A 1,153,433-nucleotide genomic window follows, 5' to 3' on the forward strand; every position below is an offset into this window, starting at 1 on the left:
ACATGCAGATGTATTTCCATTGATACGATGATTAATACCCTCCAAACACACTTTTGAAGATCCATGGGTCCGACACTTGCCTATCACAACATGTGGTGTAGCTCATCCGGGGCACTAAATGCCCCAATAACTATGTGAGTGAAATGAGATTATCATTATACTCTTATTTTTCTGTCAGAGTTCATTCAAGACAAAAACACCATATCATCCATGGGTGAACACTTTTCACAGAACAGTCACTCTATATCTGACCTCTCAGTCCTCATCCTGAAAGGAAACCTGTCCAACAGTTTCAAAAGATGAGTCTAGGAGATTAAATTCATAACTTTTCTAGACACTAAAAATCATGGACTTAAACTCTAAATCCAGTGTCTTTATTATTACAATACTCTATAACCTGCTAACCCCCCTTTTTGGTCCTATGACTGCAGAGGTGTTAACTGGCCACTTCATTTTGAATAGTCCCTTGAAATATGTGTTAACTGCTTATGCTAAACTATCTGTTCCACCTTTTTATTTGGCTGTGACACAGCCGCTATGAGTAAATTTCCCAGACCTGAAGAAGAGCTCTGTGTAGCTTGAAAGCTTATCTCTTTCACCAACAGAAGTTGGTCTAATAAAGATATTACCTCACCCCTCTGGTCTCTCTACTATAAACACAAAGCATTCTTTTTTAATATTCATCATCATCCCCTTTAGGTATGAGTCTTCCAGCCCAAATAGATTCAACCACTGGTAGGCATAAATAATCAACGCCACATGCCTTTGTCAGCTCATCATTCTTATAATGAAAAAGGAAAACAACCGTAGGCATATAGATCTTTTTTTATGGGTGCAGTAGTTTTAATTGGCATTTATAAGATCATTCTAGAAAATGAATGCCTGTACATTAGCTTGAATCCTTTCTCAGCATTACATGTAATTAATAATTAAGTAATGATGACAGATGTGGAAGGCATTTCCTGGCAGTTAATGACTGACTAGAGGAGCCAAAGGCTATAGACAAAAACGTATACAATAACTAATAGGAAAGCAGCAATACTTCATTATTAATTAAAAGAAAAAAATCTTTTACTAATCATATATACTGGGTCACATTCCATTACAAGTTCCTTTTTACCAAACACATTCTTCTTTCACCAATCACATTCCTCCAGCTTCTTTATTGGTTTGTTCTTTTCTGATGATCCAAACACCAACTCCTGCAGTATTCTGAAATGAAAGCTGTATGCTTTATTCAGGTCTCTTAGACAAGTTTTCTGTTTTACTATTAAATCAACAAAGGGGAAAAACAGAAGCCACCACTGAACCTAGAGTGTAGTCAAGCCATATTAGCAAAGTGCTTTGAGATCCTTAGATGAAACCTACTATATACGTACAACATATTTATTCTTGGTTGCTTTTGTACTCCAAAAGGATTACTGACGTGAAACCAAAGATTATTGCCTGTACTGTGTTTTTCTCTTTATCAAATATATGAATTGTAAATACAGTTGTAAAGCTCTACGAAAGCAACTTTAATGAAGTTTAAAGAAGCTGCACTTCTAAAAACATAGACTTAATCTTTCTTCTTGATTAACTGAATGTCCGATGGGGCTGCTTCTTCTTTTCCTTTACTTTTAGCATTCCAAATTAATACTGCAGGAATCTAGAAATGCAGCCATTGGTTAAATCTGCAAAGCTGGGGCATATCGGTTTGCTGCTAAATCTTTAATGAAACTCCAAAGCTAAAATAATTCCTGCAGATGGCAAGGTCAGCAGTAGCCTTGTCAGTTTATTTTAGCAGAATCTGATTTTTTTTTTCATTTGGAACTTGTGGCAAAATGTCATCTTAAATAAGGTGGAAACTTTTAATATAGGAATAAGTGATGTTTGAAAATCATAGGGGTCCAGTGTGCATGGCTGTTTTACTGACAGTTGCCATATTTAGTGATAATTTTTGCTGTACAGGCTGTTACATTTAGGCTGTCTTCCAAATTCCAATAGGAAATGGCTTCTCTGCTGAGCTGCTAACATGGTTGACAATTAGTGTCTATTCTAGTGGTAATTTTTAGTGATGTGGACACATGGGAACTGGTCCAAGAGCCAAAAAATCAATTTCACACTTGTGAGAACACACTTAGATCAATGAAGTATCACTAAAGCATAATTAAAAGAAATATAATTTCACTTCATTGCCATGGAAAGCTGTGCAAAACAGAACCATTGATGTTTATTCAGTCACAGATTTCACTCTGTGAAAATGAGTAGAGTTTTTAAAATGCAGTGGTGATTTTTCACTTATGAATGCTCAGTTTTTATATCTGTTATATAAGAGTGTTTGGTGAATTGTTAAGAGATCTGAAATTCTGAGTTGCATTTTATTAGTACTTTGTTTTGTGTCTCATAAGCTGTTTCAACGTGTCAGTCTATTTTTTTAACTGTTCCTTTTAAAATTACAAGCTTTTTCATACGAAGGAGGCTGTGGAATTTTTATATGTGAGATTTGTTTATTGTAAGAGATCCTTAATATTTAATGTTGCTCTGGTAACATGGCAACTAAACTGGCAGTTGTTAGGAAGAAAGTAAATATCCTTCCTAGGTAATACTGGAATATTAGGGTGAAATTCACCCCGGGGGCTTATGTGGGATGTAAGTGTATTTAGGCCTTCTGCTGGCCCCTCCTGTGCAGGGATGAATTTCACCCTATGCAATCTGGGATATTGAGAAATGACCTGCTGTCTATTTATTCACTCTGTTCCTCCTGTTGTGTGTGGGTAGGATGTGGGGGAATCCCCAGTGGTTGGGATGGAAAAATAATGTGCAGCAAAGCTGAACAGTCTCCATCCAATTTATAGTTACTGTTCAAAATCAAATATTTTCTACACTGAAAATGCATTGTTTTGTTTTTCTCCAAGGAAAAACAATTCACACAGTTTTCATTTTTATTTTTTGTCTTGTAAAAGAAGTTTAGATAAACCAAGAAAACTTTCTGAAGTGCATGCATACTGCCCTTGACTGCCAGGGTGGATTCGTCAGTTGTATGCTCTGTTTTCCTCCTAAATCCCTTTCTCTAGTTGTTGGTTGTTGTAATGCCATTTCTGCATCATGTTTTACAAACATAGGATGATGGGTCCTTGGATTGAGGAATTTATAATCTATGGGCCTGATCCTGCAAACCTTTATTCACAAAAATAACCTCATCGACTTGCTTCTGCCAGTAAGAAATACTTGTATGAGTCAGAGTTCAGGGCTGGATTCTGTGCAGTTTTAAGGAGCTGTATACTACAGCTTTGAACCTTTCAGGAAGTCACCCTGATTGCTCTAGGGTAGTGGTTCTCAAACTTTTGTACTGGTGACCCCTTTCACACAGCATGCCTCTGAGTGTGACCTCCCCCCGCCCCCTTATAAATTAAAAACACTTTTAAAATATATTTAACACCAGAGTTTGGGGTGGAGGCTGACAGCTCGCAACCCCCCATGTAATAGCCTCCCAACCCCCTAAGGGGTCCCAAACCCCAGTTTGAGAACCCCTGCTCTAGGGTCATCCCACCCCACACCTACTGTGATCACATAGCTTTTTCTGAAGGTGGCATTCATTGCTCTAAAATGCTGCACCCAAAAATCATGTTGTAAAATTGTATTTGTTTTCTAAATTCTTTCTTTTAAAAATATATGACCAATCAAAAATCTCTTAGAGGTTTTTTTGTGAATTACATTGCATCAATACTAGCTGTGATAAACTCAGGACAGACAGCTGCAAGGGGGGGGGGGTGTAGAAAACAGTCCCAGAAGGTTAAAAGACCCTCCTCCCTGTCAACTGAGGAGGGGATACCAGGGAATCAATTAGGATCAGCTGAGAGGGAGTTACCTGAGGTCAATTAGTATCAGCTGATTCCAACTAAGGGCTGCCTGAGACCTTTTTAAACCCTCCCCCCCCGGGGGAAGAGAAAGAGTAGGAGTTATGTTGCCAGTAGGTTAGGAGTAGTGAGACAGCAAGCCTCACCAGGAGGGTAGGTTGCATTCCCTCCCATAAGGGAGAAAAACAAGCCCAAAAGAGTGGTGGAGAGAAGGAATGGACTTCCCCTGTGCCACCAAGGGGGACTGTTTTACCAAGGCTAAAAGCAGCGGAGGCTGTTGAGATTGAGATGGTGCCGTGCCACATAGCATACTATTGGCAATATACATATAATAATACAGCATTGTATACTACATATTGAAGGGCATGCTTGTGTTCATTTTAAACAAAATGTGATTTACAAGGTACTTGTGCATAAAGAAGCATACTGTGGCTCACCACCCTAGGAACATTCTAGAGAAGGCTGGGGGAGGGGGATGAGCTCAACATGTGGAGTGGAGAAGTATAAGCATGTGATGAACAAATCCATATATGGAAAGGTTAAATATGATTGGTTAGAGGTTTGTGTTATGTAACTTGTTATGTAACTGCCATGTGCTATAAAATAACAATGGGCCGGACTCCTTGCTGGAGGGACTCTGGCTGATTTTTTTTTGTACCATGGGCTTTCCCTTAGTGCACATTGAATAAAACCTTATTGAATTGAATCAAAGACCCTTGATTCTGCCCAGCATCTGACTCATTGGGAGCCACAAAATCCCAACAATATGCTGTACAAAACTCTGACCCTGACACTTGAATAAGTTTTCATAATTGTCACTGAGTAATCACTTTCAACAGCTGATTCAACAGCCCTCTTCCATGTACAGCAAGTATCTAAAGAGGAATCAATACAGATATAAGAACACACAAGGGTGGCGGAGAGACACTTAACAGGAAGATATACAGGCATCCATCAAGTTGAAAATAAGAAAAGTGTGACTAATAATAATATGGAGCCTTCTTGGCTTACTGCTGAAGTGGGTGTATGGATAGGCCTCTGAAGTCTTTGAGGTCTATAGGTGAATGGACATCATTCATTTTACTGGCATAGTAAAACCCCTGTGAGGTGGGGGGAAACCCATCAGACCATGGAGATATTAAGCTAATGCAGGATGATCACTGTCACTACAATTAACATGAAAGCCATTCAGAATGACTTGACGCATGGCACAATGCCACACTAGCAATGATACAAGAACCATTTGGAAAAGAGCCAGAGAATGACAGTCAAAGTGGGGGTATATCATGGCTCTTAAGTCCAGGCTTGTATTTGGGGAATGGACATGTGGGGTGGCCATGCAGCAAAAGGAGGACCCAGAGATATTTTAGATGACTCAATTAGAATAGCTTCAGGAGTTCCAGGGGAATGCATACCAAAGCTGGAGCTCCCCCATCCTTTCATGGGATGCAGTGTGCACTCTCCTTGTCCCTGCTCCATATGCTGGCTTAGTTCCATCAGCTTGTGAGGAGCAGGTGCTGGGCCATGAGCCCTTCCTGTCAATAGGGAATCTAAAACCAGAGTTGGCACTGAGTCTCTGAGCCATTGAGCACCAGGAATACAGGGTCCAGATTGTGCCAGCCCTGATGTTGTTTGGGCCTTCCTCTCCACTTCATACAGCTGTACAGGGCTTGGTACAATGTTGCTGTAAGTAATTTCCATTTCCATATTTTATTTTTCATATTTGTTAATATGATAGTTCTTCTGTCATGTCCACTAGGAACTAGAGTGAAGGTGCCAGTGAAAGATGGTCATGTGGCTAATGCACAGGACTAGGAGTCAGAAGATCTAGTTTCTATTCCCAATTCTACTTCAGATATTCTAGGTAACCTTGGCCAAACCACATAACCTCAATGCCCCATCTGTAAAACAAGGATGATAATCCTTGCATGCCTCACACCAATAATATGAGGATTAATTCAACAATGTTTATACAGTGCTGTGATATCCTCAGAAGGAAAAAGCAGCTCCCTTGGGACTGGAGACAGACCTGCATAGAGACACTTGGATTATTGCCACTTGCTGATGCAAACTATGAGTGGGGGATAGGTGGATGGGTGAGCAGATACGTTCAAGGGATTATTACTTGTGGGACATTCTCACTGGCAGGTATGAAGGGAGTTAAGTGGACTGTGGCCAAAGTTACTTGAAGGGGGTGACTTTTTACTCTTCATTTGCATATCTTCTGCTGCTGTGTTTTCCCAAATCTATGACTGTTTCCGTTCTCCTAATAATTTCCTTATTTGTATAAATTCTGAGTGCTTGCAAGTAGGAAGTTCAGCCTACTGAGGGCACCCACAGAGGGTACATTTAGTTTACCCAGGTTTCTGGGTGGGGGCTTGAGGCAGATTAGCGATTCATCAAGAGGACCCTATATATATTGAACCCGGACCTTTTTGTTGGCATTAACCACCTGGCAGAATGTGACACATTAAAAGTATGTTAGTAAGGTTGCAAAAGAAAAAGTACTCAAAAGATAGGAAATGGTAGAATTCAAGTTGCCTGTGCATCCTTCATTTATCCTTCATGTGAGTATGCAGTATGGTAGTCTTTAAAATCATGATATCCTCCTCTCCCTCCCTCCCCGGCCCCAGGACTCCTGCCTCATTCAGTGCACTGGGTGAGCCTGCTCTGGGGATGAAGCAGGGTTATGTAGTATTGTCTGTAGGACCTCTGTTTCTTTTGTTACATAAGTTGGAAGGTGTGTACTATTTGTAGTACTGGGGCAGGAGGGTCTAGGCCCACCCATAACTAAAGGCCTTCCCCCTCAATTAAGGTGGAGGAACCACTAAGTCCAGGCTACAATTGAATAGATGGGACAACAAATGGGAAAAAAACAGGAACGGGAGTGAGGTCAAAGGTTGAAAATCGAGGATACTTAGCAGAGAACCCCTGATAGCACCCACTGATCCTCAAAGGCATCTAGGGAGTCAGTGGACTCTGCCCAAAGGGGCTCTGCCTGGAGACCTGATTGGATAAGGGATCAGAAATAGGCCCCACCATCACAGAGCACTCATTTACCCCCCTCCCCCGAATCCAGCATCCTCCTTCTGGTGTGATGGTTGGCTGTCTTGGCCAGTACCAGGAGGAGGTTGTTGAGGAGGTCCCATGACTTTATGGGGCCATGGAAGGAGTGTGCATAGATCAGGAGGTTCAGAGAAAAGCTACCCTCACCTCCTAGAGTTGGAAGGTGTGTATTGAATGAAGCAGGGGACTGCAGGAAGAGAGAGGATGGTGAAGGCAGTTCAGTACAATACTGCCCTGGAGAACTGGATTCTATCCCTGTCTCTGCCAAAGAGTTACTATCCAGTGGTCACTAATTGTGTATTCCTCAGTTTCTTGCTGCCCTTGAGACACTGGGGTCTGATTTGCAGCATTGCTGAGTGCCCAGAGGTGCAACTGAAGTCAATGGGAGCTATTTTCTTAACATATAAAGTGTTTTATAATGCTAAGTACTCTGAAAAATCATGTCCTAGGTGTCTCAAAACTGGCACCCAAAATTAGTGGATACTTCTGACCTTAATCTCTGTGCCTCTGTTCATCATCTGTATAAAAGGGTCAATATGACCACCTCATCTTAATTTGTGAGTGCTTGACTTTGCAACTTAATGTGCTTTAAACATAGTTTCTTTTTTGAGTGTAACAGAGAAATAAATTACAGAAAGCTCAGCTTTGGATGGATATGGTTACGGTAGATAATCAGTTGTGAAGGGCCTAGGGTGACCAGATGTCCCGATTTTAAAGGGACAGTCCCAATATTTGGGGCTTTTTTTAATATGGGCTCCTATTACCCCCCACCCCAACCCGATTTTTCACACTTGCTATCTGGTCACCCTAGAAGGGCCAAAAGAGATTTCCTAAACAAAAGATAAATTCAATATATTTGTATAAGTGACAAAGAGACTAGTGAATTGAATAAGAGAGGAGAGCTAGTGGGAAGAGACAATGTGCATAAATAAGCTATGGCTGGATCCTACTTCCACTGAAACCAATGGGAGCTTTGCTAGTGACTTGAATGGGAACAGAATCGGGACCATAAGGAGATAGAGGAGTGTGTAGATTTTTCTTTTTCTTTGCAAAATAATTGTCTTTAATGGATCTTGGAAAATAAATATATGAATGCACCTATTGTGGTAAATAAATACTTCCTTTAAACAAAGCAAATATCCATTTCCCAGAAATACAATAACTATATTTTGATTTATTGCTGACTTCAGCAAACACCCACCAAAATTATGCTTTAAAGAAAAATTTCCTGTCACTGTCAATAGTGGAGGGAGGAGGAGAACAAACGAAAAACTTCTCCTGTCTTCTCTCTCAAACACACACACAAACAAACATTCATGCTGCCACTATCCCCATGTTTATATAGTGGCCAACTGTTGAAAATGTGGGTGTAACTAGGGCTAGTTCAAACGGATTTGGGCCTCTGCTAAGCTTCTTAATTGGTACTGGGACTTATTCAGTGAAGGAAGCTGAAGCCAGAAGATCAGTACTTCTTGGTTAATGAGTGACTGGTCACTCTTCCTAGCTCTGTGTCTATCATGCATACTTCCAGGTGCAGACCCCCTGTCTGACACCCTTGTAGGGCAGTAGGACCCACAGTTTGCCTTAGAACCCTAAACCAGTGTCCCAGCTCCTCCAAACCTCCAGTTACTTTCACATGCTCCCTCAGAGTCCATCTGGCTATGGGAGCTCTGATTTCTTAATTAGCCCCTTCAGGGACAACATGGCAGGAAACAAGCAACCCAGGCTTAGCAAAGGAATTTCTTAAGCACGTACAAAGCACACTAGAGAGACAGATATTTGGAAAATAACACACAGTCCTGAAGACAGCCCAAGTGTGATCTCACTCCTCTTGTGAATCCTGGGTTTGGTCAGTGTCCTTAGGCTAGGCAGCCCTTCCTCCTTTCCCTTTCCTCCAGTCCATCTGAAATGAGGTGGTGGACACCTCTCCACACACAGCATTCCCACTTAAATATAGTTCCTGACCCCTTTGGTCAGGTGGCCTAGCCATGAGCTTCCACTGGGGGATTCCCTGGCTCCAATTTCCCACCTCATCAGCTTCTGTGTAGAGAGATTCTTGTTCTTGTGTTAGGGCTGATAGTTTAGAGACAAGCAGAGTTGATGGTCCTGAGTCAGTCTGTGCCAGTTGCTCATACTTAGTCATTCAATTAGGTGTCAGTCCCCCAGTACAAAAGTATGCTTGCAATGGAGGTTGCAATAGGATATGAGGGTCAAGCTCCAACATGAAGGTTACAATACAAAATGGAACAAAAGGGGAAGGGAAATAAAACAAAATGGAGTCCACAATATAGCATAGCCATATCCTCAATCTGTCACAATACTGACCTCAGAAATAATTCCTCCTGCCCTCTTTTTTTTGGCATGATTTCTTTATCAGTGAAATGTTTGCAGCCTTGAACAAAGTAAAGGCTGCTTCCTGTATGCTGCATTGTGGGATTGTTTTAAAGACTTTGTGATGTGATATTGATCTTGACAGGTACTCAATGATAGTATCCACTCTACTGTTAGCGGGTAGTAGAGACTCCCTGTCAGTTCATTTGGTAGGTGCCTATGATTCTGAAGCAGGAGGTCTGTTCCCAGTACCAATGTGAAGTTCCAAGACATGATGGTATGCTGCATAGTCACAACCAATCTATGAAGCTTCTAGGTGGACACAAATTTGCCACAATATTTAATCAGGGACAGGGCTCAGATTGTGCCAGTATGCAGCAGCATGGCATACTAGTACCTCTCAAGTTGTCATGGTGTTCTCCAGAATATTAACTTTCATTAAACAAAAAAGTAAATATCTAGCTGTTATGGTTGGGAAGAAAACATCAGAATTGTGCACTGAATGTAACTGTTGCAGAGATGTCCGCAGAAAGCATGGAACAACAGTGCTGAGAGTTATGACCTGCATTCATCTAAGTGAGGTGTCCAATGAAGATAATGTAAGTGTTAACATTAACGGCTTCATTCATGTAGGAATGGAGATGGAGGATCACAACTCTGCACAATTCACTGTAATCTGTGTGTCATTTTGATGCCACCAGTGGGTGGCATTTGGGGGATACCACCAGTAAATGCCCATTCAGAATACATTTTATTGTGATATGTATTCTAGGGTTCCAGTAAAAGTGTAATACTTGATGAAGAGCTGTTGTTGTTCATCTTTAATCACACAAGTGTTTGAATTACAGAGTTTTTTAAATCCATAATTCCTAAAAATAAGGGAAAGGGGTGGGTTTTAAGGAGTTCGTGCTGTACAATAGTTGTTCCTTCCTTTAAAGAATCAGCGTTTTAAATATGAACATATTTATTACCATAACTTGTCTCTGATACATTGCCCTTTTCAGGTTATGTTCTAGATTTTTTTTTTTTGACTACCAGACTCTGACTTGCTTCTTATGTGGAGTATGTGCCATCATTCATCACAAAACACATTCAAATAAAGTAATGATCAAGTCTTATACCTAAGGGGCATAAAAGCTGATCACCATAGGAGTAGGATATTTTTCCCTTCTGTGTACAGCATTGCACAACTGTGTGGAAAATAATTATAATTAACCAATGTGTGTTTTATACCATTTCTACCCTACTAATCATCCCAGGTTTCTCTCTCATGTGTTGAATTCAGGGTTGTTTAATCTTTAGAACAGATTTGAGCCTTCCTATAAATGTCTGATTTATTAATTTTAATAGTCTACTCTGGGGTTTTTAGACTGCAGTATAGCTATCTGCTGCATCATAGTAAACTGTGATTTAAACTGAATCAGTTTATCCCATACTTCTCTGATTTATTTTTAAACTTATTAAATCACTTGAGTCATCTGTTTATTACACTGAGTGGCTGTTCTTTCTCTACTCTGAGGTTGGATCATTTTGTCTGTGTATTTCTAATCAAGCAGTTAACTAGCCTTGTGGCTCTTCAGTTCTTTATGATGCATTTGGTTTGGGTTTGCCTTGAAGATTTTCGCGTCACATTGGCACTTTAACTTATAAATGTTTCACTGATCTTTGATATACCTTTGATACCTTTTTTCATAATTTTTAAGTACATTATCTTTTCAAGTATCAGGGGGTAGCCGTGTTAGTCTGTATCTACAAAAACAACACGGAGTCTGGTGGCACCTTAAAGACTAACAGATTTATTTGGGCATAAGCTTTCGTGGGTAAAAACCTCACTTCTTCAGATGCATAGCCATCTAAAGAAGTGAGTTTTTTACCCACGAAAGCTTATGCCCAAATAAATCTGTTAGTCTTTAAGGTGCCACCAGACTTCTTGTTGTTATTATCTTTTCAGTCTTCTTTTCAATTTCTTTTTAAAATTCTATTTTCAAAAGTGGAAATGGACATTTTCTTGATGCTTTGTGATTATGGTTTCCTAGCAACATAAAGCTGACCCTGCCTTCTCCAGGAAGGAGGTCTGTTTTAAATCTTACCACCTTTCTATAGTGTATAAGGGCAGGGCGACACAGGTTTTTTTTAAGCTTTTTAACTATATCATTATAAGGCCATGTCTACACTACAGAGTTAAGTTGACTTAAATTATGTCAACGATCATAAGCTGCTGTAATTATATCACTTGGGCATGTTCACACAATACTACTTGTGTCAGCAGTGCATGTCCAAAGTTATTGCTATAGCACCGACAGAGAGAGCAGTGCACTATGGGTAGCTATCCCACTGTGCAAATTGCCACCTTCTCCTGCTAGGAGTTCTGGGAATGGATCGCAGTGCATTATGGGGGTGGGATCACCACCCCATGATGCAATGCAGTTTTCTCCATCCCATAATTCTAAAGGTTTCCGACTGTGTTTTGTGCTGTTTTTCAACAGCCCCTATAAACTTTGTGCCTGCCATCTCTGCCTGAAAGTATGGCTCCTGCACTGCTCGCTAGTCTTGTGATAAGCGTTATGAACACAACACAACTGATTTTGCAGTATTTCATGAGCTGCGAATCTGAACAGGAATCCATGGTGCCTGCCCTGCTGTGTGCCATGGGAAGACACAATTCAAGATTTGATATTGGCATTCATGGAGCAGCTGCACACAGTGGACCGTTGCTATTGGGCTTGGGAAACAAGCACTGAGTGGTGGGATCGGATTATGATGCAGGTATGAGAGGATGAGCCATGGCTGCAGAACTTTTGTATGCACAAAGCCACCTTCCTTGAACTTTGTGCAGAGTTCACCCCAACCCCGCGGCACAAGGACACCAAAATGAGAGCTGCCCTAATGGTGGATCGCAGTGTGGAAGGTGGCAACTCCAGACTGCTACCAGTCAGTCGCGAATCAGTTTGGAGTTGGGAAGTCGACCATGGAGGTTGCGGTGATGCAAGTGAACAGGGCCATTAATCACCTCCTGCTACGAAGGATTGTGACTCTGGTCACTATGCAGGAAATAATGGGTGGCTTTGCAGCAATGGGATTCCCTAACTGCGGTGAGGTGATAGATGGCATGCATATCCCAATTTTTGGCCCCAGACCCTCTTGCGATGGAGTATATCAATAGAAAGGGCTACTTCTCTATATGGTAGTACAGGCGTTGGTGGATCACCGGGGTCATTTCACTGACAATGTGGGGTGGTCAGGAAAGGGACATGACACACACATCTTCAGGAACACTGGCCTATATAGAAAGTTGCATGAAGGGACTTTCTTTCCAGACCAGAAGATTCCAGTGGGGGATGTTGAAATGCCCATAGTGATCCTGGGAGACAGTCTACCGCTTACTCCCATGGCTCAGTCTGTATAAATTCTTCCATAAGAAATAGCAAGGTAATCCAGACCAGAGCTGGAGACCTCGATTTTGCAACACAAAACCTCCCCTGGTACTATTCAAGCAGACTTGAGATTAAAAAAGGATCAGGCCCAAAGCTTCCTTTATAGTTGAAGCTCATCTGATAAACCTCTTGACAGCAGTTAACAGAGCAGGTATTCCCTGGGTGAAGAATAGGAAATATACATTGTGTCTTTGAAGTCAATTCCTATTTCCTGTGTACACAGGTAATTAGTTGCATTCATCAGCATAAGGTAATTATCCATTCATACAAAGTTTACTACAAATTTCAAAGAGAAAAAGACAATATTACACCACGTTTCATCTAATTGCTAATATTCCCTTTTGATCTCTGAATCAATAGCATTCAGGAAGAGAAGTTTATCTTCTACTAGTTAATCTGGTTACATTCTTAACATCTAACAAGATATAGGTAAACAGTCAAATACAATCAGTATCTTCTAATTCTCTAACAATATAAGTTTTTAGTCTTCAAAGCTCTAGGCTAGCTGACATGGCTTTGTTAGCTATGTATAAGGAATGACCCTAATTATCATTTATATACTTTTCTAATATGTCTTTAAAGGTTGAATTCAGTCATTTAGCCTGCTAGTTGCTTAACTCTTCCTGGCTCAGTATCACACTCCATGTGACTGGCACTGCCTCCTGGCCATTCTGGGGATTAGCTTTGCCAGGCCAAGGCCTCTTCCAGCAGCTACACTCTGCCACTCTCTCAGCCTGTGGCCCCTCTCTCACTGCAGTAACTGCAGCATCCTCTTCGTGACTCAGCTCTCTAGCTAGGTCACTGTGTGGTTGTCCCTGTCAGGGATGTGTATCAAAGTCCCTGCTCCCCAGCATTCTCAGGCAGTCCTCTAATTAACTGCTCCAGGTGTCACTCCTTCAGTAGAGAGGGGAAAGAAGGGCCCATCCTCTACTCCAGATTCTGGCTCAGGGACGCTCTAAACAGCAACGAAGGTGTGGTTCCCTCCTGTACCTTGCTGCCTTTCTGTGAGCCTCTTCCTTACCTCCTGGCCCTCCCCACTTCCTTCTTGCAAGGCATGATCATGGGCTAGTTCCCTTTATAGCTCCCTCCCAGGGAGTGACTGCAGACTACTGTGATGGTGTACCCCATAAGTCTTCATGGGAATATGAAAATTATATATATATATATATATATATATATATAACTGGAATATGTTTTATGCTACATATGCCATGTAACATATCTATGTAAAGGTTATGATCTACTGAATAAATTCCTCCTATTTGTATGCATGTATTATTTTTGTACTTGAAGTCAGGAATATTGCCTGTATACTTGCTTGATTTCTATTGAGAAAGGAATGTGCAAATTAAATGCCCAATCAAGAACCACTTAAGCCAACAATGAACTCAAAGATGCCAATCCACATTGGAGCTTTCCCAGGAATGTGGCTTGGCTGGTAAGAAACTCAGTCATGCATGGACATGTGACTTGCCCATGTGACTCCAAAACTCCATTTTGGAGCTGGACTTTGCGTAGGGGAGAGGAGGGGGTCTCCCCCCACAAGAGAGAGTCTATTTAAGCCTGTGGGAGACCCCCTCCATTTTGTCTTCAGCTGGCTAAAGGGATAGCCTCTCCGCCCCAAGGATACCTGAAAGAAACTAGAACAAAGGACAGTAACTACAGGGGGTGTGAGTGATTGTTGAACCCAGACTAGAAGGAGACTTGTCTGTAAAAGGAAGCTTACTGGAATTCCTCTAAGGGTGAGGTTTTTATCTGTATTCAGTTTTATTACTGTATTAAGCTTAGATTTCAGTGTTTTATTTTATTTTACTTGGTAATTCACTTTGTTCTGTTGGCTACTACTTGGAACCACTTAAATCCTACTTTCTGTATTTAATAAAATCACTTTTTACTTATTAATTAAGCCAGAGTATGCATTAATACCTGTGCATATCTCTCTATCAGTGTTATAGAGGGTGAACAATTTATGAGTTTACCCTGTATAAAGCTTAATTTGGGGTTTGGACCCCATTGGGAGTTGGGCATCTGAGTGTTAAAGACAGGAACACTTCTGTAAGTTGCTTTCAGTTAAGTCTGCAGCTTTGGGGCACGTGGTTCAGACCCTGGGTCTGTGTTGGAGTAGACTGGCGTGTCTGGCTCAACAAGACAGGGTGCTGGTGTCCCAGGCTGGCAGGGAAAGCAGGGACAGAAGTAGTCTTGGCACATCGGTTGGCAGTTCCCAAGGGGGTTTCTGTGATCCAACCCGTCACAATGGTGTAGTCGAGCAGGATCTGTGCACAGCTGATTGCTTTGAGATACTGGTAGTGATTTTAAGTGAGTTTTAAGTGTGGTGGCTGGAGAACAGACAAAGTGGTTACTGGTTTGTTATTTTCTGTTTGCTTATTTCGGGTAAGGTAAGTAGGGACAGAAAAGGAAGCAAAATAAGTAAGAGTGAAGATCAGAAGAAGCTAGTGCTGCACAGGTTGCAAATTGCCCAGAAAGGCTGAACACTGGGAAAGTCTCTGTTAACTAAGAAGCCCCTGAGCTGAGTGCATCCCAGTTTCAGTGAACTGCAGAGGGGGTGTGGTCCAGCAAAAGACAGCTGGAAAATGACTACCAGTGAAGCAGCAACTAAACTAGAGCTGGATAGACTGGAAGCAAAAGAGAAAGAAAACTAACATAAAAGACTGATGGAGAGGGAGGAGGCTGCCCACAAGAGAGCTATGGAGGCCCAGATTGAGGCCCAGAAGCATGAACTGGCTATTATGGAGTTGAAGAGACACAACCCTTCAGCTGCTGGCTCCACTTCCCCAAAAATCCACAAATGGAAGCGACTATGTCCACAGTATGATGAATCCAGTGATATTGCCGAATATTTCATCACCTTTGAGAGACTCCTCCATGTGATCCCTGAGGATCAAAAGATGACCACATTGATAGCAAAACTGACTGGCAGAGCTCTGAACATATTCAATAAGATGCCTATTGATGACGCTTCAAACTATGGCAAATTTAAGGAACTGATTTTGAAACAGTTTCAGGTTGCACCTGAAACCTACAGGGTTAAATTCAGGAGTCTTAAGAGGGGATCTGGATTGAGTAATGTGGCTTATGTAAATGAAATGAGAAATTTGGTAGATAAGTGGGTGAGGCGAAAAGGCATTACAAGCTTTGAAGGAATGTGTGATTTGGTTGCTCAGGAACAATTCCTGAATATGTGCAGTGATGATGTAAAATAGTATTTGTGGGACAAAAAGGTGAATGTAGTGGGTGAATTAGCTGGGTTTGCAGACTCTTATGAGCAAGCACAGGCTGCAATTAAACATAAATCGCTGGCAGAGGGGTACAAGGTTGGGGGGGGAAGGCAGAATCACCATTTTACCCCTGGGAAAAAGGAGGCTGGGCGTTCACCTCCCCATTCCCCTGTTACTCGTCACAAATTTCTTGTACAGGCAGAGGAGCCCAAGAGGTGCTATCATTGTAAGTCCACTGAGCACCTGAGGAATAAGTGTCCCTTGCTGAGTGGAAATAGGCAGCAAGTAACACATGAAGCTGCTGCTTCTCAGAGCCAGGCTGCGGCCTCTTTCCACACAGGATTTGTAAAGCTTGCTTCTACACAACCAAGTAGTGAGCATATGCATGCTGTTAAAATCAATGGTAAAGTGCTTCTTGGATTGAGGGACACAGGTGCTGAGATTTCTGTGTTCAGGAGGGACCTGATCCAGGAGAAGGATTTATTGCCAGGGAAACTGGCAGAATTGGAGTTGGTGGTGGTGGTGGTGGGGTTTACAAAGTCCTTGCACCTTTAGCTAAAATACACATGCTAACTAGTGGTTTGCAGGCTGAACTGACTGTTGCAACGATGACACACAATTTTGCACCATTTCTACTGGGAACTTATTTCTTTAATGTGGCAGAATCTGTCCCAGGGTTGGTTAGCGGTGAGCAGGAATCTTGTGCTAAAAGCCCCAGGCTGGGGGGTGTAAAGTCACATGGACTGCTGGGGGAATAGGAGGGTGTCTCTTAGATTCCTCTGTAGCAGTAAAGAATGCAGCTCTGGGGGCAGAGATGGTTGTAGCCAGTTCCTGTAGCCCCAGGGCTCAAGGCAAGTTCAAGAGGGAGGGGCTGGATAAAGCCAGCTCCTGTCCCATAATCATCGCCCCGGGGGAGGGGAATGATCCACCTTGTAGCAGAGGGGGCCACCCCAGCTGCTGACTCCCAGGAAGTTGCAGGTCAGCAGGGGGCAGGGCCTGCCCTGGGGTTCACAGAGACGTGTGTCCCAAAGGTGGAAGTTGGGGTCCTGGTGACCGCTGCGGTGGGAACAGACCCCAAGGACTCTATAGCTGGAAGCAAGCCCAACCTCAGTGAAAAGGGGGGAATTTTGCTGGCCAGTGAAGGGTCTGTCATAGCTGGTAGCTGTGAGCCCACAGCTGGACCAGGGTCACCTTCCCTTTTGGGGGACACAGGAGTGTCTGACCCAGAGGGAAGCCCAGAGAGGGAAGTGCAGACAGAAGATGAGGGGGGGCCAGAGAGTCTGCCCACCTTTTGTAGGGAGGATCTTTCCCAGGAGGAGGGTGAAAAGTCTGCATTTAAAATGCCAGACCCTTCTCCTGTGGATCAGGTTTTAAGGGAGAACTGGGGGTCAGATCTCCTGGAAGGGGGTGCCCCCACTGCTAACCTTTTGGGAACGGAAAGTGGGGTGTCCAAAGGAGTCCAGAGCACTCAATTGAAAGATGTTGTTCTTGCTATGCTTGTAAGAGATAAAACTGTCTCTTCAAGGCAGGAGGGAAAAAATCTGCATGGGTAAAACTTCACAAGGGAGTGGGGTCCAGCCCAGAGAAATTACAGAGGGAGGGGCCGAGGGCAGGCATGGTTGCAGTACACCCTCTCCTTGCCAAAGCCTCAAACACATGCCTGAATTAAAAGCCTTCTCCAAAGAGACAGAAGAATCTGCATCAGAGTGCCTACCAGGGTGCACAAAGAAATGGGAAAATGCAGTAGACACCAAACAAGCTAAATCATGTGAACAGAGCCTGTCCACTGTAGATTTCCTGTTAATCTTTTGTCTTTTGCTAATTCATCTATGGGTTAAAACAAAGGAGTTAATACTAGTGGTAAACCCTTTAAAGAGGTGGGACATACCTGATTTATGGATAAAACTTTTGTACATGCTAGGGATGGTGACAAGACAGCCCCACAAGCATGTTACTTTTCAGACTATACCTGTAAACAGACTGGAAGCTTGGCACAGCAACAAAAGCATAACAGGCCCATGCTGCAGTGTAGAAGGGGAAACTGAGACACACTGCCTCATGGCATTGGTGGCTAAATGCCAAGACACCTACACTTTAACAGATATTACTGTCTGCATTCTGTTAACAATACTACACCCCAACCTGTTTTCAGGCAGTCGGGGACCTGGAACCCCCAAACTTGCTAGAACACTTATGAATGACATCATATGGTTTAAAGCAGGGGTGGGCAAACTTTTTGGCCCGAGGGCCACATTGGGGTTGCAAAACTGTATTGAGGGCTGGGTAGGGAAGGCTGTGCCTTCCCAAACAGCCTGGCCCCCGCCCCCATCCGACCCCTCCCACTTCCTGCCCCCTGACTGCCCCCCTCAGATCTCCCCGACCCATCCAACCCCCCCGCTCCTTGTCCCCTGACTGCCCCTACCCACACCCCCACCCCTTGACAGGCCCCCGAGGACTCCCACGCCTATCCAACCCCCCCCGCTCCCTGTCCCCCTGACTGCTCCCAAGGCTGGCAGGGAAAGCAGGGGCAGACGTAGTCTTGGCACATCGGTTGGCAGTTCCCAAGGGAGTTTCTGTGATCCAACCCGTCACAACTACCTCCCTACATCTTCCTCTGCTTCCAATTTCCTGTTTTTGTATAAGCCCTGCCTGTACCCACACAGATGACTAGCTTCCCCTAATGATGACTTTCCTCCCAGGCTTAATTCTCCCAGAGTGCAAACTGATTGGGCCCACTTGGCCCAATTCAGCTCTTGCAGGGCCAGTGGGGGGGAGTATACCCCATTACAGTCCTATTAAGCTGTTTGAGTTTGGCTTCCACATGGGTTTTGGTAATTTCTACTTCCGTATTCTCATTCCCATTACTCACCCTGCCCCCAAATGCTTTATTACTCTTATTAAAAACCGAGGCAAAGTATTTGTTTAGGTGTTGAGCCAAACCTAGATTACGCTGGTCTACAATTTTTGAGAAGTCGTCTGCTTCAGAGATAAAATGTGCTATTTATTATGTATTTTGATGTGCTGAAGTCAAATATGACAATTAAAACAACTGATTGGCTACTGTTTCTAAGATATTTAAGTTTTTACATTTTATGTCTATGTATATTGTGTAGATATAGAGCTTTAATCATAAATTGTAAACCTAGGTCTTTTCATGTGTTTATGGTTGCTTTACATGATAATATTTCACCTGTCCTGTTTATGTAACACTTTAAAAATCAGCAAAAGGGTTATATAAATAAAATTTATTATGAAACAAAAGGCAAAAAACTATTATGTACATAGGTTAGTCCTATTCAGTGTCTACTCGGCGCTTCTTGGCTTGTCTCTTGTATTCATTAAATGGAGCATCTCTTGTCACTGTCCAGCAATAGTCTGCAAGCATTGATGGGCTCCATTTGCCCTGATAGCGTTTCTCCATTGTTGCAATGTCCTGGTGAAATCGCTCGCCGTGCTCGTCGCTCACTGCTCCGCAGTTCGGTGGAAAAAAATCTAGATGAGAGTGCAAAATATGTATCTTTAGTGACATGTTGCAACCAAGGCTTTTGTATGCCTTGAGGAGGTTTTCCACCAACAACCTGTAGTTGTCTGCCTTGTTGTTTCCGAGAAAATTTATTGCCACTAACTGGAAGGCTTTCCATGCCGTCTTTTCCTTGCCACGCAGTGCATGGTCAAATGCATCATCTCGAAGAAGTTCACGAATCTGAGGACCAACAAAGACACCTTCCTTTATCTTAGCTTCACTTAACCTTGGAAATTTTCCACGGAGGTACTTGAAAGCTGCTTGTGTTTTGTCAATGGCCTTGACAAAGTTCTTCATCAGACCCAGCTTGATGTGTAAGGGTGGTAACAAAATCTTCCTTGATTCAACAAGTGGTGGATGCTGAACACTTTTCCTCCCAGGCTCCAATGACTGTCGGAGTGGCCAATCTTTCTTGATGTAGTGGGAATCTCTTGCACGACTATCCCATTCGCAGAGAAAACAGCAGTACTTTGTGTATCCAGTCTGCAGACCAAGCAAGAGAGCAACAAGCTTCAAATCGCCACAAAGCTGCCACTGATGTTGGTCATAGTTTATGCACCTCAAAAATTGTTTCATGTTGTCATAGGTTTCCTTCATATGGACTGCATGACCAACTGGAATTGATGGCAAAACATTGCCATTATGCAGTAAAACAGCTTTAAGACTCGTCTTCGATGAATCAATGAACAGTCTCCACTCATCTGGATCGTGAACGATGTTGAGGGCTGCCATCACACCATCGATGTTGTTGCAGGCTACAAGATCACCTTCCATGAAGAAGAATGGGACAAGATCCTTTTGACGGTCACGGAACATGGAAACCCTAACATCACCTGCCAGGAGATTCCACTGCTGTAGTCTGGAGCCCAACAGCTCTGCCTTACTCTTGGGTAGTTCCAAATCCCTGACAAGGTCATTCAGTTCACCTTGTGTTATGAGGTGTGGTTCAGAGGAGGAGGATGGGAGAAAATGTGGGTCCTGTGACATTGATGGTTCAGGAGAAGTTTCATCCTCTTCCTCTTCCTCGTCTGACTCAAGTGAGAATGATTCTGGTGCATCAGGAACCGGCAGTCCTTCTCCATGGGGTACTGGGCGTATAGCTGATGGAATGTTTGGATAATGCACAGTCCACTTTTTCTTCTTTGACACACCTTTCCCAACTGGAGGCACCGTGCAGAAGTAACAGTTGCTGGTATGATCTGTTGGCTCTCTCCAAATCATTGGCACTGCAAAAGGCATAGATTTCCTTTTCCTGTTCAACCACTGGCGAAGATTTGTTGCACAAGTGTTGCAGCATATGTGTGGGGCCCACCTCTTGTCCTGATCTCCAATTTTGCAGCCAAACTAAAGGTGATAGGCTTTCTTAACCATAGTGGTTATACTGCGCTTTTGTGATGCAAAAGTCACTTCACCACAAACATAGCAGAAGTTATCTGCACTGTTCACACAAGTACGAGGCATCTCTGCTCACTGTGGCTAAACAGAAATGTGTCCCTTTGCAAAATCAAACACTGACAAATAAGAGAGCACGACACTGTATGATTTCTAGAGCTGATATAGGGCAATTTGTTCAGCAGAGTGATGTAAGCTTCATTATGATTGCATCATCCATGACTTCTAGGAATAACATGATGCAATTCATATCATGTATGACGCAATACCAGCTTCAGATTGCATCATTCATTGTTTTGCCTAAAAAGCAAGTACTGTCCAAACCCAGTCATAGATTTATTCATAGATCCAGTCAAAGATGTATTTTAGTCATTTCTGGTTTAAATTGAGATCCCTTCCCTTTATAACTCACTTATCCTCCGCCATTCCCAAATCAAGGGTCGTATATACTGACCCAATAGCATATCTTGAAAACTAGAGCCAATCAACAATTTTAAGCATCATTTTCGTTCTCAGTGACCCAGAATTAGTAAAGTTTGACTACATTTATTTCAGAAGCATTTTGGCTGTAGAGCAGTGTTATCTTTAATCTACACCCCCATCATCAGTGTTTAGCAATCCTATTTCTTTCTTTTTTTAATTTATATGGCTAAAGAACCTTTTTACTATCAGTTTTAATTTCCTCTGCTTGGCTTGTGACAGTTCTCACTTTTCCCCTACCCTTTCTGACCTCTAAGGGAGAGCTTTCCTTGATGATCCATCCCTTCTGCCATTCTTTATAAGATTTCCCTTAACTTATTGGAGATGCTTGTTCATCCCGTTTGGTCTGCAACCCTTCTGTGACGAAGTGGGGATTTTCCCTTATGTTGTATGTGAGTCTTCCTGTTGAGCCTGAGTTTTACTGTTTTGCATGAATACTGTGTGTGCCTCGGTTTCCCTGTGTGCTGTACCAATACCTCGGTGGTGGGAATAGGGTTATGTGACTTTGGCTGGGACCCTCTGGGGCAGTGAGGCTGCTCCAGCTGCCTGCACGTATGTTGTGGCCGGTGCCCTTCGTAACCTGAGACCCACGAGGGGGATGCAACCAGGTGACATCCAGGAGATTTTTTGCCCGGGAACCAAGCCAAAGACAAGGAGAAGGAGCAACGGGGTTGTCTGAGGTTGGGTTGCTGGAAGCTGGCAGTCTGTTTGGGGGGGACTGGAAGAGCGGGAGTCCAGGGCGTCTGGCCCAGGACTCCCCAAGATGGACTTGGCTGAAAGTCACTGTTTTCCGTGCTAACAAGTTCTGTTCTATGCCGTTTTACTGTCGACGAATAAACCTTCTGTTTTATTAGCTGGCTGAGTCACTGCTGACTGCGGAGTTGGGGTGCAGGGCCTTTTGGCTTCCCCAGAAGCCCCACCCGGGCAGACTCACTGCGGAAAGTGCACGGTGAGGAAGGGGATGCTCAATGCTCCGAGGTCAGACCCAGGAAGGTCGAAGCTGTGTAAGCTTCTTGTCCTGGCGACAGTATGCTCAGAGAGAGGAGGCATGCTCCCCCAGAGTCCTGACTGGCTTCATATGTAGTAGTTCCAGAGCATTGCCCGGTGACTCCGTGACACCTTCACTATGATGATTGGGTTATTACATGTATAAACTTTTATTCTTTAGATGGCTATCAGAAACAAAGGGACTGTTATAATAAAAACTGTATGTTAATAAACATAATTGTCTGTTAGCAATAACCCCTTAAAGTCTCTATTCAGTTTAAGTGCTTTGAGTTGGGATGGAATGGGCACTTGTGCTAAAGTTAAGCATGTATTAAGCCCTTTGCTGAATTATGAATTACCTTGCTAACTGAGTAGAGTCAACTTGAAAGTCTAGTCAATTTTAAAAGTTAGGTTAAAAGTAATTTCAGATACTGGACTTTCCAATTAAATGTTTTCCCCTCTTGTTGCCATGGGAAGGAAACACATGAATAAGAGGGGAACTGTAGAAACAGTGAAATTGACTATCCACAATATATATAAACTAGTAAAATAGAAAAACTTATTTACCATCTTATCTCCTACAATTATAGTTAGAGCCCCATGACATTCTCTGTATTTTGTATATTTTTTGTTTTTGTTCTGTCCTGGGGTGTGTGGGGGGAATGGGTTTTGCAGAGTGAGACCGCCCCACACTCACTCCTCAACAAAGGCTCCTGTCCTACAGAGCTGAGCCTGGCTCCCCTCTCCAGGCATTGTGACCCGGTGCACACGGTCGCAGCGTAACTCAGGATTGACCCAGCCATCCCTCTGTCGTGATGACAGAGCAGTGGGTGGACCAAATTTGAGTGAATGATGCTGCAACCCCATTCACCAGATCGCAACACCACTCATTCAAATTTGACCTGGTCACCCCACAGTGTGACGTAGTGGTGGTTGAGCCAAACCTACAGCATGCTGCAACCCTGTGTACCAGGTTGCAAAGCCTGGAGCAGGGAGCTAGGCCAAGCCCCATGGGATGGGAGCTGCAGTACCTACCATACACCAAACTCAAGTAAAGATGGTATTTCAGCACAGCTCTAAACAAGATGAGCCAACTCCTTTCCTTAATAGCAAAGCAATATGATTCCTTCATCAGAATAAGTTACTTGACCTTTGGCCTCTTAATTTATCCTTGGAAAGGCCTGGATTATTGCCTTAATTATGTCTATAACCCAAATTCTCTGACTTTTAACACTTTTTGCCTCTGTGAATGCAATTTCTAAGCATGTGATTTGGTTATTCCAAGTCACTTTAATTTAAAATGGGACAATACCTCAGAGTTTTATTCAACTCAAGATAGTCCTTTTCCATGAATATTAACAGTGTGTAAGTAACTCTAAACATTTTCCTACTCCTGTTCCTGCAGTAGCTGGATCACAAAAGTTAAGAGGTTTTTTCAGAGTCCATATCTATTGATTTTATGTGATTCTTGACTTCCCCTTGGGATTTGCAGGTTCTTGAATGCGGCGGCATGCTTATAAATCTCAGTTACTGTGTCTTTATACTGACTGCACTAGTAATCTTATTTGCTTAGGAAATATTGCTTCAGATGGCTAATTACTGTAATTTCACTCTGTCATTTGGAATCAGTTTCTTACTGATTATACTGTATAATAAATCATTCTTCTGTTCTCGTTTATTACTGAATTACAGTCTTTTGAGCAAAAATACTTGTCATAGCCCACAATGGGAAAAATTATCAATATTTACAGAAATATCTTAATGTTTGCTTTCTTTTATGAACAAATTTAACATCTGCAAAGCCACCTTTTTGTCCTCCTTCAAATCTCTTTGTAAAAGTCTCCTCTGCAGTGATACCTCCAAAACACTAGATAATAGGCTGCTTGTGTCCACTGGTTTTCATGCTGACCATTTTTATCTCATTGTTACCTTGTGCTTTTGCCCTCACCTGTTCTCTCTCATCTTACATTTAGATTTTAAGCTCTTTGGGGCAGGGAGCATCTCTGTGTTCGTGCAGCATGATAGGGCCCTGATCCATGACTGGGGACCCTAGACATTACTGTAAAATAAATAACAATTTAGTAAGAATCGTTAGTGGCCCAAGGTAGACCTAGTGGGTTTTTTTTATTAAATAGTTATTCCTATTCATTAATCCAGTACACTAGATAAATACAATTTAAAAATAAATAGTGCCCTGGTAGATAGGGAAAGACAGTTCCTGGATCAGTCCAAGTCTCCTTTGTGGTTCATGTAGAAACCCTCTACAAGGCAAGTTTCATATGTATTTTGATACAAAATTTTGCACAGACACATTCATTACCCAAAATGGAATTTGATCAGGACTGTGGGATTAATATGCCTGCTGCTAAACTAGAGAACTGGGCTATAGACAGCAAAATGAAATTCAACAAAGACAAATGTAAGGTGTACACTTAAGGAAGAAAAATTATATGCACAAATACAGAATGAGGGAAAACTGGCTTGGCAGCACTGCTGAGAAGGATCTGGGAGTTGTGGTGGATCAAAACCTCAACATGAGTCGTCAATGTGATGCTGTTGCAAAAAAAAGCAAATGCAATTTTGGGTTGCTTAAACAGAAGCATATAATGCAAGTCATGAGGGGTGATAATTGGAGCCCTGCAAATCCGTGGGTATCCACTTTATATCTATGGACCATTTCTGCGGATGTGGTAAGAGCAGGCCAGCACCTGTGAGAAACCACGGCATGGATTCTCCACCTGCCCTAGGCGGAGAGACTGGGGGGCAGGGCTAGGGGCAGAGGTATCCATGCAGGGCTCCAGTGATAGTACTGCTCTACTCAGTGTTGGTTAGGCCTCAGCTGGAGTACCGTGTCCAATTTTGGTCACCGCTATATAGAAAGGATGTAGACAAACTGTAAAAGATCCAGGGGTGAGAGACAACCATGATCAAAGGGATGGAATGCAAACCATATGAGGAAAGGCTTAAGGAACTGGATATGTTCTTGACCTGCTGCTCACAAACCGGGAAGAATTAGTAGGGGAAGCAAAAGTCGATGGAAACCTGGGAGGCAGTGACCATGAGATGGTCAAATTCAGGATCCTGACACAAGGAAGAAAGGAGAGCAGCAGAATACGGACCCTGGACTTCAGACTTTGACTAACCTAATTGCCTTCTATGATGAGATAACTGGCTCTGTGGATGAGGGGAAAGCAGTGGACGTGTTATTCCTTGACTTTAGCAAAGCTTTTGATATGGTCTCCCACAGTATTCTTGCCAGCAAGTTAAAGAAGTATGGGCTGGATGAATGGACTATAAGGTGGATAGAAAGCTGGCTAGATCTTCGGGCTCAATGGGTAATGATCAATGGCTCCATGTCTAGTTGGCAGCCAGTATCAAGCAGAGTGCCCCAAGGGTTGGTCCTGGGGCCGGTTTTGTTCAATATCTTCATTAATGATCTGGAAGATGGCGTGGACTGCACCCTCAGCAAGTTTTCAGATGACACTAAACTGGGAGGAGTGGTAGATATGCTGGAGGGTAAGGATAGGATACAGAGGGACCTAGACAAATTAGAGGATTGGGCCAAAAGAAATCTGATGAGGTTCAACAAGAACAAGTGCAGAGTCCTGCACTTAGGATGGAGGAATCCCATGCACGGCTACAGACTAGGGACTGAATGGCTAGGCAGCAGTTTTGCAGAAAAGGACCTAGGGGTTACAGTGGATGAGAAGCTGGATATGAGTCAACAGTGTGCCCTTGTTGCCAAGAAGGCTAACGGCATTTTGGGTTGTATAAGTAGGGGCATTGCCAGCAGCTCGAGGGACGTGATCATTCCCCTCTATTCGACATTGGTGAGGCCTCATCTGGAGTACTGTGTCCAGTTTTGGGCCCCACACTACAAGAAGGATGTGGAAAAATTGGAGAGTCCAGCGGAGGGCAACAAAAATGATTAGGGGGCTGGCGCACGACTTATGAGGAGAGGCTGAAGGAACTGGGATTGTTTAGTCTGCAGAAGAGAAGAATGAGGGGGGATTTGATAGCTGCTTTCAACTACCTGAAAGGGGGTTCCAAAGAGGATGGATCTAGACTGTTCTCAGTGGTAGCAGATGACAGAACAAGGAGTAATGGTTTCAAGTTGCAGTGGGGGAGGTTTAGGTTGGATATTAGGAAAAACTTTTTCACTAGGAGGGTGGTGAAGCACTGGAATGGGTTACCTAGGGAGGTGGTGGAATCTCCTTTCTTAGAGGTTTTTAAGGTCAGGCGTGACAAAGCCCTGGCTGGGATGATTTAGTTGGGGATTGGTCCTGCTTTGAGCAGGGGGTTGGACTAGATGACCTCCTGAGGTCCCGTCCAACCCTGGTATTCTTTGATTCTATGTTTAGTTTGGAAAAGAGGAGTTTAAAGGGGGCATAATAGCAGTCTTCAGATACTTGAAAGGCTGCCATAAAAAAGGTGGAGAAAATTTTTTCACTTGCCAAAGGGCAAAGCAAGAGGCAATGGGTTCAAACTACAGCATAACAGTTTTAGATTAAACCTTAGGAAAAACTTCCTAACTGTAAAAACAGTAGGACAATGGAACAAACTGCCTAGGGAAGTCGTGCAAGTTCTTTCACTTGAGGTTTTCAAAAAGAGGCTGGATAGCCATCTGTCTTGGATGGTTTAGACACAACAAATCCTACATCTTGGCAGGGGATTAGACTAGACGACCCTTGTGGTCGCTTCTAACCCTATGGTTCTATGATTCTATGTTGCACAAATGCCACGGGATGCTGAACACCATCAGGGTTCAGTGCTTCAGTTTTTTGTGTCATCCAAAAGATAGCAGTCCCAAAATCACAGGCCCATTGATACTATGCTGTGACACTTGTTCAGTACTAATTTGTGGGGTTACAGTGAGTTACCAACCTCAGTTCCTGCTCCAAGATGTTATTCTGTGTCACAGAAGAAGGTGCTATGGCTTCAGGCAGAATGCTTTATTGCAATTGTACTGTTAGGACTTTTTGAGTATGTCTACGCTGTGTTTTAAAACCTGCAGCAGTAAGTCTCAGAGCCTGGGTCTATGGATGTTGGACTCTGAAGCCCAGCCCTGTTCCCTGGGCTTCAGAGCCTGAGTTCCAGACTGAGGCACAAAGTCTACACAGCTGTTTTTAGCACTGTAGCGTGAGTCCCACAATCCTGAGTCTGACCCGGTGTGACGAAGTGGGGGATTTTCTTATATTTTCGTGGTTTTCCAATGGTTTGCATGCAGAGGGAGTGGGACTCAGTGTCCCTGGGTGTTACTGGTTTAACGAAGTGAGGGGAGAGGGAGTTTGTTGTTACAGAGGACCGGAGAGGGAACTTGGGACCCCAGCCGATGGCCTGGAGGAGGGACACCCCAGCAACTGGTGACCTGACGACCCGGAGGCCCAGCTCAGGAGTCGCAGCTGATTCTGGCCAGTGGGAGGACAATGGGCTGCGACGAGAGGACCCCATGACCTAACCAGCCAGTTCCAGCCAGAGGAAGGCGGAGAGGAGAGGAGGCCCAGACGACCCTGTTTACCTGGAAAGAAGACAATGGACAGAGGCGGGGCCTGGAGCCGGGGATCTCAGATGCCCAGCTGGGGAGCAGGGGGGCTCTGGGCTGGAGAGGGGGAGCAGGCAGAGCCCACCTGGATGCAGGGGAGACTGGGATGTGCTGTGCTGAGGGAGGCCAGGCCTGAGGGTCAGAGAGTTTCCTGTGCTGTGTTCAACGCTCAATAAACCCTCCTGTTTTACGCTGGCTGAGAGTCACTCCGGTCTAGAGAACGGGGTTGCATCGTTCCCTTCGGGGGGTGGAGGCCCGGAGGTCAAGAGCAAGTGGACTTCCCGAGGGGGCCCACGGCAGAGACAGATGTGCTAAGGCTCAGAGAGGTGTGGTTCCAGGAGGTGGAGGCGCCAACCCCGAGAGAGAGTGGACCCCCGAGAAGGGCTGTCTCACTGAAAGAGCACCCCCCACGGACCGCATGGGGCCAAGAGTGGGCATGATCTGTGAGTCTGTGACACCCGGGCTCTGAGATTTGTTGCTGCAGGTTTTAAAATGCAGTGTAGATGTACCCTTACAAAGCTTCTCAGAATTAGCCCTTTCAGACTGTGCACATGCAATATATACACACATCTTTGTAAGCATTCAATGGCTGGGAATCTGGAAAATGGCAATGTCTAGATTAGAAGTTAATAAACAATATGTTTTGGAGCTCATTTGTATTAGATAAGCATGGATGTTGCTTGAAATATTCATGAATCAGGTGAAGCAGAGAGTCACATCATGAGTGTTATGATTCCCCAGTCGTCTTGAGTGCTTCCATGTTTACTTCATCGAGTTTGAAGAGGACATATTTTAGAAATGTTCCCTCAGATACTTTTGCTTTGGTTGCCTTGCGTGACTTAGACCAGGGGCAGTTTCAAACTAGCTTTGCACTGTTTTTAATTTACCTTACTATGAAAGCCACACCATTAACATTTCAATGCAAGAAAAACACATCCATAAATAACATATATCTGTAGTAATATTTAACTAGCAGTATGCAAACTTATAATGAAATCCAAAACTACATTTAAATTAATTTAATTTCAAATTCAAACACAAACAAAACCAAATTTTGTGCAAAATTTATTTTGGGTCTTTACTTAGAACTGCATATTAAAAGTTTTTGTTGCATTCAGATAAGTAGGAATGTTTTTAACTGATTTTTATGTTGGGTTAATAGTGATTTTGTGTGTGTGTGTGTATGTTGGAATCCACATTGACTGTCATGTTGTGGATAATTTGTGTCACATACTAACTCATCCTATCTCAGCACAACCAGGAGGGTCTGCCATTGCTCTCTGGGAGTATCAGTCACAAATCTTTCACATTAACTTTACTTAAACCAAATATTAAAACATCCCCAAATACAAATTTAAAGACATGCAGTTTAGCAGTGGAAAAATAACTATTTCCATGTAACTTAAAAAATTCTAATGGGGCTGTTCTCTCAACTGTTTGATGGTAACTCCCAGTAGCTTTAATTGTAGTCTTGTGCACCAATGGGAAAATAGATGTGTATAAAATGATGGGGTCTAAATTATTAGTGACCACCCAAGAAAGAGATCTTGGAGTCATTGTGGATAGTTCTCTGAAAACATCCACTCAATGTGCAGCGGCAGTCAAAATAGCAAACAGAATGTTGGGAATTATTAAGAAAGGGATAGATAATAAGACAGAAAATATCATATTGCTTCTATATAAATACATGATATGCCCACATCTTGAATACTGGGTGCAGATGTGGTCGTTCCATCTAAAAAAAAAAAAGATATATTGGACTTGGAAAAGGTTCAGAAAAGGGCAACAGAAATGATTAGGGGTATGGAATGGCTGCCATATGAGGAGATATTAATAAGACTGCAACTTTTCACCCTGGAAAAGAGACAACTAAGGGGGATATGATAGCGAGCTATAAAATCATGACTGGTGTGGAGAAAGTAAATAAGGAAGTGTTATTTACTCCTCCTCATAACACAAGAACTAGGGGCCACCAAATGAAATGAATAGGCAGCAGATTTAAAACAAACAAAGAAAGTATTTTTTCACACAATGTGTAGTCAACCTGTGAAGCTCCTTGCCAGAGGATGTTGTGAAGGCCAAGATTATAACAGGGTTCAAAAAAGAACTAGAAATTCATGGAGGATAGGTCTATCAATGGCTATTAGCCAGGATGGGCAGGGATGGTATCCCTAGCCTCTGTTTGCCAGAAGCTGGGAATGGGCGACAGGGGATGGATCACTTGATGATTACCTGTTCTGTTCATTCCTTCTGGGGCACCTGGCATTGGCCACTGTCAGAAGACAGGATACTGGGCTAGCTGGACCTTTGGTTTGACCCAGTATGGCCATTCTTATCTTCTAGTTAACTGAGGTTTTAAGTGGCATATCAAATGAGATCCCACTTCCTTAATGTGACATTTGTTCTTGATTTCATCCAGTCAGACCTGTTTTTAATATGAATGTCTCTGCAAACTTCATATTTTATTTGGATTTAAGCATTTCAGATTAACAAATCAAAGATTAGTCACTATTTAAATCTTTGGGATACCCGCATGAGGATAAACTAAGTATGGATTAACCAGATCTGAGGAGACTTATTTTCTTCAGGTTTTCAGCAGAGTCTGGAAATTTAGATAAGATACTCTTAAAATATACAGTTTTAGTTCTTTTTTAATTATGAAAGAAGTCTACAGTTTATGAGTAACTAGTCAGAAGACAAACTATAAACCGAGGTGACCAAGATAACTTTTAACCAGTCTGATTTGAACATATTGGTTAGGAAGCCAGTTTTTGAAATATTAAATAGCATTGACCTTTTAAAAATTCTCTGGTTGAAGTGCAATAAATATATGTGACTACATTATCGTGTAAGCAATTTTCTTTCATCATGTCTTTTGAAACTTCCAATGAAATTGTGAAAGCCTTATTTACAGTGTGTCTTACAATCTCTAAGTCTGACTTATTTGCTGAAACTGTGAAGAACTTTTAAAATATTGTCCTGTGGAAACTGGGTAGAAAGTAATAACAAAAAGTTGGTTCAAGATGTAGCTATAGTTGATCCACTAAGTAAAAAGTGACTATACTATAATTAAATTCAACATCATTGTGAGAGGGATTTTACCAAAAGTCAGCATTGTGTCACTAACCTTTTTTTTTTTTTTTTTTTTTTTAAATAAATAAAGATATACCTATCTCAGAGAGCTGGAAGGGACCCTGAAAGGTCATTGAGTCCAGCCCCCTGCCTTCACTAGCAGGACCAAACACTGATTTTTGCTCCAGATCCCTAAGTGACTCCCTCAAGGATTGAACTCACAATCCTGGGTTTAGCAGGCCAATGCTCAAACCACTGAGCTATCCCTCCCCCTGCAAAATAAAATGTAAGCAGGAAGGCAAGAGAAAACAGCATAGTTAAATAGGAAGGTTCTAGAGCTTATTTAAACTAAACAGATACCTTTGAAAAATGGGAAAACTGTCCAATTTAATTCATTAGATAGGAACATATAAATAATAACTAGAATAATAAATATCATGTGAAATGGAAATTAGAAGGGCTCAGAGAGAATTCGAAGTGCAAAAAGCCAAAGCTATAAAAACAAATAAATTATTTAAGAATATCAGAAGTAGAAAGTCTATGAGACAAGTGGTGGATCTGTTAGACTACCCTGTAGTAAAGAGCGCAATTAAGGAGGGTAAGGACAGTGCAAAAAAGCTACATGCTCTCCTTTACACCTCTCTTCAACAGAGAGAGGATGTTGGGGAAGGGGAGGGGAAATACTTTAAAAGTGATGATAGTAAAAATAAAGTGCTGTCAAAGCTTAAGATGTCAGAAGAATTAGTGCTGGAACAAACCGATAAATGAAATAACAATAAGGTAGCAGGATCACTAGTTTTCATTCAAGAGTTCCAGAGAAACTTAAGAACAAAGTGCTGAGCTGCTAACAAAAATAGGTGGCCTTTTAAAAGGCCACTATTAAACTAGAGGGTACCAAATGTAGCTATCCTTTTTAAAAAGGTTCTACTAGTGATTCTTGGAATTCTACACTAATGAGCCTCAGCAGAGAAATTGGTAGAAATGATCATGAAAAATCACTTATGTTAACATGATAGGGACAAACCACCACAGCTTCTGTCCAGGAAAGTCACCTCTCTCTAGTCTAATTGAATATTTCATTGTCAGTACAATAGTAGATGAAGGAATACAGGTTTACATGATTTATTTTGACTTATAAAAATCCTTTGAGAAAGTTTCTCACTTCACAGTGTTGTCCAAGATTTTCAAAAGTGATTATTGATTTTCCGGTGCCCAATTTGATGTGTCTTAAAGAGGTCTGATTTTTAATAAAATCCTGAGAGCTCCAAACTTCTGAACATTGTTTCCTTACAATGTCTCAAAGTGCACCCCAAAAATCATGAGACTTTTGAAAATCTTAGTAATTATTATTTGTATTTCAGATGTGCCAAAGTCCTCTTTGAGACCCTACGGTGCCAGGTGCTGTGTACACATAGGAGAAAACTGTCTGCTACAACGAGTTTACAGTCTAAGCTGGAGCTCTCAGGGAGAGGAAGTAGTCAAAGAGTGGGAGTTAAGCACTAGGATGGATTGGAAACTGGTTTATAGGCGGAAAACGTGGCATCAGGTTCCCTGAGTGGGGTGGTGGAAGCCCTAGGAGGCAGTGCGCCCATAGCTTTAACTGCCAGCGGCTGGGAGAAGATGGGCTCGCAGGAGTGGGAGCAGCCGCTATGGTGGGCGCAGTGAACGCCTCCGCCCCCAGCGCTTTTTAGGCTTAGTCTACGCGCAGCCACACTGGCCCCTGGCGGCCGGAGTGCGACTCTGCAACGGGGATGCAGCGCACGCGCCCGACTGAGGAGGTTGCCGCGTGGGCCGGGCATTCGTTGGGATAACGGTCCCACCTGCCGCCCAGCAGGAGGGAGCCTGAGGGGAACATGGTGAGCCCGTCAGGGCGGGACAGGGAGGCGCCTCTCCAGTTGGGGGGGAGGAAGAGCCTCCCGTGGGGTGAGGCGAGTAGGGGAAGGGGGAGGGGCAGGGAACGGCGACCCTCTCCACCGGGGGTCGGGACCAAGGGGAGGTGTTTGCGGGGAGAGAGTTGCATAGTCAGGGGTGTGGGGGAAACTGGGCGAGCTCCTCTCTCTCGTCGTGGGGCGCAGCGGGAATACCAGGCAGGCAGCAGGTCTCGGGACACGAGAGAGCGGGGAAACCCCGCAGAAATAGCGGGGCCGGGGCGAGCCTCCGTGCGGGTCGCGGCGTATGGCTGGGACTGCCGAAGACAGTCTGCGCTGCCTGTCCTGGCTGGGTCCCCCCGTCGCGAGTGCGCGGGGCCCAGCCGGGAGGCGGTTGCAAAAGAGCGCGGGCCCGCTGACGCCTGAGGGACACGGACTGTAGCCGCTCGTGTGCGAGCTTGGCTAGATCGCTGGCGTCACTTGTCAGGGGCAGGGTAAACGTGGCGTCACTCTGCGCAGTCCCGAAACCCCCGGGAAAGCGCTGGAATTTTAAAATTGCAATTTGTTAGTCTGGAGGAGACTTTCCTCCAATACAATCAGTGAGTCAACGTGGGTCAACTCTTGACTTTGTTCAGTTAACCTTGAAGTCCACAGTAGCTTACTTAGGGCCTGTAAAAGGGGGATGGGTGGGGGAGATGGAGACTGGGCGCCTTTAAAACAGTGGTGGCCAAACCTTTTTCAAAGTAGTGATTATTTATTGTGGTCATAAAGCACCTTTTACAAGTTAATGGTCCTTTACAAATAATCAAAAACTGTAGATGCCTTGTAATTGCTCAAACAGATTTCTAGCCGCCTGTCATCGAGATGTACCCTAGCCACTGGCCTGATCTTCATACAGATTTGCTCTGTTTTAATTAAAGGAATAATTCTTAAAGGAACTTTGTGAAATTGTTGTAAGTTTGTGAACACTCCTATATGTATTTAAAGTTGGCTGAAGTTTGTTTAGCTTGCTTCTCTAACTGAATTGATATAAGTCTGAGTTTGGAGGGTTAGGGCCTAAGCATGTCAACATAAAATTTGCATTGGTTTATCTAAAATGGTGCAAGTCTGTGTGTTGACAAATCCATGCATTCACAAAAGTTTTTTTTTCTTTGAGTGGAAACAATTCACAGATTAATTCCTTCAGAATGTTAGGAGGTAGGTTGAATTTTGCTCTCCTGAAGGAGCATTTTCTCCAGATGAGTACTTGACCCTCATCTGTTCACTTAGTATAGACCTGATGCTTACCTACTGGTGAATGAGTTTACTAACATTTTAAGGAGATACTCACATTACCGAATGCTCAGAGGTTATGTGATTTTAATAACTTTGTGAAAGAAAACATTTAGCAAAGACTTAAGCATGTTCTGAAGTGCCCTGCTAAATTGAGACCATATATTCTATCTTTATATTATTATAGGAGACTGGTGTTCTTTACATTCCCACAGAAAGAGTTGGAACTGGGAACTGTTTTTTGAGATAGTTCTAAACGTAAAGGTTATACCTAAAATGACTACGCTGTCTAAATGTAGCTCACTCCTGTTGATTAGCAGGAGGATCTCTTGCACTTCTTATGTGCCTGCCTCCTAGCCTTTTGAATACAGAATGTATAGAGGTCATTATTTTTTCATGCACAATATAGTTGTTTGTTTATGTTACAGAAAATGCAGTGTATAAAATCCCCAAATTAGAGAAATGCCTCTTATGTGTAAAATGAAACAAGTGGGTCTGGATGGTCCATAGGACTGGTAATAGAGCCATCTAAAGATAGCTTAACAATAAAACAAACAATAACTCATGGATTTATTGAAGCTGGAGCCCTGGTGCTGCAGGGCTGAAGTTGTGGAGATCACATAAAATCACTGAATCTGTGACCGACTGCATAGCCTTACCTATCACCAATGCATAGCATTTTAATCCTTTAAAGAGGCACTGTAAATCACTGACATCTGAGGACTTGTCTACACTTAAAACGCTGCAGTGGCATAGGTGCGCCGCTGTAGCGCTTCCATAAATACACTGCCTGCCTTGAGAGGCAGTAGCTATGTCGATGGGAGAAGCCCTTCTACTGACATAGCGCTGTGTACGCCGGCTGTTAGGTGAGTTAATTGCGTCGCTCAGGGGAGTGGAAAATCCACACCTCTGAACGACGTAGTTATACTGATGTAAGTTTGTAGTGTAGACCAATGCTGAAGATGAAGGAACTGCACATAGTATGAGACATTTTCCCTCTGATTATGTATCTTTCTCTGGTTTACAAAAATGCCAAATTGGTTGAGGAAGAAAAATCTGCTTTTCACTGACCTTTTGGTATGTAGGTCTTGACACTGCATGATGGATAGAATTTGCAGCCTGTGGATCCATAACTGACTCGATCTATGCAGTGTGCTAGCCATATTGGGCCAAATTCTAATCTCAGTTTTCTAGGTGTTAGTCCCACAACTCCCTCTGAAATTAGTGGGAGTTGAGACACTGAACAGCCTCTCCAGATCATATAATGTCATTGTTTCTGCAGAGACTGTGTTTATGGGGCTATAGTTTTGAGGTAATGGGGGCGGGGGGAGAAGTAGAGGAGAGGGTCGTCTGTGAAATGTAGAGAAGTGGCTGTATTCTAGTATGAAGTTAGACAATTTAAGGTTGAGACTTGCTGTTACTCCAAAGTGAAAGGGATTTGTGCTATTATGTACCTGGGTTTAATGGCTTAATTTACAGTATTTGTTTTTATGGTTTAAAAAGGAGAATGATTGATTTATTTGTTTTGAAGAAATTTTAGCTGGTTATTTATTGCTGGATTTAGTAAAAAATGTTTTCAAACTTTCTCAACCTTGAAGCAATGCATATGATGCTTGTGATATATATATATATATATATATATATATATACAATGTGGCTATTATTTATACATTTTTATCATAGAAATGATATTTTTCCCTTAAATATTTCTGCAATAATTTTTATTCTAGTCTTACTGCTACCAAATTATTATTAATGGATTAAATGTGTGCTCATTTGTCTTAGAGAAATGACTAACATAGTAGAAAACAATTTAATTGCTTCATATTTCTTACAGTAAAAGTATATACAGCTTCTAGTAAAAGGCTTGAAGACCACTCAAAACTGTTTTTATGTTGCCATTTTGAAAGTGGACTATCAGTTCCAACTCCTTATTTAATTAATTAATAAATAAATGCAAAACCTTCTGATTGACTTCTAATTTTAAGCCCTGGACTCGGATAATATCTGCATTCCTTGTATATGTAATAGGACAACTCTTTATGGGACCATAATAGAGGCATAATCACAGTTTGGTGATTCATATCTGGTAACTGTTTTTCATCATTAGGACAAAAGATACCTAACCCAGATGGATGAGCAGAGCACCTTGCCCAAAACAAAACTGGTGTCTCGTCTCCAGTTGGGACCAGAGAATAGAGAAATACCACATATGGTTGAAGGAAGGTATATTATGCATGAACAAGCTGTCAACGTTGAGGAAAACAGCAGTTCACTGGTGAGAGATCAGTGTTTTCCTTTTTAAAATGGGATAAATGCTTATGTTGTTAATATCTTATTAACTATAATCACATTACATTAAAGGACTGACTTAAGGATATTTACCCTTAATTTTAAGTAGAATTAGCTGTTAGCTAAAACAGCATATAAGTGGTAGTTATACACCATCATACAGGGCCAAATTCAACCCTGGTGTGTGTGTTGTTTGTTTTTTTGTGTTTAGTGAAAGGGGGGGAAAAGGCTTGGCTTCTCCATTGCAAAGAGAGACATCCTATGTTCTGGGTTATGGTTAACAACAAAGTCTCTTTCCTTCCTGGAATGCTATATGTAGTTGGCCTGTAAGAGAACAAGATCAAAGACAAAGATCTCTTTACCTAGGCTCTGAAGCACAATTGTCACATTCTAGAAAGCAAAAGATTTTTTTTTTTTCTTAAAAATCCAGAACAGATGAATACTCATCTGAGCTATTTGGGCAAGACATTTTCCTGTAGGCTCAGGTTTGTGTCTGTAACTTTCTAGGTTATGTTCTGTTGTGTTAATTGGCATGGTGAAAAAGGCACCTCTGCCAAGAAACCTGACTTCTTAACTGTTGCTAGGCCTGACCATAACACTGCAATAGACATGAGAACTAGCTGTGTGTGGCCTGGTTTGGCCTTGTTCTTCCCCTGAACCCCAAAGGCCTTGCAACAGATGTATAGGTTTTTACTAGCCCACTTCTGTCCCTGGAGCAGGACATACATTTATAGGTGCACATACCATAAATCAGTGGTTCTCAACCAGGGGTCCATGTACCTTTGGGGGTATTCAGAGGCCTTCCATGGAGTACATCAACATATCTAGATATTTTTCTAGTTTTACAACAGGCTACATAAAAAGCACTAGCGAAGTCAGTAGAAACTAAAATTACATATACAGTGATTTGTTTATACTGCTCTATATACTATACACTGAAATGTAAGTACAAACTTTATATTCCAATTGATTTATTTTATAATTATATGGTAAAAATTAGGAAGTAAACAATTTTTCAGTAATAGTGTGCTGTGACACTTCTGTATTTTTATGTTTTATATTTTATAAGCAAGTAGTTTTTAAGTAAGATGAAACTTGGGGTATGCAAGATAAGTCAGACTCTTGAAAGGGGTACAGTAGTCTGGAAAGTTTGAGAACCACTGCCATAAATGGTCCTTACCTTATTTAGGGTTACCATACGTCCGGATTATCCCGGACATGTCTGGATTTTTGGGTTTTAAATAGCAGTCTGGGAGGATTTTGTAAAAATCTAAAAAGGTCCGGGATTTCCCTCCCAATGCAGAGTGCGGCGTGGCTGACAGAGCGGCCGGGCCAGATTGAGCTGCTCACATTGGGGCCTCCAGCAGCCGGAGCCCCTCCCCTGCTCCCCCTTCCCCCGCAGCCTCAGCACGCCGTACCAGCAGCACTCTGGGGGGGCGGGGCTGTGCGCTCCGCGGGGGAGTGCAGCAGCGTTTCTGGCTCCACGTGGAGCCAGACACGCTGGTCTGAGCAGCACGGTAAGGGGGCTGGGGAGTTGGAGAAGGGGTAATGGGTCCCGGGGGGCAGTCAGGGGACAGGGAGCAGGGGGGTTGGATGGGTCGGGGGTTGCGGGGGTGTGGAGAGGGGTTGGAGCAGTCAGGGGACAGGGAGAAGGGGGGGTTGGATGGGTCGGGGGTTCCGGGGCGGCTGTCAGGAGGCGGGGATGTGGAGAGGGGTCGGGGCAGTCAGGGGGCAGGGAGCAGGGGGGGTTGGATGGGCGGGGGTTCTGGGGGGGCCTGTCGGGGCGGGGGTGTGGATAGGAGTCGGGGCAGTCAGGGGACAGGTAGGGGGTGGGGTCCTAGGGGGCAGTTAGGGTGGGGGGGTCTCAGGAAGGGGCAGTCAGGGACAAGGAGAAGGGAGGCTTAGATAGGGGGTGGGGTCCCAGGGGGCGGTTAGGGGCAGGGGTCCCGGAGGGGGTGATCAGGGGACAAGGAGCAAGGGGGGTTGGATGGGTTGGGGGTTCTGTGGGGGGCAGTCAGGGGGTGGGAAGTGGGAGGGAGTGGATACGGGGCGGGGCTTATCCCCCCCCCCCCCCATGGAGTGTCCTCTTTTTTGAAAGTTCAAATATGGTAACCCTACCTTACTATATATTCAGGAATGTCATAAACCATAAGCGATTAAAACAAACTGGATGAGGGAAATTATATTAGCATTTTTGTGCAACTCGTTTGTATTTATTTGTATATGTAATTTATCCAAGTAGAACTACCTAGGGAGGTGGTGGAATCTCCATCCTTAGAGGTTTTTAAGGCCTGGTTTGGCAAAGCCCTGGCTAGGATGATATAGGTGGCGTTGGTCCTGTTTTGAGCAGGGGGTTGGACTAGATGACCTCTTGAGGTCTCTTCCAACCCCCATCTTCTATGATTCTATTAACTTACTTTTTTCTAATATCAAAACCCTTTTGGCTATGTGGTCTAGTGGCTAGGGCGCTGGATTGGGACTCAGGAGAGCTGGTTTCTGTTCCTAGCACTGCCTGTTGGGTGATCGTAGGCAAGTCACTTCCCTCTCCTGTGCCTCAATTTCTCCATAAGTAAAATGGGGATAGTGATACATTGGTCCACTTCCTGCCCTAATGTTCCATGCTGATCTGCCCATGAGAAAGAGGAGGTTCAGCCACTTTCACTGCAGTTTGTCTTTATTTCTTAGTCTCCTGACTAATTTCTGTGGGATTGTGATTCTGCCATTAGGGTGGGGACAGATGTGGGGAACGATATACAGCATCCCTCTATCAGCTAGGGATGTAAAAGTTTAACCAGTTAACTGGTAAGAAATTGACAGGTAAAAGGTTGCATCAAAGCTTCTACTGTAACAAAGTTGTTGACAAAAATCAGTCTCACAAATTCCCACCATAAGTGTACTGTTTATTCAACCTCAATAAAAACCCCGGCAATGTTTGATTGAATCAAAAGATGTTTCAATGAGGTTTTTGTAGAAAGACCCAGTTCCCCTCATGAAGTTTTCTTTGGGCTCTCGAGAGTATGTTCATGCGCATGTGTATGGTTTTCACACACACAATAGGCAGAAAGTTCAGCCAGCACAAACTGAAAATCTAGAGGGATCCACTGTAGACCAGGGCCATCCGTACAAAGGATCTGTATTTATGCACTGGCTTATAGGCCACTGTTTCCCCACTCCACAGAATTTCATGACATCCTAAAGGATGGGGATTCCGCAAAGTGGAAAGTGCAAAATGGAATAGTTTCTGGCTGTGTTAACTTTGTTGCAAATTCCCAACAGGGCTGATAGGTTTTTTACATGCTATTTACATCCATACTAACTGTGTCACTGATTAAAATGTTATCGGTTAACCGGGGAACTGGGTGGGGATTCTGCAGCACCCTCACGTTTTACAGGGCTCTGCTGCTGACCCCCCGCAGGGGATCCCCGCTGCTGCCATGCTCATGGCTCTGCTGCTGCTGGGGTTCCACTGGCTGGCCCTGCACTCGGGGGTCCCGGCAGCCGGAGGTCCCGCTGCTGCCACACCCTGGACTCTGCTGCCACCGGTGTCCCAACGGCCGGCCCTGTGCCTGGGGTCCCACCAGCGGAACTGAAACTGAACAGAATGCTTTGGAGAGATTTACATTGTTTGTTTAATAATTAGTTTTGCACAATATTCTACAATATGTTTTAATGCTGTGCTCTGAAAAATGATGAGAAATAATGAAAACAACTGCATTTGTCAAACAAATTACATTTTATTTTGCATTATTCTGGCCCTTTTGTCTTTGTTCACTTGCACAGTAATTCATAAATGCCACTCAATCACATTGGATCCCCCAGCCATTAGTGTGAGCCAGCGAGGTTCTACTATATGATAATATTTGAATCATAGGGCCATATTTTGTCCTGACTTTACTCTCTGTGCAACTCTTTGATTTTAATGATTTCACTGGGTTGCCTATTAGCCAGATTTCTTTACAAAATATTTTGTTCTCAATTGTAAGTTCAAAGACCTTTATTCCTGTCTTTGGAGGATGGAAAAGAGGAGGGAGAGAAAACTTTGTTCTGTATGAAAATAAGGGAACATAAGTGTTATTAATAAAAGTATTTGAATGTTTTGTATAAATCTATTTATGATTTAATTCAAACATTCACTGGAATATTCTTTACAAAAGTTTTCATACACTTAAACACCTTTTAATCTTACCTCAGAAAAAGTTTTCAGTGGAAGCAGAGTTAGGCCATCAATTAGTACTTTTGAAAATCAGCTCTTCAGTCGTTTCCTCAGTTGACTTCAGAAATATTACTTGACCATCAATTCAATATGTATTAAAATAAATGTATTTCTACTTTCTTTTCTTCCTCAGCCCTCTTCAGTAGAGAAGTATCCTACTGCACTCCGTACAGCAGTTTACAGAACAGGCACAGAAAGGAAACACAAAACAACAGTAAAGGAAGGAAAGATGGGCTTTGAATATGTGTATGTAAAATTTATATTTTTTTCATTCTGTACTTCTTGTTTTTTAATTTAAAGCAGAGATGACCCCCAGTAGAACTCCAGAATCTGAGAGAAAGGCTTTAGATTTGGTAAGTGTGTACTTGCATCCAGATATAAGCTTCACAGCTCAGGCCAAACTCTACTATAAAGGGCCAATATATGTCATTTACAGGGATGTAAATCCAAAGAAACTCCATTGAAGTCAGCAAAGTTATTCTGGATATACACTAGTGTAAAAGATCGCAATCTGACCCAAAGAATATCTGGGGAGGCAGAGAAAGAAGAATGCCTGTGGGCATGTCTACGCTGCAAAAAAAAACTGTGCAACAGAGTCTCAGAGCCTGGGTCAGATGGCTCGGGCTGTGGGGCTAAAATTAGCAGTATAGATGTTCAGGCTCGGGCTGGAGCCCAGGCTTCGAGACTCACCCCTCGTCCAGAAGCTTACACTGCAATTTCTTAGCTCCACGAGCCCAAGTCAGTTGACCCAGGCCAGCCACACCCATGCCTCAGGTCTCTTATTGCAGGTCTCTTAGACATACCTTGTGAGAAGGCAGTCCTTCACACCCAATTCTGAGGACTGTGTTTAAAGCCTGGGCTGAGATTTATTTTTGTTATGTTTGTTTTTGCATATGATAACTTGCTTACATTTATGGTTAAAATAATTTGCTCCTGATACAAGGAGCTTGCTGTTTACTGCTGTGTCTTATTTACAATTTCACACACAAGGGTAGGAAAACATTTTTCACACCGCTCTTAAAAACACCTTTACATTTATGCTGGTGTGCAGAAGAATATTTATATCAGTAATGACAATTATTTAGTACTAGTGTTTTTGGGGGGGTTGGGGATCCACATGTGGATATATTGAAATTTCCCAGATTCTGCACTTCATTAGGGCAGGGTTTTTTTGCTGTATTGTTGGTGCAAATTGACATAGCCAGGCTTTGTCGGATCATTTGAAGTATAGGTTGATCTGATAATGTAGAGCCGGTCCTATACATCCCTTTTTGTGGGCCAGTGCAGGGGCCATGGGTTGGGAAAAGGAGCTGTAGTCAGAGCTTTCATGAACCCTGGCAATCTTCAGCTGCTATAACAGGAACTTGAATTCATTGGCAGCTAGCTACTCTAAAATTACTGTCAGGATATTGTGATTTATGCTGAGACGTGTCTATTATTAGCTTTTGACTGAAGTGGTTGGCCAGAGTTTGGGACTCTGCAGGTTGTTTCCACTAGGAGGAGAAACTGATGATCAGTTACATCTTTGATGTGACCCAGTTTGTTTATGAAGAATATACAAAGTCCTGTTTCCCAGAACACAGGAGGTATCAAACAGGAGACAGTTTTTTTGCTCACAGCTCAAAGCCCCTTTCAGTCAGACAGAGAGTACACAGAAGCACACTCTAGGCTTTTTCTCAGGGTCACAATCACAGTGCTTGTTCACACTGTGTCTGGAGCTTCCTTGTTGCCTTCTCTGTTTCTCTGATGTTTCTTCCCCCTTCTACTCCTTCCCCCCCACACACACACACATATCTCCACCAAACAATACCCAGCAAAAACCCTCTGACCACATAGTTCTAAATCTTGAGCCACTTCATGTGTACCTTTGTTTTGGGTGGTGAGGTCTGTTCTATTAACTGAGATGCAATATATGGGATATGTTAGCACCTTCGGCCTAGTCACTCTCCAACATTAAACAATTTTAAACAAGGTTTGGGGTTTAGTATATAGAGACCTCAGCCTACTTAGCACCATGGCAAAAATGCTGTTAAAAATCCTTTTAACCTTTTATTAAAGATACAGAAAAGAAGAAAAAACAGTCAAAGCATTTGAAATGTAAAGTATTAAATAAGTCTTTCATTTTAACAACATCCTTTCTTCTCATTCCCTTTAGCTGGAGAGTCTTTAAAGGAAAAACCTCCTTGTTTGATAGTCTCTTAGATGGGATTAAAGGTGGCAATAACTGTACTTTTGGGGAAAAGAGAAGACGTTAGTTGAGATGGGCTGAAGGAGGTGTTGCTAAATTCAGTCTTAGAGGGAAAAGCCCCCTTGTTTGACAATCTGTTAGATGGTATTAAACAGGTAGTAACTGTTTTCCCAAGTTGCTTGGGATTCAGCTGGAGCTGGTATGGGTGTCATTGTCATCTGGCTTCCTCTCTCTGGCCCTGTCTCGTCAGGCATCTCTCAGGATCAGGATGATGAAGGTGACCCAGGTGATGGTGATACTGAAGCTCACCATCTGTTGTTTCAAGTGCTCTTCCTTATTTGCTCCCCAAAGTCTTTTTTTTTTAAGGACCCAAAAAGGGAGTGATGAGGGAAGTAGCCCATTCCCTCATTATTTTGTTTACCAGTTAGGCCTAACATCTGACACACCAATTTTGGCTCATTGGCTCAACTTCCGGCTCCACATCATCTATTTTTAACAAGTGTGATTTTTAACATAGTCCTTGAATTATATCAGCGTGTCCTTTTTGTTTAGACTAATTCAATTTCGTACCTTTTCCCATCAGCATTTTGTTGTTAAAGGTTTTTGTGACATGTTACAAACTTTCACTCATGTCTTACAATAAACTCATGATACTTACATATTTATACTGTCTTTCTGTCAGGAAGTTTTCATATCACCAACCCAAAATGTTTTACTTCCACTGAAATCTTTTTTGCTGCCTTTAGGCAATTGAGAGAGGCCACATACAATGTGCTTTAAAGTGTCTGTTGTTTCTGTGGAATATGCTGGCTGAGACAGACTCTGTCCATTTTGTTCTAATGGGAAATCATACTGTCACAACTTTCCCAGTCTCAACATTCACAGCTAAATTCTCAGTTTTGTGGCCACCACACTGAAATATTGTCCTTCTGATACCCACAGGACCATTTAAGGAGGTAACTTTGGGTATAGTCCTGGGAAACAACTGTATCCTATGCATCACTTCATTTATTTAGATGAGTTCTGTAGTGGATTCCTCTTAAGGTTTATTCAGCTTAAGGCTCCTACCCTTCTTTTTCCTAGGATTGTAAAAACATACCAGATTCTTTTTAAAAATTCCTCATATAATCTTACATGTAGAACCTTTTCATCTCATTAGCGGCTATCGTCAAATTTTCTCTAGCAAAGGTGTGTTTTTTTTTTCTTTTTCAGTTTTGCATTGTGGGGTTTCTGTGTAGTCCAAAAAGTTCATATTTCTTTGTTCCTCTTCAGGAATGCCATACATGAGATTTGCTCTGGTCCCTAGCTCATGCCCAAATATGAGGAGTGCTGGGATAGATTTTGTACTCTCATTGACTGTTCTATAAGCCATCAAATGAAATGGGATATGCTGGTTTCAGTCCCTTGGGTGCTATTCTACAAAGGTAGCCAACTGAACCACAAGAGTCCTATTGAACCGTTCTGTCATCCCATCAGATTGTGGGTGTGCTGGGTGCGCCCCTCCTGGAAGACTCTTAAGTTTTTTCAGTTAAAAAGAGGAAAAGAAGACCTTTCTTCTGCATTCCTCACTGCTAGAGGATGATAGCCCCCCACCCAGGGGCATTCCCGGCTCCAAGATGTGCCTCGCCTGCATGGAATCAATTCCTGTAACGGCGAGACACTCTCACTGTGTCTGGTGCCTGGGCGAGTCCCACAGAAGTGCTTCCCCAGCCACAACTAAAACTGCAGTCTCGCAGGAACTGGGAGTGAAGGCACTTCAGTCTCCAGGGGACTCTGATGCTGACCCTGGATCGTCCCTGGAGCCGTCAACTTCAAAGGGGGTAGAGTTGTGAAAAAAACCCGGCAGGCTCCCCCTGTAAAGGCATGTAAAAAGGGTTCCGAGTCGTTGGCCATCCAGAGGGGTTCCCCAGTGCCGCCACCTCCGTACTGACGGCACCGGAAGAACATGGGCTCTGAGTCGTTGGCCAGCCAGAGGGGTTCCCCGGTGCAGCCACTTGGGTACCAGCAGCTCTGAAGCATGGTACTCAGAAGGGGGCCTCTGCTATGGGCTCTGCCAGACCAGGGGCTCAGGCAGTCAGGCTCTGAGGCAATAGTACTGCCCCCTAAGGAGAGAGACAGGTACTGTACCATCTGTAAAAGAGCGGAACAGAGAACTTTTGATAAAACTCCCATCTAGGGAGTGCTCTGCACCTTCTCAACCATCGGTACTGACAACTTACCATAGATACTCCTCTGCGGTACCAAGTGAAGCCCACAGTATCACATGAGCTCTGGTACCCTGGAGACCTGTGGCCCTGGTACCCCAGGGAAAGACAATTACTGTACCATCTCTAAAAGAGCAGCACAGACAAAACTGTTGGTACCTGGCACGACAAAATTCCCATCTAGGGAGTGCTCTGCATCTTCTCAACCATCGGTACTGTCAACTTACCATAGATACTCCTCTGCGGTACCAAGTGAGCCCACAGTATCACATGAGCTCTGGTACCCTGGAGACCTGTGGCCCTGGTACCCCAGGGAAAGACAATTACTGTACCATCTCTAAAAGAGCAGCACAGACAAAACTGTTGGTACCTGGCACGACAAAATTCCCATCTAGGGAGTGCTCTGCATCTTCTCAACCATCAGTACTGACAAAGTACCATGCACACTCCTCCACAGTACCGATTAAGTGCAGGGTGTACCGCATGAGCTCTGGTATCCTGGAGACCAGATGGTTGGGGAAGAACCGCAATCCCCATTACTCAGTATCGCGGCCCTGGTACCGAGCACATCCCGGCACCCAGAATCGTTCTTGGCACCAGGCTGTATACTACCAATACCCCCAGTCAGAGCCACCCTTACCCGGTGACAAGTTTGACAGTGGCCAGCAGGAGGGCATTGTAGCCCACCGTCACAATACAAGGGTCCTCCTCAATTCCAGCGAGCCAACCCACGATTGTGGTACGGGCCCCTTGGTGTAACCCCATCGCCCATGCCCACCCCATGGCCGTATTGTGATCCTTGGGCAACATACACATCCCACATGTCACAGCCATCCAGTGTCTCTCCGAGAGATTCCACCAGATGGTCTCCTACAGCCTGGCTGTCCAGAGCCCATTAGCTAGGGGAGGAGGAAGCTTTTTCAGAACAGGAAGGGCTCAAAGGGAAACCTACCCCTCCAGCAAACTTCTCCTCATCTACACCAGATGAGACTGCAATGTTCCTTCCCCCCACCCACCCAATCACTAGGTGATGATTTTAAAAACTTTCTGGATCTTACTAAGAGGGTGGCAGATGAGCTGCAGATTCCCCTACAGGAAGTGGCAGATACACATCACAAGTTGGTGGACATTCTGCACACCTCCTCATCATCAAGAATTGCCCTCCCAATTAATGAGCGATTCTAGATCTTACCAAAGTCATCCGGCAGACACCAGCCTCCATCGCGTCAACCAGCAAGAGATCAAAAAAACAAACAAACAAAAAAACTTCATCCCTCCCAAAGAGGCAGACTTCCTGTTCAACATCTGCAACTCAACTCCATCATAGTGGATGTGGTTAATGCACAAAGCAAGCAACATCATGCAAAGTTGACCCCCATACGATCGGGCTTGGCAGGACTGTATATTTGTTGGTGACATTACAGTTTAGAATCGCGAATTACCAAACACTTATGGCCAAAAATGATTTTATTAATTATGGGAAACTCAATGTGTTTCTGGAACATTTACTGGAGACACAAAAGGAGCAGTTTCAGGCCATTCTTAGAGAGGGTCAGTTAATTGCCAGACTGGTGCTAGAGACAGCACTGGATGTAGCCGATACAGTGGCCCGCCTGCTCTCCATAATAGTGGTACTGAGGCGGGCTTCTTGGCTACCCCTTTCTGGGTTGCCCAAAGAGCTGCAGAAGGCTTCCAGTTTGAAGGGCCCAAACTCTTCGTGCAGAAGACACATTCTTCTCTCCACATCCTGTAGGATTCCTGGGCCACATTACACTCCCTAGGAATCTGCACTGCGAGACAGAAGAGAAGATATACCTCTCAGCCACAACACAGGTCACAACCTCCTCAATATTCACCATCTCAGCGCTGTTAGGAGCTGCAGCGTAAGAGGACTAGGGCTTAAAAACAGAATCAGTTCGCACCCCAATCCGTGACCTCTCAAACTGCCTCCTTAAGCACTTTTGACGGGCTGGTCGAGGGCCCGGACAATTATACCTTGCAACATCAGCTGCCATCTACACACCTGTCACGCCCCTTCAGAAATTGCTTGGCCCTTTTTCACAGTAGTTGGGAGAATATCACCTCTGACAGATGGGTCCTGGAGATTATTTTGAAGAGTTATGCCATTCAGTTCATGTCTTTCCGCCCCTCCCCCCCATTCAACTCTCCCTCCCCATCTCACAAGAACCTACTTCATCAGGGAATATATAATTTGTTATGCATAGGGGCCACAGAACCAGTCTCGGTGCAACTCAGGAGCAAGGGGTTTTACTCCCGTTATTTCCTGATTTCCCCCCCCCCCCCAAGGCGAAGGGAGGTTGGAGGCCCATTTTAGTTCTAAGGGCATTAAACAAATACGGGAAGGCACAGATGTTCAAGATGGTCACGCTAGCAGCCATTATTCCAGCTCTAGAGCAAGGAGATTGATTTCCGGCCCTTGACCTACAAGATGTCTACTTCCATATCTCAATACAGCCATCGTACAGGAGATTCCTATGGTACAGACTGCTCCACCCGGGGTATTCTCCAAGGTTCTCTCCATTGTAGCAGCGCACTAACCTCGGTACAGCGAATGGAATTTATCAGCACCAACCTCAGTGCAGTACAAGCGAGAGCATTCCTCCCGCTACACAGACTCACCATCCTGGAATGGATGCCTCCCTAATAGGCTGGGGAGCTCACCTACGCAATCACAAGGTTCAGGGCAAATAGCCGCCTACAGAAGTGACCCTCCATATCTCTCTCTGGGAGCTAAGGACTGTCAGGAATGCCTGTGCACACTTTCTGCCTTTTGTCAAGAACACCCACACGAAGGTCATGATGGACTTAATATGACCTGTATGTTTTACATATATTGCCAAGGGGGGTGCCAGATCTCCCTCCCTATGCACAGAACTTTGAAATTAGTGCATCCATCACAATGTGCTCATCTCAGCTGTCTATTTACAAGGGATACAGAATGTGACAGCCGACAGTCTGTCGGAATTTTTCTCACGACCACGAATGGGAACTGAACTCCGACATGCTTCGAGATATATTTGCCCTTTGGGGAACCCTGACTACGGAGCTCTTCGCTACTTACCAGAACAAGAATGTCCTCGTTACTGCCCCAGGGCTGGCCTGGGGAAACATTCACTGGGAGACGCCCTCCTCCTCCCATGGGACGGGGACCTCGTGTCTGCCTTTTCTCAGTTTCCTCTTCTATCCAAGGTCCTGTTGAAAATCCAGCGAGACAAAGTGAGAGTAATTCTGATTGCCCCTCCTGGCCAAGACAAGTCCGGTTCCCTTACCTGTCACAGATGGCAGTATGCCCTCTGGTTCTTCGGCCCATTCCTCACCTGCTCTCTCAAAACAATGGGCTGATCCTTCACCCCAACCTGCGGGTCCTCCACCTCCAGGCTTGGCTCCTTCTTAGTTCTAAGGCTTAGAGGCAGAATGCTCTGACGAGCTGAAAGACATGTTGCTACACAGCCAAAAGTTTACCACTCGACATACCTACAAAATGGAAACGATTCCAAGTTTGTTGTAATTCTAAACACATAGACCCAACCTCATCTTCCCTCCCTCTGATTTTACACTACATTTTAGACCTCAAGAGGTCAAAACTCTCTCTCAACTCCCTGAAGGTACATCTTGCGGTGAAAACGGCTTTCCACCGCCAAGTAGACAGATACTTGGTGTTTGCTCACCCACTGAAGCATAGATTCCTTAAGGGCATTGGGAATCTCTACCTGCATGTGAGACCACCCACTCCAGCCTGGGATCTTAACCTAGTTCTCCGGGCTTGGACTCAAAGGGAGGTCTAGTCAATTGCAACTTGCTCTCTTACACCTCTCCACGAAGACAGCATTTCTAATTGCCATTACCTCAGCTAGGCACATAGGAGAAATAGTGGCCCTGATGGCATGCTCACCATTTACAGTATATATATATATTTTTTTTTTTTAAAGACCAAGTAACTCTAAGGCCATATCCTAAGTTTCTCCCTACTTTCTCTGCACTTTGCATATGAATCAACAGATCCATCTCCTTGTGTTTCTCCCCCGCCCCCCCCCAACCACATTGTGACAACAGGGAAACGATTCTGCATATGCTAGATGTTAGAAGTACACTAGCATTCTACTTGGACAGGAGTAAGAACTTCAGGAAATCACTACGCTCTTTCTTTCGTTCACAGAAAGAGCCAAAGGCTCTGTGATAACGGCTCAGAGACTACCCAAATGGGTCTCTGGTTGCATTAATCACTGTTAGTAAGGGCGCAAACTACGGCCTCCGCCCAGAGTCCATATGCACACCATGAGGTCAATTTCTACCTTGTTCACATTCCTTAAAGATATCCCTATCTCAGTAATCTGTAGAGCAACGACTTGGGCCTCTGCCCACGCTTTCGCAGAACATTACGCAATCACTGGAAATTCGGCCTCCGACGCCACCTTCGACTCCACAGTACTCTATAGTAACAGACTCCACTCCGAAGTCCCAGCCTCCAGTGGTGGGTACTTCTTGGGAGTCACCTACAGTGGAGCACCCATAAGGACGCTACTCAAAGAAGAGGATGTTACTCACCTTGTGCAGTAACAATGGTTCTTTGAGATGTGTGTCCCTGTGGGTGCTCCACAACCCGCCCTCCTCCCCTCTACTTCAGAGTTCTCCATAGGGCTCTGGGGTAGAGAAGGAGCTTGGGGAGGAGGGGGTTCGCCCACGCAGTGCTAGATAGCCTCAAGGCAGACCACGAGGGAGGGAGAGTTCATACGCAGGCTCAACAGACGCTGCTACCAAAAAATCTCTGATTAGAGGCGCAGGGGCGCACATACACCTACAGTGGCGCACCTGTAGGAGGACACATCTCAAAGAACCATTGTTACTGTTCAAGGTGAGTAACTTCCTCTTTCTTGCTCTTGTCAGCATTTTATCCAATAAAAATTCTGTCTTAGATTGGCCAAGGTTTTTATACTCATCACCGCTGATTTTCCCCATCTCTGATACAATATTTATCCTTAAACTCCAAGCTTTCTCACTGTTACCAGAGTGCTTTTGTTGTTGTATTGTGAGGGGATATTCTGTTCTGGGGTGGCTGTGTTTCACACATTAGTCTGATATCTGGGTCCCCTCTTTGGGAAGCTTTTCGTTGCTGTAGAATCCACTCTTGCAACCCCACATTGACTGTCTCAGTGCATGAATCAGGAACATTTTCACTTTTGCAAATTATGGAATGAGAGATGACTGCCATCTTCTCTTGAATGTACTCATTCCCTTGAGTAACTAATTCCTTGCTCTCCTGCTTAGGGCAGTGTTTGCAATAAGCCCTTCCAACAAAGTGATTTGTACAAGGCATTGGCATTATTATGCTTATTCCCAGGCCTGTATGTAACTGTGAAATCACAGCATTGCAGTTTTTCTAGCTACGTGGCAAGTTACCCCTCAAGATTGCTGAATCTAAAGAACCAGTGCAGGGAAGTATGGTCTGTCCGAATCATAAACTTCCTCCCATACAAATGTTCTGTAGATTTAACCACTGCTAGAAGTTCCTTTCAGGAGGGGCAGTAATTTCTTTCAGGAGATCTAAGGGTATGTCTGTACTACAAGTGCTACATTGGAACAGATGTAGTGATGCTGTTGTAGTGTAGACACTAGAGCAATGGAAGGGGTTTTTCCATTGCTGTAGTAAATCCATCTCCTCGAGAGGCAGTAGTTAGGTCGACAAAAGAATGTGTCTACATCGGGGCTTAGGTTGTCTTAAATGTATGTCTTGGCAGTGAATTTTTCACACTCCTGAGTGATGCAGCTATATCAACCTAAGTTATAGGTGTAGACCAGGCCTGATTGTTTTTTTTCCAAATTGCATATTCCCTTCGTAGAAAATTACCTTTTCACTTCATGCTAGGAGGAGTTGCGCCTTAACTATAAATGTGAACCATTGCATAAATGTTTTCTCCTAGTCAATTACTCTTTTCTCTTATTTGAATATTCAAATTATTCATACAGAATAATTTTCTTGTTCAATTCTAGACTCTCAAGAAAACTGAGAGAGAGTCCTGAAATGGCTCAGTGTGAGACGATGATATCCTTAGAGCTGAAGAATGACACTGGAAAGAAACTTTCTATGATTCCTGTTCATGAAAAAGTTCAGCATGTTATTGGCACATCACTGTCTTCTACCATAGATGGTGAAGGAAAGTATAATAAGCATAAGCTTAAAATGGCAGAAAAAGAAGGCGAGAGAAAATCAGATTTGTTTTTTGTATTGGTATAGGTGTACTTATGATGATAAGAAAAAATTACCTTCTGTGCATTCGTGACAAGAAGGCCACTAATAATGAATACTTCTATTTCAATTACCATCACATTCTAACTCGTTGTGCTCTTAAATTTAAACTATTTATTTCTGACTGTGCTGTTAGTGTTTGACATAATACATTGATTATAAATCACTTGTCCTCTGTAAAAATAGTGTAGTATTAAAGTTTGTTCATTCTGCCTCTGCACAAGATTTTATAATGGAATTGGATTAGGTTTTGCTTGCTTACTAGGAGTGTGACACATCTTGGAATCATTAACAAATGGTGCTATTTCTTTGAGTGCTTGTGCATGTGTATTCCACTTTAGGGGTGTGTGCACCCAGTGTACTCAAGCCGGAGAATTCTGTGGATCATGTGTCCTGTACCTTCTAGCAAGTGGGGTGGAGCAGCCCCAACCCCTCTTTGGTTCCTTCTGACTGTCTGTGACTATAAGCTAGAGCTCCCCGAGTTCTGTCATGGTCTCTTTCACTCATCTCGAGAGGTTTTTTTCCTTTGTAAATAGGTAGTAGTATCATTTTTAGCACTTCAGTGTGTTTCTTTTTATTTTTTTTCCACCCTGCCAAAATAGCTCTCTTTTAGTCTGAGATGTGAAACACTGGCTTTATGCTGTCTCTGGTATTTAAACACTGCCCCTCTTGCGGGGTGTCTATCCCTAACAATGACAGCTGCACCTCTTGTTTATTGTGGTTGGGGGAAGTTCACTTTGTGAGAAAAATGTGGCATCTGTTGTGCCTTTAAAAAGAGGTCTCATAAGTCAAGAGAGCTTCATCTGAGGAAGTACGTAATAGAGCAGGCAATGAGACCATCCTCCGATTCAGTACTGCCTGGTATAGTAAGATCTCAAACTACTACTAAAAGTGCCTTCTTCATTCAAGCTCTCAAAAACATGACAGTGGGATCTGTCTGTCATGAGAAAATGGAAGCTCTCCCCATCTCTGTGCTCTTCTCACAAAGAACCAACACGTGAAACTCACCCTAAACCAATAAAGAGCTCTTTGGGTCTTAAAAAGGATCCTGAACACAGACATTCTTCTAAAAACCTTCCCCAGGCTCTAATCCATACCAAGGTTAGAGCGTCATCTTTGGCCTGACACTCTCCAGTACCATCTCAGCTCTGGCACTGGCCACCAGGCCTCAGTTGAGTTTGGCACTGTCTGGCCTCTTACAGACTTATGATCCAGCAACTCTGTGGCTCCTGGATTATTGGCACTGATTACACCTGAGGCTTATGCTGCAGCTGGAGACGTATGCCTATCAGTACCACAGTCTGCTGTGATTCATCCACATTGAATATGATAGTGGCATTATCTGTACTGAGGTCAGCACCAGAATTGTACTGGTTTCACTCTCTGTATTGGCACTGACTCTAGTCTCCGCACTAACGTTGACTCACTTTGTGACTGGCACCCCTGCAGCTTTTGGTCTTGGGTACCAACTGTTTCAAACACCTGATTGGTGCACCTCTGGTGGTTGATACTGAAGCAAATACAACCATTGGTACCAAAGTCACACCATGCACAGTTCTCTGTACATGTCGCCATAGAATTGATGTTTGGTTCTTTGCCGACTTTGAGGCAGCCCCCTATGCTGTTGTCAGCTAAGCCTCATTTGTTTAAGCTGCAAGCAGAGCAGCATGGTGCATTATCTACCCATCGTGCCATGACTCCTCCAGTGACATAGGACTATTGTATGTCCTTCTCTGAATCAGATTACAGTAGCAGTGGTTTCCAAACTTCTTCATGCTGTGACCCCCTTTGGTGTCACCTCTGTTATGGTGACCTTCAAGGGTCTGAGAGGTGAGGGGTGTGATGCTGGAAAACCAGGTGCTAGCTCTTGCCAAGGTTTTAGGCCTCAGATAGGCACTGACAAATTCATTACTGGCAGCCAGTCTGTTTTACCTGTGTGTTGATGTGGTTAAGATGGGTATTGAACTTAAAACAATGTGTTTAGTATTTAGACTTTATGAAATGCATGTAAATTGCTGCATGCATTAATCTCACTTGTAATATCTTTATCACATGCTGTAAAGCAAAAACTTATAAGGTAATATTTAAGTGTAAAAATGTTTGCCTTGAAACTGTCAACCTATCAGAAGGGATCGTCTCTTGCCCATCAGGCAGGACTACCAAAACTGAATGGGCCATTGTGGGACATCATACTACAAAGACTTTGCTAATTGCCCCTGCACAGGCTAGGAGCAAAAGGGCTTGTCCCATTAGCTTGTATTCTGGAAGAAGGACATAAAGATAGTGAACAGAACATTTTTCATCTCTTTTGGTGTTTGGACTCTGATGGCTGGAGCTATGAAACAGAAGCAGAGATTCCCCAGGGTGAAGCTGGGATAGCCCTAAAAGACATTCAGTGCTGACAGATTACTACAACCCTCACCTTTTGGAACCATAGACTGTAACTCATTTGTGTATATATGTTTGCCTGCTTTAACCTGTAAATAACTTTCTCATTTCTTTTTCCTAGTTAATAAATCCTTAGCTTGGTATAGGGTTGGCAACAAGCATTGTCTTTAGTGTGAGATCAAAGGTATCAATTGACCTGGGGTAAGTGACTGGGCTCTTGGGCCTGGAAGCAACCTGAATCTTTTATGATCTCTGGTATATAGCAACCAACTATTGCTAAGACCAGCTTGCCTGGGTGGCAAAACAGACTGGAATGCCCAAGAGAACTGTCTGTGATTTCATGGTAAAACTGTTAAGAGTGCTTCAGGAGTTCATATCTGTTACTGTGTTGGTGAAATGCTTATTGACATTGGTCTTGTGGGAGATCTCCTTTGAGTTTCTTACTGGCCACCCATGCTATGCCCACACTGGCCTTGTAGGGCTCCCTGGGGAAGCCCTTGGTCCTCGAGTACGGTTTTGCTTATCCAGACATAGATTTCCTTCACTTTGGCTGACTTCGCAGGCTCCTCAGCCATCTCGGATACTGTTCTTTGCACCTTGCCAGAACCTATTGAGGAAAAAAGAGTAGGAGTTATAGGCACAGATGGACTCCTCCTGATCCATCTAGGTGCCCTGTGGGTACTAAGCAGCTATTTTGATGGTTTGATTGAGGATGCCAGACCAGTTTTCATGATTCCAGTCTCTCCTCCCTCTTTATTCACAAACAGTCTATCCTATTTCTTCGGTGCTTGGTCCAGAGTAATTTGGACCAATGGGTCTTATGCACAGTGGAAGTTGGATACATCCTTCCGTTTTTCTTCCCTCTCCTTCCCCATCACTTTCAGGGACCATTCTCACAAGGAGCTCCTCCTACAGGAGGTTTAATTTCTCATCCTGGTGGGTGTCATAGATGAGATTCCTCAATGTCATAGAGGAACGGGATTCTATTTTTTAATCCCAAAAGCACGGAGGTTTCAGGCCAATTTTAGACCTACATCGACTCAGCTGATATCTAAAAAAGATAAAGTATTGCAGGGACATGTTGGCTTTCATTATTCCCTCCCTGGAGACTGATATGCCACCCGCAACTTAAAGGATACCCATTTCCATGTGGTGATTTATCAAGGCCACAGAAAATATTTCAGATTCCTGTCCTCTCATTACCTGTTCGCGGTGCTGCCCTTCGGCCTGTCAACAGTGCCTCGGATTTTTATAGAATGTATGATGGTGGTAGCTGCCTTCCTGAGAAGGTTAGGAATCCAAGTCTATCTCTGCCTGGATGACTGACTTGTGTGAAGCCATTCCAGGATTCAGTTATTGTCCAGTGTAACTCTCATCCAATCAACTTTCAAGGCACTGGGTCTGTGGATCAATTCAGAAAACATCTATCCTCTCACCAGATAAGAGGATAGAATTTATAGGGGCAGTGTTGGACTCTACCCCAGCCAGAGCTTTCCTTCCAGAGTCAAGGTTTTAGACAATTCGATCCATTGTTTTAGATCTCAAGATTTACCCAAGCACAGCTGCATGGAATTTAGAGGTTTCTGGGACACATGGCCTCTTGAACATATGCAGTCCAGTATGTCACATTGCATCTCAGGATTCTACAAGATTGGCTGGCTTCAATATTTTTGCTGAGCCATTCCCATTGGAAAACATGTATCTCTCACATTTTAGACTCTTTAGACTGGTAGATAAATCTTGCCAATACTTGTGTAAGAGTTCATTTAGTCCCTCCTCAATCATTGGGAATAATAGTAAAGGATGCATCTACCCTGTTTGGGGGGGCTCATTTGCGTTCTCTTCAGTCTCAGGGGTTATGGTATGCAAAGGACCTAATTCTTTACATAAATGTCAGGGAGTTGACAGCTATCCAGCTGGAAGGCCAGGTTTTCCTACCCCATGTCCAGAGAAAAAGCCTCACTCTCACAGACAACATAGCAGCAGTGTTCTGTCTCGACAAGGAAGGACACACTCATCCCTGCTCTGCCAAGTGGCAACTTGTCTATGGGACTTTTGCATTGCCAACTTGATCCGTATCAAAGCTACTTACCTGGCAGGAGTGCAGAATGAACTGGAAGATCACCTAGACAGGTCATTTGCAAGTCACCACGAGTGCTCAGGATATGTATGCTAGTACGTATGCAATCACTCAAAGAAGAAAAAATGATTACTAACCGTGTGTCCATTCCATGATTTGTCTTCCTAGCCTTCTGCACTGGAGGCTTTCTAGCAGGAAGGAACTGTGGGAGGTTGGGAGGCTGTTCAGTGCTTCACACCCACATGCAGTGGTGTGCTGCAGCAGAGGTTTCTTGAGCTGCCCCTATGGGTACTTCTGAGGGAAGATCTTCTGATAACTGTGCTTGGGGCATGCACGCACTAAGAATGAAATGGACATGTGCAACACATCTCAAAGAAAGCAGGTATGAAACAGGTTAATAACTTTTTTTTCTATTCCAAAGTAGGTCACAGCCCAGGTTCCTTCACAGATTCATTCCTCCTTCCCTAAGGTTCAAGTCTGACATATGCTTTTCCTCCCATACCACTCATTCCCAGGGTTATACTCAAGCTGAAGTAAGATGATTCTGATAGCCTTAGCTTGGCTAAGACCACCCTTGTTCTCAGACTCTCAGTTAAGCCACCTCTAACACTTCCTCCAGACAGGGACATATACTGTCTTTTCCCTACAGACAAATCCTTCCCAAGTCCTAAAGTCGTTACCTGACAGCTTGGCTGTTGAATGGCTGGACTATACTGCAAAGTATACTGCAAAGGGGTGGGGCGTTTTTGTTTTTTAACTGTCCAGAAGATTCTTTTGAACAGCAGGAAACTATTTACCAGGAATACTTACCTGTGTAAATGGAAACATTTCTTGGGTTGAGCAGAGGTTCATAGCTTCCTCCCCTCAGCAGAAAAGGTATAGGATATTTTATCTGCTTCATTGTAAGGAATTGGAACTGTCTCTTAACGCTCTAAAAGTACATTTAGCTACTATCTCAGCTATACATCCTCCTGTCCCATGACGACTAGTGTTCTCTAACCCTATAGTGGTTATGTTTTTAAAAGGGATAGCAGAATCTATTTCCTCATCAAACAGACCGTTCCCCCTTGGGACCTGAATCTGGTATTATTAGCTCTAATGGGACCTCCATTCGAGGCTCTTTTGCCCACCTTTCAGCAAGTTTCTTTCTTGGTGGCTATTACTTCTGCAAGGAGAGTCCGTGAATTGCAGGCTCTGATGGTGAGGCCCCTGTACACTATATTCTTTAAAGACAAAGTGTTCATGAGGTTCCATCCAAAATGTATTCCAAAGGTGGTGTCTAGTATCCGCGTTAACCAGACTGTCCGTTTATCTTTTCCCCTAAGCCACATATACGTAAGGATGTCCTCATATGCAGGATGTCTGTCATGCCCACTCCTTGTATATAGACAGAGCAAAATCCTTTTAGATCATCTTCATGTCTATTTATATTCTGTACAGACAGTATGAAAGGACAGGAGGCTTCAGCTCAAAGATGGTTTCATTGGATAACCTCATGTATAACCACAAATTATGAGATAGCAAACACACTACCTCCTTCAAAAGTGTCAGCTTATTCCACAAGGGTACCAGCAACTTTCTTTACCTTCTTGAGAGATTTTCCTGCAGAAGACATCCGTAGAGCAGTGACCTGCTCATCGGTGCATACTTTCTCCAAGCACTGTGCTATTACCATAGCCTCCAGAGCTGACTCGAACTTTGGGAAAGCAGTCCTATAGTCTTTATTCAAATAAGAATCCCAACCTCACCACCATTCCGTATTGCTTGGGAGTCACTGAGGTGGAATAGACATTTGCAGGCACTCGAAGAAAAAAATGGTTACTTGAGATGCATGCACATGTTTGTTTCATGATCCAATCTCCTTCCCCTCTGCTTCAGAATCTATTATATCATGATTCCATTGTGAAGGTACTGAAGGAGGGTTGGGATGGCTCTGCCCTTTATAGGCTGGCCTGGGACACAAGGGTGCATGTTCCACCCGGACAGGTCTGGCTACACAGAACTCTCCGTCTCCAGGTGCACTGGACACGCACACAGCTGAGTGGAATAGACATATGCACCACACCTCAAAGAAATTTTTTTACAATACAGGTAACTTTGTTTCTTTTTGCCTTTATTTGATGAAAAGACAGAGATGATCCTTATTTTTTTTACAGTTCAAAGTATCAACTACAAAATGTGTACCAAATATATTTATCCAGGTGAAAAACTTACCTCCACATATCAAAATTACATACATGTCTAATTCTAATCTATGTAAAATAAATCTTCTCTAAGTCGGTGTATTCAAGTTGAGAAGATATTTTATGGTGAACTTTCTGAGAGGAGGATGATAAAAATAGTTTATAACCATCTCCTAAAGGCTGAAAAATATCACCTTCCTCCCTCCAAATGTATTTTAAATAAATACAAAATAAAATCACCTCTGGAAAGAATAAAAGCTTTATAAAAATCTGTAGAAGAGGTCTGAGAAGAAGTCAAGGGCACCTCCTGATGGTCTTGGCTTTCGGTAACTTGTGGTGCTCCCATGGTGTTAAGGTTGATTCTGCATCATTAAAATCAGTGGAAGTTTTGCAGTTAACTTTGGTGGGTGAAAAATCAGGCACTTAAGCCCTAAGCCAAAGCTCATTTGGAGCGGGGGGAGGGGAAGAACATTCTCAGGGACTTCAATTGGCTTTGGACCAGTCCTTAAATGAGGCTGAAAGGAAGGGCTGATGAAGCAAGGGACTATAGCAGACATTTTTTGTAAGCAAAATAAATGGAAATTGAGGGCGCTAAGCGACTTGCAGAATTGGGCCCATGGTGATGGCATGCCATGATTCAATGACTGAACAAAGCACTGAAGCACATGTTTTATTTTAAATGTGCTTAAGTCTGATTGATTAAACATCTTTAAGGCCTTTAAGGCCTTTGTTTATTAGGGATACACTTCAGCATATGCTTAAGTGCTTTGCTGAATTGGGCCCCTAAAGAAATAGGTACTGGGTTCTTTTTCTCTGTGAAAGTGAAAAAGTTAATCCTTAAGGGCCCATTCATGTTCTATTAAAGTCACAGCTCTCATTGACTGCAAGTAGAATCAAACGTGAAGGAAGGTTAAATGCAAGAGCAAAATATAAAAAGACAAGTAACACTCTTACTTTTTTCAAAACTGTTGAAGGTAAAATACATGTTCAAACTATACACTTTAATACTGATTGGTCCATTGTAACAGCAAAAGAAGTTTAATGTGGATTTCCAGTGCATTCATTGGGGTGAAGGAGGGGAGTACTTGTTTTTTTTTACTGTGAACATGGTATAGATTTTACGTATAGTGATATTTTAAAAATACATTTAAATTAGAATGTTCTTAGAAAAAATATAAATTGCATAAATGTAAATGAGAATGTATATTCACTGTACAATTGTAACTTTTTTTTAGAAAACAAGTGAGGCTTCACTATCTACTGTCAGCAGCATAATACTTACATTTAAACTGTTTGTTTGTTACAGATGATGATAAAGAGACTGAAATTCAAACAGTTGTTTCAGAACCAAGTTGCCATACAAAGATCTGTAAACAACAGAAAGCTGGGACATCTCATAACAAACCTATTAGGGAAAAAGTTTACTCTTATGATAGAACAGGTACGTAAATCTTAGTATCACAGAGACAAATTATTTTTCTCAGTTATGCCATTGAAAACAATGGAGTTACTCCAGATGCAAACTGATGTAACCGAGAAATATTTGTCTCAATGTCTTTTTTGGGAACAGCTGTGTACTTTTTGGTTAAAAATTCTGTGGGATAGTTCTAGTTAAGATGGCACTTTACTTCTGAAAGACATGTCAGTGGCTTATAACTTTCCCTGCAAATTACTTTTAGGGTTGACATTTTTCACGCTTTTGTCTCAGACCAGAAATGAATTTCCTCGTAGGGTTAAAAATGTGTTTGTTTTTGAGTTCTCAGATGTCAAAAACATTATTCAGATGACTGTCTAGGTTCTTACGTTAGCTTTTAGCATTCTGACCATTCAGGTTTAAAACTTTAGTTATGGCATGTACTGGAGTCTCCATTGCAATGATCTACTCCGGTACTATCTAGATGGATTGAGACTGGATTGGACATCCCGTGTATGGTACTGGCACCTTTTTTGAGGTGCCACCATTCAGCCCAAGGGATGAGCCTTTTTCAGACTCTGATGTCTCAGTGCAGGGCTCCTTTTCTGCCCTCCACTCACTGAGCCAGCATTTGGATGAAGCCTCCTGGGATGCTACCAGGCATTCTAGGATCGGGGGTTCTGAATATCCAGGGGGAACCTTTCCTTATCTGCCCATTTTTAGTGGGCCTTCTGGAATCCTTAGGGGCACTTTGGAGAGCAGTTTTACAGGTCTCCAACTACCAAGAAAACCCAACAGCCACTGGTACTGCACTATTCTCAGACACTATCTGACCAGCCCCTGGTACCGCAGAATTGCCATCTGGTACCTCATGGTCTTCCTTCGGTACCTTATACACCCTCACCACAGGGAAACAGTCAAGATCAGCAGGCTCCCCAGGTGGAGGGAACCTTGCCCCATCAGCTAAGTTCTTTTAATCTCCTGATGAAGCAGTGATGTCCCTCTTCCTTCCTCCCCCTATATTGACCACTTTCGTGGCTTTCAAGACCACATGGAATGCCTGGCAGAATCCCTCCAGATTCCATTAGAGGAAGTGTAGGAGACTTAACAGTCTTTGGGGGACATTTTGAATATTGCCCTCTCAATCAGTGAGGCCCTGGTATCACCTGCTCGTAAAGTCTGCAAATGCCTGGCACTATTTAGCCCACCTGTAAGTGAGCAGATAAAGAAGTACTGTGTCCCCTTTAAGGATATGGAGAATTTTTTTTTGTTGCACCGCACTCCCAATTCTTTGGTTGTGCATGTGGCAAATGAAAGAAATAGACATTAGCATTTGATTCTTTCGCCTTATGAGAAGGAGTCCAAATGGTTAGATCTCCTGGGAAGGAAAAGCTACACCATGTTGTCCTTCCCATTCTTATTGGCAAAGTATGACTACAACACTTACTCTTAAGTTCACTCTCTTTATTTAACATCTGTTACCGAATCAGCGGGAACAATTTCAGGCTCTCATTTCAGAGAGTCGGCTGATAGCCAAGACCCTTCCTCCAAGTTGCCCTAGATACCATGGATACAGCTTCTAGATCCCTAGCCATGACCCTGCTCAGGCAGAGAGCTTCTGGTCTCCCAAGACAAGTGCAGAATATGTTGAAGACCTTACCTTTAAAGGAACCCAAACTATTCATTTCTGGCACAGATTCCTCCTTCCACTCTCTGAGGGACTTGACAGCTACCTAGCAGTCACTGGGAATTTACTGTTGTGAGATGCTACCAGGGTGGTGCTTCTGCTTTCTCCTGTTGATGTCACTCGGCTGCGTGCGTGTGTTCCCTCTGTGTGCTGCCCCAGCTCTGCGCAGATAGCTGATACAGCAAACCCGACGAGAATCCCCAATAACCACAGAGTCTTAGTAAGATGCAAAGTCACTTCGGACTAGGTTTATTGTGATCTCGGACACAATGGCAGTTCCCCGTAGATTACTTAGTCTACCGGGCATACTACGAGAAGGTGCCTCTTGGCAAGGACCCGGCTCAGTGGCGGGACTTTCCACTGCCCCCGTGGCTGGACAAAGACACCACCCCAGGGATACATTCTTATACACGGGTACAACCAAGTTACACATCACTCCTGACGTATTGAGGTGCAACCCCTTTATACAGCAAGGTACAACCCCTCTACGTAGTAAGGTGCCGCCTCGCACCTTGTACATGTTGGTTCGATCAAAACAACTCTATCCATCATTTTACCCTTTTGCCCCTGTCATTGGGATGGGTCGGCCTGTTCCATGTTATCTGTGGAATGTTTCGGTATAATATGTCTTGTTACCATGTTTATACTGTAACTATGCTAGGTGAATATACATTTATGCAACATCAGCCAGCCTTGCCAGCTTCTGTGAGCAGGGCCTGCCTCTTGCTCACAGCTTAACTTTGCTTTATGCTATCAAAGTCTTGACCATTACTTTAGTTCAGGCCTCAGGGCCTTTACTTACTACATTTACGTCCCTGAAACAAAGGTGATTTAGTGGGTCTCATACCTCATTGTGATCTAGGCTGTTCCCATACAACCTCCCACAGGCTTTTCCCAGACCCTTTGACTTTCAAAGAAGGAGATCTAGGCCTCAAAAGAAGGGAACTCAGTTTTCCACAGTAACATCATCTGCACCTCCCTCTAAGAAACAATGCCTCGGTTGAGTGCCTCAAGCTTCCTACCCTTCCAGAACCTGTGCTGAGTGATTCCATCCAACCTCCCCTTTGGGGATTGACTGTCCATCTTCTTTCTTGTCTGGGAACAGATTACCTCACAGATGGATTTCCGAGGTCATCAATGTGTGGTATTCCATAAACTTTCACTCTATCCCCCTTCCCTGTCCCTCTTCAGGGACTTCTCACACAAGAACCTCTTGAAACAGGAGGGCCAGTCTATCCTACTCTTGAGGGGCGATCAAGCAGGTTTTCCCTGAGTTTGTTGGAAGAGGCTTTTGTTCCAGGTATTTCCCAGTTTCCAAGAGGCGTAGATAATGGCAACTGATCCTTGATCTGAGAAAGTTGAGCACCTGCATCCTTTCTCAGCACTTCAGGATGGTAACGTTAGCCACTATAATCAATCTCTAGATCTGGGAGATTGGTTTGTCACCTTGGACCTCTAGGATACCTACTTTCATGTAGTCATCCATCCATCGCACAGATGTTTTCTACGATTCAAAATAGGTTCAAAACACTACTAGTTCTGGGACCTTCCCTTTGGGCTCTCTTCAGAGCATAGGGTCTTTACAAAGCTTCTCTCAGCAGTGGTAGCCCTTTTATGTTAATAGGCCATAGCAGTATTCCCATACCTAGATGATTGGGTCCTCAAGGGTCAATCAGCTGCAGTGGTCTAGCTTGCAACATTCAAGGCTATAGCCCTATTTCAGTCTCTGGGCCTTCACATCAATCAAAAGAAGTCTACATTGACGCCAATCCGCAGAATAGACTTCGTTGAGCCTCTCTAGACTCACTAGCCACCAGAGCCTAACTCCCCAAATTGGATTCTCCACTGTTCAGTCTAATCTCAATGATACAACACCGCCCACAAACAACTGTAAGGTCCTGCCTATAACCCTTGGGGCACATGTTGGCCTCCATGTTTGCCATGCCTTACATGAGACTGCACCTCAGGTGCCTTCAGACATGCCTAAAAATCTATGTATACCTCAAACATACATGGTCTCACCAAACGTATTACGGTACCTCAAAGTTCTGGACTCTCTCAGATGGTAGAAGCATCCATTGAAATCTTATTTGTGAACCCCATTCTCTGACCCCATCCTCCATCAAAGATTCTTCAATAGACTCTTCTCTCTTGGGATGGGGAGCCCTCCTCTAAGGGGACACAATCCAGGGCAGTAGTCCACACAAGAGGTTTTGCTCCATATCAACATTCTGAAGCTGAGAGCAGTGAGATACACTTGCCAACACTTCCTTCACACCATACAGTGCCACTTCGCCAGGGTAATGCTGTACAACAGGCCAGCAATGTGTTGTATCCACTGACTAGGCGGAGCAAGATCCCAGTCCTTATACACAGAGTTGCTAAGGCTGTGGAACTGTGCATTTTCCATCAGATAGAAATTTCAGCAGTCTTCCAGGTCTCCAGAATACAGATGCAAACTCTCTGAGCAGACACTTCCTCAGGATCACAGCATCTGCCAGATCTGGGGTTCCCCAGAAGCAGACCTCTTTTCCACCCTGAGGAATGTGAAATGCTGCCTTTTCTTCTCCGAGAGAATACGGACATAACTTGTTGGGAGGTGCCCTGATAATATACTGCCTCCCTGCCCTACTCTATGCTTACCCATCTCTACCTCTCATCCTTAAGACCTTATTCAGACTACAAGAGGAAAGAGTGAGGGTCATCCTCATAGCACCATCATAGTCAAGACAAGCGTAGTACTCAAACCTCCTTCACCTCTCTGGCAATGCCTGTCTGACTTCTCAGGAGAGATCTCCTGTCACAGAAGGTAGGGACCCTGATCTATCCCACCCTCTCCCTTGAACCTCACAGCATAGTTCGTAGATGGTTCTCGAGCATGGAGCTAACCTGTTTGGACAGAGTCTAGTCACTTCTCCTGTCTAATGGAAACCTAGTACCCACAAAACTTACCTTCAGAAGTGGAAATTCTTCCATTCCTGGTGCTCTTTTTCTTGGGCCTCAGAGTTTCCACTTTCGAAGATCCTGGGCTACCTATTGGATTTAAAGAAACATGATCTATCAGTGAGCTAGATTAAAGAACACCTAACCACTGTGTCAGCCTTTCACTCACCTAAGGCTTCTTAGTCTTTCCTCACCCTGCTGCACCTAGATTCCTCGAGGGTTTAGCCAACTTTTTCCCCCTGTACAGAAGCTGATCCCCCAGTGGGACCTCAGTTTGGTTCTTAATGCTCTAAGGAAACCTCCCTTTGAACCAATGTCTATCTGCTCACTCTTCCACCTCTCCCTCAAGACGACATTCCTCATAGCTATCACCTCAGCTAGATGAATGGGAAAGCTCAGTCTCTTATGGCTGACCCACAATATACCACCTTTTATAAAGACAAAATTTACACTGCATCCTCCTTCTGAATTCCTCTTGAAGGTCTCTTTGGAATACAGTAGAACCTCAGAGTTACGAACATCTTGGGAATGGAGGTTGTTCATAACACTGAAAAGTTCATAACTCTGAACAAAATGTTATTGTTCTTTCAAAAGTTTACAACTGAACATTGACTTGAAACTTTACTGTGCAGAAGAAAAATGCTGCTTTTAAACATCTTAATTTAAATGAAACAAGCACAGAAACAGTTTCCTTACCTTGTCAAATCTTTTTTTTTTTTTTAAATTTTCCCTTTATTTTTTTTTTTTAGTAGTTTACATGTAACACAGTACTGTACTGTATTTGCCTTTTTTTGGGGCGGGGGTTGGCAGGGGCGTGTCTCTACTGCTGCCTGATTGTGTACTTCCGGTTCCAAATGAGTTGTGTGGTTGATCAATCAGTTCGTAACTCTGGTGTTCGTAACTCTGAGGTTTTACTGTACCATATTTATCAGGAGATCATCTCCTAGTGTTCTACCCCAAGCTTTATGCCTCCACAGAGGAGACCAACCTGCATACGCTGCATTTTAGAAGGGCCCTTGCTTTCTACCTTGACAGGACTAAAACCTTCAAGGCCTCTCCGAGGCTATTTATATAATTATATAAGAGAAGGAAGGGTCAACCTACTTCCACATAAAGACTATTAAACTGGATTTTTGGGGTACATCTTAAGCTGTTATGAATCTGCTGGGATGCAGCCCCTTCACAGAGTGACAGCACATTCCACTAGAGCTCAGCCTAGCTCTGTAGCTCTACTGAGGGGGTTCCTATAACAGAAATTTGTAGGACTTCAACTTAGTCTTCTATGTGTACCTTTGCCAAACATTACACCATTTTACCTGCATCCAGCGGTGATACTACCTTTAGAGGAGACAGTCCTCTGAACTGTCTTGGACTTATCCCCTCAGCATTCACCTTTTTGGGAGTACCCACAGGGTCATATACTTGAAGGAGGAGGAGAGTTTACTTACCTCACAGTAACTTGAGATGTTTTATCCCTATGGGTGCTACACCTCCTGTACTCCTTCCCTTTGGGTATGGAGGCTCTGTTTTGTAGTCAAGAAAGAACTGAATGGCAGTGGGTCTGCGCCTCCTTATATGCCCTGGTTTGAAGGTGTTAGGTGCTGCTCTGCACAAGCGTGTGGAGCTGCTTTTCATTCTCTGGTCAAGAGCGCACATCGTATGGTAGACCAGGAATGCATTGGACAATATCATAGTTGGGTTGCGCATGAAACCAGGCCTGAATTCTAGTTGGACAGGGCAAATGTACCTCAGGGACAAAACATCTCAAAGAATTCAAGTTATTGTAAGTAACTTCTCCTTCCTAAGGGTCTTGTAATTAAGAGCAGGTCACTCAGAGGTAGTGTGCACTGAGACTGACTTCTCCAGACAGGAGGTGGGAGACACTTATCTCCCTGATTGATCATTGTGTATTGCATATCTGACAAAATAAGTCTCTTTGCATATTGAGTCAAATGTTGATGAATAGATTGAGTGAGTGCTGCAGGGGAAAAAAAATCCAGGGTTAACCTGTTTGAGTAAAGCCAGTGAACTTTTGGGGGTATAACTGGGGATATGGAGGTACACCAGACACCCCTAAATCTGTGAAGACAAGGTGCCAGCAGGCTTGATATTCCAAAAGGGTCTCAGCCATCCTTGTTGAAAATGCTGGGAAAAGGAGTTGGGGTAAGCGATCCTGTAGGAGATAGGAATATCTTGTGTGTTATGATTTTGTTTCATATGTAACCATTTGTTTCCAATATTCTTTCTTACTGTCACTTGAATATCCGTTCTTTGATAAATTTATTCCTGTTTTCACTATAAATATATCTAAGTGTTTGCGTGTTAAGCAGAGGGGTGATCCAGAGGTAGAACTCGTAAGCTGGTGTGCTATTCCTTTGGGAGTAGAGAATCTGTGGTTTCTGTGAATGTTCAATTGATCATGGGCTGGGCACTTAATAGGCACACACCTACCCCTAAGCCTTCCAAATGTTCCTATCGCCTGTCTGCTAAGGGACAGTGGAGTCCACGCGGGCTGAGAGGGGAATACTTTTGCTGCTTGTGGACAGTGTTGTCAGGGAGTGGACTCCTGGAAGGTTCGGAGAAGGCTCTGTCATGCTAAGTTCAGGTGGATACCCCTGGGAAGCATCACTGTTGTTCTTTCACTTTATTTCCTTCTTAGAATTCTCTGCCCCTGAGGTCAGCGAAAGTAACAGTGATTTTGCAGTTGGCCTCCAAGGTTCTTTCCTCTAACAGTTCCTTTTACATGTGTATTTTGTAGGCACTTTCAACATACAGATCATCCTCTTTAATGTCAACATCTAGGAGCTCTGAATTAAGTTTTTCATAATATTGAGAGCACATTTTAAAGTTTTTGTTATGCTACCATTTTTAGATTGTGATTTTTCCATATGGGCAATCCATCTTGAGAAATTAAGGCGTTTTTATTAAATGTTTATCAATATTACTTTGGTCGTCTGTATTTTGTTCAAGCTTTTTTAGCTTAGTGGTGATTTCTTTCTGGCTTATGTTCAGAATGCTCTGTTTATCCCTCCAGCATCTTTATTTTTTGAGGGATTATGTGGCTTGTAGTTGGCTTTAAGCCCCCTTTTCCATTTCCCCCATCTTGATAATTGGAGCAGCCATAATATAGTGGTGGTTGTTTCAGGAAAGAGGGATATTTTTTATGTTCACCATATACACATTCAATCTGAAAATCAGATTTCAAAAATTCTGTGTGAAATTAAGGGTGAAAAATGTGGAGAGGAGATTTCTGGCCACTGCATCAAGGACATTGTCAACACCCATGTGAAATAGGTAAGGTAAGTATTACTCTCATTTTCCAGATGCAGAAACCAAGGCACAGAGATCAGGTCACACATGAAAAGAACCCATATGTTCTGACTTCCAGTCCCTTAATTTAATCAGTGGTTTTACAACACTAGATACAGGGAAGAGCTTTCTGACTAGCTGCAACTGATCCCATAACAGTGTTCATACACAAGCAGTTCATGTTTAGATGGATAGTACACTTTTTGGGTGGCTAAAAGGATTTAGTCGTCTAGTGATGTATTTTTTGCCATTCAAAACATGATATAATTGCTCAGAAATACATTTCCGGTCATGCTACATTGCTTAGTTAACAGTACAGAACCATTCTTGCATACAAAAAAAGTTAGATACAGGCATTTCATTCATGCCCATTAAATAGGTTAATCTTCACATGATAACATTAGTTGTCACAACTGCCTCTCCTTTTTTTTTTTTACACTTAACTAAAGAAACATTTCCAGGAAGCATTGAGCTTTGACATAGTTTACAGATGATAAACCTCTGATCATAAACTTCTGACCATAACTGTGTAATATGCTTATAGTTGTTAGTTTGGGTTGCTAGTTTTTCTGTGTTGTTTTATCTGTTGATGAATTTTGTCTGTGATCTATCAAAAGAAAAATTAAAATTTTGTTGATACGCTGGCTAGAATAAAATATTTAAGGAAAGTATTCCCAAGTCATAATTTATTTAATAAAGTATAGCTCAGTAGAATGGCTCTAGGAAATAGCTATATAAAGTAAATATATCTGCTCTCAGTAAACTGGTGTGAATCTGAAGTAACTATCTGCTTAAATCGAGTTACTTTGGATTGACACCAGTTTACTGAGAGCAGATTTTTATGAAACATCTATAAAGCCACATAGAGAACAAATCTAATTTTTCAAAGTCTAAAATTTATCATAAACTGCTTCCCCCCCCCCTTTTTGCATGGAGACCAGGAGTTGCTTTAGAACTCTTGATGTATCAAAGGAAAAGGCTGAAGAAATAGCTCAGTTTTTTTTTTAAATCTAAAGATATACACACATGCATAGATTCTCAAAAACTGTGATTTTTAAAGAGGCAAGGATACATTATAATCTTGCCAGTTTTCATACCAATAACCTGCATGCCTGCATTTTGAATTATAAGGAAATTTATAGAGGTATATAGTCTTTTGCTGCTTTGCCAAAGTTGGGCTGATGCAGGTGATGTGATATTCACTCCTTTCTGAGCATTAGGGAAGTATATCTCTTGCCTAAGCCGCCTCAAGTCCTGAACCGGGGTCAGATTAGAATAAAAATTAGTAATAGAACTCTTAAAAACTCTTCACTATCTGTACTCATCCCAGTTGTGATGCTGAAATGAGATGCTTCTCATAGCATACTATGCAGATTGTCATATGGTGAGCATCCCTCTTTTTTCTTGAATGCTTTGCTCAGCATATCTTCAAAGTCAACATTTAAATTATCTGTAGTTGGAAAAAAGTTAGCTTCTATTGAGATAAAGGGGAGTTACTACTGAGAATTCTTTCCCAGGTGTCTGCCTGGCAGGTCTTGCCCTCACACTCAGAGTCTAACTGATTGCCAAATTTGGGGTCAGGACATTTCCCCCCCTCAGGTCAGATAAACAGGGACCCTGGGATTTTTTCACCTTTCTTTGCAGCATAGGGCACAAGTCACTTGCAGGTTTAAATTAGTGTAAATGGTGAATTCTCTGTAACTTGAAGTCTTTAAACCATGATTCAGTAACCCAGCCAGAGGTTAGGGGCCTATTTCAGGAGTGGGTGAGGTTCTGTGGCCTGTAATGTGCAGAAGGTCAGATTAGATCAGGGATTGGCAACTGTTGGCACGCGGCCCGCCAGGGGGCTTACTTGCCGCATCCGCAGGTTTGGCCAATTGCAGCTCCCGCTGGCCGCGGTTTGCTGTCCCAGGCAAATGGGGGCTGCAGGAAGCGGGGGCCAGCACATCCCTTGGCCTGCCCCGCTTCCTGCAGCCCCCATTGGCCTGGAGCGGTGAACCGCGACCAGGGGGAGCCGCGATCGGCTGAACCTGTGGACATGGCCGGTAAACAAACCGGCCCGGCCCGCCAGGGGGCTTACCCTGGTGGGCCACGTGCCAAAGGTTGCCGATCCCTGGACTAGATGATCACGATGGTCCCTTCTAAGCTTAAAGTCTCTAAGTCTATGATCTCATGCTTCTCATTCTTCTGTTGAAGCATTTAAGGGTATAGCTACCCTACAGTGCAAACGCAGGCTCAGACTGCGCAATCCCCTCCCACCTACCATCTACACACAAATCTGTCTGACTCGGGCCCGTAGGCCCTCAGGACTTGGACCTTAGAACTCAATGGAGTGTAGGTCCAAGCCCAAGTCTTGTCCAAACTGCATCATTTTGCTGTGTGGATGCACCATAGGCCTGAGTCCACAGATGTATCCTGAGTCTGCCATGCTATCCCACAATTCCATGGGCCAGTGTTCCTTGGCCTTTCTATCCCAAGACTAGCCAATTGACTCCCAGGAAATGGAAGCAGCTTTCCTGGTTCAAGTACAGCCGCTTGGTGTTTAAACCCTTCTATTTTATTCTGACCATTGATCTGCAATCTCTGGTGTGAGGCAAGCAAGACATTAGACTTTGGTAGGAATACTAGAACTGACCATATGTACCAAGAAATAATGGACAAGCTGGCAGTGTTGGGGATTAAACAGACTGGTGACCAGGGAGTGGTTAAGTGGCTCTGGAACAGCTACCAGAAAGCCAGGGATGAGAATTGCATCTCTGGGAAGGCCCTGTCATCCTGCCTCTTTTATGAGGACTTTGACCAGGTGCTGGGTACTGTGCCGAGAACTTAGACCCCAGTGGTTCATGATAGCCGGATCAGCTGGGATGGTGTCCTTCTGACCTCTGAAACTTGGCTCCCCTCCAGTGCTAGCTGCCGCTGGATTGTGCTAGTGAAGTGACTCTTGTGCTCATGCCAGTTCCCAAGGAGGCTTTGCCACAGGAGCAGGTGGAGCACGTCTTGGGTCTGTACTTGGAGGAGCTGTTAGACCCCCCACCCCATGGAGGAATAGCCTGCCAAGGATCGGGCAGCAGAAATAGCCCTGGAGCCTGGTAAGTGTTTGGTTCCATATCTGTTGTTCATATTCGAATGGGCATTTCTGGTTTATTTCTCAGTCATTTTTATCACAAGCCATGGGTAGCAGCATGTCTGCTAATGGCACAATGAATGCCAGTGCCTTGGCATCATCCCCACTTCCACCCAGTTCAAAATGGAGACTGGGAAGTGCAAACAGTTAAACAAGCATTTAACATTGTTTTTATTAGATATTTGCACATTCTTACAAAGATGTGCGATGGTGTTAAAAGTAAAACTTGTATTGCCTTTGCTTTTAGTATGCTGCACTATACAAATTGGCCATGCAATAGCATAATGAGCCACTTCTAAACAGTAAGTTGTACAGAGGGGAGGAGAAAATGTAGGGTTATATATCACTTATCAAAATATGGCAGGGGGTTTGTTTGCAGTCCAGAAATGGGAAGGGGGGGCCTGGCTGTGCAGTTATTTGAGAGTCTGTATTGTTGTGTGTTTGCATATAGTCCATAGGTAGATGTAGTCAGAGCAAGCTGTATCATAAGCTGTAACTGCCCCCAGGTAACTGCAGGAATGCAGTGTTTTCAGCAGCTGACAGGGAAGCAGCAATAATGTGGACCCTACTGTAGCATCCTATTGATTCCCCCGTTAATTTTGACCCAGTCACTGGTGCTAAAAGCTGCCAACTTTTCTTGTAGTAAGAACTCCAAATAGGGAGTCACACCCTTCCCTGAAATGTATTTTCCAGGCCCTCCTCTGTAGGACAGTCAACTTGTAGATGTGTTACTCAGTCCCCATAAGCTTGAAAACTTCCATGGCATACATGGCTGGCTTACCACTGGTAGCGTGGAATAGAATGCCCCTTTGCCATTCATTAACTTCCAGGATTGTTGTGTCCTCCAGAATGTGGAATACCTGAAAGGATTGACAAACCTTAGGTAGTAAACTATGCCCCCTCCCATCCAAGACTAAAATTGTCTGCAATTTTAAAACATATAGCATTTGTAAATTTTGCCTTACCATTCTCTGTTCGGGCTTTTCACTCTGCTTAACTATCAGTTACTCTGAGAATATATTGAAGCTGAGTTTTACGAAGTATCATTTCTTGGCCTTGAGATTCCAAGGATTCTGATGATGTACTGAACCTTTTTTGAAGTTTGAGACAATAACGTACTGTTTGATGTCTGTTTTCAGGCCCTACCATCTCTGCAGCCCAGCCTCTGTCAAGCAGGAGTTTGGGATTTGAACTGTCACGACGCGGTCAAGGAGGGAAGCCTGTCTGTGATGACCTTATGGTGGACATCCTGGGCAGGGCCAACATGCAGGTACAATACCAAACAGAAGAAGATTCTTGGCACCTGGAAAGGCACAGGTAGGCTGCAGAGTGCAATGAGAGAATTGTAGCACACGAGGAGAGACTTACAGCGCAGTTTCTGGAGCAGGAATGTGACCACCTAAGGAGGAAGATGGAGCACAATAGAAGGACCCATTTGAGAGGCTGCTTCCATTGATGGCCTTGGGACATCCTGAGTGATCTCCAAAGTACCATGTCCTGCAGACCAGGAATGCGTTGGACAATATCATAATTTGGTGGCCCATGAAACCAGGCCTGAACGCTAGTTGGACAGGGCAAATGTACCTTCTGTGGTCCTGCACCCCCGCTGTCCTCCATTCCCGTGTAACAGCTCCAAGGTGCATGGTGAATGAGGGGGAGGAGTAGAGAGACACCCAGAAGTAAGAGGTTTAGTTGTTTGTACTGTTCAATGTTTGTTATGCATTATATTTTATTACTGGTTTAAGCATTTTAATGGCAACTGGTCTGCCTGATGGGTCTTTAATATTGGTGTTTTTGTAATACAGCATGTTAAAAATAAAGGTTTTTATTTTATTAAGAAAGTTTATTAACGTCACTGCATCACATCATATACAGTAATATATGTATTTCAAGGAATAAAGACATAAGGCACAACTGGGAAATTGTTTCCATGCTCAATTTCTCAATACATCTTTTCAAGTCAGTCCATAATCAAAATCCACTGTTCATGTCACACAAACCACTGTTCCGCTCCATTGTATAAGTAGTCATTTCATCCATAATTTAAAAATTGTGACAATCACATCCAACCCATTTGTAATGCACTGCAACTAGTTCATTTACTGTTAACTTTGCTGTACAAACACATTAATAAATGTACTAATCTCCCTTCTCTGTTGATCCATGCAAATCCATAATGTGAGTGCACAAAGCATCGCTGATTTCTGTTGCATGTGAGCATCCTGCTCCAGCTATGACAGGTGCAGTTTCTGACTGAGTGTACCGGTTCAGCAATCCATTACTATCAGAGGTCCGCTTAGTGACAAATAGCTCACCTTTGGATTCACAAACTTTGTGAGGAGCACAGGAAGCCACAATAATGCGGACAGCATTGATGTCATTGGAATCCAAATGGTTCTGTAAACAGCACCAACAGAATCACAGAAATGTAGTGTGGAAGGGACCTCAAAAAGGCATCAAGTTAAGCCTTGCACTTTGAGGCAGGCCCAAGTAAACAGAGACCATCCCTGACAGGTGTTAGTCCAACCTGTTCTTCAAAACCTCCAATGATGGGGATTCTTAACCATATCCCCCCTTAGTCGTCTCTTTTCCAAGCTGAAAAGTCCCAGTTTTACTAATTTCTCCTCATATGGGAGCTGTTCCATGCCCCTAATAATTTTCTGTACCTTTTCCAATTCCAATAAAACTTTTTTTGAGATGGGGCGACCAGATCAGCACGTAGTATTCAAGATGTGGGCGTACCATAGGTTTATATGGAGGCAATATGGTATTTTCTGTCTTATTAACTATCCCTTTCCTAATGATTCCCAACATTAGCTTTTTTGACTGCTACTGTACATTGAATGGATGTTTTCAGAGAACTATCCACAGTGACTCCAAGATCTTTCCTGAGTGGTAACAGCTAATTTAGAGCCCATCATTTTGCATGTATATTTGGGATTATGTTTTCCAATCTGAAATTAACTGTTGATAAATGCAAAGTAATGCATCTGCCATTTTGTTGCCCAGTCACTCAGTTTTGTGAGATCCCTTTGTAACTCTTCGCAAACAATGTTTGCCCTTCAGTCCTCTGGACCCTCACCCATTCTCCATGAGTTCTCAAATATAATTGCTAATGGTTGCAAGATTGCTTTAGCTAGTTTCTTAAGTACCCTAGCATGAATTTCATCAGGTCCTGACAACCTAAATATACCTAACTTCTCTAAGTAGTCTTTAACTGGCTCTTTCCTTATTTTGGCTTTTGTTTTTGCACTTTGTTGCTAATATTAATTGTGTTGAGTATCTGGCCACCATTAACCTTTTTAGTGAAGACTGAAGGAAAATTAAACACTTCAGCCTTCTTGAGGTGATCAGTTATTAGCTTTCCTTCCCTGTTAAGGAGAGGACCTGTGCTTTCCTTGGTCTTATTTTTTATCCTAGTATGTTTAAAAAAACCTCTTCTTATGTCTACAGGTGTATGCTGTTTTGTACTCCTCCTTAGCAATTTGCCTGTTTCCACTTTTTGTAAGATTCCTTTTTGATTTTCAAGTAAAGGGCTCCTGATGGAGCCATACTGGCATCTTCCTATCTTTCCTTGGCATTGGGATAGCTTGGAGTTGTGCCTTTAATATTGACTCCTTGATAAATTGCCGGCTGTCCTGAATTCCTTTGTCCCTTAGATTTTCTTCTTATGGGACCTCACCTACCAGTTCTCCAAGTTTTTGTTAGTCTGTTTTGAAGTCCGTTATCCTTATTCTGTTTCTCTCACTCCTTCCTTTCCCTAGAGTCATGAAATCTATCACTTCATAATCACTTTCACCCAAAATTGTCTTTCACCTTCATATTCACTACCAATTCCTCCCTTTTGGTCAGAACCAAGTCTAAAATCGCTGCCTCCCAGGTTACTTCCTCCACTTTCTGAAACAAAAAGTTGTCCCCACTACATTCTAAATATTTAGTGGAAATGGTCTATTTTGTCATATTGCTTTTCCAGCAGATATCTGGGTAAAGTCCCCCATTTCTAGCAGGTCTTGGGTTTTGGATATTTTTTTTGTTCTAGAAATGCCTCATCCAGTTCCTCTTTCTGATTTATTGGTCTATAGTAGACCCTTACCATGAAGTTGCCTGTTTTTTTTGTTTTTTTTAAACCCCTTTTACTTCTGCCAAACACACATTCAACTACCATTCTACATCTGCTGAGAGTGTAACTAAATCTTCTTTTGTCAGGGCCTCCAAGATCAGGATACGGTTTCATAAACCCAGGCAAAAGGGGTCCCTGGGGTCCCTTAGAAAAACAGTGGGGAAAGTTACTCCATTTATGACCATATCATTTGGTTGGAATAGCGTTCCCGCCTGTTCAGGAAGGTAGAATCTCAAGCAGCGGAAAATCTTGGTGTCATGAACTTTTCCAGTGCATCCATAATTCGGCTTGTCATAACTATAAAGGGAAGGGTAACAGCCCTCCTGTGTACAATACTATAAAATCCCTCCCAGCCAGAGACTCCAAAATCCTTTTACCTGTAAAGGGTTAAGAAGCTCAGGTAACCTGGCTGACACCTGACCCAAAGGACCAATAAGGGGACAAGATACTTTCAAATCTTGGTGGGGGGAAGGCTTTTGTTTGTGCTCTTTGTTTTGGGGGGAGTTCGCTCTTGGGACTAAGAGGGACCAGACATCAATCCATGCTCTCCAAATCTTTCTGAACAAGTCTCTCATATTTCAAACTTGTAAGTACAGCCAGGCAAGATGTGTTAGTTTTATCTTTGTTTTCTCAACTTGTAAATGTACCTTTTGCTAGGGTGTTTACCTCTGTTTGCTGTAACTTTGAACCTAAGGCTAGAGGGGGTTCCTCTGGGCTCTTTAAGTTTGATTACCCTGTAAAGTTATTTTCCATCCTGATTTTACAGAGATGATTTTTACCTTTTTCTTTAATTAAAAGCCTTTTTAAATAACCTGATTGATTTTTTCCTTGTTTTTAGATCCAAGGGGGTTGGATCTGGATCCACCAGGAGTTGGTGGGAGAAAGGAGGGGGGATGGTTAATTTCTCCTTGTTTTAAGATCCAAGGGGTTGGATCTGTGTTCACCAGGGAGTTGGTGGAAGAGTCTCTCAAGGCTACCCAGGGAAGGGAGTTAGCCCATTGGGAGTGGTGGCAGCAGACCAGATCTAAGCTGGTAGTTAAGATTAGAAGTTTTCATGCAGGCCTCCACATCTGTACCCTAAAGTTCAGAATGGGGAAGGAGCCTTGACACGGCCTCAGTGGTTGACAAGAGCCTGTATAACAATGGAGTAGTGCCCTTTGTGATTTATGTATTCTTGTGCTCCTCGAAGAGGGCAAACTATGGGCACATGAGTCCCATGGCACAATTAGGGAACCCCATTGTCTCAAAGTCAGCAACTACTTAGGGACATTGTTCATGCTCACCACCTTTGGGTAGATTATATACCTGATTGCCTCGGAAACCTCTGCATCACAGCCCCAGCAGTCGACTTGCCAACACCAAGTTGGTATCAAAGGAGATGTCCGGAGTGGCTAGCTACCAGATGGTTATAGTAACCCACTTCTGGAGCAGCCTGGCCGCCCTCGTGTGTGTCGTGATGCTGGAGAACTGCTCCACAGAGCTCTAGAAATGTTGCTTTCTTCATGGGAAAGTTCTGGAGCCACTTCTATGGTCATCCCAGGTGTGCATGACAATGTGATCCTAACAGTCTGTGTTTGTGGCCCTGCTCCAGAAGCACCAGTCTACCTAGGGGGCAATAGCGGCTATACTGCGAGCTGTGAGCAGCATCAATTGAAGTCTGCTGCATCTGTATTGTCATTGTCCTCCTCCTCCAAAAGATGCCTTTGGTAGATCAGAAAACACCCCTAATATGTTCACCAGCATCTCTTGGATGCTCTGCCTGTTTCCTGACAGAGGAGTGAAAATGCAAGTAGGATAAGTTCTTCAAATGGTGACTCCTCTATGGCCGACCCAGCGCCCCCTCTGTTCCTTCTTACCGCCTGTGACGGTCGTTGGAACTGTGGAGCGCGGCATAGCTGATCTCCACCTCCCTAGCTCTTTACTCGTTGTACTGTAGATAGTTGTTTAGTGTAGTTTTAATAGTTTTAACAGTTATAGTGTAATTAATAGTAAGTTTTATAGATAGTGTAGATAGTACTTGGAGGAAACGGGGTTTATCCCCTTCCCTCCTCCCCGGTACCAGGGCCCATGCCTAGGTCTCCGGGTTTCAAGCCTTGCTCGTCCTGTCTCAAGCCGATGCCTGCCAGAGACCCCACGACTCCTGCTTGAAGTGCCTGGGGGAATCCCATCAACCAGATAAGTGCCGCATTTGTAAGGCTTTCAAGCCTCGGACAAAAAAGGAGCGGGACTTTTGTTTAAAACAGCTCCTAATGGAAGTGGCACTTAGCCCGGTGCCCTCGGCACCGCGCGCAGACCAGGCGCCATCGGTCCGAAGCGCGCCTCTGGCACCAGAACGACCCGGCACCAGCCATCTCCGGCACCGGTACAGACGCGACATCACTCGCTGTCTCCGCGGCCCAAGAAGCAGCACAAACCACCTGCTGCTCCTGTGCAGTTGCAGGCGCCGCCTGTGCCCCATTGGAGCAACGGCCTGTGCCGGACCGCCCCGTGAAGGCTCCAACTCCGGCACTGTCGATTCTGGCGCCAGAAGCGCTGTTGAGTCCGGTGCACACCGTGGTTGAGCTTGGCCTGCCGTCCACTCCAGAGACCTCCACTGCTCCCGACCTGATCGCGCTGACTGAGCCTGGACCGTCTCATCCTCCGACACCGCCGGTGCGGACTGTTCCATCCATAGGGAAGCCCGCCTTCATGCGACCTCCATCGCACAGCGAGACAGCTCGGCACCGATCTTGCTCCCGGTCCAGGTCACAGTCCCGATCCCGCCGATGGTCCCGGTCTTGGCACCAATCCCCCATCTTGGCGCCGGTTGTACTCGCGGCGCGGTGCCGCTCCGCCTCACGAAGCCGCTCCGCCTCACGAAGGTCTCCCTCCCGGTATGATTGGTACCGATCCAGGAATGGATATGAGCAACACATCTCGAAGAACAACAGTTGCTCATATCCATTCCAAACCCGCCCTCCTTCCCCACTGTCGGAGTAGCCGGCAAGAAGGAACTGAGGGGGCACTGGGTCGGCAGGGGCATATATCCGGTGCCATAAGGGCGCCACTCCAGGGGACGCCTCAGCCGACCCACCGAGTGTTGCTAGGGTAAAAATCTTCTGACAATACTGCACGCCGCGCGCGCACACCTAATTGGAATGGATATGAGCAACACATCTCGAAGAACAACAGTTACAAAGGTGAGTAACCGTCTTTTCTTCAAATGGTGACTCCTCTATGGCTGGCTCTGGTTGCTGGGAGAATGCAGACTCAAAAGTCATCTCAGCTGGATGTGTTTGTGGGCTATGACAAATTCCTCTCAAGTGCTCAAGCTTTCCCACAGTGCACCACGAACAATGGACTAGAGTGACTACAGCTGACAAGGTCACTTAGCAGCATAGTGCTATGATTCCATAGGCTGGTTTGACTCAGGTCTGCATAGTGCACTGTGGACACACAAGTGTGAGACCCACATTCAGAAATTCTATCTTAGGGTCAATATTTAGTGTGGATGCTCAAACATGAGCTTACAAATACCAAGCCTGTGGCTTGAGTCCCCCACAGACCTGGCTTTATGTCCCAGTGTGGACCTAGCCTAAGAAACCTCTTCTCTGTTCACACTCCTCTCCCCACTATTGGATCCTCACCCCACTGCTGAAGCACCTACTGCTGGGGTCCTGGCAGGGATAACCTTACTGATTTGGGGGCAGCTCTGGCATTTTCACCATGGGAATTAAGAAAACCTGGTGTAGTCTGAATAGGACTGTGTGTACTTAAGCAATCCTCCTCTATGTTCCTACTCCTCTCTTCCCACCATTGTTTTGCTTCCATAGGCATTGAACTCTACCACATGGAGTTAAGAATGGCAATTGTTGTCTTGTAGATGGACATAGGCGAGCCTTAGCTCTGACCCATTTGCCCTTCTAATGATGCCTAGACTGGGGAGGAGCTGAGGCTGGCTTATCCCAGTGAACAGGAAGGCAAACTAGTTTCCCCCCCCACGTGGGCTCATATCCATGGAGAAGAGAGGAATGAGGAGACAGGTTGGTCTTTCTGAAAGTCTCCGTGTGTTGCTCAAGTCTCAATTGCCAATTTCCTTTCACTACTCCTGGTAATCTCAGTTGAGCACCATGGTGATAGTAAGCTTAGCGTTTCCCAACCCTACCCTCCAGCAACTACCTCATCAGGAGAAGGTGCACAGAAATGCCTTATCCTCATTTCAGGACCTTATTCAGTTCTCATGAAGGAGTAAGAGAGAGACATGGTGATCCCCTATTGGCCCCAGGGAACATACTTACTTTTAATAGTCCTAGCACTCCATAAACCACAAAGCTCACTAACCTGCCCTGGTGCGTCTCACATTAATATGGAGTAGTGTGTATCGTATTAGGGGACTAACTGATAGATATCCTTTAACTTTTGTTATACGTTATCCTTTTGTTAGTGATGCCTTCAAGGTATTGTGAATTTGTGCTTTAATTAGTTCAGTATTGTGCATTTCTAATGATAGGTTTATTGCAGTGGTTCTCAAACTTTTGTACTGGTGACCCCTTTCACATAACAAGCCTCTGAGTGCGACCACCCTTATTAGTTAAAAACATATTTTCATACATTTAACACCATTATAAATGCTGGAGGCAAAGTGGGGTTTGGGGTGGAGGCTGACAGCTCGTGACACCCCATGTAATAACCTCACGGCCCCCTGAGGGGTCCCAACCCCCAGTTTGAGAACCCCTGGTTTATTGTATATAACAGTCCAGAAATGTAGTAGATAGATGGATCTGTAAGGTAGGAATATCAGTACTTTCATCTGATATATACTACCATCAGTTGTTCTCATAATTCAAATTAATTTGTGGGTATTCATCCCCCTGGTGAATTTGTTCCTTGATCTTTATTTTACTCAACTGTGTACCTTGTTTGGGTATGTATTACAAATGTAAAAAGATTCCTTTAAAAATTGATTTCCCCCTCCCCCACTCTATACACCAGAACCAATTGACGATGATGTGATAAAGCATATTTTGAGGCTGAGAGGCAAACTTGGCTGGCAAACAGTATTATCACCACGTGGATACATAGCTGAAGAGACGAAGGCGACCATAATTCAGAAGATTGCACTTCGGGTAATTTTCTTTATTTGTTGTAGAATTTTGCCTTGTGAAAATGAGGATTGAATGTAAATTTAGTTAAAATAGTTCTCTTGTTTATTTTTCCCCCCTGAACATAATTCTGTCCTTAAATCAGGAGAACAGAATGCTCAGCATGAGTAAAACATTAGTAGGATTGGGGCCTAAACCTTTAAAATCACAAGTGATATAGCCTATGTCTTGTAAGAGGCAGAGACATTCTGGGGAGTGGAAGGAGCGAGACACCTTCAATAATGATGCCTGGCAGTGCTATATTTGTCTCCAGGTGTCCTGGGAGGGCATAGTAAGAAGTGGCTTTTAATAAAGTCTGTACTGTGAGCAGCGTTAGCCAGATATTTCTTCACATTCACTGGAGTGCTGATAGCCAAAATATGTCTGTCCCTTTGTAAGTGCAGTAGTGATGGTAAGAGGCCTCCTTGTGTTCTCTCTTCAATAAAGTGCACTCTTACAGAGCCAGACATAGTTTGGGCCTGTGTATGCAGAACAACAAGTTATGCAAGTCCTAGTGGGGCAAGTATTCTTTGTCATCAACAACAACAGAAAAGCAGTCTCTTTTCATTAGAAATTCTTCCCTATTTAGAACTGTTACTGATGCCAATGCAGCTGCATTGGTGGTAGTTCAGTGGTAGAAAATGTTTAAAAAAAATAAATAAAAAATTCAGTGTAGACAAGAAATCTGATGTGCAGGAACAAGGGGCACCTCTTCATCCACCTGGATCTTTGTATGCTGACGTTTATATAATTGTGATCAGCTTCAAAAGGTCAACTACTGTTGCAGGAAATCAGAAAAATCTGCTTCATAGTACTAGTTATTCATTTATTCTTTCACATTTGTTACCATTGACCCTTCATTTGTTAGTATTTTGCATTTTTCTTTAAAGTTCTCACCATTACATCTTCACCAGTAGAAGCCAGGATGGCAGTGCTAGTGTAGACAGGCAGCTGGTGTCTGTTAGCATTATAATCACCAACCGTAATTATGGTAGTAAAATAGGAATATTGAAGAAAAGAAAAAAAACCTTAGTTGCTAAGCGGGTGCTCCTTATTCATAGACAGATAGTAACAAAATGGAGGCCATTTGGTAAATTAAATTTTGATTTGGAATGTAGGAGGGGATACAGGAAACTTTTATTGTAGACCTCCTGTATAAACCACAAGTCTTGACAGGATTTGATTTTAATCAATAAAGGCTGATTTCAGTGTGTCAGCTGAAATTATCATTATCAGTCAGCATGATTGCAGTCCTCCCCCCGGCAGCACCTTACTCCTGCATGGATCAGATGTCAGCAGCACAGCAGCAACTCGGAGAGCCCTCTGCAGCCCTGCTGCCATGGACCTGCTCTCTCACTTGCCAGGTGGGAGCCCTGCCAGGACCCACCCACTCACTCACTCCTGTGACATCAGAACTGCAGAGGGTTCCCTGCAGGGCTGAGTGGCTGCTGACATATGGGCACAAGGTTGGGGGTGGGAGGCTGCAATCCGAGCAGAGCAGAGACTCCTGTCTAGGACAGCAAAGGGGAGGAGGTGAATGAGCCCCGGCCCCGACAGGAACTATTTAGCATTGGGATGGCCTCCCCTGTATTGGGGGCTCATCTAGGCCACTGACTCCCTGCCGAAACTTAAATTAGATTGAATTAAAATTGATAGAAATAGGGGGGGAAAGTTTAAAAATAGATTTCCATCAAAATTTAAAAAATATAAAATTCTGCCAAAACTAATAACTTTGTGGTAGAAGAAGCCTTCCAAATGGTTTGATTATTATTTCTTCCCATCATAAGTCATCAGTGTCAATTATTATGTGGTTCAAGGTATGAAAGACATTTTATATATATAAAGAACACTGGTTTTCAACCTTTTTTCATTTGCAGACCCATAAAAAATTTCAGATGGGCATGTGGACCCCTTTGGAAATCTTGGACATAGTCTGCAGACCCACAAGGGTCCGTGGACCACAGGTTGAAAACCACTGTCCTAGAACATCCCACTTGCAGGATATCTATTAAATTGCCATGTGTGTATAGCTTTTCTAGAGTACCTGGCATTTGGGATGGCATGAGCTTTATACTTCTATTACCTGTTTCCCTGTAGGAGTGAAAGTAATTGCATTTCTCTTGTATTGCACAGTTGGTTTTTCAGCATTAATTTTTTCAAAAGTGGTGATTATGCTTCTATATTTTGATCGAAACTGATGAAGTGATATTGCCTTACTGCAAATTATTTAAATACTGAACAACACAATACGTGGTTTCTAGAGGAAAGAAAATCGTACATAAATATCATGGTAACAGCAATTCAAAATGCATGGAAGGTGTTTAGAAATCTGGTTTCAAATAATGTAGTACTTATAACATTGGCAAAGTTTGTTGCATCATAGTAACTGGTTGAGAAGTATAAGGGCTTCCTCCAGTTTAACACCCTGTGTGCATCTTGATATAGATAGTAGGAAGCCATTGACTCCATGCATGACTAGCTAGCTACCTGGTTTACTTGTGCAAATGAAAATTTTGCACAGGAATCTGCTTCTGCATGCAAAATGTTCCTGCCCATTGTTAGAGGCAGAATCAAAAATATAACCCACAGTATAGTATATGCCTTGCAACTTTTGATTCAAAAGCTTATTTCTCTATGTAATGGTAGTTTTTCTATGTTCCTACAAGAAGCATTATAATTTGATAAAATGTAGTTCATTCAACTTGTATTCATGCCATATTTTCAAAACTACTAGATAGTAACAGTATTTAGAACGTTAAATAGCACCTTTTTTCTAACATTCACAAAGTGCTTCACAATATTAATTGATTAAACCTAACAATGCTCCTATAACAGGGGCGGGCGAACTTTTTTTGGCCTGAGGGCCACATTGGGTTTCGGAAATTGTATGGAGGGCCGGTTAGAAGAGGCTGTGCCTCCCCAAACAGCCAGGCATGGCCCGGCCCCTGCCCCTATCCCCCCCTGCTTCTTGCCCCCGGGACCCCTGCCCCATTTACCTCCCCCGCTGCCCTGTCCCCTGACTGCCCCCCGTCGCCCCATACAACCCCTCCTTTCATTCCTGACTGCCCCGCCCCAGGACCCCTGCCCCATCCAACCACCCCTTCTCCTTGACCACGCCCGGAACCTCTGCCCTGACTGCCCCCTGCTGTCCCATCCAACCCCCCCTCCTTCCTGACTGCCCCCCGGGACCTCTGCACCCATTCAACCCCCCCCGTTCCCTGCCATCTGACTGCCCTGACCCCTGTCCACACCCCTGCCCACCACCCTGAACTCCCCTGTCCTCTATCCAACCCCCCCGCTCCCTGCCCCCTTACCGCGCTGCCTGGAGCACCAGTGGCTGGCGGTGCTACAGCCGCGCCGTCCGGCTGGAGCCCAGCCGCGCCACTGCGCAGCACAGAGCACCGGGTCAGGCCGGGCACTGCAGCTGCGCTGCGCTGCCCGGCCGCCCAGAGCATTGCGTCGGCGACGCAGCACACTGAGGCTGCGGGGAAGGGGGAACAGCGGGTGAGGGGCCGGGGTGAGCCTCCCGGGGCAGGAGCTCAGGGGCTGGGCAGCTGGATGTGGCCTGTGGGCTGTAGTTTGCCCACCTTTGTCCTATAAGGTAGATATAAAATCATAGAAATGTAGGGCTGAAAGGGACCTCATGGAGTCATCTAGTCCATTCTCCTGGGCTGAGGCAGGAGCTAAGTATACCTAGACTACCCTGACAAGTGTTTGTCTAATCTGTTCTTAAAAGCCCCCAACAATGGGAATTCCACAACCTTCCTTGGTAACCTAATATTTAACCTAAATCTGCCTTGCTGCAGATTAAGCTGATTACTACTTTTCCTACCCTTGGTGGAGTTGGGGAACAATTGTTTGCAGTGTTGTTGTAGCCGTGTTGCTCCCAGGATACGAGAGAGACAAGGTGGATGAGGCAATTCCTTTGATTGGACCAGCTTCTGTTGGTGGAAGGGACAAGCTTTAGAGCGTCAGTGAGCTCTTCCTCAGGTCTGGGGAAGGTAACTAGGAGCAGGTCTATACTTAAAACGCTGCATCGGTGCGCCACTGTAGCATTTTAATGAAGACACTCTATGCTGAGGGAAGAGAGCTCTCTCGTTGGCATAGTTAATCCACCTCCCCAATAGGCAGTAGCTATGTCTGCGGGAGAAGCTCTCCTGCTGACATAGCACTGTCTATACAGTTAGGTTGGTATAACTATGTCGCTCAGGGGTGTAGCTTTTTCATATATAGCGAGATAGGTCTGTGGTGTAGACCTAGAATGTCCAAGCTAAATACAAGGTGGGATAGATTGTTAAGCATAAGGGCTTCACACACGTTCTAGGAGACCATTAAAATGAAGTGGGCTGTTAATACCTCTGCAGTCTGAGAGCAAAGCAGAATAGTAGGTAGCATGGTGTATTACAGATTGTTGTAATGAGCCATAAAACTAGTATCTTTAAGGGCTTGTCTTCATATAGTGCTTTAGTGAAGACACTTCTATGTTGATGAGAGAGCTTTTCCCTTCCACGTAGTTAATCCACCTCCCCAAGAGGCAGTAGGTATGTCAACGGGAGAAGCTCTCCCATCCACATAGTGTTGTCTGCACAGGAGATTAGGTCGGTGTAACTAAGTCACTCGGGGGTGTGGATTTTTCACACCCCTGAGCGAAGTAGTTATACTGATAAAGGTCTGTAGTATAGACTTGTCCTTAGTCTGGTTTTTTTAAGTGTGTGGCAGAGTTATGAATTTAAGTTCCCGGGCTCAACTTTTGAAGGTGTTGTGCAGGTTTCCTTTGAGGACGAGGACTGAGAGGTCAGATATGGAGTGATCATTCTGTGAAAAGTGTTTGTCCACAGGTAATAGGGTGCATTTTGTCTTTTATCATTTTTCTGTGTGAGTTCATTTGAGATAGTGCTTGACTGGTTTCACCAACATAGAAGTTGGGGCATTTGATGCACTGGATGAGGTACATTCCATGTTGAGATAAGTGTGTGTTGTGTGAGGGGTTGTGGCACTCTGTGCCTGAAAGCAGCACCGTGGAATTCCCATATTCACCACTGTCGTATAATAATATGTTTTGTACAATGTATGCCTTGTGAGTTATCACTGTAAAAGTCTTGATCTGTTGAACATTAATATCCTGTGCTACCATTGTATGGGCAGTTAAGAAATTTTGCTGTGTGTGTTACACTGAAATATGTGAAGTTGGAAACACCCACAACAAGCCTTTCAGGTACAACAATGGAGAAGCCAGACAGCGTTGATGGCCCATTATGGGGAATCCACACTACCAAGGACTATCATAGGATCTGTATACAATGAAGACTTCTCAGACGGAAAACACAGACAATGGACACTGCTTGATTCATATCAAAGGATCTTTGCAGCAAGCTGGAAGAAACTATAAAAGAGGGGAAGTGACATCATCAAATTGCCTCTCTCCCTCCACAGCTCAACACCTGGAAACATGTCTGGAGAACAAAGATTGAACTGGGGAGGTGATCCCTGGCTGAAAAGAGGAAGCCCAGTTTGCTTGGAAGGAATTTTATGAAGGAATTTTACCATCAGGTTGAGACACTGCTTGATTCAAATCCTGTCTAGTTTATAGAACACAGATTGTGATTTTACTTTTATTTCTTAGGTAACCAACTTTGATCTGTATGCTTATTATTTATAATCACTTAAAATCTACATTTCTGTAGTTAATCTGTTTTATATTTTATGTAAAACAGTGAGTTTTGCTTGAGGTGCTTGTAGAATCTGCAAAAAAGCTGCTACAAAAGCCGCCCCCTCCCTCAGTGTGGAGAGGATTGGGTAATAAACTTACACTAGTCAGGCTTCTGCCCCGGGCAAGATGGTACAGCCCTGGGGTCCTGAGCTGGGGGAATTGGCTAGAGCCTCTATTGTTAGTTCATGAGTAGCTAGAAGCATTCATGTAACTCAGCTGGGTGTGTCCCTTCCTGTGGATGGCAGTGTAGGTGTAGAACCTGGAAAGGATTGTTGTTTGTCACAGCATCACAGTGTGAGAAGGGGCCCAGATTAGTATGCCAGAGGGCTCAGTGGTACCCCGGTTCCAGGTTGCACCCCAGGGAACCTGTCTCAGGGATATTGATAATCATAACTGTGGAGATAAGTCTGCAGGTTTTGCATCTGTTGTTCTGGCAGGGTCTGGTGCTGCTTTGAGTTGGTGTGTCCTGGTCTATGGGGAGTTTGCTTCTGATGATGAGCTTGGTGAGCTTTGGGGAGCAGAGGGGGTTCAGGAAAGAATTGTTTTATGGCGTAGTCTCCATCAAGTATGGGTTGTAATTGTTTGATGATACCCTGTATGGGTTCCGGTGTTGGGTGACAACCAGGGGTATGTGATGAACAGCAGTAGATATCTATAGCCAGGCACTCAGATACCACAAAATGTGCCTTGAGAAGTTAGTCTGGGATACACACCTTAACACATTTAAAACTGCCTTCGCAAAACAAGGACACTACACCAGAGAAGGTGATTTGTGTCATGGAACTGGCTATCCAGATATCCCAAGAGAACCTGCTTCAATACAGGGGGGGGAACCCACTAATCACACAACAGATTAATGTTGGGAATAGGGTTCGATTGCAGGGCTCCTGTGTCTTTTTATCCCCATATTCCAACCATAAAACTCTTTACTCATTAAGGAAGAGAATTTTAACCGTGAACACAAGCAGCAAATGGGAGTTTTGGAGAGCGAATGTGAGAGGCTTTCCTCCTTCCAGATTCAGCATTATGTGTGATAAGACCACCAAAGATGTAGCAGTGGTTGTGACTTGCAGTGGGTGTGCCATGTTCTCTTTCCAGCCTGAAGGCAGAAGGGATTTCACGTGCATAAGTGTGAGTTGGTGGCTGTGTTGTAGGAAAAGATTCTTGTATTGGAAGGGCAGCTTGAGACACTGCTGAGAGTCAGAGAAGCTGAGGAGTTCCTAAACATCCAGGTTTGGGAAACACTGGTACCCCAGGTTCAAGGAAGAATGGAGCTGGCCTCCAAAAAATTGGAGAAACAGGAATTCAGAGAGGAGATCTGGTGTCTCATTTACATAAGAGGGCAAGTGGTCACAGCAGCATTCTACATGGCTGGACACAGATGAAGATGGGCAGGCTGTGGCCACCATGGAGAAGACGTCTGGGAGGAATTCCATATAGCTGGAAGCTTCCAATCGGTACCAAGTTCTCAGCATGAAAACTATGGAGGATACCAAGATCTCAAGATCCAGCAGGTCCAAGGGAACTGAGGTGTATGGGATACACCTGCAGATGGCACTGTGACCCAACCTGTAAGAAAATCAAACTTACCTAAAACTGTTCTCCTACAGTCCAAGCAAAAAAGACCATCCTTGTTGGAGATTCATAACTCAGAAAAATGAGAAGAACATAATGCAATGGACAGGCAGAAAACAGGACCGTTTGCTGCCTTTCTGGAGCCAAGACACAAGATATTACTCTAAGACTGAATATTATTTCTGAAGTCAGGAAGGAAGGATCCTTTGATATTGGTTCATCGTGACACTAATGACTCTGCATTGAGATATATCTTGCAGATAGTAGATCACTTCAGGGAACTCAAAAGCATGTTGAAGAATAAGAATGTCCAAGGGATCTTTTCTGAGTTCCTTCCTGTCCCATGAGCAAAGGGAGACAGGAGGCAGAAGATTCTGAAAGTGAATCACTGGCTAGATAAGTGATGTGGAGAGTAAGATTTTGATTTTGTGGAGTATCGGTTCACCTTCTAAGAGGAGAGAGGTCTGTATCGTTTGGATGGCCTCCATCTCAGTAGAAGGGGAACCAATCTCCTTGGGGACAGGCTGGCTAGAATAGTGAGGAGGGGGCTTGTAGCAGTTCAGACTCACCCTTGCGGCGCCTTCTGCTGGTCTCTTCTGGGAATTAGCTCATCGACCCAGGAGCGCCCTCTGCAGGCCGGTGATCCACCTTGCCTCTGGCCCCATGTCCCTCCCTGGACTCTGGTGCTCTGTTAGCTGGGGTGCTGCCCCCTGGCAGTAACCCCTTTCTCTCAGGGTCTCCCCTCCCCGGGAAACCCCCACCCGCTATCCCCACCTCGCCTCAGTATAAGGCTACTGCCAGTCATCGTTTAGCCCCCATGCCCTGGGGCAGACTGCAGTATAGGCCATTCATCACTGGCAAGGTTGGGTTTGGACCTGCTGCCTTTGCCTACCCCTGGGCTGCCCTCTGCAACCCTCAGTACCTGTTGGCCTTATGCTAGGCTGCAGTCTGGGGCTTTCCAGGCTGGAGCTCCCCAGCTCCTCTGCCCTTTCCCCCAGCCCTGCTCCACTCAGGTACCCTGGCTCTAGCTTCCTGCAGTCAGGCCCTTCTCTCTCTGAATGCAGAGAGAGACTGCTTCTGAGCCTCTGGCTCACAGCCTTTTATAGGGACCAGCGAGGCCTGATTGGGGCGTGGCCCAGCTGCGGCTGCTTCCCCAATCAGCCCAGGTCTTTCTTTCACAGCCTGCCAGCCCTCTCCCAGGGCTGGTTCCAACCCTATCAGGGCTGGAGCGGGTCACCACCCCGCTACAGGGCTAAACTAATAGCAAAAGGGGAGGGTAAAAAGAGGGAAGATATGAGCATTCAGCACAAAATAGAGAGATTGAGAACAAAATTAGTCAAGGAACCAAAAGACATGAAGAGAGGAAATGATTTAATTGCCTATACACCAACGCTAACAGGCTGGGAAACAAACAAGGAATTGGAATTGTTCATTCATGAGCACAAATTAGATCTAGTTGGTATTACTGAGACTTGGTGGAATGATTTGCATGATTAGAATGTTCAAATCAATTGCTACAACCTATTTAAGAAGGCTTGTATGGACAAAAGGAAAGGGGGAGTGACACTGTCAAAAATGAAGTTACCTGTTTCTTACTCACTGATAACTCAGAAGAAAATAATCTTGAATGCTTGTTGATCAATATCCTAACAGATAAATCACACTATGGAATACTAGTTATCTGCTATAGACCACCAAATCACATTATTGAACAGGTTGATTGACTCCTTTTTCATCTATCTACAATGTGTAGGGGAAAAAAGCTACTTGATCATTGTGGACTTCAATTTCAGTGACGTATGCAGGAAGTCTCATAATGCCCATACTAAAACATCCTTAGAATTTCTTCATATTGTAGATGATAATTTCCTAACACAGAAAGCGTTGCAGCTAACATGGGGGAATTCTATATTAGACGTGGCCTTAAGAGATAGAGGAACTCATCACAGAAATAAAAATTAATGATAGCTTAAGTACAAGTGATCATGACTTGAATTTATAATGTGCAAACAGAATAAAGTCCAGACCAGTAATATATATACTTGGTGACTTAGCATGACATATGGTCATTCGAACATATTAACTGTCTGCCTCCTGATTAAAAGAGAAAACAAAATAAGCCTAATTTTTCAGGGCCAGCATGCTAGGCAGCTCAGACCTGGGGTAAAGATCTACCAGTTTAATGTTGAAGGCCTCTCACGGTCCAAGTGAGACTACCTGGAGAAAATGCTGAATATGGCCAACATCGATGTCCTTGCCCTCCAGGAGACCCATCTCGTAAATGACGAAAAACCGTGTTGCTACAAAATCAATGGCTGTAAACTCATACCGAGCAATTACCACCCAAAGTACAGGCTGGTAATTTACAAAAAGCAGGATGTCAACAAGTATGTGGTCCAACCTCCTACAGCGCACAAAGAAACAGCTACAATCTCTGTGAGCATCGGCAAGCTTACTGTCGTTATCATATGTAAACCAGCTGGTGCACCGTGGCCTCAACCAGCAATGCTGAATGCATAAGACCCTGCTGTATTTGTGGGTGACTTTAATAGTCACTGCACATAACTGGGGCTATGTAGCAAACTGGCGAAGAACTGACATACTAGTTTCGGAAAAGGATATGCTCCTCCTTTTTTATGCGAAACCGCACATCACTTTCCACTCTGCAAGATGGGGCAGAGGATACTGCCCTGCCATAACGTTCATCTCTAAAGAGGATCAAGACACTCTGGTACTTGAATCGTGGCGTGTCCTTGTTGGCTTCACAAATAGCCATCACAGGTAAGTACTGGCCCATATTGGCATTCAAATCCCAGTTCTCTACTCAAAACTGGCACTGCGCTGAAACTTCAAAAAAGCAGACTGTACCACTTTCACTAGGACTTTGGAGAATACAACTTACTGGATTCCCCCAGTGCTGAAGACTTTTGTTGATCATTTTACTGCTTTCATAATCTCTGCCACAAAGTAGAACATCCCTTGGGGACACAAGTCATTGTATACTCCTTTCTGGACTGCAGAGAGCCAAGAGCTCCTCCCTAAATATGATGAATCTAGAGACCCAGAAACTGGAAAATCCCTCTTGGCATCACGCAGCAAGATGGAAATGGTGGCCTGAATGCATAGAAGGTCTAAACTTAGCAGGTTCCAGGTGCATCTGCTCGAGTGTGCAAAGACACCTGGGGGATGCAGATCCCACACATACCACTAGGCTGCAGGTGAACACCATCGCTGCTAATATTTTGTGGACATCAAAACAGCCAGTGGACAAACAGTATCGCAGACAAGTCCAGCATCAACTCCAGCAGGTGATATCCACATGTGGTCCACCATCCCACTGGTCTGGATTGTTCACAAGTAAAGAGATTAATGCATTGAAATTTATTAGTCCTGCAACCCGAGCCAGAGTCAGATGACCTGGACCAGTCGTGGCCATGGATCAAGTCTCTTATCGCAGTGTACACATACCACAAGACTTATTGAAAATCAACATGAATGGTCCAACCAGCTCTTTGATGCAAGTTATCTGGACCTGCTGATTTAAAAATGTCTAACTTTAGTAGCTTCAGTTTAACATCCTCCAGAGATATTAGTGGAACGGAAAAAGTTTTATCACCACATGATGAAATTCTATAATCTCGTTTTCCCCAAATATAGAACAGAAATATTTATTGAACGCTTTATTCTTAGCTAACTGTAGATTTCTCCTTGTGTCCCTCCCCTTATCAATTTCCTACAAAATCTAACTTCTGATTTATATCCTTACTATCATTTTCCCGTTTCTTACATTTGTAATATTTATTATTTCTTTTACACTTCCCCTCCAAACCAGGTCGGTTTTTAACCAATACAGCCTTCTTCCTTGATTGTGGTTTATGGGACATCTAGTAAGGTGTTCTTAAATGATTCTCAATGTAAGCAGGGTCTGAATGAGCTCTCCCCTGACATTTGGTGATGAGCTGGGGGAAAAGACTTCAGGAACTGACTTTGTTTGCATAGACACTCCGACTCTGCATAGGCATGCATGATTGAGCTGTTTTGCCCAAATGATCACTTTTGGCTGGTGTTGGGTGCAGGGGTGATGAAAGGTTGTTGTCCTTGTTGTGTGAGTGGGGGCAACAGAACCGTGTTTGGCATGCCCTGATTGAGAGCAATCACCCTCAACTGAACTGCACTCACTAAGTAGGGGGCAAGGGTGCCAAAGCCCAGTGGAGAGGAGAGTGGGTGGGGACAGGTACTGGTACCTGGTGGTGTGGTATTTGTCTAAAGAATCCTGGACACCATTTTACCCTTCCCGTCTCCATTGTTTAATGACAGAGCTGGTTAGACTCAGTTGGGAGTCTTTTGTTTTGTTATGGAACACTAAAGCTGAAATCCGTGATAACCAAGTCCAAGTGTTAAGCCTTAGAATTTTCCATCTGGCAGCTTATGGACAACATACCTCAACAACACCTGAAATCGCAAAAACCACCATGGACCACATGTGACCTCCTCCTTTCTCTGGATCTGTTCAAGGAATGTCAGAGAGTCTGGATCTCATATACCATTCCAAACAAGCACAAGATTACAGACCCAAGAAGCCACTCTCCTGGTTTCAACCTATCATGCAGACTTTGAATCCCACTGAATCATGCCTGAACATTCCATGGAAGATGTGTCCACTGATGCACAAATGGAAAATCAGAATCCCCTTTGTTCGACTGTGGTGAGAACATACAAACCATCAAACACATCATAACTGTGCCCCAAATATGGGTTCAAAGGTGAAATGGATAATATCCACAGTGTTACAGGCGAGGCCTTGAAATGGCTTACAGACCTACAACTGAATTTATAGAATGTTGCTCTGCAGATGCCATATGCAAGAGAGAGAGAGGTGATTTATTCGTCATCCGGCCCCTACGTGGGACCTCAGTCTGGTCCTATCTAGACTCATGGGTGCCCCATTCGAGCCGATGGCCACCTGCTCGCTTCTGTACCTTTCCTGGAAAACAGCTTTCCTCATCGCTATCACATCGGTGAGACGAATGTCGGAACTTCGGGCCCTCACATCGGACCCACCGTATACGGTGTTCCATAAGGACAAGGTACAGCTGCGACCACACCCCGCCTTCCTCCCTAAGGTGGTGTCTGCCTTCCATGTCAACCAAGACATCTTCCTCCCGGTCTTCTTTCCGAAGCCGCACGCTTCTCGACGAGAGCAACAGCTACATTCCCTAGATGTTCGTAGGGCTCTCGCCTTTTACATCCAATGAACAAAACCTTTTAGGAAGACGTCCCAGCTGTTCATAGCGGTGGCAGACCGGATGAAGGGCCTCCCAGTCTCCTCACAGTGAATCTCGTCTTGGATTACATCATGCATCCGTGCGTGCTATGACTTGGCTGGTGTCCCAACTACCCGCCTCACTGCCCATTCTACTCGGGCTCAAGCTTCGTCCTCCGCCTTTCTGGCTCATGTGTCCATACAGGAGATCTGTAGGGCAGCAACTTGGTCATCCGTGCATACCTTCGCTTCCCACTATGTGATAGTGCAGCAGTCAAGGGATGATGCGGCATTTGGTTCAGCGGTCCTTCACTCTGGGACATCTCACTCTGACCCCACTGCCTAGGTAAGGCTTGGGAGTCACCTAATTGGAATCGATATGAGCAAGCACTCTAAGAAGACAAGATGGTTACTCACCTTTGTAACTGTTGTTCTTCGAGATGTGTTGCTCATATCCATTCCAAACCCGTCCTCCTTCCCCACTGTCGGAGTAGCCGGCAAGAAGGAACTGAGGGGGCTGTGGGTCAGCAGGGGCATATATCCGGCCCCATAAGGGCACCACTCCAGGGGGTGCCTCAGACCCATCCCGGGTAGCGTTGCCCATCATCCGCACCATTCAGGCTAATGCCAAGACAATATGGCAGACCCCTGCCTCTATCCCACCTACTGCCAGAGGGGTGGAGAGGAAATACTTTGCTCCCTCTAAGGAGTATGAATACCTCTATACTCACCCTCAGCCCTGTTCACTGGTGATGTCCTCAGTGAACGCAAGGGAACGGCATGGTCAACAGGCCGCAGCGCCCAAATCTAAAGATGCCAAGCGCTTCGATTTGTTTGGACGCAGAATTTACTCAGCGGGGGTCTACAGCTCAGAGCCGCAAACCAACAGGCGCTCTTGAGCCGCTATGATTATAACTCGTGGAACTCCATGGGTAAATTTAAGGAGTTTATTCCACGAGAGTCCGGGGATGAGTTCAGGGCTTTAGTGGAAGAGGGCAAAAAGGTGGCTAGGACCTCCTTACAGGCCTCTCTTGATGTAGCGGACTCTGCTGCTAGGACCCTGGCGTCGGGCATAGCTATGCGACGCATCTCCTGGCTTCAGGTATCTGGCTTACTGCCAGAACTGCAACAGACCCTGCAGGATCTACCATTTGATGGGCAGGGCCTGTTCTCGGACAAAACGGACTCTCGGTTACAGAGCCTGAAAGAGTCCAGATCCATCATGCGCTCCCTGGGGATGCATCTCCCAGTTACCCAGCGCAGGCCCTTTAGACCACAGCCTCAAAGGTTCTACCCTCCCCCTCGTCCAAGGCAAGACTTTTACAGAAGACGTGGACGAGGTGGTAGAAGGAGATCCACCGGCCACCAACCCAGTCAGAACCAAGGCCCTCCTAAACCATTGTCAGGGCCCAGGCAAAATTTTTGAAGGTGCGCCCAAGGACGGCATACTAGTCACCACCCAGGATCCTTTCCCTCCATTTCAAGATCATCTCTCCCATTTCCACCATGCGTGGTCCCTTATAACTTCAGACCCATGGGTTCTTCGCACGGTGGAAAGGGGATACTCTCTCCAATTTTCTTTTTGCCTACCCTCCCATCCTCCCTCCCCGTCCCTCTTCAGGGACCCCTCTCACGAGCAACTCCTTATACAGGAGGTCTTTACGCTCCTGTCCATGGGAGTGATCGAGGAGGTTCCATCGGAACTAAGGGACAGGGGGTTCTACTCCCGCTACTTCCTAATCCCCAAAGCAGAAGGGGGGCTTTGACCCATATTAGATCTGCGCGGACTCAACAAATTCATGGTAAAATTGAAGTTCTGCATTGTCTCATTGGAGACCATTATCCCTTCCCTGGATCCCGGTACGCCGCCCTCAACATGAAGGACGTGTATTTTCACATAGTGATTTACCCTCCACACAGGTGCTTCCTTCGCTTTGTGGTAAACCACGAACATTACCAATTTGCTGTCTTTCCCTTCGGACTGTCCACGGCTCCGAGAGTGTTCACCAAATGTATGGCTGTCGTGGCAGCCTACCTTTGTCAACAACGGATACAGGTGTTCCCGTATCTCGACGACTGGCTCATTCGGGGCCACACCAGGGAAGAAGTGCAATCCCATGTCCAACTCACCCTGCGCACCTTCCGCAAGCTGGGCATCTTACTCAACAGAGAAAAGTCAATTCTGGAACCAACCCAGAGAATAGAGTTTATCGGGACAGTCTTAGACTCCAGACTTGCCCGCGCTCTCCTGCCGATCACTCGTTTTCAGACTATGGCAAACATCATCCGCATCGCGATGAAGACTGTCTGCGGGAGCGGTGCCGGGAGCGGCTTCTCGAGCGGGATCGGCGCTCTGACCGGTGCCGGGAGCGGCGTCGGGAGTCTGAATGGTACTGAGGTCCGGGGCGGTGCCACGAGGCAGAACGGTACCATAAGTATGACCAGTGCCGTGATAGAGAATGGTGCCGGGACTGCGAGCGGTGCCGGGACCTACTCCTAGATCGGGAGCGGTGCTGAGAGTCCACGCTCGGAGATGGTGGACGTAATAGGGCTGGCTTGCCGCTAGACTGCACCGCACGGGTGGGATGCGGCACTGTACCCTGATTCAGTGCCGGTTCTGTAAGGGCAACTAGGTCCCTCGCCATCGCAAACGTCTCCGGCGTCGATGGAAGATGGGGCTCAACCACGGTGCGGGTCGGGGAGCCAGTCCGCGCCGGACTCAACGGCTCTTCTGCCGGTGCCGGAGTCAACATTGCCGATATCGGCACCTGTATCCTCGGTCGCTGTGGTACCGGACGCGCATCTGAGGTTGGTAAGGGAGGTGCCGGTGCCTGTTGTTGCGAAGTCTCTTCTGACTTAGGGACAGGGACTGGCTCCGAGGTGCTTGTGGTGGATGTGGTGCCGGTAAAGGCCGGTGCCGTGGGACTCTGTCCGTGTCTCCTTGCGGTGCAGTACTGGAAGTCGCCACCGGAGCACTGCACACCGAGGCACTTGGTGCCGGAACTTGATGTGCCGAAGGAGGATCCGGGCTGAGGGCTGCCTCCATAAGGAGCTGTTTGAGTCTAAAGTCCCGCTCCTTTTTGGTTCAAGGCCTGAAAGCCTTACATATCTTGCACTTTTCGGTCTGGTGAGACTCCCCGAGGCACTTTAAACAAGAGTCGTGGGGATCTCCCATTGGCATAGGCTTCGAACAGGCTGAGCACGGCTTAAAGCCCGGAGCCTTGGGCATGAGCCCAGGCGGCATGCCGGGAGGAAGGGGGGGAGGGACCCCTTCCAACCCGCTAACTTCACTTATAAATTGAAATCTATAACTAACAACTACTGTACTACACTAAATCTATAAATATATAACTACAACAGTACAGAAAAGAAAAGTTAATAAAAAGGGGGAAAGAACCCAGTATTAATTTGGGGAAATGGCACAAGCATGATTTGCAAGCATATGACCAAACACCCACCCCAGAGTATGTTGGGCAGTGTGCTTTGTCTCACTTTGTGGTGCAAAAGTCCAACAAACACATGTTCCTTTAACATGCGACTCCCCTCTCTCTCCACCGCACCCCACTCACAGTTGTTGTCCTTGGTCTGCAAAGACCCAGAGTTCAGAAGTGCGTTTGTGTGAGTTCACCTCCCACTCAGATGGTGATGGTGGGGAGAGAGGGGTCAAGTCTTGCCTCAGCTCGCTCTGCGTTGCTGCCTGCTGTTGCCACCTCTGTCATTCACTCTGCTTCTGGCTGCTGTGTTGTCTGCCACTCTGCTGCTGCGCTGTTGGCCAGTGCCTGCATCATTGTTCGCTGCACCGCTGGCTGTTGCATCATCAATCACGCCACAGCTTTGCCGCTGGCTGCTGCATCATCATTCACTCCACCTGTGCATCACTCTACTGCAACCTCTGCGATGTCTTGAGGTCCCACCACCTAACACAGCTCTCAGTGATTTCAGCAGTTAATAGGGGAGCCTCACTAATTGGGCAGTGTCACGGGGTCCACTAAGCACACGTGGCATCTTCCTCCTGGCCATCCTGGTGATTAGCTCTGCCAGATGCTGTGCCCTCCTCAGTGGTCTCTCTACTCATCTTCTCTCAGTCTGCAGCCTCTCTTGCTCTCTGGCCAAGTCACTATTTTCCTCCCATTCTGGGGAAATTGCAGTCCTTTCAGACCAGCTGTCTGACTGACATCTCAAACACCCTGTGCTACTGGTATGGGAACCCAGGACTTCCTTCTAAACTGGGTTCCAGCCCAGGGACCCTATAACATGTAGCCCAGGCCTCTATTGTCCTAGCCCTTGCTGCTGTTTCCCTGGGCTTCTTTCTACAACACTGGCTCCCCTCTCTCTTTGGGTTTGCCAGCCCACTCAACTCCTCTAAGGGAGTGACTGCGGACTCCTTCTCTGCAGCCCCCCTTTGCTACTTGCGGCTTGTGGGCTTTAAACAGACCCCTCCTGTTCCTGCCCAGTTGAGCCTGCTACTAATTAGTGGCCTGCTTGTAGCCTACATTTCTCCCCAGCTTGCTGCTTAATAGGGTAAATTAGGCCAGGCAGGCCTAATTAACCAATCAGGGCCAGTGTGGGGAATAAACCCCATCACAGGCAGGCTGGTCAGTCTCCTTCATTGGAGACCCTGCCTCCGAGTGGAAAATTGCTGTGTGGTCTCTGATGCATTTAAGTTCTTGTGCTGTGGCTATATCTTGATGGAGAGCTGGAGGTTTGGTGTTTGCTAATACAGAAAGCCATGTAGCAGTGTTGATTTTAAAAATTCCCATGAGGATTCACATAGTTTGATTTAGCTGCCTATCCACAAGTTGGGTATGGCAGCTTCTTGTCCACAGAAGTGCACAGTACTCTGCAACGAGTATGCCAGGGTCAAGGCAAATGTTTGTAGCACTGGGGCAGTTGATCCCTACTAAGTTTTGAATAATGTTGATGCAAGTCTTCACTTTTAGAAGCTACTTTCTTGAGGTGGTCATGAAAGGTCAGTGTGTGGTCAAGAGTGACACTTGGCTTTGGGTCATAATGCACAGTGTCACCAGAAAACTCGACCGAGTGTTTTGTGCAATTCTATTGTCAAGGTGGAAAGTAGGGACTACTGATTAACTTGGATTTTTTCTCAGCTGCCACTTTTGGAAGTAGTCTGCCATGATCTTAAGTTTAGATGTAGGGGTCACTTCAAGTTCTTTAGTTATGAGCATGAGTTGCGAGTGCCAGATCATCAGCATACACAATCATTTCAGGCATAGCGCCTATATAGACATTGAAGAGTGTTGCAGTGAGTACAGAGCTTTTGTGGTAGCCCATTATTCAAAGTGTGTGGCTTTCTGGTTTGACTTCTGAGGTATAGGTATAGGAGTAGGTGCAAGCAAACAATATGGCTTTTTACATTTAGCTATATTAAATGTACACATCTAGGAACAAACAGCGTAGGCCATACTTACAGGATGGGAGACTTTATCCTGGGAAGCAGTGACTCTGAAAAAGATTTGGGGGTCATGGTGGATAATCTGCTGAACATGAGCTACCAACTTGTGATGCTGTGACCAAAAGAGCTAATGCAAACCTGGGATGCATAAACAGAGGAATCTCAAGTATGAGTAGAGAGGTTTTTACCTTTGCATTTGGCCCTGGTGCTACCACTACTAGAATACTGTGTCCAGTTGTGGTTTCCACTATTCAAGAAGGATGTTGTTAAATTGGAGAGGGTTCAGAGAAGAGCCACCAGAATGATTAGAGGATTAGAAAACATGCCTTATAGTGATAGACTCAAGGAGCTCAATCTGTTTAGCTTAACAAAGAGAAGGGTAAGAGGTGACTGGAGTACAGTCTATAAGTATCTACATGGGGAACAAATATTTGAAAATGGGCTGTTCAATATAGCAGAGAAAGATCTAACATGATCCAATGGCTGGAAGTTGAAGCTAGACAAACGCAGCCAGGAAATAAGGTGTACATTTTAAACAGTATGAGTAATTACCCATTGGTACAATTTACCAAGGGTTGTGGTGGATTCTCCATCACTGACAATTTTAAAATCAAGATTGGATGTTTTTCTAAAAGGTGTGCTCTAAGGATCGTTTTGAGGAAATTCTGTGGCTTATGTTATACAGAAAGTTAGGCTAGATGATCACAGTGGTCCCTTCTGGCCTTGGAATCTGTGAACATTTAAAAACTCTCCTGTCATGGAAGAGAAGAATAATTGGATTAATGCTACTTTAAGAGCTATATGATGTAATAATAAGTAATTTTCCAGCTAATTCTGATGCCATTATTCACCATTCTGTTTTTAGTCAGTCTGTTTGAATTTATTATCTACTTATGGTAAAGTACATAATCAATTTGTAATTATGAAAAATAAGTGGTGCAGTAACTTAATGTATGTATCCTTTGCTAACAGAGACCTTTATTACTGAAAGATAGTGGAGAATATGTATATTGTCTCAGAAGAAGCAGGAACAACCCTAAGGCTCCCTATAATCCATACGATCTTCAAGTTGTCTCTGCAAATTCAGCTAGACATAATAAAGAATATTGGACCATTACTGCTTCGTTTGTATCCAAGGTATCTATATAATAATTTCAGAATTTACATTCACAGCAGTAATTGTAACTCAGGAGTTTTGAAACTTTTTTGTAGAATGTATCCACCCCACCTCCCATTTATGATCTTACAACATATCAGCGGAAATTACAGTATTTGCATATTTAAATCATACATTATGGCACTCGAACCCCTCTAATGCGTGCGCCACACATACAGATTGATGAGTTTGCTACTGGCTGCAAGTTAACAGACCTGGGTCATTTTTCTCAGGCAGAAGAGGCTTCTGCTTTTAGACCCAGAGTTCTGGGTTTGATCCCTGCTGTCAACGAGCCATTGAGGGGCATCGCATTACAATTATATGAAAAAGTAGTATTGGGAAAGTATTTAAGGTGGATTTTTCAAAATTGATCAGCATTGGCCTATATTTGCTCCCTTTGAAGTCTGTGGTAAAACTCCCATTGATTTCAGTGGAAGCAGAATTAAGCCAACACTGAGCATTTTTGAAAATCTCACTCAGTGTATTTTTATCTGCCTTTTAGTGATTTACAGCTGGAAATAAAGAGGGGGAGCCATTGCTGTATGACCAGTCAGCTGTCCATGGACCACAGTTTGGCTAAGGCCTATTAGAAAAAGAGCACTGCAATAATCTGTACAGTCTATTTCTGTGGTGCTGAACTTGATGGGAAACCTGGGTTATTTCCCATTAGCTTGAAAGGTCTCCTTTAGCACAAGTACTAGTAACTTGTAGTTTGGAAAGAGAGACTGAATGACTTAATAGGCTACGAGTCACTGTCCCTATGGATGCTCCACTTCAGGTGTGTGCATGTCCATGCGCTTTCAATCAGAGATTCTTGTCAGCAATATCTGTCGGTCTGTGTCTGTACCCTACACATTCTCATACTCTGGTACAAGAATATACAGGGAGGGAAGGATCTGCCACCACCTCCCTCCTACCTTCACCTGACACTTCACCTGGTACTGACACCTATAGCTCCTCCACTGGAGATAGATGATATTGCCTCAGACATTTCCATCCAGGTTTCCACCATCTTCCCGTTCAGCCTTCCTCCTTTAAGGTATATCCCAAGGACGAGACCCCAGGAACCAGTCGATGACTGACTTGTCAACCTTGGCAGGAACATCCTTGGGGCCCCACTCCTTTTCCTTATGCCCCCACAGCATTTTTCTTTTTGGACACCTTGTGCTCCTTATGGTGGCCAATTCTATAAGGTGCCCTCATGCAAGAGGACCTACCAAAGCAACAGCCACTGGCACCTCAGGATTCTCTTCCCAGGAAGAGAGACTTTCATCTAACACATCTTCTTCCTCACCAGACAAGAGGGTTATGCCCCCACCCCCATTCTCCATGGGTGACTTCAAGATCTTACAAAAGTTTAGGAAAAGAATCCTAGAGGCCTTGTGGAACCCCTTGGAGGAAATACAAGTACAGTGCTCCCGGGTGGATATTTTGCATATCTCCTCTCAGAGCAAGATTACCTTGCCTGTTAGTGATGCTTTACTTACTATCATGAGCCTGTAAGATATGGGAAACACAGGCAACCATTCCGCCCACATACTGACAAAAAGTACTATGCATTGGCCATGGATTCGGAGTATTTTTCTCCCATCCCACCCCTAACTCTTTGGTAGTTGATACCGTTAATGAAAGGAATAGGTGGTATTGGTCCAGATCGACCCCCTCCAATAAAGAACTTAAGTGCCTGGACCGTCTCAGTTGCAAAAGCTATTCTTCAACTGCTCTATAATTTAAGATTGCCAGTTATTATGCCTTTATGGTGAAATATGACTTTATGAATTACAGCAAATTCTCACATTTTATTGAATTGCCTCAAGACCAGAAGGAATAGTTTCAAACTCTCATTACTGAAGGCCAGATGATTGCCAGATGTTCCCCGTAGACTTTTCTTGATGTGGCAGACATAGCCTTGTGTTTTATGGGAACTCTGTGGCAACTCTCTAAAGTCAAAAGACCTACTGATCTCTTTGGTATTGGACTACATACTATTGTCCTGTCCTCATTAAATTGGTAGGAGGAACCTTTGAAAATCTGGAAGGGAGTATCCTTTCCAGCATTGCCACCAATACACTGGCTCACTAGGCTGGGGTACAGTGTAAATTAAACTAACTAGGGACTGAAAGATTGAGTGCTTGTGAAACCAAGTAACAGGGAAAATAAAGACTCTTGGGGGTTCTGGCTGGAAAAGAGACACTGACCTTATTCCATTTGCTTTAAGATTGCTTCCAGACCTGTAATGCATAAACATTATGGATGGCCCTTTTTACACAGTATTGGTAAAAGATGCCTATAATCAGGACTCACCATGAAGAATTCTGTTGTCCACCCAATCCTGAAGAGGCCATCACTAGATTCAGTCAACCTTGCCAATTACTACTTGTTGTAGTACTCCCTTTTTGAGGAAGCGAATATGAAAGATAGCGAATAGCAGTCCCAAAGTGCACCTGTCCACTGGCTGTGACCTTAATCTTTACCCAATCAGATATCAGTCCAGGATATGGCACTGAAATTATGCTGATGGATGACCTTCACGTTCTCATGGACAAGGAGCAATCATCTGCTCTCTTAGATCTCTTGTGTTTGATTCAGTTGATCATAGGATGCTGCTATCTCATCGGAAAGATGGGGTAGAAGTCAAAGGAAACTGTCTCAGTAGTTTGAATCCTTTCTTTGGGGCTTCTTTGGTGGTGAACAATTGTCGCTTTGCTTATCAGAATCCTTACATGTGGAGTGTACTGTAAGGCTCACTTCTCTCCCCTCTCCTATTCAATATTTACATGCAGTCACTAGAAGAAATTGACACTCCACGTGCTCAGTTACCAACAAATATGCAAATAACAGCTCTGTTTATCCTTCACCGAGGCCCTGATTTAGATAACCATCCCTAAAACTCACTGAAGTAAATTGAGATTAAGGACATGTTTTCCTATATAGAGATGGTCTTAAGCACATACATAAGTAATTTCTTGATTTGTGGCCACAACATGCACATCATAATCACACAGCTATCCCAGGCTGAATAAGATAAAAACATGGATGAGGATGAACTGGTTGAAGTTAAACACAAGCAAAGTGAAGGTTATGATATATTGGTTGGCAGAGGATAATGAAATGAAAACCTTGCTGAAGAATTGGCTTGCCCGATTGACGTCGCCACTAGTCAATATATATCCCCAAATAATCAAGATAATCTGAATTCTAGACATCTTTATGGACTCCCCACTGATGCTGAACTCGTATAACACCAGCATTTCAAGGCAGTTTTGCAACTCAGCACCTGATATCCAACAAGTGTGAGTGCACAGAGGTAACTCTCAAAGAGCAACGGTCACCTCTTTCTTAGCAGAGGTCCTCACTGAGATGATGCTTAGGTCCCTCTTCTGAGTTGATACAGTTAATTTATAACCCTGTATGAGCAGCTGAAATTGTTCCTTCCACTGTTCATTACTTTGCATGTATCACTATTGAACTCGGTCTGCACTCATGTTGCCCTTTCATCTAATTTGGTTAAATCCTTTTGAAGTTCCTCACAGTCTTCTATGGATTTGACTAACCTAAATAACTTTATCATCTGCAATTCTTACTGTGCCACTGCTTGCCTCCCTTTACAGATCATTAGTAAATGTATTAAACAACACCGGACCTCGTACACAGCCTATTGTTGAGGGACTTTGTCAAAGACTTTTTGAAGAGCTAAATAAATTATGTCAATACAGTTCTGCTCTATTAGGATGTTAAAATAATTTTATAGATTAGTGGCACAATTTTCCTTTGCAGAAACTGTGCTGGTTTTTCATATCAGGCTCTTCCAGATGTTTTATTCTATTTTTTATTATTGAGAGTGCATCATTCTCCCCCCCCCCCCACCCACTTTGAACATTGAGTCAAGTTTAAGCTGTTGGTCCTTCAGTATTCTGGCATAGAATACCTAAAAGATCTCCTTCAAGGACTCTGAGCTTCAGGAAGCTCTATCCTTACATGAAACCTTCAAACTACAAGAAACTCTGTACTTTTACTGTTTGAATAAACTGTAATGACCAAAGTCCCTATACTGTGACTGTCTAATCTAGTGGCATTTCTAAAGCACCTATCACAGTAATGTCTAACTACTGTTTCCTGGTGCAGCTAGCAGAGATGGTTAATCATTATGAATTGTGTGGTGATGTTGGCTAGAAAGTGAAATGAGACCATCATACTCACTTTTAACTGCAATTTATCAGGATTTTGACCTGAATATCTCTTAATTAAAAAGTTTATTGTGCACTCATCCTCTCTGAAATGTAGCCTCACAATTACACAGGCACTATGAAGCAAGATATTTGACATTACGATTGATTTCTCCCCCCCCCTCCAAAAAAAATCCTCTTCCAGTAAATATGATGGCAAGCCTTTAAAGCCTTATTACCACGTACACCTCTACCCCGATATAACGCGGTCCTCGGGAGCCAAAAAATCTCACCGTGTTATAGGTGAGACCGCGTTATATCGGGGTAGGGAGAGGAACCGCTCCCCGCCCCAGCTCACCTCCGCTCTGCCTCCACCTCCTCCCTGAGCGTGCTGCCGCCGCTCCGCTTCTCCCTCCCTTCCAGGCTTGCCACGCCAATCAGTTGTTTGGCCCGGCAAGCCTGGGGGGGGGGGGAGGGAGAGAAGCGGAGCTGCAGCGGCGTGCTCAGGGGAGGAGGCGGAAATGAGCTGGGGCGGGGAGCGGTTCCTCTCCCTACCCCACTACTTGCTGCGGCCTTCCCCAGGGCTTTACTGCGTTATATCCGAATTCGCATTATATAGGACCGCATTATATCGGGGTAGAGGTGTATGTCATGAGGTATAAGATGGGTCAGACAGACAGATCCTCTTTCAAGTGTTGAAGTATCAGTTTAGTAAAAACTAATAGCACTTCACACAAAGACAGATCCTTATTATAGGATGAAACTTGATTGTCTTATCACTTTTTGCTGTGTAGATCACATTCTGTCCTTGACTAAAGCCCTGTATCTGTGACTTGATTCAAATTGCAGATAAAGCTATTGCTATGTTTTAAAAAGAATATAAGGAAGCAATCCAGGAACAGTTACATTGCCTGATGTCAAGACCTATTGGCTTTGTTTGACTCTGCATTAATTCTGGAACTGTTTCCTATGCATGCAGAAGGCAAACATAACAAAGTCAGCCTTGGTTTTTATGATTGTTTTTTAATATTCACAAGAACAGTTATGTCTTAGACTCCTGTCTTATTTTGGACTGTAAAGAGGAACTTAAGAACCATTCAGATTGTTGTAATTTAAACAAAATGATAGTTTTATGTCCTTGTCTGCCAACAAGCATCTTTTAGATCAATTGTATACTGCAGTGCTTGAACAGTATGGACACTTTATATAAAAAAAGAGGTTGGTTCAAAAACGCTTGTTTGCTACTAATAGCATAACTTAGCAGTAATAAATACTGATTTGTTATATCCCTACATATAACTGATTGCAACAGAAAATATATTTTTATATAAATGTACTTTATTGGTGAAGCTGTTAATTATCTGTTTTCTCATACCTACTTAAGTTTATAATGAAATTAAATATGAGGAAAGAAAAATAGAACAGTTAATTTGCTACCTATAAACCTCCTGTACATTTTACTCATTTTGAGTAGCATAGAAATCATGTGAATGGAAAGTCACAGTGCTAGAAACAGATGGTTATATATGTATTCCAGTCAACAAACAATGAAACACACTGTTTCCATTTGTATGGGAATACAGAGAGAGGAGGGATATATTTGTGGAGTTGTAGAAAAAACAAAAACCTTCTGAAATGCAAAATTTTGGCTATCTGCAGTTAGCTCTGCTGGTAACAAGGTATGTTGCCATGTAGGACTCCTTGATTAATATCCAGCCTAATTTATTCTCTCACCTCAAACATGCAGGGTCTCAAAACATTCAGAAGTGCGGTACTACTCTTAGACACTGAGAATGGCACATACTATATAATTTGTGAGCATCCTCTAGACCCTGGAAGAAAGGATCTTCACAATCCCACTCAAGCATATCAGCTCTTTCGGCTGCTGTTTTTCTGTTTGCCTGCTATTGCCATGCAGCTGCTATTACTAACCAGATTTTGTTTATTAGAGCAGTTAATAAAATGTCAGATTTACTGTGTAGTTAATAAACTATGTATTGCAATAGTGGAAACTCCATAATGTCTCAAACAAATGCTTCTTGAACTCCTGTTTAAGATGAAGTAATGACTATTTTTTATTTCATTTTTCTAGTTTTCTGTATTACACAAAGCAGAAGAAATGGAAATAATTCCTGTAATAGAATGGCTATGTGAAAGACAACTTTATTACATGATATGTAATTTTAATGTGTTTTCCAATGTCAGGTAAGAGAGAGAGAATTAATATATAAAAATATTAGAATGTATTATAATCTGATAACTTGACAATGCCTTTTTAAAAAAACCTACTAATATCATGCCTGCAATAATTTGTCAGTTTCATAAATTGATATTTTTCCATAGTTACGTTATTTAAGGATGACCAACAAAGGAAAAAAATGTGTGCTTTTTTTAGGTTCCCTTGTGATGTGGGATATATTTCTTTTCCTTTTTCTTTTCTCCCTTTTTTTTTTTCTGTGGGGGAAGATTTTTTGCTTCTTTATTTTAACCTTAGACTATCAGGTATGTGAAGCCATATCTTTTTGGTTTTTGTCAGAAGACTTCTCAAAATCAGGTGTATGGTATGCAAAGTGGTTTTAATCCTTCTTTCATGGTAAAGAATGCATGAAATGACTACCACTACTCAACCCACATGTAGAATGCTGCTGAGCAGTCCTTTATGTATTAAAGATAAAGCAAAATCATTGATACTAAAATAGTCTTGTTCTTCTGATTTGGTATTGTGGATGCATCCATAACAATGCCACAGTTAAAGGTTGAGTTGAAGATTTCACTTAAAGCAAGATTTAAAATCCCTCTATTGCACTTTTTGATTATTTGGGCTTCCATTATCAATGTTCTACAGTTCCTAGCTTCTGATTTATATTCATTACTGTCAATTTCCTGTGTCTTCCATTTGTCTATAAATATATAGTTTTTATAGCTGTCTTTACTTCCCCTCTAAATCAGGTCAGTTTTTTAGCTAATACAGCCTTCTTCCTTGGTTGTAGCATTTAGGCTTCTAGTAAAGAGTTCTTAAACAATTCCCAATAATCATTTGCATTTTTCTGGTTAAATTATTCTTCACAGTTGATTTGGCTCATAATTGTTTTCAGCTTTGTGAAATTGGCCCTTCTAAGATATCAAATATATATATTACCGGTCTGGACTTTATTCTGTTTTCACATTATAAATGTGATCGAGTCATGATCACTTGTACCTTAAGCTATCATTAATTTTTAGTTCTGTGATGAGTTCCTCTGTATCTCTGAAGGCCAAGTCTTATACAGAATCTCCCCCCACCCCCCCATATGTTGGCTGCAATACTTCTTGAGTTGGGAAATTATCTATAATATTAAGAAATTCCAAGGATGTTTTAGTACTGGCAGCATGAAACCTCCAGCATATGTCGCTCAAATTGAAGTACACAGTGATTAAGCAGCTTTTTTCTCTACACATTGTAGATAGGTGCATAAGGAATCAATCAGCGTATTCCCTAATGTGATATGGTAGTCTGTAGCAGGCACCAACTAAAATGCCATCTTCTGCTTTATCTGTTAGGACATTGATCCATAAGCATTCAGGATCATTTTCTTCTGAGCTATTGGTGATTCAAACAGGTAATGTCAGTTTTAACATGGGGTGCCATTCTCCCTCCCCCTTTGCTTACTCAGTCCTTCCTAAATAGGTAATAGCTGTTGATTTTAACATTCCAATCGTGAATTATTCCACCAGGTCTCAGTAATACTAACTATATCTAATTTATGCTCATAAATGAACAATTCCAATTCCTCTTGTTTGTTACCCAGCCTCCTAGCACTGTTGTATAGTTAAACAATTTCTTCTCTTCATGTCGTTTGGTTCCTTGACTAATTTTTTTGATATCTTTATTCTGTTCTGAGAGCTTATATCACCCCTCTTTTTACCCTCGTGTTTTATTAGTTTAACCCCCTCCTGACTACTCTGTCCAGCCTGTTCCTGAGGCAGTTGGTTCCCCTTCTACTGTGGTGGAGGCAATCCAGTCTATTCGTCCCTCTCTCCCCATAGAATATGAACCAATGTTCTATAGAACCAAAGTCCTCCACCATTTATCTAGCCAGTGGTTCATTTCCAGAATCTTCTGCCTTCCTTCGCTTGCAGGACAGGCAGGATCTCAGAAAAAACATTCTTCTTCAGCCCACTTCCGAGATTCCTGCAGTCATCTATTATCTGTGAGATAGTCTATGACTCCGTGTCATTAGTGCTGATATGGACCATCACCAGTGGATGCTTGTCCAATGACTTAGAGTTATGTCTTGTGTCTTGAGTCCGGGAAGACAGCATGCCATCCTCTTGTCTGCTTTTCCCTTGCAGAATGTTCTTTTGATTAGTTGAGTAATGAATCCCCAGCAAGGATACTCTGTCTTCCTTGGATGGTTGGAGATTTCTTTGTGGGCAAGCTTGATTTTCTTACAGGTTGGGCCAAGGTGGCATCCACAGGTGTGTCCTGTACATCTCTCTGTTCCCTGGATCAGCTGAATCTTGAGAAGTATTATCCGTACTTTCAACGTTGAGGATCTGGTGTTGATTGGAAAGTACTAGCTGTGTGGAATTCCTCCCAGTTGTCTTCTCCTTGGTGGCTACAGGCTGCCCATCCTTATCTGTGTCCAGCCATGTGGAATGCCACTGTGACCTCTTGCCTCTGATGGCCACGAACTTTTAGGCCTCCTTTAACATCCTCTGTCTTCAACTCCTCAGTGGCCAGCTCCTTTCTTCCTTGAGCCTGGGGTATTGGTATTTCCTGAACCTGACTGTCTAGGAACTCTTCAACTTCTCTGATTCTTAGTAATGTCTGTACTTGCCCTTCCAGTCCAAGAATCTTTCGCCAATTTGAAACTTCATTAACAGGAAGTCCCTTCTGGCTGCAAGCAGGAAAGAAAACATGGCCATTGCAGGTCATCAGCACTGGGTTTTTTTGCTAGTCTTCTTCAAATTGTACATTAGTATAGCACTGACTTGGAAGGAAAGCCTCTCGCTCTCTTTCTAAACTGTCTCCAAAACTCTCTGGTTAGCTGCCTCTCTTTGTGTCTCTCAAGTTTGCCTAGTAAGTGAATTTGTATACCAAGTCTCCCAGCTTAACTCAGCTTAGCTCTATCCCTCACCACCAGAGACGTCAAACAATGGGACTGATATAAAAGCTCCAAGGGTCAGCGCCTCCCAGCCCTTACCAAGGCACCAACAAACAGACCTGTCTCAGGTGTTTTATGCCGGGGGCCATGGCCCACCTATGCAACCCTTACACAGAGAACAACCAACCAACCCACAGATGGACCAAATGCACTACTCGCCAAGTCCTGCTACCGCCAAGCACAGCATCTGCAGGGACACCATTCAAAGGTCTGTTAGCTGGCCTTGTTAGAGCTAAATGTTAAACATCCAAAACATTTCAAAATGTAGCCCTCAGTGTCACTTTTTTTTGCCTCACTGTAGCTATATAACCAGTCACAAACTCCACACTTCATTTCCTTCACAAGGCGAAAGCCACTTTTTACATTTAAAAATCAACCAAAAAAGAGTTATTCACCTTATTTCTTGGCTATGGTTGTCAGAGTTCTGAAGGCAACTCATGACCCTTAGGAGGGTGGGCAGAAGAGCAAGGGAGGCAGTTTTATAGAATATAATTATATGGCAGAGACCTGATATCCAGAATTGCTCCCTATCCATCTACAGCGCCAATATAAGCATGATTAATGAGATGTCAGGAGTATAGCCTGATATAATAAGTGAGGGTTGTTCCAGTATGTAACTCTGCCATGTACAAATAATGTTTTCTGCAGTTCAGTGTATTGCACAATTCTGGTTTGTGTGGGCTATTCCTCTCTTGTTTGCAGTGTCTGGAGTACAGCATAATCTAGTCATGCCCCCTTCCCTGGTCTGCTCCCAGATTTTCTGCCTCTGCGATGTTAGTGAAATGGTTCATTTGCACCCGACTTTTCTTAGCCAGCTTATTATTTTATCAGGTTTTTTCAGGTAGTAGCCTTTTTTCTTCAAGTGCTGGTTCCTATGTGTATTCCATTGTGTGTATGCAGGTACTCCATGTGCCTCATGCTGGCAATGGAAATAATGTCCATTGGTCTGTGCATGCATCCCTGCTCTCCTCATGCTCCGTATGGAGCATATAAGGGGCGGAATGGACTGACCGCCCTTCCAGTTCCTTCTTACAGCCACACAGCCTGAATCAGAACCTCCAGAGTTTCTCCTGTTTCTTCAGCCTTGTCTTCAACCTGTTTATCTTTAACATAGCTAGTGTAAATAGTTTTTAGTAGTATAGTTAATATTTAATTAGATTCCCCACCATGAGGAACTCTCCGCCTCCTCCCCCATAACCCCTCAGCTCCCAGAATGGGAATTAATCTATGCTCAGAAGACCAGGGTGTAAAAACTGTGTCTCCTGTCAGTGCTCCTTCTCAATAAGCAACAGAAGTGCATATCTCTGCCACGTGCAATATTGGTTGCTGGTTCCCTAGCTGTACCTAGCAGGTCTGGGAATTCCCACATAAAAGGCACGTCACAGAAAAGGCTACGAGGCCCTGGTCTGACCCTCTCTCCCATACATTGACAAGACTCAGCAAGGTGTGCACCTCCTATCATGAGGCCTGACCTAGGAGCAAGGGATATCATGGTCTCATCAGGAGAGCAGGGAACACTTTCAAAAATACAAGAGCAGATCCCCCTTTAAATCCATTCCACAGAGGACTGATTCGATCCTGTCCAAGTCGGGGAAGTCTTCGTGCCCAGCCCCTGAAGACTTAGGACAGTCTAAGTCCCAGGGCCATAATAAAAAGGCTCATAAGAGCAGGGCTCCAGTGGTACCAGATTGCACTGCCAGTAACCATACCAGTCATATTGCCCAGGTCGGAAGACCAAGGACTGCCAGTACTGCCGAAAAGTATCTGTTGGGAACCTCCATCATCGATAACATATAGACCTGGCAACCCAGAGCTAACATATAGACCTGCCAACCCTACTTCGGCTCCATCGGTACGGGCAGAGAGAGCAAAGAGATACACCATCCCAAAGGACATCTTTGTTCTTTCAGATCTGCAATCTCCCCAGTTGTTAGTACCATCTCTCACCAGGGAGATTTTGACACCACCAGGGGATATGGGCTATGGAGTAAATCTATCTCCCATCCCCTATATTAGCCACAGCTTTCTTCCATCAGAACTGTCGGCCCCACATATTAAACCAGATCTGGCCTTCTTGTCATTAGGAGAATTAGAGCTACCGGAGGAACCATCACCACCACCTCCAAGGGAGATTAGTCCAGGCAGGAGATCGAGAGCCTCCTGGAACCAACCTCCACCCAAACACACCCTTCAAGACTGGTGGTACCCCATGACTTGAGGACCTCCACAACCCACCTTCAGTCCCTCCTGTTGGGGCCCATGGGACACATATGCACAATACCCAGGGTCAGTACGATCTCATAGGAAGTCATTCCAGCCCTCCAAGAGAACAACCAAAGCTTTCTTGTGACCCTATAGAAGAGGAGAACTACAAGTTGGATCTGCCATTTCCACTGGTACCAGCACAAATATCTTCCCCATCTCCTATCACCCCAGCTTCGTCATCCCCTCTGGATGGCCACAAGCAGTTTCGAGAGCTGCTGTGCAGGGTGGTGGCGGAAATTCAGATCTGCCTAGAGGAGGTCCAGGACACACAACACAAGATCCAAGACATCCTACAACCCACAGGATCCAGCTGAGTAGTGCTCCCAGTAAAGGAAGCAATACTGAAACCAGCAAGAGCTGTATGACATACATCAACAACATGCGCCCCTATCCCCAAGAGGACTGAGAAGGGTTACTTTGTCCTGGCTAAGGGAATGGAGTTTCTGTTTACACACCCCACACCGAACTCTCTAGTTCAGGCTGCAACAGAAAGATCTAGGCAGCAACATCCAAGAGCCACTCCCTGCGATAAGGAGGCCAAGAATCTGGACCTGCTGGGGAGGAAGATATTTACATCTGCTAGACTCCAGTTGAGAATATTGAACTATCAAGTGCTGTTGGCCTGGTTTGATCTTTTGAATTATTCAGAGTTCTTAGATTTTTAAGGACAAATTACTTTAGCAAGATAGGAATCGGTTTCAACTCTTCATTAATGAAGGCAAGCTGGTGGTCAGAACTGCATTACAATCTGTGGTTGATGCACTGGACACCACATTAAGGTCAATGGCAACTGCCATTGTGATGTGCCAAAAATCATGACTATACTCTTCAGGGCTTCCCAGGGAGATCCAGAACACTGTGGAGGACTTGCCCTTTGAGGAGACCAACCTTTTTAAATTAAAAGCCTGATAAGTTTTTACACTCGCTAAAGGACTCAAGGGCAACCCCCCCCCCCCAACTCCCTGGGTATATATACAGCAGCTCCAAAGAGGAAATAATTCAAACAAACTAACGACTATGCCTCAACTGTTTATCACTAGCGATTCTATGAACCGCCTTGTAAAAGACAGAGGGCAAAAGCCATGATACCCTGTATCTTCCAAGTCAACCACATCAACCCAACCTCACCTCCTGGTGAAAAAGATACTTTTGACTGGAGGCTCTGGAGTTGTGAACCACTGTTGTTGCTGTCTCCACAGAATCCTCATGTATCCTTTTGTGGGTGTGGCCATCTAGCACTCTTTCCCCACAACTGGAGTGCAATAACAATGAACATGTGGGTGCTAGATATCATCCATTACATCTACATAATCCAGTTTCTCTCTGTACCCCCTCAAAAAAAACCTTTCCCTGTCTCCTCATCAGGGACCATTTTCATAAGGAGCTCCTCTGCCAAGAGGTAGAATCTCTCCCTTCCAATGGGGAATGATAGAGTGGGGTACTTCTTTAACATCAAAGAGAAGGGTTCTATTTGAAATATTTCCTAGTTTCCAAAGAGAAGGGAGGGTGGAGGCCCATTCTTGATTTTTTTTTTCCCCCGCCCACAAATTATAATTCCGTTTGGTTACACTGGCATTGATAATACCTTCCCTGCAAAAGCATACATGGTTCACAGCTCTCAATATGAAAGATGTGTACTTTCATGTGTCATAATCACCCCATCCACAAAAGATTCCTTAGGTTTAAGGTGGGTCTTGAGCACTATCAATACAGGGTGCTTCCATTCGGTATACCAAGCATCTTCACCGAAGAGTTTCGAGTAGTAACACCATAGTTCAGGTGAAGCAGCTTCACTGTCTTCCCATACTTAGATGATTGGCTTCTCATTTGCAGGATACGTCTAGAAGTACTTGCATCAACCTCATCCCTGCTTCAGCTTCTTTCATCCCTAACAGTCTGTGAGAGTTTGGAAAACTCTGTCCTGTTCCTGATGCAAACTATAGATTTCATAGGAGCAACGTTAGACTCAGTCAGGGTCCAGGCTTATCTCCCGATGGAAAGATTTCACGTTACATGCAACCTGATAAACCAGGTTACGTGCAACCCTCAAATGTCAATCTGGATTTGCCTTTCTCTCCTGGACCATGGGGCATCATGCACCTCTGTTACACTGTTCGCCAGACTCCACCTCTGTTACCTGCAGATTTGGCTCTGAACAGTATCTGTACTAAGCAAATACAGCATGAATACCATAGTAACAATCTGTACCATGTTGAGGACCTCACTAACTTGATGGAAAGATCCCAAACAAGTTTGTGTGCTTATTCTTTTCCTATCGCCCATACCCAACAAGTAAATAATTGTAGATTCTTCCCTGATAGGCTGGGGAGTGTGCATGGACCATCAGCTCAAGACATTTGGGTGCCCCAAGAGACTACAATGCACATCAGTCTTCTGGAACTCTGGGCAGTCTGAGAGACTTGCAAAGCTTTTCTACAATTCATTCAGTCCCGTCGTCCATCCGTTCCCCCCCCCCCAAAAAAAGCTGCAACTCCAACCCAGAAAAGCCTCATCTGGAGTCCCAGAGCAGAGTGGGGAGAGATTTCAAGGAGAGAGACTCAGTCCAGGAGGGTATATCCTGGAACAGAATGGGACTGCAGATTAAAAATCCCGGCCTCGATCCCTAGCCCTAATGTAGGTCTAAATTCTCTGGGGAGAGAAGCAGGGTTCATACCCTACTTCCCTTCTCCCCAACTTGAATTAGGGAAATTTCAGTGATGATACCCCATGTTCCAGGCAGGGGGAATGGGACTACAAGGGGGAGGACACTGAGGGAGACATACCCAGAGGGCTCAAGGTGCTGAATAAATACCATGTCCTGTCTTTAGCCTGGCAGAAATACCTGGAAACCCAGCCAAAAGGGCAAAAAAAAAAAAATCCAAGAACAAGAAGGAAAATAACAAGGCAAAAAACCCCCAAAGAGATTTTTTGTCATCTTATACAGACACACCTCCTCCTCGAGTGAGGAAGGAGAGCTCTCAGATTCAGGCACTGAGCAGCACATGGGAAAAAAAGGAACAAACTCCCCTCTCCCCCTCCCAAAAAAATGTTTAAACCTATGTACAAAAAGGTTGCATCCGCAATCCAGATCCAGCCTGAGAACGCATTAGAGGATTGCTTTCTAAATTCTCGCCTGAGACAGCAATCCTGCTGCAACCATCCTTCAAGGATGTGATCAGAGAGAAGTGGGAAACTGCTAATAGGGGAAAAAGCATAAGCAGGAATTCAGTTGGATATTACAAGTTGCAAGAGCCAAAAAATGCCATTACGGATATACCAAAGGTTGATGTTGCAGTGGCTTCTCTAGCAAAAGACCTAGTAATCTCATCTCAAGTGGATTTCTTTCGTAAAGATCCCACCTGATAGAAAGGTGAAAGCTACCTTTAGAAGGGGCTTTGAGGCTTTGTTAGACACCCTCAGATCATCCCTGGTGGCTACATTCTTCACAAGAGTCTGTGTCCTGGCTGGATATCCATAAGACTGGGAAGGATGGAGGCTTTTGGTCTACACTTCAGAAAATTTTCCTGGCAACAGCCTTTATGGCAGATGCCTCAATGGATGCAATGAGATTTTCAGCCAAGTCCATGGCATCCAGATCAGCAGACATCTCTAGCACACATCTCATCCAGCTTTGCCCCAGGAAGTTGATGCTCACTCCAAACAAATTCTGTGATCCTCTAAATTCACAGGCTCTCTCCTCTTTTGGGGGGAAAACTAGATAAAATAATGACAGAAAGCGCTGCCAAACTGAAACACACCCTCTCTGCCACACTCAGTACTCTAAGGAGGGACCACAAACCCAGCAACAGACAAAAACTTTCCTATTGTCTATCCTCTTTGCAAAGGTATCAGAGGAAATAAGACAGGTTTATCAGGGAAAACCCTGGAACTGGGAATCAGGTGGAAAATGTAGAGGTGGATCCATCACCTCTAAAAGCCCATTATGAAAACAAATAAATGTGCCTCCATCCAGACCTGAGTGGAGGAGGCAGAATTTCCCACTTATCAGAAGAATGGTCTCTATCGACCAGAGACAAGAGGACAAGAAAGGTAGTGAGTTGTGGATACTCTCTCAAATGGAGGGCCTCACCCACCTCTTCATCCAGTCCCCCTTCTTGAACGACACCATCAAATGCAAACTGGTGTTAACGAATTCTCACATCTCCTGGACATAGGAGCAATAGAAAGGGTTCCCTCAGAAGAAAGATTCTTAGATCTACACTCCATTTTCTTAATTGTCCAGAAACATGGGCTGGGGTATGGGGCAGCAGGTCAGAGCTATCCTGGGTCTCAAATAGCTTAACACATGGATCTGTGGATCTAGCAGATGCATATATCCACATTCCCATTCGACCATGCTACTACAGATTGCCCATTACCAGTACCAAATGTTTCCTTTTGACTTTTTTGTCCGCTCCCAGGGTCTTTAAGAAGATGCTTGTGACAGTAATAGCCAGACTGAGGTCCCAGGGCACTCACTTGTATCCTTTCCTAGATGACATCTTCATCAGAACTCCAACCCAAGCAACAGAACACAATGCCACAGTCCAGTCTCTGGATTTGCTTCAAGCATATGGATTTGTAAACACCAAGAGTAGCTGCTTGGCTCCCTTCACCTGGGAATAGAAATAGACTTCTGTGGCAAAGGTCTGTCCATTGTCAGACAGATTTCACAAGATACAGAACCTGATATCCAGTTGGTAAAATGTTCAAATCTGACCATAGCTCAATGTCTACAACTAATGGGCTGCCTGGTTTCATGTATTGGAGTCACCCCATGGGCCATGTCAGGTGCCTCCAGGCCTTTCTCCTGAAAATATGGAACGTTTCAGCAGAATGCATGTAAGGTTCTGAACCAGGTGCTAATTTCACTAAAATGGTGGACAGTCTCACAGAACATTGCAAAGGACTTCCCTTTGTCTTAAAGATGCACAGGTACTCACAACTGATGCTAGCCTGAAGGGATGGGGAATGAATCTGGGGCACAGAAAAATGCAAGGTACCTGGAACCCGAGGTGAAATTAATCAAATGGCAGACTGGCTCAGGAGATGCACAGTCAACAACTCAGGATGGTGCTTGAATTAGTAAGTCTTCGCTATGATTTTTCAAGAGCTCAAACTTCTGGCAGTCAACCTGTTTGGCCACTTTGTGTTCTTATGATTGGCTAAGTATCTCACAGGGATGCAGATGCCAAATCTCTGGTGACGGATGCTCTTTTGCACAGATGGCTACAAGGCCTGCCATATGCTTTTCTGCTCTTTCCATTTCTAGGAAAGGTGATCCAGTAGATAAAATGAGGCAAAGGCAATAGTGTGCTAACTCCATGTCTAAGGCGATCATAATTCTTCAACCAGATTGAATTGAAATTGGAGCCACCAGTGTAGCTACCGGTGAGACTAGACATCATTGACCAAGGCCCATTCTTCCATACAGTCCCAGACAGGCACCTGCTGTCATCCTGGCTGTTGAGAGGGAAGCTTAGCTATGCTAGGATTATCCTACAAAGTGATTGGAACACTACTGTCTAGATGAGCCTCAACACTAAAAGCCCAATCTTCTGTTTTATTAGGTTTAACTCATGGTGTCAAGAACACAGCAAAAATCGCAGTGATCCAGGTATCCTGTGTTGATCGGCTCTTTCCTGCTACCAAGAATGCATAGGTTCACAGACAGACTCTTGAGCTGAAGTAGTATGTCATTTATTTGGTGCTTCAGTGAGTGATCAGTCCACCGAAACAGGGCACAGCATAGGTTTAAATGCAAGTGTGCTCCTTCATTCATGAGCTCGCCTTAAATACATTGTTAAAAAGGTATTCATTTATATATTGTATAAACACTTTTTCTGCCTTAGCACTAAGATTAGTTTGCTAACTCAGTTGCTCATGTTGCTGACCTAGTTGTTTACATGATCAGATTGCTGGTTCAGCATTTTACCTGGCTGTTCTCTTTCCTTGCCAGACAAGCAGGCATCTTTCCACATGTTCCAACATCTAAAGTATACATTCTACATATTACATCATTGACTTTCTTTAGGAAAGAATAGACAAGGGATTTCAGCCTAGGTCCATAGTCTGCCAGGTATGAGCTATAAATAATATCCTATTTGCGTGATTGTTTGGTTCCTTGACCGAGACCCCTTAGGTATCCATATTTCTCAGAGTAGTCAGACTGGTTAAACCTGCAGTTAGACCAGTTTTTCCCAGTTGGGAGATACCAATCGCACACCATTTTGAGCCACTGACATCAATATCTCCATTTTACCTATCCATTATAACCTGTTTTCTGGTCGCCATCATGTATGCTAGATGAGTTTCTGAACTGAAAGCTTTATCCATGCAGGACCCCGAGTGTGTATCATGATGACAAGTTGGTGCTAAGATTCCCAGAATCACTCTTGCCTAAGGTGAATTCATCTTTCCATGTTTCACAGAAGACTATCATCCTTTCATTCTGTCCAAAGCCACAGTGCCCAATAGAAAAGCTGTTAGCACACTTTGGATGTTAGAGCACTAAAGAGCTATATCAAGCCTACTGAATCAACAAGAAGATTGGGCTTCTTATTTGTATTTGATGTGAAGTGCCAAGTATCCAAGCTTTTGCTAGCTAGGTGGATCAAGCTATGCATCGTTCAGGTATATAAGGCAACAGGTACTCTTTTCCAGACATCGTCCAGGCACGCTGTAGTCTAAAGGACCTATTGCGACTTTGTGGGTGGAAAGAGCTTGTGTTTCCACTGCAGAGATCTGCAGGGCAGCAACATGGTTCTATATTAACACCTTTATTAGACTACTGTGCAGGTTGCAGGATTGTGCAGGTGCGAGTCTAATAATAGCATTACTATTTTGAGTGAGTAAGTTCGGGAGAGGGGAGTTTCCCACTCTCATTCTGTTCTGTTTTTTTTTTTTTTTTTTAATCCCTCCCTACTTCGGTTCACTGCTTGCTACTTCCCATATGTATCAGAACTGTGGGAAATGCTGAGATGAAGAATGGTAAATTTCTTACCTGATAATTTCCTTTCTGCTAGCAACATTCTCCCACAATTTTACCCTCCCTGGTTGGCTTCCTAGCCAAAGGACAGTATTTAATTTCAATATTCATGTTTGAAGGCCACGGCCTACTGTACGTAGTTTATTAGGTGGTGTTTACCCTAACCATAGTCTACAAATTTTTATACAGTTTTGGGATTAATCATCTGGCAGCAGGCCAGAGATTAGGGGCCTGAATATCCCAGGCTCTGCTAAAGCTTTGAACTGCTTCCAGAAACTGCATACAGGAGGGGAATACCCTCTACATATCATAATTGTGGGAGATGCTGCTATCAGTAAGGAAATTATTAGGTAAGGAATTTCCCATTTGTTTGTTTCTAGAATGAAGAAATATTTTTTCACCTGGAAAATCAATGTTCGAAGAGCTAAGACAACCAAGAGCAAGTAAGTTGGAATACAAAGTATTGTGAAAAAAATTAAAAGGAATCTGAATGTTCTGAAATGTATCTGTTGAATAAAGTGCAAATTAATCTTTTAGTGTTATGTCAATCAGCAGTAAACAATTACAAAAAATCGCTAGGGCATCTTTATTGTATTGATACCTGCATGGCAAAAATTATTGCAATGAAAGTTCAGTGGTACATCTATATTACTGTAAAGCATAATATCATAGAGGACCGTCTTTTTGTTGTATGTTGAGGTCATGGTCCATGACTAGGGACCCGACATGCTATTCATAGATTCTAAGGACATTACTATGGTAATACAAATAATAATAGAGTATGAGTGAGGTCTATTCCACCCATATAAAGTAAGAATGATCAGGTTCTATGCAGACGGAACATGGAGGGACTGAGAGGAATTCAGTCTCCATGCTGGGACCAAAAGAAACAGGATCCCATGGCCACTTTCTCTATCCCATTCCCATTATGGTCTTCCTCATTAGTACATAGACCCAATCTATGGCATGTAGAGGTGCACAGGCCTATGAGTGATGCAGAGAATCTGCTACTGGTTCTCTGCACAATGAATGCATTTCTTTCTCTATGGAATATACAACAGAAGATTGTGAGTTCAGGCCAATGCCTGCATAGAGGAGTGGGCATAATGAGCTCTGCTTTATGAGACCCCGCAACGTGCCTGTACAGCTTAGGAAGAATTCTGGTTGAAATTGGGAAGTTGTTAAGAAATTGCTGTATCCTGGATTGCTTCTTTGACTATGAGTATCCACCATTGCTAACAAGCCTTTATGTGTATCCCTCAGACCGGGCACAATAGCAGATTGTTAAGGATTTACGGTCTGAATAGGTCTTACCTGGCAACAACAAGAAAGTAACTGCATCCTAGGGGTTCTCTCCAACTTCCATCAATAGGGGGCTGATGTTAGGAGAATGAAAAATTCCCAAACAAAACAAAGAGACAGAGGTGACAAAGCAAAAAAGACTGAAAGGGGAAGACAAAGCCAGAGACGAAGTTTTGGGCAGGAGAGGAAAAGGGGGATGGACCAGCCAATATCAGAGAAGGCAAGATGGACAGAGAAGGTTTCATGTTTCAGAACACAAGACATGTGCTACAGCAGAAGGACCCTGGACAGTCCCATATCATTCTGATCCCAGCCCAAAGAATAGTTTGGAATGGTGAGGAAACCAAGGCAAGTAAATGCATTTAGGGTTTTTTATTTTTGTATAGATCTGTGGGTTTGTGGTCTGATTAATTAAAAAGCAGTGAAGGTTTCAGAATCCTGTGCAAAGTTTGTGGTACACTATTCACATGTTCCTTGAAGAGGCAAACTGTGGAACCAGAAAATTCACGTGGCCAGAGTTCTAGGAGAGGGTATTGTGATGGGTTGTCCCCCCTGGGGTGCAGTCTGGGAGATTGGGAACCGCTGGGCCCCTCTAACCACTCAGTTGGGTTGGCCCTACTCATACTGCCTGGGAACACAGCAAGCCTAACCTAAGCCCTGTTATCACTCCGCATGATAGCAGGTGGCGCCACACACCCAAACTGAGCTACCTGAGAGAGCAGCTTCACCCAAGCCACTCAAATACATGCAGCAGACAGCAGCCAATTTCCCAGCTTTCCAGACTCTCAACCACCACTGGAGTATAAACCCAAAATTATACTGTCTTGCGCTGTACAGGGAACTGTATAGCATAAGCTCATAAAATTCACTCCCTCCCTTGTGGAGAGGAATATGCAGCAGCCTTTGCCCCGAGCTATGATTCCCACACACTTCACTCCAACTCACTGGTTTAGATAAAGCAAAAACAAGTTTATTAACTACAAAAGATAGATTGTAAGTTGTTATAAGTGATAGCAAATGGATCAAAGCAGATTACCTAGCAAATAAACAAAAACCGCAAACTAAGCATAATATACTAAATAGATTGGATATGAATTAGCAGATTCTCACCCTAAGAGATGATACAAGCAGGCTGCAGAGTCTTAAGGGGCAAGCTGCATTTGCTTTGCTGCTTGGAATCCCCAGGTGTTTCATTCACAGGCTACAAATCCCTTTAGCCTGGATCCAGCACTTTCCCCAGTTCAGTCTTTGTTGCTCAGTTGTTTCCAGGAGTCATCCTGTGTGGGGAGTGAAGAACGTCAGATGATGTCACTGTCTGCCTTATATAGCTTTTGTATATGGTGGGAACCTTTTGTTTCAAAGCTTGGTTCCCAGACCAGTCTGTGGAAAAATACTGACATCCCAAGATGGAGTCCAGCATCATAGAATCCAAGAAGTGGAAGGGACCTAGAGAGATCATCTAGTCCAGTCCCCTGCAGTCAAGGCAAGACTAAGTATTATCTAGACCATCCCTGACAGGTGTTTGTCCAACCTGCTCTTAGAAATCCCCAATGATGGAGATACCACAACCTCCCTAGGCAATTTATTCCAGTGCTTAACCACTCTGACCGTTAGGAAGTTTTTCCTAATGTCCAACCTAAACCACCCTTGCTGCAATTTAAGCCCATTGCTTCTTGTCTTATCCTCAGAGGTTAAGAACAACGTTTTTTCTCCCTCTTCCCTGTATCGTTTATGTATTTGAAAAGTGTTATCATGTCCCCTCTGTCTTCTCTTCTCCAGATTAAACAAACCCATTTTTTTTCAAACTTCCCTCATAGATCATGTTTTCTAGACCTTTAATCATTTTTGTCACTCTTCTCTAGACTTTCTCCAATTTGTCCACATCTTTCCTGGAATGTGGCACCCAGAACTGGACACAATACTCGAGTCGAGGCCTAATCAGCGCAGAGTAGAGCGGAAGAATTGCTTCTGGTGTCTTGCTTACAATACTCCTGCTAATACATCCCAGAATGATGTTTGCTTTTTTTGCAACAGCGTTACACTGTTGACTTCTATTTAGTTTGTGATCCACTATGACCCCCAGATCCATTTCCACAGTACTCCTTCCTAGGCAGTCATTTCCCATTTTGTATGTGTGCAACTGATTGTTCCTTCCTAAGTGGAGTACTTTGCATTTGTCCTTATTGAATTTCATCCTGTTTACTTCAGACCATTTCTCCAGTTTGTCCAGATCATTTTGAATTTTAATCCTATCCTCCAAAGCACTTGCAACCCCTCCCAGCTTGGTATTGTCCGCAAACTTTATAAGTGTACTCTCTATGCCATTATCTAAATCATTGATGAAGATATTGAACCGGACCCAGAACCGATCCCTGCGGGACCCCACTCATTATGTCCTTCCAGCATGACTGTGAACCACTGATAACTACTCTCTGGGGATGATTTTCCAGCCAGTTATGCACCCACCTTATAGTAGCTCCATCTAGGTTGTATTTCCCTAGTTTGTTTATGAGAAGATCATGCGAGACAGTATCAAAAACCTTTCTAAAGTCAAGATATACCACATCTATCACTTCCTTCCTATCCACAAGGCTTGTTACCCTGTCAAAGAAAGCTATCAGGTTGGTTTGACACAATTTGTTCTTGACAAATCCATGCTGACTGTCATTTATCATCTTATTATCTTCTAGGTGTTTGCAAATTGATTGTTTAATTATTTGCTCCATTATCTTTCTGAGTACAGAAGTTAAGCTGACTGGTCTGTAATTCCCTGGGTTGTCCTTATTTCCCTTTTTATAGATGGGCACTAATTTGCCCTTTTTCAGTCTTCTGGAATGTTTCCTGTCTTCCATGACTTTTCAAAGATAATTGCTAATGGCTCAGATATCTCCTCAGTCAGCTCCTTGAGTATTCTAGGATGCATTTCATCAGGCTCTGGTGATTTGAAGACATCTAACTTGTCTAAGTAATTTTTGACATGTTCTTTCCCTATTTTAGACTCTGATCCTACCTCATTTTCACTGGCATTCACTATGTTAGATGTCCAATTGCCACCAACCTTCTTGGTAAAAACTGAAACAAAGAAGTCATTAAGCACCTCTGCCACTTCCACATTTTCTGTTATTGTCTTTTCCCCGCTCATTGAGCAATGGGCCTACTCTGTCCTTGGTCTTCCTCTTGCGTCTAATGTATTTGTAAAATCTTTCTTGTTTCCTTTTATCATGTGGACTGATCACATGTCCTTGTACAGTCATAGCAGCCATTACTTGGAGGCTGTCTGTAGTGTTCTCAGGAAGACTCCTCAGGTGGGAGATAAGCTTCTCCTAGGGCCTATTGTTTTTCCTAATGGCCCATTGCTCTGAATAGGTCCTTCTCCACCCACTATCTAGACTGAAAGCATCTTGTCTAGTGGGCGTTGCCCAGGTGTAACTACATTTGAAATACAGATACATAGTCAATATTCATAACTTCAGATACAAAAGTGATACATGCATGCAAATCATAACTTTTCCAATGACCCCTTATATGATTTATCTTGCATATATTACATTATAATTGTCATAATATCATAATAATATCACTGCAAAGAATATGGAGTGCAGTGTCAAAGGTATGTTTAAGCTAATGAGGTAGTCTGAGGAGTCAGCACTGGTTCCAGAGGCTGGGCAGTAGGTTGCATGGTCACTGCTCTGCACCATGAGCATTTGCATAGAGGACTGAAGATAGGGACAATGCATGGGCTCTGTTCAGACTCTGGAGGCTTAAAACACCTGGAGATTCAGCAATTGGATCACTGCTCAGTAGTTTGGCGAGGGAGAGTCCCCTCTTTGCTACCTATGTGTGTATCAGGGTGCAAGTGGGATAAGGCTACGTATGCTCTGTCCCTTCCTTTGCACATTCATGTGTGACTAAGCACAATCTAACTATAGTTAACATAGTCTGTCTTTACCTTATTTTCAGATACTTAAATGGGAAAGGCATTGGGAAGTCATTACTCAATTTTTAATCTGTATTTAAATTCAGCCATTTTCATTTATGTAAATAGGAGTTATGAATGATTAAAAACTGAATAAGAATTCCAAAATTTTGCTGATTGATTATGGAAGCGAGAACATAATGGTGTCATTTATAATCTGTTAACTTCTGTAAAACAGAGATAGCGGTAACCTTTTTACAGTAATTATGTTAATTAGATTCAGTAAAGGAGGAAGTGTCATTATAAGGCCCTATTTTCAAATGCTAATAGCTAGCTGAAAATTTTACCAGTTGTGATTTTCTATTTTACTGTCAGCAGTTTGCCCAAATGCAGTTTTCTTTTGTGTGTGGAAAGTTTGTCATAATTATTTTGGGGCACTGTCAGACTATCCAACTATATGAAAATTGTATCTTAAAAAAAAAATCAAATTTACTCTTGAATAACTAGAAAATGGATGATTTTCAAAATGTATCCTGCAACCATAGTACCTTGTACTTATTCATTATTTGTATTACCATGGCATCTAGTACTGCAATCTCATCTTATCCCGCATCCCACAAGCTAACCCCTATTCCTCTACAGACTTAGGCATCTGAGTAACTTTTTTCTTTTGGTGGTTAGTTCCACTAAACTCAACAGATGAAAGAAATGGAGGCCCAATTGAAGTCCATAGGAACCATAGGCGAAAATTAGCAGGTGTTTAGCACCCACCGCCAGCCAAGCTCCCCCTCTCCCGCCCACCCTCCAGTGCCTCTCCCTCGATGGCAGCCCCGCTGATCACTCCTCCCCCTCCATCCCAGCGTCTCCCACCTGCTACGAACAGCTGTTCGCCTGGGAGGGAGGGGGAGGAGTGGGGATGCGGTATGCTCAGGGGAGGGGGTGGAAAGAGGCGGAGCGGAGCAGAGGCGGGGGCTTCGGGGAAGGGGTGGAGTGGGGGCGGGGTCTGGGCGGAGAGGGGGAGGCGTTGAGCACTCCCCAGGTAGAGGGGAAGTCTGCGCCTATGATGGTTTTGATTATTCACCAGCATAAAGTTATTCACGGGTATAAGTATTTGCAGGCTCTTGGCCTATGATGAATTAGACCATGTTACATCTCGGATAGGAAACCTCCAAAGAACATCAGGATGCTACATTTGGTGGCATTCTTCCCTCATAGTTGGGGTTTGAGGTCCTCATGTAATATGGAAGATACTGTAGAAGTTCAAATTGTTCCAGTCATTATTGATTATAAACATTACGTTTCCTACAGCTTTAGGACCTGATCCAGAGCCCTTTGGAGTCAACGGGAGTCTTTCCACTGATTTTTAAAGAGCTTTGGATCAGTCTTTTATGAGGATAACTGCCTTTAACATGTTAGGATATTAGGTTTAGAAATAGCATTTAATTTAATCAATAATAGGAAAAGAATTATATGTATCATAAAGAGAAATTACATTTTTGAGTTCAGTAGTATCTTCAGGCTGAGAATACTAAAGAATTAAAAGGGGGAAAACAGCATGGAGTTCCAGTTACAATATATTTCTATAGTGTCTACTTAACTGTTACAGAAAGAGAAGCACTTGTATACATTTTACACCTTGAGATGCTTTTCTTGTTTCCAGAACTATGATGTACAACCAGCTTTTTTTGGCTGATGAATTATTTCTAAGCTGCTTGCTTTATATCCAAGGACTGTGTGAAGATGCATGTAACATTAATTGCTGCAAAGGATCAGAAGATAATGCAATTTATTTGATAAAGGTGAGCAAAGCAACAATATTTTAAGTGTAAATACACAAAAAATTAATGGCTCCATATCTCACACATCAGTAAATATTAGTGATGAAAAAGATATGATAAGATATTCTTGGATAATTCTGAAAAACGGCAACAAAGGCATTTGAGGTATGGGGCATGTGAGCACATGACTGGTTATAGAGTTTTCATTTCCAACAAAACAAGTGAATGGGGAATTGGGGGTCAGCTTGCCAACTGATGATTTGAAGTATCCGTTTAAGAATTGATGTGCATCATTTAAAGTGTGTGAATTGTACAGTGTGTCACCAATACAATGCAGTATATTATTGTGACATGAAATCATTTGTACTAAGATAGATTTTAAACTTTTTGGGGCTATCTCACTGGTGACTTTGGGCATGTCACTTCCCTTATCTGTACTCCAGTTATCTCATCGGTTAAATGGGGATAATGATACTAACCTCTTTCGTAAAGCACTTTGAGATTTATGGATGAAAAGTACAAGAGGTAGGTTTTACCCCACTGTTGTGATTATTTCATTTATATGTGTATTGTGGGGCCCTGATTGGGGCCTCCAGGTGCCATCTACCACAATACAGAAAATAAACTCTGTAAATACTGATGGAATCTGCCATAAAGCAACAAGGTGATCTGAAAAAAAATTAAGTACCATATTTTTTTTCATCGCAATAGGAATCTAGTATTGTTTTAGACAGTTTTTTCTATATTTGACCATTTGTAAACCAGCTACATTTTATGCATTTTAAGTACAATTTTTACAATGATATTTTATTTGTTCACTGGAATCTTCTTAGCTTGCTTTTCCTTTTGCTGTGTACCCCTCAATTCTATACAAAATATCACTGTTAAACTAATATTTCTTCATTGAGTGGTTTTCTAGATGTCTTCCATTCGTGATATTGCACATCCCTTAATGCCAGAGACTGGAACTTTTTTCTTGCTAGCAGTCGCCCTGTTGGTCCACGGATGCTCCTGGAATGCCCCTCCTGTTCCACCTCCGACGGCATAAAGAGACAGGGTTGACCAACTGCCACTCAGTTCTTTCAACAATGGCCTTAGATTAGAGGCAGAACACTTTAGCAGTCCCTTATCTCTGTTTTAAACTTGGGCAGTTAAGTGTTGTAAATATTTTTTGTTTTAGTCAGATAGCTTTAGATAAGTTCTTTGTTAGTATTTTAGTGTTAGCTAGCATTTTAAGATAGTTTTAACGTTTAGTTAAGTGCTAGGTGATAGGCAGCTATGTGGGCTCCTAAATCTCTTGGTTTTAAAACATGCCTTTCATGTAACGTTGCCTGGTCAGAGATGCTCGTAAGTGTTTTCGTATCTAGGTTGGGGGCATATTCCTAATAAATGTGCTATCTGCTGTTCTTTTGGCTAGCAGTCTCAGAAGAACAGGGAGATTAAATTGAGGATGTATCTCCTGGACAGATGTGAGACCTGACTCAGATCCTGGTGAGTCAGATAGTCGGTCTCCAATATTCCCTCTATAAGTAGTGTTTCTGTGGCAGTTAAAAATCTTTGGCTGAAAAGGGAAACATTTCTTTCTCCAGATCCTTTGAAGAAAAAGAAGACAAGATTCAAATTGCTGTTTTGGAAGGCATAGATAGGTGTTTTCTGAAGCCTTGAAGCATGCCTCTGAGAGATTGGTACTGTTAAAGAGAATGCCTTCAGATCATTCTGAGGCTTCAGTGCCACCTTTGCAGGTAACAGTAGCATCTTCTGTATGTACTTCATTGGTACTCAAGGATTTAATACCAGGTACCATCTCAGTTCAAGGATGCTGCTTCCCTGACTACTTTCTTCTTGGTATTGTGTACAACTTTACTGATAGGTTATACAGCTCCAGCATCGGTACTGATTACTTCAGCTCCCACATACATGGTACCATTAGATTTAGTGATATGTGACCATTCAGAATCACCAATATTGGCTCATGCTGACAATCCATTATTGGTACCATATATGGGTGAATCATTGGTACTGGCTATTGAACATCTGCCTGCAGGATCTGGCACTCACTTAATGAAGACACCTCCTTGAGCTAGTCATCTTTGTTTGAGAGAATGTTCATTGGCTTCTGAGGCAAGTTTGAAGGGATCTCTTTCTTACCCGCCTGCCTATGGTTCCCAAGATTTATCCTAAAATCAGACTTCAGAAATCTTCCCAGAAGGATTATATATTAGATTCCAAGGCCAGAAGGGACCTCCTGTATAACGCAGGCCATGGAACTGCCCCAAAATAATTTCTAGAGCATATTTTTTAGAAAAATATTCAATCCTGATTTTAAAATTGCCAGTTACTTATCCTCACTGTTAAAAATGTATGCCTTATTTCCAGTATGAATTAGTCTAGCTTTGAATTCTAGCCACTGGATCATGTTATACCTTTCCCTGCTAGATTGAAAAGACCCATTTTCAAATATTTGTTACCCATATAGACTGTACTCAAGTCACCCCTTAACCTTCTATTTGTTAAGCTATATAGAACGAGCTCCTTGTATCTGTCACTGTAAGGCACGTTTTCTAATCCTTTAATCATTTTTGTGGCTCTTCTCTGAATCCTCTCCAATTTTTCAACATCTTTCTTGAATTGTGGGAACCAGAACTGGATACAGTATTCCAGCAGCAGTCACACCAGTGTCAAATAGAAAGGCAAAATAAATTATATACTCTTACTTGAGATTCCCCTCTTTATGCATCCAAAGACTGCATTAGCCCTTTTGACCACAGCATCGCATTGGGAGTTTATGTTCAGCTGATTATTCACCACGAGCCCTAAATGTTTGTCAGAGTCACTGCTTATGCGGATAGTCTTTTTTGTCTTGTATATATGGCCTACATTATTTGTTCCTAGACACATGCATTTACATTTAGCAGTATTAAAACATATTGGTTATGTCCAGCTTACCAAGTGGATCAGATAGCTCTGTACCAGTGACCTGTCTTCATTACCACTCCCCCAATTCTGTGTAATCTGCTAATGTTATCAGTAATTTTTATTTTATTCCAGGTCATTGATAAAAATATAAAATATATTTGGGCCAAGAACACCCCCTCCTCCCCCGTGGGACCCCACTTTTATCTGGAAACAAAAGTTCAAAATACTGGCTCTTGCTGTTATAGTTATAGTCCCATGACTGAATCTGCTGGATTGGTTTACAGCTCTGGATATGCTTGATGGGTATGTTCACATCTCCATCTATCCAGCTTGCAAACAATATTTAAGATTTGTGGTAGGAAGGGCACATACCAGTACTGAATGTTGCTTTCAGTTTGGCTTTGGTTCCAAGGATCTTCATAATTGTCTGGGCGTGGTGGCAGCATTCCTCAGATGACACAACAGCAGAGTAGATCAGTTGTTGGACAGTTGGCTTCTTTGGGGCTTTTCATAAAAGTAAGTAATGGATCACATCATCTTCACTCTCTGTTGTTTCTCAAATGTAGGTCTAAGGGCTAGTCTACACTGACAATGTTAAAGTGCTGCTGCGGCAGCTCTTTAATGTGGCTTGTGTAGTCGCGGCAGAGTGCTGGTGCACTGTCTACATTGGTGTTTTACAGCGCTGAATCTTGCTGCGTTCAGGGGGGTGTTTTTTCACACTCCTGAGCGAGAAAGTTGCAGTGCTGTAAAGTGCCAGTGTAGGCAAGCCCTAAGAGTTCACATGAAGAAATCAAACATAATTCCTTCTCAAAAAGTGGGAAATTACAGGGGTGATGATGGATTCAAAGACAATGTGAGTAGATCCTCCTCAGAACAGATTAGAAAACCTGGTGAATGTCATACTACTCGTGCAAAGAAATTCTTTAATGATTGTCAGAATGTGTCCGAGACTATTTAGGGTACATAGTATCATGCTGGTTTCTTTCCTCAGTCCATGCTATAACTTCATCTTCTCTCATAGTGGTTGAAGAGAATCCTAGAGTTTAATTCCAGAAGGGGCCACCAGAATGTCTAGTCTGACTTGTTTATATATCACAGACCACCTAGCACCCCCACACTATACTCAACAACTGAAAGGAGATCAGAGTATTACAGCACACAGGAGACAAGACTATTATGAGCCACAGGCAGAGAATAGCAGAGCCCAACATGCATCAGTATCTAGGACCCCAGCATTGGCCAGGAAATAAATTAGTGAGAAACACCCAAATAATCCTGGCAAATGATCTGTACCCATGTTCTACAGAGGAAGGCGAACACCCCCCCCCCCCTCCGCAAGGTCACTGTCAATCTGACCTGGGGGAATATTCCTTCCCAACACCACATAAGGCTATCAGTTAGCCCAGTGGTTCTCAAACTTCTGTACTGGTGACTCCTTTCACATAGCAAGCCTCTGAGTGCAACTCCCCCCATATAAAAAGTGTTTTTAATTTATACATTTAACATCATTATGAATGCTGGAGGCAAAGCGGGGTTTTGGGTGAAGGCTGACAGCTCGTGACCCCCCCGGAATAACCTTGCGACTCCCTGAGGGGTCCCGACCCCCAGTTTGAGAACCCCTGAGTTAGCCCCTGAGTATGTGAGCAAAAACCAGCCAGCAAAGCATCTGAGAGGGAGAATGCTGTATGCCACCTCAGAGCTCTGGCCCGTCCTGTCCAATGTGTCCCCTCTTCAACTGTAGTAACCTCTGATGCTTCAGAGGAAGGAGATAAACAACAAAAAGTCCCAGAATATGTTGGGGAGAAAAAAAATCCCTTCCTGACCCCTGCAGGGGGCTGGCTGAAACCCTGAACCATGAGCTTTTAGACAATAACCAGAAGTGAGCTCCAGAGCTGCTGAGTCCTGCCCCCTACCATCATAAGCAACTCCATCATGCAGTTTCCTCCTGAGGGAATTCTGCGCCAAAAAAAATTAAAAATTCTGCTCCCAAGATTTTAAAATTCTGCTTATTTTATTTGTCAATAAATAAATTGAAGTTTAAAATTATGGAGATATACCTATCTCATAGAACTGGAAGGGACCTTGAAAGTCCAGCCCCCTGCCTTCACAAGTACTGATTTTTGCCCCAGATCCCTAAGTGGCCCCCTTCAAGGATTGAACTCACAACCCTGGGTTTAGCAGGCCAATGCTCAAACCACTGAGCTATCCCTCCCCCACAGGCTCCAGCATGGCAGTGGGGAGCATAGGCCACTAGTTGCAGAGAGGTGGGAGCTCACCCTTCAGCCCCCTCTTCCCCAGTGCACGGACTGAGCAGTAAGGATGCACCCAACACTGACACAATGCAAGGGCCAGGCCAGCCCCAGAAACACCCCAGGGCCCTGACCCTCCACGCCAGGTGAACCAAGGTAGCAAGCAAGAGCGACAATCTCACACGCCCAGCCCTGTCTCCCAATCCAGGTATGGGGCAAGGAGGCTCAACCTGGCAGGATCCAAGTGTGGAGGGGCTTGGTGCGGGTGGCTCCGTGGGGGGTCCGGGTGCGGGGGGGGATCTGAATGCCTAGGAGCTCGGGAGATTCCAGGGGCAGAGGGAATGGGACTCTGAAGGGGGTGCAGTGAAGGTGGTTGGGGCTCAGCAGGAGTGGTCTGGGTGCTGGGAGAGTGGAGATTGGTGTGGTCGAGGTGCAGGTGCAGCTGGTTGGGACTCAGTGGGGTGGGAGTTTGGGTGCAGGGGGCACAGTGGGGTGGTCCAGGTGCGGGGGGGGGTGGGACTCATCAGGGTGGGGGTTCAAATGCAGGGAAACTTAGCAGGGGGTGGTCCAGATGCAGGGGGGTGGAGCTCTGCTGGGGTCTGGGTGCAGGGGGATGGAGCTCGGTGGAGGGGTATAAGCTCTTCCAGTCTCTCTCCTCATAAAATAAGCCTTCCATTCTCCTGACCATCCTAGTAGTGCTTGTATGTGCCTGTTCCAGTTTAAATTAATCATTCTTGAACACGGGTGACCAGAATTGTACACAATATTCAAACGAGGTCTTACCAGTGGCTTATTAATGGGATTAATACTTCTCTGTCTCTACTGGAAATGCCTCGCCAAGTACATCCTAGGATCACATTTGCCTTTTTCAGAGCTGCAACACATTGGTGCTCATAGTCATCCTGTGATTGACTCTCAACCAGGTTTCTCTCCTCCTTTGTCGCTTCCAACTGATGAGCCCCCAGCAGGTAGCAGAAATTCTGATTATTAGACTGCAAGTGTGTGACCTTGTACTTTGTACTATTGAATTTCATCTCATTTCTGTCACTCCAGTGTTCAAGGCTGTCCAGATCTTCATGTATAATATTCTGATCCTCCCCTAAGTTGATGATGACTCCCAACTTAGTAGTATCAGCATATTTCATTAGGACACTCCTACTTTTTGTGCCAATGTCATTAATAAAAATATTGAATGATACTGGTCCCCAGACTGATCCTTGGGAAACTCCACTAATAACCTCCCTTTAGTCCAATAATTCACCTTTCCGTACAATTCGTTGCCTTCTTCCTGTTACCTGATTCCACATCCACCTTACAATGCTTGTACTGATCCCCATCTTCCCTAATTTAACTAATGATTTTCCATATGATACCATGTCAAATGCTTTACTGAAGTCCAGTTCCCTTGTCTAAAAAATCAGTTATTTTAGCAAAGAAGGAAATCAGGTTAGTTTGGCATGATCTATCATTGGTAAACCCATGTTGCACTACATCACCTTTACCATTAACTTCTGTGAATTTAATTACTCTTTCCTAAACAGTTCACTCTAAAACCTTGCATACTACTGAGGTCAGATTCAAAGGACAGATTAAAAGGACTATAATTGCCCAGACCACGTTTTCCCCCCCTTTCTGAAATATTAGTATGATGTTAGCTATTCTCCAGTCATATGGTACTACCCCCACATAGATAGATTTATTAATAACCCTTGCTACCGGACTAGCAATCGCATGTGCCATTTCTTTCAGTATTCTGTGATGGAATACATCAGGTGCCCCTGATTTGAGTGCATTAAGCTCCTTAGGTGTTTCTTCCACCTTGGAGGTGGTACTTTTCTAGACACACATTTCCATCAGCAGTACTGCCTTCATGCATATGCTCCTTATTATCATCCTTATTGAAAACTGAGGCAAAGTATTCATTTAGTTTTTGGCCATACCTAGATTATCATTAATCTTCCCCTCTGCATTACATAGCGGTTCATTCTCATCCTTCCTTATTCTCATTTTATTTATATAACTAAAAATCCTTTTAGTATTTATTATAATTTCCCTGGCAAGAGCTAATTCAGCTTGATTTTTAGCAATTCTCACTTTATTTCTACATTTTCTAACCTCCGTGATGTAGCTTTTTGTTCATCAGTCCCCTTTTTCCATTCCTTCTGGCACTCTGCTTACTCCTAATAATGTTTTTGAGGTGGTGGTTCATCCAGCTGGATCCAGAGCCTTTCCCTACAAATCCCCCCCCCCCCCAATGTTTGGGATGCAAATTTCAGATCGCTTTTGTATAGTTGATTTGCAGAATTTCTAAGCCTCTGCATTTAAGCCTTTAAGCTCTTTTGTCCAGTTGACCTCTTCAACTAACTCCCTTAATTTCCCAGAATCTGCCCTTTTGAAATAAAAAAATTGTAGTTGATGACTTGGTGTTGATTATCTTTCCATTTAATTTAAACTGAATCAGCTTTTGATCACTTGATCCAAGGTTATTTCCTTTAACCAGCTTGTCTCAGTAACGATAGGATAAAGAAAGCAGACCTATCTTATCCAGGAATAAGTTGTCCCTACCAATACTAACAGCATTTATTCTCCAATCTATATCCAGGAAGTTAGTCTCCCATTATGAAATGAATCCCAAAGTATTTCTCTCTAATAATATTAGAGATTATTATCCATATCCAAGATTGACCCAGAGGGTCTATAGCAGACTCCTAATATTATCCCAACAGACCCTCTTTTACAATTCTTTCCCAAGGCGATTTTGACCCAGACAGATTATTTTATTCATACTGTCACTTCATATTTCATTACAGTTACCGCTTCATTGATGTACAGTGCTATTTCATCACCTTATTCCTTTCTCTCCTAAACACACATTTCTTTCAAAACCAGTATGTCAGTCATGAATGCTATTCCACCATGTTTCTGTAATCCCTAGAATATCTGGTTTGACCTTCTGCACCAATAGTTCCATTTCCTCCATTTTACTGCCCAGACTCCTTGCATTCATGTAGACGCATTTCAGTTGTTTCCCTTGGACTTCACCCAGTTTTCTAGCTAGACTGGATATAGTCCTATAGTGTAAAACCTGCCTGAATACTACTCTAAACAACATTTCCATTTTTTTCTCCTTCCTTTTCATACTCTTACCTTGTGGTGTTCCATTATCCCTTACTGCATCTTCATCTTGTGGATTGAAGCCAGGCGTAGAGATTTCACAAGTTTCTCCCAACCTTCTCCCCATATCTTCTAGCATAAAGTCCTTCTTATCAATCATTCTAGTCTTGATCCCAGAAGGTTAATACCCCAGGTACTCTAGTGGAGTCCATCAGTTGAAGAGTCTTTTTTCTGTGAGTTCTTGTCCATGGTCAATCATCCCAAAACCGTCCTCATAGCACTTATCCTTAACATTGTACATTCTGTCTTTACAGTTCCCCAGTGAGTTCTGATGTCCCTTCATTAGTGGTTAGATGCTTCTCAGGCTTGCAAAGGCCTTCCATTTGTGCTTCCTCAACCAACTCTAATGGATACCTCCAAACTGGGTTGGGATGCTTACATCCAAACGTCATCAGACTCGAGCATTGTGGCCTCGGAAAGAGACTCTTCTACATACATATGGTGTTGGAACTTTGAACAGTTCATCTGGTCTGTATAATCTTTCACCTGATTCAGGCCAAAAAGTGTTGGAGATGTTGCTTACCCTCCAATTCCACTGATTCCAAGAACTTTAGTGAAGCTCAAGCAAGACTCAGCTTCCATGAGTCTCATCGCACCAGCATGTCCCAGACCATACTGGCTTCTGGATGGTTGATACCACCACAGATTGCCCCTCTTCTGGTTCCCAACTTGATATCAGAGAATAATTGGACAATTCTTTACCTGAAAGTGTCATCCCTACATCTGACAGCCTGGAAGCTAGCTTCTTGAATGAGACTTAGAAATTGTGTTCTCAAGCAGTTCAGGGCATTTTAATGAATAGTAGAAGCTTTCCACTTGAGCAACTTGGAAAAGATTGGATAATTGGCTCCAGAGTCTTAATATTTCACCTTTTCAGTTTGACATACCTTCCATTTTAGATTACCTTCTGTCCTTAAAATCGTCTGCATTGTTGATCAGTTCCATTAAAGTGCACCTAGCTTCAGTATTTGCCTATCATCCTAAGAATGATGGTTTTAATATATTTTCTTATCCTACTTCTCAAAGATTTCTTAAGCATTTCCAGCTATAAAGGATCTGTATGCTCCATGAATTCTGAACGTTGTGTTGTCTAGTTTAATGAAAACCCTGTTTGAACCTTTAGCTACTTGTCCATTAAATCTTCTGTCCATGAAAACAGTATTTTTAGTAGCGATTATTTCTGCACGAAGAGTGGGTGAAAATGTAGAGGTCTGGTCATGCCTATATGATTTTTCAGAGGGATAAGGTTTTATTAAGGGCTTATCCAAGTTTCTTGCCTAAGATTGTGAATGAGTTTCATGTTAACCAGTCAATTAACTTACCAATATTTTGTCCAAAACCTCACACTAATAGAGTAGAAAGGACTCTAGTCAGAGTCCCAACTTTAGCCTTTTATCTGAACAGAACTAAATCTTTTAGGCTTTCTTTAATTATTTGTGGCACCAAAAGAGTTAAGGATAAGCAGATTGTTTTTCTCAGATACTTTCAAATTGGATTTCAAGATGTATTAAATTGTGCTATCAATTTGCAAGTTGGGATGCCCCGTTGGCAGTTAGGACCCATTTTACAAGAGCCCAAGGTGCTTCCGTAGCTTATTAATAATGTCTCTGTTTTAGAAATTTGTAAGGCACATGGGCATCTGTCCATACTTTCATGAGCATGCAGTTGAACAGGCAACTAGAGAAGATGCAGCCTTTGATAAAGAAGTGCTTAGATCTGTCTTTATGTAAAACTTTGATACGCACCTCCATTTGTTAACTGCTTTTCAATCTCCATAAGTGGAAGACATATAGACAAATGAGGTTACTCATTTACAGTAACTGATGAGTTGTCTATATGTATTCCATGACCTGCCCTCCTTCCCCACAATTCAAAGTCCTTACAAGATTTTGGCTGGTGAAGGATCTGAGTGACAGTTGGTCTGCCCTGACCCTTTATGCCCTCTGGGAAGGTGGAAGCAGGATGGGTGCATTCTGTGAACATGTGTGGACCGCAGGAGACTGCTAGCAGGAAAAAAATCTGACCTCTGGCGCTAGAGGGTGTGCAATACTATAAGTGCAATACGTATAGACAGCGCATCTTGAACAACATCAATTACTATAAGGTAAGTAACCTCTCTTTTTCTCTTCTACTGCTCTAACCACCATATGTTTCTGTCTCGCACACACACATACTCCCTATTTAAGTTTCTTCACTGGTTCTGCATGACCTGCATTAAAATTAAACTCATTTGTCCTCATCTTCCTGCACTGAAATTAAATTAATTGTCCTCACCTTCCAGGCTTTATGTAGCTCTTCCCCTGCCTATATTGCACTTTTCTGTCATCTCAAACTATTCTTCCACTTGAAGGCTTGCACTCTGACAGTTGTCCTTCCTCTTGTGTTCACTTTGCATTTTGGGGCCTAGTGCCTGTATGCTGCTACTGTCCAGGAGGATGGGTTGGGGTGACACATGAGCTGATGTCTAACTGCTAGGTTTTCTTTCACGACTCATGGTATTTTTTCCATTCATTCATTTAGGTGGACAGATCTCGCACATATTCCTTGGATGAGTTTTGTGAGGAGCAATATCAACAGAACAAAGAAGCACTTCATCAGCTACAGGCTTTCAGGGAGAAAGTAATTAAAGCCATTCAAAGTACTTTTTTAAGGGTAATTATTTAAGATCCTTTGCTATTTTTATTTTTATGGTTTTATCCTACATGTGTTGTTCCTCTTCAAGTTCTATTAAAAAACTATTAGGCATTTGCAATATGAGAAGAGTAGGTACCTGTTCATGCAAACTACAAGAACATTTATTGTATTCTATTTTTCCATATAATAAAATTTTCCTTTTTGTTCTTTTCTCTACTTAATAGAAATATTATATCATATATAATTTTCTTTTAAGAGCCATGTAGTTTCAGTGAGGTCTATAGTTTAATGATTTTGAAATTCAATCAAATATTTATTTAATATAATACCATGCTTTGAAGGCCACTTCCAGAAGTGGAAACTGACTGTACATAGAAAATAATTAATTGTACACTAGGTGCTGTCAAATGGATTAAATAAATGGAAAAAAGAGAGAAATCATGTTTCTTTTCTAATTTCTTTCAGTTATAATAATCTTGGGTGTTACTTGTTACAATAGCACATTAAGAATTTCCAGACAGAAGTATGATTTTTTTTTTTAAATTGAAGGTGTCAATATACATATTGTAAAATGGCATTTGGGTGATACAATTTTTCTAAGACTTCATAACAGAGGCTTTAACGCCTATGTATACAATGCTACTGAAGACTGCATAAGAGCCGTCTGCTTTGGGGCAAAATAAACTTTGCCTATTAATGGTTCTGGTCCTGCAGCCCTTGCTCACATTAGTAGTCCTGTTCATTTTAATGAAACTATGTAGGAGAGTAAGGGTTGCATGATTGTGCTCTTTGTTAGGGCCATAGAAACCTTTCCACTCAAATGTATAGGTCTTTAAATTGTGTGGTCTGTTTGAGTGAGAGTGGGACTATTTGAATGAGTCTCTTCAGCCCTGTGCACTTTTGCCTGATATGTAGGGTAGACACATGCTATGGTGTGTCACAACCAGGACATGAGTGCTCTGGTCTTGTGGGTAGGACCAGGCATCATGCCTAGTGGTCAGAGCAGGAGTAGGCCCTGGTGGTTGGAGCAAGAGTTGGAACGGGGAGCCAAGCTAGGGGTCAGTCAGGAACTAGGAGTCAGGTGTCGGGGATCAGAGCTGTAAGCAGGAATCAGGAGTCAAGCCAAGGATCAGAGCCAGAGTAAAGTGTCAAGCCATGAATCAGAGCTGGAGTCCAAAGCAGGGAATGAGATTAGGATAGCAACGGGCCAGGTACTGCCGGGTTGCACAGACAGCTTCCTGGAACTCCCTCCATGCTTAAATAGTGCACCTGGACCAATCTAGGGTGAGGGGTGCTACTAATTGAGTCTTCAGTAGGTGGAAAGAACAGGAGTACTTGTGGCACCTTAGAGACTAACAAATTTATGAGAGCATAAGCTTTCGTGGGCTACAACCCACTTCTTCGGATGCATCCGAAGAAGTGGGTTGTAGCCCACGAAAGCTTATGCTCTCATAAATTTGTTAGTCTCTAAGGTGCCACAAGTACTCCTGTTCTTTTTGCGGATACAGACTAACACGGCTGCTACTCTGAAACCGTTCAGTAGGTGGCACATCCTATGGCATTTAGTCCCCCCCTACCCTGGGTTTATAGAGCATGTATTGTGGCTCTGCCATGGCTACCGAGTGGTGGTGTGTAAGCATCAGTCACCTGGAGCCCTGCAGACGGGGATTCTAGTCCTCTAGATACTTACACAGTGATAGTGATGGGAAAAAACCCTCTATTGTGAATCCGAAGAGGTGGTAGCTAGTGGTGTCTACATCAGCACTTAGGTTGGCTTAATTGCATCTCTCTGGGGTGTGAATTTTAGGTGTAGACCAATCACCTTTATGTGTCTTCCAGACCTTTGGCTTCCTCTCAGAACTAAAGACAGTGAGGCCAGGTCTACTAAAAAGTTAGGTTGACCCAGCTACATTGCTCAGGGATATGAAAGATCCACTACCCCACAGAAAGTAGTTAAACTGACCTAATGCCCAATGTAGAAAATGTTAGATTGCAGGGAGAATTCTTCTATTGTTCTATCTAGTGCCTCTTGGGGAGGTGGATTAACAACAGCGATGGGAGAACCCCACCTGTCGCTATAATGATTGTCTACACTGAAATGCTACAGCAGCACAGCTACAGCATTTGTAGTGAAGACATAGCCTGAGAGTCAGTAAGCACATCACAACAGTTGGGACATCTTCTCTGGGGAGGATTAACTAAGCGAAAGTTAAAATACACAAGTCCTAGGAAAGGAGAGTGTCAGGATCCACAGATCTTGAACCTGGATCTAGCCCAGTATCTGGTCTTCTGACAGTGACCAATGCCAGGTGCTTTAGAGTGAATGAACAGAACAGGCAGTCATCAAGTGATCCATCCCCTGTCATCCACTCCCAGTTTCTGGCAAAGAGAGACTTGGGACACTCAGAGAATAGTGTTGCATCCCTGCCCATCCTGACTAATAGCCATTGATGTACCTATCCTTCATGAATTTATCTAGTTCTTTTTTTGAAACCTGTTATAGTTTTGGCCTTCACAACATCCTCTGGCGAAGAGTTCCACAGGTTGACTGTGCATTGTGTGAAGAAGTACTTCCTTTTGTTTGTTTTAAACCTGCTGCCTATTAATTTCATTGGGTGACCCCTAGTTATGCGAAGGAGTAAATAACATATCCTTATTCACTTTCTCCATACCAGTCAAGATTTTATAGCCCTCTATCATATCCTCCCTTAGTCGTCTATTTTCCAAGATGAAAAGTCCCAGTCTTTTTAATCTCTCCTCATACGGAAGTTGTTCTATACCACTAATCATGTTACTTGTCCTTCTCTATATCATTTCCAATTCCAATATATCTTTTTTGAGATGGAGTGTCCAGATCTGCATACAGTATTGAAGATGTGGGTGTACCATGGATTTATATAGAGGCATTATGATATTTTCTGTCTTATCTATCCCTTTCCTAATGGTTCCTAACATTCTGTTAGCTTTGACTGCTGCAGCACATTGAGCAGATGTTTTCAGAGAACTATCCACAGTGACTCCAAGATCTGTTTCTTGAGTGGTAACAGCTAATTCAGAGCCCATCGTTTTATATGTATAGTTGGGATTATGTTTTCCAGTGTGCGTTACTTTGCATTTATCAACATTGAATTTCACCTGCCATTTTGTTGCTAAGTCACCCAGTTTTGAGAGATCCCTCTGTAACTCTTCGCAGTCTACTTTGGACTTAACTATCTTGAGTAGTTTTGTATCATCTGCAAATTTTGCAACCTCACTTTTTACCCCTCTTTCCAGATCATTTTTGAACACGTTGAACTGTACTGGTCCCAGTACAGACTCCTGGGGAACACCACTATTAACCTTTCTCCATTCTGAAAACTGACCATTTATTCCTACCCTTTGTTTTCTATCTTTTAACCAGTTACTGATCTATGAGAGGACCTTCCCTCTTATCCCATGACTACTTACTTTGCTTAAGAGCATTTGGTGAGGGACCTTGCCAAAGTGTTTCTGAAAGTCTAAGTACACTATATCCACTGGATCACCCTTGTCCATGTATTTGTTGACCCTCTCAAAGAATTCTAATAGATTGGTGAAGTGTGATTTTTTTCCTTCACAAAAACCATGTTGACTCTTCCCTGTGTTCATCTATGTGTCTGATAATTATGTTCTTTACTGTAGTTTCAACCAATTTGCCTGATACTGAAGTTAGGCTTACTGGCGTATAATTGCCAGGATCGCCCCAGGAGCCTTTTTAAAAAATTGGTGTCACGTTAGCTATCCTCCAGTCATCTGGTACAGAAGCTGACTTAAATGATAGGTTACATACCACAGTTAGTATTTCTGTAATTTCCTATTGAGGTCCTTCAGAAGTCTTGGATGAATACCATCCTGGTCCTGGTGACTTACTACTGTTAATTTATCAATTTGTTCCAAAACTACTTTCTACTGACACCTCAGTCTGGGACAGTTCTTCAGATTTGTCACCTAAAAAGAATGGCTCAAGTGGGAAGTTTGCTCTTCAAATTCTTTTTGGCCTGCTTAATTATACTTTTACACTTCACTTACCAGAGTTTATGCTCCTTTCTATTGTCCTCAGTAGCCTTTAACTTCCAATTTTTAAATGATGCCTTTTTGCCTCTGACTGCTTCTTTTACTTTTTTGTTTAACCACGGTGGCACTTTTTTGGTCCTCTTACTATGTTTTTTAATTTGGGGTATACATTTAAATTGAGCCTCTATTATGGTATCTTTAAAAAGTTTCCAGGCAGCTTGCAGGGATTTCACTTTTGGGGCTGTACCTTTTAATTTCTTTTTCAACTAGCTTCCTCATTTTTGTGTAGTTTCCCTTTCTAAAATTAAATGCTGCTGTGGTGGGCTTCTTTGGTGTTAAATTTAATTATATTATGGTCACTATTACCAAGTGGTTCCTCTATATTCACCTCTTGAACCAGATCCTGTGCTCCACTTAGGACTAAATCAAGAATTGCATCTCCAGGACTAGCTGCTCCAAGAAACAGTCATTTATGGTGTCAAGAAATTTTATTTCTGCATCCCGTCCTGAGGTGATGTGTACCCAGTCAATATGGGGATAATTGAAATCCCCCTTTATTTTTGAGTTGGCGGCCTTCTCATCATGGCTGCCATCCGTCCAGTGGCTTGCTAGTAACTAGTGGTATGAGTGGCTAATGGAACCCTGGCACCACCAAAGGCACTGTCAACTGGTGTCCTGATTAGAGGAGTGCCCAGCCCCATCAGTTGGTCCATCTGCTGTAGTTAAACCATAAGGAGGCACAGGAAGTTGTCTGTGCAACTGGGTGAATTCCTGGTTGGCGGTTACATTGGTCCCTGCTTTCTCACTTGACTCTTTAGCCCTGCTTTCCTGACTTGTCCCTGGTTCCTGCCTTGTTCCTGATTCCCTGCCCCCTGTTTCTGACTCCAGCTCCATCCCTTGACTCGACTGTCTGACTCTGATTCTGACTCTTACCCTTGGCTCAAGTCCTCACTCTGACTCTGACCCTTAGCTTAATGCTCTGACCTTTGGGTAGACTGATTCCTGCTTCAATCACTAGGGATGACTGCCCAAGCTCCGGTCCTGACAGAAAGCTCCAGTACATATAATAAAATTTTCAAGCTACAGTTAAGCACTTACACAGAAAGCTTTAATGATTTGCACATGGATAGAATTCCCATCCCACTGTCTGGCTACAAGGAATTAAGAGCCAGAAATGAGTGTAGAAAATATAAGTTAAACTAGCTATAAATAACTTGCTGTAAGACCCAGAAAACTGAAGGTCAAATGGAGCACACTGCCAGTGTTTTCAAGAAATGTACATGACCTAGCCTTCACCCAAAACCATACATTTGTATGCATTCTGAATCAGAGATATATCATTCCATGTGAATAATTGGTCTCGTTCCTCCAATTTAATGTCTCATATCCCATGAAAAGTCTTGAAATATGTGAAGTGAAAAGTTCAATATATTATTAAAGAAGGTATGGACTATGTTCACTAGATTTAGAGGAATTATAAGGGATTTTGTGTGCTTTCTCTGATAAAGATAGTTTCACTAGAGAAGTGACAGGAATGGTATAACACAAGAAGAAAAAGGGAATGTTGAAAGGTATAAACATCTAACCAGGATATAACTTCTTGGACTATTAAGAGAAATCACTTGGAAAGGGTATCAAAATTAATAGTTGCGGTAAATACTTAAATGCAATCCATGAAATTAATTAAACCCTCCAACTAAAAAGAGCATTGCCTTCTTTTTATATACATTGATGCCTCCACTGGATACTGATGGAGGCAGCAGAAAAACTAAGAGCTGGAAGCTGAGAACCATTTTGCAAATGTCCAGTATGAATCAGAGAGGTCCCCTTCAACTAGTCCTTAAATCACTGTGTGTATAAAACGGAGGTCACTGTGCATGACACCCCATGGATGGCCTCTCCCATTGTCCAGGGTCACAGGACCCAGAAGAGATATCGAAGAGCTTTGCTGAAATCCTATGTGGGAAAGACTTGACCCCATGTCCGGGGTCACAGATCTAAGAAGAGTTCTTGAACTATGACACTTCTGGATTCTGCAGATTATCTAGACACATGGACCAGCCATATGTAAAAGATTCTCTCTTATTTACAGATTAGCAGGGCAGGAAGTGGTAAGATTTCATTTCAAAGATTGTATTTCTCCTGTTCTTTAATATAAATAACTGGAGGTTATTTTGAATTTTAACTACCTAATGTTATATGCGTGTCCTCCTTTGTAAATCCAAGCAAATTAGCCTAAGAGAAATTTCAATCAATAACTTTAAGCAATTGCTTTTGATACTGCAAACTTTCCCTTCCAGACCAAACCATTCAAATAGCAGGGATCATATTCTTAAAAGTGCCTTTAGGAAAAGGGTATCCTTATTTCTTGGAGAAACACTAGAAATGTGAAAAACATGTTAGAAATACTAAAGAAATGATGATTAATGATCATACATAAACATAATAAGACATCTTGGTGATTTGTATTGTTCTTCTTTGAGTATTGTCACTATGATTGTTTCACTCTAGGTGCACTTGTGCCTCCTGTACTTTTGATCAGAGATTTCTCATAGCAGTGTCTGCTTGGTCTGCACATGTGTGTTACTCAGTCTTGTGTTCCGTGTTGTTGTTATATAGCACTTTGTGGGCAAGCTGCCTTCAGTTCCTTCTCTACCACCTCAGCCTCAGACCGAGCCTTAGCAGTTGTTTACGTTGAGCTTTATTTCAGATGTGTTCCCTTAACTCTATTAGTTGTTAGCTTATTATTGTTGTTTTTAGTAGTAGTTTTAGCTTGTAGTAGTTTAAAAAAAATTATTTTTTTTTATATAGCTTTCTTCTAATACCTTTTATACAGTTTCTCCCCTCCCAGGAGTTTTGTTTTACTGGGAGGGCAAGTCCAGTTCTCTTGGTTTCAAGAGCTGCCTGCCAAGCTAGGAGGCAATCCTGGTGAGTGATGGACACTCCTGATGCAGCCGTTGCCTCAGGGAATCTCATATTTCCCAAAAGTGCAACTTCTGTCTGGTATTAAAATCTAGAGCCAGAAAACACAGGGAGATAAAACTTAGATTCCTCATGATGGAGAACTCACTGCGCTCCACCACTGACCCTAGCTAGGGGACCCCCCCGCTCTGCCCCCATTTGCTGGTCTCTGAGTAAATCCACTGTCTGTCTCTGAACCACACTCCATGAGGGCATCTAAGAGGAAGATCCAAGCTTCCCCCCAACGACTGTCCCTTGAGTTCTCCAGGTAGGGAATCTACCTCAAAGAAATACGTTCTCTTATGACTCCAGCTACTTCAGTACCCACTGCTCTGAGACCTGGTACCCATGAGGCTGCTGGTTCCTCAGGTACCAAGGGCACTGTCAAACCTAAAGTCTATGAAGACCCAGGCCATCAATACCATCAATGGAGTGAGGTGGCAAGAAGAGTGCTACCTCTTTTTACTTGGAACCAAAGAAACCCTCTCAAGCTCTTTCTGTACTCCCCTCAGAGTGGTCAAGATTCACAATACCGGCAACTCCCTCACTGTCACTTCAGCACAGGCCATGGACAAGATACTGCAGGAGTTTTGCTTTCCCTGAGACCTTGCTATGTTTGAGACGCCCAACTCTTCATTGCTAGGCTCTGATATACTCCCAGTACCGAGCTCTTCCAGGTTGCGGGACATTGTGTCCAGTTCTGACTATTTCACCTCATGGTTTTTTCCAGTGATCCACTACTGTGGAATGATTTGGAAGAGAAGGATTCTGATGAAGATTTTGCCTCAGTCTCACAAATACATGTGCAAGGCTCTCCTCAGCATTCATGTGGAGGCTCTTTTCCAAAGGTCTCTGAGGAGATTGGTATCACTTGTGAGAAACGGCCACAACCACCATCTAGCTGGTATGAACACCCAGGGATGCCTCTACCCATGCCATATGCACCACCACCTTTGAGTGTCCGATCGCCAGCAGTTCTCTAGGGCTTTGAGCACCATCTATCACAGAGATAAATAGCCTTCATCGCCCTCCCTATCTAGGAAACCTGAACCTCAGGAAGAAATCTTTGAGGAATGGGAAGCTAAGGCTGATGAAGATGTCTCTCCACTGTCCAATATCACTTCATTCCTGGATGAAGTGGTTATGCCACCTCCTTCATCCCTGGTGGACGATTTCAAGCAATTTCAAGAGCTTGTAAAGGGAATTGTGCATTATTTGTAAATGCCTCTTGAACAGGTTAAAGAATCATATCATGAAGTATATAAAGGATGTCAAGCAGCTTATCTGCCCACATTGCCTTGCCTGTTAACCTTTGCAGGGTCCAGTAGGGCCTCATTATCTGACACATCCCAGTCACAATTCCACCTACGTGCAAGAAAGTGGATAAGAAATATTATGTTCTGTGTAAGGAGAATTTTTATTTTCTCATCCCTCTCCTTACTCTTGGTGGTTGACATGAAGAAGTAGTTGTGGTTACTCTCTCTCTGCAGTAACTGTGATTCTTTGAGATATGTATCCCTATGGGTGATCCACTACCCTCTCTTTCCCATCTGCTTCAGAGTTCTTTGCTATGGAGCTTCCCAGTAGAGAAGAAATTAAAGATGGTTCGCCCGCCAATACTATATAACATGAGGCTGGAGTAATATAAGAATGGAGCATGAGGCTGAGTAATGTGCATGCATGAGTCGAATGGACACTACTATTAGAAATCTCCAATCAAAGGCAAAGGGGTGCAAGCATATCTAGAACGGAGCACCTGTATGGGCACACATCTTGAAGAACCACAGTTACTGCACAGGTTGAGTGACCATTTCTTCCTTGGTATAACTGTTGATCCTCAATCCTCATCTACAATGTTTGCTTTCAAGACTGTATTTATATGTTCATTACATGCCTAGAACATTGGTTGTGTCTTCAATTGATTTGTGAAATGTTGATTTTATACTGAAGTGTTTCTGGGTGAATTAAGAAATTGTTGATTGGTTAAGAATAATCAAGAGTCCTGATTCAAGAAAAAATGTTCAAGATGAAAATTGATTTGAAAAGAACCTAGCATAAATTAATAAGATAATGCTTCCTAGACTCAATAAAAGGGGGTTATCCTAATTAGATTCCGTTCTGATGTTGACTATAACTCTTACCACATTGACAAATCTAGTTCGTTAGATACCAGTTTTACAATCTAGCTGGCACAATGGCAAATTCATAAAATTGACCCCCTTTCATGCCTATATGCCCTCCTTAAAGAACTGGTGTTTAATCCAGCTAAGATGCTGGTAGATATGTCCTCATATATGTATTTATTGTTGTTTTAATCTTTGTTCACACCACATGGAAGAATCCGGTATGAAAGCTTTATTTTGCCCCAGCCAATGCCACTGGACTCTTCGAGGCAGCCAAATGCAGCTTCAATCCCCTAGAGGTATCATATGTACTGTGTGGTCATATCTAGATCTGTACTGAGACTACCGTCAACAGGACCCCAAGTCTCCTCTCCCAGTAGACCCCATGTATTGTCCAGTCATGGCCTGCCTCCCGGAATTATTTCATTGGCTGATTACGTCCCAACTGACACCAAAAATCACCTCTGCTCTTTCCTGAATTGCACTTCAGTTCTGTGACCCAACAAAATACTTCTGCCAAACCCTGTTTTGGTGACTGAAAACACCTTGGATTAGTGTGCATGCAGCATGTTTGTGCAAATGCATTGACATTGAGGAATTAAATTTAAAAGTTTGTGTGTGTGTGTGTGTGTGTGTGTGTGTGTGTGTGTGTGTGTGTGTGTGTGTATGTGTATATATATATAATAGTAAAAGCTTAAATAAAGGTATGGTAGGCATTAGGCTTTGAGGTCACTCTGGATAGGGCCTTCGTTTTATTTTAGTGTTTATTACTAATGTATATTTTTGGCTGTTTTGTAATATTTATCTTATTGATACTCTACTTACAACATATTAAAAAGATAAAGAATTATTTCTTTCAGAAGTATTAAGTCTTATTTAGCATAGAAAAACTGAATTTCCATGGTCTCTCTCTCTCTCTGGAACTTTAAATAAAAGCATTTCTGAACAATACAGAAAAGTCTGTAATAAAAAGTTGACTGTTACAAAATGTGCTGAATGTGATGTTTAAGGGATTTAAAGCATACTTTTCTAAATTTATTTTTACTAACACTGTAGGTGGCAGAAATGAAGGGAGCTCAAAAGCTTTTTCAGTCTGTGCCAAGTGACAGCAAAGAAAATCCAAAATATGCTGAGATAAGTGAATGGCGTCAGATGATGAAACGCTTTTCAAGGTTTCTTCTGCTAGTTGACAAGATCTTCCAAGAACTGCTCCGTAAACTGGTGCACAATGCTGTCCAGCTGCTACTGGAGTTATTTAAGGGTTCCAGCAATGTGACCAATCCAGATGAAAAGAAGAATGAAAACCTTATAAGGTTATTTCTGGCACTCTTGGTTGCGAGCACGGGTTTAAAACGTTTTAATTTTATTATATTATTTTCTTAAAGTAATCTGATTATTTTTTATTTTGCTCTGCTTTTATATTGTTTGTGGACCATCAATTTCTTCCACATTGTTTTCAAGCCCTGTACACGCATGATTTCCTTATATGTAAATACTTAGAGATATGAGATGTCTCTTAATATTACTGTTAATGGAGACATCAGTACAGTAAGCGGCAGATCCATGGCTCTTAGACCCAGGGCTGGGAAGGGGCTCAAGGGCAACATTCATCTGCTTTCTTCACTGCTTCAGGTGAAAAGAGGGTAGGCTGCCAGATTTTGGGTCTGTGCAGTGTGCCTCTCTTGGATCTAAAGCTCCATACTTTACCAGTTCCTGGGTTCCTTCCCCATTTAGGGTCCAGATCTATAGATCCATTCTTATGGCCTGATCCAAAGCCCACTGAAGTTAATTGGAGTCTTTCCATTGATTTCAGTGGGCTTTGGATTGTACCCTTAGTCTGCAATATAAAGTTGGATTTGTGTAACTTGACTATAGTAACTGTGCATTTATGATGGAAATACAGGACCTGTTGTTTTAAATTAATAATTCCTTATTTGGTCAGTGAACTTTCTTTAAGTGTAATTGAGGCTGGGGAAGTTACACATTAATGAATGAGTAGATCCGTGAGTAAGGAAACTATGGGATTTACTTGACATTAGTTAAAATGTAACCTACATTTGATGTGAGTATTCATAGTTTGTAATTTTTTCCTCATTGAAGTGCTCTCTTCATTGAAGTATTTCAAAAAAAATTTTAAGTGAATTTTAGTGCCCTGAAAAAGTGCTGAATTAACATCCTGGCATCTGAATTTTTCTCTTTATCCATAAAACAGATGTAACACAGCTAGCAACTATCCAGTTATCTGTACACCGCCTAAACAATGTGTCCTCCACCCAGACTTCCAGAGATGACCCCTAGAGGTGGCAGTGTAATTTAGTTTCTGTTTCCATGTAGTTCTTCATATTTCTGAGATTAATAGGCTGCCACATGATATTGGTTTATATAATATTGGGGATCTGGACTGGGATCACAACTCCTTTCACAAAGAAAAATATATAGCTGTCAGTGTACGACAATATTCCATCACTACTTGTCTGAACCATGTATGAACTCGGCCTAAAACTGAAGATCTTCGTATTCCTTTACCAGTTCCTTGAGTCCTCCATTTTCCCCCACTCTATAAATTTTTATATTCCTTCTAGATTACATTAAAAATACATGTTTGTGTTTTCATTTGGAAAAATGTTAAAGTTCATGCCTGATATATAAAGCCATGATGTGAAATCGTGGTGTAGTGAAGTGTATAGTCTGTCTCTCTATCTCAGTGATACTCAGACTGAGGCTCACAAGCTCTTTAAAGTAGCTCTTTAATGTGTCTCCTGCAGCTCCCTGCAGCACATAATTAAATCACAGAGTGTTTTAATATCAACCAATCTAAGTTATTAACCAATCAGGATATAGATGATAAAATAATAATATTTGGTCAGTTGTTTTGCTGTGAGAATATATATATATAAATATATAAATATAAAAATAGTAAATGAAATAATGAATTCACACTACTGTGACTCATTTTGGTAATGTTGATTGCTAATTTGACTCCTGAAATGCTGAGGTCTGAGTATCACTGATCTAACTAATAACTTTACCTGAAAAATAGAGAGATCTACTGAAAAAATGTTAAACATTTTTAATGAAGCTGCTTTAGTGTTGAAAGCTACAGGTAATTAGTAATTCTTTTCTGTTTAATTAGTAAGAAACATATAATTTAGTTTTCTTTGGTTCATTTTGTTAATCCAGTATTTATAAGAACACTCTTGTGAGACTATCTGGCCAGTTGGATGTAGAATACAGTTCAGTAGGAGTATCTAAAGAATTCATTCGAGATTTTGAGAGAGCATCTCAAGAACCATCTTTCCATTCAAGGGAGGACAAAGTTTTAAAACCTGAAATAATTACTGTTGCTGATATTGACAAGGTAAAGCAGCTGCCAAAATATAGGATTTTCCTTTGAGTGCTTGACATATATATTCCACTGTAAGTGTGTGTGCTTCCCAGTGCACTTGAGCTGGAGGATTCTGGTGATCAATACCCATCATGGTGGTGCACACTCCCTGAGTGTCCTCATTCCTCCAACTGAGGGCATAAAGGGCAGGATTACCTTGTCCACCTCTCAGTTCCTTCTGACCACCTGTTGCTAAAAGTTTGAGATCCCAGTGACACCTTGTGCTCACTGTTTTCCTGTGCTCATCAATAACTTTTCCTGTGTAAATACTTAATGTAGTCAGTATATAATATTTCCTTTGTTGTCTTCTAATAGAAGTTTTGTTTTTATTTGTTTTGTTCCTGAGGTGGTACTGCAGTACTGACTTTAGTCATGCATAAGTCCCCAGGTTTTAAAAACTGCTTGTCTTGCAAGGTAGTCATGCCTGTTAATGATGGGCATATTAGATGCCTCATCTGTTTAGGTGAAGGTCATGTTAAGGACATGTGCTATTTGCAAGTGCTTTTCTAGAGAATGCAAAATCCAGGGAAGCCTGTCTGAGAGAATAGCTTATGGAGAGTTGTATACTTCCAGTCTGTGATCCTGGCCAGCCTAAAACGGATCAAGTGAAGCACGCCACCTCTAAATGTGCTCCAGCAGCTCCAACTTCATATGTTCCATCACTGAGGTCCTTGTCCTCTGATAGATGGAGAAAAACCCTTAAGATGACCAGAGAAAAGAGGCACTGTTCCCATGCCTGGGAACATCATCAAAAACTCATAGAACTTTAAGCTCTGTATATATCAGTGATAGCTCAGGACCCAAAAAGGGCTCCTGGAGCACCTGCGGAGACTCTGACCCTCATACTCTCAGTGAAAAGGTACCTCATAAGTTGACTGGTACTGGGCTGGTACCGTCTACATTAAATTACTTGGCACTGGTACCAATGTTGTCAGTACCGACCATTTGGGTGCCAATGAAGCTGCTACCCTCCATCGCTCCTTTGGTAGCAGTAACCCTGACATCAATACCATTGATGTCTTCAGAGATGGCACTGATGACTGCAGCACCAATACTCTCAGTACCATGAAATCCCCAAGTATCTATGGCAGCCAGAGACTTGCTCTGCATGTCAGTTCCAGGCTCTCTTATATGTCAAATCAGGGTCCTGGGATTGGCTTCAGTACCATTAAAGCCAGTCTGAAGCCTTCAAATATAAGGGCTCCAGGTTACACCTACTGGCACTCCACTATCCTTACCAAAGGAATATTCTTTTTCCTCACAGATTTACAGAGCAGCAGAGAGGCTTCCCCTGCTAAATCCCATGCATTCAAATTTCCCCCACCATCCACATCAAGGCAGCATTCTATAAAGTGTTCTTACAATCATACCTACAGGTTATGGCTAAGAAGATAATTCCTTGACATCCTCCTTGTTAGCCACCAGCTCCTTACACTTACTCACTTTGATATTATTGAATGCCAGGGGGCATCCTGCAAGCAATGAGATCTGTCTCAACCTCTCAATCCAGACCAACCTTCTAGAAAAGAGACTGTGCTCCCTCAAATGGCTCATCCTGTTGCTAGCTTGGCTCCTTTGGATGAGGACACGCAGGAGGAACAGCAGATTCCAATGCAGCTGTCCATCTTCCTCACCAGAAGAGACCATTGTACCTGAATCCTCTTCATGGATCCTGAATGACTATAGATCCTTCCAGAATTTCATGCAGAGGGTTGTCTTGTCTTGCGCTATCCCTGGGGTAGTGGTCCAAGAAAGCCTTCACAGATTATTGAATATATTATACTGAGCTGTACCCAGGCAGGTAGCTTTACATATCAACACTATCAAATCTTTGGACACTGCTAAATTCTTCTGGCAAACACCAGCTTCTCTGGTGTTGTGACAGTCAGGATCCAGACACCCCAGGGGGAGAGCAGGGGGTCTGAATCCCGAAGAATAAGCAATTAACTCAACTTATTGTACTATGAACAGTGTCTTGGAAGGTATAATATGAAAACTGGTGACACACTAGTCATGAATATCATTGCATGAAGCACATATGAATGATGTGTAATGAGTTGTGTGTGTGTGCTGGAAATATGTTCCTAAAATACGTTTTGGGGGTGGACTTGATGAACACATTTTTCCTGGGCAAAGGAATGTTGTTTAGCCTGTTTACCTGTGCGTCCAGTGTAAATTGAGCGAGGTGATGCCAGATACAGTGGAAGTACATTTGAATTTAAGGTAAACAAAATAATCAACAGAAAGAGCTAATTCTCAAGAGGATGAGGAAGACGGCCTCTGTTCATCGGCAGGGGAGAATAACTTTATCTGGGGATACACTTCAAAAAAATACATTTCAAAAGTTTACTGGGCTATAAGAAGAAGGTGAGAGAAAAGTGTTTAATATCCATCACTTTAAAGGACAGAAGAGGCCAGCACTCTTGGAATCTGTGAAAACTTGATCCTTCAACCATGGAGGATGAAGATGCTGAGAACTGACTGTAGATGAGAAATTGCCTGAGACCAGGATTGTAAATTGTTACGTTTTAGACAAAACTCCTGTTGTTACTATTGTTTTATTTGTAACCATGCCATTCTCTTTTTCTCTTGCTTATTAGCACTTAAATCTATGTTCTTTATTAATAAACTTTATGCTTATTTTTACTACAAACCCCATCTCAGTGCTATGTATTAAGTTAGGGTGTGTTTGTTTACTGCCTCTTTGGAGACTTCAGACTTAATTTCTGTAAGTGTCCAGTGAGAGGGGCTGGATACCGCAGAGAAACATCTCTGGGGAGGTTGGGAATTGGGGTGCACTGAATGTTACCTACGAGGCAAGATCTAGATTGGCAGAATCTTGAATAGTTTACTGGTAAGGCAGGGAGCTGTCACACAGTTTAAGCTCCAGCAAAGCTTTTTCTTGCTAAGGCAGAGAGGTAACACAGTGGCTTAAGGCACTAGGTTCCCTGAGGAGAGCATCACTAACCTCAAAAAGAGCTGACTTCTACTGTTAGCTGCCATTGAAGGGGTTTATTCACCTTCTGCTGGGTTCCTTGGTGATAACAGTGAAGGAAGAAGATCAGATGGGCATTTCAAATCTACTCCAAAGGACAAGGAGCCAGAGAGGCTTGATTTGTTTGGAAGGAAAGAAGGCTTATTCTAGTTGTAGCCTCCAAATAACAATTACAAACTACCAGGCACTATTATTGAAATATGATTTTAATGACTATGAGTCACTGAACAGATTTACTGACAAATTGCCTCAAAAAGTGAAGGACCAGTTTAAATCTGTTGTGGCTGAGGGCCAGCAAATAGCCATGACATTGTTGCAAACGACTCTGGACACAGCAGATACAGCCTTCAGTTTTCATAGTGACTGCTATCACCATTGGGAGGTCTTCCTGGCTTCCCACATCAGGCATATGTAGGGAAGTTCCAAACTTTATGGTGCAACCTCTTCATTGGAAAGACTGACAAGGCTTTATACTCTCTTAAAGACTCCAGAGTGACACTAATGTCTTTAGAAATATATACCCCAGGCCCCAAGAAGATGTATACCCCAGTCCCCACCTTAATTTAGTGGGCCTCAATAGTGCCACTGCCAGTGCTCCTTTCAACAGATATACCAGTATCTCTCTATGAGATAGGTATATCTCCATAATTTTAAAACTTCAATTTATTTTTGGGGGAGGGATAGCTCAGTGGTTTGAGCATTGGCCTGCTAAACCCAGGGTTGTGAATTCAATCCTTGAGGGGGCCACTTAGGGATCTGGGGCAAAAATCAGTACTTGGTCCTGCTAGTGAAGGCAGGGGGCTGGACTCGATGACCTTTTAGGGTCCCTTCCAGTTCTATGAGATAGGTGTATATCTCCATATATTTTTTATTTTTAACATTGGCAGGCTGATTTCTCCAGAGAGTGACATAAGTTTCCATGAAAAAAATCATCCACATCTGCATCAATGAACTCTACCCATCGACCTACATCAGCCTCAAGGCAGCCAATTTGATTACTTCACTGAGAGCAGAGATTTTGGATCTTCCCAACCAGTTCCCTTCCTCTGGGAACCAGTTGTACCATTTCTGCAGTATCTGCGACTTCATAACCACCAATCGTTCTGGGTTCTAGGCGCTGTGAAATTGGAATACACCATCCAATTCCACTTTTTGCTGTACGCTACCAACCTCTACCCCATCCCTATTCAGTGATTTATCACAAGATTGGACTGTTCAAGATGTACAGTCTCTTCTAGGTCTTGGAGCAATAGAGGGAGGTCCCTTTACAGCACAGGGGAAGAGGGTTTTGCTTCTGGTATTTTCTTGTACCCAAAATAAGAGGGCATTTTTAGGCCCGTCCTGGACTGAAGGAAATTGAACATCTTTTCAGAAAGCTTAAAATTAAGGATGGGTGCCCCTTGCGTTCATTATCCTGCCCTTCGACTCAAACGATTGTTAGGCAACCTTGAGGTCAATAGCAGCTTATTTTCATGTGGTTATCCGCCCAAGCCACAGAAAATACATAAGGTTTTTAGTGGGGGTCATCACTACCAATATACAATGCTTCCATTTAGCTTCTCAGCAGCTCATTTCAGACAACGTATTCCCATAACTGGACAGTTTAATTTGTGGACAATCCAGCTAACAGAGAGCATCTGTCAAATCCAGTTGCTTTTTGCAAAACTGGGTCTGAAATAAGGAAAAGTTGATATTATCTTGTGTACAAAGAATTGAGTTTATTGGGGCCATTCTCAACTCTCCTGCAACCATCTACCTGCCTCAGGAAAGGTTTCAGTCCATCCTAAACATATGCACCAATCTGTAGGCTCACCCAAGTACAACAGTGAGGACTTGTCTGAGATTGCCAGGATGCCTGAAATTAAATAAAATCTGCCTCAGAACATCTCATCTTCCCAGAGTGCAGAATGCTCTAGTGGATTGTGTAAGTAGGAAGTTGATCAGCAATCATGTATGGACCCGGAAACACAAAATAGTTCAGATTATAGTTAACAAATGAGGCATCCATGCTTTATACCTGTTCACTACCCACAGAAAACAGTGTGTGACCATTTCTGTTCCAGGCCATTCATAGTCTAGAATCAATAAGACGCATTCCGGCTTCTTTGCATCTCAGAACATCTATGTGTATATCCATCCTTCAATTGCACTGATTCCTAGATTTATCATAAAATTGAAATAAGATCAGACTAACATTATTTTAATAACTCTAACATGGCTGTTGCAATATTGGTTTTTGGATATTCAGACTCTGTCATGACAGCATCCCATAACCATGCAATTGTTCCCCGATTTAATCTCTAAGAATTTCAGAAAGTTTATGCATCCAGATCCTTACGGCCTCTCCCTCACTGCATGGTTGTTGACTGGCTAATGATACTGGAGGGGGATCTGCTCATATAATATACAGAACATCCTTATTAACAGCAGGAAAAGCTCACCTAGCGCAATTCACCTAGATAAGTGGGAAAGATTTTTATTTGGGCCCACTGTCATGTGCTGTCACCATCCAAAGCGCAGATTCAAGGTACTTGGAATATCTGCTGAACTTAAAAGAATAAGGTCTTTCTGGTAGCAGTTATGGATCTGCCACTTGCGTTTTTGGACTCATGCTCTCTTCCATTTATCAGGTAAGACAGTTTTTCTCATTTTAATAACATTGGTAACAAGAATTGGAGCACTATAAACTTTAATGGTAGGACCTCCATGTACAGTTGTCTACAAAGACAAGGTCTTATTAAGTTCTCCTTCAAAGTTCTTGTCAAAGGTGATCTAGGAATTCCACCTAAACCAGGTCATACATCTACCAATATTCTTTCTGAAACTACATGCTCACTGGGATGCGGAGAGGTTGCGCTTACTGGGATGAGGAGAGGTTGTACTCACTGGATTCTTGTAGGGCACTTTCTGTTTAGACAGGACAAAACAGTGTAGAGCCTCACTGAGACTCTGCGTAGCTTACACAGAGAAAAGAGATAATCTAATATCAGCATGGGAATTTCCGATTGGACCTTTGCCTGCATCAGGTCCTGTTATGACTTTGCAAAGATTGTACCACCTGCAAAAATTATTGCACAATGTTCCAGTCATAGACCTTTATAAAGCAGATACATAGGTTCACTCCACATTATGCCATTGTTGAAGCATTTATTGGCAATGTACACTTTGGAAAGGCAGTTGTGCATTTGCTGTTTAAATAGACTCTGAGTTCCTTCCATGAAAGGAGTACTGCTTGGGCTCACCAACGGTAGAATATATATGAGTACAAGTACTTGAAGAAGAAGATACTTACTTAACTGTACAATAACTGGTTCTTCAAGATGTGTTGTACACATATATATTCCATGACCCAGGTTCCATCCCATTTACTAGAGTCTAATATCACCAAAATTTGGGTGGTGAAGGAACTGAGAGGGTTGGGGTGGCCCTGCCCTTTATGCCATCAGATGGAGGGCACATGCACAGGGCTGCACATGTGGGAGGAACAGCATAATGGTTTTCTTTTCCCATGTGAAAGCCAGTCTCTCCCCTGCTCCACAGTGAATGGCCACAGTTAGTCTTTGTATTCCTCTTTCTGAGTACAAGTACCACAGGGGGGTAGTGCTGCTAGTATGGTGTAGCAGCAGGTGTAGTGTCTCAGTGCACCAGAAGGATCTGGGAAGTATTAGAGTTCCTATTGGAATGGTATGCATCTATTCTGCACCAGGGTAGAGGGATACTTTAAAAACAAAAATGAGTCCTTACGTTTTTTATTAAATCTATTCATTTTAGTGGGAGTTTGCATGAGTTAACTGAGTGAGGCTCTCATCATTTGGCACAAGAAGAATAATGAAAATGATTGAGATTTTGAATCTGTTGTTACAAATCACACAACAAATGATTTTTAGCTAACAATTGTATACCAATAAATATTAATAGGTTTTATTTAAACCCACCCAGGTATTAAAATTTGTAATATTATTTGACACTATTAAAGTAGTCAAGATATAATAAAACTAAGGAGGTGTGGAAATATGAAGTATTCTACAAGTTTACTATTAAATCTACTAAAAATAGGCAGCTGAAATTAAAAGGCTTGTAATTCATAAAAAATGCATCTGCATCCATCTGAGGTTCTAAAACAGACTCATAAAAGTGGATAAGTCAGAGGTGGGCAAACTACGGCCCATGGGCCACATCCGGCCCGTGGGACTCTCCTGCCCGGCCCCTGAGCTACTGGCTTGGGAGGCTAGCCCCTGGTCGCTCCCCTGCTGTTCCCCCTCCCCTGCAGCCTCAGCTCACTGCGCTGATGGCACAATGCTTTGGGCGGCGGGGCTGTGAGCTCCGGGAGCAGCGCAGCTGCAGAGCCGGGGCCTGACTCGGTGCTCTGTGCTGCGCGGTGACATGGCTGGCTCCAGCCGGGCGGCGTGGCTGCCTGTCCTGGGTGTCTGCCTGTCCTGAGTGCCTGCCTGTCCTGTCCTCTGGGTGGCACGGCTGTAGCGCCGCCAGCCGCCGGTGATCCAGGCAGTGCGGTAAGGGGGGCAGGGAACGGGGAGGGGGGGTTGGATAAAGGGCAGGGGAGTTCGGGGAGGTGGTCAGGGGGCGGGTGTGTAGATAGGAGTTGGGGCAGTCAGAGGGCGGGGAACGGGGGTTGAATGGGGGCAGTCAGGAAGGAGAAGGTGGGTTGGATGGGGCTGCAGGGGGGAGTCAGGGGACAGGGAGCGGGGATGGTGGATGGGGCGGGGTCCTGGGGGGGCCGTCAGGGAACGGGGGGTTGGATGGGGCAGGAGTCCCAGGGGGGCCATCAGGGAGCAAGAAGCGGGGGGGGGGTTGGATAGGGGTCGGGGGCTGGGCCACGCCTGGCTGTTTGGGGAGGCACAGCCTCCCCTACCCTGCCCTCCATACAATTTCGGAAACTGATGCGTCCCTCAGGCCAAAAAGTTTGCCCACCCCTGGGATAAGTGCTACTCCCATTTTGGAATTAGGGAAAAATGAAGCACAGAGAGTTTTGTGACTTGTTGAAATAGGGTGACCAGATGTCCCTATTTTATAGGGACAGTCCTGAGATTCGGGCTTTTTCTTCTATAGGCGCCTATTACCCCCCCACCCCCTGTCCCAATTTTTCACACTTGCTGTCTGGTCACCCTATGTTGAAACCAAGGACAGAATTGGTAATAAAATTCACTTCTGACTAGTCCCTATCTGTAATGGTCTAATCATTTCATCCTGTCATCTCCAGATCAGAAGTTCTGGCTCTGTTTTGTATCTGGAATAATTATTTCTAACATTCATACATCTACATTTTAATTGACACTTTTACACTGATGATAATCAATAATCTCCCTCAGCTTTTGGTTTTAGGATCAGATGTTTTCTTCTTTTTTTTTTCACTGTATAGTGTTTTCACACAACTGATACTTGTAATTTATGCTGTTGTATAGTCTGATGTTCTGGGCTTGTATTTCTGTTTTGGGATACAGTTTGTAAGAAAAATGCTATATTAAATATTTTAATGTATCCTTGCAATTGAATAATATCTGTATATCAATTTAGGTGCTAGAAGATGTAAAAAAGCAACTGGAAGGAGAGCAAGAATATGCACCAGTATTTGAAGTAAATATAGGTCTAAGAATTCCTTTTGAGAAGATTAATGATAGAGGCAGTCATCCGGAGGATGATCTGGAGTCCTGTGAGATGCAAGATGATGATTATTTTTCACTGACCTCAGTAGAGTTTCTGAAGCAAAGGTTAAAAGATGATGAAAATTTGAAAAGTTGGACCCAGAGTAACAGTAAAAGGGCATGTGAGGAGCTGTCGGAAAATACAAAGGAACAAGAGACATTTAAATTAAGTCAAGGAAAAACTGACTTTTCTGGTAAGATAAACAGAGTCCTTTAGGAATAAAGAAAAGTGTCATATATGAAACTGACATGTAAACTATTACTAAAATAGGATTTAGAGTATATCCAGTAGCACAGTAGAGATTGAATATTATGTAAATGCTAGTATTTTTGCAAGTAGCAATAACATTTTTATTTAAAGATTACTGTATTTTCTGGCCTTACTAGTGGCTAATGAAGTGCATTTAATTTCTAAGTATTTTTATATTTAAAAAAATCATTTACATCTGTTAATGTGTGTGTGTGTGATACTCTATCATTTTTCATGTTTTCTAGTTACTGCTGTAAGCTAGCCCAAATACTTGGTTGTGACTCCACATACCAGTGATTGAAACATGGGGAATAAAAAATAATGTTTTTCAGAAGGAGACCAGCAGTCCATTGATTAAGCTTAATCTTTATAGTGGCATACCATCTTCTGGAGATGTTTGTTTCTCTCTGCAGGAAACTTTCCGGAAGCTAAAACTATGTCTTTTTCACAAGCTTCCTACCACATTGCTTATGGAAAATATCTGTGGCCAGTCAATAAAATGTGCAGACTGCTTCCAGATATTCCTCATATGCATCTTTCTCTGGAGAATATTTGCTGTCTTTTTCTGGGTGTCAGGTTTGGCAAGAATTAAGTACCGTAATTAGATAATTTCACAAAGACAGGTACATGCTAATGGTTTTCAAGAGTTCCTCATATACTTCAACCAGCATCTGAAGATGTGGCATTTGAGAATCTCTACAGATAGCTGGAATGGCCACTAGATGTGTTAGTTAGATTCATCTCAAAGTGCTTCATCAGTCAGCATTCATTTTGGTTTGATGCAAAGGGGGAACTCCCCAAGTAAGCCTAATGGCATCCAAACTTCCTAGGCAGTGGCAGGAGTCCCAGTCCTGAACCAAGTCGTTGGGAGCTTTCTGCTCTGGAGCAGAACCACCTAGTACCAGGAAGGACTGGACTGAAATTTTGAAAGGCAAAATTGTGGCACTTTCCAATACTGGGACTGCTTCTCTGGCACCAAAACCCTCATTGGTACTGCTGGATCCAACATCTTCTACTTCAATGATCTGAGTTATAGAAATGACTCTAGCTCTCTGCTTAGCTCTAGAATACCTTCTACTGCTTCCAGAACCAGAGTTACCTCCCTCTCCAGACCTCAATGCCTGGCACCAGGACTTCTGCTGCTTCTGATATCACTGTGGTACCCATCTATGTCCTTGTCCTCAAGTAAGGGTTGAGCCAGATTGGCTCTGGTACTGTCAGTGAGTAGAGAGGCAGGTCACCCCACCTCCTCTGATACTAATGGCTCCCACTCTGGATCTGGGATCAGAATCCTCAGGATTGGAAGAAGACTTTGAGAGGGACGTCTTCGGCCTGGGCAGAACATCAGGAGTTTCCAGGGCTTCTCGCCACTCCCATATGAGAGAATATCTCCCTTATACTCACTGGTGCCCTGCCCCCTGGGGACCAGTATAGAGGAATATGAGATCCCACAGTGGGAATACTGGATCCCAGAAGATCTGTGGGATTACCACCCTTATACCCATCTCATGGCACAAGGACCCAAGGAGACCTAGGGTTCTCAGAGGGTGGAGGAGGAGCTTCCTTAGCCTTCTCAAGAATCACAACTCCAGCAGTACGAGGAAGAATAGGAACAAGAGCAGAACTTGTCTACGCTTGTGACATTTTCTACTTCCCTGGATGATGTGGTCGTTCTAGTTTCCCCACCATGACCTGATGACTAAGGCCCTCCAGGACTTACTGAAGAGAGTGGCAGACTCACTTCGTATTCCCCTGAAAGAGGTATAGGAAGATCCATACAAACTGCTGGTCATTTTGTATAGGTCAGTCCTGAGCAGAGTGGTGCTTTCTATTAATGACGCCGTCCTCAAACCTTCCAGGCCTCTCTTGCAGACACATGCCATGATCCCACCAGTCTACAGTTGGGCTGAGAAGAGATACTTCATACCTGTGAAAGGGTCAGAGTACTTAAGTTCTCACCTGCTTCCCAACTCACTGATGGTGTCTGTAGCCATCGAGCATAGCTGACAAAAATGACCCAGTTCTATGCGGCATGAGAATAAAGCGAAGAGGGTTGACCTCTGTGGTAGGAAGGCATATTTCTCAGCCTCCCTTCAGTTCTGAGTTTCAAACTGCCAAGCTCTATGACAAGCTGGGTGGCTTCACTGATAAGGTGCCTCTCAGGACTTTAGAGATCAGTTCCGGGCTCTGACTGATGAAAGAAACTGGAAACAAAGTTTGGCACTTCAGACTGCCCTAGACATAGAGGGTGGCCTGGTGGTGAAATCTCTCCTCTGTGAGAATCCCAAAGGAGGTATAAACAATGATGGAGGACCTTCCATTTTAGTACAATGATCTATTATGCAACCCAGTGTATCCCACAGTCCTGGATCTCTGGAATGCTCTCCTTTCTCTGCAGCACACAGAGGCGGATCAGTGTTTTGGTGCTGGATGGACTGGCCATGCCCCCTCTGCTCCTGCTTGTTGCCAGATTTCTGCCTCCACAGCAGCAGATAGTGGCAGTTCCTTTTGCTTTTTCCCTTACTACTCCTTCTATTTTAATTTTTCTACCCAGTTTTCTGGGCAGTAGCGAGCAGTGTTCTCCCTCCTTGGCATTCCTCCCCCTCCCTGGGACTGTTAATCCCTTAAGAGTTTAACCTTCCCATAGCCTCTGCTGCAGTATTTCCCTGCTGGCTCCTCTGCCCCTTACATGCATGGCAGAGCAGTCAAGAAAGCAATGGGTAAAATCCAAGTAGTGCTCTATGTGTGAGACAGCATTCCCAGGCTTGGTTGACAGTGAGTTATGGCCAGCCTGCACCCAGCCTTCCGTCTCTAACTCTGATACGCCCTGGGGCTACTAGTCAGACAGGCCGAAGGGGTCCCCTGCCCACTGAGACAGCCATGACTCCAATGGGGAAAAAATAGACCAGGAACCCCCAGAGGGTTGTATCCCTAAGCACAATCCGTTGCCTTCTCCCTGTTAGCCAGTTTCTTATCCAGCTTACAATGCTTGTACTGATCCCTATCTTCCCTAATTTTAGTAATGATTTTCCATATGGCCGTAACTCCATTCCATGGCTGCGGCTCTGGGGCTGGGAGCGTAGCCGCAGCCAGGCTGCGGTGGGGGCCAGCAGCCAAGCCCGCGGCCAGGTGCAGCTCCACTCCTACCCCAGAATTGGCCCCTGACCGCAGACCTGGATCTGGACTCAGACCCAGACCCACCTGCAGTTGCGGCCCCAGCCTCGGCCTCCTTACCCCGTCCATGCCCCACAGCCCCGCTCCTGGCCCTGGCTGGGGTGTGTGTGTGTGCAGACAGGGGTAAGGGGGTGCAACCCTAAAAAGTTTGGGGACCACTGCCTTAGGGCTATGTCTTAGCTCCTTCAGCTTATACCTTATGGTATCTCATCCATCGTTTGAGCCCCTGGCATCCTGCTGTCTTCTATATCTTTCTCAGAAGATAACATTTTGGGTCTCTATCCAGTCAGCCAGAAGAGTCAGGAACTAGGGGTGCTTATGGCTGACCCTCCCTGTACAGTTTTTCAGAGCGGCAAGGTATTCATAAGACTACATCTGTAGTTTATCTCTTAGGAGGTGTTGGAATTTCACATCAACCAAATTATGTACCTCTATTTTACGTAAGCCTTGTTCTATCAGAGAGGAGGTCTCATGGCTTTCAGTGGACATGCTCAGGGCTCTTGCCTTTTATCTACAAAGAATAAAATCATTTTGAAAATCCCGTAAACTCTTTGTCTCATTCGTGGAATTTATGAAAGGAGAGGCTCTTTCCTCCCAGATGCTGCTGAAATGGATCTCAAAATGCATCTGACTGCTACAAGATGAATGATATTTCCTTTGAGGGCAGCGTGAGAACTCATTTGACTAGTGCTCAGGCAGGATTGGTTGCTTCCCTTAGAGAAGTTCCTATTACTGACTTCTGCAGAGCAGCACCTTGGAGTTCTGTACACACCTTCACTAGACAACAGGCACTGGTGCAAGGAGCTGCTTTTGATGCTTCCCTAGGCAGGGCACTTCTGCAATTTACTGTGCCATAGGACTCAAGGAACCCACTTCCTTAAAGAGGCATTGCATATGAATCACCTGAAGTTCACTATAGATAGGGACAATCAGTCAAAGAAGGATGAGTTACTCACCTTGTAGTAACTTGAGTTCTTTGAGATGTGTTGTCCCTGTGTGTAGTACACTACATGCTCTCCTTCTGCACTATCTGGTTCCCCTACTGGGGACTAGCGGTAGAAAGGAACTAAAATGGCAGCGGTCCAGCAGCCCCCTTTATTCCTTTAGGGTGGAGCATGAGGATGGTGGGGGTGCATGCTCAGACCCTCCTGACACTGCTAAAAACAAGGTCTCTGGTTCTGGGCACATGGAGCACATTCACAATCTGAATGTTCACTATATATAGGGTCAACACATCTTGAAGAACTCAAGTTACTACAAGGTGTGTAACCCATCTGTTCTCTACGCTTCTTAATATGCCATTCCACTCAATTTGGGCAGCAATGTTGTTGGACCAGGACACTCTTTTTCTCTGAATTACTTGTCTTTTAGGAATTTTAATTGAAAATTTTCTTAGATTTTGTTTCTATTGCTCAGGAAGTCTCAAACTGAGGGCATTCAGCCTACCAGCACCCTTATCTCCATAAGAAGAGAGTAGTGTCACACACACTTGACTTTTTTCCTGTTTCCATCTGTGGGTAGAAGAAGTTACAACCACTGTTTGGACTGATTAGCATGTTAAGGGATATAAGAGACCAAATTAGGAGGTAAGACATTAGAATTTTGTTCAATACTTGTGCTTTCTTTTCTATAGCAGGCAAAGCAGAAGTCAACCCTGAATCAGATAATAAAGTGGAATTAAAACAGGAATGGTAAGTGTAGTCTTAGAAACATATTTAACAACACACTATTCAGAGTGTAACAGCTGATAGTAATGGGGTAAAAGTGGGCATTTTAGTTGAAACCTCTATAATAGTATGCACATTTTTTTTAAATATATTACCAATATTCAGAATGTTGATTATTTTCTTTCCTAGTTCTTCATCATTCTGTACAGATATCTTTTTAAATCCCAATAGAAGACAGTTTTCTAAAAAATTACAAGGAATTGTGGATGGTCTAGAAAATACTACCGGTATGTATGATTGTTGGTATCACTTCATAAAGCAAATACTAGTGAATATGTAATAGAACAAAGCACCAAGCAAGAAAAGAGGAGAGGTTAGCAAATGCTATGGAGTGGGAGGAAGAGAGAAATTTAGGAAAATGAAGAAAGGGTGACAGAAGAGAGGAAAAAAATAGAAGTCAAAAAAGAAAGGGAGGCAAATACAAAGAATAGAGGGAGAGAAAAAGGGTGTGGGGAGAATAACATTGGTGGTGGTGGTCCAACTCCTTTTGGTTTTTTTTACAAATGTTGATTCCACGCATAAATTTTGTATTGAGACTTTATACACTACTGAAGTTTAGAGTAGGCTGTCATATGTGCCCTTTGGCAGCCCATTGGATTTCCATATCATAAATCAGCTTATTTCTTATATTGGATAGTTTCAGGACATTGCGTATTTATAGTATGATATATAGAACTGATCTGGATGACAGATCAAAAATAATACAAATTTTCTTCTTCTAGAGAGTTCCTATGGGTTGTCTACTTCAGGTGCACGTACACCCCGTGTGCCTTTGATTATATTTCTTGCTATCAATGTCTGGTTGATCCATAAGTACACCCTAGCTATCCTCATGCCCTATACTTAAGATACATAGGGCAGTACAGGACCACCCACAGCTGCAATTCCTTCTCAACCATGTGTGGCATGTAATGGAATGCTGTGGTGTCTGCATAGCTAGCTTCTCACTTAGTTGTAGTGTTTATATATACATAGTTATATTAGTTTGTGTGGTTAGGATAGATTAATAGTGAGGGGTTGTTACAGATTTTTAGAGAAGAAAAAAAATCTCTTTTTAAGGAGCCATTGATTAAGAAGATTTTTCCTAAGATTCTCACCAGTGTGTGCCCAGTTCACCCACTTATTCTTATAGGTTTCCTTCTACAGGGATTGTCTCTGAAAGGGTTTATTCAATACCTAATTGGGATGAAAATCCACATTATCACTCTCATATGCCCTGGTACCAACCTCCCTGGAGCCCTCCCTCTCTTGCATATGGGGCATCACAATCGCCTTTTTGGAACATGTGGGAACCTTTTGGGGATAGATATGTGACGGTGCAAAAGCATTCCAATGAGAAGATTCATGGAAGACAACCAGTGTTGCCACAGCCTCTTCCTATTCACTCTGTTCAGAATGAAGACATATAATGTCAGGAAGTGCAACAGCTAGGGGATGAATCACCTCTCTCTCAAATCATCACATCGACCTTGCAGGGTGAGGCTGTCATGCCTTCACCTCCATTTTGTGCGGATGATTTTAAACTGTTTCAAGAACCAATGAAAAGAATTGCTGATGCTTTACAAATGTCTTTAAAGATAATTCAAGAATCTCAACTCATATTATTGGGTATACTTCAGTTATCTTCCAATGGGTGTTGCTTCCAATCAACAAAGCTTTATTTGAGCCAGCGAAAAGTGTTTGGATGAGTCAGCCACCATTCCAGCTACACATAAGAGAGTTGACAAGAAATATTATTTATCTCCCAAGGACTCACAGTTCCTGTTTTCCCTTCCAGTTCATAACTCTTTTAGTAGTAGATATTGTCACTGAAAGGTCAAAGCATGGTTGTAGATCAACCTTGCCTGACAAGGACCAAAAATATTTGAATTTATTTGGAAGAAAAAATTATTAGTCTGCCACACTTCAGTTTAGAGTAATGAATTTCCAAGCATTGATGGCAAAGTACAGTTATATTAAATATAACAATTTTCATATTTTATTAAGTTTCTGCCACAAGATCAGAAGATTCAGTTTCAGTCCTTGAAAGCTGAAGGTCAGACAGTAGCCAGATATTCACTTCAGGCTGCTTTGATGTCACCGGCAACACACACTGTGGCTTCAGCTATAGTAATACATAGAGCATCATGGCTACAAGGGTCTGGAATTCCTAAAAAGGCCCAGAGCACAGTGGATGAGCTTTATTCAGTGATAAAACCAGATGCTTCACTCCATTCACTGAACAAGTATCAAAGGGGTAGCCATGTTAGTCTAAAGCAGCAGAGAGTCCTGTGGCACCTTACAGACTAACAGACGTATTGGAGCATGAGCTTTCGTGGGTGAATACGAAAGCTCATGCTCATCCGAAGAAGTGGGTATTCACCCACGAAAGCTCATGCTCCAATATGTCTGTTAGTCTATAAGGTGCCACAGGACTCTTTGCTGCTCCATTCACTGAAGGACTCCAGGGCAACCTTACATTCCCTGGGAATTTACACACCTGTCAATAAGAGAAAATATAAGCGCAGTTTTCACAAAGACAGTGTTCTGTGCAAATATCTTACCAGTAAAAACTGTCTGAACCTCCCAGAAAGAAGGGAAAGTTTCAGAAGAGGCCTTCCTTTAGCAACAATAGGACCATGCAACCATCCGCATCTCGGAAACAGCAGTTTTGCTCAGAAGGCTGAGAGCTGCTAACCACTTGTCATTTTAGATCTAATGAGTCATCCTTCTTTGCCTACCCCTCTATTCAGAAGTCACCTTTATCTTTTCTGGAAAGCTTGGGACTGCATAACATCCAAAAAGTGGATTTTAGAAGTGGTAACCTCCGGATACACAATCCACTTGAAAGTTATCCCTGTCCCATCCTTTTTCAGGGACCTCTCCATGAGTGTCTTTTGAGAAAAGAAGTGGATTTTCATGGAAGCAAGACCTCTCTGTTACATTGGCAGAGAGTTCTACTCAAGGTACTTCCTAATCTCCCAGAAGAAGGGGGAATAGAGACCCATTCTAGACCTAAGGAGATTAAACAACTTCATCCAGTATTCAAAGTTCAAGATGGTCATATGATCCAGGAGACTGGTTTGCGCTTTGCAGGCCCCTACCTCGAGGATGTGCATTTTCATACAGCCATACATATGGCTCACACACATCTGCTATGATTCACAATAGATTAAGATAATTACCAGTACAGAGTGTTCCCATTTGGACTTTCATCGGCACCCAGGTTGTTCACAGGGTACTCTGAGGGCTTGTCTACACTTACAGTACTGCAGTGGCACCGCTGTAGTGCTTAGTGAAGACGCTATCTATAACAAAGGGAGAACTTCTTCCATTGGTGTAGGTACTCCACCTCCCTGAGAGGCAGTAGCTATGTCGACAGGAGAAACCCTCCCGTCGATTTAGCACTGTCTACAGTGGGAGTTAAGCCAGTATAACTACGTCGCTCAGGGGTGTGGATTTTCCACACTCTTGAGTGACGTAGTTATACAGTAACTCCTCGCTTAACGTTGTAGTTATGTTCCTGAAAAATGCGACTTTAAGCGAAACGATGTTAAGCAAATCCAATTTCCCCATAAGAATTAATGTAAATGGGGGGGGGGGGGGGGGTTAGGTTCCTGGGAAAAAAATTTCGCCAGACAAAGACTATATAAATATATATACACAGTATAAGTTTTAAACAAACAATTTAATACTGTACACAGCAATGATGATTGTGAAGCTTGTTTGAGGTGGTGAAGTCAGAGGGTGGGATATTTCCCAGGGAATGCCTTACTGCTAAATGATGAACTAGAACAGCTGAGCCCTCAAGGGTTAACACGTTGTTAATGTAGCCTCACACTCTACAAGGCAGCACAAATGGAGGGAGGGGAGACAGCATGGCAGACAGAGACTCTCACCTGTGTGTGTGAGAGAGAGATGCGCATTGCCCCTTTAAGTACACTGACCCCAGTCTAAGTACATTGCCTTTTTAAGTAGATCAGCAAGTTGAGACAGCCCCTGCTGCCAGCAAGCTCCCTCCGTCCTGAGCCCTGTCGTGTCTTCCCCCTGCTCTGTGGAGATGAGGTAAGCGGGGGACAAGAGCAGGGGGGAAACTACATGCCAAACTACATCTCCACTGTTTTCAGGCCTGGCTCTGAAAAGTTCATATCCCCAACAAACATTGGTTGCATATATCAGTTTCAATTCCACAAACAGTAGTATTATCACTTGGTGGAAGGACCTCACCACAGGTTGTATGGGGATGCCATTTACCCCACCTATTCTGTCAAAGATGATAATGTCTTACACATCACTAATTGCATGGGGGACACATCTGGATGAACATGTGGTGGTGCAGGGCAGCTGGAGTGCTCAAAAATCTACCCTACATATCAATATATTGCAACTGAGAGCACTAAGAAATGCATGCTTACACCTCCTACCATTATGTGCTACATACATTTAACAAGGGGGTGCATGATCATTTTGCTTATGCAAAGAAGTGATGCTTTTGTGGAGCTGGTGCATGAAATATCACCAGCATAACAGAGGTGCACTTACCAGGTCTACAGAACACAGTGATGGACAAATTAAGCAGACATTTCTCAGTAGACAGCAAATGGAAAATTAATGGAAAAGTGCTTCAATCAATATTCCATGAGTGGAGTTTCCCAGAGAGAGACTTCTTCACCACCCAGGTCAACAAAAGTGCAAGGTCACTGATCATCAGAGGACATGTTTCAGATTCTGTGTTTTGAAAATACTGTTTTATGCCTTTCTGCTATTCCCTTAATTCAGAAGGTGCTAAAAAATATAAAGCAAGTTAAGTCATAGTTCCAAAATTGTCCTAACAAAGCTGGTTCCCAGATTTAGTCCATCTCTCAACCACTCCAATGATTAGCTCCCCTGAGGTCCAACCTGCTACACCAGAACTAAGAACAGATTTTCCCATCCCAGTCTGGTGTTCTTGCACCTGATGGTGTGGTTGTTAGATGAGTCTCAAACTTTGAGGAGAAATATTTAAAGAATCTTCATAATATTTTGTTGAACAGCAGGAAGTGGTCAACTTGAAAAACTTATATTGGTAAATGGACTAAATGCCGAGTTTGAGGTGAGGAAAGAGATCAGTCTCCCAGAGTTTCTCCATTACCTCAGATGTTAGTTATTGACTGATATTAGAAGGATGTGGGATTTTGTTGAGTTAAATAATAGTTCAGTTAGAGGCCATCAGTGCCTTTCATTTCCTGGTGGAGTGTTACTTTTTCACTCACCCTAAGATAGTTAGATTTCTCAAAAAGCTAGTAAACCATTACCTCCCTGTTAGATGACTGCCACAGATTGAAGACCTTAATTTGGTTCTGTCAGCTTTAATGAGACTTCCATTCAAATGTTTAGTCAATTGGTCCTTCTTACACTTATCAATTAAAGTGTCTTTCCTAGTGGTTATAATTTCAGCCCGGAGGGTTGGGGAGTTGGGAGCTCTTGTAACAGACTCCCCCCCAACCCCTCCCCCCCAGCCTTATGTTGTGTTTCATGGGGACAAGGTAACACTTCATCTTCACTCTTGGTTTATTCCCACAGTGGTCCCAAATGTGCATATTAATCAGGAAATTCATTTGCTGGAGTTCTATCCTAAACCTTCTGGGAATTCTGGGGAGGCCAGATTGAATGCATTATATGTGGACAGCTCTCGCTTTTTACCAACAAAGAACTAAACCTTTCTGAGCCTCTCTAAAACTTTGTCTTGTTTGGACTAGGACTGAAAGGCTGCCCAATTACATCTCAAAGTTTATCTTACCTGATTGTGGCATGTATACAAAGCTGTTACGAAACCTTGAAAATAAAGCCACCTACAAATATTAAATTCATTCTACAAGGGTGCAGTCTTCTTCCGTGGCCCAGTTAGCAAATGTCCTTATACTTGATATTTGTAAAACAGCTACGTTGGGCTCTATCCAGTGTTTACTAGACATTATGCCCTTGTTCAAACTTCTTGAGTTGGTGCCTCTCTTGTTTTGGCTATGCTTCAATCTGCTGTAAGTAAAAAAAAAAAAAAAAAAAGACTCTGAAGCTCCCATCCTCATAAGAGGATTGCTACTTGGGAGTCACCTGAAGTGGAACACCCATTTGGGACTGTCACTCAACAAAGCAAGGAAGGTTTCTTGCCATGTATGGTAATTGGAATTCTTCGAGATGTGTCCCTGTTGGTGCTCCACTACCCACCATCTTTCCCCTCTGCTTCAGAGTCCTTAATATTTGAAGAATTCCACAGTAGCAAATGAAGTGGCGTGGCAGTTGATCCCATGCTGCCCTGTATACCCTTAGTACAGGGCACAAGGACAGCTAGAGCACGTGTGTACCATGTCTACACTGCTAGCAAAAAATCTTCAATTAAAGGTGTCTGTGCCCCTGACGTGCAGCACCCATAGAACACACATCTCAAAGTACAGTTACTTTAAGATACATTGGATCCAGCATCACAATCTACCAAGGAGTCCATGGCAGTGAGGTCTTCCTATTGGTTTCATCCTTATTCTGTTGTTGTTCTTGTATATTGGCTGGCTTGTACCAGTAGCAGTTTTTGCTTGCCTGGTAGGCAGGGTCTGTTGTCAGTTTGCAGAGACTGGGAGGCCCAATCACAGATGAGGTCAGAATTGGATGCATCCTATGCCTACAAAATCTGGGGATAATCCTGGACTAGTTAATGTCAGTATTGTTCTTTAGGGCACTGAGGTAGCATGCTGTAGTGAAAGCTGTGAACTCCTGAGTTCTAATATTGTCTTTGCCACTAACCAGCTGTGTGACTTTGGCTAATCACTTAACCTCTCTTTGTCTCAATTTGCCATTATATAAAATAGCATATGAAATCTGTATGGGGCAGCTTCTTATCTTAACACATCATAGAATCACAGGGTTGGAAGGGACCTCAGGAGGTCATCTAGTCCAACCCCCTGCTCAAAGCAGGACCAATCCCCAGACAGATTTTTTTGCCCCAAATCCCGAACTGGCCCCCTCATAACCCTGGGTTTAGCAGGCCAATGCTCAAACCACTGAGCTATCCCTCCCCCCTGACCTCAGTGTTCCTATTAGGCTTGGTTCACCCTATAAATACAATGGGATAGGGATGCAGTTTGCATCCATCTGATCCTGTAGGAGCAGTTGCACCAAGACAGTGATCTACAGGAACAGTGGCAATGTTTACACTATCGTCTGATAGTAGTTCCTCAAGGGGAGAGCAGCTTTAATTTCTTACTAGGTTTGCCCTCTTTGGTCATTCCTGCCCACTTCCTAGGCTCTACCAACTGGCTTCAGCTGCCCCATTTGAGTGGGACTTGTGGGCAAATTATGTCTTTGTGATTTTCCACTGGACAGGCTTCCTGCTAATGAGGCCCAGCACAATAGGTTCTGGCAGTATGGATTGAATCAAATATCTTGACTGTACAATTTTGTGAAATTCTTTTCTGCTTTCATTAGAAAACTATTTCTGTTAACCAATTTTTGGTGGTCATTTGAGTGTTCACCTAAACCAAGTTTCACTACCTACCTGAAAGGATGTTGTGAGGACTGGATTGTATATGGTTGTACAGCACTATGAAGATGAAAAGTGCTGAATTTAGCTATAGCAAGTAGCGGCTGATTTGCAAATTTAGTTACATATATATTAACAATCTTGCATTCTTCATGCCTAACATAGATGGATGTATATGTTCCTGTATGCCTGTTGTTCAAAAAAGGTGGGGAACCCTTACCTCTGTTTGTTGAAATAATTATTACATTTATACTTGCATATATTGAATATTATAGCATATTTAGATACCAAAGGCCAAATTAATCTGTGGCACAGTGGGGGCACTTCTATTAACTTCACAAGAGTTGCTGCTACTTATACCAGTGGTGACTTTGGCCCTGTTGCGTATCTTCTTTTTATTTATCATGACACCAAAAATTAGTAAATATATATGTGCAGTTATACTTGCCATGTTAATAGCACTTGTCCCTACCACTGGCACAAACTAGCTTTCAGTGACAGTGTCACAGGAAAAACAACAAGGAGTCCTTGTGGCACCTTAGAGACTAACAAATGTATTTGGGCATAAGCTTTCATGGGCTAAAACCCACTTCATCAGATGCATCTTCATCTGATGGTTTTAGCCCATGAAAGTTTATGCCCAAATAAATTTGTTAGTCTCTAAGGTGCCACAAGGACTCCTCGTTGTTTTTGGTGATACAGACTAACATGGCTACCACTCTGAAAAGTGTCACAGGAGGCACTTATGTGTATGCACATTAATCTTAACTCCAGGGGTTAAAACTGGGGTCATAGTAAATACATCCTGGCCTCAGTTACACTGGCACAACTGCAGTGGCCTCAGGATTTGGCCCCTTGAGTTTAGACAGAAATATTTTCCATCACTAGAATATCTTAACAGCTTTTAAAATACTTTGCATCACTGTTGTGTGAAGATGAATGAAATTCTGCAATATATTTTCCTTATGCTCTGTTATTTCACCTCCTGTGCATAATATGTGGTGCACCAAATCAATATTGTTCTCTTTTGTAAGTAACAAATTTATCTTTGGAGGCTTGGAATTATTCATACTTAAGTATAATTTGTTAATAGAAAAAAAAGGATTTTAGAGCTCCAAGATTTTGTATGTGAAATGAGACACAGATTGCCGTGAAATAATGGTAAATTATAAACTACATAGACAATAAGCACGCTATAGAAAGCTTAATTTTTAATTCAATATATACAGTTCAGTGTGGTGATTTCTTCATTATGTATCATATTGCGGTAGATTATATGGGGAAGTACAATATTAGTGTAATTGGAGAGTGGAATATGCATGCTGTTTATGATCTTTGTTTATGTATTATTGTAAATTTGAGTTCTGAGAAGAGTCTCAGAAAATTAACTTGTTTTAATTATCTCTTTTTAGCTCAGGTTATTCCATTTTCTCGTGATACTCATCTGTCAGTCTTCATCACTCAGTCTTTACATAAAATAATGCAGTCACCTGAAAGTTGTACAGAATTGTGGGAAAAAGACTATCCAGCACCATGGCCCAATTGGGAGCTACTTCTAGGAACAGATCCATGCTACCAAAACAAAGTGTGTGGTGCAAAGTTAAAAAATGTATCTAAGTAACATAACATTTGATTGTAAAAGTATATTTTAAAATAATCTGTTATATGTTGAATGCTAACCCTGTGTTTGGCACTGTACACAACAGAAAATAACACTCTCCCTGCCCTGAAGAGTTAACATTCTAATAGACACACACACAGGATGCGCTGGGAAACCCAGCAGTGGCAATATTTGAAAAAATGTTATCAACTTGCTTTCTGTTGGCATCATATTAGAAGTGAATCTTTAGGAAGGACTCTTGGGAGGTAGTTGTAAACTAAATATGAATATACCAATCTGAATTTATGTAAGAAAGTATAGGTCCTGGGTTTTTTTTTACAGAAGTTCAACTTATCTATTTTGACAATTACTGTTTTGAAAAATTATTAATTTACAAAACCGGTCAGTAGATATCTAAATTGCTGTTAACAGAGAAAATTTAATTAGACCAACCTTTTGTCAAAATGAAATTTGTAACTATTTCTTACAATATTAAATCTACAGATTTTGACTCTTCTGTCTATTCTTAGTAGTTCAATGGAACAAGTTGAATCTTATAGCAGAAACTTTATGCGATACTGTGCCATGGTGAATGAAGCTAAAACTATGAATATGGAAATCTTAGCACTACAAAGGGAATTATCGTCACATGATTTCAGAGGCATCTTAAATAAGTATACAGATGATGTAAACGAGATTATATGTATGACTATTGAAAGACGCATTCATATGATTAAGGTCAGAAGTGTTAACTATCAAACAGACTGCCTGCCATATTTTGAAACCCTGGTTAATATAATACGTTCATCATTGTATGCAATAGTTGAAGCAAGGAACTCACATCTCTCAGAAGTAAGTGACTTGATCGTTTTTATTGCACACACATTTAGGGTTTATAAATGAAAATATGTTATAGTATGTATGGTATTATTCCACACATATATTAATCAGCAATATCATGAAACCAAATACTGCTTAGTTGCTATGATGTCAGTAAAAGATTATATAATTAAAATGATCTTTTTTACATTTATGAAGGAAAACCTTAAACTATGGTTCTTTTTAAAAGCTACTCTAAAAATGTCTCATAGGGTTCTACATTTTTTTATTTCTCTGTTTACCACAGCAAATTTCCTCAGTTTCCAAGAAGATTTATTTTCTAGTTGTCAGATCCATCCATCCATCTGATCAATCGCCTTTCATTAGTACCGTTCCACATAATCTAAGACATGCCCTGGAAAATGAGTTTTGCATAGCAAGATCCATATTGGACTTTATAATGTATTGTGCTCTTTACACTTTGCAGATTTTAGGAAGCTATGCTTGGGGGATATGTGTCATCTTCAAAATTATTTTTATAAAAAACACTTCCAATTCTTCAAGTGGTTGTTCACATGTAGTGCATTTATGGTGCACAGCATGAGGCCACCATCTTTGAAGATCAGTGCCCTAGGGTGCCCCATAGCTTAGGCATAAAGGATGGGGTGGGCAAAACTGCTCTCCAGTTCCTTCTTTCCATTTGTGGTTGTGAGACTGAACATCTGCAGTATCTTTGCCCGATGTGCTACTTAATTCTCATAGTTAGTTAGCTGTAGTTTATGTAGTTAGTTTCATTCTTTCTAGCTCATTAGCTAGATATATATATATAAAAACCCAAAAACTTTTAGCTTTATAGTCAAGTCCAGGTGCTCTTGGCACCAGACCCTTAAACACGGTGAAGTCCAAGACCTGTCCCTCTTGTGAGGAAGCCATTTCTATCAACAATAGACAGTGTAAGAGCGTTTTTTGTTTGGAGGATGTGCATATACCACACAAGTGCTCTATATGCTGTTCCTTTTCTAAAAAGACCCCAAAATCCAGGGTCATCTGAAAACATTCCTCCTTGAGAGCTTCACAATGGCTTCATTGACTCCTGAGCATGAGAAGTCTATTTAATCAGACCGTACAGTCTCTGAGAGCACTCCAGTAAGTCAACGGTTCACTTTGAGCTCCAGAGATCATTTCGTTTTGAGGAAGTCCCTCTCTTTTCCAGTGGGGTTGGCCAGTATCTCTTCAGTGTCCTCAGGTCAATCTTCTGAAGAGAGGCCTCAAAGAGCACCAATCCCATGGTCACTGGAGAAACAGATGTGCATCTCTGGCACTGAGCAAGCCGTAATGGGTCCCATTGATGCCTTGACATCAAGCAGTCATCACAACATTTCTGCTCAGTCTCCAGATGCCACTGACGAGTCTGGTACTAGTAATCGTGGACTGAAGCACTCAGCACTGAAAGTGTCAGCTCCAAAGATCTCAGCATCAGAGCTCCGTGCGCACAAATGTACTTTTTCTGATTCTGAAAATCCCAGTAACAAAGGACCACACCCAGAAGAATCTACCCATGGCACTGGTGCAGGGTGCGAGCAGTTATTACTCTCTGGTACTGACTGTAGTTCCTCCTGCCTTGCTGCCTGAGCCTTTATTTGTGGTACCCACCCAGCTCAAGGTACTGAGACACCTAATGGTAACTGACGAAGATGACATTCTGCTACTTTTTTCTGCCAAGAAGTTACATACCCTGGCACAGACCTCAGCACCGTTACTGGTTCATGATCTCTCTCCTGGACATCTGAGAGATCTGCTTCATGGACGGAGGTAGCTTATTCCTTCTTTGAGTGCTTGTCTCTATTTGCATTCTGCTTTAGGTTGTGCATGTGCTGCATGTGCTTCATGTGCCTGTGAATGGAAGTTTTTGCTAGCATTGGTCTGTGCATGGGTCCTACCTATCACCATACCAAGGCTATACCACCATACCAGCTCCGTGTGCAGGTGGAGGAGTCCCCCATGGTGCGCCAGAGGTTGGTCCTGGCAGAAGTCACCAAAGTCGGAGACCTCCTGGACTACGACCGAGGAGACTGGCTGGATACCCTGACGCTCGCTCAGCGCATGGGACTCTCCAGACCTCGTACTCCCCGGCGCGTCCTTCAGGAGGTGAGGGCCGCTTTGCCGCCCGCTGCTCGGGACTATCTCGACCGGGTCCTGCGAGAGGGCACGCCCCACCCACCCTCCACTCCGAGCCCTCCAGACTTTTTCATCGGGCCTCTGCCCCGTGGACCCAACCGCCCCCCCCCCCCGTCCCTTTGCCATGAGCCGGCTGCACGATCTGCAGCCGGTTCTGTTCCAGACCGCGCCAAGGAAACATCTATACACGCTCGTGCTCCATGTTCTTCATGTCCTCACCCTCGCGTCCCACCCCAATACGAAGTGGCGGGACCTTCTGCCACCTCTGGAGGGTGAGGAGCCCCGGTGGGCCAGCCTTTATTCTACTCTGATCCCGAAACCCACCAGGGACATCGGTTGGCGGCTCCTTCACGGAGCCGTGAGCACGGGCATGTACTTGGCGCGGTTTACCCCTATCCCAGACACCTGTCCCTTCTGCGGCGTGAGGGAGACCCTGGCGCATGTTTATCTGGAGTGCGCCAGGCTGCAGCCCCTATTCCGGCTCCTCACGGATATTTTGTTAAGATTTTGGTTGCACTTTTCTCCTCACCTTTTTATTTATGCACTCCCTATCCGTCGCCCCACAAAGTCACAGGACCTCCTGGTCAACCTCCTCCTGGCCCTAGCAAAACTGGCCATCTATAAAACCAGAGTGAGGAGGTTGGCCGATGGAGTCTCCTGTGACTGTGGGGCCTATTTCAGGTCCTCTATTCGTTCACGTATCTGGGCTGAGTTCCTCTGGGCGGCGTCCACTGGCTCCCTTGACGCCTTCGAGGAGCAGTGGGTGCTGTCCGGGGTTCTCTGCTCGGTGTCCCCATCTGGTTCGCTTTGTTTGACCCTTTGACCTCACTCCTGTCCCTCTTCTTTTATTAGTTGTCCCCCGTAATTTTTTGGTCTCCAGGTCCTGTGGACCCCCCCCTTAGGCTGGGGGGGATCCTTTAGCAGTGGGCGGCTAGTGGCCCGCCCACTTCCTGGATCCCAATAGGACCATACCAAGGCTAAAAAGGGCTATACAGGACCAACTGCCACTACAGTTCCTTCTCGCTACCCTTGGTTTGAGACAGAGCACTAGTGTCCATAGCTTGACACACACACCCCACTCCTGTACCCTATCTCCACAGAATAGGGGAGAAGGAGACAGGGCTCAGGACTTGGAGCAGGAGAGCCGCTGAGGTCTGAACAAGCCTTCCGGGTTGTGAGTGAGTGCCTTAAAGAGACAGCGCGCAGTGTCTCAGACTTCCCTATCAGCGAGCACACACACACACTCTGTCTCTCCACACACACCCCGCCCATGTACCCCATCTTTGCAGAGCAGGGGAAGGGGGGACAGGGCTCAGGAGCAGGAGAGCTTTCCATGATTGCCTTAAAGAGACAGCACATGGTGTCTCTCAGAAACTTCCCCAGCATCCAGTTCACACACTGTGTCTGTGTCTCACTCACACGCACACACTCACCTCCTAACACACTTGTATTATTGTTACTTCTTGCAGTGCACATATATTGTGTAATTTTATTCTTTCAAAGTGTTATTTTAGTTTTTTGACTGGTCTATGCATTTCATAATTTTTATTTCTCTCTTACACATAAATTTAATTCTTTGAGTAGTGAGTTCTAAAATGCCTAACCTGTCCTGTCTGGAGTAATTATTCCTATGGTAACTTTTAAAAGATAACATTATATCTAGGTTTTTTATTTCTACTGGTGGTGCATATCCGCACATTACCTTGGTGCTTATAACAGAATTTATTCCACACATGGATGGAAAAAATTAGAGGGAACATTGGTTTCAGCACTCCCTCATTAGTGACTGTCAGTCTCATATGATACGGTATGCTCCCTCTGGGGCTCCATCTCCCTTCCCCTCTGAAACACCTCAGTGTCCCTATTGAAGTCCCTGGGACCTGTATACAAGACATCCCTCTCTGGGGCCACGTAGTGAGCATGACACAAGGCGAAAGAAGGCCATTTTAACCCAAGGAGGAGCCTTCTCAGCTTCCTAGACAGGAAGTCAGCTGGAACAAGGGGACACCTCAGCTCCACTGGTCCTGTCATCTTCACCCAACAAGGCAGTGGTTTGAGCTTCGGTTTCAGTTCCTGAAAACTGTCAAAAAGTACTGCTGAAGCACCTCTAGATACCACTAGAAGTGCAGGAGGCTCCTCAGAGATTATTGAACATCCATCGTAGCTTGATTCCGAATAAGGTTGCCCTCTTTATCAGTGAGGCAGTCTGAGAACCAGCAAAGACTGTGTCACAGATTCTGGCCACCGTTGCCCCTACATCTTGAAGAGCGGAAAAAATATGTACCAGCTAAAGGGGCAGATTATCTCTTCTCAGATCCTGTCCCAAACACTCTCAATCAGCAAGTAAGAAGAGTAAGCAACAGAAAAGGTCAGCATCATTTTACAAGGATACTAAACATCTAGACCTCTTTGGGAGAAAAAACTATTCATCATTGAGTTTTCAGTTTATCCGTTGGGATAAAAAGAAAGAAAAGAACTTTAATTTATATTTCCCGCCCTGTCTAGGGGGATTCCCTCCCTTCCTGCCAGGGGCATTTAGAAGACTCTCTAAGTTCTTTCAGTTTAAAAAAAAAAAGAGGAGGGAGAAATAACTTTCTTCTGCATTCCTCACTGCTAGAGAGTGATAGCCCTCCCTCCGAGGGGCATGCCCAGCTGGGCTTCAAGAGGTGCCTCTCCTGCAAAGAGTCAATTCCTGTAATGGACAGACACTCTTACTGTGTCCAGTGCAGAAGTGCTCTCTCTGCAACCAGCTAAAGCCAAGGTCTTGCAAGAACTGGGAGCTGAAGTCAAAACTCCTCCTTATGGAGAAGACACTTCAGCCTCCAGGGGACTCCGGTATAGACCCCGGATCATCCCCAAAGCTTTCAATGTCAAAGGAGTAGAGTCGCAGAAAAGGCCAGCAGATTCTCCCTATAAAGGCTTGAGAAAAAGGGCTCCAAGCCCCCAAACTGAGTTGTTGGCCAGCCAGAGGGGTTCCCCATTGCAGCCACATCAGTACTAGTGGTAACCAGAAGTATCAGGGTGCCTCTGCTGTGAGCTCAGCTGCACTGCCTAGAGACACCAGGAGTCAGGTTCTGAGGCAGTGGTACCACCCCCTAAGGACAAAGACAGTTACTGTACCATCTGTAAAAGAGAGGCACCAAGTAAACCTTCAGTACCGGGTGTGACAAAGCTCCCATCTAGGGAACGCTCTGCACCTTCTCAGCTATCAGTACCGATAACCTACCACAGACACTGAGATAACGAGCCCACAGTACCGCAAGAGTTCTGGTACCCTACAGACCTGATGGTTGGGAAAGAACCACAATCCCCATTAGTTGGTACTGGGGCCCTGGTACCGAGCACATCCTGGCACCCGGAATCGCCCTCTGCATCAGGCCATGTACCACTAATAGCCTGGTCAGCGCCACCCTTACCCATTGACAAGGAGGATGTCATTTTCCTGGTCTCTCATTGTGGTCTGCTGTCACAATACAAGGGCTCTCCTCAATTCCATTGAGCCAACACATGATCATGGTACGGGCCCACTGGGGCAACCCCACCACCTAATACCCTTCCCTCAATGGCGGTATTGGGATCTTTGGTGACTTGCACATCATGGCCATCCAGTATCTCTCAGAGAGTCCACCAGACAGTTTTCTACAGCCTCGCTGTCCAGAGCCCCTGAGCCGGGGAGGAAGAAGCTTTTGCACAAGAGGAAGAAGGGCTTGAAGGGGAAGCTACTGCTCCCAGCAAACTTCTCCCCATTTCCACCAGATGAGGCTGTAAAGCCTCCCCCAATCACTAGGTGATGATTTTAAGAGAACTGACAAAATACTACATCCCTCCCGAAGAGGTAGACTTCCTATTTCAACATCCGCAACCCAACTCCATCATAGTAGATGTGGTTAATGCACGAGGCAAGCAACATCATGGCAAGTTGACCTCATACAATCAGGATTGGAAAAGGCAAGATCACTTTGGGAGGAAGGCATATTGGTCTGCAACATTGTAGTTTAGAGTCATGAAATACCAAGCTGTGATGCCCAAATATAATTTTAATTATTATGGGAAACTCAGTACATTTCTGGAACATTTACCGGAGACACACAAGGAGCTGTTTCAGGCCATTGTCAGACAGGGTCAGTCAGTAGCCAGAACGGCGTTACAGATAGCACTGGACGCAGCTGATACAGCGGTCCGCTCAATCTCCACGGCAGTGGTAATGAGGCAGGCTTCTTGGCAACACCTTTCTGGGTTGCCCAAAGAGCTGCAGATGATGATGGAAGATCCCCTGTTTGAAGGGCCCGAGCTCTTCGCAGAGCTCTTCTCTCCACACCTTGAAGGATTCCTAGGCCACATTATGCTCCCTAAGAATCTAGTACGCGGGAATGGAAGGTACAGAATGGAAGATGTAGCACTCAGCCACAGGACAGGACATGACTTCCTCAGTACCCACAGTCTCAGCGCTATTATGAGCCGCAATGTAAGAGGCTCGGGGTTCAGAAGCAGTCAAAACCTCAACCAGTAACCTCTCAGACCACCTCTTCTAAACACTTTTGACAGGTTGGTTGAAGGTCTGAACAACTATAACTTGCAACATGAGCTGCCATCTACTCTGTCACGCCCCTTCGGAAGTCGCCTGGCCCTCTTTCACAGCAGTTGGGAGAAGATCACCTCTGACGGGTGGGTCTTGGAGATTATTTCAAAGGGTTACACCATTCAATTCACATCCCTCCCCCAGTCCCACTCTCCTTCGCCTCTTCAGGGATGCTTCTGATGAGAACCTGCTTCACCAGGAAACAGATCATCTCTTATGCCTAGGGGCCATAGAATCAGTCCCAGCGCAACTCATGGTAAAGGGATTTTACTCCCATTATTTCCTGATTCCCAAGGCAAAGGGAGGGTGGAAGCCCGTTCTAGATCTAAGGGCATTAAACAAATATGTGAAGGTGCAAAAGTTCTATATGGTCATTCTAGCAGCCATTATTCCAGCTCTAGAGCAAGGAGATTGGTTTTTAGTCCACGATCTACAAGATGCCTACTTCCACATCCTGATACGACCGTCACACAGGAGATTCTTATGGTTTATCTTTCGGCAGGACCATTATCAGTACAGGGTGCTCCCATTCAGCTTCTCATCTGCACACAGGGTATCTTTCAAGGTGCTCTCCATCGTAGTGGTTCACCTGCGAACATTCGGCATTGTGATCTATCCATAACTAGGCAACTGGCTCCTCAAGGCTCCCTCATTTCAGAATGCCGTACAAGCCACCCAGATGACCAGGCACACATTTGTTTAACTGGGTCTACAGCTCAGTTTCCAGAAATCAACACTGACCTCAGTACAGTGACTGGAGTTTCAGTGCTGGCCTCAATGCAGTACAAACAGGAGCGTTCCTCCCACTGCACAGACTCACCACCCTTAGAGTCTCAAAGAGATAGTCCAGTCCAGTCCAGTCCTCAAACATTGACCAGGAAATGCCTGCAACTGCTAGGTCATATGGCAGCATGCACCTTCGACACCCCAAACACCTGGATGTTCATGAGGTGTCTTCAGATGTGGATCACTTCTGTCTATTCCCCGAACAAGAACAGACTAAACAAACTGCTATCACTAACCTCCACAGTAAAGCACTCCTTGGACTGTTGGACAGACCCATCCAATGTCCAAGCAAGTGTTCCATTCGTGCAACTGACACTGACTCTAATAATAGATGCCTCCCTAATAGGCTGGGGAGCTCACCTACACAACTGCAAAGTTCAAGGCAAGTGGTCTTCCACAAAAGCAACCCTCCTTAGCAATCTTTTGGAGCTAAGGGCCAACAGGAACATGTATGCACACTTTCTGCCTTTCATCAAGAACACCTACATGAAGGTCATGATGGACAATATGACCTGTATGTTTTACATAAATCACTAGTGGGCACCAGATCTCCCTCCCTCTGCACGGAAGCACTCAAACTTTGGAATTGGTGCATCTGTCACAATGTGCTCGTCTCAGCTATCTGTCTCCCGGGGATACAGAACATGACAACCAACAGTCTTAATCAGAACTCTTCTCACGACCATGAATGGGAATTGAACTCAGAGGTGCTACAAGACATATTAGTCTTTGTGGAGCCCCGACTACAGAGCTCTCCACTACTTACCAGAACAAGAAATGTCCTCATCACTGCTCCAGGCCTGACCTGGGGAAACATTCACTTGGAGATGCCCTCATTCTTCCATGGTACCTCTTGTATGCCTGTCTCCCATTTCCTCATCTGTTGAAGGTTCTATTGAAAATTCAGCAAGACAAAATGAGTTATTCTGATTGCCCCCTCCTGGCCAAGGCAAGTCTGGTTCCCTTACCTGACACAGATGGCAGTATGTCCTCAGGTTTGTCTTAGGCCCATTCCCCATCTGTTCTCTCAAAGCGAGAGGCTGATCCTTCACCCCAGCCTTCAGGTCTTCCACCTTCAGGGTTGGCTCCTTATTGGTTCCAAGTTTTAGAGGTAGAATCCTCTGACGAGGTGAAAGATGTGTTGCTGCACAGCCAAAAGCCAACTACTTGATGTACTTACCTACAAAAAATGGAAATGATTCCAAATTTGGTGTAATTCTAAGCACACAGACCCAACCTTGTTTTCTCTCCCTCTGATTTTAGACTACATTTTAGACCTCAAGATGTAAAAACTCTCACTCAGGTCCCTTAAGGTACATCTTGCAGTCATAACGGCTTTCCACCGTTAGATGGATACTTGGTGTTTGCTCACCCACTGATGTGTATATTCCTTAAAGGCATTGGGAATCTCCATTCCAACCTGGGACCTTAACTTAGTTTTCAGAGCTTTGACTAGACTTCCCTTTGAGCCCATGGCAACTTGCTCTCTTTTTTACACATGTCCATGAAGACACCATTTCTAATGGCCATCACCTCAGCGGGATGCATAGAAGAAATAATGGCCCTAGTGGCATACCCACCATACATGGTTTCTTTTAAAGAAAGTCCTGAGGTTGCATCCCAAGTTTCTCCCTAAAGTTGCCTCCACTTTCCATATGAATCAACAGACCCATCTCCCTGTTTATCCCCAAAACCATACCATGACAACAGGGAGGTGATTCTGCATATGCTAGATGTTAGAAGAGCACTAGCATTCTACTTGGACAGAACTAAGGACTTTAGGAAATCCCCTAAGCTCTTTCTTTGGTTCGCAGAAAGATCCAAGGACTGTGTGATATTGACTCAGAGTATCCAAATGGGTCTCGGGTTGCATTAATCTCTGTTATGAAGGACACAACCTACTGCCTCCGTATGGAGTCCATACGCACTCCACAAGGTCAGTTTCTACCTTGGTTGCATTCCTTAAAGATGTTCTTATCTCCGCAATCTGCAAAGCAGTGACTTGGGCTTCTGCCCACACTTTCGCAGAACATTATGTGATTACTGGAGATTCGGCTTCTGATGCCATCTTCAGCTCCTCAGCACTCTCTGTAGTAACAGACTCCACTTCAAAGTCCCAACCCTCCATGGGGAATACTGCTCTGAAGTCACCTACAGCGAAGAACCCATAGGGACACTACTCGAAGAAGTAGTTACCTTGTGCAGTAATGATGGTTCTTTGAGATGTGTGTCCCTATGGGTGCTCCATGACCCGCCCTCCTCCCCCTCTACTTTGGAGTTCTCCCTAACGGGCTCTGCAGTAGAGAAGGAACTGAGGGGGGGTTCGCCCGCGCACTGCTAAGTAACCTTGAGGCAGACCATGAGGGAGGGAGGGTGCATGTGCTGGCCTCATGGACACTGCTACTGAAGTTCTCCGATCAGCAGTGCAGGGATGCAAGCACACCTACAGTGGAGCACCCACAGGGGGACACATCTCGAAGAACCATCATTACTGCAGAAGGTGAGTTAACTTCCTTTTTGTACACCTGTCTATGAAGACTGCCTTTTTAGTAGCATTACCTGGCCAGAAGAATAGGGGATATTCAGACCCTTATGGCGGGACCTCCCTGCCTAGTACTTCACAAGGACAAAGTGACTGAGACTTCACTCAAGCTTCTTGCCTAATGTGGTTTCTGATTTGCATCTTAATCAGATGATTCACCTACCTGTCTTCTTCCCCAAGCCTCACACTACTCAAATTTAATACCTTTGACATTTTCAAATATCTCTCTATTTAGAGAGAGAAGGTAGCTATTCAGGGAATCTTGACTGTTTCTAGCATTTGCTGATAGAATGAAGGGACAACCTATGTCCACTCAAAGACTGTCAAAATTAGTCTTGAACTATGTTAATGCTATGAGCTGGTCCATTTAGAGCCAACTGAGCAAGTTAGGGCTCATTCCATCAGAGCCCAGGCTGCCTCTGCTGCATCTCTTTGACATGTCACAATTTCAGAGATTGCAAAGCTCATACCTGGAGTTCAGTTCACACCTCCACTCAGCATGACTCCTTGGTAGAAGGCCCCAGACCTGATGCCCACTGTGACAGAGCTTTCCTGAAGTCATCATCCAGGATTCTGAGCACCCACCTCAGGACACAAGTTATTCTTGTGAGTCAATAGAAGTGGAATACTTGTGGATGTTCACTTGAAGAGGAAAGAACAGTTACTTAGTCTATAATAAGTAGTAACTGGTTCTTTGATATGCTTTCTGTACATCTGTGCCACACCCAACCCTCTTTCCCCACTATTGTAGAGTTCTCGCTAATTTGGAGACTGTGTTAGTGAAGGAACTGGGGAGTGGTTATGGATGCCCTGCACTTTAAGCCATTGGCTATGGCGCATTGGAGAATGCATAGAGCATAGCCAGAGCCCCCAAAGGACACTACTGCTCAGAAAACTCTGGTCTTACATACATGGGGCCTGTGCATATCACAAGTGGAATACATGGATACAACATATCTCAAATAACTAGTTACCTGTAGTGTAAGTAAATGTTCTTTTTAGTGGCAGCATTTTATAAAAAGGTATGAAGCCTTAGAGTATGTCACTTTACACTGTTGAAAAGGTGTGAAAGAGTCTTACGCTACATCTACACTATGAGCTAGGGCCAGGATTCGCAGCTTGTGTACACATGCTCACCTTAACTCTCATCGGCACTAGCACACTCAAAATAGTGTATCTGCAGTAGTATGGGCTGTGGCAGCAGTGGCCTGAGCTTGCTTCCCCAAGTACATACCCATGGGGGTTAAGGCAGGTTTGTACTGAGGCAGCTAGCCCATGCTAGCTTTCTGTGCTACCGTCTGTACTCTACCATTTTGAGTGTGCTAGCTCAGATGAGAGCTAATGGGAGTATGTGTATACAAGCTGGGCATCACACCCTTAGACATAGCCTTAGTGTAAATGAAAATCCAGCCCTTTATCTCCAGCTCTCACACTTCATTTTGTTTTTTTAACTGCATTGTTCCTGGCTCCTCTCTGATTATTTTGATGATAAAACAGAGAAAAATATAACAATATAAATAATTTTAAAGTGTGTGTTTGAAAAATATAATGATTGATGTTTCATTTATTTTAGGTTATCCATTCAGCACTTAGAAAGCTGGACAAAGATCTCACAACAGTGGAAGAATTTATTGAGCACTTGACTTTCCTGAGCCAAATTTCCTCAGAGTTGCCAATGCTAGAGACTCAGTATAACACTCTTTCCCAATTGTATTCTATTGCAAGAGCCTATGACTTCTTTATTCCAGTTGAACAGTTTGCCTTATATCAGACCCTTACTCGCAGTCTGCATGATCTTAAATCAAGTATCCTTATTTGTGAAAAAGGAAAAAATGACAATATTATAAAATTCAGTGCAGATTTGGATGGCTATTTTGGCAACCTACAGTTTGAACTTAGGAACTTTAAGAACAAAGTAAGTTACTGGTCTGTTAAGAAAGCATATTTTCATCTTTAGAGGCAGTCTGGTCTAATGGATTGAAAATGAGTTTAAGAACCAGGAACTCAAGCATTCTGATCCTGTTACTCTGGCTCATATTGTGGCCTTGGGCAAATCACTTAATACTATATCTATATCTCATTTTCCCCATATGTAATGTGTGGGTAATAATACTTATGTAGCAGACGGAGGTATTATGAGGATTAATTATGTAATATTCATAAATGCCCCAATTCAATAAAGCACTTAGGCATATTCTTAAGTTCCATTTACTATGTTTGTTTATTTATTTGTATTGCAGTACCACCCAGAGCCCAGGTCCCCGTTATGCTAAGTGCTGTACAAACAAAAAGACTGTTCTTGGCCAAAAGAACATATACAATCTGTATTTAAGACAGACTAGGTGGACCGCTAATGGAAGTGCAAGGTGACAATGAGATACAATCATAGAACTGGAAGGGACCTCGAGAGGTCATCTAGTCCAGTCCCCTGCACTCAAGGCAGGACTAAATATTATATAGACCAGGGGTAGGCAACCTATGGCACGCGTGCCGAAGGCGGCACGCAAGCTGATTTTCAGTGGCACTCACACTGCCCAGGTCCTGGCCACCGATCCGGGGGGCTCTGCATTTTAATTTAATTTTAAAAACCTAATTTACTTTACATACAATAGTTTAGTTATATATTATAGACTTTTAGAAAGAGATCTTCTAAAAACGTTAAAATGTATTACTGGCACGCAAAACCTTAAATTAGAGTGAATAAATGACTTGGCACACCACTTCTGAAAGATTGCCGACCCCTGATATAGACCGTCCCTGACAGGTGTTTGTCCAACCTGCTCTTAAAAATCCCCAATGATGGAGATTCCACAACCTCCCTAGGCAATTTATTCCAGTGCTTAACCACTCTGACAATTAGAAAGTTTTTCCTAATGTCCAACCTAAACCATCCTTGCTACAATTTAAGCCCATTGCTTCTTGTCCTATTCTCAGAGGTTAAGAAGAACAATTTTTCTCCCTCCTCCTTGTAACAGCCTTTTATGTACTTGAAAACTGCTATCATGTCCTCTCTGTCTTCTCTTCTCCAGACTAAACAAACCCAATTTTTTCTATCTTCCCTCATAGGTCATGTTTTCTAGACCTTTAATCATTTGTGTTGCTCTTCTCTGGACTTTCTCCAATTTGTCCACATCTTTCCTGAAATGTGGTGCCCAGAACTGGACACAATACTCCGGTTGAGGCCTAATCAGCGCGGAGTAGAGCGGAAGAATTACTTCTGGTGTCTTGCTTACAATACTCCTGCTAATACATCCTAGAATTATGTGTAGTGTGGGGTTTTTTTTGTTTTGTTTTTGTTTTTGTTTTTTTTGCAACAGTGTTTCACTTTTGACTCATATTTAGCTTGTGATCCACTATGACCCCCAGATCCTTTTCCGCAGTACTCCTTCCTAGATAGTCATTTCCCATTTTATATGTATGCAACTGATTTGTTCCTTCCTAAGTGAAGTACTTTGCATTTGTCCTTATTGAATTTCATCCTATTTACTTCAGACCATTTCTCCAGTTTGTCCAGATCATTTTTAATTTTAATCCTATCCTATCCTATTATTAGCATGTTAAACAGTGGTCACAGCACAGCAGCTGCCTAAGAATAGTCAAGTGTTTTATAGGCATCAAGGCATAAGTGGATGTTAATAGACCTTTAATGGAGCTTTTGTCATGTGCTTAAGTACTTTGCTGAATCAGGTTGGACTTAAAACATACTTAAAGTAAAGCACATGCTTAAGTGTTTTGCTGAATTGAGGTCAAAACATTCTGGAAATATAGAGATATAACTAATGTTTTCAATTATTGTCACCAACTTCATTTTTGGAAAATGGAAACATCTGAAAAATAAACAAGTTAATAAATATTCAATTTGTAGATGCACACCATGCATGCACTTAAAGTGATATGGATGTGCACACAAGAAATGTTAATTCAAAATTTGAACCAAATTTCTTCAGATGTTTACTCTCTGAAAATAACATACTGGTTGAGTTGCCCATGGCCTAAACACAGCTAGTGCAATACTAATGCATAAAAAAATCATTAATAATTGTGACCGGGGTGCCAGGGGGATCATGCTGAGATTGCTCAATTAGGGCACACTGCAAAAAATGGAGCAGACAATCCCCAAAACTGGTGGGTATTCTGATACTTAAAATCACCAAACCAGCAACAAAAATGCTTCTACAATACCTTACTGGTTACCCAGAAACCAAAACACAGCTCCCTTAAAGCAGTGGTCTCCAAAGTGGGGTGTGCGCACCCCAGGGGGTGCGCAAGAGGATCCTTGGGGGTGCGCGGCAGGAGGAGCGTGGTTTTTTTTGTTGTTTTTGTTTTTTGCTTTGAGCGGCTTTTTTTTTTTTTTTTTTTTGCTTCGGCAAAAATGCTAGAGCTGGCGCGGCAGGGGGTGCGTGCTCAAAAATTTTTTACTGATAGGGGTGCGCGATCAAAAAAAGTTTGGAGACCACTGCCTTAAAGCAACACAGCTTTGGGCTCCCAGCCAGACAGCAAAGTCAAATATGATGAGGATTACTGAAAATCTTGTTCATCATGTAAAAAGTTACACCAATCCCAAAGGATCGGACCCATTACCCACCAGATTAATGAATTTCTTAGCTCTTACCCAAATACATGCTTACAGCCAATTCTTATTAACTAAACTAAAATTTATTTAAAAAGTAAAGAGTGTATTGGTTAAAAGATCATTATGCATACAGATATGAGTAGAGTTCTTCATCCAGTTTCATAATAGAGATGGTGAGCTTTAAAGTTGCAAAGAGTTCTTTCAGAATTAGTCCATAGGTTACAGTCCAATGTTCAATATCAGGGTGATCTAGAGGACTGGAGACCTCAATCTTGCGACTCAAACTTCCCCTGATGGAGCTTAAGCAGATCTGAGATGACAGGATCAGGGCTCTAGAGTTCTTTTTATAGTTGTCTAGCAGCTTCTTGACAGCGTGCTGTCCTTGGGTGAACAATAGGCAATTATCGTAGCTTTGAAGTAGACTTCCTATTTCCTAAGCATCACTGGTAATTAGCTACATGTATTAACATAAAGCAACTGCCCATCTCCCGCCATTTACAGGTAGTTTACTACACAGTTCAAAGAGAAATTAAGACAGTGATATTACTACATTCACAGTTCATCTAAATGTTAACATCTCCTTTTGATCTCTGGATTAACAGAATACCGCCCATAGATGGGAAAGGTTTGGTTATATTGTCAGTCTCTAACAATAGATATGTAAACACACAAAACCACAATCATTATCTACTAATATGTCTCTAAATGTTGAATTTCGGTCAATTAGCCTGCTAGTTGCTTAACCCTTTCTGGCTTAATGTCACAATAATAAATATAAATTTAAGACTTACATATACCGCTTTCTTCCTCTAATAAGTGTAGATTTTTGATAGATTGCATGTGCATGCAGCAGAACAAACAATAACAAAACGATGTGGTAAAAGGTAGAAATTCATAAAGAATTGAATGTTTTTTCAGATATTTGATTGTGCACATATTTTAAAAGTTTTATATGAGTACTGTAATTGGTTACTAATAGTAGGTTCTGTACTTTGACATTCTTAGAACACATTTTAACACATTTTTATGTCACATAGGTGAGAAATCCAGTTCTCCTCCTTAGCAAAACATTGCCTAAGACAGCTAAAGAGATGATCCAAAGTCTTGTGGAAGAAGCTGCAGTTATTTCTAACAAATCCAGAAGTTATGCAAATTACCAGGATCTCTTTGACAGTTCCATTGCTGACATGAGATCATTGTCATTGGAAAGGATGTCACAGAAGAATCAAGTTGGAGACTCAAGTTCTCAGAGAGTGAATAAAGAGCTCTCTGAAGTTGAAAGTGAATTATCTTTGCGAAAACTCTTGTGGGACTTACTAGAGGAATGGGGGAAGCTTTCTTTTAGGTGGAAACATACACTTTTTCAGAATGTTGATGTAGATTTAATACAAAAGGATGTTAGCAGATTTATGCAGACAATACAGATTCTAGAAAAAGGTAAAAATACTAAAATCGCTAGTTGTTTGCGACTTATAGCCCTTCATCAATGTATTGAGGGAAACAAAATATTTAGAAATTATGGGCTAGATCCTCAACTGGTGTAAATTAGAATAATTCCAGTTATTTTAATAGGTCTGCAATGATTTTCACCACTGTTTCCTTATTCTACAAAATCAAATTATGAGACGCAAAGATGTTGAATTGGTGGTGCATTCATAGTAGCTTTAAACTTAAAGAATATTCCTGGTTCTTCTCCTTTTGTGGGGGATAAAGAGGGGTTTGGACTTCTTCAAATCATAGAACGTGAGGATATTGATGTCCAAATTATTCAAAAAGCCATGACCATTTGAATAAAATAAAATTAAAAAACGATAGATATGTTTCATTATTGTATTTTAATATGTTCTTATAAATGATGCTAATGGAACAAATTAATATGATAATGGAGCACAGTTAGATGCTAAAGAAAAATAATTAGAAAAATATCTTGTGTTATATATACTTAGTAGTAATATTGTATCTGCTTACGCAAATTGAAAATAAGACTGATATATTGCAAACATTTTATATTTTCCAAGGTTTACCAGAAAATAATATTATAATAGGTCTGAAGCAGTCACTAATCGATTTTAAAGAAGGCCTATCTGTGATTGTGTCTTTAAGAAGTCCATGTCTTCAACCCAGGCATTGGGAGGCTATACGGTATATTATTGGGCAATCCATTTCTTGGGATAAAAAGTTTACCCTGGAGGATGTTCTGCAACTCAATGTAAATATATGTTGCATTATTTATACCTGACTCATGAACTGATTTTAACATTTTTGTTGTAAAATGTGGTTATAATTAGTTTATTACAGCTGTACTTATGATTAAAGTTTTACAGTTAGCTTTTAAATATATAGTCCAGTCTACGACTACTACTACTCCACTTCTGCAACTTTAATAGGGATATTGTATATTTTTCAGGAATTTATACTCCAGTTATTTAGTAAAGTATCTGTATTATCACTCATTTATCTATTGTTCAACCCTGCGTAATACAGTTTTCCACTTTAGTTGTTTCAGTACAAGAAAGAAATCGTTGATGTATCAGTAACAGCAACCAATGAAGCTACCCTTGAAATAATGCTGAATAAGATAATTAACCTTTGGAATAAAACTAATTTCCATTTGTCTCCTCACCGCTCTGAAACTTCAACTGTCATGATTATTTCATCTGCTGAAGATATAATGGCTCAGTTAGAAGAATCTCAAGTAACAATTTCAACAATTAAGGGTTCTTGCTATGTTGGGCCAATTAAGGTAAAGTTTACTTGTGACATTTGTGTATGTTTGGAGAATAAAGTTTGCGGAAAACCTGTGCAAGTGGTATACAACTGAAATAAATAGTATCCTTGATGTTTACTTTCTTTTTACTTTCAAAGCCTGGCAGTAAACCTTTACTAAAGGTATGCATTCCTGTATGCGTGTTGCTGTAATTAGTTGCAGAGCTGCTAGTCAGGAGCGTCTTCATAGAACTTCTCAGAAGTTCTGTCTCCACAAGACCATTAGCAGCATTTGCATTGCAGTTACTGTATACTATATGTGATGTGTTTGATTAACTTTCTGGCAGTTTTTCTACTCAGCAGCGATTAGTCCTGGTTAGATTTATTTTTGTTATTTAACAGCTGCTTTTTGGTATCACTACTGAATATATAGTCACTTTTCAACCCTGTCCAAGGTAGAAGAGAAGTTAGATCTTTCCACAGCATAGATCAGCAGGAAAAAGAGTGGGAGCAGAGCATTTAGCTTCTAAAGCATCCAATTCCTCCTTAGCTTTCTATCCTCACTTCCATGACTTATATGTGAATTTGTCTAATCACAATGATTTGAAAAGGAAGGCACTATATTTGTATGCCTCTAACTTTGTGTGCAACTATACTTAAACCATACAAATGATATGAGCTCTTTTCAAAGATCATTTAGTGCTCTACTTTAGTAACACTTTTCCAGCATTATTGAGCTATATTTAAATGTAAGTTTTCTGCAATGACCATTTGCTAATTATATGAGAATTGAAGAGGGGATTGAAATGAGGAAAGGTGAGCTAGGATGGGGGGAGGGCATTCCATACATGGAAAAATGTACAGATGGAAGTAGTCGGAGATGAACAAGGCATGGACTCACTGGGACAAAGAGGAATGTGGTAAAAGTTCTGGTCAGAGACATAGGCCAGAGTGGAGTTGTGCACTTGAAGATGAGAATAAGAAATTTGGTGGTCAAGGGTGAATCAGTGAAATGATTCAAAGAGTGAAGTATGGTAACATGGCTAGATTGATGTGGGAGGAAGATTGCAACTAACATATGTTTTGGATGGACTGAAGGGAGTCAATGTAGATGTCGCAGAGGCTTAAGAAGGTGGTTATAATAATCGATATGCACAATGATGAGGGCATGAATGAGTGTTGTAGCTGTCAGGCAGAGAGAAAGGGATTGATTTGTGGTGTGCTGTGACGAAAGAAACAAAAAGATTTAGACATGGCCTGAATGCATGGGGAGGAGAAAGGAGTTAAAATGACCCCAGGGTTTGAGCCTGGGTGATTGGGAGGATGGTGGTGTTAATAACACAACCAAAGAAGTGGATGGGGGGGAAATTATGACTTAGGAGGATAGATTTTAGCCTTGGTAAGCTTATGTTGTTACCAAGATCTTCAGGAGGATATGCTGGAGAAATCAGTTGGGATGTGGGACTGGAGAGAAAAGGGACATAGGTATGGAAAAGGAGACTTGTTCATTAGGATAAAGATGCTGAAGCTGTAAGAGTGGATGAGGTTACCCAGGTGTAGTGAAAGAAGAAAAAAGGACAAAGAAAAAGCCTCATATGACTTCCATAAAGAGGGGAAGAAAGGAAAGAAGAGTAACCATCAAAGAAGTCTCAAATGCTAAAATGGTGCAGTAATGGACACAGAATAGCAGACAACATAAGAATAGCGTCCTGAAGTTTTTAACTCAGTCCTGTCTTCAAGTCCATGAAAGTTTGAGTAAGGATTTTGTCCCATAGTATTTTGCAGTGTGCATGAATTATAGAGCTAAAATCTGAATTGTGTGCAGAGTGCTCATCAAATCATGCCCTTACTTTGTAAAGTAATTAATCATATGTATGAAACAAATTAAGATGAATATATGCAAATTCAGTTGACATTATGATGTTTTGTAATCTATGTTTTCACTTTTTCTGCCTTCAAATAGGTCCTCAGTAATACAGATTATTTTGGCTCCTTTTAATTATATGAATCTTGCTCTTACATCTCAAATGTGACATTTTAAATCGCATTTTTTAGTCATTTTTAAGGAGTCCAATTATTTATATAGCTGGGCATGATTTATAGTTTTGAGTCTCAGCCAGATTGCAACTGTAAATGGCTTTAATTTATAGCTCCTAGAACGGATTGATTATTATTTAAAAGATATGCAGCTGGGTATTGCAGCTGTATCAGTATATTAAAAAGAAACCAGATATAGTAACTAGGTCTTCTTAGGATCATCTTGCAAAATTCTGCTTGACCTTTGTTTAAAGCAAATATGAATATGTGTATATTTGTTAAAAAGTTTGTAGAAATAGGTTCACAGAATTTCCCTTACTGTTCTATTGGCTTCAGTGAACAGTAACTAACAGTGAGGCTAATTTATGAGCAAGGAAAGCAGGATTCAGCTCCATAGTTTATACCACTACAAATAAAGTTAAATTTTAATTCATGCCAGTGCCCTGAAATGAAAAGATTTCCAGCTGAGTGATAGCTATTTTCTTCATACTCTTATGTATTATTATTATTGAAACATAATATAAAACAAACTTATGACATATCTTAGTAAGCCTTTTTCAGCTACAAATAATTAGCTCCTAAGCAGGTTTTTTGGTCACATTATATGAAAGTGTGGAAATTTTGTATTTAGTACTATGCTATAGTCTGCTTAAAACTCCATCAAAATTTTGTTTGGGAGTCCTTAAGTAACATATCTTGCAAAAGTAAAAATTTCCACCAAATTTAGATTTTACTTTATATTATTCTATTTTTTATGGTAGAACCTTGTAGATGCATGGGATCATACGTTAAATCTCTTCTCTCGCACCCTGGAGGAATGGTTGACTTGCCAAAGGAATTGGATTTACCTGGAACCAATCTTTCATGCTCCAGAAATACAAAGGTATATATCAGGGTTCGGCCACCTTTCAGAAGTGGTGTGCCGAGTCATTTATTCACTCTAATTTAAGGTTTTGCGTGCCAGTAATACATTTTAACGTTTTTAGAAGATCTCTTTCTATAAGTCTATAATATATAACTAAACTATTGTATGTAAAGTAAATTAGGTTTTTAAAATTAAATTAAAATGCAGAGCCCCCCGGATCGGTGGCCAGGACCCGGGCAGTGTGAGTGCCACTGAAAATCAGCTTGCGTGCCGCCTTCGGCACGCGTTCCATAGGTTGCCTACCCCTGGTATATATGAATGTGTATCGCATTATCTCAAGGCAAAGTGATCTTAGCAGATCAGAGAACTGAACCTCAAGTATGTTCAAGCATTTAAGAAATAGTGACTAATTTTTAAGGGAGGTTACCATGGTGATGCATGAGACAAAAAACACAGATGAGTGGATAGCTAGACTGTGATATGATGAAGTTTGACATTCTAGGATGGGGCACAATGCTAGAGAGGTTCAGTAGTACTGACACACTAAATGTCAGAGAGCTCTATTTTATAAAATCAACCAAGATATAAATAGCTTGAAAAGAAAAGTTAAAACATTTTGCTCTTTTCTGTATTCAGAATTGTACCAATTTAAAAAAAATATGATTTTGAACTGATTCAATTAAGCTACTGCAAACCCTGTGTGCTCGTTCTTTTAATTAGCTTAATTGGATATCAAGGTATACTAAATTGAAATAAGAGTGTTCACACATGGTTTTGCAGCAGTTTAACTCAGATAGCTTTTAAAACTGAATTTTATAGACAAGGCTTAAGAGGCTAGATTACATGCCCACTTCAGTAAAACAATACTGCAGTCTATTTTTAATTACAGTAGCCTTTATCTTGTCTTTGTATGATTATTTTTTATTCTTAGCTAGCTTCCAAGTATGGGATGAGTGAAGCAATTACACCAAGAGGAAAAACTAGGTTACTTCCTGTTTACTAGAGTTTTCTGAATATTTTTTTTCACCCCAGATCCACATTCATCTTTCTCACCATAGTATCTTCTCTTATCTTGGTCAGGAATTCAGGGGATATGTTGGATGTGCATCTTATTATAGAGGTTTTGGCAGTGATTAGTGCACATTCAGGCACTGAGATACTATTGTAAGAGAGACATAAGTGCCTAAATAGATAGATTGACTGACTAACCTGTGATGAGGCATGCTACCCTGACTCTTTGTGGCTCAACATGCGATTCCAAAATGTGGGTTTGTGGAAGAAGTATAAAGGATGTAGGGAAAATAAATTGACAAAATTCAGAATTAGATATATTTGAATGCTGCATTCTATAAATTGATCTCTAATATGATCTGTGATTTAAATAGGCAGCTTCCAGCAGAAGCAAGTCTTTTCTCTCAGGTCAATAACAAATGGAAAGAGATAATGGCGTGTACAGAGGATGACCCAAATGCTCTTAGGGCAGCCACAACTGCAGGAGTCCTTGAGATGCTGCAGACCAACAATGCACATCTTGAAAAAATACAGAAGTCTCTTGAGGTAAAAACATACCAGATCTTCCTACTTCCAGCCCTGTCCCCCATCCATGCTGCGAACCAGTGCTTTTTCCTTAGTAAAACTTTGTGATAAAAAACTAAACAAATAGTATAAGAATCTGTAATTAATTGTGGGTTTGAGTGAGATATTTGGAAATGACAACCTAAAAACATATCATGTTCAAAGAACAAACATCTTGAACATATCTTTGGACATGACTCTCTACAGATACATTTTTAACCCTTCAAAATAAAAGTCTAATGAAGTCATAAATCACTTATAATCTTTGAGAGGTAACTAAGCTTCAGTTTATATAGTAGTAAAAGGTAAAATCCCTTTAAAAGACTCACTAATAAAGAAGTAAACCCAGATTTTTCTGTACACAGAAGTGCTAGATAATGAGGTTCTAATGTTTCACAGATGAGTGGTGCCAACTTCATATGTCAGACTGGGCTGTATTTTGCAATTACAGTAAGAGTTCAACCTGTTTTTTGTATGAAAAAGTTTATCTGCTTCAAATTTTCAGCACATAGGTTTTGAGTAAAGTCTGCATTTTCAGAGGATTTTCAAACAAATCCATGTATTTGTTTCTGAGTTCTAACTTCTTAAAATTGGCATTAAAAAGTTGACATTTTAAGTCTCATAATTTTCTGGGCTTCTGTAGCTTAAAAACTAAGTACAGTAGAAAATCAGAAATTGATACATAACTGGCATTTGGGTGGTTTCTCTATAGTTGCATAATTATTTTGTTAATAAAGAAAAAAAATTAGTGTTACTTGTCGTAACTGAAACCTTTTGTGCAACAGCTAGCTGGCAGAGAAAATGTCTTATGTTGGCTTCTCCCATTGTCTGATGTGTTATGCAGAAGCCCTTCTGAATGGCTCAGGAAAGGAATACAACATTGGCTCTTGTCCCCAAGTCTGCCATCCCTATTGGGGCAGAACAGAAGTTGTAGTGCATTGTCTATGTTGTATGGTGGTTGTTCTGTAGTGAGGTGTGTGATTCTTTTTGGAAGGGTGAGAGTATGTAATTTTAGGTGCCCTAACATTGTATTTCCTCACTTATGTGATCTTGTGTTATGGTTGGTCTGTACATAAAATTCCTAACTGTATTTTGTGCATCAGTGATGAGGCAAATCTGTGCCTTGGCAGTAAAACTTATACAGGTCTGCTCCTTGAGGAAGGGTTGGGTTTGACTGTCTGTATGATGGGAGAGGGTAAAGGACAGAGGATCCATCTCTGCATGGATCTCTAGCCTGTTGCAGGGACAAATAAGGTAGTCTTTCTATACATTTGTGACCAAAATTGGACACAGTGCACCAGCTGAGGCTGAACCAGCACCGACTTAGAGCGGTACTATCACCTCCCGTGATTTGCATGCTATGCCGCTTTTAATGCAACCTAAAATTGCATTTCCTCTTTTTTTTTTTTTTTTTGCAACAGCATCACGTGGCTGACTCATGTTGAGGTTGTGATCTGCCACAACTCCTAGATCTTCTTTGAGTAGTGTCCCTGTGGGTGCTCCACTTTAGGTGGTGGTGCGTCCCAGTGCTGTCAATTGGAGATTTATGGTAGCAGTGTTTGTGCGGGTTGCGCGTGCAAAGTAGGCGTCTTATGGTGCCGTTGGTGCCGCATGTAGCACTTGCGCGACCCAAGCCCTCCAGTTCCTTCTCAACTCGGCTGAAGACAGAGCAAAGGGGCAGTGTTAGCGCTTTTCCCTAAAACCGTTAAGAAATAACTTTTAGATAAATATTTAGATAAGTTGTTATAGAGAGAGTTAGAGTTAGTGTCAGGGTTAAAAAAAAAAGTCTTGTTAGTTCGTTAGACAACCTCCCCATAAGGGACGGTTACTAGTTAAATGCCGGGGTCTCCAGGCTTCAAACAATGCGGCTCCTGCCACGATGCCATGCCCGTTTCAGACAGACGCTCTTTATGCATACACTGCCTGGGTGAGGGGCATATTCCCCAGAAATGTCCCTACTGCAGCAACCTGAAAGCCAGAGCCTGACGGGACAGGGATCCCCAGCTTAAAATGATCTTGATGGGGAAGTCTCTCCAGCCTGAGGTGGACAAGCAAACAGCCTCTCTGGGCACTCCTCAAGATGGAAAAGGAGACCTATCCTCTGAAAAACCAAAAAAGAGGGCTCAAAGATCTCCACAGAGAGGTCCGCGAAAACAGAGGTGATCTCCTGCCAGGTCGGTACCCCTGATGCCATCTTACTCTCGGGTGAGCACCTATGACACTCTAGGACCTCCAGCACAGCTGAAGTCAGAGCAAAAGAAACGGAGTCGAGGCACCGACAAAAACATGCCTCCTCCACAGCACCGAGCTCACCGGTACAGGGCTCGGCACTGAGTGTCTCAGGCACCATGCCTCCACCTCCAGCACCGACAACTCAGTTGACACTGGTAGACACCACAAAATCGGCACCGACGGCACCGGCCAAACAACACCGCTGGTCGGCACTAACTCCATCAATGAAAGGGAAAGCACTCACGGCACCGACTACTGAGAAATCAGCACCGACACAGTATCTGCTGCACCAGAGAGACTTAGAAATCTCATCGGCACCACATTCACCCATACTTGGTGCCGAGGGCTCCCCCAAAGGCTCCAGAGGAGATCACAGCCCAGAAGTCATGGCACGGTTCTCCAAGGAGGAGGAGGAGCAGATGCAGGGACAATAGCTCCATGTCACTCCTCACCTAAGGCCCACCGACCGAGTGGAACCACCTGGGTCCAAGACACCAGATGAACCAACCATGGTGCGGACCCCCATGGATGTACCTTCTTATGGCTTTCCCAATGCAATGGGCACATTGGGAACCATGGAGCTCATATAGGGGTCAGCATTCTAGACCATCCATAATGCATAAATGTAAACTGCACTCTAACCCAGCATCTCCCACACCACAACTCTTGGAGACACAGAGAGGGGGAGAGGACTCAGAGATGGGCACAGACCATGACACATCTCCTGTACACAATTCACCTTCCTCCCCAGATGAGGCTATTATGCCCCCACCGCCACAAGATTGCCCTTTCCATCAACGAGACCATCTTGGATCCTGCGGAGATAGTCTGGCAGACACCTGCTTCTACTCCGCCTACTTGAAAAAAAGAGGATAGAAAATATTACATACCATTCAAGGGGGGCAGACTTTCTATTTGCGCACCCAACTCCCTAGTTGTTGAGGCAGTAAATCACCCTAGCAATGACAAAGAACACAAAAGACTCGACTTGTTCGGATGCAAAGTATATTCCTCCAGCACCCTTCAGTTTCGAGTGGCCAATTATTCAGCACTACTGGCCAGATACGACTATGACAACTATGGGAAACTTGCCCAGTTCACATATGAGCTCCCAGATAAAAAACAGACAAAATTCTAGGCCATTGTCATCGAGGCCCAGCTCATATCCAAAACAGCCCATCGGGGCATTGTACACAGCAGACATGGCAGCCAGAATGACGGCCACAGCCGTAGCAATGTGCCAAGCCTCATGGCTTCAGGTCTCGGGGATACCAAAAGAACTCCAGACAGAATTAGAGGACTTACCTTTTGACGGGGAGCAACTATTCTCTTAGAAGACGGATGAGGTGCTTCATTCAATGAAGGACTCTCGGGCCACGCTCCGCACTTTGGGGATTTACACCCCCCCTGCAAAGAGAAGGAGATACCAACCATATCAGAGACCTCAAACAGGCAATAACAACAGCGACCATACGATAACCAATGCCAGCGTCAATGATCACAACGCAGGCGAACACCTCAATCTCAGGCGCCATCTTCTCAGTCAGCACATCCAAAACTGCAATTTTGAAAAGTTGGTTGAGGGTTTGAACGACCTCCCTCACGAAGCAGCACTCACACCTGACCCATCCCCAATTTTTGGCCATCGACTCTGGCCCTTTTACCACATCTGGGCCACCATAACATAAAACAAATGGGTGTTAGAAGTTATCAAGTCGGGATACACTATCCCCTTAACCTCCTTCCCACCTACCCTACCCCACCCCCTTCCCCATCCCTCTTCAGGGCCCCTTATCAGGAGCACCGACTACAACAAGAAGTCGATAATCTTCTACAACTAGGTGCCATGGAACAAGCACTGCTACAATTCAGAGGGAAGGGGTTCTACTCCGATTACTCCCTGACCCATCATAGATCTGCGGAAGCTCAACAAGTTCGTCAGATCCTAAAAGTTCAAGATGGTCACATTGGATATGATACTCCCAGCGCTGCAACAGGGGGACTGGTTTTCAGCCCTCGACCTCCAAGATGCTTATTTCCATATCACCATTCATCCTGCTCACAGGAAGGACGAGAACGGTAGGACAAGAACACTTCCAATACAGAGTACGGCCTATCCAAGGCACCAAGAGTTTTCTCCAAAACTCTAGCGGTGGTAGCGGCACTTTTACGCAAACAGGGAATAATGATTTTCCCCTACCTGGACGATTGCCTTAGCAATGGCCCAACTCTACAAGACACAATGGATGCAGTCCAGTCCACTATCACACTATTCTGGGAGCTGGCTCTGCAAATAAACAGAAATCAACCATAAACCCAGTCCAACAACTAGACTTTATCGGGGCACACTTCGACGCCATAGAAGCCAAGTCATTGTTACCCCTTACCAGATTCACAAACTTCATGAACCTCATCTCAGAGGTACAAGTCAGTCCTCAAGTTCGGGCTCGCACTGTCCTACAATTACTAGAACACATGGCGGCCACGACGTTCATGGTCTGACATCCAAGACTACATATGCGATGTCTACAAGGTTGGCTAAGCACAGTTTACATACCAAGCAAACACAGCCTTCACAAACGGTTCACAGTTCCACCAAATGTCCTGAATTCATTACTATGGTCTGCATGTTCTACATCAACAGGCAAGGAGGCACTCGCTCACATTCTCTATGCACAGAAGCCATGAGACTTTGGAATTGGTGCATACAACACAACGTAAACATCTCAGCGTGTTACCTGCCAGTCTGTCAGAATGCGACAGCAGACACGCTCAGGAGCATGAATGGGAGATGAATGGAGAGGTTCTGAGTTCAATCTTCAAATGGTGGGGCGCTCCCACCATTGATCTGTTCGCATCCCTGACAAATCGCAAATGCGCGATGTTCTACTCAAGAGCGGGACTGGGACTACAGTCATTAGGGGACGCCTTCCTCATCAAATGGGAGGCACAACTCATGTATGCATTTCCACTGATACCAGTGATATCACATGTGATGCACAAGATACGAGCAGACTGGGCCAAAGTTATCCTTATAATCCTGACATGGCCCAGACAGGCATGGTATCCTTACCTGTAACATAAGGCGATATGCTCCCGCGAGCTCTCCCTCGCCGTCTGGATCTGCTGTCTCAACACAACGGTTGCACTCTCCACTCAAACCTGGAGATACTCCACTTACAGGCGTGGCTCCTGAATGGTTCCACCATGACAACGTAACCTGCTCAGAACAAGTTAAACACGTTATTAAATAGCAGGAAACTGACTACGAGAAATACTTGTGTCAAGGAAGTCACTTGATGAGCGATTCAGCACCACTACCATTAATCTTAGAATAACTATTGGAGCTGAAAAGCACTGGCTTAATGATGAGCTCAATCAGAGTCCATCTTGCAGCCATTTCAGCATTCCATCAAGAGATCGATGGAACTTTGATGTTCGCACGCCCAACTACAAAACGCTTCCAACATGGGACCTCAACCTGGTACTGAAATGCCTCACTAGACCACCATTCGAACCATTAGCCACCTGGTCATTACTCCACTTATCGATGAAAGTAGCCTTCCTGGTCGCCATTACCTCAGCGAGAAGGGTGAGCGAGATAGGGGTGCTCATGGCAGATCCTCCATACACAACATTCTTCAAGAACAAGGTAACGCTACGTCCACATCCTAAATTCTTACCAAAAGTAACCTCAGCATTTCACATGAACCGATCTATTCACCTACCAACATTCTACCCTAAGCCTCATGGTACTCCAACAGAAGCTGCCCTACACACTCTAGACATTAGAAGGGCGCTAGCTTTCTACCTTGAAAGAACCAAACCTTTCAGGAAATCCCCTAGAATTTTCATCTTTACTACCGAGCGCTCGAAAGGATGTGCTATATCCACTCAGAGATTATCTAAATGGATTTTCACATGCATTCAAACGTGTTACCATATCTGGAATACAGAACCACTGGAGCACATTAGAACACATTCTACTAGGTCCATTTCAACTTTAGTAGCATTCCCCAATAACGTTCCAATACTAGAGATCTGTAAGGCGGCCACTTGAGCCTCCATCCACACATTCACAAAGCACTATGCAGTCACACAGGACTCCAGGACTGATGCCATAGGGGACCTCACAGTACTTACCTCAATGACTCGAACAAACCCGCAGTCCCCCGTGCCCTCAGAGGGGCATTGCTCTACAGTCATCTAAAGTGGAGCACGCACAGGGACACTACTCAAAGAAGAAAGGAAGGTTATTCACCTTGTGCAGTAACTGGAGTTCTTCGAGAAGTGTGCCCCATGGGTGCTCCACTACCCGCCCTCCTCCCCTCTACTTCGGAGTTCGCAGTGAGGACGCTGGTAGAGAAGGAACGCAGTACACGCGGCACCAACGGTACCATGAGACGTCTACTGCGCATGCGCAACCAGTGCGGATGCTGCTACCATAAATCTCCGATAGATGGTGTTGGACGCACCGCCACCTAAAGTGGAGCACCCACAGGGACATACATCTTGAAGAACTCCAGTTACTGCATAAGGTGAGTAAGCTTTCCTTCCTTCTCAGCAGTGCTGCTGCCAAGCCAGTTTTCCCCCATTCTGTATCTGTGCATTTGGTTTTACTTCCCTAAGTGTAGCACATTACATTTGTCTTTGTTGAATTTCATTTTGTTGTCTATAGCCCAGTTCTCTCATTTATCAAGATCGCTCTGAATTTTAGCTTTATCCTCCGAAGTATTGGCACCCTCCACCCCGCTTTGTGTCATCTGCAAACTTGATCAGTATGCTTTCTATACCTACATCCAGGTAATTAATAAAGATGTTAAACAACACCAGACCCAGAACGGATCCTTGTGGAACCCCACTTGAGACCTCCCTCCAATCTGATATAATTTATTTAATAGTTACTCTTTGCAGTTGTGTAACCAACTATGTATCCACTTAATGGTAGTTTTGCCGAGCCCACATTTCTCCAGCTTACTTATCAGAATGTCACGTGGGATTGTGTCAAAAGCCTTGCTGAATTCCAGGTATATTATGACCACCGCATTCCCTCTATCCACCAAGTCAGTTACCTTGTCAAAGAAGGAAATCAAGCTGGTTTGACATGATTTGTTCTTGGTAAATCCATACTGGCTGCTAGTGATTACCGCATCGTCCTCCAGGTATTCACAAATTGAAGGTTTTATACATAGCTCTAGTAGCTTCCGAGGTATCAAAGTCAGGCTGGCTGGTCTATAGTTTCCCGGTTCTTCCTTCTTCCCCTTTTTTAAATATGGGCAGTATGTTAGCCCTTCTCCAGTGTTCCAGGACCTCTCCTGTCATCCATGACTTTGTAAATATATTGCCAATGGCTCTGAGATTTCTTCATCTAATTCCTTCAGTACCCTTGGGTGAATAGCAACCAGCCCCACTGATTAGAATTCATTCAATTTGGTCAGAAGATCTCTGATGTGTTCTTTACTTATCCCATTCTGTATCCCTTCCCCTATATTGACTACGGTGACTTCGCTAGTCATCCATTCACATGTTATTTTTTGAGAGAAGACAAGCAAAGTAGGCGTTGAGCTGCCTTGCCTTCCTATCATACTAGTCATCATTAGTATAAATTCTTGTCAAACAGTTAGTGTAATTTAACATTTGATTGATAGGATTTATGTACAGCAACTTGACTGCAATAATTTCCTCTAAAAGAGGCTGCCAGCAAAGCAACTCTGTTGCATGCAACTAATATAGGATATGGCAGCAAGTGGCTCATTGAAGTGAGCATTTAGGCATGTATTGCACTGACATTACATTGTTTACATCAGCTGCCTATCGAGCAATCAGTGGGCTAGAATATATTTGCAGTGGTGGACTGAAGATGTTTTTTTATTTTTATATTATATTATATTATATTATATTATATTATATTATATTATATTATATTTTTAGAGAGAGAGAGAAGAGTGTTATCCTGTGGAGTTTTAAAATTGTCTTTGTGCCCTGAGGGCTTCAACAAGAGTAAACCTGATAAACAGAGTGATTATTTTATAAATCTGCATAGTGCACTACAAAATACGTAAGATCACACATCATTGCCACAAAGAGTTTCTAGTTTAACACAGACAAAAGCAAACCACAGGACAAGAATTCAGTCACTGGAAGAAGCGGGGACAGTATTGGATTGATTAGATTAATGCAAAAAGTGGACTTTCGGGAGAGGTTTGAAGGTAAGGGAGGTGAGGAAGGGTACTTAGCTGATTTGAAAGGAGGCTGATCCAACTATAGTGGATAGCATAAAAAAGGGCAGAAAACCAACCATCGGAAAAGGTAATGAATAAAGAGAGAGGAGTAGGTGTGAAGGAAAAGGATGAAGTTAAGAAGGGTGTACGTGGCTGGAATGCAGGGCCGTGAAAGTGAGGATGAGGAGCTTGGGATGATATTTCTGTATTATAGTTTCAGTGTATCTTTACAATTATTTTTTAATTAATGTATTTATGTATTTATTTTGAAACAGGACTATCTTGAGATTAAACGAATGATTTTCCCAAGGTTTTACTTTCTCAGCAATGCTGAACTTCTTGACATTTTAGCTGAAAGCAAAAATCCTGAGGCTGTGCAGGTAACATTTCAGTACTGCATGCTAGGAACATTCTTCTTGTTACACGTAATGACAGATTGTTCATATTTTATTCTGTTATTTTCTTTTATGTCTGTACCACAGCCTCATCTTGTGAAATGTTTTGCGAATATCAGGAAGTTATATATACGCAGACATGACCAGAACTCTCCAGTGGTGGTGATGATCAGTTCTGCTGAAGAAGAGACTCTCTTTGTGCCAAAGTATGGTATACATACATTGCGTGATAATTAATACAATGGAAATTTAAGAAATTTCTGCTGATTTTCCAACAGCTCTTTACAATAAAGTCCTGTAACTTTGTATGGATTCTTTGGAGTACAGATAGTGTTGGTGTGAGGTCTCTGAAACTTGTGACCAGAAGCTTCAAAGCTTCCTTATGCCTCATCATAAACATGCAGATACCATCTAATGATGGATCAGTTTTGAATATTTTGAATGGCTTTGAATCTTGTGATGTGGAGCTCTTCTCGCACTATATTATAAAACCTTAAGGACCCATTTCAGCCCTGGAGTCAGCACATACAATTTCCACTGATTGCAGTGGGAACTACACCTACTTCAGAGCTGAATTTGAGTGCGGAGACTACTATAAATACTAACTCGAGAGAATACGTTGTCTCAGCATTTCTGTTTGTAACATGCACAGTGCCTTATAAATCTAGAAGCTGTTCAGATTTGTCACATAATAGCTGGAAACATTTTGCATTAGAACAAATGCATTCTGCAGCCCAGCGTTTCTCACACTTCTAAGACATGGGATGTTCTTCTTCAAGTGATTGCACACGTCCATTCCACTGTAGGTGTTTGTGAGCTCCAGTGCACAGTTGTCAAAGAGTTTTTCCCTTAGCGATAGCCGTTGAGGCAGCATGCACACCAGCAAGCACACAGGCATAAAGAACCAAGCCACCTGACCTCCCTCAGTTCCTTCTTACCGCTTGTAACAGTTTTTGGAGCTCCCTTTCCTTGCATCTGCAAATCTTTAGTCAAATCATGTAAATAGTGCTCATTGTAGTTCTGTGTAGTTAGTGTACTTAATACAAATCGTTGTTTGTGTGGATCCAGCACCCAGTCTGGGTACTGGCTCTGGTACTGGAGATATGCCATGTGCCCTGGGTTTCAAGCCCTGCCACTCTTGAGGTAAGGCAGTACTTAACAGTGACCCTCACCCCAGCTGCCTTAAGTGCTTAGGGGAGGCTCACGTGAATAACAAATGTAGTATTTGTAAGGGATTAAAGCCCGCTCCAAAAAAGACAGGGCAGCCAGATTGAAAAATCTGCTGCTGAAATCGGTGCTATGTCCTCCATCTGAACTATCTACCTTGGTCTGGGTACGGAGCACCTCTGCTTTAGTCAGTAGTGCATATTCTGCATTACTGGTACCACCAGGCAGATTGTTGTTGCTAATAACAAAGAAGAGGCACTGTAAATTGTACTTGGTACAAGGATCATTGAAGGAAGCGAAGAGGTCAAAATCAACTGAAGACTCGAGGGTGCTCAAATCATGCACTCCCCAGAGCACACCTCTAAGCAGGGTTGTTTGTTGACACCAGGGCCCATTACAGGGCTGTTCTGACCAGCTCCCGAAGCACAGTCATTGGGATCACCTCATGCCCCGGTACTGTCTACTTCTGAGGCATTTGAGGCTATGAGAGAGTTTTTGAACCTCTCAGTGCCACCATCACTAGCAGTTCAGGAGTCTCACCTGGCACTGGTGCCCTAGCTACCAGCGTAAGTGGTTTCACCGCCACACTGGGCAGGTCCAGCTGAATTAGCCATCAGGGTTCTGATTAAGACAATGCTGCCTAAGGGAAAGGCACAGATCTCCCTGGCTCCCCTTTCTTTGGAGTCTGAATCTTCCTCACTGCTACTGTTCAGTACAGCCCCACCATGGTAGGAACAAGAGGCTTCTTCTTCGTCAGACTCTGAAGTGGAATCCTATGTGTCCCAGTCTAGCTAGTCCCACCATCAAGAATATGCTACCTGCCCACCCTGGTTTCATCCTCAGTATCAACCCAAGGGACTTACTGAAAGGACCCTGGGGCCATTTTAGAACTCGTGGGGGTTTTCCCCCTAATCAAGAGCTTCCCCACATCTACCTCAGCTGGCTTCATCTAGTGGCTGTCAAGAGCATTGATGCTGCAAACACCCTAGTTTTGGCACTGAGCCTGGTACCAAGTGGACACAGGACCCCTCTCATTAACATCCACAAGAGGAGTGGGAAGTGGACAAGCCTCCAAGACTGCTGGCATCCTCTTTCTGGCTACATCTACACTACGGGGGGGGGGGGGTCGATTTAAGATACGCAAATTCAGCTACGCGAATAGCGTAGCTGAATTCGACGTATTGCAGCCGACTTACCCCGCTGTGAGGACGGCGGCAAAATCGACCTCCGCGGCTTCCCGTCGACGGCTCTTACTCCCACCTTCGCTGGTGGAGTAAGAGCGTCGATTCGGGGATCGATTGTCGCGTCCTGACGGGACGCGATAAATCGATCCCCGAGAGGTCGATTTCTACCCGCCGATTCAGGCGGGTAGTGTAGACCAGGCCTCTCTGAGGTAATTGTGGCAGAACCTATTTCTCTGCCTCCTGATGATTTTAAGACACATCAAGAGTTGTTGAGGAGGATGGCTGTGGTCTTGGACATCTACCGTCAAGGAGTCCAGGAAAAATCCCACAAGTTGGTGGACTTCTTGGTATCTCCAGCCCAAACTAGAATAGCTCTTCCTATTAATGATGCTATTTTAGGGCCTACCGAGGTTCTTTGGCAGGCCCCAGCTTCCCTGCCACTGACTGCAAAAAAAGACTGGAGAGGAGGTACTATGTCCCCTCTCAGGGGTTCAAGCACCTCTGTGATCATGTCCCTCTGAGCTCACTCATAGTGTTATCAGCCAATGAGAGAGAGAGACATGGTCACGGGACATCAACCCCCTAAAAATAAGATGGCCAAGAAGCAGGACTTATTTGGGAGGAAGCTTTATTCCACATGTGGGTTATAGCTTCCTATTGCAAACCAGCAAACTTTACTGGGGTGCTACGATTTCACCCTGTGGGATATAGATTCAAAGTTCAAAGACAAGCTCCCGGATGATATGAAACAAGAGTTCCAGATATTAATTGAGGAGGGTAAGTTGGTTGCCAGAATGGCTCTGCATGTGGGTCTAGGTGCAGCAAATTTTACAGTTTGGGGCATGGCCTCTGCCATCACAATGAAATGCTTGTCTTGGTTACAGTCTTCTGATTGCCTTCCAGGGGTTCAACAAACAGTCTGGTTCATCAAGGCAGGCAGCATCCTCCACAAGCTAATTTTGATGGACGGGTTGAGAGCAATGTACCAGTTCTAAGAATGCCATCTTTTTCTTCCCAAGTTTTTGCAAACTGTGTATTCCACCTCCATTGTGATTGGGGCCACATCACAACAGATAGGTGAGTTCTAAGCATGGTGGAAGTGGGATATACACTCCAATTTATTTCTGCTCCCTCCCACCTACCCTTCCTGTCCTCCTTCAGGGACGTCTCTCATGAGGCAGTGTTACTGCAAGAAATACAATTGCTTTTCCTTGTAGGAGCGATAGAAGAGATCTATCCTGATACTGAAGGCAAAAGGGGATCTCCGGCCTATTTTAGATGTAAGGGAGTTAAACAAGTGCCGAAAAAAGACAGAAATTGTGGGTCATCACTCTAGCTTCCGTTATTTCTTCCCAGGAGCCAGGGGACTGGTATGGTGCTCTTGACTTAAAGGATATTTGCTTTCATATGGCAGTTCATCAAAGGCATAGAAAATTTCTGAGATTCACTGTCAGCTGATGCCCTTATCAGTTCACAGTGCTCCCCTTTGGTCTGTCGGCTGCCCCGCATGTATTTACAAAGTGTATGGTCACAGTAGCAGCATTCCTCCAGAGGTCAGGGGTCCACATTTTCCCTTACCTGGATGGATGGCTGGTAAGAGGTCAATCCAGGTTGCAGGTGTTGTCCAGCATAAGCAAAATCCAATCCATCTTCGATGCACTTGGCTTAGTGATCAACACAAACAGATCATCCCCATCTCTGGTACAGAAGATAGAATTTATTGGCGCAGTCCTGGACTTGACAATGGTCATGGCCTTACTGCTGCAGGCAACGTTTTATGCAATGCAAAATCTCATTCTAGACTTAAAGGATTATCCCATCACCAGGTGAGAAACTATGTTAGGCTACTGGGACACATGGCAGCATACACTTACATAGTCCAATATGACAGGTTGCATTTCATGCTCTTTCAAGACTGGTTGGCTGAGGTATATTCACACCAAATTAGATGTTATTCTCCCTTAATTGGTGAACATACCCAACCAATATCTGCAAGGGTGTTCCCTTCTTCCCTCCCTAACAATGTCTTTCCTTAGTCATGGATGCCTCAAACCTGGGTTGGAATCAACTGGTACCCCCACAGATGCAAAGTTTCTGATCTACTCAAGATGTCAGTCTCCAGGTAAACAACATGCGAGCAATCCAGTTAGCTTGTTCACATCAGGGGAAGGGGTATATTGGTGCTGACCAACAATATGGCAGCCATGTTTTATGTAAACAAATGGAGAGGGCAGTCCTCACTACTTTATCGGGAAGCAATCCTGCTCTGGGACTTCTGCATTGCCAACTCTGTGGTTCTGAAAGTAGCCCAAGTGCTCAGAATATGCTGAGCAGGTTATTTCTCAGTCACCATAAGCGGTCCATTTGCCCAGACATAGCAAGGTCTATTTTCCAGCACTGAGGAGCACCCCGACTGGATCTATTTGTAACAAAAGACCACAGGAAATGTCAGTTTTGCTCCCAAGTGGGCCACAGTCGAGGTTCGTTAATGGATGCTTTTCTACTGCTGTGATCAGAGGGTCTGCTGTATACTTTCCTCTAACCCTCTTCTGCCCATAGTTCTATGAAAGGTCAAGCAGGATAAGGCCTGTCTTATACTGATTGGCTCTGCATGGCCCCATCAGCACTGGTTTTCAAACCAGTTAGACCAGTGGTAGGCAACCCGCTGCCGCACGCGGCCCATCAGGGTAATCCGTTCCCGGCCAATGGGAGCTGCAGGAAGCAGCAGCCAGCATGTCCCTGCAGTCCGCGCCGCTTCCTGCAGCTCCCATTGGCCAGGAACGGCGAACCGCGGCCACTGGGAGCTGCGGGCGGCCATGCAAATGTAAACAAACTGTCTGGTGGCCCGCCAGCAGATTATCCTGATGGGCCATGTGCGGCCCACGGGCCGCAGGTTGCCCACCACTGAGTTAGACCTATCAATCAGTCCGCCACTGTCAGTCTCACTACATACAGACTTGATTTTTTTCAGAGTCATTGTTTCCTCCTCCACTCCAGTCTACAGGCTCTTTGCCTGAGAAGCCTGAAGGCTTTGTGGTTAATATCAGTGGAGGAGTTCTGTTTTAGAGAAGTTCAGGACGTGCTGCTAAATAGAAGAAAACCATCAACTAGAACTACTTACCTGGCTAACTGGAAGAGGATTTCCCTTTGGTCCAGACTGAAAGGGGTTTTCCCCTTTCTTGCTTCTATTCAGCACACGCTGGCTCTCTTCTGTCCCTGAAACATCAGAGATTGACGATTAGCTCGATCAGAGTACATTAAGCGGCTATATCAGCATTTCACCCAGTTGTGGATAAAAACGCTCTCTTTTCCAACCCAATGACTGTAAGATTTTTAAAGGGTTTGGACAGACTATTTCATCAGGTACAGAACTCTATTCCATCATGGAGCCTGAATTTAGTCTTAACAAAGCTGACGGGTCCCCTCTCTGAGCCTCTAGTGACTTGCTTTCTGTTGTACCTTTTGATGAAGGTGGTGCCGTGCAGAGAGCGTGGAAGTTGAGGGCGCTAGTATCAGATCCTCCATATACGAGTTTCTGCGTGGACAAAATCTATCTTCATCCTCACCCAAGTTTGCTTATAAAAGTGGCTTCCACTTTTCATATTAACCAAGAAATTTTCTTACTGACCTTCTTCCCAAAGCCAGAGTAATAAGGGGCTGGAGATGCTCAGGATGTTAGAAGAACTTTAGCATTTTATCTGAAAGGACTAAACCTCAATTGTTCATTGCATTTGCGGACAGAATGAAGGGCAGTCCTGTTTCCACACAAAGGATTTCATCATGGATATCCAATTGTATTTGCCTTTGTTACAATTAGGCTAACATCAAGCCACCACATAGAGTGTAGGGTCATATGACTAGGTCCTAAGCAACCTCTGTGGCTTTTCTGGCTAACATGCCCATATTGGACATTTGCAAAGTGGCAACTTGGTGATTGTCACACATTTACCTCTCACTACATTATCTCTCAGCTATGTAGACACTATGCTGAATTTGGATGAGTGGTCCTCCAATCCCTGTTCAAAGAAACTCCCAACCCACCTCCAGTTGGGACTGCTTGTGAGTCACCTACAATGGAATGGACATGTGCTATCACGTGTAGAAGAAGAAATGGTTACTAATCTTTCTGTAACTGTTGTTCTTAGAGATGTGTTGCACATGTCCATTCCATAATCTGTCCTCCTTCCCCTCTCTATTGGAGTATTTCTGATAGAAAGGAACTGAGGAGGATCGGAGGAGACTTGGCCCTTTATGCCTGCGCACAGCAGCAGAGGGCTCTCATGCCACCCCAATGGGTAGCACTAAGGGAAAAAATATCCTACAACTGTGCACTGGAGCACAACAACACTTACAATGGAATGGACATGTGCAACACATCTCTAAGAACAACAGTTAAGGTTAGAAACCATTTCCCCCTCCTCTCTGCTTTCCAGAGGTGGTTCAGTGTCCTATCACAGAGTGTACTGGCCGTGCCCTGTTTTTTGGCTTGCTGCCAGAATTTCTGCAATTAGTGACAGTTTACAGTGCTCCCAAACATTTCCTTTGCCAGTTTTACTTTAATATATATTTTTACTCATTAGTGAGCAACCTTTACTTTTTCTTCCTCCTTCCCTCTTAGATTGGGTATTTAGCACCAGGGTGGTTTATAGCCACCCAGATCTACCACTGCAGTGTCTCCCTACTGGGACTACTCCACCATGGCTGAGTTTTCCTGAAAATACTGGAGTAAATCAAAGCAGCGGTCCATATATGAAGAAGTGTTTACAGGCTCATCTCAAGGCAAATTATGCCCTACCTGTTTACAGCCACCTGATTCTCATGCTGCCAGGGTATGGAGCTCAGCGTTGGGTTGGCATGTTGGGACACTCCTTCCCTAGAGGACTCGTGACTCCAGTGCTGAAAAGCCCAATCAGGATCTCCTGAACTTCTTGGGTAGAGGGCCTAAGGACAAGGAAGAGACCATTTGACCAGCTCAGAGGGTAAGCCCTGTGACTAATCTGAGCCACACACCATTTCCCCCCAAATACTGAAGTGAGTTTCATCTCATTGGGGAAAGAAGGAAGGCTCCAACACAGCTCCCCTTCTTCCAAACAAAAATCTGGGACCCCATCCTACAGGCAGAGGAACTGTGACCCTAAGGGTGAGGACACAGAGGGAAACATATCTAGGGTACTCAAGACTCATGATGAAAAGAGCCACAAGAAACACTGGGCTGGCCACAGCTGGGCAGCAACTTCTGAAAAACAGGCAAAAAGAGCCAGAAAACAAAAAGGGAAAGGAAAAAATATAAAAAAGTATATCTGATTCAGTGTCTTTCTTCTTTACTGAGGAATGTGAGCTCTCCAGTTCAAGTTTCTGAGCAGGACATGGAAAAATACATCAAAGGACTTTCCACCCTGACATTTAATACTGGTCACAGAAAGTCTGCATCTGTCATTCAGATCCACCTAGAGCAGATACCCAATAAGAAGGTCAAGGGCAAATATCCATCCGCCAAATCAGTGATCAAGATGCCAATCCTGCTGCACCCTTCCTATGAGGACGTGATCAGGGATCAGTAGGAATACCCTGACAAAAGTAAGTGCATTAGCAGGCATGCACTTAGATACCATAAGATACAAGAGCCAAAAAATGCCAACACAAGTATCAAAAGTAGATCCTGTAGGTGGCATCTTTAGCTAACGATAGCATAATCCTATCAGAAAGGGATTTCTTGATAGCAAGATGGAAGTCAAAGAAGGTATTTTGTGACTTTCTTGGCTGCTTTCAGAGTTCCCTGGCCACTACCTGTTTTGCAAGAACCACAGTATTCTGGCTGAATGACCAACCCTGGATGACAAGGACCAACCTGACTTCAGGTCTAACTTAAAGAAAGTATTCTAGCAACAGACTTCGTGGCATATGTGTCTCATTAAATGCAATATGATTCTCAGCCAGGGCCATGTTATCAGCTCAGCAGCTGGACACCACATTTGACTATATCTTTGGATGGCAGAGGTGCACACGAAACAAGTGTGCTCATCTAGATTCACAAACTCTCCACTATTTGGAGATAAATTTAATAAGACAGTGGTATACAGTGCATGCAAATGACAAGTGCAGAAATGTTCCTTTCATCCATCCTTTTCATAAAAATACCAAAGGAAAGATAGCAGGTATGTCAGGGGAAAACCCTTTAGCCATGGATCAAGTGGCAAAACCAGAGGTGGTAGCAACACCTCTAAGGATTCACCTATGAGTCTGTGCCTCTGACCACATCTTAATCTAGGAGGCAGAGTGTCCCACTTCTCTAATGGATGAATTCTGTCCATCACTGACAAGTAGATGAAAGCAGTAGTAAGTTTTGGTTACTCCCTTGAACTAAGGGCCCCACTGCACCACTTCTTCATCCAATCGCCTATCTCAGGCACTCTTATCAAATGCAAGCTAGTACTGAATGAAATCTGTCACCTGCACAGAAGAGCAATAGAATTGCTACCCTCATAAGAGAGGTTCTTGTGGCTATATTCCATATTCTTTATTATGCAGAAATGTATAGTGTGAGAGAGTCATCCTAGACCTCAAACTGCTCTACAAATGAAGAAAATGAAATTGTGGATGCAAAGTTACCCTCAGTGGTAGAATCCCTGTAAAAAAGGGATTTCCTTGTCTCAATGGACCTAGCAGATGCATAACCATATGTACATGTCACTACTGTCTACTGAAATTTGTGTATGGCACAGCTGACTACCAGTACAAAACACTGCCATCCTTGTTTTTGTCAGCACCCAGAGTCTCTATCGAGATGCTGGTGGAGGTCATAGCCCAACTTTGGTCCCAGTCTTTCATCTATATCCTTTCCTGGAGGACATTTCGATCAGTGGTCCAACCAAAGAACCAGTACACAGCACCACAAGTTGGACACTTCAAGCATGCTGTTTTGTGATAAACCTGAAAGGAAATCTCTGATTCCTTTCACAAAGATAGCTCACCTAGAAGTGGATATAGACACTTCTGTGTCTGTAGTCTGTCCTTCACTGGACAGGTTTGAGAAAATCCAAAAGCTTATACCTGTGTTTGTAAGGAACACAAGGCCATCCATATCTCAGTGTCTCTGGTTTTGTGTATAGGAACCACCTCCTGGGGAAGATCCCATATCAGGTTCTCTAGAAGTTTCTTTTCAAGGTTTGAAATCACTTACCGGAATGCATGCAGTATCAGGTGCTGGTCCCAAACCAGGTTCTGGACTCCCTGAGATGGTGGAGAATCCTAGAAAATGTCTGTAAGGGTCTTTCCATATGCGGTACAGACTCACAGGTACTCACAACAGATACCAGCCTAATCGGGTGCAGAGCACATCACAGACACAGAATAATCCATGGCACATAGAACTCTATAGAAAGAAGCCAGAGCATCAAGCTTGTGGAGCTTAGAGTGGTTGAAGTTAGCCCAAAAAAAGTTCTAGGGCCACCTCAAGAGCAACAACATTCTGGTCCAGTTCTACATCACCACCATAGTGGCATACTTCAACAACCAAAGGGGAATTTGGACCTCAACTCTACATTCAGAAGTAATAGAAATAATGGAATGGATGGGGAAAAACCTCTCTTCCATAAGAGCAATACACATAAATTGAAGCATAAGAAAGACTGGCTTGTTGAGCAGATGTGTAGTCAACAAAGTGTAGTCCGTTTGAATCTGAAAGTCTTGAACTTGGTCTCTCAATAATATGGCCTCTTAGCAGTTTATCTGTTTGCTAATTGCAAGAACACAAAGCAGCCAGTGTACTTCACCTGGGGAACATAGCCCATGTCCGTGGGGATGGATGCCCTCCCACGCAGATGACCAAAAAGTCTGCTTTGTGCATTTCCACCTCCTCTACATATAGGGAAGTGGATCTAGAAGATAAGGGAAGAGGAAGCAAAAGTGATAATTCTATCTCAACAGTGGCTGAGAAGACCATGTTTTTCAGATCTAGTAGGCTTAGCGTTGGAACTCCTGCTGCATCTGCCAGTGAGACTGGACATCCACTACCACAGTCCCATCCTCCATCCAGACCATTTCCAACTGACAGCATAGCTTTTAAGAGGGAAGAATTGATTGTCCTTGGACTGTCCAACCAAGTGATTGGAACTCTACTGTCGCCCCCACAGTCTTCAACACGAAAGGCTTACTCCTGCATCTGGTTTAGGTTTAGCTCATGATGTCACAAAAACCACAAAACCTCGAAGGACTCTAGTATTCCAGCTATTCTGGATTTTCTGCAGGACAATGTGTATAGGGGTCTTCAGTCCAACACCATAGCACACCAATTGTCAGCCATAAGTAGCGTCTTACATGAATGGCCCTCAGACTCTTTGGCAGAGAATACTCAAGTCTCAAGATTTCTCAGAGTAGTGAGTCTGGCTAGACTCATGATCATACCAGTCTTTCCTAAATGGGTTCTATTACTGGTGCTAAAAGACCATACTGTTCACCCTTTTGAACCACTGACATTGGTCACATGTTCTGTCTACTGATTAAATCCTATTTCCTGGTTGCTGTCACATATGGATGGCATATTTGCCAAGAGACAAATTTTAATGTTTATATATATGTAGGATAGGTCCATCAATGGTTATTAGCCAAGATGGTCTGGATGACAGGGAATAGATCACTTGATAAATTGACCTATTCCGTTCGCTCTTTCTGAAGCATCTGGCACCAGCCACTGTTGGAAGACCCGATTCTGGGCTAGATGGACCATTGGTCTGACCCAGTATGGCAGTTCTTATGTACTGTTTGCGGGCCAGTTAGTCTACCATACGTAGTGTACTGGTTGATATTGAAGTTTTTGTTACTAATCATATTCTAGGAGTTTCTACACAGCTTTAGAATGATCTTTCGGCAGCAAGCTAGAGAAGAGGGTGTGGCCAGTATGGGCTCTGCTACAACACTGAACTGCCTGTGGAACTGCAAAGAGGAGGGGAAATAGCTCGTACAATCTCAGAATTGTGGGAGACATTGCTAGCAGAAAGGAAGTTATGGGGTAATAAATTTCCCATTCTTTGGTAAATGTGTAGTTAAGACACAACTGTTGTGAAAGGCATGATTGCTTACTCAAAATTATAAAGCTAAATAATCTACAAACTAAGGCCCCAACTGTGCAAACATTCATATGTGTGTAACTTTATTTCGGTGAGTAGTCACATTGACTTCAGTAGGATTGTGCATGCAAGTAAATTTACATATGTACGTGATTGTTTATAGTGTTGGGCCCTAAATAATGACGCATTCAAGAAAAATGATGTATACCTAGTTTTATTTACCATTATTTTGTATTGTAGTGTGGTATACAGATGTCACCCTTTGCTACTTTAAAAATCAGTTCACACAGTCAGCTAAAGAAAGTCTGAAATCAGTGGGTAAAATATTTTTTTCCATAAATGTAAAGTATCTTTGACTGTGAGAAGTTTTTTAAAGAATCTAATTAATATTTTATCTGAATCTCTCCAGCATTACTTACGACCGATCATTTTTTCTATTAGATGTCTATAAAATAGGGATAATAATCCCTTTAGTCCTGGTAAGTGCTAAATATTATATTTTCAGTTTTGAAGGCTTTCTTAGTTATTTCTCTAATTGTAGAGAAGGGGGGGAGGGATAGCTCAGTGGTTTGAGCACTGGCCTGCTAAACCCAGGGTTGTGAGTTCAATCCTTGAGGGGGCCACTTAGGGATCTGGGGCAAAATCAGTACTTGGTCCTGCTAGTGAAGGCAGGGGGCTGGACTCGATGACCTTTCAAGGTCCCTTCCAGTTCTAGGAGATAGGATATCTCCATTAATTTAGGGGGAGGGATAGCTCAGTGGTTTGAGCATTGGCCTGCTAAACCCAGGGTTGTGAGTTCAATCCTTGAGGGGGCCACTTAGGGATCTGGGGCAAAATCAGTACTTGGTCCTGCTAGTGAAGGCAGGGGGCTGGACTCGATGACCTTTCAAGGTCCCTTCCAGTTCTAGGAGATAGGATATCTCCATTAATTTAAAATTTAAAAATAGAGAGACACACTAATTCTCTCTTCCACTTGTATTATTCTCTAGAACAGTTTCTCTTATGTTTAACATGTTTAGCATGCCGTTTATGGAGCTATAAAGTATAAATATGGTATTAATCATTTATGAAATGCATACATTGCTACCTCCGTTTTTGAATCTTAAAGAAAAAAGTGATAATGAAGCCAGATTACAAAATTGGACAAATTATTGAGAATGTTAATGACAGAGCAGGGGCTTAAAAAAAGAACACAGTGTACCGATTAACAATATAAAAAGGTGCACAGTATGGAAGGGAGCAGCAAAATTGCATTACACAGCCTGAAAATTAGATTATGGCTGTTAGGGATTTTCAAACAATATGTTAGAGCTATATTGGAACATTAAAAACAACAGATATTAAGCTTATTATTATTATTGAGCTACAATCTACTGATTGGTCACAAAATAAATAAATTATAACTTAGATAGATGCACATGTAATAAAGAGAGGCCAGATCCTTAGGGAAGATTTGGCCCAAGATATTTAGGGAGTGACTACTGCTATGGGGAAAAGAATGTGTTTCATTGGATTCAGAAGTGTACATAAAACCTAAAGATTTTTTTTCCAAGTGGTTGTTCACATGGATTTCACTCTTGGTGCACATATACCCCATGCATGCAAGATTGGATTGTTTTGGGCCAGCAGTATCTGTTGGAGAGGGACATATTTTTGAACAATGTACCATACATTGCTTCTTCTCTAAGTGGACTCAAAAAGCTACAGAAGCTCTCCTGAAATTGTCCCTCCTTGAGTGTGCTATGCAATCCTCTTCTGACACCAAAGGAAAGATGCAGCTAGACCTCAGTCCTACAATCAGTGTTGCTCCACAAGTGGCCTGGGAGCTGAGATTCTACCCTGTGTTCCCAGGGTACATTGACCAAGAGACCCAGTCCTCCTCCATTATGGCTTTGATGACCTCTTATGGGTGGGAAAGAGCACCAGTCCAGAATTGAGCTGAGGCATAGATCACCCTCTCCAGTGCGTATTGAGTCAAGGCACAAGACTTGTAATTCACAGCTCAGTGGCTGAAGGGCATCTAATGGCCTGAGAAGAGTCCAGAGAGCACCAGATGTACCCATTAAACCAGAGTACCATGTATCTTTCAGTACCGATTCTTCAGCAATTGACGTCTCATTACCCAACATTCAGTATCCTGTGCTTCTGTAAGGCAACCTTGGAACTGTTCCCCAGTGCCCAGCGCATTAGAACCTAGAGTGGTGGTACCAAGTGGTTTATCTGTGGCAGTGGTATCAGAGTTTCTCTCCTTGAGAGCCTGAGGTTGGTGATAGGTAAGCCACCAGCTTAAAAGGTATGGCAGGTGAAGGATTTATATCTGCCACTGACTTCACTCCCTACCCATTTAGGCAGGGCACAGCAGAGCCAGAGCACTCCTAACAGGACAACCCCTCGCTTGTGTAACCCTTCTGCCCCTCTGAGTTGGCAGCAACAAGGGCCGGGTTCAGTATCTAGGGGTTCCGTTTCAATAACGCAATGCAAAACCGTCTCGAGCCCCCACCCAGTGACCTGGGACAATTACATACCACCCCCCGGGCGCCTCTAGGAGGCAATACTTCCCCTCTCGCAAGCACGGAGTCTGAGTGTAGCAAAAGCCTTTTAGTAAAGGAGGGAAACAATGCGGCATTATGTTGGGGAAACACCACAAACAGGATTCATAACACAAACCATGAGCAAAAGACCCACCTCCAAGTAAGTTTGGCAGTGTCCTTTTCCCCTCAGGGTCTTAAGTCCAATCACCCCAAAGTCCAACAACCCCAAAGTCTCTGTCCCTGGTCAGTGCCGCCCCAGAGTTCAAAAGTTTATCTGCAGTTTTACCCCCCCCCAGCCTGGGCGGAAATGGGGGGGGGCACACGGGATGTTAAGGGGCACCTTACGTGGTCCGAGGCTGACTGCCCCACCTCTCTGTGGAGTTCTGCTGCAGCCTTTACCACGAATGACTCCGCTCTACCAGCCGCCCCTGCAAATGGCTCAGCTCCGCTCTGCGCTGCTCCGCTCGCTGTTCCATGGGCCGCTCCAACCGTCCCACAAACTGCTCGGCTCTGCCAGCTGCTTAGCAATATATCTTCAGGCTCCCCCACTGGTTAACACAGCACTCAGTGATCTCAGCTCAGCAATTTTAGCTCTTAGTGATTTCAGCTTGTAGTGGGGGAGCCCCAGTGCTGGTGCACCATTGGCCCAAAGTGAATTCAGTTCAGCAACTTCTAGCTAGAGTCCTACTGGAAGCAAACTTAGCTCTGTTATTCAACAGTGGAGAGAGGGGGTAGTGCAATTGGTGTTCCAGGCCTGCAAAAGGGGCCCATACCATCAGGTACACATACCTGACCCCAACCTCTCTCAATTCACTGGGTTTTGTAACCCATGCCCCTTGTCTAGCGAGTGCTACTTAGTTACTGGTGAGTCCCTCTGTCATACAACAGTTCCACTGGCCTTGATTCACAGAATCAGGGTAACAACACTTTATTCTTCCTGCCCCAATAACAGAGAAACTGGGGATCCCACACCAGCCAAAGTAACCACTTTCAGTTGTTGTTGTCCCAGGCTAGGCGGGTGGGTGTGCCTATGCAAACAAGCTCAGCCCCTGAAGTTCTTTTCCACCCTCGCCATAATTCACCATCAGATGTCAGGGTAGAGCTTATCCTGACTCTGCTTACACTTGGAAGAAGTGTACTCCTTTTTCTTCATTCCATTTGAGGTATCGTAGGGATTCCTTTCTTGCACACCCGCCTTCCCCTCATTGATTAGTTCAGTGTAAATCAGGAAGAGAGTCTGGGGAGGGATCTGTAAGTGAGCCCTATGTGTGTCTTCCACATTAGTACCCATTTTGGTATCAGTCTTGGCTGTGGCTGATGTCCTGGGAGGTGCAGCTATATTCATGCAAACCTATATTATTGGCCTCCTCTAGGGTTAGATCTCCCTTCTCAAATAGTCATTATAAACCAACACAACCAGATCAGGTAGTGCAGGCTCAGATCCTGGAAAGGCAGGAGGAAAAAAGTGGTGAGTAATAAAATTTGCAAGGGGAAGCACCAACTTGTCTCTAATGTCACCATTGCAATCTCATCCTCTACTGACAAGACAGTAAATGCCTGGATTTATTCATTCAACTTCATTCAACAATTTAAAGGTGTTCCACCAGAGTCTGATCAAGTTCATGGCAGACCCTCCGGATATATCTCTGTAAGTGATTCAGGACAAATTTCACAAAGTCCTGGACACTTTGCACCCTTCCATGGCTGGCAGGCTCAGCAGTTCCCTAAATGTAACCTGTGAAAGATCTGTGGCACACTCCAGAGTCCATTTTGATCATATCCAAGTGAGCTGACAAGAGGTACCAAGTGCCTCCCACGGGATCTGAGTACTTTTATTCCAACCCAGTACCACAGTTGCTTGTGGTAGCTGCCATCCAAGATAGGTTGAAGCAGTAGGGGCCTCCCAAATCTATACTTAGGGAGAGAGACCCAAAGATATTGGATCTATTCACACACACACACACTGTATTCATCTGCCAGCCTCCAGATATGTGTAGCTAAATGTCAAGTTCTTCTGTCCAAATAAAAATTATTTGAATTGGGACAAACTGCTACAAAAACACCAACAGGAACTAAATACCCAGCATGTCTGAAGAAGAGCTGATAACCTACACTTCCTTACAGGCTACACACAGTGTGTCCGACCCAGTGATGCATGCTATGGCTACATCAGTGGCCATGATGGGAAGACCTTCCTGGCTCCAATCTTTAGGGATTCACAGGGAGGTCCAAGCATCAAAGAAGGACCTTCCCTTTAACTTTTTAATTAAAATATGGGTGAGGATCTCCATTTCTTAAAGGGCTGTAGGGCAACTCTGTGTTCTCGTGGCTTCTATGTTCCAGTCCCAAGGAGAAAACAAGTAAGACCACAGACTTCCTTCCTGCAGTGTTCCTCTTCTTACTATTATTATTAGCCTCAAAGGACCTTGGAGCCATCAAGAAAGAAGTAGAGGTTCCACTGACAACCCTCTGCCTCTTCCTCTACTGCTGCACATTCTGCATTTTCCCCCAGCCAGCAGGTTTGACACCAGTATTGAGAATCTGATGGATACTCCCGAGGATCCTCTTCCTTTTACTCTGTTTTATCCATCACCAATTTCACGAAACCTGAACTTGGATCATGTTGTACCAGTGGACCCTGAAAATTTTAAATAAGGGGTATTCTATCCAATTCCACTTCCTTCCTAATGCTTCCCCCCACCCTCCCCATCTCAAGAAGTAGACTCTTTCTACAACTGGGAGCTGTGGAAGAAGTGCCCTTACAGTTCAGGGGCATTGGGTTTTATTCCCATTATTTTCTTATCCCAAAGAAGAAAGGAGCGAGGTTGGTGTTCCATTCTGGACTTTGAAGTTACAATAAATTAATCTGTCATTTCAACTTCAGGATGATGATTCTGGCCTCCTTAATTTCCTCATTAGATCCTCAAGGCTGATTTGTGGTTCTCAACCTGCAAGACTTCTACTTTCACATATCCATTCACGTGTCCCACAAGAAATACCTCAGATTCTTAGTAGGAGTATCTCACTACAGTACAGGGTCCTGCCCTTTCATCTTTCCATGGCACTGAGGGTGTTCACTAAAGGCTTTGCTGTCATGACAAGTTATCTAAGGAGACAAAGGATCCAGATCAGCCCATACCTCACCTAACAGGCTGATCCAGATCCCAAATGGTAACCAACTTAGACTGTTGGGACATATGGCCTCATGCCCTATGTGATGCAGTTAGCCAGACTTCACCTACACTGCATACAAGAGTGTTTGAAATCAGTGTATATATGAGGAAGATATCCAACGGGTATAGTGGTCATGTCCCAGAAGTTCTCTCCTAGTTAAATTGGTGGGGGAAAGTATGCAGTGGGGTGCACCTCTGCCTTTCAAGTCTCTGATGCCAGACCCCTCCATTCAGGGATGGGGAGTTCAGCTAGATCACCTTTAAATCCAGGTCCTGTGTTCCCCTCTGGAAGCTTGTCTCCACATAATTATCCTAGCGCTCAGAGACATTCACTTGGCATGCCAGGCATTCCTACCACTACTCTAGGGATGCACAATCCAAGTGCTGACATACTATACCACAGCTATGCATTATATCAACAGACAAGGGGAAGCAAGAGGCCATTCAGCTATGGAGCTGGCACTTTCTGAGTCAAATCACACCAGCAGCTCTGCACCTTCCCAGCCTTCAGAACATTTGACCAGGACAAGCAGGCTAATGATAGACAGATAGGTGAGATGGGTTTAAAATGGTTTGCTGCAACATTATTAATTAAACTTTGGGGAGGGACACTACATTGCCCGCCCTAGCTCTCACATACCAAACATTTAATTGGTTCCAGTGCAGGTTACAAGGCTTCTACCACAAACCAAACAACTCAGGGTAGACCCTCCCTGGGCTACCCCACAGACTCAGTTCAGTTGTGAACCATCTCCCCACCATGTAACGAGGGGTGGAGTGACAGAAGCCACAAGGCTGGGTTGGGGGAACCTCAGTCAGTAAAGTCTTTTCCCCCTTCCCCCCCCCCCATGAGTGCAACGTGTATCGTTAAGTTGGGCAATCCCGAACCTCATTGACCTTTGGGAGTTTGCCCTTTTAGCCTTTACCTACACTGGTCACTGGACATGCAGCATGCCTGATATCTATCTCCTGACTGACCCAATTCCTAAAGTCACCAAGCCAAATGACGGTCCCAGTATCTGACAGATGCCCTCCGTCCTCCCTAAAGAGCTCAGGGCCATTGCATCAGCTATCCTTATGTGCCCCCACTCCAAGTCGCAAAATTATCCTGGCTGCCTCATTATTCACATTTTTGTGCCCTGTTGATGTGTGCTGGCTTATGACCCCCCCACCAAACTTGTCTTGCAAGCATCTCCAACCAAACCAACTGAACATGAGGCCCAGAGATAATGCATAACTCTTGATGGGGCGGGGGGATTTAAAAGTTCTGGAGGGCACATGACCTCTGATGTGAGCTTACTTGCTCCAGACATAGTCCATAGCCTTTCAGCCATGAGAGAAGCCAGAGAGTCAGCTACTCTGCTAACCCAAACTGGAGCTGTATATCCTGTCCCTTTGGCTTGTATATTGCTGGCGCTACTCCTGCCATGATTCCATGAGCCACCCTTACAGCCACTCCCATTGTATTTCCAATCCTGTAATGTGAGGTCCATGGTCTTCTGTAGAATGTACATGACCCCGCAGAGAGGTTCAGATCCAGCCATTGCTTGACTGTCACTTTCCTCAGACTCATTCCTGGAGTTTGAGTCCCATGTTTCTTGGTAGTGTGACCCAGGGCTGAATTTACTGGAGATTTGCCCTTCTGCCCTTTAGGTTTTGCTATATAAAATTTGTTAGCACACCCTATCCATCTGAAGATCCTTGGATGTGGGTCACTGACTTGCCACCTGAAGCTGCGATCCTATTCCTGGGCAGCCTGTTGCTGTCAGCTGACCTTTACTCTCCAGCACATGGTAGATGATCCTCATCCTGGATCCTTGAACCACAGTTTGGTATACGAGGTTCTCTTGCAAACGCCGATGGCCAGAGCTCTCTTGGGGGGAATGGTCTGTGTACCCATCTGCCAGCCTGTGGAAATAAAAACTGACCCCTCCAAGCGGGCTTGTCTGAAGCCACTGTTTTGGAAGAAGTGTCAAAAAAGTCAAAACATACCATACATTCATGGTTTATAACACTTTGTCTTTCAATAAATGTTGCATTAACCAACTTGTGGGGTGCAGACGTGGTCCCACTGGATACCACTGGCCAAAATAATCCAATGTTGTGTGTGTGGGCGGGGGGGGGGTGCATGCGCACCAAGAGTGGAATAGATATGAACTACAAGTTGCAAAGAACTAGAATTACTTTAAGGTAAGTAACCATTCCTTTCTGGATGTGATCCTTCATGCATTATACAAGGGGTCTAAGCCTACAATCCCCATGGAGACAAAATTTCCATTGATTTCTTTGGGAGTTATGCACATGAATGAGCTGCAGAATCAGGGCCTGAGGAGTCTGTAGCCCCTGGAGAAAGACAGTGATTCCAAAGAAGAGGAAATGTTTGCTCACACTCTGGATTAAGTTCCAGTGTGTAGAATTGAGAAATAAGAGGTGCAGTAGAACTCCTTATGCCTACAATTCAAATAAAGTTGTAAGAAATATGGAATTAAAATGTTCAGTTGTTTTCAGTAAGTGCTGACTTTTCAAATTCTACATTACAGGATTATTCGTGTTAGAGGCCCTGTTGAGCAGTGGCTAGGAAATGTAGAGAGCAGCATGTTTGATATGGTAAAAAAGTAAGTATATATTTCCCACTGAATAAAAAATTCTCTATTACAGTCATTTGTGTTACATATTTATTTGTATTTGTGGTAGCATCCAGAGGCTTCAGTCATGATCGGGATCCCATTGACCTAGGTGCTGTATAAACACACAGTAGGAGATAGATAGTCTCTTCCCCCAAAGAGCTTACACTTGAACAAGGGACTTACAATTATTAAAAACAAAACAAAAAACAAGCAAGTGCATACCATAAACACTCTTATCTAGAGCTAAATGAAAACTGACAATGTGCAGAATTTCAGGCTTATGTTTGGTAGCATTGGCATGCAGGAGTGCTCAGAAATCATTTGAGATAACCAGACTAGTCCTTTCAAAACAGCAGAGCATGATTTCACTGCTCTTGGAGCATATTTTATGTGCAATTCCAGTTGAAGAGGGGGGTAGTTCTTAATAGTCTAATCATGTATTAAACAGCAAACAAAATTGTACTAACACTTCTTAAAAAAACAATCGTGCAGATGGTTTAGGTGTGTAATTTTCAATCCCAACAAACCCCATCTCTTTCCACTTCATGTACACTTTAAGTGTTACTCTGTTTTATTTGATTCTGAATTATCCTTTTCTCCTTATATAAGCTTTATTCTCAGGAGCCATTGGTAGCATGCCCCTCCCCGAACATCTGTCTCTGGACAGACATAGCACCCCTTTGACCTCAGCCAAGATCTCCCTTAAGAGGTGGAAGACTTTAGAAGCTTCAGGGAAAGCTCCAAAGAGGAGGAACTTGGTCTCCCATCACAAGGAGCCAGCTCCCAAAAGGCCCTGATCTCCCACTAAATTTACAGTATCGGAGGCCTCGACCTCTCAACTTGGTACCATGGAAGCAATGAACTCTTCCTCCAGTACCAGCAGAGCCAGAAGATCCCGGAGTGTTTCAGAAAAATATGGCTCCAGCAGGCCCATGTACAATGAAAGACAGGATGCCCAGGACATATACTTCTGTAAAATGGCACCGTATACATCAGACTTACCATCAATGCCATCTTCCTCTGACAAAATTGAAGCACCAGACACCTGAAGCCCCAGCACCTGCCTACTCCAGATCAACAGTACCATCCACCTCAACTGCTGCATTGGTACTGATCCACTCCATACCGCAGGAATACCACTACTCTAGGGACCTATCAGATTTAGTTGAGCTGGTGTCCCCACTGTTTATAGATACCAAACAACTCTTGGTACCAAGATCCCAGTCTCCGGATTACGATTGCTTCCCAGTATTACAATATTCTCTGCCTTTTTGTACTGGGCCCCCCTGCTTTGGAGGATATTGAGGAGGATGAAGGAGATATTCAGTCAGTCTCATATTATCAGTGCATATCGGGACAGAAAGCTATACTTTGACAGGATCCTTGTCCACAACAGGAACAGTAGAATCACTTCTGGGTGCCACCCTCTCTTCCATATGGCCTCCCCCTCTCCCCAGTGATCATACTAGGATCCTTGGGCAGGCAGACAAAAAGTACTATGTCCCTGCCAAGGAATCTGAATTCCTGTTCTCCCACCCTCCACCCAACTCCATCATGGTGGATGCCATTAACTCTGAAGGCTGACAACACCAGTCAAGGGCTATTCCCTGTGATAGGGATTGGAAGCATCTAGACCTTTTCATTAGAAAAGCGTACTCTTTGGCCACTCTCCAATTCTGTATCACCAACTACCAGGCCCTCATAGCGAATATGATTATATAAATTACTTAAAACTGAATGACTTTATTGAAAAGATGCCAGAATCACATTGTAACCAATTTAAGACCATTATCCAGGAGGGCCAATTAGGGCAAAGACATCGCTGCAATCTGCCCTCTATGTGGCCGACATAGTGGCTAAGGTGATGCAACTTTTGCCATGGCTCCATCTGAGCTTCTTGAAAGAGGTGCAGTCCATTGTTGAGGACCTTCCTTTTGATGGCACAAAGCTTTTTGCTGAAAAGACTGATGTCTCCTATCACACCCTGAAGGACTCCAGGGCTACTCTCCGGTCACTGTGTATCTATACACTGGGACAAAAGAGACAATTTAGTCCCCAATCCCAGCATTGACCACACATGTCTCAATCTCAATCTCAATGCCACTATGAGCCACAAAGAAAGAAAGGGAAATTTCCTATGTGCAAACCACCTGGCCCACCATCTTCTTTGTCTCAGCCCTCTACATCCAAGCACCATTTTTGATGGGTGGATCGAAGTGCCATTAGATCACTCCCCCTGAGTGACACAGCTGACCAGTGTTTCACATCCATTTGGCCACCAATCGGCAGCGTTCTGCAGTGTCTGGGAATGCCTAACGTGGACCAATGGGTCCTAAAGTTTGTTCAAACTAGGTATTTCATCCATTTTACCTCCCTCCCTCCTCCTCAACACCCTTCCCCATCCCTCTTCAGGGATCCTTCTCACGAGAGTTTACTACAACAAGAAGTAGACTGTTTCCTCCAGTTAGGAACCATAGAACCAGTACCTCAACTTCTACGAGGCAAAGGGTTCTACTAGATGTCAGAGCTCTCAACAAGTTTGTCAAGGCTCAACAATTCAAGATGGTCACTTTAGCAATGATCATTTCAGTATTGGAACAGAGAGACTGGATTTTGGCCCTCAACCTTCAGGATGCTTATTTCTATATCTCAGTCCTACTGACTCACAGATGATTTCTCAGATTCACTCTGGAACACGACCACTACCAGGACAGAGTGCTACCCTTTAGGCTATCAACGGCCCCAAGAGTATTTTCCAAGGTTCTCTCAGTGGTGGCCACTTACTTAAGTTCCCAAGGGATAAAGATCTACTTGTACCTGGATGATGGTCTCCAAGTCACCAAATCTATGATGCACTTGTTCACAGAACTGGGCCTACAGATCAACATCCAGAAGTCAACCCTCACTCCAGGGCAATGCCTGGAATTCATAGGGGCTGACCTTGACTTGTTACAGGCCAGAGCCCTCTTGCCTCAACACAGGTTCCTATGCTTAATCATGCTCATAGACACCATTCAGAACAGCCTATAAATATCAGCTAGACTCTGCCTCCACCTCTTGGGTCACATGGCAGCAAGAACGGCAGTGATACCACATGCCAGGCTTCACATGCGATGCCTCCAAAAATATAGTTCAGTTTGGTCGACAGACTGGACAAATCCCACCAGAATCAAAAACTCCTTAGACTGGTGGAAGGACCCAGCTGACGTTTGCAAAGGGATCCCCTTCTCGCAAACCTTGCCATCGTTGCTCCTCACCGCCGATGCATCACTCATAGGGTGGGGCATGCATCTGAATGGCCTCATGATGCAAGGCAAGTGGTCACCAATGGAGATGTCCCTTCATATCAATCTCCTCAAGCTAAGAGCTGTCAGAAATGCCTGTGCCCATTTCCTCCCACTGATCACAGGATTACACACAATGATTCCTAACAGACAACATAGCCTGTATGTACTACATCAATTGACAGGCAGGAGTTAGATCGCCCTCCCTATGCGCAGAAGCAGTGAGGCTATGGAATTGGTGCATCTCCCGCAACGTTACACTGTCCCCAGCTTACCTCCCAGGCACACAAAACTCGATAGCGGAAAGTTCAGTCACAAATTTCCATACAACCACGAGTGGGAGAAACATTCAACAGTATTTCACAACAGATTCAGATGATGGGGGAACATTGTCCATAGACCTGTTGGGCACTCACCTGAATAAGAAATATCCATGCTAGTGCTCCAGAGTGGGAATGAGTCAATATTCCCTGGGCAATGCTCTCCTCATCCCTGGAACAGGGACCTTGTCTACACCTTTTCACCATTATCTTTTCTGTTTAAAGTCCTGCTGAAAATAAAGAGACAGAGCCAAAGTCATCCTGATTGCTCCTACTTGTCCAAGACAGACCTGGTACCCTTACCTGGGAGAGCTCAGCTGTGTCTTCATGTGGTTTGGGTCTTTGCCCTCTGGCTTCCTGAAACATGCAACACCAGTCAGTGCCCCTCGTCTCTGGGGCAGTGCTTCAAAGGCCAGATATTTTTGGCATAACCAATGTTGGGGAGCTTACATTAACTACAAGTAGAAATTACACAGGAAATTCATCCAGTAAGCCAGGACCCTGAAAACACATTTAACTCTTACTGTCACAAAAGCCCATCCCTTCTGGTCCATTTCAATATAATAGTCTTTTGAAGTCCTCACACCTCCCAAGTCTCACGTCTGTCACAGTCATTATAAGGACTAGTGATGGCAATTAAAATTTCTTGGAATCCCATTTATTTTATACATCTTTTACTATGGATGCCTTCACTCTCAGAGAAGTGGTTTTATTTGAAAGAGGAGTGGTTTGTCTTTTGTAAAAGTTTCATTAGGTAATGGATTAGTCTGATATGGCATCAATAAGGAGACACTGAAGCAGAAGTGGGATTTGTTTCTGTAGTCTGAGCTGTCATTATTTGGAGGAGGAATTTTTGAAACTGATGGTAAGCACAAATAATGCAATTTGTTTTATGGACAAAATGCTGGCATATGGCATGGTAGTTCTTTTAGGGCCTGTTCTACAAGATACAAAGCACTTAATGCAAGGTTCTGAGCACCTCATATGACATTGAAGGTGATGAGGACTTTGCATCTTTGGGCCCTTGGTGATCTGCTGTAGCATCCAAAAATATCCAGAATAGCAAAGTCTGGTTTGTCAAAATACTTGCTATATTAGCTAGTGATTATGAAGTCTGCTACAAAACCTTAGTATATGGCAGCATCAGAGATGACCCGTGCCTGCTGATAGGGCGGGGGGGGGGCAAAGTGAGGGCAGCGGCTTCAGCAGTGTTACTGAGCATACTCACTACAAACCAAGCAGCAAATCTGGGGTGGGGAGGCATGGGAGCCTGCATGCCCTCCTCCACACGTCACTTCTGGGCAGCATAATAATTAACTAATAGTATTTCTGTGATCACCTACTTTTATTTTAATGGTATGACATGTGTTGTAGATTTGTAAATATTGGAATGGTAGAGTGGAATCAAATGGAATTTAAACAGTGGTTTCTGACTCATCCAGGACAGGTGGTACTTCTTGTGGTAAGTATCATTGAGAATTCATTCAAACCTGAAAAATGCCATTGTCACTTGTATTTTGGATATCTGTTTTAGTGAGAAACTCTGCCTTTAAATATCTAAATCCTATGCTAATAATGCTATATGAATGCAGATTTCTAAATTTCAGTACAAAATGCTTGACTGCTTGGTTGATAGCATGATTCTTTAACATAAACCATTTCTGCAGGTTTAATCCTGCTTCTGTACTCTGGTTCTCTGATTATCAGAGGTGGTTGGAGCAATTTAAAAGTTGCCTGAGTGTGGGACCATTTTGTATTGCCCAGCAGTCAAGGAAAAAAGAGAACGGACAGTAGTCTTGACATGAGGGCCTCAAATTTAATAGGGTTAAAATAGAGGAATAGTGGGAGGAGGGTAATTTTAAGGGCTGTAACAGAAGCTTACAGAAAAAATAGTTATATGCTAATTACATTTAAATAACATTTATGAATGTGAAAAAATCATAGTATTTCCAGAGTCCGTTACCTGAAGTAGAATACAGAAGAACGTGATCATTTGAGAAGAAGGTTAAGATACAAAATATCTTCTACACATTGTGAAAAGATTATATTATTTTTTCTCTGTGTTCAGAAGGGAAATATCAAATAATCATGGGGTTCTGCTACCATTATTCATCATAAGCAGCACTTATCTTCATTACTCCATTATTTGTGGAGTAAAGTACTGGTTAATGTAGGATGTCAGAATCTGGCCCCAGGTTATTAAACCAATCTGTGGGTTTATGCAACATGTACTTTTGAAGTCAAAGAAATAGAAACTGTAGTTAATGCTGCCAGAATAATATTTGCCTTTTTTAGAGCCAAATTATGTTTAATAAGGATTGTACAAGAAGTTTCCAGAGTTCTGATCCAAAAATGGCACTGACAGGAATCCATGATGAACTAGTCCATCATCTAGAGCAGCTTGCAGAGATGGCATCTGACATTCTTCAGTTTCACAAGCAAACCACACTAGAGGCGTTGCTTATTCTGTACATCCACTGTAGGGACATACTTTCCAGTCTGATAGATAAACAAATCTTCAAAAGGGAGGATTTTGAATGGACAAGGTACAAAGTTTTTAAATTATTATAGGTGGGGATGATAGCAATATCTAATTACTTTCCATTATTGGACACTGTTTTCAGTTGCTTATAACTTTGCCATACTTTAAGCATTAGGGCTGAAATTTTCAATGCTGGGCATTTACTTCAGGCTCAGAGTTTTTTGGGTTTTTTTTTTTTGAAAATTTTGAATGAACCTAGGGGAAAATGCTTGTTTTCCTATGTTAAAAAATGCTGGTGACCTTTTCTTTGAGAAGCTGTGTCACTCCATACTTTACAGCTTGAAATTTGGCAGGAGAGTAGCCTTTGTGTCAGGGATGTACCTTTTGCCAACCCTATCAAAAACTGCCTAAATTTGGCCAAGTTATATGCATTTGAAAAATCACAATTTGCACATGCCCAATAGAGACTTGCTAGAGCCTTTCAACTAAATTCCCCAAATATTCTGTCCATATTGGGCATGTTCCAGTTTGGGGCTTAGCAGAACTTTCCTGGCCATTGTAGCTCTGGGTTGCTGCTGGATAGGTTGGGGCCAGGCATCAGAACTGAGAGAAAGAAGCCAGTCTCTCTCCTGTGCTGTCAGTGCCCTCTTCCCCCCGCTGGGCCCATGGAGCATGTAGAAGGAAGCTGCCTGGTTCTAACGCAGAGGGGACAGGAGCTAGATAGGCAGGTGTGGGGGGAGTAGATTGGGACTGGAAGTCAGGGAGGGAAATGGGAAGGGACTGGCTAGAGAGCACATGAGGAGTCAGGGTGAGGGGGGAGACTGGGACTGGCTAAGCAAAGAGACTTGGGCAAGGATCCAGGTGTGGGGACAACATTGAGATTGGATGAAGAGCCCAATGTTTCAAACAGCAGTATGTCAAAGTGCATTAGAAAACTTTTAGTATGTGGTAGCAGGATCCACAAGACCCAGTAGTACCCGGCAAGCTAGTGTGCTGTACATTAAAACCCTGGTTTGCTATGTATTAACTGACCGTGTAGACAAGTCCTCAGAGTTTGTGGTATTTTTACTCATATAGTCAGTATTCCATGTCATTATGATAAAGTGATGCTTTATTTTCAGTACATAATGTAATTAGCTTTGGTTTCTAAATTTTCTCCTATTTATGATTATTATTTTTTGTTTGACTCTTTCTGCACCTTCAACTCTATCTAATTTATCCCTTCATTTAAAAAATCCATGTATTTTCCATACAGTGAATAGTTTGATGTTAGTTCCTTTGTCATTCATTTTACAAGATTCTGATACACAAATATTATTTCAGGCAGCTGCGTTATGAATGGAATGAAATGAACACCACTTGTAGGGTAGTTCAAGGTAATGCCTCCTTTATTTATGGCTATGAGTACTTGGGCTGTTCCTCTCGATTGGTTATTACACCGCTCACCGACCGATGCTGGTTAACCCTTACTGGAGCACTACACTTGAATCTAGGAGGCTGTCCTGCTGGTCCAGCTGGTACAGGAAAAACCGAGACTGTCAAAGACCTGTCTAAAGTAAGTACCATATGCTGATAGAACAGAATAAATCCAGTGCATTTATGACATTTCCTTTTAGAGAAACTATAACCTGTAGTTTTTCTGCTATACAGCTTCTGTCTGCATTCATCACTAATGGGTAACACATCCCACTTGTAGAATTTGAAGATGATCTAGTGCTGTTGTTGGAGGCTTCAGGACTCAGGTCAGACCACTATATCTTCTGCCTCCAACAATGCTGGTGGTTTTGTTTCGCCTTACCATTTTGTTGTATAATTTACATTCTTCTTCGAGAGATGTCCCTGTGGGTGCTCCACTCCAGGTGTTGGTGCGTCCCTGCGCCTTCGCTCGGAGATTTTTCGTAGCAGTACTCGTACTGGCCACGCATGCGCAGAGGCTGCCCCTCGCTGTGAGTCTAGGATAATAGTACGCATGCGTGGCCAATCTCCCCAGTTCCTTCTCTACCGTCCCCGGCCTGAGACGGAGCTCAGCAGACTCGTTAGGAAATCCCTCACTTTCTTACAATTACCTGTTATAGTAGTTAGTTTGTTGTCAGTTCTTGGTAGTCTAGTTTATTACTTCTTTATCTGTAAAAAAAAAAAAAAAAAATTCTCTCAGCCGCAGCCGCTTCTACCATGCCTGGCTCCACAGGCTTTAAGCGCTGCTCTAAGTGCAAGGATGCTATCCCACTCTCTGATGGCCATTCTCTTTGTATAAAATGCCTGGGGGAAACACACATTCCCCAAAAATGTGCCCACTGTACCAAACTCAGTTCCAGGGCACGAAAGGACAGGGAGCTCAAATTGAAACTGCTCCTCCTGCAGAAGTCTCTCGGGTCAGTTTCAGACCCAGCCGCCGACTCCGGCTCTACTGCCCGACACAGCCCCCCTGCTTCAAAAAACCTGAAGAAAACTTCAAAGAAGGGGCAGCCCTCTCCAACAAGGAAGTTGGTGAGGCACAAAAGTGCCTCAGGCAGGTCAACAGTTTCCCTGCCTGTGTTTCCTCGCCTCAGCACTTTTGAAGAGCCGGGCTCCTCAGGCACCGCACGAAAGCCGCCTCAGGTTGCGGCGGCGGCGCGAGGCTCCGGTGCCGAGGCTTCAGGCTTTCAGTTGCCTGCCTCGTTTATGGCACCGTTCGGCACCGAGATGGACGCGGTGCCGACATTTCCCGCCCTGGCTGACCCTCAGCGGGCTGATGTTGCCCCCCCCCCGGCACCTACCACGGCACCGGCAACCGCGGCACAGACTGACAGGGAGATCAAAGGCAAAACCCCTGCTCAGAGGAATGTTCCCTCAGGGCAACTTCCTCCTCCACAGTTTTCACCTCATTCAGGAGCCTCACCTCTTCAATTTACTCAGACAGCAGATCTATCGGTGTCACCTATTCTGCAGTCTCCCCTGATGACTGCCTGTTTTTCTCCAGTGCATGACTCAGGATCAGAACAACCTTCCTCCAGTGAGGAGGAAACTGATCCACAGGCAGTTTTTTCTCCTGATCAAGGCTCCCACACCCCAATCAACAGGGGTTACAAACAAATCACCTCAGCCTGTTATCAGGATCCTGCCCCATGGGGAGTGAACCCTTGGATGGCACCACCTATGCCCTACCCACCACCATGGCAATGTTGGGCACCATGGGTATCGTACCCACGAGAATGCATGCGCTACGGCACTTCGACCAGGCGCAACGCCGGTTTAGCACCGCCACGTGACGGATCTGCCGGTGACATAAGATACCAGGCAGCACCGTCACACTCCCAGGAGCAACTGAGTCCTGCTCCTATTCCAGCAGAGCCCGACGTAACGCCTGAGGAAGCCTTACTTCCCCTTCCTCCAACACCGTTGGATGACTATGCAAAATTCCAAGACCTCTTTAAAAGAGCTGCCGGTGACTTAAAAATTAACTTGGAGGAAGTCACTGAACAACAGCATGAGCTAACAGACATCCTGCAGCCCTCTTCTTCCTCTAGAGTGGCATTGCCAATCAACATAGCCCTTTTAGAACCCGCTAAATCCATCTGGCAGAATCCAGCCACAAGCCTACCTACCTGTAAACAAGCGGACAGGAAGTATTTCATCCCTTCAAAGGGCTCTGAATTCCTTTTTACCCATCCGGCGCCAAACTCATTGGTAGTGGACGCAGCGAACCAGAGGGCCAAACAACAGTACGCCCGCTCCACCCCAGCCAACAAAGACAGTAAACGCCTGGACCTCTTCGGCCGTAAAGTATATGCATCCTCGACGCTACAGTTTCGCATAGCTAATTATACCGCAGTCCTTGCAAAATATGACCACAAAAACTATAGTAAGTTCATGGATTTTATTGATCACATCCCAGAGCAGAAGAAACAACAATTCACAGCTCTGGTTTCCGAGGGACAAACCATATCACGCACCGCTCTCCAAGCGGCCCTCGATGTAGCTAACACTGCAGCAAGGTCGACCGCCACAGCAGTGGTCATGCGACGGGGTTCATGGCTCTCTTCCTCCTTCTTCCCTCGAGAGGTCCAGAGCACCATTGAAGATCTTCCCTTCGACGGGGAAAAACTTTTTGCCTCCACCACAAACGACATGCTTCATTCGATGAAGGACGCAAGAGCAACCCTCCGGTCCCTAGGCCTCCAGCCACCTGCGACCAGAAGACGACAATTTAGATACCAACCTTATCAACGTCCACGCTACCCCGCATTTACACAACATTCCTATAGACCGCAGGAACAACAGCAGCCGCAACAACGCCAAAGACCAAGATTCCAACGTCGTCGTCCTAACTCTACAGGGGCGCTGCAACCCCCTCCAACTAATAGGCAGATTTGAAGCATTGGTCGAGGGTTTAGAAAACAGCGTTCCCACTTCAGCCGGCACACCTATCTTTGGACACCGCCTACGACCATTCTCTCATCAATGGCAACAAATTACATCCGACAAATGGGTCATAGAGGTAGTTACAATTGGATATGCCATCCCCTTCCTCTCCCTCCCTCCCACCCACCCACCCTCCCCGTCCCTCTTCAGGGACCCATCTCACGAGCAACTACTCTTCCAAGAAGTGCAGCATCTCCTTCAACTGGGAGCAGTAGAAACTGTGCCAGAACGACACAGAGGGAAGGGGTTTTATTCCCATTATTTCTTAACAGAGAAGAAAAATGGGGGATGGCGACCAATCCTCGACCTCAGGCGGCTCAACAAATTTGTCAAAAAGCAAAAGTTCAAGATGGTCACTCTCACCACTATAATCCCAGCGCTGGAGCAGGGCGACTGGTTTTCAGCCCTCGACCTACAGGACGCCTATTTTCATGTGACTATACACCCGTCCCACAGACGATTCCTACGCTTTACTCTCGGCTCCACACATTTCCAATATCGGGTTCTCCCCTTCGGACTGTCCACGGCCCCCCGTGTTTTTTCCAAGATCCTAGCCGTAGTTACAGCCTACCTCAGAAAACAAGGGGTCGTAATATTTCCTTACCTAGACGATTGCCTCCTCAAAGCTTCAACGTTCGACGAAGCTCTCCGATCCATACGACTTACCATCGATTGTTTCCTATCTTTAGGCCTGCAAGTAAACAAAAACAAATCCACATTATACCCCACTCAACATCTGGAGTTCATAGGGGCATACCTAGACTCCCGGACGGGGTTGGCATCTCTCCCACCAGCCCGCTTCAATTCTATAAGTCAACTGGCCACAACGATTCGCAACAGTCCCCAGGTGACTGTCCGGGACTGCCTACAAATACTAGGTCACATGGCCTCGTGCACCTCCGTCGTCCAAAATGCACGTCTACACATGAAGTGCTTCCAAGCGTGGTTGGCCACAGTGTACAGACCGAATGTGCACCTTTTAAACAAGACTCTCTCCATACCTATCCGAGTCAAAGATTCTCTACAGTGGTGGACAATTCACTCCAACCTCTGCTCTGGAGTCCCCTTTCTTCAGCAGGCTCCATCCCTCATACTGACGACTGATGCATCTCTGACAGGATGGGGTGCACACATGTCTCACCACACAGCCCAGGGGCTTTGGTCTTCAACCGAGTCCTCTCTCCATATAAACGTCCTAGAACTTCGAGCCATTCGCAATGCGTGCCGTCAATTCCTGCCACTGATCAAGAACCAACACGTACGCATAATGACAGACAATATTGCATGCATGTTCTACGTGAACAGGCAAGGGGGAGCTCGATCCCACTCTCTGTGCACAGAGGCTCTGAAGCTCTGGAACTGGTGCATTGCGAACAACATCCGGGTATCAGCGGCCTATCTTCCCGGAGTGATGAATACCACAGCGGACGAACTAAGCAGACGTTTCCCGTGGGATCACGAATGGGAATTAAACGAGCACACCATTCACAACATATTCCGCATTTGGGGCTACCCAGAAATAGACCTCTTTGCAACTGCAAAAAACAAGAAATGTCCCAATTTTTGCTCCAGAGCAGGGCTAGGCAAACATTCTTTGGGAGACGCATTCATGATCCCATGGAACCAAAACTTACTCTATGCGTTTCCCCCGATACCGGTTCTGAACAGGGTCCTGATAAAAATACGAACAGATGGGGCCAAGGTGCTCCTAATTGCCCCATCATGGCCCAGACAACCCTGGTTTCCGTTTCTCACCAAAATGTCGATTCGACCACCAATCCCCTTGCCTCTCATTCCGAACCTCCTATCACAACAACACGGCCGTTTTCTCCACCCCAACCTACCCATGCTCCACCTCAAAGCATGGTTCCTCCATGGTTCTCCCAAAACGAACTAGATTGCTCTGAACAAGTTCAAAGAGTGCTCCTACATAGCAGAACACAATCTACTCGCACCACCTATCTATGTAAGTGGAAACGATTCACACACTGGTGTTCAACTAAACAACTTAGTCCCACGTCAGCATCTCTTCCGCTCATACTTGAATACCTATTGGGCCTTAAGCAATCCGGCCTTTCTTCCAGTTCCATCAGGGTCCATTTAGCTGCTATTACAACTTTTCATGACAAAATCGATGATACTTCTGTATTTGCTCATCCGATCACCAAGCGCTTCCTCAAGGGACTACAAACCCTATACCCAGACATAAAACCACCCACCACTCCGTGGGACCTTCATCTAGTTCTATCTTGCCTAACTCAGCAACCATTTGAACCCCTAGCCACGTGCTCCCTTTTACACCTTTCGATGAAAACAGCATTTCTAGTGGCAATTACCTCCGCCAGGCGGGCAGGAGAAATAGCAGCTCTTATGGCAGACCCACCATATACGCTATTTTTCAAAGACAAGGTTACCCTCAGGTTACACCCCAATTTTCTTCCTAAGGTACACTCGTCATTCCACATTAATGAGCCGATACACTTACCAACCTTTTTCCCGAAGCCACATGCGAACTCATTCGAAGCCTCAATGCATACACTAGACGTACGTAGGGCCTTGTCCTTCTATTTGGATAGAACCAAACCTTTTAGAAATTCTTCCAGACTTTTTGTCTCCATCGCGGAGCGTTCCAAAGGTACGCCTATTTCTACCCAGAGACTTTCGAACTGGATTTCCCAGTGCATCTGGTTGTGCTATCAGATAAAGAAAGCTACACCTCCAGACGGCATCAGAGCACACTCCACTAGATCTATGGCTGCCTCTGTAGCATTCTTACGCAAAGTTCCCCTGGCTGATATCTGTAAAGCAGCCACCTGGTCCTCTGAGCACACATTTGTTAAACACTATGCCCTTACTCAAGGCCCTCTATCTGATATACGTTTGGGCAGGGCTGTACTATCAACGGCGTTCCTATCAGATCCGAAGTCCCTACCTCCTTAAGATATACGGCTTTTAAGTCACCTGGAGTGGAGCACCCACAGGGACATCTCTCGAAGAAGAAGAGGAGGTTACTCACCCTGTGCAGTAACTGACGTTCTTCGAGATGAGTGTCCCTGTGGGTGCTCCACTACCCACCCTCCTCCCCTCTACTTCGGAGTTGGGGTAGCCTCCGTTGTAGAGAAGGAACTGAGGAGATTGGCCACGCATGCGTACTATTATCCTAGACTCACAGCGAGGGGCAGCCTCTGCGCATGCGTGGCCAGTACGAGTACTGCTACGAAAAATCTCCGAGCGAAGGCGCAGGGACGCACCAACACCTGGAGTGGAGCACCCACAGGGACACTCATCTCGAAGAACGTCAGTTACTGCACAGGGTGAGTAACCTCCTCTTTTTATTTGTTTTCTTGCAGTAGTGACTTGATTTCAGCTTTTAGCTCCTCTCTCACTTTCCTAAGGTGAAGAATGAAGGGAGTATTGAGGCTCTCACCCTCTGCCTTCTCCAGTACAGTATGATCACACCACCCTCTACTCTGTCAGCAGAGAAGCCCTGCAGGCATGAGTCAAGTCCAAGAAGTGTTATGGGCAGCTTTTCAGGAACTTTCAAGGGCAAGCTATGCCTTACTCCAACAAGTTGCCGACCCTTGCTCTGCCAGGGAATGGGGCTTTGGGTCAGACAGGTGTGCTGAAGCCTCAGCCCCAGGCTCAGCTTCAAGCCATGACCCATTATGGAAGGCTTGACCAGGAACAAGACCACAGAGATGAGAACCCATCACAGCTTGCTAAGGGGTAAATATTGCAAACGCCAGAGACTCTAGGTACCAAAAAGACAAAAGCAAATATGCCCTTAATAAGGCAGCAATTTGTATAGTGAATGAACAAGCAATATAAAAATTGGGGTTTAAACCCTTTTTCTTTTGCTTTCCCACCCTGAGGAAGAGTTTGCTGGGGCTTTTCTCCTCAAAGAGGCTCTTTTACAGTGCTCTGTATCATGTCCATTGCTCCTCCTCCACTCTGCAGCATAGAATCATAGAAATATAGCACTGGAAGGAATAGGACTCAATAGGGCATCTCATCCAGTCCCTGCATTGAGGCAGAACTAAGTATTACCTAGACCATTCCTGATGGTTGTCTAACCTATTTTTAAAAACCTCAAATCACAGAGAGATTCCATAGCCTCCCTAGGTAATTTATTCCAATGCTTAAATAGCCTTACAGTTAGGAAATTTTACCTAATGTTTAACCAAAATTTCTATTGCTGCTATTTAAGCCCATTACTTCTTGTCCTGTCCTCAGACAATAAGGAGAATAATTTATCGCCCTCCACTTTATAACAACCTTTTATGTACTTGAAGACTGTTATCATGTCCCCATTCACTCATTTCTTCTTCAGACTAAACAAGTCCAATGTTTTCTATCGTTCTTTGTTGGTCATGTTTTCTAGACCTTTAATCTTTTTTTTTTTCCCTCTCCTTTGGATTTTCTCCAGTTTGTCCACACCTTTCCCGAAGTGTGGTGCCTAAAACTGGACACAGTACTCCAGTTGAAGCCTTATCGATGCTAAGTAAAATGGAAGAATTACTTACTTACAGCACTCCTGTGAATACATCTGTAAGGGGGGACAGACTCCAGTCTCTCCTTTGCAGGCTCTGTCAGGTCTGTGTTGCTAGGCATCAGCCAATGTGAGCTCCTGGGCAGTACTTCTGCAGAACTGAGAGCAGAGGTCTGCCCTCTTACACTGCCTGTCCCCTTCTGAGCTGCTCTGCTTCCCTTTTGAAAGTCCATCTCCAGTTTGCACAAGCTTTATAAGTGTGGAAGGGCAGGGCCATCTGGTACCAAAGTTGCTCCTTAACCCCTTGTTATTTAGTGTGGAGTTTGTATACCACATCCCATACCCTTCCCCTCAAAACAGGAACTGGGTTCATATCCTCCAGACCCAGGTCCCCACCCTCTTGGGGGCGGGGGGGGGGGGAGGAATCTACATTTTGGTGGGCCTTCCGAGCTCAGTGAAATACCTGAAAAGTGTATGACTGTAAGGAAAGGTACCACTGTATAATTCTGGGGTTGGCATACTTTATGGAGTTTAACCAGTGAAGAGGGGTAATGGTCTGTTACTAGTGAGAATGGATTTCCCAACAAATGCTGTCTTAGGGCCTAGTCTACAACCCATTTCACAGCTAAAGCTTCCTTTTCTATGACTGAACAGGCCACCTCCTGGGGAAACAGTTTTCTGTGTATATAGAGGACCAGGTATTCTTCTCCCTCAACTGCCTGGGAAAGAACTACACCCAGTCTTACATCAGAGCTGTCTGTTTGTAGTGTGAACTTTTTAGAAAAGTCTGATTGGAGAAGTACCGGCTCCTGGCACAGATGATCTTTTAGAGTCCTAAATGCCCTGTCACAGGCCTCTGACCAAATGATTTTGTTAGGATTGGTGTCCTTCATGAGGTCTATGAGACATGCTGCAATCAGGGCAAAATCTGGTATGAATCTTCTATAGTTTCCTGGTAGGCTCAGAAAGTGTTGTATCTGTTTATTTGTCATCGGGATGGGACAGGTAGCTAAGATCTGTACTATGCCAATTAGTGGTTGTAACTTGCCCCTCCCTGTGTTATAACTGAGGTATGTAACTTCCTAGTTCGCCGTCTTACTGTTGGCTATCTTTGCAGTTAGTCCTGCACTCTTGAAAGCCCATAGGATAGAAGTGACATGTCATAGGTGATTGTCCCAATTATGGCTGTAAATCATGTTATCTATATAGGCTGAGCATATTGTCTGTGAAGTCACAGCACTTGGTCCATGAGTTTTTGAAAAGTAGATGCTATCCCGTGGAGGCAGAATGGCATAGTGCGAAATTGGTATTGACTGAATGGGGTGGATATAGCTGTCTTTTCCTGTGATTCCGAGGTCAGAGATCTCTCAATACCCCTTTGTGAGGTCTAGGGCAGAGATGTATTTGGCAGCTCCCAGCCTTTCTAGTAATTCATCCACCCTGGGCATAGGGTAGGTGTCAGATCTCATTATTGCATTTACATTTCTGAAATCAATACAGAAGCGCATTGTCCCATCTGATTTTGATACCAGCACAATGAGACTTCTCCATTCACTGCAAGACTGATTCCTTTCTTTAGCAGGGCTGGGATGAACGTGCCTGCATTCTCAACCTTCAAATTCTATAATTATCCAGAGAGAGAAAGAGAGAAAATATTTGAAAGGTTTAAACACCAAAGAGAGAGAATTTGTTTAGTATAATTAAAGTTGGTACAACTAGGGTAATGGCACACTTTAAATCTAGGTTGGAGAAGACACTGTTAAATGTAACAATAAGAATGAGACCTGCATTGTCAGGGAGATGGACTAGATGACTACAAGGGAGGTCTCTTCCATCTGTAGATTCTGGGCCATGACAGTTTGCCTTCCTTACATGAAGAGTTTTATGGAGATCAGTAAACTATTCATTATGAGTAAGGCAAGAAGGACTTGGCCTTCTTATCCTTAAAAGAATTTTAATGGGTATTGTATATTTTGCAGACCTTAGTTGAATATAAAACAAATACTGTAGCTACGAAGAATGTAGTCACTCTGTAGGGTAATGGTTGTTCAGAATAAAATTTCAGCCTTGTTTAAATGTTGAATCCTAAGAACACATATACATAATGGTTTCAAGCCATTCTGAAAATAAATAAAAATACGGGAATAAATAAATCCCTAATGCAAAACAATTATAGTTGATGGAGTTACAGTAGGGATGGAACTGGCCCATTGCCTTTTATTCTTCCCTGTGTAGCTCTAAAATGTTGCATTATACCTTTAATTTATCATTTCCAAAGTGATTTTAATTGGTACAGAAATGCATAATTAATTAAAGTTTACATCAGAGTCAGAAAGGCAGTGATACTTGGAAGAACTTGTGTTATGGAGGTTGCTTGCCATTTTTTTAATAATGAAGACCTAAAAGATAGTTAATTGTGTCCATTCGTGATAAATTTTAAGGTTTTACTGACTGTCAAATTTATGAAACTCTAATTCAGGGCATATATTTCTATAGTTGGTTGCACTAATAAGATGATACACTATCAGAGTGTTATATTTTAAGATACATCTTATTGCTTTCAAATCAGCTTTGTGAATAAAATTGGGCCATCAAGTTCAATTCATTTTCTTACAATTTAGATGTGTTTCCCTCAACTGCTGAAACAATTTTTGTTTTTTTTAAATTGATCATATTTTCATAAATATTTGGAACTAAGTCAAAGATGGTGTATGGTACATATCTGGGTGTAAGGGATTAAACTATATACATCAGTTCTAGTTTCCATAATAGCATGCCAGTGAGAATGTTGAGCCTTTTACCATGAGACCATAGTTTGTCTGTTTTGGAAAGGATTAATTAAATATATTATGTAGATGGTGCCAAAAATATTTGTGATGTCAATATTTTCTTACTTTTAATCTATTTCATTCAATTTGCTGTATTTAATACATACATTTTATTTAGCAAAAACAAATCGGTTATTTTAGTCCTTTGTATAATTTTAATTTCTTGTCCTTTGATTGAGCCTTGAATTGTTCAGTATTAAAGTGCTTAGGAAACATATTCTTGGTAGATATGTGTTAAAAACATGGATGTTTTCAGCTTCCTTTTGGCCCCTACTTTTTACTAAGAGACAAAACTTACTGCTATTTTTCTTCTTTTAGAATTGTATATTATTAGAGAATATTAGAAGCTTTGCTTCTATGATCCAAAAACCTTCAGAAAATATTTGCAAACATCACTGGAAAACTGATACGTGAGATGTTGACCTTTATTCATAAAACAGTAACACACCAAGCATGCAATGCTACAAAGTGTTGAGCACCCTCAACTCCCTTTGAATTGGACTTCAGAATACAATAGAACCTCAGAGTTACAAACACCTCGGGAATAGAGATTGTTTGTAACTCTGAAGTGTTCTGAACAAACTCTGAACAAAACATTATGGTGGTTCTTTTAAAAGTTTACAACAGAACATTGACTTAATACAACTTTGAAATTGTACTATGCAGAAGAAAAATGCTTCTTTTAACCATCTTAATTTAAATGACACAAGCACAGAAACAATTTCCCTGCCTTGTCAAATCTTTTTTTAAACTTTCCCTTTATTTTTTAGTAGTTTACATTTAACACAGTACTGTACTGTATTTGCTTTTGTTTGTTTGTTTGTTTTGTTTTGTTTTTTGGTCTCTGCTCCTGCCTGATTGTGTACTTCCGGATGCAAATGAGCTGTGTGGTTGACTGGTCAGTTCACAACTCTGGTGTTCATAACTCTGAGGTTCTACTGTATTTAATATCTTACTGGAGGTTTTCAGTATCTCACAGGATCAGGTCTTATTTTCTCATATCTATCTTTTTATTCTCCATGTGTATGGTCAACCATTACAGTAGCTGTCTACTGAAATGAAAAAGAAAGAAAGCCCTCTTTTAAACGGTAAATTATATGTATACAAGTAATAAAAGAGAGTATATAAGGTAATCAGATGCATTAATTTAAAATAGCTGAATGAATTACATAACTATTTCAGAAGAAGTAATTAGTATAGCAAATGGGAAATCTCACAATGCAGATTCTCACATCTGATTTAAAAAATAAAGATGGGATTAGCACAGACACATGTTGGGTGTGCATAGAGATGCCTTGCAGGCAACCCAGGATTTAGAACCAAGTGGCTGTTCAGAGAAAGATGTCATGTCCCCCTGCTGTAAAGCTCTGGGTACCAGCTGAGCCACGTATGTAATTTTCTTTCTTTAATAAAAGGAAAATACTGTGGTAGAATGGCTTTCTAACAATGGAAGTAGTGACTGAGATTATAGGAAGACAGAGAATGGGAAAACTGCACTTAATGTGTTCAATTCTAATTTCAAATTGCCCTCCTAATTTTCAAAATGTAACAAGTGTGCTCCATCATTCTCCTTCCTACTCAGCACTTGTTTTGGATGTCACTCACTTCTGCGCCCTCTGGCTGGAACTCTTCCCTTTACCCATACCAATTGCTTTGGCATTTTCAGTTTCACCTTAAAACAAATAATTTTCTTGAGTTTATAATTGAGTCACTATAAAACACTTTTGGGTATTAGGTCACATTCAGTCCTAGTGTAATTACTGGGCTTGTGGAGCTGGACCCAGGTACATAGGCTGAATTTTACACACTGCATGTAGAATAAAAAACAAATTATAGTGAATATATTGTAATAGATTATTATTCTACAAGGGCTTATATGTGACCATTTCAGTTCAGGTGTGTGCATGCCAATGCATCGAAGCCAGAGATATTTTCCCCATAATTGCACCATTAGGGCAGCGCATGTGCCCTCAGCATTCTTGTACTTCCCGCTGAAGTTATAAAGAGGCACAAATACCCCTATCCTCTTCGGTTCCTTCTTCCTGCTTGTGGTTGGTAATCAGAGCATAAGTCTTTGTCACACTCTTTTCCCTTTCTCTTATCAGAGAATTTTTTCTACAAAAAAAATATATACTGTATGTATATAGTTAGTTTAGTCTAATTATAGTGATACTTGTATTTTAAAAAATGTTTTTGCTGGTTTTTGTTTGTTTGCTTTTGAGTGGAGGTGAAAGTAAGCTGGTACAATACGGCATACTGGCAAGAGCCGGTACGCCATGCCGGACTGGACTGGCTTCTCTGGCGGTGATTTAAAGGGCCCAGGGCTCCAGCCACTGCGGGGAGCCCCAGGCCCTTTAAATCACTGCTGGAGCTCGAGCAGCTGGGCTCGGGCAGGGATTTAAAGGGCCTGGAGCTCCAGCCTCTGCGGGGAGCCCCGGGCCCTTTAAATTGCTGCCCCAGCCCCGCTGCCAGAGCTCCGGCGGCACTTTAGAGGGCCCGGGGCTCCCCACAGTGGCCGGAGCCTCTGGCCCTTTAAATCGCTTCCGGAGGCCCGGGGCTCCTACAGCCGGGCTCGGGTGGGGATTTAAAGGGCCTGGGGCTCCCCGCAGTGGCAGGAGCACCGGGCCCTTTCAATACCCGCCCGAGCCCTGCCGCCCCAGGGTAGCGGCGGCAGGGCTCCCGCTGTGATATAAAGGGCCCGGAGCGCCGCAGCGGCCGGAGCCCTGGGCCCTTTAATTCACCCCTGAGCCCCAGGGCTCCCAGTCGCCTCTGCAGCTGGTAGCCACAGCCGGAGCCCCAGGGCCTTTAAGTCTTGAAAGGCCACGCCTCTTCTGGTTGAAGCCACGCCCTCGCTCAGGACTCCGGCATACCGGTAAGTCCTTTAAGTTACTTTCACCCCTGCTTTTGATTTCGGTACTGGGCATGCCTGAGTCCCAGGGCATAAGCCTGTTCTGGCTGTAGAAAGTCTATTCTACTCAGTGATCCTCACTTCTGTTTTTTAAACATTTTGGGAGAAAGACACATTAGGTATAAGTGTCCTATCTGCAGGGGGTTTAAGACCAGAGCTAAGTTTTCTAGGGAAGTAAGGCTTCCAGACTGGAAGCTGCTTTGCATGCCCCTTAAAATCCAGCTGCTCAGTACATGGGGGATCAGACTCCACACTGTCCAGGAGCATACCACCAGACTTGACAGTATTCCCCTGCCAGAGGGAGTCAGAGAGAAAACGCCATTATCCTTCTCCGGTGCCAGATTTTACTTTTTGAATCAAAGTGTCAGGACATTCAAGCTATTTTTTAAATTTCCTCATGTCCAAATTTTCTTATTAAATGTTTATCTTCCACATTTTATTCTGAGTCATTGTGGGGGTGCTTGGATGAGTAAATTGGTATGATAGGTCTTCAATTTCCAATGGCTCAGCTGATTATTTTGGGAGATTTAGGTCGAGATTTAATGCTTGAATAGGTTCCCCAACAAATACAGTATCAAGAGAAGAAAACACCGAAAAGACTTTTTTAACTCCTGCCCTGTGCTAAGAATTTTCAATGCTAAAATAATATTGCAGATGCTCTAAGGGGCTGAAGTTTGGTGTAGAGGCCAAATTTCAGCCTTAGTATTTTTTGAGGAGACTTTTAATTCTCCCAGTTTCTACCCCTGCCTCATTTTTACATGCCGAGATGGGTGTTTTTTCTGAAAGTAGTAGAATCTGTATAGCTTTTCTTACATTTTGGTCTAAGATCTATACTCTTCCAAATTATAGATTGCCCTGTATTTGCCTTCAGGAGGTGGAGGAACAACCCTGGGTACTCCTTATTTTCATGGTATAAGACCATCCATATTATTATAGTTAGGTTCGGTTTTTCTGTTTACTCCCTGTCAATATGTTTTAACCAATGTAATCAACTCAGAGTGACAGATATTACCCAACAAGAAGATATGGCTATGATTTTAACTTTGCCTTTGGGTTTTCTACTTTGAAGATTGCCCATGTTTTTAACTATATTTGAATTAATTATCAAATCCTCATTTATGTAAGATACATATTCTGTTAAAATTCCAGATCATGGAAACTGCTGTCCTTAAAGGTAGATATGAAAAAGGTCCTTCACATCTTCTTTTTTGCCCATGTAAATCTGGAGCTTTGGAAGATCTACCTCATTATAGAAAGATTATAGAATTTTGGATTGTAGAACTTTCCAGCTGCTGAAAGCAAGCTGAATTTTACCTCTTTTGTTTAAAAACAAAAAAAAGATTTTTATCATCCTCTCTAAAGATAATGATTTTAGTATTTTCTCAGTCCACGGTAGTAATTAAATGAATGCAATTTTTTGCCCTATTAGCATTGTACCAAAGAAGAGAGTTTTTATTAAGTTCTGATTGACATTTTAATATATTATATGGATATTGCTGCTGTTTTAGATTGTGTGTTTTTCTTTCTGTATTTGCAATAGACGTATGTCATATGCAATCTAGTAAAACTGAATAGAATGCTGCCCTCATCTTAAAGGATGTGAAATTGACAAAAACTTTCCCCAAGGGCTGCCCAGGATGCCCTGACTCTGTCTTAGCCTCCCTGCCAGCACTAGGGCTGTAGAAGCAGAGAACAGGCATTCAGCCTCCCTGCCTCCCCCCAGCTCTGGGACCAGAGAGACATAATAGAGTTGGGAGAGGTGGGGATGCTGAGCATACCCTAGTTCTGCAGCTGGAGAAGCTAAGCACTCCAGCTCTCTGCCTCTCCAGCCTGGAACTGGTCTTGGGGGTGGAAGGGAGGCTAATCACCCCAGTTCTTTGCTTCTCTGGCAGCCAGTATGGAAGTCTATTGTCAGTTAAATTGACATGAGTTTTTCAGATGGACAGCTGGAAAGCCAAAAAATTCCAAAATGCTTTGTTTTTTGAAAATCCTTTCTCCCAGGGTTCTTTGAATATTATCCTGGTCTTGAATAAGTAATAAGTAATGTATGATGTAGTATGTTAGTTAACATTTTATTGTAACTTTGCCCTAATAAAAAGGTTTTTTTAGAAAGTCACGTTATGAAATTTTGTCCTGATTCAGGATGAACGTACATACTCACTACTTGTAGGCAGGTTTGTGCTTGGCACAGCTGAGCCATGCCACCGCTGCTGGTACCTGTGCTACCTCGGCTACATTACTATTTATATTCGCATTAGCTCAATGAGAGCTAGCACAAGTATGTGTATGCAAGCTGGGACTCACCCCTAGCTCCTAGTACAGGTGTAGCCTAAATGTCAGCATTGTTAACTATTTCACTGTTCTTTGACGCATGTATAAAAGGAGAGGAAGTATCATACTATTAAGATTTCCACAATTTATTCCAGTGTTTCCCAAAGTATAGATTGTGCCTGTCCCCTCCCCCACAAGTTGATGGGGAAGAAGAGGTATGGAAAATGTTAACATTAAAATTATCTCTACGTTGCAAAAGAAAAGGTGTGCGAAGACATGGCAACTCTGCTTTTAGCTCAGTTTAGCAACTTGAGTTAAGGTTTGTAGGGCAGCCTGGAGTTGAACTTGAGCTGCTAAAAGTTGAGTTGCTGTGTCTTCACTGTTATTTTAAACCTGTGTTAGCTAACCTGAGTTAGGAACTCACTGGGTTTTATGTATGTTTGTTTGTTTGTTAGTTTTTGCTTTGCAGTGTAGGCATAACCTAAGAGAAGGAGGCCTTTAATAAATGCGGAATGGTTGCAGGAGAACACAGTTTGTTTAATTTTCCTTAAGGGGGGCTCAACTTTCAAACATTTGGGAATACTGCCCTAATTGTAAATGTGAAGAGTGATGATTTAGAAATGTAAAGGGTGAATCAGACCTACAGTGAGGTTACTTCTCTCCTTTTAGAATCACTTATAAAAATTTGTCCATCAAAAACAATTCTTCAAAAATATGCTTTCAACAATTTTTATGTCTATGGGGATGACCTTATTCATATGCTGTTATTTTAATGTTTCAAGAAATGTGTCATATCTGCTCTAAAACGGTATTCTTTCCCTTAGGCCATGGGAAAACTCTGTGTGGTTTTTAATTGTTTTGAAGGTTTGGATTATCAGGTAAGGCATGTTATGTTCTTTATCTCAAATAACTTGGCAGAATAGTACTGCAAAGCAGAATAAATGTAATTCCCCAATACAATAACAAGGCTCATCCACTACTTACTGCAGGTATAAAGATAAGACTGCCAGTGCCATTTGCTCTTTTGGGTTTTTAATTCACTAACAGAGTGGTATAAATTGCTAAGGAACATATCTAACTAATAATTTAGAACTTCTCTGTTGATATCTGATTTTTTTTAAGACTGTGTCTCACCTATTAGAATTTAGCTTTCAAAAGGAAAAATATTTCATGTTTTTCCTCTTAGTTCTATCCTACAGCTATAGTACATTTCTGTGTTGAAAACTGTGATTATGATAGTAATACAAGGGGTTTTTTTAAGGAAAAGTGAATATAGTTAAATGTAGAGATCGGGTCAGGGAGCTGTGTGCAAATCTAGATCCGGAATATGTTTAGATTAGGATCAGAGAATATGTTTTATCTAATTTTCTGCTCCCTTGAGTAAATAAGATGATTTCTTTCTCTTTTTTCTCTCACGCTCTTGTGATTAAAGGACATTGCAGTTTTTCAAGAATCAGTATTACAAAAATCATCTAAAGCTTCAGCTATTAATACTAATTTCTGTTCTTTTTTTCTGGTTTTTTTTCTTAAGATGATGGGAAAATTCTTCTGTGGACTAGTTCAGTCTGGAACATGGTGTTGTTTTGATGAGTTCAATCGCATAGATATAGAAGTTCTGTCTGTAATTGCTTCACAAATTCAGACAATCAAGGCAGCAAAAGATAGCCATGTTATCAGGTATTAGTTTTCATTTCCTTGGTTCTTTTGCAAGTAATAGTGCCTTATAGAACTGGCAATTTACTGCTTTAGGTCTAGAAAGGCACTTGAATTTCTTATACCTGTTCCACACTATGGTTGATCCTGTGCTGATGATAACCAGATTTAAACATTCCTAGCAGGGTTAAGATGGTTTCTCTTAAGCAGTCTGGGCAAGGTTTTTTGTTTGTTTGTTTGTTTGTTTTTTGTTTTGCTAAGAACAATGTTACAATTGTGCCTCAAACTATTGTACGGTTTACCTTGAAGGGGTTAGCTTATATTATGATTGAGTGAGCAGAGTATGGGGCAGAGGGAAATCCTTGTATACCTTGTTCAGAGGACAAGTTCTGCTAGCAACAAACACAGAAAACCTAAATATCTGTTTGGCTTCCCCACACTCCCAAAAAGGAAACAGAAAGCTAAATCATGCGATCATCCCCTCCATAGGTAAATGCCCTAAATGCACTTGAATCACTTAGTTTCTGCTACATGTGAGTGGGGAAGAGGAAACTGTGGAGGGGTTGCACAAGAGGAGGACATTGTACCCTCACTATAGCAGTGCTTGGTAGCAGCTCTCTCTGGAGCAGTGTGGAGGGGGATGTTTGAGCCAGGTGCGTAACAGGAGAGTTGTGGTGTGACCAGGCCCTTGACTGTGTAAATCCACTGACCAAAATATTACTATAGGCCATAGACTGCAGTAATAGATGCACTGGCCTTTCCTTCCCTACAATGGAGAATTTTCACCCTCACAGATATTCTCTGTGAAAGGCCCATTTACTTGTGCTTTGCACTTTGTTCAAGATTTGTCCCAGAGTCATTTATCTTTGTTTGTCTACTCCCTCTCCCTCATAATTTTGCTTTGCTTTTATGCATTTTAAGGCTTCAGTGTCTTTTTAATATTTGTATTAACATTATATTATTATCCAATTTAAATTTGCAGAAAACATTTTTATTTTTTTCACTTTTTTTTTTGGTAAATGATTAATAATGTGCTTTATAACATAGATTTGTGCTGGAAGGAAAAGAAATCCGTATCAATACATCCTCTGGAATCTTTATTACCATGAATCTTGGGTAAGTGACAATAAAAGCTAGACTTGTTTGAGAATGCCGAAGCATGAGCTTCAAAATTCCCCTTTGGTGCTCATACAGATTAAACTCTAGGCTGCTTTTTGGTATTAGTTTATCTTCCAGATCAGTTCGAATATTTGTCCATTTAGTAACTAAAGAGTTACTCTCTTTTTTCTGTAACTTGCTCCAGGGTCCGAAAGGAATGATGAGACTGTTTTTCCTAATTTATGGTCATCATCTGTCCCTTAAGGCTCAGCATGTTGCTTTCTAACATATTTGCTCAAAATTAAGAGAGCAAATTATTTTTCCTATAAAATAGTACACTATATTTTTCCTCTTTTTCTCAATATATTTTGTGTACCTTCTATGTCATGAATTCATCATTTCTTGCCTCCCCATTTCCCTCTCCCTCTTTATAGTCATAACATTTGTAACTTTTCCCCTGTCAAATGGGTTTATAATATATAGTAGTATTTGCCTCCTCTGCAAGTCATGTGATTCTTCCTTTATGAAATCTCTGAAAATCTGTTTTTTCTTCATCATCCTTAAACCCTAGTCTATGTTTTGGTAACCACTTGTCTCAGCTACTAAAACCCCAGGGATCGTCAATATGCAGGCTGTGGGCCAAATCTGGACTGCCAGATGCTTTTGAACAGAACCAGAAATAGTTTTATTTATTTATTTATTTATTATTATTATTTTTATTATTTTCTCTGGAGTCTGGACCTTGACTTTATCTTGACCATAAAAATTGGACCTTGACAAAAAAGTAATTGACTTACTCCTGTTTACTCCATGGGCTCCCTGGCTTGTCCCCTTGCATCCCTGCAATCTATTCAAGACACTGCTGCCACAATTATCTTCCTCTCTGGCCACTATTGTTGACACTCCCATGTTTCAATCCCTGCATATTGGGTTCCAATCACTTATCACCTCAAATCTGAGCTGCTTGTCCTCCTTTTCAGCCTTCTGTGTCTGTACTTCTCAGAGCTTATTTCTGCTTACCTCTCCTCTTATTGTCTGCTTTTCTCTCAAGTCACCTGCCTAGCAGCTGGTTTGGTATTCTTCTTCCACTTCAATCCTCTTTCTATATTGTCACAGATCTGGCTGAGTTCCCACTGTTGGACACTCACTGCTGTGAGGAAACCTAAATGTTGAATCCAGCTTGTCTTTAGCTTGCTGGGGCTGGACAGAGTTTAGTCCCAGTTGTGGCTTTGGGTACACACTCCAGGTGCAGACCTCAGGTCTGACACACCTTTTGTCAGTGGGGCCCCTGATGCCCCAGTTGCCTAGGCCCTGAAAATTTAGTGTCATTTCCCCCAAGCCTCTACAGCAGCTTTTGCACATTCCCTAGAATGCCAGCAAAGGTGCGAGTCTTCTGGCTTAGTTTTCCTCTTTAGGGGTACATGATAGTGAAAGCCAGCCAATAGATAGACTTTGCACAGGATTCTATTACATATTTTCTCTTTACTTAGTAACATGAGAAAAACACAGATCTATATAAAATAATTAACACACCTGTACACATATCCCTGCCTCAGCCTCCTCTTCCACTGGAGAGTTCTTTGGGCTTGGTTAGAAGTCTACTGTTAGTATTCATGCCACGAGTGCTCCCTCCCCCCAAAGCACAGCTGCAGATTATTGCCCAAAGGCTAATGCCCAGACACTTAATGGGTCATTGGACAGGATAGGAGACAGGTGCCCCGCACTGGGCCCAGTGGTGGTAAGTCTGTAATGTTAAATGCCCCGCTAACCCCAAACTAATGCAGGAACTTGGGCCCAGTGAAACTTGGAAGGAAGACACAAAGCTGATAGACGACAAGGACCAGATACAATTGTCTGCTACTCCTGTGGACAACAGCAACATAGGTTTTGTGACTGCCCATCCATAGAGTGTAACTTTGTGCACGTATGGACAAGAGAGAATAGGGCATAGAGAAAAGCCCTAGGAAATCTCACAATTCTAGAAGAGGCAAATGTACAGTGATTATGCTGCTCCATAGAATAAAAGTTTAGGGATGTGTCTGCATATGAGGTGTCTGAATCTGCATAGGTCTTACACTCTTCTAAAAGAGATTGGAAACATATCTGTAGATAATTAATTATCTCCTGTCTGTTTTTATACCAAAACTAATAGTTGTGCATGCATGCATTTGTATGTATTCAAAACATCTAAACTTAAGGGAAATTGTTATAACCTGGCAATCCTAAAGTAAATTATCTGCTGTGGACTAATTAAAATGTGTTGATGTAAGCAACAAAACTTCACTATTTAATTCCCTTAGGATAATACCAAAATAGGATAATACTATACTATAACTTTTTTTGTGTTTGAGAAATCATTCTTTAGTTTCTTACCAATCTAACTCCCAGATAATTAGTACAGATGTAACTTTTGAAGGTTTGAGTAATTTTCTTCTTCTTCTTCACCAGGTACAAAGGCCGAGTAGAACTCCCAGACAATTTAAAATCTCTATTTCGACCTGTCTCAATGATGGTACCAGATTATCAACTCATTGCTGAAGTAATGTTATTTTCAGAAGGTTTCAAATCAGCAAAGTCACTCTCTGGGAAATTGGTCAATCTTTACCAGTTGGCTTGCAATCAGCTGTCACAACAGGTAAAATATCATTTTCAGAATTAGAGAGACAAGAGGTAATATCTTTTATTGGACCAACTTCTGTTGGTTAGAGAGACAAGCATTTGACTTACACAGAGCTCTTCTTCAGGTCTGGGAAACCTACTCAGAGCGACACAGCTAAATACAAGGTGGAACAGATTGTTTAGCATTAGTGAACACATATTTTAAGGGACTATTCCATGTGAAGTGGCCCATTAATACCCCTTCAGTCATGGGGGTGGGTGAAGGGAGGGGGAAAGGCAGCTGGGGGGGCACTGTTAGTGGGTTATAGATTGTTGTAATAAGCCATAATTCCTGGGGCTCCATTGAGTCCATGATTTTTAGTATCTAGCAAAGTTATAAATTTAAGCTCCCAGGCTCATCTTTTGAACATGTTCTGCAGGTTTCATTTGAGACTGAGGATTGATAGGTCAGATGTAGAGTGATCGCTTCGTGAAAAGTATTCACCCACAGGTGATATGGTGTTTTTGTCTTTTATCATTTTCCTGTGTGAGTTCATTCAAGAGGGTAGTGATTGTCTGGTTTCATCCACATAATTGTTGTTGGGGCATTTAGTGCACTTAGTGCATTTAGTGCATTACTTTGCTAGACACTAAAAATCATGGCCTGAACAGAGACACTGGATTTATGGTTTACTAGAACCATCGGTAACCCCCCAGGTGCCTTTCCCCCTCCCTCCCTTGCTTCCCCCTCTATGACTATAGGTTTCAGAGGGGTAGCCGTGTTAGTCTGTATCAGCAAAAACAACAAGGAGACTAGAGGGGTGTTAATGAACCACTTCACCTCAAATGGTCCCTTGAAACAATCTATTCCACCTTAAAAAGAACAGGAGTACTTGTGGCACCTTAGAGACTAACAAATTTATTACAGCATAAGCTTTCGTGGGCTATAACCCACTTGGGACTGAGAGGGACCAGACATCAATCCAGGTTCTCCCCATCTTTCTAAACAAGTCTCTCTTATTTCAAACTTATAAGTAAAAAAAAGCCAGGCAAGGCGTCTTAGTTTTACTTTGTTTTCTCAACTTGTAAATGTACCTTTTACTAGAGTGTTTATCTTTGTTTGCTGTACTTTGAACCTAAGACAGAGGGGGGTCCTCTGAGCTCTTTAAGTTTGATTACCCTGTAAAGTTATTTTCCATACTGATTTTACAGAGATGATTTTTACCTTTTTCTTTAATTAAAAGCCTTCTTTTTAAGAACCTGATTGATTTCTCCTTGTTTTAAGATCCAAGGGGGTTTGGATCTGTATTTAGCAGACCTGAAGAAGAGCTCTGTGTAAGCTCGAAAGCTTGTCTCTCTCACCCACAGAGGTTGGTCAATAAAAGATATTACCTCACCCATCTTGTCTATCTAATATCCTGGGACCAACACGGCTTACAACTACATTGCATTTTCAGAATTGTATTTTATAGATTGCAGAATATACTTGTGGAGAGTGAGGCTGCTTATCATGAGCACAGAGGATATGTGGAATTCATTTGTAGTTGATTTTGTAGCAGTTTTTTTACAAATATCTCAGGGAACTCTATTAATACTAATTAGGTTTTAAACACATTTTAAACAAACCTTTTTATACAAATTCTCTGCTTAGGCAACCCTTGTTTCTACCAGTTTATTTTTAAATTTAAAACATTTATTTCTTTTGGAGTTCCAAGAAACAGCAAAAAAACAGGTTAGGATTCTTCTGGTTCTTCTTCGAGTGATTGTTCATGTCCATTCCAAGCAGGTGTGTGCGCGCCGCGTGCACGCCAGCCGGAAGATTTTACCATAGCAGCGTCCGTAGGGTCGGCTTCGGCGCCCCCTGGAGTGGCGCATTCATGGCGCCATATATAGGGGCCCGCCAACCCTCCACCCCCTCAGTTCCTTCTTACAGCTGGTGACGGCTAGCTGGAACTTCGCTTGCTCTTTAGCAATCTTGGCAGTGTCCCGTTTTCTTCTTGTAAATAGTTCAGTTAGTTTTAGAGTTAGTATAGATAGATAGATAGTTGTTGGGGAGTTTCCCCAATGTACTCGTCGTCCCGCTGGGGCATGCCCGGGTCCTCAGGGTTTAAACTCTGCAAGGACTGCGAGAAGTTCATGCCGAAGAGTGACCCGCACTCTTCTTGCCTACGGTGCCTCGGGGAGAGCCACCAAAGAGACAGGTGCACTATCTGCAGAGCATTTCGCCCCAGGACTCTCAAAGACAGAGAGCAAAGGCTCAAGGTATTGCTAATGGAAGCGGCCCTGCGGACTCATTTGGACCCTGGGCCGGCCGACCTGGTGCCCAGCACTTCATCCTCGCTGCGCAGCGCCCCGGCACCGGTAATATGTCATGAGGCCAAAACCTCAAAACCCCGGCACCGGAGAGAGTCGGCACATAGGAAATCGGCGTCAGTGAGGCACCGTTCACCATCCCCGGTGCCGGTTAAAAAGAAGAGGCCGGTGAGGGGACGTTCACCCCACCAGGACCCTAAAGGGCCGGCGCCGTCCACGAGTGCGGCGGGACAGGCCGTGCTACAGACTCATTCGGATACTCCGTTGACTCCCGCCCCGGAGAGGGTACGGTCGAGTCCGGACAGGCCTACATCCCCGGACCTTGTCGAGGAAGTGCGCCTCCCATCGACGCCGGGAGGCGTTCGAGGCAGCCTCGGACTTACTAAGCCTCCCGATGCCGGCGTCACCGCACCGGTGGAAAGAGCCTCCGACCATGGCCCGGCCCCCTATACAATCATGGGGCAAGCCGGCTATGTTGTCGCCGCGGTCCCTGCACTGCACCACCCCAGCGGCACCAGAGCAGAGAGAACATTCTCCAGCCCAGCGGCACCGCTCTCCAGCGACGGTGGGTACTGCTCCCCTTAGGTCCTCCTATTCGGAGACCTCAGACTCAGAGGCAGAGTCGTACCGCTCCAGTAGATCGAGGAGCAGGCGGTCGACCTTGCGGGCGAGCCTCCAGCCTTATCCGCAGCAGTGGCAACCGCCCCCCCAGTGGCCGTTCTGGACTCCCTGGGCCTACCATCAGTCCGTGGGACAGGCTTACGGGCCCCGCTCAAGGTCCGCATTGATGTCGATGGCTCCGGCTCAAATGTCTCCACCACCGGCACCGCCGTCTGACAGGAGTGTGCCACAACAGACCCCGGCACTGCCTAGTCAGGCACCAGCACCAGCGGGGACCATGGTTCTGACGCCGCAGGCACCGCCCAGCACGCCTCGTCGTTCGGTGTCGACCCCGGTACTGGCCGCGGTGCCGCACCCTGCACCCGCACTGGCCACGCAAACAGAGTACCGTGTGCCGCAGGCCCCTACTGGAGCCAAGGGTATAGAGGAAGGCCCTTTGCAGGTGATCTCCTCCTCTTCCTCTCCGGATGAGGTGGTCGCGGGTACTTCAGCGGCACCGGCCCTAGAGGACAACAGGGTCCTCCAACAGCTACTTACACGTCCAGCCCAGAGCCTCTCGATCCAAGCTGAGGAGATCGAGGTGGATCCGGATCCAGTGGTGGACATCCTGGCCCCGTCGGGCCCGTCCAGGGTAGCCCTGCCCCTGATAAAAACTATTGCGGACACATCCCGCACCTTGTGGCAGACTCCAGCCTCATTAGCCGCCACGGCCAAGAGGACAGAGAGGCGATATTTTGTCCCCTCCAAGGGCCATGAACACCTTTATGCCCACCCTCTGCCGGACTCCCTAGTGGTCGATGCGGCCAACCAAAGGGAGCGTCAGGGGTTCCAAGGGGCTACACCGAAAAACAGGGAGGCCAAGAAGTTGGACCTGTTTGGGAGAAAGGTGTACTCCACAGGGGGGCTGCAGTTGCGGATAGCCAATCAACAGGCTATAGTGAGCCGATATGGTCACAACACAACACTCCTTCCTCAGGAATCGCGAACCGAGTTCTCAGCCCTAGTTGAAGAAGGGAAATTAATTACCCGAGCATCCCTCCAGGCAGCTTTGGATGCGGCAGATGCAGCTTCATGCACATTGGCGACTGGGCTGGTCATGAGGCGAGGAGCCTGGCTTCAGGTCTCAGGCCTTCCACATGAGGTCCAACAGACCATCCAGGATCTCCCCTTCGAAGGGCCCATGCTCTTCTCTGAAAAGACAGATAAGAGGCTGCATAGCCTAAAGGACTCGAGGGCTACCCTTTGATCGCTGGGCTTACACACCCCAGTTACCCAACGTAGGCAGTTCAGGCTGCCTCAGGCCCCGCGGCTGTACCAGCCTCAGAACCGCACAGACGCTTTGCGCAGACGGGCCAGGACCGGCAGAACGAGGCAGCAACAACAGCCCTCCGGCCCGTTGTCTGCTCAACCAAGACCACCGCCGGGGCCTAGGCCCCCATTTTGATGGGACGGTCGGGGACGACCTACCGGTCACAACTCTGGATCCGTCCAACCCTACCTTTTTGTCACGTCTGTCCCCCTTCTATCGTGCTTGGGCCCGAATCACATCAGACAGTTGGGTACTCTGCACGGTAGAGAGGGGATATTCTATCCAGTTCTCCTCCCTCCCGCCCCACCAGCCCCCCTCCCTGTCCCTCTTCAGGGACCCCTCTCATGAGCAACTTCTAATTCAGGAAGTGCAGTCCCTCCTCGCAGCAGGGGCAGTGGAGGAAGTTCCTCAGGGGTTCAGAGGCAGGGGCTTCTATTCCCGCTATTTCCTAATACCGAAAGCGAAAGGGGGCCTCAGACCTATTCTGGACTTGTGGCGTCTAAACAAGTTTGTAAAAAAGCTCAAGTTCCGCATGGTCTCCCAATCCTCCATCATACCTTCCATGGATCCAGGAGACTGGTATGCCGCCCTCGACTTAAAGGACTCATACTTTCATATTGCAATAATTCGTCAGCACAGGCGTTACCTCAGATTCGTTGTAGGCAACACCCATCTTCAGTTTACAATTCTACCCTTCGGACTGTCAGCAGCCCCAAGGGTCTTCACGAAGTGCATGGCAGTCGTGGCAGCCTTCCTGCGCAAGCAGGGAATTCAAGTTTTTCCCTACCTGGACGATTGGCTCATCAAGGGCCGTGCCAAGGAACAGGTGGAGGCTCAGGTGGTCTTCATCAGGAAGACCTTTCTCGAGCTCGGCCTCCTACTGAACGAGGCCAAGTCCACATTATCTCCAACCCAAAGAATAGAATTTATAGGGGCGGTCCTGGATTCGACACACGCCAGAGCCTACCTCCCAGAGTCCAGATTCTGGACCATGTCCAACATTATTTTCGGTCTCCAATGTTACCCGACCACTACTGCAAGAAATTGCCTCAAGTTAATAGGTCACATGGCGGCGTGCACCTATGTGGTGAGCCACGCCAGGCTCAGACTGCGCCCGCTTCAGTCCTGGTGGGCGAAGATGTACCGGCCGGCCAGGGACTCCCTAGACTCTGTAGTAATGCTCCCTTGACCGGTGCTGGATTCCCTCCAGTGGTGGCTCGACCCACGGGAGATCTGCGCGGGAGTACCCTTTCTCAGCCCCCAGCCCTCTCTGTCCCTGGTAACGGACACGTTGGAGCTGGGGTGGGGAGCGCATCTGGGGAACCTCAGAACCCAAGGTCTTTGGTCAAGAGAGGACCTTTCTTTACACATCAACGTCAGGGAATTACGAGCGGTGCGTCTGGCATGCAGGACCTTCAAACCTCACCTAGCAGGCAGGTGTGTTTCCATCCTTACGGACAACACACCAGCGATGTTCTATATCAACAAACAGGGTGGTGCACGCTCCTCTCCCCTGTGCCGGGAAGCCCTCGCGTTATGGGACTTTTGTGTACAGAACACAATTCACCTGACAGCAGCTTACTTACCGGGGAAGCAGAACAGGCTGGCAGATGCTCTCAGCCGCTTGTTCCACAGTCACGAGTGGTCTATCTGTCGGGATGTAGTGCTCTCAATTTTCCGACTCTGGGGCCATCCCCAGATAGACCTGTTTGCCTCGAGAGAGAACAGGATGTGTCAGCAATTCTGCTCCCTCATGGGACGCAGTCCGGGGACCCTGACGGACGCCTTCCTCCTCTCCTGGGAAGACGGCCTACTTTACGCTTTTCCCCCGATTCCCATGGTTCACAGGGTAATCCTCAAGGTTCGCAGGGATCACGCTCGTGTCATCCTCATAGCGCCAGCCTGGCTGCTCCAACATTGGTACACGTCGCTCCTGCACATGTCCATACGGGCGCCCCTCAGGCTGCCCCTGCTCCCAGACTTGATCACACAGGATCGGGGTCGCCTACGTCACCCGAATCTAGAGTCGCTCCACCTCACAGCCTGGATGCTCCATGGCTAAACCCTGAGGAGATGCAATGCTCTCGTCAGGTCAGGCAGGTGCTTCTCGGTAGTAGGAAACCCTCCACCAGGGCCACGTACATGTCCAAGTGGAAGCCCTTCTCCATCTGGGCTGAGCAGCAGGGTCAGGCTCCTTTGCTCGCCCCGATCCCTCTCATACTGGACTATTTGCTTCATCTGAGACAACTAGGACTCTCCCCCTCTTCGGTTTGAGTCCACTTAGCGGCTATCTCAGCGTTCCACCCTGGAGCGGGAGGTAGCTCAGTTTTTGCAAACCCATTGGTTAGTCGCTTCCTCAAGGGCCTGGACAGACTGTTCCGGCATACTCGTCACCCAGTCCCAGCTTGGGACCTCAATTTGGTCCTGTCCGCCCTCACAGGGCCACCTTTCGAGCCTCTGGCTTCGTGCTCGCTGTTATATCTTTCATACAAGGTCGCGTTTCTAGTGGTTATCACATCAGCCAGGAGAGTCTCGGAGCTCAGAGCACTGACATCAGAGCCTCCATACACTGTCTTCTACAAAGACAAGGTCCAACTCAGGCCGCACCCTGCGTTCCTTCCTAAAGTAGTCTCCCAGTTTCACATGTCTCAAGACATCTTTCTCCCGGTCTTCTATCCGAAGCCACACTCCTCCGCTAAGGAGCGTAGGATGCATTCCCTGGACGTTCGCAGGGCCCTGGCATTCTATATTGAAAGGACTAAACCCTTCAGGAAATCAACCCAACTTTTTGTCGCTGTGGCTGACAGGATGAAAGGGCTCCTGGTCTCATCACAGCGGATCTCCTCTTGGATTAAAACCTGCATCCGAGAATGTTACCATCGGGCTAACATACCGGCCCCGCCTATCACGGCCCACTCCACAAGAGCGCAGGCCTCCTCCGCTGCGTTCCTGGCACAAGTCCCGACGCAGGAAATTTGTAGAGCGGCCACGTGGTCCTCAATCCATACTTTTACGGCGCACTATGCCATCATGCGCCAGGCCAGAGATGATGCAGCCTTTGGCCGTGCAGTACTCCAGTCTGCAGTGACCTCCGACCCCACCGCCTAGGTTCAGGCTTGTGAGTCACTGCTTGGAATGGACATGAACAATCACTCGAAGAAGAAAAAACGGTTACTCACCTTTTTGTAACTGTTGTTCTTCGAGATGTGTTCATGTCCATTCCAATACCCAGCCTTCTGCCCCTCTGTCGGAGTGCCGGCAAGAAGGAACTGAGGGGGTGGAGGGTCGGCGGGCCCCTATATACGGCGCCATGAAGGCGCCACTCCAGGGGGCGCCGAAGCCGACCCTACGGATGCTGCTATGGTAAAATCTTCTGGCTGGCGTGCACGCGGCGCGCACACACCTGCTTGGAATGGACATGAACAACACATCTCGAAGAACAACAATTACAAAAAGGTGAGTAACCTCTTTTTATTTTGCTTTTACAACTCAATAATGATCAGTCATTTAATATTGAAAAATAGATTTTGCAGGAGTTCATTCCATAATGTGAATTTATTGCTTTGGCCCCCTCAAAAAATCCTTGACTTGGCTATGATTTTTTTTAATTCATTTAGTACATTTTTCACTTAGGCATGGGGTACATTTTTCACTTAGGCACTTAGTGGGGGAGAGGGATAGCTCAGTGGTTTGAGCATTGGCCTGCTAAACGCAGGGTTGGGAGGTCAATCCTTGAGGGGGCCATTTAGGGATTTGGGGCAAAAATCTGTTTGAGGATTGGTCCTGCTTTGTGCAGGGGCTTGGAATAGATGACCTCCTGAGGTCCCTTCCAACCCTGAGATTCTATGATGAGTTGTTAAGTACACAGGATAGCCTTACCTTTCACTTGTTTGAGCTGTCATTGGTTGGTTTCACAAATTTCTTACCTAGATATATTTTTATATCAAACCTGTTTTGTTTGATTCTATGATTGGGTTGCATTTCTCCAAATGGAGTAATTTATTATATATAATAAGTATATAGTTCAAGGGACAAATCAAGGGGCATCCAAGCAATCCCACTGAGTTTCTTGTTCTCAAGTGCATATGTCAATTTATGTCTGATATTGTTTAAGAAATTGTTATATTCTTTTAGCCTCATTAAGGAAAGATATTTAATGTTTTCTAGGATCATTATGATTTTGGTATGAGAGCCATAAAAACAGTGTTATTGAGGGCTGGACAGAAGAAAAAAGAATTAAAAATACAGTGAGTAAGATTCTAAATCTCTCCCATACTATATTACTAAAATTTAGGTCTTTATTATGGTGTCTTAACAAGCAAAATAATACACAATCTCACAACTAAAATGTTGTGAGCAGAGAATCTTTAACAAGAATATTGACTTACACGCTGACATCACCAGCCCAGTGGATGTTGGGTTGTCTCATCACAAGATGGAAGTTGGAGGACTGAGGAGCTCTGCTATAATCATTACCCTAAACAAACAAAAATGTAAAATAGTTTTAAAAATATGCAAAAGACTTAACTGATGATAGTTACATTGAAGACTCCAGCTTTCAAAACAAGCAAGATCAATATTAACTCCACTGGTGAAACCTTGATTTGGCATCACATACTGCTTATGAGCGAGCACTGAGGTGCAGTTAAAGGTTTTTATGTTGTATGTTGATACAAAGCCTTGGTAGTGATGCATCCTACTTTCCAACAGCTAGATTTTAAGTATTAAAGTTCCAGAACAGTGAGTTGCTGAACACCCTCAATGCCTGTTAGCATCAGCGTGTGCTTGGTAGCATGTAGGTGTGCACAATACCTTGTAGTTTTGGGCTCATAAAAAGAATGTGATGCATTTCTGCCCAGGAAGAGAAAGCAGACATCCAGAAGCAGACATTATCTGTTGTGCTTTACTTACAGTCACATGTTCAAAGTTACATCAGGGAGGTAAAGAGCCAAATTCTTTCATGATATAACTTCACTGAAAATAATGAGGGTATACCATGGATGAATCTGGTCCAAAGTGTTTAGCAGCTGTTGTTATGCACATGTGGGAATTTACATATATGTGTATATATAAATAGTAAAGACAAGCCCATTTCCTGTATGGCTTGTGCTGTCACTTAAGTTAAATAGAAAGTATATTTCCAGACATTTTCTAGGCTTCACTCCCTCTGTTTGCAACTGCTGTTTTCATTTCCTTGTTCAAATTGGCCAATATTTTCCCACTTCCAAATGCTAACTTCTCATCTCCTCCAAAACTCTTGGCTATACCCACTCTTCCAACTGTGGCACTTCCTAGTTCAAACTTTCCCCAATGTCTTCTTCTCCCAGCTGCTTTCTTCCATTCCTGGCCAAATCTCTATCATCACTTTCAGGCCAAAATGCTCCAACAACCCCTGCTGTCTCCCCTACTGAAGCTCCCTAACTTTCAGCCATTCAGCGATGATGCAAAAATCTGCTTTTACTGGCTATTCAATTCTCAGTTGGTTTTGGCCTATGGGCATTCTTTATCCAGGGAATCATGTGGAGTTTGATGGCACAACAATGACCTTGTTCTGTCTCTACCCAGTGCTTATCAGGATTTGGTGTTATGCAGTATATCAGGTTTTTTATTTGACTAGCTTGATAATAATGCTTAATGTTTGGTAGAGCCTGAGATAAATAAAGGGGGGGAGCTCCCTTTTATAGACACCCAGTTAGTTATAAAGTCCCTCTTGGTGGCTGTTCTCTGCTTGCTTTACCTGTAAAGGGTTAACAAAGTCCTCCAGGTAAAGAAAAGGGCACCTGACCAAAAGAGCCAATGGGAAGGCTAGAACTTCTTAAAATTGGGAAAGAAGCTTTCCCTTTGTGTCTGTGGTTGTTCTCCAGAGAGCGGAGACACAGACCAGCAATGCTGTAAGCTGCTTTAAGCCAGGTATGATCATAAGTCATCAGATCATACCTAGAACTACTTATCTGGAACTCCCAAATGTGTAAGTAGATAAGGAATGTTTAGAAAGATGCAATTAGGGTTATTTCTGTTTATTACTTATGAGTAATGGACTCCTCTGTGCTAACCCCAGATACTTTTGTTTGCTTGTAACCTTTAAGCTGAACCCCCAAGAAAGCTATTTTGGGTGTTTAATTTTTGGAATTGCTCTTTTAAAATCTAGCTAAAGCCTAAGTTCCAGATGTATTTACTTTCTTTTTTGTTTTAATAAAATTTACTTTTTAAGAACAGGATTGAATTTTTGGTGTCCTAAGAGGTTTGTGCATGTTGTTTGATTAGCTGGTAGCAACAGCTAATTTCCTTTGTTTTCTTTCTCAGCTCTTCCCTGGAGGGGTGTGTGTGAAAGGGCTTGAGGGTACCCCCACAGGGAGGAATTCCCAAGTGCTCCTTCCTGGGTCCAAGGGGGTTTTTTGCATTTGGGTGGTGGCAGCGTTTACCAAGCCAAGGTCAGAGAAAAGCTGTAACTTTGGGAGTTTAATACAAGCCTGGAGTGGCAAGTATTAATTTTTAAAATCCTTGTGGGCCCCCACCTTCTGCATTCGAAGTGCCAGAGTGGGGATTCAGCCTTGACAGAGCCAATCCTCCCTTTTACCATGGCCTATGTAAAGTAGATGGCTTAACACAGGGTTTCTTATTTCCCCAAATCAATTTGTCATGGATTGCCATTTGATCTAAGAGATTTCTTGGGCCTGGAACTTGAACTGTTTGGAAAAAAGAAGTGATTTGGGGGTAAGATATTCATTTTAACTACTGCAGTTTTGCCAAAGCTGAAATTTCGTGTTCTTCTTCAAGTGATGTCCCTATGAGTGCTCCACTGTAGGTGCGGCAGTGCTCCCTGTGCCTGGAATCGGAGATCTTCATCAGCAGTGCCTGTCGGACCATACATATGCACCTCCTCCCTCTTGCACAGTGAGCGGTACATATATAGATAGATATATATAGATATAGTACTGTGCAGTCTGACTCCCCCCAGTTCCTTTTCTACCACCTTTAGTCTTGGATGGAATCTGCAGCAGAGCCCACCTTTTCCTGTTCCCTCAGTAGTTAGTGCCTTACCTGTTAGTTGTAGTGTAGTTAGTATTTTTTCTTCTCCTTTTCTTCTAAAAAATTTTTTTTGTTGTTTACTTTATCTTTACAGTTATTTCATAGCTTAGGTTTCATTTTCCCCCTGCTTCCCACCCATCCCAATTGGGAAGCTTTTTTTCTTCACCCTTATGCCCAGATCCCTTGGTGTAAGAGGTGCATCTCCTGCGGGGCCACCATACAGGTAACACACAGCCATCTGCAATATACACACTGTCTGGGAGAGGGATACGTTCTACAAAGTGTTCCCACTGCCATGGCCTGACAGCCCGAGCCAAGAAAGACCAAGACGTTAGCTTAAGACTTCTCCTTATGGAGAAATCACTGCAGCATGCATCAGACCCAGGCCTGGACTCTCCCCCTGTGAGGCCCTCGCGTTCTGCCAGGTTGTCTGCTGATCCTCATTCCCCTCGTCCTTCGAAGAGAAAGTCGTCCCTTTCTCACTTGGATTAGAAAAAATGGGCTCCCTCCTCACACTCTGAGGCACAGGCGCCAACTTTCTTCTTTCCGGGTGGGTGCTCCACCCCTGCTCCACCCTGAGGCCCTGTCCCCACTCTGCCCCTTCCCCCAAGTCCCCACCCTTGCTCCACCTCTTCCCACCCCTTCTCCTCCCCCCAAGCACCCCTGCCCTCACTCCACCTCTTCCCGCCCCCACTCCATCCCCTTCCCCCAGCGCCTCCTGCCTGCCGCCGAACAACTGATTGGTGGGTGGCTGGTGGGTGCTGAGCAACCACAATTTTTTTTCTGTGGGTGCTCCAGCCCCGGAGCACCCATGGAGTTAGTGCCTATGCTTTGAGGCATAGTCCACCAGAACACCATCCCCAATGACGTCAGTCGCCTCAACAGCATCTGACGGGCCATAGCTGTGGGTCCCACCCAAGTACCTTCGGTACCGAAACAAAAAAAAAATGTTCTCAGAGCACACAGATGATTCCCTGCACTCCCTTAAAAACTCCTGAGCTACATTCCGATTTCTTGGCACCTACACGCCTGCGTTTAAGAGACATCCGGAAAGTATCATCTCCCCCTGCGATCCCTGCCACCGTATTATACTCCTCAATGTCATTAGGACATCCAGTGCTGAAAACAAAGGCTTTTCTCCAAGCGTAGAAAACCCACTCCTCAGAGGGCTACTTCTCATGCAACCCCACTTAAGCAACAATTTGGAAGGTGTGGTCAGTGCCCCAAGAAGCGTCGTCCTCTTCCAGTCATTCCCACCATCTTTCAGAGGGGTAGCCGTGTTAGTCTGTATCCACAAAAACAACAAGGAGTCCGGTGGCACTTCAAAGTGCCACTGGACTCCCCACAATCTTTGACATCCCACCAGCTTGGCGACCAACTAACTCTGTTTCTTCCATCATGGAAACTCATCACCTCAGACAAGTGAGTTCTAGAGATAATCAAGGAAGGATACTCCATCCCCTTCCTATCTTGCTCCACCAGCCCTCCTCCCCGTCCCTCTCCAGGGATCCCTCTCATGAACCCATTCTACAGGGAGAAATAAGTCATCTTCTGCAGCTGGGAGCCATAGAACTGGTCCCTTTCCAAAACAGGGGACAGGGTTTCTACTCCCATTATTTCCTCATCCAGAAGAAATCCAATGACTGGTGACCCATCCTGGACCTTCACAGTCTAAACAAGTTTTTCAAGCTGCAACACTTTAAGATGGTTATCCTCTCCACAATTATCCCAGCAATTGAACAGGGGTCCTGGTTCTCGTCCCTCAACGTCCAAGACACATATTTCCATATCACAGTACATCCTGCCCACAGACGATTTCTCTGATTCATCATGGGTGACCACCAGTACACAGTACTGCGTTTTGGACTATCAGCAGCCCCTCAGGTGTTCTCAAAGTTCCTGGTGGTAGTTGCTACCTGTCTACGAAGCAAGGTATCGTCATCTTTCCACACCGACCGGCAGCCAAGCTCCATCCACCCCCGTCCCCTTCTCACCTCCTCCTCCTCCAAGTGCACTGCATTGCCGCTCCTCCCCCTCCCAGTGCTTCCCGCCCGCTGCCTAACAGCTGTTTGGCAGCACTTAGGACTTTCCGGGAGGGAGGTGAAGGAGCGGGGACACGGCACGCCCAGGGGAGGAGACAGAGAAGAGGCAGGGCAGGGTCGGAGGTTTGGGGGAAGGAGGTGGAATGAGGGCGGTGCTGGGGTGAGGTGGGGACTTTGGGGAAGGGGTGGAATGGGGTGGGGTGCGGGCAATGCAGGGGCAGGAAGAGGCGGGGCAAGGGTGGGGGCGGGTTGAGGACCCACCGGGCAGAGGAGAAGTTGGCACTTATGGCCCCAGATCTCTGCCAGAATGTGCCTCCAACTTCTAGGCCACATGGCAGCAGCCACTTTTGTGGTCAGACACAAAAGACTACACATGTGATGTCTTCAGGCATGGCTCCGTACAGTATATCTTCCCCACAAACACAGCCTCCACAAATTTTTATCCATGCCGATGAGAGTCGAGGACTCGCTACTTTGGTGGACGCAGCCCAACGACGTCTGCGTCGGAGTTCCTTTCCTCCAACCACCACTGACCATGATTCTAACAACCGATGCCTCCCTAATCAATTGGGGAGCACATCTCCACAATCACATAGTGAGGGCAGATGGTTGTTAACCGAATCTACTCTACACATCAACCTCCTAGAACTACAAGCGCTCCGCAAAGCCTGCCGACATTTCCTCCTTCTCCTTGAACTTCATACCATCAGAGTCATGATGGACAATCTTGCCTGCTGAGCAAGATCCCATTCTTTATGTTTGGAGGCACTCAAATTGTGGAAAAGGTGTATCCAACACAACACCACCATTTCAGGAGCATACCTCCCTGGACACTAGAACACCACCGTGGATGCATTGAGCAGGAGATTCTCCCATGATTACGAGGGGGAACTGGACATGCGAGCCCGTCAGCCCATCTTCAACCAATGGGGATGTCTTACCATAGATCTGTTTGCCACTCTGCAAAACACCCATTGCCCTCAATTCTGTGCCAGAGCAGGACTGGAACACAGATCGTTGGGAGACACATTCCTTATCACATGGTATGCACCACTCCTCTATGCCTTCCCTCCTTTTGCCCTCCTATTCTGAGTACTTCGCAAAATACAGGAGGACTGAGCTCCTATCATTCTTATAGCTCCAACATGGCCACAACAGGTCTAGTATACTTCCTCCTTCACATATAGTATGCCAACCGATTTCTCTCCATCCAACACCATGGTCCTTCCACAAGACACATCCTCCATCCCAATCCACAGATGCTCCACCTCAAGGCCTGGCTCCTATGTGGTTCTGGGACTCGGAAATAACCTGTTTGTATGCAGTCAAACAGATACTTTTGAATAACAGGCGTGACATAATTAGATGCACGTACATTTACAAATGGACAGATTTCAAAGCTGGTGTGCCTCCCACGAAGTTGACGCAGCACGTGCTCAGCTACCACTTATCCTGGACTACATGTTATACCTTAAACAATCAGGATTATCTACCAGCTCTATTTGGGTACAAATGGTGGCAATCACTACTTTTTACTGCCACATAGATGGCTATTCCATCTTCACACACCCGCTCACAAAACGGTTTCTGAAGGGTCTCCAAAATCTTTATTCCCACATACGAGACCTGACCCCTGCCTGAGTCCTCGTACTCATCCTGTGTTCTCTGACTAGACCCCCATTTGAACCAATGACGACCTGATCTTACCTGCATCTATCAATGAAAATGGCCTTTCTTGTCACCATCACTGCTGCCCGATGAGTGGGCAAAATCACGGTCCTTATGGCATATCCATACACACTGTTTCACAATATCAGGCCAATCATTTGCCCTATCAGTCAGCAATGTTGGTAGTCATCGTTAGCGATGGACTACCAATATTGCTGATTGATTGGGCAAATGACTCCATTAACATGGCAAAAAGAAGAGGTGATAAGGGGCATCCTGCATGTCTGCCTCTAAAAAGGGGAAATTTTTCTCATCAATATCCTGTTTACTCTTATTGTAGCATATGGTTGGAATATAAGACAGAAATCCAATTTTCAAAAATAGGGCCTAAACTGAGTGCATCTAGAATATCTTTTAAGAACTGCTAGTTTACTCTCTCTAAACTTTTAGTGCATCTAGTGATAAATATATATGGGCCTCATTCATAAAGTCTGCAAAGGAATTCAGGTCTAAAACTCTGTTAACATTATCCGATAGCTGCCTGTTTAATACAAAGCTTGTCTGGTCGCTATTAATGTATCTAGATAATATTTTTTTCAGTCTGTTTGCTAGGATTGAAGCATACATTTTTGCATCTTGATTTAGTAAGGAGATGGGCCTCTAAGGCACACAGTTGGATGATCCTCACCAGGTTTTGGGATGATTACAATTTATCCTTCTCTCTAAGTATCTGAGATTTTTTCTTGTTAGTTCATTGAAGGTATCGTTAACTGTTATATTAGTTGTGTCCTAAAAAAATTATAAAATTCTGGATGAAATCCACCAGGACATGGGGATTTACCATTTTTAAGAGACTTAATAACCTCTAGATCTTCCTCTGATTTAATATCTTGCTCCAGGGCTTCTAGGTCAGGGAGTTCTAGATTTGGTATATCAGCTTTAGCTAAATATTCCTCTATCAGCTTATGGTCAACTGACTCTAGGGAGTAAAGTCTCCTATAGAAGTTTGCAAAAGTCTCACATATACCTTTTGGACCAGTTGCCAGTTTATTTGGAGCTTCCAGACTGGAGGTATAATTTTACTTCCTTTTAAATTTTTAGTCTATTAGCTAGTAATTTATCACTCTTGTTAATCTTTTCATAATATAGGTGTTTGGTGTATCTGATTGCCAATTCAGCTTTTTCTGTTTGTAGCAAATCTAACTTGCTTCTGACCTCTCTTATTTTTGTGTGTATTTTCTGTGATTGATTTTTCTGGTGTAATTTAAATTTTTCAGCCTTGTTGAGCAATGTTTGCATTTCCTCTTTTCTAACTTTTCTAACATAGGATTTTTTGTTAATTAGGATGCCCCAATTACTGCTTTCAAGATTTCTCACAGAGTGCTTTTTAAAATCTAGTCAGCATTGTTTTCCTTAAAATATTGCTTATTTTCCTCTCCGATATCTTCAACTCTTTTCTTGTCATCCCATAGAAGTGAGATGTTTAATCTCCATTTTTTCATTTTAGTGTGTCTTTCCACTGTCTTATAAGAAGCTAAACTAATGCATGATCTGATCAAGGGATGCATCCTTGCAGTGCTGACATTGCTGTACTAAGCAAAGATCTAGAGATCATATATGTTCTATGGGATATTGAAAAGAAGGAGTAGTCTCTTTTCTTTGGGTTAAGACACCTCTTGGAGTCACACAAATATGTTTATCCATTAGATAGAAAATCAGGAGCAGAATTAATCTATCCTTTATTATACTACCTCTCTGATCTATCTAACCCGGGATCTAGATACAATTATAAACATATCCAATAATAATATTTCCTTCTCTAAAATCTTCTAATGTCTGAGATAACTTTCTGAAAAAAGGTATTTGATCGTCACTAGGGGCACAAATTCTTCCTAACATTAGCATTCTATCACCAATTGTACCTTTAACTAGACATTTGCCTTCATTATCTATATATTTATCCTTTACTTGGTAAGGTATATGTTTGGCAATAATGATTTCTACTCCTCTTTTATTTGATGTTCCTGGAGAAATATAAGGAGTTTGGAACCAGTTACCTTTGATGTGTTTATGATGTTCCTCCATAAGGTGTATGTTTTAAAAAAAGTTCCATGTATCTGGGGCTTTTCTTTCTTTCTTTCTTCCTTCCAACCGCTGTTAAGACCATTGGTATTTATGTTATAGAACTGGATTGTATTAGCCATGATATGTCCCACATGAGATTCTAATGAGCAAACTAGGGAAATGTGATGAAATTACCAAAAGGTGGTGCACAACTGGTTGAAAAACCATACTTAGAGTAGTTATTAATGGTTTACTGTCAAACCGGGACATCTAGTAGGGTCCTGCTCAGATCAGTCCTGGGTTGGGTACTATTCAATATTTTCATTAATGACTTGGCAATAGAGTGGAGAGTATGCTTATAAAATTTACAGATGGCACCAAGATAGAAGGGGTGCAAGTCCTTTAGAGGGCAGGATTAGAATTCAAACTGACCTTGATTCATTGGAGAACTGGTGTGAAATCAGCAAGATGAAATTCAATAAAACAAGTGTAAAGTACTACATTTAGGAAGGAAAAATCAAATCCCCAACTACAAAATGGGGAATAATTGGCTAGGCAGTAGTACTGCTGAAAAGGATCTGGGGGTATAGTGGGTCACAATTTGAATATGAGACAATGTCATGCAGTTGCAAAAAAGGCAAATATTCTGGGGTGGATTAACTGTAGTGTTATATGTGAGACATGAGAGGTAATTGTTCTGCTCTGCTTGGTACTGATGAGACCTCATCTGAAGTATTGCTTCCAGTTTTGGACGCCACACTTTCAAATGTGGGCAAATTCAAGTGAGTCCAGAGGACAGCAACAAAAATGATAAAAGATTTAGAAAACATGACTGATGAGGAAAGGTTTAAAAACACTAGGGATGTTTAGTTTTGAGAAAAGGGGGAGACCTGATAAGTCTACAAATATGTTATAACAAGGATGGTGATCAATTGTTTCCTACTTTCAATGGACATGGAGAAGAAATAATTAGCTTAATCTGTAGCAAGGGAGATTGAGGTTCGATATAAGGAAAATCTTTCTAACTGTAAGGATAGTTATATACTGGAATAGGCTATCAAAGGAGGTTGTGCAATTCCCCTCATAGGAGGCTTTTATGAATAGGTTAGACAAACACCTGTCAGGGATGGTCTAGATATACTTGGTCCTACCTCAGCACAGGGAGATGGACTAGATGACCTCTTGAGATCCTGTCCAGCCCTACATTTCTATGATTGTTGTTTTAATATACTGTGACTTGAATTCCTGTTTTACTCTATTCATTTGCCTTTTTTCCTGTTGAATAGATTTTGTATTAATTTACTACTCATGGGCCTGAACCAACTTTTATTGAAGCCAGTGAGAATCTTTTATTTTATTTCAGTCAGAATTGGATTGGGTCCCAAATGAGGAAAGTGAGCAAAATTATGTTCCAAGGTGAAATTCAAATTAAATAAAGAAGTTTGATCTCACCTTGTCCTTCCAAACTCTTTTCAGTACAAAAATGTGATTATTTTCAAAATATCTGCTAAAATATACAGTATGATGCACAATTATAAATAAATTAGAAAATGAGAATGATATTCTCCCAGGGTGTAAGACAGATAGAACCATATATTAAATATCCTGAGCTGACATTCTTTTTATAATTTTTCTAGAAATTATGATACTAGTGTTCCTGCAGAAGAAGAAACTCTCATTATAATCAATTCATTGAAAGAAGCTAATTTACCCAAGTTTCTTGCAGAAGATGTTCCTCTGTTTGAGAACATTATGGCAGATCTGTTCCCAGGAATTACAGTTCCAAGAGTAAGCACTCACAAACTAGAGGTAATAAAATGAATAGGGCTTTTCTGGGATAGTGATTAACAACTTAAATGTCACTGTTTTGTTTCAATAAAGAAAGGGATAAAAAATCTTTAATGGTTTAAAAATTCTTAAAATTTTTATTAAGGGAGAAACCCTGATATGCAGCAAATCAAAGTGATGTGGCTTGATGGGGGAGAGTTCTCCAATGGCCAGGGAAATAGCATCCTTCCCCTCTCCACCCTAGGCCATGGAGCCACTCTGCAACTCCTGAAGACTCAAGCCTGACCCACTTCACACAGATATGTTTGAACCATAGATCTTCAGTCCCAGATCTGCTGATTTATCCTCCATCCTTCACAGCCCCATGGAGACCAGGGAGTGGAGCCCTCCTATGCAAGTTCCCCTGATTTGTGCTCTGTGCAGTGGAACATGTTCCACTACCTATTGGGCCCTATGTGTCTGCAGAGGAAAGGGGAAGCAGGGTTTTCCCTTAACATTTTTTGTCTGTAGTCCAGTTATCTCAGTTGTCTAAAAAAACCCGTTTTAAAAGTAAATCAAATTTACTTTTTAGTCTTTTGTGTTAATTTCACATGTTGATATAAAATAACATGGGATTTCTGTTAAAGGTGGAATTTCTAGTTTGTTTGAGAGAAACCTGTAGAGCTTTTTTCCTCTTCATTTGTTGAAATTTGCCCAAAGATTTGAACACTGTGGAGTCTTTTCTATTCTTGGTGGTCATGTAATTCTGTTTATGTAAAATCAGTGTGAGGTTCCTCAAGCCCATTATTTATAAGGCTTTTACAGAAAAGAGCAAGCCATAACCGTGTCATAAAGGATTTAAAAGTTCTTTTTCGAGTTCCCTGTGGGTGCTCCACTTCAGGTGTTGGTGCGTCCCGGTGCCACTGATCGGAGATTTTCGGTAGCAGAACCTGGTTGGGACACGCATGCACAGTAGCTGTCTCGCAATGCCGTTGGAGATTCAATTAGCGCTCGTGCGTCCCAGCTCCCTCAGATCCTTCTCAACTGTCCTCAGCTGCAGACGGAGCTCCAACGGCAGTGTCACAGAACCATCTAGAAAAGTGTTAAAAATAGTTATTAGTTAAGTTAGTCCTCAATAGTTAGTCATTGTTGAACTAGATTTCTGTTTCTTTTTCTAACCAGTTAAACTAAAAAAAAAAAACCCCTCCCTAGGGGTTTTTTCCCTTCGTTTCCTTTAGTTATCCCACGACCAAATTGGAATCTGAAAATGCCAGCCTCTCCTGGGTTTAAAAGATGTACTTCTTGTAAGGACGCGATGCCCGTCTCCGACGGACACTCACAATGCATCTGCTGCTCAGGAGAGGAGCACATTCCTCAGAAATGCTCCCACTGCAGTAATCTTAAAGCCAGAGTGAGGAGAGACAGGGATCTCCGACTCAAAATGATTCTTATGGAAAAATCCCTCACACCACCCTCCGCTCCGGGAATTGGGGGATTCGCCAGGTATCTCCTCCCTGAACAGAGCAAGTACCCTCTCCTCCAAAAAGGCGAGGAAGAGGGAGACATCTCCTGCTCATGGAGAACCGTTGAAGAGAAAACGGTCTCCAGCAAGATCGCTACCCATGGTGACCAGCAGGGTGAGCATGTTTGATGCTCCGAGCATCTCCAGCACCGCCAGTACTGGGACCTCGGCTGGCAGAGATAAGGAACCAAGTTGCAGGCATAAATCAACTTCCTCCACAGCACCAACTACTCCAAGGAAGGACACGGTGCCGACAATGCCTAAGCTCGCTATGCCACCTCCTATGGTGCCACATACTACAGAGCCGATACCTGACCATACTAAGTCGGCACCAGCAAAGGCCATGCACAGGCGGACGGGATCAACGTCCCAGGTTTCTACACATAAGAACATGGCACCGCTGCCCTCAGCACCATGCTCCCTCACTAAAGCAGCCGATATCAGAATCTCATCCACACCGATACTTGGCACCAACGGTTCTCCGGTGCCAATGGCACCGGTGCAACTGGAATCACCAAATGCCTCCAGATTCTCAAGTGATGAGGAAGCTGATATGTATGAGGCAGTCTTCTCCTCCCCATTGGGCACTGAACCACCAGTGTTGCACACAAGTTCCAGGGAACACCTACCCAGGGACATGCTTCCATGGCTGACTAACCTGTGGATGTGCCCCCCCATGCCATTCCCAATGCAATGGGCACAGTGGGACTCATGGGCAGTTTACCATGCTCAGGCCCAAGGGTCCCCCCGTACATCGCAGAGGTGACAGATACGCCCTGCGACAGATACTGCAAACGAGCCCTCGGAGACACAGGAGGACTCTGTAGAGGAATTGGATGATTCCAATGACCAAGAACAATCACCAACTCACAACTCATCTTCCTCTCCGGATGAGGCGGTCATGCCATCCCCGCCCACCATTGCAGATGACTCAAAACAATTTCAAGAGCTATTCAAACGGATGGCACCCAGCCAGAACGTCCAGCTGGAAGAGGTGACTGAAAACCAACATCAGCTCAAGATACCACACCCAGCATCCTCGACTAAGATTGCACTACCGATTAATAGCGCTCTAATGGAATCAGCAGAATTAGTATGGCAAACACCAGCAACCATACCTCCGACATGCAAAAGGGCGGACAGGAAGTATTAAGTTCCCAACAAGGGTATGGACTTCCTATTTTCACACTCTCAGCCATACTTCTTGGTTGTGGAGGCGGTGAACCAATGGGTGGAACAACCCCATTATAAATCCACCCCACTGGACAAGGACTCAAAAAGATTGGATTTGTTTGGCTGAAAAGTCTATTCATCGGCAACCCTTCAATTTCGCATGGCCAGCTACACAGCAGTACTAGCGAAATACGACCATGATTATTACCAAAAACTCAGTGAATTCATAGCAGACATCCGAGAAGACCGATGGGATCAATTCCAATCCACCATAACCAAAGGTCAACTCATGGCAAGGACTGCTTTACAAGCGTCCCTTAACATCGTGGTCATAGCTGCTCGCACAACAGCTACAGCAGTAGTCATGAGGAGGGCCTCCTGGCTACAATCCTCTGGAATACCGAAGGACCTCCAGACTAAAGTCAGGGACCTCCCCTTTGACAGGGAAAAACTATTCTCGGCAAAAACAGATGAAGTCCTACACTCAATGATCAGAGGGGTAGCCGTGTTAGTCTGGATCTGTAAAAAGCGACCAAGAGTCCTGTGGCACCTTATAGACTAACAGAAGTATTGGAGCATAAGCTTTCGTGGGTGAATACCCACTTCGTCAGATGCACATGGTGGAAATATACATACTTGACACCATGCAAGGCACTGCATTTAGCCGTATGGAGTGGAAATCCATCAACCTCATGAAGAAACTTGCACAAGTACAGACAGATATCATCTTCCTTTCCAAATGCAAACGGATGGACATCATACCAAATAGACTGAAGGTGAAAAATCCATTGCTATCTACATACTGCACAGACCACAGTGAGAGATTATGCCAGACACTAGCAAAGAAACTGAGAAACCACCTGATCAGCATCCTATACAGCAAACAGGAAAACATCAAAAAAGAGCTCTCCAACCTGGAGACTTTCATAAATAACCAACCTTCCACACAAACGGACTTTACTAAAATAAGACAGGAGATCTACATTACACACTTCACCTCTCTACAAAGGAAAAAGGACCGTAAACTGTCTAAAATCCTACCTGCCACATGGAGCCACAACAGTGGTATCCCTAACTCACCCAGCAATATCGTCAATTTATCCAGCTACACACTCAACCAGGCAGAAGAGTCTGTTTATCTCGGGGACTCTCTTTTTGCCCCAGCACCCCCACGAACATGATACAGTTCTGCGGTGATCTGGAAGCCTACTTTCACCACCTCCGACTCAAAGAATACTTTCAAGATAACACTGAACAGCGCACTGATACATAGATACCCCCCCACCAACAGCACAAAAAGAGTCCACATGGACTCCTCCTGAGGGTCGAAATGACATTCTGGACCTATACATAGAAAGCTTCCGCCGACATGCACAGGCAGAAATTCTGGAAAAACAACATCGCTTGCCTCATAACCTAAGTCGTGCAGAACGCAATGCCATCCACAGCCTCAGAAACAACCCTGGCATTATAATCAAAGAGGCTGATAAAGGGGGTGCAGTTGTCATCATGAACAGGTCTGACTACCAAAAGGAGGCTGCCAGACAACTTTCCAATACCAAATTCTACAGGCCACTTTCCTCAGATCCCACCGAGGAATATACTAAGAAACTGCACCATCTACTCAGGACACTCCCTACACTAACACAGGAAGGAAAATTTCCACCACATGCATCTGACGAAGTGGGTATTCACCCACGAAAGCTTATGCTCCAATACTTCTGCTAGTCTATAAGGTGCCACAGGACTCTTCGTCGCTTTTTACACTCAATGAAAGACTTTTGAACTACGCTCCAAACCCTGGGCATCTGTACGCCCCTTAACAGATATAGGAGATATCAACCTTATCAGTGCAATAGACACAACTGGACAGAGACAACAGAGGCCTTATGATAATCAAAGACAAAGGCACAGATCACAGAGACATCACCCTACCCAGTCCCAGACTGCGACATCCCAATCACCTTCAAACAAGACGCAATTTTGAAACATTGGTTGAGGATCTGACCGACCGCCCCCGACCACCAGCGCCAATAGAACCAATAATCCAAGTTTTTGGTCATTGACTCTGACCGTTCTACCATATATGGGCCACCATCACTACGAACCACTGGCTTTTGGAGATCATTCGAACAGGTTATACCATCCCCTTTACCTTCATCCCACCTACCCACCCGCCTGTCCCATCCCTCTTCAGGGAACCTTCTCATGAGCACCTATTGAGACAAGAAGTAGATCACCTTCTACAATTAGGGGCCATGGAACAAGTTCCAACACAACACAGAGGGAAAGGATTTTACTCCCATTATTTCCTGACTCAAAAGAAAAACGGAGGTTGGAGACCCATACTAGATCTCAGAAAACTCAACAAATTTGTCCACACACACAGATTCAAAATGGTCACAGTGAACTCAATCATCCCAGCTATGGAAGAGGGGGACTGATTCTCAGCCTTCGACATACAAGATGCTTACTTTCACATTACCATCCATACTGCTCACAGACAATTCCTACAATTCACAGGGGGACTAATCACTTCCAATACAGAGTACTGCCATTTGGACTGTTGACAGTTCCACGGGTCTTTACCAAAACCCTAGAGGTGGTAGCTGCTCATCTACACAGACAGGGAATACTGGTATTCCCATAGTTAGACGATTTCCTACTAAAAGGTTCTACCAGGATGGAAACACTACACATGACTTGACAAACCATCTCTCTATTTCACTCCCTAGGACTACAAATCAATGAAAAGAAATCTACTCTAACTCCAGTACAACAACTGGACTTCATAGGAGTGCACCTTGACTCAGTAGAGGCCAAAGCATTGCTACCGATGCCCCGATTCACAGCGCTGACCTCCGTCATATCGGTGATCTCAGATAGCCTGTAGGTGTCTGTATGCACCTGCCGACAACTCCTGGGATATATGGCGGCCACCACTTTTGTTGTAAAACATTCCAGACTACACCTGCATTGCTTTCACGAAAGCACAACCTACACAAAAGACTCACGCCAACCCCAGAGGTCCTACATTCACTACGATGGTGGACAAACCCAATAAACGTGTGCTCAGGCATCCCGTTTCAGCAGGTACAAATCACAACAGATGCCTCACTGGTCGGATGGGGAGCTCACCTAAACCAATATACAACCCAAGGCAAGTGGTTCCCCCACAGAAACACACTTACACATCAACCTGCTCGAATTATGCATGGTTCGCAACGCATACCAACATTTCCTCCCCATTATATGAGGCAAAACAATAAGGATCCCAACAGATAACGTTGCATGTATGTTCTATATAAACCGCCAGGGTGGGGCACATTCCCATTCCTTATGCATGGAGGCCTTAAAACTATGGAACTGGTGCATAAAACACAACATCTCTGTTACAGCAGCATACCTCCCAGGCTGACTGAACATGATGGTGGACACATTAAGCAGATGGTTTTCCCAAGAGCATGAATGGGAACTGAACGACAAAATAATCCAACACATATTTCACATGTGGGGATCACCACACATAGATCTGTTCGCGACATCAGTAAACAAGAAATGCCCAAAGTTTTGCTCATGAGCAGGACTCTGAGCACGATCCCTGGGGGACGCTTTCCTCATCAAATGGAGTGCTCCTCTTCTATACGCATTTCCACTGGTACCTCAGATCTCCAGAGTGATGCACAAAATACGAACAGACAGAGGCAAAATAATACTCATAGTACTGACATGGCCCAGACAGACTTGGTTCCCTTACCTGTCGCGCATGGCGATCTGCAAACTCTTCACTTTTCCTTGCCTACGGAATCTTCTCTCTCAGGACATCGGTCAAGTCCTCCATCTGGACCTGAAGAGACTTCACCTAAAGGCATGACTCCACCCCAACGAACTAACCTGCTCAGAACAGGTAAAACAAGTGTTAATAAACAGCAGGAAATACAGCACACGCACTATCTACTTCCAAAAATGTAGAAGATTCTTTCTGTGGTGCCAAAACAAACAGATAGCTTCAAGGCAGGCACCACTTCCACTAATCATGGATTCTTTATTATCCCTAAAGAACTCAGAGCTTGCTATGAGCTCACTTAGAGTTCACCTTGTGGCCATCACGGCCTTCCATAAACAAGTAGATGGGACATCGGTATTCACCCACCCGATTACTAAATGATTCCTAACGGGCATACAGAATATGTATCCAGACATCCAAGAACCCACACCCACATGGGACTTAAATCTGGTTCTCAAAAGTCTAACCAGAGCCCCTTTTGAACCCTTAGCCACATGCTCATTACTTCACTTATCTATGAAAGTGGCATTCCTGGTCGCCATTACATCGGCACGAAGAGTTAGTGAAATAGGGGTTCTCATGGCTCACCCCCATTCACAATATTCTTCAAGGATAAAGTCACACTTAGAACACATCCTAAGTTTATGCCCATAATATCACCTTCGTTCCATCTCAACCAACCAATTCACTTACCTACGTTCCACCCAAAACCACACACTAATTCTCAAGAGGCAATCCTGCACACACTGGATGTGCGCCGGGCCTTGGCCTTTTACCTAGACAGAATGAAGCCATTCCGTAAATCTTAGACTCGTTGTGTCAACAACAGAACGATCAAAAGGCTCTGCCATATGACTCAAAGATTATCCAAATGGATATCCAGCTGTATCCATACATGCTATTCACTACATACAACTGAAGCCCCTCCGGGCATCAGAGCCCACTCGACAAGAGCTTTAGCTACCTCCACAGCATTTCTACACAATGTTCCCATTCTAGACATCTGTAGGGTAACCACCTGGGCCTCTGAACACACATTCACGAACCACTGTGCAATCACACTTGGTTCCAGCTTGGATACCCGACTAGGCCTCACTGTACTAGCCTCAGCAATTGACTCCACTCTGAAGTCCCTTCCATCCTCATGAGGGCACTGCTCTACATTCATCTGAAGTGACGCACCCACAGCACTCGAAGAAGAAGAGAGGGTTCGTCACCTTATGCAGTAACTAAGGTTCTTCGAGATGTGTCCCCCTCTGGGTGCTCCACTACCCATCCTCCTCCTCCCCTCTACTTCGGAGTTTGCAGTAAGGACTCTACAGTAGAGAAGGAACTGAGGGGTTAGGACATGCGAGTGCTAGTTGAATTGCCAACGGCACCATGAGACGGTTACTGCGCACACGCGTCCCAACCAGGCACTGGTACTGAAAATCTCCGATCAGCAGCGCCGGGATGCACCTGAAGTGGAGCATCCACAGGGACACACATCTGGAAGAACCTCAGTTACTGCACAAGGTGAGTAACCCTCTCTTTTCAATTTCCATGATATTATAGTTAACATGTTTCATGTCTTAGGAGTTAAGATGTGTACAGTATTATAATTCAAGTAAGTGGAAATTCTGAGCATGTGTCTTTGCCCATAGAAAATAAAGGGAACTCTTTTTATGAAAACAAGGTCATGACACTGAAGGACTAAGTAAAAGAAAGAAACAACTAGGTTAATAATTTAATCTGTTCCATTTTATCTGTCAATTTGAGCTGTGCTAAACTGGATGCATGTGATATTTAAGCATTATAGTTGGAATTGCAATTAATCAGAGATTTCTTTATGATATTGTTAATTGCATTCTAGCATGCATCAGAAACATTTGTATGTTCTTAGGGGATACAATAATCTATTTTATTTATTTAAATTTTTTTTTAGGAATATTAGACCCAGGTATTGTGGAAATCACCTACTTTTCTAATTTCTTCTGCTTCTGATACTGCTGCCTTCCTAAAAATGTTTTCAGGAAAATGCATTTACCGCAGAAGCAGTCACTTTACCTTTTAATTTCTTTTAAGTATTATTACTGTGCTAACTGTGTGATTTTTTTTTTCATCTTAGAAATCAGTAGCTGTTGCAATGCAACAGTTATGTTTGCAGCCTTGGGCATCTCAGATAGAAAAAGTTTTACAGTTTCACAATCAAATTCTGGTAAGTACAGCAGAACATTTGTTAATATGACAAATGCCTTGAATTTGAGGTACAAGTCCAGAGATTCTTTGAAGATTTGTGACAGTATCCAAAAGATCCTAATATAATCACATGCCTATTGAGAACTACAAAATTGATATTGTAGTAGAAAGAAAAAATATTTTTCAGAACAAAATCAAATTCATATAAGAATTCTAAACTTGCACACATGCTAAATCATTGAAATTTTTTTCTAATAGTCTATCATTTTAGGGATAAGCTCCAATGCCACTTAGAAATGAGCTGATCTTTGCAAATGTGTTTTCAGGCTCGGGTTGGTGTGATGTTAGTAGGCCCTACAGGTGGAGGGAAGACAACTGTTAGAACAATTTTAGAAAAAGCCTTGGTAATTTTACCAACTTTATTTTTGGAAAAAATTTCAAAAAATGTTGCTGTTTTGCAGGTAAGATATTTGAATATCTGCTCTTATATGTTAGTTTTAAGCTGTTGGTTTTAGTTTAATTTTTAATGTTGAAGGGCATTTATTTTAAAGCCTGGTTCATAATTCTGCATAGATCATAATTTTTCCAGCAAACTAATTTTTCAGTAAAGATCCATATTTGTTTCTCTTTTTAAATTGAATGCTTTGGGAAAGTAATCATTAATATCCTGGGGAGAGTATTTTGAAAAGTGCCCAAGAAAGTTTGACGCCCAGCTCCCATTGAAAGTCAGTAGGAGTTGGATGCCTTAAGTCTCTTAGGCACTTTTGAAAATTGCACTCTGAAGTGTGAGGGTGGGAAGACCAAGTTTCCTCACTATACTCAATCTTTGAGCCTCAGTCCTTGACCTAGGAAGACCACCCCTGTACCTGAGAGGTAATTTGTTCTTCATGCCTATTCATTCAGACCTTGGCCTTTCTATTGATTGCCACTATTGTGCTCAAATATATCAGTGATATGGGCAGTTGTCTACTAGGAAGCGGACTGAGACAACTTTTAGTAATTACCGATCATTGCGAGATTTGAACCAGTAATAACCTAGTAATGAAACACTTCATGTCTCATTACCAGTTCCCTGAATCATCTAGTCCCCTATTTATTGTTTAGAATTAATTAGTCAGACATACACTTTTCAGCTAAGAAAACTGAAAGAGATCTGTTTATATTTCAAAAAGAATACATACTTTATACTCCCATTTTTATTAAAGAATGTCAATATCTTGCAGTAAAATTTAAATTTTTGTAGTTAGCCTTTTAAAATGTAAATTATTTTAGATAAGGGATAACCCAGTAATAATCTTGCAATTAAGAATTTATTGCATGATACTGAACCACAAAAAAAAATCATATATGGTGCAGCAAGACTTAGCAATGACAAATCTGGAAGTCAGTGCAACAAAAGATTTATGTAAAGACATCTGAAGCATAAAATACTCTTCTTTTTTTATACAAATATTTTACATTTAACTGCTAATTCAGTAACATGAGCTTATTCTGGTCTTTTGTGTAAGTACCCATTTTTTTAAATTGGCCAAAAATTTACTACTACTTTGAGTGCTTGCTCATGTCCATTCCACTGTAGGTGTGTGCTCGCTACACGCACCGGGGCTGGAAGTTTTTCCCTCAGTGGTATCCAAAGCGGATCGGCTCTGGCGCCCTCTGGAGTGACGTGCATATGTGCCAGTATAAGGACCACCGCCACCCCCCATTCAGTTCCTTCTTACCGCCAGTGATGGTGCTGGAACATTCCATTGCCTTGGCAAGTTTTTGACTCTTCCAGTGTTGTTTCTAGTATTTTTTGCTGTATATAATTGTGGAGAGTAGTTTCTAGTGTAGTTCTTATTAGTTCCCTTAGTGTAAGTATAGAATAAGTTAGTTAGTCTCCTACAAGACTTAGCCCAGGGACGGTGCATGCCCCAGTCCCTGGGCTTCAAGCCTTGTGAGCACTGTAAAAAAACCTATGTTCATCAGCAGTCCCCACCAAAGCTATCTGAAGTGCTTGAGGGAAACCCACATAAGTGACAAGTGTCGCATTTGCAAAAGTTTTAAGCTGCACACCAAAAAGGAGTGGGACATTTGGCTTCGAGCGCTCCTTATGGAGCCAGACAGATTGGACTCTGCTACAAGCACCTCTGCGTCAGTGCGGAGTGTGGCACCGGCCCTGACCTCCGAACAGCGCCGATCCCCATCCCCAGTACCTGCTAAGAAGCAGAAGAAACACACCGGGATCGGGCAGTCTCACATGTCTCGTAAAGGGAAAGAGAAAGCCAGAGGTGAGCAAAGACCCATGTGGGACAGCTGATCCCCTCTAGAGTGCAGCCAGGCTCCAGCATCACCGGCTGATCTGTCGAGCTCCCTCCGGGACCTGCCCACCACCCTGGGAAGCAGCAGAGGCACCCGGCCCGTGGCAGAGCTATCCACACCAGAGGACTTTCAGGCTGCTTAAGGACATATTGTCCTTCCCAGTGCTGCTGATGCCTGTGATAGAAGTTGCCCGCTCGAGAGGCAATCCTGCCCTGGGCCCCTTAAAATGATTCCCATCTGCACGGCACCGCTCCCTGGCACTACCACAGGAGGCATCCCCCCAGCAGTCTCCAGAGCTGTGCTGTCTGCCCTCCAACACAAGCCAGCTGGCCTACCAGAGCTCCCAGCACCACTCCCTGGACTCCAGGCACCATTCTCCGGAATCCCAGCATCGTTAGCCAGCTATCTGGCACAAACCTCTCAAGGCACGCCACCAGTCTACAGAGGCCCGGCACTGGTCTCCTGAGTGTCTGCGTTACTCTCCAGACTCATGGCACCGATCCCTTGAGTCTCAATGCCGGTCTCTGGATCAACGGTACCGGTCTCCAGAGGCCCGATGGCAATCTCTGGAGTCATGATGGAGGTCTCTGCGCTCCCGGTCACTGGAGCCCTGGCACCATTTCCAGAGTGTGAGGCATCAATAACCAGGCAACCATCACTGATCCACCAAGTGCTGTCACCGGAGACCCAACAACGAGTTCCGACTTCCTGGCACCGATCCCCAGGGGATGAGCACAGGGACAGCCAGCATGGAAAGGGCAAAGAGGTGGTAGTGGTACCACCATGGGGGGGGAGGGATAGCTCAGTTGTTTGAGCATTGGTCTACTAAACCCAGGGTTGTGAGCTCAATCCTTGAGGGGGCCCATGTAGGGATCTTGGGAAAAAATCAGTACTTGGTCCTGCTAGTGAAGGCGGGGGCTGGACTCGATTACCTTTCAGGGTCCCTTCCAGTTCTATGAGATGGGGACCACGGAGATATACCTAAGACGAATCTCTTCCTTCTCAGTCTCGGAAGGCGAGAAGCTCGTAGTGCCCGTGGGCCAACGTCACCTGCCAGTTTCATCGGGATTTCCCCCGGAACTGCCAGCAAGTGCTTCGCCTCAGGGCCAGTGACGGCTCCATGGCAGTTCTGGAACCCTTGGGAGTTCCCTCAAATATTGGAGCTTGTGCAGTGATCAGTCTGATCACTGCTTCTGAGAAGCGATCGGCGACAGTTTCCCGTCCACCCCAAGACTCAGAAAAGGAGTCGGAGCAGGGTGTCCAGTGGTAGCCAGCCTCAGCCAAGGCTCCCCCGGCAGTGGAAATGGAGTTGGTCGACCCAAATCCTCATCCTCTTCACTTGATAAGCCATTGGCGGGGCCCTCCCATATGATTCCCCAGGACAATGTCAAAGCTCAGCAGGAGCTACTTAAGAATGGCAACGAATCTGGAGCTGGGGGTCGAGGAGTTGTCAGAACCTTCCGACACCCTATTTGACATATTGAGTGCAGCGGCCCCTTCTAAGGTGGTTCTGCCTGTCCACCAGGAGGTGGTAAAGTTAATCGAGGCCTTGTGGCAAATTCCCTCTCCCTGCCCCTGCCCCCCCACCCCCATCTCCAAGCGGGCGGAGAGGAAATATTATGTCCCGGCTAAAGGCTTCGAATACCTTTCCACCCTCCCCTCCCTGAGCTCTTTGGTTGTATCCGCTGCCAATGAACTTGACAGGCAGGGGCAACCTGCTTTGACTCCTAAGAACAAAGATGCAAAGAGGCTCGATATGTTTGGCAGAAAGATTTATTTGACTGCCGGCCTCCAATTGCAAGTGCCCACACACACAGCCCTGCTTGGCAGATACATTTGGCAATCTGTGGCCAAGCTTTTGGACTCTTTGCCAGAGGGCTCTAAGCAGGAGTTCCTGGCCATTCTCAAGAAGGGCAAGACAGTGGTGAGGGCTGCTCTCCAAGCAGCCTCAGATGCAGTGGACTCTGCAGTCAGGACTGTGGCTTCGGCCGTGTCCATGAGAAGGGCGTCTTGGCTATAGTGGTCCAGGCTCCCAGTGGAGGTTCAGCAGTCGACCCAGGACTTCCCCTTTGATGGCCTGGCGCTATTATCGGACCAAGCAGACAACAGATTGCATGGTCCAAAAGATTCCCGGGCTACATTGCGCTCCCTGGGTCTTCACATGCCTGCGCCTGCAAGAAAGTGGTTCAAACTGCAGCAGACCCAGAGATTCGGGAGCCAGTCCAGGTTGGAGTGCTACCGTAAGATGGGCCAGGGCTGTAAGTGCTGCCAGGGCCAATCGCTGACTACCTCTGCTCAGTCGGGCTCCACCCACCACCAGCCGGGTAACAAGCAGGCATTTTGAGGGTGCGCCCAACAGCAACCTCCCAGTCTGCAACTGAAATCCGATGCCTCTTTTATTTTCCAACCATTTACTGCCCTACCTCCCTGCTTGGGCTTCTATAATATCAGACCAGTAGGTGCTTAGCACTGTGGCGGGGGAGTATACCCTCCAATTCCTTTCTATCCCTCCCTCCCTCCCTCCCTCTTCAGGTACCCTTCTCACGAGCATCTGCTCACTCAGGAGGTTCAAGAACTCCTGTGGATGGGAGCCATAGAGGAAGTTCCCCAGCATCTGAGAGGGAAAGGATTTTACTCCTTCTGTTTTTTTATTCCAAAGGCCAAGGGGGGGTCTACGCCCCATTCTCAACCTGCAAGACATCATCAAATATCTCAAGAAGTTGAAGTTCTGCATGATCTCCCTAGCCTCCATCATCCCTTCACTGAATCCTGGAGACTGGTACACTGCCCTCGACCTGAAGAATGCGTATTTTCATATTTCGATTTTTCATGGCTAAAGAAGGTTCCTACAGTTTGTAATCGGGCAGACCCATTACCAGTTCACAGTGCTCCCATTTGGCCTAGAGACAGCAACAAAAGTGTTAACAAAGTGCATGGTAGAGGTTGCAGCCTACCTCAGACATAGGGGCATCCAAATCTACCCATAGCTCGACAACTAGCTTATTGGGCCAGTCTAGGGAGCACGTCCAATGCAGTGTCGCGGTGCTACAAGCCATCTGCCAAGAGCTGCGCCTGTTGATAAACTAACAAAAATCAACATTGGTCCTGGTGCAGAAGATAGAGTTTATCAGAGCAGTCTTTGACTCTTCCCAAGCCAGAGCTTTCCTGCCAGAAGCCAGGTTCGAGGCAGTGTCAGATCTGATTGCCCAAATCACCGCCCACCCGCTCACTACAGCCCGGGCCTGTCTCAGACTGCTAGGACACATGGTGGCATGCACTTATGTTGTCCAGCACACAAGACTATGCCTCAGACCCCTCCAGATGTAGCTGGCATCACTTGGACAAGCTCCTCACTATCCCGCCACAGGTACTCACCGCCCTGCAGTGGTGGTCCAACCTTGATCTGGTGTTGGAAGGTGTTCCGTTTGCGACTCCACAACCCACAGTGTCCCTGGTGTCGAATGCTTCTGACCTTGGTAGGGGAGCCCACCTTGGTACACTCAGAACTCATGGTCTATGGTGTAGAGAGGAGCTGTCGCTTCACATAAACATCAGAGAGTTCAGGGCCATCCACCTGGCTTGCTTAGTGTTCCTTCCCATCTGTCTGGTTGAGTAGTGCAGTTATTGACAGACAACACGGCCTCCATGTTCTATGTCAACAGACGGGGGAGCTCGATCATTGGCCCTTTGTCAGGAAGCCCTTCACCTGTGGGACTTCTATTTCCAAAATGCTATCCACCTGGAAGTCTCCAACTTCCCTGGCGTCTGGAACACTCTGGTGGATCACCTCAGCGGGTCCTTCTTCTCTCACCATGCGTGGTCCCTCCACTCGGAGGTCATCAAGATGCTCTTTCAGAAGTGGGGAGCTCCCCAAGTGGACCTGTTCACCACCAGACAGAACAGAAAATGTCACCAGTTCTGCTCTCTGCAGGGTCTCGACAGTGGCTCGCCATCCGATGCCTTTCTCCTATCATGGACAGGTGACCTGATGTACACCTTACTGCCAATCTCACTGATCAGCAAAGTCCTCTTGAAGACCAAGAGGGACAAGGCGTGAGTCATTATGATCACCCCGGGTTGACCTCGCCAGCATTGGTTCAGCACGCTCATGGACTTAGAGGTAGCAGCCCCGTGGACTTGCCAACTGCCGGGACCTGCTCTCTCAGGATTATGGACAGTTACTGCACCTGAACCTCGCCTCTCTCCATCTCACAGCGTGGATGCTGCATGGCTGAATCTTGAAGAACAAGCCTGCTCTAGTCAGGTCCGGCAGGTTCTTTCAGAAAGCAGAAAGGCCTCCACCAGAGTGACTTACCTGGCAAAGTGGAAGCGCTTCTCCTGCTGGGTGTCGGAGCAGAATATCTTTCCAGTCCACTCGTCACTACAATCCATCCTGGATTACTTACTTAAAGCACCAGGGCCTTGCCTTTTCATCGATCAAGGTGCACTTGGCGGCCATATCGGTCTTCCACTCTTGCATCCAGGGTCGATCAGTATTCTCACACAAGATGACAATCAGATTCCTGAAAGGCCTTGAAACACTTTTCACACTGGTCTGGGATCCAGTTCCCCAATGGGATCTCAACCTGGTCCTCTCCAGGCTCACTGGCCTTCCCTTCGAGCCTCTGGCTTCTTGCACTCTTTCACACCTGTAATGGAAGGTCTCATTCCTTGTAGCTATTACATTGGCGAGGCGAGTCTCTGAGATTAAAGCTCCTATGCTGGAGCTCCCACACACGGTGTTCTACAAGGACAAGGTAAAACTGTGTCCCCATCCAGCCTTCCTGCCAAAGGTGATATTGCAGTTGCATGTCAACCAGGATATCTTCCTCCTGATATTCTGTCCAAAGCCTCACATTTTCAATGAGGAGAGGCGTCTACACACCCTAGACATCAGGCATGCCCTAGCCTTCTACCTGGAGCGCACCAAGCCCTTCCGTACATCTACTCAACTCTTCATTGCGGTGGCTGATAGGATGAAGAGCCTTCCAGTGTCTTCTCAGAGGATTTCGTCCTGAATCACCACATGCATCCGTACTTGTTAGGAGACAGAACAGGCTGTGCCCCCACCGATAGTGACAGCTCATTCCACAAGAGCTCAGGCATCATCAGCCGGTTTCCTGGCACATGTCCCCATCCAGGACATCTGCAGAGCCGTGATATGGTCATCGGTATACACCTTCACGATGCATTATGCCATCACCCAGCAGGCCAGAGACCACTCTGGCTTTGGCAGAGCTGTCTTGCAATTGACACTCCATGAACTCTATCCGCTCCGGAGGTACTGCTTGGGAGTCACCTACAATGGAATGGACATGAGCAAGCACCCGAAGAAGAAAAAATGGTTACCTTTCGTAACTGTTCTTCAAGATGTGTTGCTCATGTCCATTCCATGATCCACTCTCCTTCCCCTCTGTTGGAGTTGCAGCAAGAAGTAACTGAAGGGGAGGCTAGTTGTGAGAGCACCAGAGAGCAATCCCCTATGGATGCTACTGAGGGAAAAACTTCCGGCACCGGTGCATGTGGTGAACACATACACCTACAATGGAATGGACATGAGCAACACATCTCAAAGAACAACCAGTTACAAAAGGTGAGTAACCAGGGATTTTTTTTATATTCTTCCATTAAAGAACAAATTTTTTCTTTTAAAATTTCCATGGATGTTTGGTTCTCACAGACCTGACAGACTAATGTATCAGCAGTGGTTGTGCAAGCTTTCCCACACACTTTAATCTAAGTCTGCAACAGGTCTAGCTGTTTCAGTCCTAGGCTACTAGAATTGTGTGGTGGTTTTACAAAGAAGGCAGATGTCAAGTAGGAACTAGGTATAGACCACATATTTATTTTCACTTATGACATGTAACAAGTTATGAAGCCAGGCCTCCAGAGTCTATGGCTAGTTCATTAACCCATTGCGCTACCTAGCTCTACTTTTGAATAAGAAAACAAATATAAATTCTAATCAACATACTGAGTGTGAAAATAAATGTCATACTTTGTTGTCCAGTGTTGTTATTTTGAAGCTTTACTATCATGAAGGTTAGAATATTTTATGCTCACATTTCCACCATATCAAAAAGAGCTGTTCCTAAATTAATCTTCAATAGAAAAACTCAGATTGGTAATGTAGCTTTTCTAATATCAGACTTACTGTGTTTAAAAACTCCATAAAGCTTCTTTATGCTGTTTGAATGTAAATTAAACACACTTGTGGTGCATTTCAGACCTAGTTGCCGAGGTCCCTGAGTCCCTTATGAAGCTAATGGAAGATTTGACTGAGGCCTGGTCTCCACTGAAAAGTTAGGTCAACCCAGCTACATCGCTTAGGGGTGTAAAAAAGAAAATCCACACTCCTGAGCAATGTAGTTAAGCTGACCTAACCCCCGGGGTAAACAGCGCTTACTGTTTACTGGGTCAAGAATTCTACGGCTTCTCAAGAGGGTGGATTACCTACACCAACAGGAGAACTCCTACCATTGCTGTAGGGAGTATCTACACTGAAGCACCACAGTGGTGCAGCTGCAGTTGTGCAGCTATGCTGCTGTAGCATTTCAAGTATAGACAAGCCCTGAGTAAGAACTCAGGGCCAAATTCAAGAAAGTCTTTATGTGCATGTTTGAGTTAGTCCATTGAAATCAGTGGGGCTGCTCACATGCTTAAAGTTATACACATGCATAAGTACCTTGCTGAATCAGGGCCTCACTAAGAATTGTTAGATTTGACCCTTTGTGGTATATAAATGGTGGTGCAATCTGTCGTAGTCATTAAGGCTGAAGGCCTTATAATTGAAGTAGAATTAAGCTAATAGTAGAATACAAATTCTGCAATTAAAAAAAATCTTTACCTCAGAATGCACCGAAGAAAGGAAAAGTGGATACTTTTGTAATAAACCCAAAGTGTGTCAGTGTTGGTGAGCTGTATGGACAGACTGATCCTAATACTATGGAGTGGTCTGATGGATTATTGGCATCAGCAGTTCGAACATTTGCAAAACATTCAACAAAAAAATCTAAAAAAATGGAGGCAAACACTGATGCAGCTATAAGAATACAGGACGCTTACACGGTGAGTTCAGTTGTTATTTTAATGATTATAAGGAATATGTTACAGTCTTGCATGACCTAATGTTGACTTGTAAATTGGGCCAGCTGTAGGGTTTTGAGAGGCTGGCAAGGCTATTATTTGGGCTCTCTACCCCCTAAACCTCTCCTTTCACCGCAATAATCCTTTTCTTTCCTCCTTATTCTTTCCCACCAAGGAGGATAGCCAGCAGAATGTCAATTGATGCTCTTTTGGCCAAATTTTATTCCCACTGAAATCAGTAAGAGGTTTGCCTTGACTATAATGGGATCAGGATTTGGCCATCAGAGAGCTGCAGATCCTAATCACATGTAAAATTTGGGACTGTCCCACAAATTTGGAAGCCTCCCCTCCCCCCCCCCCCCCCCAAAAAAAAAAAAAAACCAATGACCCTGTTTTAGATGCAAGCGTTGCTGGTTCCAAAAGAATCTCTGCTTTTAAATCTTCAAGCTGCTATGTTTAATTATATTTAATAAATGAAATTTGTGCTGCAGAACTCCCAGCCCCGTGGGGGCCTGCCTAATTTATGGCAGCCTTCTGGGGCTTTCCTATGGGCTATTGCACTGCCCAGAACCTTGGCAGTACTCTGTGCTTTGGCCCTGCCCCTGACATGCCCCTACACCAAAACTTGTTGAGGGGGTTTTGGAAGGAAACCTTACAGCTTTGTTCCTTAATTCTTGTACTAAAGGAATCTTCTCACAGCCTGAACGGGGACTTTTAAAGCCCCTTTAATCTTTGGTCCTTTTAACTTGTGTAGAGAGGATGGGGTGGGGTTGAAGATCTTACCAAATATACTTATGGCCCAATCCTACGGGTAAAATACTTTGTGGCTTATTGCTGTGTTCAAAGAAGTTCCTCTGAAGGGTAGCAAGTCCTGAGCTAAAGCAGCAAATACTATATACAATGGAGAAGTCAGAAATGCATTTATATATCTGGTCATATGTGATGTGCATGTTTTCTGCATGTGCTGTGTTTTGCATGAGTCAGTGATATGGAGCTAGTAATAAGGGTTTGTATATGTGCATAGGGGGCTTGCTTACAGTTAACATTTTTTGGCAGTTGTCATTTCTTGCATTTGGTAAATATTTTTGAAAACCAAACACAATAAATGTAAATTAGTAAATCTAGAGGTAGAAATTAAAAAGCTCCCCACCTCACTCCAAAGTTAAAAATTTGAAATAAACTATTGCTGCATCGCTGTTGAGATTGAAGCCATTAATCCTTCAACTGCATGACTCTAGTTTGCAGGATCTCCAACTTCCACACATATAACAAGTTATCTCAGTTAGCACAAGAATCACAAATCTAAGGGAATAGATGGACTCTCAGATCTGTGTATGTTACTTTCCTGAGCTGAGTGCTATTATATATTTGTATATAAATTTATACATGGTACAAGTATATTTTATCTCCTAACACAAGTAACTGCATAAGGCCAATTCCTCCTGGTCTGAAGGTGAAGTAATCAGTAAGTTTGAATGGCTGAACAACAAGAAGCCTGGAATCTAGCCCAAAGAGTATCTCTCTCTCTCTTTTGTTTTTGTTTTTTTGTTTGTTTGTTTTTTTTTGCTTTAACCTTCTCACCTCCAACAGATCCTACAGTTCTAGTGTCTCTCTGGATGCTCCACTTCAGGTGCACTTGTGCCCTTGGCCTTTGATTGGAGACTTTTGGTAGCAGTGCCCATTGTGCTCACGAATGTGCCCACACAACCTCATGCTCTGCACTGAACTTATATGAGGTAAACCACCCTCAGTTCCTTCTCAGCTGCCTTTGGCCCAAGACAGAGTCAGCACTTCCTTCAAGGCTAGGTCCCTCTCTTTCTCCCCCCCCCCCCAAAATAGAAATTAAGCTTAAACTACTAGAGATGGAGCAATCTTTACATCCAGCTTTGGATCCAGAAGCAGAGGACCTTCCTGTACACAGACTTCCCAATACAACTAGTGCTCTGTCCACATCAACATCTCAGTCACCAGAGACCAGTGGAGAGATAGGCAGTACTGCAGCACCAAGTACATGTACAGTACCGAAGTCCTCATTTACATCTGTCTCTAAGCAGAAGTAGGTAAGGAATGAATCTTAATAACAATCTCGATCACCATCTTACGAGAAGGCTATAGAGATCTCAGGTCCCAAGGGGAGTTCAATGCAGGCTCCAAGTGAGACTGGTACTGCAAAGGCAAAGAGTAGTCAGACATCTAAGATAGACTTGGTACTGAGTTCGGATACCTGTACCCAGAGCGGCAGAGACAGGGTTGAAAAGACCAGGCCTATCCCTGAACAATAATCAGTACCTATAATAAGAAAATTAACAGTACCAAAGACTGCTCACCTATCTACAATGCTGAGGGAATCCCATTCCAAGCGCTTGGTACCAGGTGCATCAGTACCAAAGCTGTCCTCCACAGGTTCCCACTCAACTCAATCTTTGATGGCATCAGTACTGCAAGAGTTTAGGTACCCTAGGATCTGGAAAATATCTTCTGAGCCAGAGTCTCCTCTCTTAACAAGTGAAGGTTTGTCAGTGTCAAGACTCTCCCAGTCACTGATCCCTCTGTCATCCAGAGCATCACACTGGCCCTTATCTACTCTGGAAGCCAAACAGCTGTCTCCCCACTTAGAGTATGTAGAAGAGGACTCATCAGACTCTCAAATTTTGGTGCAAATTTCCCCTACTGATTTTAGGTCGCATCGCTCTCCCTCCTATACGGAGGAATTATAGGAGGATAGACCTCAAATGACACCCACGTGGCAGGTACACAGATGGCTGCTTCCACCTATGCCATTTGGGCCTTGCTGGGAGCTGTGGGAATTCTATCACCAAAAGTTTATCTCAAGGTCCTTGCAACTCCAGAGGGAGCAGAGAAGAGCCAATTCTCCTCAACCCCCTTTACCACCACTTATGCTAGAGGAAGAGATCTTTGAGGAGCAAGACATAAGGACTAATAAGGATAATATTTCCTCATCATCTCCTAATGTAGCTCTCATGCCTCCACCACCTTCTATGGTGGATGACTTAAGGAAGTTTCACAAGCTGATGGAGCGGATTACTGACACTGCAGATTCCATTGGAGGAGGTTCAAGAGTCCCACCATAAACTCCTAGATATTTTACGCACTTCAACATCTATGAAAAGTCCTATTCCAGTCACTGAAGCTCTTATGGAGTCTGTTAAGACAGTTTGGCAAACTGCTCCTGCCATAGTGCCTACTGCAAGAGGGCAAATAAAACCTATTATGTTCCAGTTATGGGATTGGAATTTCTATTTTCTTCACATGCTATTTCCCTGATGAAAGTCAGTGACTAGCTTGTGTTGTTTTAACTTTCAGGTATCTCTGGAACCTTAAGCTCCTACCAAGCTGATCTTCTGTGGTAGTAGTGGAGGCAGACAACATAACTCAAAGTCCACCCCACTCAGTAAGGACCACAAGAGGCTCAGTCTTTTTGGTCATACCGTATAACCTCAGAGTTACAAACTAATCAGTTAACCACACACCTCATTTGGAACCGGAAGTACACAATCAGGCAGCAGCAGAGACACTCAAAAATACAGTACAATACTGTGTTAAACGTAAACTACTAAAAAAAAGGGAAAGCAGCATTTTTCTTCTTCATAGTAAAGTTTCAAAGCTGTATTAAGTCAATGTTCAATTGTAAACTATTGAAAGAACAACCATAATGTTTTGATCAGAGTTATGAACATTTCAGAGTTATGAACAATCTCAATTCCTGAGGTGTTCGTAACTTTGAGGTTCTACTGTAAATCCTACACTTCAGCCACACTTCAGTTCAGGATAGCAATCCAAATGGCTCATGGCCAAATATGACTATTTAAATTATAACAAATTCAATTCTTTTGTTGAGCATCTGCCAGAAGAACATCAGGACCAGTTTAAGTCCATTATACGAGATGGTCAACTCCTGGCAAAGACATAGCTCCAGGCTTCCTTAGATGCAGCAGATACTGCTGCATGGGCTATCTTCACTGCAGTGGTCATGAGAAGAGCATCTTGACTACAGCTGTCGGGCTTTACAAGAGTGGTTCAGAGTACTGTCAAAGACCTTCCGTTTTACAGTCTTTGTGGACTTTGAGGACTTGACGGATACAACTCTCCACACTTAAAAGGACTCGAGAGTCATGCTGCAATCTCTAGAGATTTACATTTCTGTAAATAAGAGGAGATATAGTAGTTCTCAGATGGTGCAAGGAGCATGCCCAGCCCCATATTCAACATATCATAGACCCTCTGAACCCCCGGCCAAGAGACCAAAAAAGAAACCACCTTCAGCTACATCTCCTCCAAGTGACAGTTTTGATGGCTTGGTCGAGAGTCTCAGCACTCCAGTTGACAAGGTCTTACCAGCTGCAACATCTTACCCTCCTCCCTCCTTTTCGATGCCTCCTTTCCCTTTTTCAGGATGCATGGGAGCATATGTTAGCTTACTGAGAGCAGGCAGCAGGCCTGGGGTCAGAGCCATAATCAGTCATTGGGAAGCAAAGCCAAGGGTCAAACCGGAAGGCAGGAACTGGGTACCAAAGCCAAGGGTTGAGCCAGAGTCCATAGTCAGGAGCCAGAGTCAAGAGTCAGGAACTGGAGCAAGCAAGATATCAGACAAGGTGGGGTTCAAGGCAGGGGGCAAAGCAGGAACAGAGTTACGCAAGAGCAAGCACAGTGTGCATTGAGAAGCCAGTGAGCTGCTGCTAGCTTAAGAGCCAGCCTGCTGGCCTCTGCAGCCAATCAGGTTGCGTGGCTAATCAGGCAGCCTGTTGCACTGATGACGCTGCCCGTAGACTACCTCTGTTGCAGGCTGTGAGTCCTGACTGCATAGAACATGAGGCAAATGGGTTTTGGAAGCCATAACATCTGGTTACACTATCCATTTCAATTCTATCCCTCCTACTTCTCCCCCCCCCCCCCTCTTCATCCCGTCTTACCATCAATTGCTAGAGCAAGAGGTGACCTCTCTTCTAAGTTTAGGAGCAATAGAACCAGTTCTTGTGCAACACAGGGGAAGGAGATTCTATTCAAAGTATTTTATGATCCCCAAAAGGAATGGAGGATGGAGGCCAATTTTAGACCTCAGGTCTCTAAACAAATATGTAAAGCAACAAAAAATCAGAATAGTGACCCTTACAGCAATAATTCCTTCATTAGAAATAGGAGATTTCTGGGTCAGTAGTTGCAAACCAGACATATTTTCATGCCACTATTCATCCTTCACAAAAGAGGTTTCTTTGTTTTCTAATAAACAAGGAGCACTACCAATACAGGGTGCTCCCTTTCGGCCTATCTTCAGAACCAATATTTTCGAAGATTCTGTCTGTAGTTGCCGCTCCCTTGTGTTGTCTGGGTATAATTGTTTTCCCATACCTAGACGATTGGTTGGCAGATTCTATCAGGAAGTGTTGATTTCAGTAAAGATCACATGTTCCCTGTTTCTCAGTCTAGACCAGGGGTCGGCAACCTACGGCACACGTGCCAAACATGGCACACGAACCGATTCTGAGTGTCACGCAGCTCCCTGCCGTGGTCCCGGCCCCCAGCCCCACTCAGCCCCCCTGCCCACCGTTCTCCCCCTGCGGGGACAGGAGACAGAAGATTGGTTCTGCGGCAGCCAAGCTTCCCCCCCTCCCCTGCTTCTTCCCCCAGCGTGGTGCTTTCCAGCCCCGCCTCCTCTCCGTCCCTGGCCAATCAGCTGATGGCCCTAGCAAGGGGGAGGGGGAAGAACAGCAGCGTGCACACAGCTCCGTAGAGGACGCAGAGAGAGGTAGGGACGGAGCCTGGGGAAGGGGGTGGAACAGGGCATATCCCTTCCAGCCCCCTGCCATGAGCCGCTCAGGGCAGGGGGCTGGGAGCACCCCCACGAGCTGAGCACCCCAGCCTTCTGCCCTGCACCCCCCACCCCTCTGCCCTGAACCCCCCCCCCACCCCAACACACACCCATCCCTCTGCCCTGCACCCCCACAGCCCCATCCCTCTGCCCTGAACCCCACACACTCAGCCTTCTGCCCTGCACCCCCCATACCCCCAGCCTTCTGCCCTGCACCCCCACACCCCAACACACACCCAGCCTTCTGCCCTGCACCCCCACACCCCCCAGCCCTCTGCCCTGAACCCCCCACCCCCACACACACTCAGCCTTCTGCCCTGCACCCCCACAGCCCCATCCCTCTGCCCTGAATCCCCCACACCCCAACACACCCCCAGCCTTCTGCCCTGCACCCCCACACACCCCCAGCCCTCTTCCCTGAACCCCCCACACCCCAACACACACCCAGCCTTCTGCCCTGCACCACCCACAGCCCTCTGCCCTGATCTCTGAACCTCCCCACACACACCCCAGCCTTCTGCCCTGAACCTCCTCCCCCAGCCCTCTGCCCTGACTCCTGAAACACCGCCCCCCCCCCCCAGGTCTGATGTCCCGGCCACAGGCCCTGATCCTGATCAGCCCTCTGCCGGCCTAGGTGAACAGAACCCCAGGCTGGCAGCGAGCTGAGCAGGCTGGTGGCATAAGATCAGCATTTTAATTTAATTTTAAATGACGCTTCTTAAACATTTTGAAAACTTTGTTTACTTTACATACAATAGTTTAGTTATATAATATAGACTTATAGAAAGAGACCTTCTAAAAATGTTAAAATGTATTACCGGCACGCGAAACCTTAAATTAAATTAGAGTGAATAAATGAAGACTCGGCACACCCACTTCTGAAAGGTTGCCGACCCCTGGTCTAGGCCTTCAAATGAACATTAAAAGTCTGTTTTGACTTCACTACAGCATCAGGATTTCATAGGCACTTCCCAGGATGCAGTGACAAACAGAGCATACCTACCGTCCAGCAGATTTCTCATACTAGTGAATCTCATATCAAAGTCTCAGAGCAGTCCTCAAGTAACAATAAGAGATTGTCTTCAACTGCTGGGACACATCATCTTGCATCTGTGTAGGGCAGCATGCCACATTACATCTCTGAGGTATGCAGAGATGGCTTCAAACTGTTTACAAGCAAAGCAAACACAGTCTAGGCAGGTTACTGGCTGTTCCCCAATGGGAACTATAATCATTCAACTGGTGAAAGGACCCAACCAAAACCTGTGCAGATGTTGTGTTCTTGCAGATTCCCCCTACCATAGTGATAACATCATATGCTTCACTTTTGGGTTGGAAGGGTACATCTGGGACATCACAAGGTACAGGGAAAATGCAGCTTCTCCACATCAATCTTCTGCAATTGAGAGCTGTCAAAAATGCTTGCCAGTGCTTTCTGCCTCTAATCAAGTCAAAGTCATTAAAGATAATGACAGACAATGTGGCTGTATTATATAAACCGTCAGGGAGGCGCACATTCCCCATCTGTCTGTGCTGAAGCGATAAAACTCAGGAATTGGTGCATAGCCAACCAAATAGTCATTTCAGATTCTTACCTTCACACTATTCAGACTATTCATGGCAGATAACCTCAGCAGACATTTCTTTCTAAATTACAAATGGGAACTGAACTCCGGTGTCCTCCGCAAGATATTCTTAAGCCTGAGGATTCCTGGAGGTCGATCTGTTTGCTGCGGCAGCCAACACAGAAGGGGGCTCTCTCTAATTCATAGGAGTCTAACACAGTGGGACACCCCTGCGGCGCCTCCTGCTGGTCTCTGTTGGGAATTAGCTCTCCAGCCGTTGGCGCGCCCTCTGCAGGCCGGTGTCCCGCTACCGCTTGGCCCCCGTGTCCCTCCCGGACCCGGTGCCCTGTTGTCTGGGGTGTTGTCCCCTGACAATAACCCCTCACAGCTTTGGGTCTCCCCCTCCCAGGGGAACCCCCACCCACTATCCCCACTTCACCTCAGTCTTGGCTACTGTCCAGTCTCCATCTAGCCCCTGTTCACTGGGGCAGACTGCAGTATAAGCCACTCATCACAGGCAAAGGGGTTTGGACCTGCTGCCTCTGCCTACCCATGGGCTGCCCCCTGCAACCCAGTACCTAATAGGCCTTACCAGGCCTGCAGCCTGGGGCTTTCCTAGGCCGGAGCTCCCAACTCCTGTGGCCCTTCCCCAGCCCTGCTCCCAATCTAGGTGTCTGGTTAAGCTCCCTGCAGCCAGGCCCTTCTCTCTCTGAACGCAGAGAGAGAGTGTCTCTGGGCCTCTAGCTCACAGCCTTTTTATACAGGCCAGCTGAGGCCTGATTGGGGCATGGCCCAGCTGCAGCCACTTCCCCAATCAGCCCAGCTTTTCCCCTGCCACAGCCCTCTCCCAGGGCTGTTTTAAGCCCTTCCATGCAGGAGCGGGGGACCACCCCGCTACAGAGTCATAGAATCATAGACTATCAGGGTTGGAAGGGACCTCAGGAGGTCATCTAGTCCAACCCCCTGCTCAAAGCAGGACCAATTCCCAACTAAATCATCCCAGCCAGGGCTTTGTCAAGCCTGACCTTAAAAACCTCTAAGGAAGGAGATTCCACCACCTCCCTAGGTAACCCATTCCAGTGCTTCACCACCCTCCTCCTAGTGAAAAAGCTTTTCCTACTATCCAACCTAAACCTCCCCCACTGCAACTTGAGACCATTACTCCTTGTTCTGTCATCTGCTACCACTGAGAACAGTCTAGATCCATCCTCTTTGGAACTCCCTTTCAGGTAGTTGAAAGCAGCTATGAAATCCCCCCTCATTCTTCTCTTCTGCAGACTAAACAATCCCAGTTCCCTCAGCCTCTCCTCATAAGTCATGTGCTCCAGCCCCCAATCATTTTTGTTGCCCTCCGCTGGACTCTTTCCAATTTTTCCACATCCTTCTTGTAGTGTGGGGCCCAAAACTGGACACAGTACTCCAGATGAGGCCTCACAATGTCGAATAGAGGGGAATGATCACGTCCCTCGATCTGCTGGCAATGCCCCTACTTATACAGCCCAAAATGCCATTAGCCTTCTTGGCAACAAGGGCACACTGTTGACTCATATCCAGCTTCTCGTCCACTGTAACCCCTAGGTCCTTTTCCGCAGAACTGCTGCCTAGCCATTCAGTCCCTAGTCTGTAGCAGTGCATGGGATTCTCCCATCCTAAGTGCAGGACTCTGCATTTGTCCTTGTTGAAACTCATCAGGTTTCTTTTGGCCCAATCCTCTAACTCAGGCCTGCACAACATGCGGCCCGGGGGCCGCATGCGGCCCGCGTGGGCTCACTGTGCGGCCCGCGGGGGGTGAGTAGGTGGGCTCACTGTGCGGCCCGTGGGGGGTGAGTAGGCAAGCTGGAGGGGTGGGGGGCTGAGGAGACGAGTGGGCGGGCAGTGGCGGGGGGGCAGGTGAGCCGGCGGTGGGGGAGGGGGGCTGAGGAGGCGAGCAGCAAGTCGGTGGCTGACCTGTTCTACTGATCTGGTCTGGCTCCCATCCCCTCTCCAAGGGTTGCAGCTGTCTGGAGGTGCTGCCTTCCACGCCTTCTTCATTCATACCTCATTCATTCAACAGGGCAATTGATTACAAAGTGGGGGGAAGATCTTATTTTACTTCTAGCAAAAAGACATTTTTCTTTTACCTTGATTATACTACCTTAGGGGCCAGCTATAACATATTACCAAGGTTCAATACTGTTGTTTCAGCAGGGTGACGCTGGGGAAGGAGGGGTTTTTTCCACGGGGCAGGCAGCGCTGGGGGGGGGGGGTTGTTTTGGGGGGGGCTGGGCGGTGCTGGGGGGGTGTTTCGGCAGCCTGGGGGGGGTTGTTTCTGTGGGGCAGGCGGCGCTGGGAGGGGGGTGTTGTGTTTCGGGGGTGGCTGGGTGGTGCTGGGGGCGGTTCGGTGGCGCTGGAGGGGGTGGTTTGGCGGGGCCGGGGGGTTTTGGCCCTCAGCTGTTTTCTTTGGAGTAATATGGCCCTCGCCACTTTACGAGTTGTGCAGGCCTGCTCTAACTTGTCTAGGTCCCTCTGTATCCTATCCCTACCCTCCAGCATATCTACCACTCCTCCCAGTTTAGTGTCATCTGCAAACTTGCTGAGAGTGCAGTCCATGCCATCCTCCAGATTATTAATGAAGATATTGAACAAAACCGGCCCCCGGACCGACCCTTGGGGCACTCCGCTTGATACCGCCTGCCAACTAGACATGGAGCCATTGATCACTACCCGTTGAGCCTGATGATCTAGCCATCTTTCTATCCACCTTATAGTCCATTCATCCAGCCCATACTTCTTTAACTTGCTGGCAAGAATACTGTGGGAGACCGTATCAAAAGCTTTACTAAAGTCAAGGAATAACACATCCACTGCTTTCCCCTCATCCACAGAGCTAGTTATCTCCTCATAGAAGGCAATTAGGTTAGTCAGGCATGACTTGCCCTTGGTGAATCCATGCTGACTGTTCCTGATCACTTTCCTCTCCTCTAAGTGCTTCAGAATTGATTCCTTGAGGACCTGCACCAGGATTTTTCCAGGGACTGAGGTGAGGCTGACTGGCCTGTAGTTCCCCGGATCCTCCTTCTTCCCTTTTTTAAAGATGGGCACTACATTAGCCTTTTTCCAGTCATCCGGGACCTCCCCCAATCGCCATGAATTTTCAGAGATAATGGCCAATGGCTCTGCAATCACATCCACCAACTCCTTTAGCACCCTGGGATGTAGCGCATCCAGCTCCATGGATTTGTGGTCATCCAGCTTTTCTAAATAGTCCCAAACCACTTATTTCTCCATAGAGGGCTGGTCACCTCCTCCTCATACTGTGCTGCACAGTGCAGCAGTCTGGGAACTGACCTTGTTCATGAAGACAGAGGCAAAAAAAGCATTGAGTACATTAGCTTTTTCCACATCCTCTGTCACTAGGTTGCCTCCCTCATTCAGTAAGGGGCCCACACTTTCCCTGACCACCTTCTTGTTGCTAACATACCTGAAGAAACCCTTCTTGTTACTCTTGACATCTCTTGCTAGCTGCAACTCCAATTGTGATTTGGCCTTCCTGATTTCACTCCTGCATGCCTGAGCAATATTTTTATACTCCTCACTGGTCATTTGTCCAATCTTCCACTTCTTGTAAGCTTCTCTTTTGTGTTTAAGATCAGCAAGGATTTCACTGTTAAGCCAAGCTGGTCGCCTGCCATATTTACTATTCTTTCTACACATCGGGATGGTTTGTTCCTGAAACCTCCATAAGGATTTTTTAAAATACAGCCAGCTCTCCTGGATTCCTTTGCCCCTCATGTTATTCTCCCAGGGGATCCTGCCCATCAGTTTCCTGGGGGAGTCAAAGTCTGCTTTTCTGAAGTCCAGGGTCCGTATTCTGCTGCTCTCCTTTCTTCCTTGTGTCAGGATCCTGAAGTCAACCATCTCATGGTCACTGCCTCCCAGGTTCCCATCCACTTTTGCTTCCCCTACTAATTCTTCCCTGTTTGTGAGCAGCAGGTCAAGAAGAGCTCTGCCCCTAGTTGGTTCCTCCAGCACTTGCACCAGGAAATTGTCCCCTACACTTTCCAAAAACTTCCTGGATTGTCTGTGCACCGCTGTAGTGCTCTCCCAGCAGATATCAGGGTGATTAAAGTCTCCCATGAGAACCAGGGCCTGCAATCTAGCAACTTCTGTTAGTTGCTGGAAGAAAGCCTCATCCACCTCCTCCCCCTGGTCTGGTGGTCTCCCACGAAAGCTTATGCTCTAATAAATTTGTTAGTCTCTAAGGTGCCACAAGTACTCCTGTTATTTTTGCGGATACAGACTAACACGGCTGCTACTCTGAAACCTAACATCACCCTTGTTGCTCACACTTCTAAACTTAATCCAGAGACTCTTGTGTTTTTCTGCAGTTTCATACCGGAGCTCTGCCATATTGAGTCATACTGCTCTCTTACATACAATGCAACTCCCCCACCTTTTCTGCCCTGCCTGTCCTTCCTGAACAGTTTATATCCCTCCATGACAGTACTCCACTCATGTGAGTTATCCCACCAAGTCTCTGTTATTCCAATCACATCATAGTTCCTTGACTGTGCCAGGACTTCTAGTTCTCTCTGCTTGTTTCCCAGGCTTCTTGCATTTGTGTATAGGCACTTAAGATAACTCGCTGATTGTCCCGCTTTCTCAGTATGAGACAGGAGTCCTCCCCTCTTGCGCTCTCCTGCTCGTGCTTCCTCCCAGTATCCCATTTCCCCACTTACCTCAGGGCTTTGGTCTCCTTCCCTCGGTGAACCTAGTTTAAAGCCCTCCTCACTAGGTTAGCCAGCCTGCTTGCAAAGATGCTCTTCCCTCTCTTCGTTATGCGGAGCCCGTCTTTGCCTAGAACTCCTCCTTCTTGTAACACCATCCCATGGTCAAAGAATCCAAAGCCTTCTCTCCGACACCACCTGCGTAGCCACTCATTGACTTCCATGATTTGACAGTCTCTACACAGGCCGTTTCTTTGCACAGGGAGGATGGACGAGAACACTACTTGCGCCTCAAGCTCCATTATCCTTCTTCCCAGAGCCACGTAGTCTGCAGTGATCCGCTCAAGGTCATTCTTGGCAGTATCATTGGTGCCCACATGGAGAAGCAGGAAGGGGTAGTGATCCGAGGGCTTGATGAGTTTCGGCAGTCTCTCCATCACATCGTGAATCCTAGCTCCTGGCAAGCAGCAGACCTCTCGGTTTTCCCGGTCGGGGCGGCAGTTAGATGACTGAGTCCCCCTGAGAAGGGAGTCCCTGACCACCACCACCCTCCTCCTTCTCTTGCGAGTGGTGGTCATGGAACCCCCATCCCTAGGACAGTGCATCTCATGCGTTCCAATCGGTGGAGTGTCCTTCTGCTCCCTTCCCTCAGATGTATCATCTAGTCCACTCTCCGCATTAGTACCTGTGGAGAGAACATGAAAACGGTTGCTCACCTGTATCTCCATTGCTGGTATATGGACGCTCCTCTTTCTTCTTCTGGAGGTCACATGCCGCCAAATTTCTTCACCGTCCCTCTGTCCCCGCTGCGCAGCCTGCTCTGATTCTTCAGAATGTTGTGCCTGTAGAAGCATATCCTGACATCTGTCCAGGAAATCTTCATTTTCTCTTATGCAACGCAGGGTTGATACTTGTTTCTCCAGACCTCAAACCTTCTCTTCCAATATGGAGACCAGCTTGCACTTTGTACAGACAAAGTCGCTTTTGTCCTGTGGAAGAAAGATAAACATGGCACAACCTGTGCAGGTTACAACTGCTGAATGCTCACCTTCCATATTACCTTCCTTCTAAGAGCTTCCTCAGCTGTTGCAGTAACTACTCAGAGAAGCCCGCAAGATTAAAGCCTCAGTGCGCTCTACCCAGGCGAACTCCCAGGCAAACTCCCTCTATTAGCCTCCGCTGTTTGCCACTCAGCTGGTTTGCTGCTGACTGCCTTTTTATAACAGTCAGGCCCACTCAAGACCCACCAGGAACAAAGCACTCCCAATTCACACTTTTCAAACAAACAATCAAGCACACGGTCAAACTGACAAACTGTCCCCACAACAGACACTCAGATACTCACCAACGCAGCCCCCCTAATGCAGCACTTAGTGTACCTCCTCTTGGACAGATCCCAGGCAGACTCCCTCTGTTAGCCTCCGCTGTTCACCATGTTCTCATCTCATGGACTATAGGACTTCTTTATGCTTATCCACCAACATCATTACTGTTAAAGGTTATCAATAAGATCAAGCCAGATTCTGTCTATATTGATTGGACCAATGTGGCCAAGACAAGTCTGGTATCCCTATTTGATCCCACTCGCCTCTAGCTCTTCATGGAGGTTTCCGATCAGTTCTCACCTACTGACCCAGGATGACGATTGAACACTTCAACCTGCAGATTCTGAGGCTCTAAAACATGATTCATTAGTTCTCAGGAATAGAGATATCCCATTCATCAGAGGTACAACATGTTTTATTAAATAGAGAAAAGAATCAATAATAAATGAATAGCTTCAGAAATGGAAAGGATATTCTCTTTGGTGTAACAGTCATCAGATTTCGCCAACTCACTCTCCTCTTCCCAGGGTACTGGATTACCTATTGGAACTGAAAATATTGGGTCTTTCTCTGAATTCCATTAGGGTTCCTTTAGCAACAGTAATCGCTTTTCGCACACCTGTAGGGGTTTTTTCACTTTTTGCTTATCCAGCTTGAGCAAGATTCCTAAGAGGTTTATTGAATATCTCCCCACAAATCAGAAATCTTACTCCAAGCTGGAACTTGAAGCTACTACTTAATTGCCTTATGAAACACCATTTTGAGCCACTAGCTACATGTTCTTTATTAGATTAGACAACCTTCATGGTAGCAATCACTTCTGCACTAAGGAGGGAAGGATTGGGAGTCGTAATGGCAGACCCCCCATTTATGGTATTTACCAGAAAGTGTCACTACAGGCACATCCAAGATTTTTACCCAAGGTGTCCTTAGAATTTCATATTAATCAAACCTTTCACCTGCCAGTTCCCCCCCCCCCGAACCACACTTGACTACTGAAGAAGCCATATTCCATACCAGATCAGGGGTAGTCAATTATTTTTGTCAAGGTGAAAATTTCTTGGTCAAGATATAGTCCTGATCCAGACACCAGAGAAAGTAATAAAATAACAATAATGATAATAAGTAAGGAAAAAGATTTCAGGGTCTGTTCAAAAGCATCTGTCGGTCTGCATTTGGCTCACGGTCTACCTGCTGACTACCCCTGCCATAGAGATCAGGAGACCATTAGCCTTCTACCTAGATAGGACCAAACCATTTAGAAGATCTCCTAGACTATATGTATCCATTGCGACAGAAACATGGGTTCAGTAATTTTTTAAACAGCGGTTATCAAAATGCATTTCTGGCTGTATTAAGATTATGACAGAACTCATGTTCAGCCCTCTTTGAGAGTGATAACGGTCCACAAGAACACTATCTACATCTATAGGCTTACTTAAGGATGTACCAATTGCAGGCATCTGTAGAGCAGCAACTTCGTCATCTTTTCATACTTTTTCTAATCATCATCCTTTGTTACCTGAGGCAAAAGAAGATGCTCTAGGCAATGCAGTTCTCTCTTCTGTATTGGACTCTGCTCTGAATCTTCCACCTACATAACAGGGGTACTGCTCAGGAGTCACCTGAAGTGGAGCACACACAAGAACACTACTTGAATAAGGAGAGTTTCCTCACCTTGTGCAATAACTAGATTTCTTTGAGATGTGTATCCCTGTGGGTGTTCCACTACCTGCTCTCCTTCCCCTCTGCTTTGGAGTCTCCCTAGTGGGTCTTTGTGGTGGAGAAGGAGCCGAGAACTGTTTGGCCATGCAACCCAAAATAGCTTCAGTGCAGAGCACAAGGATGTGTGGGGTGCAAGCGTGGGCCGATTGGGAATTGATATAAAAAATCTCTGATCAAAGGTGCAAAGATGCAAGCACACCTGAAGTGGAGCACCCATAGCGACACACATCTCGCAGAACTCCAGTTACTGCACAAGGTGAGTAACCTCTCCTACTGTCTCACAGGCAGTGTCAAGCAGGGAGTGATTTGTGTGACTACTTGTGCGACTATTCAAAGAAAACAAAACATCCAGAATGTTTGACCTTCATGTTTGGATACCCTGAAATTTACACACATTTGAGGCAGACAGTCACCATAATTCAGTCAGACAAGCTTGCGGGGAAAGGTTCTAGGTGGGTTGCCAGCCAGTGTAGAGGGGAGGCCCTGGAGAGGGGAACGGGGAGGTTGGATAGCAAGCTCACCCTGCAGTGGTAGCTCTTGTCCCATAGAGCTGGGCCTGGCTCTGGGGTCGCAGCACCACTCACTCAAATTTGGCTCAGCCCTTTCTCTGTGATTATGGAGGGGTGGTTAGGCCAAACCTGAGCAGTGCTGTGACTCCCAAAGAGGGGAATGGGCCCAGCCCTGCAGGACAGGAGTGCGGGACAGACTCACTCTCCAGCAGCCTCCCGGAACCTCCCCTCCTCACCAAGCCTGGATTAGTGTTACTGTGCTGGAGCAGAGGGTGCTGCTGCAGGTGGTTGGCGCCACCTCAGCGGGGCATAAAAGAGGCAGAGGAGGGATTTCTGTATATTATATTTAAAGAGGTACCATTGAATTTTCATACCATGAAAATCATTTTCCCCAATCCCATGACTTTTACTAAATTTACTGTGAATGCTCTGTGATTTTTTATTTTAAAAAAATCCATGACAAATCTTCAGCTCTATGCAAGATAATCTAACTTTTATATTATCTAGTAACTTACACTGTTAATATTGCCATTTGTTTTAGTTGAACGCAATGAATCTAACTGACGCTGCTGTGACTGCAAAAAACAAAGAAGTAACAGAATCTTCGTACTCACGCAGTAAGTGCTATGACTGTATAAACGTGGAACAAATGGCAAACATTTAATAAAGAAAACTCCTTTCTCTGAAGTCTAGTTCATTGCTATTTCTTCGGCCTCATAAAGGCTAAAGGCCTTATAATTGAAGCAGAATTAAGCTTATAGTAGAATATAAATGCTGTAATTAAAAAATTTGTCTTTACTTCAGAATGCACCAAAGAAAGGAAAAATAGACATGCAACTCTTACTCACTTAAGCAGAATTTTCTTAAGTATCCCCAGTTAAACAACTGGGACTACTTAGGAGCCAGGCTGTGATAGCCTTACAGTGAGTAGTATCTTGCTCCACAAATAGACTCATTGACTTCAGTAGGATTATTCCTTCTTTAAGGTATTGTTATTCTGGGGGTTGGGTAAAACCTCAGTGGAGCTGATGAGCATAACAGCCACTTTCCACTTAGGATAAATGAAGGAACAATTAAACGTCCCTTTGTTTAGAGAGAGCTGAAATAATAGGACCCACCACCTAAAACACAGACAGACCACATGTAAGGCCACTCAGGAATCTGAACTATAGGTGGAGGGGTTTCATGATGGCCTAAAACTGAACACGGGTGGGTTTGGTTTGATTGCTGTTTTGTACTGTCTGTGTGAGATGAGGAACAGAAACACCACAGAAGTAGAGAAGGATCAGAGAAGCCCTGGTAGTGTGACCCGGAGAAAAAGCTGAGAGAGAGAGCTTTTGGGCTAAATACATACTGGCTAGAAAGGGGTTTGCAACAGTGAGCATAGAAGCTGTCTCCTGCTGTTTGAATCCTGAAGTGTTCAAGTAAACAGGACGTTGTGTACGTTCTTTGTAAATAAACAAGATTCCATCAAAGAAATACCTGACTGCATCACCAATTTCTTCCTCTAATGGAAACAACCCACAAGAATGAATTTTGGCTAACCTCGCGGTTCAAAAGGAGTAACAGTACTATTCAACATGAGTAAGGATTGAAGAAACTCACCCACAGTGAATAAAGTTACAGGTATTATGTCAGTGGTTTGTAACTGCTTTTAACATAAACTTTCCAGCTATGCCTCATGGCGTTTATCTGTCAGTGCTGTATTTTTGTATCAAATTCACACATTGTCTTAAAATGTATCCTTAGTTAACTAATGTCCAGGCTCTGTGTAATCTGCAGCCACAAAAATTGCTACCCATCACTGATGAGTAGATTACTTTAAAATCTTGAACTGAATTGTAAACTAAAACAGTGATGTCTGCCTGAAGGCTTGTCTTCACTGCAACCGTTAGCTTGAGTTAGCACACTCAAATTACTCCACTGGAGCCTTAATCAAGTGAGAGTGACCACATTTTGAAACAACAAAACTCTTGTTACACATAGTGGTTTGATTAGTGGTACAGAGTGATTGGATGAACAGTTGATGAGTTCTTGTTACTCAAGTTGCTGCATCTCCACTTCATTACTAGATTGAGCTTCAGCAGCCCTTGAGTTTTAGCCTCTACCCCCTGATGTTCCAGTTAGTTCAAGCTAAAAGATACCTAGCTCAAGCTAGAGATTTTTGTGTATGGACCAGAGGCAGATTAGGAGTAAAACTCAAGTTATACCTTGAGCTAACAATACAGTGAAGACAAGCCTTGAGTGTGTATAGAGCCAGGAACAACAGCCCTGAGAGATATGAATTGCCCGCATTCATCTCAATGCACCATTGATGCTAAATGTAAATATCCAAAACTAACTATTTCACAGCTAATCATTTGAGCAGAAACAGAATTTATGATGTAATTATGCATCATCAATGCAAAAAATCCATGTCATATCAAAAAGTGAAAGTGTGAGGACAGTGTAAAATAAATGGAATTTAATGGCAAAATAAGTATTACATGGGCTATTATACTGATTATATGATTGTTTCATATTTAATTCCATAAAAGCCTCCCATTTTCAATTCAAATGGAGCTGTGGAAGAATTTCCAGTCTGCTGCACTGGAGTGCCAAATTACCAGGTGGTTTTACCATAGAATATAAGTCAAGTTTGCTGAGAAGTTCACAGAAGCCTTCACTAAGGTTTCTTTTTATTATCATCTTTATTCAGATAGCACTGAAGATATGCATGGTGCTGTACAATGAATAAAATGTGCCACGCATCTCTTTCTGTTGCACAGTTTCTGCCCTCATTCATCACTAATGGGTTAATGCTCCCACCTCTGAAATTCAAAATCAGTCCAGTTTTGTTGCTGGAGGTTCCAGGGCAAAGCCCCACATTTCAGTTCAGGAGACAAGATTCTTTTTTGAGTAGTGTCCCTGTGGATGCTCCGTTTCAGGTTCACCTGCACCTTAGATTGGAGATTTTTGGTAGCAGTGTCTGTTCACCTCAGGGATGCGTGCCACACATCCCAAACTGAGACTATATGGGGATGCATGGGTGAACTGCCCACAGTTCTCTGAGCTGCCTTTTGCCTGAGATGGAGTCTTCTGTCTGCCTGTTCTTGTTATTATTCAATTTAGCAGTTAGTATACAGTTAGTTATTTCATAGTGTTGTGGGAACAGTTGTTTCCTCTTTTTTCTTTTGCTTTTTCCTTTAAAAAAATTTAAAAGCAATTTTTAGATAAATATAGATATATAGAATTTAAAATCTTTCCCTACTGAAAGGTCAGCTTTTGTTATTTTGCTCAAAAATGCCAGGCTCCCACGGATTTAGAAGGTACCTCTCATGCCGCAAGGCTATCCTGAGCAATGATGGGCATTCTCAGTGCCTCCGCTGTTAGGGAGATGTGTACATTCCCAGTAAGTGCAAGATCTACACTTCCTTCATGAGTAGATCCCAATGGAGCAAGCCTTAACACTGGCTTTGGGCCCAGGGCTGGCGGGCCACACTGTACATAGGTATCCTAGTACAGCCCTGTCCACCTCAAAATCTGTGTCACGGGAGGTTGCTAGACACATAGGACATAGCACTACCGTTTGTGTCTATGGGGCTGAAATCCTCAAAAGCTAGCTTTGATATCTGCCTCTAGGCAGAAAGAGGTAATAAGTAAATCTCCAAGGACGTTTCAGTCACCACTGCATAAATGGGCTATGGAGACCTCAGGTCCCAAGGGGAGTTCCATGCAGGCTCCAAGTGATTCTGGTACTGCAACGGCAGTGAAGACAGTTTCAAAGAGTCATTCATCAAAGACAGAATTGGTACCAAGCTGGAGTACCTGTACCCAGAGCTGCAGACACTCTTCTGAGAGGAATTCTAAACTCAGTCCTGAACAACTGTTGGTATCGGCAACACAGAAGACTGGTCAACTACCTATGGTACGGATGGAATCAGATTCGAGACTCTCATGCCAAGTGCTCAGTACTAGCTACGTTGGAACCAAAGCCATCCTCCACTGGTTCTCGCTCAGACCTGTCTTTGATGCCATCAGTACCACAAGGATTTAGATATTCTTAGGGCCTTATAGATCTTCAGAGCTGTAGTCTCCCCTATTAATGGGTATTGAGGGTTTATCCATGCCAAGACTTATCCGATCACTGACCTCTCTATCATCTAGTGTACCATACTCACCCTCGTCTACTTTACAAGCTGAACAGTTATCCTACTCCTTGGAGTATGTTGAAGAGGACTCCTCGACTCTTAGATATTGGAACAGGATTCCCCTATTTACTGTAGAACACACCACCCCCCTTCCTACACTGACATATTGCAGGAGGATAGACCTCAAACGACACCCTTGTGGCAAAAACACAGATCAGTTCCTCCACGTATGCCATATGGCCCCCCTCAATGGCCTTTTTGGGACCCGGGAACATTCTGTTGTCAACAGTTTGCATCTAAGTCTTTGCACCACCAGAGGAAGCAGAGAAGGGCCCATTCCCCTCAACCATCTCTGCCACCACCTGTGCCAGAGGAGGAGATCTTTGAGGAGCAAGAATCAAGGGCATACAAGGAGATGACAGCTCTTATTAATATTTCCTCCTCATCACCCAATGAAGCTGTGATGCCTCTACTACCTCCTATGGTGGATGCATTTGTCCTTATTGAATTTCATCCTATTTACTTCAAACCATTTCTCCAGTTTGTCCAGATCATTTAATCCTATCCTCCAAAGCACTTGCAACCCCTCCCAGCTTGATATCGTCCACAAACTTTATAAGTGTACTCTCTATGCCATTATCTAAATCATTGATGAAGATACTGAACAGAACTGGTCCCAGAACTAATCTCTGCAGAACCCTACTCATTATGTCCTTCCAGCATGACTGTGAACCACTGATAAATACTCTCTGGGAACGGTTTTCCAACCAGTTTTGTTGCCACCTCACAGTATCTCCATCTAGGTTGCAATTTCTCTAATTTGTTTATGAGAAGGTCATGCGAGACAGTATCAAAAGCTTTACTAAAGTCAATATATGCCACGTCTACTGCTTCCCCCCATCCATAAGGCTTGTTACCCTGTCAAAGAAGGCTATCAGGTTGGTTTGACACGATTTGTTCTTGACAAATCCATGCTGATTGTTACTTATCACCTTATTATCTTCTAGACTCTAGATGTTTGCAAATTGATTGTTTAATTATTTGCTCCATTATCTTTCTGGTTAGAGAAGTTAAGCTGACTGGTCCGTAATTCCCTGGGTTGTCCTTATTTCCCTTTTTATAGATTGGCACTATATTTTCCCTTTTCTAGTCATCTGGAATCTCTCCCATCTTCCATGAATTTTCAAAAATAATTGCTAATGGCTCAGATATCTCCTCAGTCAGCTCCTTGAGTATTCTAGGATGCATTTCATCAGGCCCTGGTGACTTGAAGACATCTAATTTGAGTAATTTTTAACTTGTTCTTTCCCTATTTTAGCCTTTTCTGATCCTACCTCATTTTCACCGGTATTCACTATGTTAGATGTCCAATCACTGCCACTCTTCTTGGTGAAAACTGAAACAAAGAAATCATTAAGCACCTCTGCCATTTCCACATTTTCTGTAATTGTTTTTTCCCCTTCATTGAATAATGGTCCTACCTTGTCCTTGGTCTTCATCTTGCTTCTAATGTATTTGTAGAATGTTTTCTTGTTACCCTTTATGTCTCTAGCTAGTTTGATCTCGTTTTGTGCCTTGGTCTTTCTAATTTTGTCCCTACATACTTGTGGTATTTGTTTATATTAATTCTTTGTAATTTGACCTAGTTTCCACTTTTTGTAGGACTCTTTTTTGATTTTTAGATCATTGACGATCTCCTGGTTAAGCCAGGGTGGTCTCTTGCCATACTTCCTATCTTTCCTACGCGGTGGGATAGTTTGCTCTTGTGCCCTTTTTTCTCTTTGAAAAACTGCCAACTGTCTTCAATTGTTTTTCCCCTTAGACTTGCTTCCCATGGGATTTTACCTACCAACTCCCTGAGTTTGCTAAAGTCTGCCTTCTTGAAATCCATTGTTTTTATTTTGCTGTTCTCCCTCCTACCATTCCTTAGAATCATGAACTCTATCATTTCATGATCACTTTCACCCAAGCTGCCTTCCACTTTCAAATTCTCAACTAGTTCTTCCCTGTTTGTCAAAATCAAATCTAGAACAGTCTCTCCCCTCGTAGCTTTCTCCACCTTCTGAAATAAAAAATTGTCTCCAATACTTTCCAAGAACTTGTTGGATAATCTGTGCCCTGCTGTGTTGTTTTCCCAACAGATGTCTGAGTAGTTGAAGTCCCCCATCACCACCATGTCCTGTGCTTTGGATGATTTTGTTAGTTGTTTAAAAAAAGCCTCATCCACCTCTTCTTCTGATTACACCATCTATTTCAAATCTATCCCTCCTGTCTGTTCTCCTTCCCATCCCTTTTCAGGCACCCATCTCACGATCAACTGCTGACACAACAGGTTGCCTCACTTTTATGTTTAGGAACAATAGAACCAGTTCCTGTGCATCACAGGATTCTATTCAAAGTACTTCCTGATCCCCAAAAGGAATAAAGGGTGGAGCACAATTTTAAACCTCAGATTTCTAAACAAATATGTGCAGAAATTCAGGATGTTGACCCTTGCAGCAATAATTCCTTCATTAGATTGGTTCATGATTCCCCACCTACAAGATACATATTTTCATGTCTCTATTTGCCCTTCACGCAAGGAGTTCCTTTGTTTTCTATATAACAAGGAACACTCCCAATACCAGATGGTCGCTTTCACCCTATCTTCTGCCCCAAGGATATCCTTAGAGATTCCTGTGGTAGTTGCTGACCACCAATATCGTCTGGGTACAGTTGTTTTTCTGTATCTGAACAATTGGTTGATCAAGGCAGATCTTATCAGGAAGTGTTGGTGGCTTAAAGGCAATGTGTTCTCTCTTCCACAGCCTGGACCTTCAACTCAATCTTGAGAAGTCTGTTTTGACCCCAGTACAGCATATAAACTTCACAGGAGAGTCCGTGGATGCAATGACAGGCAGCGCATACCTGCCTTCCAGCAGATATCTCTCACTACTCAGTGTCATCTCAAGAATTCAGGGCAGTCCTTAAGTAACAGTAGGAGATTGTCTTCATGTGCTGGGGCACATGTTAGCTTGCATCTTTGTAGTACAACATGCCAGATTACAACTCCAAGATCTCCAGGGATGGCTCTGAACAGTTTACAAACCAAACAAGCACAGTCTAGGCAGGTTAGTGTCTGTTCTCAGATGGGTTCTACAGTCACTCAACCGGTGGAAGGAGCTGACCTAAACCTGCACAGGTGTTCCATTCTTTCAGAATCCCCCTACCATAGTGATAACATGAAACACTTCATTTTTGGTTGGGGGGCACATCTGGGACCTCACCAGGCGTATGGGAAATGGTCACTAGAAGAGCAGCTTCTCCACATCAATCTCCTGGAATGGAGAGTGGTCAAAAATGCTTATGTACACTTTCTACCTCTAATCATATACAAGTCAATAAAAATAATGACAATGTGGCATGCACTTATTATATAAATCATCAGGGAGGAGCATGTTCCCTATCACTCTGTGCCAAAGTGATAAAACTCTTGAATTAGTGCATAGCCAATCAGTCACAGTGATCTCAGCTTCTTACCTCCCCAGTGTTCAGAACAGCATGGCAGACTACGTCAGCAGACATTTCTTCCAAAATTACAAATGGAAACTGGACTCATGAGTCCTCAACACAGTATTCTTGGCTTGGGGATTCCCAGGGGTTGATCTTTTGCCACAGCAGCCAAAACAAAGTGCATCAAGTATTGTTCCAGAGGAGGTATCCATCCCCAATGCCTCGGAGATGCTTTTCTTTTATACACGTATCCACCAACACTATTGTTGTTGAAGGTTCTCAACAAGATCAAACAAAATCAAGCCAGGGTCATATTGATTGTATCAGTGTAACCAAGACAGGTCTAGTATCTCTATCTAATAAATCTTATGTCTCGCCCTCTATGATGGCTTCTGCTCAGTGCTTATCTGCTTACTCAGAATGCCAATCAAACACTTCATCCAACCTGCAGATTCTGAGACTCATAAGAATGGCCATACTGGGTTAGACTGAAGGTTTTTCTAGCCCAGTTTCCTGTCTTCCGACAGTGGCCAATGCCAGGTGCTTCAGAGGAAATTTACAGAACAGATACTCATCAAGTGATCCATCCCCTGTCACCCATTCCCAGCTTCTGGCAAACAGAGATGAAGGACACCATCCCTGCCAGCCTGCCTAATAGCCATGGATGACTCATAGACTCATAGACTTTAAGGTCAGAAGGGACCATTGTGGTCATCTAGTCTGACCTCCCGCATGATGCAGGCCACAAAAGCTGACCCACCCACTTTCCCTTAACTCAGCTGTTGAAGTCTCCAGATCGTGATTTAAAATCTTCAAGTCGCAGAGAATCCTCCAGCTTGTGACCCCTGCCCTATGCTGCGGAGGAAGGCGAGAAACCTCCAGGGCCTCTGCCAATCTACCCTGGAGGAAAATTCCTTCCCGACCCCAAATATGGCGATCAGTAGAACCCCGAGCATACAGGCAAGAATCTCCAGCCGGACCCTCATTTTACCAACGATGGCACGTTATTGCCTAATTGACTAAAATCACGTTATCCCATCAAACCATTCCCTCCATGAACTTATCTAGCCTAATCTTGAAGCCAGGGAGGTCTTTCGCCCCCACCGTTTCCCTCAGAAGGCTGTTCCAAAATTTCACCCCTCTGACGGTTAGAAACCTTCGTCTAATTTCAAGCCTAAACTTCCCCACGGCCAGTTTATATCCATTCGTTCTCGTGTCCACATTAGTACTGAGCTGAAATAATTCCTCTCCCTCCCTGGTATTTATCCCTCTGATATATTTAAAGAGAGCAATCATATCCCCCCTCAGCCTTCTTTTGGTTAGGCTAAACAAACCGAGCTCCTCGAGTCTCCTTTCATAGGAAAGGTTTTCCATTCCTCGGATCATCCTAGTGGCCCTTCTCTGTACCCGTTCCAGTTTGAGTTCGTCCCTATCCTCCATTAATTTTTCTAGTTCTTTTTTGAACCCTGTTATAGTCTTGGCCTTCACAACATCTTTTGGCAAAAAGTTTCACAGGTTGACTGTACATTGTATGAAGAAATACTTGCTTTTGTTTGTTTTAAACCTGCTGCCTATTAACTTCATTTGGTGACCCCCTTAGTTTTTGTGTTATGAGAAAGAGTAACTAACATTTTCTTATTTACTTTCTCCACACCAGGCATGATTTTATAGACGTCTATCATATCCCCCCTGTAACCGGGGCTAGCCTAAGAGGCACTGAACCAGCCCCTGTTAGCTCAGAACCTGCTAGCGTAGCTCCCAAAAAGGGGAACTGATTGGAGCTGGCAGGGTGTGGCTCGTTAAAGGCGCTTAAGAGCAATCACCTGTGAGACTGCTGAGAGGAAGGCCTATAAAGCTGACAAGAAGGAAGTGGAAGGGGGGGAGGGGGAGACACAGGAGGAGTAAGGAACTGCTGCTCCTAGCTAGCAACAGGCACTAGCTGTCCCCTGGCTGGCTATCTAACTGCAATTGACTTGTACATAGAGTTGTATATAGATGGTGGTGGGGATGAACACAGGGAAATAAACGGACACTGGGTTGCAAAATAAGAGGTCTCCGGCTAATTTGTACAGCGAGCAAGGAAGCGCTCATCTACACCCCCTTAGTCGTCTCTTTTCCAAGCTGAAAAGTTCCAGTCTTATTAATCTCTCCTCATATGGAAGCTGTTCCATACACCTAAACATTTTTGTTGCCCTTTTCTGTACCTTTTCCAATTCCAATATATCTTTTTTGAGATAGGGCAACCATATCTGCATGCAATATTCAAGATGTGGGCATATCATGGATTTATATAGAGGCAGTATGATATTTTCTGTCTTATCTATCCATTTCTTAATGATTCCCAACATTCTGTTTGCTTTTTTTTACTGCCGCTGCACATTGACGCTAAGATCTCTTTCTTGAGTGGTAACAGCTAATTTAGACCCCATCATTTTATATGTATAGTTGGGATTATGTTTTCCAGTGTGCATTACTTTGCATTTATCAAAACTGATAAATGCTCCAAGCATGGTTCCTCAATGATTCTCCAGACTTACAGACATCTTGCTCATCAGAAGTACAACACATTTTATTAAATAGTAGGAGAAAATCTACAATACTTACCTCCAAAAATGGAAAGAATATAATCTTTGGTGTAATAATCTTTGGGAAATTGAGTGAATTAAATACAGGACTGCAAGGAAGGAACACCCACATCTTTCAGCTGAGTGATTGAATCACAGGATTCATAAAGAAAATTGTTTTCTGGAAGAATAATCTATTGAAGAAGTCGATATAATATATTGTATTCTTCCCACAGCTTTGCAAGTTCCTGGCTGACAATGAAATTATTCAGCCTCCCACATGGATGATGGCTGAGCATGTCAGCTGGCTGGAAGAACAGTTTGCATCTTTTTTACCCGAATTGGACGTGACAAAGTATGATTGGGTGCAAAACCCCTTTCAATGTAACCCTTATGCCATAGATTTGCCAGAAGCTCAAAAGGAACAGCTCATCAAAATTTACCGTGTTCCATTCTTGAAAGTAACATATACCCAATTTTCTCTCCCGGAGTTCTGGTTCACTGTTAAGAATGAATATCCAGCACTCTCAACACGTGTCTTGTAACTGGTGTTGCCATTCGCGAGCACATATGTGTGTGAAGCTTGATTCAGTGCACTTGTGTCCATCAAGTCTTTGCATTGATCTATCATTGATGTCACATCAGAGATTAGATGTGCAATTTCTACCACACTGCCAGACTTTGAGAAGCTGTGTTGTAAGCCCCTGTGTCATATTAGAGAGCATTAAATAACATCTTAAAGTGTAATTTCCTTGGTCACTGTGGCTTTGTTGCTGTCTGAAGTCACAGGAAACAGCAAGTCTCAAAATGGGGTCATGCAGGCAAAAAGTTGGGAGCCCCTGTTCTAGAATCTTTTTATCCAGTGCACATAGAAACAGGGGATCAGTAATTTTGAAACAGACTATCAAAGCGGATCTCGAGATATATTAAGATCTGTTATGACTGGACTCATGTTCTACATCTTTCAAGAGTGATAGCACATTTTATATAAGTACAATCTACATCTTACTTACAGCCTTACTTAAAGATGTTCCAATTGTAGAGCTCTGCAGAGTGGCAACTTGGTCCTCTGTCCATACTTTTTCTAACCATAATGCCCTGGTTACTGCTGCAAGATCAGATGCTGCAGTAGGCAATGCAATTCTCTCCTCTGTACTGGACTCTGCTCTGAACCTCCTGCCTCCTTAGAGGGGTATTGTTAGAGAGCCACCTGAAGTAGAGCACCCACAGGGACCCTACTCAAAGAAGAAGGAAAGGTTACTCACCTTGTGCAGTAACTGGATTTATTCAAGATGTGTGTCCCTATGGTGCTCTGTTACTCATCCTCCTTCCTCTTTGCTTCGGAGTTTCCCTAGTGGGATTTTGTGGTGAAGTAGGAGCTGAGTGCAGTTCCTGCGCAGCCCCCATATAGCCTTGGTATATGGATATGTGGGGCACATGCGTACGCCAAATGGACAATGCTACCAAAAATTTCTGATCAAAGGCACAGGGTGCAGACGCAACTTAAGTGAAGCATCCATAGGGGGACACATCTCAAAGAACTCCAGTTACTGGTGAGTAACTTCTCTTTCTGCCTCCAGCAGTGAAGCATGTTGGCAGTTCAGTTTGTGATCATTTTGTTTTAACTTTATTTATTTATTTATTTATTTTTTGCTGTAATGATTTATAATCTTTCTCCTGTTCCTGAATTAGCTATTTGACAGCATGGTTTCAGTCATGCAGATCATCTGTTGCAGCCCCTCTTCTTTCAGACTCCTCTATCCCAATTCAGGCATGGCGGCATTGCCCCCCAAACACAGAGCTAAATTTAAGCGATGTTTCCTATGTGAGGAGCATTTACACTCTTTACAGAGGGTAAATTATACCCTGACTGTTCACAGCCAACTGACCCTCACTCTGGCAGAGCACAGGGCTCAGAGTCAGACCAGCATGTTGGGTTCCGCCCCTATTCCAAAGAGCCAGGACTCCAAGGCAGAAAAGCCTGGTCAGCAGCTTCTGAGTATTTCAGGAACAGTCTAAGGACAAGGAGGATGCTATCTGGCCAGCTCAGGAGATAAGTCTTGCAACAGACCCAGGCCTGGGAGGGGGAAAAAAACAGTGAAAGAATGCAGAGTCCCCCTTTCTCCCAGATACTGAAGTGAGTCCTCAGCTCCCCGGGGAAAGAAGCAAAGTTTGTACAGAGCACCCATTCCTCCAACTATGCATTGGGAGCTTCTTATGATGCTCAAGGGTAAGTTTTGCAAACCCCAGAGACTATAGTCCCGAAAGGCAAAAGGAAGCATCGCTTTTGGAAGACAGCAATGAGTATTGTTAATGAACAAGTGGAATTAATAACCAGGAGTTAAACCCTTCTCCTTTGTGCCTCCCCCTCGAGGGATTGTTTGCTGGAGCTTTTTGCCTACACAGTGGGTCTCACAGTGTTCTCTATCAAACTTGCTGTCCTTCCCCAACTCTGCAGCATGTCTGGACATGCAGAGAAACCTGTCACGCTTGTGAAACCCTCCCTCAGGCTGCAGTGTAATGGGAATTGTGCCTGTCTGGCTTTCAGCCCATGGACTCTCACTTTGCCAGGAAAAGGAGCTCAGATTTCAGGCAGCAGCAGAATGGGAATTGTGCCTTCTAATCATCAGCCATAAGTGCTTGCACTGCCAAGGAAAGGTGCTCAGAATCTGAAAGGCAGGCAGTGGTCTCACCCCTCCTCCACTCCACAGGCTGGCTCCACATTTAAGCATCAGAAACACTTTCAGGCAGTCTGTGACCGAAACAGAGGCACAGAAAGACTCCACTCCCCACAAAACTGCACCGTTGTGGGATTACAGAGGAGGAAGTAAGAAATCTCTTCCCATGTTCAAAATTAGTCCTGATTTATTGAGTAAAGCCCCAGGTGATACTAGATTGTTCCTGCAGTACTTATTTGGGTGCAAAACAGCCTGGAGGAGCAGGCAGGCAGGCAACCTTTCAGTCTCCTCAGGACATCTAGCCAGCCAATTCCATAATCAAAGTATTTGTACCAGTACCCCTCCTTGGTTATCAGGTCCTGAGGTCAGAATGAATAGTATGTTACCCTGCCCTTCTAAACACTCTGTTCAAAAACCACACACACATACCCAAAAACTAACCAAAAAAACCTGCAAGACTTTTCCAGGGCAGGAGGCCAGTGGCTTGCTAGGGATTTATTTATATTAATAAAATATCTTATTTTTTTCAAGCATTATTAGATATACAGTTTCCAGTAGATGCCTCCTTTGAGGACATCATAAGATGCAAATGAGGACTTCTAATTAAAACAAAACATTAAACCTAAATTATGATGTAAAAAAAATTAATAAGTTCTTTGTCAAGTGGCCTCAGCATATTCCTATTTATGGAATCTGCCAACTGGATGTAGCTCAGATTGTGGAACTTTGCTAGCAGTGTCTATTGCAGTGCTCACTCACCTCTCCCATCCAACCCGTTCTCTCAGTGTTTGCGAACATTCTGAGGACAAGGGCTCTGAAAGGGGTGTGGTGCTCCAGCCTTGTCAGTTCCTTCCCACCACGGTCAGCTGATGGATTCAGGAACTCATTGCTTTGGCCAGATCTTTTTACCTCTTTTAGTTCTTAATAATAATATATGGAGATATACCTATCTCATAGAACTGGAAGGGACCTTGAAAGGTCATCGAGTCCAGTCCCCTGCCTTTACTAGCAGGACCAAGTACTGTCCCTGATAGGGTTTTTTTTGCCCCAGATCCCTAAATGGCCCCCTCAAGGATTGAGCTCACAACCCTGGGTTTAGCAGGCTAATGCTCAAACCACTGAGCTATCCCTCCCCCTTTAGTTGTTTTTAGATAGTTTTAGTACATTTATATAGTCTAGAGGTATTTTTAGATGGTTAGTTAAGTTTTTATGGTATAAATGATGAGTGGACATCATCCTCTGTTTCATCATGATGGATCCGAAGGTGAAGAAGCTGCATTTCCAGTGATGTGCTCCTTGTCCTTTGGTCTGCCCATCATTGGATGTGCATACAAGATTTTTGGCTTGCCTCGGGGAAGGACATTCACCCTCAAGGTTCTTCTTACATGTTCACACTTCATGCTCCAGAAGGACAGGCAGAACAGACTGCAGAGTGTATTGCTGCAAGAAGCATTAGCAGCCACATCATCCAGATCTGAAGCTCACAACGGATCCAATAGGTCACAGGGACTCTCCTCTTTCTCTGGCATTGCTGTGGATCAAAGATAAGAGAAGTCAGTTCAAACTCCAGCATCAGGTGATCTGGTAGCTATGAAGGCAACCCACAAGGATCCCCAAGAGAGGACAAAAAATGGTATTGAGGGCTAGGAAGCACTTTCTGGACCCAATGGACATCATTATCGCAGATCAAGTTCCTCGGTCCAAAGGTCAAGATTAGGACTGAGGTACTGGAGAGGAAAAAGGATCCTCATCTACAGAGACAAATGTCAGATCCAGTCCATCCCTCCATGTTGTTAGGCTTGTGGCCAAGGTACACCAGTCAGATCTGAGTGCCTTCCCGACCTTGATTTTGAGTTCTTTGCATAGATAAGCTGATCTACAAGCATCACTGGTTTTGGGTCAGCACAGAGAGAGCTGTCCATTTAAATAAGATTACAGGAGCATGACATCAGGATTTCTACAATCCTTCCTCAACCTAAGACCTCACAGAGTTCACCAAGCAAGCCTCTGTCAGCCTTCTCTAACATGGCTCCTACTGCATTCTTGTTTGTGGTGCCATCATTGTCAGATCTGAGATTGGATCTGCCCTCTGACTTCGACCAGGAACCACATCACAAAGTGAGACTGGCTTTTAGAACCTGGTATGAGGAAGATCAGTATCAACAGGGATTTTATCCATGGGATACTACTCTTTGTTGGCAAGACTGACCGATTCCTTAGTGAATGAGATCGCCTTACTGGTCTTCTCCTAGCCAATTCACTAACCCTCAAGATATCCTAGGAGGATATCTCCAGTATGAAAGAGTTTTGAGCCCCAGATCCCAGGTGCTCAGATCCGAGGATGGATCTCACTGTCAAGAATAAGTTGCCATTTATTTCTCAGAACACACTATCTGAAGAGGAGGAACTGATGATGGTAGAAACTGGGCAAGAACTGGAGCTGGACTCAGAGGGCTAAACCTCCGCTGATGACAATGTTAGGATCACCTTGGTTCTGCTACCTTCAGAGGATGTCATTGTGTTCCAGGATTTGCTGAACAAGACAACAAGGACCTTAGGGATACTATTGATTCTGATGGAGGAAGTTTCCATTTGTGTTTGACATTTTGGATTCTTCTTCTAGGCCTGAGTTACATTACCTTTGTTGAGCTGTCTTTCACAACCAGTGTTTGCACCATCGTAAACTCAATCTGTGTCTAGCTTTCTTCATTAATGGCCTTCTGGAAAATCAGAGGGAGATAGGTAACACCTGAATGAAGGACAAAATGTCATAAAACGTAAGTAGGCGGTATATCTGATTGAGATTGTCTGGGTTCAAAATTGGAAGATTTTCCATTCAAATGGGAAGGTTTATTCAGCTCCAAGACAGATGAAGTCCTGGAAAGGATGAAGAAAGTTAGCCCTACAGCTAGATCTTTGGTAGTTTTCTGGTTTCCCACAAGAATAATGGGGGTTTCCTCTTTCAGATTTCAAAGTCAGTTCATTCCTGCAGTTCAGTCTATCTTTTTGTTGCAAAGATGTAGCTATCAACATTATCAAAACCATTCTCGAGAGCCTCAACACCAATAAAGAAGGAAGTCTTATAATCCTTTTTCTGAGGGAAAACAGTCGTCAGTTTCAGCATCAGCAGATCCCAAACCTCATCCTCAAATTTGATGGAATGCTCAAGAGTTGCAAACCAGTTTCCTTAACTCATTCTGTTTTCCATTTTGGAGACTGTTTCATTTCTTTAACTTTGGGCACTTGATAACATTAGACATATGGATTTTAGAGATAATCAAAAGCAAATATGCTATCCAGTTTGAAACTGTTCCCCCATTCAAACCCCCTTTGCTTCTCTTTTCTGGTAAGCCTCTCAAGAAGTGCTGCCAAGATCAGGGGTTCTGTCTCTCTCCCCCCTACCCATGCCCCCGAAGAGAAGAGTCAGTGAGTTGCAATCTTTATGAAAAACAGACCCTCCATTTATGATTTTTCACAAAGATAATGTGGTATTATGTCCACATCCAAAGTTTCTACTCAAAGTAGTTATAGAATTTGACCTAAATCTGTATATCAATTTACTAGTATTCTTCCCTAGGCTACATAGCCAATGCCACTGAGGCAAAATTACATATATTTGATGTAGAGAGGATGCTGTCTTATTACATTGACAGGACCAAAGAGTTTAAATGTTCTGACAGCCTTTTGTAGCTTGTACTGGGACTCAAAAGGTCCACAGTGTGACTCCTTAGGTTTTGTCTTGGTGTGTCAGGTTGTTCATTAAGGAGGCATATAACTTTACTTCTGTCCTCTTCCCTCAGGGAATTAGGGTACACACTACCAGAACTAAGGCAGCATCGATAGTCTTCAAGAGACATGTCTTATTTGCAGAACTATGTAGGGCAGCAATATGATTCACTCCTTTACAAAATAGTATTCTCTAGAATTAGTATAAAGGTCAGATGTCACATTTGGTCAAGCAGTACTTCATTTGTTATTTGATTAGGATTCCAGATCCCACCATCTGGATTACAGGGTTACATTTTGGATTACATTTTGCTTACAGGATTACATTTTGCTAAAATATCCCAAGAGTAGGAATATGCAGAGGCCACTCAAAGAAGAAATTAAGGTTATTTACCTGTAACCAGAGTTCTTTGAGATGGGTTCTGCATATTCACACTCCCAACCACCTTCCCTTCTTCTCAGGAGTTCTAATGATTTTGGGTTTTATGGGAAATAGTGGAAGGAATTGAGATGACCAGAGTGCTATGCTCCTTTTATAGCCTCGCCCTCAGAACATTCATGAACGCTGTGGGGAACATCAAGGCTCCAATGGGCACTGCTAGCAGATTTCCACTGTCTGAGCTGCACCAGGTCAGCACATCCCATGAGTGTGAATATGCAGAGGCCATCTCAAAGAAAGAACTCCTACTTACAGAGAGCTAACCTTCATTTTTGGGAGCTTAAGTTTGGTGTAACAGTAGCTCCACCGGTGAAATGCAATCAGACCTACAGAAGGTAGCTTCCTTTCAAAAGACCCACAGAATATAAGAGTGAGAACACACTGCACAGCAATTTCAAAGTGTCAGCTATATCCATTTAGACCAAAGGTTTCTCATACTTCATAAAAAAAGCCTCCTTGGTAGCAAGCAAGTGATTCATCATCTAGGGATATGATCCTTGCTTAGAGTGTGACATCTTGGGTTCTGTCCTGGTCAAACCCTTGATATAATTTATGATAAGAGCAATTACTTCTAACTTGGGGCTATGGGGAAGCCATGTTACACCCAGGAATAATAATTGATCATTCTAAACATATAGCTAGTGCATCCAAACTTACAGATCAGGAGCTTTTTGAGTATTGTGACAGACCCAGACCAGTGGGGTACAGGAGTCTGGTAGAGGGCAAATATACTGGTCACTGGATGAGTAGTTTTCTGTTCCCTGAGTGACCAGAGCAGGGGCTGCACTAGAGTAATCAGGAACCTGCTAGAACCAGTTAAGGCAGGCAGGCTAATTAGGTCACCTGGAGCCAATTAAGAAGAAACTGCTAGAATCAATTAAGGCAGGCTAATCAGGGCACCTGGGCTTTAAAAAGGAGCTCACTTCAGTTTGTGGTGCGAGTGTGAGGAGTTGGGAGCAAGAGGCGCAAGGAGCTGAGAGGGTGTGCTGCTGGAGGACCGAGGAGCACAAGCGTTATCAGACACCAGGAGAAAGGTCCTGTGGTGAGACTAAGGAAGGTGTTTGGAGGAGGCCATGGGGAAGTAGCCCAGGGAGTTGTAGCTGTCATGCAGCTGTTACAGGAGGCACTACAGTCAGCTGCAGTCCACAGGGCCCTGGGCTGGAACCCGGAGTAGAGGGCGGGCCCGGGTTCCCCCCAAACCTCCCAATTGACCTGGACTGTGGGTTCTTCCAGAGGGGAAGGTCTCTGGGCTGTTCCCCAACCCACATGGTGAATCTCTGAGGCAAGAAAATCCGCCAATAAGCGCAGGACCCACCAAGATAGAGGAGGAACTTTGTCATAGTATACATTAAGAAATGAGTAGCTGATATGCAGAGAGAGACCTGATCCCTCACTATCAAAGCCAGCATAATAATCCATTGGTCACTACCAACACCATGTATTCAAGAAAGAATTGTTACCCTAGTAGAGGGGAAAATCTTGAGCAGACGCTTCCATGGTAACCTAAATAAATTTTCCTCCAAACCAACAAAATCCTCGCATGACAAAGACAAAAAGAGAGTTTGTGTATGACATCTCACAGTTCCTGTACAACACTTTTCTGAACCGTCCTCCACACTGAGTCTTAAGAAATGACTGGTAATAGTAACAGCAAAGCAGAAGTTGCAAGTTATGCAATTAGAGAACATGCCAATCAGTGCTCTGTCCAGAGAAAAAGACTCATTCATGACTAGACAGTTGCTGGAAAGGATTCATACTCATCAGTTGTTCAAAATCAAGAAGAGCTTTTGAACTCAGTGCAGATAATTGCTCATCCAGGGTCAAAACAGGGCTCTGGTCATAATTTTACCATTTTGGTAATGAATTGCAAAGGTCCAAAACTTTATTGCATCTGTCATTTCCTGGCAGTGATCATCTTTAGCCAGTTATCTCCAATGGCTTAGATTGCCTGTGGAAATTCCTTCTGAAGACATGGAATCACGCACCAGATACAATGAAAAAGTAGGTATCATTCTCAGATTACATTGGAATGTCCCTTTGTGGGCAGATAAGTATGAACAACATGCTGAAAGCCAACTCACTTTTCACTCTAGACCCTTGCATACTCACTATGGATGCAAGCCTCACAGAAGCATACTTGGAAGACAAAATTCCAAAATCTCAAAGTGTATATCTGAGTTCAGCTTAGACAGCTGTTTAATGGTGCATCAGAACATGTAAATAAAATGCCCCATAAACATGGCCATGTGTGATTGGAGTAATGGTCTTTAGAGTCTAGTATCATGTCTTTGACCCTGGCCAGTTCCATGGTACCAGCAGGAGCATTGGGGAAAAAAGTGTATGTCTCATCTGAGGAAGATTTGCAAAGTAAAGCCATGTCTTCACTGCTAAATAGGTGTATTTTTTACTTCAGGGTAACTTAACATGCATGAGCTATCCCAAGATAAAACTCAATGAAGAGAAGGCACTTTAATTTTACCACAACTAGCCAAGGTCAGCAGTATTCCCCTTGAGTTAAAACTAAAGTGGCTTGCCATCACTGTGGTTTTTACTGTGAGATACCTCATGTGTGTGTTACCCAAAGATAAAATATACATCTTTTTAAGCAGTGAAGATAAGGCTTAAGTTGTCATTCCTCTGCAAGAGGCATCCTAATAATTAAAACTCTGCTTATCCCTCCAACTCTGCCACTTCTGTAATTCACTGTTTGCTATTTCCCATTAGTGATGAATGAGGAGAGGAGTGGTGCAACAGAATGAGAAATTTCTAACTTGATAATTTTGATTATATTAGCAGCTTCTCTCCTTATTCAACCCACATTGGTAGTCTGGTAAATGAACGGAGTACAAATTGAAGTTTTTCTCCAAAGGGAGACTTAGACATATAATTGTCTTAAGGTTGGATAATACATTATACCAAGTTGTTATCTTACTGCTAATAATCAGTTGCTGGGCCTATAATACACAGCTGTGGAAGAACTCTTCTAGCGTTCTGAGCTGTAAGGTGGAGCTTAGTCCAGGAGCTTCCATTGGGCTGCCTCCAAATTCCATAGGTGGGAGGCATTAACCCATTAGTGATGAATGAGGTGAGAAGCTGCTAACAGAAAGAAAATGATGAAGTAAGTAATTTCTCATTTTTTCTCTCTCAGGAAAGAAAGAATAGAATGAGAACGGAAGGAAAACAGAATCCTCAGGGCCCACATATGTACATGAAAGAATTATTAAATAAGTTATGCTTAAAAAGAAAAAATGGTTTCCCCAATTCCTTCATAGTTAAAGCCCTGTATGTGTATAGCTTTTCTTTCACATAAATATTTAAATCTCCCATTCAATGAAAGTTCTTTCAAAGAGCCCATATTAGTTCTTGAGATTACTAGAGAGCTGACTGACAAACAGGAATGGTATAAATATTTAAAATATATCTCTGGAATAATCTAATATGGCATAAATATTCATGACAATTTTCAGAACTATGGGTGCAGTTTGGGCATTTAGTATTTATGCCACTCCTTAGGGTTGGATCATTCTGCCAATTGTTTGCTGAGCACTATTCCTCTACTTGTAAAATCTTCTAAAGACATGCCTATACAATTAAGCTTTCCAAAATAATTATTCCTCTTTCTTTGGGGAGGCTAGTGCTGCTTTAGGTCCTAGTCTCATGCTAATTGAGTACAAGGGATTTGATTGTGTGTTGTCCCAATTAGTAGTTGTTATAATCTGTATCCTTATGTTTACCCTTTTTACAAAACTATTATGGATTTTGTACAAAGTATGCCTTGTGGTGTCATGTGAAAACTCCTAATGTACTGATCATTATTGTCCTGGTAAAATATGTGTGACAACATTGTATGTAAAGTTATAAAATTCTATTGTATGACATGGCTGAGACATGTTCCAAGTTTAGAAAAGCAGGCACAAACCAGTTCCTCAGAGACAAAAAGCAAACTGACGCCTCAACCAGGTGTCAAGAAAATCAAATGGACCATCACCTGGTTAAGTGGCCATTCTTTGGCAGGAAAAAGGGTCTGAGTGAGAAATTTACAGCTGGCAGTTCCCATCTCTCGAGACTTTCTGTCTCCTGATCCCCAGCTGGAGATGATTCTCAAAGAAGAGGAAAAGGATAAAAATGAGGAAGAGAGGCCTCAAATTATCTCCCCCCTCATCTCTACTCACAGCATCAACAATACCTTAAGGACAATGAAATTAACACTGAACTGGGGGGAGGGATCCTGGCTGAAAGGACTCCAGACAGTAAGATTGCTGGAGCATATGGTGAGAGAAACTTTTGCTTTGAATTCACTTAGTTTGTTGAGTTAGGTGCTAGTTGTATTATACCTTTTATTTCTTTGTAATCAATTCTGACTTTTATGCCTCATTACTTGTAATCACTTAAAATCTATCTTTCTGTACTTAATCATTAATTAAACACGTTAAATGTTTGCAAGTTTTGGATCCAATAATCTTCTTTTACTGACAGACAGAAATGGTATGAGGCAAAGCTGAGTTTATTTCTCAAGCACTCTCAGATAATTATTGGAGTAACACGTTCCATTCTATTAACTGTATTGCATTTCTACCACATGTTGTAAGACAAGCTTTTATGACTTCTGAAGACTCTCGTCAGGTAGAAAATGCAACAGAAGAGCTTCTTTTTACATGTGTGATAGTGCGACTATAAAATGAATGCTTATTTGTAGGTAAAACTATTACTGATTGGCAGTGGATAATCTTGGATGGACCAGTAGACACAGTTTGGATAGAAAACTTAAATACTGTGCTAGATGATACCAGAACTCTGTGTCTTGCGAATAGTGAAAGAATCTACTTACCATCAGGAATCAGAATGATATTTGAAACGGACAGTCTCTCTCAGGCCAGTCCTGCTACTGTCAGTCGATGTGCAATGGTTTTTGTGGTAAGTCTGTAAGAAAAATTACAGATTATTTTCTAATAAGAATTTTTTGCCTTATTGATTTATTTGACTTCATCTGCAAAAATGCCAACATAACAAACTGAGCGAATTAATGTTTAGTACATTGTTAAACCACCAGTTTTGTATTATCCTGTCAGTGATTTTAGAGGGAACAATACACATGCACTGAAGGCTATATATTTGTAGAGTATTATTTTAAGTAATAGCCTCAATTTTTGAGGTCACAATTTCAGTCACAAATTTTGCACTCACAGAGCTAGATTGTGACTTTAGGCACAGCCATGAGTAAAGGGCAGTGCATAAATTGCACCACCCCAGAAGTAGCACCAGGAGGCACTATGCTCAGGGATACAGCTGTGAATCACAAATTCCTCCCCTGCTTCCTTTTTGCTATGTAGTGGGGGAGTAATTTTGCTGCTGCTGTGTATGGGCAGCAAGTCTCTGCACCCTCAATGTCAGTTTAGCTACAGTAGCCAGTGAGTAGTGTGGTTGGAGCCAAGTCTCTGCATGTTCCCTGTCCTTTCTGACCACTTGCTCTGGGATGGGGGGAGTAATGGGAATGCAGTGATTATTAGTAGTTAGGGGTCTGATTCCCTGTTTGTGTCCCATCTTGCTCATTTTGAAGCCAGTGCAAAAATGATAAGCCTCCAGCTTTATAGTCTGTATAGCACAAACACATTTCTCAAGATCTATTGTAAAGACTATACAACTCATTTGATTTAATTAACAGGACCCAAGTAATCTGGGATGGGAACCTTATGTAAAGACATGGCTGTTAAAAGCTTCCAGAATAATTACACAAAGTGGCTCGGAGTGTCTTGAAAGTTTATTTGAAAAAAGTATAAAAAAAGGACTAAATTTTTTAGATAAACACAAGAAAATGCAGCCATTTCCCGTGCAGCAGATGGGAATTGTAATGAATCTCTGCAGAATCCTTGGTGCTTTTATTGATATAATGAGCAAAAATGGACTCTTCTGTCACAGTGAGTAAATACATTTTAAAATTAATTTAAAATCATTTTTCCTTTCATAGGTGTTTGATTCTTTGATGTTGAGCATATAATGACCCATCTAATTAGTTTGTATTCACACCCTTGTTTCCTCAAGACTGGGCAAAACTAAAATGACTCAGCCACTTACATGTCTAGAGTTTAAAAAATACTTTCCACTGTTTGCATTACTCTCTTAAACTGCTTGAAAATAACAGTTTTTCCACAAAAATACCATTTATACCACTTTTGAATCTTGTGCCTCCAGAATGAGTCATTCAGAAAAATCCCTTAGATTTTAAGCTTTTTGGCCCTCTGACATGCCTTCAGGATGGCTCTAGAGTGAGCCTATCTCCTCACCAAGACATTCTGTGTCCTGGGTGATCTAATAAAAGAGGTCATCCTCAGACCTTGGACTACAGTCAAGACTTGCCTTGCCATGTTTGGCCACATGGCCTCATGCATCCACATTACTCTATTTGCTAGGCTCCATCTCCATTGCCTACAAACCTGGCTTCAATCTATCTACTCACCAGAAAAAGACAACGTCAGTGCCAAAGTAACAATTCTGACCAAGGTTCTGGCCTCTCTTACCCAAGGATAAAGCCAGAGAAAGTTTGGATGGGAATTCCTTTCTTCACAGCTACACCCAAGGTGATTAGCTTCACAGATGACTCCATTTTAGGTTAGGGAGCTCATATGGGCAAGCGTCCTGCATATCAATCTGCTGGAACTAAAAGAGGTCTGTTGGGCCTGCAATGCTTTCTTTCCTCTCATCCAATCCTGACATATCCAGATAATATTGGCAACATGATGACTGTCTTCTATGTCAACAAATAGGGGAACAAGGTATCTCCCTCTGCATATAGAGACAGTCAACCTGTGGAACTGGTGTATCTGAAATCACATAACTGTTTCAGCAGTAGGCCTACCAAATATGCAGAACTCCCTAGCAGATGGTCTCAGGAGACATTTTTCCTCAGACCATGAATGGGCTAGATTCACAATTCCATTCTCAATGGGGGCTCCCTTCTGTTACTCTGGACAGACCACCTCAGTTATGCCTGTTCTCCCAAGCCATTAGTATTACAAGTCCTCTGGAAAATCCATTGTGACAGGGCTTGGGTCATCCTCGTCACATCCAGCTAGCTGAGGCAGTTCTGGTTCTCAGACCACCTGAGGATTTCAACCCGCCTGCCCATCAACATCCAACCATTTCCAGATCTGCTAATGCAACACAATGGCACCATCATATATCCCAACCCAGGGCCACAACAACTCAAGGCCTGGCATTTGGATGGGCATCGGAGGTAGAGCACTTATGTTCCAGGGTGGTTCAAGCCATCCTCAACCAAAGCAGGAAGAATTCTACCACGAGATGCTATTCAGCCAAGTGGAAGTGTTTCTCCTCTTGGTCACCACACCAATTATCTCTAGAGTCCAGTGAGAACTCTGCTATTCTAAAATATCTATTCACCTTTAAGACATTGGGTGTCTGTCAGTTCCCCACAGGTTCATCTGTCAGTAATCAGTGCTTTTCATTCTCCTACCAAGGAACACACTATCTTCATTCATCCTGAGATGACTAGATTCTTGAAGGGACTTATTAGATCCTTTCCACCAGTGGTGAAGGACCACAACTTCATTCTTTCGATTCTCATCAAACCTCCTTTTGAATCTTTAGCCACAAGCTCTATGTCCCATCTCTAGATAAAAGTTGCCAGAAGGTGACCAAGCTGGGAGCACTCATGGTAAATCCACCATAGATTGCCTTTCATAAAGAGATGATCTCTCTTCACCTACACCCGAAATTCATCCCTAAAATAATTTCAGAGTTTCAAATGAGTCAAACCATCCATTTACCAATATTTTTTTCCAGAACCATGTGCCTCTGATGAGGCAAGGAGGCTTCACTCTCTAGACATCTGATGAGCACTAACCTTTTATCTACAGAGAACAAAAGCAACTAAAAAGACACCTAGCTTTTTTATTGCCATAGCAGAGAACTCAAGAGGTCAGAGAGACTCTAAATGGATCTTGGGTCGCAACATTGTTTGTTACCAATTAGCTCTTATTTCCTCCGCAGAGGGGGTGAGGGGCCATTCCACCAGAGTGCAAGCAATCTCTATGGCATCTCTGCAAGACTTGCCTTTACTGGAAATAGGTATTGCAGCTATCTGGAGCTCCTTACACATCTTTACAAGACATTACGCTTTGGTGGAGTGTAGAAGGGCTCGGCCGAGGCTCGTCCCTCCGCGTGGCTGTGAGGTATCCCACCGCCTCGCAATAGCTCGCTATGGGCCCAAGCCCTGGGTCAGGGCTGGCCAGTAAACAAACAGTCAGGCGCTCGGGCCCTTAGGCAGGGGCTGAGCCAATAGTTCAGTATAAGCCCAGACCCTAGGTCAGGGCGGGGCAGCAAATACACAGGAGCTCAGGCCCTTAGGCAGGGGCTGAGCCAATAGTTCAATATGAGCCCAGGCCCTGGGGCAGGGCAGGGCAGCAAACACAGTCAGGAGCTCAGGCCTTTAGGCGGGGGCTGAGCCAATAGTTCAGTAGAAGCCCAGGCCCTGGGTCAGGGCGGGGCAGCAAACACACAGTCAGGAGCTCAGGCCCTTAGGCAGGGGCTGAGCCAATAGTTCAGTATGAGCCCAGGCCCTAGGTCAGGGCGGGGCAGCAAACAAACAGTCAGGAGCTCAGGCTTCTGAGCGTCTGGTGCGAGGGGGAGACTGCCACCCGTGAGTGGGGTGGCAGGGGGGACGCAGGCCCACCTGCTCCACTGCATCCCTGCCCGGGGCCCTAACAGCGGCAGAAGACTCGCTTCTGTGTCAGTGGGGATCCTGACCGCAACACACTGACATTGGTTCTGGCCCTGCTGCGGCCAGGCCAGGGTCGGCTGCCCCCGGACTACTTCCGGACTCCCCCTTGTAAGGTATCTGGGTTTGGCCGGTGTCCTCGGCGGTTTCCAGCACCACCGGTTCCTCCGGGTAGCTGGCTAGGGGTAGGCTCGGCTGCTCCTCAGGGTAGCTGGCGAGGGGTAGGCTTGGCTGGCCCAGCCAGTCCTCGGGTCGGCCGCAGCCTGCCGGCGTTTCCCAACCCGGAGCTAGGCCACAGGCATCTGGCCTCTCCGGCGGCTCGCTTTCAAGTGAGCTCTGCAGCGGGGCTTTTCTACTTCCTGTCCTGCGCCGTGACCTCTGGGGGGCGGGCGCAGGACCCACTGGCTCCGCCCACGTTGGTGCTAGGGGAGGCTCGTCCCTCTGTGGGGCTGTGGGGTATCCCACCGCCTCGCTACATGGAGTCTTCTACTTCTGATATAACTGTAGGGACAGCAATATTACAGACAGTCATTACATCTGCATCTTCTCATCCACCTCCTGTTTGACCACTGCTTACTAATTTCCCACATGTGGAATTCACATAGGGACCATCACTTGAAGAAGAAATGGAGATTACTTACTTGTTACTACGGGAGGTTCTTTGAGATATGTGGTACCTGTCTGTATTCCACTACTCGCCTTCCGTCACCCCTGCTGCAGATCATAATTAGATTTGCAGTAGAAGAGGAACTGGAGAGGTGTTGGTCTGCACCGCCCTTTGTACTCCTGGTTCAGAGCATGAGAACAACTGTGCATGTGCAGACCACCTGACACTGCTTACTAAAAATCTCTGAATTCAGGTGCATAGTGTGCATGAAAACCCATGTGTGGAATACAGATAGGGACCACACATCTCAAAGACCCTCCAGTAGTAACAGTAAGTAAGCATCCTTAATTTTGTCACTTAAGGCCTGATTCTACCACCTTTGCTCATGTTGAAAAGTATATTATTCTTGAAATAATTACACAGAAATCAGTGCAACTATTTATTTAGTGAAGTATTATTCAGAATGAGTACAGATGACAGAATTGTGACCCTATTTACACTTGCCTCTATTATAAAGTATTTTCTTTCCATACTTATTTCTAATAAGCTGTAAATATTTCACATTGTTCTTTTTTAGTTTGGTTTGGGTGAAGAGTTAAAATATAAATACTTTAAAAATTCTATTTAGATTAATATATATGAAAACATATGTTATATTTGAAATGATGTAGACTTTTTTGTTGTTCTTTTATTATCTTTTTGGAAACCAGAGATTAGGTTTTTATATTATTTCAATCATTTAATAAAATTCTAACAGATATGTAATTGGTAAATAATACAAGTTCGGTGCAACATACAGTACGTTGGATATTATAGTCCCTAGGAAATACAGAGCATAATATTAGTATATTTCATAGTTTCATAGTTTTATAGAGTTTAAGGCCAGAAGGGATCATCAGATAATCTAGTCAGACCTTCCGTATGTCACAGGCCACCATATTTCACTGAGACACCCCTCTATTTGGTCTACTTTGGTCTAGATAAACTGTTGTGTACCACAGTCAAAGAACAAGGTGCCACCAATGCCTGAGGTGCCTGCAGTGGCAGGGAAATGATTAGGTGAGATATGCCAAGATAATCCCAGCAGGCAAACCATGCCACGTGCTACAGAGGAAGGTAGAAGAAACTCAAGGCCCTAGCCAATCTGACCTTGGAGAAAATTCCTTCCCAATCCCATATCTGGTGATCAATATGTGCCTAAGCATTTGATGAAGACACACCAGAAAGGCATTTAGAAAGAGAATTAACTGTACCATTTCAGAACACTGCTCCACCTCATCCAGTGCCCTGTCTTCTGCTGTGGCCAATCTCTGATGACTCAGAAGAAAGTGGGCACAGAATATATCAATTGTGCACTGGGGGTGGGGGGAATTTCAGCAGATTATTTTAATGCAGAACTGCAAATATTATGAGCACATTAAGGGCAGTGCAGGCAATCCTGTTCTCCCCATAGCCCATGAAAGAAGGGAATGAACAGGTTGACTCATAACCTTACAGATTTCAAGGCCAGAACAGACCCTATGACCATACATCCTGAGCCCCTGCACATACAGGTCATAGAATTTCTCCCAGAAGCTGAAATAAAGCATATATTTAAAATATATCTGTTCTCATTTTAAATGTTCCAAGTGATAGTGAATTCACCATCTTGCCTCACATGGCAAGTCTGTATGTGGAGCTGGCACAAAGCCCCGTGCTTTGGTGCATGCAGGGAGTGCGGAGTCCCCCAGTGTCCTCTCTGTAGTTCCATTGCAATTATGCTACATTGGGGGCTATTTTTGGCCCTTACTCTCCTAAGTGAATTTTACTCATAAAGAAACCTATGTATGCTATGATTCAACTTTATTTGTCTTCAGTCCTTGTTAATCCAAATGAACTCCTATCAGTCTGAGAAAAAAATAATTACAATTATGCAACCAATTGTATGGTAAAGAAAAATCTGATAATAGTTAATGCTATTCTTGTTAACTAACACCACTAAAATTAAAATGGATAAAGTTCAACTACCACCTCTGATTTCCTAATGACCTGACTCTGCACAGTATATTGTCAATCTTCAGAATAACTCATGCCTAGCATTCTTGATTCTGACTTATGAGCTCAGTCATCCACCAATGTCTTAACCACCTGCTTTCCTACAGAGGAACAACCAGCTCCACAGTTACTGGTTGTAGTGCTTCCTAAGAGCAGAAGTAGTTAAGTAGATGAGCTTCTTGTCACCCATTCTCCATGTCTTCTGATTCTCCATCTTATCTGTCCTTTCCACAAAGGGCACCATATTCTGTAGGAGTTACTAGTAACCTAGCAGTGCATCCAGACTTATAGGTACAGAGGAAGAACAGAAAGCTGAAAGATTTCATATGTGTAGAATGTTGTTTATGTTTTATGTGTACATCAATTAGGTAGAACATTTTTTTTCTATTCCTGTGTTGGTAGAAGCAAAAAAGGACCTTTCACTGCAGTCAGTCATTTGAATTATTTTCTAGAGTAAATTATGATCAAGTCATAAAAAATTATTTGGTAAAACATAGTTCCAATGTCAATCCAACATCTTCAAAGCAGTTGCCTTTTGACATTCCATAAAATTTGTAATGCAAATGAGAAGTTTCAAAGTTGATTGCCTAGCAAACTAACATTAGTACAACTGTAGTTTGTGTAATCTTATAAACTTATTTCATACATATGTCAAATGATGTCTTCTGACTTTTTTTTTAGGTGTTGAAGGTCAGGACTCTGTTGCAGGTACTTCAAAAGTGTCCCAGACCCAGTATCTCAGCTCTCAACTGACAGTTGAAGCCAAAGCACTAATTGCAAAGGCCCCAGTAGAAAAGAAAAGGTCAGCCAATGGATTTAGATTTGTTAACAATGAGCCATTATTCTTTCAAGAAAAGACAAACCCCTTGATAAACAGTGCATTAATTCAAATTGGATAATTAGGAGTTGGCAAATAACATTAGTTTTCCTTGCATCTTAAAGAACAGGCTACCACAAGGTTCTATGTTGGCCCTAACTTTGTTTAATGTCTGCATGTCAGATCTTTTCCAAACTACAACCTCAAAGTGTGTGTATACTAGTGATATCTGCCTGGCTGCGCAAACTGAGATGTTGGATGAAACTAACTAGATGATTGTTTACAGTTTTCTTTAATTCAAGAATTTAGAGAACGATCTGAACTTTATACCTGAGCCCCAATAAGGACGGTCTCTTGTGCATTCCTCCAGAATAATTATTTAGTGAACACGTGTGATCGTGTTCTGTGTCCCTCAACCCATTCATGACCACCAGCCAAACTACTCTATCTTGGAATTATGTTAGACCACAGTCTCACACTGAAACAGCACCTCACAGTGTATTAGAAAAAGTGGAGTAATACTTTTAACATATCATGCCTTACTGGGGCTTTTTGAGAACCCTTGGCAGCAGTACTACAGAATTATTTACCGTCTGGTACTCAACAAGTGTGTAATATGTTGCATGCCACTTGGCTATTAGTAACCATGCATGTCTTTTGAAAATGTCACCCTACCAGTCCTTATGTTTATAAACCTACTGGTGCATATTAACAATTTATAACATATAAATTAATTACTTGCAATGAAGCAGTTGACTACAATAGTAATAGCCTGTTATAATATTACTGAACTTACTTCTTTCTCATTGATCCCAGGGAAAATCAGAAATGGTTTTTGGAAAAGTATCCTGATAAATTGCCATCATTGTTAGAGAAACTGTATGTCTTTGCATTTACTTGGGCAGTTGGAGGAGTTTTAAGACGAGAGACTGATTATGAGGAAGAGTCTCTGATTGGCATAAATACCAAAGATGAGTCTCTTGTAACTGTAACACGTGGTTTCAGTAATTTTGTTCGTGATATATTTGAAGGAGAATCACCTATTGGTAAGTTTTGCTATATGTAGTATACTACATACCATTCATTAATTTTATGGTATTTCTATTATAATTAGTTTGAAGGTTTTCAATTTTTAGAACCATATCTTATAAATAAAAAATTTTCATGTTTGGACTTAAAAGCCACATATTATATATATGGTTTTGTACACTTTCTAAAATGTTTAGTACTAAAAAACTAAAGAAGATCAAACTAGCTGAATAATTATCTCTGTTTTCAAAGTCCCAGATTTTCTCCCAAAAATAATTTGTGTAATTATCATAGTCAGACAAAGTCAGAGTCATTAATAATACTGTGATTGGGAGAGGTGAAGTTGTCAGGGTAGGCCAGCCATGATTTCCACTTTGGCTGATTGCTGAAAAATTGTTCACAAAGCAGCAGAAAATACATGTAGTTCCAGAGTTGCTAGTCAGTTTAAATTTAGAAGGCTCATTCATTTAGAGTATGTCTACACTGCAAAGAAACACTTGTGGCAGGATACATATACACTGCAATTAGACCCCCATGGCTGGCCTGTGCTAGCTGGCTTGGGATTGTGCTAAGGGACTGTTTAATGGTGGTGTAGACATTTGGGCTCAGGCTGCAGCCCAAGCTCTGGAACCATGCCACCTCACAGGGTCCTAGAGCCTGGGCTCCAGCCCGAGCCCGAATGTCTACACCATAACTAAATAGCCCCTTGGCCTGAGCCCTGTGAGTGTAACCCTTCTGCCCATCTAAGTTGGCAGCAACAAGGGCCGGGTTCTGTATCTAGGGGTTCCGTTTCAATAATGCAATGCAAAACCGGCTCGAGCCCCCACCCAGTGACCTGGGACAATTACATACCACCCCCTGGGTACCTCTAAGAGGCAATACTTCCCCTCTCGCAAGCACGGAGTCTGAGTGTAGCAGAAAATGTTTAATAACATGAGGTAAACGACATCAGCATAAAATTGGAAAAACACCACAAACAGGATTCATAACACAAACCATGAGCAAAACCCACCCCAGCAAATTGGGCTGTGTCCTTTCCCTTTGGTTCTTGAATCCAGCAACCCAAAAATCACCCAGAGTCCCCAAAGTCCAACATCCCCAAAGTCTCTTGGGTCCAGCAACCACCCAAAGTCCCAAAAGTCCAACAACCCCCAAAGTCTCTGTCCCTGGTCAGTGCAGCCCCAGAGTAAAAGGGGGGGGGCACGCAGGGTGTTAAGGGGCACCTTACGTGATCCGAGGCTGGCCAGCCGTCTGTTTCCCCGTGGGGGTTCCGCCGCAGCCTTCACCACGAGCCAGTCCACTTTCCTGCCATCCCACGAACTGCTCCGCTCTACAAGCTGCTCCGCTCACCGACCTGCGAGCCGTTCCAGCCGTCCCCGCAAACAGCTCCGCTCGCCGTTCCTTGGGTCACTCCAACCGGCCCCGCAAGGCTCCACGCCGCTCACTGCTCCTCCAGTTGTCCCCACAAATTGCTCCGCCAGCTGCTGAGCAATATAGCTTCAGGCTCCCCCACTAGTTAACACAGCACTCCATGATCTCAGCTCTTAATAACTTTAGCTCTTTTGTGATTTCAGCTCTTAGCAATTTCAGCTCACATCCTGACTCTGCTTACATGAGCATGAATCAGCTGGCATGGGCCAGCCACAGGTTTGTAATTATAGTGTAAACATACCATCAGTGCCCCAGTCTGGTGCCTTTGGTTTGCAAGACTTGCACTATGGGGCTAAAAATAGCAGTGTAGACATTCCCACTTGGGCTGAAGCCCAGGCTCTGAGATCCACCTCCCTTGCCAGATTTCAGAGCTCAGGCTTCAGCCTGAGCAAGCATGTCTACACTGCTATTTTAGTCCCATAGCATGAGCCCAAGACAGTAGACAAGGCTCTGAGACTCGCTGCCATGGTTTTTTTTTCAGTGTGGCATACCCTTAGAGATAATCAAAATGTATTTTTGACCTTGCAATGAGTGGTAAGAAGGAGAGATGATTAAAGTGTTTTTTAAAAATCTAGAAATATATGTACACATATTTCATTTCTTTGAGAAATAAGCTATATTGACTATTGTTCAGTTGTTTAGCTTTACATCACCACACTTAGAGGCAGTTGAACAATATGAAATCTCTAAATTTTCTGGGCAGATCCTCAGCTGGTGTAAATTGTCATAACTCTTTGACATCAAATTCTAATGTGCACCAGCTAAGGATTTGTCTCTCTGCTTCAATATCTGTTTACAACTTCACAGGCATTCAGTTCCCAGCTGGAGACAGGGTTATCTTTGAGTATTTTGTGGATTTACAAACAGGTGACTTTGCACCATGGACAGACTTAGTTCCTACCACTCAGTTTCTAATTCAACAAGGTAAGATTCCTCAGTGAAAATCTTTAGTACTGTATGTCTACTTTATTATCTCTGGGAGGATCTTTTTTCCCTTTAAATATAGTGCTTACAAAAATGAAAGATTCACACCACTGTTTATCCTCAGAACAAATACAGTATTGTTAGTGATGGTGTAAACTGTCCCCTGGGTGTTCATCGAGCATACCTCAAATTTGACTTGGAGACACCACCTGCATGGATGAGAGGATAGTTCAGTTTTTTGTAATCATCCATTTCTTAATGTCTGTGCTGAGACAGACAACAACATTCTCCTTCAAGTTATGGTCCCTGTATGTATTCACTCAAGGTGCACATGCGCTTCACATGCCTGAGACCTGAAGATTGTTCACTAGCAGAGTCCTTTGGTCTGCGCCTGTGCCCTTCTCCTCCTCATGTTCCAAACCAAGGCTATAAGGAGTGGTGCAGACCAACGACCTCTCTATTTCCTTTCTATCGCCTGTGGTCTGAGGCAGAGCTTGTCTAGTATCCGCAGCTTTAGCTAACATTCTTTATTTTAGTGTAAGCAGTTGTAAATAGTTTGGCCTGCTCTTTTATATAAGTTTATTCTAGGGTTAGAGATAGGTTTAGGAGCCAGAGGTCTGGAATATCCCTGCCCTCTCTCTCACTCCCCTGTGCAGAGTACCTAGTATGCCCAAGACCCCAGGATTCAAGATCTGTGTGATCTGCCCCCAGACCTTCCTGGTCAGCGACAACCACTTGACTGTATTGCCTTGGGGAAGCTCACATCCCCTCTATGTATAATATCTGCTGCTCCTTCCCTCACTGAATCCATAAATCCCATAATTTCAGACTTAGAAGATTCCTGATGGATTGCTCAATGAGGCCTTGATCCAACCCATAAGACCCCCTCTATATCAGGCAGAAGTGTCAAGAAGTGCCCCTTCGAGCACGGTTGTCTCCAGCTCCAGAACTGCTGAGAGCAAAGTGAAGGACTTTAGCAAACAAAGCAAACATGAATAGGGTACAGGTAAATTCTCTCATAAGAATAAATATGAGAAATCCCGCTCTAAGTCCTCATCTAAGAAAAGGACTTCTTCCCATACCCCTTCTGACTCAGGTGATACTCTGTGCCCAGCTACATGTGTGTCAGGCGCTCACAAGGAGCCAAGGGACCAGTTTCTCAGCGCTGAGAACCAAAAATGCCCTGTGAATGTCAACTGCTGAAGGAGTGAAACCATTCTCGGTACCAATAAGGGAAAGGAGCAAGTGGATGCCTCCTCCACCAATGGTACCAATTTGCAGGGAGGAGGAGTTGTTGATACCAAGAACTGCCATTCACCCAAAACTGGCACCACCAGCACCGCCAAGGGTTTGTCCTGTTTGTACCCCAGCAATAAGGTCAGATACACTATCCCAGAGTACCCTACAATCTCTGCAGACTCAGAGTTACCAGTAGTGTCAGATCTGGTCCTTGCCTACACTATTGGTTCATCATTCAGTAGTGCCATCTACCAGCTGAGCCATAGTAAGACCACCACCAGTACTGATGGTCCTGCCTGTCCACACAGAGGATTTGTACTCCTCCATTGAATCTGGGGTCAGTGGGAGAGCTTCACGGGTCTTATCAAGGTGGGAAGTCGGCCCCAACAGAGGCTCTAAGATTTAATGGGCACCTTCCCACTCCCACAGGAGAGACTACCCAGTTCCTCGGAGGGACCATTACCTTCCACCATTACCTCTGTGATCCCTCTCAATGGCTTTAATGGAGTTCCTGGGGTCCTTATATGAGACATCCTGAATACAGAAAAAGAGTCAAGGCATATATCCACACATGGGGAAGAATCCCAACCCACTCTGGAACACTCCAAGGAAGAGAGACAATCTGACCGCGGGGTTATCATCATCCTCACCAGGTGTGTAGGTCTCATCAGCCTCACTGTCACCAGCAGACAACTATAGACAATGCCAGGATCTTCTAAGAAAAATCACTCTAGATCCTCATGGAAGAAATACAGGATATCATAAATTACTGGATATCCTCCAGAGCTTGGGTCATAGTAAGGTGGCATTGCCAATCTGTGAGGCTATCTTAGAACCAGCCAAAATGGTCTGGCATACTCCAGCCACCTATGCTTCCACTCCAAAAAGAATGGAGAAGAAGTATTTTGTACTGTCTAAAGGGGCATAATACTGTTTCTTACACCCTGCTTCAGACTCTTTAGTGGTGCAGCCTGTCACCCAAAAGGAACAAGCAACACCAACACAGATCTGCACTCACAGATAGGGAGACAAACATCTAGACCTCTTTAGGGAAAATAACTTCATTTCTGACACTTTACAGTTCTCCACAGTAATCTACCGGTTTTAATGGCAAAGTATGCTTTTATTAATTATAATAAGGTCTCTAAATTCATCAACTAGCTGCCTCCAGAACACAAACTTCACTTTCACATAGTCATTGAAGAGGGTATATTGATAGCCAGGTCTGCCTTCCAGGCTTCAGTAGATGCAGCTGATACAGCCTCCTACTTGGTGGCAACATCTGTAGTCATGAGATAGGCTTTGTGGCTCTGATCCTCTAGATTTCCCAAAAAGTGTGGCGGATTTGTCCTTCAAAGGAAATTCTCCCCCTGCACCACAGATGAAATGCCCTAAGCCTCAGTCTTACTGACAACAGCAGCCACTTGACCCTTTTACAAGCAGAAAGCTATGAGCTTCCTAGAAAACACCAAAGCATACAGTACAGTAAGCAGAACATTCCCCCTTTGTTCTCCTTCCAGGCCCAGTCTCCCACTGAATAAGCCTTTGACAGCACTGTCAAGAGCTGTAAAAGAGTCCTCCTGCTAAATCTACCTGTACCGGATTCCCATACCCTCAGTGACAGCCACCTTATCCTCGGCATGGCACCATAAAACATCAGACAAATGGGTTCTGGAAACCATCACCACTAGTTATATAATAAAGTTTCTGTCCATTCCCCCTTTAAAACCCTCTCCCTCATCCCTCTCTAGGGACTCCTCTCACAAGAGATGCTCAGACAGGGAGTAGATTCTCTGCTCCATCTGGAAGCCATAAAGCCAGTACCATCCCAACACAAGGGGAAAGAATCTTACTCAAGTTATTTCCTTATCCCCAAGAAGAAGGAGGCTGGAGGCCCATACTAGATTTCAAACAGTTTAATGTCTTCATCCTTCACTTGAGATTCAGAATGATCACTCTGGCCTCTATAATCCTCTCACTAAACTAGAGTACTTGGTTTACAGCTCTCAATTTAAAGGATGCTTATTTTCACATAGATATCCACCCTGCACACAGGAAATTCCTGTGATTTACCATCATTACCAATACAGAGTGCTCCCCTTCCACCTCTTGACAGCTCAGCAAGTCTTCACAAAGGACTTGTCGGTAGTGGCAGCGTAGCTGTGTCATCGGGACACATCAATGTTCCTGTACCTAGAAGACTGACTGGTTGTGAGAAAGTCATGCCAGGAAGTACAAGTGGCAACTCTGTCCCTAATCTGACCCCTACAATAAAAGGAGTGAAAGCAGAAAAGTAAAAAGTAAAAGCAGAAAAGTTCACGTTAGCTCCCACATAGACTATAGACTTTATTGGAGTGATCTTGGATTCAAATGTGGCCAAAGCATACCTACCTCAGTACCAGTTCCAAGCTATGAAGGACCTCATCTCTCAACTTTGATTGAGCCCTCAGATGACAGTACGATCCTGTCTTGTCCTCATAGGCCACATGGCCTCATTATATATGTGACTCCTTTTGCGAAACTTTGTCTGTGATGTCTACATACGTGGTTGCAGACAATCTATTTGCCAAGCAAGCGCAATCTGGAGATGTTGTTCTTGGTTCTCCACAGGCTTTTGACAGCACTCACCTGGGCGGGAAAACCTGAAGATAATGTGCATAGTGCTTCTCTTCATCATCCACCACCCACAAAAAGGTTAATTATGGACTCCTCCCTACTAGGTTGCACAAAGTGCCTGAAGCTTGCAATGTTTTTATCCATCCATCCAGACACTGCATGTTTAGGTTATGTTGGACAATGTGGCAAACTGTTTATTATATCAACAAATATGAAGGAGCAAGGTCCACCCTTCTTTACATAAAGGCTGTCAATATATGGAATTGGTGCATCTGCCTCTAGGCAGTACACCTTCTAGAGATGCAGAGCGCTCTGGCAGACAGCCTCAGCAGACATTTCTCCAAAGACAATGAGTGGGAAGTATGCAACTCAGCTGTTTGGAGCATTATTCAATGGGGACTCCTACCAGAATCTTTCTTCTGATGCTGAAACCTACCCCAATACGTCACCTCAATTCTCGTCCTGTCAGCATTAATGAATTCCCCATTCAAACATTTAGCCCCACGTTACTTCACTCATCTACCTATGAAAGTTGCTTTTCTGGTTGCAATCACCTCAGCCAGAAGAGTAGGTGAGCAGAGTCCCTTATGGTGAACCCTCCCTGTATGGTGTTTCATAAGGATAAGGTTTCCTTCAGGTAACATTCTAAATTCATTCCAAAAGTAATCTTAGGATTCCATCTGAACCAGGTCATACACTTATCTGTCTTCTGTCAGAAGCCCCATGCATCCAGAGAGGACAGGAAGCTCTACTTTCTGGAATATCTATTGAGCCTTGGACTTCTACCTACAGAAGTGCAGTAATGCTTAAATACCTTTAAAAATCTGGGCCCTACTGTTCAAATCAGATGCTCAGTTTGGTAGGGCAGTGCTTGAATCTATATCTAATTAGGACACTGAGTCCCACCACCCATTGATGGGGTACTATTTGCCAAACTAGCCAAAGAGAGGGAATATGCAGAGGACACTCAAAAAGAAGTGAAGACTTCTTACTTGTGATGAGTTTTTCACGGTTGACTCTGCATATACACACTCCCCACCCACCTTTCTCTCTTCCTCAGAGTCCTAATAAAATCACTGCAGTGACAATGGAAGAAACTCAGGCAATAGCAGGTGCCATGCTCCCTTTTATAGCTTTATCCTCAGAACATTCGGGAACTCTAAAGGGAGGAGCAGGAGGAGGCAAATGAGCACTCCAATGACATTGCTATGAGAAGTTTCAATCATCTAGGCTGCCCCCGAAGAGTATGAATATGCAGAGTCTGTCTCAAAAAACAGGTTACAGATAACATCTATTTCTCTTGACCCACTGAGGCAGCTGTTCTCCTGTAGAACAACACAATCTACAATATCCCAGGGACATTCTTGAGTTTTATAGATAAGGTGTTTTTTATGTGAAAGTGCTTGAACTGTGGAATGACCCATCAAAGGAGATGAGACTAGTTCAAGCCAGACCATTTTCAGAGTGTGCTGCAAGACTTACCACAATAACTCAGACAATGACAATGAATTGTAAGTGGAACAAAAAACAAAACCCAAACAAAAAACACAGTAAGCAAAGACTGCCAAACATGGGGAAATCAAATAACAGAATACTACGGACATCTAGTGTATGGAATTCAAATATGCAGTGATAAGGACCATATAAATATTTTAGATTCTAAGCCACACAAGTACCCAGTCCTGCAAGCACTTCCACATGAATAACTTATGCATGTGAATGGACTCTCTTAGTTTAAAGCGACTTGTTTTTAAAGCAATACATTCTTACCAAAAAAAATCTGAATTTTGTATTTTTACTTCTTTGTTTATAAAACAGATGTATTATTTCTCTTGTAATATCACCTTTTTTGTAAGAAAATATGCAGTTTTTATCTGTCTGTCTATCTGTAGTACATACTACAGATGGATAGGTCAAAGTAATATAATTAAGTAAAATGTGCTAATAATGTCAGTGACTACTGGTGTTTCAAAACTGTTTCACTTCTGCTTATAAAGTTCCTGCTGTGAATAATACTACAATTTTATATGCCTTTTAGCAGATATTTTGCAGAGATTAATTTTGCTTTGTGACAAAATATCTTGTCATGCATTTCATAGCTCTCCAGGTTAAATTATTATTTTATTTATTTTTTTATAGTGCCTACAGATATTCAGAGAGCTATAGTAAGTCATGGTCTCCGCACTGATCTTTGTGTACCGAGCTCATCATTGTGGTATCTCAGATCAGAATTTCTGATTCTGCTCCTACTTCCACTTGCATGGAACCTGTAGACCCGGCTTCCCCAACATGGTGACATGATTACCAGTATTGATATTGTTTAAGATCAGACACACTGACATCCATAGCAAGGGATTTCTTTCAAGGGCTAATTCATAGCAAGACACCAAATGGCCAGTCAAACAAAGAATTGAAAGAATATGAGGCACATTCTCTTGTCACTTACATGTATCCTTGAACAGCTGGGCCAACTACATTTCTCACAGGAAGAGCAGAAGGAAGCATAACAGGCTTCAAGCTCAGCTGCTGCTCTTTCTCCCTCCCAGTTTGTGAAGAGCAGCCCCTGCTCCTCTCTCCTTCTCCTTACCCCCAAAAGTAACCATCAGCTCTTGAGCAGCTCAGCTCCCTCCCTTAGAGGAGGCGCAGCTGAGGACCTTTTGGGTGGTAGCACCAATGGACCCCTGCAGAGATGTAGAGCCCAGTGTAAATTAATTCAGTAGCAGGAAGAGGGCGGCATTAACTGAATTGTATTGGGAAGGAGGAATGGAAAGAATGTGTTCAGTATGGAGGCAGCATGGGCAGAAAACAACATAATTTCTGAGTTCTTCCTCGAGTGATTGCTCCTGTGTATTCCACAGTAGGTGTGCGTGCTCACCACGTGCACCGGTGCCGGAAGTTTTCTTAGCAGTACCCGTAGGAAGGGAGCACCGCTGCGACCCCTGGAGTGGCGCCTCTATATCGCGCTATAAGGGGAGCTGCGCACTCCCCCCACCCTCAGTTCCTTTTTGCCGCCAGTGAAGGTAGTCGGAACTTTGTGCTCCAGCTTTGCTGTAGCGCTTCTAGTAGCCTTAGTAGTACTCAGCTTCTCCAATAGTTGGATAACTTCTTAGTTAGTAGCCTGGTGCGGGGCATGCCCCGTGCCCCAGACTTCAAGTCGTGCGACTTCTGTCACAGTTCTGTGCCAAGAAGTGACCCACACACTCAGTGTCTTTGCTGCTTGGGCGAGACTCACGTAATCGATCGCTGTAAAATCGTAGGTCGTTCAAGCCTTGCACTAAACGTGAGAGAGATATCCGGCTCCGGGCCCTGCTAATGGAATCTGTGTTGGCCCCGGCACCGGTGCGCCAATCGGACTCGGCACCGGGTACCATGTCCTCGGTGCGGAGCGAGGCACCCTCCAGCAGCCGGCACCGCTCACCCGCTAAGAAGCCAGGGAAGACTCAGCGGCGCCGACAAAAGGACGGGTGAGGCCGAACTCGAGTTGGGCAGCCCACGATCCCCCTCGGGACCCAGACCTCCGACTCGTGCTGAGTGGAGTAGCCCGGTCCCGTCCGCGCATGCCACTGCCGCGGTGAGAATGCCGTCGACGCCGGAGGCTGTACAGGCCGCGCGTGACATCCTCTCCCTTCCGGTGCCGGGTGCGCCGCTCGAGGGAAGCCGCCGTTGGGAGCACACCAGCCCTCCCCGGCAAGACATAGCCCGTGCTCCAAGGACTGTGCGCTGCCCCATTCGACGAGGTCCTCACATAGCTCGCGTCAGCCCTCCACCCCACTCAGACTGGCTGACTCGCCCGCACGGGAGACTCGACGGTCCTCCACTCCCCACCGGGAGCACAGGCACCGAGACAAGCGGCGTCGACGCTCCTCTTCGAATCGGAGCTACAGGAGCAGATCCCGACGCCATCATTATAGACGCTCGGGCTCGAGGTCCCGCTCCGCCAGACACCATGGTCGGAACTCCCCTCGAGTGTTACCGGCATCGAAGAGTCGTAGCTACAATCGCCGGGATGACTATGAGAGCAGCACTTCAGTCGAGTACCGCTCCTCGTCATCGTCGATGTCCAGATCTCGGGGTTGGCACCGGCATGACCGTAGACGCTCCCGCCGCTCCTACGGCACCGTGCGGTCAACGGTGGCCTCAGCACCCAGCTGCCCAGCCCCAAGCCGCACCGGCCCCCAAGAGCAGCCTGCACCGCTCGGCACCCAAGCCGGTCAGTGGCAAGGGGCACCGTGGCAGGGCCAATGGTGTCAGTGGGGACTGTGGCCGCAATTGTCTGCCCAGGCGAGACCCCGCTTAGTAGCCGGAGTGTCCCAGGCCCATTCCGTGTCCCCGCTTTGACAGAGTCAAAAGTCGATGGGCACCGAACCGGCGGCACTGGGCCCAGACTCGGTCTTGGGAGTCAAACCACCGGCACCTCCCGACGCCCTGGGAGCCGGACCAGCCCCCTCACCGGCACTGGAGGAGACCATAATGGCACCTCCATCTATTATACAAGAGGACTTTAAAGCTCATCAGGAGCTCCTCAAAAGGGTAGCCTCGAATCTCCATCTCCAGGCTGAGGAGATGGAGGAGCCGTCGGACACCCTTTTCAATGTGCTGTCCTCGGCACCGGGCCGTGTGGCCCTACCTCTCCACCAAGGGGTAGCCAACATATCGACTGCCCTGTGGCAGACCCCAGCTTCCTTGGTGCCCATCTCCAAGAAAGCGGAGAGAAAGTACTTTGTTCAGCTAAGGGACATGAGTACCTGTACTCCCACCCGGCACCCAACTCTTTGGTGGTGGAGTCAGTCAACCATCGGGAACGCCACGGTCAGCCTGCACCCACCCCCAAGGACAAAGACGCCAGGAGACTTGATTCTTTTGGCAGGAAGGTTTATTCTTCCACGAGCTTTCAACTTAGGGTGGCCAACCACCAAGCCCTGTTGAGCCGCTATGATTTTAATTTGTGGGGGTCTCTACCGAAGTTCGAGCCTCTTCTCCCAGAGCGGGACAAAAAAGAGTTCAAGGCTCTGGTTGAAGAAGGGGCAGCAGTGGCGAAAGCAGCCCTCCAGGCTGCCTCAGACGCGGCCGACACAGCAGCCCGTTCTATGGCCTCGGCCATATCTATGCGACGGGCGTCGTGGCTTCTCCTGTCTGGTCTGTCAGCAGATTCCCAGTCTCTGATGCAGGACCTTCCCTTCGATGGGAAAGCGTTGTTTGCAGACCAAACCGATGTTCGCCTGCATGGGATGAAAGACTCCCATACCACCCTGCAAACTCTGGGCCTATATGTTCCGCCAGCGAAGGACAAACCTAGGCTGCAGACCTCCGCTCCTCCCGCTAGGGGCAGATATGAACCCCCTCTTAAGCAACCGAGGGAGCAGAGACGCAGGTCTCAGCGTCAGTCCCGCTCGGCCCCGTGACCAGGCCCCTCAAAGGGCAAGAGGCAGGGGAAGAGGCGGTTTTGACTCTTTGTGGGGGGCCACCGGGCCTGTTGCCACGGACGCCCCCAGTTAATAAAGTTTGTGTTCTGCAACCGTTTATCTACATTCCGAGTGCAGTGGTCCTGTATAACGTCGGACCAGTGGGTCCTCAGCACAATTTCCTGGGGCTACATGTTGCAGTTTGCCTCACCTCCCTCCACCCACCCCCCCGCCCCGGGAGGACCTCGGGGACCCGGGACATGCCCCCCTTCTAAACCAAGAGATGGCGCGCCTCCTCGACCTGGGCGCGGTGGAGAGGGTACCGGTAGAATTTCAGGGCAAGGGGTTTTACTCCCGGTATTTCCTGATCCCAAAGGCGAAAAGCGGGTTCTGGCCCATCCTGGACCTGCGGAAGCTCAACAGGTTTATGGTCCGTTACAAGTTCCGCATGGTATCCCTGATCTCCATCATCCCCTCCTTGGACCCGGGGGATTGGTTTGCGTCCCTGGACCTCCAGGATGCGTATTTCCACATCCATATTTTCGAGGGTCACAGGCGCTTCCTCCGCTTCCTGGTAGGGTGGGACCATTACCAGTTTGCGGTCCTCTCTTTTGGTCTTTCCATGGCCCCCATGGTTTTTACCAAATGCATGGCAGTGGTGGCAGCCCACCTCCGGAGGAACGGGCTGCAAATTTTCCCTTACCTGGACGATTGGCTCTTCAAGGGCAACTCCCGGTCCCAGGTACAGGCCCAGATGCAATTCCTGCTGTCCACATGCACAGGTCTGGGCCTAGTGGTGAACAAGGCCAAGTCCACGTTAGTACCGGTTCAGCGCATACACTTCATAGGGCTCTGCTAGACTCCCTAGAGGGCACAGCCTCTCTTCCCCGGGACAGGTTCAAGACACTCAAAAGTCTCGTAGCCTCGGTCACGGCCTTCCCCGTGATGACGGCAAGGGTGTGCCTTCAAATCCTAGGTCACATGGCAGCATGCACGTCCGTGGTGCAACATGCCAGACTCAGAATGAGGCCCATCCAACTCTGGTTGGCCTCCCAGTATTCCCAGTCCTGGGAGAGCCTGGACAAGGTGGTCACGATGCCACCCAATGTTTTGGCCACTCTGCAATGGTGGTCTCTCCCGAGCAATATGCTAAACGGGATCCCCTTCCAGGAACTCCCTCCCTCTCTAGACCTGGTGTCGGATGCCTTGGACCTGGGCTGGGGAGCCCATATAGGGAACATTCAAACCCAAGGCACATGGTCGATCTTGGAATTGTCTCTGCACATAAAGGTCAGGGAACTCAGGGCAGTATGCCTGGTGTGCATAGCGTTCAGTTTGCACCTTTGCAGGAAGGCGGTCAGAGTCCTCACGGACAACACGACCGTGATGTATTACATCAACAGGCAGGGGGGGCATGTGTTCCTTGGCCCTGTGCCGGGAAGCCCCGGACCTATGGGAGTTTTGCATAGCCCTCAATATCTCCCTACGGGCCTTCCATCTACCCGGCGCACGCAATGTGCGAGCCGATCACCTCAGCAGGGTGTTTATCCATCAATACGAGTGGTCACTCCACTGGGAGGTCGCCCGACAGCTCTTCTGAGTGTGGGGAGCTCCTGGGTCGACCTCTTTGCTACTGCCCAGAACCAACACTGCCCCCAGTTCTGCTCCAGGGCAGGGGCAGAAAGGGGGGCGATCTCGGACGCATTCCTCCTCCGGTGGTCAGGCCAACTGTTCTATGCCTTTCCACCGTTTCCACTGATACGCAAGGTCCTGCAGAAAGTAAAGGCAGACAGGTCGAGAGTTATCCTCATAGCCCCGGATTGGGCCCACCAGCATTGGTACGGGACCCTTCTGCAACTGTAGCGGCCCCCCCGTGGAGGCTGCCGCTCCACGCGGATCTCCTCTCCCAGGAGAGGGGATGCCTTCTCCATCCCAACCTGGCCGCGCTTCACTTGACAGCGTGGTTGCTCCATGGTTAAACGAGGAGGAGGGAAGGTGGTCGGAGGATGTCAGACAAATTCTGCTGGAGAGCAGGAAGCCATCTACACAACGGATCTACCTTGCCAAATGGTTTAGGTTTTCTAGGTGGGCGGGGGAGCGGGGCGCCTCCCCGTCATCCGCATCCCTCTAACTTATTCTAGATTACCTCCTGTCCCTTAGGACCCAAGGTCTAGCTCCGGCCTCTGTCAGGGTACATTTAACGGCCATTTCAGCCTTTCACCCTCCGGTGCAGGGTCACTTGGTTTTTTCCCATGAGATGACCTCCCGCTTTTTAAAGGGACTAGACCGTACATTTCCTTACGCCAGGGCCCCCGTCCCGCAATGGGATCTGAACCTAGTGCTATCCCGCCTCACGGGTCCTCCCTTTGAGCCCTTGGCCACATGTTCCTGGTCCCATCTGTCCTGGAAAGTGGCATTCTTGGTGGCTATCACCTCAGCCCATCGTGTCTCGGAGCTTAGGGCCTTGACCTCGGAACCCTCATATACGGTCTTCCATAGGAATAAAGTCCAGCTTCCACACCCTGCGTTTCCCCCCAAGGTGGTCTCCGCCTTCCATATGGATCAGGACATTTTCTTACTGGTACTCTGTCCTAAGCCCCATTCCTCCAACGAGGAATGCCGCCTACACACGCTAGACGTACGTAGGGCTCTGGTCTTTTACCTGGACCGAACCAGGCCATTCAGGAAATCCTCGCAACTGTTCGTTGCGTCAGCCGAGCATATGAGAGGGCAACCAGTCTCCACCCAGCGCCTTTCCCGCTGGATCACCTCGTGCATATGCACGTGTTACGACTTGGCAGGGGTTCCCCTGCCGCCTATCATAAAGGCGCATTCTTCGAGAGCGCAGGCCTCGTCGGCCGCCTATGTAGCCCACATCCCTATCCAGGACATATGTAGGGCTGCCACGTGGTCCTCTGTCCACACTTTTTCCTCGCACTATGCAATCGTCTCCCAAGCACGGGATGACGCCGGGTTTGGTAGGGTGGTACTCCATCGCGCTAACCTTTAAACTCCTACCCACCTCCATCAGATATAGCTTGGAGTCACCTACTGTGGAATACACAGGAGCAATCACTCGAATAAGAAAGGACAGTTACCTGTTTCGTAACTGGCATTCTTCAAGATGTGTTGCTCTTGTCTATTCCACATCCCACCCTCCTTCCCCTCTGTCGGAGTTGTCTGGCAAGAAGGAACCGAGGGTGGGGGGAGTGCGCAGCTCCCCTTATAGCGCGATATAGAGGCGCCACTCCAGGGGTCACAGCGGTGCTCCCCTCCTACGGGTACTGCTAAGGGAAAAACTTCTGGCACCGGTGAACATGGCGAGCACGCACACCTACTGTAGAATAGACAGGAGCAACACATCTCGAAGAACGCCAGTTACGGAACAGGTAACTGTCCTTTCCTTAATCAATACAAAGATTAAAAAATCAGAAATTAAAAGTAAACAATCTATTTTTTTATTCAGAGACTACATCGTTTTCTGATTCCCTGAGATCTGGGAGTAATAAAGATGTGAACCCTGGAAGAAGAGATACTCTAAAGCTTATACCCAATATGGAAACAATTTGCTATTCTTTTCTAACAAGCCTTCTTTTAATGAATAAACATCCAGTACTTATCACAGGTAACAAACTCTTAACTTCTTAAAACAAAGAAAATACTGTAGTCTGTTAAATAAATTATTCACATCCAAATAGATTTTAAACAAAATACAGACATAGGAATTCCTATCCATTTACTCCCTTTAGCCTAGTTTGCTTTGTTTGATAAGTTTTATTTAATACTTTATTAACCCCTTCTCCACATAGGAAAAGCTGAAAATAGTATAAGTTGACACCTAATATATAGCATATGCATAAGAAAGGACTGATGGTATCCGAATCTTCCAGTATCCGATTCTGTCGCACTTACTCATGTCGAGTAGTACCTTACTCCACAAAATACCCTATTAGAATCAGTGGGACTACTCACAAAAGGTATTACTCAATGTCAGTGATGGTGACAGAATCTGTCCCACAGAAAGATGATGGGATTTAAGCCGTTCTCAACAAAAAGCATTTAGCAAAATGGTGGATGAATAGCAACCATGAATAGAACGTTCGAACAGCTTTTGATTAATTGACTTCCAGAAAAACTGTGAGGATGAGCCCTAAACTCACTCCTGAATCTGCAGTATCTCCTGTTGCTTTCCCAGCTCCTTTTTCCCCATGTGTAGGGATAGTATATAATCTAAAGCTACACTTGAATGTAATCTTTGACTTTCAGGTCTTAAGTTGTCCGTTAAGAGAGAGCTGAAAACAGACATAGCTTGGGTAGGAGTACTCTCATGCACAGAATGAAAACATTCCAACTTGAACATCGCAGCTCCCCTGTGGCAGCATTTTCTAAAACATAATATTCTTATCAGTTTTTCTCGTTTGTATATTTAAGAAAATACTGAAAGGTATAAAACAAGCAGTGATTTAACATGTGCAATAGCAGTAATAGTGTGCAGATTATGAATTCATGTTTTGGCACACAGTTTTGCCATGCCTATTAATGAAAATTTGAGCTTAAGTGTCTCCATTCTCTGTGTCTTTGGGTTTTTTTAGGCGACTCTGGTATTGGGAAGACTGCCATGATTCAAAATATGCTTGAAAGACTTCAGAAACAAGGGGGATTCTTTGTAAAATCAGGAACAATTTTAGGAGATGTCGTCTTACATAATGAAATTAAAAAAGCAAGGTTGTAGATGACTTTCCAGTTTCACATTTTCCATCAGTATTTAATATCATAGGAAGTAATACAGTCAAACTTTCCTTAGGATTGATAATGAATAAATAATAGACATTAATTATAGCATTGTGGTAAGTTATACTATACTTATAGTGCTGTTGAGGCAGCATTTTTATTTTAAACCCCCATTTTCAAGTGCTTTAACTTTCTGGAAAAAAGTAATATTTTAGCCAAAATAACTTATGCTTGTTCTTAGCTCAAAGATGAATTTGTTTGAGTTTTGTGAAATTCCATTAGTTTACATTTTTAAAAAACCCTGTTTTTCATGTAATGAGAAATTTTCCAGATTTTGTATGTGGCCAGATTGAAAAATGTATTAAAATTTAAATTAAACTTTTTTTAAAAAGTAATAATAGTCTTCACTGAGAGCAAACTATTTTCAATACCAAAAGGAGAAGTACCTGAAAAATGTTGATATAGTTCTCACAATGGCACTTTGAATAACAATGTATAAATTCTCATCCTGAAGAAAAAAGATTTATTTCATTACTCTGTATTATTTCTTTATGGCACTTAAGTTACAAAAATCAATTGTGTTTTTTCCTACTCGTGTCTTCCTGATCAGCATGTTAAAGAATTCCAGTTACCTAACATTTGATATGCCCCAAGATGCTCAGAAGACAGTGTGGCCCTCACCTGGAGACTTGGGTATGTGATGACATTCATTTTTAAAAGGTTTTAGGACCAATTTTATTGGAATAATTTTGCATCTCTAATTAAACTTTGGAGCAAAATGTTGGGGGCAGTTAATTACACCAACATCTGATCCCAGTTAATTGTCTAACCATTTGAACTGTGGGTGCAAACTGTACCTGCAGAAAAAGAGGTTGAGCTGAAGTCTGTCTGATAATCTGGCCTTCACAACTAAAAATGACTGTAAAATTGTATTAATTAGTAGCAAGCTCTATCCTAGTACTGTACTTTTATTATAAATATAAACATTTGAATATTTATGTGACATTGGTAGCAGAACTGAGAATACAGGCATCAAAATTAGCTCAAGAACTCAAACCATGATAAGCTTCTACATGAGTGACACCAAAATAAACCAAGCTTTTCATCACTATTTTATTTCAATTTGATTGAAGGGACAAAGCTTGTAAACTATGTGTGTGGTTGTTACATTTTATTGGTGTGAAAATCTGTTTGAAAAATGCAAGTAGACTTCAGCAAAGTCTTTTGGATTTTGCATCGAAGTGCATCTATAAAGATATTTCTGATCACTTATATAAAATTTCCAAGAAATATACAGCACAAAAATGTATTTATTTAAAATTTATCTAAGTATGCAGTAGTACAGTGTATCCCAAACTTGTTCCGCCGCTTGTGCAGGGAAAGCCCCTGGCGGGCCGGGCCGGTTTGTTTACCTGCCGCATCCACAGGTTCGGCCGATCGCGGCTCCCAGTAGGGTGACCAGACAGCAAATGTGAAAAATCGGGAGAGGGGGTGGGGGGTAATAGGAGCCTATATAAGAAAAAGACCCAAAAATCAGGACTGTCCCTATCAAATCGGGACATCTGGTCACCCTAGCTCCCAGTGGCCACGGTTCACTGCTCCAGGCCAATGGGAGCTGCGGGAAGCGGCGCAGTCCGAGGGACGTGCTGTCCGCCGCTTCCCGCAGCTCCCATTGGCCTGGAGTGGCAAACCACGGCCACTGGGAGCTGCGATCGGCCGAACCTGCGGGCGCTGCAGGTAAACAAACCGGCCCGGCCCGCCAGGGGCTTTCCCTGCACAAGCGGCGGAACAGGTTTGGGAACCACTGCTATAGTAGATTCACCCGCAGGGATGAAATAAAGACCACAATCACTCATTCACACAAAAGCCAGGTTAAATAGATCAGCCATGCACCATCTGAGCTGAAAGTCAACGAGCTTACTTTCTTTAGGACTAACAGAGGAAGTAAAATCTAGCACTGAGATTCCTGCCTCTAGTCCAGGGATGGGCAAACTACGTGGGATTGCCAACCCCGTGGCGCTGCGGGGCTAAGGCAGGCACCCTGCATGCCCTGGCCCCGCGTCGCCCACAGATGCGGCTGGCACCATGTCCCTGCGGCCCCTGGGGCGGGGGGGGCAGAGGGCTCCACACACTGCCCTCACCTGCGGGTACCTCCCCTGAAGCTTCCATTGGTCGCTTCTGGGGGCGACGCGGGGCCAGGGCAGACAGGGAGCCTGCCTTAGCCCTGCTGTGCGCTGCTGCCACCCCGGAGCTGCTCAAGGTAAGTGGCGCCAGCCCGGAGCCCGCACCCCGAACCTCTTCCCTGAGCCCCCTCGTACACCCACACTCCTCCTGCACCCCAACCCCCTGCCCTGAGCCCCCTGCCACACCCCTCCTGCACCCTGAGCCTCCTGCCGCACTCCTCCTGCACCCCAACCCCCTGCCCTGAGCCCCCTCTTGCACCCCAACCCCTGCCCTGAGCCCTGTCGTACACCCCGCACTCCTCCTGCACCCAAACCCCTTGCCCTGAGCCCCTTCCTGCACACCACACCCCCTCTCACACCCTGCACGCTAACCCCCTGCCCCAGTCCTACATTCATAGCCCTGCATTCAATTTCCCCACCCAGATGTGGCCCTGCTCTAGTCCCTTAGATATTCAAATATATATGGGGAATCACAGTGAGAGCATGCTGGTTGATCTCAGGTGTCTTGACAGAGCACAGGGAGATAGCTAAGAAATAAATCTTGTAGGGAATTATATATCTTAAATTGCACCTAGAAGTGAACAAGAACTTAGTGCAGTGTTTGGACAGTTTGTGTGGTATTTTTCTTGTGCCGTACTCTCCTAAGCACTGCTGCACTAGGTGTAACTTCCAAGTGGTCATCAAGTTCATATAGTGCACTGGTTGCGCATTTTTTTTTTTTTTTTGAGATGTCAAGCTGCATGTCATCTCCATACTGATTGCACTAGGTGTAAACTTCTTCACTATCTCCTCCTATGACTTCACATAAATGTTGAATAGAAGGGATGACAGAAAATAATCCTGAGCAGCCATGCATTAGAAAGCCCTGCAGTTAACTGGGCAATTGCCCAACAACATGTTCTTGGACCACTGTGCAGGAACAAAAAAGAATGGAACCACTTATGTGTAATTTCATCCATCCCAGCATGATTCACAGACAAGTCAATAAAACCTCACGGCTAACAGTATCAAGTGCTACTGAAAGATCTAAAAAAATGTGTATGACTGTTGTCCATTGCTAGAAGGAAATTATCAGCCAGCAAGATTGTATCATTTTCCATAATGTTCTCTGGACGCAGGGATTATTATTACAGATCAAATAAATCTGAGAATTCCAGATGACATAGGAGGTGCTTCACTACAACTTTCCCAAAAACCTTACCTGAAATGGAAGGTTAGAGACACTATGGCTATGGAGTTCTGAGGATGTAAAATACCACCACCTTAAAAGTATGCACCACCAAATGCAGCATTTGGCAAAGTCACTCATGTCCCTCAGCTTTAAGTAATGTTGCAGCACATTTCCTCTAGGGTTCTGGAATGTCTCTTCTACTAAAACTGCTACCTGTTTTGCAATTTCTTTGAGGTTGTCAAGTTCTAATTCCAGAAATGTGCATGGCTGCTATCTGAAACGTGGTGAATACAGGCTAGAATGGATATCCAGTTTCAGTGTTCTCTGTCACAATTCAGTAGAGTTGCTATTCACAGCTTTTCATTCTTCATATACAACTGAAAATACGTCATCAGTCAGCGTTTCTCAAACTGGAGTCCACGAGGGTACTCCAAGGGGTCCGTGGGCCCCGCTGATCAACTCCTCCCCCTCCCTCCCGGTGCCTGCGTGCTCGGGAACAGCTCTATCTCCCAGAGGCTACTAAAGCCAAACCGGGAAATTTTAGGTGCTAGAAGTCTGGTGGTGCAGCAGGGCTAAGGCAGGCTCTCTATCTGCCCTGGCTCCACGCTACTTCCAGAAGTGTCCGGCACATCCCTGCAGCCCCTCGGGGTGGGGGAGGCAAGGGATCTCCGCGTGCTGTCCCTGCCCTGAGCACCAACTGCGCAGCTCCCGTTGACTCAAACTCCCTCGGAGAGCCTGCACCCTGAACCCCCTCTTGTACCCAAACTTCTTCTCAGAGCCAGCACCCCCTTCTGCAATCCTACCCCACTAGGGTTGCCAACTTTCTAATAGCACAAAACTGAACACCCTAGCCCCACCTCCCCACCCCTGCCCCGCTCCTTCCCCAAGGGTCTGGCCCCACTCACTACATTTCCCCCTCCCTCGGCGGGGGGACAAGAGGCTCCGTGCACTGCTCTCGCCTGTAGGAACTGCCCCTCCAGCTCCCATTGGCTGGAAACTGGCCAATGGGAGTGTGGAGCCAGTGCTCAGGGCAGGGGCAGCGTGCGGAGGCCCATGCCCCCCGCACCTAGGAGCCAGACCTGCTGGCCGCTTCTGGGGCACAGTGCAGTGCCAGGAAAGGTAGGGACTAGCCTGTCTCAGCGCCGCAGCACTGCCGACCTGACCTTTAATGGTTTTCAAGCGGAACACCTGGTCGAAAAGGGACTCTGGCGGCTCCAGTCAGCACTGCCGACCTGACCTTTAATGGCTAGGTCAGCAGTGCTGACTGGAGCCGCCAGAGTCCCTTTTCGACCGGGTGTTCCACTTGAAAACCGGACACCTGGTCACCCTATGCCCCAGCCTGGTGAAAGTGAGTGAGGGTGGGGGAGAGCGAGTGACAGAGGGAGGGGGGAATGAAGTGAGTGGGGAGTGGGAAGAGGTGGGGTGGGGCTTTGGGGGAATGGGTGGAGTAGGGGTGGGGCCTGTGGCTGAGTGGGAGGGCTTGGGGCTCCCCAAAACATTTTAAATCAAAATGAGGTCCTCGGGTTGCTGAAGTTTGGGAACCACAGGCATGAGTAATTCTGGTGGAGAATTAGCTGGTTTGTTGGTCTTCTTCCACAGTTAAGAATTTTTTAATGTAATCTCTACATTTGGAAAATCAGTTTTTGAATAAATAATTTATATATTTTACACAGTAGCTTAGCAGTAAACTTCCTTTATCTCTTTCAGGAGAAGAAAACATTTTTAACTTATGTTTTAAATATGCTTTTTTAAGATACACAGGCAAAGAGATGCTTTGAATTCAAAACTATAAAATTACTGTTAAATCGTAGAAGCACATTTGAATTGTACCAAAATCCAAACAGTGTTCCACTCTATCATGCTTAAAAATGCTGGCAATGCTTAAAATACCACACTAATATGAAGACAATATGCACTTTGACTTGACTTTTATTTTTGGTAGTGATATGAAAAGAAAATATTTGCTGTAATAACAGTATGCAATATTAATAGCATCTTAGAATGGTGAGGAGAGTAGATCCACTGTTGATCAGATATCATTCTGACCCTTAATTTTGTATATGACACAGATTTGAAGTCAACGAAGGGGCCATATTCTGCAAGTGAAACTGGTGACATTGCTTCATCATCTGAAAGAATCAAGAGTGTTATAGTTTCCACAATACAGTGTGGTGCCCACACCAGTGCTGCCCAAATACAGGCATGGGTTCGTCAGAAATTAATACTAAAAAGTAAAGATACTCTTGGTGCACCAAAATCCAAACAGGTAAAACAGTGTTCTACTCTACCAATGCATAAAAATGCCGACAGAGCTTAAAATAAGCACTAAAAAGATTGACAGAACTATTTGATTTATTTCAAAAGTGTGTCTGTCTAACTACTGTTAAATACTGTTGTAGCCATGTTGGTCTCTCTCACCAATAGAAGTTGGTCCAATGAAAGACATTACCTCATCCCCCTTGTTTCTCTAATGTGTGTATTAGGCTGTTTGGATTATTGTTTTTATCTGTTACTGTTGTGCTTCTTTTCAATTACTAGTGTAGTATTTCATATGTAATGGCAGGAATTCGGGGATAAGGTATTCTTAATAAGTAATGTATTGGTAACCTTATTTATTCAATCCCATTCATTTATGAATGTTATAGTAGCTACAAAAATAAATACAAAGCTTCCAAGATGTTTCAGCCAGCTAGCCAGCCTACTCAATTAGCTGACTATGCCAATGAATCTCTGACAATGAGCTGTCGCTGTTTCCATTGCTGGCCACCACCCTGGCCTCCCCTCTGGACACCATCCACAAATCTAATACATTACAATAACTGTTTTAAAAATCCAAATAGGAACTAACAAAATACATAGTATTAATCTCCTCGCATGTTCTTCCATAGCTGTGAAACCTCTCATTATTTGTAAAGTCAAATGTAGTTTGCCTGGCCCTGTGCAGTTGTGGAAGAAGGAGTGACTTCCTTTCCTAGACCTGCTTCCTGCAGGTTTTATTGTGGGAAGGGATGATCTCACGCAATATGACTATTTATTGAAACAGCTAGGCCTGGAACTGAAAAGGGAAGAGGCAGTTCTTGACTTAGGCCTAAGTGGAGCACAGGATTGGTCCAAGAGGTGAATATAGCTAAACCACTAGGTAATAGCAACCATAATGTAATTAAATTTAACATCTTTGGGAGGGATATCAAAGAAACCAGCACAAATAGCATTTAACTTCAAAAAAGGGGAACTCCACAGGAGGCTAGTTAAATTGAAATTAAAAGGAACAGTTACAAGAGTGAAATGCCTGCAACCTTCATGGAAATTTAAAAAAAACATAATAGAGGCTTTAAACCCCAGATTTAAAAAAAAAAAAAAAAAAAAGTAGAAGACCAAAAAATGTCACCAGGGCTAAACAACAGAGTAAAAGAGGCAGTTAGAGACAAAAAGATATCTTTTAAAAATTGGAAGTTAAATCTTACTGAGGAAAATAGAAAGGAGCATAAACTCTGGCAAGTCAAGTATAAAAGTATAGTTAGGCAGGCCAAAAAAGAATTTGAAGAACAACTAGCAAAAGCGACAAAAAATAACAGCAATTTTATTTAAATGAATCAGGAGCAGGAAGCCTGCCAAAGCCTGTCAGTGGAGCTACTGGACAATTGAGGTGCTAAAGGAGAACTCAGAGAAGACAAGGCTGTTGTGGAGAATCTAAATTAATTCTTTGTATTGGTTTTCACTGCAAAGAATATGAAGAGATTCCCATACCCAAGCCATTCTTTTTAGGTGACAGATCTGAGGAACTGTCCCAGATTGGGGTGTCAGTAGAGGAAGTTTTGGAACAAATTAATAAATCAAACAGCAATAAGTCACCAAGACCACATGGTATTCAAGAGTTCTGAAGGAAGTCACATATGAAATTGCAGAACAACTAACTGTGGTATGTAACCTATCACTTAAATCACCCTCTGTACCAGATGACTAATGGATAACTAATGTAGCACTTTTTTTTTTAAAGGCTCCAGAGGCGCGTCTAGCAATTACAGTCCTGTAAACCCAACTTCAGTCCCAGGCAAATTGGTTGAAACTATAGTAAAGGACAGAATTATCAGACACACAGATGAACACAATGTGTTGGGGAAGAGTCAACACAGCTTTTATAAAGGGAAATCATGCCTCACCAATATATTAGAATTCTTGGAGGGGGTCAACAAACATGTGGAAAAGGGTGATCCAGCAGATATAATATACTTGGACTTTCAGAAAGCCTTTGATAAGGTCTTTCACCAAAGGCTCTTAAGCAAAATAAGCAGTTATGGGATAAGAGGAAAGGTCCTCTCATGGATCAATAACTGGTTAAAAGATAGGAAACAAAGGGTAGGAATAAATGGTCAGTTTTCACAGTGGAGAGGTAAATAATGAGGTCTCCCAAGGGTATAGACTGGGACAACTGCTGTTCAACATATTCTGAAGTGACCTGGAAAAAGGGGTAAACAGTAAGGTGGCAAAGTTTGCAGACGAGACAAAATTACTCAAGATAGTTAAGTCCAGAGCTGACTGCAAAGAGTTACAAAGGGAGTTACAAAATGGCAGATGAAATTCAATGTTGATAAATGCAAAGTAATGCACATTGGAAAACAGAATCCCAACTATACATACACAATTATGGGGTCTTAATTAGTTGTTACCACTCAAGGAAGATATCCTGGAGTCATTGTGGATAGTTCTCTGAAAACATCTGTTCAATGTCAAAAAAGCTAACAGAATGTTAGGAACCATTAGGAAAGGAATAGATAATAAGACAGAAAATATCATAATGCCACTATATAAATTCATGGTACACCCACACCTTGAACACTGCGTGCAGTTCTGGTCACCCCATCTCAAAAAAGATATATTAGAGTTGGAGCAGGAACATAGAAGGTCAACAGAAATGATTAGGGATATGGAACAACTTCCATATGAGGCGAGATTAAAAAGACTGGAACTGTTCATCTTAGAAAAGAGATGACTGAAGGGAGATATGATAGAGGTCTATAAAATCATGAATGGTGTAGAGAAAGTGAATAAGAAAGTCTTATTTACCTTGTCACATAACAAGAACCAGGGGTCGCCCATTTAAATCAATAGGCAGCAGGTTTATAACAAACGTAAGGAAGTACTTCACACAACACAAAGTCAACCTGTGGAACTCGTTGCCAGGGGATGTTGTGAAGGTCAAAAGTATAACTGGGTTAAAAGAATTAGATAAATTCATGGGTGACAGGTCCATCAATGGCTATTAGGCAGATCATCTGGGATGAAATCCCATGCTTTGGGTGCCCCTAAACCTCTGACAGTCAGAAGCTGGGACTGGACAACAGGGGATAGATCACTTGATAAATTGTCCTTTTCTGTTCATTCCTTCTGAAACATCTGGCACTGTCCACTGTCAAAAGACAGGATACTGTGCTAGATGGACCATTGATCTGACACAGTATGATCATTCTTATGCTTTCTATGTTTCTTAATATTAAAGCATTCTCATTGTTTCCATTTGGATGAGATATAACAGCTTCCTGTACCTTGCAGTTTACATCTGAGCTGCTCATATAATGACATATACTAGGTCATTTGTGCAAGTACACTAATTAATGTGTGTTTTAGATTAAAAAAAAAACAATGTAGATGGTCATAATTATGTGCCTAAAACACAGTCACTTCATGTTAATACTCTGTAATAATAAGTAAAGCTAAGTTTAACATAACTCAGATATGGTTTCTAATGTGGTTATATTTATTCACAGGTGATAATATTTATTGATGATCTGAATATGCCAATACCAGAGGAGTATGGTGCCCAGCCACCACTTGAAACAATCAGACAGTTTTTAGATTTAGGAGGTTTTTATGACACTAAGCAACTTGCATGGAAGGTACAGTAGGGATTTCTGATTTTTTATCAGTTCTAATTAATCTTCTGCAAAGAGCAAGTTAAGTTAAATCTAAGGGCTACTAACCATTTCATATTAATATTATGATAATATTATGCTTACTGATAACAATGGAGTATATTTAAATGAGTTTTCCAGGAGGGATGGGGAGAGCTGTAAATGTGTCTTATTGGTTGTTCTAAAGGACTAGAATTTTTTTTAATTCTGATTTAAGAAGCAAGAAAAATTTTAAAAGAATATTTTAACTAGAATTTATTTAGAAAATACGATTTTATTGTATTCTAGTTAAATAGATCACATTACATTTTATGAAATTAAAAATGCATACACCATTTTTAAAAATCTCATTTCAGCTCATACCTTGCTTCAGCTGGATAGATCTCCCCTCCCTGTATCCTTACATTCCTTTTGGCATTGCCCTCTCTCCTGAGGATCTTTCTCTCTTCAGAACCTTGTTTCATCACCACTGCTTTCAGGTCTTGTGGTCTCTTCTTTCTGTAGTGTCAGGACTTACGCTTAGGGTGCCATGCATTAAGCAGGAACTAGAGAACTCCCTGACCCAAGAAGTCCTTCTCTTTATTAAACTCCCGATGCAACTCATCATGGTCTACTGTGGAACTGTGGAGGACCAGGAACTCCATACCACTCCACATTTCCCTTTCTTTATAATAAAAGATTAAAACTTAAATTATAACCAACCAGCGTGTGTGTGTCTGTCTGTCTGTCTGTCTATCTAGAATTCAAAATAAACATTGAATTCCTTAAAATTATTTGCACTTATATGTCCCTTATCAATTCAGTTTAAATAGTCCTGAGCAATATTCTAAAGATCAAGTCTCTGAGGGGGCCTGATCAATCTTCCAGCCCATGTGTGTGAAGTTCTCTGTGAAGGCGAGGGCTCAGGTCCCAGATTCTCTGTTGTCCTGGGAAGTATTGAAGATGAACTCAAGTCCCCCAAATAAGTCCTTTTGGGGTCTCCACTAGTCAGGATCTGAGAGTTTCTGCTACAATCTGAACTGTTCCAAATGTCTGAGAGCTTTTGAGCCAAATTTTGTTCCCTGGCTTAGTTCAGGTAGTGCTTTTGTTCAGTGCTAAGCCTTGAAGTTTAGATGCTGCCAGATTTTTATTTCATCATCTCATTTTCAAAATTCCTTCAAAAAATCATAGCAATGTAGGGCTGAAAAAGACCTCAAGAAATAATCAAGTCAAGCCCCTCCACTGAGGCAGGACCAAGTAAACCTAAACCATCCCTGACAGGTGTTTGTCCAGCATGTTCTTAAAAACCTCGAATGATAGAGACTCCACAACTTCCCTTGGAAGGCTTTTCCAGAGCAAAACTACCATCCAGTCTGTTCTCTGCATTTTGTAGTTGTGCATTTGATTTTTACTTCTGAAGTGAAGTACTGTGCACTTTTCTTTATTGACTTTCATCTTGTTGATTTCAGACCAATTTTCCAAATTGTCAAGGTCATTTTGAATTCTATTCTAATCTAATTCTACTCTACTCCAAAGTGCTGGCAACCTCGCCCAGTTTGGTGTTGTCTGCAAATTTTATAAGCATATTCTCCATAGTACCAGACCAAGGACTGACCTCTGTTGGACTCCACTAGAATTGCTCTCCAAGTTTGATGACAAACCATTGATAACTATTCTTTGACTACAGTCTTTCAACCAGTTATGCACCCACTTTATAGTAATTTCATTAGACCACATTTCACTAGTTTGCTTATAAGAGGGTCGTGTCGTACTGTGACAAAAGCAGATAGCTTTGTAGAGAGTAATGGTTCTGGTGATTGTTTTTCTCCCTTGTTACATACTTCACAGCTCTCCATTAAAGTCTGTATTTGCCTACTCAGGGCAGGCCACCATAGGGATTGTTGTGCTCAGGCTCTGCAGTTGTTTATACTTTGGTGTCTTTCATGGGTTTTGGAGAGTTTCTCTTTCTGAAATTCCAAAGAGAGAAGAATGTGCTGATGTTCAAAAGCAGGCCATCAGCCATGTAAAGGTAATTTCGGTCCTGCCAGTATGGTAGTGGTCTGTTGGAAGCCGATTCCTTTGACCCCATGCTCTTTAGCAGGATGGATAAAAATCAATGATTTTAAAAAAAATTGATTTTTTTTATTTAAATTGGATTTTTTTGATAAAATGCTTTTTGAGGAAAAAACCTATCTAAAGATGGTTTTAATTAAGATACATTATAGCTCAAAGATATCTCATCATGGAATAGGGATTATAAATTCTAATTCTATAGTATGACAATATAGTCATGTAATGTTTAAGAAAAGTTTTGTAAATGAGTTCCAATAGTTCATGGATTAGGGACCCAATTTTATGGGGTTCCAGGGGCTTCTGTGTAGATTATTTCGGTTAATCTTTCTATCTGCCCAATGGGACTCAGTGCTCAGTCTAGAAGATACCATCAGAGATGCTTAGTTTTGCAGTTCTCAAACTGTGGATTTGTGTCTCCAGAGATAACATGCTTGTTAACAGCAAAAATGTTTTTAAAATAAATAAATAATATAGAGAGGTGAGAAATAACAAACCTCAACCCTATTGTCCCTCTGCAAATTTGTGTACACAGAGTCAATCCTTTACCTCTCTCTAAAAGTGCAAAGTTTCAAAAAATTCAAAGAATAGAAGATCGTTGGGGGTGGAATAGATCTGAATAAGAAGAAATCTGGAGATAAATGTGAGAAGGGAGGGGCAGGCAGTAGAAACAAAAGTAAAACTGTTTGAGCAGCATATTATAGAAGTCTTGAGGTCTTTCTGAGTGTAGCCTTCATTGATTTGAGATCTACCATACCATTCTCTCACTAGAAGGGAAAACCTATAATGGCAGCAGGCCGTAAAAGAGACCCAGTTTGGGAATATTTTAAAGAAGTTCCTCTACATATGGGTAAGACAGGCATGCATGCAAAATGCAAACAGTGCAACAAAGAAATGCAAGGCCTGGTTGCCCAAATGAAACAACATCATGAGAAGTGTTCCTTCTCTGGAGGAAGCTGTGTTGAAGATGATGAAAGGAACATGTCTGAACATGCAGGATCTTCAGGTTGGTAAATTTTTTTATTTCATACTTCTTTCTTAAGGACTGCCTGTCTTCCTTCTGGACTATTCTTGAATTCTCATGTTTGAGCAAAAAATATAGTTGTTACTCTATGGTACTATCATTTTAGATGCAGTTGTGATAAAAAATAAATAGCTGAAATAGGCGGCTCTTCCTTTTACAATTTCACCTTTAAAGTAGTACTGAGTGTCAGTGAATACAATGAGTAATACTAAATGAGCAGATGGTAATAATAATTAAATAACTGCATTGACTTATTTTGTTTAGGAGAATCCATCCTCAACATACAGGATTTTGAAGACTATCCACCTTCAAGATCACCATTATTTTCTAGTTTCAGAGTTATTTGCCAATGATAGTGTTTCAGTCATGTCATGTATGTCACATAGCCACAGTATATCACCTGTAGCAAAAAGGGGAAAAAAACTCCATCATCCAGAAACAACCATAGATAAGTTTGTGATAAGAACACCAGCAGTTTACAAAAAGAGGTAATTGATGAAAAAATTGCCCGATTTGTTTATGCAACAAGCTCTCCTTTCGGTATGATTGAGAACCCACACTTCATTAACATGGTTCAGTCATTAAGACCAGGATACAGTCCACTCAACAGAGCAGACGTTGCAGGCAAATTGCTGGATAAAGTGTATGAAAGAGAAATTGAGCAGTGTGCAAAAGGTCTAGAGGGTAAAATTATTAACCTGAGTCTTGATGGGCGGAGCAATGTCCACAATGATCCTGTTGTATGTGCTTGTGTGACAACAGAAGAAGGGAATGTCTTCCTTACAGAAACAATTGATACATCAGGAAATGCACGCACAGCAGAATACTTACAAGAAGTAGCAGTAAAAGCTATAACAAACTGTGAAAAAAAATTCAAATGTCTAGTACACAGCTTGGTCACAGATAATGCTGCAAATGTATCCAAGATGAGAAGAAATTATTTAGAAGAGAGTGAAGAGAGTCCCAAGCTAATAACTTACGGTTGCAGTGCTCATTTGATGCACCTCCTAGCCAAAGACTTCAGTGTTCCAGAAATAAAGACTAATGTTGTTGAAATTGCAAAATACTTCCGTAACAACTACTTTGCAGCAGCTGCTCTGAAAAAAGTGAGAAGAACCAAGCTAACTCTCCCACAAGATGTGCAATAGAAGTCAGTAGTGGACTGTTTTGAGCACTATATCAAGAACTGGCCTAATATGATGACAGTTTGTGAACAAAATTGTGAAAAATTAGATGGCACTGTCACAGCCAAAGTTCTCAACATTTGGCTTAAGAGAAATGTTGAACACATGCTGAGTACCCTGAAGCCTATTTCTATAGCCTTGAACAAAATGCAGGGAAATAGCTGTTTTATTGCTGACACTGTTGAAATTTAGAAGGAACTGAGTGAGATCTTAAAAAGAGAAATATGCAATGACAGAGTTAAATTACAAGCATTAAAAAAACAAATGGGACAAGCACTATCTCCAGCTTTTTCTTGCAGATATTCTCAATACTCGGTACCAGGGTCAAACCTTAACTGCTGAAGAAGAGGAGTTGGCTATGACATGGACATCTAGCAGTCATCCCTCCATAATGCCAACTATAATAAACTTCAGAACTAAGGGTGAAGCATTCAAGAAATATATGTTTGCTGATGATGTTTTAAAGAAAGTCACACCAGTGAACTGGTGGAAGTCACTTAAGCACTTGGATTCAGAGACTGTTGAAGTGATAATCTCACTTTTAACAACAGTAGCTTCTTCTGCCAGTGTAGAAAGAATATTTTCTTCCTTTGGACTAATTCATTCCAAATTGAGAAATAGTTTGGGACCTGAAAAAGCAGGAAAGCTTGTTTTTCTTTTCCAGATTATGAACAAACAGGAAAATGAAGGTGAGGACGACTGAGTTAGCTGCAGAAGCCAATATTTTAAGTTTCTCATGTTGACCTGGCTGACATAGTCGATTTAATTTTTGTTGATTTTTTTAAATATTTCATTTAACTATTTTAATTAAAAACAATTTTAACAAAAACAAACCTGATTTTAAAAAACTTGAATGTTTAACTAAATTCAAAAATGCATATGCTTGTTTTGTTAAAATATTATATGTTTGCCGTTGAAGAAAAAAATCAATAATACATAAAGTTGTTGTTTTAGTTAAATAAAACAATTTAAATGTCTGTCTGGTGATGTTCTCCTCCTAATACAGCATGGCAAGAAAATCCTTCAAATATTAATGATTAACCTGTTGAATTGGAGATAGTTCGCCTCCCAATGGCTTCATAAATATCTGCTTCAATTACATTTGGTAAATGAAATAACCAAACAATCATTCATTTTCTGATATAGCTGTAAAACTAATCTGAAAAGTTTTCAAAATAAATCACTTTAAAAATGTAGAGTGTGTATCTTCTAAAAATGAAACCTACATCTATCTCTGAGTTGTGAATATGTATTAAGGTTATAACAACCAACAAGAATGCACTTTTATGTAGAAATCCATGATTACATTGAGTCTTCCTGACAAGTGATTTAAATCATAATTTTTTATGTTAAAATCCAACACAAACAGTTATGTAGGCCCAAGTGACTGTTAAAACTTTGGTTTCCACTTGAGCATTCTGCTGCTTGGTTTCTGTGAGACTTCTTGATATAAATGCAACAGGTCTCTGGTCTCCTGCTGGCTGCTTTATTGTGAAGGCTGCTACTAAACCATATGAAGATGCATCTGCTACTACTGTTGTTGGATAGTTTACTGAGTATTGTGCAAAAAGAGATGGAGATCTCAGTAGTTCTTTTATTTTATTAAATGTATTTTGTTTTGTGCTCTTCCAGATCCACATATTGCAACCATTAAGGAGAACTCTTAAGGATTTGGTTAGATGAACTAAATTTGAATTTCCCAAAATGATTTGTCATGCCCAGGAATCTTCTCACAGCAGAAATATTGTTGGGTTCAAATGAGGCAAGCAATGCCTTCAATTTGTCTTAATCCTGCTGAATTTCCTGTTTGCTAAATATGTGTCCTACAAATCTTACCTGCTCTTTTCCACATTAACATTTCTTGCTTAGAGTGAGGCCAGCTTGTTGGAAGCACCTCAAAACTGCATGTAATCACTCATTGTGTTCATTTTTATCTCTGCCATATACCAAGACATCATCTGCATGGCAAAGGACAACAGGCAAACTTGACACAATCTTAGAGATTCTTTTCTGGAAATGTTCTAGTGCTGAAGCTACGCCAAATGGAAACTGATTGAAACAGTACCTTCCAAACAGGGTGATGAATGAAGTTAATGGTATAGATTCTTTAGCAAGGGGGATGTGCCAGATGTGCTGTAGCATCTAACTTTGAGATTCTCTTTCATTCTTCTTTGACTTTCTGTAGCAAGGGTATAGGGATGAGGCATGGTACTGTGAGACCAAAGGGATTCGTTGATGGCATCAATTTTATTTTGTACTCCCCGACAGCTTTCCTTGTGAAGATGTGTGGAGACATTTCATGTGTAGTTTGCTTTTTGCATTAAAGCATTCCAGTTTCTCTAATAGGTGTAGTCTTTCCATTGCTGGCAACCGTAGTAGGGCCAATTTGTACACACACATGAGATTTGCATATGTATTTGTGCAGGTTCAGAATTGGCTTCTTCTCTAGGTAGATCAGCCCGCTCACCAGATACGAGAATCCCATTCACCAGATGTGAGTTTATTTCTGAATTGGGAGAGCACAATATTTTGAGAGACCAGTTGTTTGTCCATGATAACAGCTTTTCCTCCAACAAGCCTCCTTCCCCTTTCCTAAATTTGAAACTTGGGCTATTCTCAATGCCTAGCCACCAGCATCATTCTTGCATCTCTTTGTCTCCTCTTATCTCAAGGAAGAAACCAAAGAAACTCACCTCCTCCAGCCTCAATCAACTTGTCCGTCTCATGCTTCTTCTGTCTCCGCCTCCCCTGCCCGCTACAGTTTTACCCACTCAGGGCTTTCTTCATTCCTAGCACATAGGGAGTGAACTCAATATCTCCCATCCCCTTCTCTCCCTGCTCCCCCAGCGCTCTCTCTCTCTCTCTTTCTCTCTGAAACTGGTTGGAAGTAGGAGCGGCCTCCACACTAAGAAACATTTCTCAGGAGAGAAGAACCAACCCAAAAGGTGAAGGGGAGAGTATTGAGTGGTATGAGGAGGCAAAAAATTGATTCTTTCATGGGTTGGGGGCACATATAGACATGGAATCTTATTAACAGCAAGACATGTGACTTCATTGGGCTACGGGATTTTTACCTGAGCTATGTGTTTTTATAGGAATATTGCAAGACTGATATAGATTATTCCTTGTTTAGAATTTTTCTCTCACCTTTCTGCTTCTTTTCCCTACATACTCATGTTTGTTTTTCAGTCGTCCTATTCTCTGTGTCTTTCTTCACCATTTTTCATTAGACTTTTTTATCTCTGTCCCTCTTTGCGTCTTTTTTCACACTCCTAAGCAGACCACATACATTTAAATTCAAATCAGACTTTGAAATCCATGTTGTTTCTGTGGATTCTAAATTAGGTAAAAAGTTTTCTTAGTCCTAAAAGTACCCAAACAAAATAAGACTTCTCTTCAGTGATAGTTTTGACTGAATGTTTCCAATTTATTATTTAATCTGCAGGTTATACATCTTAAGTTCGTCAAATTACTCACCTGTCATTGATAAACCAGAGAAAGAGAACTCAATATTTGTGTGTGTGTATGTATGTATATGTGTGTGTGTGTGTGTGTGTGTGTGTATATATATATATATATACATATATATATATATATACACACACACACACAAATATTGAATATATATATAGGGCTGTCAAGCAATTAAAAAAATTAATCATGATTCATTACGCCATTAAAAAAATTAATCATGATTAATTGCGCTGTTAAACAATAATAGAATACCATTTATATAAATATTTTTGATGTTTTCCACATTTTCAAATATATTTATTTCAGTTACAACACGGAATACAAAGCATACAGTGCTCACTTTATATTTTTATTATAAATATTTGCACTGTAAAAATAAAATATACTATTTTTCAATTCACTTAATACAAGTACTGTAGTGCAATCTCTTTATCATGAAAGTTGAACTTATAAATGTAGAGTTATGTACAAAAAATAATTGCATTCAAAAATAAAACAATGTAAAACTTAAAACCTACAAGTCCACTCAGTCCTATTTCTTGTTCAGCCAATCGCTCAGACAAACAAGTTTGTTTACATTTGCAGGAGATAATGCTGCCTGCTTCTTGTTTACACTGTCATCTGAAAGTGAGAACAGATGTTCGCATAGCACTGTTGTAGCCAGTGTTGCAAGATATTTATGTGCCAGATGCGCTAAAGATTCATACGTCCCTTCAGCTTCAGCCACCATTCCAGAGGACATATTTCTATGCTGATGATGGGTTCTGCTCGATAACGATCCAAAGCAGTGCAGACCAACGCATGCTCATTTTCATCATCTGAGTCAGATGCCACCAGCAGAAGGTTCATTTTCTCTTTTGGTGGTTCAGGTTCTGTAGTTTCCGCATCGGAGTGTTGCTCTTTTAAGACTTCTGAAAGCATGCTCCACACCCTGTCCCTCTCAGATTTTGGAAGGCACTTCAGATTCTTAAATCATGGGTCGAGTGCTGTAGCTATCTTTAGAAATCTGACATTGGTACCTTCTTTGTGTTTTGTCAGATCCACAGTGAAAGTGTTCTTAAAATGAACAACATGCTGGGTCATCATCTGAGACTGCTGTAACATGAAATATATGGCAGAATGCGGGTAAAACCGAGAGCAGGAGACATACAATTCTCCCCCAAGTTGTTCAGTCACAAATGTAATTAACGCTTTTTTTTTTAACGAGCGTCATCAGCATGGAAGCATGTCCTCTGGAATGGTGGCCAAAGCATCAAGGGGTGTACGAATGTTTAGCATATCTGGCACAAAAACACCTTGCAATGCCAGCTACAAAAGTGCCATGTGAACATCTGTTCTCTCTTTTAGGTGACATTGTAAATAAGAAGTGGGCAGCATTATCTCCTGTAAATGTAAACAAACTTGTTTCTCTTAGTGATTGGCTGAACAAGAAGTAGGACTGAGTGGACTTGTAGACTCTACAGTTTTACATTGTTTTGGTTTTGAGTGCAGTTATGTAACAAAAAAAATCTACATTTGTAAGTTGCACTTTCACGATAAAGAGATTGTTTTATGGTACTTGTTTGAGGTGAATTGAAAAGTACTATTTCTTTTATCATTTTTACAGTGCAAATATTTGTAATAAAAATAATACAAAATGAGCACTGTACACTTTGTATTCTGTGTTGTAATTTAAATCAATATATTTGAAAATGTAGAAAAACATCCAAAATATTTAATACATTTCAATTGGTATTCTATTGTTAACAGTGCGATTAATTGTGATTAATTTTTTTGAGTTAATCACTTGAGTTAACTGTGATTAATCAACAGCCCTAATATATATATATTATATATAAATTGTAGCTCTGAGTAACTCTTTCCTGCTATCGTTGCTCAAGTCACTGGATTTATATATTTATATTGGGGATTAATTTTGCTCATTTTCTAACTACATTTACATTTGGAGCAAGATGGAGACCTTGAAGTGGAAATCCTTGCAATAGCATAGGAGCTCTAAAATTTATTTTGTTTTGAAATGCTGATTCAGTTGCTGCCTTTCAATTTTCTCCCACTCTGTTTCTTACAGAATATCCAGGATGTCTCACTGGTTGCAGACTGTGCCCCTCCAAGTGGTGGAAGAAATGAGATTAGCCCACGTCTTCTCACACACTTTTGTCTGTTGGTTCTGCCTCAACCTTCCTTACAATCCTTACAACGTATTTTCCAGGTAATAGATCAGATAGTTCGGGGGAAATTATATCAGCAAATGGAAGTTCTAAAAGAATGAATAGCCAACAAATTTCACTTAAAATACCTCAAACCATTTTTTTCACACTAATCAGAAAATGTTATGTAGTATTGTATAAGCAAAGAGGTGGCTTTAAACATCTAAGAAACCCTCATTTGTGTGGGAGTTCAAACCAGATATGTCCCAAACATAGATTTTATTTCACTACTTAGGAAACACTTAAAGTTTTATGATCTTGAGTTCTTGAAATAATGTTTAAATAAAGAATTCCTGATTCTTATGAGAATTCACAGTTGTGAGATTTTGATTAATTTAACCCTTAAAGCACTGAGGAAGATTTTTAGTTTATATGAATAAATTGCATTTGAGGAACAATAAGAGATTAAGCTCATCCTCAGTTTTTCATCTTTCCTTCTTCCTCCTCTCCTGCCAAACAGGTGCACCAAAGTCTCCTATCAACTGTTATACCCTTTTTTCTCCTGATAAGCATCTTGCTGCCAGCTGTTGTTGGGGCTGGGAAATGGAAGCAGTAAGGTGTGTGTCACGTGACGAAAATAAGGAGGGTTTCCTATCATTAGAGCAGGAATCTTCACCCAACCTGTTCCATTTCTCAGCTGCTTGGACACCTTTTCTTATCCTTGGAATATTACCATTTCTGCCCATCTGCTCACAATCCTCCTTCAAATAGTGCCCTTTGCCTACCAGTCCCCAGTAGTTGTCTAAGGATTAAGATGCACATACTGTATATTTCTGGGTAGGAAACACCTGTGATAAGGTAGAAAGGCACTCTATAAGTCCCAGTGTTTGAGGGGTTAATGCAGACCCCTTCCTGTAACATGGGTAATCAAAGGTGGGGTATATTAAGTTAAAGAGGAAGTGACTGTGGTGGTGGCTACCCAGGAGAAGGGTGTGAAAGAAGCTGGAAACATCTCTGACAAGCAGGGAGGTTCGTTGTTCTGAATGGATTATTTTTGTTTTTATTTATTTGTAATCCTTTGTTTATAAATCAGCAAAAGAAAGCCTTGAGGAAGGGGATTCAAACTGCCGCTGCTGAGTGTTATTCATCTTCCCTAGTTGTTCCCACTGACTTATGTGCCAGTGTGATCCTGACAATGTCTCTGACAAAATACTATATGACATACGTGTACCAGAAATGTTATCAATCGCTGTGCTTGACAAATGCATTATGTAAATTCTATTGTATTCTAATCTAACTGTAGGAAACTAGGATGGATTTGTTTTCTCTCATAGGGTTATACTATATTAGGATCTCATCCTGTTACTGCTAAAACAGATGGATGCACCCATTTGTAAACATTATGAAACCACTTTCCATGTAACATGATTGGCATTCTCTGTTCAAGAGAGGCCCTGAACTGGAAAAGCAGGGGTTTTGCAGATCAAGAGTGTAGTATGATGAAAGAGATGTGTTGGGAAGCTTGCATAGCATTTAACTTACCTAGATTATGCCTGGTTTAAGATTGTGTGCATTAATACCTACTTTTCAGGAACTCTGAATTCAGTCCCAGATTACTAAGGGAAAAGTATATGAGACAAATCGAGATGCATTATCAAAAGACTCATTCGTGAGTCTGTTCTAACTACACACAGTACATATTTGTTATAATTCATTTTAGTGTTTCCAGGGATTGCCATTTACACATCCCTCCAGGGACCAGGGAAGCAGCTATGCCAGAAACGGGAATTCATCCCTGGGGAAAAAGTAGATAGTTGACACATTGGAACAAAGCCAGCATAGATGTGGAGAGCCCTATACTCAGTTTAATAGTTCTGCTTCACTGATGGAAGGCTTGGCTGCATAGAGCTTGTACCAGTGAGAGTTGGGTGGGATTTTATGATGGGGGATGAATGGAAACAGTGGGGCCCTGAGGCTGCAGTAGTGGTTGTGGAGTTGCCTGAGGAGTTTTTATTTATTTATTTATTTAGAATTCAGTGTTTTTAAAAAGTCAAGTATACAAGGCTCTGGGCTCCCTAATACATAATTAACAAGACAATAAAATCCCAGCAACAAAAATAACAATTTTAAACAGTGTGATACGGCAGGGCCAGGGAACAGTGGGAGAGGGGAGACATATAAACCGTAGGCTAATTAACTTGTGGTTCCCTGTAGACTATGGAAGGTTACTACAGGTTAATTGGAGCACCTGTAGTCAATTAAGGCACTGTCAGGAACCTAATAAAAAACCTTGCTTCAGGCAGACAGGGTGGTGCAAGGAGGGATTGAGGTCTGGAGTTTGGAAGTGTGTTGCTGAGAATTGAAAGACCAGAGAACTGGAGGAATGGAGACCCTGCCCCAGCAGGGCAGGGAGACTCCCTCCCCCAACGTCAAGGACCACCTTCCCGGGCCACTAGGCACCCCAAGAGCAGGGGCAAGGGGTGGTGTCCTAGCCCCTCCACTAAGAAAAGCACGGGACCCACCATACCAACATTGGCCATTTTGCCACAACAGGAACACAGCCAGCCACCTACAAATTCTTTTGGCCAATGGATTCCATTCTTTCTTGACACCTCCAGAAAGCTGATATACTCAGATTTGACATAGACAATTAGATCTGCACCTTTACTCATAATTTGGACTGGTGCGATTTAGGCATTTTTATTACTATTTAGCTAATTGCTCCTCCCTTGCAGGAATACTCATTTTCCTCATCAATCTCTGACCAGAGTAGGGAGAGCACCCCTAGTTACTTCTCAGGGCTTATCTATGTGGTGATTTAGTGTGTGGAAAACCAGGATGTGAATGTACAGTGCACTAACTTGCTGCTAAATGTTGCTCTTGATCATCAGGATTTGTATTTCTATATTTCAATCCACTGTGCTCACAGAAAATATCTTAGATTTGTAGTGGGGACAAAACATCTTCAGTACAGAGTTCTGCTATTTGATTTGTCAGCAGCCTCAAAGGTTTTCACAAAATATCTTGTACTGGTGATAGCATTTCTAAGGGCATGTCTACACTACAGACTTAGGTCTACCTATGTTAGGTTGACCTACAGCCACCGCAGTAAGTACAGAGGTCCACGCTATCCTCCTTCTGTTGGTGGTGTGTGTCCTCACCAGGAGCGCTTCCACCAACTGAAGAGGGGCAGTGTGGGGGGCTGAGAGCCAGAACTCTTAGCTCTGTGAAGCGCCTCACTGGGGGCCCAGCTGCCCCCCAAGTCTCTTGCCTCCCCATTTCCTGCCGGGAACAGGGAGCAGCTGCCTGGGCTTCTCACCTCCCCACTGGGAGTGGGGGCAGCTACCTGGGCTACTTGGCTCCTTGATCAGGGACTGGAGAGCCGGGTGGGCACAGCCAGGCTCTAGCTGCCCAGCTTTCTTGTCCATTTCAGGGCTCCAGCATGGAGCCCTGAAATGGACAAGACAGCCAACAGTCAATGTAAGTAACTCCGTGTCTATACAGACACTGTCTCCCTAACTACATCAACATAAGTCCTATGCCTCACATGAGGTAGAGTTGTTATGTCGATGTAGTAGGGCACTTACATCAGTGGGACAAGGCTGTAGTGTGTACACTAGGTCAATGTAAGGCAGATTATGTCGACCTAACTGTGTGGTATAGACCAGGCCTAAGAAGACAACTCATTAGCCTTTACTCTTACCTCAGTGACTGGTTCATTTGAGGATCCTCTTCTCAGCAAATCCACAGATAATATACATTACATCCTTCAAATCTTTACTAAGTTGGGTCTCCAGGTAAACAAAGAGAATTCATCCTTAGTATCATCCCAGAAGACAGAATTTATAGGAGCACTTCTGGACTCCACAGCAGCGTACCTCGTAGTAGGTTCAAAATCATGGAAGATCTTATAAATAATTTACTAATAATTCTCAGACAGCAGTAAGAATGTGTCTAAAAATACTAGGTCATTTCATGCACATTCATCACTCCTCATGCTAGACATCACTTTTGCTTTATGCAAGGCTGGTTGTAGTCATCTACCTACCAAGCAAACACCATCTAGATATGGCAGTGCAGATTCCACAGCAGGTCCTATCATCACTAAACCGCTGGAAGTAACCAGTCCAAGTATGCAGAGGTGTTCCATTTTCTCCCCCTCTGCCCACAGTGATGTTAGTAATGAATGCTTCCAACCTCTCATAGGGAGCATACTAGAATCACCCTTAGACCCAGGAACTATGGTCAATAAACAGGTCTCAGCTTCATAAATGCCTTAGAACTGAGAGCAATCTGTATAGCATGTGTGATGTTCCCACTTTTAATACAAGGCAAAACAATACAAGTGATGACAGATAACACTATAGTGATGTTCTATATTAACTGATGAGGAGGAGATAGACCTTCTCAACTGTGCCAAGAACTTGTTCACCTATGGAGCTGGTGCATCAGGTTTCAGATTACCTTGACAGCCATTCATCTACCAGGATCAACTTAGAACAACTTAGAGGATCAGTTGAACAGACACTTTTCTTTTGACCATAAATGGTCTATTAAGGACTCAATTTTTCAAATCTTTCAATCTTTTTGGGGGAGGGATAGCTCAGTGGTTTGAGCATTGACCTGCTAAACCCAGGGTTATGAGTTCAATCCTTGAGGGGGCCATTTAGGGATCTGGGGCAAAAATCAGAACTTGGTCCTGCTAGTGAAGGCAGGGGGCTGGACTCAATGACCTTTCGGGGTCCCTTCCAGTTCTATGAGATAGGTATATCTCCATATATTACTATATTATATATTAAATGGAGTCACTCAATTATAGACTTGTTTGCCACAAAATCAAACAGAAAATGCTGCATCTTTTGCTTTAGAGGGAGTTTGAGCCCAGGATTGCTATCTGATGCTTTCCTTATCTCTTATTCCCAGACTCAGCTGTACACCTACAACCAGTTCCTTTAATTCTGAGAACACAGAGAAAGTTCAGACAGGATGCAGCAAAGTTACTATTGATAGCCCAGTGAGGCCCAGGCAATTTTGGTTCAAAGACCTGTTAAGACTCTTGGTACAACCCCCAAAAATGGGGCCTCTGGATTCGGGCATAATCTCCCAAAACCATGAGGAAGAACCTTTCATTCAGATACAAAGTCTCTGCACCATACAGCCTGGATGCCAGCTGCCTAACTGACATTGAGAAGTCATGTTCCAAAGACGTCCAAAACATCCTGATCCATAGCAGGAATGATTCCAGGAGACTCACTTGCAGTTCCAAATGGAAGCATTTCACTGTTTAGGTGGAATAGCATTTCTCTCCATTTTAAGCTGACATTCCCTTTATTTTGGATTACTTTATCTCTTACAGTGCTTTGGACTTTCGGTTAGCTCTACAAGAGTACATGTAGTGGCTATATCTGCTTATCATCCTCCAATACATAACCACACTGTATTATTATACCCTACAGTGTCTAGATTCCTCAAAGTGTTGATATACGTATTTCCTTCCGTCAGGATAGGATCTCAATGTAGTGTTGGCTGGGTTCATTGGACTCCCATTCAGATCAGTACCATCATGTTCCTTATACCACCTTTTCATGAAAACAGCTTTCTTATGGGCAATCACCTCTGCACTTAGGATAGGAGAATTGCAAGCTCTGATATCAGGCCCATCTTATACTACTTTTTCAAAAGGATGTGGTACAGCTTGTGGTTTGAATTCACCTGCAAATAGCAAAACTAGTTACATGCTCTGGGCTTGATGGCCATTTACTTGCTCATAGAGGCACATCCAAGTGTTAAGAGGTATCAGATTTTTTAACAGGACCACCATTTTCAATTCAAAGTGTTGTCTTTTGAGCTGACATAGGTGTACCATATATTTGCCAAGAACTTAACAGTGATAAATGTCCATCTCCAGATTGGAAATACATGTATTCCCTTTGTCTGGAATATTGATTTATCAAGAATAGCATCTTGGAAGGAGTCCAAGGATTTGTTCACATCCCCACTAAAGTGCTGAAGTCACTATGTTTCTTTTTAGAATGATTGTCTTTACAGATTCCCCTCTTGGTTCACGTGTACCCTATGCATGCAAGATGGGATTCTTTTGGCCAGTTGTGTGTACTGGGGCTGCTTCTCTAGCTTAGGTGTCATCACATCCCTTCCCTCTTACACCTGGGGCATAAAGGGCAAAGCTGGTCCAAATTTCTTTCAGTTCTTTCTTAACACTCATGGCAGTTCCGCAGAAGCCCTGCAGTCTGCACATATTCTGCACACTATGCGATTTACTTAGCCTTGTATGTAATAGTATAGTGTAATTTGTGTAGTTTCTCTTTTTCATGCTGTCAGGGTACCCTCCCCACTCTGAACTTTAGGGTACAGATGTGGGGACCCGCATGAAAGACCCCCTAAGCTTATTTCTACCAGCTTAGGTTAAAACTTCCGCAAGGCACAAATTCTCCCTTGTACTTTGGAGTAGGTAAACGCTGCCACCACCAAGTGATTCAAACAAACATTTAGGGAGGGCCACTTGGGGGGATATTGGGGGAGAGATAGGGCTCCAAGCCCTATGCCCCCTTTCCTGGGGAGGCTTGAGAATAAACAAGATGAGCACAGACCAACCTTGGGTTTTTTAGGACACTAAAAAAACCAATCAGATTCTTTAAAAAAACAGAAACTTTATTAGAAAGAAAAAAGATAAAAGAAGCACCTCTGTAAAGTTAGAATGGAAGATAATCTCACAGGGCAATCAGATTCAAAACACAGAGGACTTCCCTCTAGGCAAAACCTTAAAGTTACAAAAAGAAAAAACAGGGGGAAAAAACAGGAATACACCTTCCTCTCAGCACAGAGAAAAATCACAAAACAAAAGATAATCTAACGCATTCCCTCGCTAGTACTTACTAATTCTATAGGAGTTGGATTGCTTGCTTTCTTGAGCTGTCTCCGGCAAGAGCCACACGGAACAGACAGAACAGACAGAACAAAGCCTTCCCCCCACCCCGCCAGATTTGAAAGTATCTTGTCCCCTTATTGGTCCTTTGGGTCAGGTGCCAGCCAGGTTACTTGAGCTTTTTAACCCTTTACAGGTAAGAGGATTTTGTGCCTCTGGCCAGGAGGGATTTTATAGTACTGTATACAGAAAGGTGGTTACCCTTCCCTTTATATTTATGACAAATGCGTACTGCGGGAGGGGGAGGGAATTAGATACATTTTAATTAGCCTTGATATCGGTCTTCCTCCCCACCACCCCTACCACTCCCAGCCATACAGGGGTACTAACATTATGGCAGAAGGTAAGTCACCAGGGTTTACTGTCACTCGTATGATTCTTGGATACCCATTAAGAATGGGCCCTTCCAGTACCTTCTTTTTCTTGAAGAAGGATACATCCTTGAGAGATGTTTTATCTGTTGCTCTTTCACCAAGCATACTCAGAGAAAGATGGAGGCACAAATGAAAGTTTTCCTCCTAGAGAATTGATCCAAGCCTTCTCAGACTTTGAGAGAAGAGCTACAGTCAGGCTTCAGACAGTGGGCTGGTGAGCCGTGATTCATTTTGATCTCCTGAACTACATTCACTCACAAGAACCATTCAGTCACACTACACTGGTATCAGTGTCTGATGAGCAGAAAGAAGCACCAATCCAAAGATGAACATCAGGCACAGGTTGCCATTCCCATTACCTGGCAAGAAACAGAAGAGTCATCAGCTGCATGACTTTTCTTGGGCTCATTTATCCAACAGCCATAAGCCTGACAAGACCCATGCCAGTGACCCAGTACTGACTTCCAAGACAGCACGTTTGGCACCCTCTAAATCAGCAAACTGCTGCCCTCAATATCAACCCTTCGGTACAGACCATGGCGCTAACTGCCTTGGTACTCAGAGCCTCATTACAAGTGCCTCTGTAATTGTAGTCCCAGTATCTTCCACCTCAGTACCAACTACATCAATGGTACCCACTATTTCAGTGCTGAGTAATTTATTGGTGGACTCTGTACTGGAGTCCCCTCTCTTCAAAAAAAATAAAGAGAGGCGATAGCTAAACCACCAACTTTGTAGCCACTGATACTGCAGGTCAGAGTGGTATCCCTGGTAGTGACCTTTCCTATACAGAGACGGTACACATGAGAGACCTGTCCCTCTCTTAGAGGAGGTGGTGTAATAATTGGGTCCTAGCAGGCCTACTTTAATTGTTAGCCTAACTGATAAAAATTGGGTAAAGATTCAAAAATTGTTACAGTAATTTGTTATATAAAACTATTTTTAACAAGTTAAAAAGGATACAAAAAACTAAATTTAATTTAAACAAAAAGGGTCTACTATTACCAATCAAGGACTGTGTTAAAATTATGACTGGTAAATAAGAGAAGTAAAAAATCAAAATTCAATAAGTCAATATTGGTGTATCAAAATTAGGCCTAATTGATGGACAAAATAATGAAAGGATAGATTATTCCACTCATCGCCTTTTTGGAGCCCTTTAAAAGAGACTTTGGGGGAGAAGAGGGAGAACTTTTTATGATCACCACAGTTGCAGCAGAAAAATTGTTGCCATAACACCAGAGCTTAATACTCCAGTGGGGACACTAGACTAGGTGTAGTAAAAAGAGGTCTGGGCTTCATGGGGGGTCACCCTATCTGGTACTTCCCATGTGACCTCCAACTCAATATTTCTACCCATTCCAGTCATGGTTTGTTTGACACCCTCAGGTGTACAGCCAGACTTCAAGAAGCCTGCTTCATCAACTGTCTCTAGGGCTAAATCATCCTCCCCAAAGAGACAAATCAAGTAACTCATTACAGCCACAGATACTTGAGAGGTGGGAGAAGAGTGAAGAAGAACATCAGCTATCAGGGGAAAAGCATTCAATTTCTGCTATGGTTTGCTCACTGTCCCCTGACAAGGCAGTGAATCCACCCCCCTCAGCTGGTGAGTTTAAGGAATTCCAGGACCTGATGAAACACATGGTAAAAAGCTTAGGCATACATCCCTGTCATGTCAAAAAGAGCTGACAGGAGGTACTGAGTCCCTGATAAATGATCTGAGTATTTCTAGACATTCAAGAGCAAGTTCTGTCATAGTGGTAGCAGTACAAGAGAGATCAAAACATCTAGCCCTCCCAAGTCCACAATGAGCAAAAAGGACCCAAAGAAATTGAAACTCTTTAGCCTTAAGCTGTATTCATCAACTATGCTCCAGAGGTATGGCTAACTATTAAGCCCTCTCAAAATAAGATTTTTTTTTAATTTAGACAATGTCTCGATTTATAGACAACAATCCAAAGAGTAGCAAGCGGAGATGAAATATACAATGGCAGAAGGACATCTGACTTTATGTACTTCTCTATTGTCATAGCTTCAGTCCTCAGGGATCCCCAGGCAGATCCAGGCAACAATCGAGGACCTCACATTTGAGAATAATGAACTTTTCAACAACAAGACAGAGGAAGCACCCTCTAAAGAATTCTAGGGCAACTCTGCATTCTTTGAGACTCTACATCCCAACTCTAAAGAGGAAGCAGCCATGCCAGCATACTTTTGACAGCACTCCTCTGTCAAATATTACAATCAGTCACAGAGGACCTAAGAGCCACTGAAGAAGAGACAGAGATTCCTGTGTAAATGACCCTCTACCTCCTTTGCTGCCCCAGGGTTGACTCCAGCATTGAGATCCTGCTAGAACAACTTGAGGATCTTTTTTGTTCTACCCTCACACCATCCCTTGGGAACAGCCATTTTTATTTTTGAGAAGTTTGGGCAAGCATTACCTCAGACTCGTGGGACCTAGAGATCATAAGCAATCCCTTCCATCCCTTCCCTGTCCTTTTTCAGAGATCCTTCTCACAAGAGACTGTTAAAACAAGTAAACTCCTTTCTATAGCTGGGAACTGTGGAGGAGGAAGTGCCCTTACATTTCAGGGGAAGATGCTTTGATTCACATTATTTACTGATCCCAAAGAGAACCATTGGGTTTGTGGCTTAGCCTGGACCTTCAGTGCCTCAAAATGTTCATCCATTGTTTCAAATTCAGGATGGTGACTCTAGCCTCCATAAATTCCCTCATTAGATCATCAGGACTGGTTTGCTGCTCTTCGCCTACAAAATGCCTGCTTCCATATATCTGTCCACCCAACCCACAGAAATACCTCAAATTCCTTTAGGAATATTCCACTATCAGAACAGGGCTCTGTCCTTTGGGCTATCTGCAGCATCGAGGGTTTTCACCAGGTACCTTGCAGTATAGGCAACTCATCCAGGTAGATAAGGAATCCAGATCTATCCTTACCTCAACAACTGACTGATTCGAGGAAGAGCTTCACAACAGGTGATTGACTCAGTCCAAGTAATTCTAAAGTTCTTTGCCTTGTTTGGTCTCAAAGTTAATAGACAAAAATCCACACTCAGTGATGGATAGATAGAGTTCATAGGAATCCTATTAGACTCCAGATAGTGATAGCTTATCTTCCAAAGGGAGAGCCCAGACAATAGCAAGGCTTATCAGTCAACTTCAAGTTCACCCAAGAACATCAGTGAAAGCATGTCTCAGACTTCTAACACACTTGACCTCATATACTTATGTCACCTAGCATGCCAAACTTCACCTACACTCCATGTAAGGGTGGTTGAAATCACTGTGTCTACCCAGCAGACACTTTATGAACTTGATGGTTATGATCCCAAAAGAAGTCGTCATTAAACTAGTGGAAAGACCCTCCTCAGGTGTGCAATGCAGTACCCTTCTTTACACCTCTACATACTAAGACTCTAGTGACAGACAACTCCACTCAGGGATGGGGAGGGATCATCTAGATCACCTTTAAATCAGTAATAATTGCTGATCTCAGAAGCCTGGGTATCCACGTTTTTCCATATCTGGATGACTGGTTAATTCAGGGTCAATCCAGTCTGCAAGTTTTGGACAATATCCTTCAAATTCAGTTTCTTTTTGCTTAATTTGGCCTGAAAATAACCAGTGACTAGTCAGTTCTGTGTCCTGTGTAAAGAACAGAGTGCATTGGGGCCATTCTGGACTCCACAATAGGAGAGTGCCTATCTGCCTCCAGAAAAAACATCCAGCTAGGCTCAATTTATGCAATAATCTGCAGGTTTATCCGAGAACAACTGCAAGATCTTGCCTCAAGTTGCTCGACCACCTGGACTTCTGCATTTACGTGACTCAGCATGCCAGACTTCACCTGTGCTGCATGCAAAGGTGGTTGAAGTCTGTGTATCAGCCGAGAAAACATCACATGGACATGTTAGTTCACATTGCATCTTGAGTCCTGGCCTCATTCAGTTGATGGATGAATCCAGTAATGTATGCTGCAAGGTAATCCCCTTTTCTCCTCCAGTTCCATCGAAGATGCTAGTAACAGATACATCCACTCTGAGCTGGGGAGCACACCTGGATGATGTGCAAACACAAGGTTGTGGACACCTCAGGAGTCAGCTCTTCATTTACACATCCTAAAGCCGAGAGCCATTTATTGAGCTTGCAAAGTCTTCCTACTATTCAACAAGGGCCTCACCATAAAGATTATAACATACAATATGGCTGCAGTGTTTTACCTGAACTAACAAGGCAGGTCAAAATCCACTCAGTTAAGTCAGGAGGTATGTGTCTGGAACTTCTACATTTGTCATCGGGTCACTTTCAAGGCATTTGATCTCCCCAGAGCGCAGAAAGTTCTGACAGATGGCCTCAGCATAAAATTAATCAACAATCACAAATGGACTCTAAAGGATGAGGGGTTTCAAATGATTTTCAGCAAATATGGTTTTCCCACCATAGATCCATTTGTTATCAAAGAAAACAAGAAGTGTCATTGTTTCTGTGGCAAAGGAAGACAGAGTTCAGGGTCAATTTCCAATGCACTCCTGATTTCATGGTGTTTAGAATGTCTATATGTATTTTCTCCAATCCCGCTGATTCCCAGAACCATCAGAAAATTCAAACAGGAAGTAGCCAGTATCATATTAATAGCCCTGGTGTGGCCAACACAGTTTTGGTACTTAGACCTTCAAACCTCATCCATTCAACCTCCCAACACCTTACTGTTACTCTGAGGCATAATCTCTGAGTCATGTTCAAGTCCCCTTGCACTCTGCACATCACAACATGGACATTGAATGGTTAACTCATCAGAAAGTCTGTTCGGCTATGTACAGAAGATTCTCAGTGAAAGTAGGAAAGACTCTACTAGGAATACTTACCAGGCTAAATGGAAGAGATTTTCGATATGGGCTCATCATCATCAGTTATCTCCTTCCACAGCTCAGGTCCTAGACACATTAGAATAATTCCTGGAGTTCAAAAAATTCAGTCCTGTAAATTAGTTTGGTGAAGGTTCACTTAGCAGCCATCTTTGCTATTCACTCTCTTATTCATGGACATTCTGTTTTTTCCCACCCTATGGTAGCAAGATTTTTAAAAGGTCTGATATGGGTTTATCCCCCAGTAAGAAAACCAATCCCTTCCTGGGAGCTTAATTTAGTCCTGGCAGGTGTGACGGGGTTGGGACTCACCACCGCAGCGCCTCCCGCTGACACGTCTGGGAATTAGCTCTGTCGTCTGTGGGGTGCCCTCTGCTGTTGGTGTCCCATCCATCGTCTGCTCCCCTGTTGGTGTCCGGACCCGCGTTGCTCCCCGCTCGGCGGTGGCCTCTTCAGGACACTGCCCTCCAGCAGTGCCCACTGCTCTGGTCTCACCCCCTTCCGGGGGTCTGGTGTTATCAGAAGACCTCGGTCTGCACCTGTTCTAGTGGCCAGCTGCAGCCTCAGAGTCTAGCCTCTTTGTCACAGGGGCCAGTCACAGCCTGTATCAGGCCACGCTCCTCCTCAGCCAGGTGTAGTACAAGGGGGAAGAGGGGGACCCAGGCCCACCCGCTACTCTGGGTCCCAACCCAGGACCCTCTAGCAGCAGCCTCCCTGCCCTCTTTCTCTCCCCTTGTCAGACTTTTGTCCCTGGGCCGCTTCCCCTTCAGCCCTGTGCATCCGCTCGGCCCTTTGTAACAAGGCCTGCAGCCTGGGGTTTTCCTTGGCTGGAGCTCCCCAGCTCCTTCTGCCCTTCCCCAGCACTGCTCTGTCCAAAGTGCTACCTTTCAGCCTAGGAGCCAGTCCTCCTCCCTTGGCAGTCAGGGAGAGGCTGCCTTTCCACCTGCTAGGCAGCCTTTATATAAGGCTTAACCCAGCTCTGATTGGCTGCCTCTGCCCTGCCCTGATTGGCTCCTAACAGGCCTCTGTTGATTGGCTGCGGGCCTGCACAGCCTGAAAGGCCTGTTCCAGCCTTTTTCTCAGGGGGTAGGGCACTGCCCCACCATAGCAGGTCTTATGATTCCACCTTTGTCTATTTCACTTATCAGCAAAGACAGCATTTTTGTTGGCAATAGCATTAGCAAGGAGATTAGGGGAGTTACTGTACCTGATGGCAGGACATTTATATAGTTTCTTCCATAAAGCTAATGTCTCATTAAAGGTCCGTTCCAAATTCTTACCGAAGGTGGTTTTCAATTTTCACTTGAACCAGGTCATTAATCTGCTGATGTTTTTTCCTGAAATCCCAAACTCACAAGGGTGACAAGAGACTGCATTCTTTAGAGGTCTATAGGGCACTTTCCTTTTACATAGATAGAATGAAACAGTTCAAAATGTCTCTCGGGCTTTTTCTTGTATATGCAGAGACAATGAACAGTCAGACTGTTGTGCCTCACAGAATCTATAACTGGATCTCTCTGTGCAACAAAATTTGTTACGAACTGGCAAATGCAAGTCCACCCCCTAGGATTATTGCCTCTTCTACTAGAGCTCAAGCTGCTCACTTTCTGTAAGGAATGTTCCTATTGTGGACATCGGTAGGTCTTGCTTCCACAATGGCATAATGCTGAGTGAATGTGGGGCTGTATCTAGAGGTGATGTGAACTTTGGGAAAGACGTTCTATAGTCTTTGTTTTAAAAGACTACTGGTTCCCACTTCCAACATGTCTATTGCTTGGGTGTCATCAACAATGGAATATATATGTGCACATGCACTCGAAGAAGAAACAGTTACTTACCTGTACATACACATTCCATAACGTGCCCTACATTTTTGCTACTATGGAGTCTATTTTCATAAGGATTTTGGTGATGAAGGAACTGGGGGTGGGGCAGTTTGAGTGGCCCAATCTTTTATGCCCTCAGTTGGGGGCATGAGGACCCTGAGTCACATGCCTCACCCAAACAGGTACTGCTGACCAAAAGTCTCTTGCTTAAATGCACTGGACACAGACCAGCAGTGGACAACACATCTTGAAGAAGCAAAGTTACTGTGCAGGTAAGTAAGAGTGTCTTTTCCTGTTAAAATAATAATGAAAATTGCTGCTTTTTGTCTTATAAATTTTGTTATATTTCAGCAGTTAGCAATATGCTTAAACCTTTCTTAAGAAGTGGTAACTAAATCATATACATTTTTCTTCTTTAGGTTCATCTGGGAACATACTTGTATAACAACAGATTCTTATCTGAGGTTCAGAAATGCAATGACTTTCTAACTTCCTCTTCCATAGCTGTATACTATAGTATGTGCCGCAGCATGCTCCCAACACCAGCTAAGTGCCACTATACATTTAATCTACGAGATCTCTTCAAGGTGTGTTATACTGCAGTAGACATTTTAGATTGCCATAAAAGTATTCTCAATTTTTGTGCAGAGTGAACAAGCAAGAGTGTATATAATTTTGTCTACTGAATGTAGCCTGGTTCTTGGAGTTAGATTATTAAATTAGTCTTGCCATCTGGAGTCCTATGATAGTTTCAATTTGGTTTATGACATACAAGGAAAATAAATTTGGAGATTTCCATATAATCCAGTCTTTGCTTTCAGAATTGCCAAAATCACTCAGAAATAATTATTAATAAATTGAACAAAACAGAGGGCGGAATGGGATAGTCTCCTTCAGACTGCAAATTATTCGTTTTAAAAGTATTTGTTGCTACCTACCAGAGTGGCCATACCATGAGCGCTATATACTAACCTATATCTCACTTACTTGTGCACTGGTATATACTGTTGTATCTTACCTTTATTGCCTTCAGTAAAAAGATGTGTTAACATTAGAAATAAATATCTAGGAACTAAATAATTTTGGCCATTTTCAGCCCTGCGACAATTAGGCACAACTCCATTGACTTCAATGAAGTTGTGCTTCCACTTATACCAGGGCTCAATTAACCCTTTGAGTATATTCATTTACTGAAAAGATTAAAGTTTGAATCAAGGCTGAGCATATACATCAGTCCCTGTTGTGCATGATCTACAGATATAAAAACATTTTCATGCACTATTAAAAGTTTCAATAAATTGTGATTTCAGCAAGTGTGGTATTTCTTATAAAATACTACAGTATCTTACAGTAATGGAACTCAAACAAGAGATATTTTATGAATTTTCAGGGCCTCATGCTGCCAGGGAAGATGGGAAAGGGGAAATAATTAGGTCAGGAGTTGTTTCTATTCCTAGTATCCATGGAAAGTTGGCTCATGTAAGCTCCATGTGTCGCAAACTGTCCAACATCGCAAAAAGTACCCCAGGCAGCCACTTGCATTGCTTATGCTTATGGCTGACCAAATATGGACTGTCATCTGGCTTATACCAACAGCCCTGTGGTAGGGCTTGGATTGAGCTGCGCCACCCCATTAGGACTCCTGGACCCACTGTGCCTCAAGAGGCACAATATTTTCTGTAGTTCCTGATGCCCAGGGAAGATACACCTGCTGCTGCATCCTATATGGGATGCAATGTGCATTTTGTTTCATGTCCTCCCACCTTCCCTGGCTAGCATGATGTTGTAAGCATGGTTATGGCCCAGGAACTGTCATGTTACCATCCCCTGTGTGGGAGGTATAATGTAGGAGAAGGCTTCTTGTACCCTCCTGCTCCCTTGAATGCATGTGCAAGGGAAGAAAACACATACCTTAAGTAAGAGATATTTGAATGCTTTAGTTCTGATTAAAATGTATGATACTACTGTTGATAAAGCTTAATACAATATATGGTAGTTTAAAAATAAACATACCAGGATATCTTTTAGTAATCCAATTACCGGTAATTTAAAACTTTATATAAACATGATGTACTAAAATTGCTAACAGGTGCTCCAGGGGTTGTTGCAAGCCCACAGGTCTGTTATTGTCTCAAACGAAACCGCAGCTCTTCTCTTTGTGCATGAAACAACCCGAGTATTCCATGATCGCCTGATTGAATCTGCTGAAAGAGAGATTTTTTATCAGTTTCTTGCAAATGAACTCCATAACTATTTTAAGGTAAATATATGTATTTTTCTTTAGACATTTTTATGAAGAAGAATACTTTATGCATTTGTTTTAGGCCCTTTTGGAAAACTTCCTTAGTTATAAAAAAGAATAGTAATCATAGATGTATAAATTAAGGGCCATAATCTGCTCTAATTTACACCAGTATAAATCCTGTGTAACTAAGAGCAGAATTTGGCCTCACGTTAAAAAAGTTAGCCTGCTCCTCAATCCCCCATATACAGAATTCTTGCTGATTTCAGAAGGAGTTCCATGTGGGAAGGCTTGCAGGATTGGGGTGACTGATTCTATCTGACCCTGTGTGGGTAAACAAAGGGAGGGTAGAGGGAGGTCTTTCTCCATCTTTTACCACAGTTGGAGATGAGTAGAAGCAAGCATACTGGAGTTTGATAACACATAAAGCTTTCTTTTGATAAAGAATAAATATTTCTCTACATGTAGGTGATAGTTTTCACATGTAGTCTTCAGCTGAAATTTATCTGGAAAAATAAGGAAATATCTCAGCATACTTTGCTTTAGGTGCTAAAAATTAAATAATGAAGCCAGGAATTACAATAATATACACTTTCCCATTTATGTACTGTATTGTGGTGTATTTATATCTGTTTAACTTGCTGTCAGGAAATATGAATTTGTAGCAAACTATGAATGTTTTCAGTCTGTAGCAATTTAGGAATGTTTAAAATACTGTACAACACATTTTTAGTTGTGAATTTAGTCAAAGAGGAATTATTTTATAAGAAACACCAACACTGCTTCCTATGGCACTCAGTTTTCCATGGAGTTCTCTCTTACAGATATTGACTATGCTTAACCCGGCTTAGTCTATGAGACTTGACAAGATCATAATCCAAGGTGAAATGCTGTAGATTCTGCATTTTTCAAATAACTTGACAATTTGACCAATTATTAGCACAGTGCTAAATATGCTACAAAGGCATTAACATGCCTTTAACATCTGGTGCCAGATTAACATTGGCTGCCTTAAATTGGCGCAGCCCCATTGACCTCGGTAGAGCTACATCAATTTACACCAGCTGAAGAACTGGCCATTAGAGTTTAACTAGCTATTCCAATAACAGTTTGCAAGAACAAAAGCAACTCTAACTACAAGACACATTTCACTGTTTTATATTTAGTCAGGCTCAACATTAGGCAAACTGTCAGCTTCTAGGGTTGTACCATGTTTTGAACGTGGCAAGTTGAAAGCAGTTTTACAGGAAGAATCAAATGTAATTAGTAATATGTAAATCACCAGGGAATTACTGATACACAACTAATCATTGAAATATTTCTCTTGTACTTCTTCTCTAATAGACTACTGTTGTGTTGTATGTGTGTGGTGTGTGTTTGTCTAACAAGTTGCATGCTATTTTTAAATGTTTTCTTGCATTTGCAAAAGTTAATTGGAATTTGAAATGCACAGAAAACATCTGGAAGATCAGTCATTTTAGATGGGGAAGGGAAATCAATTTCATGGCCTATCAGTCTTCACCAGGTCCCTTCAAACAGGTTGTGATGGATTACAATATGTTTGTTTTTCCCTGGAATGAGACAGATCTTATGTCTAGAACTTGTGTTAGCTGTACCAAGTCGGTGGGTTACACAGAACAAAATATATGTCTGCAATTGCATCAGGTTTTGTAAACCAAATACAGGAATGTCTTTATTTTAATATGTATGGGTTGGGAGTTACAAATCTCCTAAAATAGCATAGTGAACATTTTCACAAATATAGTAAAGATTTTTTTTTAATACTGATCAATTGGTAGAGATATAAATGCAAAATAGAGTAGTCATCTGTTTGCCAGACATCCATAATAAATTGGTATCGATTATTGATGAGAAGTGAGTATCATTTACAAAGTAAAGATTTCATTTTAAATGCTAGAGAACAATACATTGTTGATTTGTATACCCTTTACTTCAAATCCTTTTTTAAAGATGCTAGCAAAAAAACATAATGCTCAAGAGAAAAACAGCATTACAGGTTACAACCAGCAATCCATGCTAAATTGCTGTATTTTGCTGTAAAATGATAAAGAAGCTTGTTTTATTAATATGCTGTCCTTAGTTTGTTGTTAAGTTTCATTTAAACTCATTGAGTTTTAAAAAAAAGGTGGGGTTGGGAATCTCTTCTTCTTTCAGTCTTGCCTAAGTAACAAGGATAGGTCTGATGGCAGAGTGCAAATCCCTAGGTTTAAAATATGCCCAGGATGCAAGACAGTTGTGCTTGCTAATGATGCACATTCAATATTGTTTCTTATTTCAGAGTAACCCATTCTCCTAGTAAGTATACTGTTTGAAACTGTCTTTCTAAGCATGTTGAAAAGATACATGATGCCAGATTTAAATGATTTTTGATGGAGAAGTCATGTTTGTATCTTGAACTCTGTGCTCTCTCCTAATAAGCAGTCTTCTTGGTTTCAACTAGTGCTTTGATTATGAGACACACTACTCCAGGAGCTAAAAGGTCTTCTGGCTCTGAAAGACCTCAGGCTTCCCTGAAAAAATCTGAGCCTTCCCAGCAATCCTGTTCAGATCAGTAACTGACAGCTGCTGCCTGAGGTAGGAGGGAGTAGAGGTCTTCGGAGGGGGCTCAGCACTTTTCATCATATCCAGTACCGGCAAAAAAGGCTAAAGGCTTCACAGTTCTAACTTGCTGTGTCTGTTTCATTGGTATAGTCTCATTGATATAGTGCAGGGGTAGGCAATTTTACCCGCATCTTACCCCATCCCCAAGCCTGACGCACCCTCGCTCTTCTCCTGGCCCCCCAGAGCCTCCTGCATGCTTCATGAGGCACAGGGATGAAGGGGAGGCACTGATCAGCGGGGTGGCTGGCAGGCGGGGTGGGGGAGCTGATGGGGGCTGCTGACATAATACTGTGGCTCTTTGGCAATGTACATTGGCAAATTCTGGCTCCTTCTCAGGCACAGGTTGGCCACCATTGCCTTAGAGGAATTTTCTTTGTCTGCATCTTCACCTTCTCATAATACCAGGAACCCTTCTCCTAGGAGATCTCCTCATTCACCTAGACTAATTCCTGAGAATAGCTGGGGGGGGGGGAATCTTGTTATAAATGGAGAGATATTCTGGAGAGATCTGAAATTCCATGGTTCCCACCTTTGTGGCACCGTATGCCCTTCCCATATGGATGGCAGTCTTAGTGATATTGGCCAACATAGAATCCAAATCCTCACTTGTCTGCTTCTGATTCAGTTGCAACAAGATCAAGGTTAAGTCACCTCCTCCTAAGGAATCTACAAAGGGGGTTCAATAGTCACATCAGGAGCTCCTTCGAGGCTCTGAACAGGAAACCCATAGCAAGGACAAGGACTTTGTTGAAGATTATGAGGCTCAACCTGTTCCTCTGACCTTATCATTATGAGACAAAATATGGCCCCAACTTCATCTACAAGAGATGAATTTCAAGCCTTTTGGGACCTCCTTAAAAGAATGGCAAACGCTCTAGAAATTCGTCTGAAGGTGGTCCAAGAAAGGTCCTATAAATTGTTTGACATTCTGCACACAACATCACAGGGTCAATTGGCCGTGCCTGTCATGGATGATATTATTGAGTAGGCCTGGGATTTGTAGCAACACTCTGCATCTTTGTCAGACACACCAAAAAAGGAAGACCACAGATTTCAAGTCCACTCCTAAGGGGTTTGAGTTACTCACTTGGTCCCTGAGTCTCTAGTTTTGTCACAGCAGCTCACGAAAAATCTAAGCTGCCTGGCCCTCCTAGGCCTATGCCTATGGATAAGGAGTTCAAGAAGGTGGAACTTTTCGGGGAAAAGTTTTATTCCTCAGCTAGCTTGCAATTTTGAGTAGCCAACTATCAGGTTTTGTTGGCCAACTATGATTTCTTGCAATAGAATAAAGTTTTGCAGCTCAGTGACAAACCCCATCAAGACACAAGAGATGAATTGAAGGTTGTAGCCGCGACTGGCCATTTACATCACTAAAAACATCACTACGTCCCTCTTTGAATGCTGCTGACACTGCATCACACTCAACAGCCACTGTGATCCCTATGCGTAGAATATCATGGCTGCAGTCATCAGGCATTCCAGAATATATTCAGATCACAATTGAAAACTTTCCATTTGAAGAAGAAATGTGAGAAGGAACTGAGTGTCAGTTGAGATTGCTCCATCCTTTATACCCTTGCCGTAGGGGACAAAGGAGCATGCAGTGCACATGCACAACCCCAGTGGACACTGCTAGTTAAAAGATTCTGGGCATGCATGTACAAGGCACACATGCCTACACTGAGATCCATTTTAACAAAAGCATCTTTAAGAACTCCAGTTACTGTAAGAATGCTGCAATGTGGACAATAGGGGTGTGAATTGCAGAGTGGATTAAAATGTTGCATGCTAACTACCCCACGTGTATGCTTCTGGAACAATCTAAAAGATACCGTGTTTGCGGTGAGATAGGACTATGTTAACGTGAACTAGGTACCTTTTAGTTCATGCCAGCAGCATCCATGTGGGGCAGTTAGAGCAGACCAATTCACACCCCTGTAGTTCACACTGGTGCAGTGTAGACAAGCCCTAAGTAACCGTTCTTTCTCCTGAAAAGCTGTTTTTTATGGAGCTAGGTGGCCTGATGTAACCATTTACTGCCATTAACTGAAGCCATATGTAGCTGTAGCCCTCCAAGGATCGCATGTGCTACTGGCCAGATCCATTTTGTGATTGGGAGAGACAGATTGTTCCTGCATTCCTTTCTAAACATGGCTACAACTTTAGAACCACTAGGCCAGTTTCATAAACTCCAAATGTCCTCTGTAAGGTCGAGAACTTGCAAGGAGCTGAGCAAAGAACTGAATCACTTTCTTAATTTAAGTATGTGAATAGTTCCATTGACTTTGGTGGGATTATATATGTGCCTAATGGTATGCATACATGTAAGTGCTTTGCTGGATCAGGACCAAAGTGTTAAGCTCTTCACAGGATCAAGCCTTAACATGAACTTCTTTATTTCATAGACTGGATCCATAATCATAAAAATATATCTAATTGAAATGAGAAAAAGTTTCACAATTCCATATTTTTAAAATTTCTCTTCTTAAATACCATCCATTGATGACCTTCTTGATATCATTTTTGTATTTTCCTTGCTTTTACTGGACACCTTAAATAAGATGAGATCTTTGCTATTATGTATAGGGTTTTTTTGTTTCCATATGTTTAATTTTTTAAGCTGCCCTACATAAAAAGTAGAGTAAGTTTTGAAGTAATAGAGCCATCTACTGGCCATTTTTACATCAGAATGAAACAGTGGAAACATTTTAAAATAAAAAACAACCGCAGTTAAACATTTTTAAAAGTTATTTTAATACAAATTAGATCAAAAGATGAAAAACTAAGAACAGGAATGTTCCTCAGTCATGTTACAGTGAAGTTGTAGTTGGATATACAATTATGAGTCCTTAACAGTTTGAAAAAGTATTCCACTTTGAGACTTCAATTTAGCATTTGCAAGATTGACAGCGGCACTTTATGATAATTTCCATCCCAGAATACTGGAAGAACTGGCACATGCGATTGCAAGTCTGGTAGCAAGGATTTTTAATAAATCTGTCTATTCGGGGATGGAGATGTATGACTGGAGAATAGCTAACATTGTACATATATTTAAGAAAGGAGAAAAAAGTGATCCAGGCAATCACAGACTTGTTAGTCTGACCTCAATAGTATACAAGGCTTTAGAGCAAATTTTGAAAGAAAGAATAATTAAATTCCTACCAAAGGTAAATCATGCCAGATTAACCCAATATCCTTCTTTGAGAATATAACTGATTTTTTTAGATAAGGGAGATGCAGCACTGTCACACTAGGAAACTTGTAGTGGTCTAAAACAGTGCATGGCACTCTGGAAATTTGAAGAACTAAATTTCAGCTTGCTGTGCACTGCCTGTTCATTTAGACATGCCCACAGAGATTTATGACACAGCCACTTGGAGATAGATCTATTCATACTTTGACACAGTATTGGTCTCTTCATTTAGCATTTTGTTCTGATGCTTATTTTGGGAGAGCTGTTCTGGAATCTTTAATTAGTCTTCCTCAGCATTCTTCAGGTTGTCATGAGTGGAGAGCCACAGTTTGGAGATCAAAAGGAAGGGATAGATTATTTCCAGTAACTTCTAATATATAGCCTGTGCAGACTCTCAGGGTATGTCTACACTACGAAATTAGGTCAAATTAATAGAAGCCGGTTTTATAGAAATCGGATGTATACAGCCGATTGTGTGTGTCCCCACATAAAATGCTCTAAGTGCAATAGTCGGCGGACCGCGTCCACAGTACCGAGGCTAGCGTCGACTTCCGGAGCATTGCACTATGGGTAGCTATCCCACAGTTCCCGCAGTCTCCGCCGCCCATTGGAATTCTGGGTTGAGATCCCAATGCCCGAATGATGCAAAACAGTGTCGCGGGGGGTTCTGGGTACATGTCGTCAGGCCCCTCCCCCTCCGTCAGAGCAACGGCAGACAATAGATTCGCGCCTTTTTACCTGGGTTACCTGTGCTGACAACATACCACGGCAAGCATGGAGCCCGCTCAGCTCAGCTCACCGTCACCATATGTCATCTGGGTGCCGGCAGACGTGGGACTGCATTGCTACACAGCAGCAGCAGCTAACTGCCTTTTGGCGGTAGACGGTGCAGCATGACTGGTAGCCTTCATCGGCGATCTGGGTGCTGGCAGCCGTAGGGCTGCATTGCACCAGCCTTTTGCCTTTTGGCAGTAGATGGTGTATTACGACTGGTAACCGTAGTCTTTTCCTATTACAAGTTGGATCATCGCACGTTAGCAGAGTCTTCCCTGAGCAGCAGATCGTGCAATAGGCCTGAAGGCCATCGTCATCATACAGGAAAAATGTGGCTATCAGTCGTAGTACACTAACTGCCAAGCGCCCAGTATTTGCTGCCAAGCACCCAGAAGATGCCGAGGGCTATCAGTCATGCTGCACCGTCGTCTTAAGATGTAAAAAATAGATTTGTTCTGTATTCATTTGCTTCCCCCTCCCTCTGTCAAATCAACGGCCTGCTAAACCCAGGCTTTTGAGTTCAATCTTTGGGGGGGGCCATTCTGTGTGACAGTTGTTTGTGTTTCTCCCTGATGCACAGCCACCTTTGTTGATTTTAATTCCCTGTACCTGTACGCCATGTCGTCACTCGCCCCTCCCTCCCTCCCTCCCCTGGTCCGTCAGATACTAGTTTCGCGCCTTTTTTCAGACCAGACGCCATAGCTAGCACTGGGATCATGGAGCCCGCTCAGATCACCGCGGCAATTATGAGCACTATGAACAGCACGTGCATTGTCCTGGAGTATATGCAGAGCCAGAACATGCCAAAGCAAAACCAGGACCAGCCGAGGAGGCGATTGCAGCGCGGCGACGAGAGTGATGAGGAAATTGACATGGACATAGACCTCTCACAAGGCACAGGCCCCAGCAATGTGGAAATCATGGTGTTACTGGGGCAGGTTCATGCCGTGGAACGCCGATTCTGGCCCGGGAAACAAGCACAGACTGGTGGGACCGCATCGTGCTGCAGGTGTGGGACGATTCCCAGTGGCTGCGAAACTTTCGCATGCGTAAGGGTACTTTCATGGAACTTTGTGACTTGCTTTCCCCTGCCCTGAAGCGCCAGAATACCAGGATGAGAGCAGCCCTCACAGTTGAGAAGCGAGTGGCAATAGACCTGTGGAAGCTTGCAACGCCAGACAGCTACCGGTCAGTCGGGAATCAATTTGGAGTGGGCAAATCTACTGTGGGGGCTGCTGTGATCCAAGTTGCCAGGGCAATGAGAGACCTGGTGATATCAAGGGTAGTGACTCTGGGAAACGTGCAGGCCATAGTGGATGGCTTTGCTGCAATGGGATTCCCAAACTGTGGTGGGGCGATAGACGGAACCCATATCCCTATCTTGTCACCGGAGCACCAAGCCACCGACTACATAAACCGCAAGGGGTACTTTTCAATGCTGCTGCAAGCCCTGGTGGATCACAAGGGACGTTTCACCAACATCAACGTGGGATGGCCGGGAAAGGTACATGATGCTCGCGTCTTCAGGCACTCTGGTCTGTTTCGAAAGCTGGAGGAAGGGACTCCATGCCCGGAGAGTGACAAGGCGGTGGCTCCTCTGGTGCCGGTGGACACGCAAAGTACCGCGCTGGCCTCCTCACCCTCCTCTGATGAGGCGATTACGGCCCCTCCTCCCTCCATCCCACAGGAGGACTCTAAAGCCCACCAGGAACTATTGAAAACGGTGGCATCAAACCTCAACCTTCAGGCAGAGGAGGTGGAGGAGCCCTCGGACTCCCTTTATAACATCCTGTCCACCTCGGTACCGGGCAAGGTGGCCTTGCCACCCCACGAAGGGGTGGCAAAAATTTCAAATGCCTTATGGCAAACCCGGCCTCATTGCCCCCCATCTCTAAGAGAGCGGAACGCAAGTATTTTGTGCCCACCAAGGGACATGAATACCTATACACCCACCCTGCTCCTAACTCCCTGGTGTTCGAGTCGGTCAACCACAGGGAGCAGCAGGGCCAACCAGCCCCATCTCTGAAAAATAAAGATTCAAGGAGGTTGGATTCATTTGGGAGGAAAATTTATTTGACTTCCAGTTATGGGTGGCGAACCATCAGGCTCTCCTGGGCTGGTATGAGTTTAATCTGTGGGACTCTCTTCCCAAGTTTGAGGACTCCCTCCAGGAGCATGACAGAAAGGAGTTCAAAGCTCTGGTGGAGGAGGGTACAGCGGCTGCCAGGGAAAACCTGCAGGCAGCTTTGGATGCTGCGGACACGGCTGCGCGGTCCCTGGCCTCCGCGGTGTCCATGAGAAGGGCGTTGTGGCTCCTGCTGTCTGGGCTGTCCAGTGAGGCGCAGAACTCCTTGCCGGACCTCCCGTTTGATGGCATGGCTCTGTTTGCGGAACAGACGGACATAAAACTGCATGGCCTGAAAGACTCCCACACTACGCTTTAAGACTCTTGATGTCTATGGTCCAGCTCCGGCTAGACCTAAGTTTAAGCCGCAGCAGGCTCTCACCCAGGCCACCCACTCTAAATACGAGTCCCCTTATAAAAAGTCGTGGGACTATAAGAAACGCCCGCAGAGACAGTCTCGGTGTGCCCCCCAGCCTGGGTCCTCCAAGGGCAAACAGGCAGGGAAACGGCAGTTTTGACGGGACACCCAGGGGAGACCTACCAGTTCACCTCAGGGATCCACCCACAGTAAAGCTTCCCTTCTCCAACTGGTTGTGTGCTTTCCTCCCGGAGTGGGCGCAGCTGACCTCAGATCGATGGGTCCTCAGCACCATGTCCCGGGGCTACACCCTCCAGTTTACCTCTACCCCGCCCAACCACCCTCTGCCCCTGTCCCTCCTGGGGGACCCCATCACGAGCCTCTGCTCGAGCAGGAGGTGGAGCGGCTCCTTGGCCTAGGAGTTGTGGAACTGGTGCCAGCGGAGTTCAAACGCAAGGGGTACTACTCCCGCTATTTCCTTATCCCGAAGGCCAAAGGGGGGCTCGGACCCATCCTGGACCTGCGAGGCCTGAACCAGTACATGGTGAAGCTCAAGTTCTGCATGGTCTCCCTGGCCTCCATCATTCCCTCCCTGGATCCCAGGGACTGGTACGCCGCCCTCGATCTGCAGGACGCGTACTTCCACATCCATATATTCGAGGGGCACAGGCGCTTCCTCTGTTTCACGGTTGGACAGGAACACTATCAATTTACAGTCCTCCCATTTGCCCTGTCCACTGCCCCCAGGGTATTTACAAAGTGTATGACTGTGGTGGCGGCCTACCTCAGGCACCGTGGGATCCAGATCTTCCCCTATATGGACGACTTGCTGGTCAAGGGCAGCTCCCGGTCGCAGGTGCGGGATCACGTGGCGCTCCTTCCGTCCACGTGCGCAACTGTGGACCTGTTGGTAAACAACACCAAGTCCACATTAGTCCCGGTACAGCGCATAGAGTTTATCGGGGCAATCCTGGACGCCACATCGGCCAGAGCCTCCCTCCCACCGGACAGGTTTGAGTCCCTGAAAGGGCTCATCGACACAGTCACAAGGTTTCCAGTGACAACAGCCAGAGCATGTCTCCAGCTCTTGGGTCACGTGTCGGCGTGCACATATGTGGTTCACCACGCCAAACTCAGGATGAGGCCCTTCCAGCTCTGGTTGGCCTCCGTGTTCTCCCAGGCCAGAGACAGGATGAACAGGGTTCTCACTGTACCCGGGCCGGTGATCGCCTCCCTACAATGGTGGTCCTCCCCAGGGAGCATGCTCCGTGGGGTCCCGTTCAGAGGCAGGCCCCCGTCAATGGAACTGATGTCCAACGCATCGGACCTGGGGTGGGGAGCCCATGGGGGAGACATTCAGACCCAAGGTCTGTGGTCTGCACAGGACCTGGCCAGCCACATAAATGTCAAGGAGCTCAAGGCGGTCCGGCTAGCATACATGGCCTTCCGCTCGCACCTGGAGAGCAGGGTGGTCAGGGTTCTCATGGACAACACGGCCTCGATGTTTTACATCAACAGGCAATGCGGGGCCTGATCCTCTGCCCTCTGCCTGGAAGCCCTCAAGCTGTGGGACTTCTGTATAGCCCACGACATTTGCCTACAGACCTACCACCTACCGGGCGCCCGGAACTCGCAGGCAGATCACTTGAGCAGGGACTTCTCCTCTCAGCACGAGTGGTCTCTTCACCCAGAGGTGGTGCACAGACTTTTCCAAGAGTGGGGAACTCCCCAAGTGGACCTGTTCACGACTCGGCAGAACCGTCGATGTCCCCGGTTCTGCTCCGGGGGGGGGCTGGGACGGGGCGCTATCTCCGATGCCTTCCTCCAATCCAGGTCAGGACAGTTCCTCTATGCCTTCTCCCCATATCCGCTGATCAGCAAGGTCCTGGAAAAGATAAAGCCGGACAGGGCCCGGGTCCTCCTGATTGCCCCGGCGTGGCCCAGGCAGCATTGGTAAGGGATCCTTACGAGCCTGGCGGTCGCCCTGCCATGGCCGTTACCGTCCCACCCAGACCTGCTCTCCCAGGACCAGGGCCGCGTCCTCCACCCCAACCTAGTGGCACTCCACCTCACGGTGTGGCTTCTCAATGGTTAGGCTGGAAGGAAAAGACGTGCTCAGAAGGGGTTCAGCACATCCTCTTGGAAAGCAAGAGACCCTCCATGCGCTGAGCCTACTTGGCAAAGTGGTCTCGGTTTTCCCGATGGGCGGCTGAGCAGGGCATTTCACCCATGGCTGCCCCGATCCAGCTCATTTTGGACTACCTCCTTTACCTTAGGGCCCAGGGCCTGGCGCCCTTGTCCGTCAAGGTGCACTTGGCGGCCATATTGGCCTTCTACCTGCCGGTGCAGGGGCACACAGTATTCTCCCATGCTGTGACTGTCCGATTCCTTAAGGGATTGGATCGTCTCTTCCCGTATGTTAGGCCTTCAGTCCCGCAGTGCGACCTGAACTTGGTGCTGGCCCGGCTGATGGGTCCCCCATGTGAGCTGCTAGCTACGTGCTCCTAGTCGCACCTCTCGTGGAAGGTAGCCTTCCTGGTGGCGATCACATTGGCTAGGCGGGTCTCGGAATTCAGGGCCCTGACCTCCGAGCCCCCGTACACGGTGTTCCATAAGGATAAGGTCCAGCTCTGCCCACATCCTTCGTTCCTCCCGAAGGTGGTCTCCGCCTACCACATGGGTCAGGACATTTTCCTGCTGGTCCTCTGCCCCAAGCCCCATGCGTCCAGTGAGGAACGCCGCCTCCACACACTGGATGTGAGACGGGCTCTGGCCTTTTACCTGGAACAGACTAAGCTGTTCAGGAAGTCTTCGCAGCTGTTCATCTCCTCGGCTGAATGCATGAGGGGTCGGCCAATCTCCACCCAGCGGCTCTCCAACTGGATCACCTTGTGCATCTGTACCTGTTATGACCTGGCGGGAATCCCTTTGCCGCTGATTGTAAGGGCACACTCGACTAGGGCTCAAGCCTCGTGTGATTCCTTTTTAGCCCATGTCCCCATTCAGGACATCTGCAGAGCTGCCACATGGTCTTCAGTTCACACGTTCACCTCGCACTATGCGATCGTGTCCCAGACCAGGGAAGACACCAGGTTCGGCAGGGCCGTGTTCCGTCCCGAGAATTTGTGAACTCCTATCCACCTTGATATAGCTTGGAATCACCTATTGTGGAATACACATGAGCAGTCACTCAAAGAAGACAAGACAGTTACTTTTTCCATAACTGGTGTTCTTCGAGATGTGTTGCTCATGTCTATTCCACATCCCGCCCTCCTTCCCCTCTGTCGCAGTTGTCTGGCAAGAAGGAACTGAGGGTGGGGGGAGAGTGCAGTGCCCTTTATACCGCGCCATGGAGGCGCCACTCTAGGGGTCACTAGTGGCGCTCCCCTACGGTTACTGCTAGGGGAAAAACTTCCGACACCGGTGCACGTGGCGAGCACGCATACCTACTGTGGAATGGACATGAGCAACACATCTCAAAGAACACCAGTTACAGAAAAGGTAACTGTCTTTTCCATCATACCTATCTAGAAATAATATATGGAGATATACTTATCTCATAGAACTGGAAGGGACCCTGAAAGGTCATCGAGTCCAGCCCCCTGCCTTCACTAGCAGGACCAAGTACTGATTTTGCCCCAGATCCCTAAGTGGCCCCCTCAAGGATTGAACTCACAACCCTGGGTTTAGCAGGCCAATGACACCCAGATGCTGCATCATCAGGGTTGGAAGCTTCATATCCACTATACAGACCTCTGCCTCTTGAGCTAACTGAGTAACTGATAGCAATAGTAGCTCATTATGCTAGCTCTAGAAGGGAATGAGATGCACTTTGTCAGTTGGTTTCACATATATTTGCTGACAGCAGAGGAATGGTGAGAGACTCAGGAATCTTGGGTTCTGGTCGGGCCTGTGGAGTAGAATATGCTGTAATAGAGAAATTTTTGCCTGTTCCTCTCTTGCTTGACCCTTTCTGCCACTCCCTTCCAAACTGCTCCTCTCACAATCCTATTTCTTCCCCACCCCAAGCTTTTTCTCCAAGTCCCATTCTCCTTGGCTGCCACTCCTTGTCCACTCAGGCATCTGATCCTAGTCCCAGTATCCTTGCCCAGTTCAGTCCCCTCTCCCCAGCCAGCCTCCAGTCTTTACTCTGTTCCTCCCCACCCCCGGCTTGCAGTCTGCTTCCATGAGGTCCTCATCTAATCTCAGTCTCCCATCCCCCACAGCAACTTGTCTCAGGCCCTTTGCCCAGTCAGTCTCACTTCTTCTCCCCATAACCTGGATTCTCATCTGATTTGTCCCCTCTTCCTACCACCCTTGTTCCCCCCCAACACACACACAGACACACACACACACGCGCGCTCCCAGTCTTATTGTCCAGCCAGACCCCATCTCCCCTCCATTATCTCCTTGTCCGATCCTAGTGCCCTCTTCCCACTGCCAACTGGCTCCCAGTCATCCACCCATATTTCCCTCACTAGCTTCCAGTCTCAGTCTCCACCCCAGCTCCCAGTCTGCTTGCAGAGCCACTCATAGTTTTCCGTCTGCCCACCAGCTCTCTGTCCCAGTCTCCTTGTCCAATCAGTTCCAGTCTCAAACTTCCTCCCCTGGTACCCCAAGGGAGTTACATTCCTCCACCCCTCACCCCCTCGGCCCAGTCCCAGTCTCACTAGGATCCTTGTCCTAACCTATTTCTTTCCATATTCCCTGGTCTGACTTTAGTCTCTTCTACAGTCCAGTCAGGCCTCTTCTTTCTCCACACTGCCTGGCAACCAGAAAGGGCCTCATTGAGAGAACATGATAGTCTTCATGCTCTCAGTTCTGGTGCCTCGCCCTATCCTATCACAGAAAAGCTGAGAACAGCATTTACAGGCATGCTCCTTCACTCTGTGAGGATACAATATGCAGTTTTGTCAGTGCTAGGAGCTGTGAGGGTGAAATCTTCAGAGATTTTAGCTTCTAAATTCTACTGAGCAAGTGCAACCTGAGATTTTTCAGAGGCTTATAACTCTGCCAAATTTGGATGGATTTTTAAAGTAACAGGAAAAGGTAAATCCCTGACACAAAACACGACCTGCCAAATTTAAAGTTCCTACTCCAAAGCATGGAGGCGCTAGATCTTTGAGAAGAAAAGGACATACATTTAATATGGCAAAAATAATGTACTTTCCCTAATTTCATTCTCAGAAATGGCTGAACCTTTCTAGCTGTAAATTAAAAAAAAAAAATCATCATTAGACAGATATCCAATATGGAAAATTTCAATACAAACACTTAAATATGGCAAAGTTATGAGCAACTGAAATGAGGGTCTAATAACAAGAACTGTGGGGAAACAATAATAGGCAGAACTACCATTTGATTTATGAGCAGCAGTGAACATTGCTTTCTAACATATAAAATGGTGAGATTAATAGGTTGAATTGTATTTTTAATAGATCACATGGACCAAAGAAAAATTGATGGAGGAGTCTACCATATTTGTGGATTTTCTGGATATGAACACACCTCTTGAAAGTAAAATTTATCGAAACATCACTAACTATGAAAAACTTGTTTCTGTCTTGGAAGAATTTCAAACTAAAATGAACTCAACGAATACTAAGGTATAAAAAACAGATGGCTTGTTATCTGTAGCTATTAAACTAAAATTTGGAAGATAACATTTTAGAAATACTTTGAGCATGCCAAAATGCTGTTTTTTCAAGTATAGACATGTAAGTTGTGATAAAAAATAATATACCTAGTTTACATTTGTACATGCAATCTGGACAATTATTATAGTACGCAGTTACTTGATATCTGCATGCAGTGAGTATTTAAGTACACAAGTGTGAGTTTTGCAAGCATGGCAGGTGAACAGGTGTGTGTGTTTGAAAATGTAGTCCAGGAGAGCTAGTTATTGGTGTTTTATTATTTTCATTGGGATCATTGGTTTCAGTTAAGAGTAGAAGGATGATCTTATGGTTAATGCACTGGACTGAGACTCAGGAGATCTGGGTTCTATTTTTAGCTCTGGTACAGACTTTCATGATGACTTTAGACAGGTCACTTATTCTCTCTGGTCTCAGTTTCCCTTCTGGAACATGGCACAAGGATTCTGTGCAGATAAATTCATTAAAGTATGGGGGACACACAGGTACTATGTGATGAGCACCAATATAAACCTATAAATAAATAGTCTCTCACCAACTAATCTGTTCTAGTAACTGTGTTACTGACTGTCACTAGACAAAGTTAAACTCTCCCTAATTCAAAAAGAATAATATGAAATCTACTGAATCATAGTAGCTATCATAAGAAAAAGGATTCCATTTGTCTCAAATTTCAAAGACTACTTACCATATGGCATGTGGTCTTATCCTTTCTACCAACCACTCATTGTTATGTATCAACTCAGTGAGACGAGAAATAACGTCAAAACTAGATTTTAAATTAATACAGTATTTTTTTAAATCCCTCCTTTTCCCCAACTGAAAGTTAAACTATGCTATCCTTTCTTAATTTAGCATTGTTTAATGTTAAATAAATGTTTAATGTTGCCAAAGGACAACATTACATGAAAAATGCATGACAACATTTCATTATTTTTGTCATCAGAATAGTTTTACAGTGTCATCAAGGAGTTATCTTTACTTTCCTATTCACACTATTAATGAAATGTCTCTTAAAGCCTTAGAATAGGACCTCCTTTCTTGTGAATTTAATAAATAATAATACACGTTAAAAGTGTTACCAGAGAATTTCACTAACTGAATTGTTGCCAATGATCCATAGCACAAATTCTGCCTTCACGTCTCTGTACCTGTCAGTGCAGAGTTCCCCAAATTCAGAGATACACTGATGCAGTTCCACTGCAGTTGGAGTTGATTTGTTAGACTTGTATATGGTGTTCGTGTCTCCTGTATGCTGTAGAGAGCACAGCTTCCCACAAGTTCCCAACATGCTGTTAGGGGAGAAACAGTGCTGAGGCCATTAAAGAGGGTAGAGTGGCATATAAAATGAGGAATAGGGAGAAATAGGGTGCTGAGATGTAGGGATGGATGGCAACATGTAGAGTCTTGAAAGTGAGGATAAGGAACTAAAATAAATTGAATGATAGAGACAATTGACATGGACAGCAAAGAAGAATAATTTAGCCGTAGCATATTGAATGGATTGGAGAAGGGAAAAGAGCAAGGCATAGAACTAGAGAGGAGGAGGTTGCTATATTACTTGCAAGAGAGATCCGAGTGCAGACCAGAGTTTTTTAGTGAGGACAGGCAAAGGGGTAAACATCAACTTATTTGACATCAGCTTGCGTCATGGCTGTTATATTGTATACGGACCAAATTCTGCCTGCAGATATGCTCAAGTTGAAATTAATAGAAATTACTTGCATACTGGTATGGGCAGAAGTATATACAATATATTGAAGTATATATTTTTTTCAAAATAATAAACACTATATTAGCATCACATCTCAGCCACAGGCTTCTTTTTTAAATTTAAAAATTAATCAGAATACAAATTATTCTGCTAATCATCATCACAAGTTTTATTTCTGCCCAAAGAAGTCAGCAGATATGTCTAATTCTGCTATGTGCTCCTATTTTCAGATGCTGCCTCCCTGTTCCCCATAGACCATTGCTATCCCCACAACAGTTTCAACACATTTAAAAAAAAACAAGGAAATTTCCACACAAACATCTTCATTAACTAAAAGTTAAGGTTGTACAAGTATATTTTTTGCTGCTGATCAGGCTGGAATTACAGTCTTTCATTAAGTATTTCCATGAATTTGCTTCCTGTCCCAAGCACAGGGGTGACATCCTGGCCCCATTTCAGTTAATAGGAATTTTACCACTGACATCAGTGAGACCAGGATTGCGCCCTGATGCTGCACAAAATTGAAAAATAATGAGGAAAAAAACTAACCAAGCTTTACTGAATCATAAAAATTTGGGGCAAAGGTTTGGTGCCTTATATAAACTGGTTAACAATCTCTGCCTAAGAGCTTCTGGAGTTCTAACAATTTGTTTTTAGTGACTACATCACTGGTTCATATAATGATACTTCCATAAACTTTCCTCCCCACCTCATCTCCCTCCATTTCCCAAAAATTAATCCCCTCTCCTGACCATGAAGCTCACTGAGGGGAGTCAAGGAACAAGAGATTTTTGGTCATTTTGGTTGTCCCTGCTGCTGTTAGTCCATCTTCTTCTGCACTACTGTAAATCCACTCTGTCCCACATGAAGCTAAATCCTTCTCTCAGGCTAGGTCCACACTACCCGCCTGATTCGGCGGGTAGAGATCGATCTTCTGGGATTGATTTATCGCGTCTCATCTGGACGCGATAAATCGATCTCAGAAGCGCTCCCCCATCGACTGCGGAACTCCTGCTCGCCGAGAGGAGGAAGTGCTGTCGATGGGGGAGCTTGCCTGCGCCGCGTGGACCCGCAGTAAGTAAACTTAGTTCGATCTAGGAAACGTCGACTTCAGCTACGCTATTCTCGTAGCTGAAGTTGCGTTTCCTAGATCGATCCCCCGCCCCAGTGTGGACCAAGCCTTACATACATGCTTATACTGTAATGCTAATTAACTTCAGTGGGGCTGCACCACTGTAACAAAGAGCAGATTGTAGCTTATAGTACTTGCTTTTGCAATCTGAGTAGGGTATTGTTGGATAGAATGGACAGAGTGCAGCGAATCAGGGAGATTAGTGGCAATATGGGTAGCAGCATGAGGATCTTTGTAAGTGACTTTGAGAGAGGCAGTCAAGAGGATAGGAAAGAGAAGAAATAAACATCTATTATAACTTTTCTAGTTATGGGAATTGAGCTGTCTTTCCCAGCTCTTCTAGGTATGTTTCCCCCGGGCTAGCCCCTTCCCCTTACTTACCTACTGTAAATATCACTTGCCATGTGCAGCTGCTTTCTTATTGAAGTGAGCTTGTCTTTTTTGCTTCCCCAGACTTCAATGGTGTTCTTTAAGGAAGCTGTAGAACACACTACAAGGGCTGCTAGAGTCTTTCGGCAACCAGGCGGCCACATGATGCTAGTAAGAATATTCATTTTTTAACATTTACATAATTCTAAATTTAAAAAATTTAAGAATCCCAATGGAAGTGGGGGTTTATACAGACTTTCCACTTGCTGTACTTACTAAGAAGATTCACCTAAACCATATTACTTTCTAGCAAGATAAAATCAGAGCTAGCACTTGTATCTTTTGAGGTTACTATCTTTAGGTTAATAAGCTGAGCTTTGTATTGTATTTTAAAATAAATTATTCTGGCACTGAATAATGTTATCCATCCATCCATGTTCCTTGTATGAACATGTCACCCCAAAAGTCTCCAGGAATCCTTTACCTTGAGAAGTCTTTGTTGGAGGCAGTTGCTCCCTTCTCCTCTAACTTTCTGCAAGAATCAGGTAGTCATTCCTCCAATCTTATATTTCGAGAAGGGCATACCTTGTGTAGTTGTTGCACCCAGACATGTAAAGAACTTTGTGGAGGCAGCAGCTGGAAGCTACCAGTTCCCCTACTTGGCGGTAGCAGGGCACAAAAGCCTTCCACTTCCTATACAGCACTCTGTACATATGTGAGGGTCTCTGAGGTGTCTTTTAGGTCCCAGCTGGTGCTTCAGTAAGGCCATGAACTTTTCCTGCTCTGGTTCTCCCTAACGAGCTGGGCAGCCCCAGACCATACAGGCTCTTTCAGGCTTGGGGGACAGCTGATTAAAGATATCCAATAAGTATGATATTAAGAAGTAAGTAGTTATCCAGCCTGAGTTGTGAAAAACCTGGAATTTATTTTTTTCCAGATTTTATTTGAATTTCTGTGTCACTCTGAAATATTTACAATAATAAAACATATATTAGAATGTTTTTATATTAGAAACATTACACTCTAATCCTGGTCTATGAATGCAAACTTATAATAAAGTTAAAAGTTAAGTGATGAGAACATTAAAAGATTCTTGCTACATCTATCCTCTCCATTATTTACTGCTCCCCAGTTTTTGTGTCATCTGCAAACTTTATCAGTGATAAAAAGGTTGACTAGCATAGGGTAAAGAACCAGTTCTGGTGGGAACCCACTAGAAACACACCTGCTCAATGATGATTCCCTATTTATTATTACATTTTGAGACCTATCAGTTAGTCAGCTCTTAATCCATTTAATGTGTGCTATGTTAATTTTATATTATTCTAGTTTTTAAATAAATTGTTTAATGCCTTACAGAAGCCTAAGTATATTATGTCAACACTATTACCTTTCTCAACCAAACTTGTGATCTCATCAAAAAAGATATCAAGTTAGTTTGACAGAATCTATTTTCCGCAAACCCATTTTCATTGGCATTCATTGTATTACCCTCCTCGTTATCTGTGAAGATGATGTCTAATATAGAATTTCCCTGTGTGGGATGCAATACTTTTTGAGTTAGGAAATTGTCATCTATAATACTAAGAAATTCCAAGGATGTTTTAGTACTGGCAGCACAAGACATCCAGCAAATTGAAGTCTCCCATGATTACACAGCTAGTATTGCCCCACCAGAACTTTCAGCAACATATATGGAGGCCCCACAACTGTTTCCTTCTTCCCTAAAGCATAGGGAGAAGAGAAAATATTTGAAGGAGAGGACAAACAAAAATACTCTCGAGACCGGAATTAAGATCCAGAGTCTTTGGCACCATAATTTACACACCTGACTACTATTTCTGTGTCCTGATGCAATTTCCAAAGACACCTTAGAATTCCTATCTTAACGCCAACCTCAACTGACTGGTGCTGACATCTCAGTACACTAGCTTTTGTTCATACTGTAGGTGAGTCAGGTGAAGACACTAACAGTCACTCTCCCACTTTGTGCTTTCAGTTCCAGAGATGGATCAGATAAACTTTGGTGACTTCAGGAATAGACATTGAGGCGCTTCCAGATAGTTCTTGGCCAGTGGGGCTTTGGACTCTAGGGACTATTCATCCTCTGCTAGTTCCAACAGGAGCTATTCTTATCTGTACTCTTGGGCCTGCTGGTGGTATTTTATGCCATAACCTGCATAAGGATGTGGCCTTTTTCACGTGGTTCTTGCTCCACTTGTGGAGAACTTTAGACATCATAGAAGGAGATCTAGGCGTCCAGCCTCATCTCACTCCCATTGTCCTCTCAAGATGTCAAAGGCTCATTCGCTCTCTTTTGTTTGCTCTTCTGTGGATATCCCTATTGTTGAGGCACCAGCACTAGTATCATCACCTATAGCCAAGATCACTAATAATCTGAGGTTGGTGATGATGAAGTTAATATACAGAATATCTGCTCTCCTCAAGAGGAGTTTGTGAGACAATGTGGAGTGTTCTTGAATATCACCACCAAACAACCTAATACAGTTCCAAAACATGGTGCACTGGACCTTAGATGCCCTGAACCTGGTATCAATGGCAATTGAGAAAAAATGTGTTTTGGATGTTAAACAGGCTAAAGATAATGAAAGAGCTATGCTGCTCATTATTATGAGTCTGTAGAGCAGAGGTTTTCAAAGTGTGTGGCGTGCCTCCCGGGGGGCATGAAGGAATGTTCCAGGGGTGCAGGACCCCAGCTGCCAGCCGCCCTGGGATCTAACAGCAGGAGCCTCAGCCACCAGCTGCCCCGGGGCTAACACCAAGAGACCCAGGCACAAGCCATCCCAGGGCTCTCAGCAGGAGCCCCTGCTGCCCCAGGAATCCCAGCGGGAGCCCATGGGGATGAGAGTGAAGCCCCCGAGGCTGAGAGCTGGAGCCCCCCACCGGCACAGGCAGGGCTGTCCTTAGGATTTATGGGGCCCTATGTAGTAGTATTAAACTGGTGCTCCTATGCCCGACGGCAGCCTGGGCTCGCATGTGTATTTTAGATAAGGGATCTTTTGAATGATTTATTTAAAAAAAACTATATGTCTGACGATCCAAGCATTTAAGGCTAAAGATGACTACTCAGATTGTGCATTTAAAAATCTATGCAAGCATTTTTTTAGAGATGTGATTTTATAATCTTCAGCAACACACTAATGAAATATTTTTAAAGCAAATTTTAAATGGAAGTCCTGTAGACTAACATGTTCTGAGTAAATATTACAGTAATGGACAACTGTTTTTGTCAGTAAACTCAGAAACTGACAGTATATACCTGGGGGTTGGCAAATGCCTGTTAAATGGCTTCATTACCACTTGAATGGCTCTTTAAAAGTTTCAGTGTTGTGCTAATAGGTCTAGCAGGCTGGAAGGCTTTTTCACTTTTAAGTACTTGATCCCCCTCGGGAGGAAGACTCTCCAGGCTGCAGCAGCCAGCTGTGGTGGGAGCCTGCAGGAAGGGTCAGAACAGGGATAGGAAGAGGCGGGAGGGTGGACACTAAGACCCAGGGGTGCCCCAAATTTTTAGGTGCCCTACGCAGCCACGTATGCCTAAGGACGGCCCTGGGCCCAGGGCTCACAGCGGGAACACCACTGCCAGCCACCAGGGGCTGATAGTGGGAACCCTGCTGCCCGCCCATCATTTCTATAGCAACAGCTACCTTTCCCGCCTTCCAGTTTAGTATCATATGCTGTCCTTATAATAAGCAGTTGTGCAGTGCTTATTCCGCTGGTGACTTTGATATTTTTTTTCATATCATTGTGTGGTGAAAAATGGTTCGGTATTTATTCCCAAAAGATGGTAGTGTTCCAAAACAGAAGCCAGAAGCTGAAATGGCTAAAGTTGATACAGAGAAAAAATCTGCAAAAACAAGAAGATCTGATGAAGCATATTTGGATTTTGGTTTCACTTCCATTGCAGTTAATGTAGGATTACCATATTTCAACACTGAAAAAAGAGGACACTCCACGGGGGCCCTGGCCCTGCCCCAACTCCGCCCCTTCCCCACCCCGGCCCCGCCCCAACTCCGCCCCTTCCCCAAAGTCTCTGCCCCCTCCTCTGAGCACCCTGCATTCCCCCTCCTCCCTCCCGCTCTGATCTTGGTTGGGGGTTGCTAAGTGCTTCCTTGCTCCCCACTCGCCCTGCAGCCCCCCCGCCCCTGCAGCCTCTGTGACCCCTGCTCCTCACTCGCCCTTCAGCCCCCCGCCCCTGCAGCCTCTGTGACCCCTGCTCCCCACTCGCCCTGCAGCCCCTGCACCCCCCCGCCCCTGCAGCCTCTGCGCCCCCCACCTGCCCTGCCCCTGCGCCCCCCTGCCCCTGCAGCCTCTGTGACCCCTGCTCCTCACTCGCCCTGCAGCCCCTGCACCCCCCCCGCCCCTGCAGCCTCTGTGACCCCTGTTCCCCACTCGCCCTGCAGCCCCTGCACCCCCCCGCCCCTGCAGCCTCTGTGACCCCTGTTCCCCACTCGCCCTGCAGCCCCTGCACCCCCCCGCCCCTGCAGCCTCTGTGACCCCTGTTCCCCACTCGCCCTGCAGCTCCTGCACCCCCCCGCCCCTGCAGCCTCTGTGACCCATGCTCCCCACTCGCCCTGCACCCCCCCGCCCCTGCAGCCTCTGTGACCCCTGCTCCCCACTCGCCCTGCACCTCCCCGCCCCTGCAGCCTCTGTGACCCCTGCTCCCCACTCGCCCTGCAGCCCCTGCACCCCCCCCCGCCCCTGCAGCCTCTATGCCCCTGCCCTGCTCCTCCTCGCCCTGCAGCCCCTGTACTCCCCGCCTGCCCTGCCCCTGCACCCCCCTGCCCCTGCAGCCTCTATGCCCCCGCCTGCCCTGCTCCCCCGCTCACCCGGCAGCCTCTGCCTCCTGGGGGCTTCAGACGCTCGGCGGCGCGGGTCCCTGCAGCCCCGGCCGCAGCTTCCTTCCTGCTGCCGAGCACGTTCCCCGGCCTGTCTGTCCCCGCCGGAAACAGCTCCCGCGGCGCCGGGTTCCGAGCTGCGCGGGGCAACGGGGCCACAGGAAGAGTCCCCCAGTGGCTGGGGGGTCCCCGCCCGCGAGGGAAGCCCGAGCCCCCCTCCCCCCCCCCCCCCCGTTCCCCGCCCGAGCATTGTAACCGGGGCAGCTGGGCTGCGCTGCGGCCCCAGTGGATCGTGCTGGGTGGACCCTGGCTTATGCCTCCCTATTTCCCCGGACATGTCCGGCTCTTTGGAAATTCCCCCCCGGACGGGGATTTGAGCACCAAAAAGCCGGACATGTCCGGGGAAATCCGGACGTATGGTAACCCTAGTTAATGGAGAAATTAGGCCTCAATAGGTAGTGTGTGCAGTAACTGTAGCAAACAATAGCCTGAAGCTAAGAAATTAAGATGCCATTTAGAAACAAAACATAGCAATCTGGTAGGAAAGAACAGCGATTTTTTCGAATGAAAGCTACAAGAAATTAATAAAAAAACACAATGAAAAATGTGGTATCCATCCCTATAATTCTTTAAAGCATCATATCAAGTTGCATACTACATTGTCAAGAATAAAAAGCTCTACACAACTGGGTAAAAACTGATACTCCCAGCTGCAATTGACATTTGTAGGACGATTCTTGGTTAAAAATGATCCCACTATCAGACAACACAGTCAGCTGATGAATCTCTGATGTCAGAAAATATCAAGGCACAGCTTATCTCTCAATTGCAATCCATTTTATTTGCAAACCAGTTGGATGAAATGAGAGAGATATAAAAAAAGCTCATTTAATTGCTTACATTCAGTACTCTCACGAAATATCAATATTGGAAGATTTTTTGTTCTCTATGCAACTGGATCTGAACTGTTTAACATTTTAAATGACTTCCTAACTTATCATGAGTTGAAGTGGGAAGCCTCTGTCGGAATCTGCATGGATGGAGCCCCTTCTGTGTCTGGAGGTAGTGCAGGCTTGAAAGCCAAAGTGTTTGAAATTGCTCCACATATATTGTGAACTCATGTATGATACACTGCCAAGCCCTGGCAATGCGAAACATAGATCGGGAACTTACTGATGTTCTGAATTCTGCTATTAAAATCGTGAATTTTAGCAAGACGCAACCCACAAAGGCGCATCTTTTTGCAATGCTTTGTGCAGAAATGGGAGTGGAGCACAATGCTTTGTTGTTTCACTGGAAGTTAGGTGGCTATCCAGGGGGAAAGAGTTGCAACACGTTTATGAACTGAGAAATGAAGATTGACCTTTTCTATTGGATTTGAATTTCAGCAACACTGATGCACTGTGTGATCTCCGCTGGCTTGTGTTTTTGGCTTACCTTGCTGATATTTTTGATAAACTGAATTCTCTAAATGTCTCATTGCAGGGAGCATAAAGTACTATTTTTGACCTGCACAACAAGATGACAGCATTCAAGAGAAAGCTAGATCTCTGGAAAACAAAGATCAAAACTAGTTTAAGCATTCCATTCCCATTGTTAACTGATGCTATCAATGAAACAGAATCTGGCTCCACAACACTCAATAATTCAATCAAGAATTGCTTGACTTCTCTCAGAGACAGTTTGGATAAATATTTTCCCAAAGGAAATGCGCCCCGGAATGATTGGATTATCCAACCTTTTGTAGCTGAGGCAGTGACTGTCTCATTTCTCAAATGACATTCAGGAGAAGCTGATTGAACTTCAGAGTGATATAACACTGGAAATTCAATTTAAAAAACAGTCTATGGAGGATTTTTGGTTGAAAGTTGGATAAGAACCTCCAGCTTTGTCAACGTGGGTGACCGAAGCTCTTTTACTGTTTTGTTCATCTTATTTGTGTAAGATCGGATTCTCTGCACTGGCTGTGCTAAAGACAAAGTACTGTTCGAGACTGGAAGGGGAGGGATGATGGGATGGATTGCACCCTCAGTAAGTTCGTGAATGACACTAAGATGGGGGCAGTGATAGATACACTGGAGGGTAGGGATAGGGTCCAGAGTGACCTAGACAAATTGGAGGATTGGGCCAAAAGAAATCTGACGAGGTTAAACAAGGACAAGTGAAGAGTCCTGCACTTTGGACGGAAGAATCCCATGCATGGCTACAGGCTGGGGACTGACTGGCTAAGCGGCAGTTCTGCAGAAAGGACCTGGGGATTACAGTGGACGAGAAGCTGGATATGAGTCAATAGTGTGCCCTTGTTGCCAAGAAGGCTACTGGCATATTGGGCTGCATTACTAGGAGCATTGCCAGCAGATCGAGGGAAGTGATTATTCCCCTCTGTTTGGCACTGGTGAGGCCACATCTGGAGTATTGCTTCCAGTTTTGGGTCCCCCACTATAGAAAGGATGTGGACAAATTGGAGAGAGACCAGCAGAGGGCAACGAAAATGATTATGGGGCTGGGGCACATGACTTACGAGGAGAGGCTGAGGGAACTAGGCTTATTTAGTCTGCAGAAGAGAAGAGTGAGGGGCGATTTGATAGCAGCCTTCAACTACTTGAAAGGGGGTTCCAAAGAGGATGGAGCTAGGCTGTTCTCAGTGGTGGCAGATGACAGAATAAGAAGCAATGGTCTCAAGTTGCAGTGGGGGAGGTCTAGATTGGAAAAACTATTTCACTAGGAGGGTGGTGAAGCACTGGAATGGGCTACCTAAGGAGGTGGTGGAATCTCTATCCTTAGAGGTTTTTAAGGCCCAGCTCGACAAAGCAGGGGGTTTGAGCAGGGGTTGGACTAGATGACCTCCTGAGGTCTCTTCCAGCCCTAATCTTCTATGATTCTATGTCAATCTCAGAGTGTCGGTTTCAAAAAAATCTCACCACAAATTGATAAACTGTTTGCAAAGGAACAGGCACACCCTTTACATTAAGCATCTGTGTATTTGAAATTTACAGGTGTAGGCAATTTAAAGTTCTATTAAGGTCTCTCTTAGATTTATGAGTAGGCTGTCAAGCATACTTTTGCATGTGTCTATTTTTGTCTGGACTGGGGGGGAGGGGTGCAACCAAAAATTGTACCTCAAAAGGTAGGGGGGCTCAGCTCAAAAAGTTTGAAAACTGCTATAGAGGCAGCAAGAGACATCTGTCTATCACCTGTGTAAGTGTCTGCAATTTCCAAAAATGAAGACAATCTTTATCAGATTCTGCATGAAGAATTCTTTATGCATCCCCTTGCTAATTCTCTGGTGGTTTCTACTGCCTCAGAAAAATCTAAGACTTCTAGTGCTTCTCAGTCAGCTACATCAGATAAGAAACAAAGAAGATTTATTCCTCTGCTACGTTGGTCATCGGGGCAACAAACTATGAAGTTAAAATGTCTAGGTTTCAGTTCTGTTCGTAAGAAAATTTTGGAAGTAAAATTATAGATGAGGGAAACGTGGATTTAGAATTTAGTCAATTTTTAAAAGACTCCTATGTAGGTATCTCAGCATCAGTAGAATATATATTTTAGCACAGTTGGATTGGTTCGGCCAAAACTTAGGCTATGTGTTTTAAGAGCAATTAAATTGGGAAAAGTGTATCAATATGTAAGGGAAGATATAAAAAACTGGTGGGCCTAAGAAGTTAGTAGATTCATTTATTGTGTTCTTATGGTTTCCTTACATAATTCCAAGCTTTTGATTCTTCATCAAGTGGTTGCTTGCATGTCTTCTGCTCTTCATATTGTGTGCCTCCTACTGCCAGATATCAGAACTTTTTCGTGGCTTGCAATCACCTGTTTGTCTGCATATGATCACTGAATGTCCTTGTGCTCTCCCTCTGGAGGGCAGAAAGGAGTAGGGTGGACCAACTACCTCTCAGTTCCTTCAACCACAGGCTTAGGGTGGAGATTGAATACTTTAGCAGTCTCTTACCGCTGCTTTAAACTCAAGTAATTTAGTTTGTTGTAAATATGTTTTTAGTCAGCTTTAGATTAGTTTTTTATTAGTATGTTAGTGTTAGTATTTTAAGGTATTTTTAACATTTAGTTGGATTCCAGTACCGAGTGATAGGCAACTTTGTCAGCTCCTAAATCTCCTGGTTTCAAAACATGCCCCTCAAGTAATGTTGCTACACTGCCCAGAAATACTTATGAAAAATGTCATTACTGTCTAGGTGAGGGACATATTCATAATGAATGTGCTATCTGCAGTTCTTTAAGCAAACTGTCTCAGAACAAGGACATTAAATTCAGGATGTATCTCTAAATACATCCATGAGAACTGACTCAGATCCTGGTTAGTCAAATCAGTCTGTCTCCAATGTTCCCTCTACAAGTAGTGCTTTTTGAGAAAGAATTATCAGTGCTTTGATAGATTTCAATACAGCATCAGAATATCTTCCTCAAAACCAGATTTGACAACCTAGTGAATATCATCCTGCATGTACAAAGAAATTCTATAATGCTGTCAGAATGTGCCTGAAACTAGGAAGGCACATGGCACCATGTGTGTTAGTCACTCCTCATGCCAGGCTCTGACTTCGTCCTCTCCATTTATGGTTGAAGACAACAGTTTATCTACACAAAGCATAAATAAGATTGTCAGTGTTCCTCAAGTTCTGATGTCTCTTTACTAATTATTAGACCCTTCTCAAGTTTGTGTGGGCTTTCCATTATGCCTCTTCAGCCATCTCTAACAATGATAATGGATACCTCCAAACTAGGTTAGGAGGCTTACATTCTACATCAGCAGACTCGAGCATTATGATCTCAGAAAGTGATCCTTCTACATATAAACATGTTGGCACTTCAAACTGTTTATCTGGCTTGTATATTCTTTCTTCATCTGATTCAAGACAAGGTTGTTCAAATCAGGATGGACAATTCCTCTGCCATGTTTTATATAAACAGACAACTGGGGGATGAGGAGCTAAAATCAGCACCCTTATGTCAAGAAATGCTACTTTGAGAATGGTGTATACAACATCAGGTGTCCCTGAAAGTAGTTCATCTATCAGGTTTTTGGAACGTTCATGCAGACAGTTTGCATCAGACTACAAATGATCTTTGAAGACATCTATTACTTGTTTTGATACTCTGGAAATGGGGTTATATTATGGCTTTGTTTGCCACAGGCCTCAATAAAAAAGGCTGGAGATATTGCACAAAGGCAGGAATCAGTCCAGGCTCTGTAGCTAACACATTCATGATCTCATGGTCTATAGGTTTTCATTGTGCTTACCCTCCAATTCCGCTGATTCCAAGCATTTTAATGACGCTCAAACAAGACTCAGCTTCCATGATTCTCATCACACCAGCATGGCCCAGACAATACTGTTTTCTGAACAGGTCAGGATATCAGTGCCATCATCAATCACTGTTCTTCTTCACGTGTGCCCCTGTGGGTGATCCACTTCAGATGTACCTCATGCACTTTCAGTCAAAGATTTTCAGCAGCAGTGCACTTTCAGTTTGTACACATGCCCTAGCTATTCTTGTGCATTATACCAAGGTTATATAGGGCTGCAATGAACAAATCGCCCTCAGTTCCTTCTTGACCATCTTGGCCTCAGATGAAACATCTGGTAGCATCTACTCATGCAGTTTCTTGCCTTGCTGGTTCTCCTTAGTTTAGACTGTTTAGTTTTATTTTACCTGGTTTTATAATTTTCTACTTTTTTGAGTGTGTTTGATTTCTTGATTTTGGGGGGGAGAGGGTTCCTTTAGTTGAGGCTTTTACCCTGCCTGCCCTCCCCCCTTGTCAAGGAGCTCTCTTTTCTTGGTGCATGCTGAAATTTTAGGTTTCAATTGCTACCTCACTTGCCAAGAGTTCTTCCCAGTCAGTGATGGCCCCTCACACTGTATCCACTGTTTGGGGAATACACACAAACCTTCAAAGTGTATGATCTTCACAGGATTCAAGAGTCATTCCAAAAAAGAGAGAAAGGTAAATCTTTGTTGTCTCATTGTGGAACCTCTGTCTCACCTCAGATCCAGGCCCAGAGACTCCCCTTGTACAGTACCCTATGAGCCACAACAGCGCCCTGTCAGCCTCTTCAGTTTGCTTGCCTCCCAAATCTTTGAGAGACGGGTCTATAAGCAACACTGAGAAGCCTTAGGCTAAGAGGAGCTCTAAATTTCCTTAAAAAGAAGCGGGCCTTAAGAGAGCTGCCATACCTGAAACCCAGCACCCATAATGGGTACTGCAGAGGCTTCAAGCAGTCTTGGTACAGAGGATGCTTCTAAATTGAACCCTCATGGTAAGACTCACAATATATGGTAGACATAGCCAAACGGCGGCTTGTGAACCGCATGTGGTGCTTTTACAGTTAAAGTGCGGCTCTTGGAGTCCCCCACCCCATTCGCCACCTACCAGACTGGGGAAGAGAACATGGGGCTTCTGCCCTGTGGCAGGTTGGTGGGGCTAGGGGCTTCTGCCCTGCAGTTGGGTATTGGGGCAGAAGTCCCACGCCCCGGCAGGTGCTGCCCTGTGGGGCAGGTTGTGTGTGTGTTGTGGCTCTTGAATTTCTGAAGATTATCGTATGTGTCAGGGAGGATCAGTAATTTTGGCCACCCTTGGCATATGCCATTTGGTACCAAAGCATTCCTCAGTACCATTGGGGCATGAGTGAGGAACTAGAGACCCCAAAGACAGTGGTACCATCTGCAACATCTGCTGCTTCTTCAGTACGCAGACCTGTCATCCAGCAGGTGCCACCGTACTCTGCACCATTGTTGGTACCACAGGTGCTTCTATGTCTGGGACTATCAAGTTTCTGCACACAATCACTCAGTATCCCAGAAGTTCAGATGCTTCAAAGACTTATTTATCTCTGACAAACTTGAGTCTCCCTTATTGAGCTCAGACCCCCAGTACTGCAGCTTGCATAATCTCTAGTACCTCCTCTATCGCCGATACCACTGAGTTCCCTGGTACCAATGGGGATGGACAGACAGACACGCCACCATCATCTGCCTCCCCTTTGGACAATGCAGATGATAGCTCTTCAGACTCTCAAATGTCTGTTCAGGGCTCCTTTGCTCATCATCCTAGGCCTGACTTCACTGAATCTGCTTCCTCAAGGAACACTTAAAGACCCATGTGAACTTGGTTGGTCTGTTCAGCATCCTCTTTGGTATGACCAAGCCTGGATGCCTCCTCCATTTCCTTAGAAAGCAACAGAGGGTCCTGTGGCACCTTTAAGACTAACAGAAGTATTGGGAGCATAAGCTTTCGTGGGTAAGAACCTCACTTCTTCAGATGCAAGAAGTGAGGTTCTTACCCACGAAAGCTTATGCTCCCAATACTTCTGTTAGTCTTAAAGGTGCCACAGGACCCTCTGTTGCTTTCTACAGATTCACACTAACACGGCTACCCCTCTGATACTTGACTCCATTTCCTTGTGGCTCTCCCCAATGCCCATATTAGGATCCCTGGGTGGCCTGCCATCAGCAGCTCTCCAAGGCACCTAACTCTCATATGGATGTCGCAAGAGCTACTCATCTGCTACCCTGCAATTCCGAATTGCTAATTGCTAGGTGATTCTTGCTAAATACAATACAATCACATTGGCTACACAAAATTCAATTCTCTATTGAACATCTTCCACAAGAACACAAGGAACAGTTTCAGGCTACCCTTGCTGAGGGCCAACTCCTGGCAAGAATGACTTTACAAGCTTCTCTTAATGCAGCTGACATTGTAGCTTATTCCATCTTGACATTTGCTGTTAGGGGCTAAGCTTCATGGCTACAGTCCTCAGTCCTCCCATGTGAGGTCCAAAATATTGTAGAAGACCTTCCCTGTGATGGGCTCAAGTTGTTTAGCGAGTCAACCGATGAGTCCCCACATTCTCTTAAAAACTCAAGGGCAACCCTTTGCTCACTGGGAGTATACATACCTGCAAACAAAAGGAGAATTAGTTGGTCTTAGACAGCCCAGAGATCCCATGGATCTCAATTCTCTGCCTATCACATGTCACCAGAATCACCCAAAAAGAAACACAGAATGTAGAAGGGAAAATTCTGAACTGCTCCACCTGTATCAGTGCAATAGCCATCATCAGCCAAGCATTTGTTTTGATGCCTTGGTTGAGAGTCAAGAACATCCCCTCATCCTGGATTTGATGCTGCATCATCCAACCCAGTCCGTCTTCTGACCTTTTGGAAATCATCTTTCTCATTTCCACACCTCTTGGGAGCAGATTACTTCCAACAGATGGGTTTTTTGAGGTTATAAAATTGGGCTACTCCATTCATTTCCATTCCATACTCTCCTTACCCATCCCTTTTCAGGGACGTCTCCCAAACTTCTCCTGAGGCAAGAGGTTCTGTTCTTCCTCCACATTGCAGCTGTGTAACTAATTCCCTCTCAGTACAGCGGAAGGGGATTCTATTACAAATACTTCCTGGCTCCCACAAAAGGAGGACAGATGGAGATCCTAGATCTCAGGATGGTGAGTACCTTTGTCAAGGTATAGAAGTTCAAGATGGTGACACTTGCAGCTAACATACCATCCCTAGATTCAGAGGATTGATTCACAACTCTCAGCCTTTAAGACACATATATTCATATCGCAATATACCTCTCTCATGAGGTTTCTACACTTTCTTGTTGGTCAGAACCACTATCAATATTGGATCCTGCCATTTGGACTCTGCCACTCCATGTGTGTTCACAGAATTTATGGCAGTAGTTGCCACACAGCTTCGTCGATGGGGAATGATCTTCCCCTATCTTGATGGTTGGCTTCTCAAGGGACATTCCTACATCGAAGTTTGAACTGCTGTAGAGAAAGCTGTGACTCTGTTCAATGTGCTTGGCCTTCAGCACAACACCAGAAAGTCCTGCCTCTTACCTGTGCAATGAATAGAGTTCATAGAGACTATTTTCGATGCTACAACATCCAGAGCTTACATACCAGAGGATTCCTCACTCTATCACATTTACTGCTGAGTTGAATTGAGCTCTCAGGTAGCTGCCAGGTCATATCTACAATTCCTTGGTCACATGGCACATGCACCTTTGTCATCCTACACACTCACCTCAGGTGACCAGATAGCAAGTGTGAAAAATCGGGAGGGGGGTAATAGGCACCTGTATAAGAAAAAGCCCCGAATATTGGAACTATCCCTATAAAATCAGGACATCTGGTCACCCTACGCTCACCTACATCTCTACTGCTGCCAGGCCTGACTCAGAGCAGTTTACATTCACAGCAGACACAATCTAAACAAACTTCTTTCCATTCCATGTCATATGCTACTTTCCCTCGATTGGTGGAAGAATCCAAACAAGATATGCTCAGGGATATCATCAACCATCTCCATCCTCCCCTCCCCCCCACCCCCCACTGTCACAGTTGTTTTGGACACATCCCTTTTAGAATGGGGAGCTCATCTGCAAGATCATACTATCAGGGGCAGCTGGACTATTCAGAAGTCCATCCTTCATGTTGACATTTTGGAGCTCAGGGCCATAACTCCACTCTCATGATATAGTCAATCCCTACAAATAATGACAGACATAAGGGCCAGTATGGATTATAAAATCGTCATAGGCATACAGATACCTGGCATGAAGCTTCAGTGCACATGTTCAGAAGCAGAAACATAGCTGATTAGGGAACTCTTACTGCAAAAAAATAGACATAGAGTGATTTTTAGGTACCTACAGGGTTCAGGGGCAGGTAACCAGAGGGTTGATTCTGTGATTTAGGGACCTGAAGTGGCAGTTAGGCATCTAAGTCCTTTTGTGAATCTAGCTCTAAATACACTTGCCTACTCTGTACTGCAATATCTGATGATAATTTAGAAGGCAAGGTGGTTTAGTATCTATGGCAAGAACCTGGAAGTTAGAAGATCTAGGTTCTATTTTTGGCTATACCAGTGACTCATTTTATGACCATGGACAGACAGCTTAACCTTTCCGTGCCTCAGTGTTTCTATTGTAAAATGAAGTTAATAATATTTATCTACTGTTCTAAAGAGTGTTGAAATCCCTTTACAAGGGGTAAATGTTATTAATAATGAATAAAAATTGCCTGAAGTGAATGGAATTGTATAAAGGTGTTTAAATGTCTGTCATGTCCCGCTGCATAGCATTTATGTCATCTCAGTACTCTAACTGAAGCAAATAAACTGGTGCACAGAAAAAAGTGGAAACATCTGCATGCTACCTTCCAGAGCTACACATTCAAGTGGCAGAACTACTGCAGCAACTGTCTGCTGAACTGATAGTCATCTCTGTAGTTGTATGCAGTGTTGTTGTAGCCATATTGGTTCCAGGAGAGAGACCTGATAGGTACAGTAATATCTTTTATTGGACCAACTTTTCTCACCAATGGAAGTTGGTCCAATAAAAGATATTACCTCACCTTCCTTGTCTCTCTAATATCTGTAGTTGTACAGTTATTTCATTTTATATTTTTCTTCTCAATCTACTTTATAGTGAAGGGATTCTCAAACCATCTGCATGATTGTGTGTGTGTGTATATATATATATATATAAATAACTAATATCTTTCTGCAGGTTGGCCTGGATGGAAATGGGAAAATAACCTGTGCGACCCTAGCCTGTTATTTATCAAACTGTAGTCTCTTTAGATTGTCTGTTACCCACAGTTACAGCTACACAGATTTCATAGAGGACCTGAAAAGAGTCTATAGACAAACAGGGCTGGAGGGCCAGAACACTGTTTTGCTCATCACTGATTCAGATATAGTTCAGGTAAATGCTTTCTGACATGATGTTTTTGCTAAAGTTAGAGTACTTGCATGCATGCTTGCTTTAGAGTTGTACTATTGTGCGGATACAAATATGTTTTGTACAAACAAATGGAGACCATGGGCTGAAAATTGGGCTCTTTAAAAGTTTGGTCCTGCTTCCTTTTAAAGTCAATAGCAAAACTCCCATTGATTTCAGTGATGCAGTATTGGGCTCCGACTATATGCTAAATAGTGAGAAACATCCTTTTTCCTAAACTGTATTCCTATTTCACACTGATGTGAAAAAATAGGCACCAATTTGAACAGAAAGAAAAAAATGAAACATTTAAAAGCGATCATACACTTCAATAAGTTAATTAGTTACCAAGATATATTCACAGTTCACCCATAGTTGAAAGAACGAGGTATTTGACTTTATGCTTCAAAAGGCACTCAGGGCCACAAGTTTCATGGTGTACCTGCATGCAACATTATGTATATTTTTTGTACTTGTGTATATTATATGTATGTGCCCAATGAAGACAAAAAACTAATATTTGGTGCTATCAGTGATTGGGAATTTTGTTCTGGTGCTTGTGCAGAGCAAATCTCTTTGCTCTGACAACCTGACAAGAGTAGACCTTCATATAAAATTTCAGCATTTTTGTTAATGGGATCAGAGGCAATAAGAAAATGGCCTCTTTTGTGGTATTTCTTTTTCCAGTTTTAGCCAAAAAAGCAGGATGAGAAAGCATATGAAAATTAATAGATAATGTAAAGTTAACCAGTTTTTTCACCTTAGAGAAGTTTCAGGTTTCATCTGAGTTGCAGGCAAAGATTTGGGTTAATTCCTCTTTTTCTAAACTGGTCCATCCATCCTAATTGTAATCCAAATACAGTAATGCTTAGGGCTACAAATTTGTCACTTCATTTTTTATCAAAAATCACAGAGCAGTCTTGGTAAATTTAGTAAAAGTCATGTGTTTAGGGGCCAATGGTGTGTAAAGTCACAGATATGAAAAGTCAGCTCTACCTCTTTAAATACAGTCTACATAAATCCCTGCAGAAGGGGCACCGACCACCCACAGCGGCTCCCTCCGCCCCAGCACTGCAAACCTAATCCCCGCCTAGTGCAGAGGGGAGGCCCTAAGGTGGGTCAGGAAAAGCTGGAGCCTGTCCTCTACTCATCCCACAGTGGTGGCTCCTGTCCCACAGGACTGGACCTGGCTCCCCAGTTGAGGCATTGCGACCTGGCACACAAAGTTACAGCACCACTCAGGTTTGGCCTGGTCATCCCTCTGTGATAACAGAAATGCGGCTGAGCCAAACCTGAGCGAGTAGTCCTGTGACCCTGACAGGTTGTAATGCCACTCAAACAAATTTGGCCTGGCAGCACTGCAACCCTTTGTGCCAGGTCACATTACCTGGAGTGGGGAGCTGGACCCAGCATATGGGACAGTGTGGGTCAGACTCACTCTCCAACTCCTCCCCCTCCCTGACCTCTTCTGCACACTGAGCCAGTGACTCATTTAGAACCTCCCCACAATCTACTGGTTTGCAATCCACTGTTTGGGAAACTCCCCTTTATTAAAATCACAGACACAAAGAAAAGTCACAGATTAACCAAAAAATCACTGAATCTGTGATATTTTTACCACTGTGACAAGCCTTCAGCCCTAAAAATGCTTTATGTTATAATGTATTGGTTTTAAAAGGAAATAAGTAACGAGTTTTGCAGGGATTACTAATTGTTGTTCTTTACCCTAGGATTCTTTTTTAGAACATTTGAGCTGCATTCTGAATTCTGGAGAAGTGCTTGATTTATTTGATAAGGAGGAGTTGGAAGGTATTGTTGTGAAGCTTACAGCTGTTGCCGAAAAGGCTAACTACTCTAACAGCAGAGAAGCTATTCTTTCATTTTTCATGCAGGTATTGTTTCAAATACATTAATTTTAGAGAATTTGAAACTTTTTAATCAAAATGTCCAAGGGCTAGACCCTGTTCCAATTGAACAATAGTTTTGCCATTGTCATCAGTGTGAGCAGGAGTAGGTAACTATCTAAGACCATTTCAAAGATGCCTACCTAAGTCAAAAGTTACTGAGGCACTTAAATCACTTTTGAAAATGGAACTTAGTGACTTCAATGTTTTGAAAATTTTGCCACATGTTTATATTATTACATATAATTTTTTAATAGTGGTAGTTTTGAATTTTAAAATTTATATTTTGCATCATATTTCACCCTTTGTTTTTACATTCAACCATCTAGGATGCTTACTTAAGTATTTGATTTGCTGAAATGTTTTTTCTTCTTCATAAAAAGAAAACTAAAGAGATGGTCTGTGTGACATTCCACAGGGTACAGTCTGAACTGATGGACTGCTATGTCCCCTTAGCTGTCCAACCTGAGATGCTTTTTACACTGCTTTGCTGGTGAACAGCAACTCCTCCTGGCTCTGCTCACTCACAGCCACCAGCATGTAAACTCACTCCCAGCTGAATACATGAATGCTATGCCCAGCCATTCATGAATTAGGGCGACACCCGCATATTCCCAGTCCCAGTCTTATGCACCAGAAATATGTGTTTTATACTGCCCAGTAGCCCTCTGGACAGTATAAATAAATTAATTAATTAATGGAGATATCCTATCTCCTAGAACTGGAAGGGACCTTGAAAGGTCATCAAGTCCAGCCCCCTGCCTTCACTAGCAGGACCAAGTACTGATTTTGCCCCAGATCCCTAGGTGGCCCCCTCAAGGATTGAACTCACAACCCTGCGTTTAGCAGGCCAATGCTCAAACCACTGAGCTATCCCTCCCCCTGAGGGAGCTCATAGATAGTCCAACATTCGAACACTAGGTAATGTTTATGCACCAGGCTTGTTGACCTAAGTAGAGATTCTCAAGCACTTCAGCCAAAACAAGTGTATTAACAGAGAAAGATGGTTTTTAAGTGATTACAAGTGATAAGGCTTAAAAATCAGAATTAGTTAAAAAGAAATAAAAGGATAAACACACAAACTAATACCTAAACTTTATCAAGGGTAATAGGTTTAAAAGCAAAAAGAAGTTTTTCTCAACAAAAGCTTACACCAGTCTGTGCTGGCTTGAAAACCGCGAGGCCAGGACCAGTCCCCCAGTTCAATGATGCTTCTTTTGTCTTTCAAGCAATGTAGTTGCCATCAATAGAGATGGAGGGGAAGTGGTAAGGTGGAGGTCACTGTCTCCCATTCTTATATCCCACTCCCCTCTTTGAGGATTAGTCCCACTGGGGTACAGACAAACAGTCTCCCGTGTATGTGAGGTTTGAAAAGTTTCTGGAAGGAAATGTAAATTCTTTGTTTATACCTTCCCGCCCTGCTGGTGAATAGCCAATTAAGTAGGTAATGGCGCTTTAGCACTATGCTGGCATGCCAGTGTGTCTTTGAGAAATTGGTTTGTGGATATTACCCAGAATTACAACATATTCCAGTAACAATCATACAGTAAAATCTCACAGCTTTACACACAGTGTTGTTACACACATCTTAACAGGACAGTGATATTCAGCATATTATAAGTTTTCAAATGATACATCACAAGGCATACTTTGTACAAAATATATCATAACCATATTAACGTGGTGAACATGGAGTACTGGGTGTCACAGTATGTCAACAAATTTCCAACAACAACTGGGGTCTGATTCTACAGTCCATATGAATGTGTAACTCCCATTTACTCTAAGAATTAAGCATGTGTAGGGACTGCAAGATCAAGGATATTATGAGCTAGCAAATTCACTAAGTATTTGCACTGTCTGCCTTTTCTTTTAGGTATTTTAATATTTTGTACTGTGTTTTTTATAGTCTTAAATGCGTGACTTAAAAATGATTAGGTAAATTTTTACATTGTTAATCATATATTAGTACCGTATTGTTGTCACTTAAAAAAGAGAGCATTACATTAGTAAAAAGTAGTAATCTTAACATAATTTTTTTAATAAAATAATTCCAGCCAGCAAACAGGTTTGGAAAAAGAGATATGTAACTGTAATTCCCCCTGCCAAAATGAAACCTTTATTTCAGAGAGTACGTAGCAAGCTTCATATTGTTTTGACGACAAGTCCTGCAGGACTTAACTTCCGTCAGCTTTGTCGGATATATCCTTCCATTGTTAATTGCTCTACCATTGATTGGTACAACAACTGGCCTGAAGAAGCTCTCCTGCATGTTGCAAAAAGCTACTTTAGCCATGAAGACATTTGTGATGACAGTGAGGTAGCGTAATAATAGAACTTACCTTTTTTTTTAACCGTAGTTAACACTTTTTCATTTATTGTGCATTTGATACCAGATTCAGACAACATGGAAATTGCAGAGCCAAATTCAGCAGAGATTTAAATGATAATGTAGGTCTGGACCTGATTTTTGCACTTGTTACATGAGTACAAATCAGGAATAATTTCATTGAAGCCAATAGGGCTAAAGTGGTGTAAAACCAGTATAACTGAGAAAAGAATCAGGCCCATAGAATGTATGTCAGAACATTGTTAAGACACCAATTTGATATAAAATGAGACCTATATGCTGAGGTGCAAGAACAGGGAGCAGTAGAAAAAACAGTTGTCAGGATGGTATAAAATAAAATTATTACTACATTGCAAAAATGATTTTTCCCACTTCCATGGTGATGTACAATTTTTGGCTTGGCTTATGGTGAATTTTACAAAAGCTGTTTTGCTATAGAAAACTGCTTTTCATTAAAGGAAAATTTAACCAAGCTATAATTGATGTGAAGTGAGTTTTCATTTTTTGCAAAAACAGTGAGTAGGAAAATTTTGCCATTCTCAATGTATATGTTTACATATTTTTCCAGGGCCTAATTGTCAAACATGATGGGTCAGAGTCTTCCCTCCCTCACTTACATTGGTGCAAATCTATTGGCTTCATTTTTACCATTATAACTAAGGCAAAGATTTTGTCATGGATATTTTTAGTAAAAGTCACGGACAGGTCATAGACAATAATGAAAAATTCATGGAAGCCCATGACCTGTCCCTGACTTTTACTTAAAATATCCATGACAAAATGGGGAACCTGGGCAGCTGGGGGGAGGCTGGGAGCTCCAGGGGCCCCTACCACCCATAGGGGCTTGGATCTCTTCAGTCCCCCTCTGCTGGCGGCTCTGAGCTGCGGGGGTCCCCCCTGCCTCCCGTGGTGGTCGGGAGCAGCGAGGGTCCCCCCTGACAGCCAGGAGCAGCGAGGGTCCCCCCTGCCACCCGGGGCAGTAGGGAGCAGCGGGGATCCCCCCTGCCATCTGGGGTGGTAGAGAGCGGCAGGGGTCCCCCCTGGGGACCCTACAGCTCTCATTCGGTGCTGGCTGAAGTCACAAAGGTCTTTGGAAGTCACAGATTCTGTGACTTCCGTGACCTCCATGTCTAAATCGCAGCCTTAATTATAACTGAAGACAGAATTTGACCCTTTGTATTGTTCAGTGTCCTCATTTGTAATAAAACTGTACAGGTTTTCACTTGGCAACAAGAGCTGAAATTCTTATTCAGGTATCCTTTTCATATTCCCACTCATGGGACATGTCAACTGGTGCAGTGTAAATGGTGGAACCTTCTTATAGCAGTGCCCCAGAGGGTATGTCTGCACTGCAATCCAAGGTGTGAGAGCAGCATGGATAAACCTACTCTGGCTTTGCCCACACTATCCTGACTAAAAGTATCAGTGTAGATGCAGTGGCACAGGCATCAATGCAAGCTGTACAAGCACACTGGGGACCCTGGGTGTGTATCATGTGGCTACCACACCTTGAAGCCCATGCTGCCCCATCTACACTACTATATCACACTACATGGTATGTCTATCCATGCTGCAGTAACACCTCAGATTGCAGTATAGTTGTATCCTTAGAATGCTCAAGCTCTCCTCCAACCCCCTCTCCTCCACTTTCCCAAACACTCCGGAGGCAAGCCTATAAAAAGAGAAGCAGTGGGACACAAGGAGAAATCTATTGCCAGTAGAGTTAAAGATAGGAGGAGGTTTTTAATATATTAGGAACAAAAAGAATCCTGAGAATGGTATTGGTCCATTACTAGATGGAAATGATAGAATTATCAATAATAATGCAAAAAGGTAGGAGTATTCAATAAATATTTCTGTTCTGTATTTGGGGAAAAAAATAATTTTAAATGAGGAATCATCTTTGAGTAGGTGGTGTATTTCCAGGGGTCCTTCAAGGGTCTATTCTTTGCCCTACACTGTTTAGTACTTATATCGGTGACCTGGAAGAAATCATAAAAAAATCTCTGATAGAGATCTCAGATGACACGAATTGGGTTGGTGCAAAAATAGACAATTGAGTAATAATTACATAATCAGCTAGCCAGGGAGGAGTTACAGCTCCCTTCCACTTGAATGGGCCATCACAGAGACATATTAGTCCTCGGTGACTCACTTTCACTCCAAGGCCATAGGGGCTTAATTTTCAATATATAGATACATTATTCCTTAAATATTACCTATATGCACATCTCAAAATGATTAGGAGTATCAATAAGTTACAAGTATTTGGTAGAAACCTCACCTGTTTCCCTTTATGGATAAGTACCATAAAAGCAGTGTATTTAGTGTAGTGAGTTTGTCAGGTCTGAGGCAGGAATTGCTCTTAAAGTACAGTGAACCCTTTGCCAGTTGACACCTATGGGCCTCTGTGTCACACTTCCCTAGACTTCATGCTTAAATAAGACTCAAAGATGTATACTTTAAACACTAAGAGTGTTTTAGCTCAGTGGGTTCTCAACCAGGAGTCCGGGGCCCCCTGAGGGGCCGTGAGCAGGTTTCAGGGGGTCCACCAAGCAGGGCTAGCATTAGACTTGCTGGGGCCAAGGTCAGAAAACTGAAGCCCCACCGCATGGGGCTGAAGTCCAAGGCCTTGAGCCCCACCGCCCGGGGCTGAAGCTGAAGCCTGAGCAGTTCAGCTTCATGGGGGGCCCCTGTGGCGTGAGGCCCCAGGCTATTGCCCTGCTTGCTACCTCCTAATGCCAGCCCTGTCTTTTACATGCAGGAAACCAGTTGTGCCACAGGTGGGCCATGGAGTTTTTATAGCATGTTGTGGGGGCCTCAGAAAGAAAAAGGTTGAGAACCCCTGCTTTAGCTTACTATAGTATCTTAATAGGGCTAAGTAATTTTGTAAGTCTCCCAATCTCTTTATTTCATGTTCTGACAACCCTAAAGGTCATATTACCTCTTCACAATCATTATCTAGATAGGTTAGACCAGGGATTTGGAGCAATCAAATTTTTGAATTGCTCCACTTCAGCTCCGGGCTCCGCTCCAAAGCCCTGGGTTAGACAGTGTATGGAAAAATGTTAAAGATAGCATCCATTCCTCCCCATGATGGGGTTAGGCCGTCGTCGGGCTATCTCTTGATATGAGGATGATGTCTGCCAGGGGAAAAGTCATTGATGAAACTTAAGATGGCTAAGGAGTCCAATTTGTGCTTTGTGTGTTTTTTTTCACATATGTGACAGGTGGTTGCTTGAAAAGAGCACAACTTCTGGCCAGAATGCTGTACCCTTTCCTTCTTCCTCTGCCGTTTCTCAGCCACTTGAGCAAGGCAATTCTCTTCAAAACAGGCTGAGGCTTGATGTATGATGCAACAATATTGCAGTCTATTGCCAGCCAGCTCTTCCCAATTGGTGCAATGCCTCCCTTCTTAAAATATACTTTCAGGGTGTTCTTGTAGCTTTTCCTCTGTCCCCCACAGATCCTCTTACCATCACTAAGTTGAGAAAAGAGGACTTGCTTCAGAAGACAAGTATCAGCCATCCACACACAATGACCAGCCCAGTTAAGTTGATGTTTCATAATTAAGGCTATGATTTAGTCATGGATATTTTTAGTAAAAGTCATGGACAAATCATGGGCAATAAACAAAAATTCACGGCCTGTGGCCTGTGCATGACTTGTACTATAAATACCACTAACTAAATCTTAGCTGGGGGGGTCGCTGCTCAGAGAGGGGGCATGCCCCCGGGGCCATCCACCCCCCGCTGCTCCGCCCACCCCTGGGACTACTGCCAGGGGCTGCTCACCTGCCGCTGCCCTGGCCACCCACGGGGCCACTGCTCAGGCAGTCCCTAGGGCCAGCTGCACCGGTCGCTGCTCAGGCGGTCCCCGGGGCCAGGTGCCTGGGGCCACCTGAGCAGTGGCCAGTGCAGCTGGCCCCAGGGCCTCTCCAGCAGTGGCCGGTGTGGCTGGCTATGGAGCCACTCCAGCAGGGCCACCTGACCAGCTGGTGCCAGGGCCAACTGCTTGGGCGGCCCTGGGGTCCGCCACACTGGCAGCTGCAGAAGTCACGGAGGTCACAGAAAGTTACAGAATCTGTGACTTCCATGACAGACATGGAGCCCTATTTCTAATCTTCACCTCAACATGGTGATGTTAGCTGCAGAGAGAATGCCGGCATTGGTATGATGGTCTTCCCATCTGATATGGAGAATCTTCCTAAGGCAGCACTATTGGTACCACTCCAGATGCTTAAGAAGGCTTTGGTTTGTCACTCATGTATCGCACCCATAAAGAAGTGTAGGGATGACTACGGTATTGTAGACCAGGATCTTAGTTTCCATCTGCAGATCTCTGTCAGTAAAGACACAATGGAGTAACTTTCCAAAGGACACATTGGCACAATGGATGCTATGTTCAATCTCTACATTGAGATTGGCTGTCTGGGAGAGGTGGCTACCAAGGTAAGGAAATGCTCAGCTTTCCAGGGGTTCACCACTGGTGACAATTTGTGGGAGAACAGGGGCAACTAGTGTGGGGGCAGGCTGGTGGAGCACTTTCGTCTTCCCATTCTTGAAGGAAAGTCCCAAGCTATGATAGGCTCCTGAGAAGAGATCTAGGATGGATTGCAAGTCAACCTCAGTCTGAGCAAAGATAGCACAGTCGTCAGCATACTGAAGGTCAGTAATAACAATCCTGATTACTTTAGTTTTAGAATGAAGACATCATTGATTGAAGAGCTGACTGTCCATGCGATACTCAATCCCAATTCCAGAAGAACGGCGATCACGAGTGAGAATCAAGATTACAGTAAAATAGATGGAAAAAATTGTTTTGACAATAAGACAGCCCTGCTTAACACCAGTACAGATGGTGAATGGGTCCGTCTCCAACCCATTACAGAGGACAGTGGCTGTCATCGCATCATGAAGTAACCTGAGAACATAAATGAACTTCAATGGACAACTGAACCTAAACAGCATCTTCCATAATGCTTCATGATTGATGGAATCAAAGGTTTTAGGTCAATAAATGCCATAAATAGGGCTCTGTGTCTGTCACGGAGGTCGTGAAAGTCATGGATTCCGTGACTTTCCGCTACTTCCATGACTTCTGCAGCAGCCAGTGTGGCTGGCCCCAGGGCCACCCACACAGCTGGCCCCAGGGCCGGCCACAGCTGGAGCAGCTCTGCAGCCAGCTGCAACAGGCGCTGCCAGAGTTGCCCCAGGGCCATCTGCACCGGATGCTGCTTGGGTGTCCCTGGGCAGCTGGCCCTGGGGACCGCCTGAACAGCGGCAGGTGCAGCTGGCCCTGGGGACTGCCTGAGCAGCAGTTCCAGGGGCAGCCGGAGCAGTGGGGGAGGTAGCACCGGGGGCGGCCAGAACAGCCACTGCTCAGCAGTCCCCGGCAGCTGGTGCTGCTGGCCCCGGGGGCTCCCCCCAGGCTCCCTCCTGAGCAGCTGTCCCCTGGCCCACTCTCCCAGAGCAGCGGCACCCCAGCTAAGATTTAGGCAGGGATATTTATGGTACAGGTCACGGACAGGTCACAGGCCGTGAATTTTTGTTTATTGCCTGTGACTTGTCCATGACTTTTACTAAAAATACCCATGACTAAATCATCGCCTTAGCCATAAACAATGGCTGGTGTTGTTCTCTACACTTCTCTTGGATCTGTCATGCAACAAAAATCATGTTGGTGGTGCCCTGAGACAGCCTGAAATCATATTGGGATTCTGGAAGGACATCTTCAGCAAGAGGGAGGAGACGGTTCAAAAGGATGCAAGCAAGGACAGAAATAGAGAGGAAGGCAATACCTCGGTAACTCCCGCACATTGACTTGTCCCCTTTCTTAAAAATTGTCACAATATGGTCATTCTTTAGGTCAGATGGAATTTCCTCATTAACCCAAATTCTAACAAAAAGTTGATGCAGTTTTTGCACAAATGCTATTCCACCACCTTTGAAAACCTCCCAGGGATGCCATTTGGGCCTGGTGCCTTGTTGTTTCTTGTCTGAGTGATGGCTTGCCAAACTTCCTCAGAAGATGGCGGGGGGTAGCAAGAGGTTCTATTACTGGATGCTGAGGAATGGACTCAATGGTGGCAGCTGAGACTTCAGATTCACGGTTCAATAGTCTCGAAATGTTCCTTCCAACATTGCTTGAAGGCCATTGTCCTTAAGAAGGATGGAGTTGTCCTGGGATCGCAGAGGGATTGTGCCATTTGAATGTAGATGGCTTTTGTTGCTTGAAAAAAGCTTCTCATGTCATGCTGATCAGCGAAACACTGGATCTCCATGGCCTTTGCTTGTCACCACTGATTCTTGATGTCACGCAGCTTCCTTTGAACACAGCTTTAAGCCAATGATAAGTCTCTGGTATTTGCTGATTAGAGGGTTCATTTTGCCAAGTGCAAAATGTGCTTCTCTTCTAGTGAATAAGTGCTATGATTTCCTTGTTGTTCTCATCAAACCAATCCTTATGGCAGTGAGTGCACTATCCAATTGATTCAGCACGTGCCTTGTGAATAATGGTCTTGAATTCCTCCCAATGTGTTTAGATGTCATTGATGTTGTCAGGAAAGTCAGAGAGCCTCTCAATGAGGTGTTGCTGAAGAGTCTCGCAACTAGCTTGTTTTTGAAGTGCCTTGATGTTAAATCTCTTTCACGTTCCTTTTGGTTGTTTATGGTGTTGTGGTGCAAGCTGCATGTTCATGATTGATCTGACTAAGCGATGAACGTAAGACCACTTGGAAACACCCACGTTCCAAACACTGGCATCTTTTTCACTGTCATTGTCAGAGCCTGTGATTGTACTGTTGTCCATATTACATGAGCCATGAGAGGTACGGATGACTGCTGGACAGACCATTGCTGGGGTTAGGACCAGAGCAATGGCTACTGCTATGGCATGTCTTAGAAATGTTCCAGTTGCTGAGATCCGTAAGGCTGGTACAGGGAGCTCTATACATACGTTTACAAAACACTGTTCCCTAGATCTACTGTGTAGATCAGACACTTAGTTTGGTAGGGCACTACTTCATTCTCTATTCAGTTAGAACTCCAAGTCCCATGATCCATTCATGGGGTATTGCTTGCCAAATTATGCTGTGAGTGGGAATATTCAGAGGACTCTCCAAGAAGGAATGAAGTTTAGTAACCTGTAACTCGAGTTCTTTGAGATAGACTCTGCATATTCACATTCCCTGCCCACCTTCCTATCTTCTTTGGAGTCCTAATAAAAACTTGGCTCTGGGGAAGTGGTGGTAGGAGTTGAGGTGGTAGAGGGTGTCATGCTCCCTTTTATAGCTTCACCCTCAGAATATCCAGGAACAGAGGAGAGGGGTAGGAAGAACACATGATCACTCTAAGAGACACTGCTACAAGAAGGATTCATTGCCTAAGTTGCATCAACTAGGACATCCCCTCAGTGAGGATATCCAAAGTCCATCTCGAAGAATTCTGGTTACAGGTACATAATTTTAATTTTCTATTAACTTTGCATGCCAGTATATGAAACATTATTTGATTACTTTGTTTTATTATTACTACTAATACTAATATAATAAGCATTAATTAATTAATATTAATAAGCATCATTTTATTAATTTATTATTTCCTGTGTATTTAACAATGTTACATGAACCAAAATATAAACAAAAATGAATACTATAACTTCAAAAATATGAAGATTTTACTTTTTCATATTTATTTAAAATCATGTTGTCTTCCAGAACTTAACAAACATGGTTGCCCAGGTATGTGTTGAAATCCACAAAAGTGCATCTACAACAACGGAGAAATATTTGAAGGAAACTAAAAGGCACTACTACATCACTCCTAATAGCTATTTGCAATTCATAGACACCTTTTCAAGCATATTACGGAGCACAAAAAAGAAAAGTCTGTTTAACAGGTGAGAAATTAATAACATTTTCCCATTGTGCTCTGCTGCAATGTACAGCCACATAAAATATCCTGCTTCAAAGGAGCAAAATATCAAAACCAAACACAATGGGTCAAATTTTCAAAACTGGACACCTAAAATGTCCTTGTAAAATCTATGAGCATGTATGCACTAATATTGTGCAATAGAATACAGATGTGTAAGAGTGATTGCGTGCACAGTTACCCATTTAACATGCATAATTTTATATGCGAAGTTACCTGATATTATTTCTAGGACTGTCAATTAATCACAGTTAACTCATGCGATTAACTCAAAAAAATGAATCGCGATTAATTGCAGTTTTAATCGCACTGTTAAACAATAGAATACCAATTGAAATTTATTAAATATTGTGGATATTTTTCTACATTTTCATATATATTATATTCTGTGTTGTAATTGAAATCAAAGTGTATATTATTTTTTATTACAAATATTTGCACTGTAAAAATGATAAAACCAATAGTATTTTTCAATTCACCTCATACAAGTAGTATAGTGCAATCTCTTTGTCGTAAAAGTGCAACTTACAAATGTAGATTTTTTTTGTTACATAACTGCACTCAAAACAATGTAAAACTTCAGAGCCTACAGGTCCACTCAGTTCTACTTCTTGTGCAGCCAATTGCTCAGACAAACAAGTTTGTTTACATTTAAAGGAGATAATGCTGCCCACTTCTTATTTAGTGTCACCAGAAAGTGAGAACAGACATTCACATGGCACGTTTGTAGCTGGCATTGCAAGGTATTTTTGTGCCAGATATGCTAAACATTCATATGTCCCTTCATGCTTTGGCACCATTCCAGAGGACAGGCTTCCATGCTGATGACGCTTGTTAAAAAAAAATGTGTTAATTACATTTGTGACTGAACTCCTGGGGGGGAGAACTGTATGTCTCCTGCTCTCTGTTTTACCCGCATTCTGCCATATATTTCATATTACAGCAGTCTCAGATGATGACCCAGCATGTTGTTCGTTTTAAGAACACTTTCACTGCAGATTTGACAAAACACAGAGAAAGTACCAATGTGAGATTTCTAAAGATAGCTACAGCAGAGACCCATGATTTAAGAATCTGAAGTGCCTTCCAAAATCAGAGAGGGATGAGGTGTGGAGCATGCTTCAGAAGGGCAACACTCCGATGCGGAAACTACAGAACCTGAACCATCAAAAGAGAAAATGAACCTTCTTCTGGTGACATCTGACTCAGATGATGAAACTGAACATGCGTTGGTCTGCACTGTTTTGGATGTTATCGAGCAGAACCCAGCATGGATGTATGTCCTCTGGAATGGTGGTTGAAGGACGAAGGGACTTATGAATCTTTAGCGCATCTGGGACGTAAATATCTTGCAACCCCGGCTACAACAGTGCCATGCGAATGCCTGTTCTCACTTTTTGGTGATACTGTAAACGAGAAGCAGGCAGCATTATTTCCTGCAAATGTAAACAAACTTGTTTGTCTGAGCGATTGGCTGAACAAGAACTAGGACTGAGTGGACTCATTGGTTCTAAAGTTTTACATTGTTTTATTTTTAATGCAATTATTTTTGTACATAACTCTACATTTGTAAGTTCAACTTTCATGATAAAGAGCTTGCACTACAGTACTTGTATTAGGTGAATTGAAAAATACTGTTTCTTCTGTTTTTTACAGTGAAAATATTTGTAATAAAAAATAAATATAAAGTGAGCGCTGTACACTTTGTATTCTGTATTGTAATTGAAATCAATATATTTGAAAATGTATAAAACATCCAAAAATATTGATATAAATGGTATTCTATTATTGTTTAACAGTGCGATTAATCGCACGATTAATCACAATTAATTTTTTTAATCGCTTGAAAGCCCTAATTATTTCTAAAGATCCCAAAGTCAATATATAATAACTTATATTTTATTTAATCTTCACACTGTCCATATATTAGAGGATGTTTCAAAATATTAAAAACCTCCTAAAATGCATTTGTTACACTAGAGGCACCCAAGCAGGTGGAAGTAGTCAAATATATCCCAAAGTCAATATATAATAACTTATATTTTATTTAATCTTCACACTGTCCATATATTAGAGGATGTTTCAAAATATTAAAAACCTCCTAAAATGCATTTGTTACACTAGAGGCACCCAAGCAGGTGGAAGTAGTTGTAAATTTCCCTGGACAAGCTAATCTCTCCCTGGGGCAACAAAATTACCCCCACAATCCTGTATCTATCCTGCAACACCGTCTTTACAGTTGGGACCCCATAATAACCCTGCCAGGTATGATTCCTCAGTGGACGTGGTAAATCAGCTCAACTCTGGATTCCCTTCCCAGACCATCTCTCCAGCCCATACTGCAAATATTTGGGCTGTGTTGGCCTTTTGTGGGCCTTCATTGGAGGGGAGGTTGTAGTAGATTTCCACTGCTAAAGCCTACCCCTCCACCCCTTCAGTCAGATTTTCCCAGAGCAGAAGTTAGCATAGACCATTGAATGAAACTGGGCTGTTATCTTTAATGACAAATAAAATAAAAGAACAGAACTAGATAATGCACATTGCAACTTAATTTTTATTTTTAGGGCTTGTTTTTACAATGGTCTGACCAAGCTTCTGGAAGCAACATCATTGGTTGCAGAAATGCAAGAAGAGTTGCTTACCCTGGGCCCTCAGATAGAGCAAAAATCAAAGGTATGTTTTAATTACAAATTACTTTCTGTAGTGGGCTTTAAAAATCTTCTGTGACCTCCCATTCCACCTCCTCCTCTCAACAAAATTCAGGACCTAAAACCTACTTGTTATATCACCCTTGCCAATGAGTTACATTATACCCTTTCTCCTTCAACACTTCCATGGCTGACAGGAGATTCAGACACAGTAAAGAGAAGTCAGTTTCCTGGTTGGCTCATGAGAAAAAGAAAAAACACAATGCATTTCTGAAATGTTTCAATCTTCTCACTATTCCATCATCTCACCAAGTGTATTTGAAATTCTGCAGTCAAAATGTTTTGTAAAGGAAAACCTTTTTTTTTTTTTTCCTGTTAGGAGATAGAAGAACTCGTGGAAAAACTTCATAGAGACTCACTAGTAGTGGAGCAGGTTCGAACTCTTGTTAAACAGGATGAAGAAATCATGGCTGAGGAAACAAAAGTTGTGGAAGAATACGCTCGGGTACTGAGTCTCTTGTGGTCTCTTACAGGTTTTGGTTTCTGTGGGCCTATTTTTACAAACCATTAAGAACACTCTGGGCATTAACAACCTTGCAAGATCCAGTTCTATCTATGGGTAAAAATAAGTAGTTCCAAAAAGTGCAGAAATTTTCATATGCCTTCAGCATAGATATTGTTTTTTTTAGGAATCTTCACCATATTATAAAATTTAAAGTAATAAAAACTGATCGATCTCTGTTTTAGTTCTTTCAAGCATGATTCTGATTAGAAAAGTAACTATGCATGAACAGCATCTTAGTACTTCAGACATCATCTTTTTGTGTGTCTTACTCGCAAAACAAACATTTTCCTACTGGTGGTTACAGTGTACAGAAAACTGGTTTTGTTCAAGTACATATTGCCAAAAGAAAATGCCAACTCTAACCTTTTTCTGTGGGCTGTGGGGTTTTGTTTGTTTGGGTTTTTTTTTTACAATGTAGCAAGCAACTGAAGAGCTAAATGCTGTATTGCCAGCTTTAGAAAAAGCCCTCGCTGCTCTAGATGCATTGGACAAAGCTCACATTGCAGAACTCAGGTAGGTCTGTTTTGTTTTAAAACTTTGTCACTGTTCCAACTAATAGCAATCTTCAGTTCTGGAACAATAATGCTGGCAAATTACACAACAGAGCAAAGGTTTCCACCGGAGTTCCTTCCATACAGAACATCCGTAACTAAAGAAAATGATTTTGAAAGTGCAAACAATGCAATCTTGCCTACATTTCAAGCTGACTCACTCTTTTACTCTTAATTCTTTATGCTTTCATGTGTCAAATTAGTTCCTATGGGTTAGTTTATTCTCTTTCTAAATCAAGACACAGACACGCCCACCACCCCTATATTGGGTCAAAAGGGACTTGTCAGAAATTTTCATTTTCTACACTTTTATACACAGACCTTTCTCAGGGAAAAGGGGTGAAGGATGGTGTCATCAGATCTCAGTTGTTTTCCTCTATTAATATAGGTTTGTTTTTATTTTCTTCTCTATTCTATTAATATAACAATATAGTACTTTGTAGTATAGTTATATACTAATTAGTAAGAACACAGAAATTAGTATTAATTTAGAAATTAAAATAATAGTTCAGACTATTGAACCATCTAATCCAGTAGCCTGTCTTTGAGGTGGGCCAATACTGGATGATTTAAATGAAAATATACAGTACCATATTTTGTATGAAACTGCTGATCGTTATTAATTTCTCAAATGTTTCTTTGTTTTTTACAGAGTATATACTCATCCTCCTCCTCTTGTACTAACTGTTATGAATGCAGTTTGTATTCTTCTGCAAAAGAAACCTAGTTGGGCAACAACAAAGCTCCTCCTTGCAGATGCAGGATTCCTCAAAAAATTGGTTACTCTGGATAAAGATAACCTACCAGAAAAGGTAAAGGGATGATATAGTGCCCAATAATTCATCTTCACTTCTTCTAGGATTCTTCAAAAGATGTTGATTTTGTCTTGATAAAGACTGAATTTTGTATAATAACTTTGGGCCAGATTCAGTCCCATGTTGCAGCCCCTTTATGCCACTGTGGCAGGATGAAGGGGCTACAAAGGGGACAGAGGCAGAAACAACTGCTGCAGAATCCTACTGTCATGGATAGGCTTTCTCTTCCCAGCATAGACCTGAGATAATACCTTTATGCTGGACTCCCTGGCAGCTCCAGAAGTATGGGCCTTGTCAGGGGCAGGATGGGAGGGTGAGGAAACAGAAAGTCATGAGCACACTGTGCTGTGTGCCACTGTAATTGTCCATAGAGGGCTATTACAAACTGACACAATTTAGATTAGCTCATGGGCTGCTCTGAGTTGAGATGAGGACTGGGGACAGAACAGAGGAGGTGCAGAGGTGGTTTAAAGCTTCCTTTCTCCCCAACTCAACTGGTTTAGTGCTCAATGAAGAACTGGAGGAACACAGAACCTTCCCCTTTCTATCAATATGTAGAAAAGAATGGATGAGTGTAATGCTTTTAGAAAAAATTAAACCAGTAGTTTCTTCTTTGAGTGCTTGTTGGTATATATATTTCAGTTTTGGTGCGCATGCTCCCCATGTGTTTTTTTGGCCAGCATCTGTTTGGGGCTGCACTGCACCCTGAGTGTCCTTGTGGTCTCATATTGAGGGCATCAAAGGTGGAGGTGGTCCACCTGCAACTCATTTCCTTCTCACTGCCTGTGGCTGTAAAACAGAGCTTCCTAGTATCCATGACATATCTGTTTTTAGCTTATTATACTAGTTCTTTTGCACATATTAGTGTTAATTTAGGAAAAGATAGGATTAGTTGCCTGTTGGCAAAATTTTTATAAGTTTTTGTTGTTCAGGAAGTTTTTAAATCTCACTTCCCTCAGCAGAATTTTCTTCTTAATATCAAGGTTTAGGGGTGTTGTAATGGTCTGGGGGACCTGCCTACATACAACTTCTGAATTCTCTTTGATATTTTGAACTCAGTATACATCTATATCGAATAATAATTCAATTTCAATTTCAATAACCTCCATTTTGTTTTCTAAACACCATTGCAATTGTAAAAACTGTTCTGTGCCTTCACCTTGTGTGAGGCAAACCCACAACCAGACTACCACTGCTCACTCAGCTGCCAAGATTCACCCCTCCAACAGAGCCTGCAGTGACTCAGCACTCAGGCATGCTGTAGCAGCCTATCCCTGAGCAGGGCCTGGGTCAAATAACCCCAAGGCACAGATATTTTACTGATGGCACCAGATGTCAGGTTAGTCTCTGCTACAGCACTACTCAGCCAGGAACCTTACCGCTGTCTCACTGTGTTATAGACTCCCTCTGCTTCCAGCCTGCCTTTGGTGCAATTCCTGCCCCGGTGCAATTCCTGCCCCAGCCTTACCTGAGCCTTGTTCCAGCTTGCTTCAGCCTTGCCCATACCCTAGTCCGATTGTGCTCCAGCCCTGTTACTGACCCACTCCAGCCCTGCATCCACCTCCTGACCCCCCAAACCCTCAGACTGACTCCCACCCAGCTTCAATCTTTGGCCTGAATTGGGACTCCACCTATAATCCTGATTTGGTTTGCCTCTGGACTCTGACCTCAGTTCTGACCCACAGCCTCTCCCTAACTCAGCCCAGACCCAACTCTATGGCTGTCTTCGACCCTTGTACCTGTTCTTGACCACCTCTCTAACTACCAGGTCTGCCCGCCTCAAACCAGAGCCTGACAGTTTGCACAGACTCCGTACCAGGCACTGGTGAGGACTCAGCTGGAATATTGTGTCTGCACTTTCAGAAATATATGGACAAATTGGAGAGGGTCCAGAAGAGAGCAACAAAAATGATAAAAGTTTTAGAAAACGTGACCTGTGAGGAAAGGTTAAAAAAACTGGGTATGTTTTGTCCTGAGAAAAGAAGACTGAGGGACGACCAGATAACTGTCTTCAAATATGTTAAGGACTGTTATAAAGAAAATGATCCTATTGGGATCCAGGAAGTCGGCGGGTGGAAGCCCACTGCTAAAGGACCTCCCCCCAGTCTAAGGGGGGGATCCATAGGACCTGGAAGCCAAGTGATTCCGGGGCACAACTAATGAAATAACAGGGACAGGAGTGTGGTCAAAGGGTCAAACGAAGGGAACCTGACGGGGACACCGAGCAGAGAACCCCGGGGAAAAAAAAAACTAACTGGACAAATATACCATTGTCTATAGATTTAAGATGAAGTCCAATTTTTCCATCCTGATCTTTACACACAATTATTTCACGGATGCCTTGTTTAATCTCTGCTCTGCGAATTCCAACATCATTTCCAGTTACTGGAGCCACCATATAATTCACAGTGGAGGGTCTTGTTACCAGCTGCCCCTGAGATTGTGTACCTGCAACCATTGGCAAGTTTTTATGTACCTCTTCTTCATTAAGACTCAGACCCATGTACTCAGAAAGTTCTGGGTATAGTCTGGGATAGAGGCTTCCATCTTGAGGGATGGGAGCAGAAGCTTCAGACAAAATTGCTGGATTGGCAGGGTTTGAAGAAAAGGCAGTCTGAGCCTGAATTACCTTGTCCACTTTCAGATCTTCCAGAGAAGGATAGAAAGGCATTTTTGTGCAATTTTCACGGCCGAAGTGGAGGCGGTGGCAGTGCCGGCAGCTGCTGTTCCCAGGCCGCTATCAGCGGCGGCTCCAGCTCTTGGCGACACGGCTCTGCTAAGGGAGTGGCGTTGTTGTTGTTCTCCATGTTCACTGTTTGTTGTTCTCCATGTTCACTGAAGATAGAATAAGAAGTAATCGACTTAACTTTCAGCAAGGGAGATTTAAGTTAGATATAAGGAAAAACTTTCTAACTGTAAGGATAGTTAAGTAATGGAATAGACTACCAAGGGAGGTTGTGGAATCCCTATCATTGGATGTTTTTAAGAACAGGTTAGACAGACACCTGTCAGTGATGTCTAGGACTACAGGGTCCTGCTTCGGCACAGTGGAATGGAGTAGGTGACTTCTCAAGGTCCCTTCCAGCCCTATATTTCTATGATACTATTCTATTATATAAATACTGTGTAAATCTAACTGAAGACAGTAAAATTACTATGGATTTACAGCAGTGAAAATGAGATCATAATCCTGCCCAAAGTATTTATAGTGTTTTTTTCTCATCTTCACGTAACTAAAAAATATCCAAAAAGATTTTCCATTGTCTTCTCCTTAAGCAACAAAGAATGCTGTAATAACTCTTCAAATCTGTGGGAACTCTAAGTCATTGTTCTAATATTTAACCTGTTCATTTTTTTAGGTGTTTCTGCAATTGAAAAGATATGTAAGATCACCTGACTTTAGCCCATCAAAAGTGGGACTAGTGTCTATTGCCTGTTGCTCCATGTGTCACTGGATTTTAGCTTTAGATCACTACCATGAAGTACAAAAGGTATCTTATTTAATAAAATTATCATTATTTCCGAAAACTCTTTTAATATTCCCAGTAAAATACAAGTCCCTATAAGAATATATTTGGTAGATGATCTTCTGTTCTTAGAAAATGATCTTTCATATACAAATGCATTCAACAATAACTGAAATTAGCTATTTAAGTTAGTAGGAACCTTCATATGAAACAGTTATTCTACTGGAATACTGATTCAGCCTCTTAGCCAAATAGTTACCCATAATAAAGCTCATGGGCCAAATTCTGTTCTTAGTAATATCTGTGCAGTCCATCTAAAGGAAGTAATCTCAAAATAGAAATGGTAAAAATTAATTTGCAAAACCCATGCTACTTATATTCCAAGAATTCAACTAGATGCCTTAGAGAATGTGGAATAAAAACAGAAATATTAAAATCTGTGCTGACTCAATCTCACTTCCATGTTATGCAAGCTCGTAGAAACTGGGCATGATTAAAAAGCCAAATAAATTGAGTACCAATGTATTCTTTACTCTCTCTCATCATATATAAATCTTGCTACGTCTATGACCATCCTTAGTGTCCTTCCCAGGATCTTTTCATTCTTGTCTTGTTAGGAGTTTCAATAGAGAGATCTATGATTTAATAGCCCAGAAAACCAATCTTCTGTCTTTTTGAGGTTCTTTCTCTGAATCAAGATTGAGATATATTTGGCGGAGCCATATTGTTCCTGTACTGTGGATAAAGAGAGGTCTAGCCCTTCCTTCCTTCCCTAGGTCCTACCTTCCTATCAGACACTTTTCACCAGTAAATTCACTTTTAAATACAAAAACATATTTTAAAAATCTTTTTATAGAAATTCAATTTTAAGCAAGTTCTAGGTAAAGTAGAAATAGGAATTTAACACTGGCTAAAGAAGAGGGGCAAGATTCAGGTCCCAAGTACTTTTAGATCAGACAATGGACTTGTTTTCAGACCAACTATAGACCCATGCACTTCCCCATGCAGATTGCTCATAGGCTGCTTCTGTAAAAGAAGAAATCTACCAGAGATCTCAGACATACGTTGCAACTTCAGAGGTGATTTTTATTGTTATTTACATCTAAAGAAATAAACCAAGTCAGAGAGTGCACCTTCTAAAATATAGGGTCCTGACCCCAGGTCCCACCCTGGAATATTACTCTCCATAGCTCCAGCTGCAGAGGACCTGTGAGGTGTGAACTCTGCAAGATTTGGGGAGTGGGACACAAAAATTACACCTTATGATTCCACTCAGGCCATTTTTGGGCGTGTGTTGTGTGCCATCTGAGCCTTGAATTTAGCTGTAAGAGTGTTTTGCACAATATAGTTATGTTCTTAAATAAAATTCACCTGGCATAAACAGTTGATTCAGTAGACTAGGGTAGTTTAATTAGTTACAGCATGTTTAGTTTGACTAAACTCAATATATATGATAACATAACCGATAATATTTAGGTCTGTCAAGTGATTAAAAATTTAATCACGATTAATCGCACAATTAATCGCGCTGTTAATAGAAATGCAAAAATATTTATATAAATGGTAGTTTTCCACATTTTCAAATATATTGATTTCAATTATAACAGAATACAAAGTGTACAGAGCTCACTTATTATTTTTTATTATAAATATTTGCACTGTAAAAATAAAAGCAATAGTATTTTTCAATTCACTTAATTCAAGTATTGTAGTGCAAGCTCTTTATCATGAAAGTTGAACTTACAAATGTAGAGTTATGTACAAAAATCATTCCATTAAAAAATAAAACAATATAAAACTTTAGAACCTACAAGTCCACTCAGTCCTAGTTCTTGTTCAGCCAATCACTCAGACAAACAAGTTTGTTTATATTTGCAGGAGATAATGCTGCCTGCTTCTTGTTTACAATATCACCTGAAAGTGAGAACAGGCGTTTGCATGGCACTGCATAGCCAGCGTTGCAAGGTATTTACGTCCCAAATGCGCTAAACATTCATATGTCCCTTTGTGCTTCGACCACCATTCCAGAGGACATACCATGCTGATGATGGGTTCTGCTCGATAACGATCCAAAGCAGTGCAGACCAACGCATGTTCATTTTCATCATCTGAGTCAGATGTCACCAGAAGAAGGTTCATTTTCTTTTTTTTTGGTGGTTCAGGTTCTGTAGTTTCCGCATCGGAGTGTTGCTCTTTTAAGACTTCTGAAAGCATGCTCCACACCTCGTCCCTCTCAGATTTTGGAAGGCACTTCAGATTCTTAAATCATGGGTCTACTGCTGTAGCTATCTTTAGAAATCTGACATTGGTACTTTCTTTGCGTTTTGTCAAATCTGCAGTGAAAGTGTTCTTAAAACGAACAACATGCTGGGTCATCATCTGAGACTGCTGTAATATGAAATATATGGCAGAATGCAGGTAAAACAGAGAGCAGGAGACATACAGTTCTCCCCCCAGGAGTTCAGTCACAAATTTAATTAACGCGTTATTTTTTTGACGAGCATCATCAGCATGGAAGCATGTCCTCTGGAATGGTGACCAAAGCATGAAGGGACATATGAATGTTTAGCATATCTGGCACAAAAATACCTTGCAATGCCAGCTACAAACGTGCCATCCAAATGTCTGTTCTCTCTTTCAGGTGACATTGTAAATAAGAAGTGGTAAGCATTATCTCCTGTAAATGTAAACAAACTTGTTTGTCTGAGTGATTGGCTGCACAAGAAGTAGGGCTGAGTGGACTTGTAGACTCTAAAGTTTTACATTGTTTTATTTTTGAGTGCAGTTATGTAACAACAACAAAATCTACATTTGTTAGTTGCACTTTCACGATAAAGAGATTGCACTACAGTACTTGTATGAGGTAAATTGAAAAATACTATTGGTTTTATCATTTTTACAGTGCAAATATTTGTAATAAAAATAATACAAAGTGAGCACTGTACACTTGTTGTAATTTAAATCAATATATTTGAAAATGTAGAAAAACATCCAAAATATTTAATACATTTCAATTGGTATTCTATTGTTCAACAGTGCGATTACTCACGATTAATTTTTTTGAGTTAATCATGTGAGTTAACTGCGATTAATCGACAGACCTAATAATATTTCCATTTTAGAAATATATACATGGCGTGAAAAGAGAATGTACAATATATTTATTGGGATTAAATATTTCAACAGTTATCTCATAAGGACAGCACAATAATTGTGTGTGTATATTCAGTGTCTGTGTAATACATACATATTCAAATACATACACAGAAAATGTAATACAAGCAGTTGGGTCCTGTCTTATCCCAACTGTGTGAGGATCCCCAACCCTATTCTGAAGGCAGTTCCATTTCCATTGCACTACATGGAAGACTGTCCATCTAGAGATCTGCATGGTTGGAGGAAACAGGCAGTTGAGCAGGCCCAGCTCTAGGGAATGATGTGCATTGTCCATATTCCAGGCCTCTGTTAATTTGGCAGGAGAAGTAATATAGCCTCTAAATAAGGTCTCAGGGCATCTGCAACCAGGGAAATCCCTGACATTGCAGCTCCATTGGGTCCATGTTCCCAAGAAGTTGAGGTGAGACACAAAGCCTGCCTACTGTCTAGTCCACACCTACAGTAAGTTTCAGAGATTCAAACCCTGCCTCCCAATGAAACCATGTGGGAAGATCTTCATCAGGAAAAGTTTGTGGAATCTTCCTCTCAAGGCCCCTATTTCTGGGGATGTTGAGTATGTGTACATGGAGAATGATAATTTTTAATTCCTTTTTCATTCTTTAATAATGTAAGAAACCACCTTTTATTTAACCCTCTCATAAATTGATGTTCAGAAAAGGGAATCTCACCAGGTATTCTGTTTGGTATGTAGCTAGTGGCTAGAGGCAGGAAAACAGATGGAGCAGGAGCTGAAGTGGAGCATCCAGACCCAAATGGAGAATAGAGCCAGGATGTAGGGAGTTTTAGGTGGAATGGTCATGGAGGGTTAGATGAGAGGTGAAGCCAGTCTGTGTGGGAAGGAAGTTATTTGATAGGCACAGCCTGGGGGCCAGGAAAAGGGTCAGATGGGGAAGTAAGAGAAGTGTATGGGGAGATTAGATTAGGGTAATTGGAAGAAAAAGGAGTGGAGTGGGAGAAGCAGTTACTAGGGAATTAAAGTTGGACAAGGCTCTAGGGTTCACATAAAATCAAGGAGCAAGGGTAGAAACTAAGCAGAAGTGTTAGGAGTAGAAGAACAGGACAGGTAGAAGCACCTGAGGAGACAGCCACTGACAGGAACACTTAGAGCTCTTTGCTTTCAGATCCTCACTGTGGTGAAGGGGATATTGGAATTAAAACATATTAATTAAGATGAATAAATTATATTAAAACTAATACATATGTATTGCAACTGCATTATCTTCTGACACTGCTCACAATTCAGAATTTGGCTTTGCATTTGAAATCCTCTTCCCTACGTGTATGAAGTGCTTTGTCTTTATTTTCTGCCAGAGAATTACACCTTAGATCTTCAAAAGGAGATAAGTTAACTTTGGTCTGGGAGAATCAATGAATAAAAGATTTCATGTTACAGTCACATGACCATGGATTATTGTGCAAGAAGACATCTTTAATAGCTGAAATAGAAAAATGGTAAATGCAGCTCAGTAGATGACATTTGTCAAGTAAAATTTGTTTTCGCGTTTAGTAAGAATTGAATATATGTTTGAGAAGTATCTATCAAACTTCTAGAACCCCCAGACTCCTCTCCTACTCTTACTTCATTTCCTAAGTGTCCCTCTGATCTCATTGGTATGTGGTTCCTTAATCTCCTGGATCATTTGAAGTTTCCTCACACACCAAAGAGGTCACTCTCAAGTTTGGCTTCACTAAAAACTGCTCTCTTTGATCTCTCCACCATTAAGTTCCCATTCTTTGACCTCATCTAATTTAACATCACTCACCCTCTTGCTCTCTAGTCTTGCCATATAGACCTTCTCCAAACTTCAATCCATCAGTATCCCTGATTTCTCATAAATGGTCTGTCAAGGCTGTATCCCCACTTTGAACTTTAGGGTACAAGTGTGGGGGCCTGCATGAGGACTTCTAAGCTTAACTACCAGCTTAGTTCTGGTCCGCTGCCACCATTCCCTTCCCTGGGAAGCTTTGAGAAACTTTTCACCAATTCCCTGGTGAATACAGATCCAAACTCCTTGGATCTTAAAACAAGGAGAAATTGACCCTTCCCCCCTCCTTCCTTTCACCAACTCCTGGTGAATACAGATCCAAACCCCCTTGGATCTTAAAACAAGGAAAAATCAATCAGGTTCTTAAAAAGAAGGCTTTTAATTAAAGAAAAAGGTAAAAATCATCTCTATAAAATCAGTATGGAAAATAACTTTACAGGGTAATCAAACTTAAAGAGCTCAGAGGACCCCCCTCTGTCTTAGGTTCAAAGTACAGCAAACAAAGATAAACACTCTAGTAAAAGGTACATTTACAAGTTGAGAAAACAAAGTAAAACTAAGACGCCTTGCCTGGCTTTTTACTTACAAGTTTGAAATATGAGAGACTTGTTTAGAAAGATGGGGAGAACCTGGATTGATGTCTGGTCCCTCTCAGTCCCAAGAGCGAACAACCCCTTAAAACAAAGAGCACACCAAAGCCTTTCCCCCCCCCCCAAGATTTGAAAGTATCTTGTCCCCTTATTGGTCCTTTGGGTCAGGTGTCAGCCAGGTTACCCGAGCTTCTTAACCCTTTACAGGTAAAAGGATTTTGGAGTCTCTGGCCAGGAGGGATTTTATAGTACTGTACACAGGAGAGCTGTTACCCTTCCCTTTATAGTTATGACATGGTCAGTCCTGTCTCCTCCCTTTCCAATTTTCAACTCTTTTCAGCTGTAAACTCATCAAGCTCACCATACACAACTGCTGCTTTAAGTTCCCTTTCTCTAATTCCTCTTCACTCTATTGGAACTACTCTTCTTAAGGTTTCTAGTGACCTGTTCCTGCCCAAATCTTGGAAACAATACTACATCCTCCACCTTGACATCCATAGGCGTGCGCAGCCCATTTCATTAGGGTGTGCACCCAGGGAGCCCGACCCTGCCCGCGCCCCACCCCCATCCTGCCCCCATCCACTCCTTCCTACTTCCCGCCCCCTGACTGCCCCCCTCAGAACCCCCAACCCCCCCCTGCTCCTTGTCCCCTGACTACCACCTCCTGGGACCCCTGCCCTTAAATGCCCCCCAGAACCCCTCCCCCTATCTAAGCCTCCCTGCTCCTTGTCTCCTGACTGCCCCCCTAGGACCCTACCCCCACCTGTCCCCTGACTGCCCCAACCCTTATCCACATCCCTGCCCCTAGACAGACCCCCAGGACTGCCACGCCTATCCAACCGCTCCCCACCCCCTGACAGGCCCCCCCCAGAACTCCTGACCCATACAACCCCCTCTGCTCCCTGCCTCCCCTAACCCCTCTCCAACCCCTGCCTCCTGACAGCCCCCCCAGAACTCCTGACTCCTCCAACCCCCCCAGCTCCTTGTCCCCTGACCACTGCCTCCAAAGACCCCCCCCCAATTGCCCCCCCCCAGGACCTTCCTTGCTCCCTGTCCCCTGACTGCCCCCACCCCTAATCCAACCCCCCTAGCCCTGGACTCCTTACCATGAGATGTGGGTCCTAGCCTCCCCGCGGAGCCAAACACTGCCCCGCAGAAGCATGCAGCCCCAGCTCCACAGGTGGGATGGGAGAGGGACTCAGGCCAGCTCCACACAGAGTGGGGTCAGGGCTTCAGCCCTGCAACTTTTGCCACTAGGGTGGCTGGGGCTCCCGAGACGGGGACTTCAACCCCACATCTTCTGCCAGGGTCCAGGGCTTCTCCTCCCTGCCCCAGTGTGGCTCCTCTGCCCCCCCTCCCCCACTCCAGTGCAGCTCCTGCCAGGGTCCGGGCTTCTCCCCCGCCCCAGTGCAGCTCCTGCCGGGGTCCAGGCTTCTCCTCTTCTCCCCTCTCCCCCCAGGCAGCTCCTGCCGGGGTCCGGGCTTCTTCCCTTCCCCCCCCCCCCAGTGCAGCTCCTGCCAGGGTCCAGGCTTCTCCTCCACCCCCACTCCCTCCCCCCACATGGCTCCAGCCCTGTCTGGGGCTTCTCTTCCCCCACCCCCGCATGGCTCCTGCCGGTATCTGGAGCTTCTCCCACTGCACCCAGCCCTAGCCTAGCTGGGCTCCCTTGGGTCACCTGTTGCCTTCTGGGGGTGGAGTGGAGCCTGGCTGGCAGGGAGCAGCCATACACGTGGACGCCATGGCCACCAGCCCAAGAGGTGCGGGGCAGCCCTAGGCAAGCAGGGGCTGGCTGTGCTGCTGCTGATAGCCCCGCACTCCCGCCCACACCTAACCCTAAGGCTTTTTTTTTTTTTTGGTGTGAGACTCACTCAGCCCCTGCCGGAGCAGGGAGGCAGGAAGCAGTTGATTTGAGCCTGCCCGGCAAACAGCTGAGGAGGGGAGGGGGGAGGAGCAGCCTTCCCAGCCGGAGATCAGGGCATTAGGGTGTGCCGGGGCACACACGGCACAGCCTGTGCGCACGCCTATGTTGACATCTCTCCTAATCTTGACACTATAGTCACTCCCCTCCTGCTAGACATTCTTCCCTCCCTTGATTTTTCTGATATTGTCGTCTCTCAGTTCTCCATATGCCACTCATACTATTCCTTCAGCATCTCTTTCAATGGGTCAACCTCATACCCTTTTATACTCCTTATGCACATCCCACAGGGGTCTTTCCTCAGTCCTCTCCTCTTCTTCCTCTGGATTCTCTTGGCTGATTTTGTCCTCTTACATCTTAATCTACCATCTGTTTGCTGATGACTCTGAAATCTGCCTGTACATTCTTCACTGCCTCCCTCCATCCAGACCCATGTCTCTGCAAGTCTGACATCTCCTCCTGGATCTCTTACCATTAGCTCAACCTTAACATGGCCAAAACTGAAATCCTTATTTTACCAGAAGGTCAGTTCCTCTTTCTGGCCTCTTGATATGTTACCCCCACATCTATTCATCCATCCATTGTACTCCCCCTTCTAATCCACATCAGGCTCGATTCTTGTCTTATCTTTAAGGCCCTATCCTAATTATCTCTCCAATGACCTATTTCTACCATGATGCCTTAGTTGCCAACTCTTATGATTTTATACTGAGTCCCCCAATATCTTGGTGTTTTTCTTGAGGTGCCAACTCCAGGAGTCATCTAATTACCTGAGAATCTCAATTTTAATTTTTAAAGAGTAAGCCTCTAGCCCTCATGGTTGCAGAGAAAAGTTTGAAAATATAAACCCTAAAGACTCATAACAGAGAGAAAATAAAGAACTCCAAATCTATTATTTTAAAAATTTCAGGATTTTTAATACAATCAACTGATTTTTGTTGTCCTGACGCATGTTTTGAGTATTTGGAGTTTGCATTCTACATATGTAAATATTTTCATTTATACTGAAAAAATAAGTCATGGAACTTACATTTGTGTTTATGTGATTTTATTTTACGCATGTCTTAAAATAGTATGAGAAATATGTGAAAATTTTAGAGAGAAAGTTATTCTTACCTTGATGAACTATCTGAATTAGAAACCAAACAGATACTTTGGTTAATCAGTAACTTCTAATAATATGTGTTTATTACAACACAATTGGCATTTTACAGACTGAATGAAAACCCCAGAAAGGCAGACAAAACAATCAAATGCAGCTAGTAATAATACAAATCAAAAGGAGGCATATACTCATGAAAGAGTGTATGGAGTGATAGCACAGAGTTGCAATGAATTTAATATAATTTATGCACAGAATGAAAGATTTAGGCAGTCACTTGTTTGATTTGGACATCCTTTTGATTCACTTTTAATACTGACTTTTCAGTCCTGTTAGAAAGTACAGTTGCCACATTTTTTATGACTTGAGCTAAATATGTCATTATATAACTATACTATAAGAGCTGAAGTTTATTTTTCTTGGAGAGCTTTTTCAGTAATATGCACCTAGGTTAATAAACATGGCCTTATGATGTCAAGGTAGGTATTTGCTTATGTCTACAAGCTAAACAAAGAGGGTACAGTGAAGAAATGGGAAAATGTAGTTTATACTTGCCTAGGTCTGCATTAGGAAATAAGCTGACCAGCAGATTTTTCTTTCATATCAATACAAATATTAGCAACCAATACCATTACCAACTAACTGATAACCATTAGTATTTCAGTTAGCCTAACTTTGGATGCCCAGTTTTAAAAATATTTACCAGGGGGACCGCAGGAGAAAGGTGTGTGTTGGGAAAAGTCATTTTTCAGCTTTTTGAATAAATTCAAAATATGTAGGTGGTATTTAACACAGTGTATACATTTTCTTCATTCAAAGTGAAGTGTAGTCTGTGATACATATTTTTATCTAGTTGATGAAGCCAAAACAAATCCGGGTTACAGAAGCTCAGGAAGTACTAAGACTTGCCCATCAAAAACTGGATGAAAAACAAAGAAGTTTGGCCTTGGTGAGACATTTCTCATTATTATATGTTATTGCTTAGTTATTGAAGCATGTAAATATTCATATTTTTCTTAGACCCTACTAAAACTTGTACAAGTTATTTTTATTTTAAAAGCTTCAGAAGGGGGACACACTTCTTTACTGGAGAGTTGGGGCCCAATCCTACAATCCTAAGACTGTGGAACTCCTGTCTGATGTCTCATTTTCTTCAATGGGAGCTTTACCTGCACTAGGACTGCAAGATCAGGCCTTTAATCAAACTTCAGCAAAGCCTAGAAAATAGTGATTTCTTCAGAGAAATAGCTTCCAATGCCTCCTGGTTTGCTTCATTCCTCTCAACCAGCTACAGCTCAAATTTGGGACACTGGACTTTACAGTGGGAGTGGGAGGAGGACTTATTAATGCAGAAAGTGTTAAACAACAGAAAAGTAATTGGTAGTAATAAATAACCCCAAAAGAACAATTTCAGTACCAAGGGAAAATGTTGCTCCAAAATGTAGGAAAGGCCCACTTGAAAATGAACAATAGAAATTTGTGTTGTGCCTATACTTCAGAGAGGGTAAAGACTAGAGGTGACTTAGCCTCTAAATTGCTGTGATCATTTGCCATTTGTGGATTGCCATATTATTGTCAGACAGCGCATAATGAGAAGACTGAGTTTTAGAGCAATGCAATGTGAAACAACTGTCAATCACTACAGTGTAAGCTCTTACTTTCTTAAATAAGCTCAAGCCTGTTACATTGGTAGCACACATAGTAATAGAAGCAATGAAGTAGGTCTATTAAGTCTAATAAATGGCAGGCAGGCACCCCTTAGTCAAAATAAAAAATAAAAACCTTGATCTATTATCTGCCAATTGATTATTAGATTGAAGAACATGAACAGAATTTAGAGGCAAGCTATCAAGAGAGCATAGCCCAGAAAGAAATACTAGCAACTCGAAAGCAACTGGCAACTCAGCGTCTACACAGAGCATCTATATTAAGCACAGCTCTGGCGGATGAGATGGTATTGCCTTTCATTTTTTGTACTGTCCACTTTTTGGCCTCAGAACATTCAAGCATAAGAGCGTCATAGGAGTTTTACTTCATTTACATTTTTCAGGGGTGGGAAGCTGCCTCCCCTTTTCAGATAGTGCTTCCCCTCTCCCACATTATCATATGGCTTACCATGGTGTTGTGGTTTTTTGTGCTGGCCTGTCCAGTTTAATAACTAGATCCCGGCCCTGGGCAGAAGAAGAGAACTGTCTTTCTGAGGATTATTCTTTCCCGATAAAACCAATCTTCCGACCTTTCAACAGCTGCACCTTAGTTTCCTCCCTCCAGCAGATACAACAGTATTTCCAATCCCTTGTACTGCAGGGCAGAAATGACTTGTTCTGAAGGGCAGGAGGAAGCCTTCCCTATTATGATTAATAGGTTTTGAGGTGCTGCAGTAATGATTCCTTTCCTTGGTCCAGAGTTGCAACCGTCACTTTAATTACACTCCCGATTCCTATTCCACATAATTGTAAACAGTAAACTTTGATACTACATTATTAAAAATGCATATTTACATACATTTAAAAACAGGTACATTTTATTGTAAATGATAATATTTCATTTGGTTGTGTTAGGAGCGATGGAAAGAATCAGTTAATAACCTGGACAAAAGGCTGCAAGGTATTATGGGTGATGCCCTTGTTTCAGCAGCATGCATCATCTACAGCGGAGTGTTATCAGCAGAATATCGTCAGCAGCTAATAAATGAATGTCTGAGATTGTGTAATGAGAATATCATTCCCGTGTCTCCAAATTATTCCCTAATAACAGCTATGACAGAAAAAAATGAGGTAATAATATGAGCAGATGGTGAGCGGCATAGCTGATTTTTTTACATCGAAGGCTTTATCAGGACTTCCCCCTTTCAGAACACTTGATTCCAAACTTGATTTACTAAGAGTAAAATTCAGAGGTCCAAGTATTTTACTGAGATTATTTACAATATAGAGTGTTGTGTTTTGTTGCATCACCTTGTTTATGTCTTTATATGTAGTTAATTGTAAACATTGTATCCATGAAATAACAAGGATTGTCAAAAATGTAAAAATATTGAAAATTGAAACTTTTCTAGGTCAGTAAATGGCAAAATGAAGGTTTGCCTCTCGACCAGTACTCCATTGAGAATGCTATCCTTGTTAAGAAAGGACAACGATGGCCTTTACTAATTGATCCACAGAAACAGGCTTACAAATGGATTTGTCAAATGGAGAGAGACAGGCTACGACAAATTCATGCTTCTGATTCCAATTACTTAAGAACTTTAGAAAATGCCATGCGAATTGGAGACTCCATTCTGCTACAGGTAGTTTAGTTTAATTTGGGGGGGGGGGTTCTGAGTAAATAACAAGGAAAAAAAATCCATCAGAAAACTATAAATGTAAGAAGAATAGAGTGCGTTTGAATGTTAATTTCCCTTGTCAAAGGTATAAGAGTAGGAGAGCGATGGAAGTGATGGAACTACTTTGTAGTTTTATTTATTTAAATTTAATAATAAACATCTGTCTAAAACTCTAGGAACCTGATTCTCCTCACTGACACTGATGTAAATTAGTAGTAACTCCAGTGATGTCAGTGGAATTGCACTGCGTTAAAACTGGTGTGGAGAACTGGCCATAAGCACTGACAGTTTTTCGATAAAACCACATACATACAAGAAAGTCTCAGACAGCTACATGGATTCCTATGGGATCAGAAGGCCAGAGCCATCTGCGCTGAGGACCTATGCTTCTGCACTAGCTCTGTGTCCTTGCCACCCCCACACTTGCATTGCTAGGCAGCATGATTCTAATGGAGTCTCACTGACAGGGCATCTCTAGTACCCACTGTCCCTGGGTCCCTCTTTAAGGAGAGTTCCCGGCTGGGCACAGGGGATATGAATATCCTTCCAGAAATTAAATTTAATGATAAAACGCAAGGTGTATATCTGATTTTGAACTCACAAAGCTAAATAATTATTTGAGCTTATTAATTAACCATAATGATTGCAATGTAGACAATATATTTATGGGTTTTAGGATCTTGCTGAAACTTTGGATTCAAATTTAAAGCCAATCTTAAGAAAGGAAATCTACAGTAGAGGAGGTAAAGACTTCATCAGGATTGGAGATGCTGAAATTGAATACAACCACAACTTTAGGTAACTGTCCTCATCAATGACAATTTTTCTAACTACTATTGTATTAGGTTGTACTATATATTAAACTACACTCTCAAAATGCATTTTAAGAACATTATTAAAGTAGCAAAGTAAAGTGCTCAAAAGTTAGAAAATGCCAGAATTAAGGTTGCCTGTGCAATCTTAATTCAACTTCCTTGTGCGTGTCCATGATGATACTGTATTGATTTATATGATCACATATTATTTTTTCCTCAGAACCCCTGCTTCATTCAGTAAGAGCATGGATAGTGCTCACTTAATGAGTAGCTATTCAATATTTTTTTTTCTCTTTGTTGTTGATTGTGTGCCACATACCTTATTTACTGCACACTATTCAAACTCTGCTCTGAAGACAGAATTATTGGTTTCTCCATGGTCTTTTCTATGGTGCTTATCATTGTGGTATGTGATTGCTTCACAAACATTAAATAATTCATTTTAACAACACCTCTGTGAAAGTGAGTGGTATTATCCCCATTTTACAGATGGGGTATTGAGGCACAGAGACATTAAGGTCAAAAGTAACCACTAATTTTGGGTCCCCAATCTGAGATACCTAGGCCCTGATTTTTCAGAGTGTTAAACTTAAGACCAGCTTTCTGTTGAAAGCTTGACTTTAAGTGCTCTAAATCCACATGGTTACTAGGATTGCCATGAAATTTGGTGTTCCTCATGGGGCACAGAGTTCTGTTAGTGATCCAAAATTGGGGCCATTTGACCAAGTTGTTCCCAAGATACAGCCCCCGGAAAACACATTCTGACACTTTTTGTTCACAGGTAGAGATCAAACCAGGGCTCAGATCATCACACTAGTGTTATGCTCAAAGATTATCTCAACAGAGTGCATGGCACCCACCAGCTTTTTGGGGAAAATATTATTTGAAGTAGGGTTTGCTTCTCCAGTTAGGCATGCGCCAAGCAGTTCTAAGGCTCATGCACCTATTTACACTCCTAATGGATCACACTGGACATGTGAAGAGAGAGGCTAACTACAATATTTGGAAAATTATCTCTGTGTTACAGGACCTGTGTGGCTCTGAGATATGTTATTGAATCTGAGCATTGCCCCAGGCACTGAGGGTATATCTTCACTGCAATTAAATACCTGTGGTGGGCCGGGCCAGCTGACACAGGCTCGTGGGTTGCAGAGCTTGGGCTAAGGGGCTGCTTAATTACAGTGTAGATGTTTGGCCTTGGGCTGGAGCTCAGGCTCTGGGACCCTGTGAGGTGTGGTCCACCTCTACACCGCAGTTAAACAGCCCCTTAGCCTGAGCTCTGCAAGCCCAAGTCAGCTGGCACGGACCAGCCATAGGTTTTTAATTGCAGTATAGACATATCCTGAGAGTAATCTGCCTCTGACAAAAGGATTTATTTTTATTTACTTTGGGGAAAATGTAAAGTGAATACAGTAGAATATTCAGAGGTGCTAAAACTATTTTTGGAAAAGAAAATAAACTACACAAGCACATGCTTGTTGGGAGGGGAGGGCGAATAGAGGTGAAGGTGTGGGTGATAATGGGGGAGGGGGTTGTGGGATCTGGTGATGGGGATTGGGCAAGGATACCAATTAGGGGGGGCAGGGGAGGGCGGTAGCTCCCCCTTCCCCCAGTTTCATACAGGAGGTGTGCAAGTTCCCTGGCGGAGCTCTTAACAACAGAACAGCATTAGTGTGAAATGTAAGTTCTACAGAGGAGAGGTGCCCCTGGGGCAGGGAGTCAGTATTTTGTTTGCAAACAGAGGCAGGGTGATTAAGATAAGAAAGGGCTGGTGATTAAATTAAGGATGTGGAAGTTTAGCCTGTAAAAGAGGAATCCCTCTGTGGACAGGAGAGAGGGAGGAGGAGGGGTTGTTTTAGAGAGAACACAGGGGACTCAGAAAAAATACACCAAAGCACTGAGCCTAGGTTGCATTCAGAAAAGGGGGAGGTTTTGGGGGCATAGGTGAAAAGAAGGGGTCAAACCCAGGGAAGGGCTAGCAGTGTATAGAGAAGTTCCCACTCTACCTGTGGTACTTATGTGGCCCCATCACCATAGTATTTGAGCTTGCACCTCACAATGTCTAACCTATTTCTCCTCTCCTCCCCACCCCTTGGTGAGGTAGAGCAATCTTATCCCCATTGTACAGATGTGGCACCGAGGCACACACAGACAAAAGACCAGATTTTCAAAGGTATTTAAGCACCTAGTGAGTTTTTTCAAATGCACTTAGAAGGTTAGGTGCTTTGTAAACCCCATTAGATGCCTAGCTGCATCTTTGGGTGCCTAAAAACCTTTGAAAGTCTGTCCTTAAAGCACTGATCTGGGGTCAGAGAAGAAGTCCATTGGGGGGAAGTAGAACCCAGGTCTTTCAGGGCTAGCTCTCTATCCAGCAGACCAGCCTCTCTCTCTGCTGCATGCTGCAATATAGAGGACTTTGATAGATGGGAGCAAAACCAAAGCAGCCAGTTCTCTGAGACTCTAGCAAACAGTCCCAGGATGGATGCCATGGTTGACAGCAGAAGGCAAATAAAAAGAACCCCAAATCTGTTATTTTTACATAGTCTTATGGTTTTAAAACCAATCACATGATTTTTGGTGAGCCTGATTCATGATTTTTGAACATTTGGGATTGGCAATACTGTGAAAGTGACTTGAAATGTCAGTTTCACTTCTATCTAAGGTTATTTTCTAGTGTATTATTTGTAGTGAGGTAACACCTCTAGAGCCCCAGGCAGGTGCAGCATAAACTCATGGGGCCTTGTCATAGTAGGAAGTTTCCAAAGTTAAATGATCTAGTCCAAGCTTGATGAACTGCAAAAAAATGATAGAAAGTAATCTAGTTTTTTCTACAATTGTTTCAGTTGTTGTATTCAAGAGTTAGTAACAAAGAATATACATTAAAATTTTAAACCTAACTAGTGTTCCTTAAGTGACTTGACACAAGATGTGAGAACATATTAGTCAGGGCCGGCTTTAGCAAGAGCGGGGCCCGATTCCTGGGGGCGTGGCTTGCCGCAAGCCCCGCCCCCAGGAATCGGGCTGCGCTCTGGCCGGAGCTCCAGCCGGGGCCGGGCTGGAGCTGAGCCGGGGGGCCGGGCTGGAGCTGAGCCGGGGGGCCAGGCCCGAGCCGAACCGGACCCGAGCCGGGGGGCCGGACACGGGCCGGATCCGAGCCGGGCCGGGGGGCCGGGCCGGGCCCAAACCGAGCCGGGGGGCCGGGCCTGAGCCGAGCCGAGCCGCGGGGGCCGGGCCCGAGCTGAGCCGCGGGGGCTGGGCCGGGCCAGGCCGGGCCCGAGCTGAGTTGCGGGGGCCGGAGCCGAGCCGAGCTGCGGGGCCTGGGCTGGACCCGAGCCAAGCCGCGGGGGCCGGGACGGAGCCGAGCCGAGCGGGCCGGGCCGGCGCGCTCGGCCAGAACCGGGGCCGGCGGAGCTGCTGGGGCCGGAGCTGCTCGGCCGGGGCCGGACTGGGCCGCGCCGCGCCGCGCCTCACCGGAGCGCTTCTCACGTCCCCCTCCCACACCCCTGACTCAGCTTACCAGGTGCTGCCTGCCCGCCCCTGCTTCTTTTCAGACTTCCCGCGAACCTCTGATTCGCGGGAAGCAGGGGCGGGGGAGGAGCAGGGGGCGGAGCGTTCAGGGGAGGGGACGAGGGGGAAGTGAGCTGGGGGTGGGGTGGAGAGCTGTGGCGCGGGGCCCTCTTGGTGCGGGGCCCAATTCAGCCGAATCGGCTGAATCGGCCTAAAGCCGGTCCTGATATTAGTATTAGAGCTGAGTGGGTCTAATATTTATTAAATCTTCTTTTTTTATATAGGAATTAGATACAATACTCCTATCAGCTAATTTCTAAGTTGTTATCTGCAAAAAAAAAACCTAGAGTTTTCAGGTGCCTAAGTAGCCTTTGGTATCATGGTTAAAGTTGCCCCCCCTCCCCACCTACCAAAATCTGAAATGATGCCCTAGGGAATGGAGGAGGGCTTGGGACACTGGGAAGAAGAATGTGGGGAGAGGATAGGGGCAGGGGCACCTGTCAGCCCCACATTCTCTCCCGTATGTGTGCCACAATCTGGGACCCTCCCCAACTCATCTACAGGGGTATGACCCCTTTCTCTGCCCCTCCACATGTGAGCCAGCTTCTGGAGGAGGCTTGCCTATTTGGGGAGTGGGATGTTCTGAGCTACTCTCCCTATCCCCCATGTGAGCTGGGATCTGGGGTTCCCTGCCCATGTGTGGGGTTTGACCTCGCTTCCATGTCCCCCTCGTGAGCCAGGTTCTGGAGGGGGCTAACTGTTCTGGAGGTTCTTGAGCCCCATTTCCTATTCCCCTCAGGTGATCTGGGATGCCTTGTCCTTCTAAGGGGATCTGAGCCCCTCTCCCTAACCCCCACATATGAGCCAGAACCTGGGAAAGCCCTGCCCCTGTGGATGGGGAGCTTAGAACAGACATGTTGCTCAGAGCATACCCCCAAAACACAGTGCTGACACTGGGGTAAGGAGCTGAGAACAATTATGCTTGATGCATATCAGAAATTCTCCAGCACTGGGGAGGAAGGAAGGGAACACCCACTGACATGAATGAGGGTGGGGGGGGTCATACTTCTCAGAGCCATTGTTTTAGGCTGTATTTATCTGCATTGTTTATTCGTTCAACTGAGAATCTCATTGAAATTAATGAGCCACTTAACACCCCTCTGAGCCTGCTGTACTGCTGATGGATGTGTAGAGCCCCTCTGCTCCATTCTCCCTATAATTTCATAGAATATTATAATGAAGTGCTAGCTCTTCTTTAGCTAAGGTTGGGAAGCCCTTCCTGTGTAAAGGACAACTCTTCTAAATGCTCTAAAACCTGCATGCTTACACAGATTATCAGTTTAGGGGGTAGGGTTAGCTATGCAAATGTAGGTCATTTCAGCAAGATACAGACCCCAGGGAAAAAATAGCATTTTGTTAAATTCACATTCTAGCAACTTTGAAGTTTGAAACCCACCATGAGTAGAAATCTGAGAATGAACAGTAAACATTTGAGAAAAATCTGCCTCTGTCAAGGTGTGTTTTTGTTTTGTTTTTTGAGAAGTACAATCTGAATACAGAATATTCAGAAGGCACTGGAACTATTCTTGAAAAGAAAATGAATTACACGAATGAATGCACACTGGGACGGTAGGGGTGGTTAAGGGGCAAGATAGGTGGTAATTGGGAGGAGCTGTTTGGGTCTGCCATGAAGGATGCAAGTATCCTGGAGAGGGGGATAAATAGGAATGGGTGGGGGGGGGAAGAGAAGCTGGGGGGCTCAGGTAAGGGGGAGAGGGTAAGGATTAGAGGGAATGGGAGGAGAAAAGATGGGTTGGAGAATGTGAGGAGTACCAGAGGTAATTGGAGTTTGGCGGGGGGGAGACTTTCTGCCCTGAATTCTCTCCTTCCATATGTGTGCTGGGATCTGGAGGAGCCCTACCCCTCTGCAGGGGTCTGAACCCCTCTCCCTACCTGATGTGTGTTCTGGGATCTGGGGAACACTGCTCCTCTTGGTCTGTTTGAGCTTCTTGACCTGCTCCTCCATGAGAGGTCACGGAGGAGGAGGAACTGAAGGCAACAGATTTAGACATCTGAAATCCAGAAAATGAATAGTTAAGTTACAATCCACTGCTGTGTGGGGGTGGAGCTGTTGAAAGTGTATGGGGGACGGGCTCAGTTTGGAGAAGGGGCAGACTGGGTGGACCTGAGGCATAGCTGGGGAAGCCTGGCTGAAGTAGGTGCAGGAGTCCCATCTGCAAGTGGGCAATGGAAGTGAGGTGCTAGCTGAGTGTACAGCTCAGGCTACATAAGCAAGGTAGTGTGGGACCCTCCAGGCTCCAGGAAAGTGCTGACTGTGATATTTGTAGTCAGCAGCATAGGGCAGGAGACACCAAGGAGCAACTTCTTACATATTAATGGCTTCTGCCGTGCTAACGAATGGCTTAATGGGATGGGAAGGGGAGGGGGAACTGGAAATGTTGGCAGAGGGCTATATGTTCCAGGGAATGGTGGGGGATCAGGAGGTGGAGAAGGAGAGAGACATACCAGTTTTCTCTCTCATGCTTGAAGCTACTGTAACAACCATGTAATAAAACTATTGAGGTTTTAGCACACAGATATGGGTTAGATTTTTCTCATCAGCTCTGTTAGCAAATACACATTGCCAAAATTTCAAAGCATGACCATTATCCCCATTCCACTCTAACAAAATGTCAAGATGGGGGAGGTGCTCTTAGGAATTATGTACCAATCATGTGGTCTAGTGGAAAGACCACTGGACTGGGGGACTATTCCTGGCTCAGCCACTGGCCTGCTGGGTGACTTTGGGCAAGTCACTTCAACTTTCTTTGCCTCAGTTTCCCATCTGTAAAATGGAGTTAATGATGTAATGTTCTACTGCTGAAAAGCACTATGTAGAAGCTAGGGCTTGATCTGTACTTAAAAGTTAGGTTGACATAGCTACATTGATCAGTGGTGTGAAAAAACACACCCCAACATAGCTGTGCTGGCCTAACGCCCCGTGTAGATGCAGCTATGTTGATGGAAGAATGCTTTTGTCAACATAGCTACCTTTATTAGGGGATGTGGTGTCCCTACACCGACAGAAAAATCCCTTCCATCAATGCAGGCTGCATTTACAATATGCAGTTATGCCAGCATAGCTACAATGATATAGCTATGCCGGTATTGTATCCATATATCTATCCTATATCTTTTGATTATTACCTAGCCACAGTAACATCAACTGCAAACCTAGGTGAGAACTACAAATGCCTAAATGAGCACTAACTCAGGGGTTCTCAAACTTCATTGCACCATGACCCCCTTCTGACAACAAAAATTATCGCACAACCCCAGAGTGGGGGACTGAAGCCTGAGCCCGCTGCCCAGGGCTGAAGCCCTCAGGCTTCAGCTTCGACCCCAGGCGGTGGGGCTCTGACTTCGGCCCCGAGTGGTGGGGCTCAGGCTTCGGGCCAGACCTCGTGACCCCATTAAAATGGGGTTGAGACCCCACTTTGGGTCCCGACCCACAGTTTGAGAACCACTGCACTAACTCCTACAAACCAACATTTCTCTTTTTCTGTTTAAAAAAAGAACTAGGAAGTTAAATGGCAAAAAAATTCAGTAAGGCAGAGTTAAGGTTGCCTGGTGATAGTGTTGTGCAAGGGCACAAGCTGAGTTCAGCAAAACTCAAACTTTTGAATACCAGGAATAAAGAGTTAAGATAAACACCCACACAACCTTAACTCTGCCCTCTTTGAGTGAGACCCCCACAACTCCCATAACTCATATACTTGCACTCTGTCTTTGCATTGTAATGGACAGGAGCAAACTATACTTCCCTACGCTCAAACTCTGAGCCTACTCCCCCAACAGAATACCACACTTGCAAAATTTAACAATCACTTTATACCCTTTTACAGCCCCTTCACACTTGCACACAGGTCACCACCTAAACTTATACTTTCTCCTACCCATCATGAAATCCACAAACTTCTCTCATATCCCCCTCACTATGACAATACCCATGGCAAGAAGACCCCAGTACTCTCTACTGAGACAGCCTACACAATTCTGTATTGAAATGATGCAGACTGGAATCTCAAGGTACAGGTACACATGCATCTCTTTCCTTTGATAACACAAATGGGGGGGGAGGGACTCAGAACCAGATCTCCTCATATCTCAATCTCAGCTCTTTCAAGTTGCTCCAACTTATTCCTCCACCATTCAGTACAGTTAAACCTAACACAGAGAATGCAGCTGGAGTGCATTCAGATAATTGCCAGTAGCTATTGCTAGTTCCAGTGAGGGCAGAGCTAAGGTTGCGAGGGCATTTACCTTAACTCTATATTTCTGTGTTTTCAGAAGTTTTAGTTTTGCTGAACTCAACATTCTGGAAGGGTACAAGCTATCAGCAGGTGACCTTAATTTAATACAGTATTTTATATGTTCAAAGCACAGATCCCTTTGACTTCGGTGGCAGCTGTGAGTGCTCAGCACTTCTGCAGATTTGGCCATAAGCTCTCAAGTCAGGCACCCAGAAAGTGAAGAACACCCAATTAGTGGTCACCTGTGAAAAGTTCCATTTAAGTGAAATGATTAGCATAATATAGGAACAATGTGGCAGGAGCAGGGATAGAATCCAGTTCTCCGGGACAGCATTCAACTGCCTTCTCCATAAGACCATCCTTTCTCTTCCTGCAATCCATAAAGTCATTCACCACACAACTTCCAACTACTGCAGCAAATGGGGCAGAGGTCATACAGACAGCAGCATCCTTCACTACACAACCTGTATTCATCCCTAGAGCAGGCCCACATGAGCCATCAACGAGTTTTGAACCTTTAGATCCACTGCATAGACCTCTGCACCTTGAGCTAATGGAATAACTTATAGCAGTAGTATGTTGTCAGCCTTTATGTGGCCCAGAACAAGAAGGGGAAACTTTTCCAGTAGGATTCACAGATATTTGATGACATCAGAAGAATAGTGAGACTTGATGTTGTGCATCACCCCCAGACCACAATTTACACTGCTTACACAGTCCTTCCCCTGTTTGAGGCACACAAGGGATTTCTCCAAACAAAACAAACAAAAAGGTACTTTTTCATCTCCTTCCCCTGCAAGAGACAGAATCAGAGTGAAAGAAAAAGACAAATGTGGTCAGTCTCTTAGGTGGTCTTTTGGTCACCCCTTTGGAATTCAGTTTATCTGCATGTGTAGTGTCCTTAATCAGGGGGTAGGGTCACACAGGGACAGGTTGAAATGCTAGTGTGGCATCTTCAGTTCATGCCCCAGTCTGCCATGGGGTGGAGTAAAACAGCTTTGTGGTGGCTGACTGCTCATTGGGGAGCACCTGATAATCTGGATACCTTTTCCATTTACCTCAGTCTGGCTGTGGGACAACTCCCATTCCTACTCCTATTTAACAGGGATAAAGCTGGGGCTAGGGTGGGAGAGGAGAAATCGCTGATTTTCTGAAAAAAAATAGAGCATCGCTGAGGCTGTTCTGACTTATAGTGGGAGTCAAAGCAACTCCCAGACAGGATCAAGAGGACATAAAAGTGATGTATAGCCATCTTTGCTGCCACCCCACTCCTTCCCTTTTGGTTCTGCAAGGGTCTAGCCCAATACTCAATTTATTTTAAAGTGTTCTTAGTGTTGCTGAAATATGCCAGATTGAAAGCGCTAGACAAGAAACATTTGATACTCAAATCCTATTGTGATGAATGCCCTCGTAATATATTTCTTTAGATAGATTTTCATTCACAGAACAGGTAAAGCGTGGTCAAAGAAAGCGCTGCCTTCTTTTACCTCACCTTGCCAATGTGCTTCATCCCTAACCTGAAGTTCAAATTAAAAGAAAACGTATGAGTAAAATATGTTGATATGTGCATTACTACTTATTTCTTTAACACTTAAAATGCTTTGTGTTTCAGATTATACATAACGACGCAAAAAGCCAACCCCCATTTTCTTCCTGCAGTTTGTAACATGGTCACAATGATCAACTTCACTGTAACATTCCAAGGTTTGCAGGACCAACTGTTGTCCACTGTAGTAATTCATGAAACACCCCAGTTAGAGCAACAACGTTGTGAGTTATTGGAGAGTATCTCTGCTGACCAAATCACACTCCGAGAACTGGAACAAAAGTCACTTAAACTGCTCCAGAAAACAGAAGGTAAGCAAAAATGTTACAGAAATTGAGGACATACTGTGCATCTGTTTGAGGAAAGTATAGAACAAAATTGCTTACTATGCTCTACAGTATTGTGATAGTGAACATGGATAATTTCTTAATGTGCATTGCAAACAATAAACTTCTGCTTCAGTTTCTTCTGTTAATTCTTGTGTGTGAAATTATCAGGTAACTTTATTTCTGTGCATTTATTTTCATTACAGTTTATATAAAGTATGAAGATAAATATAAATTATACAGCAAGACAATAAATTCCATATAAAAACAAATAATGGGAAGTACAATATTAACATCAGTTAGGTTTAGTGTGAAACTTTGTTTTTGTTTCTTTGGTTTTTTTTAAACTAAATTTATGACTACAGGGACAGTTTATGAAGTAACCTCCATAAAATACAGCCTGGCTTATTTTTTAAAAATGTGTTCATTTGTCTGCTGCATTCTAGTTCACAACTTTTCAATTTGAATAAAACCTTTTTTACATTTTAGGACACATATTAGATGACCAGGACCTCATTGACAACTTACAAAGAACAAAAGTTACTTCAAAAGAGATTTTTGAGCGTGTTGAAGCATCAGCAAAAACAGAGGCCACAATTGAAAAAACACGTAAAAACTATCTCCCTATTGCAACTCGAGGTGCTGTGCTCTACTTTGTAGTGGCAGATCTTATTAAGATCAACTACATGTATCAGTTTTCATTGGAGTGGTTCCATAAAATCTTTGTAGAATCTATGGATTTTGTGAATAAACTGCAAAGTCAAATTTCTCTGTCAGATTCGACTTCTTCTGTATGTGGAACAGTACGAGCCCTTAGCAGGCAGAGAAAAAGGCATTTCACCCAAGAGCACTGGGAAGAATGTGAGAATGAGACAGACAGCTTTAACAGGCATCTTAAAGATATAATTGACATGTTGACAAATAATGTTTATAAGGTGAGGTATCACCAAAATACAATATAGTTACTTACACATGAATCTTCTTAATTACTATAAGAAGCTTTGTGTCTGAAGCTATGTCTACACTATGAGCTATGGGTGTGATTCTCTTGCTTATGGATGCATACTGCTACCACGAGTATAAATAGCAGTATACCTGCAATAGCCTGGGAAGCCGCAGTGGAACCACGGCTCAGTTGTGCTGAATATGACCCCCTCTGTACGTACCCATATGTACTCAGCATGGCTCAGCTGTGCCTCCATTGCCTCTACCAGTGCTACTGTGGCTACACTGCTATTTATACCCATGCTAGTAGTATTCAAGCAGGAGAATCACACCCCTAGTCTGTAGAGTAGACATTGCCTTAAATATCTGCTTTGTGTGTTTTCTAAGTATATTACATTATTAGTATTGACACACATCTTTCCCCCTCAACAGACAGTTTCTTCTGCCCTCTTCACTGAAAACCAACTCTGCTTCTCTTTCCTACTCTGCACTAAGATCATGCAGAATAACTGTGGTGAAAATCAAGCCCAAGACAAACTTGGATTCCTACCTGTGAATGAGTGGAACTTCTTCCTGTACTCCAGCATGTTGGCAAATATTATGGATACACAATCAGAGTTCGAAAATTATGGTAAATAAAGCTCCTGTCCTTCAGTTATACGTATACAACCCCACTGAAATTAAAGGGGCCTCATGAGTGTAACTAAGAGCAGAATTAGGTACCTTTAAAGAAACACAGACAAGGTAATAAACATATATATTTAAATGTCTTCTTGCCTCTGCTGCCAATAATACTTTCTACTCTGTTACAGTGAAGTCACTGGAATTTCTCTGGTTTTACTTCATATAACTGAGAATAGAGTTTTGGCCCTTATAATAGTAGAACTGAAAAGTTTGAAAAATCTCAACAAATGTTCAATAGAGAGCCTGTTGTTGTTGTTGTTGTTGTTTGTTTTTGCTTCTTGAACTGGGTTTGACTGTAAATCTTGACTAATCTGCTTATATCCAATTTCACTTTCTCATTCTCATGTACTGCCATAATTCTGTTGTGTGTTAGATTGCAAATATTTCAGGGAAGTATTTAAATACAAAAAACATACTTGCATTTTTGTAAACCATGAAAATATTTAATTAACATGATTTTTGTAAAATGCAAGCCTTTAGGTTTTAATATAAAACCTAAAATTTGGGCCTGGACTGCATGACACAGTGCCGTTGTAGCAACAATTCTTCTTTGAGTAGTGTTCCTATGGGTTCTCCACTTCTGGTGCACATGTGCCCCATATGCCTTTGATCAGAGATTTTCAGTAGTAGTGCCCATTCGGCCTGAGCATGCGCTCCAGACATCCTCATACCTTGTTTCAATGTCTTGAAACAAGGTATGAGGATGTCTGTAGAGCTGTGTGGCCAAACCGTCTTCAGTTCCTTCTCAGTTGCCCTTCAGCCTGAGGCAGAGCATTGAGCATGCCCACTTCACTTTAGGCACAGTTAAGTATAGTTATTCTTTTATTTCTTTAGCTTAGTCTAGTTCATAGTATTTAGTTTTTGTGGTTCTGTTGTTTGTTGTTTTCCCCCTTTCTTTTTTCCCACTTCAAGGGTTATTCTGTACATTGGCATTTTTTTGATATGCCGGGATCCTTAGGTTTTAAATGTTGTCCCTCTTGCCGGGAAGCTATCCTAGTCCATGATGAGTCTCTTTCCACAGATTAAAGAACCCACCGCAATATGGGATTTGAACTTTTTCCTCAATTCCCTTACAAAATGTTTCTTTAGGAGCCATTAGCTACATTCTCTTTACTTCACCTATCCATTGAAACAGCATTCTTGGTGTCCGAACCTTCTGCCTTCAAGGAACAGAGAAATGGGGCATTAATGGCAGATTCTCCCTTTACAGAATTTTTCAAGGGAAAGGTTTTGTTATCATTACATCCCAAATTTCTACCTCAAGTGTCTTCTGAATTTAATATTAGTCATGTCATTCATCTCTCAGTTGTTTTCCAAAAGCCATATCAGACCAGGAAGGAAGCTACCTTCCATACCTTGGATATCAGTAGGGCATTACCTTTCTATCTAGAGAAAACCAATCCATTTAGAAAGTCTCCAAGACTGTTTCTATCCAAGGAATCTGCAGTCTCTGCCCAAGAGGACCTCTGGATGATTTATTTCATGTTACAATCTATCAACATCCAATCTCCTTCTAGGATGCTAGCTCATTCTACAAAGTCTCAGTCTACTTCCGTGGCATTACTCAAAGATGTTCCAGTTGCTGAAATTTGCAAAGCTGCAACTTTCATATTTTTTCTAAACAATGTGCTTTGGTTCATGCCTCTAACTCAGATGCTGCAGTTGGCAGTGCAGTTCTGTCCTTCAATATTAGACTTAACTCTGAAGCTCCCTCCTCTTTCCAGGAATAATGCTCAGAAGTTACCTGAAGTGGAGTATCCATAGAGACACTACTCAAAGAAGAAGAAGAGGTTACTTTGTGCAGTAAAAGGAGTTCTTTGGGATGCGTCTTTCTATAGGTGCTCCACTCCCCAGCCTCCTTCCCCTCTGCCTCAGCATTTCCTTTCGCAGAATTTTGTGGTAGAGAAGGAACAGAGAGTGGTTCACCTGCACAGCTCTATGTATCTTTAGTATTGGGCGCAGGGATGTCTGGAACACATCCATGGGCCGAATGGGCACTGCTACCAAAAATCTCCAATCAAAGGCAAATGGGGTGCATGTGCACCTGAAATGGAGCACCCATAGGGGAACACATCTCAAAGAACTCCAGATACTGCACAGGGTAAGTACCCTCTCATTCGAATGAAACAGCATTAACATTGGTAGAATAGAGTAATGGTAATGTAACAATGCTGTTTTAACATCCAAAAAGCATAAACAGTAATCTTTCTACATAGTCTCCTTTATATTATCAGTTTATGATCAAATTTAAGTGAACAGACCATAGTTACTTTTTTTGCATCAATTAATTTTACTCGTATGACATGTGGATGAAAATCTAAGAAGCAAAGGATTAATGTGTTCTAATCCTATAATTCTTGTTGCTTAGGTTCATATATGTGTAATAAAACTCCTCGTCTCTGGATTACTGAATCTATGTGGAAGGAATGTCAGTACATGAGCACTCACATGCAACCTTTCAATCTCTTGTGTGACTCCCTTGCATCAAATTCCCAACAATGGAGTTCTTTCCTAAACAGTGGTAACTTATATTATTTACTTAGCACACGTTACAGACCAGCATCGTCACAACAAGGTACAAGCTTGTAATTTTACTTTATTTTGTTTAAAACGTTAAGTAATCTTGGTTAAGGAGTCATGTATCCTCAGCTGTGCCTGGTAAATCTATATGCAGTGTTGTAGCTGTCATTACCAGGATATTAGAGAAAAAAGGTGGGTGAGGTAATATCTTTTATTGGACCAACTTCTGTTGATGAGAGAGAGAAGCTTTCAATCTTACACAGAGCTCCCAGACCTGAAGAAGAGCTCTGTATAAACTCAAAAGCTTGTCTCTTTCACCAACAGAAGTTGGTCTAATAAAAGATACTACCTCACCCAGGGGCGGTGCAACCATTTAGGCAAACTAGGCGGCCGCCTAGTGGTTGGGGGCGCCTAAAAGCCCGCTCAGGCGAGGAGGTGGAGGTGAGCTGGGGCAGGGCAGGTGGGCGCGGGGAGGGCCGCCCGCAGTAACGGGGGGGACGCACAGGGAACCGCTCCCCGCTCCAGATCACTTCCACTCTGCCTCCTCCGCTGAGCACACAGCCCCCGCTCTAATTCTCCTCTGGGGGGGGGCGGGCTTCCCGGGTGGGGGGCTGGGTTAGCTGCCGTGGGGGGGGGGGTTAGCTGGGGGTGGGGCGCAAGGTGGAAGTTTCGCCTAGGGCACGAAACTTCCTTGCACCGGCCCTGACCTCACCCAACTTGTCGGTCTCTCTAATATCCTGGTACTGACACAGCTACAACAACACTGCATATAGATTTGCTAGGCACCTCTACCTCCTAGTAAAGCTGTATGTCAATCTGGAGGTTTATGGTGACTTTATAAACCAGAAAAGTAACATTTATAAGGCTCTGATTCAGCAAGATACTTCAGGCTTGTGTACACACACAAGTTGTACCACTTTGATTGTACCAATATAGATAGTGGTACAACCTTTGACAGGGTTATTGGCCTAGTGCAGTGGTCCCCAAACTTTTCACGGACAAGCCCTCCCTTACACCTGTCTGTGCCCCTGCAAGCCAGAGCCAGGAGTGGGGCCACAGCTCCCCACGGGGGATGGGTGTTGACAGGAGTAAGGGAGCCAAGGCTAGGGCTGCAGCTGGGGGTGGATCTGGGGCCAGGAACGGAGCTGCAGCCAGGACCTGAGGCTGGGGACAGGGCTAAGGCTGGGGCTGTGAGAAGCTGTGGCTGGAGGCTAAGGCTGGGGGTTGGTCTGAGGGCAGGGGCAGGAGCAGAAGCTGCGGCTGGGCCGCAGTCAGGGGCTAAGGCTGGGGCTGGGAGCGAAGCCACAGCCAAGATCAGGGTGCCAGGGCTGCGGCAGAGCTGGGGGCGGAGCAGGGCTGTGTGGCGTTCCCTCCCCACTCCCTGTGGGGGCTGGCCTTGGCCCCGCCGCTTCCCCCCATACATTCTAGGGGGTTTGTCCCACAGTTTGGGGACCACTGGCCTAGGGGATGGGAGGGAAGCTGTTGACATGATATATCTTTAATAATGCTTTTGACACAGTTCCACATGACATTCTCATAAGCAAACTAAGGAAATGTGGTCTAGATGACATTACTTATAAGGTGAGTCAAAACTGGTTGAAAGAATATTCTCAAAGAGTAGTTATCAATGGTTCACTGTCAAATTAGAAAGACATATCTTGTGGGGCTCTGAAGGGGTCTATCCTGGGTCTAGCACAGGGGTCGGCAACCTTTCAGAAGTGGTGTGCCGAGTCTTCATTTATTCACACCTAATTTAAGGTTTTGTGTGCCAGTAATACATTTTAACGTTTTTAGAAGATCTCTTTCTATAAGTCTATAATATATAACTAAACTATTGTATGTAAAGTAAATAAAGTTTTTAAAATGTTTAAGAAACTTCATTTAAAATTAAATTAAAATGCCGAGCCCCCTGGACCGGTGGCCAGGACCCGGGCAGTGTGAGTGCCACTGAAAATCAGCTCGCATGCCACCTTCGGCACACATGCCATAGGTTGCCTACCCCTGGTCTAGCACTATTCAATATTTTCATTAATGATTTAGTTAATCAAGTGAGAGTATGCTTATAAAATATGTGGATGACACCAAGCAGGGGGAGTAGCAAACAGGTGGAGAGCAGGATTAGAATGCAAAATGACCTTGACAAATTGAAGAATTGGTCTGAACTCAACAAGACTACATTCAAGAAAGACAAGTGCAAAGTACTTCACTTAGGAAGAAAAAAATCAAATGCACAACTACAAAATAAGGAATAACTGAAGAGGCAGTAGTACCACTAAACAGGGTGTGGGGGTTATAGTGCTTCACACATTGAATATAAGCCAACAGTGTGATCCAGTTGTAAAAAAGGCTATCATCATTTTGGGATTTATTAATAGGAGTGTCCTATGTATGACATGGGAGGTAATTCTCCCACTCTTCTTAGCACTGGTGAGGCCTCAATTGGAGCACTGTGTCCAGTTCTGGGCATCTAGGAAAGATGTGAATAAATTGGAGAGAGCTCAGAGGAGAGCAACAAAAACTATCAAAGTTTAGAAATCCTGACCTATGAGGAAAGGTTTAAAAAACTGGGCATGTGTAGTCTTGAGAAAGGATGACTGAGGATGGCACCTGATAACAATCTTTAAATATGCTAATGATTGTTATAGGAAGGAGTGTGATCAATTGTCCCCCATGTCCACTGAAAGTAGGAGAAGAAGTAATTGGCTTAATCTGCAGCAAGGAAGATTTAGGTTAGATATTAGAAAAATCTTCCTAACTATCAGGATAGTTAAGCATAAAATAAGCTTCCAAGAGAGGTTGCAGAATCCCTATCATTGGAGGTTTTTAAGAACCGGTTTGATAAACACCTGGCAGGAATGGTCCTGCTGCAGCACAGGGGCCTGGACTAGATGGCCTCTCAAGGTCCATGATTCTGTGATAACCACCTCCCACCCCACATCAGAAGGGACGCAATTATACCACTATAAAGGTACTCTATCCTGATAGAGCTATTCCTGTATGGGAAGGGGAATAAGCTATACTAATATATGGCATCTTTATACCTGTATAATTGGGTCCACATGAGGGGCTATATCAGAATAACTATATTGGTAAAACTTTCACACAACTCTGTAAATCATCCCAGATTCACTTTTGTGATTGTGTTGATATCAACAGACCTTAAGGCTTATTGTGTAAAGTTGGCTGCATATAATGCCATGTACTGTAATGAACTGGTTGCTGTGCATGTATACCACTGCTCTCCATTGGATAGAATCAGAACTGCTCCAGTGTCATAGGCCCTGTACTGCTAATAGCTATTGAGATTCTCCTTTAGCTGAAATGGTAGGGGTTTGTGCTTTTGGAGCAGGATGTCTACATTCTGTTACAACTGTAGAATCCTAGGGGGGCAGGGATTTGTTACAGTATTATTCAGATGGTGCCATTCTTGAAACTGATTCAATTGACAAAAATCTTATGTTTAGCTTTTAAAAGGTAAACAAAAAGACATCTAAAGTCTTTGCTCAATGGCTACTTTTGGTGAGGTACTCACTGGAAAATATAGTTAGGCAGCTAGTGCTAGTCTTTTTTATTACTGTTGTACATTTGTAACTCTGGTTTTATGATTCTATAACAGATACAGACCTGCAATCAGATGCACCGAAAGAAAGAATTGGGCTTGATAGTGCCGTGGTAGACTTTCATTGGGAGAATCTTTCGTCATTTCAAAGAATTATATTGGTAAGAAAAGAAAATGATGAGGGAATATTCTTTTACCAAAAATTTTAGACACTGTTGACCACTTAGCTAGATATAGATTTGAGAGGACTTTACAGCTCCTACATTCCAAAATATTTGTCAATGATGTAATGTTGAAGACACACAAAATAAGTTCTGCAAAACTCCTGTAAGAAAATAAAGGGGGCAGGTTTCATAGAAAGCTATTTATAATGCAATTAAATTGTGTTTTTTTCTGAATAAATACATTACTGTTCATTTTGTGAAATAAAAAGAATTATACAGAGGCCCAAATTCTCATCTGCATTCAGGTTGCTTTGCACCATACCACAAGTACAAAGCAACCTGAAAACGAGCATAGTAGAGTCTTTTATCACCCTTCTCTCTGCAGTCAAAATAGGAGATGTGTCTGGGAGTTTCCTGGGGCACAGCGATCCCCAGCTACCATAAATAGCCCCTGGTGGCTATCTGCAGCCTGAATAAGTTAAAACAGGCTTCAACCGGCCTCAATTCAATAGGCTTCACTTAGACCAGAGCACTCTTAGGTCCACGGTTCACCTTAAATCAGGAGAACACAGAAGTGGCTTACAGCCGTCTTTGCACCACCTCACTTGAGTTACGTTGTGTGCTTCTTGACTGCAACCCTAGATCTGGGCTAGACCATCTTTAATCATGCCTGGATTAAAGAATTTTGGGACCATGTGCACTATGGAAATTGGGGCACCCACATCTTCCATAAACTAGACAACAAAGCAACCCAACCACATATATACCCCACCCCACACAAATCCCTGAATGCCACCATCTCCCCACCCCACACACAGACCCTCAAATGCTCCTCTCACCCCACATGTGCCCCAATAACCTCCTACGGTCCTTTATCCACTTATCCTGGCAGTTCCCACACACATCCCAGCATCCCTGACATACATCCCTCTCACTCACACTTCTGTTCCACTAGCCATAGACCCCAACATCCCTCACTCACCTCCAACATCCCAGATCCCAACTGCCACCACGCATCCTCCATTCCCTCCACAGCCCCCACAACTCACCTTAGCCCACCATCTTTCACTAGTCTTTAACCCCTCACCATGTAGCCCTCCAAAACGCCCCTCTCACCCCATAGCCCATCACCCACCACTCCCAGGACCTTCTTAGCCACTCACCAACTCAGTGGTCTGCTTTTGTCCCAGGCTATGTTGGCTTCTCCCAATCCCAGCCACCCCGCTCTGCTCACTTCCATTGCCCACCCTGCACTCACAGGGCCCTGTGCTGCTCAGGTTTGGTTCAGCCACTTCTCTGTCATGACAGAGGGGTAGCCAGGCCAAACTTGAGTGAGAGGTGTTGCAACCTGGTGCACAGGGTTGCAGCACTGCTCAGGTTTGGTGTGGCCATCCCTCTATCTGACAGCAGGACAGCCAGGCCAAATTTGAGTGAGTGGCATTGTGACCCAGTGCACAGGGTCACAGTGCTGCAGAGTTTCCTTTGTTTTTTTGTTTTTCCCAGTTGTCAGCAACCCGCTGAGATGGGGGTCCTGTGGAAGTGAAATGAGTGTACATTGGTTAATCTGGCCCTTTCTCCAATTCCCAGTTTTATTAATTTTAAGGATTTCATAGACTCGTAGGACTCGAAAGGACCTCAAGAGGTCATCTAGTCCAGTCCCCTGCACTCATGGTAGGACTAAGTATTATCTAGACCCTCCTGACAGGTGTTTGTTTAACCTCCTCTTAAAAATCTCCAATGATGGAGATTCCATAACCCCCGAGGCAATTTATTCCAGTGCTTAACCATCCTGACAGTTATGAAGTTTTTCCTAATGTTCAAGCTAAACCTCTCTGGCTGCAATTTAAGCCCATTGCTTCTTGTCCTATTCTCACAGATTAAGGAGAACAGTTTTTCTCCCTCCTGCTTGTAACAACTTGTTATGTACTTGAAAACTGTTATCATGTCCCCTCTGTCTTCTCTTCTTCAGACTAAGCAAACCCAATTTTTTCGATCTTCCCTCATAGGTCATTTTTCTAGACCTTTAATAAATTTTGTTGCTCTTCTCTGGACTTTCTCCAATTTGTCCACATCTTTCCTGAAATGTGGTGCCTAATCAGCGTGGAGTAGAGCAGAAGAATCACTTCTTGTGTCTTGCTTACAACACTCCTGCTAACATATCCCATTTGCCTGATTTAAATCCTGCAGCAATACTCCATTCTCTCACACACAAATACACTGCCTCCCCTTATACCCGTCAATATACACATACACAAGAACCAATCATCCAATCAGTTGTTCACTTACTGTCTCCTAAACACACCTACAGACGCTCCCCGACTTACACAAGCATTCTGTTCCGGAACGCCTTGCGTAAGTTGAATTTTGCGTAAGTCGGGAATGTATACCTGACAATTATGCAAAAAAAAAAGCTTATGGAACTTTTTCCGTAAGTGCGGATTTGCGTAAGTTGGGTTTGCGTAACCTGGGGAGAGTCTGTATTAATGTTGTTGTGCCCCTTTCCTTCGATAGTCAGTTATCTCTTTTTCCAAGGCTTAATCCCCTTTCCTTTTTACCAAGCCTTTCATAGAACTTTCTTTGTATTTAGGATTCTTCTGAGAGTGATTGTCCACACAGATTCCACTCTAGGTGCACATGTGCCCCATGCATGTGAGATCAGATTCTTTTTGAATAGCAGTGTCCATTGGTGCTGTACCTGTACACTGGGAGCCCTCATGACTACCATAGCTCAGGGTGCTGTTTAGACTAGCTACCCCAGACAGAACCGTTCCATTTATTGAGGAGGCCTATTGCTTCTCCAGAGCACAGAAGATGTTCTCCTCCGAAGGATTGTGTACATATACATTCCACTGTAAGAAACAAGGTATCTCTGAAATCTGTTCACCTTCCAGGGGTAAGGAACACAATTGTGGATTTCCTCCGAAAGGATTTCATAGACCAGCATAAGTGCCCAATGAGGAAGGATATTCTTCTCCGGATCTTCTACCAGTGGAAACATCTGATAATAAATTTATTTCTGGCTAATCTGAACAACAATTGCAAGAGTGTTTGCTCCAGGGTGAGCCACAGCCCCAGTTCCATTACAGATGCCTTCCTTCTCCCCGGGTCCACTCATTTCCTATTTGCATTCCCTTCAGTTCTTCTCATCCCAAAAATACTCCGAAAACTGAAAAGGCACAAGGCAACATTAATCCTAGTGGCATTGGCTTGGCCAAGCAGTATTGGTTCACACACCTACATCAGCTCTCCATCCAGTCACTGATAACCTTGCCCCGAGTCAAGGATCTTCTCTCTCAGAACCAGGGCAAGTTTCAGCTTCCCAACCTCCAATCTCTCCACCTCATTGCATGGATGATCTCTGGTTGAGTACTCACAAGAGAGTGTGTCCAAGACAGCTTGGTGAGCATCAGAAAAGAATCTACTAGAGCCACATATGCAGCAAAGTGGAAGAGGTTTTTGATCTCAGCGCAATTTCAACAGTTACTGCTCCATCACACAGAGGTTAGACATATACTAGACTGCCTACTGCATCTGAAATCATCTGGCCTTTCAAACAATTCTGATCACTTCGCTTCCATATCTGCAGTACACTCACCAGTAGGTGGGTTTTCTATTTTCTCTTACTTTTTGGTTTCCGGATCTAGTCAATGTCTTCCTTCCCATGTCTGATCCAATAACATGAAGGGATCTTAACCTAGTTCTGTACAGGCTAATGGTTCCTGCTTTGATCTTCTGGCAACAACTTCACTATCTCTGTTATCTATAAAGACTGTGTTTTTGTTGGCAATCACCTTCACAAGGAGAGTTTCAGAACTTCAAGCTCTCCTAGCTGACCCTCCTTTCAATGTCTTCCATAAAGATGCAGTGAAAAGCAGTCTGCATCCATACTATGGAGTGTAGCTACATATAGCAAAAAAGGTTCCGGGAGCAGGGAAAGGCTGCAGTGGGGAAAACTTCCCCCTACCCAGAGCCTTTTCCTGTTGCTGGAGCAGCAGCGGGACATTACACTGCTAAAAATATCAATCTAGACATGGGATGCTCTTCTTGGGCATGTAGAGAGCCATGAGGTTCTCGTGTGTCTTTACTCACCTAAGCAGTGCCTCACCATCTACACTGCTATTTACACCTGTGCTAGCAGGGGTGAAAGTAATTTAAAGGATTTACCAGTACTCTGGAGTCCTTAGGAGGGGGCGCGGCCTCTACTGGAAGAGGCGGAGACTTTAAATCCCCAGGCACTTTAAATTAGGATTAAAGGGCCTGGGGCTGGGCTGTGGTAGCAGCAGCTGGGAGCCCAGGCCCTTTAAATCACCCCCGGAGCTACCAGCTGCAGAGGCGGCTGGGAGCCCCGGGGGTGACTTAAAGGGCCCGGGGCTCCAGCTGCTGCTACTGCAGCGGAGCCCCGGGCACTTTAAATCACCATCGGAGGGGCTCCCGGCCTCTGGCGGAGCTTTAAAGGGCCCGGGGCTCTGCTGAAGTAGCGGCAGCTGGGAGCCCCTGGCCCTTTAAATCACTGCCAGAGCCCCTGGCTGCCGCTGCTACCCCAGGGCTCCAGCAGCAGGGCTCGGGTGGCGATTTAAAGGGCCCCGGAGGGTAGCGGCAGTGGGAGCCCCGAGCCCTTTAAATCGCCACCTGAGCCGCGCTGCCGGAGCCCCGGGGTAGCAGTGGCAGCCAGGGGCTCGGGCGGTGATTTAAAGGGCCCGGGGCTCCGGCTGCCGCTACCACCCTGGGCCCTTTAAATTGTCCCTTGAGCCCTGCTGCCGGAGCCCTGGGGTAGCGGTGGTGGTGCTCCGGCAGCAAGTTAAAGGGCCTGGGGCAGTAGCGCCGCCTGAGCCGCGCTGCCACTACCCCAGGGCTCCGTCAGGCTCCAGGGACGATTTAAAGGGCCTGGGGCAGTAGCGGCTACCAGAGCCCCGGACCCTTTAAATCGTCCCCGGAACCCTGCTGCCGGAGCCCTGTGGAGGTGGCGGCGGGGCTCCAACAGCTATTTTAAGGGCCGGGGTGGTAGCGGCTGCCGCAGCCCCAAATCCTTTAAATAGCCGCCGGAGCCCTGCCACCGCTACCCCAGGGCTCCGGGGACAATTTAAAGGGTCCGGGGCAGTAGCTGCGGCAGGCGCCCCGGGCCCTTTAAATCGCCGCCCACGCCCCTCCCCCACTTCGCCAGGGCTCTGGCAGCAGGGCTCTGGTGGCAATTTAAAGGGCCTGGAGCTCCAGTCTTTTCTGGGAGCCCCAGGCCCTTTAAATTGCTGCCAGGGAAAGCTGATCTGCCCCAGTATGGCGCACCGGCTCTTTCATCTCTGTGTGCTAGGGAACCATGCAGTGTCTGTACTCTACACACTGCCATAAGTGTAGACATAGCCTTAGGCTACACCCAAGGTTTATGCCAAAAATAGTGTCAACTTTCCACCTGAATCAAACTGTCCATCTTCCAGTGTGTTTACCAAAACCCCACACTTTCAAAGTTTAAAGATTCCATACCTTAGATGTTCCCAACGTTCTGGCGTTCTATTTGGACCACACTAGGTCCTTCAGAGCTCTTTTAAGCTTTTTGTAGCCTATGCCAACATAATCAAGGGCCAACCCATGTCAGCTCAGAGAATTTCACGTTGGATTCCTGACTACATTAAACTCTACTATGATATTGCTAAAGTCTCTCCTCCCCTGAGAATAACATCTCACACTACCAGGGCTTAGTCCATTTCATCAGCTTTTCTGAGTAACATCCCAATAACAGATATCTGCAAAGCAGCAATGTGATTCTCTGCACATACCTTTTCCAGACATTATGCTATCACGCAAGCCTCTTGTAACAATGCAAAATTTTGAAGTTGGTGTTACAGTATCTGTTCAGATGATCCTAAGTCCTAGCACCTGTAAGGGAACTGCTGATGAGTCATCTGCAGTGGAATGTATACGTGCACAATCACTCAAAGGAGAAAAAACAATACTTACCCATACAGTAACTGTTGTTTTTCAAGATGTGTTGTGCACATATACATTCCACAATCCTCCCTCCTTCCCTGCTACTTCAGACACTAGATACACAGCAGTGCAAAGGACCAGAGAGGGAGGCAATAGACACCCCTTTTATGCCCTTGGCTTGGCACAAGAGGACAGCAGGGTTGCATGCGCTGCCTAGTGGTACTTCTGGCACAAATCACAGACTCAAGTGTGTTGGGCACCCATACACTTGCAATGGAATGTATATGTGCACAACACATCTTGAAGAACAATAGCTACTCTTCAGGTATGTAACTGTTTTTTTCTCACTGATTCATCTTCACTCCCCACCACTTCCCAGACCACTGGGAATCAAGAAGGACACAGGGCAGGGACCCACAAAGAATATCAATCTTTGTACCCCCCACGTGCCCTCCACCTCAGTATGCCTAACAACCTATCAGTTGTGGCCTTACTGATCTCCATGGGATATGAACCTTTATACTACAAAGCCCACTTCTACTGTGACTAGATAGAAGTCTCCCTCTCTGAAGAAGCAGATTCAACCTCCTCCAGTTCATCTACTGCAACATCAGATTCTGGAAGATGAGGACATTGAGAATGTAGATGACAACTCCCCAGACCAACAACACCCTCTCCCTCAATGGGTGTCTTCTTCATTGCTTGAGGAAGCAGTTAATCCACTTCTTTGTGATTCATTTTTCTATTTATTTTCATAAAGAAACAGACAATGAAATGTAAAAAAGGATAAATGACTTATAGCTTTTATATGTTTCTGAATACTGCACGCTTCATGGGATTTGCAACAAACTTATGCAATTACACAGTTTTACAACTTATTAAAGCTGCAAAACCAGACAATACAAAACCAAACCATGCTACATAGACATTATGTGTTAGGATGGGGGTAACAGTAATAAAATAGGAGAAGTACATGAATAGGCGGAGGGGGCTGTAGTATGAGGAAAAAAGAGGAGGAGTTAGGTGGAATCAGAGGTTTGGCATTCTTTGAGCTGTCTCAAATGCATCTAGAAATGGGGTCCAGACTTCTCTGAATTAATATAATTTCTGTCTACTGTGATAAGCTATTCTTTCTTTGGCTGCTAACTCAGAAAGGTCCAAATATTGCTCAGTGCTGGAAATAAGCCTACTCTTCCATTTATGTAAAATCATGGGCTTGATGATAAGTGCAGCCCTCACAAACCAGACTTTGTGTCAAATTTAAACCCAGCTTAGCAGGTAAATAACCTAAGATATAATTTTAGGATGAGGTTTGGCTGCTGAGGTCGAGCACTGTTTTAACTCTTGAGTTCATCTTTTTCCACAGCTGCCATTGAATAGTCCCATAGCATATGTATCAGGGTTCCTTTTTCTTTGTTATAAAGAACAAGCATCAGAAGTTAAAACCTCTTTGGCATCCAGTATATTTTGAATAAAACCTTTTGTTGTATTAAGCATAGCCTGAGATCCACAGAGGCATTTTTAACATTATGTAATATGCTCGGCCATTGAGATTCTTTTAAGGGCTGTGATAAATCCCCTTCCCTCACTTTCACAAAGAACTCCAGACTAGAACAGAAGAACATAAGAACGGCCATACTGGGTCAGACCAAAAGTCCATCTAGCCCAGTATCCTGTCTTCCGATAGTGGCCAATGCCAGGTGCCCCAGAGGGAATGAATGGAACAGGTAATCATCAAGTGATCCATTCCCTGTCGCCCATTCCCAGCTTCTGACAAACAGAGGCTAGGGACACCATCTCTGCCCATCCTGGCTAATAGCCATTGATGGACCTATCCTCCATGAATTTAGCTAGTTTTTTTCTTAACCCTGTTATAGTCTTGGCCTTCACAAAGAGTTCCACAGGTTGACTGTGCATTGTCTGAAGAAATACTTCCTTTTATTTGTTTTAAATCTGCTGCCTATTAATTTCATTTGGTGACCCCTAGTTCTTGTGTTATGGAGTAAATAACACTTCCTTATTTACTTTCTCCACACCCGTCATGATTTTATAGACCTCAATGATATCCCCCCATAGTCGTCACTTTTCAAAACTGAAAAGTCCCAGTCTTACTAATTTCTCTCCTCATACGGAAGCCGTTCCATACCCCTAATCATTTTTATTGCCCTTTTCTGAACCTTTTCCAGTTCCAATATATCTTTTTTGATATGGGGCAACCACATCTGCACGCAGTATTCAAGATGTGGGTGTACCATGGATTTGTACAGAGGCAATATGATATTTTCTGTTTTATTATCTAGCCCTTTCTTAATGATTCCCAACATTCTGTTTGCTTTTTTGACTGCCGCTGCACATTGAGTGTACGTTTTCAGAGAGCTATCCACAATGACTCCAAGATCTCTTTCTTGAGTGGTAACAGCTAATTTAGACCCATCATTTTATATGTATAGTTGGGATTATGTATTCCAATGTGCATTATTTTGCATTTATCAACACTGAATTTCATCTGCCATTTTGTTGCCCAGTCACCCAGTTTTGAGAGACCCTTTTGTAGCTCTTTGCAGTCTGTCTGGGGCTTAACTAACTTCAGTAGTTTTGTATCATCTGCAAATTTTGCCACCTCACTGTTTATCCCTTTTTCCAAATCATTTATGAATATGTTGAATAGGATCAGTCCCAGTACAGACCTCTGGGGGACACCACTAATTATCTCTTTCCATTCTGACAACTGATCATTTATTCCTACCCTTTGTTTCCTATCTTTTAACCAGTTACCAATCCATGAGAGGACCTTCCCTCTTTTCCCATGACAGATAATTTTGCTTAAGAGCTTTTGGTGAAGGACCTTCTCAAAGGCTTTCTGAAAATCTAAGTAATGGAGGTCCTCTTCATTAACTAAGTATATATAGTGGACGAAGGCCTGGGGAGTTTATGAAGCATTTCTAAGGCTCCCAGTATTCTGGAGTCTCTGGCAGCCCCAGGGCATCTGAACCAAATTGATATGTTAGCGAGTGTCTTAGTTGTAAGTACTGCCACTCTGCTGATGGTCACAGGTCATAATGCTGCGTTAGCATTATAAAAGTGAAAAAATCCTCATCATTGACTAATTGGGAAATGCATATGATGCCTGTGCTTGCCCAGTTCTTCCAAATTATAAATTAATTCCCAGTTGTGAGTCTGAGTTGCCACAAATAGGTGATTTTGCATGATGTCAAGGATGACAAAGCTAGAAGACCTCCACATTCTTTGACCTCAGAGGATGAATAGTCTTTCAAGATATTCCACCAGAAATAATCCAGGAGAACTAGCATAAATTACTGACATACTTAACTCCTCAACACCTGGTAGCCTAGCACTGCACATAAACAATGGGATTCTCAAACTCGCAAAAGCATTTTGGCATGTTCCCACTTCAGTAATGGCGATCTCCAAGTGAACAGATCAGAGGCCCAAACAAAGGGTATGGTATATTTATTTCATCATTCAAGCCCAGGTTCACTGGTCATGCAAGTAGCCCAAGAGAGGTCAAAATAGCAAGAGTCCTTCAAAACCACTCCTTGCAACAAGGACCTAAGAAACTGTACCTGTATGTTTATAATATATACTCCTCCATGAGACTTCAAATGAGAGTGGCCAACTGCAACACCTTACTCCTGTCTAAATATGAATTCTTCTCTGGGACAGTCTTTCGAACCTCCTCAATAAATTATCTAAGGATCATCAGGAGGAGTTAAAGATCCTTATGATCAAAGACCAATTCACTGTGAGAACACCCCTCCAGGCCACTCTTATTGCTTCTGACACAATGGTAAGGACTGTGACCATGGCCATCTTCATGAGATGTTCTTCATAGCTACAGGCATCTGGGATCCTTTGGGAGGTCAAGATGACTATAGCAAACCTTCCTTTCAAGGGCTGTGAGCTCTTCAGCAGCACTACTGATGAGGTTCTTCACAGACCTAAGGACATTTGAGTGACCTGCGATTCCAGGCACTATAGGTCCCTACTTCTCAGGGGAAACAGCCTCTGAGGCGGCAGCCTTGCTATAGGCAAAGGCCACAAAACCTGTACTACTCTCAGCAGTGACTTTCTGAGCCTTTGAGGTAGACAGAGATTCCACAAGTATCACCCTTTCACCATCTCCTTGACTGTCCCACAGTTTTGACACAAGTATCAAGAGCCTGCTCAAACTGCCTGTGGATGCTTCTGTCACATCTTTTGGAAACTGCTTTTGCCTCTTTCAAAAAGCCGAGAATGGGATAACTTCAGACCGGTGACTTCTGGATATAGTAACCCAGGGGTGGCCAACCTGAGCCTGAGAAGGAGCCAGAATTTACCAATGTACATTGCCAAAGAGCCACAGTAATATGTCAGCAGCCCCACATCAGCTCCCAGCGCCTCCCACCCACCAGCAGCCCCGCTGATCAGCGCCTCCCCCTCCCTCTCCGCACCTCCCAATCAGCTGTTTTGTGGTGTGCAGGAGGCTCTGGGGGGGAGGAGGAGGAGCGAGGGCATGGCAGACTCAGGGAAGGGGGTGGGAAGGGGTGGAGTGGGGGCAGGGCCTGTGGCAGAGCCAGGGGTTGAGTGAGAACCCCGCAGCACATTGGAAAGTTGGTGCCTGTAGCTCCAGTCCCGGAGTCGGTGCCTATACAAGGAGCTGCATATTAACTTCTGAAGAGCCGCATGTGGCTCCGGAGCCACAGGTTGGCCACCCCTGTAGTAACCAATGGGTATTCCATCCAGTTTTAGACAGTTCCTACCCCCCTACCCCTTGTCTCTCTTCAAGAATCCCTCTCACAAGATGCTGGTGAGGCAAGAAGTAGGAAATACCCTTAGAATTCAGAAGAAAGGGCTTTTATTCTCATTACATCCTAATTCCAAAGAAGAAAGGGATCTGGGCATCCAGTGCCTCAACAAGGTTATTATTCAATGTTTCATATTCCATCCTACCCTTGAGCCTCTTGATGTCCCCACAGGTCTTTACCACGTTGCTAGCCGTAGTGGCTGCACATCTATACAGACTGGGAATACAAGTTTGTCTATATATGGATGACTAGCTAGTTCAAGGAAGATCCCCACAGCAAATGTTCAACTCAATTCATGTAACTCTACAGGTCTTTGCATCTCTGTGCCTCAGAGTCAACAAGGACAAAGTCCACTGTGACCCCAACTTGAACCATAGAGTTCATCAGCACAGTGCTAGATACTTCTCCAACTCCAGAACACTCTGGCAGGCCAACTCAGCAGATCATTTTCAGAGAACCATGAATGGCCCCAATTCCATTTTCCACAACATATTAATCAGGTGGGGATTTCCCGTTGTGGTCTTGTTCACATCATACAGGAACAGCAACTGCTGGATGTTTTGCTCCTGAAGGGATGTAAACCCAGCTCGCTGACATCTTTCTTTTCCCCTGAGTGCTGGATCAGTTCTTCACCTTTCCACCAACTCACTTAATTTCCAGAGTTTGAGAAAGCTGAAACAGAACTCTTGCCACATTATCCTGACCACTCCCATCAAACCCATGACGATTTGCTCCTTCTGTCATCTGTCAATGAAGACACCTTTTCTGGTGGCCATTATCTCAGCTTAGAAAAGTCAGCAAAATACAGGCCCTCATGTCCCCATAAGGACAAAGTAATCCTTAGGCCTCATCCCAAATTTCTGCCTAAGGTAGTTTCAATCAATCAATTCATCTCAATCAATTAATCTATCTCCCATTTTTTCCCCAAAACCTCACTGCAACCCAGGCAAAATAAAACAGCACATACTAAAGAAGGTGAGAGCTTTATCCTTTTACTTAAATGGAACAAAGTTATTCACTTCTTCCCCCAGACCATTTATGGCTTTCCCAGAAAAAGTTAGAGGGCAACCCATGTCCACAGAGAGGTTATCCAAGTGTGTTTCTGTCTATATTTAGTGGTTCTCAGCACCCCCACTACACAAATTGTTCCAGCACTCTGCAAGCCACCCTCCATCCCAGATAATCAGAGTCCTGTTCTCTTGTGAATCTTGTTGGCAAAGGAACCGAGTGGCTGTTGAGGCCACCCTGCCCTTTATTCCCTCAGCTGTGGTGGTCACAAGGGATCTCAGAGTACAGGTACAACCCCAAGGGACACTGCTATCCAAAAGAATCCAATCTCACACACGGGACACATGTAGTGGAATCCGTGTGAAAACACATCTCAAAGAACCACAGTTACCATGGGGTAAATAACATTTCTTTCGCCTTCTTTTCAGCTCCTAGTCCTGATTTTATTGCACTTCTTCCCATATTACCTGATAAGTGCTTTACTTTCCCATGTAGATATCTTTTGATTCATGTAAAGTGAGAGGTATACAATGACCTAGTGGTATTAATATTGGTTAAGTAAAACACAAATGTTGAGATTTTGGAATCTTTTAGAACTGTATAGTACAAAACAACCTGACTTTATTTTTATCACAGGCATAATTATTATGCTAATGTTAATTTAAATGACTTGATGAATTTGTTCTCTCATCTTTCATATTTTATTGTTAGATTAAAATTCTCAGACCAGGAAGTTTAAATAGTGCAATACGAGAGTTTGTTATTGAGAAATTAGGAGCCAGATATCTTCAGACTGGAGGGATTAACTTGAAAGAAGTGTATGAAGATTCCAGTGCCACCACTCCATTAATATTTATTCATTCTCATGGTGAGATACTCATAAACTAAGAAGGGGCACATAAAACCTGGTTTATGAAGCATTACTTTTCAGATTCTAGTTTAGCTTTTATGTTCAATAGGTTGCCCCTGCTTCCTAGAGTGTTACCAACTTTTGCATTCATGTTATCCTTGTCTCCTGTTAAACTGAACAGCAAAGAGTGAAACTGGGAGTAGACAAAAATCACAGGAAGAAGGAGGGTTGTGAGGGATGCTCCACATCAATCCACCAGTACCTCTGGCCTTGGAATTCTGCTCCAATCTTCAAATTCCCCTTTAAGACTGGGTTCAAGGTAGCTGCTGGAAGGGGAAGCCCTGCTCATCGTCACCAGAGATAAGGAACCAGGAGGCAGCACAGAGTTACAAGGCCTGGCTTTAAATGGATTCCCCAAAAATCCATGGGCAGAGTTTTTCTCCTTCTAGACTGCCTCTTGTGGTTTTTTCCATGGGAGTGAGTGATCTGGCCCTATATTATTTGTTCAATATTTAAAATAACACTAAATAACTTAACCAAAAATGTTGGTTGAACCACATCCGCATTTTCCTGATGAGAGGTACCTGCTGTTCAGTATCATTTGCTGTGATAGTTACCATTGTGAGAAATTCTTGAACTAATACAATCAAACCATCATTCTTATTCATCAGTGTCTCAGTGCTTTCTTCTGATAATATAACATAATCCATTTTTCCTCACCCCATGATTCCCTTATAATGAAATGTATAATATTACAAAAATAATAACAGAGAGTACTATTCTTACAGGTGAGGTAATTAAAGATGACACATTTTCAAATATGTAACTCTAAAGATAATTTTTGGCTGCTGTAGCCGCATAAATAAATCAATTCCATGTTGTTACACAGGAATAGACCCAGCAGCTCACCTTCTGCGCCTTGCACAGGAAATAAAAGGAACCACACAGCATGTGAAAATGGTTTCTTTGGGACGTGGTCAGGGAAGCAAAGCTGAAGATTTGATACATAAAGCACAGCTGTTGAGTGGACAATGGGTTTTCCTCCAAAACTGCCATCTTGCTGCATCATTTATGCCCAGGCTTTGTACAATTGTTGATTCGTAAGTGTTTTATTTATATTCAAAATATAAATTAAGTTTAACCCAGCCAAATCTGAAGCAATCAATATAAATGCAAATATCAATCTTTTTAACACAAGAGGTATGAATAAAGTCTCCGAAGAGGAACTGGAAAAAGTTTTCTTCTTTGAGTGTTTATATATTCTACTCTTGGCTAGCAATATCTATTGGGCAGTTCCTACAACCTGAGTGCCCTTATTCTCCTCTCCAAAGGGCATAAAGAGGAGAGCCACGCCAACCTACTCTTGGTTCCTTCATACCACCCAGGACTAAGAGACATAACTGAGGACAGTATTTGTCTCTTGCCCATTTGTGATTGTTAATACAATCATTTTGTATATAGTTGCTTTTAGTGTGGATACAGTAGTTTATGATAGGTTTCCATTCTGCGTAGTTTTTACTCTGTCTTTTAGTTACCCGGTACCAGGCTTCAGACCTTATGGCTGAGCAAAAATCACCAGGTTTCATGCCAGGTGGCTATACCCTTCAATGACAGGCATATTAGATGCCTATTTTGTCTGAGTGAGTGGTATATTACCAACAAATGCTCTATTTGTTGGTCTTTTTCCAAAAGAACTCAAAAGCAAGGGAGGCTTATTTAAAGTATAGACAAGCCTATACTTGGTCCTGGACAAACAAGATCTGCCTGGATCCAAATATTCTTCTACTGGACCTGCTCTGGTGAATGGGAGTGCCACAACTTCCTCCATGGTTCCAGCTCCCAAAAAGTACTCCTTAGCTACTTCCATTTCTAAATTCTCTCTGTCAGAGAAATTCAGCCTGTCACTGAATGTAACAGACTGCACCAACCTAGCTCTACTCCCTCCAACAAGGACACCAAAAGATTAGACTACTTCAATAGGAAGAGTTTTATCTCAGCTAACCTACAGTTCTGCATTGTGAATGATCAGACCTCAATTCCAAATATGATTTTATTAATTATAATACGTTTTCTGAGTTCAGAAACAAACTGCTCCAGGAACCTAAAACACAATTGCAGACCATTGCCTGAGTGAGTGGACAAGCTGATAGCTTGATTGTCCCTCCAAGCTTCAGTATTGCATGGTGACTTTGGTTGCAATGAGATAAGCTTCATGACTTCAATTCTCTGGGTTCCCCATGGAAATTCCTACCATGGAGGATCTCCCCTTTGAGGTTAACAACATGTACAGTGACAAAATGGATGAGTTGCTACAGTCCTTCAGGACTCTCATGCAACCCTCCACTCCCTGAGTATATACACCTCAGCACCTTGGAGAAGGCACTCCAAACCACCTCCTTATAAGCAAGAGCCTGCTTCTCCGCCCTTTTACTGCCAGAGAGCCTATGAACCTCCCAGGAAGTATCTACCGTGCATGGTCCCGTATTACTTCGGACCGCTGGGTGCTCCACACAGTAGAGAGGGGATACTCCATCCTATTCTGTGCCCTCCCATCCTTCCACCCCCCTTCCCCGTCCCTCTTCAGAGACTCCTCTCACGAGCAACTCCTTATACGGGAGGTGCACTCGCTCTTATCACTAGGGGCAGTGGAAGAGGTTCCTCAGGAGCAGAAGGGCAAGGGCTTCTATTTCTGGTATTTCCAAATACCGAAAGCCAAAGGCGGCCTCAGGCCCATCTTGGACATGCGAGAACTCAACAAGTTCATGAAGAAACTCAAGTTCTGCATGCTCTCTTTGGCCTCCATCATCCTCTCACTGGATCCAGCAGACTGATATGGCGACCTCGACTTGAAGGACACATATTTTCATATCGCAATCACTCAGCCCCACAGGTTTGTGGTGAACAATACCCACTACCAATTCACAGTCCTTCTTTCTCTCACTTTTCCCAGACACAGAGAATCCTCTAGTCTGCAATCATAATTGTTGGACTTATCATGCTCAGAAAACCACATAGGCTTCTGATTTGTCAAAGCTATTGGTGTCTGCACTGTTCCACCATATGCTGAGTTCTGGGGAAAGGGTACAACTCCTGGATTTTAGCTAGCAGCTCCTGATCTGGACCTCAGTGGAGGCTCAGTGGAATACAGCTGTTGCTGCTATTGCTGCCCACCGGTACTCTTATCCCTGAAGGCAAGAGAACTGTCCCCCATTACCACCCTAGAGATCAGTCTGACCAGGGAGGGCCCCTCGTGGCATGAGCAGATAGGCTGAAGTTGCCATCCATTGTCAGAAGTGAGTGATGAGTTCACCCACAATATCTGAAAAGGGAAGATCACCACCCAGTATATCCGTGAACAAAAGGTAGGGGCTGTGGGGTTTGCTGCCAGAGATTAGTGAAAGGGGATCCACCTTGCATCTGTGAACCTGTTGGGCTGTTGAATTCTCTCCTCTACCCACTGCACCACTCACTTGGAATGCAGCTGAGTATTTTCTGACCCTGGCAACCCCCAGTACTTAGCTACCAGGTAGGAATGACAATTCCCAGTCTTATAGTACATGATTAGAGGTTCTAATGTGAGTGGACAGCATCACGTTTCTGAACTGGACCATGATGTGAACATTCAGATTCTCTTTTGCAAGACCCACGAGCTCTCTTTCTAGGCTTACTACTTTGAAGAGTAAGACAAAAGCTGGAGAAATCACATTATTTCTGTCCAGGTTGTTTCATTTAAATTACTTGAGCAAATGGTAATGAAATTTGATTATTAAAAGTTTGCATCTTGCCTTATATATTTGGTAGAATAATAATTACGTTACCAAACTACCTGTCTTTACAGATTTACCCAGCCAAACATAAACATGGATCCTCAGTTTAGACTATGGTTAAGTTCCACACCTGATCCTTCTTTCCCCATACCTATCCTGCAGAAAGGTTTTAAGGTAAGGGCATAGGCGGCGAGTTGTATGGGCTCCACCAATGTTTGGGCTTATATTTTCAGAACCATCCTGTCCATAGGATGGACCGGGGCAAACACCCCAGGGGGCCCTTCACCCCGAGGGATTAGCGGGGGTCCTGGGGTGTTAGCCTGGGGCCAGCAGCAGCGAGCAACCCGGCCCCAGCCAGCCCCGCTCTGCCCCTTCCCTCCCCCGCTCCACCCCTTCCCTCAAGCCCCTGCCCCGCCTCTTTCCTGCTTCTGCGCCCCCCCCCCCAAGCAACGCCAGGGGCAGGCTGGGGCCGGGCCGCTCGCTGCTGCCAGCGCAAGTGTCCCCCTCCCCCGCTAACCCCTTAGGCCACCCTGGACCCCATGTCCCCCCGAAGTGTGTGGCACCCCAAAGCAGGACGGCTCTGCTTGGACCCATTCTGGGCACTACCAAAAATTATACTAACCTGGCGCCTATGAATAAGGGTTGATATAATTTGCTAAAACACCACAGTCAGAAAGTTGCTGTGGTTTTGGCTGTAAATACCCAATTTGAATATTTCAAATTTCTCATTCTAATATTAATATTATCTTAACAAGAAACAGAGCCAAACCAAAATTCTGCACTCCACCACCCAACCTTCATGAGGGAACTCAACTCCAGTTCCTCCAGTCTCCCCACCTAAAGCCCAATTCTACTCTGAACTAGATGGCCTTGTTTCTCCATATGAAAAAGGAGACATTTATAAAGACTACTTGGCTTAGTAGAAACCTGTCTGATGACTGAAGATTTATTCCCCTCCCCCAAGTGAGCTGAATGTTATTCTTGCAGTAACAAGAAAAAGTTAGAATTCAAACATCCTGGATTTGTTTTTTAAATGTTCAAGAGTTTGATACAAGTATATGTTGTAGCAATGAAATAAAATGAATGTGCTCTAGGAGAAGATGACCTCATGAATAAAACACTTTAGTCTCTTATTTCCCTTGAAGAAATAAATAGAATTTTTATGGTCTCATCTTTTCTTGGTGGATGAGTGCTCCATTTTCCACTCTTTTAATTTGAGTGATTTTCTGGGAATACATCATTTTATATATACACATCCTTTAAGGCCATTAGGTTTGCTCATTCTTGTGGCTAAGAAGAGCTGGATGGTGCTGATGGGTCAGCTAGAGGAGGCTATTTGAGAAGAATGCAAGGTGGTCCATCCCCCAGATGCAGCCTCCATAATGCCCTCAGCTCCTGCTCAGAGCAAGAGATTAAGCTTCACGTCACATTCACTTTTCAGAAGACTATCAGCTAAAAAATCAGGTCCTCAGTACTGCAGATAAATTTACTTGGGTTTCCTGTTAGGGCAACATAACAGCTGTTCTTCTTCCCAAAAGTGGTGGTTGTTCAATGGCAGAGATCCCACAGCAGAAATTTTTATAAAGTGCAGTAGTTCTTCATATATTACTCTGAGTAATTAGGCCCAAATTTAACACTTCCATGGTTTATTTCCACCTGCTCAAGGATTAATAGTTCCACTTTAATTCCTAAATTTATGACCACATGACCACCATGATGGCAAAAACAAAATAATCTCTGCTGAATATTGATACTCACATTTCAGAAAATATGTATATATTATTATATGTTTATATGAATTGTTTATTTTAAAATATTTCTTCAGAAGCAGTGTAATTGAAAACTAATGAGTTGTTTATTTACATTATATCCTACAGAATATTGTGTAATGTTTTCAGAAAAAGTGCCCCGCTTATGCAAAAATGGTGAAAATAGTAGTGTCTAACCCAATGGTTTTCAGAAGGATAGTTGTAGTCAGCCATTAATGAAATCTAGATTTCTTCAAGTGTCCTCTCTATTCCCACTTGTGGGATTCAGCACCCCTGGCATCATGTTGCAGACTTTTTCTAGTGAATGGCATCCATGGATGGGGGAGTGGTCTCAGATGCCCTTCAGTTCTTTTTTAACTGCTGAAGGTGCAGTGACCCTGAATCACATAGTGTGTGTGATGCTTTCCTCATCTTTTTCTTTCTTTTGATTCTGTCCTTTGTGACTATTTTCTTTTTAGTCAGTTAGATTAACAGCACAGGTTTCTTCAGTTTGAAGAATAAAGAATAAATGGTACCCAAGGGGCACAGGTATCATCTGGATGACCCGCAGGAGTGGGAGGGCCACCTCAAACTCTCCTACTGACAGGGGAGGATCCTCAGGCCCAGTTGACTAAGTCTGGCAATGTGTAAATCCAGCATCAATTTTGGCCATCCATTAACCTAAAGTGGCTGTGTCCCTGGCTTAAGCCACGCCCATCTCCGTGATCTTATCTGGGTGAGCCCCATGCCAAGGTCCTGGTGCCAATCAGCACCGAGGTCCCTGGATCCCTCTGGGTCTAATTCAGTACTGAGATACCAACACAGTTGACATGCTGCCAAAGTCTCCTGATCCCTCCAGATTGACCTATTCATCACCAAGGTCAGCATCCTTGTTGCGGTGTCAAAGTCCCTGTATTCCTCTGGGTCAGTCTAATTCCAGCACCCTTGATGTGTGCTAAGGTTCCCTGGATTTCTCAGGGTCAGCCTAATTTGATGCTGATGTCCCAATATTGTTGATGTAGCATCAAAGCACCTGGATCCCTCTGGGTTGATCTATTAGCAGTGAGGTTCCCGCACAATTAATGAAGTGCCTAAGTCCCTGGATTCCCCGCAATTGACCTGAGGTCTCAGTATTGTTGATACATCCATTGCAGGCCTTCTATCTTTTTTGTAGAATTTGCACGGCTGTTGCTTGAAGCCCTGTATGTAAATATATTGAAATAAAAATGTCTTTTGCTGAGGTCTGATGTGGGAGAATTAAATTATAATCACTTCCAACATTCTCTTGTATTGCAATCTACAGCTGATGCTCATGTTGGCAGTTTGTAGTCCTTGTTCACCTAGACTTATCAGCCCAACTTCCTCCGGGGTTATACATCTTGCTAATCTCTCACAAGAGGGAATATATGGAGGCCATTTGAAGAAGAAAGAGAGGTTACTTACCAGAAACTGTTGTTCTTTGAGAGTTTTGCTTCTGTATATTCACGCTCCCTACTCACCTTCCCCTTTTCTTTGGAGTCTCAGGTAAAGAATTCCAAAAGTAGCAAAGGAATTGAAGGGTGGTTGGAGCCACACCCTCTTTTATACCCTTGGAATCCTCCACAGGGGGAGCAGGGGTTGAACGGGTAGCATGAAGGGTTTGGCCAGTCAGAACTACGAGTCAGAGTTAGGAGTCAGTAAAACAAGTCAAGGGTCAGAATCAGAGGTGGAAGTCAGAATCAAAGACTGGGGCATGGATCAGGAACAAGGCAGGAAAGCAAGAACTAGGTCAGGAAAACCAGAATCAGGAGCAGACAGGGAAGCAGGAACCAGGGACAAGGCAGGAAAGCATGGCTGAGGAGTCAGGCAAGAAGGCAGGGTTCAATGTAGCAACTACCCAGTTGCACAGATAACTTCCTGTGTCTGCTTCTGGTTTAAATAACACAGCCAGACCAATAGGTGGGGCCGGGCACTCATCCAATCAGGACTTCGATTGCCGATGCCTCTGGTGGAGCTAGGGTTCCATTAGCCACTGAGCCCACCAGTTACTAGCAAGTCGCCAGATGGTAGCCAAAATACGAAGGTTGCTTGGGGACCTGAGGATCGTGGTTCAAGTCTTATGGATCCTTATGGGGGTCAGATGACTAGCACCAATGAATATTGATCACTAATAAAATTCCACAGTTCAACACAAGGAGCATTATATCTCATAAGTGTGAGGGACGACACTTTCCAAGAACAACAGTTACTTGTAAGTAATCTCTCTCTCTTTCCGATTGATCATATCCAATTCAATAACTAATCCACTAAAAAAAAAAGTAAAAGGGTTTTGTTAGATTTGTTTTGCTCTCATCCATCTGCCTGCAGCATATTATTCAGAAAATATAATAGTAATACACTTGCCTTGTTTCCCTCTTTTCTTTTTTAAAGATGGCAATAGAACCACCTCAGGGTCTGAAGGGAAAATTACTTCAGACATTTGGATACAGTGGCAGCGGAGAGGTAACGGAAATTATCTTCAACAAGGTTGAATGTGGCTTATCATGGAAGAAGCTGGTGTTCAGCCTGTGTTTCTTCAATGCTGTAGTCCATGAAAGAAAAAAATATGGAGCTTTGGGCTGGAATGTTCCATATGAATTTAACTCTTCCGATTTAGAAGTAAGTACTTTGCAAAAAAACCACAATGAAACAAATAAAAAGTTATCTGGAACTCTGATTCCCAGGTTCATGAATGCTTACACTAGAGATGGGTCTGAACTGGAACACCTAGTCTGATCTCCCAAGTACACAAATTCAGTGTCTCACGCCCATGCCTAGCTTATACTGTACTTTGATTCTAAGTTTGACTCCCAGGAACTATTCAGTTTCTGGGAGACAAAATCCCAATAAGTTTAAAATAAAAAGTAAACACTCCAGGGTCAGGCCTGGGAAGAACCCAGTGATCACGAAGTATTTATAAATGTGTCTGAAAAAGAGAAGATTATGGAAGACCACCATGTATCATTTTTCCCTAGAATACAGGAAGGGTACCCCATATCCCTTCTAATACCACTAGTGCAGGAGATCATGAAAACTCTGTGGAGAAACAAAGACTCCATAATTCCTGAAACCAGCAGGTAATTGTTCTTCTTTGATCACTGCACATGTGGATCCCACTCGTGGTGTGTTGGGCACCCCAGCACAATAGTTTGCAACATTTTCACTAGCAGTGTGTAATAGGGGTCGCATTCACACTCCGCATACCCTTCCCAAGGGTATAAAGAGCCTGAGACCCTAATTTCCACTCAGTTCTTTGCAACCACCCTAGGCAGAGCAGATGGAACAACATCAATATCCCTTTTATAGTTCTTTGTTGCTTAGATAGGATGTTACTTTTTAGTAATTGGAACTTAGTATTCACTAGCGTTACTGTTACTCTAGTTTTTAAAAAGGTACATTTTAATTTTGTTTTTTATCCTCAGGCAGTAGGTTTTTAGTTTAGATACAATAGCGCTGAGCTCTATTATGATAATTGAACCTACCAATTTACCCTAATTGTGGACTCAACTGTAAAAAGTATGTGAAAGTTCATAAGATTTCACAATAACAAATAATAACAAATGTTGATGGGAAACAGTACAAAAGGGAGACTGAATTAGTCCAAACTAAAAGGAGGTTACTGAGCTTCATCATAAGCAGCTTGATACCCACCACCTTCAGAGGCCTATATAGCCTTACCTGTTAATGAGGCTCTTTTAGATCCAGCAAAGATTGTTTGGCAAACACTAGCTTCCATTCCCCCTACATGTAAAAGAGCAGACAAGAAGTACTACGTCTCAGCAAAGGACTCAGAGTTTTTATTTTCCCACCTCTCACTTAACTCCCTGATAGTAGATGTGGTGAAGGAATGTGGTAGGCAGCACCATGGTAAACACCTCATGATAAAGATCACAAGTGCCTGGACCTATTAGGGAGAAAGTCTTACTCCTTGGCCTCTCTTCAGTTCAGAATTGCCAATTATCAGGCCTTGATGGCAAAATATAACCACATCAGCTATACCAAACTCACCTCCTTTGTCGACCACCTATTGGCAGAACACAGGGAGCAGTTTCAAGTGATTGTGGCAGAGACCTAGCTATTGGCCAGAACAATGTTGCAAGCCTCCCTCGATGCTGCTGACACCGCCACTCGTTCAGTTGCCACAGCAATGGTAATGAGAAGAGCCTCCTGGCTCCAGCTCTCTGGTTTCCCTTAGAAGGTTCAAACCATGGTCAAGGAACTTCCCTTCAATGGTTCTAAATTGTTCACGGATTTGATGGATGAGCCTCTGTGAATATTGAAGGATTCCAGAGTGACTTTGCATTCTCTTGGCATTTATACCCCCTTCATACAAGAGAAAACTCGGCAAGTCCCAGACAGCACAGAGATCCCACCCAATCCAATTCCTCCTCCCTCAGAGGGCAAATGAACCACAGGTGCCGAGTTTTCAAAATGCTGGGGAGTGCTTGACCCCAGGCCCCACCCCCACTCCACCTTTCCCCCAAGGCCCCACCGAAGCTCTGCCTCTTCCTGCTCCACCCCTGCCCTGCCTCTTCCCCCCGCTCAACCCCCGCCCCACCTCTTCCCGCCCAGTTCCGCCCCCTCCCCCAAGCGTGCCACGTCCTCGCTCCTCCCCCCCCTCCCAGCTTCCTGCCTGCACACTGCAAAACAGTGGTAGGCGGGAGGCGCAGGGAGGGAGGGAGGGGGAGGCGCTGATCTGACCGCGGGGCTTCCGCTGGCGGGCGGAAGGTGCTGGGGGAGAGAGCTGATGGGGGGCCGCCAGTGGGTGCTCTGCACCCACCATTTTTTCCCTGTGAATGCTCCCGTCCCAGAGCGCATAGGGAGTTGGCGCCTATGATATGAACCACACCTAAGAAGGCAGAGGTTTCAGAGAAGGAAACTATCCACTTCTCAGCCTTCTGCCTCACACCCATCCACTTCCAAACAGCAATTTTGTTGTGTCTGTTGAGAGTGTGAACTACAATCCTCATCCTCTCCTCTGCACCAGTTCACCAGCCTTCCTTCCTTCGGCCAACACCTTCACCACTTTAGGCGAGCCTGGGAGTTAATCACTCTAGACAAGTGGGTCTTGGAGATCGTTTCCACAGATTATTCAATACACTTAATTTAACTTCACTTCCCCCTTCTCCATCCCTCTTCAGGGACCTCTCTAATGACAGCATGCTTCGCCAAGAAATAGACACTGTCTTATGTTTGGGCGCTCTAGAACCAGTCCCCATGCAGCACAGAGGGAAGGGAGTTTATTCAAGGTACTTCCTGGTACCAAAAAGAGTGGAGGTTGGATACCTATCCTAGATATGATACTACCTATGTGAAGGTACGGAAATTCAAAATAGTGATGCTTGCAGCAATAATTCCTTCACTAGAGCAAGGGGATTGGTTTTCAGCCCTCAACCTTCAAGACACTGTTGGCTTAGTGTGATGGGGTGGACTAGGCTTTGAGGCCCCCTGCTGGAGGCCTTGTGGCCCTGCCACACCCGCCCCAGAAAAGGGCAGTAGAGAGGTCCTCCAACCTGCCTAGAGAGTCTGTGAGGGAAGCAGCTAATCAGGGCCCAGCAGGCTACTATAAGAAGAGCTGCAGGGCCAGCGCAAGTTCAGTTCCTTGATAGAGCTCGAGAGGCCTGGATGGTGTGTGGCTGGCTGAGGGAGCTGCAGGAACTCAGATGAGGTGGTTCTGCCAGAAGCTGGGGAGAGCGAGAAGGAGCCCTAAGCCGGTTGCAGGGATTCCATCAGGACAAGGCCCTGAAGTAAGGGTGAAGATGCCATGGGGAAGTGGCCCAGGGAATTAGAGCAGCAGTGCAATTTAGATAAAGGGACACAGTGACAGCTGCTATCTACAGGGTCCCTGGGTTGGGACCCAGAGTAGTGGGCGGGCCTGGGTCCCCCCAACCTCCCCATTAGTCACTGAGGGAAGTGGCTTGGACTTTGAGGCACCCCAAAGGGGAAACTGAACTGCAGTGGCCCAGCTGAAGAGCTGGGGCCAGAAAGGCCCTGAGAGGACGAACACATTGCCTTCAGGGAAGGAGCCCTGAAGCACTGCTGTATTCCGGAGCAGGGACAAACTGAGAGAAGCATTACAGAGGGCACTGAAAGAGGCCCCTGTAGACAGACTGTATATGATTTGGCCAAAGGGCTGAGTCACCGAAGACCCACCAAAGAGAGAAAGTGAGTGTGCAACCACATGCACTCGGCCATGCGGTGCTCACGAGAGGTGAGTCTGCCCCTGTTACACTTTGAAATTACAAATTGAAGGCACAAAGACTGTTAGCAACAATGCATATTTCCACATCACTATCCATCCATCATTCCATCCATCCATCCATCCATCCCACAAATGGTTCCTCCACTTTGTTATTGGCCAGGATTACTTCCAATATTGAGTGCTCCCCTTCAGCCTAGCATCTGCCCCAGCAGTTTTTTCGAAGATTATATCAGTGGTAGCACAAGAAAGAAACTCCACAAGAAAGGTCTCTTCCTCTAATTGGGTCTACAACTGAATATACAAAAATCAACATTGACCCTGGAACAGAGCCCAAAATTCATAGGGGCACAATTCAGTTATGGCAAGAGCCTACCTTTCTCAACACAGGTTCGTAGCCCTCGCCAACATAGCAAACACGATTCAACTCAGTCCACAAACCATGGTCAGGAACTGCATTCAATTACTGAATCACATCAACCACCAACTTCATGACACAGTACACCAAACTTCGAATGCATTGCCTCCAAGGATGGCTCAGAACCGTTTACTTGCTCACCAGACACAGTCTGCATAGGCTTCTTTCCATACCTGCCTTTGTGAAACAATCTCTCAATTGGTGGAAGAACCATCACAATGAGTGCACAGGAGTTCCATTCACACAACTTTCCCCAGTGGTCTTATAACAATGGATGCCTCTCTGTTAGGATGGGGAGCGCATCTAGAAACTCACATGATCCAAAGCAAGGAGATGATGCTACATATCAATCTCAAGGCGGTCAGATGTGCCTGTCTCTGATTCCTACTGCTAATCAAAGGCAAGCACATAAAAATAATGATGGACAATATATCATGCACATTTTACATTAACCTCCAGGGGGAGCAAGTTCCCCATCCCTTTGCACCAAGGCAGTCAGAGTTGGAAGCATATAAAACCGTATTACGTATCACAGCGGCCTATCTCACAGGTATCCAGAATATTACTGTGGATGCACTCAGCAGACACTTCTTCCAAGACCATGAATGGGAAATAGATCCCAACATATTATATCACATATTCCACCAATGGAGCACCCTCCAAATAGATCTGTTCACCACAGAAGTAAACAAGCAGATTGGGTTGCCAGTCCTTAAGGGATGCTTTTCAACTTCAGTGGTCATCAGCCTACTGTACGTGTTCCCTCTGACTCCTTGAATAGGCAAAACATTGCTCAAAACAAAGAAAGAACAAGGCCAAATTATCCTAATAACCCCCACTTGGCCCAGGCAAATGTGGTTTCCTTACCTCCTACATGCCGTCCGATCATTCTCCACAACACTCCCTGTGACAGGTTGGATCACAGAAACCCCCTTGGGAACTACCAACTGATGCGCCAAGACTACTTCTGCCCCTGCTTTCCCTGACAGCTTGGGACTCCAGCACCCTGTCTTGTTGAGCCAGTCAGCTTCAGCACAGACACAGAGGTTGGGCCACACCCATCTTCATTTCACTGAAACTGAGATGCACTCAGCTCAGGGGCTTCTTAGTTAACAGAGACTTTCCCAGTGCCCAGTGTTCAGCCTTTCTGGGCAATTTGCAACTTGTGTAGTTCTAGATTTTTCTGATCTTCACTCTTACTTATTTTGCTTCCTTTTCTGTCCCTATTGCCCTTACCCGAAATAAGCAAACAGAAAATAACAAACCAGTAACCACTTTGTCCGTTCTCCAGGCACCACACTTAAAATCACTACCAGTATCTCAAAGCAATCAGCTGTGCACAGACCCTGCTCGACTACGCCACTGTGATGGGTTGGATCACAGAAACCCCCTTGGGAACTGCCAACTGATGCGCCAAGACTACTTCTGCCCCTGCTTTCCCTGCCAGCTTGGGACTCCAGCACCCTGTCTTGTAGAGCCAGACATGCCAGTCTGCTCCAACACCGACCCAGAGTCTGAACCACGTGCCCCAAAGCTGCAGACTTAACTGAAAGCCACTTAAGAAGTGTTCCTGTCTATAAAACCCAGATGCCCAACTCCCAGTGGGGTCCAAACCCCAAATAAATCTGTTTTACCCTGTATAAAGCTTATACAGGGTAAACTCATAAATTGTTCGCCCTCTATAACACTGATAGAGAGATATGCACAGCTGTTTGCCCCCCACCCCCAAGGTATTAATACATACTCTGGGTTAATTAATAAGTAAAAAGTGATTTTATTAAATACAGAAAGAAGGATTTAAGTGGTTCCAAGTAGTAACAGACAGAACAAAGTGAATTACCAAGTAAAATAAAATAAGTCTAAGAAAACTGAATACAGATAAAACCTTACCCTTAGAGGAATTCCAGTAAGCTTCCTTTTACAGACTAGTCTCCTTCTAGTCTGGGTCCAGCAATCACTCACACCCCCTGTAGTTACTGTCCTTTGTTCCAGTTTCTTTCAGGTATCCTTGGGGGTGGAGAGGCTATCTCTTTAGCCAGCTGAAGACAAAATGGAGGGGTCTCCCAGGGATTTAAGTAGACTTGCTCTTGTGGGTGGAGACCCCCTCCTCTCTCCTATGCAAAGTCCAGCTCCAAGATGGAGTTTTGGAGTCACATGGGCAAGTCACATGTCCATGCATGACTGAGTTTCTTACCAGCCAAGCCACATTCCTGGGAAAGCTCCAATGTGGATTGGCGTCTTCGAGTTCATTGTTGGCTTAAGTGGTTCTTGATTGGGCACTTAATTTGTACATTCCTTTCTCAAGAAGCTGACCAAATGCTCTACTAGGCTAGTTAAAATCAAGCAAGTACACAGCCAATATTCATAACTTCGAATACAAAAATGATATATGCATACAAATAGGATGAATATATTCAGTAGATCATAACCTTTACATAGATATGTTACATGGCATATGTAATATAAAACATTCCAGTTATGTCACACATACATTCATAAGCATATTTCCATAAAGCCTTATCGGGTGCACCATCACACTCTCCACCTCCTCTCCTAAAACCGCGGGACGATTCTTCACCCCAATTTCAAGATTCTTCGTCTCAAAGCGTGATTAAGCGAGGGGTCACTGGGTAGAGATAACCTGTTCAATCAATGTAAAAGGAGTGCTACTACACAATGGTAAACAATCTACTTGCTACATGTATTGTCAGAAATGGACACATTTTGTCAGTTGGTGTGGCCATAGACAGCATTCACCAATGACTGCATCACTTCCAGATATACTAGATTACACCTGAGCCCTAAAAACTTCCGGTTTACTGATGAGCTCAATAAGAGCCCACCTAGTAGCCATCAGAGCCTTTCACACCCCATACAGGGCTATTCCATCTTTAGCCTCCCAACTACAGGATGGTTCCTCAAAGAGCTTGGAAACCTCTACCCAGTGGTCCAACGTCCATCTCCAATATGGGACCTCAGTCTGGTCCTTAAATGCCTCACAAGACTTCCTTTGAACCTCTGGCTTCTTGTTCACTACTCCATATGTTGACAAAGACAGCATTCCTGATAGCCATCACGTTGGCATGACAGTTTGGTGAGCTACAGGCCCTGATGGCATATCCCCCTTTCGCAGTGTTTTTTAAGGACAAGGTCATGCTTCAACCTCACACCAAATTCTTACCTAAGATCTCTTCTGCATTCCACCTCAGTCAGACAATTCACTTGCCTGTCTTCTACTCCAAACCGTATCTGAACCCCCAGGATGTAGTACTGCATATTCTGGATGTCAGAAGAGCTCTAGCTTTCTATCTAGACAGAACAAACCCCTTCAGAAAGACCGAAAAGTTATTCATCTTGATAGCAGACAGATCAAATGGGTTGGCAATCTCTAGCAAGAGACTTTCCAAATGGATTTCACACTGCATTAGCTCCTGTTACCAATCTCACAACATTGAGCCACCCTAGCTCATATGCACCTATTCAACAAGGTCCATTGCCCCTTCCACGGCCTTCCTTAATAACGTACCAATCATCGAAATATGTAAAGCTGCCACTTGGGCTTCTGTGTGTACGTTCTCTGAACACTATGCAATCACCCATGACTCCACTCTGACATGATATTCAGCTCGATTGTACTCTCTGCTGTACTGGATTCAATTCAGAAGCGGGTACTGCTCAATAGTCACCTAGAGTGGAGCACCCATAGGGACACACATCTCGAAGAACCACATTTACAGCACAGGGTGAGTAACCATTTCTTATCCCATCAATAAAAGGATTGTCATCATCTGATTCCTCTTTAGACTTCAGCAGGAGGCCTTCACTGAAGAATAGAGCAAGTCAGCAACAAGAAAACAATAACAGTAAAGGCAATACAAACTAGCTTTATTATGAATGTAAAGATTTAAGTCCTAATTACTTTCCTTGGTATTCTCCAAGTTGGGTGAATGTGTGTCATCCATAAGATCCTCAACTGTGGCATATTGACCCCCATGATCACAGTATCTACAACATTCAGGATGAGTTCCCCACAATACATGGAGCATACATGTAAGTCACTTAATTCAAGTTCTTGAGTGTCACATCATTCTCCTCCTTGGATTGTGGAATCAGAAAATCAACAGAATTATAGTGATAAAGATTTCCCTACCTACTCAACTGGCGATGTGCCAACCAATCACTCTCCAGCCTGTTCCTCATTTCCTCTGTCAGGATGCTGGCTAGGTCCATCACCCCAATCTCCAGCTCAAGGCATGGCCCTTTGATGGTTCCAAAGCTTGGAAATGACCTGTTCCCAGTATGTAAAGGTGATGCTGTTACATAGCAGGAAGCAAACTACTTTCACATATATGTTCAAAGGTGGAAGCAATTCTAACTCTGGTGACTTGAGACACATTACTTCTACTTCTACATCCTCTCCACTACCACTTGTGTGAGATTACATCCTAGAACTAAAGATGTCAGGATTATCTCTAAACTCCATAAAGGTGCATCTCGCAGCCATCACTGTCTTCCATCATAAGATAGAAGGTTGTTCTGTTTTTGCTCATCCTTTCACAAGAAGGGTTCTCAAGGGAATGAGTAACCTCTTCCCGCAAATCAAATGGTCTACATCAGCATGGGATCTCAACCTTGTCCTCAGGTGCCTTACAAGGCCTCCCTTTGAACCCATGCCCATCAGCTCTCTTCATGAAAACCACATTCCTAGTGTCCATTAGTTCTGCTCGGAGAGTGGCAGAGATTGGGGCTCTAATGGCATACTCCCCCCCCCCCATTTATAATCTTTTTCAAAGACAAGGTTACACTATGACTGCACCCCAAGTTCCTACCAAAAATACCTTCAGACTTCCATATAAACCAGCTTATCCATTTGTGAGTTTTCTTTCCAAAACCACACCGGGACAAAAGGGAGGCGACATTACACACATGATGTCAGGAGAGCACTAGCCTTCTATTCGGATAGGACTAAGTCCTTCAGGAAAGCTCCCAGACTATTTCTCTTCACTGCAGACAGATCTAAGGGATCCTCAATCGCTAAACAAAGACTCTCTAAATCGATATCAGACTGCATTACCTATTGCTATCGTTCTCACAACATTCAGCTTCCTCCTAGAGGATGAACACACTCCAGATCTCTCTCCACTTCCATAGACTTCCTCAAAAACATTCCGGTCACAGAAATGTGCAGAGCAGCGACTTGGACATCTGCTCATACATTTACTGAACATTATACAGAATCAATGTCCAACGCCATATTTGGCTCCACTGTCTTATCCTCAATTCTAGACTCAATTCCTAAGCCCCACTCCTCCATTGGGGCACTGCTGCAGAGTCACCTGCAGTGGAGCACCTATAGGGACACTACTCGAAGAAGATAAGGTTACTCACCTTGTGCAGTAACTGTGGTTCTTCAAAATGTGTGTCCCTGTGGGTACTCCACTACCTGCCCTCCTCCTGCCTGCTTTGGAGTTCTTACCAATGAGCTCTGAGATAGAGAAGGAACTGAGGATGGTTTGCCTGCAAAGCACTATGTAGCCCTGATGCAGGACATAAGACGGGGAGAGAGCAGAGTCAAATGGACACTGCTACCTAAAATCTCTGATCTGAGGCGCAGGAAGTGCAAATACACCTACAGTGGCACACCAATAGGGACACACATCTCGAAGATCCAGTTACAAGATGAGTCAACTTTTATTTATTTTAATCTGTTTTTATAGTTAGTATGCAGCTAGTAGGGTGCTCTTGAAGGATTCAAATATATCATGAGGTTCTGATAATGATAAAGCTTTTGATACGGTCTCCCACAGTATTCTTGCCAGCAAGTTAAAGAAGCATGGGCTGGATGAATGGACTATAAGGTGGATAGAAAGCTGGCTAGATCATCGGGCTCAACGGGTAGTGATCAATGGCTCCATGTCTAGTTGGCAGCCGGTATCAAGCGGAGTGCCCCAAGGGTCGGTCCTGGGGCCATTTTTGTTCAATATCTTCATTAATGATCTGGAGGATGGCATGGATTGCACCCTCAGCAAGTTTGCAGGTGACATTAAACTGGGAGGAGTGGTAGATACGCTGGAGGGTAGGGATAGGATACAGGGGGACCTAAACAAATTAGAGGATTGGGCCAAAAGAAATCTGATAGGTTCAACAAGAACAAGTGCAGAGTCCTGCACTTAGGACGGAAGAATCCCATGCACTGCTACAGACTAGGGACCAAGTGGTTAGGCAGCAGTTCTGTAGAAAAGGACCTAGGGGTTACAGTGGACGAGAAGCTGGATATGAGTCAACAGTGTGCCCTTGTTGCCAAGAAGGCTAACAGCATTTTGGGCTGTATAAGTAGGAGCATTGCCAGTAGATCGAGGGGCGTGATCATTCCCCTCTATTCGTCATTGGTGAGGCCTCATCTGGAGTACTGTGTCCAGTTTTGGGCCCCACACTACAAGAAGGATGTGGAAAAATTGGAAAGAGTCCAGAGGAGGGCAACAAAAATGATTAGGGGGCCGGAGCACCTGATTTATGAGGAGGGGCTGTGGGAACTGGGATTATTTAGTCTGCAGAAGAGAAGAATGAGGGGGGGATTTGATAGCTGCTTTCAACTACCTGAAAGGGGGTTCCAAAGAGAATGAATCTAGACTGTTCTCAGTGGTGGCAGATGACAGAACAAGGAGTAATGGTCTCAAGTTGCAGTGGGGGAGGTGTAGGTTGGATATTAGGAAAAACTTTTTCACTAGGAGGGTGGTGAAGCACTGGAATGGGTTACCTAGGGAAGTGGTGGAATCTGCTTCCTTAGAAGTTTTTAAGGTCAGGCTTGACAAAGCCCTGGCTGGGATGATTTAGTTGGGGATTGGTCCTGTTTTGAGCAGGGGGTTGGATTAGATGACCTCCTGAGATCCCTTCCAACCCTGATATTCTATGATTCTATGATAACATAACCACAAGAGTCAAGTTAAAGTAACAATACTAATGCTTAATTTCAATCTTTTCCTCCAAAGGTGTCCATACAGATGTTGGGGATGCTTCTGGCAAACCAAGAACAGATTCCTTGGCAAGCAATATGTTATCTTACTGGAGAGATAGCTTATGGAGGTCGTGTGACTGACCACTGGGACCGTCGTTGCTTGCTCAGCATTCTGAACAATTTCTATAGCCCTGTTGTACTGCAGGAGGGTTTCGCTTACTCTAGTGATGGGGTAGGAAAAATATTTTTTCTCTCACTATTCTCAAGTGTTGTAATAAGTTGTACCTTTATATTGCATATTTAAAATATTTTCAGCCTTATAAATTACTGAACTTCAGATTATGGGCGTCCAAATCTAAATTTTGAATGGCAATTAATTGTTAAACTTTACTATGGCACAGAAGGCTCTCGTCATTCAGATTAAAATTATATACATGCATCTGTATGTATTTTTGGGAAACAGTTGGTGAAATATAGTATACTTAGCTGCATTGATCTGAATTACAGTGGTACACTTTGATTACCATACTTGTATGATTTTTTGTAAATAAAATAAGAGCTCAAGGTGCATCTCTATGGTCAAAATGCACCCCTGTCGTTTTATGTAGTTGCATGTGACTAACTTAGTGGCAGACTTCTGGAAATGGGCAACAGAAGGATTTATTTGCACACTGTTAGCTCCTGGGTCCTGTTTTGCTGTGGTATCAATAACAAAATGACCCCCCTCGGTTTTTTTAAAAATCATGTGGAATGATGTTTAACTACAAAGGGGTATTGAAAAATGGCACAATGTGGTAGTGAGATTACAATCACACTTTAAAATACATTATAATGTCTCCATTTAGTAGTCAAATAGATGCACCAGGATATGAAATGGCATTTGATCCTTTTAAGACCCTCTAGCTAAGCAGCGATACAGGCACTGACTCAGAAACAGTTACCCCTGAGGAACATGGGAATTTATTGTGAGTAGAGATTAAACTAAAGCCTGTTTATAGCAAAACCAATGTAGAATTTAAAAAAAAAAATTGATTCTTCAAGGGCTTCTGTGAATTCCCATTTAGAAGATTTTGCACCTCTAGCATGGAGCTGCAGAATGATAGGAAAGAGTTATGTCCATTAGGGAGTGCAGGAGCACTCTTGTGCTAGGATATCATCGGCTCCATCGACATAAGGGAGTGCATCCCCCTGACCATCTCAGTTCCTTAGTCGCCAAGAGCTAAATGGAACTATCTGTTGTGTCTGCAAGATAGTTAGCCTGTTTTCTTCTATTATTGATTATTTAGAGATTATCCAATCTATTATTGGATTATTCCCAAGGCAATGTCAGGTCCCAAACTTGGTAGGGGATTCAAAAGGTATGCAAACTGCTCAGCCCTCATTCCTGAGACTGACACACATGTTCAGTGTCTAGTGTGCCAGGGAGAGGCTCATGTAGTGTTACAGTGCAAAATTTGGCATGCCTTCACTAATTGGATAAGGAACGACAGATGGTGCAGGTGCCCTTGGCTTCCTTAACTTTAATCCGGACTGTCCTAGCAGTCCTTCAGAAATTTCAAAGTCTGCCTCTTCTGCCGAGGTCTTCCATTAATATCCTATTGCCTCAGCCTTGGTGCTGCACACAATACCAGGCCAGACATCAATCTCCCCAAGACATATAGCTGCTGGGGCTGAGCTTCCTGCCCAGCATCTCATCACCATAGGCTCTATCAAAACAGACTGCTCCGGCACTGCAGTCTACACTGGTATCAGCATTGGCACTGAAAACTGCCTTGGTGTTCTTAGAATAGACACTGACACTACAAATAAAAGACAAGCTTCCAGATCTCCTCATTGGAGAGAGATGTTTGTTAAAGATTATAATTTAGAGAAGCTCCCTCATAACAGCATTATGACAGCATTATGAATATAGGAATTTTGGGACATGCCCTGGTGGCAGGGATGGAGAACACAGGGTATGTGTGTACCATGGACACTCCCAAGTTTTCTACTAAAAGTTTATGCCTTTCTCATTCAGTGGCTTGTTGTTTAATGACCCCCAAGTTCATTATATCATGTCAGAAATGCCAAATGAGAAAGAGACTACAGTAATTTTTAGGTTAATTCTGTGTTTGAAACTGATAACAGGAAAGAGGAGGACGTGGAGCAACAAACAAAGAACAACAAAGGCTTTTGTACGTATTTTATGAGCACAATAATAGTTTGATACATTTAAGAAGGGAAGAAAGCCAAAAATGGATATGTTGCAAACTCCATCCAGTCTGCAATTGTCAGGCAATGTTGCAGAGAACTGAAAAAAATTCTGAAAGAGATTTGAATTGTATAGGGGCAGAGATGAAAAGTGATAAAGTGAAATCATCTGTCTTTTTGCATATTGTTGGGGAGGAAGGATTGGATATTTGTAACAACTTTAAGTTTGAAGAAGGTGAAAGCATGAAGTAAAATACTGACCAAATTTGAGGAATGAAACCTTAGGCGCCAGCTCCAGGACTGGAGCACCCACGGGGGAAAAATGGTGGGTGCTGAGCATCCATGGACAGCTCCCCTATTAGCTCCTTCCCACCTCTGCCAGCATCTCCTGCCTGCTGGCAGGCCCCGCAGATCAGCGCCTCCCCCTCCCTCCCCGCTCCTTCCACCCGCTGCAATCAGCTGTTTCGTGGCATGCAGGAGGCTGGGGAGGGGGAGGAGCAAGGACATGGCGCATTGGAGGAAGGAGATGGAACTAGGCAGGAAGAGGCGGGGTGGGGGTGGAGCAGGGTTGGGAAGAGGCAGGGCATGGGTGGGGCCTTGGGGGAAGAGGTGGAGTCGGGGCAGGTCCTGGGGCAGAGCTGGGGGTCCAGCACCCACTGGCACTTTAGAAAGTTGGCACCTGTGAATGAGACCTTTGAGAGAGACATTTTTTACATGCACACAAAAAAACTGATGATAGAATAGAGCAATGTGTCACAGAATTAAGGAGGCTTAGTGAGACCTGTGACTTTGGTGAGCTGACAGAGACTTTGGTCAAAGATAGCATTAAAGACAATGTTTTAAGAGAGAGACTGCTCCATGAAGGAGATTTAACTTCAGAAAAATCTCTCCATATATGCAAAGCAGCAGAAACTGAAAGCACAGGCCAAAGAGCTGAATTCACTAGAAGGGGTTATTCACACACTAAATACAAAAGAATATAGCCAGAAAAGGTCAGATCAAAAAGTGCAACCACCCACTATGAAAGCAACTGCTGGGTCGAGAGTGAATACAGATTATGTGGAAAGTGTGGATCACAGCATGGCCCCAAACGGTGTTTTGCCTTTGGAAGCTCTATCATAAATGCTGCAGATTCCAAATGTAGAAAAGTCAAGAACGTGTAGTTGAAGACAACCTGGTTGAGGAGTTTTACATAGGTGTGCTGGAATCAAGCAAAACTGATGAGACGGACTGGATACTGCCAATGACAGTGAATGAAACCATTATTCTACTCAACCTGGACACAGAAGAGCAGGTTAATATTCTGTCTGAACAAGATTATGAGAGACTGAAAATAAGACCAAAACTGGGACCAACAAAAATAAAAGTAACTGGTTAGTCTGAAATAAACATACTAGTGGAGGAGAAGTGCATTTCTAGCATCAAATATGAAAACATTACATATAGGCTCCCATTCATTGTAGTACCAAAGGATGTGACCAGTATCTCTTGGCTTAAAGACACATTCTGAGCATGACTACACAGTGACTAAGGCTTGGTCTACACTTACCCCCCAATTCGAACTAAGGTACGCAACTTCAGCTACGTGAATAACGTAGCTGAAGTTCGAAGTACCTTAGTTCGAACTTACCTCGGACCACACGCGGCAGGCAGGCTCCCCCGTCGACGCCGCGGTTCCCCCGTCGACGCCGCGGTACTCCTCTCGTCTAGCTGGAGTACCGCAGTCGACGGCGATCACTTCCTGGTTCGACTTATCGCGTCCAGACAAGACGCGATAAGTCGAACCCAGAACTTCGATTCCCAGCCGCCGAACTAGCGGCTGGGTGTAGACATACCCTTAGTGCCTGGCAAGTCAGCTTGCTGCACGCTAACTCGCCATGTGGACACTGCTACAGTGCACTCCAGGACTTTTACTACTGCCTCTATAGATTGTCTGAGATAGGATCCTGTGTAGAGATTTGCAAAGCAGCAACATGGAGTTCGGTTCAAACTTTTACTTAGCACTATTTGTTGGATTTGGCATTGTGTCCCATTGCTTGGTTTGGTAAGCTGGTACTACAGTTCATTTTTGCCTAGAATTCCTCACTTACCATCCTCTGATGAGAGCATTGCTTGCTAATCTCCTGTAAGGTGGAATGCACAGAAGCCCTCAAAGAAGAAAGAAGGATTGGTTACTTGTAACTTTTGTTCTTCAAGTATTGCCTGAGTTCATTCATACTTCGCACCTGCCTTCCTCTCTGCCTCAGAGTGCTTTGAAAAGCAACAGAGGGTTCTGTGGCACCTTTAAGACTAACAGAAGTATTGGGAGCATAAGCTTTCGTGGGTAAGAACCTCACTTCTTCAGATGCAAGCTGTACTTCTTGCATCTGAAGAAGTGAGGTTCTTACCCACGAAAGCTTATGCTCCCAATACTTCTGTTAGTCTTAAAGGTGCCACAGGACCCTCTGTTGCTTTTTACAGATTCAGACTAACACGGCTACCCCTCTGATACTCAGAGTGCTTTGTATTTCTGGACTCTGCGGGCTCGGAGAAAGATCTGAGGTGGTCAGGCAGGAGAATATTCTGTTATGAAAAAGCACATCTGCAACCCCCCAGCAAACATGGCTTTTTACATAGTTCCCCAGCTCAACACTAGAGGGGCTAGAACCCATAAGTGTGAATGCACAGAGACAACTCTTGAAGCACAATAGTACTAATAAGTAAAAATTCTCTGCACAGCTAAGGGTAGCCCCCAGAAGGATCTCTTGTATTGCTACCTCTGCTACTCAGAAGTTCTAGGAAAAATCAGGAAAGTTAACTCTGATGCAGAAACAATTGAATTACTAGCTTAGAACTATCTGAACAACACAGTGACAGAATTAATTTAAAATAGTTTTCTTACTGAATTTTAAAAATAACTAACATATATATAAAAAGCAAAAACACCTGTAACTTGACATAAGTTTACAATGCTTGTGGAAGGAGGAGAATACTGAATTCTCTCCATGTCTTCTTGTTCCCTTTTTGTTATTTTAAAGGAAGGTGAATTGATTTCTTTTATATTAATAGACGATATTTTGGCCCATATATAAACCTTATGAATAAATTATGCTGTTTATTCCTTTGTGTGTGTTTGTGTACATGTATGCATGCATGCATGCATATACATATAGAGAGAAGGATGGGGGAAGGGATATATGCTATTTTTATATAAACAGTACAGAATGATTTGCACTCACAAAAGAATCCCACCACCACCAACACATGTATAAATGCATGTGTTAATCAGTGACGTTGTGCAGTCTATATGGTTTTATAAAAACTTGATAATAAGTCAATATAATGTAACTGGGATAGTTTTAGAGAAAATACGGTAATAAGTGAATGTAACGTAACTGGGATATGCTTCATGCAAAAGGTCTCTTGTAAGGTATCATTACAAAGCTTATAATCTACTGAGTATGATCATCTGATTTGTATAAATGTACCACTCTTGTATCTAAAACTAGAAATATAAAATGTAACTCTGAGGGCCTATTGTAATTATGTAAAGTGTGGGCCATTAATGATGGTTTGGAATCTTGATGACTCCCATTGTCTGTAGATGGCTGTTTACCTGTGAGTCTCCCTGTATATGTGTGTGCTGGCAAGTGAGTAATGAAGTCTTGCAGTGACATGTGATCATGTCACCTGAACTGGAATCCATCTTTAACCTGGTACTTTTCCAGTGAGGGGGGGTGGAAACCCAGAGGGACAAAGGGTTCCCGCCTTATGCAAAAGATATATAAAGGGGTGGAACAGAAGAGAGAAGGAGAGGAGCCATCATGAAGAATCCCCTAGCTACCACCTGAGCTGGAACAAGAGCTGTACCAGGGGAAAGAATTGTGCCCAGGCCTGGAAGGTGTCCAGTCTGAGAAAAACTTACTGAAGCATCTCTGAGGGTGAGATTATCTGTATTCAGTTTGATTAGACATAGATTTGCGCATTTTATTTTATTTTGCTTGGTGACTTACTTTGTTCTGTCTGTTACTACTTGGAACCACTTAAATCCTACTGTCTGTATTTAATAAAATCACTTTTTATTTAGTAATTTACTCAGAGTATGTATTAATACCTGGGGGAGCAAACAACTGTGCATATCTCTCTATCAGTGTTATAGAGGGCGAACAATTTATGAGTTTACTCTGCATAAGCTTTATGCAGGGTAAAACGGATTTATCTGGGTTTAGACCCCATTGGGAGTTGGGCATCTGAGTGCTAAAGACAAGCACACCTCTGTGAGCTGTTTTCGGGTAAACTTGCAGCTTTGGGGCAAGTGATTCAGACCCTGGGTTTGTGTCTGGAGCCAGACGGGAGTGTCTGGTTCAGCAAGACAGGGTGCTGGAGTCCTGAGCTGGCAGGGAAAACAGAAGCAGGGGTAGTCTTGGCACATCAGGTGGCAGCTCCCAAGGGGGTTTCTGTGATCCAACCCGTCACAGTTATTTTAAAGGAAGGTGAATTGATTTCTTTTATATTAATAGATGATATTTTGGCCCATATATAAACCTTATGAATAAATTATGCTGTTTATTCCTTTGTGTGTGTTTGTGTACATGTATGCGTGCATGCATGCATATGCATATAGAGAGAAGGGTGGGGGAAGGGATATATGCTATTTTTATATAAACAGTACAGAATGATTTGCACTCACAAAAGAATCCCACCACCACAAACACATGTATAAATGCATGTGTTAATCAGATAACAGCTCAAGCAGGAGGGTATTTGCAATATAATTCCATTCTTCTTCAAATTGGCTTTGTGTCTATTCCCACCTGTAAGGAATATCAGGCACCACTGACTTTCAGGAATCTTTTAGAAAAGCAGTCGCTGTTGGGACCATATAAGCAACCTTGAAGAAAAGTTACTTATGTGTAACCTTTTTTGCACTAACCAGCCTTTCATTAAGTAGGGAAATAAAATGTTTGTCATTTATTTTGCAGGTATATCGACCCGTGTCTGCCACAGATAGCTTACAAGACTGTAGAGCCTATTTAGAGTCTCTGCCAGACACTGATTCACCAGAGCTATTTGGAATGCACGCCTGTGCTGGAAGAGCATTCCTGGAATCTCAGGCACAAACCTTTATTGATACCATTGTCAGTATGCAGCCAGGAATCAGCATGGACACCCTGATCATCAGGTCAGTGTTTTAAAAAGAAACTGTTTTGGTGACAGAACAAAGCAGAATCTATTACCTAAAAGAGTTAGGAAGTTATTTGTTATGCTTGCCCACAATTTTAAAGCTTATTTGCATATACTTAACTCTGATTTACTAAATGAGTAAAACAAGGGGAGTGAGGTAATATTTTTTTATTGGACCGACTTCTGTTGGTAAGAGAGACAAGCTTTTGAGCTCCACAGAACTCTTCTTCAGGTCTGGGAGAGGTACTCAGGACTTGTCTACACTTAAAACACTGCACTAGCACATCTGTGCCGCCACTGCAGCCATTGTAGTGCTTCAGTGAAGACACTACCTATGTCAAAGGGAGGGCTTCTCCTGTCAGTGTAGATAATCCAGCTCCCCAGGAGGCAGCGGCTAGGTCAATGGGAGAATTCTCCTGTCAACCTAGCACTGTCTAAACCGGGAGTTAGGTTCATTTAACTGCCTCGCTCAGGGGTGTGGATTTTTCACACCCCTAAGCAACATAGTTATGCCAACCTATTTCCTAGTGTAGACCAGTGCTTAGGGCATGTCTACACTACAATCTTAAGTTGATCTATGTTAGGTCGACTTACAGCCACCTCAGTAATTACTGCGGTAGCTGATGTCCACACTGCCCTCCTTCTGTCGGTGGTGCGCGTTCTCACCAGGAGTGCTTCCACCGACTGAAGAGGGGCAGTGTGGGGGACTGAGAGCCAGGGCACGCAGCTCCACGTAGCAAACCGCCAGGAGCCCAGCTGCCCCCCGGGGCTTCTCACCTCTGGCAGGGAGATCTGCACCTGGAGTCTGGTCAGGTGCCAGGCTTCCAGAGGGGAACTGAGAGCATGGGGGGCAGCCGGATTCCCGGCAGGAAGATCCATGCCCGGAGTCCAGCTGGCTGCCATGTTCCCAATGGGGAGCCAAGAGCCATGGGGGGCAGCCGGGCTCCCAGCCAGGAGTCTTGGTGCAGCTGGCCTCCCAGCGGGGAGCTGGGACCTGGTGGGGTGCAGCAGGGCTCCCAGACGGGAGCTCAGGTGGCAGCCCAAGCCAGGAGTCTGGGTAGCAGCCTGGCTTGGAGCAGAGACCTGGTAGCAGCCCAGCTGGAAAGCTGGGCTTTCTTGTCAATTTCACAGCTCCAGTGGAGCCATGAAATTGACAAGGCAGCCAACAGCCGAGGTAGGTAACCTAGTATCTACACAGACACTTCATTGCCCTAACTACACCGACATAAGCCCCTCACAATATAAACAGACTTTAGTCTCCTCAGTCTTAAAAACCCACCCTTGATCTCATGTTGCCTGTGCAACTATTGATTATTCTTCCTTCTCTCCTTCATCTCAAAACTCATTGAATGCCTCATCTTCAACTGCTGTATGGATTTAGTCTCTTCCAGTTCCATCCCTAGACCCTCTGCAGTCTGGATTCTGACCTGTATACTTCACTGAAACTGCTCTCACCAAAGTCTCTAGTGACCTATTCGTGGCCAAATCCCAGGGCCTGTACATTTAAATATTCTCATCCTCCTTAAATTCTTGGCTGCCTTTAACATAGTCAACTATGCTATTCTTCCTGAAGTCTTTTCCTCCCTTGGCCGTCATGATTCTCTCCTTTCCTGATTCTCTAATTCTTCCTTCAGTGTTTTATTTGGTGGAGTCTCCTCCCTTCCAACTGTTGTGTTCTCTGCAGGGTTGAGTATTACTGCATAATTCCAGAGGTCTTGCCACATAATTTAAAACTAATCTGCTGCATAGTAAAAGAGACCTTGTCTAGAAAAGAAAATGAGTATCTTCCTGGCCGTATTTTAGATTTACAGGCATCATTGTAACCTAAATTTCAACCCTCGGCTGGTCTGTTTCTGATATATGGGTACAGTATTCTGTTCTTTGTGTATTGTGCAAGTCAAATATATTCTAGCTCCCATAAAACAACCACTAGGAAAATGATCAAATGTCCATGTAACTAACTTGCTTAGTGAAATGGCTATTTATCTGTAATTCCTAGATACTTGTACTGCTTTGTCAGGAATCTGGCTTACTGCATAGATCGTTGACTCTTCCCCGGTGTCATGTTGAAAGGACCATTCTTTTGGAATATCCCCCACAACCTAACTCTTCATACATATCCACTCATCTAACTATAGAAACCTGCTAGAGATGGTCTAGAAATATTAGAATATGCCCATAAACCACAAGTGGAAGTGGGGAGATTAGATCATCTCCTTTTGGACCCCTCCAGCTCTGACAATTCCAGAATTATAAGTCTTACCCTTTTTTTTTTTTTCCCCCCCTTCCAGTGGTGGAAAGAGCCAAGACGAATTAGTACTGGAAATAGCTTCTGACATTCTAAGACAGCTGCCACTCACTGTAGAGGAACAAGATACAGAACTGACACCTGGAACTGAACATTCCTCCAAAATGAAAATCACACTGGGAAGCTTACTGTCAGGCCCCATTTGGGCTGCTCTTGCAAAAGCTACTAAAGGTCAGAACAACGGTTTACATAATGTTTAATTAGAAAGAAACTTTTATTTTCACAAATTAATCTTTTATTTTAAAATATTCCTTCTCTGTTTTTAACATTCTATCGCAGTTTCTCTCCTCATTCACAACATGCCCCCCACCTATGGAGCCCTCACCAACCCCAAGTAAGAAACTTAAAACTTCTCCTTGAATCTCATCTACCAAAAGTTGCAATTCAGAGTCCCATTCTGGTGCACAGAAGAGCAAAGTGACACCAAACACTCCTAAGGACCATGCTGCCTCTGGTACGGTTCAGGTGCCATATGTTCCAACAGCATCTTCAGCACTGAAACCTTCGGCACCTCATCCCTGGTACCACTCACAACCTCCTCATTACCAACAGACATTTTCAGCACCAGATGTTTTGATGCTGTAGATTCTGGCATTGAAGCTTTCATAGTACTGGCCCGTCTACCTGTAGATTTGGTACCGGAGTCTCCTCTATTGGAGTACTTAAGAGATGCCATCTCCAAGCAGCCTCTGTCTCTGCCTGCATCCAACCTGGTACCTTTGTGTAGACCTATACCCCAGAGAGGATTGCTCCACCCCGGAGGAGGTTTGCTATTTTCGTTGTCCTCTCCAGATCACAACAGAGACTTCTCTCCTTCCTGCCCCCCACTCTCCACCCTGGGTGGCGCCACAGGAATCCAGCAGAACCTCCAGAAATGACTCCATTAAAGGACATAGAAAGAGAGCAGGTATTCTCAAAGAACCTCCATTTTGTTATCCTCCCAGATATCCCCTTGTTCCCTGATGAAGCATTCAATCCACCTTTCAAGGTTCTCAGGACAAATTCAGGGGTTCTTCTTTGAGGAGTGTCCCTGTGGTGCTCCATTTCAGGTGTTGGTGCATCCCTGTGCCTTTGATTGGAGAATTTTAGCAGCCGTTCTCATCTGGGTCACGCATGCACTCTCCCCGTCTTGCGCCATTGTTGGTGCCTATCTAGCACTATGCGACCAGACCCCCCTCAGTTCCTTTTCAACTGTCCTCGGCCTGAAATGGAGCTCCCAGCAGTGTTAAAACTGATAGCTATACATAGATTTTCGAGTAGTCTTTAGCACGCTAGTTAGGTTTACTTATCTCTTTCTCCCTGTTTATTTTTTCCTTTCCCTTTTTACTCTGAGTTTGAATACCCCTTAGCTTATTAGAGTTCACCGTTAGGGTTGAACCATGATAACTCGAGCCATGCCCGGTTCACCAGGTTTCAAGCGCTGCTTTTCCTGCTGAGAGGTGACCCGGTCTCAGACAGACACTCTCAGTGTGTCTGATGCCTAGGGGAGACACACGGTCCTCAAAATTGCTCTCACTGCATTAACCTGAAACCTCACAACAGAAAGGATAGAGACCTATGTCTCAAACTTCTGTTAATGGAGAAGTCTCTGTGCCCAGCATCTGATGCAGGTCCACAAACTCCCTCCCCGCCCGGACAGTGTTCCCCAGCAACTTCACCCAGTTCATAGTGGAAGGCTCACTCCTCCAAAAAGGCAGTGAGGAAAAGGGCTTTGATTTCTCTGAAAGAGCTGCCAAAAAAGATGCACTCCCCAGTCCAGCTGAGTACTTATAAGGCACTGGGCTCATCTGGTGCCATGCATACCGTGAAAGCCAGTGACCCTAAGTGGGCAGGCTCGGAGTCAAGGGGAAAACAGAAACCTACCTCCTCCTCTATGGCACCAACAGAGCTGCCACAAGATGCGGCACCAATACACTCTGCCCAAGTTCTGGTGCCACCTCCTGTCCCGACAACGCAGAGCGCACAGAGGCCAGCACTGACAACCGCGACTACAACAGCACTGTTGGCACTGACCACCTTGGTACTGAAACCATCGGCACCACACTTCTTCTTACATCAGGCAGACCTGCATGTCTCATCGACACCTGAATCATGTCTTTTTGGCACCGGTGTTTCCCTGGCACACATGGCACCGCGTCAGCTCACTTCACCTCTGGCCCCTCCATTCTCCAGCGAGAAAGAAGATACTGAGGAGGAGGGTGTCTTCTCATCTCAGCACTCCTTTTCTATTCAATCTACTACAGTGCTGGGTCCACCTATACAGCCTAAAATCCATCACAGGGCTGACACCCAGACCTGGTATGGCCCCCCCATGGATGCGACCGCTTATGCCATTCCCCACTCAGTGACCCTACTGGGACCCATGGGGGGCATACAGGAGACAGTACCCCTGAGCCCATATAGGGAGAGGCTTAGCTCTCCCACACCACACTCAGTTTCTGCACATATTGGGCACATGTGGACAGCACATCTTGCAAAACCTCACTTAGTGCAGGGTAAGTAACCATTCTTCCCAAGCTCTGATGAAATGTTAAATCAACTTTCTTGTAACTAAAAAGTCCTACAGAGACATTAGTTGAATAAGCCTATGTTACGTGGATCAGCAACTCACTATAGCTATACCAGTTATGCTCTTGAACAAATTTTAGGATATTATCTTACTTTGGGCTAATGTATAATATAAGGGAGACATCTAACTATGACTCTGTCAATTTTTTCTAGCCTTTGATGTGCAATAGGATGCCAAAAACACTGAGAATTCTTCCCTGTCTTTAATGTTAATCTGTGGAGGAATTTTCTAATCTGTATTGCTCAAACATTTGGTCAGTGCTTTAACCAAAGGCTGACTCATATCTAGCTCTAGATTCATGTGTACATGCATGTGAAATCCCAAAAGAAAACACAGTTGTAGTTTAAAATACTTGTTGGCATATTTGAGAATCCCCTGGGTCCACATTTATGTTTCAGTCCCAAAGAATTTCAAGTTTATCTGAGCTCCACCTCATTGATCTGCTGCAATGATTTGGCTGAAAGAGTGTAACAGTAAATAAATTCTAAATCTGTTGCTATTGGACTATATTCATAATTTTATCCATATTTTTAAAAACGAGAATAATAATTTTTTTAAAGGCCCAAAACCTGAAGTCCATATTTACGCCTTAATCGGGCAAACTTCCCAGTAATTTCAGTTGTAGTCTTGTCCAAGTAAAGATTAAGTGTTGAGCAAAGATTTCAGGATTTGCACTATTAATAGTTAAGAGAAATTCAAAATCTGAAAGAAAAGCAAATTCCTCTCAGAGGATTATGCTGCTAGATTTGAGAACTTCTATAAACTTGGAAATTCGCACATTTGACATTCACTTGTTGCTCTAATGTGTTGAGCCTGCTGGTCTCAGACAGTGTTGCAGATACAGTGTACTGTGGAAGCCACATTCACAAAAGTGAATACACAGGGAAAGGATGTTTTCCTTCTTTGCTGAAAAAGAGAAGTAAATTACCTTGATCTTCCATTTCCCTGCCTCATTTAAGTGAGAATCACAAAGCATTGAGACAAAAAAATATCTCAGACATTCTGAGTGTCATTTATGCATCTTACTTCAAACCTGCAGTTGGCTGATAGAAGACTTTTGATAAAAAGTTAATGATAAAGTTCTCTCCCACTACTTCATATGGTGCAAAGTGGCTTGTCCCTAATTCAGCATAGGAGAGAAACTAAGGCAATATTTGAATGTCATGATAATGAGCAGCTCCTCCTCACTTCTCTATGGGAGGAAAGCTCCATCTGATATTACTCCTTTTTCCTTTACCAGGACATGATCCTTTTATCAATTCAGCTTTGTTAACTGTTCTTCGCCAGGAGATTGACCGATTTAATCATTTATTGTCTGTAATAACCATATCATTGCATTCACTTCAACGAGCTATGAAAGGAGAGATTATCTTCACTACAGGGTTAGAAGAACTTTATAACTCAGTTTTGAAGTCCAAGGTGCCTGAGTTCTGGCAGGTAAGATTAAAGCCTCTTAGGGCTGGTCTACACTGGGAGGGGGATCGATCTAAGATACGCAACTTCAGCTACGTGAATAACGTAGCTGAAGTCGAAGTATCTTAGATCGACTTACCTGGGGTCCACACGGCGCGGGATCGACGGCCGCGGCTCCCCCGTCAACTCCGCTACTGCCGCTCGCTCCGGTGGAGTTCCGGAGTCGACGGGGAGCACGTTCGGGGAACATCCCCGATAAATCGATCGCTACCCGCCGATACGGCGGGTAGTGAAAACGTACCCTGGGTTTACATGTGCAGGTATAGATAGATCGATCGATCGATTGATCCATCTTAAGCACTGAGGGACTCTTCCAAACAGGCTTTTACTAGAGGATGATTCAATTCAGGCAGCTGCCTAGGAGGAGGGAGGGAATTTTTGTTCTAAAATTGTGGCCCTTTTTTCAAACCAAAAAATTGTGTGAAAATTTTTCACTTTTTTCCTTTCTACCACTGAATGCAATAAAATGACTCAGGACTAAGAAGTCTTTTTATTTTATTTTTGGATGTTTGTTGCTTGTTGAGGGGGGAAAGGGAGTGTTGGTTTTGTCTTTGGATATGTCTACACTACGAAATTAGGTTGATTTTATAAAAGTCGATCTTTAGAAAGCGATTTTATACAGTCGATTGTGTATTTCCCCACTAAGCACATTAAGTCGGCGGAGTGCATCCTCAATACCATGGCTAGCATTGACTCATGGAGCGGTGCACTGTGGGTAGCTATCCCACAGTTCCCGCAGTCTCCGCTGCCCATTGGAATTCTCGGTTAAGCTCCCAATGCCTGATGGGGCAAAAACATTGTCGTGGGTGGTTTTGGGTACATGGCGTCAGTCTCCCCTCCCTCCGTGAAAGCAACGGCAGACAATCATTTCGCGCCTTTTTTCCTGGGTTACCCATGCAGATGCCATAGCACAGCAAACACGGAGCCCGCTCAGCTCACCGCTGCTGTTGTGAGCATTGTAAACACTTGGCGCATTATCCTGCAGTATGTGCAGAACCTGGGAGACACCAGCACGAGGACGATTGTGAGGAGGACATGGACACAGGCGTTCCTGAAAGCATGGGATGTGACATTTGGGGCCGTGGGGCAGGTTGATACAGTGGAACTCTGATTCTGGGCTCGGCAAACAAGCACAGACCGGTGGGACCGCATAGTGTTGCAGGTATGGGATGATTCCCAGTGGCTGTGAAACTTTCGCATGCGTAAGGCCACTTTCCTGGAACTTTGTGAGTTGCTTTCCCCCACCCTGAAGTGCAGGAATACCAAGATGAGAGCTGCCCTGACAGTTGAGAAGTGAGTGGTGATAGCCCTGTGGAAGCTTACAATGCCTGACTGCTACCGGTCAGTCGGGAATCAATTTGGAGTGGGCAAATCTACTGTGGGGACTGTTGTGATCCAAGTAGCCAATGCAATCACTGACCTTCTGCTAGCAAGGGTAGTGACTCTGGGAAATGTGCAGGTCATAGTGGATGGCTTTGCTGCAATGGGGTTCCCTATCTGTGGTGGGGCGATAGACGGAACGCATATCCCTATCTTGGCACCGGACCACCTTGCCAACCAGTACGTAAACCGCAAGGGATACTTCTCAATGCTGCTGCAAGCACTGGTGAATCACAAGGGACGTTTCACCGACATCAACATGGGATGGCTGGGAAAAGCGCATGACGCTCGCTGTTCGAGCACCTGCAAGAAGGGACTTACTTCCCAGACCAGAAAATTACCGTTGCGGATGTTGAAATGCCAATAGTTATCCTTGAGGACCCAGCCTACCCCTTGCTCCCATGGCTCATGAAGCTGTACACAGGCAGCCTGGACAGTAGTAAGGAGCAGTTCAACTATAGGCTGAGCAAGTGCAGAGTGGTGGTAGAATGTGCCTTTGGACATTTAAAAGCTCGCTGGCACTGCTTGCTGACTAGGTTAGACCTCAGCGCAACCAATATTCCCATTGTTATTGCTGCTTGCTGTGTGCTCCATAATATCTGTGAGAGTAAGGGGGAGATGTTTATGGCGGGGTGGGAGGTTGAGGCAAATCGCCTGGCGGCTGATTTTGAGCAGCCAGACACCAGGACGATTAGAAGAGCACAGCTAGGCGCGCTGCGCATCAGAGAGGCTTTGAAAACCAGTTTCATGACTAGCCAGGCTACGGTGTGACAGTTGTGTGTGTTTCTCCTTGATGCAAACCCACCCCCTTTGTTGATTTTAATTCCCTGTAAGCCAACCACCCTCCCCCCTTCAATCGGAGTTGGCAAAGGAAATAAAAGTCACTATGTTTTTAAACCATGCATTCTTTCTTAATTAATTTAAAAAAAAGTGAGATAACTGACAAGGTAGCCCAGGTGAGGTGGAGGAGGAGGGAAGAACAAGGCCACATTGATTATTGTAGCCACACTACAAATAAAAACTGTTTGAGTGACAGCCTTCTGTTGCTTGGGCCATCCTCTGGAGTGGAGTGGCTGGGTGCCCAGAACACACACACACACACACACCCGCGCGTTCTTGCACATCTGGGTGAGGAGGATATGGAACTTGGGGAGGAGGGCAGGTGGTTATACAGTGGATGCAGCAGCAGTCTGTGCTCTTGTTGGCTTTCCTGCAGCTCCACCAGACGCCTCATCGTGTCCGTTTGCTCCCCCATTAGCCTCAGCATTGCCTCCTGCCTCTTCGCATCACCCTCACTTAATGCTTTCCTGGCCTTTGCCACTGAATGCCTCCATGCATTCAGCTGTGCCCTATCAGTGCGGGAGGACTGCATGAGCACGGAAAACATGTCATCGCGAATGCGTTTTTTTCACCTTCTAATCGGTGATAACCTCAGGGATGGAGATAATAGGGGGAGCATAGAAACATTTGCACCTGCGGGGGGATAAAAGGGAGAGTAAAATTTAAGATGATGCATTTCTGAGAACAAAAGGGAGACTCTTTCACAATTCACATCAGACAGCACGTGCTTTAGGTACAAGGTCGCATTTTGCCTTTTATATTGAGCACGGTGACACATCACACACGGCTGGGCAACAGAATTCGGTTTCCAGGCAGCCATGGTAAGCCAAAGGGTATGCGGGGTTGGCCTCTTCCGCGTTCATAACATGTGGGAATGGTTTCAAACTGCAGCGCCCTCCTTTCCCACAGCAAGCAATGCTGGTTGGCTTTGCCATTTAAAAGGAGGGGGCTGCGTTTTTTGGGTGGATGTGCAGCACACACCTCCCCCCACCCCACCGTGTGGCTATTCTCTGGGATGATCCCTTCACCTCTCCCCCCACCGCGTGGCTATTCTCAGGGATGATCCCTTTTAGCCAAGCGCAAACAGCCCAGCGTGAATGGGGTCCTTTTACTGTTCCCTTACAAAAATTCCCCTATATCAACCAGGTGACCATGAATGATATCACGCTCCTCAGGCTAACACAGAAAGATATAAACTGAATGTTGCTTGAATGCGACCAAAACCCAAGACCATTTGCTGCCATGCTTTGTGCTGCAATGATTCCACTGGCTTGGCGTGGTAAAGTGTCCTACCGTGAAGGACGAACTAAGGCAGCCCTCCCCAGAAACCTTCTGCAAAGGCTTTCAGAGTACCTCCAGGAGAGCTTCATGGAGATGTTCCTGGAGGATTCCCGCTCCATCCCCAGACACGTTAACAGACTTTTCCAGTAGCTATACTGGCCACAAATGCATCCCAATTCTTCAGGGCAAATCAAACACAATTTAAACGCTTTTAAACCCTGTACTGTAGTTACAAATGTGCACTCACCAGAGGTGCCTTCTCCGGCTTCAGGGTTCGGGATCCCGCCTTGGGAAGGTATTGGCTCCAGGGTGATGAAAAGGTCCTGGCTGCTGGTGAGAATGGATTCACTGCTTGCCTGCTGCGCATTCTCCTCCTCCTCTTCCTCATCCACAAAATCCTCCTCGTTGTTGCGTGAGACCCCCCTTGCAGGTGTCCACGGACAGTGGTGGGGTAGTGGTAGGATCCCCCCTAGAATGCCATGCAGCTGATCATAGAAGCGGCATGTATGGGGCTCTGACCCGGAGCGACCGTTTGCCTCCTTTGTCTTTTGGTAGGCTTGCCTGAGCTCCTTAACTTTCACACGACACTGCTGTGTCCCTGTTGTAGCCTCTGTCCACCATGCCCTGTGCGATTTTGGCATATATATTAGCATTTCTTCTTTTTGATCAGAGTTTGGCCTGCACAGATTCTTCTCCCCATACAGCAGTCAGATCCAGTCTCCTGTTCAGTCCATGCTGAAGCTCGTTTGCGTTTCTGGAGGGACTGCATGGTCACCTGTGCTGCTGAGCTCGCCACGCTGATCAAACAGGAAATGAAATTCAAAATTTCCTGGGGCTTTTCCTGTGTACCTGGCTAGTGCATCGGAGTTGAAAGTGCTGTCCAGAGCGGTCACATTGGAGCACTCTGGGATAGCTCCTGGAGGCCAATACCATCAAATTGCCTCTGCACTACCCCAAATTTGACCCAGCAAGGTTGATTTTAGCGCTACTCCCCTCGCGGGGAGGAGTACAGAAGTCAATTTTAAGAGCCCTTTGGGTCGACGGAACGGGGTTGGTTGTATAGATGCATTGCTTATAAAATCGACCTAACACGGCTAAATTCGACCTAACCTCGTAGTGTAAACCAGGGCTTTGTTTTGTGGTTGGTTGCCTGTTTTTGGAAAAGTCACAAAGAATTAATCTCTCGCTCTCTGCCACTGTAACTTTGCAACAGTTGGAGAAAGGTTAAAAAGTGACATTTACTAGAGTTACAGTTTCATTTTCCCTTTTGTCACTTCATAAGTTTTCCAAAGTTGAGGCAGCTTTGAAAAGGCAAAATGGAAAAAGAATATGGAAAAAGAAAAGTCTGATTAAAAATCTTGATATCATTCATTTTATTGCACTGACTATCATAAAGGGAAAATAGGGAAAAGGGAATGGGGAATTGAAATTTCAAAAATATTTTGCAAAAATTTTTGAAAAAAATAAATAAAAATTGTTCCACTTTTAAATCCTGTGAAATGAATTTTTTTTTTGCAAAGTAGATCTGGTTTTTGAACCTTCAGTAACACAACTGATCTTTTCACATATGTGTGTTGAGCACAAAGACAGCATTATGATATAATCACAGTACAAATGCTTAGGCAGATTGATCTAATGTGATGCTTTGGTTTTTGAGGAAACCCATATTACAAGTGTGTTTTGGAAAAGCTGGTGCATTTGTGTTTTTGTTTTCTTTTTGAGCATGTGTGTTCTGAATTTTAGCACTATGTCAGATTTTGACACTTTGGAAAGTCCATAGAGTGACATCCGTTAGAGGAGATTAAAGGGCATTTCATAGTGAGCACTATCAAAAGTTTGTGAGTTGTTTCTGAGTGTGCTTTCAAAGGCTTTTAATCTATATTTTGTCCATTTCTACCTCTCATGCAGAGATTCCCTTCTGCAGACCTACTGATAACGGTTCCAGTTTATAAACTGGCTGTATTTGATATTGTAATGGTATTTAGTGAGATTCTGCTTTTCTGTCATTTGCAACAGCCATATTCCTATATGTCAAATAAGTCTTTGGGATCATGGATTGATGACCTTATTCTACGAGTGAATTTCTTTGCAATCTGGGCAAACCAGGTCATCACCTGTATACAATTAAGGTAAAGTGAAACATGAAAAAATAAAGTAGAAGTAAAGGGGAAAACCATAATCAAATTAAAATTCCAGCTGGAACTCTCAACCAAATACTTTGGGTGAGATGGACCCCCACAGGCTTTCCTCCTGAGGACCCCCTAGCATAGGAGGCATGACTGGGGACATGAGGAGTGTGTCAGGGTTGGGCCACAGCATATAGTGCTATGAAGCTTCGGGGTAGTGCTGCTGCCATAATTTAGATAGGCCCCCCCACTCTCTAGAGCAGCCTGGATTCAGAAGGGCACAAAGGGTGGTTATGCTGTATTATTAATTTATTATTATTTGTGTTATCATAGTGCTTAGGAGCCCCAGTCATGGGCCAGGACCCCATTGTGATAGGTGCTGTACAAACACAACAAAAAGACAGTCCCTACCCCAAAGAGCATACAGTCTAAGACAGGCGTGGCCAACCTGAGCCTGAGAAGGAGCCAGAATTTACCAATGTACATTGCCAAAGAGCCACAGTAATACGTCAGCAGCCCCCCCCCCATCAGCTCCACCCCCACTTCTTGAATAGAGGGTGCAGTCCTCTGTGTGTGGAAGTTTAAGAGTCTTCATACTAAACAACACAGAAATCCTGAGCATTGTTTACGTGTAAAGATTTTTAAACATTAGATATATCTTATTCTTTTTAAAGAAATTCTTATATGATCCATTTTGCTTGAAGAGTGACCCTTACGGACAACTCTCTTTAACATCACAGCCAGTCCAAAAAAAAAAAAAAAGGTTTGACCATGATTTTTTTTTTCTTAAATTTTATTGAATATTCACTGATTTTGCAAGGTGATGGATTGCCAGCTCCAGAGAATGAAGTCCTCTGTTTAGTTAGAGAACAGGTACAGTATAGGCAGGGAAAATGCAAGTTTCTGGCCCCCAGTTTTGTCTGCAAGGTCCACCTCTAGCAATGAAGCAAAAGTTCAGTCTCCCTGGCTATGCAATCTATTGTCCCCCTGCTCAGACTAGTAGCCAGTGGTGGTGATGGTTTTGTGATCTAGGCACTTGTCCAGTACTGGACTGAGAGCACCATCTCATTTCATTTAAATAATAGCCATTGCATTGTCACTTTAGGTTACTAGACATCTGTAGTTAAATCCTTCTTGACTTTGTCACATGAGCAGCTATTTACCAATGAAATTATTCATATAAATAAGGAGAGCAAATTTTGGCTCCTACCTTATATATTTAAGATGAAAGGTTCTGGCATCACTTCGAGGTAACTAGCTTTCTCTCACATAGATGAATTGAATAGTGTTGTTTGAATAAAATACATTGTATCATATTTAATCAGTCACAAGAGATTACCAAAGAGACAATTTTAAATCACAGTTGTCTGCGCCTAAATAGCATTTATTTAATAATATGATTTGCTGTGATCTTGCTGGTTGCATTCAGACATTAATTTGCTAATTTTTATGTGTTTTATCTAAAGACGTTTAGAAAATTTGCTAGGGAATTCCTAGGCCTTTAAGAATAATGATGAAGATAGATTTTGTTTTCAAACAAGTGAGCTAGGGTTTGGGGGGGGGGGCTTGAGGGGGATGGGGTGTTAAAAAAACCTGCTTACGCATTTATTACCCTATTTTAAAAAACAGGTATAACAGCTTAATGATGCTTCAGAAACAAGCCAAAACATCTGGGATTTCATTTTCATCACCGACTGGCGATAGGCCCAACATATCCACCAACAGCATTCAGGGAAATCCGAGTCGCTTCTGGCTTTCAGGGTTTTTTTTCCCACAAGGTACACTAGTAAATAGGCAGTCATCAATAATGAATAGTGATTTGTAATTTTTTCTTCTCAAATCTTCTGCTCTCTCTGTCTTGGAACTGGGGGATGGGGGAGTTTCATGTCTTAGAGGCAGGCAAATGGTTCTTCCTTTTGGGGGCAATTTCTCTTCTGTTTTTGCAGAAAATCATACAAAAACTTGGGCTGTTTCCCAATCTGTATTCAGTTAATACTTAGTTTTGATTTAATTTATATCTTGATTTGTGGCTGACCACCTACTTTCAACGCTGCTTGCCTCATTAATGATTAAATCAGAAGACATTATTATTTTGGAAAAAGTTGGCCAGCTGATGCTGCCTTAAGTCTACCTGGATTACAGTGTTATTTTTCAGCAAAGATTCTTTTGAAGGCAGTCCAAAAGCTGCGCACATTATATAGATCATAAAAATAAGGCTGTGGATTATATAGCAATATTGGCTATCCATGCTGATTCTCTTTCTGCGTGTACTTTATATTTTTATGCTTCCAAAATGGTATTGCACAGCTTAGCCATATAACCTTTGTCATTTTTCATTTACTGATTAAATGATGCCCTCTCATGGTGGCATCCAAAACTGAATTAACTGCCAACAAAAGTCAGGGCTATTTGTTTATTAAACTGTAGTATTATGGCACCAGCACTTTTTCTTACTGCATACTGCACCCGTGCCCCTAACACAAACTGAAGTTTAAAATGACTGGAGAAAACGTTGACTGTGGGAGGAAGGTTTAAGGCAGGGGTCCCTGAGAAGCAACGTCAAGAAGCGCTGCCGCCGAAATGCCACCGATTTTCAGCGGCATTTCGGCAGCTGCTTGTCCGGCGGCCATGGTCCTCGGTCTGGCGCCCGCCACACGGAAAAGGTTGGGGACCACTGGTTTAAGGGGTTGGAATAAGTGCCCCATTGGTTTTAAGAAATTGTTAATACATTATTTCCAAAGGCCTCGTTATAAAAATGAGCTGAACTTGCAACTGCTCTGTGTTGATAGCTGCGGTTTTAGATGGAGTGTCTAGCATTATGTGACTTATGTGCATTGGAACTCTCGCAAAGAAATGAGGTGTGGATCTTAAGAGGTTTAGTCACTGTGGTATCCTCATAAGTTAAAACATCATAATTCTAATCAGTGAATTCATTATGTAAAAACTTAGGGCTAGATCCAAAAAGGGGCACTTAGCATCAGCATTGCAATGCCTAATGTTTAGGTGTCCTCTGCCACCTACTGGCATCTGCAGCCATCTGCATAAGGCAACGAATCTGTCACGAATTCTGTGCCTTTATGAGAGCTCCACGACTTCAGTTCAGCCCTGGGCAGCGGGGCTCCAGCTTCAGCACTGCATCAACGGGACTTAAACAGCTTTGTGGGTGCCAAGAGGACTTTACATGCCTATAGAGTTAGGCAGAGGCTGAACAAGGGGTTTGAGGAGCTAAATGTTGAGCTTAAAGTGGCAGTTAGGTGCATATGGTGCATTGTGGCTTTGTCACTAAGTAAAAAGAGCTGATTCCAAATGTGCCCAAGGAGCTGATCAGCTAAGTAAGAAGCGATGGGTTAGCTCCACAAAGGGGCTTAGGTGCCTAACTGCCACTTTAGGCCCCTACAGCCAACATTTAGGCACCACCGAGAGCCTCAGAACCCCCCCCAAAGTTTCTGCCAGCGGAGTTCCCAAGGCACCTAAAATTTGTGCTGATGGGCACAATCTGCCAAGCTGCTCGTGCCCAAGCCCTGGTGGGATTCTCAAACTAGGCATGCCCCTGCCTACTAGATCAGGCCCCAACAAACAGCAGCTAGGAATGAGAATTTTCCTGGCTCAATGGTTTGTGCATGTCTGTATCCAACTTATTAGCGCACTCCCCCACAATGAAATCCCCATCTGCCTGAATCAGCGTAGCGTTGAGAAAGGCACCTAAGCCAGGTCAGCCCTAAATCCAGGCATGGGTTCATGGGTGTGAAGCCCAAGCTGACACTAGGCCCTGCCTAAGTCCCAATCCTCTCCTCAGTATTTCTTAGTGGCTAGCTTCCCTGTTTTATATGGAGAGCCTGGATGGCCACCTTGGAGATGATGATTCAACACAGTGGCAGGGTCCTTAAAAATTAGGTATTGTGATGCCTAAGTTCCTTTCTGCATTTAACCCAAATTACAATTTTGTTGTTTTTTTTTTAACTCTTACAGAGAGCACAGCCCTACTACTGAGCTGGATTCTATTCTGGATCATGTATTAATTATTAACAAGTTTTAATTGTTAAAAAAATCTTTACTTTTGATACATGAACCAGGAAAAAAAACAAACCCTTGACTTTCAAATTCCAGGGGGGAGAGTGAGAGACTATACTTGTCAGTACAACATATTTACATTACAGAGTAGCTTTAGCTTGAAAGTCACTGAGAGATGACAATCATGGGATGATGTGATGCCAGTTTTCAGAGCATTTTGAGTTTGGGAATGCATAGCAAATGTGGCCTCAGAGTAAACCCGGCTCTGGTCTTAAATACACTTAGTGTTTTGATACTAGATTGTTGTGTATTTTATTCCTGCAGGGTTTCTTACTGCTGTGCTGCAGAACTATGCTCGTCAAAATGGAATCTCAGTGGATTCTGTAACTTTTGGCCATAGACTGCTTCCTACGATCCACGATGAAGACTGCAACTCCAGAGAAGTCAAAAGAAAACAAAATATAATACAAACCGCATTTAAGGTAAGGGCTGTAATAACAGCTAGACAACAAACTGTAAATGGCAGGAACCAAGGTCATTCTAAAACAGGTGGGTTTTTTTGTTTTTTTGACACACATCTGCACTGTCTGCAGGCTATTGCTCCACCAGTTTCATTCTCCGCCCCCTCCCCCCAATATGTAAGTTGTCCTTGCTTTGTTTTAAATTGTTCCTATACCACTAACCTTATAATCATATTCTTAAAACTTGAGTCAAACACCATGATGCTTTGAATCTGTAGCGAACTAGAAAATACCACCCTGCCCTCTGTCCCATTTTGGTGGTTACAATTCATGAGCAGAAAATCAGAAGTAAAACTTTTTCATTTGTTTATTTCCAACTCATCCTTAGAAAATTGACTATTGCTAGTATCTATACAGAGAGGGCTCTCAGCAGGCAGCGTACAAGACTGAAAGGATCTTAACCCCAGTATATACAGAACATGCCCACACTCCCCTACTCTGCTAGTAGGTCCCAGCTGGACCCTCACGTTGAGGCCAGGCCAGCAATCGGGAGTGCATTTCTGACAGCAGACACCAACAACATTTTGAGAATGGAAACGCAGCCATGAGAACCAGAAGGCAAGGAAATTAAGGGAGGGCACCTATTGACTGTCTTGGATCGAGGGGGCGTAGATATCAGTATTCGGGTTGTAAGTGGGTAAGGAGCAATGAGTACTAGAGCAACATACGTTGCAATTTATTGAGAACAAGTGCACTGAAAGTGTTTTGTCTTATTTACTAAACCCTAAATTGGCAGCTCTAACAACGGATTACCTTGTAATAGGTAATTGCAGTAAACAGAATTAATCGCACTGTTAGTTTTAATTGCACTGTTAAACAATAGAATACCAATTGAAATGTATTAAATATTTTTGGATATTTTTCTACATTTTCAAATATATTGATTTCAATTACAACACAGATTACAAAGTGTATAGTGTTCACTTTATATTATTTTTTATTACAAATATTTGCACTGTAAAACAAAATAGTATTTTTCAATTCCCCTCATACAAGTACTGTAGTACAATCTCTTTATCGTGAAAGTGCAACTTATAAATGTAGATTTTTTTTGTTACAGGAATGACTCAAAAACAAAACAATGTAGAGCCTACAAGTCCACTTGTCCTACTTCTTATTCAGCCAATCGCTAAGACAAACAAGTTTGTTTACATTTACAGGAGATAATGCTGCCTGCTTCTTGTTTACAACGTCACCTGAAAGTGAGAACAGGCGTTTGCATGGCACTTTTGTAGCCGGCATTGCAAGGTGTTTACATGCCAGATGTGCTAAACATTTGTTTGCCCTTTCATGCTTTGGCCACCATTCCAGAGGACATGCTTCCATGCTCTTTAAAAAAAAAAAAAAAGCGTTAATTAAATTTGTGACTAAATTCCTGGGGGGGAGAATTGTACGTCTCCTAGACTGTTTTACCCGCATTCTGCCATATATTTCATGTTATAGCAGTCTCAGAAGATGACCTGGCACATGTTGTTCGTTTTAAGAACAGTTTCACTGCAGATTTGACAAAACACAAAGAAGGTACCAATGTGAGATTTCTAAAGATAGCTACAGCATTAGACCCAAGGTGTAAGAATCTGAAGTTCCTTCCAAAATCTGACAGGGATGAGGTGTGGAGCATGCTTTCAGAACACTCCGATACAGAACCCGAACCACCAAAAAAGAAAATCAACCTTCTGCTGGTGGCATCTGACTGACTCAGATGATGAAAATGAACATGCGTCAGTACGCACTGCTTTGGATGGTTATCGACCATAACCAATTATCAGTATGTCCTCTTGAATGGTGGTTGAAGCATGGACATATGAATCTTTAGTGCATCTGGCACATAAATATCTTGCGACGCCGGCTACAACAGTGCCATGCAAACACCTGTTCTCACTTTCAGGTGATATTGTGCCCGGGCAACATTATCTCGTGCAAGCATTATCTTGTTTGTCTGAGCAATTGGCTGAAGAAGTAGGACTGAGTGGACTTGTAAGCTCTAAAGTTTTACACTGTTTTATTTTTGAATGCAGGTTTTTTTGTATATAGTTCAACTTTCATGATACAGAGAATCATTTATCTTGTATTAGGTGAATTGAAAAATACTATTTTTTATTTTTTTACAGTGTGAATATTTGTAATAAAAAATAAATATAAAGTGAGCATTGTACACTTTGTATTCTGTGTTGTTAGTGAAATCAATATATTTGAAAATGTAGCAAACATCCAAAATGATTTAAATAAATGGTTTCTTGTTTAACAGTGCAATTAATTTTTTTCATCGCTTGACCGCCCTACCTTGTAGTAATGCCCTAGGGGCCCCATCGTGATAGCATCATGAAAACACAGAGACAATCCCTTCCCTAAAGACCTTATAGTCCCCATTAAAACAAGAACAAGCAGCTACAGAAACTACTACTATGTTGTTTATAGTTACTGTTGTGACTTGGAACTATCAAGCTGTGCACAAACACCCTGCTCCCCTCTGCTTTCACATACCTTAAATAAATAAATAAATAAATAAACAAACAACAACCCTGGACTTCCTTCCTACTTGAACTTGTTTTCCTTCTTCATGCTGGACTGTATCCACCACTTCTGGATTTGGCTTCCAGTTTCCTTTAAATGAACAGGAGTGGTAGGTAGTTTATGTTTAGAGTATGCCATCTTCAGGCTGCCAATCACCATGCAGCTGGAAGGCTGGAGAATTTTCACTTGCTCTAAGTGTACAGGGCCAGATGTACAAAAAGGGAGGGAAATTCCTTAGCAATAGTGTCTGTTACTTTATCCTTTACTCATTCCTTTAAAAAGTTACTGTGATATGGAGTCTGACCTTTAAAATGAGAGTACTCAAGACTAATCTATCCCTTTTAGCATGTGATGTTGTTTCATTAAATGATAGGTGCCTGAGCATTACCAATACATGTGAAAACACTTCATGCCTGACATTCTTTAAGGGCATCCTTAAGGTTGCTGAAAAGCAAAGTCTTGTTCTCTACCTCACGATACATAATCTGAGTATTTGTCTCTCTCTAATCTTAGGGATCTTCCCCACCTGAAAATGGTGTTCTAGTTTTTGGTTTATATATAGATGGTGCACGATGGAGCCCTACTACACATGTGCTGGAAGAACCCTTTCTTCATGACAGATTTTATCCACTCCCTGAAATAGTGTTTTTACCACAACAGGTGAGAGCTAACTTCTGATGTAGGTTTTGCTATCTGTTGGCTATGCCATCTACAAACAAATCTAACTTTTATGCTATCACTTTGGGCTGCCCATGGAAATACCCATGGCCTCTTCCTGTAGTTCGTACTTGGGTAAAATGCACTGTGCTCAGTGGAAATTTTGCATGAGTAAGAACTGGAGCTGATCCCTAACTCAGCTAAGGAAAAGGCAGGATAGTTTCTAACATAGAGGATCTAGTCCTATTCTCACTAACCAAAAATTGTTGGAGTACATTTTCATTTGGTTTAACTATGTACCTGCTATTAAACAATTCTCTTGTGTCTGGATTATAATTTTTAGATTATCCAAACAAGACACACATGTCCAGATGAGGAACAAAGAGAACTAATGCATTATGAATGTCCACTTTACCGGACTCCTCAAAGAGCTGGAATCTTGTTATCTACAGGTCTGTCCACTAACTTTGTAACAACAATCAGTCTACCAACCAAGAGAACTTCCAGTCATTGGGTTACAAGAGGGGTTGCAATGCTGTGCCAACTGGATGACTGACAAATTGGAAAAAAAACAAAAAAACCCACCATTTATTGTTCATGAAACCACATCTTATCTGCTGTACAACTAAGATTAGGGCGTGTAATGGTTTCAAAAGCATTAGGAGTACTAGTAGTCAGTCAGCTAGTTACTGTACAAATACGATCAAGATAATGTAGTACCTTCAGCACTCCTTGCGTTAAATAAATCTTATTTAAAAATCCGTAGTTTGATGTACAGCATGACACTTTGTTCCTACTTTGGTTTTATCCATTCGCTCACCAACCTGGTATCTGATTATTCATCTGAAGCACTGTGTTTAAGTTTTATAACTACGCACCATCTCTGTATAGGCTAGACAGGAAAGTAGAGCATTCTAAGTAGTTTTATTTATGATTTAAGTTTATGACTGAAATTAAAGAACACAGTTGTTAACTGCTCCAAGAGAAGACCTTTTTCATAGTATTAAAAGTGTATTCCTCACTTCCATCCATGGTAGTTTAAGTGTTTTACCAAAGTGTGGTAGCTAGTGTGGAGTTATCAGAGCCCACTTCAAAACGACAGGGATAATCTTCATGTTATAACTGATTAGAAACTACTACTTCAGTTTCTCTTGTGCATTCCAGTTTTGCCAGGTTTAAAAAGAGCAGCCAGATTATATGGACCACTGATCTGGTATGAGATCTTTTTCACTTCTCCATTTTAATAAAATGTATATTAATGTACATTTTGGCCTCTGCACCATCACCAGAAAAAGACTGTGGCAAATAGAATTTAGTTACTTATATTGATGCACAAAATTAAAACTTTGTCCCAACATATATTAAGAGTACATGTAAATCTAACACTGCTCCCCACCCCAAAGCACACAGAAGGAAACAGAATTAGGTACCAGATTCTTCTTACCCAACAGCAGGCTGACCAACATTCAAGGCTGGGCCTCTTGTCTTCTCTGGCAAGGACGTCTTACCATTGCAGAGGAAATTAAAGGCACTATTTCATGGACAACCTCCCCATTATGTACTGCATGATTAGAAAAATCTCATTCCCACCCCTACATAAAACAGCACAATATTAGCTGGGCATGGGTGAGATTAATCAAGCAAACTAATGGGGTAGGTGCCTCTCACGATCCACACTTGTTACAAATGTGAGTTACTCCTGATTAAACCAAAAATGTGAAGAGGACTGTTTAAATAACTCTGCTTAAAAGGTCCAAAAACTTGCTTATAGAGCTTAAGTGCTGCCATTAGTGAAGGGCCAAGAACATTTTTGCAAATAAAACACCTCATTTGAAATTTTCTCTCTCTTTAGGTATTATACAAATGAAGATTCAGCTGGCACTGTTTTCTTAAAAATGCAACTAAATATATAAATAAGTGATCAAAATTTGCACTCTACCACTTTTAAAAACAATTTTATTTCAGTTTACAGGTTGTTTGTATAAAATGCTACTTAATCAATTTTACATCAAAAATATGAGTGTACAGAAGAAATTGAAGTTGATATATACCCCTGTCTCTGAAGAATGGCATGCAGACTGTAGAAAGGTTGCTAGTTTATTTTTCAGTAGCATAATTTAACCTCATTTTAAAAAGTGGCACTTTTAACCACGTTTTTTCCAGAAATCAAAATAGTTGGTGTTAAAATATTCTCCTTACAACAGCAACCACATGGACCTGCTGAAGCTGTCACGATGATGTTGAACAAGTTATGCTATATTCACTAAAATGACTCAGCGCATTTTTAAAAAAAGCAAACACTAGCTTTTCAATTATATCACTATTTTTAAAACATCCAACTATTCAACATTTTTAACAATTGTAGTTTGATAGGAACCCTGACTATGGAGTACCTAATTTCCCTCCACAGTGCAATTAAAATTCAAGACCAATGACTTACTAAATTTTTGTTTCTGAAAAAAGCTACCAACTGAAAGACAAGCAGGATAAAACTAGTTCTCCAAGGTTCATTAATGCAAAATTACCTCAGCACTCTCCCAGCCTTATTAAAATTAACCCACTTACAGTTAATCAAATAAAAATTAAACCTTTGCAGTGGGATAGAATTCCATTCTTGGGATATAAAGAACATAACTGACAGAAGTAGATAAAAAATATATACGCTAGATTAAAAAAAGTCAAAAATATATACAAAAATATATTAGAATGTGACAAAGATTCATGTAAAATTGACTTAAATAGAAATATTGAAAAAACTTTGCTATTTGCAACAGTATAAAAGGCAAAACCTACATTTGAGGTAGTAATGCCAGATTCACAAACTTTGGATTGAATATATTTTCTACATTTTCATAGCATATTTGTCAACAATATTTAAATGAATACTTCAATTAATTTTCAAGACAATCAATACATTATTTTACAAAATCCTTAAAAACATTTTTTTTTAAAAAATACTGGAAATGGTTTATTTCTCCCTGTTCCTAAAAAAGCTATTGTATCTCACATTCTCAAACACTGTACAGGAAAAACATGAAGGTTTTATAATACAGTCAATGGATCCTATGGTACATTAAGAACTATTTTACAAAACTCAGAGCAAACACACTGTAGCTAATTTACTTCATAGTGTGTACTACACACCACACCTTATAATACCTTCCATTTATCACTGAATGCACGATTATGGTTTTTAGCTCCTCACGCTGGGAACCAGCAAGTGATTGAAGAAGAGTGAGCTAGATGGAAATCGTATTCCCTTAATATAACAAAAACATACATCACATCACAGTGCTAAATTAAATGAACTTTTTCTAAAAAATGTAAACTCAGTAGATTAAGGTTTAACTTAAAAAATTGGGTCCTCAAGAATAAAAAGAAACTTACAAAACCTTACAATTTTGATTGGGTTGTTAACCCCAAAGCCTTGCACCCTACAGTTTTTGTTTGTTTTGGTTTTGTTTTGTTTTTTGCGGGAGAGGGGAGAAGAGAGCACATTTTTTCAGGGGTACTACTGAAAGTCAGTTAAATATGTGAGTTATGTGAACTATTTCCTTATCTTTTACTTATTCATACATCACAAGGTAACTGGTTTATTCTAATTGAATACACTGTGTAGCTTAAAATGACTAGTTGGTAAATATTTGGAGAAGGCTGGCTAATAATCATATTTGTTTGTTCACTACATTGTTTGATCACATCTTTAAGAAAAGCCTAAAAATTTAACAAACAGACCAAGTGCAAAGGTATGGGGCATGTTTTTGCAAAGAATCTAACTGCAGACGTAGTTTGCAACACAAGTTCCTGGAGTACCTTAGTAGATGTAAGGAAATATACGGTATGGTACACGTTGACAGTACCTTTCCCATGCCAAGCCATATTTTTTCTTACACTGATGTTCATCACGAGCTTCTCGATGAATAAGCAAGCAGGTGAAATAAATCACGTAGAAATATGGCAAAATATGGTTAAAACCTGTAGAACACAGTTGGAAAGTCATTGTACATATAGCAAAACTCAGAAAAATATGCTGGTATTCAGAGTAAGAGTAAAAACCTTGAAATACAAGTCACGATACAGATATGGGTTCCAACTAGTAGGTCAAACATTATACAAAACACTACATTTTATCTATACCAAAACTGTATGGCATGTGCTTGCTCTGGCCTGTGAGCATCTTCAAAGAGATTGCATCTATTTGTACAGTGCTGAACCCCTTGTTAGCACTCAATAATAGGATATAGCAAGTCTGATATGGCACATTTTGCAGGCAGTTTGTCTATACTATGGACTAACAATTTGTTTTTGGAGGACAGATGTAAAGGGTGCAAGGAAGAAGGCGTTTTAGTTTTGTAAACCTGCTCTCTCTGTTTTATGTACACATGTGACAAATTTTACAATGCTTAAAAAGCAAGTAATTTTGCATTAAAGCTCACAAACGCACACTTCCTGTAGGCTAAAGTAAAAGGGATATTCAGGCAGAAAAATGCATTGAGAGAATATTACAGTATTGTGAGATGCATACAAAAGCAAGGAAATGCAAAGGTAAAGTATCCTCCCAATACCTAGATCTCCAAATTTAAGATAAGAAAGACTGCTGACAGTGCTCTTTAGGTGAACTTCACTATACTCAAAATATTTAAAAGCTAAAACAATTTATATTTGAACCTAAATGTTGAATTTCCATACTTTCTGAAGTTTGGATGTTTTTTAACTGAAATATTTTTAATAGTGGAAGATTTAGTCAATTTTAGCTGTATCCTAATTCCAAGGCATAAACTGCTCAGCAACAGGAGTTCAACACGTAGCCTCCTTCATGTGTGTTTGCTGTCACATCAATTCATTTGGATGTACTCTGTTTTGAGATCCTGCCCATATCTGGTGACACTTGTCCCTAAACAGCGGGAAACCCTGCCTACTAAAGTAGTACTTCCTCTAGCTCCATTTGTAAACATCATAGTCCAGCTGGCAGCCCCAGGACAAATGAATGAAGAAGGGGCTCACAAGTCAGCCATCCCCAGAAGAGCACAGGTAAAGCGAGAGGAGTCAGAAGTTTATCTAAGAACTAAACTTGGTTCAAAGGGGTTATGTAGTGGGAAGCCAGATGTCAAATCAGGCTTATTCCACTGAATTTAAACTTTCTGTTAATTACAGACAGTCTAGTGTCTTAAATAATTATTGGCAAATTAGAAAATGGAAGTCAGTTGCCAAAACACGTGCACAAGTTTTTAATAGCAAGCACTTTAGTTTCAGGATCTTACCACATGGTAGGGACCAAGCCAGAGCCATCATAATATCACCTAGATAGTTAGGGTGACGAACCAAGCCCCACCAGCCTGTGACTAGAAGACTTTTTCCAGCTGCAGTGGGAATACATTTCAAGTCTGCATACAGAAAGTAGGGTATAAAATAATGTTTAAAATGTGCATGTAAATAGTACATAATTGAGAGATACTGTATGGAAAGTAATAAAAAAACTTAACATTAAGTTAGCCAAAAGATACTTACGAGCCAATTTGGGATCGTTTGGATTCCTCCTAAATGCATTTTTCTGTGAGTTTGCACCACGGAAAATGTAATACCCAAAGACTAAAATAAAGAAAATAATATTTTCATTTCATAATTGCAATGTTTCAGTACACTTTTCTATCATCAAAATACCCTCTTGTGCAATCACAAAATTATTTCATTAGGCACATAGTTATAATTACCCAGCTCTCAAGAATCACTCACTAATGGAACTGAAATATTATAAAAAACCTTGGGTTTCAAATGTTAATGTGTTTCATATTGTATCTGATGCTTTATAGATAAGTATAGGATATTGGAGAATCTTTACCAAGAACTTTGCCTTTTTACAAGTTTCATTTTTAACATGATGCTGGGTTTTACATTTCTATTAAATAACCCACAACAGGTTCTCATATTCCTCAGCAGTACACCTATTTTGGGAAAATACATACCCAATATATCATTGCAAGTAGATGTACATACAAGAGACAACAACATTCATGGTTACATCCTTTTTTATTACTCTCCTCATATATACTACTATAGTCTTACCATGTTTACTTGCCCACTCTCCCCAGGCAAGTAAACTTTTAATAGAAGAGAAACTGAATTCATTTAAAAAAAAAAAAAAAAAAAAGCTAAAGAGTAGATGAGATGTTGCACCTGGGCCACTACATTTTCACTGTATGTTTTTGAAGTTTGCATTGTACTACTATGTACCCTAGCACTCTGCATGCATAGAACAATTGATAAAAATGTAAGAAAGAAAAGGGGTGGGCACAAAGAAATTTAAAGGAAAATGGGACAATGTTCCAGCATATTAAAAATTAAGCATTTATTCAAATGAAAGAAACCTAAACATTGAAAAGGAAGGGGGGAAAAAGATGCATTTTGCATCTCTTGGGGGTAGCAGATATGAAGTAAAATGAATGAATAAAATGTATAAGTGTTATTGCATTTCGAGGAGCTCTCCCCGAATTTTGATACATATGGGCTATTCTGTTCCCCTCTTGAGTGCAGTTTCAGGAGGCAGTTCAAAGCTGTAGCACAGCCAGTGCTAGCCACACTCATGCTCACCTGTTTATGCTTCATACACTGGATGTCAGATGTGCCTTACCATTTTATTTGCAGAGGATAAAATATTTTAGATCTTCAGCTAGACTGTTCATCTCAGAGGAGAGACTGAAAGGAAAGCCCATCTGGTCCAAAAGATTATCTAGATGGATTTCTGTAGCCCAGCATCTCCCACAATTCTGATATTTATGGACTATTCCCCTCTTGTCTGCAGTTCAAAGCTGTTGCCTAGACTGTGCTAGCCACACCCCTTTTTCCACCCTGCTGCCAGATCTTCTGTCTCCACAGCAGCAAAGTGACAGTTCACTTTGCTCCTTACTTTTCTTTGCCCACTTACTATTTTATCCACTTTTTTGGGCAGTAGCAAACAGCCTCTTTGTTTTCCCTCCATTGGATCTGGTCTCAGTCACCCAGAACCAGCATTGCAATGCCTCCCTGCTACACTCCTTTGCCTTCAGTCATGCATGACAAACACCAAACTAAATCAAATGGTATTCTATCTGTGAAGCAGCTTTTACAGGCTCTTTGAATGGCGAATTGGGCCCTGCCTGTTTTTAGCCAGGTAAACCTTGCACTGTTAGGACACAGGGCTTTAGGTCAGGCATGCATGTTGGTCCCACTACTCCACAAAGCCTTAACTCCTACAAGAAAAGCCCAATCTGGAGACTTAGGGAGCGACACCAAGGAGGACTTCATCCAACCAGCTGGAGGGGTGGGGGGATGCTGGGGAAGAACAGGACCACCAAGAAAAAAACCTTAAGAGGAAACAAGTCTATGTCCTTCTCTATCCCCCACAAAAGTCCTAAAATGGATCCTGAGTTCACTGGGGAGAGAAAAAAGGCTCATTCTTGGCTCTCCTTCCCACCTCAAATCAGGGAACTCTGGCAATGAAACCCCATCCCCCAGGCAAGGAGAGTGGGACCTGGACGCAAAAGACACCAAGTGAGACATATTCAGAGGGCTTACACAAAACAAGCCATACTCTGGCAACAGCCAGGTGACAACACCCGCAAAGCAGGTCAAAAAGCCTTAAAAAAAAAAAAATCCAAAAAGAGCAAGGAGGAAAAGGTATTTGAATACCTCTTATGGTTTTTTATCTATCTCCTCCTCTACTGAGGAAGGGGAGCTCTCAGATTCAGGCTTTGAGCAGCACACAGGGAAAAAAAGCAACAAAGGTTTTCTGCCCTGAAATATTTGAAATCATGCAAAAAAGTTACATCCACAATCCAGATCCAACCTGAGCGGGTGGGAGAGGACAAGTCTAAAGGCTAACACCAGCCTTGTAAATCTTCACCTGAAATACCAATCCTGCTGCACCCATCCTTCGATAATGTGATCAGAGAGGAGTGGGGAGGGAGCCCTGATAACCTGCAAGAACCAAAAATTGCCATTGCGGATATACCAAAGGTTGATGCGGCAATGGCATCTCTAACAGAAGATATAGTACCCCTGTCCAAAGGGGATATTTGCCCTTAGAAGGCACTTTGAGACTTTGTCGGCCACCTTTAGAGCATCCCTGACCAGCTACATACTTTGCGAAAGAACGACAATGTCCAGGGTGGATGACCTTAAGACCATGAAGAACAGAGGCTATCTTGTCTTCAGGTCTACACTTAAGAAAATTTCCCTAGCAACAGCCTTTATGGCAGATGCCTGAATGGATGCAATGAGATTTTCAGCGAGAGCCATGGCATCCAGCTCTGGAACCCTGGAAGGTTGATGCTCACTCCAAAGAAATTCCGTGCTCATCTACATTTAGAGGCCTTCTCCTCTTTGGAGAAAAACTAGACAAAATATGGGAGAAACCGCTGCCAAGCCGAAACAGTCCTTTCCCCCTCAGTCCTCTAAGGAGGGACCACAAACCCAGCAAGTCAAAAACACTATTTGTCCATCCTCCTCACAAAGGTACCAGGGGAAAACCCTGGAACCAGAGATTGGGTGGAAAATCCAAAAGGTGGGTCCACTGCCTTTAAGAGCCTACTATGACAACAAACAAATGTGCCTACGTCCAGACTGAATCTAGGAAGCAGAATTTTCCAGTTCTCAGAAGTATGATCTCTATCAAACTAAAGACAGTGGGTGAGAGAGGCAGTTACTTCTTCAAACTAAAGGCTCCACCCCATCCCTTGTTCATCCAAACCCCCATCAAACACAAGCTGGTGTTAAACAAAAACTCACATTTCCTGGGCATAGGAGCAATAGAAAAAGTTCCCCCAGAAGAAAAATTCTTAAGACTATACTTAATTGTTCAGAAGCACACTGGAGGGAACTGGGGGGGGGGGGGGGGGGGTGTCCCAGAGCTATCCCGGATCTCAAGCAGCTCAACAAATGGATGAAGAAAGAGATTCTGGATTGAGATCCTAGCTTCAACAGTAGCATTCCTGTCTCAAGGGGAGTTCCTTGTTTCAGTGGATCTAGCAGATGTAGAACTCCACATTCCCATATGACCATGCCACCACAGACTGCTGAGATTTGCATACCAGTACCAAACACTTCTATTTTTTAGCCTTTCATCCACCCCCCCTTTACCAAGATGCTGGTGGTAATAATAGCCAGGCTCAAATCTGAGGGCTCTCACATGTCCTTATCCCTTCCTAGATGACATCTTGATCAGAGCTCTGATCCAAGCAGCAGCACACAGTGCCACAATCTGGACACTAGATCTGCTTCGAGCACATGGATTTGTGATAAACACCAAGAAGAGCTCCTTCATTCCCTCCCTTCACAAAGACAGTTTGCCTGGGAGTGGAAAGATTTATCTGGCAAAAGGTCTACCCATCACTAGACAGATTCGACTGGATCCAAAACTTGATATACATGTTGGTAAAGTGTGCAGGCCAACCATAGCTTAATGTCTATAGCTACTGGTCCTCCTAGTTTTATGTATAGGAATCACCCTATGAAGAAGGTGCCTTATCAGGTGCCTCCAGGCCTCTGCCCTGAAAGTACGGACCCACTCATCACAATGCATGCAAAATTAGGCACTGGTTCTGAACCAGGTGCTGAATTCTCTAAGATGGTGGACGATCCCATACAACAATGGTTCTCAAACACAGGTATGTGTACTTCTGGGGGTATGCAAAGATCTTCCAGGGGATACATCAACTCCTCTAGCTATTTGCCTAATTTTACAACAGCCCAAGTTAGGTGTCTAAGTCCCCCTCGTGAATCTATGAACATGAATTTATTCTTTGCAGTAATTACTAGCCAAAAAATATCCCCTCTTAAGCAACTCATTAGTTGCCCAGAGTATGTTCGGGTTTTTTTAGTGTATGTAAACCTATAATACTTAATATGCCTACTCAAGAACTATTGTAGTAATGGGGGCCTCACAATTTTTAACTTATGGTGGGGAACTGAGACAGAGATTAAATGATTTTCCCAAGGCCACATGGGAAGTCTGTAGCAGAGAAGGGAAATGAACTCCAGGCCTCCTAAGTGCCCTAACCACTGGACCATCCTTCCTCTCTCAGAAAAGGAAATAAAGATTAGTTTTGTAATTGTAAAAAATGTTCATGACTTACTATTCAGAATAATAATTGCAGAAGCAATAGGCCAAGAAATTTCACTAGGATGATTGACTAAATAGAAGGCTTGTAAACTGCAGACGAATGGAATCCATACCAAATCTCCAAATGCTAGCATGAACCCAAACCCATCGCGGGTAATGTCCATTGTAGTCAAGATAGCTTCCTAGAGAGATTAGGAGGGAAATTTACAATTCATAAAAAAAAAGCACGAGTACATTAGTCTGTCATAATTTAACTGGATATGTTATCAAAAGTTTAATATAGACTGAAGGGAATGTCAGTTACCTCATTCCAAAGAGCATCCACCACATAGAGAAGTTGGAAACTATTAACCAGTATCATTGACAAAGATGGCACATTACGATCCTGTACCTTCATCTCAGCCAACAGCATTGCCAAGTTAATAACAACCTAAAAAGAGTCACATTTCACTACAAATTTTGCACAAATTTAAAGGCACTTATTTCTACTATGTTATAGTTCATTTTTAAAAGTAGACAGACTGACAATTTAGACCCAAGATCTAAGTTACATTTATTTAAAATATATATATATATATATATATATATATATATATATATATATATATCTATATATATCTACAAATTTCACAAAAAGGTAACTCATTAGTAGCCCTGGTTCAAAAAAGTATAGCCTCTGCATAGTCTCACTTTTAGAATGCTTAATACAAGCAATGTGATAGAGCTGTAAAAACTGTTCCCGTGAGATCTGTTTTAATCATGTCTTTCAATACACAGCTGTTTTGCACATTTTCCCCTCTTTCAAGCATATTATATTTCTTTACCACAATTAAAAGTTTTCATATTTAATAAGATCCAAGTAAGTGAAACAAAATGGTTAAAAGTACTCATACTCACCCAGCCAATTAAGCCTGGACGCATCTCACAGAAGTATTTGAGGTCAAAATTTCCAATGCGAGGGTTTAATTCACGTCCAATGAACAAGTCATAAACAAAGTTCCCTGCAAACAAAATGCACATGCTTCCAGTAATCGCTTTCTGTCTGTTCCCCACCACCTTCCTCTGACACTTATAAAACAGCTATTACTTTATCTGTGGTTAAAAGTCGTGCTGTAATCCTAAAACGTGAATTAAAAAAAAAAGCTATAATGGAATTTTTCCTGAGAGCTCCCATATGGTAAAAACATAAGCTAAGTCTGCCTAATAATTTCTTGAGGAAATTTTTCATCTTTTATTCCTCCTTGAAGTTTGCCTCTTCCATAAACTCTGCTGTCAGGAGAGCTTGTGAACTTCATTTTCTGTGACACAGTGACATCACAACCCCCATACATACTAACTAAACTTAGCTGCTCCTACTCTTAAGTTCCCCACGGCACCCCGCACTCTGTGCTGGATAGCAGCAATGTAACTTCAGCCAAGAACATGTAGCTGTTTTAATCAAGAAAATGAAACAATGCATAAGTGAATAAATTTTTTTTGGGGGGGTGGGGGAGTGAGTGGAAATGGGAGAAGAAAGATAATACTATATGCATATGCTAGAAGGCAGAATTCTTGTTAACTTTTGAAGATGGACAAGGAGGACAGAAATGGCTCAGTTGGCAGGTAGAAAAAAATCTTATATAGAAGAAACATAGAATACCATTTTTAAAAAGTCAGCTTTTGAACGCTAGAACTATACTTTTAGAAGCACAATTATTGAGACAATTTCTCATATTCCTTCTGTTCACTCCCAAGCACCAGCAAAAAGCCAGTAAGCTCAAGTTTTCAATAATTTTCTTGTTTCACTCATTCATTTTGTCTGGTAACTCCCCTTGTTAGTCATCATACTGCTATTCCATTAGAAGCAATATGTCAGTTTAATGTCTTGTTATATACACACACATTTCTGCAGTTAGCCAGCAAGGTCTGACGTTCCCCCCCCCCCCCCATACCCATACTGTTACAAGTAAAAGTCAAAATTATTACTATCATAACTGTATGTTGGGGGGGGGGGGAATCTACTTTTATTTGTACATTTGGTAAATTTGCGCATAGTCAATCTTTTCCCCCCCAATTTATCACTGATCCTGCAAAAACTTGATGCATATGCTTAACTTTGCATAAATTAGTAGTCCCACTGGAGTCCTTCCAAAAACTACTACTAGATTTAAAAAAGGATGCAGCCAAGTAAAAAAAACTGAGTTAAAATAATACATTGAAATTCTCCCCTAACCCTGACTTCCCACTGCCAATGTTTCTAGTTTTTGAATCAATCATTTTCTCCCTGCTCCTCCCCACAAGCTGTTGTTAGAAAGGTTTCAACAAAGAGGGGAAAGTGACTATATAGAAGACTATCAAATGCTGAAAACTGCAAAAGAAAAATAATTTTCCTCTCATCTCTAAGTACAGGGCTACATAAAACACTTCAAATAATGCTTCTGAGTTCATTATGCAAAAAAGGCAACTAAATTTGAGGTGCTATGCAGAATCTGTATCTTTATTAAAAACCATTCAACTTGCAATATAAATATGAGAAACATCTAATAATTAGCCAGACTGTTATGGCAATTATCCTAAAATGTACTTAAGATTTGATTTAGCAAAGATTTCTTTGTACAGTGAAAGTGTAATAAAACAGAAGGGAGGAAAGGTTTGAAATATTATTCACACACTTACCAGAATTTCCACCAGGTGACAGTTCTTCTTTAGGTGCTTTCAGGGACCGGGCATAGAGATAAATGCTCAACAACACAGAAAAAATTGCAGCAGAGACTGCAAACTGCAGAAAATGGTCATATAAATAATGAAGCTCAATTTCAAAATATAAAGAATTTCCTACAGCGGCAGCAGTCAGGACAAAAGCATAAAATCCTTTAAAAAACACAAACAAACAAAAGTTAACAATAAGCCAAGTCAAAAGACAAACTTTTAGTATAAGGAGTCATTCATTACATTTGTGCATGATTTTGTGAAGTTTTGAAAAATAAGATTTAAAGATACCTACAATGACATAATTATCTAATTTTAAAATCATGTGTACACATGTGTCCCACTTCAGCTAAGCATTTAGCAGAATCAGGGCTTCCATGTATATGCATAGCAACATGCATGTAACAGGCCAAGCAGAGGTCATGCTGGCTAGAAGAAGAAAATATTTTTTTATGAGTTTTCAGCCACAGTCTCCTCTGGTTGAAGGTCCACACCCAAAACTGGTCAAGCCAGTGTGCAGTTTAGAACTGACCCTGGATTCCAGGTTTATGCTAAGCTCTCAACATAGCAATATCTGTGAGCAATGAATTCAACCACCTCCAGCTGGCTAGGATCGCATAATGACTTGGTTTCAGCAGCACACAACGGGACTACAGCAATACAGTCTACCTGGTCTACAGTTAATACAAAATGCAGCAGCGCCCCTCCTCAGCAACACAGGTTACCCTCAAGCACATCAAATCTATCTATTCACTTCACGGGCTCACCATAGAATATTGCATCAAGTTCAAGACTTCAGTACTTTTCTTCAAGACAAGTAATAATCTGGGCCTGGGTTATCAAATAGGTCACCTAAAGCTCCAGGACAAGGACCACCATCTACAGCTACGATCCGCTGGCAACATATCCACCACAGGGCTAAAAGCTCAATTGTGTAGGAGATAAAATATTTTGGGAGATCCAGGAATGTGCTCTCCCACAGAAGCTAAACCAAACCACAGACTTTGCTGCTTTCCATCCCACATGCACACACACCTCTTCAATCTTACCTTCCTAATAAATAGCACATAGATCAACACACACACGAGAATGTTGTTGTTTTTTAATTTTCCCCTGGGGAAAAATAAAAACAAAAAGATAAGAACCACACAAAAGATGCTAGTTACATGTAGTGTTGTTGTAGCCATGTCAGTCCCAGCATATGTAGCCATGTCGATCCCAAGATATTTGATATTTTTTATATATATATAAAAATAGCTTAGGATCCACTTGGCTACAACACTAGTTGACATATACTAAACATGACTCAACTTCTTAAAGCAGTACTGAAAGGGGCTCAATACATGATGCTGGTGCAGTATAAGAACCTGAATAGAAAAGGTACAGGTTTGGACATCAGTGTTCTTTTCTCAACAGTAAGAAAAACGTTCTTTCGAGAGCAACTGTCTTATTGCAGTGTGTTGTGTTGCTCAGCATAAGAGGATCTTCTGAACGCTGCTCTATGGTGTTGAGGCGACAGAGTGCTGAAGCATATAGAGCTGCCCAGCAGAAACATGGGAGGGCCCTTTTGAAGCACTTCTTGTCCTTGTAGGGACAGGGGATGTGAAAGCATTGAGGAGAATGGGGCCAGTGTGGGTTAAGAGATCCTATAGGATGAACTGCTTATTTGAAGTGGAAAGGTGAGAGCAAGAACTTAAGCTCTTAACATTGCATGCCAGGTAGGAAAGCAGTCAGGAATAGACTTGTTACCTGAAGCCTAGGATAAAGCGGAGCCAGACTCCCTTGTCTGTTGCCACTGGCCTTGGTGTAAGAGACATAGTTGGGATTGGGGGTGGTAGGACCCTGTGATCATTCACTCTGCTGGAGAAGTTTGAATAATGGAGGGGAAACCTTTGGTCCAGAAAAAGTAAATAGCAACAAAGGAGAGCGTGCCCAGAATACATACTCTCCAGATGTATTTTTGTATGCCTATTTTATTTTCAAAGTTTTGCTCTACTGTTCTCCGAGCTTGCGAGGGCTCAACTTGATAACATTCCTCTATCTCTTTAAACACATTAACTTTTGAATGCCACATTGAGTTAATTCTAAAATGTCTGGGCATCAGTAGCCAGAACCTTATTGATTTTAGGGAAAATTGGAAAACCGGGGAGGGGGGGAGAGGGAGGACACACAAAGACCCTATCCTCTGTTTAGCAATCCAACTGCTTCAAGCACCTCTGCAATTATCTGTAGATCAAATAACTAGTTGATAGCACCCAATAATGCTTTCCAGCACAATAATGCTAATCCAGCTATGCCCATCTTCCCAACAGAGTTTAATGTGTGACACCCTGAATAACTTCCCTCCAGACAGAAAAATTACAAATAATAATGATGGAAGGACAGGGGGCGTGCACACAGCCCCAGCATGAGGAGAGATTAAGGGACCTGGTATGGGGGAGTAATGGAGCAAACAGAACCTCTGGGCCAGGAGACTGGCAGTCTCCCTGGCATGTGGCAGAGTGGGGAATGGACAACACACAGCCCCCGGCATTAAGGAAGCGGGGGTGATGAAGAGCGTTGTAGGAAGTGTTGTAAGGAGTGGAAGGTGATAGGAGGGTGGCACACGGGGACCTTGTGGAGGGAAAGAGGGAAGCAATGAGCCCCTGACTGCAATGAGTATATCCTTCAAAAGCTGCAAACTGCACAACTCCATAGTATTTACAAAGGGATCACCATGAGAAGTTACTTGAACTAGAAACTGCTCAATATACTGAGCATCCTGGAGTTATCTGAACAAAAAAAAAAAAAAAAAAAAAAGCCTTTTTTTGTTTCTATGGACGAGGACAGATACAACAAAACAGTAGGTCTCCATAGCTAAGTAATTGCATAGCAGCCTCCAGAGTATGCTAGGAAGTATAACAGACCAAGAAAGACAGGAGATAACATAGCCTCTCCTGTTTTTAGTTACATTGGGAGTGATTTTAAGGAAAATGTGGGCATGGACATGTAATCACCAAATATAATAATACAAACTGACTTGAGTTAGTCACTTCATTGGTATTGCACAGCTACATACCACTCAGATACTGGAGAATGTGTGCCCCCGACAAACCAACACACAAAAGCAACACCCCAAAGCAAAAAAATTTCCCAGAGCACAAAGCAATGCAATTCAGAACTCCACAATCTGAAAAGTTTAATCCCCTCATCCACAGCTGGACACTACAGTGAAAATTCTGGGCAACTTTATACCCATCAAGCCATAGAGAATAGTGCCAGTCCATGTTGAGCCAACCTTGCAATATAGCCATTAAAATTTACCAGACCACACTCTTACCAAGATGATGATTAGGTTCTACAGATAAGGAATAATTTAAACTCCATACCATAGGCATGTAGAACTTTCCAAGGCCATTTTATATGTGGATTTCATGAACTAGTAGTGCAATATGAATATATAAGAACGCTTTGTCCTGTGCCCTCAGAGATGGAAGAACAATATAAGTTATCATGTTTACCATAGCCACAGGTACATTTACCTAAATCTTATAGTATTCCACGACCAAAAACAACAACAACAAAAAACCCTATGTTAAAATGAAGTTAAGATTGAGAGCACATATTGGTTCCATGGACAAGGACCAATACAAAAAAACAGAAGGTCTCCATAGCTATGCAATTAAGGGTTACCAGGAAAAAAAAAAAATCTTGCATGCGCACTCTATAGGGATAGTGTAATTAATTATCCCAAAACAAAGAATTACAAATCCAGGAAATTCAGTTAGAATTACACTTAAAAGAAATCCACACATTAAGATACCAGAACTTTAACTCTGCCCCTACAGTGAAGCCATGCAATAACCCCATGATTAGGGCTGAAACATTTTAGTGTTTGCAGTCCCATTTAAAGACACAGGGTTTTTTCATATTGTGTCACTACAGGGCATTTAAGGTTGTGTGGGCACCTTACCTGTGTGTTTCCATACCTTAACATATTTGGATTTCCTTTAGATGTAACTAACTCTGAATTTCCTGGGTTTTAATGCTCAATTTTATGATATATAGTTACAAATGATTTATTTCCCTGTAAGTTATTGTATGTTCTGAATTTTCATTCCATTTTAATATAGTTGTGTATCTTGGAATTTTCTAGTTTTCTTGTTTTTTTAAGTGTCCCACCTGAGCACTAAAAAAACCTAAATAATAATACTGTGAGAGATTTCTAATGATTTGAGGATAGAAAGCATCAACCTTAAATCAGTTCTATTTTAAACCTTTGTGTGCTGATTCTCCGATACAACAGACCAGCACAAAACAGCCAGAGGACACTGACCACTTAAGCTTAGCTTATTTCACAGCTGCTTTGCATCACCAAGTGTACTAGCGAATCAGGCCCTTAATTGCAATTGACTTATTGGTTTAAAAGAGCAGTGTTAGTGAGACCAGCCTTTCAATCACTGATGGCCAAGCTAGCATACTGCCATAGAATCTTTAAAAAAAAAATGACTGTTTAGCCAAATCTCCAACAAGAACTCGACACATGTCCAGTCTCCCTCATACCACTAACTCATTACAGCAGCTGGACTGTTGCATGTAAATCAACCGCAGAGAAAGGGCTGCAAAAGGTTTAGTACCAACTAAAAAAAAAAAAAGACAAATGAGCTGTTGATTTGACCCTGTCTTTAACCTATATAATCTTAATAATTATATGATGTTATTGTTCACAGCTTATTTTAATTACAACCTAGTTTCTTCAAAGATAGCATATGCACAAGATACCAATTAATTTTAACTCTATTGAAAGACTGAAGAGTCTTATTCCATTATGAAGATTGTACAGGGCACATGAAACATTCACAAAACATCTAACTTTTCCCCACTAATACTACACTATGTGCATTTTAATTAACCTGTGGCAGTGAGTTAATTAAAGCGGAGTGTCACAGATTAGACAAATTTCAAAGGAGACTATTGAATACACTTACCATTTATTCTGTACTGTAGCCTTCTTCCATTCAAAAGTGGCATTCCTTCTACAACCTTAGAAGAGAAAGGATAAAAGCCTAGTTGTTGTTTTTTAAAACTTGATTAAAACAATTTCATTTGCCAACATGACAGACGTTCAGTGATGATCGCCAACTAGAGGCATGCCATCAACTTGAAAATCTTACTCCTTTCTAAAATTTTTGTACCTTCTGTAGTAAATAGCAACAACTGAGATCAAAGTCTATTCTTCCCATCACTTAATTAGTTTACAGAAAGTATTGTCAAATGCACAAAGTATAATGTCAGCTTCCCTTCAGTAAGCTTCCCATTTATTTTGTATTTTCCCACAAAGAGCAGGGAGGGTCATTTAGAAAAGGGAAAATAAAATAGGAAAATGTGGTTTACAAGGGGAGTCAGGAGCAGGTTCAATACCTGAAACTACTTTTCACTTTTTTTTTTTTTTTATTAAATAGAGACAAGGTAGGTGAGGTAATATCTTTTACTGGACCAACTTCTGTTCATGGAGGAGACAAACTTTTGAGCTACACAGAAGCCTATTCCAGCACTTAACTACCCTTATAGTTAAGGAAGTTTTTCCTAATATCTAACCTAAGGCCTGGTCTATGCTCTCCCGTCGACTCCGCCTGCACCTCTCGCCCTGGTGAAGTACCAGAGTTGACGGGAGAGCACTCGATTTATCACGTCTAAACTAGACTAGACGCGATAAATCGACCCCCGCTGGATCGATCACTGCCCATCAATCCAGTGGGTAATATAGACAAGCCCTTAATCTCCACTGCTGCAGATTAAGATGGTTATTTCTTATCCTACCTTCAGTGGCCATGGAGAACAATTGATTACTGTCCTCTTTATAACAGCCCTTAACATATTTTAAGACTTACCAGGTCGACCCCTCAGTCTTTTCTCAAGACTAAACACGCCCAGTTTTTTTTAACCTTTCCTTATAGATCAGGTTTTCCAAACTTTTAATAATTTTTGTTCATCTCCTCTGGAGTCTCTCCAATTTGTCCACATTTTTCCTAAAGTGTGGCACCCAGAATTGGACACAGTGCTCCAGGTGATGGCCTCACCAGTGCTGAATAGAGTGGGATAATTACCTCCCATGGCTAACATATAACACTACTGTTAATCTACCCCAGAATATTACCCTTTTTTTTTTGCAACTGCATCACATATTCAATTTGTGATCCACTATATCCCCCAAATCCCTTTTCAGCAGTACTATCACGTAGCCAGTTATTCCCCATTTCATATTGGTGCAATATTTTTCCTTCCTAAATGAAGTACTTTACACTTGTCTCTAATAAATTTCATCTTGTTCATTTCAAACCAATTCTCCAATTTGTCACGGTCCTTTTGAATTCTAATCCTGTCCTCCCAAGTACTGCAACCTTTCACAGTGTGGTGTCATCTGCAGATTTTATAAGCATATTCTACACTCCAGTATACATGTCATTAATGAAAATATTGACTAGAACTGGACCCAGGACTGACCCATGAGGAACCCCACTAGATATGCCCTTCCAGTTTGGCAGCAAACCATTGATGATTACTCTTTGAGTATGGTCTTTCAACCATTTGTGCACCCAACCTCACTGCAATTTCATCAAGACCTCATTTCCTAGTTTGCTTATGAGAATTAAATGGGACTATGTCAAAAGCCTTACTAAAACCAATATATATCATGTCCACTACTTCCCCCCATCCACTAGGCCACTAACCCTGTTAAAGAAGAAAATTAAGTTGGTTTGGCATGACTTGTTCTTACTGGCTTGGCTATTACTTATAACCATATTATACTCTAGGTACTTACAAAATTGATTTTTTGATAATTTGTTCCAGTATCTTTTCAGATATCAAACTTAGGCTGATTGGTCTATAATTTCCTGGGTCCTCTTTGTTCCTCTTTAAAAAGATATGTTTTACATTTGCCCTTCTGCAGTCCTCTGGAAGCTCATGTGTCCCCGTGGAGTTCTTAAAGATTATGACTAATGGTTCCAAGATTGCTTCAGCTAGTTTCTCAAGTACTCTAAGATGAATTTCATCAGGCCCTGCTGATTTGAATACATCTAACTTCTCTAATTATTCTTTAACCTGTGCTTTCCCCTTTTTTGGCTTACATTCCTTCCCTCTTGTTAATATTAATTCTGTTGAATATCTGGTCACCATTAAAGTTTTTAGTGAAGACTGAAGCAAAATAGGCATTAAACACCTCAGCCATCTTGATATCAGTTCTTAGCAATCCTTCCCCACTAAGTAATGGGCCTATACTTTCCTTTGTTTTTCCCCTTGCTCCTAATGTATTTAAACAACTTCTTACTGCCTTTTATGACCCTTGCTAGGTGTAATTCATTTTGTGCCTCAGCATTTCTGACTTTGTCCCTATTGTTTGTACTATTGTATACAAGGCTTGTGCTATTCTTTTGTACTCCTTATAAAAAGTGGAAAACAGACAAATTGCTAAGACTCCTTTTTGATTTTCAGGTCATTGAAGAGCTCCTGATGAAGCCATACTGGCCTCTTGCTATTCTCCTTATCTTTCCTTCACATTGGGATAGTTTACAATTGTGCCTTTAATATTGTCTTCTTGAGAAAGAGCCAACAATACTGAAATCCTATTTCCCTTAGTTTTTCTTCCCATGGAATCCTACCTACCAGTTCTCTAGGTTTGTTAAAGTCTGCTTTTTGAAGTCCATTGTTCTTCTGCTGCTCTCACACCTTCCTTTCTATAGGATCATGAAATTTATCATATCATGATCACTTTTACCCAAAATGCCTTCCACCTTCAGATTTGCTACCAATTTCTCGCTGTTGGTCAGAATCAAGTCTAAAATTGTTGTCCCCCTACTTGTTTCCTACACTTTCTGAAACAAAAATTTATCCCAACATATTCCAAATACTTATTAGAAATTGTGTTTTGCCGTTTTACTTTTCAGACAAATTTCTGGGTAGTTAAAGTCTACGATTACCACCAGGTCTTGTTTTGCATATTTCTGTTGTTCTAGAAATGCTTCATCCCATCCACCTCCTCTTCCTGATTTGATGGTCTACGGTAGACCCCCTGCCATGACATCACCCTATAGCACATGCTATAGACCACTTAAAATGAAGTGCACAATTAAAAGTTAGCAGGCAGTAAGGTGCATAATCAATTGCTGTAATGAGCCATAAAAGCACTCTCTCTGTTTAGTCTACATTTTTAGTGTCTAGCAGAGTTATAAGTTTAAGTTCCCACGCTCATCTTTTGAAGGTGTTATGCAAGTTTCCTTTGAGGATAAGGACTGAGACGTCAGATATGGAATTATTGCTTTTTGAAGCGTCCACCCCAGGTAACATGGTGTATTTGTCTTTTATCATCTTTCTGTGTAAGTTCATTCGAGACCACGGTGATTGTCTGGTTTCACCCACATATTTGTTTGGGGCATTTGATGCATGATGATAGGCATGTGTAGGACACCTAAATCTTGAAAGATGTGTTGTGGTGGGTGTTGATCTCTGTAGCAATGCAGATATGTCAGCAGGCTTTGCATCTGTTCTGACAGGGTCTGGTGCTGTTTTGAGTTGGTGTGTCCTGGTCTGTGGGGAGCTTGCTTCTGATGATGAGCTTAGTGAGGAAGGGGGATTGTTTGAAGGCCAGAAGAGGGGTTTTTAATTTTTTTAATTGACTAGATTTCAAGTAGACCAAGTCCCTAAAAAGCATTCTTTCAAATATTATTTGGAGGGCAAGGAAAATAAACAGGATGAGAAGGACAGAAATACAAACGTTAGCTATGTTTATATAAACTTTCAAGGAACTTCTATAAGCATGGTGTCTGAAATCTCAGTGAAATTTATGTCTGAAAAAAGTGGGAGGTGGCAATTTTAACACAAGTGTTACAAAGTCAGAAGCTTCTGTTTCCCAGAGTAGCGTCAATGAAGAGTCCAATGACAGATCCTCTCCATTTTAAACAGCCAAACTAAAGGATTGCTGACTTCTATAGAAATTGCCATTCCAAACTAGACCAACGGTTTATCTACTTTTGTATTCTTTCTTCCAGAAGTGGGCAATATCTGATGCTTCAGAGAAAGGGTAAAGAACAATATAAAGTACTTGTCCAATTGTGCGATGATGTGTATGGGTGGGATGGTTAGGAATGACTTCCTGAGCGAGCAACTTCCCAGCAATGAAGCTTATATCTTGAAGAAAATACTCTCCCCTCTATTTGATGTAGTGGTGAAACCAAATAGAAACTCAATAACAGAAGCTGGTAAAAATGTATATGCTCAAAAGTTGCCATATGACATTCTTCTACGATTCTATCAGTGCATCAAGTCCATTTTACTACTTGATACCTAAATGATAAATGGTTACTGTATAGTGTATTGAAGGTACTGGGATATATGACCAGAAATCAGACTTTTGTCAGCAAGGGTTTTCAGGGTGGCAGTTGTGTAATTTAAGCTTTCAACAAATCTGAAGTAGTTATATTCCAATATAGTATTGATAAATAGATAGTTATTGGTTAATTAGCAGTATTTCAAATAATGGAATCAAACCTTCTTTCAACCCAGCCCACAAAACCCTCCAGAACACATTCACTACTAGAAGTTTACCTTTCCAACTGGCAGTAAGGAAAACAGAGCTTGAAGAAAGAACCACAGAAGAAAGACACCAAACACTCTGGTCTCCCATAAACTATCAAATCCTGGCAAAGGAGGGAAGTTCATAACACTGGGGTCTTCCTGTTTGCACATCAACAGCAAATAAAATACAGTGGCAGGCAGGAAAAATATCATGCAAAAGGCCCCTGTAAACAAAAACCATACAACAGTAAAAGATACACTTGGAAAATAAAAACATCCCATTAGAACAGCAATTCTCAATCTGTAGATTAATAAACCCATACATTATTTCATACCAGGATAAACACTTATTTAAGAAAACAAACAACTGCATGTAATGCTATCAAAGATTACCACCATGTGTTTACAATGGCTGCGTTAGCCACAATACCATGCTACATAGTTTATTTGTTTTTAAAAAAGGGGAGTTCTGTAAACAAACCACTCACTCTAGGGTTACCTTAATACCAGAAAGAGGGTGGGGGGGAAAATTCTATAATGTAAAACCATATATAAATTATCTAAACTGGCATTTCTATAAATTGGTGTTGCTGTTTTAGAGCAAAACTCCCTCTAGAAACAGACTATTATAAACAAAGAATTCCATAACCTTAGATAATATACATAAATTGCTTTTAAGACAGGGAATCTTAAAACTGCCAACTCAACCAGTTGTGAAATTGGTCAGTGTACGTTTTTTTTTTTTTTTTTTTTTCAATTTAAACTAGGTTCAATGTAATTAGATCTGTGTAATTTTAAGATCACTGTGTTTTCATCTAGACTCTTTATTTAAGGATAGCAGCTGACAGGTTAATTTAGAATATTAGATCCAGTGTGAGTGGAGACAGTTTATCTTGATTAGTCACACAGTGCAAGCAAAAGACAAAAAACAGAATCATAGAAAGGTAGGATTGGAGAGGACCTCAATAGGTCATCTAATCCATAGATGAGGCAGGACTAAGTATTATCTATAATATCCCTGACAGGTGTTGGTCTAACCTGTTTGTAAAGACCTCCAGTGACAGAGATTCCACAACCTCCCTTGGTAATTCGTTCCAATGCTGAACTACCTTTACAGTTAGGACATTTGCCTAATGTCTAACCTAAATCTCCTTGATGCAGTTTATGCCCATTACTTCTTGTCCTGGCCTCAGTGGATAAGGAAAACAACTTATCACTCCTCTTTTTATAACAACCCTTTTACATACTTGAAGACGGTTATGTCCCCCCTAAACCTACTCTTCTCCAGACTTAACTAATCCATTGTTTTTCCAGTCTTTCCTTGTAGGGCTTGTTTTCTAGACCTTTAAACATTTTTGTTGCTCTCCTCTGGACTGTCTCCGAAGTGTGGTGCCCAGAACTGAACACATACCCCAGTGGAGGCCTTATCACTGCTGAGCAGAATGGAAGAATTACTTCTCGTGTCTTGCTTACGACACACCTGCTAGTACATCGCACAATGTTTGCCTTTTTTTTTTTTCCTTTCAACAGTATTACAGTGTTGACTCATATTAAGCTTGTGATCTACTATACCTCCCAGATCGTTTTCTACAGTACTCCTTCCTAGACAGTAATTTCCCATTTTGTATGTGCTCATGTGAGGGGGTATGCCAATCACGCACTTTGGGCTCAGGAGGTCACCCCCTCCCCCCGGGCCTACTCCATCTGGAAGCAGTATATAAAAGGTGGCAGCTCAGATCAATCTGGGCTGAGGAGAAAAGCAGATGCATGCTGCAGGCTCCTGCCAGGGAGCTGCTAGAGCTCCAGTCTGCAGAGCCCAGTCAACTGCGGAGAATGTGGGAAATGGAAGGCTGCTAACCCTGAAGGAACTACAGAATCCAGGACCAACGATAGGAAGTGGCCCAGGGAACATGTTTGTTGAGCGAGGGACCTAAGCCTGAAGCCAGGACTACTAGTTCCGCGGGACACTGGGTTGGGACCTGGTGGAGTAGGGTGGGCCCAGGTCCCCCTAGCCCAAGGGTAGGCAACCTATGGCACACGTGCCGAAGGCGGCACACGAGCTGATTTTCAGTGGCACTCACACTGCCCGGGTCCTGGCCACCGGTCCGGGGGGCTCTGCATTTTAATTTAATTTTAAATGAAGTTTCTTAAACATTTTAAAAACCTTATTTACTTTACATACAACAATAGTTTAGTTATATATTATAGACTTATAGAAAGATCTTCTAAAAACGTTAAAATGTATTACTGGCACGCAAAACCTTAAATTAGAGTGAATAAATGAAGACTCGGCACACCGCTTCTGAAAGGTTGCTGACCCCTGCCCTAGCCTAATGCTAGGCCCCACAGCCCTGAGGCCAAGGGCAGCCCCATAGACTCTAGCTGCTAGCTCCCACCACTCTGAGGCCAAGGGAAGCTCCCTAATCTCTGTCTGCTAGGCCTCCCCACTCTTACTGCGAGAAGCCACGTTCACCAAAAGGGGGCGTTCTCCCCCAACGGTCTGAAATCCTGCTACAGTGCCACGGATTATTCCTTCCGAAGTGTTGTACTTTGCATTTGACCTTGTTGAATTTCATCCTGTTTATTTCAGACCACTTCTCCAGTTTGTCAAGATAATTTTGAATTCTAATCCTGTCCTCCAAAGCACTTCCAACCCCTCCTAGCTTGCTATCATCCATATATTTTATAAGCATTATTCTCTATGCCATTATCCAAATCATTTGAAAAGATATTGAATAGAACCAAACCCAGGACAGATTCCTGCAGGACCCCATTCTATATGCCCTTCCAGCTTGACTGTGAACCATTGATAACTACTCTTGAGTATGATTTTCCAGTTGTGCACCCACCTCATAGTACGTTTGTCTAGGCTATATTTCCCTAGTTTGCTTATGAGATGGGCATGTGAGACAGTATCAAAAGCCTTATTAAAGCTGAGATATCAAATCTACTTCTTCCTCCCATCCACAAGGCTCGTTGCCCTGTCAAAGGATATTAGATTGGTTTGACATGATTTGTTTTGACAAATCCAAGTTGGCTGTTATTTATCACCTTATCTTCTAGGAACTCACAACTTGATTATTTGCTCCATTATCCTTCCAGGTACCAAAGTTAAGATGACTGGTTTTAATTTCCTGGGTTGTCCTTATTCGCCCTTTTATTCATAGGTATTATATTTGCCCTCTGATCTCTCCCATCCTCCACAGGTTCTGAATAATAATTGCTGATGGCTCAGAGATCTCTTCAGCCAGTTCCTTAAATATTCTAGGATGTATTTCATCAGTCCCTGCTGACTGAAGTCAACTAACATGTCTAAGTTAGGCCACGTCTACAGTAGCAAGCTTACAGCTGTACCGATGCAGCTGCGCCGCTGTAAGACTGCTTATGTAGCCGCTCTATGCCAACAGAAGAGAGCTTGCCCGGCAACATAATAAAACCGCCTCTATAGTAGCTATGTCAACAGGAGAAGCTCTCCTGCCAACATAGCACTGTCCACATTGGCACTTCTGTTGACGTAACTTATGTCACGCAGGGCTGTATTTTTTCCACACCCCTGAGGGACAGTTATACTGACAAAAGTGGTAGTGTTGACATAGCTTTAGATGTCTGTTAGAGACACAAGTTCGCTGACAAACTTCTGTTGGTGAGAGAGACACGCTTTTGAGCCACACAGAGCTCCTCTTCAGATCTGGGAAAGGCACTCCCAGCATCACAACAAAGTGCAAAGTGGAACAGTTTGCTTAGCATAAGTAGCACATGCTGTAAAGGATCATTCAAGGTAGAGTGGCCTGTTAACACCTCTGCAGTCATAGGACAAAAAAGGGGGTTAGTGGATTACAGATTGTTGTAATAAGCCATAAATTCAGTGTCTGTCCAGTCCATGATTTTTCATGTCTACCAGAGTAATGAATTTAAGCTCCCAGGTTCATCTTTTGAAAGTGTTGTATAGATTTCCTTTGAGGATTAGGACTGATACAGAGTGATCGCTTTTTGAAAAGTGTTCACCCATAGATGATAGGTGTTTTTGTCTTATTTTCCTGTGAAAGTTCATTCTTAACTTGTTTTTCCCTATTTTAGCCTCAGATCCTACTCCATTTACACTGATGTTCATTGTTTTAGTTGTCTGATCACTGCTAACCTTTTGGTGAAAAATGGAACAAAAAAGGCATTTAACACCTTTGTCCATTGTTTTTTGTTATTGTCTTTCCCTCCTCATGGAGTAATGGGCCTGTCTTGTCCCTGGTCGTCATTTTGCTTCTAATGTATTTGTAAAATGTTTTATTGTTACCCTTTATGTCCCTAGCTAGTTTAATCTTGTTTTGTGCCTTTGGCCTTTCTAATTTTGTCCCTCATTTGGGGGGAGGAGGACGGGGGTTTTCCCTCATCTTCCATAATTTGACCTAGTTTCCGCTTTTTGTATGACTCTGAGCTTCAGGTAATTGCAGACCTCCTGGTTAAGCCAGGGTGGTCTTTTACCATACTTCCTATCTTCCCCATGCACTGGGATATATCTTTAAAAAGCTGCCAACTCTCCTGAACTCTTTTTTTCCCCATAGACTTGCTTACCTACCAATACCTGCTAATAAAAGCAGTTCACCATACAACTATAGATACAAAGGGATTTATTCAAGGGTTGTGTCCACATACAGTATGTTGTATAAATTAATAAATAAGTAACCACACGCAACAGGCAGTGATGGTTAGCATAGGCACAGTGTGAAAATGTGTGTCTCACATTAGAGGTGTCTGTATTCACAGAACTAAGTGCAAGATTGTTTCTCTCATGGATTTTTTTCTAGTTTTGTCCTCTCTAGTTTTAACCCCAAAGGGCTACTTCTGTGATAACAAAGAATGTAAGATTGAAAACCCAGTGTCCTAAAACAATGGTACTCCACTATTTCCCTTTGCAATCTATTCCAGATTTCAATCAACTAATGGTCAGAAATCATTGACCTCCCGTTATTCAGCCAAAATTCTCCTTGTCTTATTTTTACAGCATTAAACCCAGTTACTTTCCAATTGGCTTTTTAAAAAAATAAACTGATCATACTAATTCCATTGAAGTATAAAGTACATTTGCCTTCAATAGTTCTCCAAAAGGTGGAATATCTGAGTTTGAGACAACTGGCTTTTCAAATTATGAAATTTAAAGATGCTTACTCTAGTAACTTCAAGGAGAAAGATCATGATAATCACTCATCTGCCCACAGCAGGTCAAACAGAACCAAGTGTGAGGTATCAATGGCACCAAAGGCAAACAAGATACACTAGCACCAAAAGAATGACCCCAATGGGGGGGGGGGGGGGGAAGAGAAAGAATTTTTGAGAATGGCAACATGATATCAAGTAAAAAAAATAAATCCATGACTATCACTATTGTTAACATACATACCAATTCTTCCACCAAACTCTAGCTCCTTTGTTTCTGTTGATACTTTTTCAGTAGTTTTTGCGGTCTCAAAAACTCTCTCTTCCAAAAATATTTCTTCCTTTTTCTTCTGTCTTCTTGGATGTAAGGTGAACTGGTCAAGCACATGCCCAATTTCTAGCTCTGATTCAACTTTCTGCTGATAAAGAACAAAAGGTTACAATTACCATGTCTTATTCTATAGAGTGGTGTAATCAAGAGAACATTACTCAGATTTGAGCGCATTTTTCCCCAGTTAAAAGGTATTCAACTATATTAGCAGTAGAAGAGAAGACAGCCAAAAGGCAAACATTCTGCTTAATATTCCCTCTCCTCCACACTTGTCTGCTTTGTTTCCACCCTTTCCAATTCTACAAGCCCTAGTCCTCCCTTCAGATGAGTGTTAACCTAAATGACCACCTTCCCCTGCCAGAAGAAATTATTAAAAAAAGCAGCCATGGAATTAGTAAAATGAGTGCTAAACTTCACTGTTCAATCTCTTCTTGGCTGTGTGTTGCATCCCAAAGCCCACCCCTTAATATATATATTGTCCATTTAGATTGTAAGTAATCCCGTTAGGACAGAATCTTATCTTCATACCAATCTGTAAAATGCTTAGCACACATAGCACCATACTAATACAGTAACTCCTCACTTAAAGTTAACGTCGTTTCGTTGCTGATCAATTAGAGAACATGCTCGTTTAAAGTTGAGCAATGCTCCCTTATAACACTGTTTAGCAGCTGCCTGCTTTGTCCACTGCTTGCAGAAAGAGCAACCCATTGGAGCTAGCTGGGGGGGGCTTGGAACCAGGGTGGACTGGCAGCCCCCGTACCAGCTCCCTGCTCCCTTAAGTTCCCTGTACGGCAGCTGCCCAGCAGGCTATCAATTGCCGGGCAGTTCAGCTGTCCCTCCCCGCACTGCCGTGTGCTGCTCCTGCCCTCTGCCTTGGAGCTGCTCCCGGGAGCCTCCTGCTTGCTGTGCAGACGGGGTAGGGTGACCAGATAGCAAGGGTGAAAAATCGGGACGGGGTGGGGGGTAATAGGCATCTATATAAGACAAAGCCCCAAATATTATCGGGACTGTCCCTATAAAAATCGGGACATCTGGTCACCCGGGGGGGGGGGGGGGGAAGGGGAAGAGGGGTGCTAATGTCAGGGTGTCCTCCTCCCCCCACTCCTGCCCCCCATCTCCACAAAGCAGGGCTCAGGAGGGAAGGAGCTTGCTGGCAGCAGCTACTGTCTCAACTTGCTGATCTACTTTAAAAGGCAGTGTACTTAGAGTGGGGTCAGCGTACTTAAAAGGGCAATGCGCAGCTCTCTCTCACACACACACAGTCTGTGTCTCTGTCTCTCTCTGCCATGCTGTCTCCCCTCCCTCCATTCATGCTGCCTTGTAGAGTGTGAGGCTACATTAACAACAACGTGTTAACCCTTGAGGGCTCAGCCGAGTGCTAGTTCATCATTTAGCAGTAAGGCATTCCCTGGGAAATATCCCACCATCTGACTCCGCCACCTCAACCAAGCTTCACAATCATCATTGTGTGTGTATAGAGAGAGAGCGAGACAGTCTTTTGGCAAAAAAAAATTTCCCTGGAACCTAACCCCCCCCCGCATTTACATTAATTCTTATGGGGAAACTGGATTCGCTTAACATGTTTTGTTTAAAGTAGCATTTTTCAGGAACATAACTACAACGTTAAGCAAGGAGTTACTGTAACAAACACTATTTTCTGGTAACGTTGCAGATTTACTGTGGCCATAAGACATACAGTTCTTAGCTCTGTTACCTGTAAAATTTTGTAGGAAGTGTCATTCCTTTCTGTACTATCAGGTTCACCATTGTACCTGCTAGTGTTGTTCTCATTCAGTTTCTAGTTTGAAAAAGAAAGTGAATTTTTAAATGCTACCATTGAATTAAAATAAGTACATAATGAATAATTAAAAAAATATTTACTGACAGAGGTGTTTGTCACAACAGTAGACTACTATAATTGAAAAAAAATAGAGAAGGTGTTTTGTTATCCCTCCCCATTTGTTTACTTTGTGCACCTGGCAGCATTTTTTGAAAATGAGTAAATGCAATCTCCACTGTTTGGATGAGTCTTAAAGGAAAAAGGGGAGAGAATTCCTTTAAGAGTAGGAAAATGCAATAGTAAAACAGGATGATTTGGGGGAATTGAGGGGAAGGTGCAGTTCCCAAATCACTTTTAACTCAGTGAATTGAAATGTCAATTACAAAAAGTGTGTCCATTGAACAATTCTGTTATGCAAGCTAATTCACTCTCCCAAAATTGTTTGTTCTGCAGAGATATACAAAAAAGGAGCAGACCTGCCAAGTCAAAAAGGTGCCATTTAACATTATACCTTTCCACAGTAAAAAATAGAAGCCAAATATGTCCTTCAGACAAACCTGAAGTCTGGCTACACAACTCTGGAAAAATCTAGCTGATGAAATAAAATTTTGGTTTCAGTTTCTGCTTCACAGCAGGGAGGCTCAGAAAAACCTGCCTGTAGCTAAGGAAACAGACCAAAATTATGAATTCTTCTGAAGCTAGTCACTCCTACCATGCCAGTGATCAAAATGTCTGCTCCCTAAGCTTTAAGAAAGTTGAAACCCCACTGTTAAGCACATGAGGACCTTCATGCACAGAAGGAGAATTGTGGGCCACAAGTCATTAGAAACACAGCATGTGGCATGTCGTCAACAAACTATGCCCTGGGACTTTAAGTAATCTGAAAGGTAGAAAATTAGGTCATTATAAAACAAAATCCAGAGCACAAACCACAGTATGTTTTTAAGGAGTTATAACTCAGCCAAATGAAAAATAATTTTAATGGATCAGTGAAAGGCACATTTTTAAACTAGAAACTATGTCCCAGCCTTATTTCAAGTTCCCATCTCCTCACTGAAGCACTCCAAAACAAAGTTCTTATGAAGGCAGATATGTGTCACCCCTGCTAATCTTCATTCTCAAAAGCTGCTGGTCCATTTTTAATCAAAATTTTCAACACAAATTCACTTCCAGGTTAGAACAAATGTGCAAAATTTCAGCTTGAAATCCAAATGTTTGACAGTTTGTAGCAGGGTGGTTACCCGCTCCTGCCCTGAGGGGTTTAAAACAGCCCTGGAGGAGGGCTGTGGAAGGGCATGTGGCCTGGGCTGACTGGGGGAGGAAGCAGGCTCAGCTGGGGCCACGCCCCAATCAGGCCACAGCTGGCCTGTATAAAAAGGCTGGGAGCCAGGAGCTCAGCACTCTCCCTCTGCGCTCGGAGAGAAGGGCCTGGCTGCTAGGGAGCGTACCTGGGTACCTAAGGTGGAGCAGGGCTGGGTGAAAGCAAGAGGAGCTGGGGAGCTCCGGCCTGGAAACCCCCCAGGCTGCAGGCCTAGGATAAGGCTAACTGGGTACTGGGGTTGCAAAGGGGCAGCCCATGGGAAGGCAGAGGCAGCAGGTCTGAACCCCTTCACCTGTGATGAGTGACTGATACTGCAGTCTGCCCCAGTGAATTGGGGGCTAGATGGAGACTGGGCAGTAGCCAAGACTGAGGTGAAGTGGGGATAGTGGGTGCGGGCTCCCCGGGGAGGGGGAGACCCAGAACTGTGGGGGTACTGCCAGGGGGCAGCACCCAGAGAAAGGGGCACCGGGGTCCTGGGAGGGACACGGGGCCAGCGGCAAGGCAGATCGCCGGCTTGCAGAGGGCGCTCCAAGGCTGGCAGAGCTAATTCCCTGTGACGACCAGCAGGAGGCACCACAGGGGTGAGTCTGCACTGCTATCAGAAAATGATCCTTTATAATGAAAACATTTATGCAACCTCACGCATAGGCAATGCCACATATACTCCACAGCAAGCTAGTCCTAAATTCTGCACCAAAATCCCAACTTTCTGCAGTAGCTTCAGATACATTTTTAATATACTGGTTTATAATGAATTAAATGTGAAAATAATCAATACTGCTGTACCTGCTTGTTTTGATACTAAGTTTGACTATGTTATCTGCACGTTTTCAGTGTGCCACAGATATTCATCTAAAGATATTCATCTTTAGATTTCAATATTAGCAACGATTAAGATAAGTGGGATAGTTCAAACCTCTTAGAACTAGTGCTTTAAGTTCTGTGCAAATTCAAGGAGGTATTACTGCATCTCTTTACACTTGGTTTACATTTTCAAGTTTCATAACCATGTAAGCTAGGAAACTTATTTTGTTAAAATGAAAGTGGAGCTTCTTGAGCACAATTCTGCTGCCAGGCCCTGACCATAAGCAATACTACGCTTATAATAGCAACTGGGAAGGACATTTGTTTCAACCTGTATTTACAGTACTATTAATTTTTTCTTTAAATCTAGACACATACCCACAGATCCAAATCATCAAAGTTTTCATTCCTCTAAAAAAGTCATTTCAGACTATACATGTTTATAGAACACAGTACATATCAGTGCAAGTAGACAGATCTCAATCAGAAATGAATCCAATACCAGAAGAGTTAAGTTAGTTTCCCGAACTGTTTTCTTTTTCTCATCTCTAGATTCTCTGCTTTGGGAGGAAGAACGACGTTTGCCTTTTGCTGACCGACCAGGAGAACGAGATCTGGATCTGCTACCACTGCGTCTGGAAGGAGAACTTGAGGAAGAATTGCTTTTTCGAGGTTTAAATGATGACACAGACTGAAAGAAATAGGAAACATTAAATATGATTTGTAAAGTTTTTGCTAAATGAAAGAATAAGTTGTCATATAAAAATACAATTAGACACAGTAATTTTAGCTGTTATTTCTCAATATATATTTGTACCATTGAAAACATCTAATACCTATAAAAATGTTTAAATATTTGTAGTAAATTTAGGACTCAATTTTCAGCTCTAGTAACTGAACAGAGACTGTGGTAATGCAAAGCTTCCCTACTCAGCTAACATTCCACAAGACCAAGATGGAGGGACAATCTCATTAGTATTTAGTCCCTATTCTTTCATTTCTGGTTAATACTGAAGCAACTGAGGCAAGACAGGCTTGAGTATCTGGTTGCTTCAGGTCTCCTTAACCCTTGCCAAATTTGGGTGCAGACCTGGGTATAGCACAGAGACTGCACTAACAACATTGTAATACATGCTCCTAGCAGCAGTAAAAATCAAGGTGTTCATGTCAGCTGCCAATGATACCACTGACTCTTCTAACAATCCCAGCAGGAATAAACAGGCTGCCTTCTGCGATCTTGTCTCAGATATAGCAGAAAATAGTTTTCAGAAATTTTCTGCCATCAGTACTCTCTCATTGAGTTCTGCAGAACTCTAACTTGTTTTCCCCTGTTGTTCAGTGTGTACACAGCTCCCTGAGGAAAACTGAAATACGGTATTTTCAGTATGCTGATACCACCCAGCTCTATTTCACTGTCATCGGTCCAACCAGTTCTGTTGGATGGCTTCTCCCTGAGATTGTAGAGATTAGGGGTACGGATGAGACCTAGCTGTTGCACTTCAGTAAAGATGCTATTACACTAACAGGAGAGCTTTTCCTGTCGACAGACATACCACCTCTCATTGAGGTGGATTAACATGCTCCCCTCGACATAGCGCTGTCTACACCAGAAATTAGCTTGGTAGAAATGCATTGCTCAGTGATGTGGATTTTTCACATCCCTCAGTGACGTAGTTATACCCACTAGACCTCAGTCTAAAATAAAACTAAGGTAATCTGGGAGAAGCAACTATAAAATATGACATGACAACAATTATCTTCCCTTTAATGTAAGTGTGTGCCTACTACTTGTTAAAGTTTGCATTGTGATGGTATGGTTGAATTCCCAGCTGCTGCTCAATGATCTTATTAGCAGCTGTGGTGAGGAAGACTCATCTATATCTGACCAGGAGCCTGAAACCACTTCATTCAGATGTGAACTCTGTTACTTCGGCATTTATCACCCGACTATTACATTACTGCAGTGTGTTTTGCACAAGGCAACACACTTTAAGTCAACGTGGAAACAGAGTGCTGTAGAATGTGGCAGCCCATTTAAAAAGCAGTATTTCTCACTAAGAACACATAACACCAATGTTTCAGAATCCACATTAGTTTCTGGATGGAGTTTAAGATATTGTTTTTCCACATATAAAACTGTAAGGGTAAAGTTTTCAAAAGCACTTAAGATTGTATCTTCACTAGGAAAAAAGTATGTCTAAAGCTATGTCTACACTACCCAGCTTTTTGGGACATGGCCGTGTCGCTACAGCTGTGCCGCTAAAAGTCTCACAGCGTAGCCGCTCTTTGTCGGCTCTCCTGCCACAAAACACCTCCACCCCCAATGAGCGGCGTTTGCGTTGTTGGCAGGAGAGTGCTCCTGCCGACAAAGCGCTATTCACACTGGCGCTTGTCGCCAGCAAAACGTTTGTCTTGGGGGCGGGGGGAAGAAAGAGTTTTGTCCAATTGCCAGTGTAGACATTACATCACTCAAATAAGGTTATTTGATGTCAAATCCTAGTGAAGACAAGGTAATCTGTAGCTTTCGCACAATTTAGCAGGTTAAGTTGGTAGTCTATGCTAACTCAATTTTCTAATTTGTATTAAGAAACCACCTGTCTTTGATAATGACAAGGCCACAGTGATTTAGAGGCCTACATCCTATTGACTTTCAGTAAAAATTTAAATGTCTAAGTCATTTGGAAACTATTTGGAAATTTTATCCTCAATAGCTTGGGGACCTGCCTACTTGAAAAGGCACAGCTATTCGTTCCTGTGCTATGCTTCTGCAATTATAGTCAATAGAGGTGCTCTAGTTGGAGGATAGTCAGTATAAAAGACTGCTGGTAGGACTTTTAGGGTGAGGATATTGCTTTTTAGATTTTTTGATCAATGTACTTAATATTGTTTTGCTTCAATTTGTTAAATCTAAATCCCACCACTTGAGAGCAAAACTCTATTCAAACACATCCAAGGCCCTAACTGATGACTGAGAAAATTCCCACTCAGTTCTGTGGTCATACAAATCATCTATGTTTACACAAGGAAAGTAAGGACCTGTAATTCACCAATGTGAAGCTCTGTTGTGAGAAACAGATTAAGATTTATATCCTGTTTGTTATGTTTCTTATTCTTACAAACCAGTTGTTTTCAGGGTTCTGTTGCCAGAGGCTCGAACATACAGCAAACAAATCCTTTTAAGATGTATTAAAATGCACATAAAGAAGAGTTAAAACATTTTAAAAATAAGTAAACATTCATTCTAATAGCCTCCCTTGTTTCCCATTTGAATAGTCTTTTATAGGGGGAAAACCTTTGCTTGGCAGCGACTCAGATGGTATCAAATACTCTTTTTATAGGAAAGCTAAAGCTTTCAGGTTTTGTTTCTCAAATTCAATCCTGCTTCTTCATAAGACAACAGATCATACACACACAGGAGAGGCAAAAAGATGAGTACAAGATTTTAAAAAAATACAGCATTTGATATTTGTTCAGTTTCTGGAAAAAATAATCACTTGTACAGTATTTAGCACAAAATTCAGATACCTAATCTGGAGACAAATTTTTACCCATCACTTTTACTTTGCCCCTGGCATAGCAAAGTATTGCAAGGGCATATCTGTCGCACTTGGGTAAAACCAACCTAGTTAGACAAGATAGAAAAGTGATTAAAGATTATGGAAAAAACTGATTAGGAAGGGACCAGTAGTAGAAACCTTAGATTCTCTTCTCAGGACTTGTTCAGGACACAGTCAAGAAGATGTTAATATCTCTGATCCCTTCTTTTCACCTGATCTGAACATATTTCAGGATCAGGAAAGAGGAGTTTCTTTGTCTCAAGAGTGGTGGTGAAAGCCATGATGGTGCTGCAGTTTTTTATTCCCTTCATTATCAAAATTGCTAAATGTTGCTCAGAAAAGCAGTGTTTAGAATAGAGAGCAACCTTGCCCCAAACAGAACGGAACAAGTTTTCACTAGTCCTCATACGCATGCTTCCTATCATTTAAACATATTTTTCTTTCTAAAACAACTCTAACCTCATCAGGAGCCATAAGAAACCCCTAACAAACAGATTCTCATTTGGACAAAAAGAGTTCACATAATTCCTTTGACTCTTTGGTGTTGAGCAGCTATTTTAAATAACTTGCTTATAAATTAAAATGACCTTTCCTTCATCTTTCACCCACTTTAGACTATTTAAGACTTCAACAGAGAGTACAATTCAACATAATTCCACGAGTTACCAATGGTGGAAACTGAAATGTTGAGAGGATTCAGGAATTTTTACCACCATGTCATCTAATCATCCTTGGAATAAGCACCTGATAACACTGATAAAAATGCCTCATCCAAGTCTAATACATAACCACAATTACCATCTCTAGTGGAGAATTCAGAATCCCGTTTTTTCCTTGTGCAACACAGCCAACCACAGAAGACAAGATTGCTATCTAAAAATTAGGCCTACCATTTGAAAGATCTTTTTAAAAAACACCTTTCAAGCCTTTACACATCAAAAAACACACACACACAAAGAGAAGGAAGTATACTTCCTTCCATTCTTTTGCAGCTCGCATGTTAGGGTCAAAATTAAGAAGTATCTTGAAGTACCATCAACTTAAAAACTACATCTAAAAAGGTTGTACCTTCTATCTGTAATGCTACAATGGAAATTTCTTCCTCCCAGTTTACTTTATGCATTTGACAGCACTTTGTGTCTATTCAGTTTTAGCATTCTGCTGATGTCAGTTGACTTCCTGTCTTATGCATTAGCACATGGATATTACATTCAAGGGAAACTCAAAGGCAAGCCCTACAGGAAGGCATTCACAAGTAACAGCAACTGAACAAATTTAAGAGGCAAGTAGCAGGTACATGGCACACAGTAAGGAGGAGAAGGATGGGCCTGAGCATGTATGGTGTTATTCTCATCATCCCTAAGGACTCTACTAGTCATCATTGGAGCAGAATACCCTTACGAAAAGAGTATTTTTTTAATTGCTCTGTACATACTATTTAAAAAAGGGTATTTTAAACAAATTTAGATTTTGTTTTTTAAATTGGCTTACTTAACAAAAATCTAGTTAACATCTAGCTAACAGCTCCGTAGGCAATTCCACAATTGTGTGGTACAGTCCTCTAATGGGAGTTCTATTTGTGGAATACTTGCAGGTCTGGGCCTTCATTTTCAGAATATATCACCAAGTTTTCTAGATAGCAAATTGGATCAAGGTTCTTAAAACTTTTAATATAGTACACATTTTGAACTTAGTCAAGACTTCAATATGGATTCTAAATATTGTTAATTATACACCTCTACCCCTATATAACGCGACCCAATATAACACGAATTCGGATATAACGCAGTAAAGCAGTGCTCGGGGGGGGGCGGGGCTGCGCACTCTGGCAGATCAAAGCAAGTTTGATATAACGCGGTTTCACCTATAACGCAGTAAGATTTTTTGGCTCCCGAGGACAGCGTTATATCGGGGTAGAGGTGTATAGACGAACACTTACCCTTATATCGCTTTCCCTCAACTCAAGCTCAGTTCCATCTTTGTATTGAACAGTGTAAAGGTGAGTGAGGTCATTATAGCTAGTTATTTGTACTTCATAATAGAGGACACTTCCTGGCCAACGACCCATCACCACCTCACCAGTCGCAAATCTTCTGTTTGGCATTTTCCAAAAAGAATCCTAAAAAAAAAAAAAAAAAAAAATTACATCAAATGACAAATTTAAGCCAGGCCTTCATTCCCACCTTTTCCCCCCTCCCCAATTTTCTGTACAGAAGCACAATTGTGATGGTCTATTCTGGAATGCAAAAATAAAGCATTCCAAATCTGTTGAATCTACATGTGTTATCCATATTATGCACCAAAACAAAATACCTATTTTAAAAGATTATTAAAATTGCCACGTCAAGCACTCAGAATATAGGAAATACCAGAATTAAGGTTGCTTATGCAATTTTAATCTGCGTCTCCCCCAGAGAATATATTATGATACAGTACTTAATAACATGACCACAAACTATTTTTTCCACAAGATCCCTACCTCATTCAATGCACAGGATGGGTGGTACTCACTGAATGAGCAGCTATATTATCCTCATTGAATGACATACTGCCTCATTTAATGCACATTATTGAAACTGCTGTGAAGACAGAATTATTAAATTTCCTCATGGGTTTTTCTATGGTGTACATCAGTGTTTCCCAAACTTGGGATGCCGCTTGTGTAGTGAAAGCTCCTGGTGGGCCAGGCCAGTTTGTTTACCTGCAGCATCCGCAGGTCCGGCCGATCGCGGCTCCCACTGGCCACGGTTCGCTGCTCCAGACCAATGGGAGCTGCTGGAAGCAGCGGCCAGTACGTCCTTTGGCCCGCGCTGCTTCCCGCAGCTCCCATTGGCCTGGAGCAGCGAACCGTGGCCAGTGGAAGCCACGATCGGCCGGACCTGCGGACGCAGCAGGTAAACAAGCCAGCCCGGCCCGCCAGGGGCTTTCCCTACGCAAGCGGCCTCCCAAGTTTGGGAAACACTGGTGTACATCATAATATCTGAGTGCTTTGCAAACATTTATTTATGTATTTTCACAATACTTATGAGATGAGCGGATGATTGTGTGTGGGTAGGTGCCAGGCAGCGGCCAGTTACGTGTTGCCTCTGCTATCCAGCAATCAGCTCTTTACGTGCTCCCCCTCTCGCTGTCCCCTCCCTGCTTTGCCCCTTCGCCTCCCCCAACCCCTCCTCCATATCCCCCCAAGCAGAGCGCATCCCACTCCCAGCGCTGCGCAGAGAACCAGCCCCTGGTCAGAGCACTGAGCTCACCAACAGCCTGGCCGGCAGGCTCCTTCCTTCCCCCTTCTGCCTCTGGCTGGGCCGATGCCCTGGGAAAGCCCAAAACCATCTGGCCTGGGGCACTGGCCAAGAGGAGCCAAGCCCTGCCTGTGCCAAAGTCCCGCACAGCGCTGGCACAAGGAAGCCTCTCTGCTAAGCTCTGGAATGGAGGAGGGGAGGGAGGAAGCGATTTCCAGCCTGTTCATGCCCTGAACCTGCAGGCTCCACAGCAGTCACCAGGCAGGGGCTTAGCACCCTCTTCACCCACCCCCCTCACCAGGACCGTCCCTAGGCATATGCAGAATACGCAGCTGCGTAGGGCACCATGAAATTTGGGGCACCAAATTGCCCCAAGTTTAATGGTGCCCTAGGCAGCTGCGTGCTGCATATGCAGCAGCACCAGCTCTGGCGGCCAGCCCTATCCCCCAACCGGCCCCCCGCGGGCTGCAGCCACTGCAAGGGCAGGGCCGTCCCTACGGGGGCTGTGGGGCCCGGGACAAGTCCCTCCGCCCCGCCTCTTAGTCTTCCCCCGGCTCTGCCTCCGGCCCGCCCCTATTCCACCTCTTCCCCCAGCGATGGACGCAGCCTGGAGGATTAGCAGGGGGCCTGCGCCAGCAGCAGGGGTCAGGCCCGACCTCACACTCACCAGCAGAAAGCAGAGCAACCCGGCCCCAGCCCGCTCCACTCTGCCAGGTCTCAGCCGCGTTGCTCCGCTTCCCGCTGCCGGTGAGTGGTCCTTCCCCTTCCCCAAGCAACACGGCTGGGGGTGGGGTGGGGTGGGGGAAGCAGAGCGGGCTGGGGTCGGGTCGTTCCACTTCTCGCTACCGGTGAGTGTGGGGGGGCGGTCCTTTCCCAAAACCCCCCCACCCAAGCAACACAGCTGGGGCTGGGAGAGTGGAGTGGGCTGGGTCACTCCACTTCCTGCTGCCAGTGCCAACCTCCTCACTAATCCCCAGGACCCCATGTGGGGCCCCCCAAAGCAGCCCCCCACAGCTCCTGCCTCCGCGATTCTTCAGCCCTTGAGCATGAGCACTCCCCTCTCCCCCACGTAGGGCACCATAATTTATACGGACGGGGCTGCCCTTCACCTTGGGTCCTGCCTCCAGGGAGTGCGGGGCTGCTCTTTCCCCTAAGCACCTTCCTCTGCTGAGCCACCTCTCTGGCCAGTTCGTTGAAGCCCCTGCAGTCAGGTTCCCTGGGCCCTGGTGCATAATGCATCCTTAGAACTTAACCCCTTCCTGCCCAGGCTGTAGACAGAGATTACTGGGTTATGTCGGTGGCCAGCAGCAGCCTGGAGGTGTTAGCTGCCTTTCAATACTGTGCGGGCAGGAAGGGAAAAACTGCTTCTAGCCACACGGGGGGCAGGGAAGAGATGAGCTCTGAAAGACACGGTCCAGGTCATCCCTCCCCATCCACGGCTGGAAGCAGCTCCCATTCCTTCCCTCCTGCACAGTGCCAAAAGGCTTCTGCTGGCCACATTCTATGTGTTGCCTCGGGAAGACCCGGTGCCAGGTACCAGGAGAGGCGGGTCCATCCCGGGGGCCCCAGCCAGGCATGGAGGGCAGAGAGCACCAGCCAGGTAGAGTTGGGTCGCTTGGTCAACACCCCTCCCCACCCCACAGTGTGAGCAAGAGGTACCGGAGTGTGCGTGTCAACCCTCCTTGTGTGAACCCTAAAGCACTGAAGATAAGAAGGTAAATAAAATGAATCCAACTACGAAGTATTTCTTTTTAACGGGGGCTCAGACAACTTGATGTTAATTTGAATGTTTGTACTGTATAGTTCTGACTGACTGCCATTGAACGACTAATTTTACCAGGTGTTCTGTATTCAGCATAGGAAAATATGGTCACCCTAGTCAAAAGTATCCACTATTTTTGGGTGCCCAATTTGAGACCCCCCCAGGGCCTGATTTCCCCCTCAAGTACTTAGCATTATATAGCACAGGGGTGGCCAAACTGTGGCTCATGAGTCGCATGCAGCTCTTTTACAGTCAAAGTGCGGCTCACGGCCCCCCCCCCACACACACACTTTCCACCATTCTCCGCCTACCAGACTGGGTAGAGGGAGAGTAAGCTCAGGGCTTCTGCCAGAGACCACTAGTGCTTACTGAGGGGGGAGGGCACAATTTAAAGGTTTGCCCCCACAACAGTTTGAGTCATGTCTCCCTCCCCTTCCCCCCACCAGCAAACCCCCCCCACTACCCTCAGCGGCCAATCCCTGCATCTCCCAGGAGTTAGCTCCACCTGCAGAGGCAAGAGCAAACAGCTGAGAGCTGCAGAGTGGGGCTGCTGCTTTAGCTCTCTGGGAAGAGGCAGCAGCAAAAGCAGCGGCTCTCCCTGCAGCTCCCAGCTCTTTGCAGCTGCCTCTCCCCAGGGCTGCAGCTCCCTGCCGGCTTGCTCCAGCAGCTGCCATGCAGGGTGGGGGCCCGACAGCACCATGGGAACAAGCAGCCAGCAAAGCCTGGCAAAAATCGGGAGGGGTGTGATCCTATGGGTCACCTCTGGCTTCTACCCAGCAGGGAGGGATTCTTGGGGCTTCAACCCCACACGGCATGCCTGCCGGGGCTCAGGGCTTCAGCAGAAGTGGGGCTGAAGCCCCAAGACACACACCCCCAGGCTGAAGCCCCGAGACACAGCAGGCACTTCTTGCGCGGCTGAAGCCCTGAGCCCTAGCAAGTGCACCTCGGCTCTTCAACTTCTGAAGATTGTTGTATGTGGCTCGGTGGGCCACCCTTGATATAGCCCTTTATATGTTCAAAGAACAGCAATCATTGACTTAAGTTACAGCTGCAAGTGATCAGCAGTTCTGCAAATCAGACCTCTCCCTCTTCTTCCCCCCAGTTGGGCACCCAGAAAATGAGGCACACATAATTAATTACAACCTCTGAAAGTCTGGTTTAAGTAACCTGAGTAGCATCACATACTCTATGGCAACGGCAACAGTGCCGGGTTTACAATAGCGCCAGTGGTGTCATGGAGCCGAGCCCATGCTCAGAAGGCGTCATGGCCTGCTCTGCTTGCACTATGCCCTGAGACCCCATTGGCTCCCCACACATATCACTTGCTCCTCTCGGCCTGCCTGCTGGCCAGCCAAGGACTCCTCTCTTCCCCCTGGGCCGGAACACAGTGCACTTCTGGCTCCAGGCAGTCTCTGCTTCCCACAACCTGTGGGGCCCTGTCTGTCTCCCCGGAGCTGAGCCGCCTGGGACTAGTGCAGAAGGCTGGTCAGTCTTGGCAGTCGGCTGGGCGTGGGGCTTGGCTGGGCCCCTCCAGGCAAGTGGGTCCTTAGGGAGCCCAGCCGAGGTAGGCCCTGGCCTGGCTGATCGCGCCAGACACAGCTGCTTCCTAGCAGAACCAGTGAGTGCAGCCAGTAGGCAGGGAGTGGGTCTCTGGGTGGTGGTGCTGGGCTGTGAGGGGGCGTGGAAGATCTGTGTGTGTTGGGGCACTAGGGAGTGGAGGCTCTGAGGGGGGTGGTGGGCAGTTGTGGTGAGGCTGTGGACAGGGGTGGTGTTGTGCATTTGTGGGAGGGTCTCGGGGGAGGGTGCTGGGCATAGCGAGTTTGGGGGGGGCCCTCTGGCCATAGGGAGTCGAGGAGGTGTTGGGTTGGGCGGCTGTGTGGCGCAGCACAGGCCTACCACTGACAGGAAGGGGCAAGCTGACAGCACAGGGCTAGGCAGGACATTGTGCGTCTGGCAAAAAATAGTGCCCTCGAACTGGGCTGGGCGGAGCAGGGCCGCCCCGGCCATACCATGCCCCTGGCCGGCCCCTCACTCCAGGGACCAATCTCCATGCTCCATGATCCATTGCCCCCATGGGGGCCCACAAATATATTTGGCACTGGGCCCACAAAAGGTTAATCTGGCCCTGAACGGCAAGGATAGAGTCCTGTTCTCTAGGGTGATATTGAACTGTCTTAACCATGAGACTATCGTTCTGTTCCAGCAATCCTTTGCCTCAATCACAATACACCTTCCAACTCTGTAACAAATGAAGCAGGGGGTTCTACAAGTCACAAATATCCTTCACCACACAACCTCCAGAGCAGGTGTACCTTGTGCCCTAAATGAGGCAGTGCTTCTGTGGGAACATATAGTATGTGAACATGTAATTAGAGACTATCATAATGCATACACTCCTCCCAAAGGGGCCAAATTAAGGTTGTGTGGGCCTTTCTTAATTATGCAGCCTGTGATATAACCAGATGTTCATTTTGTTTTCTCTCCACTATTCCAACATAGGAGACCATCTGACTGAAGTCCTAGAATGAAATCATCAATTCCAGGACTTTCCTATTCCAGGTAATCTTCACTTTTGTTGAGTTCATGGATGCCACAATCAAGGGAGTTACAGCTCCTCTACCTTCAGATTCCAGTTATTTGAATGATAAGTCATGCTAGTAGTATGGACAAGATCACTTCACCGCACTGCTGAGTAAAGCCAGTGGACAGTGTGGTAAAAAGGTTTATAGGGTTAGGTCACAGTGATCATATGCTTCAAGGGAGGTGGACAGAAAATAGAAGTTCTACTGGCATCGGCAGAGTGTACAAAACCACTCTGCTGCATCCCTGAGAAAGACCAATAAAGGTCAGGTAAAACAGCAGAATAAACAAGGCCACACAAACACATACTGAGGGAGCCAGAAGAACAAAATATTTAATACGCTGGATTGCCAGGCTGACCTATAAGAATGGTTAAACTAATTCCGATACTGTACATCCAATTTATTTGAAGGTATTGGATTTGTTTTCTGTGTTATCCCACCCCCAACCTCTTTCTGTGAGAGCTCAGGATCCAATGCTGATAGCCCAAAAGGGGTGATGATCTTGAGGATGATTTCAAATTAGAGAGCCATCAGAAGTTTCAGAGCTGGTTAGGAGGCACTGCTACCTCTGGTGCTGACTGACACATGCATAAAGTGATCTAGAGAGACAGATGAATATTCAGAGACAACACAACAGGGACACATACAGGAGGCCTCCTGCCCTTCTTACTGACCTGATCTTTGGACTAACTATGGGTAGTCATACCTCACATCAGGAGAGTAACAGGCAGGAAAATGCTTTCCAAAAGACCAGGTCCTACCACCAAAATGTTACCCTTACGCAACTTAATGCCTCCTTGCACTCTTGCTGCTGTGTAGTGCAAAAAGAGCTATAGCCCCTTTGAACCACTGAATGGGCATCCAAGAGTACTGTCTTCCCTCAGAATCCTTTAGTAGCCCATCTCCCTACCAGGACTGAAGGGAGAAATAAAACTGAAAAACCTTTCCTGTTTGGAAATGTTGGGAAAACTCCAAAGGAACCCACTGCTTTGCCATATTGAGGAGCAACATTGAGGAGAGTTGAGCATTTGTGCATTATTCTGTGCATACTAGAAGACAGACAGTTTTTCAGAAGACAGAAGGTAAAGAGAGACTCTCCATACTTTGAAGATCAGGAAGAACATGTCAGTAGTCATGTCTAATGGAACAGCAGGTATTCACAAAGGAGAAGTTAGTTTTATGTTCAAACACTCTGTAAAAATAAACTATGACAGATAATTTTAGGACTACCATTTCCACTGTTTGTCTGGCTACTTGTCTTGTACATGTAAATGCTGGCATCTACCACCATTTTAACCATCGTGTAATCTGGATCTGATTAGGTAACATGATTAAGTTAAGGTAACATGCGTCTGACAAAGTGGGTATTCACCCACGAAAGCTTATGCTCCAATACATCTGTTAGTCTATAAGGTACCACAGGACTCTTTGTTGCTTTTTACAGATCCAGACTAACACAGCTACCCCTCTGATACATGATTAAGTTAAAGTATCAGCAGTCAATGGGACCTTGTCCATACTACTGTTCCCACCATTGCTAACAGCGGTGAACATTTTTAATGAAGAGTGGCTGTCTCTATGCTAGGTTATGTCATCAGTCCTCCTACGGTCAACGTGTACTCTAGCTGCTCTTCAAATTGCCTTTTGCATTTTACAGTTTCACAGTGCAGTTTCCAGGCCATGGACTGTACAGTACTTAAATAATATTTAATCACCCTTTAGGAAAAGCTCTCCACAATACTCACTAAGGCACAGCCTTCAATGGAAGAAGTGCTCATACTACATAAAGTCAAGCACATACGTAAGTTTTTGTACAACTGGGGCCTAGGAGATTGTGTTTGCCCTTACCATCAAGAAAAGCTGAATACAAACACTTCAGGCCTAATCATCATTATACTTACAATCTAGAATTATTTGTATACTGCCAATGTAGGGATTTGATTAGGAAGAATGGAATAAGCAAGCTAACTGTTTAAGAACTAAGAAGAGTAAAATACTATCTTAATACTATTTTTTAAAAGTCAGATTATACATGTTTACATATAGTTTAATGCACTTACAAAATCTGGAAAATAAAATGTGTTTGCAAGCAAACATAAATAGGCTTAGAGCAAAAACAAAACAATACTCTGATCTGAATTTAACTATCCTTATATTCTATATACCAAAAGAGTATAGTAAATAGTTGGGTGTCAAGTCAAAAAAAATCAATTAGTGTGACTACCACAGAAGTATTTTGCATAGTATCTTTCAAACCAGCCTTATAAAAAAAAATAGGTTACCTAATTTCTTGCCAGTGTTAAGGGGAACAAAGAAGAAAAGACAACACCACCACTCCATCTCCCCATTTCTATACAGTATTTACATTTTAAATTGAAAAGCAACTGACAATGACCATCACTGACAACTACTAAATACCCAACTGAAGAGAAAAATCTGTCAGCCTTTGCAAAGCAAATCTTGAAGATATTAGAGAAGAAAATGAGCATTCGTCCCCTTTAAATATACTTTCAACCAGAAGCATTCAAAATGGAGGGAAAACGTCATCATTTAAACTTTTCCCATTTAACTTGATAGAAACGCGTCAATGATAAATGGCTTGAGCACGACCTGGAAACGTAACAGATCGCACGTTTGTTTTGCGGATCGGGAACCCTCCCCTGGCAGTGCGAGTAAAGAGAGCGGACGGTGAAGAGGAAACGATCCCGTGACCATCACTTTCCTCTTCAGCCCCCCGCTGCCGCATTTGCGCGCGATGTAAAGTCTCGCTCGTTTGTTTCGCAGCGTCCCGCGCGCCCCAGTCCCAGGGCCTCAGCCCGCCCGCGCCTCGCTCGTTAGCCCGGAAGAGGCGAGGGACTCAGTCGTCGTCCGGCTCTTTGGCGGGGGGGGGCATGTCCCCCCTGGACACCGCCTCGCCCCAGAGGGGAGCCGACCAGTCTCGCGCGCTGGGGAGGGCGCTACACGCCTGTTTTCATGGACGCTTCAGTTCGCGGGGCTCCGTGTAGAAGGGAGGCGAGGGCGGGTAACGGAACCTGTCACCGCCCGCTCTGAGATGCGAACGCCACTAGCGGGATGTTAGCGAGCGAGAGAGGTCAGGGAAGGAAGGACGGGACGGGACGGGAGGGGAAGCAGCAGTTGAACAGCAGCACCCAGAAGCACAGAGAGAAACGTCTCGGCATCGCGAGGCCCCGGAGCGTGGGGGAGGGGAAGGGGAAGGGAGGAAGCGACTGGACGGTGCCCTTCCTCCCGGGAAAGCCGCTGAGGGGGTGTGTCCTGGTCCCCGGCTGCCCTCAGTCCCGGATCCTTACCTGGGCTGCCGCCCCCACCTGGCCTGGCAGGAATCGCCTCTGCGACACAGCAGGAGCTGGGGCCGAGCGGACCGGACAGTCAACGAGCTACGAAAACCACCACCCTGAGCGACGGTTACAGGGCCGCAGCCCCGCCCCTTCCTGCGAGCTGTTGGGCGCCAACAGTCCCCATTGGCCAGGTCGCCGGGTTTGAATCGCGACCGAGACACGGAATTGGCTACGAGTCGGTGGCGCGTTCCACCCTTTTGTGCCCCTGTCGGGCCCTCCAAGTGACTGAGCTGTCCCCGGCCAGCGGGGAGCTGCAGGTCCGAGTTCGCGCCCCAACCCCCCCGCCTCCGGGAAGGGAAACTTCAGCCTCGCTCACCAGGACACCCAAATCCTAGCCCCTCCCCCGGGCTGTGCCTCAGTGGGGGGTGGAGGAGACAGATTCCCGCACAGGGCACCAGACCCTCCGCCTTTCCCTCTTCTGTCAGAGCTAGGCACCTGCCACTGGGGTTGCCATCCTCCGAGATTGGCCTGGAGTCTCCAGGAATTAAAGATTATGGCATGTAATGAAATCTCCAAGAATACATCCAACCAAAATTGGCAACCCTACCTGCCACTAACCAGGGGGAAGGGAAATGGAGACTGACTCGGGGAGGTGAGAGGAAACACCTAAACAGCTAAAAATGGTTTCACTGGTTGAAAAGAGCTTATGCTGCTTGCAGAGGTGGTATTTTTTATGTCAACTCTGGTCAGCAATAAAGCCTCTTCACCCTATACACTGCAGCAGCACACCTCTATGGATACAGCTGTGCACTGCAGCACTGTATGTATAGACATAAGACACAACTGTTCCTGTTCCCCAGAGACAAAGAGTAGATCAGGCCTTTTACAGGTAAAGAAACAAACCCCACACAGACAAATCTGAAATCTTCAGGAGAGAAAGATGGTTTGCTCATCTGCCCTAGCATTATTCCAAGTACCGATTTAGGGGGATCAATTGCTGACAATCTTTGACTGCAACAGGTTCATTTCCCCAGACAGAGCTTGGCCTATTCTCCACTAATGTTCCAAAACATAAGATTGACAAGCATTTTACTAATAGGTTTTATCTACATCCTCTGATGATGGAAAAGGGTGAGGGACAATCTCAGCACATGGGAAAAACTTCACAAACACAGACATCGTGCTAAAGTAGTTTACGTCAAGTTAAAGCTTGTGGAAGGGTTCTGGTAAAGGAACACAAGGTTTGGGATGGAATATGGTTTTAGGGAAAGCTCTGGAATAGTTCTGTGTATGACACTCATTTTAGCTCCATATTTAGCTCCATTCTGTACAGCCTTTGTATTAAACACTTTTCTAAACAGTTAGTACATCACAGCAGCAGATGGAAGTACATCCAAAATTCTGACTCATAGAACCAAGTTTGAGGACTGTATAGAGGTTATAGACATTAATTCATTTAGGTTTTTATTTACCACTCAGTCATTTGGTAACTTCCTAGTCCTGGGAGCTCTACTTTTTGGAAACAAGTACCTCATAAAATTGTACACAAGAAGGTATACGCATCAGGGCTGTATCTAACTGATTCTCATTTAATCACATTTGTCTGTGGGCTGCAACCGTAATAAGCTCATCAAGTATCATGAGAATTGGCAATACTGTCTAAAGTTCTAAAAGCTATATTGAGACAGTGATCAGACACACAATCTTGTCTAAAGATCGCAGTATTAGACCTGAGTCTTGTCTGCATTACAACTATAGTGGAGCTGCATGTGTGGTGAATTACAGCCACACAATTTTTAAAAGACAAAAAAACACCCCATCATCTGTAGGCAAACACTTTTTACAAAGCAATCACTTCATATCTGACCTCTCAGTCCACATCCTCAAAGGATACCTGCACAACACCTCTTAGTTCCCAATCTCGTCTTTTGAACCCATAACTCTACTGGACCCTAAAAACCACAGACTTAACAAGAACTGGTTTTATGGCCCATTACAACAACTTGTAACACACCCTGCTGCTTACTATCCCTCTATTGTCCTATGACTGCACAGGTATTCATTGCCCACTTCATTTGAAGTGGTCCCCTACAGCATGTGTGAATCCCTTATGCTTAACAATCTGTCCCACTTTGTATTTAGCTAGGACTCTCTAGTTTCCTTCTCCAGTCCTGAAGAAGAGCTCTGTGAAGCTCGAAAGCCTGAGCCTTCCACCAACAGAAGGTGGTCCAATAAAGATATTACCTTACCCCACTGCCTTGTCTAACTACGCAGTTTGACAGCCTAAAGGCCAAAGATACAATTTTCTCTCCCTTCATGTCCATCTGCAGGAATTGAATATTTTTAAATGAATATTATTGTAGGTAGGCTAAGCCAAAGAATATAATTTTCCTTTAAAGAAGCTGAGGTTTGTACTCATGCTGCTTCTCTGCCAGGAGTTCCAGGTTCATGGGCATTTCGTGCAAAGACTCTGTCACTGATGCACATAATACTCCTGAGGGCATTCTATGGCAAAAAAATAAAAATTCTGCACACAATATTTTAAAATTCTGCAAACTTTGTCAAATAAATGTGGAGGCCCCAGCATGGCATGGGGGAGCACAGGCCACTTGCTGCACAGAGGTGGGAGATAACTTTGCAGCCCCCCCTCCTGGGACATGGAGTCAGTGATGAGGCTGCACCCAAACCTGACACAGCACAAGGACCGGGCCTGCCCCAGAAACACCCCAGAGCCCTGCCCCTCTGTGCCAGGTGCACTAGGTGTGGGCAGGCAGACTCAGCAAGGGAGGATCCAAGTGTGGAGTGGCTTAGTGTGGGGGGAAATCCAGGTGTGGGTTGAGAGGGTTCTGTGTGGGACAGTCTGAATGCAGGCAGCTCAGTGGGGGATCCGGGTGCACAGGGGCTTGTTGGGGGGTTCTGAGTGCAACGGTAATGGGACTCTGTGGGGGGTCCAGGTGTAGGTGGCTGGGCCTCAGAAGGGGGGGTCTGAGTGTGGGGGGAATAGAGCTCAGCAGAGGGATCTGGGTGTAGGGGGCTCAGTAAAGGGGTCCAGATGCAGACGGAATGGGGCTCAGTAGGGTGGGGATCCAGGTGCAGCTGGTTAGGGGTCGGTATGGGGGGGATCTGGGTGCTGGTGGCTCGTCGGGGTGGTCCAGGTGAAGGGAGAGTGGGGCTCGTCAGGGGGGTTCTGGGTGCCGGGAAGGGGTGAGGCTCAGCGGGAGGGTGTGGGTATGAGGGGGTCTGGATGCACGGGGGATGGGGAAGCAGCTCCCTGTAAAGGGATCCCTCCCCCTGTAGCTGAGGAGTGATGGTTGCAGGAAGCACGGGGGTTGTGGAGGAGAGTTTGCAGAGCTTCCTACAGCCGGGGGAGAAATCTGGGTGTGGGTCTGACCCAGCCCCAGATGCCATGCAGGGCAAGAGGAAGTTCCGTCCTCCCCAACCCAGCCGGGACTAGCAGCTGAGCCCGGCGGAGGGTAGGAGCCACCAGCCGTGTCTTCCCCAGTCCCACCCCCGCCCCACAGTGATTTACCTCTCTGCCGGCTGCCCTGGGCACCCAAAACATACTGCTGGGGAGGGTCACATGACTGCTTTTGTGGCTTCCCTTTTGCTTCCCCGTCAGAAAGTCATTTTTCTGCAGGGAAACAAAGAAATCTGTGGTGAACATAAATTCTACACATGCGTGCGCAGAATTCCCCCAGGAGTAACATAAGATTGACTTTTGAGGATGACAGCTCCATTGTTTCAGGGGAATGTAGCTGCCTTGGGGGATGAAGATCTGTGTAAAGTAATAAATTTTGACTTATTTCATGAGTGGTTTTGAATGTCAAAATCACAACCTTGATTTCAACCCACCATATGAAAAGGAGCCAAAGAAGAAGTGTGAATCACACATTATTTCCTGCCTTTTTAAAATACTTCTTCTTTCTTGGGGGAAGGGGGATTGTCATATGTGGCGGTGACAAAGTAAGAATTATAATTATACTAGTTCATATTTTACTTTTTATGACATCTACTGTTGGATTAGTACCTTTCACCAAGGATCCAGAAGCACTTTATATAATATTAAGATTTGCAACATCCCTGTAATGTTGAGAAGAAATACAGAACCCACTTCACTTAACCACCAGAAAGCAAACATCTTTTGGATTAAACGCAGTAGACTATAATATTTTTGAATGTCACAAACAATGAACAAGATATATATACAGATTATGTATTTAAAATGTATAATAATTGGTGGTATCCCTTTAAACCATCCTGACACGATAAAGTATGTGAGAATGATTGGCATATTTTGAAATCAGGAAACCTAAAAAATAATATTTCTTGTTATCTGCACAGAAATATATTGTGAAAAGGCAACATAAATGCACTGGGTAATTTCTCAAAAAAAATAAAATTCGAGTTCGTTTTTTATTTCCACCAATAAGGCAAGTGATTTATCTATTTTACACATGCTCATTTAAAATTAATTTAATACTGTTGTAAGTATTTGGATTAAAAACCTCAAAGACTTCTCTTCAGCCATAAAATACTGAATAGTCAATGGCAATGCAAGCTCCCCTTCACTGTCCTGCCCAAGTGCCTCAACTCTGTCCTGGATAACTGACATGACAGGGAGTTTATTTTGTAGCCCAATCAATACTTCACCTATCCAGCAAGACCGCCAAAAAGGCTAAAAACAAACTTGTTTGTTTACTTTTGTGATGTAAATAGTATCCACTAAAGGACTGACAACAAAAACCACGAGTTAGGCCCCCAGAAATCATGTGACCATCTAAAATTAATACATTGTGGGTTGTTTTTATTTGTTTTCTGATTTTTGAGCCTTTGGGGTTTGTTTTCAAGATTTCCTCTGCAGCTCTGACAGCTAGAAACTTACAGGTTTAAAAATAAATTAACACAGAGATTCTCACCTAATCAAATCAGTTGGAGCTTTAAGAATAACACTAAATATTGTGGGACTCTTAACAAAATTGTGAGAGTTAGTAACACTTCACTATGAACTGAACTGAGACATCATTTGTAACAAACCAATAGTGTGAGTGTAATATCATATATGTTGGAATATACAATTCAAAAATTTCACTGTGTTGGTAATAAACCATACATATGCCCATAAAGGATGACAAAATACAACATGACTTATGTAACTAATCAATAAAACACAATTTTCAAGTTGCCTATTTCATTTTAATACTCATTTTGCAGTCACCTATATATTTAATACTCAGTGTGAACTGTGACTATTACACTTATAAAACTTGAAATTCACTTTAAGCTCAAATATTCATCTAAAGTTTGCTTTTCACAGATATTCACATTAGTAAATCTCAAAAGCCTTAATATTCACAGAATCCAAATGTGAAAGTTAAATTCACTTTCTTATTCAAATGAAGATTTGCAATTAATGTTTTCCACTATATGCTCAGCTCTGCCCTTAACTTTCCAATTCTCCAAGGCAATGGAAATCTTGGTGCAAATACTAATACCAACCCAGAAAGTCTATTTTTTATTCAGCTTTCTTACTAAGAAGAACAAACACCAATTTGTATTTTCTTTAACAAAATGCCCTTTGTGTTCATTTTATTTTCCACTACATAGGCTATTAAAAGACTTCTAAATTAAATCAGACACATAATTGAACTGGAATCAGTGTCACAAAATCATGTTAGAATACAGATTTGCAACAATCCAGTTAGTACAAATTTGCTCTTTAATCCTATTAAGACATGTTTCTTTTTGACTGACTGACATTAGATAGATCTTACTGCAAGGAGCAGAGCAACTGAAGCACATTTCTGACCTCAAGTGGACAATTTGTTTGTTTCTGAATAGTTATCCAATATTGCACAGTTTACAGTGATAATCTATTAGGGCTTGTTTTCAGGCGGACAGCTTGTATATATAAACAAAGAAAGATCCAATTCATGCTTATAGTGAGCCAACTTTATTTTACTAGTGATAAAGGCATATAATTAATGTGTCTAAATATGTAGGCTTTCAACTGTAATCTCATTTGGAGAATAAATATGCTGTCATAGTGAAATAGGGTCTTTTGGAGTTGTTTGTCAAACCTGGATTAGACAGCTTGTAATTTGACAAGTGCAGGTTTATTTACAAAATTCAGCCAATGTACTTGCTGGCATGGATGTTAAATTAAATTGTCATTTCAGATTAGTAATCTAAGATGATCCAATAACGTTTTAATAACTAAAACATCACAAACTTGAAATCTAGTGAATTTAAAAAGGCTAAAATGCTTTCCCTGAGCCCCCTGCAAATATATATGGCTTTACAATCAAATTTTTCTATTTTCTTTTTATACATGAAATCTCTCTCCTGTTGCCTAACTCACCCAAATAGGGGAACGTGGCAGACTATATACAAAGTAATAAGCAGAAAAAGTATTGTTTTTCCTCTAATCACTTTCATTTTAGTAACTGCCAGTATTGATTGTAAGAATCGTAGGTAAATATTTTCAGACAGATATGGGATATTTAAAAGGGCTGTGTCCCTTTAAGAATCTGAAATTGCAAGGTAGGAATGTGCTTGAAGCTGCAAACCTGTAGATCTTGAACAGGGGATCTCAGTTCCTGCTTCCAAGGCAGTATGGCTCAGATCAAGCTTTGCCCATGATTTTCTCCTCTGGTTGTTGCTCCGTAACTGCCCCTCACCACTGGGGCAGAATCTACTTCATATAATGTTAATACGTGAGGATTAACTGAGGCAGGGACTTCCCACAAAGTCAAGGGGATGGTGAGAAAACAATGCTGGTGAGCAGTAGTGTGACTGTCCCCACTATCCTTGCCCCCATGGAGAAGCATCTGCATATTGAAGGGAAGTGCCTCAGCAGAAGAATGCTTTAAAAGGAAATTAAACAATAGATCCCAAATCTCCTTAGCAGAGGCAGTTTGCAAAAGGCTATGTCTGAGGTTAAGAGGAAATATAAAAGTGATGGACTATAGTAGGAATTTCACATGGGTAGTTACATCTGGGCTCCATATGTTGCACTGTTTTCTGGTTCACTTCTGCGTGTAATTTAAGATGTGTATTTAAATCTATAAAGCCCTACAACATGCCTGGAGTGGAGACCTAACTACTAGGTCCTAATCCTGCAAACATCTTATTTCCATACTTAAATTTACATGTGAGTAGTCCCATTTACTTCAATTACACTGAATATGTGCACAAAATTAAGTATGTGCAAGTTTGAATTACCAGGGCCTTACAGACTGCTTTTCCCCACAGTATGCACCCACCCAAGAGCAGAGTTCAGCCCACGCATTCTCAGTTAACAGTCCCAAGATTTAAAACTCAGAGGCTGGCAGCAATGTATTTTTGGTGAACAATCCATAACTCTGGAACTAACTTCCCTTGTCTGCCAGAGCCTGAATTTAATGACCTTCAGGAGCCCCTAATTGTTTATCCATGCCCTTGCCTGAGTAAGGGTTTGAATGGGAGGTACTTTTTGTCTAACTGATTTGGCTAGAGACAAAAAGAAAAGAAATAAGAATGGTGGGGAGAAATAGGAGGGCATTGGGAAAGGGGGCACACTCAGAGCCCCTGGCATGAGCTAGTTCATTTTTCATCCTTTATGTTGGTGGTTTACTTTTAGCATTTCACTTACTTTGAAAAATGAAACTATTCTAATTAGTTTATGGTAAATTTCTCACCTTGGTTCTTATGCTCTAACATAAATCAAAATGCTGTGTTTGATTTACAGTTCTGACAGAGGAAAGTTTAAATACTTCTTTAAAAAAATTCCCAGGCCAGGGAGGGCAGGGGGGAAGGGCAAAAACTTACTGAAAACACTTTTGGAAAATTTTGTAATATTTTGCATCAAAACTACTTGGCTTGTCAGTTAAAGAGAAACTATTAATAGAATAGAAAAAAAGATTTGTTAGTAAATATTCTAAAGGGTTGATCTTTTTAAACTTTTTAAAAATGATTATTAATAGGAAGACTGCCAACAAATTAGAGTATTCTTTTGGGAGAGAACATGGTCTTGTAGTTAGGATAGAGCAAAAAGGCAGGAGTCCTACCTCCTATTTCTAGCTTTGCCACTAATTTATTTTGTGATGCTGGGCAAGTCATGGGGTCACATGTTGAAGATACAAAGTAATAAATACATTTTACTTTTTACTCAGGCAAAGCTCCTATTCAGTCACATAGTGTTCAGTTGTTTCCCCAGACTGTGCCTCAGTTTCTCCATTGAAGGTGGGTATAAATAATCCCTTTCTACCCACCAAGCCTATTGTGAGGTCAAATTAACTAAGTGATTGTAAAACACTTAGAGATCCTCTGGTAAAAAGTGCTGTAAAAGAATTTCAAGAGCATTACACAATTATTCAAAATATCTAGAAGTATTACATAAGATACCCAATCATATAAAAGATAACTTAGTTTCACTGATTATGTTTAAATATATGCAAAATACATCTAAATAAAACCCTAGAGAATCCCCCAAAACTGGACCTTCTCCTCTATCTTTTAGCAGGATAACTAAGGTTAATAAAACAGAATAACAAACACATTTTAATATAAAAAGAAATTTGCCAAACAATATATGAAACAATAAGTGAAGAGATAGAAATATAATATTTAAACTTTATACTAATATTTGAGGCATAGAACACTTACCACACATTGAGCTAACAAGGAAGAGCTACTCATAATTCTACAAAATTTCCTTTGCTTGGGGCTGTTCCTGCAATATTTATTACTCCTTTTTCCTTACAGCAGAACTCAGCCCTTTAATCCTCATTCAGACCTTTGCAACTGAGACTAAACCCAGGTGCATGCACTCTAAGTATCCAATTTACTTTGATTTTCTCTTTCCCACCCTCATGCAGTGACATACCTAGCAGCCAGCCTTTGTATCAGTGAACACAATACTTTCTTTGTATGATAGTGTAATTTTTCACATTTTCTTTCAAAAAACAAATTTTCATGATGAGTTTTTACGTTCATCCTTTCTTGTATATTTTCCCATTGTCCTATCCTCTTTTTAAAGATTTCTGTATTAAGATTTTTTTTCTCTCACTTGAAAATGGTAAATAAATGTTATGCAACAGACAAATAACTTCGCAAAGGTACTCATTAGTCCAGTCAGAGACAGGATGCTGGACTAGGTAGACCTCAAGTCTGATCCACTATGGCAATTCCTATGTTCCTATTATTTCTCCATTTTAAAGACAGGGAAAGTGAGGCAAGAGAGGTTGAATTATTTACCCAAGATCACACAGAGAGCCAATGACAGAGCAAGGAATACAATCCACATATTATAATTCTCAGTCTCATGCCCTGTCCAATAGACTGTATTTCCCCCCACCTCACAATTGGGACTACGCAGGCTGGCCCCCCGACCACATAGAGCCCCCTGGATTTCAGTGGGGCTCCAGGCAGGCACAGGAATTCACCTGAACAATGCTGATTGCAGGGTCAGCTTTGTGCATATGCCGCCTCTATTAACAGCCTGCAGGAACTCCAAAAACAACATGCGCAGAGATGAAAACCAGTGAGAATTATTAGAAATTTTAAAATGTAGAATACACAGAAAACAAAGGTGTCTGTTTTAGATCTACACACACTAAAATGAATACACCTGAACTTCAGGGAAATGCAGATCCAGATCAGAGCTTTGCAATTTAGGTCTCATCTTTGATACACAGCTCAATGTTCAAAACTGTACATCTGATGAACTGAAAAATCATCATACTATGTAGCTTCTGTGGTGCAGATCACACAGCAAGCAGATCACACAGCATGTAGGCTTTCTGTGCAGCTTATCATTCATGATAATGGGATTTCTCACTTGCATCAGTGCTACTGATGTTTGTTCAGCAATATTTTTATCTAAAAATATCACCTTGAATGGGGAGAAAGGTTTATGAATAATACTAGAGGAAGGAAGAAACTATCATGAAAGGGCAATCTTCGGCTGCTAATAAAGGAACATGAAAGGCGACCCACTCAATAAAACAATCTAGGTGAAATTCAGCTCACCCCCAAAACCTTGAGTGATTGAGCTTTATGTGGATGAAGTGCATGGAGGCTGCGAGCAAAATCCCTTAGCAGCCACTGCTCCAGTCTATCTGTTGAAATAACACCTACAGCCCATCTGTGCCAATTGTGTGGGGCTATGGGGACAATGGGGACTTGTCAATACTTGGGATTTTACCCATTGGTGACCAGTCATTGATGCAGGTGAACCTGTGCAAATCCCTATTGTAGATGGGCTGCTGCTATAAATCACAATTTATACTGGTGCAGCTACAGTGATGGCTGGCCACAAATGGGTGAAATCCCTAGTGTATACCATGGATTAGCCTGACTACATTGGATATTTGCACAAATGCAGTTGTACTAGTAGCTGGCCACCAATGGCTATAACCAAGGCAAATCCCCATATCTGAATAATCACAGATTCTCTGACTTTTTCTCTTATCTGTCGCCATTACTATACATGGGGTCAGCAGAGATCCTCTCTATGATGTACATGCGTTATGGAACTCACTTATACAGCTAATTAATTGGCAGATGCTCCCACACTGCCCCATTATTGTGCATTAGTGAGGTGGAGGCCTTCCAAGGCATATCCACATTAAGGTGCATTTCACCTATGCACTAATCTAATGGTTAAAAAAAGGCAGTTCTTTATGCCTTTATTTTATCATAGATATTTCCCAAAACAACTTTTTGTAGTTGTTTTTTTAAAATGCTTATTACTCACTCATTCATAATAGGTTTCACCTCAAGCAATTTAACCTACTTCTGGAGGTATTGAGCTCCTTGTGATAAAGCAGGAATATATTTTAATGGTAGCAAGGTTTCAGTGAAATACCCATGACAGCTACCTATTGAAAAGCAGAAGTTAATACACTATTACACAGTGAATTCAACAGAAGTTAAAAGAATGCAGTGAAATACTTTTGTAAGCATGGTTTTAAATCCGCATAGCATTGGACGAGGAAGGCAAGGGCCTCCAGGGAAGAAGAGGAGAAAAGAGGGGCCTAAGAGGGAACTGAACTGTAGTACCTCATGCTTTGTCTACTGATGGTTTCTGTAGAGCCCAAGGGCTGGTCTACACTAGAAAGTTAGGTTGACATAACTATGTCGCTCAGGGGTGTGCAAAACCCAGAGAGACATAGTTAAGCCAATTTAGGGCTTGTCTACACTGCGAAGTTGTCGACAAAACTTTTGTCTTTCACAGGTACTTAAAAAAGGCCCCCCCGTGAAAGACAAAAGTTTTGCCGATGCAAGTGGCAGTGTGAACGTGGCTTTGTGTACTGACAAAGTGCTGACAAAGTACCGAAAAAGAGTGTTTACACACGCTGACTTTTAGCGACAAACAGCCTTGTCGCTAAAAGCTGTGTGGTGTAGACAAGCCCTTAAGCACCAGTGTTGACAGCGCTAGATTGATAGAAAAATTATTTCATTAACCTAGGTACTACGTTTACTACACCGCTGTGGTAAGTGTCTACACTACAGCAGCGCAATTGCAGCTGTGCCACTGTAGAGTTTCTAGTGTGGACATACCCTAGGGGAACAAAAGAGGATGGGGGAAAATTGAGTACATCGTTCCTCTCCTTGGATACATAGGTTGGAAACACAGGCGCCGGCTTTTTCCTTTGCCGGGGGGTGCTCAACCCCCGCTCAGCCCCAGGCCCTGCCCCCACTGCACTCCACTCCTTCCCCCAAACTCCCATCCTTGCCCCGCCTCTTTCCAACCCTGCTCTGCCCCAGGCCCCATCCCCATTCCACCCTTTCCCCCAAGCCCTTACCCCTGCCCCTTCCTGCCCAGTTCCATCCCCTCCCCCGAGCTCACCCCGTCCCCACTCCTCCCCCCAGAGCCGGCTTTAGGAAGTGCGGGGCCCGATTCGAATACCCGGCGGCAATCCAGGTCTTCCGCGGAACGGCGGTGGCGGGTCCTTCACTCACTCCGGGTCTTCCGCGGCACTGAAGAACCTGCCACCGAAATGCCGCTGAAGACCCAGAGCAAGTGAAGGACCCGCCGCCGACGTGCCACCAAAGACCCGGACCGCCAACCGGGTGAATAAAAAAATTAAAAAGACGCCTAAGTTAAGCGCTTTTCTTTAGGGCGCGGGGCCCTCTTAGGCACGGGGCCCGATTCGGGGGAATCGGCCTAAAGCCGGCCCTGCCTTCCCCTCCCTCCCAGCACCTCCTGCATGCTGTGGAACAGCTGATCGCAGCGGGCGGGAGGTGCTGGGAGGGAGGGGGAGGAGTTGATTGGCGGGGCTGCTGGTGGGCAGGAGGTGCTGAGGGGATGGGGGGAGCTGGCTGCCGATGGGTGCTAAGCACCTGCTAATTTTTTTCTGCGGATGCTCAAGCCCTGGAGCACCCACAAAGTTGGTGGCTATGGTTGGAAATACAACTGCAGCTGCTTCATTCTGCAGTTCTTTGGCAGGCCTTGGGTTGTGCCTGCCACTTGCTCTCTCTTGTGTTTGAATTTAGTACATTAATATGTTATGCATTAAAAGGTGTCACCCATCAGCATAACATAGTTCATACATTCAAACATTTTCTGCTCCTCATGTGCCCACTTTTCTACATTGGAGCTATATTCTGTTGGACCGTGGACCCAGATCCATAGATCAATGGGATTTATGCTTAATCTGCCACCGTGTAGACTGATCTTGCATCTGACGAAGTGGGTATTCACCCACAAAAGCTCATGCTCCAATAGGTCTGTTAGTCTATAAGGTGCCACAGGACTCCTTGCTGCTTTTACAGATCCAGACTAACACAGCTACCCCTCTGATACTTGATCTTGGGGAGTTTCCTTATAACTCAGTCTGAACCCAACTCCATATTTTAGTACCTTTTTAGAAGCTTAAAACAATTTCTTTAAGTGTTTTTTTCCTTCCTCCATTTGTCAAGCATTGATGTTTATTTGCTTCTGTTACGGATCACAAATCCACCATAACTTGGAGCCCAATCCGCCGACTGAAATCAAAAGGAGTTTTGCCATCCAGTGGAAACAGGAGCTGTATTTCCTTTTTCTCACGATAAGTCAAGGTTTCTCCACCTGAGGAGGGTCATGAAAGGCTATCATGGGGGTCACAAGGCACCGAAAATTTTATTACAATCTAAAGCAAAGAAAAAATCTCACTTCCCACATACCCTTACACACTTCAAGATCAAGTATTCTCTGTCAATCGTTTAAAACACTTACACAAATAAATTATATAGGGTTATAATTATTATCATTAATATATTTTTACTCTTAGTTTTATAGTAAACGTAAGAGTGTTGTGGAAATTTTTTACTTCAATAAGGGGTTGCCACTCTGAAGAGGTTGAGGAACACTGTTTTTTTTAATCTGAGCAGAACCTTTAGGATTGGTTTGAGTAATTAGCTTGTATTTTCTTTGTTAATTTGCTCTCTGCTTTTGTAGAAGAAAATTGAATGATGAGATGCTGATTTAACAAGAAAAACAATGTCAGGGAATCCAAACCTGTCTGGTCCAAAAGCATAAGTCTATACCACTTGAGCTACCACTGTCAGCAGTACAATGGTGTGTGACACACAGTTTAGCAGTTCCAGTTCCATCTACTAGGAAAGTGATACACCCACACAAATCTGTTGGTTAAGGCCATGATCCAGGGATCAGGAAAGAGGGTTCAATTCCCTCCTGAATATTGGGCAAGTCATTTAGTCTCTGTGTCTCAGTTCTCCATCTTTTAAAATAGGAATATTTCCCTACCTCAGGAGGAAGTTGTGAGGATTCATTAATTAATATGAAGTGCTCAGACACTATGGGAGTCGTACAGGTTGATATACTAATTTTATTTTTAATTTCTCAGTGATAAAGTGGTGGGTTTTTTGTTTTTAAAAAGGGGGAGATTGGAAGTCAATGGAAGTTATGTCATTGACTTAGGCTATGGCTACACTTGCAGATGTAGAGCGCTGGGAGTTAAACCAGCCCTTGGAGACAGCAGCAGGGAAAGCGCTGCCGTGTGTTCACATTGTCAGCTGCAAGCACAGTGGCATGGCCACATTAGCAGCTCTTGTAACACCACAGAAAGCAGTGCATTCTGGTAGCTATCCCAGTGTGCAAGTGGCTGCAGCATGCTTTTCAAATGGGGTGGGGTGGAGTGTGACAGGGAGTGTGTTGTGTGTATGTGGGGGGAGAGACAGTGTGTTTTGGGGGGCAGAGAGTGTGTCAGCATGCTGTCTTGTAAGTTCAGACAACAGCAGGGGGAAACCCCCGACATCAGCCCCCACCCCACACTCCCCGCCTCTCTCTCACACACAAGCACAAACACCTGCCTCGGCAGCAGCAGCATTCCACAGTAGTGGTTTGCTTTGTGCCCCGGAGCAGACAAGCATGCCAGCTGTCAGAAACGGAGCTTTGAAAGAGGATATCCCCATGCCTGCAGCTGAGTTCAAAACAATGACCAGAGTGGCCACTTGACTTCAAGGGGTTATGGGACGTTTCCGGAGGCCAATCACGGTGCAGTAATGCAACACATTGTCCACACTGACACCCCGGAGTTTCCGCCAGGGCACAGCAAGCTTTATGCTTCTCGTGGAGGTGGATTACCAGGGGCGCTCCAGCAGAGTCCAGGCGTTCTAAGTGCCTTGCCAGTGTGGACACCTCAGGAGTTAGGGCGCTCGGGGCTGATTTAATGCGCTCTAACTTGCAAGTTTTATAAAAAAATTGATAATAAGTGACTATAATGCAAATGGGATATGCTTTGTGCAAAAGGTCTCTTGTAAGGTATCATTACAAAGCTCATAAGCTACTGAGTGTGATCATCCTATTTGTAGAAATGTACCACTCTTTATCTAAAACTAGAAATATAAAATGTAACTCTGAGGGCCTATTGTAATTATGTAAAGTGTGGGCCATTAATGAGGGTTTGGAATCTTGATGACTCCCATTGTCTGCAGATGGCTGTTTACCTGTGAGTCTCCCTGTATATGTGTGTGCTGGCAAGTGAGTAATGAAGTCTTGCAGTGACATGTGATCATGTCACCTGAACTGGAATCCATCTTTAACCTGGTGCTTTTCCAGTGAGGGGGGGTGGAAACCCAGAGGAACAAAGGGTTCCCGCCTTATGCAAAAGATATATAAAGGGGTGGAAGAGAAGAGAGAGAGAGAGGAGCCATCATGGAGAATCCCCTAGATAACACCTAAGCTGGAACAAAAGCTGTACCAGGGGAAAGAATTGTGCCCAGGCCTGGACGGTGTCCAGTCTGAGAAAAACTTACTGAAGCATCTCTGAGGGTGAGATTATCTGTATTTAGTTTGATTAGGCATAGATTTGCGCATTTTATTTTATTTTGCTTGTGACTTACTTTGTTCTGTCTGTTACTACTTGGAACCACTTAGATCCTACTGTCTGTATTTAATAAAATCACTTTTTATTTAGTAATTTACTCAGAGTATGTATTAATACCTGGGGGAGCAAACAACTGTGCATATCTCTCTATCAGTGTTATAGAGGGCGAACAATTTATGAGTTTGCCCTGCATAAGCTTTATGCAGGGTAAAACGGATTTATCTGGGTTTAGACCCCATTGGGAGTTGGGCATCTGAGTGCTAAAGACAAGCACACTCCTGTGAGCTGGTTTTCAGGTAAACTTGCAGCTTTGGGACAAGTGATTCAGACCCTGAGTCTTTGTTAGAGCAGACTGGAGTGTCTGGCTCAGCAAGACAGGGTGCTGGAATCCTGAGCTGGCAGGGAAAACAGAAGCAGGGGTAGTCTTTGCACATTGGGTGGCAGCTCCCAAGGGGGTTTCTGTGATCCAACCCGTCACAGTACCTATGCTCCATCTATTCTGCTACAGTCAATAGGGGCCATTTCAGAAGGGGTGCAAATTAGAGCAGTCCATGAGGGCTGAATTGATCCCCGAAATAAGGGAGGCATATTGCATGCTCTCTCAGTTCCCACACCAGGACCTGCACTGGATGAGGGGATGAAATTGGGCCTCTGTGCCTCAGTGTCACTGTTTGTAGAGTGTTAATGATGACACATCCCCTACATCCCTGGGGTGTTGTGAGGTTTAATTCATTAATATCTCTAAAGTGCTTTGAGACACTCTGATGGAAAGTCCTGTGACAGTGCAAAGCTGAGATTCTTCATGCAATCTATTAATTGCAGCATCTGGGGCTGTAAGGAAAAGCACCAAATACCACAAGACTTGTAATAAATTTGTGAGAGTTGGTAACTTTTTTTACTGAACAAACTAGAGCAGCTCAATTTCATCCTATCTGAATCATACCTATCCTTAGGGTGACCACATGTCCCGTTTTTAAAGGGACAGTCCCGTTTTTTGGGACTTTTTCTTATATAGGTGCCTATTACCCCCCACTCTGTCCCATTTTTTCCACAGTTGCTATCTGATCACCCTACCTATCCTTCTCCTTCAAATGGCATGAATATGGATGCCCCTGGGGTAGTCTGAACAGCATATGTGCTAGTTATGCTGCATTTTTTCTAACCTCATACAGAAGAAGAAACCATGCAGACTGAGTATAGGGTTGTATTCAGCCTTCCTTATTTCCTGTTCTGAAGGCTAAAATACATAGTGCTACATGCAAAAATAGCTGCATCCAGGATGCAAGACATATTGTGGTTGAAACACATAACTAGCTGTGATGCCAAGTTGTGTATTAGTATTTCATTTTTTTTTAAGGTAAGTTTCTGGCCCTCATAGCTGAAGAGAAATTTTGAAAACATGAAGTGAATACAGACTGAAGAATCAGAAATCAGAACACAAATAAAAAGAATCCAAAATTATTTAAAAAAAACAAAGATTTTTATGCTATCACTAATATTCTTGTCTGACTCATGATTTCTTGAATACTTGAGGCTGGCAATACTGCATAATGCCTTGCGGTAGCTGGGATGGTGAGCAGGGAAAGCAAGGGTTAAAGGAGGCTTTGTATAAAAATGAAAAGGCAAAGAGAAAGCAGTACAAATTAACATACCTTGTAGCATCCCTGAACAACTAGTACTATACCACTAGAACAGATTCATCTGCAAGGGATATCAGCTTTGCCTTTTTGTCCCCTCAGCTGAGCATCGACAGAAAGAGTCAGGGCTGAATCTAATTTGCATAAAATGAAGGCAATTGGATCCAGATGAAGCATTGCACTGGGGACATTAGTCTGGGGCCACTTCTCAATATTAAAATAAAAAGAGGAGAGGTCGCAATTTGGCAACCCCATAAAAATGTGCTCACTTTGCAAGACCTGTTCTCTAATCACCTCAACAGTAGGACACTTTGAAATGCTGGTCTCTCTCCCTATCTCTCTCCATTTTAAAGCAAAGGTGAAAGCATCAACTAGGGAATATTGCCAGTTTCTTTAATTCCCTGCCTCCTTCTCACACCACTAGAAGGCTTTCACATTTAGTCTCCAGTCCACTATTCTCGCCCCTCCCATCATCTTCCTAGTTAAAAAAATGAAACAAAAATCCAAGCATACCTTGCTGAAGTGATGAGGCCAGAAGCAGAGGCAGTAGATCAGGTGGCCAGCTTTGGTATATCCCAAAAGACTAGCTCCTATCTAATGGCTTTAGAAATGGGGGTCTCTCTTCAGAGATAATACACTTAAGTTACATTGACTTCAGCTGAGTTATTTCCTATGTACACCAGTGGAACAAATTCTGCTAAGGACGTTCTCTGAATTAACTCCATGAACTTCAATAGTTATTACAGATTTACACCAATGTAAACATAGGTGTTGGAACTAGAAGTGCTGGGGGTGCTGCCACATTGCCTTGGCTTGAAGTGGTTTCCATCCATGAGTGGCAGGTGAAATCCCTCTTTGGGAAGGCTAGCCCCTGGACCCCACCCCTTCCGCCCAAGGCCCCGCCCCTTTCACACCCACCCTCACCCACCAGAGCCCCCTCTAGCGTGGCCAGAGGAGCCTCGGCTGACCCGACCCAACCCTTTGGCTTCTGGCCAGCCAGAGCACCCGCCTGACCCCTGGCCCAAGCACCAGTCCGGGCCATTGGCCCGAGCCACCCTGGTCCGGGCCAAGCCCCAAGCTCCAGGCCACTGTCTGGAGCTGAGCCCCCACCGGCTTTCGGGGAGAGAGCGGTGAGGAGGACGTGGTGAGCAGCAGGGGTGGGAGGGTATTGCATGGGAGGGGGGTGAGGAGAGATGTGGCAGGCGGGGGGGGACCTTCGGGGCGGGGGGTGGAGTGGACTTACCAGGCAGCAGCTGCGGCAGTTGGTGGGGGCCTCAGGGAAGGGGTGGAGCAGGGAGGGGAAGAGGCAGAAAGCAGGCGGGGCACCATATCCCGGGCATTTGGCGGCAGGTCAGTGGCAGTGCACCAAGGGAGGCTTAGGTATAATAGGGCAGGGGAGGCTGTCACCCATTTCCATCATATACATGGTTTACAATTTGGTTCAATGGCTCCCAGCACCCTTACTATACAAATCGTTCCAGCACCCCTGAGTGTAAAGGAGAGCAGACTTTGGCCACTTGAAGTTACATTGGCATAAAACCACATTGAGAGAGATCTGATTCAGGCCCAAATATCATATATGTGTACCTGTACTCACTAATTTCTCCAAGGTATTTTTCATGCCTAGTTTTATTATTGCTTGCGAAAGATTTTGTTTATTTAAAGGAGAATGGAAAAATGTATTAAAGAGATATGACTATCAAAATTGTAAATCATGTTGGTGACATCTGGACTCAGTTCACTCAACAAAATATAGCCTTGTATTTCAACACCTGCTATCATAGCCTTTCTGTAGCATTATACTGGATAAAATTATCATAAAGAAGAAGCCTCATTGATAGGGCCCTACTAAATTCACAGTCCATTTTGGTCAATTTCATGGTCATAAGATTTTAAAAATCGTAAATTTCATTATTTCAGTTATTTAAATCTGAAATTTCATGGTGTTGTAATTGTAAGGGTGCTGACCCAAAAAGGAGTTGTGGGGGTGGGGGTCGCAAGTTTGTTGTAGGAGGGGTTGTGGTACTGCTACCCTTATTTCTGCGCTGGTGCTGGCAGCGGCACTGCCTTCAGAACTGGGTGGCCGGAGAGCAGAGGCTACTGGCTGGGAGCTCAGCTCTGAAGGCAGAGCTGCCGCCAGCAGTAGCACAGAAGTAAGGGTGGCATGGTATGGTATTGCCACCCTTACTTCTGTGCAGTTGCTGGCAGGGCATCGCCTTCAGGGCTAGGCACCCGGCCAACAGCCACCGCTTTCCAGCCACCCAGCTCTGAAGGCAGTGCAGAAGTGAGGGTGGCAATACCGCGACCCCCATAAAATAACCTTACAACCCCCCTGCAACTCCCTTTTGGGTCAGGACCCCTAATTTGAGAAACGCTGGTCTCCCCTGTGAAATCTGTATAGTATAGGGTAAAAGCACACAAAAGACCAGATTTCATGGGGGGAGACCAGATTGCACGGTCCCCGATGCGTTTTTCATGGCTGTCAATGTGGTAAGGGCCCTACTCATTGATGTTCAGTTACCACAATAGCTGTCCAAGTGACTATTAGAATGGGGTTTTATTGTAATCTTGTGGTGGTCCTTCTTGGGCATGAAGCAATTACAAAACATTTTGATGGCCTAACATTTTTCATTTTTGTTACAAAAACAAAAGAGAAGGTTACTCACCTTGCAGTAACTGAGGTGCTTTGAGATGTGTGTCCCTGTGGGTGCTCCACTCCAGGTGACGGTGCATCCTGGCGCCATTGATCGGAGATCTTCGGTAGCAGTGCCTGGTCGGGACGCACACGCCCAGCTGTTGTCTCATGGCATCATTAGGGTCTGTCTGTGCACGCGCGTCCCGCACCCCCTCAGTTCCTTCTCTACTGTAGAGTCATCTGATTCATACTCCAAAGTAGAGGGGAGGAGGGTGGATAGTGGAGCACCCACAGGGACACACATCTCGAAGAACCTCAGTTACTGCAAGATGAGTAACCTTCTCTTCTTCTTCAAGTGCTGTCCCTGTGGGTGCTCCACTCCAAGTGAATGTGAAGCAGTACTCACTATGGTTGGTGGGACTTTGGATTTGCATCACTGATAATGGTAGACAGTACTGCGTGGCCTACTATGGTGTCTGTCGTAGTGTCCTGTGTGATAGCGTAATGTTTGGCGAACGTGTGGTCTGATGCCCATGTGGCCGCCTTGCATATGTCGGTAATAGGTACGTTTTGCAGGAATGCAATGGATGTTGACATCGCTCTAGTAGAGTGTGTTCTGATTCCCTCGGGGGGTTGAGCATTCTGGGTCTGGTAGCAGGACCTAATTCATTCGGATATCCACTTGGAGAGTCGTTGCTTGGAAATAGCAGCACCCTTCGATTGTTTGGTAGTGAACACGAATAGTCTAGGAGATTAACGGAATGCCTTAGTTCTGTCCAAATAAAAGGCAATTGCACATCTGACATCAAGAGTATGTAATGCCGCTTCCTGTGAGTTCTTATGAGGTTTGGGGTAGAATGCAGGTAGGTGTATTGGTTGATTGAGATGGAAGGTGGACGCCACCTTGGGAAGAAATTTGGGGTGGGGGGTCGCATCGTAATCTTGTCTTTAAAGAAAATTGTACAGGCAGGGTAGGCCTTAGTGCGCTTATTTCCCTGACCCTTCTTGCTGATGTTATGGCAACTAAGAAAGCTACTTTCATGGACGTGTAGTATGGAGGAAGTAGCCAGTGGTTCAAAGGGAGGTTTCATGAGACCCCAGAGAACTAGATTCAGATTCCAGGTAGCTGTGGGCAGGTGAATCTCAGGGTAAAGGTTTTGAAGGCCCGTGAGGAAGCATTTTATGGTGGGGTGGGTGAAAACTGAAAACCTGTCCAGCGTGTCATGAAAGGTATTAACTGCTGCGAGGTATACTCTGATAGAGCTGAACAATAGTCTGTCTTTTTTTAGTTGTAAGAGGTAGTCCAAGATATCAGGGAGAGGCGCGGTGTGGGGTGGCAAGTTTCTGTTGAAGCACCATATGGAGAACCATTTCCACTTTTGCAGGTAACGAGTGGAGTCTCGTCTACTGTGCAGAAGGACGTGTTGGACCTGCTCCAAACAAGCTAGTTCGTGTGTTTGGAACCATGAAGGAACCATGCTGTTAGATGGAGCTTCTGCAGTTGTGGATGGAGAATCTGACTGTTGCCCTGGGAGAGCAGATCCGGTCTGTTGGGAAGAGTTCTTGGAGGGCAGGTGGACATGCGCAGCAGGTAAGGATACCATGTCTGTCTGGGCCAGGCCAGAATAATAAGTATGACCCTGGCCTTGTCCTCTTTGATCTTGTGCAAAACTCTGTGTATCAGTGGGACAGGCAGGAAAGCGTACATGAGTGTCTTGTTCCACGGAATGAGGAATGCGTCTCCGAGGGACACGGTCTCGAGTCCTGCTCTGGAGCAGAATAGATGGCATTTGCGGTTTGTGCTGTGGCAAACAGATCTAAAGACGGGGTGCCCCAGTATTGTGGGGTGTAATTCCCATTCACGTTCTTGTGAGAAATGTCTGCTGAGTGTGTCGGCAGTAGTGTTCTGACACCCAGGCAGGTAAGAAGCAGTGATCTCTATGCGATGTTGTATGCACCAATTCCATAGTTGGATGGCTTCTGTGCATAGAGAGTGTGATCGCCCCCCACACACACACACCCCGTCTGTTGATGTAGAACATGCATGCTATATTGTCTGTCAAGACCCGAATAGATTTGTTCCTTATGATTGGGAGAAAGTGGAGGCAGGCATATCTGACTGCTCTGAGCTCTAGAAGACGCGTCTCTGACAGAGACCATCTGCCTTGTGTTGTGTGATCCCCCAGGTGCGCTCCCAGCCTATCAGGGAAGTGTCTGTCCTGAGCATGAGCACAGGGGAATTTTGATGGAAGGGGATGCCCGTGCATATGTTTTCCGTTTTTGTCCACCATTGTAGGGAGACTAATTCCTTTGCTGGAATAGTTAGCATTATGTGGAGGCTGTGCCTGCTGGGTTTGTATATGGAGCTGAGTCAACCCTGAAGGCACCTCATACGTAGTCTGGCGTATTTGACCACGAAGGTGGTGGTCGCCATGTGACCAAGAAGCTACAGGCATGTTCTTGCCTCCACTCTGGGGCAAACGGATGACATGTGTATGAGGTATGTGATGGTGAGGAATCTGGTGTGTGGAAGTGAAGCTCTGGTCAAAATTGAGTCCAGATGAGCCCTGATGAACTCTATTTGCTGTGTGGGTATCAGGGTGGATTTTTGGAAGTTTATTTGCAGGCCTGGACTATGGAAGAGGGAGATGGTGAAGCGAGTGGCCTCTAATGTCTCTTCGTATGATCGGCCTTTGATAAGGCAGTCGTCTAGGTAGGGGGAAAGTATAATTCCGTGTTTGCATAGGTGGGCCACCACTACTGCAAGAGTCTTAGACTCATAGACTTTAAGGTCAGAAGGGACCAATATGGTCATCTAGTCTGACCTCCCGCATGATGCAGGCCACAAAAGCTGACCCACCCACTTTCCCTTAACTCAGCTGTTGAAGTCTCCAGATCGTGATTTAAAGACTTCAAGTCGCAGAGAATCCTCCAGCTTGCGACCCCTGCCCAATGCTGCGGAGGAAGGCGAAAAACCTCCATGGCCTCTGCCAATCTACCCTTGAGGAAAATTCCTTCCCGACCCCAAATATGGCGATCAGTAGAACCCCGAGCATATAGGCAAGATTCTCCAGCCGGACCCCCATTTTACCAGCGATGGCACGTTATTGCCTAATTGACTAAAATCACGTTATCCCATTAAACCATTCCCTCCATAAACTTATCTAGCCTAATCTTGAAGCCAGAGAGGTCTTTCGCCCCCACCGTTTCCCTCGGAAGGCTGTTCCAAAATTTCACCCCTCTGACGGTTAGAAACCTTCATCTAATTTCAAGCCTAAACTTCCCCACGGCCAGTTTATATCCATTTGTTCTCGTGTCCACATTAGTACTGAGCTGAAATAATTCCTCTCCCTCCCTGGTATTTATCCCTTTGATATATTTAAAGAGAGCAATCATATCCCCCCTCAGCCTTCTTTTGGTTAGGCTAAACAAACCGAGCTCCTCGAGTCTCCTTTCATAGGAAAGGTTTTCCATTCCTCGGATCATCCTAGTGGCCCTTCTCTGTTCCCGTTCCAGTTTGAGTTCATCCTTTTTAAACATCGGAGACCAGAACTGCACACAGTACTCCAAATGAGGTCTCACCAGCGCCTTGTATAACGGAAGCAGCACCTCCTTGTCCCTACTAGAAATACCTCGCCTAATGCATCCCAAGATCGCATTAGCTTTTTTCACAGCCACGTCACATTGCCGACTCATAGTCATCCTGCGGTCAACCAGGACTCCGAGGTCCTTCTCCTCCTCCGTTACTTCCAACCGATGCGTCCCCAGCTTATAACTAAAATTCTTGTTAGTCATCCCTAAATGCATCACCTTACACTTCTCACTATTAAATCTCATCCTATTATTATTACTCCAATTTACAAGGTCATCCAAGTCTCCCTGCAGAATATCCCGATCCTTCTCCGAATTGGCAATACCTCCCAACTTTGTGTCATCCGCAAACTTTATCAGCCCACTCCTGAGTCTTGGAGAACACTCGGTGCTGTGGAGAGTCCGAAGGGTCGCATTCTGTATTGGAAGTGGTCGTGCCCTACTGTGAATTGCAGAAAGCATCTGTGTTCTGCGTGAATAGATATATGAAATAGGCATCCTGTTGGTCGAGGGCTGAGAACCAGTCCCCTTGTTCCAGCATGAGTATTATTGTGCCCAATGTGAGCATCTTCAATTTTTGTATGTGTACAAATTTGTTCAGTCTTCATAGGTCTAGTATAGGTCGCCATCCTCCGCCTGTTCTTCTGGGTCAGGAAATAATGAGAGTAAAACCCTTTTCCCCGATGTTGTGCCAGTACAGGTTCCACTGCACCTAGCTGTAGAAGATGAGTCACCTCTGCTTGAAGTAGATGTTTGTGAGAGGTGTCCCTGAAGAGGGACGGGGAAGGGTGGGTGGGCATGAAATGAAAGGGATGGAGTAGCCCAATTGTACTATTTCCAGGACCCAGCGGTCCTGGGTGACCAGTTGCCAGACATGGTGGAAAAACTGGAGGCGGTGGCCAAACGGGCAAGTAAGTGGTGGTGCCAAGGGATGGTCATGCAGATCCCCGACCAAGGCTTCAAAATTGTTGTTTGTTTCCCGATATGTGGGATGTAGTTAGTTGCACTTGGTTTTGACTGCGCCTGGGAGGTCTGTTGAGGTTCCTTCCATTATCATATGGTCTTGACTGGGGCTGGTGATATTGTTGTGCGCAGGGCCTCTGATAAGGTTGATACCGTTGCCTCCTGGGGAGAGAAGGGTATATCTCTAGTGTGCGCAGAGTGGCCCTGGAACCTTTCATGGTGTGAAGGACTTCATCGGGGTTTTTTTGGAAAAAAGGTTTATCCTTATCAACGGGAAGGTCCTCCACTTTGGTTTGCAGGTCTTTAGGGATGCCAGATGAAGACAGCCAGGAAGACCTGCGCATCACTACTGTGGTGGCGGTAGTACTGGCTGCTGTGTCTGCCATGTCCAGGGATGCTTGTAGCGCCGTCCTAGATACCAGTTGACCTTTGATGAGGACGGATTTAAAATCTGATCTTCTGTCCTCTGGGAGGTAAATTCAAATAACTTGTAATTGTCATAGTCATAGCTTGCGAGGAGGGCGGAGTAATTTGCAATTCTGAATTGCAGAGTGGAGGAGGTGTAAACCTTGAGGCCCAGAAGGGCAAGTCATTTGAGGTCCTTATCTCGCGGTGTGGGCCGGTATTGTTGTTGCTTTGTTCTGTGGGTCGCTGCATCAACCACAAGAGAGTTGGGCTGTGGGTGGGAAAATAAGAAGTCTACGTCCTTAGCCGGTTCATAATATTTACGTTCAGCCCTTTTACATGTTGGTGGGATGGAGGTAGTGGTCTGCCATATAGTGTCAGCGGGTTCCAGTAGGGCCTCGTTTATAGGTAGTGCGACCTTTGATGGCGCAGAGGGTTGGAGGATTTTCAGGAATCTGTGGTGTGTCTCCTGCACTTCCTCTAATGGAATGTCCTGGCTGATTGCCACCCTCTGAAAAAGTTCCTGGAACTGCTTAAAATCATCCACGTTCTGTGGTGGTGGTATGAGAGCTTCATCTGCAACTGAGTGTGAGCTGATGTCTGCAGCGATTTCTGTTTAGCCTTGGAGGGCACTGGCAGCTGCATATAGGTGCCCTCTGGTGGTGGCGCATCTGCAGCGGGGGTTATTGTCGGTCTCGGTGCCAACGGTCTTGTCGGCACCGGGGTGGACTACGCAGCCGGTACTGAGTCCATCCGCGGTGCCGGTAGCTTCGGTGCTGAGGAGAGCTGCCCGCTGTGACGGTCAAGTCCTTGTTTCTGAGGTGCTGGAGTGGTCGTCTGTGCTGGTCTTTTGTGCTCTCAGCACAGGGGGAAGTGACTTCGCCAGAGACCTTTTTCATTTATTTAGGTCCCTTGTGGAGAAGTTGGGGCTTCCTGCCTCTTCGCATGAGAGGGTGAAGCCGCGCTCCTGGTCGGTTCTGACCCAGTAGGAGAGCATGAGGGAAAAGGTTTACTTGCGCCTGTCTCCGCTGGTGGCTGCAGGATTTCTCCATAAGGAGCATTTTCAGCCGCATGTCTCTGTCGCGGTGAGCCCTGGCTTTCAGGCTATTATAATGGACAAACTTTGCGGGGACGTGTGTCTCACCTAGACACTTCACACACAGTAAGTGTCCATCAGTCTGCAGCACAGACTCATTGCAGGAGCTGCATTTTTTGAATCCAGGGGACCCTGGCATCATGAATCTATGACTGCCTGGGGGGGAAGTCTCAGCGGGAGACGAACTTGAGAGAAAAGGGTTGCTTTTTTTTTTTTTAAACTAACGAACAATGAATAACTATTCTAAAGGAAGGGAAAGAACTGAGATATTTCTAGCTAACTATTTCTACTTGTTTCCTTTTGTGACCAGGGGAAGAGGTTCAGCACTGCCCCGAGTCCCGTCTTCAGCCGAGGACAGTGGAGAAGGAACTGAGGAAGTGCGGGACCCGTGCGCACAGACAGACCCTAACGACACCGCGAAACAACAGCTGGGTGTGTGCGTCCTGACCAGGCACTGCTTCCGAAGATCTCCGATCAACGGCGCCAGGATGCACTGTCACCTGGAGTGGAGCACCCACAGGGACAGCACTTGAAGAACAAAAATATCCACAAGAATTTATTATGTAGTGCACTGGCTGAACAAGATCAGAATAGTTATTCAGAGCAGAATTTTAGCTACATAAGGGTAGGCTCTCCTAAATAGTCCCCCTTCTCCCTTTCCTAACTTTCAAGGAAGATGAAAGCAACAGTTTTAGCAAATAATGTCATTTTACTCTAGGCCAGCCCACTTACAATACAATGAAACTATCTCAAAGTCATGGCCCCCTCTGGATAATCATTCACACAATAGCTATACATGGTAAACGACTAAACATCTATGGAAAAAATCCCAGTGAGCCAACATCTGTGAAACATGATAGAAAGTAAGCAGGGCTGGATTACCCAATAGGCAGACTAAGCACGTGCTTAGGGCACCAGCAAAGCAGGGGGCACCAAAAAAAATGAGATATTTTTTTGAAAAAATTTAATATTTGATATTTCAAAAAAAGCATCAAAGTAGTCATCATGGGAAAAATCAGAACTTTGTTAGACTTCCTTACACTCCACTACACACTCTTTCCCCGTTTTTCTGTTCTCTTTTTATTACTTATCCGCACCTAAACCAGGGGGGCGTCCTACTAACATAGATCAAAATAATGCAAGGAAATCAGAGACTGTAACTGATCATCCTACTCCTGGTGGTAAAACAGACATTGTTCTAGAAGGTGTGGATGCGTCAGAGACTGAACCTGCTCATGCTGTAAATAATAGGAGAAAAGATCCTGGTATGTGGGTTGATTTCAGTACCGATGATGTAGCTTACTGGATAGATCGTGGACCAAATGACTGTCAACACCACACTGGGCCATTTGAGAAATCACATCGGACTTTTACAAATGGCAAACAAACAAGATATTGTCCACAAAAAATATTTTTCGGCATGAAAGCAAATGCTGAGAAATACACTCGAGAATGGCTACTGTATTCACCATCAACAGGGTCTGTGTACTGTTTTGTTTGCAAACTTTTTGCATATAAACCTTCAACATTTGCTGCAGATGGATTTAGTGACTGGCAGAATACGGTTTTAATTGAACAACATGAAAATAGCACTACTCACAGAGATTCAATGTTGACATATTTAAATCGAAGACAGGGCTTTGGAGTGACAAAAATTGGAGGAACAAATTAAAGGGGAGCATGAATACTGGCAACATGTCTTGCAGCGTGTTATAGCTGTTATTCAAACATTAGCTGAACGTTGTCTGCCTTTCTGGGGATCAAATGACACATTTGGATCATTGCAGAATGGAAATTTCTTGGGATTGTTGGAGCTTGTGGCTCAGTTTGACCCATTTTTAGCAGGCCATATCTCAAAATATGGGAATGCTGGCAAAGGTAACCCATCATATTTATCCAAGACAATATGTGATGAACTCATTGGTCTAATGAGTGACAAAGTTCATTCAGCTATTGTGGATGAAATAAGTACTGCTGGGTACTTCAGTTTAATCTGTCGACTCTACACCTGATCTTTCACATATTGATCAATTGAGTATTGTACTAAGATATGTGTCTCCCACAGATGGAAAACCAATTGAACGATTTATAACATTCCTCAATTTGAAAAGCCACATTGGTGAAGAAATGGCAAATCAAGTACTGCATTATCTGTGCCAAGTTTGCAAAATAGATTTCTTAAAGTGCAGAGATCAATCTTATGACAACGCTGCCAACATGTCAGGGCATTATCAAGGAATGCAGAAGAAGCTGTTAGAACAGAACAAATATGCCATTCATACCATGTGCTGCACACTCTGCACACACAATCTTGTTGGCCACAGTGCTGTTGATTGTTGTCCGGTGGCAGTAAGGTTTTTCTCAATAGTCCAGTTACTTTATACATTTTTCTCTGCCTCAACACACCGATGGGCAGTTCTTAAAACATATTTGGGCAATGATTGTGTGTTGAAATCTCTTTCTAATACTCGCTGGGAGGCACATGCAATGGCAACAATTGCAATTCTGGAGTCCTACTCAAAGATTGTGGATGCATTAGAAAGTATAGCTGAAGACCAATCACAAAAGGGAGAAACTATACGAGAGGCAGAAAACATTGCAAACAAGATGCAAGAACTAGAGTTTGTATTCATGTTGACCATGTGGAATGAAATTTTACAACACTTTTACCACACAAGTCAAGCTCTCCAAGAAAAAGAATTGGATTTGAAAACATGTGCAGACCTCTGTCAATCATTAGCTGACCACTTACACACTTTGAGGAATGATTTCGAAAGATTTGAAGACATATCAAAAGATATCTTGCCTGATACTAACTACAAAGAAGCCCAGTCCCACAAGCGAATCATGAAAAAACAAGCAAATGATAGCAGTGCAACAGAAACAGCATTGAATCCTAGAGACAAATTTCACGTATCTACTTACTACGCTATAATTGATACACTTGAAGCTCATATGAAGAGGAGAGGTGAAGTGTACAAAGAAGTATCAAGTAGATTTTCTTTTCTAAACGATATGGATTTATCTGATGAACAATATTCACAAGGTTCCCAAAAGCTAGTTGACTTATACCCTGTTGACTTGAACATGAATCTCTGTGGAGAAGTACGGCAGTTCCACTCTTATATGCGCGCAAAGTTTAATGAAACAGGAAAAATGAAATTCAGTCACATTGATCTTCATGACACAATATTGAAAGACGGAATACAATGTGTATTTCCAAATGTAGAGATCGCACTACGTATTTTTCTAACATTGATGATTACTAACTTCTCCGCAGAACGCTCTTTTTCTCAGCTGAAAAGAATAAAAAACCCTCAGAGAACAACAATGTGTCAGGACAGACCTGATTCACTTTCCCTATTGTGTATGGAAGCGGACATGCTTCGTCGAGTCAGCTTCGATGAACTTATCCAGAATTTTGCAATCAGAAAATCTAGAAAGAAGCTATTTTAATTTCAGCATACATGTAAGTTTTGTGTCATTTCGAAAAATAAAATTTTATTTTACGCTATAGTATTGTTTTTATTTTGAATTACATATAGGGGGGGGGTACCATAATCTTTTCAGTGCTTAGGGCCTCTACAGGTCTTAATCTGGCCCTAAAAGTAAGGCATTGATGTACTATACTTCAGAGTCGTTTTCCTCTTCCCCAATTACAAGGCAGGAAGACCTGGCTTGATTCTGGTTATCGATCTGTGGTTCTGCTCTCAAGTTTGTCTCCTGCTTCTGATCTCCTGGTAACCTGACCCTGCCTGCCTCCTTACTCTGGATTCTCGTTTGTTCTCTGGCCTGGCTTTTACTCTGACCTCCTAGTACCTGACCTGGCCTGACTCCTGCTTTGACCACTAGGTCAGACTGCTCATGTCCCAGTTGTGACATATACAGAGATGGCTTTAGGTATATCCTTATATATGGGGCGTACACTTCAAGGATCTCAAGGTTACACACACATGCCTCAGTCAGAACACCATTTCCAGTTCTCCAGCTATAAGTACAACTGTAGACTCAGACTGGACTAGTACCACTGTGCTGTGGGAGAGAGAAACTTATCTAATAGCTCTTTTCTCTCAGAAAGTTGTACTTTGGCTTTTGGAATCATCAGTTTCTTCCATGATGCCTGCAAAGTCTAGACCAGCATTTAGGGATATTGTGTGGTGACATTAGGTTAAGTTAGTCTGGGAGCTAGAAAGAAAGGCCCTGTGGGTGGGGGTGCTCTAAGATAGTACGGAGACTCAACCACATGGAGGAACAGTTGCTAAAGAACTAAGAGGCAGAAAGGTTCATAGGCAATAGATGGCCACAGGATGTTGTCTTTGGCATGCAGAAGTGAGGGGACATTTTTACAGGTATGGAGAGAGGCAGATGTGGCCCTGCATATAGTACATTATATAGATCCACAGAAAACCTAGGGCTGGACCTGATTAGGGGTCTTTTTAGGTTCTATTGCTAATAATTTAAAAGAAACTTCAATCCGCTTCATAACCCAGGGAAATGCCTATTTGCTTAAAGCTGTTTAAGCCTACGAGCACAAAGTGAAAGTGCCTCTTGTTTCCTGACATAGCCCTGCATGTGGGACCAACTTATTGTTTCAGAGACTACAGAGCACAGTTCAATCAATTCATTGAATGTTCCATATTTTTAAGTAACTGGTCTTTAGCAGTTATGTAGAGTTCAGGCTGTTATGGCCTTATTGTGTAGAGATTTATTCAGATTAGAATTAGACTGCTGTACACTTTGGACCTGGGATTTCCATGGACTGTGGAGGGTAGGATCTTGCTTTAAGATGCAGCTTTATTTGGTTCTTTATCCACAACGCTCACACAGGCATTTGGCAATCACTTCCCTAAACAGCATGAAGCAAGAATCCAGACCTGCGGTCTCCCCACATATCCGTATATATCATACCTATGATGAAAGGCTGGCTGATCAAGCACACTCAGACAATCATTTAAATGCCCATGGAAGGACACTCTCAGGCAGCCTGACCTAAAAACACCCTCAGAGCCAATCACTCTTGCATGAAAACAAAGATGTTTCCGGCTTATGCTTAATGACTACCCTCTTGTCAACAGGCATTCTGGCTCAGAGTCTATTTACCTTTATAGGTTGACTATGGCTTGGAGACAAAGAATAGACCCTCAGTTGTTCATGTAGGCTAGAGGTTTCAGAGCACCCTTCATACTCAAGGCATCTAAAGTACTTTAGAAAGTCAGACCGACTGCTGCTGAATTTTAAGTAGCTGTTGTGGCACTATCATAGGGTTAAGCAACATTGCATTTGCCCTTTTGTATCTCTGCAATTTTGAGTGGCAGTTGGAGCCAAGGTACAAAAGTGATGAGCATCTTAGAAATACATGTAACAAACAAACGGTACATTTACATAAATAGCATTTCAGCAATGACACAGGATATTTTCAAAAAGTATTCTTGTGTAACGTTTACATTTAAATAAAGACCCTTTATAGGGCACCGGGCTACACACAGAGCCAATCAAGCAGAAGACCCATGGTTTACATTTGAAAGTGAGTGTTGCTTTCACATTCAGGGTTCGTATTTCCTCTTCCTGTACACAGCTGCCAGCCGGCTTTTGAAGTTTCTCAAGTTCTATAGATTTCCTTTGTCAGAAGAGCTGCATTTCTTTGTTTAAAAATATTTGTTTGCCTCTCATTGTTCCACTCCCACTCCTTAACTGCTCTACCTAACTCAGGATTTTTCAAAATTAAACAAAAACTTGATATTTCTGTTTGCCCACTTGTGTCTCTCCACTCCCATTAGTCTTTATGCTTTTAGCCACCTCATTGTTTTGTTTTTTCTTACTGTTGGGACACAAGTGGGACTGAGCAAAGTTACTTTATTGTGAAAATGTCAGCCCCACCCCACACAGTTTCCTTATTTATGACCAAAAATCCTGAAATCTATTGAGCACCAACAACTTGCACTGACTTTCTTTTGCAGGATGAGGGCCCCACCATTCTCCAAAGATTTCTTTGAGGGGGTAGAATTGGGCTTTAAGGCACAATAAACTTACTATTTGAGACCTATGGCAGTTGATGCATCAGCCCCTCTTTTCAATTACAAGATGTAACATAAGTCAATATGACTGTTAGACTTCGTTGAGGAGAAGTGCTAGAGTGGAAGGGCAGATGCTACATCAGGAGTAATACACCGTGTTGGCTGGGAATGTGACAGTGAAACAGAAAGGCTATTGTCAGGACAGCAATGGTGTGTAGATGGAGCTGGGTGTAAAGGAAATCATCAAGACAGCTTGGGGGGGATGGGATGAGAAAACATTAAATGTAATGTTTGATCTTTGTTGCATATTTCTGTTCACACGTATTCCTCTCACATTCTGGAGTCAGGTAGCTTGTTACAGCGTGGGAAGAGTTCCTGGCAAACAAGATTTGCTGAGTAAAACATAATGACAAATGTAACAGCATTTCCCCCACTTTATGTAGCAGGATAAAAAGATCAGTCTTGGTCCTTGTGGGAATGCTTAAGTACACTGACAGGCAGAACCAAAAAATGTAGCATACTGAAGCCAGAGACCAAACCAACTGCAGCATGTATACCCCAAGGCAGAACTCTTGCAATCCAAAATTCTTAAGAACCTGACTTATCGAATTTTAGATTTCTGGGTCTTAGAGAATGACTCTCTTACTATATTTAAAATCTTTTTCTTAATTCAGCCACTTTTCAGCTTTGCTTGTCCTTTTTGCTAATGATTCAAGACAAAATGTTTTAAATAAAACGTTCAGCCCAGCTCCTCAGTCCTTCAGAAGCTGTGACATCTTTGCCATTTCCCTGGGCACAAATTGTTGTAATAAACACAGGATTACAACTCCACTGCAGGATAGCCAAGTACATTTGTTACCTACTGAACAAGAAGAGGAGCAGAGCATGGCTTTGGATCCATGTTCCACTCCTGACAGATTCCACCTCTTGAAATATCAAGACTGAATATGCTTTACTAGTATATAATCAGGGCTAAACCTCCATTGCAAAAATGATTGGCTGGCTTCTGAAAGTTCAGCCAATCACAAGGAAGACAGAGAGGCATTGTGCTAATCTCATTGCAGCATGGCATTGGGATCAGTACATTAAAATAGACAAATCTGCTTCTAATTTAAGATGTCTACAGTGGTTGTGACTTGGAACCATTAGTCACTTTGGGCAGATGTGGGAACCCCATGATATAGTATATTTGGGATCATAACTGTAAAAGTGGAAGGGATGGGAAGTCTAAAATCATAAGAGCTGCAGCCTGGAGATATGCATCTGATAATCTTATCTCCCTGTCAATAGAAGGACAATTCTTTACTAGAGATGGGCCCAAGGAAAAACCCTGGCTCCAGGTTTATGTCTTGAGCCCACTTCTGTTCTTTACACTATAGTCTCATGTGTTAGCCTGCTACAGGCACAGGTAGAAGGGGTAATTGGGTGTCAAGGGAGGAAGTATTATTCAAACCATCTCCAGCAGCAACACAGAGAAAACAGAACGCGACCAGTAATATAAATAGCTTTGTGATTTTTTTGTTCCAATTTGGCCTGGAGTAAAGTTTTTTCATGTAAAGGCCAATCTCATAACTATAGAACCATTTCAGCTTAATCTAACAGGAGAGTTTATTTTGTGTGTGTGATACTAAATAATTTCAATTTAAAATATGGATGGAAAAATGAACAAAGACATGGCAAGTTAATGAAGAATCACTTTTATGGGACTGGGGCAAAAGCAATTAGACTTATGACAGGTCATTAAAACATCTGTATGGATCCACCTATTACCTTTGTGATTTTAGACACAGGAATATTAACAATGTAGGAGAAAAAGGCTTTAAGGCCTTGTCTGCGTTAGGCATTTGCTCCAATTATATCCACCTGTGTAGCTGCACCGGTATGATCCTAAAGCATACAGAGGCAAAGCCACTATTTACATTACTGAAATTTACTCCTGTTTAAAACCAGGTGACGCTCCACCAGTGCAAATAGTGGCTCTGTCTGTCTATGCTAGGTATTTACACAGACACGGTTATGTTGGTGGCTGGCTACCAATGGATGTAACTGGGGCAAATCCTCGGTATAGACAAGGCCTATGTTTTAGAAGCAAGAAAAATAGTGTTTTCTACAATGGATAGTTTTACAGTGATTCCCTTGCAGAAAGAAAGAAAGAAAAGGACATAAGTTATCATCATTTCTCCCCTTTCCTTCATTCTAACCCCTGCCAAACCACACTTCTCATTTGTTCTTTTCCATCCTCCTCCCCTGAATCTCTCTGGAAGGTTGTGGTGAACGGCACGTGCACACATGGCTGACACATCTGCACAAGTGCATTTTGGTGATCCACACTCCTGGGCTAGTGGCTTGTAGTCTGTAACAATTAAAATGCCTAGCTGGTTTTCAACTGCACGTGTTTACTCCCGTTAGATTAGAAATGTCAGATGAGAAATCAGAACTGGCAACTGAATCCAAGACTTTGTGTTCCCTAGGATCAGATTGTCAAGTTAATTTATTTCATTAGCTAAAGTGATGTGTGCCCATCTTGCTTAGAAGCCCTGAACTGATTTTTCATTAACTTTGTTTATAATGTACCTGGGTGCTTTGGTGGGGCAGAAGGGAAGGCAGAATCTGGCTAGACACCTTTTCACTGCCTTAGCCAACCCTTTCTCCCTTATATTTCCAAGGTTCTTTTGTAGTTTTGAGATGCACAAAACAGTGGTAATATTTTAAAATAGCAGCTGATTTGTCCAAATTTCTCTTGATATTCTAATAACTGTCCTGCTGGGTGCCTAGACAGAAAAAATGGGCTTTTGCCCACCAGGTTGAGGAATTCTTATCTGGTGTTTACATAGATAAATATAGATTTCCCGTAAGTTTAGTTCCCAAAATCCATTACAATTCAAGCAGCAGCTTTGCTTAAACTCTGTCCCAGCTTTACTGGATATTATGTTCTTTTGTTGAGTGAGAGAGAGAGAGAGAGAGAGAGAGATTGATTTTCATTCCAAATCTGTGTCTCCCCATATGGGGCTACCTGGAATACACATCCCATTTCAGCAGACTGTGCCTTTCAATGACTAATGTATTACAAACTTTGCATTAGACATCAGCCTGAGTTGCAAAATGTGAATGTGTTCAGATTCTGAACTCCATGCACATACAGGAAGTCAAGTATCAAAGGGGTAGCCGTGTTAGTCTGGATCTGTAAAAGCAGCAAAGAGTCCTGTGGCACCTTATAGACTAACAGACATATAGGAGCATGAGCTTTCATGGGTGAATACCCACTTCACATGCATCCGAAGAAGTGGGTATTCACCCACTAAATCTTATGCTCCAATACGTCTGTTAGTCTATAAGGTGCCACAGGACTCTTTGCTGCACATACACGAAGGTCACTTCAGGGCCCAGTGGCCTAATGGATAAGGCATGGGCTTCTGAAGCCAGAGATTGTCGGTTCAAGTCCCATCTGGGGTGAAAAACTACTTTCTGGGGGGAGGGATAGTTCAGTGGTTTGAACATTGGTCTGCTAAACCCAGAGTTATGAGTTCAATCCTTGAGGGGGCCATTTGGGGCAAAAATCTGTCTGTGGATTGGTCCTGCTTCAAGCAGGGGGTTGGACTAGATAATCTCCTGAGGTCCCTTCCAACCCTGATATTCTATGATTCTGATACACTCCCTGCCCCCACCCCTCAAGCTTAGATCCAGTGTTTCAGTTTACTAAAGAAACAGCGCAGCCTTGAAATTCCAATCTGGATTTTGATGCTTTCCAAAAGTTGAAGACTCTTCATATCAAGGATTTTGGCTCACCATTGTAAAAGGTCATTTTAGGACTCTTCCTAGAGCCCAGAACAGAGAAAAGAGACTAGGGATCGGCAACCTTTTGCACGCGGCTCGCCAGGGTAAGCACCCTGGCGGACCGGGCCGGTTTGTTTACCTGCTGCGTCCGCAGGTTCGGCCAATCGCGGCCAGGAGCGCCGCCAACTTTTCTGCCGCCCTAGGCGGCGAATGGTCCCGCCCCAAAATGCCGCCCCCCACAGAGGTGGCAGAAGGTCCCGCTGCCAAAATACCGCCGTGGTCGCTGCCCCCCCAAATTGTAGTGCCCTAGGTGACTGCTTAGGTCGCCTAATGGGTTGCATTGGCCCTGATCGCAGCTCCCACTGGCAGCGGTTCGCCGTCCCAGGCCAATGGGGGCTGCGGGAAGCCGCTTCCTACCACCCCTGTTGGCCTGGCGCGGAGAACTGCGGCCAGTGGGAGCCGCAATCGGCCGAACCTGCAGACGCGGGTGGTAAACAAACTGGCCCGGCCTGCCAGTGTGCTTACCCTGGTGTGCTGCGTGCCAAAGGTTGCAGATCCCTGGACTATCCTGATAATAGGTATCTGCTTAGTGTGTTGATGCTTCATACAGGAAGGTCCTGCCTCACAAAGGGATTTTGGTATTTCAACGCCTAACTTTTAGGTGACTAGAAAATCACTGGAACAACAATAGGAACCACAAAGCCTGATTAGGCACATAGGCTCCCTATACAAAGAATCAGATCCACAAAATCCAGCATGCTATGTGGGGAGTCATCCAAGCTAGCCAATGAAACATACCAAACAAGAGGGGTGTGTCCTAAGCCCCTCCCCTCCCATGGAATTGGCACCTCCCTGCAACCTAGACATAACCAGGAACCTCTCCTGGAGGCAGGCAGCTTAGGTACCTAAGCCTTTCCTTGTGAGAATGAGTTAGGTGCCTACTGAACTCCACACAAAATGTCCAGAGGGTTGCGGGGAACGAGGCCCTCCTTTATAACCTTTAGCCCAGCAATTAGGGTATTCAGCCAGGCTGTGGGAAACCCTGTTTTGATTCTCCACCCCCACCAATGAGGAGAAGGGATTTGAACAGGGGTTCCATGTGGGTGCCCTAACCACTGGACTCGAGTGATCCTCTTTCTGTCCACAGCCCAATTTAATTATTGTGAAATGGCTTCAACAAGAAAGAGAGCCCCACATCAGCCTATTCCATAGTCCAGTGGTTAGCCCTCTCAGCTGAGAAATGGAGAACCCCTCTTCAAAACCCATCTCCACAGACTGAGGGGGAACTGAATCAGGATCTCTCACATCCCCCGGAGTACCCTAGCCACTTGGTTAATGGTTAAGAGAGTTGCTTTCTTTCCTCCTGCCATTTTGTGTGGCATTAGCCATGCTCAGAGCATGGCTACCAGATCAGGTCCCACAGGGAAGATGGAGAAGTGGTTTCAGGATTGCACTGGGGCTTAGGCATAGAGTTAAAGGCCAGAAGAGACAGCAGGTCATCTAGTCAGACCTCCTGCACATCACAAGACATCACCACCACCTGACAACTGAAATTTTAGACCAAAGTATTACAGCCCTCAGGAGACTAGATCAGTGTTTCTCAAACTGTGGGTTGTGACCCCCTTTGAATGGGGTCGCCAGGGCTGACTCTGACTTGCTGAAGCCTGAGCCCCACTGCCCAGGGCCAAAGCCAAAGCCCAAGGGCTTCAGCCCTGGGAGGCAGGGCTCAGGCTGCAGGCCCCCTGCTTGGGGCTGAAGCCCTCAAGCTTCAGCTTCGGCCCCCCTGCCCAGAGTGGTGGGGCTCAGGCTTTGGTCCCTCCTCCTGGGGTTGTGAGGTAATTTTTGTTGTCAGAAGGGGATTGCGGTGCAATGAAGTTTGGGAACACCTGGACTAGATATATGCCCCAAGCAAAGCATAGGAGGGACTGAGTTGCATCAGTGCCCGAGGACAGGAGTGATGGAAGGTCCCTAAAAGTGGGGGGGCCCCCAGCACCCAAACTCTGGCCCCACCCCCTGTGCCGCCCCTTCCCCCCGAGCCCCTGCCCTCACACTCATGCCGCCCCTTCCCTTGAGACCCCACCCCCATGCTGCCTCTTCCCCCAGACACCTCCCCCGCTCACTCTTTTATGCCCCTTCTCCCCCCATGACTTGCCCTTACAGCCAGTAAAAAGTGGAGGGACCATGACCTTCTGGCTTCCCCTGTTCCAGCGCCCTGTCCAAGGACCCTGCAAGGGCAGAGATATGATTAAATGAGATATAACCAGATAATTCTGGCAAGTGACCTGCACTCTCATGCTGCAAAGGCAGGCAACCCCCCACCTAAGTTCCCTCTAAGCTGCGTGGCTGTGCAGCTGCCTATTAAGCCCCATGCAGGGGCTCTGGGCTGCGGCATGGAGAGGCGCCCCTCCCCGTTGGCCCCAGTGCGGACCTGATGCAGCCAGGGGAGAGGAGCCCCTCCCTCGGACCGGCCCAGCCAAGCCCCGACGGAGCTGCCACAGCCAGGGAGAGGTGCTTCTCCCCCAGCCCGAGCTGCTGCAGCAAGAGAGGGCTGGGGGGAGTCATCTCTTCCCACTGCAGCCTGCACCCCAAACCCCACATCCCCAGCCCAACCCCAGAGCCCGCACCCCCAGCCAGAGCCCTCATCCCCCCACAACCCAACCCTCTGCCCCAGCCCTGAGCCCCCTCCCACACTCCAAAATCCTCGGCCCCATCCCCACCACATGAATTTTGTTATGTAAACCAATATGAAGGTGATGTGTCACACATCACCTCCATATTGGTGCACATAACAAAATTAATTTCGCACATGGATGTACAAAATTAGAGGGAACACTGCCCCCCACCCCTCTCAAGGGAGATAGGTGGCCAGACACCTAGAGTGAGGCAGCATCTTAGGTGCCTAGGGAGCTTTTACAGTGGAAATTTAGGCACTGAGTGAGTTTAGATACCTATAGGGTTAGGTGGCAGCCAAGCAGGAGTTTTGTGGAATGCAATGGTGCCTAAAACTGGGACTTGGGAGCCTTAAAATGGGGTTTAGGCATCCTAAGTCCCTCTGTGGATCTGGCCTGAGGTTCTTTGTTTTCTTCAGTCAAATGAACACGCTGGAACAAATTCAGTGCATCACTGTGCTTGCTTTCTTCATAACCAGTTTTTTTCAATTACAACAGTCTTTCCTGTATTGATTACATCTATTTGCATCTACAAATATTCAATAATGGGCTCTTCAGTCTATCAGAGAAAAATATAACACGATCTATTGGCTGGAAGTTGAAGCTAGACAATTCAAACTGGAAATAAGGTGTACATTTTTACCTGTGAGGGTAATTAACCAGAGTGGTCCCTTCTGGCCTTGTTTACTGTGCCCCAAAGAAAACAGCTACTGCCATCAAAATTGTGCATATACTTAACTTGGGCTCTTTGCCTTCTATTTTTTTCAAGCAACCTACCACAAGTCAGAGTGAAAGAGATTATGATGAATTATGTTGCTATCTGCAAAAATGATGTTGCTGTCTGCAAAAATACAAAGTAATGATATACTCAAAATGTCACTCACATGATGCTGCTGGTGGTTTGAGGAGTCAGAGTTTGACTTAAGCAGAGAACAAACAGGCATTGTTGTGGCTTTGGCATTTGCCTCCTGATTTACTGCATTACAAATTAAACGCTTTTTGATTTAGGATTTATAATGCCTCGTATACAGAAACTGCTCTATAAACCCTCCAGCTCTATCTTCTAATGAAAAAAGACAAGAAGTTAATAATAAGAGAATGCTATGTGGGCTAATCAATACACCTTTCCCCCACCCCATCACCCTTCAAGTTATTTAAAAAATTTAGGTAAATGTGTGTGGGATTAGTGTTAATTTCATGAACATCAGAGATGGCAAATGCCAAGTCACACAGTCTACTCCCTTGCCAATGGGGAATTATTCCTGCCAGCTATCCCAGGAGCACTTCGTCCAGTTTTAGATGATTGGACTTCTACCACATCCTATTGAGTTCACTCTTAAAGAAATAAGTCTCAGACTGTCCAGATCTCCCACACTAAAGCAGTGGTATAGCCATTACACTTGTTAGATTAAGGAGCAGACAATCATGAAACTATTATCTAGAACAAGACAGGGATAAAACATCATTCATCCTTTGCTGCTATGGTGTATCCCTTTTCTCCATTAGTTCACTGTATTTTATCTGTTTAGACTGCAAGTTATTGAAGGAAGGCTTGGGCCTGTCTTCCCAATCATTTTTAAGGGCCTAGCCCACTTGGGTGCTGTATAAATACATCTTGTACGGCTCTACATAGGGCCTAAAGCACAGCAGTTTCCACTATGCAAGTGAACACTGTTGACCTGAATTTATAGTGCTAATTTATTATGGCTCGCCAATGATCTAACCAGAAAATACCTAGGTTCTTGTCCCAGATTCAGGCTACAAAATTAGAGAACATAGGGAGTACAATATCTTGTACGGACCCTCGGCATGTGTGGGAAGGACACTCATGTTAGGGCAAAACCAATTTTTCAAGATCTTTATTAAAATCAACAAGAGAGTAACTAAAGTTACAAACCACAGAGCCACAAAAAAGTAATACAGTTCTATAGTCCCTGGTGGTAACATCCCTTTTATAAAAGGCTACTTAAACTAGCATACTCGCACCCGTCCTTGGAGACCTGGTAGTGGGAGACACAGGACCAGCCTCGTCTCTGGCATGCCCAATGAGTTCGATGCTCCAGGCTTTTCAATCCCAAGCTGGTAGAGATCAGGTTCAAGTGTTGAGTAGCTCAGCTATATTGCAGATGCTGAGCTGCTAGCTTAACAGAAGATAACTAAGAGAAGGAATGACCCCTCCGCATGGTGGTTTTCCGTCTTATAAGGTCCTGACACTGTCCTGAATATTCATATCAATGCCCAACCATTGACCCAGATAAATCTTTGGGTTCACTTACTCTATAGGCTAGCATATTCTGACATATTAATACCATATTCATAGATATTAATATAAATTATCTCATCCTCAAAACCGTTACCTTTGGCCTAGATCATTACTTCCATGTTCTGCGGTATACAGTACCTTGTGGTTACTGATATTTTCCAGAATTTTGGTGAACACATTCAGTTTTTTGTTCAGTTCCCCAAAATCAAAAGAGGTATCCAGTAGGCCATTTGTCTATGCCAAAGGTTACAAACTCTTATGCTAACTTGCTCTAGCTAATCATACAGGATACAGTCCTGTATGTTCCTTGCGTTACAGCCAAGTATAATGAAGAAATGTGTACTGGAATTATTCAGTACAAAACATAAACCAAGAGAATAATAATCAAACCAATAAAGAAAACAGATTACATAATAGAGCAAGCTAGCAGGCTAGCCCCATGGGCTACAACACCCTTTGCATCATGGAGCAGCGCTGTGAAGCAGCTCTCCATACTGGACCATGGAGGCGGGATCTCTACACACTTATGTTTGCTACCCGTCCTCATGTCCTGTAGTAATAGCTACAGCCATCCTCTGCCCTGGTTAGGATTCCATTTTTCAGCACTTGCACAACCCATCCACTCAGACTGGGTGCAACTTGCTAGACGTTTGCTCAAACAACATCAGTTACGTAAAAAAAAAAAAAAAAAAAAAGATTTTGAGACTGCATTCACCTAGCCATCCTCATCCTGCTCTCCCCCTCCCAAATCTATTTGAAATAAATAAAGTCAACATTCTTGACTTACCACTTTGTCCACGCATTTTGAGGTCTGTGCCTTCTGCTAGAGATATTTTACAGCAAAAAAGTTAAGAGTCCATGACAAATACAGAATATTTACTGTAAAATAGCATTTGTGCACAAACAGAACAATGTTATTACTATAGCTCCACAAACTGAATTTCATGAATGGAACCATGAGAAAAAGATTTGTTTCTCTCTCTAAAAGTGTTTAATTTCAGAGTATGCTGCTAAAAGATTTTATTATTTTTCTCATGATAACTCCAGTCCCATTTTGTCTTTAATTTAGACTATCAAAAGATTTATTGTTTGTTGGTAGGCAGAGTTTGTACTTCACACGAAGACACTGAATAGCATAGAAAGGATTCATTCTGTGCTTTTGGGATTTGCTCCCAGTTTTGGAATATTGCACAAAGCTGAATAGATTGTTTCCCCCTGCAAATCAGAGGAACTGTGCTAACAGGATCCACCCTCTCATTAGGAAGTGGCCTCTCATTGTAGTTGCAACACTGTATCCTGAGCAAGTGGAAAAGGAAATTCTTCAACTGGAGAGAGTTCACAGAAACAACAACAACCTCAAGGGCATTCAGGGAGCAGATTCTGTTGAGATTTGGGTGAACCACACAAATTAGAAGCTATACAGTGTGAAAAACAAGGATGTGCTTTCGGTGAAAGAATGCTCAAGACTTTAAGGGTCTAATAGGGTTAGTTACTATGCAACTGATACTAAGAGAACAGCAGTGATTAGTATTTCTAAGAAACAGCCCTAAGAATGCTCTGACCTACATTGCTATTACTGTAGATATACTGTACCTTCTGCTTAGTATAATAGAAGCTAACTCATGTAGTGATCAGCTTTTATAGCTGACAGAATTAATGTGGCATCATTAGCAGTTATGGTTGCCTGCGGAGAAATAATTATGCAAGTTATGAACCTGGCAGTGGCAAGACTGGGATATAGTCACAGAAGAAAACAGACTACCACATTGATTCTGTCTCTCTCTATGGACAAGTGTGTGTGTATATTTTTTGGAAAAGGGCACTATCTTCATCCAGAGGGAAAAGAAACACATAATTGGAGCACTGTTCAAGCAGCAGAAAGCTGAAAGCATAAACAGGTAAACTGGACATTTGTCAGGGCTTACTGAAATTCTGCCATATGAAGAGACTTGCTGACCACACTGCATATGGATTTGCCGTTGTTTTCGTAACCTCTTTCTGTTCTTATTACCAATAACAACCTGACATGTCAATGCCACACTCAGGGTTTTCTAGCTGTAGCAAATGAAAGCTTGATTGCCAGTGCACACCGATAACTGACTCAATGCTGTGGTTTTTGTACTTTAGATCATTTCCTGTTACAAGCTACAGCCTGTTGATTTCTCTGCATTATTGCTAACGTGCCAGCAGTGCAACAGACATTTTTGTCAAACAGGCAAATTGTTTCAGTTCACGTAAATCCTCTGTTTGGCATAGAATTGCTGAAATAGCTACTAGAACAAGAGACTAAAAATAAAGTATCATCTAATTTAGATATAAATTAAGCTTCTCTAGATCTTTAGTGTTTTTTTCCCTGGCAGATATCACCGTATTACTGAACAGGGTAAATATACTAAATCAAGAGTACTGCTGCTGCTGAGTTTCATAACAAAACCTCAGAAATGCTTACGACCAAATTATGCTCTCAATTAAATCAATGTCAATGGAGTTAGTCTGGATTTACACTGGTGTAACCAAGCAAAATTGGGCTCTTACAGTCCAGTATCATTTATATAGTGCCAAGAGGTGCATAGTAATTTTCAGACAGCTTGATGAGAAGGTCTTTGACCTAAACAGTTTACAATCCAAGTAGCTGTATCTATTGCATCCATTATGGCAGGATCCAAGTTTCATGTTTGAATGGAAATAATAACTTCAGAAGGAATGTGGGCAGACGTAAGAAAACACTGCATTATACACTGAGCACAGTGCTTTTTTGCTTTACTTTTTTGTCATATTACAGCAAGGTCTATTCCAAGATGACCCTCTAACCACAGATCCTTACTCATTTATTACTGCTACAATCAAATACAAAGATTTGCTGATAGTTATTTGAAAGACTTTGCCAGAAATGAGGTCAGGGCACAAAGATATTTCATAGTGGCATTAGGTTAAGAGTGCTTGGAATACACTGCTTGTGTACTGCAACTTTTGCAACTAAAAAATAATACCAATACCTCCCAATTTTAAACCTTTATGCAATTTGTCAAGAATTTCTCAAAACATAAGAGCACCCAGGACACACTAACACATTTTTTCCTTGGAACAGATACACTTCCTATAGTCCAAGAGGCAATTTGGTTCTTGAAAAAAGTTTAATATCAGACAGTGGATTTTGCACAGCATAACAGCAGCAGCTTATAGGAACGGATGGAACACTTCAATAAGAAACACTTGATTCAGGAGCTTATCACAGAAGTGAAATATGAGGAGACTTGTTGGATGAGCCTGTACATCTCTCTCCAGTACCTTTTGTAGGGTGTAGACACAGGATGTAAAAATTTATTTTAGACAGCTGAGTAGTGTCAAATAGGTGTATTTTACTTAAAAATGGCTGGGATCATCTAAAAACAGATTTTACAGGCAGTTCCATATTCTATAATAATCTCTTCTTGTATTTAAAAAAAAAGATAAAACAAACAAATTATTATTTAAAAGCCCCATGGGAAGCCCAGAATCAGCACAGCTGAACTGACAGCTCATTTTCATATGAAATAATAACTAGATATACACAATTCTTCCCAAAGTTTGGACTGTATTTGTTTTTTCTAGTGACAATATAGGTATCATGATGCCAGTCATAGGCCATATTTTCTGTCCTGCAGCTCTGCAACAATGGCCCTACAAACAATGAAGTAAATTGCACTAAGGGAATAATATTGGGGAAATGCCTACAAATAAACTGTAAATCATAGAATCATAAAATTGTAGGACTGAAAGGGACCTCGCGAGGCCATCTAGTCCAGTCCCCTGCACTCATGGCAGGACTAAGTATTATTCTAGACCATCCCTGACAGGTATTTGTTTAACCTGCTCTTAAAAATCTCCAAAGATGCAGATTCCAGAGCCTCCTTTTGCTGTTTATTCCAGTGCTTAAACACACTGACAGTTAGGAAGTTTTCCCTAATGTCCAACCTAAAACCAATTTGCTGCAATTTAAGCCCATTGCTTCTTGTCCTATCCTCAGAAATTAAGGAGAACCATTTTTCTCCCTCCTCCTTGTAGCAACCTTTTATGTACTTGAAAACTGTTATGTCTCCCCTCTCCAGACTAAATAAACCCAGTTTTTTCAATCTTCCCTCATAGGCCATGTTTTCTAGACCTGTAATCATTTTTGCTGCTCTTCTCAGGTGCCTTTCATCCACACTGAACCTTCAAGAAAAGGAGTCTATATTATTAACCTCGCTACAACTCTGAGAACAACATCTGCAGAGCAAGTATAAGAACCCCCCAACATTAATTTGGAGGAAGCAAATCCTAAAAAGAGTGGATTTACTCTGCTGCATCATTACTTACAGCAAGGATGGGGAAAAAATTATGAGGTTCCTAGGTCTGATGTTCTGAATGGTTCAACAGAAAATTTCTTTAGCATTTGGGATTCTCATACCTTTTGACCTATACATAAAAATTAGCATAAATACTGCAGTTGTAAACCTTGCCACCAGGTGCCACTAACAGTAAATGTACAGTAATTAAAATATTACCAACAAGAAAGAAGAGAGAGAACAAAAAGCCATTTTGTGCATCAGGATAGTAGAATGATCTGCATGGATTTTATTATTTGTTCTGTTATGGTAGCGCCTAGAGGCCATGATCAGAATCAGGGTCCTACTGTGCTAGATGCCATATAGAGGTAGACACGGTTCCTGCTCTGAAGTACTTATTCCCTTTAGTTTTCAATCAAATAATTGATAGCTGGAACTTAATCTGCATCTCTGACTTTAGTGTCTCATGCTCTCTTGTGTTAAGCACAGCAATAGGCATACAACATGACAACGCAAGGGAGGTTTTCACTCATTCCAAGCATCAAAACCACATGTGACCGATGTTAGTCATGTCGGAAGGCACTAAGCTACTGTGGTGATGGGGGAGGTATAAGACTCTGAATAGAATGGAGTATCAGATACGTCACATTCCCTTTTAAACTCCATGTAGAGTTCAGAGATCTAATGGTTCTGTGGTTGGCTAGATGCACACCTGGATCTCTATTCTCTTCCTGCTGGAAGCCAATGGGATTAACCGAGGCCTCTGACATCTCTCTCTCATCTTTTAGCCTGCCTGTCACTAGAGAGTGCACATAAAAACTTGGTATGCTAGTCAGATAATTTCCAAAGTAACAGGTTCCTACCTTGGTATACAGCACGAGGTCCCAAACGTTACCTAATCACAGGCTGCATTGTCAATTTGCCTGGATGTCAAGGGCCACACTTAATTTGCACACCAACTGAAGCAGTCTGTAGTCACCTTCCTCTTCCATACAAAAGTATGGCTCATGCTGATGACAAGTCCCAGCAGACATTGATTCATTTTGATGTGAGCAGCCACATAAGTGCTATATTCAGAAGCCACAGGTCTCAGCAGTCACACCTTATAAAGGATGGCCACATGGTTGATTGTAGCATCTGTGGGATGCTCTTTGGCCATGTCCCATTTAGACACTTCTGCTTATTCTCTATAATCCAAAAGAGTCCCTAGGAGTTTCCTTCTACCTAAATAGCAAAAAAAAAAAAAAAAAAAAAAAATAGTGTTTCCAGTAAACTAGCCAGACAATACTTTTTTTCCCTCGGAGACGTTGGGAGGAAGGTAGAAGAGACACAGCATTTCTTTGCCTACTGTGGCTAGAGACACAGTGTAATCAAATAAAAGGACCCACCCAGCTGCATAAGCACTTCTAAGGGTTGCTAATAACAGCTGCCTGAGGAGTCTGATAAGGCATCAGAAGCTTAACATCTGGGATCTACAACTTATCCAAGGAGTGGTTCACTATCCTGGCAAGAAATGTGACACAACAGTGGCTTGCTACAGCTGGCTGACAATATTTTGTGTTCAATTTTGTTGTTAAAAGGGACCCATAAACAGAGATGGAGGAAGGATGAACTCAAGGTAGCATAGTACAAAAAAAGCAAATGGCATGGAGTGGGACATTTAAACCACAGAGCATTAGCTAATATAGCAAAACTTCTAAAGACGTAGTGGGTGAACATGGAGAAGCAAGAAAACACACATAATGGCGGAGTTTGGAATTACCTCCAGGAAACATGAGAACAAGAAAAAACACAACTATTAAATCCAGACAACTGCTCAGCACCATTTCAACTCAAGCCAGATAGGTCAGCTCTGTTCTAAAGGACTGGGAGGACACCAAGATGATGTCGGAAACAAGAAAACCACCCTCTCCTCAAGCACCTTATACAGCAGACTAGATATGGAAAAGACTAGGTAGGCTCTGGGGTTTCTAACAACTGAGTCATTGTGCTCATACTATTCAGAGAGTGTGGAGGAGGGTCATACAAACCTCTCGGCAAATTTACAGATTTTCTTCATGGCCACTGATGTCCCCATTTTCTTAAACCATTCCAGAGATGTCCATAGAACTATCTGGAGGCTATTAGGGTCATTGCAACCAGTACTAGATAATTGCGGAGATGATCACAATGCAATCTTTAAGCAGAAGGTGCAGAAACACACACATACACACCACAAATATGGTAATTTCCACGATCACTGCATCTTTGCCCAAAATGTCTGCATCTCAAGGAAACGCCACCAGATGAGAAGGCAAGAAAGCCATATTGTCTGCTTCCCTTCTGGCATAGCAGTCCTATTGAAGTGTTAATGGTGCAAAGCTTAGGTATATGTTGAGTGAATCTTTATTTGCATTTCTCTTTTTATTTTCTTCCACTTGCTCTGCTTCCCCTGGACGAGAACCCAACCCTCTAAAGGTGTCAGTGGAGGGCTGGCCAGCAGGGGCGAGGTCAGGGGTAAGGGCAGTGGTATCGAGGGTCAGGGAGACAACGGGGGGCAGTAAGAGGGGGGCGAGGGCAGGCACTAACTGGGCAGAAGTGTGGTACCTTTAAAGCTAACCTGCCTGCTTCAGAGAACCTAGGCTCTACATTTTGCTCTCTTAGGGACTGACAAATAGAAGTTATTAAGGGTATAAAAAAGCTCAGTGCACTATCAACCCACAATACAAGCTTAGAACACTCAGTTCAATGTCCATTCTTGCATCTCTGAATATTTGTGCTTCCACGTGCCAGGTGCCTGCTCTGAAACTGATGGGACACGTTCATAGGATTATTTAACATTTATATTGTGGTAGCAACTTGAGACTGCAAACAAGTTGTGGTCTCATTGTGTTAGGCATTGTGCACAAATATAGTAAATGACAAGAATGGCCCAAGTCACAAAGTTCAGGAGGTATCGGTTTTGGTTTGTACTCATCTTTATGTATCATGTCACAGAATTGAGTCATGTGATTTCCTGAAGGCTAATACTGTGTTACTGAAACCCTGGGAAATTCATAGAATCAGAGGGTTAGAAGGAACTGCAAGGGTCATCTAGTCTAATCCCCTGGAATGGTGGTTGAAGCACGAAGGGACATATGAATCTTTAGTGCATCTGGCATGTAAATATCTTGCAATGCCAGCTACAACAGTGCCAGGCAGTAGGCACAAACTTGTTTGAGCGATTGGCTGAACAAGAAGTAGGACTGAGTGGACTTGTAGGCTCTAAAGTTTTACAATGTTTTATTTTTGAATGCAGTTATTTTTTATACATAACTCTACATTTGTAAGTTCAACTTTAATGATAAAGAGACTGCACTACAGTACTTGTATTAGGTAAATTGAAAAATACTATTTCTTTTATTTTTACAAAGTGCAAATATCTATAATAAATATAAAGTGAGCACTGTACACTTTGCATTTTGTGTTGTAATTGAAATGAATATATTTGAAAATGTGCAAAACATCCAAAATATTTATATAAATGGTATTCTATTATTGTTTAACAGCGCGGTTATTCGTGATTAATTTTTTTAATCGCTTGACAGCCCTAATTTAAATCTCCAAAGTTTGTGCCAGTTTGGGCCCTTAATATTCCTCATGGGCTTGGAGGCAGCTGGATCCATAGATGTTTCCCCATTCAAGGGGAGATAGTTATCCTCTCCAATTGTACTCAGGAGATTTTGGAACTAGATTTTCTTCCTCCACTATAACAGGAGACTGAGCAGGGATGTGTTCATGCAGACCTGTGTAGAGCCCATTTGCTCTGCCCCAAGGCATTGGTAATGGAAAGGCTCCCAACTATACAGGGCAGTTTAAAAAATGTCTTTATCAGCACTGCCAGTTATTCATGTCGTTAGCGGTCAGCATCAATGTGTATTGTTTTGCCTGCACCCCACCCAGCACCCTATTGGCCCCACTTCTGCTCACAGCCCTCCTGCCTCTGACTGTCATATTCTTGCATTAAAGGAATGCAAATGAAAGTTGCCTTTGCTGGTGATTTTCTTTATTTCTAGTGAGAAGTTGGTGAGATTTGCCCTTGAGCAACCTTAACTCTGAGTAAATGCAGTGTTGCATTTTGGCTATAAACTAGCTGTGTCTGTTTGCAGTATGTCGATTTATTACCTTACATCAGGAAAGAACATAATGCAAATCACAGTAACCAAGATTTCCCTTTTCTTTTCTCTTTCCAATTTTAGCAGGTTGCATTGTCTCTCAGATCAGACAATTGAAATACAATGGCCTCAGCAGCTTGCCAGGTTTTTCAGTAGAAAGTGGGATGCTTTTTCTGCCCTGGTTGCCCCGCTCCCCCCCTATTTTTCAAGAGTTCTTTTTGTAAAATGTAACTAACAGGATTTATCTGCAAAGAGAGCAAAAGTCTGTAGGTTCCCCCTCCCACACACTTTGCCTCCCTCAGCCCAGGTGCTGTATAGTGTGGCTGTATAGTAACTACCTCAGATGTAGAGCATTGTCTACAGGCTATAACCAAAAGCTCCTCACCTATTTCTCTCTCACCCCTTCAATTTTTGCATTTGTGAAAATTTCACCTGAAGATAAGCAGAGGTGAGAGTATCACAGAAATAGAGTCATTGCAGAGAAATTATTTGATCTATAAGTCACTTAAAAGAATGACTGTAATTACATAAAAATACCAGTGACTCACACGAGCTGCACAGTTCATAAAAGAAAATGAAAGCAACAGATGCAGAGTCCTCCATATTGACTATTTGTAATTGGTGGGCATTTCATGGTTAGCATTTGAAATGTTCCTCCTGTGATAGAACCTACTCTTCTGAGGACAGTGAACCTAGCTTTAAGGACCCATGCGGGATAGCTTGATCCAGTAGACAGAGGGTAGGGCTGGGTTCTAGTCCCAGCTCCTGCATAGTCTTGTGATTTCTGTGCTTCAGGTACCTCTCTCTAAAAATGGGGACTATAATTCACTTTTGGAAACGTCTTGAGATCTATGGATGCAGGGGTGGCTCTATGTTTTTTGCCGCCCCAAGCACAGCAGGCAGGCAGCTTTCAGCGGCGTGCCTGCGGGAGGTCTGCTGGTGCCGCGCCATCAGCGTTCCTGCCGCCGAATTGCCGCCGAAACCGCGGGACCGGCGGACCTCCCACAGGCACGCCACCGAAAGCCGCCTGCCTGCTGCCCTCACAGTGACCAGCAGGCCGCCCCCCGCGGCTTGCCGCCCCAGGCATGCGCTTGCTGCGCTGGTGCCTAGAGCCGCCCCTGTATGGATGAAAAGTACATTGAGTACAAAGTATTTTTATTATTAGTTTAAATAAAAAATGCAGACCAATTAGAGGACATCCAGACGTTTAGTTCTTGTGCTCTGACACATGCACTTTTTGCTGGAAGCCACTACAAATTATGAATAAAAGACTTACAAGTTTTGGGGCCCAGCACACACCTGCTGTCCTCAGTCAAGCAGGAATTCCATTGACCTGAATGGGAGTTTTGGCTGAGTGAGAACTGAAGGATCATCTCCTGTGTAAGATAATCACTTTAGTGCTGTGTACAATAACCTGCATCCTATTATGTAGTCTAGTTTTTAACTTGTATGGAATTTAAGCTACGAGCTATAGACAAAAATTTCTTCAAGATGTTATTGAGTAATCAGTATTCAGTTTGATAATGCGGACTATATTATTGAATCCAACTGGTGTAGCTCTAAATCATCAGATATTAATGCACAATCAGACATACATCATAAGGCAGTAGGTTGTGAACTATGACAAGTTTTGGAGGCCTTTCATTGTAAGAATAGTGGCATGCATTGGCAGATTAGCCACTGGGTCAACGGGGTCCCGGCTAATTGGGGGGCCCAAGAAAAATGGATGCCCCCCAACCCCGACCCCGCTCCCTGGCAGGAGCACCGGGCAGGTGGGGGAAGCCCCAGAACCCTGACCCCATTTCTGCAGCAGGAGCACTGGGGTGTGGGAACTGCAGGCAGAAGAGGTAAGCAGGGGGCCTCACTTGCTCTGGCCCAGGACCCCACAAAACCCCAATCTGCCTCAGAGCCTCATTTTACAGTTCACTTATGCTTCAGAGAGGGAAAGTTCTATTTGAAGTCCAGTTGTACTCTGAGAAGTGACTCTAAAAATGGCAGTGTAGGGCTCCATATTTGCTGCATCAATCACAATCAAATTTGCTCAGCTGACAAGTAAAGAGATGGTTTTTCTAATTGTTAGCACTGCAAGCTTAACCTAGGATCTGAGCGTCAAGCTGGGTTCTGTCTGGCTCATAAATCATCAGCAGCTATAAAGATTCTGCAAGTGGAGTTTAGTTAACAATTCTAGTGTCAATTCACAGGCCAAAATAGCATGTCAGAATTAACAGAAGTAAAAGTCAGTAAAGACATTTTGTTTGTCATAGTAAGCAGGTATTTTTATGGTGGTCTAGTAATGAGACCACAGTTACAGTTGCACAGAATTTTCTGTTTTATAAGGTCTGTACCTCGCTCTCACCTTTTTTCAAAACCCTTTTTTTATAAACATGCCTTGGGAATTTGAACCAAATTTCAGTCACTAACTAATGTATATGGAACATTCTCCCATGTGTCTTCCTAAAAACCACCAACACACAAACACAAAAGTTTGGGGAAACCAGAACACTGGAAAAGCCTGATTTTTCCCCCACACAGTGCTCGTTTGCTGCCCCCTCACCCCCGACCAGTAACATTAGAGATACTCAGTCACTCATCCCCCTACAGTTCATTTTGCATACTTGGAGAGTCACTATTACCCTGGCTGTCATGGCAACAGCTGCCTTTGATAACTGATTTATCTCTGACGATATGAAGGGCCCCAGGAGGAACTGTAATGAAAGCAGACTAGTTTTGGATATGCTCCTGCGGGTTTGTGGTCTGGTAGATTACGCAGTTTCTTTTCAAAGTATTATTGTTACTTTCCTCCAAAAGGGAAACATAAAAATGAGATACAAAATTCCAGATCCTTTTCATGTATATTGTCCTGCTTCTTACAAATTGGGAGCTATGATCTTCTGAATACTTACTTTTTGAAAAAGCAGAATATTATAAATGAGTTTCTACTCAGCTTTCTGTTGCACAAATTTTTAAAAAGTTATTTAAAAGTTGCAGTAAAACTGAAGATGTATTAAAATATTTTTTAAAAATGCAGTTTAACTTAATTTCAATAATTTGAGCTACATGGAACTGAGTGGTGAACTATGGCACTTCACAAAGAACAATTGTAATAAAATATGAATTGAAGACAAATGTGTAAAAGCTTTATTATTTAAATAATATGTATATAAGATTTTATTTCTATTACAAATTAAGGAAATTGAAATAAAAAACTCATTTCATTTTAGTTAAGGTGGCTTTCTCAATAAATTAACCATAAAAATAGGAAATACAAAATTAAGGATTAAAAAGTTGCAAAGCTAAGCACTCTCAAGTTAGGAAATACCTGAATTAACATTGCCCATGCAACCTTAATTGGCTCCTGTGAAGGGGTTGACTCACCACTAGCACCTTCTTGTGGCCAGACATAGTATAGCAGCACTCCCGCCCAGATACCTCCTGCTAATGATCACTCCATGCCTGCAGTGGTCTGCCTCTTCCTGTGACATGGCCCTCCAATCAGGTCACTTTAAAGTCTCTCCCCTTCTGGGAAAGTCAAAAAACAAAACCAGGGGGAATTAACACAAATAAACAGGTTCACAGATAATAAAGGGGATAATCTCCCTCTCAAGGTGTCTCAGCAGCTGGCCCTCTCTTTCCTCAGGGAGGGGCCGTCAGTCAGCCCTCTCTTCAGGAGGTGGGTGCTGAACATCTGCCATCAACTGAGCTGGGGCTCTCCCTCTTAAGCTCCTTTCACCAATCCTGACGTTGCATAGGTGTGACAGGGTGGAGCCAACTGAGCCCACATTGTTCAGTGTGGGATTTGTTGTACCCCACCATAGCACCCCCCCCCTTGTATGTATACATTATGTGTATGAACCTGAATCTTTAATTACATGATTTTTTTTTTTTTTTTTTTTTAAACAGAGGATCCCTGGTTCATTCTGTGTACAGGACAGATCTGCTCTGGGGATGAATTGGGGTTGTGTTGTCTGCAGGGCCCCTGCCACATTTGTTGCAGGACTTGGTAGGTGTCTAGTGAATGAAACAGAGGATTACAGCTAGAGAAAGGATGGTCTCAAGGTTAGGGCAGTTGAATGTTGCCCTGGAGACTTGGAATTTATCTCTGCCTCTGCGTTCCTAGGTGATGCTGGTCAAATCATGTACACCAGACTTTTTAACAGATAGTTACTTCTGAATGTAAGTAAAGGCTGTATCATAATGCATATGCACAAGGGGGCCAAATTAAGGTTGCATGAGCAATGTTCATTCTGGCATTTCCTAACTTGAGAATAATGGGCCTTTTAATTGTAAACATTTTATTTCCTAATTTTTATGGTTTTATTTATTGATAAAAGCTGCCTTAACTAATGTAAAATGAATTTTTTGGTTTGTGTTTTATATTATATGCAACCTTCCCTACAACCCTATTTTAAAAGAAGGTGGTTGGAAACTCAAGTACTCAGAAGTTAGGAGCTGGTAATAAGAATTTAGAATCTTTAAACAAACAAATTGTATTAAGAAAATATCCAAACTCTGTCACAACAGCTCAGCAGAAGCAGGAGTTTTGCCTCTGCTCAGCAGAGGGTGACAATAACATATATCACCATTCCACCGGTAATTATGTCTCTGAATGCAAACAGGTAGTAGGTGTGTTGAATAAGGTATTGCCATTTATTAAAAATATTCTCATCACAGGATTCCATGCTTACATCTCAAGCTTCTAGCATGATCCAGATCAACAACTCCTCTAGCCTATTTGTGTGTACACCTCTCCCTTGAGGGGAGGAAGGCAGGTGCCTGAAGGCTGATGTTGCTCTTGCTCTCTCCCACTGGTAACATATTGCCAGCGCCTCAGTCCCCATGAACCTTGCAGTCATTCTCTTTGGCCTGGTCCACACTACCCCCCCACTTTGGACTAAGGTACGCAAATTCAGCTACGTTAATAACGTAGCTGAATTCGAAGTACCTTAGTCCGAACTTACCGCGGGTCCAGACGCTGCAGGCAGGCTCCCCCGTCGATGCCGCGTACTCCTCTCGCTGAGCTGGAGTACCGGCGTCGACGGCGAGCACTTCCGGGATCGATCCCAGAACATCGATTGCCTGCCGTCGGACCCGGAGGTAAGTGTAGACGTACCCTTTGATGCTCCCTGCCTTCTTCTTCACCTTCTTCCCCTGTCCCCTCCCTCTAGCTTTGCTTTGCCAGTAACCCTTTATCTCTCTATTCTCCCCTCAGCCACTCTTGACACCGAATAGATTACACTTCCTGGGATTCACACTACTAATTGCTTTGTTCAGGTTTTATTCTGAGTGAAATTTTCTTGTTCTTTGAGAAAATGGACAATGTTGCACTTATTTTGGAGCGATAAGGGCTGATCTGGAACATCATCATCATCAGCCAGCGAGAAGCTATGGCTCAGAGGATTGATAATAGAATATGGACTCTTTCTTCTCTAGTCTGCTGGATCAAATCAGAGCAAGTCAAATGCTCGTGCCTTTTCACACCTGAGCAGCAGCCTGTGTGAAATGAAGTGGCAATCTCAGTCCAGTTGCTAGTGCAGGGGTAGGCAACCTATGGCACGTGTGCCGAAGGTGGCACACAAGCTGATTTTCAGTGGCACTCACACTGCCCGGGTCCTGGCCACCGGTCCGGGGGGCTCTGCATTTTAATTTAATTTTAAATGAAGCTTCTTAAACATTTTAAATACCTTATTTACTTTCCATACAACAATAGTTTAGTTATATTTTATAGACTTATAGAAAGAGACCTTCTAAAAACGTTAAAATGTATTACTGGCACGCGAAACCTTAAATTAGAGTGAATAAATGAAGACTCATCACACCACTTCTGAAAGGTTGCCGACTCCTGTGCTAGTGGATAAATTGTATCCATGATACAATAACATCACCAGGGGTACCATCATTGGCAGTCTTAGTAGAGAGGCTAAAGATTTAATGGGACTAGAAAGTAAACTATTATCTCATCATTACAGGTTCTGTTTAGGCACATTGAGAGAGAGAGAGTGGAGGGGGGAGAAGGGAACTCATACTACTTGGTCTGCTAGAGACTTCAAGAATGCAGGTGAGTACATGAAAACAGAAGAAAAGATTGAAGAGTTTAATACAAACTAGAACAATCTATCATAAGAAACTGATTGGTCTTCTCACATGGCTAACACCGATAATGACAAACATGTACCATTAAAAAAGATTTTAACATGCTTTTTCTGTTAGACTCTAAACCCCAATCTTATTAGATGAACACCTGAATAAAGAAGATGCAAAAATTTTTCACCAGTGACTGACCTCATGTACTGAGTGCAGTTGGGGTCTTCTATCACAGCTGGACAGCATGCCTTCAGGGCTGCCCATGTAGTAAACATTGTTCTGAAGCACTAATGGAAACAAAGTAAATTTGCGAACCGTAGCTCTTGATGGCAGTATCTCTTCAGCACTCCTGTCTCTCTCCCACCTCACCTAAGTAATATTTCAAAGACCATCTGATGCCATATGGAAAAAAAATTCAATTTAGGGACTAGACAATTTTGCCTGTGTATTAAAGCTTTTGTATTTCCCCTTCCCCTTTTCAGTTATTACTAGAAATATTTGCATTAAAACAGCTTCTCTGTTTCTTATGGGTTCATCTGCTCTTGTCACTTCTCTATCACCCGGTTATAATCCCTTGTCTCTGACTTCACAAACAGGAGGTGGTAAGTTCCTACGGATCAACAATTCTATTTTCATGCAAATACCCTTAATACGGCAATAAATATGAAGCACACACAAAATATTGTCAGATGGCAGCAAAATCGTCTCAAAATAGGATGGATTTCAGGAGGCATGAGCAGTTCTGAGGAGTTGGGTCATTTTTACTTCAGTTGAATTTTGGGGTTTCAGAGTTTGAGGTTATGGGGCAAGGAGCACTCCCCTGAGGCGAAAACTTTTGCCAGCTCATTATTTGCATCTTTTGGCCTTTATCCACCTAGCTCCAGCATTTTTTTTAGAACAGTGGCTTTCAAGACTATGTCTAAGATTTCCAAAGGGGTCCGTACCTTCATTTGAAAATTTGTAGGGGTCTGCAAATGAAAAAAGTTTGAAAACCACTTTAGTAAACCTCATTACAAAAAGAAGTTATATGTTGCAGAGGACAGGGTGATGGGTTAAAGTAAAATGTTACATTTATTTATATGACTACATCTGTCAGTCTCCTGAGGTGGTCAATTTCAATGAAGTTTAAATTCTTTGTCTAAATTTAATTTCTGAATGTGATGTTTAGGGGAGTGAGATTTGATAAAACTGTCCAAATAGTTTACTTTCATCAGAACAAACAGTATTGTCCAACATGAGAGGTCTTGTCACGATAACTGTAACACTGCTGTCAGTCACTGTAGCCCTGCAAAGAAGTTTAAATAACCTAATTAATGTCTAATCCATCTCGGACACACACAAATAACTCTCAAAGAAGAATGGAGGATATTTTTAATCTGTATTCCCTGGTGGGATTTATGTATTTTATATTAATGGGGAAGACATATTAGAAAAATTCCTTTTTAAAAGTGTACAAGTGCTGTACTTTGGCACTGAATCAGATGCAGTGGCATCTCTCTTTTTTAGTTTTAATTGCCTATTGTACTTTAGCAAAGAAGTGGAATGGCAAAATTCACCCTATTAGAAATGTGGTTTCAGTTCCCACAGACCCTATTTTTCTACTTCATTGACCCCACTTATTTTAGATGCTTCATGATGTAACACAATATGATGCATTGTATTGGGGATGGGCCTTCATGCAAATCCACTGTAGCTGCTGTCTCTTACCGTTAATATACATTCATATGATTAACTCACCATTTTCAACTGAGCATTTTCTGGGGGGCTCTTAGGTGCTCTTATTTTTAAAATTGTGGTCTTGTTCTGGAGCCGATGCTGTACATTTGTGTGGTTGTGGTTCCATGGCTTGCCGTGTTTTTACTTAATAACTACAACCATGCTGCTTGAAATGATGCTTTGGGGTCTCTTCTCTCACTTTCATCTAATTATGGATGATCAGTTTTCCCTCCCTCTCCCCTTTCTTTAACTGTAGCTTTCACATTCTTGTCAGTTAGAAACCGGAGCTCACACAATAACTTGAGGTAGAGTCTAGTACAGCAGAACTTTGGCTGATGCTGTAGTAAGCCAAAATAGTAGTAGTTCTCCTAGTTACTGATGAAATAATTAATTGTGTGATGTGTGGATCTCCTAGACCTGTTGCTTCTAATTTCTGTACTCCAGGTCACTCTAATGAAGGCTTGCAAAATAGACACACACACGTACTAGCTCAGAAATACAATCTATTCATACACCCTTTACTCACCTGGCAAAGAATCCCAGTTTTACCTACTGCAGATAAGCAGAATGTCTCCAGGCTGCAGTACAGTGAGATGTTACTTCTCAGTGAGTTTCAATGGTCTAAAAACATTTTAAGTGCTAAATCTAAGTCTGACAGTATACCAGAAATGAGACCACTGACCCCATTGTGTTAAGTGCTGTATAAACATATAGTAACAGAGACTCCCTAACCCAAAGAGATTGCAATATAAATAGACAAGAGAGATGAAAGAAGAAAAAAAGGAAATATTATCCCTGTTTTACAGCTGGGGAACTGAGGTACCAACACACTAAGGTCACATAGGAAGCTCTGTGACAGAGAAAGGAATTATACCCAGAGTTCCTGAGTCCCAGTCCGTGCCTTAACCAGAAGATCGTCCTTTCTTTCTAATTCATAATATATTATGGATGTATAAATACTCAGGTAGAATGTTAATCAGTTGAATCATATGACACTGGATACTTTGGTAAAATATAAGAGAAGAGGTATTGCAACCATCTATGGAAAAAAATAAACATGAACTTGACTTGTTTAAACAGTTTTCAGCTCAGTATTATTTTTAATTCACAAATTATTCCATTAAATAAGCATCTCTTTCTTAAGACTCAAAGCAGCTACACTTACATTTATCTTAAAATTGATCCTCTTTGCTCATTCAAATTGCATTTACCTTTACCTTCTGCTGTTTCCACTTTAGGACTGATTATAGTTGAACAACAGACATTGACATAATGTCCTTTGAAACCATAAAAGCCTTACTGACATGTGACCAGATTTAAAACCAGATTTTTAAAATTATTTACTTATTTATTTTGGGTGGAGAGAGAAAAAAGTGTTTTGGTTATTCCTGTCTTCATTTAAAGAATCTTACATTCCTTAAGTGGTTAAGAATGCATCCAGTAACTTCTGAGTCCAGAAACTTAAAAGGATTCTAATTATCTTTAGCTCCTTGTGTTTACTTTTCCTAATCTTTTCCTTAGGTTCTTATTAACAATTACTGCCTTTTGTTTATATAGTATACAGATATCCTACCCTCCTTCTTTCCCACCACTTCCCTTTACTTCCTCTCCTTGATAAGGTTCTAATTTAAATTCACCTTCTACGTGGATTAAATTATTGTCACTATTTTCTTTTTGGGACATTTCGAGGTCATAATGGGCACTGTAAATTAAACTTTTAAACTATAGATGTATCACACACATTCTCTCTTACATCCTTAAAATAGGTGGAGCACATAATGAATATGCAGTATGTCCTGGGTTATCTATATTGAAATGATAGATGGGAATTGCTTAAAAAGACCACAAGATGCCACTACTATGCCACAGAGACAGAGTTATAAGAGGAACTAAAATACCTGATAAGACAGACTTTAAAAGAGAAACTTTAAGAATAAAAGATAGAAAAAACAGTATATATCCTTATGAAATTATCCCGCTAGCCTCACAACCTTGTTTGCCTTTATTGCAGTGTATTTAAAGCAGTACAGTATTTCCAGCTCCCACACAGAATTAAATAAAAGATTTGTTGACAAAAAGAACTGTATTGTAATAACTGCAAAAATACATAGCTTCCCATCCAGCAGAAATAATCCAATTCTTACCCTAAACCAAAATACTATTTTACAATGCAACATTTAACAGGAATAAGAAGTCTGGCATAAAACCCTCAGAAGCCCACATTCACTGATGACAAATTTAGGTGCCAGTTCTGTGTGGGTGTAAGTTGGCCAGAAAACAGGAAGTGGGAAAGTAGCTCAAATACCATGGTATAAACTGATAAGTACTGTAACTTGTATGGTTTACTATTTAGTAGATGTGTGCAGAACAAATGTCAGCTTTCATATTAAGGAAAAGGCTAGTCTTGTAAAGGCATTGGACTGAGACATAGGAAATCTGGCATCAATTCTCTGCTCTGCTACAGCATTCCTATGTGATATTTGACAACTCATTTAATCTCTCTGTGCCTTAGTTCCCCCATTTGTAAAACAGGAATAAGAATTCTCCCACCTTTTGTCTGCTTAGTCCATTTACATCTTTATGCATTTGTACACTGCCTAAAACAATGGAACCCCAATCTCCCTCAGTGCCTCTAAGTGCAACTGTAATACAACTAATCAGAGCCTGAAATGGGAAAAAGCAGGAGGGCACAATATAAAATAAAATACTTAGTTATAATGGCTGTTAAAACTGAAAACTTTCTGGGCAAGATGTTCATTCTCCACTCCAGCTCCTTTATGCCAGGTGAAAGAGCCAGAGCAGGGTAAAGGGGCCCTAAAGCTTGGGATCTGGCTGAGGAAGGATTCTGCCAGCACAGACACGGTGCGGGACAGCCAAAAGTGTGCAACCAAGAGGTGCAACAATGCAAAGGAGTACTATCTGGAGAGCACAGTAATTCAATATTACCAACTTTAAAACACAGATGGTGGGATTTTCAAAAGTGTCTAAGGGCTTGTCTACACTGGCAATTTATAGCGCTGCAACATTCTCACTATGGGGTGTGAAAAAACACCCCCCTGAGCACAGCAAGTTTCAGCGCTGTAAAGTGACCATGTAGACAGTGCACCAGCGCTGGTAGCTACGCCCCTCGTGGAGATGGTTTTATTAGAGCGCCGCCGCAGCAACGCTTTAGCATTGCCAGTGTAGACTAGCCCTAAGTAACTCAGGAGCACAAATCGCATAGAAGCGCAAGTCCGAAAGTCATTTAGTACTTTTGAAAATATCACCCAAAGCAACTTGTAAAAAGCAAGAAAATAAAATACTAATTTTAAAGGCAAAGAATGCACTGTATTAAAGCTCATAAACAGTATGGAGAAAGGAATGGTACCCCTCTAAAATATATAAACACATCAGTGCCACTAGCATAGCTGCAGGAGCTCTGGCTTGCCCGGTGCCTTGCGCTTCATTAAGATTTCTGTGCACACAAGCAGAAATTTATTGTTTCAAAATGAAAATAAGCCCATTTAGCAAGATTGCTTAGATGGCAATTTTCAGAGCCTATTTTAATGTGTTGCAGAATAATCTGACTTTGAAAATATGTAAATATTATCCTCCAAGACCCTAACACTGCAGGGAGAAGAGAGCAAGATTATTCAAAGCATTTAAAAACAAGAGCTAGTTTCTGCCAATGAGGAGCTGTGTTTGCTTTGAAAGGAACAGAAGAAAAGACTGAAAATTAACCTTTTAGTGCCATTGATTATGACTACATAATAATGCTCTTTGCAACTGGGAAAAAGACACCGAACCTAGCTATTGTGAGCTGTGCTTTTGGACTGCTACCTCAGATGAACAGTGGTCCCCCCCCTTTTTTGTTGTATCTGAAGAATTTATTTATCTTAAAGGTAACCTGCAAAAAAGGGGGTGGGGGGAGAATTGGGCTTGTGCTCTTTTCACTTGAAAGGTTCCCCTCCAAAATAAAACCCTTGAAATTTTGGTCCTATCTAATGTGGAAAAGTATCTGATATGATTAGAGAACTAGTAAAATAGTGACGTATCAGAGCCAAGAGAGTGAAAGTTGAGCTATTAAGAGGGGAAACAATTTTTAGGTCTGTCTACACCCAAATTTACATTGGTGTGGCTAAACTGATGTAAACCCCCGTGGCCTTATCTAGACTAATATTTAGGGTGTGATGTTAACACGGGCTAACACGTCCATTTAAAAAAAAAAGTCTAGCGTAGGCAAGACACGCTGCCTTTAACACATACTAAGATTGTCAAATTAAAGCAGATTGTGAAAGATGTTCTCCGAGCTCCACTTGGCTCCCTTGTCGTGGGGCTTGACTGAGGGGGGAAAAGTAGGTGGTAGTTTTTCTCAAACACTGTCTCTTTATGATGTCAAATGAGACACACATCTCCAACCTTCTCTCTGACATGAGGAATGAAAGAGATTGCAAAGCTGATATTTAAATGATTATCACTGGGCATCTGAATTAAAACTTCACTCAGATGAATGGGGCAATTCACACTCAGAGCCATTGTTATAAGCTCTCTGCTACCTCAGCCATCTCTGCATCAATGACACACAGTTCACATATTTTAAGTTTTCTTTGCAACTGTATCAACTGAAGGCTTTAAAGAAAGCTGAGATTCTAGGGAACATTATAGTAATTTGAAAGAGGAGCCAGTTCACCATGTACCAGCCCAATTAGATCCCTGTCTTCTAGGATCTTGATAAGGTTAATGAACTGTATGTTGGGACCCTGGAGCAGATGCAACTCTAAAATAGGTTTACAGAGTTTCTGTTCATTTGTAATTTTGAATGAGTTGGGAATATTTTTGTTATAGTTGAATTGTTTGTAATTGTTATTTTTGTCAACAGATGCATTAGTTATGTTAATAAGCGAAATGGAAGGTGCCTAAGAGAGAGAGACTCCACTGTAGCCTAAGGGAAGGTGCGCTGAGCTGATAACAGAGGCTGGAAAGATCACTGCAGACAGAGCTGAAAATAGAACCCAGACAAACCCAAGTCCCATCCACTTTTCTACACTGCCTTTCAGAAGGAATCAACCAAGTATCTGCATGTGTAATTCTCACTAACTGTGGATCATTGTCCCTCTAGTGGCTAGATCACACAGAATCAGAATTAAAGGCCAGAAAGGATCACCAGATTTGAATTCTTCTTTTAAAATCCAAAAATGTAAATTTAGGTCAAATTCTGCCCTGAGATGTGTCAGTAGAGCCAAGCTCTCATTGACGTCAATGTGAAGTTGCACATCTACATCTCAAGGCAGACTAGCTCCTAATAATTTTGTGAAAATAACACCTCAGATTGCACATATTTGACTGAATGTCATAACATTTTAAATGTTCATGGTACTTGACAGATTCCTAAAAAAGCCTCTTAAGGGTATCTTTAGAGTAAAATTAGTACTTATTTACTGATCTTTCATTAGTCTAAGAACTAAAGCACCAATATTAAAAATGACTTAGTGAGAAAAATTAAATTCATCTGCTAATGTGTATTGTTCTTTAGCTCAAGTGGTAGAAACTCAAGCTGTTAGCTCTAGAGATCCCAGTTTAATCCCTGAAGATGACACAACCAGGGGCATCATCATGCTTCCCTGTGCTGTATCTAACTACTAAATCATAGCCAGCTCCAGACCTAGAAACAGAACCCAGGAATCCTGATGCCCAGCATATTAATGCTAAAACACACACAGCTGTATAACTCAGCCTGTAATAAAGTACGTGTTTATCTCCCTCAATGGGCTGCTCCTTGTAGAGAATAACAGCACACTTTCACCTCTCCCTAATTCCTATAGGTGAAGTGGTAGAGGTCAGTTGATGAGGCCACAGGGGGAAAGTGCATGTAATTTAGCATGAGGACTCTTAATAGTTCAAATTATTTTATATTGTAATACAGATCTAGAAATTAATTTGGCTGTTGGGCTAATATTTATTGTGTTTTATGTTTAGTGTTTGTAGTTTGGTTAAATTGGAGCTGTCCTTTTAGGAACAGGATAGGGGATATAGTATAGATGGTGTGAAAAACAGGAGATGTCACTGGTATGCAGAGGTGCAGGGGCTGTGCCAGTGTGAATTCCAAAAAGGTCACAATTTGATTTAATATACTTCTCTTTCAGACAATATCTCTCGTGCAGGGATAACGTTATCTTTTATAAGGAAACTGGATGAGGTAGGGCTTTGCTAATGACCTTCAGATTCTTTTGCCTTGAGGTCACTCATATGAATCCAGACCAATTGAATAGGGATTAAAAGTTGCTCCCATCTAATGGATGTCCGAGGGCCTCCAGTTCCAGCTCCAACATCACAAACTCCTTACCACACTTTGGACTACTTGGCAGAGTCAGAGAGGCTACGACATTTAGGGGCCACAAAAACGGAACTACTTGTTACTGTTAGTAGAAGCTGCCTCATCCCCTGCCACCCCAGATGAAAGCTGAAGCAGGCAAGACATGTGGGAAACTTGTCCTGCTGTTGCTGTGCAGAAAAACTGAGGGCTCCACACCTGGAACTGAGAAAACTTGGCAGGGCATAGGACAGGAAACCGTGAGGATTCAGAACATAGGGGCAGGAGGTAGACTAAGGGAGTGCAGGGGAATGTGGCATGGCAAAGAGGGAGAATGTAATGAGTTGGAGACTGAGGGGAAAGGGAAGGAAATATAGATAACAGGTGAATGCAGGGGACAGGAAATTCGGGGGAGCATGGAGACAAATTGTGAGTGGGGCAATTACCTATCCCGTATATAGGATACATCCTGTCTATATGTATGGAGGGGACTAGAGAGGCAGCTCTGACTCATAGACTCATAGACTTTAAGGTCAGAAGGGACCAATATGGTCATCTAGTCTGACGTCCCGCATGATGCAGGCCACAAAAGCTGACCCACCCACTTTCCCTTGAAGTCTTTAAATTAAGTCGCAGAGAATCCTCCAGCCTGCGACCCCTGCCCTGTGCTGCGGAGGAAGGCGAAAAACCTCCAGGGCCTCTGCCAATCTACCCTGGAGGAAAATTCCTTCCCGACCCCAAATATGGCGATCAGTAGAACCCCGAGCATACAGGTAAGATTCTACAGCCGGACCCTCATTTTACCAGCGATAGATACTCCTCAGGGGATAGAAGCGAGTAAGCAGCCCCTTCCGAGTAGCAGACATGCAGGGGATGCATTTTTGTATCTGTATTTGAACTTGAATTTTGAACCTGAAATTATTACACAAAATGGGGATGGGCAGCTTACCCCCAAATGGTAAGAAAAAATCAGAGGGCAGGTAAAAAATTTGTTAAAAAAATCATGATTTTTAGACACTAGGGTTTGGCAATACTGCTGCACTTGCTAGATATGGGATGGCAGACAGGGCAGAGCTAAGGTTGGTGGTAGAACTGTAATTTACTAATTGCTATTTAGCTTTTTTGAACTATGGGTATGTCAGGGTTCCCTCCCCACTCTGAACTCTGGGGTACAGATGTGAGGACCCGCATGAAAGACCCCCTGAGCTTATTTTTAGCAGCTTAGGTTAAAAACTTCCCCAAGGCACAAATCCTTCCTTGTCCTTGGATGAGTACTGCTGCTACAACCAAGTGAGTTAGACAAAGATTCAAGGAAAAGAACCACTTGGAGTTCCTGTTCCCCCCAAATCCCCTTCATCCCCTTTCCTGGGGAGGCTTGAGAATAATATACCAACCAAAGAGGTTAACAAAGTGGGCACAGACGAGCCCTTGGGTTTTTAGGACACTAAAAACTAATTAGGTTCTTAAAAGCAGAACTTTATTATAAATGAAAAGTAAAAGAAGCACCTCTGTAAAATCAGGATGGAAGGTAATTTTACAGGGTAATCAGATTCAAAACACAGAGGATTCCCCTCTAGGCAAAACTTTAAAGTTCCAAAAAAACAAAAAAAACAACCCAGGAATAAACCTCCCTTATAGCATAGGGACAATTCACAAGCTAAAACAAAAAATAATCTAACACATTTCCTTCCTATTACTTACAATTTGTAATCTTAGATGCTTAGTTCAGGAAGGGCTTTGGGAGATGTATTTTCCCTGCCCTGATTCCTCGCTGACCCGGAGAGGACACACAAAGAGACAAAACAGCTGTATGTTTATGACAGGGTACAACAGTATTTTCTTCATTTGCAAATACTTCAAATTTCCTGTCTTTTTAAAAAATAGTGTCTATATACAGCATTAACTCTATTAAATTATGACAGGTTTCAGAGTGGTAGCTGTGTTAGTCTGTATCAGCAAAAAGAACAAGGAGTACTTGTGGCACCTTAGAGACTAACACATTTATTTGAGCATAAGCTTTCGTAGGCTAAAACCCACTTCATCGGATGCATGGAGTGAAAGATACAGTAGAAAGATATATATACACAGAGGACATGAAAAAATGGGTGTTGCCCATACTAACTAATCAGTTAAGGTGGGCTATTATCAGCAGGTGAAAACAAACTTTTGTAGTGATAATCAGGATGGTCCATTTCCAACAGTTGACAAGAAGGTGTGAGTAACAGTAGGGGGAAAAATTAGCATGGGGAAATAGGTTTTACTTTGTGTAATGACCCATCCACTCCCAGTCTTTATTCAAGCCTAATTTAATGGTTTCAAGTTTGCAAATTGATTCCAATTCTGCAGTTTCTCGTTGGAGTCTGTTTTTGAAGTTTTTTTGTTGGAGTATTGCGACTTTGAGATCTGTGACCAGGGAGGTTGAAGTGTTCTCCGACTGGTTTTTGAATGTTGTAATTCTCGACGTCTGATTTGTGTCCATTTATTCTTTTGTGTACAGGCTGTCCGGTTTGGCCAATATATATGGCAGAGGGGCATTGCTGGAACATGATGGCATATATCACATTGGTAGATGTGCAGTTGAACGGGCCTCTGATAGTGTGGCTGATGTGATTAGGTCCTATGATGGTGTCCCCTGAATAGGTATGTGGACAGAGTTGGCAACGGGCTTTGTTGCAAGGATAGGATCCTGGGTTAGTGTTTTGTTGCATGGTGTGTGGTTGCTGGTGAGTATTTGCTTCAAGTTGGGGGGCTGTCTGTAAGCGAGGACTGGCCTGTCTCCCAAGATCTGTGAGAGTGAGGGATCATCCTTCAGGATAAGTTGTAGATCCTTGATGATGCGCTGGAAAGGTTTTAGTTGGGGGATGAAGATGACAGCTAGTGGCATTCTGTTACTTACTCTGTCCACATATCTAGGACCTAATAGGACCTATTAGGGAATAAGAGAAAAGGATGGGATAGCACATTGTAGGAAATATCCTGGTCCCCCCAAAAAAGAAAATCTGAATTCAGCTTGGAAACAAAATTGGGAACTGTTTTAAAGGTCTTATCCAAGTAAAAATAATAAAAGGACTTTTAAAAGAAAGCGCAGTTAGTTCCCTTCTCCACATGCTAGACAAGAGACTGCAATTAAGGACTATCCCAAAATATAGAAAAAATAAGTCCATTGACTTGGAAAAGGGTAGAAGTGGGGAGGGCAAAATCTTCATAACAAATGAGCTTCCAATTAGCAACTATTTTGTTAGAGTGGGCAGCCACTTATTCCATTATTCTGAAAAATCTGTTAACAGAGGAAACTTATTCAAATGGACCTTCAGCCTCCTCTCACACACACTCCCTGAGGTAAAGCAGAACTCTTTAAAAATACTTAACAATAGATTTATTGCTGTTGCTAGGTATAACAGTGCCCTAAGCATCCTAATTTAAAAAGCCTATAATAAATCCTTGTGACATCTCCCCCCTCCAAAGCAGGCTGAAATATAGAGATCTGCATAAACAAAAACTAAAAACCAAGGTACTAAGCGTAAGCCATGCTTTTCTTTTCCATTTCTGTAGAACCTACCATCGCCTGTCTTTTCTTTCATCTCGATTCTATTTTCTCACCCTATTGTTCTTTTCTTTTCTCTTTCTCCAATTCCTCCCTTCTCCTGGTCCCATCTTTCTTTTTCTATCTTATCCAGATAACTGTAAAATCATCTACAGGCAAGTCACTAAACTGATGAGCAGGAACGAAATACTGTGAAGATGGTGAATATTTTAAAAATGTGTTTCATGGAAGTGGTAACTTTAAAACAATGCTCTTTGGCACTACTAGGGTGCCTCTCTCCACACTGATTGGTTTAGAAATAATCCAAACGAATAATCAAAAATTTAACATTTCTGCTTGAGAAGGTATTTCAGTGTTTCAACTGCAGATAAAATAAGTGTAAGTTCATAGCTAAAGAGGAACATTACAATAAGCTTTTTGGAACCACTGTAAGGCTGAAAAACACCTGGAAAATGCTGATGTACAGATTTTGGAGTGGACAGTCCAATCATCCCTTCGGATGAGTCTTAGGTCTATACAAAAGCTCTCTGTACAAAAACTATGTTTCTTATCAAATAAAAACTGCTTTGATTTTTCCACTGTTCTGCATCAACAAACAATAAATCCCCTTTTTGGAGAAAAGCAAAACAGTCAAAGGGCTTGACAAGAAAAAACAGGAATTAGAAAAATGCATGTACTTTAATCATCTTTCCATAACAGAAAAAACACAGAGTTCATTAAATGCTGGAAAAGAATACACATCTTGCATTCATCTTAAATAGTTCAGCATTTATTTAGTAAGGAAAAGTGATACCAAGAGGTATAGAAATGAAGCATCTAGAAACCAACAAAGCAGAAACGTGTGGGTGTAATGGGGGAAGCGGAAGATAAGAAAAGCAGAGCAGACCTCAGTGATAAAACAGATTAATGCAAACTTACTTTGTTGTATTCAAAATTTACATATCATTAATATCATGCACACACAAATTAAAATTAGTGGTTACATGAAATCTGCATGCAGTTCATACAATGTCAGACCATTTGTAAGGCACTGTTTTTTGTGCAGAAAAATGTACTTATTTCTGGTAAGTCTCTTTGAAGCATTGCGCCTAGCAGCTTTTCTTTCTATTTTGTGAGCATTAGCCTTTGTATCATTGGCACAAGACTAAGAAGTCTCAGCTAACTCGTTTCGTTTTTTAAATGATTTTTTATTTTAAAGCAGCTATGAAGTCACTTATGGGTTATTTGACAGATTAATGAGAATTGTTATTTTAAATGGTTACTTCCTTTTCCACTCCACCCAAACTGAACACTATTCGAATCCAGCCGCAGAACTTTGCAGCCTCTCTAAAACAATGTTAACATTGTACAATTCTTGCTCTAAATTTCATCATTATTGTAACACTATCAATTTCCTTATTAAAAAACAAGGGTCACCGTGCTAATAATATTACATCGTTACTATTTACTTCACATTTAGAATCTATATTTGCATTAGATTACCAGTTACTTCTATTTTAAAAATGCTGCCATGAAAAAACCTTTTATCTTAACTCATATTTGTAGAGTTGCTATATTCAATCATATAAATATTAATATTTGAACTCCGTAACTAAGACAGATTTAAAATACAGTGTAATGCTGTACAGAAAAAAACATGCAAGTGTAGAAGGTATATATGATAATCAATCAATTAAAAAACTATTTTGAACCATTTTATCACACCTTGGAGGGTGTTACAAACACAAGGCCCAATAGCTAGTTACCTAGGGCAATAACCATCCTGAAATTCCAGTTGGATTTATTGCTTATATGAAAAAGAATATACAGGTCTGTCGCATCTTACGCGCATTTAACATGTGCGATTTCAACTTTACGCGGTCGGCAAAAACAAAACAAAACAAAACAAAAGAGAAAAACAACAGTTTTAATACTATACCTGTAGTGCGGGCGATTTCGCCCGCCATTGAACTCAATGGGGTTTTGGCTATACGCGGTTTTCGCTTTACGCGCTAACCGCGGAACGGAACCCCCGCGTAAGATGAGACAGACCTGTATACATAAAAATAGGGGAAACAGTGGTATTTACTGGATATTACAGATATGACATCATTATTAACTAAAGAAGGAACTGTCCTGAAACATTGCAAACCATACAAACAGCCTATGGATTTACTATTTGTACTCTATTCATTTACCAGACTATCTAGGTGGGTTGAATAAGCAGAGAAGCTGCTAATAGAAAGAACATTATCAGGTAAGAAATTTCTCATCTGTTGCACAGCTTCTCTCCCCATTCATCACTAATGAGAAGTATCAAGCAGTGAATCAGAGAATTGGGGAAGGATAAGCAGATTTTTAATGATTATAGTAGAATAATAGGCAGGAATGGAAGTTCCTCCCCATATAAAGCAAGAGCTTTGTAAACTAAGGAATTACATGAGAATTAACTCTTCCTACCAATGGATGTCTTTGTGGAGAAATGCAAGTCTTGGTCAGATAAGTCTCATACACTTTCCCTGCAGTGCCCATTGGGATTTCTGTGAATCGCTTCCCAGATGCCTATCGTGAACTGGTGCAGGATTCTAACATCTTGCCGGCAGCAGCTTGAGGCCATAAGACCGAGGCATTTTGGATGGCATGACAGGAACAGGGTAGAATTGGTATCTGTACTCTATATGCTCGAGATACTAGAGCGAAGAATAACCTTTTCCTCACAACAATGGTAGTGTGGTTCTTGTACTGTTAGAGGAACTAATTCCAAACGCTGTTTTTCTGAGACAATAGTAACTAGAAAAGCCAGTCAGCCACAGGGTTGACTAATCTGTCATTCTAATTAATCTTGACATCTGATGATACTCGGATGTAGAGTCTGATGTGCTTTCCTATGGACTGCAAGTAGGGCTGGTACTTATGTTTTTGTGATGCTTTTCTGAAGGACTCCAATCAACAAATATGGAGATACTCTTCTAGTGTAGCTGAGATCACTAGAATCTTGTTGTTATTATTATAATATTTTTATTACACTAGCATCTAATGGTCAGGACCCTCTGGTGTTGGGCACCATACAAAACAGACACAGTCTTTGCTCCAAACAGTTTACTGTTTCCCTTTGCACCAGGAATATAATTCAAACAGATTATTGAATGAAATTTGCAGGTTAAATTCTGTCAGGATACCCAACAAAGGCTAATGAAGAATTCCTCCTGAATTGCACTTTGTTTCTGATTCCTGGGTTGCTATGTAGGTTATCCAGATGTGTATGAAAAAGGAGTCCTTGTTTCATGAGTTATGGTGTTTTCTGCAGGCTAGACAGCTAAGGGACCTCCATTGCACAATTCTGAAGTGCCTTCTGGGAGCACTAGGAGGATTTCAATTCTCCCTTTTCCTCCTCTCTGTATTCTTTATCTGAACTTTCTTGAAAGGCTGCAGATTCTTTTCTGCTCAGGACATTATTTTCATTGTTGCAGAGGAGATTTTCTCTCTGTTTACACCCTGGTTTTGGAAAGGATATAAACACTCATGCCTCAAACAAAAGACTACTGCTAACAGGAGATAGGGAAAAAACTTTCCCCGCATGCACCATCGTTGCCCAGTATGTGGCTTCCTGCCTCATCTTCTGAACCAGCTGGTACTAACTGCTATCATAGATAGGAACTACACTAGATGAACCACTGGTCTGATCCCATATGGCCTGTTTGTATTTTTATTCAGACATGCCATTGATAGAGGGGCTGAGGAGAACTAAAAGGATATGTAGTTTGAGATTTTGGAAACGTGTCTCACATGTATGCTCCTGCAAGACTTGCATCCATAATGAGTACTGCAAAGGCCTAGAGTGAAAATTGGGTTGGCTTTGTATTCAGTGCATGGTTCCAAGCCCTGAGAAGAAATTTCTGCAAGTACATTTCAAGAAACCCACTCAGAGGATGAAGCTGATACAAGGCATTAACAATCCTAGCCACTGGAGATACTTGGCTACATATGATCACTGCCAGGAAATAACTTATGCAATGGAGTTTTGGATCTTTTCAAATGTTTACCATGATGGCACAATTATGGCCAGAGCCCTTTATTGACCCCTGGGTGAACAATACTGTGTACTGGGTTCAAAAGCTCTCAATTTTGGACAACTGGTGGGTATAAATCCTTTCTAGTGGCCATCCAGTTATAAATGGGTCTGTTTTTCTGGACAGGGCACTAATTGGTATGTTGACTATACATGGATATAGGTGCGTAACTTGTGGCCTGAGTCTTCATTCAACTAGTACCAGCTGTTAAAACTCCAAGTGCAGAGGAGCATCTGGCATTCCCTGCCTGGTCTCCCATCTACTAACCACACACAGTTTAGCTTCAGAGATTAGAAAAAAATCTATGGTGTTCAAGGTGGTATGACTGTAGATATGGATCAGAAGTAAGAGTCTTGGATGGGAACTATGGCCTGGTCTACACTACACCTTTAATTCGGATTTAGCGGCTTTAAATCGAATTAACGCTGGACCCGTCCACACAACGAAGCCATTTAATTCGAATTAAAGGGCCCTTTAATTCGATTTCTGTACTCCACCCCGACGAGCGGAGTAGCGCCAAAATCGAATTTGTCAATTCGAATTAGCGTTAGTGTGGCCGCAATTCGATGTTATTGGCCTCCAGGAGCTATCCCACAGTGCACCATTGTGACCGCTCTGGCCAGCAATCTGAACTCGCATGCACTGGCCAGGTGGACAGGAAAAGCCCCGGGAACATTTGAATTTCATTTCCTGTTTGCACAGCGTGGAGAGCACAGGTGACCACAGAGAGCTCATCAGCACAGGTAACCATGCAGGCTGATAATCGAAAAAGAGCACCAGCATGGACCGTACAGGAGGTACTGGATTTGATCTCTATATGGGGAGAGGATTCAGTGCTAGCTGAACTGCGTTCGAAAAGACGAAATGCCAAAACTTATGAAAAAATTTCCAAGGGCATGATGGAGAGAGGCCACAATAGGGACACAGATCAGTGCCGCGTGAAAGTCAAGGAGCTCAGACAAGCCTATCAAAAAGCAAAGGAGGCAAACGGTCGCTCCGGGTCAGAGCCGCGGACATGCCGCTTCTACGCTGAGCTAAATGCATTTCTAGGGGGGGCCGCCACCACTACCCCACCTCTGACTGTGGATTCCGAGATGGGGATAATCTCATCAGGGACACCTGATGATTCCGCGGAAGGGGAAGAGGAGGAGGAGGAGGACGAGCTGGCAGAGAGCACCCAGCTCTCCGTTCTCCCCAACAGCCAGGAACTGTTTCTCACCCTGACTGAAGTACCCTCCCAAGCCTCCCAAGCCAGCACCCAAGACCATGACCCCATGGAAGGGACCTCAGGTGAGTTTACCTTTTAAAATATAAAACATGGTTTAAAAGCAAGCATTTTTAATGATTAATTTGCCCTGAGCACTTGGGATGCATTCGCAGCCAGTACAGCTACTGGAAAAGTCTGTTAACATGTCTGGGGATGGAGCGGAAATCCTCCAGGGACATCTCCATGAAGCTCTCCTGGAGGTACTCCAAAAGCCTTGCCACAAGGTTTCTGGGCAGTGCAGCCTTATTCCGTCCTCCATGGTAGGACACTTGACCACGCCATGCTAGTAGCAAGTAATCTGGTATCATTGCCTGACAGAGCCTGGCAGCGTATGGTCCCGGTGTTTGCTGGCATTCAAGCAACATCCGTTCTTTATCTTGCTGTGTAATCCTCAGGAGAGTGATATCGCTTAGGGTAACCTGGTTGAAATAAGGGAATTTAATTAAGGGGACTGAGGTGGCCGTTCCTACTGGGCTGTTTGCCTGTGGCTGAAAAGAAATCCTTCCCTGCATTTAGCCAAGTGCAAGGGGGGGGGGGAGGATTGGCCCAGAGCTTTTCGCGTTTTGCTAGCAGGGATCTTCCCTGATACCAGCCAGGCGGTGGGGGGAGGGATAAAGCACTCATTCCTCAGAATTCATGGCGGGTGGGGGGGGGTGTTAGTTTGGTTCCTGCAGGGATCTTCCCTGATACCAGCCACGCGGTGGGGGGAGGGAGAAAGCACTCATCCCAGAGAATTCATGGCGGGTGGGGGGGGGGGGGGGTGTTAGTTTGGTTCCTGCAGGGATCTTCCCTGATACCAGCCACGCGGTGGGGGGAGGGAGAAAGCACTCATCCCAGAGAATTCATGGCGGGTGGGGGGGGGGTGTTAGTTTGGTTCCTGCAGGGATCTTCCCTGATACCAGCCACGCGGTGGGGGGAGGGAGAAAGCACTCATCCCAGAGAATTCATGGCGGGTGGGGGGGGGGGTGTTAGTTTGGTTCCTGCTGGGATCTTCCCTGATACCAGCCAGGCGGTGGGGGGAGGGATAAAGCACTCATCCCAGAGAATTGGATGGTGGGGGGGGGTGTTAACCTTCAGCAGCAGAAAACAAGCTAACAGGAAAACTGCAGCACAACGGGCTTTGCTTGGTATGTGGGAAAGCAGGGCGCAGAAGCCTAAAGACAGTGGCTTACCATGGCAGCATGCAAGGTGAATTCTGTTGCCCCGACCTGCGTCTGTGATCTCTAGCAGCAAAGCCACAGGCACTCAATATTAAGAGGCAAAATGCGACCTTGCACAGAAATCACATGTGCTATGTAATGTGAATAGTATACACCGTGAAAGAGTATAAGCATTGTTCTGAAAAATGTATCTTTTTAAAAAATTCTCTCCTTTTTTCACTCCCTCCAGCAGGTGCAAATGTTTCAAGCCTCCCTCCTCCTTCCCGAAGGCTATCCCAGATAAGGCGTCGTAAAAAAAAAACGAGAGAAGAGATGTTTTCCGAAATCATGCAATCCACCAGGAATGAAAGAGCTCATCTGAATGAGTGGAAGGAGACGGTTTGCAAGTATAGGAAAGAAGCCAGTGACCGTGAGGACAGGAGGGACCAACGTGAGGACATGAGGGACCAACGTGAGGACATGAGGGACCAACGTGAGGACAGAAGGGACCAACGTGAGGAGAGGAGAGACGCTCGAGATGAGAGGTGGCGGCAGGAAGATCAGAGGAGTCGGGAAGCAACGCTGGGGCTGCTGCGTGAGCAAACAGACATGCTCCGGCGTCTGGTGGAGCTTCAGGAACGGCTGCTGGAGAACCGAGTGCCGCTACAGCCCCTGTATAACCCCCCTACCTCCTCACCATGTTCCATAGCCTCCACACCCAGACGTGTAAGAACACGGGGGGGGAGGCTCCGTACACCCTCCCATTCCACCCCAGTGGACAGCCCAAGCAAAAGGCTGCCATTTTTTTAACCTTTTTTTACTGGGCTTTTCCTTCCCGCAGATCCTCCTCCCAAACCCCACTCAGGTTCTGTGCCGCTACAGCCCCTGTATAACCCCCCTACCTCCTCACCATTTTCCATAGCCTCCCCACCCAGATGTGTAAGAACACGGGGGGGGGAGGCTCCGTACACCCTCCCATTCCACCCCAGTGGACAGCCCAAGCAAAAGGCTGCCATTTTCTTAACCTTTTTTTACTGGGCTTTTCCTTCCCGCTGATCCTCCTCCCAAACCCCACTCAGGTTCTCTCCCTCTTTTTATAATCAATTCATAAAGAATAAATGATTTTTAAACAATGGTGACTTTATTTCCTTTGAAAGCAAGCTGGGGGAAGGGGGAGGGTGGGTTCCTTACAGAGAATGAGTCAATAAAGGGGGCGGGTTTTCAGGAAGGATAAACAAACATAAATTTCACACTGTAGCCTGGCCAGTCATGAAACTGGTTTTCAAAGCTTCCCTAATGCGCAGCGCTTCATCGTGTGCTCTTCTAATCGCCCTGGTGTCTGGCTGCGAGTAATCAGCAGCCAGGCGATTTGCCTCAGCCTCCCACCCTGCCATAAAGGTCTCCCCCTTGCTCTCACAGAGATTGTGAAGCACACAGCAAGCAGTAATAACAATGGGGATATTGGTTTGGCTGAGGTCTGAGCGAGTCAATAAGGATCGCCAGCGACCTTTTAAACGGCCAAATGCACATTCTACCACCATTCTGCACTTGCTCAGCCTGTAGTTGAACAACTCCTGACTCCTGTCCAGGCTGCCTGTGTATGGCTTCATGAGCCATGGCATTAAGGGGTAGGCTGGGTCCCCAAGAATAACAATTGGCATTTCAACATCCCCCACGGTTATTTTCTGGTCCGGAAAGTAAGTCCCTTGCTGCAGCCGTTTAAACAGATTGGTGTTCCTGAAGACGCGAGCGTCATGAACCCTTCCCGGCCAGCCCACATGGATGTTGGTGAAACGTCCCTTGTGATCCACAAGTGCTTGCAGCACCATTGAGAAGTACCCCTTGCGGTTTATGTACTGGGTACCCTGGTGCTCCGGTGCCAAGATAGGAATATGGGTTCCATCTATTGCCCCACCACAGTTAGGGAATCCCATTGCAGCAAAGCCATCCACTATGACCTGCACATTTCCCAGAGTCACTACCTTTCGTAGCAGCACCTCCGTGATTGCTTTGGCTACTTGCATCACAGCAGCCCCCACAGTAGATTTGCCCACTCCAAATTGATTCCCGACTGACCGGTAGCTGTCTGGCGTTGCAAGCTTCCACAGGGCTATCGCCACTCGCTTCTCAACTGTGAGGGCTGCTCTCATCTTGGTATTCTGGCGCTTCAGGGCAGGGGAAAGCAAGTCACAAAGTTCCATGAAAGTGCCCTTACGCATGCGAAAGTTTCTCAGCCACTGGGAATCGTCCCACACCTGCAACACTATGCGGTCCCACCAGTCTGTGCTTGTTTCCCGGGCCCAGAATCGGCGTTCCAAGCCTATAACCTGGCCCATTAACATCATAATCTCCAAAGCACCGGGGCCCGCGGTCTCAGAGAATTCTGTGTCCGTGTCCATGTCCTCATCACGCTGGTCGCTGCGCTGCAATCGCCGCCTCCTCCTCCTCGCCTCTTTTTTCTGGTCCCATCATGCATATGTCTACACTACAGGATTAATTCGAATTTATATAATTCGAATTTAGGAAACCGATTTTGTAAATTCGAATGTATTCGGCCACACTAGGCACCATTAATTCGGTGGTGTGCGTCCAAGCTACCATAGTAGCATCGATTTCCAGAGCGTTGCATTGTGGGTAGCTTTTACATAGCTATCCCATAGTTCCCGCAGTCTCCACCCCCCTTGGAATTCTGGGTTGAGACCCCAGTGCATGATGGGGCAAAAAACATTGTCGCAGGTAGTTCTGGGTACAGCCTCCCCCTCCCTCCCTGAAAGCAACGGCAGACAACCATTTCGCGCCTTTTTTCCTGAGTGAACTCTGCAGACTCCATTCTGCATCAAGCATGGATCCCGTTGTGCTCCAGAACGCAGTCTTGAACATTATAAACACCTCGCGCTTTCTCGTGGAGTTTATGCTTACACAGGACCAGAAAAAAGAGGCGAGGAGGAGGAGGCGGCGATTGCAGCGCAGCGACCAGCGTGATGAGGACATGGACACGGACACAGAATTCTCTGAGACCGCGGGCCCCGGTGCTTTGGAGATTATGATGTTAATGGGCCAGGTTATAGGCTTGGAACGCCGATTCTGGGCCCGGGAAACAAGCACAGACTGGTGGGACCGCATAGTGTTGCAGGTGTGGGACGATTCCCAGTGGCTGAGAAACTTTCGCATGCGTAAGGGCACTTTCATGGAACTTTGTGACTTGCTTTCCCCTGCCCTGAAGCGCCAGAATACCAAGATGAGAGCAGCCCTCACAGTTGAGAAGCGAGTGGCGATAGCCCTGTGGAAGCTTGCAACGCCAGACAGCTACCGGTCAGTCGGGAATCAATTTGGAGTGGGCAAATCTACTGTGGGGGCTGCTGTGATGCAAGTAGCCAAAGCAATCACGGAGGTGCTGCTACGAAAGGTAGTGACTCTGGGAAATGTGCAGGTCATAGTGGATGGCTTTGCTGCAATGGGATTCCCTAACTGTGGTGGGGCAATAGATGGAACCCATATTCCTATCTTGGCACCGGAGCACCAGGGTACCCAGTACATAAACCGCAAGGGGTACTTCTCAATGGTGCTGCAAGCACTTGTGGATCACAAGGGACGTTTCACCAACATCCATGTGGGCTGGCCGGGAAGGGTTCATGACGCTCGCGTCTTCAGGAACACCAATCTGTTTAAACGGCTGCAGCAAGGGACTTACTTTCCGGACCAGAAAATAACCGTGGGGGATGTTGAAATGCCAATTGTTATTCTTGGGGACCCAGCCTACCCCTTAATGCCATGGCTCATGAAGCCATACACAGGCAGCCTGGACAGGAGTCAGGAGTTGTTCAACTACAGGCTGAGCAAGTGCAGAATGGTGGTAGAATGTGCATTTGGCCGTTTAAAAGGTCGCTGGCGATCCTTATTGACTCGCTCAGACCTCAGCCAAACCAATATCCCCATTGTTATTACTGCTTGCTGTGTGCTTCACAATCTCTGTGAGAGCAAGGGGGAGACCTTTATGGCAGGGTGGGAGGCTGAGGCAAATCGCCTGGCTGCTGATTACTCGCAGCCAGACACCAGGGCGATTAGAAGAGCACACGATGAAGCGCTGCGCATTAGGGAAGCTTTGAAAACCAGTTTCATGACTGGCCAGGCTACAGTGTGAAATTTATGTTTGTTTATCCTTCCTGAAAACCCGCCCCCTTTATTGACTCATTCTCTGTAAGGAACCCACCCTCCCCCTTCCCCCAGCTTGCTTTCAAAGGAAATAAAGTCACCATTGTTTAAAAATCATTTATTCTTTATGAATTGATTATAAAAAGAGGGAGAGAACCTGAGTGGGGTTTGGGAGGAGGATCAGCGGGAAGGAAAAGCCCAGTAAAAAAAGGTTAAGAAAATGGCAGCCTTTTGCTTGGGCTGTCCACTGGGGTGGAATGGGAGGGTGTATGGAGCCTCTCCCCCCCCGTGTTCTTAAACGTCTGGGTGAGCAGGCTATGGAACATGGTGAGGAGGTAGGGGGCTTATACAGGGGCTGTAGCGGCACAGAACCTGAGTGGGGTTTGGGAGGAGGATCTGCGGGAAGGAAAAGCCCAGTAAAAAAAGGTTAAAAAAATGGCAGCCTTTTGCTTGGGCTGTCCACTGGGGTGGAATGGGAGGGTATACGGAGCCTCCCCCCCCCGTGTTCTTACACGTCTGGGTGTGGAGGCTATGGAACATGGTGAGGAGGTAGGGGGGTTATACAGGGGCTGTAGCGGCACTCTGTTCTCCAGCAGCCGTTCCTGAAGCTCCACCAGACGCCGGAGCATGTCTGTTTGCTCACGCAGCAGCCCCAGCGTTGCTTCCCGACTCCTCTGATCTTCCTGCCGCCACCTCTCATCTCGAGCGTCTCTCCTCTCCTCACGTTGGTCCCTTCTGTCCTCCCGTTGGTCCCTCATGTCCTCACGTTGGTCCCTCCTGTCCTCACGGTCACTGGCTTCTTTCCTATACTTGCAAACCGTCTCCTTCCACTCATTCAGATGAGCTCTTTCATTCCTGGTGGATTGCATGATTTCGGAAAACATCTCTTCTCTCGTCTTTTTTTTACGACGCCTTATCTGGGATAGCCTTCGGGAAGGAGGAGGGAGGCTTGAAACATTTGCACCTGCTGGAGGGAGTGAAAAAAGGAGAGAATTTTTTTAAAAGATACATTTTTCAGAACAATGCTTATACTCTTTCACGGTGTATACTATTCACATTACATAGCACATGTGATTTCTGTGCAAGGTCGCATTTTGCCTCTTAATATTGAGTGCCTGTGGCTTTGCTGCTAGAGATCACAGACGCAGGTCGGGGCAACAGAATTCACCTTGCATGCTGCCATGGTAAGCCACTGTCTTTAGGCTTCTGCGCCCTGCTTTCCCACATACCAAGCAAAGCCCGTTGTGCTGCAGTTTTCCTGTTAGCTTGTTTTCTGCTGCTGAAGGTTAACACCCCCCCCCCATCCAATTCTCTGGGATGAGTGCTTTCTCCCTCCCCCCACCGCGTGGCTGGTATCAGGGAACATCCCTGCAGGAACCAAACTAACAACACCCCCCCCCCCGCCATGAATTCTCTGGGATGAGTGCTTTCTCCCTCCCCCCACCGCGTGGCTGGTATCAGGGAAGATCCCTGCAGGAACCAAACTAACACCCCCCACCACCACCCGCCATGAATTCTCTGGGATGAGTGCTTTCTCCCTCCCCCCACCGCGTGGCTGGTATCAGGGAAGATCCCTGCAGGAACCAAACTAACAACCCCCCCACCCCCACCCGCCATGAATTCTCTGGGATGAGTGCTTTCTCCCTCCCCCCACCGCGTGGCTGGTATCAGGGAACATCCCTGCTAGCAAAACGCGAAAAGCTCTGGGCCAATCCTCCCCCCCCCCCTTTGCACTTGGCTAAATGCAGGGAAGGATTTCTTTTCAGCCACAGGCAAACAGCCCAGTAGGAACGGCCACCTCTGTCCCCTTAATTAAATTCCCTTATTTCAACCAGGTTACCCTAAGCGATATCACTCTCCTGAGGATTACACAGCAAGATAAAGAACGGATGTTGCTTGAATGCCAGCAAACACCGGGACCATACGCTGCCAGGCTCTGTCAGGCAATGATACCAGATTACTTGCTACTAGCATGGCGTGGTCAAGTGTCCTACCATGGAGGACGGAATAAGGCTGCACTGCCCAGAAACCTTGTGGCAAGGCTTTTGGAGTACCTCCAGGAGAGCTTCATGGAGATGTCCCTGGAGGATTTCCGCTCCATCCCCAGACATGTTAACAGACTTTTCCAGTAGCTGTACTGGCTGCGAATGCATCCCAAGTGCTCAGGGCAAATTAATCATTAAAAATGCTTGCTTTTAAACCATGTTTTATATTTTAAAAGGTAAACTCACCTGAGGTCCCTTCCATGGGGTCATGGTCTTGGGTGCTGGCTTGGGAGGCTTGGGAGGGTACTTCAGTCAGGGTGAGAAACAGATCCTGGCTGTTGGGGAGAACGAAGAGCTGGGTGCTCTCTGCCAGCTCGTCCTCCTCCTCCTCCTCTTCCCCTTCCACGGAATCATCAGGTGTACCTGATGAGATTATCCCCAGCTCGGAATCCACAGTCAGAGGTGGGGTAGTGGTGGCGGCCCCCCCTAGAAATGCATTTAGCTCAGCGTAGAAGCGGCATGTCCGCGGCTCTGACCCGGAGCGACCGTTTGCCTCCTTTGCTTTTTGATAGGCTTGTCTGAGCTCCTTGACTTTCACGCAGCACTGATCTGTGTCCCTATTGTGGCCTCTCTCCATCATGCCCTTGGAAATTTTTTCATAAGTTTTGGCATTTCGTCTTTTCGAACGCAGTTCTGCTAGCACTGAATCCTCTCCCCATATAGAGATCAAATCCAGTACCTCCTGTACGGTCCATGCTGGTGCTCTTTTTCGATTATCAGCCTGCATGGTTACCTGTGCTGATGAGCTCTCTGTGGTCACCTGTGCTCTCCACGCTGTGCAAACAGGAAATGAAATTCAAATGTTCCCGGGGCTTTTCCTGTCCACCTGGCCAGTGCATGCGAGTTCAGATTGCTGGCCAGAGCGGTCACAATGGTGCACTGTGGGATAGCTCCTGGAGGCCAATAACATCGAATTGCGGCCACACTAACCTTAATTCGGATTAACAATACCGATTTTGACGCTACTCCTCTCGTCGAGGAGGAGTACAGAAATCGAATTAAAGGGCCCTTTAATTCGAATTAACTGGCTTCGTTGTGTGGACGGGTCAAGCGTTAATTCGAATTAAGGCAGCTAAATCCGAATTAAAGTCGTAGTGTAGACCAGGCCTTAGTTCTTATACACAAATGCTCGTTTGTTCTTATGTCACGCTGAGAATTTTGTTGATATATGAAGAAAATTTATCTAGGTTTCCTTGGAGACTTCTGCTCCAGATTTTTCCTTCTGCCAGGTTAATAGTCCTTTTTCTTGGCTACCCTTGGTGTTGGTAATGTTAGGCCCAAGAAAAATGGAGTATAGAACAGGTTGTTTGGCCAGCTTAGCCTAAGTAAGGCTAACAGTAGTTGCTGGGCCATTCCTGTCTCTCTGTGAAACATGAAGACATGCTTGCTTGGGCTTCAAAGAATGAGATAAGGGGTGGGGGGGGGGGGGCGCATTCTTGTACCAGAAGTGCTAGGAACAGTTTGTTTGGACATATGGAAACTTGCAGTCTCCACTCCCTGTTTCTGTTCTTAACTCCCTCCTTTCTCCTAGTTTCTGGTGCATGACAACAAAGCTCATAGGAAGTTGCTGAGGCATCACGAGTTGTTTGTAGTGTCAAAGAAGATACATATGCATGAATATTAGAAGCTTTTAACTAATAAAGGGGGGGTGGATTGGGTTGTTTTAACTATGACGCGACGGAACTGTCTATATAACCTTACTAGTTATTGTAATCGGGGCTGGTTCTCAGTGGAGACGGGCCGCTTTCTATTGTTGTGTGCACTCTTCAATAAAGAGCTTGTATTGGACCTTGCTGGTGTTGCCTGTCTCTCTGCGGTCAGACAACGAACAGTGCTGTCTGGGTTAAAAGTCCCTGACAGTAATAACCCACCAACACATTGCTACAGTAGCTTTGATAGTGAGGATTGAGGTCTCTCTGCTAGCTCAGCTACTAATATATCTAGTGTTTCCCCAAACAGTAATTTTCCTGTAAGTTTATGCACAAGATAACTGTTTAGAATGATTGACTGCTTATGGGTCTAACATGGTTTCCTTGTAACTAAGTTAGAAGACACTGATTAACATCAAGGATTTGACCAGAGCAGAATGCAAGACATCTCACTTTAAGCAAGGATTATATCCCTAGACAATGAGCTACATGCCTACCACCAAGTAGGCTTTTCTTACTAAATAGATGAAAAAAATCTTTGGTCTGACTGGCAATAGCTGAGGCTTTGAAATTGCTGTGTAGCATGTCCTCACTTTTATACTCTATGGGGTCTTTTAGAAGGAAGTCTACTTATGAAAGTGTGAATGTCTGTTACACCAAACTTTGGCTCCCAAAACCTAGGCACAGTCTTTGTTTTTTATGTGAGACACAAGATGGATGAGGTAATGTCTTTTAGTAGACCAACTTCTGTTGGTGAGAGAAACAAGCTGTTGAGCTTACACAGGGCTCTTCTTTAGGTCTGGGAAACGTACTCAGAACATCACAGGTAAATACAAGGTGGAACAGATTGTTCAGCATAAGTAGTTAACGCCTATTTCAATGGACTATTCAAGATGAAATGACCCATTAACACTCCTAGTCATAGGGGGGAAAGGAAGGCAGCTTGGGGGGGAAGCATTGTTAGTGGGAGTGTGGTAATAAGCCATAAATCCAATGTGTCTATTCAGTCCATGATTTTGTGTCTAGCAATGTTATGAATCTAAGGTCCTAGGCTCATCTTTTGAAAGTGTGCAGGTTTCCTTTGAGGATGAGTACTGATAAGTCTCAAAGCAGTCACTCTGAGACCTAACATTTTAGTTTAACATTTGGTTTTAACCAGTAGTCCTCATTTGGATCTTTATATGGGAAACTACCTAATATGGGCTGAAAGGAAAGATTTTATAAATATTAATCAGGACATTGCAAGCCACCCACATCCTTTCCTGAAAAAGTCCTAACAGTTGGGGGTGGTGGTTTGTTTTGTGTGGTATTTCTCCTGGATGTTTACAGGGGAAGGGTAGCACGCTGCTCATCCTGGCCTGGGGAATCTCATCACTGAGGAGGAGTACTGATACTAATACCTAGATAGTGGAAGTAGCTGGCTAGATGGCCCCAGGATATTAAAAGGTTGCCTGCCTGCTCCCAGGCTGTTTAACACCCAAGTAAGGACTGCAAGAGGGGTAGAGTTACTCAGGCCTTTACTCAGTAAATCAGGAGTCATTTTGAACATGGGAAGAGATTTCTCACTTACCCTTCTTTAATTCCCACAACGGTGCAGCTTTGTGGTGAGTGGAGTCTTCGTGTGCCTCTGTTCTGGTCACAGACTGCCTGAAGTGCTCCTTACGCTTAAATATAGAGCCAGCCTGTGGAGTGGGAGGAGGGGTGAGACCCCTGCCCACCTTTCAGACTCTGAGCTAGGGTGACCAAAATCGGGACAGTCCCGATATTTGGGTTTTATCTTATATAGGTGCCTATTACCCCCCACCCCCATCCTGATTTTTTCCACACTTGCTGTCTGGTCACCCTACTCTGAGCACCTTTCCTTGGCAGTGCAAGCACTTATGGCTGATGATTAGCAGGCACAACAATTCCCATCCTGCTGCTACTACCTTAAATCTGAGCCCCTTTCCTGGCAAAGTGAGAGTCCATGGGCTGAAAGCCAGACAGGCACAATTCCCATTACACTGCAGCCTGAGGGAAGGTTCACAGGAGTGACTGGTTTCTCTGCATGTCCAGACATGCTGCAGGGTGGGGGAGGGGCAGTGAGCTTGATAGAGAACACTGTGAGACCGTCTGTGTAGGCAAAAAGCTCCAGCAAACAATCCCTCGAGGGGGGAAGGTGCAAGGAGAAGGGGTTTAACCACTAGCTTTTTAATCGCACTTGTTCATTAACAATACTTATTGCTGTCTTGCAAAGGTGATGCTTGCTTTTGTCATTTTGGGACTGGAGCTTATAAGACTTACCCCAAAGCACCACAAGCAGCTCCCAGTTTATAGTGAGAGGAAAGGGAGCTCTGTAGGAACCCTGCTTCTTTCTTCAGGGAGCTGAGGACCCATCTCAGTACCTGGGGGAAAGGCGGACTTTGGATCCTTTGACATGTACTTCCCCACTCCAGCCAGAGTCCGTTTCAAGACTTATACCCTGAACTGGCCAGATAGCATCCTCTGGGTCCTTAGATTCTCTTCTGGAAAATGCTCAGAAGCTCCTGATGAGGTTTTTCTGCTTTGGAGTCACAGCTCCTTGGAGGTCGGGGGGGGGGGGGGGGGAGAGAACGGGACACCCAACATGCCAGTCTGACTCTGAGCCCCTTGCCCTGGCAATGTGAGGGTCAGCTAGTTGTGAACAGTAGTCAGACAATTTATCCTCTCTAGAGACTGTAAATGGTGCTTCACATTGGGAGCATTGCTTAGCTTTAGCTCAGTATTTGCAGTGCAACACTTTGTGCCAATATGTGGTCAGAGAAATCCTAAAGAGGACTGCTGCCAGTGGCAGATCCAGGTCGTTGAAACAATCATGCTGCCAAATTCCTGATCCAGGAGGAGGAGAAAGATTATATGTTGCTTCTGCATAAAAATGAATGAAATTGAAGCTATATACCAAAACTGTCAGGAGAAATTTAACTGCCAACTTATTCCACCATTGGGGGGAGAAAATCTGGTGGCCTGAACAGAAGGGCAGAGCTTAGTCCTGGAGCCTCCAAATTCCATGGGTGGGGGCATTAACCCATTAGTGATGAGTAAGTAGAGCAGCTGTGCAAGAGAAATTGAGTGTGCTCCTAACTGCTCTGGATGCCTTCCATTTTAATGCTATACAATAGCTCATAAAGGTGTGACAGTGGGTACAACAACATTGGATTAACAAAACGTAGGACACCAGGTTCTACAAGAAACTGTCTTAGGAAAGGCATTTGTTCACTATGGGGACATTTATACTCCGTTTATAAACTATGAGAAATTAGCTAAGCAGGACAGCTCCCTGACCTTCCGTACCATCATAATGACTGGCAGCATGAAAAACTTAAAATTTACCATTTTTCTTCCAGTGACAGGTGATGGTGGTTGCCAACCTTAAGCCATGTTATCAGATGAGTTATAACTACACCTGACTAGTTTAAAAGTTTTGTTTAGTGGATCTATCCTGAATTTCAGTCCTTAAAACTTTCATTAGACTACACAATCTGCATTATCTCAAGCAATAACACTATAAATTAGATAAATTTGCTTTTACTGATTAGACAATCAGGCTAAATAATTCATTTCCTTTCTGACATTACAATTAAATTTCAATAACTTATCTTCTCTTTGAGCTAACTCCTCCTTAAAAACTAAGGTAAGATATCAGGTCAGGAACCCGAATCAGGGAAATGCCTTTATAAGCACAAATTAGTTGTCTGTATGAATGCAGGCTGATTTTTGTCTTAGATTTTTCAAGCCATATTTTAGCACTGTAGCATCTTCATCCAAAATCTTCCTTGATTTCCCATGGGATGCAAGCTCATTTAATTCTCAATGTTTCTGTATACAAAACTTTCCCCATTAAAAGAAATAGCTTGAGACAACTTTAATTTCTTTTTCAACAGCTTCACACTCTTAATTCTAATTGAAACCAGCTCTTTCTTTTCCATCTGCTTCCTGTCACAAATAATAGGCTCGACCCTAACAGGATGTTTAGGAAAGACCCTGGTGCCTCAAATGGAAAGATCATGTCAGTCACAGCATGATACATAGATGATTCTGGAAAGCTCTTTTTTTTGCCCCCCCCCCCCCCCCCAATCTTTTCTTCTTCTCCACTGGCCCAAGGAAAATGGTGAAGATCCTCTCTCTCCTCTGTGAGCTTCATATTTGGTTGGTAAAATAATCATGCTCAAAACCAACAGTTTCTGCCTTGCATTTGTAGTCATATTTCACATGATTACACCAAGAGAATGTTACCATTTTTGATATAATTGATTAGTTTATTCAGAATTAGACACCTCTGCCTTCCTGTCTGAGCTGTTGCTTATTGTATTTTAACAGCTCTGACAACAGTGGATAGGATTTCTTGACATTGTTTCAGTACCTAATTGATAATCCTGACACTTGTTGCTAAAGGTTTAATGCATATCTTTTAAAAAATGCTTTTGGAGAGCTTCAGATAAAATTGTATAATACAGCCTGTTATTTATATCCTGTGCCCTTGCACCTCCCTTACTTTGCATTTACCAGAAGCTGGGAATACTCAGCACCCTGTAAGTATATACACATGATTAAAACTTACTCTTCAGCAGTGCAGTCTTGAATTTGCATTCTGAGAGCAGGTGAGCATAGGTTTTTAAGAAAGACAAGTTAAAGATTAAGTGATTGTGAAGTACTTTTTTTTTTTCTTCAATAAAAGGATTCATGTACACAATTCTTTGTATTTAAAAGCACCAAATGAAAGTTTTTCATTTGACTTTTTAAAAAATGATTGAGAACACTGGGGTCTTTTCAGTTTTTGCTCCCAAAAGCAAGGGGACATTTAAGTAACCTAGGCCTAGGGCTTGACCAACCTTGAAATTGCTATCTGATAGGAGCAATTTTTTAAACAATAGCATTAATGTAACAATACAAATCTTAAACAGCCACTGCTAAAAAACTGTCACAGTTAATGTATGATCATATGACATTTGTAGCCTGGTGCTTGAAAGGCATTCAGCAGAGGGAGCAGATTGATTAAACTTTTGTTTTCAGGACTGTACAGAAGGTATCAAGGCGGTTTGTGAAAACAAAGCAAGTAAGCAAGAAAGCCTGTATTGCTTTGTGCTCCCATAAGATAGATACAAGAGGTAAGTGGAGGAAAGAAATCAGTGTTTCCTATATGGAATAAAATGGAGAGTAGAGAAGTGTAAGTCTCAAGGCTCTAATCCAACAAATAATATTTAAACAGTTACTTGGAGTATACTTTAAACTTGTCAAGCAAGATTTTTCCTACCTTCTGCACAGCAACATGAAACTTTAAGGGTGGGGTTTCTTTATTACTAGTGTTTAAATATTTTGTTATACCGGGAAACAGCAGAGAAAAAGTTGGGAAAATTCAATCTAGATTTTTTCATAGCATTTTCCTGGACATAAGGGCAAAAGCCTGTGCCAAGTCAGACCAACAAAGTGGGTCAATATAAGCAAGACTGACTACAACTGTCTTGAATTTATGTACAATAGTTTTCATTCATAATTTTCCATATTCCCTTTGATTACATTCTTTGTAGAGCAAGCATTTAAAAAAAATGCCTTGAAATTTATAAACAGAACAGCAATATATAAATCATCAAGTGGTAAAATCATAGACTAAAAAGGTATTTTTCGCATTTCAGCAAGACCCGTTTGGGAATTACAACAGAATCTTCTAGATTTACCATTTATCAAGCTCCACAAATGAATGGTGGCAACATATATATATATTGCAATTTTATTTCATTCGCTCAAACAAAACAAAAGTTAGCATGTAAGAAATTTAAAATGACACAAATATGGTAAAAATAGCAGAGAATGAACTGAAAAAAACTAAAAAGGAGATAAACCTAAATGCATGAAAATTCAACATTCATTAGTGTTTCATCTTCAGTTTTGATTGACACTTGATGCTTGAAAACTTTTTTAAACAATGAACTTGAAATCATGACAACTATCTGAAGAGATTTCAGCACCAGCACTAAGATTTATACATTCAGTTTGTTTGCAACTGACTTGTTAGCCACTTGTGTATAGCACAGATTTATCACAGATCAGATCACAGTGTTGAGGAAAGCAATACCTTCCTGGAATTAGAAAGGATCTCCTAAACTGTACTCAGTTTAAGACATCCACTGTACAAAAGCACAGAACCATCATAATATGGTTTTTAAAGAACTTAGTTCAACAGTGAGCAAAATAACCTTAGCTTCTGTAGTTCATTTTAATTATGGAAATCTCAATATTACAGCAAGTGTTTACAGTAAGCTTTAATTCAATCAGATTTTCTGGAAAGGACCAATTCAGCAATATGAGATTATGTAAAGTATGTATGTAGAAACAGCACACACACAAAAAAGACATCTGGTCTTTTCTTTTAAACAGAAATCATGTTAATTTTAGACCAAGGCACAAACGTTTAGTGCATAAACCAGGTTCCCCCTTTCCCCCACAATCTGACAGTTTAATTGTTTAATATTACTTTGGACCACTTATACCCATTACATTTCTAGTAGGCTACTCTTGAACTTCCCTAACAAACAAAATCAAACATGATTTCTGACAAGAATAAACTTCCTTAATGTTAAAATGTTTGCAAAAACAAAAGTTATCAAAGATGAAAATGCCTCCTTTTATTTCAAGCTTGCTGCAATTTGTTTAATGCCTTCACTAATGCATGCAGAAAGATGATCAGTTTTTGGAAAGATAATTATATAATGATTTAGGTAATATTTCCATTGTAAACAATTTTACAATTTGAGTCTCTATAGAAACAGGAACATGTTTAAACTGGAGAAAAATTCCTCATTCAAGCCTTTCAAAAGCAGAAAGTGCTGTTGATTTGCTTTGGTTTCCAGCACTTAGGAACATATGCTATTTAAAGCTTTTGTTCTATGAATGGAGCTAAGTAAGCTGCAACATGAATAATGCCTCTAAAACCATAGGTTGTTTTTTTTTTCCTAATCAGCAGATAGCAAAAAAATATGGCACTATTACAGCTCAGAAAAATTCAAGATGCAATGAAAAAGTGCAGATTTGATCCACAATATTTTCCAAAGTATTACGGATCTGCCTTGCAGGACTTTTATTCCACTGAATTTTATTAGTTTAAACTAAGATTTGCATATATGAGGTGTTTTAACAAATTTTTAAACCATGGGAAAGAGGAAAGTGTCATCTCCTCTGAAAAGTTCTCACCTTGTTCTCTAAAGCTAATGCTGCCCCACTACTGTTCTTCTGCTTCCCTTTTTCTGCTGTGACCTAATGCTCCATCATAGCCCTTGCCCTTGTTTCCTCAGAGAGTCAAAAAGCAGCCTCAGAGAATACAGGAGCCGGTAATTGTTGTGCATCCTGTATTACCACAGGTGCATCACTGGTAATAGCTGATAAATTTAAATCGACTTGGATTTTGATCAAGTAAAGAAATGAAACAAAAGTGAGATGGGAGTTTTAGAACCATTACTGAATCGGAAATACAAATAACTCAAGAAATGATACAAAAAGGATTAAGTACCTGGTTCTGTTAACATGGTTACTGATAAAAGTCACAAAATTTTCCTCATTATTACACATGCATGTAATATGAGGAAAAATAGTGCAGAAATTAATCAAAATATTTTTAAACCAAAACTGTCACCTTCCCCTCCCCCCGCCCCAACTTTTTCCCTTGGCATTAATTAAGCCTTAAAAATGAAAAAGGCTACTTAATATTTATGACATGCAATGTTTTTTGTTTAATTAAAAAGCTGATTGTGTTGTGTTACCTTACAAAAATGTCCACATGCATAAATCTTAAAAAAAAAAGTCTGAAAATCTACTGTAAATCTACAACATACTAATGATTTACATTTGACCACTGGTTTGTATTATGTAGAAGTCTTAGATTTGGTAAAGCATTGTAACGATTTAGGAAGGCATCTACATCTTTAAACTCTGGACTGCTTGCTTTTTTGTTTACAAAATTGCATGAAGGCTAACTAGAGAGGCTTCCTATCATAAAATTCCAAAAACTTGATATGCCATCGCTTTCTAGGTGGTATTGCCCTTTAAAGCATACACTTCTAATTATTTCATATTTTGTGATCTGAACTTACATGTCTGCTCTTTGAAGTTATTAATGGAAATATCAAATATGATAGGAAGACAAACCTGAGATACATTTGCAGTACAACAGTATAGCTTGCTAAATCCTTCATTAATAAAGAAAACCTCTCTGAAAAGCCTTCCCAAGCTTTTCTCCTTTTTTGTGTTAACAATGAATTCTGAAATATGTGCAATTTTATCTTGACATGAGAACATCTCAATGCACTGTGATCTTGTCTGACAAATGTGGGAATTTCTGCATAATCATTACAGTAACTTTTAAGACTCTTTCCCACCCTGCTGTAAAGGTCAGAAAAAAGCAGCAAACTAGGAAGGAAAAAGCATATCACCAGAGTGATGTGTCTGAAAGTTTTCAGAATGTCGTTTTCCCCTCCTTCCAAGTGTCTGTCTCCATTTTCTTCTAACAGCTCACAAAATGTAGTCGACTTTATACCAAGTGAAAGAGTCACATTGGCTTAGTCCTAGTCTTTCTATGCAGTATTTGATTTGCTCAGTTCTTGCCTGATTGCTGATTAGGGAAGGAAAAAAGCATAAATTAACATTACATATTTAAAAAATACACTCGCCTAGACTGACACGTCTGTCCTTTGAACAAAAAGTTCATCCTACCAGAAGCCATCTTGTTAAAAATATAGTATACTGGACCTTAAGATTGTTTGACACCACGAAACAGAATTTAAAGATTACATCTTTTTTTCTGGTATAAAATATTCTGATATTTGATACTTCAGTCTTTCTCTCTCTGTCTCCGCCCACACTACTGCCTTTTTAATGGAGGGAACCACCACCACTTCACATGTCAGGAGGAGGATTTGGGTTCTATACTGACTTCCACCATATTGTTTAAGTGGTCACAGTATGTAGCATAGATGACAAAGCAAGCAAAAAAGGGAAGAAAAAAAGAGGCGAGGGAGCTGCTACATTAATGCATACAATTATTCATCCCAGTATTGAAAAATTAGTGTGGGACCATGAGTAATTCCAGGGGCAAGTTAATGATAGAAAGGGAAGGGAGCTGTCATTTGATTCATAAATATCTACACAATCATAATTTCAATGGTGTCACCCTCTGCAGCATGGCCTGCTAAGGTGAGGAGGTGGTGTCACTGGCCCTTCCACCACTAGTTCTAAGCTCCAGTTCCTCTGTTTTTTGGAAATTTTGATAATACAGTGTCATTGGAAATGGGCTGTGTTGGGTATAATTCAAAAGTCCTTTTCTCCCACAAGCACAATGGCACCAAACATTACAAACTTAGAACAATGACGTAGATACATATTTGAGAAAATGTTTAAAAGTCAACTTTTTTTAACATGTGCATGTCAAACTTGCAGCCCTCACAAAGTTAAATTGTGGCCTTTGACTGACAGTACTGTGTTATCAGTTAATGCTCAGAACATACCACCTGATTAATTTTAATGTTACAGATTACTATAAATGGAAGGAGTGCTTCAAGTTGATTTGCCATCATCTACAAAAAAGAAGCGGTTCAGAGGTATTGATAATCAGCTTTGTTTATTATGCCAAAGGAGTTGTAATGTGGCACTGGTTAGACAACAGCATCCAGCCAGAAATTACTGGAATCCATCTGCAAATAGTATGCACACAGTTGCATAACATACATTACATCATATAATTAATTACAATCCCTAAGTAATTTATTATAAAATCCTTGTTTTTACTTTGGTCTTGATCATTTTTAGGCACCAACAAGGAGATGAAAAATACCAACCAGTAGCTGAATTTGTGGAGAATAATATCGCAGAAGACTGGTTAAACACACAATGCTTGGCGGCACTTTACATGCTATAAGAAGTGAACCCATATCATAGAATTATAGAAGATTAGGGTTGGAAGAGACCTCAGGAGGTCATCCAGTCTAACCCCATATCTTTACAGTGATATGTGAAATTGGCTCCTTTGTTGATGGCACTGGCATTCCTGAGACCCCAGGTATTTTGCATAGTGGCAGTACTGTGAACCAAATTCTTAAAGGGAAAAAGTTGTGATATACTATAAAAGAACACACCCAAGCACTTGTTGCCCTTAAAAAATGCTACCTACATGTCTTCTTTGGAAAGCATAAAGATGTGTTTGAACTCCCAAAGGGTATAGGACTTATGAGACCTGTTCCATGCATCTAGTGTGCATTCCACTCTCAATGACCTATTGTGCACAAAGGAGAGCTTCAATATCGCAGAATGGATCAAGCAATTTGAAGAAGATGAATCTGCGACAAAGCCAACTTTCGGGATGGTGCGGTGATACATTAAGATGGTTGAGTCTTTGCTGCTCTTTATTTGATCTATCAGGACTGCTAATTGGAATTTGCACCTCACAGCACTAGAAGACTTAGTTAAATGCTTTTTTGCTTTCAATTTAACCACCTATTTGGCAATGATTGCCTGGTATCTCACTGAAGTAAGAGGTGTAGAAAAGTCTGAACCTGATATACGAGAGGAATTTCAAAGAGGAAATCGGGTTGTTTAAAGGTTGCCAGTTCCCTTCTGTTCAGCTGGTTCAGACAATGGCCTATCACATGAAAAAGAGAGCAATGAAAGTCATTGGGGGAGTTGGTGGGCATAACACAGCACCCACATGCTCTTGTTTTTCAGGTATGCAGCGGAATCATTAAAAATATTACCAGAAAGAAGAGACTCAGTAGTATTGTGCCTGTCCAAATCAAAATAATTGACTCCACAAACATCTTCAATGTCACAATGAAGCTACTGTCTCATACTCACACAAACAAGCTAACCACACACCTTGCAGGAAAAACACTCCAGCACGCATAGAATTACTCAAAGAATTTTGTTGTCGCATGGTGTAATGAAGCTGCTGCCTTGCATTGTTCTGTGAGTTCTTCGTAGGTCCCATGAGGAGGCTGACGCTACAATTATTTTGCATGCCATCAATGCCACAGAAACAGGTGCTCCGGAGCTCTGGATTTTTGCACAAGACATAGGTGTAGTGCTCTCTGTGAGACCCTATCCAAGATTTCTGCAAGATTGTTTTAGTGCTTGCTGCTGGGGAACAGACTCGCCATATATCCCTCAGCAACGTGTTCCTATCACTTGAACCACCAAAAGCCACCGCACTGCCAGGCTTCCATGCCCTTTCAGGATGCAACACTACTGCAAGGTTAGCTGGAAAGACCAAATGATCTTATTGGAAGGCATTTGATTCAGCTAAGCCTCTCTCCCTCATTCTGAAGATGCTCGGCACAGCTGAGACAGTCACTAGAGGAGTCCATATGCCAAATTTACCATTTGAAGACTAACATTACAACACTTGCAGACTTACAACGGTGGATGTTTTCCAAGAAGCAGACAAATGGAGAAAAATTGCCACTGACAAGGGGTGCATTACACCTGCTCCTGAATCAATCCTTCAGCTAATCAAATGCTAGTATATAAAGGCCAGATCCTAACTGCCCTGCAAATGACTGGCCAGAAAGCCTGCCTTGTATGGAGATGTATGAGTGCGCCATGGAAAAAGATCAATGTGACAATGTGTGTAGCTGTTGTGCCCCTGATGGAGACAATACCAACAGTGACTTTGATGAATAAATGTTTTCAGTTCTACATGTCAAGGCTAACTTCCTTAGGATTAGCCAAGATCATTGTCATTTTTATGTAAGCAATGCAACCCTGTGTTAAAATATAATTAAAAAGGTGATTTTTAAACAGTTTCTCAAGTATATAGCTACATATTTATTTTAGATTTGTCATGTTTTGTACCACTGTGTTAGTGGAAAAAGGGCTTTTGAATGATACCCAACTCAATCCATTCCCAATTACAATGTATTATCAAAATTTCCACCGATCAGAGGACCTGGACCTGGGAGCTGAGGGAGGGGAGTGTCTCCCCCCTGCTATGCTGCAGAGGGCGACACCACTGAAATTATGACTGTAGATTTTTATGAATCAAATGATACCTCCTTTATCTTTCCATCACTAACTTGGTCCACAGAATGAGATTTTCCTAAATTATGCTTCCAGACTACATACTATTTTCTATATAATGTGAAAGTAGCCAACCACCACTCTGCTCAGGACTGGACACTAGGCAAACATCACTGGACACTTGGCAAACATACACAGATGCTGCTTAGTTTAAACTAAGCAACAACCATGTACTAGGAGCCAGTCACTGACTGACTTGGATAGAAAAGGATTAATTTACTCCTCTCCTGTCCAGGTCAGTCAGCTATTAGCTCCTGCTGTGTGGACACTGCTCCATTAACCTCCTGGTGCCTGTCTCCCCAGGTCTCTGAGCGGTCCCTCTCCTGGCTGGCTTCCCTATTCCAGCACCTGGATAATGGCAGCCAAGCTCGGGCTGGTCGTCTGGTTCAATTACTGGTGCAACAGCTAGCCCCATGACAGTCAGGAGGAGCAGCAGTGCTAGCTACTTCATTGCCCATTAAGGTTTGACCTCACCATCCCTCCATCATGACAGGGGGGCAGTGGGACTAAATTTAAATAAGCAGCTTTGTGACCTGGTGAACAGGGTCACAGAACCACTCTGGTTGTCTCTCCGTTATAACCCCCTGAATTGGGTCCTAAGTACATGCCTATATTGCCTATTTCTTAATCTGGCCTTGACTCTGCTACTCTGATTATAATGATTAATGATAAATATTAAGTAGTGTCATCAGTACTGCCAACCGAAATTTAAAATAAACAAAAACTACGCCACCCTCCAAAAAAAATCCTGAGACTGGTTTTCAAATTATGAAATTAAAACAACAATTTTGGAGTTATTTGACTTTTGGTTTTTTGAGCCTTTAGCGGTCATATTTTCAAACTCTCCAAAACCCAAGAGGGTTAGAAATCTACTTATTTTAAAATTAAAGCTGTGATTAATGTAAAATCCCACCTCCTTGAATCATGTGATTAAGAAAAACACCAAATATCAAGAATTACGATACAATGTTGAAAGCAGTAATTGGGCTAAAATGTCACAGGATAAATACTGACTGCTTTGAAATATGTGACTCAACTGCTCTGGCTTTTAAGTGATACATTATTATATGACAATCTTGCCTTTCCTAAACTAAAGCAACATCATGAGATGGTAAACATCTGCAAGGAGGATCTTGCTCAATTTCTGCACCCATCCATCCACTTTTAAAAGACAGACATTGTTCAGCATCATTGCTCTATCCAAAAACCCTGCAGATAAGGTATAAAGTACCTGATTGTGCAAGAATAATAAAAACAATTAGGATAAGTTAGTTTTTCTTTTACTACAGGGTAGTGAGAAAAGGAGTGAACATTAGAAAGAGCAGTTCTATCATGAATTTGGCATTCTAGAATCCTCAGAATGTAGACAGAATCTTGAAAGAAAGTTTCCATTTCTGCATCTTTTCACCTTTAAGAAATGCTTATCCATTCTTTAAGACTTGGAAATCCAAAATATGTAGTGAATCAAGTTCATACTCACCATCAATGAGTTCTTCCTTTAATTTTGTTAATTCCTTTCTCATTTCATCTAAAATATCCTATGGTATCAGAATACAAGTAATAATAAATTAGTGTGGTTTAAACTTTCAGGTAAGAAAAAATGAAAGTAATTCTAATTTTTGTTCATTTTGAAACATCTCAAACTTATATTCCAGTCTGTATCTATATCTTCAAAATTCACCCTTAAACTCCTTTACTATTAGTAAGTAATAAAAATCCTATTTTAAAAATATGCTGCCCAAATCTTATAATTGATTTATAGGGCGCTTATCCCACCAAAGGTAGGAGGTACTTGAGTTACAACGATTTATCCACAAATTTCATGTTCTCCCACAACAAGTGGTGGCAATTTATGTAAAACTAGCAGGCACAGCTATAACTATAATTGCCCTGCAGATAAGATGTGAAAGTCCAAAACAAACAAAGAGAGAACCTAGACCAACAAATTATTCTCAGTTACACAGATAAAAATAAGTAGAATCTGACAGTAGTGCTACCATAATGCTCTCATCTCTCTATCTCCTTTCCTATTGCTGATTTGATATTTTAGATAATGATTTTCTGAAAATGCATTTAAATCTAGAGTGTGAAGGAATACAATTCTTGTGAAAATGTACTTTTCAACTTGGCATCATCGATAATCATTGAGAACAACAAAGAAGCATCCAAAGGATTGCTGTCTTGCTAAAACTTTACCATTCTCCTCAATTGTTAAGATGGTACACTTTTTTGTTATAGCTGAAAATATTAAATCAAACACAATATTCATTATCAGTTAAAACAATCTTGAGACTATATTCGTGACTTTGCTATATGTCATTGCAAAAGTACAGCTTGTAGAAAGTATTTAACCAGATATAAAAAAAAAAAAACCTTCCTGGATTTAGGTTTGAAACTAGGAAAAGGTTAAAGTTTGGTATTTAATCAAGAACTGTTGAAAGTCTTTAAAAGTTCTGCTATTACTTATTCTGAAAAGGTTTCTACTGAAGGTACTATATACCTGCTTCAATCTGTCATAGTCTAGCCCTTCTGACTGCACTCCATTGGCACTGGTTTGCCCAGATGGTATAGATTTTGGTCTGTAGAAAATAAAAAGAAGCGATGTATTACAGGTCTCTAATTACTGTATGTAGGCTTATTACAAAGCAGACATTCCCCCCCAAAAAATTAATGTGTTTTGTTAATAGTTACTGTCTTCCAAGATTGTGATAAAGAATTAGAATGAAAAGAGGATTTTTACAAAGATGTAGGCAGCCCAAGAAACACCAAAGCTGTACATACAGAATGGAAACCACCAGTAAAGGGCATTTTTCTGACATGGAAATATTACATTAATATATAATGACAAGGTGGGTGAGGTAATATCTTTTATTGGACCAATTTCTGTTAGCAAAAGTAACAAGCTTTTGAGGTATGCAGAGCTGTTCTTCAGGTTACTATAACTAACACAGGTACAACACTGCAAACAAATAATATATAATGAGTTATTAGTTCAAAACAGGAACAATTCAACAAGCAGAACTATTTTTTCAGTGATCTCTTATTTTTTCCTCCTAGAGCACATGAGAAAAGAAGAGTATCCCCTCTAAATTTATCTTGTAAACCCTTTATATATTTTTCTTTTTTAGCTTAACTTCTTGCTCATTAAAAAGGGGCCTATGTCACAATGACCTTTCCCCTCTGACTAAAGAAGGCAGTATGCTGACCTTGCTACAATATAATACATGGTGTATCTCCAAAAAGAATGCTGGATTGATCTATTCAAAACATGCTTGCAAACTGTGTGAACCAGATGACTGCAACATTTACAGAAATTACTAGTTTGGAAGTTGTAACACATTTCTGATGCACATAATCTTTTCCTTTAAATCACCTACAAATTTGTTTGCAGAAGACTGCCACATTTAAAAAAAAAATTCTGCATGCAGAGCTAACATTCTTAAATAAACAAGCTACATAGGAAGTTTTCAATAAGCTCTCCACATTTGTGTTTTTTGCCCTCTTCTATCCATGTAGTGTACATCGCTCACACTTGGGAACATACATACTTACTACAGATATATTCATGTCTCAGGAAATGTTTGCCTGATGGGCTGTTGGGGTACATGCAAGGGATGAAGGTTTTGAGAATAAAATTCAACCATCTTCCTTGAAAATTATGCATTAACTTCCCCTGGATTCCTGGACACTTTTGAGACTTGATAGTAATTCCTGTGTAGTAGCATACCCAGGATCTCAGGCCCTGCAATAAATTGGCTCACATGGGCCTTGATTTAGGTAGGCTACACATGCCTTGGAGAGTTCAGTAGACTCTATATGACCCTCAGAGTGGCATGGGAGGAAGGGGTAGATGCCTGAAGCAGCCATCCTCTGCCCTCCCCTCTACCTGTGCTGCTATCCAAAATGGGCCACTCCTCTTGTCTACTTTACCTATTGAGTATTTTAAATAAAATTGTGGCCACTCTGCCAAAGATTCTTGATGTTTGTCTCTCTTCACATTTACCCCATGACACTGAACAACTTAAGCTGAAAATTCACATTTAGTTTTGGTGAATTAATTACTTTTGAAATCCTTTCTTCTTCTAACACCTTGCTTCTGCGTCATTCTGGGACCATTTTTTAAACCACGTGCTTCTGTTTGCAGAATGATTAAGTTTACAGCTGATTTCAAAATTTGCTTTTCCTTATGTTAGAATTAACCTGGTGTATTTATGGTAAAGAATCTCCCTAATGGGGTAGGAGGAAGCAGGTTCTCTTTCACTGTCTCTCTGTGCTGCGCTGCTCTGAATAGGAAGGTAGAGCGAGGCTGCAGTTTTTGGCTTTGGAGCTTTTACGTAAGAGAAACACTTAAAAAAAATTGTGTTTCTCCTAGCTTTTGTCATCCCAAGATGAAGCTTTATTTACTGAAAGTAGGGCCGTCTGTGGCTGGGAGCAGAAGCCAGCATGGGGACACAGCTCAGCAACGAATTTCCCCTCTCATGCAGGATATATAACATGGCCTCAGTTCTTCCCACAGCTCCATAAACACAAAGCAGAAAATTTACGAGTAATTAAAAAAAATTGATAAAGTGAGGTGGGGGCCTGTCAAATCTCCCTCCTTTTAATGTCTTCTCTTCTTGCCATTTAGCTAATCCCTTTACATTTAGCCAAACTCAGGAAAGCTGTATCCCCCCCGCCCCAAAAGTGAACAGAAAAATATCATGGAACTAATACAATGCTCGCAATTCATCATTATTTTCAAGTTGTATCCCTTTTCCTTATAGCCTAATCAGAAAAGACAGACAAAGGGTAAATTCTTTGGGACATGGACTGTCTATTACACTATGTTTTTACAATGCTTAGAACAGTAGGCTCCATTCTTGGTTAACCTCTAAGTGCTACCTACGTTGATAGAAATATTTTCCAGAGAGATTTCTAACGGAAGGAGAAAAACTTTACCACTCCCCACCCGCTGCCTCAGCTTTTCAGTTGGACTGGTACTGTACACTCAGCTACCAGATAAGCTTTTTCCAATATTACAGAAACTTTTCTAACTTGTGTGATTCCAGGCAGAACGTGGGCTTTCCCCTGCACTATAGTCTAGGCCTGTGGTGTGTGCAAAAGGATATTAATTGGAAAACAAATCTGAGATACAAGAGTTGAGATTTCCCCCCCAACCAATTTATATAGGCCATTTTTTGACCTATTTGAAAAACTTGACACCCAAAATACACATTTATGCCCACAGTGTAATACTGGAGAGGAGACACTTGAAACCAATATGCCTGTGGGTTTGTCTACACTAGAAATGCTACAGCAGCACAACTGCAGCTGCACTGTTGTAGCGTTATTGCAGTGATGGAAGGGGTTCCTTCGTCACTAATAAATTCACCTCTACAAGATGCGGTAGCTAGGTCGATGGAAGAATTCTTACAGACGTACCAGGGCTTAGGTTGGCTTAATTACATTGCACAGGGTATGAATTTTTTCACAGCTCTAAGTGATGTAGTTAAGATGACCTAGGTGCAGTGTAGAACAGCCCTGAGGCTGTTCACCTTTTCTAGAAAGCAAAATCCTCAGTGCAGATTGAAGAATCCAGCATTTTATTTTAGTAGTTTCATGGGTAATATGAAGAAAAAAACACCTCCTCAAATTTTCTGAATCAGAGCAAAGTAGTTGAAAACTATAGTTCACCTTGCACCCCAAAGAACAACTACACAGTCTGTGCTAATGCTATGAAGCCAAGTCACAGTCTGAAGTCTGTTGTATAATCTTTAGATACTGAACTCTACTATATTTCCAGATAAAAAAACTCCTTGTTTGAAACTTACAAAGTTAACTTTCCAGCAATTGCTGTTTCACCGCAAATCTGCAAATACTATTGAAAATGAACACAGAAGCTGGTAGCAAAATGTGTCCCTCAGACATTTAGTTAAGAGAATCTAAGCATTATTTTTGTTTTCACACAGGTAGTTTTCCATATATCAAGAGTTCTTCTACACACTCCATAGATGGCCCATCAGTCCCTGAGGATTTCCATCAAGTCTCATTTAACTGTTCCCACTCTCAGTGTCTTGCTTTCTGACTAAAAAGCCCTGAGTGGGAAAATGGGAGCTATTATTCCAGAGACCAATAGTGTGGTTGCTGACTAATGACAATAGGAACAAAGTACATACATGGAACGGCAGAATTTAGCCCTTACAAACACAGACTGCTTATGGATTAGAGCTTTAAAAAACATTGCCAGTGTTTGCACTCCTAGTCACATTTCCCGTCAACATTACAATCATAATTTGTCTGAGAACTGGATAGGAAAGGGTCTATAGAATAGAAAAACCTAAATTCTACTACTCAGTGTGAAGACATTAAAATTATATGTTTTTCCTTCATGGATGCCTTGGTTTCTTGCAATAAAGGTATTTTGTTCAATCAACCCTATCAACTCTAATTTCCTTCGGAATTTGATATTTTTAAAAATTTCAGTCAAATCTAAAGTTTCCACTTACACTATTTGGTACCCTTCATTTCTCACAGCTGCACTTGTAGCTGGCTACTGATACTGCCAAGAGAAACTACTATCTAATGAAAACACAGCCTCCAAAATATCTCAACCATGAATTCCTGAAACCTGTCATTATGCAAGGCACTGCATTTAGCCGTATGGAGTGGAAATCCATCAACTTCAAAATTTGTTTGTCTCTAAGGTGCCACAAGTACTCCTGTTCTTTTTGCGGATACAGACCAACACAGCTGCTACTCTGAAACCTGTCATGAATTCCTGAGATTGCTACTGAGCTCCCCCATGTGGTGATTCATAGCATTACCTACCAAGACTGTGAGCCAACTATAATGCGCAATAAGAGAACTTGATTTAAACATGCAAGATAAAGCTTTGATTCATGCTAACATGCAAAATACCACCACCAAAGATAATTAGCTAATGGGGGAACTTTTCATACAAAAGAACAGGTAGTCACCACAGTGTTTGCTTTCATGAAAAAGACGTTAGCAAAAACAATTTTAAAAAAGTTGAGAAATTTGTCAGTAATTTTCTAGATTGTACCACGCTTTTTTTTTTTTTTTTTTTAAGTGAAAACTATTTTAATCCTGTACCATTTTGTCCAGAAATGTATTTAGTCTTTTAAAGTACTTTCTTAAGGCACTTTCTTTAAAAACAATTTAACTCTTTGAACACTGGCATTTTAAAAACTGCTAAATTAGTTGCTTTGGATGACAGATGCATAGTTTCACTCCCCGCAAAAGTTTAAAATATGCCCAGAATTACTCAATCACAATTCTGCAAATGTCTTTGCAACATAAACATGTTAATATGTTGAATGAGCTAGGTATGCATTTACCATGTCCTTTCTTTTAATAAGCATCTTTTAGACATTTATGTTAGACAAAATCTATTCAGTGAGCAGATCAACTTTACTGTATGATGAACAGCAACTATTCTTTTAGCTGGTGATAACAGTTGTGAAATACATTCTGGGATGAAATACATTCTCGGGAAGTTAGTAGCTAGATGATTCTATGTGCCAATCTTACTACTTTGAAAAACCGTAGCTTCTCAGGACATTACACCTTAATAAGGTGCTCTTCAGAAGCTGCAATCAGACATACAGTTATACTGTAATCCACATGTTTAAATTACTGTATAATTGAGATATTTTATATAAGTGAAATTAAAAGTTGCATGGCATTACTTTACAATGAGATCTATTTTTGACTATAGGACTGTTCTTTGGGTCACTATTGATGAGATGTTGAATTATTTTAAATCACATGGGAAAACATGGTGCATTCTGCAATTGGGGATGAACAGAAATTCTATTGCACCCAAGCAGCATGACATACATCTTAAGCACCTTATTTTGAATTGATAGCAGATAAACTGCCTTGCATTTAAAATTACCAATGAAGCTACCTATCTTTAAGGATTCTGAAAATGGATACAACTATAACTGAAGGAAAGACAGACAAATTGTTAAGAGGAGCTTTATGTCAGTGGTGCTCAACCAGCGGTCCGGGGCCCCCTGGGGGGCCACAAGCAGGTTTCGGGGGTGGGGGCTGCCACGCATGGCGCGCATTAGACTTGCTAGGGCCCAGGGCAGAAAGCCAAAGCCCCACGGCAAGGGACTGCAGCCCAGGACCCTGAGCCCCGCCACCCTAGGCTGAAGCTGAAGCCCAAGCAAGTTAGCTTTGCGGTGCCCGAGCAACTGCCTGCTTCCTACCCCTTAATGTCGGCCCTGGCTTTTATATGCAGAAAAACAGTTGTTGTGACTCCTGTGGAGTTTTTATTGCATGTTGGAGGGGGAGAGGGGGGCTCGGAAAGGAAAAGGTTGAGAACCCCTGCTTTATATCATTTGTGTTTGTGGTGATTACCAATCCATGTAGAAAAAGCCCAGCCCTGTTCTGGTCAAGTTGGTTAATTAAAAAAAAAAAGTCTCAAACCCTAACAGGATGATACCTGTTTAATGAATCATAGGACCTGTTTTCAGAAACAATCAGATTTTTCCATGGAGACTCCCGTCTATGAAGGGGGAAAAACACTAACTTAGGCTATATTAGAACTAGGTTATATGCAGTTTTAGAAAATGAATTATATTACAGTTTAAATTACTATACCAATTAAATCCTGAACACTAAAGGAAAGGATACTTAAGTCATTTAGAAGCTTAATTTTAAATAGGATAAGTAGGTATTTTATTTATTTTGCACATTTACTATGAATACCAACCTCCCTGTTGAGTCTCCTTGCTGAGTTATTCTGAAAAAAAAATAAAAAAAAAATCCTGCTTTACTTGTCAATTTTTCCAGACATGTCCAACAATCCTCATATGCAACTTAGGTCTTCTCTGCATATGTTAGAGGGAGATTGAAGCAGGGCCTAGCAGGAAGAAGACTCCTACTACCTGTAAATTGAGCTTTGGTGACAAAGCATTAAACAGTGGACCAATGTACTCTAAGCAGCCGTGCTCACTGACTAACTAGGGAAAGAAAGGCCTTTACAAAGACAGTTCTCAGCATACGTCTTTGCTGAGGAACAGACGTCAAGATTTCAGTGACTTGTAAGGTATGAAAGGACCTTCCCATGGCAACCTTAACACACATTCTATTGAAGCTTTTTTCCCCTCAGCTCATGAAGCGTCCGTGGCCAATGCTGATGGGGGGGAAGAGTCTTGGCAGCTCTAAATAAAAAAGTAAGACCTTTATCCGCTTGGATCTGCTGCTGCTAGAAAAAAATTACTTTTTTGGATACCTTTCCAGGTGACAAATATGGAGTCCTTGTTTGACTGGATGAGTTCTATATAAATACAACTAAAAGGCTCTGACTCACTCAAACTATGCCAAAATCTCTCCTTGGAGGATTTAGAAGATGGGCAAAATCTTGGTGGGGCAGTTTCTTGCTATGAAAGAAGACTCAGACTTGTGAATAAATACTTGGACTGTTCTGAAAACAGCTTTATTCTTACAGAAGGTCATAAAACATTCTTAACAGGAGATGGCAGCTCTCCGGCTCATCTGATTGAAGCAATAATGATGATAAAGGCTGTTTTAAAAAGAAGAGGAAGTTATTTAACTGGAGGTTCTTCTAGATGTGTGGTCCCTATCTGTATTCCGCTGAGGGTTTACACATGCGCACCATGCATCCGGCACACCATGAGCCTGGAATCAGAGAATTTAAAAGTAGTAGTGTCTGTTGGTCTGTGCATGTGCCCTGAACTTGCCTCATGGTTTCATCCAAGGTTATAAAAGGGAGGAGCGGACTGACTGCGTCTCCAGTTCCTTCTTCACTGCAAATCAACAGATCTGCAGCAGAGAGGAAGGAGGGCAGAAAGTGGAATACAGATAGGGACCACACATCTCAAAGAACCTCCAGTTACAGATAAGTAACCTCTTCCTCGTCTTTGAGTGATAGTCCCTATTGTATTCTATTGAGGGCGACCAGCAAGCAGTACCTAAGTTGGAAAAGGGCACAAGAATGTAGATGGGAGAGATGAGTGGAAGACAGCTGCACTGAAAGAGGCATCTGCCACTGAGTCTTGCACCAAGGCATAATAAGTAGCGAAGGTGTGACTCAAACTCCATGTGGCCACTCTACATATATCCTGAAGTGGCACGTCATAGAGGGAGGCCATGGTCGCAGCACGGGCTCTTGCTGAGTTGGCCCACGCTCCTCCGAGGGTGACTGCCGTCCCTTAACTCTTTCAGCTATTGCAATAAACAGTCAGAGATCTCCTGATTGGTTTTGTCCTGTGTAAGTAGAAGGCTAAGGCCCTATGGACATCTAGGGAGTGGAGTCTCTGTTACTCTTCCAAAGTATGCCATTTCGGGAAGAAAACAGGTAAGTGGATAGGTTGATTAATGTGAAATTGGAAGACTACCTTTGGCAGAAGTTTGGGATGCAGAGGCGAGGAAATTTTATCAGTACAGAAAGTCATGAAAGGAGAGCCCGCCATCATGGCCCCAGGCTCGCCAACTCTTCCTGCTGACATGATAACCAACAAAAACACGAACCAACAAAAACAACATGAGAACCAACAAAAACCAGGCCCCCAAACTATTTTATTCAAACTACTAGACACTACCTAAAAACAACAACAATTTGTAAAAATTAACTATATACAAGGTTGCTTGAGAAAGTGCGTCACAAGCAAATGGACACCAATTGTTCCAACTTGGACCATACAGCGGTGAGAAGGAACTGGAGATGAAGTTGGTCTGCCCTGCCCTTTATCACCTTGGATGAAACCATAAGGCCAGTTCAGGGAGCATGTGCAGTCCAATTGACACTACTACTTTTAAATTCTCCAGCTCTGGATGCATGGTGGTACAGACGCAGGGTGCGCATGTGTAAACCCTCAGCGTAATACAGTAGGTACCATCACTCGAAGAACACCACAGATTTTAAAACCAAGTTTAGACTCCACAGATGGACCACAAGGTTAAACTTGGTTTCAGGCAAGATATAGCACTAACAAAACATCTGATATAGAAATGAACTCCTGTTATGAACTTTTCCATTTTCCTTCTGATTGCTCCAAGAATGTAAATTTATCCCTGAAGGATGGTTGGTCATTGGTTATGAAAGAACGTGTCCCACAGACCATTGTTTAAAACAGCGGTTCTCAAACTGTGGGTCGGGACCCCAAAGTGGGTTGCAACCCCCTTTGAATGGGGTCACCAGGGCTGGCTTAGACTTGCTGGGGCCCGTGACTGACACCTGAGCCCCACTGCTCAAGGCCAAAGCCTGTGAGCTTCAGCCCTGGGCGGCAGGCCCCAGGTTGCAAGCCCCCTGCCTGGGGCTGAAGCCTTGATCTTCAGCTTTGGCCCCCCTGCCCAGAGCAGTTGGGCTTGGGCTTTGGCCCCCCACCCACGGCAGTGGGGCTTGGGTGGACTCAGGCTTCGGTCCCCCCTGCTGGGGTTGTGAAGTCATTTTTGTTGTCAGAAGGGGGTTGCGGTGCAATGACGTTTGAGAGCCCCCGGTTTAAAAGTTCAGACAGCAAAATATGGTGGAATGCCTTCTGGATTCCAAAATAGAATCCCTCATACAAATAGCATTTTGTGATTAAAATCTCCCTCAATTGCCAGGCTGTCAGTTGTAAGCTGGACAGACCTGGTGAAAAAGAGGTCTCTGTTGCCTAACGTGGAAAGTCAGAGGCAAATAAGACAGCCATCTGACCAGGCTAGGTTAGTGTGGCATCATATGGCAGCACAGCACTTTTAACTTCAGATATTATTTGCATTAGAAGTGACAGAAAACAAAGCACTTGTCCTGTAGTAGGAATAGAGAAGTCAACTGCTAGAGCAGGGGTGGGCAAACTACGGCCCGCGAGCTGCACCACGCGGCTCGGCCCCGCTCTGGTGCTCCAGCCAGGGCGCTGGGTTGGGGCCGCACCACGCGGTTCCTGGAAACCGCGGCATGGACCCACTCCAGCTGCTATGCGCTCCAATGGGAGCTGCAGGGGCGGTGCCTACGGATGGAACAGCGTACAGAGCTGCCTGGCCACGCAGGAGCCGGAGAAGGGACATGCCACTGCTTCCGGGAGCCGCTTCAGGTAAGCGCTGCTCAGAGCCTGCAACCCCTGAGCCTCTCCCCATACTCCAATCAACTGCCCCAGCCCATATCCCCCTCCTGGTCTCCAAACCCCTCAATCCCAACCCTCCTGCACCCCAAACCTCTCATCCCCAGCCCCACCCCAGAGCCCACATCCCCAGCCGGAACCTGCACCCCCTCCCACACCCCAACCCCAATTTTATGAGCATTCATGGCCCGCTGTATAATTTCTATTCCCCGATGTGGCCCTCGGGCCAAAAAGTTGCCCACCCCATGCTAGAGCCTGCCTAGTTCTTGGAAATTAGAAAAAAGATGCTAACAAACTGATTGTGCTTGGTGCTGCTTTTATTTTCAAGCACAAGATCTACGGGGATGAGAATATTTTGCTAGTGACAGAAATGGGGCATTCAGCTACAGGATCTATGTTTGATTAATTTTTCCCCTCTCTGTGTAGTTATCACCCTATTGTCCTTTCAAACGTTAATAACAAGAATCTCTCATGTTTGAAAGAGAACATTTTCCTCAGGGTTAAATCGAGAATCTGGTTGTCTTTTTTTAGATCCTCACAAGGTATTTCTCGAGGGAAAAAAATTATCAGACTAACTATAAGACGTTTCTCAATCAGAATTCCTCAGCACTTGTATGCAGGACATACAGGATCATTAATTGAACAATTCCTTATTTTTTACCTTATGGCCAAATATATGCATTTTAGCAGGGCTTTGGAGCTGTGCTCCGGCTCCGCTCCATTTCCAGGCAAAAACCTGCAGCTCCACTGCTCCACTCTCCAGCTCCGGGCTCCGCTCCAAAGCCCTGCATTTTAGGATCTTTATGGGAGCATTAGTTAAACAATTTATCCCAAAAGTTAGAATGGCTATCCTGGCCATTTCTCTGTTAGATCTGTCATCTAATTAGGCACTGACGTTCTCTCTAAGGTATTAACAAAGAATTGGGTAGTGTGTTGAAGGATCTCTCTTTGCTGTATCCCTCAGGATGGAGTAGGCCCAAACACATTGCTTAGAGTTTTCACGAGAATCAGATTTGGCAGAGATCATCAGGCTTTGGCCTAAATACCTAGTTAGGTTTGTATATTATCATACCATCATAATACAGAGGGACTAGGCTGTTAGGCAGATTCATCTGCTGTTGAGTGCATGAATGAAATCTCTTATCTGCCTTTAGTAAGAGGACAACTCATGTTTGAGGACTGAAGGACATGCATCTTGAATGGAAAATGAAATGTTTCCATAACCAAAGTTATACCACAATCAGAAAAGTTGTAATTTGATATTTGTTAATAAGATTCTACTTTGTTTAGCATTTTGCATTCATTCCTCAATCCTCCTCAAAACTCAGTATCAATATTCCTATACCCATAAAAACATCAGAAATGAAATCTATTCAGCTGCCTTATTTACAATAGTTAGATGGTATTTATTATTTTTATTCCAATATTTTTTATGCACAACGAGTAATGACAATGCTGCACATCTGAAAAAGATAAGTACTGGTTTAAAAAGCGTGTACCTGGAGATAACAGGTGACTTGCTTCCATTCACTGTATTTGTTCTTTCCCAAGGTTTCCTTGTTAGTTCTTTAGATATATAAATAAAATCATTAGAGACACCAGCTTTCATATTCATTCATCACTAACAATGCATATGAAGTAACTTCAGGTAGCTATGGACTTAAGATACTTAACTTTTACCATCTTGCATTAATTCTTCAAAATTAAACCACCACCTGGAAAACTATTATCTTTTAATTTTTTTTTTTTTGATCAGTTACACTACGTGTAGTGCAGGTAGCACCTAACTGTTTCACTTTGTCTTTGTATAGTACATTGTGCAAGAGGGCCATAAGATCGGCTGGGGCCTTTAAGTGTTACTCCAACAATCACCTCTTTAGATTCATTGTATTCATATTAATGTTGAAAGCTAGCCTCATATATACTCAAGTTCTGTGCTCCATCTAGTGGAGTATGTTTTCAGTTCTATTAGAAATTCTCTCCAAGAAGTTTTGGCTCACTACCTTGAGTCACCTACAGCACTCTAGAGACAAATAAGGGTACATGATCATGGGCAATGAAATGCACTTCTGTCTAACAGTTAAGGATGACTGCATAAGTCACTGGCAGGGTACAGCCAAGAATCAGCTATTCGTGATTCACTGCAACAAATAAAAGTCCATTACTCTGTCTAGAGTCCTGTTGTAGTTATTATATATCAGAGGAGGAGCCATGCTGCAGAGATATTAGAGGTATACACTTTATTAATATAAGTTTAGAGATATTAGTATACAAGTATACTTTGTCAGGGTACAGTAATAACTGCCAATAGTCCAGGTCTGACCATAGTAGTCTTTGTTTTTTTCCCCCCATTGAACTCCTATCCCTGCCAGTGTCCTGTGATTGTTGTCAGGCAAGTTGCTTGATAGCCTTCTTCTCTGTTCCCTGCCAGTTTCCTCTTACTCCCACACACTCAACTCAGTGGGTCCCTGCACTGAGATGGGAGTTCTGGGGCAATTTCTCTTGGTGTATGTCACCTGCTCTTCCCCAGTGGTATGAGATGCTTGCACTACTACTGGATAGCAACAGAGACTTAGCCATTCAATGGCAGAATACATGAGGTTTTGATTATGGGACAAAAAACAGATGGCAAATTCAGTAGTCTACATTTACAGCTTTGTCCCCACATAATACTATTAGATCAATGACTGCCTATCCTGCAAACACATTGCCATTAGCTTCTGTTAATTTTTTAAAACTTTGAATCCAGTTCACGTGTTTGCAGCTGTACATTTCATGTGCAGTTTTACGTTTAGCTATGTATGGTAAATGCCAGACAACAAACCTATTTAAAAATTGCATGACTTTGTTCACCTCAACTTTGTTCAAAGAGTGTGTACTATTTATATTAAGGCTATCAGTGGATTTGTGGACAGTAACATAAGAGAAAATAGTTAAGATTAACCATAAATGGGGATAATTTGAGTTTTAGACAAATTATTACCAACGAATAAAAACAAGATTTATTTTTAACTACTGATCATACTAAGATACTTATGTTATTTCATTTTCATGATAAAACACTCAGGATTATGAATTCTGATATCATAACAAAACAATTTTTAATAAAACTTCAGCACTAACACTTAAAGGGAATTTTGAAAAGTTAAAGTGCACTTCACAGATTTATATTACTTACCAGGTGTGCTTGTTGAAGAAGGCTTAGAAGTTGAAGGCTCTGATTCTTCCTGATTAAAATGAGGAGAAAAAGCTTTAGAATCCTGCAAATCTGGTCAGATTGATGTAAAGTTGTTTAACGGAATTGTTTATATATTTATAGCTAAATCTTTTTCAGGCAGTTAATGAGCTCTGTTCACATAAAATCTCACTAGAAGTACAGAAGAAATTTGTAAGAACTAAACTAAACGTTTAAGACAACCCCATTGTACTTGTACCCTTTGAAAAAATGGAGGTTATATTTTTCCATTAAGACAAGCTGTAAATGATTTGTAATTTGAACCACTAGAATAGCTTTCTTATATGGCCTGGTATTAAATAATTCAAAGCCAGCAAAATAATAATCAATTTACAGTTTTATCCTCTTTCTGCTCTGGTTCTGTTGATCCCTTTTCAGCAATTCTTCTCCTAAAAGACAGAAACATGAGTTAAGAATGAAAGGGAGATGGCTAAAGTTATCAAAAAGTTATAGCTACAAAATGGAAAATATTTGTTTAGTTATGTTAAAGGCATACACGACTTGAAATCTAGATCAACTTAAAAACAGGAAAAAGCAGTTTCAAGTATACACTTTCCACTGAGTCTTCTAGCCAACACCGGTGGTTTTGCAATCACATTTTCCTATTTAAAATGTTGGTTTTTGCTCCCACCCCGCTGAGCAAAAGACACACGCAGAGGAAACTAGCTACTTGACTATTCATGAGTGAAAATAAAGTTGACTGTACACAAAGTGCTATGAACGCACAAAGGAAAAATATTTCTGTAATTTTTCAGTTGTAGATTACAATAGTAGGTACATTCTATGACAGAGGTATGATTTTTAAGTTCACAGTATTCCTTTAAGATTACTGTGAAACTATCATACTATCTACAGCTGTGTAAGAATACAATTATTTGTTTACCTCCTGGCCAGCAGGGCGCTCATTTCTTCCATTAATCCACTGCCTCCCAAGGGAAGTGGTCCATTTCCACGAACACTGTCTGTTTTAGATGAAGCTCCTCCACTTGAACTAGAGAACTCTTCACTCTTTATGACAGTACACAAAATAATAGTATATTTGAGAACTATTGAATAAATTCATGATTTTACATTCATGCAGAAAAACACTAATGTAACTTACTATAACAAAAATCACCTGGGCATAAAATACAGCTTCAATGAATACATCTAACAACTCTGCTTTAATTAGTCAAGTTGCTCTCTGGGTAGACCTATTCCTGCTATTCAAGTTATTAATATGTTAGTAGAAATTATTCCAAAGTTACCCTCATAGAATTTAGAAGTGTAAGTCACAGACAAATCCAGATTTACATTTACCCGTGACACTTTCCTAAGTTTGGCTCCAGCGAGTGCAGCTGCTAGTCCAGTTAAAGGGCGACTGTCTTCAGACATAGATCCCATAGAAAATCCAGAGGTAGGGAGAGGAGGGGCAGGAGGTGGAGGAGGAACAGGAGGAGGAACTTGGCTAGGAAGAGGAGGCGGTGGCGGTGGCCCTGAGGGTGGAAGTGGAGGTGGTGGTGGTGGACCTGGGGGAGGTGGGATTGCTGCTGAAGACTGAGCTGGGCCAGGTGGTAGTGGAGGTGGGGGTGGAGGTGCAGGTGGTCCTTGGATGACACCTATTTGAAACGAAAAACAACATTAAGAATTAAGACGAGCTGGATTTTATTTCCATTGAAATAAGGGCTTTTCTTCTTAGTACATACTAAGAAAAAAAAAATAGTCTTCCTAAATTAACTAGAAAAATATTGTGTCTTGTTTAAACACAGGAAAAATAATCCACCTTGGGGAAAACAAGTTTTTTAAAATACATTAATAAGCATTATATTGTACATAATGCTGTAGAAGAGAAGAGGTTAGTCAAGAGAATCCTTAGACATGCAACACAATGACACTAGTCAGTCTTTTCACTATAACAAAAAAACTGCTACATAAACAGAAAAGTGGGCAGAATTTTAAAAGAAAACCGATGAGGAGTAACACAAGCACTACAGATTATAAGAGAAAAACACTCCTTCACCTGATAACTCAGAATGGGTCTCAAAATGCAAACCTAAAATGGAATGTTACTTTGCAAGCAGGTGCTCCCACTCCACCCAAACATTTAAACAAACCTTTTAAAAGTTATTGTTAAACTGAAAGTTCTGACACTTGATTTCTAGACTTACATAAATACATCTTATCTGTAAATATTTCAGAACTCAACTCTAATTATTAAATACAAAATACATTAGTGAGTTAGAGAATTGTTATTCTTGTAAGAAAGTTTATAGGGAGAGCAACTGTTTTTAATTTTGTGAAAAAAATACATTTCATATGACTCCTTTAATTCTCTAAATTCAGAATGATATGCAGTATGCTTTGAGGAAGAGCATTGTTTAAGTATTACTACAAATGCAAAAAGTTTATTCCATGAGCACAAACAAGCAACTATATATGAAACTGTAACTTAATTTTTTTTTTTTAACTTTTTCTGATTATTATAAAACGTCTTAATAAATTATTTGAGTGGAAGATCATCCAACTTAATAAATTTAAGAGCTTGACTTCATGTAAAAGTTGCACCACTTTAGCTAAAATTAGTATTTAGTTTAACTGGTGCAGACATATGCATGGATACTCAAATCTTTTTAATCCTTGTTTATGTCAACTTAAAACCTGTTGATTGTTGATTTGAATTATTTTAAACTAGGTTTATATCAAATTAAGAGCATGCACAAGCTTTTGCATCACTGTAACTAGAATTTAGAACTAATTGTAGCTAAACTGGTGTGACTCTATGTCAAGGGTGGGCAAACTATGGCCCGGGGGCCACATCCGGCCCTTCAGACGTTTTAATCTGGACCTCGAGCTGGGGAGCAGGGTCAGGGGCTTGCCCCACTCTGCATGTGCCATGACTCTGCGCAGCTCCCGGAAGCAGCAGCATGTCCCCCCTCCGGCTCCTACATGTAGGGGCAGCCGGGGGGCTTCACACGCTGCCCCTGCCCCAAACGCTGCCTCCGCAGCTCCCATTGGCTGGGAACCATGGCCAATGTGAGCTGCAGGGGTGGCGCCTGCGGATGGGGCAGTGGGCAGAGCCGCCTGGCCGTGCCTCTGCGTAGGAGTCAGAGGGGGGGTCATGCCGCTGCTTCTGGGAGCTGCTTGAGGTAAGCGCCATCCGGAGCCTGCACCCCTGACCCCCTCCTGCGGCCTACCCCCCGCCCCAGCCCTGATCCCCTCCCACCCTCCGAACCCCATGGTCCCAGCCCGGAGCACCCTCCTGCACCTCAAACCCCTCATCCCCAGCCCCACCTCAGAGCCCACCCCCCCCCCACCCCTACCCCCCGCCCCAGCCCAGAGCCCCCTCTCGCACCCTGAACTCCTCATTTCTGGCCCGACCCCAGAGCCCGTACCCCCAGCCAGAGCCCTCGCCCCCTCCCACACCCCAACCCCCAATTTCGTGAGTATTGATGGCCTGCCACACAATTTCCATACCTAGATGTGGCCCTCGGGCCAAAAAGTTTGCCCACCCCTGCTCTATGTGTAGATCTGGTCTAGCACATGAGTGTGTGTATTCACAAATTCACACAGTCCAGATATATCTTGTAGTAATTACATACATATAGCTAATACTTGAACTACCTCATAAGTATCAGTAAATGGTTCAGATTACTTTTCACTAAGACCAATTCACACATTCAAAGCTCCATCATATGCTCCCTTGGTTCACACTGCAATTAGGAATTTACTACTACTACCTAGTTTTAGGGAATTCTAAATAAACTAATGATGCAGAATTCATCAAATAATCACGACTCAAATAGTTCTTGAAAAATAAGACCCAACGATTCTAGATATGTATTTTATATCTTTCACAGAGCATATTATCCCAACTCTTCTTCCCTTCAGAGCTTTATAATATCCCCTATCATCCCTTCAAAAACTGTATTTTGTTGCAGTATTAAGATCACTGCAATTTTCAAAAGTATTTTATTAATTTAAGACAATTAAGGGTTTGATGCAAATTGGTTTTGGGTGCGTTCCTGATTAGTTAATTAGTAGCAATAACAGAAAGCCTTACCCTGCTGGGTCGGAGGTTCAATCAGCTGAGAGGCTGCCTGCAAGACTGGCTCAGAAGCAGAGGAGTCTCCCAGCACAGAGTTTAGAGAGTTCTCAACAGAGGCAGGGGTAGCTGCAGAGGGAGAAGGGAGAACACTAGGCTTGGATGAGGGAGTTGAGGCATTAGGGGAGCTAGGAGAAGGCGAAGTTTGAGGTCCAGAGAGTGAGATAGGTGGAAAGGAAGGCAGTGGTGGTGGAGGAGGCGGCGGCGGCGTTGAATCTGAGGTAGAAGGTGAAGGAACTGGGTAAGTTACAGACTCAGGAAGCCCATTGGGAGGAGGAGGAGACTGGGGCATTTGGGACACAGAACTAGAAGCAGAAATTGGCAGGACAGGTCTTGGACCAGTAGCTTTGCCTGGTGGGCTGCTGATCATTACTGGAGGAGATGGGGGAAGTGGTGCAAAACTGGGAGCAGACCAGATAATGGACTTTGTATTTGGAGGCAAAGAAGTTGGGGCATTCACAGGAGAAGGTGGTCGAGAATTTTTGTTCAGAGGACGAGGAACTGTAGCATAATGGGGAAGAACAGGGTGGAAGGCAGAGCCTAAAGATGTAGCAAAACGTGATGCGGAATGCCTTAGTGGCGGTGTAGGGGGAGTGGAAGTCGGTGGTGCAGTAGTCACTACAGCGTAATCCGGAGTGGAATCTGACCCTGGTGCTGATATTGCTTTTGCATATGATGGAGGAGGTGCAGAAGGAGGCTGGCAACTGGAGTATTCAGGAAGTGGTGTGCTATACAGGGAGTTGTCGAAAGATGAAGCTGGACAGAAGATGGAAAGCAGCAGCAAAGGCAGGATAAAAAAGGAGAGAGAGAAAAAGGGAGCTAATGAAGCAACAAAATCAGCATTCAAACAAAATGTATAAATGTAGACTATAGTTAGTACCAGAGGATTAGGCACAAGTGAAAATACTGCTAGGAAAGTTTTTACATACTATAAAAATCTACTTTTTATTTCACCAACTATTTTTGTGCCAACATTTGAATTTACAAGCACATTCTGGAAATCTAAAGAAATATGGCATAAGTTCTCAAATTCCATTAGTGAAATGGATTAGGCAACAGGATTTATTAATTGGTCCTTCCATATCAGCTTTACCTTTGATTGGTTGCAACTCAAGTGTAGTGATCTTAACATTCATTCTAATTTCACCAGTAAAACTAACATATAGGCAGTAAGTAAACCTGATTCTTCCCCTCCCCAGAATAGGGAGATCACTCCATACAAGAGTAAAAATATTCAAAGTGTAACACAAAGAAATCAATACTTTCTTCTCAAGCAATTTGTTTTACATTCGATGGTTTAGTTTCACCAGCAGTTGATTTCTCACATGCATTAAGTTAAGTAATTAAGAAATGCTTAACTACATGTATCATTACATTACAAAATTCAGAAAGCGAAGTTAGCTCCTGGCTTATCTTTGGATCCTAGCTTGCTGCAGATAGTTTACTACAGGTTATATCTACTGATACATCAAAAACTGATATCTTAATATAAACCATATTAATTGATAAATAAGAAACAAGACTCTTGGTGTGATATCTGCCTTGCAATGTTACCAAGCTGGCCTATGCATGTGCACACCTCTAGAGTGTACAGATTCTCTTAAGCCAATGGTGTCATTATCAGAATACATAAGAATGTATATGGTCTTGCTTAATTGATCAAAGTAGACTAGAAAGTATTTAGAAATGTTAATCTTCAAATGGTCATGTCTTCGGGTGCCAACAAATTCAAAAACCTTTTGTGCAATTAGAAAATACAGTAAACAATAAGCACCATTTACTCGTTTTATTTCAGTCATTGGAAATTATGACAATTCTAGAGAAAAGGATGTTCTCCTGAAGTCAGGCATCCAGAATTACAATAGTTAAATAAAAGACGCTAATCCCAGAAAAATTAAGATATATGTGATTGAGAAACAGATTTTGTCTTCACATAAATACTTACTGTCAACTCTGCCCTGTCCCACTCCATTGACCAAACACAGTCAAGCCAGTACTTGAATACATTCAGTTTTGAAATTCTTACCAGCATTTGAAATTCTTCTCTCTCTCTCCCACTCCAGTTGTTCGCTTTCTAATTGTTCCTGACGTTCTCTTTCTTGTCTTTCCCGTTCAAGTCTCTCTCGATCTTGCCTCTCCCTTTCTTGTCTCTCCCTTTCTAGGCGTTCCTGCCGTTCCCTTTCTTGCCGCTCTCTCTCCAACTGCTCCTGTTCTAGTCGCTCTCTCTCAAGTCTTTCCCTTTCTAGTCTCTCTCTCTCCAGCCTCTCCCGTTCCATTCTCTCACGATCCAGTCTCTCCCGTTCAAGCTCCTTCTGCCGTTGCTGCTCTTGCAACTGTCTGCAATAGAGAAAACAAGGGAAAGGTTAAACTGAAGAAAAGATGCAGGAGTACTATAAAGTAACCAAATATGTGCAAATTTGCTTTGTCATTAAAGTTTTTTGTGAGTTCATTTGCCTAAGGATGCTGTTGTAAAAAGTCTTGACTAAGATAAAAGGTGGTTTTTAGAACATGTTGGCTAGCATGTGCTAAATCTATAGTAATAGCTGATGTTTTACACATGCTTAAGTACAACTTGTCTTGTCCACATTAGTTTTAGAATGAGAATGAGTGCCAGCTAACACATTCTAAACCACCTTTTTCCTAGTTAAGATAAGTCCTTAACGACTGCACTAAGTGTTCCATTTTACCATAATTAACTTTGTTTGCTGGCTAAATGTTTCCAAGCTCTTAGTTAAGTTCTGTGTCCATATTTGTTCAGATCTCTCAAGTTCTGGACAATGTTTTTATAAATCAAAAACAGATTAATGAAAATTTCCTGTTAGAGTCTAAGAAGACAAAAAAAGCCTTGGATTTCAATCAAATATTTAAAAAAATATTACAATAGCACACTGAGACACATAAATAAAATGACTTATGATGGGATTAAAATTCCACACTATTAAGATTACAAGGCAGGGATTGCTTTGAGGTGCTCCAGACTGAAATTCGATGAAGATGAATCAGTGATGGTGCAGTGATACATTAAGATGGTTGAGTCTTTGCTATTCTTTATTTGATCTGGTACCTCACTGAAATAAGAGGTGTAGAAAAGTCTCACCCTGACATATGGGAGGAATTTCAAAAAGGAAACTGGATTGTTAAACGCTCCCTTCTGTGCAGTTGTTTCAGATAAGGCCCCAGAACATGAAAACAGAGCAATGAAATTCGTTTGGGGGTGGGGGGGGGGGGGCATAACAGCACTTAAGTGTTCTTTCCAGGTTTTTCCTGACATCCTCAGAACTCCATCAAATTTTGAATGAAACATTAAGCATGTCTAGGATGACTTCTCCAGAAGTAACCAAGCACCATCTGGGCTCATTAGGTGCCGTTAAATGCTAAGAAGGGGCTTACTCGTACTGGCAACCTATTCACGTATGATGGACTGGAACTCATTAATATAATGACAGGAGCAGTCTTCAGTGATGAGCTAGCTAAAAACGTCAGTCGAATGGATACTCTGGGTCATGACTTATATGAAGCCTTCAAACCCTACAGAATTATCCAAGGCTCTGTCAATCTATGGGCTCCAATCAAGAAGAGCAGACTAAAACTGTACTCGAATGCAAACAAGTCAGAGTGAAAGTGGCAGGAACTATTACAGAGCTAGCCCCAGACAGGTCATTGTTTACTCATCTCCTGGTTATGTCCAGACCTCAGAGTGATGTTGAACTATGTGAGATTTTGGGAAAGTACAAGTGCTTTGTGGCACCACAACTGATGTTTGAATGCAATGGAATAGTTCAAATGTGCCAGGCAAAAAACAAACTAATGCACATCTTGCATGATCTTCCTACACCAGCATCTACTGGCAACATGACCAGTACCTTATGCCTGTGTAGGCCTTTCAGCGTAGCAATCATAGATGGTATGGCTGAGGTACAAACTCTTGACAAACCAGAAACTATTAACTCCTGCTGAGATATGGCTGAACACTTCATGATGAGGCTACAGAGAAAATACTGAATATATGACTAATTGCACCTCGTGTTTGACACGTATGCAATGGAATTGATTAAAAATATTACCAGAGAGAAGAGACTCAATGGCATTGTACTTGTCCAAACCAAAATAACTGACTACACAAATATCTCCATACTTGTCTCATACTTGCACAAAGGACAAGTTAACCACATACCTTGCAGGAAAAATGCTTCAACATGCAAGGGATTGCCTGAAGAATTCTGTCATTTCATGAAGTAATGAAGCTGCTGGCTTGCATTGTTCAATGGAGTTTCTTTGTAGTACTCATGAGAAAGCGGACACTAAAATTATCTTGCATGCCAATGCCATCAATGCCATAAAGATGTTACTGAACTCTGGATTTTTGCATAGACAGAGATGCAAATTATCAAGCAATGGAATGGGTCTGGGATGAGCTAGCACATCCAAAACTACCCTCCTCTATCAGTCTTGGAGGATGGACTGATTACACCAGTTGTGTGTGAAATATTACCCACTCCAGAATCAATCCTTCAGCTAATCAAATGCTTGTGTGCAAAACCACCTTACAAATGATTGGCCAGCAGCCTGCCTTGTATGGAGATATGTGAGTGCAGCACGGATGAAGATCAATGTGTCTAGCGGTGGTGCCCTAGCAGAGATGACACCGATAATGACTTTGATGAATAAATGTTTTCAGCCCTACACGTCAAGGCTAATTTCCCCAGAATTAGCCTAGGCGAGTGTTGTTTATATGTAAGCAATGCATCCCTATGTTGAAGTATAATTTTTAAAAGTTGATTTGTAAACATTTTCTCAAATATATATCTACACACTTGGCTTGTCATGTTTGGTATCATTGTTTGTGGGAGAAAGGACTTTTGAATGATCCCTAGCTTGATCTATTTCCAACAACACTGTATTATCAAAATTTCCACCAATCGGAGGATCTGTAGCTGGGAGCCAAGAGTGGAGGGGGGGCAGTGAGTTCCCGCCGCCACACTGCAGAGGGTGACACCACTGAAATTATGATTCTGTTGATTTTTATAAATCAAATGATACCTTCCTTACTTTTCTGTCACTAATTTGCCCGTGGAATGAGATTTTACTATATTATGCTCCCAGACTATTTCATCACCGTTTTCTTTTCTGTGTCTAAGGGTGTAGGCCTCCAGTCATACTCTAAAACATTAGTTTCCCAAGGCCACACAAACTACTGTAACAATTGCTGCTGTTCCTACCTAGTTTCTTTTGACTCGGGGGAAATTATAATCTACATTTCCAGGGAAGAAAGATGTGTGCAGTATTTTTTTCCCTCTGTAATAATCATTAAATCAGACCACTCTTGTCACTATTAAATAACTACTTAATAATAATTTAGTTATTCTCTTAGGACTTTTTACTCTGGTTGAAATATTACAAGAATGTTAAAACTGTGCCACAAATGCTATCTTGCAGCCAAAAGTTAATTACACAATCACTAGGACAAAATTATTCTAATTACAATTTAAAATGTGGGTTACTAAAAAACTAATATCTGAATGGCACTAAAAATTCGAGATGGTGTATTGTAAAATTGAATGATCTGCATTGCAAGCCTATCTTCAAGAACTTATGGTAAATGGGTGAAGTCCCAGAGGACTAAAGAAGGGCAGACCATAGTCTTTAAAAGGGAAAATAGAGGACCCAGGAAATTATAGACCAGTTAGCTAAACTTTGATACATGGAAAGATACTGGAACAAATTATTAAACAATTAATTTGTAAGAACCTAGAGGACAATAGGGTTATAAAGAATCGCCAGCATGGATTTGTCAAAAACAAAGCATGCCAAACAAACTTAATTTACTTCTTTGACAGGGTTACTGGCCTTCTAGATATGGGGAAGCATTAGATATGATACATCTTGAATTTAGCAAGGCTTTTGCGACAGTCCCAGATGACATTCATATAAGCAAACTAGGGAAATGTGGTCTAGAGAAAATGACTGCAACGAGGGTGCATAACTGGTTAAAAGACTGTACACAAAGAGCAGTTATCAATGGTTCATGGTCAAACTGGGATGTTGTATCCAGTGAGGTGCCACAGGGATTTATTTTGGGTCTGGTACTATTCAATATTTTCATAAATGATGGAGATAATGGAGTGACTGAGCACTCTTGATCAAAGATTTTCATCAGGAGCATCTACAGGTCTGCGCCTGTGCCCTAGATAGCCTCATGCTCCAGTATGAGGGTATATTTGGGAGGGACAGGTAGACTGCCACCACTCCAGTTTCTTCTCAACCATAAAAGTCCAGCGAAAGGACTCCAAAGCAGAATGGAAGAAGGGTTATTAGTGCAACACCCATCAGGATCACTTCTTGAAGAATTCCAGTTACTGTACAAGGTAAGTAACCTCTCCTACTTCGAGTAGTGTCCCTACAGGTGTGGTACCGACTGTAAAACACACTGGAAGCCTTGCCAGATCTGGAAGCAGCCATAAGAGCATAGTGCTGGGAAGACATGTGCATCGAAGAGCAGGTTGCTGTCCTGTAGATGTCTGAGAGAAGTATGATTTTCAGTAGGGCTACAAAGGTAGATTGAGCCCTGGTGGAAAGAGCTATCACCCTTGGAGGGGAGCAACCCCCTAAAGCTTTATAACAGGTTAAGATGAATCCCGCAAACCATTTGGATGTTTTTTGCGTGCATCGGATGTCCTTTCATTCATTCTGCAATTGGGATGGAAAGCACTGAAGGACTCATTCTGTTGAGATAAAAAGGCAAAAGCTCTTACATCCATCATATGGAGGCGTGTTTCTTCTCTTAAAGAGTGAAGGGAGAGGCTTGGGACAAAAACACCGGTAAGTGAATCTCCTGATTAATGTGGAATTCTGAAGCAATTTTATGTAGGAAGCAAGGGTGTGAACATAGTGTCGCCTTATCACAACAGCACACTGCGTACAATGGACCAGCCATCAAGGCTCCAATCTCCCCTACCCTCCTGGCTGAGGTGATGGCTAGAGGAGTGAGACTGACAGACAAATGAAGGAGGAAACTGTTCTCCAGGAGTTCAAATGGGGGCCCCCTTAGCACATTGAGAACTAAGTTGAAGTCTGGCAAAGATGGGCTGTGACAGGCGAAAGATCATTGGTAAAAACCCTCAGGGCAGTGGAGAGGCCGAAGGATAGAATGCAATACCGTTTGTGGTCCCTGAACACCACAAAACATAGGTAATGTCCATGCAAGAAGTGCATGCATGCAGATATAAAAATAAGCGTCCTGAAGGTCAAGGGAAACAAACCAAGCTTCTGGATCCCAAGAGGGAATTATTTCTGCTAGAACTTGTATTCTGAACCGTTGAGAGTGGACAGAGGTGTTCGCAGACATTAGGTCCAGAATGGGTCTCTACCACCCATTTTCCTTCAGGAACAGTAAGTACCAGGAACAGAACCACTTTCCAATGAAGTTTGGTAGGACAGGATTGATCTCCTCTAGTGTTAGGAGGGATTGTACCTCTTGCCTCAGAAGACCTTTGAGAGAAATAGGGTGACCATATTTCCCTATGCCCAGGCAGTGGGGGAAGGAAGGAGGCTGCTGGTGAGTTGAGCACTCCGACCGGGGGCTGGTTCTCTGCACAACGCTGGGAGCGGGACTTACCCCACTGGAGCGGGGATATGGAGGAGCAGCAGGGCTGGGGGTGTATGTGTGAAGGGGCAAAGCAGGGCGAGGACAGCGAGAGGGGGATCACTTAAAGGGCCGATGGGTGGGTAGCAGAGGTGACACATAACCGGCCGCCACCTGGCACTTGCCCGCACTCACCAGCCACAGCAGCTCGCAACCTGTACCGTCTGGAAAAGGGACAGGGGGTGGGGTCCTGCTGGCCAAGAGCCAGCATGCAGCGGGAGCTGTGCTGAGTGATCAGCAGGTGGAGCAGGCTGGCTTCATGCGCTGCAGCTTTGCCCCACCACCAGCCTTGCACACCCACCCCCATAGTCGACCACTGGACCCCACCACTCACCGCTGGTGAGCCGGCGGCTGGTGAGCAAGGATCCGGCCAGCAGCAGGACCCGCCAGTACTGATTGTGTGGGAGACAGAAAATACAGGACAATTTGCCCTTTTTAAAGAAAAAGTAGGGACACCTGCAGGAGGGCTTAAAAACAGGACACCTGGTCACCCTAGAAATATGGAAATAAGCATCCTGAAGATCAAGGGCCAAGAACCAGTCCCCCTATTCCAAAGTTGGAATAATTGCTGCTAGCGTGACCATCTTGCATTTTTGAGCCTTGACGAACTTGAGTGCTCCGAGCTCCAGTATGGGTCTCCAACCTCCCTTTTTCTGGGGTATTGGAAAGTAAGGAGAGTAAAACCTTTGCCTCGTACTTGCTGAGGTACTGGTTCTATGAATCCTACATGGAGGAAGTGATCTCTCTCGTCACAATAAACTCTTGTGAAAGAGTCCCTGAAGAGGGACGGGAAGGGTGTTGTGGGGAGGGAGGGAGGTGAAATGAATGATATCCATTACAGATGATTTCTCTAACCCATTTGTTGGATGTTATCCATCCCCACATGCTGCGGAACAGAGCAACGCGGCATCCAAAGGGATGAAAAGGACTGGTCAGTGTCAGGTGGCACTGGAGGGAGTGGTCTGTTGGCACCCCGACCAATCCGTCAAAATTGATGTTTTGAAATGGATGGTTGGGAAGATGATGATTGTGGGCCCGATGTTTTGTGCTTTGAGAATCTAGACTCTCTCTCTTTTGTGGCTCATAAAAAAAAGGTTGAAATTGATAGTATGTGATTTGAGGGCTGAGAACTGTATTCTCTCTTCTGTCCAGGTGTATAAATCCCAAATGACCGCAGGGTAACCCTGAAGTCTTTGAGCATATGGAGAGATGCGCCCATCTTTTCTGCAAACAATTTGGTGCCTTCAAAGGGAAGGTCCTCCACAGGTCATCTGTACTTTCTTGGGGAAGCCAAACAAATGTAGCCAAGGGGCTTGTTGCATCACGATTGCTGTGGAGATGGATCGTGCCACAGTATCGGCTGCGTCGAGTGCTGATTGAAGTGTCGTCTTGGCCACTTCAGTTGTCCGTCATTGATAACGGCCCTAAACTGATCTCTGTGTGATTCTGAAGCTGATCAATAAACAAATTGATTTTGGAATAACTGAAGTAGTTGTATTTTGCTGTCAGTGCTTGGTAATTTGCAATGCAGAATTATAGCATAGTTGAAGAATAAGCATGGCTGAAGATTAAGAATAAATAGGTTGAGGTGTTTCCAATCCCTATCATATAGGGTGGACTTTGTCATAGACTGAGCTGCAAAACCAGAAAGCCTTGATCACAATGGGGATCTTGAATATATAGAGGTCCTGGATTGAACAGAATGGCTCAAGGCTAAATCAGACTTCTGTGGAATATAACTTAATCCAACAGGCACTAAATCCTTTAGAGGCCCCAAATGAACAGAAACGTGGTCAAATTACTTCATTTTTAAAACCTTCTGTAGAAGACAAAACAGCTTCAAGCACTGCTCTCTAACACTTTGGGCCCAAGAATGGAAGCTTACACAGACAGAAAAATGCCTCAAGGAATGGCCCTCACTGAAGTAAACAAAGCAGTGAGTGGGTAGGTCTACTGCAGACATTTGAATTGAACAATGCACAATGTTTGAAGCCTGACATCTGTTAGTCTTAACAATAGCTCACACAATACACAATCAGGTGTTCTGTCCTAGATCTCCATCTCTGGGGATTTTTAAGAGCAGGTTGGACAAACACCTGTCAGAAATGGTCTAGATAATACTTAGTCCTGCCTTGAGTGCAGGGGACTGGACTAGATGACCTCTCGAGGTCCCTTCCAGTTCTATGAAATCAGATCACAGAAAATCTCCCCAAGTGAAATTTCAAATGATAAAGAACTGATCTAATTTAAAATAATCCAATGTCATAATCTTATCCAGGACAAATCATTACCATGTGAGACTTCTATATAGGGTTGCCAACCCTCCTGGATTGGCCTCAACCTCCCAGTAGGTGTCGCAGTGGGGCTAAGGCAGGCTCCCTACCTAGGGTGACTAGATGTCCTGATTTTATAGGGACAGTCCCGATTTTTTGGTCTTTTTCTTATATAGGCTCCTATTACCCCCCACCCTCATCCCAATTTTTCACATTTGCTGTTTGATCACCCTATCCCTACCCATCGTGGCTCCATGTGGCTCCTGGAAGCGGCCGGAATCTCTGGCTCCTAGGCGCAGGGGTTCTCTGCGTGCTGTCCCCGCTCCAAGCGCCAACTCCGCAGCTCCCATTGGCCAGGAACCGCAGCCAATGGGAGCTGTGGGGGCAGTGCCTGCAAGCAAGGGCAGCGTGCGGAGCCGCCTGGCCGACCCTGAGCATAGGAGGCGCAGGGACATGCCGCCGCTTCTGGGAGCCGCCTGAGGTAAGCACTGCCCAGCCAGAGCCCGCACCCTCTCCCGTACCCCAAACCGCTGCCCCAGCCCTGAGCCCCCTCCTGTACCCAAACTCCCTCCTAGAGCCCACACCCCGAACCCCCTCCCACAAGCCAACCCCCTGCCCCAGCTTGGAGTCCCCAGCCCAGAGGCCGCACCCCAACCCCCTGCCCCAGCCTGGTGAAAGTGAGTGTTGAGTGTGGGGGAAGAGTGAGCAACGGAGGGAGGGGGGATGGAGTGAGTGGGGTGTGGGGCCTTGGAGAAGGGGCAGGGCAGGGACGTAGCCTCAGGAAGAGGTGGGGAAGGGGGTGGGGCCAGGGTGTTTGGGTTTGTGCGATTAGATAGTTGGCAACCCTACTACTATAGCACGTGTGGTGAGGAATGACAAAACCAGTTCCATAAAAGGGCCTAGGAAAATGTAAAGAGAAACAAAATAAAGATAACCAACATCAGATTACAAACTAGCTACTTTTGTTTTATTTACAAATCATGAAACCCTATTTAAAGAGATTGCAAACAAGAAACATTATTGAAAATAAAGAAAGCTAAAATACATAAATTCTCAAATCTGCTCTTCAAATAGCAATGTACTTTTCATTAACTGCAGCAACTGAAACTACTATTATACAGTAAAACCATATAGTTACAAACACCAGAGTTACGAACTGACCAGCTAACCACACACCTCATTTGGAACCGGAAGTACGCAATCAGGTAGCAGCAGAGAGAAAAAAAAAGCAAATACAGTACAGTACCGTGTTAAATGTAAACTACTAAAAATTTAAAAAATATTTGACAAGAAATTGTTTCTGTGCTTGTTTTGTTTAAATTAAGATGGTTAAAAGCAGCATTTTCCCTTTGCATAGTAAAGTTTCAAAGCTGTATTAAGTCAATGTTCAGTTGTAAATGTTTGAAAGAACCATAACACTTTTGTTCACAGTTATGAACATTTCAGAGTTACAAACAACCTCCATTCCTGGGGTGTTCGTAACTCTGAGGTTCTACTGTACATTAAAAAAGTTGCAAGTGTAGTCAAGACAAGACTGCCTAATCTCTCCACCGCCTCCTTTTTCCACTTCTAAAGAAAGGAAGACACTATTCAACTAAAATAACGTTTTGCGGTCTATTAAACACATCCACATTACCTGACATCTCTATCACATATAATCTGATCAAACTGTGCTTACTAGACCTAAAGGAAGTCAGTTATTCCATTATATTTTAGGCTACTATTCATTATATTTTGTCTACACTTAAGACATTTTGCCAGAATATCTATGTTGGTTAAGGGTGTGAAAAAAAAAATCACAGCCCTGACAGCTTTGCCAGCCAAAGCCCTAATGTAGATGCAGTTATACCAGCAAAAAAGTCCTTTTGCCAAAATAAACTGCATCTACACTAGGAGGGTTTGCCAGTATAACTTTCTAATGTAGACAAGGTCTTAAAAAGCCAGACATGATAGGAATGACCTCCTTGAAAAAAGCTCTACTATGAAAGGAAAGACGGACCCTTTTCTATAAACAAATGGAAGGAGGAGTTGTTAAACTCATTATGGAGAAAACTTTTTCAAGAAACAGGTTTAATTAGAAATCCTTCTAAGGATTTCTGCATACCACAGCCCATTAATCCTACCTACCACACAAAAGTGTATCATCTCTTACCCATTTTCCTTTCCTACACTCTCTTCCTCGATTTTTTTTTGCCCTCTTATTACCCACATACGTACTCCCCCTTCCACTATGCGGCATAGAGAATCAGGAAAAGCCACAGATCTAACTAGTAACAGGCTGTCTTATGAGGCCATCTCCACAAGCCTTGGCATAGGGGGTGTGATGGGGCAGGGCCATTGCAGATGTCTCTGTGGTGGTTCTGGGTGATGCAGCTGACCATAAGCAGCTCAACTTTGGCTGCCTAAGTTATGCAATTTTGGCCCCACAGCAGCCCTGCATTAGGAAGGCACAAATGTGGCTTTTAATACCTCCATATCCCCTACGCCTCCCCCAACTGCGGTGGGGGCTTAGTGCTATTTCAATAAGATACGCAGCACAAAAATCTCAGTGTTTTATAGCATTCTGCTGACCACATCAAATGTGAAAAAAATGCTAAATAATTTATATAACATCTTAATGCCATTCAAATCTTTTCAGTTATAGAATTAGGTTAGTTATAATTAGGGTTGAATTAAAGAACTTTCAACAATACTATTAAGCTTTAAGTTTAAAATAAAATATATCCCTTTCTAAATCTTCCAATCCACCTGAAATAAAAATTACATGAGCCAATCTAGCACTATGAACTAAAAACTCCCAAAACATTAGCAGTGGCATAAATCAAAACCATTCTCTGTATACACACTACTCTGTGCAGCAGTGTAATTAAACTTCTGTGTTCTGCCTTTACTTCTGTCAGTAACTTAACCTCATGAAAGTAATAAACAAAAGCTATAACAGAATGTTAAGACATTTAACACTTAAGAAAACATCTAACACACATGATGTTTCTTCTGAAAACTAATCAGACTCTTGAGTACTTACAACAGGAGTCGGTCAATCCTTGGTCCATTACTTTTTTGAAGGACAATGGGAGGCCTATACACTTTCATTGACCCTACAAGCTATACAATTATTCTCTTCTTATGTGGTTCTTGTCCTCTTTATAAATACTTGTATGCAGTGGTGATGATTTCCAAGCTATTTATAGACCTTAACTCAATGAGTTCTCCACTGACATGATACAAGATACTGCTCCCAGTGTCTGACTCAGAGGCCTCACAATATATTATTTATCACAGCTAGACTAGGAGGTACAATATTATAAACACAACATGACTAGCATGCAAAGGCATGATATGAACTAATGTTCTGTATTAAAACAGAAGTTATAATGCTTATTTGTTCTTAAGTCATTTAATACAGACACCCATTTGAGAAAATTCATTCAATATTGAATAACCAAAACCAATCAAATTTACTCAAAGTTTTACATTTCTTTCACACATCCTCTATTGTGTTAATCCCTCCCTATACTGACTACCATTTCCCCCATGACAAAATGGGGGTGAGGTGGGGATTCATATTTGATAATTTAACTGTTTTTATAAAAAAAATTGGCTATAATATGTTGGAAAAACTGCAGCACTATATTTCCTTTATTATGCTTTGAGGCCTATCATTGATCCCATATAAATGAACACTGTTTAGAATAATTGAACCCTTTGCCTTCAGTTTTGCTTAGTCATTCTGCCTAATGCTGGGGGCACAATCTAACTGTTACGTGCTAATGTTTTAGAAAAACTTCAATAAATAAAATGAAGATAGCATTAGCAAATTTGAAGAGTAAGATGTCAAATGGCCAGACAAAGTATTTAAATATTGATTTGACTGCATGATGTGTAACTACAGCCTTATAAAAATAACTCATGTAAAATGTTTTGAATTGCATGTTTGGTGCTAGTGACTTTATAGATTATTATATTATTAAATGTGCAATAAATAATTTAGGTACAGATCCATTAGGCCAGCAGTATCAAGTACCCAGTTAAAGTAAAAGAATTTAAAAGCATTTGAGCCTTTTGAGAGGATGAGATTATAAATCTATTATACACCAAAGAGAAAACATTCAGTATACATATGTAATTAAAATTCTTTAATAGATTTTATTTTGTAGCTCATCCAAATGCTTTACATTACTGAGATATGTTCTTTCACCTTGAATAGTTTTAGTCTCAGTCACTAATGGCCCAATCTTGCCAGGTGTTTAGCATCCTCAGTTCTTGAGCGCTAAAATGTAATTGAAATACATAGACTCCACAAGATCAACAAATACTTGATATAGAAGACATTATCAAATTAAAATGACTAAACAATTTTCTTAAAAATGCAGATTCTCACTAAAAGCTAATGCTAAGAATTTTTTTCAGAAAAATCTTTGTACTAATTACATTCTAGAGAGATAAATTTGATGCAGGATTGTGAGAATCTCTTGTTCTCTCCTATATCTGCTAATTCTGTCCTTTCAAATCAATGCAAAGAAAGGCTGAATAGCTGCCTGACTAGCGATAACATCTTCACTAGTTCTGCTATGGAATTCAATAGGTAAAATGTTGGTTGCTGTAGCCCAATGTATTATAAAGGCACAAAAAGGAATCTTAATACTCCTAACTGAAGAGAACAGCCGGTATTCCAAAGTACACCTATGATTAATCAAAAAAAATATAACCAGATTTATTAAAGATTTGAGAGAGAAACCCTTTCTTGTTATTTGTGGACAGGAAGTCATTCTGAGACATTTATATAGCTCTTGCCTGAAAATTCTTGAATATGCCATGCCTCTATCCAGGGGTGAAAGTAACTTAAAGGACTTGCGTACGCAGGATAGCTGGGATCCTGGCCAAGGTGGTGGTGGGACCTTCGGGCCCCCGGAAGGGGTGGGGCCTCCGGCAGAAGGGGCAGGGCTGGGGCCAGACTCCCCCAGCCAGCCCTTCAGTGCTGTCCGGTCCGCGCTGCCTGGGACTCTGGCTGTGATTTAAAGGGCCCGAAGCTCTGGCTGCTGCCGCAGCAGCAGCAGCTGGGAGCCCCAAAGCTCCAGTGGTGATTTAAAGGGCCGGGGGCTCCAGCTGCTGCCAGGAGCCCCGGGCCCTTTTAAATCATCAGGCCCTGGGGTAGCTGCCCCTTCCCTCCCCCCGTCGGCAGTCCTGCTGGTACAGTGCTTACAGCGCTGCCACAGCAGCGCTCTAACGTCGGCTGTGTACCGGCCTGTACCAGCAGCCACTCTTACCAGTATGCCATACCGGCCTACTTTCGCCTCTACCTCTATCTCAAATACATATAATTAACCTGCAGTGGAATTCAACTATCTCTGGGGTAAGGAGCAGCAATAGCTCATAGCAGTTGAAGACCATTTGAATTATACTATATCAGATTAAAACACAAACTCTAGGGTGAATTTAGGTAGGCAAAGTTTCATTATCCAAATAGGCCAGGCCACTGTGACTAGCAAATTTATTCTTCTGCAAATTTACCATGTGCTCTTTAATGACCACAAGTGGTAGAAAACCTTTGTTAAACTGTCCATCCAAATAGTGGCCCTGCAGATTGGGAGGGAGGTTTTAGAGAGGCTGGAAGTGCTGGACATTTGTAAGTCTGGTCTACGCCTAAAAGTTTAGGTCAACCTAGCTCCGTCACTCAGAGGTGTAAAAAGTCACACCCCTGAGAGATGTAGTTAAGCCAACTTAAGCCCTGGTAAAGAAACTGCTAAGTTGACGGAAGAATTCTCTTGAGGGGGTGGATTAACTGCAGTGCCAGAAAAACCCCTTCTGTCAGTGTAGCAAGTGTCTACACTACAAGTGCTGTAGTGTACATATCTTGATACATTCAAAATGCACGTAGAACATCTTTCTTAAATGTTCATTGTTCCCACAATTATACAAAAGACTTTTCCTGAATATTTTGGTGGCTTTTTATTATGACAAGGAAGTCTGTGGGAATTTAAAAGATGTTAACACAAACAACTGTACACCTCAAGTTTAAAGTTGAATTATATTCAGTTTAAAGACTGTATTTACTTAAGAAAAACTGGAGAAGGGTTTATAATTACACAAATTCTAGTCAAATATTTCACAAAATTACGAGCTTTTAAAACTACCTTGAAATAATTGAAAAAGCAAGCATGGGTGTAGCCTTCTGATTCAATGAGTGGACTCTTCTTGGACATAAGTTTTGAGTTGAGGGGGCACTGACCACCCACAGCAACACCCTCATCCAAGCTCAGTGTGGAAGGAAAGGGCTGGAGAGTGAGCCCACTGGCATTGCAACCTGGCACACAGGTACACAGCACTACTCGGGTTTGGCCCGGCTGCCCTCTATCATGATCGAGGGGCAGCTGGGCCAAATTTGAGTGAGTGGAATTGGAACCCGGCATAAGGGATCACAGTGCCACTCAGCTCTGGTATCTTTGGTTTCATGATTTCTGTGGGTGAAGCCGAATCCCTGAACCCACACTAAAGCTGCCCCTGTGGAAAAGTGACCAAAATGCAATGCTTTTCCAGCCCTTTTTGCTACAGATAGTAAAGCCACCAGCATATAAACACACATTGAAAGTTCTTTTAAAGAAAAAAGCCCACAATACACCAAACTTGAAAATGGAAGTAAATTAGACACAAACAAGAAAAGTACAATAAATAGAATTTAACTCCTCTTCTAGTTTCTTAACTAGAACTCTATTTGAATATTCTTTATACTACTGTATTTTCTCAGAAATGTTTTTAAGTCTTAGGGGGAAAGTGTTGGATTGTATTCAATACAACTTAAATTTTCTATCTACTATGTTTCTTTTAAATTTGGCTTGGTACTATACATTTCAAATAATTACAGTTTTTTGAAAGATGACAATAAGAAACTTCCAAATATTAGAAATAAATATTTCAGGACAAAAAAAATGACTCAGAAGAATATGGAGTTATTTAAAATCTCCAGTTAACTGATAGTCAGTAAGAAAGTTAATGGAGAACAGAAGTCACAGAACAAGCTTTTATCATCTTTTCATGGTCCTTGACAAATGACCAATGTTAAATATGGACAAACAGGAAGATCATTTATTTTTAATACAATTCAATTTGTTTTTAAACATGGAAACTTTAAATAAAGTGATTCCTACATAGATTTAGGAAATTCCACATATTGCGGAGAGTTGCACAAACAAAAATATGATTCTTTAATTTTTATTTCAATTTTTTCTTCATTATGCATAGCCAATGAGTCAATTGTAGATGAACTACAGTTTACTATAGATTATCTACTATCTGTTTCTGTTCACTACTTCATACAAAAGTTGCATGCAAAAAAACAAGACTAGAATTAAATCCGTAAGTGTTTTTAAAATTGGTATTTCGTTACTAATTACTTGATATTGAAGATTTAACATTTAACTTAGAGGGGTAGCCGTGTTAGTCTGAATCTGTAAAAAGCAACAGAGGGTCCTGTGGCACCTTTAAGACTAACAGAAGTATTGGGAGCATAAGCTTTCGTGGGTAAGAACCTCACTTCTTCAGATGCAAGCATCTGAAGAAGTGAGTTTCTTACCCACAAAAGCTTATGCTCCCAATACTTCTGTTAGTCTTAAAGGTGCCACAGGACCCTCTGTTGCTTTTAACATTTAACTTGTTTCCTAAATTCCACTGTAAAACACTATCGTGGTTTAAGAAAAAAGTTATACAAGGCATACCCCAAACTGGAAAGGTTAGTAAATATTATACCCTGTTGTCAGAGGGACTGAAGTACTCTGTCCACAGAACAGGCACAGCACAAGTAGGGAAGCAGAGCAAGTTTCCCAATACTAACTTAACAAAAAACTACAATCCCCTAGAGCATGGGGTAGTCAATTATTTTTTGTCAAGGTCTAAATTTCTTGTTCAAGGTATAGTCAAGGCCCACTCCCCCTAATCGCCCCCCACAAACTTCCCAATCACCTGGCAGCTCCCTGCCTGCACTGCCCAGAGAGTAAGGTGACCTTATTTCCCTAAACTGAAACCGGATGCATGGGGATGGACTGATCCACCTATCTCATAGAACTGGAAGGGACCCCGAAAGGTTATCGAGTCCAGCCCCCTGCCTTCACTAGCAGGACCAAGTACTGATTTTGCCCCAGATCCCTAAGTGGCCCCCTCAAGGACTGAACTCACAACCCTGGGTTTAACAGGCCAATGCTCAAACCATTGAGCTATCCTGCCCCCCTCTCCCCACCTGGTGGTGCTGCTTGCCCACTCCTCAAAAAACATTCCTCCATGCCCCCAATTGAGCCAAGTAGCAGAGATGGGGCGGGAGGGAGGAATGGGTATGGCCTGGGATCTGAGCAGCAAAGCAAGGAGTGAATGTATGAGTGTACTTTTGAGCTCGGATCCAGGAGGTGAAGCTGTTGGACTATGATCCAGCTAGTGGTGCAATGCCTCTTTAGGGGCTGGGATAGCAGAGGGGCAGCAAGGAGGCTCTAGGTAGCCGGAAGGCCCAAGGAGACTCAAGAAAGTAGCCCTGGGGAGATGCAGGGAGGCTGAGATGTGGCAAAATAGGGTGACTGGAAGTGGACTGGGGAGGAAAAGAGGCTGGTTTGGGAGGGGGAGGGGGCTGGAGAGGGCTCTGGGGACTGGCCCTGAAGGATAGGGGGCAGGGTGGGGGACTCCGGGGATCACTCAGGAGCAGTCGGCACGAGGCCAGAGTGGGGTGGCAGGAGGCATGAGGCCTCAGAGTGGGGTGGGAGGGTGGGCTCCAGGGACCACTTGAAGCACAAGCATGGCTTCAGTCCCATGCACAGAGGCGACACGTGCCTGTGAATAGTGGGAAGGCACAAATGAAAGGTTCGGGGGGGCGGCTTGTGCTTTTTCTCCCCCCCCCCCCCCCGATTTCTCAAGACACTCTTCGTGTGTCCCTGCAGCCAGGAAGTGAGGAAGCAGGCTGAGTTCCTCCTCTTCCTGCCTATATGGGGCTGCTTCGCCTTACCTGCTGCTGAAGTTCCACACATTGCCTCTCACCTGTAGATGGTCTGCAAAGCAGGCACAGCACTGGGACTCCAGCAGCAGGAAAGGCAAAGCAGCCCCATGAGGGGGGTGGAGGAGGAGCTCACCTTCTGCTTCCTCTCTCTCTGCACAGGAGAGTATGGCTGCCAGGAGTGCTGCCTCCTCGCTTCTGGCATCTACCCTCCAGAGGCATCTGAAGCAATCCCAGGAGGGTGGGAAGGGGGGGGGGGGGGAGGGAGAGAACCAGTGAGCCCACATGCCCCACCCATGCATCTCCTCTGCCCCTGCAGTCCACTCAAAAGCATCTGGCATTCCAAATCTAGACTGCAGTCTGCCTATTGACTACCCCTGCCTGAGAGGAATCACAACCAAAACGGGGGCTATTGAGGCCCCATCCCATTTTAATCCTTTACTTCTTTCTAAGATTAGAGAAAGTGCCCTCCCTGTCACTCTTTGACTGACAGAGAATGTTAATAGGCAGCGATATCTAAAGTTCAAGAATGAAGGTATTTAAAAACAGAGACTTGGACTGGAGAATAAATCAGTCTGGTTGAAAGGTGTGGTACTGAATTCTCCCAATATTCCTACTGGTAATCACTACCTTAGTGACTGGCCAATGCCAGGAAGGTCTATGTTGTCCAGACTGGTGGATCCCTGACTAAATATTTATCTGCACTAGGTTTTTGCACTGGTACAGCTGCAACAGTATAAGAAATGACTTGGAAAGGGTAAGCTGTACCACCACAAGTCACTTGTTTTTTGCACCAATGTAGCTGCACTAGTGGGGAAAATGAAATAAAAACACCATAATATAGATAAGCCCTTGAAGATGGAATTTCTGACATAGCTAATATATTTCCCTTTGTCAACATTATTACATTTCTTTTCTATGCCTCCTTTAACAGATTGGCTCTTGATGACATCTTCAGCAAACGTGCCTGGATGTTCTCTGATGCCATTTAAGCTGCTGGGTTATTGTGGTACTTTGAAAGATTGAATTTTAAAAGGAATAGGTCTATTTTAAAAAGTGAATTTATCAAAATGTGAGCTTCAATTAAAAAGTTTGTAAGAATAAAGTTACCAGCAGAATATACTAATTAGAAAACGATTTACTTTCTTTAAATAAAAAAATAAAATGGCTGTAAATACTAAGGAAGTTAGGTTTAAGAATAGGATCTTATTTTTATGAATGGTTGAAATTGTACTGCAACGTAAGTACTGTGTACATCAGTGAACTATACTGAACCAATTGAGCATTAGGAGACTTTGAGCATTCATTTTTCTAAAACGGTCTTCTAACTGATATTGGGAATATAGAGCCTTTAAAGAACGTAACTATGTGTGAAGGAATAAGGGATAACAATCCTCTGGATCAGAATGTCTGGAGTTGGCATGGCTACCTGATCAGACCACCTGCACCCAAGGAAAGAAGTGGAACTTAATTGGCTGACCCTGATAAAAGAGGGCAGCAGGAATCCAAGGGGACTGCAACGTTCTCCAGGAAGCCAAATGCCTGGGCTGGTGCTCCCAACCGACTGCCACAGGAAGTACTGCTGAAAGAAACTGTTCTGAAAACTAAATGGACAAGAGAACAGTCCTTGAGGGCTCAGGCTCTGAGGTAAGAGCCAGGAAATCTTGTTACAGGCATTACTGGTGCAAGAGACGGATTGGAGGGAAGGCACTGCTATGCTTGCACAGACTTAGAAGTAAAAGTCTGCAAGGGGTGGGACTGTGTTCGTAAAGTAGGCTCAATTAAAGAAACTACCCCAGCTAAAGATAGTTTCCCAGGACTACTTGAGAGAAACAGATGAGGGTTCTCCCAGGGAGCGAGCTGACAGGAGAAAGGAACTACAAGATAGGCCCAGTCTATTACACAGTGAAAGAAACTTCACGAGAAAGAAAGCAATGGGGCACCATGTGGGAGTTAAGACAAAAGAACCGAGTCAAATAACTGATAATATTATATTTCAATTCAGAGGATTGTAAAGCTTGTTTAATAATGTTCAGGTAAATTATTTCAAGGAACACACATTTTACATTTCAATATTAAATCTACATGGTACAATTAATGCACAATAAATCTATGTCGCTGCTATTACAATGTAAAATTAAGATCTGTTGGTATCTCTCTCCAAAGCTGAGTATCAAAACCAGGTAAATATGCCATTAATGTACCCTTGTTCACTAAAAATCTTACCTTCTCTGGATTTCCAACTCTTCATGTGATGGGCCATTTTGCACTTGGGGGGGGAGCTGTGAATTCTGTCGAGGCAATGTTGGACCTGTCAGTGAAGATTAGAAGTGAATGTAGCTTCAACTTTCAAATTACAAAGGCACAGGAAAATAGGAGAGCAAACACATGGAGTTACCTATTTTTTTTTTTTCTTTCTAGCAAAATGAAACAAGCTCCATAACACAATATAGCAAATGAAAACTGCGACAAATTGTTTTATGTATTCCCAGACAGATTTATTTGAAATGGATGAAAGAGTTCAACTGGAATGCAAAAATAAAGTTTTACATATGATGAGACTTAGCACTAAACACATGTATTCAATAAGCTTTGAATAGGCTCACAAATTTGAGATTTTCTGAGACAATAAACACACACTTTTGGGAAAAGGGGAAGACTCAAAGAATTCAAAAACTCACCTAAAAAGAACACTGGAAACAAAAAACAGGAGAGAAAAAACATCAGAAGCTTATCACCATACTGACAGTATGAAGATAAAAATTTGTTCCTCAAGTTGCACTGAAATTTACTTGCCACATTTTAGCTTGTCATCTTGGATCAAATGTAAATTCCTTGGACTGAATGTAAATTTTGCTAATTATGTCTAACACATTTATCTTATACTCTGAATTTGCAGCTGGAGCTTAGAAATGTCACTTTCAAGGACACAGACAACTTAAAAAGTACATTATTTTGTCTTTAAACTTACTGTTAAAAGTAACACCTAAAATTACTGTATAAAGTGATTAGTGAAAAAAAATCATTTTGCTTTGTACATTTGGCAACACTTCATATGTAGTAATTTTCACTGACTACTCTGTATAGTCAGTCCATTTCCTCTTTTGTATGTGTGGGTCTCACATAGCAATAGAAGTGATTAGAATTTTTATAATAGGAAAGTGTCATTCTAAAACCACAAAATTTAGCATTAGGATTCAAAGTACTACCTTAAACCACTCAACTTATTTTTAACTGACTAGATAGTCAATGTGTTCACTTAAATATGGTGCACTATATACCTAGTTTTACTCTGTGGTCTCAATTTTTCTAAATTCTCTATTAGGGACAAAATAATCTGTGTAGGAGTTAGTTTTGATTCACATCCTTCCTCAAACCAAGGGAATGTCTTGAAAGACCAGTCTTATAGCTTTCACTATTTACTCTGTACTTGTTCTTAGGTTAAATTGAGGTTATAAAAGATTAATAAATATTATATAATATGTGGATGTTCACTATAGCTCCCACTGAAGTAGAAATGTAAAATTATATATTTAATATGTAATGATTTTAGGAATTGCTTGCTATACTCCAAATTGTGTTCCATTATAAATGAGATGACTGACCTATTTATTAAAAAAAAAAAAAAAAAGTGTTCCATGTTTTCCCAAGTATCCTCAGATATTTCCTATTTTGAGCCAAATAAGGAATTGTTTTGATTTTGACTTTTATATGGCAGTCATACCTAGACACAGTGTGGCTCCCAATACCACGGTTTAAAAAAAAAAAAAAACCCCACCCAAAAAAGCCTTATTTGCATCATAAGCAGATACACTCTGTGGCGAAAAATATGAAGAGTACAATATAATTCCTTAGACATGTCTCAAAGGATACAACGTATTGTTTACCAGTTGGATAGCCAACTGAGTTTTTGAAATGTGACAGACGAGGTATCATCCAAGAGAAATAACATTTAAAATATAAAAATAGCAAAGGGGTATTAGACTGTGTGGGTATGCTGTTCTCTAAACTATCAATTAAGCAAGGGAAAATAGATTGCTTAGGTCACTGGGGAAAGAGGCTAACCTAGTCAGAGACAAGAAAAGCTATGTAAATGTTAACAGACCATATTCAATAGGGAAGAAATACATGTGCATGTTATGGAAGGCATTAGCAGACACTTAGATACTGTTTTATTGTATATTCACTCTTGAATGTGAGCAAACATCTTTTGATCTAGTCCATGTCAAGAACATACTGAGGGTCCAGAACTCAATGAAAATTATACATACATTAAGCAAAAAAAATAAAAATAAAAAAAAATACATAAAAAGAATGCAGAGTAAAAGCTTACTCAATTGTGTTGTGATTGAGAAAATATGGTTGTCCATATACTGATAGGCGATGACTTCCGGTCTAAAGTGGTAATCAAGGATGTTCACACCTAAACAAAGGGACCTAAAAAGTATAAACAAGAAGGGTACAAGCCAAAGGTGGGGGGGGGAGAGGAGACTTTCAATGACTCAGAAAGTGGTGTGACTGAGCAGGGTTAATTGACTTGATGCAAATACATGCACCTGGCTCAACCACTGGGTTTACATCGCTGGTAGCACTGATGCAACTACAATTTTGCTGGAAAATGGGCCCAACACTTTTTAGAACAAAGAAATATTAGCAGATTGAGGAAAGCTTTGGATAACTATAGTGTAAGAAATTGTGCCCGGGGTGGGGGTGGGGAGGTTCCAGTTAGAAGGCAATCATTGCATACATCAAGTATGCGCTCTGGTGCATGCATAAAATGTATGGGGAAAATAGGGATGTGCGGAAATTAATTTTTGATTTTTATTATTATTGGATAGGCATTTTTATGGATTTCAATTCTGAAAAATAACTGAACAAGCCAGATTTGCTTATTTCTCCTAAAAACTCAAAAGGCATTTCAAATGTTGAACATCTGTTTTACATCCTGATCATTTTAAAGGACATAAAAAAGGCAAAAAGCTTTAAGCTCTTACAATCGCTATTTGAAAATAACCAGTGAAGTATATGTACAAATTTAGAGTACAATATCTTGTGATAAATATACTGTTTCTCTAAAAGAGGATTTTGTACAATGATGATATATAAAAACAGATGCCTTTGAAGAGATTTACCACGGCCTTAAAAGAACAGGGCAATTGTTTAGATAGTGTATCAGCATCTAAACCCCTGGAATAAAGCGTTTAGGAGAGGAGAAGATAGCACAGAAAGCCCACGTCGAAAGTGTACAGTGGACAAATGTTTTCATTCCTTATTCTTGCTTTTTAAAAAGTGTAATTTCATGTCTAGATTCTGTAAAAATAGTTAGAGAAGGAAAATTCCAATGAGATACATTCACTTTCATATTTTAAAAAAGGTCACAAAATTAAACAACAAAAAACCAGCCAGAAATATAAAAAATGGTTGGTTATGTTGAGGTAGCACAACAGGATATTTGCTGACTATCTGGTGCAAACTTAACACTGTTTTGTTTAAAGAATGCATCTGACACATAAAAGATGGCATATTTACACAAGAAGGCGGCAGCATTGGTTCTATAGGAGTCAAATGTTTTTCTGGGGTCTGAAAATGTGTTTATTACTGCAGTTTTTTAAAAAACATTTTGCTCTGGCCTGAGGTTTTTTAAAAAGTACCTGAAGCCAACTCTACTACAGCAGAAAATCCAGTATAGTATTTACAGAGGAGGGTATTCCTGTCCTTCCTGACTTAGTGCCTTATGAATACCATAATAATAAAAAAAAAATCTAAGTAACATCCCAGTAAATGAACTAGTGCAACTTCTGAACTGCATCTACAGTTTTCTGAGAAGATGTCTTTTTTCATTTAACATTCATGTTTCACGTTGCCCTCCAGGGCATCCTGAAAAATGAGAGTTTATTTCTGGTATGGGGAATTATTTCCATACAATAACTTAGAATTAATTCATTTAGATTACTTGCAATACCTTCATCTCTCCACTCCTAACTTATTAAGACTTTACAATGTTCAAAGCACTTGTTTTTCTGAACAGGTAACAGTCAGCACTAAAGGGATTTGTTTACACTGACAGAAAATATTGGCAACAGGTGAAAATTAACTGGTTCAAGTACTTGAATTCTGTGTCACCTACAAGAAAATCATATCCAACTGTTGTCCAAAAACTCAGTCTCATCCAAATAAATGTTTTTTGTCTTGACATAAAAATATTGACAGTGCATCTAAGGCTTTTTCTTCTCATGCAGCCCTATATTTCCTTCAAGAACTACTCCATGACAACCTTGACTGTATTACAATGCAAAAGAGAGCTCAATTCCAAGAGCTAAATGATTTGACTCCAAAGGTGACTGCCTGCCTGCCAAAAGTTGCATGAAAACCTCAGTTCTAAGCGGAGCTGTATGCTGTTTTTGCCAGTGTAATCTGGAAAAAACTGAGGGGGAAAAATACCATACATAAAACATAGGGACTATATAATGCCTTTCCATTTCTCTCCTTGTGATGTACATAAATGCTTTCCTCATAGTCCACGTGGATTACATTTCCTGTACACAGTTTATCAAGAAACAAGACCATTTATTTATTAACAAAAAGCTATGTTTAATTACAGGTAACGTTGCATCAGGACCCACTCCACAAACACAAGGCCTTAAAAGCATAGAAAAGAACAGTTACTTACCTTACAGTAACTGTGGTTCTTTGAGATGTGGATCCTGTTGTTTTAGGTAGACCCTCCCTCAAAATTCAAAGCCCATGTTAGCTGAGGACTCTGGAAGTGGGAATGGAGCAAGGGTCTTGGGATCCACACTGACTAAACATCTCTAACAATCACAGTTACTGTAGGATAAGTAACTGTTCTCTTTGAGTATGTTTCAGTGTGTATACCACCTTCGGTGACTGGCGAGCAGTATCCTCTTGAGGATGCAGGGCATGAGGAGTATCAGCTGCGATAGAATGAAGGTCTCCCAAACCTGGCATCTGACCTGGCAACCAGGTTCTGTGCATAATGCTTAACAAACATGACTGGACTGCTTCACAAACATGACTGGACTGCTTCACATAGTAACTTTGCAGATTTCGGATACTGGCATGTTGCAGAAGCATTTTCAGGATGCTGCTTGAGCTCTGGTGGAGTGAGCTTTAACAGTGGGAGTGGTACACCAGGTAGCTGGTAGCACAGAGATACAATGTATTATCCCATTTAGAAAGTCTTTGGGATTAAATGGCTTGTCCTTTGGACTGGCCAGCACACAGACATGGGGATGGTCTGAAAGATTTGGTCCTGTCAGTACAGTATCGAAGAACCCTGAAAATGGCCAAGGTGTGGAGTTTCTTCTGTCTGCATGGAATGTAGCCTTGAGAAGACACAAGAAAGTTGACTGATTCAAATAGAATTCCAAAACAACGTGAGAAGGAATTTTGCATGAGGAAGGATGAAACTACTACTGCTCAGTGGTACTTTACAGGGGAGTAGATCAACCTGAGCCAGTGCTCAGGTCTCAGGCAAAGTATGGCAAGCAGCATCACATATGGATATACGGCTTAACAACATAAGGCAGGTCCATACTGTCATCACTGGGTATGAAGTCACAATGTTTGGTAACAACCAGAGAGTAAGGAAACTTAAGGTAAAAGTATCCCCTTCCTATGGTGGAATTCTTTCTGGCTCCTATGAACTCTATTGTCTGTGATGGGATTAGACACTATTTCTCTTATCAAAGGGGTAGCCGTGTTAGTCTGGATCTGTAAAAGCAGCAAAGAGTCCTGTGGCACCTTATAGACTAACAGACGTTTTGGAGCATGAGCATCCGAAGAAGTGGGCATTCACCCATGAAAGCTCATGCTCCATAACGTCTGTTAGTCTATAAGGTGCCACAGGACTCTCTGCTATTTCTCTTAGTTCACCAAGAGTCCCAGCCAGGCGAACATGAGAAGGGCACAGCTGAAGCCTATCAAAGCTTCCTGATGTGATCTGCCTCCCATCAGCCAATCATTCAGATACGGGTAGCAATACATGCCCTGGTTCCTTAGGTGGGCTGTCCCTATAGGTAGGCATTTTACAAAAACTTTTAGTACCATGGAGAGTCCGAAGGGCGGTATCTTGTACTGATAATGGCTTGGCCCCACTGTGAATGTTGAGTACTTCCTCGGGGTTGGGAGGATGGCAATGTGGAAGTATGTCTCCTATAAGTTGAGAGCCACAAACCAGTCCTGAGCTTGAAGGGATGGAATAATGGAGGAAAGTATTGCCATCCTGAATCTGGAGGTAGCATATTATTTGTTTAGCTTTCTTAGGTCAAGGAGAGGACAAAGAATCCTTTTCTTCTTCAGAATGACTAAGTATCAGGAGTGCAGACCCCTTCCCCTGTACACCTTGAAACCTGTTCTACAGCTCGTAAGTAATGAGGCCACTTCCATTTGCAAAAGACTCATGAGGAGGGTCCCTGAACAGGTATGGGGAAAGAGGGTTGGTAGGGGGCAGGGAATCGAACAGAATGGCACAGCCATGGACAACGATGCTCAATACCCATTTGTCAGCTGCAGTGTGCATCCATGCCTGATGAAAAGGGGCAAGCTGATTTCTGGAGGTCAGCTCCAAGGTGGTTTTGGTGTAGCTCCTGATTGTCTTGTCAAATCTGCTGCTCTTCATAGGGAGGTTAGTGCATGATGGAAGAGCTGGTGCCAGGCTCCTACATGAATAGAGGGGTAAATTTCTGCATGAATACTGAGGCTGCAGACAGAGAGAAAGATGGCATTCTTTGCCTCTGAGGTGGCACTGGAAAGCTTATAGTATAGTGCTGGGATATACATGCTCTCAAAGAATGTAGTGCCTCATCCATTAATGTGCTAAATAAGTCCACGCCTTCAAAGGCCAAGTCCTCGACTGTGGATGTGCATAAAATGTGCTTGAAGGCCTTTGACAGGACCTGGTAGCACTTTTCCACATGCATGGAGGTCAAGGGGAGCAAGGCCAGGGTGTGCCATAAACCCTTTGCTGGGTATAAAATGCAATCACTGATTGGGAGAGCAATTCTTATGGGCGCAGAGGAACTGAAGATGTCGAACAATTTATGGGTGTTTTCTTGGATCACAATATGTTTGCCCTCCTTGACAATAGTTCCTGGAAAATCCGGAAGTCATCAACAGTGAGGTGTCGGGCCACAGTGATTGCTTCATCTGAGGATGAACAGGATTCTTTAGGCAGGAAACGTTGCAATGTCTTCCTCACTACCTCCGCTGCATCTTCAGGAGGTCTCCTCCTGGTTCGGGTGAGGGTGCTCCAGCCAACAATGCCATTGATGACCATAATCTTCCTCCTTTTAGCCAAGATATAGAAAGGAGCCCCACTCCAGAATCTGTGGGATGGTGGGCCTCAAAGTCAATATGGCCATAATGGTAGGTTGTACTGGTGCTGGCCAGACTGTGGGTGACCCATCTATTGCCAGTTCTGCACCGGGGCTCAGTACCATGTCTTCAGAGTACCAATCTTATCTCTCAGGTGATGGCTCCCCAGTCAAGGTATGGGGAGGAAGAGTGGCCCAGTAAGGAGCAGGAGAAAGCACTCCACAAACTGCAGTTCCAGTGGGCATGGTTCCGGCACTGATGTTAGTGGAGCTGGTATGGTTGTCAGCACTGTTGTCATTGTTAGGTCCAGCGCAGAGAGTAGCTGTGAGGAGCTCTCAAAAGGTGTATCTTGCGATCAGGAAGGGTTCCAGTTCCAGGGCTGGAACACTAATTACTTTACATAAAGCTTAACGCACTCTTATTACATTACATAATTTGAACATATATTACATCTCAACTGAACTCATTACATTGCATAAAGCTTAAGAAAAATCTCCTCCCCTTACTTCCTGCTATGTCTGCCCCTTCTTAAAATGTCTCTGTAATCAGCATGGCCTTTCCTAGGACAAGAGGGTTAAAACTTTCCCTAACACCCAGGATGAGGTTTGCACATCCTATCACACATCTTCTCCAGGAATGTAGTTATGAATACACATAATAGAAGCCCTGCTCCTTACCAACCCAGGGATAGGGTCTACATACCCCATCACATCCTGTTTAAAAGTTACTGAACTACACATACCAAGAGCAACCTGCTGTATTTAAAAGTTTGCTCACTTCCTATAACATGCTGCAGCCTCTCATGTACTTTTAGAAATTGGACGCGGTCAGATATAGCTACGTCAGAAGGGTGTATGCCTGAACTCCAGCAGCACATCTACCTACTCTGCTCTTTCCCCCTCTTGGTCTCCCATCCCTGTATGAAGCATGCCTCAATATTCAACACCTGAAACCCAAATGTGTTACAAATGACAAAGGTGAAACTCCTGTACAGCATAGCTTAGCCAAAATAATGTAGTGATTACCATAGTTTTTACATTAAAAATGTTTAAAAGATTCTTCTCACTGTATGAAAGACATGCAGTTATAACATGCCTCAGAGATCAGCAACAGAATTTGAACCCTGAGATCTCCACTTCACACCTCTACCCGCTTCTGCTACAAAAGTAACTGATAGTGACTGGTCCAAAAATGACTAAAGCAGGGCTTGGCAAACTTTTTGGCCTGAGGGCCACATTGGGGAATTGAAATTGTATGGCAGGCCATAAATTTGGGGGTGGGGTATGGGGGGCAGGTGAGAGCTCTGGTTGGGGGTGCGGGCTCTGGGTTCGGGCAGGGGATGAGGAGTTTGGGGTGTAGGAGGCTGCTCTGGGCTGGGACCGAGGAGTTCAGAGGGCGGGAGAGGGGATCAGGGCTGGGGCAGAGGTGCGGGAAGGGGTGCAGGTTCCACCTGGGGGTGTGGGCTCTGGGGTGGGGCTGGGGATGAGAGGGTTGGGGTGCAGGAGGATGCTCTGTGCTGAGATCGAGGGGTTTGGAGGGGAGCAGGGCTGGGGTAGGGGGTTAGGGTGTGGAGAGACGCACATGGGTGCAGGCTCCAAGTGGTGCTTACCTCAAGCGGTTCCCGGAAGCAGCGGCATGTCCCTTTTCTGGCTCCTACGCGTGGAGTGGCGCCCAATCCTGCTAGTGCCAGAGCAGGGCCATGCCGCAGCTTCCAGGAGCCGTGTGGTGTGGTCCCCAACCCGGCACCCCGGCTTGAGCGCCAGAGGGGGTCGAGCCGCGCGACCCCTGACCCAGAGCCCCGGCTGGAGTGCCAGAGGGTGGCCGAGCCAAAACGCGCGGCCCCCGAGCCGGCGCCCCAGCTGAAGCGCTGGGCTGAGCCGCGTGGTGAGGCCCCCGACCTGCTGCCCCAGTTGGAGCGCCGGAGCGGGGCAAGCCCCAGACGGAGCTCGGCAAGCCCCAGACGGAGCTCGGGGGCCAGCTTAAAACGACTTGCGGGCCAGATTTGGCCTGCGGGCCATAGTATGCCCACCCCTTTACTAGAGGAAGGCTTGTCACACACTTTGCCAGTCGGTGACACACAACTACTTTATTTTTTTCTAAAATAATCATACAACTATAGGGCTAGAAAGGACCGCAGGAGGTTAGACAGATGACTATCCAGTTTCCTTTTGAAAACCTCCAGCGAAGGAGCTTCCATGACTTCCCTAGGCAGTCTGTTCCCTTCTCTTACTGTTCTTACAGTTAGGAAGTTTTTCCTGAGATTTAATCTAAATCTGCTATGCTGTAGTTTGAACCAATTGCCTCTTGTCCTGCCCTCTGTAGCAAAAGAGAACTGTTCATCTTTTTTATGGCAGCCTTTCAAGTATCTGAAGACAGCAATCATATCACCTCTTAATCTCTTCTTTTCCAAATAAAAGATACCCAGTTCCTTCAGCCTTTGCTCATGTGGCTTGCATTCCACCCCTTTGATCATCTTTGTCACCTCTGGATCCTTTCCAGTTTCTCTACATCCTTTCTATACATTAGTGACCAAAACTGGACACAGTGCTCCAGCTGAGACCTAACCAGCGCTAAGCAGAGTGGTACTATCACCTCCTGTGATTTGTGTGCTATGCCTGTTAACCCAACCAAAAACTGCATTTTTTTTTTTTTTTTTTTTTGCAAAAGCATCGCATTGCTGATCATGTTGAAGTTGTGATCCACCACAAATCCCAGATCCTTCTCAGCAGTGCTTCTGTCAAGCCAGTTTCCCCCCATACTATATTTGTGCATTTAGTTTTTCTTCCCTAAGTATAGCACTTAAAATGAAAGTCAGCAAACACAAATGTGATCTATAACTCAGCTCTCCAATTTATCAAGATCCCTCTGAATTTTAGCTCTATCCTCCAAAATACTGGCAACCCCCCCACCTTCAGCTTTGTGTCATCTGCAAACTTGATCAGTATACTCTCTATACCTACCATCCAGGTCATTAATAAAGATGTTAACCAACATCAGACCCAGAACAGATCCCTGCGGAGCCCCACTTGAGACCTCTCTCCAATTCTACATCATTCGATTAATAGTTACGCTTTGTTCGCAGTTGTTTAATCAATTATGTATCCACTTAATGGTAGTTCTGCCAAGCCCGCATTTCTCCAGCTTACTTATCAGAATGTCATGTGGGACTGTGTCAAAAGCCTTGCTGAAGTCCAGGTATATTATGTCCACTGCATTCCCCCTATCCACCAAATCAGTTACCTGTCAAAGAAAACAAATCATGCCAAACCAGCTTGATTTCCCTTGGTAAATCCACAGTGGCTGCTAGTCATTACCCCTTAATGCTCTGTAAACAAACATTGCCTATGAGTAACTGATATTTTCTAAACAGGCACATGAAGAAGAAACATGTAAAGCAAAGCACAGACCGCAGAGTGTTTCAAATTTCTTGTAAATGGGATCCCTAAAAAGGTAAGACACTCCTGAAAGATGAAAGCTGTAACACAACCTCCTCCTGTTTCAAGAAGCTTTAAATGATGACCGTACAAGATAATTCACAGGTTGAGGTTTTCAAAGCAATCTAGGGGATTTAGACATTTCTTCCATTAAAATTAATGGAAGAGATATCTAAATCTCCTAATCCTACTTTGAAAATCTAAATCAAATTTAAAATCATTCTAAGATATCCTACCAAGATACCTACAAGAAATTAGCCAATTAATATCCAGACAAACTATAGATAACTGATATTTATTTTAAAAGCTAATTTGTGTTTTCTACCTCTATCCCATACTTTGTCGTAACTGTGAACTCTTAGAGGCAAAGATAGTTTTTATTTAAATTTGTGTGTTCGGACAATACCTCACACAGAGGGAATTACTTTAACTATCAGCTTCTGTATTCTCGTGAAAGTAAAGTCAAACATTTATACTTCAACTTTGGTCTTTAAATGACTAAGCATAAAAAACCAAGTGTAGGCTTTTGGCTTTTTTAAACAGTTTTATTCTCAACTATGGGAATAAAATTACTACTGTATACCTAGTGAATCTGTTTTTATTGATAAAAATCCTGTAGGAAAAGAAATTATTTAAAAAAAACCCAAGGAGCTTTTAAAAATGTTTAAAGAGATTATAGTCTACTAGAATGTGATCACACACTCCAAACTCTTTTTTACATTAAAAATGTTTAAAAGATTCTTCTCACTGTATGAAAGACATGCAGTTATAACATGCCTCCAAACCTTCTTTTCATATCTGTAGTTGTACAAACAAGGCTCTAATGGGAAAAATATTCCATGACTTGCAATGATTACAATGAAGACAACCAGCACCACCATCCAAGCACAGTTTTCTGCCAATTGTTGCATTTTTCTGCATATTTATATTTGGTCCATTTGCACTGTCATATGAATACATGTCTCCTAAATTGCCAACAATTAACAATGTTTTCACATTGCATTTGTTATTAAAAATATATTAGAAGTATTAGAGTGACAAACTTACAGAAAGTTTCCACAAAAGGAGTGTTGACATCATAAATTACTGCACTTGTTCTCTGCCCAACTCTCCAGGACAAATGTGAGCTCTGAATGATCAGTATTTACAGGATGTCAAGTTAGAGGTACAGCATCAACTATCCATGACATGGGTTGGTTCAGTAATACAGAAAGGAGAAATTGTGCACTATCTTAGCAATCTTTAAATCATAACTGTTGAGGGGAGCAGGACGGGTGCCTACTTCATAGCTGGAACACATGCAAAGCAGATGCACCAGAAAAGATACTACAGCAAATAAGGGATTAAATAAAAATTTAGAAAGCAAAGAGTGCTACATAATTAATACAAACTCTTATAGCGCCTTTCAGAGATCTCAAAATGCTGTGGAACCATTAAACTCCAAGCTCCTGTGAGACTGGTGTCAATTGGGTAAACTGAAGGTTCAAAGATTAAATGACTCACTCAAGACATCACATTAAATAATAGTAAGCATCAAAGTGAGGAATGGAATCCATGAGTCTCATATCTTAGTCCCTGCACAAGTCAATACTCCCTCCTCTTCTTAGAGAGAGACATTTGCCATAAGTAGGACCCTACCAAATTCATGGCCATGAAAAACGTGTAACGGACCATGAAATCTGGTCTCCCCCATGAAATCTGGCTAGTGCAGGGGAGGGGCAGGACTGGGGGCTCCTACCATGCACCAGGCTCCAGCTGCTAGTTCTGGCTGGGCTGGGGAACAATGGGACTTCCACTCCCCCTGCAGGAGCCGTTCCCAGAGCTGGGTCAGACCCACCTCTGGGAACCTCGCCCTGCTGGTGGAAGCTCAATGGCTGCTGGCTGGAAGCTCAACTGTGAAAGCAGCACCGCCAGCAGAAGTGAGCGTGGCATGCTATGGTATTGTCAACCTTACTTCTGCGCTCCCGCCAGTAGCAATGCAGAAATGAGGGTACCAAAACCATACCATGCCACTCTTACTCCTGTGCTGCTGCTGGTGGCAGCCCTGCCTTTAGAGCTGGGCACCCAGCCAGAAGCTGCTGTTCTCCAGCTGCCCAGTTTGAAGGCAGTGCCACCATCATCATCAGCAGCACCAGAAGTAAGGGTGGCAATACCACGACGCCCCTACAACAGCCTTGCAGCCCTCTCCCTCCACCACAACCATCTTTTGGCTCGGGACCCCCATGGTTCCAACACTGTGAAATTTATGATTTTTTAAATCCTCTGATCATTAATTTGATCAAAATGGACTGTGAATTTGGTAGGGCTCTAGCCATAAAGAAGGATGACCTATGGTACTCTTCAGTCAAATTCTGCTTTCATGTAGTGATTCAAGCATACACGGCATGAGTTACAACAAACAAAAAAACAGAAGCAGCATAGGAAGAGCTGACCTGGTAAAACAGACAGGCAACATTGCTATGCTATGTCTATGCAATATTATTTTGTAAATATTTAGTAAGCATTATTTGGCTGCACTACAAATTTCAAAATTCACGAGGCTGGTATGTTTCCAATAAAATGCTATATTATGACCTTCAAACAAAAACCTACCATCCAAAGAGCAAATGCAGTTAGCCATTTTGAAATAGGTTCTCTTTGCAAGCTGTGCTATCATTGGGACAAAATGACGACTTAAAAAAACCCCCATCTGTTCCCAGTAAATTAAGTTTGTTCAATCATTCTATCACTACTTTGCTCAAACCAACTGAAGAAAGAGGGGCATAAGCAAAATAGTGTCAGGATGACTGATTGACCATAATCACTTGCAGAACACATTCTGGGGTCTGTTTACAAGACCATATTATCTTCACTAGTTTAGCACAGGAATGATAAATCACTAGATTTGGTAGTTCATTCATTCTGTGAACTCATGTTACTGTCACCAGAAGAAGAGCCAAAATGTTCATCCTTTATATTTTTAAATAATCTAAAATGCAAAAAATGCTCTTGTAATTACTATAATTTTCTCAGCAAATATGCATCATTAAAGACATTTTGTAAGGCTCTCTTTTTTACCAAAAGAATAAAAGTTATTAAAAAAGAATTCAATGTTACTGGAAACAGTACAGCTATAATTCAGTCAACTAGGCAAGATCTATACAGCAATACTTTGGTTCAGGAAAGTGAGCTCTCTCTGGAAAAAGTGTTTTGAGATAGACGTATAAACATATGTAATTCACAGAGCAATCGTTTAATAATTAAAAACTGCTAAGTGGTCACGAGCTTAAGTAACACTAACATTAAATTAAAGTAGCCTATCCTAACCCACACTAAAATAGATTGTGAGGGATCTGTTATTCAAATCAAAATATGAAATATAGTTTTCAAAGGAAGAATGGATTGAAGGTAAATGGCGAGTAGACTGATGGGAAAGTATGAATCTAAGGGCTCGTCTATACTTACGCGCTGGTTCGGCGGCAGGCAATCGAACGTCTGGGTTCGATTTATCGCGTCTTGTCTGGACGCGATAAATCGAACCCAGAAGTGCTCGCCGTCGACTCCGGTAATCCTGCTCGGCGCGAGGAGTACGCGGAGTCGACGGGGGAGCCTGCCTGCCGCATCTGGACCGCGGTAAGTTCGAACTAAGGTACGTCGACTTCAGCTACGTTATTCACGTAGCTGAAGTTGCGTACCTTAGTTCGAATTGGGGGGTTAGTGTAGACCAGGCCTTAGAATAGCAATAGTGAATTGTTTAGCTATTTCAAGGAAAGTTCACAATCACATTTTGTGAAATGAAAACCACCTCTCTCACATATTTTCCTCCACTAAAACTAAATTATTTTCAGGGACAGGAAAAAGAATTTGCCAGTGAAATTAATTTGATTTTGAGCTAACAGAAGGATCTGAGGACCTGTTATTACAAGAACATCAATCTCATTTTCCCCAAACAAACTAGCTGTTCCATCTACCTGATTTTATTTGAACAGAAGAGATTATATCACCAAGAGGATTTAGTAAGGGTGACATACAAATAAAAACAAAGCTTTATATTCAACACAACAAAATAACTTAATATTGATCATTAAAATTCCTCCTGAAGTAAATATTAGGAGTAGCTCAAAAGCATTTATTAAACAAGGAGCATACGCAAGAGTTTCAAAACCAGAGTAAACATATATCTGTTTCAGTTAAGAGCACATAGCTCCTTCCTAGAAACTAGTTATTCCTATTAATAAATTACCGTATATACTTGTTCATAAGCCGAATATTTTTAGGAGTGACGCATCAAAGAGTGGGGGTCGACTTATAAATGGGTCTACACCAAAATTTGATGATTTTAAACTCTATGGAATAATTGAATTGAATATCTAATACATTGTAACTTTGTTTACCTGGAGCGTCTGCAGGCATGGAGCCCCTCAGCTCCCATTGGCTGGGAACGGCGAACTACGGTCACAGGGAGCTGAGGGCCTCCATGCTTGCGGACGCTCCAGGTAAACAAAACATCCCACCAGCGGCTTACCCTGACAGGCCGGGAGCCAAAGTTTGCTGATCCATTTATTGATGTCAATACTGCAGCCTTTTAAAGTTGCAAAGGCTTTGTTTAGTGGACTACATTGGCTTGAAATGGACCTCATAAGTCTCGAGCCAATATGAAAATGTAACGTGCAGAATCGATGGAATCTCTAATAAAATTGAAATAGCCTGTTATCCCTATAGACACGCCAATCTACAGGGCTGCTTTGAAATAAACAAAGAACAATAATAATTTGACAGTGATAAAGCAGGTGACATTCCTATATAAAGTCCTACAAAATCTATAACTATAATAATAATAATCTATTTTCATACTAGTATTTAAAATGAACAATGGTGAAATCAAAAGAAAAAGGTCTTCTTATCATGCAGCATTCAAACTTAAAGTTGTTGAATATGCAGAAGCAAACAATAATTGCGCCGCTGCTCGTGAATTCTGTATCAATGAGAAGCAAGTAAGAGAATGGCGAAAAAATAAAACACTAAAAGACATGCCAAGAAGCAAGAAAAAAATTTCCAACGAGGTGTGCTTCATTTCCTGAGCTAGAGAAAGATCTCAATAATTGGGTTGTGAATGTCGACAAAATGGGTACTGTGACAAAGTTCTGTCCTTGACTCCGTGGGTCCTGCGTTTCCTGACGGATTTTTGCTAGCCTCAGCGGCTCACTGTGACCCTCCACATAGCCCTTCTCTCTCTAGAGGCAAGGGTCACAGTCTACTGAGCCATTTTCATCATAAGCCAGCAAGGGAGGTGAGGAGAAACAACCCTCCCTCACACAGTCTCTGTTGTCTCCCAGTATCAGTGATTAATCAGGGAGGGGAGGGGGGGAGCCCGGGCCCGCCCTCTACTCTGGGCTCCAGCCCAGGGACCCTAAACTTAGCAGCTATGAAAGCTGACTTTTTGGAAATAGGGCATGTACAATTCCCTGGGCTATTTCCCCACAGCAGCCCCCACTCAATATCTTCTTCACAATTACCTCAGGGCCTCCTTCCTTGCACCTGATATGGATTCGTACTACTTCGTTCCTCCAACAGCACAGCTCCCTCCTATAGCTCCTGACACCCACCCCGCACTGACTAACTGAGAGGCTTTTAACTAGTTCCAGCCAGTCCTTAATTCTAGAAGGCAGTCTCTCCTGCCTTCTAGAAGGATCTTAATTGGCCCCAGGTGTCTTGATTACCTGGAGCAACTGCCATTTGGTTACCATGGTACCAGGGATTTGTTTAGCCTGGGGCTAACATACCCGTTCCTCACTACTTTACTGTAGCCATCTGGCCTTGCCCCATCACATATTCCCCCCCCTCCCCCCCCCCCGCTCAACACCATAGAGTTGGGCAACTTGGGACGCCAGGCGACAGACCATCAGTGTTGCCATGGTGGCATCCAGCCCTGTGCCGTATGCGGAACTGGAACGGTTGGAGGGATAAGAACCACCTGGTGACCCTTGCGTTCTTTTCCTTATTCCGCTGCATCCACTGGAGGGGTGCATGGTCCGTCACAAGTGTAAATCGCCGGCCTAAGAGGTAATAGCGCAGTGTCTCCATGGCCCATTTGACAGCAAGGCATTCTCTCTCAACTACTGCGTATTTCTGTTCTCTTGGGAGAAGCTTTCTGCTTAGGTAGAGGATCGGGTGTTCCTCTTCCCCCACCATTTGCGACAGAACTGCCCCCAACCCCACCTCGGAAGCATCTGTTTGTAAGATAAATTCCTTGTTAAAGTTCGGGGCTATGAGTATGGGGTCATTACAGAGGGCCGTCTGAAGGTCTATGAATGCCCCCTCTGCTGCATCGGTCCACTTCACCATGTCTGAACCTCGGGCCTTCACCAGGTCTATTAGGGGACTTGCCCTAGTGGCAAAATGGGGAATAAAACGTCAGTAGTAGCCTACCACGCCTAGGAACGCGCGGACCTGCTTCTTTCGGGTCGGCCGGGGCCAGTTTTCAATCGCCTCTAGTTTATTCGTTTGGGGCTTCACTATGCCCCTCCCTCCAATATATCCCAGGTACCTAGCCTCTGCTAGCCCTATGGAGCATTTAGCGGGATTAGCAGTGAGGCCAGCCCACCTTAAGGTGCGCAGTATTGCCTCAACTTTCTCCAAGTGGGTTCCCCAGTCTGGCGTATGGATGACGACATCATTTAAGTAAGCGGCTGCATAACTAGTATGGGGGCGCAGCAGCTTATCCATGAGGCACCGGAATGTGGCCGGGACCCCATGTAGCCCAAAAGGGAGGATGGTGTACTGGAATAGCCCGTCTAGGGTGGAGAACACGGTCTTTTCTTTAGCTTCTTTGGTCAGGGGAATCTGCCAATACCCTTTTGTCAGATCCAGTGTAGTCAAGAATCGGGCACTACCCAGTCGGTCAACCAGTTCGTCGATGCGTGGTATGGGATATGCATCGAATTGGGATACTTCATTCAGTCTTCGAAAGTCATTACAGAACCTCATGGTACCGTCAGGTTTAGGCACTAGAACAATTGGACTGCACCACTGACTGTAAGATTCTTCAATAACCTCTAATTCTAACATTTTCTTTACTTCAGCCTTGATTTCTTCTCTTTTAGCTGCTGGGATTCAGTAGGGTCTCAATGTTACCTTGGCTCCGGGGATCGTGCGGATATGGTGATAGGTCTCAGTCGTCCACCCCGGTTTTGTAGAGAACACATCTCGGTTGCGATTAATCATGTCGGCTGCCTCGATCTTTTGGATCGGCGTCAAGTTGGGTGATATCCTCACTTGCTCATGTAAGTTATCCTCCTGGGGAAGGGTCTCCTGGGTGACTAAGCATGCCTCTCGATCATGCCAAGGTTTTAGAAGATTGATGTGGTAAATTTGCTCCGGTTTCCTTCGGCCTGGCTGCCGCACCTTATAGTTTACCTCTCCCACGGCTTCGATCACTTCATAGGATCCCTGCCATTGGGCCAACAGCTTACTTTCTGCTGTGGGCACCAGGACCATCACTCGATCCCCTGGTTGGAACCGTCGAAGCTTTGCTTGGTGGTTATAATGGGTTCGTTGAGTTTCCTGTGCTTTCGCCAAGTGTTCACGTACAATGGGTGTAACTCGGGCTATCCGATCCCTCATCTGTAGTAGGTGCTCAACTATGTTCCTTCTGGGATTTGGCTCCTCTTCCCAGGCTTCTCTGGCTATATCCAATATGCCCCGGGGGTGGCGCCCGTATAGTAGTTCGAACGGAGAGAAACCTGTGGAGGCTTGTGGGGACTTCCCGGATGGCGAACATGAGGTAAGGCAATGGGGTATCCCAATCTTTCCCATCCCGGCTCACCACTTTCCTGATCATGGCCTTGAGGGTCCTATTGAACCTTTCCACAAGGCCGTCTGTTTGAGGGTGGTATACAGAGGTCCGTAGGGCTTGTACATGGAGCAATGAACAGAGATCTTTCATCAACTTGGACACGAAAGGTGTCCCTTGATCAGTCAGTATCTCCTTGGGTAGCCCAACCCGGGAAAAGATCTGTACTAGCTCCTTAGCTATTATCTTGGAAGCCGTGTTGCGTAGGGGGACGGCTTCCGGGTATCGGGTTGCATAGTCTAGTACAACAAGCACATAGCTGTCTTCTCTACGGGCCCAATCAGATCCATGGCTATGCGTTCAAATGGTACCTCTATTATTGGAAGAGGTATCAAGGGGCCCGCAAGTGCGGGCGAGGGCTATGTAGCTGACACTCTGGACAAGAGGTGCAGTATCGCTGGACATCTTCATGTACTCCTGGCCAGAAGAACCTCCGCAGGATCCGTGCCTGGGTTTTCTCTACCCCAGGTGTCCTCCAAACAGGTGACTGTGGGCGAGGCTTAATATGGCTTTTTGATGTTTTCGTGGCACCAGAAGTTGATGCATCTCCTGCTCCTGCATTTGCACCACGCGGTACAGGAGATCTTTCTTCACTATAAAGTAAGGTCCTGGACCCCGGACCTTCCCCTCCACTGGTATCCCATCTATCTCAGCCACCTCTTTCCTGACGTTATCAAATCTAGGGTCCTCTGCCTGGTCCCGCCCAAAAGTCTCTCTCCCGGGACTAACCTGTCTGAGCTCCCAGGGGCCAGCTTCTGCTTCTTCCAACGGCTCACCGCTGTCATGGCTGGGGCCAGCCTCTGGCTCATCTTCCATGGCGGTAGTTTCTCTGATAGCTGCTCGTATCCCTCTGCCTACTAGGGCAGTCTTCTGGCCCTGGGTCAGGATCCAGGGTCCCAAGGCCTTCGCAGCCTTCCTCTCTTTTTTTGTCTTCCGGGCCTTTTGGGGGGCTGAGAATAGATCCTGAGAAATCTCAGCAAACATTGGGGGTTGACATTCCCCCAATGATGAGTCACTGCCATCAGGGTCCCCACTTCCCTCCAGTCTCTCCGGGGGGAGTAATTTATCAAACCCTGGATGGTCCCTCCCAATGACTACAGGATATGGGAGTTTAGGAACCACGCCCACTGTCACCTCAATGGGGTTCCCCTGAACCTCTATCTCCACTGGGATGGTGGGGTAATGGCTCACGGCCCCATGCACACACGTCACTGCTACACGTTTGGCTTGTAGCAGCTGGCTACTTTTTACCAGCTTACCCGATATAAGGGTGATGGCACTCCCCAAGTCCACAAGCGCTGTAGTCTCTGCTCCATTTATCTTCACCGGCCTGGTGTAGTTATGCGGGGCTAATGTGACGCCTGCAAGGTGGATAAGGGAGCACAGGATCTCCCAATCCCCCACGTTGCATTGCATAGGCTCCTCAGTGCTGGGACACTGTGCTGCTATGTGTCCCCACTCCCCACATGCATAACATCTATAACACTGGTCTACAATTTTTGAGAAGTCATCTGCTTCAGAGATAAAATGTGCTATTTATTATGTATTTTGATGTGCTGAATTCAAATATGACAATTAAAACAACTGATTGGCCACTGTTTCTAAGATATTTAAGTTTTTACATTTTATGTCTATGTATATTGTGTAGATAGAGTTTTAATCATAAATTGTAAACCTAGGTCTTTTCATGTGTTTATGGTTGCTTTACATGATAATATTTCACCTGTCCTGTTTATGTAACACTTTAAAAATCAGCCAAAGGGTTATATAAATAAAATTTATTATGAAACAAAAGGCAAAAAACTATTATGTACATAGTTTAGTCCTATTCAGTGTCTACTCGGCGCTTCTTGGCTTGTCTCTTGTATTCATTAAATGGAGCATCTCTTGTCACTGTCCAGCAATAGTCTGCAAGCATTGATGGGCTCCATTTGCCCTGATAGCGTTTCTCCATTGTTGCAATGTCCTGGTGAAATCGCTCGCCGTGCTCGTCACTCACTGCTCCGCAGTTCGGTGGAAAAAAAATCTAGATGAGAGTGCAAAACATGGATCTTTAGTGACATGTTGCAACCAAGGCTTTTGTATGCCTTGAGGAGGTTTTCCACCAACAACCTGTAGTTGTCTGCATTGTTGTTGCCACTAACTGGAAGGCTTTCCATGCCATCTTTTCCTTGCCACGCAGTGCATGGTCAAATGCATCATCTCGAAGAATTTCACGAATCTGAGGACCAACAAAGACATCTTCCTTTATCTTAGCTTCACTTAACCTTGGAAATTTTCCACGGAGGTACTTGAAAGCTGCTTGTGTTTTGTCAATGGCCTTGACAAAGTTCTTCATCAGACCCAGCTTGATGTGTAAGGGTGGTAACAAAATCTTCCTTGATTCAACAAGTGGTGGATGCTGAACACTTTTCCTCCCAGGCTCCAATGACTGTCAGAGTGGCCAATCTTTCTTGATGTAGTGGGAATCTCTTGCACGACTATCCCATTCGCAGAGAAAACAGCAGTACTTTGTGTATCCAGTCTGCAGACCAAGCAAGAGAGCAACAACCTTCAAATCGCCACAAAGCTGCCACTGATGTTGGTCATAGTTTATGCACCTCAAAAGTTGTTTCATGTTGTCATAGGTTTCCTTCATATGGACTGCATGACCAACTGGAATTGATGGCAAAACATTGCCATTATGCAGTAAAACAGCTTTCAGACTCATCTTCGATGAATCAATGAACAGTCTCCACTCATCTGGATCGTGAACGATGTTGAGGGCTGCCATCACACCATCGATGTTGTTGCAGGCTACAAGATCACCTTCCATGAAGAAGAATGGGACAAGATCCTTTTGACGGTCACGGAACATGGAAACCCTAACATCACCTGCCAGGAGATTCCACTGCTGTAGTCTGGAGCCCAACAGCTCTGCCTTACTCTTGGGTAGTTCCAAATCCCTGACAAGGTCATTCAGTTCACCTTGTGTTATGAGGTGTGGTTCAGAGGAGGAGGATGGGAGAAAATGTGGGTCCTGTGACATTGATGGTTCAGGACCAGAAGTTTCATCCTCTTCCTCGTCTGACTCAAGTGAGAATGATTCTGGTGCATCAGGAACCGGCAGTCCTTCTCCGTGGGGTACTGGGCGTATAGCTGATGGAATGTTTGGATAATGCACAGTCCACTTTTTCTTCTTTGACACACCTTTCCCAACTGGAGGCACCATGCAGAAGTAACAATTGCTGGAATGATGTGTTGGTTCTCTCCAAATCATTGGCACTGCAAAAGGCATAGATTTCCTTTTCCTGTTCAACCACTGGCGAAGATTTGTTGCACAAGTGTTGCAGCATATGTGTGGGGCCCACCTCTTGTCCTGATCTCCAATTTTGCAGTCAAAATAAAGGTGATAGGCTTTCTTAACCATAGTGGTTATACTGCGCTTTTGTGGTGCAAAAGTCACTTCACCACAAACATAGCAGAAGTTATCTGCACTGTTCACACAAGTACGAGGCATCTCTGCTCACTTTGGCTAAACAGAAATGTGTCCCTTTGCAAAATCAAACACTGACAAATAAGAGAGCACGACACTGTATGATTTCTAGAACTGATATAGGGCAATTTGTTCAGCAGAGTGATGTAAGCTTCGTTATGATTGCATCATCCATGACTTCTAGGAAGAACATGATGCAATTCATATCACGTATGACGCAATACCAGCTTCAGATTGCATCATTCATTGTTTTGCCTAAAAAGCAAGTACTGTCCAAACCCAGTCATAGATTTATTCATAGATCCAGTCAAAGATGTATTTTAGTCATTTCTGGTTTAAATTGAGATCCCTTCCCTTTATAACTCACTTATCCTCCGCCATTCCCAAGTCAAGGGTCATATATACTGACCCAATAGCATATCTTGAAAACTAGAGCCAATCAACAATTTTAAGCATCATTTTTGTTCTCAGTGACCCAGAATTAGTAAAGTTTGACTACATTTATTTCAGAAGCATTTTGGCTGTAGAGCAGTGTAATTGTTTCTAATCACTCCCCTATCACGGAGGTTAGGGGGTTTAGTCCCAGGGTTCCCCCCACTCAGGCCAAGCCCTTCCTTCTGAGGTCCCCGCTGGTTTTCAGCCCCCCCCCCTTTCCTCCACCTAGGACTCCCCAGGGGTTTGGCTGTCCGACCTTCCAGGGTTGGGGTCGGGTGCTTGCTTCGAAGGGACCTTCCTTGGGTAGTTGGGTCAATTCCCTGGCTGTCATGCGTCTTTCTACCAGCGTGATCATCTCATCATAGGTGGATGGATCGTTCTGGCCTACCCATTTGCGGAGATCTGGTGGCAGTCCTCGCATGTAATGGTCCATGACCAGGGTTTCCAAAATCTCCTCCGGGCTGCACACCTCGGGCTGTAACCACTTCCGTGTGAGGTGTATGAGGTCAAATAGCTGGGACCTCGGGGGTTTGTTCTCCTGGTACTTCCGCTCCATGAACCTCTGGGCCCGTACCGCTGCCGTCACCCCTGATCGTGCTAGGATCTCTGCCTTCAGTCGGGTATAGTCAGTGGAGTCCGTGGCAGGCAAGTCAAAGTAGGCCTTCTGGGCCTCTCCGCACAAAAAAGGGGCGAGAATGCTGGCCCACTGCTCCTGAGGCCATGTCTCACGCTGAGCAGTCCTTTCGAATGAGAGGAGATATACCTCTACGTCATCTTCTGACGTCATCTTTGGCAGACAACCAGTGGCCCTCAGGGTTCGCGTCCCATCTGACCCCCGGGTCTGGGTGGTGAGGAACTTTAGCTGGTCCACTACCTCTTGCAAGAGGGCACGATCTTGGGTTGCCTGGCCCATTAATAATTGATTGGTTTCTTGCTGTAGCCGCATAGACTCCTGTTGCGCCTTTGCCTGAACCCGGGTGGCCTCCTGCTGGGCTGCAGTGGCTTGTACCAGAGCTCTTACCACCTCCTCCATTGTGATACAAAGCAAACCAAAAAAAAAAAAAAAAAAAAAAAAAAAAAAAAAAAAAAAACACAAATCCAAAACCCCAGTGCACTTTTTTTTTTTTTTTTAACTTTTTTCTTCTGTCACGCTGTGAATGATGATCCCACTCCTAACACCAGTTGTGACAAAGTTCTGTCCTTGACTCCGTGGGTCCTGCGTTTCCTGACGGATTTTTGCTAGCCTCAGAGGCTCACTGTGACCCTCCACATAGCCCTTCTCTCTCTAGAGGCAAGGGTCACAGTCTACTGAGCCATTTTCATCATAAGCCAGCAAGGGAGGTGAGGAGAAACAACCCTCCCTCACACAGTCTCTGTTGTCTCCCAGTATCAGTGATTAATCGGGGAGGGAGGGGGGCGGGAGGAGCCCAGGCCCGCCCTCTACTCCGGGCTCCAGCCCAGGGATCCTAAACTTAGCAGCTATGAAAGCTGACTTTTTGGAAATAGGGCATGTACAATTCCCTGGGCTACTTCCCCACAGCAGCCCCCACTCAATATCTTCTTCACAATTACCTCAGGGCCTCCTTCCTTGCACCTGATATGGATTCGTACTACTTCGTTCCTCCAACAGCACAGCTCCCTCCTATAGCTCCTGACACCCACCCCGTACTGACTAACTGAGAGGCTTTTAACTAGTTCTAGCCAGTCCTTAATTGGCTTCAGATGTCCCAATCAATCTAGCTGTCTCTCCTGCCTTCTAGAAGGATCTTAATTGGCCCCAGGTGTCTTGATTAACCTGGAGCAACTGCCATTTGGTTACCATGGTACCAGGGATTTGTTTAGCCTGGGGCTAACATACCCGTTCCTCACTACTTTACTGTAGCCATCTGGCTTTGCCCCATCACAGTACATTGTCACTAGAACTGGAATTCATCTGCGTGCTCTGCAAATGTCGAAAGACGACAAATACAAGTCAGTAAAGCCGTCAATGTTTGTCGCATCAGTAGGTTGGTGTACTCGCTTCATGAACCGCCCTGGTCTCTGTCTTCGTCACCGAACAAAGCGCAAAAATTGCCTAGAGATCTGGAAGAAACAATCGAATCTTTCCAAAGGTTTATTATAAATATCGAAAGTAATATGCATTTGAACTGTCACAAATAGGAAATATGGACGAAACACCAATGACATTCGATCTCCCGAGCAACAGAACGGTAACCGGTGTTGGTGAAAAATAAGTTTTAATTAAAACCACTGGCCATGAAAAAATCCATTTTACGGTGGTTTTATCATGTTTGGCAAATGGATCAAAGCTCCCTCCTGTTATTTTTAAAAGAAAAACCTTGCCTAAAAACATGAAATTTCCTGCTGGTGTCATTGTACGTGCACACGAAAAGGGATGGATGGATGAAAGTGGGACTATTGAATGGTTGGGGAAAGTGTGGAATAAGAGACCAGGAGCACTTTTCAAGAAACCTGCTATGCTCGTTTGGGACATGTTCAGGGCACACAAGACGGATGAAAAATGAAAAATGTGGCCAAAAATATGAAAACTACTTTGGCTGTAATACCTGGAGGCTTAACTTCAGTTCTACAACCGCTTGGTGTCTGCCTGAACAAACCCTTTAAAGACAGGCTACGCAAAACGTGGTCTGAACGGATGTGCTCAGGCATGGCAAAGTTGACAAAAGGCAGGAATCTTATGAAGCCCGAAATCAATCTGGTCGCCCAGTGGATCAAGGACGCGTGGGTGTCCATTCCCTCGGAAATGGTAGAAAAATCATTTAGGAAATGCTGTATCAGCAATGCACTCAACTGGTCAGAAAATGACACAACAGAGGCTGATGATGAGAAGGAATCTGACTTTGAAGACGACACTGCCGACATCTACGATAACAATGCAGGTGCAGCTGTGACTGAAGCCGAGTTTAATGAACTGTTTGGTGAATCAGACTGATTCAGACTTAGAAGGATTTTAAGACTTTTTAAAGTCTCATATTGTTCTAAGTTACTTGTTTTAAATATCCATTTACTGATTTTAAATACTGACTGTAATTTTGAAGGTGAATACATATTTGTTCAGTTATTATAACAACAACAGGTTTTTCGTTAGATTACATTAAAATAATTCTAGCAAAACTTTTGAGTGTTTCTTGTGATACCAGCTTTTAAAATATAGCAGGGGTCGTCAAACTTTGGCTCCCGGCCCGTCAGGGTAAGCCGCTGGTGGGTTGGGGCGTTTTGTTTACTTGGAGCGTCTGCAGGCAAGGAGCCCCTCAGCTCCCAGTGTCCGTGGTTTGCTGTTCCCAGCCAATGGGAGCTGCGGGAACTTCATTAAATATATTACTTTTTCACTGGGGAAAACATACAATAGTTAAGTGACTTGTCTCACCACCTAACCAGAAAGAGAGGAAAATGGTTGAAACAAACTCAGACCTGTTTGCAACCCTTTGGAGTTTATGAACCCATGCCAAAACTATGCAGCCTCAGAGATAAAGAAGGCATTAACAGGTGACAAAACCACCCAATAATCCATTTATCAACCCCACTCAGAACTGCCAAATCTTCCCTTTATGGCTTCTCCCTGCCTTTAAAAATCAATTTCCTGCTAGTCATGTGCAAAGTATTACACTTCAGAAGAGAAAAATAAATTTCAGAATTACAAAATGGGAAATAACTGACTAGCTGGTAGTACGGCTGAAAAGGATCTCGGGGTAATATTGGATCACACAGTGCATAAGAATCAACAATGTGATGTAGGGACAGAAAAGGCAAATATCATACTGGGGTGGGTTAACAGGAGTGTTGTGTATAAACCACAGGAGGTAATTTCCCCAATCTACTTGGCACTGGTAAGGCCTCAGCTAAAGGACAGTGTCCAATTTTGGGCACCACACTTTAAGACAGATGTGGACAAACTGGAGAGGGTCCAGAGGAGGGGAAGGATGAAAGGATTAGAACACCAGACCTATGAGGAAAGGTTAAAAAATGGGCATGTTTAGTCTTGAAAAAAGAAGACCAAGGGGGGACCTGCTAACAGTCTTCAAACATGTTAAAGACTGTTACAAAGAGGACAGTGATCAATTGTTTTCCATGTCCACTGAAGATAGGACAAGTAGTAATTGGCTTAATCTGCATCAAGGGAGATTTAGGTGAGATATTACAAAAAACTTTTTAACTACACCTCTACCCCGATATAACGCGACCCGATATAACATGAATTCGGATATAACACGGATATAACTCCGGGGAGGCGGGGCTGCGCACTCCGGCGGATCAAAGCAAGTTCGATATAACCTATCGAACTTCACCTATAACGCAGTAAGATTTTTTGGCTCCCGAGGACAGCGTTATATCGGGGTAGAGGTGTATAAGTATCGTTGAATATAGGAATAGGCTTCCAAAGAAGGTTGTGGAATTCCTGTCACTAGAGGTTTTTAAGAACAGGTTAGACAAACACCTGTCAGGGATGGTCTACATATATTTGGTCCTGCGCCAGTGAGGGGCTGGACTGATGACCTCTCAAGGTCCCTTTCAGCCATACATGTCTATGCTTTTATAGTCATCATCCATTTTATCCATACCAGCCAAATCTCTAGTTTTACTTCAGCCATCACTTTGTTCTTTCTATCTATCTTTAGAGACTGACAAGGGTGTTCATCTTTTATACTCACAGCAAACTTGCTCTACAAAAGGGGTGCACAATATCTTATAGCAAATCAAATCTGGGTTTTCAGTTAAGGGTTTGGGAAGGTATAGTGTAACAAGAATCCAATAAACATAATTATCCAATAAAGAATAATTGGACCAAACACCCCTAAATTGGAGTATAGATTGATTATAATAATTATCTATACCAGTGGTCCCCAACCTTTTCCGTGGGGCGGGCGCCGGACAACTAGCCGCCGAGGACCATGGCTGCTGGACAAGCAGCTGGTGAAATGCCGCCATGAAGCGGCAACGTCAAGAGGCATCGCCGCCGAAATGCCACCGTGAAGCAGCTTCATCAAGAGGCGGCATTTCAGCAATAGCGCTTCTTGACGTTGCAGCTTCTCGGTGGCTGCTTTTCTGGCGGCCAGTAGGCGGGCGCACATGGATGCCCCAGTGGGCGCCATGGTGCCCGAGGGCACCGTGTTGGGGACCCCTGATCTATACTAACATCAGAAACAAAGCTATGCTTGCGTAGAGGAAAAATCTCTCTTCGAAAGTATCAAAGTTAATTGTATCAATACTATGATAAAATTATTGTATTTTACTTTAATTCTATCAGAGTTTTTAAATATGAACGCTATTATCTGCTTAAAAGACAACTGTCCATCTTTACCTACAGTACTAAGAAATGTGACAGTGTGTTAAAAATAAAGTTGGCATAACATCTCTAAGGTTGTGCATAAAATTGTAAATGCACCACTCAGTTTAAAAAAAAATTGCTTTAAGACAGTTGCAACTTGTATTAGCTTTACTAAAGATCAATACCTAGCATCAACAGAATTAAAATTAAGTAGTTTAACAAAGTTTACATACATTAAACTCTTTTATCCTCAAAATGAAAGATACATCCATGGTTTCTAAGTTAGGCCAATTGTAAAGTTTTAAGGAAATTCTTTGAATCTTACTCCCAGACTTTCACTCAATGTTTTTATGCAATACATTATTGGAATTTAGGATGCTAGAGGCAAATAGAACCCTGCTAAACACTTAGTGATCCCCAAAACTGTATTACAAATAAAGATAAAGGTAATACTTCTTTCAATAATGTTATATGCAATAGGATTATAAAGGAATAGCAATACACCATCAGACAAAGACTAATTACAAAGTTCCTGTTATTAAAATACATATTTTAGGTTCAATGTTTTGACAGATTCAAAGGGTAATCTTTCCAACTAATCCAAGTTGTTTTGTATTTAATTTGCTTGTGGAAACTCAGTTTCGCTAAAAGAACAGCTATTACTATAGAATCTAACATAAAAAATTGAAGTCTAATAATCTTATACATTTATCCTCCTTTTCTCCTTTAATCAGTTTTACATTTAAACAAGAGAAAAAAAAACTTACTAGCAAAAATGGAGATATTATCCCATTTCTGACAACACAGATACTGCCATATCCCATTACTATTCTGACAAGGAGAGACGACAATGCCCTCCAGAGAACTGTCAGAATGCAAGTAAACCACCATTATTGCAACTCAGCAGAATCAGCTTTTCCCCCCAATACACATTTTATAGATTCATAATGCAATCTGAAGTTTAGAATTCTTGAAGAGCATTTTTGAAGGGTTTCCCCCCATCTTTAGCAGGATCTTAATTTCATTCTGGTAGCTTACTTTCACACATTCTAATAAGGCTGTTTGAGTTCTTACTGCAGTTTGCACTTCCCGAAGATACTAAATTATTCATTCCATGATATGCACAATGCTAATAGCACTCCCCCTAACAGCACTGATTCTGTTAACTCTATCTTTGCTGCTTAAAAACTAAAGCACTGCAAATTAACATACATTCTCAGCTTTAAGAGTATTATGTATTTTGTAATATTTGACTAATAAAAATGAACTATGACTAGTCTGTCTTCAAGCCTTAGTTTAGTAATCAGTAGTAATAACGTAATTTCAGAGAAAGATTTAACCCTCAACCTGAATATTATTTGTTAGTTTTCAGATGAAACTAGTATAGCTTTTCCCTTTTCCAATGTGTATTTGTTGTCTCCCCCTCCCCCTTTTGCAATTTAAGTAAGAGATGCCTAGGATTAACTAAGATTGTTAGGGGAGTTTGGTTCTTTTAAATTGTCCTTATACCCATCTTTATATCCAGAAAACCATACACTCATTAAAAAAAACCCCACAAGAAACAAACTGATGGTTAGAAAAAAAATGATGCCAATCAAACCCAGAGGATTCTTACATAATCACAATTATTGGGAAATGGAAGCAACTACATGGAACCACCTATGCAACTACTACAGACACCATCTTATAAGCATCTTCTCTCTCTGCCCTCATCTCCTTTCACTACTAATTCAAAGTCCCCTCTAGATACAAGTCACACATATACATTTATTCTTCTCATAGAATCATAGAATATCAGGGTTGAAAGGGACCTCAGGAGGTCATCTAGTCCAACCCCCTGCTCAAAGCAGGACCAATCCCCAGACAGATTTTTACCCCAGTTCCCTAAATGGCACCCTCAAGGATTGAACTCACAACCCTGGGTTTAGCAGGCCAATGCTCAAACCACTGAGCTAGCCCAAGTGAGTGGTTTAAGAATCATGCTCATTCTTAAACCACTCACTTGGGCTAGCATTTCTTGAGACCCTAAAATAGATACTCCACAATAGCATTTGTTGTTCCTTCCCAGTTCAGATAAAATGTTTTTTGAGGACTATCACAGGTGAATAGATTGTGGTCAATATTGGACACCTCATACTATGTTATTGGTTTTTTTTAAAACAGGAATATTATACTGACAACCCTGAAGGGAAAAAAAGCAAAGACATGTATGCATACCATTACACGTGCCTTGCCCTATTTACAGCTATTCTCTTAAAAGATTGAATATTGTAAGTGAAGGCTCTCAAATGATTCTCCTCATAGCTTCGCTCCCTTAGCATTTTCATTTCAGTCACTTTTGGACTGCCAAATTGAACTTTTCAGGAAGCAGACATCAGGAACTTTCCTTATATGTACTGTGTGAAACAAATTCCCTTCCTTACATCTACAGTATGCAAATCTTCACAAAAAGTACTATTGTCTTTGCTATAGGTGATTTTTCTTGTAATCACCAATACCAATTTAAAAATACAATCCTGGAAGATTAACAACTTAAAATCAGACATTCCTTTCAACTGAACTCTGGATAACAGTGCTAGATATCTTTTAGCTGATTAAGGGTCCTGATGCCTTCTGACCCTCTTAGATTTATGACTACCCACTGTTTCATTAAATCTTTCAAAGCTTCCTAATATTAATAACATTAAATATTAAATTATTAAGTATAAAAGGAGTTAAACTTCAAACTGAAGATTTTTGGGACAAAATCAAATTTTTAACATTTACAGTGATCCAGATTATCTCTGAAGAATACCAACACAATTAAGTAATATCAGTTAATCAGGTTATGAATAATTCTACAATTTGTCTGAAGAATATGCCAAGCATAACTGTCATGCCAAAAGAAAATATGTTAGTGTGTTTTCCACAATGCAAGAAGAGGTTCACTAACATATGATCAAACCAATTGCAACTACACTGGCAGTCAAATTTCATTATTTTTCTTCTATATTTTCTTAGCCTGTATAGTAAGCAATTCTTGCAGGTATAAATAGGATTCTCCTATTCAATTTGAAGAATGTGAAGGATTTTAATATTGTTACACATAGATCTAGGTAAAGAAACTTTAGAAAGATCATTGCAGGTAAAATATATCCTCTTGAAAATTAATATTTTTAATATAGATTTCTCAAATTTGTTTCACCTATCACTATTCCATCTGGGGTTAAATACATTGTAACTATTTTAATATATAGTAGACAACTCAAAAGGACCAAAAAATTAGATCAACCTACCCAATAAGGAAACTGCTCCTAAACACTAAAATTCCCAGTGTAACATATATTCTTAAAAATTTGTACATACTACTTTTTTAAAAAAAGGATTGAGATTTGCTTTTATAAAAAGCTATTTAAGTTTGGGGCAGTTTCAGCACATTTCCTAGCAACAGAAGTGCTGATGACATTTGAGCTGCTGAGCCAGTGATTCGTCCAGGTGAAAAAACTTCCATGATGAACAAGTAGTAGAAAAAGGGATAGAGAAAAGCCCTGCACTTTAAAGCTGATGTTATCTAGTTCAGATAAATAGCTTTAACATATGTACATCAAAAGAGGTTTTTGTTTTTTGGTATGGAAAAAGAAGGGAAACTTAACTATGAGCTCCATAAAACAAGCTGGATGATGAGACATCCTGGTTTTCATATTAAGTTAGCAGGCTGGTTAAACATCCTTGCCTGATGATCAAATGCCCAGGTCCCTTTCCTTTGCCACTGCTAATGTAAAGTGCATCTTGAACCGAAATGTATTAGAGTTTGGGCACACCTTTAATTGAGGTTGTATACCTTTAGTTGGGTCAGGTTTATGATGTAAAAATATGGTTGGGCGCTCAGCTGCTACTAGGAAACCAGGCAGCAGCAACAGCAATGTCAGGTTTTTATCATCCACAGACAGCTAGGGGGTTGCAACCATTCCTTTCAGATTAGGACCTTGCAACTACCATCCATGCCCTTGTCGCTTCAAGATTAGACAAATGCAATGACATTTATACAGAGCTGCACCTTAAAAAGCATTCAGAAACAGAAGCAGAGGCAGAATGCAGCACTCTGCTTGGTAAGTAGAGTACCTCACCATGATTATATTCAATCCATGTTTCATGTGCTGCACGGGCTGCCTATGGGTTTGTGTGTGATTTTTAAGGTGGTTTTGACATGTAGAGGTCAAAATGGTTGAGCATCTATGTACCGGAATGCCTTTACCCATGTCATGCCATCACAGTTGAAAGCAGCAGAAATACTAGACGTGAAGTCCCACTGAAGGGACTGGTGGCAGGGCATTCTCTAGGAGAGCTTTATGGCTTTGGAATTTACTCACTTTGTCCAAAGTAGTCCAAATCCAATGACCTACAGGAACACTGCAAAAGCTCATCTTTCCATCCTCTCTTTTCTTCCCCCCACCCTCCCAGCATTTGGGGAAATGGTTAGGGGGCAGCAGGAAGGGGAAGATTAATTGAGTTGTTTGGTTTGTTGGTAGTAGGTTGTGCTGACTGTATGGCTGTGCTTTAGTTATATTTGGTTATTTTTTCTTGTTTGTTCTTTTAAAGTTCTGCCAGGAGTCCCTTGAGAATACAGATAGGCACTCTTTATTTAGACTTGTATGAACTAAAAAAGAAATCAATTGTTCAGAACAGACTAATGTACGATGTATGTGTGCAGCAGACTGCTAGAACTTCTGCTACAAAAAAAGTAGCAAGAGTATACTTGTGTGTATCTGGATATACTTTATACTAAATAGTACAAGTCCCATCAAATTTAAGTAACCTGCACACATGGACCATTATAAATATTTCAGTTAAATGAAAAACTGGATATGTTGGCTGTAATTGTTAAGGCATGAGAGCACTGCTGAATCTCATGCAACCTCATTGCATATGTCATTTCAGTCTTGATGGCAGCTTAGTTCTGATGAAGAGGTGATTATTAAAGTTGGGTAATGTCAGAATAAGGAAAATGACAAATTGTTCAATGACAGCTAAGAAAGAAAAAAGTGCAGAAATACACCGAACCCTCGCTAGAACGCGGGATTTGGGATCCATGCACGGTATCCCGTTAATCCAGGGACCGCGTTATAGCGGAGACTGAGTTAAAATGAATTGCGATTAAAGTAATTAAATTTTGGATCCATGGCTGCGACCGTGTTATATGCGAATTCATGCTATATAGACGTGCGTTCTAGCGAGGGTCCGATGTAGGATTCCATTTTACCTACTGTGGTTCTTATATTATGCCAGGGACTCATACTATGGTGATCGATACCAGTATAAAACTGTAAGATAGAGGGGTCCAGAATAACATGGCTGCCTGAAGCCTGAGCTCTGAGGGGGGATATCAAATTTATCTGCTTCCATCAACCCTCAAAACCTACTAAACTCCCCCAAAACCAGCAGATTTGAAGAAGATGGATTCTCCAAAAAATCCAAATATTTAAAAAAGAGATACCTCAACTAAGAAGAGTGTTACTGGCTCAGAATGTGAAGAGCCTTCTCAAACTCCAAGTGGCAGTCAAATCAGGCAGAAATGCCAAGGCTGAAGAAAATCAAATGGCGGATATTTTTGAGTAGATCTTTGAGTGTAAGGCCATGAAAGAGGATCTGATGCCCAATCTTCTAGCAGTAATGAAGAAAGTTACTGATGTGAAAAGAGTATGTCACTGTGCCAGAAACTGGCCTAAGAGAAACAAGTGAGACACAGTCAGAAGGCACTGATGGAAGACAGACAGACAGAGATGCATCTTAAACTGGATGATATAGAAAACAAAGAGAAGGAAAATTAAGGGAGTAACTGAAAACACTGTTGACTGAAATACAATCTGGTATATAAAAACTTTAATTGCAGAGTCGTTACATCTGAGCTCTCTAGAACAGGTGAAGTTGGAGAGAGCACACAGAGTGCTGCTTCCCCCGCCTGGATCTCATAATAATGGACCCCGAGATCTAATTGTGAAATTTCACAATCTGAATATGAAAAAAGCCAGAGAGCATTCACTGCTCATACTCAGAGGCCGCAAGCTACAATTTTTCCATGACCCCTCTGTCCTAACTTCAAAAAAGAGAAGGGAGCTGGGGGGAAATTACAACAGAACTCAGGATGGCAGATATCCACTACAGATGTGAATTCCTATTTAAACTCTAATTCAGCTTCCTAAGTCAGTATTATACAGTAAGCAACTTTAAACAAGAAAAAAATACACTCCCAAATACTATCTCAGACATACAGAAGAATATTACAGAAGTAGTAACGAAAGATAAATTGCTGAAAAACTCTTGGCAGACAATGAAACACAGGAAAAGGAAGATAGGAGAAGAAAAGACTCTAGAAACCATACTGGCATTGGAAGAAATGAAGCTGAAAAAGAAACCTCTAATACATGAGGAATAACCTAAATATTAACCAGAAGGAACTTCTTGGGGGTCACCAAGGATGAACAGTAAGTATGTTAATGTTATGGGAAAAAAATGTATGAAGTTTGTTTTAATTGGGGCGATCATAACTCTGCTGGTAGGTTCTAAAACAGAGGAAAATATATTACAATAAGAGGGGATTTGGAGGGATGTCCCAGGGATAGTGGAGATTGGAGAAAAAAGAGAGGGTATGGGGAGGAGTTTTTAGGGGTTCTTTGTAAATGATCCCCATGTAAATCAGATGATCAGATGGCAATCTATCCCTAAGAACATATGTTAAGGTCCCACAGATGGAGAATGTACCTCCTTTGGATTGCAAGAGAAGCAGTGCAAGTGTTCATAGGACAAGTACAGGGGTTTCAGGTTCCACAAAACACAATCATTTTGGAACTGATTTATATGCTATGTTGGTATTTTACTTATGGATTTAAAGTAAGGGGAGAGGAGAGGGAACCAGGGAGGTCGGGGAGATTATTACAAGAAATAGATAGGGAAGCTTACAAACAGAAACCAAGCCATATTCAGACACACGATCATGAATGCAACATAATAAGAAACGAGAGAGACTAACCATGCAAGGGTTTGTGCCAAACAACTAAAGAACAGTAAGTTTTTCAATAAGCTAAATAGAGACAAGGTGGGTGAGGTAATATCTTTTATTGGACCAGCTTCTGATGGCAAGAGAGACAAGCTTTTGAGCTTACACACAGCTCTTCTTCTTCTTCAGTCATGGGAAAGCTACTCAAAGTGTCACAGCTAAAAACAAGGTGGAACAGATTGTTCAGCATAAGTAGATAACATATTGTAAGAGGTTGTTCAAGGTGAAGTTGCCAGTTAACACCTTTGCAGGTGTTAACCCCACCTTGCAAGGTTATAGAAACTGGGCTCCACCCTGAGTATCTACATAATTAAACAGCCCCTTAGCATGAGCCAGCTGGCACAGGCGCACCGCAGGTGTCTCATTGTAGTGTAGACATGCCCTCTGAGTAGCTTTTCCAGATCTTCATAGAATCATAGAATATCAGGGTTGGAAGGGACCTAGTCCAACCCCCTGTTCAAAGCAGGGCAAATTCCCAGTTAGTTTTTTTTTTTTTTTAAACCCAGTTCCGTAAATGGCCCCTTCAAGGATTGAACTCACAACCCTGGGTTTAGCAGGCCAATGCTCAAACCACTGAGCTATCCCTCCCCTCTGAAGAAGAGCTCTGTGTAAACTCAAAAGCTTATCTTTTTCACCAACAGAATTTGGTCCAATAAAAGATATTACCTCACCCATTTTGTCTCTCTAATATCCTGGGAACAACACAGCTACAACCCCACTGCAAACAATATGCTAGATAGTTTTTCTCAATGGCTCTTCCTTATAAAAGTAACCTCTCTGAATGTCAAAGAGCTAAACAATGTCATTAAAAGGAATAGCGCCTGGAAGAACTTAAAAAACCCACTCTCAGATTATTCCACTCATTTTCAGGAAGGTCAAAGAATGGACATGAAAGGTAATTTGTTTCAGCAGACTTTTTTGCTTCAGCTAAAGAAAAAAACAGGAATGGAAATAATATTTGCTAAACATGCACCTTTTCCATTAAAGATCAATTTAAGGATAAGCAGGGATGGTTTATCTTGTTGGAGGGTGCAACTGCAGGGTTATTAATAACAGTGGGCTCAGTGTATGCTCCCAATCAAAAGCAAAACCCCCTTTTTTAAGGACTTCTTTAAAATACTGCAGCACTTTGTGGGAAAAATGGTTACTAACCTTTCATAACTGTTTTTCCAAGATGTGTTGCTCATGTCCATTTCGTGCTAGGTGTGTGCGTGCCACGTGTAGAGTTTTTTCCCCTCAGTGGTATCTGTAGGGCCAGCTCTAGCACCCTCTGGAGTCACACTCTTGGTGCTGTTGCTAGGCTGAACAGGAACACCGCAAACTAGTAGTGTGTCTGACCAACCACAAACCACAGGAATCTCCTGTGGCTGGGAAATATCCAAATATGAAAGTACGCATCCTTCAGGTCGAAGGCAACATACCAGTCTCCAAGGAGGGAATGATGAAGGCCAGGGAGACCATACGGAACTTCAAACTTTTGAGGTATTTGTTGAGGTCTCGCACATCCACGATGGGGCGTAGGCCCCCTTTGGCCTTCGGAATGAGAAAATACCAGGAGTAAAAACCTTTCCCTCTTTGTTCCACAGGAACTTCCTCTATGGCCCCCAGTAGTAGGAGGGCTTGCACCTCCTGGGCGAGCAGGTGCTCGTGAGAAGGGTCCCTGAAGGAGGACAGGGAAGGGGAGTGGGAAGGAGGGACAGAAAGAAATTGGAGGGTGAACTTTATTGCCACCGTATTGAGAACCCAGTGGTCCGTAGTTATAGCGGTCCAAGCAGGGAGCTAAAGCAACAAATGGTGGGAAAATAAAGGATAAGACAGATCCTGGTTGCAGGCTGGGAGGTCGCCCTACCACTAAAGTATACCAAACTAGTAAGAACTGTTAACTATCCACTAAGTGTAACTATTTACAAAGAAAAAAGTTCAAAGAACCACTGAATGGGAACCACTTGCTAGAGCAAGGGGAGCATTCCAGCACCAACACTGGCAGTAAGAAGGAACTGAAGGAGGAACGGGGCCGGCGGCATCCTTACACCGTGCATATGGGAACCACTTCAGAGGGCACCAGGGCCAGTTCCCTACGGATACCACTGAGGGTAAAAAACTTCTGGCACTGGTGCACGTGGTGAGCACACACACCTACAATAGAATGGACATGAGTAAGCACTTGAAGAAGAATATATGATCATTTGAAGGACTGCTGGAGCAGGTTAAGTTGGTCACAAACTTATTCAACTTATTTCAACATCTAAACAAAATATCTTTTCAATGTGATATGATATGATATATGATATGAGATACTTGCCAAATCAGAATGATGATGAAATAATCATTTTCTCTAAACAGGAAGTCTAGTTTTAGATGCATTAGTCTTATAACCTGGAATCATATTTTATTTGCATATCTTTGTTCAATAGCTATGTAACAGCAAGCAGTATTATGCCTAGACAAATAATTTTTGTTTATGATTTTTCACTATACACCAATATTCTCTAGGTTATCCATTCCTAAAACAATTTTTAAAGCAGTTATAGTCAAAGTAAAATAATATAAAGTTTCATAGCGATTCTCCCAGTGCCTGATCTGAAGCCCATTGATGTTAATGGACTTTGGTTCAGGCCCAGGTTATTTCACATCAAATGTATTCAGTTTGTAAGTTAAAAGATGTTTTTCCTATCTTCTAGCCCAGGAGTCGGCAACCTTCGGCACATGGCCCATCTGGAAGTGGCCACTGCTTCCCGCAGCTCCCATTGACTGGGAACGGCGAACTGCAGACACTGGGAGCTGCGGAGGGGCCGTGCCTGCGAACGGTCAACGCAAACAAAATGTCTCGCGGCCCGCCAGCGGATTACCCTGATGGGCCGCGTGCCGAAGGTTGCCGACCCCTGTTCTAGCCTGACAAACTTCAAAGAGTTAAGCTGTTTTTTTCCCCTCTTACATCACTAGTATCAACAACTTATCCTTGATAGCAAACTATCTGTAGCTACAGTAGCATGTTCATAAGAAGGCTGTTGTAAGGGATTATGCTGCTACCATTCACATTTTAGTAGCAGTATTTAAGTATGCTAGCTGTGTTCAGAGCTAAGTGCAAACTGACTATTTTTATTTAACTGTTAAAATGTAGTGAAATATTTAGGTCAGAATGAATTTAGACTACTTATTCCCGCTTTATTTTCTTATATTTAAATAGGTCACAATCTGACTTTATATTCAACTAAGCTTAAGGAACAAAAGGTATGAAGCTAAAGAATACTATTTACAAAATAAGGAACATGTATACAGGGAAACAGTGTAATAAAAGACACAATCTTCTCTTTAGCATTATGTTTACTACTAAATTCTTTCATTTTTGTGCTCAAGACAATCTGATTCTTCTAGGCCTTACCCTTTTCACACATCAAAAGTTCTATATAATCAAAGTTTCTCTAACAATTTACTTGATGTATGAAGCAGAACATAGTATTTGAAATGCTAGTAGTAGAAAGAAATTGTTTTGGTTGGCTAAATAAGTAAGTGGGTTTCACTTGAAGACACAGGTAATATTTTTTGTTGACTAAAACAAAAATCACTTTTCTGAGTAGCCACATCTTACAAAGGGCAAGCATGCCAAAACTATTCTATTTCAAACTGTTCGCACAGTTTACATGTTGCTGTAATTTCCTTGTCCTTTTCACAAACAAAATATTTGGGTTGAAATAAGAGGTCTCTCCTTAATGGCACAAACAAGTTATGACTCACTACAGAATCAAGGGCAAGTTTGGTGGTGGGGAACAACAATTTTATACATGCATGAGTATCTGGCAGGGAAAATATAAAAAACCCTGGAAAAATAAATTATTACTGTGACTGAGCCTTGAAGAATTATCATGAAAATGTACCATCACATGCAAAACATCTACTTGCTCATTCTCATAAAGAGGAAGCAATTTTACTTGCTTACCAAAAAAATTGCCACAGGTAAACAGCTGAGCAAAATTTTGCATACCAGCTATTTTTCTTTCACTTTTCCCTCTTGCATTTTGAACTTTTTCCATTCTCCCTTCCTGCCAGCATACTGCTAATTAAGGTCACATTGTAACTGAAGACATTAAATATCATCTTCATTCCTCATCCAAATTCCCCCCAATGAAGGTTTAAGGCAAGAATTTTATCTTCTTTATTTTGACTAAGAATTCACACAAAATAATTTGATCAACTATGAAATGTGTAAAGACTATACACTAAAGCAATGTATTTTTGATTTATGATTAGGGCTAAAAAAAGCAGTTCGTTTCATTTAAGTGTCCTACAAACTTTCAATATCTTTTACAAGTTTATAAACTGGGAATACAATCCAAGACTTGCATTTCACTGCCATTTGGAATTTACTGCATAATTTCTGTTTATTACATACAATTGTTAATCTAACCAAATGAAATGAAGAATACCCAAGTGTCTGAAACTGACAAGTAGTACAGATACTTTTCAATAGCATTTCCAACTGTTCTAAATTTGAAATCTTCCTTAAAAATTTTAACAATCTGGCAGGAACTGTTCTCTACACTATTTCAGACAGCACATCTAGGTTCGGCTTAAATTCTAAAGATTCCTTCAGAAAACCTTGCAGATATAGCTCAAGAAGCCAGGATGTTGTTACTCCCTGTTACTAGTGGCTTCTTTAAAAGTGAGAAACTGGAATTAAGACAACAATGTGCCTATTAAGCTTACCAACTTAAAGCACTGGATCCATGGGGGCTAAACTCCCAGGATTGGGGAAGAGAGGTTAGATTTTCTTCATTTGATTTCCCCTTTTCATAATAAATTAAGATCTTATATAACAAAAAAAAGAAATCTGTATAAAATTCACAACATTTTCTCTAGAAAGGAAAATCCTCAAAAACATCTTGAGGAAAGAAAAATTAAGATTTAATATTTAATTTATTTTACACATTTCTACAAGTGATAGATGAACTGCTCTCAGGAATGGTACTTGTGTGAATGATAGTCAAAGCTGAGACATTCACCAGCTGGTAGGAGAGTTTAGGCATATAAATACACAATCAACTGAGGTTTCTGGAGGCCCATCCATACTAAATAAATAGTATCTTCTCTACTAAAAAACCCAGTGTGCATTAAGAATCACAAAACTTGGCACTGAAAGGTCAAGAAATTAAGATTTCAGTTTAAATTTTTCATCTAAATTCTATATTTGAACAATTTCCAGTCAGATAAAAAGTTTAAAAGCCTTACCAGTTTCCTGTGAATTCAACACTTCTAAGGCATGCATCATGGCACTTGCGAAGACATTGGCATCTTCTTTACTGCCAAAGTTAAGACCATACACCTGTCTAGCATCACGCCACTGGTGGAAGGTCTGTGTAGCTTGATTGTACTTCAATCCTTTTGGAATGGCACAATTTATTACCACCTACAATGACAAAGTAAATACTTGTAAGTAAATTTTAAGTCTCAAATATTTACTGTGATTTTTTTCCTAATACAATTGAGCTTTAATTACTTTCCTGTAGCCATTTTTGATTATTTAAATGTTTCATCTGTTTTTAAGAGATACAACAACACTTAGCTACTCATCAGAAGGCCAAGTGAACTTCTCCTTTTAAGCCAAGTCCCAACACTGCCCCAAATCTGTGGTGAAAACCTGGGGGCTGTCAATTTCTGCATAATTTTAAGGTTTAATTTTGTACTTCTTTTAACTATATGAACTTTCTGATGTGAGCCAAGACACCGTTTTCTTTTGGACTTTGAGAAGTATGTACTGTCCCCTTTTCTCTCAGTGGGGTGTTACTTTGCTATCATTAAGCTTCAGAGTTCAGTGTCAAATGCTTTTTCTATGACCATTTCATCAGGAATAACCTTGTAAATTGTGAATGTGTGTGCTTGGATATCAGAAGTTGTTTACAACCCACAATCCAAAAGGCTGTCTCTGAGCTTTAACATGTCTGGTGGAGTGGCTTTCTGTGCATAGCAGGCAGGGAGAAAATTAGAGAGCTCTTGGGGGTGCTAAGTAGATATAGGTAGTTTAACAAGGAGATAAGCTTATTTAAACTCATTTGGCAGGTAATTGCAAGGTTTAACATGGACTCCACTCTAGACAGCTAACCACTCTTTGCCTGCCAAGCAAAGTTGAAAGTTAGATAAGAGTGGTGCTATTTGTGAAGCCTCTGGAGGTACCACTCAAGAGATTAAGAAAAAACAGTGGCTAAAGAAGTGGTCTTCTAATGAGCAGCACTGTACATGAAGTGATCTGTTTAAAGTGTTCCAAATATACTGAGATGGGGGTTGCCTTATATATGGTTCACTACAATGACGAAAAAAGTCTGCATTAAAACACAGCAATTATTTACCGTAGACCATATCAGTTGGCTTACAAATAAAAGCAGTGACCATTCTTATTGATCCTCATATCCCTGTGACCTTCATAATATGTTTTATAATACTTTAGAGAGTATATAAGGAAAAAATGCAACTGCCTCAGACTAAAATCCTACATAAATGTGTATGCAAATATGGTGCAACCCTTGAATTCCTGGCAAGTTACCACCGTGACCCTTTAAACTATCTTGGTGCCCTCCCTGATTTGCTCTGTGGACTGGTGAGGTGTCTGATATAACTTAGATATATCCAGGGGCCAAAGTTATGGCAGTCACCCAGGCTGCTGAGCTGCACAGAATCTCTCCAGCCACGGCTCCAGAAGACCCCTCTAGATCAGGACTTGCAAAGGAGTCTTTAGGCAGCTGTCTTATGGCAATCTTCTGCAGTTCCTGAATAGGGGACAGCCAGATATGGGACTTTTGGGGCAGAGCGGAGACCCCTGGCTGCCCCTATGCGTAGGAGCTGGAGGGGGCACATGCCGCTGCTTCTGGGAGCCACATGGAGCGGCCCCTGACCCTGCTCCCCGGCTGGAGCGCCGGTGCACCGAAGTGGGGCAAGCCCCAGGCCCTGCTCCCCAGGGGGAGCTGGGCGGCCGGATTAAAACGGCTGGCGGTACCCGGGCCGTAGTTTGCCCCCCCTGCTCTACAAGGACGTGTGATGAGACCACGTCTCTAGACTCCATCTTGGGATGTCAGTAATTTTCCACCGACCGGTCTGGGAAGCAAGCTTTGAAACAAAGGATTCCCGCCATATGCAAAAGCTATATAAGGCAGCAAATGACATCATTTGGGGTTCTTCGCTCCCCACAAGACAACCCTGGAAACACCTGAGAAACAAAGACTGAACTGGGGGAAGTGCTGGACACAAGCTACAGAGATTTTTAGCCTGAGAATGAAACACCTGGGGATTCCAAGCTGTAAAGCAAGTACTAAGTGCAGCTTGCCCCTTAAGAATCTGCAGCCTGCTTATATCATCTCTTAGGCCTGGTCTACACTACGAGTTTAGATCAAATTTAGCAGTGTTAAATCGAATTAAGCCTGGACACGTCCACACGACGAAGCCCTTTTTTTCGACTTAAAGGGCCCTTTAAACCGGTTTCTTTACTCCACCTCCGACGAGGGGATTAGCGCTAAAATCGGCCTTTGCGGGTCGGCTTTGGGGTAGTGTGGACGGAATTCGACGTTATTGGCCTCCGGGAGCTATCCCACAGTGCTTCACTGTGACCGCTCTGGACAGCACTCTCAACTCAGATGCACTGACCAGGTAGAAAGGAAAAGCCCCGCGAACTTTTGAATTTCATTTCCTGTTTGCCCAGCGTGGAGAGCACAGGTGACCACGCAGAGCTCATCAGCACAGGTAACCATGATGGAGTCCCAGGATCGCAAAAGAGCTCCAGCATGGACAGAACGGGAGGTACGGGATCTGCTCGCCATATGGGGAGACGAATCAGTGGTAGCTGAACTCCGTAGCAGTAAACGAAATGGCAAAACATTAGAAAAGGTCTCAAAGGCCATGAAGGACAGAGGCCATAACAGGGACGCACAGCAGTGCCGCGTGAAAATTAAGGAGCTACGGCAAGCCTACAAAAGCCAGAGAGGCAAACGGAAGGTCCGGGGCAGAGCCGCAAACATGCCGCTTCTACGCGGAGCAGCATGCCATGCTAGGGGGTGCAGCCACCACTACCCCAACCGTGTGCTTTGACTCCATCAATGGAGAATCACGCAACAGGGAAGCAGGTTCGGGGTACGAGGAAGATGATGATGAAGAAGACAATGAAGATAGCTCACAGCAAGGAAGCGGAGAAACTGGTTTCCCCAACAGCCAGGATATGTTTATCACCCTGGACCTGGAACCAGTAACCCCCGAACTCACCCAAGGCGTGCTCCCAGACCCTGAGGGCAAACAAGGGACCTCTGGTGAGTGTACCTTTGTAAATATTACACATGGTTTAAAAGCGTGTTTAATGATTAATGATTAATTTGCCCTGGCAATCGCTGCCAGTACAGCTACTGGAAAAGTCTGTTAACGTGTATGGGGATGGAGCGGAAATCCTCCAGGGACATCTCCAGAAAGCTCTCCTTCATGTACACCCAAAGCCTTTGCAAAAGGTTTCTGGGGAGGGCTGCCTTATCCCGTCCGCCATGGTAGGACACTTTACCACGCCAGGCCAGTAGCACGTAGTCTGGAATCATTGCATAACAAAGCATGGCAGCGTATGGTCCCGGTGTTTGCTGGCATGCAGACAACATCCATTCCTTATCTCTCTTTGTTATCCTCAGGAGAGTGATATCATTCACGGTCACCTGGTTGAAATGGGGTGATTTTATTAAGGGGACATTCAGAGGTGCCCGTTCCTGCTCGGCTGAACAGAAATGTTCCCCGCTGTTAGCCACGCGGTGGGGGGAGGGGTGAAGTGATCATCCCAGAGAATTGGGTGTGTGGTGGTGGTGGTAGTTGGGTTTGTGCTGCATGTTAACCCGGAAACCGCAGCCCCTCCTTTTACATTGCAAACCCATTTTAAATGGCCAACCCAACGGGTGCTTGGTATGGGAAACTACTGTTTGAAACCATTCCCATATGTTAAGAAGGTTAAAAAAACCAAAAGACTGTGGCTTACCATGGCTGCCTGCAAGCCGAAATCTGTTGCCTGGCACTGCGTGAGTGATCTCTCACACCAAACCGGCAGGCCCTCAATATAAGAGGAAAAATGCGACCTTGTAACGAAAGCACATGTGCTGTGTAATGTGAACAGCAAAATTTAACGTGAAAGAGTGTACCCATTGTTCTCTAAAATGTGTCTTTTTTAACCACCTCTCCCTTCACCACCACCAGCTGCAAATGTTTCTCCTTCACAGAGGCTAGTGAAGATTAGAAGGAGAAAACGGCGGACTCGGGATGATATGTTCTCGGAGCTCCAGATGTCCTCCCATGCTGACAGAGCACAGCAGAATGCGTGGAGGCAGTCAATGTCAGAGTGCAAAAAAGCACAATATGAACGAGAGGAGAGGTGGCGGGCTGAATCGCGGGCTGAAGAGAGCAAGTGGCGGGCTGAAGAGGATCGGTGGCGTCAGCTTGCTGACAGAAGGCAAGAGTCGATGCTCCGGCTGCTGGAGCATCAAACTGATATGCTCCAGCGTATGGTTGAGCTGCAGGAAAGGCAGCAGGAGCAGAGACCGCCGCTACAGCCCCTATGTAACCAACAGCCCTCCTCCCCAAATTCCATAGCCTCCTCACCCAGACGCCCAAGAAAGCGGTGGGGGGGGGCCTCCGGCCACCCAGTCACTCCACCCCACATGATTGCCCAAGCATCAGAAGGCTGGCCTTCAATAAGTGTTAAAGTTTTAAAGTTTTAAACTGCAGTGTGTCCTTTTCCTTCCCTCCTCCCCAACCCCTCCCGGGCTACCTTGGCAGTTATCCCCCTAGTTGTGTGATGAATTAATAAAGAATGCATGAATGTGAAGTAACAATGACTTTATTGCCTCTGCAAGCGGTGCTCGAAGGGGGGAGGGGAGGGTGGTTAGTTTACAGAGAAGTAGAGTGAAGGGGGGGCGGAGGGTTCATCAAGGAGAAACAAACAGAAGTTTCACACCGTAGCCTGGCCAGTCACAAAACTCGTTTTCAAAGCTTCTCTGATGCGCACCGCGCCCTGCTGTACTCTTCTAACCGCCCTGGTGTCTGGCTGCGCGTAATCAGAGGCCAGGCAATTTGCCTCAACCTCCCACCCCGCCATAAATGTCTCCCCCTTACTCTCACAGATATTGTGGAGCGCACAGCAAGCAGCAATAACAATTGGAATATTGGCTTCGCTGAGGTCTATCTGAGTTAGTAAACTGCGCCAGCGCGCTTTTAAATGTCCAAATGCACATTCCACCACCATTCGGCACTTGCTCAGCCTATAGTTGAACAGGTCCTGACTACTGTCCAGGCTGCCTGTGTACAGCTTCACGAGCCAAAGCATTAAGGGGTAGGCTGGGTCCCCAAGGATAATGATAGGCATTTCAACATCCCCAACGGTTATTTTCTGGTCCGGGAAGAAAGTCCCTTCCTCCAGCTTTTGAAACAGACCAGAGTTCCTGAAGACGCGAGCATCATGTACCTTTTCCGGCCATCCCACGTTGATGTTAGTGAAACGTCCCTTGTGATCCACCAGGGCTTGCAGCAGCACTGAAAAGTACCCCTTGCGGTTTATGTACTCGGTGGCTTGGTGCTCCGGTGACGAGATAGGGATATGGGTTCCGTCTATCGCCCCACCACAGTTTGAGAATCCCATTGCAGCAAAGCCATCCACTATGACCTGCACGTTTCCCAGAGTCACTACCCTTGATATCAGCAGGTCTTTGGATCACAGCAGCCCCCACAGTAGATTTACCCACTCCAAATTGATTCCCGACTGACCGGTAGCTGTCTGGCGTTGCAAGCTTCCACAGGGCTATCGCCACTCGCTTCTCAACTGTGAGGGCTGCTCTCATCCTGGTATTCTGGCGCTTCAGGGCAGGGGAAAGCAAGTCACAAAGTTCCAAGAAAGTGCCCTTACGCATGTGAAAGTTTCGCAGCCACTGGGCATCGTCCCACACCTGCAACACGATGCGGTCCCACCAGTCTGTGCTTGTTTGCCGGGCCCAGAATCGGCGTTCCACGCCATGAACCTGCCCCAGTAACACCATAATTTGCACATTGCTGGGGCCTGTACTTTGTGAGAGGTCTATGTCCATGTCAATTTCCTCATCACTCTCGTCGCCGCGCTGCAATCACCTCCTTGCCTGGTTTTGCTTTGGCATGTTCTGGCTCTGTATATACTCCAGGACAATGCGCGTGGTGTTCATAGTGCTCATAATTGCCACGGTGATCTGAGCGGGCTCCATGATCCCAGTGCTATGGCATCTGGGCTGAAAAAAGGCGCGAAACTATTGTCTGACGGAGGGAGGGAGGGAGGGGCAAGTGACGACATGGCTTACAGGGAATTAAAATCAACAAAGGTGGCTGTGCATCAGGGAGAAACACAAACAACTGGCACACAGAATGGCCCCCCAAAGATTGAACTCAAAACCCTGGGTTTAGCAGGCCGTTGATTTCACGGAGGGAGGGGGAAGCAAATGAATACAGAACAAATCTGGTCCATCTATTTTTTAGATCTTAAGCTGGCAGCAGACGGTGCAGCATGACTGATAGCCATCGGCATCTTCTGGGTGCTTGGCAGAAAATGCTGTATTACGACTGCTAGCCATCATCGTCAAGACGGTTCAATAGGACTGCCGGCAGGACTGAGTCTCCAGGAGACAAAACGTGTCTGCCCAGGTGCCTCTGACCGAACTCACTGAGGAATATGACGATGATGGATATCAATCGTAATACACCATCCACTGCCAAAAGGCAAGGAGCTGCTGCTGTATAGCAATGCAGCCCCACGTCTGCCAGCACCCAGATAGCCGATGACGGCTACCAGTCATACTGCACCGTCTACTGCCAAAAGGCAATTAGCTGCTGCTGTGTAGCAATGCAGTACCACGTCTGCCGGCACCCAGATGACATATGGTGATGGTGAGCTGAGCTGGCTCCATGCTTGCCGTGGTATGTTGTCTGCACAGGTAACCCAGGTAAAAAGGCGCGAATCGATGGTCTGCCGTTGCTCTGACGGAGGGGCCTGAAAACATGTACCCAGAACCCCCCGCGATACTGTTTTTGCATCATCAGGCATTGGGATCTCAACCCAGAATTCCAATGGGCGGCGGAGACTGCGGGAACTGTGGGATAGCTACCCACAGTGCAACGCTCCAGAAGTCGACGCTAGCCTCGGTACTGTGGACGCGGTCCGCCGACTTAATGCACTTAGAGCATTTTATGTGGGGACACACACAATCAACTGTATAAAACCGATTTCTATAAAACCGGCTTCTATAAATTCGACCTAATTTCGTAGTGTAGACATACCCTTAAGGTGAGAATCTGCTATTCATATCCAATCTATTTAGTATATTATGTTTACCTAGCAAATAAACAAAAAATGCAAACTAATCTGCTTTGATCTCTTATAATCACTTAAAATTGATCTTTTGTAGTTAATAAACTTGTTTTTGCTCTGTCCAAACCAGTGAGTTGGAGTAAGGTGTGTGGGAATCATAATTCGGGGCAAAAGGCTGTTGCATATTCCTCTCCAGATTAAGCTCATAAAATTCACCCCCTCCCTCACGCTGTAAAGTTCCCTCTGCAGCGCAAAATGGTATAATTTGGGGTTTATACTCCAGTGGTAGTGTGTGCTTGAGAACTGGAAAGTAACCTTCCTATGCCCGGTCTGGCCAGAGAGCCTGCTTGTAAACTGCAGCTGGGTGTGTCCCTACCTGTATGTATGCTAGTGAAAGTGCAGGCTGGTCACAGCAGTACAGTGTGAGAGGGAGACCAGGCTGGTGGGTCACAGTACTCAGTGGTACCCCAGGTCCAGGTGGCACTCAGGGGGAGCCCATCACACCTCCATCCTCACAGGGTCCAGGAGCTCAGGCTCCAGTCCAAGTCTGAACATCTACACAGCCATTTTTCAGCCCTGGAGCCTGAGCCCTGCGAGCCCAAGTCAGCTGACCCAAGACGGCCATGGGTTTTTTAATCCCTGTGTAGACATATCCTCAGATTCCACAGTGAGTTTGTAGGGTTGGCAGTTTGAAACAAAATCTTTACATGTAAACTGATCGGAGTTGATCTTAAAGCCATTAACACCAAAAATATGTACCTGTGTGATACCAAAGTCATTTTACAGAGTAGAACTGCATTATTAGAAGATTTTATGGGCTTAGACCACAAAGTTTTGTATGCAAACATGGTAAGAGATTTCCAGAATAGACGACTTTCTACCTTTATCTATTTGAGAAAACATGGACCTTATTCTGCTTCCATTACATCAGCTTAAAACCACAGTAATATCAATAGTTATGTCTACAGTCACACCAGTTTAACTAAAACTGCATTTTGTCCATATTTCTTTAATTGAAATTCCCCAATGTACATCTGCATTAATTTACAGTTAAGGTAGTTATACTCTAATTCTTGCCCTTATTTAGTAAGTTTACTGCTGTTCAAGCTAAACCTTGAGAAGTATGTAAGTGATCAGTTATGGTAACATTTTATTATTGTTGTAGTTTATGCATTTGCTTAATATTGATGTGAAAATTCACCAGAAACATTCCCATAACCACATTAGGTCTAATTCACAAAATGTATAGTACCAGTGAATTTTCAATATACGCATCAATATGCACTTTTCATGGGACATGATAGCCACAGATTAGTGACGAGTAGGTTAACAGTTTTCATACATACCTTGAGAATCAAACAATGTAATTGGAATGTATAATGTAAATGTTGACATTAATACTAAGTAAATCATTAACTGTAAGCGCAACAGAATGTTGCCTTAGTTTATCATGTGCATACATTAAAATTCAGTATTTTTGTTTTTGAAATAGTTCCTAGATATTTTCTATAAAGGTTATACTATTCACTCTAGCAACCTTAGCTAAGTTGATATTTTTATAAATGAAAATTTATTTAAAACCAACACTGCCAAACAAAGAATTTATAATCGAATAGCAGGGGTTTTTTGAAGTTACAGGAGACTGAACAAAATGCACCTGTCAAGATCAGAAACATGACTGACCATACCACCATCAGTAATTGTCATTTTATATTGGAAAGTGGGGATATTGTAAAGTCAAAGTAAATTTGTCAAGTATGCCTTAAGATAAATATATAGTAAAATAATGTAAGTTCCCAAACACAGCCATTTATCATGCAGTTTTAGAATGCATACCGAAGACACTATAAATTTTTGCCATAGGTTTATCAGACAATTAATTTGCATGGTCAGCAGTGAAATATCTGAAAAAAGACCCATTAGTTATAAAAAATATTGATATATAAAATTAGAGATGGAACATGAGAAAAATTGACCTCCTTTCTAGTACTATTTTTAATATTTCAGTCAAATGCCTTTAGTAAGGACAAACCATTTTAAGTTACAGAAGTTCACAATTAAACCAGTATTGCCCCCACAATATACACATCCAGATAAGTAATCAGGTAATTATACAAAGATCTTTATAAAATATATCAAGATCAACCTATAACTAGGCTTCAACACAATCTGCATAACAAAAACAGAATCCATCAAGCACTGAATTTCATTCGTGTTTTTTCCTATCAAGACTCCACGGCTAACATAGCAACATCTCAGCTATTATACATTAGAAGTAAGAGGAAGACCAAGGACAGGGTAGGCCTATTACTCAATAAGGGAGGGAAATAACAGAAAATGTGGAAATGGCAGAGGTGCTTAATGACTTCGTTTCGGTTTTCACCAAGAAGGTTGGTGGTGTTTGGACATCTAACATAGTGAATGTTAGTGAAAATGAGGTAGGCTCAGAGGCTAAAATAGGAAAAGAACAAGCTAAAAATTACTTAGACAAGTTAAATGTCTTCAGGTCACCAGGGCCTGATGAAATGTATCCTAGAATACTCAAGTTGCTGACTGAGGCGATATCTGAGCCATTAGCGATAATCTTTGAAAAGTCACGGAAGACAGGAGAGATTCCAGACGACTGGAAAAGGGCAAATATAGTCCCAATCTATAAAAAGGGAAATAAGGACAACCTGGGGAATTACAGACCTGTCCATTTAACTGCTGTACCCGGAAAGATAATGGAGCAAATAATTAAGCAATCAATTTGCAAATATCTAAAAGATAATAAGGTGATAAGTGACAGTCAGCATGGATTTGTCAAGAACAAATAGTGTCAAACCAACCTGATAGCTTTCTTTGACAAGGTAACAAGCCTTGTGGATGGGGGGGGGGGGGGGGGGGGCGGCACGGGGGGAAAGCAGTAGACCTGGTATATCTTGAATTTAGTAAAGCTTTCGATACTGTCTCATATGACCTTCTCATAAACAAACTGGGAAAATGCAACCTAGATGGAGCTACTATAAGGTGGGTGCAAAACTGGTTGAAAAACCATTCCCAGAGAGTAGTTATCAGTGGCTCACGGTCATGCTGGAAGGGCATAATGAATGGGGTCCCGCAGGGATCAGTGATGGGTCTGGTTCTGTTCAATATTGTCATCAATGATTTAGATTAGCAGTTCTCAAACTGTGGGTCATGACCCCAAAGTGGGTCGTGACCCCATTTTAATGGGGTTGCTATTGCTAGGACTGCTGGGGTTCGGAGCTGAAGCCGAAGCCTGAGCCCCACCGCCTGGAGCGGAAGTTGAAGCCCGAGGGATTCAGCCCTGGGTGGCAGGGCTCAGGCTACAGGCCCCAGGCTACAGGCCTTGAGCTTCAGCTTTGTCCTCCCCGTCCAGGGTGATCGGACTCGGGCGAGCGCAGGCGTCAGTCTCCCCTCCTGGGGTCGTGTAGTAATTTTTGTTGTCAAAAGGGGCTTGCGGTGCAATGAAGTTTGAGAACCCCTGATTCAGATAATGGCATACAGAGTACACAAAGTTTACAGATGATACCAAGCTGGGAGGGGTTTTAAGTGCTTTGGAGGATAGGATTAAAATTCAAAATGATCTGGACAAACTGGAGAAATGGTCTGAAATAAACAGGATGAAATTCAATAAGGACAAATGCAAAGTACTCCACTTAGGAAGGAACAATCAGTTGCACACATACAAAATGGGAAATGACTGCCTAGGAAGGAGTACTGTGGATAGGGATCTGGGGGTCATAGTGGACCACAAGCTAAATATGAGTCAACAGTATAACGCTGTTGCGCCAAAAAAAAAAAAAAAAAAGCGCGAACATCATTCTGGGATGTATTAGCAGGAGTGTCGTAAGCAAGACGCTGAAAGTAATCCTTTTGCTCTACTCCGCTGATTAGGCCTCAACTGGAGTAGTGTGTCCAGTTCTGGGGACCACATTTCAGGAAAGATGTGGACAAATTGGAGAAAGTCCAGAGAAGAGCAACAAAAAATGATTATAGGTTTAGAAAACATGACCTATGAGGGAAGATTGGAAAAATAGGGTTTGTTTAGTCTGGAAAAGAGAAGATCGAGAAGGGACATAACAGTTTTCAAGTACATAAAAGGTTGTTACGAGGAGGGAGAAAAATAGTTAATTTCTGAGGACAGGACAAGAAGCAATGGGCTTAAATTGCAGCAAGCGAGGTTTCGGTTGGACATTAGGAAAAACTTCCTGTCAGGGTGGTTAAATACTGGGATAAATTGCCTAGGGAGGTTGTGGAATCTCCATCATTGGAGATTTTTAAGAGCAGGTTAGACAAACACCTGTCAGGGATGGTCTAGATAATACTTAGTCCTGCCATGAGAGCAGGGGACTGGACTAGATGACTTCTCGAGGTCCCTTCCAGTCCTATGATTCTATGATTTAAAAAAAGTTTAGACAGTTAACCGCAATCTCAGAGTCATCTGTAATTCTACCAGTTGAGTTAGATCTACACCAAAGTAATTTCACAAATCACAACATGACAGGAACTAGCATATCAGCATGCACATTTTGCTTCATGGAAGACTGTCAATCCTAAATACTGTATTATTTCACACCTTAAATTTAGTTCAGCTTCAGAGAAAGATAGTCCAATTAATATTTCTGTATTTTTTTCTTTTAAATGAAGATTTGTCAAACTTTGACATCAGAAGTAAAATGCCTTGCCCTTATAGTGGAATCATTTTAACACTAGAGAGATTAACATCTACTTATTCTTTGTAGAAAAAAAAACAAAAACGAAGGTATTGTACTCGATTTTGCTTATTTAATGATTTTTGTCCAAAGCACATGGCATAGTTTTAGGGCATCACCTACACTACAGAAACTGAGTTGGGGACCTTATTACAACATGGTTGTCCCCTGACTAGAATACAGAAGGATAAATTTTGTAGCATTGACTGTGTTGCAATTAAGTTGCATAACCAGGCTAAAGCTTTAGACATGTCCTCAGGTTCCCCAAAGTGATTTCTGTAAGGCAAATGTGCCCTTCCACAGCACAGTAGTGTCTGAACAAAAACCATATTCAGTTTTCATGGATTCATGTGCATAATCAGTGAATTAGAAGCAGCATGTGCATCTAGATCTGAACATACAAGTTTATCCTGATGCATTACCATGAGTCAGTTGTTCTTCGGATGTCAAACACAGTAGTAGCAGAAGACAAAAACTCCAAACTAAATCTGTATATGTCTATTAGATTTAATTTACAAGGACTGAAAAAAGGGAGATCTGCACCTTTGACAGCTTCCCTTTAACCATCTCAAGGACAACTGCCAGAAAATAGTTAAAAATAAATGAGTTTTGTCACTTTTGCTTCTCACTACATTCACTTACATGGACAATTGAATGTTGATGAGATACCCAATACAAGAGTACTACTTTCACATCACCCTCAATAGCATTGGTGCCCAAACTTTTCCTCTTGAAACCCCTCCCCCCCACCCCCAATCAGTAATGGAATGTGTCCGAGGCCCCTTGGGCCAAAAGCAGAGCTGTGGCCGGGAACAGAGCTGCAGCTGTGGCCAGGAGCAGCGCCGGAGTGGAGCTGGGAGCAGAGCAGGGCTGGGTGGTGTTCCCTCCCCACCCGACGTGGGGATTGGCCTGGGTCCTGCAGCACCCCCCTCGATGTTCCTGCACAGCCCACCGTTCTGGGGACCACTGCTCTATGGTGTTGAAAGAGTGGTGGAGCTAAACCATTTCTTGACTCTCAAAGCCAAGGATGCCACCTTCTCCATGCAAGAGATGTAAAACTTAGTTTAAGTTATTCTAAAGACTTGATTACAGGGGAAAGTTATGCTAGTATAAACTAGGATGTGAATTTAAACAAATGTACCAGCATTAACCCCACCCCATGCAGACACTTATTCCAGTATGACTGCCTTTTTTGATTCACTACATGTTGCTTGGAAAGAGGTTTAAGCTAAACCAAAAAAGTTGCTCTTTCACCAGAATAAGAGTAACCGCAATGGGTGTCATACTGGTAAAACATGCCAGTGTAGTCATGGCCTAAGAAATGTTTGTCAGACATACTACACTGGACCAGTACACACCGTAAAGACTTCATAAAAGACCGAGAAGGCAGAGAATAGAAAAAAGCTTAACTAAAAAGATCTAATAGCTCTCGCCTCCCTGTAGGTACTTGTTGTTACAATAATAAAAACAGAGTCCTCAGTAAATGATGTTTTATGTGGCAGAGAAGAGACTTTCCTTTTGGCTAGAAGATGGTTTGGTAGATCAATCACAGCTCAAGAAAGGTGGTTTCAATTGGACAATGAGGGCCTTAACTCTCCTCACCTTTGTCATGAAGGATAAAGAAATCCTAAGGACTTGCCAAAATGAGAAAGTTTTTGCAAATGTTGTTTTTGTGCACAAACTGTTGTGTAACAACATACTACAATAACTGCATCCACAAAACCAGCTGTCACCTGCTTCCCCCTCAGTGAGCGTGTACACAAAGCACTAACTTTTTTTCCAAAATAAGTAATCAGTATTCTGGATGAGTATCCTATGGTGCTTTGTCCCGATGCTGGCCTCTATGCACTCCGGGATGTTTCTTGTGATATAGTGTAGAATACCTGTTAGAAGCCACTGGAATTCTGGGATTTAGGATCATACTTGCAAGTTTCCATGATTCTTCCCCTGATATCCCATCATTTAACTGCCTTTTACAACCTGGCATCATTTTCAAAACCTCTGTTAACCAGCATGGCGGCATCACTTCTGCATGCCATGATCCTGACATTTACTAATACACAGAGGCTGCTGCACATGTATTTGAGATCATGCTTCCAAGTGATGGCTGTTTTGGAGGCTAGCTGTTACACTACCAAGCTGATCTGGCTAAAGGAGAAGGAGGATGTCAAGCAGCTACTTGTGGATGATCTTTTCTTGGAGCAACTTCACTTACTGCAGAGCAGTTTCTGGAATTGTGAAATAAGCAGTAACTGGTAGGAAAGGAAAGTGATGGAATCCTGGGGATGACCAGCAGAATTTCAGATGACAAAGGCCACTTTCCTAGAGATCTGCAGGGAGCTCACCACAAATCTACAGCATCAGAACACCAACATGAATGCTCCTCTAAACAGGGAGAAATATGTGGGCATTCCCATCTGGAAGCTCAACACCCTGACAGCTTTCAGTCAGTGACTAACCAATTTGGTTTGTTAGGTTGACTGTTGGAGCTGTCATATAGGTGTCATACCAAAAAGAAGGTGCTGATTGGGTGGGCCAACAATGCTCAGGATGTTATTGATGGATCTGCATGCTTGGGATTCCCAAATTGTGCTGGGGACATTGACAGGACCCATTTTTGCCCCCTGCATCAAGCCTTAAGATTTATAAATAAAAAGGGTTATTTCTCCATGTATTACTCCAAGGCCTGTTTGATTATTGTGGCACATTCAACAATATTAATGTGGGGTGCTCTGGAAAGGTCCATGATGTGAGGATCTTTTGAAACTCCCATCTGTTTTCCCTAATGAAAAATTGAACTTCTGCTAACAAGATCACTATGGACATTAATGGTGTTGTGATTCCCCGTGTCATTCTGGGAAACCCAGCTTACTCTCTGCTTCTGTGGCTTACCAAGTCTTTTACTGAACATGGATAGGAGAAAGGACTTGTTCTTCTATACCTTGAGAAGCTTCAAGATGACAGCGGAGCGTGCATTTGGAGGGCTGAAAGGGAAGTGGGGATGTCTAATAAGACTCGAGGCTGCTGAGCAATATCTGCCCTGTGTTACAACTGCTTGCTGTATTTTGCACATCTGTGAGAACAAAGGACAGAGTCCCACTGATATGTGGGAGGTAGAAGTGAATAGACTTTCAGTGGGTTATGAGCAGTGAGACAGCGTTCCTCTGCAAACTGCAGCAAATCACCAGAGGCCACATTGTCAGGGATGCCGTGTGCTCCCTACTTTGACCTAAGGGCTGAAAATGCTGAAATGATATTTTATTTTGCTTTCTTGTTTTGTTTCATTGCATTGTGTTAGTTGTAGTGTTTTGTGGCTCAATTGTTTTATAAAGGCTTTGCACAACAGTCTATTGAAAGATCATTTGTTGTATTTAAGGGACGTGTAATTATTTTTCAGAAAAGCTCAAAGTTTACATTAAAAACTTTAATAAATATCAAATAGTGCAAACAATAAAGCCTTAACTGAACAAGTCTGTGCAAACTTTAACCATACTCACACAAACCACAAAAATTAAACAATGTAAATTTTAGAATAATGAAAACATGAAACATCCTTAAAAGTACTGAGTGCACACATTTGCAGTTGCACTGTTCACAAACACGATAAGGTGCGGGATTTCTGCCTGTTGTCTTTCCCCGAGGTGTAGAATGACAAGGGAAGATGCCATTATTTGTGGTTGTCCACATGAAGGTGGAGTCCCAGATTTAGCTGTTTTCTCTGTCTGGGGGTGTGGAGTGGGGAGAGAAGTGCCTGTGACTGGAATTTTGGAAAGCATACTGCTGCTCCAAAGTAAGCTCTGTTGCCATGGACTGCAGAACATGGCTGAGATGTGATTATGGCTGTAGGAGGTAACATTGCATTAACATGTTCTCCAGCAAAGCTGCTCTGCTTCTGCAGGTCCCTGTCTTTTTCTATGGCTTCCCCTTTCAGCTCTTTCTCCTTCTCTACAATGAGAACTTCCCTCCAGTCCTATGTCTTCTTGCTCCTCTCATGTGTAGGAGACAAGAGGTCAAACATTTCATCCTTGTCTTCCTTTTCTTGACACAGATTTGTCAGGCTTTCTGTAGTAGACAACATTCCTATCCTTTCAGGGTTTTGGGGCTTCAGTTGCAGAAGCTGGGCAACTGAGAAATAGAACAAGTAGATACTGTACAAATTCCAGTTTCCATGCCAACAATGAAAAAAAATTTCCTCAGTTTTGGAAGGCCATTCCTATAGCCTCTTCCCATACTGGGATGGGCTTGAAAATGGCAAGACGTTTTCCATGTTACTTCCCCTTTGCATAAGGGTCCTGTTCTTATTATAGGTTGCTGGTGTGGTGAGTGGCAGGGTGGGCAGAAAGGGTAAAGGGCTTGTCATTGGGGTGGGCGATGGGGTGCTTGTTTTGGAGGATATTAACCGGATACAAGTCACCGTGCAATGTTTATGCCAGAACAGAATGGCTTCTTTGCCTTAAATTCTGTTTTGTGTCACCTACAGACATTTACAAAGTGCACTGAAAAATAAATAGAGTTCAGCAGTAATTGTTGAGAATAGAAGGGGTTAGCAATGCTGGCAGTCTGATTACACCTAGCTGAGTGCCTTATAATTTCTATGCCTTTTAGATGCCTTACTTTGGGAAGTATACCTCACAAAATTCTATGTATAGCTAAAGTTCAGGCCACTGTTCAAAGTACTTTTTATATTACCTTATTTTTATTACATCTGGTTCTGTAATTTATGTCTCTTTATTTAAACCCATCACACAGTGTCAACAGCTTGAATGGGATGGGAGGTGGATGAGGCCACAGCAGTCAACTGAGAGGAAGTGGGGAAAAGGATGAGAAATGGGGTTTGGGAGTGGGTGCCAGCCCTGCTGGGGCTCATGGACTATTAAAATATAGGGGTCAACTATTGAGTCAGACTCCCCTCCCCAAATTGTGAGGAAATATATCACCTCTTCATGACACTATGAGGATGTGTGAGGCATGGCTGCTGTAGCAGTGCTAAAATAATGAGAAAGGTATGTGGCTCCAGGAGTGTATAATCACAAACAGGGTGATCCTGGTTGCAACATTTAAATAGGGATATAACATTTCATCCGTATGACTCCAGAGCATTATAGGGCACACAGGCAAACAGAGAAGTAGATTCTGGTGTGATGCCATGCAGTGTGGGATAGCAGTTGGACTGCCAACTTAGTTCAAAATACAGATGCATTCACATGAACTTAACACACTAACTCATTCCAAAATTAACTAAATCCATTTTCAAAGTAGGTTATCCAATTTTCAGTTATTGGCTGGTTAATTTGAAAGAAGAATTGCATCATGTGGACCCAGGATATTTTAATTTGAAAAACAAAAGTTAGTGCAAAAAAGCCTCTTGGTGTAGATAAACCTTAAGTATACGCATGCAAAGTAAGGCACCAAGGCTATTGTAATTAAGTTTTAGTTGTACTTAATACCTATTTTCTCCTCCAAACTTTTAAATCTTTCTTAGCTGAATAACTGGACTGCTGTCTATATAAAAGTAAATTACATAAAAATTAAATTGAAATGAGGTTCACTTTTAAAGTGAAAGCCTCTCTCCCGATTCCCCAACACATATACGTGGCAATATTGGTATTTTAGATTGCTACACTACACTATCCACCTCTCAAACACCAATTAAAAGGATGGCAACCCCTCTCAAAGCCCCCCTTTTTGCAATTGAAAAACAGTGCCTAGCAAAGATTGCCCTAGTACACCTTCAGTAAGATATTCCCTTCTATTTTACTTCCACACCCGGATGAATAGCTTCTTTTAAAAAGCTATGTCGGAGCTGCAATTTCCAAACTTTATTAGTTCACGTACCATCTTCTTTGAAAAATAATGTTCAAAGTACCACATGTAAACTTGTCCTTTTTGTGCACATTTATTTTAGGCCTTAATAGGCTTAACAGAAGTATTCCCAAACTCTATTGTAACATAATCGCTTAAGGTAGGTTAAAATGTTCAATTGTAACATTTTTAAACATCTCAGGTTTTTAGACAATCCATCAAAAGAAATATGATGAAGCAGCCATTATTTGTCTTTTGTCTTACTCAAATGACAAGAAACAAATGTCATAAATGACATCTTGATATATTTTGATATGTGGCTGAACTACATTCAATGGCTTGACTTTTTTAACTTGTCTAATTTAAGTTCAAAGTTCCTGCTAATGCTCATCTGGACTATTGTTGAACAAGCCAAAATTCACACTAGAAAATTTAAGTTAAGATAAATACAAAATGTTTGTATAGCTCTCAAAGAAAACAAAATAAAGTGCCATTAATGAAACAGGTGTGTGCATAAAAGGACAGAGGGTTCAGACAGGAAAGGGTAGAGAGGTAGGGAAGTCTTGGCTGGCAATGGGGTCCTTTAACTGGTCAAAAGGCAGCTTCAGCTCCAGGAGGCCTCTTGGTCCTCAGCAGCTCCGACTCTCACCCAGGCAGGGCCCCTTAATGCCTAAAATGCTGGGCAAACAGCACAGTGGCCCCCCCTGCTAGGAGGCTCAAATTGCAGCCAGCCAGCTACTCTGCTGCTGAAGAACTGACTCCTTAGTCCACAGGCTTTTATCCACCACACTCAATCAACCACCTCTCAACTTCCCTGCAGAAACAGAAAGGAATTGGTCTGCATCCCAGTCCTGCAGGGCAAGGTCTGAAAAGGGAACTCTCTGCATTGCAGCAGCTTCCTGTGTGGATGCCTTTTGACCTTGGCAGTCACAGGTAGTCCCAGTTTTGCAGCCCCTCTAACCAGCCCTGTATGCGTGTGTTTTTTTCAGGTGAGAGGAGCACTTGCGACGTGATAGGTAACTTCACAAATCTGCCTCAGTGGCTCAAGCTTTGTGGGTTGGCACAAGGTTGAAGACTTCGCGTAGCAGAAATCCAGCCTGCTGTGGGCCAGATGAGAGTACAGCACCCATCTGCACAGCCACTGCGCACAACGTACCGTTAAATAAAACTACTATGCCAGCATGGATGGCAAGTGTTATTCCCCATTATGACAAAGTAGCTAGAAGAAGCAAAATGCACTCTCAGGAGTTTTCTTGTGCACTGCAGTGTACATGACAACTTTCAGTTTCAAACACATTTTTAAAAATTGTTTATCGTACCAATTTCAACAAGCTCACATACCATCAACAGTACATGTACCAATGTTTGCAAAACCCTATTCTAGAGCAATTTCTTTACAGCCTCCTAGGCAGTTTTATTCCCACGGCACACTACATTTACATCTGTAACTCCAGGGTGAAACAATCATTTTATGAATGTATTTGAGATTAAAAATTTGTATCTAAATCCAAAGATGTAATTGTTTCCTAGCCCCCTTGCCACTGAAGTCAAATTTAGACACTGACATATCAGTGATACTTTACATTATCTCACCAAGTTAAGAATTCACCATCCACAAGTGGACAAATACTCTTGGTAGACATCCAAAACTCAGGTGTAAAGTGCTGAGCCTTTTCTGCCATTATTTTAATCATAGTTCTTTTAATCATAGTGATTATTTTAGTTGCCTTCCACTGCCATTCTAACAAACCTTACACAGTATCTCTAAAGGTGTTTAACTTATGGATGAGACTGTCAATAGCTGTAAAATTAAAGCAGTAATATTACAGGAAGCTTATAGTTAGCGAATCAGAAAACACAAATTTTTCTAAAGGGGAGACAAACTGGGAATATAGGGAAGAAACATGTAAATATGTTGTAGCAGCAGCAGGAAGAAAAGGATAACTTATTTGAGCTGACCTAGTTTAACCTTTATCACCTCAAACAGAAATAAATTAAATGAAAAGTGATGTCAGTTCCTGGTTACAACAACTTTCTATACTTAAGACATCTGCACTTGGAAACATCCCATGTAATAATTTAGAAGCCCTATTTCAGAGATTAAAATCACTCATACTACATACACGAGAATCATCTCTACTAATATAGTAGAAATTCACTCACGTAAGAAGTAGTGCTGTCAATTAATCTCAGTTTAACTCAAAAGATTAACTCCAAAAAATTGTGATTAAAAAAGTTAATCACACTTTTAATCGCGCTGTTAAACAATAGAATACCAACTGAAATTTATTAAATATTTTTGATGTTTTTCTACATTTTCAAATCTATTGATTTCAATTACAACACAGAATACGAAGTGTACAGTGCTCACTTTATATTATTTTTATTACTAATATTTGTACTGTAAAAATGGTAAACAAAAGAAATTGTATTTTTCAATTCATCTCACAAGTACTGTCGTGCAATCTCTATCATGAAAGTGCAACTTACGAATGAAGATTTTTTTGTTACATAACTGCACTCAAAAACAAAACAAAGTCTACTCAGTCCTACTTTTTGTTCAGCCAACAGTTTGTTTACATTTACAGGAGATAGTGCTGCCCGCTTATTATTTACGTCACCAGAAAGTGAGAACAGGCGTTCGCATGGCACTTCTGTAGCCAGCACTGCAAGGTATTTACGTGCCAGATATGCTAAACATTCGTATGCCCCTTCATGCTTCAGGCATCATTCCAGAGGACATGCTTCCATGCTGATGATGCTCATTAAAAAAAAAAAAAAAAAGTGCTAATTAAATTTGTGACTGAACTCCTTGGGGGAGAATTGCATTTCTCCTGCTCTGTTTTATCTGCATTCTGCCATATATTTCATGTTATAGCAGTCTCGGATGATGACCCAGCACATGTTGTTCATTTTAAGAGCACTTCCACTGCAGAATTGTGGAAACACAAAGAAGGCACAAATGTGAGATTTCTAAAGATAGCTTCAGCACTTGACCCAAGGTTTAAGAATCTGAAGTGCTTTCCAAAATCGGAGAGGGAGGAGATGTGGAATGTGCTTTCAGAAGAGTTAAAAGAGCAACACTCTGATGCGGGAACTACAGAACCTGAACCACCAAAAAGAAAATCAGCCTTCTGCTGGTGGCATCTGACTCAAATAATGAAAATGAATGTGCATCGGTCCGCACTGCTTTGGATCGTTATTGAGCAGAACCCGTCATCAGCATGGGCGCATGTCCTCTGGAACGGTGGTTGAAGCACGAAGGGACACATGAATCTTTAGCGCATCTGGCACGTAAATATCTTGCGATGCTGGCTACAACGGTGCCATGCGAACACCTGTTCTTACTTCCAGGTGATATTGTAAACAAGAAGCTGGCAGCATTATCTCCTGAAATAAAAACAAACTTGTTTGTCCGAGCAATTGGCTGAACAAGAAGTAAGACAGTGGACTTGTAGGGTCTAAAGTTTTACATTGTTTTATTTTTGAATGCATTTATTTTTTGTACATATTATACATTTGTAAATTAAACTTTCATGATATTGCACTAGAGTACTTGTATTAGGTGAACTGAAAAATACTATTTATTTTTTTACAGTGCAAATATTTGTAATAAATAATAAAGTGAGCACTGTACACTTTGTATTTTGTTGTAACTGAAATAAATATATTTGAAAATATAGAAAATATCCAAAAATATTTAAATAAATGGTATTTTATTATTGTTTAACAGTGCAATTAATCATGCAATTACTCACAATTAATTTTTTTAATCGTGCAATTAGTCACTTTTTTTTTTTTTAATCGCTTGACAGCCCTGGTAAGAAGTTATTTTCTTATTCTCCTGCTACATTGGACTATGCGGATAAGATTTCACAAGCACAAGAGAATATAACTACTAAGGGAAATCCTGCAGAAAGGTATCATCCTAATATGCAGTCACATCTTAAAGTGAGTTCCACACGTATATCTCATGTGCTCAGTTTACAAGCAAGAGCACCCCAATTTTGTCACCCTTACTCTCGCTAAGGGTACTTTACTATGTAAGAATTCTCTGCAGGGGTTATCTATTAATATGCTATTGAGTGCAAGTAAGGGTGGCAAAGAAATAATCTTTTTGGAGCTAATTCCAATCGCAAGCCTGTAAAAATTTAAAAAAACCTGAATAACTTCATGGTTTATGATGAACCCATATGTTTGCAGAAAGTTGGTTGGATACTTGGCACCCTGACCTGGAGCTCAAATGAGGCCATTCAAGAATAGGTAGTTTTAAATATTGGGTACTAAAGCTTCCATCAGGTGCTTGGATGAGCTCCTCAGGGAACTAGAGGCTCATATTAAGTACTAGATTCTTATATGCAAATCTTGTGAGGTGTGGAGGCTGGTCAACACATGCAAATACTTATTTCATGAGATGTTCTCTGAAGATCGTTGAAAGTATGAAATGAACCACCTATAAAGCTGGGGGGTATTGTTTTTTTGGCGCATATTTCAATCCCAATAGCACACTACAGCTTCTTTTGGATACTATAAAGTGATGAGTAGATTGGGACTCCTGTCAGAGTTTCTGGTTCTATAGTCCTTGCTCTCAGGAACTGGGCAACTTAATCTTTCATATAGACTCTGCTCTGTCAGTTTTGGAGCTGGACAAGTCTATTTCTGGGGAGACTTTTTCAGACTATCCTACTGCATGACTTTTTGCACACCTATCAGTCACTGACCATTACTTTATAAAAATACTGAAGCTATCCTACAAGGAAGCTTTCATGAATGGTTTGGAGAAGAAAAAGTCATGTAATATTTTAGCAAAGAGATTGTTTTTCTAAATCCTAACCCACTTTTTGTTAATTCGGGTTCAACATCCTTAGCTGTAGCTGGTGTCTATTCTTTATAGGAACTGAAGCCATAAAAGTGAAAACTGTTCACGGTACTGTAGGATGTAGCCAAGGGATATTATGCTGAGCACCCACCACTCTGTGGTTACTTGAGATCAAGCTGACCAAAAGGGACAAAGTGGTTGAGAAATAAAGGGGGTGGGGGGGGGCGGAAATCCTGAAATTCGACTGGGGCACAGTTCTCGTACACACCTTCAAAATGCCTGTCTCGAACCTCCCTGATGTCTCATGGGACCACACTGGGCTGGCAAATGAGAGGAAGAGGGACGACGATGTTTAAACCCTTTGTCCCTCTCCTTTCTCTTAACAGCATACTGTCGAGGAAGCCCCCATGACCTGGATGGTGAAGGCAGCCAGAACTGCTTCCTCGCAGCTTGCGGCGCGTGAAGGCCAAGCGAACTCAGGATAACCTGAGAATCCTTCAGGCCATGCAGCCTTGCATCTGTCTGCTCCGAAAAGAGCACATTCCCTTCAAAGGGAAGGTCCTGGGTGGACAACTGCATTTCCTGGGAGAGACCTGAGGATTGCAGCCACAAACTGCACCTCATTACCAAGGCAATGACTCTGGCTGCTGAGTCAGCCGCATCCCATGCCATCTGGAGAGAGCCCCTCGCCACCGCTTGCCGTCCTCCAGGATGGCCGCAAATTCCTGCGGCAGGGTCCTGAGGCAGGGAGTCCTTTAATTTATTGAGGGAATCCCATAACTTAAAATTGTATCTCCCCCACAGGGACTGGTGGTTAGACACCCTGAACTGGAGACTGGCGGTCGGATAAACTTTCCTGCCAAAAAGGCCAAGTCTCTTTGTGTCTTTCTTTTTAGATGTGGCGCTCGCCTGACCCTGCCTATCCCTTTTGTTGGCTGGTGATACTACTAGCAATTCTGGAGGCAGGTGGGTATGCAGATATTCGAACTCTATGGCAGGGACATAGTACTACTTTTCCACCCATTTGGATGTTGGCAGAACAGATGAAGGGGTTTGCCAGAGTGACTTAGCAATTCTTAATACTCCGTCATGCACCGGTAGTGAGACCCTCGCCAGAGCTGCTGCCGTTAACACATCCAACAGGGTGTCTGATGGCTCCGCCAACTCCTCCGCCTCTTAGCTCAGGTTGGAGGCCACCCTAAGTAAAGCTTGGTGTGCTCTACAGCAGAAGTTCTCAACAGGGGGTCTGTGAACCCTTTCAGGGGGGTCCGCAGGGCCCCACAGCTAAAACCCAGAGCCTGAGCCCCAGCACCTCCCGCAGGGCTGAAGCCAGAAGCCGCGATCCCCGGTGCCCCCTGCAGGGCTGAAGCCAGGAGCAGCAGGGCTGAATTCTGGAGCCCTGGTGCTCCCCCCGAGGCAGAAGCCCATAGACAATGAGCAGAGTTGGGGGAACACGGGGGTGTTGCCCCTCTCTCCCGAAACTACAGTGCAAGAGCAGGGCAGTCATGGGGCAGCTCCACCACCCCCTTCTCTCCCTGCCCTCTGGCCAGGTCGGAGGCGGGAAGCCAGAGCCGGGCAGTGTGGGACAGCTGCTGCTCTGGCTGGTGCCATGGAGCAGGCAGCCATGGCGTTTCCTCGTCGTCTGCTGCTGCTGCTGGGACTTGAAGCTGCTCCTCAGCTCCCAGCCCCCTTTGTTCACACAGCTGGTAAGAGCCACCTGGGCGGGGCACCTGGCCCCATAGTTGGCAGAGCCCTCAGGGAACAGGGACCGCAGGGGAGCCCTCCCAGCACACAGCCCCTAGCTACCCACTTCCCTGCACCGAGCTACCCCCCTGCCTGCACACAGCCCCTAGCTATCCCCCTTCCTGCACCCTGAGCTGTTTTCAAACTTTTTGAGCTGTGCCCCCCCACCTTTGAGTTATAATTTTTGGTTGTGCCCTCCTCCCCAACCCAAACAGGCTGGGTGACCTGCTGAAGTGAGTCAGGGCGTGGAGATGGTGCTCCCTCCCTGGACCCCACTATGCGGAGCTGCCTCAAGCCCTGATGGCCCCTGCCCACCCAAAACAGAAGTCAAACTACATCTATGCCTGAGCATCTGTTCTCCCCCCCCACCCCCCAAGTTCCTCCCTTCTTCCTCCGCTGGGCCTTGGAGTTTTTATAGCATGTTATGGGGGGCCTCAAAGAAAAAAGGTTGAGAATCCCTGCTCTAAAGTCAACTGGATGGGACAAGTGAGAGGGCCCCGCTACTGCCTCTTCTAGTGACAAAGACGATGATGGCACCACCAGTGGAGGGGCTGGGGCACTCTCCCGCACTGGGGAAGATTTCCTTGGTGTCGGTAACTGCTCCTCTGCCCCTGCGTCAGAGTCCGTGCCTTGTGCTGAACTCTGTGCCAGTGGTGTGGGGGTAACTTCTCCAAAGCCACCAGAGAGGAGTGATATGAATATGGCACCGGTATCACTGGAAGGTCCCATGGATTCCAATAGGGCCATTGAGCTGGCCAGTGGCCCTGCTGCCACGCAGCCACTGCCAGCGTAGTGCTGGCATCCAGAACCCAAGGGGACTGCCGTTTATGCGGCGAAAGGCAAAACTGTCGGTCCAACTCAGACAAGTCTCCCCTCAGTGACCACAGAGGGCTCTGGAGGCTTGTGTCTGCAGCTGGCGTCAGGGACGGAAGACCAATGCCTAACAGGTAGTAACCGATGACTCTCCGGAGAGCGGTGCCGGGTTGACGGGGTCTGGTGATGTGAAGGTGAGGAGCAGTCCCGTACAGGTGGAAACCGGCACGCCGAAGATCATTTGGGGGAAGGAGACTTGCACGAAGGCGTTGGGGGAGGAGGATTGGTAATGGGAATGCGGAGATCAGTGCCTTGAGGCTGCCGATCCACACCGCAGACGGTGGGGACTGCAAACATGGAGCTGACGACCTAGATTGTATGGCCAGGGACCATAGTTGCAGAGCTGGGGATTGAGATCGTGGAGTCAGGGTACAGTGCCTCTGCTCCAGAGACCAGCAATGTTCCACTGCCCTTTGAGGTGGCCCACAGCTAGCCTGCCCTTGGATTGGGGAGCCTTAGCGGCAGACGCAGCGTAGGCAGTGCCGGAAGGGCAAAAAGGTCCCTAGCCGCCTGGAAGGCCTCAGGTGTCGAAGGCACTAACAAGCACCGAGGTCCCCTGTTGCTCCCACGAGTCAAAGGTGGATCCCTGGGTGGGCTGAGTGGTCCAGTCAGAGAGGTACCTCCTTGCAGCTCTGGGGTGGGTGGCCTGATACCTTTCCCCTCTGTGCTCGGTGCCAGGGAGCAGCTGCGCTGTTTCTTCTGGCTCTTCCTCCTCACCTCTTCCATTATCTGTGGGGGCACCCGAAGGCTCTGCCCGTGGTCAGTTGCTCTTCTGAATTTACAACTTGTCATCTGGCAATCTCATCAGCTCACAAACTTCCCCTATCTATGATGAAGACTTTAATGCTCCATTTTGTATGGACAGAAAAACAGTAATACAAAGAAATTGGGGGGGGTGGGGGGGGGAGGAGAGAAAGAGTTCAAAGAAGAGGGTACAGTGGAGTCGCATCATAGGCACATTTAACTTACGCGATTTTAACTATACGCGCACGGCAAAACAACAATAATTTAAATACTGTACCTGTAGTGCGGGCAATTCCACCTGCCATTCCACTCAATGAGTGTTTGACTATACGCGATTTTCACCTTACGCGCTGACTTCAGAACCTAACCCCCGCATAGGATGCGACTCCACTGTACTGTTGTAGTTGAGTCTGGATACAATAAGGTTCTGAATGACAGATCTGGCTTTTAGGATGGCTAGAAAAGGTTGGAGCTGCCAAGTAGGAAGAAGTGTAGCATTTGATTATGGCATTGATGTGTAGGGCAAGGGAAAGGGAGTGGCAGTCAAAAATAATCCCCCAGGATTGCGGGCCTGTAACTGGAAGGATGATGGCATTGACAGTGAGAGAAAAAGGGAAATGGAGCAGGTCTGGGAAGAAAAATAATGTTTTAGCCATATTAGAACTTAAACAGTTTATTGTGAATTAAGTTGGCTTGCACATAAATTGCTTCATGTTGTTCTCCTTCCCTGAACCTCTGTCCACTTGTCTGTCCTTACAGCAATGACCATACTTTCCTCGAATGTTTAGAAAATGCCTAATAAGTCTTGGACAATATCATAAGCTAAATTTGTATTTTATTGTTTTGGATAGTCCCATTACTTTATTGAACAGAGATTTTTTTTAATGGAATAATTATAATAGTTAAAACTAAGTTCCCTTTGAAAATTATTAGAGGTTCACATACCTGATGATCTTGAATCTTCCTGCCCACTACTCTAAATGTATTGTTTCCTGTGTGATGATATATATGAACTCTACTGAATCCAGTTGATCCACCAGCTGGTACCCATTTCTTATTGGTATCATCGTAGACCATAACTGCAGCTCGTGCTTGGCAGATACTCTGTTCACTATTAAGACAAGAAAACAGATATTTAAGGTTAAAAAGTAAAAGCAAAGTTAAGGCAAATGAAAGCGCTACATGTAAACCAAAAAAAAAAAAAAAAAATTACTGGGCAAGTTAAGATAACCTGACAGGAAATTTTATCTTTCATGCATGTAGAATTGCTAGCACCATAGCACAACAATTGTTTCACTTACAGTGTGTCATTCTGAAGTAGAGTTCTGCTCACAAAAGGTATGAACGAAGAGAACTGTATTAAGGGTAAAGATGAACCAATATAATTAGACTTTTTCCCCCCACACACACACTACAGGAAAACTTTCCTACTAAATATGAATTTAAGTTATTAGCACTTTAAAACCCTGGGTAAAATTTGCAAAAGAGAATAAGGTACTTAGAAGCCTCAGTCTCATTGACACTATGGCTTTACTTAGGCTTCTATAATTAAACACTTTAATAGAAGAAAAATGTAACTGATGGAATAAGCTAACAGGTAGGAAGTGAGATTAAAAAGTATAGGAAGACGCTCTGCAGTGAATTCAATGGGAAAAAAGTAGACATTGAACACACTTATTTGGGATAAATTTCAATATGTAAATAAACTTGTTTTGTTTCCAAGAAAATAAATTAAGATTTTCTTTTTACATCATATGGTATCTAGAAATTTCAGATACAGCTATGACCTGTGTTCCCCCTAAGCTGCATGGTTGGGCAGCCGCCCAGGAGTGATTCAAGTGCCGTGCATGTGATTAGCAGAGCCACGCACATCCGGCAGCCTGTGTTCAGGTGTCCCTTTCTCCCCCCGGCTGCTTTACTGCCACATTGCTCCTGCAGCTGCTCCCGGGACTCTTCTGATGGCTGTGCAGAGCTGCTGGAGGGTGGGGGGGGTGGAGAGAGCTGATGTCAGGGTGTCCCCCTCCCCCAACCCCTGTACCTCATCTCCACAGAGCAGGGGAGAGGGGACAGGGCTCAGAGCAGGAAAGCTGCTATTGTCTGAGGTCTGAACAAGCCTTCTGGGCAGTGAGTGCCTTAAAGAGACAGCGCACCATCTCTCAGACTTCCCCAGCAGCCAGCACACAATCAATCTCTCTCTCACACACACATACACACAGTCTCTCCGCATCCCCCCTGATCATGTACCCCATCTCTGCAGAGCAGGGGAGGGGGGGACAGGGCTCAGGGGCAAGAGATCTTTTGGTGAGTGCCTTAAAGCGACAGCATCTATCAGGGTATGTCTACACTACGAGAGTAGTTCGATTTCACTTAAATCGAATATGTGGAATCGAAGTCGAACGTGTGTGTCCACACTAAGGACAGTAATTCGACTTTGTGAGTCCACACTAACGGGGAAAGCGTCGACATTGGAAGCAGTGCACTGTGGGCAGCTATCCCACAGTTCCCGCAGTCCCCGCAGCCCATTGGAATTCTGGGTCGAGCCGCCAATGCCTTCTGGGTAAAAAAAAGTGTCGAGGGTGCTTTTGGGTAACTGTCGTCATCCGTCCGTCACTACCGCCCTCCCTCCCTCCCTGAAAGCGCCGGCGGGAAATCAGTTCGCGCACTTTTCCGGTCAGTGACAGCGCGGACGCCACAGCACTGCGTGCATGGAGCCCGCTGCTACCATCGCTGCAGTTGTGGCCGTTGTCAACGCCTCGCAGCTTATCATCCACCTTTCCCAGAGGCAGATGCAGATAAATCAGGCGAGGAGGCTACGGCACCGCGATGAGGGCCTGAAGTCTGAGAGTAGCACAGGCCTGTCAGAAAGCACGGGACCCAGCGCCGAGGACATCACGGTGACAATGGGTCATGTGGATGTTGTGGAACGGCGATTCTGGGCCTGGGAAACAAGCACGGACTGGTGGGACCGCATAGTGCTGCAGGTCTGGGATGAATCCCAGTGGCTGCGAAACTTTCGCATGCGGAAGGGGACTTTCCTTGAACTTTGCGAGTTGCTGTCCCCTGCCCTGAAGCGCAATGACACCCGGATGCGAGCAGCCCTGACTGTCCAGAAGCGAGTGGCCATAGCCCTCTGGAAGCTTGCAACGCCGAACAGCTACCGGTCAGTTGCAAACCACTTTGGCGTGGGCAAATCTACCGTGGGGGTTGTTGTGATGCAAGTAGCCAACGCAATCGTTGAGGTACTGCTCTCAAAGGTAGTGACCCTGGGAAACGCGCAGGCCATCATAGATGGCTTCGCCGCGATGGGATTCCCAAACTGAGGTGGGGCTATAGATGGAACTCACATCCCTATCCTGGGACTGGACCACCAGGCCAGCCAGTACATTAACAGAAAGGGCTACTTTTCAATGGTGCTGCAAGCACTGGTGGACCATCGGGGACGTTTTACAAACATCAACGTCGGATGGCCGGGCAAGGTTCATGACGCTCGCGTTTTCAGAAACTCTGGTCTGTTTAGACGGCTGCAGGAAGGTATTTACTTCCCGGACCACAAAATAACTGTTGGGGATGTGGAGATGCCTACATTGATCCTCGGGGACCCAGCCTACCCGCTAATGCCCTGGCTCATGAAGCCCTATACTGGCGCCCTGGACACTGAAAAAGAACTGTTCAACTACCGGCTGAGCAAGTGCAGAATGGTGGTGGAGTGTGCTTTTGGCCGTCTCAAGGGGAGATGGAGAAGCTTACTGACTCGCTGTGATCTCAGCAAAACCAATATCCCCATTGTTATAGCAGCTTGCTGTGTGCTCCACAATCTCTGTGAGAGCAAGGGGGAGACCTTTATGGCGGGGTGGGAGGTTGAGGCAAATAGCCTGGCTTCTGATTACGCCCAGCCAGACAGCCGGGCGATTAGAAGAGCCCAGCGGGACGCGCTGTGCATCCGGGAGGCTTTGAAAGCTAGGTTCCAGAGTGAGCAGGGTAACCAGTGACTTTTAAGTTTCTGTACAGAGAAGCTGAACCTGCCCCCGTTTCTTTACCCAGTTAATGTTGACTATCCTCTCCAGTTACATACCCCCTTCACCCCCTTCCAAAAAAATAAAATCAGTTCTATTTTGTTAATGAACACCGTTGTCTTTATTACTGTTTTCGCGGGAATGTTTTAAACCTGGGACGCAGACTGTGGTGGGGAGCGGGTGTAGTGTACTGATGCAAATGACGCTTCTAAACTCCAGGAATGACAGGCTCCGCAGTGGTGGACTGGTTGTTTCAACGGAGCCTGCCAGCCCTCCTGATCGGGACTGCGTGTATGTGGGGGCTATGTGACTTTGTGGCAGGGGGAGGAGGGTTACAGATCCCCTGCTGCGTGGCTCTGTGATCCAGGATAAAGGACCGCTGCATAAGATCTGTAACTGCCCTCCCCCGCCACAAAGTCACAGAGCAACCCCCCCCCCCCCCCCCGAACATGAAAACCACCTCCCAGACTGACCAGGGTAACTAGTCACTGCACTGTGTATGTGCCCTGCTGCTGGACCTGCCCCCGCCTCTGTACCCTGCTAAAGGTGACTGTCCTGTCCAATTACCAACCCCCTTCCCCCCCTTCAGACAGACTCTCCTCCAAAAGAACATGATGGAAACAGTAATTAACAGAAACGTATATTTTATTAGCAACTACACATGGAACGGGGGGGTGAAACTTGGACGGGGGCTTGTGTGAGGCGGGAAGGAAAGGACTTGTCAAATTTTGGGGAATTAGAGCCTTCTAGTAGTAGAGCAGTCTGCAGGGGTGGAGTGAGAGTTTTCACGGACTCTGCCGCCCCTCCTTCTTTGGACTTTGGGTGAGGGGGGTATGGGACTTGGTGGCGGGGGAGGGCGGTTAGAGATAGACTGCAGCGGGGCTCTGTCCTCCTGCCTCCGTTCCTGCAGAACATCCACAAGGCGCCGGAGCGTGTCCGTTTGCTCCCTCATTAGTCCAAGCAGCGTTTGAGTCGCCTGCTGGTCTTCCTGCCACCACCTCTCCTCCCGTTCCATGTGTGAACGGTGCATTTGGGAGAAGTTCTCCCTCCACTGGGTCTGCTGGACTGCCTGGGCTCGGGAGCAGCCCATGAGTTCCGAGAACATGTCTTCCCGTGTCCTCTTCTTCCTCCGCCTAATCTGCGCTAGCCTCTGGGAGTGTGATGCCAGGCTGGGTTGGGAGACAGTTGCAGATGTGGCTGTGGGAATGGGAAAAAGGGAGTGAATTCCTCAGAAAGATAAATGTAGTTGTGAACAAAGAACATAGTCTTTCTCTGTGAACAAGACCATGCACTGCACCTATCACATGCGCACTCAGGACAAGGTCGAATTTTCGGCCCTCGCATTCAGTGCCTGGGGTCTTGCACTGCCGATCTGAGAAGCGGGGCAGGACACCGGAATTTGTGTAGCAGGCAGACATGGTAAGCCGTAGACTTGTGGCTGCTTAAAACTTTAATAGTAGCACTGGCCTCCTTTCACATTGAAAGCAATGCCAGTCTCTGCTGCCAGCAATCCGGCAAGCATGAACTCTGCCCCTGTCCCACCCCCTCGCGGCTGTCCCAGGGAAAGATCCCTGTATGCTGCCCCTCTCCCGCCTCCACCGCGTGGCTGTAAACCAGCGGTTACAGTTCTGTAAAGGAACGGGAAAGCAGTCCCAATACTAACATTCCCCTACCAAATTCAAAGCAGGTCACCATGAGCGACATCACCCTGATGAGGATCTCAGACAGTGATAAAGAAAGAATGCTTCGGGAAAGCCTGCAAAGACCAGGGCTGTATGCCGCCATGCTCTGCAAAGCAATGATCCCGGAGTACTTGATTGTCTCCTGGCGCGGAAACGTTTCCTACCACGGAGGACCCAATAAGGCCGCTCTCCCCAGGAACCTGATGCAAAGGCTTTCCAATTAACTCCAGGAGAGCTTCGTGGAGATGTCCGAGGAGGATTACTGCTCTATCCCCGGACATGTAGACCGCATTTTACTGTAGCTGCACTGGCAGGGACTAAACAGTAGAGCGGCTTGGGCAGAACAATCATGCAAAACCGGACATTGTTAGATTTTTTTTTTCAATAGTTGCACTGCCCAGGACTGAAACGTTAAGCGCCTAGGGCAAACTAATCATGAAAAACCCATTGTTGTTATTGTTAATATTCCAGTTCTGTTAAAAATAAATATTTAGATGTTTAAAACACTTACTGGTTGATCCTTCCCCTGATTCTGTGTCCAGGTTAACGGCTGGGGACGGTTGGTAGGGGATCTCTGTAAGGGTGATGAAGAGATCCTGGCTGTCGGGGAAATCAGCGTTGCAAGCGCTGTCGACTGCCTCGTCCTCCTCATCTCCTTCCTCATCTTCCCCGTCCGCTAACATGTCCGAGGAACCGGCCGTGGACAATATCCCATCCTCAGAGTCCACGGTCAGTGGTGGGGTAGTGGTGGCGGCCGCACCTAGGATGGAATGCAGTGCCTCGTAGAAACGGGATGTGTGGGGCTGGGATCCGGAGCGTCCGTTTGCCTCTTTGGTCTTCTGGTAGCCTTGTCTCAGCTCCTTGATTTTCACGCGGCACTGCGTTGCATCCCGGCTGTATCCTCTCTCTGCCATGGCTTTAGAGATCTTCTCATAGATCTTTGCATTCCGTCTTTGGAGCGCAGCTCGGAAAGCACGGACTCATCGCCCCACACAGCGATCAGATCCAAGACTTCCCGATCAGTCCATGCTGGGGCCCTCTTTCTATTAGATTGCACGGCCATCTCTGCTGGGGAGCTCTGCATCGTTGCCAGTGCTGCTGAGCTCGCCACGATGTCCAAACAGGAAATGAGATTCAAACTGCCCAGACAGGAAAAGGAATTCAAATTTTCCCAGGGCTTTTCCTGTGTGGCTGGTCAGAGCATCCGAGCTCGGACTGCTGTCCAGAGCGTCAACAGAGTGGTGCACTGTGGGATAGCTCCCGGAGCTATTAGCGTCGATTTCCATCCACACCTAGCCTAATTCGATATGGCCATTTCGAATTTACCGCTACTCCCCTCGTTGGGGAGGAGTACAGAAGTCGAATTTAAGAGACCTCTATGTCGAACTAAATAGCTTCGTGGTGTGGACGGGTGCAGGGTTAATTCGATGTAACGGCGCTAAATTCGACATAAACGCCTAGTGTAGACCAGGCCTCAAACTTCCCCAGCAGCCAACGTGCAGAATCTGTGTGTGTCTGTCTGTCTCTCTCTCACACACACACTTTCACAGTCACCTCCCAACAAATCCTTGTATTATTATTGTTGTTACTCCTTGGTACTTCCTACAATGCACATATATTCTCTGTAATTTTATTCTTTCAAAGTGCGTTATTTTAGTTTTTTGACTAGTCTATGCATTTCATAATTTTTATTTCGCTTACACTTAAATTCTTTAAGTAGTGAGTTCTAAAATGCCTAACCTGTCCTGTCTGGAGTAATTATCCCTATGGTAACTTTTTCAAAATATATATATCATATCTAGGTTTTTTGTTTCTACTGATGGTGCACATCCACACATTACCTCGGTGCACATTAATTTTTTCCATCCATGTGTGGAATAAATTTTGAGGGAACATTGGCTATGACTCCTCCCTCAGCAAGAGGGTGCTCCTTTGATCAGTGAAGCTCCCTTCCATGCTTCAGCTTAATACTTTGAGTAGAATAATCATGCTGAGATCAAGGTACAGTCTAAAGCTGAGAGAGAATTGTCTGACTAAGCAAGGAAGTGGGACAGATCAGAGGCATACTATTTATTGAAAGGGAAGGGGAACCAGAGTTGTTTTTACTAGAAGTGTCCAGACACTGTCTGGCAATAAAAATAAAAGTAAATACTTATCAGTAAATCAAATTCTCCAAGATGATGTATTGGCAGATGCAACACTGCAAGCCATGCATTGCACATGCCTTCCAGAAGGAGTGTTACCTGCCTTTTTTGGAGGGGAAGGAGGGCGAGAGGAAGAAGGGGGATTCTGCAGAGGCAGTCTATGAAGGAGAAATGCAAGAAAATGAACTCTATTTATAAAATATGAAATGTAAAGAAGGGTTTTCCCACATAATTTTAAGCTGGTTTAGTTTCTTCCTTTTCCCAATTTTCTCACTTCCTTCTGTTAGGAAAATGGCAATATGTTTCACCTTTTTTTTTTAAACTATGTTAACTTTGAAGTTTTGAATGAACATAGGCACCTCCGCTTAATAGCAAAGGGGAAAACTATGTTCAGTAGCCAGTGAAAAGTCTGTGTACAGACAAAAATACATCAGCACACAATACCAGTCATCCAGCTGCAAGAGATAAGAACATGTTTGCATTACTTCATGCATATATTGCACTGCAACTATTTCAAGACGAAGGCTTATATCTGAGTACTCCCATAGGTCTAAAGATGAAAAAAAATCTACCCCAAATTTTGGACTTTAAGGAATTCTGTTGCATTAAACAAGTAAGGTTTCACCATCTAATACAGTGGCGTACAGCCTTTTTATCCTGAAGACTGAACATATTTCAAGAGGCCACAATCAATACTTGGAGACAGGTACTGTGCTGCTTTGTTACCACTGTGCCAATCAGGCAGTGCAAAGGGGACAGCAACCATCCACAAGTCCCCTACTGGGGATTTCTTCAGTGTGGAGGAAAGCCCAATGGGCAAAGAGTCAGTATAGCTGGGTCCTTTGCCTCCCTTTCTGCAGGAGGCAAGCTGGGGTAGGGGAGTGACTGGACTGTGCTACACTGCACTTCTGGCTATTCCAAGTTGGCATAAGGACCTTAAAAACTGTTGCCTGCTGATTCAAGTTAGAGGAGTCTGGGGATTGTCCTAATCTCATCTGAGACAGAGGCCATTCTCCCAGCCTGACCTGGGTGGCTGTGAAAGAGATGTTCTTTGCTAGGTGCTCCCCTAAGCTCAGGAAGCGCAAGATGAACCTCTCCTGCTCTTCCTGTGACTCCCAGAGCCCAGTAGGTAAGCAGGCAATGGAACAACCAGAGCCCTCAGATCTACTCCCAGGACTGCAAGAGAAACAGCAGAGCCAGGGCCCTCACCTCCTTCCCATAGTAACCAGTGTGATAGACCCAGGCCAGTTGGGTACAACAAAGTAGTAGAAGGCAGATATACTGGCCACTGGATTAGCAGTTTTCTGTTCCCTGACTGACCAGAACAAGGGCTGCTCCAGGCTAATGAGAACACCTGACTCCAATTAACCTGCAAAGAGTCAGGTGAGGCCATTAAGGTAATGTGAACACCTGACTAATTTATAGTATCAAAAGGGCCTTAAAGGGCTCACTCCAGTCAGGCTGAGGAGAGCCAGGGAGCCAGAGGAGAGGAAGTGCGGCTGAAGGGCTGGTTAATGAAGACACCTTCAAGCCATTGGTAAGGGAGACCTAAGATAAGGGTAAAGAAGAGAGAAGCAGGAGAGCTGTGGGGAAGTGGCCCAGGGAAATGTAGCAACTCTGGCAGTGAAAAGTCGGCTGCCAACAGCTGCTACCATTAGGGTCCCTGGGCCGGAACCCAGGGTAGAGGGCGGGCCCGGGTTCCCCCCAACCTGCCACTACAGAAACACCTCTTGGGAGGGGAAGACAGGCCCCGGTCAGGACAGGAGGCTAAACTGTTCTCAAATAAGCCCCTAGGGGCAACAGAGACTATGGGAGTTCTCTCACCAACCTTCTTGCTGGCTTATGATGAAAAGGGCTCAGTAGACTGTAACCCTGGCCCTAGAGAGAGAAGGGCTATGTGGAGGGTCGCAGTGAGCCACTGAGGCTAGCATAAACCGCCTAGAAGCGCGGGACCCACGGGGACAAGGTCGGAGCTCTGCCACACAAGGGATTCTAGAATGTCATATGGAGCAGCTCAGGGAACATGTTTTTCCAATTCAAAATCAAATACATTTTCTTAACACAGTCTCAACTTGACAGCCACAATTCAGAGCCTCAAGGACCACAAGTGGCCCCAGGCTAGACACCAATGAGCACGAAGAACAGTGGACTTTATTTTAAAAGATTTTTAATGTGTTTCACAGTTCTATTAAAGTATACTGTAACTGGCTAAGAGGTTATCTGATCTGAGAATAGGATTATTTAAACGTGTAACCTACTCCCATACTTAGTGTTTCCTTACATAATTAACTTGTTAAAGTCAAAATCTAAAACCCTCTTACATTGTTTATTTCAAATACCACCAGTTGACAGAACTCCTACGAAGCACAGTATAAGGAATATGTGTAATACTGTTGAATTTCTAGAAAGAGCAAACATGAACACTGGAAGTCTGAAAATGTATAAAGTCAAGTACACTAAATATTTGGTTGACTTTACATGTTAAGTTGATGTGTATACTAGATATTGTAAACAACAACGTAGTCAACAAGTACAAGCTGTAATTCTATTGAGAGGCTCCTTTCAATAATTTGTAGGTAGAATATTGTCCCAACACAATCTACAAAAAAGTCTGTAAAAAGATCATGCTTCAGATTTTCAACATCTCCTCAATTTAGCCTTCCCTATTATTCCTTCCATTTCCTAGTATCTGGAAATAGGCATTTCTAGAGGCAAAGACCATTTCTGATGAGAAATTAGTCCTCTCCCCCCCTTCATTACTTAGTTCTCCAAGACCCTTCCCTTCTACCCCTTTGTTGCTACTCACCTCTATTGTCTTGATCACTGTCCCCTTATTGCATGCTAACATCAGATCCTATGTAACATTAGAAGTGCTGCCAACATTAGATTTTAAATTCTCATAGCACTTCTAACGGTGCCTGATGGAACAATATACCAGGGGAATTCAAGTCACAATATCAACTTGCGCTGGGCACACCAAGGGCATAGTCTCACAGCCCGACAACATCACTGCAAAAACTGTATGAAAATGAGTAACTCGTTTTTTCATGTCACCAGAACCTCCAAACTATCATTTCAACCTTTATTTGTGTATATTTCTGAGGTGCTCTTATCACGTATCATTTTAAAGTAAGTCTTCTCCTGATGCCAGTTCATTGTCTTCATCTTTTGATACCCAGGTCTCAGTGCCATGCCATCTTATTTCATCATTTTTATGTGGACTTTGTGATCAAAACACACACACTGAGAGACGCACCTAATGCAATCTCTATTATATTTGTTTTATTTTATATGCTTTCATTCATGAATCATACATGTTAAAATATGAAGCCCCAGAAGGTAACCATTACATAAGTTTGAAATATTTGAATTCTAAGTTAATTTAAAACATTTCCTATAGTGGTGGGTCATTCTAAACCAATGAAACCAAACAATTTAAATACTACTAATAAGATGCCAAACATTTCTAATTGGCCCGTGAAAACGTTGTGCACCAAAATGCTTACTTTACTTGAATTTCATTCAGTTCTGCAGATATTAATGAATATATATGTTGATCCGAAATCACAAATTCAAGTTCACAAAGTATACTAAGCCTTTTCTATTTCCAAATGCCAATTTAAATATAACAAAACCATGTCCTGCTCTGAATTTTATTCCTAATACCCAATACCTTATTTACCAAATTATGCTTACATATGGTGCACAAACCATAGGTTTACTGTTCTAAACTCAGCAAGAGTTAACTTGTACACATCTTTCAATTTAGCTATGCTGTTTGTAACCATGAAGTCAAGTTAAACTAAAAGTATTTTATTATTTGTATTAATTCCACTCCCGTCACACGCGCGCACACTAAAAAAAATTCAGCTTAATTTGAATTAAAAGAACCATGGTACAATACATTAAAATCAGATAAATTAACAGGTTTGAACAGCTACAAACAATGCATATGTAATTCATCCTGAGAGAAAAATAATACCAAGCACATCTGTCATCCGTGAAATATGAATCTACTTGTGACTGATTTTGCTACATAATTTTCCAGCTGTTACTTGGTTGTCCCTTTTTTCTGGGTTCAATAATTCTCTCACTGCTAGCTGAACAGAAATTTTGAATGCACAAATTCCCGAGTCTAAGCAATAGCTAGTGCCAAAACCTCATTTTGCAGAAATGCATTTTGCAGGTGCAAATCTTCTTTCGTTTCTTTATAATTTAATCTCTCATGTGAAAATACAATTCATAGTTGCACATTATAGCTTAATTTTAGTCATTTGTATTCAAAGTTTAAAACATTTATTTCCTTGAAGGACTAGGACAAACTTTTTCTTTTCTTTCCCAATTTATTTTTTTGGGGAAAGAGACATTGAATATATATAGCAGCGCTACAACCTGGTTGAGTGAGCCCTTCTGTACAGTTAGACTATTGTGACTGGACCCAATCACTCTCAATCCCACTTGCTGCCAAGCCAACAGTCTGGGCAGTAGTCGTGGTTTCTAGTTGTGGTACTCTAGGGGACAATCCCAGGCTCAGATCTGCTGTTTGATGCCCCTTCTTGGGAGATTGGATGCCCAACAGCCCCAAACCCTGAAATTAGTGTTAGGCTTCCCAAGTCTTCCAGTCTCTTACACACCCTCTTCCCCCACATAGGCTGCAGGCATACTGGACTTTTAGTTAACACCTTTGGGGACATGAAAGGAAAGCAAGGAATACAGGCTTAAAGGAATTTCTTAACCACAGTGACTTTACTCTTAAAGCACAAGAAAATTACATATCTTTGAAAACAAGAGATCTCAAAACAGCCTGGAAACACACCCTTGCCTTAGTCTGATCTCATCCCTTTTGAAAGTTGGAGATTTGTCAGAATTTCAGGATGGGAAGAATCCTTCCTGCTCTCCTTCTCCTGGCAAGTCCTTGCAGAGATGATCAGCTCCCTGAACAGAGCAGAACCTCACTTGATCTTGGATAGGGACCCTGTTTCTGAGCTTGTGCTCCAACTGAGATAACACAGATACCCCCAATCACACTTGTCCCTTCCTCCTGTGGGCCCCTGAGTAGAAAACCCATTGTTCCGGTGAGTGGGCTAGTAGTTGAGATGATTAAAGTCACTGGCCCCAGACTGGAGTCATGATGGTTCTTACCATTAGTTCTTCAACAAGGTATCAAACACCTTTCCCAGGCAAGACAGCTGTCTGGAATGATGCACAACTGGTTATCTTTGACATGTTCAGGTTTGTGCAGTCAGTGTCCAGCATTTCCATACAGAGAACAAGACAGAGTTCGTGATCTAACTCAGACATATCCCATTCTGTCACACATAGCTCACAGGTAAAAGAAAGTAACTGTCCATACTAGTCAAATCATGATAGAAACATACAGTAGAACCTCAGAGTTACGAAACCAGAGTTATGAACTGACCAGTCAACCACACAACTCATTTGGAACCGCAAGTACGCAATCAGCAGCAGCAGAGACAAATTAATAAAGCAAATACAGTACAGTACTGTGTTAAACTAAACTACAAAAAAATAAAGGGAAAGTTTAAAAAAGATTTAACAAGGAAACAGTTTCTGTGCTTATTTCGTTTAAATTAAGATGGTTAAAAGCAGCTTTTCTTCTGCACCGTAAAGTTTCAAAACTGTATTAAAGTCAATATTCAGTTATAAACTTTTGAAAGAACAGCCATAACATTTTGTTCAGAGTTATGAACAACCCATTCCTGAGGTGTGCGTAACTCAGATTCTACTGTAATAGCAATAAGCTTTTACTTCTTGATTTCAACCTTAATATGGACAGAGTATCACAACAAAATACAATGGAGGGCCCATCATATGACATGAAGTAATTGACCTCATGCTAGCTGCAGTAATTCTGCATGTAAAGTCACTCTTACAATTCAGTGTCCACACTATTAGTATTAATTCTGTTGTGATTTAAAAGCTAAAAATAGCTCTTAGTAATTACAAAAATAAGTCTAGTCTTTCTGCAAGAAGAAAAATGAATGACAGAATCAAGAAAGTGCACTTCCACATTCCATGCATGGCTGCTCAGACAAAGGGCATGAAGTAACACTACCATCTCAGAAAAATCCATGAGTTTATCATGTGAACAGGCCATCCATTGGGCAATGAAAAAAATAAACTTGATGTTTGCAGAAAGAACTGCTACTTACAGTACAGTAACTGTGGTTTTTAGAGGTCTCAGTGTGGATCCCACTATAGGTGTACATACATCTCTGATGTGAGATCAGAGTCTCTTGAATAGCAGTGTCCATCAGGGCCATGCATGTGCTCAGACTCTGTGCTAGGGCATAGAACATGGAGTGGCTATAGTTGGCCCTTACTTCCGTCAGAATTCAAAGCCCATTTTAGCAAAAGACTCCAAAAGCAGGGATGCAGTGTGGGTTGTGGGGTCCACAGAAAACATCTCGAAGTAACAGTTTTCTTCTATAAGTATATGTCAATGTGGATTCCTCTGTAGGTGACTGGCAAGCAGTATCTTCTTCAGGATAGTGGGAATGAGGAATATCAGTTAAAATAGTGATTGCAGTACTACTCTTCAAACTTGGCATCAGCCCTGGCAGACAACTGCAATGCATAAAGTTTAATGATATGGAAATTATTAAAAAAAAAATTAAAAAAAAAACTTTCACCATCTTGCAGATTTCAGTAGTCAGCACATTCCTGATGAAGACAAAGATGTCACTTGAGCTCTGGTGTGAGCCTTGATGTTCAGTGGGAGAGGTACACCAGCCAACCAGTAACATATCACTGTATTATTCATTTTGATGAGATGGCCCAACTTTTAGAATGACTGGCTGTAACCAGATATAAACAGGAAGACAGAACCAAACTATCCAGACTATCATATAATAAAGCAAGGCTCTGGAAAACTCCAGTATGCTGAGTGGGGCTTTGGGAAGAAGATTGGTAGATTATGAAACTCAAGAGACCATCTGGGGGATGAATTTCAAGTGACGTTTCAGCACTACCTTCTCGCTATATAATGTTACATAGTGAGGTTCAAATTTACCCTAATTGCAAGCTCAACTGTAAGAAGTGGATAACAGTTTATGCAGCATCACAACAACCTGTAGCAACAAATGTTGATGGGAAAAGGTGTAAAAGGGGAGACAAACACTGAATTAATCTGAACAAAAAATCCTACTGATATAACTCAAGGACAACATTAAGATCATGGTCGGTAAACAAGAAAAGCAAGAAACTGGAAGTTCAGTGAGTCAAGATTGGCATGTCGGAAATTAAGCCTGAAAAATCTATGAAAAAAGTGAGAGGATGGAATACTTCATCCATCACTTCTTTTCGGGGGTTTTAAAAAATGACTTTGGAGAGAAATACAGATGGGTAGAGGCAAAGCTAAAGGGGCAACTGCTGACTGAAACAAGAGAAGGAAGGAGCTTCGCCATCATGGCTGCCACCTTCACTATCTTTTGGGATCCCAGGATCGACCGTAACATCCGCCCTTTTTCGTCCTGATTCTGAGATGTCCTGACCATCGGACCAGGCCAGAGAGAGGGAGCCAGATGACACCACCACTTCCATCAGCTAAATCCCGAATCACCACCTGGGACATGAGACTTTGTCTTTCCACCCCCTCCAAGCCCCTTCCAATGTGTCCTTTTCCTTCCCTATCTTATTTCTTCTCTTTCCTATCTAATTTTAACAAACAATTTCTGGATTTTCTCCTTTTCCCCCCCAAGAGCATGGAAACCCAAATCTGCTCTAGAACCTGCTTAAATCTAAAGTTGCATCTCATCTATGGACAAGTTGTACTGTAAGACCTAAAGCTGAAAGCCTTAAAGGGGATTTGCATACCAAAGAAATCACCCTAAAATAAATCCATTCAATTTTTTGTGTTTCATAATTTGTTCTTTTGTCTGTGGATAAAAAAACCAAACCTGATGCAAATAAAATAAGAGCTTGTCCCACTGCAGCCAATCTGTTCTTCCTCTGTGATTTTCCAGTTTTAGTGGCAACCATTTCCACAGCAACAGACAAATATCAAACAGGTGTAAGACTTCATTGCAGGACAAGCAGAAGAAAGTTTTTACTCAGATAAGCATCTTGATGTCAGAGAGAACTGACAATTCCATATAATAAAACATTAACCATCATCCTAAAACTTCAGGACTTGATGAAAGCTGGTCAAAGTATATTTCACACTAAATAAATAAACTGAAATCAAAATGGAATAGTTAATTCACATTTTAGCTTGTGTTCCATTCCCCTTGCTAATATTAACTATGGTAAGGGTCTAGTCACCATTACTTTTTTTTTTTTTACTGAAGACTGAAGCAAAATAAGCATTAAACCACCTCAGCCTTCTTTGTGTCATCCATTATTAGCTCTCCTTCCCCACTAAGTAGTGGACCTACACTTTACTTTCTTTCTCTTCCTCCTAATGTATTTATAAGATTTCTGATTTTTTTTTATCCCCTACATGCCCAGGTTGTTCTTTTTGTACAAATCCTTAGCAAACTGTCCATGTTTCTGCTTTTTGCAGGATTCCTTTTTTAACTTTCAGGACATTGAGGAAATCCTGATGGATAGGGCCCTATCAAATTAATGGTCTATTTTCATCAATTTCACAGCCAGAGCGTTTTAAAATTGGTCAATTTCACATTTTCAGCTGTTTACCTCTGAAATGTCACGGTGTTCTAACCATGGGGGTCCCAACCTAAAATGTACCCAGAAGTGGGTCTGATCTCCCCTCCTCTCCTCCCCCCCGACCCCCCTGAGCTGCCCTGCAAGGGAAGGAGAAGTCCTGTCTCTCTCCAGCCCAGCAGGGACACTCAGCTAGGAGCTCCCTGGCTGGGGCACTTCCAGGAGCAGGGGGATATCGGACCCACCTCCACAAGTCTCCTCCAGCTGCAGGAGCCTCCAGTGCTGGACAGGGAGCTTCCTGCAGGAGGGGGATGCATTCTGAGGTCAGATCTCCCCCTGAGAGCGACCGTACAGGGGTAGGACAAATCCTTTCCCTCTCCAGCCCAGCCAGAACTTGCAGCTAGGAGCCCCCTGACTAGGGCGCTCCCAGCAGCAAGGGGGAGATCAGATTTCAGGGGGAAGGGTTTATTTCACAGTCCATGACACATTTTTCACGGCTGTGAAATTGGTAGGGCCCTACTGATGGAGCCATGTTGACCTCTTAATAGCCTTTCTACCTTTCCTTCATAGCAAGGTAGGTTGCTCTTATGCCTTTAATATTGTCTGTTTCAGAAACTGTCTGCTGTCCTGAATCCTCTTTTCCCTTAGATTTTCTTCTTATGGGACCTTACCCATGAGATTTCTGAGTTTGTTAAAATCTGCTTTTTTGACGTTTACGGGATTGGACTAGATCCAGAAAGCTGTAACCACCCCTGTTGTTCACAATAATTCACTGTCATTATAAAAGACAAAAGCACAAGGTTTGCAATTTACCTTAACGTAAGTAACACTGCCACAGTGACTTAAGAATTACATCTTGTATATTTTTGGCTCATTAATAAATCTCTTTTCTGCAGAACCTTTACTGTAATTTCTCATCTAAGATATTTCTCTAGGTCTTAGGGACGGACTGTATATTCCAAATAATCACCAACCTGATGACTCGGGTAAAGGTGAATGCAGAGAGGTGAGGAGTTTCAACAGCAATCTGTGTTGCTCAAAGCATTTCACTAGGTATCACAGTACTGGTCACACACAAAGATTGTTTTCAGTGTACTCAAAGCAGACATCTCTGCACAAACACAGCACTCTCTCCTTTCTGTTTGTAAGCAATGTGTTTTGAAATTTCTTACTAAATCACTAAGATGGAATATATTTTTAAATAAAATAATTTTTTTGTAATGCAAAGACTTTTCTCCTGCCCACTCTTTATATACTGGAAAGTTAAAACAGATAGATCACACAGAGAGCTATGAAATAGGATATTTTAGTTTACATTTTCTCTTCATGTTCCTCCAATAGTCTCATGCCACCTGGATCCAGATTCTTTCTGCTCTAATAAAATCCATATTTCCACTCATTCCTCAAACATCTCCCTTATAATAAATATATGGAGATATACCTATCTCATAGAACTTACCTCCCCCCTTCAAAGCATCTTCTCTCTTGCTTGTACCAAAACGTTACCCAGAAACTCTGCATTCACTTCATCTGTTTAATTCCTTCATGCGGGACTCAAATCAGTGGCGCTGCAAGCAAAGGTTCTACGCAATAAACACACTCAGGTCCTGTATGAGTGTCTGTGCTTGCTAATTTCATGCAATGGAAAAGAACTTTAGTATTGCCTAGCTCTTTTATCTCATTGAATACAACTTCTCTCAAGAGGAAAGAGTACTTTCTTGATGGTTCTTGCTTCAGCAACAGTTTGTTAAATATCTTCAGCTAGAGATTGGAATTAAACTGATCTGGAGGACCACAAAAAGGTTTGAAATCCTAATTTACAATTAATGCAGTTTACACAGTCTGCAAATGAAGACAAAGTTTTATGCCTCTACAGTTAATTTAAAATGTTTAGCTATAAACATCTGCTTCTAGGGAAGTCTGCTCACCTGTTACTTTCCCTCTTCTGTGCATGATGTTTTTTGGTTAGGTTATATTTGACAAGTTGTTACCAATTTAGCACTCACATAGAAGAAAAAAGAAACTTAGACTTACTACATGTAAATTGGTGGAATTACTTATTTTATTCTTTAATGAAAGCTAGTATTTTACCTCATACAAGTACTGTAGTGCAATCTCTTTATTGTGAAAGTGCAACTTACAAATGTAGATTGTTTGTTACATAACTGCACTCAAAAACAAAACAACGCAAAAAACTTTAGAGCCTACAAGTCCACTCAGTCCTATCTCTCGTTCAGCCAATCCCGAAGACAAACAAGTTTGTTTATATTTACAGGAGATAACGCTGCCCACTTCTTATTTACAATGTCACCAGAAAGTGACAAGAGGCGTTCGCATGGCACTTTTGTAGCCAGCATTGCAAGGTATTTATGTGGCAGACATGCTAAACTTTCATATGCCCCTTCATGCTTTCGCCACCATTCTAGAGACCATGCTTCCATGCTGATGATGCTCATTAAAAAAAAATGTGTTAATTAAATTTGTGACTGAGTTCCTTGGGGGAGAATTGTATGTCTCCAGCTCTATTTTACCTGCATTCTGCCATATATTTCAGGTTATAGTGGTCTCAGATGATGACTCTGCACATATTGCTTATTTTAAGAACACTTTCGCTGCAAATTTGACAAAATGCAAAGAAAGTCCCAATGTGAGATTTCTAAAGATAGCTACAGCACTCGACCCAAAGTTTAATAATCTGAAGTGCCTTCCAAAATCTGAGAGGGACAAGGTGTGGAACATGTGTTCAGAAGTCTTAAAAGAGCAACACTCTGATGCAGAAACTACAGAACCCAAACCACCAAAAAAGAAAATCAACCTTCTGCTGGTGGCATCTGACTCAGATGATGAAAATGAACATGCGTTGGTCCACACTGCTTTGAATCATTATCAAGCAGAACAAGTCATGAGCATGGACTCATCCTCTGGAATGGTGGCTGAAGCATGAAGGGGCATATGAATCTTTAGCACATCTGACATGTAAATATCATATGATGCGGGCTACAACAGTGCCATGCAAACACCTGTTCTCACTTTCAGGTGACATTGTAAACAAGAAGGTAGCATTATCTCCTGCAAATGTAAACAAACTTGTTTGTCCGAGCAATTGGCTGAACAAGAAATAGGACTGAGTGGACTTGTAAAGTTTTACATTGTTTGATTTTTGAATGCAATTATTTTTGTACATAATTCTACATTTGTAAGTTCAACTTTCATGACAGAGATTGCACTATAGTACTTGTATTAGGTTAATTGAAAAATACTGTTTCTTTTGTTTTTTACAGTGCAAATATTTATAATAAAAAGTATAAAATGAGCTCTGTACATTTTGTATTCTGTGTTGTAACTGAAATCAATATATTTGAAAATGTGCAAGACATCCAAAAATATTTAAATAAATGGTATTCTATTATTCAATGCTACGATTAATCGTGATTAATTTATTTTATCGCTTGACAGCCATAAATTTTTCCACTGTTAGTTTCAGGTTTCTCAGAGGAAGGCACATTGAAGACTGATCTCTCAGAAATGCGTATTACTATTACAAGAGAAGGCATTTACTTGCCAATAATCCATTTCACAGGAACTGGTTCAATTAGGACGGGTCTTCATGCAATAAACTCATGCATCTCTGACTTCAAATTTAAATCAGTCTTTACTTGTGGGGCCTGTAAATAGTAATTTTAAGAATGTACAGTTTCAAAGCCTTCACAAGGCAAAGAATAGGTTTTATTTTAGTCATCAAAAACATAGCTTTAAAGTCTTTATATTGTAATAGACAATATTAGACTTGTATTGTACAATAAATGCCACAACATTTAAATAAAAAAATTGAAAGTCCTTTAGGCTTCAAATAGGAGTATTTTTAAATTGACCAAATTATGTAAACAAGGTAAATACTAAAAACTGACAACCAAATAATATTTTGCCCTTTGGAAAGGGTTGAGTATGAAGACTCATTCCTCAATTTCCTGGAAATTGAGGTAGAAAGTCAAGCGATTTCCCCATGGTCACACAAGAAATCCATGACAAAGCTATGAATAGAACCCACATTGTCTTACTGCCAGCTCTGTACATTGGCAACTTCTCCCTGGAACACATTTTATCATAAGTTTAGATATCTGAGAGAAATGTCAGCATACCTTTTTACTCCAATGAAACACATGGAAGTATGACAGTTACACAGAAACAACTATTCTATTACAGAAGTTATAAACTATTTCTCCTCAATAAGGCAGGGTTGCCAGGCATCTAGTTTTCAATCAGAATGCCCAGTCGAAAACTGATCCTGGCAGCTCTGGTCAGCACTGCTGACCAGGCTGTTAGAAGTCCAGTCGGCGGCGCTGCAGGGCTAAGACAGACTCCCGGCGTGCCCTGGCTCCGCACAGCTCCGGAAGTGGCCAGCATTTCCCTCCAGCTCCTAGGCAGAGGTGCGGTCATGGGGGCTCTGTGTGCTGCCCCCACCCTGAGTGCCGGCTCCGCAGCTCCCATTGGCTGAGACCCACAGCCAGTGGGAGCTGCGGGGGCAGCACCTGCAGGCAGGGGTGGCACACAGAGCCGCCTGGCTGCGCCTCCACCTAGGAGCTAGAGGGAAATGCTGGCTGCTTCCAGAAGCCGCCTGAGGTAAGTGCTGCCTGGAGCCTGCACCCCTCATCCCCTCCTACACCCCAACTACCTACCCCAACCCTGAACCCCGTCCCATACCCAAACTCCCAGAGCCCACATCGCCTCCCGCACTCCGAACCCCTCGGGTCCCACCCGGAGCCCCCTCGTGCACCCCAAACCCCTTATCCCTGGCCCCACACCAGAGCCTCACCCCAACCCCGTGCCCCAGCCGTCACCCCCTCCCACACCCCAACCCCCTGCCCAGCCTAGTAAAAATGAGTGAGTGAGCAACGGTTGGGGAGAGTGAGTGAGCGATGGAGGGAGGGGGTTGGAGTGAATGGGGGGCAGGTCCTCTGAAAAGGGGCAGGTCCTCGGCGAAGGGGTGTTCAGTTTTCTCAATCAGAAACTTGGCAACCCTACAATAAGGACAGCTGGCTTCTATTAAACCTGTTACTATAATATTAGCAAGACTCTTCTATAGCATACACAAATATCCAACACACCAAACATACGTCCATGTAACTACTGTTTGTTTACAGATCATCCTCTGATGAACAACTTCTCTAAAAATTGTCAGGTGGTACTGCTATGCCTACAAATGTTGAGGAGTGAGATGAACATTCTTTCTTATGCTTATTATTAGGACATTAGGTTCTTCCAAATGGCTGTCAAAATTTTCTAAAGCTATTTAAAAAAAAAAAACAGCCCTTTAAAGTCCTATATTTTATACAATTTAAAGAAATCCTATTCTTCTAAATTATCAGAAAAACACAGCTACCATCATCTACTTACTTTTATATAGGCAACTGCATCAAAGCCAAAGGAACATCCAACATTTTAACGCTCAATTGCTCTTGTATGCCAGACATTCTTAAAACCCTCATGATAAATATCCAACACGACAGTGCACGTTTCACAAATTTCGCACAGAACCCCTAAATGAGAGACAAGACTAGAAGCTTGAAAGCAATGCCCCAATTTCTAATTAAGTCAGAATCACCTGACATGAACATCTGTTCCCTAAAATAAACATACTTCAGAAATCTTAGCCTTGTATTATAATTATTTTCTTTCCCACCTCAATCTTCTTTAAAAGCAGTACATGAATTTTAGTGCATGCAACATGCAGTCACTCATTTAACTAAATATCAATAAAACTTATGAAGTCCAGAATTAAATAGGAGCACTGTACGCAATTACAAACTTCATTCTTCAATCTGTTCCTTTCTGATTAAAGATCTATTCCCTAGAGCTGTACAATTACCTTTACTACTTGGTATGTCATTTTCTCCACTGAGACCAGTTAGGCTTGGGGAATTTCCAAATTTGGAACTGCAGAATGGCAACACAATAATCTGTTACTGAACTATTATGCCAGTTCACGTTTTTTATACATCAGTTTAAATTGCCTATGAATTAGAAAGCTATTCATTTTTTTATATATATATATTTTTGCTGAAAAAAACAGTTTTTAAGAGGGAGATTCGTTTACAAAGCTAAGCTAATAGGTTGAAGAAATCTTTCCAATCTAAAAGTAAAAGCTGAGTAAACATGTTAATGTTAACAGCCTTACCTTGTTTAAGCACGTTTTTCCATACAGCTTAAAAGTGAAAATGCCACAAGTGGCCAATGGCAGTACAGCCAACTTGACAAATTGCATATCTTAAGATCCCTAAAAAGGTACCCACCCGGGGAGATAAGCAAGAAGCTGCCTTCTCCTGAGAACCTTCATTTTGAGAAGATTATAGAGAACATTATAGTTAGGCAGTTCTGGCAATAACTGGACTCCTAAGATTTCTTGGATCCCATCAATCAATTTTAAGCATACATAACATTCAGAAACTGCAATGGTTATGAAGAAATAGATAGAGATAAGTGTGTGCATGTCCATTCTTTAGATCAAGAACTTTTGATAGAGTTGACCACAAGGTGTTTGTTATCTACTATTGGGATCCTAGCATCCTAGTACACAGAATTGCTCTAGATTGGCTGCATTCCTTTCTTTCTACAGTCCCAGATCGTAGTATAGAGTAACTACGCATCTGCCCCGAGGAAGATGCACTAGTAATACATACCTATGTTCATAAACTGATGATCATATGTTGGTTCCTTTGTGCTCTTTAACATCAAGGTAGCAGCAACTTGTCCCTTGTTCATCAATATTTGGTAAAGAAGATAGCGACTTCCTTTAGAAGCAGATCTTGACACATTTTCCAGTGCTTTTGTCACCTTGAGTTTGGACTATTTCAGCATGCTCTGCATCTGAATGCGATTCCAACAGGGGCAAAACATTTTTTAGTAAACACTCTTCCTATTCTTTGTACTAATATCCACATAGGCAATAAAATGGCATTTTCATAGCTGCATGCTTCCAGAGTGGGTAGCAGGATCATCCTTTACATGTTGACATCCAAAACAAGGTGCATTATATATAAATATCTCTTCATCTTCCTCTGAGCACTAAGCATGAAGAAGAGTTCTGCCAAAAGAAAGGAAATGGTATGGGCTAAGAGTGGATGACCAATATGCAGAACTTGGTGAACTTATGTATCGCTCAATGTGGTCCTCTAACATATCTCAAATACAGTAGACAAATACATGAAGATATAATTGTTGGTACTCCTCAGGAATGAACTTTGATGCTTAACTGAAAGAAATATTGCTCGAATTTACTTATGGAATGAATGCTATGACAGCTGAGAGGACTACCTGTCTGAATTAAGAGTACAATGCTGTATCTCATTACAGAAACTCCCAATGTCAAATAAAAAACCTCATCTGAGTGGAGATAGTAGCCATTGGGATGTCTTATCTAATGGACAGGAAACAATACCACCTCCTGCAGATGTTCCATCTAGGTAGTGCTGTAAGAAGCAGAATGAGGTTCCAAGGTCATGCTCTGTGACCTAGAAGTTTGGAATAAGGTTGATGTCCTAAGGAAGCATTTAATGTTTGGATTTGTACAAAATTACTTTTTCTGGAACATGTGAGAACATCATACTACAGAGATTTTGACTTATTTGCTAGGACACTCATACACCCCACATTAAGACCGTCCTATAGGGACTCAAGGCTGTTTCATTGTTGTTTCAGTGATTTTGCCCCAGTCAATAGAAAACGTTCTATTTGTTGATTTTTCTTTTGGGGTCCATGAGAGCAACCATGACTCCAATTATTTATTCACTGTCTGGTCCTGGAAGGACAATTGGTTTTGCAATAACAGACCTCCTCTGAAAGACAGACATCAGAAAATCCAAGGCTAGGTAAACAAGGTCTGAGTCATAGCCTCCAGATCCTGAAAGGCATAAACAGCATACTGCCACTCTCTTGTTCTTATATTTTGTACTGCCCTGGTGACTAGTAGAAGGGGTGGAAAGACATAGCAAGGACTTTGCCCAGCTTTGCAAGAGGTCGTTTACCACTTCTTCTCCTATGTCCTGACACAGAGAGACCTCAGGCCACTTTATTTACTGTTTCCAGATACAAAAGAGGTCAATCATCAGTCCAGCAAATTGACTTACAATGAGTGAGATATTTCTGGGTGTAGAAGACACTCTGCTATTCCAACTTCTGCCACATAAGATTTGTCATACTCTGGTGTTGACAGCATCTGCTGTGCCTGGTGCCCTCTGGGGGAGTGGGTGAGGAGGTGGGTGAGCAGTTGGAAGAGTGGCTGCTGGTACAGGATACAGGGACTCAGGTGAGACCTTCCATTTGATGCGTTCATTTTCTGGGCTTCACTCCCCTCATGGAGATGGGGAGCTGCTTGCCTCCGTGCCAGTTCTTTTGCAATCCTGCCAGTCTCCTTTCCTGCCAAGGAAGCGGGGGAGCTTAGGCAATTCTGCCCAGCCTGCATTCTTTCTTGCCCAGCACAGCTGACCTCTCCAATCCTCATGGCGCCTTCCTTGCCTGAGGAATTAGGCTGGATACAAATCTATATTTTAAACAAAAAAATTAAAAAGAAACCTACCTAATTTAAACTGGGGGAAAAAAATCAGATTTTAAATATAAACCTATTTAAAAATAAATTTGAAATTATTACTGTCTATACTAAACCTTAACCTTACTGTAATATATTAAAGTAATTTAAATGAAATCAAAATATTGAAGCAGTACATGTTTGCTGCTAAAGTTTTAAAGAAAGTCAACGCTGACCTGGTGGAAGTCAGTGGCTAAGCACCTGGAACCAGAGTTTGTTAAAATGTTAAACCAGCTTTTGACAGCAAAAATTTCTTTCTGCAGGTGCAGAGAAAGTTTCCCCTTCATTTTAGTTTATTCAAGTAGTTCAGTTTAATCACTAGTTCACGCAAAGTCAAGAAACCAACTGGGAGCTGAAAAAGCAGGAAAGCTTGTTTTTCCTCTTCCAATCTATGAATAAAAATTGGGTGTGAGATCATGAGATTCACTAGTTCTGGAATCCTAAGGATGTGGTGACCAAAAATAAACAGTTCAATTCACTAACTACAGATACTACTACCTTTATTTAATAAATTCGTTATAATACAAAACGTCTTCTTATAGGTCCGGCACATTTAAAGTAGTTTTATTTAAGTAATAAATTTTTTTTAAAAGCTGTTTTGTGCATTTTTAATGGCATTCCAATTTCCATCCAAATGCAGTTTAACAAAACAAGTAAAAAAATTAATCTAGTTAATAAAAAAAATCATTCACTGTTTTCTAGCCCAAAAATGTAAAAATTAAGAATTCAATAAAATGTATTTTAAGTTATATAATTACTTAAATAAATGTCTATAGATATAGTTTATTCTCTTCATTAGAAGTAAGTACCAAATTTAGTGTAAAGACAAATTGTGCACAACCAATAAGAATCAGCTTCTCTAGAAAATTTACTAAAACACAAATGAAAATTAAGATGAAAATCAATTTAAATCATGGTTTCCTATTTGCCGATTGAAATCATGATTAAAATCAGTTTGTTTGAAATAAGTAGTAAAAACCTGACAGACCCAAAAATGATTAGCATCTCTTTCTGGATGTAGATACAGAGACTGCCAATCAGCTTCTGCCTTGGACCATTCTGGCAGGATCTGAAGTGCTCAGCACATACCCTAGGAAACCCCATCATACTGGGAGCAATATCTATACTATATGTACCTCACAGCTTCAGTCCTTCAGTATTCCTACACAGTATCACATGGAAGTCAAAATGAACCATCTAGCTAGACTACAAAGTCCATGCATAATCTGCATGAGTGACCTCCCAACTATTAATTTAATTTCTGCCATTCTGCTAAGAGATTTACTCTAGTTCCCTAGTCCGTACAATACAACAAGGGGCCTATACAAGCTGCATCTGAGTTCACTTCAGCTTGAAACACCTATACACAGCATGCTTTCCAAAGCTGTTTCAGCAAGCTAGACAGTACCCAATCACGATCAATCGCTAGCTTCAGTACCAGGTGCAAGTAGAAAAGGTGTCCAGCCAATTTTTGTGTCCCAGCACAGGATGATCTATTTATATCAATATTCTAGATTAAAATGTTGTCTTTCTGCATTAATGAACCATCTGTACAATTCTAAAAACCGTAAGTACTCTGATATTACCTAAACAGTTCATGAGTGTCTTTCATAATTTCAGAAAGGGAGGAGCCCTTACAATTAAATTTTCTGTGTACCTCCTTTCAGTGTCACTTCTGCTAACCTGCACATGAAGATACTCAGGTAGACTCTAGCCTTGTGAACTATCAAGGAGCCATGCCCTGAGGCAGAGGATCTGAAGTTGGAATGAAGTGAAAGACCTGCATCTTGAGAGGGGAGATGAGGAATGACTTGAAGCTTGATTGCCAGGCAGACAGACAGACGAAATAGGTAAGGATACCAAGTTGGTCTCAGTCAAGTTGGAGATACAAGGATAACCCCGGCTTTATCCGGTCTGATCTTGTTCATCACTCTCAGTATTAGGGGGCTTGGAGAGGAAACACACAGAATAGGCCCTTTGTCCAAGATAGGAGAAAGCCGTCTCCCAGAGAATGACGGTTGCCCTACACCTCCTCTTGAGCAGAACAGATGACACGTCTTGTTCACAGAGGTGGCAAAAGAGGTCCATCTCTGGAAGTCCCCAATTTTGGAATATACTGTGGAGAGTTTGAGAATCCAATTCCTACTTGTAGTCCTGGGAGAGAAACCTGCTGAGAGCATCGGCTATGGCGTTTTGAATGCCAGGGAGGCAGACAGCTGAAATATGAATATGATTGGTTATGCAACAGTACCACAACTTCACTGCTTAGTCACACAAAAAGGTGCTCTTGTCCCTCCTTGCTTGTTCATATACATCATGCAGGCCATGTGCTTTCCGTCATGATCCTGGTTGATATGCCTCTGATGAGGGACAAAAAGGCAGGCATTCCTGGCTGCCCTGAGCTCTAACAGGCTGATGTGGACAGTGGTTTCCTAGGCAACCATTTCCTGGACTTTGTGAGTATTGAGATGGGCTCCCCCATCCCAAAAGGGATGCATCCGTCATCACAATGATCACTGGAGTTGGACGAAGGAATGAATGCCTGAATTGACATTGTGCTGATCTTCCCCCAGACTAGAGAATCTTTAATATGACGGGAAACCAAGACATGTTTGTCTAAAATGTGCTTGTTCAGTGTCATTTTAAGCCAGCCCTGGAAGTAATGAAGGCATAACCTTGCATGACTGATAACAAAAGTACAAACTGCCATATGACCCAGGAGTTGTAGACAGTTTCTGACTGAGGTTTGAGGACACTCTTGAATGGTCCTGACTAGATATGATGTTATGAATTTGTCCATAGGAAGATAGGCCCTGGCTGTCAATGAATCCAAGGATGCCCCCAATGAACTCTATTTTCTGTACAGAAATTAACATGCATTTTTTAAGACTGAGTTAAAGACCCAATTCCAGGAATAGAGAAAGGGCCATCTGAGTGGATGACACCATTGCTTTGTAAGAAAGACCCTTGAGCAGCTAGTCATCGAGGTACAGGAATACTAAAATTGCTCTTGAAGATAAGTGGCCACCACCTCCAGGTCCTTTTAAAACACTCCTGGGGCCCAGGAAAGTCTGAAGGGAAGTACCCGGTATTAAAAATGATCCTGGCATATAATAAAGCACAGGTATTTTCTGTGAGATGGGTATCTCTATCTGGAAATAGGCATCTTTTAGGTAGAGGGCTGAAAACTAAGGGAATTATAACTGCAGATTCACCATCCTGAACTTCTGAGACTTTACAAATTTGTTTAGTAGTCTTAGATCCAAAAATAGGTCTCCACCCTCCATCGTTCTTTGGTATGAGGAAATACCTCAAATAGAACTCCTCCTTGTGTAGAGCTGGGACTGGCTCTATCACTCCTATTAGAAATCATAGAATATCAGGGGTTGGAAGGGACCTCAGGAGGTCATCTAGTCCAACCCCCTGCTCAGAGCAGGACCAATCCCCAGATAGATTTTTGCCCCAGATCCCTAAATAGCCCCCTCAAGGATTGAACTCACAACCCTGGGTTTAGCAGGCCAATGCTCAAATCACTGAGCTATCTATTCAAAGAAGGGAGTTTATTTCTTGTCTTAGTAAAAGTTCACGAGAGGGGCTCCTGAAGTGGGACAGGGAAGGAGAGTAGAAGGGAGGGAGGAATGTAAAATGGACAGATTAGCCCAATTATTACCTCTATGACCCATTCATCTATAGTAATCTGCTTCCATGTATGTTGAAATTGGGAAAAATCGGTCTCAAAATAGGGGAAAGTGGGCTAAATGTTGTAGCTGGCAATCTAAAGATCTGAGAGGATTTGGTCCTCGACCAATCCATCAAAACAGATGTTGATTGAGTAATCACAAGAGGAGGATGAGCATCCCTCTTCCTCTGAACTTTACATCTCTTCTGGGGGAGGGCGGGGTCAGTGGGTCTTTGAGACCCTGAGAATTGGACCAGAAGAGATTTCTGGGCTGAATTTTCTTTTATTCATAGAAGTACAGACAGTAAGAGATTGAAACATGGCTCTGGAGTCTTTCAAAGTGTCAAGAGACTCATCTGTGGTTTCTGAAAACAACTTCAAACCATTAAAGTGGAGGTACTACACAGTGCTTTGGACCTCTCTGGGAAACCTCAACAGATGGCGCCATGATGCCCTGTGCATAACTACTGCTGTAGAGATGGACCAGACAGCAGTGTCAACAGCATCTAAAGATGCTTGAAGAGACTGTTCTGGCTAATAATTGTCCCTCAGCCACGATGGCCTGAAATTGTTCTTTTTTGTTCCTTTTGTGGAAGATGATCAATAAAGATCCATGAATTTACTGTAGTTTGTGGAATTGTATTTTGCCATAATTGCTTGATAGTTAGCAATCAGAAATTGGAGAGTTACAGATAAGTAGGACTTGAACCCAGCGTTGTCTGTGGCCTGCTGAGTGATGGCATAATGAGAGGAAAACGTGTGAACAGAGGACCATGTTGCAGCTCTACAGATGTCCTGGATAGGGATGTGTGCCAGAAAGGCCACCAAAGACACCTGCGCGCTCATCAAGTGGGCTCTGACAATCGGCGGCAGCAGAACCCCAGCCAGGTCATAACAGGTCCTTATGCACGAGATAATCCAATTGGAAATCCTCTGTGAGGACACCAGGTGATCCTTCATCCTATCCACTGAAGCAATGAAGGGTTGAGTTGATTTTTGGAAAGGCTTGATACATTCTAAGTAGTAAGCCAAAGCCCCCTCCTCACTGGTCTTGTGTGGTTTGGGACAGAACACCGGGAGGATGATGTCCTGGTTCTTTTGAAAGGTGGAGACCACCTTTGCAGGAAGGCCAGGTGGGGCCGCAACTGAACCTTATCTTTGTAGAAGACAGTGTATGGAGGTCCTGAGGTCAAGGCTTTAATTTCAGAGACCCATCCTGCCGATGTCATCACCACCAGGAACGCAACACCTTCCATGACATGGGAAAAGGGAGCAGGAACCCAGCGGCTCAAAGGATGGGCTGGTGAGCCTAGAGAGGACCAAGTTAAGATCCCACTGTGGGACAGGAGTCCGTACCTGTAGGAAGAGTCTCTCAAGGCCTCTCAAGAATCTGTCATGTCACGAGAAAACACCGTCTGGCCCTGGATCAATGGGTGAAAAGCGGAGATGGCCGCGAGATGCACTCTAATGGAAGAGTGTGCCAGGCCCTGGTTCCTCAGATGAAGCAGGTAGTCTAAAACTGTATGGAAGAGCGCGAGGGAGAGATGCCACACTCGGACGCCCAGCGGGAAAACCTTGTGCACTTGGCAAGGTAAGTCAGTCTGGTTGAGGGCTTCCTGTTCCTAGGAGGACCTGTTGGACCTCATCTGAGCAGATCCGCTCCTCCGGGTTCAGCCACACAGCATCCACACCAAGAGGTGGAGGAACATGAGGTTGGGGTTCAGAAGCCGACCATGGTCCTGTGACAGCAGGTCCGGTCACTTGGGCAGGGGCCAGAGAGGGGCTGCTGCCAGGTTCATGAGTGTGCCGAACCAGTGCTAGCGAGGCCACGCCGGGGCGATCATGATAACCTGGTGGCTTGTCTCTCGATCTTTGCCAGGACCCTGCTGATGAGAGGAATCAGAGGAAATGCGTATATCATGTTCCCCGACAACAACACAAGGAAGGCATCGGAGAGGGAGTCCTTGCCCAGGCCTTTCCGTGAACAAAACCAGTGGCATTTCCTGTTTAGCTGGTGGCGAACAGGTCCACTTAGGGAATTCCCCACCTCTGGAAGATCATGCAGGCTACCTGCGGATGGAGTGACCACTTGTGGTGAGAGAAGTCCCTGCTGAGGTGATCCGCTAGCGTATTCTTGACGCCAGGGAGATGACAAGCTTTGAGATGGATTTCATGGCTGATGCAGAAGTCCCAAAGACAGAGTTCCTCTTGGCAGAGAGTCGACAAACATGCTCCCACTCGCCTGTTGATGTAGAACATTGAGGCCGTGTTGTCAGTCAGGACTCTCATCACCTTGCCTGACAGGTGAGGTAGGAAGACTCCACATGCCAAGCGGACCACCCTCAGTTCTTTGACATGTGTGTGTAACGTCGTCTCCTCCAGGGACCACATACCCTGGGTCTGGATGTCGCCACGGTGCACGCCCCAGCCGAAGTCCGAGGTGGCCGGTACCAACTCGATGGAGTGATGGGGGGGTGTCAATCAGAACCCCCTCTAAGACAGTCGTGAGATCGGTCCACCATCGCAGTGAGGCGAGTACTATCAGGGGAATGGTAAAGACCTTGTCAAGGTGATCTCTGGACTGGGAATACAGTCACCAGCCATTGCTGCAGGGGCCGCATCCGAAGCCTGGCATGGCAGACAACGTATGTGCACACTGCCATGTGACCCAGAAGACGCAGGCAAACCCTGACCGTAGTCAGGAGGAACGCGGCGACCTCCGCGATGAGGTCCGTCAACATTTGGAACCTTTCTAGCGACAGGAACGCTCTGGTGCAGGTCGAATCGAGCACCGCTCCGATGAACTCTATCCTTTGCACTGGAACCAACGTAGACTTTTTGTTGTTCACCAATAGGCCCAGAGAGCGGCAGGTGGCTTACAGCACCGCAACATCCTCTTGGACCTGAGACCTGGAATTGCTCTTGACTGGCCAGTCATCAAGATACGGGTAGATCTGGATACCCCGACGCCTGAGGTAAGCAGCCACCACTGACATGCAGTTGGTAAACACTCTGGGTGCTGTCGCCAGGTCGAACGGGAGGACCACAAACTGGTAGTGGTGGGGGCCCATTGTAAACCTGAGGAAGCGTCTGAGACTTTGAAAGATCGGTATGTGGAAGTATGCATCCTTCAAGTCGAGGGAGGCATACCAGTCTCCCAGATCCAGGGATGGGATGCAGGCGCTCCTGGTGGGGTTGACTCCCTTGGCCCTGAGATTGCTGTGGTTTGAACTGCTTACGGGCTGGACCTGGAACATACAGCCCCAGAGTTTTCAGGGTAGTGCAGGAGTCCTTAAGGCCATGCAGTTTACTGTCCATTTGTTCTGCAAACAGGGCCTGACTATTGAAGGGGACGTCCTGCATCAATTGCTGAGCCTCCGTTGACAGACCCGAGAGGAGCAGCCAGGACGCCCTTTGCATGGAGATGGCCAAGGCCATGGGGCGAGCCGCAGAGTCTGCTGCGTCCGAGGCTGCTTGGAGGGTCGCGCTCGCTGCAGCCGTGTCCTATTTGAGGATTGCCCGGAATTCCTTACTGGACCCTTCGGGCAGTAAGACCTCGAATTTGGCCATAGACTGCCACATATTGTAGTCATAGCGGCCAAGGAGAGTTTGGTGGTTGGCTACTCTCAACTGAAGGCTGGAAAACGAATACATTTTTCGCCCAAACAGATCCAGTCTCTTCAAGTCTTTATACTTGGGCATACCCCCGGGTTGACCCTGCCTCTCTCTCTGGTTAACGGCCTCAACTATGAGGGAGTTTGGGGCCGGGTAAGTATAGAGATACTCATGGCCTTTAGCTGGCACAAAATATTTGCACTCAGCCCTTTTTGAGATGGGTGGCAGGGAGAAGGGGGTTTGTCATAGGGCATTAATTATTTTCGATACCCCTTGTGTAGGGGTAAAGCCACTCTAGTGGGTGCCGCGGTGGCTCCTTACGTTCCTCTGCCTGGAGCCCCAGGTTAGAGGCGACCCTCTTCAAAAGCTCCTGATGAGCCTTGGCATCATCTTGTGGAACTGGGTGAGGGGGACCCATAATCGCTTCATCCAGCAATGATGAGGACGAAGCCAATGCTGAGGGATCCACCACATCCCCGGTTGGTCCAACTGGCTGCACCCCTAGGTCCTCATGAGCCTGGGAGGGTCTTCCCCTGTGAGGCCGCCACCTCCGGAGGAGGGCGGTTTGCTGTGGCCAATGGCCTGAGGCCCCTACCATCGATCGGGCGGCCGGGGAAGGCTGGGTGAGCCCCCATGGATTCCAGGGGTACCACGCTGCCAACCATTGGCCCGGAGGCCACAGGGTCAGTTGCAGTGCCGATGAGGTCGACAGTACCACTGGTGTCGGGGCCTGTCCTGCTACCAGAGACTCCTGATCAGCACTGGAGTCATAAGCAGAACGGATGCTGTGGAGTGACCATGACCAGCTGCCCCTCCTCACCACGGTGCCGACTGCTGTGCTTCGACGCCGACCTGTCCGATTGGGACGAGTTCCTCCCATGGGACCCCAGCGATCTTCGGTGTTCGGTGGATCTGCATCGGTAGACCGGCAATCTACGCCTCAGGCTACTGACCTGTACTGGAATCTCGAGCGGGACTGGGAGTCAGAGCAGGCCGGTCGTTGATAGAATCTCCCCAATCATGGGGATTCACGTCTCGGTGATGGGTGCGGGCGGGTGACTGGTGACCCCATTCCGCCGATCGGTCGCAGGACAGTGCCAAGACGTTGGAGACCCACTGGGTCTGTCTCAACGCTCATGCCAGGGGCTGCGTGCCTCCGCAGGTCTGCGCCAGGTTACCCGTGAGCTGCGTCTCCAATCCCACTGTTGGTGCCCAGGGTCTGGACACTGAAGAGTGCTTCTCTGAGCCTACCTCCCAAAGTCCGAGGCATGACAGCTCCATGCGGGCAAGTGCTGGTGAGATGTCCCCTGTGATGGGGAATGGCGCTGCTGAGGTGGGGACACTTGGAACGGTCCCAAGGCGGGTTTACCCCAGACTTCAGTACCGCCGGAGCCGGTGTGGGTGGCACTGGTAGCGTCACGATCTCCTGCGCTGCCTGCAGGGCCTCGATGGGATTTCGAGTTGACAGAGGCCCTCGTCACTATCCAGTGTGGCAGGCATGGTACAGGAGGGTCTCGACCACTCGACGTGAGCTTGGGCCTTACTCCCTGACGGAGGTGTCGAGCTGCCCAGCACGGGTCTTGGCTCTCCTCCGGCCCTCTCCTTTCCCTACGGGAAGTGGGAGATCTTCCCCTCGCAGACCTCTTGGGCTTCTTGGCTGAGAAATCAGTGCTGGCTTGTCCAGTTCCAACGTCCAGCACCCAGGCTCACCAGTGTTTCTGGAGCTGGGCACCGAACTCCCCTTCTGATTCCAAGGAAGACTCCTCCCTTGGGGACCGCAGTGGAGCTGTTGGTGCCTCCCTCTGTCAGCTATGACGGGCAGGTCCGGGAATTGTGCCACAGGAAAGGTGACCAGTGGTGTTGCCGAGATCGGTACCGCTTGGGTGGGGTCTGATGCCAAGATGGTGGAGAGTAGCGCCAAACCGGAGATCGGGGCGTCAGAGACCTTCGAAGGATCAGTGATCTGTGCCGTGGAGTCGGTGACCGTTGCAGAGATGAAGTCGGCCAGTACCGGGAGGGTGGACATTGACACCGTGAGGTCAGCATTCATGCCAAAAAGCCGCGGAGCCCAAACACAGAGCCGGCGATCTGGGCCTCTGGGTTAGAGACTGGGGGGGGGGGGGGAATTGGGGCCACAGAGTGCTTGATCAGTGTCATACCTCCAGGCACCAGCGGCTCCCAAGTGCCCATTGTGGTGGGCCCATAGAGGGCTTCCCCTTTGAAAGAGGAGCCTTTGGTGCCTCTGCAGCTGACTGGAGATCCTGTGGTGTAGGCGGTACTGGTAGGGCCTCCAGCATTGAAGGCACCATCAGATGCACGGGTCCCCTACTGCTCCCTGGAGTCAGAGGATTCCTAGTTGGGCTAGGAGCCCTTGGTGGTGAGGTTGCCCCTTAGTACTCCAGAGATGGCAGCTGGCCCGACATGAGTCCTTTGCCTGCCATCCCCTTCCTGTCTTTGCTTGGAGCCGGAGAGCTCCCCCGCTGTTTCTTGTGGGTTTTCGTGGCACTGGTGACTGTGAGTGGCGCCAGGGTGAGGTCGGTGCCAGTGGAGCACTCGGTACTGATGCAGACATGCTCAGTGCCGAGTCAGAATGGGATGGCTCCAAGGCTGGTCTAAGAGTCACCTCCATTAACAGAGCTTTTAGATGGATGTCTCTATCCTTCTGAAAGTACCAATAGCGTAACTTTGCTTAATGGTACTGGCTGGGAGGAGTGCTTTTCCTTGCCTTCCTTGTCCGATGTAGACGGTAACGAGGCTTGGTCAGAGCCATGTTTGCCTTTAGACGAGCTTCAAGACTTTCCAGTCCCATGGTACCAAAGAAGTCTTTTGCCTCTATGGTACTGAGCTGAGAAGTCATGACTTCTGAGACTGTCACTCTAGCAGGGGATTGAGGTCATTTGGAAGCAAGCTCCTTATGAAGGGAGTCTGAGAACCTTTCAATGAAGTCTCTAGGGTCTTCCCTTTCCCTGAGGAGACCTGAGCCAAGATCAAAGGTGTGCCAGATCTGCACAGAGACTGGTACCTGGGGGAAAAGGCTTCCTGACCTGCCTCTGAAGCAGGGCAAAGGGAATGATCCATCATCTGTAGCCTCAACTTGGATCTCCTGATTCTTCCCTGCCCCAGATTTAAGGGCCAGGCAGAAGTTATACTTCTGGGGAATATGCAACTCTCCCAGGCAGCAGACTCTCTCATAGTGGCCATCACTAATCAAGATGGCCTTCCAGCAAGTGAGGTAATGTTTGAACCCTGGGAGAACTGGGCATGCCCTTCCAAGAAAGATAAGCCTCCCTGGAGGGAGGGAAAGGAGCAAACTGATACTTAGTAGTAAGTGTAAGCCTAAATCTAACTATCAACTATTTAAAAACTAAAATAACTATAATATGAAGAACTTTTGCCAAGGCACGCTCAAAGCTGACACTCTAAGGCTCCGTCTCAAGCAGAGGCAGTTGAGACGGAACAGAGTCCTACAGCCTCAATGTCTGGCACAAAGATGTATAGGACACGTGTGGGCCAAATGGACACTGCTAGCAGAAAAATCTCCAATCAAGGGCTCAAGATGCATATGTGCACCTGAAGCAATTGAAGTGAAGCACCCATAGGGACACTACTCAAAGACGACAGTATGTTATAGAACCTGTTACAAACACTTTGAAATGAAAAAATATGCCTCAGTGTTATGGTTAACATTCACACAATTGTTGTACAGTAGTTTAACTAGTTGAAGTGCTTAGAAATAAGAGGGTCCTCGTTCTGAATCTCTTTTTCAGCCTTTGAGGAATCAAAAAAATCTGCTTTCCCGTATGAGGTGAGCAATAACTTTGGTGAATTTTTACAGACAGAACTAGTACTGGTCAGATGTAGATGAAATTTAAATTCCAAATTTCTCCCCCCTCCTTCAAATGTGAGAGGGGGAAAGTTTCTGGAAAGAACAGCTGATGTGGTTCTGTCCAACAAGACAAGTGGCTCCGACAGGTAGTAAAAAAAGCAACTAGCTAGTTCCAAGTCAACAGTCACAGCTAACAGTGTTGCACCTCAGTTGTAAATTATTGTATTGAGGGGTGCAGAAAATCTACAACCATAAAAGAAAACCAGGTGTGACCCATAACTCTGTCCTTTAAACTGGGCAACTTTTTTAGATTATTATTTTCACAAGACATCTAGTGGGTTTCATCGGCAAGCATGTGTGACGTGATTAACATGAACTGAGACCATATAGATCATTGTTGCAACCAAGGTCCTATAGTTGCACCAAATCTTATTCATAGATTCTAGGACTGGAAGAGACCTCGAGAGGTCATCGAGTCCAGTCCCCTGCCCTCATGGCAGGACCAAATACTGTCTACACCATCCCTGATAAACATTTATCTAACCTACTCTTAAATATCTCCAGAGATGGAGCTCTTGTACAAAGGAGGTCAAGTAAGGTGTCTATGAAAAGGTTGTAATTTGCTGGTTATGATTATGCTGTCTGTATGTGTGTATTTTGTTTTTAAGTTATAAATATTGGATATGTACTTGTATCTCAATGTGTTTGATTCTAAGTAGCATCAGTGAAGCATTTGGTCAGCTTCTTCAGAAAGGACTATTCTGAGTAAGTGCCCAATCAAGAAACACTTAACTGACAATGGACCTTGGGAGACTCCAATCCACATCTGAGGAGCCTTCCTGGGAACGTTCAAGGTAGCATGTGAGCAATGGCTACCGTCTGAAAACTGAGTCATGCAAGAACATGCGACTTGCCCATGTGACTCCAAACTCCATCTTGCTGCTGTGATTTTCCACAGTAAGAACAAAGGGGTCCTTCCACATGGCAGAGGATATAAAAAAAACCTGAAAACCCCTCCATTTTGTCTTCAATCCTGCTTCTGACCTCTGGAGGAACTATGCTTGAAACTGAAGCTCTGAACAAAGGACTGAATGAACCATCTAAACTGGGATGTTTGTACTCCAGAGACTTGATTGGTTTAAATCAGCAGTAATCCCATCAAGCCTGAAACAAGCCTGAACTAAGAACTTTGCAACTGTTGTATGTATTTGATTCCATTTAACCAATTTTAATTCTCATCTATATTTCTTTCGTTTTTATGAATAAACCTTTAGATTCTAAAGGATTGGCAACAGCATGATTTGTGGGTAAGATCTGACTGGTATATTGACCTGGGTCCGGAGCTTGATCCTTTGGGATCAGGAGAATTTCCCCCCCCCCCCTTTCTCCGTTTATTGTTTTTGGTTTGGGTATTGTTTTCATAAACATTCATCCCCATAAGAAGTGGTGTTGGTGGTGACACTGGGAAACTGGAGTGTCTGAGGGAATTGCTTGTATGACTTCTGGTTAGCCAGTGGAGTAAAACCAAAGTCCTCACTGTTTGGCTAGTTTGGTGTGCCTTAGTAGTGAAGGACCCCCAGCCTTGGGCTGCGACCGCCCTGCTCTAAGCAGTTTGTCCTGAATTGATACTCTCAGTAGTGTCCCGCCAAAGGCCGCTCTGGGGAAAAGTTAACCACCAATGCTATGCACTTTACACGTAGCTCTGGTTCTAGGATGTAATTTTCACTTTCAAATTCTAGCAACAATCCTTCACATTGTTCTTAAACTAAGTATGATCAGACTACAGGCCCAATTTCTTTTATGCCATGAGTGCACTCTTGTAGTTGATTAATGGCATACATATAGCCTAAAGTAGTTTAAAAATAACCCTCAAGAAGTCAAACGCCAAAAAGATGATGCCATTTAGATATTTCACTTAACTGGTATTGCACATACATTTTATTTTTCCCTCCATTATTCCAAGGCCGTGGCGACACTCAAAACTTCAAAGTGCTCCCGCAGCAGCGCTTTGAAGTACGAGTGTGGTCGCGCGCCAGCGTTGGGAGAGAGCTCTCCCAGTGCTGCAGGTACTCCACCTCCACGAGGGGATTAGCTTACAGCGCTGGGAGCATGGCTCCCAGCGCTGGGGCACTGTTTACACTGGCACTTTACAGCGCTGTAACTTGCTGCGCTCAGGGGGGTGTTTTTTCACACCCCTGAGTGAGAGAGTTGCTGCGCTGTAAAGCGCCAGTGTAGCCAAGCCCTAAGCCTGTAAACTCCCTCAAATCCAATCTTTAGAGCCATGAAAAGGCAATCCCATCACTGTCATAAAGTTGCTTTAGAGTTTACATGCACAGGAATTAAGTAATTCAAATGTATGTTTTTCAGAGAATACAAATTTCATTTTGCATGTGTACATACTTTTTTTTTCTGTTAGTGGTTTAATACCTTAGATATATGCAACGTAGAAGCTATTCTTAGGTTGAAAAGAAAATTTCCTGACTTGTGTGTAAAATCTTCAACATTAAACTACATAAATGTATTTTTTTTCTCTATTTCTTGTTTGTTTTGGAAGAGTAGCTAGTACCTTTATTTCAGTACATAGTTTAAATGATTACAGACAAGTCATACATTACAGTATGTGGCAGCCTAACGTGTGCATACAACTTGAAATAGGGTCGCGAACTAGCAGAAAGGCTTTGAGACGAGCTGTACCCCCTCCAATATTGTTTTAAAATGTGCCTTCACGGGGGAAGAGAAGAGAATGAAATAAAATCCCACCTTTAAAATGGCATCACAAACAGCAGAACAGTTTTTTTTTGCACGCAGTGAACTACATGGCTCAGGCATTTGAGAGCTAGCACGAATGTTATCACACAACTACTCACTTCTGACAAGAATGAAAGCGAGTACCATATATTGAAAGTCATTCTATACCTTTCCTCTTAACATAAACGAAGAAAGGAACAGTTACACAGTTCACCCAGGGAAACAACAAACACTTGAAGTGCCTCATCTTGGATGCATTATTCCCACACTCCTGCAGGGTGGTATACACTCGCTGCCCAGAATTTGGGAGTTTACGAGTGGGGTGTGGTGTCAGGACTACAAACATACCTTCCTTGTCATTTCAACCTCTGTTGTATTTTTCTCCCCATCCCTTCAAGATCAGCACTGTCCCACCTTTCTTCACACCCACTACTGCACCACGTCCTGTGTCACCAGAATGCCCTCATTGTCATATTAATAGCCTACTCTATCAGCCCTGGCCCAGTAACTGTTTTCACCCTTCGTACCTCATGCTTTCAACTGGTGACTGGTCTGCAGAGACCAAGACATCCTTCCCTTCCTCTTACTGCTGAGCTCTCAGACCCACCTCACACCACCTGAGACCGCTGACAATCATCCAACTCCTGATTTCACTGAAGTGTCTCATGGTAACTGCCCCTCACTGACTATCACTTATCTACTCACATATCTACTCACTGCATCTCCATCATTGTCAAATTGCTGAAATCAGCTAGCTCACTGCCAGCTGACCTCTCTCACATCTCATCTCATTGACTGCTTATTGACTCCCTGCCATTATTTTGTTTGTCCCCATTTATTCACTGCTCTTATGTTCTACAATCAAGTCGCCTGCCACTCAAGGCTCTTGCCACACCCCTCTTCTGCATCATAGCATCTACCATCCTCCTGCTTCCACCAGCCCCTACTCTCCCCCTACTGGGTCCAATTCTTCATCTTCGTTATTGTCACCCTTCTACATTTCTCAGCTGGTCCTCTTCCTCGCTCCATCCTCCTCCCACCCACACAAATCCAGATACAATTCTTCTTTCCACCTCCAGTGACATCTGCCCAAGCCCTGGCCTTCACCTACACTCTCCTCCCCCTCCCGCACTAGCTCTCCTCCTCTGGTGTTATTTTAGATCTTACACCCAATCCTCCCTTCTCATTGTCTGGAATGTCTGCTCTGTCTCTCAAACAAATCAGAACCATCCACAACATCACCTCTTAGCTCTCAGAGCAGGACCCCTCTAACACCATAATGTCTGCAGCTACCCCTCGTCTCACACTCCTTGTCCCAGGTCAGATTGCACCTGGGTTCTTGGCTTCTCCCTCATTCCCATTGCTCTCTTCCCACTCTTTTTTGAACAGCACTGCATCCCTGGTCAACTTTCCCTACTCACCAAAATGATCACTCAGTTGACCTAGTCTTCACGCACTGCTGCTCCCTGATCTATTGCTGAATTCCCCCTTTGACCACCAGCTGGTCTCTTTCACCCTTGCCCATTTGCCTCCTTGCTCTCACCCCTACCACCCAGCCCTTCTGCAACTTCAAATTGATCAGTGTTGATGGCTTCTCTTCTGCTCTCAACCCTCTCCTTCCTTTCTTCTATTGACAAGGTCTTTGATATTCTCTGCACCCTATGCTCCTCCAACACCTTTGCCCCAGTCTTCCATGGCAAAGTCCTCCCTGCCACCCCCTACAACATCCACTGCCAGAGCTCTGGCAGTTGAACTTCTGATAGAAGTCCCATGGACCAGGCCCAACTTCTTCCAGTATAAATTCACTCCCCTTCAATTGTGCCCATTTTCCTAACTATGCAGCTGTACTTCTCCACCCTGGCTGAATCCTACGACCTGCAATCCCTGCCATTTTTTTTTTTTTGCGCCATCTTAGACTTCCTCTCCAGACACTCCTAACATCTGTACCCACTTCCCTTTCTGCACAGAATCTCAGATTTCTTCAAAGAGAATAAAATCAAGATGCAACACAACCTCCCCACTCTCTGTTCCTGAAAGTGATCAGGAACAGTCAGCATGGATTCACCAAGGGCAAGTGATGCTGGACTAACCTAATTGCCTTCTATGAGGAGATAACTGGCTCTGTGGATGAGGGGAAAGCAGTGGATGTGTTATTCCTTGACTTTAGCAAAGCTTTTGATATGGTCTCCCACAGTATTCTTGCCAGCAAGTTAAAGAAGTATGGGCTGGATGAATGGACTATAAGGGGAATAGAAAGCTTGGTAGATCGTCGGGCTCAACAGGTAGTGATCAACGGCTCCATGTCTAGTTGGCAGCCGGTTTCAAGCGGAGTGCCCCAAGGGTCGGTCCTGGGGCCGGTTTTGTTCAATATCTTCATTAATGATCTGGAGGACGGTGTGGACTGCACTCTCAGCAAGTTTGCAGATGACACTAAACTGGGAGGCGTGGTAGATACGCTGGAGGGTAGGGATAGGATACAGAGGGACCTAGACAAATTAGAGGATTGGGCCAAAAGAAACCTGATGAGGTTCAACAAGGACAAGTGCAGAGTCCTGCACTTAGGACAGAAGAATCCCATTCACTGTTACAGACTAGGGACCAAATGGCTAGGCAGCAGTTCTGCAGAAAAGGACCCAGGGGTTACAATGGACGAGAAGCTGGATATGAGTCAACAGTGTGCCCTTGTTGCCAAGAAAGCGAACAGCATTTTGGGCTGTATAAGTAGGAGCATTGCCCTTTATTCGACATTGGTGAGGCCTCATCTGGAGTACTGTGTCCAGTTTTGGGCCACACACTACAAGAAGGATGTGGAAAAATTGGAAAGAGTCCAGCGGAGAGCAACAAAAATGATTAGGGGGCTGGAGCACATGACTTATGAGGAGAGGCTGAGAGAACTGGGATAGTTTAGTCTGCAGAAGAGAAGAATGAGGGGGGATTTGATAGCTGCTTTCAACTACCTGAAAGGGGGTTCCAAAGAGGATGGATCTAGACTGTTCTCAGTGGTACCTGATGACAGAACAAGGAGTAATGGTCTCAAGTTGCAGTGGGGGAGTTTTAGGTTGGATATTAGGAAAAACTTTTTCACTAGGAGGGTGGTGAAGCACTGGAATGGGTTACCTAGGGAGGTGGTGGAATCTTCTTCCTTCGAGGTTCTTAAGGTCAGGCTTGACAAAGCCCTGGCTGGGATGATTTAGTTGGGAATTGGTCCTGCTTTGAGCAGGTGGTTGGACTAGATGACCCCCTGAGGTCCCTTCCAACCTTGCTATTTTATGATTCTTCCCAATACAAACTCCTACTCCAGTCACTGATGTGGAAGTTTGTCTGCTCACCTTCTAATCTTCCACTTGCTCAAGTAACACCATCTCATCTCCTGATCTCCCTTGCCCCTTTCTCAACCTCTTACTCTCCTTCAAAATACAAGCATGCATTAGTCTCTTCACCCTTGACCTTACTTGCCTCTGCAGCTAACCCTGCTCCTTCTACACACACTGTGACGTTGCAGTCTATATGGTTTTATAAAAATATGTGAATGAGTGAATATAATGTAACTGGAATATGCTTCATGCAAAAGGTCTCTTGTAAAGTATCATTACAAAGCTTATAATCTACTGAGTGTGATCATCCTATTTGTATAAATGTACCCTCTTGTATCTGAAACTAGAAATATGAAATATAACTCTGAAGGCCTATTGTAATTATGCAAATGTGGGCCATTAATGGTGGTTTGGAATCTTGAGGACTCTCATTAACCAGGACAATTATCTGCAGATGGGTGTGTTTTACCTGTAAGTGTTCCTGTATAGATGAGTGTTGGCAAGTGGGCAATGAAGTCTTGCAGTGACATGTGATCATGTCACCTGAACTGGAATCCATCTTTAACCTGGTGTCTTTCCATTGAGAAGGAGGGGGTGGGAACCCAGAGAGGGACAAAGGATTCCCGCCTTATGCAAAAGATATATAAAGGGGTGAAACAGAACAAAGGGAGAAGAGGAGCCATCATGAAGAATCCCCTAGCTACCACCTGAGCTGGAACAAGAGCTGTACCGGGGAAAGAATTGTGCCCAGGCCTGGAAGGTGTCCAGTCTGAGGGAAAAATTTACTGAAGCATCTCTGAGGGTGAGATTATCTGTATTCAGTTTGATTATACATAGATTTGCGCACTTTATTTTATTTTGCTTGGTGACTTACTTTGTTCTGTCTGTTACTACTTGGAACCACTTAAATCCTACTTTCTGTATTTAATAAAATCACTTTTTACTTATTAATTAACTCAGAGTATGTATTAATACCTGGGGGAGCAAACAACTGTGCATCTATCAGTGTTATAGAGGGCGCACTCTATGTGCACTGTGCAACTGTGCACTCTATCAGTGTTATAGAGGGTGAACAATTTAGGAGTTTACCCTGTATAAGCTTTATGCAGGGTAAAACGGATTTATTTGGGTTTAGACCCCATTGGGAGTTGGGCATCTGAGTGTTAAAGACAGGAACACTTCTGTTAGCTGCTTTCAGGTAAACCTGCAGCTTTGGGGTGAGTAAGTCAGACCCTGGGTCTGTGCTGGAACAGATGGGAGTGTCTGGCTCAGCAAGACAGGGTGCTGGAGTCCCAAGCTGGCAGGGAAGGCAGGGGTAGAAGTAGTCTTGGCACATCAGGTGGCAGCTCCCAAGGGGGGTTCTGTGATCCAACCCGTCACAGTGGCGTAGTCGAGCAGGATCTGTGCACAGCTGATTGCTTTGAGATACTGGTAGTGATTTTAAGTGAGTTTTAAGTGTGGTGGTTGGAGAACAGACAAAGTGGTTACTGGTTTGTTATTTTCTGTTTGCTTATTTCGGGTAAGGGAAGTAGGAACAGAAAAGGAAGCAAAATAAATAAGATTGAAGATCAGAAGAAGCTAGAACTATACAAGTTGCAAATTGCCCAGAAAGGCAGAACACTGGGCACTAGGAAAGTCTCTGTTAACTAAGAAGCCCCTGAACTGAGTGCATCTGTTTCAGTGAACTGCAGACGAGTGTGGCCCAACCTCTGTGTCTGTGCTAAAGCTGACTGGAGTGTCTAACTCAGCAAGACAGGGTGCTGGAGTCCTGAGCTGGCAGGGAAAGCAGGAGTAGAAGTAGTCTTGGCACATCGGGTGGCAGCTCCCAAGAGGATTTCTGTGATCCAACCCAACACATACACCATCTCAATCATCCTTCTTCCATTCATCTCCCAAGTTCACTGATTGCACCATCTACAGCTGCTATTTGGATTTCCGTTCCTCTCATTTCATTCTGGAAACTCTTCCAATCTTGCTTCTGACACTTGCACACCACTGAAACTGCTCTCACGAAAGTCTCAATCTCTATTCCTAGCCAAATCCCCAAGCCAGTACTTCATTCTCATGAAGCTTAAATGCTTTTCCATGCCACCCCTTATACATAGGGAGCCCCTCCCATGTGCATCTGCAAAACCACCTCATTGGCTTCCTTCAACCCCCTCCTCTGCTGCCTACAAATAACTTGACAATGATTAGATATCTGACGTGTGGTGACTGCTGTTTATCATACTGATAAGTGTTGTTTCATAGTTACACTATGCTCCTCGATTTTTATTCTCCTGTTGTCTATTGTCTTATACTAAGATTGTGAACTCTTGAGGATATATGGGTGGTCCTTCTCTTGTGTTTGTACAGCAACTAGCCAACGGGGCCTTGATCTATGACTGGAGCCCCAACAAGCTATTGTGATACAAAATGATAAATTTACATACCCAAGAGGATTTTGAATGCTGAAGTTCCTCTGATAATCTACTACAAAGTACCGATGTTTGGCTTCCATCTTAAATTTAAATTCAGATGTGCAACTAATGTACTTCTGATCCAATACTGGTCATTTTTTCCTCTTGCTATTTAAAAGTAAGCAAATCACCAGGGCTTGGTCTACACTACAGACTTATGTCGGTATAACTACAACACTCAGGGATGTGGATTTTCCACACCCCTGAGCAATGCAGTTATACTGACTTAACCCCCAGTGTAGACAGTGCTATACTGACCTCTCAGGGAGGTGGAGTACCTACACCGATGGGAGAAGCTCTCCCATCAGCGTAGATAGCATCTTCACTAAGCACTATAGCTGCATCGGTGCAGCTGCAGTCAGGAGCAGCGCGGCGCCAGGGTTTTTGCCGCCCTAGGCGGCAGCGCTCCTCAGAGCATTCGGCGGCAGGGGTCCTTCCGCTCCGCGTCTTCGGGGCGCTTCGGCAGCGGGTCCCGGAGCGAGTGAAGGACCTGCCGGCAAAGCACCCCGAAGACGCAGAGCGGAAGGACCCCCCGCCGCCGAGGACGGCAAAATGCCGCCCCCCAAATCCTGCCGCCCTAAGCGACCGCCTGGGGTCGCCTAGTGGAAGCACCGGCCCTGGCTGCAGTGCTGTTATGCGTAGACAAGCCCAAGATGGCATAACACAGGGAATTGCTAACGGGTAAGCAAGTGAATTGGATTACAAGTTTCTTCCCATCATAAACTTATGATTCTATGACTTAATATAATACAAAGCCTGGATGCTTGTCCTGGCAAATGTATTACTCCCCAGCAGGTTACAAAACAGCTCAGAAAAAACCTACATAGTAAACAGAAATAATAGGTCAAGGTAACCGCATTTCCTTGAACTTATTCAGGCCTAAAAACCAGAATTTTGCACCATCGAAGCAAAAAGCACAGCAACACAGGGACCATAAATAGCAATACTGAGTTGACCTGAGGCAAACTCGTAAGACCATGTAAACAGAAGCATGTATTGACAGAGAAAGTGATTCACAGGTGTCAGGTAAGCCACAAAGTTGTTGTTTTAAGGAACCTGAACAAAGACTTGACACATTGACCTCACACAATGTGCTCTTCCTTGTTTTCAGAGCCACCTTTCAGGTTCATTCCCCAATCCTATGTCAGGAGACATAAACCCACACTTCTCTACTCTACAGCACACAATGGGCAGAAGGACTCCACCCTGGCAACAGGCAAAGCTACAGTTAGTTTATATTTGCATTTTCTTCCTCCACTTTCTGCCATTTTTCTGAAAGGAACACAACACATTAAAAGCCCTGTGCTCCATTTTTTGGGAGGGGGAGGAGGGGCGCAACAGGTTTGCTAAGACAGCCCAACTGAACCATTGTGATGACTAAAGAGGACTGAAGTGGAGAGTCAGCAAATAGACAATGCTAATACCAGAAAAAACTTTGAGTTTGCCAGATTGACAGGAGACCCAGTATACTCCCAGAAACAAGCCACAATTACAAATTCAATGGCTTATTTGCCATAAGACTAGCAATCATGAAAGTGAAGATTTAGATGGTTGCTACAGAGTTACTGAAAGCATGTTCTAAATACTGGCACACAGTAGTAACGAAGAGATTCAGAGAAGTATGAAAAAATGCACAGAGCAGGTAGGCAAGAGATGAGATGCACCTGTCTTGTCAGTCAGTACAGCTGTGAGATAAGCCACAAGTACTGCTAATTATATCTCAATTAAATTAGTTATAATCCATTCCAAGTTATTACAAGACAAAGACGCTTCAATTCAAAAATTCCTCTCAGCTGAGATATTTTGTTCTAAAAAAATAAAAACCAATTACTAGTGTATACTATATTAGAAGAGACAGAATGACTAGCAATTACAAAATCTTGCTTAATATATTAGACTCTCCAAGAAAGTTTGAATTTTAATATGTAGATTATTGCTACTTTAAAAATAGGGTTTACAATCTCATAGTATTTTGTATACCTAATTCTTGGGAGAAATTTCATGAATTTAAAGAACATGGAAGAAGCGCAAATATTTTAAGCTCAATACAAACACGACTATAATCCAGTATAGTGTGTTCACTAAGGTTTTTCTAATCACATCACAATTTAGCAGATATAATTCCTTTAAGGGTACTGCCCCCCCCCAGCCCAGATCTTGTGATAAAGTGTGCACAGCTTCCAGCTTCCACAAATTCCATTGTGACTCCGGCCATTTACTCAGCCTCCTCCAATAATCTCCAGCATTCCAACATCTTTCTAATAATAGCAATGTATTTAGACTTGCAGCCAGAAAAAACGGGAAAAAGGCCAGAGAATCACTCCATCATCAGGAAAAGGCTACTAAGAAGAACAGACAGGCCTGTAACCAGAGCTGATCTGGAGAACAGAAGGGTGTGCTGTCTGACAGAAGCTAAGATACTGGATGTGGACCTGAGGCTGAAGAGGATCCTAGTGAGAGCAGAAAAGAATCTACTGATTGTCCTTCATGTGGGAACAAGTGATCCTAGACTCTCACTGGAACTTATCAAAGGAGACTATGGCACGCTGGGGAAGATGCTTAAGAAAATGGAGGCTCAAATGATCTTCAGCAGGATTCTGCCTATCCCTACATAAGGGGAAAGGCAGAGACACAAGAGGACTATCAACAGATGACTCAGACAGCAGTTGCTGTAAGAAGGGTTTTGGGATGTTTGACCACTGTGAGGCATTCGTGAACAGAGGACTGTTCTCATGGGATGGACTCCACCTGAGGGAGGGAAATAGAATTCTGGGATGGAGGCTGGAACAACTGATTAAAAGAGCTTTAAACTCGGGGAGATGGTTGGGAGATGCTCATGTAATCTGCATGCCTATTTTAACACAGAGGGAGGAAAATCAAGAAAGAAAGGATACAGCAATGGAAAGGAACAGCAGTGGGTAGTAGAATGGACATTAAGAGGAAGGATGGTGCGGATACCAGTCAGATAGGTGATACTGGTAGTAGAATGACTGTATCCAATCGGGCGAGAAAAGTGGGTCAAAGCCAAGCAGCAACAATTCAGATGATTGTACACCAATACAAGGAGCCTGGGTAACAAAATGGAGGAACTAAAACTACTGGTGCAGGAAGTGAAATCAGGTATTACAGGGATAATAAAAACACGATGGAATAGTAGTCATGACTAAGGCTACGTTTTAGTCACAAGTATTTTTAGTAAAAATCATGGACAGGTAACAGGCAGTAAACAAAAAGTCATGGCCCGTGATCTGTCCATGACTTTTACTATATACCCCGAACGAAAACTTGGGCCGGGGGACTGCGGGTGCTCAAGGGGGCGGGGCAGGGTTGCTAGCCCAGGACCCCAGCTGGTGCTGGGAGGCCGGGCCAGTGATTCCTAACTTTTCAACTAGACCCCCCTTGGGGTCTGTGGCGATGGATTCTCCAGCACTGGAGTCTGACTATGCAGCAGGGGGCACATTCCTTGCTGATTCAAGCTGATGAAAGGGAAGTTCCCTGGCCTGGGTCCAACTGGGGTCTCATGGCTTTCTCCATAAGATACTTGCAGAGACAAAGTGCCCATCCTTCTTGGGTACAGCTGGGAAATGACCAGCAAATACTGCACCGAGCCAAGATGTGAGCTTACCCCAGGCAGTAGAGAAGGCACTGATGGTCTTCAGTGACCGAGGATAGTAGACAGGAGACGCAGAGTTTGAAGCCCAAAGTCCTGGGCATAGTTTGGTACCTGAACAGGGCACAGAGGGGGGTCCACAATATATAGGGCCCTACCAAATTCACAGCCATGAAAAATGCATCATGGACTGTGAAATCTGGCCTCCCCTGTGAAATCTGGTCTTTTGTGTGCTTTTACCCTATACTATACAGATTTCAGGGGGAGACCTGCATTTCTCAAATTGGGGGTCCTGACCCAAAAAGGATTGCAGAGGGGGCTGCTGGCAGGTAGCCCAGCTCTGAAGGCAGCTCTCCGCCAGCAGCAGTGCAGAAGTGTGTGGGAGGGTGGAGGAGAGAGAGAGAGAGAGAGAGAGAAGAGTGTTGCGGTACTGCTACAAGAACCTTACAAACCCCCTCCACACACACCTCCTTTTTGGATCAAGACCCCTACAATTACAACAATATGAAATTTCAGATTTAAAATAACTGAAATCATGAAATTTGCTATTTTAAAAATCCTATGACCATGAAATTGACCAAAATGGACCATGAATTTGGTAGGGCCCTAACCATAGACTAATCTAAATTTAAGTAGTGTTCAAACTAATAAAATCTATTAAAAGCTATTAAAAACTACTAAAACTATGAACCATTTACAACTCGACTGATATTGCAGAACGACATCAAAAACTGTGGACACTAAGGGTTCCAACCCAGACCAAGTGGCAGTGAGAAGAAACTAAAGAGCCTGTCAGTCCATCCTTCTCTTTATCACCTCGGTTGGAGGCACAAGGGGAGCCAGGGGCGGGTGCAGGCACAGACCAACGGACGCTACTTTCAAATTCTCTGACTCCCAAGGCATGTGTGCGGAGCATGCGTGACCCACAGTGGAATAAAATAGGGACCATCACTCAAAGTAGTAGTTTTGGTTAACTCAGACAGTCCTGTGCTGAGAACCTGCTGAATTTCTGCAGCCTTCTGGTTCCAGCTCTAAATGCATACATAGCATTAATCAAAGCTTTCAAAGACTCATATGAGGCTTCAAAGACTCTTCAGCGATGCCTGAATCTACCTAGTAGGTTTCTTAGGGACGCTGTCCCTTCTACCTCCAGGACACCTGTACCCATTCTCAGATCCTGTCAGCACTTGTGTCTAATGGTGTCATAGGGTAATGGGATCATGCTCTTACAGGGAGACATTGGTCATGGACCACTTGCTTTCCACATCTTTGTGTAGGTGGGTAACATCTGAGGAATCTTATAGAACAAGGCTGTCTTGCTGCCCCCTACCACTTCCCTTTCCCTCCTCTGGTATCTCTCCTTCCCAGCTCTCATCAGGTGAGGCATACCTTCCCCCAAATCAAGAATTTCCTTCCCTTTATGATATTTATAGCCCTTTTCTTGCTTTTGTTTTTCCTTCAAGAAGCTGAGGTTTGGAATCCACGTGGTAGGAACTATCAGGTGTAAGCTGACGTGTTCCTAGTGCCCAGCAGGTTTTTTTTTACCTGACTGTGCTACAGAACAAAAGGGAGACAGACCTCTTTCTGGGTATGTCTGTGATGGAAAAGGAGCCTCCAGAGGAGGAGCTGTCTCCACCTGCCAGCTGGGAGGAACTACAGTCTGGGCACAGACTAGTACAGATCAAACAAATTAACCAAGGATGGCATCTCACACTACTCTGGTATGACAGCCAATAATGTGGAATTTAATTAAAATGCTGCTGAGCTGCAGCCCTTCCATTCCCTTTTGTTCATTTTTAAGTTACCACTGTGTTTGTTATGGAGTATTAGTGTGCGAGTCTTAACAAAAATGAAGGTAACACGAGGGACTCAGGAAGGTAAGGGGAGATAGAACAAACCAACCAGAAGACTGAGAAAGAAAGGTAAAGAGTTCACAGTTTTTTAAAATTATGTTTGCTGGCAGTTAATATCTCTAGCTCTCTTGATTGGCCATTGTGTTGCCCGGTCACCCAGTTTTGAGAGATCTCTTTGTAACTCTGTTTTGGACTTAACTATCTTGAGTAGTTTCGTATCATCTGCAAATTTTGCCATCTCACTGTTTATCCCTTTTTCCAGATCATTGATGAATATGTTGGACAAACAATTTCACACACGACACATTTCAAGTTTGTGTCCATAATTTAAAAGTTGTACAAATTATAATTAACTTGTCAGCTTCATGTTTAAATTATTTCTTCCTTCCCTTCATCTAAACTAATTCTCCAGAAAAGAACACAGACTATTTCAACTTAGTTTTTTTGTGTACGAAACTTACTGGAAATTCTTAAAGCTGTAAAGTTTAGCTTTAAACAAAGAAGAAAAGTTACTATTGGTAAGCAATTATTAAAAGCCATGGCCAGCCTCAATCCTTTTCCCGAACAGCTCTGGAAAGCAGGGAGGTAGAGGGAAGAGAAGAGAAGCATCTTGGAAGGGGAGGCTTTTCAAAGTAATTTCAGTGTTGATATTATAGCAGCGAAGAAGGGGTTTTAAAGTTATTTGGCTGTGGGGACAACTATGTTGTGATCAGAAGAACGCTGCAGTTTCTTCCAACTCCCTCCCCCCAAAAGTTATAGGACCTGTGTTAGGTTGTTTTGCTCTACAACATACACACAAGTGTCTCTGGAAGTACCCAATTGCTTATGAAGCATAAAACCAAGCGTACCACAATTAACAAATTGGTGTGGTTAGGGCTATGAAGTTAGCTGCTCCTTTTTGCATATACTTTTCCAAAGTTAAAAGGCATTTTGTGTGTAAAACGAGAGAGAGTAAGATTAAGTAATTTTTAGTCGTGCACAGCTTCATATTGTACATGTTCAATTTCTGCTGCATTTTAATTGAAGTCAACAAGTACAGTACTCATAGGGGATTAACAAAACAATTTATGCATGTCTGCCGTAGCTTTAAAACAAATCGATACCTTACACAAAGCAAAGCTTCAAGCCATAAGAACCAGCAAAAGCAACAGTATTTCATATGGTAATGTCAATGTTTAAATTACTTACAAAATGTAATCTAAAATGAAGTTGGTTTCAAAATCCAGAAGTAAAGGTAAATTATCTTCAAGTGTTAACCAAAATTTAGTTCCACAACCCATTGAATTTTCATATACAAGTGTCAGTTCAGAATTAATAGTGATTACTGTCTCACAAATAGCTATAAACCCTGGAATACAACTGCATGTGCCAATGTGCAGAATCACTTAACATGCATTAAGCACAATTTCATACATATACACACTCATCTATTTTGTACTTTTTTTTTTTAAACACACATACAGCACAAATTAACAAATATGTAGGTATAAGGGATAGATTTTTGCATGGTAATATATAAACCACTGAAATACGTACACCTTGTTTCACATGCATGGCATTCTTCCCAGGCATTTTGAAATGAAGATCAAATCAACAGCCCAGTTTATTATTTATATTATTAAACCTAGACATTTCTTGTCTCTCATCAAGCAGTTTCATCAAGGTAGTGAAATATTCATTGAAGTACAAACTTGCACATTAAAACATTGGCTGCAGCAAAGCGTAGTGAAACATTTATCCTCCAGTGTCTCACTAGTGAATCTGATAAGATCTTAGAGGAGAGACTTATTTTGGAGAGTTTATATTATTTACTACCACTTTTGTCCCCATCCCATGTCCCCTGTGGAAGCCAAACTAGGCTACTAAACATTACATTTTCAGTTATCTTTCTTGTCACTTGTCCATTACTTAAGTGTTTGTTTCGCAGCCCACATAGAAAGAAAGTAATCTCCCAAACACCACACTACATTTATTCCAGAATCCATCTAGAGATGGTCTCTACATTTTTTTTTTTTTTAAAGTTTCAAACTCAAATGATAATTAAAAGCCAATTTAAGGTTTTGGCCCAGGATTTCATATGCCATTGAAACTGAATTATTTGGCTCGTATTTATATTTAAATGTTTTCAGAATCCACAAACTACTACTAAGCTAAAAGTCTCTCCCTCTTTTGAAATCTTATGACGTTGCTTGGCAATATAATTCCACTGCCAGGAACACAACAAACACCCTTTTTTGTCTGGCTAGAAGTCTGATCATATTGCACAGGTGTCCTTTACATCTGAAAAATAAAAAATGGCTAGGCAAGTACTTACATGTAACCAGAGTTACAGCAAGCATCTGAAGAAAAACGTAAATGTATACATCACATTAAGTCTTCCGTAGAAAGCCTGAACTATAACCTCCCCTTGGAGTATGAACATGCAGAGATATGTGCAGAGAATACAAATTTAATATATCCTGTACTAAGTGACATTCTGTTTGTTGCATAGCAACAGGAATCTGCTGCAGAAAAACAATATGGAACTTCCTTTCTTGACCTGTAAAGCTACGATTAACCGTATCAGTCTTTCTGAAAAATACAGAGCCCCATAGTATACACAACTGCAAATAATATTACAAATGTAACAAACAAGTAAGGTTGCTAGGCCCAATATTTAGCCTATTTTATGTTAGCAGAATCCTTCTACTTGAGAAGCTTTTTAGAAATCAGGTTTCCATACTAATGAGTTTCATTCTTAACATACCCCAGTTCTGGCTTGCAACCTGAAGCATACTAATTCTACAGAATTTTGTCTTGGCAATGATGGTAATTTTAATAGCTCCTTTAAAAAAAAAAAGCCAAATATTGTTAACAGAATACCTCCCCCCCACCACCCCAAAAGGAATTAAAATACTCCAAGAATAGTAGGAAAAACTCAGAATATAGCCTAATATTTGTGAACAGTTTTGATGTTTTTTTAAAATAAGCTTCAAAACAAAATAATGAAATTAAGCTCAAACTACCGTAAGCTTTTTTCCTTGCCAGGGTGATTTCAAAACTTTAGATGATGTTCAGAGTTTCAAAGATGTCAAACTATTCCCATATAGCAGAAAATTACTGAGTACGCCTTAATAGGGTTTTTTATATTTGACTGACAGTACCCTAATTCTTGGGCGGGTTGGGGGGAACTGTGCTCACATTACACTGGATACATTTTCAACTCAGTTACAACGATCAAATACTACTATGAATAACTATTGCTGTTTTCTGCTTTATTCTTCCTTTTATAGCCACTTACTTTATATTGTTGTGGCTATACAAGCTATATTTTAGTTATATTTATGCTCAAAAGTATTAAAAAGAAAACCCCAAAGTGCTGGGAAATTGATGTTTTATATGGAACATGAAAAAGCTGAAACACCAAATTAGATTGACACCAATATCATCACTTGCCACTTCTCCTGACCTTCTCAAAAAAGGCAAAGTTGAGTTCCTCAAGAGCCAGGACCAAAGTAGTCTAAAGATCAGTCAACAGCTAACGTCCCCCACTACAGACATTTCTCCATGACAAGAAACAAAGTTATATTTCCTGCTTGGTAAGGAAATGATTTTTAAAGAGGCAGGCAGGTTATGGAATTTATGCAAGTGAAAACTGTGCTCAGTTTACTCCATCACTTAATAAATCAAGACTTGCAACAATAAGGGAAACCAACTTTATAGCTCCTGTTAGACAAGGAAGAAGTCAGTGATTTGCAGTACTAAGTTTTGCAGGTATTTAAAATGCTTTACAGTCACACAGGCCTGAAAAAGAAAGTGTTTCTCAGTGCAGAAACAACTGCAGAAAAAGTGACTTGTCAGATGTTTTACTATCATCATTAGTATTTTTAATCTTTTGGCCATTATGGGTGAAATCCTGCGGCTAGTAAAGAAAATGGCAGAACTTCCATCAACTTCACTGAGAGCATGATTTCACTCTGTGTGTCACGAAGAATTATCAACCAAAAAAATGTTATTTTTCTGCCTGAATAGTTTACAGTCTGCCTGTCTACAAACCAGTCTTGATTCATTAATGAATCAGTTAATAGGCCACCAAAAAGTTTCTTACTCTCTCCTTTTACGAAGGGAAAACTGCAAGAATTCAGACATATCGGACAGCAAGAAGAGTTATTTCCTAATGTTTCACGTGAAGCTAGCCAAACCACTTAATCATTAATCACTTTGCAGATAGTTGCCTTAACTCTGAATCTTCATTCTGGAAGTACTTATCAAGCCAGTCTCATTTATGGTGGTTTTCAGGATATAAGTTAAAATTAACTAAAGATAAAGACCGCAATTAACGAGGCAAGTCATTTCTTTAACCAGGGTAGGAATACACCATAGCTATGTTTATTTTGTTCATAATAGTTAATTTTTTCCTATAGAATATAATATATAAGTGGTCAACTGATTAAGTGTATGATGCCTTTTTTTGTTAAAAAGTGTGTGCCAAAACTATCTAAGTAATTCCTAATGCACCTTTCGCCTACACAGGCAGCACACAGAGGTTAGTATGAGAGTCTATAATAAAAATAATGTTATTTCTTAACTTGCCCCAATGAATAGGTTTGTATGAATTTAAGGTTGGATTTTCAAAGTGCTAAACACTGGCCTAACACGGCTCCATTTGAAGTCAAGGGGGTTACTACTATGGTCTTCAATGGAAGCAGAGTTAAATCCCTCCAGTAAGTGATGTTTTTTTGGAGTCTTGTTTATGGGTGCCATTTTTGTGGGAAGGCTTGCTGAAAGTTAAATCTTGTATCTGAACACAGTCATGCTTAGACTCTGTTTGACCTGTGGAATGCACATATAGGCCTGGTCCACACTACCCCCCCACTTCGGACTAAGGTACGCAAATTCAGCTACGTTAATAACGTAGCTGAATTCGAAGTACCTTAGTCCGAACTTACCGCGGGTCCAGACGCTGCAGGCAGGCTCCCCCGTTGATGCCGCGTACTCCTCTCACTGAGCTGGAGTACCGGCGTCGACGGCGAGCACTTCCGGGATCGATCCATCGCGTCTAGACAAGACGCGATAAATCGATCCCAGAACATCGATTGCCTGCCGTCGGACCCGGAGGTAAGTGTAGACGTACCCAAAGAGTTGGGCTCCTTTAACTAAGGATACTCCAGAGTGGACTGATTTAAATCAAGGTGATTTGAAATGGATTTAAATCACCAGGTGGAAAGCCTCAATTTAAATAATCGATTTTAATCAACTTTCCCATTTGTACTTCAGTTATTTTCTAAAGAAAGGTGCATTCTCACTGGCTGACATGCTGATTTACAACTAAAGAGAGTCCTTGGCACTACATTTGGTACATCTGTTTGCTACCTAGGAGGGTACGCTATAACGATATACATTTATTTAAGCAGTTATATAGTTTAATATTTTCAGATTAATTGTACATTTTCAGTATGTTAGAAAATGGTGAATGATATATTACTTATTTACTAGTTAATTAACTTTTTGCTCATATTTGTGCTAAGCTGCATTAGGAAGGTAACTGTAATTTAATTAAACATAAAAAGCATATAACATTTGTTTTTATTGAAACAAACAACCTTACACTTTTTTGATACATGAGCTTCTCATCAAAACATTTTTCACTTTTACAATTAAATGATTTATTAAAGGAACAGAAAGATTAACTGCAGTCAGTGAATTAAACTGATTGTTTCAGGTCAGACTGCAAAATTTTTCAAATATGACAAAGTGAAAGTAACTAGAGCTTAAGTTGTTACTTGCTAAGTCCCCTGAAAATGAGACAGTCTCCTAAGCTATTCTTCAACCTGTAAACCCAGTAGATCTCATCCCCTCCTTCCTTGTTTTTATTCATAGACTGGAAGAGAAAGACAAGTTTTCCTAATTTTTCAGCTCCCAATCAATTTCTCAACTTTGAATGAATTAGTTCAAATGAAGAAAATATTTTTTATGCCTGCAAAAGAGGCTACTGCTCTGAAAAGCTGTTTTGGCACTTCAACAAACTCTAGGTCCAGCCGCTTAGCTAGTGACTTCCACAGTTTCAGTGATGTGACTTTCTTTAAAACCATCATCAGCAAGCACATACTGCTTGAATGGTTCACCTCCAGCATTGAAATTCATTATAATTGACATGACTGATTGGGTGATTATTAGATTCCCGTGTCATAGCAGCAGTATCTTCTTCAGCAATTAGGCATCTACCCCGATACTTTAGTTTGAGAATACTGACAAGAAAATGAAGTGGAGTCAGTGCTTCATTAATTGCTTCTTACTGCCTGCAATTTAATTTTGTTGTTGGTTATTTCTTTCTTCAACATCTCTTGGAAGTTCTTTCCAAATTTCAGCAGCATCAGCAATACAGCAGCCATCTTTCTGCCATCTGTCCAAGGCTATGGAAATATGCTGAATATACTGAAACCTATCTTCTAACATTTCATTTTAGACCAATGTTGACTACTTTCGCTGTGATATTTCCATCTATTTTGTCAAGATTTTCTTCACAAATTGACAACAAAATAGCCCAGCCCTTAATAATTAAATGTTTAGTTGCAGCACTGCTGGTGGTACCAGCAGAAACTCTGAAGTTGTAGACATTGTAGATGGACGTTCATAATTCCTTATGTCTAAGACAGACCCTAAAAACAAAAAAGGAGTAAAAAAGTTACTCACTATTTCTCATTGCACTGCTTTAAAAAAAGTGAGATTGTAAACAAAAGATTAATAAATCATAAGGATTTAAATCTATTTAAATACTTAAGCAACATACTGAACATCTTGAAAGACATTAAATGTTAAAATTCATAAATGTCTAATAAAACTACTTTTAAACAGAAAACATCACCTACGATGTTTGATTATGCTCAGCAATAAAAAATAATTTCAGAAGTCCAGCATTAACAGTTAAAATTTAACTGATAAATACTCTCACAAATTAACATTCCAATTATATTTTGAACACAAACATTTTGACATTCATAATTAATATACAAAACCACAAATTTATGACAATCTAAATTTATCATTTACCAGCATAGAAGACATGGCAGGTAGTCCATAAGAATGATGCAAAAATAAATGTACTAACCAGTTGATCCAGATTGTTCAGACACGTTCACATCATCTTCAGTCATTGCCTTCTGAGGTGTATTTTTCATAGTGCTGTTTCATTCTCACAACCAGGCCTTGCATCTCTTTGTTGCACTGTTTACATTTGGCATATGTCTTTTTTTTAAACCCAGAGGTACAGGAATTTCTTGAAAATATTCCCAAACAGGGTCTTGTTTACAACCTGCAGCCATGGCAGGCTTTTTTCCTTCACGTCTCCGGTATTGAAATCAACACTTAGAGGCTGTATTCTGAAGAACGTTGTCCCTTCTTTCCATTGTGTCCCACTTTGACACTAGTGTTGCTCCTTTCTGGCTGCAAACTCTGCACCTTCTCCCTTGTTACATAACTCCCCTCTCCAGCCTCAGAAAAATAAAAACAATTCCAAGACTTGGGCTCATGTAACACACATACCTTTTGCAGCTCAGTATTCTATTTTTTTTTTAAAGACAGAAATGGAGGCAATTGAGAAATTAATGGATTTCTCTTTTTTTGTATCTGTCTGTATACACAAGAGAGCAAGGCCATTTACCTGAAATGCCAAGATCCATCCAGAAGCAAGGGCAGAGAAGTATTTTTCCATGAGCTAGAGAGTAAATTTCCATGTTGAGTGGAGTAACAAATATTCATAATTTGAGAAGTGAACCACTCAGAGCTCAGGTACAGAGAAACCATAAAACAGGAGTATGAGCCCACACAGCTGGGCTTAATGCACATAAGAACAGCCATAATGGGTTAGACCAAAGGTCCATCTAGCCCAATATTCTGTCTTCTGGCAATGGCCAATGCCAGGTGCTTCAGAGGGAATAAACAGAACAAGTGATCCATCCCCTGTTGCCTAGTCCCAGCTTCTGGCAATCAAAGGCTAGGGACACCATTCCTGCCCATCCTGGCTAATAGCCATGGATGGACCTATCCTCCATGAATTTATCTAGTTCTTTTTTGAACCCTGTTATAATCTTGGCCTTCACAACATGTTCTTGCAAAGAGTTCCACAGGTTGACTCTGCATTATGTTAAGAAATATTTCCTTTTGTTTGTTTTAAACCTGCTGCCTATTAATTTCATTTGGTGACCCTTAGTTCGTGTGTTATGAGAAGGAGTAAACACTTCCTTATTTACTTTCTCCACACCAATCATGATTTTATACACCTCTATCATATCCTCCCTTAGTCATCTCTATTTCAAGCTGAAAAGCCACAGTCTTTTTAATCTCTCCTCATACGGAAGCTGTTCCATACCCCTAATCATTTTTGTTGCCCTTTACTGTACCTTTTCCAATTCCAATATATCTTTTGGGATGGGCCAACCAGATCTGCACCCAATATTCAAGATGTGGGCGTACCATGGATTTATAAAGAGGCAATATGACATTTTCTGTCTTATTATCTATCCCTTTCCTAATGATTACAAATATTCTGTTAGCTTTTTTGACTGCTGCTGCACATTGAGTGGATGTTTTCAGAGAACTATCCACAAAGACTCTAAGATCTCTTTCTTGAGTGGCAACAGCTAATTTAGACCCCATCATTGTATATGTATAGTTGGGATGATGTTTTCCAGTGTGCTTTACTCGGCATTTATCAACACTGAATTTCATCTGCCATTTTGTTGGCCAGTCACTCAATTTTGAGAGATTCCTTTGTAACTCTTTGCAGTCTGTTTTGGACTTAATTATCTTGAGTAGTTTCATATCATCTGCAAATTTTGCCACCTCACTGTTTACCCCCTTTTCCAGATCATTTATGAATATATTGAATAGTACTGGTCCCAGTACAGACACCTCAGGGACACCACTTTTTACCTCTTGCCATTCTGAAAACTCTTCATTTATTCCTGATCATGATGGTGTCATCTGGAAACAGAAGCTGGGTCCCAACAGCTGTGAGGACTTTGCCAGTCTCTCACACCCAGTAGCACAGTCCATGGATCCTGCACAGGATCAAGCCCTTAATACAGTACATGACCTATTGTGCCATATTTATAAAGCTTGACCTCAAAAGTTAGAGGTTTTTCTCCTGATTCTTTCTTTGTACAGAAAAGCAGCATTTCACTCAAAGGGGAATTCTGTTTGTTTGTTTAGAACAGAGGGACATGCCAGGAAAACACAAATTTGGAAATAAACCTTTGGGTTCTTTAGGTCTTAGATTATCAGATGTGTATAGAAAGTTAGCAGCCCTCTTCACCCATTTGCTTCTTACAGCACGGATAAGAGTAGGAGCTCACCAGTATATGCCTCATGTTCCTCCTTTGACTAGATGTTTTAGCAGAGCATGGCACGTCTGATTAAGGCAGCAGCTCCACTGCATCTAAAATGTGGATATTCTATATACACGCTCCATACAGTATGCACAGGAAATAGATGTTGCCAATCAACCTGTCTCATTCAGACTAGAGTGACCAGATTTTGAGATTAGATTGAGTGATGCATTAATGTACACTGAGCGACTGAAATATATTTCTCTACATTTACTACAAATTTATGAGCAGCACACTGGTCACACTATTTTTATGATAACTAATAAAAAATAGAAGTTAAAATTGCCATAAGAAGTCAGATTAGAAGTGTTATACTCTAGTTTTCAGCTCTGAGCCAACAGTTTATTGAATTGGGAACAGAAATTCAGAAGTGTTTTTCAAACTTCTCCCTTTTGAAAGAATGAAGAAGATTGAGCAGGGAACTAAAACAAAAATCTCCCTTGGTATTAGCAAAAGAAAATAAAAATTAACTGAATCAATGTCTATACACATTATTTTAAAATCCATGTTTTCTAGACAGTCAACACGTTGATTATCAAAATATCAGTTTACTAGTAATTAAAATGTTCCTATTAAATTCTAAATCCGATCAGAACTAGAGTTACACGCGCATTTTCAAACCCTGAAACAGAGCTGAGATTTAAGCATTGTCCAGCCCCTTTTATGCCTTTTGCAGTCATTCCACTATTCTGATTTATGACCTCTGCCATAATTAAGTTCATCAGGATTTTTTTTTTTTAATTGGTCATCAAGCCACTCCACTGCATCTCAAACATTGGAATATGTTTGCTGTAACATAGCAAAATTAGTTAAGCTTATTTCATAGCAGTTTAGTGAAGTTTTACAGAAACATTAATAATTAACTGCACATACCAAATGTTAAAAGCATTTTTAAGCACAATTAAGTTCTTCACTAGAATCAGTCATTTCATTTTTTTTTGAAGTTTAAATTCTCAAATCTTGCTTATAAAAAATTTGCTATTTCATTAACTCCTACAAAATAGTTTGGACTCTTAATAAGATATTTATCACTGGATGAAGGGCCAAATTCTGCTAAAAAGTATACACATTTACTTCCCACTGATTTCAACGAGAATTTAACAGAGGGCAGAAAATATGGTATTGTGCCCATCAAGGAGTGAATTACATTATGCTGTTTTATTAGCATATTTGGCTCCCCCCACAAGAGGGAAAGGGATTGAAATGGGAATATTCTAGAATACCCAGAGAAATGTAAACAAAAGCAAATAGGTTCTTTTAATGTTTTAAAATTTTACTTGTTTATGTAGTGAACTTGCAAACAGACTGATACTGGTACGTGATCTGGGTAGTGAGCAGATAAAACACCAACATGAAGACTTCACAGCAAGCTTTTTTTTTTTTTTTTTTTTTTTTAAGTTTACACAGAAGTTAAAAATAAGCTACCTAGAGAAAATTATATTCTGTGTATAATACATAAGAAGGCAAATGAAACATTTGCTATCTTATAGAGATTTAATTTAGCATTTGAGAAGTTTCATTTATTATAAAAGTAGACAGCTCTCATGCATTTGTACTAAGAAACACTGAAAATTACATTGCAAGGTTCCTGGACAAGATTTGCTCAGTTTGCAAACCAAAGCGATTTTTCTGTCAATACTTTAAAGTCAACCAATGATCTCTCTCTTGTGCTAAAAGTTGTATGGGTGACTTTATAAAAACCTGGATTGTCTACCTCTTCCAAATACAAACAACAACAAAGATTCTGCAATTAGACTTCCATTGACAGTTTTGTTGAAAATGCACAAGACAGAACAGAAACCAGATCACTCTTGCATTGGTGTAATGACTCTGCAAGGTTAACACTACTACAAAAATTGTTTGCCAAAGTAAACAAATATGACCCACATAATAAGCAAGCACTTATGTTGAACAAGGGAGTGCCATTTCTGATAGTAACTTTTCTGACAAAAACTCTTAAAACTTCAGTATACTGAATATCTAGGTTATTTGAAAGGGAAAAAAAAAAAAAAAAAGAGTGAACAATTTCAAGTATAAAATTCTGACCAGAGGTACAATCCACAGAATTAAGCAGCCTATCAATTTTCACTACTAATAAAAAGGTCTCATCTCCACTCCAGCAAAGCAGTAAAAAGAACAAGCATGTTAAATGAAAGCCATCAAACGTACAAAGATTCTGGAAGAGAATTCTTCATAAGAACATACACAAAATGTTAAATGGTCCGACACTCTACTACTATCAGTTTGTTTTAATGTTTTGTTTGAAAAAGGCTGACATTTCTATAAATTGAGTTTTTCTAGAATTCCTTCTAATTTACATGCAAAAATCTATTTTCCCAATTGATGGGAAGCATGGGCTGCGAAGAGAACAGATCTTAGCAGTAAGTACTAAATCCTAAAAGGGACATTTTGAGAAGTTATTCTATTTAATGTTTGAGAACCCAGGGTGCTCCAAACTGCACAAGGTAATGAAAACAGTCCCTACTCTGAGGAACTTAACATCTAAATTTAGTTTTCTGTGTAAAATAAAAATATATGGAGATATACCTATCTCATAGAACTGGAAGGGACCCTGAAAGGTCATTGAGTCCAACCCCCTGCCTTCACTACAGGACCAAGTACTGATTTTGCCCCAGATCCCTAAGTGGCCCCCTCAAGGATTGAACTCACAACCCTGGGTTTAGCAGACCAATGCTCAAACCACTGAGCTATCCCTCCCCCCCTGTGTATAGCTCCTTCTGTGATATGAGGTTAATGTGAGAAGTGAGGTTTCGAATTTGGGAAGAAAGGTAAAATACCAGAACCTCTGAACAAAAAACAAAACACCACAAAAAATACAGCCACTTCACACAGCTTAAACTAGAATCCTCCCGAGTCTGTTCATGCTGCAGATCCGCTATAACATAGCAAGTAAGCACTGTTACGTTTACAGATTTGATTTCTGACACCACCCAAAAGTGCTACTTTGCTGGACTTGTATCTCGCTACAGGGTGCAATCAACTTCTATTTTTCCTCCCACATGCTACAGTGGATGTAGGCAAGTTTCTTGGCCACACTTTCTTAAAAGGAAACTATTTGTCATTATTGAAAGAATGTACTAATTTTAGACTAAATGGAGATGGTTCTTACTAATGTTTCCTTATGTGCTCCAGCTTGGTCTAGCCACTTTCTAATGTAAATAATTATGAAAGGTAGATTTATTTTCCTTGAGCATGGATCTCATGCTTACCCTTTATTGTCCCCACTTAAATAGAAAGCAAGCAAAAACATGATCAGTCTCATTTAACTCCACAATTTAGCTCCTGTATTGACTTTAAAATGAATACTTATCAGTAACTATCAAGATGTAAATCAAAGAAAGAAAATTAGGTGGAACGATTAATCTGAGGGAACATAAGAAATGCACAGCACTGCATAAAGAGTTAAAGTATGGTCTTTCGACCCCTTTTCTAGAGGCAACTTTTATTTGTAAATAGCTGGTGGAAACCTAGGATGAAATAGAAGTTACAAGAATGAACTAAAATGTCAGTTGTGCAGGGAAGCCAGTGCTAAAAGTCACTTATTTTCAAAAGCATTAAGGTTGTATAGAAGTGGGGTTTTGTTCTTTAAGTTCTGTCTCTCTGCTATGGAAATGAGCAAAATCCTACAATTAGAAACCTGACTCTAGCCAGGTGGTTTAGATACAATCGGCACATATATTTCTACAATGCTGAATAAAGCAGACATGAAGTATCAGGAATGATTTTAGATGAAAGGTCAAAGTTGAGGAAAAAAACAACCTGAGTCTAAAAATGGATTTCCCCAGTAGCAGAAGATGCATGCAACTCTGCTTAGTGCTCTGTTCCTACACTAGTCATGCATGAAATGCACCGGGTGCGCAGGGAGCCAAGTTCCATTATGAAGTACTCCCACGTCTGATGCACACATATGCCTAAGGCAGGGTGGAGAACTCCTGTCAGATGCTCTGCCTTAGACCAGGTCTACGCTACAAACTTTGATCTACATAAGTACGTATATTCCACATACATACTTGGCTACTTACGTCAGCACTTTGTATGCTCAGTAGCAGTGCTTGCATCAATGCAAAGTGCAGTGCACCACAGGTAGGTATCCCAGTGTGCCACATTCCACCTATCCAGCACAATGTCTTTGGGGATATTTTCACAGCTTGTTGTGGGATAGAAATGAGTCATGCAGGGATCTCCAGGAACTAGGCATCAAGTTTCCAGCATACAACTTTCTCCATTCCATAATGTAATCCATATCCCATAATTTTCAGGCTTTTTTAAGAAAGTGTCCCACAAACCCGCACGACCCTTTTTGCTATCCACCATCTCTGACAGAAGCATGGAACTTGCACTGCTCTGTTCTCATGAATGTTGCAAGTACAGGACGTATAGCTCTCCAGCATTTGCAGGGCCATAGGAATAACCATAACAAAGGGGGGCATGACAATTTCGTTGAATATGAAGTATTGTTGTAGTCGTGTTGGTCCCAGGATATTAGACAGACAAGGTGGGTGAGGTAACATCTTTTATTGGACCCACTTCTATTGGCAAGAGAGAGAAGCTTTCAAGCTTACACAAAGCTCTTCAGAAGAGCAAACTTGAACACGTGTCTCTTTCGCCAACAGAAGTGGGTCCAAAAAAAGACATTACCTTACCCACGTTGTCAGGGCCGGCTTTAGGGCGATTCAGCCGATTCCCCGAAATCGGGCCCCACGTCCCTAAGAGGGCACCGCAATGTCCCAAAGGAGCTGCCACCGAAGTCCCGCCACTGTCTTCGGCGGCAGCTCAATCGCTGCCGCGGAGGAAGGTCCCTCCGCCGAAGTGCCGCCGAAGGCACCGGCGGCCGATTGAGCTGCCGCCGAAGTCCCGGCACTGGCGGCGGCGGCAGCTCAATCGTTGCCGCTGTCTTCAGCGGCATTTCGGCGGAGGGTCCTTCCTCCGCGGCAGCGATTGAGCTGCCGCCGAAGACAGCGGCGGGACTTCGGCGGCAGCTCCTTCGAATCGGGCCCCGCGGTGCCTAAAGCCGGCCCTATATGTCGTCTCTCTGATTCTTTCAAGGCCAGACTGCTAAGGGACATAACAAAACAATTCAGGGATGTTGGTGGCATTTCAAAAGCAGTTGCAGATAGTGAAGCACTGGTTCTGGGCCCAAGAAACAAGCAGCGAATGGTGGGATCACATAGGAATGCAGATTTCGGACGATGAGCAGTAGCTGTAGAACCTTCGGATGTGAAAGAACATGTAATAGGGTTCTTGGCGGGCTCAGCAGTCTAGTGGTTGGCACATCTGACTTCCAGCTCCTTGCTTCCATGACAGAGGTGTCTCAGTTCTTAAGGAGGTATGGAAGGGGGACCTGGCCCCTCCCCTTTCCATCAGGTCTCAGTCCAGAGCCCTGTGTGAAGTACACTGGCAGGATCCTCCCCACAGAGAGTCTAAATCCACTGCCCTGAGCTACTTCCCACCTCTCTCTCTTCAGTTTGGGGCATGGCCATTATAGCCCAATCTGTAGTGGCTTAACTCAAATAGCACCCCCTTTGTGGTGTCCTGCAATGGCTTAAGGGACCTTTGGGCAGGGCAGATGCAAGACTGGAGGGGCCTAATCCCACAGTGTCTCTCTAGTTCATTAACAATTCACTCACTGCAAGGTGCTCTTTGGTCTCTTCAGCCATCTCCCTCAGTCATGGAAGCAGTGCTTCTTCCCCGGTGGCTGTCAGGCTTCTAGCAATGATTCCCTCATGTAAGGAGGCAGCAAGTCAGTCAGCTCTGAACTGAGCCAGGTTCTCTCCTTTTCTTCTCCCTCCAGGCCTGGCATTGGTTACAGATATAGCAAGGCAGAGCTAGCTGGGTGCACTGTCTCTCTCTAACCCTTTTTGTGGTGGTTTGAGGCTTCTCAACTTCATCACAGGCCATATTCCTGGATCTGTGTGCCAAGCTTGCCCAGCCCTCCAGCACAAGGACACTAGAAAGAGATGCACTGACAGCTGAAAAGTGAGTGATAATAGCACGCTGGAAGCTTGCAGCCACGGGTTGTTATTGGTCAGCAGGAAATCATTTGGAGATGGAAAATCCACTACGGGGGCAGGTGTCATGCACGTGTGTAGATCCATTAATCGTGTCCTGCTATGAAGGACTGGAACTCTCGGGAACATGTAGGAAATAGTGGATGGATCAGCAGCAATGGGGCTCCCAAATTTCAGTGTGGGCAAAAGACAGCACACATATCCCTATTTTGGCACCAACCCACCTTGCCATAGAGCAGGGGTGGCCAAACTTACTGACCTGCCAAGCTGCATGCGACAATCTTCAGAAATTCAAGAGCTGGGGTGCAACTGCCGGGGCTTGAGATTTCAGCCCCACTTCTGCTGAAGCCCCGAGCCCTGGCAGGTGCACCCCGCAGGGCTGAAGCCCCAAGACCCACCTCCCACTGGACAGAAGCCCCTATGCCACCATCCCATTGCAACACAGAGGTCCCAAGCTCCCACTCCAATCTGGTAGGTGGAGAATTGGGGGAGGAGGCTGTGAGGTGCTCCATGAGCCACACTTTAAATGTAAAAGAGCCACATGCAGCAACCATTTGGCCACCCCTGCCATAGAGGCTATCAACAGAAAGGACTACCTTTTATATGATTATGCAAGCATTGGTGGATCACCAGGAAAGCTTCACTGAGATCAGTGTGGGCTGGTCAGGGAACTTGCACGATGCTCACATCTTTAAGAACACAGAACTGTTCACAAAGCTGCAAGCAGCGACATTCAGCAGTGATCCTGAGAGACCAAGCCTACTCCCTGCTTCCCTTGCTCATGAAGGCACACACTGACCACTCTGACAGCAAAAAAGGAAAGATTCAACTACCAGCTCAGCAGGTGCAGAATGACAGTTGCTAGATTGGTAGGGATGCTGGTGGTATTTATTCACAAGATTGGATCTTGGTAAGAAAAATATTGCAATGGTTATAGCTGCCTGTTGTGTGCTGCACAATATCTGTGAGGCAAAGGGGGGGTGTGTGGGGGGGTGTTGCTGTCTGCTAAGTCTGAACAGAAAGACAAAAGGGCCATTACAAGAGCTCAAAGTGTACCTATGCAGCTGCAGGATGCTTTGAAAGAGCACTTTAACAGTCAGCCACATTAGTGTGCTGTGCTGGACTGTGCTCTGGCCCTGAAGGCTTGGGGGCTGTTAGAATTGTGTAGTGCTTGGTATAGATTTATAAATATTATACTGTGTCTTTTAGTGAATCTATGAATATGCGGTGCTTGCTGTCAATTTACCTATATGACAGGGTGTTCTGTTGAACCTATGAATTCTGTGGTGCTGTACAACAACAAATACTGGGTGCTTTGAGTACTACTATGCATTTTGCAGTATGTGTGGTGAACTAATAAAGGTGACTATTTCAAAAACAATTTTGAGTGACGAATACAGTGCAAATAAAGGACAATACAAACTTCTAATTTAAATTAATGGAACAACTTTAACATTAGAGAGGCAGCAAACATTTCTGCCTATTTCACCGCCCAGAAGATCCAATACCTCCTGTCTACTCCAGGCAGGAGCATGTTTAGTGAGCGAAGCCAGCATGGCTGGTTGGGCAGTTGAACACAACAAGGGAGAACTGCTAGGTGTGCTTGCCAAGGTGGGCAATCGGGAAAAGGCATTTCAAAAACACAGAGGGGGTGGATTCCAGTTTCTGAGACCACTGGGCAGTGGAATTCACAACTGTGACCAGAGCAGTCACTGCCAGGCATTTTGGGACAGTTGGAGAACTGTTAGGGTTGACAAAGGTCACACAGTATCTACAAAAAGCAACAGAGAGTCCTGTGGCACCTTTAAGACTAACAGATGTATTGGAGCATAAGCTTTCGTGGGTGAATACCCACTTCGTCAAGACGCATGACGTCATGCTTTTTACAGATCCAGACTAACACGGCTACCCCTCTGATACAGTATCTACACTTGCACTGCACGGACCTCAGTAGGTCGACCATGGCTCAGTGCTGTTCAGGAAGATGGTTTTATTGCATTGCCTTAACAGGATACTTACATCAGCTAGAGACAAATTTGACTATACACACATGCATAAATAGGCTGACAAGTCAACTTATGTCAACCTAACTTTGTAGTGTACACCAGACCTCAGTGTGTCAGGTAGGCGTTCAGTGAATAGGTGCTGAATGAACAACTTCTTCCCATTTTGTGGGGAGGTAGAGAAAGGACCATCTGGCCCTTCATGCCCCATAGTTCAAAGTGGGAAGAGAGACGAGCAAGACAAATTTATCTGACTCTGCTTAAAGATACAGAGCCTTGCATTAGGATCAGGAGGAAGCAGCCTGCATGCATGCATGCTTCCAGACCGATGCTGAATTTTAGAATGCCTTCCTGGACCCCCACATCATTTGTAATTTTTAGATCTCTGCAATATAACTTGATAAGATGGCCATAAGTAGCCTTCTATGAAGAATATGCATTTTGGGTGATGTACATTTCATTTACTTAATAATCTTGTGGAATAAAAGCTTATAAATCTACTATCAAAATAATTCATTAAACTATCCAGAGACTTTGGGGAGAGCAGTTGTCAGATTCCATGTCAGATGGGGGGGGGGGGGGGGTACAAGAATTACTTGCAACTGTCACAAATGAAGCGCTAGCTAACAAAATCTGCAATAGTATCAGACAGATGACTCAATGTGTCTGTTAGGCTACATCTATACTAGGAGCGAGAGAGGCAATTCCCAGCTCTCACACACATACTTGTGCTAGCTTGATGAGAGCTAACGTAAGTATAAATAGTAGTGTAAGCCACGCCAAATATGTACCCACAGGGTTCAAGCGGGTTTGTATTCGGCATGCTGCCTCTGCTACTGCAGCTACATTCCTATTTACACTTGCGCTGGCTCTCACTGAGCTAACACAAGTATGTGTATGCGAGCTGGGAATCCCACCCCAAGCTCACTGTGCAGACATAGCCTCACTCTATTTAGAGCAAGGAGAGTAACCTGAACTGAATTCTTGTGCCCACCTGAAAAAATCTGCCTACACTTCCAATTTTACTCTAGAGAAATGAGCAATTTAGTGATTGGGAACATGTACAGCAATACAGTACAATTTAACTGACTGCTATGCACTTTCAATATTTTGTCAAATATTTCAAAACTAGATTACATTTTCTATTCCAAATATGTAATATGTCATGCAGGTAGTAAAAGCTACAACAAAAGCCCAATTCTGAAATTTTACCCTATACAGCAAAGCATGCTGTAATACCCTTCTTATTCTCCCATTCCTGAGTTACTGGCTCTTTCTGCTTGACCACTGTACCAACATTAAATTACTATAAATTTATTATTGTCATGAGTAGTGTCACCTTTTGAAATAACTCTAGGACACACCTGAGATTCCTCAAGAATTTCATATCCTAATGAAGCTAGCTTTGCTACTATTGGCTTGGAACTACTTTTTCTTCCCATTTTATTAATAGAGTAGTGAATGAAATCATATCTTAATGCAGCCTTTAAAATATCAAGAAAACGTACTTGCCCAGACCCAAAGTCTGCTTGACTGACTTTTGATGACTGATATATATATTTACCCAAAGAGAAATTATTTACCCAAGGTAAGCAGAATTTTTGGAAGGTTGTTTTAAAGAAATCTAAAATCAAAATAAAAAGGTTAAATAAATCATGAATGAGGAAACCATATAACTTGCTAAGAAATGGACTTCATTAGAAAGATCAGATCTGCTACTTTTCCTGTTTAGAAATTCAAGTGCTATTAAAAATGTATCAGAGGGGTAGCTGTGTTAGTCTGAATCTGTAAAAAGCAACAGAGTGTCCTGTGGCACCTTTAAGACTAACAGAAGTATTGGAGCATAAGCTTTCGTGGGTGAATGCCCACTTCATCAGACGCAAGTAATGGAAATTTCCAGAGGCAGGTATAAATCAGTATGGAGATAACGAGGTTAGTTCAATCAGGGAGGGTGAGGTGCTCTGCTAGCAGTTGAGGTGTGAACACCAAGGGAGGAGAAACTGAGGATAAATGGACACTTGCGTAGTGTCCATTTATCCACTACGCAAGAGGATAAATGGACACAAGTCAGATATCAGGAATGGCAATATACAAAAACCTGTAGGAGAACATTTCAACCTCCCTGGCCACACAATAGAGGTGTAAAGGTAGCCATCTTACAGCAAAAAAACTTCAGGACCAGACTCCAAAGAGAAACTGCTGAGCTCCAGTTCATTTGCAAATTTGACACCATCACATCAGGATTAAACAAAGACTGTGAATGGCTATCCAACTACAGAAGCAGTTTCCTCCTCCCTTGGTGTTCACACCTCAACTGCTAGCAGAGCACCTCACCCTCCCTGACTGAACTAACCTCGTTATCTCCATACTGGTTTATACCTGCCTCTGGAAATTTCCATTACTTGCGTCTGATGAAGTGGGCATTCACCCACGAAAGTTATGCCCCAATACTTCTGTTAGTCTTAAAGATGCCACAGGACCCTCTGTTGCTTTTTATTAAAAATGTAGTATAACCTATAATAAAGGGGGATGGTCAGACCAGACATTTGTAAACAAAGTAACATATTAGAAAGAAATATCATTAAAAATGAAAATTCTGAACATTTTATTTACTGTTCTTCATGAATTGCAGAAAGATGTCAGTCATCAACCACTAACATACAGATATTCAGAATACTGCTCAATAGAATTTTGTTTAAAGAAATTCTGCTATCACAATAAGAAGTCACACCACCACCAAAACAAAAGTTATATCATGCAAGTTGCAAGATATAAAATTACTGTAAATTATTGCATTCTTAAACTAAGATATTTTAACAGCCACTTTTTTCAGCATTCCAATTGGCTATGGAAATCTCTAGTCATGTATACCTATTTCTGGATACCTATTATGAGATTAGTCCATTCACATAACACTATAGTCAGACCAACACCTATTCTGTCAGTTACAATGCAAAAAGAGCAACAGACATGTAAGAATCAACTGTTTACCTTCCCAACATGAGAAGAAAAAAAAAAGAAAAAAATAAGCCTACTGCATAGTTAGGTTTCTGAAACAAAACTTGTTTTGTTACAGGCGCTTGTCTTTACTCCTGAGCAATTCAAGATTTAAAATTCACCTGAAGTCTGTGTTCAATACCAAAGATCTACATAGCTGTTATATAATATTCAGACAGCTACAAACAAGCCACTACAAAATCTAATTGCCAAGGTCTGGTATTTACTGTTGATGTTTACATATATAACCTATTGTGTTGTCTATTACATTGCACAGATTTCAGAATTTGGTTACAGTTACAGCAAGCTGTATTTAATAAGGGAAAAATTGGTAAGCTACTGTATTTGTTAACTTCTAACCACCTAGCTACCCCAAATATGGCAGCAGCCATTCATAAGTCAGCCCAGCGTAACTTCAGAATTGGGATAGAAGGAGAATAGTTTTCTGATCACTTTGCCGTATGCGCCTTATCGCACGCCTGAGAGTGCAGAAGTGTACACTGAAGTTATAGTTCAGAACAATTTTCTCTACCACTGTACACTGGAAAGATTATACACATCTATTCCTTTTAGATCTGTCAGAGTGCCAATTGTATACATTCTGTCTGCTTGTTATAAATCAAGCTATAAGCTTGTTTTCTATAGAAAAGTAGAAGAGCCTCCATCTCAGAACTACACCTTAGTTTATGATCATTTATATCTAAATGTTTGTCTAGACTATGATAAGATATTTTAAAAAGGTGTTAGCTACCAAGTTTTAATACTTGGCCTGTCTGTGCTAAGTTGTGTTTGACGTATTAGCTGGTCACATTGAAGCATAGGCTCTTCCTGTCATCCCGTCCCATCCCCCAAATGGTTTACCTTAATCAGAAAACATGTTTTAAGATATAACATACTTGTCTATAAGACTGTGTAAAGACAAGTTAACTAATGCCTTTTAACTAACGTGTTTGAGAAATACACCTTTTATCCTAATTTACACAAGCCCTAAGAGAACACACTCACTGAAGTCTTGGCTACACATACATGTTGTACCCATTTAACTAAATAGATTGAGAAACTGATTCAATTTAACACTGTCCACCACAAGGGGAATACACTGATTTAACTAGTTAATAAACCAATTTAGTTACATTGATACAATTTGTATGCTTGGGTAAGGCTTGGATTTACACAATTCCTGAAGAATTCTTGAGGTTCCTTTAAAATATCAGCAATCATTCACGAACAAACATTTAATTTCGGACAATTTCCCTCTTTAAAAACTGTTGTCATTTAGTATTTAAAGATAAACACACAGATTTTTACCATAGTTGTAAGACATTTTGCTTAGACTCTGTATACCTATACAGACAGTTTAAAGTTGATTATACAAACTTCTAATTAGACAGCCTAAGGGGAGGTTTATATTAGAAACTTTTGCTGGTAATGTTGTTGGGGCATGATTTTTTGTAACACTTCTAAACTAGCAAAAATGTTTTTGCCAGTATAGCTTATTTCACTCACTGAACCAGTACAAGCTATAATGGCAAAAGAGAGCTGCATCTACAATAGGACAGCTAGTTGATATAACTATACCAACAAACCTTTTTTAGTGCAGACATGACCTAAGTACAATAATTGTCTCAAAACTGCCGAAACAAATTCACCTCTAAAATATGCAGCAAATTAGATATAAAACTAGGCTTTTTAAATAATCAAAATAGTCAAAACTACTATGCACAAAATATGCAATTACTATGAATTAACTGAGTATTTTACAAGTGTTGAGAAGCTAGCCACTTTGTGAAATATAGCTGTACGAATAAGAGAAAAAAGTTATGATTTAAGATATAAATTACAAAACAGCTTTAAAAAACCAATTTAAGGCATAAATAACTACAAACAAAATACAATAAAGCCATCCAAGGATTAGAATGCAAGAAAAAAAGAACGAAGCTCTCCATATGCCAAGCCTGCATGCATATTTGCCCTTGGGAAAACAAAAAAACACAAACCTTGAGAAAAAAGTTTAAAATAGAAACTTCTTAAATTTGTGAAGAATTCCTATGACTTGACACTTTGTCACAGCAAAGGAATGTGCGGATTATATCATGTAAATCTTACTGTTGCGTTCTAAAGGACTTGGCAACTGCTTATCATTAATCTTTAACACAAAGAAGATTCAAATCTAACTACAAATAAGACAATACCTTTGAAGGGCAATTTACAGCACCCCCCCCCCCCAAAAAACACAACTGTTTAACCTAATGGGTAGGCCTATATGGATCACAATAATGCATCTCCAAATATACCAGCATTCAGTCTACCAAGTCACATTTCTCACGAAGTCTTGCACCAATCCAAAGAGAGCTTATGGACACAGAACAGGCACGAAACGGCTGGAGGGGGTGGAAAATAATCTCCAAGCAAATACGACCACATAAAGGTTGTCTCTTAGACAAATGGACACGGACACACACACCAAAAAAAAAAAGGGGGGGGGGGAATTACTAATGTATGGCTCGATGTTTGCACCTGAACTAACAAATCCTAAAAACAATATATTCACCACTGCTGGGGGGGGGGGGGGGGGGAGAGATTTTTGCCTCTATTGATTACACAGGGAAAAACCCAGCTGCTGCTGCTGCAATGCAACACACGCCGATAAAAGGGCAGCGCTTCTCCCTCCCCGCCTTGGACACGGGATCGCAAGTAGCCTCTAGCCCCCCAAAAAGGACGCGCCAGGAGCTCACGAGCCGGCCCCTCGCGCCACACAAATCACGGGGACTCTCTCTATTTACGGACAGCCGCGCCCGGCCCGCTCGCTCCCCAAGGCGCCGGGCGGGTTGGCCATTATCCCTGCGGAGCCAGCCCTGCCCTCGCCGGCCGGGCCGGCGCCCGAACGCCCCTGCCGGGGAACAGACACAACGGCTGAGAACCAATGGCCCCCAGGGTGTTTTCACAGAGCAACAAGCCAACGGCGCAGGAGAACCCGCCCCTGGAACAACGCTCCCCCTCCCCATAGACCCACGGGCTGCCCCCCTTCTCGGGCCTCCTCCCACCGGAGATCCCCACAGCGCACCCCATGCAAACACCACGGTGCGGGGTGGGGCGATGAGCCCCGGGGCGGCCGCTCACCTCATGGTGCTGCCCGGGCCGGGGAGCCACTCTCCCCCCCTCCTCTCGAGCCGGTGCTTCAATGGGCAGCGAGTCCCTGAGTGCGAGCGAGTTCTCCGTTCAGCCGCCGGGTCGGGCCAGACCCGACCACAGCGGGGAGCCGGGGGTGAGGGGAACGAGGAGGAACAAACCAACTCGCGGAGTAGGGGAAAGTGGAAGGGACGGGAGCGCCTGCACCAGCGCGCGGGCGTCTCGAGACACCGGCTTGCTTGAGAGGGTGGGGGGCGCACGGCCGCACGCAGGGGACGCGGTGGGCGGAGCGGCGACGCCACGCCCACTACTGGTCTGCGTTCAGTGCGGATTCTAAAGAGGGGAGAGAGGGGATGTGAAGCAATTGCGGGAAAAACGAACGGGGTTAATGTGCTTTCGCGACCCCTACTGGGGAGTAGCGGTCCCTCTGCACACGTGTATCGCGCAGGGGGTCCTGTGCCCACAAGCACTCCACGTAGTATTGCTGAATCCTCCCCTGCTTTCTATGCAAAACAGAAGTTCACGTATTGTATGTGACCACTTGGTACTCTCCCTCTATACTTGCCTTGTATGCTTACTGTTCAAACCCCAGGTGATTTCTCTGCACAACTGCATTGCATATACTGTTGTACCTTCTTACAACCCTCTCTACACATCACTGCATTCATTACTGGTGAATACTGTGGTGGGTTCTCTACATGTATGTATTGCATTCATTGATTTCTCTGGTTGTTCCCCGCCCACCTGCCCTGCAGTCCAATGATCAATGCTCCACTTTTTCTCCTACACAGATGCATTATAATTCATCACTCCCTTGGTCCCTGTGAATCTGCAGTGTGTATCTACATGATGTTCCCCTGAATACCACTGAGTTTTTTTTGCCAGTTGTGGACACATTAGTTCCCCTTGGAGATTCTTCTGTGGCCTCTTTATGCCAGCTCTGCCACTGCAAAGTGCCATAAAGCCCAGTGAACTGACAATATGGTAAGTTCCTGGATAATATACATCCCGCCAGAGAGCTCTATCTCCTTCTCTTGCAATCCCCCCCCACCTAGGGGCATGGTAGGGTCAGGGAACCAACAGTACACTCACAGAGCGCCATTACAGCTGAATATAAATTAGAGCAGCCCTGGGGCAATGACTGGATCAGTCCACGTGGTCACTTCCACCGCTCCTGAGGTGCACTCAAGCTTAGCTCAGCCACACCTAAAAAAGGGAATCATTAATTTTAATTCCCTCCTCCCTGAAATCTATGGAATTGTTTCTTGCCTATCACACCTGGCATAGCATCAGGGTTTAGGGAAAGTGGAGGGCAGTCAATTACATTTACAGAGTCTTCTTTACAGCTAAGGGGGCCCAATCAAATGACTTTGCAAAGCCCCCTTATACTTTGCAGATTTGATTGAACCAGTCTTGCACATATCATTATTAGGGTTTCCATCCCTCCAGGGTTGTCCTGGAGTCTCTAGGCATTAAAGATTATGTCATCTGATGAAATCTCCAGGAATATGTCCAACCAAAATTGGTAACCCTTGTCACTATACCCAATTCTTTCCTCAACACTTTCTCTACTTAAGGCTTGATTCAGCCACATTTTCTTATGCTGAGTAATCCTTTACTCCACAAGTAAAGTTGTAGAATTAGGCCCTTAATTTTTCAGGGACATGTACAATCAGGGCAGCCTACTAAATTAAGTCTACAGGTTTAATTATTCCATGCTTTTGTAATTCTTCTAATTACCTTTCTATGCTCCCATGAGCATAAGGTGCAGGATGTGATTTTAGAAAACTGGGAATATTATTTCAGTCTCATGAACATTTCTGTTACATCTTTTAGTAACCACATGTCTATACTAAAAACACATGGTATACAGAACTTCTGTCAATTCTTGTTCAGACAATTTCTGTCAATCTCTGAATACCCATTCTCTCCCATCTCAGGTATCTGCAGGTATATTAATACCTTTACTGTTTTCTAGCCATAGGGAGTGGGTGGTTGTTTTCTTTTCTTCCCCTTCCAAAAATCAAAAATCAAATCACACCAGTTTCTCTAATTTTTAAGATTAGGAACAATTTAGAGGAAACATTTCTTTAAAAATTACATATATCATGGTCACTCTACATTTCTGTTCTCATTTTCACATAATTGATATTTACTTTAACCCACTTGAAAGCATTTAAGTCACATTTATTTCACATTACACAGCCGCCTCTTCACTGGACAGCACCATTTCTTAAACAGATTTGTCCATAGTCAGATAACTAGTCCAGAGATGGAGTAAGAGGGGAGATAGTGAAGAAATATATTGACCATCTGTTATAAAACAGATTAAGAAAAGGAAAGAAGATCTGAAACTGAAGCTTGTGACCATGTATGTGGAAGGAAAATTATTATACTTCTATTGGCATGAAGATTATGTAAATGAAAATTTTAATGTAGAGGCAAATCACAAATGCAGATGAGTAATCAGAAAACAAACAAGTATCAAATATCCTTCCCAACAGGTAGGTAACTTTGGCCACAATGTAAACACATACTGAAAAAATGGACTAATTTGAATCTGACAGAGAAATCGGTTTACTGTTCTTTGATTACTGCTCTAAATGCATGTAGCTCTCAAAACTAACAAACACAAGCAGTAGAATGGAGATCACCTATACTAAAATCACAGTTTGCAAGGCATGAAATACTACAGGTTCTGATGACTGATAATGGACCCCAATAGTTAAATACATTATTTCAAGAATTCATTAAGATCTGAGATTATCACATTATCACCAAAATATCCTCAGAGCAACAGGATGGCTGAGAGAGCTATTCAGACAGACAGTGAAAAGTCTCTTGAAGTCAGCCAACCATAATAAGGATCTGTATTTAGTTGCACTGGATTTAAGAATATACCAGGAGAAGGAATAGCATCACCTTCACAGATGGTAATGGGCAAATTAACAAGGATGTTGCTTTCTACAGGAGCTCAGTTATTCCAAACTAGAGGAAAAACAGAATTTGCTAATAAAACCAAATGAAAGGTAAATTAAACAAAATTTGAGTATGAGAGACCCCGGTTTGTTGAGAGTGTTTAATACCTGCCAACCACCTGCAACAATCTGGTCAATTGTCCTGAATCAAACCTGCCATTTATACAAAAATGACCAAAGAAACCTTGCAAAAGGGCTATTCCAATATCCTGCATGTTGGTGGTAAATGTAAAATTGGTGCCTGGAACATCAAAACACATTCTGAAACAGTTACATCAAGCAATTGAAAAGTCTGAACATTGATATCTGTATTTTATCTAAACTACACTGGCCAGGAGTGGTGAAAAGAAAGTTGAGGATTATATGTTTTTGTTCTCAGGCCATCCCGACAGGTTTTCCAGCAAGGAATGGCCATTGTACTTTCACCCATTGCCCAACAGGCACTGCAGGGATGGCAGGTGATTAAGAAGTGACTTTTCAGCATCCGATTCCATAATGGCTGCGGACATCTTACCATCATTGCCGTGTGTGGTCCAACCAAGGCCTATAACGTAGCTGCAGATAATTTTTACCAACAACTGCAATCAATCCATAATGAAACTCTGAGAAGAGATGTCATCATGATCCTGGGCAACTTTAATACACAAGTAGGAAAGGATAGTGACCTGCACAAGTACTCTTGGGAAGTTTGGTATCCAGCAGATGAACAGAAATGGGCAACAACTGATGTTATTGGCAGCTGCCAATAACATGGTGATTGCTGATTCACTCTTCCGTCACCCAAGATTCACAAACAGAGCAGGTACAGCCCAGATGGTTTCACTAGGACTGTTATTGATCATGTCCTCGTTAACAATCATTGGTGATCAACAGTCACTGATGTATGGGTTCGCAGAGACAAAAATGTGCCTCCTACTTTGAAAAGAAAAAAAAAAAAAAAAAAAGTTAAGTGGGCTGAAATTAGTCTGATTCAGCTCTTCTTACAACCAAGCTATCAAATGGCTTTCTGTTCTGAACTCCTTAGGGCGATCAAAGCATTAGAGACTGAAATCTCACTCCCTCCGTCATCTGATGAGGAATGGTGTTTCAAGTCATCAGGGCTGATTGCTGCCAGCTCAGCTCTGGGGCCTTTGCCTTCCAATGTCACCCATGGATCAGTGAAGAGACAGATACAATGGTTGAAGCGGAGAAAAAAAGTGAGGGTACAGTCTGAGTCTTCAGAGACACGTTTGTCAAGAGCAAAAGCAAAGGCTAAATGGGTTCAATTTCAGAACATCAAGTTTTGTGTTTAAAAAATAAAAATAAAAATAAAAAAAAAAGAGAGAGAGAAGGAATCCTGGGCTGACTAAGGCAGCCAGTTTAAAACAAGCTGCTGCCAGGCACAATCTACACATCCTTTACTCAATTATGCAGTGTTTGTGAAGGAAAGTGCCACCAGCTTATTCAGCATGGAACTGAGATGGCAACATCAGCCCAAATCTGAAGGACCAATTGCATCAATGAGACGATCATTTCAAGATGCTCCTCAACTGTCCATTCCCTGCAGTCCCTCTTCCATTTGAAGAGGGGCTGGAAGTTCCAGTACAGCCACTGTGAGTTCCACCTTACTCAAATTATGATCTGATACTTGGTGATGGTGTTTATATGGTTCCGTTTATTGTTTGCCATTTTGGTTTGTAAAGAACAAGTAGTCCGCCTTGTTGAACAGCCTTCTTGTTCCTTTCAGGAAAGAAAAGGTGGGAAATCTAGTGGCTTGTTGCTAGGCAACAGGAGGGATTATATAGGCTGGGAAAGAGCAGGAAAGTTCCTTCTCCCTTCTGCTCTTTCCTTGGAAAGAAGGGAAGCAGTCAGACACCAGTTATCCGCCTAGAAAACAGCTCATCTCCGAATGGAAAGAGATCTAGTTTATTGTTGGGGTTTATTATTTTAAGGAAAGCATCCATCCATCCACGGGGTTTTACCTCGAATGGTTAGGACTCTTACCCACAGACAGGACGTCGCAAGGGGGTTAGGGTGGGAAGTTAGTTAGGCCTCTTACCTGATTCTTCATAGTCGTTCATCGCCATTCTCCGCTGCGGTAGCTGTTCCAGTGGTGATCGTGGTCCGGTGGGTCGTTGTCATCTATCGAGTCCTGGTCTCAGCAGCAGCATCTGAACAGGGTATAAAGAGCAGTCATCACTTACCGCCTTTTGTAATTCCTGTGTGAAAGAGTGCATGGTTAGAAATCTGTTCAGTATTATTAATCCTCTCTCCCATTCCTTTTGTTTATCCTATTCCTAATTCCCTAGTTAATAAAAATCAGTTGTTTCAGTTGTGGTCTCTGTAATTATTTTAGATAAGCTCTGATAGATGGACTATACTGAGGGAATCTTGGGGTCTTCTGTTGGCTCCCCGCAGTTTTCTGGAAGTAGGGTCCTGGAACAAACTATAAAAACTAACACCACCTTCCTTCAGCCAAGAAGAGATGTGCATCACAATCCATAAACTGAAGTCTGGGAAGGCAACAGGAGTTTGTAACATTACCCTGAGGTGCTGAAAACAAGTGAGAGTATGTGTAGTGCCATGGCTATAGGCTCTTCTAGACCATCTGCTGTACTAATACCATCCCCGATGACTGGAAGAAGGTTGTTATTCTGCCTCTGTTCAAAAAGGGCAATAAGGCCAAATGCAGCAACTATAGAAGTATTACACTGTTGTCAGTCCCAGGGAAAGTCTTTGTTTCCATGTCAATGTCCTGAATCAACAATGCCCTTGTTGATCCAAAGGCCAGGATACTCAGGGCAACTTTAGACCTGGCTATTCCACTGTCAACCAGATCTTTACCTTGCAGCCATCTTCTCAAAAAGCTGTCTCATTTCATAAGCCATGAGCAGCACTTTTTATAGACTTCCATCAGGCCTCTGATTCAGTGCATCAAGCAAGTTTGTCGTATCTGATGAAGTGACTTGGCATACCTGGGAAGATAGTGACAATGACAGAAGAGTTCTATAATGGAAAAACAAAACAAAACAAAAGTGGTTCAGTCAATGCCAGATTCATAGATTCCAAGGCCAAAAGGGACCACTATGATCATCCAGATAAGACTAAATTGCTGGCCATTATCATCAAACAGCCTCCGGCTCCAGATTACAACCTGCTCAGTATTAACCTGCCCAGACAGAATATTGAGCAGGAGGCAACTTTCAGGTCAGTAGTGTCATGAACAATGCTGGAGGATGCTTGGAAGATGTATACACTGCTGCCATGTTTTGGGCCCCTCAGTTGCCTCTGTAGGGATGTTGTGACATAATGTTTGCTATGAAGCTCTGGGTCTATAGAACCAGTTATACCGACTCTATTGTACAGCAGCGAAACATAGGCACTGAGGAAAGCTGAAGAACACTGAATTATGCTTTTAAATTCTCATTGTCGTTGTCAGTTGCTCCATATCAAGTAGCAGGACAAGATCAGAAATGAGGATACTCAAAGCTGGTTTCAGCAGCTTTATCGGTACAGACTCATTAGAATGGGAAGACCAACAAATTAAAAGAATGCGTACAAAGGAATGCCACTATAAAGCTGGCAATAATGTTGGCATCAAAACCTTCAGTGGCATGAAAGGATTACCAGAGATGGAGGTAAACTGAATATCCAACCAAACCACCTTTCCAGAGATCGATCTGGATGGTGCTTGATTTGCAAGAAGGCCACATCCCTTTGGGATCTGCCATCATGATGATGATGATATATAAAACTACTATTCAAAAGCACATCTAGGCAGCCAGTCCACCTGAGAAGGGATGGCACAGCCAGAAGCCAGCAAAAGTTATCTCCACAGTAGAGCCACAATCATATAGTACAGAATCTTAAAAATGTAGGCCTGGAAGGGACCTTGAAAGGTCATCTAGTCCATCCCCTCACTGAGGTGGAACCAGGTAAACCTAGACTATCCCCAACAGGTGTTTACTGTACTTATTCTTAAACCTCCACTGACGAGGATTCCACAACCTCTCTTGGTAACCTATTCCAGTGCTTAACCATCCTTAGTGTTAGAAAGTTTTTTTCCTAATATCTAACCTAAATCTCCCTTGTTGCAGAGTGCCCCCTCAGTCTTCTTTTCTCAAGACTAAACATACCCAGGTTTTTTTACCTTTCTTCATAGGACAGGTTTTGTAAGTCTATCATCATTTTTATTGCTCTCCCCTGGACTCTCTCCAATTCATCCACATCATTCCAAAAATGTGGCACACAAAACGATATGTTACTCCAGCTGAGGCCACACCAGTGCCAAGCAGAGCAGGACAATTACCTCCCAGGTCTTACATATAACACTCATGTTAATATGCCTGCCTAATGCCCAGCAGGGGAGAGAAGCCGCAGCCCCGCACCTGCCGGGAACAGAGAACTACAGGACTGCAGGCGCCGGTGTTCTCAGTCCCAGGCAGGCGCGGGGCCGCGGCTTAAGCCGGAGAGAAGCCGCGGCCCTGCACCTGCCGGGAACAGAGAACTCCAGGACTGCAGGCGTCGGTGTTCTCTGTCCCCGGCAGGCGCGGGGCCCATCTAGTGTCCAGCAGGGGAGAGAAGCCGGGGCCCCACACCTGCTGGGGACAGAGTACTCCGGGGCTGCGGGCGTTCTCTGTCCTCGCGGCTTCTCTCTGGATTCATATATTATGTAATATTAAATATGATGTTTTTCGTATTATTTAATGTACAAATACAAAATAAGCCTTGAAAAATTGTTGGCACCCGCCACACTCTTCTGAAAACATGAATGTGCTACTGGCCACAAAAAGGTCCCTTTTCTCCTGTACTACTGCCTAGCCAGTTATTCCCCATTTTGTAGTTGTGTATTCGATTTTTCCTTCTTACATGTAGTACTTTGCATTTGTCTTAAGTGAATTTCATCTTGTTGATTTAAGACCAATTCTCTAATTTGTCAAGGTCATTTTGAATTGTAATCCTGTCCTCTAAAGCAATAAGAATTCCTCCCACCTTGGTGTCATCTGCAAATTTTATAAGCATACTCTCCAAGTAATTAATGAAGATATTGACTAATACCAAACCTATGACAACCCCCTGCAGGACCCCACTAGATATGTTTTCCCAGTTTTACAGTGAATCATTGATAACTACTCTTTGATATGGTTTTTCAACCAATTTTGTACCATAAATAGTAAATTTAATCTAGACCACTTTTCCCTAGTTTGATTATAAGAACATCATGTGGGACTGTGCAAAAGCGTTACTAAAATCAAGATATATCACATCTACTACTTCCACCCATCCACTAGGCCAGTAACCCTGTCAAAGAAGGGAATTACGCTGTTTTGGCACTATTTGTTCTTGAAAAATCCATGTTGGTTATTCCATGTAACTATTATCCCCTAGGTGCTTACAAAGTGATTGTTTAATAATTTGTTCCACTATCTTTCCAAGTATCGCAGTTAGGCTGACTGGTCTATAATTTCTAAGGTGTTCTTTGTTCCCCCTTTTAAAAATAGGTATTATGTTTGCTCTTCTCCAGTATAAAACATATTGTGGAAATGAACAGCAAGAGATACTACAGAAATAAATTAAGATTACTTGAAATACCTAAACAACCCAGATTCCTGTTAATACAAGAGAAACAGGTGAAAGATTGATTCCTCAAGACAGAGTGAGCTGCGACAGGATCTGTAACAGTGCTAGAAAAATCATTTCACATCTTGGACTCACAGAGGTCACCAAATACAGAGTTATTTTGGGGGGATCAGCATTGTCAAAACAACCAAGCCCAAAAAGCACCTGGATTAAGATGTAACATAACAATCCTGAAATGAGTCATTAGCAGCCATATGCAGGAAAAACCAGACTGATTAATACAGGGTTAAAATAAACTACAATTGACTAGTTAATTGACTTTTCCTTTGCAGGTCACCTTTAAAGGTGCTATCATAGAGGAATTAAAGTAGTTTATTGGGGCGGGGGGGGGGAGGGGGGAAATAGGTACATATGTTACCAGTACATAAGTATCTGCTACTGAAATTAGCATAAAAATATATTATGCCTCAGACTTTGCCTGTATATACACTAGAGAGCTAATCCTCAGATATATTAGGGTCATCCCTCTGTGTAGGGGGATCCACTGGTAGCGTAGAATTTGTGCCAATACCTCGTACATCACCCCACCTAGACCAAGTTCCTGTGGACAAAAGCTTGCCCAGGCCCCAACAATCCCTGACTGCCATATAGATGTCTTGGGGCTATTAACAGCTCACAAATTAGAACAGCCTTCAGGCTGCTGGATTTGACGTCAAGGGATTAGATTGGTGCTCAGCGTCCCCAGGATCAGAGGACTTCAAGATGGTTTAAAACCACCTTTGCCTCCCTCTCCAGAGTTGTGCTTCTCAGCTATGGCTGAGGTTTGAGATCTAGATGTTACCAGAAGGCTAAGAGATCTCAATCTGAGTTGAGTGCCATGCCTTCTCTTCGACCAGCCTGACTCCTGGGAGCTTATTGGATACTAGAGACATGGCTCAATCAGGCATAAGCCTGTTTGAAGACCGAGTGTTTCTATTTAATATCAGCCAGCTGCAGGAAACTTGGCAGTCTACTCCTGAGGGCTGTTTGTGAGCAGACCCAACTGAGTCAGTCTCACAATAGTGTGGGCCACCTTCCATATAGGGTCATGAGGGGGATGCATGACTCATGCTTTGGAGGCATCAATAATCCGGTCTGAATGCATCAAAGGAAGCCTGACTGACTCTTTCAGGGAAATTTTCCCGTTTTCTCTGAAATAATTTTCCATTTTGAAATATTTGTTTCTTTGGGACTGTCACGAGGTCTTCTCACCGCTAGTGCGCCTCCTCTTGGTCACTCTGGGGTTTACCTGGTTCCAGGTCTGATGGCTCCTTTCCGCCTCTTGCTGCGCACACTACCTTTTCTTCCTGGTTCTCAGCAAGGCAAGATGCTCAATGTTCGTGGCTTAACCCTCCAGCCAAGTCCCACATGTCCTCCCCTTCTAGAATATCAAAGTCTCTTCTTATGAACAGGCTCAGGCAATCTTCCGATTCACTGGCCAGCTGATGCCACTTCTTCAATGGCTGGCAAGGGAACCCAAGCCCACCCTCTGCTCCAGATTCCAGCTCAAGGATCCTCTAATCTGCAGTCAAGGTCTGTTCCGTTCCAGACAGACCTTATCGCCTTTTCTCTGAGCCTTTCCTAACCTTCTGGTTCCCCCCCTTTCTCTACAGGGGTAACTGTAGTCTACTCTAGCTCTGTAGTCCCCAAACACACCTCCCTTCTCCCCAGGAGTGAACACAGAGTACTTTTTTACAGTCTCCCCTCTGCTGCTAACTTCCTGTCTTTATAAACCCAGCCCAGCTCATTTCTCCTCAGCTGGGCTCCCTCTTTATTCAGTCAAGGGATTAGTTAAGCCACCCGATTCCTCTCACCTATGGCCTGTTTGGTTAACTGGCCCCCTTCTTAGCCTACATTAAGTCCTTCAGGGCAAGTGTGGGATGAACACCCCATCACAGGTTTGTGTGTATTTAAGAAAAAAATGTGGCTAAGAATAGATCTTATAAGATACATGTCTCACTGTTCCAACGGTCCTAGGGCAGCAGTATTCATTCAAGGTCACTTCAGCCTTCTTCAGTACACTACAAACAGCACTAGACTCAGTTTGAGAGATTTCTGGAGGTGGCGAAAATGGTTCGTTTATTTTCTCTTCTTTTGAAGGCTGTTTTTTTTTTTTTTTAAATCTGTTTAGGAATTTTTTTGGGGGACGGGGGGAGACATTTGTTTGATTATTTTCTGTAGAGGTATTACATGGAAAGAAAACAACATTTATAAAACAGACAGAACCTGAGAAGTTCTGTGATGGAAAGTTAGGTGAAAGAAGTTAAATTAAAGGAGTGATTTGAGGGAGAAGAAAGATGTTTAACCCATGAAAAGAAGGAGTTTGTTCCAAGAATACAGGCCAAGGCAAAAGAGCATAGCTGTGTCACTGTGCCCGTATTAACTCATTACATGATCAAAACAGAAAGAATTTAAATAATTCATTACCACCACTGATGATGCTCATTTATCTATTTCACTCAGGACTAGACCATTAAAGTGATGTAGCTCTGTACAATTCAATGGAGCTATACTAATTTACACACGTTGAGGATCTGACCTTTAGTTTAGACAATGAAAATATGCTGGTCAGTGTTATTTTAAGTGACTTTTAATGGCAGGTTGCCATGTGTCAGCACATTGCTTGTGTTTGAGTAGCATATCCTGAAAGGAAATGCTTGTGACCAAAACAAAGAACTATTTACATTTATATGTCAAAGGTTTTCTATTCAAATTACATGTGTACTCCTCAACCTTGTTCTTGTGAGGGTCACAATCTGTTATTTTAGCATTTTTAAAGATTGCCAAATGTATAGATTGGTGGAATGACTCAGCAGAAAAAAAAATACAGGAACAGTCAGCAAGGTCTTTTCTTCAAGGGATAATGTTTACTAAAAATAAAAATAAGCAGAAAACTTGCCAGGATGGGGTTCAACCCAGTCCAAAAACCCGTGAGTGTGCAGCACAATCTTTGTAACATGAGCATTTTTTTTCCTCCTATGTTACCCAAGCAAACAATCTATAGCACTTAATTCAAACCCCTCTATAACAGGAAGGGAAACATGAGCCGAGGTTAACCCTTTTTTCACCCCTACATCCTATCACTCATTATAAAGAATCAAGAAAGCTAACCAGTGTGTGTCCTCCAATACATTCCCAGCACCTACTAAAATATTTTGGAATTTTTTTTTTCCAAAAAAATTAAACAGTTTTGTAAAGAGATTTATTTTTTGTTTTCTCAGATTATCACAAAATTATTATTCAAGTTACAGATTATTACTCATTAAGGGTTTTACGTTGTGCTGTTGGCTACTTTGTGGGGGCAAAAATCTGTCTATAAGCACCGTCCATCAAATACAATTAATTGTGTGCTGTGTCAAATGATTCCCTGACATCCAAAAACATTATGATTGTTGTGTTGATCCTTGTCTTTCATTCACCTCTGCCCAGTCTCTGCATTGTTACTTTTAACTTCTTTTGTGGTTTCTGGGGTGACATTTAATTTAGACCCTGTAAGATATCATCAAACTCATCTTTTACTTTCCATCTCATTTTCCTCTCCCATCTCTTAATGGTTTTACTTACCATCAATCTGTACTTTTTATGCAGTACAAATAAAATCTTTTTAATCATTATGTACTTTGCTATATTAATCTTTCTTGTTAATGTTTTAGGAGAAATTGTACCTGGCTGCTCTAACTTACACTGGGAAATTGGCCCAGCACACAGCTGGTTCAGTACTGCGGGAATGCAAAACTGTTTAAAGCCATTTTTGCCCCATTTCCTCTTGAGCTGGGTTGTATGCTCCTCAGTCACAGTCAAGGATCTGGGACATTAATTATCGTTATTAATTTGGTGCCAACAGTGCACTTGGAGCTGTACATGACAGAAAAGAAGACATGCTCCCTGACCCAAAGATTTTCAATCTAAGGGTGTAGTTTTGCAGGCACTGTACACCAGTGAAATTCTTGGGAGTTGAGGGTGCTCAGCACCTCACAGAAGTGGGCCTCAAACAGATACAAAGGTCCTCCACCATGCTGTCAAATATAATGGAGAGGGATGACTGCAGGCGGAATGATTGTGGCTCCCTGAGATAAGGCCACCCTGGATAAGGGGTCCAGCTATAACTTATGCTACTGGCATTGCTCACATAAGGTCCCTTACAGCAAGAGAGGATTAAGTATAGCAGAGGTTCAGGTCTGCCATGCCCCCTCTTTTCCTTTACATCAGAGGATATCAGGACAGGAAATGGCCACCTTGCTTCTACCAGCTGTAAGCCATTGGAGAAGTCTCCCCAAATCTCCAGTTAGTTTAAAGCTAGTTTGCACTGTGCAAAGTGTCCCTAGTGGACCAAAGAATCCAGACCAAAATGTACTGGCTGACCCAGGGAAAGGTTCTACCCTGATTTCAGTGGTAACAAGATCAGCCTTTTGAACATCCTTCTCTTTCCTCCCCCTCCCCCCACCACGGGTGGGTGAAAATACTTTTACTAAAGGGACAAGGTGGGTGAGGTAATATCTTTTATTGGGCCAACTTCTGTTGGTGAAAGAGACAGAGCTCTTTTACTGACATTGGTTAGTGTTTGTGGACTATAAATTTAGAAATAACTTAAAATAAAAATAGTGCCTGAATAAAGGAGATGATGATAGCCTCTTCAGTCCTTCCCAACACTGCAGTATTTGCTTTTTGGCAACAGCTATAGCCAAATCCACAATTTGGATTTCAAATTTAGCAAATGATAAATCATCCATAAGACCCAAAATACACAAAGCAGCAGTTGTAAAAATATCCTTTTTCAGTGTTTCAGAAGTAGCATCACAAACATGTTGCCAAGTGAATTAATGTTTCTATAGAAAGATACAAGGAGAAATGAACGCTATAAGATCTTAGAACACCAACACATGCTGTTATCATTACTATAACTAACATTAAATTCCAAAGTAAGGCACACTCTATAAAATAAATAATGAATAGCTTGCAATCGAACCTCCTCCACACATTTAAGAATATGGTTCCATATTTAAACCACCTTTGAAGTGAAATATTAACTCCACTGAGCATTTATTCTATACTTCCTCCATTAGTTCAGTTCCCATTTTTCATAAAATAACTACAGAAATATAGTAATGGACCTTCTACTGTTCCTATTGGTCTTAGTGGAGCAGGAGCAGGCCTGATATCTTTTTTCTTGATATTGTAATCCTATCTGTTTGTTGTAAACAAACTTCTATATTATTATTCCATTTATCATGTGGTCCAGCCAGGATTTATTCACTTACACCCATAATGTAAATATTACAACGAACTGATTATGTACATCACTTACCTCAAGTGGATGGAATCAGAACTGTTAAATGATGTCATAGCTCTATACTGCTAATGGAGATTTGCCTTTTAAAGAAAAGAGAAGAATTTTGCAATGCCTCTGTATATACACCTGAATTCACTTTTCACCAAAACAATTCCAGTAGGGGTGTTGTCTGTAGATACTGTATATTAAAAACTAGGTAATACTAGTTGTGTGAAGCAAAGAAAGAGAGATTTATAACAAAGCCCTGAGGGATGTTCAGACAATCTGTTTATTTAACTGTGATGGCGGCTGAATATTCCTAACTCTCTAATTGTGAATAGAGGTTGCCTTGTGCAGTGGAATGACTCTCATCACAGTAGAATGAATGGTTCATTGTTAATACACGGGGGGGGGGGGGGGAGAGAAAGAAGGGCAGGACAAAATGACAGCTTTGTATAGTTTTAAATTATTATTCTTATAAAAAAAAAAATACTACAACTATAGGACTGAGATAAGCAGCCTGTCACCTCTCAGCTGCTGCTGGTTCAAAACCAACCCAGGTTGGTTGTAACCATAACCATTAGCATCTGATAGCTACAGAGTATACATCAAATAATCTGTAAAATGAACAGACATGTAATGCCAGGAGGATGTACTTAATATTTTTACCTATTTTTGTGGACAAATCCAGCCCCTTTAGCCACAGAGGGCCCCAGATGCAGTGGATCCAATGCAGCACTGAGTGCAGGGAGAAAGGGACAGGATTTTTGGCCTTGCAATGCTTGGGACCATGCTCTGTGGGGGTCCTTGGATGTCCCTTTGCAGCAGGATCTGGGGTTGGAGAGAAAGAGGTTATCTAATAAAAGGGAGAAAGAAAACATTGTTGTCAATGTTAAAATATTATGGGCTATATCCAGCATTTGTTCTCCGCCTTACCCACCCGGGCAAGGCAATAGGTGACCCGACGTGTATGTATGTGTGTGTGTATACATATGTTTGGAACATATATCCACATATAATGGTTTTGAACAAAACTGTTTTATATGTACTATTTTAAGCTTGACGTGAACCTGTAGCAGAGACATAATTCCAAGATCATTAGATATTTGAACAGGTGGACTTCAAATTTATTGTTCCAAATTATGTTTCTAAAACATAAAGGGCCAGCCACTCAGCCCAATAAAGCTGCTATGCATCACTCTGATAGCACAAAGCTGGCTTAATCAGTTAAATGAAAAATTCTCTGGCTCAGGCAAATGCCAACCACCACATGCTTGTCCCCACCCAAGCTGGTGTAGGTAGCATGTCTTGGGCATGGTTGGGGAAAAGGATGTGGCTGGAGTACTACTGAAGTCCGGTGATCCCAGCTGCAGAATGGCCCCTCAGGGACTGTTCAAATTTGGTGAAATTTAGAACAGCCCTGAGGCTGCTCCAAGCTATGCCAGGGGCTGAACCAGGCATGGCAACTGTGATGATTAGATCACAACACTTGCTTAAAGCTATCTTTGCCTATTGTTCTCCTCTGCTGCACATAGTGGAGCTGCAGCACAGATGAGGAGCAAGCCCAAAGAATCCCGAACATCTGTTAAAGTCTTTAAACATAGATCAGATCATATTTAGTCATTTATTCCAATTAATCTTTCTGTGCTCTGAGGTGCTGGGTTTTAAATACTTGGCCTGGTTCATTCACACCCTTTAGCACTTCTCATTCCTTAGTGTATATATGTTTCATGATCTGATACTTGCTTGGCTATTTGGAATGTCCTTTTCGTAACACCAGGTAAAAAAATCTTTATAAATTGTCGTCTTTGGTTCAAAAACAGAAATTATGTTTTGTAGCCATTGCTTTTGTGAAATTTGAAGGAGATGCACAAAATTCCAGCTGGATTTGTATGTGAATGTAACAAGCAAAATGTGTTAGCTAACAAGAGCCATATTCTACTCTCCTTCTGCATGTGGAATCCTGAGCAAGGGCTGAGGCAGTTCTTGGATTTCTATGTGACAATCAAGATATTAGACTATGAGAGTCTGACACACAGAAATTCTGTTTATTCATTTGGATTCATTTGTTCTGTAAAACTTTTCATGTGTGTCATTTGCAGGTAAATCTTGGCATGGAGCCTTGTGCTCTAAGAAATAAATTATTTCAGTACATTATAGGCTGATTCTTGACACAACTACATTTTACACACTTCAAAATCTGTGCAAATTTTGGTAATATGGCTTTTCTAGACTTAATGGACCAGATCCTCAGCTGGTGTAGGTTGTACACCAGTTGAGGATCTGGTCCTGTATTAATATGCTTCTTTTTTCCTTTGGTGTAAAACAAACCTGGCCAGATTCTCTTTTATAGAAAAGCCCCTTTACAACACTCTGTAATTGACACCCAGTTTAAAGTCCCTTTACACTGAGAGGCTGGTGCAAAGGGGCCTTAGTGTGAATAAGAATCTGGCTCAGAGTCTTTCATTCTGCAAGGCCTTGTGCAGCGTGCAATAGAGTGTGAAAAGTTATTGGGCTCCATAACTACCTTTCCCACAATTTATATCACTGCCACCTTTCATGGGCTTCCCAACTGTTTCTTTCAAGAGTCCCAAGGCGTCATAAGGGTGTTTTTATTTCCTGCCTCCTGCTGATGTGAATTTGCTAAATCACTTACAAACAGCTCTTCTTCAGAAACTTAGAGTACCCCATAAGCCACTTTTCACAAGCAAAGCCTCTTGACTTTAGCAGGAAACTCCTGACTTTAACTATACCCGCCTGAGGTTCTGACCTCTTCCAGATGTCTGCTGATTTTTGTCCTACTATTGCATTCTCAGAGCTGCTATGTGGATGGCATATAAATGATTCTATTCTAGTTCTTCCACTTTACATGAGTGGCATGTTGTGAAGAGCTTGGGAGTTGAGAGCAGATGATCCAGGAGACACTGGAAAGAGAGTCAGCCTACCCCCTGCCCAACATTTTCAGCATTAAAAATCTTCTTCCCCTCTTCCACACTATTGCTGTTTTGAAACCTATAACTGAAAAATACTATATAAAAAAAGAGTTAAGTATTACTATTATTGTTAATTGGGAGAAATAAAATTATCCAGGAGGCCAGAAATGGCAGAGGATGCTTGTACTGCAGGGATCATTGGTGGGGGACACAGAAAGAATGTTTAACCAGAATCAGTGCTCCACTAGATCCTGTTTCCTGATTTCTACATCTTCAACTTCGAAGTAAAGTAAACTTTTCCTCTTAACTTCATTTGGAATAGAATTTTATCCTAGGAGAGGCACTGTACACTATATTGCCAGTTCCTGAGGCACCTTCTTTGCTGTTTATTTGTTCCCATAGTGCTGCAATCTGTTGTGCATTAGAGATGGGCCACTAGGGAGTGGCTAACTGTGGAGGCATGGTATACAGAAGGATGAGAACCCCTGATTTAGTAGAGAGATATATACATTCATATTGTATGCTCCAGATTGGGGATGCAGTAGGTCTGGTAAGAGGACATATCCTGTTACATTGTCTCTTCAGCACTTTCTGTTGAGAGGAAAAGGCAAGAGAGCTGGGCATCCTTCATGCTCTTGCCTTTCAGCACCATGCCACTGCCAAACATTCCTTCACTTTAGTGTGCATGTTCTTTTACCTCTCAGCAGCAACCACATCAGTTACACAACAGGGGTCATGTCTGGAAATAAGCCCTTCATTTGAGTAATCTCCCAAAACTAAAATAATTTAAAAAACAGACAATTGATTTCATAAGCAGACATGGTCCTGAACCAGATCTAAACACCCATGGGTGTCTGGAATCTAAATTGGGTCTATCTTCTGTAGCTGAAGCAGCACAATGGTCTGAACCAAAGCCCCAGATTCAAATATGCATGAACTTCAGGAGTGTGGGTTGAAATCTGGATCTAGATCCAAATTTACAATTTTAGATTAATTCATAGACTGTTTCTTAGAGACAAAATCCCATTATTCTGGTTCAACTAGATTGTTAATTGGATTAATTCACTAATCATTCTCCTCTAGAAGCCTACGCTTAGATCTTGGGCCAGATCATCTGGGAAAGGAATGGACAATTCCCATTGATTTAAAAGGAAGCTATGTATTTATATCCTTTGGATTGATTGGATCCCTAGATTATTACTCTGTTAAAGTATCAGACCTGTACATTAGCAAAATTTGTGAGAAGAGAAAAAGTGGCAGTTTGATCAGCAAAGCACAATATAAATACCAAGAGAGGGACTGAACTGGAATGACAAGTGTTATAGGTCAGAACTGGACTGGAGAGCTTTGAATGTATCTGTCCCTACTATACCTGTTAGGGCTTCACTTTGAAAAATATTTAAATTATCACTTACGAATGTGTGTAAATTGTCCCACGTTAATTATTATGCCAATAGAATATTTGCCTCACACTGCACTGTAACATAAATTAAGTTTGTAATTAATCTAGGGGTCCATGCATCTAAATTAGGGTCCCCCAAACATCCCACCAGTTGATGCAATGAAACAACACCAGTTTCCTCTCTCCTCCAGGGCTTTTGATGGCAAAGGAGGCAAGGGTAAGATTTGCCCCTACATATTTTGTCTGTGGACTGAGTTGGAACTCTTCTGGATGAAAGGCACTATGGGCCAGATTCTGCCATCTTTATTCATGCTGAATATTATCTTACTCCACAAGTAGTCCCATTTAAATCAATCCCTTTTCCAAAGGGAACAGCCCTACAGCCTCTTAAAATGGTGTCATATGCGTTATATTTATACAGCAGCAAGCCTTTGAATAAACCAAGACTTAGGACTTTCTCACAAAACATGAACCACTCCATTTTCACAATTATAAATCATCTCTTGTCATCAGAATTTCACATACAAGGGAAATAAACCTCCTGAATGATTCCCATATGGACTCAATTAACAAGTTTCATTATGTGGAAGGGATACACACCAGCTGAGGACTAAAATGGCTGCTCAACTTTGCATTTTTCAATGTTTGTTAATGTTTCACAACTGTGCATATTCCAGCTCCAGTTCTAGCCCAATACTGAACTACAAATGAACAACTGGATCCATGGGTTCTTCTTATAGTTTATAATACAAAAATGAACTTGATAGTGGTCAATTTTGTAGCACTGGAAGTGACTCCATTCCTTATATAACTCATAGATGCCTGTAATTGGCCATTTACCAAACTTCTGTTTTAAAATCATACTGGGTGAAGTTTGTATTACAGCCAACTCCATCCTTCTAGCAGCTTCTGAGCATCACACTTTTAGAAAGGGAGAATGGAGATCTGGAAACAAAAGACATACAATTATGTGTGACCTACATGTACTCATGTAGTTATCTGGACTGCACAAGCAAATCAGGTGTTTGTGTACACAAATGGTAAGATAAACATCTAAATGGCCAATGGCATGCACAAAAACTTGATCTTAATGTACAATTGTAGTAAATTTGTCTACTGACGTAAGTATCCAACTACACCTGTATTTTGCAAGCAGACCTCCAATCTTCCTGTCTGACATTGTGGGTCGGTCTCTCTCTCTCTCTCAGTAATAACTGTGGTCCATATCTATTATTAAAATAATATACAGTAATGCTATGTCAGAGTGACTAATCCTTTAAGGGGAGTTGGGCCCAGCCTCATCTGTGACTGATCAGCTACCTCCCAAATGAGATTGATTAAGTGATCATACAAGCCAGCAAGTGGCTCAGTTGAAAAGGACAGCTGTAGAGGAAAGTTGGTTCCTGTGGCAGACCCTGAAGGAAGGGGGAAAAAGAAGAGATGTAAGGGGAAAGGGCTCTGGTCACCTGCAGAAGTCCTTGGATCAGGGGGGGGAAAAAACAAGGTTTATACATTGAACTTATGTTGAACTGTTTTTTGTGTGTCTGAAGAATAAACTTTCCTGCAGAGAGGACTTGAAAAGACTTTACCTACATGCTGTAACCCTATCTCATAATTAAGGCTCTGTTTTTTCCCCACAGAGGTCATGGAAGCTGTGGGGTACCCCTGCCACATGGTGGGGGTCCCTCCCCCGGAGCTCCTGGCCACCATGGGCAGCGGGGACCCTAGAGCTCAGAGCAAGCCCCCACAGCTGCCCGAGGGGTGTGGGGATCCTGCAACTGAGCTCCCCATTTTGTCATGGATATTTTTAGTAAAAGTCACGGACAGGTCACAGGCTTCTGTGAATTTTTCTTTATTGCCTGTGACCTGTCTGACTTTTACCAAAAATATCCATGACAAAATCTGAGCCTTACTCATATTTATTTATTATTTGAATTTAATCATGTGCTTAATAGTACTTTACAAAAGAATCAGTCCCTTGCCTAAGGAGGTTGCAATATAGCTCAGAAATGGACGAGCGAGCATACATGAACAGTGCACAGTGTCAGAAACTGGAGGTAGATCTTGCACTGGTTATTTCCAAAACTCTTGTAGATGGATCTGAAAGAGAAGGATTTTCTAAGGGATTTTAAATCTCAAAATTATGATGACATTAACATGCTACTTAAGCTTCACTTTCATGGCTGCTCTATGAAGTCACCAGACTTTGTGGATAAGAGTATAACCTTATGTACTGCTGAGGATACATCATCATCAATCTAGTATCCACTGTATTTCTGATTATGTTTTGATTTGATTCACTTGAATTTCTTTAACATTCCCTCCCTTAAACAGGTATCCATCTAAAAGAGCTCCACTGCAGGACAATAAATGCTCCATAGCTTTCAGTCCTGAGGGTTAAATTATGGCTTGTAGCCATAGCTCTCAGCAGAAGCCATACAGAGGCACACCACCCCAAAGGAAGCTCCAAGAAACATTTCACCTGAGATGCAGGCTCCATGGTTCTCAAGTGCTGGAGTAGGATAGGTGCTGTTATGCCCTCTTATAAATTATAGCATGTGCTCCCCTTTTGCCTCACCAGGCCAATGCCACTGACTAGTGCAAAATTTGAAGGAGATGTCTGCCCTGACTCTTCCCATCCTGTTTGGGATTTCTAGAGTCGCTAGTATGTAGGGGTCTCGATGACCAGAACAGTGCTTGGTCCATCTATCCAAGTGCTAGGGAAGGGAGCCTCAAATCAGCCCTAACTTTGTAGATAAAGTACTGGTATCTGATAGTAAAACTCCATTTATATTAGCTGATCTCATAAGAATTACTTTTCATAGAGAGTAGTTGGTCCTGAAAGAAAGCTATAATCTAAAAGATCTTTGTACACTGAAGACATATTGGACAGAAAGCAACCTGCATATTACCATTACAGTATCTTAACTATCAAGAGTACTGTAACGGTGCGACGACTCACCCGACAGCGCCTCCTGATGGTCATCCAGGGAATTAGCTCTTTCCACTCAGGAGCGCCCTCTGCAGGCTGGTGTCCTGCTTGCCGCTGGCCCCGGTGCTCCTCCCGGACCCTGGTGCCCCTTACCTCAGGGTTCCGCCCCGTGCAGTACCCTGCAGTCTCGCTGGGTCTCCCCTCCCCAGGGAACCCCCAACCCCTTATCCCCACCTCGCCTCAGTCTTTGGCTACTGCCAGTCACCATCTAGCCCCCGCTCACTGAGGCAAATTGCAGTATAATTGCCACTCATGATCGGCAAGGAGAGTTTAGACCTGCTGCCTCTGCCTACCCTTGGGCTGCTCCTCTGCAACCCCAGTACCCTTCTTGGCCTTTAACAAGGCCTGCAGCCTGGGGGTTTTCCAGGACAAAGCTCCCCAGCTCCTCTGGCCTTTCCCCAGACCTGCTCCACTTTAGGTACCCTGCTCAGCTCCCAGCAGCCAGGCCCATCCCTCTCAACAACTAGAGAGAGACTCTCTGTGTGTTCAGCTTCTGGCCCCAGCCCTCTTATAAGGGCCAGCTGGGCCCTGATTAGGCGGCCCACAGCTGTGGCTGCTTTTCTAATCAGCCTAGCTGTCTCCGCTGCAGCCCTCTCCAGGGCTGCTTTTACCCTTCCAGGGTTGGAGTGGAGTCATCACCCCGCTACAAGTACCTTTGGAATTATGCTTTTTTCATGTAAAAAAAATGGTTTGGATTGGAACTGAATATAACAACTATAACGTATCATTCTTGACAGTTGCTTTCGAAGTCTCATTCACTAATAGAATATGAGCCTGTTTCTGCTCTGTGTTATACCAATTTTACACTGGTGTAATTCTACTAAAGTAACTGAGTTACTCAGGCATAACAGAGAGGAAGACTAGACCCTAAGTATTATTTTTATTACTTCTCAACAGCACTAAGCAGTTAACTGAAACAAATATTTGACAACAGTGGCAGCAACGTAAGCAGTCCCCTTTTCGACAAGCTTGCAAGTAGGAAAAATATTGCTTAGGGTCATACTCTGTATTTTCATACACAGATTTAGTGAATGGAATGCATGATATGCTTACTAAGCTAGTTTGGATAAACATGGAAAAAATCTGGCGGAGCTGTCACAGACCACAGTGGTTTCATGTGCTATGTAATTTGAAGAAGAGATTCCTTTGCTATGTGTCACTTACCTTTATACATCACTGTCACCCAATATTTCGTAACCATTAATTCTTTTCTGATGTCCAGATTTTTTTAATAGAGAAGCATAAAAAAAGATGAGAACTGCACATTCTTATGTGGTCACACAATGTTCCACAAACAGCTTTGCTGCTCTTCTTTACCATGTTTGGAAACAAAGGGAGAGGATGTTATTGACTTATCATGCTACAGCTACATCAATTTCCCTTTCACATTTTGAAAACAGAGCTACTATATATTATGATATGGACTGCACAGCTAACACAGCCTATACTTAAGAGTACTTGACACTTTCCACAATAAGACCCTGTTTTCAGTCGTTTAGGACTTTGCCAGATTTTAACTGTTTTGACTGAAATTTTCCATGCTGGGTATCTGGTTCCAGTTGAGAACGAACACGTGCACGCGTGCGCACACCCACCCACCCACTCTCTTACACTTTAATTTCAGATAAAACAATTCAGCCATTTATCAGGATGAAGTCAGGCAAAACAATGTATTTTCCCTGTTAAAACATTCTTACAGTTGTTCTGTTGTCTAGAGCTTCCATGCTTTGAAGCAGGGATTTGAAATTTGACAAAAGGGTTGCACTGGTGTGCCTGCCTTTTGCTGTTCCCATAAAAATCTGCCAAAATTTGGCCAAGCTATGAGCCTCTCAGTTCACACATGCTTAGTAGAGATAAAGAGTGAGGAGACTGAACAAAGTGGTGGAAGAATGAGGGAAAGAGTTGTGGGACTGGGACTGGGACAAGGATTCCGTGTGGGAGGGTGAGGGACTGGTATGTGTACCCTGGGGGGAAGGAGACTGGGATGAGGAAATACAGGGTGGGGTACTGGGACAAGCAGCCAGGCTGGGGGGATTTGAGGAGAGAACCTGGCACTGGGACAAGGAGCCAAGGTTGTGAGTGAAGAGACTGCGACTGACATAGGCTGGAGAAGCTGGGCTAGATAGAAGAATTCAGGTGGGTCTATGCCACTAGATACCCTTCCCTCAGAACCTGGAATAGAAACCAGGATTCCTGCGTTTCAACATTTCTCTGCTAGCAGCAAATAGCTATGAAACCCACTGGCAAAATGTACACCTCATCTTCCTCTGGCCCACTTAGAAGATGACAACCTACTACTACTATCAAGTTTCAGAGTAGCAGCCGTGTTAGTCTGTATCCGCAAAAAGAACAGGAGTACTTGTGGCACCTTAGAGACTAACAAATTTATTAGAGCATAAGCTTTCGTGGGCTACAGCCCACTTCTTTGGATGTATATAGAATGGAACATATATTGAGGAGATATATATACACACATACAGAGAGCATGAACAGGTGGGAGTTGTCTTACCAACTCTGAGAGGCCAATTACGTAAGTGAAAAAAAACTTTTGAAGTGATAATCAAGATAGCTCAGTACAGACAGTTTGATAAGAAGTGTGAGAATACTTACAAGGGGAGATAGATTCAATGTTTGTAATGGCTCAGCCATTCCCAGTCCTTATTCAATCCTAAATTGATTGTATCTAGTTTGCATATCAATTCCAGCTCAACAGTCTCTCGTTGGAGTCTGCTTTTGAAGTTTTTTTCTGTTGTAAGATAGCCACCCACAGGTCTGTCATTGAATGACCAGACAGGTTAAAGTGTTCTCCCACTGGTTTTTGAGTATTATGATTCCTGATGTCAGATTTGTGTCCATTAATTCTTTTGCGTACAGACTGTCCGGTCTGGCCAATGTACATGGCAGAGGGGCATTGCTGGCACATGATGGCATATATCACATTGGTAGATGTGCAGGTGAACGAGCCCCTGATGGTATGGCTGATGTGATTAGGTCCTATGATGATGTCACTTGAATAGATATGTGGACAGAGTTGGCATCGGGCTTTGTTACAAGGATAGGTTCCCGGGTCAGTGTTTTTGTTCAGTGATGTGTGGTTGCTGGTGAGTATTTGCTTTAGGTTGGGGGGTTGTCTGTAAGCGAGGACAGGTCTGTCTCCCAAGATCTGTGAGAGTGAGGGATCATCTTTCAGGATAGATTGTAGATCTCTGATGATGCGCTGGAGAGGTTTTAGTTGGGGGCTGAAGGTGACAGCTAGTGGTGTTCTGTTGTTATCTTTGTTGGGCCTGTCTTGTAGGAGGTGACTTCTGGGTACTCGTCTGGCTCTGTCAATCTGTTTTTTCACTTCAGCAGGTGGGTATTGTAGTTTTAAGAATGCTTGATAGAGATCTTGTAGGTGCTTGTCTCTGTCTGAGGGATTGGAGCAAATGCTACTACTATCACTTACTCTGTTTGTTCATGTGGCAATGGTCTGTATTATGAATCTAAAATTTCTAACCCTATTAATGAACCATGTGGGTGTCAATAATGATGCTGCATGATGGAATTTCTGTTCTTTTTTAAAAAGATAACTGAAAGCAAGGAAATTCATGCAAAAATCTATGTTAAAAGAACATTAGGCTGTACAGGCAAGCATTCAAAAATTAGGAAATACTAGAATTAAAGTTTCCCATGCAACCTTAATTCAGCCCCTTTATATGCATGCATTATGATAGTCTTCAATTATATGATCACATGCTATTGTTTCCATAAGACACCTGCCTCTTCCAGAGCACAGGAATTCTTCGAACCTTTTGTAATTAGCAGGAATGGCAAATTTTGTATTATACTGGTGCATGATGACAATTTAATAATTAGGGGCTTTTTCTATAATGGGACAAACTGGAAACCTGACTTTAACCACCCCCAAACTTTCACTTCTGGTCTTTTCTTTCACCAGCCTCCTTTCTCTCCCCATTTCTTTTATTTTCTCTCTCTCTCCCTTTTTTTTTTTTTTTGCTTTCCCAATTTGCTCTTTTCTTCTTACTTTTATTTTTTTTCCCCACACCCTATTTTCCCTTCTTCCTTGCTTTTTTCCCCCATAATTACTTCACCCTCTTTCTTTCCTTTTTTATCATCCCCATTTCCTTCCTCTGTGACAGTGATGTCAAAAAGACCAATAGACTGTAAGCTTTTTGGGACAGGGATAGTCTTAGTTCTGTGTTTACACAGCATCTAGCACAGTTGGGTCGTGTTGCATGACTGGGGATTCTAGGCACTATAGCAATACAAATAATTAACAATGATAATGGATCCAGCTCACTGTTGTAATTATATTGCCCACAATAGATATTCAGATTAAAGCTGAGATTCCAAACAATTTTCGAAAAAGTAGGTTTCTAGTCCTTGTGGCTACAAAGAAACATTCCAAACGTGAACCAATTGTAAATCAACGTCATGATGTTTACCTGAGTCTGCAGACAGCCTGAAGCAATGACTCAGAGGATGAACTTCCCTGCTCCTAAAGCCCAAAGTCAACATTTAAATATCAACACTAACTATTCCACTGCTGATCATTTTAGCGGATGGAATGGGAAAGGGAGTGGGAGTGAAGCCTGGAAGGGGTGGGATCTGGGAGTCATGGCAGGGAAGTAAATGCACAGGGAAGAACACAGAACACTTGCAACGAAGGTAAGAGGGAGAGAGAAACATAGAAAAAAAGATGGTGAAGGACCAGAAACAAAAAGCAGAAGTGGTGGTGGCCTAAAGGAGATCAGATTTTCTCAATGAGTGATACAGTATGTGACGAAGTACTGGATAAAGTAAATAATAAAAGTGTAGTTACTTCATCAAGGCTGTATATCCCTTTAGTCTCTATGCAAATCTCTCACTGATATCAGAGGGAGACCCAGTGTGAACTTAGGAGAGTATGAAATCCTGAATTTATATCCCAGCCCACAGACCATAACAAAACGTGGAATCCAGCCTACTCCTCTGTCTGATATCTCTGCTCTATTATCTTCCTTATCTATCTACAGGATAGTCAATTATTTTTAAGTCGAGGTCCAAATTTCTAGGTCAAGGTATAGTCAAGGTCCAGACTCCAGAGAAATATTTCCAAATCTCAATAACAATTATGATAATAAGTAAATAAAAAGATTTCACAGTCCGTTCAAAAGCATCTCATGGTCCAGATTTGGCCCACAGTCCGCCTATTGACTACCCCTAGTCTACTATCTTCTCTTGTAAGGGTCTGCTCCTGCTTTCACTGAAGTTAATGGAAATTTTGCAATTGACTTCAACAGGAACAGAGTTGGGCCCCATTTGTGAATTACTATAAATAGAGGCCAGCCTTGGCAACCTGCTTGCTGAAGAGCCAGATCCACTCCAGAAAGTAAAGGATGTTTTACTGACAGCATTAATATACTATGAAGCAATAATACTCCTGGGCTCTGGCAAATTATGGAGCAACATGACGAAAATTGCAAAATCCACAATATTATTCTACCCACCGTTTTCCACTGGCCCTAATTACAGCTTTGTTGCTAAACCCATATAATTTGATTTTTAACAGCATACCAAAAAGGCAAAAGCTCAGCAGTTTACAGAGCAATTCCATATAGTTTGTGGGACACAAATACTCTGGTTGTACTTGATGTTATGATGAATAATTAGTATAAATTGTTTTCTATTCTGAGAAAATATAAGCACAGCAGATATGAATTACTAAACATTGGAGAGACAAAGGATCCAATCCTCTGACTAAAGTCAATGCAATTTGAAGGTACTAAACACCTCCCAGGATTAGACCCTAATACTTTTTCTCTGAGTTCACTCTGATAAAAAAAGAAATATTTTTGTATTCCAAAAAGCTTTATGTTGTACAATTGTTTATTTTAGTGCTGATCAAAGGTGGTAGATTGAGAGCCTGGGGACCTATTCCCAGAAGATGTAATGCACCCCTGTACAGAAGGCCAGGAAAAGATCCAGACAGCACTAAAGTGGTGCCTAGGCCACGTTCACAGGGCAATAAAATGCAAACTTCCTCTTTCAGCCCACAGCAGTCTGTCCATATTCCTCACCCCTGACTTGGGGTCTGTTGTCACTCAGTGATAGGATAGCTCAGACTCCAATGGCCATTCAGTCCGTGGCCTTTCTGCTATGAATGCCAACTACTAGGGGCTAAGTAGTGCTAATTGTGGTGCTGATTTTCATTATAGCCACTAGAAACTGAACTAAAACCACCAACTCATTTCACACAAGCTACAGGCTAATAGATGGTACCAACTCTCAGGGCGTGTCTACACTTAAAACGCAACAGTGGCACAGCTGCAGCTGCCTGCTTCTCCCATCGGCATACCTAATACACCTCCCCGAGAGGCAGTAGCTAGGTCCACAGAAGAATTCTTCCATCGACCTAGCACTGTCTACATGAGGAGTTAGGTCATTATAGCTATGTCTCTCAGGGGTGTGGATTTTTCATAGACGTACCATTGTAAAATCCTAGCGTACACCAGGTCTCAGTCACAACCAACCTGGGCTGCATTTCAACCAGTGACTTAGACTGTGGAGCCTTTCACTCCAATTACCAATCCCCATAGTCATCCAGTCCCTGTAGCTCTCTCTCTCTCTTTTTTTAAATGAGGCTGATCTGCAGGCCACAGAGATTGAAGTTTAAATGGAAAGAAACACACTTGTAAAAAATGAGACCTCCCAACAGTCCTGGGTTTAACAGGACTGTACCCTTTGACCCTCAAAGGCCCCTGTCCCAGTTGAAGGGAAGTTTGCTCTGGGCCCCCCTTATGATAGGGCCCCCAAACAGAATGGTGTTCTGAGCCAGCAAACAGGGCACACTACCAGTAAAATTTGACCCTGCTGCCTCTCCATCTAGGACCATGCACTAGGTCGCAATGCCAATTAAACTTGACCCTTCTGCTTCCACCTATGGAGGGGCAGATGGGCCAAATTTGAGTGGCACTGCATCCTGCTTTTAGCCACTTGAAATGTTAGGAGATATGGGAATGCTGAGTTCTCGCTATAAAATAAATTGCTATTTGTATACCCTGTGGTTTCTAGGTCAAGTCATACAGCATTTATTACAGCTCTTTTATTTCCATCAGTATGGTTTTTGCCATTTGAGTCCCTGACATCTCTCACTTCATTTACTGATTACCTGCAGTTTTCATATCTGAGGCCTGATCCTGCTCTCACTGACCAAAAACTGAGTTTGGCAGCTGACTTTATTGGGGGCAGCACTTGGGAACTGGGCCCAAGCAACTAGTGTGGAAGGCAGCATAGGACACTATTTTAGAGGTTAAGGGAGTATTTTTCCCTCATTATCTTGCCTTTCTGTTTTAATTGCAGCAAGGTGCTTAGATGCCAAGGCAACAGAGACATTATTTATAAAGCTTTAAATAAGGAAATAAGCATCTGGTGAGATGTCTCCTACAAGATTCTTTTACTGTAACAGTTGAGGACCAGACACTGATTGTTCCTGATTTTATTTTGCTTTCAAAGCAGCATGATTAAATCTGGATTCTTATTAATTTCACTTTTTTGAAGCAACAGTGCTCTCCTAACTAACTCCCTTAGCTGCTATCCTCAAGATCAGAAGCAAAGCTGTCATTAATGCATTTTATAGTTGCCTAACTGGTAGTGTAAAAGGAATGACCCAAGAGCATCAAATCTGCGGAGCTTGCATTCTGCATTTAATTATAAAATAAAAATATTTATATTTATAAGGGGCCTGATCCTACAAGATACTGGGCATCCCCTGTGAGCTGGAAGTCTGACCCCAGTTCTAAATGACTTCAGAGGAAGTTGAGTGAAGTTAGCATTTATCAGATTCTGTTTACATATTTGTGCTGGCATGAAATATGACCGATCATTTTTTTCATTTTTGTCCTCATTCACATAGTCCATTTTAGGGGATTGAATATCATTGTGTCCAGTCATCCAAGTAACACCTCAGATATTTTGTAAGATATTCATACTTTTTTACTGCAGTGCTTTTAATAAGTTACATAGGCTACCCATCGTCACATATGCTGTACGGAAGCTTCCCCTGCTTTTGATCTTGTTCCTTCTGTTTCATATCTCAATCCTTAAAGTGGAGATTTGTGCTCCGTCACTGGCTAAAACTTCTACCCAGATGCTTCTTGCCACTTGAGTTATTGTATTTTCTTCTCAATCTTCTTGCTTCCCTGTGTAATGTCAGAACTTTACTACTGCTTAGCTTAATGTTATCCTGGCAGAATTCCAATTCAGGTAATTATACCCAGGTCTATCTAAAGTTTCCTGCTGTAGTTTCATCGGGAGAAGTCATTCCTCAGTTCCTATCCTAAATTGTTCTAGTGTGTTGTTGATGCTGGTAAATTCCGTAGCTAAGTCAGAGGTGGCTGCATTTCAGTGTTCACTGAATATAAAACTTTCTGATGGGAGAATGATAATATGGTAAAAACAGTTTATAAAAAAAAAAAAAAAACACAGAGATTGCCCCTCTTACTAAGATAGTTACCACATGTAGTAAAGCAGAGGGAGAAGAGAAAATTTCGGTCGCACTTGAAATAGAGACTTTAAACTGTAGATTACCACTCTGAATTCAGTCCACATTTGTTACGCACAAAATGGCTATTCAGTGACCTATTGTATATGAAGTGAGTTGGTGGTCACAGTCCACAAATGTACATATCAATATACCACTCTCACTACTTGGCACTCTGATTAGCAATCTCAGCAGAGAGGCCAAGGACTGAATGGGTATGTCTACACTGCAACAAAACACCCACAGCTGGCCCAAAACACCTGTCAGCTGAATCAGGTTTTGGAGGCTCAGGCTGCAAGGTTATAAAATTGCAGCATAGGTTAAGCCTAGGCTCTGGAACCCCACGAAGGGTGAAGGTCCCAGAGCCCAGGCTCCAGCCTGGACTTATACACTACAATTTTATAGCAGTCAGTTGACACGGGCCTGGCACAGGTGTTTTATAGACATACCCAATGAGACATGGAAAGAAAACTATGCTCTCACAGCTAAAGGTGGTCCTTCTGAGTCAAAGATGAGGCACGTTGGAGGGAGACAGTTTGGGTTGCTGATGTCTGCATTGTACCTACTTAAGGAGTTGTAGCGCCTCGATTCTGAGGCTAGTTCAATGCTGGTCCCAATGTACATTAGCACAACCTGTAGCAAGGGGGTGTGGCCTCCCTCCCAGATGGACTGAGGGACAGCTGCAACTGCCTCCTGGTGGGCAGAGCCAGGGCACCCATGCTCACCCTGCCGGAAGCAAAAGGGGAGGGACAGGAACCGGAAGTATAAAAGGCAGGCCCTCCAGCTCAGAGCCTTTTTCACTGGCAGCTTATCTACCTGACCTTCTCCAAGGTCCCCAGCAACTCAGTCTTTCTATATGTGGTTTTCTTTGATGTCCTGCATAGTTCATGGTATTCACTGAATGTTCTCTTGTACTGTGTGGCTTTCTCTAATGTCCCTAGCTGCTCAGGGTCTTATAGGGGATTCTCTGTCCTGGGGAGGCCTTCTCTGGTTTTCTCTGTCACTGTGAGGCCTTCTCTGAGATATCCTGCAGCTATTATTCTCCTCCAAATGCCTTTACACCCCTGATGTCCCCCAGCACCTACATAGTTAGCAGCTTTCATCCTTTTCTGATGCCCCCTGGCTGTAGTTAGGTTCTCTTTGATCTTTCCCAGCTGACTCTTAGCACTATCCTGTTATCCCCTCTTCCTCCTCTCTGATCTTCACAGGTGCCTCTTGCTCTTTAATGGTCATTTCCCCATTTTATTTATTAATTTATGTTTGGTGCAGATCATTGTCACATCTACATATTAGTCACTCATCTACATTAGTGACCACATAGCCAAAAATGCCCATTTAAACTTTTGCTTTGCTTCTATGAAGAACCTGCTTTATTTGGTAGATCCAATTGCCCAGTCATTGAAACGTAGCAAACAATGACCGTAGATTGTCCCACCTCTCTGCAGGAAGTGGAGCAGCATTTCCCCAGCTTGAGAACAAAGCACTGAGGGGTGTGAGGTGGTGGTTGAGTGTGGACTGCGGGAAGTAGTTGGGGCACACCTGGGAGTCCAACAAAGGAGATCAGATGGACTGAGGTAGATGGACCTTGAACAATAGGGTTCATCTACAGCTTGGCTGGGCTCTGAGCCAACCAGAATGGACTATGCTTTAACCATCATTCCTCCATGCTAGCCTAATATTTTCCATGCTGCATTCCAAATGACGAATAAACCCTACTGTTTTGACAACACTGTGTGGCACTGCATATGCTTGGAGAGGTGCATTGATCCCTAAAAAGTGTATAAAAGTCTCCATTGGGGTCTGTCTCAGTTGGACTCACTAAACAGAACTCTGAAGCAGGAGTGCTACAGGCACAGAGATCCAGTCTAAGGAGGCATTGAAGCCATGTGGCTTACCCTGGAGGAAGAACTAGACCCCTAGGAGTTCTGGCACACTGAAGGGGTTCCTCCTAGAAATCGTTCCAAAGCTGGGGCCATAGCACTGATCCTGTGGATCTGTGACAGACCATATAGTGCTAGGAAACATCAGGAGAAGATATGAGCTTCCAGAGGCACGGAGGAAGAGTCAAGACTGCAAGTTGAATGGGATATTGTAGAAGGCTGCATAGTGCCAAGAAACATCCGAGAAGACCATGAGTAGCTAAAAAGATTGCGCAGTCTGGGGGAAACTAGAGAAGACAGTGAATTGCTGGAGAAGTTGGCCACACAGTGCCACAGAGACCAGGGGAAGCACAAGAAAGGATGCAAGTTGTCAGAGGAACTAGAGAATCCAGCGTATAAACAAGGGTCAGGGACCATAGAGAGAATATAAGATCTGTCAGGCAAGAGAGGGGAAGGTCAGATATCTGTTTTCCCCAAGTGGCTCAAGAAAAAGGCTGTACTCTGAGAGAATCCTGCCTGCTTCTTTCTTGAAGCTGAGAACACAATCCCTTTCAGTGCTAACTCAAAGAGATGAATGCCTCCTAATAAGCTGCCAACACCATTTGTGGGAAATAACACTATAAGGACTCATGTGTCTCCCTTAGCATTTAAACTGGTCTTGGAAACCACAGAATAGGAAGGGGAAATAATAACTTAAGGAAAAATGAAACACTGTAAGGACTACAATTATACCTGCTCCTGTGAAGGTATGTAGGGGGAGAAGACACAGGGAATCCTTTTACCCTCCTTCTCCAGCATACTCATGCAGCAGGCAGTCATCATTTCAGTTTTAAAAAAAAGCAATACAGAAACAATGCTTAAAATGTATTTTACTGCTGCCACTTCCAGCTCCATAGCATTCTCTATACCGGGGCCAACACATTCTCTACTTGTAGTGCTGATTGGCTCTGAAAGGGTGTCTCTTGGTGGGGCCTGGCCAGGACCAGGGCCTCAATTCTAGTATGCTGATATGGTTGTACTGTGAAGCACATTTGCTATATTCCTATTTAAAACCCTCTCCACACTGCACTCCTCCCCAAGGGAATGCCACTGTGCACTGGTGCTCCAGCAGTGAATCTCCTCCCTTTCTCCAGCACAACTGAGTCTTGAGAAAGACAGATTCCATAATCTGCATTTTGATTTAAAAAAATGCAAACCCCTGTTTTTGGTGAGGCTTTATTAAGGGCAGCATACCAGTAAAAGATTTCCAGTCCTTTTAGGTCAAGGCTCTCAGATTCTGCATCAGGCTCTGATTCAGCCTCCATTAATGCTTCCTCATCAACATCACTAACAATGGTCTCCTCACTGGGGGTATAACTAGGATTATACTTACTGCCAGAATCCTCTGGCACAAAATCACTGTGAGTCAGAGCAGGAAAATAATTAACCCTCATGATACTTCTCTGAGGAATGAAGAGAATACATAATAAGATTTATGGGGTACTGAATTAATCCTGCTTCTGAGTAAAAGAACTTCTAGACTCTGAGGTTAGCATTGCCACTCTTGAGATAGGAGGTTGCTGTATCAATGCGGGAAAATTCTCCACCACATGTATAACCAGTGTGTATTCTCCACTTACTGTAGTTATTTAAACAGCAAACTGCTACCACTTAGTAATCACTTAATTCCCTCATGAGAGTAGGGCTCTTTGAGGGCCCACACAGAGCTCCCTGTACAATTATTCAGAGTAACTCCATCAAAGTCAATGGCGTCACAATATTGTGAAGCTAGCGAGAGATCAGAATCAGACACTTCAACTCCCTTATACCAAATTACCAATGTTTAACTGACACAGCACCTTCAAATTTGTCCCTCAGCATTGTCTCAGCCCAGAAGACCAGACTGATGAGTATATGGTTAAATTTACAACTCCACATGTTGAAGAAGCTTACTAGAAAATGTGCACCACACATGGGGAATTTCGCTGCTTCCTGGAAGAGAAGCTACATAACGAGTCAGATACACAGGTTTACATTTTTGGAGCTTTGTTCAACTCTAAAGGAACAACAATAAAAATCAATCAATTCAGCAGCAGGCATCCCCAGCAAAGCACATTAACATTCTTGATCACCACCCATAAACCAGTGATTTGGTTTAGTGGATCTGGAGGAGAGGTAGTATGGTCCCTGCTGGCCTGCAGAAATCTCCAGAGAAGTGCATACCATAGAGATTTCTGTCTGTGAAAAGCAAGACATCCAAGATCTGGAAGCCTCTGTGACCCTAAGAGCATCCTCACGCCAGAAGGCAAAGGGCTCCCTGCTATCTAGCAGTGAGTTTCAGCTGGTCTGACAAGCTCAGTGTAGCTCAACTCACTACTGTTATGAGTATCTAAAAAGGTGTCATGTAATACATCATTGGAAAACTAATAACTCACTGATCACTAATATTCTTGCATGATTTATGTATGGTCAACCCACAAAGGATTATGAAAATGTGCTGAAATTATAACTAAAATGTATTTAAACCGGACATGTCAGGGGGAATTGATATAGAGGTTTTTTCCAGACAAAGGAAGAGGCCAACACCTCAACCCAGGTGTGACCGAATTCAATCTGCTATTAATCTGTATTGGAGACTGTAGGAAGAGAGAATTTGCATTGTAAAAATCCCTAGTAGAGAAGAAAGCATGGAGTCTACACCAGACAGCATGGCATCCACACCCCGCAGGGAAAAGGAACTCTATCCGGGGATACATTTCAGAAGAATTCATCTGAAAGGTTTATTGGGCTATAAAGGGGAGGGAGGGGGAGAGAGAACAAACCTTAAGTTATCTTTCACCTGAGGCAACAAGGAATACCAGCATCCTGGATTCTGTGGGGATCCTGACTAAAAGCAGATTGCTGAGGAAACTACCTTGAACAAAGACTATTGCTTGTTAAGTCAAGTCTTAGCCATTAGAAAGCGTATTTTTTTTTGTACCCCTTTCTATCCATCCCTTATACTTGAACTCACTTTAAAAGTAAAATAATTAAAAAGAGAGGTTTTATCTGAACAAACCCACTGCTTTGATTGAAATGAAGTGACTGTGAACTCCAGTCAAGATAACAAGCTGCTGTTTCTGTCTTTAAAGGAGCAACAAAATTAATAACTTTCTGTGAGTGTTCCAGGAGAGCGCTGGTCACTGCAGGGAGACCATTTGGGGGCAATTTGGGACTGGGTGTGTGTGTGTGCTGGTGTCGCTAACAGTAAATGGACAGTGGAAGCCATGGTGTGACCTGCATGCCTGTAGGCTGGGTGTTAGCCTCCAGGCTGTTAGCCACAGCAGCATAGCATTTAAGGTACCCAGACTTGCAGGACAGGTGGTGACAAAACACCTGTACTGGTCTTTGTTGAATCCCAGAATGTGACAGCCTCACAATCTTTCGCACCTCTGTAGGGAATTTAGTTCAAAGCAACTGTGTGTATATTTTTGCATAGCAAATGCTATGTTTGCAAATGTTTCTGTCATGACCTTTGTTTTTAAATCAACAAAAGTAAACTGTACAGAAGGAAAGTTAATGTTACAGCAACACAGACTTACCCTGTTTCTAAAGAAAAATGGATAATATGGTAGGAGATGAACAACTGGTTTGTACGGGCAGATGATCAGCCTTGCTCCAACCTCTTTGTGCTGTTCAGGTGGCACAAGGAGTAGAGACTGGCTGCATCCCCATTGCTGGGAATTCCTCTGGATGGGGGAGTCCCTAGGAAGCACAGCTAGCTCCTACACTACCCTCCCAGGGGCAGGAAGTAGATCAGGGGCCAGGAGGAGGTATGGCCTGAGTGAACTGAGCTCTGGCTATGTTCAGCACCTAGATGGTCACTCAGGGACATGAGGAAACTCAGGGAGCCACAATCAGCTTCCTGATGGCCCCTCATCTCTCCTGTGCCTGCGGAGAATCTAGTTGGAGATTTTTGTTTATAAATTCACATCCTTCATATATATACTTTTGACATGACTTGATCTGACACAGTCAGGACACAATCCCACTCCTGTAAAAGTGACTGGGAGTTTTGCCATTAACTCTTGTGGGAGCAAGATTAGGCTCATAATCTGCTTTGTATTTACCAACAAACAGGTCAGCAATACTTGCTAATATAACAGGCAAATACTCTAATCACTTAGGAGGAGATTGTCTGTATGTGTATTTCAAATCTTGACAGAGCTTATCCCCTTCCATATAAAGTTACAGTACAAATCCTTGCATGGAATTAATCCAGACTCCTCCCACTCCTACACACATTTCTCCCCCTCCTTATTTTTGAAACTGTTTTAAATCTTATAAATGTTGCCAGATTGATAGCTTTGAAGATTTAATTCCTCTGCAACAACAAACTAAGCCTATCAAAGGCCCAGATCAACACAGTGACCTCTGTGTCAAGGTGCATAATGGAAATTCTGCAAGCTGGGTGTGGAGAAGTAATTCAAGGCATGGATCTTGGCTTTCAGACATGTCTCTACTGGACCCTACAGCTACTCCAGGTCTGGGTAAAACATGCTTTATATGTGTAATATTTCAGGGTTTATAATATTGTAGAGCTAGAACAACAAAGTTGAGTGTTTCACGCCATTCCAGGAATGGGGAGGGGGATAAAAACGTTCATTAATCTCCTTTAAAACTTTCCTTTTAAATGTAAATCTAAAAACTCTACCTGCACCAACATTCTATGAAATACAAATACCCCTTCAGTGTTCCAATCTGCTATAAGAAAATAGGGTGATAAATAATAGTCAACAGAATGTCAAGAACAAATAATGCCAAACCAACCCTCTTTGACAGGGTATCCGGCCTAGTGGATTAGGAAGAAGCAGCAGACATGAAATATCCAGACTTTAGTAAGACTTTTGACAAAGTCTCACATGACAGTCTCATGAGCAAATGGGGGAAATATGCTCTAGATAAAATTATAAGGTATGTGAACAACTGATTGAAAAATATTTTCATTAACAACTTGGATTATGAAGTAGAGTACATTTACAACATTTTCAGATGACACTAAAGTGGGAGGGGTTATAAGCACTTTGGAGGACAGGATCAGAATTTTAAATGACCTTGATAAATTTGGGAATTGGTGTGAAATCAACAAGCTAAAATTCAATAAAGACAAGTGCAAAGTATTACACTATGGCCTGGTCTACACTAACCCCCAAATTCGAACTAAGGTACGCAACTTCAGCTACGTGAATAATGTAGCTGAAGTCGACATACCTTAGTTCGAACTTACCGCAGTTCAGACGCGGCAGGCAGGCTCCCCGTCGACTCCGCGGTACTCCTCTCGCCGAGCTGGAGTACCGCAGTCGACGGCGAGCACTTCCGGGATCGATTTATCGCGTCCAGACCAGCCGCGATAAATCGAACCCGGAAGTTCGATTGCCAGCCGTCGAACTACCGCGGTAGTGTAGACCTGGCCTTAGTAAGGAAAAAAATCATACATGCACAAATACAAAATGGGGAATAACTGGGAGGGCAGCAGTTCTGCAGACAAGGATTTAGGGGTTATCATTGACTCATTTAATTTGTGACCCACGATGTGGTGCTGTTTGTGAAAAAGGGAAATATTATGGGATGCATTAACAAAACAGGGGTGTCATATATAGGACACGGGAGGTAATTGCCCCACTCTACTCAGCACTAGTGAGGCCTCAACTGGAGTACTGTGTTCCGTTCTGGCCACCACACTTTAAGAAAGATAAGGACAAATTGGATTAAGAGGTTTAGAAAACATGACCTATGAGGAAAGATTGAGAGAACTGGGCATGTTTAGTCCTGAGAAAAGAAGACCGAAGAGGGACCTGGTGGTAGTCTTCAAATATGTAAAAGGTTGCTTTAGAGAGGACAGAGATCAATTGTTCTCCATGTCCACTAAGTGTAGGACAGGAAGTTTGCAGCTAGGGAGATTTAGGTTAGATATCGTCATAAAGCAATCTTTTCCTAAGGCACCCTCTTGCAGCAGGCACTGACATGACCAGTGTGCCTGCCTCAATTTCCCATTTCTACAGCCCATGCAAAGGAACAGTCTCTGAGTGTCCAATACAAAAGATACATCTGGGAATAATTTATTCACATACACTGTGATGCTGTATGGAATCTGGGGGACACTTTAGGATATTATGAATACCAATATTGTGAAATTGCACTGAGTTATGCCAGATATGTCGTGTAAGGTATCTGCAAAAATGTTATAATTTGCCAGGTATGATAATCTCGTTTATGTGTTTGTATCGCCTTTGTATTGTAAGTTATATGTATGGTATGTCTGTAGTTCCAAACTTATGCTGTGCATCAGGGTGACACCTCCAGACAGATTGGCATTAGCACTGCCTAGCCTGCTTGACAGCCCATCAAGGGACATCAGCTATACAACATCAGATATACAACTGACACATTGAGAGAAGGCAAGGGATACACCTTATGACTCAGCGAGGCATGCAGGGGCATGCCTATGGACAGAACTCTAAGGCTTCCAGGCCATGTGCTGGGCAGCTTGTGTTTGGAACAAAAGAAATCAAGCTGCATGGCAAAAGGCTATAAAAGGCAGCTGCACCTTCTCCATTTTGTCTTCAGGCCTGCTTCTTACCTCTGGAGTAGCCTTTCTACAAACGAAGCTCTGAACAAAGGACTGAATGACTCATCTAAGTTGTGGATGTGTTCCAGAGGGACTGTCAAGCCAGCAAGCTCACTAATACTGCTAGGAACCTGATATATGGACTTTGAAGTCTTTGTTTTTATGTGACTTTTACCATTTAACATCTCTCTTCTTGTTCTTACTTTTTCCTTTATAATAAACCTTTAGTATTAGACACTAAAGGATTGGCTGCCAGCATGATATTTTGGATAAGATGCAAACCTATACTGACCTGGTAATGTGGCTGACCCTTTGGGGTCAGATGAACATTTTGTATATGTGAGCAGAGTTTTTTAAATAACTTCTCACTGTACTGGAAGTATGTGCTGATGAGAGCCAGCAAACTGGAATGCAATAAAGGTGTGATTTGTTTTGCTTCTTGATAACCAGCATGGAGGATCCGAAGCACAGTTTGTGACTGGTTGGGGGAGTTTAACTTCAGTGTTACCCACCAGTCTTGGGAGCATCTGCTCTCCCTTTTGCAGCCTGCCCTGACCTTGGCATTTCCAGTGAAGGCTACCCCAGGCACCCTGGGTCACATACACAAGTGCAGTAATTCCCTCAAAGCTTTGTAGTAAAACTATTTTCCAATTTCCACACTAAACAACCAGCAAGTTTTTCCTCATTCCCCTCTCCCAGGAATATCACCAGCAAGTCACCCACCCAAGAGTCAATAGCAGTATTTTGTTCTCAGTTCCCTTGGCCCCCAGTCCAGGGCCACACTGCCTGAGTGAGTAGGCTTCCCTCAGCCCTTCACTCATGTCTTCACCCTGAGGGCTCCCCCTCTGGCAGTATTCCACTCTTCCAGGCCTACCTGCCCAGGAGTCCTGCTGCTGCTCAGGGGATCCCCGTCCTCCCACAACCACCCTCCTGTCTGTAGGGTCAGCTTCCCCTGACCAAGCTGGATCTTCTCCATTTTGCTAGAGGACACTGCCCAAGCCTTCTGCTCATCAGGGGTCCCCCTCAGCTATGGTCAGTTCTCACCAACAGCTTTCCTCCAAGCTCTTCATGAGCTCAATTACTGCTCTCCTTCCAATCAACCCCTGCAGCTCTTCCTTGGTGTTTCTCTCCCTCTCTTGGCTCTCAGGCAACTAGGCCCATTGAGAGAAGTTTGGGGACTCAGTACATCATATTCATTGACACCTCACACCCTCACATTTCATTTTATTTACACAGACATTACAAACATTTTAGGGGCCCCCGGTACAATTGTCCCCCATTTCACCCCCTCATCAGCCCTGCAGGCAGCTCTCACCAGCCCGTTCCTGACTCTCCCTCAGACTCTAATCCACCAACTCTCTGATTTGGCCAATCTCCTCCCTTGTGGGGGCTAGATGCCCTCTTTTAAGCCCAGCTGGGATCAGCTTATAAATCACAGATGCACTAGCTTCTTTCATCTTAAGCAACCAATGTCACTCTGAAACAGATAGTTAAGCATTGGAACAGGTTGTGGAATCCCCACCATGGGAAGTTTTTAAGAACAGATTATTAGATTAACACCAGTCAGGAGTGGTCTAGGCATACTTGGTCCTGCTTCAGCACAGGGGGAAGGACAACATAGCCTCTTGAGGTGCCTTCCAGCCCTACTTTTCTACAGCAGTATGCAAGGAGCCTGCAACAATTCTATTACGCTATGTACTTTATGTAAGAGATGCTTTATGCCAGAGGTCCCCAATCTGTGGGGCATGCCCCTGTACGGGGACACAGAGGAATGTTCAGGGGGGCATGGCTAGGGCCTGGGCCAGCCCCCACAGCGGGTGGGGAGGGAGGGGAAATACCTGCACCAGCACTTATCATGCTGTCACACTAAGAACAACAATGTAGCCGTAGTGGTGAGAGCAGGAGGGGCTAGCATCCCCGAGTACTATCGCAGCTGAGACCATAGCTATATATTCTCCTGCCAGTCTTGCCATGGCAGATACACTTCTATTTTTAGCATGCTAGCTTGATCAGAGCTAGTGCTGGTATGTCTCCTCAAGCTGGAATTTACTCCTTCCAGCTTCAGCGTACACATACCTTATAAAGTGGTACAACCCCTAGAGTGGACACAGTTATACCTGTATAAAGGAACTTAAGCTATACCCACATAAGCATCTTTTTACTGGTATAACTATGTCCACACCTGGGGGTTGTGCCGCTTTAACTACATCAGTTTCTAGTTCAATATAGCTCTAGTGGTACAAGGGTGTAGTTTACTGTCAAGTAAAAGCTTCTCTTCTATTTACAGAGTAATGTCAGAGATCAATGCATCTCCCATTTAGACAAGCTGATGATCTGGCCCTATCCTCCGTAAGCTCAGAAATTCCACTGAACGGTGATATGAAATCTACAAGTAGTTAATACTAACAATATCTGACTGTTTGAAAAGCGGCACAATTGCTGCTTCGTGAGCTGGCAGCCAGATGCTGTTCTTTTCCCTGCAGACCAATTCTAGGACTGCTATAACACTTTCAGTCTCCATGGCCAGAGTAGTGACAATATAGATTCTGCTCCCGACCATATGTCTCCTGTATGACAGCACATTACTTTGAATAAATTATTACGCTGATGGGATTAAACTGAGCACCATCACCACTTAACAGAAAAGGACATATCTCCCTAACAGATATAAACATTCAGAGTAGCGTGAAAATTTTCAGAGCAGTGCCCAGAAAGTGAAAGAGTAACTTCTGTTAACGGCAGGCTGAAATGCATTTGTGGTGATACATCCCTTGACATTTCAATGGCTATTCAAATATGTGCCTACAAATCCTTGCAATTATATTATGCAAAATCACCTCATTAAATGACAATGGTCTAGTGGTTAGAGCAAAAGGCTGGCAATCAAATCTCCTGAATTCTATTCCTAACTCTACAGTTAACTTATTGTGTGACCTTGGGAAAGTCACAACCACACTGTCTTATTTCAGCATCTGTAAAATGGCTATAGCAATACTTAATTATCTTGTAAGACCATTATGATTATTGGTGTAAAGTCCTTAGAGCTTCTCAGATGAAAGATGCTACAGAAGTGAAAATCAGTAATTTATTTATTTAATAATATAATTAATAAATGTCTCTATTTAGTAATTGCTCAGACAAGACTGTGATTCAAGGACACAGCCCATAGAAAGTTGCAGCACATACCTGTGTTCCTTCAGGAGCAGTGCAATGAAGGAATTATGGTTTGGTTGTCCATGTTATAAACCACCACAGAGCTTGGGTTGCTTGTGATTGTGGGCCAGATTTTCAAAAGTATTTAGGTGCCTAAAAGTTCATAGATGTCTTTTGAGATTTTCAAAAGCGTCTAAGCAGGTTAGCCACCTAACATGCTTAGACACTTCAAAAATCCCAGTAGGTGCTCATCTGCATCTTTAGACACCTAAAGACCTTGAAAATCTGGCCTTGCCAGACTGATATTTAGATCAGTTCAAGCCCATGGTGCAATTCAGTATACACAAATGAACAGAAGGGATGGTCACTGGCTTCTATGACAGAGATCTCCAAGCCCGATTTGCTCTCATTGAAATCAACCGGAGTTTTGCCATTAACTTCAATGGGAGCAGGATTGGATCTATCATGAACAAAAGTGAAAATGTCAACTTTAAACATGAACCAGTTTCTAGGCTGAAATAATCATCTTATTCTAACTTCCTTAGTAGCGCCTAATTCTACTATAGGTGTCCAAAGTCACTGGGCCAGATTCTAGTCTCTCTGCTCTTTTATACCCAGATAACTTCATGGACTTCACATTACTCCTGGTGTGAGATCAGCCACGCTAGACCAAATTCTGCTCTAAATTACAACATTATATGCACAAAATAGTGACTCTGTATTTACAACAGTGTCACTAAGAGCAGAGTTTGGCCTATTGTTTCTGTTCACATCCATAATGTAACAACATAGCGTACAATGAAGAGCCTGCTTGGTCTAGTAGCAGTGTTTTAGCAATGACAGAAAAGAGCATTAAGTTCTACCCCAAAGCTCCAGAAATTAATCATTTGGACTCTATCCAGGAATGAAAAATATATTTGCACATGGGATCATGGCACCTGCTTCTTAGTCTAGACAAAAGCATAAAATATGAAAAACAGGAAAACAAATGCCTTATCCTGAGAGATGCTGAGTATCTGCAACTCCCATTAATGTCAGTAGGGGCTGTGGGAGCTCAGCATCTCTGAGAATCAGACCCTAAAATGTGATGACATACGTTTTTTTTTTTTACTTTTTTCCCCAACATTTTACATATGACAAGGAAGGTGGTAGACATAAAACAAAGAACGCACCATGTGGAATTCAGATACAGAAATATAACTATACAGAGCTGAATTTGCAGCGGCAAGGCATGTAGAAGCTTGCTCTAAGAGACATCGTTAATCACGCACATGCAGGTTAGATGAAAGGAGAAGGCCTGAGGGAAAAGCACATGTGAGATCCACTCTGCTACACCAGTGCTTACGTTATTTCTTCACAGTTTCTCATGGCACAAAATCCCAGGAAGGAAAGGCATTATCTAAGGTGGCATAAGAGACTATAGCTAGGATACATTAAATGAGACTGAGAAAGGAAAACTGAGGCTGCATATCATATACAACTTCCTAACAGTGATGGAAGAGTCATAGTCAGTAGAATAAGTTCTCAAATGGAAAGTACACAAGAACACAATTCAAGAAAGGAGGCCAAAAAAGAAAAGGAAGTTCAATACTTGTGTCTTATTTTTAAATAGAGCTGCTTTTTTATTCCGAAGTACTCAAATATTATTGGCTCAACAGACATGAATGTTCAATATATATTACATTTCACTAGACAGGCAGCCTACAGAAAAAAATCTAGGATTCATATCTAACTGTACTCACTGGAGATTACTTGGGCAGTTTTGGACACATTCAAAAATATAATTTATAAATAAATAACTGCCAAGCTCAAAGTTATGACTATGTTTCAAACACAGCAAGAAAATACTCTGGCCTCCAAACAAGTTAAAAACAACACAGGGAAGTGGCAGATTATATACCTGGAACAGGTCATTCACCAAGGCTCAAATTTTCAAAAATAACCTTTGATTTTAGGTACCCAAATAATTGGGCCTGATTTTCAGAGGAACTGAGCACTTACAGGTTCAGTTGACTTCACCTCAGAAAATTAGACCTAAAGTGATGCACACCAGGCACCGAAAAAATGAGGCTCACAGAATCAAGGGCCACTTTTGAAACTTTTGGCCTAAATCTGGTGGGAGGTTAAACTGCAGAATGTTACATATTTTTGGCCTTATTTTCTACTGTCTTACACCTTGTGTAATCATTACCACCTCTTCAGTGGGCATAAAACACTACCAAATCAAAATGGTAGCATTTTTACACCCACTTTGCAGAGCTGTCAAGGACTATACAAGATGCAAGATAGTAGAGAATCAGACCATCTGGGCTGGACTGTCTAGTCTGCTAAGGCCCCAGCAATGCACCCACTTTGTTCAATTAGAGTTGAGTTGGTCAGGACCTCTGAAAGTCAGACCCAAGGTATCTGAAGTTGAGTACTTGAAAAATGAGGCAAAAGTCTGGCCACCTTTGAAAAAATTAGGCTGAAGATTTTATTCTACACATTGCCTTCACTCACTGTTGCATACTCTCTCCCCTTTCCACCAGGATTGTTGATACTACATATAATATTCACAGTAGCAATTTATTAACTTGTGGCAGCACATCTACTAAAGGCTCTTCCACAGTTGAGTTCCACAGTAACAACCAACTAATCTGATTTACTGACTCAGAGAAATATATTCCTCCTTAGTCTTCCCTTCTTCCTCCCCTGCCAAGTCTCCCACTCTTTCCCTTGCAACCCTCCCCCCCCCCACCCTTCCTTTTATGGTCAGCAAAACCACAGCTAGCATTTCCTCATTTTATTAGTGGAGTCTGGAGCTGCTCTGCTTAATTTGTCCTCTCATATTTGTAGACCCACACTGCTAGCTGCTTTCCTAGTTGTTTACATGGCCACACCACTGAGGTTTGTTCATTTCAATATAAGTAACCTGAAATAACAGCTTCCATTGTGATTCAGATCTGGGAGTTTGGGGTTTTAAGTATATCCCCCTAAGGCAGATAATAGATCACTACTATTTCTGCTTGTTTGTTAGTTCTAAAAGGGCAATTAGATGAGCTTTATAACATGGGCAGGTCAAAGGAAGCAATCTGATTGGCCATGGTCTCTACCTCTGCAATTATGGGGGTAACAATCACAGATCAGTAAGCCGAAGAAAAATTAAATTTTAAAAAAATTAAACAGGGGAAAAACATGAATGATTGTTCCTGCTTTTTGTTTTTTAAATTAAAATTAATCAGTGTTAAATGAATTTAGAAAAAAAAACCAGGAGTCCCTAGGAGCACTATAATTCTATAACATCTAGTCTCTTGCTGAAATTAGCAGCTTTAATTTCAGTTTAAGCCTGAGACACAGTGTCTGCTGCGAGTCAAGCCTTTGAAATAGCTGTGGCTGATGTGTTTCTGAGCTAAACAGAAAAACCAGTGATGTGTGTCCAAAAAAAAAAAAAAAAAAAAATCTATTCTGCACATAGCCAAGTTCCAGCTTAATGAGGGGCCTTCCAACTTGGGAAAACTTGAAATATATTCAACTTTAAAAGAAATCCATTTCCATTTCACAGGGTTTATATAACTTTTGTGATCATGTTTGCTAGTTACTACAATGTTTAAATCCAGATTTGGCTCTCTTGTGGCCCCATGTTCTCAGTTCTCAACAGACCTTGCTCTCTCATCTTCTCACTAGGAAGCTGGGATTGGGCAATTACCTGGATGATTACCTGTTCTGTTCATTCCCTCTGGGGCACCTAGCATTATCCTCTGTGGATGAAGACCGGATACTAGGCTAAATGGACCTTTGGTCTGATTCAGTATGGCAGTTCTTATGTTCACTCCCCACAAGCCCACCCTCCCTCACCCCCTCCACATTTTCCCATTTTCCACACAGACTTGCTCCTTCACTATCTTTCTGCAAGGCCTCTCTCCTTTGAGGCCATATTTTTTTTAATATCATCCCTTCAGGGATTTCCTCCCTGTTTGCCCCATGTTATCATTCACCCAGAGCAGAACCTACCTTCTTTAAGGCCAGGGTTCAAATCTAAGCCAGAAACCTGAGGCAATGGGCTTTTAAACTGATATGGAGTCCAAAGGCATATGAACCTGCACAGGAGCCCAGTATTGCCAACACCAAATGTTTCAAAAGCATCCCCCCCGAAAACAAAACAAAACTTGGTCTGTTTCTGTTTTCTGAGCCCTCGGGCTGTAGTCACTTCACAGTTTCAAGATTTTTTTCTGCAGGAAGCAGGACAGAAAACACAGTTTGATGTGAACTAGAACAGATTCTCACTCAGTCTCCTGACCCTAGCAGCTGGGGCGGCCATAGAGACACCCACTCTGCAAAGCTCCCCAGGAAGGTGCTAGAGTCGGCAGCTGGGAGCCCCAAGGGCAGGGACTCAAAGCCACGCGCCCCGGGCCTGAGCCCCAACCCAGCGGCACACCCGTGCTCTGCCACTCACCCGGGCTGGGGCCCGCAAGAATACAGCAGCTTCGAGGCCGGGCTGAGGGATACAGACCTGAGCCCCCCAGCAGCATCAGGAGCCGCCTTCACGCCTCAGGCTTACAGTTATTATCGGCATAACAGCTCCCGTCCTGATTGGGCGGCGCAGTAGCCAATGAATGCGCTTGCCCCCCTGCAGGCAGCAAGACGGGAGGGGCTCTTTGGGAGGAGGAAGCTGCCCGGGTAGTTTTGTTCCGCCAGGCCTACAAGTGGCGTTGTGACACGTGAGCCTAGAGCAGCAACTCTCCGTAAGCCGGATAGACCCTCCCCGTTCCCGCACTTCCGTTATCAGCGGAGGGGACCGCTCAATAATGCGCTTTGCGATTGGACAGTCTGTTCTTGCCATCCATTAGAGAGGCGCGATACAGAGCTTCACTCCACCCCCCCCCGCGCCATCTTGCTGCGTGTGCGCTAGGGAGGGGGTGCTGAGTTGTGAGAGTGAGTCTGAGCCGGCCCGGAGGATCTGTTCCCGCCATGCCGCACTACCAGACCTGGGAGGAGTTCACCCGTGCTGCCGAAAAGCTCTACCTCGCCGATCCCATGAAGGTACGGAGGGCGGGCGCAGAGCGCCTAGGGGGTGGGCCCGGTCCCCTTTAGAGACCGGCTTGTGCGGGCGAGGCGCCTGCCTTGCGGGTCCTGGACTAGCGAGCGAGCTCCCCTAGAAGTGGCCGGAGGCTGGGCTGACTGGGAGCCCAGCGATTCCGGAGACACCGGTTCGGGTGCCTGCGTGGGGCGCCTCCCCCAGCCAGCCACTTGCTGCGTTCCCGAGCAGAGCAGAGCCCGGGGTCTCCCAACAGAGTTGTCTGCCGCTGGGAAGAGCCTGACTCGCCTCAGGTGGCGTGACAGGAATAGCCCACCCCCGGGGCAGCCTGGCAACCGTGTAGTGTCCATGAGACGTGAATCTGCCCGGGACGCTGATATGCCACGAAGCCATCGATGCAGTCTGCTCTTTGGTCTTCATACTGGTTCTTCTGGTCTTACTTATTCCTCCAAACACACAAACTCTTAAAGCCCTAGATCTGGTGTGTCGGCCTCCCTCCCATGAGGTGAGGCGGGATTGGTTCTTCCGATATTGGAGTCGCCGGTCTTGCTTCTGTTGCGCGCAAAGCTTCATAACAACGACTCGCCCCATCTCACTATCTGGAAGGGTTTTTTTTTTGTTTCATAATAGTCTTAATGCGCTTGTCTTAGTTTTACTCCATTACTTCTAGTTATACTACCTTAGACTTAACACTGAGAAGGGAGAAATTATTTGTACTTTCAAATACTCTTGAATGATTATCATGAGCCACCTTACACCCATATCCTTTAATGGGGCTGTTCATAGGCAGACCTCATCGACTAAAGTGGGGCTCCATGTCGGCCCAATGGGCTGCCTATATGGAAAATATGGGCATTAATGATCACTCAGTCAAGCTGTATATATTTAGCTCTTTGTCTTTTAATATTGTGACATATATCCTAATTATTCAGATAATTTTATCTTAAAGCAAAATCTAATTTTGTAACAAACTGTTAAATGAAATGGTAAAGAATTATTTATTAACTAAAACTTACTTTAATAAACCTTTTTATTGTAGCAACACATCATTTAATCCATCTGATGCCAAAATGGGTCATATAGCACGCTTGGCCCTCTTAAATGTTGTAGCTGTAGTCATATTTGATGTTTTGGTAACTGGTCTGATAGCTGTATTTGAACATAGCATGTTCAGGATCAGTGCCACACTATTTATGTGTTAAAGCTTTAAATACAGAATGTATGTATTGTTACTTTTGTTAGAAGCTTTGGTGAATTTCAATATGGTAGTTCCATCTTTTGGCCCGTTTGTTCCTTCACAGTAATGCAGAGGATACCATTATTGTGTGCAGTATAACTCAAGTTATGCAACTTCTTCAGGAAAATGAAGTGACTTCAGGAAGGATTACTAAACTCAACAGTTTCCTAGTCAGTACCTGCTGTTAGAATAGTGTGGGTCTCCCAAAAGTAATTATTGGAATAATTCCTTCTAGTGATATATTGCTCACTACACCTTGAGCAGGGTTGAGAATCTTTCTCTAATTCTTGAACAGAGAAATTAATGTTGAGGTCCAATATCTCTGTATATCTGCTTTTTTGCATTTTAAATCTGGCATTAATACTTCAAAAAGGAAATGGTTACATTAAATTTCTTGCTATTGCCTTCTAGGAATAGGATGTTTTTATTTTCTTGAGATAAGGTTGATATTATTGCAATAAGTAGCAAAGTTTTTTTTTTTTTTTTTAATAGCAGCTGTTGTATAGGCAAGTCCTGTGCAATACTATAACCAGTTCAATAGCTCCATTTTTCCATTGAAGTAATGTTCATTTTTAGATTGGCTGCATTACATCCAATCCAATCCATTTCATTGTCTGTCACATGACAATGACACTGCACCAGCCTCAAATGGAGTTTTGAATAGGTGATTGTGGAGCAGAGTGGAATCTATGTACTGTTACTACTGTTTGTTTATAAGGAAATTGTTTCTCCATTTGGGTTACATGGAAATCTTAGTGGGAATGTCCACCTACAGTGACACCATAACTGACAAAATGCAGCATTAACCGTTTTAACGTTGACTGACAATGTCAGTCTGACCAAAGTTTGGCTGGTGACTGTTATGTTTGATCTAGTGTGCCCCAAGAATCCAGTGTGCAGTGCTTTTTCTGCTGTTGCCCTTGTACTTGCTAATTTAGAGCTTGGAAAAATTTACTTGAAACCTGTGAGCCAGAGTGAACAATACATATGCTGCCTTGCTCCTGTAGCTGTGGCCTCCAAAGCCACAAACCCTGATGTGTATATTACAACTTGTTACATTTAAATTTGCAAAATATATTTAACTGCCCTTGCTTTTGTCATACTTTGACATCATTCCAAGCTTTTTTCCTTGTTGTTCCTTTTATTGTTTGTCGTTTTTGCTCTTCCTGATCTTTTCCTATATTGTGTTCTCCCTTCCCCATATTTTCTCCCTTTTTCTGTCACATCTTTCTCTTTCCTTGTATATACATGCACCACAGTACTCTTCCACTCATCCAAACAATACATTTGTCCCTATCCCCAAACACCTGGATTGTAATTTTGCTGGACACCAGTCTGGAGGACTAAAGCCTAGTTATACCCTGGTGACAATGAGGTTGGGGAGGAAAAGAGCTACTGTCCAGGAACAGTGCTCAAGTGAAACTAAATTCCAGCACTACTTCTCCTCTCTTCCTCTCCCCCCTCCTCCCCCCCCCCCCCCCCCGCACAGCAGGAGTTCAATAAATCTACTACACCCCCCTCTCTGGCCAAACCTGTTTGGGTTGCTGGAAAGGAACATTCTTCTGAGGCCTTTTCCTCTGCACTCCCATCCCCTCCAGAGCGGTGTTTCACTGTGAAAGTGGGTAGGGTCTGTCCTACTCTACCCCCTCCTCAAGCTCTTTGCTTATGTAGTGGAGGCATTATCTCTATCTTACCTGTTTCCTCAGTTTTTTAGCTCCCAGGGGCAGGTCAGCCCCCACTTTGCTTCTTGTCAAGTTTCTGCTTGACTACTCCCCCAGTGTCTGCCTCTGCTCAGCTTTGCTGAGCTACAGCAGTATGAAATTGACCTGATACTTGTCAGTTTAACTGTTTCCCAAAGAGTTCTGAATAGGAATTCCAAAGGTGGTCAGCCCTTAGCTTTCCCAAGGCAGCAGAGTGAAACTAGGAGCAACATGAGGGGTATTGGAACTATTCTCTGCAGACATAGGAAAATAGCATTGCATTGTCTTACATTTAGTTATAATATAACTAAATTATAAGAATTAGAAATATAATTCTTTTAAATTCTGTGGAAGTTGATGGCACTTGCCAGGGAAGCTTCCTACTTGTTATGGATGAGTGGATTTTTCAAGGTCTATGCTAATATTCTTTAGGGGGGGGGGGGAGTTTCAATGGCAGGGAGGAAAGAAAGGAGTTAAAAAAAAATCTTTTATGCTCATTGGTAACTGATACATTAAAGCATAATTCTTTTCAGTAAGCAGGCATTTAAGATTTGATTTGGCAAATGCTGAAAGTGGTTTGTGGGAAACATTTCAAAAGTTATTATAGTGACCTATGTATGCAAAGAGATGGCAACTTATTTAAATGTGTTGTGCATTTGCTTACTTGGCGGTATGGCTGTGTTGTAAAATAGAAATTCAGTCCGATGGAGAATATGTTCGAGGGTTGGCTGGGATTAAATATTTTTGTCTTGTGGGTATACTAAGGCCCGTATAGCTCCAGTTTATTAGATTCCTTCTCTTGAAAAGAAAAGGAGGATAGTAATTGCTAGGTTCCATTATATGCAAATGTCGTCTTGCATAATATTGCATACTGGGTTAAACCTGTTTAAAGGATATCTTCATAAACAAGAAACTAACTGCTTTAGGTACTTGGATTATACCCTTATTTTCCAAAATTTCTTCAGGAATTATCTTGTGCCAGAACAAATAATTATCTGGTTTTTAAGATTATTTCAATGTTGATAGTCAGGATTTACAAAACTTACTGGACACCTACCGGCCAGAGGCTGATGTGGAAGCTCATGGTGGAGGAGAGCCAGTAAGGTGCTGGTAAAAATCTGTTTATACTAGTACTTGTGAAGGAGAGCGTGCTGGGGTTCTTCTGAGATGCTGTTCCTGAACCTTGCTCAGGAGTCTTTCTGTCACTGACTAGTAAGTGTCTGATAGATAGTTGCAAATAAACTTTCCTACCCACACAGCTGTCCTTTTGGCTTCTGGAAAGAAGCAGTTATCTTCTCCCATATATCCCAGAACCACCTGACTTCTGCAAGGATGGGGAGTTTTCACTGCTTTGCTATGTGGGGGGAGTCCTCCTTTGGCTGGTCTAATAATCTCTGCTATTCTATCCCTCCATCTCCTCTAAGTAATCACATGGGACACATCACTGTAGTATCAGAGTGCTTCAAAAGTATTTAGAAATTAAAAATAGGAACGTAGCTGTCATAGTTACTCAAGAGATTGCCTCTCCCTCAACTAAGGCCAGTCCTGTGAGGAGGAACTAAGATGACCGGGACCTTGAACTGCTTTTTGTATTTAATGGGGTGCCATTGCAGAGAGTGAAGCACCAGGGTTGCATGTTGTTAATGACCAGATTGCTGTGTCCTGTACCATGGAACTTTTTCAAGGTGTATATGGCTTCATTTCTAGAAATGAGTTGAAATCAAACTTGGAGGTCACAAGTGCATGGATCACCATGGCCAGTTCTGCATTCAATAGGATGGAGTACAGTCTTCTGGCCAGATGTAGATGGAAGTGGACTTCTTTTGTCAAAATGGTTTTAGGGTATTGAATACATTGAGGAATCCAAAAAGATCCAAGGCTGCAGACAGACTTAATCAGAGGGCAGATGCCCTCAATAGCTGGAGATATCATAGAGAAGGCAATTTCTTCAAAGTGCTTCCCTCTTTTCCAAGAAGCAGCAGAGTGAAATTGAGAATTCTTTCTGATTTCATTGCTGTCTATAGGGTTCTGATTTTAGCAGATTTGAAACGGATAGCCTTATCAGTTTCTGCTCGGGAAAACTATTAACAGCAGAGGCATTGGAATAATCTGCCCACAGACTCTCAAACTCAAATAACTTCATTGGTTGGTATTTGAAAGGATTTCTTTACCACAGTGGCTAAAACCTTTTTAATATTAAGGTTTAGATACTGCAGAAATGAATAGCATAATGGTGAGCTGACCCCTTCCACATTTACCACAGCCAGTAGCAAAAGTGAATTTTTCAAGTCATTCCAATGTGAAAATCGCTCTGAAAAGTTGAGTGGAACATTTTAAGTTAAGCATAGATTTATTTAGTATATGTCCCCACTAACATGGCAGTGGGGAGAGAAGGGATGTCTCAACAGTTTTAATTGGTCTCCTATAAAATTATTTCCCCTTTATGAAGTTGTCCTTGTTCCCTGAAGATATCACTAAGTGTATTGCAGATGCCATGGATTATTTGGCTTGCAACAAGGACCATTTGATCTTAAAACTGTTGTAGAAAGTAGTTGACCATACCAGTTTCTTATTACACTACCTATCTAGTCTTCTTGACCTCAGGCCTCTTGGAGACATGAGAGTGGGGGAGCCTGGCAGCTTTCCTTGTATGTTAGTGACAATGTTTGAGACAAATCCTGACTTAGGGTAAAAAATTCCTCTTAAGCATGTGATGATCGTAGCATTTCTGGTCCCTTTTCTGAGCCAGTCCCATAATGATCTCCATCCCACAAACCAAATGGGTAACTGGGTAATTCCCAGTTGTAATTAATCCTCCCCCCATCCTACCTATATCTCTTGGGGAATGTCTGCACAGCAAAACAAAAAAAACCCTGTTGCTAGCCTGTGCCAGGGCTGTTTCCTTGTTGTGTAGGCTTCTGGGCTTGGGCTGGAGCCTGGGCTCTAGGATCCTGTGGGATGGGATCATCCCGTAGCCCAGAAGTCTACACAGCAATGAAACAGCCTGAGCTGGCTGGCACAGACTAGCCACAGATTTTTCTTTGCTGTGTAGATGTATCCTTGGTATCAAACTTGTAACATTCCTTTCCCCCATAGCCTCTTATACCAGACCCAAAGCAGTCCCTGACTCCGTGTTGGACACCTGGGGAGTGGTGGTGTATATAAAAAATTATTTCCCCCCAATCTGATTTGGATATAACCATGCTGATATTCTAACAATAGAACCTCCGTTATGAACACCAAAGTTATGAACTAACCCCTCAACCACGCAAATAAAAAGCAAGTACAGTACTGTTAAACATAATCTACTAAAAAAAAAGGGGGGGGGGAGAAGAAGCAGCAGGTGAGCAAACCCCACTTTTTGTTGAAATGAAAACTTTCCTGAGCATTGAGGAATCAAACAGTAAACATTTTGGTAATGTGTGGGTGCTAAGTGAAATGGATCATGAATTGACAAGTAGTTTCCTTGACCAAACTGAATGAAATGTAAAATAACACTTTTTTAAATATTAAGTTGGTCTATGCTAGAAAATCTTTGTGTGATGTGAAAACCTTGTCTATCAGTAATTCCTAAAATGTTTTCTCATTTCAGGTGCGTGTGGTTCTTAAATACCGACACTGTGATGGGAATCTGTGTATCAAAGTAACAGATGATGTAGTTGTAAGTAAAGAATGTTGACTGTAGAGCTTGATTCTACAAGCTTGCATTTTAAGACAGTCTATCATTTAATTTGATTGAGAGTAAAAATTGCTATTGAGAACTTCATATATAGATGGTTCTGTAAGTTAACTTTCTCAAACCACCAAGCTTCTTGTATTCAGAGTGTGTGTTTGAGAGCCTCTGATGCTAGCTTGGTACCCCATTCTGCACCCATTGAGTCTGAGACAAAGTTCCTAATGATTTCAAAGGGCATAGGATTGGGCCCTTATTTAACTTTAAGGGAACTTACTGGGTTTCTTTTGAGGGATATAACTGAAAATGCTGCTGTTCTTATTTTGCTTGTATAAAAGTCTTGCAGTTAAAGGTAACTCCTTTCTTTGTTTTTTCTCATTACCACACAAACTAAAGAACCACTACCAGAGAGAGGGGAAATGAATAAGGTTAGGTCTACACTAGAAAAGGTTTGCTGGTATAGCTATTCTGGCAAACCCTCATACAGCTTAAACCACCATAAAAGGGCTTTTGGCAGTATAACTTACACTGGTTTGTGTAAAATAAGCTTTACTGGCAAAAGCGCTTTTATAGTATTATAACTCCATCTGCACTAGGGCTTTTGCCAGCATAGAAATGTTGTCCACCCCTCCAAAAAAAAGACCCCCCACCCCTTCCGGATGTTATATTGGCAAAAATTTCTAGTATTGAACTGTCCTGAAAGTCTAAAACTTTTAAATATTTAATGTACACGTTTGTTTGTTGGCATAAAATGTAAATAAGGTAGACTTTCAGAGGAGTATGTTTTATAATACAATAAAAAAACCTCATGGAAGTGAGGAAAAGACAAACTTCAAACAGCAAACAAACACAAAATTCTAGACATGGAGCCTCTCACCCAGCCCCACCCCCAGAAGCTTGGAGAAATTATCCAGGTATCTGGCTACTCCACTTTTCATAGGGGTCTCCATGAATGCAGTATTGCCAACTCTCATAATTTTATCATGACTCTTGTGATTTCTTTGGGTGTTTAACTTGTCTGAAAACATAATGAAAGGCTGCCAACTCACAAAATTTCCCTTACTCAAAGTGGCCCCATCTCCTGCTACTGTCAATGGGGCTGAAGCTAGCAAGATAGACAGTAGGGAAATGGCAGCCCATCTGCATGCGGAAAAGCTGCCGTTAATAAAGCTGGCTGCCACTTCCCACTGTTTTCAGTTAAACTACAGCTATGCCTACAGGTAAAATGGCTGTCACTCTGGTTTAGGGGCTAGACAGGACACAGGGATTGAGGAGCAGCAGACACACTAAAAGGTGGATGGAAAGATTGAGGGGCAGTAGGAGCTGGACTCAAGAGTTGCAGGGGATATTACGGAGGTCTGGAGCAATGGGAGGCAGGGGAGAAGTTGGGGGTAGGAAGTGTTGTCCAGTCTTAGGCTGTTCTCTAAGGAGGGGTCAATAGTTCTTTCAAATTTAAGCCTACTTCTGTTACCTGAATGTCCTGTATAACCCCAATATATCAGACTGAATTCAAAAGTTGATGTTAGAACCTGCATCTTTTATGACCATACCATATGACCAGCTATATGTTCAGTGGCATCTCTTGGGAGTATTTCTCACATTTTTGTAACCTTTCCTCCCCTGAATTAGAATACAGCAGGGTTTTTTTAAAAGGCTGTAGTATTTAGTGTCTCCTCTAGCTGACTTCTGTCCAAACACACTGGAGGGATGTTTAGGAAAGGAAGGGTAGGAGCAAGAGGAAAGGGCAACACACAGAACAATAAAGAAGGGAGAACAGGACATGTGTAACAGTCCAATAGTACATATTGCTAGTAGTTTGCCTTTTAAGATACTGTTTCTTCAGGGATGAGGCAAACTAAATCCACCTAGTCTGTGCAGATTCTTCCTAGAAGAGTTGGTCCATGTCAGAGTCCAGACTGTGGAGGAGAAATAGTCAGGCATTTGTGGGTGGCTAATTACAGTACAAGGGATGGGCTCTGAAGGCCAGAGGGATGTTGAATTAGGGGCATTGTTAATTGAAAAGACAGATTTGTTAGGAGAAATCCCACAAAATAGGAAATTTGGGGTAAGTGGAATCCTGAGCTTACATGCATTTAAAACAGCCCCTTTTTACGCTCATCTGCTTGTGTAACCAAGTCAGTGTAGTCAACTTTACTGACAAAGGCAAGTTTTACTGCTGTTGGCTCTGCAGAGGCAGTATAGCTGTGGAAAGACTGAACTAGGTTCTGTACTGCATGCCTCAGTTTAAAGAAGTTTTAATGTGAACTTAATGTGGGTAAAGCTGCTGTATTGACAGCCCTGGAGACTGAAGCTTTCTATTTTTGTTCCTTTGCTAAATCAATCTGGACAGCTGGGTTGTTGCTGTATTCATGCTATACAGGCAGAGGGAACTAATCATTCTTGACGGAAATGTTGGCTGTATTCCAAGTCACCTGCTGTTTCAGCTGGTATCCCCAAATCCATGAGCTGCCTCTTAGGCAAACAAAAGCATTTGTGGCCTCCAGCTGCAGTAAATTTAAAATTCCAGTTTGCCATGTATCAGTACTAGTGTCTAGTATGTAATCATGATGATCAGACAGTGGCATCCTACTTCTGTCCTTAATGTGCAATGGGGAGGGAAAACCTCACATGAAGAGAACTTCTCCTTATCTTAATCAACAAAGTGGTTCTCTGATCCTTCAAGACTTATCAGGAGGTATTTCCCTATAGAGCATAGAGACAATGCACTAACTCCAAAGACACAAAATCTTAACTTTTATTCACTTCTAAGCAATGCTTAATCTAGCACTGCTAGTGACAAAATAAGTATATCCCTAAAAGTATGAAGATCTAAGCTGGGGAAACACAAGGAAAGAATAATTTCAGGTTCAAAAAATCTGCTTTGGTGATTACAGAATACAACAGGAAAGAATCTGTTTCATGTGTTACCACAATAATTTCTTCCATCACAGGGCAGCTTTTGGCCTGCTGCTGAGATTTTTTTTGTTTGTTTGTTTTTTATTGAGAACTCCTCTCATTATGAAAAGAGACCTTAGCCTTTGCAGGAAAATTTAGGCAAAAGAGAATCCATATAAACCCCCTTTAGTTTTAAAATACACCATTTCTCTGTATCAAACCTCAGTCTTTTGTATCCTGCTTAAATTTTTCATTGAACAATTAGACTGTAGTTCAAGGGTTTTTGTGCTAACCAACTGGTCTGTGGTTCTTTGTAGAAGATACTTGAAAGCACAGTAGTGCTTGTATAATCATAAGACAAGTTACTGAGGGAAGAAAGCTCGTTAAACTTTATCTGACCGCTAGAATATTCACACTTCAAATAGAATGTAAATCTGTATAGCACATTGCTAAAGGGGAAAGACAAAACTATTAATCTGAGTTTTGAGTGGATGTAAACTACAACCGTTTAACATTATCCAGAATCAAAGGGGTAGCCGTGTTAGTCTGCATCTGTAAAAGAAGCAAAGAGTCCTGTGGCACCTTATAGACTAACAGACGTATTGGAGCATGAGCTTTCGTGGGTGAATACCCACTTCTTCGGATGCATGCACCACCCACAAAAGCTCATGCTCCAATACGTCTGTTAGTCTATAAGGTGCCACAGGACTCTTTTTGCTTTTATTATCCAGAATGTTACACATGGTGCTCTAAGGAATGTCAATATTAAAAATGTTTAGTAGGCATATATTTAATTTATTCCAGATTGTTTTCTTTTAGTGTTACACGGATTATATCTTTAGAATTTTATCTGTATACAACATTGATTACAATGTACTGTATTCAATGCTAGCCTTATGGCACCCAAGATTTTGCAAGTTACAATGAGGCTTTATAACAGTGGAGTTCTAAGTGCAAACTGTATGCTCGGTAACTTTCCAAACAGAAAGCAGTCCCTGGCATTAAGAGTTTGCAGTGTTAACACAGACACATTATATGGGGAACCCAAAGGGAAATTGATTGATTTTATTTTATATATAATATAAAAAAATTGAGTAAATTGTTGTAATAAGAGTTGGAAGTTTAAGGGTAGCTTTATATTGCCTCTTCAAGTGTGGGACACAGTACAGATGGCACTGATCAGAGTCCTTGAAGTCTTTCACTTTGTAGTGTAAGCTTTCTGGTGTCAGAAATATGTGAAATTAATATTGAAACTATAAATCACAGATTTAAATAGCTTGAAATAAAACCTGACAGTCAGTAACTTTCTTTTGACAGTGTCTGCTATATAGAACAGACCAGGCTCAAGATGTAAAGAAGATTGAGAAATTCCACAGTCAGCTAATGCGACTCATGGTAGCTAAGGAATCCCGCAGTGCTGCCATGGAAACAGACTGAATTGCTGAAAATAAAATGAAAGCTCCAGTCATATTTCATGGGAAGAAAATATCACTTGGATTTGAGCAAACATTGGGACAGGAGATGTTTTATGTAACGAAGTGGACTATGAAAAGTCTGAAGCATTTTTTCCCCCGCCCTAGACGCCACTTCAGATAACTAGGAAAATAAATGCTTTCAGTTGAAAGCCTCTATTTATTTTTGAAAATTAAGCAAGAAAAATATATCCTCCATGGAAAACATTCTTACAAGTCTTGCTTAACATACTTTAACCTGTAAATATTTTCTTTTGTAAATCTACAGTACTCTAATTTGAAAGTGAAAGGAAACAAGTGTATCCCTCTGGAAAGTGAGAGCATGTCTTCATGTAGATTAAATTGATCTTATTTGCATTCATATACCTGTGCTGGTGTATTTTCACAAATGAAAAAATATATATTAATCTGACCAACTAATACTATAACACTAAAACTGGATCTAATAACCCTATACATCTAATGACCTGTTATAACAGAATTTAGAAATAGAACAGACATCTTTTAAATTAAAATTGCCAAAAATTGTGTGTAATACTGTGCAACTGGCAAGTTATTCTGTAAAAGGTTTCTAGCTTTTAATATTATGGCCACAAGCTGTATAACACTTCTAAAAGCCTGTGCATAATAGTTCCACAGAACACGTTCTAGATTGCTGGTTCAAATACAAAGTTGTCATTGATCAGGTCATCACCATCTGAAAACTGTTCAGTAGCCTATGTGAAGTTGGAAGGTCCCAATCTAGTTATCAGGCAGTGTTCATATAAAAAGAATCAAGGTCATATTTAGAAGTAATTGGCAGAGAGGCTGAACTTCCCTCTGGCTGGTAGAGGTTTGACTTCCAGGGCAGAGTTGAGGCATGCTAGAAAGGGCACTGTGGAAGCTTGCACATGTAATGCCCAGCGTGTGACCTGTTCTGTGGATAAATTATTTCAGTGTCCAAGTCTTAGTAACTCGCCAATGTTACATTCACTTTAATTAAAAAAAAAAGTAGACTGTAACAACTTGCATTCACAAATGCTAACATGTTTACCAAACTTGTACCTTAAACATCAAAGCAAAAGAATGTAGTCCAGTGGTTCTCAAACTTTTGTACTGGTGACCCCTTTCACATAGCAAGCCTCTGAGTGCGACCCCCCCCCCCCCTTATAAATTAAAAACACTTTTAAATATATTTAACACCATTATAAATGCTGGAGGCAAAGCAGGGTTTGGGGTGGAGGCTGACAGCTCGCGACCCCCTGAGGGGTCCCGACCCACAGTTTGAGAACCCCTGATGTAGTCAGTCTTGACACGCATGTGGCTTAGGAAGCAATGCTTCTTATTGCTACCTTTGTTTGTTTAATGGTAGAGGACTCTGTTTACTCTTCTCTTGAAGGATTCCTGCTTGAAGACCCAAATGTTGGAGTTGGACACTTGCTTTGAATAGATACTGTGTACTGTTGTGAACTGAACGCCATTTTGTTAAATGCCAAGCTGACTTCCTGTATGTAACCATGCTACTGCTGTAACTGAGTTTTCTCCTGCGCTAATATTTTGGCCAACTCCAAACCTTTAAAAGAAAAGAGCCTCGCAAACTGAGTGTAAATGCTGTACTTAAATACTAGTTACCCGCTGTATTTTTTTAATAGAAACAATTGGGTTCTCAAACTTAACTGGTAATGCTGCTACTTAGAAGAAATGGAATTCCCAGTTTTTTGCCGAAGGTTTCATAAATACCCACAAAATTAGTTTATTCCATTAAATTATTCTTTCAGTAGAATATATGTTGCATATTATTGGAAGATATTTTAGCATGGTGAACTGTCGTTTGCCATGTTGAGTTCTGGCCTGTAAGATTTGACGTCAGCAAAATACATTCAAACCAAGACAAAGGTTCTAATGAAGTCTTATTGCTTAGATATTTTGTCATGGCAACAAGACTTTGTGAGTTTGTTTTTGTGTTGTCTTCTTCTCTCCCCCCCCCCCCCCCCCAAAAAAAAAAAGCCCTGGTTTCTATTTCAACTTTACTTCTTCATCCTGTTTAATGGGTGTGATGTTGAGGATGGGTGTGCGTGATGGTCTTAGATTGTGTACATATTTCTGAAGTAAAGCAAGCATAACACTCTTACAAAACTAAGGGTAGTGGCATATAACAATGTAAAACTCCCAAACCTGGACAAAAACACCTGCCACTATAATGCTGAGGATTTTTTTAATAGGTACTTCAAATGATCTTAAAGTTTACTACAAGTATTAGAACAACGTAGTGTTTTTAGAGTAGTTTGTGTTAAACCTACTGCACCTTTCTTAGCCTTGTGCTTTAGTGCAGAATACTTATCTCCTAGAGCAGCGGTTCTCAGACTGTGGGTCAGGACCCCAACGTGGATCACAACCCTGTTTTAATGGGGGCGCCAGGGCTGGCATTAGCCTTCCTGGGGCTGAGGTGTAAGCTTAAACCCAAGCCACACCGCCCAGGGCCGAAACCTGAGGGCTTCAGGTTGTAGGCCCCCTGCCTGGGACTGAAGCCCTTGAGGTTCAGCTTTGACACCCCACCCCTGCCCAGCGCAGTGGGGCTTTGGTTCCCCCTCACCCCACTGCCTGGGTCAGTGGGGCTTGGGTGGGCTTAGGCTTCAGTCCCCCCTTCTGGGGTCATGTAGTAATTTTTGTTGTCAGAAGGGGGTCATAGTACAATGAAGTTTGAGAACCCTATAGGACAGGGGTTATTTGCATACAGGAAAAGTCAACAGTACAGAACTAAGGACCGATTTAAATACGCTGTCTGCAAGCAAAATGGATACAGGGGACAAATGAAGTACGCTAATAGTTTTCTCCAGATGTGGTTCCTGGAAGCCATTATGTAGACAGGCAACATGTCAGAAGGTGTATTCTCAATCTGCCTTTCAGTACTAAATTTAACAGTAGTGTTCTAGTGTGGATGTTATCATCAGGATGGCATTTTAGTAAACTTAAGCTTAAGATCCCACTCTATCTTCTTTAAAGTTACACTAAATTAGAACTGCCTTTAGTCCTTGGGAGAAAAGTCCAGAGCATAATAGTCAATTTGGCAAACTGTAGCCATGGAATGCTAATAACACTGCAATCTGCTACCCCCCCCTGGTTCATTTCTGACTTGTGGAGACTTCCAGCAAGGGTACATACTACAGAGATGTTGGTCACCAAGGCTTTTTACTGCTCATAGATTTCAATCAGTGAGTTGATCTGTGTCCTATTGCCAGTCACCTGTGTCATCCAACTTTTGTGGTCCATATTTTTCATTAAGCTGTGTGGGCCATACAGCATGGATCTTCATGGAGAGATTTTAATTGGACTCCCACATGGAGTCCAGTCTGTCCTTCGTTTTAGTGTTGTAATTCTCTTGGTGTGGTTTTTCCCTCCCTCCCTCTCCCCCCCCGCATTTGAATATCTTCTCTTGGGGGAGGGATAGTTCAGTGGTTTGAGCATGGGCCTGCTAAACCCAGGGTTGTGAGCTCAATCCTTGAGGGGGCCATTTAGGGATTTGGGGATTGGTCCCGCTTTGAGAAAGGGGTTGGACTAGATGACCTCCTGAGGTCCCTTCCAACCCTGATTTCCTATGATTCTCAAAGGAAGAGGTGAAACCCTTACTCCCACTGGTTTGGGATGTGTCTGTTCTTATGTGAAGCTATGTCCTTTCTATTTTCCTGTGGGAGTTCAAACCCTAGCTGTTGTATACATATCCATCAACAATTTTTGTAAAAGTTAGACCCCTGAATGTGGGAAGGTACTTAACTGAGCTATAAAAGTAAGAGTTTAGTCACAAATTTAACTTTATTCTTTTTAAGCTTCCAGTGGAAGAAGTCAAGTGCCTAAGTCACTTCTGCAAATGGAATTTAGCATCCTATGGGCTTTAGGACCATTTTGAAAATTTTACTGCTGTTTTAAAAAAAAAAAAAAAAAAAAAAAAGTCTTAGTGAGTAACTTACTCCATATTATATAAAGGCATGCAGAATACTCAACACACTTTTGTCTCCTTCCAGCTGAAAATACTGTATGTGAAGGAACCTTTTTAAAACTTTGTCTACCTTCATGGTGAAGCTAGATCACTTTCCTCCTGATTAATCAAAGACGTGTCTTGTGCAGGAATGGTTAAGGTGTTTATCATTCATGCTTTTTTGAGGCTATTGGGGGCAGTAGGGACACTTTCTTGGCATTGTCCAACAATCTTAAACCCCACTTCAAAAAACTTTAGAAATGCAATTGCTTATATACCAGTTTTTGCTCAAGCTATTGCTCAGGATGATATAGCTGGAAAAGGCACAGAAGCACCTGTAAAAAGTCTCTTCACCCTCAAACGCGTTCATGCTTGTCAGTTCAAAGAAACGATGTTATGTGACTCATTCAAACAACACAATTGTTTATAAGAACTTTTTTTTTTTTTTAAAAAGCCTTAAAATATTCAAGCGTTGGTGGGTCTAATATATAGGTAGTGCTAGGACTAGATTCTTCTTTGAGTGGTGGTCCTTGTGTATTCCACCAATGGATATGCATATGCCTGAGCCCAGGATTTTACAAGTAGTGTCTGTTGGCCCATATATGTGCCATATCTTTCCTTATGCTCTGAAACAAGGGCATAAAGGGTAGTGTGGGCTAAGGCCTCTCCAGTTCCTTCTTACCGTGGCATAATCTGAGTCAGGATCTCAGGACAAGAAAGATTCTTTCTACTATATCATTGCTCTAAATATATTGGCTGGGAATGGTGAACCGCAGCCACTGGGAGCTGCAGGGGGCCATGCCTGCAGACGATCTACATAAACAAAACGTCTCGCAGCCCGCCAGCGGATTACCCTGATGGGCTGTGTGCTGAAGGTTGCCAACCCTTGGTATATAACTTCATTTTTATAGTCTATTCTAGCACAGTGTAGTTAGTGTCTCCCTTCCCTGGAGAATTTTTCCGCTTCAGAAGTCTGGGATTATGCCCAGGGTCCTGGTGTTCCAAAACTGTTTTCTGCGAGCAACAACCATCAACACTGCCTCTGCTGCCTGGGTGAGGTTCATATCTCTTTCAACTGCAGCATCTGCCATTCTTTTCTGCCCAGAACTTGAGGGTCAGTAACTAAAACTTAGAAAATATCTGGTGGAGAAGGTAGTGAGACCCCAATCAGGTTTGGCTTGGGAACCTCCTCCCCTGACCTATACATCAGTCTCAGGAAGCAGGCTGCACCTCTCCAAGCATGACTTCAGGAATGGAAGCTAAAACTGTTAAGACTAAGGAGAGGGCTTCACATGAGAGTAAGGGGCACTTTCATAGATACAAGGAAAAGTCATCTTTGTCAAAAACTGTCCTGAAGAGAGAGGATTCCTCCCTGACTCAGGCAAAGTCGCAAGAGACTGCGTGCACAGGTGCTGTAGGATGATGATAAAAATTAGAGCTATCTTAAATTTGGTTAAGGGAAAAAACCTTTCACTTTATAGTTCATGGCCAGTAGAAAGAAGGCCCCAATCAGCAAGTAAATGAAAGCTGTGAGAATAGTAAGTAGTGTTACTTTAATGTGGGAAGGATATACGGTTCCAAAAATAACTATAAAATAAAAGAGCTACAGTAATACGACAAACAAAAATTGTCTCAAAAGAAACAAACTCGAACCTTCCCACTGTTCTGCTGCTAAGCAAGGCTGGGAGGGGGCAGAAAGAAGATAAGAGAAGGCCTTGGAGAATGGAAAGAAGCACAGATAAACTAGGTTTTTGCTAAAGCTAGTTAGCTGAAGGGTATAAAGAGAGCCATGAATCTGAAGGTTTTGTCAGACCCTACCTGATCATGCTGGAGCATGCCAGAATGAGATGGTCATCCCTAGGTCTGGCCTATTTGTAAGTATACTGATCACATGCTTATAAACATTAATACTGTATTGGATGTAGTGACTGCTTATTTTTAGGATGTTAGACACGTTTAGAGCAACTGCATAAAGTACCATTTTTGCTTTCAGATTTAATAAAGGAATTCATGGTTACATTGGTGTTTGAGTTCCCAGAATATTAACAATATTTGAAATGATTAATTCCAACAGACGCTAAGGATTAAGACCAAAGCAAATCTCTGCAGGAGATGATGGGGTGTGCGAGGGTAAGGATCTGACAGCTCTGATGGCAAAGACTCAAGATAAATAGCTCTTATCCACTTCTAGATCCCATGTTGTATCTGTATCAACACTGTCCCATGTGGCTCTGACTTCCAGTGTGACTGGGGAAGGTCTGGTTCCGACAGTTTCCGCAGGTGGACCTTCCTCATACTCCAGCGTGGTCTGAGACCTTTGATCTGATCTGGCCACATTCATCCCTCCTATCAGGATCTTCTTTATTCCAGGACATTGTTACACCAGAGGAAGAGACTATCCTGATGATCTTCTGCTGGCAATACTGGAGACCATGGGAGTCCCACCCTAGACACCCAGGATCGATGCATGAGCCCCATTTGCTATCACCTAGCCATCGACAACCTGCCCCATGGGAGTATTTGGAGGAAGGTGAGCCAGTTCCAATGGTTCCATGAACAATTTTGTCGTCATCACCGGCTAAGACGGTTACTCCATCTTCTCTGTCTCCACCAGATCATTTTAAACAATATCAATAGCTCATTCATTACATAAACTCATAAATTGTTTGCCCTCTATAACACTGATAGAGAGGTATGCACAGCTGTTTGCCCCCCCCCCCCAGCTATTAATACATACTCTGGGTTAATTAATAAGTAAAAAGTGATTTTATTAATACAGAAAGTAGGATTTAAGTGGTTCCAAGTAGTAACAGACAGAACAAAGTGAATTACCAAGCAAAATAAAATAGAACATGCAAGTCTGTCTAATACAGTAAGAAAATTGAATACAGATAAAAACCTCACCCTCAGAGGAATTCCAGTAAGCTTCCTTTTACAGAGTAGTCTCCTTCTAGTCTGGGTCCAGCAATCACTTACACCCCCTGTAGTTACTGTCCTTTGTTCCAGTTTCTTTCAGGTGTCTTTGGGGGGGGAGAGGCTATCTCTTTAGCCAGCTGAAGACAAAATGGAGGGGTCTCCCAGGGGTTTAAATAGACTTTCTCTTGTGGGTGGAGACCCCCTCCTCTCTCCTATGCAAAGTCCAGCTCCAAGATGGAGTTTTGGAGTCACATGGGCAAGTCACATGTCCATGCATGACTCAGTTTTTACAGGTAGGAGCCATTGCTTAAATGCTACCTTGAACGTCCTCAGGTAGACTTCTTATGTGGATTGGAGCCTTCCAAGATTCATTGTCCTTTAAGTGTTTCTTGATTGGGCACTTAATTTGCACATTCCTTTCTCAAGAAGCTGATCAAATGCTCTACTAAGGCTACTTATGAATATTGGCTGTATACTTGCTTGATTTCTAACTTCAAGTACAAAAATGATACATGTATACAAACAGGAGGAATGTATTCAGTAGATCATAACCTTTACAGAGATATGTTACATGGCATATGTAGCATAAAACATATTCCAGTTATCTCACATATACATTCATAAGCATATTTCCATAAAGCCTCATAGGGTATACTTGTCACACTGGTATTTCGATGGGCATTGGAAATAGAATTCTTGTGTTCTGGAAGATGCATTCCATCTTTAACCAATGCAGAAAAGACTCCACAAGGAACTGTTATTCAGCAAAATGGAGCACTTCTCCTCTTGGACTCAGCAACACCATTTGTCTGGAATATGCTGAGATTCCTGCTATCCTAGAATATCTACTTACCCTTAAGTCTCTGGGTCTTGCACCCAGTTCTCTTTGAGTGCATTTAGCAGTACTCAGAGCTTTTCAGCCCGTGGTAACCCTATGATCTTCACTTATCCTATCACACCTAGATTTCTGAAGGGACTTCTTAGATCCTTTCCAACATTGGTGGTGATCGTATCTCAGTGGGACCTCCAGTTTTGTTCGATCATCTCTCATAAAACCTCCCTTTCAAGCCTCTAGCCACATGCTCAAAGGCCCCTCTGTCTATGAAGGTGGCCTTTGTAATGGCTATATCAGCTAGAAGAGTCAGTGAGCTGGGGATGCTCATGGGGAACCCACCATATACTACTATCTATAAAGAAAAGGTCTATTTACACCCCCACTCCACATTTGTCCCTGAAGTAGTTTGTTTCATGAGTCAGATCATCCACTTACCAGTATTTTTTCCTAAACTATACGCCGCAGATGAAGAAAGAAGGCTGCATTCTCTGAATGTCCAAAGGGCTTTGTCTTTTTATCTACAAAGAACATTAGAAAGACATCTAAACTATTTTTCCATAGCAGAAAATCAAGGGCCACACTCTATTGGGGCAGAGACTTTTTAAATGGCTCTCTGGTTGTATTATCTTTTGTTACCAACAAGCCTACATCCCCCTGCCCCATACCCAGTGGAAGGGGTGAGGGCTCATTCCATCAGAGGGCAAGCAGCCTCTGCTATGTATCTGAGAGACCTACCCCTACTAGAGAGATGTAGGGGAGCTACTTGGAGCTCTTTCCGTATCTTCACCAGACATTATGCTCTGGTCCTGGTTTCCACTGCAGATATACCTGTGGGGACAGCAGTATTACAGTCAGCTATCACTTCTGCATCCTTGCACCCACCTCCTGTTTGTTTGCTGTTTGTTTATTCTCCCACATGTGGAATACACAGAGGGACCATCACTTGAAAAAGAAATGGAGGTTACTTACCTGTAACTGGAGGTTCTTTGAGATGTGTGGTCCCTATCTGTATTCCACTACCCGCCATCCATCCCCTCTGCTGCAGATTTAGACTTCAGTAAGAATAGGAACTGGAAAATTGTCGTCCCACACCAACCTTTATGCCCTTGCTTTGGGGCATGAGAAAAGTTATGGTGAATGTGCAGGCCAACGGACATTGCTTGCAAAAAAAATTCCAGACTCAAGTGCATGGTGTGCATGCATACCCACATATGGAATACAGATAGGGACCACACCTCTCAAAGAACCTCCAGTTACACATAAATAACCTCCATTATTTGTTGTTGCTGGAGGCACTATAGAAAATATCTACCTCTTCCATCTCTCTCATTTGTACAATAAACTCTCTCTCCACCCTAATGTTGTTCTGCCTTTAGTGAATATCTGTTCTCTGCATTAGTGTGGTCCCAAGGGGGAAACTTGTTCTCCTGGTAAGGCTGCATTATTTTCCCAATAAGGAGAATACCATGATTTTTTAAAAAGTGGAGTAGTTATTTAGCAGAGTAACCAACATCAAGAGTTCACCATCCTTTGTTTATTATATACACTTTATAGCTCTCATTCCTGTGGTATTTAATGCCTTGCATTATAATGGCCTTGTTGCTGTTAGGAGAATGTGGACTTAAATAAGATTATCTGAAGTTAGTCTGGTGGGAGTGAAGCCAAAAATAAAAAAGTGTAATCACTGTAGTCACTAAATGTTTCTAGGGTTTGTTACTCTGATACAAGTACAGACCCCATTGTTGCAGATATAACCACAGTCCATGCCAGAACCAAGGATTATTTTAATTTTGTGTGCCAAAGTTCATTTTTTCCTTGAGCAGCATGATGGTAATACATTTGCTTTCTGCCACTGTAAAAATGTCTTGCAACTATTAAAGAAAGGTCAACTGAAAAGGCACGGAGACATGCATCTAATAGAGAGACCTGGTTTCTTATATCCATTATATTTTTTTTCCTCTAACAGAGATTGGATTTGTGCCCAGAAGTTGTGAATTGGGGATATAGCCATGATATTTGGGCACATAGTCCTTCCTTACTGCATTTTCTCTATTACAAACCCGAAACAGCTATGTTCATTTTTATTCTGTACTGTTGTATTTATAAAAGATATTAACTAGTATTTTCTATTGAAATTCAAGGCTGCCTTGAAGATGCTGTATATACTAAATTTGCCTGACAACTTTGATCTTGTACTCATGTTTCCTTTTTTGAGCTGATGCTATGGTATTTTGTTCACTAGAATTTAAACAAGGGTAGTAGTGACAAGTGTCTCTCTAGGGTGTGTTATCTTTTGAAGATCTAGGGCACAGTGAGTACATCTTGTGTCTAAGAGGAGCCTACATTCAGAAAGGGACTTATTTATAAAGCACTGTCTACGCAAGGAGCAAAATTTCCCAGATCAGTGTGGGATGGATTTTTTTTTCTTGAACATTACTATATAGATAAAAACACTGCATGGATTGTAGTTTGGCTAATATAGGTCTGGGGGTGGGGGAAAAGAATTCCCTCCCCACACTGGTTAAGGAAAACATGTTCAAATCATGTTAGCAACTTACCATGTTTAAACATGCATGGCCACATGTGTAACATGGTTCTGCAACCACTATGTGGCAAAGGCCTAAAAGGCTTGCCGAAGTAATTTAAGCCTTGAAACTGCATGGCCTCCCTAGCACATGTGTAAAACACATTCCTGTCAATAAATAAGTGCTTCCCAATGGTTTACATAGTGTCAAATAATGTTTTTTTATTAGACTTGCTTTTATCAAGGCTAAATACTGATTTAGTCTGAATCATTTCAGTCTGCATCATTTTATTGCCAATGTGGATTAAAAACTACCTGAAAGCTCTCACTTCTGGCCTATAGTTCACTAGTGGCTTTCCAAAAGCTCCCAAAATCCATTGCTTCAGGGAGCTGTGCTGCAAATAAGCATTGCCTCTGAAAAAGTTTACACCACCACTAGAGTGGATGCTGGTAAAATTGCAACAGTTCAAAACACCAGTAATCAGAGCTAGTAAGGAGGCATTGAATTGTGTGTGCTTCAATCACACCAATTTGATAAGGGACCCTTTAATTCTCTAGTGTAGACAGTCATGCCCTGTTCACAGTGGCTTTACAGTTGGTGTTTAAACATGGTTTAACCGTGGTTGCAGCCATGTTAAAACTGGTATAAACATGTTGGAAAAGCCACTATGGACAGTGTGGTGCTTAAACATCAAATTAGAACCTTTCTAACTACTTTAATATGGGGTGTTCACGAGTGGGTGAGCCATGCAAATCAGATTTGCATCCTCACATTTATGTTCTGTAGGAAAAGGGAGTTGAATTCTAGGCTAATTATTCTCATTAGAAGACGCATCTAATTTGTTTCTTATATCTTGTTTTAGGGATAGTCTGCATGGGGGTGAGTGGCTGGTAGCTGGGACAGATAACTATTCTGAAATCATTGCAACCACGCAGCTGGCTTTTACCTACTTTCCCCTGAATCAGTGTGCACTGATTTTTATTTTTTTAAATAAGCACTTAACATTGTGGGTGAGACTCCCCTGGTGCTTTGTCCTACTACTGGGCTCAATTCATTTTGGGATTTTTCTCACAGGGTGTTGTGGGATGCCTACCACAAGCTACTGGAATTCTGGGACTTAGAGTCACAGTAGCAAAATTTCCAAGATTCCTCTCCTGGCATCCCAAGATTCATCTTTTGCAAGTCAGAACATTTTCAAACTACTGCCAACCAACCCAGGGGTAATACAGCTGCATGCTGTGGACTTTCCAGAGCAGGAGGAATGATTGGATTAATCTAGATAAATGTTCTCTTTCTGGTTAAACTATCAACATTTCATTCATCTAGGCTTTTATGGTAATGCTTGCTTATAGAAGTACAGGGATTTACTGGAACACTGAAAGTAATAACTCCAACACACACAGAGGTAGGTCTTGACTTCTGTCAGATCAGATACAACTCTATAACAACATACAAGACAACTTAACACTAAGGGCTTGTCTACACTACCATTTTTGTCAGTAGTATGTGTTTACTTCTGCTAAACAATCTGTTCCACCTTGTGTTTAGCTGTAACACACTGAATACGTTTCTCAGGTATGAGGAAGACTTCTGTGTAAGCTTGTCTCTTTCACTAAGAAGTTGGTCCAATAAAACACATTTCCTCACCTTGTTTCTCTAAGATCCTGGGACCGATATGGCTACAACAACACTGCGTACACCAAAGTTTACCAATGGCATCTCTACAGCTATCATTACAGCCTTGGACCATATAGAGCCTGGGTTTGTGGAAAGGAAACTCATTCTTCCTGACTTCAACAAGAGCAGTCTGCAAGCTCTTCAAGGAACTGTACACTGAAAATATATATAGTCAAAATCTTTGCGGGAGACTTATTAGAATCCAGCAATCCATTTTTGTCTGCCCTGTGTTCCATGCTCTTTGATACTTTTACATGCTACCTTTGCTGATTAATCTATAAGCTGCTTCTCACTATGATTAGATATTGGCAGGTCTATATCCATTTCTATCACAGACAGCTGGTCTTAGTTTTTGTTTTGTTTTTTAAACTACTCTCACTATTCCCACAAGATAAAAGCAACTCTCTAACCATGTTTATAATTCCATTTCATCAGTGAATTTTTTTTCTTTTCTGGTTCATCAGAATCCTATGTACTTTCACAGACAGCCCTGTAATGGTCTCTGCTGTGGCCACATCCTCTTTCTCTGGATCTATCTCATTATGTTATCACCACTCCCTGCTTAAAGTCCCTTTTTCTGACATATAGCATCTTGGGCTTAGCACATTTTCCAGGGAGGCCAGTGTGTTTACAGATTTAAGAATTTTATTAAGATGATGTTAAAAAAAAATAGTGAACAGAGTTTGAGCATAGAAGTTTCTGGTTATCAGGGAATAACATACAGATTATCGAGGGTGCAAAGTTTGGTTTAAGATCAGGTGGCATGAGGAATACATAGTCTGCAATATCCCCGATTGGGGGTAAAAGGTTGATGGGTCAAAGTACAGACATTGAGATATGAGGGTATGAAGTTCATAGAGTGGTTGTGTTCGGGTGTGGAGTATAATGAGTGGATATGATGATGAGGATGGATTGACCCTCATTTGGTGAGTTTTAATGTTTAGGGAGTTTAATACTACATCATCCACAGAGTTTTCACTCCTTTGTTTCCTGTCTTCCTGTCCTCAAAGTCTCTGTTGTAGTTGCTCATGTTTTCTGCTTTCATTCCACTGACATTTGCATACTCATATTTCCCAGTGAACTGCATGCTCCTTCACTTTCATGCACATTTCTTCTGTTCTGGAATTAGGTCTGATGTTATCTGCCTCATCTCGCATTACGTATGAGAATTTACTCTGTACTCATTGCTCTTAAATGTCTATCTGTAAACAGGTTTCAGAGTGGTAGTCATGTTAGTCTGTATCAGTAAAAATAACGAGGAGTCCTTGTGGCACCTTAGAGACTAACGAATTTATTTGGGCATAAGCTTTCGTGGGCTAGAATCCACTTCATCAGATGCATGGAGTGGAAAATACAGGAGCAGGTATAAATACATGAAAAGATGTGAGTTGTCTTACCAAGTGTGAGGTCAGTTTAACGAGACAATTTAATTAACAGCAGGATACCAAAGGAGGAAAAATAACTTTTGAAGCCACTCTCATTACCGGGATACCTCATTATTTTTATCTGTAAATAGACATGTTAAAGTATTAATATAACAGCCCTAATGATATCACAACATTGAGATGCTGCAGGGCATAAAAAAACCTGTCGTCTTCTAAAGTACATTCCTTCAGAATAGTGTTTCTCAACCTTTTTATGCGGCTCTGCCTCCCCAACCAGCCAGGCGTGACCCCCACCTGCATGTGGCTCCAGTCCTCCAGCTCTAGCCCCCCAGTGCTCCGGCCGGGGTGGGGGCGTGCCGCTCGCCTTCCCGTGCTCTACGGCCGGGGCCCTCCAGGGCTGGGGCCGCATGCCACCCACCTTCCTGGTGCTCCGGGGCTGGGGCCTCCCATGCTCTGGGGCTGGAGAGGCTGGGGCCATATGCCACCTGCCCTTCTGGTGCTCCATTGGGTCAGCGGGGCTAGCTGCAGGACTGGACTGGTGGCCGTGGCGAAAGGGATGGCTCTGGTGAGGGGTGGGGGGCTAGCTATGACAGGTGACAATGTTTGGACTTAAAAGCCTGGCGTAGGCCCTGGGCAGTGGAGGCTGAAACATGCAAATTAGCTTTGCAGGACCTCAGGCAATTGCCCTGCTTCCTACTCCCTAATGTGAGCCCTGTTTGTAACCCCCCTAAACCTGTCCCATGGCCTCTAGGTTTTGAAACACTGCTTTATAAGTTCTTACATTACTTTGCAAACAATGTGCTAAGCCTCACAATACCCCATTTTACAGATGGAGAAACTAAGCCACAGCAAGGTAAAGAGACTTGTCCAAGGTCACACAATGACAGTGTTTACTGCTGTGATTCCAAGACCTCAACTTGAGTTCATGCTTCATGTTGATCAGTCTGTTGCTGTAGGGTCTGTTGGTTAAGGAACTACCCTGACACATGGGTTCAGGTCCCTGCTCTGCCACAAGCTTCCTGTGTCCTTATCAAGTCATTCAGCAGCTCTCTGTGCCTTCCCCAGCTGTGATATGGGAATAGTATAGGGTGACTAGACAGCAAGTGTGAAAAATTGGGACAGAGGGTGGGGTAATAGGAGCCTATATAAGAAAAAGACTCCAAAATCGGGACTGTCCCTATAAAATCAGGACATCTGGTCACCCTAGAATAGTAATACTTCCCTCCCTCGGTGCTGGGAGGATAAAGGCACTGCTGTGAAGAGCTTTGAGCTCTGCTGTTGAAAAGCTCTAGGTAAGAACCAGGGGCTATTGCAATGGGGGCTGGAGTACCTGACTGTTTTCGGGCCCAGGCATAGCCAGCAATCCCACTGGAGAAAACAAACCGCTCTTCCCTGGAGCCTTGCAGGGGCTTGGATCGGACTTCTTGTTATTTGCATTTCTAAGGGGTCTGGCCCTGCAGCATATGGGGGTTCACTCCCCTCCACGCAGCCACTGGGAACTTCTCTCCCACGCGCCGTGTCCACCCTCCCATCACTCCGGGTCCGACTCCCGCGAGGCACGGCAGGCCCAGGAGGGGCGGGCTCTGCTCCCAGGGGCAGGTGCCACGGCGGGCAGGGACCCCGCGGGGCCTCCACTCCCAGCCTGTCGGCAGGCGGGCGGGGCCGGGCCGGGCCGGGCCGCTGAGGAGGGGATGCCGGTCCCCCTCGCCCGGTCAGTGCGGCTGCTCCGGGTCCCGCGCCTCAGGCGGCGGGCGGGGCATGTGACCCGCCCTCTCCTCCCCTTGGCGGGCGGGCTCGCGTGGGCTGCCCCTGTCCCTGGCGGAGAGCAGCGCAGCGCAGCGCACAGCTCGCAGGGCCAGGCCCGCGCGCCGGACCCAGCGACGGATCCGCCCCCGCCAGCTCGCAGGTACCTGCAGCCTCTGGGGTCGCTTTAGCGGGAGGTCGATTCCCGCCGCGCCGCGAAGTTCCTGCCCCTGCTGGCCCTAGGACACCGACCCCTCAGCCCCGGCGCGCTGAGCGGGGATGTCCTGCTTCGCCCCCGCGGGAGAGAGCTGCCGGCCCTGCGGTCCGACCCGGGCCGAGCTCGCGTGCCCCGGGCCGCCCAGCGGTACAACCCTGCTGCGGCACGGGGGTGGGCCAGGGCTGAGACCTGCTGCCGCTGCGCACGGCTGGGAGTCTGGGCACACCCACGCTCTGATTTCAGACTTCAGCCTGGCAGAAGGCCCCCCGGCGCGTCTCGCAGTGCCCTGTTGGTGGTTATTGCTGGGAGGGGCACGAGTTAATACTGTAATCCAATTAAAATAAAAACATGATTTTTCAAAGCTGTTACCAGTAACTCTGTCTTACGGGGGGGGGGGGGGGGGGGTGAGTGTCAGTGTCCATTTCATTTTAAAACGAGCATTAGGGCGAGTCAAAAATGAAACGGGATTTCCCCCCCCCCAATTGTATTGTTTTCTACATTTAAAAAAAACAATTTGGAATAAGACTTTTAAAAATATAGAAATGTCCCATTTCGATGTTTCTGGAACAAAAAAAAAGTTTTGATGTTTTTGTTTTGAAATGAAATTTTGTTTAGAAATTTATTTTATATAACAATTATAAAGGGTTGAAGCTGAAACATTTCAGATTTGTCAAAAGAAATGTTTAGGCTGACATTAAAAGATTTGTTTTCTAATTTTGTGAATATTTTTGAAACTCTTGCCTTTTTGTCCTGATTTGTGATGATTTTTTTTTATTTTGAATTTTTTTGTGGGATGGAAAATATGTTTTCCAACTAGCTCTGAGCATAATGGTTATGAGGCTGCACTCTGCTCTTGCCACTTTCAGGCATTAAAACAAATAATCTTAAACATTTAATTTACTTCTTCCCTATTTCCTCAGTTTGGACACTGAAAAAAGATGGATCGCTCTCACTTTTGTTTATTCTATTTTCTAGTCAACAGCACTTTCATGTTTTTATGCATTTAGCACAACATTCAATGTTTTGGTTGTGAATACTGCAGAGGAGTGCATTAAACTGTTTCCACTGAAGACTGAAATCTAGAGAAAGATATGATGATGATGTTTCTGTTAGTCTCAAGTTTTGTAAACATTTACTTTTTTTACCGAGTGACGTCTTGTAATCATACTCCCATTCATGGGCATTAAAGACCAATTTTAGCTCTCAGATACATGCATGTGTGAGCAGCTTCATTGGAAACTCCCGGAGTTTAAGATTTGGTATTTCACTACCACTAGCCACCCTCCTCACAATTGAAAAATAAATGGTTTTCTGGATTTTCTTTTACTTTCTCTTCTGTTCTGCTTTTTGTTTTGAGGGTGACAGAGAAAAAGATCTGAGCTGAATCCAGTTTCTTCTAGCCCTTGTTGAGAATTACTTCAGCACACTGAGAGAGCAGTAAGTAGCAAAGTACAGTAGTTTCATTGAGATTAATCCTATTTCTTTTGTGTATTGTGTCTAGATTAAGTTACAAAAGGGCCTTGCTTACTATTACTGGAGGTTTGCCACTTGAATATGAGCCTCCCAAAAAGCTTGGCTAACTTTTTTCTTCACTAACTAGCCCTTTAGTAAGTGAGAGTGGATTCCTAAGATTCTGCTGCTGTCTCTGTGGAGAAGAGGGCTCTGGATCCAAACAGGAGAACCGAGAAATCAGAGCTTGGTAATGACTTTTAGCAGAATGATTACCCTGAATTAGTTTTATTAGAGATCCACAGCCCCAAGTCATCCAAAACTAGGAATAGGAATCTAAAATATTTTAAAACATTTTTGTTATGTGTGATTTAATCCTCTTTAGCCTATGATGAAGAACCTCCCAGAAAAGTGCACCCTAGGTATGAAGGAAAAGCATTGTTTTCAGCCTTGATTTGAATTATAGATTAATTATATAGACAGGGAAGGACCAGATGTGATGGTTTGTTGTTCCACCTCCCACCCCCACTACAGTGCTAAACTTTTGCTCCTACACTAGTCCCACTATTTCCATTCCTTCCCTCCTCCCCCACAAAAAAGCCAAAATACAGAATGTGCAGTTTAAATCAAGCTAGGCAGCCATGAGATCTCCGTGCCATTTGGGGGGAGGGATGCATTTTTTTTTTTTTCAATTGCCAGTGAAGATGATGTTAAAGTAAACGGGTGAGGTGGAGATCGTTTGAGGCTATGTCTACACTACAGAGTAAAATCAACGCAAGTTACACCAATGATCATAAACGGCTATAATTGCATCGCTTGCGCATGTTCACACAACACTCCTTGTGTCATCGGAGCCCGTCCACAGTTGGTGCTCTAGCGTTGACAGAGAGAGCAGTGCACTGTGGGTAGCTATCCCACTGTGCAACTTGCCACCTTCTGCATCGTCCCATGATGCAGTTTTTTCTGTCCCATTATTCCATGGACTTCCGACTACGTTTTGCGCTGTTTTTTAACAGCCCCTGTAAACTGTGCGCCCTCCATCTCTGCCTGAAAGCATGAATCCTGCACTGCTCTCTAGTTTTGTGATCAGTGTTACGAACACACTGCGGCGGATCATGCAGTATTTCATGAGCTTCAAATCTGAACAGGAATCCATGGTGCCTGTCCTGCTGTGTGCTGTGGAAAGAAACAATTCCAGATTAAGTTTGGTATTCATGGAGTAGCTGCAGACGGTGGATCGTCGCTTTTGGGCTCAGGAAACAAGCACAGAGCAGTGGGATCACGTCGTTATGCAGGTCTGGGATGATGAGCAGTGGCTGCAGAACTTTTGGACGTGTATAGCCACCTTTCTGGAACTGTGTGCTGAGCTCTCCTGCCCTGTCCTGTGGTGCAAGGACACCAGAATAAGAGCTGCCCTCTCATTGGAGAAGTGCATGGCAATAGGTGTGTGGAAGCTGGCAACTCCCGATTGCTACTGGTCAGTCGCGAATCAGTTTGGAGTTGGGAAGTCCACTGTGGGGGTTGTGTTCACGCAAGTGTTCAGGGCCATTAATCGCATCCTTTTATGAAGGACTGTGAGTGTGAAATGTGTGTGAAATAGTGGATGGCTTTGTGGCAATGGGATTTCCTAACTGCAGCAGGGTGATAGATGATACGCATATCTCAATGTTGGCCCTGGACCATCTTGTGACGGAGTACATCAATAAAAAGGGGTACTTCTCTGTGGTATTGCAGGCGCTTGTGGGTCACCGGAGTCATTTCACTGATATCAGCATGGGGTTGTCAGGGATAGTGCATGATGCACGCATTTTCAGGAACACTGGCCTGTACAGAAAGCTGCAAGCAGGGACTTTCTTTCCAGACCAGAAGATTCCAATGCGGGGTGTTGAAATGCCTAAAGTGATCCTGGAAGACCCAGCATATCCCTTACTGCCATAGCTGATTAAGCCTTACACGGGAAACCTGGACAGCATCAAGGAGCGCTTCAACAATAGGCTGAGCAGATGCAGAATGACTGTTGAATGTGTGTTTGGCAGGTTAAAGGCTCGCTGGCACTGCCTTTATGGCAGGTTAGACCTCAGTGAAGAAAATATTCCCATGGTCATAGCAGCCTGGTGTGCACTGCATAATATTTGTGAGGCTATAGGTGAAAAGTTTCCCCAGGGGTGGAGCGGGGAGGCAGATTTCCTTGTGGCTGATTTTGAGCAGCCAGATACCAGGGCTATTAAAGGGACACAGGGCGGGGCTATTTGAATCAGGGAGGCTATGAGGCACCATTTTGACAATGAGCACCAGTAACGTGTTTTACTGTAAAGCATTTTGCCATGCTTTGTTAACTTGTTGCCTTGAATGAAAATTTTGATGATTGCTTCCTGAACGTGATTTGTTGTCTGCAAATGTGCAAATTGCCACTGTGTATGAATTCCAGCAGCAACCATCATGTGTAGGAGATAAATAAAGATTAATAAAAATGTACTCTCTGAAAGAAAATCAAACAGCAATAACCAATACACACAAAAAAACGCTTTCTTTATAGGGACATAACACTAAGAGGAGCACTCTCTTGATGGAGGCTCTCATAGCTGTGTCTAAGTCCAGCTGCCACTGGGGAACCTGTCCAAAGGAATGGACTGAACGGGGTATACGACAGGCTGGGAAGATGCAAGGAGTTTCGGGAGGGCATAGCTAGCGGTTCCTTATGGGCTGCAGGAGGGAGCAAGCTCACGTGTGTTCCGCCTGCAGCACGATTAGGGACTTCAGTATCTCTCTTTGGTTTCCATCACTTTTATCATCCACTCCTGGTCCTCTAAAATTCTCTCTTCGCCCTGCTTCCTCTCTTGGCTATCTATTTTTAATTTTTCATTGATTGTCTCTCTCCACACCCTGTGTTCTTGTTCTGCGGCGTCAAAGGATTGGAGCACTCCTCAGAACATTTGCTCCTGGGTCACTTCCTTATCTGGTAGAGGCACTCCACCAGTGTCTAAGGGGTTCTCCTCAAGGCCACATCTGCAGAAACACAGGAAACAATAAACAGAGGCATGATAGTGCACTCACAGCATTGAATCATAATAGTAAAAAACCTCTTTCTGACTGTCCCTTGGCAAGCACATAACTCAAGCAAATGCCTTAAACATGGTGAGTTTGGCCGGGGTGGGGAAGAGGGCGTTCAAGATGAGGCAAAGGATCTAGGTGGTTTTTTAAGGGAATCACTGCAAGTGACTAGGGACAATATTGTAAATTCTGCCACCATTTTCCATAGGCGGGGGTCATTGAAGCCGATATCTCACTCCTGAGGGTAAGCAAGGTTGCAAAGATGCATTTCCTGCATAGGTGCAACTTCAGACTGAGTCCCTATGCTGCTCACCTATGTGCCGCTTTGGTCCCTGCACAAGTGATTGCCGATTGGCACGGGAAAGTTTCCTACAGCGGGGGAAGGAACAAAGCAGCTCTGCCAAGGAACCTTCCACAGAGGATTAGCGAGTACCTCCGTGAAAGTTTCCTAGAGATTTCACTGGAGGATTTATGTGAAATCTCGGTGTGCATCCGCAGGGCCCCACTGTGTAGTTGCATAGGAGAATGTGAAGCAGAGGTAAACACAGCTAGTCTTGTACATTTCTATCTCTTAACCTACTTCTAGCATATAACAAAGCAAAGGACAGCTCTACCTCATGTAACTGAGCAGTATCAACTCAAAATGAGCACTTACCAGAGCTCCCCTCCCCTACATCATGTGCACCACAGACGGAGTGCTGGGACTGGCTTGAACCCTCCGGGGTTGAGAAGAGATCCTGGCTCGTCATGGTATTGGACAACCCTGTCACCTGTCCCATCTCGTCCACCACTTTGTCCTTGGGGTTCAGTCCACTGTCTCCAGCCTCTCCCTGTCCCCCCGCCCCCAAAATATCCACAAGGCTCGTGGAGGTGGGGTCACTGCCGAGGATGGCATCTAGCTCCTTATAGAAGCAGCAGGTCTTCGGCACAGCATCAAAGTGATGGTTTGACTCCCTTGCTTTTTGGTAGGCCTGCCTCAGCTCCTTGATCTTCACACGGTGCTGATGCGTGTCCCATTGATAGCCCTTATCCAACATGCCACGAGAAATCTGACAGTAGATACCAAAATTCCTATGGCTGGAGCGGAGCTGGAACTGCACAGCCTCCTCTCCCCACAGAGCCAGCAGATCCAACAACTCTGGTGTATTCCGCACGGGAAATTGTTTAGTGCATGGAGCCACCATGGTCAGTTGGAAAGATGCCATGTGAGCAGTCCACGCCAAGCAAACAGGAAGTGGAATTTCAAAAATTTCTGGCCCTTTAAAGGGAGAGGGGCAGAGGCCTGTGTACCTGGGTGCAGGGCAGGGAAGTTCAAAGTGCTGACCAGAGCAGTCATGATGGGCATTGTGGGACACCTCCAGGAGGCCATTTACAGTGACATAACCAAGCACAGTGTATACATTAACACTGCGTCAATCTAACTTTGCTGCAAAAAGCTCTATGCCTCTTGTTGAAGTGGTTTTTATTTTGTTGGCATAGCAGGAGAGTTAAATCAGCGGGAGGGAGCATTGTGTGTACACCTCCACTGTTTTGTCGACGAAAGCTGACTTTTGTCGACAAAACTGTGTAGTGTAGATGAGGCCTTAGTTTGGTCTCGGTAGCATGAACAGGAAGTTTCCCCTAAGCAGACTTTCTAAGCAGATGGAATGGGAACTACAGTTCCCAGGCAGTCTTTCTAAGTATGATCTCACTTGCCTAATTGCATGTTCCACCCAAGCTATGCGTATTCCTGATAGCATTTTATTATTGCTTGCTTATTTTATTTGTAACAGTCAGGGCCTGCTCTGGCTTTTTGGCCGCCCCAAGCAAAAAAAAAAAAAACCACGGGGCGGCCAGAACTGCAAAGCAAACAAAAACCTGCGGCGCGGCCGGAGCGCGGGTGCAGGGGGACCGGCTAGCGGGGGGGAGGGAGAGGGAGCGGGCGAGAGAGAGAGAGAAGGGGGGCGGCCAGGGCTACAGCGGGGCGCTGCCACACGGCCCCTCCTGCCCTGCCGCCTGCCGGGAGGGCTCCGGTCGGCGGGGTGGGAAGGACGAGGACTGCCCTGCCAGGCTTGCTGCAGGGCTCTCCTGTCCTCCGCGCCGCCGCCCCCTACAGGGCGGCCGGAGCGGAACAAAAAAAAAAAAAGCGTCTGTGCTGCCCTAGGATTGGGTGGAATGTCGCCTCGTTCAATCTGCCACCCCAAGCACCAGCTTGCTCAGCTGGTGCCTGGAGCCGGCCCTGGTAACAGTTATTTGGCATCCACTAAAGATTTGTCCATATTTTTTGGTTCAGACAGAATAAAAAAACTAGAATTCTTCGCAGGGTGTTTCACAACACATAGTCTCTGATGTGGGGGATAGCAGAGTGGTTGTTTTTTTTAAATAGACTCTAAATGGGGATATGATGTTGAACTTTTTGTCTCATGGGCCATTTGCCAATCCTGAAATCTGTGATGGGTACCCATTCGAACACAGTGTCCCTTGCTGAGCAAGCATATCAGGGGTCAGGGAAGAAAATCTTTTAAGGTCTAATGACCATATTTTATCGCATAACTGAACAAACTGAAAAGGATAAGACAGAATCCTCAAGTCTGGCTAAGTTTATTGGAACTCATCTTTAATTTGACCCTGCTGCTGCTGGCATGCAATTAAAATATAATCCTAATCGGGGATGTTGTTGATCTTTTCTTTAATGGTTGTGAAATAGGCCATTCTTTCCTCCCATACTTTCATGCAGTTGAGCCTGTGAGACGAGATCACTCTTCATGGGATACATTCTGGAATTATACTCTGGCTACAAAGGCAGTGTTCTTGTACGCAGCCATATTTTGGTTGGCATACCTCCCTCCCCAACAAACATTATTCAGACCCAAAATGGGAATAATTTGTGTGTGAGGCGGTTGTGTAGGTTCTTATGCAGGGTCAGGAAATATACATGTACAGACATGTAAACCAAACCCGTTAAACTGTAGGCCTCTTTCCAATAACACCACTCCCTTCCTTGGAGTGGATTTTCAGGTGTAGGGTAGAACAGGCAAAGATAGCTTCTGTTACATGCTGCTCCTGAACATTCAAAAAGCAAAGCAAAGCACTGTATTTTTTTTTTAAGTGTATAATGGTTTGTCTAAATTAAAAGTTGTTGTGGGTTAACTTGAACTGTTTTGTGAGAAAGTGCTTTGTGTCCACACACAATTTTTTCATAGAATATCAGGATTGGAAGGGACCTCAGGAGGTCATCTAGTCCAACCCCCTGCTCAAAGCAGGGCCAATCCCCAGACAGATTTTTGCCCCAGATCCCTAAATGGCCCCCCTTAAGGATTGAACTCACAACCCTGGGTGTAGCAGGCCAATGCTCAAACCACTGAGCTACCCCCTCCCCCCATTTGTTGCAAATCATCTGATGTTTTAACCCACATTAATACACTCCCTTTGGGAGTGTGTATACTGAGGTGTAGGATGAAGTTACCCAGAACAAAGTAGGTGTAGATGTAACCCCATCCTGAAACAACTGTTCTATATCTGGCAGTCCTGCTGGTATCCCATGCTGCTTTGCTGGCTACCTGGGTCAGCTTGTCTATTTACCTGTGTGCCCTCTACTGTTCTGGAATCATCTTGATGTGACTGTCACCTCCTTGTTTAAATGGTGTTATGCAGCCAAGTGTGGCTGTTCATGATTCCAGCTCATGGAAATGATTATTCAGCAGCCATGCCTCATGCTCCTGTGTGGTCCCGGGCTGAGGTCCTGGACTTCATTGTCCGAGGTCCTGGACTTCATTGTCCTCTGGGGAGAGGTGCGAATCCCAGCCTATCTGAAGAGCAGTCACCATAATTCACATGTCTGCAAGTGTCTATCAAAACAAACAAAGGAGAGGGGGCACTCCGAGAACCTGATCTGATGCTACCACAAGGGAAAGGAGCTCTGGCTGTGTTTTAGTAATGTCAGGGTCAATAATAAGGACCCTGGTTGAACTTGCATGGTTTGGCAGCTATTGTGATGAGCTGGACTATTATTTTGCACTGGACTTTTAATTTTGCATCATGTTATGTTTGTTCAATAAAGTTTTTTTCTTTTACTATTCACAATGTTAAACTTGATGTATTATTTGTTTTTTTATTAATCATTAATTGAAAATGTCATGACATTCTTTTTTTGAAAATTTCATAAGAGCCTTATGTGATTCAATAAAATCCCCACCTGCAGTGTACTAAACTCCGTCCACCAGTAGATATAAATGTTAAGACACATGCACTGATCATTCCTATCCTGTTCCATTAGTCAGTGCTAGTACTGGAAATAAGGTGTAAATTTTTAACTGAGAACAAAATGGAACAAATTACCAAGGGTCATGGTGGATTCTCCATCACTGACAAATTTTAAATCAAGATTGGATGTTTTTCTAAAAGCTGTAGGAATTGTTTTGGGGAAGTTCTATGGCCTGTGCTATACAGGAGGTCAGACTACATGCTCACAATGGTCCCTTCTGTCGTTGGAAACTATTAATCTAGTTGGCTGAGCTCACAAGTGGCGGCTAACTTGCTGAAGCCACTGCAGGAAAAGATTAAGCACTAGTATCTTCTCGATTCCATCTTCCTCAGGGGCCTATATGTCCTTGGCTCTGAAATCATTGCACAATATGACGTATATTTGCAGTATTCTGTTTGAATTAATCACTGTGATGATCACAATGCTCAGCAATGTTTCTTCCATGCTGTCTGACACTGCTTTAAAAATAGCGCTGGCTCGTAACGATGGATGATGGAATGAAATGAGAGGAATCATGGGAATTATTTATTTTGATCCCAAGTCCCAGATTTCAAGTGCCTTTTGGTAATTATCTCACAGTCATAGAAATGTAGGTCTGGAATGGACCTCAAGAGGTCATCTAGTCCATTCCTCCATACTGAGACAAGACCAAGTACACATAGATCATATCTGATGGGTGTTTGTCTAACTTGTTCTTAAAAACCTCCAAGGATGGGGATTCTACAACCTCCCTTTGGAACTTATTTCAGTATTTAACTATGTGCAGCAAAAATAATCCCAGAATGCATAGAGTTTAGTGGGGAAGCACTGTACCAGGAGATGTCTGCCCAGAATGCTGACTGCTTGTTTTGAAACCGTGCAGCGCTGTGTGCATGCAGTGATCCCAAAGGGTGCTTAGCTGGGGATTACAATGTGGTGTTGACAGACTGCTTGTGCAGCCATTGTTCTGGATCACATAATGCAGATACACAAAACCTGCAACAGCTTTCAAGTGCAGACAAGCTTAGTCCAGAACTTTGATGCTTTAAAATGTAAATGTAATGGAGACTTGGATAAAATTGGAACAGATTCACCCTTGTTAAATGTACAATCCAGTCTTGATGTAGCTGGTGAACAGATATCTGTTGTTTAAGAACAGCATGGGAGGCCCACAATACTGCTTTTTTATAATATGTGTATATATTTCATATTTTGGGGAATATTATACTGAAACATTGTTCTGTATAGACAATATGGATTCATATTTCAAGTTAGAAAGGTAAGTATTTTGCTACATTGTTCAGGATTAGTGCAGTATATTCCAATTTAGATTTTTTTTATTTTTAATTTAAAAATTAGTTGGCTAGCAGGAATCATGCACACAAAGCTTGTTGTGGGGACGCTACCCTGGTACAGTATCATAGAAATGTAGGGCTGAAAGGTACCTCGAGAACTCATCAAGTCCAGCTTCTCTGAGCTGAAGCAGGACCAAGTAAACCTAGACCAGCCCTGAAAGATGTTTGTCCAGCTAGTTTTTAAAATCTTCCAATGATGGGGACTCCATGTCCTCCTTTGGAAGCCTATTCCAGTGCTTAACTACCCCTAGAATTAGGAAGTTTTTCCTAATATCTAACCTAAATCTCCCTTGCTTCAGATGAAGCTCATTACTTTTTGTCCAATCTTCACTGGACATGAAGAGCAACTGATCACCAATCCTCTTTATAATAGCCCTTAACATACTGGAAGACAGTTATCAGGTCCCCCCTCAGTTTTCTTTTCTCAAGACTAAACATTCCTAATTTTTTTAACCTGTCCTCATAGGTCAGTTTTTCTAAACCTTTTGTCATTTTTGTTGCTCACCTTTGGACTCTCTCCAATTTGTCCACATCATTTTTGTTGCTCTCCTGTGGACTCTTTCCAGTTTTTCCACATCTTTCCTGAATTGTGGTGCCCAAAACTGGACATAGTTCTCCAGCTGGGGCCTCACCAGTGCTGAGTAGAGCGGAACAGTTACCTCCTGCGTCTTACATACAACACTCCTGTTAATACACCTCAGAATCATATTAGTCTTTTTTGCAACTGCATCACATCGACGACACATATTCTGTTTGTGGTCCACTATAATCCCCAGATCCTTTTAAGCAGTAAGACCACCTAGGCAGTTATCCCCCATTTTGTAATTGTGCATTTGATTTTTCCTTCCTAAGTGAAGTACTTTGTACTTGTCTGTATTTAATTTTATCTTGTTGAATTCAGACCAATTCTCCAATTTGTCAAGGTCATTTTGAATTTTAAACCGGTCCTCCAAAGTGATTGCAACCTCTCCCTTGGTGTCATCTGCAGATTTTTATAAACATACTCTCTACTCCATTATCCAAGTCATTAATGTAACTATTGAATAGTACCAGATCCAGGACTGACCCCTACGGGATACAACTAGATACGCCCTCCCAATTTCAGAGCAAACCATTGAGGCATAAGAGAGGAAACATTTTCTCTGCTTCAGACCAGTGTAATGGAATGCTTTTTTTTAAGAGTCCTGAGGGGCAAAGATAATGCTGCAATTTCAACTTACATAAAAATCCCTATCACAGCACATGATCTGGTACAAAGGTCCTGGAAGGTAATAGTAGAAAGCAAATGGCATAAGGGAACCAGAAAAAAGCATATTTTTACACAGTCTGAAAGCTTTGTAAGGGCATTTTTGTTTAACCTATGAAATTGTATTTGGTCTGTAATTAAAACCATTTGCTTTAGTACTACTTTTAGGTAGCACTTCTGCTATATTTACATTTTGTACGGTGAATGTAGGAGGAAACCAGACCTTTCTATTTTAATCTCATTGATCGTTTTACAGTCATTCTTTGTGTGAGATAATTTGGAGATCTTAAGTATATCATAAATGCCTTGCCTGATTTATTACTATACCATTGTCTGACAGTTAAATTGCATCTTTAGATGTAAATACTTGGGGAGTGAACCTAGTCTCACAAGGCTGTGCTATCAGAATCAGGCCCTTATTTTCTCTTTACTTGGCTACAATAACAATGCTCTTCATTTTCAAAGCATTCTATGAACATTGACTAATCCTCACAAAACCTGTCAAAGGAGGCCAGTGTTGTATATCTTTTACCAATGGGGAAATTGAGGTAGAGAGGCTAAATGGGGAGATTTTCAAAGGCACAAAGAGCAGTTAGGCACCTAACATATAAAAAATCAATGGAAGTTAGGTGCCTAACTGCCATTTGTGCCTTTGACAATCAGTCCGTGAGTGAATAGCCCCTAGGACACAGATGAAATCTTAGTCTGAGCAGGTTTTACTGTACTAGAGTTTCTGGCTGTAGCATTGGGCTCGTACATCTTGACTAGATGTTTTACCCAAGTAAATTTCATAAGTGTAAATGTATGTACCCCAACTTGTTTAACTTGTGGGTTTTTAAAATCCATTTGTTCTGAATTCATTAGTTTCTTCTACCTTGGGGAGGATATGGTGCTGCAGTCAAAATCCACTACAGATATCATATAGTCAGGGAACTGTAGGTGGAAAAGTTAAGTCCTCCTAAATAGCCAAAATCAAACATAACCTTTACCTATATGAGATGCACAATATGTGTTTTTTTGCCATCATCAGATTTTAGAATGCATGCATACGATATCATCCAAGAATTTCTGCTAATTATAATCCTTCCTTAAAAGTATGTACTGTAGTATAATCTTTTAATCGTTATTATATATATATATAAAGAAATTACTTTTAGCAAAGCCCATAGACGTGTAATTATCCTTTTAAGTAGCTTTATAGCCACAAAAACTTAGTGTGAGAAGGACTGTGAAACAAGTTATAACTCCACAGTAAAACACACACAGTCATTACACCATAGTTAATTGCAGTTGGTAAGTATACATACTTCAAGAAAGGTTGGTATAATTAACATCTGAAAACTAGAGTTCCCAGGAAATTTTGCTTCAGGGGTAACGGTATTGTTCAGTAAGGTGCAGTTTTTGGCTTAAAAGGTAATAAAATGAGATGGGGTAGAGGAAACTTAATGTTTAGTTGTAGGCAAAATTAATGGATTATCTCATACACATACTTCACTAGGGATTTCTTAATGTTACAGATGGAACATTAGAATTCCATAGTCAGGCAGACAGAGGTAAAACCTTATCCTTACAGTTGAGGCGAAGTAGCCTATGTCCCAGAGAGCTTGTGAGAGAGCTTTTCTCTAATAACACACAGAGAAATCCAGAACAAGGACAATCTCCTTTAACTTGCAGACTCAGAACACAGCAGAGTTCCAATTACTGTCAGTGCCCCCAGAGAATAGTTACTTGGGAAATAGAGTCCCAGGCCACTTTCTGAAGAGCTTTTGTCTGCTCATAATTAATACTGAAGACACTTTCCCCTTTCTGAATACTTGTACTGAATCATTCCTGAATTCTTTTTCTCTGAATACATTAATTAAAAGCACTATGATGTATGTGAATGGGATGTTTGCATAAATAATAGTGTGATTTATTTGTTCTATCTCTTATAACTACAAATAATTTTTCCTTATTTTTGTTCTAGTCTGCAGCAGACTTGATTTTTTTTTCGTTTGAACTTGGTGTGAAGAAACTTAAATGAGACTTCTCAGTTTTCTTTATGTAGCAAGGCTACAATTGCATCTGTGTTCTGAACACATCCCACGAAACTGATGTGAGACAGAGCTTGCTCTCAAGTTAAACAGTTCAGTACTATAAGGACGTGCCAAAGTAAACTCTAATTGAGAACACTGTTTCCTCTCTACTTCTTCTCGTCTCTTAGTGGTAATTACTCTGATGTTGTTGTGGATACAGATATGACATTTAGAAATGCAGCTTTTAAATCTAGCATAACGTAAGCGCTTCAGTTGTTGCTAACCAAAAAGCTGAAATAGCAAGGAGATATGTGCCTGTTACATATTTACTTTGGCACATCCTTCTGGTGCTGCAGTGTCTAACAGAAAGTGACGATTACCATCTGTTCCCTCCCGTCTTATCATCAAAGATTCCCTTCTTCACTTAGAATCAGCTCTTCATCGGGAGATTCTATCCCTTTCTCCATGGACACAATTCTTTTTTTTAAACAAACATTCCTGTTTTTTACTCCCAGCTTTACGCTGTCATTTTCTCTGTCTCTTTCTGCTTGGAACTATCCCATTATTTTAAATCCACCAGGCACATCCTCATCTTCACCCTCCTGAAAATGCTTCCTTAAAAGTAAACCCATGTCTTCCAGTAATCCTTGCCTTATTCTCACCAATAATTTCTCCACACCTTACCTTTACTGAACTGTTGTCCTATGTCTTGTCTTCTCCCTGCTAATCTTAGATTATAACTCTGCATGGCATGAACACCCTGTACATTGCTACATACTCTGCTATATAAATTATTACTAATGCATGGGCAAGTTTTACTGACTTAGTTTGCTAATAGTGGTTGGATAGGAAGAGGTTTATAGATTTTCTGAATGAGAAATACGTTCTCACTCTCTGATCTGCTTGGAATCATCATAAAGAATTAGCAAATGAATATCATACTGTATACAGAAGATATACGTCTAATACCAATTTGCGTAGAATGTATCTCGTTCATTTAGATCAGGGGTCAGCAACCTTTCAGAAGTGATGTGCCGAGTCTTCATTTATTCACTCTAATTTAAGGTTTCGCGTGCCAGTAATACATTTTAACGTTTTTAGAAGGTCTCTTTCTGTAAGTCTATAACATATAACTAAACTATTGTTGTATGTAAAGTAAATAAGGTTTTTAAAATGTTTTAAAAGCTTCATTTAAAATTAAATTAAAATGCAGAGCCCCCCGGACTGGTGGCCAGGACCCGGGCAGTGTGAGTGCCACTGAAAATCAGCTCACGTGCCGCCCTCAGCATGCGTGCCATAGGTTGCCTACCCCTGATTTAGATAAAGACCAGACTAAGGGAAGTGTTGGAATTGATACTACCAACACAGGGGAGAAAGAATAAGATCCTGGAAGAATATGACACTTGTTAGACACAGGACTCTGGGTTTGGGAGACCTAGATGCTATTTTTAGCTTTTCCTTCAGATTTTCTGTTAATGTTTTGGGATCACTTATTGACTTGAGTCTGAGTTTTACTTTAATATCTTGCAATAGTGTTGTGCCCTCAGTTTTCCTACCTATAGCAGGAGGATAGTAATGTACCTCAAAGTGATGTTGAGGCAAACTTCATTAGTCTTTGTAAAGTGCTTTGAGATTCTGATGGAAAGAGCTATGGAAGTGTGGATTATTAATATTTCTTTTCATATATTAAAACTTAACAGTTAAAGTAAGGATCAAGGTGTGGTGGTCCCGTCTGGCCTTAAACTCTGACTTTAAGACAGTTCTTTGGGGAGTTTATTTTTGGATTGTGGGGTTTTCTAGGTGACTCTTAGTTGCTGGTTTTTATTGCTGATTTTTACATGCATGTTGCACTCTTTTTTGTTTACTTGTAACTTTTGTTTTTAGTTATTACTGTTTAGGTGTCCAAAAGTGTCAGCCATAGGCACTCACAGGCTGCATCTTAGCAAAATTATTTCACATTGATTTTTGTGTACTGAATTGTATTGACTGAACTACTATTTTGTAAGGATCAGGGAATGTGTACTTGGTAATTAAAGGACCCAATCCTGCAAGCCTTCTGCGTGGAACTCCCTGGAACATCAATGGGAGGTCATGTATGGGGGACTTGCAGGACTGAACCCAAGTTGAGGTAATTGTGTAAAGTTATATGCCTGAGTTGAGACCATTTAATACATCTTGTTTACTTATATGGCTGGAATGTTGAAATTGGAGTTAAAGGTAGCTGTGTTAATTAAAAACACCCACAACTGGATTACACTGAAGAGTATACAACAGCAATTGATTATAAAGTTATATAAAAGTAGCATGTGAAAGACAAGAAATTAATAGTTGAATACTGGATGATCTACTAGAAAATGTTATACAATAGTGAATTTGCCTGGGAAATAGAGTAGGGGTAAAACTGTTGGAGATGACTCGTGAAACCCCTATTCCTGATTAAAAACCCTGGTGTGTGTATGTACATGCAATCCTGTGTATATGTGGTGCCAGATTCTGTCCTTGGTGGGGATTGCAAAAGTAATGTAACTGAGAGGAAACTTTCATCTGTATTATTTGCTAAATAAAAGGGGTGTCAAAAGTATTTTGTGCCAGACTGTTTTACTAGAGTAACTCCATAGAGGCACTTTTTTATGTGGGTGTGAGAAACTGGATGCTTTTGCTCTTTTTGGGGTTACAGTCTGAAGTTTATTAGTGGGATAATGGAAATTAAAATCCTACTCGATCCAACCCATGTTGTTGAGTATAAAACTGATTTCTGTAGAGCAGGGGTAGGCAACCTATGGCACGCGTGCCAAAGGCGGCATGCGAGCTGATTTTCAGTGGCACTCACACTGCCCGGGTCCTGGCCACTGGTCTGGGGGGCTCTGCATTTTAATTTAATTTTAAATGAAGCTTCTTAAACATTTTAAAAACCTTATTTACTTTACATACAACAATAGTTTAGTTATATATTATAGACTTATAGAAAGAAACCTTCTAAAAACGTTAAAATGTATTACTGGCACGCAAAACCTTAAATTAGAGTGAATAAATGAAGACTCGGCTCACCACTTCTGAAAGGTTGCTGACCCCTACTGTAGAGTCATGACAAATTCCGAACAAATTTTCCACCCTGGTGGATTGTGCCAAAAATTATTTGACTAAACTTTGGCACTGCAGAAATCCTCCAGCAGCTGCTGTTTGTATATTGTCCCAAACAGAAATGTTTGAAAATAGAGAAATGTATACATATTTCAAAAACAAGGCTTGTTCTTGATCCTTGAATCACTGTTATACATGTGCAGAGATGATAGGTCAGATTTTGCCCTCTTACTCCATGCAGCCCCACAAACTTTTTTTGGATTCAGTGGGGTTGCAAAGGTGTAATTGAGAGTAGAACCACAAGTACAGTGTTTTAGGCACAGATGCACAATGCCAACTAATGTTTGGATACAGATGTTTACATTTGTAACTCTGCCATTGGAACACATCAGTAATAACTTTTTAAATCACATGTGCTATAGTTTTTTGGTTTTGTTTTTTACTTAAGCCTGAAAAATACACTTGTAATTTTGTTGCTTTTAAATTAAGTTTATGGAGATATCCCATCTCCTAGAACTGGAAGGGACCTTGAAAGGTCATTGAGTCCAGCCCCCTGCCTTCACTAGCAGGACCAAGTACTGATTTTGCCCCAGATCCCTAAGTGGCCCCCTCAAGGATTGAACTCACAACCCTGGGTTTAGCAGGCCAATGCTCAAACCACTGAGCTATCCCCCCTCCAATTAGAAGGTTGCCAGATAATAGTAATGTATTAAACTCAACCCCGCTCACCGATGTGGGTTTTTTCCCCACTTTTTTCTCCTGGATGGTCCTCTGAACTCCTGAGACCCAGGTATTGGAAAACCATTCCCAGAGAGTAATCATCAGTGGTTCACAGTCATGCTGGAAGGGCATAATAGGTGGGGTCCCGCAGGGATCAGTTCTGGGTCCGGTTCTATTGAATATCTTCATCAGTGATGTAGATCAGTGGTCTCCAAACTTTTTTGATCGCGCACCCCTATCAGTAAACAGTTTTTTGAGCATGCACCCCCTGCCGTGCTGGCTCTACCATTTTTGCCAAAGCAACAACAACAAAAAAAGCCACTCGGACTCCCGCCCTTTTGGCAAAAAAAAAAAAAAAAAAGCGCTCCTCCTGCTGTTCACCCCCAAGGATCCTCTTGCACACCCCACTTTGGGAGACCACTGATGTAGGTAATGGCATATAGAGTACACTTTTAAAGTTTGCAGACGATACCAAGCTGGGAGGGGTTGCAAGTGCAATGGTCTGAAGTAAATAGGATGAAATTCAATAAGGACAAATGCAGAGTACTCCATTTAGGAAGGAACAATCAGTTGTACACATACAAAATGGGAAATGACTGTCTAGGAAGGAGTACTGTGGATAGGGATCTGGGGGTCATAATGGACCACAAGTTAAATATAAGTCAACAGTGTAATGCTGTTGCAAAAAAAGCGAACATATTTCTGGGATGTATTAGCAGGAGTGTTGTAAGCAAGATGCGAGAAGTAATTCTTCCGCTCTACTCTGCGCTGATTAGGCCTCGACTGGAGTATTGTGTCCAGTTCTGGGTGCCACATTTCAGAAAGGATGTGGACAAATTGGAGAGAGTCCAGAGAAGAGCGACAAAAATGATTAAAGGTCTAGAAAACATGACCTATGAGGGAAGATTGAAAAAATTGGGTTTGTTTAGTTTGGAAAAGAGAAGACTGCTAGGGGACATGATAACAGTTTTCAAATATGTAAAAGATTGTTACAAGGAGGAGGAAGAAAAATTGTTTTTCTTAACCTCTGAGGACAGGACAAGAAGCAATGGGCTTAAATTGCAGCAAGGGAGGTTTAGGTTGGACATTAGCAAAAAACTTCCTAACTGACAGGGTGGTTAAGCACTGGAATAAATTGCCTAGGGAGGTTGTAGAATCTCCATCATTGGAGATTGCTAAGAACTGGTGTCAAGGCTGATTCCCTACTCTGGCACTTCGAGTGCAGAAGGTGAGGGCCCGCAAGGATTCTAAAAATTAATACTGGCCACTCCAGGCTTGTATTAAACTCCCAAGGTTACAGCTTTTCTCTTACCTTGGATTGGTAGATGCTGCCACCACCCAAGTGCAGAACCCCTTTGAGAGACCAGGAAGGCTCACTTGGGAATTCCTTCCTATGGGGTACCCTCAAGCCCTTTAACCCCCCCTTTGGGGAAGAGCTGAAAAAAGAGGGGGGGGGGAAGAAATCAGCTGTTGCCACCAGCTTATTAAACAACATGTGCACAAACCTCTTAAGACATAAAGATCCAATTCTGTTCTTAAAAAAGGTAAATTTTATTAATAAAAAAAAGGAAGAAAATACATCTGGGAATTTAGGCATTTGCTATATTTAAAAAACAAACACTACAAGGATTAAGCATCAAGAATAGCTTTCTTGAGGTCCAGCTTAAAGGTTACAAGCAAAACAAAAAGCACCTGGGGTTAGTACAGAGGAATCCACAAGCCATAACAAAATAAAAGGAATAAACGTAATCGCGTCTTCCTAGACATTTCCTGATCTACTTACATATCTGGAGTTTTTGAATTAGTAGTTTCGAGGTATGATATTGATGATTTTTTCATACCTGTCCCAACTGCTTACAGCATAGCTCTGTCCTGTCCACCTCTCCCCGGAGAACAACCACAGACAGAGTCCTAGCCTTCCCATTGGCTCTCTTGGCCAGGTGCCCATTCACCTCTTTTTACCTATGCATAGCAGTGAGACTTTTTAACCCTTTACAGGTAGAGCAATTAGAGAACAGCTACTAAGAAGGATTTTATAACTACTGGCTAGCTGGGTGTCCATAAAAGGGAGCTCCCTCCCCTCCTTTCATTTATCACAACAGGTTAGACAAACACCTGTCAGGAATGGTCTCGACTTAGTCCTGCCACAAGTGCAGGGGACTGGTCTAGATGACCTCTCAAGGTCCCTTCCAGTTCTATGATTTTTCCCCACTTTTCTGTTGCTTGTTCCTTCAAGGATCCACATTGTGACTAATCTAGTTCCAGTCAAATAGGGGCCCCTTCTGGAGCAAAAAAATAGCACTTCTGAATCAGGCAGCAGATTACTATTTAGCATCAGAAGAGTACACTGGAAAAGAAGATCCCTGCCTTGCTCCTGACCTGTTAGAGCTGCAGAACATTGTCAAGCACTCCCAGTGGTTTAGTTGAGCAAGTTCAAGCTGATTTATACCTTAACGTTTTTAAACCCTGTAATAAAATTTTTGTCCCATTAGATATACATCTCTACCCCGATATAACGTGACCCAATATAACACGAATTCAGATAGAACGCGGTAAAGCAGTGCTCCGGGGGGGCGGGGCTGCGCACTCCGGTGGATCAAAGCAAGTTCGATATAACGCAGTTTCACCTATAACGTGGTAAGATTTTTTGGCTCCCGAGGACAGCGTTATATCAAGGTAGAGGTGTATTGGCAAAGAGTGATCTGTCTGGAGAGGTACTAGTGTAAGGGTTTATTGTAAATCTGTAAATAAAGGGAGTGAATGCAAGCATGTTATCAATAAAACATAAAGAGTGTTTGTATAACAGCATGAAAATACATTTAAACTTAAATAACTTCCAAATTGAATTATTTTTCCAGCACAGAAGTTACAGACCAATCAATGCTAAGTCTGCTTGCAGTAACCTCACGGTCTGCTGGTAAATAAAAATTAGTGACAACAAAACATATTAAATCAGAGTCATCATAATCTCAGATATCTGACTGAAAGTAGCGAGCCCGGTTTTAAGGCTAATGGTCCATCCATATAGTAGTTTACATTCTTGGGCCTGTGTGATTAACAGCACCTCTCAGAACCATATGTCTTGCATATTATGTGTTCTGCAATATCTGGGCGAAGTAGGATGAGGTAATCCTTTATATTTTTAGAGTGGCATTCTGTTGTAGGGGGAAGAGCTTTAGCTCTGAGACTCACTAACATGGGTTTCAAAGTCCTGCCTGTCACTTACCCACCCTGCTGTAAATTTTCTGCAAAGGCAGGCTGTTTGTCTTTCTTTTAACCCTTAATGTTGTTTTAACTGATTTTTAAAAAATAACTTGTTGGCTTTTTGTTGTTGCTAAGAATAGCTGTGTTACCTTCAGGCACCTCCATTTCAATCCAGGCTTGACCAAATCTATGGCAGTTTGAGGTGCAGCAGGGTACATTTCACTATCCTCTCAGAACTCTGCACCTTGGTGGGAAAAGATCCCAGCAGTAAGCATTGGAAGTACAATGCATCATTCTGCCTCTCTTTCTCCAACTTAATCTAACTCTAAGAATTATTTTAACAATCTTAGATTCATCAGATGATGAAAAATGACTTATTTCAAGGGTGCATATGGAGAAGGCCATTTTGTTTTGTAATGTACCCAGGAAAGTTCAGCTCAGATGCAACATCTGGCTGTCAGCTTAGTTTCTAGCCCTCTTGATTGAAGCACAAATAATTGAAATGACTTCTCCTTGGCTAACACAGTGAGACAATGGTTCAGTTAAGGTTTGAAACCAAGACTTTCTTTGCTTCCTGATCTCTGCAAGAGCCACTATAAACCATTTGGTTCTCTTAATCATGAATGCTTAATATTAATGCTTCCCACCATCCCCACTGAATGAAGAAATAATTGGATACGGATGGGTAGAGCAGAATGTGTCTTAATTCATTGCTCGGATATGACTTGTAGGAATACTACCAAAACAAAAGCACCAAAAAAAAAAAAAAAGTTGCCGAACTAATATGATGTTTGTAATCATCACATTGTTCACTCTACTTGTGTGGTTGATCCCTTTCCCCTGTCCTTTGTCTCTTTAGATGGTCATTTCTTTAGGGTAAGGACTGTCACTTATTCTATATATGTACAGTAAGCTAGGACAGTGGAGCCCTGTTCTTGACTGGCCCCTAGGCACTATTGCAATAAACATAAGTAACAGAAGTTGGGTGTTATTGAGTAATTCTCCGAATTGAAAATGGATCCTATCAATGTAATGCTTTAACTTTCTTTGATCTATGGGTGTGCTGAATTTGTTTTATTGAAAGTTTTACAAAGCCTAGTGTTGTTAAAAGAAACCGCTGCTATGAATATTAAAAAAATAGAGGTTTTTTTTTTATTGTGACTTAAACATTCCTGTGCAGTGTCTGCAAATATTTCAGTTTTGGATTAGTGCACTAGATTCAAAAAGTGAAACTGACCATAAACAAAATTGAATGTGAACAAGAGTTCATTCAATGAAATTAAAGGTAACGAACTTAAAACTGGTAAAAAGGAAATACTCCCCCCTCCCTCCCACAAAGCACAGTAAAACTTTGGAACTAATTGCCTAGGCATCATTGAGGCCAACAGCTTAACAGTGTTTAAAAAAGGATGAGATGCTTGTATGGATAATGAGAACATCCACAGTTATTGTAAGAGACAAACTCTTCAAGGCTTAAGGCACTAAGTGATGGGAGTTAGGAGGAAAGTCCCCCTATGAGCCAGGGAGCCATTATGGTGATGGCTGCTGTTGGAGACAGGGTATCAGAGTAGATGTGGTCTGATGTCATATGGCAGTCCCCATGTTCCTATGAAACTGTTCAGTCTATTTTTACTGTACAAATGGAGTGAAATGGAAACCAAACTGAGAATATGGTGAAAAATAAACTAGATTTTAATATTCACTTTTAATCATTTAAGGTGTTGTAAGGAAATGTTTTTTTAAAATGAGATTTTTAAGCAGACAATATCTGTTTTCAAATGGATGAGTTTCGTTTTTATAAAAATTTTAAAAAACAAAAAAAAATGTACTAAGTCTTTGTTACTTTATTTAGCTGTTAAGAATATGTCTTAAAATGTGTTTTTGAAAGGAGCAAAACAAAAACATAATTCTTTGCTAGACTGCTCATAAGAAGGTACCATCTAGGATATTTATTTAAACAATATCCATGAAGGGTCATTCATTCTGAGGAATAGTTAATTTCCAGACTGTAAATAAGTTACTGGAGGAGGAATGGAAAGATCTCTTTCTAAGATCTGGCATTGAGCCACTACAAAAAATAAATAATGTTAGCTTGCTTTGAAGTTGTAATCTCAAAGGCAACATGCCAACAATGCCACATCAAGAGACCTTAGAGAGTAAAAACACTAACAGTTTATTGTTTACATCTCTGAAAAATGCAAGAACATTAATATAGCATCAGAAAAGTTAAAGAAGAAATAGGTGGAATGAATCCTTCCCTTACCAAGAGAGAGCTAGAACAAGTGTAAAGGGGTTTTAACTTTCATCTCTGGGGACAGCACTGTCCAGTTGTTAGAGGAAAAGATTCTGCGCCAGATTCTCAGCCTTGCCGAAGATGCTTTGCATTGCTCCAGTAGCACAAAGCAGCTTTAAAGAACTGGCTTGAGTAGCAAACTGGGGAATCTGCAAGTGGTGTAAAGCTGGTTTAGTTGGCTCAATACCATCTCCTTCTGGCTCCCACGACCCAGCACAGGAGCATGAGGTAGCAGGGGGCATATGCTGTGCTCTAGCAATCTGTCACTAACATAATGGTTTTTTGGAGGCCATTACAAGCCAGTGCAGGTTAGAACAGCTCTGTGTCACTTTGCCCTGTCTCCCTGTCCTCAGGTGCAATGGTCAAGCAAAGTGCAGTATCGGGGCCTCTGTGTTTTTATATACCACAGTGATTGGGAGTTTTATATGTACTTCCAAGAGGACTGAGAGGTGTACACTGAATACAGAAAGCAACTCAGAGTCTGTGTCTTGATATGCAAACCCCTCCATTGGGTTGGCCTTCGCTACCGGAGAGATTACCTGTCCCTTTATAGCCAGTACCTCCCATGACAGCTACATTTAACTGACACCATGACCCTTTTGACCAATAGGGGAAGACCTGTGCAGTGAACAGAACTTTCACAGGTGCTGAATGTGCTTTATGGAACTCACTACCAGATAAGATCAGAATAATCACTTACCTCAGTGCGTTTGGAATGAATTGCAAAACAAATGTCTTTGAATTGGCTTTTCCATAGCAAGTTCTTCATGTGCTCTTGCACAGACACAGAATACACCCACACAATTAAAAAAAGTCTAACTACACCTCTACCCCAATATAACGCTGTCCTCGGGAGCCAAAAAATCTTACCGCGTTATATCGAACTTGCTTTGATCCGCTGGAGTGTGCAGGCCCGCCCCCCCGGAGCGCTGCTTTACTGCGTTATATCCGAATTTGTGTTATATCGGGTCGTGTTATATCGGGGTAGAGGTGTATTTAAGGTTTTTAGCCCCACAGGTGGAGATGGAAGAGGAGGAGAGAGATATTTTGTTTTAAACATTTGTGAGGCATTTGGTTACTATTGTGATGTGGCCATACAGATTCCTAGACAGTCCAGAATAGAACCCATATCTGAGTTGTGGTGTGACCTGGGGTAAGTCACTTCATTTCTCTGTGCCTCAGTTTCACCATCTATTAAATAGTGATGATATTTACAAGCCTCTGCCAAGTGCTTTGCAATTTTTAAATGGCCCTTCAGTTCTGACATGTAGCACCACTGCTATGTTATTCCTAAACTGATTGCTCTTGAAGAAAGGCTACTAAAATGTTTTGTATTGGATGATTTTTATGGGGACTAACTTCCAGTCTGAAACGCTGAAACTGGCATGTCATCCAGGGTTTTGTGCAAACCTGGGGAGAATCTGGATTAGGACTCTGAAGAGTGTGGCTAAGAGAAATTAGCACTTTCTCAGAGGATACAGAGGTATTTATGGAATTTTGACTGAAACTGGTCAGCTGATTCAGTCCTTAACTTGCCTTTAATTTCCATTTTCTAGGCTGAGAGGGTTTTCAGAGGAATTTGAGGTCAATTTGAAAAATTGCAACATTTCCATGTGCACCCCGTGCATCCTTAAAACTTCTGAATGTATGCACACAAGTATCTGATTTTTCTCCAAATGCTGTTTTTATGGGTGCTAATTGTGCTAGAACAATTTATATGCCAGTCTTTGCAAAACTGACCCCAGAAGCTTAACAACATCTCCTGCCTTACAATAATTTTAAAAGGACATTGGTCAATTTTAGCCCTTAGGTAACTGGGTGAACTCCCTTAACTTAGATGCTACAGTTCTTGTTTAGCTTCATGGATGAATTTGGCCCAGCATTTTCAGTGAATATTTTATTTATCCCCTAGAGCAATTTCAAAGCATCATATTACTCTGTGCAACACCAGCAACAACTACAACAAAAACCCTTCCGCGCTGGAGAGAGTATGGAATAGTATGTGTCATAAATAATGTCTGCCATACAGAACAGTTTTGAAATAATTAATATTTTAACAATAATTCCTCAAGCATGATGGGTCTTTCAAATGTGACATACTTTAAAAACAACAACAACAAAACCCAAACCGCCGCACACACATTTCTTGTATTTAAAAGGCTACTCAGAAACATTAATATTAAAGAGAAACTGGTTTCGGGGTTTTTTGTTGTTTTTTTTTTTCTTGAGGCACAAAACAGTTTAAAGATGTTCCAAATGGAATTGTTTAATATTTTAAGTATTCTATATCTAGTGCTCTTAAAAAAGTACAACCAGCCTGAAGCAATGATTATGGGATTAAGAAAAGGTGAAACCAGGGTGGCTTTGGTTTGGCAAAATTTCATCACTTGGGGAGGTGTTTTGGATCCTGGAGTCTATGTACTTTTTTTCTTTTGGAGGGTCCACAAGAAAGCAAAGGGGAGGCCTTCTGAACACTTCAACCTCAGTCTACCTTTTACACTGATGAAGTCTGGGAGGGAGTATAGTAAATGTAGAATATCTTTTCTCCCAGCAGCATTCAAGTATGCAAAATTGTCTGCTTCAGTGTTCTTCACTAGTTTAGTAGTATGGGTCTGTGCAAGAATCTGAAGCCTTGATATATGTATTCTATGAATTTTCAGGGATAGGCTGGGAGGTTCAAGTGACTAATAATATTTTTGTACAAGGCAATAGTGACCAAAAGTTACAGCAATCTGATAATATAGCCAGGGTATCTACCATGTTATAATATGGTTGGGCCACAGCATAGATAGGCTTCTAGCCGCTTACATTAATTTTGAAAGTGGGACTTAGGGCTTATCTACACTACCGCGTGGGGTCGATCTAAGATACGCAACTTCAGCTACGTGAATAGCGTAGCTGAAGTCGACATACTTAGATCTACTTACCACGGTGTCTTCATTGCAGTAAGTCAACAGCTGATGCTCTCCCGTCGACTCCGCTTGTGCTCCTCATTCTGGTGGAGTACCAGAGTCAACAGGAGAGCGTTCAGTGGTTGATTTATCGCATCTATACTAGACGCGATAAATCGACCCCCGCTGGATCGATCTCTGCCCGCCGATCCGGTGGGTAGTGTAGACAAGCCCTTAGGCTCCTAAATTACTTAAGCTCTTTTGAAAATTGTATGTGACATGCCTCAATCCGTTAACAACAGGGTTGTGCTTTTCTCTTGCAGTTGCAGTCATTATGTTGCTTGAAATATTCCTGACACTGGCCTTGGGGATCATCGTCTATCTGTTCCTTACCAGAAAGAAGGAGGAGACGCTACCCATTGAAGAGGGATGGTGGGGCAAAGGGCAGAAACCTGACTCTGAAGAAGATACAACTGTTCATCCATTTAAGGTGGAAACCACAGAAGCAGAGCTGAATGTAAGGAAACATCTCTCCTGGGGAGAGGAGAGTATGAAATGGCAGAATAAATGCGTGATTTGTTTTGGACCGATTTTAAATTAAACCAGTAACTAAATTTATAGAAGTGAAATAGAACTATTGAAATTGAGGTGTGATGCACAAATCTTAATAACAAGGGACTTTCCCTTGCTCTCAAAAAGTAGTAGTGATAAATAGACTTCTGTATCCCAATGTTTTGTTTTGTTCCCAGCTGACTGCTATCATGTTAGCGTATGAGCCTGCTTTGTGGGGTCTGATAATTCCAGAAAATATAGCACATAAAAGTGGAATTTGGTTTTAGTGATCATTCAACTTTGTGCTGCTGTACTTGCCCCTCCCTCTGACTGATTATTGAGGCTCTAGATTATAAAAAACAGATTGGGGAAATGTCTTTAATTTACTCATTTCAGAAGCAGATAAGAATTTCTCACCTTCTTGAGTGCCACTTGGCTGCAAGTAAAGAACAGCACAGCTCTTGAAAATGTTAGTTAAAGCCTTTTATAGGATGACTGACCTGCCTTGGCATTAAAACACTGATACCATGGTAATGAATACAGTGAAAATATGTAGGTGGTGGAATCTTGCAAGTGATAGAGATTTTGCTTTTACATGTACATGTTTGTACATATTTGGGAAAGTTGCAGCTTTATAGAGCTGCTTGGAGTGATTATTCAAATATTATGCACAAAATGGGGTTGTCCCTATAGTTCCTTATAACAGGTTTCCATTTCTTTTATTGGTCATGGCTTCTGTAACTCTTACCTTCTTCCACTTTTGGGTTTAAATAGAAGGTGGCCTCTTAAATGTTCTCTTCCATTGCATGATAAAATTGTGGGTAGCTGCTTACTTGAGGGTTGTCTCTAAATTAAATACAGTTTTGTTTTGTATAAAAGCTATTGTAATATAACAACCCAGCAGCAATAAATGATATTGGTTGGGCATAAATAAGACCTTGTCTAGACTAGGATTTAAAGTAGTCATGTTAGCACGTTAGCTAACACATTTTATATAAATGTAGGCTATACAAGTCACTTTACCTTCAACACCTGTTAGCTGCAATAGGAGTTATCCATGTACATTGACATCAGAAAATACCTCCCAGGTCAAAACCCCCATCATTGCAAGTATGAGAAGTCTCTTGCTTCATACAGGCCGCTTGTCTCTGCTGAGTGATTATTAGCTGACTGTACCATATCTGCAGCATTCCACATGAGCCCTGAATCCACATTAGGAGTGTCACTTTTGTAGACTCGACAAATCCACCAAAATAAATTTGCAGGGAAAATATCCAGCTCACTGACTGAGGGGAGCAAGAGAAAGGGATTTGTTGGAGTTCCATGTGTGGAGGGATTGCTGGACTGGGCTCCAACAGTAGGATTTTCCAAAGTACCTAAATAACATGGAGCACAAGTACCATTGGAAGGAAATGGGACTTGTATTCCTAAGTCACTTAAGGTGGTTTTGAAAATCCCACCCTAAAGCACCTTATTCAGTACCCAAATAAATGGAAAAGGGAAGGTATCCTCGTGACACAGAATGGGAGCGAGCACTGTAAAGAAGACGCTTTGATCTCCTGCCCATCGGATGCTAGAAAAAGACTTCTCTCCCCCTGTGGTCTGACTGAACAAGGACAGCCAAGACAGTGTGACAGGTATGCTACAGTCAGGAGAGAAAGGGCAGAGGCTTTAACAAGGGGAGAGGGCATTGACGCGGGCTCTATAAGTATCAGCAAAGCAGTAAATTACACAAGTAACACTGGAGGTTTTATTTTCACCTCGGTTACTATTTTGTTTGGCAATAAACTAGGAAATGTGCCAAGTAAAACACGTAAGAGAATCTATAGTATCTTTATCTTATCATCCTTCCTCTTTTCTTTTCCCTTCAACCTCTTTCTCTTCTTGTTTACTCTAGGATTTATTTAGAAGACTGGATCAGGCTCGATTCACTGAGCCCCTGGAGAACAGTTGCTTCCAATATGGATTTAACTCCGTTTATCTCCGGAAGGTCATCTCCTACTGGAGAAATCAATTCAACTGGAAGAAGCAAGTGGAAGTTCTCAACAAATTCCCACAATTCAAAACTAAGATTGAGGGTGCGTGGCTTTGCCCTAAAAAGAGCACGTGATAAAATTTAAAGATCACATCTAGCCTGTTGGAATCATTCCAGTGCCATTTAAAACTGGCCAGTTATAAAGCCTGTTTCTAAGAGGTTTTTAAAATGAAAATTCTAGCAGATACTGATGCATAGTGGTGCTGTTGTTAACAAATCTTTGCCGAGGGGCGGTTCTGATGCCATGAAATAAAAATACTTTACCCTCATGAGCAATCTCGCTAAGATCGGAGTGCTGCATATGAGTAAGGTTTGCAGGATCAGGCTTTGCACTTCAATACAGGACTGCTATAAACTACTTAGTACCAGTAGTTTGGTGCATCCATTACCATTAGAAGGAGTGACACCAAGAAATCCAAATCTTGGTGCTAAGGTTAAACCCCAAGACTGGCTGCATCTGCAGTGAGAAATATAGGGGATGTCTCCCACCATGGTTGTAGCATTGGTACTAGCTGTGGTGGGAGCAATAGTGTTGACTGACTGCTCAGATTTACCACTGTGTAATCTAAGCTTATCTCTGAGTAGGTCTGGGTGTCACAGAGGTAAAAATGCTTGTCGCCAGGCTATACAAGCTAGTATCAGTGAAACTGCACCACTGCTACAGCAATGGTGAGAAATTTCCCTAAATGTTTCAGTTTAAACAAGGCCAAAGAATGCCAGATGGAGTCCTCTGATGCCTGCACAGATTTTCTGTTGAGGTCACTGGGAGCCAAGTACAAGTATCTTAAGGCAGAATTTGACCTTAAGACTTTAAAATACTGATTTGTTCTCAAGCCTGCAAAATATCAAAATCATCCGTTGTATCATCCACAGATTCCTTACCTTCTTTCCCTGTCCTATTTTATCCTATGTACTTGCCCAGCCACCATCAGTACCCATAGGTTCTATATCTCGGTAACCCTCTCTAGGACTAAGGCCTAGATGTGGCTCCCTATGATGGATCCCATCAGATTTTCTGCAGTGCAAATTCAGGTGATCCCTTCCCCATAACAACTGCTTGGTCTGCCTCCACTGCACTCTCTGTCAGCCTAGGAACATGTTTCCCTTTGTATCAATTTAATGTGCTTCTGGCACTTGATGACCAGGCTAGCTTATTCTGTTTATTTATTTATTTGTTTATTTATTTATTTAAAATACTGTACTTCAAAGGGACCTCTTGAAAGTGACTGGGGAGATTTTGAGATTTACCAGTCATTGCCTAATGGAAGCTTTGAAATGCTTGGAGCAGAGTAATGCTTTATATGTTTGTGTGCTTTTTGGGTACAAGGTGTAGATTCAGGGCAAAGCAGCCAATTGTCCCATATTAAGAAATCTATGAAAGCAAAATTCAAGCTTAAGATGATGCCTTTTTTTATTTGAACCCATAAATGAATATTGTTAGAAAAGGAGTAATTGACCCTAAGAGGCATTCTGGGTTTGTCACACTGAGACAGTGCCGTTTAGTGGTTAGAACTTGGTGCCTTTATTTAAGCACTGACAGTGTACTTTTATCTTGTGTAGCATCCAGCAAAGAGACGCTGCCTTAAAAAGGACTTGCAGTTTGCCCTGGTCTACACTACGAGTTTAGGTCGAATTTAGCAGCGTTACATCGATTTAACCCTGCACCCGTCCACACTCCGAAGCCGTTTTTTTTCGACTTAAAGGGCTCTTAAAATCGATTTCTGTACTCCTCCCCTGACGAAGGGATTAGCGCTGAAATCGACATTGCTGGGTCAAATTTGGGGTAGTGTGGACGCAATTCGACGGTATTGGCCTCCAGGAGCTATCCCAGAGTGCTCCATTGTGACCGCTCTGGACAGCACTTTGAACTCAGATGCACTAGCCAGGTACACAGGAAAAGCCCCGGGAACTTTTGAATTTAATTTCCTGTTTGGCCAGCGTGGCAAACTCAGCAGCACAGGTGACCATGCAGTCCCCCCAGAATGTGTCTACATTCCCCCTATCATCTCTGTCCCTGAGGTTATCACAGATTAGAAGGCGAAAAAAACGCACTCGCGATGACATGTTTTCCGAGCTCATGCAGTCCTCCCGCACTGATAGGGCACAGCGTAATGCATGGAGGCATTCAGTGGCAGAGGCCAGGAAAGAATTGCTGTGTTTGCTTAATGGCAAAAGTATCATGCCTCACTAGCAATCCTGCCCGAGCCAGGTCGCTGTGTCAGCCTTGGGCGGGGGCGTGACCACTTTGTGAGCAGGAAGGCCATAGATATAGACATTGCATTAGGTAGCTTCTGTAGCTAGAGAAAACATTCCTGTGCATTCGGCAAAGTCTGTGGCAAAAAAAGAGAAGCCCCATAGTGTAGTGGTTATCACGTTCACCCAACACCCGAAAGCCCTGTAGTGTAGTGGTGATCACGTTCACCTAACACATGAAACGTCACCGGTTAGAAACAGGTCACTGTTCCTTTTTCTGACTCCCCTCCTGCATTTTTAGTCTTAGAACAGACCGCGCTGTGAAATTTTACTTTGAATTATATCAATTATGAGTTAAATAATATGGAAGCGCTCGCTCAGTTATAGTCCTGGGTTCCTTACCCTTTCAGCTGCTCTGATAAATTAACATTTTTGTTAGGGGCGGGGGGAAATTTTCATGAAGCCTTTTATAGGGACTAATGCTATCTAGGACTCTGAAATAATCTTAACGTGGCCCATAGAGTGCAATCCTTCGTTCTGGATTTGTCATTCCACAAGTTGAACTGCTCCTTACTACTGTCCAGGCTTCATGAGCCATGGGAGCAAGGGGCAGGCTGGGGTAGGTGCAACCGCACAGTAATGCCTGCTGGGAGAGCAGCCTGAGGCAGAAGCCTCCAGCTCGTATGATATTCCAAGCAGGACTGAATCTTCATGAGACAAAACTTAAAGAAGAGAATGACCTGGAGTCACTCCCATTCGGTGCTCTAAGAGGAGGATAGCCATGTCTGTCCAGGCAGCCCTGATCGACCTCACCGAGGTCTGCCGGCTGAGCGGGACCCTGGCTGGCAGGAGCCGGTGGACGGAGCCCCAGACCGGCAGCGGGCCGACCTGCTCAGCCCACTGCCTGCCGGGGGTTCCGATCATCCAGGCAGGCAGCAGGCTGAGCGGGTCCAGTGGACGGGACCCCGGAAAAAAGGCGCAAAAAGATTATCTGCCGTTGCTTTCACCCGGGGGGGGGGGACGGGGACGGGACGCTAACGACATGTACCCAGAACCACCCGCGACAAAGTTTTTGCCCCATCAGACATTGGGAGCTCAACCCAGAATTCCAATGGGCAGTAGAGACTGCGGGAACTGTGGGATAGCTACCCACAGTGCCACGCTCTGAAAGTCGACGCTAGCCTCGATACTGTGGATGCACTCCGCCGAGTTAATGGTCTTAAGTGGGGACACACACAATCGACTGTATAAAATCGATTTCTAAAAAATCAACTTCTATAAATTTGGACCTAATTTCGTAGTGTAGAAAGGTAGACTTGAAGAAGACCAGGAGAGGATATCCTGGGCAATGCACTGGAAGGAATAATTTTCATATTAATAATGGTTATTAAGATGGGCAGGAGACCAGTTGGCTGTTGTGGGACTTAATTGGCATTTATAAAGCACTTTGAGATCCTTAGATAAAAGGATCCATAGCTGTGCAGAGTGTTGTTTATAATAATTATAAGAAATACTTTATGAACAGATTTATTCATAACCCTCAGTTCTGTATGATCGGTCTCAGAAGCCTTTTTGTGTGTGTGTGTGTTTGATATTTTATTTATTTATTCATTCATTTATTTTTACAGGCCTTGATGTCCATTTTGTTCATGTAAAGCCTCCCAGCTTGCCTGAGGGCCGCTCTGCAAAGCCATTATTAATGGTTCATGGTTGGCCTGGCTCAGTCTATGAGTTTTACAAAATTATCCCTCTCTTGACGGACCCTGCTAGCCATGGCCTGAGTGATGACCATATTTTTGAGATCATTTGCCCATCAATCCCTGGCTATGGCTTCTCGGAAGCATCACACAAAAAAGGTATATTGTGAGTGGAGTAGAAACTATCAATACAGCAGATAGCCTCCTTGTGGTAAAGTAATCCTTAGTGGCTGATGCATCTTCTGTAGTAATTTGATGCTTTATGCAGAGTAGGAGATAATACACCTCTATCTCAATATAACGCTGTCCTCGGGAGCCAAAAAATCTCACCGCGTTATAGGTGAAACCGCGTTATATCGAACTTGCTTTGATCCGCTGAAGTGCACAGCCCGCCCCTACGGAGCACTGCTTTACCTCGTTATATCCAAATTCGTATTATATCGGGTCGCATTATATCGGGATAGAGGTGTATGTTAATAATGAAGTTAAATAATTTATTGTACAGATATAAGGCACTTTTATGTGATGTGGAGAAATCGGTGTGATTTTAAAATGACTTAGTTTTAGGGCCAATGTATCGATATTTATTTAAAACAGAACAGGGTTTAGAAAAGTTAATATGAAGAGAAACCTCATGAAGTAAATGAAAAACACAAACAATACCTCTCCCCACAAATGGTGGGTTTTTTTAGTTGTAACTGTTCCATCTAGTATCTTTAGTCAAGCTGAGTTCAGAACAAAAAGTAAGAAAACAGTATAAATGGTGAAACATAAATCTAAGGCAGTTAAAGAATAATGCAACTGAGAAATTATTTTTAAATATGATATTTTGTTAACATCACTTCAAACAAATGTGGAAAAAAGATACTATTTTTAATGAATTAACACTGTTAACTGTCATATCCTAAAGATCAGAATAACACTTGGATGGGGAAAGCAGAGTTAAATGACTGCATAGGTCCGGGCCATGAAGCCTCTGAGGAGGGGGGAATAAGGGCAGAAAGGCCAGTCTTATCTGTTGAAGCAGCTTGTCTGCTGTGCTCTGTAACAGGGTGTGCTGTCATTTATCAAATAGAGTGCACAGTGTTAATTCATCCAGTGGTCTTGGGGAGGAGGCAGGAGGAAAGGGAAGTTTGTTTGGTCTTCGAAAGCTGGGCAGCTTCTCCGATAATGTATGTGTGGTTTATGTTAGCACCAAGTTTATGGACTGACACACTGTGTGTGTATTCTGGAAATGACCCAAGGCATGGCAGTGGAGCATAGTATCACTATTGAGGCTTGAAATTTCCAGCTCTGGCTAACCTGAAGTTTTCTCCTCCTTGTGGGAATACATTGCAGTGGCAGTGCTCAGGAATACCCACTAGGGGCTAGTTTAGAGCAGTGTTATAGTCTCCAGGGAGACCACCAACCCTGTGGTACAGCATGTGCATGAGGAAGGGTGACAATTAGGAAATGGGTTGGGTTCTCTTCCCCTCCCCTCCCCCCCCCGGCTTCTGCTCAGTGGCCAAGAGCCTCTCTAGTCCTTGCCTTAATGAAGTGAAGGGAGCTCCAGTGGAGAACTCTGTGGGGTGGGGGGAGAAAGCTAGGCAAGGGAAAGCTGCTGTTCATTTTGTAGGGCTTTGACAGCACCACTAAAATAATACTGTCTATACAGTGTGGTAATTGGTAACTGTTAGTCAATAACACTTGGTGCCTTTTTCTTTTCACAGGCTTTAATTCTGTGAGTGCCGCCTGCATATTTTATAAATTGATGCTCAGACTGGGATTCCATGAATTCTATGCTCAGGGTGGTGACTGGGGCTGGCTGATCTGTACCAACCTGGCCCAGATAGCTCCCAAGTGAGTATCCTTTAAATAGTACATTTAATGCTCATGCATGTGAGGGTCTCCTGATTTGCCTTTACCTGGGCAGTGTGTAATTTTCCCCTCTGGATTGCTCTGCACATAGTCCTGACCTGGATCACCCTTTCTGCTCAGGTCCTGGGCTTCTCTCAAATAGAGATGGCCAGTTGTGTGGTGCTTTTGGCATGGCCACAAATCAGGTCTAGCAAGGGACCCAGCGTGTGCATTTGAACCCTTCTCTCTGCAATTGAGTCTAGTGGACTGTGCAATAAACATTGTCCCACTGAACTCTGAAACTCATAGACTCATAGACTCATAGACTTTAAGGTCAGAAGGGACCAATATGGTCATCTAGTCTGACCTCCCGCATGATGCAGGCCACAAAAGCTGACCCACCCACAACAGAATCTTCCAGCCTGCGACCCCTGCCCTATGCTGCGGAGGAAGGCAAAAAACCTCCAGGGCCTCTGCCAATCTACCCTGGAGGAAAATTCCTTCCCGACCCCCAAATATGGCTATCAGCAGAACCCCGAGCATACAGGCAAGATTCTACAGCCGGACCCTCATTTTACCTGCGATGGCACGTTAATGCCTAATTTACTAAAATCACGTTATCCCATCAAACCATTCCCTCCATAAACTGATCAAGCTGTGTACTCATCTTGCAGCTTGAACCCGGAAGGCTGGGATGGGGGTGCCAGTGCCTTGAGCTACAACAGAACCCTATGATTGGAACTAGATAAAATGCATCTAATGCATTACATTTATAGATTAAAAATACTTGTAATTTAGTTTCCAAATACTATTTTTGTTAATTTGTATTTTTTATTGTGTTTAGCCACGTGAAAGGCCTTCACTTAAATATGGTTTCAGTTACGAGCATGAGATTTACCCAGCTGCTGTCCATTCTGTTGGGACGTTATTTCCCAGGACTCTTTGGTTTCCAGGATGAAGATGTCAGGCGGATGTTTCCTTTCTTGAAAAAGGGACTCTATAGGATCTTGATGGAGGCTGGCTACGCTCACATACAGGCTACAAAGCCTGACACTGTTGGTAAAAAGACTTATTACTGTAAAACTCCACAGCAGAGCCCTGCAGCAGGACTGGGAACCCACCAGTTCTGCAGGACCCGCTTCCATAATAGTGGGAGTGGGTAAAATATACTTTATTGCAGGTGGGATTGGGTGGACAAAAAAAACAGATTGCAGTAATTTGCAGGAAAACACTTAACTTTTAATACTTAAATTTAAGCGAGGGGCAGAAAGAGATTTGATGTCTATTATAACAGGAGTTAAAGTATTTTTTTACATGGTTTAAGCAAGGTTTGTTTTATTCTTTTAGTGGTAAAAATTGTGTCTGAATTCCATTTATATATATAATATCTTAACCAACCGTGTTTTGTTTTGTTTTTTAAGTAGCATGGGGGAATCTGTCTCACGGGATTTGTGGGATCTAAGGTTTTTGCGGGTGGGAGCAGGATAAAAATATAAGAAACAATACGGGAACAGGTGGGAGTGGGTAGTGCGGGGCGGGACAGGACTGGGATTAAAAGGATAGTCCCGCGCAGGGCTCTGCTCCACAGCACTGTGCACTCATCCTGTGATCACAGGGAAAACTACACTTGGAGCTATTCCGCTTTTGTTTTCTTAAATACAGAGTACATTTCAGAAAATGTGCAGAAAATCAGTGTTTGTGGGGGGGGGGAATACTGGAGGTTTGTGTTTTCAAAAGGTATGCACCTATTCTGTGCATGCAGATAGCAGGGTTGTGCATGCATATCAAGTATTTAGGTGCACATGTGGCCAGCTGTTCAGCTAACTGGCCCTTTGAATGCACAAATAAGCAACTTGCGAGTAAAAGTTGGGCATGCAGTTGTGTGCCTGACCCTCTGTAAATGCTGTTGGCATGTTTTTCAGTTTATATAACTAATGTATTTATACATATCCATTAAGACTTAACCACTTCTATTATGATGTTATGGGGTTCCAAAGTCCATTCCTACTACCACATTCCTGATGAGTGTAGTCGCTCAATAGAGAATGCATCAGATATTAAACTGATACTACACTTGATGCTGAAAACAGCCACATTTATTATTACACCAATGTGTTATTCCTCATAGACTATCTAATTCATTCAGATCGCTAGGCCACTTTGGTAACTGTCCAGGATTAAAAGTGGTAGACAAGAGCTGCAGTGCTCACCCACAGTGGTACAGCGCTCAACAGGAGAGATTGAGAGACCTGCTCAGAATACCTCCTCCCCCGCCAGCCCAGTAGTTAGGGCATTCTCTTTGGAGATGAGGAACCCAAGTCCTTATTCCACATCCGGCAGATGAATCCAGGTCTCCCACAGCCTGACTGAGTGCTCTAACCACTGGGCTAAATGTTATATGGGGGTGGGGGACAGCGTCTCCTCCTCCTCTTGTAGCTTTTGTGTGGATTAAAAATGTGCTCAAATCACATCTACAAGATCAGGCCCCAAAGACAAGGTAAGTGGGGAATGCTTAGTTTGTGAATCCTGCTTGGGTTTAGGCATGAGGTAGGTGCTGAGTTGCTGTGCACTTTCAGGACTTAGGCAGCTGAGCACATGCTGAAATTTAGGCTCTTTGGTGACCTTAGTGGTGGAAAATTGGTAGCCTACAGGGTTGGGCAGGAGCAGAACAGAGGTTTGGTGGATGCCAGTGGACTAAATGTTGGACTTAGGTGCCTGAAGTGGCAGTTAGATGCTTAAGTCTCCCTTGTGAATCCCACTCTAAGTGCTTCCATTTAAAAGCACCTTTTGTAACTGAAGGGGACAACTGACTCTAGAAGGTGGAATGAGACATTTAGTTTCCTTAGCTGTATTCAGTTAAATTACATGAGATTGAGTGAAATATCGCTGTGCTAAAAAAATTGTGCTGTAATGCTTTTTTTTAAAATGTAGCCACAGAAATTATAGTGAATAATAATAGCTGCTTTTTAAGAATGCTGCAGTATACAATCAAAATGGTTACCTCAGACTAAAAGTCCATGGTGCCTGGAAAAAGTTCTGGCTGACTTTCAGAGATTTTTTTTTTTTAGAAAGTTACTAGTCACTAATTAAATTATTTTGTCCAATTAACTTTTTAATTTAAATTTAATTATTTTTTTAAAATATATTTACAGAAAAAACAAACAATGATCTATGCATAAATTTCTCATAATACAACAATCATTTGCAACTATACCTTAGCTATACTTAAGTCACTAATTAAATTATGGTTAAGGATAGCTGATGGACTGACAGGTGACTGCAGTTGGCAACTCTGCTCCTCCTGCTGTGTATCATCCTTTGGAAGCCAGAATTGGGCATGTGTGAAGCTGTGAAATGTCAGGATCCCTATATCACAGAAAACTAAGAGAAACCCTTATGGCACCCAGTGTTAACATATTCTGACTTGGGAGAAAAACCTAGAAGCAGGTGTAAGTTCACTGTCCAAGCTATGTGCAAAAAATAAAGAGCAGAAATGGCGAAAAGCAAACTCTAAAGCAATGGGTATTTGTAATATAGGACACGACAGTATTCCCTAAAAAGAGTTTCTTCTCTTTGATACAATGTGCTAAATCCTGCTTGTCTTCTCTTCATACAAGTAGCCCTTAAGGCAAGCAGAATTTATCCCAGTAATACTCTTAGTATTTGACAGTAGCTTCCACTTAATAACGGAGGCAAATCTTACTTGGCACATAAAGCTTAATCTTATTAGCTTGCAGAAAAAGCCATTAGAAATACGACTCTTACATTTAATTTTAAATACATACGGTATCCGAGTAATGCTGAGTCTATTACCATATTTAATGATTAGACAATAATAGGTTCTGACTTGTTCTCTTTATGATAGCTTAAAAAAAACCCCACACCCTCACAAAGCTGTTCCAACAGCTGTAATTGTTCTGTACTATAATGGGGAGCTTCTATGTAGTTTGAGATTAATAGCAGGGTACGCCAGACTTATTTTTAATTTTTCTCCTCCTTTTCAGGCTGTGGCCTGAATGACTCTCCAGTAGGGCTGGCTGCATACATCTTGGAGAAGTTTTCTACATGGACTGATCCTGAATTCCAGAAACTAGAGGATGGAGGTCTAGAAAGGTGGGAACAACCTCTTCTGTGACTCACCATTGGCCTTTTTCCCTATTCTAGAGGAGGTCACTCAGCCCAGACTTATGCTTAGATCACATTAGTCTCTCAAATAAAGCTCTGTTTGGGGTAATTTGGTTTACCTGCCATCCTGCAAGGAAACTGTATGGCCACAATAGCACAAAATTACACTTGTGTTGGCAATCATAGAAAAGAGGCCTTGAAGACTGAACTACACCCTCACACCTATCTGATCCCTCCAGGCCATGGTAGAGGTACACTGGTAGTGTATGGAAGAAACTTGCCCTGCCACTGCCTATGCGGTGTCTGTTTTATGGATAAGCAGAGGACTTTCATTTCTAGGGTTGTCATTCTGGCACCTCTCACTAGTACTAATATTACATTTAAAAAACAGCAGAGAAAATGTCAGGGAAGGTGGAGGGAGGAGAAATCTGTTTTATACCAAAGATTTTTTGCTCACAAAATATCATTTCTGATTCAATCTAATGCAAATCTTTGTCTCTTCTCAGATTTATTTACTTTAAGTTAACCATTGTCATAAAAATGTATACTTACAGTTTGCTACTAATGGGTCAGTCTTGGCTTGGGGTGAGATTCTAAAGAAGCCCTAAAATTTGCTGAACTACCTGGCTGAAGCTGAGCCAGAGTGCACATTAGAAAAAGACCAATGAAAATGATTTGAATATAATGTCTCCCCTGTGACGGGTTTACTGTGGGGTATGAAACCTATATTCATAGCAAAGATTGGCCAAGTTTCTGTACTTTTTTTAACTTAGTCTTCTATTGAAAACATATGTTAGTGTTTAGTGTTTATGAAAATAAATGGCACAAGCTGCCCAACATGCTCTTCTGGTCTCCCTGTTCACTGAAGGGACGATATAGGTGGTGCTAGTTCATGGCCTCTTTTGACAGCGTTATTGGAGCTGGGATATTTTTTGGAGTCTGTCTCCCTTGTAAGGATGTTAAAGTGTTACGCTTTACATGTCTATATGAGCACTAAATACTCAGGCTAGCAGGAAGGGGGAGTGCTAAAATGTTTGGGCTAGCAGGAATGGGAAATGCTAAAATAGTTGGGGTAGCTCTGAAATACTTGGCTAGTAGGAATGGAGGGTTGGGGTGAGGAAGTGTGTCAAGTCCCTTCTGAATTAGGGGGCTAGTACTATTTTTCGTTAGCCATTTTTGCTTTAATTTTTATAATTTAACCAAAGTACATAGCCGAAAAGATTTGAAATGATTCTTCTACCATAAACTAAACTACATTCAACTCTCATGAGGCCATTTCTATGCTGACCTTTTCAGGAAGTACTCTCTGGATGACCTTCTCACTAACGTCATGCTCTATTGGGTACCAGGCTGCATGGTTTCTGCAATGCGTTTCTACAAGGAGAATATCGGGAAGGGGATCGGTACGCAGAAACATGAGAAGTAAGAGGCTTGCACTCACATGCGTGTTAGTGGCACAGTGTGCGTTAGTGAGTATTGTGGGGGAGAAGCTGCATCACAATATGTATTTTGTTCATTGATTGGACAAGTCTACTTATTTACTTCTGCTGTATTTTCCAAACGTGCTGCAGTATATCGCTCAGAAATAAGAAACTTCACTACAGCAACTCTACTGTTAAACTGCTGGTGAGAATTATCATGTTTGCACCTTAGTCAAGCGAGAGAGAGTGTGTGTGCAAACAATTTGAGACCCTACTTCAGCTAATGAATTAAACTGTATTTGCCATCTTGACTGAATCTTGTAGTCAGCGTTCACTTACATAGCTTAAACCCTTGGTCATCTGGTTTTGTTATCCTGCTTATCTTGATTTGGGGTGAAGTTTTCAAAAGGGCTTAAGTCCCACTTTCAAAAGTGACTTAAGCTTGTAGAAGCCTTTGTCTCATTGAAAGTCAGTGGTACTTAGGCTCTTAAGTGCTAAAGGGGAAGAGTTTCAAAGACCCCAGTGGGAGTTAGGGATCTGATTCCCATTGATTTTCAATGGGGGTTAGGTGCCTAACTGACTTTTGTACCTTTGGCTACATCTTCAGTAGAAATGCTGCACCTGTGCCATGGTAGCGCTTCAGTGTAGATGCTCACTCCAGCGATAGGAGGAGGATTCCCATTGCTGAAGTTAATCCACTTCACCGACAGGCAGTAGCTAGGTCAAGGAGAGAATTATTCTGTTGGCCTAGCGCTGTCAACACCAGGTGTTAGGTTGGCTTAACTATATTGCTCAGGGATGTGGAGTTTTCACACCCCTGAGCAACATTGCTGGGTTGACCTAACTTTTTAGTGTAGACCTGGCCTTAGAAAAAAAGCCTCTTTAAGTTATTGTTGAAAATGGGACTTAGGCTCCTAAGTCACTTAGGGCCAAGTTTGCAAAGATATTTGGGCACCTAAAGATGCAAATAGGTTAATAGTGGGATTTACAAAAATGCCTGAGCCTGATCAAAATCAGTGGGAATTAGATGCCTGTTGGGCTTAGGAACGTCTGAAAATCCCAGTAGGCGCCGTTTGCATCTTTAGCACCTTAAATACTTTGAAAATCTGGCCCTTACACCCTTGTGAGAATTTTACCCTTGGTTTACAACAAATGCAATAAGATCCTAGAAACTGGACCCTTGAGGTCATAACTGTTTGCTTCCATTCTGCCTGCCACTGCAGAATTGTTCCCCACAGTATATTCTTGTGTATTTTGTGCAGTCCAGTTTTAAATGGCCATAGATGGGAGAGTTTCACCCACGGGAGACTATTCCACAGGCTGAGCAACCTCAGTGCTATGAAATATTTCCTGATATCCAGCCTAAATTTACCTTTGTTCAACTTCATCCCATCATCCCTACCGAAAGCCCCTTGGAGTGTTCTAAATGATTCCTTTCCATCACTGCTGTTTACACCCTTCAAATACATAGACTCTTAATACATTTCCCACCCTTCAGTTGTCTTGGCAAGTTCCCCATATTTAGTTCTAATCTTCCTTCCTGCATAAATAACCCGTCCAGTTCCCTCAACATTTTTGTTGCAGTCCTTTGAATTCCTGTCAAACACATGATCCTTGGTATAGTTTGATCAGACTTCCATTCAGTGGTTACTTTGCCCCCACCCCCCTCCTCTGGAAGGAAGCTCAGAGGAACCTCATCTAATCATATAATCCAATCTCCTGTGCTGAGGTAGGGCCAAGTAAACCTAGACCATCCCTGACAGGTATTTGTCCAACCTGTTCTTAAAAACCTCTGATGATGGGGATTCCACAACCTCCCTTAGAAGCCCATTCTGGAGCTTAGCTAACCTTATAGTTAGAAAGTATTTCCTAATATTTAACCTAAATTGCCCATTACTTCTTGTCCTACCTTCAAATGGAAATGGAGAACAATTGATTAATAACAGCCCTTAACATATTTGAAGACTTATTTGGTCCTCCCTCAGTCTTCTCTTCTCAAGACTAAACATGCCCAGTTGGTTCAAACAACTTTCCTTATAGGCCAGGTTTTTCTAAACCTTTTATTTGCTCTCCTCAGGACTCTCTCCCATTTATCCACATCTGTCCTAAAGTGTGGTGCGCAGAATAGGGGACAGTACAGTTACCTTCCGCATCTTATATACGACACTCCTGTTAATACACCCCAGAACATTAGCCCTTTTTGCCCCTGCATCATGTTGATTCTTATTCAATATGTGATCCACTATAATCCCAGATCCTCTCCAGTAGTACTACCACTTAGCCAGTTATTCCCCATTTTGTAGTTGTGCATTTGATTTTTCCTTCCTAAGTGTAATACTTTACTGTTATTCCAGCTTGGTGTCAGCCACAGATTTTATAAGCATACTCTACACTCTATTATCCAAGTTATTAATGAAAACATTGCATAGTACCAGACCCAGGACAAACCCCTGCAGTACCCCACTAGATATGCTCTCCCCAGTTTGACAGTAAACCATTGATAACTACTCTTTGAGTATGGTCTTTCACCCAGTTATGCACCCATCTTATAGTAATATCAGCTAGACTATGTTTCCCTAGTTTGCTTATGAGAATGTCTCATAGGACTGTGTTGAAAGCCTTACTAAAATAAGATACATCACAGGTCGATTGCTCCTCCTCTTCCACTTGGCCAGTAACACTGTCAAAGCAGGAAGTTAGGTTGGTTTGGCATGATTTGTTCTTGACAAATCCATGCTGGCTATTCCTTATAACACTATTATCCTCTGATGCTAACCAGTTGATTGTTTAATAATTGTACCAGTATCTTTCCAGTTATTGAAGTAGGGCTGGCTGGTCTGTAATTCCTTGGGTGCTCTTTGTTCCCCTTTTTAAAGACAGGTTCTATGTTTGCCCTTCTCCAGTCCTCTGGGACCTCCCTTGTCGTCCAGGAGTTCTTGTAGATAATTGCTAACAGTTCAGCGATTGCTTTAGCTAGTTTCTGAAGTATCTTGCCAGCTATTTCATCAGGTCCTGCTGACTTGAATACATCTTTCTTCTCTAAATATTCTTTAACCTCTTCTTTCCCTATTTTGGCTTGCATTCCTTCCCCCTTGTTCTTAACGTTAATTGCGTTGAGTATCTGTGCCCCTTCTGAGGGTACTTCACAAACAGTACGAAGTCCTATATTTACATAAAATTTGTAGCTATGTCCTTTTGAAGTCTTTTCAGGAATTGGAGGTGATGGTGTCTAGTGGTTAGAGCCAGGGCCTGGGAGTCAGTTGGATTATATTCTTAGCTCTATCACAACCCTGTCATCACTTAACTTCTGTCTTAGTTTCTCCATCTGTAGAAGGGGAATATAATTCCTATTTCAGCAGGGTTCTGAGTCTTGCTAACCTCATAGACTCATAGACTTTAAGGTCAGAAGGGACCATTATGATCATCTAGTCTGACCTCCCGCATGCTGCAGGCCACAAAAGCTGACCCACCCACTCCTGGAATAATTCTCTCCCTTGACTCAGCTGTTGAAGTCCCCAAATCATGATTTAAAGACTTCAAGTCGCAGAGAATCCTCCAGCAAGCGACCCCTGCCCCATGCTGCGGAGGAAGGCGAAAAACCTCCAGGGCCTCTGCCAATCTACCCTGAAGGAAAATTCCTTCCCGACCCCAAATATGGCGATCAGCTGAACCCCGAGCATGCGGGCAAGATTCTCCAGCCAGACCCTCCGGAAAATGTTCTCTGTAGTAACTTTTAATATCCCATCATTGACCATTGTTACTAATTACCAGCGATGGCACGTTATTGACCTATTGACTAAAATCACGTTATCCCATCAAACCATCCCCTCCATAAACTTATCAAGCTTAATCTTAAAGCCAGAGAGGGCTTTCGCCCCCACCGTTTCCCTCGGAAGGCTGTTCCAGAACTTCACCCCTCTGATGGTTAGAAACCTTCGTCTAATTTCAAGCCTAAACTTCCCGACGGCCAGTTTATATCCATTTGTTCTCGTGTCCACATTAGTACTGAGCTGAAATAATTCCTCTCCCTCCCTGGTATTTATCCCTCGGATATATTTAAAGAGAGCAATCATATCCCCCCTCAGCCTTCTTTTGTAAAGCCCTTTGATTCGCTAGTGAAAGGCGTTCTAGAAGGACAACGTTATTTCCTCTTCTCTCTATCCCCTGGCAGGCTCCCTGTGCGAGTGCCTACAGGTGTGGCTTCCTTCCCCAATGAAGTCCTGCACACGCCTCGGTCCTGGGCGCAGCAGAAGTACCTCAATATCATCTCCTTCAGTTTCATGCCGCGAGGTGGCCACTTCGCAGCCTTTGAAGAACCGGAACTTCTTGCCGCAGATATTCAGCAATTTGTGGGGAGAGTGGAAAAGGAGGAACCCTGGAGCGAGAAGAGAAAATAACTCCCCCCTGTAAGGTGCCTTTAACTTCAGGCACTTGTAAAGTCAGTATGGCCTGTGCTAGGATATGCAAGCTTACCTTGAACCAGATATAATAGAAAATAAAATAGAGCAACAGTATATTCAGATGTAGTATTCTTAGGGTGTAATAGTTACTCTTCACCAGCAGGCTGAACTGAAACAGTATAAGAATGTAAGATGAAAATGTATCTTTTCACATGCTGAACTCTGAATGTCAGCATTGACACATGTTAATTCTCTTTGCTTTGGAGATGCAGTGGGAAGTAGATCTTATTTGATTTAGATGTGTCTTTGGAAGAGTAAATTTCCTTAGTTACTACAACCATGTGGCAGCTTGAGATTTTCAGCTGATGATAATCTATAGTCAGGGGTTATGGCTTCACTTCTCTGCTAATAGGATGCATTAGATTTCTGTACTGAAAGGTGGGAAATGTAGCATTTTAATGCATAACTAACTGAACTACTGCAGCAGTTAATCGTTCAATAAAGAAAAGCCTATTGAACGTCTCTGGTGAATTTTTAAGCTCTATTCTGAGCAAAAGGAAAAACCTGACCTGGAAGGTTTTTGCTTACTTCCTCCCTTGCTAATATCCCAGTATGTTTCATGCTGTGGCATCAGATTGTAATGAGATTTCTGCTAGGCATGATGGGATGACTTAACCAGTAACAGGAGAATTTGGGAGTCTGGGATGGAAGGGAAATTTTAAAAAGTTCAGCTCAAACTTCTCCAAGTATTGACTGTCCCCCAGCTCAGCAGGGACATGAGCAACAAAATCTGCACTTGCTTTACCTCGGTTTTCATTAGTAAAATATTCTGTTGTGTTCTCACTCTAGTCTCTGTTGCTTGCAGGCACAGGATATAAGTGAAGAATCGTCCTCTTGTTCCTAGAAAGAATTTGCTGCAGGGAGGGGCCTTTCTTGAGTTATTCCAGGTATACTGTGAGGAAAGTGCTTTTCCATGGGGGTGGGGGATGTCAGTTCTTTTGCTCATGATACTACCAGCTGTTTGCAGGCCCTGATATCTTCCTTTTTTGGTTAAGTCCTTGGCTTCTGGACACTCATATTTGTCTTCCTTCCCTCCTATCCCCACGTGTGGTCTTACATTTCAGGGCAATAGGTCACCCTGTCACATCTTTATTGCATATGCAGACATCTGCTACAGCATCAGGAAACATTGCTGTATACTAATATAAATGAATATTTCCCCAGGGACTGATCAGTCACAGCAAAGACAAAATAAGTGGAAGTGAAGTTTGCTATATGATTCCTGCCAGATCGGTTTTCTAATGCGAGTAAGTGGAAAGCTCAGAAGCAGTTTCATCTCCTTTCTGGTGTAGTTCTACTTTTAGGGGCCAGGTCTGAACAAAAGGAGGTAGAGGAAAGTAAATGAGTCTGTTCCAAGTTCTTATGTTACAGCAGCCCTCCTAGACCCAGTCTTTAACAAGAGAGGTTTTTTTTTCCTTTTAAATGTTCCTGATGATGATTCAGCATTTGTTGCACTGAGTAATTTGAGACACCGCTGATAAAGCCCGCCAGCCACTGAGAGAAAATGAGTGGGCACCACAATGCCACATTCTGTACAACAAAGGAAACAATTTTATATTAAATTTGTCAATTTTCCATGTTAAAATTTTTTCTTTTATCAAGAGACACTGTAAAGGCTACAAGAATATGGAATTGACTGACCAGATCTGGACATTACATTTAGGTTTTTCAAAGCTCAGTAGAAATATCTGTCATTAATTTTTTAATTAATGATGACTTTGACTCAAATGTTCCCCTGTTGTCTCTTCTTCAAGTTTCTAAAATACAGAAATCCAATTGCAGCAGGGGCTACTACTCTCTTTCCATCATCTCGGAAGAATGAAATGCAAACCTTACCAACCTATATGGGGAAAACTACATTTTTAATCAATCACATCTGCTAATAACACATTTAAAGTACTATGTCTAAAACTTTAACCTGTGTCCCGTCACTATCCTTATCACTTGCGTACCCAGTTTATTTAAAAAAAAACAAAACAAAGCACCCTGCTGTCCACTTCTTGCTTTATTTATTACAAAACCTACTTTAGCAAACTTGAAGCAACTCCAGTGTCTAAACTGCAGGTTTTGACATTATCCAAATGTGGTGATGGAGGAGATCTGTTTGCATCGCCGCTTTTATGGGCAAAACTCTGGTGTGACCCTAACAGCTGGATTTGATATCTGGCTATCACAGCTTTGAGCGAAGCTGTGATACCTTGCCTCTCTTATATCATACCTTGCCTCTCTTATACTCTAGCGTGGGATGGAGGGCTCTTTATTGGGAGCATATGGTAATTGGTCATATTCTAAAGGCTTCAAAAGAAGAGCCAGTCAACATTTTTTTTGAATTTTCATGTTCTCCATTAGCTAATGATTGTGATGCAGTGATGATGAATAATGCTGATAAGAATGACGAATAGCTCCTTTCACAAAGAATGGGATTTGTTCCTAAGCCAGCTGCGCATCTTGGCATTCATCAAAGTAGCAGCTGATTTGTTGGAGATTCTGTTCTTTGTGAAACTTTTCAACCAGCAAAAGAGCTCCACTCAGCACCTGGTTGAATAATTTCTATCCTAAGCTGTTCCAAAAAGGATCCTCAAAGCAGTAGCCGTGGCTTTCACAAACACAAACTGCTTCTCTGACTGAGGAGCAGAGCTCTTTCGCTGCTGACCGGTTTCATTAACATGGTTCCTTTCCTCCACGTCATTTTCTGTAAAACAAAGTCTTACAAGGCTGTTTGGGGAAGCTACGGTTCTGGTCAGCCAGTTCTGAAGTAAAGACAGTCAAGTAGTTGTTACTTTCAGCAGGTACAATATACAAAATGCATTAAATGAAGATAAATCTTTGCTTGGAAGAGTTTGGACAGGAAAGGCTCTGGTGGGTACAGTCAAAGGAGACCAGGCATAAATCCATATTGATTTCAGGCCAGTTGCTTTAAACACTGAAAATGATGCCCTTCATTTCACTTGCTATGACATGATTCTTATGACTGAAGTCTACAACCCCTCCCCTTAGGGCAAATTTTCCACTCTCAGCGAATATATAATACCAGTAGCATTGATGGGGTTTATGCTGATGCTTATAGGAGAATTAGGCCCATTTAGGCTTTGTCAGTTGTTTTCCAGCTTTGCAATTACTCCTCTTTCTTAAATTGCAATCAGGAAGGGGACACCAGTTACAGCAGCAAAGTGCACTGTAGAGCTTGCCAGGCTCCAACTGGGCCTTGGCTCTTCCATGAACAGGGACTATATTCATGCAAACCACCCCATCTTAAGGGAGCAAATGAAAACTACGCCATTTCAGGTAACCCTGCCTTTCTTCTCAAAGCTGACTGCATGAAGCATAGTCCCATAAAGGAAAAGGTTCTCTCTCTCTCTCTGTCCTGAGTTTTAATTAGAGCTTTGAAGACAGCAAATCAGGATGTATTATTCCTGGCTAGTTCAATATGTCAACAGGTCCACCTCAAAATAAAAGAATCCACTTCCACAGCCGCTGTTTCAAACTGCCATAGGTGATGGTCTCAGAAGGGCCTCATTTCCATTTTACAGAGTGGCAAACTGAGGTGTAAGTGGAGGCAGTGACGCTCCCAGCAGGTGAATGGAAGGTATGGAAAAAGAACACTGCCGCCCGCCATGCTTATCAAAAGTGATACCTGATCATGGCCCAACTTGCAACACCGTCAAGGGGCGTGACTTTCAGAGTGCTGAGCACCCACCTGGTTACCATCAGGCCCGTTTAAAGTGTCAAGTTGTATGTCAAAAAGTGAGGCACCCCAAATCACTGGTCATTTTGGAAAATCTTGGCCTTGGGCACCTGCTTCCCTCTCCCAGGCACTCGCCCCTGCACTACGCGATGTCCTTTAGTTCAATTTTTTTTAAACTTTTTTTAAACTCATCACTTACCACCACATCTGTGAAGCTGAAAAATATGCCAGTTAGTCGGTATTTTCATGCTTAGTTGTCAGTGTCCTGTTAATATTCCAATCCTGTTTATAGGGCCATTGGGCTTATCACTGAGCCCACCTCCTTCTGTCATTGCCTCCAGCAACAAGGACATTGTACATACGCCACTCTGGGAAAAGCACTAATTGTTCGTGTGCACTGTTAGAGGTCAGGTAATCTGAGGCTGAGTGAAGAACAAGCAAGACAGGAGGTGGAGCTTAGATAAATGATAGAAACAGGGAGTATCGTTGCTGTCAGCATTTCTCAAATGAAATCTGAAGAAGGTGTGCTCCTGCTAAGACTTGCCTTTGTTCTCATGGTAGCTCTGGTTCAGTCCAACCTAGTGGGGGTGAGGGTTCACCCTGCTTACAGTCCTTTGGATTGTACTAATTCCCCTCCAGCTGAGCCCAGTCACATTTCCATCCTGGTCTAGGGCAGTCTCTGCAACAGCAGTTGTAGACTGTGCTCCGACAGCATGTAGTAACCTTTCATCTGTCAGGGTCTGAGTGACACTTCTATGAGCATCTCTCTGCTGAGCAGATGGGAACCTGTTTTAGAAATAGACTGACATTGCTGGGTTTTTTCCTCTAAAAATATATTTGTGCCTATTGTGCTCTAGCATTGCTCTTGCCTGGATGTAGGGACTGAAAGGAAATCTGTCCCTGCACTCTCTCGTACTGTAACAGTAATACTTTGCTATTAACCTAGTTAGCGGACGCTGGCAGAAGGTTGAACAAAGGTGGGGAAAGGTTCTTTACCCAAGTTTCCCCATCTGAAAAATGGGGTAAGAAAAATTAAGCAACTTGCTCGACCCATCTCACTAAATTCCTAGAACCCAGATATAATGCTGGCCCCTGCTGTAACCCGTAGACAACACTGTCTCCTCACTTTTTTTTTTTTTTTTTTTTTTTAAATTGGGAAGCGGAAGGTGTTGCTTAGTTACTTCTATTCGTCCCCAACATACAGCTCATTTTACGTCTCAGAATTCTTGAATGTTTCTCTCGAGAAGCAGATTTTGATTGTATGCTGTTTGGGGTAGGAATCTGCACTTCAGAGCCACCTGAAGGACCTGGGACACTACACAGAAGCAAAAGAATGAGAAAAGCCTGACTAATGCTTAAACTACCTCCAACAGAAAACTCCCCTAGAGCTGCCACAGGCAGGTTGAGAGACACCAGATCTTAAAAATGATGCCTTATGGCTTCATAGAAAAGATTTTGCTCCAAGACACGTACAGAAACCTGGTTTTACAGTCAGAAGAATGAAATAGTACCAATACATTTAAAAAAATCTTGGGTATTATGCAGTAAAATCTGTAAGATATACAGAGTAGAGGATGGTGTGGTATGAAGGTTGTATTGGCACTTATTTAGGGTGTTCAGTATAACTCAGTCATGGCTTCACCATGAATGAAGCAGTCATCCTAAACTCTCAGTGATCAAACCTTGATACCCCAGCACACCCTCATGCATAGGGCTATGATTTTGTCACAGAGGTCTTGGTAATCTTGAATAAAGATATGAAATAAATAAATCCATGAAATCTTGGCAAGAACTGTAAAAACACATTTGATGAAGCCCCGAGTGGCATTGCAGCCTGCGCAGAGGATTGCAGCGCTACTCAGGGTTAGCCATCAGCTCCTCTTGGAGATAGAGGGCCAGACAGGCATGCACCAGGTTGCAACGCCCAGAGTGGGGAGTCCGGCTCAGCCCTGGGGCACAGGAGCTGCTGCTGTGCGGTGAGTTTGCTCTCCACCCCAGCCTTGCCGCTATACTCTTGTGTATGTTGATGAAGCAAAAATGACATTTGGTGACCTTTCTGTGATTTACCATTTTTTCCCCCTTCACCACTGCAGAATAGATCAGAAAGGGATTCCTTTTCCAGCACCTGTGGAGGGGGAGCTTGTCTGTTGGTTAGAACAAGGGGACAGTGAGTCAGAAGACCTGGGTTCTTGTCACAGCTCTGCCGCTGACTTGAGATCCTAGAGTTCAGATCCAATTTCACAAAATGTTTAACTAAAGTGAGCACCTCTGACAGTCAGGCCTGAGCACCTGAAAAATCCAATTGAAGTTAAATGGGACCTGCAGATATTCAACACCTTTGAAAAATCAATAGCTGGGGCTGCCACTGAAGCCCAACTTTAGCCATCCAGAACAGTCAATCATTGCTTCCTCAATTCATTCTCAGGGCTCTTCTCTGAACTGTTTTTTCCACATCCTTTTTAAAGTGTTAACACGCTGTTCCAATATGGTCTGACCAATCCCAGATATAGTGCCATATTTTCTCCCCCAGCAACTCTTTTTGGGTGAGGGTAGCTGCTGTACATGTCTATGGGGGAGAACATAGTGCTCTAGATCTTCATTTAGAAACCATGTTGACTCAGTAACCCCCCTCGAGCCTCAGGGAAAAGTGACTGCAGCTAAAGTGAGTGGCCACTATTAAGCTGCAGTTCTCGGTACAGCTTTCAAATGTAGATACACAACATACACACACGCTTAGAAGAGAGGGATTAGACAGTCAGTGATATGAGGGTAGGGAAGTATTATGACTAGTCCTGTTATTTGCTTGCTATAATAAACAAGAGCAGGCCAAAATTCTTTGTTATGCTGCTGTTAAACCAATTCTCCAGGCTCCCGCTATCATACTCTATCCACTGGACCATGCTGCCTCTTACTGTTTTTTAGTCTAATAAATACACGCATGTAAATACCTACACGCTGCATAAAGCTAGTCCTGGGCCTGACATTTAAAAATAAGTATATTTTTATACATCTAAAAAAGAAAAATTCTAAATTGGTCTAAATCTAATTGCCAGAATTGAGGCAAAATTGCACTGCTGCTTTTGCCATTTCTAAATAGGATTTATAGCGCTTGATCCAAAATTAACATTGCAAATATATATTTAGCTTCTTTAAGTCAGTGAAATCCATACTTAATACTACAAAAAAGCCACATACTATCCCTCTAGTCATAAAACCTGGTCTCCAGGAGGGAATTTCAGTGCATTCAGGTCTGTGAAGATCATTTGTATGCTGTACCAGAGCTTCAGGAAAGAAGGGAATAAGCAACCACAGAAGAAAACTAATCCTACCCCCCCAGGAGAGGGGACAGCTTATGGTGTCAGCCAGGAATCCAGATTCATTGAACTGGGGATTGCAAGCTCCAAATTGGAAGAGATTAGTAATGGAGACACATTAAATGTGGAAGGGTAGTTTCACATACTGGGCCAGCTAATTCACAGAGCCCCATTCTCTATGTTCTGTCAGAAGGATTAGATGTTAATGCCTGGTGTAGACAGCAAAACGACAGCTGGCCCCGATTCATGCCCTTCCCAAAGGGCAACTACTTATAGACTGTACTAACAAAGACCAATTCGAGATCATCCAGAAATTCTCTACTTGAGAGAACAAAATTGGGAAGTCACACTTGCTGCCGCTGAGATCCGAGAGCTCTGCACACAGACCTGATCAATTTGATGTCAGATGTTAGCAAGAGCCAGGAGACATATCAGCAAGCCAGAGACTTGACCCAATGGGTCAATTTTCAGTGCATCTGCTGTTATTGGTTTGTTCATTGTTATGACCTGGGGAACAGCTGCCCTCAGGATACAAAATACCCAAGCTTTGCTACTTTAAACTATCTGAAGCAGACACTTGCAGCTGTTAGGAGCAGAGTACGAGCACAGCTGCCTGTTAAGTCACTTCGGGATCTAGCAGAAATACTTGTGTGGCCATCAGGGCACAATAGGAAAATGGACATTGTGTTTGTTAATAGAGAGGGTTATAGATCATTAAAAGAAAAATATTCTCTTTAGCAGAGGCAATCCATCCAGTAGAGAGAAAAATCTGTATGTTTCGAAGTATTGTTCCATCCAAGAGTAGGCAGAGGCCCTGCCTCTGCACTGCATAGACAGTATGTCATAACCTTTGGTGTGATCAGGTTAGTGATGAAACGTAGGCAGGAGAAAAAAATCTTTCACAAAGATCCTACTATCCTACCCACCACACTTCAACTAATGGCTGAGAAAACTCCCCCCTCCGCATCTCTGCTTCTCCAAGGATGACTCCATCTTTTCATAATACATTCTGTTCTCAGTGCTCGCACTTCACTTTTTTCTTCTTTCTAAATGGAATTCAGTCCTTGCACAACTGCATGAAGGTGAACAGAAATGCACCCAGTTACAGGACAGGCTCCATACTCCCGCTCTAGCTTCGGTCTAGGAGAACGTGTTTTTTGCTGTGTGTACAGTATGTAGCATCTCACGCTTTCTAGCTTTTAGTCACACTTGAATGTCAGGCTTCCCCAACATTCAGGTTCCATAGAAACACCAAGTTCCAGGACACAGCTGCTGCTCAGAAAGCAAGTAATGACTTAGCAAGAAGTTGGAGGGAGAGGACGTTGTTCTTTCTGAGCTATACCAGGCAGGTTTGCAGGCCTCGAATCTCAGGAAATACAGCTTGTGAGAGTTAGGATCGGCAACTCCAGCTGGGTCATTGGCTTAGGATGCTTGCCAAAGGATTTATAAGAGGTTCAGTAAAGAATGTACAATGCCTTTAAATATGGATTTCACGTATGGTACAGTCCAATATCCACATTTGCTGAAGTTTCCATCCCTTACTGTGAAATGCTTTTTCTCTAAGGCTCATTGAGGAATGTGGGGAGTTCCTATTACTGATCTAATTTTATCCTCTTGGAAACTTTCACCAGCACAAAAGAATGAACTACAATCAGTGCAGTTTCTGAGTTTCTTCCAGCTCTGAAATAGACCCAAAGGACAACATAGCAAACTTAGTTAGGTCAGAGCAGCCTTTATTCTGTGCTGCTAGGCAGGGATCTTGTAATTTACTAGTGGATGCTTCCATCCCCCAGCCAAACGGAGAAAGTGAGTGCACTAGGTCATGCTACAGTGGATACAAAAATGGAAAGGGACTGGATGGCTCAGGGAACTGGTAATGGATACAGAGCCTCTCACAGGTACAGTTTGTGAGTTCAAAATTATCATAGGTTGGTGGTGACCAAGAGTGGTTGCTACATGGTGGTTTGCTGGCCTAGGTAAAATAAGCTTCTGCATCAGACCCCTTGCTAGCACTCAGCAGAGGCCACATAATGACTACTCAGTGAGATGGAAATTCCTCCCCGCTTCAACTCGTTTTTGATCTAGAATCTTGAGCAGGTCTGAAGCACATTGACAGGGCTGCGTGTGGAAGCTGGCACTATTATTGCCACTGTCCATGATGAATCTGTCCTGAAGATAAGAAGCTTCATCGTCAAGGACTGTCAGCCTCCCGCCTTTCACGAGCGCAGAGAGGACAGACACCAAAGCTAACTAAGCCAACACTTGTCCTAGATATCAGACCCAGGACCTCACTCAGTAGATCAGTGGCAACAAATGTGAAAGAACTGAGTTCTACTGTGGAAGACAAGGATTCCTGACTGGTGTCCAGCCACAGCTAATAGGACAAGTGTGGGAGTCAAACCCTTCAGCATCATGATTACCAGTGAAGGTGCCTACAAAAGGGGTGAGAACTGCTTAAATAGATGCATGTGAAGAGGATGTTAAACTTTAACTTGAACCAGACAATTGAGAAGTCAGTGGGACGGCAGAATTACCAGGCTTCCTTCTGGTATTGCCTCTAACATGGCCATGAGTAGCAGGATTCCCAAAACTTAGGGCCCTACCAAATTCAAAGCCATGAAAAACACTTCATGGGGCATGAAATCTGGTCTTTTGGGTGCTTTTACCTTATACTATACAGATTTCACAGGGGAGACCAGCATTTCTCAAACTGGGGGTCCTAACCCAAAAGGGAGATGCAGGATGAGGGTGTCAAGATTTTTTTAAGGGGGTCACGGTATTGCCATCCTTAGTTCTGCACTGCCTTCAGTGCAGGGCAGCTGGAGAGCGGTGGCTGTTAGCCGGGCGCCCAGCTCTGAAGGCAGTGCCCTGCCAACAGCAGCGCAGAAGGAAGGGTAGCAGTACCGTAACCCCCCCTACAATAACCTTGCGACCCTCCTCACCTTTTTGGGCTGGGACCCCTATGATTACAACACGGTGAAATTTCAGATTGAAATAGCTGAAACCATGAAATTTACCATTTTTAAAATCCTATGACCCTGAAATTGACCAAAATGGACTATGAATTTGGTAGGGCCCTACTCATAACCACATGTAATACCTGCACAAGTCAGAATATGGAGTAGAAGCTGTAGCTCAGAATATCCTTTTTTACTTGGTTTCAGTCCACACCTTAAAGTAGTGGTTTGCATCCAATGCACATTTCACTTCTGGCAATTCTATATCAGTTTTAAAAAGGAAAGGGACAACATATAATGACTTAAGGCAGAAGAGCCTGGCACAAATGCAGCCCTTTTTAATAGGAGGGTCCTCTCACTTACTTCTGTAGAACCAGGTGTTTTTATGTATCCTCCGACTCACAGGATAGGACTCTTCTCCAAAACTCTGCCAATTTGTTCCTTCCATCATCCCCTCTGACATTCTCAGCATTAGTCCGGCAAGAGAGCAGGAAACAGATCTTTGGGAATATAGGGCTAATCCGGCAAGACACTGAACACCTTTATTTGTGGTACCACTCAAGACATATTCGTCAGTCATTTTTCAGACATTCAAGAAACAACACTCCTGGCCTGAGGAGTTCACAGTTTAAGGAGAGAAGTAGAAAATTCAGAACAAGAACAAAAGGATTTTCTATACAAATCATCAAGATTCATTCTCAGAGTGTCAAGGGTACTCACTTTCTCAGCAGCCACTTAGCACGTTGCAGGATTGGGCCCTAGAGGTCCACTCACTTATTAGTGTCCCAATAGTGGTAGGTCTCTGAGGTGGCACATGAGTGTTTAAATATGCAAAGAAAGATAGTCAATAAAGACAGCTCTGGAATTTCGCTGAACTCAGTGTTTTATTGTTATGTGATTATTGCTTAGTTACATTTTGACACAATGTAGCTTTAGGATAAATTGGCTCCTACTACATAATTTAAAAACGGTGTAACATCTTACAGTTCATACGATTGGCACTTACCAGGGAAGTGCAGAAATGTGTCACTGTAACCAGAGAGATTAAAAAAAGAAAAAGATAAAATGTTTACATCCTTTTTTGTTGGCAGGTGAATGTTTCTTGTGCAAGGCCCCTAACATAGTCACCAGAAAGTAACTAATGCATCCCCTGCAAAAATATATAAAAGTTATAGCAGATCAATCCCTTATTCACAAAAGTCCTCTGGGTTTGGTACATTCACAATCAAAGTGCACAATAAAGCCCTCATCTCTTTCAGAAAAGTAACGTTGTGTGGACTGGTTTGGAGTGGTGGGAGAGGAGACATCACTACACCACAAGCCTTTTTCCTGGCTCTCACCAGTAGGGGTAGTATTTGCTTGCAAGTTTTCATCAAGACTGACAATTTCGGGATTTATCAATCCCAAGTGGTTAATAAATCCTTGGCGCTGCTTAAAATTCAAGGGGAGTCATTTCAAATAAATTGACACCTGCAATTGTGGGGCTGCTTTGCTTCAGTGACCTTTTATCTCTGTGAAGAGTGAAATCTCTCCATAAAGCAAGTGATTAAACAGTAAACCCAAAGTAGTAGTCCCTGAGGATTGTCTCCTTCATACCATTCAGCACACTTGTTTCACAATGTGTGTAGATGGCCTGTAAAACAATCGGTCCCAAGGTGGCTGCTTTTTAATCTCCAAGTAGAGCTGCAGATCACACGCTGAATTATTTCTGTGCCTCTTCTGCTGACAGAATGCTTGAGGGATCAGTTCTATTAAAGCTGGACCAAGTGCACCACCTTGTGTTAGTCCTGGAGATCAGCAGAAATACTTCTATGCCTCTTCAATTACTGCAGGTTCCCCAAAGTAGGTTATGCTGTCTTCTGCCAGGGCATCAGCACCCATAGTGCCATATGATTGCTGCTCCTTCTGAGCCAGTGCTGTCCTTTCCGTAGGATGGCTAAGCAGGACCCGTGGGACATACATCTGAAATTGCAAACATTAAATAATAAAACTCCAAGTCTCTAGTATAATTTTAAAATATTGGGATAATTTATTATTTAAAATCTTTCCCCACAATTCCTCCTTTTTACTTTTATGTTCCCCCCCACTCTGTCCCCTTCATCTTAACATTGCCCTTTGTCCCTCAAAATAAATTTCCTAGTGCAAAACTCAAGTGTGCCTGCATATCACATGGGCTCTTGCACACTGAGGTATCTGTATTCACCCAAACAGTATTTCAAAACCCAGTGCAAACATCAAAGTCTTGTGGTCATTTTTTGTTGATGTGGCATTGAAGCTCTGCTGAGCATATCACACCTCGCGTAGTCTCCAAGCAGTGTAATTGCATAGTCAGCATTCAAATGCAACTAATCATCTAGTGTTTGGTGTGAGACCCAGCTAATCAGAACACAACACATGTAGCTATTGGAAGTAAAGGGTATTTAAAATCTCTCTCTGTTATTCCTATCATGCTTAAGTCAGAAGGTATTTTTAGAGCAGCCCTTTCAAATAGGTAAGCGCATTGTTCTGATCATCTGACCCTCAAATCAGATAATACCTACCCTGACACCATTCAGACTAGCAATCTCTGACACTGCCCAGAAAAGGGCTTGTGTAGGGAGTTTGTTTTCCTTGAAAGAGTAAAAAATACTTTTTGCTAAGGGCTTACAGCAGATCTTGGAGCTGTTTCTGCATCAGTGTCACTTCCTCTTCCACTTGGCAATTCTTCTATCTATATAAAGACAGTAAGGACTAAGTATTAAACTAGTAAATCAACCAGTTACATGGAATCGATCATAAACATCAGGTTATTAGTAAACAGATTTAGTACAATGTCCCATTATATATTACACTGAAACTTCAGCTGCTGCCTGTGCTCCTCCAAAGCCTCCCACTTCGTACCTGCCTCCCATACTGCTCTTCATGCTTGGAACGCCTCCCTCCCTCCCTTTATGCGCAAACCAACCTGCCTCTTTATTCAGCAGCATGTTTTCACCATCTTAGAGGACTGAACCCTTGTAGCTAGATCCTGCTCCTACTGAAGTAAACATGAATTTTGCCATTTGTTTCTCTGGGACTAGTTTGTGCAGTACCAAGCACAGTGCTAATGCTGGTGGTTATTTCCCCAATACATTCAATATAAGTTTACCTTGTAATTCAGTGGGCTCAGGTACTTGAAGCAGACAAAACAAGTATAAGCTAAACAAACGAGAATTGTGATGCTGACAACTAGGAACGTAAAGAGGGTCGTGGGAGCTTTAAAACCTTAAAAGCAAACAAACAGAATACAAAATTGAATGTATCCATCACTGGTTCAAGTAGGTAAAAGCAACAAACAAACAAACAAATCACACTGATCACAAAATAGCTCATCTGAAAAGAGCGCTCACTCTCTGGAGAATGGAACAAAATAGAAAAAAAACCCTACAGAGGAAAATAAATAGCTAACAAAGCACCATGCGGGGGACACTCATTTCATGACCTGCTCATTACATACAGCACAATAGAAGGATCTTTTCCTGACCCTTATATAGAGGAGCTCTCCAAGTCCACGTCTTAACCTATAAGACTTTCCCCGGTTTTCTCTCCCCCATCCTCAGAAGCCCCATATTTCAGGCATCATCCTTAGGGTACTAGACAAAGCTGCTTTCAGTGCCAGTCAATACCACCTGAGCATTCACAGCAACCGTTGTGGAGTGATACAAACCACTCTCCTGAGCCATGTGAGCTGCTGTCACTGCACTCTAAGCCACTGCTGCACTAGAGACCAAAACTCCAAGACTAAGAATGTGAGCTAACTGGAGCAGGGACCATCCTTCTAAGAAAGTGCTTAGCTCACAGTGGGTGCTATCCTAAGTCAACAAACAGGATCAAACTGAGGTATCCAGCATGGCAGGGCAGATCATCACACCAACAGACAATTTGATTAATCAGCATTTAGCTTCCTAGTTGCAAAACAAAACAATCATATTTTTTTAACTATTAGCCAGTGCATATCGTGGGCATTTGCCTTCCTCTGAAACATCAGGAATAGGCCTTTGCTAGAAGCAGGATACTGGCCCTACTAGATCATACAATACTTTAACAGTAATTACAGTGTCATAAGTGGTTATGTCAAGGGAATGGAATCTCAATATTTTCCAGCTAGACTGAGGCATTTATGGACTATCCTGAACATATCTTTAATGAACAGTACAAATAAATTATTAATAAGGCTCTAGATTTAAAAAGTCACCTCCATCCCCAACCCAAAGGGAAAAGCTGGGGGAAGAAAAAAGATGCTGAATCTCCTTCACAGCACCAAAAGCCTCAAGTGCATCATGCGTAACAAAAACCCCAAACAACCTCCCATACTGTTCTGGGTGCCCAAAGGTCAAGCCACCAACTTCCCCCAGCACCTCTGTTAATACAGCACGTTTGTGACATAATGAACATTTCTAATTTGAGGCTAATGTGAGTGGGGATCAGTGAGAGAATGTGTCAACTAACAGCTTAAAAGTTAAATGTAATAGAATCATAGGACAGGAAGGGACCTCGAGAGGTCATCTAGTCCAATCCCCCACACTCAGGACTAAGTATTATCCAGACCATTCTTGACAGGTGTTTGTCTACTTTGCCCTCCCCTATTAGCTCCTGTTAAGATGATCTCAAAGTACACCTCTACCTTGATATAACGCTGTCCTCGGGAGCCAAAAAATCTTACCGCAGCGTTATAGGTGAAACCGTGTTATATTGAACTGTCTTTGATCCACCGGAGTGCACAGCCCCGCCCCCCCCGGAGCACTGCTTTACCGCGTTATATCCGAATTCATGTTATATGGGGTCGCGTTATATCGGGGTAGAGGTGTACTGTGAAGATGGTAAGCCTTGCAATATCCCCATGAGGCAGGTAAGGATTATTATCCCCGTCTTAAAAATGCACAATTAGAGGCTCAGAGAAGTTAAGAAACTTCCCACATGACTTTAGACAATTTAGTGACAGAGCTGGGAGCAGAATCCCGGTCCCTCTGCTTTAACCACAAGATCATAGAGCAATATTTCAAGCTTATCACGGACAGATAACCCTTACCTAGTCGCAAAAATGAAAAAAAATAGAGCCAAAACAGACAGAGGATCGGAGCTGTAAGGGCCTGATTCACAGCTGCAAAGTGGATCTTCTTCTCCAGTTTAGCAGGGAGAAATGCATAGTAAAGATTGTGGCGATCAACCATATGCTTCAGCAGTATATATATTAAACCTGAAAAGAGGATAGAGACAGGTTACTGAAAACTGTGAATATAAAAATCACAAATTGGTAGGGCGACCCAGACATATGTGATTCCTAAAACTACTTTTAATTTTTGTAAATGACTATTTCAAGTCAACTGTGTCCCTATAAAAGCCAAGATGTTCCAAGTTCCAGTGGCAGCTAGGAATTGCAGCACTGTATGCAGTAGTACCCTCAAATCTTTACAATATGGAGCACAGAGAATTGAGAGAGACAAAATTGTCTTAAATTTATTTTTGTGGGTTTAGGCCAGATCTTACATGTTTCCCACTGCCATTTAATAGATACGAAGTTTATTTCACAAACTTTCCCCTGAGAAAATAGCTTTACTTTTATGTTAATCTGTGACCTAGAGTAATGACATGTTTGTGCAGCTGTATATTTGTTCTGTTCCTATCAGCATTCAGGATTCCATCTAGCCTTTTTTCCTTTTATTATTCACCTAGGACATAAAAACATTCATAGATACCAGGGCCAGAAGGCACGACTGTGATCTGGTTTGCACCGTGTTTATTTTTATGTTGTATTTTATCTGTTTTGATGGAACTCGGGGGTGAGATTTTCATCAGTGCCTAAGGGATTTAGCAACAAAAGTCCCATTGAAAGTTTGGCTACTTTGCCGAACCTCTTTGGCTGAAAGTCACATGTAGACATCCTCTCTGAGAGCACAGAGGAAAGCAGAAATGAAACGCTAATATGGTTGAAAAGCATGATACTAAACCTTTTCAATTGAAAATTCCATCCTTAATTGTTAAAGCTGTACAGAAGTCAGAGTTAATATATTCCTCAAGCTACAGAAATAGAATTATCATCATATACCGTAGTGCTTTTCAGCTTCCAAACACTGTACAGACATTAATTCACCCCAACACCACATTGTGAGGTTGCGTATTGCCCTATTTTTCACGACAGAGCAGATGTGCGTTTTGGTCCAAGGACACAGAAAGTCACTATCAGAGCTGAGATAAGAACTCAGGAATTCCAGTCTCCTGGTCATGTGCTCAGACCAAACCTCTCCCCCCTTCCCTGCTCTGTGCACACAACTCATTGGCAAACTTACCAAATGGGACAATAATGGGGCATGTAATGCTATAGGCCATGATGACAGTGAATACACACAACATCCAGGCATACATTGCTCCAAACTCATACTCAAATGCTTGATGCTAGGGAAAAAACAAACACAAATGTTAGCTTTCCAAGGATTAAACTAGATTCAAAAAGGGAACAATTCAGTTTGCCCCTTCCTTATTCTCGCCTCACAACAGAGGGATGTGTTGTTGGTTTTTTGAGACACCCAGGCAAACTAGTTACAGATGCACAAGTGGTATGTAAATTAATTACGTGCTTTCAACATTGTTGTATGCAGTGTTGTAGCCACATTAATCCCAGGATATGAGAGAAAGAAGTTGAAAGCTTACACAGAGCACGCTTGCAGCAACTGATATTTCTGTCAAGAGAATTCCCCAAGGAGCCTGTTTTCAGTCTCCTCCTTAAATTCAGCTATGGGGAAAAGCTATGCCCAACCACAGGGCAAAAAATTATTGTGCCTGTGCTGCCAGAACTTTGATCTCTATAGCGATTATAGTTTAACCTCTGTGGTGCTGTGTGCGTTGGCTTTCAGAGCAGGCAGAGCTCTAGAGGTTCAGAGGTTGCAGTTTGGCTTGATAAATATCCCAAGTGTTTGAGCGGTCAGCTGAACCTCTCAGGCTGGAATCCTAGTACAGAGAGCCTCTCTCACACCCTCAGAGCACAGCAGAGATTAACAGAAGTGAAAGCTAATGAGCCAACGTTTTTCAAACCTACAAAGAGATCAATTTCATATGAAGTTTTGAGGAAAGAGGGGAATAAAGTGGTGGTTAAGGGTGGGCTTAAACTAAGCCTGCTTGCCAACTCCCTAATTAAAGTTCTCATTTTGAGGTGGTGTGGAGACGGAGGACCTGATTTTCAGGCCCCAAGTAAGGACGAATGGGCCCTGAATGGCTTGTTTTAATCAGGCATGGGCTCAAACTGTACAGTCTCCTACATATCCACACTGTGCTGCTCAGGGAGGGGACATGTACCTGTTAGTCTGAGCAAAAGAAAGGCCACAAGGAATGACCACAGATGATAGTTAGCAGCTGTGAAGGAAGAGGGCACATACTGTTCTCATGTAAGGATTGTAGTTTCTGATAGGCTGCTTAGGATTTTATTGCCCCCATGCTATTGAGAGGAGCTCTTATACCTGTTTAATGTTTTTCCTCTCAGCAGGGGACTTGGCCATTATCATGCGTATGGTGTAGAGGATGAGGCCAGGCAAGCGCAGTAGCTCCATCCCGTTGCCAATGAAAGCTGAGGCAATCACGTAGTTCACAAAGAAGGCTCCCTGGTCAGGCAAGAAGACACATCTACAAGGAAACAGAGTCAGTGATTAGAAGGCAGAGGGTTTGCAATGGGGACAGGTTACATTTGGAAATAGCTCCTCTTCAGAACAAACACTGCAAAGCTTTACAAAAGATGGTTGCAAAATCTTTGATGCAGTGGTTTAATTACAAGTGCCTACTGCTGAATTCTCTACATGCAGTAGTAAGGGCATATTTTGTAGGATGTCAAACATGGATCCACAAGAATATAAACAGCATCTTAAGTTACACTAATTTGAAAAGAATATACAGTACAATCTGATAGGTGGTTTATGTTGGATGAGGGAGTCATTTGATACCTCAAGTCACTGTTGGCGGCAAGATGCTAGACTAGTGGTTTCTTTCAGCAGAGACGCCTTAAATATTTGTTTTGCGATCGTGCCTAGGAGCCCTAGTCATTGACCAGGATCCCATTGTGCTAGATGCTGTACAAAAACAGAACAAAAAACAGCCGCTGCCCAACATCTGCAAATGTTGCTCTTCGATACCACTATGCCAAACAACAACATGAAGATTTCTTCTCCTCTTCTAAATCAATTTCTGTAACAACAAGATCTTAGTGTGGTTCTAGGAAAGATTCCTGTTCCAATGATATGGCACAACCTTCAACATACTGTCTCACTGTGCTCTCTCCCTGCCCCCATCTGTTTGTTGCATCCATCTTCTGTCTTATACTTCGACTGTAAGCTTCTCGGGGCAGGGACCATCTCTTTGTTATGTGTTTCTCTACAGTGCCCAGCACAAAGGGGCTCGGATCCATGACTCCTCTTCCTAATAACCTAGAAGGAGCTCACATCCCACCATTCATTCTGAATCCCCATGTTATAGTATAGGGCATCCATAATGATGCACATTCATTATGCAATAAAAAAGGTTAGTTGGCAAAAAGACTACAGTGAAATATCAGAGGGTAGCTAATACTTACTCCAACCTGACTGCAGATTCAGCCGACTCTCTGTCAAACAGCCAGCGGAAGAAAAAATCAAGACTAGAAGAAAGATAGTTAATTAATATAATTCACTCTCCATAGTTCAACACAGTGGTAACAAACAAAACCAACCAATCTCGCTCTTCTAAAATGGAGGAAGTTTTAATTGTATAAACTGCAGTTTACTCTAGCCTACTGTAATGACTGAACACTGTTCGGTCAAAGGTGGGAAGGGAGACTTGGAATCCAATAAAATGGAAGTGTTTCATTTAACGCTCATGTTTCTGTTTCATCTTCAGCAGACAGTGTGCCGAAGGCAGACATTCACAGTGCCCAGGGAGACAGCCAGATGGGTGTTACAGGAGCAAAGAAGGTGGGGAACGAAAAGGATAATTTTGTGGCTAAAGCACAAGAGTGGGAGTCAGGAGGTCTGGGTTCCTGGCTCTGCCACTGACTTTCTATGTGACCCTCAGTGCCTTAGCCATTTAATCTCTCAATGCCTTATATTGCTTATCTACAAAAAGCAGCTGGAAATACTTTCCAATCTCACAGGGGATTTGTGAGGCCTAATTCCTTATGTGCTTGTCAGTGCTTTGAGATCCTCACATGAAAGGCAATTTAGGGTATTATGACTACAAAACACAGATTAAACAAACAAAAACAGCTATACATCTCTAGGAGGGCTGGTCACAAAAACAAAGCAGACAAACTCCAATTATAAAATATTCAAACTTTAAGATACAAGAACAAGGTGAATACCTGGTTAGACCAAGGGAAGGCAAAATCAACACCATGAAGATCAAAAAAATGTACACTTTATGCATCATTATTCTGTTTTCTCCAGACCTACCGAAGAGGAAAAGGTTATTGAGTAAGAGACTGTTATTGCTAAACACAAGCTTTCATCCTCTTCCAACTCCACTAGTTCTTCTGTCAGAAGTGGAGGAATCTATAATGTTTTCCGAACACAAACTAGTTCAGTTATTTTTGAATTTCCCCCCAACTTTTAGTTCAGCTAAGTGAGGTCTCCAAGTATTCTCCCCTCCCCACCTCCAATAAATATATCTTTACATGGAATATACTACTCCTCCTGAAGGACCTTGGCTGTAAAATGTTAGCTGTTGTGAGAGGACTGAGTGCCCTTCACTGAGAGAAGCAGGGTGGATTTAATTTAAATCAAATTGATTTAAATCACTAGTCAGGAAAACTCGATTTAATCATGGTTTTCTACATAAAAGTGCATTCTTGTTGGCTGTTATAACCTTAATGCATATTCTTCACAACTCAGAGATCGATGTAGGTTTCATTTTTAGAAGGCACACACTATACATTTTTAAAGTGATTTATTTTGAAAACTTTTCAGATGAGTTTTACAGCTATATCAGAAAATGAATGATTGTTTGGTTATTTCATTTACCAAAGGTAATTGAAGCAGATATTTATGAAGTCATTGGGAGGTGAACTATCTCCAATTCAACAGGTTAATCATTAGTATTTGGAGGATTTTCTTGCCATGCTGTATTAGGAGGAGATCACCACCAGACAGACATTTAATTGTTTTATTTAACTAAAACAACAACATTAAGTAGTCTGGATTTTTTTCTTCAACAGCAAACATATAATATTTTAACAAAACAAGCATATGTCCCTCGCTTCTCACATTTATCTCCAGACTTCTTCTCCTTGTCCAGATCTATTCCGCCCCAACAATCTTCTATTCATTGAACTTTTTGAAACTTTGCACTTTTAGAGAGGTAAGGGATTGATTCCGTGTACACAAATTTGCAGAGGGACAATAGGGTTGAGGTCTGTTATTTCTCACCTCTGTATATTTATTTATTTGTTTTAAAACATTTTTGCTGTTAACAAGCATGTTACCTTTGGAGACACAAATCCAGAGTTTGAGAACTGCAAAACTAAGCATCTCTGATGGTATCTTCTAGACTGAGCACTGAGTCCAATTGGGTAGATAGAAAGATTAACCTAAATAATCTATATGAAGCCTGTGGAACCCCATAAAATTGGGACCCTAATCCATGTACTATTGGAACTCATTTACAAAACTTTTCTTAAATATTACATGAATATATTGTCTCATACTACAGAATTATGATGTATAATCCCTATTCCATGATGAGATATCTTTGAGCTATAATGTAGCTTAAGTAAAACTATCTTTAGATTGCTTTTTGAGGAAAAAACCTTTTTATCAAAACACTCAGATTTAAATTTTAAAAAATCGGATTTTTTAAAAAAAAGCATTGATTTTTATCCACCCGGGAGACAAGAGTGTCCAAGGGCCACCAGTGTATCTATAAACCTGAGCCAAGCAGGCCCGTGTCTCTCTTTATGGAGACATGGAAGTTGTTTCTGATCATTAATCCAGATCATAGCTGGATTAGTGATACCACAGGCCCCCACCACAGGCATGTAGACTTGAGACACCTGTCATCTGGATATTCAAGGCTAGTCTCCAAACACATGTGATGCTCAGAGCCTCTTGGTTGCTCATATTCAATCTCGTCTTTCAGACAGCATTGTGCCAGTTTCAGTAGGGCAGTGTGCCAAAAAAACACAGATTCAGATGGGCTGCTTGACTAACACTGTTAGTGTCATCTCTTCTGAGACAAAATGGTTTTTATCTAAAAAGATCAGTTACAAATGTTATGGGCAAAGGCAGAACAAGATATTGTTAATTTGGCTCCTATCCACGACAAGCCTCAGGTGGAAGTATTTCAAGAAATCTGGTGGGCCAAACCCCAGGTATGTCCATTAGAGCTCCATCTATCAAAAGCAAGAACCATGCATTTCCCTTAGAACCACTGCAGCCCATTGGTGTAATCTTAGTGTTCTACGTCAATGTCCCCAAGAACGCTCATTTAAGACAAATGTACGTGACACTCAGTAAGGATGATTTTTCACATACAGACATGGGGAAGGTAGTACTTTTGTAATTCAGATTAGTCTGTGACAGATCACCAGTGTCTGTAGTCAGAGGTCCAAACGACCTGTATGGAGAGTTTGCTTCTGAATGACAGAGATTCTGTCAGTCAAGCACAAAGTTTCTCTGTTAAATAGAGGCCTTGCCCAAAAAAAAAAAAAAAAAAAAAAAAAAAAAAGGGGGGGGGGGGCTGCCACACGGGGGACAAAAAAAAAAAAAAACCAACAAAAAAAAACAAGACAAGGCTGGATACTATTCACTGGATCTACTACGAAACAGGGAAAATTCCTTGACTGTTTATCAAGAAGACCTATTAGACTGCCAATGGATAAAGCTCTCGACAGAGGATAGACTTCCCTGTACTGGGCAAGGAATGGTCTAGATGGGGCTTAATAGGTCTTTTCCAGCTATAATTTTTATGAAGTTTACCCATTTTCTCCAGTTTTCCCAGTGACTCAGTTTATGGGACAAGGTTAAAAGAGAGGAAAATCGATTGCTTACTTTGTCCAGTGGGATTCGAATAGTGTTGAGTAGTACACAATTGTTGGTAACAGAGCTGAAAAGGACCACAGGAGGAGCGTTGGGAAGAACTGACTAATGATAGGAGTCTAAAAATAATAAATAAAAAGTAAAGACAGGTATAATATTCTAATACCATTGTGGCTGAAGAATAGATGCTGCAGAAATTAGCTTTTATAGGTAAGCAACCCATTTATACTGGAGTTGGACAGAGGAAACTATGTTCTGATGCAGATTAAGGTTCAGTTAGCATTCAGAGTTTTTGGTACAAGGCAAAAACCAGAGCTAGGGTTTGAGGTTAGATTCCAAGATACTGAAATCTCAGTTTGTGTGAAATTTCAGCTGGAACTGAACAGGAACCAGATGTAGATATCTTCCTGGTTTTGTATCCAACTTGAACCAAAATGTAAGAATGAAGTTTTATTTTAGAGTTTCAGATCTGAGTTGTAATCCCCACACACATATAATTCTAAACTTTAAAAGGAGTTTGGATTGGAGGTTCTGTTTTTTGCTCCAAGTTACTATATTTAAAGTTATATAGTTCAAGATACATTTTAATTGTTCACGTAAAATAAAAATGTATGATCACAGAAAGTCTCAAATGAACTGATTTCAGGCTAATCCTTATCAAGAAACATAAAAAATACAAATGATGAGGACATCGTTTTGAATTTATTTTTAAAAAATCGGCATCAGTTTCAGCCCTTGCAGGGGATTTGAACTGGTTGAGATTGACTAACACATAGGCATGGATGATCCTCAGCTGATGTAAATTGGTGTAGCTCCACTGGCTTCAGCTTACACCAGCTGATAATGTTGTCCATAGTAGCTTAGTGTGAAGACACATAATCCTTACCAGCTCACTTCCTTGTTCACTTTCTATAACATTTTGATATTGGTGTATTAATAAACTCAAAAACAAGTGATACTCACATTAAGGTAACGAATAGGTTTGGTGACATTGAACTTGTCCATGGTGGAGATGATTATGGAAGGAGTAGTCAGAAAAAACAGCACAATAAAAAGGAGCAAATTAATGCAAAACCATCTAAACCACCATCTTAGCCCACGCACTGAAAAATTATTCCTGTTAAGCAAAAGGACAGAACAGAAAACAATCAGTAAGTGTTTTGTGGATACACAGATATACTAACTGTCAAGTGACAGGTGATTTTTTTTTAAAACTGGGTTTTTCATATAACTAGAAATAATACAAAAAAACGAGAAATTCACTAACGAAGCCCAAATTGCCATTAGTTATTAATTACTAAATGAAAAATTAGCATAATTGCATGGGCTGGACTGCTGGAGAGTCACTTTTTACCCCTATGTAATCAATAAAATGAACCCAAATTAAAAACTTTTTCCAGTTTGGGCTTTGTTTGGGGGGGGGGGGGGAGCGGGCGCTAATAGATTGAATTTTCTCCAAGTTTTATTTAACCAAATTGATATCACTGAAGGATCAGTTCCTTACAGCAATTTGCAACAGAACATCTAGCTGAAGACAATAAATGAGATATTCATGTTTGAAGTATTGCTGAGTTTTCAATGGAAGTCTAAACAGTAGGCCCAGTGGGACCACTACTCAAATACCAATAGCGAGGTCTAAGTGTCTTTAAGGTGCTCAGCTGCTATGGTGATGGGGGCCATATAAGTAACTAAGTATAGAATTGGTAAGGTCTTAAATGTCCTACATTTTTCTATTTTATAGCATGAACACCAACTAAGAGTAAAATCCATTCTTGCCCTACTGTCTCTCCAAATGACATTTCTTTCCTTGCCATAAGATATAGCTTTTGTAGTTTGACTGATGTTGGTATTTTAAACAACAGAAAAGCAGACATGGCATCGGCTAAGAAAAGCCTAGTGTTAAAGAAACACAATCGGTGACGCGGTGGAGGAATGGAGGTGGGAAGGAAAAACAGGAGCCCTTTTCTCCGGGGCAGCATGGCTCAGGTGGCGATTTAAAAGGCCTGAGGCTCCCCGCAGCGGCTGGGGCCCTGGGCCCTTTAAATCACCGCTGGAGAAGCCGGTCCAGGCCGGTACGCCGTACCGGACCAGACCAGCTTACTTTCACCTCTGGTGTAAGGCCCTACCGAATTCAGGGTCCATTTTGGTCAATTTCATGGTCAAAGGATTTTTAAAATAGTAAATTTCACTATTTCTGCTATTTAAATCTGAAATTTCATGGTGTTGTAATTGTAGGGGTCCTGACCCAAAAAGGAGTTTGGGGGGGTGGGGGGTCGCGGTACTGCTACCCGTACTTCTGCACTGCTGCTGGCAGCGGCGCTGGGCAGCTGGAGGATGGTGGCTGCTGGCTGGGAGCCCAGCTCTGAAGGCAGAGCCGCTGCCAGCAGCAGCAGCCCAGAAGTGAGGATGGCACGGTACGGTATTGCCACCCTTACTTCTGCGCTGCTGCCTGTAGAGCCGGGCCCTCAGTCAGCAGCTGCCTCCCTTCGGCCGCCCAGCTCTGAAGGCAGCAGTGCAGAAATAAGGGTGGCATCGTATAGTACTGCCACCCTTACTTCTGGGCTGCTGCTGGTGGGGTGCTGCCTTCAGGGCTGGGCACCAGGCCAACAGCTGCTGCTCTCCAGCCACCCAGCCCTGAAGGCAGCTCAGAAGTAAGGGTGACAATACCGCAACCCTCCTAAAATAACCTTGCAACCCCCATGCAACTCCCTTTTGGGTCAGGACCCCCAATTTGAGAAACACTGGTCTCTCCCATGAAATCTGTATAATATAGGGTAAAAGACACACACACACACACACACACAGAGATTTCAGTGGGGGAGACCAGATTTCACAGTCCGTAGCGCGTTTTTCATGGCTGTGAATTTTGTAGGGCCCTAGCTATGTGAGTGCTTCCCCACCAACATCACCATTGCCAACTCAGCCATTACTGTAACTATCTGCAGTACTGAGGTATTCCTTGGGGGTCTCCAATCCAAGTACTGACTAAACCTAACCCCGCTCATTGCAGCTTACCAGAACTGTGTAATTCACATCTCAAGGTACCATGGTTGCAAATATAAAGGTACAAACCACACTGTTAAATTATAAGAAGCTAGATTCTGTATTTTATCCTGATGGTAGAATTGCAGTTATGGAGAAAATAAACCTCTTGAGTACCAGAAGTCAGATGGAACAACACTGCATTTTTAAATGGATGCTCCGACATTAAAGAGGATTCAAACATTGAAAAGAATCACAAGTTAAAAGGGAGCAGACTACTGGTATTTAATAAGGATATTTTGCAATAAATCATGGCTCAACACTTCTACAGTATTATGAATAAATGTGTTATCAAAAACTCCCTGTGATTTTGTGGTGGACAGTGAGGAAGGTCACACACACAAAAAATCAGTGTCTCATAATTAAGGCTAAGATTTTGTCATGGATATTTTTAGTAAAAGTCACAGACCGGTGACGGGCAATAAAGAAAAACTCAGGGAAGCCCGTGACCAGTATGGGACTTTTATTAAAAATATCCATGACAAAATGGGGAGCTCAGCTGCGGGGTCCCCACACCGCCTGCAGAGGCTGGGCAGCTCTGGGGTTCTCCTGCTGCCTGCAGCGGCCGGGAGCTCCAGGGGGACCCCCGCTGCCGCCCCTGAACTGCAGCCCCGCAGTCCGTGGTGGCCAGGAGCTCAGGGGTACCACCCTGCCGCCCATGGCGGCCAGGAACTGGGGCTGAATTCACAGAGGTCACTGGAAGTCACGGATTCCACGACCTCCGTGAAAAAATCTGTAACCTGCATTATGAGTAAGGCTACATCACATGCAAGCCACTTGCAAGGTAACTGGAAAGATTTCAATGATCTTTGGTGTACCCCTCTAGCTTTTGTGACAGGAAGGGAGAAAAAAGCAATTCAACACCATTTGCTTATTTCAAAAACTTTCCCCCCAAGTGGCACATAATGGCTGGGAAATTTACTGTTACAGCAATAAGATTTTAAAAGAATGTTTCATTATACAGTGGGTTTAGCTATTGCTATAATGTGGCAGCTAATACTAGAAGTCAGATATTTTTATAATACTTAGCACTAATATAGGGCTTTTTCATCCATACATCTCACAAAAATAGGTATGCATTATCCCCATTTTGCAGATGAAAAAGCTGAGGCACAGGTGTTAAGGGGATGATTTTCAGAGGTGCTGAGCAACCACAGCGCCCATTGATTTCAATTGTCCCTGAAGTCAATAGGAGATGCGGGTACCCACAACCTCTGAAAAAATATCAGGCCATGAGTGACTTGCCCAATGTCAACTAAGCATTTCAGTGGTAGAGGTGGCAACAGGACCCAGATATCCCGACTCCCAGTCTTGTGTTCAATCTACTAGTCCACAAGTGTTCAATGTGACAATGGTTCAAACTCTCAGTATCTGGGCAAAAAATAATTTTCTTCTGAGGAGAAAAATAACCCAACCCCTCCAACTCCAAATTTATATTCTGGATTATAAATTGATGTAAAGTGATCAAGAATTTACCAACAAATATTCTCTGGATAGGTGGCATATGTAACATTCCAGTTTGAAATGCAGAGTTCTTTGCTGTAGGCTGATGGCTGAGGTTCCCCTTTACATTTAAAACTCTGGCATTTGCAGGCATTGAAGTCTTTCAGAATACTGCAATAAAGAAACAACAATGTAGTTTTGCAGCTGGAAATGTCACATGTTTAAGCAGGGAGACTGCCAATAAAGGGAAAGGCTTTTATCACACCCTCTTGAGACAGTATTTTGGACTTCACCATATGCATGTGTGACATTATAATAGTCATCATTTAAACAATCACCCAAGCTCGATCACAGCTTATGGACACCTAAGCAGTCTTGCTTTGAGCTGCACAGCACTATCATGAAAGTAGAGTTTGTGATGATTAATATAATAAATATAAAAGCTCTACAGGCCAGTAATTACACAGCAGTGAATGTGTCTGTATTCTTACGGATGATACTGAAACCAACATCAGCCACCAGTTTAGAATAGCACTTTTGAGCATGTTTTTACTATGCTGATTATTCTCACTGCCTGAAACCCCTTCTTCCCCTTCCCAAAGTGTAAACTTAAGACTTGATTATATCTTCTAGAGTTGTTATTTGATTGACATTTGGTGCATTCACACCCAATCTAATTATGGCCACAAGCAGAGCACTTATAACCTTCCCAAATGCAATGGGGGGGGGGGGGGGGGATAGCTCAGTGGTTTGAGCATTGGCCTGCTAAACCCAGGGTTGTGAGTTTAATCCTTGAGGGGGCCACTTAGGGATCTGGGGCAAAATCAGTACTTGGTCCTGCTAGTGAAGGCAGGGGGCTGGACTCGATGACCTTTCAAGGTCCCTTCCAGTTCTAGGAGATAGGATATCTCCATTAATTTATTTATTACTTTATTTTTAATAGTCTTAGGCACAAATTTCAAAAGGTATGACTGTTAGTTTTATTGTTAAAAAACCCAGTTCCAGATGAGTTTTGATATGTAAGCATGGCAGGGATATGCATTATATTTAAATGGCGTGCCTCTCTGAAGTTTGTGAATGTAATCATGACTATTCTTCATTTACATAAAAGGATACAGGGCAACACATATACAAATATCAACCAGGGAAAGAGGGATTTTTTTCCTTACTGCAATAATAGTATTGCCATAAAAATTCCACATCCTGCAGCAGAAGATATTTAATTAGTGACTGCGCTTGTACTTGTTTTAACAATGCAAGCAACATCTGAAGTAAAAGTTAGTATCCTCAGTATGTGATGCCCAAGCATCATGATGAAGCTTCCACATTAAAATGAATCAAAGCATCTTAATCCTGGCTTGCAACACCTTTGCTATTCCACTACTGTTTTCTCTGGAGCAGTGACTGCCATTGGTACTCAACTGCCTGGTCATTTGATGTGGAACTTTTATTCACGTATAGTATAACCCAGGTTCCAGAAGAAAAAGTCCATTGCATCGACCCAAAACTAAATGAAACCACCAAACAGACTGCAACATCTTTTTCAGTTCCTCTTGGTCGTGCTAATCAGAAATTCAAGTACAACCTCCCTGACACCTCAAATTCCCACAAGAAACCCCACATCCTACACCTCTTCAAACCCACATTCAAGACCAGCTTTACAGCATGCCCTGAAAGTCAAGAGATTATGGATATTTTGACAAAAGGGGGCATATGTATGACAAAGCTGAGGGGCCCACAGAGAATGATCTGTTGTCCTATAGGAACCACATTTTTATAAAATAAAGACCTTGATCTCCTTCCTTAATCCTCTGTGATCCTGTTAATAAGAGATCGGCAGACAGCTGATAGCCCACTAAGAACAATGGGACTAAGTTAATTATCCCTACCAATGACCCAATTCAGCAATGCTGAGCATGATCACGCCCACTGAACTCAATGGGAGTTGAGGGGGCTTAGCAACTTCCAGGTTCAGGTCGATAAATATCTATAGCTATAGTAAATGTCAAGCATAGATTGGAGTTAGAAAATGTAAGTTGCAGAACTGTGAGGGTTGAGCAGTGTGCTGCAAACCGAAGGGATTTTGAAAGAACATGAAGTTGTGTCAAGTAACCCTCTATCCTTTCATCACAGTTAGTAGTAACATCATTACTTAACAGTATCATATTCAGCCTTTTGCCTAACACCGGCCATTGTACATTTCTGTATCTTTAGGGCTGTCTGAATTGAGTTTATTCATCATCGCAATAATCTGGATATTAACTAAAAAGAAAGCAAAGTTGCTATGTATGTAAATTTGGACACACACAAATATATACTTTAGCACCCCGCATCGGTGCAAAGTTCACTGAAGTCCTGTTTATCCACAGAACAGATGTAAGACAGCCCCCACAAAAATCTCCATGCTACCCTGCCAATGTTCCACCCCCTAGTATGGACAGTGTACCTACAAAAGACAGAATAGTTTGGCATCTATGGCCAATTCAATTGCTGACTTCTCCTTTGTTGAAACTACTAACAAGGGTGCTAGTGTGCACCACTGTGATGGTGGTTTGGTGATTGGGCCATCTGCTCACTAGAAAATGAACGGAGATCAGTAACTCATTTCCCATAAGACACCTATTCACCTCGTCTAAGATTCACTTAGACTGGAATCCAGACTAGAACTGAAAGGCTCTTTATCCCATGAAGTCCCAGACCCATCCAGTTCCTTGCTACGCTGATTTCTAATTCAAAGTCTGGGGACTACGTGCATCTCTGGGAAAGCATACAAGTGAGCAAAATAAACCAAATTAAGAAAGTGGATGAAGAGAAACTGACCTAGGTGTATAAGTTACACAAGTAGGGGCTTGCTCAGTCATAACTATGGTGTTCACAAAACAAAAAGACACACTACACAAAACTTACTATGTTGCCATGGATTTCTCCTGGAATGTTACAAAAGCCATTCCCAGTGGGCTATCATGAACAGTTTGTTCCTCTTTCAAGTACTCATCCAACAGCTTATTTGTCACTTGGGTATAGTAATCTATAGCATCTACCTGTTGGAAAATTGATTCCTGTTACATATCAATACCAAATGGCTCATACACTCATCAAACACAAGCTCCACAAACTGCAGTCCCTCCTCCCATTCCATGGATTACAAATCACATTGTGGTGTGGAATAAAAACAGGAAGTTTTTCTTGAACTATAGTAAGGTACGAGCAAGACCACACTTCAAATGTTCTTGGCAATTCTAGTTGCCACTTGCCAGGAAGGATGTTGCAGAAATTGAAACATGCAACAAAGAGGATGCTAAATTCTTTGCACAAATCAGGAAGTTTCTGTGACAGTGTACCCCATAAGGCTTTATGGGGAGGGGGTGCTTATAAATGTATGTATGACATAACTGGAATATGTTTTGTGCTGCCTGTGCCAGGTAACATCTCCGTAAAGGTTATGGTCTACTATATCTATTCATCCTATTTGTACATATATATATATATATCATTTTCTACTTGAGGTTAAGAATATGGGCTGTATGCTTGCTTGGTTTCTAAGTAAGCTTTGGGAGGCATTTGGTCAGCTTCTTTAGGAAAGAATTCGCCAGGTTAAGTACCTGATCAGGAAACACTTGGAGAACAATGCATCTTGGAATGCTCCAATCCACATAAGAAGTCTTCCTGGAGACATGCAAGATACCATGTGGACAATGGCGTTGGCCTGTAAAGACTGAGTCATGCAGGGGCATGTGACTTGCCCAGGTGACTCCAAAACTCCATCTTGGAGCTGGACTTTGCATAGGAGGGAGGAGGGGGGTCCCCACCCACAAGAGTCTATTTAAACCTGTGGGACCCCTCCATTTTGTCTTCAGCTGGCTAAAGAAGGAGCCTCTCCAGCCCACCCCCAGGATACTTGAAGGAGACTGAAACAAAGGACAGTAACTACAGGGGGTGTGAGTGATTGCTGGACCCAGGCTAAAAGGAGATTAGCCTGTAAAAGGGAGTGCTCTGGAACTGGTGAGGAAATCATCTGTATTTAGTTTGATTAGACATAGATTTGCGCATTTTATTTTATTTTGCTTGGTGACTTACTTTGTTCTGTCTGTTACTACTTGGAACCACTTAAATCCTACTGTCCGTATTTAATAAAATCACTTTTTATTTAGTAATTTACTCAGAGTATGTATTAATACCTGGGGGAGCAAACAACTGTGCATATCTCTCTATCAGTGTTATAGAGGGCGAACAATTTATGAGTTTGCCCTGCATAAGCTTTATGCAGGGCAAAACGGATTTATTTGGGTTTAGACCCCATTGGGAATTGGGCGTCTGAGTGCTAAAGACAAGCACACTACTGTGAGCTGTTTTCAGGTAAACTTGCAGCTTTGGGACAAGTGATTCAGACCCTGGGTGTGTGTTAGAGCAGACTGGAGTGTTTGGCTCAGCAAGACAGGGTGCTGGAGTCCTGAGCTGGCAGGGAAAACAGGAGCAGAAGTAGTCTTGGTACATTGGGTGGCAGCTCCCAAGGGGGTTTCTGTGATCCAACCCGTCACAGTTTCCTGTAAGCGTTGCAATTTTTTTGTTGCAGTTTTCCATTGTTCTGGCTAATAACTCAGTGATAGAAACTATCCCTTACCCTTTCACATCCTCTCATTTCACAACAGCAGAATTGACCACATGGCTTTGGGTTGATTCGGACCCGCCTGCCATTCTTCTCATGCAGGTGCGTAAAATACATCAAACTTTTTTCTGCCTTTTTTCTGGATTAAAAAAATACATATATAAGATTTTGCAATGGAACAGTAGATTCATAAACAACAAACCTAAGGAGAGTATAATCCTGGGAGAAACAAAGTTAGCCCAAGGATTGATAAAGAAACGTCGTATGAATAGACGAGACAAGGAATAAACCTACACTCCCTTCTCCCACCCCCAATAACTAAATAAAATCTCCACATAAAACATTCTGGCTGCTGCTTTTACGTCGTTTGTACACATAACGGGGTTCTCTTCAGTCCTTTTTTTCACTAAAATAAGAGCTTCTTCAGTAATACTAGTGCTTATTTTCAGAATTATTTCAGAATTACGGTTAATTTAGAATGCCAGCCCAGATCTAATCTAGAACTGCCTAAGCTGCACTCTGGACATTCACTATAGATTACCCCGGGTTCATTGTATTTAACAAATTCCTTCCTAAAATACTAAGTACCACCAAGGATTATTATTTTGTGGTGCAGGGCTAGAGTCAAAGTCCTGAACTATGTGCCAGATTTTGGAAAGATACTTCAAGGACATGGCTTTTTTTGTTTTTGTTTTTAAAAACACCAGTATGAGTTCTGTTTTAGTTTTCCCATCCAGCTACAAGTTTCAATGGATCCAGCACTGCTTACTCAAGAGTTTTCAGTATACACAAGTTTAAATAAAGTTACTTCTCTACCAGACCAGGGCCATCTTAGCAAACCTTTCCACAAAACCAAGGTGTCTGGAGGACAATCTGGCTTTTGTTACTGAGTGTAACCCCTTCTGTGTGCACCTAGCCTCACCATGCTGGGAACCAGAGTCCCAAAGTTAATAATTCAAAACTAAGGTTTCATACCTTGACAATCACTATACTGCCTTGTCAAATCACCAAGTCAGGGCAACTCATTCATGTGAAGCGTGTAGCACCTACTGGAGATGGCCCGGTCAGATTCATCTCTGGCATCTACAAGCTTTCTGCTTTTGCCATGTTTTCAATAAAGCTTGACATTGTTTCTATAGCACTATAATAACCATAGCTAGAATATAAACCAGGGTACCTTTCCTTGTGCAAACAGATAAGCCTAGCTACATCATAACACAGCTGGACCTCTAGCACATTACAGGTCGGATATGCAGCACTGGAAAGGAAAAGAGACATGTTAGAAGAGAGTGGACACTACGGAGAATGTCTCATAAGGTTATCACTGATTTCTAATTAACATCAGAATCAATCATTTAGCTCCCAACACGAACTCCTGACAGATATTGGAGAACTGGAAACAGTTGCTGTAATTTAATTTACAGTGATTACGATTAACAGGACACAAGCTGCTCTGCTTTCAAGCAAAGGCCAGGTGAGAGCATGAAAAAAATTAGTGTGAATATGCAGCCACTTCTTTGGCATTAAAATTAAAAACAACTAACTTTTTTTTTCCCCTTTGAAAAGCTGATAATTTGCATTCTATCCTCTTAATCTGACAAAACCAGATTAATAAGATTTTTCCAGATATGGAAATTAGAATACAGGTTTTAAACAGTTTAAAAATAAGGACATGTCTAGTTTGGATAGTTAAAACTGCCATGACATTGCTTTAAACCCCTTTCCCTACACACGCTAGTTCTTGACTTACATGAAGTGGTTTTCTATAGCCTCTTTCTTTGCATTTTTGGGAAGGCCAGTTATAAACAGTGTGCGCCTGACCTGTAGAAGAAAAACATCTCAGTTTCTCACAACCAAAAGGAAGAGAGCCCAAGGGAACATGGGGGGCGGAAACTATGACACAGCACATCAAAATAGCTTTACTAAATAAACAAACAGAATAGAAAACAGAAGACCAGCTTCTGACTTCAGTGGGTGTTGCATCCACTTACAACAGCACTGAATTTGGCCCTATACTGGCAACAGGCCAAAACAAAATCTCAGGTGTGTTTTTACTCCTCTTGTGATTTACTCTACCTGGTCTTTCTGGCTGTGATTAGAACCTATTATATTAGAGTGTTTACCTTTTATGGATTCCTTCACATCTATTGACATTTTGGCAGGGTGGGAAAGTATTTTTGTATTTGATTTTTCAGCATTTTCCCCTTTCAAACGTGCTGCATATTTCTCCGAGTAAATGAACTTACTATGTTTTCCTCTTTATACTTGATGTACGTGGTGTGACGTCTCATGAAGACAACAGTCAAAATCAGGTAAATAACAGCAAAAACAGTGTGCAACCAAAGAAGATTGTTGCTGTGGAACAAAACATTTAAGAATATTAGAAGTGAATGGAATTTAGAGCCACATCTGCATGGGTAACTATTAAAATGCTATTAAGAATAAAACAGTTCATCAGGCATTAGGGTAGGAAAACTGGTCTCTGATTGTTTGATGGGTCGTTTTGCCCATGCAGGTATCTGGTCTAACCATATGACTTACCAGCCCATCATATAAAAATAGTAGCTCTCCAAGGAATGCAACTATTCTAGGAGCGCCACATTTTTTGGGTAGCCTTTGAACATATGCCTGCTTGTCCAGCTGTGTACAGGCACACTTTGCCACACAGTTGATTTACAGACAATTTTTCTGTAGATATTACAATTCACTGCACTAAGTAACTAGCTGAATTCTCCGTGGGCCCAATCCTTACCCAAATCTAAAACATGATTTTGGTTGGCCAGAAGAATTAAGAGAAACAACTGACCATTTGAAGAAAGATGAGTGAAATGGAATGAACTGAAAAAATAATATACATATTAATATACATATCTAATGTAACAGCCTATGCAACCTTAACTCTGCTGAACTCCATTACCTTCTGTGTTTGTCAGCCTCTCTTTCAAAACTTACATAACAAAATGTGTATTGTCAACAATCTGCTTATCTGTAATAGGATCAGTAATTAAAATATGGTTTCAAAGCCTCTATTTGAAAACGGATAAGACAGATTTTTATACTTTAAACTTTTTTAAAAACCCATTTACTAAGTATTATGTTACTAAAAAAATATAACAAGTTGTCAATTAAAGTAGCTGGGCTTTTTAGGAATGGTATTTTTTTTAAGAGGAGATCAATACATAATAGAATTATGTTTGTATTTAGTCATCCAACTATTTTTATGGCATTTCTTCAAATGCATGACTGATTTTAATAGTCTTGTCAAGAGAGACAGGCACATAAGTCTAGTGTAAGAAACAATTTTAAACAATTAAACCATACATTGTATTAAAGCTGTGAGATCAAAACAATACTGACAAGTATAGTTTCTTCTGGTGTGGAAATTTCTGCCAACAACATTGCTACATCAACATCTATTATTCAAGGGAAGCACGTGGTCTAGTAAAAGCAGATTGTAGAAACCAGGACTCCAGGTTTCTCTTCCCCGCACCATAACGGTCTTGCTATGTAGCCTCAAGCGAGTCGCATAACTTCTGTTTCAGTTTACACACCCATAAAATAGCAATAAATAATAATACCATCACCAAGCATGTTGTAAAATTTTATATTTTTAAGACTAAGGTAAGCCTCAGAAACGCATAATATTCCAGCAAATATAAAATATCATCTAATACTTTCCAACATTTCTTACCCAGTTTGTAAATTTGCTATAGTTGTTCTCCCAAAACTATAAGGATCTTTATCTAAAAAAAAGGACAAAATACATGGTATATTTATCTGGTGCAGCATTCATATGAAAAGTGTAAGGAAATAAAATATAAAACACTTCAAAAATAAATTTATGTTTATTGTTAATGTTCATCACATTTAATGTTAATAAATATTCAAAATAAGACAGATACTTAATGCTGGCCTAACCATGGTTTTATTTTAAAATTTAGTAAAACAAGAAGATACTGCATTCAGCCTGCAAAGGGAAACAGCAGCTGATTTTTTAACATTTGGACGCTGGATAGCTATATGTTTGCAAAAAAAATCTGGTAGGGGACTAGTCCAATTTCCCACCTTTAATTATGTTTTATCTCAAATATTTGTTCAAATTACAGAACTATTATTTCCACAACTGTACTGACAGCATCGCTAATCATGAGAACAAGGAAGCAGACAATCCAAAGTAACACTGGTCGGTCAGGGAAAAGAGAAAAAGGAGTAATAGTATTTCTGGAAAAACAAAAAGACAACCCCGTGACTAAGGCTCCGTGTTGGTCACAGAACTCAAGGGTTCCATGACGTTCCGTGACTTCTGCAGCAGCCGGTGTGGCTGGCCCGGGAGCCACCTGAGCAGCTTGGGCAGCCCCTGGGCCAGTCACACTGGCTGCTGCTGGGGCAGTCTCGGGCCCCCCAGCAACAGGAGTCTGGGGGCGGGGGGCCTCAGGGCTGGGGATTGGGGTGCGAAGCGGTGCTTACCTTAGGGAAGCTCCCCGGAAGGACAACAGGAACTCCCCTCCCCCTAGCTCCACATGCTGCCTCCACCGGCAGGCACTGCCCCCGCAGCTCCCATTGGCCGCGGTTCCCAACCAATGGGAGCCGCAGAACCGGGGCTTGGGGGGGGGGGGGGTGAGTGGAGACAGCATGTGGAGCTAGGAGCTGGGGTCACCGCTTCCCAGGAGCTGGGTATGGAGCCTGCCTCAGTCCTATCAACCCGCACCCCCCCCCCCCCCGAGCACCCGTGGCACCCTCAGGGCCACCACCGCTCCCCGAGCTGCTCCCCACCTCCAAGTTTTAGTCAGGGGTATATATTAAAAGGTCATGGACAGGTCACATTTTTGTTTACTGCCTGTGACTTATCCATGACTTTTACTAAAAATACCCATAACTAAAATGTAGCCTAACCCATGACCTTCCACCACAGGTTGGATAAAATACTTAATCACATCACAAGGTTGGCTACTCTCTAAACCACCAGAGCAAAAAGCACCATGAACATAGAAAAGTGACAAATTTTTGTCCACCTAGTATGCTACACATTGTGGCTACTCAGAACTTAATGCAGCAGCATGACCAGAACTGATCCTCCTATTCCAGAAAGAACAGGCCCCCTGCCACTTGAGCTAAAAGAGAATCTCTGTCAGCAGTAGAGGGCCTATGACACAGTTGAGCAGTTCCAATTCCACCCAATGGAGGGCAGTAGTGCGCGTGCACACACACCCCAGCCAGCATATTACAATATGTTTATTGAGGCATACAAACATAGAATTGCTACACCAGAACAGGGAAATAAACCATGTAGTCTGTCATCCTATTTCTGACAGTGGCCTTTGTCAGATGTATCTAGCTGCATAGTATTTACACTACAGACTGGGGGACTACGTTTATCACAATAGGAGGTATCCTAAGAGCTCTGACAGTAACACAGAATACACCTATGCATCCGAAGAAGTGAGGTTTTTACTCACGAAAGCTTATGCCCAAATAAATCTGTTAGTCTTTAAGGTGCCACCAGACTCCTTGTTGTTTTTGTAGATACAGACTAACACGGCTACCCCCTGATACAGAATACACCCCTCTCTTCAGGAGATGAAAAGCTTTTCTTACCAAGTAAGTCACCTGAAAGATTGACAGGCAATATGATACAAACAGACAAAACGCTGACAGCAACCAGCAGGCAAATGATGTGGCGCTGAAAGGCGAGGTAGTGCATGGCATCATCACCACATTTGTCACGAATCTCTTCATCACTGCACCATAGACAAAAAGGCAGCAGGTCAGTCTGGATGCTTTACCAGTTGGATTGTGCTTATAAATACTGACTTCTAAATAAGCCCTATAACTTGTACCTTCTACTAAACTCTGAGAAATGAAAGACCAACATGGGATGGTTTATTAAAATAAATGTGAGAAACTAGGTAGGTGAGGTAATATCTTACAGCACATACCTTCCATCAATACAAGTTGGTCCAATACAAGATGTTACCTCACCCACCTTGTCTGTCTCATATCATGGACCACCACACAATCACTAATGAGAGGTTATTCTGAAATCCAAATAGGCACTTACAGCAACATTCACATGTACATCTTCATCAACTGAATACACAGCAAAAGAGACAGAGTACTAGAAAAATGCTTTGTGCCACCAAAGGGGAAGAAGGCGTTTTATTTTGACTGCCTTCTACTGACCCATCTGGGGTATGAAATACATAAAGAATTAAACTAGGTCAGCAAAATTCTATTCCTTTGGGCTGGCAATATTTTTGACAAGTAAAATTCTCATTATCAGCCTGGAAAAAGATGAGTAAATATATTTTGCACCTGTGTTGCTTTTCCATGGCAGTTTTGCAAGACTGAATTAAACTTAGATCTTAATATCTGGGATTGGGCTCCTACAGCAGAAGTACACTCCGTCCCAGGGAAGACTGAGGAGGAAGATGACTACATGTTAGTCTTGGACCCACTCCCAACCAATTAAGGAAAGGCACTGAAGGGCTTTGCAAGAAACCACATCTATTGTCAGGAGGACAAAAATCAGTCCAACATGGGTTCTTGGGAGGGGGAGAATAAATGGGAAAAATGGAGGACAGCATGGAAAAGGAGTCCCAGAGAATTCCCTATTACCTACTCTCAACAATTTCCTTAAAAAAAAATCTGTTTACTCAAATAGGACAAAAAATTATGATTTCCTAGGCAGATAGGTACTAAGAACCAATATCAAATCTTGAATATTCAACTACTGAGAAACTGTTCTGGGGACAGACTCATTCCCTCTTTACTGAAGCACCAATTCTGCAAGGAGAACCCTGTGGGCAGACCTCCGTCCCCGCTTAGAGCCCCACTGGCTTTCCTGGGAGTCTGCTTACATGGTTCTCTTTGAAGAATGGGAGCTTACGATCCTAGACCCACCTCATGCTCTCAGACTTCAAAGGGAGCCAGTTTGGGCTCATATACTGTCAGTTCTATCCCTATGTATTATGCCTCGATACAGTCTATCACTTTCCATCTTTGAAACTGTCTCCCTATTTTAAAAATATATACACATCAGAAAAAGTAAACCATGGCTCACTGTTTCTGCTTCATGTACTTACTGCATTCGAAAGGCAGATGTCATCCAGGAACAAAACCCCTAGAAAAAAAGAGGAAGTATGTTAGCTTCTAAATGTTGATTGCTTCCAAGAGACAATAGTGTCTGCAATCTTTACAACTAATAGGAGTGTTTCATATAAACTAATCTCTTACTAGGTTAAAAAAAGAGCTGCTAAATGGGTCTTGATAATTTCAGGGCATCATATTTGATTTATAGTCTATAAACACAGAGAACATATGCTTTAAACTCATCCCAATAATCAATTTACAATTAGCAAAACATTAGAAAGTCCAAGGGATGAATATTCAAGTAATTAAAGAAGTGCAAAATCTTAGCTGTGATTGTAAGACAAATATATAGGTTTTAGTCCCAATCCTGTTCCCATTAAATTCAATTCAGGATCAAGCCCCATAAGTAGAACTGGATTTAACTAATAGTTTCAGAACGAAAACAAAAGATATTTAAAGACCTTTCAATGGTCCCTCACAATTTTAAATAAAATCCACATGGAAGAGTCCTATATAATTTAATAGGGATGAAGCCAGTATTTTGAAGACTTCAATTTTAACCATCTATGAAGAAGGTAATAGAAAATTACATCTTTCATATAAGATTGTGAACCATCCTTTAGAATTTTATAGCAGAGATACAATTCTCTATTAAATTCTATATTAGGGTTCAAAAAGCTACAGAAAAAAAGTTATTTTTATTAAGTTCCCTAGGCCTTTTCCATAATAGAATACTCCCAAGCTAGAGAAATATGTCTTTATTTAACAATTTAAATGATAAAGTTCCTCCAGAGCTGAAGAAAGATTTAAAATAAAACATATTAAAGAGCAATCTTCAGGTAATAGCAAGATGCTCAGATAGTTTAAATTAAGCAGATGGATCTTTAAAACAACATTAAAACAGTAGCATTGCTTGGACAGCACTTCCATAGTTTGATTCTGTAGCCAAACATAGGATGACTAAGGCACTTTGAATCATAGCCATTTAAAGAGTCCCTCAAAATCAACGGCCGTGGATGAAGCCAACTGAAAATTTGACCTAAGAGTTGTTTTCTTTCTCTGCCCAGCTTCTCCACTAATTATATATGGCCTTATTACATGATTTTCCCATATGTGCCCCAATTTCCCATTCTATAAAACGTGGATAACACCACCAGGTATGTTGAGATGATTAGTAGGCAATATTTGCCAAGTGCTTTGAACATAAAAAATACTGTGTACGTGTAAATTAGTATTTTATTTCTTCAAAATATTAAGACTATTATCCCTCTCTCAAAAATAAAAAAAATATTTTTAAGTGACAACAGGATGTTGGTTTATAACAGTGTTTATCGAGGGCTGGAAAAAAGATGCCATAAAGCCATCAAAGGTTCCAGTATAAGCACACCTTTCATGATGTGTTACTGTGTCCTAAGTTGGAGTTGTAGAGATTGCCTCTGAGCAGAGTCGGGTTATCTATGCTAGGTGCAAGACTGAATTATGGCAGAGTCCATTGTACCTGCATATTTTTACATACATACATACACCAAAATGCTTCATGTGTCTAATTCAAATACTGACACTGTCATATTCAGGATCATGTATCGACGAGGAAAAAGACAACGGGCGGTATCTTGATTCACTAAAACACAAAGAGACATTTAAGTGACTATGGAAATGCTGCAGTTAATCACTAGCTCTTAAACTAGCTTTTACAATTCTCAAGTCACCATGTGAGGCAACTTGAATACAAAGTTGTATTTTTCCCCCCAATACTGTAGTATACAAAATTATACTTAATTACAAAAGCGTGTCCTTTTATTCAGCGTAAATAAAAGAGCATGTAACTGAAGAAAAAAAAAAAGGATAGAATACTTCATGGGACACTAATGTTAATACAATTTTAAAAACGGGTAGTCTGGAACCTGGTAGGACCAATTCTGCAGGCTTCATCCCTGCACAGCCTCAGGTTACAGCTTTATCAGAGTTCCTCCTGCATTCTGCTCCTCAGCTCAGACCTGTACTGCAACGTTACAAAAGCTAATCTTCTCTCCTTTACCCCACAACAGTTTCAGCCTCTTAGCTCAGACCCCCCCTGCAGCATTACAATAATTCCTCTGATTCACCTCTCTCCCAGGGCTCTACCACCCAGCTCACTTCTGTCCTGTAGCATTGCAAAGCGCCATTAGAGAGTCTGGGGTCTTTGATGAAATGGGAAGTTACTGTTTTCAGTTTGTTCTTGAAAAACAAAATTATTTCATAACACAACACACACATGCCCTTCCTTCAGACAAATGCAACAGTGCTCAAGTTTAACCCCACTTTCCAAGAATAGTTAGATCACTAGCTTCTAAGTGTCCTAAGATGACATCAAGAAATTTAAAATCATAGGCTCAATCTAGCTTCCATTCAAATCAATGCCAAAACTCTCATTGACTTCAACGAAAGCAGAATCAGGTTCTTTGACTGTAAACAGTAAATTGAGCCATGACAAGTTCTGTGGAGAGCTGCATCCTCTATATCAACATGGGAAGATCTTGGGTTTGAACCCAGCTAAATGTAGTAGCTCACATTCTTACACTGTATTTCTGTAGCAGAAGCACTAATAAGTGTGCAGATGACATGTTAACAGACTAGAGCAGCCAATTGCTTTTTCTTCTTCCTGACACTTCCTTCACCCATGAGAACTGAGAAAGTCTAAATGACAACTGTAAACACACAGCTTTATTTACTGACAGTGTCCTACAGTGAGAGACTGTTGGAAGGAGAGGTGTGTTTCACACAGTGAAGTCAGGAGAGAATTTTAAACAGGAAAGTAAGTAAAGAAAAATACATGATTACAATATCACCTTATTTACGCAAAGTTCAGTTACCTAAAATCCCATTTATCTTACTTAATTCTATATCCACCAACTGGTTTCAACAAAGGAACTTGGCTGTGCATCACTTTACCTTTCAGTTTCCGACAGCAAGGCAAGGCGACCATAGTCCCAGAATCGCTTCCTTATAATGGAAAACGCTAATATTAAAATCTAGAAAATAGAAATAAAAATCATTGATTTCAATTTTGAAACTGAAAATACCTTTCTTAGAAACATAGACTTTACTGTATCGGATTAAGCCAGTGGTCCATCAAAGCTGGTATCCCATCTCTGGGACTAACCCGTACTGTGTAAGACATCCAGTGGCCACAATGCCACAGACCAGTTTGTTTGGGATTACAGAGTCAGCAGCGCTAGAACTCCAGTCCTCCTGCTCTCATAACACAGGCCTGAAGTTGTAGCTAAAGAAAAATTTCTTAACTAGACTTGTATTAGTGTTTATGACAGACTAGGAACAGTTCTGATACAATCCAGTGGCAGGCAGTAGCATGCATACACATTAATCAGTATGTTACAACTAAATGTTTCAGAAGAAGCTAAAACTTTCATAATGGACCATTACTATTATTTAACAGTGCCCAAATGTATGATGAATGCTTCATAATGGCAAGTTTTACAGTGATGCAGATAGTTGTGGTGGGAGCAAGTCCTTGTGCAGGTAAAGCTTGAAATCTGCTTACATCCCCCTCAGTGTAGATAATTACAATCATTATTATGGCTCATAAAAGCCATCACCAAGGCCTTTTTTAAATCCTGCCCTTAAATTAACTCCTTTGTAGCAAGACAAACAATTAGGACCATGCAAGTTAGAAAACAAGCCATATTTCATAGATTTACAGAGAACTTTTAAAAAAAACAACTCTGAGAAGAAATCAGATAGGAGATGGAGTCCTTATTAAAAGAAGTCTGCAAACGTCTCTGTCACAAACAGAGGAACACAGGAGTTGTCAGATGAGTTCAGGTCATTGGACCTTCAAGTCTGGCATCCAGAGGCAAATAAGTGATAGCTGGAGAAAAGCAAAAATGCTCCACAATGTGCCTGGCTCACTGTGCAATGTTGTTCATAGAGGGAGAAGATACCTCCCTGTCCTCTATGGAAAGCAGCCCAAAAGCAAAGACTCAACGTTTTAAAAGTCAAGTGTCAGTATGAAGTACAACTGTACCCAAACAATGGCCAGCACAGAATTCTACATGGTGGCTCACAGTCACCTTCCTCTTTAATAAGGACTACAAGTCCAGGATTAAGTACTTCAGATCTAAACTGGCACCCAGGCACAGCATTGCACATTGGACTGTGCCTCCATACTGAAAATGAAGATGGCCACTAGCTGTTTCACTGTGTTTTATTTTATTTTAAACAAGTTAGGGGTGTCCTCTGGGTTCCTAGAGAATTGCCAGCATGGCCTTCAGATGAGCAAAGTTTGGACTACTCTTCAGTATAGTTTCCTAAACTCAGTAATTGGATGATTCCTTGATTCTCACTTTACTACTAGGAACCTCAATTACCAAGTCTGTTTGCTGGTTTTAAATTTCTTTTCCTGGTGGCTTAAAACTATGTTTATTTAAGATATTGTAGCCAAATTCATCCCTGGTGTATATCTTTAGCCTTCACTGCAGTTTCATCAGGGATGGATTTGATCCTCTGTGTTCAACACACTGGCTATTAACTTTCACTGGAAAACTTGTTCCCAAACAAACCTCCAGAAATAATAGCGTTAAAATCCCTTATAATGCTGCTTATTTCTTATCAGAGGCTCTTAAATGAAACTCAGCATGCAGTCAGCAAAAGTTATGCTCCTACTTTGGAGGAGGTGAAAGGACAACAGTGTTTTATGTCAATCCTAAGGAGCTCTTTATTGATGTTCTAATCTACTTTGCCACTTTCCAAAGGGGATCTGGAGCTCTCCTTCTTGGTTGGGGACAGGCTAGTATTGTGTCTTTTCAAGCGTCAATAATCTTAGCTTGGGGGAGGGGGTGTGTGCAGCCTGCCACAAAGTGATACAGGTCAAGCATTAAGAACTGTAGCCACTGACCCCCATCATCCTTGACCAGATTAGCCCAACAGAAATATGGTGAGGACAAAGTAGGTAGCAGCTTTTTGTCAGTGGACAGGGATGCTAGAGTGTGGAACTTGCACCCACAAGTTTCTGCCTCAGCCCATCCTCCTCTACTTCCAACAGTCATCATCTGGGAAATATTTATAAATATTAGACATACCATTACAATTGACAAATGAAAGAAGTCACAGCCAGTGTGGAGTGATATAAATCACTTATTTTTAATCCACTTATTTAAAACAGGGTGAGGTTTTGTAAGACTAAATTTGGAAATTTTTGCCATTGCAATTTTAGATTAAAATGCATAATAAATTGAATTGTAACACTGGTTGGTTTGTTTTTAAAATGCTACTGCTGGTAGGGTATCATATTTGAGTTCTACAAAACTGCTATAAACCAAAAACAAAATATTGAAAGTTAAGGCCCAGATTTTGCAAATATTTAAACAGGAACATAATTTTACTCATATGAATTAGTCTCACTGATTTCCAGTGGAATTATTCACATGCTTAAGGTTAAGCATGTACATAACTGTTTGTGGCATAAGGGGCTAACATTTTATTTTTATTAAAAACTTTTTAGTGGCATAACATCAGGCACTTCAAAACTCCTTCAGTGTTAACAATAAAAGGTTATTTAGACTTCTAATACATTCAAAATGTTATTGTGAAAAATACATCAAAATTTTCAAAAATATTTTGGCACCTATGGGCGACATTTTCAAAAGCACCCCAGTGACTTAGGAGCACAAGTCCCATTGACTTCACACTGCAAACCCTAATGGAGAAGTGCAGCCTGGTCGAAGCATTTAAGCTTTCTTGAATAGAGAAAGTTCAATAGATTGGAAGATGGTGCTGGTTAGCAAATAGCCTACAGCAGTGGTCTCCAACCTTTTTACACCCAAGATCACTTTTTGAATTTAAGGGCAACCCAGGATCTACCCCGCCCCTTCCCCAAGGCCCCACCCCTTCCCCAAAGCCCCGCCCCACTCACTCCATCATTCCCTCCCCCATTGCTTGTACTCCCCCCTCACTCACTTTCACCGGGCTGGGGTAGGGGGTTGGGGTTCGGGAGGGGGTGCGGGCTCTGGGCTAGCACCGAGGGGTTTGCAGTGTGGGAGGGGGCTCTGGGCTAAGCCTGGGGCAGGGGGTTGGGATGCAGAAGGGGGTGAGGGGTGCAAGCTCTGGGAGGGAGTTTGTGTGCAGGAGAGGGCTCCGGGCTGCAGCAAAGTGTTGGGGTGTAGGAGGGGATAGAGGGTGCTGGCTCTGGGAGGGGGCTCAGGGCTGGGGCAAAATGTTGGTGCAGGAGGGGTTGCGGGGTACTGGCTCGGGGGGGGGGTCAGGGCTGGGGCAGGGGGTTGGGGTGCTGGCTCCAGGAGGGTGCTGGGGGTTGGGGTGCGGCCTCCTGCCAGGCAGCACTTACCTTGGGTGCCTCCAGGTTGGCGGCGCAGCAAGGCTAAAGCAGGCTCCCTGCCTGCCCCAACCCCACGCCGCTCCCAGAAGGGAGCAACACGCCCCTGTGGCCCCTGGGGACAGGGGGGAGGGGCACGTGGCTCCGCATGCTGCCCCTCTGCGAGCACCACTGCTGCAGCTCCCATTGGCCATAGCTCCCCGTTCCCGGTCAATGGGAGCTGCGGGGGCGGTGCTTGCAGGCAGGAGCAGCACGCAGAGGGAGACCCCGGCCCCAGGGCCATGCTGTCCGCTTCCAGGAGTGGCATGGGGCAGGGACAGGCCAGGCAGGGAGCCTGCCTTAGCGGGAGCCACGCTGCACCACTAGAGATTGCGAGCGACTAGGAGATCCTCTAGGATCAACCAGTCGATTGCGATCGACCAGTTGGTGACCACTGACCTACAGGGTATTGCAATCAACTGTGTGTTTCAATTTTGTGCTGTTCTCATAGTAAGGATGCCAATGAGGCCCCGGGTGTCACTTTTTCAGCACAGATGAGCATTTTAAGTATATTTCTTAACAGAAAAAAAAATCTTTAGGTAAATTCTGAAATTCTGCTAACAATTAGGAAACTAGTTAAACAGGGACAAAATATCCACTTTAGCAATTTAAAAGCTATAAAATAAGAAGAAAGTAAAAAATAGCAATTAGTAAATAAGCTATGATTTAAATTAAATCATATGTAGATGTTCAAGGAAATTTCTTCCCAATTGTATTTTAGGCCTCTCTTTGAAATTCTAGCACCATGCCTTGTCATCTTGTTCCTCCTCCTTCCAGTCCAGATTGTTCTGTACATTGTTTTCTCCACTGCTTTGTACTCTCTAATTTGAAGGGTCTAAAGTGATAGAATTTCCACCTTCTGCTTCCTTTAGGAGACTATTTCACCATCTAATAGATCTCACCATTAGGAAGTTTTTCCTCAATACAGTAACAGTATTCAGCATTAGCTTTCGTTTCTTGAGAAATCTTCAAATGCCAGCTGACCCTCACATCCCATAAGAATGACCAATAGGGAAGAAGAATGTTCTTGTGGCTAAGGCACAGAACCAGTAGCCTACGGTGTTATTCCTGGTACTACCATTGACTCAGTGCATAACCGTGGCAAGTCCCTTAGCTCCTCTGTGCCTACCCATCAGAATCCCATCACATGGATATTGTGAAGCTTAATTCATTAATACTTGTGAAGTGCTTTGGAGTTCCCTGATGAAAGGTGGTTCAGAAGAGCAAAAAGCAGGACAAATGAAACTTATGAGGCCAGCTTGCAGTCCTGTCTCTCTAGCAACCTCCTAAAATATTTCTGTTCTAAAGATTCTGGAAAACAAATCCCTCTTTCCTAAATCCTCATCAGACAGCGAGAGTATTCTACACAACACTGAGCTTCTGGACAGGCCAGAAGTATTACAGCTGCAAGAGTTAAGAAGAAAGCTTACCAAAAAGCAAGTAACATCAAGCAGCAGAACAGTAGGGATTCCACCAAAAGTTACTCCTTGGAGCACAGTACTGCCCTGTGCAGTGCTGTAGCAGTAAGTCTTATCTGTGTCGTCAGATCCATTTCTATTCCTGAAGTAGGCAAGACGGGAATGTCCAACATCCAGAAACAGGAAAGGAATCATCTCGTGTCTCCCCTGAAAAAGGAAGTGAGCAGTCACATTACCAGCCTGCCTAATGGGTCAGGAGACTCATATTTGCGAAATGTGCAAACAAAACAAGCATCCAAATCAGGAACATCCCAGTGCAGAAAGATTCAAAAGAAAGTGTCCTCATACAGAATGAATATTTTACCATCATCCCCAACCACCACTGAGAAAAGATTTCGCAATAACGCCACTGAGCAGCATCTGTTACCAAAATATTCTTTGGTGCAGGATTTCTATCCATGTACTCTAAACATCTAACAAAACATAGGCCTCTTAGAGACCAGGCATCAAAGCTCAAATGCTTAAAATACAAGTGCAATCTAAGGAAGGTTGCATGAGACCAATGTGTAAACTTCGCTATTCTCCCATCTAGAATATTAAAACTACTAAGTATTTGAGCTTTGATTCCTGGTTCTTGGAGTGACATAAGAAGTTAGCTATTCCAATGATCTATGATGGTTTGAAGGACTTTGTCTCCTGTCGAGGGCTCGTGGACATATGAGATTGTGAATATTAGACTTATCAAATGTAAAGACCTTGGAACTTAATAAAACTGACTATAAATTCCACAAAAAGCCACAAAACAAACCTACAACAGGCATGTTGTGAGGTTTAATCAGTGTTTTTAAAGAAGTTAGAGATTGTTGTCTGACAGGGTAAAGTGTTAAATATGCGATATCTAACAAGAAAGAACTGTGCATGTTTCCGAGTTCTCTACTTTTGTTCAATTATTAATTAAACTGCTCAGTTAACTTAGCAACATCTGGAAAATGGCAAAATTCTTCCAGTCATACAAAGGTGTCTTTACAAGTGGAAGAAATTGCTCACTTACTTCTGGGTTTGCTGTTTTTAAAGTTTCTTTTCAAATCTTCTAAACTTGATTCCCAGTAGCTCTCAATTACTTGGACTAAAAGAACATCATATGGAAGGTGTCTGTAAATCACAAATTCATAGGGAGAATACACCCTAGAGAGCTCAATTTCTTGGAAGCAAAGATTGCAAGTCTCTGAACCCGTGCTGAGGACGGTGACATCCAGTACATCCGATTGCAAGCATATACTTCTCACAAAAGTATTTCCCAGATTTGACAAAGAAAACACTGCTCTGGATGCTGAAAGAAAAAAACAGAAATTATTCTTTCCCCTCACCTTCCTTTTCTTTGTTTAGTCCTGGCTTAACAATCTTGGAGCAGACTTCAGTCTTCTCTATAGAGCAAATACAGCATGAGCAGAGGCAATGCAAGCTTCCTCTCCTGTCTTAGCTATATGCTTCACCCCTGGCCTGAAGGGAACATTCTTTGGGATGTTACCCATTATTCTGATTTTTTTTAAATGTGCAACAGTGTCCACTAGAGGTCCTTGATGGGGACCTCCAAATTCATTGCCTATAGTCCCTTTCATAACCTTCAACTTGTAATGATTTTTAGGTCACTACAAACTGGTCTGAATTTATACTGGTGGCCAAAAGGTGAAAAGCTCTATAGCACATTATCAATACCCAGAGCCTCCCAGTACCCCCTTATTATAACTTTAAACATCAGTACTACCGCCTGACCCATGAGCTACAGATGGTCTGCAAGATACTGTCATGCAGATAGTAAAATGTACAGCATTTCAGAACAAGTGACTTTTAGGTCCTATTTCTAGTAATTCTCTATTGGAGTTTGTAGGCCCTCAGTCCATCACAGTGCAGTGATATCTTCAACAGAGAGAGATGTGATTACCTCTGTTCCAGATCATCAAATACATAAATGTTGTCTTGAGTAGCCTTAAAAATTCAAGTCAGACTGTAACACTGTCATGGCATAGGAAAAAGGCCGGATTGATTTAAGTGATCAAAGTGATTTACATCACTAATTTTAATCATGATTTAAATCAGCAAGCCAGAAACCTTAAATAATCAGTTTTAACACTGTTTTGCATTTGTAGTTTTTAGTTATTTTTCTAAAGAAAGGCTGATTTTAATTGGTTGGTAACCATTAAATCATGTTGATTTGCAACTAAATATAGCCTTACACCACGTTACATACCACTTTTTTACTAACCAGGAAGATATACTATATCTATACACATTTATTTAAACAGCTATATAGCTTAATGCATTTATTCAGATTTTTAATTTTTACATTATTTTACATTTTAAATTATGTTAAAAAATTGTAAGGTAGCCATCTAGCTGGTCTCATCACAGGAAACATGGGTTTTCTGCCATGAGATGGCAGAAAACATGGGTTTTCTGTCCATGCTCCTACAAATTGGGATTTGATGCTTGACAGAAGGAAGTTAGAGCGTTTTTTAAATTTATTTTGGGAATGGGTGCTACGGCAACTGTGAAGAATAAATTAATACTAGGTCTCGTCACAGATGGCAACCACACTGGAAAACTTGCCTGTTTGGAAGCAGTAGCTAGCAGGAAGACCGATGGAGATGGCAAATATAATGGCATCTCCCACAGGGATTCCATTGAGGTACTGCTGCACCATATTTTCACTGGGAATCTCTGCTGGGTCTGCTGATCTGTCAGACCCTGAGTCCACTGGGTTCTAGAGAGAGAGAGGGCTGGCAGCAGCGGCTCTGAAGTACTTCTCTGGAGAGCTGCAGGGTTTTTGCACCTTTTGCTAGCTTCTCCAGTCCTGCCTGCCTCCTTTTGTGCCCAGGCAAGGCAATCCTGTCAGGAATGGGCTACTGAGATGGTTCCTGCACCTTGCCCAGCAAAATCAGCCTCTCCTTTCCTACCCCAGGAAGCGGGGGCTGAGACAACCCCACACAACCTGCACAGTGAGGGGAAAACTGCCCTCTGACCATGGAGCTGGGTGAGCTCCAAAGGACACTCTCTCTAAGGGGCGGGGAGCAGGAGACACAGACCTTTCCTTTTGCCTCTGGCTTTCTCGGCCTAACTCTCTGCCCGAAGCCTGTCAGAGCACCAGCTACTCCAACGCCTCAGCAGGGAAAGCAAAGCCGAGGGGACAATCTCCCCAAAAGGCAAACAGCCCCAGTCGTGGCTGGGGATTTGATGGACAGTTCCGGATCCGAATGGCTCGCCAGCAATTGGAAATAGAAGGCTGGAGTCTTCCTCTGAAAAGCCGGAGCAGGGAGGGCTGGAGAGGCCTCCTGCCAACCTCTGTGGAGACAGAAAACTGGAGGGAACTGCAGGGGGCGGGGCATTCCCCTGCAGCTGGCTCTGCTGCAAGTAGGCCTAAGCACTTAAGCCCCAGTGAATTGTGGGAGAACTTGTCTGTCCTTTCTGGGCACAGGGTGTATTGTGGGGAGGCACTGGAGAACTACTAGCACACGAGGGGAGCTAGCCTGGGTCCACACTACAGAGTGGTCATGTTAACAGCTGACAAATTGCACTAACTTGAACATTAGCCTATGCCCTCTGCTAGGCCAGTCAACTTGAGTCAAAAGCACCACTATATTCAAGGTAAAGGTTTTTGTGTGGCTGGGCCTTGAGCTGGGGCCAATGCAACTCCAATCAACTTTGCAATGAAAACAAGCCCACTGAGACTATTTCCTGCAGAGGGCAGTAGGGAGCCAGATTTGTAGCCAATCAGCCAAGTCCAATAAGCTATGTTTTTACCAGGAGAAGTTTTCTGCCATGACGAGTGGCTGTATAAGTAACCAAAAGTATGTATATTTGCATATTTTTCTGTGTATCAAAAAAACAAACACTTTGCTAATATCTTCTTATGCTTTTACCTGCCCTAGAGAGACAAAGTGGGTGAGGTAATACTGGACCTACTTCTGTTGGTGAGACAGATAAGCTTTCGAGCCACACAGCGCTGATCTGAAGAAGAGCTTTGTGTGGCTTGAAAGTTTGTCTCTTTCACCAAGAGAAGTTGGCCAATAAAAGATATTACCTTACTCCCCTAGTGTCTCTAACATCCTACCACTAATACAGCTACCTTTACCTGCCTTGGCAGATGACCTGGAGCTGGTTGTTGGTGGAATTCAGCAGCAATGGAAAAAACCAAACTCCCTAGTGCATGCCCAGAAGCAGCAGAGGAAGAATAGCAAATTTGGTATCTGCCCAGCTAGAAGTATTCGTAGTTTCCAGGGGCTTTATTTCCCATATAGGGAATAGGAATATACCCACAGACTGACTTCTACAAAAATGGCTCATTGTACATACACTACTTGAGAGCCATAGAATTTCACACAAAAAACTTGTTAAAATGGTGTGCACGCACACACATTATACACTAATAATACTAAAGAGCCATACAAGAGCATCTCCAAAGTGCTGTATGTTGACCAGTTAATCTACACAACACTCCTGGGAGGTAGGGAAGTATTACTGTCCCCATTTTACAGATAGGAAAACAGAGGCTACAGGGAGATGAAAGGTCTTGCTCAAGATCACAAAGCAGGTCAATGGCAGAGCCAGATTAGTGCTCAGGGATTGCTAGCCCCTAACCCCATACGCTATCCACTGGCCCCTTTGCTCCTGATCTGCACAATACAGTGGAGAGAGGGCCACTGTCCTCCATTGGCTCCCCCTGGGCCGGGAAGAGGGTCCAAGCACGGCATGGTGGGCTCTCAGCACACGTACTTGTTGGCTGGTAACAACCAGGAACGGGGCCTGGGGAGCGGCTGGCCCTGGGTCTCAAGCAGGAACTGCAGGAAAACTCTTCTACTGGCTTTGATCAGCCACCGCCACCACGCGCCAGCCTGCACGGACACCGCACCGCAGCCAGGCCCGCAAGTGGTTAGGGGCCTGGCGGGCGCGCGGGGGGGTGTAGGTAGGCGCTCAGTGGGTCTCCCGCCCGTAAGTTTGGGGGGCGCCTCCCGCAGCTCTCAAGGCCGGAAGCCGGCCCGCCCGGGACGGGACCGCCCCCTAACTGGAGCTGGGCTCCTGCTGGCAGCTCACAGCACAGGACGTGACAGCCCCGGGAGCTTCCCAGCCGCAGCCCCATTACCTGCAGCGGCGTCTGCCCGCTGTCTCCGGCCGCTCTGGCGAGTTCCTCCTGCCCAGGGCGGGGGCAGCGTCCGGAGCCCAAAAGTAACAAAGTCAAAGCAACAAGTACCGGGAGCCGCGCATGCGCCCCCGCCCACAGCCGCGGCGCCGAGCCCGGCCATTGCCCGCCCGTGTGTCAGAGCCGGTCCGGTGCCTGCCCCGCTTGGAGCTCCTCTGTGCTCCTGAACCGCCACGGCCCACTTCTCAGTGCCCTCCCCAGACCGCGCTGTCCGCTCGGAGCCTCTCTGCCCTCCCCGTCCCCACGGTCCACTTGGTGCTCGCTCCCCTTGCGCCCCACAGTCTGGCCTGTGCCCCCGCAGCCTGCCTGCTGCTATGCTGCCCTCTCACTGCCCTGTCTGTGTCCCCCCCGCCACACACACTCCTTCTGTGGCCCCCTGCCACTCCCAAGTTCTGTGTCTTCCCCTTGTGATGAAGGACCCCCTCTCCCCCTCATGCATTTCTTGTTACTTGTTGTTTTCACAACGCTGAAATGGTAGCGTTGTCGAGAATATTGCGAAAGAGGCAAAAGTGTTCAATAAATATTTCTGTTCTGTATTAGAGAGAAAAAGAGGATGTCCAGTTTTACTGTGGTGATTAAGCACTTTCCACTCCAACAGTAACTCAAGAGGATGTTCAACAGTACTAGCGGCTACTAAAGTTGGACATACTTAAATCAGCAGATCCTGATAACTTGCATCCTGAGTTTTAGAAGAGCTGACTGAAGCACTCCCTGGACCAATACTGTTAATTTCCAATAACTCTTGGAACACTGGGGAAGTTTGAGAAGACTGAAAGAAAACTAATGTTATGCCAGTATTTTAAAAAGGTAAATGGGACAACCTGGGTAATTTATAGGCCTGTCAGCCTGACATCAGTCCTCGACAAAATAATGGAGTGGCTGATATGGGACTAGATTAATAAAGAATTAAAGGATGGCAATATAATTAAAGCCAGTCAACATGGGTTTATAGAAAATACATCTTCCCAAACTAGGTATCATTTTTTTACAAGATTAGAATTTTGATTGATAAAAATCATAAAAGTAATAATGTGGATGTAAAAAGCAACAGAGGGTCCTGTGGCACCTTTAAGACTAACAGAAGTATTGGGAGCATAAGCTTTCGTGGGTAAGAACCTCACTTCTTCAGATGCAAGTGGATGTAATACTCTTAGTCGTCTGTAAGGCATTTGACTTGGTACTGTATGATGTTTTGATGAAGAAACTTAAATGATACAGAATAATAGGCAAACATTAAATGGATTAAAAACTGGCTAAGGGACAGGTCTCAACATGTAATTGTAAACGGGGAATCACCATCAATGGTGTCTGTTTATAGTGGGATCCTGCAGGGATTGGTTCTTGGCTGTACGCTGAAAAAAATATAAAATCATCACTGATAAAGTTTGCAGATGACACAAAGACTAGGGTTGTGTGTAAGTAAGCTGAAAGGTAACTGATAATGAATAATCTGATTTGCTTGGTAAAATGGACACAAGCAAATAACATGCATTTTAATAGAAATCATACACCATGTATGATCAAACAATGTAGGCCACACATACTGGATGGGGGATTCTATGCTGGAAGCAGTGAATCTGAAAAAGATTTGGGGGTCATAGTGGATAATCAGCTGAACATGAGCTCCCAATGCCACGTGGTGGCCAAAAGGACTAATATTAGCCTTGGGTACATAAACAGGGGAATCTAACTCTGTATTTGGCACTGGTGCGACTGCAACTGGAATATTGTGTCCAGTGCTGGTGTCCCCAATTCAGGAAGGATGTTGATACAATGAAGCAGGTTCAAAAAAGAGCCACAAAAATTATTATGGGACTAGAAAACATGCCTTATATGAAAGACACAAGGAGCACAATCTATTTAGCTTAACAAACAGAAGGTTAAGGGATGACTTGATCATATTTTGTAAGTACCTACATGAGGAACAAACATTTGATAATGGGCTCTTCCGTCTAACAGACAAATGTATACAGTAATACAATCCAATATCCGGAAGTTGAAGCAAGATAAATTCACACTGGAAATAAAGTGTAAATTTTTAACAGTTAGGATAATTAACCATTTGAACAATTTACCAAGTGTTGTGGTTCATCCATCACTGGCAATTTTTAAATCAATAGTGGATGTTTTTCTAGGGCCTGGTCTACACTATGACTTTAATTCGGATTTAGCAGCGTTAAATCGAATTAACCCTGCACCCGTCCACACAACGGAGCCATTTATTTAGAAATAAAGGGCTCTTAAAATCGATTTCTGTACTCCACCCCGACGAGCGGAGTAGCGCCAAAATCGATTTTGTCATTTCGAATTAGGGTTAGTGTGGCCGCAATTCGATGGTATTGGCCTCCGGGAGCTGTCCCAGAGTGCACCATTGTGACCGCTCTGGACAGCAATCTGAACTCGCATGCACTGGCCAGGTAGACAGGAAAAGCCCCAGGAAAATTTGAATTTCATTTCCTGTTTGCCCAGCGTGGAGAGCACAGGTGACCACAGATAGCTCAGCTCATCAGCACAGGTAACCATGCAGGCCGATAATCGAAAAAGAGCACCAGCATGGACCGTACAGGAGGAACTGGATCTGATCGCTATATGGGGAGAGGATTCAGTGCTAGCAGAACTTCGTTCGAAAAGACGAAATGCCAAAACTTTTGAAAAAATCCCCAAGGGCATGATGGAGAGAGGCCACAATAGGGACTCAGATCAGTGCCGCATGAAAGTCAAGGAGCTCAGACAAGCCTATCAAAAAACAAAGGAGGCAAACGGTCGCTCCGGGTCAGAGCCGCGGACATGCCGCTTCTACGCCGAGCTGCATGCAATTCTAGGGGGGGCCGCCACCACTACCCCACCTGTGACCGTGGATTCCGGGTCGGGGATAGTCTCATCAGCTACACCTGAGGATTCTGCGGATGGGGAAGAGGAGGAGGAGGAGGACGAGCTTGCAGAGAGCACCCAGCACTCCGTTCTCCCCAACAGCCAGGATCTTTTTCTCAGCCTGACTGAAGTACCCTCCCAATCCTCCCAAGCCAGTATCCAAGACCATGACCCCATGGAAGGGACCTCAGGTGAGTTTACCTTTTAAAATATAAAACTTGTTTTAAAAGCAAGCGTTTTTTAATGATTACTTTGCCCTGAGGACTTGGGATGCATTCGCGGCCAGTACAGCTACTGGAAAAGTCTGTTAACGTGTCTGGGGATGGAGCGGAAATCCTTCAGGGACATCTCCATGAAGCTCTCCTGGAGGTACTCCAAAAGCCTTGCCACAAGGTTTCTGGGCAGTGCAGCCTTATTCCATCCTCCATGGTAGGACACTTGACCACGCCATGCTTGCAGCAAGTAATCTGGTATCATTGCCTGACAAAGCCTGGCAGCGTATGGTCCCGGTGTTTGCTGGCATTCAAGCAACATCCGTTCTTTATCTTGCTGTGTAATCCTCAGGAGAGTGATATCGCTCATGGTAACCTGGTTGAAATACGGGAATTTAATTAAGGGGACAGAGGTGGCCGTTCCTACTGGGCTGTTTGCCTGTGGCTGAAAAGAAATCCTTCCCTGCAGTTAGCCAAGCGCAGGGGGGCGGAATTGGCCCTGAGCTTTTCGCGTTTGGCTAGCAGGGATCTTCCCTGTTACCAGCCACGCGGTGGGGGGAGGGGTACAGCGATCATCCCAGAGAATTCATGGCGGGAGGGGGCGGCAGGGGGGTTAGTTTGGTTTCTGCAGGGATCTTCCCTGATACCTGCAACGCGGTGGGGGGAGGGATAAAGCGATCATCCCAGAGAATTGGATGGGGGGGGGTTAGTTTGTTTTCTGCTGCTGAAGGTTAACAGGAAAACCGCAGCAGTCAACAGGCTTTGCTTGGTATGTGGGAAAGGAGGGCGCAGAAGCCGAAAGACAATGGCTTACCATGGCTGCCTGCAAGCTGAATTCTGTTGCCCGGACCTGCGTCTGTGATCTCTAACACCAAAGCCACAGGCACTCAATATTAAGATGGAAAATGCGACCTTGTACTGAAATCACATGTGCTATGTAATGTGAATAGTGTTTTTCACCATGAAAGAGTATAAGCATTTTTCTGTAAAATGTATCATTTTAAAAACTTCTCTCCTTTTTTTCAACCCTCCCTCCAGCAGCTGCAAATTTTTCAAGCCTCCCTCCTCCATCCCGAAGGCTATCTCAGATAAGGCGGCGTAGAAAGAGGACGCGAGACGACATGTTCACGGAAATAATGGAATGCACCCGCAATGAAAGAGCTCATTTGAATGAGTGGAAGGACACTGTATCTAAATTTAGGAAAGATGCCAGTGAACGTGAGGTCATGAGGGACGCTCGAGATGAGAGGTGGCAGGCTGCAACGCTGGGGCTGCTGCGTGAGCAAACGGACATGCTCCGGCGTCTGGTGGAGCTTCAGGAACGGCAGCAGGATGACAGAGTGCCGCTGCAGCCGCTGTATAACCTCCCTCCCCCCTCACCACGTTCCATAGCCTCCTCACCCAGACGTGTAAGAACGCGGGGGGGGAGGCTCCATGCACCCTCCCACTCCACCCCAGTGGACAGCCCAACCAAAAGGCTGTCATTATATTGAATTTGTTCAGTGACCTTTTACTTCCCCCCTATCCTCCTCCCAAACCTCACCCAGATTACCTTGTTGGTTCTCTCCCTATGTTTATAATCACTTAATAAAGAATACATGATTTTTAAATGATAGTGACTTTATTTCCTTTGAAAGAAAGCTGGGGGAACGGGGAGGGTGGGTTCCTTACAGAGAATGAATGAGTCAATAAAGGGGGCGGGTTTTCATGAAGGAGAAACAAACAGAAATTTCACACTGTAGCCTGGCCAGTCATGAAACTGGTTTTCAAAGCTTCTCTGATGCACAGCGCTTCCTGGTGTGCTCTTCTAATCGCCCTGGTGTCTGGCTGCGCGTAATCAGCAGCCAGGTGATTTGCCTCAGCCTCCCACCCTGCCATAAAGGTCTCCCCCTTACTTTCACAGAGATTGTGGAGCACACAGCAAGCAGAAATAACAATGGGGAGATTTCTTTGGCTGAGGTCAGAGCGAGTCAGTAGCAATCGCCAGCGACCTTTTAAACGGCCAAATGCACATTCTACCACCATTCTGCACTTGCTCAGCCTGTAGTTAAACAGCTCCTGACTCCTGTCCAGGCTGCCTGTGTATGGCTTCATGAGCCATGGCATTAAGGGGTAGGCTGGGTCCCCAAGAATAACTATTGGCATTTCAACATCCCCAACGGTTATTTTCTGGTCCGGGAAGTAAGTCCCTTGCTGCAGCCCTTTAAACAGATTAGTGTTCCTGAAGACGCGAGCATCATGAACCCTTCCCGGCCAGCCCACGTTGATGTTGGTGAAACGTCCCTTGTGATCCACAAGTGCTTGCAGCACCATTGAAAAGTACCCCTTGCGGTTTATGTACTGGGTACCCTGGTGCTCCGGTGCCAAGATAGGGATGTGGGTTCCATCTATCGCCCCACCACAGTTAGGGAATCCCATTGCAGCAAAGCCATCCACTATGACCTGCACATCTCCCAGAGTCACTAGCTTTCGTAGCAGCACCTCAGTGATTGCTTTGGCTACTTGCATCACAGCAGCCCCCACAGTAGATTTGCCCACTCCAAATTGATTCCTGACTGACCGGTAGCTGTCTGGCGTTGCAAGCTTCCACAGGGCTATTGCCACTCGCTTCTCAACTGTGAGGGCTGCTCTCATCTTGGTATTCTGGCGCTTCAGGGCAGGGGAAAGCAAGTCACAAAGTTCCAAGAAAGTGCCCTTACGCATGCGAAAGTTTCGCAGCCACTGGGAATCGTCCCACACCTGCAACACTATGCAGTCCCACCAGTCTGTGCTTGTTTCCCGGGCCCAGAATCGGCGTTCCACGGCTATAACCTGCCCCATTAACAGCATGATCTCCAAAGCACCGGGTCCCGCGGTTCGATAGAATTCCATGTCCATATCCTCATCACTCTCGCTGTCGCGCTGCCGTAGCCTGCTCCTCGCCGCCTGGTTTTCCAGGTTCTTGTTCAGCATAAACTGCACGATAAGGCGCGAGGTATTTACAATGTTCATGACTGCTGTCTTGAGCTGAGCGGGCTCCATGCTTGCCGTGGTATGGCTTCTGCACTGTTCACCCAGGAAAAAGGCGCAAAACGGTTGTCTGCCGTTGCTTCCTGGAGAGGGGGGAGGATGTACCCAGAACCACCCGCGACAATGTTTTTGGCCCCATCAGGCATTGGGATCTCAACCCAGAATTCCAATGGGCGGAGGAGACTGCGGGAACTATGGGATAGCTACCCACAGTGCAACGCTCCAGAAATCGACGCTAGCCCCGGTACATGGACGCACACCGCCGAATTACTGTGCTTAGTGTGGTTGCATACATTTGACTTTATACAATCTGTTTTACAAATTCGAATTATATAAATTCGGATTAATCCCGTAGTGTAGACATACCCTAAATGATCACAATGATCCTTTCTGGCCTTGGAATGTATTAGTCTATGAAACAGTTGCAATCTCCCTCCGAATTTATTAAGATTTCCCCACCAGGATTATCACATCTGCAGACACAGCCCTTAGGAACCAGATTCATAAGGCATTTGCTTCCTGAGAGCTTACTTCAAAGCCACCTCTCTCTGCCACTGAGAGTGCTCAGGATTCTGATGCCACCACTGCAGTGTACATAGGGATTAATTCTGCTCCCAGCTACTCAGTGGTTAAAATAGATTGAAACAAGATGGGGAGCTCTCTTTGCTCCAGCCAAGGAGGAGGAGCTGTGGGGGACCTCTTCTTAAGTCAGGGAGAAGAGGGAGGGCTACACTCCACTTTTAGCAGAGGAAGGAGGGCTGTTCCCCCACCTCTAACTCTTATGATAATTGCTGGATATACATATGTGCTTGCCACATACCTTCCACGTAAGTTTAATCACTGTACGTGAGCTAAACTAAAGTAAATAAAGGTGCAGTTATGTAATCATTACACTGTACACCGATATCTGTAGATTAAGATATATTTAAAGCAGAAAACTGGGAGTCAGGAGACTTGGATTCTGTCTTGGTTCTTTACTGACTGCATACTCTGCATATGTAATCTGCATAAATCTCTTAATTAGAGATGGTCCCAAGCCAAAGCTTGGATCCAGACACCCCTTAATTTTGGGGCAGCATGGCTCCAAACTGTCCATTACCTCTTTAATGGGGACATCACTCTCCACAACTTATATGTTCTTGTTTTTCCATCAGTAACATGGGGGTGATCATGATTACTTGAGAGGAAAGTCCTATATAATAGTACCTTTGGGACATGTTGCTATTATTTATCCTTCACTACATCTTCCCTTTTCATAATGGTGCCCATTAGCACTGCTATCGTGGCAGCTAGGAGACTGTCACCTTACAGCACCAGAATGCTAAGTGGTTTTATTCTTTGAGTAACCATGGGTTGGGTAAGGAGTTGTATTTTTCCAATTTGTCTTGGGCAGCAAAACGCTTTGTGTAGGAGATGGGAGTCTGCCAGCATTTCCTTTAAAACACCTTGAACCAAATTTACCCCTTGTATAGCATCAGTGAAGTCAATAGCATTACACCAGTAATGGCTTAGGTCTCTTTGTTTTAGGCATTTATAGCTTAGCTGTAAAAACTTTACACTGTGCTGAATCTTGGTTACAAGATCTCAGACAAGGAATGAAAAGGAATGGAAGTTTTTCTAACCACTTGGCCATTTATAAATTATAGCATTATAATAGTGTAACTCAATATTTACTAGTTATTTTACTGTTTTGTGCTTCCATAATTCACAATAAGAACCAACCTTTCTCCTCCCTCCCCCTCAAAAAAATGCCCCCAGAAGAGCTTTCTACTACTGAGATGGCATAAGAGGGCAGAGAGTCCATGAAGGCCACTAAAGACTTCACAATTTCCAATCTAATTAAGTGGAAACTGCTCAGATATTGTGGTGATGGTCAGCAGTGCAAAACTCTTAAGATAGATCAATCAAAAATAAGTTAGACATTGATAGTAATTAGTTAAACTTATATTAATAAGTTACATGACTTATAGCACTGTTATATCCAAGGCTCTCAAAGCACTTTGCACATGTTAATGAATTTAGTTTCACCACACAGCTCTAAGGTAGAGAAATATCATTCCTATTTTGCAAATGGGGAAAACGAGGCATAAAGAGTTTAACTGTCTTACACAAAATGACTTAGGCTGTCTGCAGGGCCGGCTCCAGGCACCAGCTTACTAAGCAGGTGCTTGGGGCGGCCACTTCGGAGAGGGGCGGCACATCCAGCTGTTCGGCGGCAATTCGGCGGACGGTCCCTCACTCCTGCTCGGAGCGAAGGACCTCCCGCCGAATTGCCGCCGCAGATCGCGATTGCGGCTTGTTTTGTTGTTTTGGTTTGGTTTTTTGTTTGGCTGCTTGGGGCGGCCAAAACCCTGGAGCCGGCCCTGGCTGTCTGTGACAGAATTGGGAATAGAACCCAGAACTCTAGACTCCCAGTCATCTATCTTACCCAAAAGAACATCCTCCCTCTTTTGAAAATAAATTCTTGCCAGACAATAGGCCAGAAGCGTAGTGCATATGTTCTATGAGTTTACCTAATGTTTTATGGTTCCCCCCCTCTCTGGATCTCCTTCTCCCTTCCTCCACAAAAAGCACCAAATCATCTGCAGTAACAAGACACATGGCAGGGAAATTTTGAAATAGAGCTTCAGCATTAAGTCAGCCAGGGTCTCCATTGTAAATGGTTGTTCTAGGGGATTTAGAAATTGGCCATAAACATTTATACAAATTTAAAACTTAGCCCCAAGACAAGTGGGTCAAATTCACTGCTCAAGTAAACAGGTGCAATTCTGTTCTAAACCACTAATGCCAATGGTGAATATACCTGAATGTATGTATTCTCTTCTAATTAGGTTCCCACACCTTAACCATAGCCATGGTATCAAAGGTCTTGGCTACACGGGGAAATTGACTGGCAGAGCTACAGTGGAATAACTATTCTGGAATAATTCCCCTGTATGGACACTCTATTTCAAAATAAAAGTGAATTTATTCTGCAATAATCACTCTGCTTTGGAAAAGGAGTAATTATTCTGAAATAATATTGTTCCAGAATAGAGTATCCATATGAAGGAGTTATTCTGAAATAGATAAATTATATTGGACTAGCTATAGCAGGATAGATATGCCTCTATAGCTATTCTAGGAAATTATACCCAAGTAGGCAAGGCCTTAGTGTATGTATTTTACATAGTCTCAAAACCAAGACCCATTTGGTTGGTTGTTTTACTGGTTTCATAAGCTATTTGTGCTCTTCTTTCTTGTCTTTTTTAGGATTAAGAAGATTTGGCTCCCATAACCTCATTTTGGTTAGAACATCTGATTTTGTGGTGTAATACAGGTGATGTTCAGTTATCTTGACATTGAACTGGATCTTGTTGTTAGTGCCTTTTGCCTATGTGTAACATAGCTTTTTTTCTCTTTCACAATGGTTGGTAACTTACAGCCTTTGCATTTGCTTCTTTCTTTCCCTGTCTAGACAGGCTTTTTAGCTAAGTAGTGTGATTTTGTTTATCTCTGATTTCAACAGCAGCACCACATTTCACAAGAAGGGGGGTTCTTGTAAACAGTTTTTTGTTTGACGCTGTCTGTTCTTCTGGTGACAAAAGCCACATCCTTCCACTAGTTAATAAACATTAAATTTCACTGCTGGGGACATATGGAAACCCAGTGTAGGACCTGGGGAGCAGGTCAACAAAATTTGAAATCCTTCCACATTAACTTTATTTTGGATGTTCTCCATCCACTTTGACAGCTCTTTAGCACCCAGTTCAACAAGTGTGCGAGTATTTACATTTACATGTGTGACTCTCTTCCTATGTGGCTTCTATCCTTGATCAAGGCCACTCTCTATGCAACTGCCTTCTGGCTCAACTTCATCCTCTCACTTGTGGCTTTATCCTTCACAGCAGGACTTTCCTTGATGGGTGAACTCCCAACATGGACATAGATATGCTCAGGACCTTGGGCAGCAGGTGGTCTGAGGCTTTACCATGCATGGCACCTCTCCCTGTGGTTTTGGAGTTGTCATTACTGCTGCTCTCTGACTGAAGAGATCTATATGCCTGGACTGCTGTTACTTACACATCTGCCTATTCAAGTCTATCTTAATGGATCTAATTCAGGTTTCTAGCCTGATGGCCCATTGCTACCTCTTAATCCTTGCTTTCATCTAGCAATCTGTTTTACAAGCCTCTCAATATACTAAAGGATTTGATGTAGCCACTATGGCTATGTCTACACTACACTTCCTATGCCAGCTTAGCTATGTATTCTTCCGTTTAAAGACCCAAACAGTTATATGTAACAAAAAAACCCAAAAAACAAAAAAACTTACCTAGACAAAAATTAAAAGTGATTTTGCTACTCTTCCTTGGTTATGGAGCGGGAAGAAACTTGCTGGGTTCAGACTGTGTGGATTTCACAGAACTTTGATTTGAATTTCAACTTAATATAAACCAAAGGAGAAAAGGCAAAACTCAAAATGAAACTGCTACATTTCATTAAGTTCTGTGCATTGCTTATGGATTTGTAAAAGATAGTATCTGTGAGGTTTCATTTAACTTAGAGTCCTACCATGTGGCCATTAGAAATGGGCTTGAACTCTAAAATTCTGATTTTGATTGTACAAAAGCCAGGAAATTCAGTGTTATGGTTCCCACAGCAACAGGAACTCTTTGCTGCTTTGCGCATATGCATTACTTCAGGAAGGTGGTATGAGGTCTCCATTAATGACAGCAGGATGATCCTACTGAGCATTCCCAGGGAGCTGAGTGTCAGGAACACACGCCAGGAGTGTTACAGGCAGATTGGCAGCAGGCTTCCTGGTGACAGGATGAAGAATGCCTTACATATGAAAACATATAGTGTAGTTGTAAAAGCGGACAGCTCTGAGCATGAGCAAAATGTCTGGGGCCCAGTCATCAAGCCATCATTTGCATAGACCACTCCCACTGAAGTCAACTGACAGGATGCTCCGGCCCCTGGTGGGCACTCACTAACACCTTCACTTCCTTGGAAAGGAGGAAGACAAACACGGAATGAAGAAAGAAGGAAAGACAACAAAGACTGTCCAATGATTCTCACACCCACATACAGCTTTAAAAAATACATGTCATTACACTGCTCTACAGCCAAAATGCTTCTGAAATAAATGTAGTCAAACTTTACTAATTCTGGGTCACTGAGAATGAAAATGATGCTTAAAATTGTTGATTGGCTCTAGTTTTCAAGATATGCTATTGGGTCAGTATATACGACCCTTGACTTGGGAATGGCGGAGGATAAGTGAGTTATAAAGGGAAGGGATCTCAATTTAAACCAGAAATGACTAAAATACATCTTTGACTGGATCTATGAATAAATCTATGACTGGGTTTGGACAGTACTTGCTTTTTAGGCAAAACAATGAATGATGCAATCTGAAGCTGGTATTGCGTCATACATGATATGAATTGCATCATGTTATTCCTAGAAGTCATGGATGATACAATCATAATGAAGCTTACATCACTCTGCTGAACAAATTGCCCTATATCAGCTCTAGAAATCATACAGTGTCGTGCTCTCTTATTTGTCAGTGTTTGATTTTGCAAAGGGACACATTTCTGTTTAGCCAAAGTGAGCAGAGATGCCTCGTACTTGTGTGAACAGTGCAGATAACTTCTGCTATGTTTGTGGTGAAGTGACTTTTGCATCACAAAAGCACAGTATAACCACTATGGTTAAGAAAGCCTATCACCTTTATTTTGGCTGCAAAATTGGAGATCAGGACAAGAGGTGGGCCCCACACATATGCTGCAACACTTGTGCAACAAATCTTCGCCAGTGGTTGAACAGGAAAAGGAAATCTTTGCCTTTTGCAGTGCCAATGATTTGGAGAGAGCCAACAGATCATACCAGCAATTGTTACTTCTGCATGGTGCCTCCAGTTGGGAAAGGTGTGTCAAAGAAGAAAAAGTGGACTGTGCATTATCCAAACATTCCATCAGCTATACGCCCAGTACCCCACGGAGAAGGACTGCCGGTTCCTGATGCACCGGAATCATTCTCACTTGAGTCAGACGAGGAAGAGGATGAAACTTCTGGTCCTGAACCATCAATGTCACAGGACCCACATTTTCTCCCATCCTCCTCCTCTGAACCACACCTCATAACACAAGGTGAACTGAATGACCTTGTCAGGGATTTGGAACTACCCAAGAGTAAGGCAGAGCTGTTGGGCTCCAGACTACAGCAGTGGAATCTCCTGGCAGGTGATGTTAGGGTTTCCATGTTCCGTGACCGTCAAAAGGATCTTGTCCCATTCTTCTTCATGGAAGGTGATCTTGTAGCCTGCAACAACATCGATGGTGTGATGGCAGCCCTCAACATCGTTCACGATCCAGATGAGTGGAGACTGTTCATTGATTCATCGAAGACGAGTCTTAAAGCTGTTTTACTGCATAATGGCAATGTTTTGCCATCAATTCCAGTTGGTCATGCAGTCCATATGAAGGAAACCTATGACAACATGAAACAACTTTTGAGGTGCATAAACTATGACCAACATCAGTGGCAGCTTTGTGGCGATTTGAAGGTTGTTGCTCTCTTGCTTGGTCTGCAGACTGAATACACAAAGTACTGCTGTTTTCTCTGCGAATGGGATAGTCGTGCAAGAGATTCCCACTACATCAAGAAAGATTGGCCACTCCGACAGTCATTGGAGCCTGAGAGGAAAAGTATTCAGCATCCACCACTTGCTGAATCAAGGAAGATTTTGTTACCACCCTTACACATCAAGCTGGGTCTGATGAAGAACTTTGTCAAGGCCATTGACAAAACACAAGCAGCTTTCAAGTACCTCCGTGGAAAATTTCCAAGGTTAAGTGAAGCTAAGATAAAGGAAGGTGTCTTTGTTGGTCCTCAGATTCGTGAACTTCTTCGAGATGATGCATTTGACCATGCACTGTGTGGCAAGGAAAAGACGGCATGGAAAGCCTTCCAGTTAGTGGCAATAAATTTTCTGGGAAACAACAAGGCAGACAACTACAGGTTGTTGGTGGAAAACCTCCTCAAGGCATACAAAAGCCTTGGTTGCAACATGTCACTAAAGATACATTTTTTGCACTCTCATCTAGATTTTTTTCCACCAAACTGCGGAGCAGTGAGCGATGAGCACGGCGAGCGATTTCACCAGGACATTGCAACAATGGAGAAACGCTATCAGGGCAAATGGAGCCCATCAATGCTTGCAGACTATTGCTGGACAGTGACAAGAGATGCTCCATTTAATGAATACAAGAGACAAGCCAAGAAGCGCCGAGTAGACACTGAATAGGACTAAACTATGTACAGAATAGTTTTTTGCCTTTTGTTTCATAATAAATTTTATTTATATAACCCTTTTGCTGATTTTTAAAGTGTTACATAAACTGGACAGGTGAAATATTATCATGTAAAGCAACCATAAACACATGAAAAGACCTAAGTTTACAATTTATGATTAAAACTCTACTATCTACACAATATACATAGACATAAAATGTAAAAACTTAAATATCTTAGAAACAGTAGCCAATCAGTTGTTTTAATTGTCATATTTGAATTCAGCACATCAAAATACATAATAAATAGCACATTTTATCTCTGAAGCAGACGACTTCTCAAAAATTGTAGACCAGTGTTACCTAGCATAGATTGAATTGTTTTTCAATAGATTTTTTTTCTCTATAGTGTTCTGCTTTCTTTCAGTACCTCCTCTTTCTCTCTCCCCCCTTTTCTTTTTGTACATATCTTTCCTTCTCTGTTTCCAATGTTCTCTCCTTTTTCCTCTTTTTTGTTACTTCCCTTCTGTTCCCTCATTCCTGCTCTCAATTTTATAGTATTTGCTCCTTCTGTTTCATTCTTCCTTTCTCATGCCTGCTCTTTCCTTTTACTGTGATCCTTATTTCTCTGGATATCTCTCTCTTTTTTGTTCCCTCCTCCCACATCTGAACATAAAAGAAGGGTGCATACGTGTTTGATGCATCTCCTCCAGCCATAGGCAGCATATTTCACCAGATTGCGAGCCATGTCTGGCTTGGGAGCAGTAGTATGGTCTGCTCTGTATAAAGGGGAAGAAAATGGACTGCAGTAATTGCAAGCTGAGCTCAAGCATCTCACTTGTCATCTGTGAATTCATGGAGGAGAATAATATCTTTTTCAATAAGCAATAGCAGCTTGCAAGGTGCATATTGTTTAGCTTACCAGGATGCTTTGTGTGCTGTACCTTGTTAGAGTTAATTGCTTAAGAGTGCTTTGTCAACAAAAGCTGAGTTTGTTCAGCAACTTTGAAAATCAGGTTGCTCATTTAGGTGTCTAAATATGGACTTAATTTTGGCCTGTATGATTTGCTCAAGGTCTTTTCCTGACAGAGCTGTGAAGAGTGACCAAGTCTTCTAGACTCCCCATTCCCAATGCTACACAACACTGCTTCAGAAGAGCAGATGGTACTAGGGGATGCTAACTGGTTATAATTAAATTTACCTAATCAGGAAGACTTCAAGCAAATTGTGAAAACATCCACAGTGTGATTCTGATAGCCATCCTGGGGGAGAGAGTTTTATGAGTGAGATAGGCCCTAACAGTGGGAAGGCATTGTCTCTAACTGGTTAACTAGTTGTCCATTATACTTGGGAATGGCAAGAAAGGATAAACCAGTCAATCTGAATTGCTTTGGGGGTACCTTAGGTGATAGATGGGTTCACAAAATCTTTCTCCTAGATTAGGCTTTTATATATCAATAATAAGCTTGTGGCAGCCAGTGCATTTCATAGAGGGCAGTTGCCCCACCCAGACACTTATATTAAGGATAGGTTTCAGAGTAGCAGCCGTGTTAGTCTGTATCCGCAAAAAGAACAGGAGTACTTGTGGCACCTTAATTTGTTAGTCTCTAAGGTGCCACAAGTACTCCTGTTCTTTTTATATTAAGGAGTAAGCAGGCAACTGCATTCTGCAACTACTGCAGTTTCTGGATCAATTTCAAGAGAAGCCCAAGAAGTAGAGAATTTAATAATCTAGTATGATGACTGTGAGTCCTGATACAAGAAATTATCCCTATGTGCAATATACCAGCATGTGCTAAAGTGTCTTCCTGACCCTGGCCCATAATGAGATCCACAACTGAGCTGGCACAGTCGTGAAGGGCTGAGAGTGAATCAAGCTGTGAAAAGATTGAAGAAGACTTTCGGGGCCTAATCTCGCAAAGCTGATGCATGTGGAATTCCTGCTGAAGTCGATTGAAATTCTATACGTATTGGATTTGCTGGATCTGGATCTTATTGAAGTCACTATCTCCTGATAGCCTGTCTCACGGGTGTAACTATAGTCACAGCAAAAAATGGATACCTGACTCAAATGAATTTCCAGCTCTGACAGAGCTGTTCTGGTCTTTGGGAGCAGTGAGCTATTCCTACTTGTTTTGCAATTTTAGGGGGAGATTTAAAAAGCACAAAGGGGAGTTAGGTACCCAACTCTCATTGACAGTCAGTGGGAATTGGGCTCCTAACTCCCCTTTGTGCCTTTGAAAATCTCCCCCATACATATGACTTGCTACAGGAGCACCTTTACTCAAGACTGGATTAGTAGTTGTCCAGAAACCTGAGGGCTACAACAAGTTTGCATAAAATGGAGTAGATTACAGCCACAGTATCTTTATTAGAGAGGTGCTGCATGGGAAGCCCACAGGTTCCAGCATTGGATGGATGATATTGTCTGCAGGGACCTATGGTTTCCATGGGCTGAACATCAAGATTAAGCGTCAGGAACGCAGCCAGCTTCACTGTAGAACTCTCTGCTTGCAGGCTGCACTTTGGCCACTGCTGATTTAATACATTTGTATAAGCAGATGGTCAGGTAAGAAAATATTAGCAGACGTGCTTGCATGTTTGTGTTTCACACATCAAAGGACCTGACAAAGCCTGGTTAGTCTTCCTTTAAAAATCAATTGAGCAAGATGCATCTCCCTGGGCTCTATAGTATGGATGTTAAATGGATTAAGTCTAGTGTGGGTTGCACAGCTTTATTTTTTGGCCTTGCAAGGACCATATTAAATCCAGGCTTTGAGTCCCTTTGTTTTCACTGATGTAGTTACCTGGCAGGAAATTGCACAATTTAACCTATGTCCTGAAATAAAATATTCTTTTGTGTTCTGGTTTAGAATCAAACACATAAAGAATTTTAATTCTTTCTTTGTGATTTTCCTTTTAAGTAGCAGAACAGAAAAAGGCTATAGGGACTCCAAAATACAGGATTAATTAAAAAGATTTATAAAGTTATTAGAAATATTGTCATGAATTTTTTATTAATTTATTTTATTTTTGTTTAAATGAAAACAGTTTCGATTGTTGTTATTTGTTGGATATAAACACTCTCCTGAAACTTCTGCAACCTAAACATTGCAGCATTGTTCTAGGACATGAGAACCAGACAATAAAACTTAGACTCATAGACTTTAAGGTCAGAAGGGACCATTATGATCATCTAGTCTGACCTCCCGCATGATGCTGGCCACAAAAGCTGACCCACCCACTACTTCATATTAGGATTTCATTTTATTACTTATTTTTGTACCAGGCCCCAAAGTAGGTGCTTTACAGAACAAAGGAAAAAGGAACCAGATATAGACAAAAGGGAAACAGGCCAAACAGTTGTCATTGTCCAAGATGAGTAAAAAGTATAATGGAAACAATCAGCATAAATAGTAAAAAGTACATTAGATTTTTACACATTGGCTTAGTTTTAATGATTTGAAATGTTATTAACAGACTTAAGGTATTTTTTAAAAATACAGATTTTTTAACCAGACAGTATCCTTTCAAGTTCATGGCAAAGAAAAGCTGTCTCTAAAATAAGAAAAATAAGAGAATTATTTCACATCTTTTTAACCCTATCCATTCTGAAACCCTTTCAAGCATTCCTCCTCTGTATTATTCAGGTCTGTCCAGGGCTCAGACATGTTAGGTTTGGCACTGTTGTTGGATCCATTCAGAACTCCACTTCATCATTCTTTTGATTATGGAGCTAATGTGCTGTTAAGAACAGGAAAAGAAGCCATGCACAAGTAATTATTTTGGTATTGAATAAATCTGGGTCCCACAAGGTAAAACCTATTGACACATAGTCATATATGTTACTATAGCCACATATGTCAGAGAAAAGATGTATAAGCATCATTTAGCTCACCTTCCTGCCAATGTAGGTTTGTTTTCTCCAGTATACTTTCTAGTGCTTTGCACAGAAAGTCTTAAATACAGTATCTCAAGTAGTGGGACTTCTTCCATTATTTCCCTTGGGCAACTAATCCACGGTCTAACAGATGTTACCATTAGTAATGTATAGCCACATGTATGTCTCAGTTCTTCTTTTCTATGTATATATTACAGTCTAACATCATCCTCTGCAATTTATCTTGATCTGACTTTTGCCGTTATCACCACAAAGAACTGCTTCTTTCCTTATTTACACTCTACCAAAGAATGCAAGTTGTTTGCACATGAATCCTCACGGATGTTTAGCAGAAGACACTCACTTAAAATTTCCTTCAGTTTGGCCTTTAATATGTATTTTTTGCTTACTGAGAAGACACCTCCTAGTAAATTTGGTAATGTAAATTATTCGCTGTTCATTAGCACGTGCTTTGTAACAGTTCTGCCATTGCAGGCTCTGTATTAATGGAACTAAATGACACCTAGCAGAGAGTCGTGTGTTATACCAGTATAGAAGTGTTTATACCGGTATAGCTTATTCCAGGCCTTTTCTATGCTTAAAAGGGTTTCCCAATATAGATATACTGGAAGAACTATACCAGCAAACGCCTCTAGGAGATGCAGCTTATATTGGCAAAAGAGTTTTTTAGCTGGTATAGCTTAAACTAGTTCCCCAAATGGAATAAGCATACATAATACATCTTTTGCCTATTCTGGCAAAAGGACTTTTTTTACTGGCATAACTGTGTCTATACTAGGGCTTTTGCTGGTGTACCTGTGTCTGTTAGGGGTGTGTTTTTTTCATACTCCTAACCAACATAGCTATGCTGGTAAAACTTTCTAGTGTAGACCAGGCCCCAGTTTGGGAACCAAAGTAAGTTATACCAGTAGAAAGCACCTTTGTATAAGGCTACGTCCTCACTACGGGGGGAGGAGGGGTGTCGATTTAAGATACGCAAATTCAGCTACGCGAATAGCGTAGCTGAATTCGACGTATCGGAGCTGACTTACCCCGCGGCAAATCGACCTCCGCAGCTCCCCCATCGACGGCGCTTACTCCTACCTCCCCTGGTGGAGTACAAGCGTCAATTCGGGGATCGAATGTCGCGTCACGACGAGACGCGATAATTCGATCCCCGAGAGATCGATTTCTACCCGCCGATTCAGGTGGGTAGTGTAGATGTAGCCTTAGTTCAACTGCATCTATGCTAGAGTTTTTACTGGCATAACTATGCCAGCAAAAAAAAAATCACATCCCTAATTGACAGTTATACTGTAAGGCCTTGTCTTCACTGCCACTTTACAATGCTGCAACTTTCTCGCTCAGGGGTGTGAAAAAAACCCCTCTGAGCGCTGCAAGTTTCAGCACTGTAAAGTGGCAGTGTAGACAGTGCACCAGCACTGGGAGCTACTCCCCTCGTGGAGGTGGGGTTTTTTAAAGCAAGCGCTGGTGCCGCGACTACACAGCCATGTTAAAACACTGCCGCAGCAACATTGCTTAACGTTGCTAGTGAAGACATGCCCTGAAACTTTTAAAGTGTAGATCAGCCTTACGTTATTTCGAAAAAACAAAGTGGATCCCCATTGTTAAGATATAGGCAATTAAGTGTGTGCTTAGTAGACAAGTAAGTGGCACCTGCAAACCAGTCCCTCTACACAGGTACCTATTAGGGCCAGTATTGCAGTTCTTACCCAGCCTTTCTGCTCAGCAAAACTCCCATTGTCTTAAGAACTGCAAAACTGAATCCTGAGAAAGAGTTCCCGAGTCATAGAGCAGTTAGTGACATAAAACAATGTGTAATAAACAGGCTGTGGTATGCCACAGACTGTTTAACGTCATATGACTGAGAAATTATATGTATTTGATTTGACAGCATTCACCAGTATTTTGGCCTAGCACAGTAACAAACACAACTTCTCCAGCTACCGACTGGCGGGGAATGGCTGGAGAGGAGGACACTGAAGTAAGAGAAAAAGCTGTATATTTAAACAGTTGTGTTTGTTATTGCTGTAAAAATAACATAGAGAGACTTTTGTGCCAGGACTGTGGCACTTTGCAAATGCTGATAACACAAATAACGTGAGCAAGCTATCTGACCTGGCTGGCATCACCTGATCTGCAGCACAGTAAGAGGCCAAACATTTCTATCCATTCCCACCATAACAGTCAACCTCTTGTCTGAGTTATTTGACTGGAGAAAGTCCATAAGGAAAAGCAGAACTCTGAGTATAGAAGCAGTGAGTCTGAATGTCAGAGTAATCTAGACTGCACAGTTAGAGGGAGACTGCCTTCATCATGGTAGTGCTTATGATATCCTGGAGTTCAAGGTCAGATGAGTTGTAGAGCCTTTTTTGCACTGAAATGTGGCTCTTGTTACATTAGTTAAATACTTTTTTTTTACTTTGTGGGACAGATGCAGCCCTGGTCTCTGGCATAAGTGAGCACAATTTCCATTGATTTCAGGGGCTTCACTGACTGAATATGGTGTTTTGTCTATAAGGAGGACTTGATGGGTTATGAGACTGGCCTGGGCTACAAGACTTTCTCTGATGTAGATTGCTGGTTCCAATCCAGCCCAGGCTGATAGTAAGTAAAGGCTGTTATTCTCTAATGGCTCTTTGGTGGCCTAGATGTGATGATTTTGATCCAGTTGTTAGCAGACAAGTGTCCACGTCACAAAACCTGACATCAAAATTGGCTCCCTTTCTGGCAGCCACAGCAGACAGGCAAAGGACTGGGTGGACCATGGAGACTGATGAGCTCTTCTCTCAAGTCTAAAATGAATCCTTCCAGGGCAGGGTTGAAGCACACTGGAGGACAACATTGGGGAGGCTCACACTGCTCCTATCAAGCTGTACCTGTCCCATGGACACATAGAAGTATGGAGGGCTGGTAGTTTGTCACTTTTCACCAGCAAGTTATTCATATCTGAATGAAAGAGGAGTTGCTTGCAGATATAGCTATGGAGGGAAGGCCACCACCAGGTAAAGATTCCTTTACAGTATCTTGCAATGGGCTAAGTGCCGTTTTAATGAACTGTGTGTGGTAGTTTTTGGAACATAGTCTAGACTGGAGGATGCTGTTGCAAGAGGGTACTCGGGGATAAAGTGGCAAACAAGTGTGATAGTGACCCTGTGTCCTCCTGCTTACTCATCCTTAGCAGTGAAGGAATTTCTCAAAGGAAGAACCTCAGTGGAAAAAACTACTTAGGAACCAGTAACCTAGAGCTCTACACTGCCATGTTGAAGAACTGCATTTGACAGTGGGACCCAGGTTTCTGTCCCAAGGACTGAGGGTTTGCAGAACCATAGCAAAGGATACGGAGCTTTTCTTTTCTTGGTCACCATTTTGAATTTGGCCCAAATCCATAATGACCTAGGGTTTCTGTTAGGTCGTCTTTGTGAAATAAGCTTGATCGCTTCCCTTCAGTTCTTAGGAGCCGATCCTGGGCCCATTGAATTAAATGTCCAAATTCCCATTGACTTGCATGGTACTTTTTCTTAGTGGAAAAGTGTCACAGACAGCATTCCCAGAACTAATACTAATTGGCAGTCACAAGAGAGAGGCCAAAGACTGAATGCAAATACAACTCTGAGTCAGAATGTGAGGGACTATCTTTACTAAAAATTAGGGGTAAAATACTGAATTGCCCCATCTTCCCCCCACAGGTCAGGGCTGAGATCCATTGGGCAGTTTACACAGCTGCTACATGTACTGTACCTGTTCTCAGAGTAGCAGCCGTGTTAGTCTGTATCCGCAAAAATAACAGGAGTACTTGTGGCACCTTAGAGACTAACAAATTTATTAGAGCATAAGCTTTCGTGGGCTACAACCCACTTCTTCGGATGCTATATGCATCCGAAGAAGTGGGTTGTAGCCCACGAAAGCTTATGCTCTAATAAATTTGTTAGTCTCTAAGGTGCCACAAGTACTCCTGTTATTTGTACCTGTTCTGTGGATAAAACGATGATGTCAGTTTTCAAAGGTGTAGGCCCAGCACTTACCATGAACATTACATTCTGTGGGTTTACTTGATAAATGTCTAACACTCAATGTGCTTTAAATTAAACAGAGACGAATAAGAAAATATTAGAGATGGGGATCAAACCTGAGGCCCCAAACTGAGCACTTCTGAAATGTGGGGAAGTTTGTATATGGGCCTGAACATCACAGCTCCAGATCCATAGACCCAAACCCCATATCCAGATATCATGCTGCACAGCTGCAGCCTGGGCCCACTTCTGTTCAATACACATGATGCACAAACCACACTTGGCATTTTTCCTAACATGCAGAAAATGTCATATTAACATTTTCTCAAGCAGGAGCTGTTCAAACATGGCTCTGGTTATGACACAAAATAGTTGTGTACATGGAAATATAAATCTCAAAAAGTTAAGGACACAAATCTTCACCCACACTCAGCAAATAGACTTTCCTGCTGGGCACAACAAATCTGTTTGAAATGTCCATGTTGCTTAGGTTAAATCTGTACAATTAAGTCTAAGTCTTTCACACTTTCTCTTTTAACCCATTAGATTTATTTACAAAAGGCTTGTAAACATTGTGCAGATATGCCCAGCCAACAAAGCAGCCATGTCTGAGAGCTGCTTTGGAATGAAACTAAAATCTTGCATTTATTGACCCCCCTCCCACCAACTATTGACTTGTATTGAAACTGTCAGTCCCTCATATTTCATTCCTTGCAGCCACCTTAAATCCCCTGTCTGACATTTTAAATGCACCATGTAGGTTCCAATACACATTTCACAGAAAGAGCTAGTATAAAATTCCTGACTTTTCTTGTTTGCATGACAAAGAGAGAATGGCAAATCCTGCAATTGGAGCAGATAATCACTATCCTGTGAAAAGCCTGCAATCCACATCCTTTTTTTTTTTTAAAGCTGAGCTTCAACTGTGTTTGCTCAATAATTTTATTTTACATGTGGAGCCTATAAATCTGCTTCCAATACACATTTGACAACGAAGAGTCTTCAACCTAATAGGCTGGACACCAGCCATGAGAGAAATCACTTTCTGATGAGAAGATTTTTGCCGCTGAAGGATCTACCAGTAGCTTTCACTTTCCATAATAGTACTTTTTTGAATAGCTCTTACTAGTGACTACTGACATGAACAAGGACTGTGTGGGTAGATAAGGGTTCCAGGATTAGGCCCTCTGACTGGTTCAAAGAAAAATCAGAATATATGGACTATAACTATTTTACAACTGTTGACTCTTCTCACTCCCCAAACTTCTCCAAATTCAAGGTTATGAGTTCATCACTGGAAATGATTTGTTGGAAAATCTGTGTCTTAGGGAAGATTTTGTCAACTACAGTCTTGCCACTGTCCTTCATTCCAATGCAACTCATTGCTAATGCTATATCTGTCCATGCTACCATTATGTAACTCAGTGGCTCTCAACCTTTCCAGACTACTGTACCCCTTTCAAGAATCTGATTTGTCTTGCATACCACCAAGTTTCACCTCACTTAAAAACAACTTGCTTACAAAATCAGACATAAAAATACAAAAGTGTCACAGCACACTATTACTGAAACATTGCTTACTTTCTCATTTTGACCAAATAATTATGAAATCAATTGAAATATAAATATTGCCCTTACATTTCAGTGTATAGTATATAGAGCAGTATAAACAAGTCATTGTCTGTATGAAATTTTAGTTTGTACTGACTTCGCTAGTGCTTTTTATATAGCCTGTTAAACTAGACAAATAGTTAGATGAGTTGATGTACCCCCTGGAAGACCTCTGCATACCCCCAAGGGTATACATACCCCTGGTTGAGAACCACTGATGTAACTCAAAAGGTTGCATCCCGATGTATCAGTGTTCAAAACAGCGTTACATTTAAATTGTGATGCAGTGTGGAATGCCAGAAGGAATGCAGGAAGAGGCCCAATTCCTACAAACACATCTTACACTTACACTTGCAACATAACTCATGTAAGTAATCCCATTGAAGTCAGGAGGATCAGAATTGTCTTAATCTATATTTTGTAAACCACTGAGCACACTGATGGTGCTTAAATAAGCTGATTAATTAGTGTATAATATCATACTTCATAAATAGAATCTAAACATCCCCAAATTTTGGTTTGGGAATCTGGCCATAGATCTGAATTTTATGGGTTATCCTATCCATGACAACATAATGGAGAATGTAAATCTATAAAGAAAGCTGCTTATGAAAAGCCTTTAGAGACAATTTGGGCAGTTACTAAAGCAAAGTAACTTTTACTAACCTTAACCTTTAGTTAGTAAAATAACTTTTTTCAAAAGGTTCTATTCCCTTCCTTCACCCTTTTACACCAGTAGGCTCAGGTTTATGTAAACTATAGATGGGCCAAAAGAGGGTGGTTTTATTTTGGCTTGACAGAACCTTAGTAGTTGGGTCCTCAAACCAGGCCCTATTCAGAAAGAATCAAGGGGTTGGGTTACATTTTTTCAAGTTTGCCTTATCTCTGTAGAAACAAGCAAAAACAGTGGAGGCTGGTGACATCTGAAAGTGGGCTCAACTTCAGGCCCATCTACAATTAGAAGAAATGTCAATGTCATGTGACCTCCCTGTCTGGAAAGGATGAAACATTAGAACTCACAAAAAATGTCAAGTTGCTCTAACATTTCATTGATCAAGATGCTATTTTTCAATTCCCTCCTCGTGGGGCTTGTGAGGAATTAGTCTTCCAGTTGTTATGCGTGCAAACTTCAGGGAAGCAAATGATGTAGTTTCAAAGTTGAAAAGGTAACTTAAAAAACAACAACCTGATTTACCAGGTTAGCTTTATTTCGCACGGACAGCCATCTGCTGTGATAATTGATATTGCTGAAGCAATGGGATGGGTGATGGGGACTGTTGGGCAGACAGTATCCCCCAAAAGCAGAGTTTGGTTTCTGACAGTTGCCAAAAGATAATCTATGTTTGTATAATGCAGCCTTTTTAAAAACACAAGCTATGTTTAAATCTACAAGAGATAAAATTGAGGACACTTTTCTAAAATGTAGAAACAGTACATTTTCAGAGTTCTATAATTCAGAAATATCTTGCTTGGTTTACAAGGCAATAAGCCATCAAAATGGTAGGATTTGTGATTATTTATCACCGAGCATGGGCTTGGCACAGTCCACAAAGATAAAAGCAGTCCCTGCCCCAAAGACCTTATGATTTAGAATTAAATATTCTTAATATCTGTATCGTTTTGAGACTGAACTTTCACCTGTCCCGCTGATGAATTATGCATCTTAAAGATATTGTCTGCCCAATTGTAGTTGTGAGCTCCTTATGGTAGGAACTGTGTCTTCCGGGGAGTTGTACTGTGGTGGTGTACATAAATGATAATTTCATACTCTGCAGAAATGTTCCCTTTGACCCAGACTGAGCATGAGACATTTCAGGCCATTAAGAGCTTTGGAGGGCAAAAGTGAAAAAGGAGCTAAAAAGAATGGAAACCCTGTTCCAACCTAAAATAACTGGAGACTCTCCTAAATATTTCTTATATTAACTTCACAGCACATGAAGGTGTTAATATGTCTTGTTACTACCAATGTGAGAGTATCCCTTTCAAGTCCTCTGCTTCACCTCCACTTGTGGAATTTGTTGTGCCAGTGGGACCGGACTTGCTATAAAAATCCAGCACATTAGGTCCCTTTCCCATTCAGGCAGCTTGGGAGCTTGAAGAGGCATCTCTGCCAAGAGCAGCCTCCAGGGAGAGTGATCGGTTCATCCATTCTGATAAGCTGTTTGGTGACTGACAGAGGATGAGTGTGAGGCTTGGCTGGATGGTCTGTGTACTCTGCCTAGCCACCACTGCCAGTGGATTAACCCAGAAAAAGCTGAAGGAGGCTTTGCTGGAGAAACTGGGGCTTTCTGAGGTTCCAAAACTTCAGAAGAGAGACCTAGTGAATCTAGTTATCCCAGATCACATAAGGAACAAATATATCTCCATGTTGAGGCGCCACAGAGTGAAGAGAAGAGCCTTGCCAAGTTTGGCTGGCATCCTGAGAGGAATCCCGGGCAATGCAGGTAAAAATGCTAGCATTATTACAATTAGTTTAGCAAAGCCCCAGATCCAAACACCCACTGAATTTGGGGGAAGTTCAGATCCAGATATGCATCCAGACTTTCTGGATTCCAAATATATAATGGGCTGAACAAAAACCATAGTGCCAAACTTGGGGGAATTTCAATTTGGATCTGTTTCTGGAGCTGAACGTTACAGCTTAGGACCCTTCTCTATTTATTATTATGTGGATAAAATAGATGTGCATAAAGTAATGGTGGTTTAAAGACTAAAGCATAACAAGGAGGATTGCATGGTCATTACAATTGCTATTGGAGCGGGTTGAAAAGTGTGTTTATTCCTATAGAAAATTTTGACAAAAAATTAAAAAATATTTTTAAATCAGAACGTCCTCCCCTCCCCCACCAGTTTCTAGCTCAGGGGTCGGCAACCTTTCAGAAGTGGTGTGCAGAGTCTTTATTTATTCACTCTAATTTAAGGTTTCGCGTGCCAGTAATACATTTTAACATTTTTAGAAGGTCTCTTTCTATAAGTCTATAATATAGAACTAAACTATTGTTGTATGGAAAGTAAATACAGTTTTTAAAATGTTTAAGAAGCTTCATTTAAAATTAAATTAAAATGCAGAGCCCCCCGGACCGGTGGCCAGGACCCGGGCAGTGTGAGTGCCACTGAAAATCAGCTCACGTGCCGCCTTTGGCACGCGTGCCATAGGTTGCCTACCCCTGTTCTAGCTAAAAACTGCAAAAATGTCAGTTTTCATTTTTTTGACCAAAAAAAATCAAAACGTTGTGAGGAAAGCAGGTACTTTCCATGCAAAGTTTTGTTTAGTCAAAACTCAATTTTCAGTCAGAAAAAATTTCAGCAGGAAAGTTCTGATTAGCCTTACATGTTATATTAGTGCTATTTATACCCAAAATCTCAGCAGGCTCAGCATTCAAAAGATTTACATTGTTTTCCGGGGCAGTTACCAAAAGCCAGTTGTCTCTTTAAAACAGTCCAACAGTCTGTTTTCATACAGAGATCTGTAAAATAAATATGCCCAGTCATTGGTGTTTTTGAGTTCTGGGGGAAATAAAATACTTATTCCTTCCCATTATCCACCAGGTTACAGAGAGCCATGCAGAGGGAGATGATGAGGGCATTTACAAGGCATTGATTCAAATGTGCATTAGAAAAGACGTGTTTAGTACCTGTGTAGGGACTAAGAGGCCCACTCTTTGGAGTATGAGATGAGTGTGTTGTGATAATTAGGAATGAAAGGGAAGTGTTAGGGCTTTGCTTGTGTGGGATGGAAATGATGCTGAGCTGGGCTCTCCTTGTTGTTCCCAATGTACACAGATATTGCAGGAGAAGTTCTCTATTCTGATACCACACGCCAGAATCTGGTCTTTGACATGGAAGGGAGAATACCTGAAAACAGTGAAGTGACCATGGCTGAACTAAAACTTTTCAAAAAGCCCCTGAACAGAACGAACATGCCTACAACCAAGCAATCTCACAGGCCAGTCACTAACGCCAGAGTCAGCGTGTACTGGGTGCAGATCCAAGCTGACGGCACCAACAGGACTTCCCTGATTGATTCCAGGTAAGAAATTATCCTTTAATGTGGATATAGCTGCATTTTAGGAACTTGGTTTTACTGGGCCTGATTCTGATGTCACCTACACTTGTGTAAATCAGGAGACACTCCAATGAACCCAGTGGAGCTACACCTGTAAACAACTGATGTGAGATCAGAATCAGGCCCACAGCCCTTGCTCTGGCACAATTCCCACCTAAGTAAAGACTGCAGGCTCTGGCTTTGTATCCTCTTTTAATTCCATAATGAGTTCGTAAGAACAAGGGCGTCTTTATTTCTTACAAAGATTGCAATATTAATCTTGAAGTGGCTGTATTTCTGTAATTTGTCTGAAAGCTATACATTATAATACAGTTAAAAAATTGCAATCTTAATAATTAGTTCTAGTCTTTTGCTCTGGCATAGCCTTCTGTCTCATTCACATCTCTCTCTCTCTTTTTCTGTTTCCGATTTTGAAAACACTGATGGATTGCTGGCTTTTCTTCTTCTGAAGATTTATTTCATTGGTCATTGACTATGCAAATTCCGTACAGTGGCTGTGATTCTGCACCACTGAAGTCTATGAAAGCTTTGCAGTTGACTTCAGTGGGGGCAAGATCAGACACAAAAGCTATAAAACTCATTTCTGCATAGAACTTTATAGACCCAATTCAGCTCTGGCAAAAACAGATGTAAATGACATTGTTTTTAAAGGGCTTGCACTTGTTTATGCCAGGGCTGAATATGGTCCTGCATTGTCAAAACTCTGTCAAATCCTAAGGAATTCTTTAATGTGAATGGATGTAGTAGTTCTTTAGTTAGTACCTCAACATTTGCTACATGAGTATATCTATATATCTCTTAAAAATAAGTGTTATTATTTTTGACTAAAGTTTAATAATTGCTATCCATTAAGAATTATTGTACAGTCAGGGCACATGGCAAACTAGAGGGACTAAATTCATCTCTGGTATAATACCATTGTTATAAACAGAGTTTCACCAGGCATTATCTGGCTGAAGACAGCTATGAGTTGCAGGTCCTATGCCTTCAATTCCCTGAAATAGACTCTTTTTTTTGTCCTGACCTTGTCACACAGGTTGGTTCCAATAATGGAATCTGGTTGGAGGAATTTTGACGTGACCCAGGCTGTACATTACTGGCTAAAAGCCAAGAAGCCGGGACCAATGCTCCTGGAGATTTGGATTGAAGGAGAAAGGCTAGGCAGCTATGCCTCAGAAATGGCCAAAGTCGTGCGGTTTACCTCTCAGGATCCTTTGGATAAAGCCCTGGGCAAACCCGAGTTGGTGCTTTATACCCTCAACCTGGAAGAATATGGGTATGTGTCAAATCCAAGTCTATGCTGTCTTTGGTATTTGGTCGCTAATTCATACTGAAGATAACATTTCAGGCCAGGTTTGGATAGGCATGATTTAGTTGCAAAACTCCTACAGTGGGTACGGTAGGCGAAAATACAAGGTGGTCTTAAAGTTGCATAGACAGGTAAATAATGTTTCACAATTAGAAATGAAATGAGCCACAAAGTTTGGATAAAGATCTGGTTCCAAACTTCCTAAAATTTGGACTATTTGGACATGGGGTTTTAGTTAGGCCCATTCTAGAGCTAGGAACCAGCTGTGAAGTTCAGATCTAGATCCAAACTATCCCAAAGGGTTTTGATTAGGGTCTCTAGTTGTAATATATTTTACAAATAATCATTCAGATCACGGAAACACAGAGAGAGTAGAGGAGACAAACATATCTGGGCTGGGAGGGATAGTATTGAATTTTTAGAGCCAGAGAACAGAAGGACTGATTCTCCATGGCCTTGCATCTTGTGTAGTCATTTACACAGAGGAAAAGTAAGTGCAAGAGTTTGTAAAACACTCCTGTTCTGATATGATAGCATTTTACACTTTGCACTGTGTAAAGGACTGCACAAGGTGCATAGCAATGGAGACTCAGGCCCAAAGGACGCAGCTTTCCCAGTTAGAAATAAATCACTGCAAATGGAATAGCTAGGAAGTTTCTTTACTTTAAAGCCTCTCCTTTCCCCAGATTTACTGAGCTCATTTCTGTACTTAAATACTTGAACTAAGAATGGGTCTGAACCCTCACCTTGGATCTAAACATCCCTGAATTCTGGGGGCAGGCGGGGTGCTAACCCAGAGCCAAGCTTTGCAGCTCAGGCCCTTCTCTGATGTTAATGACAAGGACTGTTCTCCCCCCGACCCCCCCAATCTTTCAGCATGAGTCCTGATTTTCAGTCACAGAGACATTATTTCTTGGCTTTGCTTTTTGATAGGGGGCCTGGAGACTGCAAGGAGGAAAGCATGACGAAGAAACCCATCTGCTGCCGGCAGGAACACTACATCAACTTCCGAGAACTGACCTGGACTCAGTACTGGATTATTGAGCCTGCGGGGTACCAGGCCTACCTCTGCATGGGGGGCTGTGTGCAGGCCAAGGGCCTCTTGCGCCGCTTTGGCTATGGAGAAAGAACCTGTGCCGTGGTGGAGAGCTCCCCACTTCCCATGATGTACCTAGTCAAGAAGGGAAACTACACGGAAATCGAAGTGGCTGAATTTCCTAACATGATCGTAGAAAAATGTGGCTGCGTTATGGACAACATAGCAGTGGTGTAAAATAAAGACACATGGCGCGGGGCCTGGCTGCTCTTGCAAGGGGGAGGGGACCTTCAGGAATCCCTTCCTCCCTTACATTCGACAGAGGTAGACACAGTCCTAGAGCTTGCACTCCCTGTGTGCATGGTGCAGGCAAGTGCTGCCATCAACCCTAGATGCTGCAAAAGGGGTCCTAGACATGGCTCAGCTCCCCTCCCCGCCCCTTCATGCCAGCTGGTTGTCGGGGCTGGCACAAAGGACTTTGCATATTGCATCCTGTAAAAGGGTTTGGGCAGTTGCTTGGAACTGCATTTGCTCCCGTTGAGGAATTGTGCCTGTCTGTGTCCTCTGCTGGCCGTGTGACTCCGGTCATTGCATCCAGTGTGGTGCCCGCCACTGATGCAGCAATGGCTGATAAAGACAGTCCGTATATACTCATGTGTTTTGCTGCCCTGTGTACTTGATAAATATGAAGCCTGGCTCTCTCCTTACACCGGTGTAACGCCATTGACTTCAGAATCAGACTCATAGCGAACGCCTGCAGAGGAAAGCAGAAGTAGCAGTGATGTTTTCCAGCTGAAGAACTGTTGAACCAATCATTCTTAACCGTGTGTTGAAATCTCATGCCCACTAATTTTGTCAGTGTGTCAGTCCTGACCATAAAAACATACTTACCGTGAATCACAGACCAGAAGCACTTAAATGTAAATACTTTACAACTCAAAACTGTCTATTTCTCATCTTTATACCATAGGTTTAGGGTCTGATCCTTCAATCCTGAAGTCAATGGGGATGCTGGGGGTAAAGACCGCTCACATGATGAGTAAGGGTTTGCAGGATCAGGCCCTTATTTTTTCAAGTTGTATGTCACAATCATTCCAGAGTAGATTTTTTCCCCTTCCGTCTTGTATATTTTGAAACACTAGGAAAACAATAAAAGTATAAAATTAAAATGTTGATGTCTTTTGTTGGTAACTATTACTAGCGAGGAGGGTGCTTTATTGTGGGACAGATTACTGACAAATCTAAACTGATAAATCCACATTCATGAAAGATATACCTGTAATGACTAGACAAAATGTACATCTGGTAAATGAATATGCATATATCCTATATTTCTGTATGAGCCAGATTCTGCTTTCAGTTACAAATCTGGAGTAACTCCATTGAATTTAATGCACTTATTCCAGATCGACCTCAATCTGAATGAGATCAGAATCTGGATCTAAGTATATATATGATGACTTTTTATATGTCTATCTATCTTTCTATACAGACAGCAGTTGGGTTGAGCCGTTAAGTGGCAACACACAGCCAGGGCCGGCTCCAAGCACCAGCGCAGCAAGCAGCTGCTTGGGGTGGCCAACGGAAAGGGGTGGCACGTCCGGCTCTTCGGCGGCGGGTCCCTTGATCCCTCTCAATCCCGCCGAAGCAGCGGCAGTAGAGCTGCCGCCGATGTGCCGCCGATCTCAGCTTTTTTTTTTTTTCCCGCCGCTTGGGGCGGCAAAAATGCTGGAGCCGGCCCTGCACACAGCACAAGTGCTTCTCTCCTGACTCCATCAGTTTCTGCAGAATTTGAGCTTTTATTTACTTTTAAAAAAGAAACTTTACATCCTTGTGAAAGGCAAAATCTTCTGAACATGATCCGATGCATTGCTAACGCTGCCCCTGCAGCCAATAAGGCTGAAATAACAACTCTGAAAGGTGTGAACTGCCCCATTCATGGTTAAGGCTGTTGACTCTGAAGATTAATTGAGACACTTTTAAATAATAGGAACACAGGGATGGGCACACTGAATCAGACCAGTGATCTGTCTATTGTCTGTCAGTATATTGTGTCTGTCTCAGTGGCTCCAGAGAAAGGTGCAAGAAACCCTGAAGTGGACAATTACGGAATAATTAATCATAGGGGAATTTTCGTGCTCAACCCCATCATAAAGACATAAAGATTTTCTATGCCTGAAGCATGAGGGTTTATATCCCTTCTAAAGTGTTTTATCCTATCTAATGCAACTGTGGATTTTCTTATTATCCATATAAAGGCCTAATCCTTTTTTGAATCCTTCTAGGCTCTAGACCTCAGTGTTAGCTAATGGCAATGAGCTCCACACATTAAGTTTATCAGTTTTAAATTGGTTATATTTCAATTTCATTTAATAAATTGTCCAGCTGACAGAGAGGGAGGTGTCTTTCCCCACACTGGTGAGACAGAGAGTAGTTATGGGAAAGCTGCTGGGAAAAGGTGCATCTGATCAAAGGGTAAACATGCCTAGCCCAGAGAGCACAGATCACAGTCCTCTAGGAAAAGGGGCCAAGGAAGGACTCAGTGCTGGGAGGGGAAAACACTGGGTAACCCCAAAAAGGGAGCTGGATTTTTTGCATATGTACCATCCTGGGGTTGGGAGACAAATCCCCAAAGGGCCAATCAATATGCAGGATCCCCCTGGACCCCTATCTTGCTAGATCCTGAGGTACCAAAATCCCAGAAACATGATTAAATTAAGAGCCCAGATAGAGGGGAACACTGGAGGGAAAGAAAAGCCAGTAACTGATTAGGTGGCAGGAAGTCAAATGTCACCATGGCTAATGAACAAATCAACCTCAAACCAGACTGTCTGAACAGAAGGCGTGGGATCATAAAGATACTTGTAAACACCTATCTGTGATAAAAATGTTGGTACTAATGTTAAATTTTGGGATGAGAATTTTGATTCTGATGTTAAACCTTATGATAATGCTACTTCTCGCTAATACTTGTAAACAGATTTGACGCTTACCATAGCAGAGAAACCATAACAAACCTGGTTTGCTGTGTGAGGGGGAAACTGAGGCTCACCCCCTCATGGCCTTGATGGCTGGATGCCAAGAGAACTATAAAACAAACTGCCTTTGAGTTAGTCAATGACTAACTCTCTTTCAGTAAACTAAGGAGGGAGGTGTGACATTCTATATTTTGGGGGAACACCTTGGAGCCCCCATATTCCTCACTTGTATATGGTTATGATCTTGCATATAAAGCATGCCTTGTAAGGTATCTGGAAAGGTTATGATGTGCTGAAAGTCATTTCTCTATCCATATATGTATTTCATTAACGCATATGGAGTTATGAGAATTATGTTGTATGGTTGTCACTAAAACATGCTGTAAATTGGGAAATCAACCAGATATTAGCCCCCCAGAAGCAACAGCAAGTAAAGAAACCAACACTCGGGCTGGGTGCCAATCAACCCATCAACAACCATTGTCCGGCAAGGGAGCTACAATGCATGAGGGGAAGCATGAGGCCACCCCAGTGGAATTGCTCAACCTTGCCTGGAGACTCAGCAATGTCCACTCAGACATGCCTGAACTTGTGTTTTCCAAGCACATGGACTGAGGGTATAAAACAGACACAGTGGCCACATGCTGGGCCTTTCTCCTTCACCCACCTACGCTGCAAGCAAGAAGGACACTCTGAAGACTCCAACTGAGGGGACTGGCCCAGATTTCAAGGGTGAAATCTGTGTACTATGAACAGCAATATCCAGTGGGGTGAGAAAAACTGCTTAATCTAGATGTTGCCCAGTCTAACAGGATTGAGAGTTTAGACTGCGTGCTTATATTTTATTTCTGTTGGTAACTAACTCTGACTTTTTGCCTATCACTTAATATCACTTAAAATCTATCTTTTGTAGTCAATACATTTGTTTAACTGTTTATCTTTACCAGTGAGTTTGTATGAAGTGTGTGGCAAAACTGCTCAGGTTTGCAAAGGCTGGTGTATATCCACTTTCCATTGATGAAGTGGTGAACCAATTAATAAATCTGCATTGCTAGTCTTGAGCAGTGCAAGACAGTATATTACTAAGTACAGTGCTGGGAGGTTCTGTCTGGTGCCTTTCTCTGTGTGATTCATGAGTGGCTCTGGGAGCATTCATGCAATATAGCTGGGTGTGGGGCTCCACATGCAGTTGTGCTGAGTGATCACAGGGCCAGGAGGGGTTTGCTGCTAGTCACTAGGCTGGAGAGAGTTCAGGGGGCACAGTGGTCCCATGGTCCCAGGCTGCACCCCAGGGATCCCATCACAGCAGAGGGCAGGGAGCAGGCTGGGGAAGGTATGCTCCCTAACAGCCACAAGGGGTTGCAGGGGGCACGGGCAACTATGTTACCGAAAGGGCACCAGGGGCAGCAGAGAGAGGGGCGGCTATGCTGCCTAATGGCCACTAGGGGCAGCAGAGGACGGGGAGCAAGCAGAGGCAGATGTGCTGCCTACCAACCCCTAGGGGCAGCAGAGGGCAGAGAGTGGGCAGGGTCAGCCATGCGGCCCAACAGACACTAGGGGCAGCAGAGGGCATGGGCGCCAGCCCTGGCCCCAGCACCCACTGCGAGCCTGGCTGGCCCCGCAGCATGGCACCAGCCCTGGCCCTGCCCCAGAGCCTGGCCGGCCCCCCAACAAGGCACAGGCCCTGGCCCCGAGTACGGCGCTGGCCCTGGACTTGCCCCCGAGTCTGGCTGGACCGACAGCAAGGTGCCAGCCCTGGTCCTGCCTCCAAACCTGGCCATCCTCCCAGCGTGGCGCTGGCCATGGCCCCACCCTCAAGCCTGGATGGCCCCCCCAACAAGGCGCCAGCCCTGGCCCCACCTCCAAGCCAGGCCGACCCCCAACAAGGTGCCGGTGCTGGCCCTGCCTATGAGCCAGGCAGGCCCCGAAGCAAGATGCAAGCCCTGGACCTGCCCCCAAGCCTGGCCACCCCCCACCAAGACAACTCCACCCCTGAGTCTGGCCAGCCTCCAGCATGGTGCCAGCCCTGGTCCCGCCCCCAAGCCTGGCGGTCCTCCCAACCTGGTGCCCACCCTGGTTCCTCCTCCGAGACTAGCCAGCCCCCCAGTAAGGTGCAGGCTCTGGCCCTGCCCCCGAGACTGGCTGGCCCCACAATAAGGCGCAGGCCCAGGTCCCACCCCTGAGCTTTTGTCTTTGGTCTCTCTAACTCATTTAGTGAAGAGCCTAAGGCCTGAAACACTTCTCATACCTTTGGGCTGGTCAGGTCTGAGACACGGGAAAGCTTGCATTGGTGCTGTCCATGCTCAATCTTTTCTATGGTTAAATGATGGCCCTCAGTTTGGTGTTCTGGCACCTTTCTCTGCCATAAATTCCCTTTATTAAAATAAAGGAACTTTAGGGAGAGAAAAAGAAAAGAAATAAACAGACTCATTAGTCCTCAATGAGGTGATCTGTGGCACTCAGTACCTTTCTGAGAGTTATTTGAATACAAATAGATGAGCCCCATTATCTCTGGACACCTTCTTCCCATGATTATGTAGAAGTCTGCCTTTATTGTCATTAAAATTCAGGCCCAGCTTCTTATTCCATTTCAGGGAGTAGCCTGAAGGCTCTGACAAACACCAAGACAGCATAACAAAGTGCAAAGTAGCCAATTTCTCAACAAACTAACCACATCCAGTACTGTCTGAGGGAGGAAGGGGTTGGTTCCTTGCATGAGAATGAAGATTGATTGCCCTGGCTAAATCCTAATGTGGGTATTTACATTGTGTTCAGCTAAAGAGAGGGGAAAGATGGTAGCTAAAGCACAGAACTAGGAGTCCAAGCTTGTGGGTACTATTCTTGGCCCTGCCACAAACCTGCCTTTGAGACTTTGGATGAGTCACCTAACCTCTTGCAGCTTTAGTTTCCCTGTGGGGGTAATAATGCTTCCCCAATTCACAAAGCTGTTGTGGGGCTTCATTCATTAGTATTTGAAAGTGGTTTGAGATTGAGATCCTCAGATAAAAGGTTTTGCGTGCGCACACACACACACCCCATTATTATAAATTGTAAGTCAATGGAAGAGTTGGGAATACAACCCATGGGGCGTGATTTCCATTCCTTTCTAGAACCACTGGACACAAGCATGATGATAAACTAGAAAGCACCAAAATGATATAGGCCCAATTCTCTTGACATCCATGATGTTTTCTCAAATCTCCTTTAACTCCATTCTGCATTTGTAACTTCAATATGCTTCACAGTGAAAAAGAGAGACAGACACCAGGGACTGTTTGAGGTGAGGGGATGAGGAGAACAGAGTTTTGGATAGGAGTTCCCATAATGATTCAGACTACTAGGTTGAAAGGAGTTTGTGAAATACAAGGTGAGAAACTCATCCTTGCCTGGGGCTGTTTCACCCCCAGCCATTATCACAGCAGCATCTCCCAGCGCATCATCTTGCATCCAGAATGCCTTTTGCATGGTATCTTTTTGTGCACTGGCCTGCTGTTTTAACATCTGTACAAATTGTAACACATAAAAAGCTTGCTGAGCCGTCATATTTTTCCTTCTGTTTGAGTGATAACGGGCCTTCTGAGGAAAGACATGAAAACATTTTAGCTACACCCTGTCATCTTAGTTTAGGCTCAACATTCAGGTTCTCTTATAAGAAAGGAAGGAGCAGAGGGAGGGGCTTACAAAACCAAGTATGAACAGAAATGGTTCCATAAAAGTAAGATTTTTGTTAGAAAGTGAAAACAGGGTTTTTAAAAGGTAACATCCTCTTGCAATGTTGAAAGCACAAAAACACTGGGTTAGTACATGAGAAAAAGAAAAAGTGAACCCTTGAAATGGAAAGGGAAACTGACTATACTGAGTAAAATGCAGAAATTGAACAAATCTAATTAATATCAGTAAGGAAAGTAGAGTCTGATCCTGCAGTTGAATCCATACAAGCAGATCTGTGCACCCCCGTTGACTTCAGCAGTGCTCCGTGAGGGCATAGGGGCTATTAATATGGATCAGATTGCAGGATCTGGGCCCAGTTTTTTAAACATCTTCCAATGTTAGTTACCAGTGTAAAAGACAATGGCATATTAAAAATATAGTTTTTCATCTTAACAGAGTCCCACTAATAGATACATTACAATCTAGCTATACAAATACAAGATTTTTCACCAACTTACTAGATCACTTGTTCCAGACTCATATTATGTTGGTCTTCACTGAATGTTTACCTCAAATTTGGCATAAAATGTCAGTTAAACCTTGAGCTGCGTCCTAATTTTTCAAACATTAGAAAGACACTCTCCACTTAAAAAACATGGGGCCAGAGCCTCAGTTGATGTAAAACAAATGCAGCTCCATTTGGCCGTAAGGAGTTACAGGCCCTAAGGAGTTACAGTGGGGTAAAACTGATGTAACAGGAGAATCAAGCCCTAAGTACAGGAAAATGTTATAAAAATCTTCTGCATTTCACTGATAGGTGCTGTTCTAAACCCCAATCCTGCAAATCCTTAACATTAAGCACATAAGTAGTCCCACTGAAATCAATTAGTCTACTTAATGTAAAGCACATGTGTAAATGTTTGTGGGATCAGGACCTTGCTGGCTATCATGAGGTTTTCCACTAGAACTCATTACTGTTGTACCTGAATTAAACCTAATCTTCAATGTCATAATAAGATTTGGGCTTCTTGATCTGTACTTCTAAGATGACATTTAAATGTGCAGTGCTGGCATGGGATCTTAATGGAATTCTGTAGGGAAATTTGTTATATGACTGTTCCCTCATTTAAGTAGTAGGAAGGTTTTTTCCTCCTAATGCATGTATGTGACTTTATCAGAATAGATAAGATTACTTAACTTGTATCTTTGTATTATATTATTTCAGTATTTTGGAGGGGGGAAAAAACAAAACAGAAAACAGATGTTTTCATACCACATTAGATATGATTTTTTGATTAATTAAATTGCCTCACTGTCTTTGATCCTTAGATCTGTTATCATTTTAAGTTATGTTGCTCTGTTATTTGCTGTCTCAATCTACATTACTATGATAAGTCACAACCTTATCTGTTGGTGGGACCTTATTTTCTCTCCTCTTTATTTATTTATTGCATTTCACAAAGTCCTGCAAATAGTGTCTGACACTTAGTCTATCAGGGCCGGTCCTAAGTGGTAATCTAAGTAGAATGGCAAATGCCCAATCCACATCTGAACAAAGGTGGCAATCAGTGAAGTTCCACTGGGCTTCTACAAAAAACAGGTGAAGGTCTGGGAAAGGAGAACTCAAGACAAATACAGAGAGGAAAAAGCTGAAGGGGAAGTAAGCAGTTTTCAGGACACTCTGCAATTACATCAGTGCTGTCATATTTTTAAAGAGCTATTTCACATTACACCTCTACCCCGATATAACGCGACCCGATATAACATGAATTCGGCTATAATGCGGTAAAGCAGCACTCCAGGGGGGGCGGGGCTGCGCACTCCGGCGGATCAAAGCAAGTTTGATATAACGCGGTTTCACCTATAACGCAGTAAGATTTTTTGGCTCCTGAGAACAGCGTTATAGCGGGGTAGAGGGTGTATCTTTATATGACATTTTACATTTGATGTGAATGTCTTTCTTGTGAAAAGAGCTGGATTGACAGAGATGGGCAGCAACTGTGCAAGTCCTACCACACCCTACATCAATGTGCTTCAGCTGTGACCTGCAGGGACCACCTGTACAGAGGAGTTCACTCTCTATAATCCCATCAGCCTTGACTGTTCTCATGAGATACTAAGGGCATGTCTACACTTGCAAAGTTACAGCACTGGTAGTTACAGCGCCGCTCAGAGAGCGCTGAAGGAAAACCACTGTTGTTTGTTCACACTGTGAGCTGCCTGCGCAATAGCGTGTTCACACTTGTGGCACTTGCAGCGGTATTTGGAGCAGTGCACTCTGGGCAGCTATCCCACAGAGCATCTCTTCCTCTTTTGCCACTAAGACTTGTGGGAAGGCGGAGGGGGTCGCAGGGCATCTTGGGTCCAGTCCCAATGCCCCATGATGCATTGCTTTGCATCCCAGCAATCCCTGTGCTTCCGTCCACATTTGGTGCCATCTTTCAATGGTTTGTGTACTGCGCGTCCTGCAGTATGCTGCTCACTCTGACCAACACATCACAAGTGGCAGTGGAGTTATTCCTTAAACTACAAAGGCAAGAGGAGTGCGACACTGATCTCGCCACGCGTAGTAGCTACAACACAAGATTGCTTGTGGCATTCCCGGAGGTGCTGACCACAGTGTAATGCCGCTTTTGGGCTTGGGAAACAAGCACTGAATGGTGGGATCACATCGTGATGCACGTCTGGAATGACAAGCAATGGCTGCAGAACTTTCTCATGAGGAAAGCCACATTCATGAGACTGTGTGATGAGCTCGCCCCGACCCTGCAGCACAAGGACACGAGAATGAGAGCTTCCCTGTCACTGGAGAAGCGCATGGAAATTGAACTGTGGAAGATGGCAGACTGCTACTGATCAGTTGCTAACCAGTTCGGAGTGGGAAAGTTGAAAGTTGGAGTCGTGTTGATGGAAGTGTGCAGGGCCATTAATCACATCTGAAAGACCGTGACTCTGGGCAATGTGCATGACATTGTGGATGGCTTTGCACAAATGGGCTTTTCTAACTGCGGAGGGGCGATAGATGGTACGCACATTCCAATTCTGTCACCAGACCACCTAGCCATCGAGTACATTAATCGCAAGGGGTATTTCTCAATGGTTCTCCAGGCGCTTGCGGATCACCATGGGCATTTCACAGACATTAACGCAGGCTGGTCCAGAAAGGTGCATGACGCACGCATGTTTCGGAACACTGGCCTGTTCAGGAAGCTGCAAGCCGGGACTTTCTTCCCGGACCAGAAGATCACCGTAGGGGAAGTCGAAATGTCCATTGTGATCCTGGGAGACCTCATCACTTTGTATGGCTCCCAGGTGCAATATGACCAGGTCAAGGCCACTCTCCAGCAACTCCCCATAATTGAGGTTCTGTTTCAGCATGTAGCTGTGGATATTCTGGGACCCTTCCCTAAGAAGACACCCAGAGGAAAGCTGTACATACTGACTTCCATGGCCGCAAGGCCAGGGCCGGTGCCGACTGTGGCCGCAAGTTTCGTAAAGATGTGTTCAGCTATTGAGGATCTAATCCTTCCAGAAGAAATTTAACATTTTCATGGACTCTCATTGTGATTGTGATATGTTTTCACCCAATAGCATACATAACTCCATTGGTGAAATGCTGTTTAACTAATATGGAAGTATAATTAGTCCAAATAATAACGGCCAAATTATGGTAATCTTTGCTTGTGGGGTACTTCACAGTAAGGCAGGGAGAGCTTGTATTTAACAAACTATTTATATTTAAACATAGTGGAACACAGGAACCAGGGCCTGGAATTATGGTCTGCTGTTCCAGCTCTCAAGATGCAGGATGACCTCTGTCTGCAGTTACACCCTCATCCTTACCTAACAATAGCAGCTCCACACAGCATGGGTATTTCTAGTGGTGAATGGGGTGAAAACAACCCCTTCTCCATAGTTTCTGTAGAGGGAGCAGCCATAATAAGTCTGCATACACTGACTGAGGCTTGGCCTACACTAAAAATATAGGTCAACATAGCTATGGCACTGAGGTGAGAAAGAGTTATATCCCTGAGCACTGTAGCTATGCCAACTTAACCCCCAGTGTAGCTGCAGCTAGGTCAATAGAAGAATGCGTCTGTCCACCTAGCTACCATTGCTCAGAGACAGGGGCGGCTCTATGTATTTTGCCGCCCCAAGCACGGCAGTCAGGCGGCTTTCGGCGGCATGCCTGTGGGAGGTCCGCTGGTAATGTGGATTCGACGGCATGCCTGTGGGAGGTCCGCTGCTAACGTGGATTCGGCGGCATGCCTGCGGGAGGTCCGCTGCTAACGTGGATTCGGCGACATGCCTGCGGGAGGTCTGTCGGTCCCGTGGCTTCGGCGTACCCGCCGCCGAATTGCCGCCAAAAGCACGGGACGGCGGACCTCCTGCAGGCATACCGCCACAGGCAGCCTGACTGCCGCTCTCACGGCAACCGGCAGGCCGCCCCCCGCGGCTTGCTGCCCCAGGCATGTGCTTGCTGCACTGGTGCCTGGAGCCGCCCCTGCTCAGAGATGGAGTTCCTACAGCAATGGGGGGGAAAAAACCCTTCCGTTGCTGTTGTCTGTCTACACTACACACCGACAGCAGCATAGCTACAATACCATAACTATGCTGCTGTAGTGCCCATAGTGTAGACGTGGCCTGAGTGGTATCCATCAGTCCCCCATGTGGCCGGTGGGTGAAGAGCATGACCATAGACACACCCCTTATATGCATATGCAGTGGTGGTGGGCAGGGTGGGGTGGCTATAACTCTCCAGGCAAGTGTGTGTAGGCCTGCACCAAAGAGAGCATGTGTTATTGTTGGTCTGTAGATGCAGAAATTGCCACTGAAGGGCACTGTGAGAGTATGCTCCCAAGACTAGGAATGCCTTTAGCCTCCACCACTCAGGCAGTGCAGCTCCCCCTCCCACTCTTAGAGCCATAACTGAGTCCCACATGTATGTATTTGTTATAACATTGCAATGGCCATGAAGCATCACTTTATATTGTACATGCTACATTGTGACTATAAGAACATATTTCCTTTGGTAAAGATGTAACCACCTTATGTAAAATTGAGCAAAATGCTTAAAACAGTTCAGGTACATTATGTGATGAAAATATACACACTGAAAATGTGTTGCGGTTACAGAAGTATTTCCCCAGGCATATCTCCTTCAGTCCTGCATCTCAGGATATAAGATACTCTAGATCTGCTATAAGGTGTACAAAGGGAGACTGTCTCTACAATGTAAATAGGTGACGTGGTCTAAGACATCCTTGCTTTTCTTGAGCAAGACATCATAAGATCAGATTACATGTCCTTCAATTTTGCTCAGTTTTGCTGTGTAAAAGAATGAAAGCTGGCACCTCCTAGAGTAGAAAACCTCCCAAAGATGTTAGAAACTAATCAGCCACTATATTAAGTCATACATGCTGCCCTACCCTCTGTTTATATACAAAACCAGAATACAAGCAGAATAGCTGTACTGTGCTGAGAGCAGGGTGTTTGCTGGGAAGTCTCTATGCCCCTTGGACTCTGTCGTGCCTTTCTTTGCAACAGAATGGACGGCTGCAGGTGTAGCCACTAGACAGGTCTGTGCTGTAGTAGGTGACAACCAATGTATGAGGTGTATAGGAACCCCATTTGTCTCTACCATTAGAGCACCAATGCAGCTATTCCATGCCAACCCAGCAGGCTAAGGGGCAATATATTCCACCCAAAGCCAGATTTTTGAGCTTTGTTGAGAGGTGGCACCATTTGGCCCCATGTGTTCTGTATTTCTTGCTAAGGATATTTGCATACCATAATCTTCCCTTTTCTGTGACCTCATAACTTCCAAAGCAAGTTGTTTCTAATATCATAAGCAGTGATGGTATGCGGTAGATAAACAGCAGTAGATGAACTTAAGATATACAATGTATAGCGTGTCCTCAAGCTTAAGAAAAAAAAAGCCTGAGTATTGATTTGTTCTTAATCCTTATTTACAACCTTCTACCAAATTTTTCAAATTTATTTGAACAAATTGGATTAGAATGGACAATCCTGGATACTTGGATAATTAGGGTAGTTTAATGACCAATAGCAATGGAAACCAAGTGCTCCACCTAACAAAAAGCAATAACTTGGGAGTTCTCAGGACTAGGCAGATCCAGGTCCAGAATAAAGTGTAGTGATCCTTTCCCCAAGTACAGGGTATATATCAGTGGTTCCCAAATTTTTGTACTGGCGACCCCTTTCACATAGCAAGCCTCTGAGTGCGACCCCCCTTATAAATTAAAGCACTTTTTAATATATTTAACACCATTATAAATGCTGGAGGCAATGTGGGGCTTGGGGTGGAGGCTGACAGCTCATGACCCCCCATGTATTAACCCCGTGACCCCCCGAGGGGTCCCGACCCCAAGTTTGAGAACCCCTGGTATATATCTAGAGCTCGAGATAATGTTAAAAGGTGCAGTCCAGGTACCCCACACTACTACATTGCCCAAGGAAATGTGGTTCAACAACAAGGGGGCAAAGCTATGCACCAGCTAGTGCATTCCAAGTTGCTAATACATAGTCGTCGTCTTCTGCACAGAAGCACAATGTATGTGCATTGCCATGAACAAAATTATGCTTGTTTGACTAATGGCAAAATTGTCAATTCCATATCCATGCCATCTTATTTTATCCTTTTGTCTGACCACTTTTCCTTGCCTAACTCTAAATCAAAGATCAAGCAGAGTGCACGCTAGCTGTCCTGAAGCACCAAGGTAAATCAGTTTGATGTCAAAATTGCAAAACTGATATGGAGTGAGGCTAACCAGATAGGATCCCATACTTTATTGCATTTGATAACGTGCCACACAGAATTGAAAATGGTGGAATATTACACTATAATACAAACAAGTAGCATCATGGTTTTTCTATATTTCCCAAACTTGGATGACCTGCTGAGGGGGAAAATTGCTCTAATGACAACACTAGAGGTTAGCATATAAAGTGTAGACACTTTACTTTGACAGAATGGGCAAGAAAAATATTGGCCCAGCCAAAGCATAGAAGCAACTTGATGTAACCTCTCTTCAAGCAGGCCATTTTAACTCTGCACGTTTACATACTATCTTCAGAGGCTTTATGTAAACTCCGCATCAGTAATGACTAAACTGGGAAAAGCATAGCATAGAAAAAGCAGATGTAGATCTTCCAAATAGACTGTTGTTGCCAAATCTGTTGGCATCTACAGGAACCAAGAAAGTCAGCAAGGCCAGGGCCGGCACCAACTCTTTTCATGAAAAAAAAATACTCTTTTTAGACCCGCTCGTGAGATTTTGGTTACTTTATAACCGGACCTGGAAGAAGCACACTTACTGATTTTTGGATCTGTTTTCGATTCTTAACCGTGGAGCAAATTCATATCCTACCTGTCAAAAAACACAGAAAGCGAGATACATATTTTTCGTGGTGGTTTCTTTTCACAATTTTTAGTGTCTTTTTTCTTCATGTTCATCCCTGTATATTTATACAAGGCACCCACCATTTTTGTTTTGGGGAGGATGTTTTCTCCATTCTGCTAGACACTGTTACGTTTATTCTCCTGCCACCATCATAAAAACTGTTTCACAAAGCTAGCGGTTTTATAAAATGCCAAACGTGGTTGGGCTGTCCAGGCAATAAATACCTTTTAGAAAATAACAGATCTTCCAATGGGGTCTAAATAATTATCTTGTATATTTCCCTTACTCCTACTGTTCATCTAACAATTATGGCACCACAACAAAATTCATGGCATATTTCCCACATCATTTCTCCTCCTTTTCCTCTCGGTCTGTGTCAAGCTTATCTGTACTTTTCCTTTTGTGTACAGCTTCATCTCCCTGTTAAACCAAAACTGTGCTAGATAACCAGTCAGGGCCATCAAATAAACCCCTTTAATCCTAATTTCCCTTCCCTTGAGAGGCTTTCCAACCTTGGGGAGCTTTTTGGCTAAAAGACAAGCTCATCTTGGCCTAGCTTCTGACAATGTGGCAACCCTTCAGCACAGCTCCTTTCTCAAAAGAACAATTTCATATCTAGTGGGGTGATTGTTTTCAATTACTTGACTATGTATTCATGCTGTTGATGGTCAAATGCACAGATAATTGCAGCATGTATGCAACTGACATTTGCAAAATAATCAAATGTTAAACTATCTTCTATGTTGAAATTTTATGACTTTCAAAAACATATACTAAATATACAAGTCAGAATGCATCAGTTCTCCCCAGGTATAAATCTGTGTGGTATAAGTCTGCTCCTTGAACATCTGTCAGATATTTCTTTGTATAATGTATGAGAAAATGTAAGTGCACTGATATGACACACAGGATCACAATACAGACTGACGTACAAGCAGAAGGACATAAATAGACAAGACAGAGGTGCTATAGTTGTTACCTAAACACAAAATCTTACACAAGGTGAAAAACCTCCACAGGTTATGGCAAAGGTGATTCCAAGTCACAGGAATGATGTTTTCATGCTCATACTCACAGAGTAAAATATACTCTTCAGTCTAGATTTGTTTTCATTTCAGGTCAAGGGAAAACATCAAAGAAAGGGCTTAACCCTAAGAGGCACTAACCGCTTCCTGCACGGTACTGATCACCCTGAACTCCCACTGAACTAGTGGGTGCTCAGCACTTCTCAGAACTGGGTCCAAAGACAGAACAAATAGAAATTTTCCATGACAGAGAAAACACAGTGACTGTAACATGCTGCATCTTAAGGACAAGATGGCAGCTGCATTAGGCAGGGAGAAAATCTACTTTAAAAAGTGTAGTATTTAGAAACAGCCTTTAATGTACATTCCTACATGTAGAAAGAATAGTTAGACATAATAGGCAAGATTCTGCCACCCCTACTCACACTGAGTAATACCTCACTCTACTAACACTGATTTCAATGGGGCTTGCTTGTGGGGTATTGTACTAGTCAACATAAGGGTGGCAGAATCTGGCCCAACATGAGAACAATGGGCCAGATCCTCAGCTCATGGAATGCAGCATGGCACTATTGGCTGGCCCAATATCATTAGAAGAATCCAGATAACCCAGAATAGAAGTCAGTTACAGTGATTGGTGTAAGAGAGCCAGAGCCTGACAATAAAATTCATATATATATATATAGAGAGAGAGAGAGATCAACACTCAGAGATCATCCAGAGCTCTGAGATAATAATAGAGAGCCCCTGACTAAGTCAGCCCTGATTACAGAATGGGACCCACCTGACAGAAATTAGGTTTAACTACTGAGTGGGCCCAGCTGAGGAAGGGCTGGAGGAAAGAGAATGCAGGGAGTCAAAAGGTGCCTGGAGGGTCTTGAGTGAGTAGGGAGGTACCATGAATAGTCAGGCAACAGATTGGGCAACTTGAAGGGCAGTAAAGAGATGAGGAAGGAAATAGCACAGGGAAAACTGTAATATGGGTAGAGGATTTGACTTAGCAGTGCAGTACAGGGCCCTGGGCTGTAACCCAGAATTGAGGTTGGGACTGGATTCCCCTACCAGCCCCAAGGAAGTGGTGTACAAGGGTAACTGAGCCCAGTGAGAGGGCTGCAGGCTGAATGTGATCTTGCTGAAGAAGAGCTGTGGAGAGGGTGGAAGCTTTTTATTTCTGTTAAGATAGTTTTGAACTTTAGTTTGGATGGCTGACCCTGGAAGGAATGGGCTAAAGACTGTGCCCTGGCTAGAGGGATGAGTTATTTGAAAGAAACCACCACAGCCCCAGAGTGACTGTTGACAAGGGCTGCTACCCCACAAGGACACTGTGATGCCATGCCTGGCCATGAGGGAGTGCATAGTGGTGAGTAAACCCTGTTACAATTTATTTTTACTTTAACTGTAGCATGTCTGAAACAGCTATATATTTTTGTAGTTTTCCTTGTCCACTCTCTCTTTTCCTACACCTCATGGCAAGCACTATATCTCAGCCCTAGTCTACATCCAGCTCCTACTTCCTTCAAAGGCAGTCTGTCTCACCGATGATAGCACCTTTGGTAAACAGTAAATGACTGACTGTCATTGGCTACTTTTATATTGCGTGAGTACATGTGCTGGCAGACCCCTGTCTGCAGAAGGGATTCTTTCAGCAGCAAGTTAATATGAAATGATTTACTTTGTCCATATTGGATACAAGGTTAAGTGGGTTGGGGGAATCACTCCAGGTTGCACTTGCTTTTGAAATCTTTACTTCCATATTCCCAGGGCCGGCTCTAGGCACCAGCAAAACAAGCTGGTGCTTGGGGCGGCACATTTTTAGGGGCGGCATGTGCCCCGGCCGCCCTAGCTCACCTCCGCTGCTGCTGCCGCTCGCGTGCCGCTTCTCCCCCTCCCTCCCAGGCTCTCAAACCTGGGAGGGAGGGGGAGATCCCGAGCGGCCGCGGCGCGCAAAACAGCCGTTTCGCGTGCCGCTGCCACTCGGAGTCGAGCCTGGGAGGGAGGGGGAGATCCCGAGCGGCCGTTTTGCGCGCCGCTGCTCCCCCGCCCTCCCAGGCTCTCAAACCTGGGAGGGAGGGGGAGATCAGGAGCGGCCGCGGCACAGGCGCCGCTTCTCCCCCTCCCTCCCAGGCTTGAGAGCCTTGGGGGAGGAGGCAGGGAAGGGGCGGAGTTGAGGCGGGGCCGGAGGTGGGGTAATTAAAAACGGGGCGGCCAAAATTGTTTTTGCTTTGGGCGGCAAAAATCCTAGAGCCGGCCCTGCATATTCCATAAGTCCTTTGGAAGAAATTTCATACAAAATGAAATCAAAGATTGCCTACTTGAAACTTTTTTTTTGGATGGATAAGTATTGCTGGTAAGTCATATAAATTGTGCTGCTAAGATTTGAATTTACTTAGCTCCTGGCCTAGCCCCAAATTTGGTTAGGTGTGTTTTTTAACTCTACATAGATTGTGCTGCCTTGGAACAAGAAATAAACTCCAAACTAGAAAAGGCGCATTCTGTGCATTAAGGCTGGCTTACTCTCTCCTTTAATTTCACTGAGCAATACTCTTATTCCATGAGTCGTCCCCCTGATTTCAGTGGGAAAATTTACTAATAAGATACTAAAAGTGTGTGCTATAGCAGAATGGATCCCTTGTTGCCATATTTTCAAGAGCTCTGTTCTCATTTGGGTGCTTTAGTGAAGTGGTCAGACTTTCAAAAGTGCTCCATACCTGCCCGCTCCCACCATTCTAGCCTTTTGAAAATCTGATGCTAAATGTCTGTCAGTGCCCCAGTTATGTTGTTCAAAGGCAGAAGGAATGTGGGATCGTTTATGGCAGAGTAGTTCTGAGATATTTTAGCTCAGGATACTAGAACAGATTTGATGCTGCAATTCAGCTAATTAAAATGATTGTAGTTGCTTGCTGAACTACATTTCCCAGGATTATTTATTTCAACCTAAGATCAGAACTCTTCCTCTTCCCAGGTATAAATGCCAAGCTCTGGAAAGTCTTAAAAAGCATAATGTAGAGACCATCCAACCAGGTACGCATGTATGTCTAAATGACTTAGTTTCATTAGCCCTGATTTAGCTACTCCTCCAAAAACTGTGTAATTTAAATGTTCCTGTAATTATATGCTTTCTTAAATACTCCTTTTTCACCAGTTCACTACCTGTCTGAGGTCATGAGTGGCATGGTTTAGGATTGCTTGTGTGTTTGTCAGTCTCAAGATGCTGGACAGCAAAAAAAAGTAGGGGGGTGGGGTGAAGCAGAACATATCCATGCAGACATCAGTTCATTTGTATATATGCATGTGCCTATTCATACACACACAGGAACCTGAGATTGCTATGCCAGTGAGCAAATGAGTCAGGCAAGCTGTGATTTCCCCAAATAAGAAAATAAACTCAAATAAAGGATCACATCTCTTCCCCCCCCCCTCACCCCCAGTCTAATTCACAAAATAGAAGCACTAGGTAATTGTGCAGCTGGTGCCATATCCAACTGCTGCAGAGTATGTATCTACCCTAGCCATGAGTATAACAACCATCACCATAGTACTTTATATAGGTGGCTAACACCATTATACTATATATATTCATTGCTGTATAGAAAATGAACCCTTTGGGATGCATTGTGTATTTATGGAATGGGACACATTTTGAAGTTTGCCCCATTGTCCTCTATTGGGAGCAGGCCTTCAAGGATGTTCCAGCATTTTATTTTGTAAAATATATGGGCTCTTCCTGATTGCCAGCAGAGGGATGCTCCACAGGTGAGGGCTCTCGGCTCCAGAGGGAAGTGTAACTTGAGCAGTGAGTGGTGTTTTTAATTTTATTTATTTCCCCCTCCAAGCTCTGTCAGTCATATTTCTTGTGTGGATTGGTGTATTCTTGAAGGGTTGCACAGAGCCCCTGACCTAGCTCACATTATTGGGGCTTTATAGGTTAGGGCTAGGATCTCAAAGCAAATCCTGCACTGGGGAGACACTGCAGTGCATTGAACATGGCCTAATAATCTGTTGCCAAGGTGATGCTGTCAGGAGTTGTTCCAGCATGCTGGACCAGTTGAAGCTTCATCTAGATTGGGCTGATTGAGGAAGTAGAGTGGAAGGTAAAGACATGTATTGCTGCAGCCAGGGCTTCATCTGGGATGGGCGGGGGGAGGGGGGGGTGTTTCCTGTTGTGCATACCTGGAAGTATAGAACAAAAATCTGTTTCTTTACCAGTTGTTTTCCCCTCAATTTAACATACACATGATAACTTGTTGTACGGAGTTAGGACAACTCACTTTGATGGTGTCCCTTCTTGGCATGCAAATATTTTATTTATAAAAGTGGATATTATTGTTACTGACCTTCTGGGAAGGACTAATGGACAGGCAGATACTGAAGAGGTGGAGCCAATAAATAAATTACCGATCTGCTTTAGAAGTAGGTTTTAGTTTCCTGTTTGAGTGCTAGCTAACAGATCTTTTAGGGCCAAACCTTGGCAATTGCACAAAGTCTTATGCAAATCCAGAAGCTACATGTAACTGACCAATTTGCCATGCAAATAAATCTGCCTACAAATGTTGAGGAAGCCTTTAAGGAGGTCTGTTAAACATTTGGCCCTAAGAGTCATACAAGAAAGGTACAAATGTAAAAGTTGTTCCACTTATTTGTAGCAGATTGCTTCTCTAATGTCCATGTCCAACATATGTGCATGTGTCTTTATGATGACAGTTAAGGGACTGGGTGAATCTGCTTTAAATTGCAAAATCTGTTGGAAAGAGGGATGGTGTCCTTAGCCTCTGTTTGCCTGAAGCTGGGAATGGGCGATGAGGTGGATCATGTGATGGTTACCTGTTCTCTTCATTCCCTCTGAAGCACCTGGCATTGTCCACTGTTGGAAGACCCTGGTACTGGGCTAGATAGACCTTTGGTCTGACCCAGTATGGCCATTCTTATGTTGAATAAGTTTCATAAAGATGTGTTCAGCTATTGAGGCTCTAATCATTCCAGAAGAAATGTAACATTTTCATGGACTCTAATTGTGCCAGCGCCCAACTCTGGCCACAAGGGTTTCACACATAGTTTACTTCATTCAGCTGCTTGATGACCTTAAAGGGCCCAACCCAGGAAGTCTGTAGTTTGTTCTTTCTCACAGGAATGAGAACCATCACCTGGTCCCCGGTAACATAGGAGCAGGCATGTGCTGAGTGGTTGTACCAGACCTTTTGCTTCCCTTGGGCCCTGGCTAAATTCTCTAAGGCCAAGTCCATGAGCTCAGTGAGCTTTTCCTGGCAAGTCAGTACATACTCCACCTCTGATTTTTCCATTGGGGGAGGCCTTCCCCTCCCATTCGTTCCTCAACAAGTCCAGGGATCCCCTCACTCTCCTCCCATACAGCAACTCAAAAGGAGAGAACACAGTTGATTCCTGGGGCACTTCCCAGGTGGTAAATACTTGTCCCTGTCCTGTGGGTGCTGGTTCATAAAGGTTTTCAGCATCATCTTTAGGGTCCCATTGAACCTCTTCACCAGCCCGTTGGACTGAGGGTGATACACTGAGGCCCAGGTGTGTTGGACCCCATACTTCTCCCAGAAGCACCGGAGCAGAGTTGACATGAAATTGGAGCCCTGGTCTGTAAGGACCTCCTTGGGGAACCCTACTTTGCTGAAACCCCCCCACTCTGCCTCGATAGAGGACAAGGCCACCACTTCAGGATAGCAAGTAGCGAAATCTACCTCCACCAGAATGTGTGTGTGTGTGTGGGGGGGGGGGGGTTCCCTTGTTTCCTTCCCCCCCATCCAAGTTGCCTTGCTGAGGGGTCCCACTATGTCCACGGCCACCTTCTGGAAAGGCTTCTCTATGATGGGCAGGGGCCTCAAAGCTGCTTTCCCCTTGTCCTGGGCCTTCCCCACCCTCTGGCAGGGGTCGCAGGACCTGCAGTACTGTGGATGGCATCAAAGATCCCGGGCCAGTAAAAGTTCTGTAGCAGCCTCTGCCTGGTGCACTGGATTCCCTGGTGTCCCAAGAGAGGAACATGATGGGCCAGGTACAATAGTCTGCGGTGGTACTTCTGGGGGACCAGTAGCTGTCTCCTGATCCCCCATGGTTCCACTTCCCCTTGGGGCGCCCATTCTTGGTACAGGAATCCCTTTTCCCACAGAAATCTTTCCCAGCAGCCTTCCCCCAGGGGTTTCGCCGTGCTGTGGCCAGCAAGTTCCCTTAGCTTCTCTAAGGAGGGAATCCTTCTGCAGCTCGGCCTGGAATTCAGCAGCTGGGGAAGGGATGGGGACCTGCTCCCTCTCAGTGGCTGGATCCGAGGCTGCAGCCGCACCAAATCCTGTCCCTAGTGACTCCTTTCCTGCCAGGTTAGGGACCTGCACCCCCAGCAAGGCATCACCCCCGGTGTCAGTGCAGAGTGCCCTTCATTGGCTCTGGCTACAGGTGATGACTAGGGTGCTCCAGGGGCTGCCCAGCCAATCCGCCAGGTCACCCTCCATGAGCACCTCAGTTGGCAACTGATGGTGCACCCCCACATCTTTGGGCCCTTCTTTGGCCCCCCATTTCAGATGTACCCTTGGAATGGGTATCTTAAATGGGGGCCCGCACACACCGGTCAGGGTTAGGTAGGTGTTGGGCACCACCCGGTTTGGGGCCGCCACCTCGGGCTGGGCCAGCGTCACTTCAGTGTCCGTGTCCCAGTTCCCAGTGACCTGCTTCCCATCCACCTCCAGGGGAATGAGGGACTCGCTCCTCAGGGGCCACCCCACACCCACCCTGTAGACTGAGAACTTTGAATCCAGAGCATCAAGCCTCCCCGAGGAGCTGGCCTGGGAGACTCCTCCCACTTGAGCCATTGCTAAACTGCCAGCCCCTCCTGCCTGGGGAGCCAGCCCCTCCCCCGGCTGGGCTCCCACCCAGTTAACCCTTTGAGGGCTCAGTTGGCTCATCCTGTCCCTGAGCTTTTGGCACTGGGCCCATCTGTGGCCCCTCTGCCCACAGTAATTACACCTCAGGTCCCGTTGGTCCCCTGGGGCCGGTCAGTCAGCTCTGGTATTGGCTGTGCCTCTTGGGAGGGATTTATCTGAGACTCCCTTCAGGGAAGCCCCTGGTTGACCCTCCCCCCCCACTGATGTGGGCCTGTCCCCCTGGGATTCCATTCCATATCCCGACCTGCTGTCTATAAACTGGTCGGCCAGCAGCCCTGCGTGGCGCAGGTCCTTCAGCCTCTTGTCCACGAACCACATCCTCAGGTCAGGGGGACAGAGTTCATGTAGTCACTTCAGCCAGTAGCGTAGCTGTGGGGGGGGGGGGGGGGGGGAGCGGCAAAAATGCTAGAGCCAGCCCTGCTCAGAGCACTCCCTCTTACCGTTTCACAGAAGGAAGATACCGATGGTTTGTGCTGTCTAGATTTTAAGTGTGCCTTCTAAATCAGAGGAAATGGTTAAAGTGGAGATTTGCCAATATTTTTGGGAAGCCTAACCCTTTCCTCCCACATCTACTTCCTCCATGCCTAGCAAACTTTAAATATTCCTAAACTGTTTCTGTCTCTCAAATGAAGGAGGCTATGAATGGGAAGTGTACTGTCTGACAAATTGGAAGTCTTTTTCGTACCACTTTGGAATTGTGGATGACCTTCTTAAATTATAGAAATTAATGTATGATAAAACGCCTGTAGGTATGTGGATCCAACATGAGTTAACAGGGTTGTGTATTGCCATGGGTGGTCACTTTCACCAAAAAAAGAAGGAAACGTGGTAAAAAGAACTAGAAAATAGCAAGAAAAACAGAAAGAAACTATGAAACCACCAAGGAGGAAAATCTTGTAAATAGAAAGTGATCAAAGAAACATTCTCCAACTAAACACAAATTCAGAGATATAAAGGAAAGACACAACAATCTACATAGGACCCTCAACAAACTCCAGTCTCCAGATTCCACACAAAGAAAAGGACTGTACAGACATCATCATGACCACCAGGTGTTTGCTGCATGTTTGCCTCGTACTGCTTTTTCTCCACTGTAATCTCATCTCCGCTCTGTACCATGCTTCACTTCCAGCAGAACAAAATGAACAGAGCTTGGAGCTTCTGAAGAAAATGAGCAGAAATTTCCCCTCAATGCATAAATGAAAGGGCAGCTTTCAAGCCCACCCAGGATGTTGCCCAACTCCCAGTGTCCCAAAAGGAGAATGCCAAGGTGGCAATCCAAAAGATCCTTCAAGAGATCTTCAACATCTTTAGCAAAAACCTCACCCAAAGTGCCTGGGATAGGACTTCCATAGTCAGGTTCCAAAGTGGACTTTAACCAGTCAATTCAGCAGCTGGCGGCATGTTTGAGAGCAATACAGCCTGTGTGCCTGGGAAATCATTTGCGTGGAAATACCCAGCTGTTTTGTACTCCGGGCCAGCTCCAAGTTTTTTGCTGCCCCAAGCAAAAATTTTTCCCACATCCCCTGGCCCCGCCCCAACTCCGCCCCATTCCAACCCCTTCCCCAAATCCCCGGCCCCGCCTCCTCCCCCAGGCATGCCACATTTACCCTCCTACCCCTCCCTCCCAGGCAAGCTTCTGTGGAGAAGGGGAAGGAGGCAGAGGTGAGCAGGGTGTGGGGGGGGGAGGAACGGTTCCTCTGCCCCCCCGGATTACTTCCTGCGGCCCTCCCCGTGCCCCCCACCGCCGCAGCTCCCCTCCGCTCCGTCTGCTTCCCTGAGCGCGCCACCACCGCTGCTCCGCTTCTCCCCCCTCCCTCCCAGGCTTGCCGCAAAACAGCTGATTCACGTGGCAAGCCTGGGAGGGAGGGGGGAGAAGCAGAGCAGTGGTGGCGCGCTCAGGGGAGCAGGCGGAGCGGTGGTGGGGGGCGGTTCCTCTGCCCCCCCAGGGTTACTTCCTGCAGCCCTCCCCGTGCCCCCCACTGCCGTAGCTCACCTCCGCTCAGGGCTGGCTCCTGGCTTTCTGCGCTCCAAATGGGGGGTGGGGGGGAAGAAAGGAGCCGGAGTGCTGCCCCTTGGAAAGTGCTGCCCCAAGCACATGCTTGGAGCGCTGGTGCCTAGAGCTGGCCCTGTTTGTACTGATTGACAAAGTCACTAGAAGGCTTAGTAACTACGGTACATTACAAGTCTTTTCCTTAGAGTAAATGAATATTAGTGTCAATTATACAGCTGACCAGAGATAGATATTTTATAACATTGCTTATATTGGGCCTGATCTTTCTTCTACAGGGTCAATGGCCAAATAGCAATTGATTTCCATGGCAGCAGCTTCAGGCTCTTCCCGTCCTCTGCTGGAAATGGATTTGCAATTACATGGATCTATTTTTCTGTGTTTCTACTGTTATTTAGGTTTGCAATTCTTCATAATCGCCCACATATCAGGTGCTGTTCTACACCACATAATTGGCAGTCCATGCAACAAAGTACATATATTTAGAATCCTTAGCCACCTCACCAGTACTTGGTCATCAAATAATGATACTTCCCCTCCATCCCCAAAAGTACTGACTTCTACATATGTAGTGTGTTTCTATTATGATCATGGTTGCTATTTATTAATCTGTCCTCATCATATACCACAGCTTGAGAAGTTTCCTAAAGATGTTTATAAAATATATGAACTTTACTGAGCATAAGACTTGTGAGATTATGAGGTGTAGAAATATATTTTCATTTAATGTATTGACATTAATACAATGGAAAATTTATTTTTCCCTTTGTGTTTCAACCAAATCTCATTTAATTCCATTTGAGGATGCAGCCACTACAGAGGTTAAAACAGTAGGATGAAGTTGTACCGTGCAGTGGATTCCCTTCTTTCTACTGATCCTTCCCACAGTGACTTCTAAGACTCCATAATACTTGACCTTGTATTATGCAATACACTCACTCTATAATGAAATTCCAAGTGTCCATATTACAATTTAGGTGATAACTCTGAGTAAATCAACAAAGTTTAAATTGGAAAATAAAGGATATCGATGCAAGAAAGTTACAAAAAATTTAAGAGTGGGTTAGACCTTAAAGATTGTTGAACCACAGAAATATATAGCAAACACATAATATCAACTCTTCTCTGATCAAATCTCATCTCTGAAATGTAACATGCAGCTTAACCACAGTATAACAAATATGAACTGGAAAAAACTTTCAAAGAAAAAAAAATGTGCATACTTTTCCTCTAGTGTCAGAACAAAGATTTCAGGTGGCCCCAAGGGGTTTTCAAGCCTCGAGTGTCCCTGAAGAGGAGTGTCAAGGTGGCAATCCAGCAAATCTTTCAACATTTCATGCTGCTTTTGCAAAAAAATTTCTCCGAAACTACCTGAGGTGAGAATTCCATTCAGATATTCTAACACAGACTCATCAGCAAGTTGGGCATCTGGAGACATGTTTGGTTGCAGTGATGGAAAAATGGGACTCTCTGACCAGGAGGTAAGGACCTATAGTTTCCCAGGATGAAAGTGAAGAGATACCAATTATTTCATAAAAGACAAGCAGTTCAGTCTCAGTGTTAGCAGGAGAATCCATGTGGAATTATGGGGTTTTCAAATATAGGACAAACTCACAAAAGTTTAGAAACTTAAATACCAACATTTTTAGAAGTACTAACCAAAAAAATCAAGTAATATTTTATACATGATTTAAAATGAGAGTGGAATTTTAAAAGCTGTTAGAATAGATAGTATCTGTGCACTCTGAAAATATTTTCAGATCATTTTACAATATTTGTAACAGGATATTTGTCAGTTTATTATTTATTTATTGTTCCTATTTATGTACTTGTTACTTATAAATTTATATAAAATGGCAACCTATAGTAGTAATGATTTGAATACCTATTGAACTTAAAAAAAAAAAAAAAAGCGACCTGTAATTGTTCAGACTTAAACCCCCAATTCCAGAGAGTACTTATGCACGTGACTAACAAAGTATGTGAGCCATCCCACTAATGTTAGTGCTCCAATTAGGAACACGCTTAAATACATTGATGAATCAGTGTCCCAGTTCACAGCAATTCCATATTAAAAGTAAGAGTTACTGAATGATAAATTAGCCCTTTCCATTCAAGCAGACCACACGTAAAGTCTGCCACCTTTTCCTATTCTACTTTTTACCAGGTTACTCCCCCCCCCCCCCCCCCCCAGAAAAAACTGCCAATTTGGATATTTGGCGTAGTAGATGGTTGTGCTGGAAGAGGCTAGATTGGTGCCCTTCCCTCCCCCCCCCCCACTAAGCAACACTGCATGCACCCCTTAATACACATCAATTTTTGGTTTGTATGCAGCCATTGGCCCCTGGCCTTGCGGAAGGTGGCAGGTGCCCCCTTTAGCCCGAAAGGTAGAACGAGGAACTCATATAACCCCCATAGGCGGCGACTCCATGGGTTCTCTGGGGCTGGAGCACCCATGGGGAAAAATTGATGGGTGCTCTGCACCCACTGGCAGCTCCACGCCCTGCCCCCCCAGCTCACCTCTGCCTCCGCTGCCTCCCCTGAGCTTCTCCTCCCAGCGCTTGCTGCTACAAAACAGCTGTTCTGCAGCGTAACAAGCTGTGGGAGGGAAGGGGGAGGAGCGGGAACGCTGCACGTTCAGGGGAGGAGACAGGGAAGAGGCAGGACCGGGGATTTGGGGAAGAGGTCCAAGAGGGGCAGGGCCTTCCCTGGAGTCAGGGCAGGCTGGGGGGGGGGGGGGAGTGAAGGTTGAGCACCCACCGGCACCAGGAGAAGTTGGTGCCTATAACCATGTCCTTAAGAAGGACATTGTAGAGCTGTGCAGAGAGAGGCTGCGCCTTGGAAAATTCACCAAGGCACAGCTGATTGCCCAGTTGGAAGAGAATGATCGCTCTAAGGAGCCGATTCCTGAGCCAGCTGGGGCCATGAGAGAGGCTGCGAGCAGCCAGGCAGCCCCAGGAGTCATCCCAGCCACCGACCCAAATGGGGATGTGGGAGGGGCTGAAAGCAGCCAGGCAGCCCCAGAATCCACCTACCCGACCAGCAGGGGATCTTCCTGACCAAGTTCCCCGTTGGTGGAGTGGAGACGTTGGTGTTGGAAATGGGACTGAAACTGAAAGAACTGGAGGACCGTGAGAAGAAACAGGAGGACTGTGAGAGACAGAGGTAACATGAACTAGTGACGGTGGAACTGAGAAGCAGAGAGACCCCTACCATGGTGAGTGGGGATGGGCCCAGGGTGGCTAAGCCCACAGGGAACTCTGATATAAAAGTGCTGCCTCAGTTTAAGGAAGGGGATGATATAGATGCCTTCCTCACTGCCTTTGAGAAGACCTGCAATGTGCACCAGGTTGACCCTGCAGACAGGCTTCGGCATCTCACCCCCTTTACTGGGTCCCAAAGCCATAGAGATGTTCAGCCAGATGGATGAGGTGGAAGCAGGGGACTATGAACGGTTCAAACAAGCCCTGCTACGCAAGTTTGAGCTGACCCCTAAGGTTTATAGGAAAAGGTTCCAGAGTGTACAGAAGACCCAGGGGATGACCTATCTGGAACTGGTCACGCTGATGGGGGGAAATACACCCACAAGTGGGTGTATGGGCCCAGGGTCCAGACCAAGGAGAACGTGATTGAACTAATGGGGCTGAAATCAGTGGCGTAGCCAGGTTAGGGTGACCAGATGTCCCGAGTTTATAGGGACAGTCCTGATATTTGGGGCTTTGTCTTATATAGGCACCTATTACCCCCCCCCCCCCCGCCTGTCCTGATTTTTCACACTTGCTGTCTGGTCACCCTAAGCCAGGTGGAGGAAAGAGGGGGAGCAGGGGGGAAAAAAATGCGCCACCCGCTGCAGCGCTTTTACTGTCAGGGCAGCGCTCTGGGTCTCCGGCGGCGGGACCTTCACTCGCTCTGCAGGTCTTCGGCGGCATTTCAGCGATGAAGCTTCAGTGCCGCCGAAAACACCCGAAGTGAGTGAAGGTCCCGCCGCCGAAGACCCGGCGAGCTGCCCCATCAGTAAAAGCGCCACTGCGGGTGGCGCCCAGTTCAGACCCACGCCACGGCAAGGAGCAGAACTTCAGGCCCGGCTGGGCTGCACATGGAAGGAAGGGAGTGGCTGGAGCTCCCGGGGCGCTGGGACCCCGCATGCCAGGGGGCTCCCAGGGAGACGTGGGGAGGGGGCGCTGCCAGGGGGACCCTGGATCCCAGAAGGGGGGGGCTCCCAGTGGGGGGCAGCCCAGCAGCACTCTCCGCAGCAGGGGCAGCAGCATCACTTCAGGGGCAGCATGGACTCGGAGTCAACAGGCCAGACCCAGTGCAGCGCATGCTGAGCAGGGGACCCCTGAGCCGGGCTGTATCATCTCGGGGGGGACGACAACCGGGACGGGCTGCAGCTCCCGGGAGGGGACCCAGCTGCCTCCTCCCCCCTGAAGGCTAATACATCCAGCAAAGCTTCCCCCCAAGCAGCCTTAAAAAAAAAAAAAAAAAAAAAAAAAAATCCGCTATAGCAAGCGGCGGCAGCTCTACTGCCGCTTCATTCTAGGGCAGCAATTCGGCGACAGGTCCTTTGCTCCAAGAGGGAGTGACGACCCTGCCGCCGGACGTGCCGCCCCCCCCTCTTCATTGGCCGCCCCAGGCACCTGCTTGCTATGCTGGTGCCTGGAGCCGGCCCTGGCTCTGAGAAAATGAAACCTTAACTCATTGTTCTTTCCAGGTCTTAATATACATACTGGAGCTGAGTAATAGATGCAGTTGAAAGGTGTGAATATCATGTCCTGTTGATCACTCCAAGTAGCTGACAATAGTGAAAAATTGAGACTAATTCATAAAATAGGATGAGCAATTAGTATAGTAACACATGCTTGAGAGGTACCCACATAGATGACTATGATTTACAATGTGCTCAGAAGGAGGTTATGCTGAGAAGTCACATTATGTATTTTTTACCAAGTGTGTCCCTGGGATAAAAGAATTAATTTTTTTTTTTTTAAATGAAATTCAGTGTTCACCATTTTTGCTGGTTCCTTCTCTTTTAACATTCTCCTCCCCACTTGAGAATGACTAAAAGGTTCTTTATGAGCGTAATTTCAAGTCTGTCCCTTTTTGCCACCAAATATCCATTTTCCTTTGTAGTCATCTGCTCAATCTGAGTAATTGCTCCTCTTGGCAAAAATAGTCCTTACACTTTAAAGCAAATGGGATTATACTAGTGCTAATCTGTTCAAAGGCACACCTATTATCTTTAGATTACATACACATGTAAAACCCCCCAGATTTCCATGTGTTATAATAGATGGGCACTTAAATATTACACCCTACATTTTCAGAAAACTGTATGCGCAAGTCGACTTCCTATAACCCAGCAGTAGCTGTGATGATAGACTCATAGACTTTAAGGCCATTGCTCCAGCAGGCATAATTAACATTAGAGAAAATGTATGTATATCCTTTTGTACCTTAGGGTGTCATTAAGCTTAATTAGTGAATGCTTGTAAAGCACTCCAAGATCCTCAGATGAAAGGCCCCCTGTGAATGCTAAGTGTTATTATAGAATACTTCACACCTCTATAGAGCATTTTTTCAATGGCCTTATGTGTTTTCAGATGTATTATAAAGATGGTGACACCAAGGCACAGAGAAATGTAATTACTTGCCTCATACCACTCAAGTTAGTTGCGGAGTTGATCTTCTGATTCCCAGGGCCCTGTTTTAACTCCATGAGAACTCTAATACACCCAAACTGACTCTAGGAATATTAGCTCAGGAGTTCTAATGAAAAGTACATGTCACACCTCGAATAGTCCAGCTCTATACTGTTAGGAATAGTTTCCTTTCTATAGAACAGGGGTGCCCACACCTACAGCCCCCCAGAGCACATCATAAGGCCTGCAGCCTGCTTCAACACTATATACTAACAGCCGATTCATTAGCATTTTAATCATCATGTAAATAGACAATACTGTACCTAGAAACAACCTCTCTCAATGCCTTCAAAACAAGCTGAACTTAAAATATAAATCAGTACAGGCAAGCTTAAATCTTATTAAAATAGGTAGAATCTGTTTGGCCCACACAAGGTTGTGCTTAGGTTTATGTGGCCCTCCTGTGTAATAAGGTTGGGCACCACTGCTGTAGAGCATATTTGCCAACAAGCCACTTGTGAATCCTAATGGCCAGATTTTGATTCTAGGTACACTAAGGTAAATCCAGATAGTTCCACTGAATTACTCCTCAGAGTGGAGTTACTCTGGATTTACAGCAGAGATCAGAAACTCTCAAAGTTTATGGGCCAGGTTAATATTTATTAACTCAATTTGGCATCTAACCAATTTTTCATAAAAAAAAAAAAATTAGCCAGAAAAACAAAACTCTGTCCATGAAAATGTAACTCGGACCTATTTCCCCTCTTCAAGCTGCTGTGCAATGCAACAATCTTCCCTGTGTTATCAGTGCACAGTGACATCTAGTGGAAGAATGATGCTTCTCAGCTCTCCTACTCTGGGAGCAGGGCCATGTGTCCATTAATATAGTGGTATTAGCAAAACAAGACTACTGAAGGATACAACTCGTACTAAAAACACATCTTCAGACAAAGCACTGGTGAATGACGGATAAGTTTGTAGTCATGGTAGGTGAGGTGGAGAGGAACTAGTAAAAGGTCAGTTTCCACCATAAATTATTCTAGGGCAGATTTTTTCCCCCAAAACAAGAAGCTCACAGCATATAGATTTTCTGTAGAATTAACTCAGGTGGTCAGCATCCAGCTGTGAGCACCTGCATTGGCCTCTCTCACCTGCATCCACACTGCTGCTGTACTAACTTGTCTAGGTTCTAGGACTTCTCACGGCATATCCCACAGTTCTGCAGTAAGCTGTGCTGCTTTAATTCTTTCCCAATGAGTCATGGGAGAACTTGTCTGTCTGGGCACACAAGGAAAAGTGTGCGAAAGCACTGGAGGACTGCCAGCACTAGAACTGTGTGAATAACTGGTTTTTCAGTTCTGAAAAAAAAAATTAAAAATTGTTTAGGTTAACCTTAAACTACAATTTTTCAAGCCAACCAAAAAGTAGAAAAATTTAAACATTCCATTTAGATTGATCATTTAGCTTTAAAAAACAAAACAAAAAAAACCTGAAGGTAACTCCAAAACAGTTATTTCAAATAAATTAAAATGATTTATTCTGTAAATGTCAAAAAGAATTTGATCGCAAAGTGCTTTTCAAATATTAACTAAGCATCACAACAGCCTTAAGATATCTCCTACCCATATTCAATAGATGGATAACTAAGATGCAGAGAGCTTACACATCTTGGCTAAAACCACACACAGAAGCAGTAGAAAAGCCCCCAAGAGTTAATTCTTAGGCTTATGCTCTAACTGCTACAGAAATAATTAAACTTACTAGAGCAATATTACTCCTTACAAGAAACAGTGCCTGTCAAATAATCAATGGGGAAGAGCACTCTGTGACTTTCATATTCCTTTGGGAAATACAATATAGGCCATGGTAGTGAGGGGAGCGTAAGGCCACAGGCTTACAACTAGTTCCAAAGCAGCTGCATGAACATTGTATAACTCTGTGGCTAACTGGGAAAGAGGTAAGGTTATTCCTAGACTAGAAGATTCAGTTGCTGATGACTGAATATTGCGAAGAGGGCAGGAGCTGGAAATGGAATATTGATACACAAACTGTTTATGTTAAAAGCAATGAAGGTGAACTGGTTGCCTGATACCTATTTCGTATTAGTTACTGCAATCCTCGACTACACCTTCTTCTGAAGCAAACCCTAGTACAAATAAACTCCTCATAGTCTCAGGGCAGGAGAGAAGAGATTGCTCTTTCCATTTTTCAAATGTGTCAAATTAAGCAAACCAACTTCTTTGCTTAATTTGAAGATAAATCTAAACCATTTGCACTGGATAAAGATGGGACAGGCTGCTAGTGAAAACCTCCAACACCAGCTTAGCACATACCACCTCAGAGCCACAGCCACACAGGAGCTGCCCTAGGTGAAGAACTCAAGTTGTGTTTGCATAAAAGAGACAGACACACACACACACTGTATATACCTAAACGGTCAAATTTTCACCCTCCAAGTTGCAGTACCTAGCTTCAAAACATAGTATGACAACTGCTCTCACTCTACATTCAGTATTCCCTTATTTTATAAGTGACACTTATCTTACACTAGCCACCCAATTTCCCCATGTTTCTGTAATTAAAAGCCACTGTTCTGCAAAGAATAGGGTGAGCAGGAAGCACTTAATGAGATTGCCTACTGTGCTAGAAAGATTCACCTTTCTGGGAAAGCGTTCATAGCATATCTAAGACAATCATCAACTGGGAAATGCCCATCATAGCAGGACCATACTCAGCTTGGAGACCTCTCCCATGCTGAACTTTTGAAGATCAGCCTGATCTTCAAAGAGCAGTTTCTATCTGTATGGTCTGCCTATCACTTGAGTGTCCATCACATACAGGGTTTCTTGCTGATACTTTACAATCAGCTCTATATTTTATTTTCTATAGTATTGCCTCTAGCCAATACAACTATATTTTGGATTAAGGAAGTGGCAGCGAATGCAACAGAGCTCCTAAGCTGGATTGTAACCTACACATTACTCTGGGAAAGAGGTTACAGCAGCCTTGGCAAGTAGTTATGCAAGAAGTGTATTCCTGCAGAGGACAGAAACTTTCATATTCAGGCTGTAAGTGGATTTCTTGCAGGATCACGAGCAGCTGTGATCAAAGTGTAAGTGCTAGAGGTCAAGATTACCCAGTTCTGTATTAGATACCTGCATGCTGTTTTAGTGATTTCATGCAGCAATTCCACAGGTTGACAATCCATTGCATAAAGGATCTTTTCTTTGCTTCTACTGGCTCTTTAAGCCGAAGTGAAATAAAAATGGTAAAGAACGTATTTCATAGGCGGCAACAGGCAGAAAGAACACTTGTGGAATCTATCCTACTCTTTTTATACAAACCTCTACTGAAGACAATGGAAGTTGCACCTATGAATCCATGGCAGCATATGGCCCTTGGCTTTCCACACGTGGCCTCTAACTTTGTAGGACCACTTGTGACAGCCATCTCCACTATTGTGGTATAAAACATGCTTTAGAATACCTACAATAATAGTGCTTCATCCAGCTCCCTGGAGAACACTCTGCTGCTTTTATTAGGAAGATGTCTCATTAAGCTTCAAGCCATTGCTCCACATTGTCTTCCAATTAATTTGCCTCCTTCATGTGTATTACTTACTTCAAAAGTATTTATAAGTGATGTCTTCTCCTTTCCCCCATTCAGAGTCTCTTCTACACCTTCATATATAAAGATTCCTTTATTAAACTGCTTTTCATATGAAGAAAACATATTTACACCAATAAGTCATATCACATACAAAACAGCAATGTTTTCACTTGTATTAGCCTGTTATACTAACGCTTGACAGCACCACCAAGCCAATTCACAAAGAGTGTATTTATCCATATCTGAAGTCACCCATACAAACAGTTTTCCCTTTCCCTCAAGACAGACTTCAGTTGTCAAGGCTGAATCATGTTTTAACTAAATTTTCATTATCTGAAGGGTATAGCTGGGCTAACTGGAGATTAAAGCAGATTAGTAATCCTATATTAACTCAGTTAGTTTGACTTTTACTTAATTGGGTACTGACAGTGTTGAACATCCATTTCTGGAAAGCACTCTCTCTTCTGAGCATCAGTTTCTCCTACCCTCCCAGGACACTGTGTGTGCTGTTAATTACATGATTTAATGTAGCAGTTTATATTTTTAACTCTCTTTAATACTCAGCATTTACTACTATGCAATTTACTCTGTGTGTTATGGTAACAACTGATGCTTTTATTAAGACCATTAAAAATGGAAATCAGTATCTACACACATCAAGTGCAAGTGGCAAGTTACAGAGTGACAACAGAACAGAAGCTGTTTTTCTGAAGTGTGCAAATATAAACAGAGATTAACAACAGCATATATTTTATTTCTTTTTCCCTTTAGAAGGCTTTGCAAACAGGGCCGGATCTATCTGGTCTTTAGACAGACCTCTCACTGAGAAAAGCCTTGCAGCTCTTTCCTGTAAAGTGCCTCCACATTTCAGACCCAGAGCCATCAGTTCAAACTTCAGCTTCTCTAATCCTAGCGCTTCCATCTCGGCAGCAGAGTTGAATGCCAGCAAATCTATTCGTGTAGGCTCCTGCAGAGAGAACATGCAATTAATTCATTGTTTTAACAGATTAACAATATGCTCTTCTTGACTTATGCTCATTTGGTCTCCAACAAGAATTCATTTGACAGAAGACTACTACTCCAGGCTTATTTGGAAGTCACCCAAACACTTTCAAAGTGTGACAATATAATTAAACATCTATGTACAGTAAGTGGGATATTTTCACAATTAAACTTCAATTCCAGTAATCTAAGGTTCCTTTTTGTGATCTACAGATAACTTAGAAATATAGTTATCCCACCAAAATACCATGGACCAAATTAGTGGTCAGAATTTAACAGTCTGTTTGTAAGAGAGAGGGCTGAACAAACTTGAAATAAAAACAAGTGACCTGTTCTTATCTTCTTGTTCTTCGGAAGAAAGATAAATAATCCCATGAACAGAGAATTCTTAAACACTTAGCAGTTCAACAGCCTTATCCTTCAGTTGCACAGGCCATCCACTACCCAGGACATAAAGCTACAAGCCTTCTGCATTCAGAATATAGCCCAGATGAAATAGTCACCATGAGTAGCAGGAAAGAGGGTGGGACAGCCTACATTTCTATTGCAACCACCCTGAAGTTACAAGAACTGCAGACAAAATATTCTCTTTTTATAAGGTGTTTAGGGAAGAGGAAAGCTCTAGGAGTGCATCTTATCTTGACGCATAGCATAGTTGACACAAACCATGCCTTAGATGGAGAAAATCGGCATCTTCAGCTTCTAGGAAGATTCAAATCAATGCAATTTATTAGTATCCGCTGAACCGAATATGGAATTTGGGACAACTCGTACACCACTTATTAACAAGCATAGTGCTGTCTATGAAGTATCATGCTGGAGTTAACAAAAGGGACTTAATAATAAACAGTCCCAGTGACTGAAATGAGACCACTCATTTGTCGGCCCAATACCCAGCAGTAAGTGTTTACTTAAGAACAGGGTCTGATTCTGTACAGTATCGCACACTGCCAAGCTGCACATACAAAAAACAAAAATATCACCTGGCTGTGTCTTAGCACCGAGAGGAGTTGTTATGAGGTCTTATTACTATAGTCACTACTTTTACAAAATGCAACGGGCACCATCATAATATTTGCCAACTGCAAGAAGAATTTACCATGCCATTGGTGAAGTTTCCTGTTCTAAGAGGAGGGAACGCTGCAAATAATGAGGGAAAGATAAAACACTGCAGTGTTGCAAATATCCAGTTTAAGATGGTTCCTACTGTGCACTCAAGTGTATACTACAAAGTTTCAGTTAACTGAACTACACCTGTTAAAAACTGAAGTACATTTTGTGATGGGTTTTCCCTCATTCAATTATGTTTGTTCACTTACTTGCCAATTGTCAAGATTCAACTTTTTGGAATGAATGCGTCCAAACATATTACTATGACTAATAAAGACTCTGCAGGAATCAAAGGCTGAAAATCGAGATTTGATTGGCTAGAAAGCTAATCCAGGCCTCTCACGTAGCTGACAAAAATTCAACAAAGTAACATACTATGTCAGTGATGTGACTGAATGAGCTTTCATAAGACTCTGAACTGCACATCTATTAAGGAAATATGAGTAAGCAGGTTACTTCACTGTTGAGATAATGGATTCATTGTTTCCTTTAAATCTGCTCTTCCACCAAGATTTGTAAACTCAACTGTGGCACATCACATCCTTGTTCCCACCTCCCAGGAGCTGCTACTGTCTAAGAGACATACTGGAACCAAATCTTATTGCCTGAATGAGAGCTGCAGTCTCAGCCACATCTAAGGTGGTTTGTCCAAGCACCACACTGAAGTGTTTATATAAGAGAAAACCAAGATAGATGAACTAGTCAATTGGCTTTTGTCTGCTCCAAATAAAAGCCCCAAGTGACTAACTTCTAACTTAGGTGACCTTCAAGGATGAATATTAAGGTCAACCTACACTTACAGGTGATGTGACCAAACCTGATACAGTGAGCCGGAAAATCTTTCATCCTACAAAGTAGATTATATTTTCCCAGAGGAAGAACTTTTCATGCAAAGGGGATGATCTCTGGTTACACTTATGGGAGAGAAGCGAAGACACTCACAAGGAGTGCCTAACCCCTTCAGGACAGAGAGAACAGATATCTGAGACATGGAGAGCCCTAAAGATGCTAGGACTCGGCTATCTCAGAGATTAACATTCCCCCATGACCTATCACTCCAGTTACAATCTGAGGCGTTACTGCTTTGGTTCCAGTGCTGAACTCATGGGGGTTGTGTGATAGGTGTCAGTGGAGGACCCTCTCTGGTATTAGTTTCCATTAGAGCTAGTACATGGCTACATTTAGTCCATAGTGCAGGATGCATCTTTCATTGATCTTCCTCCTGTCCTAACCAGTGGGATTTTTTCAATTGAGTGAAGGTGATAGCTTCAGGGGAATATTTTATTTAAGATAATTAAGTGGCCTCAAGACACTAGTATAATGATCACTTAACATCACCTCACCAACAGATATATGGACCACATGATACTGAGGCAATATAGCCACTTAGGGAGCAGTCTAGTTACCATCCCCTGCAGGAGCCCAGGCGCACTAGTAGGTTTTTTATGAATACTTCTACTGAATGAATAGTCATACAAAAGGCAAACCAAAGCCCACTATACACATCCATACTCATCAGATGTTTAGAGGCAAACCCCTTCTGACAGATAACTGCTATTATGTTTGTTTAGAATACACTTAACAGGATTTTTATGTTGGATATATTCTGGATCTCTTCTAGATCAATTTACAATAGCAACAGAGATGCATTGTTCAGCTTGTGTGTATTGTGCTTCCCTGATGACAGTCCAGTGTAGTCACTCCTCAATTAAAAGAGCCCAGGCTACTTATATGTGGAGTAGTTTAGAGAAGAAGGAAAGTTTCTTTTCTAAATATCCTACATTTCCCAAGAGCCAAGGAACACATTCCAGTATGTCAAATCAGTTTTTTGGCTATTTATCATATTGGAATTCTTGCCTCAAGAATTCTGGTCTCTCTTTGATCCTTGCCTCTGACTGCAGAACAAGACTCTTGCATACAGATTATAAAAGGATCTAGTACAGGGATCTCAAAATCAAATCACCACGAGGACCACATGAGGACTAGTACATTGGCCCGAGGGCCACATCATATAAAGGTACAAAAGCCACTTCCCCCGCCTCCACTCCACCCCTTCCATGAGGCCCCACCCCTGCCCTGCCCCTTCCCACTCCTTCCCCGCCCCCATTCCAACCCCTTTCCCCAAGTCCCCACCCCAACTCCCACCCCCTCCTTGCCCCTGCCCTGCCTCCTCCCCTGAGCGCGCAGCTCCCTGCTCCTCCCCCCCCTCCCTCCAGGAAAGCACTAAATGCCGCCAAACAGCGGGAAGCGCCTGGAAGTAGGCAGAGGAGCAGAGACGCGGCGCACTGGAGGGGAAGGGGGGGCGGCGGGTGAGGGGAGCTTGGAAGCCGCAGGAAATAACTCCTGGGGGAGGAGGGGCGCACAGGGAGCTTGGCGGGTTGCAGCAAATAACTCCCCGGGCCGGCCGCGTGTTTGAGACCCCTGATCTAGCATATCTAACCCAATTTGTTTTAAAGTAGTATATGCAGTGACTTGGGAATTGTTTTGAGCTGCTATAAGGACCTATTTAGAGCCGTGAGTGAGCATTCTTTAGAAATACGAATTATCATGAGAACCATCAAGGCAAGTTAATTTTTAGACCCAACTACTTTGGCCGGGTCCCTTTATGTCAGTTAGGTAGGTCATTCACTAACTGGATGATAGAAAAAGTGGTCCAAAGATAGATGATGGGCAGAGAGGAAAAAGCAGCAATAGGTCCATCTCTAGACATTCAAATTTAGTACTGCTTACTGTGCTCTGCAACTGGTTTGTTTCCTGCTGAGTAGCTGAAACAGTCTCTTGCTCCCCATCCTTCAGGGTCTTTGCTGCTTCATTTTTTTCATCAGCTGCTGGAGTTTCAGTCTGACCACCTGCAGGCACCTCCTCTGGTAGATCTTTTCCAAGATCTTCTGGTTGTTCCTGCGATTTCTCAGTAGCATTGGAGGCTGAACTGCATCCGATGGAATCCTCTGAGCTACTGGGCCACTCACTTGCGAGTTCAGTCTTTTCAACATGGCTGCCAGTTGATTGCCAACTACCTTCTGCCATGCTAGGAGAATCATCTTCACTATCACTATCACCATCACCGGAGCTCTCAGGATCCGCCAGTCCTTCCACACCCATCCTGTCACAAACAACACTGGTTAAAAATTTTTAATTAAAAAGAGTCACTTTCCCCTTCACGTGCCCTAAAGAGCTCACTGTACTAGCAGGAGAGGCTCCAGGCACCAGCGCACCAAGCGTGTGCCTGGGGCGGCAAGCCGCGGGGGGCAGCCTGCTGGTCGCTGTGAGGGCGGCAGTCAGGCTGCCTTCGGCAGCATGCCTGCGGGAGGTCCGCCGGTCCCGCGGCTTCGGCGGCAATTCGGCAGTGGGTACGCTGAAGGCACGGGACCGGCGGACCTCCCGCAGGCATGCCGCCGAATCCGCATTTCCAGCGGACCTCCCGCAGGCATGCCGCCGAAGCCTGCCTCACTGCCGTGCTTGGGGCGGCAAAATACATAGAGCCGCCCCTGTGTACTAGCCTAGCAAAGGAGGACTAGACTGGATTGTCTCCAGACCAATTTAATTCCTGCACTCAAAAGGGTAGAAGTCACTGTTACTGTACATAACTCCAAGCACTCCCTCAGGCGCCAGATATACTTTCTGAAGCACTCCTAGTAAAGAATGAGCCAAATCTACTACTGCCACGTGGCAGACCTTTAGCCACATGAGCATCTTTACTATGCCTAACCATTCTAGTTCATCATTTTAAATAATGGAATTCAAAAACGCATTTTGTTAAAAGAACAGAACAATTTATGATTCTCCCACTGTTTTCTCTATGAAAGATGAACAAACTGGAGTATGAGAAGATTAGAGGGGTCAAAAAAGTCTTCAAGTTACGTAAGGTAGGAAAGGTTGAGCCCAGTTTAATTATCCAGATGAATACTGATGAGGGAAGGGCAGCAGAAGGCATGAAGTAGTACAGTAACTCCTCGCTTAACGTAGTTATGTTTCTGAAAAACGCAACTTTAAGCGAAACGATGTTAAGCGAATCCAATTTCCCCATAAGAATTAATGTAAACGGGGGGGGGGGGGGGGGGGGGGGAAGAGGCTTAGGTTCCAGGGAAAAATGTTTTTGCCAGACAAAAGACATTATATACATATACAGTACAAGTTTTAAACAATTTTAAACGAACACTGTAATACTGTACTCAGCTATGATGATTGTGAAGTTTGGTTGAGGTGGTGGAGTCAGAGGGTGAATCGTCCGGCTGCTCCTTTTGCTGTTCTTTCCAAAGTGCCGGGGGTGCTCAACCCCAGGCCTGCCCCCACTCCACCCCTTGCCCCAAGGCCCCTGCCCCGCCTCTTCCTGCCCCTGCTCCATCCCCTCCCCACCCCGAGCATGCCGCGTCCTCGCTCCTCCCTCGTCCCCCCCAGCCTCCTGAATGCCGCGAAAAAGCTGATTGCTGCAGGCGGGAGGGGGGAGGCTGCGTGCCGCATCCTCGCTCCTTCCCGCTCTCCCCCAGAGGCTCCGGAACGCCAGGAAACAGCTGATTGCTGCAGGCAGGTGGCGCGGGGAGGGAGGGGGAGTTGCCGATCCGCGGGGCCAACAGCAGGTGGGAGGTACTGGGTGGTGTTGAAGGGGAGCTGATGAGGGGCTGCCAGCCCATCCTGGTTCCAAGCCCGCAGGGCTAAACAATGTTATAAGCAAACATAGCGCAACTTTAAATGAGTATGTTCTCTAACAGATCATCGACGAAACAACGTTAACCGGGACGATGTGAAGTGAGGCGCAACTGTATGAGGGAAAGACGAGAGGGGTCAAAGCTCCTTCGGATTAGATTTCCTGAGTGCCTGTAGAATGGCGGTAGCACTGTTCCGGGGAGTTATCAGCTGTCTGACTTTTACTGGTGATTAGTTACAATAGTATTTTAATTTTATTTTTAAATCTGTACCAGTGGTACAAAAAGTGATCATTTCCCCTTGGTAAGTATCTATTGCTTTTCTTATTCTTTACAAAGCTTGTTCAAGCCATAACACTTACCAAAAACATTGTCTTTTCCCAAATTTTGCTCCACTCTTTTCAGACTCATTTGGACGCTTCCGACAATCACTGGTTTCTGGAGACACCATCTTACTGGAAGAGGCCTGCATTCCTTCAAAGCAAAGTTAAAAGTTCAGTACCTTTGCAGATTTATTCTACTCTATTAGGTTATTATGCGATTACCAAGTCCAAATAAGAAGATTTTAAAGCTCCAGATAGCTGCTCAAGGAGAACTCTATGGTTCCAGTTACTTTCCATAAATATGCGAGAGGTCTTTCTTTAGTATTCGTGGAAGGTGCTGGACTGAGAGCCCTGGAGAGTGAAGTCTTCCATATAAACTCAGAACAGGCATAAGTGTGGGCAGCAGCAGCAAAAGCTTCCCCACAGGAGTAGAGAGTCAACCCTGTACTGGAGAGAGCCCTTCTGAGGTGAAAAGGTATCTTGTGCCCCTGCTGAACCTCCCAACAGGGTAACAATCAGTGGCTAAACAAAGTAACTGCAAAAGACACTTGTGTAATCCAGATATTTTATTAGATTATATTCAATTTCTAAACTCTCCATAAAATGTGTTAATTATGATCTTTTTACTACAAAAAAGTTTACATATGATTCTTACTGCTAAGCTCCTATCAGCATCTTCAGAGAGTTCTTGATGGCACTGCTGCTAACCTGGGACTCATGTAGCCTACCTGTAGATTACATTGGTGTAAAATGATATATCATTTGTATCTGTGTTGCAACTTTTGTGTAATATTCCAATTAATTTTATTCAAAGGAGGAAAACCTATTTCTATTGGTTTTCATTAGAAGTAGGGCTGTCGATTAATCGCAGTTAACTCACGTGATTAACTCAAAAAAATTAATTGTGATTAAAATTGCACTATTAAACTATAGAATACCAATTGAAATTTATTAAATATTTTTGGATGTTTTTCTACATTTTCAAATATATCTATTTCAATTATAATACAGAATACAAAGCATACAGTGCTCACTTTATATTATTTTTTATAACAAATATTTGCTCTGTAAAAATGATAAAAGAAATAATATTTTTCAATTCACCTCATACAAGTACTGTAGTGCAATCTCTTTATCGTGAAAGTGCAACTTACAAATGTAGGTTTTTTGGTTACATAACTGCACTCAAACACAACACAATGTAAAACGTTAGAGCCTACAAGTCCACTCAGTCCTACTTCTTGTTCAGCCAATAGTTAAGAGAAACAAGTTTGTTTACATTTATGGGAGATAATGCTGCCCACTTCTTAATTACAATGTCACCTGAAAGTGAGAACAGGCATTCGCGTGGCATTTTTGTAACTGGCGTCGCAAGATATTTATGTGCCAGATGCACTAAAGATTCATATGCCTCTTCATGCTTCAGCCATCGTTCCAGAGGACATGCTTCCATGCTGATCAAGCTTGTTAAAAAAATAATGCGTTAATTAAATTTGTGACAACTCCTTGGGGGAGAATTGTATGTCTCCAGCTCTGTTCTACCCTCATTCTGCCATATATTTCATATTATAGCAGTCTTGGATGATGACCCAGCACATGTTCGTTTTAAGAACACTTTAACTGCAAATTTGACAAAATTCAAAGAAGATACCAATTGGAAATTTCTAAAGATAGCTACAGCACTCGATCCAAGATTTAAGAATCTGAAGTGTCTTCCAAAATCTGTGAGGGACGGGGTGTGGAGCATGCTTTCAGAAGTCTTAAAAGAGCAACACTCTGATGCGGAAACTACAGAACCCAAACCATCAAAAAAGAAAATCAACCTGCTGCTGGTAGCATCTGACTCAGATGATGAAAATGAACAAGCGTCAGTCCGCCCTGCTTTGGATTGTTATCGAGCAGAACCAGTCATCAGCATGGACGCATGTCCCCTGGAATGGTGGTTGAAGCAACAAGGGACATATGGATCTTTAGTGCATCTGGCACGTAAATATCTTGTGATGTCGGCTACAACAATGCCATGCAAAAACCTGTTCTCACTTTCAGGTGACATTGTAAACAAGAAGCAGGCAGCATTACTTTCTGCAAATGTAAACAAACTTGTTTGTCTGAGCGATTGGCTGAACAAGAAGTAGGACTAATTGGACATGTAGGCTCTAAAGTTTTACATTCTTTTATTTTTGAATGCAGGCTTTTTTTGTACATAATTCTACATTTGTAAGTTCAACTTTCACAATAAAGAGATTGCACTACAGTACTTGTATTAGGTGAATTGAAAAATACTATTTCTTTTGTTTTTTACATTGCAAAAGTTTGTAATAAAAATAAACAAAGAGCGCTGTACACTTTGTATTCTGTGTTGTAACTGAAATCAATATATTTGAAAATGTAGAAAACATCCAAAAATATTTAAATAAATGGTATTCGATTATTGTTTAACAGTGCGATTAATCGCGCGATTAATATTTTTAATCACTTCACAGGCCTAATTAGAAGTCAAATTTGTTCTATTTCACGCAGATGAAATAGTGAGATGTAGCCCACAATATTTAAGGTCAGTAACAATTTCTCAAATAGTGTTAATTCAAACAGCCATATTTTAATAAGATATGATTGAAAACAGTCCTATGTTGACTGATAACGGTTATTTTAAGGAGTCATTCCAAGTGCTCAGTAGTACCTTTAAGGACTGAATCCTCTAGCCGCTCAGCCATCTCGTGACACTGTTGCTGGTAGTCTGGATTAGTGAAAAAGTGCTTTGGTTCTGCAAGTTTACGCTGCAGCCTTTCCAGGCGTCTTTGTTCTTTTTCTGCTTCTCGCTCTGCTTGCTGCTTCACCCACTCAGCCATTCTGCAGAGAAAAAAAGGTCCAGAAAATAGGAACCATTCAGGCATTTTAATCTAACCATGATTATTGCTCTGCAGTTACAGAACACTTTCACCCACTGATAGGGACAGAAAAAGGAAGAGGACAGGAAATAAGTGAGTTAGTCATAAAAACAGATGCACCCTGCAGCAACTCAAGGAAATTTCACTACAGGAGGGAGAAATGTTTATTTATGCAAGATAGACTATTGATGGAATCCATAGCTCCCTGGCCTGCAGCTATAGGGTAGTGTGCTTTGAGGATTCTATATTTTTTTTCTTTTGTGTGAGAACATTCTTCTACCCCCTGAGAAACACTTTCAAGAGGTGCAGACAAGCATGTCACAAACAGGTTGCAGTATGGTCACCTTTAATTTACACTAGCTATATACTCTTCAAGCAGACAGTTGACTCCTCCTGGCTTCTATCCATATTGTGCTAAGGGTTTCAAAGCGCTAAAAGCTCCTTCTAATATCCATAAAGTTTCATTATTCTGACTATAACAGCCTCTCGTTTGACCTCTTCTAACAATGAAAGATAGGTCATTGTATTTTATAATGATATTTCTGAGAAAGTAAATGCCTCACGCTTTTTCGTGGTTAACGTCTCGTAGTCTCCTTCCACTAAGATCTCGGCAAGCCTCTCGATTCGTTGTCTTTTCAATTTGAGCACCAAGTGCTCGAAGCATAGATCCAAAACCTGAAAGTTACCAGAAGTCAGCTACAAAGCTGTGATAGGGAGATCTACAGGATCAGGACCATTACAGTTTTTAAAAATAGCTATTCCCCTTCCTCCCCACGCCCCAGTAATAAAGATCAAGGTAATGAGACATAATATACTAGAGAAAAAAATCTTGTTAGTCCCACCATTGGTGAAGAAAGAGATACTGAAAGTTTAGTGACTTGCTTTCTCTCAGAATAACTGAGGCCAAAGATGAGCTGTAAATATTTAACGGATACAATGTGATAAATTATATTATTGAGCTGAATGTCTCAAACATCAAGTCAAAGAGAGGCATTCCAGGTATAACTAACTTTAAACTATCTTTTAATTTTAGCTCTCCTGAAGTCATGCCAGCTGGATTCCTGAGCTACTGATATCCCTAGAATATGTATTCCTGATACTTCAGGCTACTGGAGTCCTCTAGCACAGTGGTTCTCAATCTTTTCCATATCACGAACACTTGAGCCTCCCCTCCCATCTATCCAGGATCTCCCAATGGGACCATTATCATGACCCCCATATATTGAGGACACCTGCACAGGGGCTGGGGAAATGATTTTTGTAGACTATTGCCTGGATTTTGCAGAGTGCCAACAAAAAATAATTGCCCAAGAGAGGCAGTCACATAAAGCAATGTGGTCTGGTGGAGACCCAGTAATGTTAGAGTTCTACTTACACCTCTGCTACTGACTTGCTCTTGTCATGTCACTTAACTTCTGTCTCAATCCCACCCCCTCACCAGTTACGGATAATACTTACCTAACTACCGTGAAGAAACACAGTGAGGATTAATGTCAGTGCAGAGCTTTAAAGTACTACGTAAGTGCCATTTATTACACTATTCTTTAACTATAAGTTGAACAAAACTGTTCTAGAATCCTTGAAGATCCTTTAAAGCAGCCTTGAAAAAAATGGCATGGAAATTTACCAGGCCAGGCATCTACCCATACAATAAGAGAGTCACCTATTCACTCCCCTATTAAAACAAACTATTGCCATAGGTGAACAGAATTTTGCAAAGCTGATTCCAAGCAGACACTTGTGAGGAAGTTGCTTATTACAGGTTTCATTGGATTTTATATTCTAAAACAAAACAAAACAAAACAAAAAGACAGCTATTTTCTAAACCTAGGCCCAATTCTGCTCCTATTGAAGTCTATGGCAATGCTCCCAAGCCCTATCATAAACTTTTCAGTTTCTCTGTGACTGTCTGATTTTGAGCCCAAAGGGACCATTAAGCAGGCCTTCAGAGGCTGAGTGCCTTGTTTTACCCCACATTTTCATTTTAAAACTCAAACAACAGAAGTACTTGACAAGGCCAACGGTATGATTTTGAAAAATACTATTTAGTTGACTAGGCCCAGCAGGGCTCCAATGGCAACTGTGACATCACAGAATGATGCATGCTGGACTGTCACAGTAGAGTAGATGCTGGCAGGCATGACAGTGGGTGTTTGGAAGTTATAAACAGATACCAGCAGCCAGTTGTCTTCGGGGAGATTAAAAAAGTCACAGAAGCAGTATTTACTTTCATTCTGCCTAATTCTATAAATAAGGTGTAGCAAGCTGGACTGGAATTCTAAAGGAAGCCCCCTTGATTTCTGTGGCCTGCAGATAGGAAATGCTGGCGAACTTTACTGAACCTTTTACAATGAATGCATTTATCTATCAAATATGAAAATATAATTAGTCCAGTAACCTGCTTAACTTTGTTATTAAATTCAGTTTTATAATGCGCCTACATTTCAGCGTTTCAGAGCGGTGCATCTCTTTGTATTGATGATACAGAATATATTTAATACAGTTATTGAGAGGGAAATGGGTTGTTCTGGCAGCTGAGCAGTAGGCAGCTGGGTCTTTTGAAACTTAACTGGGTGGGAGGCAATTTGAGTTTGTGCGATAAACACATTATAGTTGAATCTTTCACTGATAATTACTTTAGCAGAAACAGTTTATTTTGACATTTAAATGGTCAAGTTTAGGTTTCACAGGTACAATTTCAGATTGTCTGCACTGCAGACCCAGGAAACCAACACTGCATCAGTTACACTCACTTCACATTTTTATGTTCATAAAGGTTAGAATTTTTTTTTTTTAAATGAAAGCTTGAATTCTGGAGCAGGACTGCATGGCAAGTAGTAGATTCTGTGATGAGCTTTATGGCCATGAAATCTTAGAATGAAGGAGTTCTGGCTATCAAGGATTTTTTTGACTCACAAGTTTATTGTAGACTAAAATAAGCTAAGAACCTCCATAGGTCATGGTTTAGGGTGAACTTTTCAAAAACATCAAAGTGACTGAGGAGCCTAACTCCTGTTGATTTTCACTGAAATTTAGTTTCTGAAAATCCCTTGGGGGCTTTTGAAATTTTACCCCTAGACTCCTAATACATTAAAAATTTGACAGTCCCCCATGCAGCATCAGCAACTAACCTCCTTTTCCACCACAAAGTCTTGGCTCCAGACTATAAACAACCCCATCCTGTAGCAAGTCTTCAGTATTAACCAGTCGTCCGTTACATTTCACATAGAAACTGTCCTCAGGAATGCCCTAGAAACAAAAACATTGTCTATAAAAACGGATTTTAATCAGTCTGAGTAATCCATTTTAAAACAATAAAAGGAGAATCGACTTTTTACCTCCTTTTTAATAAGAAATTAAAAACAAAGAAGAAGCTTTCTAAGACTCCCAATCATTCACTGAATATGTATAATCTTAAAAATTACAAATACATTTTTAAATCAAGTTATGGGTAACTCACTTGATGAACTGGAATTAAAATACAAAGTGCAAGGTATATTTTCAATTCAAGTTATTAGTGAAGGTTAAAGGTGCTTATAGAGTAGTTTACATTCACCTACAAATGGATTCCACTGTTAAAATACACTTTATATCACTTACTAGAGGTGCTTAAGCTTTGTATTAGCCAAAAAATAAAATAAGCACCTCCTCTTCCTCCACTCATCTAGGGCAATTAGAGGAAAGAAAGAAGATACCCACAACCCCAGGATGTCAAAGTTTGTCTAGTGCATTGTTAACTCCTCCAGTAATAGTAGGAAGAAGAGACCAGAGATTCCTGGCTCCCTGTATGGCAAGTGGGCAGAGCATGTCTGATGCAGTTGGCCAGAAAGAGTGAAAGATTTCACTGCTGTCACCTGCAGATGTTGGGAGTGCGAGCCTTGCTGTTCTCCCTAAGGCTGTGAAGGTGGAAGAAGATACAAAACTGGATTTTTTTAAGAAGGTAGCCTTTGGCTATAGCAGACCATCATTTGTAATTGAGAGAAATAATGTTCTTATATTTACCGCACCAGATGTGGACTCAGGAAATCTGGGCTCAGTTCCTTACTCTGCCACAGATTTCCTGTGTGACTTTAGGCACATCACATAATATCTCTTGTGTCTCAGTTCCTCATCTTTCCCTCATCTCTCTTGCTATTTAGATTGCATGCTCTTAAGCGAAAGAAGATTGCTCTTATTATGCATTTGTACAATATTTGGCACAAAGGGGCATCAATCTCAGCTGGGGCCTCTAAATGCTACTACACTAAGCTATTGTTCTGTACATATTAAGAAAAACTTAATAATCAACAGGACCCTACTAGAGTTTTTAAAGAATCAGCTCCTCATTTATTTGCCAAGACCCCAAACCAGGGTCTCCTCTATTATAGTTTAAGTGTCAGTGAGATCCTGAAACAGCCCAAGAAGCTGCAAATATGGGGACTGTTGATATTTCAGTGACCGCCTCAACTACTGAAGATTTAGAGGGGGAGGGACAGGTCTTCAAGCTCACGTCTTTGCTGGTAAAGAGATTTTCTAGTTTGTCAAACAAAAGCAAACTCTCCAGTAGCAGGGCACTAGAACCTAGTCCCCACAGACACACACGGGCAGGTTTTGTAGCGAAGAGAATGATCCATGAGCAGGCCCAAGGCACGGGCAGCGCCCAGGTTCTGAGGACAACAGTGGACTCTTAGGGACCAGATCAACATCACCTTCCTCCGCGCCCCCTCCCGCGGGGGAGCCCCCGCCTGCCCCCCAAAGCGCCGGGGGGACTCCCCCAGCTGCCTCCCCACCCCCAATGCGCGGGTGACACCTGACCCCCAGAGCAGGGACACCCCCAATAGGGGCAGGGCCGCCCCCAGCTGCCCTCCCGCTCCTACCTGTGCCCGGCAGCGAATGCGGAGCCAGTCCCGCACCGACCCGCCCCCGGGGGGCAGCGGCACTAGCTGCGCTCGAGAAGCGTCCGGGTCCCGCACCAGCAGCGCCATCTTCCCCCGCTCAGCAGCCCCGGCCTAGGCGAGACAGGAAGCGCCGCAGGGAAGCCAGCAGGCGCGGCGCACGCTGATGACGCAAGAACCAACCCGGAAGCTGGGCACCCGTCACGTGGCTGGAAGGAGCGCTGCTCGTGGGTCGCAGCGGGAGGGGCAGGTCTGGAGGAGACCGATAAAGAAGGGCGGGGGCTGCCGGGGCGGAGCTGTGGGGTCGCCTCCTCCTGGGCCCGGGCAGCAGAGAAGGGTACAGCAGCAGCAGCTTTTGCTTTGCTCCTTCTGCAGCCTTTGCGCTCCCGGAGCTACAAGGCAGCTGCCTGTGTCGGACTGAAATCTTCCCCCCCAGCCCGTCATGTGAACTGGGAGCTTTTTCTTCTTGCGGCTGATGTAGTGTTGAAGCCCCACGGGATATTTACCTACAAAGCGATCGATACACCAGCAGAAATTCAGTGCAAATTACACGATCTGTAATCTCCAGTGTGTCCTTGCTTTACTATCTAGGTGCTTAGGCCAACTTTTTCAGGCTTTGAATCCTACAATTAGGCATTGAAACCAAAAATTTGCAACATAAATACATGCTTAAAACTCCCAGTGACTGATGTAGGCACCTAAATATGGATTTAGGAGGAGACTTTCAAAAGACCCTCTAGGGTTAAGGAGCAAAAATGCCAATGGGATTTGTGCTCCTAGGTCCCTCAGGTGTTTTTGAAAATGTCCCCTTTAATTATTTGAGTTAGGCACACACAGTTGAAAATTTTGGCCTGAGTATTTACACCAAAACAAAGATATCTGTGGATAACAGAGAATACAGTGCATTTTCCAGGCAGTGGTCCTGGAAACTTCACTTTTTAAAAGTCAGTGCAAGTTTTATTAGGGCCCTGGTATTTGGGAGATAGATACTATTTTTATTTGTGTATTGCAGAAGCAACCCCCAATATGTAAGTTATTATTCAAACCTTTTTATGAGACAATTCCTTCCCTAAAGAGCTCACAATCAAAAAATCAACACCTAGCACAGTGGCCCTCTCTTAACTGCTTCTACATTAGGAAAATTAGGCCACATAATTCTCCACCAGTATAACTCCATTAGTTGTAGTCACGGTGAAGGCTGGAGTGAAGAAAGGACTCTGCTGCCAACTCTCATCTTCCTCATGAGTCTTGCAATATTGAGTATTTTACTTGAAGTCTCAGATTCTAGAATTGTGATTGTGTAAGATTCTCCGCTTTCACTAAAAAAGTAAGTTTCTGCTACACCTTATGGTTGAAGAGAGTTTAAAAACACGAACCCTAAAGGGTCAACAATCCAAAAGCAAATAAAAAGAACCCCCCAAATCATTACTTTTTAAAATCCCATGGGTTTTTTTGCACTTGATTCACAATTTTTGAACACTTGAAATTGGCAATACCAAGGCATTTTTAACCACCATGTTGGTAGTGGCAAAAATGTCCACCTCCTGGATTGGTGAAGAATTGCAGATCCCAATATTCTTTGTGTAGTCCAGGAATTTATACTTGGTGTGAGATCATGTTAGCCATGAAAACATGTTAAATGTAGCTTCCTGGGGTGGTAAGCCTAACCCCATCAGACAAGGTGCCAGAGCATAATTTGTAGAATGGTTTGGAGTATGCTGGCTAGAGAAACTACTTAAGGTGTTACCTTCTTTTAACACCTTTCTTGCACAAACAATATTAAAAATGGTTTTAACATGGTTTCCTTAAGCACCAGTTCAGTTCCTTTGGAGGTAGCAATGGTAGTAGAGCTACTGAGAGCTAGCTGCTGACATTTTTACCTCGGTCATCTAATCCTGCTCAAAGCAGGCCTAGATCATAAGGTAGTTAAAATGCCACTGGCTAGTCCACGATGCAATGGTTGCCAGTCCACACTAGTAGTCCCACTGTTGTTGTGTCACTGGTGGGGGTTTGCACTGGCGGTAGTGCAGTGGTTCGAACCTCAATATTGAAAGGCACTCAGATACTGTAGTGATGGGAGCAATAAGAACCTATATGGAACAGAATAGGGGGGAATTTAGCAAGGAAGCTCACTGTAGTCAAAGATTAATGGAATACTGAAGTTCCCTTGTAAGCATAACTTGGCAAATTATCAAACCACATTTCCAGCATTCTCTGAATGTCCCAACTGTGATGTTTAAAGGACCAGTCTCACACTTCATTCTGATTGTAACTTCAGTGGGTGCTCCAGGAATTCATGAGTGAGCCAGAATTCAGGCTTCTATCACTGTTTTTGTGATTTAAAGTTTACACATTTGCTTTATTAATTTGACACAACACTCCAGATTAATGGCTGGCGGGCTTCAAGGAGATACTTTATTCTTTTCAGTAACTGATCTGCATTTAAAAACAATTGTAAATGATGTCTTTATCTGAGGTGGACTGAAATGATTCTTTTAGCCAACTGGATAAGTAATATTCACATTAAATATGTATACATTAGAAGAGGCCTCAACTGACTGTGTGGCAATAACACCATTCAGATCATAACAGACTAGATGATCATAATGGTCCCTTCATAGACCATAAAGTCTATGATTCTATAACATTTACCTGAGATATGTGCCTTGCTTTGTAATCTTCATTTAGCTCCCCCTCCCCCCATCTAAATTATGGTAATAACAGCTGTATTTACAGTACTTGTAAAGTGAATTCAATGGTAGTAAAAGGTTCCAAATTAATATTTCTGGGGACTGGCCTCTAAGTCTAAGTAGATGTAGGATAGGAAACAGCAGTACACATTGCTCTGCCCATGGGCTTCTTTTCCACCTGAGGTATTGTTCAGAGTGCAGTTCAGTCTCCATAACCTATTCAATTCTTGGCTTTGTTGCTGCAGCAGCGCCCAAGAAGGGGACCAGTTAGTGCCAAATTAGATGGTGGCTTTTGTAATGTGTTCACCAGGAATAGCACTACGACCCTCCAACTCATTTTATGAAGGTTACTGCATAGATTTCAGATGCAGTCACAACAGCTGATCTGAATGAACTGCCACTGTAGAAATGAAAATATCTGCAGCACAGTGGCAGTCCCTTCAGACATCCAGTTCCCCTCTTTTTTTAAAGGAAATCAAATAATGTTGAAATTATGACACAAACCTATAAACCAGGAAACCCAAAGGATCAAATCCATGCAACATTGTCCTCAGCGGCTGTTGGCCCATCTGATAGTCCTGAGATCTACAATTGCAGCCCTCGGTAGTACTGCAGCAACAGCCAAACACCAGCTTAGCCAGCCGTTTGTACAAGACTCCACCCAGCCAGAGAGCCATATATGGCATGGCAACTGGCCTTAGGAGTGACGTCAGAGTCTCGCTATGCTTTACTGGGGGGGCGGGGGGGGGGGCAGATTTTCTCCTGGCTGATTGACAGCCAGAAGGATGGTTACAGGAGCTCCTGACAGCTTCTTTCCAGAGGTCAGTCAAGGGGTGGCAACAAGGTCCCCTGCAGCCTGAAGAGATATGGTCACAGAGAGCTCAGACGCAGGCACCCAGTCTCACAATCCTTGACGAGTGGGAGGAAGGAGGCTCCTCTGCACAGGCAGTTGTTGGTGACTGGAGGTGGGAGACCCCTAATCACAGATTTCTAGTTACCAGGGAGTAGGGGAAGCCTTCATTCAGGGGTGCCTGAACAAGAGGTGCTGGGGGTGTGGCACAGCAGCCCCCGGCTTGAAGTGGTTTCCATCATATATAGGGTTTACAGTTTTGTTCACTGGCTTTCAGCACCCCACTATAAAAATTGTTCCAATGCCACTGCCCTCATTCAGTAATTATTTTATTTTTGTTCTTAACCCACGCTGTACTACAGCACCAGTAACTCTTGTGAGTATATGAGACAGATGGCCCCAAATACTGGGGAATGCAGGAGCAGAGAGCCTCTAGGGCAGTGATTCTCAAACTTTTTTTTTCCGCGGACCACTTGAAAATTGCTGAAGGTCTCGGCAGAGCACTTAATAATCTTTCCAAATGTTGTTTGTACCGTTAGCTAACTATTGTAAAGCACTTTGGATAAAAGCGCTATATAAAAAACCCCTTAATAATAAAGGATTTTTTGTTCTACAAATAAAAGCACACAATTCATATTTTAATATCAGTCGTCTTACCTTTCTAATGTGATGGATGTGCCCTCTCTCCCCCGCCACAGAAGCCCCCGAGCTGGGGCTGGGAAGGAGGGGGATCTCTCACCCGCCGTGGCAGCCCCCGAGCTGGGGCTGGGAAGGGGGGGTGTCTCTCCCCCACCGTGGCAGCCCCCGAGCTGGGACTGGGAAGGGGGGGGGGGTCTCTTCCCGGCAGCCCCAGCCCTGGAGCTGGGGAAAGTTGCCTCTTTCTCTGGCCGCTATAGCCCTGCATGTCTCAAATTCCCCCCACCCCCTCTTCTCACCCCACTTCTGCCTCCCATCTACCCCCTATTCCCCTCAAGGCCACCAGCTCACCTTACATGTGCATCTTCTCCAGGGTCCAGGCACCTAATTAGTGGAGCCATGCCTGCGCAGTATGCACCTTAGAGGGAACTATCCGCGGACAACCTGAATGGGGACCACACTTTGAGAACCTCTGCTCTAGGGCACAGCCCTGCAAAACCCTTATTCATGTGTGTCCCACTGGGAGAGGAATAACGGTCTTGTTATTAACACACTGGTCTGAGACTCAGGACATCTGGATTCATTTCCTAGTTCTGCCACAGACGTCCTATGTAGCTTGGACAAGTCACTTAGTGTCTCTGTACCTCATTTCCCTATTTGTAAAGCAGGGCTACTACTAATACTTTTCTTCCACCTTTTGTCATTTTAGATTAAGAACATAAGAACGGCCGTACCGGGTCAGACCAAAGGTCCATCTAGCCCAGTATCCTGTCTACCGACAGTGGCCAATGCCAGGTGCCCCAGAGGGAGTGGACCAACAGGCAATGATCAAGTGATCTCTCTCCTGCCATCCATCTCCATCCTCTGACAAACAGAGGCTAGGGACACCATTCCTTACCCATCCTGGCTAATAGCCATTAATGGACTTAACCACCATGAATTTATCCAGTTCTCTTTTAAACGCTGTTATTAGTCCTAGCCTTCACAACCTCCTCAGGTAAGGAGTTCCACAAGTTGACTGTGCGCTGCGTGAAGAAGAACTTCCTTGTATTTGTTTTAAACCTGCTACCTATTAATTTCATTTGGTGACCCCTAGTTCTTGTATTATGGGAATAAGTAAATAACTTTTCCTTATCCACTTTCTCCACATCACTCATGATTTTATATACCTCTATCATATCCCCCCTTAGTCTCCTCTTTTCCAAGCTGAAGAGTCCTAGCCTCTTTAATCTCTCCTCATATGGGACCCGTTCCAAACCCCTAATCATTTTAGTTGCCCTTTTCTGAACCTTTTCTAGTGCCAGTATATCTTTTTTTAGATGAGGAGACCACATCTGTACGCAGTATTCGAGATGTGGGCGTACCATGGATTTATATAAGGGCAATAATATATTCTCAGTCTTATTCTCTATCCCCTTTTTAATGATCCCTAACATCCTGTTTACTTTTTTGACCGCCTCTGCACACTGCGCGGACATCTTCAGATTATAAGCTCTTCAGGGCAGGGACAGTTTCTTACCAGGTGTGGGTAAAACTGTCAGATGCACCTAAGTCACTTAGGAGTCTGTCTCATTTTTAAAAGTGACTTAGGGTTTGTCTATATAGCAAAAGCTGTGCATGGGCTAGCCTACCTGAGCAAGCTTGAATCCAGCTAGCATGGGTAGCAATAGCAGAGAAGACAGGGCAGCACAGGCTTCAGCGTGGGCTAACGAGTCACATATATACCCAGGTTCTGTGTTGGGTTTGTACCATCTGTGCTGCGCTGTCTTCACTGCTATCATTATCTGCACTAGCTCAGGCAGGCTAGCCCATGCACAGCTTTTGCTTTGTACACATACCCGCAGGCATATAGTCAGGGCCGGCTCCAGGGTTTTGGCCGCCCCAAGCAGCCCAAAAAAAAAAAAAAAGCTGCGATCGCAATCTGTGGCGGCAATTCGGCGGGAGGTCCTTCGCTCCGAGCGGGAGTGAGGGACCGTCTGCCGAATTGCCACCGAATAGCTGGACGTGCCGCCCCTCTCCGGAGCGGCCGCCCCAAGCACCTGCTTGCCAGGCTGGTGCCTGGAGTCGGCCCTGCATATAGTAGCCTATGTCTCATTACGAGTCAGTAGGACTTAGACTACTACATGCTTAAATTGCTTTTGAAAATGGGACTTAGTTTTACTTTGTATGTACAATGCTTGCAAATATTATTAGTATTTGTAGTAGCATCTGGAGACCCCAACCAAAACCAAGGCCCGATTGTGTTAAGCACTGTATGAATACATAGTAGAGATAGACCCTGCTCCAAAGAGTTTATCATCTAAATAGACAAGATAGACAAAGAATGAGAGGGGAAACGGGCATAGAGAAGTGAAATGACTTACAGTAGTGCTTAAAGGCTCTAAATGTAATACAAATTAACGATAACTGAAGGCAACAGGTTCCTTCCAGGGTTCACCTCGACCAGCTAACACATATTAAAATACAACCTTCCCTGTCTATTGTACATTAGAGGTTTAAAACATGTTAGCTAACACATTTAAAAAAAAGCATACACTTTTTATCCAAGCCTAGACAAGCCCTTAGCATCTTAGCTTCCAAAAGCAAGCTGATACATCTCAAGCATAGGCCATCCTACTACAGAGCTAACATCCAAAACCTTCTGAGGTCTTCATAACCTGGTAAGCTGTGGTTTGTTTGTATTGGATCAGGTCCAAAGTTCAGGCTAACATTTTCTCCTGAATTCAACTGGTAGTGGCCTTTTCGTTCAGAACCATGTGACTCACCTTTGGAATGTCACTTTTAATTCGGAATTCCCTGTTTTTTTCTGAGTATTTTTAATCATAACCAGAATATTGTTTAAATGTAACTTGCAATATTTAAGAGGTATACACACAACTTTAGATCTTAGGAATTTCAATTACTCTCTGAATGTATGATTCACTTCCTACGCGGGAACCCAGGCTGCTGGCAGTGAGGGTCTGGAGTTCACCAAACCAGCCCTATGAATATGTGGTTTTGTCCAGGGACGAGGAGAACCAGGAAACCCATGAGATGAACTGATTCAGTACATCTCCTAGGCAATCTTTACTGGTGGGGCTTGTATTGAGCGCTGGCTAGAGCTATAACTCCCCATCTCCCCTGAGACTGAACACCTTAGCTAATACAGTTGCTGCCCCAGCCATGGTAGGAACAAATTACATCTCCCTCTGCACCCATCATCATTTAGAACTTTTTTAGGGCCAAATACTATCCTCAACTACATTAGGTGCTTTATGGACACATACACCAGTGTAAATCAGAATTGAATGCAATGGAGTCACAGTAATGTAAAATCTATGTAAGTGAGAGGAGAGTCAGTTCCTATACCTATAATATATAATCATGTAAGGGGTATTGGTGCATTACTATCAAGTATTTTCTTATGTATAATGCTTTATTTCGGGGCATCCAAAGCTTCCAACCACATGTCCCGGGTTGCAGATGGGGACATGTTCACATGTGGACAGCTCTGAATAATGAATAAGGAGCCATGGACCTAAGGTTGTGCACAGGGCTGTTAACCCTACCACAAAGAAACAAACTTACTACAGAAAACCAGTACCTATATCAGTGTTCAGCATACTAGAACAATGGATCAGCTTCCTGTGAAGAATATGACGGGCATTGGTCAAACCCATAAAGTCCCTTGCTCAAAGCCAGATCAATAATGAAAATCAGGTTTTGGATTGCAAGATTGCAATTAGTATGAAGCTACTAAAACTGTTACAATAATTAAAGAAATGGACAGATACCATTTTGATTTCTCTTGGAATCAGTGAGTGTAGATGCACAGGTTCGAACAAACTACACTTTAGAGAAATAAATGAGACCATCATCTATTCTGGGAATGTGGATGGTAAACATGAAACATGTAGTAATCCTAATGTCCAATGAACAAGAGCAGGCACTGAGTGTGAATTAGTCAATGAAAGAATTATTAGAGCTCACTTTCAGACTAGATTCTTCAAATTAAGAGTTATACAATGCTATACACCAACCAAAAAAAAAAAAAAAAAATCAGATGAGGAAAAACATGCTTTTTAGTATTTGTTACAGGACATGTTAACCAAGATCCCAAAACATGATATCAAAGTGACCATGGGCGATTTTAATGCAAAGGTTGAAAGTAACAATGATGGATTGGATAAAATTATGGACAAAGTGTGGCAGGTGTTTGAACATGAACCAGAATGGTGAACAATTAGTAGAAATGTGCAATGTCAACTACCTAGTGATAGGTAGAACAATATTTCCTCATAAAGAAATCCATAAAGTAACATGGAACTCCCCAGATAGAATACTTCTGCATTTCAAGAAGGTTTCACAGCTCATTGGCAGATGTACATGTGTACAGGGAAGCAGATGTAAGCAGTGACCATAACTTTTGTACTGCTAAACTGATGATGAAGTTAAAGGGGATGAAGGAGTTTAAAAGAAGACTGTGCATCAACAGTGCACAATTAAAAGACCCAAACACAAAAAGTGCTTTTCAGCTTGAACTGAAGAACAGGTTCAGTGTTCTAATGGACTTAACTGAAGAAAACCAGGACACTGATACTCTGTGGGAAAACATCAGAGAGTGCTATCTAAAAAAATGCAAACACAGTTCTAATAACAATGAAATCTGAAAGGAAAGAATGGATTAGTGATGCTACTTGGACAGCAGTGGAAAAAAGAAGAAAGCAAAAAATCATGAATGCTGACACGTGAAGAGGCAAGCAAGTGACAAGAAAAATATAGAGATAGAGATAAAAAGAGTGCTAGAAGAGATAAAAAGGCATATATTGATAGAAAATGTCAAGAGGCCGAAAATGCTAGCCAAACAGCCTTGTATAAAACAATCAAACAGCTAAAGAGGAAACTTAAGCAGTAGTGGAAGCCCTATTAAAGATGCAATGGATAGACTCTTAGTGCAGAAAAAGAACAAAGGAAAAGATGGGCAGAAACATTTTCAGGCTGTTTTAAATAGACAAGCCCAAGCAAACTACCAGAAATATGTGATGAAGATCTACAACTAGAGCTTGATATTGATTTTGGAGATGTTACAATGAAAGAAGTTAGAAAAGCCATCAGTAAACTCAAAAATGGAGAAGCGGCTGGAAAGGATAACGTTTCTGGAGTTATGCAAAAAGCAAGTGTTGAAACAACTCTCCGGACTTTCCTTGTGTTTTTTGACAGAACATAGAATGAAGAAAAGAACCCAACCTAGTCAAAGAGAGGCCTTATAGTACCTTTATAGTAAAATGTATAGTAAAATTGCCAAAGATTTGCCAACTGCAATAACTGGAGAGGAATCACACTGCTGTCAGTTCCTGGGAATATCATGTGCTACATCATTATCCTGGAACATACCAAGAAACAAATAGACCTTCAACTTAGAGAGGAACAAGCAAGTTTTTGATCACTGAGCTCATTTGCAAGCCATATGGTTGTCCGTAGACATATTGTACAACAAAATGTTGAGTGGCAAGTACCTTTAGTGATAAAATTTATAGATTTCCAGAGGCTTTTGACAGTGTACACAAAGATGTTCTTTGGGAAATTATGGCACATTACAGAATACCAGCAAAAATAATAAGAATAAGAAAGGATCTCTATGATAATACAGAACATGCAGTCAGAAATAGTGACAACATCAGGCAATGATTTGTAGTGACAACTGGAGTAAGGCAAGGATATATTATGTCCCCACAATTGTTTGCACTGGTCATGGCTATGTCATAAGGAAAATAACTGCAGAAGGCAACCAATGAATTTTATGGACAAATGATAAAGCACAATTGAATGACTTTGTTTTTTCTGATGACATTGTCCTGTCCAGTTCAACACATCATTTAATGGAAGAAAAGACCCAGCTTTTTCCAGATGCAGCAAAACAAATTGGTTTGTTCATCAACAAGGGCAAGACAAAATATATAGCTATCAATGTCCCCAAAGTAACCATTAAAGAGGATGAAGAAACTCTAGAAAAAGTAAATGATTTTACCTATCTAGGGAGTGAGATGTGCAATGAGGGTGACACCATGATAGATGTCAAGCAATGAATATCAAAAGCAGCAAACAACTGTCATAAACTTGAAAAGATTTGGAAAAGTAGCATGATTGGCATGGACACAAAAATACAAATTATTAACACCAGCATTATGTCTGTCCTCCTTTATGAAGCAGAGTCATGGAAATCTACAACAGAAATTGATAAGAAGATCAGCTTATTCCAGAGTAAATTCCTGTGGAAGATCTCCAGAGTTGATTGGAAAGAGTTTCTTGCAACATTGGAAATTCTATGTAGAGCAAACCAATCTAAGGCTTGGTCTTGTCTTCATTGTTTTCTCCCAAAGGAAAAACAAAATTTTCAGCTAGGTCTTCTTACCCCACCCCAACTCCCTTCTTTGGGGACCACTTCCTCTGACCCTTATAGCCCAGGTGCAGCCCCGTATCCTTAATTGGCTCGGCTGGGAGCATCTGGTCTGGCATAGGGGAGCTAGACTTACTTCAGTTACAGAGGCCAGCCACGCTGAGACAGCTACTTCAAGAAACATTACACAGAACAATAGAGAAAGAAGCCAAACCCATCAACATGAAACTCAGAAGCCTGAACAGACCAACACAATACCAAAAGAAATGGCTGAAACTGATGGACTCCCTATACACCTGAGGGTGCAGGAGAATAAAGAATGGAGAATCCTGTATATCTAAATGGGGGCCCCATGCAAAAAGCTCAAGTGAACAGGCTTTAAGCAAGAGACCTCTGTAATGTTTGGGGGATGTCATTGGATAGACTAATACTCCCTGCTCTACAGCCCCCTTCTCGAGTTTTTCTTTCCCCCCACAAGTCCTCTAGCATGTCAGTTCTTTCAGGGCTATTATTGTATGTCTAGGGTTACTACGTGCTGCACCTGGAGGGCCTACACTCATGAACTCTTTACATGGACCCACTTGTTGGAGTCTCTCCCTCCATCATCTGCCTTATTTACATACTGCAGACAGAGTCCAGTCAGTTCCTAGCATTGCTGAGCAAGGCAACAACTTTAAACTTTCTTTCCACTGACAATGGAACAACCATCATGGGATAAGTATTCTTTTCCCCATGTACACAATACATTGTTATCATCCCCTCTTGTCACCTCTACAGCCTAACCAAAGTGCTCAGTACAAGGGAACATGCTGCTGCTGAATCTACAATGCTCCTTGTAGTTCTCCAGCACACTTTGATGGGAATTATCTTCATCCCAGGTCCCCCTTTTATGCCTGTCCACCCACAGAACTCTGCAAACCCACAATCCATGGAGGTCCAGTCTTCCTTCTCATAACCTTTACCCCTGCACTGGTAACGAACCATTGAGTGAGTGATTGGGGCACCTTTGTTCATGTCTTGTGACTAATTCTCAGGCTTCGATGAATGAGGTTCCTCAAGCTTCCTTCCCCCTTCCCTTTCTGTAGGGGGAAAGAGCTCTTTTCATGGAAAGTGTGATTCCACATACTCCTCTTAATTTTACAGCAGCCTCTAACAATTCCGGTTGATGTCTCCAGACCCAGGCTCAGCATCCAGAATACTTGAGTCTATTTGGGCCTTTAAGTCCTGACTCTCTGGCCTTAACCACCAGATGGCCCAGTCTAACGATTTCTGTGCAAAAGTCCTGGGGGCATATCCTGCCATTGCATGTGGCTACTCTGAAATTTTGGTGGTATTTCTCCTTTCACCACATGTGCTTTTAATCTTCAGTTGCAAAGCATAACAGAAGGAACTACAGATATACAGTAGGAGCAGACTTCCATGCAGCTTCCTCTCCTTTCCGAGGCTCCTCCTTTACTTCCTGTTCCTCCCAAATATATATCCTCCCTATTATTGAGCCGATTGCCTCATCAGACCAGCAATTACCACCCAAGTATCAGTAATTCCCAACAGAAATGGTTTAATTTACTTCAATTAAGCCTGCAGTTTTCCTGTGCTGCAGCAATCTCAGGGTTCATCTGCACTACAATAAAATACCTGCCACACAGCTGCGGCTGGCCTGGGTCAACTGACTTGGGCTCCCGGGGCTCAGGCTGTGGGCTATTAAAATTGTAGTGTAGAGGTTTGGGCTGGAGCCTGGGCTCTGAGACCCGGTGAGGAGGGAGGGTCTCAGACCCAGGCTCCTGCCCCAGCCCAAACCTTTACACTGCTATGTTTAGCCCCATAGCCCAAGCTCTGCAAGCCTGAGTCAGCTGACTTGGCTCTGAGACTCAGTGCTGCTGAGGGTTTTTATCTCAGTGTAGTCATACTCTCAGTATGTACCCTGTCACAGAGGAGAGAAACGCAATCCTCCCTCAACCTGGTCACAGGATAAGGTACATCAGTGCAGCAGCTTCTATAGCTTATGTTCTCGTGAATGGCCCAAAGGCATACACCAGTGGCAAAGGTGGAATTTAGAGCTCTGGAGTTCCTGTGTCTGTTGGCCTTGATTACCAGAACCTATTCTACAGCCCCTCTGCCTCCTTTCCAAAAATCTATAAATCAATGAGCTGGAAAAAAAAAAACTGTCATCACAGCAGACAGGTATTTCCATAATTTTCTGTTTTGCATTTACTTTACATTGAGCTTGGGCAGCATGAGTTTTATTCTCTTGATAATTAATGAGTAGTCCTTGGCTCCACAGTGGTGTTTTGAAACATAATTATTAAATAATACTTACCACTTTTCACACTGAAAATGTTTTACAGACATTGATTTATTAATCCTCACACCTCTTTTTGGGATGAGAAAATATTAGTTCAACTTTTCAGGTGGGAAACCGAGGCAGGCAGGCTACATTACTTGCCTTAGATCACATGGTAAGTCAGTGGCAGGGCCAGGATTAGAATGTAGAATGTCTTACTGCCCTGATTTATGCTTAAACAACTAGACTACACATCTTTCTCCTATTTCACTTTGAAATTCCTAAATGAAATGTCCAAATTATTGGGTCAGGTAAAGCCTGTGTTATGCAGGAGGTTAGAATAGATGATCATAGTAGTCCCTTCTGGTCTTAAAATCGATGAATCTAATAATCTAATTATGTGTAAATTTAAAAAAAATCTCATATCTATATACAAAGTCAGTGTAATCCTCACGTAAAGTCATTTGATTCAAAATATCTGTTCATCATTTTTCATCATCATCGTGATCATCATCCCACAGTGCATAGAGGCCCAAACCAAGATTATGGTCCCATTATGGTAGGCATTGTGCAGACAGAGTGTGAGGCAGTTCCAGCCCCAAAGAACTTGCAATCTAAACAGACATGGGGTGAAAGGATATAAGATACAAGCAGGGAGAACAGAGTAAACTTCTTTAAAAATATCAGTATAAAACATTCCCCTGAACGCACAAGGTACCCTATATTAACAAAAAACGTGTGTGTGAGTGGTGTTGAAAAAAATACATTCTGATAAAGAAACAGGATTGGGCATTATTAAACACAACAGAGAGAAAGAGATGTTATTTAAAAACATGAAAAATACTTCTCTATTTTAAAAGGACAGTGTCCCTTTAAAGTATTATTGTTGTAGGGTGAATCATGAAGGTAAAATATATCATATTTAAGTAATCATTACAGGTGTTTGAAGAAATATCTTTTACGAATGTTTTCTAATCTGCAGAACAGTATTTTGAGTAATACAGTGTACACAGAGATTGGCTAATGTGAATAAGTAGAGACATTTTCTATTAAGTTTTAATGTGCTAAGCTACAAATTGCAGGTGGTCTATTTTCAATCTATAAATGTTTGTAAGCAATTTCATTTTTTGTATGGAGGCTTCATGAAAACATATAGAAAAGCCTTAGTGTGTGTTCTCAGGATAATAAATTTAAATGCTGTATTACATTAGGGAACATTTTTAATTTCAGATGCTATGACATCATGCCATTTGACAAAAATGTAATTAAGTGGAATTAATCTAAGTTGATATCTGCAAGTGCAGCTTCCTGCCAAATGTCAATAGTCATCTGTTCCACTTGCTGTGTCATCAGCATAATGGGTAAAAGCAATGTGTTATGATACTTGATACTGGACTGGGCGCACTATGCTACACTGGGAGAATACAATCTTATATTACGTTAGCATCAATATTATAGCTACTGTCAAATTTACCGAATGCCTTATAGTCAGTTTCTTGATATTAATGGCCTGAAACGAAGCTGAGGCTGATTAATTCTCTTAACAAATCATGTGTAAATGTGATAAATAACTCCAAGAGTTTTATTATTGTTATAAACTCCTATCAGTGATTTACCACCGATAGTAATATGGCTATATATTTTTAAACTCTGGCAACAATAGCTCAAGTTGAGCAGGTTTATTGAAAAGCCAAGTAATTTTCAAGAAGTTAATACTGCTCCACCAATCAGACTTTTTAGCGCCTTGACCTTTCACTCCGTATCTCCTCTAATTTGCTAGTCTATTTTTTGTTTAGATTTGATTGACTTTAGCTGACTAGGACTGGTAAGAAATGAGTGGGTAAACTGCAATGTACAGTGGATTTTATAGAAAAAAAACAATTCCAAAAATAGGTCTCTGCCTCTCTTTATTTTTGCTCTGCCTGTAATGAAGTTCTCTGCCTTTAATTATAGCTTGCAGAGACACAGTGCTGAATTACTTAATCTCTGTCTAAGCATTGGATTCTAGTTTCCTAATTGGCATGTGAGTGTTTGGCAACGGTGCCAAAATCCAAACCTAAGAATGATCATGCAGTATGAGATGTGTACTATCTACAGTACATTTCTATTATCTGTCAGCGAGGCCCCTGAACATCAAAATGTTTAGGAAATAGGAGAGGGCAAACGTCACATGGCTTTGTAATATGGCTTCTTCATCTGAACACAACACTGAAATAATTTGAAGTTCACAAACCAAAGCAAACTATGTAGATACTAAGATGATCAGCCGAAGTAAAAAACCAGACGTGTCCTTGTTTTTCAACAGAGCTGAGTGTTGATTTGGAAACTCCTGGCTAAGAGTCTCCTTGCATTTCCAGTTGCTGGGAGTAACTCCAAAATTATAGTGCCCCACCCACATCTGCTTGGTATTGGCTCACTTGGGACACTGACTGAAACTAACACAGAAAGAAAGGGCATCAATAAAAGGGAGGGAGCACAGAAGAAAGGTGTACACAAGAGGGTGGTTTACGGCATGATACCTGGATCCAAGGCCCCTCATTCAGAGTTAAGTGTAGCCCCTTCACACCAGCTCCCTCACCATACGATGGTCATAAACAGCAGAAGCAGCTACTAGATAATCCCCAGGCAGGAGATTTCTTGAACAACATAGAGACAGTGGAATGGCTACATGGCCCCACATTGTAGCCACTGGTGTAGGAGCATGCTTTGGGGGCAGAAGAGGTGTGGCCAGAACACACAGGGGCATGGCGATAACACCATTGCACTTCAGCTACTCTGTGCTGCTGGACAGCATCTATAAAAGTGGGGAGTGTAATAGTGAGCATTTGGGGCTGTTCAGAGAACAAGGAGGGAGTATCTCTATACCTTAGACCTTTTACACTAAAAGTAAAACAGTGTTTTTAACTTGTGACACTGTCACCTAACCTGGATACAACCAACACAATTGGGTTGTGTCTACACAGCAGCTTTTTTTTGTCAACTGTGGTTGTGCATTCACATCTACCACAATGAATTTTTTTCCTTTGCAGGTCACCTCCGGTTATACCTCCATAACAGTGACAGCATGGGTAAGTTCCAGTCCAGTTTTATGCCTTTTGGGGGGCCGGAAACTATATTAGTCACAGTCATGAATAGCCTCCTGTTGGCTTTGGACTCAGTCAGTTTGCCTTTTTGGTTATACTAGATCTGTGATCACCTATGTAATTAACCATAGTTTGTTGCTTTGGTGTTTAAAGGGTGTTGGTCCTATACAGCTGTGGTTCTCAACCAGGGGTATGCAAACTTCTGGGAGTATGCAGAGGTCTTCCAGGGGTACATCAACTCATCTAAATATTTGCCTAGTTTTACAACAGGCTACATAAAAAGCACTAGTGAAGTCAGTACAAACTAAAATTTCATACAGACAATGACTTCTTTATACTGCTCTATATACTGAACACTGAAATGTAAGTACAATATTTATATTTCAACTGATTTATTTCATAATTTTATGGTAAAAGTGAGAAAGTAAGCATAATATTAATATCTAACTTGCAGGATGTAGTGGCAGCTAGTTAGTTAATTTTTGTAAATCTCTTTGAAAGTGAAGAGTACTGCGTAAGTGCTAAGCATTGTTAAATTGTCATTGTAGTGAATTTCCAGATCTCAGTTATGCTGGCTGTGGGGATCACTCCGGTGATGAGAGCAGTTGACTCGGAATGGGTAGACAGAAGAAGAACAGAGAACTGGATATTGTGTCATTCTGTCCATATGCATACACTGGGGTGAGCACTGTGTAAGCAGAGTTTTTAGGGGAGCCAACCTATCTAATCTGTGGTATTTATATGACAATAATCTAGGCACCTATTCTTCACAGTGATTGCTGCTTTTGCCTTGAGATGCCTCATGAGAAATGAGTGTGAGGTGAAGGGGAGGGGGGCAAATTATTGCTAAGGAGAAAATGGCAGGTTGGAACTGTGGCACAGTGATCTGTGTGATTGACAAAGAATTTGGAAAAACCTGCTTTCCTAGGAAGCTCTCTTTTATTTAAAAAACAAAACCTTCTAGGCTCATAAGACTGAGAAGCATGTAAAGTTACCTGCTGTCATTTTAAAATATGCTGCCTGCCATTCCGGCTCCTCATTCCCTCTTCAATTGTCCCTCAAGAGTCCAGTTTTCCTGAAAGTGGGTTTTGAGACTTGGGAGTACTCATTAAAAAAGATGGGATGCTGCAGAGTGTGACATTCCCCTCTGGTGTTATCTGGACCGGTGATCTGCTAGGTCACTCCAGTCCTTGACTCTGGGAGCCAGCCTTACCCTGCTCTGCTGTGAGAACCCCCACTCCTGGGCTGTTCACGCACAGCCTCTAGCATGTAAGCTGCTCCTTGGATTGTGCAACCGAATGACACTAGTCAATATCTCCGGTCCCAGACACAACCCTAGGACCTCCATCTTGCAGTATCCAGTTATGCCGGCTGGACGCTGCAAGCTGATATGAGTTTGTCAATTTAACAAAGAAATTGATATGTACCAGGCTTGTTATCCCAAGGGGAGTCTCTGACACCCTTCAAATCAAACACACTGCTTCAGGTAGAATAAACAAACAGATTTATTAACTACAAAGATAAATTTTAAGTGATTATAAGTCAAAGCACAAGAAGTCAGATTTGGTCAAATGAAATAAAAGCAAAACACATTCTAAGTGGAGCGTAACACTTTCAATGCCCTTACAAATTTAGATGCTTCTTACCACAGGCTGGCTGGTTGCCTTTCAGCCAGGCTCTCCCCTTTAATCAGCACTTCAGTCGCTTGGTGTAGTGTCTGTAGATGTAGGTGAAAGAGAGAGGAAGAGTATGGCAAACGTCTCTCCCTTTTATCATGTTCTTTCTTCCCTCTTGGCTTTGCCTGCCCCCCTTTCAGAGTCAGATGAGCATTACCTCATTGCAATCCCAAACTGACCAAAGGAAGGGGGGTGACTCACTGGAGAGTCCAACAGATCCTTTTGTTGCTGCCTAGGCCAGTGTCCTTTGTTCCTGTGAGGCTGGGTTAGGTTTGTCCCATACATGCCCTGATGAGGTGTGAATTGCCTCTCTGCTCTTGGAAAGTTTTTGCCTGGGCTTATTTTAAGCCATAAGGATACATTTTCAGCCTCATAACTATATACATGAAATTATAACCTATAACATTACTGTAACAACAATTACTATAACATCACTATAACAACAATGCTCAGTGCATCATGAGCCTTCGAAAGACACCCAACATGACAAACTTTGCATTGGATACCACACAATTATTTTACAAGGATGAATATGGGGGTGCTGGGTGTTCCCCCGAGGTACAGAGCGTCACACAGAGTATCTCAAAATTGTATTAGGGTCAGATCACAAAATAATGATACCATTACTGAGAACGTATTTCAGCAGATGTTCAAAATTAGATCCGTAATGCTTTAATGCTGTTTCAAGAGGACCTTACTCCTGTACTTTCACAATGAGGTGAACATACATATTTTGAAAGTACTGGGTCAAAAGAGCCTTGGTTTTTCAAATAAACTAATGATATTGAGGACCACACCTGGTACTGAGGACTGCTGTTTGCTGGGGTATCCTGCATTTGTGTTGTTTGCCTTGCACTGCAGTATGCTTGAGTACCGCTGTATGACTGCTGCCCCCCTGGGCACTCCTGAAACTGAGATGCATATCTCCTGAGTCTATTCCACTGAGAAAAAATATGAATTAAATAATACATCTCTTTTAGTTCTCCAAAATACGGTGCCTCCGAGAAAGTCAGAGCCTTTCAAGGAAACTTCAGCCTGGGTTGGATACCGCATCAGTGCAGAAGTGAGCGTATTTTATAAGAAAATGGCACTATGAAATCAGGCCAATGTGAGACTAAATGGATGGAAAATAGTAAGCCTGTGTTTTTTGTAATGCAAACCTACAGGGGCTTGTTTGCCAGAGTCCTGGGGCAACCCAACTCACTGAGGTTCTGCTAAATAGGAGATCAAAATAAATCATTGGAGTTGTAGGAATCTCATTTGAGAACTAATTAGACTTTATCCTGGTTGTTTCTCCTCAGCAGCTTAAACTCAATCTATCAACACAGAAGTAAAGTACTAGGAAATAAAAGATTTGTCAGTAGCCTCCTTTGGGATGAGGCTCATGGGATAATCAGTTTCTTGCACAGGAAAGCATGAGCATTAAAAAAAGACCAAAAAAGTTATAACTTGGTCATGTATGAAGGACCTGGATAGCTAGAATGAGGTTAATTATTTTGATACTGTAACTTTAGGAAGCTATGTTTCCTCACATGTTTATGCTACCATCCTCTATATTAGGGGTTCTCAACCTTTTTCTTTCTGAGGTTCCCTCAACATGCTATAAAAACGCCATGGCCCACCTGTGTCACAATATAGGGTTTTCTGCATATAAAAGCCAGGGCCGGCGTTAGGGGGTAACAAGCAGGGCAATTGCCTGGGGCCTCATGCCACAGGAGCCTCTGCAAAACTACATTGCTCAGACTTCGGCTTCAGCCCGAACTTCAATCCCATGTGGCAGGGCTTTGGCTTTCTGCCTGGGGCCCCAGTGAGTCTAATGCTGGCCCTGCTTTGAGAACCACTGCTCTGTATGCAGAAGACCTTTTAACCTCCCTCAAAATATCTTTATCTGTGCAAAATAACTTTTGCTTGTTGGGCTTAGTTTCAAATCTGTTTCTCTTTATCCACCAGTTTTCCTTATAATGAATACAAATTTGCATTAGTACAGCAACTTTCGTCCAAGAACCTAAAAGCATTTTATAAATATCAATCAAGCCACACAATACCTCTCACATATGTATTATTGCAGATACATTACGATGGGTAAACTAAGGCAGAGGTTAAATGGTATGCCCCACGTCAAACAGAATAAGTGGAAGTGTTGAGATAGAGTCTTGACTCCCAGTTCCCTTCTCTAAAGATTAGACCACATTTCCCCTACAAATCACTTTCTGAGATATCATAGAATTTCCAGTCTTTGGTCCTGTTGTAAATTAACCCTGCAAGCATCTGTCTTACCCATAAGCCATACTAAATCTTTTTTGAGGTTGCTTAGAGCCCTGGTATTCATTCCTTTATTTTGTGTCTGATTCATTTAACCCTTTTGTATCTTAGGAGGTCACAGTGCCCTGTTTAATAAAAGTGTGTGGGGTTTTTTAAACTATGAATTTAGAAAGTTTTAACAAGTTTATAAATCCTTGCCATGTAAATATCAAAAACAAAACAATATTAGCTTTTGTTTAGAGAAACATTATCCAAGAATATAATCATCAGATCTTTCTGTTTAACAGGATGTTACCATATTACAGAGCATCATTACAACATCTAGCTTGGAAAAGAGGAGACTAAGGGGGGATATGATAGAGGTATATAAAATCATGAGTGATGTGGAGAAAGTGAATACGGAAAAGTTATTTACTTTTTCCCATAATAAAAGAACTAGCGGACACCAAATGAAATTAATGGGCAGCAGGTTTAAAACAAATAAAAGGAAGTTCTTATTCACACAGCGCATAGTCAACCTGTGGAACTCCTTGCCTGAGGAGGTTGTGAAGGCTAGGACTATAACAGCGTTTAAAAGAGAACTGGATAAATTCATGGAGGTTAAGTCCATTAATGGCTATTAGCCAGGATGGGTAAGGAATGGTGTCCCTAGCCTCTGTTTGTCAGAGGGTGGTGATGGATGGCAGGAGAGAGATCACTTGATCATTACCAGTTAGGTTCACTCCCTCTGGGGCACCTGGCATTGGCCACTGTCGGCAGACAGGATACTGGGCTGGATGGACCTTTGGTCTGACCCAGTATGGCCGTTCTAATGTTCTTATAATATGTCAAAAATGTGTTTTTAGTAGTATAATGCTATGCAGAGGAAAGAAAAACAAAATGCACAAGTTTAGAGAGTCAATTGAACTCTTCAGCAAGAGGCTGCAGCTTCCATGATGAGGGCAGGCCCACAGCTGTATTAAAAATATAGTAGTGGTATTTATTCATGTCAGTTATCCATTCACTGAAACAATTTAACATATAATAAAAAGCAGCATAAACATGTGGATTATAAAGACAATCAAAGGAAATGGAAACATAGTGTAAAACCAAGCACAACTATTTAAAAGTTCCTCAGTATTATGTTTGGGACTTTTGTAATGTGTATTAGGAATATTGATTCTTTTGTACTGTTACATTTTAAGTGTTCGCCCCCACCCCCCATACAGTGGATATTGGTATACAAGACTTTCATAGCTGATATATATAATAAGATTTAAAAACAGCTATTGCAATACATATGCCAAACAGTGGATGATCCCACACATCATGAACTCTGTGGTCCCTCTGCAACGTGCCGTGTGGCGGGCAGCAAAGATGTTATAAAAACCTGGTGCTGGTGTGGAGGGGATGTGGTTATACGGGATGTTCTCTGCTCTGTGTAGCCATCACTTTCTCCTCCACAGGAAATTCACATGGTCATTGGGCCATGTAAAAAGTAGGGATTAGTTAATGCTGCTTCAAGTAGCATTTATTACCCTTCCATGCTCTATGGCCCCCATTTGGAAGGGTCAGAGAGTACAGACCACTGTCCAGAAATCAATGGCAGTATAAGTTTGCTTGTGCGTATGTGGTGGTGATGTTAGGGGGAGCCTGGAAGATGCAGACAGGATCAGTGTAAAGTTAAGCTTTGAGTCAATTGGACTAAGCACATTCATAAGTCTTTGCAGGACTGAAGCCATAATGATGGGGGCAGAACTCATTTTATTCAAACCCACAGCAAATCAGTGATAATCCAGAATCAGAAATAGAACTCAGGAGCCATGATTCTCAGTTCTCTGTGCTAATTCACCCCTATTTTCTCTCGTATAATGTTGTCTTTGAAATTCCTTTGGGGATAAAATTTCTCATGCTTAGGTGTCTCGCAAAATGGGCTCACCTAGTTTCAGTTGTCCAATTGATGTCTAGCTCACACAAGGTAGCTCAAAAAAGGTCTTTCTGTGACCTAAATACAAAATGTGTTCAGCTGTAGGCTCTGCCTAGTTTCTTGGGTTTTGGTAGAGGGAAGACCGTCCATCCATCCCCTGGCTTTACTTGAGGCCGGGTCTTTTAGTGCTACTAGAACACCTGCTGTGCTGTGCCTGGTCTGAACCCTGACTGTGAGGCATCCAACATTTGTTAGTTTGCTTCTGTGTTAACCTTTTAACTCAATGTCTGAAAAACACTTAAGAGACAAGATCTCTCAGTAGCACCCTCAGCTCTATTAACTGTTCTCTGGTTCTCAAAAGTGTCCTCTCCCATAGGTGCTGGAACTAAGGGTGCGGGGGGTGCTGCATCACCCCCTGGCTTGAAGTGTTTTCCATTGTATACAGGGTTTATAGTTTGGTTCAATGGCTGTCAGCACCCGCACTATAAAAATTGTTCCAGCACCCCATCCTCCAGCAAAACATTGTGAAGGTAAAACTTGATATTCTCTGGTACTTTTAAGGTACAAACAAGAAAAAAAAATTTTGAATATTGTTTCAAATATTCTTTATATATTCATAAATAAATCCATTTTTCTTTCTTTTGCAAGTTGCCTTTAAGGATATTAGAAACATCAGTAAGAAAAGAGGAATTGAGCTGAAGACAATGTAAAGAATTTAAATTTAAAGAAAGTTGAAAGATTTTGGGACAGATTCTCCCCTCAAATACTCATATGTGATTAATTTTGGCTTCAATGTGCATGGTTAACTGAGGGTACAGCTTGGTCCTAAAGATATTATTGTTGTAAGGTTTCAGTTCAACAGCAGGACAACAGCACAGCTGTAAGACCTGATGGGTAGATGCACATTTGATTTCCTCTTATTCCTTGCTCATGGGTTGCTTATAGGGGTTTCTTTCATTCACTATCTCCTGAATGGTTTGGTTTGGACCTGTGAGAAGGGAAAGGAACTGTGTTTTGCATCTTGGGAACCAGAAGAAGTGACTAGGTAAAGAGCAGGAGACAGACTGAGCCTGCTGAGCCAGAATATTCATGCTTTGTCCCACCCCCTATGACATCATGGAATTCAAGGGAATTTCCACCAAAGGCAGTGCTCCTGGCTGGGAGAGCAGAATAGGGCAGTTGTTTTCAAACTTTTTTTCTGGGGACCCAGTTGAAGAAAATTGTTGATGCCCACCATCTGGGGATGAGGGGTTTGGGGTGTGGAGGGGCTCAGGGCTGGGGCAGAGGGTTGGAGTGCGGGGGTAAGGGGTTCAGGATGTGGGAGGGGGCTCAGAGCTGGGGCAGGGGGTTGAGGTGTGGGAGGGGGTCAGGGCTCTGGGCGCAGGCTCTGAGGTGGGGCCGGGGATGAGGGGTTTGGGGTGCAGGAGGGGCTCCAGGTTTGGGGGGGCTCAGGGCTGTGTCAGGGGGTTGGGGCACAGAGTTGGGGTGCGGACTTACCTCCAGCGGCTCCCGGTCAGCGGTGCAGCCGGGGAGCAGAGGCAGGCTTCCCTAGAAGCCGGACCTGCTGCTGGCCACTTCCAGGGTGCAGCGCAGTGTCGAAACAGGTAGGCTCTAGCCTGCCTTCGCTGGGCAGCACCGCTGATGGGACTTTTAACATCCCGGTTGGCAGTGCTGACCAGAGCAACCCAGTGACTGACATGCCGCAACCCAGTACTGGGTCGCGACACGAAGTTTGAAAAACGCTGGAATAGGGCATCATTCAAAGCAATGTTGAACTTGAGTTAAGCATAGTTTAATGTTATTAATACAAATTATATTAAACCTAATGGTATGTTGAGAATGGAATGCAGCTTCCCCCTGCTCACTGGACTGTAAGCTAATGGCTCAATCCTCCAGTCCTTATTTACATGAAGATTCCCACTGAAATCAATAGGACTACTCGTGCTAATCAAGACTACAGAGTCAGGCCCTAACTGCTAAGAAAAGACCTATATTGTAAACAGAATCCCATATCCAATGCAACATTTCAATACATGAAAGCATAGTTACTTTATTTTTACATTTTAATATTTTTACAGTTAATACCAACAATAATGGCCTTTAGGCTGGGCATTTCCTCTCATTTAATAATTGTCTGTGCTAATGGCCGTTAACTCTTCCAACTAGTCATTGAAGTCTGTTTGCACTGTATCAGTAATAATGTTAATTTTGAGTGCCTGGCCTTTATTATTTTATATTGTATTTTATAATATCCGATTTTAATATCCTATTCTATACTATTATAATGATTTACTCTGGGCCTTCTTTCTTGCTAACTCTTAAAGTGCAGTTCTACTTTAAAAAGTGATTGTAAAAGTAGTATCAGAGGATAACAGGTTTGTTTTCTCTATTGATTTTTCCAAAGTTTACAAGTAAAATGATATTTTTTTCTAACTGCTAGCTTCACAAACTCATCTTAAGATCAGAGAGTCAAACTATTTTTTCTGGCTCTTGCATCATCACCTGTGGTAAAGGTTCAGCTTAGTTATATACCTGTACAACTCAAGACAATTGGGTTGCACAGGTCTAACTGACTACAGAAGTTGACCCTGCAGCTGCAACTTAGCAATCTGTTCATGATGGGTAAGTCAGAACAGAATTCAGTTCACTCTCCCATAGATATTTGAGCTTCTCAGGTTTAACAAAAATATAAAGGAAAATGCATGTTCTCATTAAATAATAAGGCAACAAATATAACTCTGAATGAACACAGGGATCAGATCAGTTGGATGAGCGGGGGGGCATTTTTACATAGTCACTTTTCTGACCATAACTGCACTTTCACCTTGGAATAACCTCCCACTACTGATCCTCCAAGTACCTTCTCTCGTTCCCACTCTTTTCAAATCCCTCCTTATAACCCATTTCTCCCACAAATATTTTCCAAGCTGAACTTCTCAGCAGTGATCCCTTCCCAGTCTCATGCACCCAAAAGTCTGATGTTGCAGGGAGGGGGAAGAGAATTCTTTTATTGTAGATTAATTTTAAGGCGGTTCTAAAAGTCTCACCTGGTTCCACTACAGGGTTTTGTTTTTATGTGTTTGAACTAGATACCTGTAGTTTTCCTAAAATACTTTTCCAGACCTAGGACTGATACAGCTCTTCAGATCTGAGCATCCTCAAACTTTGGAGGTGTCAAGAACCAGTTCTAGATCTGAGTTTTTCCAGCCATGTTTAATTTCATTTTTTAACCTCCCAACATTCACTGTTCCAGCCTGTCAGTCCCTATTTTGCTTATGTTCTTTGGGGGCAGGGACTGCGTCTGGCTCCCTAAAGCACCTTTGACATTTATGAATTACATTGGTGCCAAGCGTGCAGTGTTTGTTTGCACTGTTGTACATTGCAGTGTCCCAGCAAGAGGAGCCTGTGGGACCCATCCGGGCAGTGCCCCACAGGTGAGCCAGGAGCACGACTAATATTTTTATTTGTTCAGCAACTAGGGGCCCCTTGACATGGATGGGAGCAGGAGCTCACCCCGCACAACAGTGTGGGGTTGCCTGGCCCTAGCCATCTCGGAGGGGGAAGGGACATGTGGCGGGGTGGAGACAGGGCAGCGGTCGGGTCTGGTGGCGAGGTGCGGGGCTGGATACAGTTGGGGTAGGGGAGGGGCGGACTGGTACCGGGGGACGGTTGCCGTTGGTCTGATCTCACGCTGGCTGTTGGGCTCACGCCCGCGGCCGTTAGCCGCGGCAGAGTCCCCGGAGTGGCCTCGCGCTCCCTCCTGGCCGCTGGCCTCCCCCTCTGCTCGCGGGAAAAGGGAGGAGGGGAGGGAATCCCTCTCGCGCGCGCGGCGTGTCTTTTGTGTTTGTACACACAGAGCCCGGCTCAGAGGTTGCGCGGGGGCAGAGATGAGGGAGGGAGGAAGGGGAGTGGGCGTGGCCAAGCCTTCCCTCCATTGTGCACCATTGGCCGCTTGGCGGGCGATGGGGCGTGTCCGGGGCGGGATGGGGCGGGGCCAGGCGGCGGGGACGGCCCTCGCGAGTCAGCCATCTTTCAATTGTGCTCTCAGCCGCCGCCGCCAGCAGCAGTAGCTGTAGCTCCTCCTCGCTTCCTCCCTCCCTGCTCGGCAGCCGCTCTCAGCCCAAGCGGACGGGGGTAAGTCCCTAGCTCTCCCCCCAAGACTCCCCGCGCCCCGCAACCCGGCGGGGGCCCCCATGGCCGCCCCCCAACCCGCCGCACAAACTTTTGGGGGCCAGAAATCGCTGCTGGGAAGCGGCAGCATCCGGAGTCCCCCTTCTCCTCGCCACCTTCCCCTGCTCAGCCAAGGAGCCTGAGCTGCTCCCTTCCCCAGCACCCCCAGCCCCTCTTCGCTCGATCATTGCCCCCCCGTGCCCCCCTTACCCCCACTCCAAACCCCCCCCAACACCCTCCCCAGCCCCTTAGCTACCTCCTGAGCCCAACATCTCCCCGGATCAGGGCTGGGAAGCAGCTGCAAAGAGGAGCCACTTGCCAGCCCAGGGTAACTCTCCTGCCTTCCTTCCCCTGCTCCCCACAGTTGTTGCTCAGCTTCACCATCTTGTCTCTTTTCTCTGGTCACCGACCATATTTTTTTCCTATTGCATAAAAAACAATAAAAAAGGAAAGAAAATTGCAAAAGAAACAACCGCAACCCAGTGCATTTTTTTGCATTTTGATTGCAAACTTTTCCCCCATTCCCACTTGATCTGCACCCACATGGTTTGGAGTTCCTTGTATTTTTTGCATTATTTTTTGCAATTTTATTTTTTCCCTCTTTGCAAAAGGACTAGGGCTGCATTTCGTGATTGTTTCCATTTTGTTCGGGTCTGGGAGATGAGTTTGCCAGTGAGAGGCGCTTGGGAGCGAGGCAGCCTTGGAAAAGCAATTGCACAGAAAGAGACAGAGAGGCAGCACCAAAAACAACCCCCCAAAAAAGTTTGTTGCTTTCTTGAACTTAAGTCAGACTCTTTTTGTTTGCAACATAAATGCCGATTTGCGTGTATTTGCTTTTTAATTTGCGGGCATAGCCGAGCGATTGCAATGGGCAGGTTGCTTTGCAGAAAGCATTGAGGGGCAGCTTGTCTACTTTCCCCCTCTCTACTGTTTTGAAAGAGGTATTTTTGCTCAATGCAGACTATAAATTGGATGCAAGCCCCCCAATGTTTTTCAGGTAATATTTGTAGCACTTTTCAGCTGACGGGGGGAGAGCTACAGGGGGCAGTAATAATCTCTTATCTGTTGTTTGAATCGACCTATTTAGGTTTTGCTGCTGCATCGTTCCTGTTTAACTCTTGGGTGAAACTGCATTTTAATAATAATCTGAGGTCTTCAGACACTTAATTTCTTTTGCAATTAGATAAATTAGGCCCATGGTCCTTTTTGGCTAGTGTGTTTTCTCCTAATTCAGCAGTTGAAAGGGAAGGATTCCTTTATGTGGCAAGCAGTTACCTAGGGTCGCAGTTTCTGTTGTGAGAAGTGTGGTGTTTGCATGGTACAGAGGTATAATCGGGATCATTTTAATTGTTCAATGTTGTACGTCTTTTGATTCTTGTTAGACAATATTTTTAAGGTGTAAACGGTAAATCTGCATTTCCGGAACATCTGAGCTAGTGGTTAGTTTGTTGCAGTGTGTGATCGCATGGTAATTTTTTACCGATAGGTGTAAGGAAGAGAAGTTTTCAGGAACATGGCTCGTACCAAGCAAACTGCCCGTAAATCCACTGGTGGTAAGGCACCTAGGAAGCAGCTCGCTACGAAAGCAGCTCGCAAGAGTGCGCCCTCTACTGGAGGGGTCAAGAAACCTCATCGCTACAGGTACAGAAATTACCAGGGACAAAGCTTGTGATGCAACATCCCCTTAACCAAACGGAAACGTTTATCGGAGCAGAACTTTTTGCATTGGGGGAACTTTGGTGGTTTTCATTTTAATTCTTGATCAGGGTGATTTTTATAATGCTTTCATTATTTCACCACTTGATTATGAACAAGTTTTAAATAATCCATAATATGTTTTATGTTGAACATTTGCACAGTGGCTTAAATTTATGTGTAGTAATAATAGGCTTATTTTATTTAATAGATTATGCATTTTAAATTATATTTATGCAATTAAGACCTCGTTTAAGCTTAAACAAATAAATGTCATCCAAACATATATGCACTTTGGTGATTTGGCTTCTAATTAATTTAAGTATTGTAACAGAATTAGACTGGAACAAACTTTAATGCACAGAACTGATCTTCATTTACTTAAACTGGTACAATTCTGTCTTCACAGCTATTTCGCTATTTAATGAACTGACAGTGTAGTTAAGATATTCTACCATTAGAGGGCAGAACATGTCTACATATAAGCAGAACCTCTGCAAATAATTTTATGTTCAGTTAACCTAAAATGAAGACTTAAATAGAGGAGGAAATAGGCTAGAATTACAGGTAAATATCTTGCTGACAATTATGTTGTAATAAACTCTTTCATCCGGAAGGATCCTTGCGCAATCAAGAGTTTTAACATACGATTGTTCATCTTGAGGGATGGTCATTGTTGTTAAAGAGTGTGTGTGTTTCCTTTTGAGAAGAGGAACAGAAAGGCATTTGGGAAAGTGAATGTAATCTTGAAACATTGCAAATGCATATTTTAAGAATGTTTTAGTCTGCATTCATGGTCCATAAGTAGTATTAGAGAATACAGATGAGAAGAGGGGGATGGAAATTAATACTACAAATTAGTAAGTAACTTAAGGCAAAAAATGCAAAATTTTCATAATAAATGAAATATACACAATAATCATGCCAGAAATGAACTGTGTTCTTGCAGAAAGATGGTATTAACATGAATTTTTAGTTAAAACACTAATGTAAGGAAATTTCATGAGAATAGATTTTAAGTTCTTAGTATAAAATATAACCAAGGATATGATGTTTTTCAATGCCATTTTTATGGTCATAGCTACAGAGTAGGGAGGGAATGACCTGTTTTTGACATGAATTAGCTCAGGGGTGGGCAAACTACGGCCCGCGGACCGGGTCCAGCCCCTCAGGGCTTTGGATCCGGCCCGCAGGATTGCCCCCTGTGGCGCCATGGACCCCGTGCCGCTCTCAGAAGCGGCCAGCACCACTTCCCTGCAGCCCCCGGGCGGGGGGCAGAGGGCTCCGTGCGTTGCCCTTGTCTCCAGGCACCATCCCCTGCAGCTCCCATTGGCCGGGAATGGGGAACCGCGGCCAATGGGAGGTGCCTGGAGGTGCGGCAAGGGCAGAGCACGCAGAGCCCTCCGCCCCCCCACCCGCAGGGGTGCAGCGCTTCCTGGAGCGGCGCGGGTCCGGGGACAGAGGAGGCATGCAGGGAGCCTGCCCTGGCCCCGGAGCCAGTTTAGGTAAGCTGGGCCGGAGCCCGAACCCTGCCTGCACCCTGCTCCAAGCCCCCTGCCTGCACCTCGCACCCCTCCTGCACCCCAACTCCCTACCCTGAGCCCCCTTGTACACCCCGAACCCCTCCTGCACCCCAACTCCTTGTCCGTAACCCCTTCCTGCAGTCCGCACCCCTCCTGCACCCCTGCCCTGAGCCCTCTCCTGCACTTTTCACCCCTCCTACACCCAACCCCCTTCCCTGAGCCCCCTCATACACCCTGCACCTCTCCTCTGCCCCAATTCCTTGCCCTGAGCCTCTTCCTGCACACCGCACCCCAACCCCCTGCCCTGCATACAATTTCCCCACCCAGATGTGGCCCTCGGTCCAAAAAGTTTGCCCACCCCTGAATTAGCTGGTTGAGGTAAATCCTTGGGGAGAGTCTGGCTTAACTTGACCAGAAAACTCATGTTAACACTACAACTTGCCTTGTCTACACTTAGTTTAACACATGTTGATTAGTGTACGTTAGCTAATGTGTTGTACACCTTTTTTCATGCTGAAGACAAGGCTTAGGAGGGCCTACTCTTGTCGCTTATCCATAGGTAGAATGCCTGTTGAAGCTAATATACAAATGAATGATGAGATCAGGCCCTCTTTGTAAGTCAAGGTGTTTTTGTGTTGTAAATACTGAGATGCTTCTAGTAAAAACAGAGCATATGCAAAACGTTCCTAGTTCAGATTAGAAGAACATGGGTTATTTGGTATTCTAAAACGATATAAATTATTTGTAAATGTTAATTATTTTTTTATTAATTAAAAGGCCGGGTACTGTGGCTCTCCGTGAAATCAGACGTTATCAGAAGTCTACTGAACTTCTGATCCGCAAACTTCCCTTCCAGCGTCTGGTGCGTGAAATTGCTCAGGACTTCAAAACAGATCTGCGCTTCCAGAGCGCTGCTATTGGTGCTTTGCAGGTAAAACTTAACGGAAGACCGTGATTTATTTTGAGGCCTAATTTAAATGAATTTTTTTTGTGCGTGGATGTCTATAGACGAGCTTGTGAAACTCAAGGCAGTTATTCTGCTTAGGTTTGTATGCATCTGTATTCATATTCAGAAGGTGGTTAAATGATGTCCCTGTCTGCTAGTGTGGATTCCTAATAGTTTGAGTACTGTCTAACAAAATGAGTTACCTGGTGTTTCCTCATGCGAATATCTAAAAACATCACAAAGAACTAAAGAAGCATCCCTAACTGAAAGCTCTAATATTTTTTAAAAAATAATTTAAGCAGATTAACTCTTAGAGTACCCTGAATACCTGAAAAAAGGTTTATCAAGGAAATAATTCATCATGGCTAGAGTGGAACTGCTGGGATATTGCTGTAAATATGCACACAAATTAATCTGCAGTAACTTTTATAGAAGTATCCTTATGCTGGTAAAACATGGACATGACTTAAAATAATATTTTCTTTAGAGCAGTAGCTGATAGGGCCATGCTGTTGCCTTTGTTACTATGGGAGAGAGGATGTGATAGGTCAGTTCCATAAAGTCATGTAATTGGCTAGGCTGTTTCTATGGTTAGTCAAAATTTCACTTGATTGGTGAACTTCAGAAGTAGGCATCTACCAATTCAATTCTAGGTGAATTGATGCTACAGCGTTCAATTTGCCCAAAGTAATTAACTTTTTGTTGTTGAATCATTTATAATTTGATAAAATCTAGTCAATAAAACAACTTTATAAAAATGCCATAAATATATTATTAAAATTGGAAATAGCTCTCATAAAAAATCTCCTAACTTATTAAATGCAGAAATAGTACTTTTCTCGTATTAAACTGAGATAAATCTTCTATTCCTTCCTTCTCACTTAAATTTTGTAATAATTTAACATCTTTGAAAGCCAAGCACTTTGAGAGTAGATAATCTATGTGTTTTTAATTTAAGGTTTCAGGACACTCAAAAACAAACTTCACTGAGCACACATTTAGGTAACCAGTTCTTGCCTAAAATACAGTTAGTATGACCGGGATTAATAATTGCAGATTTGCCAGCATTTCAGTTATGTACCACAAAGTATATTGGGAAATTGGTGGCTTTTTATTGATCCTGCTCTTGCAACTTAAATCCTGAATAGTTAAGTTTTTGTTATCTCTGCATATAAAAATGATTTGGCAATTTTCAGTATTAAATTTTAATACAACTGTAACTTAATAATATAACTGGATAAAGCTGCTATATTATATTATATTTATATTCTATTATAGCAGGGGTGGCCAACTGTGGCTTGCAAGCCACATGCGGTTCTTTTACAGTTAGTGTGTTCCCCTCCACGTCTCCCCCCATTCTCTATCTACCAGACTGGGGGTGGGAGGGGAGCTCAGGGCTTCTGCCCTGCGGCAGCATAGTGAGGCTAGGGGCTTCTGCCAGAGACAACTGGTGCCTGTTGAGAGTTGGGGGACGACGACACACATTTAAATTGTGCCCCCCCAACAGCTTGAGGCATGCTTCTTCCCCCCCCCCCCCCCCAGCAGCCCTTCCCTGCAGCTCCCAGGTGTTAGCTCTGCTGTGTGGAGAGGCAGCAGCATAAGGAGAGGCGCTCCAGCAGCTGCTGTGCAGGGAGGGCGGCTGGCGGCACCATGTGACCGAGTGGGGCCAGCAAACCCTGGCAAAAATCGGGGGGGGGGGGGCAGGGCACGTGACCCCACATGCTCCCCCCATGTGTTGCCTCTGGCTTCTGCCCAATGGAGAGGGGAGTCTTGGGGTTTCAGCCCCACGGAGCATGCCTGCCGAGGCTTGGGATTTCAGCAGGAGTGGGGATGAAGCCCTGAGCCTGGGCAGGGTCCTCATGCAGGGCTGTAGCCCTGAGCCCTCCCTTCCCCACAGGGCTGAAACCCCAAGCCCTGACAGGCACACCCCAAATCTTGAGCTTCTGAAGTTTGTTGTATGCGACTCGGGGGGTCAGTAAGTTTGGCCACCCCTGCATTATAGCATCCTTTCTTCTCTTCTCATTGTGAAAAATAGTAGTGCCTACTTGTCTTGATAAAGTTCTATTAAAGTTCTGTGTTCAGGTAATTAGAAGGACCAAATATTTCAAGTGGGTGGCTTGTCTCTAAATGATTTTGCTTTATTATTTCTAAAGCAAACGTCTGTGGTTAGTGACCCATACATGCTTAACTTCAACAGCTGATTTCAGTGGGGCTCACATGCTTAAAGTTAAGCATGTGCGTAAGTGAGGGATTGTGGCATGAGGGTTTTAAATCCTTAAATGGTGTTTTAAAACCTAGTGGGAGATTCTCAAGATTTTTGGGTTTGTCTACACTAGTTTTTTTTACCTGGAATTAACTGATTGCAAATTAACTCAAGGTTGCTAAAACATGTCAAAGGCTAATGTGGACACATCCCACTTATCCCTTTTGTTTCAGGATAGAAACCTTTGGTTTACTGTAGTGCTCAGCCTAGTGGTAAATCTTGCCAGGCAAAAAGGGTACGTGTGTTTATTTTTCCAATCCTGTTGGCTCATCCTAGTTACCTGAACATGATTGAAAAGCCCTGTTAAGATGCAGGCTGATTTGTATTGAGTCTATGTTGTAGACTGCACTCCCTTCCCCCACAGGCTTTAACTTGACCACTTCACTATATGTTAATGGCAGAGTATCTGGTCTACGCTAGGCTTCTAACGTATGTTCGGCCTTGTTGTCAGTAGGAAAAGCTGTGTGCTGAACTCAAAATAACGAATTCCAGGAAAAATCCTAGTGTAGAAAGGTAGTTAGTAGTTTTCACATGAATTAGCAGGTCAAGTTAAAGAACATGTGGGAGCCTAGATACACCTTTGTCTCATCGAGACACACCTTTTAATGCTACATTTGTCCTATTATTCCATTCACAAGTACAGGTCAAAAGAAAGTTCAGCATCAATCTATATACTGTGTAAAAAATGTAAGCAGTCTTCCAAATTTGCTTTACAGGTATAGAAGCTGCAGAACATCTGTATGGGCTTCGGACCTGTTTCTGTAATGTGTATTTTAGAAGCTAACTTGAAGGTTACTTGATGTTAGAATTCAGACTCTTGCTCACTTCAAACAGTGTAAGCTGTTCTACTGAGTTTAGTGTCACTCTTAATCATAATAATGGGCTTCAAGTTCCTCGTCAAAGTATTTTAAAATGATTAAATATTTCTTTATTTAATTGTAGGAGTACTGTTGTAGCTATAATATTTCCCAATATCTTACGTTTTGGTCAAAGTATTTCTGTAATCATCTTCCAGGGAATATCAGCTAAATAGCAGTGGTATACCAAACTTTATTTGACCGAAGGTACAGAAAATCTTTATCTGTGGAAGTAAAAGTAATACAGGTTGGCTGTTTGTAGGGAAGCAGTGAGAGAGACTGCCACACTATTGAAAATACTAAACTGTTGGTATCTTTAATAGATACATTCCTAGACTTCTAATTATTACGCTTACTTGAGATTCTGTCATGGACTCCTATATTCTTGTAGGTGCTGCGTGTGTAAAAAGTCTTTAACTCTTTGTTTCTTCTATAATAGGAGGCAAGTGAAGCCTACCTGGTTGGCCTGTTTGAAGATACCAACCTCTGTGCTATCCATGCCAAACGTGTCACAATCATGCCAAAAGATATCCAGCTAGCACGCCGCATACGTGGAGAGCGTGCTTAAACTCCACTATGGTGGGTTTGTCCTTCTCAATACAAATCTCTTCTTCCTGTTATTGGTAGTAATGAACGTTAGATATTTTTTTTCCATGGGGTTAAAAGGTACCTAAGTATATGGTTGCAAATGGAAACATAGGGAACAGAATCGGGTATTGGCAAGTTTTTTTCCATTTTCATTTGTGTGTGGATTTTTAATATAAATGCGGAGACATAAAGCATTAATGCAGTCAAAAATGTTTCAGTGAACAAGTTTCAACAATTCAACTTTATATCAATTATAAATAAACCTGTCAAATTTTTCTGGACAATGCCAGCATTTGGATTTTTTTAAAACAAGTAAATTTCTTATCGATGGCAATTAAATGGTGTTTGTAGCATTTTTATCATACAGTAGATTCCATCCATTCGCTATACTTTTCTAACTGAGTTGTCCTACATGCAAGTACATGTTTTTAATGTTGTCTGTCTTCTGTGCTGTTCCTGTAAGTTTGCTATTAAAATACATTAAATGACACCTGCTTTTATTCTTGTTTTTTAAACCTTCTACTTGGATCGTCCTAGATACAAGTGTTCAGTGTATAGGTTTTTGGACAACTTTTCTACCGATTCCTCTTCCTGCTCCAGTTTTAATACTGAAAAGTAACATTTCCAGCATTGTTTTAACATTAGCTTAGTTCCATAAGAGTGTGTCCTCACACTAACTGTGAAGTAGCTGCTTTTTTAAAAGAAAATAAAGTTGCTTCATTGTTGGAGGAAAGTGAGAGTTTTGAGCCTCTAATCACTTCAGGGTTAAGCAACACTTTTTGATAAGTGTATTAAATAGGTAAAGAGACTAGGATGTGGAAGCAGTATGGAAACCAAGAAGAAAGTCACCGGGTCAGAGTTCTACATTTCATTATATATTAAAAAAAATTGTTGGTAATTTGACTTTTTTTTTTTTTTTTTTTTTTTAACTTCAAGTAAAAACTGTTCATTCATGCAGAGTCTGGAAGTAAACCTTCAGTCCATGCAGAACATAATCAAAAGAACCCAGGGCAAACCAAGGCAAAATGTAATTTTTTTTTTTTTTTTTTTAATTCATCTCTTCCCCTGCACACCACCCCCGCCACACCGCCCATCTCGTTCTGAACTAGGTAATGTTTGCTTTGTTTTGATGAGTGCCTTTTTTAAACAAAGTTCTTTGCCCTGGTTGAGAACTCAGCATATGCACCATTGCTTGTAATTCCTACTCCCTGTTCAAAATAATAATATAGTACCTGCATGATAAGTCGTCTTTTAGTTTTGAGCTCTCATGCAAGTAGTGAATCAAGCTGGGTAGGTACTGCAAATGCTCGTATTGGAATATCAGTTTTATTTTTTAAACTCTCCTTGATTGTGCCTCTGTGTTCATTTTAAATGAATGTTCCAAACCTCTGTCTGTAAAACTTGATTAATTTGTTAATTTTGAATTCATAATAGTGGTTAAATTCATTGGAAACTTGACTTTAAGGATTCTTATCATCCAGCTGAGGAAGAACATACCACATTACTCTTTTTTTAGTCAACAGCTCTAATATCTAACTAATTTCTGCTCTGTAACTCATTTACAGGTAATAATCTGAGTGAAATTTTCCCCGTGCAGAGTCCCTACAAAACCTGTGTGCCCCTGAGTCCCTCAAAAAAGGACTTCATGGCACTGAGGCTTTATGCAAGGGTGAGTTTCATCCTCTGCAGATACCTTGAAACAATAGAGATTCATGATCTGTTTTGGCAGTTCCTGAAGAGAGAGAGCCAAAACTTATTCAATAAATCATGTTCATAACTTGTCCAGCTCTAGTAGTAATGAATACTATCTGCCAGCATTGTTCAGAGTGAAGTCTCTCTTAATGGAGTAGCTTATCAAGGAAAAGTAATGCCATACAGTGTAGTTAGAGTAGATCGTTTGATGCTAAACCTGTCCAAATCTGTGAACCAAATATCAATGAATATTTGATTGACTGTCTTACAAGAACCAACCCAATAGAACTGTTAAAGGTGAGCAGCAAAGACTGTTTAAGTAAATTGAGATTTCAAGCCTGCCCTCTCTGCACATACGTCTGGTAAACTCACTTTAACACAAACAGCCTATATTCAAATATTAACTGCCTACAATGTCATATAGTTAGGGCCCTACCAAATTCTCGGCCATGAAAAACGCATCACGGGCCATGAAATACGGTCTTTTGTGTGCTTTTACCCTATACTATACAGATTTCACGGGGGAGATCCCCAATTTGAGAAATGCTGGTCATGATCCAAAAGGGAGTTGCAGGGGGGTCACAAGTTTATTTTAAAAGCGTCATGGTATTGCCACCCTTACTTCTGCGCTGACTTCAGAGCTGGCTGGCCAGAGAGCAGCGGCTGTTGGCCGGGTGCCCAGCTTTGAAGGCTGTGTCCTGACAGTAGCAGTGCAGAAGTAAGGGTGGCAGTACCATACCATGCCACTCTTATTTCTGCGTTGCTACCTTCAGAGCTGGGTGGCTGGAGAGCAACGGCTGCTGACTTGAGGGCCCAGTTCTGCAGGCAGCAGCACAGAAGTAAGGGTGGCAATACCATACTATGCCATCCTTACTTCCGTGCTGCTGTTGGTGGTGGCTCTGCCTTCAGAGCTAGGCTCCTGGCTAGCAGCTGGAGAGCGGCAGCTCTGAAGGCAGCTCTGTCACCAGCAGCAGCACAGAAGTAAGGGTAGCAGTACTGCAACCACCCTTAGAAAAACCTTGTGACCCCCCCCCCAACTTCTTTTTAGGTCAGGAGGGACCCCTACAATTACAACACAGTGAAATTTCAGATTTATATAGCTGAAATAATTAATTAATAATTTTAAAAATCCTATGACCATGAAATTGACCAAAATGGACTGTGAATTTGGTAGTAGGGCCCTCCTATATTTGGATTTCCAGTTTATATACATTAGCTGATAACACCTAAACTAGTTAAATTTATCCAATTTTCTGTAGCTGGCAATGATGTTGGCTATTTTTCCTATAACTTGAACTCAAGTATTGGTAGGTAAAAGAGTGGAGGGACTTAATTTCCCCCCCACACGTCAGAAAAATAAGTCTAAATGTGTTGGTATGGGATATTAGTACTTTTTTTTCTTTTAATTGGGTTGGGGAGAACAGAACGATAAGGCACCAACTGACTATAGACTGCAAAATGTTTCCTCAAAGAATTTAAAACTTTTATTTAAAGCTAATAAATTAAAACAAAAGCTTTAAATCGACCAAAGCAAGAGCATTCAGAATGGAAGGAAGGCTGATACCCAAACCTAAACTTGCCATGTTTTTCTTGCAGTCAGTATTGAAGCATGTAATGTTAGACTGTTCTTAGATTCTTGCATCTTTCCAAAGTGCTAGTTACAACTGTTACACCCCTAAAGAAGTGGTGTGCAGTGAATCATGGTATGATTTGTTAGGAGCATATTTTCCCCCAAATCTTTTATTAAAAGAGCTTGTAATTTGAATATTAAGTACCCTTCCCCTGTAAATTATTCCTGTGGAATTTTGGGCCTTTAGCTTTCTGCCCCCATTGTAAAGAAAGCAATAGATTTGTGAATATAATCTACACCAGAGTATTGCTTTACATTCAGTTGTTTCTATAGTGTCCCCCTCCCACCTTGCCCTTTCAATATTTACCATGAGAAGCAGCAGAAGAGCTCCTGAATTGATCTGATTTTTTAAAAATAAAATGATCTTACTATAAGACAGGTGTCACTTCCTTTTTTTTAAAACTTGCACTCAATAGGCTACTTCATCTCCTAGCTCAGTGAATATGCAAATGCTAAATAAATAAATCTAGGTGGCTATTCTCATGGGAATGGACAGGAAATGTGAAGTCTCCATTTTTTTTTATTTTTTTTATTTTTTTTTTGTCAGGTCTTGGAATGAGATCTACATGGATTTAACAGTTTTTTTTGTTTTTGTTTGTTTGTTTGTTTTTTTAAGTGGGGAGAGAATCAGGCTGTAGACCAGGGAGTTCTTAAACTAGCATACGAGCTTCATGTTCCGTCCATTCACTTCAGAACAATTTTTTTTTAATAGGATGGCATGCGAACCAATAAAGCTTAAGAGCCACTGTTCTAGATCCTTCTCAGTGTAATGTCTCTAAGAGCTGTGATGACAATGACTTCCTTGCTGGATTGGGAATTTGCCTTAAAGGCAACTTCCACAGTGCAGGAGGGCTGGGAGGACAAACATGCTGGTGTTAATTTAAGTACAGAAGTTGCCCAGGGAGAGAGGACTAAGCTTCTGCTGCTGCTAGCTTTAATCCACTCCTTCCCACTGCTGTAGCACCCCTGCTTTTGGTGTCAGGGAAGGAAAACGGTATTAAGGCACTGCTTCAGCTTAGCCAAAACTGTGGGGTGTGCCTTCCTCCCTCCCCCCGGGAGGGCATGGAGGAACATTTGGGGTGGCATGCAGCAGGACCTGGGGCAGTCCTCATGGGGTGTGTGGGGGGAATGCCACCCAGCCCTGCCCTGTCTTCAGCTGCAGCCCCATCCGCAACTCTGCCCTCATTCCCTCTCTGCCCCCAGGCCAGCTCCGCCTCTAGCCCCAGCTCCTTCCCCATCCCCAGTTCTGCCCCCAGCTCTGCCTTCAGCACAAACTCCTCTGTTGAGCTAACAGTGCAGTAATGGAGGGGTGGGCCGTGACAGGAAAAGTTTGAGCACCACTGGTCGAGGCTGAGAGCTGCTAGATGTGTGTACACTTTACTCATGGAAGGGATGTGTATGAGATAGCCCTGCTAAGTTTTAAGATGCTGACCTTGATTGTGTGTCCTTTTCTATGGTGACTAGTGTTTCATGGTAATCCATTCCTAAAGTGGCTTAGTAGAGTGCAGCTCCAGTCACTCCTTCAGATGGGCAACAGAATAGTATGGCTGCTCAATATACTTGTAATGTGTTAAAATTAACTCAAGAAATTTTAACCAGTGCAGTGCCCCCTCCCATTTGCACGTTAGCATACAGCCATTGTATTGTTTGACTGGTGTGAGCAGTAGCTATCAATGGGTCTGGTTGCTGTCTGTGTATGCAATGTGGGCATCAACTGCAAAGAAATTCAGCCTATAATTGAAAAGACTCTTAAAGCTCAGTTGTATTTACTGAATATACTTTAACTGGTCTCTTTACATTAAGAAAATACTGCTGTTAAAAAGCAAAACCAGGAAGTTGGCTGGAGTTCTCCCTCCTCTTGCTGACAGGTGAAGAAATGGAAGTTATATGGGGGGAAATAACTATCAGCTGATCACTATTAAAATGTTTTATTGCTGTCAACGTTTTTAATTTTCTTCTGATAAAATCAATGAGCCATCCTTCTGAGAATCAAGAAATCTGTGCTCCTTGGGTGAGATCAGCCATGAGGAAGCTATTTGCAAAATAATGTAAATTCACCCACTTGGTTGTGCAAAAGTGTCCCTCTAAAATAGCTCACCTGAACAATGGCAGGTGTATGATGTGAGTCCTGTGGCTTTATACTTTTACTAGACATACAAACTAACATGATTTTAAGGGGTGTTTCTTCCTATACCAATTTTAAAAACAATATTTTTCTATAATGAAAGGTTGCTTGTGGGAGGGAGATAGAGTCTGACGGTACAAATCACTGGTGCAGGGGTGTGAATGTTCAGTAGGAACTGGTCTGTGACCACCATATGATCAGAATACAGCAATGGCTTTTGTTTACTAGTAGCATGGTCTTATTTGTCTAACATTTAACTTACCCAACTACCACTTTGTAGAACTGGTTTTAATTAAACTAACAAGGAATTAGATACGTCTCTGTATTTGCTTACCGGTCTTGTATGATACCACATCTGGCACCCTGGGTAATAGAGAGGCCATGATTGAGTGTGCATAAAAACTGACCTGTTCGCGCACCCTCAGAAGGGATGGTCTCTCCATGTTAGGATTCAGGTACACAGGGCACTATTAGGCAAAATTGTCCTGCAGCTGCTGCTTGTGAAGCATCTGTTTGTGTGGATAAATATAGAGTTGCCATTCTAGCATGTTTCTCAAGCACTATGCTTTTTTTTTTTTTTGTCTATTGTAAAATCCCCACCAATGTCTGGTGCTAACGAAGAGCATCTCCATGTTCTTTGGAGTCTAGAAAAGCCAACAATTAAAAAGAAATAAAGATTTTTTTGAAGTAGCAGAGTTAAACATGACCCATCTTTGGCATTTTCTATGTGAAAATTCACTGTGAACTGTCCATGGATGCATGCAAATTTATTATTTATAAAGAGACTTTAGAGTATAAATTATGGATTATCCTTTGAATTCTCAAGGAATGGTTAGCATTTAGGGTTGGGGAAAGGTATGATATTTCTTATACACAAATATTGCCTTGTTTGACACTGAAATAAAAACAGAAATATTGCATTGTCTGCAAAACATGCAAACGGGGCATATCTACAACAGAAAGGCACAAGGAGAGTAATGGAAATTAGAAGACAGTGGTGTCATTTGCCTAAAAAAGGTTTTGATGAAAGCTTAGTGTCCATCTGAAATTTCATATTTACAACAATCTGGTTAGAACGTAGGTTTCTGAAATAAAGTTCCCCATTGTAGACAACAGAAATTAAATAGGTAATTTATTTAATCATAGCTGCAACTTTGCTGCACGCAGGGGTAAAATGTATTATCATGTGAACATACACTAGGGGATGAGTTTAACCTAGTAACTGTATTGACTTCAGTACCGTGGGGATGAAAATGAACTGGCCCACTGCCTGTTAATTGTCACAGATATGTTAGATTCCTTTCAACGTTTTAAATACCTGTGAGCAAAGCATTTATGAGCATATATACATTCCTGAACAATTTTACTTGGTCACACTTCCCCTATACATTTTATGAAGACTCAGACATTCCAGAAAATATGCTGCCAGAAGAGCTGAATTAAAAGCAAGGTGTCCATATTTACTAAATTAATATGCCAAATTCAAACATAAAATATCCAAGATTTTATACGTCTATTAGAAACAAATTGCATGTAATATGAAAGAAACGGAAATATAAAATTGTTAGTGTCTTTATGATTCTGCTGTATCAAATCCTTCAGATGGTATAGACCTTGACAGCAGTAACTAATTAGTTACCAAGAAACTTTAGGCCCAAAATTTTATCATGTTTTAAATATATAAGAAATGCAACACATTTAAAACATTTATTTTAGTAAAAATAATTGTTGGATTTGATCACCTCGTGTGCAGGATTTACAGCCCCAACATTATGGCACTGGGCTAGTACATTAGAACCTGAAAATAACTTGGTTCTAACTTCAAACTCATTAGTCTGTTTTCACTGTCTAAGCAAAGTGACTTATGAAATGTTAGCCAGCAATAAAAAGTGAAAAATGAACCCAATTTTTAGCAGTATTGTATTTTACTATATAACTATGTAGTATTAACAATATAACATGGTTAGTAGCAAGTATTTGTAATAAGGTTTTTTTTTTTAAAGTATAATCAGGTTAATGTCCCAATTCAGCGCTCTTCAAAGTTTTATAAAGCTGGGTCTATGGTTTGCTATTTTCCCAGAACGTCTTTATATTTTTGAAGAGCAAACTTTTGTGTTCTGTATAGTCAATGCAAAAATGGAACAATGGAGCTAATAATTATGGTATTAAAATATTAGTAAAAATTATATGGAATCCACCCACCAATTTAGTCAATATAAATTAAGTACTACAGGCACAACATAAATTGACTGCAAATGTTTTGCCATGTGGTAATCTCCTATATTGTTTTAATTATTCATTGTTTTATAAATGTTAATTGCATGGATGCAAACTGTGCTCCATTGACAAGTGAACACATGAGGCAGCAGTGAGGCAGGATTCCGGGAGGGCATAGAAGCCTTGTCATGTAGGACGAAAAAGGCGGCTGAGGCTGCCTACATGCTGAATTCAGGAAGCAAGACTGACCTGGAAATAACAAGGAGGAAAAAAAATCAATCTGTGCCTGACTGTGATATTAGTGACTTCCTGATAATTTCACCAGATAGCTACTATCTGCTGAGATGGGCATTAAATAGAGAATGTCAGAGTGGAGAGCAAGCTATCAGTGTGGGTTAAATTCTCCTCTGCAGAAATGCAATATCCACTGGTATCTGGTAATCGGCAGATGGTATCTGAGCATCTGCAGGGGATAGTGATTAGTATATAGCAGGAGGAGAATCGAGAGGGAAACTAGGGCAAAAGGACAAGAATGAAAAGGAATTTGTAAGGGTTCTTCATTAGGATGATTAAAGACTCTCATAGGACACCATGCTGAAGTCAAAGGCAAATTCTCACTATATCTGCTTTGATAGTATCCTACATTTATATAGTGCTTTACATGCCAAAACCTTTTACAATCATCCATTTACACTGGCAGCACCTGGCCTGCAGTCAGTCAATGCAGTCCCAAAAGTAGGCAGAGTCAGCATAGTAAGCGTGAGGTGAGGCCAGCCAGAAGGGTGATATACTGTTTCCATGCTTTCCCTTAACAGTCTCTGCTGGAATATAAAGAGGCCTCCCTTGGCTTGAACTTCCCCTCCAACATAGCTGCTTCAGGGGTGCCAGTGGGGCTTGCAGCCCTTATATCAGCAAGGAATGAATCTGTCCCTTTGTATAATCGAATCTCGCATCACTGAAATGTCATCACCTCTGGGGTGGAACATGGCATCCATTCTGCACCAGCAACACCACACATTTTTTAGGAAGGAAAGTGAAGAGCAATTCATGCAGCTGAAACACAGACTCAGTTTCAGATAATATATAAAGGGATGTGAATTATGTCAACAAGTGGGTGAAAGGGAAACTACATTGGTAAGGGGGCGGAAGAAGGTGCAAGCTATGGTTTGGGAGGGCGCTACTTCAGCTTATGCTTTCTGCCACCCTCTTAATAGTTGATTTTCCTGCTACACCCATTTCTCTGAGTCCAACAGTGTGTGTTACCCAGTTTAGATTTTGGATCTGGATCTGAATTTCCCCAAGGTTTGGTAACTTCAGATTCAGAATTTTGATTTCACCTTGTCTCTATGCACTTCTATCACTTCCTATAACGAGCAAATGTGTGTAACTCTTCTCAAGTCATTATGAGTAAAGGATTAAAACCCTTAACATCACGTACATTGCAGATTTAAGTCTAGAAATTAGAGTTCTCCCTTTCAGTTCAAAATACTCTCAGTAGTGGGGAACAGAAAATCCCCTTTGTGAATCTCACCCCATCGATGATTAGAAGTTTCTGCTCAGCATTTACCTGCACTTCATGACAATCAGCACTGCACAGGCTTGATTAGTGCAGGTTTGCTGCCAGAGATGAACAACAAGGGGTTGTGTTCAGCAAAAAGTCACTGCTATGTGGTTAAGGAGACTTCATGGTCTTCTACAGTTTGGCTGCAGAGGTGTCCATGTCAATTTCAGGAGCTGAAAATTGCTGCATCCCACCTATAGGTTCATAGATTTCAAGGCCTGAAGGGACTATTATGATTATCTAGTCTGATGTGCATAATACAGGTTGTAGGATAACATCTGTCTGAGTTAGAGCATATATTTTTAGAAAGCTCTTGATTTAAAAACATCAAGAAACAGAGACTCCACCACATCTCTAGGCAAGTTGTTCCAAGGGTTAGTCACCCTCAATGCAAAGAATTGTGCCTTATTTTTAGTCTGTAGCACTCATGTCCTGTCACACACATGATTAGACGACAGCCAGAAATCACACTTTCTTCTTCCCTCAAAAGTCCATGAAAAGAAACGGCCATAATGATGCATTATTTATCACAGATGTGAAGTGCTTCAGTGTGGTATCTGGGTGCACTTTACATCATTAATTACAAGCAATATTTCCCTACTAGAAGGAGCAAAACCTCTATAACCACTGTCCACAATACTTGCAAAGTTCCAGGAAAGAGGGCGCAAAATCTCGCTAATGGTTTGGATGCTAGGTGTACTGCAGTGATTGTTGTGCGCTCTTGTTGTGCGCTCTTAATGAATGAACCGTGTGTGGGGAGATGGTAATGTTGACATAGGGAGCATGAACCATGCCTGAAAAAGCCTGAGTTCTTCATCTTGACTGCTTCCCAGACACCATCTCCAAGGATTCTCTTTGCTACAGGACCAAAAACCAATTGACATAAAAGAAATGTATTTATTTAAAACCAGGAGCAAAATGTATTCACAGTTTTAAGTTACTGCACAACAGTGGGTCTCAGAAACTGTCTTCACTGCAGCTGATCTAGACAGAATCCATCTCTATTCCTCCTGTACTCTACTCAGTGTCACTTTCACAGCTGCAGCACTGAAAGTCCTGAGATTCTGGAGGCTGGTGAGTGAACTCCAAAAACCAGAATCTTGGACCAAATGCCTCAGGTTTGGCGGGTATGGCATGTGCTCTCTCCAAGGCTGGGTGACACAACACTCGAGCTGAATAATTTCTGAGTGGAAAATACAAGTCTCATGCTTAATTCCACCAAGGTTTTGATAACAGGCATTTCAAGGCCTGGGTGAAGCTAGTGATCTGAAATTTATACACACACAATCTTATCTGTTGCCTCACTGCTGGCAGAATCTCCCTGATTTTCCAGTGTAGGCAGTTACAACGTGGTCACTAACACAATAGGTGTACTTAGAGAGCCATGACTTGCTAAAAGGCATAATGGAGATCAAAAATAAAAAAATATGCCAGCATAATATGAAAAATTTGTCCTCAAAGAAATTTAAATTGTGCGTGATGTCTGCTGCCTATACTCATGGCTCCAGGTTCTCTCCTCTTGTGTATCTTCACTTCTTCCCATCAGATGATCTCTCCTTTGTGTTTGTGTCTTTGCCAGTGTGCCATGTAATAAAAGTCTCTCCCATGCAGAACCAATGTGGGCAAAGTTTATTTTTTACATCCACCCCACCACTAGTCACATGTTATGGACAAGGTGGCATTATACACCTACTGCTTTGGCAAATGTAAACCTTGTGACTTGTTAAATTTGTCCACAAGTTTGGTTGTCAGTTATGGGGCTTGATATAGATTTTGAAAACTTGAGGAGTTTCCTTGGAGCCTTGGGACCTTGATGGTGGGCACAAGGGTCTACAAACATGGCATCATCTATAGCTCTACTGTGCAAGTGACTCAAGGAGGGAGGGGATAGAATGGGAAGATACAGCTGCTGTCATCAGGTAAAGAGATGTGGTTACAATGTAGCAGGGAAGGGAAGCCCTGCAAGAGAGATGGCATTTACAGTCCTGTCGAAATGCAGGGTTCCCGTCTAAACGCATCATTGCCTGGCAGCTGAGACCTTGTCAAACAGCTTGTGAATGGGGACATTGCCAGACGAACACATGGGCATGAATGCAGGCAACTAAGAGGCTATCCCATGGCCTATGTGATCACAAATTCTGGATGGCTAGGATACAAGTCCCAGCTGGGAGCATCCTCGGGACAGATTATGGCTAAGGAACTGTGTCAATCCATCTAATGGCTGGAGTGACTTCAAACAATTTCTGTGTGTCTGTTAATTTAGAGCTTGGGAAAAGTGCCAGGCTGAGGCTCACACAGTCCTGAAGACTGCAGGCCTCTGCTTAGCCACAAAGCAGATACAGAACTGGCAGCAGCAGCATTGCAAGCTTCCTCACACTAGCCTGCCAATGTGCCTGACCTGGAGAGGCCACCTCTAATGGAATGGGGATGGCTTATTCTTCATGCCCCATGCTGACCAGCCTCTCTGCTGAGAATGCTAACCAGGGGCCAGATTGGGAGCCGAAGGAGAGAAGAGGATGCTACAAGGCTTCTGACCTTTGCACAGAGGACAGGCACAATGGCAGTCCTTGTGTTCAGCAACTGCTCTTTCCTAATGCTCCTTGGGGCTCTGGCCATGCAAAACAGGCAGGGCAGAGCCTGGAGCATGACCAACCATGGAAGGGAGACAGACAAATGCACAGGGAAGCACATGCTATGCTGTCCTAAGGGATGGTGCAGTGGGCATGTTCCCCTGGTTCCTGGGGATGCTGTTGTGTTGGGGCATAATGTCTCCCCAAGCTTCCCCTGGCATAGTACAGCTTTGTACCATTCTGAACATGGGCCTGGCCCGGAGTTTGCCAGTTAGTACTTGCTGATAATCTTTTGAGTTGGACATTTGTCCCCTAGGAACTGAATTGACACCAGCAAACTTACTTCGTAGAGGCTGACAATAAGTCATCAACTTTAGATTACTACTGACCTGAACTGGATTTGAACCAGAGACTTGTAGTTTCAGTTTTTGCATGACGCGTGATAAACAGACAAGGTGAAGCTTTTCATTTTATTATATAAAATATTATTGGTGGTAGTGGCAGTCAGTCATTGATCTATATACAAGATGCCACGATTTCAGCCACCTACTCCCCCACACAAACAAGTTCACTTTCAAAGCTGCTGTGAGAAGACCAAGATTGGATGGAAGTATTTCTCTCTTTTACAGCAATCCCAGCAACATTTGTTTCCATTAAACCAGATTAAAAAAAACAAACAAACCTAAAACAAGGTTTTTTTTTTAAATTAAAAGAGAAAAGAATCAGTTCATGGCTTATATTCCTAGGTGCACAAAGTGGTTTAAATTGACAGGTGTTTTCCAAGAGATATTTTTGTGTTCCTAGAACAATAATTTGATAGACAGCAGCTATCCGTGGATTGAGTCTGAGTAAAGTTCTCCATTTACAGTGATTTCCCCCTCCCCCTCCCCCCCCCCCCCGCCCCTTTCTGGTGTCAGCTTGAGGCCTAGAAAGCAAGGAATTTCCCAAGAGATGGGCACATCTGTTTAGGAATCTGATCTCATTTCTGCCTTAAAGATCCTCCGACTAAATGGACCATTTGCTTTCACAAGAGGAGTTGCTTTGAATGCCGTGAAAAAAAGGAGCCAGAGCCACGGATAACATCCAACTTCTTTGGTGTTTATCGAATAAATTTATGTAACAAAATAAATAATAATAATAATTAAAGTAGCATTCAATTTTTTAAAAAATAAGTTCACTATTTCTAAGCCTGCCTTGGCTATATCTGGCACAGGGCATCACAAAGCAAACACAATCTCTGTGCTGTAAGGAATCTGTGACTAGTCATACAGACATCACAGGCATCAGTTATACTGCACACATGGGCATTTTGGCCCCATAGATAGGGACCTACCAGATTCATGGCCGTGAAAAACATGTCACTGAATGTGAAATCTGGTCTCCCCCATGAAATCTGGTCTTTTGTGTAATTTTACCCGATACTATACAGATTTCATGGGGAGACAAGTGTTTCTCAAACTGGGGGTCCCGACCCAAACAGAGGGTTGCGGGGGGGGGGGGGTGTTGCAAGGTTATTGTAGGGGGGTTGTGGTATTGCCACTCTTACTTCTGTGCTGCCTTCAGAGCTGGGTGGCCACAGAACGGTGGCTACTGGCCGTGCAGCACCCCACCAGCAGCAGCACCAAAGTAAGGGTGGCAATACTATACCATGCCACCCTTACTCATGCGCTGCTGTCTTCAGAGCTGGATGGCCAAATAGTGGCAACTGCTGGCTGAGGACCCATCTCTGAAGGCAGCAGCACAGAACTAAAGGTGGCAATACCATACCGTGCCATCCTTACTTCTGTGCTGCTGCTGGCAGTGGTACTACCTTCCACGCTGGGCAGCTGGAGAGCGGTGGCTGCTGGCCGGGAGCCCAGCTCTGAAGGCAACACTGCCGCCAGTTGCAGTGCAGAAGTAAGGGTGGCAATACTGCAACCTCCCTACATTAACCTTTTGACCCTTCCCACAAACCCATATTGGGTCAGGACCCCTACAGTTACAGCACTGTGAAATTTCAGATTCAAATATCTGAAATCATGAAATTTATGATTTTTAAAATCCCATGACTGTGAAATTAACCAAAGTGGGCCGTGAATTTGGTAGGGCCCTACCCATAGAACACAGAGCTGTTCTCAGTCACACTGGTGGGAATCCAGAATAATTCCACTGACTTCTGGGATACCTGAGACTGAGTTTGTACACAAGCCTTAACTACCTGAACTATAGGAGGCTCTGTAATACATGACATTAGTATTAAAATACTGTTGGTCTCACCACCTTCTCCCTGAAAAAACCCATGCTTCCAGGGGTGCTGGAACAATTTTTATAGCGGGGGTGCTGAGAGCCATTGAACTAAACTGTAAACCCTAAATATAATAGAAACCACTTCAAGCCAGGGGGTGCAGCAGCAACCCCTGCACTCCTAGTTCCATGATGTGGACGTGACAACTCCGGATCAGGAAGTGGCAAGCTTGGAAGCTCTAAATGTAGATGCCTTCATCACCTAAATGACATCTATTTGCCTTCTCTTATTTCCCCATGTGTTAACCCCTGCCCATCTCCAAATAAGTGGAAATGGCACTGCTGCACTCCCTACTTTAAGCAGCAACAGAAATGAACTTTTGCTGAAAGTTTGCTTCCCTCCCCGGCAGGGCTGGCTCCAGGCACCAGCTAAGGAAGCAGGTGCTTGGGGCGGCCAATACAAAGGGGTGGCACTCCGTCCCCTATTGGGGCAGCCCGTCCGGGTTTTCGGTGGGAATTCGGCGGCGGGTCCCTCAGTCCCTCTCTTCCTCTTTGAGCTGCCACCGAAGTGGGAGTGAAGGACCCGCCACCGAACTGCCGCCGAAGAATGGAGCGGCGTGATTGAGCTGCCGCCGAACCGCCGCCAATCGGCTTTTTTTCTTTTTGCTGCTTGGGGCGGCAGAAAACCTGGAGCTGGCCCTGCTCCCCTGCTCTCAGTCCCCACATGTGTACCATCACCCTCTTCCTGCTCCATGCAGGAACCATCCCTCAATCTCCCTGTCTTATATTCACAGAAGAAGGGACATGCTGCACTCCCTACCTCAAGGAGCAGAAATGAACTGGTGTTGTATCTTTCCCCATGCACAAACTTCCTCTCCCCTATCCTACCCACCATGCACTCCCAGTCCCCAGCCTCCCAAACTTCAAACAAGCAGATGCACTGATAAACTCCTTCTCCCAGCAGGTATATTTGCTGCAGTAGCCCGGGGGCCTCTTGCCTGCTCTTAGCACTTTCTCTGAAGCAGGCAGCTGCACTCCATGATAGCATTTTGATCACCCATTGTGTGTTTATATATATATATATAAAAGCATGGGTTTTTATTTATATATAAACACACAATGGGTGATCAAATGGGGATATATATTGCTTTCTATTTTTACAAGTACCAAATGGTCAGTGGATTCTTCACTGTAAATGGGTTAGTGTGTGGAATGTGTTTTTTTTTAAATAAAAATAGAGCAGAAAAAATGGTATAAACAAAACGTTAAGGCTTGTAACTACTATGTAGGCTGCAGTCACTAGCGGGCAATGCAATCATCACCACCCACCCCCAGCAGATGTACCCACCCCTTTAGTGGCTGCCTTTTTCTCAGGCAGCTGATCTCCTGGTACATACACTGGAAGAGCTCATTGAGATTCCCCCAATATCCTACCATTACATAGATTCCAAAGTGTACTAGGTACTTTACAAAACAATTAGAAGTTGAAGTCCCTGCCCCAAGAACATACAATCTAGATAGACAATGTGCAGAAGTGAGGATGCAATGAAGCCAGTGACTCTGCGAGTGCTTAGCTTTAGCAGGAGTCCTACAGGTTGACTCTCAAGTTGTACAAAGAAGCAGTTCCTTCTACTGGGGTCAAAGGTTTTTTTGAATGGTCACAATTCACGCTACAGATAAATAAAGATGGGTCCACTGACAGGGGCGGCCGGTTTGTATAATTTTTGGTGGTGCCCAGAACGGGTCCAAGTCCCGCTCCTCCACACACACCTGCCTAAGGTTCTGGGAGGGAGTTTGGGTGTGGGTGAGAGGTGCAGGCTCTGGGAGGGAGTTTGAGTGCGGGGTGCAGGCTCTGGGCTGGGGCAGGGGGTTGGGGTGCAGGAGGGGATGAGGGGTGTGGGCTCTGGTAGGGAGTTTGGGTGCGGGAGGGGGTGTGGGCTCTGGGAGGGAGTTTGGGTGTGGGAGGGGGTTTGGGTGCGGGGTGCGGGCTCTGGACTGGGGCAGGGGGTTGGGGTGCACGAGAGGTTGAGGGGTATGGTGCTTACCTCGTGCAGCTCCCAAAAGTGACCCGCACACCCCTCTGGCAGCGGCACCGAGGTGGGAGGGCCGGGGGGGTCTCCGCATGCTGCTGCCTGCAGGCACCGCCCCCGCAGCTCCCATTGGCCGCAGTTTCCGGCCAATGGGAGCTGCGGAGTGGGCGCTCGGGGCGGGGGCAGCACGCGGAGACACTCACCCCCTTTGGGGCCACAGGGATGTGCTGGCTGCTTCCAGGAGTGGCATGGAGGGAGAGTGGGCAGGAAGCCGCCTTAGCTCCGCTGCACTGCTGGTGGTGGCGGCGGTGGCCGGGGGCCCCCGTGCCCTTTTAAATCGCTCCAGGGCGGCAGGTGGGGCCGGGAAACACTCCGGGGGAGTGCGTGGTGGTGGCAGGCGGGTCTGGGAGACATTCTGGGGGAGGTGCACGGGGGCGGCAGGCGGGGCTCGGGGAGAGACCCAGCCCCAAACATTGGTGGAGCTGGGCCCCCAGGCCCTGAATATTCCTGGAGCATGGGCACCATGGGCCCATATAACTCACCGCCTCTGTCCACTGGAGACCAGGATCAGAACCAGCTCCCTTCTCCTCAACCCGTCGGGACATCTGTAACCAGACCCAAATTAGCAGTTTGGTCCAGGAGATGTCATTTATCCCTCTGAATCAACCCTGAATGGCTATCCCAACAGAAAAAAGAGAAGCAGAGAAAATTAGCCATGTTAATTTCAATCCTGTTAGAAACAAACAAACAAATCAGGATTTGTCAAATAGAAAAAGAATTAAATTGGTAGTGAAAGCCATTTTGCTTTTCAAGCTTCCAAGAGGGTGTTACAAGCCATGGAGAATCAAAAATCTATTACACCACGTAACACTAGTGTCTTTCTCAGTACTGGATCATCAAAAGACTTCTAGTTGAAATGCTCTATGGAAGAATATTAGGCTATCAAGCTTCAGAAGACATTCTTAATGATAAGATATAGGAGGGCAGTTAATTGAAGTTCCCTACAGAACCTCATCCCATAAGAGAATCCCTATAAAAAAGCATGTGACATTTACCAGCAACATAAGCAATTAAGATTTATACAGGGCCAGCCTTCTCCTCCTCCTCTTCATAGTTATTTTTACAGTGTTTAGATGTGCTAGGCACTTTGCAGAACAAATAAAACAAATGAGGCGCTTGCAGGCTTTTTCTTTTTTAAGAGCCTCAGACAACAAGGTCCATCACCTGACAGGGAGCGGTTCAAGTTCATTGGCAAATGTTCAACAAATCACATCATCCTTCCAGATGGAAAAATTACCGGACACTAGCTCCCGAATAACTCTCATAAAGAAGGGAAGGTTCTTCAAGCATTGGCAGCACTCAGCCCAATCAATCACCCCTAAAACTAGATATATTTAGTTGCTGGGAACAGGATTAGTGTTCCTTATATAGGGCAGATGCTTGCAAATATTCAGCTGTGCTCCACAACATGCCATAACCAAGGGGTCATGGTGAGTGATATGGACAGGACTGCCTACCCACATATACTTGTCCAGCACTGCTACAATGAACTGCTAGAAGCACTGTACACTTGTAATCCCCAGCAAGCCCATCAAGAAAAGGTGTGACAGGACACCACTAAACAAGTTAAGATGGCCCATGGGTAGCAGATGATCTAGGCCACAGCCTCACCACATAGCTCAGGATGGGTAGTGAATGAGAAAGGCACCCTGAACCAGGACCAGCCTGCCCCTGGCCTGAAACAGGCCTGACTGCCTGGTTTCTTCTAGGTAAACCCAGGGAGCAGGGAAGTAGAGTGGTAGCAAGCTAGGTCAGACTAGCAAGGTATAGGGGCTTGGGAAGGGGAAAATAGGGGAAATGCTCTAATTTGAGCTACCAATAAAGGGACCTACCAAAGGCAACCATAGAATTAGCCAGCAGCCAGAGGGACTGGAGGAGTAATGCATGGTAATTAGCCTTGCAGGTAGGACTGGACAATGACATGCAAAACATTTCTGTGCCTAAAACCAGTCCCCCAAAGCAGCTGTATAACTGTCCTTCCTGCAGGCCTGGCTGAGAGAATGTCCTGTGGAGAAACTGCATTTGCACATACTGAAGATGGAGATAAGCAGCAATTATTATAGTGGTGACCCAGGCCAGCCCCCCCGGAGCTCACTCTGCATCAAAGCATCCTCCATGAGAAGGAAGGTGGGGACGGGGGGAGATACTGCCAGTGTGGAGCTAAGGGATCAAGGTGGGGGAAGTGGCTTGGACTCCATCACTTCCCATGTACTGAGTTCTATACCATTGTTTTATTGTGTGGAACACCCCTAGTGATTATTAAAGAACTCTCTGTTCCTAACCGCTAGGTGGCTTATGGAGATGTTAGGTCAGATTGGAGAGTGTTGGCCATTACTCCTGAATTCATTCACCCCGAATAATTGATTACACACAAAGAAAGATTTCATAAAAACAGTAAGGTTGCAAAGTCAAGCACTCAAAAATTAGGAAATGCCAGAATGAAGGTTGCCCGTGCGACTATCGTTTGGCCCATGAGTGGTAGGTATAACAGGGCAGGGGAGGCTAAGTCTCCCTTGGTGCAGATGCTGCTACCTCACCTCCAGACGCCTGAACCGTGGTGGCCCCGCCTGCGCTTCGCCCCTTCCCCTCGCTGCTCCACCCTTTCCCTGAGACCTCCACCACCCGCCGCTGCCTGGAGAGTCCTTCCTCTCCTCCACTCTACCCCCCACTCCAGAGATCCCTGCCACTCACCGCATCCCTCCTCTCCTCCAGCCCCATGTCCCGCAAGACTCCCACCGCATCCCTCCTCACCCCCATGAGACCCCCTGCACCCACCACATCCCTCCTCACTCCTTCTCCCCGTGAGACCCCCCCACTGCTGCTTGCCATGTCCCTCCTCACCTCCATCCTCCTCCCCCATGAGGCCCCACAGCTCACCACTTGCTGTGTCCCTCCTCACCCCCCCACAAAACTCCCTGCCTGTCACTCACTGCGTCCCTCCTCACACCCCCTCCCCCATGAGACTCCCCTGCCTGCCACTCGCTGTGGCCCCCCTCTCCTCCACTCCCCTCCCCTGCGATACCCCCCATTTGTCATGTCTCTCCTCACCCCCCACCCCCGTGGGAGAGAGGGGGTGGAGGAGAGGAGGGACAGAGAAAGTGTGAGCAGGGGGGTGGAGGAGAGGAGGATGCAGGGAGCAGTGGTGGGGGGCTGAGTAGGGAAGGGGGTGGGACCTGAGGGGGCTGGGGCATAGCAGGGGTAGAGTGTGGGTCGGGCCACAGGCAGAAGAGGCGGGACAGGGAGCTAGCCTCCCCCAGGGGAAGATACATCTGCTGCCCCTGGTTTGGCCCCCATGTGCCTGGGCATTATGAGAGAGTCTTTAATTACATGACCATATACTATTTTTTTCCACAGGACCCATGCCTCATTCAGTGCACAGGATGGATTGTGCTCACTTAGTGCAGCTCTTTCTCTTCTTGTTTGTTCAGTGTGAGGCCCCAGGCCTTATTTACTGCACACTATTCAAACCGTGCTCTCAAGACACAATTATTAATCTCCTCATGAGATTTTTCTATGGTGCTCATCACTACACGATTGAGTGCTTCACAAACAGTAATGAATTTATTTGCACAACATCCGTGGGAGATAAATGAGTGTTATCCCCATTTTACACATGGGGAACTGAGAGATTAAGGTCAGAAGTAGCCACTAATTTTGAGTGCCTAAACACCTAGAACCTGATTTTTCAGAATTCTTAGCATTATAAAGCACTTTATAGGTTCAAAGCACAGCTCCCATTGATTTCACCTACAGCTGTGAGTGCTCAACACCCTTCAAATCAGATCTCAGACTGTGCACACAGAAAATGAGAAACACAGGATTAGTGACCCTGTGAAAAGTTTGGCTTAAGTGACATGATTAATGTGCTGGAAGTTAGTCTTTCCCCTTAAGAGTAATAGAGCCTGGCCTTTTACTGTTTCTTTAAGGGCTTGGGACTAGAAGCCTTGCAGGGTAAGTGGAGCAAAGCCCTCCTCTCTCCCAGCTCAGTTGGATGAGCTTTTGGAAGGGGACCATATATATGCTGCCTCTTCCCTTATGGAGGGGGAAGGTGTGTCTGTGGAACTTTCACAGCCTAAAGGGCTGAGTGGACTCAGCTGGAGAGAAAACTGGCTGAGGGCCTGCAGCTAGCCTGAACTGGAGCCCAGCTTTAGGAGGAGAGCTGGGGGGATGCCTGATCTAAGCCAAGTGCTAATAAGTGTTTAAAATACAGCCAAGTTCCAGGAGCGGAGGCTGCCTTAAGGAGGGACAGTGTAACTACCTGAAGCATGAACTGGCTGCCAGAAAGGCCATGGGTGGACTTGAGGAATCTCCTCAGTAGCCAGATGAGGAGACCAAACTACAGAACAGGAATAGTGTAATCTCCAGCCCAGGGAAATGGAATGAGCAGTTTCCTGCCTAATGCAGGGTCCCTGGGCTGAAACTCAGACTAGAGGGTGGGCCTGGGTTCCCTTACCTCTCTGCCAGCAAGAGGGGGGACTACAAGTCTCTAGACCAGACATGGGTAAACTACGGCCCGTGGGCCGTCCTGCCCGGCCCCTGAGCTCCCAGCCAGGGAGCCTAGTCCCCGGCCCCTTCGTCGCCTTCCCCTCTCCCCCGCAGCCATGCCACTGCACGGGTCACGCTCTGGCCTGCCGCTCCCGCTGGGCAAAGTGGGGAGTGCAGCTGGCTCTGGTCGGGTGTCATGGCTGTGAGCTCCTGCTGCTGGTAAGGGGGTGGGAAGTGGGGGGTTCTGTGGGGCAGTCAGGGAGGAGGGGTTGGTTGGATGGGGTGGAGGTTCTGGGGGGTGGTGGTCAGGGGATGGGGGAACAAAGTGGGTGGGGATGTGGATAGGGGTCGGGGCAGTCGGGGACAGGGAGCAGGGGGGTTGGTTGGGGGTCCTGGGAGGGGGTGGTTAGGGGACAAGGAGCAGGGGGGGTTGGATGGGTTGGGGGTTCTGAGGGGGGGCAGTCAGGGGGCAGGAAGTGGGAGGGGGTGGATAGGGGGCGGGGGCCAGGCTGTTCGAGGAGGAACAGCCTTCCCTACCTGGCCCTCCATACAGTTGCACAACCCCAATGTGGCCCTCGGGCCAAAAAGTTTGCCCACCCCGCTCTAGACTAAAAGAAGCAGAGATTGATGGGGCCACAGATGAGGGCCAAAGGCATAAAGGCCAGTAGACTTGGGTTTGGTTCTGTCTGGGCTTTTCTGCAAACCCCTACCTCTTGGAAGAGAATTGAACTCTAAAGGCCCAGGCAACGGAAGCTGCAGACCACTATAAAACCAGAACAGTGGATGACAGGCAGTGCTAGAGTAGAAGAGCCCCTGCAATGCTGGTGTTTGGCCCATGAAGGGTGCTCTGATAGTGAGTGTGACCCATGACCACTAATATCACATAGGAGCTCTGGGGTGGAGGTAGGGGATAGAATCCAGTTCCCTAGGGTGGTATTGAACTGCCTTAACCATGCAATTGTCCTTTCTCTTCCTGCAGTTCTCTGCCTTGTTTTCTAGGCACGTTCCAATGTCTGCAACAAATAGAGCAGAAGCCTTAGAGAACAACATTTTTTCTCTACACAACCCTGACTCATCCTAAGAGCCAGTCCATCCTGTGCACTGAATGAGGTAAGGGTCCTGGGGAAAAACAATATGGAATCATAATGGATATGCACAAGGGGGCTGAATTAATCTTGCCTTAATTCTGGTGTTTAACTTTTCAGTGCTTGACTTTGTGACATTAATGTTCTCTTAACATTGCATTTTTGTGTGTAATTGCTTTAAAAAAACCAAACAAACAGCAAAACCACAATTTTGAACCCGTGGTGGCATATTGACACCTATCTGGGTCATCAGCAGGGTTTTAGCCTTTAGATCCACTACATGAACCTCTGCCACTTGCACTAATTAAATGCTGGCCTATACTGTATAGTTATGTTGGCTTAACTACATCACTCAGGACTGTGAAAAAGTTAATGCCCTGTGTGAGGTAATTAAGCAGACTTAAACCCCAGTGTGGACACCCCTAAATCCACAGAAGAATTTTTTCCATCGACTTAGCTCCTGCCTCTTGGAGAGGTGGATTTCCTACAGTGATGAAGAACCCCTTCTGTTGCTGTGGTGCAGCTGTGGCTGCCACAGTAGCATTTCTAGTGTAGACATACCCTGTGTAACTGATAGCAGTAGTAGACCATTATCCTCTGTGGACAGTATTAGAAGGGGATGGGACACTTTGCCAGTGGGTTTCACAGATATAAGCTGATAGCTGAAGAAGGTGAGGCTTGGGAATCTTGGTTTCCATTCCGGGTTCTGAAGGGGAGTCTTCTCCAGTGGGCACAGACTCTTCTGCTCTCTTCCCTAAATCCTGACCCCTTCTGTCCCACTCCTGTCTCTTCCCCACCCCTTGTTCCCGTCTCCTTACCCAGCAAGTCCTGGTCTCACCTTTCGAGATGCTCTGTCCCAGTCTCCTTGTCCAGATAGCCCCGATCTTTTCCCACCCCAAATCTTCATCTCGGTTTCCTTCTCTTCTCCCCCCAGGCTCCTTGTTCCAATCTACTTTCCCCAGGCTTTTGTTCCTTCTGCATTGGACTCAGACTTCCTCCTGTAAGGGCCCAGTGGGGGAGGGGGACAGAGAGGCTCCTCTTAGTCCTGGTGCCCAGCTCCAGCCTGGCTCACAGCAGGCCTGAGCTGTAACTGCAAGGAAATTCCTTCTCAGCCTTGGGCTGGAGCATACTAAATGCAGACAAAACTTGGGAGCATTTAGCTGTGAAGCTCTAGTAAGTCCCTAATGAGCATGTGCAAAATACATCATTTTTTTCAAATGCTTAAAATTTGGCCAAATCTGGGCAGCTTTTCATGGGGATGGCTAAAGGTGCTACCCTGACACACAGGCCACTCCTTGCCAAATTCCTAGTCCCTGCTCCAAACTCTGGGGGCATTAGAACTTTTCAAAGAGAAGGATGCCAAAATCTTTCATGTGGGCAAAACGAAACATTATTCCCTAACCTCATTCTCAGAAACAGCTGAACCATTCTGGCTGATATTTTCCCCCCAAAATTGAGCATGAGGTAGGTGTGGAAAATTTTAGCCAAAGCAGTTAGTTTGGCAAAGTTATAAACAACCGAAAACAGAATCTCATAAATGGGATGTGCTGGGCAACATTAATAGCTGGGGCTGGTAGCACCACCTACAATACCGTGGTAACAGCAACAAAATGCAGCTTCACCATTTGAAAAGAGTGGCCTGACAATTACTGATATTAAATAAATGTCACAGGTATGCATGGTGCTTCACAGATATAGAAGAAGACAAAGAGCTGTTCAGGGGGATTTTTTGTAGTCTGTTATAGACGGATAACAGAACCTGTGTGTGTATTAAATCAAACCATGGGGTGGGGAGGAATGAGGAGACAAATGAAGAGCGTGGGAGGGAAAACTCTTGGAAGGCTTGTCCTAGTTGTGTAATGATCAGAGAGGGGCATGATCGAGTGGTCTGAGCCCAGGCCTGAGTACTAGAAACTCCCCTGCTTCGACTCTTGGCTCTGACGCTGACTTTCTCTGTGACCTTGGGCAAGTTGCTTCATCTTTGCTCCTCAGGTTCCTCATCTTTAAAATGAGGCTGATGATGCGTCTTGCCCTCCCAGGGGTGTTGTGAAGATTACAATGAATGTGCGTAGAGCATTCTGAAGAACTAACTGGTTTACAGGATTTTTCCTGCTTTGTTGGCAGTCTAGTCCCAAGTATGCTGTCTCAACTTGTTATGCATCTTGTGAAAACTGGATGGATACAAAATCCTGGGCAGAAATGGAGAAGACATTGGAGAGAAAGGTGTGTGTTGGTTTGTAGACTCTTCTGGAAGCTAGCGTTTGATGTCCACACTGCTCCATGCTGGACTGCTCCTAGCTAATTATACTTCCCCCAGTTATCCATCTTTGCTACAAAGATCGTGGGACAAAGGAGATAAAATAGCTTATGCTTCATAAGAAAGCATTAGTGTGATGCTAAATACAATCTGCTGATGAAAATTCACTTTTAATAACATCACTGAGTTTCCTGCTGCTTTGCATTTTAGCATAGATATTAATAATTGTTTATGAAATTCTTGAACAGATACTAACAGCAGGAAATGCACCTGCATTATTTAAAGGCTATTAAATAAGCAGATTTTATTTACCAAAATACCGCAGTACTTCTTAAGCTATTAAACCTGTCCTTGGTTTTGGCAGGATGGGTGCTTATTTCTGTGTTGAGCAATTGGCTGTATGTTGCTGATGTCAACAGACAAAACGGACTTTTAAATGAGAAACAGTGGCATCCTTGGCTGTGAATTTTGGCTCCTGTTTAGAACTCTGCAATCAACCAGTGATATTCACATATTGAATAACTGGGGGGGGGGGGTTGTACAATACTGTGGCTAATCCATTTTAATGGGAAATCAGTATGTATTGAACTAGCTTGTGTGTGTACCCCCTGCTGGATGGAATCAGATTTGATCAACTGTGTCTCATCAGCCCAATGCTGCTAGTGGTGATTCTCCTTTAGCTTAAATGGCAGGAGGCTATGGTTTTGGAGCATAAGGATCTGAGTTCTATTATTGTTGCTACTCTTGGCATTTCATGGTTACTCAGTGTAATTACACTAGGGATGAAGCTGACTCATTGGGTCCATTGTAACATCAGGAAAAATATCACAAAGCAATCACTTTATGGCTCTTTGCAACACAACTGCTTAATATTCCCTTCAGTTCTTTTTCACTCCTTCCTGACTGCTGAAGGGGCAAAGACAGGGTGGATTCTCTTCTCTCCCTTTCTCCCTTATTTTGACTGTTTAGAGGAACAGGGGTCTAAGAAGCTCCACCTCATTTACTCAACTTTTCCTGCAGAGCCTCCCGTGAGTTTGGGTAGCATGGGGAGTACGCCTTTGATTGGCCGTACAGTCATTCTGCCTGATAATAGGCACAGCCAGGAAAGGGCCTTGTTCACATATTAATACCACCTCTCTCCCCTCCTTCCCCTCCCCCCCCAAGGAATGCATTTGGCATTAGATCCATAGTCTGAGGTTCATGTGGTAGAGTCTATGCTGGGTGAACCTGTTGCTTGGATATGTATCCACAATCAAGGCGCTTGTCTGAAGCCCAGCCAGACCTCCTGTGTCTGCAAAATTGGCCTGGAAACTTGGTGTTACTGTTAACAGATGCTCTCGAGATTTCCAGTATATCCTACTTACGTCTGGCCTAAAAACCTTGGAGATACTCTTGTATTATTTCAGCACCTCTGGGGCTGGTCTCGGTTGGAACCCAGAACCTTCCTGGTCTTAGGAAAAGGCCAAAGCTAAAAGAATGCTTCAGAACCTTCAAAGATGTTCCCTTAAAAGAATGTGCAGAGGGTTCTGGGATAGATGTAGGAGCCTTATTGCGTCAGGTTCAGGCAAGCTGCTTCAAACTCATGACACAAAGTTATCACACTTGGCTCTTGCCTCTCATTTGAAGTTCTCAGTATTTGTGATGCAGTTTAATTCTCATAACATAGTGTGGTGGGTATTAATTATTCCCAGTTTACAAGTGGGGGAAACTTAGGCACAGAGTGTCAAATGATTTGCCTGACCTCATACAGCATGTCAGTGCCAGAGCTAAAAATGAACTGAGAAATCTTTACTCCTAGTCCCATTTGGGATCATTCGATCACTCTGCCTCATGTACAAAAATTTGATAGGGGAAAACACCACATTACTAGACCGGTTGTACAAATTTGTATTGCAGTAGCTCCTAGAGACCCAACTTGGATGTGTGTATGGTGCTACTCAATGTACATACACACAATAAGAGACAGTCCCTGTACAATTTAAATAGATAAGACAGCCAAAAGGTGGTGGTGGTGGGGAAATCCATCGAATCATCCCCATTTTATAGATAAGAAACTGAGGAGATTTGCCTAAGGTCTTATGAGATGTCTGTGGCAGAACTGGAAATTGGACCAATATCCTCCCCAACTCCTGGTCCAGTACCTTAACTACGCCACCATCCTTCCTCTTAATCACAGAGTTTTATCTATGTAAATAATCGTTTAAAACCCCCCCACATGATCCTATGCAAATTAGTTTAATTGCACAAATGACACCTGTGCAGATCTAAGAAAGTTAAGACCTCAATTAAAACTGTAGCCAATGGCTGCTTGCATAGTAAGGTGTCAGTGCAGAATGCTGCAACATCCGATGCAGCAGCAGAATTGTTAAATTAGCACAGGGGTTCTCAAACTTCATTGCACCGTGACCCCCTCCTTACAATAAAAATTACTACGTGACCCCAAGGGGTGGGTTTCAGCCCTGGGTGGTGAGCCTCGGGTTTCGGTCCCAGGCAGTGGGGCTAGGGCTTTGGCCCCAGGGTCCTGCAAGTCTGCCAGTCCTGGTGACCCCATTAAAATGGGGTCGCTACCCACTTTGGGGTCCCGACCCACAGTTTGAGAACCTCTGAATCAGCACATTTAATGGGGGGGGGGGGGAAGAGAAGAAAGATGCATTTCCTCCCACCCCCCGCTGTTACAGAATAAATCCATCATTCATGAGAGAGGCTTTAATCCAGATGTCTGACAAGAAAAGTTTTCCTTTGAACAGCAGCATAATGGTCAACACAATAGGACGCCCATAGCAGAAATGATCTTGCAGCCATATTGAGTGAAAGGTCTGTGGTTCATAGTGTGCCGCAGAAGTGACATTCAGCAGGGTGATTTCCTCCTCTCAGCAGCAGAAAAATTTCAGTGTGTGTATTGAGACTGCTGACAGCTGTTGAAATTGTGGTGGGTCAAAGGCTACCATGATGCTACTACTCACCATAATAAAACATTATTCCTTTATAGACCCTTTCATCCTAAAGCCCTTCACAGGCTACATACAGTACAATTAAGGCTTAGCAGAATTTTGATTTTTAATTTTTATAAATTTGGATATTGTTTTTAAGCACTTTATTTTTATAAATGTTCAGTTGTGGGAAATTATGCAGCTGTCTAATTATTTATGGCAGTAGATGTTGAGCTTAAAAAAGTTGAAGCTTTATAGAACTGTTAGAACACAAATTGTCAACATCATATGTCAAAACATACAATGTAAATATCTTTAAATCAAGCTCTAAGTTCTCAAGCAGCATTTTCTTTTACTTTGCCCATCTGTAAATTTCAGTTGTTATGGCTGGCAATACTGGTTTGGGTATATAGGGTGAAATTGATGTTTACTGATTTTTAAAAAATCAAATGCTTTGAAGCCTAACTACAATGCAGCCATCTCTAGCTTGCAGTACACCACTGGAGAGGGGAAATTTGATCCACTAATGCAGCCAATCACTGCCCTTTCAAAAAGTGCCATGGGGTCTTTAATGGGCTGTAATATCAGACTGAATCCTGCTCTCCAGTTATTGGTCATTTTGCCATTGACTTCAATTGCAAGGAGCTCTAAATCATCTGCTTGCTGTAGAATAGTCACTTGAGCAGGGGGAGTAGGCTACAGAATCTTTCTCCTCTCTCTCTCTCTCGCCCACTACCTATCTAACTACATCTGCAAAGTGGAATGGCTTCAACAGGAGAGGCTGAGAGAACTCTATATCAGACTATCCAAAAGCTCAGTGGTTGGAGCACACACTCAGGATTTGAACAGGGATCTGCTACCTTTTTTCCTCCCCATCAGGCAGACGGGGGACTTAAGCTTGGGTCTCCAACCTCTCAGGTGGGTGCTGTAATCACTAGGCTGAAAGTTATAAGAGGCACCAGCCCCTCCTTTGGCCAGATTTTGAATGGGGCCTAATCCATTAGGTGTGCTTTGAGCGCACCTACTGGAATGGGCCCCAGAAGCAAGATAGGTATTCCACCACGCGTCTTCCCCTGGCTGGTGGATCGTACTAGGGCTTAGGTGTGAGGTAGACCTTCAGATGCCTTGAGTGAGGCAGCAACGCTCGTGCCCAGGGCAGAAACTTAAGCGCCTATGGAACTTTTTTAAAGCAAAAATTTAGGTGCCGAGTGAGTTAAGTGTCTACAGGGTGAGGAGGCAGCTGAGCAGGGGTTTTGTGGGTCACAGTTGCACCTAAATCCTTTGTGGATCTGGGCTTTTGAGTTTTTGGAGAAGAATAAACATTTCCCCATAAAAGAGGGGGGGTGGGGAATAAAGAACCTTTCCCTACTCAACCTGGATCTCATTGATCAGTTATTCTATTGAAGACCTGGTTGTTCCTGCCCCTTACAACTTGCCATGCCATGCAATAGCACCAAATAGCTTAGCCAGAAGCTTAACTAGAATATATTGTGTATGTCAGGGCGCTTTTCTTGGGAGGTTTCCTGTTCTCATTGCAAATCAAACATAAAGAATTGGAGGTGAAACTCATGAAGAGTAGCTCTGGGAAGAATTTTCC

At 43.2% G+C, this 1,153,433-nt stretch overlaps 9 protein-coding genes, 1 long non-coding RNA gene and 1 pseudogene across 12 annotated transcripts; 7 read left to right on the forward strand and 4 right to left on the reverse strand.

The window, feature by feature from the left end:
- Window positions 1–32,657: 32,657 nt before the first annotated feature.
- On the forward strand, window positions 32,658–40,765 carry LOC135875478 (uncharacterized). Its single transcript, XR_010561275.1, has 3 exons — window positions 32,658–32,758; window positions 36,153–36,320; window positions 40,681–40,765. It is a non-coding gene; the product is annotated as an uncharacterized LOC135875478 (long non-coding RNA).
- Window positions 40,766–76,701: 35,936 nt separating this feature from the next.
- Window positions 76,702–528,068, forward strand: DNAH14 (dynein axonemal heavy chain 14). Its single transcript, XM_065401478.1, is given in 85 exon segments — window positions 76,702–76,792; window positions 79,424–79,557; window positions 98,506–98,670; window positions 99,308–99,344; window positions 104,970–105,060; window positions 117,636–117,698; window positions 124,134–124,272; window positions 135,111–135,242; window positions 145,397–145,653; window positions 147,521–147,698; window positions 156,253–156,574; window positions 161,438–161,495; window positions 161,661–161,758; window positions 166,544–166,602; window positions 171,125–171,472; window positions 183,098–183,439; window positions 187,135–187,310; window positions 187,341–187,534; window positions 188,116–188,306; window positions 188,595–188,840; window positions 191,602–191,723; window positions 193,091–193,262; window positions 202,009–202,113; window positions 202,216–202,334; window positions 221,789–221,863; window positions 226,854–226,941; window positions 227,775–228,025; window positions 229,285–229,516; window positions 245,683–245,736; window positions 246,390–246,535; window positions 247,559–247,627; window positions 250,058–250,244; window positions 258,618–258,697; window positions 268,891–269,062; window positions 277,610–277,699; window positions 278,007–278,141; window positions 286,834–287,049; window positions 289,917–290,139; window positions 324,450–324,667; window positions 325,416–325,668; window positions 331,810–331,930; window positions 332,762–332,991; window positions 335,213–335,329; window positions 348,053–348,211; window positions 349,179–349,311; window positions 349,928–350,010; window positions 354,741–354,937; window positions 358,437–358,565; window positions 368,380–368,520; window positions 382,914–383,081; window positions 384,584–384,754; window positions 399,250–399,444; window positions 402,765–402,851; window positions 418,089–418,286; window positions 420,032–420,193; window positions 422,334–422,525; window positions 430,273–430,454; window positions 433,054–433,162; window positions 433,517–433,642; window positions 434,121–434,215; window positions 434,906–435,065; window positions 438,428–438,559; window positions 447,942–448,037; window positions 448,902–449,042; window positions 449,650–449,865; window positions 450,147–450,377; window positions 451,090–451,211; window positions 460,661–460,905; window positions 461,410–461,855; window positions 462,298–462,496; window positions 464,918–465,124; window positions 468,686–468,789; window positions 481,236–481,392; window positions 482,264–482,474; window positions 485,213–485,315; window positions 489,299–489,526; window positions 500,514–500,711; window positions 507,631–507,830; window positions 510,124–510,311; window positions 513,950–514,146; window positions 519,700–519,812; window positions 521,439–521,587; window positions 524,145–524,302; window positions 527,369–527,515; window positions 527,856–528,068. Coding segments are annotated over 85 exon segments (13,884 nt in total).
- Window positions 528,069–529,453: 1,385 nt separating this feature from the next.
- Window positions 529,454–573,813, reverse strand: LBR (lamin B receptor). 2 transcript variants are annotated; one of them, XM_065401942.1, is made up of 14 exons: window positions 573,684–573,813; window positions 564,732–564,911; window positions 559,738–559,926; window positions 557,045–557,128; window positions 555,241–555,412; window positions 549,879–550,072; window positions 545,264–545,318; window positions 540,264–540,458; window positions 538,506–538,609; window positions 537,913–538,038; window positions 537,622–537,790; window positions 533,021–533,101; window positions 532,774–532,896; window positions 529,454–531,487 (listed from the first exon to the last, which is right to left on the reverse strand). In XM_065401942.1, the coding sequence occupies exons 2-14, from the start codon at window positions 564,894–564,896 to the stop codon at window positions 531,327–531,329; spliced, it is 1,818 nt and encodes a 605-aa protein (XP_065258014.1). In that variant the 5' UTR covers window positions 564,897–564,911; window positions 573,684–573,813; the 3' UTR covers window positions 529,454–531,326. The 2 variants fall into 2 exon arrangements, with proteins under 2 accessions (XP_065258014.1, XP_065258013.1); XM_065401941.1 differs by having other exon boundaries at window positions 555,241–555,415.
- An 89,163-nt stretch (window positions 573,814–662,976) lies between these two features.
- ENAH (ENAH actin regulator) lies at window positions 662,977–846,318 on the reverse strand. The gene is made up of 15 exons (XM_065401940.1): window positions 846,258–846,318; window positions 773,540–773,705; window positions 746,797–746,974; window positions 706,966–707,050; window positions 687,883–688,193; window positions 685,815–686,612; window positions 683,075–683,373; window positions 682,659–682,783; window positions 682,110–682,164; window positions 681,719–681,767; window positions 680,040–680,106; window positions 674,922–674,984; window positions 668,970–669,048; window positions 667,950–668,007; window positions 662,977–663,014 (listed from the first exon to the last, which is right to left on the reverse strand). Exons 1-15 carry the CDS (start codon window positions 846,260–846,262, stop codon window positions 662,977–662,979), a joined length of 2,376 nt encoding a protein of 791 aa, XP_065258012.1. The 5' UTR covers window positions 846,263–846,318.
- Window positions 846,319–892,398: 46,080 nt separating this feature from the next.
- On the forward strand, window positions 892,399–903,930 carry SRP9 (signal recognition particle 9). The gene is made up of 3 exons (XM_065400781.1): window positions 892,399–892,597; window positions 899,122–899,190; window positions 903,415–903,930. Exons 1-3 carry the CDS (start codon window positions 892,526–892,528, stop codon window positions 903,532–903,534), a joined length of 261 nt encoding a protein of 86 aa, XP_065256853.1. The 5' UTR covers window positions 892,399–892,525; the 3' UTR covers window positions 903,535–903,930.
- A 14,755-nt stretch (window positions 903,931–918,685) lies between these two features.
- Window positions 918,686–963,126, forward strand: EPHX1 (epoxide hydrolase 1). The gene is made up of 10 exons (XM_065400480.1): window positions 918,686–918,765; window positions 920,177–920,256; window positions 944,670–944,863; window positions 946,796–946,976; window positions 950,755–950,982; window positions 952,533–952,662; window positions 953,504–953,718; window positions 956,664–956,772; window positions 958,081–958,206; window positions 962,377–963,126. Exons 3-10 carry the CDS (start codon window positions 944,681–944,683, stop codon window positions 962,600–962,602), a joined length of 1,398 nt encoding a protein of 465 aa, XP_065256552.1. The 5' UTR covers window positions 918,686–918,765; window positions 920,177–920,256; window positions 944,670–944,680; the 3' UTR covers window positions 962,603–963,126.
- Window positions 963,127–973,495: 10,369 nt separating this feature from the next.
- On the reverse strand, window positions 973,496–1,013,806 carry TMEM63A (transmembrane protein 63A). Its single transcript, XM_065400430.1, has 24 exons — window positions 1,013,729–1,013,806; window positions 1,009,643–1,009,921; window positions 1,008,604–1,008,798; window positions 1,003,738–1,003,817; window positions 1,002,367–1,002,427; window positions 1,000,800–1,000,837; window positions 999,313–999,455; window positions 997,409–997,460; window positions 995,964–996,072; window positions 995,468–995,538; window positions 994,895–994,975; window positions 993,733–993,856; window positions 992,019–992,152; window positions 989,145–989,282; window positions 985,590–985,743; window positions 984,639–984,745; window positions 981,956–982,042; window positions 981,194–981,256; window positions 980,091–980,253; window positions 978,927–979,032; window positions 977,669–977,836; window positions 975,749–975,864; window positions 975,269–975,331; window positions 973,496–974,583 (listed from the first exon to the last, which is right to left on the reverse strand). Exons 3-24 carry the CDS (start codon window positions 1,008,784–1,008,786, stop codon window positions 974,431–974,433), a joined length of 2,394 nt encoding a protein of 797 aa, XP_065256502.1. The 5' UTR covers window positions 1,008,787–1,008,798; window positions 1,009,643–1,009,921; window positions 1,013,729–1,013,806; the 3' UTR covers window positions 973,496–974,430.
- Window positions 1,013,807–1,038,864: 25,058 nt separating this feature from the next.
- LOC135876765 (left-right determination factor 2-like) lies at window positions 1,038,865–1,043,333 on the forward strand. The gene is made up of 4 exons (XM_065402101.1): window positions 1,038,865–1,039,129; window positions 1,040,469–1,040,715; window positions 1,041,788–1,042,027; window positions 1,042,994–1,043,333. Exons 1-4 carry the CDS (start codon window positions 1,038,865–1,038,867, stop codon window positions 1,043,331–1,043,333), a joined length of 1,092 nt encoding a protein of 363 aa, XP_065258173.1.
- A 22,778-nt stretch (window positions 1,043,334–1,066,111) lies between these two features.
- LOC135876286 (interferon beta-like) lies at window positions 1,066,112–1,067,274 on the forward strand (annotated as a pseudogene).
- Window positions 1,067,275–1,076,406: 9,132 nt separating this feature from the next.
- On the reverse strand, window positions 1,076,407–1,091,280 carry SDE2 (SDE2 telomere maintenance homolog). Its single transcript, XM_065401244.1, has 7 exons — window positions 1,091,152–1,091,280; window positions 1,089,427–1,089,544; window positions 1,086,859–1,086,970; window positions 1,086,088–1,086,257; window positions 1,083,447–1,083,558; window positions 1,081,172–1,081,544; window positions 1,076,407–1,077,296 (listed from the first exon to the last, which is right to left on the reverse strand). Exons 1-7 carry the CDS (start codon window positions 1,091,257–1,091,259, stop codon window positions 1,077,081–1,077,083), a joined length of 1,209 nt encoding a protein of 402 aa, XP_065257316.1. The 5' UTR covers window positions 1,091,260–1,091,280; the 3' UTR covers window positions 1,076,407–1,077,080.
- Window positions 1,091,281–1,116,935: 25,655 nt separating this feature from the next.
- LOC135876712 (histone H3.3A) lies at window positions 1,116,936–1,125,461 on the forward strand. 2 transcript variants are annotated; one of them, XM_065402007.1, is made up of 5 exons: window positions 1,116,936–1,117,063; window positions 1,117,711–1,117,861; window positions 1,118,586–1,118,740; window positions 1,121,095–1,121,248; window positions 1,124,823–1,125,461. In XM_065402007.1, the coding sequence occupies exons 3-5, from the start codon at window positions 1,118,613–1,118,615 to the stop codon at window positions 1,124,949–1,124,951; spliced, it is 411 nt and encodes a 136-aa protein (XP_065258079.1). In that variant the 5' UTR covers window positions 1,116,936–1,117,063; window positions 1,117,711–1,117,861; window positions 1,118,586–1,118,612; the 3' UTR covers window positions 1,124,952–1,125,461. The 2 variants fall into 2 exon arrangements, with proteins under 2 accessions (XP_065258079.1, XP_065258078.1); XM_065402006.1 differs by lacking the exon at window positions 1,117,711–1,117,861.
- The last annotated feature ends 27,972 nt before the right edge of the window (window positions 1,125,462–1,153,433 follow it).

Source organism: Emys orbicularis, chromosome 3 (genome assembly GCF_028017835.1).
Source record: "Emys orbicularis isolate rEmyOrb1 chromosome 3, rEmyOrb1.hap1, whole genome shotgun sequence".
NCBI lineage: Eukaryota > Metazoa > Chordata > Testudines > Emydidae > Emys > Emys orbicularis.

Excerpts from the sequence above, each read along its gene's own strand:
- LBR (XM_065401941.1), bottom strand. The coding sequence starts at position 564,896 with ATGCCAAACAGAAGATTTGCGACTGGTGAGGTGGTGATGGGTCGTTGG. Across the intron at positions 557,129-559,737 it reads AAACTAACTTAACTCTTCTG|AAACTGAATGAGAACAACAC; the intron begins GTATTGGATTCA and ends TTTTCAAACTAG. Across the intron at positions 532,897-533,020 it reads AAACGATCCCAAATTGGCTC|ACTTGAAATGTATTCCCACT; the intron begins GTAAGTATCTTT and ends TTCTGTATGCAG.
- ENAH (XM_065401940.1), bottom strand. Across the intron at positions 680,107-681,718 it reads TTCTTCAACAAGCACACCTG|AACTAACAAGGAAACCTTGG; the intron begins GTAAGTAATATA and ends ATATATCTAAAG. Across the intron at positions 669,049-674,921 it reads TCCTATGATTCATTAAACAG|ACCAAAATCTATACCATCTG; the intron begins GTATCATCCTGT and ends TATTTTCTACAG.
- SRP9 (XM_065400781.1), top strand. The coding sequence starts at position 892,526 with ATGCCGCACTACCAGACCTGGGAGGAGTTCACCCGTGCTGCCGAAAAG. Across the intron at positions 892,598-899,121 it reads ACCTCGCCGATCCCATGAAG|GTGCGTGTGGTTCTTAAATA; the intron begins GTACGGAGGGCG and ends TTCTCATTTCAG. Across the intron at positions 899,191-903,414 it reads AAGTAACAGATGATGTAGTT|TGTCTGCTATATAGAACAGA; the intron begins GTAAGTAAAGAA and ends TTCTTTTGACAG.
- EPHX1 (XM_065400480.1), top strand. The coding sequence starts at position 944,681 with ATGTTGCTTGAAATATTCCTGACACTGGCCTTGGGGATCATCGTCTAT. Across the intron at positions 946,977-950,754 it reads ATTCAAAACTAAGATTGAGG|GCCTTGATGTCCATTTTGTT; the intron begins GTGCGTGGCTTT and ends TTATTTTTACAG. Across the intron at positions 956,773-958,080 it reads GAGGATGGAGGTCTAGAAAG|GAAGTACTCTCTGGATGACC; the intron begins GTGGGAACAACC and ends TGACCTTTTCAG.
- TMEM63A (XM_065400430.1), bottom strand. The coding sequence starts at position 1,008,786 with ATGATTCCTTTCCTGTTTCTGGATGTTGGACATTCCCGTCTTGCCTAC. Across the intron at positions 984,746-985,589 it reads AACCTATTCGTTACCTTAAT|ACTCCTATCATTAGTCAGTT; the intron begins GTGAGTATCACT and ends TATTATTTTTAG. Across the intron at positions 982,043-984,638 it reads TTCGAATCCCACTGGACAAA|GTCTGGAGAAAACAGAATAA; the intron begins GTAAGCAATCGA and ends CCTCTTCGGTAG.
- LOC135876765 (XM_065402101.1), top strand. The coding sequence starts at position 1,038,865 with ATGAGTGTGAGGCTTGGCTGGATGGTCTGTGTACTCTGCCTAGCCACC. Across the intron at positions 1,039,130-1,040,468 it reads AGGAATCCCGGGCAATGCAG|ATATTGCAGGAGAAGTTCTC; the intron begins GTAAAAATGCTA and ends CAATGTACACAG. Across the intron at positions 1,042,028-1,042,993 it reads CTCAACCTGGAAGAATATGG|GGGGCCTGGAGACTGCAAGG; the intron begins GTATGTGTCAAA and ends GCTTTTTGATAG.
- SDE2 (XM_065401244.1), bottom strand. The coding sequence starts at position 1,091,259 with ATGGCGCTGCTGGTGCGGGACCCGGACGCTTCTCGAGCGCAGCTAGTG. Across the intron at positions 1,083,559-1,086,087 it reads AGAGGATTCAGTCCTTAAAG|GAATGCAGGCCTCTTCCAGT; the intron begins GTACTACTGAGC and ends TTTGCTTTGAAG. Across the intron at positions 1,077,297-1,081,171 it reads CAAACCAGTTGCAGAGCACA|GAGCCTACACGAATAGATTT; the intron begins GTAAGCAGTACT and ends TTCTCTCTGCAG.
- LOC135876712 (XM_065402007.1), top strand. The coding sequence starts at position 1,118,613 with ATGGCTCGTACCAAGCAAACTGCCCGTAAATCCACTGGTGGTAAGGCA. Across the intron at positions 1,118,741-1,121,094 it reads AAGAAACCTCATCGCTACAG|GCCGGGTACTGTGGCTCTCC; the intron begins GTACAGAAATTA and ends ATTAATTAAAAG. Across the intron at positions 1,121,249-1,124,822 it reads CTGCTATTGGTGCTTTGCAG|GAGGCAAGTGAAGCCTACCT; the intron begins GTAAAACTTAAC and ends CTTCTATAATAG.